At 36.6% G+C, this 969385-nt stretch overlaps 2 protein-coding genes and 3 long non-coding RNA genes across 23 annotated transcripts; 2 read left to right on the top strand and 3 right to left on the bottom strand.

Annotated features, from left to right (window-relative positions):
• Window positions 1-679: 679 nt before the first annotated feature.
• On the bottom strand, window positions 680-40970 carry LOC110255623 (uncharacterized). Of its 3 annotated transcripts, XR_014818240.1 has the most exons (5): window positions 40800-40970; window positions 40394-40720; window positions 10000-10320; window positions 8767-8867; window positions 680-2258 (listed from the first exon to the last, which is right to left on the bottom strand). It is a non-coding gene; the product is annotated as an uncharacterized LOC110255623 (long non-coding RNA). The 3 variants fall into 3 exon arrangements; XR_014818241.1 differs by lacking the exons at window positions 680-2258; window positions 8767-8867 and adding an exon at window positions 5545-8726 and having other exon boundaries at window positions 10222-10320; window positions 40399-40720; XR_002336176.2 differs by lacking the exons at window positions 680-2258; window positions 8767-8867; window positions 10000-10320 and adding an exon at window positions 32983-35169.
• A 7375-nt stretch (window positions 40971-48345) lies between these two features.
• On the bottom strand, window positions 48346-55854 carry LOC146398772 (uncharacterized). Of its 3 annotated transcripts, none has more exons than XM_084979046.1 (4): window positions 52503-52847; window positions 51968-52063; window positions 50877-51459; window positions 48346-50776 (listed from the first exon to the last, which is right to left on the bottom strand). In XM_084979046.1, exons 1-3 carry the CDS (start codon window positions 52711-52713, stop codon window positions 51422-51424), a joined length of 345 nt encoding a protein of 114 aa, XP_084835172.1. In that variant the 5' UTR covers window positions 52714-52847; the 3' UTR covers window positions 48346-50776; window positions 50877-51421. The 3 variants fall into 3 exon arrangements, with proteins under 3 accessions (XP_084835172.1, XP_084835171.1, XP_084835173.1); XM_084979047.1 differs by having other exon boundaries at window positions 50551-50776; window positions 50877-50946; XM_084979045.1 differs by having other exon boundaries at window positions 50877-52063; window positions 52503-55854.
• BRINP3 (BMP/retinoic acid inducible neural specific 3) lies at window positions 53248-460266 on the top strand. 7 transcript variants are annotated; one of them, XM_013980016.3, is made up of 8 exons: window positions 53248-53678; window positions 75237-75522; window positions 270023-270213; window positions 291607-291797; window positions 334124-334229; window positions 338118-338354; window positions 393484-393706; window positions 458794-460266. In XM_013980016.3, exons 2-8 carry the CDS (start codon window positions 75287-75289, stop codon window positions 459908-459910), a joined length of 2301 nt encoding a protein of 766 aa, XP_013835470.1. In that variant the 5' UTR covers window positions 53248-53678; window positions 75237-75286; the 3' UTR covers window positions 459911-460266. The 7 variants fall into 7 exon arrangements, with proteins under 7 accessions (XP_013835470.1, XP_084835165.1, XP_084835167.1 ...); XM_013980017.3 differs by lacking the exon at window positions 53248-53678 and adding an exon at window positions 54995-55323; XM_005667914.4 differs by lacking the exon at window positions 53248-53678 and adding an exon at window positions 56276-56707.
• On the bottom strand, window positions 412066-609901 carry LOC110255624 (uncharacterized). 5 transcript variants are annotated; one of them, XR_014817284.1, is made up of 6 exons: window positions 609364-609901; window positions 584036-584129; window positions 451262-451478; window positions 441255-441349; window positions 438416-438497; window positions 412066-413826 (listed from the first exon to the last, which is right to left on the bottom strand). It is a non-coding gene; the product is annotated as an uncharacterized LOC110255624 (long non-coding RNA). The 5 variants fall into 5 exon arrangements; XR_014817283.1 differs by lacking the exon at window positions 412066-413826 and adding an exon at window positions 427892-430772; XR_014817287.1 differs by lacking the exons at window positions 412066-413826; window positions 451262-451478 and adding exons at window positions 435988-436419; window positions 436545-436899 and having other exon boundaries at window positions 441188-441349.
• A 69-nt stretch (window positions 609902-609970) lies between these two features.
• Window positions 609971-930404, top strand: LOC102167499 (uncharacterized). 5 transcript variants are annotated; one of them, XR_014817274.1, is made up of 18 exons: window positions 733814-733939; window positions 783477-783542; window positions 790055-790151; window positions 793115-793185; window positions 797670-797951; window positions 801451-801559; window positions 812443-812499; window positions 819812-819947; window positions 829829-829950; window positions 894801-894935; window positions 898883-898960; window positions 918912-919087; window positions 919962-920335; window positions 925302-925409; window positions 926946-927078; window positions 927179-927277; window positions 928333-928423; window positions 929092-930404. It is a non-coding gene; the product is annotated as an uncharacterized LOC102167499 (long non-coding RNA). The 5 variants fall into 5 exon arrangements; XR_014817277.1 differs by lacking the exons at window positions 733814-733939; window positions 829829-829950; window positions 894801-894935; ... (6 more) ...; window positions 928333-928423; window positions 929092-930404 and adding exons at window positions 609971-610172; window positions 626051-626128; window positions 787360-787485 and having other exon boundaries at window positions 819812-822521; XR_014817275.1 differs by lacking the exons at window positions 733814-733939; window positions 829829-829950; window positions 894801-894935; ... (6 more) ...; window positions 928333-928423; window positions 929092-930404 and adding exons at window positions 609971-610172; window positions 626051-626128 and having other exon boundaries at window positions 797624-797951; window positions 819812-824188.
• The last annotated feature ends 38981 nt before the right edge of the window (window positions 930405-969385 follow it).

Below are 969385 nucleotides of genomic sequence, written 5' to 3' on the forward strand. Positions count from 1 at the left end.
CAGACAAGAAACGCTGACAGATGCCTTCCTCTCAGAAATTATATACCGATCCCAGATAATGGGAGGCTCAAAAGTGAAAGGCAGCGTTACTGGTATTATTAAAATAACCATAGGAGGCAGTCTTATGGCTTTGAGATGGACAAAGATTTCTCAAACACATTTCAAAACTACATACTGTAAGAAACAGGCTTATAAACAGAACTACTGTAACATCAGGAACGTCTCAAGGCAAAATTATAATAAAGAGAAAAAAAAAAGTCAGTCAAATTTGCACAAGGTAGCTGCAACACACATAAGATTGATCTTGAGGAATGTAAATGTTATTACTGAAAACAAGTAAGAAAAAGGCAAAAACATAATAGAAAATTTGGTAAAGAATCTGAGTGGGTGTTTCACAGAAGGAGAAGCAAAATGAAAGCATGCATGGAGTTCCCTGGTAGCCTTGTGGTTAAGGATTTGGTGTTGTCACTGCTATGATACAGGTTCAGTCCCAGGCCAGGGCACTTCTACATGCCATAGGTGCACCCCCCAAAAAAAATTAAAAGATGAAAGCACACTTAATTACAATAGAAATCAGGGAAATATCACTCATTCACCTACAGATGTGTATAAAACATGTACACACAGACACACACACAATGTACATAACATGTAAATATATATGTACCCCACATCTTGACAACACTGATTTAATTTTTTTTATTTAATATGACTAAAATAATCTTTCTCTGACAGTTCTCTGATGGGATTTTCATGAATGTGCTAAAGTAAAAAGTAGACATTGCTTATATTATAAACTAGGTTTACCAACAACCCTATATATAGAAAAAGGGTTGCCAGATAAAATACGAAAGGCCCCATTAAACTGACGACAATGCTGATTTTAGATGCACACCACAGAGCAACTTTTGCATATGTGCACAGAGTCATGTATGTGAAAGTTCATAGCAACTTGGTCTATGAGAGAAAAATGCTGAAACAATCCAGATATCCCCCAATAATAGAACTGACAAATAAATGTGGTGCAGTAGATCCTCATATGCGTGTGTTTTGCACCCACAGACTCAATCCACTGCAGATCAAAAATGTTTTAAAAAAAAATCCAGAAAATTCCAAAAAGTAAAACTTGAATTTGCTGTTTTCAGGTAACTATGTATCTATAATTTGTATTGTATTAGGCATTATATGTAATCTAGAGATGATTTAAAGTTTGTGGACAGGTGACCATAGGCTTCACCCAATACTACACCATTTTATATAAGGGACTTAAACATCCACGGAACCCTAGAACAAATGCACTTGCCTGTGTGTTTCCAGCTGAAACACTCTGGCCACTAGGCTTCCTTTTCCCATTTTGCATCTCTCACCTCCCGGAGGAGCCTTCGCTCTAATCCCTGTACCTTTAGGTTGCTGCTGTGACTCTGTTGACAACATCTCAGGACTCCCTGCCTGTTGGGTACTTTTTTTCACCGCACTGGCTAGCAAAGCCATCCTTCTTCCAGGGGCTGTCTCTGTACGCCTTGACTCCTTGCTTATTTCTTAATCTTCTATGTTGATCTTGCGCTGTGTCCAGGCGCCTTGCCTTTGGCAAGATGCTACATAATTTCATGAGATACTTTTTCACGTGGTTCAGGGGATGACTCTGACTTTGAACGATGCCTCTTGGGGTTGTGGAAAGCGGTGCCTTGCTTGGCAGTAGAAATTTATAATTCCTTGTCTTCTGTCTGTTTCTTTAGTGCTTTACTTTTCTCCTAATTATACGATCTATTATTAGGCATGGCCCATTGTTGTCCCTGTCAGTTTCATCCACTTAATTGCCTCTCTTACTACTCCTTTGGTATGGTAGTCACAAATCATTGGTGTGTTTTAATTGTTAAGATAATTTCCAAGGAAGTTATCTGTAAATAAAACATTTCTTAGAGTCTGGCTGAAAATGCTTTTGAATTCTCAACTATATAATCAAGGCTTTTGTATTGTCCCAGTAACTCCTTCAAAAAGCAAAGTGTGGGCCATGTCCTATTCGACAGTTGCAGTTACAAGACTCAATTTTGCATTTAATTTATGGTGAATCAATCTATTTTCACCTTGATGAGAGTACATAGGTTGTATTTTCCAAAATGGGCCATAAGTCCCGTGAGGCCAGAGGCAGCTCATCCACATTTTGTAGCAGTCCCTTAGAGCTACCTACACCTTAAAGCCTAACACCAAACGAGACTGTCTTACTCAACTAAAAAAAAAAAATTGTCTTCAGTGAGTGCCTGTAAGTAAGAACACATTGACATAAAATAGGTCCCTCATGTTTATCAAATAAGAGTTCTATTTTATTTTATTATGGCCATACCTGCATCATATGGGAGTTCCCAGCCTAGGGGTTGAACCGGAGCAGCAGCTGCCTGCCTGTGCCACAGACACAGCAATGCCAAATCTGAGCCACATCCGTGATTTACACTGCAGCGCCTGGCAACGCTGGATCCTTGACCCACTGCAAGGGGCTGGTTATCAAGCCCTCATCCTCACGGCTACTAACTAGTGGGTTTCGTTTCCACTGAGCCAGAATGGGAACGCCTCAGATAATGATCTCACTGGCTTTGATTCTTTTTCCTTGAATAACATTTTGAACTTTGGCACTGGGCTCATCAATTTCAGAGAGCAAGATTATGGTCTCCAAAATTCCATTCTCTTTTTTAGTGCGATTGGGATACTAACTTTATATGAAGGGAATACTATCAATTTACTAGAACTTTCTAAGAAGCCAAGACTTAGTAAGTTGTAGTTTATCTGCAGCGTGAAGCCAATAAATATATATCCATCACTGCCACCTGCTACCATGATCCTTGCCTCTTCTTCACCAAGGAAAGAGTCTGTTTTTCAAGATCTCCTCAGATAAATAGCATTTACTGTTGCTGCTCACCCTGGGTTGTCTCTACGTGCAAAAGGTAAAAGGAAGCGCACCTGACAGTTTTATGCCTTAATTACAATTAGATACAAACATAACAGCCATAATAATTTTGCTTCCAATTCCTAATAGGCTTTAAAGTAAAGGTCATCCAAATTTTAGTAATCAATCTAAAAAACTTACATAGTATAGCTTGGAATGTATTCAGACAGATCATAAGCCTTGTTAAGCCCAATTATGAAGGAAAGAGGCTTGCCTGATCAGCCCCCTCTGAAGGTCGTCATCTACATGTAACCAGCAATCCGTATTTCACAATACTTTGGGGTTCTCAGAACACAAAACCCAGAACCCAAAGCTATGTGAACGTGGCAATAGAATTTCCCGAAAACAATGAACCCTACATTGTGGAAAAACTGTTTCCCCGTTTGTATTGCCGACAACAGAATTCAGCATAACACAGAATGCTATTGTAAATAGCTGTCAAGGATGCAACCAACATTGCTGGTGCTCCTCCCAGGTTCCCTGGAACTCTGTTTATACCGGGCACCTCTTCCTCTGCTTTGCTGTGCTTTCCCTTTCAGTGGCTGCCACTGGAGCACCTTCGGAGACCTGCCCTTGGGCTCCAAAGTCCAAACTAGGAATTTCGGCTATGCTGGGGGCAGTCTCTAATACCTGACTTTCTTACGTTTCAGAATTCCCTTGCAGGATCAAGAGACTTGGCTTGAAATCAGACACTTGCCTGGCCGTGGCTTCTTCCTCTTTCCTGCCCACCTTTCCTAAGAGCACGTCTTTGAAAGCTGCGTGGACTGCCATCTGCTTCTTCCCATTGGCTTTTCAGGCCCCTGGCAATGATATATAATCGTGTGTAATGTGTAGTCCCTGTGTTCTGCCTAAACTCTAACTCACCCTCACCCAGCGGCTGTGGGTCACCCCCAGCCTGGGACTTCAAAAGCATAAACTTCACCTTTTCCTGTGAACTTGACTTTCCCTGTGTTCAGGAGCAGGGTGTCCGCTTCTCCCTTCAGGTGCCTTTCTGACTTAGTCCTAGAGAGGCTGCATCTTTGCTTATCTACCAGTTCCAAGTATCGTTTATTGAGTACGTTTCCTCTGTTGATTTTTTCACAAGGTTTTGTTTTTGTACTGTGTCACACGAAATATTTTCTGTCTGCTTGTGAGTGGCAGACATCATATTCCTTCAACGCTCTAACCAGAACATTCCAAGTCGTTACTTTTTTTTTTTTTTTGCCTAGACACTTTACTACTCTTAGTTTGCCTCGTGCTTATCAGTGTAGAGAAGCCATAAATCTCTTTTTTGTATTAAATTATGTCTGTATTTAGGCATAGCCGAGAAGGCTATGTTTTTGAAGCGTATCATTTTTCCTTAAACATCTTCCTGGCAGCCTCTTCTCATGAACATTCATTGCTGAAACCCATTATCTTCAATATGCGAGGTAGCATTGATTTCATATCCTCAGACCATCAAAGAGCTGTTGAAACACTTTCTTCTCATTCTTATCACCAAAGTTAATTTTATGAGTGTGCAACCTTAGATATTTTTTGGAACAAGATCTGTACAGTCTTATAAGAAAGTGTTTAGGGTCATGTGTTTGCCTTTCAGATCCATATGCTGTGCCACCATTTTCCACTTCATATCCTGAAAATAATTGTGTGAAATTCTCCCCTAAATTTGGTTATTTTCTTCTTGTCGATGTTCTGAATAAATTAATGCTTCCACAAGACATTGTTCAACTTGGCTTCTCATTTATTTCTTGCTCTCTCTCTGTTTTTCTTTTTGTTGTTCTTTTCTGGCGGCACCCATGGCACGTGGAAGTTGCCTGGGCGGGGGACCAAATCTGAGTCAGAGCAATGATCTCCGCCACAGCCACAGCAACCCGGAATCCTCAGCTCACTGCACTGGGTCAGGGATTGAACTAGCGCCTCACTGACTGAACTGACAAGCCAGATCATTAATCCACTGCGCCGCAGTGGGAACTCCCTACCTCTCTTCTTCATCTTCCTATTCGGTTGTCACTTATTCTTTCATTACTGTGACCTTCTCTTCAACTAGATCCGTAGCACATAGCAAAGATTACGAAAGAACATTAAAGAAATAAGGATTTAAACGGGTGTATATTACGAAATCTAAAATGATCGCAAGTCAAAATATGCCTCTATTTTCACTATGTATAGTTCAGTCAGAAACAGACTGAGATGGAGGTGTCTGAGGCTTTATCACAGGTGTAGGATTGCTTCAAATATATAATTTAAGACAAGAGGGACTCTGGAGATAAGATGCTGAAGGAAAAAATCTAGAATAAAAAATTTATAAGACAAAGTTCAAAAATTAGACATTTATATTTAAAGATGTCTTGGTTCTTTCTCCTGGAAGAGGAGAGGAATCTGGCTAAGTTTTCAGTGACTTACTTACATGTAAAGCCATGTTTATTACATCCAATAATTAAAAATGTACTTGAGGTGGCTTATAAAAACTATAAAAATGAGAATGATTAACATAATTAAGAAATAATCACTGTTCATATAATAATGGTGGATACTGTATCAGAAACATAAGATAATTTGGGTAGTGTTTCCAACATTACGGTGAGGTAATTTTTTTAATTTAGAAATCTATTTAGAATTCAGATATCTCTAATTAAAATATTTTAGAATTATAATTTTTTCTGCATGTCTAGATAGATTACATCTGAAGATTATTTTTAGATGGCAAATAATGGTATTTTTACATAGATTTCAACAAAATTGATGAAAGAAAGTTAAACATTAGATTGTAGGGTCAGATTTCAAAACCTGCCAGTGTCTGCTTCCTCTATCCATGGTACACACACACACACACAAGGTTGAAATACATTTCTTAATTTTCATGTGTAACTATTAAGGGCTTTCAAAATGGAGTACACTTTTAGAAAATTATAATTTAAAAGTCAAAGTATAGTCCACAAACTTCTAAAAAACAAATAGGAGGGAAAACCTGGCTTTCATCTTTAGCTAAGTTGCCAAACAGACAAGTGGGGAAAAAAAAAAAAAAATTCGAAGTAATTCTTGAACTTTACAGACTGCACAGCATATTGTCATTAAGGATTATGGAAATTCTATTTTTGGCATTTCTTTCCTACTTATTTCCATTCCTTATAAACACATACAACATATTTTTTTTAGATAAATGTCTTTCACAGGAAAATGAAAATTACATATCCTAGAGAGCCTTACACTGTTATGAGAAGATCATTAAGATACCATAAATGGAACTAAAAACTGAGACCCATGAAACAGATTTTGGTTCCACAGAGCTGGAGGTGATAAGGTTTGAAATTTATGGAGCTCCCACAATGGCTTAGGTGTTGAAAGGCAAAACCTTGAGGAGAGGCTTTTCTTATTTGTGTCTTTTACTCATTTACTTGAAACCTTCATCACAATATGTCTTGTACTAAAGCAGCAACTGACCCGTTATTTCGGGATTATTTACTCAGTTAAAGGCACCAAAGTAGGACAATATGATAAATAAACCGCCCTGTTCTGAAGGAGCCATAAGACAACTAAGCAGGTAGCAGATTCACATACCAATGTGATTTAGGAGTAAGACTTAACTTCTTAATCATGCAGAAGTCTTAATATTTTTTGTGTTTTTTTGCCTTTTCTAGGGCCACACCTGTGGTATATGGAGGTTCCCAGGCCAGGGGTCCAACTGGAGCTGTAGCCACCGGCCTACACCACAGCCACAGCAACGCAGGATCTGAGCTACATCTTCGACCTACACCATAGCTCACAGCAACGCTGGATCCTCAACCTACAGAGGGAGGCCAGGGATGGAACCTGCAACCCCATGGTTCCCAGTCGGATTCGCCAACCACCACGCCACGATGGGAACTCCTTAATGTTTTTTAAGGAAGAAAATTTTAAATGTCAGTTAAGGCAGAACTGCTAGGTTGAGGCTAAAGTCAATCAGAGTTACATAATTTCATTTATTTCTCTCATTCAACATCGCAGATTTGAAAGAGGAAATAGTGGTAAAATACAGACGAATGTTAGATTAGAGATGAGCACGAATATATATAATAGATTTGGAGAAAATGGAAAAAATGTAGAGAACAAATGATCATGCAAAAGTCCGTAGGAATGAGTGAATGAAAGCTGTGGAAATGAATAGATTTCGAGTCAAAGGTACAGTCACTCTAATCCATGGCTGACATAAAGTTGTCAAGGAAAATTCAATTAGCCATTAAGTTCAGAAGAAAAAATAGGGGATTTTATTTGAGCCAAATTGACGTTTATATCCCAGGAGCTAGATGCTCGGAAAGCTCTGAGAACTCTTCCACCTGTTGGCAATCAAAGGCACAAAGATCTTCGAGACAAAGAATCTTACATCAAAATGACATACTGATATGTTGCCTCAAGTTCACCAAGGATACGTAGTCCAGGTAAGCCCACACAAAACAGGCTCAGAAGCAGCACAAAGCAAGGAGCAAGTCACCACGACTCCCTACAGAGCTGGGAAAGAATGCTATTCTTTTAAGAAGCTACATTGCTAGGGTCAGAAGAAAGGGGAAAAAATTGATCTTTAGGGTAGAGCACGCACGCGCATCTTTGAGAACAGTCTCATCAATGTGTGATGCACACTGCACATGAGAGAGGGAGGGGGCCCAAATGGACACGGATAATTTCATGTTTAATTTTTCTTGTCCTGGCCTAAAACAGAAATTTTGTTTCATCAAAGTGAAGATTTAAGCAAACGTACTAAAGGAAGTGTAATAATGGTAACACTTGATTTCTCACAATAGATGTGGTACATATAAAGGCTATAGAGAGCGAATCAAATCATGGAGTTAGGTGAACTCATTGGGGAAGTTCATATAAAGTCACAGACTGCTAGCAACCCTTACAGCAGAGCTCACGGGTGAATAAAACCCTTCACGGAAGTGCATGCTGGAAATCTCTGGAAATACTTTGAAATAAATAGACCACGATTAGTAAATGCTCTGTTTATCTCCATTGTCCTACTGTCACATTTAATTCAGCATTATTAGGAAATTATTGCAGCAAAGACAATTTTAAGAACTACTGCTAGAAATAATGATAAATCAGTGAATTTTAACCCTGGAAAATATCTACCTATTATTTTTCTTTGAAATACAAAGATTGATTAGGCATTTTAATATATGCTTATTAAATTAGTTATATCCTAACTTTCAAAATGAACACAAATCTTTCACTGAAATTTCTCCAATGTCTTGAAGTAAATTTAATTTTTACTGTTAATGTAATCATCTGTAGTCATTTATCAGGTGGTTATAGCATTATTTTAGACTGATAATTCATAAAAATTTTAAGCTTGTTTTAAAAACAAATGGTAAGATATTATTCCGACCAGGTCAGTTTCTTCAAATAAGACTATATCTAAATTACCATCAAGTGTAATTTCAAAATGAAGACAACAAACTAAAAATATATTAAGAATAAACGTTAACCTTAACAATGTAGAAACTAAACAAAAAATTGAAGGTAAATAATCCAAAAGCTTATTCTTTTTGAAAAGAGCAATGGAATAGCCAAAACCCTTAAAATATTAAAAACAGAGACAAATCAAAAAAATGGGAGTGAGAAATAAGACATAAATCTCTATAGAAAAGAGATAAAAATAATTGTAAGAAAACACTGCTTGCAAACTTATGAGAAGAAATGTATTAAGAGAATGAATGGCTTTTTAGTAAAAATATTTATTGATAAGAATAAATGTAAAACTTTAAGATCAATGCAAGAAAGAGACGCTTAGGGTGGAAACTACTTTAAAAGACAATGAATATAGGTGGCTTTGCTGGTATCATCCATCCAGATTAAATACTAGAATCTATTACCTGGGGATGGGCAGTCCAGGCTTTCCTTTACCACCAGTTCACTGCTGGACCCATCAGTTCTGTGCCTGGAGTTTATGGTTCATCTGCTATTCAACCCTTCGCTGTAAGGCAGAGATCTACAGTCATAATTACCAGCTGAAGGGCTGTTTAAGACATCCAGAAAAGACGGAGGAATTAATTGCTTGCGGAAGAAACTTTTTTTCCCCACTTCAGTTTATACCAAGAGTTTCTCTTTGCATCTTTTTGGGAGAAGTCCTTAGCCTCCAGGAAAATCTTTGGGAGAGATCTACTCTATTTTTCCTGGATCTATTTAAATCCATCCCTATTGCCTCTCACCTTTCCTTGCTCCTTTTTTTTCTTTCCATTCTTATTACCTTATATTTGCACTTCCTAAATAAAGTATCCATTCTTTGATTTTTTTCCCCCCCTCAGGCTCTGTTATGCAGAGAACTCAGGTTATATCACCAGAGACATAGAAATAATGAAAAAAAAGAAAACTTGATAAAGATAATTGAATGCATTGAAACTCATAATCCTAAACTTTTCATTTGAAAATATACACAATTTAATACCCAAGAATAGTCAATGAATGTATAACAATAGACTTATAGCACCTGACATCAAAATATAATGTAAACTACTGAAAACAAATCATCACTATATTTTTTAGTACAGATATAAGAAATATTAGTAATAACGTAGGAACATATTTTATTTTGGCCATGCTCATGGCATGCGGAAGGTCTCAGGCCAGGGATCAAGCCTACACCACAGCAGTGAAAATCCTGGGTCCTTAACCCACTGAACCACCAGGGAACTCCATGTATCAGTATATTTAAATGTGTGACAAATGTGGAATTGCATGAAGTGAAATAAGAAGGTTGTTTCAGGTGATCAGTGTGATGCAATTGCTGAGTGTTAATCCAAAAGAAAATAAAGCCAGGTTCCTCAGTCACAGTACACTTGAGAATAAATCTCAAAGTGACTTAAGGAATTAATTTACAAGAAAAACGTACAATACAGGGGATAAAGTGTACACTACAGGGCTAAGGACGACCCTCCTATATCATAAGCAACAACAACAAAAAATAGGTATATTTTGCCATATCAAAATTAACTTTTTATGACAAAAAATAAGAAAAATCCAACTCAGGTTATGGACAAAGAGTTCCTATGTAGGAAACAAAAGCTTTCTTGATGGTTAAAGATAACAGATCAACAGTTATTACCTACCCGTGTTAAGATGAGAAGTAAATCACAGCAGGGCATGAATAGAGAAATGTTTTCGTTTCATTTTGAGATGAGGTAGTCAGAATTAGGGTCTCCAAGGAGGAAGGGAATGGGGTGGTGGCAGTGACCTCTGGAGTGTGGGGCTCTAGCCACGCATGACAACCCACTCAGAAGAGAAGAAATAAACCTTGAGGACTCTGCCATCTTTGATAAATGCGGCTTCACTGCAGAAAAGTTTCATTGGGTTTACACAGCTCTCCTTCAGGAAAGGATCAAGTAAGTCTTGCTTTTGCCAAGAAAGAGGTGGGATTCTTTTTCTTCTTCCTGGAGGACAAATGCATCATCCGTATAATTTGAGTTGTTTAAAAAAAAAAAAAAAAAAAAAAGTCCATTACCTGAGAGTAAGTCTTTCACACAAAGAACTGTAAATATAAAAATTGAAGTCCCCGAAAGGGCAGCAAGCTTGATGATTTCCAAGAAACCTCGTGTGATGGGAGCAGATCATGCAGCTGAGAGGAAGGGAGACCTGAGACTAGAGGAGACAGGGGCAGACCTGGTTTTCTTTTCTTTTCATTATTTCTATGTTTCCTGGGCCTTGGAGAAGGTGGAAATGACTTTACCTTTCAGCCCGAGGAGGACGTGGAATGAAGTGGCAGCAAGCTGTGCCTTAGCTTTATTATTAAGTAAAAAAAAAAAAAGACAAATCAGAGGGTAAAATATGTTACTATTTCTTTTTTCTTTTTTTTTTCAAGGGCGGCACCTGTGGCATATGGAACTTCCCAGGCTGGGGGTCAACTACAAGGTGCAATTTTGCTGGCCTGAGCCACAGCCACTGCAATGCAGGGTCCAAACCACACCTGTGACCTATACCCACAGCTTGCGGCAGGATCCTTAACCCACTGAGCAGGGCCAGCCATTGAACCCACATCCTCATGGATACTAGTTGGGTTCTTTACCTGCTGAGCCACAGCAGGACCTCCCAATTTCTTTATGCAAGAAAATAAATCCCTCCAAATATGTATGGGCATGAGGGAGAAATATGTGGCCGATATAAGCTTCCAGGTGTTGCTGCTGCAGGTGTTTGGGATAGAAAAAAAAGAAAACTTCATCTGTAGTTCACATAAGGTCATTTGTTACATTGAGATAGTATTATTTTTTGTAATTTTTAAATCACCCAAAAAGATGAGTTCGAAGGAAGTTGAAATACTATCAGCCATAGTTGTAGTTAAATAGGAAACACAGTAAAGCACAGAATATTGAAAGGATAATTAATTCTGAATCTTGGCCATAATTTAAAAGACTAATATGGTGAAATGGCTTGTACAACTAAAAGGTAAACAAATTTCTATGTTAAAGATTTATGGGAGTTCCCGTCGTGGCGCAGTGGCTAACAAATCCGACTAGGAACCATGAGGTTGCAGGTTCGGTCCCTGCCCTTGCTCAGTGGGTTAAGGATCCGGCGTTGCCGTGAGCTGTGGTGTAGGTTGCAGATGCAGCTCAGATGCCGGGTTGCTTTGGCTCTGGTGTAGGCTGGTGGCTACAGCTCCCATTCGACCCCTAGGCTGGGAACCTCCATATGCCGTGGGAGCAGCCCAAAGAAATAGAAAAAAGACAAAAAAAAAGAAAAATTTTATGTAGTGTTAACTACGGTATGCCACCTTTCAGGAATCAGACTTATCTTAATATCCCTAATGTCTAAAAATACTAGATCTCTAAAAATTACCTTAAATCATGTATAGAGCCTCAAATGGTAATTGGTTTAAAAATCTTTCTGAGATTAATGGTACAAAATCCACATTTTTGCGCTCATTGATTTGGCATGTGCACATAGTATTCTTTGTTCTGCCATCAGTAAAATGAGAACGATATTCATCTGCCTCATAGGATTGATATACAGATTAATTAGATAATGTTTATAAAATGATTTGAAGATTAAAAGGGCCAAGTATTACTGTGCTTACTTCACCAATGACTCATCTGTGTTCCTAAAAGACTTAATCTATTACTTGGCTAGCAATCAACATTTCAAATCATCCAGCCACTGAAAATAGCTTTACATCTTAGCAAGCTGAGCTGAAAATAGTTTCCTTGGAAATTGTCTTACTAAATAACAAGTCACTTTACTGTCGTTCACCCCACCTAATCTCCTTAGAATATTATTTACTCAGATTTCAAGTACTGTAAATTACTTCTCCAGTGATTAATTTATTTGTCTAATAAGTATTACTTGAGCATAAAGCCTATGGAAGCATAATCAGAACATTTCAAAGGATATTCAAGGAAACTTGTGAATCTTAAAGCTATCATTTAATAAAAGAATGTAGTCATTATCTTACCATAGAGATATTTCAAGGAAGTTGAAGAACTTTAATTTAGAAATACAGTCTTCATTCCCAAAGATAAGTGTGTCCTCAACAAGCCCCCCTCATTTATTCCTAACCTCATTCAAAATATATGTCTTAATTCTATACCGAGCATTAGTATTTTAAAGCCTATATTAATGGCAAGAAACTGCACAACATTTGCAAAGAATATTTGAAAACTGTAAAAAATGATATAGAATGATATAGACAATATTCAGTAGTCTCTGATGTTACACAAGAAAATGAGGTCGAACATATAATGCACTTATGTCAGCTGAAAGTAAAATTGCGTAAATGTCAAAAATAAATCAGACTGAAAACACTTTGGGATTTTTTTCCCCTAAAATGAAAAAGACTAAATATAAATCCGTAATAGTTAAAATCCACAATACTGACATCCCTTTAACATAGATAGCATCCATTTCTACAGTATCCATAGTCATTTTAAATGAAAATATATTTTATTCTATTATTTGTTTGCATTTCCAAAGTTTACAATTTAAAAATGTTGTCAAAGAAGAGGCTTAGATACTGATGACCTCTTCAATATTACTGTCTTTCCATTAGTGAAGACAGCTTTGCGTATGTTTAATTTAAAATTATACTGAAGTTGTGAGTACACGACATGTGTATTTGTTAAAGAAATATTTGCTCACCAGCGAATACCATTTCTTCTCTCATGTTCCGTTGCACTATCAGATTTGTTTAGTAAAGTTTATCATACTATTAATACATTTGGGATACGATATACTTTGACAGCACGCAGTAAATAATTATAAAGCCTATTTGTAAAGACAGTACCTGTTAATGGACTCTAAGTCTACAATGTCGTATAAAGTACAGGAATTCGCATCTGTTTTTATGTTAATGGAAAGTTTTATGGATATTGATTTTTAACTTTGTATAACAGATACCAGAATTAACTAGCATATAGGATTAGGAAATATTTGGATATCACTATTAGCATGTACATGACAAAGACTTGCCAACAAAATAGGACATTTAGGGGATTGTTGTAATAATATGCTTTTATAGATTTTAATAAGCTCTCCAATTATATTTTATGGTTTTTTTCCTTTAAATTAGGTTATAGCACTAGGAAATCTTGGGAATATTTGGAAGGAGGTAGAATATTCAGAGAATGGTAGTAGGCTATAAAAGTTTGATTCAAGATTCACTTAGACTATGCACTGAATAAAGGATAGCACTTGGAACATATCAGTCTTTAAAAGAGTAGGAGAAAAACTAATTAAGACGAATGAGAAATAAGGACCACCACGGTGGTACTGAATTGCTTGTCACAAAGATTCAAGAAAGGAAAGCCGGTAAAGTGGGCAGTGGTTGTCCAGAAAAAGCCAATCACATCCTCCATAAGCAGATTTTGCAGCCAACATTCCGTTTGGACATGAGGAAGGGAAGAGGAAAGAGGCTGCTTGCGGCGAAGGAATGGGAAGCAAAGCAAATGGGCAGGAGAGTGAACTATAGGCGAGGAAGAGGAGGCAATAACTGGAGAGCAGTTATTATCCTAAAAGACCAGAGAAACAGTCTCCTGGAAAGGCGGCCATCCTTAGTTTAAACAAGGAACTTAAGGAAACGTTTTGCATCGAAGTTGAAAAAGCCAACTTTTTCTTTATTTGGTTGGTTGCTGGACTGGTTGGCGATTCCCTGAGCTCCAGGCTGGTTCCCTGTGGAACAAGGAATCCAGTGTGTGCAACAGAAAGGCTGATGAGATTATCGTAAGGAAAGTCTGGCGGGTCTAAAACAATACTAGCCCTTGACGTGGTGTGCTACGCATGTAGGAGAAAAATCAAGGAGAGTTAACCTCTTTGTCCAGAGAGAATTAAAAGTGAGATCAAAGAGGCTCCAAGCTCAGAAACAGCTAATGGTGGAGGACTTCCACAAATAAAATATGCCTGCAATAGTGGGAGGGAGGAACCTACTGGAGTAAGAACTTAAAAACGTTTTTTTTTTTCAATTATGTTGATATATGCTCAGGTTTTAACTTATAAGGAACGAAGGTGATCGATTCTGTTTCAATGTCATTGTCCTTGTAGGCTAGCTAGTCCTCTCTTTGCAGTGTTGGCAGTGACGTTGTAATTCCTAGATCCTTGAAAATACTGACTTTTTGAACTTCCAAGACTCATAAATAAGAGTTTGGAAAGGAGGGAGACAGCGGTAAAAGCACATACAGGTTTGGCCATTTTTATGGAAACAGATTTGCGCTCCCCAGTTCTCAGGTGTAAGTCTGATAGCTGGCAACTTTGCTTATTCTTTGTGCCACGGTGACATCAGAGCAACAAGGCTGAGAACTTCTAGCTAGCTATTCCTACCTAGAACTACAACAACAACAACAAAACTCCAACATTTTGTAACTTAAGATCATAAGCATTTATTTTTGCTCCCAAGGCTACAGGTTGGCTGGGTGTTTCCTCCAGTCTTGCCTGGTCTCTCTTTTGTTACTGCAGGCAGCTGCCATGTGGGGAGATGGCTGCATGGAGATTGACTGGGTCTCAAGTTCTGAATTCTGTAGCCGTCTCCCTGGTCAAGAGTGCCCTCAGCTAGGCTGAAAGGGGCACGTGATGCCTTACCCTCCAGCCGGCTCACCCGGGGTTGTTCATCTGGTGGTTATTGGGATCTGAAAGAAATATCCTCAGTAAACACAGGAAACTTCCTAAATCATAGGCTATGAACCAACCCATCTTCACTTTGGCCTCATCCTATTTACCCCAGCAAGTCACAAAATCAGACCGGATTCAAGGGTTCTGGAAATAGCTGCCCACTTTCTAAGGGAAGGAATAGTTTTAATGACAAAAAGAGGAAAAGAATGATGGACATATTTAGAGTAAATCTTTCTAGAGGGGTTTTTAGGATGTTAAAAGATAAACCAAGGCATATTAAACATTTTAAAGAGTTTATTGGAGCAAAAATCAGCTGCAGTCAGGCAGCACCATCCTGGAAGTGGTTAAGAGGCTTTGACCCATAGGAACCAGGGAAAAGACTTAGCTAACGAAGATAAGAGACTTAAAGAAAGGCAAGGATGGATGGGCTGAAGCTTGAGGCCTAGCTGGCTGTTTGTGATTCTTTGTCTTTGGTGTTTTGATTTTGTCACCTCGAGGCATTTGCAGGCTTAGATTTTCATTTGCTTATGTAGATTCTCAGGTCATTAGAGCCAACACAATCTGAAGGCTTCCTTGTCTAATTAACATAACAAGGGGCAGGGTGCCTCTCCACCAGCAGCTCTGGGTCAGAGGAGAATATGAAAGAACAATCCACGCCACAGCATTCAACAGATAAAGCCACAGAGTTGGCCAGAGGAAGCACTTGGAGAATGTTTGAATTACCCTGCTAGGTTTGATGGAAACAAGACAGCGCTATAGAATATTGCAGTCCAGACAGGAAAATGCCCAAGAATCCGATGAAGATGATTACATTGCAAATGCTGTTAATACCGCATCAGGAAAACTCAATAATGAGCCTTCTCTATTCCCCGCACCGTGAATATGAGTGGTGCTTTCATAAGCCACCAGATGCTTAGCATGAAATTCAGAAGGGCAGGAAGTATAAAATGGAAATATTACTGAACACAATTGAGGGATCATTTGAAAGGACGGGGCAATAATTGAAAACAATACAATTTAACTGGAAATGGCCAAGTTTTTATGTCATCGTGCATCAGACAGAATCAGGTATGTAAGATAAAAAGCGAATTCAATTATGGAGAATAAAGTTACATTGTTAAGGCATCTGGGTTCTCCTTGTAAAAGCTTTTTATTCACAATTCCACCATTAGTTTTTCTTTTTAGAGCCAAATTCGCAGAATATGGAGGTTCCCAGGAGGCTGTGGATTGAATTGGAGCTGTAGCCACTGGCCTACGCCACAGCCACAGCAATGCCAGATCCGAGCCACGCCTGCGACCTACACTACAGCTCATGGCAACGCCGGATCCATAACTCACTGTGCGAGGCCAGGGCTCAAGCCCACCTTCTCTCAGACACTAGTCCAGTTCTTCACCCTCTGAGCCACAGCAGGAACTGCATCCACCAAAATTTTTGTCGGAAGGAAATATTCATGAGATTGGAGGAAGGGTCAAGTCAGACACAATATAGCAAAACAGCCTTATTTCAGAACTTAAGAAGGAAACTCACCCTGGAGTTTCAACCTTGGCCACAGACAGTCTCCACTCATACACAGTTTTATTTACCTTTTGTCAGAGCTCTTTCTGGTAACAGAAAGAATCAGATCCAAAAATGATCTGATGGAGACCAGAGGTTGTGATGTAGCAAGAGGAAACTAGCATAATGCCGAGCAATTCAAGTGACTCCAACAGCCCAAGGAATTGCGTTAAGGTCTTTACAATTTCGTTAGACAGTCCTATAAGGGATTTAACCATCCCTTTGTGATTCGCCTATGAATAACCAAGAAAGAGTCTTAGTTCCCATCCAAAGTTCTGGGCTCTTCCCTTCCCTCTGTGTGTGGGCCGCTTGAGCACAAAGGGAAAGGCTTTGTGTTTCACCGCAGCCAGTCATTTTCTAGGTTCCCTACTTCAGTGCACTTTTGTCCTGGGGTCTGTTCCAGGGTTCACAGCTACCATCTCCCATCTCCCTGTTGTTTATAATCTGGTGGTTGCCTTTTACTCTAAGGAAGACCTACGTAGGAGTTCCCTTCGTGGCTCAGCCGTTAATGAACTTGACCGGCATCCATGAGGACTTGGGTTCAATCCCTGGCTTCGCTCAGTGGGTTAAGGATCCAGCATTGCCATGAGCTGTGGTGTAGGTCACAGATACAGCTCAGATCTGGCGTTGCTGTGGCTGAGGTGTAGGCCGGTGGCTACAACTCCAATTGGACCCCTCGCCTGGGAACCTCCACATGCCGAGGGTATGGCCCTAAAAAGACAAAAAAGTCCCCCACCAAAAAAAAAGACCCCTTTATAGTAATTTTAACTCACTTGTACTTTAAATTTGCTATGATCTCCCTAGTTGTGTGCTATTATCCAATATGTATTACCACAGAATTTCAGCACCTAACAGGCATAGAAGTACTGCTCTGACATTTGCAATAATCCATTTATTTACTTTCCAATTTCTTAAGTATCAAAATCACCCTACTATTTATGAATAAAGGAAATCAAATTGGGCTATTTTCCTTTATTTTTCCTAGAAGAATGAAAAACTAACCACTTAGAAACAGCATGTGAGCTAGCTTATCACATAGCTCACAATTTGCGCATTTTTTTTTAAAACATTGCTTCAAACTCTCATTATTTCTACAGATTCTAAACTATAAGTTACCAAAATTGCCAGGTCAGATTTTTCCAATGGTCCTTAGCCAGACAGTCATGCAGATTATCAAAGAAGAATGCAAAGTTAGAAAAGTCACTACATTTTGACAGATTGGTCCATATGTTTAGCAATCATGGAGTTCCTACTGTGGCTCAGCAGGTGAAGGACGCAGTATTGCCTCTGTGAGGATGGGGGTTCAATCCCTGGCCTGGCTCGGTGGGTTAAGGATCCAGTGTTGCCATAAGCCACGGCACAGGTTGCAGGCATGGCTCAGATCCAGTGTTGCCCTGGCTGTGATGAGGCTGCAGCTGCAGCTCCAATGCAATCCCCAGACCCCTAGCTCAGGAACTTCCATGTGCGGCAGGTGCAGCTGTAAAAAGAAGAATTCATCTTTGAAATTCTAATCTGAATTAAATCCCTATACCTATGCTGCTGTTTAAACATGTATCGTATTTCAGTGAGCAGAAGAAAAAGGGGTTGCTTTCATTTGTGCTCCTGTCTTAAAAAAAACAAAAAATTAAAAATCCCCGCAGTTCTGTGTTTAAATGACTCGAAGAAAAGGACTGAGACGTGAGGACCTTTTTTTTTTATACACAGAGAGGGCGAGTTTCCAGAAAACCTCCACTCACACATTCACACAACCCACCGCATTCAGCACCCTGGGGTGTTTGTTCCTCTAACTAGTCGCCCGAACCTGTTACACCTCAGAGGCATAGCTACCAAAAGCTATAAGCCAACAACTCTGTGCTTTGACAGTGCCAGCAAAGGCCAGAGCAAGAAAGGGGTGCATAGCACGGAATCTGTGAACTTTTAACTCTCCCTCAGTCTCATGGCAAAAAGCAAGCAAGTATGTGATCAGAGACCCGTGTTTTCACAACCAGCCCGGTTAAGTCTGCTGCAACCGGACTGAAGCAGTGGCTGTGGTCCAAGTTTAATAGCCATTAACAGCTGATGGTTATATTACTGATCTGAAAAAAGCACTTAAAATATATTTATTGAAATTGAGCTCTAAATACTGCATTTTACAATTAAATGTGTACGTGTGTTTTGTTCATAAATATATGCAGGTGGATTCAGGTCCCCAAATTTTTATTTTCTTCCTCCCTCCCTCCCTTCCTTCCTTTCTTTTGTTCTCTTTCTTTCATGATTTTGTACAAGTGGTCCAAACATCAAATGCCAGGGTAAGAACTTAAATTGATCCCTGAAGTGACAGAAAGCTATTTATTCTCTAAGTATAACATAAACTAAAATATATGTCCCATCACAGTGCTATAAGGGAAACATCCCTGAAAATTATGTGAAAAAAGATGGAGGCAAAAGGATCTAGGAATCCACAAACTCTATCATCGGTTCTGTTCAAAAAACAAGCCCTCAGAATTTGAGAATGGGTTGAGTTTGGACTTGTCGTTGGATAACTTGGAATGAGAGGCAATGCACAAAATTCAAATCTGCATGATTTGCAAACTGTGGAGTGGTCCCTACACCCTCAGGGACAAGTTTTGTCTTTGAGAGTTTCCCTCTTTCAGTCTGCTGCCCTCTCAAACCGAGTGGGTACCCACCACATCCTCTTGGTGACCTACCATTTACACAATCATTTGTGCAGCCCTGATTTGACGGCCAAGGCGTCACACTGAACTCTTCTAAACACACCCCTTACCTCCTCTCCAGCCACATCTCTGTTGACTCCCAGACTTGCTGTAGATTTCCATCAGAAATGACCAAACTGCTCCATGCAATTATATTGTTTCCAAATTGTTCCAAGGACTTATTCTTGTAGGAGAGTTAATAGCGTACTAAGAAAATAGGCATTTAATTTTTTTAATGCCACTTTCCTCTAGATACTCTTGAAAACGACAGAAAAACACCAGGATCTGTAGTTCTGGCAAAACGTTTAGAGCCTCTCATAGCACCTGAGACAGGCAGGGATGCTATTAGCAGTTCCTGCAGTAGCCTATGAGTGATATATGCCGTACTTCAGAGTTTATATAAAACACAGAGGATGCAAACAAGATGAGGCTGGGTGCCGACTGGATGTAAGGCGGGGTGCTGTGAAGGAAAAGTGTAGATCAAAAATGTCACTGAGAGCATGTTTAAGAACTTTATAGAACACGCTATGGGTAAAGTAGGATGATTAAAACGATTCAAGCAGAGAGAGGTCGTGAGAGAATCATTACACAAGCGGCTCAGGAAAAAACCGGGGGAGGGGTCTGAACCTAGCTTGCCAAGGTGCAGGAAAGTGGAGAAGACAGAACCGGAATAATAACGTATGTCACAATATTAGTAGATATGGAAATAAGTATTTGGTAGAAATCATTTGAATTACATACATATATACACACACATCTATTTTCATACAAATTATCCGATTATCACACGTCTATAGGATGGACACTTACGATTATGACCTCAGAGTGTCCCTTTAAAAGGTTAATAGTGCTGCCTCTCAGCCATTATCCCGAATGTGCATAACGAATCGAATTGCGTTTTCCACGTATTTGTGTTATTCCACTTGCATCAAACTACGTTGCTACCAATTTGAAAACAATGAAATCCCGTATTTTCTTTACATTTGCATCATGCTTCCAGCCAGATCATTTTTTGCTAGGCATTATGTTCAGCTCTAGATATTATTATAGTAAACACGGAAAGTTGCCATCTATTTATAAAAGCATCTCCAATGCGGGCCCCTACTTACTCAATAAGCTAAAATTTCTAGTCATCACCCACAATGATACGACTTCTAAGTTGATACATCACATGATGCCATTTAAACTTCTGAATAGATTTTACACAAGTCATCTTAATTACTGTCTTCATCACCCTATTCAATTGCCACAGTAAATCCCAGACACGTGGGAGAAGTGGCTTAATCCTATTTGAAGCCATCCTTTCCAATCTCTCCTGTAAGAGGGGTTTGTCCTTTTCGGCTTCAATGTCTTGTTATACGCTGGGTCCTTCTCATCACCATGTGAAAACGCTTACTTCACCAACTGGGGTGGTTGATCTCAGTGACTGTATAATTGGACTGGCTCTGTGTGAATCCGTTTCCCAGCTATCATCCGTGTCACTGTGGCTAATTAAGAGGGACGATGCCTTGGCTTCCTCCTCTGTAAACAGGGAGAACAGTCTACCACCCCAGGACGGGGTACGAATTAAATGAATAAAATGCACTTAGAAAACACATAACAGATGGTAAATATTCAAAAAGTGTTGGGATATCATCATTACTCTTTTAAAATGATTATCTTTGTGTATTTAACGCCCGTTTCTTTCGAAAATGATTTTTTAAATTGTTAGTTCATATAGCTCTTCTCTATGTATGTACCTTACATTTGGTGTTCCTTAATTTTTATTTTTTAACAAATTCAACCCCAGAGAAGCGTGGCAAGAACATTATTAAGCACATTCAGGCATCCTTCACGCAGATTTGCCAGTTGGTAGTATCTTGGAACATGTATTTTAGCACTTAGTCTCACTCTTTTTCACACACACACACACACACACACACACACACCCACCCCTGAACATTTTGACTGACATTTGCATGATCATACACCTTTTATTTCTAATTAAGTGGAATAGGACAAAATTTCCTGTATTATCCCCAGTTTTGCACTCTGAAAGTGATTTCAAACAATGGTGCCTCAGGGGTAATGCGCATATCCCATCCTTACAAAATCTTAAAATCAGGAACCTTACATACCTTACCACCTTCCACATTTTATCCTGTTTCCCCATAAAAATAGATGGACCACACAATAGATTAACCACACAGGCAAGCTATATGCTGGACTATGTATAGATACAGATTGTCATAATATGTTAATAGATATTGAAATCATGAATGTGTGCTACTTCAAATTGTAATCTAATACCACAGAACCCTTTTATGCCTCTTTTCATGTTCTTTACTCTCTTGTATAGGAAGACCCCTGGCTACCACCACCATCAATATACTTATTTACTCAATCCTACAGTACAGCCCAAGCGGTTACAGAATTTCCATACTCCAAAACCTATGAAAAACAAACTATTACATAGAATTCAAGCTTGTTCACCGTTATATTTTTTCTTCCACGGATAACAGGGAATCAAAGAATAGGGTTCAAATTTCCATGGGTAGCCATTAATTTTTTCTAGTATTTTTTAATCTTAAAATATTATAGCTTCATAGGAAGTTGCAAAAATAGTGCACAGATTCTCACATGCACTTGACACAGCTTCTCCCAGAAGTATTATCTTTCATGACCAGAAAATTCACATTGGTGCAACACCATTAACCACACGAGTCTTACGCAGATTTCATCGGTTTTACTGGCTTTCATTTTCCGCATTTGCTTTTAACACAATAGCAATCCGACATCTGTCCTTATGTGCAATTAATGCCTTTGCCGGGTGGGGACAGATGAAATGGACAGACATTTTCCCGCCCCTGTTTAATTAAAGTTTATGTGATATTTGATACTTGTACAATCCTCCTTTCAGTTCGGCCTTTCTTTAGTTTCTGAGACACAGCTTCACATTTTCACTATCTCTTTCTCAATCCTTTTCTGAACCTCTTCCTTAAACCCTCAAATGTCAGAATTTCTTCAGTTTGCATCTTTATTCCTTTTTTTTTTCTCTTTATACTACTGGCACAGAAACCCCACACATGTATATTGAATAGGGGAATTGAAAAATTTGCTTTTCCAGAACACTGTTTTGGCATATTTACAGTTATAGTTCAAAAAATTTAATAGATCTTTCAAACACTAGCAACTAATAGTCCTAATATTAAAATTCAGTTCTTAAAATGAGAGATGAAGGATGAATGTACACTGGAAGAGATGTTTTTCACACAGTATTTCCTTTAATTTTGAGCTTTGTTCATAGAAACTTGCTTCTACAGCCATCTGAAATGATTTGGATTCTCTCGACATCACTGTATTATTAAGGTCTCTGTTATTCTGGTTAAATAAGCCATTGGTTTCTAAGCATCATCTGTCTGAATTCTGTCTTATTTCATTTACAGTACAATGGAAAAGAGACTGAATAACAGAAAACAGCAGAACGAAGAGCTAGGAATTGTAAAAAGAGAGGTAGCAGAAGCCATCTTTGCAATTAGTTCAGAGTTGGAATCATTTATCATTTGAAAACCAATAATTCTCTCGTGAAATATATGGTAAACTATGTGATTATGCAAGTGTTTGAGCAGGTACCACACACACTCTCAACTACTTCATCGAAATATTATTAAATATTATTAAATATTAGAATGCTATTTACATACTTTTTTAAACTATAAATGATCTGTTAACTGATTTGCCATAAACTGTTCATGCTGATTGGCCAGAATGAAGGAATTAGCTCCATTGGTGCTTACAGAATATTATATTTTTGAATGAAATAGTTGATTTAGTAGAGTTCACTATGCAAATATGAAAGGAAATCATTTCATATAGTTATTCAAGGAGAAATGAAATCTACATGTCAAAATTAATGCATATGTTTATTCCACATAATAGAAAACAATGGACTGTGAGTTAGAATACTCACCTATGCAGCTCTGCACAAGAAAAGCAAAGGCATGAATTAATTGTAAGTTCCTTATTAATTATAGGTTTTAAAAAGTGAGCAATAAAAGTAGCCATGTGAAACAATATAAGCAAATTTTCTTTTTGATTATTTTAAAAATGAAAATATGCTCAAAAGAGTCTTAAGGAACTTAATATAAGAGGGTTTATTTGCTCAAAATGCCCAAATACAAGGAGCTTTGTAAAAGTATCCAAAAAAAGAAGAGGAATTTTGATAAAGATTTACTATGGAAAAGGAATGGTTGCCAGGCTTTCTGTTTTGTAACATACTTGGTTTTTAATGTGAATTGGATAATATATGTTGAATAAATAAGAGAATGACATCAGGAAGCACATGCTCATTTACATGCATTCTGTTCCCAGCTAATATTTTTGAAGCAGTCCTTAAAAATACTGAAAACCCCAAAGAAGCTCATTCCTTTGGTGTCACAAGTAGATAGGTGACAGGCTTTGAGTGGCTAAACTCTCTGTTATATCTTGAGAATGTTCACGTGCAGAAGAGAAGCTTAAGGGCATATTGCCCTTTATTTTAAATAAATGATTAATAAAAATGGCCTTTCCTGGATTTTATTTATTAAATTGGATGAAACTGTTCCCTATATGGGAAAAAAAAAAAAAAAAAAAAAAAAAGCTTCCTGGAATTCTCATCTTACAAGAAGAACAAGTCTCATGTTTAAAGCCAAAAAGATTGTCATTCCAGGTACAAAATCCAGCAGATTTAATTATACTAATATTTGTATTGGGATTGTTACTGCTTTCAAGGCTGTGATCACACATTGTGGGGTTTTGAGTTATTGGCACCAACTACTATTTTCAAAGCCCTATTAATTTTAGTGAATGACTTTTGCACAAGAGGGTGTTCAGGATCCCATATGTAGCAGAAAATCCTGAACCATCTTCTGATCATCTTAAATCACTAATAGGACCAAGGTCCCGGGACCCAGCCCGGCTCCGGGCTCCTTAGGCCTAGCAAACAGTGGCCAGGTCTGAGGACCGAGACCCAGAGGGATTGCCACCACCACTAGATCACAGAGGTTGGGCCTGGGTCTGCCAGGTGAACAGCCACAGCAAGAGCCCTGCAATGAAACCTTTCCCTGCTCCAAACTCTGATGTTTTGGTATTATTTGGCCTCATTGTGTGCCGGGCATAAAGACTTGTGTTCAGGAACATTCTCATGGCTATACTCTGTCCTTTCTGCAAAGAGCCATGCTTCCAAAATAATTTTCACGTATTAAGTTCTTCAAATTTAATTAACAAAAATAAACACTACTGGAAAGGTCAATCAACTCACTGCCTTAGGGTTGCTGATTGAATCCATAAGGGAAGTTAGCAAACAAAAGAGAAGACATTTCATTATCACCTTATATTATTCTTTAATAATCCAAATATCTCAAGGAGTTTATCTGATAGATAAAAAAAATTATATCCATTGTAACAACCGAATCACTTAATAGGCTTCAATTATCTAGGCAACCCCCAAGAAATTAGATGGATAAACTGAACTCATGATGGTGTACCTAGCATACTCCAGCTGAAAAGCCAACTCACAAATAGGAGTGTATATTTGTTAAGGACATTTGTCAAGGAAGGTAATATATATATGTATATAACATCTAACAGTTGACTATTTTCAGGTCCAGCATGATTTGACTCTCGGAGTGCAATTTTAACACCCATTTAAGGATATAATAAAGCACTGCCTTGTTACATATGAGATCCATGTACTAATCCCATTAAGTCGGTTAACATCCAACCTGTATTTATTTTAAAGCCTTGCCAATTGTCGGAAAGCCTAGTCTTTTTCTCTTAGAATATGAAAATTATCTTGAAAAAGAAGCTACTGTTTACTCTAGGAACCAAGGTCCACGATTCTGAACATGGAATATTTATGAAGAAACACATTATGGTGAAATGACACATTCTCTGCCTACCTGAGGCTCCTTGTGCATCCATTACTATTAAGCCTTGTGTGGACTGCGAGGGCCGGAGACACAGCAGCCACTGAAGGGCCCCCACGGTGCTTCGATCAACTCTTGCCATTAATTATATACTCTAAGTGGCATATTAGAAATCCTAGGAAGTGTCTTTGCTACACAGACAGAAAAAAATGATTGGAACGATAAGATGCAAGATGAGGAGTCACGGCTACCCCCTGAAGCCAAGTGATGAGACCACTGTGATTGACTCTGTGCGAGACCACTGTTAAATTGAGCAGAACCAAGACTGACAGAAAACTCTGGGGTTGGCAATCAGTAAGTCACATTTTGTTACATGCACAAGCCTCAGAATATGTTTTATGAAACATATAGCAGAAAAGGTGAAAAAATTGAGACACGGTGGGGAGGAAAGAAAAACATTTTAAAGGACTTTGGAGTTAAGCTTCCTATAGTTTTAAAAAGATACAGGGCAAATATATTAATGTCAATGATAGGAAAAAATTTATCATTGTATCCGACATGTGTAAGGGTCAATATCTTCAGATAATATTCTATGAGGTATAGAAATAAACCTGAATCTTCAACTCAGTTTTTGAATAATGAAATTACCAACAGACTTTTAAAGCGGAATTGGTAATTATGATTTTAAAAGGAGCCAAAAATATAGAGTAAAAGCAATAATTAGTCACAAGTATAACTATAAAAATATTGTGCTTCTAAACAGATTTATAGAAAAATTTGCAGATGCAGAAACCTATAGTTTGTAGTAACAGAAAATTATTTTAGACTCCGAAATCTCTACAGAAATCTTTTTGTTCTGACATGCATTTCACAAATGTATGATTTAAGTAAATTTAACACATCATTTTAAATTTATGTAAAATGTAGAAATAATTTATGTTAGTTTTATTAAATGTCCTAAAGTCATATTAACATGAATTTCATATTTGTCTGCCAGAAAAATTTTGGTTTTCCATATAGTTAAAACTGTTCTTAGCAATATTTTTTGACTTATATAAACTTAAAGTATCTTTACACTTCCCAAGAAATAGTATCTCCAAGTCATTTATTTATTGATTTATAACTAATACCACCTTCTTGGTCTGCTGCTTATACAGCAGTGGGTAAATTCTATTCCATTTTCCAAAGGATCTCAAATTCTAGTGAATAAGAGGGACATATACAGTCAGAAGGACATGACTAGAAATAGATTAATGGTAAGAAAAAAAATACATGTCATTGTGTAAGCTACCCTGGGAAGGATTTAGAAGTCTTTTTTCGTTGTCGTTTGTTTTTTTGGGGGCCGCACCTGCAGTATATGGAGGTCCCCAGGCTAGGGGTCGAATCAGAGCTACAGCTGCTGGTCTACACCACAGCCACAGCAACGCAGGTTCCAAGCTGAGACTGAGACTGCCACCACAATTCACACAGCAACACCATATCCTTAACCCAGTGAGTGAGGCCAGGGGTCCAACCTACAACCTCATGGTTCCTAGTCAAATTCATTTCCACTGTGCCAGGACAGGCAATCCAGATTTAGAAATCTTGAAGAATGTAAAAATGAACCGAGGGAACATAGGAGAGACTTTCAACAGAAAGAATACAGGGAGATAAGGAAGAGAAGATAAGAAGAGTATATCATGTTCATGGGACCACAGGGAACTTCCTGTGAATGAAATGCAAAGCACTGACTAGAGTGGCCAAACCAGATGGCATTACCCTGATACTAAGAGAAATACAGACTAATAGCTTTTGTGAACATAGATAAAAAATTCAAAAGGATTTTAGCAATCGAAATCCAACAATTCATAAAACTGATCATGAACCATCTATCAGAGCTTATTTGTGGAATGCAAGGTTAGTTTAATATTTTTGCAAACCAGTCAATGCTAATCACCATATAAACAGAATAAAGAGGAGTTCCCGCTGTGGTGCAGCGGAAACCAAATCTGACCAGGAACAATGAAGTTGAGTGTTCAATCCCTGGCCTCTCTCAGTGGGTTAAGGACCCAACATTGCTGTGAACTGTGGTGTAGTTTGCAGACGCAGCTAGGATCCTGTGTTGCTGTGCCTCTGGCATAGGCCAGCAGCTATTGTCCCAATTCAACCCCTAGCCTGGGAACCTCCATATGCTGTGGATGCAGCCTTAAAAAGACAAAAAGACAAAAAAAAAAATAATAAAACCAAAAAAAAAAAAAACCACAAACAGAATAAAGAACATATGATGCAGCAAAACACTTGTACAATCCAATCATGGTATAATTTCCTAGTTCTTTAGGAATAGAACAAAATATCTTTAATTTGATGCATGTCATTATGAAAAACCTAGAGCTAACACTATACAGTACATTCCCCTCAGACTGACAATAAGTCAAGGGCATCTGCACTTATTATTTTTAAGTAACTCAGTACTATAGGTCCTAACTAGTTTAATACAACAAGAAAAATAAAAGGTCTACAAACAGTAAAGGAAGAAGTAAAATGCTCTGTTCAGAAATGACATGATGGTACAATTGGAGTCAACCTTGCTTTTCGGAAGTCAGTCCTAAGTGGTTTTGATATATATCTTTTTATAAGTTCAACGAACTGACTGGGATTTTCTTGAGGATTTTTGCATCTATCCACATAAGAGCTAGTTGTCCTGTAATGTCTGTCTTTTTGTTGTCAGGGCAGCACTGGCCTCATAGAAAAAGTTGGGGAGTTTGATGGTTAGTTTTATGTATGAACTTGACTGGTCATGAAGTGGCTACATTAAGCATGATACTGGGAGTGTCTGTGACCTTGTTTCTGGATGGCATTTGAATCTATAGAATCAGTAAAGGAGACTGACCTTCCCAACCCGCCGAAGGCCTTCAAAGAACAAACAAATGGAGAAAGGCCAAATCCGTCCCTTTTTCTGCATTTTACTATTTTATAGGGGACATTTCATCTCATGTTTTCTGGTTCTCAGACCATGACTTACGTCATTGACTCCCTCATTTTCAGGCCTTTGGACTCAGAATTGTACTATGTATTTTCCTGTGTCTCCAGCTTGCAGAGGCAGATTGTGGTGTGTATAAAGCCTCCAAAATTCGGTGAGTCAATACCTTATAATAAATTTCTCTGTCTCTGTATATAATATATATAAATACTAATAATAATATATACATACATATATATATATAATAGATTCTGTTCCTCTGGAGAAATCTGACTAGCACAGAAAATGTTCCTTTCTTTTCTATTTTTGAAAGAATTTTGAATAGGAATAAATCCTTCCTGAAATATTTAAACTTCTCCAGTGAAGGCTAGAATGGGGTTTTCTTTTGGAGAAGATTTTGAATTACTAATTCTATTCCTTTATGTATTATATATCTATTTAAATTTTTTCTCTCTTCTTATATCAGACTTGGCAATTTGTGCCTTCCAGGAATATTCCATTTTATCAAGGCTATTTAATACATGTTAGCATAATAATATGTTAGCATACAGTTGCTCATGGTATTCCCTTATAAATATTACTATATCTGTAAATTCAGTAGTGTAATCTCCTATTTCATTGAGATTTTAACAATTTGACTTTTTTCTTTGTTGATAGACCTAAAAGTTTTTCGATTTTGTCAGTATTTTCAAAGAACTGAATAGAATACTATTGATTTTTTTCTCTATTTGCGTCTATTCTATTTGATTTTCATTCAAATTATTATTATTTTTCCTTAATGCTGGATTAAATCAAGGTTGCTCATTGTCTTTTTCTAGTTTCTCGAGATGTAAAAATACTGATTCATCTCAGAGTATTTTCTAGTTTCCCTTTTTCTTTATCTTGTTATTTATGAATATATTAATTTTCATGTATTTGTGAATATCCTACATTTCCTCTTGTCATTTACAAAATTACACTGGATTGGAGAACATTCTTTGCATGATTTTGACTTTGATTCTTTTATCAAGGCTTGTTTTGTGGCCTAACACATATGATCAACCCTGCATAAAGTTCCCTGGGTTCTCCAAAGACTGCATCATTCTTTTTTTTTAGGTGTCTCTTTTACAGGCATCTAGTTATACTGTAGTGTTTTTCTATCTGCTTGTTGATCATATGCCTAGTTTTACTCTCTGGTTTTGAAAGTGGGGTATTGAAGCATCCAGTTATTACTATTAAATGCATTCTCCAGTGTTGACCACATGCATTAAATCACCAAACAAGCTTTGGTCCTTGCAGTCATGTAATTAAAAAAAAAAAAATGTAACTTGAGTAGACATTCGTTTTAGGTAGAGATATACTTGTCATGTTTTCCCAATAGGCTGACCATTTTCTCATAACACAATGAGCTTTTATTTTTTCTCCATTGACAAACTTTGTCTTAAAGACTATTTTGTCTGATATTACTATAGCCATCCAGATGTGCTGGTTTTTTCCCTCTGTGACAAATCATTGATATTTCAGGTTCTCTCTCCCTCCCATTCTACTCCAAATATTGTGTCCTAGTGTATAAGAGAGTTTAGTGTGGCCTTTTGTAGCAGCGGGAGAGGAAGCCTCAGACTAATGTAGTATCATTAGAATCCACGTGAGTCTCAATGACAGTAATATCCCTTGGCTGTCTGTTCAGTACATGTTTTGTGGGTTTCTGTTGTGCGGCTACAGAACTCAAGATATTTTCTGCTTCAATTTGCTTTTGAGACGGTCTCCTCTTTGCTGCTTGACTCCATCTCAAGTCTCATTGTTTCCTCCCCTTGAGGACTGCCCGTGACTCTTATTCAATTCTTCACCTGGTAATTCAGCCCTTCAGTATTTTTCTCTAAGTGTGCTTTTCCCCACTGCAGTGAACCGTCTGATGTGTTCACTCACTAACTTCTACAGGTATGTCACCTGTCACTTCAAATGGCATGCTGGAACCTTGGGACTCCTTGTGAACTGGAAGCCATGCCTGAACCCCAATTTTGTTCTGATGTCCTGGAGTGTTAGTAACGATGCATCTTGAAAGCCAGCCACTTCTCTGAGTCTAAAATGTGAAAAAAAAAAATATATATATATATAAGAGAAAGAGAAAGAAAAAGGAAATAAAGACAGAGAAAATGAGAAAGATAGAAGGAGAAAGGAAGGAAGGGAGGGAGGAGAGAGAGAGAGAGAGGAGGGAGGGCAGGGAAGGAGGGAGGGAGAAAGAAAAACTCATTTGTTCTCAGCTTGCTCAGGTTTCCAGGACTCAGATACTTTTGCTCAGGATTCAATGTCTTGAGTCCCCATATCTCTCACTGTTTTATCTGCTATGATCATTTTCTTATTCCAGAGTTTGGGCTTTTTCCTAAGTGTTCAAAACCTTCAGTATGTCCTTCTTCATCTCAGGCATTATCCACCAGCCCTTCCTGGGACTATACAGAAAGAGTTTTTCAGAGCTAGTGATGGAGGCTGATAATAAGATATGCGGAGTTTCAGACATTATTGCCACTCTTTTAGAAATTAGATCGCGCACTGTCCCTGTAGATTTTAACCATATGACTTATACCTGAACTTTTGAAGTTCTTTTTGTTTTCCCTAAAACTTGTCCAAAATATCGGCATCACACTGAAGTATTTGTCAAGATGACACAATATACATTTACATCCAAAAAAAAATCTTGAGTCCAGAAAATTTATAAATAAATGATACCTTTTTTGAAACAACTTGTGTATTTTTAATGTTTAGGCAAACTCACAGTTATTAAGATGACATTTATTCAGATTTTAATCATTCCACGTATGGTCTCTATCTTCTTTGTTTTCACATATTTTTCTATTGTTCAACCTATTGTGAAGCCCATTATTAATTTTATATGAATAATTATAAAAAGTAATTTTCAATTTGGTAAAAATGTTATGTACACATAGCGTTCTATATAGCTATATTGAATATATATAATATCTAAACTATGTATACTTATAGATAACATTTTTATATAATATAGTGTTTTCAGTTAATGTAGCATTTCCAACTTTGCTTTTTGCTTTTTTTTTTTTTTTTTTTTGTCTTTTTGCCATTTCTTGGGCCGCTCCCGCGGCATATGGAAGTTCCCAGGCTAGGGGTCCAATCGGAGCTGTAGCCACCGGCCTACGCCAGAGCCACAGCAACGTGGGATCTGAGCTGCGTCTGTGACCTACACCACAGCTCACGGCAACGCCGGATTGTTAACCCACTGAGCAAGGGCAGGGACCAAACCCACAACCTCATGGTTCCTAGTCGGATTCATTAACCACTGTGCCACGACGGGAACTCCTGCTTTTTTCTATTATGAATGATGTTATTCTTGATCATTAAATGATTTTGTTGAATAATAAATGGCAGATTTGACATTTTCATTTTTTTCTCACTTAAAACCTTTTAAAAAGCAATTTACTCAGAATCTGTACCAAAAAATGACTTTAACTTCCTTCTCAGTTTAAAATGACAGCTAATTTCTAATAAAAATTTGGATAATGATAATAATCATTATCATTTAAATTTAAAATTTAAAACAATGATGGAAAATTTAAAACAATGATGGAAATCTTTAATTAGTATTGTTCTCAAATTTAACCAGGTACAATTTTAAATTTTAACCGTATTTTTTACTTATAATTTCATGGAAATATAGTCTTATGCACCAAATTGTTGAGATTTATGCATTCAACATTATAATTCTAGTGGTACCAATACATAAGGATATATACTAGTACAAAAGGCAAAATACTAGGATATATATTAGTAGGAAAGGGAAAATACTTGGGTACTGGAGAAGGAAATTTAAGGAGCCTGAAATAAAAATACTACATTAGGTCTATTAAAATTATAAATAGTGTTGAAAATACTTAGGAATTATTGTTGGTAATTAGAGTTACTTCAAACTTTATTGTTTTAATTATTTCAGTGAAAGGCTAGTGTTCACTTGACCAAAACTGATCTCTAAGAAGCTGGCCTCTCAGAAAAGCTGTTGGCCCAGGCAGAGAGCCCGGAAGAAAGCAGTCGCAGACTAGTGCTCAGGTGGCTGCTTCTTGTCAAGAGCAAGCCTTGGATCAAGGCCTCTGATCCTGCCAACGAGAGGTTAGTGCTTTTCCATCCAAAAATGCTGGACTGGCAAGATAAGCCTGGAGCCAAGATTCTGCCCTGTTATATTGCTGCTGTGTCTTGACCGGATCCCACAGAGAAGAGGCCCTGTAGCAGTCAGGCCGCTTAAGGATTACTATGACCCAAGGCTTTGTATCCTGCTGCTGCTGTATGGCCTCGTACCCTGCTGGTTATCCGTGTATGTACCAAGTAAGCGGGGACCTATATCCTTGCTACTGCTCCTGCCCCAAGTTTTCCAGTGAGCACACTTTCACTCGCCTAGCACTGAACAATTTGCTTTTCTCTCGGGGAAAGTCAACTCTAGGGTTAAGAATAAGCTGTACCATATTCTTTGAGAAAAGAAGAGTTTCGTTTTATAATTTGCTTCTTTGTCACTTAGAATTGCCACGACATCAGTGGTAGAGTGTGCCTTGTTATTTCTCTCTTCTCAATATTGATATACATTCGAAGGGCATTTCATTCTTATTTTACAACAAGCTATTTTTATTAAAAAATAAGAACAGCTGCTAAGTTTACCTGATTGTATTACTCTTTACCATGAGAATACAGGTCTTTAGTATTCTAGTATTAACCTCCAAGGGCAGTTAAATCGATTATAGGTTTACACTGAATTGAAAACTTATTTTCTTTTATACTACTTAGTGATTATGCAACATGACCAAGTACCTCCAGATGACAGACCAAGAGTAAAGATTTTATTTAGTCAGAGGTGTCAAAGGCCCACCAGAGAATGGTACCTAATAATGTGTGATATGACAATAGAGTAAAAATCAAGCAAGTTTAGATGAAAAGGGATCTTATTCCACGCAGATGAATAGCCAGTGTAACGGGCATGACGCAGGTGGAAGCATGACAGACAGGAGAGAGCAAATAAAGCCATGTCTTGGTTCAAGCGGGTAAAGAAGAGTTTTGTACAACCAGGAGCTGGAGAATCTGGCTGGGGTCAGCTCATGTGACATACGCCAAACGGGGGAACTGTGAATTGACCCTAACAGTGAAAACCGTTCTAAGGGCCAATAATTATACCTGGGGGGTGACACAGTCCATGCATATGACATTTGAAAATGTGTTTCTGGGTCGGTTGCAGAGAATTCGGCTTAGAGGCAGGCAGGTGTTGCTTTCAAGGATTCACATGAGAGCTGAGAATGGTTTGGGCAAGGGTGGTGGGGATACAGTCAGAGCGAATGGATCAGAGTTGGGGTATTTATGGTGTGATATGTACTTGCTGCTGATGGACTATGGAGCATGAGTAAGCAGATAGTCCAGGAATGACGTACCCCGTTGGATGGATGCGGTACCATTCATCGAGACTGAGGGTCCTGGACAGGGAGTCGGGTCCGAGGAAAAAGATGTTAAGTTCAGGGTTGAATGTATTGATTTGGAGGGTTTGTGACATTTTTCCGATGAGAGATATTGCATGGTGAGTTGTACCCTCTAGCCCAGGAGCCCAGAGGAGGAGTCTGGACTGATAGGACATATGCTGCAGTTATTTGCAAATAGGTTTCCTATTAATAGGCAAGAGAAACCACCTTGGATCATTTAAGCAGAAGGGTGGTTGTATTGGAAGGATGCTTATTAACTCAAGGATTCTCTGATAGGTCCATTGAACCAGGCTCAGAAAACTCTTAAGAGCAAGACATGCAAAGTGGCCAACTCAAAGCAAAAATCACACCCCAGAGCCCAGTGAGTGAGAAGGTTCCTACCCCCCATCTCATTCTGCTCCCACCCACCTGTGCCACAGGATATTGGATATTGCTGAAGGCGTCACCAGCACCGCTACTGCTGGTGGACTACAGGGGAGGAGCTGCAGCCGAGCCTGCTGCTGTCATAAAAAGGAATCCCTGACTGCATGCCTGTGACGATTTGTCTTTCTCCTCAGAGATTTAAATTGCCAAACACATGCATCTTATTATCCAGTGCATTTTTATTATCCAACCTAGAATATATGCTTGAGCTGGAAAAGTACATCTTTGCAGCTTGCAGAGTCCAAATAAATCTCATTCAGTGGAAAATTCCTCACTTATAGGAATGGGTTCCAGACAATGAGCAACCAATACTATGGCAAGTGTCCAGTCCAATCCAGTCATTATACTCAACAGATAATAGCTTTTAAGAAATCTCTTGGGGAGAGAGTATAGATTGAGAAAAGGAAAATCCTTCTCTGTAGAGGTTAATCTATGTAATTATTCTCACATGGCAAAAAAAAAAATCTCAGAAAGATTCTGTTGTGATTCTTAATTTCATCCCTATACATTCTTGTGGTGTTTGATTAATTACTTAATATCCTGGGTCTTCTCTTTGATGATTGTTTTCTTGCTGGAGCAAAGTTAGAAATTACACAAAACCCATGATTTACATCACAAGCCCTCTTTTGGGAGGATAGTCTTCATAGTAGCCTTACCATTTCTAAGAAAGTGGTGAATCACTCTTGGTCCAGATGAATGGTTAAAAAGACCAAAGACTGGCTTTTAAAGGTAAATTGTTATAGAGGTGAATTATCATTTTTGGCATGGTCTCCCTGCTATGAATTGAACTGGGTCTCCTCAAATTCAGATATGAAGCTGTAACCCCCTTCCACACACCCACACCCCCCCGCCCAATCTGACCGCATGAGGTAAGGTCTTTAAAGGGGCGTTTACGGCTCAATGAAATCATAAAGGTGACCTTTGATCCAATAGAACTTGTGCCCTCTTTAACTTCACAGCCTCCAAAAATGTGAGAAGTAACTTTGTGTTAAGTGGCCCAGTCTGTAGTCTTTTCTGAGGGCAGTTTGAGCAGATTAATAAATATCTGCCTTTTACTCATTTTGTACTCGCCACAGTTTCAGGAAGCTATGAGAAGACCCAGATAGAGTACGACTCCATGTAACTCAAAGGGAACTTCCAAGGTCATGAGATACCTAGTTTAGGATTAATACTGTGATGAGGTTTGAAGAATTTTCTGTGAATGCAGAGAATAAAAATGACCTGTATTAAGCAAAAGACAATTTTACTTACAAAAGATCTATAAACACATTTTCTTCTGAACGCTAATGCAACAATGAATTTCATACTCTTAGAAATGAGTCAGTTACTTACATATCAGGCAGAATTTAGCACTGAGAATATTTCGTAAGAACTTGGTTCTATAAAAATATGTTGAGAGTAAAGTCATTAAAATGTACAGAAAGCTGCTAGTATCCACCTGTGGAACAGACAGCCTGATGGGTACATTAAGAGTTTACATTCCTTTATCTGTTGTAGATATTCATTTGCAAATACGTATTTACCCTTTGAAAACGTACACACTTTCTTATAGTTGTTCAAGAAAATGATGACTTCTAAGCATTTGCTATTAATTACTCATGCTTGATAACAAATACTGTGTTATTTTCTATGAGCAGATAAAAATTTTTATGGGCTCCTCAAAGCAGATTAAGTTCTTATCAGAGAAATGTAGCCATAATTGCTAAAAGAAATACTATTGTATTAGAAAGGGTTGGTTCTATTATCTATGATCACAATTGCTACTCTTCACTCCCAATGTCTTTTCTCAGTTTTTAATTAATTATATTGCTTTTCCCTCCATGGCCTATAAATCAAACGTAAGTACATTGGAAGAAATTGAGGGTATGCATTATTGTATTTAACTAAGTAATCTTTAGGGACCTAAATGTTATCTACATAAATAATATTTACTTTAAAAAACTTTGTGTCTTGCCTGAAGGAATATCAACTGATTCATGGGAGAATGGCAAATAAATTGAAGATTCTGTAGCACATGTGTATACATTTTTAATATAGTAGTATTTTAAATGTTATTAATGTACATTTATATTTACGATGTTTAGGAAAATTAATCCTCTTACTTTATAATTTTTATTTCCTTTCATACACTAGATTGAAAATGTTTTTCTAAGAATTAATCTTCTCAAATGTTTAATTATATGTATTCATATGTAATATGTATTCATATAAGGCAATAATATGGGTAAAAGCACGGATTGTTACATTAGTTCAATTACAACTTTCCCTAGAACTCAATTCACATTTATCAAAAAGGAATAATTGTACTGGACAATATTCATAGATTTTTATGTACTGAATATTTGGTTTGGAAGTTGAAGAAAAACTGCTGAAAAGATAAAATTTTCATTGGAAAAAATTAAGCTGATTACATTTCAAGCCTTTTTCAAATATATTTGCTTGATAATTTTAATCAGTAATATATGATTCTAATTATATGCTATCACTTTTACATGTGGAATCTAAAAAACAGGACACAATGAACTTTGCAGAACAGACACTGACTCACAGACTCTGAAAAACTTATGGTTTCCATATGAAACAGGTTGGGGAGTGGGGGAATGGGCTGGGGGTTTGGGATGAAAATGTCATAAAATTGGGTTTTGATGATCATTGTAAAACTATAAATGTAATAAAATTCGTTGAGTAATTAAAAAAAAAATAAAAAGGTCACCTGAGCAAAACTGTCCAAAAATAATGAGTCTAAAAGACATTTTCAATAATCTGTCAATTGAAATTTAATTTTAAATACTCAGTGTTTTGCCTAAATCTCCCCTTATTGACTATGAAGTCATTACCTTTTAACTGTGGAAGCTTTATACAAATTAGGAGCTATTTGCAATGCATTTTAACTTCCTTGGGTGTTCTCTACACCCTTTTAGGAGAATGTCAGCCTCCTGCTTACTTTACTTTTTTTTTTTTTTTTGGTAGTACACACACGTGACCTAGACCCCACAATTCAGACCCAATTTGAGATTTTATTTTTAAAATAATAAATGAAAGCAGTAGATGCTTGATAGAATCAATATTTTTACAAGAATAGGAGTGCTGGCACCTGGCTTTTGAGGGCAGCAACTGTTCAAAGTCAATATTCAGCATTTCCTATGACATATCTGATCGTCTAGGAGAAAGCGTCATTGAAAGACCACAAAGGGATATTTGCACTACCATAAAAGTGCGTTCTTCTGTGTAGATGGATTCAAACTCATCACTTCATATTTCTCTCTCTGTAAATATTTTAAACTAGTCCCTTTTGGTCTAAGGCAATGGGGTAGTATTTCAATATTTCAACTCAGGGATTTCCTCTTTCCTCTGCTAAGAGAAAAACAGGGTCAACATCCTCAGTCTATTTCTTTAGTCTCATCTGACTCTGTGGTATGAAAACAAGGCACTTTTTCTTTGCCAGAGCCAAACGTTAAAGAAAATGAATTTTAAAAACTTTCCTTTCAGGAGTTCCCGTCGTGGCTTAGTGGTTAACGAACCGACTAGTAGCCATGAGGTCGCGGGTTTGATCCCTGGCCTCGCATAGTGAGTTAAGGATCTGGCGTTGCCGTGAGCCATGGTGAAGTTCGCAGATGTGGTTCGGATCTGGCGTTGCTGTGGCTGTGGTGTAGGTTGGCAGCTTCAGCTCTGGTTCAATCCCTAGCCTGGGACCCTCCCTATGCTGTGGGTGTGGCCCTAAAAAGAAAAAACAAACCCAAAAAACCCCCAAAACAAAACCATTTCCTTTCAGCGCCAGATTTTAGTGGATTTGCAGCAGCATCGTTTTACTCTAACAGATTATTTTTACTCTAGAGAATTTTTACTTTAATGTTTAGAACATGAGAAACAAGGGCAGATTTCTTTTTTATAGGAGGTTCACAAAAGTCCTCTTGGCCAAGGAAAAAAGGAGAGGAAATGAAGAGCAGACCAACGTGTAGGAAGAGTGTGAAGAGAGATAACTGGAAAACTCTCAGGAGAGAAATTTCTGCCCCACTTTTCTCTTGGAATTTTGGAAGAGAACACCTTTCAAGGGTGCTGTCCACAATAAAGATGACACCAAGGCGTTTTGGAAGAAAGGGGACCTGAAGTAGTACCACCTTGTACTAAAAAGTCTACAAACAATAAGTGCCGGAGAGGGTGTGGAGAAAAAGGAACGCTAGTACACTGTTGGTGGGAATGTAAATTGGAGCAACCACTGTGGAAAACAATATGGAAATTCCTCGGAAAACTAAACATAGAACTACCATTTGATCCAGCAGTCCCACTCCTGGGCATCCATCCAGAGAAAACCATGACTCAAAAAGACACATGTACTCCAATGTTCATTGCAGCACTATTTACAATAGCCAAAACATCAAAACAACCTCAATGTCCATCGACAGAGGAGTGGATCAAGAAGATGTGGTACGTATACACAATGGAATATTACTCAGCCATTAAAAAGAATGAAACACCAGCATTTTTAGCAACATGGATGGACCTAGAAATTATCATGCTAAGCGAAGTCAGCCAAACAATGAGACACCAACATCAAATGCTTTCACTGACATGTGGAATCTGAAAAAAGGACAGACGGAACTTCTTTGCAGAACAGATGCTGACTCACAGACATTGAAAAACATATGGTCTCCAGAGGAGACAGTTTGGGGGGTGGGGGATGTGCTTGGTTTATGGGATAGAAATCCTGTGAAATTGGACTGTGATGATCGTTATACAACTACAGATGTGATAAACTCATTTGAGTAATAAAATAAATAAATACCAAAAAATGAGATAGGTAAGAAAGAAATGTTCCCTTTATTGGAAGAAACAATCATTAAACTACACTTTTATAATAAAAAAATAATAAATTGTTTAATGAACTGCTTTAATAAGTAGTAAACTATAACCCTGATTCCTTCAAAATGCTGGACTGGGGCTTAGTTATTCAACTTTAATTGACCTCTCAGTGGCTTTCTGCATTTCTTATGGTAGGGTGGAGCTAAGTTTTAAAAGCAACATTGCACAAAGATTTATATATCAGTATATTTAAATACCTGCATTCTGGGCATCTGTGATTGGCATTTGTATTTATAATCTTTTATAAATTCAGGTATTTTTTTTGCTATCCTGTTTAGGATTTTTTTAGCTATATGTTTTAATTATAAAGGATACTGCTAGCCTACTCATTTTTGTCTATTCATTGTTCCCTAAATAATATCGTCAGTTGCTAAAATGATAGACAATGATAGAAAACAGTAAAACAAAACAAAAAAAACAAAACCTCAATTTTCATAGGTAACTGGACACTTCACACATTGGAAACTGTACAGAAAACTGTTCAGAACTCTTAATTTTACAGTCTGGAAAATACTGAAAAGTTTTGATGTCAGCCTATGTTTTGATATTAGGAAGCTTTCCTGCTTTTTGAAAATATTAAGATCCAGCTACTGAGTCTAAAATGACTAGGACTACCTGTCACAATCTTGTGTCATTATCAGAACTACTAACCACCCTTGCTTGCTTTTAAACATCGATTTGAAAGGATTTCGAACAGGATTCAAAAATACTCTGAATACATAAATACAATGTATGCTAGCATCTCTCCCCTCACAACTGTCTTTGGAGATTTTTCCAGTAAAGTTTGGAAGCTCCATCTCTCATGTGTCTTTCATAACAAAAAGTCTGCAACTTTCTATGTGGCATCCATGATGAAACAGTACATTTAAAACAAGTCTAATTCCTGTTATCACCATATTCAAAATTAAATCTGAACAATTAAATAGGTATAGTCATAAAACTAAGTACCATTAGTATAAGTTCCATCTACAACACACACAGAATTTTGGATGAAACTATCAGCTAAACAGAAGAAATATATACTTTATAATAAATGTAAACTTTTCTTATTATTTTTTTCTGTTCAGAAATGACACAGTAAAGGAATTGAGGCACAGAGACAGAAATACATTTTAACTGCAGACCCAAAATAGTCACCTGAAAACTATTACTGCAGATTTATCAGAGACAATCCCCCCAGGCATTCTTACCAGCCATCAGGTGACTTCCATTGCATGAAGAACGCTAAAGCTTGGAATTGTTTTGGTTTTTCTTCCAGTAGTTACAAAAAGGGCTAAAAGCAATTCAGTATTTATGATAACATTGAAAAATGCACATGAGGAAAGATTAAGTCAACTCTAATACATTAATATAGTGTAATATATAACTAAAACAGTGTTCAAGCAGTAAACATACAAAGATTTTGCTAAAATGGTTAAACTACCACACGGTCATCAAGATTTATAACGGTGGCTACTACTTAAAAACATTGCTTACATGGCAATAGGCCGACTCAGTGTTTAGATGTGTGTGTGTGTGTGTGTTTTTACGGCTTAGTAACAAATTAGCACAAATATAATAGCTTAATACAGCAAAAAATTCTTACCTCACCATTTCTGTGGGTCAAAAGCCTGGTACCCCATGGCTGGTCTTCTCAGGGTTAACACACATCTGACTCAGTGGGGTCCTCTCAGGCTGAGTTCTTCTGGAGGTTCTGGGAGAAGTCAGCTTCCATTGTTTAATTTCAAAGCATTTATATTCCAAGAAAAATTCAGGTTTTTACAGTTTCAAGACTGTGGTCTCTGGTTTCCTTTCTGACTGTCGGCTGGGGCTGCTCCTCCGTCCAACATTCCACCAGCATCTCTTGCTGCAAAGCCTCCTTCTCCCCCAAGCCAGAAAGTGTGCATCAAGTTCTCATGACTCCGACTCAGACCTAGAGGTTGTGTGATTCGTTAACACCCACATGGATAATCTGCTCTTGTTAATCAATTGATTTCATAACTTAATTGTACCTGTGGAATTCCTGCTCCAGAGTGTGGCTTAAACTCGGCCTTTGCACACCCGCACGGAACTGAATCATGGAGACAGAGCTTTGGGTGAAGTAAAAATGAATAGCTTCATTTCTCTGCCAGACTCAGGGAACCAGAGCAGGTCAGTGCCCTCTACACTGTGCATCCTACCCTGGAGGCGGTAGTGAGGAGTCTTGCAGTGTTCAAGGAGTGGGTGTGGTCAGCTCCTGGGCCTTCTTCTGATTGGTTGGTGGTGAGCCAATTGGAAGTCAGCATCATCAACCTTCTGGTGTCAGCTGGTTTGGGGTCTATTTGTTTGTGGCCATTTAGTTAACATCTTTTACCTGATGAGAATTTCAGTCTGCAAAACAGCTTGAAAACACGTGGCCCAGAGCATTATCTCTATGGTCCTTGAGGAGGAACTAAAGGTCCTTGACTTGGTCGAACGACTAAAGTCTTATTTTGTCTTGCTTGTTTTCCTTTCTTTGGGCGTTTTCTCACGTCTACGATTAAATTTATTTTTTGACTGAGCTTTTTCTTTCGACAAAAGACAGGCGGAAGATGTAGGTGGAGGTCTATCCTGGGAAGGCCCCATAGAGTCCTGCTCGGTTATAGGAGTACCTAGATTACTATTTAATTGAATAATTGAGAGAAGATGTGTCTACACCAAGGGTCTGGGCAATACTGTATTTGAGAACATCTTAGAAGTCTGTCTATAGATAACAGCTCCATTTCTCACAGAATGAATTCTTTCTGGGGAAATAATTAAGTAAATCTACTTAAGAAATTGTTCTGATGTCAGCAAGGAGGATAAAGAAACCAGCCATCCCTATGTGGAAACTATATTTTTTTTTATATTTAAGAAATAACAAGAAATCTCTTGAAATGATGGAAACTGGAGTGAATAGAAGAGGAACGTAGTGGCTTGGACTCTGGATTTAGGTCCCGGTTAGTATTTGTGAGGTTTTCAAATTTAAGAAAGGAATTTATTTTTAATTGTCTTTCTCTCATCTGGTGGGTACATCAGTGGTGTCTCAACGTGTTTTCAATTTACATCTCCCTCATGACCAACTATGTAAAATGTCTTTTCATATCATTATTAGCTATTTACATATGCTCTTTTGAGAAGGATCTGACCATGTCTTTATTCCACTTTTTAAAATAATTGAAATATTTTTCCTTTATTGCTGAGTTATAACAGCTTTTTGTGAATATAATTTGCCCACCAGAGAATGGCACCTAATAATGTGTGATATGACAATAGAGTAAAAATCAAGCAAGTTTAGATGAAAAGGGATCTTATTCCACGCAGATGAATAGCCAGTGTAACGGGCATGACGCAGGTGGGAGCATGACAGACAGGAGAGAGCAAATAAAGCCATGTCTTGGTTCAAGCGGGTAAGGAAGAGCTTTGTACAACCAGGAGCTGGAGAATCTGGCTGGGGTCAGCTCATGTGACATACGCCAAACGGGGGAACTGTGAATTGACCCTAACAGTGAAAACCGTTCTAAGGGCCAATAATTATACCTGGGGGGTGACACAGTCCATGCATATGACATTTGAAAATGTGTTTCTGGGTCGGTTGTAGAGAATTCGGCTTAGAGGCAGGCAGGTGTTGCTTTCAAGGATTCACATGAGAGCTGAGAATGGTTTGGGCAAGGGTGGTAGGGATACAGTCAGAGCGAATGGATCAGAGTTGGGGTATTTATGGTGTGATATGTACTTGCTGCTGATGGACTATGGAGCATGAGTAAGCAGATAGTCCAGGAATGACGTACCCCGTTGGATGGATGCGGTACCATTCATCGAGACTGAGGGTCCTGGACAGGGAGTCGGGTCCGAGGAAAAAGACGTTAAGTTCAGGGTTGAATTTATTGATTTGGAGGGTTTGTGACATTTTTCCGATGAGAGATACTGCATGGTGAGTTGTACCCTCTAGCCCAGGAGCCCAGAGGAGGAGTCTGGACTGATAGGACATATGCTGCAGTTATTTGCAAATAGGTTTCCTATTAATAGGCAAGAGAAACCACCTTGGATCATGTAAGCAGAAGGGTGGTTGTATTGGAAGGATGCTTATTAACTCAAGGATTCTCTGATAGGTCCATTGAACCAGGCTCAGAAAACTCTTAAGAGCAAGACATGCAAGGTGGCCAACTCAAAGCCAAAATCACACCCCAGAGCCCAGTGAGTGAGAATGTTGTCCTGTCCACAATATATTAAAGACGACACTGAGGCATTTTGGAAAAAAAGGGGACCTGAAGTAGTACCACCTTTTTTCTCAAGACGTCTATGTGTCATGGAGAATATCCAACTTTTCCAGAGGGAGTTCATACTGAAAAGCTGCTTTGGGGCAGTGAGGCTTGGAATTAGGGTTATACAAGAATAAAATGGGAATTCTTCTCAATATGACGGCCTAAGGAAAGAGCATGGCTTGCAGTTTCTACAAAGAAGGCAATATGGCTGGAGAAGACTAGGAATACAGTAGTATCGGATGATCAGATAAAGAGAGATTAAATATCCTAAGGTCTTGGCATCCATGGTAATGACTGTGGCGTTTGTTCTAGATAAATGGGAACCCACTGCACATTTTTTGCAAAGGAGTCGCATGATCAATTTTTATTTAATAGGATTGCAATATGTGTTGTGTTAGGGATAGAAAGAAATGGTAGTGGTGGTGGCAGAGCAGAGTAAAGATGGTATTCTAGCAGTGAATTAGGTAAGAAATTCTTGTGGCTTGGGTTAGAATGTTAGCAATGGAAAGGCTGAGAAACTGTGAAACGGTGTATGTATTTTATAGGTAGGGTCAAGATGATTTGTTGATTCTTTGAGTATGAATGAGCTCTGTGAGAAAGAGAGAAATCAAGGGATCTCTTTTTCCCTATTGCAAAGATGGACTGTAATTACTTGAGATGGAGAAGAATATAGATAAAACCCATTTAAGGAAGAACTGGTGTCCAACAGTTGGAATTTGAACATGTTAAAGCTAGGGTGATTACTATACTTCCAAGAGAAATTGTTAAATAGGAATTTGTATAGACTTTGGAAAGTCTAAGGGACAAGATCAGCCTGAAAATACAAATTTGGAAGTAATCAGTGGACAGATGATACTGGATATGATGGAAATAAATGAGTTCTCCAAGAGATTGAGTGTAAATCTAAATATGAAAAAGTTCAAGGACTGGATCTTAAGGAATTTCAACTTTAAGAGTTCAAGATGATAAGCATAAACTAGGAAAAGAACTGAAAGCTACCAACGAAATAATAGAAAGATCAATTCTTGTTTTGTCCTGGAAGCATTGACCATTGGTTTGAGATAGATATCTTCTGAGGTTCATTTATTCAACCCACCCTCCCCACCACCTCAACAAAACGCAACCAATGATCAATTACTAATTGTTTTTTACTGTCTCTGTAGTTGTACTTTCTCTAAAACGTCAGACTCACAGACTTTGAAAAACCTATGGTCAGCAAATGGGACAGGTGATGGGGGGAGGGATGGACTGGGGATTTGGGATTGGCATATGCACACGGAGGTATGTGGAATAATTGGCCAATGGGGACCTGCTGTATAGCACAGAGAATTCTACCAAATAGTCTGTGAAAATCTATGTGGGAAAAGAATCTGAAAGAGAATGGATGGGTGTGTATGCAAAACTGAATCACTTTTGTTGTACAGCAGAAATTACCATCACTTTGTAAATCAATTACACTTCAATGAAACATTCAAAAATTTTCAGAACGTCACACATGGTTGAACTGTTCATAAAGAGCATCCAGCACAGTGCCTGGAACAAAGCGGGAACTTTATATATTTTGAATGAATGTATGCATGAATAAATGGGTAAAGGAAAAAAATCACATAGTCCAAATCATGCAGTGAATAGCATTTTCAGATTGGCTATTTTTCTCTAAGAAGAATGAATTTGATATTCCTCTATGTCTTTGGGGCCTTAGGAGTATACTTCTTTTAATTCTTGTATAACGTTGTACTGTGAAGATGTACCAATATTTTTTACCCATTTTCCTTTAGAGGGACAACCTGGTTGCTTCCAGTTTGGGGAAATGAAGAGTAAAACTGAAGATGTTTCTATAGACATACTTTTTCAACTTATTTGGATGAAGAGCCAGGAGTGCAGTTGATGAGTCGTATAATAATACCATGCTTAGCTTCGTAAGAACCTGACAAGCTTCCAAAATGCCTGTGACATTTTGTATCCCTCCCAGCAGTGAATGAAAATTTCTGTTGCTCCTTTCTTCTGACAGTCATTCTAGTAGGTCTGTAGAATCATTTCGTTTTGTTGTTTTGTTGTTGTTGTTTTTGTTTCAATTTGCCGGGTCCTAATGACACATGCTCGTGAGAATTTTTTCATCTGCTTATTTGCCATCTATAAATCTTTTGGTCTCTTTTCCCAATGTTTAGTTTTTTTCTTATCCTTGAGTTTTAGAGATCTTTATATATTTTGGATGCCATTCCTTCACCTGATATTTGTTTGGCCAGTATTTTCTCCCAATCTGTGTCGTGTCTTTTCATGTCTTTTCATTCTCTTAACAGTATTTTGCAGAGCAAATTTTTCTCATTTTAATGAGGTCCAACTTCTCAATTTTTTTCTTCCACGAATTGTATTTTGGTACTATATCTAAAACATCATTTCCAAAGTCAAGATCATCTAGACTTTCTCCTTTGTTATTTTCTAGGAGCTTTATAGTTTTGCATTTTACAATGAGGTCAACTAGTTTACAATTATTTATGTGAAAAGTATTGGATTTGTGTGGATGTACACTTGAATGCCAGGTTTGGACACAAGAATATTTATTTTTGGACATGGGGAATACCCAAGGCCATAGATTTTCATGCATTAACAAACACTTTTATTAAGTTCCAACCATGGGCAGAGCCCATTCTAGATGCTGACAAGGAGTGGGATTTCCCTTATTACCTAGCAACACACCACTCGTAAGACTCCTTCATCTAATTCCTTCCCACAAGCAAAGCTGAAGCCTCTGCCCTGCACTGAACATGCCGACTGATGCTTTAGTCACGGATCAGAACGCTGTGGTTTCAGAATCTCGGGGCAGCGGACTGCGAGCCATGTTCTCTTCTTCCTGGACACGGAGCTTGACTTCATTGTTTAGCTTCCTCTGCCTTTCGAGGTGGTCATAAGCTTTGTTCTGGTCCACGGCGCATGAATGGAAGGGATGTGGGCCGCTTCTAGATCCGGCCCAGAAAATCTCCCGAGGGATCCTCCACGGTTCTCTTTCCCACGTTTACCAAGTGAATAGACCATCTAAGCACTTAGAGGAACACTGGGCCATGAGATGAAAGGCATCTGTGTCCCTGAATCACTGTCTTTCAGGCCACCTCTCCCATCTGCTCGCTCACCTGAAGGATGCATGTGCAGAAATTTCAAATTTTAATGGGACAACTGGCTGTTGGGATTTTCAGTTGCCTCTTCAAAATTTCAGTGTAAAAACATTCATCGTCCTGAAATGGTTGAGTCTTAAATGCTGAGCAAACTCCTTCTCCCAACAAGGGAAGACAATAGGTAATAACTTCAAGAGTGTAAATGAGTGAGGCATGCTGGAGGTATTGATGATGTGAACTTATGCCCAGACTAAAGACATGAGCAATTATTAAGCTCTAGGTTTATTATGGTCTTTGGCTGTTGCTGTGGGGATAGTGTCACTGTTTGCAAGATACTTGGGGTCCATGACTTTGGTCATCTTTTTCAGCAGGTTATCCTAGAAGCGCTTGGCCTTTAGATGACAACCAATATTTTTTGGTCTTTTAATAAAAGGATGATGGATTATGTGAATAGAGTGTAGGATGGAGTCCAAAAGACCTTCCTATTTATCAGCGTACTCCCCTTATCCTCCTCCTAGAACATAAAAACTATAACCTGCTTATTTTTATATCCTTGTAACATTTAAAACCTTGCTGCTTATATATAATACCATCAATAAATGATTGTTGAATAAATGCTCAATAAATATTGGTTGAATTGACATTTAGGCTTGGTCCCCTTCCATAAATACAAAATGAATTCATTTTAGATAGTCTTTTAAAATTGCTTTTGTCTGTAAATTCATATTTTCTCCTCAGAGGCAAAACTCCATGATCAATGTGAAGGATGGTTTTTCATCCTCCTACAAGGTATGCATTTTTTTCAGCATAGGAAGCACAAGCATTAGGAAGATTTAAAGATACCAAGAGAATTGGCAATCAAGTAGCTTAGTTTCTTTTTTATTTTCATTAAAGGGGCAATAGGCCTTAGGAGTTCATGAGACACTAAAACTAATGATGCATTCTGATTAAGTAAATGTTCGCTCTCTTTTCCTGATTGCAATACTATCCAAAATAAAAGGAGAAAACGATCAAATTGCTTCATATCCATCTTTCATGAAAATAAAAACCCTCCCACTCCCTGTCAGTCATTCTTTTGTGGTCTCATTTTAGATCTCAAAATTCTTTTACTATTTGGCTCATTTCCACTGCCTTCAGCACCTCATCTTATGCTTAGTGCTTTTTCTTTATGCCATATATTTTCCATATAACCTTCAAATTTAAAGCTCTTTATCTTCTCTCTTACCCCTCTGTGTACATTAAAAAAAAAACAAAGTGGTACGTATTGAGTGCTAATGTGGGTGAAACTATACTAAGCAGTGCGTTCTAAATCAACGGAACCATGTAATATTGTAAGGTTTGAAACTTAGTTTATTTATGGAAACGAATGCTATGGCTAGTTCTTAAAGAACAGGTTGGAAGAATCAGCCTGGTTCTTGAGGAAATCTAGTTCAACAACTGGAGATACAAATTGAGTGAGTTAAAAATAAATATGAAACAACACAGTAGTGGTTCTTCACGAAGCAGGTAGCAGGTAACATGTGCTTTGCGGGACGTTAGGCTCTGACTCCCATTGTGTACACATGAAGGCATCCATCACATACATTAGGCCTCGTAAGCCATGCTAGCAAGGATGACCCTTCACTTTTACATGGGACGTTATGTTTTTATAAATACCTAGCTCTCCACCGCATGAATGTAATCCTCTCACCATGCTGTGAATTAAAGAATTCCTAAGCGTAGCGACCAAAACATATTCTTTGGCATAATGGTTCTGTGGATTAATGCAGTAGCAACTGCCAGGTAGGAACTTGCAGATACAACTCCCGTATAATCCTTCCTTATATCCCAATTTCCATAATTATTTAGTGTGTGGAGATGTGACGGCAGAAGATTGGATGATGAACCATACTAATTCAAAACCTACTTGCTGAGGAATAAAAATTTTGAATTGTTAAAGGGAAAGATAAGTGAATTCATGGAATTAAAAAAAAAAAAAAAAAAAAAGCCTTCTGTGGACCTGTTCCTTTAGAGATAGTTTAGTCTAAATCCTTCATTATGAGGGAAGTCAGTTCTTATGACTCCATAGTCTCAGAGTACTTAATTTTTTTTTATCATATTTCTTCTCTCCAACAAATTGGGAAATACCATGTTAATTTTCACTCATCTGGAATATTGCAAAAGACGAAACACATATAAAGCCAGTATTTATTTATTTACTTTATTGATGTAGTGTTGTGTACGTTTTTCATCTGTCAATTTTTATAAGTAAATTGTGTTTATAGAAGAGTGAAATATTTCCAATATTATGAGCTGAACGAAAAAGCTATCATTTTTTTTATAGCATTTTGTATTCAGAGTTCTTGGATTAGTGCAGAATTTTAATTTTATAATAAAGACCACATTATAGGTATTTTAAAATGTTTAAAGTTGACTCCATTTTTGTCTTGTTCGAGCCAGGAATGATAACCCTTCTTCCTTCTTTCATATATATCAATACTTGAGTGGCTCGTGCAAGCCATAATTTTAGGAAATGGCACATAGTAAACCAAAAAGACATACACCCTTCTGCCTTTGTCTTGTAAAGATGCTTGTGATTAGACAAACACAGCTCATCTGTATCTCAAGGTCCTTAACCTCATGAAATTGGCAAAGTTCCTTTGGCCATATAAGGTCACCAACCACACATTCTCTTCTGGGACTGTGGGCCTTTGGGGAGCTTGCAGATTTCCTCCTAATAGGAATGGCCCTTTTAATGGAATATGGATTTTTGCATAATGTTTTCATCCCAGTGCTCTACCTTAGCCTCTGCTTTTTATCTTTCTGTGTGTGTGTGTGTGTGTATGTGTGGTTTCTGATGTAAGCCGCAGTCTAGGTCTAATTCAACAACTTATTTCAAGATGATGACTCTCTTGTTTTTTATATTGGTAGGAAATTTAAAAAGTTGAGCATAGAAGAGACACACTGGAATATGACCTTGCAGCTGGTTGGAATTATCTGCATTTTAAGGTTTTATTGTGTGGTTGAAAATAGTCTAGGGAACAACTCAATGCACCAACGAAAAGAACACTGAGGACCTTTCTCAAGGAATACAGTGACTCATGTACTGTTCTCCCAGCCACTGAGGGCAGGCCTGGGGGGGGAGCAGGGAAGGATAAATCACGGCCGGGAGAGAAAAATGTTCTGCAGCAAAGAGTGTGAGTTATCAACAAAATAAACTCCAAGAAAACTGCAATTTATTCATCTTTGCACCACTTTCCCACTCCATTCATTACTTAGCCCAATCTCAAAAAACACGACTTGTTTTAGTCAGTAGTGATAGAATTTAATGGATTTAGAGTGGATACTCGCCAAGAAGTCAGGAAAGCTACATTTAAAGTTCTTTGGTTTAGGAGTTACCATCTGATTATGCTAATCACTTAATCTCTTTGGTCCTCAATTTCTTCATCATAATGAAAGATTTAGACTCATCTATCTTTCAAGTCCCTTCAAGTTCCAACAAACTTTTATTATTTTCTTTTTGAACTTTAGATATCTTGGTCAGTGCGTATTGATCTCCTGAAATAATATGTGAAGATGTTTGCACATTTAGGCATTTAAGAAGTTTTAGACACTTTCAAAGAGAAAACTCTAAAACCCAAATAAGCACGTAGTAGACAAAAATGATGAAATTTAAACATTCCAATGAAGGAAATTTATATGTATAAATGTATGTGCTACATATGAATAGTTTGATTTTACTTATCTTACTGTAACACGTTTTTGTTATAAATCTGATGTAAGGTTAAAATAGCCTGAAGCATATTGACAGTTCTCTTCACAAGCAAATTGCTTCACAATTTCTCTAATATATCTTCAATGTTGCTTTTAGATGAGATATTTTAGTGGATTCTTGAGTAAGTAATCTATTAGTTGGTACCCACATACTTGAAGGAGGAGCCAGAATAGCAGACAAAAACATTACCAGTAATACAAAATATTCTAAATTATCAACTGCAGATGTGTACGGAGATTATCCAGGAAAGACATGTTCGACATAAAATTAAAATGTATAACTTTTGAATGAGGTCTAAGTTCAAGCCTGCTTTACACTTAAGATGAAACCCAGGTAGGAGATATACAGCCTATGGCTCAACTTGGGGGTTGATCAAATATAATCAAATGATTTAATGTCATGTTAAAATACTTACATTGTTTGTTAAAGTTGAAGTGCTATAAACTACTTGAAAGTTAAGCAAGCATGGGTAGAAAAATTTATATATTTTTTATCCTGTATTTTTTCTCCAAATATTTAAAAGAACACTTCCATGTTTATTTCATATAGATGATAAAAAATGGTAATGTTACACTTTCTAATTTAAGTCAAGCTGGGTCCTCAACGCATCTATTCAAATTAGGTAAGTAGATTTCAGTAGCATATTATAAAGGTTTTATGTGAAGAGTGTGCTCTGTACCACAACCGTTAGGCTTGTGTTCGCGATGAATGCAATTCAGGATAGTCCTTCTCCTTATGCGGATTTTAGATGCCCCTGGCAGCACGTCTAAAACACAGACATACATGGAAATCATCTTTTTCTCAAAATGCGGTGGCGGAAGAAAAGCGTCTGCTCTCGGACATCATTAGGGATGGAATACAGCCTGAGGAGAGAAAGAAAAAAAAAGCTACACAAACATGAAAATTTTCCCCTTGCCAATCGTGATAGACTACAGACTTGCTCACACGCACACTGGGCCTCACCGTTATCGTCTCCCACTCGGCTGTGTTCCTTCTGGGATCTCGTGCTAGTGATTTGTAGAACGTTGATTATCGGAAATAAAGCCTCTTCTTACCATTCTATCTATGGAGTTTTAAGATCAAACATTTCAGATGAGGTCAAGGGCATCCTGTCTGTATGAGGAATACGTTTTGGGACCATTAGCTTACCTGTTATCATGATGACTGTGGGAGAAGAAGTTTATAGTGGAAACAAATGACAACAATGGAGGGAAAAATTAGTATGAATATTTCACGGGTAACATATACCTCCAAAGTGCAAATCTCCGTTCATTGTTCACGTCCAAAATGGTCAGCTTACACTTCGAAAAGCCAAATTCACACAATTTGTACGATTTGTGATTCTGCGCACCCAGTGACATACAATCCAGAGTTCTGTGGCTTCTTCCCACCCCTCCACTTACCATTCTTCACTTACAGAAGGAGCCTGTGCAGGCTGGGGGTGCTGTAGACTCAGGAAAGCCAGAAGGCTTTACGAATTTATGGGGATCACTGCAACAGGCAAATACCTATTTGGGGGGCTTTGAATACGTATCTGGTGCAAGAACTGGAATGAGATGAACAGGTTAGTAAGAGGTTTCCATAGTTTTAATTTTCCTGCTCTCCCCCTCCCCCAAGAAGTGAAAAATACACATTCTCGTTTCTGGAACTGAAAAAAGTTCTATTTTAGACCATTCCCAAGGTATATGTAAAGCATAGACATGGAACTACTACCCAAAACTCTTTCTTTATTTGTAGAAAGGAAAGGGAGTCAGTAAGAAATAGGGGAGTATTTAAATACCCACTTAGCAAGGAAGCAAGAATCAGTTTTATCTGTGTTCAGATTGTGAATGTAGGAAATTTAGGACCTTAAAGCCTTCCCGTTGCCTCCTTAAAGCCCCTAACTTCAAATTCACCCTTACAAGCTAGTACTCTCCTAGGATGGAGAAAAAGAAAATTTCCACTGACCCAGCTCGTGATTTACATACAGAGAGCAAACAAATGAATGGAGTGGGGGATGGGGCAGTGAGAAGCAATGTGTTTCCTTCTCAACCGCAGAAAATAAGATTACTTACCAAGAGCATTTTTATCCCAGGCAAAATGTTTATTTCCCTCTATCATTCGGCGCCTCAGTCTCTGCAAAAAATCAATTTCCACTCTACCTTTCCCTCCTATGCCAAAGGAAAAAAAAAAAAAAAAAGAGGCGGATATTGCTTAAGCTTCAGGGTCCAGAGGAAGCTAGAACCGGAGAGGAAGGCAAAGACTCCCACAGCGCTCTTTACCCAGATCCTAGCGAACCCCTGGGGAGGAAGGGAGCTTCTCTAAGAGGGGACGGGGGACGGGAGACGGGCGGGGTGGCGCCGGGGGGATTCATGTCACTGCCAAAATATAAATCATCTCCAAAGAGAATAACCAGCTCCTCGGTCACACAAGCGATTCCCTAGGGGAAGTAGGCTTCAAAGAGAAAGGGGAAGTTCCCGAATTCACTGCGAGGGGGGCGAGCAGAGAGAGAGAGAGAGAAGGAGAAGCTGGGATTTGGGTTTGGGATTTGGGGTCGGAGAAGGAATGGGACCGTAGAGGAAAGGAAAGAAGAAATAAAGCTAATCTTACCCGATCGATCAGGCGATCGTTTGTGCGGTACGGGGCTATGAAAATGGCAAGATAATGCATTCGGCAGCAAAGCCATTTCTGGCACACTCTCCCTCCGTAACTGTGCAGGAATCAGCGGGGACGCGGGAGCCTCACAGCCTGCCACCTGCTCCCCCAGGGACGGTTCTCGGTTCTCGGAAACTCCAAAGCTGCAGCTTTCAAAGCAAGGCATTTGGAGCTGAGGTTTCGGACGGATGTCAGTTGCCTTGAGTTGCGGGCAGCAGGATTCGCCGAGGAATCAGGCCCTGGGAGGGCTCCTGCCGCAGCCGCCGCCGCTTCCACCCACGGTTCCCTAGCCCCCCGGCCTAAGCATCTCTGCACAGCGCCCCCCAAGCACCCGGAGACCCAGCCTCCTCCGCATCTTCAGCCCCCACCCCTACCCCCATCAAATCGCGGATGGTCTGGTCATCCTAAAGTGACCACAGGGCTTTACTGGGGGGCTTGGTTGTGTTGGGCTTCCTTGCTACGCCTTCCTCGGTTGCCGCGAGTGAGAGGTTTCAAGGGAAATCCTAGAGAAATGCACTGATGGAACACTATTAATCCTAATAATAATGCTCCCAGCGCAGGTAACTCTTAAAGAACGGAGAGTTGGGAAGATTAGAGCAGGGTTTCCGAAGCGGTGCCCTCTTGAATTCTCATTGGACCCCTCCCAGCAGCCTAAATCACTCTTGCTGCTATATCTATCAGGATGACTACAGCCTGGCTCACTAGTTTTCTCTTTATCTCACTGTCTTCCACACATCCTGTTACTTCTCTTCGCAGATTTATCTATAGGCCACCTTCTGGTCTCTGGGGTCACACGGCTTCTATTTTTCCCTACTCTACCGGGCTGTACAGTCCGTTCATTTTCACCTTGTTTGCCTAAGGACCATCACAAATAAGCCCCCCTTCCACCCCCCCCCCCCAAAATAAAAGGCACCTCTTCCATGTTTTGCTTCCCTTCCTTGGGGCTTCGTGGCTCTCTCTCCGCGTAACTGGTTTTTACTTGGTTACATGCCACCAGGAAGTGCTGACTATTTCAAAGTCCCACCACCTTACAGCTCATCACTTTACCTTGACTGGGAAGATCATGGACTATCTGTTTGAATCCTGGATGTGTTCTTCTCACAGTCATCTGGCTTCCTGAAATTTCCTTGGGTAAGTTCTTCTTTTTATATGCTGTTAGAAACTTATTGCTCATGTTATTTTTAATAAGCCTGTTTGTTTTCAAAATGTATCATTTCTTATACTTTGAGTACTTTCAGAACTCAAAGATCTATGTCACCAGCTTTATTAATTAGTACATTAGTTGCAATTGCATTACTCAGATTGAACCCATGTAATGAATTTTCCCGACACCTTTTACAATATTTATTTCTGCCCTCGTTTATAGTTCAGGTTATAGGAAACATTACCCCCCCCATAATGCTTCTTGGCACACATTCTTGTGTTATTTCAAAGGTCACATTTTATATGTTTATCTAAGAGTGTGCTTAAAAGAGACCTTTTGACAATTGCAGGGTCTGGGAAAGTTCACTAGTCCCTGATCGTCCGAAGGCTGTGCAGGTCAGTCTTTGCTCCTTGGAAGCAATTACATGACTGAGGGAGGACTTTTGCAAAGTGTCTTTTTATGGGTTTAGCAGAATACTAGGCACTAAAAGCCACTGTTAAGAAGAAAAATGTGAGTTTTGAGTACACCATTAAAAAAAATAACATCCCAAATCACACAGGAACACATTATTTGGGGCGTTGTATTTAAATTCAGGCATCACGTTTCGGAGTACCTTTCTGATTTTGTGAATTTAGCTGGTGAACCATTAATTGGACACAGTGCTCATTTCAGAGGAAGGGAGCTATCAGAAGGAAGCACTGACTGTCTTGGTTCTAATCACTGAAATTCAGGGACAGATTTTATCTGAAAAATTTAATTACCTCACTCTTCACACTTGTTCGACCCCCAGACTCAATTTTAATAAGTACGTTAAGATGTCAGTGGTTTTTTTGGGGGGGCCATTTTTATGGGCTTAACTGACAGCTGTGCCTATCATTTCTCCTTTAAGTGTGTTGAGAAACATTTAAATCTTAGCTTTTACTTCTCATATTCACTAGATCATGATATGTATTACATGCGAAACTGTAATGTATCAGTGATCTCTGGCGCATACTGAGGTTTCAGGGTTTTTCTCTTTGAAGCCCCCCTCCCCTCTCCATAAGGACAAGTTGTTGGTTTCTGCATTTCTGGTTATTGGAATGGATGGAGGTGAACACCTATTGTTAAAGCTTTTCTTTTTTCCCCTCCTTTCTTCCTTTTGAAAAGATTCTCAGAAAGAACTCTGTGTCACTGATGGCTGACTCCACGACTGAAGTCATGCTTTCTTAAATTCAAAAGCCCTTGCAGCCTCCAGATAGAAAAGTACTCCAGCTGCAGCGATACCCCATTCCCCCCCCCCCCGCCCCCCGTCTCCGGATTCAAGGGCTTTTCCCTCTTGGCTCCCATCGAGAGAGCAGGGCTGCCGGGGGTCCTCCCCACGCGGCGCCCATCCCCAGTTTCTCCTAGGCTCCTTCCCAGGCTGGTCGTCCTGCCTGGCAAGGGCCATCAGCGTCCGAGAGACTTCAGCTGAAGAAAGGAGGGCTTAGCATAATTCACCAATTCCAACATCCTCTTTGGAGGACTGCTGCTGTTGCGCAGGAGTGGAGGGAGGGAAGGAAAAAAGGAGGAAAAAAAAAAAAAGCCCAACTTTCAGTGCAGTCAGATCTTCTTCACCTAGTCTACTCCACTGAGGCACAGCCGTACGCTATTTAGGTGAGTGCATGTTGCTGTCTTCTAAGCTGAGACTCAAGTTGCTGGAGGGGAGGTGGGCAACTGAGAGGCTCGCGCAGCCAAGGGCGCTTGAGCAGGAGCGCCAGCAACAGGCGACCCTGCCTGGAGATGTCTCCGCAGCTCGTGGCAACGCCTGAGCCACCTGGGCGCCGGGAGCGCTGAGGACGAGGTGCCGGCTTGACCCGGTCGCCCCGGGCTCGGCCGCGGGCGTGGGGATGACCCGCGCGGGTAGGGCCCGGGCCCCCGCCTCGCCCGCCCCGCGGCGCAGGCTCCGCTCTCGGCCCCTGCGGCGAAAGAGCGCCAGGTGTGGGCATTTGCAGCCCCGGAGCGTGGGGCGCGCCGGGGGGGGTGGTATCCTCGCTTCACGCTCCATCTCCAGCCTTCCTCTCGCCGAATTTGAGCACAATCTCTTATTTGTGCGAGGGGCCAGCTTTGGGAGCTCTCGATCCCCTATCAACGCCCATCTGCGTGTGTCTTTATTATGGTTTTTAATAAGCTATACCAGGGCTAAGAGCTGACGGCTCTCCAGGCTGCCTGCATTCGAAAAACCTAATCGCCGTCTCCATCCATCTGCTTAGCTGGGCTTAGCAGAGCTCGAGGACTTCCCGGGCTCAGGGTGAAAGTCTCGCCGAGCGTCACACGCTCTCTTCCTTGCCCACCTCGCAGGAATCCGGAGGGTGATGGGGTGGGGGAAAGGGAGAGTTGGATTTCAAGTTGGAGCCAGGGGTTGGGGGATAAGGTAAAAGTGAGAAGCAGAGGAAGTGGGGGGAGCCCTTCAGCTTCTATTATACCCACCGTCGAGTTAGGCTTTTCCGCTTGTGTCTCCTTTTCTGGAGAGGGGGCGGGGAGGCAAGAGGCTCGGCTCGAGGCTGGGAGCTCTCCCCTCCCGCGTCCACCCGGGAGGGGGTGGTGCTTTCTGGCCGCTGGTGATGCCAGTTCTGCAGCCAGGCAGTGGCTGAGAGTTTGAGTCTCTGCTAGCTGCTCTCCTGGTCCCCAAGAGTTGAACCAGAGAGCGTTTTTACTTTGCACCAGGTCAGAAACGTGATCAGCCCTTTAGAGCAGGGACCTCCTTCTGTTGGGAATCCGACTGGGAAACGCTGGGGAGGCTCTACCTCCGGAGAGGAGATGAGTGTTTCCAGCTGGGTGAGACGCCAACCCGAGGCTTGAAGAGAGGAAGAGGTGAACTGGGGTTGCAAAATAACCCTGCTATTGCTTACAAATAGTGTAGTCAGTCAAATAGATGTAAGCAAAGAAGAAAGCACCCGAGTATCAAAACTGTCACAGCAGCGTCGAAGACAGATGATTCAGATTTGGGGGACTTTTTCTATTGCGTGCTACTTAGATTTGTCATCATGCAGTTAAGCAGGTAAGGACTGAATGTCTGTATTTTACTGACCGTCTTCTAACCTGTGTTTGACCTCTCCTGTGATAATTTTTCCTTGTTTCAAGCGATGGAATATCTGTAGATTCAAATGGATCTGCTATGAGGCACAACAACATTCACGTTCACGAACCATTTAAATCCATTTAAATGTTTAACATGCAATCATTTAAATGTTCAAGGTACATGTATTTACATGTTTAACAATGTTGCCAGGTGAGGGGAAAAGAGGGGGAGGGCAGAAGGAAGTTAGAGGAAGGGTCCTACCCTAATAAAGTATGTAAGACAGTGTTGCAGAAATGTCTTAAAACGTTGCCTCTTGTTAAGGTCACAGACCTGAATATATAAAGGACAACTGGAGAATTATTAAGGGCATCTTCAACTAGCAGTTTAATTCCGACTGCTTAAGAGAAATGCTTGTAGATATTTTCATGTTATTTTCTCAATTTCAAAAAAAAAAAAAAATCCATGTGGTGGGAGTGGGTTTAGCTGTCAAACGGGATGAGAAAAGAGCTTGCCCTAAGGCAACGTTATATGTGACCCCAGTAGAGTGATGTTTGAGCTTAGGAAACAGCTGAAACTGAAAAATTAAAATCTAAACACATTTTTTTTAAATCACGAGAAATCTCCCATAAATAAAGCTTTTCAAAATTCCAAGTTTTGTAGCTGTATAATGTTACCGATCAATAGATTTCTTCTACTATCAGGTTTAACCACAGCCCCAAAAGATGCAATTAAAATGACAAAACAACTTAATAAGTTCTGTTATTATTATTGATATTGTTTTGTTATGTTTTGCTTGCATGTTGGAGTCTGGAGTCCCCACACAGTGAAACAAAAAATATTAATAAGATACAATCCTAAAACTATTCCCTTTATTTCTAACAGCTTTTGGTCTCTAAGAAATTGTATTCTTTAAGGTTTGTCTCTGGAAATATTTTTACTACTTAGATTTATTGATGTGGATCCCTGATCAATAATTTTTTGTCCTTGTAAGGCTCCCTGATAACATCATGAAGAAATAGGAAAGATAATTGCAACTTTGGGTCATAAAATCACTAAGTTATGGTGCTTTTCTTAGTTCAATGCAAGAAATAGTTTTTACTCCCCTGGAGAAAGTAATTTGTCAATGAATTCCAATTCCTCAATTCTTTTGCATTTTACCCTCTGGAGTTTTAGTGTAATGAACACACTACTGTCATGTATTATACTACATATGTATGTATGTATGTCCATTTGGAGGTGGCTGGAAAAGGTATTTATTTTAAATTATGTTGCTTTCATCGTGTTTTCAAGTGAAATACACATGATAATATGTCATACATGATAATATGTCATTCTAGTTTCTCATGAGCTATTGCCTCTTCATAAATTCAACATTGCAATGGAAATGTACATTTTTGTAAAATACAGTACAACTTGAATTTCTTCATGCATAATCACTGGCATATTATAGTTAAGGAAATCAAACCTAAGTAGGAAGAAACCATTAGGACTCTAAATGTGTGTGCAGGTGTGTGCATTATATACATACACGCACATATGAAATTAGCCTTACTCCTAGATTTGTGTGTTCTTTAAATGAAAATGGAATTTCTTTTCAGAATAGTGCCTTATGTGTTTCTCTCTACAAGTGCAAAGAACTCAACTGATAGGACTTCAAAACTTCGATGCTTTGTTATCAGCCTATGCTTCAGTTTCCTGTATCACCTGTTGTTTCGATTTTTTTATGTTATTCTCCAAAACAAGCAGTTACTAACCAGAGTAAGTGTCTAAAATTTTAAAAGTTTAGAAAATTGGCTCTTAGTATTAGAAGTTCAACATTCAGACACAAAGGGAAATGTAATGCCAATCTGTGGCAACCTTAGCACAAATTTATCTTTTATTAAAAAGTCTCCCCAAAGGGTGCTTTATATTATGATTATGACTTATGATTAATGAGGTCCTCTTCAAAGATTCTTAACATTTTTCTCTTTATTTCCCAGTAATGGGTTATTGTGAAAAGGGGAGACAGATATGGGATTCCTTCCTCAATTTTATTTCTAGTCCCGCCTCACTAGAGGGCTCCTACTAAGATTTCTTGACTCCTCTTTAATGTCCTCTCTTACATGGGTGAAAACATCATCTACTTTATAGCACTGTTGAATAAAATATGACATAAGAGATGGGGACCCTTTAAGAAGACAAACTCTATGAAAACAAAATACATTTTGAAGAAGATACCACTGATGTATGATTTTTGTTTGTTTTCTGGATGAATTCTCTTTCAATGCAAGAAGTAATATTGACTCAACTTTTTTTTTTTTTTTAGTATTAGGACCAAATATTCTTGGTCTATGTTTTTATGGTGTCTAAGGAGTTGAGGTCATATTTCTTTTGTTTTGATATTGTGCAGCAAAAAAAAAAAAAAAAAGGCTTGAGTATACTCATTAAGGTAGTTCTTATTTACATTATACTTACCTTGGCTATAATGAAGTTGTGGGTGAATTGTCATTTTTACAAAAATAGTTGCTCTTGATTGAATTTTCAGTGTCATATAGTGAAAGTCTTTTCTCTTAGAAAATGTATATTGTTGATCTCTGTCAGTTTGGTTGAAAAAACCGAGATCGAAATATTCTCATGTAACAACTTTCATAATGAAGAAACTTGAGAAAAGTCAGGCTTGTAATTTCTACTATTTATCAACTCATATTCTGCTTACCGGAATTAGTCTGGTGATGTCTATCTAGCATTGTTGGTATTTTAATTTAGCAACTACTTGGATAATTTCGTTTAGACATTTAGTAGTACAACTCTTGATCAGTTTTTCCATCCATGCACTGTTCTATGGTTTTATGATTTTCATATTCACAATTCATAAATTCTAAAGGAGAGCAAAAGAAAAAATGTGTTTAGTAATACTGATTGCTAATGGATGATCTTGATTCTTAAAAGAAGGGGATAGTGTAAAGATGTTTATTCTAGTCTATAAAGGAGTAAAAGATTCTCTGCAGATGAAACTTAATCCTGAACACTAATGGCCTTTCCACTGAAAATATATCTGGAAGTTCTGGCTCCCAGCTTCTTTTTTTTTTTTTAAAGCAGTATTGAATAGCCACTCTAACCATTTTATATGGGTCGTCAAATATCCTCATCAATAACATTTTAAGTCTTTTATCACTATCATTTCAAGGCATATTTAATGGATTATTAAGAATATTTATATCCAGTTACTTATTTGCAGATCTATCCAGTTACAAAGTCTCCATAGATAATTATTTCATAAGCTATGAATTAGTTTTTCTATACTTAATATTAGAAATAAAGGATTCATGCAAACAGTTCTGGGATATTTCTCAGTTTCATATTCAAAATAGCAAATCATGAATAACTAGTAGATGCTCTAATTGAAATAAACACAGTTGTAATTTTCTAACTGATTTCTTTTCCCCCATGATTAAAAAAATATAACCAATATACTTTTAATGAACTGATTGGATTACTAGGTAATTTATCATGACATAAATAGTTGTGTTAATTTTTTAAAATGTTTATTTTTAACCAAGAAAGCATAAATTCAGATGTGGAAAAATATCATACAATCTCATAAATTAGGAAATCTTACAGATTCTTATTCTTCTACAGTCATTGTTTCTTATATACAATTTATAATTTCTCAAAATTTTTATTTTTTTACTGTTGGAGTTAAAAATGGAATTTATCCTCAGTGTAACCTATTTTTACTTATTATTATTTTTAGGAGCATCTGTGTTAATGCATAAACCCTAATTTTCTCAGATGTGGATGCCTTTAAAAGCACCCAAGGCATAACAAATTTCTTCTAATAGCTAATAAAGGAGCTACTATGTTATAGTTTCAGCAAATTAAATCTATAAAATATACATTTATTGATTAAATTAATAAATATGTTAACATTACATTCAAACATATTGTAGCTCTGTGGTCTATAAGAATTATTGTCTCATAATGGTGTGTTTCATTTAAATTCCATTATAGACTTATTATGAAAGAATACTTATAGATAGACTCATTCTTCCTGATTTCTGTGAATATCAGCCAACCTCATCAGGATTGAGCTGTTTTTTATTAACTTTTCTGGGGTCTTGCATTTTGTTAATTTCAAAAGTTGTCTCTAGAATATTGCACTATTAAAAAACAATTTAGCCTTGCAAAGACCAGAATTGAGGATGCATGCATTTTAGCTTTTCAATGTCAAATAGTGGCCATGTTTAAACATATTGCTACTCTGTAGATTCATTAAACAATCTCACCACTGAAACATATACTCTTTAAAATATTTCAGATGATGTCCACCAATGTAAGCCAGTTTGGGAAAAGTGATTAAATTAAACCAAGGAATGTATTTAACATGGGTTCACTCAAGTGATGATACAAAATCACCTATGTTTATGTAGGTTGCTTATCATGTGTTCTTTGCAATTTGTAATATCTTTCATATGCATGCACTTTTAAGATACAAGCATGTGTAAGTGATTTTAGGTATGCAATTTAATAGTGTGTGCAGAAGCTCCTCCTGTTGTAGTTAAAGTAAGATGGAACAAAAGTTAATTCAATCAGGAAGTTCCTGGGGTAAACAATATACTTAAGTGGCTTTCCTGTCTTTAGTGTGGTGACATTTCTGATGGTTTGAAATAGCAGCCCTGTAAATGTATGTACAGAGATGGTGAATGCTCCTGAAAGTGTAGTGAACAAAATCTAAATATTTCAAAGAGAATAACTGATTGACGAATTCAAATTCATACAATAAATTTGTAAAAAATGCTCCCTTAAGATAATTAACCCATGGTTTTCTCAATGTGTTCTCATAAACACCAGATACACTAATATACAGACCAAGTCTGGTTTAGTCAGAACATTTAATTGAATGACATTGCTTGAATTTATAGCAATAGAATTTCTGATTATTCATTCAGATTTGTAACAAATATACAAAGACAAAGTTTCAGTGCCTTATATAAGTTTGATAAGTAATATTTTCAAGATTATGCTATGGAATAATGTGGAAGAAAACTAAAGTTTCAAGGTTGAATAATATGGAATAAACATGAATTGCCAATTATCAATTAACAACAGCCCCAAACTAGAACATATATTTTCTGTTCCTTGTTACCAGTTTCGCTCCAAATGAAGTTCAAACAACTTGTTAATTTTAATTCAAACCTGTCTTGAGTGAGCAATTAAGGTATAATATTAGTTTTATTGGATGTATAAGATCTATTCTTCCCTACATACTGAAACTTCCACAACCACTCAAAAAACAGCTCTTTCATTTTTTCGTTTCTTTGTGAAACGAAACTTAAAATTCACAGCTAAGAAAAAGGCAATCCTGACTAAGTTTTCTTAGAAGCTTGAAATTATCCTTAAAGCTTCTTTTTTGACTCAAGTACTTATTTGAAGCATCTTCTTACCTTTGAGTGCAAACGCAGCTTAAAAACTTACATTCTTCCATTTCTGCAACACACATACATTTTTGCAATACTTCTTATTTGAGAACCTTTGAGATCAAGGACAGATACTTGACATTTTAAATATATAGCTATCTTTCTGTTTCAGCTACACACTAATTATGTTGAACAGTGGCAAAAACTGGAGAAACATAACTTGAAGAATCTATGTTTCCTTTTAGGGGGAACTCTAGCAGGTTTTCATGGGTAACTTCCATTCATCCACGATATGTGGGCATTTTCACCCATCTCTTGTTTAACCAGTATGAAAGACAAGATGATAAATCACCGCCATACAAATGGCCAACGCCAGAATGACCATGAAAGCTCACTCATGTCGTTATAACTTTTTAAACCTGTCCTTGACAGCTTCTATTCAAGAAACTCAATTCTGACTTAGAGTAGGAACCAGCAATTCCAATATAAGCTCTTGTGATGAACTATTAAAGATATTTTTCTCATCAACTGTATTGAATCAGTAAGGTAAACAAAAGTTTCATCTAGCTTCACATGAGTCTTTTTATCACGAAAGTGATAACAAGTTGACATGCTTTACTCTTTTAGATAGAGATTTGCAAGAGTCTAAGCTGAAGGTAATGTATTTGCTTAGCATGTGACACTGGACAGTTATTAACTGTTTATTAAAATTTTATCAATTACCAAACTTTGGTCTCAGATGAGTCATGCCCTACTGATTTCTGTGATTATTATTTAGAAGGTATTCCCTCAACAACTAAGACAATATGATTTTTTAAACATCTCCAGTACTGTGCACATGAGATGCTGGATATTAGCGAATAGTCAACAGTTTCTGTGTGTCAGCTATGGTAACGCCCCATTTATTCATTCTTATAATATCCTTCAAAGTCTGACTTGGAGTTCCCACAGTGGCACACTGGGTTAAGGATCCTGTGTTGCTGCAGCTGTGGTGTAGGTCGCAGCTGCGGCTCGGATTCAATCTCTGGCCTAAGGAACTTCCATATGCCACGCTAGGGTGGCCAAAAATAAATAAATAAATAAATAAAATAATGTTGGCTGGCCCTTTTTATATAAAAACTTTCTTCAAGAATGTAGATTATTTTTAAAAACAGGTTTTACTTTTCTTTTGAAACTTAGTATCTTAAGTGTTTTATGTCCCCTGGAGTTTGGAGACAGCCTGAGTTATTTTAGAAGTTAAAAGTAATATGTTGGCAAGAGTGAACCTTGAAAATACCAAATCTTTTTAAAATTTTATGTTAGGGAATAATGAGCCAGGCACCTGTTTATTGTTAGAAAGCTTTATATGGCCAACACCAGGCGTTGTAAGGGTAGCTACCATATGAAAATATGGGCTGTCCCAGCATCACTGGCAACTAGGTAAGCTATGGAAAAGCCCATTGCTAAAGACTCATTCTTTAACTAGAAACACGGGGTTCTGACACATTTTATTAGATGGTAGTTCAGAAGGCATTGGAAAATAGCACATAAAATTTAACTTCTGTATATGCTACTAGACTGGTTTGCTTGTATATCAAGTATTTTTGTTATTTTTGGTTCTTTTTCAAAAATATTCACTGGATGTCTGATCAATGGTGTGCACTAGGGTAAACCTTGGGAATATAACAAATGAAGAGATAGAAGATTGCTCTTAAGAGGCTTATGGTGTTTTGTTTCATTTTGTTCGTTTTTTTTGTTATTTGAAGAATGCTTTGTTTTAATTAATCCACTCAGGCAAATTAAATGCTTGGGCACTCATTTTATTTTCACATGTCCAATTGTTGATACTGTAAATATAACACTCTTTAAGAGAAGATGAGCGTTGTCCAATTCCTCAGTATAGAAAAAGGTCATTTGATAATGTGCCTTCTATCTAGAATATTAGAGAGAAAGAGAGGAGCCAGGACATTGCTGCAGATAAAGTCGTAATAATTCTCAGATTGATGATTTCCTTGACATCGGATTGTGTGTTGTTTTTTTTGTTTGTTTTTTGTTTTTTTTCCATATTAGCTTTTTCGTTGGTTTGTTTTCTTTTTTGACCACCCGGTAGCACATAGAGTTCCCAGGCCAGGAATCCGATCGAAGTCACGGTTGCGGCAACACAGGATCCTTAATGCACTGCGCTGAGCTGGGAATTGAACTTGTGTCCCCGCACTCTGGAGATGCTGCCAATCCCATCCTGTTGGGTCACAGCAGAAACTCCAACATTAGCTTTTTTTTTTTTTTTTTTTTTCTTTTTATGGAAACAATTCCAATGGGTTATAGCTTTTGATTTTTTTTTTTTTTTTAGGAATTAAAATGAATGAAAAAAAATGGCATAAACATTGCAAAAATACACTTTACAGGTTTAATTTTCTTATCCCATCATGTGTTTATTGAAGGCCTTCCCTGGGCCAGGTTCTTTTGTTGCTGATATAGATGCCTCAGGGAATCAAACACAAATCCTTGCCTTGTGCTGCTTATACTAGAATTAATTGTTACGTTATTGCAGGAGTGCTTGCCCTGTTAGTTGAATGATCTGTGTAACTAGAATTGGGTAAGCTTAGGAGTCCACTCACGATGTTTATAACCACACACTCCTAGGTTGAAGAGTCAGTATTTTTATTTCTTAATGCGTGGATAAAAAGAAACTGATGATTATTATTTTGAAATTTTAAAAGCTTTTTCTGTAATCTAAATAATCAAGACCTTTAAAACAAACTTTTGAATAATTCTACTAAACTTTCTTGGAACCTTTCTCAAATGAACTATTTGCTTTGTCTCATGTAATAACTTCTAATTAGAAAACTCATTTCACCCTCTAGGCCTGATTAGCTTTGGAGCAAGTTTTTGTCATAATATAGATCAAGAGATTTATTGTCCATTTGGTTACCAAACTCCCAAGATTTCTGAACTTTATTCCAGTATTATGTCTTATTCTTAGAATATATTATATTTACAGTAGTGTAAATGCCTTGGCTGAGCAACAAGTTAGTATTATACTTTCAGATTTTTATACAGGATCATTATAAATATATTTTTAAAAAGCATTTTAAAGCTTTGAAAGCTATTACTGAGGACATTGTCCCTAAAGGCAGGGGGAAAATGTTTATTATCTTTGTCATTGCATGGATTTGCACATAGTATGTTTTTTCTTTTTTTTAATCATTTTTAAAAGTGTAGTTGATTTACAATGTTCCTTCAATTTCTGCTATACAACAGAGTGACATATATATACATTTTACGTATAGACATATACACACATTCATTTTCTTCAAACTATTTTCTATCATGTCCTCACCCAAGAGACTGGACGTAGTTTCCTGTGCTGTGCAGTAGGACCCCATTGCTCATCCATGCTAAATATGAGTTTTGTTTTTTCAAATGTTTCTTCGAATTCCCTTTAAATTGGCATTTATGTGACATAATTCCTTTGGTTATTGCCAAGAAATGTTTTATTCTCCTCACAAATGAGAGGGCCTTTTATTATGGGATGATGCCAGGAAAGGCCGGATCAGAGCTTGCCGGTTATAATAACCATATTAAATCTAGATATCTGTTACCATGACTTCCGTTCCATTCTTGCACATAGATGATCTTAACCTCTATTTTAGGCTGTCTTCTGTTTCTTTGTTTTGGTAGTCACAGATATTAGTTACAATAAGTTTGCTGAAACACTCCTCGAATTTTACTTTCCATTAGATTTTGTAATCTAAGGATACTCTTCTGAACATCCTGCATCTGAACTTTGTCCTTTAGTCTCAGAGCACTTTCTTTATGAATTAAGATGAAATAAAGTCTGAATCTAATCAGGCTTTTGAAAAATATGATCTCTTATGTTGAAACACCATGATATTTTATATTTAAAATGTAAAGATAACCCAGGTGGCTCTTGAACTTTGGGCTCTTAAGAATACTTTCTCCTCTGTTCTAGACAGAACTAAAGAAGGAAACTCATTTTCTCCTCATTTTTTTTTTTTTAAATCAGTTCTACCATTAGGCAGTAGCATTTAACTTCCTCTTTATTGGTAGGACAAGATTGTATTGACAGGATCAAATGGGAGATTAGTTCCCTCTGCAGTATATACTCCTCCAAGGAATACTAACCCTCATTCAGAGGGAAAACACTTAAAGCTGTAATTCAGAGGCACTGTATTGCCTGATCAGCTGAATAAAATAAATAACAAGAAGAACCCTCTGGAATGCAGGTTTAGCAGAGTTAAGGGACTAAAAAGATTCACTTCTAAGGCCATTCTTAACCTTTCCAATGTGGTTTAAGACAAGGAAGCTCAGTTTTGTTTTGCTTTTTTAAGAATAAGAAAAGCAAAAAAGGACACTAATAATGTATTGCTAACATACTGGTAGAATGACAATCTCTTGCTAGTGTAAGCAGACATGATGGAACAGCCCATAAGGTTAAAAATAAAATAAAATAACATAAAATACAATAAAATAAACACGAGGATTTCAATTCAGTGCATGTTCCAGAGCCTTGCGATATGCATGACAGTGTGTTAAGCATCAGACGCCATCAAGACTATTATTCCAGCAGATCCGTCATAATCCGGTCATATCTCCGAAGGTGTTTAAGGGGATCATGGGAGTTATATTGTAAAATTTTAGAAGGCGAATGAATGGAAAACCATCCTGTTGGCAGTTATTTGAATCATTTTCAAACCACCATATTGAAATGAATTTAAGGTGGTTAAGAACCCACCAAAATATTTGTCCTTAAAATTCAAAACGAATTGCTAACTCAGATAAGAATGTATTCTTTCCTTTCTGAAGTCTGAGTGGTTAACCTCAGGTTTCTGTGCTGCCTGGGGTTGAATGGTTTTTTGTTTTGGTTTGGTTTGGTTTTGCTTTCAGAGGCTAGCACTTTTTCAGCTTTTTATAAATTTGTTCTACTTTTCTAAGGGAAAAAAATGAAAGCATTATCAGTTCATACGGAAAAGAAAAACTGATTTTTTGGCTCAGTCCTTAGGTAGACCTAGTAATAAATTGCATCATTAAAAGTCAGAATAACTGTTTTTTCTCCCACTTTAACACGTTACTATTTATGTCAACAGATGCACAAAGACAAAGCAGTCACTTCTCTCTATTCCTGGGAAGTACAGAGAAGACAGTGGCAAAATCCTACCTATTTAATGAAATATGGTACACCTCATATGCAAGATTTTATAACAATAAATTTCTTGACATCTTTGTGTACCAAAATGCCAAATTCTATTCCATTAGTCTGTCTAAAAATTCAAAACCTTTAATAAACAATGTCTAGATTAAGAAAGAACAATTTTAGATAATTTGAAGTCTAAAATTATCATAACTAAAATTTAACTAAAGCTATAAATTAATGCATCATTACTAAAATATGTAAATCATTGGATAATGGAACTCTCATTCTTTTATTAAATTTGACTATATACTTCATGTATGTCATGAACATTCAAAGATGAAAATCCATATGTATATGCATCTAGGAAGATGATGCATTATAGTATCCATCACGTGTTGGGATATGTTCATCAAATTTATTACTTGAGTTTAACTGATGTTCTTAAAAACTGTACCTTTAAAATCATTTTTGTTATATCCAGAGATCTTCCCTGCCAAATATCACTACCATACTATCATATATAGCATATATATATATACTTTTAGCTGTAGTCCTGAGTTTTTACACTGTTGTTCCTTAAAATAATACTTGTTAGAATGATCTTCATATTCTTGTCATTATTTGGCATCTTTTAGAATGTACGATATTATCTTAAATAAAAATTTATGATTGCATTTCAGAAAAATATTAAAGTCATCTCATTCTGTTGAAATGTTATTATGTCCCCCTTTGTGAAAACAAACACTGTTTTGTCTCTGTTGGTCAGATATTTAACCCAGTAAATAACAACATGCAAACTGAAAAACATTTTCTGATTTTTTAAAATTTTATTGTACGTGTCTTAAAAGACACTAAACTGAATAACATTTTCTTGATTAAACTATAACCTTTATTGAAAACATTAAATTATATGGAGCAGATATGCTTTGAAAACCCATACTATGAAAACCTATATCATGAAAACTCATAATACGTAGTTACGCACGTCACTTGCTTATAAGAGCCTGAGATAAAATTAGCCCATTTTAATTTATTTTCTATCTTTATTATTTATATTGTCCATTTAAAATTTTTATTTTGTTCCAAAACATTTCATTAAGTGGCAACAAAAATCCTAATAAATACCTTCCAAAAGGCAATTAGTTCTAATTAGGTCGTCGTGTGATGTGACAGAGGGAGCTTGGTTTTCAGTTTGATTTCAGAAGCAGTGCCATTGAACTCTTGCTCTGCCGCATGCTTGTGCACCTTAAATCTCAGTCACCTAAATAAGCAAATGGTGATAATAATACACACCAGGCTGTGTTTCTCAGATGTAAAATAAGGAATGTAGGTAAAATGCTTGGCAGAGCAAAAGAGTCCAGTCCAATAAATGTGTATTTTATTGTGACTAAAATAAACATAGCGTGTCATTTTCATCACCCCTCTCTCCCTGCTAACAGTGGGTTTGAAGGGACTCCAGTTGAAGTTATCCGTCCCTGGTGTATGACCTTCCCAAGGGGGAGGGGTAAGCAATTCAACTGCCGTTTCCATATTATTATTCTTTAAATTCAACAGTTGCAATACGGTGTTTTTCTCTCTTAGTGAGGAGCAGATTTATGTTTGACTTTACCTGTGAACTTTCGTTCCTTTGGTCTATCTTCTGAAACCATGAACAGAAGAATATAAATGAAAAGATTCCTTTGTTTGCCCCCATTGTGTGGGTGATGATGATAATAACTTTTATTTTTACCTAAAAGCTAATAATTAAAAGCGATGCTTTCATATCATTGTTCTTAACGATTTTTGAATATTAAAAATGCCTTGCTTTCCTACTACTTGAACATTTATTTATGATTATGATCAGATATGCAAATCATGATTTCCGAGCTCCATTTCTCTCTTTTCTCAACCATCAAAGCCATTGTCGTCCTGAGGCATAGCTCAGATGCCAACTCCTCCTTAAATCTTTCTTTTTTATCTCCCCATCAAAGAAATAGTCTTAATCTTACCATCCATATCACATTAATTGCATTTCAAGCTAGTATTTAATGAATTACCATTTTTTTCATCCACACAAATAATTCTTATTGGGCACCTTTATTTCAGGCACTTTGCTGACTCCTCAGTTGTCATTAAGTAGAAACAATTATTGTCCTCCTGTGTGAAGTGTAACTGGAGGCAGGGGAGGTATGCAGTGTAATATGCAGTGTATATGCAAACTATACAGATAAATGCGCTGTAATAGATGAATTAATAGCATCATATGAAGTAAGACCCATCACCTGAAAAGGTCACAGGAGCTTTGGGGAGGAAGTCACAATCTAGGCTCAAGTTCAAAGACAGATGAGGGTTGGGCAGGTGAAGGGATTGGAGTAGAAATAGCGGTTCAGGTAGAATAAACTGTGCAAGCAAAATCCTGAGGATAGGGAGAAAGTGAGGGACATTTGTGGAATAAAACTAAGACTGCAGAGGAGTTGACGTTTGGCTGATAGAGGGGATGGCATACACTTGGGGAGGAAATGTGGATGAAGAGCTAAGCTAGGGGAAAAAAATGCATGCATTTTCTTAAAGAGTTTGCATGGTATCCAGAGGGCAAAAGCACAATTACGCCAGTGGGGGTAAAAGTGTGTTATGTTCAGATTTATCTTTTGGGGAGGACAGATCAGAGAGAACCACTTGTGTGTTAGGAAGACCAATGACAGAGCTCTTGTAATCCAGACAAGAGGCAGTGATGGGAGTGTTGGGGATACAGAATGACCTGGTCAAGTGACGTGGGTGTAGAAGGAACTGATCAATTTGGTTCATAGAAGGAAGAATGCCTAGAACTTGGGAATTAGAAGGTAGAGGAAAGCAGGATTCGGACTTAAGGATTTGAGTGAATGGTAGTATCATTTATAAGGTAAGGAACCAGAAAAAGACAAAAAATTGAGGAATGTAGATTTTTACTTTACAGAGACATTGGTCTCTGCCAGAGGCTACCACAGGCAGTGGGTCCTGCCTCACATGTGGCCTTCCTAAGTTCCTGAGGACAAAAGTGGTATTTTCAGTGATACCTGCAGTGTAGCTCCATTTCAAAACATATTAGGGTATTTTACACACTATAAATGATCAATAAGATTTACCCTTTGATGCTTGTTTTCTGTGTTAAATAGGAAAATAAGCAATGAATAATTGTGGAGAAACTATTGCTAATTTATACGTAAAAATATATTTACTTATACAGTGTTATAGTTATTTCCTTTGGAGCAAGCATTTATTCCAATATTGGAAATATAGAAAAATTCCAAAAATATTGGAAATAGAAAATAGTTACTATATATAAAATGTATGATACTATAATACTATTTTATATGTTTTGATAGATTTTGGCACTATCATATATCGATATGCTTGTTTCATAATGATAAAATGATTCTAATATTTATACTTGCCAGAGTAGTATAGGTTACATTAAACTATTTGGGAGAATGTGGCTTTTAAATGAACACAATCACTTTGGGAATTGGAGATTTTATTTTGACGATTCAACTTTTTAAGTTTATAATTCTCAGTATTAGTGATTATGAATACTTAAGGAAGTGTTTTTTAATACAGGAAGGCAGTAGTCGCTTGAGTCAAGAAATTTAGAGAAGGTGTGTGTGGCTTTGCATATCAGTCAGTTTTCCTTAAAGTTGAGAGAGAGCGAGACTGACCAGAATATATGGTGAAATATAAACAGGTGGTGAATCCAGCTGAAGGATATATGTGTTTACTAGTCTCTTAGCTTTTCTTTGGGTTTTAGATTTTTTCCTGAATAAAAGGAAAAGTTATTTGACACGGTTATTTATGAAACTTCTTTGCATTTGCAAAAATGCAAGTGGATTTTATTCCCTAAGAAAATATTGTAGATGTGTTAGCTGCAAAAAGCAGTCCAAATGCAAATGTGAAAGAAGAAATCATATAGCATGCAATGTTAATTGTTTCACAGGTAGGAATCATTAGCATTGAATCACCAGCTAGATATTGGGTCATGAGATAATCTGATTTCCTTGATGAACCTGTATGATGTGACCCCCAAATATAAGGGGTATTAAGCCTATGTCAGTGATTCCTTCTCTCCTTTTTAATCTTTGTAGTTTCCATTGTACTAGAAATGCATTAATGTGATGGGACATGTCATAGATTTCAAAATTTTATGAATTTCAAGTTCACATGATATGTCAATAATTTAGATAGAAGGAATGCACGGCCATCCTGGAATAGGGTTACAGAGAGCTAGTGAGGAGGAATAATTATTATATATTAGAATTTATTGTGTAATGTTCTGCATATGTATTATATATTATATGTATTAGTGTATATTACTACATATGCGACATCCTTTTGGTGTGTTTCCTTCTGCACATATTTTTAAGGCCATTGGGGATTGCAAGTAATAATATTGCATGAGTTTAATCATATTCCCATTGAATCTTATTCTGTGAGAAATAATTTGTTAGAAGAGTAGGCCATGGCCTATATATATTTTTTATTGTTTATTTATTTTTAAATTAAAATACAGTCGATTTACGATGTTTTGCCAATTCCTGCTGTACAGCATGGTGACTCAGTCCTACTGTCTATCTCATGCTATCTTCCATCATGTCTTATCCCAAGAGACTGGATATAGTTCCCTGTGCTGGGCAGCAGGACCTCATGGCTATATTTTTAAACAGTGTGATGTTTCAGTATTTTTGCTGCATTTATGAGAAGAAAAACGTGATCAATACCCCTATTTAATTAAAAACCACTATTTAATATGAACCAAAATTTTTGTTTTGTTTTCCATGTCCTGTTTTTGGATCTTCAGTCTCTTTTATACTTCATAAAATACACCCTTACATGTTCTGGAAAATATCGTGCATTGATATTTTTATTTCCTTAGCTCTTCTCTTAGGCACTTATTTAGGAATAGTGAATTCCAGATCATTTTGCACTATCCCTGCAGACCAGGTTAGTTTAATAATTTTTCCTTGTTTTCATTGTACCTTATGATTTCTTTTCTTTCTCAGTACCTCTGAGTATAACAGTTTATGTCTTTAGTGACCTCCAAATGTCCTCAGAGGAACTCTATTCATTACTTTTGTCATGGGTAGGTTACCCTAAATTTATCGTATTATGAAGATATTCAGTAATAGTCATAAAATTAGTAGTCCTGTAAAGGGTGATTCAAATGTGCATTTACCTGCTTTTGTAAGTGAAGAGGTTAATGAAGACTTTTGTTCATGAATATTGAGCCTAAAGGCCACTCGTCCTGAGGATCTTTGGACCTACAGACGTTAACATGTTGGTGTATTTTAGCACCACTTTTCTTTTTGTTTTGTAACTCTTCAAAGTTATTTCTCAGTGAAGGCTTCAGTAAAACTGTCGGGTATCATAGTTTGGTTACCGTACGTCTCTTTAAAAAGACCTTATCATATAATGACGTCAGTAGGTCCCTCAAATTAATTTAAATTTGAGCAGGATTGTTGTTCCCATGGGCTAATGAACGGTTCTTTCAGGAAAACTAATTTCTGAACAGATATAGGAGCATGTACCCATATCAGGAGCTGAAGAAACAGATAATTAAAACATGACACTAACATTCTTAGGTATTTCCCCTGCACGCAATTTAAGATAATTTTGCCATCTTCCTATATGTTAAGGTTAGGGAATATCAAGACCATAAACCATCTTCAACATGTACGGTAAATAAAATAATAAAATCAGTGGTTCTGGGTAATCCCACATTGAAATACTACGGAATTTTAGAATAAGACCTTAAAGGCCATACAGGTCAATCGGATGTTACTTTTTAGTTTAATTTTTAAATTTTTTAATATTTTTATTAAAGTGCAATGATTTACAGTGTTGTGCCCACTTCTGCTATACAGTATAGTTATCCAGTCATACATGTAGATACATTCTTTCATATTCTACTCTTATAACACACTGTGTCTTAGAAAATCATGTGCTTGACCATAAAGAGTTGGACTGACTTTTACGATATAACAACATGATTTCTTATGAGCATGCAGTATGCTTTGAAATACTCCTCGTGTCCTGACTACATGCTAAGTACCTTTCTAGGTGCTTTACATAAGAAAGTATAACTTTTTGGTAGCAAATTTTTGCTGGAGTGAAAATATTTTATCAGCAGAATAAAAATCTGTGTTTCACAAAGCCAAGAGAGACTTATTAGTAAGAGAGGGATCATGCCATACCATTACACAGAATAATAATTCTTAGTTTAGGAATGAAAATGAAATGTGTTTTTAAGCAAATGACTTAGCTCCCCCGTTAGAAAAACAGTATGTGTAAAATATCTGTTTTCTTCATCACAACTGGAGGTTATGATCTGAATCATTTGACAGTGCTACACCTATGCAAATAATTGATGGAAATCCAGGATTGCCTAATTCCTAATCCAGAATATTTCTATTATATGATATTGTCCTTTTTTAGGATAAATCATTTTAAAAATATCTTCACTTGTAAGACAACCTATGTTGCTTACAGACAAGGGCATTTTTTTAATCATCGTGTTTTTAAATCACCACATGAACAATTCATGATTGGGGCAAATCCCATATAGTGTGTGAGTATTAGTCCTTTTAATTGTGTGGTGGGTAAGACGGCAAGTCAGATGGCCTAGGTCAGTCATATTGTATAACTGTCTTGATTTACTTCTTAGTTGCAAAATTATTACTGCATGCCTCTCATATTGAAATCATTTAGGATTAAGTTAAGGTTATAAGTAAAAGCAAATTAAAATGATCAATTGCCTTTACCAAACTGCAGAGAAATAGAGCAACTATTATAGTGAAAACATTTTGTTTAATACTGTGCATTTCCATTGCTTCCTAAAGAGATTTTGCTGATTAAGAATGCTCACAACCAAAATTTTCTCACTAGTCAGAAATTACATACTGCAATAGTACTATGTGTTATAAATAATGATATTGAAAAAGATTGGTGAGATGGAAAGTAATATTGACCTCAAGTATCTGTAGAATATTTTACGTATTATATAGACATTACATTGGCTGCTTTGTGTGAAGTCGTTCCTACTATACTACTGTGAAGTGACATCTCTTGTTACTTTATTTTTGAATGCCTATAATATTAATGTATGTGTTTTCATAGTTTATGTATAATCTACATTGTCTTAGTTTGTGTGTATATGCATTTTGTAGGTATGTTTATTTTTCTTGTGAATAAGTTTTAATAAGTTTTAAATCTCTTAAAGGTCCTAAAATAATTTAATTATGATTCTGTTTAAATCATCAGGGGAGTTTGCCCCTAAGAGAATAATGCAAAAAAAAAAAAAAATCTGAGCAAACATGCATACCTCCATTCCTAGCCACTCCTACACCCATTCATCCGTCTGTCTAAATATAGAGATAGATAAATGTTGGATGGATAGACAGATAGATACACGCATATAAAACAATTATTTGTTTATGTCTTCTTAGACACAGTTTTATTTCATCTTAGTTTATCTGTATCATAGTCATAACTACCTCAATAATTTTAATCCATTTTAAAGCCTGCTTCTAAAAGAAGTAAAGGAAACAATAAAATACACATAGTGTTAACATTTACGAAAATAATTAAGCGAGATTAAAATTCATAAAAATAATTAAACAAATGCAGTACATCTTTTGGAAGTGTCCAGTGTTATAAACCATTTAAGCTGAACCAAAAAATAAGTAAGTGTCAAAACTTCTGATGGTTCACAATCCCCTCTACGACACTGTCCTGACAAGGCTTGTTATGGCTCGGTGACTTATTTTCCAAGAAACACAAAAGGAACCATTGCATGAAAGAGGTACAGCTCCCGAAAAAGCAAGTATGTCGGGTTACCTGTTCTCCACTTTTGCTGTGGTCTCATTGAAAACAGTGGCATTAGGTTTTGACAAAAGGCGTAGCCACCTCCGCACCTTAACTGCGAGAAAAGAACCTTCCAGGGGCTAACTAACTGCCTGTGTATTTTGTCTAGGTGTTGAGGGAAAGCTAAGAGAATGAAGGCTCTAAATCCCCAGTGGAAGCATGATATGGCGGAGCAGAGCTGGTGCTGAATTGTTCTCTCTGATGGCTCTATGGGAGTGGATAGCACTGAGTCTTCATTGCTGGGTTTTAGCGGTTGCTGCTGTGTCGGATCAGCATGCCACAAGCCCCTTCGACTGGCTCCTCTCTGATAAGGGACCCTTCCATCGCTCACAGGAATACACAGATTTTGTGGACAGAAGCCGGCAGGGATTTAGCACCAGATACAAGATATACAGGTATGAAGCCAAGGGAAAGCACTTCCAGAGAGCTCTTCCTTCCTCTAAGGGAAAGTTGCAGGTGGGAAAGGGAAAGGGTGACTGACCATCAGAAGGGGTTATCGTTTCCTATTCGCCATGGTGATGTTTTCGGGTTATTTAAAGTTATTTCTTGTCGACGTAACTTATTTGTGAGAAGGAAAAAAAAAAAACAAAACTGGAAAATGGTGACCACTTGTGCATCGCTCCCAACTTCTAGGCTTCCACACGGCCTTAAAGTAAACGTCAGTTAACCTTGAGAATGCATTGACCATTTTAAAGACTGAAAATTTTCAAAGGGATTTTTCTCCATGCTACCTTGTACCAAGTTTTGTTACCTTTTGCTATTTTCTTAAGCTTAAATGGGAATGGTATCTGCTACTAGTTACTGAGAAGTGGAGTCCCCTAATTCTTTTTTACCTACAAGGTAGCTGCACATTCTGAAGCTGGAGGAAATGGTACTGGCGAAAAGGAAAAGGCAGATAAAGAGGTCGTGGTAGCCACGGCCAAGAAAAAGGAGGAGATTGAAATATATGGCCTTGAACTGTTTCTGCTCTTCTATATTTGAATCTAGATACCTTGCACAGAAGGTATCATGCATTAAATCCAATAGCCTGCCTACCCCCACCCCAATCCATTAAATAGAGGGGTATACACGTGGTTGCCTGAATGGATTAGATTGCATTGATCTATGCCATAAAGAATGTTTTATGATGGGTATCAGTTTGGTTTGCTGCTTCACGATAGAAGTTTACAATTGCCAGGGCTTGGTTTCACGTTTATGAAGAAGCAAAACTTAGTTTTGCATTTGTGTCCGTATCTATGTAGATAGATCTTCTTCTATAAATCTTTTTTATTTTATGTTGTACGTGCACCAGAGGGCACTGTGCTTCTGGTCTGTATGTAGTCTTTTGTGCAGCACTGTGAGAAATGTATACATCTTATCAGCAGTGCATCTTTACAGACGAGACTGAGGATACTGAAAAAGTTCCATGAAGCATCAGGAAATTATTGCTCTGGGTGTGTGTGTATGTGTTTAACTAAGAAATCCTTTAGTCCAGGCAGCCAGAGCATTGTCACAAGTCTACGAAAAAGACTTATTCTACTTTTTAAAATGACGTGACAAATGTTAAAGATTTCCTTTCTAAAATGCAGCAAAAGCCATAATCAATAGGTGATGGTTCCAGTTGTATTCATTTTTACATGTGTTTGTGGGTTTAGCCGACTTTCCCTTACAAATGGAGTGAAGCTGCTTGAATTTAAGACCGTGAGAGTCTTCTATTTCAGCATTCTGCCAGAGCATTTTTAACAGTCTGTCAAACAGGCTCATGCCGGGGCATATTGCCAGGATCTTTGGGCATCTCTTTTGGGGGTGCTGAGGGGTTGTCACCTGTGTGACTGTTGTGGTTTGGCCTATTGGTTGATCGGCTGTGAGTTGCAAACATGGCTTGAAATGCTTTTAGAGATGCTGGGCTGAATGAAAGAGACACGTTCTGGGTCACCAATGGTGAAAGGTAATGAAAAACTGTACTTTTGGATCTGTTTGCAAGGCTCATGCATTTCCAGCAGTCTTCTTGGGACTCTTCCTAAAGAACTTCAGTAGCCCATACTCCTCATTCTTCTAGTGTCTTTACCTTTGTGGCTTGAATAGACATGGACGGAAATTGTGATTTATGAACAATGGAATAAGATATCCCGGCCCACCTGCCCAGACCAGACTACAATGTGTATAACCTTTGAAACCTTGGCTAATGATGCTGTGATCATTGATGGTTGGTAAAAATTGGACAGTATATCAGTATACTCATGAAGATTCTCTTTGCCTTGGCACCATGAGAGATTTTAACTGTCAAAGTAATATTTCCCCCAATTTCAGAGAAAACTATCCACTTAGCCATTTGATATAATGGATCTGAGTTTTTCCTGGTGAAGTTGACCTTACTTTTGAGGTATTAGAGAATCTCAAATCCAAGGATTAGAACTGTTTTCTGGTTTTTGGCCTTATTTCATTTGTGCTTTTGTTTTCAATATTTGTTTTAAAAATAATTGTTAGAGACTTTATGTTTCATAAATGTTTAATAAGAGAATTGGTGAATATCTAAGACATATAGTATCTTTCCACGGTGAACACTAGATTTATCATGATAAAAGAGAACATAATTTTGAAAAGTGACTAAGCAAATCCTACTCATTCCAATTATTACTCTCATAAGCTCCTTTATGTGAGGTTTTGTATTGGCAAAATTTCTGAAATGCTTTAGGTACAAATGTTAAACATATTAAGTCTGTTAAAACAGTTAGGTTAAATCTCTTCCAGTTGTCTGTCTTCATTTTATTTTCTTTTCACCTCAAATATAGAACAGCAAGAGCATAACAATTGAACAAAAAGTATCTTTTTTTTTTTTCATGATAGGGTGTACTTTTGTCAACTCTCCAGGCTTATATTTATATTTTAAAATTAAAGTATTTTATAAAGTATTTTTAGGTTTTATTCTGAAGCTACCTTATGACTTGAGGTGATTATTTTATGAACAAATCCTTGAATTGAAGCAGGTCAGTTGAACTGTCATTTGGTTAAATATTAAAACTTTGGTTTTCAGCCATTATTTAACTAAAGATTGAAAATGCCACTTAGCCATTATAAATAAGTGTTCTCACTTTTATTTTTTTGTGTGTTTTTAATTTTTATTTTATTTATCTATTTATTTTACCTTTTTTATGACCACACCTATAGCATATGCAGGTTCCCAGGCTAGGGGTTGAATCAGAGCTGTAGCTGCCAGCCTCCACCACAGTCACAGCAAGGCTGAATCCGAGCCGTGTCTGTGACCTACAACACAGCTCACAGCAACGCCGGATCCTTAACCCACTGAGAGAGGCGGGATCAAACCAGCATCCTCATGGTTCCCAGTCGGGTTCAGTGACTGCTGAGCCATGATGGGACCTCCTAATTTTTATTTTATATTGGAGGATAGTTGATTTACAATGTTGTGTTCATTTCAGGTGGACACCAAAATGATTTAGTTGTACATCTGCATATATTCATGCTTTTTCACATTCTTCTCCCATAAAGGATATTACAGAATGTTGAGTGGAGTTCCATGTGCTCTCCAGTAGGTCCTTATTGATTATAAATGTTCACACTTTTAGAAAATGAGCTATGCCTTGAGACTTTTGCCCCATCTGAAGCATGAAATAGGAGCACGCTGGGCTTCTTAGTAAGTTGGGGTCTTGTGATTATAGTTATTATATTTTACAAACAGTATGATAAGTGCATAATTTTTTTTCCAGACCATGGAAATCCTCATTCTTTTAGTAAATTATAGGAACTCTGGACCAGGGACACTCTTTAAGTAATTCAGACACCATTATCTTCAGCCACGGGTATAAAGTCTAAGTTTAGATGGCTGGTGATTTTTATTCCTAGAAAAAAAGACATTTCACATATGGAAACTTGCAGACACATTGCTAGAAAGCAAAAGTCTTTTTTTTTTCCCCCTAACTTCTACTATTCTTTGCTTAACCACCTGTTCAGGTGAGCTATGGAGGAATAATGATGTTTTTCTTATACTTTTAAGAATGATGCTAATGTGGCATACTACAACTTAGCTTGCTTCCTCAGAACAATTTTTCCAAACACAATTTTAGTAAGAATTTGTCTTCTTGGTAATGTTCTCTGAGAAATATTATATGTAAAGTCACCTCTGAAAGAATAAGATAGCCTAGAAAAAAAATAAGTGTGCAGATATTTCATGGCAGGGGTATAAAGAACCTGTGTGTGGGGAGGGGCAAATTTTGAATAAATGGTTCTGTAATTTGGGTAGCCACATGAGCAAAACACAAATGGGATCTCTTTCTAATATCATACACACAGATCTACTGTATATGGACTAATGATCTAAACAGGAAGGGCAAGAAATATTGTTTCTAGAGGAAAACACTCTTGTGGCATTTGGATATATAAGGATTCCTTAGAGTACAAAGCATGAAACAACAAACAATACTGAACAGTTCAGGTGTGTTAACGTTATCAGGACTATATAACCACCAGTGGCATCCTGGGTGCATCTTCCAAGCTGGATGGCGGGTGAAAGACGCACAACACAGGAAACATTTGCACATAGTGTGATTCTATTATATGAAGTTCATAAAATAAGCAAAACTATACTGTTCAGATATGCCTACCTAAAAATGGTTGGTGAAACCAAAAAAAAAAAAAAAAAAAAAAAAAGCAAGGAAGTGACTATGATAAAAGTCAAGATAGCGATTATCACTATGAGGAGAAGAGAAAGATGGGATTTTTAAGGGGAAAACATTTCTAAGGTCATGATTTCAAAGATAATGACAATACTCAGTTTCTTAAAGTGGGCGGTTACGCTGGTGTTATTTAGACTCTCTCTATTTTAGATATTTGTTCCTATACATTTATATTTCGCAGTATAAAAACATAAAAAGTAAATAAGTATTATGCCATCTTTGCATTGAAAAACTGGAGTCTTCAAATTAGGTAGATTAACTATGCCCTTTGCATTATTTCCCAGTTCAATATTTATTATTTAAGTTTATTAAGCCCTCTTATATTCCATTGAAATGTTCAATTAAGTGAGCAATATATGCCCCCATCCAAAATTATATTTTGGTGTCTATACATGCATTCTTACACAAAAATAAAAATGTTTGCTTGTTGCTTGTTGTTTGCAAAGACCTTCCATATCTTTCAATCTGTGATTTTACTATAGGATTTTATTGGTAGTATTATATCAATTTCAGAAAGCTAACATGAGATTTTAAATAATATGTCTATAAACAGTAGATAAATGTTAAAAGTCATTAAAATCTATATTTTTAAATTTAAATTCAATAATCATTTTACCACAATTTAAAAAAAGCCCTCATAGGTAATTGGCTACATCTTTGGAATTAAATATCCTTTTTTTTTTTTTTTTTGTCTTTTTAGGGCCATACCCATGGCATATAGAGGTTCCCAGGAATAGGGGTCTAATCAGAGCTGTAGCCACTGGCCTATGCCAGAGCCACAGCAACACCAGCTCCGAGCCACATCTGTGACTTACACCACAGCTCACAGGAATGCCGGATCCTTAACCCACTGAGCGAGGCCAGGGATCAAACCTGCAACCTTATGGTTCCCAGTCAGATATGTTTCTGCTGCGCCACAACGGGAACTGTGGAATTAAACATTCTGATATGTGAAAACAAATCCATTGCACAACTCATTTCTGTGTTCACATGTGTTAGTGTTTTGCTCAGGACACACATCCTTGATCTAATAGATACTCTTTATTGTTGCCAGAGATCTAGTAAAATCATGTGAAATTGTTACAGTGCAGGCTCCGGGTGAATCAGACCCTCCATTTCTGACTTTGCCATGTCCATGTGACATCAGCAAATATGATGCAAGCAGAAGCCTGTCAAGGTGCCTGTGCACCGGGCTTGCTGTGAATTTGTTCTGAAAATTCCCTGGGAAGAAGCTTAGTCTAGATGACTAGAGCGGGAGAGACCTCACGGAGCAGAAAAGAACTGGAACAGTTGGTGTTCTCCGGACCTGATGGCCCCTAGACAGAAACGATCACCAGACACGTGAGTGAGGCCACCTTAAGATACTCAGCTCCAGCTGAACGCGTAGACACCTGGCTGCATTAGTGGCCCCAGGCCTAGGAGAAGAACCAAACAGCCGAGCCCAGCCAACGTTTCTCATCCATTCGCACACAGAATCATTAATAAGTGAACAAAGAACCTTGTTCTAAGCTTCTAGTTTGGGGAAAGTTGTCTGTGGGCCACATGTAATTAATGTAAGTATGTTCATCAGAAACATAAATGTGGCATTTTTTAATGATAGAAATAATGTTAAATGTTAATTATAATATCATTTACAAAGAGCTTTATTTAGGAATGCATACGTTTTTAAATGAAATAAAAGGGGAACCCTGTTTTAAAATGTCTTCTACATAGCAATTCCCTACATAATCAGTTCAAATTTTCCACCAAATAGGATAAATCTGGGGGGGGCAGGGGGGAGACTGAAAACTGATAACACCATGGCAACTATGGTTGATACTCAACTTTCTTCCAGAATGTGAGCGGCATGTCAATGATTATAAGACCCAATGATCAGCAAACATATTTTAACGCTTAGGATAGAATAAGCCTGATAGTCTTTTTTTAATTTTATTTCATTTTCTTAAAGCACAGTTGAGGAGTTAACTGTCGTGGCTCAGTGTTAGCGAATCCAACTAGGATCCATGAGGATGTGGGTTCAATCCCAGGCCTCGCTCAGTGGGTTAAGGATCTGGTGTTGCTCTGAGCTGTGGTGTAGGTCACAGATGCAGCTCGGATCCCCTGCTGCTACGGCTGTGGTGTAGGCCAGCAGCAGTAGCTCTGATTTAACCCCTAGCCTGGGAACTTCCATATGCCGCAGGTGTGGCCCTGAAAAGCAAAAACAACAAAAAAAGTGTAGTTGATTTACAATGTTGTGCCAATTTCTGGTGTATAGCAGTGACCTAGTCATATGTACATATATGTTTGCTTTCTTATATTATCTTCCACTGTGGTCTAATTCCAAGAGACTGGATATAGTTCCCTGTGCTATATCCTCACAGAACCTCATTGCTTATCCATTCTAAATATAATCGTTTGCATCCACTAACCCCAAACTCTGAGTCCATCTCATCCCCTCTCCCTCCCCCTTAGCAACCACAAGTCTGTTCTCTATGTCTCTGAGTCTTTTTGTTTTGTAGATAGGTTCATTTGTGCCATATTTTATATTCCACGCATAAGCGTTATCACATGGCATTTGTCTTTCTCTTTCTGACTTACTTCACTCAGCCTGATGACAAAGGTGACACGTCCCTTAAATACAGTTGGGAGCTACGTCATTACTGTCAACGACCTTCTCAGAAACTCAGAATTGGCACCTAATAGAAACCATGCGACCCTTTCTCCTGTAAAACCCGACTTTGCAGTGTAGCCAGAGTATAAATAATCATCGCTTTCCCACTACCTTTGGAGAAGTTAGTTCCCAATAATACTGGCATAGGCAGAGATTTTTGCCAGATAAGTATGTTCCATGCAATATTTGGGACATACGTAAATAAAAAGATAATATGTTGTTTGTTTAAATTCTAACTTAACTGGTTGCTATATATTTTATTTGCAAAATCTGGCAACTTTAGGAGGAAATAAATGATTCCTGACACGGAGGATTGTGTATCAGTACAAGGACTCTTAGAAGTAAATTTGGAACAGGAAAAGGAAGAGCCCAGAATGCAGGAAGTAGGGTTTCTCATGGACTTTTTTATTTAGACTGTCAGAGAAATGAATGTCAGTGCAAATCCCACCTCAGATGAAGACAGCCACCCTTTGACCTTTAAGCCCAAACCTTTGAATTCCAGGAAGCAAAGAGTGGAGGGGTGCAGAGAACAGACTTACACACTCTTTGTCTCATAGCCAAATCTTGGTAGCAATAGATCTCTCTATCCTCATGACATAAATAAAGTAACAGAGTAATAGCCCCTTTGGGCTTGCAGTGTATGACTGTGTGCCTGTCACATGGCAGGGAGATGAGATTGTCCTTACCAAAGGATGAAAAGAACACATTTAAAAAAATGGCAGAACAACAACAACAAAAAATAAAGATTTATCACAAAGATACAGGAAGTTCCCATCGTGGCTCAGCAGGTCCCCAGCTGGTATCTATGAGGAAGTGGGTTCAATCCCTGGCCTCGCTCATTGGGTTAAGGCTCCAGCATTGCCATGAGCTGTGGTGAAGGTCGCAGATGCAGCTCGGATCCTGTGTTGCTGTGGCTGTGGTGTAGGGCTGCAGCTGCAGCTCCAATGTGAGCCCTAGCCTGGGAACCTCCATATGGCACAGGTATAGCCCTTAAAAAAAAAAAATTAGAGATTCACCTCTTTCTGCTCCCTCCCCACTAAAACACACACACTCAAAAACAGATGCACATTTGGTCTTATCAGTAGGTTGTAAGAAACTATGACATCTACAAAACAGCAGAGACGGTAAGGAAAGAATGCTTTGAAAAGAAAAAGGAATCGGGTAAGGTAATATTGCAAATAAATTAAATTTGGCAAGAGAAATAAAATCCACATTAAAAGCCATTACACACAGAGTTAAGTGTTAAAACCTCAAATGTGGTTATGAAATTGCATGGAAATGTTAAAATGCAATTGTTGGAGGAGACAGTACTTAGCGTGAAAGACAGTGATTAAGTTTCCTGGGTTATAAGCTCAGATGATAAAAATTAATACCTGGAAGAAGGCCCAAGTTACAGATTGAGTAAAATCTTTAAAAAAGATTAAGTGGAGATACAAAATTTATATATACTTAAATTCTCAAGATAGGAACTGGAAAAATATAAGTTTAAATGTTATTGAAAACCTTAAGGTTAACCACAGGTGGATATAAAAAGCAGCATTGTATCTGCTGCTTATAAAAACAAACATAAAATTTTAAAGATTAGATGAAAATGATGAACATGACTTCAAACCAGGTGACTGCAGAAAAATATAGTTAATGTAATGATCATAAATATTTCAAGCTCTGAAAATAATTTTTGTAATTGGATTAAAACATTTACTTAAATATAACTACCTATAGCAAAGTTACTTAAAACAAAATTACACCTAGCAGAAAAGGTCAAAAAATATAAAAAAGATCATTTCTCTTAAAATCCATATAATATTGTGTAATAAATAGTGTATTATGCTAGATATTCTAAAATAAATTTAAAAAATGTGACTGTAATATGAAATTTTAATTTTCCATTCTTCTTCTGCACAGAGTAAAACAGGTCACAAAAAAGCAATGTAGGGTAGATAAAGGCATATAATTTGCATATTGAACTTGGTACAGTCTTACTAACATATAGAATTTTGTACTAAACATCGTATACCTCTTAGAAACATATGTGGAATATTTATCTTAAAAATTCAAATACTGTATACCCCTACCTTTTAGGGTTGTTAAAATTTAATCGCATAGCTATGAAACAAATTATTTGGAAGATAAATTTAAGGCATTTAATTCAACTATTTTCTCATAAAATTAAAAATTCAAAGAGATTCAGTATCCTTAAATATGATTTTATTGCCAAAGTTATTAAATACTATGAAAACTTCTCTTCTCTTTCAATTACAAAGTTAAATAAAACATACAAAACTCCAAAACTTAAAAATGGAAAATAGGGCTCATGACTTTTCCATGATCTTTTTTTTTCAATGTATAAGCATGCAGCACAAAGAGTTTATAAGTAAACATTTCCACTGTACCTCTGGTTGGAAAGTTTTATAAATTGTTCCTTACATTTCCTCTAATGAGTATGTGGAATTCAGATGATCAGACAAAACACTAAATGTCATTAAAATATTAACATGAGGCATGTTACTTGAAAAACCACTTCTAAATAATTAACAGTAAAATTATGTGGTTTTCCCAGGATTATTTAAATGAAAGTTAAAGATGAGTTTTAAAAATGAAGTATATTCTCTTTTTGAACCTTACCACTTATTTTAAAAATGATCATACTAAAACAGCTTTATATCACAAAGAAGAACTGTAACATAAATCGTGTTTTGTGGAGCATATATGTGGTGTAGACTAAGAAAGGGGAAATGGTGGAACTAAATATTGTGTCTTCACTATGTGATAGTGATTTCAAGATATTATAAATGTTCCAAAAAATCCTGGTATAATAATTTCTGATTGACAGATAAACGAAATAAAAACATAAATTTGTTGCCCTTTGGCTACCCCTCCTTTCCCTGTTTGTCTGCCCTTGAACTTAGGAACTTGCTCCAAAATCACCTGTTCACCCCCCTGACCTATGAATGCCTGGGAGACAGGACTTTTCTGGTTTCTGTTTTGCTTTTACAGCTTTATATACTTTGTTATTTTATTTCTGTGTTTCTGTTTGGCTTTATATTCCTGGAGAAAGTCATTTGCTCATTCATCAAAAGTATTGGCTTTATATTTGGGCTGCATGGTTTCAAAGCCAACACATCCCACTGAAAATTCCTCTCTTGAACATAAGCAAGGAGACATGAATTGTTTCCATCTTTGTCACTAATCAGCTGTGTTCACTTCAGCCTTATAAATTGATTTCTCAGACCACAGTTTCCTCTTTTGTAAAATTAAGGCTGGGCTAGATCTCTGAAGATCCTTTGAGTTATAAACTTGAAAGCTTGTAATCCCAAAAGCAAAATGGGAAGAGATCAGAACAAATAGATAAGCATTAAACCAAAAATCAACAGAAGCTAATTCTTCCCTCTGTATTCTTGCCTTTTGCAAAAGCCATTTATAAATACTTTTAAAAATAATATCTAAGAATCTCTTGTATTACTCTGTGTTCATGCATACTCAAACATAAATTTTGTAATATTTTCCCATCTCCTCATCATTCCAATTCTTTTCTGTTTCTTATGTTATATCGAAGAGGCTATAATGGGAAGGGAGCTATTTTCCTAGTTGGTTGATTTTCCATAAATCATTCCATTAGTCTATTATCACACTTTACAGTGCAGTGGTAAATTAGAGAGTATTCTAGGTAGTGAGTTTGTACATAAATAACCTAAATTAATTGAAGACATCTATTCAACGACTCTATTTAGTTACATCTCTAATTTTGAGACTAAACCATATAATAAATTTAAATATTTTACTATTTAATTGAATTAACAATCAGATATGCACATGAATTCATACTTTAAATGTCCTTTAGTTAATATTGGGGAAACTTCAGTCAGGAATAAAATAAAAATGTTAATTCAAGGCTTTAGGAATCATAATTGAATTTCAGAAAAGCTAGTTCTTAATGAGGATTTTATATAATCTCATGATTAAAAATAAAATACACATTTTTAATAATTAATAGAATTTATAAATAAGAATAATTAGTTTAATAGTGCATTCATGTTTGTTTCTATCGAAATGAAAAAATGAGCAACTCCTAGTTCACACAATTATTTACAGAAGAAGAAATAACAATTATGATTTTTTTAGCATTCAAACAAGTAATTTATTCGATTATCTCTTTCACTAATCTCATCTTACCAAGCATTCTAATTCTTCGCTCCTGTTATCTCTGTGGTCTTCTTCCAAATATAATTGCCAATATTATCAATATTGTTTTCTTTTGTTATCACTCTTCCGGGGCTTTTGAATTGCTAACTTTTTTTTTTTAATTGGGAAATATTCCAAAAATGCAAAGTTTAAAACTATAGGAAAAAATATGAGTAATAATAGTTGTTCAGGGCTTTCCTTGGCATCTTGAGTGTGTGTGTATTTAAAAGGAGTGTTATTTAAAACGTCATTTGTGGAGTTCCCGTAGTGGCGCAGTGGTTAACGAATCCGACTAGGAACCATGAGGTTGCGGGTTCGGTCCCTGCCCTTGCTCAGTGGGTTAACGATCCGGCGTTGCCATGAGCTGTGATGTAGGTTGCAGACGCGGCTCAGATCCCGCGTTGCTGTGGCTCTGGCGTAGGCCGGTGGCTACAGCTCCGATTCAACCCCTAGCCTGGGAACCTCCATATGCCGTGGGAGCGGCCCAAGAAATAGCAACAATAACAACAACAACAACAACAAAAAAAAAGACAAAAAAACAAAAACAAAACAAAACAAAAAAACGTCATTTGTATTATATTTATCATTATAGGAGAAAGTCCTAAAATGGCATTCGTTATGTCATCTCTGCCTTGATGTAAAATAAATTGCTATTTAATTGCAATTTTTAAAACATTTCTAACTTTTAAAATAGTAGTCATAAAATTAACATTGTTTTATATCTTTCAACAAAAATGTATTATGACGAACAGTAAAAGATTATTCAACTTCAAACTGCTTTCCAAAGTTAAAGCTGAAATTTGTACTGAATATTTATGGTTTTTAATATACTTTATTAATTCAATATCTATAATTAAATCATTCTTTTATAGCAATAGCTAGTTCTAATTTTTTTGAGATTACTTTTCCTATAAATTGTTTATTTCCCCTTTTATTTTCAGCTGGAACCGTAATTCTGTAATCTGCCTTAGGATATAAAAATTATTCCAGTGAAATTCATTTGGCCTAGAGAAGAATCTTACATCAGTTAATTAGTAATATTTATCCATGGAAATTGCCTCTCAGACCAAAGTGATATATGAAATATATAAATGTGCAGCAAATGTTGGTTGAAAAGAATTACACAAAGAATGGTCATAGAGTCTTAATTTCCCTTTCATCTATTTCTCTAAATATTCCAATAAACAAAGACAATATAAAAAAGAGCTATTTATTATAGAAATAAACCTAGGAAAATATCAATAAACCATTTTCGTTTGAAGGGAAAAAGCTAATAACCTTGATCCTAGGCAAAGGAGACATGTCACCCTCTTCAGTTACTATTAAAGAATTATTAAGGCTTTTTCTGAATATTTTACCGATAGCCAAGAAACAGAGCTTCCACAATATTTGGAAGTAGTTTATTTAAGTCCAAGTTTATTGTGAAGGCCCTGGTACCTCAAACCCTCAATATATATGTCTGTGTTCTGCTGGCCTGTGGTTACTTTTTGAGTCTCCACTTTTTTTCAGTGGTCTCCTTCATTGTTCCTATACGTGCAGGCTACCTGACTTCTTCCTGTTTGACACCGTTGAAAAGAGACGGAGAGAACGGCCCGGCCATGCATTTGCATGTGCTTTTTCTCTAGCACCATTTCCTTGGCTGCTCAGTTAAATTGATCTTAGCAGCTCACTAATTAAACTACCTCCCTGTCAGCCTTGAAATTAGCAAAGGCTCTGTTTGGCTGTGGCCTTGTGTGCTGCCTGTCTTATCTTAAAGACACACGACTCTTATCCCAAAACATAATAGAAAATTAGATTGAAAGGAACACATCCATTGAAAGTTGTTAAGTATTTCCTCAAAAAATATTATCTCTCAAAGACTGAGTTGTATAAAAGGTGATTTTTAGCAGTCACCCCTAAACTCATCACACATAAGAAGACTTTTTCCTATCTACTGTAAAAAACAAAAGGATAATACTTTTTTGCATTTATCTTTTCAGAAGATAGACTTTTTAAAAACGTAAAATCTAGGAGTTCCTGCTGTGACACAGCGGGTTAAGGATCTGGTGTTTTCTCCGAGGCATGGTGGGTTGGATTCCCCAGCTTGGAGTAGCGGTGGGTTGGATTCCCCAGCTTGGAGCAGTGGTTTAAGGGTCCGGCATTGCTGTAGCTGTGGCATAGGTTGCAGCTGTGGCTTGGATTTGATCCCTGGCCTGGGAACTTCCACATGCTTTGAGTGTGGCCAAAAAAAAAAAAAAACACAAGACAATCAAAGACTAATGATTAAAAATGTCCTTAAAATTCATCTATTGAAATTAATGATATTTAACTCATGCTGTGTAATCCCCATCTGTAATATTACTGTCAAGTGGCCATCAACCCTTTCTTTAAATGTTTCAAATGATTGAGAACTCCCTCGATCCCAAGATAATTGAATCAGCAGATGAACACTTATGACTCTTGGGAATGCCTTCCTGGTGAAGAGCTTGCATCTTCTAACCACTGTACTGTATCCACTGCTCCATTGTTTATTCACATCATAGTACTCAGGTTTCCCATTAAGCTTCAGTTTTGCAGAAATCCTACTGCATGCCCTGTGTCTGGCACAATTTGACTCTCCTACTGCAGAGGGCACTGCATGTGTATCCATAGCTCATTTAATGTAACCTCAACACATTTTTGTCCCATTTGATAGAACTGTCAAAGAGTTTTCTGTTCCTGAATATTGCAATCCCACATCCTCTTTTATATCAAATCTGCACACTTGAAAAGCATACCTTCCATATATTCATTTGCATTACTAATAAAATTATAATTGAATGAGAGAGAAACATAGATCTCTCAACCACATCATGAGAAACCTCCAACTAGAGGTTTTTCAAATCTTCAAAGCCCTTCGTTACCCCCAAGCTCTGAAAATGAGATTTGGTTTTAAAACCTGCCCTGCCCTAGACAGACATGAAGCTATAGTTTTTAATTTTGTACTTAATGCACATATTCCTGAGTTGCATTTCAGGGACACTGATGTATTGGATTATGGGGTTGATGGCTTAGACTCCACTGAGGATATTACATAAGTTACACTTGATATAGATCATTTTCGGGAAAAGTCTGAACTCAGATGCATTTGACCTCAAGAGCTTCAGGTAAAGCCCTATGACTCTGTATTAACTTCCAGACTTTTCTCTATAGCTTCCCATTGGGATATTACTATCACTGTTATTATTTTTTGGCTGCACCCATGGCATGTGGAAGCCCCCCTACCAGGGACCGAACCTGCATCACAGCAACAACCTGAGCCGCTGCAGTGACAATGCTGGATTCTTAACCTGCTGCATCGCAAGCAGACTCCCTAGAGTGCTATTTTTGACTATGTTAAAAGCAAACAAGGCACAGTTGGCTCTCACAGTTGGCTATCCCTAGGGTCTCAGGTGTGTGGGGGAGTAAGTGCAGGTCTAGATGGCGGGACCAGCAAAGGATGATAGGGGATGTACTGAGTGCCTGGGGCCGCTCGGATGATGGAGGAGTGGGGTCTGAGGTGCTGCTGCTGAGACCATTCTTCCCGGGGGAGCCTTGATCTTGCAGGCTCTTGGGACTTGTATGGGGCGACAGAGGAGGCCTGGGATGAGAAACTCTTGGGTGCCCTGGACAGAGAGGCCTCTGGTCCCAGACCCGTCAGTAAGGAGGCTGATTCACACCACCTATCAAGCCAACCCCAATCTTCCTCCATGCCTTCCCTGATAACACTCAGATATTTTCTAGAATTGACTTATTTGTTAGTTTATTAGGTTAGTAATTCCATCTATGAATTTTCCCATCCTTCATTTTCTTTTCTAACTTTTAAAACACATATAAAATGTTAGATGCCCCTTTTCCATTTTCAATGCTGAAATTTAATTCATAAATCCTTATTTTTAGGTTGCGACCTTGTAATCCTTCTCCTTTATTGGAACATTTTAAAATCTTTTTTTTTTTTCTTCAGTTGACCTTTCACTTAAAGAGTTAAACTGCTTCTTTTAGCCATTATATTCATTTAATCCTGCTCACAGAATGGAAAGTAAAGGCAGCTCAGAAGAGGAGTGAGAGAAGATGAATTGGCATTTTAGAACCGAGGTTTCAGGCCGGAATCTCATTCACTTTTTGTGTTACCGTATAAAATGGTGCCACCTCTCCTTGTCTCTGAGTCCTTACGTAGCAAATGAGGATGGTAGGACAGTCTCGAGTTTCCTCCTCATGAGCAGATGCAATTGAGGCACAGCCTTTTCTGGTCACTTTTTGACCGAGGCCGTTTTGTAATAGTAATAATCCCAAAGGATATCATCACTGCATATGGAAATTAATTGTTTGTAAATATGCTGTAGAACTGGCTGCATATTTTTCCTTTAGGTTCAGTATTTAATTTGCCTTGAATAGAGTTTTGTGATGTAAAGACTTTTGCTTACTGAACTTCATGTCTGCATAGAAAGATCGAAGATTTTTCTAGAATTTCTAAAATTCACGTAATTTTTCAACATCGGTAATATGACCTCTTTCTAAGAGGAGAATGACATTGAAATAATCTACTATCCATGGATAAGAAAAATTTCAACCCCTTGGAAGATAAAGAAATTTCTGTTGTTGATGCTACCGTGATAATTTAACTATTGATCATTTGAGCAAATCCTGTGAATGGATTTCTTTTTGTTTTATAAAGAATTCAAATCGTTTCTGTAATCAAAACTCTGAACAGGCAATCAATGCATTTTACATTGTATTTTAGCTTTTAAGAATAATTTTTAGATATCTACCTGAGGAAATGTAGTCTAGAAAGCTTCTTTAACATTGTTTTCTTAGTATTTTTCAGATGAAAGCAGTTTGAGTCAAAGTATTTTTCTGAAAAATACTAAGGCATTGTGAGCATTATTTTCATTTCCCCAATGAAAATAAAATTTAAATGAGAATAAAAAAAGTTCCTGTGACAAAGAAACATGATATCTAGAGTCCTGTTTTGCCCCTATTTATTAACTTAGCTGCTTTATTAGAGGAAACAGGATTTACTGTTGATATGACATGAGGTTACTATTACCTTTCATAAGACCGAGATTCACACTTCTGTTTCTGGCAATTGAACCATAAGAATGGGGCTCCTTCTGGAGCCCTTTCTTGTCATTCTTCACATTGTGAGCTTTCCTGTTCAGGCCTTACATTCAGTAATCTTTCTGCTTCCGGCTTCAGTAATACTCCTGCCGCAGCTCATCACACCGTTCAGTGTCTTTCTACCATTAATTCATTCTTTTTTTAAAAATATATTTTTAAAATTTTTTGATCGAAGTGTAGTTGATTGACAATGTTGTGACAATTTCTGCTCTACAGCAAAGTGACCCTGTCATCCATGTATGTACATTCTTTTTAATTCATTCAACACACACACACACACACACACACACACACACACATCTTATTATAGAAAATAATAATGAACTGGTATTTATCCTGTCTTAGAACAAATTCTTTTCTTTTGCTATCTTTTTTTTTTTTGTCTTTTTTTAGGGCCACACCCACAGCACATGGAGGTTCCCAGGGTAGGGGTCGAATCGGAGCTGTAGCTGCCAGCCTACACCACAGCCACAGCAATGCCAGATCCAAGCCATGTCTGTGACCTACACCACAGGTCGTGGCAATGCTGGACCCTTCATCCACTGAGTGAGGCCCAGGGATCAAACCTGCATCCTCATGGATGCTAGGCAGATTCGCTTCCACTGAGCCACGACGGGAACTCCCAAATTCTTTTCTTAAATTGAGATTTTTTTGTGTATATAAATACATAATATACATAATTGATTATACTTAGTTTCAGGTGAAAAACATGATGATTTGATATTTGCACACATTTGCAAAATGACCACTATGGTAATTCTAGTCCACAAACATAGTCACAAAAATTTTTTTCTTGTGATGAAAACTCTCAAGATCCACCCTCTCAGGACCTTCTGAATCACATATACAGTATTATGAACTCTCGTCACCTCACTGTATAGTATTCTCTCACTGGTTCTTGACATATCCTTAATAATTGGTTTACTAGAAGGGGGTCTTATGCTATGGTTTTGCTATTTTAAGGTTCAAAATACATGAAAACTGGAAACTCAAACCACGTTAGGGTACTGGGATTATATAGAAACACGTTAGATTGATATGGCCAATTTCGGCAGAAATACTCTTCATTTCTTCTTTATCACACTGTTCATATGAGCATCATGCCCCCTTAGGAGCAACATACTTTTCTCTCTTAGGAAGTGTGGAAGGTGTTGTGCACTGTGGGTCACTGTCACCTGTATGTCTGTTGGTTGGAATTACTTTAGAGTCAATGGGGAAGAAATACATTCACTTCCAAGCCTCTCCCCTTCTCTGTGTTCACACACACACACACACCCCCACACACCTACACGATGCTGAAAAGGATACCATTAAACAGGGTAGATAAGGTACGATTTCAAATCAGAAAAGACTTGGCCAATTCCTATTCTGCCGTCGACAACCAGGGGGCAAAAACGAATGTGGGTAAATTGCAAAATTGCGGTGAAATTGTTCTTGGGAATCTGGAATTGGTGGGTCCTGTAAAGAGGAACCAGAAAGTCCCACAACAGGGCTAGTGTTAACTGTCCTTCACTCGCCCTCATCGGCTTATGCTGACAGCTGGGAGTGCGTCTTGGGCAGGCTACCTTGGGAGAAGATAAACTACTCCTGGCGGGTACCCGGCTCATCTGTGGCGGGGGTAAGAGCCTATTGGTACCTGCGCTGGACGCAGCACAGATCAGACAGAATTGCTGTTCACAAATGGGTGATGGAATTGGACTTAGTAGCATTTTCCGGTGTGGATGGAATCTTTGTGAAAATCATCGCAGTGGCTTTAAACATGAAGGTGCATAAGGACTTCCATGAAAAGGGCCCTAATCTCAGCGTGGACTGCAGGTTTAACCTAACAGCGGAGTTCTATGGGTAAAATGTAAGTTTCCCCGAAGTAAGGAAATATGTCTTTTTGACAAAGTAATTCTGAAAATATTGTGAATAAACACTTGCATGGTCTTGATTTTAGTACAGTGTACATACAGAGGGGTAATAAAACAGAGCCAGAGAAGAGAAGAGGAGAAAGACTGAGAGGGACCAAAGGAGAGAGAGAGAGAGAGAGGACAGCTGTTACAGGGTCCAAGCAAAGGAATATGTGGCTTAAAATTATATTTAGGTTTCTACTCTATATTGTTTTCTAATAAAATTATACTCTTTTGGTTATTATTTTAATTTTTGTGAAAGCATCTAAAGGTTGTAGTTACTATTATACAATGATCAAAAAGTGACTCTAAAATAACTCTTGGCCTTAAAAGAGATATTAGGAATTATTAATTTGGAATCTCATCTTACAGTTTTGATTTTACTGTAATGTCTTGAGGAGTGAAGCATATGCTTTTGCAAAATAACCTCTACATAAATGTGGCCCCCTGACGTTTGTTTTAGCATTACCTCTGTAGGTCAACTCTGTACCTTACAAGGAAAATAATATAAGAAAGCCCTGTGGAACATTATTTTTTAAAATATTTGTTACTCTTCAATGCATTTTATTGTCCACAATCTATTAATGTAAAATTAAATGGATTGGTTATATTTGACATAATTTTTAAACAGTTAAATTGTATACCAAGAAGTCATAAAACATTTTCAAATATAACCATAAGAATTACATAAGCAGATAATACAGTTTTTGAGTATTATCTTCCCAAAGTATTATCAAAATAACCTACTGACAAGACAAACCTGATTGTTCCCACCATCACAAATGAATGTTTCTACACTAGAGATTTAATAGCATCTCAGAGAAGAGAAGAGAAATTCAGAATATTGTATAGGTTGCCCAGTTTTGTTTACGTGCATCTATCAATGTGGGTTGTACGAAGCTTAATTAAGATTGGATAAGGACTCTGTATATCATCGTTTGGGACTAGTGGACAGAGCAAAGAGTATTGGCAACAAACTATAATTTGATGTTTTTTGATGAAGAGCCTCTTAGTCTATCATGAGGACCCTGGAATGGACAGTACAGTTATTTTAACTTACTTACCTTCCAGGGATAATAATGTTATATGGATGAAGGTATCAGTGTTTGCCTAGAGGCAGTTGTCTAAGGACTGTATGGTTTATTGGAAGTGGACAAAACGTAGTTCAGAAAGGTAAAATACATGACCTCGAGTCTTGTATCTCTGATTGGCAACAAGACTAGAGCCATATAATGCGCCATCTTGGCATTTTGTGGAAGAAATCCAGGATAGTCACCTACATTTTTAATAAAAATGTAATAATATGGCAAACCCTATAAAAACAAGCAGCCTCTTTTTAAAAATTTTTTATTAGGGTATAGTTGATTTACAATGTCGAGTTAATTTCTACTATACAGCATAATGACCGAGTCATACAATTATCTTGTAGTTCTCATACTATCTTCCATCGTGTGCCATCCCAAGAGATCGGATATAGTTTCCGTCAATAGTGAAGTCCTACTGTACAGCACAAACAGCCACTTTAAACAATACTGATTTAACAGTGCTCTGATCAGTTCTCAGGTGAAGATTTGTCTTCATTTTTACCATTTAAGGTAGAGTTTGTAAGACCTCCATCATAATCATTTAAATATCTTACAGAATTATCTGAGACTCTCAGCTCTCTGAAAGCAAGGATAATATCTTGTTTATCATAGTTCCAGCATTGTCTTGCACGTAATAGATGCTCAGTAAATACAATATTAATACAATAAAAGCTTCTACCAGATGGCACTGCGTGTTTATAGTTCACCCCATGTCATTAACTTGTTTGCATCCAGACAACTGAGCCTACTGTCTCATGATTCTGCTGCTTAATATGATTTGCTTGTTTTTCTTTTTACAGCCACACCTGCAGCATATGAAAGTTCCCAGGCCAGGGGCCTGATTCAAAGCTGCAGCTGAGACCTACACCACAGTCACAGCAATGCCAGATCCAAGCCACATTTGTGACCCATGCCACAGCTAATGGCAATGCCAGATCCTCAACCCACTAAAAAAAGCCAGGGGTCCAACCTGCATCCTCACAGATACTATGTTGGGTTCTTAACCCACTGAGCCACGATGGGAATTCTGCCTAATGTGATTTTCAGTCCAACATATTTTCCTGTATTTGACTTTATTATGCTGCACAGGAGTCATTATTCAGATAATTTTTTAGGATCAGACAATTTTATTTAAGAACAAAATTTTTAAAAATTAATTATGAAACACTATTATTTATCTCACATATTTGCCCTTTATAATTCAAAGATGTTAGGAAATGCAAATTTCAATCTCCTTTTTGCTCTTCTTTTAGAAATGATCATTTAGTCTGGGTATGTCTATCCCAAGAGGTATTGGTGCAGTTTATCTAAGAAGGTTACAGGATTTCTTGCCTTCTAGGAAAGATTATTGTCCATATAAATTTTAGGATTTTTAGCTCTGGAATTGTCCACCCCCCCAAATTTGTGCAAGCACACCAGCACAAAACCAAAACAGAAAGTTCATGCTTCTTCTGATCTAGTAGTACTTTAATTCCCATTTATCTATTATCTCAGGCAAATTATTATAATTATTATCCCCAATCTGTGCATGTTTTAAAGGATTGTTTTATAAAAAGGATATGACTTTCATAGACATATAAAATAAAAGTGAGCAAAAATTTTATTTAACTCAATTAATGGGGAATTCGTAAGAAGTTATAACTGGTTCAAAGAAGAATTCAATGAGGAATACAAACATGAATTTACAAATAGATGCATAACCAGTTTATTTCATGTTGGAGAGCATAATTAATTGTCTTTCTACCTTACAAAAGATATTTGCATGTCTATGAACAAGAGTCATTTGCATTGCTGACAGTTACCTAAAACCTTCAGGGTTAGGAAATGCTCAACGGCTATGGAAAGTGGAGTCTCTTCATGGAATAAAATAACTGAAAGATGTGCTTAGACAAGTCTCATTTTCCACTGGAGGCACCTGGTCATATCTTTGGGGTATTTCAAAATCCCTCGAGTTTTGTCCCTACACCCTTTCCTTACTCATTTTGCAGTCATAAAAATCTAAATGACGGATTTTTGATGTCAGAAAAGGCTTCATTGTTATGTGTGACCTGACAATTTACACAGGGACAGCGTGGATGTTAATTTTCGAAAGAGACCTTGAATTTGCTTGCAGGAAAAGAGCTATGCAATATTGAGGAATCCTTAAGGCCACAGGTTTAATTTCTGTCTAGGAGTTATTAGTAAATCTTGGATTTGACTTTTAAAAGCCTTTGCCTTTTGCTCTCCCAATACTAGGACACCCAGTGCAAGAACATGCAGATTTTACCTGCAGTTCACAGCCTGGTAAGAAGAGACCTTCCTTTCAAGCTTGAACCTTGGAAGCCATGGCTAATTTTCTTGGAAAGGCTTTATGAGAACTGATTCCATAAGAACAGCCACATTTGTTTCTTAAATAAGAAACCTTGTTGCTCTCCAAATATGACCCTTCAATAAGACTTTGGTTATACATTTGAGGTGCTAGATTAAATCCTGGTAAGAAAAAGGGCAGGCTTTTACTGACCTATGGAAATAAATACATTGCTGTGAAACACAAGAAGCCTGCAAGAGATTCTGAATTCTGAAGTGTTAGTGAGAATCAGATGTCACTTTAAGGAGTTTCATTTTAGTTTGCAGAAGCATAGGTTATGATATTACTGTGGGCTAGATAGTTTAGGAAGATAGGTGACTTCCTTCTATATCTGGAAGGTTGAACATCAAAATAAAATCAAAACAAGTGACTGGTACAATTTTTTTCATCTCTTCATTTATTACTATGTAGATATTTTTTGGTCCGCTGGGTTTTGGGTTAGCAATTTCAGGAAGATATATGCTTTTCAACTAAAGAAATGTTCTGAAAATCCTGACATACCACACTAATAAGAACTGAAAACTGAAAGTGATGGCTATTCAGAATCCTTATCCAATCTTTTTTTTTTTAAATGTCAAAATTTGAAGTATCTGGTTCTTACCTGTTCTACATATCTCTGAGATTGTTGCTTTTTGTTAAAGATACAAATTCTGGCTTGTAGTTAAACTCCTTTCTTTAGTCAAGCATTAGAGTAAAACAAAATCTATCTGTAGGTGATAGAGATTTTAAATGTTCCCTGTTTATTCATTACTAATAACTGTCAAATGGCAAGGGAATTTATTTTTGTGGAGTGCAAATAATAAAGCCATTCCAAAAGATAAAAAAAAATAAAATAAAAATTGCCCTTATGTGTCCTTCATCTGAAATAATCAAGGGTATAATCAAGTCATTATTCCATGAACTAAGGAAGGAAATGTTTAACGTATTCCATAGCTTTCTGGGCTCCAGTGTTATAAAACAAGGCAAAGAAAATTCACTTTCCAAGATTTTTCCCTCATGATGCTTGCTCATATTCTGAATCTGATACTTTCCTTGAAGACACATCTCAGGGCTTCAGGAGGTAAAAGCTAATGACATAATAAGGCTGAGGCATTATTTACATTAATGTCAAATGCCTTCCTCTTTCTGTATTTAAATGAAACAATAAACGCATATTTAAAAAATTTATCAGTTTTAATCTCTAGTATAGGAATTATGATCATTATAAACAACATGGACCAGATTGCTTTAGGATCATCAATAAGCCCCAAGAGTGGGAAGGAATGTCCTGCCAAAACAAATAAACAGCACATACATATGTACAACCAAAAACCACAATTTTAGTGAAAAAAATGATTTTTTTCTTGAAAAACCAAAACATATACACAATTATATTTCTCTGCTGCTATTTCTCCTAGCATGGTTCCTACCATTCATATGAATTAAAAATTTTAACTAGAGTAACTTCTATTTCACAGAAATCTGGATTATGGGTAATTGATAACTTTCTGTTCTACGCAAACATTTGAAAAGACACAGACACAGTTGAACAGAACAGAAACATTTGAAAGCACATGACTTCTACTTATAGCACATGCATCCCTTTTTCACTTTTACTAAAGCGGCAAGAATTAACTTTTCTATTAACGAAACCCAAAGATACAGCCTTTATATAGTTCATATAAGTAATGAACAAAAGTATAAAATGGGGCAATTACAGGAATGATGTCCAACTACTCCGTAGAAAATTTGAGCTCAGAAGACAATAGAATGAGGTAGACTGACAGATAAGGTAAAATAGTTTCAGATTGTGACCCTTGCTGTAAGGAAAGAAACAGAGAACTGAAAGAGCAACCTGGAGAGGGAGGTGTTAGCAATGATAATAGGCGGGAGAGATGTTTCTTAAAGGCTCTGAAGAGAGAGCATGTGCCGTGCACGAGTTGCAAGGAGGGAGACATCCCAGGCAGAGGACACGCAGAGAGGCTCAGCAGAGAATGGGCTTGGAAGAGCTTGGTAGGTCACCCATTTGGTGTTTGATTAGGCTGGAGAGAGACCCAGAAGTTAGATCTTGGGCGTTTTGAATGTCACAGTTGAGTTCAGGTGTTACACTAATTGCAAGGAGAGACTGCTGATGGTTTATCGCCAGAAGACAGTGGTTGGTCTGATTTACTTTTTTAAAGATTATTTGGCCCCAGGAAGATGATGAATTAGAGAGCAAATATCAGTAGAAACGAGGGTAGAGGCTGTGAGATTTATAGTAGTATAATGAGGAATAGATGAAAATGTGGATCCATGGTAGTGACAGAACCCATGTAAAATTCTCCCCTTCTTTAGTTCTAGTTTGAAACAGTATTCCTGACTTCTCAACCCTTTAGAGGTGATCCTGTAAATAAAACAGCATAGTCGAGACTATTTGTTAGTCTGTATCTCTTCTTTTAGTAAATGTGATGTGTTCATTCATGTTTATTCCATGGTCGATCTAAAAGACGTGCTTTTCAAAAAAATTAAAAGCAAATTATTATAAACTACTTTCATAAATTAACACAAACAAGTCAACATTTGTTACTCTCCCAAATACCAGATATGACTGTTCATCTCTCAGTTGGTTAGTTTCAACATCTAGAAGGTTAATGCTAAGCTTAGACAGGTCCATCCGTTTCCTAATTCTCATAGCAAATGTAGGACTTTCCACAGATGGATCAAAGTTGATTTTGGCTGAGCAGCATAGAAACAGGTTCATGCCTGTGTTTAGTCTTGTGGAGACAGAACTTTTAACAACCACTTCAGTCCCACCTCTTACAACAGGCAGTAGATTTGCAAACAAAAGCAAATCATGCTTAATTGCATTAAAAAAAATGCAAAAAAAAATGCTTGTCCTGAAGACTTACACTTCTTCACTGTAAAATTATAGGCGCTATCCACCTTAAAATTAATGGCAATTATTATTAGACAAAGGTGAGTTTTGGGGAATGGCAAAGGATTGCAAACTATGACTCACCATGAGGTAGTCCCAGGAGACAAAGGGAAGGTTAGCATTTATTAGGCTCCTGGAGGAAGTAGTTTTAAACAAAGGTTCTTTGGAGGAGGAGGAGAGTTCAGGGTTGTGGCAGTTTCACATTGGTTGCAGGTGATGGGGTTTGCTCTTTCTGACCAAGTGATTGGTTTGCTCTTTCTGAGGAGTGAGGAAATCCTTCTTCCTGATGGCTGTGTAAGTTGAGACCAGGGGTAAGTGTGGGAAAACTCCCCCTACAGGGCGTCCTAGCTCCCTTTGAAATCAGGATCCCATTATCTATCTTCATAATTCTAAAACACTCATGGAACCCTGGAAGATGCAAGTTTCTCATGGATAATGGGTCAAAGGCTGACCAATTAAAACCATGGTTTTCACACTTTTGGGGTTTGATAGAGATCCTGAATATCACCAATTTTGAACGGCCAGGAAGGTGAGGAGTATGTTTCAAATTCGTGAATTGTCAGCTGCATATTATGTTTCTTAAAAAAAGTCTTATTTTGGGACCAGCAGGAATTTATGTCTACATGGGAACTGCGTAGTCTGTTTCCACCGAGATAGAATCCAGTGGTTTTGTTGGCGTGTTTGAGACTTGTGCCATCTGGACTTTAGGTATGAAAGCTCTGCTTAGTGGAACATAATTTGACTTCTGTGTGAATGAGAGCAGTAATAAGGTGTGGCTAGAAGGGCTGTGTCTAATAGAAAACTGCGGGGATTTACATATTTGTGATTTGCAGTTTTGATTATTTCCAGGGCATCCCTCTTCCCTCTTGTGTATGTATTTGGTTATGGGTGAGCATGCTCTGCTACTGTATTCTCCTATTACCTTCAGTACCTTCTTTTTAATGGCATTATTTGGTTCTTATTTTATATTGAAAATGGATGCCTATTAGGTCTCCTGGGTTTATGTGCAAATTATTTTTTTCCAGTTCTTTCAGCAATGCAGATAAGTGTTTGAATGGCATTTCAGAAGAAAATGCATAATATTGGAGATTAATATTCATATAATTTGCATTATCTGACAGAAAATGAAATATAATTATGCAGTAGAAAATTCTTGAAAGAAACTTGTGATTTACTTGGGAGGTATATGAGTATGAGTTCATTTTTCCAAGAGATATTTTTTTACTGGAAATGAACTACTAATCTTGTTCAGTTGAATATTTTATTAATGATTATAAGCAAGAAGTGATAAAGTGTACAAAATAAACTTCATATAAGATATATGTCTTTTAAGCTTGCATATAAATATATTTGAGTATGACGTAGAACATAGAATATCAAATGGAGGTAAAATCAACTAATTAAGTAATAGTCATGCTTATTTTATTATTTAGATAGAATATCCATTAAATTCCAGATATAATGATCTGAGAACTCAGGAACGCATTATACTTTAGACATGGGTGGTCAAATTAACATTCTAGCCAGAGGAATAATACCTAATATGTCATAAATTATCTATTTTGAGATCTTTCAATAATGAATATATGATGCTCTAGTTCTATCAGACATATTACCCAGGAAGAAGTTTTTGGAGAAAAAATTCTTGTAAGGTTATCATTTGCACAAGAAAAACAGATTTAAGTAGTTTATAGCATCATTATCTGACTTCTTATAAATTATACAGTGGGGTTGAACAGTTTCATTTTATAGATTGGCTGCAACAGCAAGAACCACAACAACAATTGAATTCCTCACTTTATAAAGCTAAATTATGGCTTTTTGTCAATACTTCAACATTCACTCTAAGAGGAGAATGTGGTCTGTCATCACTGCTTTTGTATTCAGATGATCTTTAAATGTCATTGAGAATCAGCAATGATCCCTTATAATGGATGAAATGACAAAGTTTAGATAAGAGCAAGTCACATATAAAACTAAAATATATTTTAATTATACAATTTAGCTGTGAGGTTCTAACCTATTACTATGCCTGCTGTTCCTCTTTTCCCCCAAATAGAGACCCTTTGACGTTTATCATCTGGCATAGAAACCCCCAGCTCATTCGATACATCTTAGCTCAATGGGGAAAAATGGGAATGGCTGTAGACCGGTGCCACCCGGCAGCCGTTTTCCCCGAATGCTTTTCCAGTGCATCTTGAATGACATACATTCGGTTCTAGAACAGGGAGTCTGTCTTGCCTCTAAGAGTAAGTGATAACCTGTACAGTCACTGTGGCCTTTCCGCTCTGCGGTGGTTTTCTGTTTTAGTCACCGCATTTTTATTTCTCTCTCTTTCATTTTTAAATCCTACTGCTGGCAAAGTGGCAAAGGCAGACCCCAGCGGACTGGTTTCAGATGTTTGAAATTCTTTTCTTTCTTTTTTCACCCAACTTCTGATAAAAGCCGAATTCGAAGTAAACCTCTATATTTGGTGATCAATCTTTACAAGGAAAAGCTGGAGAGATCCGGTGAAAGTGAAGTCAGGTTTTGTGAGAAATATCTCTGTTCCACTTTTGAACCTCAGTACACTGGTTCTCAATGTTTTATTAGAGGCAACCCTGGTTTCAGTTTATATAAACCTCCCTTCTTTTTTGTAGTGGTTGCATAATTTCCACCACCTGTAAAAATACAACTTATTAGACAATTCCTCTATGTTGATATTCAAGTTCTTTGCAGTCCATGTTGAAATGACATATGTCTTCGCATGTGTCTTTCTCCACATGTGCCAATATCACTATGTCTGTAAAATAAATGTATATAACTAGTATTATTAGATGAAAAATTATATACATTTAAAATTCTGATATGGCTTCAGATGACCTTATATGTTAAAGTGATACTTTGGTGTTTAAATTTATCTTTATTATGAGTAAGCTTACAAATCAAACACTTTCTTTTGCTAAAAAAACACTTTTCATGATTGTTTTCCCCATCCTTGAGCAACTTCCATTTTCTTTTAAAAAGTGAAGGTTGATATTCTGAAACTGAAGATGTAATGTTTCCAAAAATAAACACGTAGATTAATATATAAGGTAAGAATGTGAAGATGTATTTTAATGAAAATGCCTAGAGAACCAAATAGATTTGGCTTTTTATCCTCTCACTCGACACAATCTACTGTCTTTAATGTACAAGTGAGCATCTAATTACAAAATCCAGTGACCTCTTCTCCATTTTGTGACAGTGTGGCATTAACTAAATAGCATAATGACTGAAAAGCATGGCCTAGGGTTGAGTTATGGTCTGGCCACTGCAATATTTCATAACCTTGAACAGGTCTGAAAGTCTTGAATTATCTGTATTATTAACTGTAAAATGAAGATGATGATAGTATTTACCTTACAGGTTTCATGTGAGAATTCAATTAAATAACATGTGTCAAGAAAACCCTCAGTCTAGCACTTCACATAAGGACAGTCACGTTGCTATCAATGTGACTCTGGCTGATACCTTGTCAATGTCTTGTACAGGCTCCTGACCACCCCTGAAAGTCTAAACTCAGTTTTTCCACTGAGTTTATAGTGATAAGTATTGGCTCTCTTCCTACTTCTCTGATAACTCCTGCAGCTTCTTTCCTGATGCTCTTTCATCAGTTTAATGACTGTTTCTATTTTTGGAGGCTAACATATCAGATATGAGATAAATGTTTCCTAGTCACATTTCTGATCACAGTATCCATCTGAATACAATCTTCAGTAGTTTTTCACTACCCATAAACCAATTTTTGAAATTTTTCTATGAGCTACCTCAAAGTTAAATCCAGGGATATATGGTACAAAAAAGAGCACCACATTTAAAACTGAGAGACCTGGGCTTGGACTATGGCAAGTGAAATATGTATGAACTTGTTACAGGCTGGTTTGCCTCTCCAGAAAGCAGTTTTCTAAGGAAGCTGGAGCAGATCAAGATACATCAACGAGAACACTACAGATATATTATAGGGGTCATTCAAACCTCTAGGAAGCTTTTACTTTTCTATGGCCATTTTGATGATAATTTGAAGAAATCCATATGCACATATTTATATGAACTACTTCTTATAACTGTGTGTTTATATTGATAACCGTTTTGATGACATATAATTTGACTGACCACAGCTCTGATGACTGATAGAATTAATTTGTGTTTGGTAGCATCTAAAGAAAATAAAACAAAAAGATGAAAAGAAATAAAATAAGAAATGCAATATTTAAAATACAATATTTGAAATACAGTATTTAAAATATTTATCACATATCCCTGATATGTGATAATCAGGAGTTCCCTGGTGGCTCAACTGGTTAAGGATCCACCATTGTCACTGCTGAGCCTCAGATGGCTGCTATGTTGGGGATTAAATCCCTGGCCCAGGAACCTCTGGTGGCCTATGAGTGTGGCCAAAAAATGTGATAATTGATGAGTTCAGGATGCCTGTTGTCAACACATCCAAGCAGTTCTATTATTCAAGACCTCTATCTGTGTGTTAATTAAACATCTGCTTTGTCTCAATGGCACCTTACTTGTTGCTGCTCCTACTCTTGTCCCTTTTCAGTGTATTCTTGACTTAGCATCCAGAAAGATTCTGTTAACATAGAAGGGAAATTACGTCATTCATTTGTTATAATGTCTCCCATATTTTCCCATCTCACTCAAAATAGGGATTAAAACCAGTTCGTTCATGTATGAGTATTAAGTGAGATGGTCACAGATCACTTTTCCTGTTCTCGCTTACTGAGTTCCATTTCCCTTTGCCGTCTTGCTTTTCCTAGGACCATACTAAGCACAGTACCTCAGGGCCTTTGCACATTCTGTCCCCCCCCCAGCATACTCTTTGACCAGATACCCACATAAGTCATTTTCTTACTTCCTCCTGTGAAGTCTTATCAATGAAATATTTTCTTCTTTTCAGCAAAGTCTTCTTGATCAGTTTACTTTTATTTGATATCATTTCAAACCTCTACACCACCCTTTCTTGACTCATTTTCTCAGTAGCTTTTTATTAGTAGGACACAAATGTGTCTGTCTTTCCCATTTAATACATGGTCCCCCATTTGAATGAAATCTCCATGAATAGCAGGAATCCCTTTCTAGTTTTCTATTGCTATCATCCATCAAAAATTTAGTATGCTATGTGTCATGTGGTAGGCTCTTACTGTATACCAATCAAATAAGCATACGTAGAGTAGCTCTGATGGAATAAAGAACATGTAAGGCAGGTGAAGAATTGTTCGACATGAGGCAAGCAGTCAATAGGTCTTCTCTTATTTTTAGGATAAAGTTAAAAGGTTGATTTTGAACAGTTTTGGTGATCTTGAAACTAAGGCCAAAGAGTTTTTATTTGAACAAGGACTCATTGGAAAACCCAATGGAATGCTTTAAGATCTGCTTCCAGAAGTTTTATTTGGAAAAGTTTGAGCTTTAGCAAGGAGTGTGTATATTTAAGGAGATCAAATGTTTATCACAATATATGGGAAAATATTAAGATGTGCAGCTTTAAGGTAGTGTTCAAAATAAAGGAAGTATATTGGGGATATCATTCAGAGGTAGAATTGATATATTTTGGAATAAGGAGGGGAGACAGTTGACTGTGAAAATGATTATAATGATAATGAGGTTATTGGAAGAATAAAATAAAGAATAACAATGAAAATTTCATTTCTACCTTGAATAATTTGGTATTTGGTATCATGCACTCAATATCAAAAATATTACTTTAAAAAAAATGGGAGTTCCCATTGTGGCTCAGTGGTAACAAACCCAACTAGTATCCATGAGGATGCAGACTTGATCCCTGACCTCATTCAGTGAGTTAAGGATCCGGCATTGCCATGAGCTGTGGTGCAGGTCGAAGATGCACTTTGGATCCTGTGTGGCTGTGGCTGTGGGGTAGGCTGACAGCTAAAGCTTCAGTTCAAGAACCCTACTCCTGGGAACTTCCATATGTGGCAGGTGTGGCCCCAAAGAGCAAAATGCAAAAAGGAAAAAAAAAAAAAGAAGGAAAAAAAAACTACACAGAAATATTAGGTAGACAGTTGCTAATATTTAAAAAGAGACACATAAAGGAGAGGTGAGGAGAAAACAGAGCTGTTCTAAAGTGTTGATGGGGAGGGAAAATGGTACAGCAGCTGTGAGAAACTCTACAGGCAAGCCTCAAAAAAATTAAAAAAGAACTACCAACCAATTCAGCAATCTCACTTCTGGGTACATATCCAAAAAAATCACGATTCCTAAGAAAGATCTACATGCCCATGTTAATTGCAGCACTAGTCACAATAGTCATGATACAGAAAGAACCCAAGTCCCCATGCACAGATGAATGGCTACAGAAATCCACACAATGGAGTACGATTCAGCCTTCAAAAAGAAGATCCTGCCACTTGTGACAGTGTGGAAGACATTATGGGGAGTAAAATAAGCCAGGTATAGGAGGTCATGATTTCACTCACATGAGGAATCCAAAATGGTCAAACTCATAGAAGCAGAGACTATATTAGTGGTGGTCCAGGGCTGGAGGGTGGGGGAGATGAGGAGTTATTCAGTGGGTAGAAAGTTTTGGGTGTGTACGATGAAGAGGTTCCAGAGACATGCTGTGGAGCATGGTGCCTGTCTTTAAAATACAATAATGGCATTTCAGAGATTAGTGAGAGGGCTGATTTCACATTTCATTCTTACCTTAAAAAAAAAAGAGAGGAAAAACAAACAAACAAACAAAAAACAAGAAAAGAATCAAAAATAAAAAAATCAAAAGACAAAATGAACTCTGGTAGGTACTGGATATGTCTGTTACCTTGATTAAGGCTGAGATTTCATAGATTTATGTGTATGTTCAAATTCATCAAATTATAAAGTATTAAATATGAGGCATTCTTTGTACAGCAAACATGCTTCAGTAAACTTTTTTTACATAATTTTTATTCAAGTATAGAATGTTACGTAATTATGTAAATGTTAATTTACAGTGTTATGTTAGTTTCAAGTGAACAACAAAGTGATTCAGTTTTATGTACATATATATTATTTTTCAGATTCTTTTCCATTATAGGTTGTTTCAAGATATTGGGTATAGTCAGTCCTCTGCGTTATATAGAAGGTCCTTGCTGTTAACCTGTTTTATGTGTAGTAGTGTGTGTATGTTACTCTTAAACTCCTACACCCCCTTCCCATTAGGTAACCATAAAGTTGTTTTCTATGACTGTGAGTCTATTTCTATTTAGTGAATAAGTTCATTTGTATCATTTTTTTTATATTCCACAAATAAGTGATATCATATGAAATTTGTCTTTGTTTTCACCTAGTTTGATAATCTCTCGGTCCATCTAGGTTTCCCCAAATGGCATTATTTCATTCCTTTTTATGGCTGAGTAATATTATATATGATATAATACATAATATACATCTTCTTTATCCAGTCATCTGTTGATGGACATTTGGGTTGCTTCCATGTCTTGGCTATTGTAAATAGTGCTGCAGTGAACATTGGGGTGCATGTATCTTTTCAAATTAGAGTTTTTGTCTTTTCCACATATGTGCCCTGGATTGGGAATGCTGGAGCGTGTGGCAACTCTTGTTTTTAGCTGGTTAAGGAACCTCCATCCTGTTCTTCATAGTGGCTATAGCAATTTACATTTACAACAACTTTGTAGGGGGCTTCCTTCTTCTCCACACCCTCTCCAACATTTATTATTTATAGACTTTTTAATTATGGCCGCTGGGATTGGTGTGCAATGATAACTCATTGTACTCTTGATCTGCATTTCTCTAATAATTAGAGGTTCTGAGCATCTGTCTATGTGCATTTTGGCCCTCAGTATGTCTTCTTTGGAGAAGTGTATATTTAGCTCTTCTGCCCATTTTTTGATTGACAAAAGATAGGTTTTAAAAAATGAATGAACAAAAGACATATTTCAGAAAACATTTGCCAGAAGCAGTGTGGAGAAAAGAAAAAAACAGAAAGGGAGACAAGGTTAATGGGAACTATTTTTAGCAGGAGAAAGCATGAGTGTGGTTTTTGGTTTTGACATATTAAGAGTGGAAGGGAAGTGACAGAACTAGAAGGCATCTTTTTTCCTGAATTAAAACCACAACAATTGCCATTCATAATATATTTTAGTATCAATGGACACATTGGCTTTCTGTTCTGCTTTAACAAATTACCAGGAACTCTGGCTTAAAACAACACCGTTTGTTATCTTACAGTTCTGGAATCAGATATCTAAAATTGGTTAGAAGGCTGCTTTTCTGCTTAAGGCTATAAGGGAAAACATGTTTCTTTACTGCTCCTTTTTCATAATGATATGCAAATATTTTGCACACTCAGTAATTTGAGAATAATCATTAGCTTTAACAGAGTAACTCACAAGTGGACATTTTAAAAAGCAAACTTCCTTGTACTTTCCAAAATAATGAAAATCATTTTATAAATGCCATTTGTATTATATCATAGAGAGTGATTCTCGCTAAAAGCAGGCCTCCAAATTAATTTTGCTTATACCATTTATTTCTTCACATACAAATGTATTCCTTCAATAGGTCTTATAGCTAGCATTCTGTCTTAGTGCAAAATGGATGCACAGAAACAGAGTATTGTAAATAGCTTGAAATTTAGGAGAACTTATTTTTTTATACAAGATATAATGTCTTCTTTTTTTTCCATATAAAGTTAGATGACAAAAACACACAGTCCAAGCAGTAGAGAGCACAATATTATTTGGCAAACACTATTTAAAAGCATATCTGGTTCTCCACACCCATAGTTAAAAGGTATGGAAGTGTTTTCTAAGCTTATCTGAAAATATATTCTAGGTAATAAGCAGAGTCTGATTTTAAGAGTCTAATGTTTTAAGGCTAGAAAAAAAGAGTAAACAAACACAGAGATCAAATATAAAGACAAGAGAATTCAATGGCAGGAAATTCAGCATTTACAGAACATTCTCTTAGGTTCCAGGCAGAATAGTGGATATTTTGTGTCCATTGTCTCTTTTCATTTTTACACTAATCCCTAAAATAACTTTTTATAGACCACCCTCCCCCAAACAGATATTAGAGAAAGTTAATCTGCTTACAACATAATGTTCTAAAAGTTAATCCAAAATTCAACATTATATTGCCCTTAGCACAATTTTCTATTTCTTAAATAAGTCAATTTCCATTGTGTGGCCAATTGTTAACTAATGAAAAACTCTATTAAAAAAACAAGACAGTGATTTGATTATCTGGAACAAGGCTTGGTAGAAGTATGTAAACTGGCTATATTGGAAAAAAATAAAAATCATTATACAAACTAAAATAAATAAATAAATAAATAAATAAATAAATAAATAATTCTATAAACTTACCTCCCAGAAACAACCAAGTTTAACTTTTGGTGTGTTTCCATCTAGTAGTTTTACTGGCCATATCTTGCACAGTCGAATTATGTGTTTTTAAATAATCTTACTTTTTTATAAATTTTGATAAGATAAACACTCCTGTTATTATTATATTCTTCAGAACCATTCAATGGATTCAATTTTGTTGGGTCTCATGTGCCCTTATAAGGTATAAGAAAGTAGAAATGATTGGAACTACACCATATGAAATAAAACTACATGTAAATTTTATTATATATTTATGTTGTCATAGCAATGATTCTATTTTATTATTTTAATTTAATGTATTTTAATTATTTTAATTTTATAATTTTACTAATTTAATTTTAGTGTTAATATGAGACTGAGAATATACTGCTTCCTTTGGAACTAATCCTGAAGATTATCCTCTATATTTAGATAAATATTTCTATTACATAATGTCAAACTCAAGGATACATATAAACTTTTACAATGCTCAGATTTTAGTGTCACATCGGAGGCCCGTGTGCTTCTTCATCTGCGTTAAGTTCACGTTATCCATGTCGATATATAACTGCAGAACTTTTTTGCACCACTGACATTGCATATGCCAATGCATTTAAATTTTTGCTGATTAAAAATATAATGCTGGGCTTTTCATTATTTATTGGCTTCTCATGCAAGTCAGATTTATTGGCTTCCTGTTGAAATGAATACTGTTAGAGAGGAAGATTTTACTGCAATAATTTTGTATGAGCCATTTACCTTTCAGAAAGGCACAAATCAACATTGTTTAGGTCTAATGGTTATTGATTTGGAAATAATTCTAACAAATATGGTTCTTTAAGGTCAAGCAAAGGTTTTGCCAACTTAGCTGTTACACAGCATTGCACATTGCCCGAGCCTCTTTTCATAGGATCCACTTTCTTTGGTTTACAGTTCATGTTTCCAGCACAAGGGGTGAAATGTTAGCCTTTTTTCATAATATGCACAATTGCCTTGTTAAGTATGTTGAAGTTGACTCCTGATAGAATAAATTGCCGTTATTTGCAAATTAAAGAGCCAAACTTCTTTGAGACAAGTAATTTGGGTGCTCACTTTATTAGCTGTAGCTCACTTTTAGATTTTTCCCTTCTTTAAATTAATTGGCCACTGGAGATTGAAGATGTCAAAGCATCATTCACGTATTTTTTGGAGGTATGTTATGCTCACTTTGAGCTAATTTTTATGTATTTGCTAGCATGTGTTCGATTTTTAAGTCATGGGTATTGCATTGATACTGTTAAATTATTGCAGTCCATAAGCAATCCTCTCTTTTCATCTCGTTAGGGCTTTTGGCCATCTAAGTTTTTAATTATTTCCCGTGTGTGGAAATTGTTCTACAGCACATCTAATTCATAGGTTTTTACATTCCTTTTCTGACCTTCAAACTGTCACCTTGCTTCTCCTTATTTTAAACTTTTTTTTTCTCCTCTTTTCCATTCTAAGGTACCTCTCCCAATGTTTTCCTCCACACCCTGCTACAGTTATTCCAACTGTCAGTTCTGTTTGCGTTTGCTTTCCATCTGATTTTTATTTTATTACTGCGATTCTCATTCCCTTGAAGTTCTCCCTTATCTCATCCATCTTCCCTTTAATCACATCTCTCTTCTCTCTCTGGTTTCTTCGCCTCCCAGATGTGCTCTTTAAAAGAGGCCACATCATCATACCTACTTTTTTGCATATTTCTGGCACAATCCTGAAATTTCCTTCTGGTGTGAGAAAGAAACATCCTTTCTAAAGATGACTTTCTAAAGCTCACATCCTTGAAGCTTCTGGATTTAGTTTGCTTCATTGGTAGTATTTTATAAAGTTCCTCTACTCTTTGCCCATGACCTGATCTTTAAGTTCTAAAAAGACTAGATGCTTATAGATGTGTCTGCTGTACATGCTCTTGCCATTCCTTCCTCCTGTGTCGAGCAAGAAGGCAGTGTGTTGAGCAGCATTTTCTAAACCAGACTTTCTATCACTATCATTTCTTAGTGGTACGGAGTTGGAATGTTACAATAAGCCATGGCATGGTTCCTTGACAGTCTGAATTGAAAATGTGTATGACGCTCTAAAGTCCCTATAGCCATATATTTTTATTGAGGTCTAATTAACATTGAACATTATATTAACTTCAGGTATACAACATCATGACTCAGCATCTGTATACACTGCACATCATGACTCAGCATCTGTATACACTGCACATCATGACTCAGCATCTGTATACACTGCACATCAGAGAACAATGATAATTTCAATTAACTCCCATCACCATACAGTTACACGACTTTTTTCGCTTTTTTTTTCTCATGTTGAGGACTTTGAAGATGGACTCTCTTAGCAGCTTTCCAATATGCAATGTAATATATTTAATTCTAGTCATCATGCTATGCATTACACCCTCCTGACTTATTTGTTTCATAAATTTATTTATTTATGTACCTTTTGACCTCCTTCTCTCATTTTGCCCCCACCATCCACCCTCTGCAAAATGCCAATCTGCTTTCTGTATCTATGAGCTTGGTTTTGTTTGTTTTGTTTTTTAGATTCCACATAAAAGTGAGATTATACAATGCTTGTCTTTCTCTGCCTTCAAAGTTCATCCATCTTGTTGCAAATGGCAGATTTTATTCTTTTCTATGTAAGAATAGCATTTCACTGAGTATATGAATATATGTGTATATATACACATATGTATGAGATATGCATATGTATGAAATATGCATGTATATCTCAGTCTCGCACCTTCTTTATCCCTTAATCCATCAGTGTATACTTTGAACAATGAGGAAAGGACAATATCTTCAATAAGTGATGTTGGGAAAATTGTATAGCCACTTACGAAAGAAAGATAAACTATGAATAACAATTAACCCAAATGGAGAAATGACTTGAATGTCATACCTAAAATAATGTATTTCTAGCAATATGCATCTCCTACTCTCCTGACTCTGTCGTTCTTCAAACAAAGAATCTACTGCCCACTGTAAAAGCCCTCTTGGCCAATATCAGCTTGTTTTCTCAGGCTTAATGTCTCCGAATGGATATAGAAAGCCTAGGGAGGGATAGCACTTATGATTTTAAGTGACTAGAAATAATTACCAGTAATGTATTTTATGCCAGCCTCAATACTTTGGCTCGGTAACATCATATGCCAGAATACATTGAAATAATACTCACAGCACAGTTAAAGATAAAGTTTTAAGACGAGAATTTCATACATGCATGTTATCTTTCCCAAAAAAGAGGCAGGATACATACATTTTTAAATCTAAGTAAGATTGAAACAAAATTAAAAAGTAGATCACTCGTATATGTACCTAAAAAAAGAAAATCCTGTGTATGGAACTGTCACTGAATTAAATATATTTTAATATTCTGGATGCAAAAATCTATAAAAGAAAAGGTTGTGAGCAGTACTGAAAGTAGGTTAACACAAACTTATTTCACATTGTTCAAAACTGGGTGACAGGTGATACAAAATTATAAAATCCCTTGGAGAGACAAAGGCAAGCTGCCATAATAATAATCAAATATAAAACTAACACAAAGGGCAGAAGGTGTGTTTGTTTCTGGGATGGCAGAGTTGCGGGTAACGTATGAAGTCAAGTTTGACAAATTCATCCATGAATAGGAAAATATCAAAAGATGGCATTTCGTTCTTTCATAATGATTTAGACTTTAAGGTGTTTTAAGCTATACTCCATCAGACGCATGAATATGAAGTATACATAAAACTTAAGTTAAAAGGATTGGCTATATTATCCTGTCAAATTGCCAAATATGTAACGGTACAATAATTTTTCCCGTGGGAATTGATATCTCTGCTGCCAGTTCATAATACTTAGAGAGGGAAAATTTTACGTTATTCTATGCATATATTGAAATCTTTATAGTCTGTGGTCAATACCCTTTCTCTGACTTTTGGCTCAATAAATAAACAGCTCCAGTCAACACAGTGTATTTAGCTGCCTTTCCACTCCTGAAATACAGAAACATGGAATAACTTGGTGCTATTGTTAGTGGGTTGAAACATATAGCTGTGAAAAGGAATAGTTCAGCTTTCAGAAAACTCTCATACCAGAGCATGAAGCAATACCTAACCCTTCAAGACTAGACTTGGAGCTCTAAGGACACTCCATCTTGGGTAATACACTCTCAGACCTTCCCTACAGGGAGCTGGAACTGACCAAAGCAAAAAGAACTTCTCATCCAAAACCTAGCATGAAGGGGTTCCTGCTGTGGCACAGTAGGTTCAGGATCCAGCACTGCTGCAGCTGTGGTGAAAGATGTAGCTGTGGCTCGGGTTTGATCCCTGGACCAGGCACTTCCATATGTGGTCCAAAAAGAAAAGAAAAAAGAACGTCTAAGAAGTGTAAAAGTCAAACCACACAAAACAGTATGAAGAAGGGTCAGGGGTCTAGAAAAATTCCTTACTTGAAATGAGAAAGTTCAATGGAAGCTTGCTGCTTGCCTAGTCCACGAATGAAAATTGGCCACCCTTCCAAAACCAGACTAAAAAAGCTCCTAATGTTTCAACATTCGTTTCCATACACGACACAGTAAGATGAAATAGCATAATACCCTAGCATTTTAAGTTCTTCCATAAAAGTTACTAGTTTTTACAAACGATATATGTCAAAATGATGGTTTAATATCAAAAGCTATTTTAATTCAGTCAAAAATCTCAAACCGAAAATACATGCTCAACTGAAAACACTCAGCATTCTCTTTAGTGTTTGAATGAGATTCAAGATTTTTAATTCACTCTTTCCTCCATCCCACACCCCTCAAAATGGATTTCAGCTCTTATTTCTGGAAACTAGGCTTAGACTATGTGGTATTTATAGGGGGAATAAATCATTTATAAACTCTAGAAATCATGGAGCTGCTCTGGTTTTCACTGTGTTTCTAGTTACCTGTCACGTGGGGGGATGTTTCTAATGAGTTTCAGAACATGGTCTGAATGTGTCACTTTTCCTATTGGCTCTTCTACAGCAGAAGTCATTTTTCAGTGACAGTTGCTTTTCTGGTTTCTGAAGGCTTCAATAATTTAATCATATAGGATCTAATTTTCTGATGTCTTTTCTGAGGTTCCTAGGGAATCTGATCAATATGATCTTCCCAGTTGTAGATTATTTAATGTATTCAAAATAGATCCACCTCTGTACTGAAAATCACTTGTGAACCAGATTTAAAGGAGAACAAAAGAATTTCCATTTATATCACATTGGTCACAGGTTAGCAGACATAGTTCTAAATGCATCACACCTTGTCTTTTTTAACTCTCAAAATATACCATGAACTAAGCCTGGCCATGATTTTTCACTGTATGGATGCAAAGGCTGGAATGTAAAAAGTTAAATAATTCACCCCAGGCGACAGGTCTATCCCAAATTCAGTCATCTGATGAGATGCCAAAGCATCCTTGGCAAACATGACCAGGAAAGGGGCAATTTCTAGAAATGGGTGCTGAGTGGGTAACTCACTGAGTAGCCAGAAAGCAATGAAGGGTGAAATGGTTTTAAAAATTGCGAAGAGTAAGAATGTAATGGAGAAGACACCCCTGGAAGGAACACACTGAGTAAGGTAGGAGCTGGGAGTCTGACATCGTGGATATTATATTAAGTGCAACATACTCATGACACTTTTGATTCTTTCTCAAACTATACTTGGTAATTTTTTCAAATGAGGAAACCAAAGCTCATGGAAGTTGCATAATTTGTCTGAGGACACAGAACACATGGGTAGGGTTGCCTAAATTAAACAAACAGACTGTGTTAGCCGTTCTATGGCTATAAAAAGTTCTGAGACAATTATAAAAGATTTTTAAAGAGAATAACAATTATTGCTGCCAAGAGTGAGGAACATATCTTGTTTTTAATTCTTACTTTTTAAAAATGGCTTTGGACTCAGAGCTTACAATTGTACTTTTTCCCCTGAAACGAACAATTCTGGGTGAGTTGGAAGATTCAATTTAATTACAGTTGTGTGGAATTTTGGATTATCTAGGATTTTATTCACAGAAATGACATCTAAATGTTAGCTAATCTTTTAGAAACAACTTTTAAAAATCATTATAGCTTTTGCCCTTTAAAGAACAAAGTTGTTTTCCCTCTGGCATTTGCCTTGTGGTGGAATTCTATATTTTATTGTATTTAAGCAAATCAGAAGATACATCTATACTGTGGTAATATCATATTCTTACTTCGATTTTTGAAAAACAATTTTTCTAGTACTGTACATTTCACAGTATTTAACACACTAAAGCATTGTTACTAAAAAAAATTGTTCAGTATATTTATAGTAGCACCTTAAGATATTTTACTTTTGTCAATACTTCCTTCACAGTTTACTTTCTCCATGGTTCAATCTTGAAAGTCAAGATAACATTGAATAAGTGAGAAAATTAAAGGTTTAGGTTGTTTATTTCTCCAACGATGAAAAGCGAAATTATCTGCGTTATTTTGAACATAAGAACCAAAACAAGGAGACAAATTAAGCTTATGTGATCACCAAATTCACAGACTCCACACATGCGCGAGTCTCACACACACACACACACACACACACATGTCTTCATATGTTACTAAGTCATCTAGGTGAGAATATAAAAACTTGGAGAATTTTAGGTAGATACTTTCATAGGCAATACATATTTTTCTTAACTGCAGTAATGTGTGTATCCCATGATTTAAATGAAGAACAAGATTTTTTTTGTGTGTGGTGGTATACTTGAAGAGATGATAAAAATATGTACATTTTGAAAAATAAGTATTATTTTGAAATTTTATGTGAATATTCTAATAAGTATTACTTTTGACAGGTAAGTGTATAAAAAGATTGATAACAAAATTACATATTATGAAAATTCTTTTTTAAGCATTTTATTGGCATATAGTTGATATACAATATTGTGTTAGTTTCAGGTGTACAGCAAAGTGAATCAGGTGTATAGACACACACACACATATATATCCATTCTTTTTCAGATTTTTTCCCCATAAGAAAATTCTTGTTGAAGCAATTTTTTAAAATAATACTCATGTTTAAAAAGTATTTTCATGACACCATGAATTCCCATTATTCTTAATATTTTCCAGAGATAACCTTTAAAGACATGTAATTTACAGTCTGAAAGTGTCAATATCCATAGAACCTCATTGCTATATTTGCTTCTTAAGTTCTTAAATAACAAACAACAGATAAAATTTACAACCAATTATATAAAAGTATATATGTATATTGGAAGCTACTTTCTTTACCTGTATTGGAAAATCTGCATTTACAGTGACAATACGGTCCCCCAGTTATGATCTCATGCCCCTATTTCTGCCCTTCGTAGAAATAAGTATAATCTGTTCTTTCATTGTTTGATGTCTGCTCCTTTCCTTAAGAAAACTTTCTCCACATGTGTAAGGCCCAGCTGTTTTTGTTCAGTTTTGTATCTGAACAAAGGATCTGATACCTAAGGAGGAGTTCAAAAATATTTTCCAAAACACTGACTGAATGAGTGACTTTAAGAAACTTTGAGAACCTTGAGTGAACAACATTAAAAACAAACCACATTTGTTGAGCAATATAGATATGATTAAATAGAAATACTGAGTTTTTAACGACCTTTGAAATGCTAATGATGTAATATTAGGAAAAAGAATGGCAATAACATTGTTAATGCTGTTGGATTAGAGTTATATTTTTGAAATCATTTTCAAGTCCCTGAATAGATAGATCCGTGCATCAAAATGTTAAAAGTGGTCCAGGCTAATCTGTCGGATAATGTGGGATTATTTTTCTGCTTATTAATTTTTTTTTTTTTTGTCTTTTCTAGGACTGCTCCTGCGGCGTATGGAGGTTCCCAGGCTAGGGGTCAAATCAGAGCTGTAGCCACTGGCCTACGCTGCAGCCACAGCAATGGGGGATCTGAGCCACGTCTGCGACCTACATCACAGCTCACAGCAACGCCAGATCCTTAACCCACTGAGCGAGGCCAGGGATCGAACCCACAACCTCATGGTTCCTAGTCAGATTCGTTAACCACTGAGCCACGACGGGAACTCCTGTTAATACTTTTGTAAATTCCAGTAGCAATAGCATATACTATTAATCATCAGGAGAAAAGAGGCAGACATCAATTTTATTTTTTCTATTGTAATTATTTAAAATGGAATATCTTTCTTCTCAGAGCTCAAGTTTAATTGAGTATAAATAAGCAGTTTTATGACCCATATGCATACATAGTCAATGAATTAAAAAATCCCCCTGGTTACAAACTTCGATGTTCTCGAATGTAATTATAAATTACTTAGATTGTATTTGGAACACAGTTATTAATAGTTGTTTTATGATATAGCATTTGCATTGTACTATCTTAAATCAATCATTAATTCATGCTTGTCATTGCTTGTCTACTATTAATTGAGATTTACTATACGCTGGAGGAAATTCTAGCTTCTAGGATTACCGCAGTGGGCTTCCCTTAAGAAATCAACTTTCTAAATGAAGGCATATAGTCCATCAGTGGGTAAATGGGTACATACCTGTTGTGTTGTATGGTGATAGGTATTATCAAGGAAAAAAATACAGCCGGGAAAGCGAATACAGTATGTTATGTGTGTGTGTAAGAGCAGGGTTTGACATTTAAGTAGATGTTCAGGAAAGAACTCCTTAAGAGAGTCATACGGAATCTGAGGAAGCTCTACGTCACACATCCATTCGGTTCTTCATAGACATCCCATGATGAATGACCTTCTTGAAAACCACTTTTGTTAATTCATCAGCACATAATGGCCTATATCCCAAGTAAAAAAAAAAAATGCTTATACATAATTGATACACTGATGTGTGTCAATTATTTCTCCATAAAAATGGGGATTCTGGGTGTATGTTGCTTATGATTTTCCAGAAATCCTTGATTTCATCCACACAATTTAAAGGTAGAAACATTGTGTGAGACTGGATGTCCTTGGAAAATGTGCGTTCTCCCTGATATGGCATCAAAATTCAGTGTGTCATCAACAAATGTAAAGTCTTATTTCCAAAGCCTGCATAGGTTTGCCCACATGACTTATCCAGGTGTGTTTCTGATGTAGCCCATCTTTTGGTTCCAGTTAAGCTTGATTCTCAAATGTCTTATGCTCCTTCTAAATGTCAAGGTTCTGCTCAAAAATTTCTTCATAACCTGTTATTTTCATGTGAACAGCAACATCCAGAAAACATTAAAATTCTAGTCATGTCTCATAAAAATTTCAATAATAAGATTTAGAAATTACTCGACTATATTTTAAAAATCCTGAAAACATTGCAGGCAGTTGTATGGAAACCTTGAATGGTGTTTATCAGGTTATAAGAATTATAAGGGGGTACAGAAAGTTTTCCATGAGGATAAGTTGAGAAAAGTAAAACTTTTGGAGATAAATATGTTTACAAAATTATAGAATGTGGGTATAGTAATTTCAGACTTCATGAAATTCTAATAATCAGGATATGCCCTTTATGTTTTGCGGAGTCTAAACAGAAAAAAAAAAGGTATTAAAGGTATTTATTTATTTTGATAATCATGTAGGTAATCAAAATAGAGACAAAATTTATATTATAGAGAATCAATTATTTTTCATAAAACATTCCCTGTTACCACACTTTGTTGTGGTCATAGAACCTCCTTGAGTCTGGCATGTATATTTCTAATAGAGATTAAATAAATTAATGTACAAACTCAGTTTCAGTACCACTTTAAAAAATACATCTTGAGCAGTTCATCGGTTTTAGATGGACCAAGGAGTCTGTTAAAAACCAGGGTTTCCCTAAAAGTCTAGTTGCATTTTATGACCCTTCAAATAGCAATTTTCAAAAAAATCTTGTTCACAGCACAGGGGAACTTTATCCAGTCACTTGTGATGAAACGTGATGGAGGATGATGTGAGAAGAAGAATATATATATATTCATATACATATATATATATTTATGTATAACTGGGTCACTTTGCTGTACAGCTGAAATTGACAACATTGTAAATCAAGTATAAAAAAAAAACTAAAAAAAATCTTGTTCAAGTACCCCATGCTATTTTACATAATTAGGCTACTCGTTACTGTAATATTTCAGTTGCATCCAGTCCACAGAAATTCACAGTTGTTGGAAATGCATATGCAAAATCTAGAGATTAGCAATTTATTGGATTACGGTTTGGATAATTTTATTTCTGATTACAATTAGCATGAGGTGGAAGGTTTGTGCAGTTTTCAGTAGAATAGCTACTGCCAAGATGTTATCTGCGGCGTTCTTTCCCTGCTACGTGAGAATCACGGAACCATTACATTTGCTAACGTCAGAAAGGCAGGACATTCACCCCTTGGCACTCAAGAGGTTTCACCAAACAAGCTGTTTTGACCTCTTTCTGGTAAGGAAAATAGAAACCTTTAGGTGGTGGAAGAACTAAACCCCCCCGGAAACATGTCTTTTGCTAACACCCTTGTTCCAGCTCGACAGTCTATACAATCTCAGCCATCTTTGTAGACCTTTGAATGAGCTATCTGCTGTCACCTGAAAAAGTGACAGGATTTATAATGTTTTGCTTTTAAAGAATAATGCAATTTTTGCCAAGGATGATGGGTGGATGACATTTTCTACAATTAGGGGGCGAACATTGCCATTTTTCTAAACAGAAATTTGTCACAACCTAACACTTTACTGAAAATACCAGGGCAATTTGTATGTTACTTAGAAATAGTCCAGCGCCGAGACTGTGACCCTAACTACAAAAAAATGAGAAAACATTTTTGAGATAATAAGTTGGTCAGCTTGCTTAATCTGGGGTTACAAATGGATAAAGCTATTTAAGTTGAGCCTACCTTCACGAGGAAGGTGAGACGGCTGATCTAATTCATTTACCACTTCTTTTTCCCTTTGGGCAGTCAGGTATTTCATCCTTCCAGGCTCTGACAATCTCCAGTCTTTTTCACACATGTCTTAGACACCTGTTCAGGATGTACATTCAGGAACGTTTGCACAAAGACTCTCGCATGAGTGTGAAGTGTTGAGACAATTGAAAACATAATGGTTGCCACATGATTGACAAAAGAAGACAACTCGATGAACTGGAGAATTCTTAGAGTTGCCGTGTGTGTCCATCATTTCTTCAAGGCACTAACACATGCTTCTTGAAAAGTTTTAGTTGTTAAGACATTACCACCTGCAAAGCCATCTGTGTGCTTATTGAAGCTTATTTAAGATTCATGTATAGATTCATTATAAAAATATACTTTGGCCACCAAATTTGGTTTGCTTGCAAACACATTATACCAACACAGCTGATATTTGTAGAACTTCTCCAGAGAAACAGTAATTTCAAAAGTCAGAATGCTTTGAGTTGACATTTGCATATTGACCTGGCAATATTTTTTCTGGGTAAGGAATTTTTTCTTATTATACATAGCCAGCATTGGCCTGTACACCAGCATTTTGTGTTAACTTTCTGTTTCTGTGACCACTGTTCTCTTTCCAGATTCTTAGGACTCAAAAATGTGTGTATGTATGTGCAGGGGGGTGGGGTAGGGAGTTTAGGATTTGCCGTCTTTGAGCACTTACCTAAAATTGATCACTTACCTAAATTTGGTTTAAGCCACTTCTGCATAGTTTTATTTCAAATATCCATTCATTATAACAAAATGTTTTTAAAGCTAAATTTAGGTGGATTGCTCAGAGGAGAGATACTTGTATTAATCATCTTCAAACTCAATTATAAATGTTACTACACAGGTTTTTTTTATAAGTACGAACAATAGTTTAAATCCATATAAATTTTGTATTTTGTCACATTGGAACAAAAGTAGTCAGAAGCAACATACTGCACTTAACTTTAACTCTATTAATTCAGTAAGAAATTGGTGAGAATGAAATGACTGAATTGTATTTTTGAAAATTGGTTTCAGAGTTCTGAGATTAATTTTAACTTTTATAAATGTAATCCTGTCAAAACAGCTTTTTCATTTTCCCTTTTGATCATAAAGGAACTCAAGTAATTAGAGTTTTCTAATATTTGCAGTTTAACTAAAGGATGACTATTTAAAGATTTGCTTTCTTTCTTAGACAAGCTAGACATCCTCCAGCTTACAAATGGGAACCAAGGCAGAAAATACAGAATAATTGTAATTTTCCATGAAAATTCTTTAATATCAGGGTCTCAGAGACTTTACCAAGAATGATTTACACTTTTAAAAATCATATGATTTAATTTTTCATAGAAAAAGTAAACTCATAGAGGTACATTTTAAATAAGGATCTATCATGCCTTGGTTCAGTTTTGACAGCAAAATGAGACCATTTTCTAAAAAAACTTTGATTGAAATAATGTTGATTTACAATGTTGTGATAATTTCTGCTGCCCAACAAACTGGTTCAGTTATACATACACACACATCCTTTCTTTTTCAGATTCTTTTCCCGTATAGAGTATCACAGAAGACTGGGTAGAGTTCCATGCGCTATACAGCAGGTTTGAGGGGATCATTTTTTCCAAAAAAAAAAGTCATAGCAGAATTGTGAAACGACAGCATGTGTCTGATCCTGTGTTAGGTTTGAGGCCCCACGTTAAGGCAGCACAAGTCTTGACTGGCAGGTGGAAAGCAAATGAGAGCCCCTCTGGGGCTCACACTGGGTCTTGACTACTCTTGACAGTGTCTGTTTAATTTGCCTTGAGCACTAATCATTCCATTCCTTCGAAAGTCCCTCCCAAACTGATTCCAGACACAGCTTTTAGGTTACAAGATTCTGCAACCAATAAATGAACTCAGGTGTTTTATTTTATTTTTTATTTATTTTTTTGCTACTTGTTTTTTACTTGCAGATTTTGGGTAAGAAAAAGCAGAGTATATTTAATTTTAGGATGAATTATACTTAAAAGGATTTATTTTTGTAAGTGACTAGTTTCATTCAAAGGGATCTGTGAAAACTTGGTCAACATCATTATCAGGAAAATTCAGTTCAAAACTACAATGAGATACCACCTGATACCTATTAAGGTGACTCATCAAAAACAAAACAGAAAAAGCTAACAGGTGTTGGAGAAGATGTGGAGAAACTGGAAGTCTTGTATACTCTTGGTGGAAATGTAAAATGGCAAAGAAGTTATAGGAGATATGGAGATTCCTCAGAACAATTAAAGGTATAACTTCCATTGGATCCAGCAATCCTACATTAGATATGCATTCAAAGGAAATGAAATCAGGATCTCAAGGAGATACCTGCACCCTCAAGTTCATTGCAACATTATTTACAGTAGCCAAGACATGGAAACAATTCAAGAGTCCATTGACAGATGAATGGAAAAAAGAAACTGTGGTATATACAAACAATGGAATATTATTCAACCTTAAAAATCAATAAAATCCTGCATCTGTGACAACATGGACAAAATTGTGGTATGTGAAATAAACCAGTCATAAGGGGACAAACACTGCATTTGTGGATTGTTTTTATCATGAAGATCAGAGAAGAATATTTAAGAAGTATTCAGATAAATGTACAGGGAGAAGGAAAATAAAAATCCACTAGCATGATGTGCAAAAATAGAATGTATACACATATGTGTAACTGGATCACCATGCTGTACAGTAGAAAAAAAATTGTATTGGTGAAGTAACTATTAAAAAGATAATAATAACAAAAAAAGGAAAAAACAAAAAACAAACAAAAATCCACTTAAGAAAGTAGAGCAAATTGCGCAAATATAAGACACAGACAATTCTCCAAAGATATGTAGATGGCCAAAAAAACACATGAAAAGATGTTCAACATCACTAATTATTAGAGAATTGCAAATAAATTTTTTTATTGACAAGAGTTGTTTATTGCAGTTCCTATTCAAGCCCTGCTTCCAGAAATTTTCCATATAATAGAGAATATTATAAATATTCATCCACAGAATCCATAAAGTCTCAGAGAAGGGGCTGAATACTTGGTGATAGTTGTTAATATGATGTTTTAGGACTGTGCACTAAATGTTGATACAGTGAGAGAGACGGGTTATAACCCAAGCACAGGCTGTTGAGAATTTCTGATAGGGTGACTACAGTGGAGATAATAGGGCTAGGGAATAAGGAACTTTCTAATTAGGAACAAGGGAGATGCCAGACTTGTAGATATGGTGGAGTCAACAGGGAAGTCAAGAATAATGAGAACTAATACATTGAGTCACTGCTCTGAAATTGTTTAGGAATTCTGCTTCATCTTTGTAGGAACTAGATACCCAGTGGAGGGACTGATTGTGATTCTGTCTTATTCCAAAGTTGATGCACTTGAAATTCAGAGCAGAAACTTTTGTTTTTACACTGTGTATTGTGTCCAGCTATGTTTCAAGTAGTCCGTTGAAGAATAGCTGTCATCTTGCTTTTAAAAGGAGACGATTCTTTTTGTGAGTTCTTATAAAGAATGGTCCATCCATAGTTCTCAGTATTTCTTCCCACCTTGCACATCTCTGTATTATCAAATATGTCATGTTTTTATGGTCCATTTTCCTTATCTTGAAATAACTTTTGCATTTTTGATTAAAACAGCTTATGTTTTGAATAGTCTATATTTTTGTATTGCTGGCTGTGGAAACCTTTCTGCTTTAACTTTTCTAAAGGGCCAACTACATAGCATTAAAAAAGAAAACTGAGGTGTTCCCACTGTGGCACAGTGAGTTAAGGATCCAACTTAAGAGGCTCAGGTCACTGGGGAGGTGCGGGTTTGATCCCTGGCCCAGTGCATTGGGTTAAAGAATCTGCTGTTGCCACTGCTACAGCGTACTTTGCAGCCGTGGCTCGAATCCAGTCTCTGGCCCAGGAACTTCCATATGCCGATATACTGTTGGTATGGCCATTAAAGCAAAAACCAAAGAAAGGAAAAACAAAGGAAGATCCAAATTTATAAAAGTATTTCTAAAATTTATAAAATTATTTTTTATAAAGAAATAATTAAGACATCTAAATTTTTGTCAGTACTTCCAGGGAGTGCTGCAACAACAAGAATCTTCATAATGAATAGCATGAATAGTTAAATATCTCTACGTTGTCAAATAGGGTTTTTAAATAAATGTTAGCAGACAATTAGGCATATTGCATTAATTGAGTATACTTAGGGTTCAAGAAGAGTTCCTCCAAAATCCTTAATGTATACTCAGAGTTAAAACTAATGCACAAGATATGAGATTTTATACTCAATTTTTAAAAGAAAATTGAAATCTGATGATCTGATTTTGCCTTACAGCCTCATTTCATAGCAAATTAGCTTTTTACAAAGCCAATAAATATATGTACATATGATATTTTAAAATATACCTTTCAAGTGAGTTTTATTTACCTTAATTTGTGCTTCCATTGCAATCGGGTTTTTACTGGGTTACACAAGATTGTTTCTGTTCATTTGAATCTAGCGGCCTTCTACACAAGCCTGAAGTCTCAGTTTCTTAGCAACGGAAAAAATGAGGATTATCAGGAAACTAATTTTGGTTCTGAAATAAGTATATCAAATAACCCTTCCATTTAATCTCTTACATATAATTTCCTCTGATTTATATACAACTATGAATCTAAAGAAAAAGATAATCCAAAATGCTTTTGCTCTGGAAGAAAACCCAGTGTTTTTAATGTTCACAAATATAGGTCGTTAATCGTGGCTAAAGACATCGGTTCTGGAGTAAGATTGTCCATAGCTGTAAAATTTAAGACAAAACAGATTTGTCCCCTCTAAGCTCAGGTTATCTTATTGGTAAATGATGGATTATAATGATAACCACCTTTGGACTGCATGGCTTAATGAGCGTAAGGGAGTCCGCGTTGGCTGGACGATACTTAATATTTCCATCATTATAATACACCTTATAGTCATACCAGAGACATCTGAGAGTCCATGGGCAGCCAGGAGCGTCCGTGGACCCTTGCTCCACTACAAAGGATTTTCAAATATTATCCTCACGTGGTCTACCTTCTACTGCACACAGTTTTGAATATGTATTATTATTAAACTGACAAGTCAAATATAAAACAGTCATTTTCCTTGTTGATGCATATAGGTAGTGTATGAGCTTACTGTTTAGTCTTCGGTAACATAGTACTAGCATCTTGATGGTTTAAAACCATAGAGACTTATTCTTTTGCAGTCCCGGATGCCAGACCTCCAAATTTTAGTATCATTTGACAGAAAACAAAGTGTTGGCAGAGTCGAGCTGCTCCTGAAGACTTGGGGGGGAGATGAGATTCTTCGCTTACTCTAGCAGGTGATGTTGCCAGCATCCCTTGATGTGCAGCCATCACTCCAGTTTCTTCCTTGGTGGGAACGTTGCCTTCTCCTCTTTCATCTGCTTCTCTCTTATAAAGACAGCCCACCTGGATGATCCAGGAAGATCTGTTTATGTCAAGAGGCTCTTAATTATAAGTACAAAAAGACATTTTTTTTCCTTGTAAGGTAGAATGTATAGGGTCCAAGGATTAGGGACTGGTATCTTTGAATGGCCTTTTATAAGTGGTATCCTCATTTTAAGTATTTGCCTCATATTACCATATATACATACATATATACACACACACACACCATAAACATATATATATATACACACACCATACACACACACACACACAAACACACACATGTGAGATGGCTGATAGTATCAGTCCCCTGGGATAGGAATTTAAGTCACTTTGATTTTTGAGTTAATGGAAGCAAAACCAAAATCAACACACACACAAACACACATGCATAAACACATCCATCTTTTTTTTTTTTTTGATAAATCAAAGGATCTGAACGTTGCCTTATCAAAGGATTTGAACATTGAAATGCCAAAGCACATTATCAAAAAAACCCTTCACAAAAGTTATTCCTACACCTTCAGCAGTGGGTAGAAGTAAACTCCACCTTTAATCTGCTGAAGCCAAATATCCCACTTGATGTTTTCTGGTGGGCAGTAAGGGTCAGTGTCACTGTCACTTTATTGAAGTGACTTATTTCACTCTTTGCTCACGTCAGGATGGAAGTTGTCCACCTTGCTTTGAGCTCATAGCAAGAGGGGGGATCCAACCCTCTCTTTTGGTTACATATGTCCTGAGCATCTTCTCCAGGCGTGCCGTTTAACCTTGTTAACTGCGGTTTTATTTGCAGTAGATGATTTTTTCATCCTCTTCACCACAAGATCTTACCCGTATCTCTATTTTCACAAGACCATTGGCATCTGTCCCGTATTTACTTACCAAGCAAAGTGACACATCTCATCCCACCCTTCAGTTCTTCCTCAGTCCTTATGAACTTGTTCCTGGTCCCCATTTGTTGCTTTTTCATCCAATTCTGCTGTTTCAGGTATCATAAAGTCAGGTACCTCCGCAGTGCTCTTTCCAAGAATTCGTTCTAGATTGTCTGGACAGAAGAGGGGCTTGAAGGGAGTATGTGGGCCCTGGAGTAGGGAGACGGTGCCCCGGGACTGTGGGGTGGCTAAGAAAGTGTCTGAGGTGTAAACAGATGTGTAATTTCCTCTCAGCTCTCATTCTTACGTATTTGGCGATTCTGTGAAAAAACTAATTTACTTTCTCTACATTTATCACGTCGTTTGCTTAGGTTTTTTGCTTCCTCCCACTTCTAAACTGCTTTCCAGTTTCCAAAGTGTTGCAGTATCTGATCTGCTCTTATTTTGCTCCCTTTGGTTTTCCACCTTGTAAATTTGTATCATTTCATGAGTCTTACGGCCAATTCGAGCAGTATTTCCATAGGGAGAAAAATAGACACTTGTTCCACAGACTGTATTTCCAAAAGTCTCCATTTTTGTAACCATTCCAATCAGACTTTTGCCCCAGACTCTTCCCTGAAATAACTCTTGTTAACGGCATCAGTAAATCATCAAATCATCGCTCACTGAGTCCAGTGTTCCATGCCCTGCTCTCTCCTGACGTTACCCTCGGCAGGAATAGACTCTGTTATCCACCCTCTTTCTTGAAACACTGCTTCACCTGTCTTCAGGCACAACATTTTCTGTTGTTCTGGTTTCAGCTTCTGAAACCAGCTGATCCCTCTCACTCTCCCTTGCAAATGCCATGTCATCTTCTTAACCTCTAATTGTCTAATGCTTTAGTCTGTCCTATTTAATTTTCTCTTTCCTACCTTTATGTTCTCTATGGGTGATTTCACTTGAGCTAATACTACCTGCATGGGCTTTTGTGTTGATGACACCAACTTTATAACCCAAACTTTAACCTTCCCATGAGTCCCCAGTATTTTCATATATCTACTTAGATGTACAGTAGGCATCCTAAATTTAACATGTTCAAAGCAGGCTTAATTTTTCCCCACCAACACAAGCAAGCAAATAAGTTTTGTTTGCTCAGACAAAGCATGAGCCAAAACCCTTGGAGGCACACGCTCCCTTGACTGTCGTAGCTGATCTCCCAGTAGACCTTAGGAGGTCAGGTGCTGAGTCTGTTCTCTTCTCAAGCTAATAAAATCTGAAAGGAAAAATGAAAGAACTAAAGAAGGACGAAAGGAAGGGAGGGAGGCAGGCAGGCTAAGCAAAGAAAGAAAAGGAAAGGAAAGTGTTCCCATCACGGCTCAGCAGAAATGAATCTGACTAGTATCCATGAGGATGCAGGTTCGATCCCTGGCCTTGCTCAGTGGGTTAAGGATCTGGCGTTGCCGTGAGCTGTGGTCTAGGTTGCAGACTCAGCTCAGATCTGGCGTTGCTGTGGCTATGGCATAGGCTGGCAGCTATAGCTCCAATTCAACCCCTAGCCTGGGAACTTCCATATGCCACAAGTACAACACACACACACATACATACACACACACACACACACAGAATAAAAGGAAAGAAACAAATTTGTGACATGTTCCTACATAAAATATTCTAGTGCTTTCCATTACATGGCCCTCCAGGCCTTATGTGATTTTTGCTCCTGTCCACCTCACTCGGTTCATTTTCTTTCATTCTCTCACTCGTTACTCTTTGTCCCTAAAAGACTAGTTTTGTTTTGTTTTATTTTGTTTTGTTTTGTTTTCCCCTGGATGGGTCCAGTTTATTCCTCACTGGGCTTTTATAGGAGCATTTCACTTTTTATTTCTCCAGTTCCTCATATGATCTGCTTTTTCACTTCATGCCGGCATGCAGCAGGTGCTCGGTAAATATGTGTTGCATGAATGACATTCAGTGTAATTCTCAGTTTCTATTTTCTAATGTGAGACACTCACATCAATTTTTTTAGGAAAATGCTTGATTAAAGAGAAATTACTTGAAACTTCTGCCAAAGAATGATCAGTTTGTAAAACAGAATGGCAGTTTCACTTTTTTAACAAAACATTTTTACTCTAAAGTTTTTTTGTTTATCTGTAAGATGCAAAATATCTTTAGCTATTACATTAAGAAAAAGGAAGCTAAGACATCAGACTGTAGACTTGAAGGGTGTGAAGACATTTAAAATATGATGTTTTGTTTAAAAACTAACAATGAAAATATGTTCTGATTTCCAGGTACCAAAGCTTATAAAAGTTAGAATTTACATGCTTTGCATAAATACACTGCATGGCACATACATCTCTTTTCTTGAATATCACCTCTTTGGGCCAGGAGTTACCAAAGAACTGGAAAATAACAGTGCCTTCAAATTTAAACTCTCTGGAGAGAACTTGACATGCCGCCGCTATTGTTTATCGACCAGAGGGATTCAGATACTTTGGGTTCCATGTACAATGTGAGGGGTTGATAAACTGTTACATAAGGAGGTAAATCAGAACTGTGTTGATCTCCCATTAGAAGGACCTCCGTCTCCTGTGGGCATGGACCTCACAGTTGCTGGGAAGATTCTAGCAATGTGTAATTTTTTCCTCAATGGATTGCTTTGCTGTGGCTACAAAGTGTGTTCTGTAATGACCAAAGGGATTCTGGTCAAGACACATGACCAGTATCCTAGACTGACATATTTTAAAATCAGTTGTAACCTGGCATCTAATTTGACCAAAGAGCTTCAGTCATGTTCGTGTGAAACCTTTGACTTTGTGCTGATTTCACCCTTCACTTTCAAAGCTTTAATTAGAGTGAATTAGCTATAAGAGGTAACTAGATTAATTACTTGATGGAACTGTTTTGTAGTTTTCATTTGAACTTTAGATAACATCTGCCAGAATCAATTGTTTTAGGTTTGGTTGAGTTTTAATGGAACCCTTTTTTTTTTTTTTTCTCCCCAACCAAAATTAGATAGGAGAACCTGAAGCTTTTTTTGAGGAAACTCCTGGTTCATGATAGTAAAACTGTTTTCAGCGTACAGGATGCCTGCCTATTTTAAATTAACTAGATATATATCACAGCAGGACAGATGTATTCTTTTCATCTCAAAGCTGTATCAAGTTCTTGAAAAAGAAGTGAGGGAAAAGCCAAACTAACGTGTATTCTATTTTACATCACTTGAGATTGAAATCTGATGTGTCAGGAAACCCATCCAATAGTTCTGACTCTTGCGGTGGTATGAAAATACAGGCTTAGCAGCAACAGTGATGTAATGTGATTTGTGTTAAGCTTATAAAACATGGGCCATCGCATATTAAAGGACGATGATGGATACGATGACCGTGAAACCTTTTATATTATTATTCTTGGTGACATCTCCAAGATGAAAGAAAGCAACCAGTGGAACAGGAGTGTCTAAGAACTGGTAGCAGGAAGAATTAGTGGTGCAGCTGAGCGCCAAAGCAATACCCCATAACCAGTTCGACATGTGTACTTTTGTAGCTGCCCCTAGTATTAAGAACGAACAGTTTCGCGGTACCTAGGAGTTGATGCTTTACAAAATCCTAGTGAAATCTACAGGGTGACCCTGAAGACATCATTGACTCTTTCTAAAGCAGGTGATGACTTGGAAGTCAAATCGAAAATGTACAAATGAAGAAAGGGGCAAAAGCAGGCTGCCTCCGCACCACACATCCTCAGGGATTATTCAGTATTACTCTGCATCCTGTACCATCTAAGTAACGTGATGAGAAAGACACATTGATCTTGCCGATGTCTCTTTATTCTTTTAACTTGAATATATTTGGATTAATTTTGTCCTCTAGTCACTGCAGCATATCCTCATGGTAAAGAATGATTGCAAATGAAATCCTTAAATCCACCTTTAGAATCCAGAAAGCTTAATGAAGGGTAAAACAATATTACTGCTTGTGTTTTTGCTGTATTTCAGAATGTTCTGTCTGGCCATTCCTTTCCTTCAGTTTGAATTCATTTCTCTGATTGTGGCTTGCTTACTAATGCGGTGCTGCACTCATTTATATGGTAAGCCTCCGAGCTACAGTCTCTGTGATACTGCAGCATCATTAGACCTCAAAGCTGCTCATCATTATTCATGCTAGAATGATGTGACATGTTGCTGATTTTTTAAAATATTTCTTATTACTACAAACTAAGAAAATGAGGTATTATTAATTCTAAAATTCAGGAACTGTTGATGCAAAGTATGGATGTCCTTTTTAACCACTTTGATAAATCGAAGAACAATTGCTTCCTCTTTGCCTCATTTATTTGTGTATTTGGTTTTCTGCATTAGATGTTTACTAACTAATTGCTGCGGAAGACTCTTGAAAAACTTCATTTATCGTTGTTCCGTCATGGCAACTACTTAGTTCTAATATTTAGATTAAAACCATTTTGAAAGTGGGAAAATTTTTGTAAAACATCAACCCAAATAGTAAAATCAGTGCTGTTCAAAGAGAAAGACACTAGTAGTTCCCGTCGTGGCTCAGTGGAAGCGAATCTGATTAGTATCCATGAGGATGCAGGTTGGGTTAAGGATCCAGCGTTGCCATGAGCTGTGGTGTAGGTCGCAGACACAACTCAGATCCTGCATTGCTTTGGCTGTGGCGTAGGCTGGCAGCTGCAGCTCTGATTTGACCTCTAGCCTGGGAACCTCCACATGCTGCAAGTGTGGCCCTAAAAAGACAGGAAAAAATAAAAAATAAAAATAAAGAGAAAGACACTAGAAAATCTAGAAAGAAACTTGACTGTAGTAATATATAATTGGCACCATAAAAACTGTATTATTGGAGTTCCCATCCTGACACAGTGGGTTAAGGATCCGACTGCAGCTGCTCTGGTCATGGCAGAGGTGTGGGTTCGATCCCCGCCCCAGCCCAGTTGGTTGAAAGATCTGGCATTGCCATAGCTATGGTGTAGGTCACAGCTGGGACTCAGATTCAGTCCCTGGCCCAGGACCTACCATTTGTCTCGGGTGAGCCCATAAAATAAAAAAAACCAACAAACAGAAAAAACTGTGTATTATTATATAAGATACTTAATCTTTCGGAGCCTTAATTTGCTCACCCATAAAATTAGGGTAATAATTTTTCTTCGCTTACAATCTCATAGGCCTTTTGAAGGGCTACATGTTATAATGTGTATGAAAGAGCCTTGAAAATTCTACAGTACTTTACAGATTTTAGGCAACAGTATTAACTGTCTTTTTACTAACAATTATGTTTTCCTCATTGAGTAACCGTCTCCTGTCTTTGTTGCTATGCAAATATCAAAACATTTTTAGGAATTGCCCTTCTTCTCCAGGGAAAGGAAGTAAATATATTAAAAAATAAAAACATGCTTTATGTAGTAATGAGCATGTATAACTTTATTAAGGAAAAAAACACATCTTTTTATTATATTATTTATTTTATTTTGTTTTTTGACTATGCCTATTGCATGTGGAAATTCCTGGGTCAAGGATCAAACCCGTGCCATAGCAGCAACCTGAGCTGCTGCAGTGACCACACTGGATCCTTAACTCACTAAGCCACAAGAGAACTCCCTAACCACATCTTTTTAACGATATCATTTGTCCATCAAATAAAATTGTTCAGAAAGTAAAATATATCTTTTTTATTGGAATTCAGCCCTGGGCCCAAGTACGTCTTCCATGGATTAATTTTCCTTCTTTCAGTATTAAAGTTCCAGATGCATTAGATGGTGCTGCAGCATCACACTGCTGTGAATTTGGTTGTGGACTGAAATTTTTCTATTAGAATTATGATTTGCAAATAATACATCTATAGAAAGACTGCAAAATAAATAGCAAGCTGATTTAAAGAGCAGGGATTATGGGGTTGAGGGGCAAGAGTTCAATAATAATTTGTATACTTTGTTTTTCTGATCCCATTTGATCATTTGTAAAATTACATGGAGTAATTATCACTTTCTCTTAAGGTTTTTTTTTTTGAAGGATTACATGAGATAAGACAGGTACAGTGGCACATCGTAGATTCTAAATGAATTCAGATCTATTTCTCCACTTAATTTTGACTTTGGTGTGGAGATATTTTTCAAATTACCTATGGAGATGGAAACATTGATTCAAAATCAGTATATGCAGTGACAGATGAGTTACATTAAGGAGAATTAGTATAAAATATCCGGATAATTTAAAGAGCTCCAAAATGGGGAAGAAGCACAATGCTTTTTAGTTCATGTATAGAATTTACAGAATCACTCTTTAGTTTCAAGTTTTCTTTAGAAAGTATATCTTATTCATATGCTAAATCATTAACATGTTAATTAATTCATCATTCAATCATTAAATGATTCATGTTCTAAGGTGATATTCTGTGAAAGTCTCCACAAGCTTTGTTCTGTCCTAGGCAGGGCTGATAAAATGAAATCATCTGTATTTGATCTAACATAACATGATGTTGGTATCTCCTGTCCGTGCACGGTTTCATCAGACATACTGATTGCATTCATTTTGTTTTCATCCCATTAGAAAAATTGGAACCAGACCTGGGATGTGCAGTTGCTAAGGCTTTGCCTTTTGAATTTAAGCAATTCACTTGGCTGAACGTAGTGGGTTAACTGACTACAAATTTAATGCATCTTTCTTATTTAGCCAGAGTATCATTACTATTTTAACTTTGACACATGTCAGGTTAGCTTATAGACTGTTCATTTCTTCATGCACATATTTCCCTAGGCTGATCCAATATTGAACCAGTTTCTAATAAGTTAAATGAATAATTTGTTGGTTCAGAAAATTATGTCTTCAGAACATTATAAAATATTTTAATAATAGAAAAACAGAAACTTATTTTATTTTACTTAATTTTATTACATTTGTAGGTGTACCACCATCATCACAACCAAATTTTACAGCATTTCCATCCCAAACCTTCAGTGCATCCCCCTACCCCCCAGCCCGACTCATTTGGAAACCATACAAAGTCTGTGAGTCAGTATCTGTTCTGCAAAGAAGTTCACTGTGTCCTTTTTTTCAGATTCCATATGTAAGTGATAGCATTTGATGTTGGTGTCTCATTATCTGACTGACCTCACTTAGCGTGGTAATTTCTAGGTCCACAGCCATTAAAAGGATAGAAATGACAGCATTTGCAGCAACATGGATGGACCTAGAAAAATATAAACTCTTAAAACTATTCATATATTAAAAAGAAGTCATGGCAGAAAAGTCCAACTGATATAATGCAAGTATTGTGCCTTTTAATTTATTCTTTGGTAGAGGTTATAATTTTTATTATTTGGCTTGTTTTTTGTATCAAATATGTTCTGATGAATGTAAAGCCTGATTCTAAGTTTTAGTAAATGCAGCATCAGTATGTAAACTTAGGAGACTTTCATCTGTTCTGTGAATAGACTAGACTATTTTAACAGCAAAGCATTTTCCTCTGGAGACACCTTCAAAGATATTTTAACATAGAGTTTGAAAGGATTTTTTTTAAAGTAAATTGGGTTTCTAAAATTGAGAGTTGCTGTTAAGCATAAAGATGATGTAACTAATTTTAATTTACAATAAGAAGGAGCTATTATAGACCATTAACATCTGAATGTTCGTGTGTCTGAAAGTCTTCCAGTTGATGAATATATGAATATATTAATTGCATATATTTCTATAATTTTAAATAGCATATAATTTCACAGATGAAACTATAATCAACTCTGTAATTTTTAAAATTTAGACATGTACTGTTTCAATTTCTTTAAGTTAAATTCCCTTTTGAGGAAAAAAAAACAATACCATGGAAGTGAAGCTTTACCATCATAGGTGCGAATATCCAAAGCTCCATGACGTAATGTGATGACATTGGTTTCCACTTACGAATATTTGATGTAAATATTGTGGGGCAGCAGAAATGAATCCAAGTAGTATCCATGAGGATGTAGGTTTGATCCCTGGCCTCGCTCAGTGCCTCAGGGATCCAGCGTTGCCATGAGCTGTGGTGTAAGTTGCAGATGAGACTTAGATCCCAAGTTGCTGTGGCTGTGGTGTAGGCGGGCAGCTGCAGCTCTGATTCGACCCCTCGCCTGGGCACGTCCATGTGCTGTGGGCGTGGCCCTAAAAAGCCAAAAAAAAAAAATATTCATGTGGGTTTCTCAAAACTGTTTTCTTCTAATGGTGATGATGGTTACTAGATTTAGATTGTGCATATTAGACTAGTAAGAAACAAACTTGCCCACTAAAAGTAAACAGGTTCTCTTTCTTGGATTCATTCCACAGCACTTGTGATACCAACTATGTAGAGATTCCCCCCCACACCCCCACCAACCAATTCTCTAACTTTCAGGACACAACCCGCAGTTTGTGCAGACCCTCTAGGCTAAGGGCTCCATTCCACCAAACCGTCCAGTTTTAGATGTAGTCACAAGGAGTGGGTCCCCAGGTTACGCACACTTAGTGTTGACTTGGCTAAAAACGGAGGTTCCTAGGCTGCCTCCTTAGGTTTGACACTGTGCTACAATGCCAATCAGAAATCAGGGAAACAGTTGCTGTTGTTTACCAGATGCTTCTAAAAGATATGACAAAGAATACAGATGAGCAGTCAGAACAAGGCAAGGCTGAGAAGGTTCCCAAACCCAGGAGCTTCTGTCCTTGTGGGGTCCCAGTGCATCCTTCTCCCCACAAATGGGTGTGTTCACCAACCCAGACTCTCTGAACCTCCTAGCCAGATTTTTATGCTGGCTTCATCATGTAGCCTTGATTAATTATTAACTCCCCTCTGCAGAGGACAGGGATGGAACTAAAACTTAGAAGCTTCAAATCATGGCTTGATCTTTCTGATGACCAGCCTCTACCCAGGAACACACCTAGTCACTTCATTGGAATGAAGGATGCTCCTATCACCCAGAAAATGCCAAGAGATGTAGGCGTCTGTGTCAGGAATTGGAGACTAAGACCAAATATTAGAACCAAAAGTGCTCTGAGCAGCCCTGTAACTCAGGAAATTGCAAGGGTTTCAGGAGCTCTGTGTTAGGTGACGGGGCAGATTCTTTATATACGTCAAATCTAACCTACTATAATAAATATGTGTATATCTCTTTTTCTTCAGTGAATGAATTTTTATGAATGAAAAATATGGCTGAGTAATGTAACTGCAAATTATGATTTTAAAGAGGTTTGCGTTAAGTTTAATGATAATTGGGAAGAGTAAAATTTCATTGAAAAATACAGCATGATTTTGGTATTCTAATTTATGGTATAACTGGCGTACTTGGTTTGACAGAAATGATTGGCCTTTTTTATGGCTTTTGTACATTTGACTATAATTAAGAGAAATCTTGACTCAAAAGTCAGTCACATTAATGCCTCTCAAACTTTGGTGCACTTGAGGATGTTGGGGAGACCTTCCTTGTTCAGCCCTCACACACCCACAGGCGACACTCCAAGAGTCGGATTTATTTGGTTTGCGATGGGGCTGAGAATTTATATTTGCATCCATCTCCCAGGTGGTGCTGATCTTGCTAATCCATGCACCACATTCAGAAAACTCTGGCTTAACCAAAAAGATAGTCTGAACATTAAAACGGTGTGAAAATTAAAAATTACACAGTCCGAACATTGGACACATTCCAAGACACCATTAAGCTGCCCCCGCTGGTTGGCTTGTTTTTTTTCTCCTTGTCTTTCTCTGCTCTGTGCTCCACATGCTGGATTTGTCCTCAGACAGGCTTCCCTCAGGGTCACAATATGACTGGAAGCAGAAAGCTTCCTTGTTCTTCTTTGTTCTCATTCAACAAATAGGAAAGAAAGCTTGCCCTGTAATCATGAAATACAAGGTCTTTTGTAAGACCTGCTTGGACCAGCATAGATCCTGCACCTAACTGCGAACAAATCCTCGTTGCTAGGGAATTGCATGATCTGCTTGGTTTAAGCTAGTGTTCCTGCTCCAATATTCCTGGCAAGGAGTTTAGGATTTCCTTGACTGGTTTATACAAATCAGCATTAATTTATAGAGCCATGGATAAGATGTGCCTTTCAGAGTTGTATGGGCTACACCAAATAGGGGGACAATGGAGCAAAATCAGTGTTTTGTTATGATGGTAGGAGGAAGTGCAAGCCCTCCTATCACTTTCAAATACTGACCAAGATGTAGCTACATACAAACTGATCCATTAAAAAATGAAAGAAAAGAGATGTGATCCATCACATCAACATAATGGGTAAAACACCTCTTTTGCTAGATGCAGTAGGTAGCTTTTTCAAATATCTAGGAGTTTCATGGAGTTAAACTTTCTCCCTTGTTCATAGTTGTTGAATGAAGAGTACTCAGTAATTTTTTTTTACTACATTAACTCCTCCAGAATTAATTTTGACTACCTCTCAACCATTTTTGAAAACCTAAAATTTTTTGAGGTTGTCCTGTGTTCTTTCAAAATTAAATTAGATGAGTTCTCCATATTCCTTATATTTAGGTTGAGGCATGAGCAACTACCTCTGGTTTCAGGTGTGTACTGTAATGGACCAATGACATGATCGCAGTAAATGTAGCTAACAGCCATCACCACTCTTACTCACACATTATTTTCTCTTGTATGAGAACTTTTAAGATCTGCTTTCTCAGCAACTTTCAAATATACAGTGGAGTATGATTAGCTATAGGCACCATGCTATATACATCACATCCCCAGTGCTATTTTTTTTTATAACTGGACGTTTGTATCTTTGTCTCCTCTCAACCAGTACCTCCCATCCTCTCCACCTCCCACTTCTGGCAACTGACAGTCTCTTCTCAGTATCTATTTTGTTTGTCTGTTTGTGTTTATTTGTTTTCAGACTCCACATAAGTGAAGTAACAGAGTGTTTGTCTTTCTCAGTCTGACACATTTCACTTAGCATAATGTCCTCAGGATTCATCTACCTTGTTGTAAATAGCAGTGTTATTTTTTTACCCATTCATCCATCATGGACACGTAGGCTGTTTCCAAGTCTTGGCTTTTGTAAATTGTTCTGCATGAACATGGAGGTGCATGCATGTTTTTAAGATAGTATCTTCATTTTCTTCAGGTCCTTCCTCCTAAGTGGAATTGCTGGATCATGTGGTAGTTCTATTTTTTGTCATTTGAGAAACTGTTTCCCACCAACAGTGCGCAAAGGTTTCCTTTCCTGTACATCCTTGCTCACATTTGATGCTTCTTATCTATTTGACTCGTCGTTGTAACTAGTGGGAGGTGAAAGATCCCATTGTGGTTTTGATTTCCACTTCCCTGATGACTAGTGATACTGAGCATTCTTCATACACCTGTTGGCCATCTGTGTGTCTTTGGAAAAAAAATATCTATTCGGTTCCTCTGCCCATTTTGTAATCAAATTGTTTTTTGTTTGTTTGCTTTTGGGGTGTATGAATTCTTTATATATTTGGGATACGAGCCTCTTATTACATACATGATTTGCAAATATTTTCCCATTCCATAAGTCGACTTTTCATTTTGTTAATAGTTTCCTTTGCTGTGCAGACTCTTTTAAAGTTTGATATAGTCCCGCTTGCTTGTTTTTACGTTTGTTGCTTTTGCTTTTTGTGTCAGATCCAAAACCTTCTTCTAGACCAACGTCAAAGAAGTTACTACCTATATTTTCATTCAGGAGTTTTATGATTTCAGGTCTTACATTCATTCTTTAATCTCTTTTGAGTTAATTTTTTTGCGTTGTGTCAGATAATCATCCAGTTTTATTCTTCTGCACATGGCCATCCAGTTTTCCCAACACTATTTGTTTAAGGGTCTCTCTTTTCCTATGGTATATTCTTGGCTCCTTTGCCTTAAGTCAACTGACTGTACATGCAAAGGTTTATTTCTGAGCATCTATTCTCGACCATTGATCTATGTGTCTAATGTCAATAGAGTACACTTTTGATTCATATAACTTTGAATTAGAGTTTGAAATCAGGGAGTGTGATTATCTCCAGCTTTATTTTTTTCCGTTTTAGGATTGCTTTGGCTATTTGGGATCTTTTGTGCCCCCTTCCCCAATTGTAAGATTATTTATTCTCTTTCTGTGAAGAATGTCACTGAAGCTTTGATAGGGATTGTGTTTAATCTGTAGATTGCTTTGGGTAGCATGGACATTTTAACACCATTCTTCTAACACATGCGTGTAGGAGATATTTCCACATATTTGTATCTTTTTGAATTTCTTTCATAAATATCTTAAGGTTTTCAGCATAGAGGTCTTTCACCTCCTCAGTTAACCTTATCCCTAGATATTTTATTCTTTGTTATGCAGTTATAAATGGGATAGCTTTCTTAATTTCTTATTCATGTATAGAAATGCAATAGATTTTATATACTGATTTTGGACTTGCAACTTTACTGAGTTCATTTGTTAGAGATTTATGAGATCTTGAAGATGTGTAATGGTATTTTGAGGTTGTTCTCTGCTCTATCAAAATTAAATCATATGATTTATTTACATGTCTAATGAACCTGCTTGAGTTATAATTATTCAATCTCTGTGATAATCTTTAAGATCCTTTCCAGATTTGAAATCCTGGAAATTGCCAATGCCTAATAAATTGGAGGCCTATTACAAATTCAGAATGACGAAATATTCTTTTCAAAAGGCCTTTTGGGATGTAGGTGTCAACACTGCTGGGAAGTCAATAAATGCTTGTCATCTGGGTTTGTGGCTACACAGCGGAAAGGGGTGAGGAAAGGAAGAGAGGCGTGGTAAAAGGAGCAAGCGACTGGCAGTGATCAGACTGCTCTCCACCTAATTTTTGATGCTCGGTGTATTAATCTATAAGACAGGGAGCAGCAGAATATAGAAAACCTCCGCCACGCTTTACAGGGCTAAACCTGAGTGACTTAATCATGGCTTTTATTCTGGATCCCAGAGAATCTGAGATAGTGGATTTCAGATTCGATCAGGAGGGGTTGTGGTTTTTTGCTGCTGCTTTGTTTGGTTGTGTTTGATTTGTTCGTTTTACAGTCAGAGAGGTGTTTTTTTGTTTTTTGTTTGTTTTGTTTGTTTTGTTTTGACGTGCTTTGCCCATTTATTTATTTATATAATGATTTTTATTGTTTTCCATGATAGCTGGTTTACAGTGTTCTGTCAATTTCCTACTGTCCAGTCAGAGAGTTTTTTAAATTATCTTATACCAAAGTGGAAGATCGTCTCTATGCTAATTTCTGTGCATGATGCTCAGCATAGGGGAATACCACGTGGTATGTGCTTCTTTTTCTGTTCCTCTTGCACCTGTATGAATCCAGAGACTAGTGATGAACAGCAGAGCACCACATACCTCTGTACGTTTTTTTCTATCTATAAAACCCCTGGGAAATTCTCAATGGACTTTATTGTGTTTTATAAAGATGTACTTCAATGTCATGCCCAAGTAATGTCATTTTCATTGTTAGCTTGAAGCCATTGTAACTTGATGAAGAGACACATAGAATCACGAATTAGCTCCTACGGGAAGATTTTCTGGTTTTAGTCAGGGAATTTAGTAACTTAAAAGACAAACAAGCAAACAAAAGACAACCAACCAAGCAACAACCAAAGAAAAAAATCAGCATTTTTGGAACAATTTTCTGTGTTTGCTTTCTAAGGGCTTTTTTTTTTTTTTGATAATTGTTTGTTTGTTTCAAGTGGATATTTGTTTTTCATGTAAGTATGTGCTTTTCATTAAAAAAATTAAGACAATCATCTTGATTCACATATACCTAGTATGTCTTCAGGTGTTTGAGAATTTAGCTTATGGATGAAGTGTTCCCTCTGTTAAGCTCTGAAGGCTTCAACAAGATAAATTAAGGCAAATTCTGACCCCAAAGAACTCATAGATGCTGGAGGGAACAGACTTAAAACCAGACATGAACAGTGTAACCTGCCCAGTAACAGCACACGACTCCTCTTTGTGTGACAAGAGACATGTCTGAGGAGATGTGCTGGGCAGAGGTGGCTCACAAAGCCTTCTTAGAAGAGTTCAGCTTTGAGGTAGGTAAGTTTTTAACTAAGTGAGAATGGGGAGGAGATGGCAGCAGAGGCACAGCGGGAAGGAGACAGCGTTCTAGTTATGTGAGCATCTTAATTTCCTCAGCTGGTACCATGGTCGTAATACCTACCTCGTAAGTGTTGTGAAATGAAACACAATCACACAACAGTGCTTAGCACGTAGTGGGTGCTCCATAAATGCGAACTCTTTTCCCATGTGTCCTTCCTCTATTTCTGGAAATTCATGGAAGAAATGTTCTTGTAAATAAAACTATGCTGCGTAGCCTCTGTGTTAACACAAACTGGATCATTCTCTCCCTCCCTCTCCCCCCCCCCGATATATATGCATATATTTGATTATGTATATGTTTATATTTATGATTATAAACCAGAAGAGTTAAGTCCTTAACTCAGGGAATTGATGAACCAACCACTAATTTACTTCACTTAAGTAAAAAGGTTTATATGAGAAAGAAATTCTCAAACCCCAGCTTGCCTAAGAGCTGCTTGTATTTATGATAATGCAGATATGCAGATTCCTGGCCCCTATGGAGTCTGACTTTAGAGGCCTTGTCCACAGCTTGGAAATACGGATTTTTATTAAGTACTTCAGGGAATCCTGGTGCAGATGTTCAGTGGGCGATACTTAGAATACACTGAATGGATTTTATCTCATTTTCAGCCCAATGTGCTGATCAATCTGAAAGTGAGATACTCTATATCTAGCATAGTGTCATGGATGACATTCGATACAGTCGTAGCTAGAAACTAGACTCTCTAGCGTTACTTGATCCAGACTTTATAGAATATGTGTTTATAATTTTTTTCAGCCTCATATTTTTTTTGGCCATACCTGCGGCATGTGGAAGTTCCCAGGCCAGGGGTTGAATCTGTGCCGCAGTAGTGACCCGAACTACAGCAGTGACAACGCAGGGCTCTTAACCTCCTGAGCCACCAGGGAACTCTCAACCTCATATTTCGTATCTAAGATAGAGTCATTTGTAAGATGTAACCCCTTGTAAGATTAGGTTATCCTTTCTGCTGTCCATAACTTTCTGCCACCACCGCTTTTAATCTAAGTGTTGACTATACTAAAACTATCTGCCACCGCTTAATCAGATGTGGTTATCAGTGAAGGTTTTAAAACTAATAGTTTATCCCCATATAAACATACATGTGAACCTTGACAGTCTTCATCTCTGAAGGAATTGGACAGCCTCTCTATGCTCAAGGCCATGAACTAATGTTAATGTTAATTTGAGTGGACCATTAATTATAGGAAATACGTCCTCAAAAATTATATTTTGGGTCACAAGGGAGAAACACGACTTTTGGGTTAATTTGTATTGATATGATTTTTAAAAACTGTAGCTTGATTGGGATATTGTAAAATTAACTCAACCCTTATATTTATAGCATAAAAATACTTTAACATATGTTCCAGGTATATTTCTTCATAAAAATAACATCCATATTAAACAGGATAATAATCCAGTAGTACAGTATCATTGCAGCAAAATATGACCTATTCATACATTCATTTTCTTTTCTTGGATAAAGATAATAGAAATCATCTCATACATAAAAATGATTCAGAAAACATAGTCAATTATTTATGTGTTATTATTCAGATATTCAAATATTATTTACCTCTTTTTCATGACATCATTTTCTTAGTATATTATAGGGAGACTTTTAATAATTAAATTCACTTAATTAAATTACAAGGATAATTAATTATAGCCTAATTCAATCTCTATATTCAAATTCCAAAAGGGTATTCAATTCTGTTCCCAACTTGCTGACTCAGGGAATACCAAATTTAGATTATAATTAGATCAGACAGTTTCACTGTATTCTCCGTGTTAAAAAGAATTGGGATGCGGTATGAAGGAAGCAAAAAGTCTAAAGCTTAATGTTTTTGGCTTTTAGGAGGTGGAGGATAATTAAGGGTAAGTTAAGTAAAATGAGTGAAATGTCTGAGTTCAGCTGTATGAGTGGTGGGGAGAGGAGGGCTAGAAATATGGAGATCACTATGGAAAGTTCCAGAACAGCAACCATAGCAATGTGCTTCAGTGGTCACTGGGGGAGGCTGCAAGCCTTCCAGAGAACACTTATGCATGAGCAATTTCACCATGAAACAGCTGGCCTGGTCATGGCATATGCTTGGGCAGATGAAACTGAGCCATGGTTCTAGGTTCCCCACGGCCCGCAAGAGTCATCCAAGGGGCCATAATTACTTATGTGTTTTAATGAGGGGTTTGTGGAAAGCAGAGGTGTGGCCTGGCAGAAGCTCAGAATCAAGTGAAAAGGCCGTAATGGATCTAAGTTCTGAGTGTAGAGGTAGAAGGTGAGACCACGGTCTCCAGTGAGAAGCCACAGGACCAGCTGGACTTCACTTTGCAGTGGCAACCACAACAGCCTCTGCATCGGAGCCCTGGTCCAGCCCTGTGGTTATGAAAGCCAAAGGGGATGTGAAAGCTTTATGTCTACAGAGTCAGGACATAAACCTAAAAGGCGGACATATTAAAAAGGGCTGTGTTTACCCGACTTTACATCGTTTTAGTTATTATTGTCCTTCCCATTCATGCCTCTTCCTCTTATCCCGCTTAGCAGATGGGGACATTGAAGAAGGCATGCTCAGTTAGAAATGAATGTGCACATTAATTAGTCTCTCTCCCCCCTCCCCATGCACGTGTGTATATACATGTATGGGTGTGTGTAGAGTTGACCCTTGAACCACAGAGGTTAGGGGCACTGAAACTCTCTGCACAGCTGGAAATCTGTGTACAAGGTACAGCTGGCCTTCCATACACTTGATCTCTCCATGTAAGTGGTCCCTGTGTCTGGGGTTCTGCACATGTGGCTTCAACCAGCTGGGGATGATATAGTTACTGTACTACGTACTATTAAAGAAAGCTCACTTGTAAGTGGGCCCACACAGTTCAAGGGCCAAGTGTGTGTGGGTGTATGTGTGTGTGTGTTTATCCATCTACCCTATGTCTGCCATTCTTCTTTAAGGGTTCTAAGAGTATATTCCTGTATTCTTAAAATTGTAACCTAAAAAATGAGACTGTAACTTATCTAGAGACATTCATTAGAATGAGTTGGAGAATTTCTATAATTGATGACTGGTAAGGCCAGTGTTTTCCAGTAACTAAGTAAATAAATACCTTGTCTTGTAAGGCTTGGTAAGAAGGAGGTATTCAAACCTAAGTTGCCTGGCCCAGGTTTGTTAAAGGGAATAGGATGAGGAACTATGCCAGAAACTACATCCTTGGCCATTATGGTTGAAGATTGATAATGTTTTGCTTTATGTGGCATAGGTCTGAATTATAAATTGCGTAACTGTTAAAATATTACTATTTAATTGAATTTTAAAATATTTAAAGCTGGAGTCCCCATCATGGCTCAGCGGAAATGAATCTGACAAATATCCATGAGGACACAGGTTTGATCCCTGGCCTCTCTCTGTGGGTTAAGGATCCGGCATTGCTGTGAGCTGTGGTGTAGGTCACAGACACATCTCAGATCCTGTGTTGCTGTGGCTGTGGTGTCGGCCAGCAGGTACAGCTCTGATTCGACTTTAGTCTGGGAACCTCCATATGCCATGGGTGTGGCCCTAAAAAAAAAAAAGACAACCCCACCAAATTTAAAGCTGGTAGTGATTAATTGATGGAGGCATGACTTTCTTTAGATGTAAAGTTGACTGTAAGTTTCAACCCTTGCATTGCCCATGTACTAGCTTTTTCGCATTGAACGGTTCATTTAAATGTAGTATCTTCTGGATTCTTCACCTCTAAAGCGGCAGTGGTAGACTTGCCATCGAAGTCAGTTAGGAGGATGACATAACGAATAGTGAGAACCTTGTGTCTTACCAGGTACATTAGCAACACGGTACATGCCCTCTTATCTTTACCATTCCTCTGATGTTGTAATGAAAGAGAAAATATAAAAACTTTACAAGGGATATAGTATGGCTTTGAAAAAGTGTTAGGAGGAGTTCCTGTTGTGGCGCAGCAGAAACAAATCCAACTACTATCCGTGAGGAGGAGGGTTCAATCCCTGGCCTTGCTCAGGGGGTTAGGGATGCAGTGTTGCCCTGAGCTGTGCTGTAGGTCGCAGACAAGCCTCAGACCCTGAGTTGCTGTGGCTCTGGTGCAGGACGGCAGCTGTAGCTCAGATTCGAGCCCTAGCCTGGGAAATTCCATATGCCAGGAGTCCAGCCCTAAAACACACACACACACACACACACAAATTGGAAGGAAAACAAATGATATTCCTTTCATTATTACCAACAATGTGCAGACAGTCAATCAACTCTTTAAGATTTCTAGAGAGGAATTCCCCACTACCCACTGCCGAATAAAGTTTATGGAAGAACCATTTACAACAAACCAGTCTGAAGAGTCCAGGCAGCACCTTTCTTTAGAAGCAAAGATTGAATTTGAATAAAAGTAGGCTTTGTAACCAAATCTAGTTATCAAGAGTGGTGGTGAGACTAAATTAAATATATGAAGTTATATTTTTAAGATAATTATATATTACATCCCATATAACTTAATTGCATGTTATAAAATACTTATTTTTTCAGTGTTAATTTGAGTGATATTTGCTACAAGCTTACTAGGTGCAAAGAATGAGCTTGGAGCATAAAAACAATGCTGTACATAACTGCAATATACAAGAAAGACTGGATAATCTGTTTAATGGTTTTAATAAAAAATTGAATTGTGAGGGTTCCCTGGTGGCCCAGTGGGCTAAGGATCTGTTGTCACTGTTGTAGCTCCGCTCACTGCTGTGGTTCATGTTCAGTCCTTGCCCCGGGAAGTGCTGTATGCCACAGCTGCAGGCAAAACAAAAATTGAACTGTGTGAAAAACATAGTTAAATAAAAGATACTTTTTCTATTAAAATTGTGCTTTCTGTTAGCTATGCCAATGGAAACGTTGCTATTGGGCAACTGGATTTAGAAAAATTACACACATTTAAGTCACACATCTCCTCTTACGCTATTCTCGGTTATTGACTAATAAAACCACCTATTATTTAGAGGAGGAATTCAAGATATAATTTTGATCCATTTTTTACTCATGGTAGCATATAACAATTTTAGCAAAATGATAAGAAAAATAAATAAATGCCTGAATGTAAGGTGAAAACATCATCATATGCCTTAATTTTACAAGGTCTTGTCCATTAAAAGAATTACGTCCAAAAATTCCTTAGTGGTTTTGCTAAATTAAATAATAACAAATTTTAAACATGCTACAAAGCCATCTCTTTGACAGGGTGCATGCAGTTCTGCATGCCTTTAGGAGTCTTTCCCTTTCTAGAAGGCAACAGTTTTTTTCAGGTCTGGGCTATGTTTTACCCTATCCTTTTTTTTTTTTTTTTTTTTTTTTTTTGGTCTTTTGTCCTTTTAGGGCCACACCCATGGCACATGGAGGTTCCCAAGCTAGGGCAGGCTAGGGGTCTAATTGGAGCTGTTGCTGCCAACCTAGGCCACAGCCACAGCAACACCAGATCTGAGCTGCAGCTGCGACCTACACCAGAGCTCATGGCAACATGGGATCCTTAACCCACTGAGGGAGGCCAGGGATCGAACCCTCAACCTCATGGTTCCTAGTCGGATTCATTTCCGCTGCTCCAAGGCGGGAACTCCTTACCCTGTCCTTTTAATCCTATAATTTAGGTGAATGTGCTAGAGTATATTTTCTAAGTATATAAACCTTCGTCTAAAAAATATTTAAATAAACATAGTTTTTATGGAAATGATAAACATTAATAATGAACACAGTATGTAATACATGAAGAAAAGAACTATAAATAGCAAAATACAGTTGACTCTTATCTTTACATACATGGTGTTTTCCAATCTTCTGTGCTATGTTTTTTTTTTTAACTCAATGAATTTTATTATATTTATAGTTATACAACCATCATCACAACCCAATTCTACATTTCCATCCCAAACCCCTAGCCCATCTCTTCCCCCCTTCCACCCAAGTGCCCCATTTGGTATGTTTTAGTTTTAGTATCTAAGACCTATAATACTTTAACTACCCAATTTAAGAAAAGAATAGACCCCTAGAGATTACTATTTGAATTATGCTGATTAAAGAAACCAGCATAGTTTGCAATGATATAAATTTCAAGATATTGCTTTTTTGGCATATGCACATGAATGTCCTCCATAGAAAGAAGAATTCACAGTTAAAAAAAAAAAAAAAAGAACTAGGAGTTCCCGTCCTGGCTCAGTGGTTAACGAATCCGACTAGGAACTGTGAGGTTGCGGGTTTGATCCCTGGCCTTGCTCAGTGGGTTAAGGATCTGGCGTTGCCGTGAGCTGTGGTGTAGGTTGTAGACGCAGCTCGGATCTGGCATTGCTGTGGCTCTGGTGTAGGCCAGTGGCTACAGCTCCGATTCGACCCCTAGCCTGGGAACATCCACATGCCGCGGGAACGGCCCAAGAAATGGCAAAAAAGACAAAAAAAAAAAAAAAGAGAGAGAACTAGAAACCCATTGACAGTTGAAATCAGTGTTATTGGAAATAATGACAATTTAATTGTACTACTCTGTTTGATAATTCCATTTTTATTAAAAAAGGAAATTATATTTTGTTCAGAGAACTCATTAAATACTCCATAATAATAAGACTAAATAATCATAAGTAAAGAGTGAGGGAAATATTTTAAAGTATTATAAAATGTTAGAGCAGTGAAAAGCTTGACAGTTTTTAAAATCATCTACTTGTTCTCAGGTTTAATTTGTTTCTTTGAATTGAGCTCAAAGCTAATTATGACGAGCAATTTACCTACCATACTTCACTTACCTAACTGATAAGAAATTCAAAATACAAAAGAAATCATGTTAAATATTTTGTATGGATTAAAATTGAGTTTAAAAGAATGAAAGTCTTGCTGTTTAGTAATTTCTCAAGCAAAATAGTAGTTTTAATGCAGAGAGAAATTTTAAAAATAAAATACTTAAAACTGTGTTTCCTCTTCTTATTCCCTTTTCCCTTGGCTTAGCTTTAGGGCATGTGGGTCCATTAAAACACTTCTTAAAAATGAAATTCTGCAATGAGTGCACAAAGTAGCCATAACATCCATTTTCGCATAATCAAATGCAAATCGTAGCAGCCATTTTCAGGGTAATACATGCACTCAAGGTTTTTCTACATGCTTTTAGATTTAATAGCTCTGAGATGTGAGCTATCCATAAGAAAATTAATCTTTGAATTCCTCCTTTAAGTATATGATTTTGCTAGATAATTGGAAGGAATACAGAAGGCTGTGATTTTATATGCCTAAAGTTTTCTAATGTCAATTGCTGCATTAAAAATATGTATGTGGATTGAGATCTTGCTACTTTTCTTGCATTGTCCTTATGTGTACTGCAGAAAAGGATTCCATATGTTCTTCGTATCCTAGGGAGCTTCTGTTCAGGTATGTGATAAAACGTACATTCTGCAAGGTTTTGTGCGAAAGTCCTAAAGAATACCAACATAATGCTTATCAGTATGTGCTACCATGCTTCCTCCCTCCCCATGAAGAGCTTTTTTTACTAACAGAAATAGTTTAAGCATAGCGTCCCTCTTAGAATTGTGCCCAGATCAGAAGGCCATCATTAATCAGTAAGTTAAGATGATGTAGCAAATACTTGATTGCCATCCAGATCGGAAGGGAATTTTGTCATCAGCCTGGTCAAACTTGTTGGTCCTTCCACACCCACACCCACTCACTCTCTCTCTATGTATATATATATATATATACACACACATATATAAATACTCACATAAATCAATGTACACATAAGCATACATATAAATGCTTAACATATGTAATGCATATATAATGTGTTCCATAGACCCTCGGTTAATGTTCAAGTAAATACTGCAAATAAAACAGAACTGGAATCATGTGCTAGATAAAAAAGTCTCTTAATATTATAATTAAAGAGGTTTCAGCTATTGAAAAGCCTTCTTAGGTCCTTGACGAAACAGTATTCATATATATAGCTTTGAATTCAGACATGATTCATCCCCAGGCTGATTGCAACCTGACCACAACTACAAAGAAAATAGCGTAAATAAGGATATAACAAAACACTTAAAATAATTACATTTAATACAAGAATTTCATTACCTAAAGGGCATTTCTAAGACTATGCAAACAATTAAGAACTAACTAAATTTAAGGGAAGGGATGTCTTTATTTTCTGATCCCCAAATTCCTTTCCTTTTCCTTTCCTTTATCTGCACTGAAGACCGAGATTTCTTTTCCTCCCGTATACCCAGGTATTTTTAGCATCGTGTTGGAACGAGGTATTCCTCTACTGGGAACAGAGGTTTTCAATTTTTCACTCTTACCCCTTGAAAAAAAGAAGGAAAATGCGAAAATGGAAAGGAAATGTGAACTATTATTACAAGTGGAGGTTATCCTACTTTTTCTTTCAAGAAACTCTTATATGGGGAAGGATCAAAAGTGACCTTTCCAGAACATCCTTTTAAACTTGTACAACCCCTGTCTCCGCTGTAGTATGATGTGTCATGGGTAAAAGAGGAAGATTGCTTGGAAGTTCCAAGTACATCACATTTCAGCTGGCTAACCTTAGTCCAGTTACATCACTGTTCTTTCTTTCTTTTCCTTTTTTCTTTTCTGTTTTTTTTTTGTTTTTTTTTTTAGTTCGCCTCTTTATTTTTGTTTTAAAGTTTATTAAAGTATGGTCGATTTTCAATGCTGTGATAATTACTGCTGTACAACAAAGCGATGCAGTTATACACACACACACATCCATTCTCTTTCAGATTCTTTTCCCACATAGATCAACACAGAGTACTAAGTAGAGTTCTCTGTGCTCTGGGGCAGGCCCCCCTTGGCCAGTCATCCCACATGCCTCAGTGTGCGTAGACTTCACTTTTTCTATCGTCATTTTTTTCACCATCAGTGAACTGGGGTTAATATTATCTACCTTGCAGATTTGTTGTGAGAATTAAATGACGTGAACTCTGTGCACACCACTTCATTTCCAGGCCCTCGTAAAGGAACGGAACATTTTCGATGATATTATTATATTTATATTATTGCCATTGTTAGGGCCGCAGTAGTAGAGTTTGGCAAGTTCTATCAAGAATTTCATTCCTTTCCTCTCGTATTTATGTTATGAAATAGAGGTCGCAGATGCAGTATTATTTTGAAGCCCATTTTAAGAGGAGTATTAATCATCTGGCACCGAAATATTTTTGAAGCTAATCCTCAGAAGAGCCTTTTTAATGACAAAGTTTAGGGTGTTTGACCAGTCTAATCCTTTGCTCCATTTTTAACTTCATCCTGTATGCTGTGCTAACCGAGTGAAATTGCAGTGCATCAGAGATGAGGGTTATACACACAGTACTGTTCCCAGTAAAATACTGAAAAGGAGGCTTCTGAAAACTAATTGGTAGTGTCTGTCCTCTTCCAGGTTTTGAGTGCAAAGTAATAAATTTAGCTGTCTTCAGTGCTTAAAGAAGTGCTGAGGACAGGCATATGCGGTCTCTCTCACTGACCCTAATAATTTAGCAAAATTGGTTCCATTTAACGTACAGTGTAGTTACAACTCAGTCATCTCCTACCTGGGGATCACCGTGAGAAGCCTTAATTCCTGAAGAAAGTGACCGAAACAGACATTTCTGTGCCACACATTCACTCAAAAAAAAACCTATAAGTGTTTAGAAAATGTCAATTTTACCTTTCCAAATTTCTACTTTAAAAGAATTACTTTAAAATCGGTTATTCTAGATGAAATATAATTCTAGTTTTCTCACAGTTCACTGAAGACTAGATACCTATCACAACAAGTTGCTATTGTGGTACCATTGACGTAATGACCATGCTGTTTATAATTCAAATAATTCAAATTCAAATGCTGATCATACTGAGTATAGACTAGCAATTACACATCAATAAATGGAACCCAGCATATTTCTTTTTAGGTATCCATTGTGAAACCCTACTGTAAGGAGCTAGGAAGTTTTAGAAATGAATAATCCATATCCTCTTCCTTCCAAAACTTAGTTTCATCTTTGCAGGAACATTTTCTTTTCTCTCTCTCTCTTTTTTTTTTTGTTTTTTTTTTTTGTTATAATGAGTTTTTTTTTTTCCAAGTTCAGTATTTCTCTGCTTTATTTTTTCATTTTTACTTTTATTTTTTTTAAATTACTCAATGAATTTTCTTACATTTATAGTTGTACAATACCCATCACAACCAAATTTCATAGCGTTTCCATCCCAAATCCTCAGTGTAGCTGCAGGAACATTTTCTTTCGCATGTACACATACTATCAATAACAAGAAGAACAAAAGACTCTCTGGACCTACAGCTGCTCATTTCTCTCCACTTGGGGACAGTAAAACGCATCAAAAGAAAGATATATGCATTTTATTTCCAATTCTCCTTTTTTTTTCTCATGTGAACCCCCATCAGGGTTTAGTTCTGCATACTAATAACATGGAGCCCATTCATATCAAGAATACGGAGAATTTTCATGTTCCTAAAATCAATGGCCAACTGGTTCATTTCCATTCTAATAATACCTATTTTCATTTACCGAGGACTTAATAATGCTTCAGAGAAAAGGATCGGATGAAGAGTGCCAAATGATATGACTTCAGCTTGTGATTTTTATTTTCCCAGAAGAGAGGAAACTCTCTCTTCCATTCTTAAGAATTCTTCACTTTAATATGATTGGGCCAAATTAAGTCCTAGGTAACTGCCCTTGATAATAGTCATTTGGACCCTTTGCCCACCAGGTAGTTAGCTGAAGCCTCGATTCCTAAACCAGTTATTTGCAAAGGAATATAATGGTGTCAGTTTATCAAAATCTATTCTAGGAAGTAGAAAAATTGGGGTTTTTTTTTTTGAAAGATTGATAAGCCATATGGTACATGGGTAGACGTGTGGTCAAAAACAGGATTCTATTAGGAAGAAGAAATGGAGAAATAGGAGGCATGGTTATCACACAGTTTTAGATTCATTTTCCCTTTTACGGTGAGGATTTTATCACATGTAAGTATGTCAAATCTTGGCCACTCATTCAGATTTATAGCTAATACAAAGAGGAGGAAATATTTATTATATACTTTCATTTTTATTATTAGTTCGGTTTTTTCATCTTTATTTTGTGCTAAACAACATTTTGCCGCCTGCACAGTGTTCTTTCTGTCCATAAAATTATTTCAGCCCCAGTTTGCCTTTTTTCTACTCCAGATGTTAAATCAGCCATTCATTTTTCATTCAAGCAATCATCAAGCACCTATTTCTGTACCTAGTACCCTGCCAGGCTAAATAAGTAAGCTACAGCCTGCCCAATGCCTCACTTCAGGAAGGTTTTCCTACAGTCTCCTGCTAAGTAATCTCATAGCATCCTATATATCTTCACAATACAGTTGCATGATGGTGGTTACTTATCTCTGATGGATTTTCCCACTGATCTCCAGGCATAGTGACGATGACTTGTCATCATTCTATCACTAGTACATACTTGTATTAGTTTTCTAGGGCTATTGTCACAAATGATCACAAACTGGGTACATAAAGCAATCCAAATGCATTGACTCCCAGTTCTAGAGGCTAGAAATCCACAATCAAGGTGTTGCTAAGGCCTCTGAAGGATCTAGGGAGGGACGCTCGCTTCTCTTTTTTGTTTTTGGGGAGTTGCTGGCAATCTTTGGTGCCCCTTCGTTTTTAGATAATTTCTCCAGCCTCTGCCTGTGTCATCACATGCTATTTTCCTTTTACATCTTTGTGTCCAAATTTCTGTCTTCTTATAGGAATACCCAATCCCTGGAATCATACTAATCCAGTATGATTTCATTACCAAAAACCCTTTTTCAAAATAAGGTCACATTCACAGCTACTGGGGGTTAAGACTTGGACACATATTTTTAGGGACCACAATTCAACCCAGTACCTATGGCATCTGGAACACAGTAGGCGTTCAGAAAATGGTACTGACTGACGGAGTGAGTGACGTTGTCCCCCTACGGATGCTGAAATATATTACACATAACTGGATGGATGCAATAAATTAATATAACTCGCTCTTCATTCTTAAAAGCAACTCACTCAAGGAAGAAACTTCTTCATGGTTTATGCTAAGATGTTTATTCTGCCTCTATTTGCACATTTACGATGGAGCTGTTGTTACTTTGGGAATGGTTTATTTTTAATCATTTGTTAGCTCACAATAATTATATGGATAACTACGCATGTGGACATATAATTCATGCACATTCGCACATGTGCGAACAGACTGTTTTAAAAGTACTATGACCATCATGTTGAGAATGGACTTGAATGAAGCAAGGGCCAAAGAAAGGAGTGCTGTTTGTTGCATTTGTCCAGGTTAGATGTTGACTGGAACCAAGGTAAGTATCTTGGGATTGATGAGAAGTAGACAGTGTGCACAAAGGGAAGATATCGACAAATTGGAGGTGAACTGAGAAAGAATTTTAGGGATGACACTCTTTATGCCACAGCAATGTTGAAGTCATTCAGTTAGAAGAGGAGGAGTTTAGCATAATTATTTTGGAGGATGATATACATAATTTAATTTTTGATTTATTGAGTTTACGATTTATTAAATTTCCATGCTGTGAAGGGTATAGTGACAAGGGAACTGTACTACACTGTTGGTGAGAATGTAAATTGGTGCAGCCACCATGGAGAACAGTATGGAGGTTCCTTTAAAAACTAAAAATCGTGGTGCTATATGAACCAGTGTCTTGGTTTGATCTGGGTATCAAGTTAACGGTGGTTTTGTAGGATAAGTTGGGAGTATTCCTTTCTCTTCAATTTTTTGGATTAGTTTGAGAAAGATAGGTAGTATCTTTTCTTTATATGTTCAGTAGAATTCCCCTGTGAAGCTGTCCTGTCTTGGACTCTTCTTTGATGGGGTATAATCCATAAAAGTATTGAATCAATATGTTCAGAAGACGTAAATAGTTCTCCAAAGAAGACATATGGATGGTCGATAGGCATATAAAAAAATCCTCAATCTCACTAATTATTAGAGAAATGCAAGTCAGAACTACAGTGAGGTACCACCTCACACCAGTCAGAATGGCCATCACGAACAAGTCAACAAATAACAAATGCTGGAGAAGGTGTGGAGAAAAAGGTACACTTTTTTGCTATTGGTAGGAATGTAAATTGGTATAGCCACTATGGACAACAGTATGGAGTTACCTCAGAAAATTAAATATAGAACTACCATCTGATGCAGCAATCCCACTCCTGGGCATATATCCAGACAAAACTTTCATTGAAAAAGGTACATGCAGCCCTATGTTCATCACAGCACATTTACAATAGCCAAGACATGGAAACTACCTAAATGTCCATCCACAGATGAATAGATTGTATAGATTAGATCTATACAATGGAATATTGCTAAGCTATAAAAAAGGACAAACTAATGCCATTTGCAGCAACATGGATGGGACTACAGAGTCTCATATTAAGTGAAGTATGGCAGAAATAAAAATAAAAATACTGTAGGACATAACTTATTTGTGCAATCTAAAATATGGAACAGATCTTAAAAAAACAAACAAACACAGAAACAGATCATGGCCAAAGAGATCAGACTTGGGGTTTCTAGGGGGGGATGGAGGAGGGAATGGGATGGGTGGGCATTTTGGGGGTTTTATGGATGGAAACTGTTACATTTGGAATGGATGGGCAATGGGGCCCTATTGTACAGCACAGGGAACTGTGTGTGATTGGATCACTTTGCTGTACAACAGAACTTGCAGAAACATTGTAAATAAATTATACTTTAAAAAATTAAAAAATAAAAAATACGTTGTATACTTGAAACATAACATTGTAAGTCAATTATACATTAATGAAAAAAAAGAAAAAAAATAGAATTTTCATATTTCTGCAATTAGAGACCTGTCCTCATCTCTAACAAATAATTATAGCCTCCCATTTTCACTGCCCTTCCTAAAATTTAGTATCGAGAATTAAACAGTGTTCCAAATTCATTTTGACAGTGCAAAGTATAGTGGACTTATCAATTCCCGTGATAAGCATACTATAACTCTATTAATGCTGCCTAGGATTAAATTAGCTTCTGCTAGCTTGTCATATTATTTGCTTTGATTAACTTAAAATCCCCGGATCTTTGGCACATGAACTGTTTTCAAGCCAAGGTTCCTCTATTCTTTAATTTTTATTGTTGATTTCTGCAAATTATACCCAGATATTTGCATTTATCCTTATTAAATGTCATCATTTGGTTTTAGCTGATTTTGCCTTTCAGATTACTTCTCATTTCTGATTCAGCAATCAAATCAAATAGTTATAGTTTTAACTAGATGTCATATCCAAATTTGGTAAGCATGCAGGCTCTGCTTTCTCTAATTCATTGACAGCAATGTTCAGAAGAGATGAGGTTTGTGGCTATTAGAAACCTCTGTACAGACTAATATTGATTATTCATGCCATTTTAAGAGGTAATTTTTTTTATGATGTTGTTGGGATGGCCAGATTTGCAAATGTTTACAAAGCATTTATAAAATCCAAATGATTAAGTCCTGATTTTATCCTTCCTTTAAAAAATTAGAATGCTTATTATGGTATGATTAGAGAATAAATAAAGACATAATAAAATAATTTTCTTCCTATAGCAGAGTGAAGAAATGGCTAGTCATTACTGACTGGTATGAATTGTATGGCTCCTTACATGGAGAATCATTTAATCCTTAGTGAGACACTAAACTAGATACTATTAGCATTTCTATTTTACAGAAAAGGAAGCTGGGGTTTAGAAAAATTAGTGTACTGTCTCTTCAGCTAGTTATAAACATTCGAAAGATGGGGATGCTAGATTAGCCCAGGCATCCATCTCCAGAGTTCCTGCACTGATTCAATGTTGCCTCCATACAAATCGGCCTTTCTAAGGAAATCAATGTAAAATTAAAACCACAAGTAATATCTTCACCAGATACAATTATTGTAAATATTTTCAATGGTATATTTTCACAACTTTTCAATATGTGTCCTTATTTATACATTAAAAAAGAAAATGATTTGTAGTTCCCATCATGATTCAGCTGTTAATGAACCTGACTAGTATCCACGAGGATGTGAGTTCCATCCCTGGCCTTATTCAGCAGGTTAAGGATCTGGCATTGCTTTAAGCTATGGTGTCGGTTGTAGATGCCTGGCTAGGATCCCAAGTTGCTGTGGCTGTGGTATAGGCTGGCAGCTCTAACTCTGATTCAACACCTAGCCTGGGAACCCCCATATGCTGTGGGTGTGGCCCTAAAACGACAAAAAGAAAAAGTGATTCTTGCTATAGAAATGACTTTAAAATCCAACTTTTTTTTTCTTCATGGAAAAACATACCTTAAACCCATTTCCAGGTCAAAGAATTTGGACTATAACATTCATTGTAGTAGCTGCATAATTTATTCTGAGAGGGTGTGACATTATTTCATCAACCTCTTATCACCTAAATTTGTTTCTAAATATTTTTTTCATTTGAAGCAAAGATGATAAAATGTCCATTATGAAGTTTTATCCATTATGACATAGTGGTTTAGAATCACATTGCTTAAATTGTAATACAGGGTACTCCATTAATTACTTAAGACTCTGTTAAACTTCAGGGTATTCATGATTAAAGCTTCTAATAGCAGTATCAGCTTCCTAGCGTTGAGGTATGGATAAAGTAAAAGATACCATAATAAGCTGAGAGAAGCACCTGGATAACTAAGAGCTATTGTTATTAGTATTACTATTGCTGATTTACAGTGTTACTTCAATTTCTAATGTACAGCAAGGTAACTCAGTCAAATATACATATATATATACACACACTTTCTTTTTATTCAGTCTTACATATATATACATTCTTTTATATAAATATAAAAAAAATATGAGAGTTCCCATTGTGGTGCAGCAGAAACGAATCTGACTAGGAACCATGAGGTTGAAGGTTTGATCCCTGGCGTCATTCAGTGGGTTAAGGATCTGGTATTGCCGTGAGCTATGGTGTAGGTTGCAAACACAGCTCAGATCTGACATTGCTGTGGCTCTTGCGTAGGCTAGCAGCTGTAGCTCTGATTAGCCCCCTAGACTGGGAACCTCCATATGTCACGGGTACAGCCCTAAAAAGCAAAATCAAAAATATATATATATAATATAAATTATGTAATATTTATATGAAGTATTAAATATATATACTTACACACACACATATACACATTCTTTTAAAATATTATTTTCCATCATGCTCTATCCCAGGAGATTGGATATAGTTCCCTGCGCTATAAAGTAGGGCCTTGTTGTTTATCTATTCTAAATGTAATTGTTTGCATCTACTAATCTCAAAATCCCAGTCCATCCCACTCTCTCTCCTTTCCTTCAGGAACCACAAGTCTGTTCTCTATGCCTGTGAATCTGCTTCTCTTTTGTAGATAGGTTCATTTGTGCCATATTTTAGATTCCACATATGTGATATCATGTGGTATTTGTCCTTCTCTTTCTGATTCATTTCACTTAGTATGATCATCTCTAGTTGCATCCGTGTTGCAGAAAATGGTGTTATATCATATTTTTACGGCTGAGTAGTATTCCATTGTGTATATGTACCACATCTTCTTAATCCATTCATCTGTTGATGGACATTTGGGTTGTTTCTATGTCTTGGCTATTGTGAATAGCACTTTTATAAAGGTGCATGTATCCTTTTGAATTATAGTTTTGTTCAGAGGTATGCTTAGGAATAGGATTGCTGGATCATATGGTAGTTCTGTATTTGGTTTTCTGAGAACCCTACATACTTTTTTCTGCAGCTATTGAACCAATTTATATTCCTACCAACAGTGTAGAAGGGTTCCCTCACTCCACATTCTCTTCAACATTTGTTATTTGCAGACTTATTGGTGATTTTCATTCTTAGAACATTCTCTAACACCATTCACAAAATACACTCAGAATGGATTAAAGAGGAAGTTCCTGTTATGGTTCAGCAGTATTGAGCCTGACTAGTAAACATGGGAATGCAGGTTCTGTCACTGGCTTTGCTCGGTGGGTTAAGGATCTGGCATTGCCATGAACTGTGGTATAGGTCACAGACATAGCTTGGATTCTGTGTTGCTGTGGCTGTAGAATAGGCCAGCAGCTGTAGCCAGACTACAAACAACAACCCATAGCCAGACTATAAAGCTCCTAGAGGAAAACATAGGCAGCATGCTCTTTGACATAAATCCCAGCAACATCTTGTTTGATCCACCTCCTAGAATAATGACAATAAAGATAAAAATAAACTAATGGGACCTAATTAAATTCATAAGCTTTTGCATAGCAAAGGAAACCATTTTTTTTAAAAAAAGAAAGAAAACCCACAGAATGGGAGAAAAATCTTTGCAAATCATGCATCTGACAAGGGCTTCATTTTTAACATATACAAACAACCCATAAATCTCAAAAGCAAAAAAGTGAACAACCCAATTGAAAAAATGAGAAGACGGCCTAAATAGACATTTCTCCAAAGAAGACATGCAGATGGCCAGAAGGCACATTGAAAAAATGCTCAACATCACTAATTATTAGAGAAATGCCAATCAAAACTACAATGAGGTACCACCTCAAACCAGTCTTCATCATTAAACCCAGAATATACATTCTTTTCAGGTACACATGGAACATTCTCTAGGATTGACCATATACTAGGGCACAAAAATAACCTCAAACAAATTTAAGAGTATGAAAGTTATTTCATGCATCTTATCTGATCAGCAAAGCATTAAACTAGAAATCAACTGCAGTTAAAGAAATGCAAAAGAAACTGAATACATGGAGATTAAACTACATTGTACTAAAAAAAGAAAGAAAAAAAAAAGCCCCAATAATAAAATCAAAGAGGAAATTTAAAAATACCTTGAGACAAATGACAGTGAAAACACAACCATTCACAAATCTATGGGATGCTGCAAGAGCAGTTCTTACAGGTAAGTTAATACTAATACAGTCCTTCCTCAAAAACAAGAAATTTCTCAAATAAACAACCTAACAAACCATCTAAAAGAATTATATAAAAAAGAAAAAACAAAACCTAAGTCCAGCAGAAGGAAGAAAGTAATATAATCAGAGAGAAAATAAATAAACTTAAAAAAATAGGAAAAAAATCTATAAAACCAAGAGATAGTTCTATGCAAGGGTAAACAAAATTGACAAACCTCAGACTCACCAGTAAGAAAAAGAAACAACTCAAATAAACAAAATTAGAAATAAAAAAGTAGAAATCTCAATGGATGCTGTAGAAATTTATAAACAGAAAATACTATCAACAATTATATGGCAACGAATTTGACAACCTAGAAGAAATGAACAGCTTTCTAGAAAAATATAGCCCACCGAAACTAAATCAAGAAGAAGTAGCTAATTGAAACAGACTTAAGAGAAGTGAAATTAAAATTGTAATAAAATGCACCTACCTCTGGAGACGGAGGTGGCTTCAGAGGCTATAACCCAAACTTGTAGCCTGTGCAAGAGGTGCCCTGGCATGAGAACCTGCCATTGTGCACAGAGAATGAATATCTTATGGTGGTCCGGCTCCGCCTCCTCTGTCACTCCCAGCCATGGCCCCTTCCTTCTCTGCAGGCCCAGGCATCCTCTTGCAGTCCCTCAGCTGTGGGAACCATTCTCCAGCCCTCTCATGCTATTTCTTGCAGCCAACCCTAGTCCTCTCCCCAGGAATGGCCTCCAACTCCCACGTCTCAATACCCAGCTCCTGTCTGAGTGTCTCAGGCTGCTGTGTGTGTCAAGGGGTGGTACCAATCTTTTGGGGGGCTCTTTCTTTGTTTTGTCCTCACACCGGATGCTGTGCTGTCTTCTGAGTAGCTGGGGCTCCTCCTCTATCCCTGCTGATCTCCCCATCAGTCAGACAGCCTCCCAGGGTGAGGATTCCTTTCCTTTTTCAGGGCTCCCCCTCAGGAGTGCAGGCCCCATCCTGGTTCCTTTTTATCTCCTTTCCCTCTTTGTTTTTTCTTTTGTTCTGCCTAGTTATGCGGAGGTTTTCTTGCCCGTTTTGGAAGTGTGAAGTCTTCTGACGACATTCAGTAGATGTTCTGTAAGAATTGTACTGCAGCAGACCCTCTTGTGGTGCATTAGAAAGGAATCCGACGAGTATCCATGAAGATGCGGGTTTGATTCCTGGCCTCACTCAGTGAGTTAAGGATCTGGTGTTGCCTTGAGCTGTAGTGTCGGTCATAGATGCAGCTCAGATCGGGCATTGCTGTGGCTGTGGGGTAGGCCAGCAGCTGCTGCTCCGATTTGACCCCTAGCCTGGGAACTTACATATGCCACAGGTGGTGCCCTAAAAAGACAAAAAAAAAAAAAAAAAAAAAAAAGGAAAGAAAGAAAAAAAGAAATGCAAAAGAAATATAAGGCTAAAGATTTTCCAGCAGTAAGCAGTGTGGGATGATATGTCTTTTCACGTACTGACAAGGTGACTATTCAAGTGCTAAAGTGGCTACATATGTGTAAAGTGAGCCCCTGGGCCCTATATCCCTATAATTTAAGGATACCAATACTCAAGGAACATCTAGGACTGATTATATGAGTACCAAGAGTCAATTAACCAAGAAGTTAGAAGCCCTGGAACTAATGCTGATCCACAGTGTATCAGTTTTAGGGGAAGAGCAGATACAATGTTGCCTGTAAACTAACACTCCAATGTTAGATACAATGTTGCCTGTAAACTAACACTCCAATGTTAACCTAAAGGAAAGATGTGCCCTTATAAACTTATGTTTAACTCAACCATCTTTGTTTGCCTACATGTGGACAGCAGTAGGTATTATGTACAAATGTGGCCACCATCTGAAGATTATATATTTAAAATATTAAAGGGAAATATTCATAGTAATATTCCCTGGTGATGTAGAGGTTGATATTGCATGCTTCCTTCTCTGTCATTTACCTCCCCCTGAGCATTATTTATCAGTACACAACTATTTTAAACTTTTGCTATGTGAAATGTATACTCTTTCCTCCAAACATTACAACCATACTAAGCTTCAACATAGAATTTCTTGATCCTTATAATAGCAATGATTCTATGTTGAAACTTCAGTTATAATTGCAATACCTCTTGGAGCCGTGGAGTCACTAAGTAACAGAGGACCTTAATCTTAGGTTTTGCTTTATTTTTACTGTAAAAATAGAGAAGAGAAGCAGTGCAAATGCATTTTTCATTTTAGACAATGCAATTTTATTTTGCAAATTAATATATAATGGAAAGGCATTAAAGGGTAATGATTAGGTTGAAACAAAGACTCTGGATGGAGATGAGATATGAAACAGTCCCATTATTTATGAGATGTGTGATGTTTCTTAACTGCCTTATGCCTTAATTTCCTCATTTGCAAAATTAGAATAATTATAATAACTACTTGAGTTTATTGTAATGATTAAGAAAATAGATGTAAAGTGCTTACAACAACAACTAGCACCTAATAATCACTTAATAATCCATAACACGTATTATTGCATGGGTATATAAAATTTGGGAGAATGTGAAAACCCTTGCCTATAAGAATCAATAATCATTAACATCTGTTTATTAATAATTTTAGAAATGCCGAAAAAGAAGTGCCCTTTTCACAAATATCAGATGCCACATAATCTTTGAAATCAGTGTTCTTATTTTCACTTATATGTCAAGAAAAAAGAAAGTTTAGAAATGGTAACTTTTCCAGGTGAAATAGATAGTAAAATGACAGAGCTAGGACTTATTCCCAGGGCTTACGATTGAAACTTACGTCACTATTCATGCTTTAGTTTGCTTTCTAACAAAAAGATGATTTACCCTCTAATACTGTAAAGCATATACTAAAAGTCCTAAGGGTTATGAATCTCACATAATTGAAACATAATCCATTATTGTCAGGAGATTTTTAAGGAGTCAGTGCAAACTATTAGAACTTAGGTATTCGTTCTTGCTAAGAGGACTAAAGTCGAGAGAGTACTGTGATTTTACAAGAAAAATATCGTGTTGGAGCTTAATCATGATGCTTTCTTTTTTTTTTCTGTATGTGCTCATAATTACAAATGGCATATTATTGCCATCCTAAAGTGGCAAACAATGCCTTCAATTAATCAGAAGCCAGGTTTTATTGTTCTTTTAATACCAGAAGAAGAAACTGAGCCTCTCCTGAATCTAATGGTCCTCTAAAAAAAAAAAAAATGGAAAAACAAGGGGATTACTTTGTGAATGACCTCATACAAAGCACCCAGTTAGATATTTTCCTGGTCAAAATGAGATGAATAGGGAGGAAAAAATACATCCAGGAATGGATGTGTGTGCCAGTATACTCATTTCAAGAGCCTCCTTTCATTTCCCTGTTCCACCTGCACCAGTGAGGAGACACAAATCAATACTGTATCTATTCCGAGTTGTCCATTTGCCAAACCCAAGGGGAGAAAGCACTTGAGGAAATTCAGAATGAGGCTGGGTCCACATGACTGCAGTGACTTGGAGATGGCTGTGGCGTTTGCTCTGCCTGAATTGGGTGGGAGTGACGCAGAGCCTGGACCTCAAGGTTCACGAGAGGCACATTCACTTGAATTTTACCACCTTGACAGACCTGTTGGAACTGTGCTTTGGCCAAGTCAGTGGCTGCTAAGTTTGTTAAAGGAAATACAGGGATAGGACATTTTTAACATCTGAAAGCCGGTGAAATTTATTACAAGGGCATTTGAATTGGCAATTCAAAGGATAACTTTGAAGGGCATGGTCTGAAAGGATACAGTTTTTGATAAACATGGACTTGGCTTCAGCATGTGCCAGAGGTAGGCTATCCATTTCTCAGCTAGATGAAAAAAAATCATGTCACACCCCTGCCCCTCTGCTTTAAGTAAATAAATCTTGGCTCAGCATCATATTTTATAGAAATTTATAGTTTGCTTTTTTAAAAAAAAATACATTACACTGCTAAGCTGAAATATGAGTTTCTTAGCACTCAATTAAGTGGATACACATTTCTAATTTTTTTTAGCACTTGAATATCCCTTGGGAACCCCCAAACAATGTTTTTATTGGTGGTGGCATTTTAGGAGGGTGTGTGTAAATCCCAGTTTTGTAGACAAGGAAAGATGTGACGGGATTTCTAAGTATGAAGCAATTAAGAACGTTTGGAAGGACTGAAAAAAACCACCACAACAAAACCACAACTCAAGATTCTTTAGAAGTGTGTACATGCATCGTGGAATTTTTCTTTTTTGATTTTATATTTACATCAAGGAAAAGGGCACATGGAACTGGAAGCAAAACGTTAATGCACATTTTTAGACTTCCTGAGGTAGAGACATATTATATTTTAAAGCAAGATGGTTAATAACTAAAAGCGAAAACGTCACACATTCTCAGCAAGGTGTAGATGGTCTTATGCTGTATGTGTATCTATGTTTTGTATGTGTACATATAATTTCTTTCCACTACTGATTATTTGTGCCTTTGTACTTTCAAATTTACACATCATAAGCTTTACCCAGGGGATTTAAGCTTCATATAAAACTTTCTAACGTGGAAATTGCCACATAAATTCTGAAGTTAATTTCCACAAATTATCTGTATGAAAAGGAAAAGAATATTGAAACAGTCTTGGAAATAAGTACTGACCCATATACCTAGGACCTGCAAGATATCAGTGTGTGTTGAATGAAATTGGGTTGGAAGATGAATGAGGATTAGCTGATGGATTTAATGAAAAATGTACTGTTCACTGCCATTCATTTACATTATTATTATTTGATATTTAATGAATCTCTGCTAGAAGTTATGAATATTTTCTTATGATGTAGACTAAAAGGAAAGGTAGCTAAAAGGAAAACTCAAGGTCATCGGGATACATGCATGTGGTCAATTAAAAATTTTGAAGATCCAGGAAGGTTAGAGCTATCAATGTATAAAAATAGAAATGACATAAATACATGCTTATGTTTTCACCTTTATTTCCCTTTAAAATAGTAAATGAGAATCATATCCTATGGTAAGAATAATATGAGTGCTCCTGCAGTGCAGGGCTGGCTTGGCAACAGAATTGTAAGTATCGATGCCAGTGGTTTGTGGTCCTTGAAAGCCTGCCCTGATGCAACGATGAGAACGTTGTGTGTGTCATCAATGCGTTTTGCGTGGAGGGAAAGGTCAAGGAAGCAAAGTATTGCCAAAAGCAGAAACTAGGACCAGCACACTATGTTTTTTAAGTAATAAATTTCAGAAAACGCAGTTGAAGACATGCAGAGCTTCTCTGAGAAGAAAGGGTGGTGAACCAGGCAGCCTGGTATGAGGTCAAGTCATGACTCCAGCCATGACTCTGTCACTTATCAGGGTGACTCTGAACAGACTATCAGATGTTTTTGAGGCTCTTCTTTTTCACTGGGGGAAAAAAAAAATGAGGATACCTGGATTTACCATTCTCGCCTTGTAGGTTTGTCGTATACGGAAGAACATTGCATAAACATATATATTGAGATTGAGTGGGATGATAGAAGTGAGCCTAGACTTTAAAGCCTCGCTCTTTTATTTACTAAATACTTGATAAAGTTGTTTTCTTTGTTGTCTGTAAAGTAGGTAAACCATAAGTAACAACGCCCTTTAGGGTTGTAAGTGTCATTGACCCGGTGACCTTCACACTTTAAAGCCCATCCTACCTCTAGATTTACTTATATGTTACTTAATAAGTTTCCTTCTTGATTCATGTTGAGTTGGAGAAGTTTTTTATTGATCATAATTGATCTAATGCTCCTCATTTCAATGTCTTGCCTCCAATATCTGAACGGGTGCATCTTTGCCTCTGAAACGTATATCTCCTTCTAAGAAACTGCATCCAATCCCACCACAGGGTTAAATAAGACTATTTGCTGATAGAGACATAAAATCTGTTTCTTTAGTTCAGATCTCCCTGCAGAAGGTCATCCTGACTCTAATATTCACCTGCTGGTTTTTGATGTCTTTTTCGGCTGTTAAAGGACTTTATCAAAATTAATATGTTGAAAATGGAGCTCTTGATATTCTTCCAAAAATTCTACCTCCTCTCATTCCTTTACCATCCCTCAGCTGCTTGCTCAGTTTTAAAACCTACAGGATATTCTCAATACTCTCTTTCCCCTCATTAACCATATTCAATCCATTAGCAAACACTTTTAGATCTGAACTCAGCCATGTCGTTCTATCTCCTAACTCAGCCTTGGTCTAAGACATCACAGTATTTGACCTGGACTATTGTTACAGGCGTCCAACAGGGCTAAAGAAACGTACCTGAGAGGAGCCTGAGTGACTTCTCAAGAATGTAAATTAGATCACATCCATTCTTAGAATGAAATATTCTTTTTTTTTCTGTTGCTCTTGGAACAAATTCCAGACCCCTTCACATAATCCACATCATTTCTCCTTTCCGTCTTACGAAGCTTTGCTAGCTTTTTCTTACCTCCTTATTGCCATCTAACTGCCCTGGTCTTAGGGCATCATTCTCCAGTCTTTTCCTTCATTTAGCTCCTCCAGAATATGTACCCCCTGGCTTTTCCCTTGACTGCTTCATTCTCACTTTCAACTCAGCACCAAAATGCCACTTTCTCAGAAATGTCTTTCTTGGCTGCTCTGTCCAAATTGGATCTCTCACTTACTTTTTATCTTTCAGTTATGTGGCCATTTTTTTTCCTTAATAGCGCTAATCTCAAGCTGCACTTCTTTTGTGATGTGTTTCTCTACTTCTACACAGTTTTTACTTTGCCTCGTTCATGAGAACGTTAAGTTCCACAAAGGAAAAGTGTCAGTTTGACTCTTGGGTAGCTAGATGCCCATTGCCAAGAACAGCGTCCAGCACATAGTAGTTCTGCAATGCATTTTTTGTTTTGTTTTGTCTTTTTAGGACTGCACCCGTGGCATATGGAGGTTCCCAGGCTGGGGGTAGAATGGGAGCTGCAGCTGCTGGCCTACACCACAGGTCCCAGCAACACTGGATCCTTAGCCCACTGAGCAAGGCCAGGGATGGAACTCACATCCTCATGGATCCTAGTTGGCTTCATTGACCGCTGAGCCACAAAGGGAACTCCATAACTATTTGTTTAATGGAGAAACAAATGGAAGTACAAAAAAAACAGGACACAGGAAAAAATCCTAAAACAAGACACACGGTGATGGGCAAGAGAAGTCTATATACATGTGATGCAAACAGGGTGAAAACACTGGCTAAGTGTAAAATAGCATAAGGAAATAGAAAGAACAGATAATTCTGACAGAGAGGGATTTGAGACAGCAAAGACATTAAGTTTAATGTAAGACTTAAAGGCTAGAGAGAGTTGCTCCAGGAAAGCAAGGTAAAATCAATTTATTAGCGTAATAGAAAATAGAGTTTTTGTATTTACAAAGGTGGGCAAACAGCTGGTGTGTTTGGGGCCTCTACAAACTCCTGCACGGCGAGCATCACAGGACTCAATGAGAAGTCAAGGGTGTTGCTTCTTGAGAATCAAAATTACTCTCCAACAAAATAACCTCTTTAGCTCTATCTTCAACCAATGTATTAGACCAGGATTTTTTTTTTTTTAATTGTACCGATTGCTCAAGGCTGGCACATGTGTGTAAGTTGCCATGCTAGTGGTTAGTAGCACTGAACCTAAACTCAAGAGATTGTATGAGTCAAGCCTGAGCTATAGCAGATTTTATAGGAGGTTTAGGAAGGCTAAGGAAACAGAGCATCTCTTCAAAGAGGTATTCCAGCCTTTTCTTAGTACTCACATCAGCAAATGATAACATTGTTTTCACCATGTATATGAGCGATGGTTATGTATTTTTTCCATAGAATGTGTTCCATAGAATCAGGTGACTGTTCGAATAGCAGTGTTGTGTGTGTGTATGCGTGTGTATGTTATAATCCAGTTTGGTACGGTGGCTCAATGAGAAATTCTCACCTTTTGCTCTACTCTGCCTGAAAGCTGGCTTTTGTACACCAGCGTAACTTTGGGACAAACCGTGCAGAGTCTGAGACTTCACCCTGCGTGCATAGTAAGTAGTTCACCTGCCGCAGTTTCATGGCTGCTGTCAGAGGGCAGAGGACTTCGTGACACGTGGCAGAGTGAGAAGCCTGCTCTTCACGCTGACATAGGTGTTCATGGCCCTGCAACCCCCCGAGGGCCCCTCTGGAGCTGCACACACACTCAGACCGTGTCCCAGCTCAAAACCCCCAAGGTGGGAAATCCCACATCACATAAGGGGACAGCAAGCAAACTGCCCAACTCTGCACTGGAAAGAGGCGTTATCATTACTATCCTAGTCGGAAAACAAGTGTGCCCACTTCCCCGAGGGAAGTGCCATTTCTAAATATCAAGACTGTCATGCAACCATCCTTAAAAAATAATCCAAAACAAAGGCTGTCCCAGTAGGAATGGAAACACCTCAGAGAAACACCTCTTAACTTGGTGAGGCCAGAGGACTCTTGCAGCTGCAAAATCATGTCTTCACACAGCTCTTCCAGACAGCAAGTACAGAGCAATGTAAAAACAGCCCCCCCCTTTTTTTGTCCCCTGCAAGGTTGTTTTTTTCAATGAGCAATGAGAGTCTTTCCTAAAGAGATGCCAGGAGACTTTCTATTAGGACTCCTTGGCCGGCAATGGGTCACATATTTACCTTTTGATCAAAGACAGTCAACCAGGAAGGGGATTCCCATGTCTGATTTTACGTCAACTGAGATACAACCTTAAAACTGAAGGTGGGGTGGGGATTTCCCTGGTGGCACAGCAGGCTAAGGATGCCTGCTCTGACTGCCTTGTGACTGCTGTGGTGCAGGTTCGATCCCTGGCCCGGAAACTTCTGCACACTGCAGGCCCAGCCAAACAAACAAGCAAATAAACAAAAAAAACAAAACAAGAAAAAAAAACTGAAAAAAAACCCTGAAGATAGGGCCTTACTCCATTGAGAAGAATGCTGAGTACGCCACCTGATTCTCTTGATGAGGAAGAGGGTGAGATGACTGGAGTAATAAAAAATGGAGCATACTCAACAGCATTTGCCCCAAGCAGCCATTATTCTAAGGACCTAACTATGTTAATTCATTAACTGATGCTACTCCCATAACATATTAGGCTACACCCATAATAACCTCATAAGGCAAGTTTTATTCTTCTTCTCTTTCCACGTTGGAGGAAATTGAGACATAGTAACTTTCAAAGTCATGGGTCTAGTATGTGATGAGGGTTGAATGTAAACCTTAGTAATCTGGCCCTAGCATTCACGGGTTTAACTACAAAACTCTGCAATTCCCTTCTCAAAAGCAATAGAATTGAATTTATAGAGAGAGCCAACATCTGTGTTGCAAAAATATGCCCTCGACAGACCAAAGACGGAAAAGCTGACATAAAGGTCCTGAGGTAGAAACAAGTTTAACGTACTCGAGTAACAGATGTAGGACCACTTACGATTTGATGTGGAAGAAGCTGACAGAAGCCAAAATACAAGGGGCTTGACAGCCTAGATATGGAACTTGGATTTTATTTTTAATGATGAGTGTCTCTTGGAGGATGTCTTGGAGATAGAATGAGGTGATTTGAGAGTTACTTTTAGATATATCTTGGAGTTTTATTGGTTTTTTTTTTCAGTTATAGTAAAATATACATGCATAACCAAATTTGTCGTTTCAACAATGTTTAATAAAATTCAGTGGCATTAATTAAATTCACTGGCTGGGCAGTCATCACTACTATTAACTCTTTTGAAAAAATTTTATCAACTCAACAGACACTTTGTACCCACTAAGTAATAAGTCCCAATCCACCTCCTTGCCAAGGCTGTGGTAACTTCTAATATGTTTCTGTTTCTATAAATTTGCCTACTTTAAATATTTCATATAAATATTTTTACACAAATCATACAGTATTTTTCTCTTCGTGTCTGTCATATTTCATATAGCATACAGTTTTTAGGGTTTATCCATGCTGTAGCATGTACCAGGGTTCATTCTTTTGAAATGCTGAATAATACCCGTTATATGTACACATAACATTTTATTTATCATCTCATCTGTTGATGGACACTTGGGTTCTTTCCACCTTTTGGCTACTGTGAATAACACTGCACTAAATATTGGTGTGTAATCATCTGAGTTCCTATTTCCAGGCACCTAGGAGTTGAATTGCTGGGAAATGTAGTATACAGTTTTGAGGAACTGCCAAGCTCTTTTCTACAGCAGCTACAAGTTTTTATATTCCCACCAGCAGTGTACAGGGTTCCAGTTTCTCTACATTTATTGGACAACAATTATTGGACAACATTTATTTCCTTCTTCCTTCCTTCACTCCATAAATTTTCTTCCAAGAGTTGTTTAGGTTGGCCTTACTATTTAGATCTTTCATCCATGCTGAGTTAATTTTTGTATCTGGTATAAGGTAAAGATCCAACCTCCCTCTTTTGCCTGTAGATACACAGTTTTCCCGGCATCATTTGTTGATGATACTGTTCTTTTCCATTGAATAGTTTTGGTACTGATGTCAAAAATTAATTGACTCTGGTTGTAGAGTTTATTCTAAGATCTAAATTTTATTCCATGAGTCATTCTGTCTATTCCATGTCAGTCCTATACTGTTTTAAGTATTGTAGCTTTGTGGTAAATTTCAAAATCGGAAAGTGTAAGACCTCCAACTGTGTTACACTTTTTTAAGATTGTTTTGGCCGTTTAGCTCTCTTGAGATTTCATATGACTTCTAAGACGGCTTTTGATGTTTCTGCAAAGATAGTGTTGTATTTTGTTAGGGATGTATTGATGCTGCATATCACTCTGGATAGTGTTGTCATCTTAACAATATCAAGTCTTTCACTCCATGAACATGGGGTGCCTTTCCATTTGTTTAGGTCTTCTTTAATTTCTTTACAAAGTTTTGTATCTTTTAGTGTACAAGTCTTGTACCTTCTTGGCTAAGTTTATTTCTAAGTATTTTATTCTTTATGATATTATTGTAAATGGAATTATTCTTTTAATACAGTTTTTGGATTATTCATTGCTAGTCTATAGATATACAACTGATTTCTCTGTATTGGGTTTGAGTCCTGTACTTTTCTAAATTTACTAGTTTCAACTGTGTATGTGTTCATTAGGCTTTACTCTATGTAAGATCATGTTATCTGCAAATAGAGATAGTTTTACTTTTTCCTTTCCGGTTTGAATGCCATTCATTTCTTTTTCAAGACACAGTGCTCTGGCTAGAAATTCCAGTACTATATTAAATGGAGGTGGGGCATGTGGGTACCCTTGTCTCATACCTGATCTTAGGGAAAAATCTTTCAGTTGTTCACCATTGAGTATTAAATCATGTTAATTTTATTTTTTTAAAAGACATTTTTATTGCTGTCTGGAGAATGGGCTTCAGAGAGTAGAAGCAGGGTTACTAATTAGGAAGAAATTGTTGCTTTTGTTGCTATAGAGGTTTGAAAGATGAAAAAATTGGGCACATTAGAAACATACTTGGATGTGGGCTGAAAGGACTTCTATTCCAAGTTTCCTGAGATATGATAGATAAATAACATTGTGTAATTTTAATGTTTACAACTTGATGATTTTATATGTATATTTGTACATATATAAATGATTACCACAGTAAAGTTAGTTAACGCATCCATCACTTCACATAGTTAGCGTGTGTGTGTGTGTGTGTGTGTGTGTGTGTGTGTGCGCGCGTGCGCGTGTGGTGAGAACATTTAAGATTTCTTCTCTTAGCAACTCTCAAGTGTACAATATAGTTAGCTAGAGTCACCATGCTGGACATTAATTCCCTGGAATTTTATTTATCTCATAAGTGAAAGTTCGTACAATTTGATGACCCTCACCCATTCTTCCCGTGTGGCTAGTGGCTACATATCAGCCAGTGAAGATACTAGAAAAATTTCGTAATTAGAGAAAATTCTATTGGACACCACTGCTCTAAATCCTGCCTCTGTATTGATCTCTGCCTTTTCCCTGCTTCTCATAGCTAAGAAAGAGAAAATGAGTTTAAAAAGAAAAATAAACATGAACATTAACCTTTAAAGAGATGAAATTAAATTACTAATGTAACATTCTTAAATCAATTGACATCGATGTAAGCTAGATGCATTAGTTTATGTCAAAAGTTCAACAAAATATATTTCTTATAAATGAATATTCATGACAGTATTTTTAAGGAGGTATTATCTGCTGTTTAAGAAATTATACTGTAATATCAGATTTCTTCTTTGTGTTCTACACCAAAGTGAATTCATCAACATTTGTAATCCTGTTTTTTGCAGATATTATGAAGATATGATTTTTATTAGTTGCATTGTGATGATAAACAATAAAGAAATATTTTAATATTATTACATAAATAAGCCTTATCGCACAACTTCTAGCACATTTAAAATGCTTACTGCCGACGCTTACTGAAACCCAAAATTAAAAGTATCCATGAGAAAAAAAAATCTATGAAAAGAAGTTATGAATAGATTGACAGATAGATGATAACGATTTCATTACACAGCTCAAATTTAGCTACGCCTGCTTCACATTCGGAGTTACGTCCATAGATGTAACATGAGATTTAATATTTGTGCATTCCTTTGTGGACATACCCTGAACATTCTAGATTTGAAGCTTACTTCTGTATATCATTTAATCAAAACAATGACCAAATAAAAAAAGTCTCAGAACACCAAAAAGATAGGCAGTTATTGCAGTTGGTTAGGTCTTGTTTCTTAGTGAGCTGCCACTATATTAAAAAATACTCATTAATTATTATGTGTATGATACACAATAGAGGTAGGATTTGTAAATCTTTGTTTTTTCATTGATACAATGGGGATATATTTTTGAGTGCACAGATTATTATGACAATGAAAAAAGAATGTGTTATTACACGTCTTTTTGGCCTGGAAAATTGTGTGTCCCTCAATATTTCAGCAATGTTCACGGTGTCCAGAAGTGTGCTTCTCTGGGCAAATTACTGAGATATTTTTTGCCCTCTGAAAAGTACGTGATGGACATTGTGCCTGATGGCACTCTTGGTTTTGTTACGATGAAGTATATATTTGATATAAAAATAAGAAGGTCGTGAAAGGGGAAACAGAAGTTCTCATTAGTTAAAAGGTAAAAACTAGATCCCTAGCATATTGTTGATTCTACATCCTTAAAATGCTAATGTTTTCAGATATCAAATACTTCAGAGTACCTTTTTGGAAATACTCTTTGATCATCATGAAATGAAAGTTGAAAGGCTTTTTAAAGTGCCTTTTCTATATATGGATGCACAAATATGATTAGGTTAGTCACAAACACTATTTCTTCAGAATCCAGCTCTGTGAGGTAATGAACTTATTACACAACATGTATAATTGTCTATTCATATATTTTACCCATTTTCTATTGGATTGATCTTCTTCCTGTTACTATATGGAGCTTTTTATAAGTTAGATATGTTAGCCTTTTTATCATTACTATGAATTCTACTTTTTTCTGTTTGTTATATCTTTTGCCTTTGATTATGGTGTGTGGGAGGTGGCTTGCCACATGTGTTTATTTAAGTAAAGTAGAAATAATATTTCTTTTGTGACTTCTAGATTTGAAGCATAGTTAGAATACTCTTTTCCACTCCGTGGTCATCAATAAATTAGCCATGTCTTCTACACTGTTGTAAATAAATATAAAAATTACACGTATGTGTATATATATGTATATGCCTTTTATCAATTTTTAGTCATTTAAGTGTGTAATGGGGTATCAGTTCAACTCCATTATTCTTCAAATAACTGCTGAATTTATCATAGTACCATTGATTTAAACTTCCAGTCCTACCTGGTTTATTTGAAATGCTAACTCTGTGATAGAGTAAATTTCTGTATATAGGTAGGTCCATTTCTGAAACTTCAGATTCTTTTGTCAGTCTGTTCATCCAGAAGTCAATAACTCAGTTTTTAATTTTACATTTGTTTTCTGATAGGCTTAATCATTCTCGTCACTCTTTTTCCCAAAAATTTTCAGGATGTTTATGCCTGTTTATTTTGCCATAGATTCTATGCGTGGCATTTCTATGAGTCTAAGTGTTTCTGTGGTATATATTTTCATGTGTTTCACTCTACTTTTATGATTTTTAAGAATGTTTAAAGTTTTTCCTCAAGTAGACTTTTTCTATTTTTATTGCTTTTTTTTTCTATGTTTTTTATTTTACTTTTGCTCCTAATATAAATAAGGTCTTCTTTTACCTTGTATGTTCAGTTGGTCATTAGGTTATACATGTAGGCTATTGATTTCTGTATTTTAATTTCACACCCCACTACCTGAATGAATTATTTTATTGTTTGTAGTAGTTTTCCAGTTGTGTCTAGTGGAACTTTAGGCTTAAATCATATCATTGGCAAATATTGATATTTTGGTACTCCCTTCTCAGTTTTTATACTTCTAATTTTTCTTTTTTGACCACTTGTATTAGTGAGAGCATCTAATACTGTGCTAGATAATAAAGCTGATTATAGCATTTCCATGTTTTTGACTTAGCAGTAGAACCTCCAGTTTTAGTGCATAAATCCCACGCTTACTTTTAACATACACACTCACATGCATATAATATACATATATATAATATATACAAATAAGTACATAATACATACATGGATGTACACACATACAACGAAACATATGTCTTATACATTAGGTATGAATATTATACATATGTATGTAACATATATCCACACACACACTTATTTCTCATTCTTGGTAGTTGTGTTCTATACAATCACCCCAAGCTCTGAATTTGCAAGTACAGACACACCTTGGCAATACTGTGAGCATAGTTCCAGATCACTGTAATAAATCCAATATCACAATAAAATGAGTGAGTATTTTTCCCAATTATATTTTGTAATATAACTGTACAAGTTATAGTATACCACCCTGTGATCTATTAACAGTGCAATAACATTTTGTCTAAAAAAGCAAAATGCGTACCTTAGGTAAAAAAATACATTATTGCTAAAAAATTCTAACCGTCATCTGAGCTTTCAATGTGTTGTAATCTTTTTGCAGTAGTGACCTCAAAAATCATGGATGACAAATTACCACAATAAATATAAGAAGGGCAATATTTGAAACGGCATGAGAATTACCAAAGTGTGAGACAAATATGGAATGTGAACAAATGCTGTTGTAACAATGGAGCTGCTATGCTTGCTCAAGTCAGGGTGGCCACACACCTTCTATTCGTAAAACCACACACTCTCTGTGAAGCAAAATAAAGCAAAGCACAACAAAATGAGGTGTGTATGCGTCTCAGGGCGATAGGGGTGTGTGTGTGGGTTTGTGTGTGTGTGTGCAGAGGTACTGATATATCTCACCTAGATTTTAATCTTAAACCCTGAAACAACTCATCCTGAAGTTTGATTTATTTTATGAAAGGGGAAGCAGAATTCAGCAGGGTGGAGTGACGTGCCCAGACTGTTCCACTGTTAGTGCTGGAGGTGGCGGTCAATCCCTGTACAACTGGCTGCAGGGCTGGGTTCTTGGACCACACTGTGCTGCCCCCTGCTGTCTGCATCCTGTGGCTGGCCCTGCAGTTGAGCTGCAACAGGAAGGCAGAGCAGTGCCTTTTAGGACCTCAGCAAAGTATGTACAAGTTTGGATAACTCACATTTTTCACTGTGCATGTGCATATCTTGAAATGACTAGAAAAGAGCCCCAAGTATTGATTTTAAGGTAACAAATAAATTTATCCAGTTAGGCAAATTGTAGATACAGAATCGGCAAATAATAATCTTTTGTAAATGCACTGGCAAGTTATGTTAAGGAATCACTCATCAATTTCTATTTTATGCAGGCTGTATTTTTTTATTTTTTTATTACTCAAATGAATTTATCACATCCATAGCTGTATAATGATCATAACAATCCAATTTCACAGGATTTCCATCCTATAACCCAAGCACATCTCCCCACCCCCCTGCAGTGTATATTTTCATGAATAATTACTGTTGAGTTTGATGAATTCCTTTTCAGTGTCCAAGGAGATAATTTGAATTTCCTTCTCATATATATTAGTATTGTGGCTTGTATTAATGGACTTCCTAATATTTCATGTGCCTCTTTGCTTCTTGACTGCCCCTCTTACTTATAATATTCTTTAAATGAAGTCCTGGAATTTATTTTCTAATATTACAGTTAATAATATTATGCAGTTGAGCTTGGTCTTTGAACTCTTTGTGCCATATTTGTTGGCTCTTACTACTGACTTACACTTGTTTCATCAAAGGAATATTTGGGTTGAAGTCTATGCTCTGGAGTAGTTTTAATGGCATGCAGAATACTCTGCTCTTCCCAGCTGTCTGTTTTAGTGTAATTCATGTTTTACAAACTGAAATTACCTCATAAGCAATTAGCGTATGAAGGGGTGGTGACCGTTTAAACAGTAGTCACGCTGGTTAAATGCACATCTTTTTCGCACATCCAGGGTGTACAACACTAAGTAACAGCAACTGAAGGGAAAGTTTGCTAACACAGATGCCTGCATACACCTCTTGCTGCAAGGGCACTTTCTTATTTGCCTTCCAGCTGGTCCAGGCCTTGACCCTGTGACAGTCAGAACCCTTCCAGGACCATGTGGGGCTATGGCTTCAGCATCACCCAGGTGCCCTCTCTGTCTCTAACCAGCCAGTGGATGCGTACTGTCCCAGACCTGGAACACCCTGGGGAAGAAACTCAGGGCTTTCTGATAAGGAGGGTCGTTGCAGGGTGCCGGCCAGTTTCCCTTGGAGGAAGCGGTCACTCTCTTGAACTTGGTCAGAGTGGCTGCAGAGGCAGCACAGGCAGAGTGCAAGACTGAGTGCAAGAGTTCCTTTGGCTTCTCAGGTTCAGTGATTTCCGAAGGTCTTTAAGGGCTGGACTCCTGGGGTTTCTTCTCTTAGCCTTCTCTCAGGAGCTCCCCTCTGCCGTGTTTCTGACACCAGGGTCTTCTGACACCTCTCTTTGCTCTTAAACATTTCGGGTCATGGACCTGTGAAGAACCAGCAGTGATTGAAACAGAAGCCATGCCTCCAATCTGAGGCATTTCAATTTTCCAGATGGGGTCTTGGGGAAGGTACAGAAGTCACTGCAGATCCCTGACGTGGGACAGTGGACATAAATAGCCCTTATTCCAAGGTGGTGATGCTTGTGGGCACATGGCCCTCCAGAAGCCTTCAGGAGCTGCATCCCAATGCATGATCCCATGGACTTGACTGTTGCTTTCAAAGTCAGTGTAGCCGTGAAGTCAGTGGTCAGTCCAGCGCAATGCAGGGGACAAAGGCATCACTAATGAGGTCTCTGCCCTGCATCTGCCAAGCCAGCCCCTCCCACTGTATCCTCTAACCAATCTTCCCTATAAGCTTAGTTATTTTTTTTATCATTTATTTACATATATATTTTTTTCTACTGTACAGCATGGTGGCCCAGTTACACATACAGGTGTACATTCTTTTTTCTCACTTTACGTGTTCCATCCTAAGTGACCAGACAGAGTTCCCAGTGCTACCCAGAGGGATCCCATTGCTAATCCAATGGGATCCTGCTGTGAAGCTTAGTTATTTTTAAACGCTATTTTGTTTGGGGAGGGTTTTATAAATATGCACATGAAAAGATGCTCAACATCATTAATTATTAAAGAAATGCAAGTCAAAGCTACGGTGAAGTACCACTGCACATCAGTCAGAATGGCCACCATCAAAAAGTCTACAAAGAGTAAATTCTGGAGAAGGTATGAAGAAAAGGGAGTCCTCCTACACTGTGGATAGGAATGTAATTGGTGCAACTACTATGAAGACAATATGCAGGTTCCTCAAAAAACTATATAGAGCTACCATATGATCCAGCCATCCCACTCCTGGGCATATACCCAGATAAAACCACAACTCAAAAAGATACATGCGCCCCAGTGTTGACTGAAGCACCATTTACAGTAGCCAAGACATGGAAGCAACCTGAATGTCAATTGACAGAGGAATCGATAAAGAAGATGTGGTATATGTATACAATGGAATATTACTTAGCCATAAAAAAGAGCAAAAATAATACTCTTTGCAGCAAGATGGATGGGCCTTATATTACGTCAAGATTATCGTATTAAATGAAGTCAGAGAAAGAAAGACAAATACCCTATCACTTCTATGTGGAATATAATAAAAAATGATACAAAATAACTTATTTACAATACAGAAGCAGACCAAAGGATTTTGAAAACAAACTTAGAGTTACCAAAAAGGAAACGTGGGGGGAGGGATTAAACTAGGATGTTGGGATAAACACATACCCACTACTGCATATAAAATAGATAAGTGGTGAGGAAATGTACTCAATAGTCTGTAATAATCTCTAACGGAAAAGAATCTAAAAAAGAATGGATATAGGTATATGCATAACTTCTTCACTTTCCTATACATCTGAATCTAACACATTGTAAGTCAATTATACACCAATAAAATTTTAAAAAATAAATTAATTTTAAAATGCAAATGTAAGAGTTCTTGCTGCGGAACAGTGGGTTAATGATCTGGCTTCTCTGTGGAGGCATTGGTTTGATCCCCCACCTGGCACAGGAGGTTAAAGATCCAGCATTGCCAGGGCTGTGATGTAGATTGCAGCTGTGGATCAGATTCGGTTCCTGGCCTAGAAACTTCCATATGCTGAAGGTGCAACTGAAAGAGAAAAAAAATGCAAATATAGAAAAATGTGTGTCTTATACCAATACCCTCTGAATCCACTATTGTGTGTTTTCTCAGAGTTGTTTTCTTTTCTCCAATCTTTTTTTTTTTTTTTTTTTTTTTTTTTTTGCTATCTCTACAACTTCTTTAAAATTCTGTCACCCTCTAGGGTCAGTTTTGATAATTTTCTAGAGAATTATCAATTTTATCTAGGTTTTCAAATGTATTGGCATAAAGTTGTATAAAGTAGTCTCCCGTAATTAACAAATACATATATATGTGCACATATATACATATGCGTATCTTCTTTGTCTATGGTTCTTTCTTTCATGCTTGTGCTTTCTCTCTTTTTTATTGGTTAGATTACCTGATGGTTTATCTACTTTATTTATTTTCAAAGTGTCACCTTGGAATAAGTGTGTGTGCGTGAATATATTAATTTGATTATTGTGAAAATGTTAAGGGCATGGGAATGGCTTAGACTCATTCTTTGAGTTTCTTCCTTTTTCCCACCCCCTTTTACACCTTTCTGTTCTGCTTATTAAGATAGTCACGGGGATGCTGTGCATGTTGACAGGGTGAAGGGAATGATACTGGAAAGGAATTAAGCCAAAAGACCCTTAGCAACGATCTCCAGAATGAGTTAAAATATTTATAATTCAGATTATTCACAAAGGTACAAATGATATCTACTCAGGTCCTTTTTTATGAGAAATGGCTCAATTATTAATTCAAACATGTGAGAAAAACATAACATATGTACTACTGTGAAGCATTACATTGAAGTGGAGACTAAAAATATACCAGTTGTCTCGTCAATAAGTTCATAGTTCAAGTAAAACTTGTCATGGACTCAAAATTTTGCAAGCAAGCTCGTTGTAGAAACTATATAAATGCCTTTTAAAATGACAAACACATAACTTGGATGGACCCAGAGGGTATCCTGCTAAGTGAAATAAGTCAGAGAATGACAGATACCCTATGATTTCACTTATGTGTGGAATCACAAACCAAACTAACAAACATGACCAAACCAAAAGAGCCACTGATACAGAGACCAAACAAGTGGTTCGCCAGGGAAAAGAGGCCTGGGCTGATGAGAGAAATAGGTGAGCGAGATGGAGAGGTGTAAATTTCCAGTGACAATATAAAGGAGTCACAGGTATGTGTACAGTGTGGGGTACATAGCAGACTCTTAGGTACTATCTGTGTGTGGTGACAGACCCTAACTAGACTTACCCTAGTGATCCTTCGAGACTTGGCACAAAGTATCAAGCAACAGAAAATTTCCAGTTATTTCATTTGGTCCTTTCCTACCTTGCAGCTTCTCTGGACAAACTGTTCTTTATGTGTAGGTGTTAAAAGATACACTGGCTATGTTCTTTCATGCTTCACTTATTGGAAAGCCTTTATCTCTCCTTTTCTAGTTATTTTCCTCCTATCCTCCACAAGTCACCCTAAATTTCTTCAAAGAAGCTTTTCCTTGGCTTCTTAAATTTTGACAAGATATATGTATATTCTCTCTCTTTCTCTCTGTCTCTGACAACTCTCTTTGCATCGTTTTTTATATTTTTACTAGAAATATGAATTTTATAATATATGTTTAATATGCATCTCCCCTGAAAAAAAAAATGTTAGCTTCCTGAGGCAGGGATTCTGTCTGGTTGGTGCACTATTGTATCCTTAGCCCCTAGCAAAGTAAAATCGTAGAAGACAGTCAGACTAAGGTATACGCGAGTAGACATGTGAATGAACAGATGGAAGAAGGAGCACAAAGCCTTTTGCACACACCAACACCTCAAACAGAATACTTGCCTCCAATTTCATGGAGGGGGAGGCAGCCTCAGCTTCTGTTGTGTGACGAACTTCATTCTCAGGAATCAGACAGAGGTCTGGTTTGCTTGAGACATTCCTAATACATTAACACTCCAGTTCAGATATATGTTTACTAGAAACATCTATGGGGAAAAAAAAAAAGAGAGAGCCATAATACATCCTTAGAAATTTAAAAGAGAAAAAAACAAAACAAAACAAAACTTAGATAATGAGATTCTTGATTGGCAGCGGAGTGGAAGGGGGGGTTCGTTTCCCAGAACCAGTCTGAATACCATTAAAAGTTTATCTTGAAATTGATTGAGTATTTTTATCGGAAATGCTAATTTCTTCTGAGAAGGAGGCTGTGAATCACAAAAACACACAACAGATTTGGGACATCCTTTTCCCTTCACATTCTGTTCTCTAGACCCCCAAACACTGTATTTCCAAAATTTAATTCATTGCTTCTTCCCATCTGCCAAGCCAAGTCTGTACCCCCTCTGGTGTTTCTCTAAAAGATTGTAGCCCACCATTCACTTGGATGTCCCTGATAGAAGTCTGGGAGTCATTCCAGACAATTTTCTTCCTTTATTCACCACATTAAAAAAAAATCTCTGTTCCTGTCCTTTTGTGGCGTAATCTCGTTTAAGGCATTCACTTTGCTCCATTCTCACTGGCACTGCTCTAGTCACGCTCTCCTTTCTATTTGCCAAGGGAATCACATTGCCTCCTCCACAGTCGCCTCCTACATGGTCGGCAGGAACCCCGTCGTATTTACCCTCTATGTTGCAGCCAGAGCAACTGTGCACAAGAGAAATCTGACTCGTTGTATCCCTGCTTATGTACCTTAGATGGACTTTACCACCTACGTAATGAAGTCCAAGCTCCTTAAAAGGCTTCAGAAGATTCAGGACAATCCTCTCTCTCCTCAACCTGGCCTCTGCTAGTTCCATATTTTATCAAATTCTTTTATGAATTTTTAACATATTTTGTGAAAGGTATTAGAATTTTGTGAAATTTATTAGAATTCTGCTTTTCACAGGTACCAACCCGTTTGGATTTTCTAATAATGTATTAGGTTTCTGTGGCTGCCTGCCTAGTGACCACTAAGTTACTCAGAACAACACCAACTTACTGTTTCTGTGGGTCAGGAACCTGGACCTGGGGGAGCTGGTTCCCTCCTGACCAGTGTATTTCAAGACAAATCGAGGCATTGGCTCAGCAATGCATTCTTCACTGGCGCTCAGGGTCGTGTTCCCCCTCAGCTGCTGACAGTACTCAGGCTTTTGCAGTGGTAGGAGTGAGGTGTCTGCTTTTTGCCGGCTGCTGGCCCAGGGATACTCTCATCAACGCCAGACCCCTCTCAGTTCCCCTCCATGTGTCCTTTTCCATATAGCATCTCATACTTCAGGATCTCATTCTTCACAGAAGCTCCATGCCCTGTGAAGGGCTTCCCTGGTTAGTCCGGGTATAGCCAGATAAGCTCCCTTTGGCTGAACTCAGAGTTGACAGATTAATAACCTAGTCATAGCAGTGAGAACCCATCATGCTGACAGTTCTTTCTGGAATCAAGAGAAGAAGGAGGAAACCTCAAGCCTTGCTTAGAATTCTGCTTTTCTCAGGTACCAACCCGTCTGGATTTTCTGAGAATATCCATGTGTCTGCTTATGCTATTTCTTCGGATGAGAAATCCCTTCATAACTTTTTTCTCCTGGTTGATTCTTACTCATCAGGTGAGACTTTGCTCTAGCAAAATACCCTGCAGAATATACACTTTCCCTGAACCCCCAGGAACAGCCAAGGCTCCCTCCAATATGCTGTTATGTTATGCTATATATGCATGTCTACTCACCTGAATCCTATTAATTTGAGGCTGTGTTTACTAGTTCAATCCCAAGGGTAGAGTCAGCTCATGCCACCATAACACAATACCATGGACTCAGTATTTTGAGTAAGAGACATTTATGTCCTCACAGTTCTGGAAGCTGGAAGTCTGAGATCTGGGTACCAGGATGGATAGTTTCTGATGAGGTCTCTCTTCCTGGCTGGCAGGATGCCCCATCTTGCTGTGCGCTCACCTGAGTTCTTTGTGCTGGAAAGGAGGGCAAGCTCTCTGCTGCCTTTTCTGATAAGGGCGCTAATCCCATCCTGAGAGCCCCCCCTTCATGACCTCCTCTAATCCTAATTCCTTCCATAAAGACCCTATCTTCAAGTCCCATCAGAGTTGAGGGCTTCCACATATTAACTGGGAGCTCATGAATGTTCCGTCCACAACAGGTAGAGATGGTGACTTCTTCCTGTCTGTAATATCAATATCTAATAGCCTTTAACACATTACAGCCTCTCTACCTAATTTGTGACTGAACAGGTCTTGCAGGGCCAAAGCTCACATTACTTGATGTCTTTCCCTTCTAGTTTCTATTATCCAAGCAATTACCACTTCATATTGGTTCTATCTTAATGTTGGTTTTTTGGGTTACATTCTTCAGATTTGTTACCCTTTCTCCAGTCTTTATGCAAAAATATTGCTTTATATCCTTCCAAGTAATTCTCTTTTAAATAGCTGTACCCACATCATAGGGAAGCTCCCTGGGCCAGGGAATGAATTGGAACTGCAGCTGCAACCCGCACCTGAGCTGTGGCAACACTGGGTCCTTTAACCTACCTGGCCAGGCCAGGGATCAAACCTGCACCTCCACAGTGACCTGAGCCTCTGAAGTCAGATTCTTAATCCACTGTGCCACAGAGGGGAACTCCCTTCCAAGAAATTTAATTCATCAACTTTAATCTTGATTTTACTACTTCCTTACTTAATTAATGTATAAAAATGAAGTCTATATTTCCTAACCTGACCTAGTTCCAGAGGTCCAGAGAGACAGAGACATACTGAGATAAGAAGCTTTCTTTGGAGTTCCCATCACAGCTCAGTGGAAACGACTCTGACTAGCATCCATGAGGATGCAGGTTCAATCCCTGGCCTTGCTCAGTGGGGGGAGGATCCAGCATTGCTGTGAGCTGTGGTGTGGGTCACAGACATGGCTTGGATCTGACATTATCATGGCTGTGGCGTAGGCCAGCAGCTACAGCTCCGATTTGATCCATAGCCTGGGAAGCTCTATATGCTGTGGGTACGGCCCTAAAAAGACAAACTAATAATAATAATAATAATAAAATAAAAAAGAAGATTTCTTTGATTGAAACATTAGAGAGTAGCAAACAAAGGGGAAGAAAGAAATGCTCTATTATTAGGGACTGGTTATACTAATTATTTATGTATCCACTGAAACGATACTGTAGAAAATAATGGCATTGGATAAAAGTCATGCTGTAGTAAGTTAAACATTAATCTAAATAAATGATATATTTTTCTTACATCATTTATTTTCCTGCTTAATCCCCCCCCACACACATCCGTATGATCCTTGAGGAGAGGGCCTGTGTTTTATTCATCTTTATGTCCTTGGAATCTAACAGATTGTTGACAGACTGTAAACCCTGAAAAATGCGTTGGCATCTTTCAATGGGAGAGATATAAAACATGAAGTTATTTTTAGTAACACAAAGATACACACACACACACACACACATTGCCATACATTACTATGTAACCTTAAATGCCAAATATCTCACTTAAATTGTTTTTGGACACACGCATGGCATGTGGAAGTTCCTGAGCCAGGGATTGAACCTACACCAGAGCAGCAACCCAGGCTGTTTGAGTGACAACGTCGGATCCTTAACCTGATGTGCCACAGGGGAATTTCCTTGAATTTAAAGCAAGATTAAAACTATCCGTGGAATTATGGAAAGAAATCCACTTTTGGAGATGGAAGGAATTCAACTATTTCCTTTACTCCTTCTAAGTACAAGTGCTTTTCTCATTTCACAATATTTCTCTACCTGTGTGGTTGTAATATTATTCCAATTTTGTCAAAAGGGCCAAAATTATTTCTTTTAAACTTCTTTGACCGTTTTCCTTACTCATGGTCTATATAGAACACATAATGTGTTCTGAATAGACTTCTTCACACATCTGCAAGGGAACAACCCTTTGAAAGCCTGCAGCTCTAACAGCCAGCAGTAGCTAGAGAAACAGTTCCCTTAATAAGAATAAACTATTACAGTCCTGGAATTACTTATTTTTAGTAGTCGATCACATCACCAGCATGTTTGTTTTCTTTTTCCCAGCTAAAGAGGCTACTTCTTTTCTTGCTGTGGGCCCCGTGGATTTATTTAAACTGGCATCTTTGAGTTAAAGTTCTCTTGCTTTCAATTATCTCAGCAGAACATGCAACAAGAACGGAAATAATGTTATCATATATGAATTTACTTATTTTTCCTAAGGTTAAATGTATAGTGTATGCACAATTATATATGTGTGTATATCTGTATTTTCTAGACAATATAAATTTTTATAAACTGAACAAATACAGGCATAGCATCTTGCTTTATTTTAAGACAAAAAGAGCAACTATCATGCATAAATAATCACTCATCCATTTAACAAATATTTGTTGAGTGCCATATATATCATACTGTACTAGGCAGTGAGTTTAAAATGTTAAGCAACAAAGGTATATATTCTGTTGTCCAAGGCTTATTTGTGTGCGCATGTGTGTTGTGCGTGAGTGTGTATGTATGTGTGTGTGTGTGTGGCTCAGAGAGATGGTGAGAATACTTAGCTTCTACCTTCTTGGTGAGCTTCTGCAGTATGACCGACTATGGTTCCCCTTTATGCAGTAGAACCTAAGATTTGGTCATCTTATAAAAGTCTGTACTCTCTCATCAGCCTCTCCCTACTTTCCCCATTCCCCAGACTCTGGCAATTGTTTGTCTCCTCCCTGTTTCTATGACTTTCAGTATTTCCCCCCTTTTTCTTTTATTGTTTTTTGATCACACTGGCAGCCTACGGTAGTTCCCCTGGCCAAGGATGACATCTGAGCTGCAGTTGCAACCTATGCCACAGCTGCAACAACACTGAATCCTTAACCCACTTCACCGGGCCAGGGATCGAACGGGCACCACCACAGAGACCAGCTGGATCACTAACCCACTGTGCTACAGCGCGAGCTCCCTTAAGCTTATTCTTAACTTGCCTGGGTGCTCCGTGGATACTTGTGTCTAACAGCTGCCTCGGGGAGGGATTTTTGGTTCCTCCTCAAGATCCACTCCTCTATGTATTTAGATCTTATTTCCTCAAGAGTTAGATCCATCAGATTTTTCCTTTCTTATGTTCTCAACATTTTCCTTTTTTATTGGCTCCCGTCTGTAACCCTGCGAAGAATGGGATATAAGCTCTAGGAAGGCCAGTTATGTGCCTTGCTTTTCCTCTTCACATGGAAGAGTGCTCAGCACCTGCTGGTCCTCGTTAAACATTTGGTGAATGTCGAGTAAATCAACTGAGCTTAACTGTCAACTACCTTTAAAAAGTAGCAACAGAGGTCTTTCTCAGATGCTGATGGTTCTTCTCTTTCATTTGTTGAAAGAGAAGTATTCTTTATTCTTCTTAGCCTCCCACCACTCCTCAACTCTCTACAGTCTTATTTGTACTTTTCCCTCTCTCCTGCTGCTGCTCTATTGATGGTTAAAACTGACCTCATTTCGAAATGTCATTAATTTCTAAGCGTCATTTTGGCTTTCAACCTACTTGCATGCTCCTGGGCGTTTTTAATAATGTTGATTGCTCCCTCTTCCCTGAAAATATCGATTGGCTGTGTCTTCTTGGACTCATCTCTCTTCTTTTCCAAAGTATTCCTTGCCTTCCTCACTCACCTGGCTGAAATTGCTGCCTGACACAGTCTGCTTCTGAAGCTCTCCTCTTTCCTAAGTTCCAGTCTTTTATTTCTGACTATCCGATATCATGGCTTGCAACCCAAGGCCTATCAGTCTGAGCATCTTCAAATCTCACTCGTCTAATGTACATCCCTCTTGATTATGTATTTAGGACTTATCTGCCAGCCCCACAAGCCAGAAGTTGGGGATCACTGTTGAGCCCCCCCTGTCACAACTTACGCATCTAGTGAAGCCCAAGTGGTACCTATGTGAGACGTAGAAAAATGTACCCATTACTCAGGACTCTTTGCTTTCATTTCTTGGAATATTATTACGATTTTGTTAATGTTTTCATTTTGCTACCATATATCATAAACATGCTCTAAGGAATTTAAAAATTCCGTAATGCCTACTTTGTGAATGCTGGCCTTTAGATATGGCATCCTTGTACATGACATGCACACTCAGAAGCCTGCAGATTCCTGTTGATTCTGTCTCTTGGACATTTTTTTTCTTTTTCTTAAAGGTGCATCCGTGGCATCTACATGGCAGTTCCCAGGCCAGGGATTGAATCTGAGCCACAGCTGCGACCTATGCCACAGCTGCAGCAAGGCCAGACCCTTTTAACCCAACGTGCTGGGCTGGGGATCGAACCTGCACCTCTGCAGTGACAGGGGACACCCACAGTCAGATTCCTAAGTCATTGTGCCACAGTAGGACCTCCAATTTTTTTAGTGTCTTGGGCCTTTTTAAAATCTGGTTTTACCTTTGCCTCCCTTATGAATCCATCCCATTTTGCCCATATGGCATGCGCTAGTGATGCCTTGACCCCCAGTGTATCAAGTCTTTTGCAATAATATCATAGTTATTTCATTAGCAGACTGCCCAGTTAATGTCATCCCCTGACTGCAGTGTCTTTCTTTGATGGCCTCTCTAAGCCTCAGCCTCCCATAAGCTGACCTCAGCCTCTTCCTGCATTTCCTCCCTGTCCCTCAGCCTGCACCAAGCATCTATGCTTTGGTTGAAAGTAGCTACTCATTAGTCTCTGAGCAAGGTTTTTCTTCCCCACACTTAAAAGATTTTCACATAGTTTCCCTTTCTTTGGGAGAGTCTTCCTCTCTTTCCACCTATAAAAACAGATGCATTTCAGTTAAATCTTTGGTGTCTCGTTCCCTGACTGCATGACCAGGGTTGCTTATGCCTTTCTTTACACTCCTTTAATATGGTGTAGAGACATAACATAACATTTGCCATATTAAATTGTAATGATTTGTTTATTTCCCTGTCTCTTTCTCTGGCTTGCAAATTCCCTGAGTAAACCACAGATTATTTTTCTTGGTAACTGCAGTTCTTAACACACTGCCTGGTTGTTTTTGAAACCAGGAAAAACACAGCTGGGAATATATGGAAACCCAACTCACATGTTGCCAACCAAGGCAGTGATTGGAAAAAAATTAGTGTCATTGCCTTTTGATTTTTCCCCATTTAAGATTGTCACATGGGTAATATATTTCTTTACTCATGAAAAACAGAGTTCTTTGAGAAATTCATATTTTCAAAAGCCATCAGCATTATCTAAAACCAATGAAAGTCGATGACAGAGTTCACATGTAACTCATCTTAAAAATATAAATTCCATGTTAGATATGCCTTATAAGACTTATGAGTCCCTCTGCCTTGTTTTTTTTTTTTGTTTCTTTGTTTCCATTTTGTCTAAATACAGTTTCTCGGGCAAATATGCTTCCAGAGCAAGACAGAAGTACAGTGATGACCATATATCACTGTTTGCTGGGATTGTCCTGCTTTAAGCTTGTTTTACTGATATAAATTCTTAATAGCATTCCTCTTCAATATCCAAAGCATTCTGATTTGGACAATAAATACATAATTGTCTTAATTAGTGGTTTAATTGGAGGGCAACACAGAACTTTGAAGGACAGCACTTTAGAAGGGTTGAATAAGTATCACTGATTATTTCATTTGTGTCACCAAAGCAAGCTTCCTTTGAAAAGAGTTTGAACAGTGAGATCACGCAAATGTAGTATAGAGTTGGCCTCTCCACTGTGGAAAGGATAGACAGCTTGAAAACCAGGCTACCACATTTTTAAATGCAACGTTTCATAACCTGAAGTTAGCCTTCCTTCCTCTGTGATGAAGGCGTTACTGATCTTAACCCAACTGGATTAGCCTACCATCCAAGCACTCAGGGCAGGAGGTGTGAAGAGTTGAGCCAGCGACACAGTCAGAGGGAGCAGAGTCCTCCAGAGACTGCTCTCATTTCTGACACCAGTTTCAATCCCAGGCAGCTCTGAAAATGACGGTCAAGGTCTACCAATTTGCTAGACGAATTCAGACAACTCAGGGATGCTCAATTAAAGGGCCCCAAATTAAAATTAAATCAGGCAAGGAAGAACTGCATAGAATGGAGTCTGGGACAGTGCCACACCTGGAGCTCCCCTTGTCTTCTCCCGCAGGAGGTGGCTCGTGCCACATTCCTGGCTTCAACACGTGATCGTACTCAGGTGGTATCGCCAAGCTCACAGGAGCATCGTGTTCAGCGTTTTTATTGGTGCCCCGTTTTGTAGCCGTGACTGATGATTGCTCACCCACATGGTTCTCAGGCTCCATGCCTACTGCAGGACCAGAGGCTTCTACCCCAAAGTGCAGTGTTCATCTTTTTCGTACTGTGGCCAGTCTTCACTCTAAGTCATGCTGTAAGTACCTGCCTAGCCCAAGACAGAGTAACCTTCCAGGAACTAAGGATAAAGGCTAGGCTAGACCTCTTTGGGGAGAGGGTTAAAGGCTTTACTAAGCACAGAGCTCTTGTATTTTAATGTTCTCTAGGAAGCTACACTGAATGCAGATTCAGGAGTATGCCATGGCCATAGATTCAGCCTGAAGATTCAATCACCAAGGCAGTGATTGGAAAAAAATTAGATTCTCGAGTATGCCACGGCCATAAATTCAGCCTCCCAACTGTGGACATTTTAAACCCAAAAGACCCCAAATTCTGTATTAAACAGAATGCAGAAGTGAAATGTTTGTGAAATAATGCTATAAATTCCTCTGGATGTTGTGTTTAAAATCTAATTTATCTAAAAAATACATTTTTTTTTAATGGCTGCACATGGACATTCCTGGGCCAGGGACTGAATCCAAACCACAGCTGTAGCAATGCCCGATCCTTTTAAACCACTGTATTGGGTCCAGGATCAAACCTGCACCTCCACAGTGACCCTAGCTGCTGTAGTCAGGTTCTTAACCCATCGCACACAGCAGAACTCCAAAACAAAACTTTTTTAAACCCAGACATCAGTTGAATAAAAATCTGGGTTAAATAGCTGACACAACGAGGTCAGATGGAAACTCTTGGCTCTGTGTTTGCCACTAATTCATTGTTCTGGAAAACTTATAGTTATCTTAATTATCAGTACTAACCATATGGATATAAAATAAAAATTTGGTCATTGAGGTAAATTATGATTCTGGACCAAAGGGGGAGGAGAGTGAAAAAGAATTGTGGCAGAGTCTCTATAAATACTCCTGGAGGTGGTGCTGATTATTCCCAAAGCCTCTTTCTTTTCCCCCGTGAGAGCATTTGTCACTGTGTCATTCTGTACAGTCGCTGTTAACCTCGCTGACTTCATGTCCTTCTCCTTCCCACACCTTAAGGGAACCTGGCTCGGTGCAGTTGCTAGAGTAAACTGCATCTTTATTGAGTGAGTATAGAAGGAATATCGGTGTGGCTTAGCTTTCCAAAAATGGGAATTCCTTCCTGGAATTTCTTGGAAGGTGTCAATGTTTCTCTAAATCCCGGTCCTGAGACCAATCAGTTGGGAAATCTGAAGAGCAGGAAAGACTCAGGAAAATGCCATCACACAGAGTAGAAAGTTACGTGGGAACCAGGACAGGAGGAGGAAGAGAAGTGGGCATAACAAACCGTCGGTCTTGGCTGAAATTATTGCCGCACTGGTCTGTGCGTCTGTGGCTGTGTTTATGGCTAAAGCTGAGTTGTTCCTGTGAGTAGAATACATATCAAGAAGTTAACATGTGTACTGTAGACCAATCCTTTAAGGGTTTCCAGAAACATCGAGGTGTGGAAGCAAAATACATCCCTAATTTGCCAATCTTGCAGGTGATTCTGTGTGTTGTTCACCTTGCTAGGGGATCTGAATGATGTTATTCAAATGCCTTTTAGGTCTGCTTGCTGGAGTTTTCCTGTGTTTGAATATTTACCATACAGTTCTTTGTAAATACTATTGAACTTCCTTTATTAAGGAAACATTTTGCATTTTCATAATCATCATTGGGGATATGAGGAATACTAGATAATTATGGATGATTTTGGAGGTGCCTGAGTAGTCTGAGAAACTCCACATTCTTGTTGACAAAATCTCAAGAATTTGGAAAGACGAATATCGAGGCGGCCGCATTGGATAAGTCAGAAATAAGGAGAAACAAGAATACATGGAATCTTAAATATCTAATTAGGGCTTTATTGCTAATCTTCAGTGAAACAGGAAAAAACTGCCCCGTGTTAATCAGAGGAGTATCTGATTACTGTTTTTAAGATGATCACCGGCTTCTATATACAAATGGACAGAAGGGGTATATAAGCAGAAAAACATACTTAGATTATTTAGAATGCGAAATGCCTATGACCTGAAGGAGGATGATGGCAGTAGAGACAGAGAGGAATGGGCATATCTGAGACATAGAACCAAAGGTATTTGGCAGAATATTAGAAATGTGAGAAGCCGGGCAGGGGATCCAAGCCAAGGGGATGTCGTGTCCTTGGGAACAGAGGAGGGAGCAAATTATAAAACTCATTTTTAAACCTTAGGTTAGTATTTCATTTTATAGTACAAAGACCATCTATCTATATGTGCTTTCATTTTCACTTCAGGCAACTAATGAATTTATGACACACTCTTTAAGAGTCAGGCCCTCTGCGAGGTGCTAAGAATTTTAACATAAACGTTGTCATGTTTGCCATGAAGTAGGCTTTCTCAAGCCCCTCACCGTGACATTTTGGGCTGGATCATTCTTTGTCAAGGGCTGAATGTGCCTGGGGGATGTTTAGCAGCATCCTTAGCCTTTATCCACAGAAGCCAGCAGAGTCCCCTTCCAACCATAATAATCAAATCTTAGATGTTGCTGAACATCATCTACAGACCCGGGTCTGGATCACTAGGTCAGAGCCCAGGCTTTATGTGACTGGCACGTGAAGAAATCTGGATTTTGTCAGGAAGGCAGTGAGGAGCCACTGCTGCAAGGAGCAACATGCTTAGATTGATGTCCTAGCCCACACAACTAAGGGCAAAAAGGTAAACACATGAGTACACTGAGGGCAGGATTATTTTGAGGATGTTCAAGTGGAGAGATTTGATCTCATGAAGTCAAGGGAGTATCAGTAGGATAGAGAAATAGGGACAAACTTGAGACAAACTTACATGGAGCGGAATACAGATAATACGGGAAAAACTGGACATAGTGGAAAGAACAGCTGAGAAAACATGGAGAATAACGGAATGGTCAAATGGTCAGTGGCTTATAACTTTTCTTAAAGACAGGGAAGTGTGATTCTGTGCAGCCACACGCATGTGTACAAATACTTAAGCATCAAATAAGGAGAATAAAGCATCTTTGAGAGCCAATTTCATTTGCATTATTTTTGTGACATTCATGGTGCAGTTATAACTGCTTCCAATCAACTGAATTTTGTGTGCATCACCAGGGTCGCTCTCTATGCCAGCGAGAGCTTCTAATCAAACCAAATCGCATCATTGGGTGTGGAGTGATGCTGCCCACACACGTCCAGCTTCTTTTCACTTTCAAAAGCCATAGTTTCACTTAGGCAACTAATCAAGCTGGCAGTAGTGAGGAGTTTTTGGCTTACAGTATTATTATGGCCACGTTTCATATCATGCTAAAGAAGACTTGAATATAGTAACCTTTTGCCTTTTCACTTTGTGAATTTTGTATTACTAATTACAGTCCATTTTTCGTCTTACATTGCTGTACTTCTCTCCTTGCCTGAGAAGCAATATACTTCATTATCCAAAGCCCAGCAATATGTAAAATGGGGAATAGATTTTAAACAAAGCATGTTCTCTGGTGAGAGCCTGCATATATCATTTTAGTTAAAATGTTTCATAAATGAAGTTTTTTTTAATTTTTTTTTTAGTGTGGTTGTTCACAGACAGCAAAAATAATGCCTCTTTCTTGAGTAACAACCACCCACATGTCTGTTCTAGGTCCTGGATGTCCCAGAAATTGTTCTATATGCAGAGTTCTAACTTTCCTGGTTTTAAATTGCAATAGAAAGAGAAAGAAAAAGAGAGAGAGAAAGAAAGAGATTAGAATACTTTTTTCCCATATAATTACCCTTGAGAAAAACTTATGATAATATTTCTATCTTAGCATGAATGTAATGAAAAAATGGGTTTTGTTGCTGTGTGGTTCAGGAAGATTTCAGGATAAGACAGGATAAAAGAATGGTGCAAAGAGCAAAAATTAGGTCAAGAAAGACATTGCATAAAAATATCTTTTGATGTTTTAAAACAATGTCTGGACTCTCTTCCCTTTTTACTAATAGAAGAGCAGATTCAGTAGGTTTTTTGTTTGTTTGTTTGAGTAAAAGCATCAACCTCTCTCTTTTTGTTTCCCTCTGTCTCTCTCTCTCTCTCTGACTCTCTGCTTTCTCTCTCTCTATCTCTAAATATATATATATATATTTCTAATTATTGAATTCAACCATCTCCATTATATATAACACCAGATCAATCACTGTTTTTTCAGGAGGCACATTGTGGATATTTTACACTTCTTTGGAGCTACTGTCGCTCTCATTGCAGAATATTTAGTATCCACAGATCTCTAGTATTCATTCTTCCGTATCTGACACTCAAAAAAATAACCTCCCCCCCAAAAAAAAAACCCTTATATAAATTCCTAAACTTCTTCCAGTGGAATAGCATCCCTCAAATAGGTAAAAATTTAGTGAATCCTGAGAATGGTATTTAACTACATTTTGAAAGTCTAAATCAAATCATTTTTACATTAATACTTCTTATCAATCTTTTCGTTAGTCTGGCAAATCATCCCTGAAATTTGGAGCAAGGGCCAAAGATTTTTATTACTACCCGTATGTTATTAGTTGATTGCAAAGAAGTAAAGATCTATATTTATCATGTAAAATGAAAGGAATTTTCCTGAGAAAAATGTAAAATGTTCAGATGCCTTTATATCTAGCTGATTCAAATTATCTTCAAATCATTCTTCCTAGAGAACTTACAAGCATATTAACACTTGAAAGATAATTATTTCATTTTTACTAAATAATTCATTTGTACTGATATAGTCATATAAGAAATGGTGAAAAATAAATCGGTGTAATAAGTGCACGTTTAACAGAGTATTTTTGTTAAATTCTTACCCATTGGAAACTCCTGGAGTTCCTTCATGGCTTAGTGGATTGTCAGTGCTGTAGCTTAGGTTCCATTTCTGGCCAGAGAATTTCTGCATGCTGCAGCCACCACCAAAACAACCAAAAAACCAAAAACAAACAAAACAAAACATCAACAACAAAAAACACCACAAAAAATAAAACAAAAAAGAGAAAAAGATATAAAAAAGAAACTCCCGATCCATCTTAAAATTCTTCAACCAATCTGTGTGAATCTATGCTAGCCCACAATTGTCTGTAAATGAGTACAGAACTTATTTCTGTGACTTTTTGGAAAACATGCTTAGCAGGTTGAAAAGTATGAAATGACTGTTCTATTTTCAACAAAGCAAAGGCATATTTTCCTTCAAGATTGCGTGTTTTTACAGAGTAATATATCTTACCAGCATTGAATATGTGTATACTTCGCAAATGCCACAAAGTACCTTTACATTATAAAGGGCCTTCTCTTCAGAGATTCATTCTCATGAATCTATGATTATTCATAAATTATTATTTTTTACATCTTTTTTGATATGCTAGTTTTTTCAAATGATTTTTATTTTTTCTATTATAACTGGTTTACAGTGTTCTGTCAATTTTCTACTGTACAGCAAGGTGACCCAGTCACACATACATATATACATTCTTTTTCTCACATTATCATGCTCCATCATAAGTGACTAAATATAGTTCCCAGTGCTATACAGCATGATCTCATTGCTAATCCATTCCAAATGCAATAGTTTGTGTCTGTTAACCCCAAATTCCCAGTCCATCCCACTCCCTCCCCCTCAGCAACCACAAGTCTCTTCTCCAAGTCCATGATTTTCTTTTCTGAGGAGATGTTCATTTGTACTGGATATTAGATTCCAGTTATAAGTGATATCATATGGTATTTGTCTTTGTCTTTCTGACTTACTTCACTTAGTATGAGTCTCTAGTTCCATCCATGTTGGTGCAAATGGCGTTATTGTGTTCTTGGTTGTGGCTGAGTAGTATTCCATTGTGAATATGTACCACATCTTCTTAATCCAATCATCTGTCGATGGACATTTAAGTTGTTTCCATGTCTTGGCTATTGTGAATAGTGCTGCAATGAACATACAGGTGCATGTGTCTTTTTTAAGAGGAGTTTTGTCTGGATATATGCCCAAGAGTGGGATTGCGGGGTCATATGGCAGTTCTATGTACAGTTTTCTAAGGCACCTCCATAGTGTTTCCCCAGACTGTGTCCCATTATGTCACTTTCAGATATGGCCCCAAACATTGCCATACCTTCTAAACTGTCAAGAGAGATCTTTAAGTCATTTCGATTAGACACAGCCACATGAAAAGAAAATCAAACTTGTCTGTCTCTGTCCCACTCACTTCACTTAGTGTGATAACCATTTTTTTGCTACAAATGGCATTATTTCATTACTACTACTGTATATATAATAGATAATCAACAAGGCCCTACTTTGTAACAAAGGGGAATCTTCTCAGTAGTCTGTAATAACCCATCTGAGGAAAAAAAGAATGCACATCTGTATATGTATAACTTATTCACGCTGCTGTACATCTGGAACTAATACAACATTGTAAGTCAATGAATTTTTTTTTTGTAAAGGAAAAAGAAAGAAAACTAACTTCACAGTGGTTTGAAAAATTGGATGTTTGTTTTTCTCTTTCTTAATAAAGACAGCAATCCCGGGGTGTGGGTGGTTATTACTAGCTTAGCTCCCTGTGTATTTTGTTTGCACCATTCTAGTACATGGTGTCCATCTTCCCACGTCATTTTTTTGTCATTTGCAATACTGGAGCCCTGGCATCAGAAAGAAGGATGTTAGGAGCACAGAAGGGGCATTGCCAACATGTCCTCCTATTTAGAAGCCTTTCTGGAAGTTCAATTCACCAGCATTCAGTCTACTACTGACCTGCACTAAGAAACATTCACTTTTGCTCGATAGTTGCCTACCAGAATACAGCAGTGGTGCTCTATCTAAGGACCCTTATAGGGTATTGAATAAAACTAATAATGCCCCTTTACCTCCCGCTGCTTTAGCCTTGTGATCCAGTGACCCTGCTAGCACTAACGCTTGAGGGTGCTTCTGATTAATGTTACGGTTTTATTATTTTTCCCATTATATTTGGGAGCCTCAGGTTTATAAGTCAAATTCTAATACTCCTCTGGCCTCCATATTTTCATGGTGGTCTCCTTCTTTTCCCCCTAGTAGACTATCTGACCTTACCTTACCCTGCTCTGAGTCATGATATAGCAAGAGCTCCACTACCAAAGCTTCTCTATGGGCCACACAGGAGAAGAACAACTTCAGCTTCCATGATGCTTATACTATTTAGAGAAAATTCAACTTCAGGGGAACTATATCTATGGAATGGGACATTTCTTCCCCTGTTACTCCTTTATGCAGACTGGCATGTTCTTATTTCTAAACAATGAAGTCCTTGCATTTCAAATTAAGAAAGGCCTTTCCAGAAGGTATTTGTCTTTCTCTGACTTGCTTCGCTTTGTATGATAATCTCTAGTTCCATCCGTGTTGCTGTAAATGGCATTATTTCATGCTTTTTTATGGCTGAGTAATTGAAACTATACAGAAGAATCTACAAAACAGAAACAGATTAAAATATTTCAAAACCAAACTTATGTTTACCAAAGGGGAAATGGGGGGTAGGGGTAGGGGTAAATTAGGGGATTGGCATTGATATATACACACTACTAAATATAAAATAAACAGGTAACAAGGACCTGTTGTATAGCACAGGGAAATTTACTCAGTACTTTGTAATAACCTATGTGGGAAAAGAATCTGAAAAGGAATGGATACATGTAAATGTATAACTGATTTACTTTGCTGTACCCCTGAAATTAACACAACTTTGTGAGTCAACTATATTCCAATAAAATATGTGCATATATATATATATATATATATATATATATATATATATCTTTCCAGACATACGGGGAAAAGGCCTCTTTGGATTATGTATGTGCAAAATGTAAAGCCCCAAATCCAGTGTTGCTGTCCCCAGAACCACGCTCTTATGCATTCTAGTGACAGTGAACTTAGAAAGAAATGGACATTAGTCACGATGGGCCTAGAGCCTCTGTATCTCCTAAATTTCACCGAGAGAAATTATATCCTCCACTGGGATGGAAGTAGATCAACAACCTTAAATCTAACCTTGCCTCTCTCTTCAACTCTCTTTCTATCGTGTGGGTTGCCCGTTCTTCTCCTAAAGGCGTTCCAGAAATTTATTTTTCTTAATCCTCCTGCTTTGCCCTCCTCACTTCCCTTCTCTCCCACACCCTACTCTTAGCCCATCTACAATCTTTACAAACTATTCTACAATTAAGTGATTAAAAATAGGTGAAATTAAAGAGCTCTTGAGACTAATAAGGGAAAATGTTACTTGGGATGCTTTTTTTTTTTTTTTAAGTGGTGAAAATTAAACCAACTCAAAGTCTAAACTAAGATTGCAATCATTTTCTGGAATCAGTTGTCCTTCGATTACCAAGCCTCTCTCTTAGTAGATCGCTTGAAGCCTTAAATCCATGATTATTTTAGTACTGGACTATCACCATTGCACTTCATGGAAAAATTATATCTATGCAAGCCCAGCTATTAAATGTTATGGACTGAACCTATAATTTCCTCATTATTTATTTAATGTGCCTTACCTTACAATAAGAATTAACTAAAAATAAGGCAATATATGTCTTAGAAAACAAGCCGTCATATATTTTATTTTTTTGGTATTTTTATTAAAGTATAGTTGATTTACAGTGTTGTGCCAAAATATTATTTTTTTTCATATTATCTTCCATCATGGTCTATCCCAAGAGACTGTATCCAGTTCCCTATCCTATACAGTAAAATCTCATTGCTTATTCATTCTAAATGTTATAGTTTAACTCTACTAACCCCAGACTCACAGTCCGTCCCACTCCCTCCCCCCTCTTTCTTGGTAATTGCAAGTCTGTCCTCTATGCCTGTTTTGTAGAGAGGCTTGTATGTACCATATTTTAGATTACACATATAAGTGATATCGTATGGTATTTGTCTTTCTCTTTCTAATTTACTTCATCTGTTTTGAGAATCTCTATTACATCTGTGTGGCTGAAAATGACATTATTTCATTCTTTTTTATGGCTGAGTGGTACTCCATTGTATCTATGTGCCACATCTTCTTAATCCATTCATCAGTCCATGGATATTTAGGTTGTTTCCATGTCTTGGCTATTGTGAATAGTGCTGCTATGAACACAGGGGTGCATGTATCTTTTTGAATCATAGACTGTGGCCAGGAGTGGGATTGCTGGATCATATGGCCATTAGTTCTATATTTATATTTCTGAGGAACTGCCATACTGTTTTCCATAGTGGCTGTACCAGTTCACATTCCCACCAACAGTGCAGGAGAGTTCCCTTTTCTCCACACCCTCTCAGCATTTGCTATTTATTAATGATGGCCATTCTGACTAGTGTGAGGTGGTACCTGGTTACTTCATTGTAGTTTTGATTCGCATTTCTTTAGTAATTAGTGATGTTGAGCATCTTTTCATTTGGCTATTGGCTGTGTGTATGTCTTTGGAGTCTTCTGCCCATTTTTTGCTTGGGCTGGGTTTTTGTTTTGTTTTTTGTTTTGTTTTGTTTTTGAGTTGTATGATTTTTTTTATATTTTGAAGATTAAGTCCTGTTGGTTACGTCATTTGCAAAGATTTTCTCCCATTCTCTGGGTTGTCTTTTTGTATTTTTATGGTTTCTTTTGCTGTGCAGAAGCTTTTAAGTTTAATTAGGTCCCGTTACCTTATTTTTATTGTAGTTATTCTAGGAGGTGGATCCAACAAGTTATTGCTACAATTTATGTCAAAGACCATTCTGCCTGTTTTCTTCTAGGAGTTTTATAGTATCTGGCCTTATATTTAGGTCTTTAATCCATTTTGAGTTCATTCTTGTGTATGGTGTTAGAGAGTGGTCTAAAGAAATGTATTCTTCTGAGGCAGGGGTGGATGAACACTGAGCCTGGATTGAGGCATGTTTCATCCTAAGTAGCTGTTAGATAAGGTGAGAATGAGCTCCTTAGAGGAGTGTTTCTGATTCTTGAATACACATTAATAGCCTAAACCTGGAGGATTTAAAAGTGGAAGCCAAACATGAACCAAGAATCTGATAGCATACCTGTGTGTACAGGTCAAAATGTTAGACTCTTGGGAGATACAGAACTGCCTTGTATATTGGCAGGGTCATTTAGGTCATAAAAAAATATGGAGCAAGAGGTAATATACTGTTCAGAGAGCAATAATCTGTGGACCAGTTAGGTAAGCAGCTCCCAGGATTCCTTACACAACCATTCAGAATGTGTCAGGAGAATTTTGGACGTAAGGTCATTGACAGAGATAGGCTGGAAGTAGGGACGGGTGAGGTTTTTATTTATTTCATGTAAAGGATTCTGACCACAGAGCTGAATTATTTGAGGATGACTGGCTTTCTCTTCATTTTTCTTAGGTCCTAGCAGAATGTTTTGAGCTTGAGTGAATAGCTTTTGCTGGGTGAAGTTACAAAGGGAGCACTCTACTCAATTTATGGAGCTAGAAGCATGTGACCCAAACATTTACGTCTTGAGGTCACAAAGGACTAAGGATATAATATCTCAATTCAAAGTAAAAAGCCTGAATTTTCTTCCATTTTCTAAATTCTAAGGTCCACAAGAGGCCACTTCCTTCCTCTCTGAGTTCGGTGTTTCTGAGTGGCTACTTGCAGTTTATTTATCTGTTGTAATTTGCAGTCCGCGTCTCTTCCCTATTGGAATTGTACTGAAAGTTGGGTAAATAGCAAAGTGGCAACGGTAATACTCGGGATATGCTCCCCGTGTTAAGTTCCCAATTTGGTCCTCTCAATTTTTTAATTAAAATATTACTGGTTCAACTCACTCTCCTCCTTATGATTGCATTTCTCTCTTCTCTAAAAAGCTTCCAATTCCTGACCTCATTCTTTGCTTTGTTTGTGATCTAGCTACTTGTCCACATAGTGTACAAAGGGGAGCAAACATTTGTCCTTATAGATGTAGTTGCCACATTGTAACTGAAAAGCTCTAAGCAAAAGAAAAGAAATGAAGCAAGTTCTACTTCGGTCGTCTGGTGGTCGCCTTAAGGGTCATCAAGCCTTTAATGATCCTGAAGTTACTAGGAACAGAAGAATAACCTTTCTGGCATTATCAAGTAGAATGAGAAATTCACCCTTCTTTGTGCCGGTTTCTGGAAATTGTGATTTTAGGGAGTAGTAAGTATGTGGGCAGTGACTTTTCAGCAAATATATATCACATGTGTATCGTGTGCTAAGATATGTGGACTGGACATGAGTGATGGACAAAGTATGGTTCTTCTCTTTGCTGAAATTCATGGAATAGTAGGAGAGAAAGACGAATATGTTTTACTCTCATCATTAATAGCAAGTGCTTATCTGGACGCATTTTCCACAGTCTGTCTTCTAAACGTTATTTTGTTGATATTGATTGGTTCTTTCATTATTTGGTAGGGATTGGATTTAAGGCTAGACACGCACACACACACACACACACACACACACGGCTTAAAATTGTATAAAGTGCAGGCTTTAATTGACTAAATAGAAATTGCCCCTTCTTTTTATTAATTACATGTTCCCTGAAATATTTGCTAATACAATAAAGAAGAGGCTGCTTAAATACAGTTCTAGATGCAGATTCCCATGCCTTTCAACATCCTGCTTTTAAACCTTGGCTTTCATCACACTCTTCTCAAGGAGCTAGAAAAACGTCGACACATAAATGAGTTAAAGAAATTCAAGTGGAGGGAGGATCAGACACATTGGAAAATTAATTTTTCTCTGCTTTGGGGCAGAGATTGTGCTGTATGTAATTCCTTATTTTTTGAAAATAGAATGTTCATTCCAGCCCCTTCAAACGTAGGATATAAATGCCTTCAGTGTTGACTTCCATTTCTGCTTCATGCTCTCTCCACCTTTGTTTGTGCATTTTCTCTTCCCCTGCTTTCCTGGCATGAAAAAACATACTTTTATCCATATCGTTTGCTCATAATGGGTACTCAGTCCTTATGTTTAGATTAATGAACAGATGGACGTGCTCAGTACGTAGGAAGCCAAAGAAGTACAGCATTTTGTCTAAAGTGGAATCAGACCGCTACATTCAAGATCCTGGAGAAACCGCTTCATCTCTTAAAGCCTCAGTCTGCTCAGATAGAAAATTCTGACTTTTTTGATGGGTGTGAGGATTAAAAACTGCACTGTCTATAAAGCTTTGACATATAGCAAGTCCTCAAAAGATACCTAATATGATGATAATTATTATTGCCTTTGTGTGTGTGTTGGGGGGGTGGCTTTCATGTTATAAGTGATTTCCTGCTGTCTGTGCACCATTTCTATTACTGATTTATTGTAAAAATCCTTCAATGAATCAGTTATTTATGGGTGCTTGTTACTGAGAATCCAACAATAAAAATAGAAGACACGGAGTTCCCATCGTGGCGCAGTGGTTAACGAACCAGACTAGGAACCAGGAGGTTGCAGGTTCGATCCCTGGCCTCACTCAGTGGGTTAAGGATCCATCATTGCCATGAGCTGTGGTGTAGGTTGCAGATGCGGCTCAGATCCTGCATTGCTGTGGCTGTGGTGTAGGCCAGTGGCTGCAGCTCCGATTCGACCCCTAGCCTGGGAATCTCCATTTGCCATGGAAGCGGCCCTAAAAAGACAAAAAAAAAAAAAAAAAAAATAGAAGACAGTTTCTTTCCCAGGCTATTTACATTCTTCTGGGGAAGATATCCATGTCAGTAATAATACTCAGTGATGAATGCTGTGAGAAGGGCTCAGGCAGTTTGCACAAAGTTGGAGGTTAACCAAGGAGAGAGAATAACCTTGTCTTTGGCATGTCAGAGATTGCTCCTAGGGAGAGGGGATTCTAAACTGCATTCTCAACAGTGGAGTTTGTCAGGCAGAACGGGGCGGGGGGGACATTTAAAAGGGGGTTTCCAGGGAGAGGAAGCAGCCTGTAAAAATGCCCAGAGACATCTTCACAGAGAGAGAGAGGTTGCCCATACAATAGGACCTCATTGCTCATCCATTCTAAATGTAATAGTTTGCATCTACTAACCTCCAACTCCCAGTCTATCTGTATAGCACAGGGAACTATATCCAGTCTATTGGTGTAGAATATGATGGAAGGCAATATAAATAAAGGGAATTGACTGAGTCACTTTGCTGCACAGTAGAAATTGTCACAACATTTTTTTTTAATAGTTGAAAAAGAGCGAGAGAGAGAGTATGGTTAGAATTTTCAGATTCAAACCAATCAATTATTTTAGATGGAAATTGACAAGGAATGAAGGATTATTCCTTGGTTGTGATTAAGCACAGGAATTGAACGCTTTCAAACAGTAAAATGTTATTTGGGGATCATAGACCCAAGTCCAAAGATATCAAAGACCAAAAGAAATACATTCTTATCTAAAGAGGAAAAAATGTTTCAAGATTTGTTGGAGGTAACCAACTACATCTTAGCGCTTCTGACATTAGTGACGCCCTTGCTTTGAGGTGTCCCCAGTATTTTCTTCTCGTTGTTGTATAATACCTATGGATAAATATGCACATCTTTCTCATTATGTATTTTGGCAATATTATCCTACCGGCATTGAAATACCACCTTTACAGTCTTTTCCGAGGATGTTACCCTGAGTGGCCTCTACAGAGATTGTTTTTATGTCTAATCACTTCACTGCAGTTGATGGTTATTCTTGCCAATCTGTGAATATCTCTTCTTGCCTTTGAAAGTGTATTAAGATAATGGAGCTGCTAGAGAGCTCCATTTTCTTAACTATTTTATGGTTCTAATGTCTGATGCTGTGAAATATTATCATTTTCCATTTTGTCTAATCTTTCTCCTATGTAGGTCATGGTTATTACAATGTATTTGAATACGGACATTCTTTAAAATAAGCTGGATGTTTCTGCTCTGATTGGTGTTGATTGCTTCTAGAGAAGATACATATGTCCATATTTAGATCCATTTTAGAACTGGGAGACACTCGGAAATGATTTCCAATAAATATTTTAAAGAAAAAACATTACTTCATTTAAATTAATAGTTCATCCTTTCATTTTTCACTAATTTGAGGGGTCAGATAATAAAGGGTTCCACATATTGTAAAGATTATTGCTTTTCTGAGGATAAATGGTTATTCTGTGCTTGGCTTAGTAACTTAATTCATTTCATGACAGAATTTCCAAGTTAGGTTACCTTGTTTTACCAATAATCTTCTCAACTTGCAAAATGTGCACAATGTTTTCATGTTTTCCAATTCTAAATTAACACTTTATGTTTTAATCCGTGTACAGTATGAATGGAACAAAAACTGTATATAAGTAACACAACTGATAACACTTTAAACAGAAATGGATTAAAAGACTGAGAAGGAAGGAAGAGAGGAGGGAGAAATAAATAGTTTCAGATTTCCTAAAGCCATCTTCCTGACTCCAGTTCTTGGTTTTACTTTCATTCTGGGCTGTAAACTATTGCTTCCTTTCATGGCGGAATTGGCCTTTTTTGAGTTTTTAAAATTTAAATAATCTGGACTTGGAATTCTTGAACCCCTTCTCCCCTGTCCCAGTGTTTACTGTTTTCAAAGTGAATATGACATTGGGCCTTCATATAAAGGAACAAAAATCCTGACTGAAATACTTGGTGGGTTAATGGACTTAACAGAATAATCTGAAACTCATACAGTGATTTAGAGAATCATTAATCATTTGTGACAATTTTTATGACCATGTATGTAATGTATCTTCAATACAATTATATTGAAGCCAATTATATAACTCACCCGGTGCTCACTGCTTCCACCTCAAATTAGTGTTCTTTATCACCCTGTCATAATAGTCTCTTTTGAATTTCTACTCCCGTAAGGTCGCTGATGACATATAGGTTAAAGCAATGCTAAATTGTCCAGATATTTGAACTTTATCCTACGATTAGTAATAATTTAATACTATGCCTATTATAGTCATTATTGAGCTAGGTTATTTATTATGCTAAACTTTTCAACTACTTCATAGCGAAGAGGTTCCTATATGATTGATCATCAGTGAGCATTTGATTTTGTTCTTTCCGTTGCGGTCTGATTCTCATTATATTTTTTCAAGATAGATGGGAGAGGAATAGAGTCCACCAGAGAAAGTGTTCTCTAAGAATGTCACAATGATGGAATTCATTTTAAACGATTTTATGTTTTTAGAGGCGCTTTAGGTTTACAAAATAAATTGAGAGGGAGGTACAGATTTTTCCACTATCCCCCTGTCCCCACACATGCATAGCCTCCCTTACTATCAATATCACTCACCTGAACAGTCCCTTTTTTTCTTTTTTTCCAAGGATGAAATAACACTGATGCGTCATAATCTCCCAAAGCCCGTAGTTTCCCTTAGGGTTCCCTTAGGGTTTGATGGGTTTAGATAAATGTATAATAATGTATACTCATCATTATAATAGCACACAGAGTATCTTTACTGTGCTAAAATTCCCTGTGCTCACCAGACTGGTCTCCTCCCACCCCTTCTCCTGGCAACTTCTGATCTTTTTCTTGTCTCCATAACTTTGCTTTTTTTTTTTTTCCCGAACGCCGTATAATTGAAATCATACAATATGTAGTCTTGAGGGATTGGCTTCTTTCACTTAGGAATATGCATTTGTGTTTCCTCCACGTTGTTTTATAGTTTGATAGCTCATTTCTTTTTAGTGCTGAATAGCATCCCATTGTCTGGGTCTACCACAGCTTATTTATCCATTGATCTACCTACCGATGGGTATCTTGGTTCCTTCCAAGTTTTGTCAACTATGAATAAAGCTGCTACAAACGTCTGTCTGCAGGTCTTTGTGTGGATATGTATTTTTAACACCTTTGGGTAAATAGCAAGGACTGTAATTGCTCAATTTCACCTTTTGCAAATGAGCAAAAAAATTAAATTACTGAGTAAAAGACATAAGCAGTTGTCTTCATCTGTTCAGGCTGCTATAATGAAATACTATAAATTGGATGACTTATAAACAGCAGACATTTATTTCTAACAGTTCTGAAAACTGGAAACCTGAGATCAGGGTGTTAGCATGGTTGCATGCAGACCCTCTTCCAAGTTTCAGGCTTCTCCTTGTCTGTCACATTGTAGAAGGGGCGTCTTTTCTAAGGATATTGCTCTCATTCAGGAGAGCTGAGCCGCCATGGCCTAATCACCACCCAGAGGCTCCACCACCCATTGTCGTCAGTGGGCATTAGGTTTCGACATATGAATTTTGAGGAGACAAAGCTATTCAGTCCATATCGGTGGTAGACCATCCCAACGTTGCTGCTTCTATCTGCACTCAATGGTTTTGAGATGATGCTGTTGGCAGTCACTTTAGCAAAATAGTGGATGAGGGTGTCAGCTTTGTAGTGTCACGCTGCTTGGGTCATGGTCAAGTTTAATGCCTTCCAACTATGTGACTCAGTATTTATGCATCACCTCTGTATTTCAGTTTATTCAGCTCAAAATTGAGAATATTAAGGTGACCCACTTATAGGAGAGATAAATCAATTGCACATAAAAGAATTGGAAAAATGCCTAACAGAAAATTCTCCAATAAAATAGTTACTCTCGAATTATCTTTTCAAAGAGTTCTCATTTTATTCAGTAATGACTGAAGGTTCTTCGCAATTGCGAATGAAGGGCACCATGCTTGACCTTGGTGAATGCAGTGCATTTAACCACATGTCTGGCACATAGTTCTCCATTGTTATTTATTATCTGTGTATTTATTTATGAGCCCAAGATCTATTCATAACATAGTATATAGCATACTACAGCATACTTTGTCTTTATGCTATGATTAAATTATTGCAGTAAAATGCTTAGAAAGACAGTCACGGGCAATATGGATTTATGAGCAAGTGTAGGGGGAAAATCTTTTGCCCATGGATATTTATAAGAAGAAATATGCTTTCTAATGAGTATTATTCTTCCTCCTTTATTTTTGATTGAAAATAATTTCATTATGTTATTCCTTGGCTGCATCAAGGGAATGAAAGGACGTATATGGGCAGTTTATGATTTAGAGTAGAAACTACCGTGACAATTGGATCCATTTCCTTAACTTTATCACTTCTGATAAACTGAGTAATGAATACAATAAGAATAATGAAAATGTTACTACTACTACTACTAATGACAGTGATTCTTCTACTCCTTTTTAACCTCCTCCTCTTCCTCTCCTACTTTTCTTCTCATTGTAATGATAACAAAAATCATTATTGAGAAGGTATTATAGAACAGATGTTTAACTCATAATTTTATGTATAGTATAAGGGATTCTTTATAGTACTTTTGCAAAGTGCATATTATTTTCCCATTTTTCAGGTGAGTAAACTGAGACTTGGACAGGTTAAGTGATTTTTCCAAGATGCCACAGCCAGTAGCAAATTCAGATTCAAATCAATTGCATTTGGTTTAGAAAAATATTTCGTTCTCACTTTACTGTGCAGTTTTTACTTTCATTCACATCTCTCCTCCTCTTCTCTCAAATTCTTGTCCTTAGTGTTGAACTTCTTTCTATCAATATGTGCCGCAGGCACCTCAGTATTTCCCTTCCCAAATCCAAGTTCTCTTATTTTTCTGTTGACATCTTTACTCACTATGACTCCTTTGCTCCTGAAAACTCACCCTGGTGGTTCTTTTTCGTTACTTATCCACCAGGTTCTTCTCTTAGTTCAGTCAGTCAATGATTAACACATCTACCTGCTTATCTCAACTTAAGCCAATCTTTGATTGATAGATTTTTTTCTTAAAGTGTAGTTAAAGAGCACAATTCTGATCAAGGATGTATAGGGGCTCTACAATATCCACTGGATAAAGTCTACAATCCTTAAACTTATAATCAAATTTTCATCATTTTGTCCTAACAGAATTTCTTTCAGCCCATGTTAGATTTCTATATTCTACACACCTGCTAAATGTAGCTAGTTTTCATTCTAGATATACTTTATAAGTTTTCAGATCTATGTTTGTTTGTTTGTTTATTTATTTATTTTTGTATTTTTGCCATTTCTTGGGCCGCTCCCACGGTATACGGAGTTTCCTAGGCTAGGAGTCAAATCGGAGCTGTAGCCACCGGCCTACACCAGAGCCACAGCAACGCAGGATCCGAGCCGTGTCTGCAACCTACAGCACAGCTCACGGCAACGCCAGATCCTTAACCCACTGAGCAAGGCCAGGGATCGAACCCGCAACCTCATGGTTCCTAGTCTGATTCGTTAACCACTGCGCCACGACGGGAACTCCTATGTTTACTTATTTTTGAATAGAAAGATATCCATTCATTGAAAGAAATTGTGGTTTCTGGAAATCAGAGTTACAGTTACTTTTGACACATTAATTCCCTTCCCCTCAAGCCCTGGGGTGATGCCATAAGGAAGATGTCAGTTGCACCCACAGCATGAGGTCTGTACTGCAGGACAGTGGCCTCAAAACCATGAGTGTAGAATGCTTCCCAGTTGCTACTTCCACCCCTCCTGAGAGAAAGCAAAATCTTACTTCCCTAATCTAAACAAATCTTTTTTGAAAGTAATAGCAAGACCAAAAACAATACAAACAAAATTACAATATCCCACGGATGTCTCAGGAGGAGAAAGGGGAAAATGACCACCTGCCTAAAATACTAACTTCTGACATCGGGAACCTACATTTTAGAACTCTTTGAGTGGCAGGAGATGGCTCCATGTTTAATACCTTTAAGGAACGAATGATACAGCAAATGTGGGAAACTCAGAGAAATGGCAGATTGGAAAGGATTCAGCCCAACCTTGCTGGCTTTGAAGGTACAGGGATGGGGCTGCAAGTCAGTAAATGCGGCTGCCTCTAGACTCTGCAAAAGGCACAGGAGTCATCCTCCAGGACGACTTCCAAGAAGAAAGCAGCCTTGATTTTCCCCGATTAGACCCATTCAAGACTTCTGATGGGAAATACGTCAAGAAAATCAATTTATGTTGTTTCTTTTAAGCCACTTCAATTTGTGGTCATTTGTTACAGAAGGAATAGCCTATTAAAACAGTGCAGAAAAATGAAAATGGTAATATTACTTCCTGACCATGGCCCTCATATTATATGTTTGTAGATGTATATTTATATGTGTATTTACATGTATTTTTCCAACTCTGTACCTTTGCTATGGTTTCCTCTTTCTTCCCATCTCCATCTCAAATAATATTATCTTGTAAGGCAAGGTTGAAGATATTTCTTTGAAATCCAGAGTGATAATTTTTCTCTGTGCACATATGTATGCTATTTATTTATAGGTTACTTTTTGCTGCTGTTGCCACCAGATGCTATATTGTATATGCTTATGAACTGGGCAGCATTGTTTATACATTAAAGGTATCATTGCATTTTAGAGTGTTTTATACCATGGAATATGCAGAAAAATAGATCTTAAAGATTTGGACAGGAGTTCCTGTTGTGGCGCAGTGGAAACAAATCCGACGAGGAACCATGAGGTTGCGGGTTCGATCCATGGCCTCGCTCAGTGGATTAAGGATGTGGCGTTGCTATGAACTGTGGTGTAGGTCACAGACGTGGCTCGGATCCTTTGTTCATATGTCAAAGTTCTGAGGTTATTTCCCATTGCGTTCTAAGGATGAGCAATATAACCATGGAGAGATAACACAGTCAACATAAAGGCAGACAAAAAAAGCAGTATTTTGAGCTAAAACAAAAAGCAGTGTCTTCAAAGACTTTATTTTGTAGCAGAATCCTCAAATATTTTTTTTTTATTTTTTATTTTCCCACTGTACAGCAAGGGGGTCAGGTTATCCTTACATGTATACATTACAATTACATTTTTCCCCCACCCTTTCTTCTGTTGCAACATGAGTATCTAGACAAAGTTCTCAGTGCTACTCAGCAGGATCTCCTTGTAAATCTATTCTAAGTTGTGTCTGATAAGCCCAAGCTCCCGATCCCTCCCACTCCCTCCCCCTCCCATCAGGCAGCCACAAGTCTCTTTTCCAAGTCCATGATTTTCTTTTCTGAGATGTTCATTTGTGCTGGATATTAGATTCCAGTTATAAGTGATATCATATGGTATTTGTCTTTGTCTTTCTGGCTCATTTCACTCAGTATGAGATTCTCTAGTTCCATCCATGTTGCTGCAAATGTCATTATGTCATTCTTTTTTATGGCTGAGTAGGATTCCATTGTGTATATATACCACATCTTCCGAATCCAATCATCTGTCGAATGTCCTCAAATATTTGATTATGGAATGGAGAAGCTTGGGCTTTGGGTGAATAGCACAAAGTCTCCTTGAAACCTCATGTGTTTGGGCAGATGTCTTATGGAGAATGTCCTCCACTTTCCCAACCCTTATAACTAAGCTTCTCAAGTCACTAAGTCCTCTCCCTTCCTGCTGTCAGAACATACCCAACTTAACTCAGAGGTCGGTCAGGTCTCCTGTGATAGATTGAATGGAAAGCTTTTCTAATCAAGAGATTATATTTATCTTTGATGTCCTCAGGGTACAGAATTGATATATAAAATAATATGAGTCATTTTTAATGTGATTATAGACATAGCCATTTCTACTTCTCTTTGTGTGGTACTCAAGAATGGCTAGAAAGTTTCGTCAGTCAAATTTCACTAGATTTTTGTCATTAGATACTCAGCTCATGAGTTGGGCCAATGGATATAGATGTCTAATTTAAAAGATACCTCCTTCCACAGAAAAATTAATCGATGACTTTTGCTATCTTAAATTATATTCATGCACAGACACAATATCCAGGCAGCGTTCTAAGTGTTGATCTGAAAATGTGTCTCGGTTGATTAAAAAACGCTCCCTTTTGAAGATGATAAACCCAGAACTCAAAATGCACCCATGGGCTGATGAGCAGAGGCTTGACTGAATTATATTGTTGAGGAAAGGATTTGGCTGATTTTCATATTATTTTCCAAAAGTGTGGGGAGGAGGTGGGTAGAAAGGCAATCAGACAGGTTGAACATGAACAGCTCACCCTGGAGGCACGACTCTGAGTGAAATCCTTACCGCAAGCAGCATTTCCATCCCTTCTGCTGTTGGGATGGAAAAAAGAGGAGCTACCCCTCTGAGATTTTCATGCACTGCTTTAATCTCATCCCTGTTTTTGCCGGACCTTCTTCTACAAAGAAGAGTAGATGCCTTCTGATGTTTCTCCTAGGTCAAAAGCACAATGCCTTGAGATGTGATCTTGGCGCATGGTGTCCAGATATTATTGAAAGTTATGTGAACGTCCTCCGTGTTATTAGGGTTTCAACCCGATGGGAAGGGAAGAACTCGATTTTTTTTTTTCAGTCTAGGATTACAATCCTTTTCCAGAGATAGTCTCCGTTTTAATGACACTGGAGGGCTATCTGCAGTGCAGCTGGTGCTTCACAAAGTGTTCTGTGAAGCTTTAAGAGCAATGGGGACAAAGCAGATGAAGCATTTTTGTGAGGCTTTGGAAGGGCCCCTGTCCTGAGGAGGGTGAAGCAAATTGGTTTGTTGCTGAGCATTCTTTCAAGATTATAGATATGCTGCCTAGGTGAAGCGCTGAAGGCTGAAGGCAAAGCTTCATTTTTCTTTTCATCCAGGATCAGCTACACTCTGCTGCCTACGATGAAAATAGATGGGGAAAAAAATTGGCATGTCTCCTCACGTGTGCCTGCTTGTGCAAATAATGTACTTGCTTTAATCAGCTATCACACCTTGAACTATACACAAGAACGGTTCCCTTTTGTGAGCAAGAATATATTACAAACTCTCCTTTAGCCTTTGTGAAATGGAAGTTGCTCTGCGAAACCCCTTTTCTTAGTTAAAGTGCCTTACTAACCGTTTCTAAGTCAATTTACCTTCTGCCGCATTAAAAATTGAGGAACTGTCATTCTTTCCACAGGGTTTTTAGATTATATCTATAAGATAGTGCAGGTCAGCAAGGCACAGCTCACCACGAGAAACTACTGCTACTGCAAATGTACTCACACACTGATAGATAGAAACAAGAATGATATTTAAATTTGCTCGGCTTCTTTCAATCAAACAGGCCCTATGTTTTGCTGTGCAGCTTTTGTTTTCTCCACATTCTCGGCATATTCTGGACCTTAAAGTATGTTAGTAAGATACCTGTGCCTGGTATCACAGCTAGGAGTAGTGCTGGTATAAGGAGATTATTCTATCTTCTGGACGTTGATAGCTGAAAGGACGAGTTAGCCTTCGTCTTTCATATGCTCTCCTATTTGCCTCCTCAATCATACAGACAGTACCCAGAAAACTTCCATTTCTCTCAATATCCAAGATATAAAGTCTTTACCTTCCTCTAGTAGTCCTCTTGATTTAAACATTTTATTGAGTTACAGTTGATTTACACTAGTGTGCGAGTTTCAAGTATACAGCAAAATGAGTCCGTTATTTTTTTAGATTATTCCATTATAGGGTATTACAAGTATTGACTATAACTCAGTGTGCGATGGAATACATCCTTGTTGTTTCTCTGTTTTATGTATAGCAGTTTCTATTTGTTAAACCTAATTTGTTCCTTCCTTTTCCTCTTTGCTAACCATAAATTTGTTTTCTGTGTCTATGAGTCCACTTCTGTTTCATATATAGATTTATCTGTGTTATTTTTCATGTATCTTTTATCATGCTATTTATGGGTTTTTTTGCTTTTAGTATTTTTAAAATATAGCTGATTTACAGTGTTGTGCCAATTTCTGCTGTACAGAGACCCAGTCATATATATATATATATATTCTTTTTCTCCTACTTTCTTCTATCACATTCTATCCCAAGAGATTCCCTGTGTTGTACAGTAGGACCTCATTGCTTATTCATTCTTAGTGTAATAGTTTACATCTGCTAACCTCAAACTCTCAGCCCACCCTACTCCTTCACCCCACGTAATTGTTAGACTCCGCATATATATAATCTCATATATTTGTCACTGTCTCACTAGCTTCACTGCATAGAATGTTCTCTAGTTCCATCCATGCTGCTGCATCCTCTCCAGTAATCTTTAACTCTTGAAACCTCAACAAAACAGCACATTAGCTCTAGAGTTAACCTTAGACACTCTCTTCCTTCTAGGTTTCAATTGGCCTCAGATACCAGAGCAAAAACAAGAGGTCTTGGTCCTACTGCATGCTGAGGATTTTTAGCTCCTTGGATGCTGCCTCTGTTGCTTAAATCACTCATAGCCCAAAGTTAAATTTACCATAGTTTTCCCTAGAAGTGTCAGACCAGGTTTCTCAGGGTTTGTTATCTCTGATTTTTTAATTTAATTTTATTGTAGTATAGTTGACTTCCAGTGTTGTCTTAATTGCAAGTGTGCGACAAAGTCAATCAGTCGTACACGGAGTTCCTGTTGTGGCTCAGTGGTTAACGGATCCGACTAGGGACCATGAGGTTGCGGGTTCGATCCCTGGTCTCGCTCATTGGGTTGGGGATCTGGCGTTGTCATGAGCTGTGATGTGGGTCGCAGATGTGGCTCGGATCCAGGGTTGCTGTGGCTCTGGCGCAGGCCAGTGGCTGCAGCTCCGATTGGACCCCTGGCCTGGGAACCTCCATATGCCGCAGGAGCAGCCCTAGAAAAGGCAAAAAAGACAAAAAAATAAATAAATAAGTCATGCAAATGAATATATCTGTTCTTTTTTCCCCTGCATAGGTTATTACAGACAATCAAGTGGGTTCCTGTGCTGGACAGTAGGTTTTCATTAATCAACTATTTCATATAGTAGTATGTGTATATGTTATTCCCACCTTCCCAGTTCTTCTCTTTCCCCAGTGGTTTCACCTACGGTAACCATAAGATTGGTTTTGAAATATATGAGTTTGTTTCTGTTTTCTCAATAAGCTTTTTGTATCATTTTAATTAGATTCCACATGTAAGTAATATCATATGACATTGGTCTTTGTCCAACTTACTTCACACAGTATGAGAATCTCTAGGTGTTGCTGCAACTGGCATTATCTCATTCGTTTTTATGGCTGAATAATATTCCATTGTATATATGTACCACAATCTTCTTTATCCATTTTGCTGTTAGTTGACATTTAGGTTGCTTCTATGTTTTGGCTATTGTAAATAGCGCTGCAGTGAACATTGGGGTGCATGTATCTTTTTGAATGATGGTTTTCTCTGTGTATATGTCCAGGAGTGGGATTGCTGGACCAAACAGCCATTCTATACAGTTTTTTAAGGAACCTCCATATTGTCTTTCATAGCGATTGCACCAATTACATTCTCACCAACAGTGGAGGAGGGTTCCCTTTTCTCCACATCTTCTCCAGAATTTATCCTTCGTAGACTTTTTGATGATGGCCATTCTGACTGGTATGAGGTAGTATCTCATTGTAGTTTTAACTTGCATTTCTTTAATAATTAGTGACATTTATCATCTTTCTATGTGCCTACTGGCTACCTGTCTGTCCTCTTTGGAGAATGTCTATTTAAATCTTCTCCCCCTTTTTTGTTTTTTTTTTTAAGTAAATTTCCATGATATATTTGCATATTTTGGAGACTAGGCCTTTGTTGGTCACCTTGTTTGCAAAGATTTTCTCCCATTCTATCAGGTTTTTTTTTTGTTTTGTTTTGCTTTTTTTTTTTTTTTTTTTTTGTCTTTTTAGGGCCAAACCCACAGCATATGGAGGCTCCTATGCTAGGGGTCAAATTGGATTGTAGCCACCATCCTACACCACAGCCACAGCAATGCCAGATCCAAGCTGCTTCTGCAACCTACATCTTAGCTCATGGCAATGCTGGATCCTTAACCGATTGAGCCAGGCCACGGATTGAACCTGTGTCTTCATGGATGTCAGATTCATTTCCCCTGAGCCATGACAGGAACTCCTGGATTGTATTTTTATTTTGTTTATGGTTTTCTTTTTTTTGCAACAGCTTTTAAGTTTCATTAGGTCCCACTGGTTAATTTTTGTTTTTATTTTCATTATTCTAGGAGGTGGATCAAATAAGATCTTGCTGCAGTTTATGCCAAAGAGTCATCTGCCTATGTTTTCCGCTAGTAATTTTATAGTATCTGGCCTTTCATTTAGGTCTTTAATGCATTTTGAGTTTTTGGGTGGTATGGTGTTAGAGAATATTCTAATTTCATTCTTTTACATGTAGCTGTCCAGTTTTCCTGGAACCACTTATTCAAGAGACTGTCTTTCCCCTAATCTATGTTCTTACCTCTTTTGTCATTGATTAGTTGACCTTGGGTGATTTGGTTTATTTCTGGACTTTCTGTACTATTCCACTGATCAATATGTCTGTTTTTGTGCCAGTACCATACTGTTTTAATGATTGTAGATTTGTAGAATAGCCTCAAGTCAGGAAGCCTGATTCCTCCAGTTCCATTTTTCTTTTTCAATATTGTTTTGGTTATTAGAGGTCTTTTGTGTTTCCAAACAAATTTTAAAATATTTTGTTATATGTCTGTGAGGAATCTCATTGGTAATTTGATGGGGATTACATTGAATCTGTAGACTGCCTTCAGTGTTATAGTCATTTTGACAATACTGATTCTTCCAATTGAAGAACATGTTATATCTTTCCATCTGTTTGTGTCATGTTTGATTTCTTTCATCAGCACCTTATAATACTTTTCAGAGTATAGGTCTTTTGTCGCTTTAGGTAGGTTTATTCCTAGGTATTTTATGCTTTTTTTGATGTGACTGTAAATGGGATTGTTTCCCTAATTTGTCTTTCTGATCTTTCATTGTTAGTATACAGAAGTGCAATCAGTTTCTTGTATTAGTTTTTTGGTTTTTTTTTTTTTTTTTTTTTTTTTTTTTTTTGTCTTTTTGCCATTTCTTGGGCTGCTCCCACAGCATGTGGAGGTTCCCAGGCTAGGGGTTCAATCAGAGCTGTAGCGGCTGGCCTATGCCAGAGCCACAGCAACATGGGATCCAAGCCATGTCTGCAACCTATACAACAGCTCATGGCAATGCCAGATCGTTAACCCACTGAGCAAGGGCAGGGATCGAACCTGCAACCTCATGGTTCCTAGTCAGATTCGTTAACCACTGCGCCATGACAGAAACTCCATTGTATTAGTTTTATATCGTACAACTTTTCCCAATTCACTGATGAGCTCTAACAGTTTTCTGGTAGTGTCTTTAGGATTTTCTATGAATAGTATCAAGTCATCTGCAAACTATAAGCAATTTTATGCCAATGAAATGGACAACCTAGAAGAAATTGACAGATTCTTACAAAGGTGCAAACTTCCAAGACTGAACTAGGAAGAAATAGAAAATATCGCTAGACCAATCACAAATACAGAAAATGAATCTGTCATTAAAAAAACTTCCAAAAAACAAAAGTCCAGAATCAGCTGGTTTCACAGGTGAATTCTACCAAACATTCAGAGAAGAGTTAACACCTTTTCTTCTGAAACTCTTCCAAAAAAATTTCAGAGGAATGAACACTCCCAAGCTCATTCTATGAGGTCATCATCACCCTGATAGAAAAACCAAACAAAGATACCACACACACAAAAAAAAAAAAAACTAGAAGCCAATATCACATGTGAACATAGATGCAAAAATTATCAACAAAATATTAAAAAAACAAGTCCAATAATATATTAAAAAGGTCATACACCATGATCAATAAGATTTATCCCAAGGATGCAAGATTCAATATCCACAAATTAGTGTGATATACCACATCAACAAACTGAAGAATAAAATCCATATGATCATCTCAAAAGATGCAAAAAAAGCTTTGACAAAATTCAACAACCATTCCTGAAAGTGGGCATAGAGGTAACTTACTTCAACCTGATAAAACTCATATATGGAAAACTCACAACTCGTAATCTCAGTAGGGAAAAACTGAAAACATTTCCGCTAAGATCAGGAACAAAACAAGGATGTCCACTTTCAACACTGTTATTCAACATAGTTTTGGAGGTCCTATCCACAACAATCAGAGAAGAAAATAAATAAAAGGAATCCAAATTAAAAAAGCAGGAGTTTTTTATCTTTGAGTTCTTTGCTGAAAGACTTATATGGACGAAATATAGAGATTCCACTTAGAATGGTCATTGCAGAACTGAAAAAATTAAATGAATCTAGGCAATTTTTTTTCCTGTGGGGCAGGATCTATTTAATGTAGAATTATGACCAGAAGTAGATACTACCATAATTAAAACACATAGTAAAAAAATTGTGCTTGGTCTTGGATAGTGTCTGAGTCTATGTCCAAATTCAAGGGGAAGAGAAGGCAACAAAAACTAGCAACTTGACAGGTGTAAGGAATTGGGAGGTACTACTCAGTTTAGTTGACTTCCTTGTGCTAGGATGGAAGTGGTGTGGGCAGCAGAGGGAATCTTGGTTACTTCTACTTATCTAGAAACCTACCACACAGATTCCTCAGTATGAAACAGACAGTCCCCAGAGACAGATTTCTCACTTAGATTTTTCTCTCCTTCTGAGATGCTTGCTGTTATTATTAGTTTAATTTAATACTGTATGTAACTCTTGCTCTTTGCTGACATTGATGAAATTCTAAAGTTATTTCATCAAATATTCATCATGCTCTTTGTGGATATTTTTCCAGGTAGAAACATTCACAAAAGAAATGAAAGACTAGAGTTCCCGTCGTGGCGCAGTGGTTAACGAATCCGACTAGGAACCATGAGGTTGCGGGTTCGGTCCCTGGCCTTGCTCAGTGGGTTGACGATCCGGCGTTGCCTTGAGCTGTGGTGTAGGTTGCAGACGCGGCTCGGATCCCGCGTTGCTGTGGCTCTGGCGTAGGCCGGTGGCTACAGCTCCGATTCAACCCCTAGCCTGGGAACCTCCATATGCCGTGGGAGCGGCCCAAGAAATAGCAACAAGAACAACAACAACAAAAAAAAAAAAAAAAAAAAAAAAAAAGAAAGAAAGACTGAGGTGGGGAGAGGGAAAGAAAGAAAAAGAAAGGGAGAAAAGAAGGAATGACATATGGAAGGAAGGGAGGAAATGAAAGGATAATATTTGTCAAATTAGTGGAATATTTTTATTCACTTTGTGAATGTGCTCTAGAAAAAGCACATTTCATTAGTGTTTCTTAGGTGTGATTTTTGTCTACACCAGCTTTAATTTACACTCATATTTTCAGGAACCTGACTTTCTACAAACTAAGTTCCCTTTGTAAATAACATACACAGTCATATTTCTCTTAAGCTAACATGTTCATTAAATATGCATAGGTCTTAATAAGATTTACAATTCCAGCATCCTTGCAAGTATTCAACCCAAAACACACTTTGTCATAAATGAGTAAACAAAAACGGCGTAACTATTCTAAGTGTGTTACTTGAAGAAGGTAGCTGTGTCCTCCTTGTTTGAAGTCCCTTCATAGCATCAAAAAGATCTCAGTAGGACACAGATGGACCTACCATGTAATCCATGGCTACAACTGCAGATGGAGTGTTCACTAGAACTCTTAGGCACTTGCGTACCACTGAAGTTGCAGAAGTTTCAATTCAAAGAACCAGGGAGCATAATCATGGAATCAATGAATATTGTAGCTTGATGGAAGCTTAATGGTCACCATATTTGATGTAATGATGAGAAGCAGAAATTAAGCCATTTGCCTTAACATATCTCACAGAGCTGGATTTGGATTCTGAAGTGCCGGACTTCCCACAGTCATGGGCTTACTTTGTTATTAGTCCTTGTACTCCTGGGCGTGGCCATGTATTTCTATAACTTGACAGATGCCACATCTGAGAGGAAAAGAATATTTCTACTCCCACTATTCTTAGAGTTTCCCACTGAAATATCAAGGGGAAAAACCTTTATTTGTCAAAGTACATTATACAAACAAGACAAGGGTAAGGACACTGACTCTATAAGGATTTTAAAATCTCATTTATAATGAAGAGTCCCCATCCAGTATTATATTTTTTATCTATTCAAATGGTTTTCCAGAGACTATCTTGAGTTTAGTTTGAAAATATTTGGTAACTTCAATTCAGATTTATAATGAAGTATAAATGAGTCACATATCCTTTGAAATATCCTAACATCTTTGGGGAGTAAGATTTTATACAAAGTTGAGAACACAAGAAGCACATTTATAACATCTCATGCTAAATTATCCGTCCAACCTAAGATGTCTTTTTTAACACTCTGTGATTTATTATTATTATTATTATTATTATTATTATTATTTGTCTTTTTGCCCTTTTTTAGGGCCACTCCCACAGCATATGGAGGTTCCCAGGCTAGGAGTCTATCAAAACCATAGCCGCCGGCCTACAGCACAGCCACAGCAACGCGGGATCCGAGCCACGTCTACAACCTACACCACAGCTCACGACAACGCCGGATCCTTAACCCACTGAGCAAGGCCAGGGATTGAACCCACAATCTCATGCTTCCTAGTCGGATTCGTTAACCACTGAGCCACGACAGGAACTCCAGCACACTGTGATTTAAACCACTCAATACAGAAACATTTATATATTATTTTAAAACTATCATGTTAGGTAATTTTTAATGAATGAATGGATTAAGTTTTAGTATATAATAAATGCCATATAAGGTAAAGATACTAGCCTATTATTTGTAGCTTTGGGACCTATAAGTCCTCTTTTTCAAGAATTACTCATCTTTCGAAGGAATTGTAAAAACACTGTAACTTTAGCCTCCGCCTTTTACGCTATTGATGAAAACAGGGTTTAATGGTACTAGTTGTGGCTGTTTGGTCCATTCTGCTAATGTCCCTCCTGGTTTCTCTTCTAGCTCTCTCATCATGACCTTCCAATCTCCACCCAGGTTTCTCTGCTCCAGTTTTCCCAAATCTTTCATCTAAGCCTTCTTTCTTTCCCTAATACTAAATGCTTAATGATTAATACAGTTAACTAAGTTTTCCTGGAGACTTATAGAAGTTAAAAGAAGTATTAGGGAGGAATTAGAATATAAAAGAGGGAACCTCTTCAAACTGGTTATAAAATCTCAAAATTCATCAAACGCACTGGCCACACTGAAGTTCGCGAGTCTCTTCCAAGGGGCCATTTCTGTCCTCTTTCTGATGCTCTCTTCTTTCTAAAGAGACCACTGCTGCTGCTTCTTCACATATTCCTACGTTAAGAAATTTCCCGTCTGAGCCTGCCCGTAAGACATCCTATATCACTTCATAGTTAAGGGCCCCTCGTATCTGCATTTTAACATTATAATTGGATGGTCATAGCAGGTTAGAGGACCTTTGTTTTGCAGCCCTACTTTAGACTTGCTTTGGGAAACTAATTGCATATCATTTAAAGACTGAGAAAAATCATCACTTAAATGAAATCCAGTTTACCTTACGGATCAATTTTGCTTAAGCATAAAATGCAGACAGTTCATGTTCAGTTTTCAGAGCATCTTCTTTTCTGTAATACATGCAGTGCAGAGAACTGACCTTATTCAAGGGTAAAAGAGTCCTGCATCTCCGCCAAATAAGAAGAGATATACTCTGTGTCTATTCTACCTCCTCCTCCCCAAAATATATATAAAATACAAAAAAGCCCACAAACTGTAATGTAATTAGAAACTTTCACAATGGTATCTTTTTGAGAAGATACAGGTTTTATCTCAGTTGTGATAGGGGAACCAAAAAAAAATATTTTATAGATTTTTGATTTTAGGTTTAAATGGAGAAGAGTCTAACTCTTTCATTATTATTATTATTATTATTATTATTATCATTATTAGTCTTCTTAGGGTCACACCTGTGGCACATGGAGGTTACCAGGCTGGGGTGGAATCGGAGCTATAGCTGCCAGCCTATGCCACAGCAATGCAGGATCCGAGTTGCATGTGCAGCCTACGCCGCAGCTCATGATAATGCTGGATCCTTAACCCACTGAACAAGGCCAGGGATCAAACTATCATCCTCATGATACTAGTCGGGTTTGTTAACTGCTGAGCCGTGATGGAAACTCCGAGAAGAGTCTAACTTAAAATCCACTTGGGCAGGGCAAGAAATTCAAAGGGAAAGTGAAACTCGAAAACAAAATCAAGGTACTAATTAGCCACTCTACCGTATTTGTAGAATGAACTTATGTGGACCTAATCTGGAGTTTCTAGAATTTAATTTTTTTTTTAATTTTCCATTTATAGGAGTTCCCATGGTGGCTCAGTGGGTTAAGAACACTAGAGAGAGTCTTTGAGGATGCAGGTTGGATCCCTGGCCTTGCTCAGTGGGTTAAGGATCACGTGGACCCACAGCTGCAGCGTAGTTCATGGATGTGCCTCAGATCTGGTGCTGCTGTGGCTGTGGTGGAGGCCGGCAGCTGAGCTCTGATTCAACTCCTAGCCTGGGAACGTCCATGTGCCACAGGTGCAGCCACATGAAAAGAAAAAGATTAAAATTTTTCCATTTTTGTTATATATTTAATTAAAGCTCTAGATGTTCTTATGGTGCTTGTGGGGGAAGTGGGGGGGAAGTAATGCTGTGCTTATTACAATGCAATACATCTAAACTAAGGCGTTATTCTGGAAATGAGAAACTTGTGGGGTTGTTATGGAGACCTATATTTATTTAAAAGCTGCCGAGCAGAATCTGTAAGTAAATTAATTACGTGTTCCTCAAAGGACAGACCTGGAATCAATGGGCTGAATTTAGAAATAAATGGAATAGATTTCAGAAAGATCACATAGTATAAATTGGGCTCTATTATGAAGAATTGATCACCTTGTCTGAGGCAGTGTTTTAAGTAGACGTTGGTACTCGATTGCTGTGGATGTTGTTAGGGTGATTCCTACATTAGGAAAGAATCTTGAAGATACCACTTTGTTTGACTTTTGGCTGCACCTGTGGAATGCAGAAGTTCCTGGGCCAGGGATCGAACCGGCACCACAGCCATGACCCAAGCCAGCAGTGACAATGCCAGATCCTTAACTACTAGGCTACCAGGGAACTCCTTGAAAATATAGCTTTAAAGTCATTTTAAACTCTGTAAGCATTTCATAGAGTAGTAAAAATTGCAAGAAGAAAAATTGCCTTAAAATGCGGTGCTATAATTTGCTCATTAGGAATGAATATTTGGTTCAACTCTATTAAAATGCGCATATGCTGCATCGATCCTATTAACTTTATTTTGATTCCATCACTTTTTGGTATGTGAAAAAATTAAGATTTGACCACCCACTGCACAACTCTCCTCAGATCCTTAACAAATTTGATCACCATACCTGCATGGACCATGCATTGATTTTAGGAGAAAGTCTTCCGAAAACTACACGTTCTTGAATCAAAGGCTCACTGCATAATAGCCTGTGTATTTAGGGATAGCTTTACACTTTTTTGTACTTTGCTCTTCTTATGAAAACATTATAGGGGTAAAAAACTACCTTAGCTCTTGTAAGGGTTAAATGAGATGTTTCGGTTTCTGTAAATCCGTCGGCATGGGGCGGGCTCATAATAAGCATCCAGAAATGTTGGTATTTACCTTTGGTAACAGCTCTTATTTGGTAATAATTGATATTACAATTATCAATAAATATACTTAAATATGTTAAGTGTAAGAAGATCTTTTTCATCTGTGCATCCAAAATTTTTACCTAGTTTTATGTGCAAACGAGTTCTGCCTTAAGATTTTGTTTGACAAAATGAATGCACAGTCATATGGATGGATGAAAAGGAAGAACAGAACAAATCCCTGGAGAACTTCTCACCACGAAACACGCCCAGTTTGATGAGAGTCTTAATTCAGTGTGATGATAAAGCAAGAAGCATTGAGTCTATTGTGAATTTCTTACATTTTCTTCATACAAAGTTTTTTTTTTTTCTCTTTTTATGGCTACACCCGTGGCACATGGAGGTTCCCAGACTAGGGGTCGAATCAGAGCTGCAGCTGCAGGCTTATACCACAGCCACGGCAACACCATATCCAAGCCAAGTCTGTGACCTATGCCACAGCCACAGCAACACCAGATCTGAGACATGTCTGCAACCTACACCGCAGCTTGTGGCCACACCGGATCTTTAACCCACTGAGTGAGGCCATGGATCAAACCCACATCCTCATGGAGGGTGTGTTAGGTTCTTAACCTGCTGAGCCACAAGGGAAACTCCTCAGAGAAAATATTTTAAATGGAATCATCTGGTTCATTGTTGTGAACTTCCCTTGGAGAAATCATTGGAAACACTAAATCACGGTGAAAGTGTTCCTCGTTTTTGATGCTTGTAGAAATGTGATGTTATTTCCAGTCAGCCAGAAAAGAAATGGAAGATGTAAACAGGGCAAAACAAATAGAAGGGCTCTGATGTTTCCAGAAATACTGTTCTCCTGATGGCATTCTACCAGAAGACATTGCTGAATTCCGACAGGTACAAGTTCAAGCTTGGCAATCCTGCCCACTGATGAGAACACACTGGCCAAGGAAAACAGGTAGCTTTAAAGTCACACTTTGAGCATAATGGGGGAGGTAGTCAGAAAAGGTAGATGCAGAGTCATGTATGAAATAAGAATAATTCGTAGTTGGTTCCCATACATTATGCAAGTTCAGCCAACTATCAGTTCTTTGGCAGTGACCTTCAAGTTTTCTTGATGATGGGCCCTAGAGTTAGGACAATTTGCCCTTTGTCACTCATCCACCACACTTAATCTCACCTCCCAAGAGTAAAATAACTAAGAGGTAGGGAACAGATGCAGGGGTTCTTGGTGGAGCCGTGGGTTAAGGATCCGGTGTTGTCACTGCAGTGCTTAGATTGCTGCTGTGGCACAGGTTCAGTCTCTGGCCTGGGAATTTCCACACAGCCTAAATAAATAAATAAATAAAATAACAGATGCATTGTGCAAATTCATAGAGACACACATATAACCCATTCATATATTTCTTCTTTGACATATATGCTCACTTTATCAATCTTTAATATGTAAACTGAAATGTGTATATATTTTAAAACCTGATTCTTGTAAAATTATCATTCAAAATAGGGTTGACGTAAATATGTGTTATTATGAATGATCGAGTAAACCAAACAAAATAATGACAATTAAAAACCATTATCAGAAAGCAAGAATAGACAGCTGATCATCACGACCAAATCAAAAAAATACTAATGATGCTCTGATAACAAAATAACATTCCTTGGAATCCTGGGAATTTAAGTTATCACTGTGTCTCCATAACTGGAACAGCTTGGTGATGCTGCTGCACTTTGTGTATTAGTTATGCTAAGCTCACCGCTGTAACAAATAGGCCCAGACATTCATGATTAAGAGATAAATAGGATTGATTTCTTGCTCATATAACTGAATTGGGTAACCTGCTATATTCAATATGTGGTTTCTGTGTTTGTCCTGGGAGTTAATCCCATCTTAATTAGTTGGAAGAGGAAAAAAGGATGCAAAGTTTAAGACTAGATTTTCACAGGCCAGGCCTGAAAGGGGCCACACATCATGTCTGCTTGTAATTGATGGCAGAAATCAGTCACATGGTCGTCTCTGGATGTCAGCAGGTGTGCCCAGGAGTAACACAAGAGTGTGTGTGTGTTTAACAGACTCCACCATATACTGCATAATAATCAGACTTCTTAAAAGCATGATGAACAGTCCTCCGTAAACTATTGTCCTAACAAACTAACTTTAGTTTAGAAAATCTAAATAAATTAAGTTTCATAGTGAAATTCAGTGCTTTCAAGTGGTTGCAATGTGTAGGTTTAAAAAAAAAAACTCCATGAACTTGTATATCATTCAATCATGAACTCATTTTTTAAATTCTAATTGAGATACAATTGATATATAACGTTGTGTAATTTTAAAGTTAATTATGCATTTGATACATTTACGTATCACAATGTAATTACTACAGTAGAGTTAGTTAACTTTATAAAGTCCTGTGTTTATTATTTATTTTTGCGTTGAGAACTGTTAAGATTTAATCTCTTAGCAACTTTGAAATTTATAATATAATATCGTTGACTATGCTCATTATAATATAATATTATTGACTATACTCACTATGTTGTGTATTAGGTGTCCAGAACTTACTTATCTACTAATTGTAGATTTGTCCTCTTAACCTTGCCCAAATCCCCTTCAACTCCCAGCTGCTGCTAACCACCAGTCTGCTCAGTTTTTACAGATTAAGTGTGTGCTTCACATATAAGTGATATTACACAGTATTTATCTTGCTGTATCTGACTCATCTCACTTAACATAATGCTTCCAAGAATCATTCCTGTTGTCACAAATGGCAGGATTTCCTTCTTTCTCACGGCGAAATGGTATTGCATTGCGTATGTATACCAGAACTTCCTCATCCATCCATTGACAGATAGCTAAGTGGTCTCCTTATCGGGGCTATTGTGAATAATGCTTCAGTGAACATGGGAGTTCTAATATCACTTTGAGAAACGGATTTCAATTCCTCTAGATGTACAGCCGGGAGCAGGACGGCTGGATCATACATATGATAGTCCAATTTGCAATTTTTGAGGGACGACCAAACTATTTTCCACAGCGGCTGCTCCAATTTACATTTACACCAACGGTGATGAAGGCGCCCCTTCTCTCTCCATCTTACCAACGTGGGTTATCACTTGTCTTTTTGATAAAAGCCATCCTAACTAGTGTGGTTTGATATCTCATGGTGGTTTTTATTTGAATTTCCCTGATGACTAGTGATGATAAGTTCATTATTTTTCATGTCTTTTGACTCACACAGGGTTGACCTTTATAAAATAGTTTTGTGTATATTTGTCTTTTCAATTTTGTAATAATAGAATCAATTTTAGTAGTATAAATGAGAAACAAAAATATTTTTTGGACATGGGCAGGACAAATAACAAATGCAATTTCAAAGAGATTTAGCAAAGGAACTACTAACCTTTTTAGGTCTGTGTTTCCACAGGCATGTTATATAATTGGCTTCTGGATAGATCTGTGCCTCATTATTTGATTGTTATGTAATGCAGGGTAGCTTTCTTCAGTGACCTAGTCTACATCAACACCCAAGGAATGCTCCTTTTTTACACCTAAACTCTTAGTTTACAATTCTGATTAAAAGTTTGCATGGGCTTGATGTCAAACCCTTCAGTATGAAGTTTGAAAATCTATTTCCTACCACTTCTCCAACCTTTGGAGGTCAGTGTAAGTTTCTTCTTAACAATTTGTGGTGTCTTATTGCTCAATTTTTTTGCTGATGGTAGTTTCATCATTCTGACAGTCACCTCATCAGTGGTGTGGGCAGTAATAGTCCAGATCTGAAATTTCAAGTAACTAGACCCTTGCTCATCATGATTTTTACTTTTGCAAACTTTATTCATTATAAAACCAACAAATACTTGATTTAATTAGAACTTTTAAAGGAAGTTGTAAGCAAATCAACAATTTTGCTCTCCAAGGCAAAGTGTTTCTCTTTATTACTCAAAATGACTTTAAAATTTATTTTATTTCCTTCAATATTTAACATCAGGTTCCCTCTGGGTATCAATCATTCACACAAAGATGCTAGATGTTTTTGACTTTCTTCTATTTGTCCTGTTGATGTTCTTTTGATTTAATTTTTAATCACTCTGAAATCCAAGCACCCTGAAACTATCATAAATTTATTAGTTATTACCTTTTGTATTCATCCTCTGAAACCAATTTGTTATCAGATTTTTCTTTATTTAGCTCCCCATGTTTCTGAATCTTATTCCTTCTGGATAACCTCATGATTGCAAGACAGTGCAATTTTTAAAACTCCATCAATACTACTATCTTGTTAATGCTTCCTTGTATCTCTTCTAGCTCCAATTAGTTAGAGGTAATTTATTTCACTAAACTTATGACAAAAATATCATCAAGATAATAATTGTTTTGTGTGTACAAACTATTTTGTGTGGTGAATTATGTAAACATGGTGTCTATTATTTAAAATATTACAAATGATATTTTAAGAAACACTTGATAATTAATAGCAGTAAACATTATTGATGAAACAATTTAAACAAGATATTATCCCCCAAAATAAATCAAGAAGAACACTTACCAAACTTTGACAAATGTTTCAAGAGCAGTATTTGCGATCACGTTCTCTGCAAACAGAATGATATACTACACTTTTCCATGTTGGTCGAGGCTAAGTTTCCCCCCAAATAACCTCTTGTTTATTACTGATAACATTTAGTAACATCTTGGTGGGGGGAGAATGTTTATGTTCACTGGTTTGTGGTTGAAGTTATTGGCTCTGAAATATAGCGTCATTATGTACTGGAGACAGGTGTGTGAGCACAACCTCCAAAAATTATAATAATTATTATAATTTTGGAAACCTCCATATTACTTTTCACCCATTCATGTTTAACCCTGATTTTGTCTTCTTTCTCCTTCTGGTTCCTTGCTTTGAGACATCACTCAAATTTTATAACTATAGATTACAGATTTTATAACTATAGATTTCCTCGCTACTTACCAAACCAAATGAGTAGCTTACATTATCATTAAAAAAAAACATGGTTTGACTAGATCTACCAATTTCATCCAGAGGTTTCTTCCACTTTCTGCACTGTGAACAAGCTGAAAACAATTTCAACTGCTCTTAGCCTGTGAATAGTCATGAAACGGTCATTCCTATTTATTGTTTGTTTGTTTAAAGTTCCTATCTTTAGGCCAGAAGCATAATCTTTCAATAGTATACTTGCCTTCCTTTAAGCATGCTTTATTCATTTATTTAATTAGAATTCTGGTTGTAAAACTGTCGATATTTTCTTCCAAAAAAGCTAAGAATTCATCACTCAGCACTTTCACGCACTCAAGCTGTGAAGCTGCAGAGGGATTTTTCTCTTACAATTTCTTGCATGTAACCGAAGGCTTTCATTTGCAGTAATTATGCAGCTGTCTCATGATTCTGTCATGCTTGTCATGTTTGTCTTGCTTTTTTGTGTAATCTCAGTGACATGAGTTAAAATATTCAACCAAAAAGAACAGTTAAATAACTAGTCATAATGCAGATGAGAAGAAAAATTCTTGTGTAAACTTGCCATATTCCTTTAAGCATTTCTCAGAAGTACATGCAGTTTTGTTATTGGTTAAATATTAAACCATTTATTATTATTTTATTCACTCAGATAAATCATAGATTAGAAAAAATTAAACTACTACATCACACTTCAATCTTCAAGAGAAGACTTGGCAATGGTTAAAAATGCTTTTTTTTCTCCTCCTTTAGTAAATGTTATGCTTCTTAATGAGCATCACCTTTGCCCCCACTTGATCACTTATTATGTCAATTAAATTTTAAAATCAAGGCATCATTTTGATACCCAACATTCTCTGAGAATGTGGAAAAAAAGTCCTAATATCCTTTCTATTTTCTAGCCAGTTTTTATGCTAACAAAAGATGATGGTAATAATAAGAATAATAAAAATCCAACTTTAGGAGTTACTGCTGTGGTCCAGTGGAACACTGAGGAGTGGGTTCAATCCTTGGCCCAATATGGTGGATTAAGGATCCAGCATTGCCGCAGCTGTGGTGTAGGTCACAACAGTGGTTCAGATATGATCCCTGGCCCAGGAGCTCCAGATGCTATGGGACAGCCAAAAAAGAAGGAAGGAAGGAAGGAAGGAAGGAAGGAAAGAAGGAAGGAAGGGAGGGAGGGAGGGAGGGAGATAAGGAAAGAAAGAAAGAGAGAAAGAAAGAAGAAAGAAAGAAAAGAGAAAGATGCCTCCTAGCTTCATTCTTCACCAAAAGAACATTTTATTTCATCCTTCCTCATGAGTAAACTTTCACTCATTCAATAAGATAAAGTAATTTAAACTGTTCACCTAATAAAATGAATGAAAGATAAAATTAAACAACTATGTCTGATGTAATCATTTGAGGGAAGAGGAACCAATCAGAACAGGCTCTAGTTTCATAATTCAAGGCTCAGTTTGGGTGAGGCTTAAGCCTCTTTTATAAGATGGCGTAGTATTTGCACATAATCTGTGCATACCCTCTTGTATACTTTAAATCATTTCTAGATAGCTTATAATAGTAAAATGTGCATACTTTGTAAATAGTTGTAAATACAATATCAGTGTTATGTAAATAGTTGCTGAGTGCACAGAAAATTCAAGGTTTGCTTTTTGGATCTTTCTGGATTTGTTTTTGAATATTTTTAACCTGTGGTTGCTTGAATCCACAAATACAGAATAATTCCTGGGTACAGAGCACTGGTTATGTCCTCTGCTATTTTCTCGGGTGTTAGTTGTACTACCTCTTTGCTGAAGCCACGTCCCTTTAATCTGACCCATACCTGGCATTTTTCCCAAGGCGTCTGGACCATCTGATTTCATAGTAAATAAACACCCCACATGGTAAGCTTCTTTACCTCCTAGTGATATAATTGATCCCTACCAGGCCACTGAAGCTATTTCCCCCGTGGCCAAATCAAGGAGGAGACTCTTACTCTCAGATACCCTTCCTTACCTTAAATTCACTCCCTATACCACTACCCTGTGATTACTCTTTAACTGTCCACATCTCCTCTGCCCTTGAACAAAATCATCTGCTGTTTCAAAGCTTAAGCTGTCAGACCATTTTACCCTCAGCCTCCTCCTCACCACCACAAAATATTGGCCTGTAGGTCATTTCATGGCTTTTACTGAAGACTGGCTCACCGGGCTCTATGCATTCCTCTTAAACCAAGTCTTGCTTATTATCTGGGGCTAATTTACACATGCATTAGGGCCACGCACATCATATATTAGTCTTTTGGTTCTTCTCCCCTTTCCTATTTAGTGACTTTCACCTCCGGTTTACTTGAACAACCATTTTCTTGGTCACGTTCTTGACTGCGTCATCACCTAGAGCTATTTCACCTTGGAAATATTAACGTTTGTCGTCTGCGTCTTTGTCAGCCTGTCGGTCTTGTATGAAGCTGCGTGCCCATGCTCTTTTCCACCAGAGATGATGTCTTCCTGCCATGCACACGTCTCCTCAGGAGTCTGGGCTCATCCTACAGCTCAAAGGTCACTTTTCCTCAAGGCCATCTTTCCAGTCTTTCTGGCATCTGCCTTAGGTTCAAGTCTCCCTCTAGCTGTGGCATGGTGGTGCGCTTTCAAATTTTGTTAGAATTGTGTGTGATTGTTTTAGCATTAGAATACCTGTTGGGCTGGAGCCAGGGACCCTGTTTGGCATTTCATCACAGTCATTAGCAGCTTTCTTCTTGGTTAACTTACTATGAATATTTGTCCCTAACCTTGACCACTCTCTCCTTCACCCTCAACCCCTAACTCGTTAACACTAGTGTTACTTCTCATAAATATAAACCTTTTTACTACTTCCTTGCTTAGGACATTTGAATTAATGTCGTGCTTATTTGTACCTTGAAAGCCTCAGTATAAGAATCTGTATAGTTTTCCGCTGCCGTTATCATATATCACCGCAAACTTGACAGTTTAACACATATTTATTATTTCTTAGTTCTGGGGGCCAGAAATCCACTATGGATCTTACACTGAAATGAAGATATCAGTAGTGCTGTACATATTTGAAAGCCTCTAGAAGAAAATGATTGTCCTTGCTTTTTTTTTTTTTTTTTTCTAGAGGTCACCAGCATCCCTTGTTCTATGTCATGTCAAGCCAGCATGGTCAGGCAGTCTTCCTTAGGATGCCATCTCTCTTGATTCTTGCCTCCACTTTTTAAAAACTACAGTTGATTTACAGTGTTGCGCCAGCCTGCTGTACAGCATCATGACCCAATAGTACGTGTATGCATTCTTTTTTTTTTTCATACTATCTTCCATCATGTTCCCTGTGCTGTACAGTAGGGCCTCACTGCTCGTCCATTCTGAATGCAGTAGTTTGCAGCTACTAACCCCAAATTCCCCGTCTGTCCCACTCTCCCCTCGTGGTGACTCCCCACCATGTTTAATGGTCCTTTGGATTGCATCTGCCCCCCGGTTTCAACCAGGATGCTCCTCCTATTTTAAAGTTAGCTGGTTAGCAGTCTTCTTTCCCCTTTGTCAAATAACCTGTTATTCCCATGTTCCTTGGAGTAGAATGTGGACATTTGAAAGTGGGGGCATTATTTTACCTAACCCCGGAATTTGTTTCTCTGGAAACCTTGCCTTACTCTGCAGACTAGATTGTTATGCCTCATTGGTGTTCCCCAAGTTCTACTTCTCAAAATTTAATTATCACTTATTATTCTATAGGTCACAACCTAAATATTTTGTTTCTCTCCTCTGGGCTATAAACTGCATGATAGCAGGGGTTATGTAATCACTATTACAATACTCATACACACAGTAGTTCCCCTAGAAATAAACTAAATGAAGGAATGAATATGTTATGCAGAAAGCTTTGATTTGAAGTTCGAGGACAGGGTTAAGTCTTCGCTCTACCACCTGCAAGTTAATGATATGGAAACAGGTTAATATCTCAAGTCTCCATTTCCTTATCGACAAATTATAAAAATATTTTATGATCTATCTCCCAAAGTTATCAAATTAATAATATGAACTAAAAACATAAGGCAAGTTGTTAATTGATAAGCATATTAACATAAATATGATTTCTTATTAAAACACAAATTGAATCATTTCATTTCCTCTCTCAAAGGCCTAGTCGTAAGAATTAGTCCAGAAATAAATGTCAAATTTGATGGCATTTTATTAAGGTCATCCATTATCTGGCCTAAATTTATTTTTCTAAAACTGTTTCAAATCATATCCCACAGTCATATCTCTTTTTTTTTCTGGTCAGATTGTATTTTACTCTATTCCAATGTCACATCATTTGATTATTCTCTATAAAACAACGTAGTATTAAATTTTGCTGTAAGATGTATTTTCCAAGAATACTCACGGCAACTGCCAGTTATATTCTCTAAATACAACAACATTGGTGACGGTGATAACATTTACATTATTTCAGACATTACGTGAGCTTTATATTCATTGCCTTTCTTTTAACTTCACTATAATGTTCTGAATTTTACTCCCATCGAGCGAGTGAGAAAACTGGGAAGTGAAAATTTCAACGTTTATACTGCTTTTTATCAGAAAAATATTTTCTCATTTTTCATTTATTGAAATATTAATCATTTAATACCTTCAAGTGTAACCTACATTTTTAAAGAGTTAATTTCCTTTGTTATCATTAATTAAAGCTTTCTCTACATTTCCACAGTATACTGTGCATGGGTATTCCTCGGACATTTTAGTCTCCATTAAAAACTATATTTTTTGATCCAGTTTGATCCCTGATGGAGATCAAGGTTTTAAAATATTGTTTTTAAATGTCAAAATGTCTAGCCCAGTGCTCTGTATGTACAAGTCACCCATTATATGTTGAAAATAAGTCAGATCATATAGGGAAAAAAAAAACACGCAAGGTTCATAAGTGGAATAGGTGGCTGTTAACATGTCTTCCAGCTATCTTTCTATGTTTTATTTTATAAAACTGCACTTTACAGAAGAAAGGTCAGCGTAAACATTCCAGTACTTAGCTGTAGTTTTCCTGAATTTAATAATACCACCTGAAAAGTGTTTTGTATATTTACTTCACAAAGTATCTGCAAAACAAAGGCATAAAACTCAAGCCATAAGTGGCCGTTAAGGTCAGATGAGTCTGGACTAGAACCCCACTTTTCTTAGTGTGTATTTGTGTAATTTACTGACTTCCTTAAACCTCAGTTTTCTAATCTGTCATATAGGGAGCACCCAGAAGCTACCTCAAAGGTTGTTATGAGGATTAAATAAGATACGACTTACCACTTGTCAAAGTTCCTGGCCCATATTTTTAATGATGAATTAAAAAAAACTTACACATGTGAAAAGGGATAGATATACTTTGCATTATATGTGATTACTGTTCAAATATATATCACATCATTTGAAGAATTTTCCTTTTTAGTTCTCTCCACTTAGACAGGCTTCTCTTAAGAAAATGCATTAAGTTCCCAGTATTGTTTTGGTGCATTTTCTTTTATCACTTTTGCCACTCCCACTTTGTCCTCCTCACCTACCCCCAGCCTGCCTTCTGCCTTTTTTTTTCATGTTCCTGAATCATATATGCTACCTATTTCTTCTACTTTCATCTTACCTGTTGGCTTTGTAAACGCATCAGAATAAGACACTACCAGATTTTGTTGGCCTGATTTACTAAGCATATTTCCAACTTCTCATGAGAAAGTCTCAAAAAACCCTGGAAGTACTCATCCCCTGCATTTAATGAACTAGACAACCAATTTTTTCCCAATCATATTTAACTACACTCAGATAGGTACAGCCAATTATATCTTTAATTCTTTTTTACTTTCATTTTGTTTTTTTTGTAAATCATTTGTAATCTCTGGTAATATATATGTTAAAATTTATTGGTAAATTAAAAATCATTGTGCAGTGTAAAGTTTGGAGTTGATAAAAATATTGGCTATTACAAGAATACATTGGGAAATTTAAAATGAATGTTTTAAACTCAAATTGAACAGAGTGAAAATTTTGCTCAAGCTATAAGCCACATATTCCCAGAATAGGTTATTATATCCACAAGTTGGCAAAGATTTCCAATTAAATGCTAGAGACTATGAAAGAAATAGCCCTTCACATATGATGTGACATTTCTCCAAAATATCACCCATATCCCTAGCTATCTCTTATTATCTGATGATACAAAATGAGATTTAATTTAAGATTTGCGGTCAGTATTTTAGAGCTTTAATTTAAGAAATTTTATCTTGCTCTTCCTTCAAAACCTTTGTACCTTTCACATTTGAAATCTCTGGGTAACTTTGGAAAGAATCTCTTCAGAAGAAAACCTGAGAATATTGAAAACACTTCTCAATCTCTATTTCATTTCCTATTTAGAGACACGGAGAAAACAGATATAGCTGGATCCGAGACTAAGATATTTTGAACTGAAGAAAACCTGCTTTATTTATTTCAAAACTCTAGGTTAAGGTAGAGAAATTTAGGAGATCACGGAAATGTCTTTGTTTTTTTTTTTCCAAATGCCTCTGGGGAATGTATAAATGCACTGCTAGTAATTCTCTATTTTGAGTTGTCTTCATGCTTTGATCCTATTACAAGATTGATTTAGCTCTTTGAAAGTGCATGGATATTCCCTTTTACCACATCTCTAAATTTTAACTCATTTTCAACTATGTGGAAATTCTTTGGACTGTTGTTATAATCAGCTTTGCCGTAATGCAATTTATAAACGACCCTCATTTTCTATTAAGTCTTGGCATCACTTCAGATGTGGCTAATTACTTAAACACAAAAATGCTTTCATTGTTAAGTGTTTTCCTCCACAAGGTGACCTTAGAAATAGTGAGCATGACTGGATTTTTCTGGACAATCTTGATTTTAAATATTCTTCCCAATCAAGAGACCATATGCTTTGAATTTATATTCAGAAAATGTGATGAACATGCCTCCAGGCGTGTAAGTGTTCATCCCACTGGCACCGTCCTTATAAGTTTTGATGTTTTCAGGCTTAGCTCTTTTTGACTTGTGGGAATCGACTTTACATTTGTTTTATCCTTTTATTCCTTTTAGATCCCACTTTCCTCTCTCTCATCTCTTCAGTGTCACCAGTTTTTTGCATTCTTATTTTACTTAAAAGATCAAATACACTTCTTTTTATGTGAGCAAAACTTTTTCATTCCTTTTTTTTTTAAAAATAAAACTGTGATGATTTAAGCTTTCTCACAGAATAAAGCAATTTTTATTCTCTATAGACTCAAAATAACAGTAAAATTAATAGTGACATTTGGTTAATGCTATTTTCCAGATTCTGTGATTAACTCATTAACATGCTCTGAGTCCTCCAAACAAGTATTATTATTATTATATCTATTTTACTCCTATTCTTTTTTGGACGCAAACCTCAAACTCTGCTGCCACCCACTGTGTTTGTGTGTGTTTTTTCCAGATTTTATTCTTTACCTCAGTCTACCTTTCAGTCCCTTGGGATTAATCTCTGTTCCATCAACAGTCAATGCACTTTTCATGATCTATGCATGTGGATGTAGTCTTTCCTTTAACCTTGAATTCTTTTCTCAGATTTCTCATATATGAACATTCTTGTCGGTTTTCAAGGCGAAGGTTTAATCCTGTATCTTCCATGAAGACTTCTCTGATGATCAAGATTAAAATGAATGACCTACTTTTTTTCAAACCACAAAAATTAATGATGCTAAATTAACATGTGAGACCTAGGGCTTACTGTTGGAGGTCTTTGGCACTGGAATTCCCAGTCCTAGAATCAAAAAGAAAGTATCAGGTAACAGAAAATGCTTGGATTTGGAAATGAACAATATAAAGGTGTTTAGATCCAGGTCTGGCATGAAGAACTGATTTACCCAATGAAGAACAAGATGTGAGGGAAACAAAGAGTCCTTGCTTTCTTCCTTAAACTATGGGATTCTGCCCGTGGTTAAAGAATTACTTGCATTGGCAGGTAGGTATTCATTCAATGTTCATTGATTTGAATTATTCCCTAATGACTTTCTCTCACTGTTATTCAAACTAAGTGGAATCATATTGTATTTGTCTTTTTTTTTTTTTTTTTTTTGTTCTATTTGCCACTTCTAGGGCTGCTCCCATGGCATATGGAGGTTCCCAGGCTAGGAATCAAATCGGAGCTGTAGCCACTGGCCTACGCCAGAGCCACAGCAATGTGGGATCTGAGCCATGTCTGCAATCTACACCACAGCTCATGGCAATGCCAGATCCTTAACCCACTGAGGAGGGCCAGGGATCGAACCCACAACCTCATGGTTCCTAGTCAGATTCATTAATCACTGAGCCACGACAGGAACTCTGTACTTGTCTTTTGTGATTGAATTGTTTCACAGAGCAGAATGTCAAAATTCACCCATGCTGTGGAATGTGTTAGAATTTCCTTCCATTTTCAGGTGGAATAATACGCCATTGCATGTTTATACTACATCATCTACTCATCTGTCTATGGGCACCTAGTTTACTTCCACCATTTAGCTATTGCTGCTAAGAACATGAGTGTATAAATTTTTCTTTGAGATCTAGCTTTTAATTTTGGAGGTTTAGTAGCCAAATGTAACAATTCTGCATCACATAGTAATTCTATTTTTAATCTCAAAGGAACCACCATATTGTTTTCCACAGTGGCTGCTATCTGCACATTCCCACAAGTGCACAAAAGTCAACATTTCTGGGTTTTCTTTCACATCCATACCAAAGCCAAAACTTATTTCCTTCCTTCCTTCCCATTCTTCCTTCCTGCCTTGTCTTCCTTCCTCCCTTCCTTCCTAGCCGTCCTAATAGGTATGAGGTGATTTCCCATTGTGGTTTTGATTGCATCCCCCTAGTAATTAGTGATGTCCAGCATCTTTTTTTATGCTCCTTGGCCATCATTATATCTTCTTAGGAGAAATGTCTATTCAAGTCCCTTGCCAATTTTATAATTGAGTATTTGTTCTTTCTGTTTTTGTTGACTTAAAGGAACTCTTTATGTATGCTGGATATGAATCCTTTGCAAGATACATGATTTCAGGATATTGTCTCTCATTCCATAAGTTGCCTTTTCACTTTATGGATTTCATTATTTGATGAGAAAAAGTTTTACTTTTCATGTAGTCACTTTATCTATTTTTACTTTATTGCCTATGCTAGGATACAACTTTTGTTTTCATTGAATCTTCATGGTACATTTTTCTGTTATTACTTTGTTCTGTATTTTTGTCTTTCTTCGTTCTTGTTCCAATTTGTTATCCTCTTTTTTCATTATGGTGTACATCTAACTCTTTTGAAATATTTGTGAGGCTTCTAATGTAAGCATTTGAGGTTATAAATTTCATGCTTAGAACTCTAGCTGTGTCCAATAGTTGTTGACATATACCATTGTTTAGTTTTAAATGTTGTACTGCTATTTTCTAACATTTCTATGTTTTAGCTTTTTCAGATTTTTGCTTCCAAAGAATTCTAATTTTCTTCTCAGTTCAGCAGTTTTAAAACATTCAGTTTGGTCTAGCATATTTAATTATTTTCAGAGTGGAGACAATCTACCATTTTGCTATAAATGGAAATTTTGTTCATTCTTTTAATTGTCTCTTTGTTACTATTCCAAAGCACAGATGTAAGACAAAAGAAAAAACTGTTTCTAAATACAGAAACTTTTATTTATTTGTTTATTTTTGGTAGAGATAAGCCTTGGCTTAGCATTATTCATGACTAAAATCTACCTTGAAAATATTTTAATTATGAAAAAAAATCAGATATTGAATTGTAGGAGTAAATATCATCATACAATGATAAAAACTTAACTACTTTAAATTAACATGTGATATTTCTTTTTATCCACTAACATCTTAGGTGCATCTATGATAAGGCTATTTGAGTTTACAAAGAGAGATGGGAGCATAACATACTCACTTTGGAACAGCCCAGATCTCTCTGATATTTGACCAAATACATTATTCCCATTTTTAGGGATAATTTAAAGATGCTTTGAAATAGAGTTCAGTGCATTCAATTTTAAAAAAGCCTAAAAATGTTTTAATACCAATTATGCTTTAATTTTTAATTCATGTTTCATAACTATTACTCCTAAATTTCAGAAATGCCATTTAACTGAGCCTAAATAGAACTTTTTTTATTTCAAATCTGTAAAGTGACAAGTGCACAGAGAATTTTGCACACTGCACTCCTCAGTACCAGACAGTTTTCATTGTTTTGGGAATTAGTACTGCCAAGTGTAATTTTTACTGTTAAGCAAGGATATAAAATTTGAGCAGTGATAAAGATCAGGTAATTATTATTATGAGTATATTTTATTTAAAGAGCCTAAAATATTTTATGAATTTTGTGCACAGGGATTACCTCATATACTTTTGAGATAGAGCATTTTATATAATTTTTTTTCCCTGACCTGTTGTCTTTACCTCATTCTCATGTCTAAATGTAACTGTCATTGTTGTCAATGAATCTTGATTATCTAAGTGAGCACGTCCACAGGAAACAAACAACTGGTCTACCCAGTTGAAATACAGAGATATCTGCTATGTTGCAAATTAATCAACTAGACCCAGGCCATGACTCTTTTCTCTAAAATATTGCCTATTTCTCCACCATCATCTTTGTCTTTAATCCAAAAATAATTCTATCCTCTCTAAAGGCAATTTACATTTTTCATTAGGTCATATTGCAAATAAATAAAAGTACATATCTTGCCATTTCTTCATTTCTTTTCATTCCTGTCATGATATTTGGTCACACCTTTCTCACAACCAGAATGTTTCAGTGGCCTCCAAGATGGCTTATTTAAATTCAGATATCCCTTGGACTCAAGAGGGTGTTATTCTAAGTGAAATAAGTCAGAGAAAGGCAAATACTGTCTGATATCACTTATATGTGGGATTGAAAAATATAGCCAACTAGTGAATAAAACAAAAAAGAACCAGACTCACAGATATAGAGAACAAACTAGTGGTTACCAGCTGGGGTCTCTAAGGGGTGGGAGGCACAAACCATTATGTTAAGATAGTCTCAAGGGTATATTTATAGCGTGGAGAGTGTAGCCAATATTTCGTAATGACTGTAAACAGATGACCTTTAAAATTTGTATGAAAAAAATTTAAATTATTTTTTATTGTTATTTTTTTTCCTTAGGGCTGCACCTGTGGTGTATGGATGTTCCCAGGCTAAGGACTGAGTTAAAGCTACAGCCACTGGCCACAGCGACACTGGATCTGAGCTACATCTGAGACCTATGTGGCAGCCCCAAGCAATGCCAGATCCTTAAGCCATGAGCAAGGCCAGAGATCTGCATCCTTATGAATATTAGTAGGGTTCTTAACCTGCTGAGCCCCAACCAGAATTCTAGAATTAAAAACAAAAATTAATAGAGAAATGAGGCATAATGATAATCTAAGGACACCACCCACAAACTCAGATACCTCTTTCTAGCCTAAGTGTCACAACAACCATCTCTTACTTACCTTATGCTCATGTCAACTTCCTGCTCAGATGCTATCAAGAATGTTTGTGGGTCATAAAATGTTTCTACTGGGCAGTATGACTTAAACACCATTTCAGATAGGGCAAATATTTAACGTGATTATGCCTTACTTTATCACCTATAAAACAGTGAAAATAGTTACACATGCTTCTCAGGGTCATTGCAAGTCTTTGGTGAGAAAATAATTATTGAGTCATGGTGTATTATAGTGATTATTTTCACAGAGTATGAGTTGAATATTGCTCAAAATAGTGAACAAGCAAACAAGCAACATTTTATTTTTAAATTATGTACATATGATATGATGGTAGAGGAGAATTTTTAGGATACTAGTCCTTGCAAAATTATATAAATTCAGACCAGCTATCTAGAGCTATGCTTTATCTTGATAAGTTTAAGTGTGTAAATCTACTTCTACAAAAGTATATAGATTTAAAGCAGGAAACCAGAAATGTGAAAAAGGCACTTGCATTTTAAAAGTGCATTGCATGTTTTTTATAGCATAGAAAATTAAGAATCTTGAGTAATAACATGATTTACTCAAGGTCATAAAACAATATATTGCAAAAACAGGTTTGCTTTGCCTAAACTTTATCATTTTATTCAATACTGGGTGTTAATTCTCTATTGGATAACTACTTGTTAACTTTTATGGGAATGATTACTTGTGCTACTAGCTACGGGAATTAAATTACCAGTGATTTTATTTTGACTTTTGATTTTTTTTTAAATTACAGAATCAGTTGCTTTAAAAAATATCTAAGCGGAAAGAGGAGACACCTATTGTGTCTAAATCTGTAATTAGGTGAACTGAGTCATCTTCCACTGACAGAGCAAATTACTGGCAATTTTCCAGTTTGCCAGATTTTCATATATATCACATGAATAATTGAATAATGAGAATAAGCCAAATCCAGGAGAGTTAATTTTAGTTGGGTGAATTCAGTGCCATCTGGACTTCTGGCTTTACTAACTTTTAATTGACCTAGTTCTTTCGGAAGAACCCTAATACTAATTTATAAAAGAGTTATTTAAGCGCAACCCAGGATGTAGAAGGCCATTTGTTCAAATGCATAGTTGCAGTTGTATTCTAAGTTTTTTAAGTGAAATAAGTGACCGAATTTTCACATGAAGAATGCATTTCTTTTCATTGTCAATTTAATAATTATACAATTTAGCCCAATTCCTTAACATTTAACTTCACTTTCTAACCATTTCCCTTTACAGCCTTTGCATATTATTATGTTTGTCTTACCTATTGATGTCTCTGATCAGAATATACCCACTTTACCAAAACCATGGCCATCTTCAACCCTGCAGTCACCTTCACTCCCTCCCAATTCTTTCTTTCCCATGAAACAGTGCCATTAAATTATTGTCGAGTCGTTTTCCAATTTAACTTGGGTTTCTATGGACATCAAAATATTAATGTTTCTTAAAAATTCAATTTTAATTATCCTCTAGGCATCTTTTTGGCATGATGTTCCTATTGAACTTAACAAAGACAATTTCCATCTGCTGTTCATGCTGAAACACAGTAAATTTAAATATGCTATCTAATTATGAGAATTATCATTATGTTCCTCACCAATACAAAGTGATGCCTTGGCATAGACCCACCCCATTTTGACACTAATAAGGCACTCATTTTAGATGTTAAAATTTTAAATCTATATTTTTCTAAAGCTGGTTCATCGAAGCAAACACTATGAAGAGTCTACACCTTCAAAAAATATTTTATGCTCCTCTTTAATTTTGCTTTCTACAAAACCCTTAAACTAATATACAGCAGGTAGGAGCTGAATATTATCTGCATTCTAAGAACATGTCTGCATTCTATTTGAGTCTGTATAGCATTTAACTATTAAAAAGTATTCTTACTTAGAGGACCTCTGTAGTCCTGAGATTCTTGCTCATTTTTCACGTTTATGGCCTGAGCAATCAACAAGAGGAATTCTGTATCTGGGAGGCATGGGAATATATCAAACGTGAGAAGTAAGCAAATAAGCCATGTATTATTAGTAAGTCACACACTGGGCAATATTTTTGCTGTTGTTGTTCTTAGTCTTGCTGTTGTAACTACTTTGGGATTGTTTTTGTAGTTAACTTTTTTTGGTAATTCACAGTGTAAGATTTTTTTCCTTATAAAGTGTTTGATAATCTTTATCACGTTCCATTATTTAAAAAAACCCCTGTGTCTACCAAATTTGTCACCAAAAACAATTTCAAAATAGAATTGAAGAAAAAATATAGGTAGCAACCCCTTCCTACACAATACATAGAGGTAAATATAGTTTTATATCAATATTACATATAATTAAATTATACTGTTTTTGGAAAATGCTTGGATTTGTGCTACCAATTTATATTTTTATTTTATGTTTTATTGATATAGTTGATCTACAACTTTATAGTAGTTTCTGGTATCCAGTAAAGTGATTAGTTGTGTGTGTGTGTGTGTGTGTGTGTGTGTGTGTGTGTTCCCATTTCCCATTCTTTTCCACTAGGGTGTACTACAGGATATTGAATATAGTTCACCGTGCTGCACAGTAGGAATTTGTTGCTTATCTACTTTATATGTAACAGTTTGTATCTACTAATCCCAAACTCCTAATTTATCCCCCACCCCCTTCCTCCTTTGATAACCATAAATTTGTTTTCTGCATCTGAGTCTGTTTTGTAAATAAATTCCTTTGTGTCATATTTTAGATTCCACATATAAGTGGTCTTAGTCTTTCTCTTTCTGACTTACTTTACTCAGTCTGATAATCTCTAGGTCCATTTATGTTGCTGCAAATAGCTTTCTTTCTTTCATTTTTGTCTTTTTAGAACTGCATCCACAGCATATGGAAGTTCCCAGGCCAGGGGTTGACTCAAAGCTGTAGCCACTGGCCTCGCCTCAGCCACAGCAACATGAGATCTGAGCCACCTCTGTGACCTACACCACATCTCATGGCAACGCCGGATCCTTAGCCCACTGAGAAAGGCCTGAGATGGAACCTGCATCCTCATGGATGCTAGTCAGATTCATTTCCTCTGAGCCACAATGGGAACTCTTCATTAGTTTTTATAGATGGGTAGTATCCCGTTCTACATCTTTGTTATCCATTCATTTGCTGATGAACATATAGGTTGCTTACATGTCTTGGCTACTGTATATAGTCCTGCCTTGAACATAGACGTGCTGCATCTTTTCAGATGAGAGTTTTCTCTGGATATATGCCCAAGGAATGAGATTGTTGGATCATATGACAACTCTAATTTTAGTGTTTTGAGGAACCCCCATACTGTTTTCCGTAACGGCTATACCCATTTACATTCCCACAGTGTAGGAGAGTTCCCTTTTTCCCTTTTCTCTACACCCTCCCTAGCATTTGTTATTTGTAGGCTTTTTAATGGTGACCATTCTGACCAGTGTGAGGTGATAATTCATTGTGGTTTTGTGGTACTTCTTTAATGACTAGTAATGTTGTGCATCTTTTCATGCTTCTGTGGGCCAGCTGTATTTCTTCTCTGGAGAAATGTTTACATCTCCTGCCCATTTTTTGCTTGGGTTTTGTTATTGAGTGTCTGAGCTTTTTGCATATTTTTAAAATCAAGCCATGGTCAATTGCATTGTTTGTAAATATTTTTTCCCAGTCCATAGGTCATTTTTTAGTTTTGTTTACAGTTTCCTTTGCTGCGAAAAAGCTTATAAATTTGATTAGGTCCCCCTTTCCCCATTTTAATCTTAACAAATAGCATTTTCTATATAGTCATGTGAACTTTCTACAGATTCTTACAAAATCTCTATATTTAAATGCACATATAACTCTCCCACAGATTAGTTTTATTATACTTTTACTAAATTAAAATGTGTATATAATTACAAAGGAATAGTTTTTCCATCTGATTGTGTTTTGTAATTTACCACTATATTTTTATATATTCCAAAAACTCTAAAAGATTTTAAAATACTGTATACACTTTTCTCCTTGTTTTCTTTCCACATAGCTTCAGAAAGGTGTGTAAGCTTGGTAGAAAGGATTTTTACTCACCATTTTTCACAGACACCTGTATTAAAAGTTTAGTAACTCCTCCTTACCATTTAACAGGATTATTAGCCTTTTAGCCATGTTTTGTATTTAAAAATGCAATGATATTTTTGATGTCTATTATAAAATAAATGAAAAGTAATTTTCAAATATTAGCACTGTTCTAGCAGTTCCTGCTTCAGGGAAAATGTAGCTGTAGTTCTCTTGACTTCTTCCAGGAAGCACAATTCAAACACCTGGATATTAGATATAAAGGAAAGTGAAGACTTTAAAAGAAGAAGAAGGTGGACTGAGCCAGGGACATTGAAATCCAAACAAGGATGCGTTCCAAGGTTTGCTTTTTCCCGTGTATATCCCAGACTCAGAATGAAAAAGCCAGTAAACCAGAAATGCTAATCGATCCAGACCAAAGAAAAAAAAAAAAACTTAATAAGCGCCTACTCTTAGGAGAACAACCTATAAAGGAGTTGACTAGCAAGAGAGGAAAAAAATTTAGATATTAATTTCTCTATCCCAGCCAAACACTTACGGAAAACCACTCGGTCCTCACTGTTCCCATGACAGCAAAGACCAAATGGGCCCTGGACTTCTCGCCTTTCCAGACTGTAATTAGGGATCCAGGTAGAGCAAGGTGGTGCCAGGAAAGTCCAGGTAAGTGGGAACCTACGTTTTTCATCCCTGGTGGGTGGGAACAAGACTCCTCCTTCACAGAGTCCATGGAATCTCAATGTGGAGCCCAAACATTAACCTCAGCCAAGCACTAACCAGATTTGCCTTCCTCTGTGCAGTGGTGTGGTCTTGAATAAACACCAGAGGAGGCCAAATAGGTAAGAGGACTTTTACCACAACCCAGCAGAAATGAAGCATACCCCTGCATCCCACCATGGTATCAGGAGAAGCCAGGTGGGCAGCAGTAGCACTACTAGTAGCATTGGTAGCATTATAGCTAGTACTGCTACATCTCGTAGCAAGGGTGGGATTAACAGAAGTCCAGTTCAGAGCTGGAACTCTCATTCCTAGCCAAGTAGCCCTTTCTTCCCGAGGCGGGGGTCCAGCAGGTGCTGACTGGGGAAACTGATGTGTGCTTGCAAGCAGCAGTACAATAGTGCGTCCTCTTCCTCTGTATAAGTGGCATCAGGGGAAGCCAGCTGTACATGTAGATTTAAATAAGCTATTTCAATAATACCACACAATATGTAAAGTATCTAGGTTTTAATTTAAAATCAATTGTCATACAAAGAACTAGGAAAATATCAGCTGGAATTAAAAAAAAAAAAAAAACCATGAATAGATGAAAGCCCTGAGATAGCAGGCACATTATAATTATTTGAGATAGATTTAAAAACACACATCATAAATTGTGTCATTGCACAATTATGAACCTGCTTAAACAGGGGGAAAAAGAGAAATTTTAGCAAAGTAGCATCGGTGTTTATTCAGGACACAAGGTGAGATTTGATCATCTTCATTTCTCCCCAGAGAGGGGATATCTTGCTGAGTGATGCAGTGGACATCTTTTAAACTTGGAGTTAAATTCACTTGGACTTAAATTTAAAGCCACTCCCTTCTCCTTCTCCATGCCAGGCTAGCACTCTGAGATGGACTGGTTTGGGTGTGTCTGGGGGCAGTGCGGAAAAATCGCAGGCTGAGGCCAGCCTGGATCTTGTAGGCCTGTGGGCTGGGGGCCTCCAAATTGTCCCTGTATGTCATTTGGCCTTTTGCCTCGTGATGTTGTTTCTTAACAAATGGCCCAGTTACTCTTCAAGAAGACTATATAAAAGAAGAAACTATTTAAAATGAACCAAGTGGAAATGTCAGAATGGAAAAATATAAAAATTGATTTAAGAAACTCAATGGAAGACTTTAACATCCGTCTATCAGAAATGGACAGATAAGGACACAAGAACAAACAGCGAGTCTGAATAGGCCTATATCCATTAAATAAGTCGAATCAATACTTAATTACCTTTGAAAACAGAAAGCATAAGTTCCAGATGGGATCACGGGTGAATTATACTAACCATTTGAGAAAGAAATTATATCAATTCTCCAGTCTCTTTTAGAGGATAGAAGCAGGATAGCAAGTTCGCATACTTGCTAACTCATTCTAAGAGGCCAGCATTACTCTAATAACAAACCAGACAAAGATATTTCAAGTAAAGATAACTATAGAACAATATCTCTAACGAACATAGATGCAAGAATCCTCAATAAAATATTAACACATGGAATCCACCAAAGTATAAGAAAGAATTACACACTGTGATCAAGTGGAAGTTAATCCAGGCACACACGCATATCTCAGCATTTGAAAATTAATCAATGTAATCCATCACATCAACAGTCTAAAAAAGAAAAATCATGTGATCATTTCAATAAATGCAGAAAGGCATTTGACAAAATCCAACACCCTTTCATGATAAAATTCTAAGTAAATTAAAAATAATGGGGGACTCCTCAACTTGATAAAACATATCTAAACAAAACCTACAGTTAGTATCAAATTTAATGATAAGAAACTAGAAGTTTTCTCCCAGAGGCAAGGATGCCCCTTATCAGCACTCCTTTTCAACAATGTGTAGGAAGTCCTAGCTAATGAAATAAGAAAAGAAAGAGGGGGGGGAAGGACGTGCCAATTAAGAAGAAAGAAAGAAAACTGTGCTTATTCTCAGATAATATGAAAATCTATGTAAAACATCTGAATAAATCAACCAAAAAAACTGAAACTCAAGTGATTACAGCAAGGTTTCAAGATACAAGGTTAATACACAAAACCCATTCCTTTCATATATACCAGCAATGAACAAGTGAAATTTGACTTTAAAGACAATACCCCCCCAAAAAAATACTTCCATAAAACCATATTAAGACATATACAGGATCTATATGAGCAAAACAACAAAACTCTGATGAATGAAAACAAAGAAGAACTAAATAAATTGAGAGATATTGTGTTTATGGAAAGATATTGTCAAGATATCAGTTCCTTCCAATTTGGTCTGTAGATTCAATGACATCTCAATTAAATTCCCAGCAAGTTGTTTGATGGATATTGACAATGGGATTCAAAGGTTTTTGTGGAGAGGCGGAAGACCCAGAAGAGCCAGCATGATGATGAAGAATAAAGCTGGAAAACGAACACTAACAATTTTAAGACTTACTATAAAGCAGCAGTTTTAACATGGTGTGATATTGGCAAAAGAATAGAAAAATAGATCAGTGGAACAGAATAGATAGCCTAGAAAAATACTTGCATGAATATGGTCAACTGATCTTACAAAGAAGCAAAGGCAGTATAATGAAGTAAATATAGCCTTTTTAACAAATGGTGCTAGAATAACTAGACATCCACATGCAAAAAAAAAAAAAAAATCTAGACAAATTTTACACTCTTTACAAAAGCTTATTTAAAATAAATCTCAAATCTAAATGTGTATAAAACTTCTAGAAGACAACATAAAAGTAAACCTAGATGTTTCTGGGTTTGGCAATGACTTTTAGCTACCACACCAAAAGCATGATTCATGAAAGCAATAACTGATAAAGTGAACTTCATGAAAAAATTTTTAAAAAGTGCATATATATGTATGACTGGGTCACTTAACTGTATAGCAGAAATTGAAGGAACATTGTAAATCACCTATACATTAATGAATTAAAAAAAAGAGTAAAAACATCTGCTCTGCAAAAAGAATGTCAAGGGAATGAAAAGATAAGACACAGCCTGGAAAAAAAATTACAAACGATACATCGGATAAAGCTCCTTTACATCAACACATCTGATTGGAAATATGCAAAGAATTCTTAAAACTCAACAATTAGAAAAGGAGCCAGTTAGTAAGTGGGCCGCGGTTCCTAATAGCCATGTTACTGGTGAAGATATACAAATAGCACATAAGCACATGAAAAGATGTTCCACATCACAGGTCATCAGGGAAATGCAAATGAAAAACCAATGAGATACTCCCAGGCGTCTGTTAGAATGGCCAAAATCCAGAACAATGGCAACGTCAAATGCTGGCAAAGATGTTCAAAAACAGGAACTCTGATATATTGCTGTGGGAATTCAACAGGGTTCAGACAATTTGGAAATTCTATCCCTGATCCAGAAACTTCTGTAGGCCATGGGTGTGCCCAAAAATATTGGTTATCATGGTAAATTTTATTTTTCCACCATTTAAAAAAAGAAAGAAAAATATTTTTCATTATCTCCTTCAGAGATATATTTATATCCTCACGGCTCATTTAAATTGTTTGGAAATCTCTAACGATATGCTTGGCCTCTTATCTGTGTATATTGTTATAACCCTCAATCTTTAATGAAACGTGTTGAATTGGTGGTTGATTTCTTGGGCATACTCATTCCTTTAAACAAACTTAATTTTAATCTTTGCTGAATATATTTCTAAACTATCTTCTTAATATAGATATATTATCTGACATAACTTATTGGATTTGCTTTTTCATATATCCAGCTCCCCTATTAAGTTGTCATTACCTTAAAGGCAGAAAAAATGTAAGACACAAACCAGTCAATGACAAATCATACACAAAACATATATTTGAGGTAACTTTAGACACATCAAAATGAAATTTTAAAAAAAAACTAAGTAACCTGCAAAATGATAGGAAAAAGAGAACAAAAATGAAAAACAGAGACTAAATAAAAAGCAGTAATCCTAAGCCCTAAAATATCAATAATTGCATTAAATATAAATAGTACAAGTGTTTTAATTAAGAAACAGAGATTGGGAGTTCCCGTCGTGGCGCAGTGGTTAACGAATCTGACTAGGAACCATGAGGTTGCAGGTTCGGTCCCTGCCCTTGCTCAGTGGGTTAATGATCCGGCGTTGCCGTGAGCTGTGGTGTAGGTTGCAGACGCGGCTCGGATCCCACGTTGCTGTGGCTCTGGCGTAGGCCAGTGGCTACAGCTCCGATTCAACCCCTAGCCTGGGAACCTCCATATGCCGCGGGAGCGGGCCAAGAAATAGCAACAACAACAACAACAACAAAAGGCAAAAGACAAAAAAAAAATAAAAAAAAAAAGAAACAGAGATTGGTGAATGAATCACAAAATATGACTCACATATAGATTGTTTACGGTAAACCTCACTTCAAATAATAACATTGGTTGGTTAAAAGTAAAAAGTAGAAAAAAAAATCATGCAAACATTAATTAAAATAAACTAGTAGTATCCATTAATATCAGATAAAATAAGATTCAAAGCAAAGAAAATTATAAGAAACTAAGAACTTCCTAACATAATCATAATGGACCAATCTAATATGAAGACATATTAATCTTAAATGTGTATGCACCAAAAGACCAGAATATAGGATATTAGAAATAAAAATTAATAAAACTGAAGGAAGTAACAGAAAAATCCACAGTCATAGTGGGAGATTTTAATGTCTCTCATCAGTAGATAGAGGAACTAGACGAAGTCAGCAAAGATACAGAAAAACAATACTCTTAGCCAATGGAATCTAAGCATTTATTTAATACTTTACAATAAAACAGTCCAGTGCACATATTATTCTAGTGCTCATGGAACCTATAGCAGAAGATATCCTTAGTTGTAAGACAAAACTCAAAAAATTTGGAAAAAGTATAATCATACAGAGTAAGTTCCCTGACCATAATAAAATCATACAAGAAATCAATGATAGAACAATATGATAATTTACAAATACTTGGAAACTAAATTTCACACTACTAAGTAAACCATGGATTAAAGAATACATCTCAATATAAGAAAAAAAATGTACTGAAGTTAATGAAAATGAAATACAAAGTGTCACAAATTATAGTACACAGTTTAAGAGGTACTGAGATAAAATTATAGCACAAACTGCTTATGATAGTAAAGAGAAAAAGTCTCATATCAATAATAAAAGACCCTCCAAAAGAAGAGCAAAATAAACCCAAACAAAACTTTAAAAAAAATAGAGGTCATAGCACAAATCAATGATTCACAACAGAGAAACTAGATTAAATTAGTGAAATAACAAGTTGGTTCTTTGGGAAAATCAATAAAATTGGTAAAAGTCTAGAAAAAAAGATCAGACACAAACTAACACTACAGGATTAAGCAGTGATTATTACCACAGACCCTATGACTATCAAAAGGATAATAAGTTAATACAATGAGCAACTCTACACACATACAATTCACAACCTAGATAAAATACACCATCCCTCAAAAACACAGACTTCCACAGAGCATCTGGTATAAAAGATGTAATTTTATTAGCTCTATGACTATTAAAGATATGGAATTTTTAATTTTGGAACTCCATATAAATAAATTTCCAGGCCCAAATAATTTCACTGCAGAATTCTACCAAATGTTTAAATAGAATTCACATTAATTTTGCAAACTCTTTCCCAGAAAATAGAAGGGAGAACATATACCAATTCATTTTTATCACCCAGTGATTACCTGATATCAAAACCAAATAAAAATTGCTCAAAATTAGAAAACTAAAGTCCAGTCTCCTTCATGAATATGGATTAAAAATTCATTAAAACATCTGAGTAAATAGAATTCAGCCCTATATAAAAATAATTATATATAAATGGCCAAGTGGGATATATTCCACTGTTGCAAGCTAGCTCACCATTTGAAAATTAATAAATAAAATCAACCATATTAACAGGATAAAAAAGGAAAAAAAAAAGATGATCTTATCACTTGAAGAAGGTAAAGCACTTAATAAAATTTAATAGGTTATGGGCATCTACTCTAAGTTCTTCTATATAATGCGGGAAGTTCTATCCAATAAAATAAGGCAAGAAAAAAATTAAAATTCTACAGACGAGAAAAAAAAGATAAAAAAAAAAACCTGTCATTATCTGCAGATGATGTAATTGTCTACATAGGAAATTACAAAAAACTCTACAAAACACTTCCAGAATAATGAGGGAGTTTAATAAGATTATAAGATCAAGATAAACCTTCCAGAATCTGTTGCATTTATAAGCTAGCAAAGAACATGTTCATACCAAAATTAAAAATACAATATCATTAGTCATTCAACAACAAAAAAAAATAGATGCAAATCTAAAAATTCAAATACAGGTCTTGTCAGAATGACAACTACAGGACACTGATAAAATAAAAAAGAAATTCAAATGCTCATGAATTTGAATATCTGATATCACAAAGATATCTATAGATCTCTCTGAAGATGATAATAGTTTTAAAACAATTCCTTTCAAAATTCCAGCAGAATTGAATTGCTTTCGAGTCCAGCAGACAAATTGTTTTTCTATAGAATAAATAATATTATTCCAAAATTTATATGGAAAGCAAAGAAACTAAACTACCTGCACAATGAAAAAAAATAAAAGGCGGTGGAGAGTAAAATCAGTTTACTCAATTTTCCAACATTATATACCTACAGTAATCAAGACTGCTGTTGATTCAAGAGAAACACATGCATCAACTGAATTCACAAAAACATGATTTTTGACAGATGAGAAAAAGCAATTCAATGGAAAAAGAATACCTTTTTAAAACAAATGATGCTGGAACAATTGGATATCCATAGATTATAGATTTAAAAAAATCTTTAACCTAAATCTCATATTTTGCACAAAATTAACTTGAAATAGATACAGACAAATATAAAATGTAATACTATAAAATATTTTAATAGGAAAAAAACTTTGGGGTCTAGGATTAGACCAAAAATTCTTAGATTAAATACCAAAACATGATCCATATAAAATAATTGATAAATTAGATTGTATCCATATTATTATTTTTTTTGCTCTGTGACAGATCATGTTAAGAGGAGGAATATACAAGCTACAGGCATACACTATGGGGAACATATTTTCAACTCTCTTGCAATAATCTTTAGTAGACTTTAATAGACTGTTTTTCTTTTTATCTACATCAACACTCATCATTACAAAAGTCTGAATAGAAAATGTGCAAAAAATATGACCAGATATCTTATTGAAGAGGATATACACATGGCAATTAAGAATATGAAAAGATGGTGAATATCATTAGCCATTAGAAAGATGCAAATTAAAATCACTCAATGACAATGTGATATTACTATCCACTTATCAACATGGTTAAAATAAAAGAAAACAGTGACAACAAATGCTAGCAAGAACATGAAGAAGCTGCATCCCTCAGACATCTGTTCTGGGAAAATAAAGTGGAACAATCATCATATGACTCAGCAACTGCACTTCTGAGCATATATCCCGGATAAGTGAAGGAATGATCATACAAAAAAAAAAAAAAACCTATACATAAATGTATATAATACTTTGATGTGTAGTAGTCAAACCTGTAAACAACCTAGACATCCCTCAACCAGTTAATGGTGAAATGAAGTGTGGTACATCCATAGCATGGAATACTATGCAACAATAAAAATGGACAAATTTTGATTCCAGCCACAACATGGATCAACCTCCAGAAAATTATTCTGAGTGGAAAAAAGCCAATGCCAATAGGTTACAAGCGGTGTGATCATATTTATATAACATTTTGAAATGACAAAATTATAGAAGTAGAGAACAACTTAGAGATTGTCAGGAGTTCGGGTGGGTAGGGGAAAAGTAGATACAGCTAAAAAAGGACAATATGAAAGCTCCTTGTAGAGATAGACATGTTCTGGATCTTGATGTGTCAATGCCAAAATCTTGCTTAGGATGTTTTACCATAGTTTTCTAAGATGTCGTCATTGGGACAAATGGATTAAAGGGTATATGAGTTCTAAGAGAATATGAATCTACCATTTTCTCATAATAAAACTTTTAATAAAAAATTAGAGCAGTAGAGTCAAACATAACAGCAATTGTGCTTGACTACTAATTAATCCATTCAGAGAATATTTATTCAACACTTGCTTTATCAAAGATGTTAACAATTACTAGGTAAAATTAAGGTACACAATCAATAGTTTTGGGGTTTCTTTTGACCATAAACTTACTTACACCTGTATCAAAGCATATTATGACAGTGGACTGATAAAAATCCTCATCTCCCTAAGTTTACTCCTTTTGTGTTCTTTGACAATATCCAACATCAGTCTTAAGATATTACACTCAATAAATATCTAAAAATGAGTTAACTCATCCCAAAATGAAAGGTGCTCCAATATGCCAGGTATCAGCTTTTTCAGAGAGTCATTAATCTAGAAGACAGGAAGCAGCAATTGAAAACTAAACACAATCTGTAGATTTAGGGCAAGAGCTCTCAGAACACAACCACTTCTGAAGCCAAAGCTTCTGCCTGTTTCAAAACTACCAACCGCTCAAAGTTGGATTTAGTAAATGAACTTCCTTCTGCAGGAGGCTGAGATTCTCTTTATCAAGGATTAATTTGGTGATAAACAAATCAATAGAAAATGAGTTTCATGTCTGTGTTAGTGTTTTCCTCTAAATCTTCTTACCCCAAATTTGCATGTGTCAATACATCATTTGTCTGTCTTTCTTGACACTTAACGCCCTATGATATGTTTCCTAAAGTTGTGTGTGAATATGAGAAAGAAAAATAAAATTTAGAACATGCAAGTGCTCAGTAAATGTCAGTTGTTTTTTTTCCTGTTACCTTCGATTGTAAACATCACTATTGGGTCTTTGAATATGAAATTGTTAAGGTAATACTAAACTACATATTGAAATGTTATTACATCACTTAATTTTACTTAGTCACAGCAATCTTACCTTTTTTTTTAAATTAAAGTATAACTGATTTACAATTCAAGTTCTCTTGTACAGCAAAGTGACCCATTCACACACATTTTCCTGTGTTCTACAGTAGGGCCCCCTTGCCCATCTTAACTTTATTCATGATTTTAATTAATGTATTCTGTTCATGTTTTCAGTGTACTTATACGAATCTTGGGGATTCAGAATATTGAGTTTTTTAAAAATTCATCTTGAAACGATCTTCCATATTCAAAAAGGAAACTAAAACTCTTGATGATGCCTGCGCAACTGAAAGTAGCCACTGTTTAATTTTTTTATTCAAGTATAGTTGATTTGCAATGCCAGTTTCTTTAGTTGTGCCAATTTCTGCTGTACAGCACCGTGACCCAGTCGTATGTACCTCATCTATACATTCCCTTTCTTCTATTATCTTCCATTGTGGTCTATCCCAAGAGACCAGATATAGTTCCCTGTGCTGTACAGTAGCATCTTATTGCTTATCCATTCTAAATGTAAGAGTTCACATCTACTGACCCCAAGCTCCCAGTCTGTCGCCTCCCCCTTGGCAACCACCAGTCTGTTCTCTGTGTCTTAGCCACTCTTGTGTATCCATATTCCTTTGTTTCTCTTAATCCTCTATTGTTGAGGTAGAATTTAAGAAACACTTTTTGTTTTCCTCTTTCAAAATGGTATAAATCCTTTCCTTTTTGTTTTTCCTTTTGTTTCCCCTCCCTCTCTTTTTCTCTGTAGAGCCCTCAATTTTATCCCATCCATACTGTTCTTTCATTCTCCTTCATTCTGTGAAATTTTTTTTTTTAATTTTCCCACTGTACAGCAAGGGGATCAGGTTATCCTTACATGTATACATTTTTTCCCCACCCTTTGTTCTGTTGCAACATGAGTATCTAGACATAGTTCTCAATGCTATTCAGCAGGATCTCCTTGTAAATCTATTCTAGGTTGTGTCTGATAAGCCCAAGCTTCCGATCCCTCCCACTCCCTCCCCCTCCCATCAGGCAACCACAAGTCTCTTCTCCAAGTCCATGATTTTCTTTTCTGAGGAGATGTTCATTTGTGCTGGATATTAGATTCCAGTTATAAGTGATATCATATGGTATTTGTCTTTGTCTTTCTGGCTCATTTCACTCAGTATGAGATTCTCTAGTTCCATCCATGTTGCTGCAAATGGCATTATGTCATTCTTTTTTATGGCTGAGGAGTATTCCATTGTGTATATAGACCACATCTTCCGAATCCAATCATCTGTTGATGGACATTTGGGTTGTTTCCATGTCCTGGCTATTGTGAATAGTGCTGCAATGAACATGCGGGTGCATGTGTCTCTTTTAAGTAGAGTTTTGTCCGGATATATGCCCAAGAGTGGGATTGTGGGGTCATATGGAAGTTCTATGTATAGATTTCTAAGGTATCTCCAAACTGTTCTCCACAGTAGCTGTATGAGTTTACATTCCCACCAACAGTGCAGGAGGGTTCCCTTTTCTCCACAACCCTTCCAGCACTTGTTATTTGTGGACTTATTAATGAGGGCCATTCTGACTGGTGTGAGGTGGTATCTCATGGTAGTTTTGATTTGCATTTCTCTTATAATTAGCAATGTTGAGCATTTTCTCATGTGTTTGCTGGCCATCTGTATATCTTCTTTGGAGAAATGTCTATTCAGGTCTTTTGCCCATTTTCCCTTTGATTGATTGGCTTTTTTGCTGTTGTGTTGTATAAATTGCTTATATATTCCAGAGATTAAGCCCTTGTCGGTTGCATCATTTGAAACTATTTTCTCCCATTCTGAAAGTTGTCTTTTTGTTTTCTGTTTGGTTTCCTTTGCTGTGCAAAAGCTTTTCAGTTTGATGAGGTCCCATTGCTTTATTTTTGCTCTTATTTCTGTTGCTTTGGGAGTCTGACCTGAGAAAATATTCATAAGGTTGATGTCAGAGAGTGTTTTGCCTATGTTTTCTTCTAGGAGTTTGATGGTGTCCTGTCGTATATTCAAGTCTTTCAGCCATTTTGAGTTTATTTTTGTGCATGGTGTGAGGGTGTGTTCTAGTTTCATTGCTTTGCATGCAGCTGTCCAGGTTTCCCAGCAATGCTTGCTGAATAGACTTCCTTTTTCCCATTTTATTTTCTTGCCTCCCTTGTCAAAGATTAATTGACCATAGGTGTCTGGGTTTATTTGTGGGTTCTCTATTCTTTTCCATTGGTCTGTCTGTCTGTTTTGTTACCAGTACCACACTGTTTTGATGACTGTGGCTTTGTAATATTTTTTGAGGTCTGGGAGAGTTATGCCTCTTGCTTGGTTTTTGTTTCTCAGGATTGCTTTGGCGATTCTGGATCTTTTGTTGTTCCATATAAATTTTTGGATTGTTTGTTCTAGTTCTGTGAAAAATGTCATGGGTAATTTGATAGGGATTGCATTGAATCTGTAGATTGCTTTGGGTAGTATGGCCATTTTCACAATATTGATTTTTCCAGTCCAGGAACATGGAATATCTTTCCATTTCTTTACATCTTCTTTGATTTCTTTGATTAAAGTTTTATAGTTCTCGGCATATAAGTACTTTACCTCTTTGGTCAGGTGTATTCCGAGGTATTTGATTTTGAGAGGTGCAATTTTAAAAGGTATTGTATTTTTGTATTCCTTTTCTAATATTTCATGCTGTTATACAGAAATGTGACTGACTTCTGAATGTTAATCTTATATCCTGCTACTTTGCTGAATTTATGAATCAGTTCAAGGAGTTTTGGGGTTGAGTCCTTAGGGTTTTCTATGTATAGTATCATGTCATCTGCCTACAGTGACAGTTTGATCTCTTCTCTTCCTATATGGATGCCTTTTATTTCTTTTGTTTGTCTAATTGCTCTGGCTAGGACTTCCAAAACTATGTTGAATAGCAGTAGTGAGAATGGGCATCCCTGTCTTGTTCCAGATTTGAGTGAGAAGGCTTTCAGTTTTTCCCCATTGAGTATTATATTTGCTGTGGGTTTGCCATAATGGCTTTGATCATGTTCAGGAATGTTCCCTCTATACCCACTTTGGCAAGAGTTTTGATCATGAATGGACTTTGTCAAATGCTTTTTCTGCATCTATTGAGATGATCATATGATTTTTGACTTTCGTTAATGTGGTGTATGACGTTGATTGATTTGCATATGTTGACATCCTTGTGAACCTGGGATGAACCCTACCTGGTCATGGTGTATGATTTTTTTGATATGTTGTTGGATTCAGTTGGCTAAGATTTTGTTGAAAATTTTTGGATCTATATTCATCAAAGATATTGGCCTATAGTTTTCTTTTTTGGTGGTATCTCTGTCTGGTTTTGGAATTAGGGTGATGGTGGCACCATAGAATGTCTTTGGGAGTATTCCTTCTTCTTCAACCTTTTGAAAGAGTTTAAGGAGGATGGGCACCAATTCCTCTTTATATGTTTGATAGAATTTGCCTGTGAAGCCATCTGGTCCTGGACTTTTATTTGTAGGGAGTGTTTTTATGACCTCTTCAATTTCATTTCTAGTGATCGGTCTGTTCAGTTGGTCTGTTTCTGCTTGATTCAGTTTTGGCAGGCTGTTATTCTCGAAAATTGTCCATTTCTTCCAGATTGTCAAATTTGTTGGCATATAGTTGTTCATAGTATTCTCTTATGTTTTTTTTTTTTGTATTTCTTCAGTATCTGTTGTGATATCTCCTTTTTCATTTATAATTTTGTTTATTTGGGTTCTTTCTCTCCTCTTTTTAGTGAGTCTGGTCAGGCGTTTGTCAATTTTGTTTACCTTTTCCAAGAATTTTCTCTATGGTTTTTTGAATCTCTATTTTTTCTTTATTTCCTCTTTGATCTTTATAATTTTCTTCCTTCTGCTGACTTTAGGTCTTTTTTGTTCTTCTTTATCTAATTCATTTAGGTGGAGGGTTAACTTGTCATTTTGGGATCTTTCTTCTTTTTTGAGAAAGGCCTGTATCGCTATAAATTTCCCTCTGATCACTGCTTTTGCAGCATCCCATAGATTTTGAGAGGTTGTGTCTTCATTATCGTTTGTTTCAAGGTATTTTTTAATTTCCTTCCATGTTTAGTCTCCATGTAGTAGGTTTTTTCTCATTTCTTTTCCCATGGTTGATTTCTAATTTCATGGCATTGTGGTCAGAGAAGATACTTGAGATAATTTCTATGCTCCTACATTTGTTGAGGTTAGCTTTGTGTCCCAATATGTGGTTGATTCTTGAGAATGTTTCATGTGCTCTTGAGAAGAATGTGTATTCTGATATTTTTGGATGTAGTGTCCTGAAGATATCAATTAAGTCTAACTTTTCTATTGTTTCCTTTAGGATCCCTGTTGCTTTATTGGTTTTCTGTATAGATGACCTGGCCATTGGTGTGAGGGGGGTATTAAAGTGCCCTACTATGATTGTATTCCCATCAATTTCTCCCTTTATGTCTGTTAATATTTGTTGTATGTATCTGGGTGCTCCTATATTTGGGGCATATATGTTGATGATAGTAACATCCTCTACTTGGATGGATCCCTTAATCATTAAATAGTGTCCTGCTTTGTCTTTCTTTATGTCTTTTCTTTTAAAGTCTATTTTGTCTGATATGAGTATTGCAACTCCTGCTTTCCTGTCATGTCTATTGGCATGAAATATTTTTCCCCACCCTTTCACTTTCAATCTATATGTATCCTTTGTCCTAAGGTGAGTTTCTTGGAGGCAGCATATTGAAGGTTTTTGCCTTTTTATCCACTCAGTCACTCTGTGTCTTTTGATTGGAGCATTCAGTCCATTGACATTTAAGGTGATAAGTGATAGATGATTATTTATGGCCATTTTGAACCTCGTGTTCCTGTTGATTGATTCTATGTTCTCCATTCTTCTTTTTTTTTTTTTTTTGGTTGGATGGTCTCCTGTTATTATCTGCTTGAGTGGGTTTTTTTTTTTTTTTTGCTTTTTTTTCATTTTTTGTGAATGCAATATTTGGTTTTGGCTTGTGGTTGCCCTGTTTTTTAAGTATGCTAACCCCTTCCTATAATTGTGTGTTTTAGCCTGATGGTCCTGTAGGTTCAAATACTTCATTACTATATTAAAATAAAGAAGAAAACAAACAAACAAACAAAAAGATCTACTTATTTCCTAACATCCCTTGCCCACATTTTATGATTTTGATGACTCTTTTTTTTTTTTTTTAATTTTATTTTGTTTGAAACATGTTCATGATTAAATCTGTATGCTGGCTTACTTGAGTGACTGCTCTCTGATTGTGGTTTCCTCAGGCCTAGTTCTTCCTCTTTTTTTTTTTTTTCTTTTTCCTCCCTTTCCTTCCTTCCTTTCTTTTTGGTTTAGAGAAGCCCTTTCAATATTTCCTTTAACCTGGGTTTTGTGTTGCTGTATTCTTTAAGTTTTTGTTTGTTGGGAAAAATTTTTATTTCCCCTTCTATTTTAAATGATATTCTTGCTGGATAGAGCATTCTAGGTTTCATATTTTTTCCTTTTAGCACTTTAAATATCTCTTGCCATTCCCTCCTGGACTGTAGTGTTTCTGTAGAGAAATCAGCTGATAATCTTATGGGGGTTCCCTTGTACGTAACATTCTGCTTTTCTCTTGCTGCCTTTAGGATCCTCTCTTTATCACTAACTTTTGCTGTTTTTATTATAATGTGTCTTGGTGTGGGTCTATTTGGGTTCAATTTGTTTGGGGCCCTCTGTGCTCCCTGTATCTTGAACTCAGTATCCTTTAGATTTGGGAAGTTTCCATCGATAATTTCTTCAAATATATTTTCCATTCCCTTATCTTTTTCTACTCCTTCTGGAATTCCTATTACGCATATGTTGGCCCGCTTTATATTATCCCATAGGTCTCTTATATTGCTTTCCTGTTTTTTGATTTGGTTTTCTGTCTGCTGACCTGATTGGGTGATTTCCATTATTCTATCTTCCATATCACTGATTCGTTCTTCTGCATTATTCATTCTGGTTTTTACTGCCCTTAGTTCAGTTTGTATCTCTGCAAATGAATTTTCTAGTTTTTCTTGGCTCCTCCTTATATTTTCTAGTTCCTTTCTGAGGGTGTCTGTATTACTGTTCATATCTTCTCTTAATTCCTTCAGTATTTTCACTATTTCCCTTTTAAACTCCAGGTCTGTCAGACTGCGAAGATCTGTTTCATTGTTGACTATTTTATGTGAGTTCTCCTGTTGCTTTGACTGGGGGTGATTTCTCAGCTTCTTCATCTTGCTTGTTGTTTTCTTTTTCCTGAGGGAGTTGTACTCTCTGTGGCCAGGCTGTGTTTGCCTTGTCACTGCTGTGGAATGTTTCCTGAGAGCTGGCATTGTTGGTCAGTCTTTTTTGAGGCAGTGTGGCTTTTCTGGAGTGTTGGTGGGGCTAACAGGGTCTCTTTGAAGCAAAGGAGGACTTCCTGAGGGCAGACAGGACTGGGAGGTCCACACCACGATGGTAGCAGATTTCACTCGGCCGGGCAGAGATTGTTCTGGTGTTTTTAGGCTGTGGGGTTCTTGCAGGGGGTTGGTGGTGCTGGGCAGCTGTTCCTCAGGAGTGCAGCAACCCCCAAGCTGGAGCAGCTATCTGGGCCACTGCGAACCTAAGAGGCTCTTCCCCAGGGCAGCCCAACTCGGAAGGACTGTCCGAGAATTAGGCAGATCTTTTCACAGTCTGGCCAAGCTTGTTGTAGCTTTTCTGGCCTGCAGGGTGTCCTGCAGGGACCTGGCGGTCCTGTGCAGTTGTTCTGTGGGAGTGCAACTCCCCCCGAAAGCTGTAGTAGCTAGCTGGGCCACTGTGAACCATTCTGGGAAATTTTCTTTGATACTCCATTATTTTTTTACCTATTATATTCTATTTTCTTTGGTCATGTAGCATGATTTTCCATGATATGTTTTTAGGTTCATGGGTAATTTAGACCTGTCAATTCACTTCCTTTTCAATGTAAATAATGAAGCATCAAAAGATGTTTTCAGTGGTTGTTATATTTTCCAAAGAACTGTTTCACTGTCATTACTGGTACATCCTTCACTATGCCTTTTCATATTTTTAAAAAAGTCTTTTCTCTAAACGCAGTTTTCCCTCCCTGAATTCTGCTCACTTGTTCTTCCTCTAGGTATATTAGCACTTTAATTGAGTATAGCTTCTTTGTCTACTCTGCATATTAATTAAGATGCACACTTGATTGGTTCTTTCTGCTGTGATGACACTTTTCAGAATATTTCCAGTATTTGGGTAGGTTTTCTGTAATGTTAAATAGTCAAGCAACAGCAACATGTGTGTGCGTGTGTGTGTGTAGGGTGTGTGTACCCACCGATTGTGGAAGTTCCAGGGTGGGAATCAAGCTGCAGCTTCAGCCTACCTCACAGTTGCAGCAGTGCTGTATCCTTAACCCCCTGTGCCCCAGGGGAACTTCCAGCAACCTGATTTTTTAAAGCAAACTTTGAGGGGGAGACATCATTATTTTTCAAGAATTAGTAGATCGTATCAATGAATATATTTTTTTCTACATGCCCATTTTTCATTGCAAAGAGTTCCAGTAAAGTGATGAGACATCCTATTCCCTTGCAGAATAATGCTCTTGTCCTTGTGGTGAGAGATCGCCCTTTGTGTTCAGTGATGTTAACCTTTGATCATGGAAACTCAGCTTCCCCGTGGATTTGCAGGACTTCATTCTTCTCTGGAATCTTTCTAATGCATTAATCGTATTGGCAACTTTCAGCTCAGTGACTGATTGATATAACAGATTTTCCTATCATCTTCCCAATTTCATCCTTGAATTCCTCATCCCTGCTGGGTGATCCCATCTAAGAATCTCTTCTTTTCTTACTATCTGTTTCTCCCTCTGAGGCTTTTATTCTCTGTGCTCTGAGGCTGGAGTTTGGACTATACTATGAATCATTTATAAAAGCAATTGATTATAAACTTCTTTAATCATTCAGTTCCTACAATTCTACCTCCCTCCTCTGAGAAATGTGAATTAGTCTCAAGGGTTCTCTAGCTTCTTCTACTCAGCAGAAATTTACATTCTCTATTTCTTCTATTTAATCAGGACAATAAGAGATTGATATATAGTTAGCATTCGGCTGCTATTATAACAATTTATTTTATTTTTATTTTTTGTTTTTCTTTTTAAATTTTAATTTCTTTTTTTTAATTACTCAATGAATTTGTTACATTTATAGTTGTATAATGATATAGCATTTCCATCCCAAACCCCCAAACTGTTTCCTTTGGAAACCATAAGTTTTTCAAAGTCTATAAGTCAGTATCTGTTCTGTAAAGAAGTTCATTGTGTCCTTTTTTCAGATTCCATATGTAAGTGATAGCGTTTGATGTTGGTGTCTCATTGTCTGACTGACTTCACTTAGCATGATAACTTCTAGGTCCATCCATGTTTCTAAAAATGCCATTATTTCGTTCCTTTTAATGGGTGAGTAATATTCCATTGTGTATGTGTACCACGTCTTCTTTATCTACTCCTCTGTCTGTGGACATTTAGGTTGTTTCCGTGTCTTGGCTATTGTATATAGTGCTACAATGAACATTGGAGTACATGTGTCTTTTCAAGTCATGGTTTTCTCTGGATAGATGCCCAGGAGTGGGATTGCTGGATCCAATACTATTCAACATAGTTTTGGAAGTCCTAGCCACAGTAATAATTTATTTTAATATTTCTCACATTCCTTCTCATTTGATTGATAAACTTCTCCCAACTTATTTCTTCCCTACCACTCCCACTCTTTGTGTGTGTGTATGTGTGTGTGTGTATTTATTTATTTATCTCTCTCTTCCATTTTTTTCACCATATGCACTCCAGGCATTTCCCCACACACACACACACACACACACACTCTCATCTTGAACATTACTATTAAAACCTACCTTTCAAAGTTTTTGTTCATCTATAAAGTTAAGAATATTAGTTTTGGAGTCAACTCCCTCCATTCAAGCTATTGTCAGGTATATATCCTTAGAGAAAAAAATTGCCCCCAAATCCTCTCATTTACCAAAAGGAGATAAGAATATATACCTCATAGATTCATCGCTTTAAACACAAGTCAAAGTAAACAATCATTTCAAACTCCAGATTGAGGTAAATGTTTTTTGACAGCCAAAATTTCAAATTTTGATATGAAAATTTTTCTTTTTTGCCAGTCAATCTTTAAACATATTGCCAGTTAATAGGTAAAAAGAAAATGCATTTTAATGTTTCTAAGTGAAAACCAGTCAATATGTATACTATGTATTTATTTCTCCCATAGCAGGAGGCGAATTGAGTCTGTACAAATCATTGTCTTTCCCTTGCCCTCAGGCTGACACAGATGAAAGGGTCTCTTATAAGATGCTCATAACTGATGGAGGACTTCTCTCCTGGAAGTGCATTAGCTAATGGAGGTTGTCAGCATCCCCATGACAGATTTCACTGCACTCACAGACAATGGTAGCCTTTTTCTCAACATTCAAGTATATGTTTTGGCTCTTAGCAGGAGTAGGTTTTTACCCAGTCCTTAGTGATTCTCAGTTTAAGGCCAATAGTTGACTCCTAACCTTCCCCAACCATCCTCAAAGAACCCAGATGAGAAATTCCTTTTTCCAGTGAGCTTGGTTTTCTGTGAATTTGGGCCAAGATGTATGCTCACAAATTGAGAACTTTTTCTTACTTAGGAGGTGATTTCAGTTTGGCTCACGTGATAACAGTCACTCCTTTGTTGGTTCAGTATGTCTTTACTGAGTGACTACTGTGGGTCAGGGAGCTGAATCTTAAGAACACATAGTCAGGGAGTTCCCACTGTGGTGCAGTAGAAATGAATCTGACTAGTATCTCTGAGGGTGCAGGTTCGATCCCAGGCCTCACCGAGTGGGTTAAGGATCCGGCGTTGCTCTGAGCTGTGGTGTAGATCACAGACGTGGCTCAGAACCTGCATTGCTGTGTTTGTGGTTGTGGCACAGGCCAGCAGCTGAAGCTCCTCTTCCACCTCTAGCCTGGGAACTTTCATATCCTGCAGGGTGTGGCCCTAAAAAGCAAATAAAATAAAATAAAACTCATACTCTATAAAAGAAGACATAGCATATGCCTCGGTGACACTTACTGTATAATGGAAGAGGCAGACATTAACCAGATAACCAAACAAATAATTATATTGCGTACAAGGAAGAAAAAGAATACTCTATGAACACATAGAAAAAGAAGACTAGAATTAGTTGGAGACAGGGTTGGTAGAGCAGATAAGACAGTTATTGCTGTCTTTGAAGGGTGTTTATCATTGGTGATAACCAACAAATTTATTTTATGTGAATCCTGAGCATAGAAGACAGAAGACGAAGTGCCTGTCAGATAATAAGTTTCAATTTGTAATCTACAGATTCTGATGATAATATCCAGAGAAAAGTAACATTACCAGTTTATGATTCACAAGCTTTTTGTGTGCAAAGTGGTATTCTGACAATTTAAGCCTGATTCACACTGAAAGGTAATAATTTGGGGAATGAGTAATTTATTCCTTGTGAAGTTAAGATTATATATTTTTCTGAAAATGTTTTATTATGAAACACCACATCCAGCCTCCCTACCACATGTGGATGTGAAAGATGTAAAGTTAATAGCAAGTTGAAATAAATTATTTGTATCTTAAAACCTTTGACATACTACAACACATTTTTATTTTCCTTAATGATGTGGGAAAAATCATAAATTTAAGAGGCATTTTTTAAGACATTTAAAACCTTACTTTAGGAAAAATATACATTGGGTTAAAGTAATTTTTATTATGGAAAATTATAAAATATCCATAATTGTATTGTAGAAAATTATGATAAAGTGGTTAACAATTGGTATTCACTCTCTATAAAACTTAATTACTCTAAAAAGAAATCCTGACTCTTACTTCATGTCACTTGAAATGGGGAAGTAGATGAAGTTTTAATTTGTCACAGGTTCAGGTATTTATTTGGTTAACCACCTTGTCATCATTCATGGTTTATGAATGTTTGAGTCACTGTCTAAGGTAGAGGTTGTATACCTCATAAAGAGATCTCAATGAAATTATTGCTTAAATGTTTAAAGAAATTAGCAAAATACAGATGAATTTTTCATTAGCAGGTAACTATTCTTTTGGTATTTATTTGTCTCAATGAGCATTTAACTCATTAATCTGTGCCTGAACCAAAAGCCAAAAACCAAAAACAATTTGCAGATTCTTTGATGTGATTTTATTTAAAAATTCTTTTGTTAATTTTACTCATTAGTTTCACCAAAATGTATTATCTTTATATATGTATATATGTGTATGTATGTATATGTATACATACATATATGTATGTATCTTGATATTTTGGGACAAAAATCTGTAACTTCACACGCTAAAACTTACCAAGAAATAAGCAATGCTTCTTGCACCATTTTAGTGAATTTGCTACAAATTTTACTTCTTTAAAACCTCTACAATCAGTATTATTGAAAGGGCTTTACGTCAGTGAGGTTAAGAACTTGCCAAAATGTATAGAGCTTTGAATTTCGTGAACTGACTTGGTGAGATTTAGATTTGAATTTTTAGCTATCTGACTCCTAAATCCATTATCCTTTGAAAAACTGACATCACCTCCCTAAAATATCTAAATTAGGTAAGAAATGTAAATTTTTTGACTTAACCAAAATAAATAATTTCATAACTATAAATTTAAAGACACGCATTTGTTTATTGCCTTTTCCAGAGAGAATCAGAGTAGACATTTTATTTTAACTCAGTTGTGTCTCTTAGCTTGTCTGCAGTGATCAATAATTACCAAATCTGTATAATTATATGAATGCGATTGAGGAATAATTATGATGAGTTGTAACAGATGTTAAACTCTACTTGCAAAATTTAAAAAGAAAAGCTTTTGCCTGTTACATAATTCCTTCCCTCTTCAGCTTAGAAAGTCATTCATTGACAGCATGCATATATATTTTTTACATCAGAAAGGTTACTAGTATCTCTTTCAAGGAGTGCTTAAATTTAAAAACGGAAAACAGATATTCCCATGTGGCTCAGTGGGTTAAGGATCTGACATTGTCACTGCAGTGACTTGGGGTACTGCTGTGGCATGGGTTCCATCCCTGGCCCGGAGACTTCCATATGCTGCAGGTGCAGCCAAAAACTTGGATAATAATTCTCTATCTTATACATATATCTATATGGGTATAACAAGCATGTGGTACTGTTAGAGTCCTTTGAAATGAATTACCTTTGGGAATAATGGTAGAGATTATGAAAATAGAATTCTATGATATTCCCCTTAAAATTTGAATAAACCCTGTTTGTTAAAGTATAGAAAATGATGTAAAGCTATGTAAGATAAACGTAATCCATTTTCAGTTATTTCACACCCCTGAAAATTTGCCATATTTCTTTTGAGTTAGACATGTACATTAGTAGCCATAAACTGAACCATTCTTTTAAAAGTTTTCAATAACACCACCCCATTTTATACATTCCATAATATAGTTAAGAGGCTACAGCTACAGTGAATTGTTGCTTTACTGAGAGGGGGAGTGTTTTGTTGCAATCATGTTAATTCGTCTCTCATCTCCTCTGTTTGGCAGCACATTCACAATACAATAGTCATTGACGGTGCGTCTCAAAAATCCTGCACATAAACATTTCAGAAAAGTCATAGTTGTCCTTGTGCCTGTCTTCCAGTATTTTTCTCTCTGCATAGACGCATTCTGCTAAATTCCTAGCTTCATCCAAAACTACCTCCCAAGCCTTAAACACCCTGCTACTGTTCAAATTGGAAAGAAACGTTTTAGTGTGTTTAGGAGCAGGAGGGCGAAAGAGAGGAGGTTCTCCACCCTGCCAACTTTTGAGCATTCAGCGGCTTTTAAAAAACTGGCTTCAGAGCTGTGGTTATTCGGGCCATTGAGAATTTTCCCTTGTACCGGCCAAATGGAAAACAGCATCATTTGTGAGATGTGGAGGTTCTACGGAAAGGACACTAAAAGAGCCAATTTTAGATAAAACAGTTACATAGGATAGAATTATGGGGAACGAGTATTGATTATTAGTGGCCTTAAGATCAGTATGATTTTACAGATGTCACTAGAAGGTTATTGCTGCTAAAGACTGGAGAGGCCTTTGATTATCCTCACGCTGGATTCGTTCGCAGATTCATGCTTGGCTGATATGTTTTGTTTTAATATTCTGTTGTGTCTTCAAATCTTAATGAATATTGATAGAATTGAAATTGTAAGCCAACGAATGTAGTATGGTGAAACGTAATGTAATAATAGCTTTTAGGGCTTTAGCGAAACAACTTTATTTAGTGTCAATTAGCAGTTAAAGATTAAGACTTTTCAGCAACTACAGCATCTGATTTTATCAATATTTTTATGCTGCCTTGCCTGTGGCGTGGAGTCCAAAATATCTAACCTCAACAGGGACAAATTCTGTGTTTTCAGGAACCAAATATACATGGATCATGTTAACAAAATCATAATAGTTAATGTATTTTTCAAACACGGAGTACGTGTATGTCTATGGCGATGTGCAATTGATGTAACCATTATTTAAATGGAATTTGTTGATGTCATTCTGGTTTTCCAATTTCTTGTGTGATGGGTGGGATAAAATTATAATAAATATCATAGGAAAGTAAACATTATGTGAACACCCAAAATAAATGATGCTTGCAAGTCAGAATTTTTAGCAGCATACAACTCTAATCAACTAATGGAGGCTCCTGAGAGCCAACAAAAACATTTTCAAAGTAATGTTCTGGCTGAACTGGTTACAAGCCATTTGTGTGCCCTACAGATAGTGGTGCTTCTAAAGGGGCTAAATTACATTAAAGGCTAATGATCGTGCCGATTTCATTTAAAGATTTCCAGAGGTTCCGATGAGAAGATACGTATGTTCTGTGAAGGCTTCAGGTAGAATGCGGCTTTTAGTTAGATTACGACAATGTTCTTATTTAATATAAACATAATGCATCGGGTTGGAATCCTTAGATGGCTTTAGGTAAAATGCTCTCCTTATGGTAATCATACCAGAGTGTGTTTCAATTCAGCACTCCGCTGCTTTGTTTTTCCAAAATTTAATGAATGCAGCGTCTGATGCCAATGGAAGTGAATCTGTTCTTCAAGAAGGGAACAAAAAAATTGCACCCTTAACTTTCTAATGTATATACAACCCTTAATTCCTTATTGCTTTCTTAAGTTACTCTAAAGTCAAAAGTTTCAACATCAGTTATGAGATACGAGATTAGGGGTTCCCATAGGGGCTCAGTGGAAACAAATCTGACTAGCATCCATGAGGATGCAGGTTCGATCCCTGGCTTCACTCAGTGGGTTAAGGAGCTGATGTTGCCGTGAGCTGTGGTGTAGACCAGTGGCTACAGCTCCGATTTGACCCCTAGCCTGGGAACCTCCATATGCTGTGGGTGAAGCCCTAAAAAGACAAATATACATATAAAAAATAAAATAAAAAATGAGATACTAGATTATATTGCTAGAAAGCAAGCAAACCAACTACTGCTCTATAGTCTTGGTAGCTCTCCATGACAACATCTCTTTGTAGCTGTACACTCTTGTTCATCCCAGGAAGCTGCAGGGTTAGGGTTGGGGCATGGGGATTCCAGCCATCTTTGTTGGTGAAAGTCGCAGGCTGATGGTCCAGGCTACCACACATGCCTGCACTTTACTAAGCAAGCCACATGGCCACACTGACTTTAAAGAGCACCACGGGATGCGATGGTACCTGTGCTCAGGTGGAAGAGACAGTACGTGTATCAGATTTATGTCTGCCGCTCAACGTGGCCCTTAACTGTCCAGAGATGATTTCCTTGACTTGAATTGCTCTTATCATCACTTTTTCAGAATTATTCCAGTATGTTCTAACGAGGCTTTCCCCCAAAACTTATACAGATTCCAACAGTGATCACGTAGCATTACAAATACAAACCAAGTGTGAGCGGAAAAGGAGGAATCTCAGATCTCAAACCAACATTTATATTTTCTACACAAATTACACTTTGAGGGTAGACACAGGAGAATTTTACTTCATTCTTTATATGAAAATGTGAGAAAAGAAACAAGAGACGATATTTTAGATTAAGCTCTGAAAATTAAAAAAATTTAAGAAAACAAGTTGCTGTATTTACTAACCATGCATTCATTCATTCACTCGTTTAGTTAATTGATTGGTTAACTGGTTTAGCTTTAATCTTGGTTTGGTGATCCTCCCAAAGTGTTTGTCCTTTCCTTTCGGTATTGCGTGACAGAGAGAATAAATTAATCAGCTGGGGGGACGGCAAAGTGTTTTGTCCACCTGAAATGTCAGAAGGTGAATTGAGACCATAAACTTAATCGAGGTTAACAGACTCAAGTAATAAAAAGCAGCTGACAGCTGATGCGAGCTCCCTGCCAGATTGTCCCCAGTGTCAGGCTCTGGCAGCCTTGTGAGGTGTGCTTATCTAAAGGAAGTAGGTTATATCCAGGAACTGGGCAGCGGGGTTGTGTTCAAGAAGCTCCTGGCCCACTTGTATTTCTGCACATGAAGGTATGGTAAAGCCTTCGAATTGCAATGTATGCATTCATGTTGGATTTCACTCAGTGTAATTGTGGAACCCTTGAGGTCAGAGGTTTTCTATATACCTCTTCATCTATCGTAGGGGCAAGACTTCTGGTAGTAACAACAATACACAGTAAGCCATTAATAAACTTTCTTCTTAAGGTAATATTCAGGAAATGACATACATTTCTCATAGCTCTCTCATATGGCATCTGCGCCGGGTCCAACTGAAAAGGAACAAACTAAAGGAAGTCGCAAATATTTCAAGTTAGAATAGATCATGAGTTGATTTTATATGCTAATTAATTGTTAAAAAAATAAAGGCGGCTGGAATTGTGGTCTTAAAATATGTCTTTACCCACAGCCTCCCAGCAAGAAATACGCAGCAATTCGAAAAGCGTTTATGTGGATTGTAAAAATATCGCCATTGAAATAATATTCTTGGTTATTTAAAGTCCAATTAATGTAGTTAACAATTCACATCTTAATTTATGAGTATATGCATATGAGTATACATATGGTAATTTAAAATATTGAAGATATACCACAACTTTAGATTCAAGCTGTTTTATTCTCCCTTGATCAAATTGTAAAGGTTTTACAGCAAATAAAAAAGTAAATGGAAATTAACACAACATTGTAAATTAACATTTCAATAAAATTTTTAAAACAGTATATATTTGAGGGTAAAATTTTGAAATTAATGAGCAACTATTATTTAGATCGTGGTTTAAGAAATATTTTCCTAAAATTATCATATTACTATATACCCTACATCACAAAATACTGTTTTGAATATATATTTATATATACTAATGTATTAATAATATATATACACATTCTACACATATATCAAACACTCACATGCATAAATAAATTCAGGTACATTTCTTTGCATCTCTTCTTGTTTAAGTTTGATATCTTGTATCTCTTTGCTCAGTGTTTCCTGTAAGTTATCCATCTTTGCCTCCAGTTTATTTCCAATGTCTTGCATCATCTTCAGTATCAACAGTCTAGTCTTTTTCCTGGAGGCTGAGAATCTCGTCATGGCTTAGCTGATTTTCTGGGGGGTTTTCTTTCTCCCTCATCTGAGTTATCGTTCTCTGTCTTTTCATTTTTGTAAGTTTTTGGTGTGGTGACCTTTTTACAGATAATAGAGTTGTAGCCTCTCTTACTTCTGGTGTCTGCCCCCCTGTGGCTGAAGTCAGTATGGCAGTTTGCTGTAGGCTTCCTGATGGGAGGGGCTGATGCCTGCCCACTGGTGGGTGGAGCTGATTCTACTCCCTCTGGTGGGTGGGGCTTGGTCTCTGGGTGGGATTAGAGGCAGCTGTGTGCCTGAGGGGTCTTTAGGCAGCCTGTTTACTGAGGGGCAGGGCTGTGATCCCACCTGGGTTGTTGTTTGCCCTGGGGCTTCTCAGCACTGACTGACAGGTGGGGCCAGATTTTCCCCAAATGGCCCCCTCCAGAGAAAGGCAGCTGCTGAATATTCCCAAGAGCTTTGCTTCCAATGTCCTTCCCTCACAACAAGCCACATTCACCCCTGTTTTCCCAGGATGTCCTCCAAGAACTGCAGTCAGGTTTGACCTAGGTTCCCATGGTGACCTTGCTTTGCCCTGGGACCCAGTGCACATGAAAGTCTGTGCCCCTTTTAAGAATGGGGTCTCCAGGAGTTCCTGTCATGGCGCAGTGGTTAACGAATCAGACTAGGAACCATGAGGTTGCAGGTTCGATTCCTGGCCTTGCTCAGTGTGTTAAGGATCCGGCGTTGCCGTGAGCTGTGGTGTAGGTTACAGACCCGGCTGGGATCCTGCGTTGCTGTGGCTCTGGTGTAGGCTGGCAGCTGTAGCTCCAATTAGACCCCTGGCCAGGGAACCTCCATATGCCACTAGCGTGGCCCTAAAAAGCCAAAAAAAAAAAGAAAAGAAAAGAAAAGAAAAGAAAAGAAAGGAAAGAATGGGGTCTCCGTTTCCCCCAGTCCTGTGGAGCTCCTGTGCACAAGCCCCACTGGCCTTCAATGCCAGATGCTCCAGGGCTCTTTCTCCCTGTGCCAGATCCCCACACGTGAGAGTTTGATGTGTGGCTCAGAACTCTCACTCCTGTAGGTGAGTCTATGTGAACCAGTTAGTTTCCAGTCTGTGGGGCTTCCCACCCGGGAGGTATGGGGTTGTTAATATTGCAAAATCACCCCTCCTACCTCTTGATGTGGCCTCCTCTTTTTCTTCTGGAGTAGGGCATCTTTTTTAAGGTTTCCGGTCCATTTGGGTGGAGATTTCTCAGTCTTTAGTTGTGAGTTTTGTTGTTTTTAGGAGAGAAGTTGAGCTCCAGTCCTTCTATTCCGCCATCTTCAACCCATCTCTCCAGAATGACCCCAAATTCAGGTACATTTCTTATGAGATAAAAAGACATAAAATAATTATTGGTTATCACTCAGGTTTGGAAACATAACAAAGACATTCTTACTCTTTCCTGAGGAAATGTGAAGTAATAAATGTAATAGTGTCTTTAAAAGCCCTACATTTACTTAAAAGAGAGCACTTTGAGTAAATTTTAAAAATATACCAAATTATCAGGAGTTCCCTTCATGGCTCAACTAGGAACCATGAAGATGCAGGTTCGATCCCTGGCCTCACTCAGTGGGTTAAGGATCCTGCGTTGCTGTGAGCTGTGGTGTAGGTTGCAGACATGGCTTGGATTCCAAGTTGCTGTGGCTCTGGTGTAGGCTGGTAGCTGCAGTTCTGATTCAACCCTAGCCTGGGAATCTCCACATGCTGTGGATGTAGCCCTAAAAAGGAATATATATATATATATATATACCAAATTATCTAGTCGGTAGTTTTCCTTCAGAGTATGAAACGCAGAATGGCAGTGTTTGCATTGCTTGTTAAAAGTGCAAACTCTTGACCTCATACCAGGCCCTAATAAATCAGAAACTCTGGGGTGGAGTTTCCAGGTGATTCTGACATTTGAGAACCATTGGTAGAATAATTTATTTAAAACTGTTTGGATCTGCTGATTTATGGGAGAGATACCAAGGATTTCTCAATGAAGAGAATGCCAAGTGGACATTTTTTTCAGGTCAAAATTTTACCTAGATTCCTGAGTGTATCTTATCTTCTAATTAGTTTCCAAAAGACTGGCTAGATTGTCTGGCTGTCAAAGCTGTGTCAGAGCAACAAGTAATCCACGGTTAGATTAGGGTAGTCCCCTATCAGGGTCTTGCCTCTTGGTCCTGGAAGTACTTACTGATTTTCATTGTTCTGTGTAAATCTTCATCTTGTTTGCCCAATCCAACCTCTTTTATTTTTCCTTCCCAAGAGCACCTAAGTATCAAATACCACCTCCCCAGAGCTGGTCCCTCTGGTCACTTAAATCAAAAGAGGGCCAAGCTGCCCGTAGCACCTCAGCCTGTCATGATGGGCTGTCTCTGGTAGCTCTCAACTTATCACAATCTGAAGTTTTTAAAAAATGTAACCCTTCTTTATTGTAGTTTTTAAAATTTTCTCTAGGATGGGAACTCCACTTGGAGTCTGGTTCACAGATGTATCTTTGTCATGCACGTTTTGTGGTGTGGTGCAGGTGTTTTGGAGAGACCAAAATAAATAAAGATGTAAATAAAGATGACATATTTATACAATATCCAATCAACATGGTATTTGCTAAGTAATAACAGAGTTAAAGAATGCACATAGGAGGAAATCCAGTAAAGGAAAGTCTACCCTGTGGAAGGTATTTGAGATTTTTATCAGACCACGCCTCAAAAAAATTTTTAAAAAATCTGTATAGTTGATTCTAGACAGTCCAGTTCAACAGTTATTTTCTAAAGTATTATTAGGTTGACTCCATGTAAATGTATTCATTTTTAATGCATAATCTTTTATAACCGTATTTGCCACTTCTCTAATTTAACCAAGTCCACCCCAAAAGTCATACTGAATCTGAGAACCTGCGAATTAAGTTGAATGTGGGTTTCCAAGTATGTTGTAAACAATAATTATTATTATTAAAAAAGTTTCCCATTTAACCATATTTAAACAAATCTATGGCTCCTCAATATCCTTGGGGTTTTACAGGCTCCCACACTAAAGTGAATAAAGAAAGGAAGCATTAATGATAAAAACAAATTTATTCTTATTTCAGTTTCAATTAGACAATGAAAAATGCTCATAGCCCTTTTTAAAAAATTCCACTTTAATATTTTACATACAACCCAATCATTTATATAAGTATATCTTTCCTTGGTTGGGGGGAACAGTGGTATCTGCTTAAGTGGTTTGTTTTTCCTCTACATGACTTGGTTTCAGAATATTCACTCTAGTTACATAAATTACAAATACTGCTTCTGCTACTCATAGCACATGACGTATTATTACAAGCAGGAATCTTTGTCATGGAGTGACCCAGAGAAACGACCCAGTGAACTTTTCAAATGAAAACATTCCGATAGATTATGTATTTATGAATAAAAATAAATTTGCTTTTCAGGGAGTTTGGCCGCTGGAAAGTAAATAACCTTGCAGTTGAGAGAAGAAATTTCCTTGGCTCCCCTCTGCCTCTTGCCCCTGAATTCTTCCGCAACATAAGACTTTTGGGACGTCGACCTACCCTTCAGCAAATCACAGAAAACCTTATCAAGAAATATGGGACACATTTCTTGCTCTCTGCTACTCTGGGAGGTACGACTCTTTGAAAATACTTGTGCCTGTGTGTGCTTGTGCGTAAAACTGTGTAAGTCACCGAAAAGTGTGGGGTAACCCAAACAGCTGCAGTTGGAATAATCCTAATTTCATTCGTTAACTTACCACATTTATTGAGTTATTACAGAATATCTTGTCTGGGGTTCACAATGGTGAGGTAGTTGACTAACACTTAGTTTCTGCCTGAAAGCAATTTCCAAACAAGTAGCATCATATATTAAATACAGTTATTGCATTCTGTAATGCAGGGTGCTGTGCCAAAGTTTGTTTACAATTAAGTTATAAGCAATGCAGTCATTGGTGGGACTTCTGGTTACAGAGAGCAGGAAAGGTCCTGAAGAAAAGGTTGAAATTTTAAAATTACATTTTTAGAGCTATTTTAACAATGCTGATCATGGTGGATATATGATATAAAAATAGTAATAAATATCAATTAGGATGCACAATAGGAGTTCCCGTCATGGCTCAGTGGTTAATGAATCCAACTAGGAACCATGAGATTGCGGGTTCGATCCCTGGCCTTGCTCAGTGGGTTAAGGATCCGGCGTTGCCATGAGCTGTGGTGCACGTCACAGACACAGCTCGGATCCCGTCTTGCTATGGCTCTGGTGTAGGCCAGGGGTTACAGCTCCAATTAGACTCCTAGCAGGGGAACCTCCATATGCCACAAGTGCGACCCTAAAAAGACAAAAAAAAAAAAAAAAAAGATGCATAATATGAAAGTAGAAATTGATCATGTCACATCTCCCTCAGTGTGATTTAATATCATTAAATGTGTGTTTTGTCAAGGTGGTATATAATTCAGTATTTTGAATACATTTAAATGGTTAAGGGAGAGACCATGTGTAATGGAAAAGAACTGAAATTTTCCTAAAACTAAAAAAACCCCAGGATTCCATATATTTAATTTTGTGTAGGGCTTTGAATAATGTCCAAACATGCCATTGGAAATGGAGCTTATTCTTTCCTGTAATAAACAGCATTGGACAAAATTGGATAGGTAAGCCAAGAAAACACCAATTCCCCACTCCTTTGTCAGTTTCCCAGTAAGTTTATTGAAGACAGGCAGGCTGGTTCACGCCAGTGGTGAGGTGGGCATGAAATCCACTTGCTTTTCATTTCTCAGCCTTATAAGATGTGTCTTTTTCCTTTTACCTGCCAGTCCAACCTGTCACTATGTCATATCTGTTCATTCCTCCAAATATATCCCATAGCAGATTCTTTCCCAGCTTCTACCCCAATGTCCTCAGACAAAGTCACTGCCATGTTTATCCTAGAATATTCCTAAGATCCAACCCCTATACTTACATTTTTAAAACTTGAGTTGGTTCAGATCATTCCCTCTTTTATTTTTATTTTTTATTAAAGTATAATTGGTTTATAATGTGTCAGTTTCTCCTGTACAGCAAAGTGACCCAGTCATACATACATACATATATGCATATATTATTCTCATATTATCTTCCATCATGTTCTATCTCAAGAGGGTAAATATAGTTCCCTGTGCCATACAGCAGAAACTCATTGCTAATCCATTCTAAATGTAATAGTTTGCTTCTGCTAACCCTAAACTCCCTATCTCACTCCCTCCCCTTTCCCCTTGGCAACCACAAGTCTGTTCTCTATGTCTGTGGGTCTGTTTCTGTTTTGTAGACAGGTTTGTTTGTGCCACATTTTAGATTCCACATCTAATGGATGGTATTTTCCTTTATCGTTCTGATTTAATTCATTTAGTATGATAATCTCTAGTTGTACCCATGGTTGCTACAAATGGCAGCATCTTGTTCTTTTTTATGGCTGAGTAGTATTCCACTGTATATATGTACCACATCCTCTTAATCCATTCATCATTTCCTGTTTTAATCAAAACCTATAATTAGCCACTTTATATGAAATCCACATGGATGATCTGGTACTGAATGTCATCTCAGAACTTATCTTTTCCCCCTCCTCATCATGCTCTACTTTTCAGCCACAAGGAAACTTCACATTTTTCTCTTCATATGTTACTTCCTCAGAGAGACCTTTGCTAATCATCTCACCAGCAACCATGCCCATAGAACATCAATATTCTCTACTATTTCATAACTCCTTTGCATTCTTCATAGAATTTATTCTGTGGGGAAAAAATGTTATTTATTTGTTTCCTGTGTTGTTATCTGTCATTCTGGCATACTTTTTTGAAAATGAGAACTTGCCTATATTGGTCACCACTTTACCCCTATAGTTATGTTAGCTCTAGGCACACAATAGGTTCTCATTAATTATTGTTAAATGAATAAGTAAGTGCAGCTACACTTGCTAGGAGGCTGAGGCTGCTCAGTCCATTGGATACATGTCAGAGGTATAATATATATGGAGGACAACTAATATTTAATTCAGGAAGAATACAACGTGATAGAAGCACATCCAGAGAGCCAACACTGACCATACAAATAGATTCCAAATAAGAAAGAATTAGGATGAAAGAGAGAGCAGGTGAACAAAGCCTAGAGAGGGTGGAAAACGAGTAGCTCTCTGGACACACCAAAGCAATAAGCCTTCCGTGTAATCCTAAGGAATTAAGGTGGAAGATGTAGGGGGTTCTAGCAGACAGAAAAGGGTAGCCATGTGTACATGCTCTCTCTCTATTACCTTCCTCTCTCAATGATTAATATTAAAATGATGAGATAAACAGACCAGACAAGCCTGGTGTTGAATCCTGATGCTCCTTTTTTTAAAAACCAATTGTGAGACTTTAATAACTGTTAAGTAACTTCACTGAGTTTTAGTTTCTTTTAGTAGAAAGAGGGAGAGTAATAACCCCTGTGACAGGGTCATGGGAGGATTCGTGTACGTGTAGGAAAATGTCCTTGGCATAAACATGCTGTCCTGTATGTTATTGCTGTTGTTGCCACACCAGTGTGGACAGCAAGACAATGACAAAATAGCTTCATGACTGTGAAAAATGATTCTGCGAACACTGTCTTTTGGGCTTCGTAATGATGATGATTATCAATTCAATAAAATCTGAAATAAAAATGAAAATTAAATTATTTCTATAATCTCTCTTTTTAAAAAAATCCAGTGGTCTTGAAACACATGCTTGGTTTCATGATCATTATATCAACAATGCGGAGTATCCAGAAGAATTTCAGAACATAAACTATATTCTTCAATAAGAAAGGAAGGAAGGGATGGGGGGGAGGTGCAGAAATCAAAGAGCACAAATGATTCTCAAGGACGGTTTTGTTTCTTAGCAGCAAAATTACGGTGACATTTTGATGTGTCTCATTGTTTTGGCATTATGGATGCCACATTCCTGTTTTAAGATTTTGTTTTTACAAGCCTGATTTATAAAAACCTTTGCGATAAATCGCTTCTTCAGGTTGATTTTTGAATGGTGACAATATGCTTTACTTCAATTATTTCAAGGTCTTATTCAGGCAGACTTGAACAAGACTTTTAAATAATGGTGGTGGGGGACTGGGAGAGTACAGTTGCTGTCCTCACTTGCCTTCTAATCTCTGATTATTCCTTAGATTCAATGTTCCTGGTATTTTCTGTTGGAATTCTATTTTCTCCTTTGAATGTTGCTTATATTTTCCTTCAGGAATCTCTCTGTTGGATAATGTTAATAATTTAGCTAAAGTGCATGAAATTAGTTAAGTAGCTTAAGGATACAAACTATCTGCAATTAAAATGCATACCAAGTTGATTTCAGGCAATTTAAAAATTATTGCTGTTGTAATTACACTAACCCTTTTTTGTTGCTGTAAGTGTGTTTTAGCTTCATATGTTTCACCTGGCTGAACATGAAATTGCATTACTTTATTTCTTTAAAAATTGATATCGGTGGTATTTAATTTGAGCAAACCCTCTCTCTTGCCTTAATTGACCAATACCAAGAAACAATTCTAATATTAACACACTGATATATAGAAACGAATGTTTTTTTTTTAACAAAAAGCCAGTTATTTTATAAGTAGATGCTTCCTAAGTAACTAGATCTTCAACGAAATTTAAGTCTTTTCTAAAACAAATTGAGTGTAAAATACTCTCTACCAGTATTAAGGTGATGAAAAGGACATAAATGAAAAATGTCTTTTTCCCCAAGAGTTATTTAGTACATCATACTGTTGACTTAGACATAAAACTTGGGATAGCATATCTGAAGCCTTTTAATGGGATATTTTATGATAGATAAAGCCAGTGATTGAATTACCTTCCTATAGAGAAAAATAAATTATAAAAAACCTTCTTCAATACATATCACTTTCCCCATTTGTTTCATCTTATAGCTTCCAGACTATTTATCAATACAGTAATTTAGCTTGCTTCTATTTGGGATAATGATATCTAAACTCCATCACTGTTTAAAAATCTAAAATAAGCTGCTCAATTCAAAGAATCAATCTTGAAAAAGATTGCACTCTTGGGATATATTGATTTCTAGCCGTGGAATATATTTCATGACTGTTTTTATAATGTATTTCATTATAATACAATATATGACAAACACTGAAATAAAAGTGTATCTGCGTGCTGAATATAGAAATACTAAAAAAAAAAAAAAAATGAGTGAATGAAAATAAAAAGACCTTAAAATTGTTGGTCTTACTGAGTAAAGGGTGGGCAGAGATAAAAAATACCAGGTCGGAGTTCTGGATCAATTGAAAAAGGACTAAGGAAGACGAAAACTAAAACATTCATTCAAAATGTATAAAAATATTACAATCACATATTTATCGTAATTTTAAATGTGGCCTGATCCTCATCTCCAGAATTACTCAGATTTGTCGAACCAGCTGTAGCAAAGCCCTGAGCCCCCTAGAGTCACATAAATGGTGAGCATCTCCTTGGTTAGGCTTGGCTCCCTAAAGATCAGAGTGGGTGCTTCTCTGCTCCTCCTGACCACACATCCTAAAGGGGAAGCGGAAGAGGCAGGCTGCTCTCTTCCCCACACCCAGCTTATCACTCGTTGCATCTCTGTGGGCAGAGTCAGGAATTTGGATACAGTAGGGACTGTTTAGGCAAAATACCTTCCCTCTAAAATACTCTTTTCAGGACAGAAAAGTTTTGTTTTATTGTGATTGGTGTTGCTGCTGTTGTTGGACCAAAATTCATTCCAGCAGCTAATAGGTAATGTATTAAGCACTGTTTATTTACAACTGTGAAGAGTATTTTTCATTCTGAGCAGCATAAAAACAGTTTCATTTCGACCACTGGATTTTGAATGCACAGAGTTTGAAAAGCCATAGTTAACTTTTTAGCAGACATAGTTACTTTTTTTTTTTTTTTTTCACTTACAGATTTAGTTTGGAATTTTTTCCTGAAAGTGCTTCTTATGAGAATGTATTTGTAGTTACCGCTTGGTCAACTTCAGCATATTGTCAGATATTTAATTTTGTTAAATACAGAAAACATTTTCTTTGTTGTTGAAGGGAAAATCTGTGTAATTGATGTCCATAATAACATTAACTCTCTAGGGTAATTATCTAAAATATCAAATACTACCTCAGTGACTACATACTCTGTAACTAACTAACTATACCACAAGGTAGTTTATTTAGCCAAAATTTTATGATATAGATTTTTGTGTGTATATCTCTCAAGGAAAAAAAAAAAAAAACAGAGATAACTAAACTAGAATATGATAGAATATTCTATTTTTTTTCTTATTTTCTTACACTGGAAGTATAGAAAATCCAAATATCCTCATTAAATTTCAGAAATACTCAATTCTCCCTTTTCTCTATGCAAATTCCATTGCATAGAGAATTTGCAATGTTTTTAATTCTATGTCCTGCACCATCTTCTTTCAAAATATATTAACAGCTACTTTTCTCATTTTCACATGGTCTCTTCTTAGGAAGTGCACATTCCTTTTATTTTAGTTTATCTGTAATATAATTTAAATAAGTTAATGTGGTTATGTATATATATATTTATATACACACACTTTGTTTCTTAAGCAAATATGAATAATTACTTTAAAATACATAGAACTATCTCCTCTACAAGAATACATATTCTGTTTAATAAAAAGAACTGAAAGAAGGAAAAGAACAGTTTTCTGAAGCTTTCTATCCCAGGGAATTATTAACATAATGGCACAGATGCAGAGAAAAGATTGCCATAGTGGTACTTAAAACCAAATATTTACTCATACTCCTACTACTTGAGATTAATTCTATTTGCTCATCTTTTTGTCTTTTCTCTCTCTCTGTCTCTGCTTTCTCTCTTTCATTCTATCATCTCCAGCCCTCTCATGTTTCTCTGGTAACTAAGACAAAGACTTGGAAATTCAAGTAATATTGTTAATTCACTTAATGGTTTATAAGACAGTCACATACTAAAATGATTCGAATCCATTTATTAAAATAATAAAGATAACAGGTGAAAATGAAATTAAAATTGCTATGTCCGTTGATCTTAATAATGGTATTCTTGGCAACTAAGTCAAAAGATAAATGCTAAGCTTTAGAATTTCACAAATTTGATTATATTTGTTCTTATTTTTCTTTATAGCACTTTGACGAGACCGATAAAATCACCTGTCCATTGATTTGACAAATATGTACTGAGTTACCTATAAAACTGCAAAGATTCAGGACTCTCCTTAAAAGAACACACAGGGCACTGATAATGACAGACATTTGCCTTGGTAGCAAAATTTACTGTGGTTTAGTGGCCATATTACTTGAGTGTGGTCCATGGCTCAAAGGCATCAGTATCACCTTAGAACTTGTTAGAAATGCAGAATCTCAGATTCCATCCCAGATTAATGAATCAGAATCTACACGTTAACAAAATCTTCAGGTGATTTATAGGCACATTAAGTGTGGACAGCACTATTTAGAGTATCTGTATAAATTTAGAGTGTACTTAACTGTTCCAGAAATCTCACTTCTGAGAATTAATCTTACCAAAATAATTGCAGGCACTATAACTACATCTAACAAAGTGTTCATTATCGCATTGTTTGTAAATTGCTCCAAAATAGAAGTAAGTTGATTGTATTTTACTCAGGGTATATTCTATCCTTGGAATTATATCTTTTCAGTTCCTCTTTTTTTTTTATGACATTGTTCTCTAAAGACTCTTGGATCTGGGCCCTTTTGTTTAAAATTTTTTCAGGCTTTTTGCAGAGGGGGGGTAGAGTTTTAATAACCATAAGATCCATTGCTTTCCTTTGGAGTGTTTTGCAAAACATCTTAAATTGCTTTGCCAAGGCTGCATAAGGCTAGCTATTTCCTTCCCATAATATCTTGCAGATTCCAATTGGTATTAAGCCAACATGTTTGTTTTTTACTGTCTTTATATATTTGGTTCTACTCCTTGTCAGAAGCCTATTTTTATACAATTTTTTTCCTTCTATATGTTTCTAAAACACTCTTTTTTATACACATCTGTATTAGTGGAAAGATACATATCACCAGGATTTATACCTTTTAACACATTAAACTAAGGAAGGGTGATCATTAGCAATGCGAGTAAACACTGTGACAAGTGAAACAAAACTTCAGAAAGACAGAGATACTTAAAATATGGTAAAATGTAGCACAAAGAAAAACGTGACCTGTTATTACCAAAAATAGGATAACATTTTTAGCTATAATGATACATCAAATGTAAAACGTACAATTACATTTCAGGTATGTTTGCACTGGTTATTCCCTTACAAAGAATTTCTACTCAAATGGTAGTTTGAGTAGAAAGCAAAACCGACAGTCAACATCAGATTTTCAGGTATAAGGAAGTTGAATGACCGGGAAGACATTTGCCATAAATGCACATTTTTTGCTGAGTGGAATGGTAATCTTGTCCATCGGCAGCAGCAATGATAAACTAAAATAAACGTAGCCAACATCAAAGCTCTTCATTGTAGTTTAAAAAGAAAGAACCTCAAATCTCAGGACATTGTGACTGTAATGCTTGTGTCTCCTTAATATTATTTGTTTCGACTGAGGACCCCCTGTGATTTTGCTCTGAGGGTCTCCTCATTCTGGGACTCAAGATGAAGAAGGCTCTTTGCTCCTGGCAAAGAGCAAAGGCAAAAAATCAAACAAAAAAACCCCAAAAAACAAAAAAAACAGAGTACCTTTCTGGTGCCTCTCGAAACTTGTCCTGAATCTCGGCATACCTGGCACAAATTATTCCACTGACCTAAACATTTTCATTTTCAATACCAAGTTAAAGGGAATCATGCATTGTTCTTCTTTACAAGGGACCGTTAATCCATGTGTGCATGTTTGTATCCATAACAGAAAAAAAAAAAAATTGCAAGGAATCATCTGTCGCATCATCCTGTTGATCTGGCCCTGGCATTCTTTTACTCATCCTTGTATCCACTGCTTTTGGTTCTAACACTTTGAAAGCCTTACCTCTTTCCCCAATAACTATATACATGAGAATGCCAATTGAGAGAATCCACATGAAAAGACAATAGTTGAAAGTTGTTTACTTTCTCTCTGTCATGGATGCAGTTTCGATGACTTGAAAACTAAGACAGAGAAATACATAGTATTGAGGTCCAAGTCACAATTACCTCTTCCTACCTTATGAACTAATCATAGGATAAAATTAAAGTCATGATTTTTTTTTTTGGTTGTTTTATTGTCCTCTGTTTCTCATGCTGTGTGAAAGCATCTTCCAATATGTGCTTTTAATGTACATAAACTACCACAGCAGTTGAGTTGTAAAAGGTACAGCTGCATGATTTCTATGTGAAATAATCACATCTTTTTATGCCTACCATCGTTAATCCTTTTCACTTTCTAACAGACTCAGAATGTTGAATCGTTTCAAAATCATATTTGGTTTTTACGAAGTGGGTGAATGTCCTTTGGCATTCATGTCATGCTTATGAGCCACAGCTGGTTTAAAAAAATGTGGATGAAAGTAATATTGGAACACAATTTTTTTAGCTGATTGAATAAAATCTCGGTTTTTAAATCTGAATATTTTTGCATAGAATTCTGATGAACTTGTATAACGGACAGAGATTTACAATTGAAGTTGAGACTGTATTATTCTTTCTTAAGACACACTGTAAAAGTTTCAAAGAAGGTAAATAACGTGAACATCACAAAAGCATTTTAGTCATGTAAAATTTAAAAAAAAAAAGCAGAAATTTAAATTGCTTTCCTAGAGGAAAGAAATGGGCTTATTTTCCATCTAAATTGAATGGCCTTGTCGAAATAACTTAGATCCTTAACAATACATGACTTGCAAAACTTGAAAGTAGCATAAGCTAGTCTGCTGACATCCCTAGTTATATGTTCTGTTTCGAAATAAGAGATTAAGACAAAGGGTGCATAACAGAACAGTTATGATCATTTAAACTGCAGATTTAAGCTGCCTCACGTGCTTTACTGCAGCAAAAGCTTTTGCCTACATGAAGTACCGTTCCACTCTTGAGAAGAACTAGAAGCGATTTATGAATGGCTTCTATTTATCTGGTTCTTGTAAAGGATAACCAACTACTATCTTCAATAATCCCATCTATCTTGATGACAATTTCCATTAGAAAACAGTTTGACTAATATCAGGTTTCCGGGGTGAAATTTAATGTCTATGAAATTCTAACAAGAAAAATTTAAAAACCCAGTTCATTTACTGTTGGGCCCTAAGAAAAAAAAAAGGAAAGGAGAGGAAACCAGAATTTATTGTATACATCATGTGCTCTGTCAAACTATCGAGAGGAACTGTATTTTTTAATCTTCTCAAGCAGTTGCAAGTAGGATATTTTTTAGTCTGTTTTATAAGTGAAAATGCTAAGGCTATGTGTGATTGTATAGCAGAGGGAACTATAGCCGATCTCTTGGGATAGAACATGATGGAAAATAGTGTAAGAAAAATGTTTGTCTATGTATGACTGGGTCCCTGTGCTGTACAGCAGAAATTGACACAACACAATCGACAATACTTTCTAAAAAAAAAAAAAAAAAGAAACCTCAAAAAGCAAAATCCTGTGGTTATCAGTTAGAGGGAAAAAAGGCTGTCAGGATACGCCCTAAATACACCTGACTCCAAAACTCATGCTTTCCTTTCCCTCAATATGTCATGTTTCCTTCAAATTAAAAAATAAAAAAATAAATAAACAGAAAAATTCGTAATAAAATTAAGATTTACAATGGCATCTTTTCATTTGCTTTCCCCTGTTGTTTGTAGCACATATTCTCAGCATAGAAGGAAGAAGAAGCATTGGTCTGTACCTTCCAAGCAAATGTGAAATCCTTGAAAAATAAAGGAATTATTTTTCACATGTCCAGGAGAAAAAGAGTAAAAACTCCAAATATTCATGGTAGTGTCCGTGGGCCATTAGTTTCCTACCTTTGTCTTTGATTACTTAAGCCCGTTAACTTTGGTCTTCCCTTTCACTTCGTTGTAATGAAAGCCACTCTGAAATAGTGATCCCTAGCTCTTGTTTTGTGTCATTTTGCAGTTGTAGCATGAGATGGTCTAATATTTATAAAATATTCTTAAATAAAATTAGTTCAAATTTGTTTTTTGTTTTATTTTTAAACTCCGTTACCCTTCCACCACCCCTCCCCATATCCTTTTCTCCACCGGCAACCACTAGTTTGTTCTCTATAACTGCGAATCTGCTTATTTTTTTGTTATGTTTGCTTTTTGTTGCATTTTTTATTTTTTTAATTTTTCTTTTTTTTTTTTTTGCCTTTTCTAGGGCCAGACCCACAGCATATGGAAGTTCCCAGGTTAGGGGGTCTATCGGAGCTGTAGCCGCCAGCCTACGCCACGGCCCCAGCAACATGGGATTCAAGCCGCATCTTCGACCTACCCCACAGCTCACAGCAACTCCAGATCCTTAACCCACTGAGTGAGGCCAGGGATCGAACCCACAGCCTCATTGTTCCTAGTTGGATTCGTTACCCACTGAGCCACGATGGGAACTCCTATTTTTAGGATTTTTTTTTTGAGACCTATTTTTCGAAGTGGCTGCACCCATTTAAATTCCCACTAACAGTGTATGAGGCTGCCCTTTTCTTCATGCTTCACCAACTTTTGTTATTTGTACACTTTTTTCTCTCTGACAGGTGTGAGGCAATATCTCATTGTGGTTTTTATTTGCATTTTACTGATAATTAGCAATGTCGAGCATCCTTTCATGTGCCTATTGGCCATCTCCATGTACTCTTTGGAATAATGTCTATTCAGATATTCTATCCATTTTTTAATCATATTGTTTGATTTTTTTTTAATGTTGAGTTGTATGTGCTGTTTCTATATTTTGAATATTAACCATTTATCAAAAATATAATTTGCCAATATTTTCTATCATTCAGTAGGTTGTATTTTTATTTTGTCAGTGCTTTTCTTAGTTATGCAAAACTTTTGAGTTTAATTAGGTCCCACTTGTTTATTTTTGCTCTTTTTACTTTTGCTTTAAGATACATATCCAGAAAAATATCACTACAATTTATGTCAAAGAGTGTTTTTCCTGTTTTCCTCTAGGAGCTTATGGTTTCCCTTATTAAATTTATACCCTTAAACTATTTTGAGTTAATTTTTGTATGTCTGGTGTAGGAAAGTTCTAATTTCATTCTTTTACAGGTAGCTCTCTAGTTTTCCTAGCAGCATGTATTAAAGACACTATCTCATCTCCATTGTGTATTCTTGCCTCTTTTGTCATAGATTAATGACCATAATTGCAAAGATTTAGCTCTGGACTCTGTAGTCTTCCATTGATCTATGTGTCTGTTTTTGTGACAGACCATATTGTTTTGACTACTATAGCTTTGTAGTATACATTGAAGTCTGGGAGTGTGATTTCTCCAGCTCTGTTCTTTCTCAAGATTGTTTTGACTACTTGGGAATCATTTCTGTTTCCATAATTTTTTTTTAATTATTTGTCCTAATTCTATGAAAACTGTCCTTGGTTTTTTGTAAGGATTATATTGAATCTATAAATTGCCTTGGATAACATGGTCATTTTAACAATATTAATTCTTCCAATCGATGGACATGGTATATATTTCTATCTGTATCATCTTTAGTTATCTTCATCAGTGTCCTAGTTTTCCACGCCCAGGTCTTTTACCTCCTAGGCAGGTTTATTATATTTTTTTAATATGGTGGTAAATCAGACTGTTTCCTTAATTTCTCTCTTTGCTAGTTCATTATTAATGTATAGAAATGCAACAGATTTCTGTATGTTATGTGTCTAGTTTTGTATTCCACAATTTTTCCCAATTAATTAATGAGCAAGAGTAGTTTTCTGCTAGTGTCCTTAGGATTTTATAGTATAGAACATGTCATCTGCAAAGAGTAGCAGTTTTATTTCTTCCTTTCACATTTAGATTCCTTTTGTACATTTTCTTATGTGATTGCTATGGCTAGGACTTCCAAAAATTTGTTGGCTAAAAGTGGCAGGAGTGGACATCTTTGTCTTGTTTTTGGTCTTAGAGCAAATACTTTCAGCTTTTGCCATATGTTTTTGAATATGATGTTAGTTTTTGGTTTGTCATGTAATGCCTTTATTATGTTGATGTATATTCCCTCTCTGCCCATATTTTGGAGAGTTTCTATCATAAATTGATGTCGAATTTTGTCAAAAACTTTTTCTGCATCTATTGAGATGATCTTTTTTTTAATTTTTTTTCAATTTGTTGATGTGGCATATCACATTGATTTGTAGATACTGAAAAATCCTTGCACCCATGGGATAAATCTCACTTGATCATGATTTATGATCCCTTTAATGTATTGTTGGATTCAGTTTGTGAGTATTTTGTTGAGGATTTTTGTATCAATGTTCATCAGTGATATTAGCCTGTAATTTTCTTTTTTGTATGTGTGGTGTCAGGGTGATGTTGGCCTTGTAGAATGAGTTCAGAAGTATTCTTTCCTCTGCAGTTTTTTGGAATAGTTTGAGAAGGATAAATGTTTACACTTCCCTAAATGTTTGGTAGACTTCATCTACAATGTCATCTGGTCCTGGACTTTTGTTTGTTGAGAATTTTTAATTACTGGTTCAATTTTAATACTGGTAAGTGGTCTGTTCATATTTTCTATTTCTTTTGGGTTTAGTATTGAGAGATTGTACCTTTCTAAGAATTTGACCATTTCTTCTAGATTACCAATTTATTGGCATATAGCTGTTTGCAGTAGTCTCTCATGATCTTTTATATTTCTGTATTGTTAGTTGTAACTTCTTTTCCTTTTCTGATTTTATTGATTTGGGCACCCTCCATTTTTTATTCCTGGTGAGTCTAGTCTGGCTATATGTTTATCAATTTTGTTTACCTTTTCAAAGAACCATCTTTTTGTTATGTTAATATTTTTTTTTTTGGTCTCTATTTCATTGATTTCAGCTCTAATCTTTATTATTTATTTCCATTTACTAACTTTGGGTTTTCTGCTTTTTTTGTCCTTTTCTAGTTCCTTTAGGAATAAGGTTAACTTAATTTTTTAAATTATCATGTGCTACTTCTCCTTTTTTGGGTGAGATAGGAATCAATAGAAATCCCATTAATAAGAAATAAATGATGTGGAATATTTCACCAGAAGAGTGAAGATTATGGGGATACAATATTTTAAGGACTTTTTGGGAAGATCTTTAATTTCTGTATATGGACCCAAATTATGACTAGTGTTAATGAATTTATAAAAGAAGGAGATTGTTAAAGAAGTAGAAATCCAGGCTTAGGTTCATCACAAATAAGACAAAATAGCTAAAATTACCAAAAATGTCCAGATATGTAATGAGTTGCTTTAGGTAGTTCTAGTAAATTGTGACGAATAAAAACTAATAGCATGCCAGCAACATTTGAATTATTATTATAATATTAAGTCTTTCATAGATATTAACTCTTTTATGCTTATAGCCACACTTTGAAGGAGCGATTACTATGCTCATGTTACATAGGAATCCTAAGTTATATATTTAAGACCATCATATTACTAAGTAGAAGCTGATGTTAGAACCTAAATCTCTTTTGCAGTAGTAGTTGATACACTTAAATATAAACCATAATAATTAATTCTACATTTTTTTTCCTACATAACCACATACTTCGGTAAAAGAATCCATTCTAGTGGCCTAATCATCTATTCTGCTCAAGGACATATATTTTAAAAATTAATGTTGGACACCTCCAGTAATGTGAAAATTCACTACCAGGCAAGAGAGACATAGTGTAGATGATTCTTTTCACATATTTAAATGGCTCTCTTACATCTCCAAAAGGCAAAACTAATGTCCAATAAATCAGTTGAACCAGTATTTTGAACTTAATGTATATTGCCTAATTGAAGATTATAGTAAGCTTCCTTCTAATACCAAAATCTGTAGAAAACAATATGAATGCAGAGAGGCTGAGCTTGGATTTAGAGGTAATTTGCAAATGAAATCATCTGAGAGCTATTAAATCATTTAGAATTTCATTTTAGCCATAATATTAGAGTCATGAATTTACTAGTTACTTAAGAAAAAATTGTTATAACCAGGTATGTTTTCAACATGGGCCAACCACAGATAGTTGCAAACATTCATGCCATGATATTTTTTTAAATGAAATTTTCAAATATACTCAAATTAGAGAGACTTGTATAATACATACTCATATACCCATATTAATCTCATATGCTATATAAAACTGTACTGCGACCGTTAATATTCCTACCTACAAATAGACTAAAGAATGAAGTTTGCTGATTCTTTGTACATTTATTTGTCTGTAGAGTATTCCAAAAATGGTCTTACATTTAAAATACTATGCTCAAGAAGTTCCCACTGTGGCTCAGCGGTTAATGAACCTGAGTAGCATCCACCGGGACGTGGGTTAAATCCGTGGCCTCACTCAGTGGGTTAAGGATCCAGCATTGCTGTGGCTGTGGGGTAGGCTAGCAGTTGTAGCTCCAATTCGACCCCTACCCTGGGAACTTCCATGTGCCACAGGTTCAGCCCTAATAAAAAAAAAAAAGATTAAGACAAAAATAAAATAAAATACTGTGTTCATAGGTCAATTAAAAGAGCTACTTTTACAAACAATAAACAATTACTTGGTTAAAAAAAATGGCTTTTTCTTTTTATTTATTTTTTTTTTTGTCTTTTCTACGGCCACACCCACAGCATATGGAGGTTCCCAGGCTAGGGGTCTGATTAGAGCTAAAGCCACTGACCTACACCACAGCCACAACAATGCCAGATCCGAGCTTCGTCTGTGATCTACACCACAGCTCATGGCAATGCTGGATCCTTAACCCACTGATTGAGGCCAGTAACCGAACCTGCAACCTCATGGTTCCTAATCAGATTCATTAACCACTGAGCCACAGTGGGAACTCCAACAATTGGCTTAATTTTAATTCTTAAGGGTTGATGATTTTTTTTCTATTGGATTTGATAGATTTTTATAATTAAATAAGATCATTATAAAAGATCTTATTTTAGTGTTAAAAAAAAACTTTAACAAAGTATATTCAGAGAAGTCTTTATTCCGAAAGTTCCTTTCATTCTGTTCTCTCCCCTTTCTTTTAGGTAAACGTAGATAAAAGAGTTTGATTAATCCTTCCAGTGTTTTTTTTTTCCCTAAATAAAACATAAATCCATCCATATATTTATATCACCCCTTTTCTTATAAAAAAAAAGTCCCTCTTGTGAAACACAATTTTATCCACTTTGCCTTGGTCATGTTTGTGTGCAGAAATAATTCTACTTTCTTATATAATCAATTCCTATCGATTAGGCATTTGTGTTGTTACACATATTATTAAAAAGCCACAGTGAGACACCTTTAGCATATTTTAGCCATTGTTTCTTTGGAATACATTCTCAAAGTTGGCTGCAGAGTCAATTCTTGCTAATAACTGCCAAATTTCTCCCCACAGTTTTATCATTTTTGCCCTTGAGCAACAATATATCAGAGGACCTATTTTCTTCAAGTGTACCCACAGCTTTGCCAGGGTTTTCAAACTTGTGAATTTTGGCAAAGTCCATAATAACAACAAGGTGATACATCAATATACCTTAAATTTGTGCTTCTCATACTATGATTTAGATTGAAAGCCTTTTCAATTTATATATATTTTTTTGTCTTTTCCTATATAAACCCTCTTATCTTTCTATGCCTGAATCTTGTTTCTTGCTTGATTTTTAGAAGCTCTTGGAACGTTACAGTTATTAGTCACTTGTCCGTAATATAAGTTGCAAACATCTCTCCACAATGCAAAATTTATTTGTGTTTTGTGCTAAAAAAAAAAAAAAAGAAAAGAAAACCAGCTCTTTTTATATTGCCTAATTCATCTTTTATTGTGTTACTTTTGGACTTTTAGCCATGGTTAGGAATGCTTTTTCCCATTCCTGCATTTTCATTCATTATTTTTTTAGTCAATTCTTTTCATTTTATTAAGTATTCATGTCTCCAATTTGTTAGGAATATCTCCTCAGATACAAAATATGCTTTAGGAGTTCCCATTGTGGCTCAGCAGCAGTGTTCTGACTAGTATCCCTAAGGACAGAGGTTCGACCCCTGGCCTCACTCAGTGGGTTAAGGATCCAGCATTTCCATGAGCTGTGGTGTAGGTCACAGACGAAGATCTGTGATCACTGCTGTCAGCTGTGGTGTAGGTCTCAGATGCAGCTCTGATATGGCGTTGCTGTGGCTGTGGCTTAGGCCAGCTGTTGGAGCTCTGATTTGACCTCTAGCCTGGGAACCTCCATATGCCATGGATATGGCCCTAAAAAGACAAAAAAAAATGTATATATATGCACATGTGTATACCTATACATGTATATGTGTGTGTATACACTTTATTTTTCAAATGGCTATTCTGATGACACAATGCCATTTATTGAAAATTCTACCCCTCCCCATTGAATTAATATTCTATCCTATATACTAAATTTTAATATATACTTGATTTTTTCCTGTTCCAATGGTCTCTGTATTCGTACATCTAAACTACACTGTTTTAATTATATACATTTTAAAATATGTATTCATATACAGAGAGGTGTTTTCATTCTTATCCATTCCTTTGGAAAGTTTTCTGTTTACTTTTCTTTGATTTTTTCCTTAAAATTTTTATAATTAACATCACTTTCTCTAGGAGACAAAAAAATGACACATCTGGTTCTTTAATAAAAATTGGATTAAACTTACACATTAACTTCAGGAAAAGTGATATATTTTTAACTTTGAATATTCCAGTTCAAAACAAAGCACCATGCCATTTATCGGTCTATTTTTGTCATTTTCAGGAGTGGCTTATAATTTTGTATGTGTGTTTTGCATTTTTCTTTGTGTTGCACCTTAATCCATTACTTCTAACTAATTATTATCTGAATATTTCAGTCTATCAAATTAGTAATGTTTTATTATTTTCTGCAATGTTACTAAGTTCTGTTACCATGTGTTTATCCACTGATTTTCTTGAGTTTTTCAAATGAACAATCAGGTTATCTGTGAATTTATTAACATGTCAAAAAGTAGTATCAATTGTGGGTTTATTTATCTGGTTCTCATTTTAATTGAAATGCTTTATGGATAGTAAGTACAGCATTGTCTTTTAGGTGGCAAATCATATATTTTATCTTTTAAAGGATTTTTAATTGAATCCTAACTTATCGAAAATTAATCAGCAATAGGTATTATCAGTCATGTATTTATCAATCATTTATCAATGCATTTATCAAATACATTTGTACATGTATCACATGTATCAATCAATAATGTATTTATCAAATGCATTGTAGGCATTAATGGAGATCAAAGATTTTCAAGATATACTTATAAGCACAGTTACATTGAACTATCTTTTCACTTCTACAATTCTATTTGGTCATGAGATATAAGCTTTAAAATTTACTATAGGATACAGTTTACTATTGCTTTATTTTTTTATTTGGCTTCAATAATAATACATTGTAATAATTGTTGTGTGTGTGCGTGTCATCTTTTCCAGATTTTTTGTTCAACATTATACTCAATTTATTACAGCTGTTTTCCTGCATTTCATATCATCTGTAAACATTTTAAATAATATCAGATTTTTTTGTTTTGTTTTGTATTTTTAGGGCCCCACCCATGGCATATGGAAGTTCCCAGGCTAGGAGTAGAATCAGAGCTACAGCTGTGAGCCTGCACCACAGCCACAGCCCCTCGGGATCTGGGTTGTCTCTGTGACCTACAACACAACTCATGGCAATGCGCAGACTCTTAACCCACTGAGCAAGGCCAGGGATCAAACCTGCATCCTCATGGATGCTAGTCACCATAAAGGCCAATTGATTGTGTTTTATTTATTTAGTTAGTTAGTTTTGGTGGAGGTATTCTGTGCTGAGACATTTAAAGTTATTTACAAAAGTTTTACAAAGTAATATTTATCTTAAAATGTATCTGTTTAAGAATTCCCACTGTGGCTCAAACATCACAGGGAGATGGAGAGGAGGAATTTGGTCAGATATGAAAGATGATCAGATGTGCAGGATAAGGGATTCTTGCTAAAGTAACCTGACAGAAGTCTTCCTTAAACGGGGCTCTTGAGAACATGCCCAAGGAAAGGGTCTAATCAAAACAAGCTCCTGGGAGTGTGTATAGAATTTGGTTAGGAGAAACTCTGTCAAATGATTTTTGCCCCCACATTTTTGGAAATTACTAATAATTTTTTAACAGAATATGACCAGTTTTTCTAAATGTTCCATATACTCTAGGAAATAAGTTTTCATTTTCCTCTCTATTAGTATAAGGTTTACCATTTTCCTCTAAGATCTACCTTATTAATGCGGTTGTATAGATTGCTATCCTTACTTTTTTTAAACCCTCCCGCCCCCCGCATCTATCTAGGTCTAGGAAATGTGTGTTGGAGTCTCCTAAAAAATAGCAGCGTATGCATATTTTAACCTATACCTTCCATGTCTTCTGCTTTATGACAAGTGCTGCAATTAAAGCAAATTTGCAACTCTTAGTCTTTAGCACTCTTCAGTATATTTCATTTCCCCCTTTCATTAATGCTGGTATGAGTTCTACAATATATGATGTAGACATTATTCAATTTGCTTCCTTTTTATTTTTGCATTCACATTGACAAAGACAAATGTCTTTGTCATTTTGTTTTTTACTTTCCTTCAGAAGATCTATCTCTTGCTGTCTTCCTCTGTTCAGGCTGCTATAGTGAAGCATCACCAACTATGTAGCTTATAAACAGCACACAGCAAAAATGTATTGCTTATAGTTCTTCAGGCTCTAAGTCTAAGATCAGAATGTCAGCTAGCATGGTTGGATGAGGGCTTTCTTCCAGGTCACAGATTTTTTTCCTGCTTTTTTTTTTTCTTTTAGGGCTGAACCTGCAACATATGGAGGTTCCCAGGCTAGGGGTCGAGTTGGAGCTGCAGCTGCTGGCCTATACCACAGCCACAGCAACCCCAGATCCAAGCCACATCTGCGACCTACACCACAGCTCATGGCAACACCGATGGATCCTTACCCCCCCTGAGCAAAGCTAGGGATCAAACCTGCATCCTCATGGTTGCTAGTCAGATTAGTTTCCACTGAGCCATATGGGAACCTTTTCCTGTATCTTTACAGGTAAGAAGGGACAAGGAATTTCTCTGGAGCCTCCTTTCCAGAGGCACTTCTTCCATTCCTGAGGGCTCCGTCCTCATGACCTTCCACAGGCCCCACCCCCGAATACCATCATTTTAGAAGGGTAGCATTTCAACCTATGACTGCTGAGGGGCACAGACATTCAGACTATAGCACTCGCATGTGCACAGAGCAGAGCCACATTAGGGGTTCATAGACCATCTGTATCTACATCCAAGATGCTTATTTGGGGACGGCTCACAACTTGGTGCTCAAATGATTATTCTCGGATTCAACTGTCTTTCTGAGATGCATTCCCTCAAATGTCCTACCAGCTGATCCTCTCCTTCAGGGGCGAATAATTGCTGTGGGTTTTCTATAGTATTTTACTTATATATTCCCCTTCTTGCTCTCAGATGTTCCCACCGAAAGCGGTATATCATACACAAGGTTTAAGGCTGTTAGTAATTTGGCCCACTCATTCATATTTTTTTCCTTCAGCTCTTCTACTCTGCCTGATTTCCAGATTGCATGCTGATATCCCAGTACCAACTCAGAATGCCACTTTCCAGGATAACATTGCTGACATCTTCTTTCTGATACCCATTTACCGCATCTCTTGCAGAGAAGCATAAACTGTCACATAGCACTGGATGGTCGCTTAGGCTGGGTCACTTGAAAGATGGTATTATTTTTAATTTGGAGAAGAAATGTGAACTATTGTTCTGTTAGAAAATCTCATTTGGTCTTTCATAAAACTGGCTTTTGCCAATTCATCAGTGGGCATAATGCCACCTGAACAGATGGGTTTCTGAAAGAACAAGAACAAGCTTCAAGTTTGACAATTATGTGCTACATAAACATCCAAGAATATGGAGGTCTGAGGATGGCAGCAGTGCTTCATGTTAAACTTAAATGATGTTGACATATTTTGTTAACATTTGTACATTGAAAACTGTGTAATATGCTTTAAATTTCACCTTAGTGAAACCATTGTCAAGTACCTAAAACTTCCATGGAGGTTAGTGATTTCCTTAGAGAATATCTGACTAATATAAAATATTTTGATATCATACCATGTTTGGGAAACCTCTGAATTTAGTACATATATATGTATGACTATATATTCATATACATGTTTTCTCTGCATTTTCAAGAAACAATTGAAAACAGCTAATGTTTTGTAATAGACTTGGTCATGTTTCCATTTTCCATGCTGATTTGTAGTAAATACTGAGACTATTTAACATAATTTTTCATCTGAATTTGCTTTGGGGCCTCAAGAGTGTTAGGTAAGATAAACTATTTGTTGAGAAAGTCAACAAAATCTAGAGAAACTGTTCCATAACAACTTGCTCTTCAATATTTACTAAATAAGTGGGGGGTTTTTTTGTTTTGTTTTCTTGTCTTTTTAGGGCTGCACCTGCAGCATATGGAGGTTCTCAGGTTAGGGGTCGAATCAGAGCTACAGCTGCTGGCCTACACCGCAGCCACAGCAACACAGGATCCGAGCCGCATCTGCGACCTACACCACAGCTCATGGCAACGCCGATCCACAACCCACTGAGTAGGCCAGGGATTGAACCTGCGTCCTCATGGATGCTCGTCAGATTCGTTTCAGCCACAGCAGGAGCTCCCTAAATACGTATTTATGACGATCAAAATCCCAAAATATAAGGATGCAGCAAATAGTTGTGAACAAAACAAAACTCCCTGACTGTTAGTTGTTTATCATTCTTTTGTTTCCTCGTGGCTGTAACCTAGGCTTCCTCACCTGCAGGTAATGGAACACCCTGATTTGAGGTGGAAAATGGAATAATGTAAAATATTATTAATGCAGGAGAGGAGTCACTCACCATTTTTGTGGACAAGCGGAAGCTGAGCAAACGATCTGAAGGAAGTGATTCCAGCACCAATAGCTCCTCGGTCACCCTGGAGACGCTCCATCAGCTGGCTGCCTCCTATTTCATTGACAGGGACAGCACCCTCCGGAGACTTCACCACATTCAAATCGCATCCACTGCCATAAAGGTAGGAGGGCGTTGACCCTAAGATTGTGTCCCAGCATCCCCTTTTCTGTTGCTAAAATCCATGTCTATGTATGCTTTTGTCTCACTGATTTCAACATGTGTATCCTGGAAAATCATTTTAGATTCCCTTACATTTTGAGTGTTGCAGTATAGTCAAGATGACACATTGTATCTATTTTCATGTAATTTGGTGATCTGAATGATTGGGTCAAGGTTTTTCATGTCAGAGCATTAATTGAAATATACTTGAGTTGTGCAAGTTTATCTTGGGGTACACGGACCCCATAAAGTGTACATGGATAAGGCTTTGTTTTAATGACACGGATTTCTTTTGTAAAATTTCACATTTTCTTGCGTGCCTTTAAAAACATCATCCTGAGAAGGGCTCAAAGGAGGTCAATGACATAAAAACATTAAGTCTAATTTAAGGAGTATTTTTCTCCCAACGTTTTTAGAACACAATTAAGAAGTATAAGTATTTATTCAAAAGTTTCTAGAAGTCAAGATACACCCATAATCTAGAATTAGTGGATAAACTCCACATGTGCACGAAAACCCTTGGCTTCTAACTCAACAAAGGTTGACTTTGCCAGAGAAAGGGAGAATAAGATACCTTTACTTTTCAAAAAAAAAAATGAAGGGAAAGAGAGAGAGAGAGGCAGGCAGTGGTTTCCAAAACAATAGATGTTTTGACATATTTCTCTGGCAGTTTGGATCTACATGTTATTGTGTTTGGCCAATGGCCATTGCAGTTCTAACAGCCCAGAGATTTGGCACTGTGTGTCAGTGTGATTCTGCACTAAGTTAACCAGAGCAAAATAAAACATGAAGAGTATTTCTTAGGGTTTCAAGTGGTACATTTCCTCATTAATGTAAAAAGTAGCCATTAAATATATCATTCTATTGTTTGATGAGATTCAAATTGTAGGTATTATTTTTTCATTGAATTGAAAATTTAACATGTTGATATGTTGAGAATGCTAATAAAAATTAGTCCAAGGTGTATCTTTTGTCCAAGATTATATTCAGGGGAATCAAAGGTGACCTGAAAATATTTTTATATTAAGGGTTAAGCAAGCAATAACTGCCCATCATTATAGTGCTAGCAGATGAGGTTAAGAAAAAGAATTCTATATATATAAATTATATAGTTATAGTTAGTCTACTTCTGACTGTAGGACTTGCATTATATTGAGCAATCCAGTATATAAATAGTATTTATGCTGTGTGGATAAAAACTTAGCCAGCACGAACACAGATGTAGTTCATTTAAAAATTATTGTAAGGTAGAGCAGTATTGTAGGTATTTAGCTTGAGGTGGCTGAGAAGAACTAGGCTTTTTCAGAAATCAATTTCAATGATATACACAGTAACTTAAAGTGTATTTTCTAATAGAAGACATCACTGTTGTAAGCGTGTTTATTATTTGGCTATTGATCGTTTTTGCTCAGTACCAGGTAGAATTATACAATAGAGTTTTTGTACTCACACTAAGTAAGAAATATTCTTCATTCATGGTTCATGTCAAAACTTAATGGATATTTGTAAATACTCTTTTCTTCCCCAAGAGAAGTGCAGATCACCCAGGGCCTCTGCTTTAAGGGTTCAGACAATTGCATGCAGGCCTTGTTCTTAGATCTGGATGAACCCACCGGCAATGATAAGTCTCAACAAAGGTCAGAGTCTAGCTCTCTGGTACGAATGAGCCAGCCCCAAAGGAGACGTGACTTTTACTAAGGAGTGATCTGTGAACGGTTCTGGGGAAGAGAAAGAAGGAGCTGGGAGAGTGGGAGGGCGAGCAGCCTTACCTTGAAAGGACTCCAGAAAGTGTGCGTTATCTGTTAAACTTGGAGGGGCGTGCTAGAGCCTCTGATGGAAATATTTTAAAGGGTGCGTAGAGTGGCAGGGAACAGGAACGAAAGTGGGGCTTTCATCAGGGAGAGGAAACAGAGCAGTAGGCGGATGATGCAGAGATGGGTTGTAAAGAGATGTGCACATGGCTTGTGAGTAACTAAGGGAACAAAGGAAATGAGGTCCATCCCCCTGGCAGCCACATGGCTAAGAACATAATCACAGGAGTACATAGGGAGCATGGCGGCGAGCTTGTAGGGCCTGGGAAAGAGGGGAGGGTGGTTGGACCTCTCAGGGTTAAATGTAGGCCTAAGGCAGTTACAGTTTCAAGTGACTGGTGGTTATCTGGTCCAGGGTCAGCTGCAATCTAGGTTATTGTGACAGCTCTGGGGAAAGATGCTTGAGCAGGTCTACAGAGTCCTCGAATTTCATGCACACTTTTATTCTCCTGTGCATTTTCCTGGGGAGTATACTTTTTTAATTTTCATTAGTTATCATATGTGTCTCTACACAGGTAAAAGTTGTCTCTCCTCAATTATAAGATTATAATTGGTTAGATGTAAGTTAAGAAGGTAAGAAGGACTGAGTGCTGAGGGTAGTGCTTGTGTAAGTAGAATCCAAGGACGTGCAACTACTGAAATCCTTTATACTTGGATAACTAACTCAATGCAAAGTGCTTTTGTAGGATATCTGAAACTCCTTTACTAAATCTTTAAAAGTTCAATGCATTGCTTTTTTATTTTAAAGATTTCCACTAAGGATAGCAAGAGCCACAATTTCCTTGATTAGCTAATATACCTTGTGTTTTAAGTGCCACATAGTGGGCATTTAATTTCTTGAACAATTGTTATAGGAAGATGTCCCTTGATTCACGTAACTTAGGAGACAGAGTATTGTTAAAAAATAAAGTCACATAAGATCATTATCAGTTGACAGCAAAAATAAAATTAAAGCTGCATAATCATGCCTGCTTTTATCATGCTAATTCTTGCAAAAACACAAAAGAGTTGGACAGATAGCATTAACTATGAGCCAGTTTCTGGAAAATGGAATAGAACAAATTGTTGTTTTTAATCTCGTAATTATGAATGTAAATGTAGATTGCTGTTCATTAACACATCTGTAAACAAACAAACAAAAACAGAACGGCTCAAATGCTCATGTAGCTTAATTAACTGCTATACTATTCTAATAATGGCATTTATATCAATATAACGATCAATGCAATAAATAACATGTCAAGTACAATGTCAAAAATTGTCCACCATTTTCAGAAGATTCAACTCAATTGACACAAGTTATCTAAAAGATCACACTAGCATATTCTTTAGGTTTATTTTGAAATGGTCAAATAAACCTTAATATGTTATCAGCAGTGGTGAGAAAATCAAAATAGACACTGACACTTGGGGGAAATTTTAGTCTATCCCCTGAAATAACATCTGTATGTTTAAAAAATTTCCTTAATACTCTAAGTTTTAAAAATCAGATTACATGCAGTGAGTGAAATTAAAATATTTTCAAACTGGATAAAAAATTTAAAAGACCTCAGTTATTATTATTTTTCTAAAAGAAGAATATAAGGTTCTCTATTTTTGGCATCTTTCTAATATAGAAAAAAATTGGAATGATTATTAAAATTATGGTGTTTAGCATTTTTCCCAAAAAAATTAGGAAAAAGCACAAACAATGTAATAAAGGTACTTACCGATCAATATTCCAGCTGAAAATATTCATCTCCACGTGATGTTTCAGTGCTGCATAGTTCCCTTAAGTGTGTTGAAGGTGATGTTGAGAAGCTCCACGACCTTAGAATTGCATTTCTACTTCTAAAATTATACAAATACACTAAATGAAAATATTAAAAGCAATTTATAAAATTAGGATATGCATTAGAAAATACAGTGGAGAAAAGACCATTCCTTCACCAAGCAGCCCTGGGAAAGCTGGACAGATGCACATAAATCACGGAAGTCAGGACATTCCTTCACCCCACACGCAACTGGACAGCCACTGGGAAAACTGGACAGCCTTGTGTGAATCAATGACAGTGGAACACACCTTCTCACCATGCACAAAAATAAACTCCAAATGGCTTAAAGACGTAAATATAAGCCGTGGCACAACAAAACTCCTTGAAGAGGACATAGACAAAACATTTTCTGGTCTAAATTATAGCAGTGTTTTCTTCGGTTGATCTCCTAAGGCAACAGAAATAAAAGCAAACCATAAATAAAGGAGACCTAATCAAACTTAGAAGCTTTTGCACAACAAAGGAAACCATAAACAAAATGAAAACACAACTAATGTCCTGGAGAAATATTTTCTAACAATATTACCACGAGGGCTTACTTTCCGAAAGATGCAAACAGTTCATACAACTCAGTAACAGAAACAAACAAACAACCAACCCAACAAAAAATGGGCAGAAGGCCTAAAGAGACATTTCTCCCAACAGGACAAACAGACGGCTGATAGGCGTATTTTGAAAAGAGGGACAACAGCACTAATTATCAGAGAAATGTAAAGCACACAACGATGAGGTACCACCTCCCACCAGTCAGAATGGCCATCACTAAAAAGTCTACAAATCTGGGAGTTCTCTGATGACCTAGTGGGTTGAGGCTCCTGCGTTCTCACCGCTTTCACTCTGGTTGCTGCTGTGCAGTGTAGGTTCCATCCCTGGCCCAGGAATTCCCACATATTGCCTGTGTTGCAGAAAAAAAAAAAAAAAAAAAAAGAGAGAAAAAAAATACAAAACACCCAAGAGAACCTGAAATAAATGTTGCATTAAAAAAAAAGTCTACAAGTCTTAAATAGTCTACAAAGCCTGGAGAAAAGTGGCCCTCCTGTTCTGTTGGTGGGAATGTAACCTGGTATAGTCGCTAAAGAGAACATCATGGAGGTTCCTTTAAAAACTAGAAGTATATGGCACAGCTTCATTCCCTGGCCCTGGAACTTCCACATGCTGCAGAGGAAGCCAAAGATCCAAAACAAAACTTGGAATGGAGTTGCCATGGATCCTTCCGTCCTACTCCTCAGCATATATCTGGAGAGAGCTCTAATTCCAAAACATACATGCACCCCAAAGTTGATAACTGTTTATAACATACGAGATATGGAAACAACCTAAATGCCTGTCAGCATGTGAATGGATAAAGATATGGTGTATATTGAATGGAATACTACTTAGCCATAAAAAAGAATGAAATAATGCCTTTCGCAGCAACTTGGAGGGACCTAGAGATTCTCATACTAAGTGAAGAAAGTCAGAAAGAGAAAAACAAATATATGATATCACTTATATATAGAATTTAAAATATGATACATATGAACTTATTCACAAAATAGAAAGAGACTCACAGACATAGACAGTAAATGTCTGGTTACAAAGGGGAAAGAGTGTGGGGGAGGGATAAATTAGGAGTTTAGAATCAGCAGGTAACAAACTGCTATGTATGAAACAAATAGACAAGATGCTACCACATAGCAAAGGGGACAAGAAAATAATTAAAGCTACTTATAAAATTAGGCTTGACCATAATTTTCCAAGAAGCTTTTTTCATATGTAAATTATTCGATTTGGGGAAATAAAATTAGTAAAACTTCACAATTATTTTTTTTTATTTAACCTCCACATGTTCAAAAAAATCTTACTTTAAGAAAACGCAACATAGACAGTTTCCATGTGAACATTCATAATAATTAGACGTTTGACTTCGTGTATTAGTTTTATCTTCAGGAAGACTCTCTTTTACACAGCAAACTCTCTTAGGGTTTTAAAAGAATAGTTTAACTTACAAACTTACAAAAGTATCTAATTAGTGCAATCGAAGTTGTACATTTAACTTAGTACATTTAACAAGTTGGACAATGTTGGTCAAGTTGACCACAAACTTACCTGAAATTTTCTTGTATACATACTTACTTGCCCCAATTTTTTAGGGTGAAGAAGAAAATACATAATTCCAGAATAATTCATATAATTAATATGTATAAAGCTAGTGTCACGGTTAAATTCATGAAAGCAAAATTTCCAGAATAAGTAAGAATCATTTCTTTTCATTTTCTGAATTTTTACATGTTTGATAATAATTTCCTGGTTTTCATTTAGATGGTTATTTCCTCTGTGTCATGTCTTTGCTTTTGGCAAACAATCCTGAAGGCAGAATCTGTTTTTGTTTATGTTTTGTTTTTATTTTTTATTTATTTTTTATTTTTTTTAATGAGAGTTGCAACGTTTATTTCAGGTTCTCTCTTGTTTTTTGGTGGGTTTTTTTTTTTTTGGATTTTTTTTTCTTTTTTGCCACGCAGGCAGGATGTGGGAATTCCTGGGCCAGGGATTGAACCTACGCCGCACAGCAGCAACCAGAGCCACAGCGGTGAGAACGCAGGAGCCTCAACCCGCTAGGCCATCAGAGAACTCCCTATGTTTTGTTTTTAATCAAAATAGCTTCTATATAGTGGCTACCAAACAATAAATCAGTAGCAGTTAAGCTTTGCTGTTTAAATATTAATTATATAAATCAAGGAAACTTTTAAAATTCAATTTGGGGTATTTATTGGCATCTGTTTCATTCTACTCTTCTTTTTCCGGCTCTTTTCCTAATTTAGTCTTGTTTCCTGTGACAGAGTCTATACTGTGTGAGTCCATTATATCTTATTTATTTTCTGCTCCTTCACATCTCAGCTGTCTTCCCACTATCACTCAAAATGCATCTTGTGTTTCTCTTTCTCGTGATAAATTACACATCATTATACTTTCTGTGTTGCAACTGAGCATTGACTAAATTATTATCATTTCCATGTACAAAGACTATTTGAAGTGAAAAAGCCAGAAAAAATAAAATCAAGCAAAGAAAATGATATTACATAAAATTTCAAATCTCTAAACAGGCAGAACTGCTTCTAACCAAATTTGATTAACAAGGTCTGGATTTACCCTCCTACCTGGCAATCAAAAAATGATAAAAGATATAAAAATATTGGTTTTGCAACCATTGAACAATAGACACTGAAGGACAGTGATTCATGAGAGATGGGAAACAACTGGGGTAGGCCTATAAGGGCCCCAGGTTACTGTCCTTTCCAGGGAGTGGTGTAGGGAGAGAAAATCCAGGCAGATACCAAATAATTCTTTTCTTTTTTCTTCTGCCTTTGAGGGGCACCCCCGTGGCATATGGAAGTTCTCAGGCTAGGGAACTTCCTGGGAAGGGGTCAAATCAGAGCTGTAACTGCCAGCCACAGCTGCAGCCACAACAATGCCAGATCTGAGCCGAGTCTGCAACCTACATGACAGCTCATGGCAACGCCAGATCCTTAACCCACTGAGCAGAGCCAGGGATCGAACCTGCAACCTCATGGATACTAGTTGGGTTTGTTACCATTGAGCCACAACAGGAACTCCCCAAATGATTCTTTAAATTGAGAACAGAGCTCCAAATTAAGAGAGAACTATGTATTTCTAATTCGTTGGATAGAATACCAAAGAGGAGGAAGCTATGTAGAGAGAAAACCCCAGGAACTATAGAGGTTTGCCCTCTAGTATTTAGCAGATTGCTGTTGAGTGTATACATATGAGGAAATTATCTGACATCAGGGGAGAAACCGTAACATAGCATTAGAGAAAACTATCTGCTCCTCACACAGGGCCTAGAATAGTATTTCATAAGCCAGAAAAAACATACCAATAATCCATGAGCAGTGACTAGAATGTGGCATGCTTTGGTGGTAGGTAATAATTAACCCTAGATTTGAGTTCTTCCCTGGACTCACCTCACAAATTATACAAACAAGACCAAAATGAATCAAAATCTTTCCAAGACCTGCACCCCAGAACAAAGGTCAAGAATGATGATAGGAATACAAAATAAATAAATACATCAAACATCCAACACAATAAGATTCACAATGATAAAACGAGTCAAATTTCCCAGGTAATGAAGAAGCAGGAAAACACAACCCATAATGAAGAGAACATTGAGCCAATTAAAACTGACTCACAATGAACATAAACATTTGACTCAGACAAGAACACTAAAATATGTATTCCATATTTTCTAAAATATTAGTAGAGACCTGAAGATATTAAAAAAAAAAAAAAAATGAGTTCCTGTTGTGGCTCGGCAGTCGTGAAGCTGCCTAGGATCCATGAGGACATGGGTTCGATCTCTGGCCTCACTCAGTGGATTGGGGATCCCACACATTGTGAGCTGTGGTATAGGTTGAAGACACACCCAGGATCCCAAGTTGCTATGGCTGTGATGTACACCAGTAGCTACAGCTCCAATTCAACCTCTAGCTTAGGAACTTCCACCTGCAGGTGTGGCCCTTAAAATAAGACCCCCCAAAAAATCCATTAAAAAGCTACAATTGAGTTTACGGAGATAAAGACTATAATGTTTGACATAAAAATTTACTGCATAAGATCAGACACCTTCCACATGGCATGGGCAAAGATGCGGGAAATTGCAACATGGACAGATAAACTCTTCAAAATGAAAACAGAGAGAATGAAACAGAAAAAACAAAACGATGAACAGTGAGCTGTGGAACAGCTCCACAAGGCTGTAAATATGTGTAATGAGAGTCCCCAGAGAAGTCTGCGGGTAGAGGGACGTATTAGATCCCTATGGCTATGTACCTTTATTATTGTTCCTTCAGCGACATTATCATGCCTTATGGTTTTTGTTTGTTGTTTTGCTCCTTCATTTGTTTGGTTGTTTTTCCAAGAGTCCAGGCATGACTTGGCTAATTTTCCAATCGATGTGCCCACCAAAACTAGATTCTCACCTGACGGTCAACGTGGGAAAGATCCTTTTCCAAGCGTACATAGTTGTTGGAAGCAATAATATCCTCGCCAGTGTGAAGGGCTCTTTTCTTGTTCGCTGTTGGTGGAAGGCAATCCTCAACCGTCTGCCGAGCGACCCTCTCCTTAGGGCACCTCACAACACGTTGATGTGTTTTTTCAGGTTCAACAAGGAAGAGTCACGATAAAACATTAGAATCTTTTTGGTAATGTGTTTATGGACATGCAGTCACAGTCACATCCATTCCATCATCTTTGTCTTTTTCTTTGGTTGCGTAGGGCCTGTCTGCACTCAGTGGGAGAGGATTACAGAAGAATGTGTGCGGTCAGAGGGGGAGTTCCTTAGAATCTGTTGCCACAGACTAAACAAAAAATATTTGAAGAGCTAGTGACTAATTTCCGAGTTAATGAGGACCTTTAAACTCACAGATCCAAGAAACTCAAAGAATGCCAAACATGGAAAAGGTCAAGAAAATTACACGAAAATTACACGAAAAAGGCATTTCATAACCAAATTGCTCAAAACCAATACTAAAGACAGTATCTTAACTTCACTAGTCATTAAAGGAATTTGAATTGAGTAAAAGACAGCTCTTCTAAAAAATAAGGCCAAGTAGACTGTAAAAATGCTTATATGGAAATTCACGAGGTACAGGGGTCGGGCTCAGTCAGTTAGAATCCTGACATAGCGTTCACAAGGATGTGGGTTTGATCTCTGGCCTCGCTCCGTGGGTTAAAGATCCAGCCTTGCCACAAGCTGCAGCAGAGGTTGCAGATGTGGCTTGGATCCAGTGTTGCTGTGTCTGTAGTATAGGCTGGCAGCTGCAGCTCCAGATTCCACCCCTAGCCTGGGAACTTCCATATCTGCAGGTGTGATCCTATGAAAGAAAAAAACATGAAACAGGACATCATTCAAGCAAGAAGGCAGTTGATGCCTGTCAGAAATACATATTTCCACAAATGAATATAGAAAAGTGAAAATGGTACCAACATGGCAATTCCATTTCTTATTATTTGTCTCTTTAAAAGAGAATCAATTATTTAATCAAAACCACAGTCAGTGAGTTACCAGGTTTATAGCATAGGTGGAAATAAGCAGTGTGGCAACAATAGCATACAGGTCAAAGGCATACAGGAGGAACCGCTGACCTTGAACTCCAAGGCTCTACTTATAAGCAGGTTTTTTGATAGTAACAACTATGGTACTACAGTATTGAAAGTTGGTTGAATTTGTGGGTGAAGAGCTAAAGCTGCAGAGGAACCATGGATACAGAGGGCCAACCCTGAGTTATACCTGTATTTTCTACTCTATAGAGGGTTGATGTCCCCCTGCTATTCAAGGGTCAACTGTATAAAATTTTACGATGCTTATATCAGCAGTATGATGCTATAATATCATTTAAAAGTAGACGGAAGAGGGTGTATACAATGAACACTAAAGCAACCACTAAAATAACGACATAAAGGGTTAGAGCTAACAGGACAAAAATGTTATACAATAGAATTATCTTAAAATTTCAAAGGAAGTTAAACTTATAACAAAGGGAAGAAAGAACTGATGGGGAAAGAGAAAGTAATACCAAGTAGATAGACTTAAATCTAATAACGCCGTTAGCCATACCTCAATACAGATAGTCTAAACTCGCCAATTCAAAGGCATATTGACACACTGAATATATTTAGGAAAGGAAGATCCAACTGTATGTTGCCTACAAGAAAAACACTTGAAATGTAAAAGTTGGCTAAAAGTAAACAGATGAGAGCAGATATACTGTGCCAGCAGTGGCGTGGCTATTTTAATATAAGAGAATATGTTTCAGAAAAGAATATTATCAGGGACAACAGTATTTCATAATGATAAACTGGTCAATTAATCCAGAGGAAATAAAAATCTTAAATATGTGGTCCTACTAGCAGACCTTCAAAATACATGAAAAATTTTAGGAGAGAAAAAAGCAATAGAGAAATCCCGAATCATCGTCAGAGATTTTAACAGCCTTCTTCAATCTTTGGCAGAACAAGTCAACAGAAAATCAGCGAGGGTGTAGTAGATTCAAATAACGCTGTCATTAAACCTATGCAAAGTATATGTTAAGAATACAAAGGTGTCTGAAAAATCCTCATGTATTTTAAAACTAAATAATAGATTTCTAAGTAGCCATGGCTCAGAGAAGAAAGTAAAGGGCATGAGAATTTTTTTTGAACTGAATGTAATAATGTAAATATAACATGTTAAAATCTGTCAAATATTAATAAAATAGAACCCAGGGGAAAATTTTGCAGCCAACAATGTTTCTAGTTGAAAAAAATAATAAAACAATAGTCAAAGGTCTACCCTTAAGAGACCAGAGATGAAGATGAGCAATTAAATCCAAAGTAATCTGAAGAAAAAAAATAAAATGGAGATCAATAGAAATAGAATATAAAACAGAAAACAGGAAAACCATAAAGAAGGAACCAGTTGTTTGGTTATTGTGTGGATTCTTTAAATGTATCAGTAAAACTGATAAATATTTAGCCAAAAATATCAAGAAACAAAACAGTGAATAGACAAATTACCAATATTGGGAATGAGAGATGAAACACCGCTATAAATTATACAGTTTTCTGAGTGTTAATAAGGACATATCTCAAACAACATCGTGTCTACTAATTTGAAAACTAGGAAGTGCGTTCCTTGAAAGACAAGAATTTCCAAGGTTTAGTCCAGAGTAGATAAACAGAGTAGTCCAAAATTTATTAAACAAATTGATCCTGGCCAAGATGTCTTCACTATTGAATTCGAACATTTTAAAGGAAGAGATAATAAAAATTGTATAAACTATTCCAAAACATTTCAGAGAGTTGAAAAATGATCAAATCATTCCTTAAGTCCAGCATTACTCTGATAGCAAAGCAAAAAACTATAAGGAAATAAAATGATCAATATACCTCATTAGTGTTGATGCAAATATTTCTACCAAAATTTAAGCAACTTGAAACTAACAATTATCAATAGAATTTGGCTTATCAAAAGAAGTTGGATTTATCCAAGGAGTTCAAGGTGAATATCATTAAATAATTAACCAATATAATTTAATAATGTATCGTATTAACAAGTCAAATGTAGATATGGATGGATAGATAGATAGACAGACAGACCGACCGACCAACCGACCGACCGACCAACAGAGTGAATCTTCTCAAGAAATGCAGAAGAACCTTTAGAAAAATGTGACATGTAATTCTGATTTAAAAAAAAAAAAAACAAATCTTAGAAACTAGATCAAGAAGGGAACATTTTCACCTTGATCAAGAGTGTATTTGGAAAACCTGTAGCACACACCATCCTCCATGGTGACAGAGTAAATGCTTTTTCTCTATACTTCGGGAACAAAACATGGATTTCTACTTTTACTGTAGTAGAATAATACTAAACACTCTTCTGATAATAGTACTAAACATTCTAGTGGTAAACCTTATACTGTAAGTGCTAACCACTGTCATTAAGCAATCCGAGGAAAGCAAGCATTCAGATTTGAAAATAAGTAAAACTGTCTTTATTCACAGAAGACATGCATCTATAGAAAATCCAAAGAAATGTTTTTGAAAGGACCAAGAAATAAAAAGGGAGCTGATCATTTGCAGGATACGAGATTAATTCATAAAACTATGTATAGTTCTATATGCTATCAACAATCAGAAGGTGAAGTAAAAAATTATACCATTCACATTGGACAAAAGGTTTAAAAGCTCTGTGTACGGAAAAGCACAAAAATACTTAGAACTAGTTATTATTTTAATATTTCCAAAATTCTACTTTTTAAATGCACATGTAAATGCATGTGTGTGTCCTCATCTGTATCTGCAGATATCTATCCATCCATCCGTTCTATCTTTCCTTCTTCCCATTTTGCTGTTGTCTTCTGATCTCCTTTTTCTCTGACGAGTAGTTAGTTAGCCATCACTATTGTAATCTTTTCTCTTGGACATAATGCTTCACTTCCCCTGTCTGACTTCAAGATCCTCTATTTTTCTCTTTATTTTGGACTTTCAGAAGACTGATTGGTGTGGTTTTTCTTCCCATTTATCCTTCCTGATAATTTATTCTCTTTCTCCCCTGGGATTTTGATGCTAGAGTGACATCGTCCTTAACATCTTGTGCAAGTTGCCCTTTTTTTTCTCTTTGCCTTTCGATTGTATTAATTTCTAATGACATATCTTTCATTCATTTATTTATTCCCTGTTTGTCCAGGGCGATGTAGAGCCAATTCAATAAATTCTTCATTGATGATACATTTTATGTTCTCCCGTGTATTTTCATTTTGTATGGTTTCAATTTTCTGAAAGTCCCCATTTGCTTATGTATGTTGTCCAACCATTCTAGGAGATTCTTGAACAAAGTCATTCTAATTATTCAAACGTTTCTATCCTGCAATTTCAACCTCTTATTCACTTCTGGGTCTGCTTTCTTTGACTATTGCCTATCTTTCTGAGTTCATATTCTCTTGCTTTTTCACATATTTATTGTTATTGCCAAATGCTGTGTGTTAAAAAAAAAAAAAAATGGGTGGGTGTCCACTGGCTTTGGTGCTTCCTGGTATTTTAATCCATCATATCAGCACCTATGCCGCCATTAAACCTTCTTTCTAGCACCGCTTGACTTTATCAACGGCAGCTGTATGCTCTTCCTTCTCTGCCAGAAATGAGAGCACCCTTGTATTCCTTTCCCCCCAGAAAGGTTGACTCCTTTTCCCCCCCTGGATTTTAGGTCATTGACACTATCCACTTGCTCTCATAGTTAAACAAAAACTTTGCATTTGAGTTTTTCCAACTTACTCTCATTGTTAGGGTGAGAATGCTGGTATCTTGTGATTTTTTTCAATATCCTAACTAGAAGTTCTTGCTTTTAGGCTCTATGACTTTATTCCTACTTCTCTGTATCCCCTGATAACTCTACAAATTTGTTCAAAACACTATATTGGATCTCAGGTGTTTTCGTTTTTTTTTTTTTTTTCCTTGTGTAAGGTCATAGAGACATTCTGGAGATTACAAAGACATTTCAGGCTTTTATTTTATACCCCATTAGAGCTAGCATTATGCCTCTTGAAGTACATGAGATCTCACATTATACACTTTTTTTCTCCCATGTAGAGACTTTAGAACCAATTAAGAAATCACCCAGGACTAAAGTTCAAGTATAAGCTCTATTTCAAGGCTCCATCTAACAGCTAACTCCCAATTAAACTTAAATAACTAGCGCTCTCCCTCAGGCAGAGCCTGCTCCTACAAGCTTAACCCATATGCAAAACTAAACATGATGATAACTCCTCTGATGGATTTATGCAAGTGCTATTTTATTTTACTTTACTTTGCTTGTTAGGGCCGCACCCGTGGCATATGAAAGTTTCCAGGCTAGGGCTCGAATCAGAGCTGCAGCTGCCAACCTACCCAGAGCCACAGCCACAGCAATGCAGGATCCCAGCCATGTCTGTGATCTACACCTCCGTTCGTGGCCACGTGGGATTGCCGGCCCCCTAAGCAAGCCCAGGGACTGAACTGCCACCTGACACTAGTCAGATTCCTCTCTGCTGCGCCGCAACTGGGAACTCCCGCAAGTGGTATTTTAGGAGGTGCAGAGTAGAGCGTGCATAATCCCATTCTTCGGTATCACTAATCAGATATTCTTTTATCTTTGGGGGAAGCTCTAGAATGTGGGCGGAAGTTGGTCTGAGAGAGAACATCAGGGGCTCCCTAGTAAAATTCTTGTCAATAAATCATGCGGCAAAGTGAAATACAGTTTCTCCTCTACTCATGGCCAGGGTATCTTTCTTGAATATAACCAGTGCCTCAAGCTTTTCAAGGTAACCACCTATACATTGTGACCACCGTTCTTGTCATTATATTGTTATCGAAATAAGTCTATTTTATTGCCAGGTGTATTATCTCCTCCGTAAAAAACAGTTAGATGACATTTTAAAAAACATAGTAAACGCTCATCACAGTCACCCCGCCTTCAACTGAAAACATAAGGCCGATTTTGTCTGGTTTGGTTTCAACATAGCTATAAATAGTACATCACTGCATTTACGCAAATCTTTGTTTGTCATTTAACCTTTTTTCGGGGTTGGAGGCAAAACTCAGTAACATTGTGTCAGGGATCACGTCTTTTTTCCAGAACCGCGAACTGGATTGTTGCAAACATTGATCTGGAACAAAGATTCTCAGGAGCAATACTTTAAAGCAATAAACTCTTGAACTCTATTTCGTCCCACACATAAATTAAACCTGTGGTTTTCAAAGGGATATAAGAGAGCAAATGTCAGGTGCTCTCCCCAGCAACGTGTTCTTCTATTTTATCAAACCCGTGATGACTGTCCAACAGCATTGCTTAAACCGGTCACTCGGACAGGTATCAGACAAAAAACTAAAGATGAGTCTAAAAGCTACCTAGAGGATGCGTATGTTTGAGCTCTCTCCATCCTCCTTCCCTAACTCCCCTCCGGTCTCCTTCCCTAACTCGATATTGTGTGTGTGTGTGCTCACACATGTATGCATGCACGCACGCAACTGGTAGTGCTTCTCAAGAGAGCTCCGAAATTTTTCTTGTATTTTGAATTTTTTTAATTAAAGTATAGTTGCTTTACAGCGTTGTGGCAATTTCGGTGGCACTATTAGAGCATAGTGACCCTGTCTCATATGTATATATATACAGATATGTATATATACACAGAGCATCACGACCCAGTCATATATGTGTGTGTGTGTGTGTGTGTACTCCTTTTCTCACACTACCCTCCATCATGTTCTATCCCAAGAGACTAGATAAAGTCCCCTGTGCTGCACAGTAAGACCTCACTGCTTATCCATTCTAAATGTAACAGTTTGCATCTACTAACCCCAACCTCCCGTCCGCCCCACTCCCTCCCCCTCCCCCTTGGCAACCACCAGTCTGTTCTCTATGTCTGAGAGTCCCTTTATGTTTTCTAGCTAGGTATATTTGCACCACACTCTCCTGGATTCCATTTTCCCCATATCCCATCAGGCTAACCTGATTTACAAAAACCAAACTACCCAAGAATACTGAAATAAAAATCAGTGTGCACATATGAATATTCCTGAAAAAAATGAAAATATTTGTAAATATATATATAGGAAAACATTGAAAAATGTTCAAAAGTCTAGGACAGATATTTTGTACATTTCCCAAAAAGAACCTTGATTTATTTCTCATATATTTCTGATTTTAAAGGAGGGCATGATTGATATTAGTAATATGGTCACGTTTGGGAAATACAGGCTGTAGTGGTTCCCTGAACTTCTTCCCATTCAGTATGTTAAATTGAAAGGATGAAACTACACTATAGTACTGTTAGGTTTGATCTGATGTAAGCTGACATTTAATGTTCATTTTAAAAAGAGATTTGTTGAGATATAACTCATATATCGTGCAAGTCCCACATTTGTCCAATTCAGATTTCTTTTTAGTATATCCACAGATATATAGAAACATTATCGCAGTAAAATTAAAACATCTGATCATCTTACAAAAATGTCCCAAAACCCTTTAACTGTAATTCTCCTATCCTATCCAGCCCTAAATAACCAGTAATCCAGTTTCTGTCTCTATAGATTTCCCTATTCTGGATTTTCATATGAATAGCATCACATAATATGTGATCTTTTGGAGTTTCCCTCATGGCTCAGTGGTAAACAAGCCCAACTATTATCCATGAGGACGCAGGTTTGACCCCTGGCTTTGCTCACTGGGTTAAGGATCTGGCATTGCTGTGAGCTGTAGTGTAGGTCGCAGACATGGCTCGGATCCTGCATTGCTGGGGCTGTGGCTTAGGGCGGCAGCTGCAGCTCTGATTCGACCTCTAGCCTGGGAACCTCCACATGCCATGGGTGCGGCCTTAAAGAATAAAAATTAAAAAAAACAAAAACAGTAGTCTTTTGTAACTGTTCTCTTTCATGTGGCATATTGTTTTCAAAATTCATTAGTGCTTTCATTTTTCTTTTTATGGATGAGTAATATCCCATCATATGAATACAACACGTGGTTTATTCATTCATCTCCTGAAGGACATTTGAGTTGTTTCCACGTTTTTTAATAACGCTGCTATAAACATTTGTGTATGAGTTTTCGCTTGGACATATATTTGCCTCTCTCTTGGATATACACCTAGGAGTCAAATTGCCGGGTCATGTGTTAACTCTGAGGAGCTTCCAGACTGCTTCCAAAGTTTCTGCACCTTTCTTACTTTTCACTGTAATGTATGAGAATTTTGATTGCTTTACTACCTTGCCAATACTTGTCATTATCTGACGCTTTGATTCTAGTCACACTAGTGGGTGTGAAGTGCTGTCTCTTTGTGGCTTTGATTTGCATTTCCCAGATGACATCACTGAGTATCTTTTCTTTATCTATTGGCCACTTGGATATCTTCCTTATAGAAATGTCTATTCAGGTTCTTTGCTTATTTCTTAATTGGTTTTTATCTTTTTTTATTATTGAGTTGGAAGATTCCTCTATATTTCCCAGGTATCATTCCCACCTTAGTTATACAACTTGCAAATATTTTTTTCTAATTCTGGGGGGGGGGTCTTTTTACTTTCTTGATGAACTTTGGAGCCCCAAATTTAACTTTAAGTCCAATTTATCTATTTTTCTTTTGTTCCTTTTATTTTTGGTATTATATGTAAAAACGCTTTGCCAAATTCAAGGTTTAAAAAATTTCCTTACTTGTTCTCCGAGGTAAGAGTCCAACTTCAATCTTTTTAGGAGGCTATCCAGTTGTCCCAACACCTTTGCTTGAAAAGACTATTATTTCCCCATTAAATAGTTCCAGCATTCTTGTCAAAGCTTAGTTGATCATAGATGATCAAATTAGTTGATCATAGTTGATCACAGAGTTAGACTCTCAAGTGTGTTTCATTGATTTGTGCATTGATCCCTGTGCCAAAACCACAGTGTCTCAATTACTGTCACTTTGTGGTCATTTTTGATGTAAAAAGCATGAGTGCCCCTGCTTGGTTGTCTTTTTTTAGGACTGATTGGACTATTCTGAGTCCCAATTTCTTTTGACGATATTTTGTAGTTTCCAGAGTACAATGTTTGAACTTATTTTGCTAAATTTATTCCTGGGATATTTTTTCTTTTTGATGCTATTTTGAATGATTTTTTTAAATTTGATTTTCATATTGTTTGTAGCAAGTATATTAGCCAGAGTTTTCCAGAGAAACAGAGCTACCAGAATATACACATATACTGCGGTGTGTGTGTGTATTAGTCTTTTTTCCCTGGTTCTCTGGCTTTTGTAATATCTATTGATCTGTCTTTAAATTCATTATTTCTTCCCTTTTCCCATTTAACTCTACTGTAATTTCCTCTGGTGATTTCTTTTTTAAAATTCACTTCTTGTACTTTTCAACTCCAGAATTTCCATTTGGTTGTTTTGCTAATTTATATCTCTTTATCAGTGTCTCTATTTGATGTGACAGTGATTTTTCTTTGCTACTTTAGGCTTGCTTTCCTTTGGTTCTATGAAGATATGTATAATCTCTATTTTGACGTCTTTTTATGTTAAATACAACATCTGGTTGCTTCCACAACTGGTATTTTCCTTCTTTTCCAATGTGTGGATAATACTTTCCTATTTCTTGGCATGCCTCAAACATTTTGTTTGGTAATGTCACAGGCCGTTTTCGATAATATACATAGCAACTCTGGGTACTGTTCTCTAGTAAACATATTCGAACATAACCAATTTAGTAATTAATAACCAATATAAAGTTATTGAATAACTCTTATGATGACTGATGAAAATTCTAATAGCTTAAGGATAAGACTTAAATATAATAAGACTTAAATGATATGTGATATATATGTGTTACACATATATATGTCTTTAGTTTATATCATATAAAGACAGAATCTTTCAAGATCTATTACCCTACTATGACCACACCTCAATATTTAATACCATTCAACATTCCAGTAGTATAAAAATGAGAAGATTTAAGACAGAGGAAAGAGAGATATTTTCAGAAAATTGCTAGTTAATGTAAAAAATAGTCTTCTGCAGGCTGCTACTTTCTAAATCCAGTAATGTTTACGCAATTTCCTATGAAACAGATTTGCTAAAATCCAGTTACAAAACCGGTATATCAGATATGTGTTCAGCCACAGAGGGAAAAACTGATAGTATCCACCACCTCCATCGGTATGGTTCTTGGATCCCACACAAAGACGTATTCTGCTCAGCGGGCGTCTATGGAGAGCCAAAAGAGTCATTGCTAATTGATCTAGGAAAACCATTGTCTTCAGAATGTAAAATATTTCCATTATCTTAAAGTAATTGCCGTCACAAAGACATTCCAGCAGGAGTTCCCGTTGTGGTTCACGGTGTTGAGGACCTGAGCTGCCTCTATGAGGATGCAGGTTTGATCCCTGGCCTCGCTCAGTGGGATAAATATCTGGTGTTGCCACAAGCTGTGGTGTAGGTTGCTGACCTGTCTCGGATCCGGTGTTGCCATGGCTGGATGGAGACCACAGCTGCAGCTCCGATGTGATCCCTAGCCCAGGAACTTCCATGGGCTGCAGGTGCACCCATGGGTGGGGGGGGGGGGAGGCATTCAAGTGAGCAAATGCTGGGAGAAAAAAAAATACATTACAAGGTCTAGATAGTAGGGTGAAATCTAGATGCTTTTCTAACAGCATCAATAAAGCAATCTTTAGGAAAGAAGGAAAGAGAAAACAAAAAAATAATAATTGTATTGCTACCTTTACAAATAAGCCCATTGTGAATATAGAGAATGCATTTTCTTAGGCAGTTAGGAATAAATGAGAATTTATACTATATGTTAATTGAAAATTTAATTCTACTTATAATATGGAGAAAAAAATAAGAAAACAGGATGTTTTTCAAAGAAGAACACAATGTTAATTGAGCAGAATTGTATACATTCTTTGTTACAGTTACGTAAAAGTAAGTGGCAAGGATCAAGGTTAAAATAATGATGCAGCAAAGGGCAGAATGAAATCAGCAAGAATTGTGGAAGAATGTAATGAATCATCAGAAACTTTCTTGATTTTGGCAGCCCCCGATTTCGGACTGAAATGCGTGTAGCTACTGAGCTCTTCAGAAGCATATCAGACTTGGGAACTGTGCGCAAAACTTGACCAGGAAAATGTTTGCTGGTTTGTCAATTTCTTGTTTTTCATTGCCCACCAAGATTTTTATTAATGGATGTGTAGGGTTCTAAAACTGATTTCGTTGCTCATCCTTTTCTTTCTTATTGGACTTCCTGCCCCTATGATCTTAAATGGATTCCTTTTCTCGGGTCTCAAAAGTCTCCCTGTTCTGTATCTTTCACTGAGTAACTTCGAAAATAAGTAAATTCACTTGTTAGGCCACTCACTCTTTTATTCAAAAGGTTAACAATATCATTCTAGAACCAGATATCTGAGTGTAAATCTGGCTCTACCGATCATTAATCATGACACTTAGACAAATTAATACACTCAACTTCTCCCTGACTGAGGTTTATTGTGTCTAGGATGAGGACTGTATAGATTTGTTGTGAGGGTCAAATGGGTTAATATTTGAAAGGCTCTTAGAACGGTGCCTGGCACGTAAAAGTGCTATAAAGTGTTAGCTGTAATTATTTAATGTATAGTTATGGGGCTCATATTATATTCCAAGAAGTAGCTTATTTGTCTTCTGATCTCTCTACCCAGAGCTCAGCACAAGATAGGAGCTCAATAAATGCTAATTGAAATTAAATGAACCTAACTCAGCATGAGCAGAATTGATGATGTTGTAGCAGTCAGAAACTGCAGCCAGCCCAGAGTTTCAGATTGCTAAAATTAGGTAAGTGCTTGTAACTATAGCATGGATGCTGAAACAGCTTGGAAAACTTTCACAGGACTCCCCAGTAGGCTTTTATCTTTCGACATCCTCATACTTCTTCATCCTCTGAATAGCAGAACAACAACTCTTCTAATAAGCAGAAAGAACACTCATCATTCTCTTTTGGAAATACCTTTTTAAGATAAGAATGCACAATTGCTCTTTTTCTTTATAATAATCCTGTATATTCCACGTTCTCTTCTCTGAAGCATCAAGACCATGGCACAGCTAAGCTAGGGATTCTTATAACATGTAAAGCTCTTTGGTAGTATCTTCTTTGAAATGCTTGCAGCACTAAGCATGCCACACATGCAGTACTGTATTTAGTGACTGATACTCAAGAAATATTTTCTGAATGTATTTTGTTGAATTAGTGAAAATCAGCTGCCAGTAATAAAAGCATTTTGAAGGGATAAATCAGCTGCCTAAACTAAGTACCAATTGCCTATCTGTCGAATCCTTTTTGCAGTATATCTGACTCCTCATGGGTAGAGAGACTTGTGTTCTCCTTCATCAAGTGAATAGGAATTTGATATTTTTCAAAATTATCTTTTATTCATCACGAGTGTATGAATACAAAAAAAAAAAACTGGATTGGTTTTCTTACATTTGCTAACAGCTCTGGGAAGTAAAGTAAGAAACTGTAAGTTGAGATGGGAATGCTCATGTATGATTTATGAGCTGGTTTTTTGTTGTTGTTGTTGTTGTTGTTGTTTAGTTTGGTTTGGTTTGGTTTTATTCCTGGCTGCACCTGCAGCATGTAGAAGTTCTGAGGACAGGGACTGAATCCAAGCCATAGCTGTGACCTACACAGCAGCTGTGGCAGCACCAGATGCTTTAACCCACTGCACCGGGCTGGGATCCAACCCACGCCTCCACCACAACCCAAGCTGCAACAGATGGATTCTTAATCCACTGCACCACAGCAGGAATTCCTGGGCTTTTATTTGTTTGTTTTGTTTTTCATTAAACTTTAGTTTTAGAGAAGTTTTAGGCTTGAAATAAAATGAAGGGGAACGCACATGCTCCCTGCCTCCGCACATGCGTAGCCTCCCCCATTATCCACGTCCCCCACCAGATGGTACATTTGTGACAACTGAGGAGCCTACACTGACACATCACAATGACGCAAAGTCCACAATTTACTTCATGGCTCATTCTCCTTGTTGTTCAATCTATGGATTTGGATAAAGGTATCATGATGTGGATTTATTTTTATGGTAAAAATTCTCTGTGCTCCACCAATTCATTCCTCCCCTCCTCCCCCACCTGCAGCCACTGATTTTTTTTTTTTTACTGTCTCCAATTTTGTTTTAAAGATAACTATTAAATATCATATTAAGCTAAATGACAGAACAAAAAATTTCTTTACCTCTCCCATATTGTTCAGAATGTGATTCATCCATCTGCCAACAGTGGATAAACAGCCATTGATACACATTGCAAGTTTTTCTCAATTGCTTCTATTACGTTCCTGGGTGTATAGTTAAATAATTAAGAAAGAAATCTGTTCTTTACCTTTTCTCTACATATTGGAACATACTCCCTGTTTCAGTCTAGTATGTCACATAATGTCAGAAGAATCCAAGGGCATAGAGAATTGAAGAACCCTAATTCTGGAGCCACAAGTCCCCAGGGTGGCTATTCCAATCTATGGATTATGTGGTCTTACTTAAGTAAACTACCTTCTTTATCAAGATAATCATATGTAAAATAGAGTTAATAATAGCACTTTTTAATCTGGCTGTCATGAAGATTAAAAGAGTTAGTATATTTAAGTTATGTAGAGCAGTATCTAGCACATATTAAGTGCTATGTAAATGTTGACTATATTAATTATGCCTACAATTATGAGAACAAAATGAACAGATAAACAGAGGACTCAGGAATAAACTCTAACACAGAAAAAAATTTTTTTGAAAAAGAGAAAAAAATAAGTCAGAATCCCCTTACCCTTTTCAAAAGAAGTCAGCTATTAAAGGGGGAACTGAATTAAGAGATAGAAAAGGGTAGATAACTCATTAGAACTAAGCTATAACACAATAGTCTATTTAATGGAATTTATGAAAACTCACTAAATCTGAGATGGATGGAAGCTAGGCTTTCTGATGAATATATGCATTTCCACTCAAAATTACACTAAAGCTGTTGGGAAAAGTGGTTTGTAGAACATTCCAAAATTTTCCTTTCCAAGTTTCAGGACTAAAGAGAATTTTAGTGATCCCACATCTAAACAGCCTTCTTTTCACGAGCGGTCAAGTTACATTTCTGCCTAGTTTGTTATCATTAGTTATGTATAATGAGTTTATATGTCTAGATGGTCTTGACTTGCCATTTTATTTTTTATAACAAAGCAATATTTTTCATGACTAAATGAGATAAGAGAAAATTTGATAGCACTTTTTACCGGGTTGAGAAAATAAGAAAATTTTAGGAAAGTTTATCTTCACATTAATATAGCATGTTAAGGATTTGGTACTGTCACTGCATCTGCTCATATTGCTGCAATGCTGGAGGTTTTATCCCTGGCCCAGGAACTTCCCCATGCTGTGGATGTAGCAAAAAACAAAAACAAAAAAAGAAAACAAAAACAAAAACCAACCAACCAATCAGAAACTTAAGTATCTGTAATTTTGTAGAAAAGTGAAAGGTATGAAGTATGGTCTAAGGGAATAAATGAACCATATACCAGTTTCTATCAACTGAACTCTGTATTGCTGATGAATAATTGTTCATTCGAGTAATATTTTTATTAATAGAGGTACTGATGTACAAGAGATTATGTCAAAGAAGACCACATGTTTTATGTATTTTGTATTTTACCAAGCATCAACACTGTGTTGACAGCTGCTCAATATGGACTACCGTTCCCGTCTTCAAACTCTAGGTCCCCTCCAACTTTTCCAGTCACCTGAAGCGCTTTCCTCTGTTTATCACCTTTTTATCAAGATGATCACAAATTAATTATTTGTTTGCTGTTCTCTCTGTTTATTCTCTGTACTTCAGCAGTCAAGGGGTTCTGCAGGTTTCTGTGGTTTCCCTGCCTTCTTCTCCATGCACGACCGGAGCCCAGTTGAGGCCCTTTCCATTGTGAAGCTTCCCTGTTCCCTCGTCTTACCACCTTTCACACGCAGCCAGCATACAATCTCAAGACAAATCTGCCGCAACACTTTCTTGAACCATACTGCAGAGTTACTTGACTTGTTACCTCCTGTTACATCTAGGGCTCCATAGAAGGTACTCTCTAGAATTGACGGCTGCCATGCCTCTGACCCTCTCCCATTCAGCCATCTCATCACTGACTTGAGTAATGATGTAAAGGATAGGCTGAGCAGATGGGGAAACTGGAAAGGAAACGAACAGAGACTGAAAAGCATCTCAGTGAGCTGGAGTGGAAACGATTGTAGAAACATGGCATGTCTTTGACATCAATGTAAATTTAAGAAAGATCCTGCATTTTTCTCCTTTAACATTCTAAACGTTTAATGGATTATTCTTCCACCTTAAGAGGTGTACACTTTGTGCCCAGGGAATCAAAGAAGACAAAGCTAGGTTTAAAAGGTAATTTGTGATGTCATATATAACACCGCATTTATTTTATGCCACTTGACTTGATAATGGCTATTTCCCCCATCGCACTGCTTATGAGGAGCTCAAAGTTTAAGTGATCAAAACTCACTAGAGAATGTGCTGGGCAAAGAATTTATATTTCAGATTGCTGCATTTCCCTCCAGCTGGATTGTAAAAGGTTGAGGTTAAATTACTTTTACATTTTAAAGTGTACTTTAAAGTGCATTAGCTTCCTAACGTTTCTGTCCTGAAATGCTACACTAATTTGATATTTGTCCTCTATCTTTTTTTTTTTTTTTTGATCTAAGCTAGACAGAAATTTGAGTTGACCTTAATTGTATTTTCTTTACTTTTAAACTACAATCCTCTATTAGCAATCTTTGGACACGTAAACGGAAAATGTTGTCATCTTAAAAATGACTAGATATTTTCTTTCCAATTTAGAGGTTTCTTTGAGAAATATAATAATCCTGTCAAGTTTAAAACATATAGCATTAGTCATTTGTGACTTATGTAAGTGGAAAAGGTTGGAGCCTATTTTAGTTAGGTGCATGAAAAATGTACTCTCACCTTCACATAACTCAAAAATGGCTAAAGCAATTTAGTTCAAACTCTCAAACAAGTTCACCTTTGGTCCAAGATAAAGTTTCAAAAATCTCCTCCAGAATGGAATCATGCTCAGAGAAAATTTTGACCTAGAAAGGAGATAATCTTTAAAAAGCATTTCTTTTATTTTTTAATTATGCATACAAATGTCACCTACTTTGAAACATTTTACTTTTCTTGATTCTTATTTTCATACAAGTCAGTTGCTAGTTTTCATATTTGAAGCATCTAATAGTTAAATTTTTACTTTAATGATCAGTTAAAATAATTTTAGTTGAATTAATTGGTTTGTAAATTAAAGCAAAATGTATACATTATATGTTATCCTGTAATTACTAGACATAATGTTCAATGCCCTATATTAGTGTAAGATTGTCTGGAAGTTTACAAATTACCCAATTAACTTGCTTATATGGTGAATATTCATTTAGTATCTGTGATGTGCTCAATGCTGGTAGGTGTTAGGACTAAATAAATGAAAATGACGTGATTTTTCGCCGTGATGTATTCAGTCTTGGAGGCAGCTACCTGGACAGAAAAAGGCAAAATGGCAAAAATAAATTTGCTGCAAGGACATCCATTGATTCTTGTCTGAGAGAGTTGATAAAAATGCTCAGAAATATCTAATCTGGGGCTTGAAGGATAAATAGTAAGGTGGTATTACTCAAAGGAAAATCCAGAGGGAAGATAAAGGCTTTAAATGTGAAAGTGTGTGGTGTTCCAGAGAATTACAGAAAATTTCAGTGTGTCTGAAGAAATCTGTGACTGATTTGGGAAGAGCCCTGTTTCCCAGTTATAATGGTATAAATTGAGTTATTTTTTTCCCAGTTCCCTACTCATGCCTTTAGCTTTTCTTGATTATTTACCAGCGCCTTCAGCACACCCTTGGTCAAGTGAGTTTGTTAATTTCTCTGATGATATCTGGGGAACATTTTTTCTGTCCTTGTAATGTTGGCCTTGGTGAGGTGATTTTGGCCAATGGAATTTTGACAATGTCTCACAGGCGTGGAGTGTATTGTTGTGTTTCTCTTTCTGTTCTTGTGCTTCTGTCATTGTCATGTGAGAAGCTTTCTCTAGAAAACCACTGTATCTTATCCTGGGTCCTGGATGGAACACCAGTAGAGCAGACCTGAGCCCACTGCACAGCCAGGAATCTGAGCTCAGTGTTAGCTTGAACAAGCAGTTGTAGCAAACATGCAAACCACCAAGAAGAAATCAAAATAATGCAGTTTTAAGCACCAACTAATTGAGTGGAACTGCTTCAAGGTAGTTACAAAAATATGTGGAGCAGTCAAGAAGCCAGTCAGGGGTCTGTAACAATATTTTGACATGACAATAATTTTGTTGTTATTGCTGCTGTTATATGAGAAATCTTTCAACATTATAACTCAAACGTAATAGTTTATTAGATTAGAAAAGTCTAATGGCATATAAATAATTTAGGATATTATTTCAGAAAATAATCAAAGAGTAGGTAAAAAGCTTACCTCATGCAGTAGCAATGGAGAAACATGGGTTATAGGTAAAATAAAATTTATATGGTTGCCTACTAATTGGTATAAGGCATATAGGGAGAGAATCTAGAGACGATAAAAGTGGGTTTAAGCTTGAGAGATTGGGTGCTGTGGTGCTTCCACTAACTTGTTGGGTCATGACAGAAGTTGGGTTTTATAGCAACAGAGACAATAAGTTCAGTTTGTGACACAAGTGTTATGAGGAATTAATGAAAATCAGGATCTACAAGAGAGTTGCAATTATGGACCCTGAATCAAGAGAGACTCTAAAAGGAGAAAAAGTGTGAGAATCACTGATGTATAAAAAACAAATGAAGAGATTGAGGAGTGAATTGGTCTAATCACTGAGTGCTCATTTGTCTGAAAGATATGAAGGGCATCTGGAAAGTTGGCAAGTTAAAGAGAGAATTGAATTTCTTCTATTTCCAACTTCCATTCTCATCCGTCCATCTCTCCTGAGCCAAATAGGTTTAGGTGCCCTAAGGAAAAGATGCCCTGGATAGTAGAAACATGAGAGCTATTTGAAGCAATTTCTTCCATCTGAGATTATTGCAAGCCTGAGCAGCAGCTTCTGGATGTCTTAATTTTGAGGATTAGAATGTAATTGTTAGCAGGGAGAGTTTAGCACTTAAAGATGTCTGGCACCGTACGAGTGTAGCTTTGTTTCCCTGACCCTTAGGAGCTGAAGAGTGCTTGAATAAATGAAGCAGTCTTCCTATCCAAGGCATGGGAAGCTCCTCAGGGTGAAGAAACTAAGTCTTAATAGCAGAGCAGAGAACCGATAGGGTATTGCTGCTTTATTTGAGGCCACAACTACATGGCACAGACTTCACCATGCAGAATTACAGCCCATGAAGTATTTTAATACTGCAGCATTGACCTGGTGTCCAGTGAGTAAACAAAGAAAAAGTATGAGCCTATCTAAGTGGGGCCAGATTAAAAAAAGAAAACAGAGCATGATTACTGTAAGTCTCTAAAGAAATATAGATGATGGAGATTCTTGCAAACTTGGGAAACACAAACCAAAATAATTTGTGGTTGAGATTAAGTATACCAATTAATAGGGGATTGTTACAAATACAAATTGACGTAAAAGTATCTCACACCTATAAAAATGAATACAAAACACAATGAAAAACTGAAATTAGGAAGATATACCTAGAGATATATCATTTGAAAGTATAGAAATTTTATAAAAAAGAAAAAAAAAACACAAAATAAAATGCTGGTAGATAAAAGTTTATAATCTATAGAAGTAAAACAACTTCAGAAGATATAGTATATATACTCGATGGAATACTACTCAGCCATTAAAAAAACAAACTAATGCCATTTGCAGCAACATGGATGGAACTAGAGACTCTCATACCAAGTGAAGTAAGTGAGAAAGAGAAAGACAAATACCATATGGTATCACTTATATCTGGAATCTAATATATGGCCCAAATGAACCTTTCCACAGAAAAGAAACTCATGGACTTGGAGAATAGACTTGTGGTTGCCAAGGGGGAGGGGGAGGGAGTGGGATGGACTTGAAATTTGGGGTTAATAGATGCAAAGTATTGCCTTTGGAATGGATAAGCTATGAGATCCTGCTGTATAGCATTGGGAACCATATATAGTTACTTTTGATGGAGTGTGATGGAGGATAATATATGAAAAAGAATGTTTATATGTATGTGTGACTGGGTCACTTTGCTGTACAGTAGAAAATTTTCAGAACGCTGTAAATCAGCTATAATGGAAAAAATGAAAATCATTAAGAAAACGTCAACTCAAGTAATATATAATAACTCAAATAATATAAAATAACTATGAAAATAAGATTAATTTGGAAAGGTAAAACAATTCATGAATTGCAAAAATTGAGCAAATATATCATTGGTGCACTCACTCTGATGGTTATATTTTTTAAAACAATTCCAACCATGTAATAAATGCTAAAATCACAGATCATAGGAGAGGAAGGCTGAGAATGTGAAGTAGTGGTAAGTGATGGATCTCAAATTAAATAAATGTGTGTATGCATTTGAGATACCCAGAGATACGAGGGAGGGATAGAAGCCCACTGGGCATCCTTGTCTCTGAAGGAAATAAATAGTCAAGAAGAAATAATATAACAAAGAAAGGATTTAGGGAAAAAAACAATAGAGAGGTAAAGAGGGCAGTGAAAGTGCACATTGAATTTTAATTATTTTTCTTCTAAATATGTTCCAGGAACTATACAAATCCTTTAAAAATGACTAAACTTTTTCCTTTCCACTTTTGTTATGCTTCCATTATTTTTTATGATAAGAATTTAATCCTCAGGCTATGTTTCAACTCAAGAAATATTTAGAGGGAGAGCAGCACTGAAGAATATGATTGCAATATTGCTGACATATTTGGCCAATTTATTGCTTTTTTTCTGGGTCTTAGAATTTTAATGATACATGTGTAATTTATGTGAACTGTAGGATTCCACTTTCTCTTCTACAATTTTTTAAAAATTCATTTGAAGTCATCTTGGTGCTGATTTTTGGTGGCAATCAGTTGCTAAAGTAGAATTTGGACTTAGCCTAACTTTTCTGTGTGTGAGCAATGCCAATTTATTTTTTGAAGAAAAAAAAAGAGAGAGAGAGAGAAATGACAGCAGAGCTGTTTCTGTAATGGCCAGTTGAAACAAGAAATGCACTTCTGTCTCTCTAATTACGCCCGAGTCTGTTGAGTTTTAGTGTGGTGTGCTTATCAGTTCTCCAGGCGCTTGTTTAATTGGGTGACAAATGGAAGAATATGACAGTCTCGGTATGAGAAGTTTAGCTAGTCTGTGCGCAGGCATTCGTTGTCCTATTACAAAAAGATAACTGAAGTCAGAAGCTTTTGATATGCTTAAGGAATTCAGAAATATTCAATACTGCTGAAACTTCAAAAGACTATAATAAAAAGTTGTGTATTTCTAATCAGAAGCCACAAGAAATGTTTTAATAAGTAGTTCAGAACAGTCATATTAAATGTGGAATTTCAGAGGGATAATGAAAAATTTTTCGTAAAAGTTTTTCCTTAATAAAACATTGGGAGCTGCTGTGAAATACACCCTATCGACTCTCAAATTAAAGGAGACAATTAAAAATAATAATGATGAAATGGTTTTATTAGATTGGCGACACAAAATAAGCCTATTCTAACCAGGTATCTTGCTTTAGTGTCTTAGTATGGCAGAGCATCCTGTGGTTGGCATTTTGACAGTGATAGATTTTCCCAGTGTGTGCTTTGTGCTCACTGCCAGCCATGATGGACTGACTGGCAGCACCCCTGCTTCAGCTGCCACTATCCTCTAATATGGTGATAGGTGCTTTTCCTCCAGCCCTTGACTTTTGCATCTGCCTATTTTTTAGCTACTCTATCAAACGGAAGCAAAATAAGTAATTCAGTTGCTGAGTGTTGCTATCACCTAGAGCATCAGCGCACAGTTAACTGCTTGACTGCGACTCCAAGTGACCACCGATTGAGCAGGTTGGATAGATTTAGAAACATATGGATAAAATAAATTATACAACAAGGCTTATTGAAGTGAGAGGCTGTGGTTCGTGCTACCCTCTGCTCACCCATCATGGCAACAGATTTTGTGTGTATGTACTCAGTTGTAGGTGAGTCTATAACATCTTTGGTGAATTCACTCTAACTGCTCATTTGCTTACTCCATCCAAGCAGAGAGAAAACACATCCAGGTAGAGGAATGGTTTAGAGTAGTTGGAGCAAGAGGTACAGAAATTCTTTGGGAAAGGAATGAGAAAAACTGTAGGAAACAGACCATGCAAGTTCTTTCGCAATTAAAGATCACTCTCTCCAAGGGAGAGGCAGGCAAGGCTGAAGACTCTCCTAATCCCACTTCTTCGATGATTTTGTTATAGTAAATGTAGCTTTCAAGTAAGTCCTACTTTTCTATTTTCATTTTTATAAAATAGCGGACATCATTGTTGAAACTGTTGACAAAACATCATTTGTTTCACATGATGATTTATTCAAGCTCCGAAAACATAGTATTTGTATTCTGAAATTGCCATTGCATTTTCAAGTTTATCATAATTTTAAGTTGATTTCATAACTCAAAAAGGCAATGAGACTGCAATTCATAGCATCAACAATAAAGAAAATAAAATCATTCTTAATGTTTTACCTCTTCTGTTTCCTTTCATTTCTAAACTAAATGTAACGAATGTTGTCTTACATTACATCTGTTTTATGTGAAGCAACAGAAAAGAACCTCTGGCTCCTGCGTTTCCTAAAATGTGATTTCTCAGGACTGGGGCAAGTGGCATTCAGAACCGCAGTGGCGGCCTAATAACTCTCGCCAGAAGGCAGACAGCATGCCACAGCCCTGAACCAAGTTGCAATCTCTGTTTGTTATTTGCAACTGCCCTGTGGCAGTGACACTTTATTTTTTTTTCATATTAATATTGGATACATCGGAAAACTCTTAGCCAACAGTAGGATAACAGCAGTACCCCTTAAGACGTCATATAATGAGGTACAAGCTTACCATTTATGTAAGTTTGTCAGGCATAGCTATCCCAAATGTAGCTTTTAGAAAATTGTCAGTTTTCTAAATGTATATACATGTAGTTAGAAATCTAATGAAAGCCTCTCTCTCTCTTTTTTTCTTTTTTTTTTTTTTTTTGGCTACGGAGTGTTCTTGAAATCGTTGTGATTTTTAAGCTTTGCACTGTTTAAAAAATAAATCAAAATAGCATCTGTAGGAGTGAGCTTATAGATTTTGCTTCTCCCAGACCAATCAAGCACCATGCATTGAAATTCCATGGTAACCATGGTTTAAGCATAAAAGAGTCCTGATGTTATTTGGCAAGTTTGTTCCAACTAAATTGTGTCCAGTTCACCTTCTTCTGTATTACACTGAATAGACACTTTAAGAACCTGAGAAAACTCTTTTCTGGCCTCCTGTGCAATCTTATATTTTAATATGTATTCAAAGAGCATACATAGTCTTTCTCAACAGGTTTACACGTGGGTGTTTATGGGTTGCAGATGTGTGTTATTTTGATGGACGGTAGGAAAAATAGGTCAATCATTGTAGCCACGCCTGGCCTCATGGCCACAAATACAAGTGGAAACTGCACTGAGGCAACTGCTCTCCAAGAAGACATAGTCTGTTTTGTCCCTAAATTAAACATATGCTCTGTCTTTTGTATCAGTCTCCTCAAAATGTAATAGGTTGTTTCACATACTTTATCTTAGCTACATTGTTTCTCATCCCTTATGTTTTTATAATTTATATTTATTTTATACATGTTTTATGGATATGTATGATAGCATTTATAATTATCATTTGTAATCCTCATTGTTTTAAGTAATTCTGCTCTTTTTATAGAAAAAAACTCTAGGGAGCTTTTAAGAATACGATTCTTCAACTATACTGTAATTTTTTTAAAAGTCAAAAAAATACAGTTCTATGAATCAATGATACTAATAGCTGAAAGTATGTCATCCATTGAAAACTATGGGAACTAGAACCAAGGGAAATAATTTTCAGCACAAAGTAATTTGCATGGATAAGTAATTCAACAATGGTCTATGCTCCCTTACATTGAACCTATCTTTGATTCATGTTTGTGATTATCGTGTGAAGATTTGAGTCATCTGAACATTGATTATATATCATGTACTATTTTAAACTTCCATTAAGTTGTTGGAGCACGTTCAAGAAACATCAACGATGTCAAATGCACTTTAAATCGTGATATTAATCGTGAATAATACACTAAGCATAATGTGCATTGTTCTGTGGAGATGCAAGGAAATTTATCATTGATATACTCTTGTATTTTTCACTTAAGGATGTGTAACTTTGTACATGTAAAGTAGTAAATAGTTGTACAATAAAATAGTTGTAAAACTTACTACAAATAGTAAGACAATTTTAAAAATTAAGGAAGTCTTTGCTACTGAAATATGTTTATTCTGATATGAATACTGTTTTTACATAGTTCTTAAAATGAATATGTTTGAAAATTCATTTCTCATTAAATATTAAGCCTAGATATGTTGCAGCAGGATAAAGAACTGGAACTATATTGAACTGCATTTTGATGTTAAATGTTTAGTAAAATTTTGAAATAAAGTGCTAATGACTTGCAGGGGAAAAATAAAAGTATTTTTTAACTCAATATTTACATTTGAAAAACCCATTATACATGTATTTAATTTCTTATGTACAACTTATAATTATCATATAACATTTGTGTGATTGATATCATATATAATTATCATGTAGGACGTAATGATCAAGTATAACACTTTAATATCTAAAATGTATGTTATTATAAAATTGTATGTTGATGTGTATTATACCATATGATATAATTATTTCATATAATTAATTACAATGTGTACTATGTATAAATATTTACATATATACAAACTACATACATATATTTAGTACCAACACTTTCTAAACCTTTCAGTCAGTTTGATAGCTTCAACCATGTGTGGTGGTAAAAGATTTTATTTCTAGGGCGTTCCCGTCGTGGCGCAATGGAAATGAATCCTGCTAGGAACCATGAGGCTGGGGGTTCAATCCTGACCTTTCTCAGTGGGTTAAGGATCTGGTGTTGCCCTGAGCTGTGGTGTAGGTGAGATCGCAGACATGGCTCAGATCTGGCATTCCTGTGGCTGTGGTGTAGGCTGGCAGCAACAGCTCCGATTAGACCCCTAGCCTGGGAACTTCCATATGCCACGGGTGTGACCCTAAAAATACAATAAATAAATAAATAAATAAATAAAGATTTTATCTCTTTAGTAAGAGCAACAACATAGTTGAAGCTAATCAACAGTTGTATATTACTTCTTAGAAATCTGGTGTAGAGTAATTTAAGAATATGTGGGAAGTTTTATTTCAAATCATTAATAAATTAATACATAGAATAAAAGCTAATTCATTTGGCCCTCAATCAAAGTTATATTAACCAGACATTCACAACAGTATTATTGTTCATGAGAATGACTCAAGATACCACCCCATTCTAATTGACCTGTACTTCAATCTAGACCATTAAATTGTGCGTTATTGTTTTAACTGTATTGCTAGAGAGAATGAAAGACAGAGAATAGATTAAATTAATGCAAGCAAAGTTTCCAAAACTTAAGTCTAGAGCTTGAAAAGCCAATATGCTGTTTGGAATGGGCATGCGATTTATAAGTCATGATATTCAAGACCCAATTCCAGCTTTCATTTCACTTCTGTGATATGGAACTAGCTCTATAATTTCCTTGGTTCCAGATACCTCATTTGTGTAATGAAATGGTAAGCTAGGAGATTTCTAAAACTCACCATTGCTCTAAAATTTACATATACTGTCACTGTTCCATTTTCTTCAAGAAGGTCTCGAAAACATTAAAATATTTTCAAGTAAAGACCTCTAACTGAAAGTAAAATATTTATTCACCAATTTTGTTCACAGTTATTGAATTTCTACTATGTGCCAGATACCATGTTTAATGATAAGTAGGAAATTTACAGTTAAATAAGTAAAAAAGGTAATGTAAACTGGTGATTGTAATTTTATAATTGCCATAATGTAAAGAAAAATTTGTGGTAAGAAAAAAAGTGTAAGATATTAAAATATTGGGAGTTTTTATCTCCTAATTTTACTCCCTCAAATAATGTCCTAATCTTGGAAAATAGTGCTTTTAATTTTGTTAAGGTATCATTGCTTTTAGAAATCTTCCCAACTGTATCTATGGGGTCTTTTCCTGATACCTTTTTCATTATTAGAGTTTCTGTTTTGAATATTAATTATGAAAATTTAGTAAACTCTGTTCTTTAATGTAAAATATAATGATTTATTTTCAAAAGATTTCAAAGCCCTTTAACCAATATAAACTAAAAATTAATTACCATTATGAAAAATTGAATATTTAAATAGCTTGCTTATGTAATTACAATTTTTATTGTTACCTGTAGTTGAGGTTACTAGGAAAAGGCTAATGTCTTTTTTCCACTTTCAGAGAGAAGTGGAATTATGAGTATGCACAAAATAAAAATAAGAAGGATTAATCTACAAGTTAGTCCTGGCGGATGATTGACTAATCATGTACATATCTGCAATTATAGAATATGCATAATCATGGTCTTGAAAGAAAATGAAATAAATGTGATACTTCAAGATGACTAAAGGGAATCAAATCCAATTAAATACATTATTATATTAATAACCTTAAGATAAATCATCTGCTTTTCATAATTTATTTAGTGTCAGATTTTAGCAATTTATTTTGGCAAAATCACATTATGATAACAATCAATTTGAAAGGATATAGGTGCAAAGATCCATGCTAGTATTGTAGTTTAGAGACATGACTACAGATAGATACCAGATAGATAGGTTGATAGACACCCACATAGATGTAGACATAGATGACATGTGGCTGCCTTGATATAATTCATGAGAACCAATATTAACCAACTATTATTGGTAAATGTTTTACTGATAAATACCATATATACAGCAAAGTACACAGTCATGGTGTTGAGACTGCAACACAGTTAAGCCTCCATCATCTACATAAAAATTCAAACATGACCAGAATCCAAGGAGGCCCCCTCACCTCCTCTTACCTTTGCTACTATGCACAAAGTGCGACCACCCTCATGGCTTATAACTCCATAAAGCATTTTTGTCTGACCTTGACCTTCGTATTAATGGAGGCATGCTCTATGTGGCTTACTTCACTCAACGTTATATTTGCGAGATTCATTCAAGTTATTCTATGTCATTGCGGTACAGTATGCAAATCCTCAGTTTACTTGTACATTGAATTCTCGACTAGCATTTTGATTTCTTCAGTTAAGGATTATTAAGAATGGAATTGCTATGAACCTATTTGCATGGACCCTTTGGTTATACTCATGTTCATATTTTAAAATTGGCTTTAGGTCTGGCTCATGAGATGTGCCTACATCTGCTTAGATAGTTTCTTTTTTTTTTTTGTCTTTTTTGCCTTTTCTAGGGCTGCTCCTGCAGCATTTGGAGGTTCCCAGGCTAGGGGTCTAATCAGAGCTGTAGCTATTGGCCTACACCAGAGCCACAGCAACACGGGATCTGAGCTGCATCTGCAATCTACACCACAGCTCACAGCAACGCCGGGTCCTCGACCCACTGAGCAAAGCCAGGGATAGAACCCTCAACCTCATGGTTCCTAGTCGGATTCGTTAACCACTGCGCCATGAAAGGAACTCCTTAGATAGTTTCTAAAGTGGAAGTGGTTATACAGATTTACAGTCACAACTCATATTATTATCAACACTTGGCATTTTCTGGCTTTATACTATTTTAAACCACTTGGTAATGGATAATTCTACCTCATTCTTCTTTAAAATTCCTTAGTAAAGTAATACACAATTTCATCTGTTTTGTCAAGTGTACTTAAAAGTGTTGCTGCTACCATTTTACCTTATGTTTGTAGATTTCCGCTTGTTGGACCTATCCATTTCTAATAGAAGGGTGTTGAAATTTCCAACTGCGTTCATCTATTTATTTCTATAATTCCCTTCGTTTTTGCTCCATATGACTTGAGGCTCTACCCTTAGGCACCTAACATATTAAGTATTATTATATCTTCATGAAGGGTTAACCATTTTTATCATTATCATGATGCTCTCTTTATCCTTGGCAGTTTTACTTGTCTTCTCTGTCTGAACATAATATAGTTATATAATTATACTCTGGCTTTCTTTTGATTAGTATTAGTATGGTATATTTTTCTCCATTTATTTATGATTAATCTACACTTTTAATCTTTACATTTAAAGTGCACTCCTTGGGGACAGCTTAAATTTGGGTCTTGTTTTATGCTCTATTCTGAAAATCTCTGTCTTTTAATTGGTGCATTGATTTTCAATGTGATTATTAATATAGTTGGATTTATATCTACTATACTCATTGTTGCTTCTTATTTGTTGCCTTTATTTATTGTTCCTGTTTTTGTCTTCCACTCTTCTACCTTTTGTGGTTTTACTTAAGCATTTTACATGATTCCATCTCCTCTCCTGTCTTAGCATAGTGGTTATAGTCTGTTTGGTTTTTTTTTTTTTACATTTTCTATTCATCTCCCTGACATATGCAATATACATTTATAGTTAATCCAAGTCCATTTTCAGATAACACTACACGACCTCATGGGTCGTGTGAACAACTTGTAATAACTCAATGATCTTAATTATTCTCTCTCATCCTTTGTATCATTCTATCATTCTTGTCATTCATTTCATTTATATAAGATACATAAAAAATACAGTCCTTATACATTTTCATATTATTATTTTGAACAAACTATTTGTTAGTTAAATTAAAAATAAGAAAAATAAAAAAATATGTTTTGTCTTCACTTATTCTTTTTTTGATGTTTTTCCTTACTTCATGTAGATCTGAGTTTCTAACCTACAATATTTTTTCCTCTATAAAGAAGTTGTTTTGATATTTTTTTTTCTTTTGTCTTTTTAGGGCCACACCCACAGCAGATGGAGGTTCCCAGGCTAGGGGTCAAATTGGAGCTACAGCTGTCAGCCTACACCACAGCCACAGCAACTCCAGATCCGAGCCAGTCTGCGACCTACACCATGGCTTATGGCAACGCCAGATTCTTAACCCACTGAGCAAAGCCAGGGATCTAACCCGCATCCTCCTTCATACCTTCAGTGGGACAGGATGGCTAGAGTGGGCTGCAATTAGGTATCCCCTTTCCCTTAGGCCAGTTAAGCTCTGATAAACCACCAGAAAAGTAGGCTCTCTTTCTGGGCATAATTCTTCATAGGTGAACCACGCGGTACTGATCAGTATTCTGTTGTTTCATATACATAATCAGTGGTTTATGAACTTATTCAGAAACTATTTCAATATACTCTAACATATCTCTTGAAACAAGTAAAACAGAATATTTTGTGAGGATAGAAGGGCTGTAAAAATATAAAGCACATGAAAATTTGGTTATGAATAAACGATGGTCCTGAACAGCAGTTACTCCTACTCGCAACCATGTTCAAGTTGGGTAAAAAGATTAGGGCACATACACAATGAGAGGGAAGTAGTTCTTCCTCTGGGCTTTTCAGTTTATGCCTTGGCTTGAATTCTCAATATTAACATTTATTAATTTTGTCATTATAACTGACAAATTGGAACAAACAACACTGCTGGTCCATATTTATTCTTACCGTATGATTAATAGTTTACAGATGATGTGTCATTGTTATGGAGGGTAGATACATTCCTTTTTTTTTATTTTTTTGAGTTTAGGTGGGAAAAGTATTTCCCCCTCTTGATTTCCAAGAAGTTTTTTGGAACATTACAAACTTTAATAAATGTGCATTTGTAGATTTGCATTAAGAATTATGCTATTCCTACGGTCATGTGTTTTACAGAGTTGTTGATCAACAATAATCAATTCAGTCAAAATGGTTGCACTAACACTTTGTTTATTTTGAAAAAAAGCCTAGAGCAATAATAGGTTCACAGAGCTACTTATAATATATACGCATGTATGATTTTTACAAGAGGCATATACATTTACTTTTTTCATTCAGTAAGTGTAAAGGTTTTCTCATACAACCATACATTTTTTGAGAGACTCCTTGATTATCTTCTACACAAGAGATAAGGATTGTTTCTGTTTTCCATGCAGTTGCTGTTGTTGTTCTTTTCTGTTCTATGCAAGTGAACTGCCTACTTTCTTCTATGTCAGTATTTCTAGTTTCATCTTGTTGTGGATTGTTCTTACCATATTGCACTTGATTGCATATTGATGTGACTTGTGCAAAATTTGTGTATAGACTCATTTAAGAGTGCGTGTGATTTAGGATGGATATAAAATTCAGGCACACTTTCTCTGTCTACAAAGAAAATGTTAACATACAGCACTGATGTCAGAAGAATTATTAGGATTTTATAACCTCACATGATAGTTCGGGTATGGAAGGCTCCAGTAAGTCTGCCATAGAGTTGTTACTGTGTCTTTGCCTTTTAATAGAAAACATTTCCACATAATTTACATTTACTGTGAAATTACTACGGTGGGCCAGGCCCATGAGAAGGAAGCATGTATCACAGATTATCTCATTTTTCTTCACCACCTCTTTCTGCTGTATGATTTTAGCCATTTTCCAGACAGAAGGGTGAAGCTTAGATCGTCGTCTCTGGGAAGTAGTAGAGGTATGACGTTGACCTTCGCATTCTCATTTAAGTCTATTTTCTTCAAATTAATCAACATTAGTTTGTATAATTCAAATTATTTAACATGATTTTTTTACTCTCTGCAAAATTCTCCAGCCGTGAAAAGAATAGGCATCAATGTAATAAAACAATACAGAAACAATATAGGAAAAGTTGAAAATAGAGATGTTTTGCCATTTACTATACTTTTATACCCTCTCTGATTTTTAACAGCATAGTTGAACAAAATTCATATAAATTGTCAGTGAGAGAAGAGCATGTTTGTTGTATTTTGGAAACAAATTTGTGCTAAATCAGTTTTGACGTTACATCCACAGCAGGTCAAGCCATGGCTTCCAGTCCCCTCCATTCCACACCCAGTCCCTTAAGCACATTCATTTTCCTCATGATATTCAGATAAAACCACAACTCAGTGGTTCTTCAATACTTCAGGAAGTTCCCTTGTTTCAACATCCTCTCACCAAGAGATAAATTTTAGAAAATACGTAAAATGCTTTCTCATTGTGTATGTCATTTCTCAAAATGCTAAATGCTATCAGTACTGGATTATTGTCTTGTCAGGCTTAATCATTTTTATGTGTAGCTATTGGATAACTCTTGCTTCGATATGTTACATATGGAGACCCCTAAATCAGATGTCCATCTATCAGCTCATGAACAAAAGTTCAAGCTACTGCTGGCACAACTATACAATTCATTTTTGGTCGAGTTAATATATCTATATAAATGTTTGTATAATAAGTTAGCTTTTATTAACTTTCTTTTCATTTTTATTCCTTTTATTACATTGACATAATACAGACATATTTATTACTGATGAAACATGTAGGATCCTTAAAATCTACAATTGGAAAAGTAGATTTTCATCAATGAATGTGCTAGAGTTTGTGAATTTTTATATTAAATCAGACAATGACCAGTGAAATCAGTTGTCAATGATTAAAAACAAAATAAAATTATCAATGTGATATGCTATATTTTATTATTGTATACTGCAAAGTTAGGGAATAAAATTATCTACAGATAAATAGTTAGATAAATAGTTAGGGATATTCAAACTTTCTCTAAATGTATAGGACTATTATTTAAATCTCCTGAATTTACTATTAAGAAAACAGTAACTGAACATAAGAGACCGTATGTAATGAGATAAAATAATACAGTTTAACCTATTTCAAAAGTTGAGCATTAAGAAGATTGCATACTAATTTCTCAGATCCCATGTCAATGAGTGTGTGCTTTAAGATACTTTTATTTAGAAAACTGTATTAAATGGCAAATTTTGGAGCTTGTTTCTATAAATGTGGTGGTAGACGGTTATGCGTGTTGGTGGGAAATAGTTAAGCTACTCTATAGAACAAGATGACAATTTAAATTATCTGAAACCCTAAATATTTGGTGTCTTCAAACCTTTCACTCATCTGTTAGTACGCATTTATATTTAAATATTAATTATACACACCCAGGCACACACACATGCACGTATGTGGCACATATCAACACCAGGACTTATTTTCCTGAATAAACTAAGAAATATTCCGTGTCACCATTGGAGGGCAGCAGTAAAGAAGTACACAGTTGGTGTGATGTTACAGAAATGGTAACATACATTCCCAGCTGTTGTTATCTGTTCCCCTAAAGGCCTACCTGTTTAAGGAAGTATGATGGTCATGATACAGTTATTCGTTCCCTCAGGGCATCTGTCCATGGCCCTGCTTTTGATTATTATCTGTAAGTTTTTGTCTCCCAAAGTAGTAATTCCATCTTTAGTATAACTTCTAAGAAATAGGTCTGCATTGTCACTTCTTCTAATGGATGTTTTCAACTAGGAGTGTGATTCAACTCAGAGTCAAAGCGCTCAAAACCATATGCCTCCTTGCATGCCCTTCATGGTGGACCTTGCTCAGCATCTTAATGTTATCACTTATGCTACAAACTATTGCCTTTGCTTCTCTCCATTATATATGTTTTCAGTGTTTCGTAATCTTGCCAGTTCTAATTGTTTTTCATAATCCATTTTCTTTGGATAAATCATGTCGCCACTGCTCCTTCTGGGCCTTCACCATCTCAGTGACAGCCTTAGCATCTTCCTTGGTTTGGTTTTTCCCTCACCCGTTATGTCCTCGTCTCATAATGCCCATGGGCTTCTCCAAGGGCATAATATGTGCTGTGACTACTTCAGTGAGCAAATAGGCAATATTTCCTGCCCTTGGTGGCACTTGCATTCTAATGAGTAGTGTCAACAATATTCATGATAAATGACTAAATTACACAGCATGTTAGAAGCAGAAAGCTACTGTGGAAAATGTAAAACAAGGTAAGGAGCAAAGGAAATAAAGGTTGGAAGAAGGACATGTCTAAAAGCATATTCATTTAAAATACATTAGTCCAGGGAGTTCCCTGATGGTGCAGTGGTTAGGACTCAGTGCTTTCACCCCTGCAGTCCACAGGGTTCAGTCTCTGGTATGCAAATGAACTGAGATCCCATATCCAGCTGCCAAAAAGAAAGAAAGAAAGAAGGCAAAAAGGAAATGATTTCAGAAAATGATTTTTTAAAATTTAAAAATAAAACAGCTTAGTCCAAGTAGTCTAGAGAGAATGTCATTTGAATAAAAACTGGAAGAGAGTGAAGGAGTGCTATTAGAAATGTCTTGAGGAAGATCATTCCACGTCCAGGAACAGCAAGTCAAACATCATGAGGCAGGAGAACAATGAGCAAAGAAGCCAGTGTGTTGGGATGCAGTAAATGAGAAGAGGAGGGATGAGGCTGGAGGGGTAACAGGCAGCTGGAAGATATGGCATCTTTTTACTCCTAGACGGGGCTCAGGCTTTTATCCTGAGTGAGGTGGGAAGATGTTGTGGGGCTATGAAAGGTGAAATGAAATGATCTATGCAGTGTTTTGCAAACCATTCTGGATATGGAGAATAAAAAGTTCCAATGCAAAAATGATTACAATACTCCTCTGTTTTGAAGTATGTTTGGTTTTAAAAATATATCCTCAGGATAGGTTTCCAGTCTGCTATCATTGATTAAATGCCTCCTCATCTCTTGATTACTATCCATCCTAAGACACCCTTAGGGGAAAAAGTCTACAATAGGTGATTCCATAATTAAGTGCTAAGTTGGACACTGCAGACCATAGCTTTATAGAGATGGTGTGGTAACACTAGTGCAAATTATTAAGGACTACTTTGTGTGGGTGTTTGAATATGAGGTTAATTTTGAGGATAAAGAAAAATCAATGTGTTTATAGGGAGAAAGGTGGAGGAGGGGCAAGGATGTTATTGTATAAGCAAAGGCATAGAATTAGCGGATCGAGCTGGACAGCAAGACTGCCTGCCTTCTGGGAAAAGTGGGATCGATGGAAGCCAAGCAAAAGAGTTTAGACTTTGACGCCACCATAAAAGAGCTGAAAACTGTAGATTTTTAAGTAGAAACAATAAATAATAAAATCAGTCTTTATACAGTAGTCTAGCAGGTGGTTTGGATTTATTGAAAAAAAATGAATGAACAAAAAGCAATTCTTAGATAAGTCAAAGCTTGCTCTCTACCTAAAGAAGCACGCTCTGCCATATCTTCAGTAAAACTGGTGACCTTTTAGGAGTGATGTTGTTGGCCAAAAAGAGGTACCATTATTTTCTCTGAAGACTGATGCCTGGTCAAAGGGAAGGAAATGGAATTGGTGATAATGGAGCCACTTGTCTCCTCTGTGCGTAGGTGTGTGTATCCGATCCCAGACCTTCTACTGGACTGGACAGGGATGTTGACTATCAGTTGTACAACCCTGGTGTGTGACAACTGCACTGACTTGAAAGAATACGATACACTCTGGTTTATATAATAAGGTGGATGTTTTGTTCTTCAGGTAACAGAAACACGGACAGGTCCTCTGGGCTGCAGCAACTATGACAACCTAGATTCTGTCAGTTCTGTTCTGGTTCAGAGTCCTGAGAACAAGATTCAGCTACAAGGTATGTAGGTATAATTGCACTAGTTCTCTATTAGCCTGAATGACAGTTATCCAGTTGTGATTCTTGCTTCTTCTCCTTCTCCTTCTTCTTCCTATTTTAAAACTAAGCAGTCTTGCAGTATTAGGTTGTTAAAATTCACGGAAAAGGCTAATATGGTCATTGTTAACTGATGAACCGCTCTATACCAGATGAAGAGAATGTCAAAATTCACTTTACTTCTTAAATGAAGTAATGCATCAGAACTGAAATTTTGTGATAATATTTTTCTTTTAAACAGTGATCATTATCTCGATAAGCACTAATTTTTACATATGTCTGCCTGAGCTTTGATGTTTTTCTTGACACACTCCAATAAAAATGTCAGCCGTATTTATGCATATTGTAATTTGAACTGATGACATTTTAAGAATAAACTAATATGATAGTTAAGGCTGCATTTGTCTTTTGACAAGTAGAAATATACTTAAGAATATATTAACACAATGTTTATATTTGCTTTATTTCCTTTATAAAGAGATTATGTGACAGTGGCAATAGTTTATCATCTTCTTTCTCTTATGATATTTTGTGAGATAATTCAACAGAAGATGTTTTAAAATAATAATTTTAACAAATATATACTATCCTCTAAATGGGTATGGATATTCATACAGGCAGGAGGAGTTATGAATCCACATATTTAAACAGATCCTAGTTCAACAAATTCAGTGAAGTCTTTGAGAGGACACATTGTCTAAATTAAGTTGACTGATCAAAGCACGAATTTTGAGTTGTTCTCTTGTCTACCTTCTTTAATTGCCTAAGTTAGACTTGTATTTCTGATATTCAGTTTTACAAGAAAATTCTTTAAAGTTTCAGAAATTATGCCATGTTTTCCCCTCAGCTTTACAATCTTGAAAAATGTAACGGCATCAGGTTATTTAAATTTATCTTAAATGATAAATGAATTTCATTCATTTTGAATTGCATAAAAATTACAAGTACTTAGAATTTCTAAACTTGAAATGCTATCCAATTTATCATTGTCAGTTTCAGATTTAAAGTTATAAAATGTTTTCTCGAATTTAAACAGAAATGTGCTCTATCAATATTACTTGCAATTCTCTACTGTTCATTCCTTTTTAAATGTATGCATTCACTTTCCATAAGAGTATTAATTTGCGCTGAAAAAGACAAAGAATTTTTACATGAGACGTCTCTTTATTTCAATTGATTTACTATTAAATTGTATTTTTTTAATTTTTATTTATTGATTTATTTTTTCCACTGTACAGCATGGAGACCAAGCTACACATACACGTATACATACTTTTTTTTATTATTTATTGATTTTTACTCTCTAAAAAAGTGTTCAGTTTTAGGAGCATTATATTATAAACACAAAACTTCAGCCTTCTATCTGCCTTGAAAAAACTTAACACAAGAAATAAATGAAGCAATACTTCTGCAAAGACACTCTCATTTTTACAGATTAAAAATTATAATACAATTACTTGCTTTATGACATTTTAACTGTTACATAAATTCTCTGAATTTCTTTCCATTTTTTCTTCTGTTTTCAGTCTTGTATTTTGTAAAATTAAGATTGAGATAATCATCAGGTTCCACGTACTTAAAATACCTGAGATGTTGTAATAAGTATATGCTGACTCCTGAGTCTCGTTAATAGAGTCTCTGGCTTAGCCTGTGTCTTACACCAAAAGCAGTGTTTTCAGTAGACTCTCTAGATATTTCTGAAGTATACAGTAATTTGATGACTCACAGCACTGGGCAGGTGAGACTAGACTATGTCTAGCTTCATCATTTTACTCCCCTAAGTCATTTGATGTATTTCACCTGCCTTACATCAAGAAAGTATGTCTAATAGATTCTCATTCCTCTTCTCCTGTCACCCAAATTGCCTTTCCATCACCATTTCCTTAGTTTAGATTTTAGTCTTCTGTCTAAACTAATCTTTATTTTTTATATCTTCTACTTCCCAGTGAAGCACGACTCAGCATATCCTGCATGGTTAAACATCACTGAAATACAGGGAATTAATTCCATACACTGCGCCCTGGTAGAGGAACCCAATAGCATTACTCTACATTTATTTTCATAAGCAACTCACTCATTGCATTCTTATAGTTTATGTGAAGAGAAACAATATTATCTTCTATTTTTAAAAATATCTTCCACAGTCCATTTGTGTGTGGTGTCGTTAACGAATTAGCCTATGCCACAAAAAACCTCTCCTAATGTTGAAAACCATCCTTCTGTCAAATCATGTTCCAGTCTACCTTTTTTGTGAACCTAATATGATTGCTTTGCCAATTAATTATCCCGAGTGAAATACGTGCAGTCCAACTCTAGTAATTATGAAGTGTCATTGTATAAGATTATTATACACTTAAGTTATGTTATATTATATTATATTAATTATTTTATTTTCCCTAAATGTATTGCATGTACTTTTAGGGCAGGCTATGTTCCAGTCATCTTTATATTGGTACCTTACCTAGAAATTCTCTTCCAAATGGAAGGCATTCAATAAATGTTATTTATTTGAAGTAAAATAAAAGTGAATAATAAACTAGACAGTAGGTGCTAAGAGTACTTTTCCTGACTGAACTAAAGGAGGATTAATCTACAAGAATGAGATAGGTACAATTGTCAAGATATTTATAAAGTAGATTTTTCCCTAAATGCTGATTCATTATTTTAATTAAATTAATCTTATAGGGAATGGTCATGTCAAAAATGATTTTTTTTTGGTTAGAAAAGAAACATGAAATTTGTAGAAATTAAATTTTGCAGTAAATAGCAAATAGCCCCTGACTAAATTTTCCCTTACTTTTGTGTTTTTATCTACTGATTAATTTGAATATTTAGCCCTTTGTTTAGATTTTTCTATTTATCAAGGAAAGCTAAAATGTAAACTAGTAGAGACCTCAAAATATTAATTTATAGCCTTATTTTCAGTTTTGATTTTTTATAGAGTTAGCAGCTTATTAAACTTGCATGTGGAAAACCAATAAACTGTATTACTAAGGCTGTCTTAATACAGGACAAGGAAATAAACTATGAAAAAATTAAATCAGTCTGACTGATAGTTTCCTGATAGTCAGTCGAAGTGACCATATAAAAAATACTTATATAAGGTTATGTGTTGTTAAGGTATAAGTATTATAGCCACATGCCATAGCTCTTTGGTCAGTGCCACAACCCATTGTGTTATGATATCTACGTAGATGTGAGCTGATAGTCTGAAAGTAAAATGGAAAACTATTTGACATCAAGGAAGATAGGTTCTCTCTACATCATATAATGTAAATATTCTGATCAATTAAGTCAAATAACCAATCAAATAATTTGAAAAATCAAAATTAGATAGTCTGATATATTAAACACCTCTATAATTTCTGGGACTCTTGAACAGTGCATGGAGTCAGTGTATATTGAAAACAATGATAACTACTTTCAATTTTGCAGATTTTGCTAGTTTTCTAATGATCATTTTTAAATGTCCGTAGGTGTTCCCATTGTGGCTCAGGGGTAACAAACCTATCTAGTATCCATGAGGACATGACTTCGATCCTTGGCCTTGCTCAGTGGGTTAAGGATTTAACAGCCTTGCCGCAAGCGGTGTTATAGGTGCAGAAGCAGCTGGGATCTGGCATTGCTGTGGTTGTGGCTGTGGTGTAGGTCAGCAGCTGCAGCTCCAGTTCGACCCCTATAGCTTGAGAACTTCCATATGGTGCAGGTGCAGCCATAAAAAAAAAAAAAAGACAAAAATGTATAGATGCGTAACTTAATATGCTAAATTTTTGATCTTCTTTGGGTATTGTACATATGTATTATACTTTTTCTTTATCAAAATAAATGTATTTGCTTTATTTGCTCTGTCAGGGCTTCAAGTACTCCTTCCAGACTATCTTCAGGAGCGTTTTGTACAAGCAGCTTTGAGCTACATTGCTTGCAATTCAGAAGGAGAATTTATCTGCAAGGACAATGACTGCTGGTGTCAGTGTGGCCCCAAATTTCCAGAATGCAACTGCCCCTCCATGGACATTCAAGCCATGGAAGAGAATCTTCTTCGAACAACTGAAACCTGGAAAGCCTACAACATGGACTTTGAAGAATCAGGTAAGACATATTTTGCTCTAACATTTTTTAAACTTGGCCAAAAAAAAAAAAAAAACCTGCTATATTCAAAAGACTATTTTACTCTTTTGGAAGAAATTATTACATACTTGGAGGAATTTTATTCAATTGATTAGTATCATTCTTTCAAACTGGCATATGTATTCCTTTTATTACTGGTTATTCAGTATTTTACTGAAAACGTATGTGGTACCTTGTGTATTGCCCCATACTGTTGGCACTAGAATCTAGCCTGCCCTTGAGTTGATTTGTTAGTTATTTAATAATGAAAGTCCTTGCCTTTCTCAATATAAGAAGTTAAACAGTGAACTGAAAAAATGCACGAACGGACAGTCGAGAGTGTTACGGAATTTTCTTTTTTTGTTAAAGTATGGTTGACCTACAACGTTGTGCCCATTTCTGCTGTACAGCAAAGTGACCCAGTCATATATCTATGTATCTGTATGTATATTCCCTTTCTTATGTTATCTTCCATCATGGTCTGTCCCAAGAGACTGGATAGAGTTCCCTATGCTATACAGCAGGACCTCATTGCGTATCCATTCTAAATGTAAGAGTTTGCATCAGCTAATCCCAAACTTCCAGGCCCACCCACTCCCCCCCCCTCCGCCACCCTCCTTGGCACCCACAGTCTGTTCTCAGTGTCTGTGAGTCTGAGTGTTAAGGGTTTATTCGTTGGATTTTCTGAGCACTTCAAGCCTGGGAGACAGGACGCTCGCCTCGTTCTGAGTGAGCGCGCCACAGAGCTAAAGGGGGAGCCAGATAGTCAGAACATCAAAAGACTGCTGTTAATTAAAGAAAACTAGACATTTCAAGTTAATGAATTTAACACTTTTTACGTATGGGAAGATGCAAAATTCAGGGCTCGTGAAACTCTTTCCTTGATGGGTATCTCAGCTACCTGAGGCCAGTATCCTGTGCTTTCTCATCCTGAGTCTCTTAGGGTGCACTCTTAGGGGTCACTCACTCCAGTGTCTCATATCTTTTTTTTTTTTTTTTTTTTTGTCTTTTTTGTTGTTGTTGTTATTGTTGCTATTTCTTGGGCCGCTCCCGCGGCATATGGAGGTTCCCAGGCTAGGGGTTGAATCGGAGCTGTAGCCACCGGCCTACGCCAGAGCCACAGCAACGCGGGATCCGAGCCGCGTCTGCAACCTACACCACAGCTCATGGCAACACCGGATCGTTAACCCACTGAGCAAGGGCAGGGACCGAACCCGCAACCTCATGGTTCCTAGTCGGATTCGTTAACCACTGCGCCACGACGGGAACTCCCAGTGTCTCATATCTTAATGGATGGCATCCTGTTTCCATCCTGAGTTCCTTCGGAGCTCACCCTCAGGGCTAGGAGGTGGCTGTAGTGCCTGAAGGCTGATGCCCACAACACCCTTATTTCCTGATATGGCAGGCAGCATTCTCTCTCTCTCTTTTTCTTTTTGTCTTTTGTCTTTTTAAGGGCTTACTTGTGGCATAAGGAAGTTCACAGGCTAGGGGTCGAATTGGAGCTGTAGCTGCCGGTCTCCCCCACAGCCACAGCGGCATCTGCCACCTACACCACAGCTCCTGGCAATGCCGGATCTTTAACCCACGGAGCAAGGCCAGGGAATGAACCTGCATGCTCATGGATGCTAGTCAGGTTCGTTAACCACTGAGCCTCAACGGGAACTCCTCAGGCAGCATTCTTAATCCACATACTTCTGATATGCCTCTGGACTATTCTCCTGGCCCCCGAGTTCCCTTGTGAGGCAAGCTACAGAGGGTGATTTTTTAATACTTTCTTCACAGTAAGATGAATCTAAGATGAATCTCATGAATGTCCATTATCACCGAACTATTTATTTTAACCAAATTCAGATCAATTTTGATTTAATATTGTGTGGGGATTTATTTTTGTTATTTCTGATTTTTTATGTGTGCATGTATATGTTTTGGATATTGTTTCTTATGGACTATGTAACATTGAACTTTAATAAAAAGTTAAGGAGTTTCTGTTGTGGCTCAGTAAGTTAAAAACCGGACATAATGTCCATGAGAATGTAGGTTCGATCCCTGGCCTTGCTCAGTGAGTTAAGGATCTAACCTCACCACAAGCAGTGGTGTAGTTTGTAGATGTGTCTCAAATCGGCGTTAAAGTGTTGATTTGGCTGTGGTGTAGGCCTCAGATGCCGCTCCAATTTGACCCTTGGCCTGGGAACTTCTATATGCAACAGGTGTGATTGTAAAAAAAAAAAAAAAGAAAAAAAGAAAGAGAAGGTTAATACCTCAGTATGAAATGAAAATAATCATTCATGATCATAGAATAATAAAAATAATAAAAAATTAAAAAATAATAAAAATTCCCATAATGTGGTGAGTATAATTATGTTGCAGGAAGGGGGACCCCTTCCAGGGCCCGAGTATGAGCCCTTGCCTAACACTCAGAAATTAATTATCTGAGAAGACACAGGTGTTGACGAAGCAAAAGACTTTATTGGGAAAAGGCGCCCAGGCACAGAGCAGAAGGATAAGGGAACCAGAAGAACTGCTCTTCCGTGTGGCTCAGTCTCAGGTGTATGCGAGCGGGGTTGGTTTCTGGGTTGTCTCTGGCCTGTCATCTTGTTTGGCCCACATCTGGCCTGACGCAGGGTCCTTCCTGGTGGCACACACACCCCTCAGCCGAGATGGAATTCCAGCACCAAGCATCCCGGGAGGCTGGTCATCCCTCCCTCCTATCCGCCCTCCCAGTGCCTCTGCTGGTTTTCAGGGCAGCACCACGTTCCTTATCAGGGCCTCCTGTTGTGAGTCAGCTCAGGGAAGCAGCTATTATCCTGCCTGGTCAAGGTGGGCAGTTTAAATCAATGGTTCACTAGCAGTTATGTAGCATTTAGTCAAAAGCGTTAGGCATGACTAGATTTCAAACTGGCAAAAGATGCTTTAATTGCTAAGAGGTCAGGTTGACATGCTTGGAAGTTATAATTTTGTGAGTGATTCGTGTAACTCAACACACTTAAAAAGCGACAATAAAATTTAACATGCATTTACAATAAAAACACTTAATTTAAGCATAGAAGGAATATCTCTCGATACAAAAAGGCCACACATGACAAGTCAACAGCTAACATCAGACAAGAAAAATCACAGTTGATGATTTCAACAAACCCTCGCTCTTTTGCTTAGTAGAACTATCATTATTATCAAATGAAAGGCTAGGTAAGTAGATTTAGATTTTCTTGAGAAATGTTTTGATCAAAATAGTGCATAATAAATAATCCTTCTCCATTCTAGTAATATAACTATTTATATAAATAGGAAAAACCATCTAAGAATCAAAAATTCTATGTCCTTGAAATTGTTGGAATGAATGTCTAATCTCAAATTCTTCTGTTTCGTTTTCCCAATAGAATACTCATAAGCAATGTATTAGAAGCTGAATATGTTATATTCACGTAGAACCATCTGATGTTTAATTATGAAATGTAACACTTTTAGATAAATTATGATATGTGGTAGTCATCCTAGAGTTACATTAAACAAAAACTCTTATCTACACATGACAGTGTTAGACCAGGGAATCTTAGGCGCCCCAAATTTGTGGGGCTTACACAGGATTTCTCCCCTCTTTATTTTGCCTTAAGAGGATATGTTTTAAAAGTCATCGATTGAGCACTGAGGGTTTTTGTTTCCAGAGGAAGAGTACTGGACTGATGTACGCCAATGCTTCTATTGATGGTCACTACAAAGTTGAATGATTTTTAAAATATATTTTTAAAGAAATAATAGATCATAAAAGTAACAACTAAATGGACTAAAATTCCTGGCATGAGATGTAAGCTAGGGATTCAGAGCTTGTTTTCTTTCTTCCTTTCGTTTTCCTTCTTTCTTTCTTTTCTTTCATTTCTTTTTCTTTTTTTTTTTTTTTTTTATCTTTTTGCCATTTCTTTGGGCCGCTCCCATGGCATATGGAGGTTCCCAGGCTAGGGGTCGAATCAGAGCTGTAGCCACCGGCCTACGCCAGAGCCACAGCAACGCGGGATCCGAGCCGCGTCTGCAACCTACACCACAGCTCACAGCAACGCTGGATCCTTAACCCACTGAGCAAGGCCAGGGACCGAACCCTCAACTTCATGGTTCTCAGTCGGACTCGTTAACCACTGCGCCACGACGGGAACTTCTCTTTCTTTCATTTCTGCCAATAGAAACTTAGGGCTATGCGTTTCCCCAGGCAGAGATTGGCTGATGGGAGAAGGAAAAACCAGCAAAGCTTCTAGAAGTTGTGGAGACTAGACTGACAAAAGTTAAGACTCCACGGGAAAGAAGTTCAGTTTCATTATGAGATATTTGCTGAATTTCTGATTGTGCTGGATGCTACAGAACTGTTCAGAAGTCTTTGTGAGCAGAGTGCAGTCTACCTCAGACTTGCAGGTGCTTAAGGGACAGAAGCTCTCTGGAGGGAGGGGCTTGAAAATAAAACAAGAAAGGATGGAAAGCCCGGGGAAGAATGAGGAGGTGACACTGCGTTTCTGCAGCTGTTTTCCCCTGAGGCACATTTATCAATTCCAGGAGTGTTAGAAGCTGAGCATCTAGGATTAGTGCCTGAAAAAAGGCTGTTCTTCTGGGACAGAGAAATCAGAAAAAAGTTTTGTAGCCACACTAGACAAAAATGAGTAAAACTGGAGGCTTGAGGACTTTTAAATATGTGACCAGTCTCCTCTTTAAGACATGTGCCTTAACCCTGGCAAATGACTGAAGAGATCAATACATACCTCTGAGTGATGTAATTGAATCTTCTGCACTTTTACAAGCCTGAAGCAGCAGATGCCTTACCAGGAACTTAACTGAAAGTTCTGAAGGGCCATACCCTGAGAAGAGAAGAGCATCAGAGCTAGACTGAGTTCTATGCAACTGTAACCCATCACTGATTCGGCTCCAGTCCTGATCCTAAAGAGTTGATCAACGCTCTGTGGGCTCTGCTAAATATGACGAGGGTGACCTCTTGAGGAGGAAAACATTTTCTAAAACCTCGACAGTTCTTCTCTATGATGGACATAAAAACTCAGATTTACAACACGAGTGAGCAGACAAGAACTTATGGCCAGTATCAAAGAGAAAAAAAAAACAGGTAACAGATGTAAGATGATCCAGATATTGAAATTAGTAATTTCAGGTCATTGTTATTAAAATGTTAATTGTATTAAATTAACATTTTAGTCACAATTTAATAAAATTAAATTAAATTTTATTAATTAAAAAAGGAAAGGAAAGGGATAAAGTAGATGGAGATATTGAAAAGTTCACCAGAGATGTGAAATCTATGAAACTGGATAAAAAGATATCCTAAAACATAAAAATGCAATATCCGAAAATAATAACTCAAGGTTTTGTTTTAATAGGAGTTTGGCAGAGTGGACAAGAGACTTAGTGAACATGAAGACAGGTTAATAGATCAACATGGAAGCAGTGAGGAAAGTAACAACAAAATATTGGCTAAATGCATGATGAGCATATGAGACATGCATGAAGGGTCTAACATTTTAAAATTTGAGACGCGAGGGGAATGGAGGGGAAAATGGAATAAACCACATCGAAAGATGGAAGTCATACACATTTTTAAAAACTGAAAGCATCCAATTCAACCTACAGATTCATATAGCACAACAAACACACAAAAAGGATAAATACAAAAAAAAAAAAAAACAGTGGCATATCATAACAAATCTGTTTTAAAAAAAAAAGAAACATTCTTCTAAATTCACAAGAGAACAAAGATATTGCTCCCACTGAACTAGCAATGAGCCTAACCTGTCAAAACAAAAACAGAGTTTGACAATACAAAGTTAAAAAAAAAGAAAGAAACAATTAATATAGAACTATGTATCACTCCAAAATATTTTCAAAAATGAAGGTGAGAATAAAAATATATCCAAACAAGAAATGCTCCATGAAAACAGGGACAAAAGAAAGAAAGAAATTTACATGTACTCTTGCAGTGGCAGTGCCAAAGGAAAAAATGGTATGTGAATTATATTTTATTAGATAGAAACAATTTAGTTGCCAGTTACTAAGAGACTCCTTCCACCTAGATCTGGGTCAAGGATTTGAATGTAATGAAAAAAATTGGAAGTCCTTAAAATTACCATTTATTTTAATTTGGATTGAGCATTTACCCAAATTGCCAGAAAAATAAAGAAAAACTAAATAAATGGCAATATGGTACCTTTCTCATATGATGTTCTGAATTATCCTCACCTCTTTTCTGGATAAATAAGACATTAATTATTTAAGCTGTCGTTATGTAATATGATGGTACATACAATGAATAAACTTAAGAATACAGGGCTTGGTTTACACAGAGCGCAAATCTTTTAGAACTTTTTTGACGTAACTTCTTTACTGTTTAGAAAAATCGTGTTATCACTTGGGATATAGGAACTCTAAGGTGTATTGCATGCTGTCAACATGAATCTTTATCAGGATCATGTCCTATGAAGTGTAAGGAAATTCATTTGACGAACCAAGAATGGCAGCTGGAGGCCACATGGTAATGCAATTGTCTAGGTGTTACTTTTCGAGAATCCTCTCCGTTTGACCCTTCGCCTGCAAATAGATAAACTTTCTAATGCTGTAATGGCAAAATGTCCTATAAAAGTTGTGTTAACTTGATTTATAAACTTGAAAAATATAATGTATTTCTTCCTATAACTTTTATGTTGACGCCCTTTTCTTTCTCAAAAACAGTTTCTCAGGCCCTCAGATGACATTTAAATATCAGTTTACAAGCTATTTTCCTGGGAAAATAAGTATATCTAAATAAGACATTTTGGAAATTCCTGTTGTGGCTCAGTGGAAGCGAGCCCAACTAGTATCTATGAGGATACAGGTTCAATTCCTGGCCTCGCTCAGTGGGTTAAGGATCCAGCGTTGCCATGAGCTGTGGTGTAAGTCACAGATGGCTCAGATCCCACATTCCTGGGGCTGTGGTGCAGGCTGGCTACTGTAGCTCTGACTTGACCCCTGGTCAAGTCCATATACCGCAGGTGTAGCCCTAAAAAGCAAATAAAATGAAATAAAATAGGCATTTTAATTTTACCAACATTCAGTGGAATGAATGTTATAACTTTAATAAAATCTACTGCTTTCTCTCAGCATTCTGTCTCTTTCCTTGACACGAAATAACCATGATTTTTCTTTGAGGAACCCCCACTTCCGTTCTTACTATTGCACCGTGTATGGGAGTGCCCTCATAGTCGGATCCAGAACTGCTCTTTGATTAATGCAGGCCCATCACAAGAACCCATTCTCTTGCTACAAAGATCAGTTCGAGACATGTGAAAATGTGGATCGGTGAGACCCAGAAATGTATTTCCTAGGAGTATCTGGGGGAGACGAAAGATTCTTCATTTTTCCACAGTAGCTGTAGGAAGTGCTATTCATTCTTCTTCTTAGATACGACGAAAGAGTAACTTGTCAGAAGAGCTTCACAGATCCATCTTGCCGCCATAGGAAGGACTTGAGCCACGCAAGGTGGAAAATAGGTTTTTGGGGGGTTATATCTAGGAGCTGTTGAAGCACTCCTGCTTCAAGCTCACCTTGCTTTTAGTGTTTCAGTTACATGAACTGATCAATTTCCTTCATTGCTAAGCCAGTTTGAGATGATTTATCATTCAGACAGGCTAGTGACGCTGCAGTAATAAAGAACCCCAAATATCTTCAAATGAGAGCACTAAAGATTATTTCTTCCCTACTCGACCATTGCAAATTGGCTCAGGATTTTGCCCCTCTCCTCATTCCACGACTCAGGCTGACAGACCCACCCCCGTGTGGAAAAGCAGTCACCATGGCAGAAGGAAAAAACATGGCAGGATATCTGTGCTCTAAGTCCTAAAGCTTGGCCAGAACATTACACCCAGGCTAAAATGTCATTATCTAAAACAAATTACTCTTGCCTACGTCAAAGAGGACTTCTTCCTTAATCAGATCCTGGGTATGTGTGATAAGTTGTAATGACTGCTCACGCCTCTGTTCTGATCACAGGTATTTGATTTCTTCCCCTTCTCAGATACAGAACACACTCACCTCATCTCCAAAAGACACAGAAGTCCCACTATTGCTAATTCCAGCTCAGGGGAGTGAGATTGACAGCCTCTTCATCCAATCCAGATGTGGTTTCTTGTGTTACAGAGATATGTGAACCAAAAAGTTACTTCCTTCAGATAGACAATACACCAAGGTAGACTGAATTAGGAGAACTATTAGAAAGCACCTCCAGCCAGAAAAGGGAACAACAGGAGACACAAAGCAAACTGAAGTTTGTAGCACTTAGGAAATTCCACTGGGAAGATGTTTCAAGGAGGCCAGACCTGGAGATGGAAAATATTCCTAGATGTGTCCTCAGTGTTTCACTCTGGAAGTAACTCTTGTCTGCAGTGTTCAAACTCCTCAGTGTCTATGTGATGATCCTGTCATTTCCCTCCTTACACATGTGAGGTGAGAATTGGAGAATACGCCTGAGGCACAGCTGTCTCAGCCTGCTTTCCACCCAAATATTGGGAATCAAAAGGTCATTTTAAATCTTAAACTTCACATGCTTTTTAGCCAGGAGTCATGGTACTTTCAGCATTAAAACTCACGCAGAGGAGTTCCTGCTGTGTTGCAGTGAGTTGAAAATCTGACTGTAGAGGCTCACGTCCCTGTGGAGATGTGGGTGCAATTCCTCTCCTGGTGAGTGGGTTCAAGAATCTAGCATTGCTCCAGCTGCAGCAGAGGTCATAGCTGCGACTCAGATTCAGTCCCTGGTCTGGGAACTTCTACATGCTGTGCATGTGGCTACAAAATTAAAGAACAAAAATGAACAAGCAAAACTCAAGTATAAATTTACTTGTCTTTTATCCATTTAAGTTCACTTAATTCCATGGACCAACTGTTACCAAGCCACGCTCACCGCATGACAGGCCAATAAATGGAGAGACAAGCTGTTGGGGCCAGAATTAGCAACCTTATTTGCAAAACCAGCAGACTAAGAAGATGGCGGACTAGTGTCCTAAAGAACCATCTTTCCCAAGAACTCAGGCTTCTTTGATACTAAAATGGAAAGGGGTGCAGTCGGTCATTGCAAACCTCTTGTCCTCAGAATCCTTTGTTCCTGCACCTGTGCACGTAGATCAGGTCACCATGTTCCTATAAACCTCAAGCAAGACAAATATTATCCTCTGTTCCACAACCTTTTATCTCTGTATAATGCGAAAACATTGTGCCTTTGAAAGTCCGAGCATTGAGGATGTCTTCTTTCAAGCTAAAGGCCACATTCTTAACTTGTAGCAGAAGCAACAGAACACAAAGATTAAAGGAAAAGAAATAGATCCGATATGAAGCCAGATGTGTTCTTCCCTGTGACACAATAGAACCCACCTACCACTTTCCTTGGATCTGCTTTCCAAATTGGCTATTTTTCTTTTCTTTTTCACCCTATCGCTCTTCCTCCCTCTCTCATTTGACTCATGGGATTGTATTAAACTCATTTATTTCTGCCTTCTCTGATGAGAGTACTTACTGGGCCTTACACCTTTTTTTGGACCTGTTCCCTAAGACAAATGCATACGTTCTGTGGTCTTGACAACAAAGCATCAAGGCCAGACACCTGATTTTATCTGTGCTACTAGAATGATATTGCCTTGACCATTAAAACTAAATTGATTATTTTAAAATCAAGAGTTGAGAAGCGGTTGCCTCTTCCAACTTTTATTCACTGTTTCTCTATTTCTTCCCTTATATTTCTGCTTTCCAACTCACTAATGCTCTTCTAATTTGAGGAGATGTATTAGGCACAAAATCTAGGTAATACTAAAAAAAATGTCCAATAAAAAATTCTCTTTGGGGCATTCCCATCAGTGGAACTCAGTGGAAACGAATCTAACTAGCATCCATGAGGACATAGGTTTCATCCCTGGCCTCGCTCAGTGGGATAAGCACCCAGTGATGCCATGAGCTGTGGTATAGGTCACAGACATGGCTTGGATCCCAAGTTGCTATGATTGTAGTGTAGGCCGGCAGCTACAACTCCAATTCAACCCCTAGCCTGGGAACCCCCATATGCAATGTGTGCGGCCCTAAAAAGACAAAAAAAAAAGTATCTTTGGTATATGACATGATAGTTTGGGGCTTTTTTGTTTGTTTTCTTGTTTTTTTGTTGTTGTTGTTGTTCAATTGTTTTTTCATACCACATATCCATGGTGAGATGGTGGTGGAGTCTTCTCTATGCGTGCTCCCTCCAGGACTTGGGCTGATAGAGCAGCCTCCATCTGGAGCCGTGTGTCACTGTGTCAGAGGTTAATACCTTGCTGGAAACACTCATTAGTATCAGAACTAACATTCTGTTTTCTGGTGTCTTCCCCAGCACTATGTTTATTGGGTACAGGATCTTGGTCCCCAGTATGTAACCACAGGTAAAAATTTCACCAGCTGTTTCCCCACTACTTCATATGATGGTGATTCCAACCTCGAATCAAGTGTCTTGACGCATCCAGGATCCACTAAGTCAGTGCCGTAACTCTAGGCGTCTCCTTTCTGCAGCACAGCCTGTCTCTTCTATTTTGGCTTCCATTTCTGTGTACGTCAGGATCAGCTTGGTAACACAGCACTCCTAATAAACACCCGTCAAATCTCAGATATAAACAGGGTTCATTTCTTGCTCATACGAACCACCCAGACAGGTTAGCTAGAGTCTTAGACTGCCTTGTCCTCACTCTTGGATTCAGAATGAAGTGTCACTATCTGGAGTGGTTTGGTCTTGTAGGCAATAGAGAGAGTGCCATAAACTGTCACTGGGTGGTATATGAATTCCTGGGAATTAACATGAACTATGAGGAAGCACCTGCCATTCCCTATCATCACAGCTTCTGGCCAAGCCTAATTTCAAAAGAAAAAGAAAATGTCCTTTTACCTTATGCCTAGAAAAGGATCCATGAAATTTGTGAATGGCCATAATGTCCGCCACAGTTGTCTTTTCAGATACAAGTGACTGAAAATATCATATTCTAACCATACAATCGTCGATGGAACCAAATGTTTTGGTCTTGCAATCTGAGGTTCTACAGTCTCATGTATTAACAGGGAAAGAAGTTGTATGTAATGTTCAGAGAGCTCTGGCACATCGAACCCACGGTACTCATAATTCTGTCTGAACGAAATAGTGGAACATCTGAAAAACAAGCTTCATCAGTAACAAGCTTTTTGATCACTTGATCTCCTAAAGCTTCAGCTACCTCATTTGTCATTCAGTTACCTTATTTAGATTAGAGGAACTAGATATAAAATCCTCATTCTAAATTAACAATCACGTATAATATTACCTTCTCATGCAGACAGCTTTTTGGCAGTCATATGCTTATATTTATAATGCAGTTGTATTCTAGCATTTGGAAATTGGAATATATGAGCAAGGGAAAGAAAATAAGCTTTTTATAATATCAAGTCAAATTATGAGTCTCCCAATATCTCTATAAGTTTGAATGTATTGTGATGACCTGTTCATTGGCTGTACTGTAATTTACAGATATCCTCAGCAACAGCAACAGAATCAGCTTCAAGACTGATATAGCAAAACCACTTTGGTTTTGCACTGCTATTTGTTCTGATTGGTCACTGTCTCTGCACTGATTCATCAGTGCCTGGCTTTGTCATATGTGATATATTGTGAATTTCACCTTTACCAAAACCAAATTTTATTCTATTCTTCAATTAATGTCTTAACATCATCTGAAATAAGATGGTTGTAGAATGCCAAGCAGGTGTTTTATGTAAGGACTTCTGATTTAGATCCCACAGGGCTTTCTGCCAAATGCCTTCTACCTGTTCCAGTTGGCCTGATGTATTTCCATAGCTAGATCCGTGCCATCCCCCCACGATCTACAAAAAAGTCTGATGTTTCTTGAGGTCAGAGAACATCATATTTCCTTTTATCATTGCACAGAAACTAGTAGAGTGCGCCATGTTTGGTAGACACATCATGTATCACAATGTAGATTGATTGAGGAACAAGATAAGAAGAGACGTGTTTGGCAAGGCAGTGCCCATGTTTTGGTTTAACCTATATGTCAGTCACTGCCTCTTGGAACGTCGCAATAACTGTAACACCAGTCGTCGTTTCCGTAGTCACATTCTAACAAAATTCTAAGAAACGAAAACGCCTTGCCTCTATGTTATATTTTTCTTTCCCAAAGTATTTGGAGGATTTATTTAGTGAGTTGGTTGGTTGGTGGGTTGGTTTGCTCTTCTTTTCTGCTGCTGAAATCTGTATAATGGACAATTATTGCCATGTGTTTCTTCTCACGACACTGTGATAGATTATACAGGTCCATCAGAGCACAAAAAATATGCTTTGTCCATCAGTTTAAATGTATTTACTATGAATAATTATCTCTCCATATATGTAGGTGTTTGTTCTAAAGCTATCAGATTCTGTGTTGGTTAGAACTCATAATTTGGTCCACTCTCCAGTTGAGTCTGAAAGGAATCATTCAAGGCTTTGGTTCAGTATCGTGAAAATAGGATGGTGACTTCATTAAGTGTTTTATTGCTTTTTTCTCATGTAGCTACAGACTGTGATGAAGAGAGATTAATAATTAATACTGAGTATTCAGAGAATTTTTACTTGCTATTGTGTGGCTGGTTTTATAAGAATAAATGTGATGAGTATGTAATGACTTTGAGGTCACTTTGATAAAAATAGTTATTAATTTTAACTGTAAACTCTAGGATCTATGCCAAAGGGCAATAGGACTCAGTACATTCATACCTTCTATAGTTAACCTCACAAAGATCCCATTAGTATACTCAGTACTTGATATGCTAACTATTCCATTGTTGTATAAATTTAATTTTAAGACAGTATCTCCTTATGACAAACTAACGAGTAGTTCTACTCATTTACCTTCAGATAATGTCTTATTTGTTATTAAATTTAATCATGGTGCTAAAAAAGTGAACAAACCCTTTATATGGGTGCAGAGTTAATGTCCTTTACATGACCTGCCTGGTGAGTTATTTCATTGGTACATGAGGACAACAATATATGAATTTTAACCTGGATTTTGGGATTCATGCAGATAATCTAATTCCAGAGCATTAGAAATTACCACAAAGTCAAGGCATGTTCTATGAAATTCGTATTGAGTCATAAAATCTTTGAAATTTGACATTTAAAGTACATAGCAAAATGTCCGGATTGCCTAATGACATTTTTATATAAAGCTGTCAGCCACCCTCGTTGGCAAACATAGCTGTTTCTCATCCTTGCAAGCCTTGAAGAAAACTGACCTAGCGGCCCTCTTAGATTTGGCCGTGTGACTTGTTTTGATAAAGGAAATATGAAAGAAAAGGCTGTTTGTCACTTTGTAGGGGAAGCCTTTGAGACCCAGGCACAGCTTCTTAGGTTTGCTGATTTATCTATTTTTAATTTATTTTGGGGGAAGGTTAAATTAATTTTTTCACCACAGCACATGGTGAAGATTCTGGGAGCCTGGGTCACAGGAACAGGACAGTGGGCAGTAGAGACCCAGCCACTCCAAGGTGGATGTGGATAGGAGCAAGAAGAAAATCTTTGTCATTGAAGCCTAGCAATGTTTTCGTATGTTTGTTATCCTGGGAAATAGCCTCTGTTGATTTGCATATAAGAGGATTACTCTTTTTTATTTCATTGAGGATGAAAGAAACATAAGTTTGGGGTTATAATTTATTTATTTCATTAAAATGTAGCACTGTGAGACATTTTGCTTGACCATTTCTCTAAGTCATGGCTAGTATTGGCTACATTTTCCAAGCTTATTATTTAATGGCTCTAATAGAAAGTATACAGACCCTTTAGACCTAGTTTCAACCTTATGCCCTTTATTATTAAGGCAATCTTACTGAGTACCAATATTATGACTGTATATTTTGTTTTTACTTTACAGATGAAAAGGCCAGGTCTAGGAGTTCTCATGTGGCTCAGTGAGTGGGCTATGGATCCGGCACTGTCATTGCAGTGGCTCATGTTGCTGTGGCATGGGTTTAATCCCTGGCCCCAGGAACATCCACATGCCATGAGTGCAGCAAAATAAATAAATAAAAAAAAATAAAAAGCCAGGTCTGACACATGTTAAGTCACTTGCCAACACATCTAACATGTAGTAAAGCAAAAATTCAAGCTCAGACAAAAGTATACGGTTCTGGCACTGTATACCAACTTCTTCCATAAACAACTGCATGAGAAAATTACATAAGGAAATACCTCACCTATTTGTCATAGCTTGTATTAACTAAAAGATGGCTTGCTGGAGGAGTTCCTGTCGTGCAGTGGGAACAATCCAACTGCTATCCACGGGGATGAGGGTTCGATCCCTGGTCTCGCTCAGCCGGTCGGGGGTCCAGCGTTGCCACGAGCTGTGGTGTAGGTCACAGTCTCGGCTCCAATCCCGCATTGCTGTGGTTCTGGTGTAGGCTGGCAGCTGTAGCTCCAATTCAACCCCTACCCTGGGAACTTCCAAATGCTGCGAGTGTGACCCTAAAAAAATAAATAATAAAAAGAGTGGCTTACTATGATCTAGAGGTTGTAATACAGACATTATGGTCAACATTGAATACACATGTATGCAGTGTATAAATTTACACCCGTGAAGTTATACTGTCATTGTGCTATGTTTATTTATCTGAAATATGATATTGATAGCTAATGCAGTATGTTTGAAATTCTTCTAAATGCTGACGGTGAATCATGTATGTTGCCATTTGATAGTTCATTGTGGAATGCAGCCTAAGAGAATCATATTTTTATTTAAAGTGAGTTGAACTTCATATAGGACATCTTCAGACACTGTTCATATTTGCTATCTACAGGTCAGCAAGATTCTAATTTTAAATGCGGTTATCTGGGCTGTCATGCCAACAATAGTATTTCTGTATCTCTGATTCTTTTCCTTAAAAAAATCCATTTGTCATTACTATTAGGATAACTCAGGATTTTATATACATTGATAACTATACATTTTGTGGAGCAGAGTCAGATGACTCGTCACGCTTATTCAATCTGTTTGCGAAAGATACACTTCCCGTGATTAAACCAATGTCCCTTCAACCTCCTCCATTCTTCTACAGTGACACCTATATTGTGGCAGCTTCTGCCATGTGGTTAAATGGCCTGTCACCGAGAGTCTCATTTAATTTTTGTTATCTTGCTAGTGTGATCTTAACAGCTAGCTGTGAAGAAGAAATAGCCCCTCCATTGGCAAAAGTCGGTGCTTCATTTAAGGAGTTGACAAAGTGTTAGTGGAAAGATCTTGAAGTTAATTGGCAGCAAAACAAATGTGTGGTGTTATGTCAGGTTGTCAGGTGGCTGTGTTGTGTGAACTCTGAACACGTGCCATCCTAGGAAGGTTGACCACGTGTGTCACACTGGCTCTGCAAGACGACACGCTCAGAAGAGCAAGATACAGTTCCCCAAACACCATGGAAGCATAGAGGTGCACCACAGTCTTTTAAAACTGACGGGTACTTTAGTGGCCAGTTTGTCAGACCTTCTTGAAGAAGAATCCTCTGCTTCATACTATGTAGTGCTGATTTTTTATTATTTTATTAGAGGATAGGTGATGTGCAGTGTTGCGTCAATTTCTGCTGCACAGCATCGTGACCCAGTCACAGTTTCTGCTGTACAGCATCATGACCCAGTGACCCAGTACATATATATACACTTGTTTTTCTCACACGATCTTCCGTCATGGTCTACCCCAAAATAGTGTTGATTATTTAACTGGAAGTTCCAGATATGAGGAGTTCAGTGTATCAGGAGGCTGAAGAGTATGAGTTTGAAGGGCTCTATTTCTAAGATTCCTCTTTATGTTAACATTTTATGTATTCCTCACTTTCTGTAAAAATAGCACGATGTTGCTCTGTGCTAAAATACACGTAACTTTAACGTATCCTAGAGCCGTAGTCCTCCTCCCTAGACTGGTGCAAATGCCCACTCCCCCTTCCACAGGGCAGCCGCCAGGTGTTTGCCCAGTGTCACGTCTGTCTTGTGTGTTTGTGCTAGGGAACTTAATATTCCCATTCTCTTAGATTACTCTTTATTTATAAATCATTAACCATTGTTACTATCCTCTGGGGATAGTTGTGGTTTGCCAGTGGAATTCAGAACTGAATAGAACACAGTTCTGTAAATGTGGTTTTATTAATGTAAAATAAAATAAAACAATTGCCCTCTTTATTCTAGACATAAGGCAGATTAAGAATCTATTACCTCTTTGGCAGCTATGTCATACTGTTTGTACACGTTGCGTTGTGAGCAAAATCTTCAAAGTATATTTTGTGTAACCTACTGGCAAGTCACATCCTCTCTCTCTCTCACACACACACCCACACACACCCACCCACCCACCCACACACACACACACACACTTTTTTGAAGTACATGCTAGATTTAATTTTGAACATTTCTGCCATTGTTGCATGCCTTGAGCTTTTTTTGGATTCTGGTTCCATCATGGTTTAAAACTGTCTTTTATGATTTCTTATTAATCACTAGAAGTTGTTTGTTTTGTTTGTTTGTTTGTTTGTTTGTTTGTTTTAGTAGAATAGGGAAAATTGCAGGACTCTGTCATAAACCCCACTAGGGTTTCCTTGGAATTCATGAAGCGTTCCATATGGATTTTAGTAATATGCATAGTCCTTTTATACTTTATACTCAGTATACCTAAAATAACCTTCTGTGATTTCTGTGTCTTTACCTGTAACTCACTGAATAAAGCAATGAGCCTTCATTTGGCCCCAATTCAAATACCACTTACAAGCAAGAATATTTTAGGCTATGGATATTTTTGCTTTAGGCGATGGATAAATTTATCCACCTAAGTACATTAGGATAACTTTTTACCCTACTTCGTTTCCCTACTCTCTCATTCCACACTAGGTGATTATCTAATTATAATTTGTCTTAAAGTTTCCCTTAGCATTTTATTCTTACTTGAAGTCCTTAAGGCTTACATAACTCCTAATAGAAGTCCATGGTGTCGCTACAGTATTAACCTTTGCTCTGGGTTTGGAAGCAAAGAATCATGGAGCTCAATGTATCGAAGTTGGAAGGAAAGGATGTATCCTTCCCTTGGCTGCAGGCCTGGTCCTAAACATCTTTGAAATTAGGATAAGCTTACACCTGGCTTTTTTATGACTTCCCTTAGGTTCATATGTAACCATACCCCAACTTTGGCCCCATGGTTTTTTCTGTCAACCCCCCCGCCCCGGGACATATCCTGCTTCTGAAAATGCATCCTGCCCAGAATAATCTTTTACCCAGCTTCCGTTGTTCAGATCGGCCAGAACAGGCAAGGTGACAAATGACCTCAGAAGCTTAGAGCTCTGCAAACGCTTCCATTTATTTTGCCTTTGCAAAAAGGCATGGGTTTTGCAAATCAGCTGCCCTTGGCCTCTTCGTCATCACCAACCCAGGCTGACAGCAGAGCCTCTCACTTGGACATGGAACACGTCCCACAGTCATTTCAGGCCGAGAAGAGACAGACGAACAGCATGTTGGCTTCCGTATCTCCTGCCCCGAGTGGCAGGCAGCATTTAGAGTCACGTTCCACTGGCTGAAGGAAGGTATAGGGCCAATCCTGAATGTAATAAGCTGGGAATGTACTATTCATCCACAGGGAAGGACATGACACAGACCTTACCAACTGCGGGTAAATATTCAGAAGGTCTGTCTCGGAAGTACGTGGATTCGCCCAGATCTGCTGTGTCTGTGTTTAAGAAGGAAAACAACAAGCTTGAACCACTGTGCTTAATGTCCAATAACTGATAGTTATTTTCATTTTAAGGGAGGTTACTTTTTATTCTAGATATTCTAAATAAATATTTAAGTATTGAGATTTTTAAGATTCTATAAATTAACACAAGGGAAAAACCCAAGATGTGAGATAAATGGTATTTGGGGTTATTTGGCAGACAGACTGAAACCTCCTTATAGCGTCACAATCTTTCTAAGATAAAACACATCAGAAATAAAACAGTATGTCCTTCCCATCCAGCATCTGAATGCCACTTATAAAATACCCTGGATGTTGATGGCTGAGCTTCCTGAGGTGATTAGATCACCTGTGCTCTTTGACAGCCGCCACTTAAATTTTTAGAGAGTATTACATTTTTTAATAATTTAAATTCTCCCTGTATACTTCCTGAATTTCTCTTTCTCACATCAGTTTGACTTCTGGAGCAACACGTAATGAATCCTGGTACCTCTTCCATTTACTTTTTAAAGTATTTGAAGCAAAATCATTTACCACCATTAATGCTTCCTTTTACAGATTAAATATTTCTTACTCTTCTAGCTTCCTTTCCTTTGTGTGGCTTCAAATATCTGCATTTCTGATGCTCAATATCTATTTTCAATGTTCCTTTTAAAGTTTGCTTTACAGACACTCTAGATATAACATACTCTGCACAGGATGACAAAAAGTCAGCTGGAATCTTACTTATCTAGAAACTTGGTACTGACTGTGTATGTTTTGATGGGGCCTCTTTCATCAAAGTGAGATTCCATTAACTTTTATTCAATATCCATTTATTCTAATTAATTCACATTTTATTTTGAATTATGCTTATATATGAAATGATATCTGTACACCAATAACTTAATTTTTTTTTCTAAAAAAGCATTACTTTCGTATAATACAATAGGAAATTCTATTTAAATACCCTCAAGACTGAGTATATATTATAAATGCCAATTCAATAAATTTTTCTGCTTCCGATCAAGGCTTCTAATTTCTGTGAAAAGTGTTCACTGGTGTTTCAGTGTGAAATATATTTCAAATTGTGCAGTAGGAGCAACCACAGATAAAATGCCAGTGTGTCTTGAGTTTCCATCCTTGATCATTTTTTTTCTTTGTTGATGTCTTTCTGTTAAAATGCATACTTATATTTTGAAGTTCTCAGATGAAATGCAAGGTATTTACCATCAAGAAAGTCTCTTAGGAGAGAGTACATCTGTTCAACAATCTTTAAAACAATGCTTGAACTTCTCAGCATTTTAAAATTCCAAGCTAGCTTTGATGATAACATTCTAGGATGTGAAAATCCTTCCCAGGAGGATAGAGAGCTGCCGAAGAATCCCGTTAGTTGAAACTGTAAAAAATATGTTTTTTAAAAGAGAAATACATTTGTAATGCGTGTCTTTTAAAAACGTTCTTTGTTCTCTTTTCATCCTAACTCCACCCATGTTCCTTTAGAGAATCAAAGACAGAATTAAAAAAAAAAATCATTCTTGAATAAATATACCTCTCCTTTAACGAATCGTACTGCATTTAAAGGCATTATATCCTGATGTAACATGGGAGCTATAACTTCTCACATCAACAATAACGTGTAGATGTGTCTAATAATACTCTTAGAGAAAATGATGCATAAATTTGAGGAATGGAATTTTACAGAGATCATCCTGGTACAGAATCAAAGAAGAGCGACTACAAGTCGATACAGTGACACATTTCTCAGGAACCATTAAGCCCATAGGAAGATGACCTGTGAAAATTACAGCTGCCACGTTTACCATTACAATACCTAAGTCTAGTGGATCTGTTAATGCATTTTGTAAGTGGTACTGTTTGCTGGGCAAACTGCCCTTCTAGTTAATCACCCTTTTCTTCCATTGCCAGATGACTAATTGATTCAATATTTGTAAGTATTTAGGCTTGGGAGCTATGTCAGTGTCTCCGTAGACATATTTAATTTGCTAAGACCCACGTATAAAAGGAAGTATTTCCTGAACATCTAAACACCTAGGAGGTGATTCAGAACTCGGCGTTCTCATTGTGGCACAGCGGAAACGAATCTGACTAGTATCCATGAGGACACAGGTTCGATTCCTAGACTCGCTCAGTGGGTCGGGGATCCGGCATTGCCGTGAGCTGTGGTGTAGGTTGCAGATGCGGCTCGGATCCCATGCTTCTGTGGCTGTGGTGTTGGCCGGCAGTTGTAGCTCTGATGTGTGCACTCTGCCTTTTCTGCATGGAGTCTAAAATGTGAACCCTATGATGCCCGAGTTCATGGTCTACATGTTATATTTCTCAATTCAAATTCTAAATTAATTACAAGTCGAAAACTATCTCAAGATGAAGACATAGTGTTTGGAAGTAGGCAGAAGGTCCAGAAAGATGCTGGCATATTTCCACATAGTGGCTGTTTACTGAGGAATAGATACTGAATAGGCAGAAGAGATATAAAATGACAAAGATGATGTCCTTACCCGGCTCAAAATCTGTCTGGGAAGAGAGATTTTAACAGCTAATGGCCATGTAAATAGGACGCAGGTAGGCCCTGGCTGTTATTGGTACAAAGAAGAAAAATGAAGCTTGGTGTTTTGGTGAGAAGCAGTGAGAAAGAGTTTCTGGGAAAGTGAACACTTAAGCTAAACCTAGAAGGATCGGCAGGACTTAGCCAGGGTACTTCCTATCAGGATCTGGGACTGCAGGGTTATAAAATAGAAGGGAAAACGGCGGAAACGAGACTGGCAATTCGGTTATTTGTCACATGGTGAAATTTTTTTAAATATTAAAAATGCTGCATTTATACTTAAGTGAATTTGATTTTTTTTTTTTAAAGGAAAGGAATTTAGCTAGATGTTCACTGTAGGAAGAATGTGCTTCGAGCAGAAACACAGATTGCAATTATCAGAAATCTGTCACTTTATTATCTCTTCTCTTCTTTGTTACCATTTTCAATTTAGTCAGTTATCCCCCAATTTGTGATAAAAATGGCTACCAGCATCGCCAGAATTTTATCTTACTAACTTACCCTAAGAGAGAATAAGAGAGAAAGAATAGGTTTTTTTCCCCCAATGTTACAGAAAAAGAAATAGATTGGAGCCTTGAAGTTGTGATTTGTACCATGTGCATAATGCAGCTAATGATGATAGTAGAAGGCGCTGGATTTGGGGTGAACCGTTCTGGTTGCTGAGCCTGGGGCACTTCACTTCCTCAAGCTCAGCATCTGTGGTGGATGAGATCACATTTGCGGATTATTAATTTATTAATTGTACACACAGGGGTAACGGAATAAAGAGAAGATAAATGGATATATAACAGGGACAAGGAGATACCTGTTTGAAAACATACCATTCATAGATAGCCCTGTTGATCCAGTAGGTACACTCTGTGCCAACCCCTGCTTGTGTTAGAGAGAGAAATGGCTCAGTTGAGTGTCCCCTTGACAGTGGTTAGACTGTATTCACAGGATGGCTTCTTTAAATCGTTAAGCATGGCCCCAGGAAGACTGATGGCTAAAATGTAATTACTAATTCTGAAATACAAAGTATATTTTCTCCTGAAACTTCTCCCAAGCATTAGACATCCTCAGAATCGACACAAACAAAAATGAACTACCATTTAATGTCACCAACCACTGCGTGAACAGGAAGCAGTAATAGCTGAGTAGCTGAGCACCTGATTATGTTTATCCAGAGCTTCCTTTTAATAGCTCAATATCCACACCTAGATATGTGCTTCTCTATTGCCTTTCTGGTCCAAGAAACTGTTATTATAAGTATTGACTATGGAATACCAATACTTGCTTAAATATTTGGGAGGAAAGATAAACACTTCTAGTTCCTTTCAAAGCTCATCCAGAAAGTTACTAAATCTCACAATAGCTGAATAGCTAACTGCTATTGGGCAATTTATGTGACTACTTGATTTGTGGCAAAGAATAAATCTAAATCTATACGTCTCAGCTGGCAACTACCTAATGATGGCAGGCTTCTTGCCGAGGACAGGGTACTATTTGTAGGTGAGGAGAATTGTCTTGGTCTTGAAGGAACGGAATCGACTCTTCAAGGAAGCTTGACTGCAACTTGGAAGCCAGGGTCAGAATAACATATTAGGGATTGATGGTGATGCCTGTTTTATTGGGTTAGGGACAGTAACACTTCTAAATCTTGGTTAGAGGATGGTCCGGGAGAATTGCTGGAGGAGATGAGAGCCTCCCTAGGGATCTAGAGCAGAAGACTCCTGCCTACATCTTCTTGGCCATGGTCAACAGTAGTTACTTGGCATGAAACACTTTGGACTGAGAACATATGCCAACTGCACAGGTATGAGTGATGTGTAACTGAGCATCAGCTGAAGAAGAACTGAGTGGAAATAAAGTAGAACGGCAATACATTTGTTGATTATAAAATGAGAGAAACTTGAGGGGAAGATTGAGAACAATACAGAGTCTGAAAGACATTTGATTAGAAAAGTCACAATACCGGTTTTCACACCAAAAGGAGTGAAACCATAAAGAGGAAAACATTAATTCACCAAAAGAAAAGGGATTATGAATCAGGTTAGAAGGGCTTGTGACCATGAAGCAGGAGAAAGGAATTCTTCATTCGCATAATACATAGGAAAATTTGAAGGAAAAGGGAAGAAATCTACCAATCTTTAAAATCTCCCTTCAAGAGGGGGAAGAAAAATTAGAGTAATTAGCAGAGGATATATAAAACTTTTACCGTAAAATTGAATTACCAAGTAGGATTGTAAAACTATAGGGCTAGTGTTTTACTTTCGACGCTGATGGAGTGGTTCAGAGTTTTATGTACAAAATAAAATAACATTTGATGAAGGACTAGAAAAAAAAATTGTGAGGGGCTGTGCAAAACTTAGTTGCATGTATTTATTGTTGGTGTTATAAACACTGATAGATTTCCCTGTTCACTATTTACATGTAAGGTAAGTGGACATTACATTAGCTTCAACAGAATTTACATTGGAGACCTAGATCTATTTAATTGTGCTTGCACACATAATGCATGTATATTGCTCTTGCATGAGGCATGTGGTATCATTGCCTATATTGATTTGAGAAGACTAACACCTAAATGATCAAAACTTGTGTTTTGTTTTTAAACTGCATTTGAAAGCAAGCTTGGAATGGAAATAGAAATAGTCTGTCTGCTTAAAGTTCCAAGTAACCTTTTAAACACAGTTCAATACATTGTTTTTACCCAAAGAAGTTACTGGAGAGCGATTTTGAATTATTTATGCTAACCATCTGTTCCTTGCATAGCATATCTTCCAGAACAGACAAATCTCATGGCCTTCAGACTTTAGCTACTATTACTTCTAGATGAGCAGCTGTTTTCTTATCAAAAATCCATACCGAAGCTGTTTATCCTAAATTGGTGAATTGCATTAGTATCTCCAGGGCTCTGGTGGAATTAATCTATTTAAACAGCATTCTCCTTAAAAACAGGTGCTTAAGTGGCTTATCCCAATTCTATCATTTTAACAATAGCACTTTGGAAAAAAAACACTTCACATTTTCTGCTAAAACAAAGTAATATGATTGCTTTCCTTTACTACTGCTTTTTCTTATGAAAACAGTACACAGTTGTCAACATATGGTACTCCAGTGGCATTGCTTTAATCAAAGGGCGGTCTCCATCTAAAATACACAGTGGAATTAACATTTTTATAATAATTTAATTACTATAATTTTAAAAAGATACATGTAAAAAAACACGTTCTGATAAATTCTATTAATGCCCTAGAGGTGCTCTAACAAAGTTCCATATTTGGTGGCTTAAAACTGCAGAAGTTAATTCTTCCACAGTTCTGGAGGCCAGAAGTTCAAAATCAAGGTGTCAGTAGGACCACACTCCTTCTGTATGGCCTGGGGCAGAATACCTCCTTAATTCTAGATTATGGCTGCTGGGAGGTAGCTTTTCTTTCTTTTTTTTTTCAAGCCCCTGGCTAGGGGTTGAATCCGAGCTGCAGCCACCAGCATACACCACAGCCACAGCATCACAGGATCCAAGCTGTATCTGTAACCTGCACCACAGCTCATGTAATGCCAGATCCTTAACCCTCTGAGCGAGGCCAGGGATTGAACCTGTATCCTCATGGATCCTGGTCAGGTTCGTAAACTGCTGAGCAAGGAGGGGAACTCCCTGGCAGCCTTTCTTAACTATGCCTCGTAACAACAGTCTCTGCATCTGTGAGCACATTCCTTGTTCTCACTTTGTGTATATCTCCTCTGCTTCTCTACCAAGAGAACTTTTTGTGATGTCATCTAGAACCACCCCAATAATCCAAGGTAATCAGCTCATGTTGTCAAAGAACAAGATCACAGCAGACAAGTTTAAAATGCAAGGAAGATTTTCCTCAAAACTCTTACAATAGGAGAGAAAGATGGACCTCGATTCCGGCTTAACAAAAGGTGGGAAGAATTTTAAACACTGGGATGAGCTGGTGGTAAAGGGCCAGAGGACCAGTCAGGGGAGATGTCAGTCAATGTCAGTCGACCATCTGTGTTTGCTAATTGGTTATGGGTAGGCTCCTGACCTCCTATAGAGAAGAGAGAGAGGGGCTCTATCTTTTTCAATGATTATATTTCAAAGAGATGGCTCCCAGGTCCTTGAGAAAGACATTCCTGAGTTGTAAAACTGTCCAGAGCCTGGGATAAGATTTATATCTCAAAGGGTCAGGGAAAGAATTTACAGTTGCAGTTTTTCTAAAGTAAATGTTCTAAGCAACGTGAGGTCAGGAATGCCTTAGTCCATTTGTGCTGCTATAACAAAAATGTCATCGACTGGGAGGCAAATGGACACAGTTTATTCGTCACAGTTCTGGAGCCCGAGATGTCCAAGATCAAAGCATCAGAAGATTCAGGTTTGGTGAGAGCCTGCTTGCTTATTTTTTCCACCTATAAAAATAATCACCAAATAGTAATACCTAAAATGGTAAATAAGATTGCTGACTCTCATTATAGCCAGGTCCTTAAAAACTCTTAGTAACTCAAATACATGAGAGAAAGTATAGAACAGGTAAACTTTGCAACACACTTTGAAGCAGCTGCTTTATCGCTTATAGGACTAAGTTGCAGAAATTTTTTGTTTGGGTCTCACATATGACCTCTTGTCTCTCTTACTTTTTTTCAATTTATTTTGTATGTTCCCAAGCTTATTTCATGCTGTAACCCCTTCTCTTTCTCATACATGGATAGTTTTCTTCCAAAGAAGCCCATTAATTCATCTCCTGTCAGTCATAGGTCCGCCCACCCAGGGTTTCCAGACCAACTAAAGAGATTCACAAATTCAAAACAAGTTAAACATATAGCACACTAATAAGAAGAATTTGGGGGCTTTCGTGGACTCATCCCATGTTACTTCTGGACAAATATTATAAAACTGACTTCAGAATAATGCAGGTAATTTTGAGGGCACAAAGTTTGTTTTATCATTCACAAAATGAAAAAAAAATTTAGGTAAAACAAACTCTGTAATTAGCATAGTACAACACTGAAAATCTTGACTTCCAGCTGTTATCATCATCTTGCTTTATTGTTTTCTTATACAAGCCAAAACCCAGCCTCCTAGTTAGACTGGCTTCTAGAACTGGATTTTTATTTTACTTTATTTTTTATTTTTCTTAAGCTACTTCATTTTTTGTTTGTTTGTTTGTTTGTCTGTCTTTTTAGGGCTGCACCGGCCACATATGGAGGTTTCCAGGCTAGGGGTCTAATCAGAGCTACAGCTGCTGGCCTACACCACAGCCACAGCAACGCCAGATCCAAGCTGCATCTGTGGCCTACACCACAGCTCACGGCAACACTGGATCCTTAACCCACTGATCGAGGCCAGGGATCGAACCTGCAATCTCATGGTTCCTAGTCAGGTTTGTTTCCAGTGCACCATGATGGGAACACCTACTTCATTTTTTAAACATTTCATCTTGTAGAAAATCCACTCCTTTTCCTTGTCTATAGGTCCATGTTTTTTAAGTTATTACAAAATCCCAGCAAAGTTAATAGTTCTCCTTATTGCAAGGCATTTCTTCCTTTGGGGAGTTTATGCTGATGCTAATTGGAATCATCTAGAGCAAGCTCTAACACCCCTTCCTGCCCAAAGAACCTACCTGCTGATTGATATCAAATGGAACCCTGAGAGATGATGATGCAAAGAATACATACCAAATGGAATAACTGTTTACGTTTTGAGCTATGACTTGTTTAAAAAATATCACTCTAATGTTTCTTGCTTAAGAAACAGCACTTTTAATGTTCCCTAGTGACTTAATAGACTAATCAACACTATATAGATTTTTTTTTAAGGTGCAAGACTGATTTGTACTATAACTGCTATTTGAAATTGAACATGAAATTCAGCAGAATAAGGGTTATTTCCATTTAAAATGTACTTTAAAATGTATTCTAATATGCCAAAACTTTTTTAAGCATAAGTAAAAATGGTTCTTTGTTATCTAAAATCATGCTTTATAGATATTTCTTGTGAAGTTTAGATTAGTGGTTCTGCTAATAAGAACATTCAGACTACACTGCTGAAACTCAGCTTCAGCACAGGTTTGTAACAATTGGTTGTAACTTAATTATTGAAAATACCACGTCACTTTGAGCAACAAAACCTTGTTTTTGAATCTTGAGATTTGATAAACATCAACCAGACTGTTACATATGCTCATATATTTAAATCTGTTTTTTTTTTCCCCACCCTGAAGTAACGTATTTAACATGAATGTAAAGAAACACTGGTTCCCAAAATGCCTTTTTTCTAAATCATGGGGATCACTGAAAATATGGAGGCCTTCATTTCATCTCTAGATATTACTGCTTTATTTGTCAATGGGATGCAAACTGGATTGGGGTATTAAAAGTCCCAGGTGATGCCAACGGGTACCAAAGCTTGGGAAGGCAGCCACTCCTGTAGGGAACTAAGTTTCCTTTTTGGAACTAAATGAGTAAGGTTGATAAATTCACCCTGTCATGTCAAGGCAGCTGAAGCCTAGAAATTAGCATGCCTATTTTATACATGCAGTTAAATATTTCTGCTCTCATTTCATTCCAGTAGAACTTAAAAGTGTCTCCACTACCTCTTTGCTAATATATCATTAGTTCATAATGCCTCACATTTTTCTTATCTGCATTTAAAAATTATTTTCTACTAAAGAAAAATACTGGAAAAACGTCTATCCTATTCCTTTATAGTTAAGAAAACATATTTGTGGATTTCAGTATTTTAATATGAAATATGCTTATTAAGTATTTTAATGTAATTCTAAAATATAAAATTCAGTGTTTTAGAGAGTGGCTCAGCACTAACAAACCAGACCAGTACCCATGAAAATGCAGATTTGATTCCCTGGCCTCGCCCAGTGGGTTAAGGATCCAGCGTTGTATGAGCTGTGATGTAGGTCACAGATGTGGCTCGGATCCCACCTTGTTGTGGCTGTTGTGTAGGCCAGTGGCTGCAGGTCTCATTCGACCCCTAGCCTGGGAACTTCCATAAGCCACGGGTGGAGCCCTAAAAAGACAAAACTAGCTAAATAAATAACATTTCATGTTTTAATATAATTCGATGATGACCAAGTTCATTTATAAATACAGAGAGCATATACCATACTGAACCCAAAGTAGACTGTGTAGCGTGATTTTTTAAATCCCAATATGCTCAATATAATAATTATTTTATTAGGGAAAAAAAAAAAACACTCTGTTTTTTCCCCACCTTTCATAATTCTCCTTGTAATTCGCTTTCCTCCATGGTTAAAATGATATTCTGAATTTTGAAAGATAAGTGTTTGTATGCCCTCCAATAGAAGAAGCATGCGATCACTTCGGATAAGGGAGGAGCAGATTTTTTTTTCTTCTTGTCAAAACTTCACCCAAGCATCTGAAAACCCTGTGGTTGAAGAACACTGCAATCTGAGTCTTCACACCATCTGTGCTTTTGAGCAACTGCGGGAGTTGTTGAGCAAATTTAACGCTGATGGATTATCTGTACAAAGAAATTTACCTAGTTAAGAGCCAAACCTGTAATCAGACCCTAGATGCATCTGAATAGTCCTTCAACAAACACAGAATCCTACTTCTCTAGACATGCTGAAAGTTAAGATGAGGGGAATTGGACATTTTTCAAAACAACGTTTTCTATTGCCGCACCACTTCACCAAGCACCGTGTCTGAATTTAGGGAAATGATAGTGCTAATAGGATGTGAAATTCTGCTAAGGCATTTTTTAAAGTAAAACAGTGGTACTTATGTATTTTTATTTATAGGAATGTGAGGCAGGAAAGACTAAAATACAAACTAAACATTAATTTGTGTTTTTGGAAGGCATTCAGGATAGTGCTTATAAAAATAACAGAGGGAATAACTACTGTGACAGAACCAAATAGAGCCATTTATGGCCACCAGACTTTTGTCCCACAGCCCCAAACATTTCATCATCCACTCCCGTGGAAAATGTGGCCTTTGTTGTAGTACTTTATACACATATTTTTTTTACCGGGGTCTGTGAAAAGAGTACATGGTACATAAATATGTTTGACATATTTTACTTTTAAATGTGTTTTAAATGGGTATTTTTTTCCCTTACAGACTAGAGATTTCTGTTACACTCATTGGGCAGCCCTAATTAACTCCATTAGTTACATCTTGTTGTTTTTTTTCCAGCTACATTTTTGGGTCCAAATCTTCAGATTTGAGTATTAAAATCTAGTAGGTGTCCTTGTATGAATTGCAGAGAGTAAGAAAAATGGAGGAGACAGTGATGTGTACCCTACGTCTATTCATTCTGTGTTTTTGTAAACTCTTTCATTAAAACCCACTAGAATCAGATGGATAGATTGCTGTACTGGTTTGGTCAACTTTCTGGCAATGTGACGTTTACAAATAAGGTAATATCTCTGGAATTCGTTTTTGTTTTTGTTTTTATGATCTCTGTAAGTGTAGGTTTGAAATAATGAAGAAAAATATAAAAGGGATTAGCAGTGCTTTTTTTCTCTTCCTCCTGCTAAAACTCAGAGTTCAGCCAAAACTCTGGACGTTATGTATGAAACAAACAAGAGACTGTAAAAGATGCATAAAGGATGGCAGACAGGCTAGAGATCAGAGGGAATGAAGTCAACACAGCCATACTCCCTCTGTTTTTGTTGCTTTTCTTATTTTCTCTTCCTTTTTCTTTTTTTTATGACATTATATATTAAATAATTGTACAATGGATTCTCCAGAAACATGAAGAATCAATACATGGGGACCAAGAAGCCCCAAGAAAAGGCTGCTCTCTTTAGGCAACAGGACCAGAAAAGGGGCCCTCTAGAAAGAGGGAAAACTTCTAGACAATAAATGCCTCAGTTCCAGCAAATGCCTCAGAAGGATCTGCATCTCTAACCTACTCCCGCCAACAAAGGACAGGTTGGGAGCCTAGATTTCTGTGATGAAGTTATCCACCCACCTCCATGAGCTGGTGTCATAAACTACCGAGTGAGAAGCCGGGACTTTCAGTCCTACTGGGTGGCATTGATCACCTCCTTTCCCATGGTGTCAGAAGATGCCTAGGGGAAGAGTCAGGAATTTAGCACCAAGGGAGCCACAAGACCAAGCCCTGCAGTGTCAGGCGAGGTTACTTATAGAGCAGTAATGAGGGCTCCAATAAGTTCCACTAGGATTTTGTCAGCAGAGGCATCATGAGAAACCTGAGATCTAGCCCTTTCCAGAAGTAATGGAAAGCCCTTCTTTCCAGGGGGTTCAATGTATGACAAGGGTAAAACTTGGACTTTCACCCTGACCTGGCATTAATAAAGTGATACCCTTTTACCCTGCTTGAGAAGGGTCAGAAATGACCTTCTGAAACACATTTAAATAAGACCCATTGGTTCCTAACATAATACTCCAAAGGCACACGTTTCTATTGAAACTGCTTCTCACATGAGGTACCAGAAAAATCTTAACTTGGGCGAGAAAAGGCCATTAATAGATCCAAACACAAGAGGATACAGATTGATCTGACAAGGATTTTAAAGCAGCCATCACAAAAATGCTTCAATGAGCAATTATGAACATGCTTGAAACAAAAAACCACAAAGTCTCATCATGATGTTCACCACCTGCTAAGGCAGAGACAACACATTTTTCACAAAACTGCCTTAATTTTTGACACCAATCGCATGTTTAAAAGTACTTCACTGGAAGGACTCACAAATGTCACTAAAAACTACTAAACTCGTGGTTATACTTTATTATAGAAAAATAATATATTTTAGTCAGCCAGAAAGTAAACACATAAGACAGCGTCAAAGGAATTCCCAGACTTGGAACTTCCTTTGTCCTCTGCCTGCAGAGTTAAGATATAGTACTTTCCTAGCACGGGTTTGTGAAAATATGCGTGGTGTATTGCCAGCCGGGGAAGCTCTTCTGAGCCTCTGTGTTCAGAGGTTTTACTGGGGTTCCATCACCTAAGCACAATTGATTAGTTTATTGTCTATGATGTTACAGCCTCCATGGTAACTGATACAGTGTGACCCAAAGACCCCACCCTTGATTACATTGTCAGTCTTTCTAGTGTGTCAGCCCCCTCCCTAAATAACATTACGGACTGTTGTCACAACCCAAGGTCCTCAAACAAAAAAGATGCTCCTAATGGGCATGACAGCAAGATTACTTCTCCGAGACTGAGCCCAAAGACTAGACCTGGTTTGGTTTGGTTTGGTTTGGTTTGGTTTGGTTTTGCAAGGATAATCTTTTTGTTGTTGTTATATACTCTGTAAAAGAAATAAAAGTTAAAAGAAGACTGCCTGGCCATTTTAGAATGAAAACTAAGAACTGAAACAAAACAATGCATTCCGTAACAGAGTAGAAGCCAGAGAAGTGCGTCAATGGACTGGAGGTAGGCTAGTATAAATTATCAAATCTAAAAGGAGACTAAAAAATAAAAGATAAGATACAGGGCTCCAGGGAACTGTGGTACTTTAACAAAGGATCTAACTTTCTTGTCATTGGCGTTCTGCAAAGGAATAGGAGAGAGGGTGAAATTATTCAAAGACATTATAGCTGAAAATTTCCCCAATGTGGCAAAGACGTGTACCTACAAGATCCAGAAGTTGATAAAAACCCCGCACAGAATGGACACAAAGAAATCCACATCCAGCACATGAGAGTCCAACGTCTGAAAACTAAAGAAAAATCAAATACCTTAAAAATACAGAGAGAGAAATAAACACTTAGCCAAGGTGGGATAGACTGAATAACGTCTGTTGAAAGCCATGGAGAACGGAGGAAGTGACACAACTGATGATAGAAAAAGAATGTTCACCAGGATTTGATACACAGGAGAATATCCCTCAGGCACGAAGGGATGTCAAGATCTTCTCAGAAAAAGGAAAATTAAGATAATTTGTTACCACCACAGGTACTCAACATGATGCCGGAAGAAATTTCTCCAAATAAAAGAAGTAGTCAGGGGAGTTCCTGTCGTGGCTCAGTGGTTAACGAATCCGACTAGGAACCATGAGGTTGCGGGTTCGGTCCCTGCCCATGCTCAGTGGGTTAACGATCCGGCGTTGCCGTGAGCTGTGGTGTAGGTTGCAGACGCGGCTCGGATCCCACGTTGCTGTGGCTCTGGCGTAGGCCGGTGGCTACAGCTCCGATTCAACCCCTAGCCTGGGAACCTCCATATGCCGCGGAAGCGGCCCAAGAAATAGCAACAACAACAACAACAAAAACGACAAAAAAAAAAAAAAAAAAAAAAAAAAGAAGTAGTCAGAACACCAAGGAGGAAAAGAGAACAACAGCAACATTAAAAATATAAGTAAATACAGGATTTCCCTTCGTGGATCAGTGGTTAACAAATCCAACTAGGATGCATGAAGATGTGGGTTTGATCCCTGGCCTCGCTTAGTGAGTTAAGGATCTGGTGTTGCCTTGAGTGGTGGTGTAGGTCACAGATGCAGCTCGGATCCTGCGTGGCTGTGGCTGTGATGTAGGCCAGCAGCTGTAGCTCCGATTCGACCCCTAGCCTGGGAACCTCCATATGCTGCGGGTGCGGCCCTAAAAAAAAAAAAAAAAAAGCAAACAGGGAACAAAAAATCAAATGGCAGAGTCAAGACTTTATACATGTCCTCAATGATTTCATGACATGTAAATGGTTCACTTTGTTGATATCAGACCAACACTGTACGTAATTGTTACTGTCCCCTGCTAGGCGATCGATTAAACAAACCACAGCACTCACACGATGGAATTCAACTTGCCCTTAACAGGGAATGGACGATTGTATTGGTACACACAGTAACTGGGCTAGATCTCAAAGGCATTATGCTGAATGTAAAAACAAAAAACAAAAACAAGAAAGACAAAAACCATATGATATCACTTCTATGTGGAATCTAAGATGTGGCACAAATGGGCCCATCTACAAAATAGAAACAGACTCGTTGACATGGAGAATAGACTTGTGGTTGCCAGAGGAAAGTGGCATGGACAGGGAGTTTGGGGTGGGCGGATGCAAACGGTTATAACTGGAATGGTTAAACAACTGAATCCTATGTACAGCACAGGAAACAGTCCAATCTCTTGGGTTAGTATGAGATGGAAGGTAGTATGAAAAAAAAAAAAGTACATCTATGACTGGGTCACTTTGCTGTACAGCAGAAATTGAAGGAACATTATAAACCAACTATAATAAAACATTTTAAAAAAGAAGAAAAAAACAGTTTTAGTTAAATCACATATCATCTAAATCCATTTGTATGACGTTTGCAAAATGACAGAATCAGAGAGGGAAAAATCATCTAATGTTTTCCAGAGGCTAGGGATGGTGAGAGGAAGAGAAATAGGTTCACAACAAAAGGGCAAAATCAGGGATATCTTTGTGGTAAGAGGATGGTTCTGTGTCTTGATTGTGATGGAGATTAACACATCTATTCATGATAAAGTGGCTTTGACCTCTGCACTCACATTCTACCAGTGTTCGGTGCCCTGGTTTGGATACTGTGCTATAGTCATGTAAAATGTAATCATTAGGAGACACCAAATAGAAGGTACCCAGGATTCCCTCTGTGCAGATTTGCAGCTTCCTATGGATTTTTATGATTTTAAAATAAAAAGTTAAAGAAAGGGGGTTTAGTACTAAATAACAGTGTGTTAAATAAACGTTTTCTCATATTTAAATTTTATAGCCCATACCTTCTTTAAAATTATAGTAGATTTACAATGTTTCTTCAGTTTCTTTTGTACCCAGTCACACCCAGTTCCCTGTGCTGCACTGTACAGCCCCATTACCCATCCACTCCAAATGTAACAGTTTGCATCCTAAACCCCAAACTCCCCACCCAAAGTAATAATAATAATAATAATAATATAGCTAACACCTTGACTTCTAAAATGATTGAAAAATCAGTTGGAGTTAGACTCTTTTCTGGTAGTTTTGAGCAGCAAATTATATGTGACTAATTAAGTAATTTCATGCACTAACTGATTTAAACCTCACAAATCCATTCAGGTGGCTACTCACTCTTACTTGAGAGAATATACAACTTGGCAGGATTTTTTTATCCATCATGCGACAACTCTTGGTTTCCTAAAAACATGTTCATATACCTTAAGGGTTAGTTTTGTTTCCCTGATGCAGAATCTCATTGCTCTGATTTGAAAAGTTAGTAAAAGTTCTTTTAGGATGCCCAGAGGGCCCAATAGTTACAGCCCGCCCACCCTAATTTCCTTGCTTAAACCCCAGAGTACTAGGAAGGCAGTAGCAAGTGTCTCCTTGGGTCTGTACTTTTTAAGGGCAGTGGAGTGAAGATCCAGAATTTGGAGAAATTTTGGGCGATGACACAATAATGTAAAATTTGAAACACAGGAGGCTCTCTGGTTCCTGTGGATATTTCATTCATACACCAAAGAGCTGAAGTTCAGATTCAAGCCCATTAGTTTCCAAGGAGACTCTTGTAGGTAGGGAAGGGGACAGCTGTCTTCTTTCTCTTTCTTAGTGAAGAAAGGCATTTTCCCTGGCCCCTGATCTACGATGGTATCAGACTATTTGTGGGGGGAAAAAATTGCTTTGCCTTTCATCACATCTTCCCAGAGGTAAAGACTAAGACGAAGGGGAGCAGATGCATTGTTATGCGTTGTGAAGGATTTCATAACAAATCTGTCTCTGACTGGGAACACCTAGTGTTCAGGGTAAAATGAAGAACAGTAATAATTACAAACCAAGATCTTTCCACTCTGTAGAAGAGATGCCATAGTTAAGGTGAATAACCTTCCACAAGGTCATATGGCTTCTGGAGGACAGGGCGGGAATGAAAGCCTAGGTAGCCTGGCTTTAGAATCTATTCACTGAGCCTCCATCCTGTAATGGAGAAGGCAGACATTTAATTTAACAAGATTACAAACCAAAATTAGATAAGGTATCCTGAGTCTTTCTCAAGGAGCCTTATTTTTCTAGAAAGATGATTCACTTTATATGCAAAGTCAATTTTATCTTGTTTTCACTGAGCCAGTCTTTGGGGAATATTTAGTTAGGTGGATGAAAATTCAGAAGTCTTTTTAATAATTTAAAAGGAAATTGAGCATTAATAATTACCACTTTTTGTCAGGGACAGGACCTGCTTGAGGAACACAGGCAAAAAGACATATACCAAAACCCAGGTTGCCATAGCTATTCAGAGACTGGGGAATATCACATTTAAGATTACAAACAGTCTCTGGGAGTTCTCCATATAATTATGTTTTCCTTATTATTTTGCAAGGGTGTTAATTTCCTACTAGTAATTAACTTCCCATGCGACTGTCAAGAAATGTAATCAATGGTAAGAGCAGAGGGACCAAGCTGTCATGGTTTCTGTGACCAATATCCTTTGCTCACCCCTGGCAAGGTGTTTCTGTTTTAATAGAACGAACAGGTGCAAATGTACATGGTTACTTCAGAAAGCCACCAGCTAAATCAGTGCATCTCATGGTTCTGAAATTAAAATACAGCCAATCAGAACCTTGAAATATAATTGCCTCCTTTTCAAACTTAAATACATTATGAGCCTCCTGCTAGTGCTGCACCTGGCAAATCTACTTATTAAAGTGGCGAAGGGAAGAGTTTGCTGAGACATTTTAAATAGTATGCTGACAAGGTAATAAAAGAAAGGAGAAAGGTAGGCATGATCTAATTCTATGGATGTCTGCTCGGTTTAGTAGGTACTGCCATTCCTGCAAAGCTGGTAACCAAATTTTATTCATGGAACCATTTCACATAATTTGGTACAAAGTAAAACCTACTGGATTTAAATATATTACCTCCTGTATAGTTCTCAAATGTCTCTTGACTTTTTTATTACTCAGATATCGCTTTATCATCTAACTCACCCAATTTGTTTAATATTCCTTTTTTTTTTTTAGCAAGTCTGTTCTCTTTCCTCTCTACAGCAGTTACCAACATGTGTATAGATACATATGTAAGTAATGGGCAGGGGCTGTGAGAAAGATCAAACTCAATCTCTATCAGAGTTCTGGCAAAACAATCCTAGATGTTCTGAGATGTGATTCATCTTCATCAGTAAAGCATGGAAGATAGAGAACCCGTGTTCAGATTTTTGGCATCGATAGTTTTACCTAATTCCTTAGGTAGTTTCTGTATTCTTTCCTGGATGCCATAAATTATAATAAAATATTGTGGGGGGGTTTGGCCACGCCCATGGCATGCAGAAGTTCCCTGGCCAGGGATCAAATCAGCGCCACAGCAGTGACCAGTGCAACAGCAGTGCCGAGGATCCTTAACCTGTTAGGGCCACTAGGAACCTCCTAAAGTTTTGGGGTTTTGCATGACAAAAATGAGAACTTGCCAAGTAGAGTGTTACCACTGGCTTCTGCAAAGGCAACACTGAATCAATCCCTTACCTTTATCATCCAGACGGTAATTAACACGAACGATGACAACAACCACATGCACATCAGAAAGAAAAATAAGCACATTTTGAATGTGGGGAAGGAAGGTCATGGATCTAAATATACTAAAAATAAGGAGACATAGTGTGTGTCTGGGTCCTGTGTACAGGCAGTTACCCAGGATATCCCATTACTCTGCATGATTTAGGAACTAGAGGTTCATGGTACCAGATGCAAAACCTTTGGTGTATATGTGTTACAGTAGGTACCGTATTTCACCTTTGAGCATGATAATATGATGCACATAACACGTAGCACTCCAGTTTGTCTGGGACTGTGTAAGAGCCACATGTTGCTTCAGGAAAGATGTTTCTCCAGGAGAACATAGACAAGATCAGTCTTGGTTGTCAAATTAGTTATAAACTTATGTGTGGCTTTTAGAGCTTCTTGGATTTTTTAGTATTGAACATACAAACTTGTGGAATTTATTATCAAAATACTTATTACTTTTCCCTATTTTGCAATTATTTGGCAAGGAGCTTTTAATTTCTTCACTAGCATTACAGGTTAGAGAGGTAAATATTTTCTTTCCAAGAACGAAGAAAATAGTTTCACAGAGTCCCCAAATAATGACAAAGACACAGAGATTATGTTGTCTCTGGATTTCTTGTCACCGTATAACCTCGTCTCCCCTGACTTCGCAGTAGTTGCCTCTTAGTCTTGAGATGCTTCCACAAGAAATAAACAAGAGCAAAGATGACACTGGCCTTCTGGTGAGATGAGATGTTGACTCGTGTTGTCCTTTGATAAGGCTGTCCTCTGCCATTAAGTGTAAGGAAAGCCACTTGCCTCCTGCAATGACAGTCCTAGTGAAAGAGATTAAAAAGCAGAGGCTTCCTGCTCATAGCCTTGTTTGGTCATGTGACAAAGAACCCCATGAGCTCTCTTGGGGGACATGAAAGGGACAAGCTCTCTTTAGGACAGGGAAGGGAGAAAGTCCAAACATTTCGGGCCTCCTGACTTAGAAGAGCTTCTTGACCCCCAATGCTCAAAAGTTAAGACAGCCCGAGGGACACATATTCATTAAAAGATCAGAATAAGGATGTGGCCTTCCTTTAGAATCCTTACCGCTTCCAGTGCCCTCTAAATCTAAGAGAGTCAGAAAGACACAAATGAAACAAAAAAAAAAAAAAAATGTTGCAGCTCTAAGAACCATCTCTGGAAAAGAGCTGTGGTTGCAGTTCTTGGTAAAGGGGAATTGGGAAAAGAAGAACCTCCCAGAAAGTAAAATCAGGCCTGATCAAGAAATGCTCTCCACCTCTAGGGCAAGGAGTCCTCCTGTGTGGTGGGTTCCAGGATGACTGCCAACAGTAACTTCTTTGTGTCTCCTATTCCTGCTCTTTACAAACTGCCGTGTTTGCTCTAGTTATTTCGCCCACCTACACGGCTGATGTAAGGTGTGGGAAGAAGGCAATGCATCTTTTGAATGCGTTCCCATGTAGCCGTGTCTGAACTTGATTGACAAGCCAGTCCATACCTCTCCCATACCCTGGTCTTTGCACTTGACACAGTGATGGGCTCTTTGGATCCCTTGCCCTGGGGGAGAGTAGAGTATGTTCTACAAGTGGGAAGAAGAAAGGAAAAGGGTGTTTAATGATTAGGAGGGCAGACTGCTGAGAGAGGAATACTCACCCAATAGTCGACTTGCTGCCTTATTTTTTCCAGTCCTCTTGCAGGTCCCCCGTGCAATGTGACAAATTCTAACACATAAAGAGTAAGTGCAAGTAAAATGTGCCATTTATGGGCTAAGGCGGTATTCAAAAATGAAAAATAAAACACACGTCACTTTGTCTTCCCTTACTTGAAGACCGCGAAGGCTTTATGCTCCAAGGTGTGCAGTTAGAAGACCATAAAGCCTCCGTGAACTTTGCACTCAGCAGAGTCCACTGCTGATCCACGGGGCATGTAAATTGCGCAGGACATACAGTGTGGTTGTTTTAAGCCTAGGGTCTGGGGGATGGGTTGTCACTGCACCAAAATGTTGCCCCTCCTGAACACAAGACGTATTAGATAAATAGATGGATGGATCGATAGTAGATGGATAAACAGATAGACAGAATCATTGATAGATATTGATGATAAGTATCGAGATATATTTCTATGTTCAGTGTCTTATAAAGGTAAACATTTATAGTAATCTTTTTTTAATGTTTCCTTAATATGCAATAGAGAACATAAAACTGTAATTTGTTTATAATATATAAAGAACCATCTCCAAAACTTTCTGGAACAATTACATTGAGTGCATTCATTTGTACAGAGAAGAAACAACATTTCTGCCTAAAGTCTAATGTTTCCATGGTTTCCAGTACAAAGACTCATTCCTTGAAACTGGTAGTTTAGTTTTTTGTTTTAGGTTTTCTTTTTTTTCTTTTCTTCTTTTTTTTTTTTTTTTTGATGAGTTAAGGAATGCCTTGTGAACAACTAAAACCCAATGCAACATAAAAATAAGTGTACTTTCATTTTAGTTCTTTGTGTTTTGCCCCAGTGTATGAAAGATTGCAAAATATTCCTAAGTCATACGTCTTTGGAAAATCACTACAACACTAGCACAATGGGTGCAGCATCACTTTATTGAACATTTATTTGAGAGCTTGAAATATTGGTTCTATTGTAGATCAATCCCTCTGATAACAATTTCACTAGCTTTGCAATTTGCTTTTTCAATTTAATATTGCCAGTGGTGTTAGACCTGCTATTATTTTTATTGCTTAGATTACTATTGAAATATCGTGGCGAGAAAGAAATAATATTGCCACGATTTTATTATTAGACCACTTTTCTTCTACACAATACCAGGCATCTACAAAAGTATCAGGCTCTCAGGCATATGGTATCATTTATATCTCTTATGACTGGCTCTCAGAGTTCCCCACTAAGAATAGTAGTGGTGATTTTCAGAACTCTGATCCTAGCAGCTCGCCACTGCAGCAGATCAAATAAATATGATGCTTCAATGTGAAATTTGGCATCACATTTCTGGAGGAAAAAAAAACTGCTTTTTATTTGTTTGTTTCTCTGCCCTGTGAAATTCCAAGATAATCTATGATGAAAAAGGGCAAGCTTATTGAAAACATATAACAGCTGTTAAATTTAAACTCATGTATGATTTTTACCTCTAATTATTATGTCTAGATGACCTGAAAAATGAAATATTGCATGTTAAATGCTTAGGGAATGAATATTACAAATCCCCTTTCCTTTAGACAAGTAGCGTAACATATTTTGTTGATAAGCACATAAAAGTTGATATTACCTCTTAACTATAAAGTTTATTCTCATTATTTTTATTATAGCATCCATGTTTGCTATTACCTATAAAACAATATAGCTATCTTTCACTACTTATTATATATATTTGCTAGCTACTATGTAAACTCTGAATATTATAGTTTATATGTATATTATTCTTTAGAAGAAAGGTTTGCAAAGTGTCCTCAGGGGAAAAACCTGGTGGTCCCTGAGATACTTTTAGAAAATCCATGGAGTCAAGCCCTTGGTTACACTATTTGAGAAGTCATTGCTTCCTTTATCATTTTCATTCTCTTATGAGTATACAGTAGAGGTGTCTAGAAGTGACATTGTGTATGATGTTGCAGGAAATTGAGGGCAGAGACAGATATAAGAATCAGGTGTTTCCTCTTAAGCTAGACATTAAAGAGGTTTGCAAAAATGTGAAACAATGCCAATCTCTCCTAACAGAGTATCTCCTGTTTCAGAAAATAGAGTTATTTTCGTTAAAACATGTTGTTATTGTGCATGAAATAATAAGTAAATGTTTAATTTAGGTATTTACTCATTATTATAAAGTACCTTGCAAAAAACAACAGCTCTTTGGGATCGTCCATAATTTCTAAAGCGCTCTCGAGATAAGGTGTCATGGCCGATGCTTGACAGATTTGCATTCCCGCATTTCTTTTCTGTCCTCAGTTACACTAATCTGTGTACTGCAGAAGTGGGGTGGTAGTGCCCATACTGCTTCCAGGACTTGAGGAGCTGAAGACTAAAAGCTTTTCTTTGCCCTGGGTTGTTCACATGTGGTTACAACCTGGCTGCTCCAGCTACAGGTGTTTACTTTACTCAGAAGGATGCAGGAAAGGTTGAGAAGGAAGAGGGCCGTACCTAAATCCGCAAAGGAAATCTTTACCCACACAGAAGAAACCCCCCCAACATATACACACACTCACATACCAACACACATTGTTGCTTTTGTCACTTTGGCCAGAACGTTGTCACATATCCACCAGAGGCTACGAGGCATTTTGTATTTGGACCCATTGCTGTCAACCATAAAATCAGTGTTCTGTCAGAGGACAATAGATGCGGTAGGAAACCAGCCACAGGTGCTTCACCTGCTTTCTTTCTCTGAGGTTAGGAAAATAAAGCCGCAAAATGCGTTATGGGAATAAAGGGGCTTGAAATGGGAAATGATATTTACCGAAGGAAGGAACTCAGAAAGTAAAGGGACGAAAGGGGTAGGCAGAGAGTCAGGTAGACAGAGAGTAGGTGGAACATCCATAATCCATTTAATCTCAAAGCCCTGGAAAGGAGGGAAAAGTCAGAGCTTGCAGAAGGTCCCAGTAGCTGCATGCTTCTGGCCACTGTGAAGGGGGAGCCCATGGAGCAGTATCTGGAAGTGGCTGCTTCTGGACAAGTTGCCATTTCTATGGCCATTGGCCTATCTGTAGAAGCCACCATGTCACTGAATTTTGGAAGGAGTTGTGTGTGACTCTCACACGTTCGTTGTCATAAACTAAGACTAATGGCTTCCACTTCAGGTCCATCTTTTACATCTCGCAAGTTCCTCTCATTGGCAAGCTCTAACCTGGAATTGTCTAAGGAAGGGGACCAGGGGAAAGGATTCCCAGGCTTGGCCTGGTGAGGATGATGCCAACTTCATAATAAACAACTGAGCACAATGGCCAGCGGGGTGTAAAGTGGAAATGCCACAGCCTGAGATATTTTCATTTGGAATAAATAGACTGAGCATGAGCAATGAGAAGCATCATGCCTTGTCTTTGTTCAGAAAAAATCAAGTTCCTAACAAATTTGAGTAATAGTCTGGAAAACGTATTAGAAAGACACAACACAGTGCATTTGCTTAATGGATTTCGGAGGAAAAAAATCCTTCAACACGTAAGAACTATAAGGAATCAACTTTTAATCATAGCATGATGATATAGTGAATATAATGTCTTTTAATTCTACATAAAAGCTAATATGTAAATATTTGAGGATGGAATTAAGGAACACAGAGGTTTATATAGGTTTAGGCATTCATTTCTTACCACAGGCACTGACTCTGTCTTATTGAACATAAGTTTTTTTCCCTTCTAGTAGCTATTTCAACTGTGTGTGAGGCTTCTGCGAAAAAGGAAGGGTAACAAAGCAGATTTCAAGTGAATATCGTGGAAGCATATAACCACCTGTTTTCTCATGCTGCCTAGCTGTGTGTGGAGACACTCCCTGTGACTGGTGGAAAGAGCTTCTTTCTCTTGATACGTTTTCCCTGTTCTTTCTGTGCAGGGTTGCTTTCTTTTCTCAGACAATTCCGTATGTGGAAGGTGTGTCTACCCTTTGTTAAAGTTTGGTTTTCCAAAGTTCTCAAGTAATTCGTTAAGATGCTATCAAGTGAGAAGGGACTGAGATAATTTTTCTATAGTGCATTGAGAGTCCTGATTACCCTTGGAACGATACCTGGAATAAAGCCTGTCAGAATAACTTAGGATAAAATCTCCATGCTTGCACTGAATTTAATTAGGAATTTGCCAATTTGAACATAAAAAAATGGTGATTTCATTTATATGCTTTTTAAAACAGTCCTGTTTGGAAACAGTTTCTAACAATTAAATAATATGTGAGTTAGTATTATTTTAATACTTGTATATTTTTGTGTGTATTTATGGCATCTAAGATGGTCACATGCATAGTATGGGCAAAAGTTCTTAGTTTAAGTACTAATTCAAATTTTCCGTACAATTTGTATATAGGGAAATCCCTAAACTTCTTTGGTCTCCATTTTTCATTGTTGAAGAGAAACAAAACCTGCTGCAGAAATTGACAATTGATGTACAAGGGGCAAGGGAAGGTACCAGCTATGCTTTTTCTGTTTCAAGAGAAAAGATGTACTCTTTGAGTGCTACTGCCTATTTAGAGCATATGAAGTAGATTCGCTTCTTACCAGCATTACTTTGGTCCTTGAGTCTCTGCCTGATCGTGGGTGCGAGGTTTCAGATGGATTTGACCTCATGTCTGATATTGCTTGTGTGTTCAATGGTTTTCTCTATGCATTACTTAGAAGGCTTCCCTCCTGATGAGATTTACTCAGCATCTCTAAGTCATGGGAACCATTTTAATACATTGGGCATAACAGAAATAAGCAAGAATTCTTGATACTTAAAAGGCACCAGATGTAAATTTTCCTTATACAATCTACATACTGAAAGTTTTGTGTATAACCAGTGATCACGTGTCATCGCAAGGCCTTTGATTATTTACCAATACTCTGAAATTCACACACAGTCTAACTTTACCACCTGAACGCCCATTTACCAGTTTCTCACCCATAAGCTGACATTTATTTATGCATTTATTCCATGATGTTGCCTTCACCCTGAAATCCCCTTTTTTTTTTTCTCACATTACATGTTCCGTCATAAGTGACTAGACAGAGTTCCCACTGCTACACAGCAGGATCCCATTGCTAATCGGACTCTCATCCTGAGTGAAGTTAAGTCAGAAAGAGAAAGACAAATACCATATGATGTCACTTGTATCTGGAAGAAGCATATTCTTAACTCATACTTTGTGTGATGTGCTGTCTTAGGCTTTTGTAAAGGGAAAAAACCAAATAATTAAAACCTTGCCCTGCCCCTCAGAGAACTATAAAATGACCTCTTCTTTTGTATTTCTTTGAGTCTGTTACTTTTCTCATTTTACTCTCATAGTTGACTCTGTGCTATGATCCTTTAATTCAAAATTGCTCACATTATATCTCAATAAAACCAGCCCATCCTACTGCAGAGCTATTGTGAGATTGAATGTGAAAGTATTTATGAAAAGTCTACATCTACAAAAGAAAAGCCATCTTTAAATAAAGGTAATCATAATTTTATTTTTGGTCAACTCTCAACAGAGTTTATGCTTATCGAGGCAGGAGTTCTCAGACTTCTTTTGTTCCAGGACCTAATTAAGAGCTATGTCATTTTGAACAAGTGGAAATCTTGCTAGAGCATGTATCACACTCAGTGAAATGCAGAGTGTAAAAGTACTCATTTCCTAGGGCGGCCGTAAGGATTAAATGAGATAATCCCCTTAAAGTGCTCAGCTCAACACACGTAGAAACACACAATGAATTATCAAAAGAAAAATAGCAGCTAGCATTTATTTCTCACTAGTTATGTGAAAGGCACTTTATTTCAGTTTCATAATAATTATCCAATTTAATCTACACAGCACACCTTTGAAGAGTACTGTTATAGCTACACAAATGTTGATTAATATGATTTTAGCACTTAACTAGCACAGTGATTGGCACACAGCAAACACTAAATAAATATTTGTTATACTCTTGTTGAACTCCAGACTCTAATTACATTTGAGGCCCACATTAGCTGTGTCAGTCAGCATTCTTGCAAGAACAGAATATGACTGCAGCCAAAAGGAATTTATGTACAGACATTGGGCTGGAGAGCTCACAGAATTAGCAGGAGGACTGGAGATTCTAGCTGTGAAGCTGTGCCAAGAATAATCCCTAAATCACATAGAAAGAGTGATTCCAAAATTTTATAGGGAACCGAATTTCCCATCATGGCTCAGTGGTAATGAACCCAACTAGGATCCACATAGATGCCAGTTTGATCCCTGGCCTCTCTCATTGGGTTAAAGGATCCAGTGTTGCAGTGAGCTGTGGTGAAGGTCGCAGATGTGGCTTGGATCCTGCATTGCGGTGGCTGTGGCATAGGCTGGCAGCTGTGGCTACGATTTGACCCCTAGCCTGGGAACTTCCATACGCCTCACCTACAGCCCTAAAAAGCAAAAAAAAAAAAAAAAAAATATATATATATATATATTTTTTTTTATAAAATATATTTATATTTTTAAATATAAATTTATATTTATATATATTATATATATATATGGAACCATAAAAGGCCCAGAATTGCCAGAGCAATCCTGAGGAATGAAAAACAAGTAGGAGGCATAACTCTCCCAGACTACAGGCAATATTACAGAACTTCGGTAATCAAGACACTGCAGTACTAGTACCAAAACAGACATACAGACCAAAGGAACAGAATGGAGAACCCAGAAATAAACCTAGACACCTATGGTCAATTAACCTTTAACAAAGGAGGCAAGCATATAAAATGGGAAAAAGACAGTCTTTTTAGGAAGTGGTGCTGGGAAACCTGGACAGCCACATTTGAATCAATGAGACTGGAATGCACCCTCACACCATGCACCAAAATAAACTCAAAATGGCTTAAAGACTTAAATATAAGACAGGACACCATCAAACTCCTGGAAGAGAACATAGGCAAAACATTCTGACATCAACCTTATGAATATTTTCTCAGGTCAGTCTCCCAAGGCAACAGAAAGAAAAGCAAAAATAAACCAATGGGACTTAATCAAACTGACAAGCTTTTGCACACCAAAAGAAAACATAAAAAAAAAAAAAGAACCTGCAAAATGGGAGAAAATAGTTTCAGATGATTCAACTGATAGGGGCTTAATCTCTAAAATATACAAATAACTTATACAACTCAACAGCAAAAAAAAAAAAAAAAAAAAAAAAAAAAAAGCAATGACCCAAATGAAAAATGGCCAAAAGACCTGAATAGACATTTCTCCAAAGAAGATATACATATGGTCAACAGGCACATGAAAAAATGCTCAACATCCCTGATTATTAGAGAAATGCACATCAAAAATACTATGAGGTACCACTTCATACCAGTCAGAATGGCCATCATTAATAAATCCACAAATAACAAATGTTGGAGAGGGTGTGGAGTAAAGAGAACCCTCCTGCGCTGTCAGTGGGAATGTAAATTGGTACAACCACTATGGAAAACAGTATGGAGGTGACTCAGAAAACTAAATATAGAACTACCATATGACCCAATAATCCCACTCTTGGACATATATCCAGACGAAACTCTCCTTGAAAAATACACATGTACCAGTATGTTCATTGCAGCACTAGTCACAATGGCCAAGACATGGAAACAACCTAAATGTCCATCAACAGACGAATGGATTAAGATGTGTTATATATACACACAGTGGAATACTACTCAGCCATAAAAAGAACAAAATAATGCCATTTGGAGCAACGTGGATGAAACTAGAGACTCTTATACTAAGTGAAGTAAGTCAGAAAGAGAAAGACAAATACCATATTATATTGCATATCTGGAATCCAATATACAGCATAAATGAATATTTCCACAGAAAAGAAACTCATGGACTTCGAGAACAGACTTGTGGTTGTTAAGGGGGTGGGATGGACTGGGAGTCTGTGGTTAATAGATGTAAACTATTGCATTTGGATTGGATAAGCAATGAAATCCTGCTGTATAGCATAGGGAACTATATCTAGTCACTCGTGATGGAACATGATGGAGGATAATGTGAGAAAAAGAATATGTGTGTGTGTGTGTGTATGTATATGTATGCGTGTGTGTATATATATGTATATACATGTGTGCGTGTATGTATGTGTGTATATATGTGTGTATATATACATATATATATGTATGTGACTGGGTCACTTTGCTGTACAGTATAAACTGACAGAACACTAAATCAGCTATAATATAAAAAATAGAAATCATTAAAAATAAAAGAGCAATCAGAAATAAGGAGTGAAAGAACTTGCAACTGATATCTCTGACAGCCCAATACAAATCATTGAAGTCATCATTATCAGTAATGTTATCAGATAATTCATTCGCTGCCACTTCTAAGACCTGCACCTCTTTATCATGAAGGGGAAGTGGAGGAGCAGTTATGTGTTTTTCACTTTGCGTAAGATATTCACTTATGCTCAGGACCACTGGACTCTCAGAAGTTTTACTCAGGCATCAGATGCTTGAGTTTTGATAAACTGTATTTGCAGCCCTTGCACATAGCTGAGATATGGGCCAGCAGCCCGGTTATCTGCTCCTCGTGTTTGTCATGTCTTTTCAGCATGACATCATGAACCAAATATGTCCCATAACAACGTGAGATGGTCTGTATCCCTGTGAGGTAAATTGTAGCGAAGAGGCTGAGGAATGATTTGATCCTTGAGTAAAATGGGAATGTTTTATACTCTTACGTGATATAGGAAAGAAAACTGCTTCCAGGATTCCCTGTTTACAATGATAGAAAAAGGAGTTTGTGCTGGAGAAGAAACTTTATCCCTAGGGCTAGAAGTCCTGCCACCAGTAAGCGACTACATCTGGAAAAACAGTTTTAATTAGAGTTACTCTGTGATTAAACTTTTGCCAACATTGAGTCAATTAGACATGGAATATGATTACCATTCTCAAAATTTTCAGTGTTGAACAGATTTCCAATTCCTGCAACTGTGAAGCACACACACACAAAAGCAATACCATTTTGAGTGTAGTCTTTTCATAGCAGAGGGAAGCTTCGTTTTATCCTTCTTGCTTTTATAGATCTTACTTCATAACAGGTTAGGGAGGCAGGGACAGGGAAAATAACCATGGCATGAGTTCGGGTCCCACCAGATCTGAATTGAAGAGGATTCAAAGGAAACTCAATGTACTATCTTATTTCTATAAAGCCACTCTCTGATTCCTAGATTAGGGTGTCATTCAGGAGCCCAAGGAATTAATTCACAATGCAAAGGAAAGGTTTGCTCTAAAGCTGTGGTGCGGTCCTGAGTCCTTGAAATCATTCAGGACCAGGGATAGCAGTCTTCTCACTCTTGAAGCCTCAAGTCAAGGCTCTGTTGCAGACTTAATTTTTTTTTCCAACTATACACACTAAATAGACCTTCATAGCACTGGTCCCAAATTTAAGTCCCAAGGGACCATGACCTGATTAGTAAACTCTAAAATTCTTACAGGCTAGACCTTTTTTGAGTAACATGCTAGTAGATCTGTCATCTATGGCAATACCATGGTCCACTGAGCCTCTGATGTTTAATATCTGCTTCTATCCCTGTCATAGGGGAGTAATTGTATCTTAGTTGAAATCAGAAATGTCATCTGATTTCACACCAATTTTCACACTAGCTGGGTCCCCATCCTACAGAATACAATGTTCATCAGAGACGCTGGTGGGCATTCTTTTCACCAATGTGTTTAGTGTTCTTTCTCTGATAAAAACCAGAAAAGTCATGATAGCCTTTGGAAAATTAGAATATTTTCAGTGAACTTCCGTGGGACATGGGTGATGAACGTGGGGTGGAATGAACATTGGCTTCCCAATGAAAGTCACTCCTTTGATTAAAATCACTGCAGTGATGGAAAGCAAGAGAGAGTTTGTCCATCCAGCAGGGCAGATGGTGCAGTTTCTTGGGGACAAGGAAAGCGAGCTTGTCCTTGATTTAATGCTTTGAATTATTCTCGGTTAATCCCAATCCCCCACCCAGTTCCCCATCCCTTCCCAGTGTTCTTTCTAACTTGAACATACCGATCTGTCTGAAGTTTAAATTCAATCTCGGGATCAAAGTTTATTTTGAAGCCCTACAGCTGCAAGAGATAAAAGATGCCTTTAGCACCATTCTTTCTGTGCTTTGAGAAAAAAAAAAAAAAAGTGTAGGATTTTGAGCTCTTGAAGCAAGCCATCTCTGTTTGTAATAGCCAACCCACCCTTAGTCTTTGAAATTTTTATGTTTCTCCTTCAGTTCTGTGGAGGCACATAGTCCCAAATGCCATTTCTGCAGCAAGCTCTTCATTCTCGATGAGCACAGGTGGTCCTTCCATTGTCAAACTTCCACCCTTAATACTGTGTGGATTTAAAAAGCCTTTTTCTCCAACTAGTCCAAGAAACCAAGTATATGGTCTCCCTCGTGTCCATGGAGACTATTCCAAATCACGTCTGACACCAGTACCTATGAGAGCCCAGATGGTTTCGGTGCAACTCAGAGAAATAGGCTCTAGCTGACCTAACTTGATAAGGACCTATTAAAGGATATTGCATAGCATATAGAATAACCAAGAAGGTTAAAGAAGCATACTCTTGTGCCACATTGTCAAAGCAAAGTGAAAATCTTGCATAAGGCTTCTTTAGAGAGGCCGTCATTACTAGCTCCAGCAAGCATGGGATTGCTCTGAACACTGCCCTTACTGCTGGGAGCACTATTGCTTTAGAGAATTGCTCTAGGCATCCTCTTTATTCTTGCATCAACTTCTTAAGACCCAAACTCTGGGTGGACACACCTGATTCCTATAACTTGGATGGTGCATCCACTATGTAGTTGCAGGGGCAATGGGAAAATGAGACCTGCATCTAGACTGTTCTATAGTTATAGGTAATTAGTTATAGTTATAGGGATTAGCTTCTAGAGAGAACTAGGGTTCGTTATGATTCTGGAGATAAAGCTCTATTTGGGTAAGTTCTCAAATATTTGAAGGGGGGCTCATAAACAGGGCAACCCAAGGAAGAACAGCATAATTGTCTTGCCACATTGAAATATTTTAATATAAATAGATGATGTACGTTTCAGAGAAAAAGAAAATAGGAAAAGCACAACTTATTTCTAGGCAGCTACTAAGGAATTAGGTTCTATTTCTGATTTATGCCCTCATGAAGCCTTCACTTTGTAGCCTCATAAAATTGGCCAGTTCACAAGCTATTGAACAGACTTGCCGTTTACTTTATGCAGCATTATAGTATATTGTCAGTTTCAGTGTAAACTCTATACCTGTGGCTTATCGAATGGTTTGAATAGACTTGCACTGATATGTTACCAGTCAAAGTCATATCAGTGATTGACTGCAGAAGTTGAGAAAATTCTAAGCTGGTACAAGTGATTCATAGTCTCTTAGAAATGTTTGGAGGAAAAAAAATACTTTGTAAAAGTTAAAAATCAACTAATGCTGGTCAGGATTTGGAGTGGGTCAAAATTTGCCTATTCGTTATATTCCCTCAAGGGTCAGGTTGTCAGCTCAGCCCTTGGTAACTTTCTGCGCTTCAGGACATTGATTGCCTAAATTTTCTCCCCACCAATCCTTTTTCCTACACACATTCCCATTTTTTTTTTCTCAATTTTGTGTCTTATGTAGTTAATGCCTGCACTTCTGTAGTGTCAAGTTTTGCAATTAATTTATTTGCTAGGCACATCTTTGCCATCAAAAATCAGGACAGGATAGAAGAATCCATACTATCTTCGAGGAAACTGCGTGATTCTCAAAAATAAACAGCTTTATAGGAGTTCTCGCTATGGCACAAGGGAATCTGTGACATCTCTGGAACCCTGAGACAGATGTTGGCTCAATTCCTGGCTGGCACAGTGGGTTAAGGATCCTGCTGTTGCCACAGCTGCTGGATAGGTGGCAACTGCAGGAACACCTATACATAGGCCTAAAAAGGAAAAAAAATAAAAAATAAAAACAAATTAAAAAAGAATGAGTTTTGTTAGATGGTATCCTGGTTGGGTTGAGCAATAACTTTGAGACTCAGTGGTAGGTGTAGTTTAATATTTATTTGTCACCTCTGGAGGCAGTACTTATTACAGGTAAAAACCTACTGCAGATTAAACCAATGAATTAATAAATAAATAAAAATCCAGCCATAGAAACAGACTATATTTGCCATGTGAGTGCATGTATAGAGAAGGCCATGGTACTGCTTTCAGGTATAAGGAAATAATATTTGTTTTATTAACTTATTGATTATGGAAAATATGTGTTACTAGAATATATTATTAACATGTGTTATGTCAAAAAATCCTATGTTTACAAACAGAGGCAGGAGAGATGAGTTTGAAGGCACTAGAGCGGTAGTGCTGCAAAATGAGACGTAATTATCCTTTCTGCTTAAAAACAAACTCTGGGGAGTTCCCGGTGCGGCACAAAGAGATCAGTCTCTGCAGCAGCAGGACTCAGGTTCCATCCCACCCGCACGTGGGTTAAAGGATCCAGCGTTGCCACAGTTGTCGTGAAGGTCAAAACTGTGGCTCAGGTCGCAACTGTGGCTCAAATTCGATGCCTGGCCCAAGAACTCCACATGCTGCAGGGCGGCCAAAAAAGAAAAGAAAACACAAAATGGAACAAAAACAAAACAAATGTTGCCTAGATTCTTCATATGTATCTGACATGATTTTTTTCCTCCTGGTACATCTTTATTTAAAGATGCTTTGTACCCATGTTCCTGACATATTTTGCTATATATTGTACACTATTTTGTGACAGTAGTAAGACTATTGCTATGCTTTCGTAGTACTTAAAGTTATTATCCACATGGCATTGATATTGCTACTGAAAAGCTACTTTGATTGTGCCCACGTTAATTGCAGAAAAAAAGAAACACGAGAATGTGAACCAGTAGGCTCTTTACTTTCATCTTAACAAATCATTAAATAATAGAATTTTATTTCAGTGTCTGAAACATAAGATATATACATAGTGTAGGGGCAATTTAATAGTATTTTTTGGCTGTGTTTTTTACTAATTCACAATATTTATTTAAATTTTAGTAAAATAGGAGTTCCCGTTGTGGCTTAGTGTTAAGGAACCAGACTAGTATCCTTAACTAGGATGTGGGTTCGATCCCTGGCCTTGCTCAGTGGGTTAAGGATCCGGTGTTGCCCTGATCTGTGGTGCAGTTTGCATATTCTGCTCAGATCCTACGTTGCTGTGGCTGTGGTGCAGGCCTGAAGCTGTAACTCAGATTCGACCCCTGGAAATTTTCATATGCTACAGATGCAGCCCTAAAAGTAAAAAGACAAAAAAAACACTATAGTAAAATAGTACATTCACCTAAAGTAGTAAAAACCATAAAAGCACACATTTCTGCCCGGAGTCCTCCCTCTCAGATGATGGAGGCTGTGTCTGTTTGGGATATTTTGATGGATTCGTAACTCAAGAAATTGTTTCTAAATAATACACAACTATCTGATTACTTTTCCACACTTTCAAGGAAGTAAATTATGTGCCCACAAAGCTCTGGAAAATTGAGAATGCTTTAGAACATCTTTGAAGATACATTCCCAAGCGGTTCTGAACAGAGATTCCGAATAAGTGAAAAAGCGTAATCTATACACTGCCCAGTGCTTTTCACGCTCATCCATAAAAGCAGACACGCGAGTCAGGATCGACATGTTGTCACTGGTTCTTTTACAGCCTGAAGAGTCCAGTTCTCTGCTCTCACCTATTTTATTCCACTGTGAAGCCTGAGAATGAGGAGCATAAATATATAAATACATAAGATCAATATGTAAAGGCAGTCGCATTAATAAAAGTTTTTTTTTTTTTGCTGACAGCGTTATTAAACTAAAAATCATCTGCATTCTACATATATAACTTCCAATAAAATTTACATGAAGGATTATTAGGGGGAATGAGTTAATATTTAAAGCCCCTAAAATTGAGTTCCTGCCAAAGTAAGAACTCATGTTAACAGAGAGAGAGAGAGAACCAGTTTCAAAATTAGCTAATTAGATATCAAATGTTAACTAGAGTTTCTGTTAGAGAAGGGGGGAGGATAAGAAAAAAAAAACCTCGTTCATCTATTTTAGAAAATACTTCGTTTTTAATGGAGGAATAGCAGTCATCTAGAGAGTTATGCGGCGCCTAGCTTGTCTTCTCTAATTTATTGGAAAGATGTCACCTACCCTACCTCTTTGCTCCCCCAGAATTCATTAACATCATCCATTTCCCTCTGTATTGTTCTTTGCTTCATTGTGAATTAGTTTTGTGAAGCAGACGGACTGGCTGTAAATTCCTGCCAGCACACTGGATGTTAAATACCATTCGTATTACTGTTGCTATTGTTTTGTTTCTCCATAGGCCTCACAACTGTGCTGGGCCACAGTCCTCAGCTGATGCTTATGTAACCAACAGGGATTTCCAGATTACTCTCTCTCTCTTTTGGAAGTTTTTGTAGGGTCACATGTTATCTGGTATCCCCTCGTTATAATATTTTCTCTTTGTAGTTATGTAAATCTCTAGACTTTATAATAATTCTAATGAACCATTCGTTTCATTTTCATATTCTATAAATATGAATTTTACCAGTTGCCAAAAAATGAAAGAAAAGATATCCACAGGAATATTTTGGAAGATTCTATTGACAACTAAGAAGAATGGATTTTAGAAAATATGTTATTTTAGTGCTCCAAAATATCTAATGTCACTTGTCATTTTTAAAAATAAAATGAAGATTTATTTATATTCGCACTCATAGGCTGAAACATCTGTATGTTTTGTGCACAACAGGTGTCCCCTAAATGTTTGGGGTGACTATCAGCGGTTACTCTTAATGACTTCATAATGAAGTAATTATTCAAGTGTCATGTTAAAACTGTTTCCTAAAAATTTCATAGTGACAATTTTCAGCTGACAGACACTATCACATATACTTTGGTAAAATTAAATAAATTAACATATTCTCTACTTGAACCAAATTCACTGATTTAGAAATGTTCGTAATACCAAAAAAAGGAAAATAATTTAAATATGCATACTTACAAAACAATAAAGACTTATCAAAAGTGTTCAAGTAAAAGATGACAATGAGATGAATGATTAGTTTTCAGAGGAGTGGCATCTGCTGTGTGAATAATGCAAGGAATGCTTTCCAATTTCCATGCACCGACTCCTTCATTCGAAGGAGAGAATTTCTCAAAAGAGACATATGGGACCAAACAAAATGTAGGGTCCTGTGAAATTCGGATTTTAAAATGCATCTATTTATACCCTGCTTACTTTTAAAATGATTTGAAGCATATCAAATGATATAGCCTTGAAAATATTCCCCCATTAATTTTTGGCAATGAAAGCTCCTGTTTTCTCCTTTGGTTTTACTTTGCCTTATTCTTCTCATAAATGTTTATACCTTCAATGTCCAAAAGATGTCAGAACCCTGTTCTTATTTACTCCAGAAAAAAGCATCAACCCCAATGTTCATGAATATAATTTTCTGTTAATTGTTTAAAAGTTGTATTTTCCATCATCGATGAAATAGTTGAATATGATTATTGAAATAGCCTTCATTTGAAAAACACATATAAATTAAAAGCTTTCAATATATATAGCATTAATGCAGTTTATCTTTTCCCATGTGAATGGCGTATTTTAAGAAAAGTTAGTGTTAACTTAGAGGTTTTGAAACATTGCAATAACGACAGTCTCTATAAGGAATTGGTATTGACATACCTCGTCCAAGTTCAGTTAAATAGTAACACCTATAACTGGCCATTTGAAAACCACTATTTTTGAATCGGATATTTCAAACTAAATGTTCATTTAAAACAACTGTTCGTAATATCATAGAATTTTAAATTTAAATGAGATTCTTATTATCCAAAACTTTCTGTCTCATTCACAAAGGAGGAAATTAAGGCACAGAGGGACTGAGGTTTAATGCGTGTGATACAACTTTTTCATGGGTAGAGTAATGACTAAAATGTGGTTTGTCTCACTTGTCAAATAATACATCTCCAGCCACTGAAAACACTTTCCAGATCGTATGTTTTGCCGGCGTATATGTGTAAAGGAAACCCTGCCATCTCCTCCATGGAAATGGGTACGACATGATATGCTAAACATAGTAAATCTTTTATGGAAATACTAAAATAAATTTAAAAGTTTATGGGGGTTTTGTTTTGTTTTTTGTTTTGGGGGGGTCTTTCTTTTTTTCTTTTTTTTTTTTAATTTCTTTTTAAGCTGCTCCTGTGGCACGTGGAAGTTCCTAGGCTAGGGGTTGCATTGGAGCTGCAGCTGCTGGCCTAAGTCACAGCCACAGCAACACCAGATCCAAGCCGAATCCTTGACCTACACCACAGATTGTGGCAACGTTGGATCCTTAACCCACTGAGCAAGGCCAGGGATCGAACCAGCATCTTCATGGATACTTGTCAAGGTTCTTAACTCACTGAGCTACAATAGGTGCTCCTGAAAGTTTATGTTTTGAGTACATGGTCATTATAATTGAGAAGAAAAGGAGAGATGGGGAGAAGGCTCTACTCTCTTATTTTTATTTTTTAATATTTTTATGTGGTAAAATAAAATAGCATAGAATTTGTCATTTTAAATGTGCAATTCAATGACATTAATTATACTTGCGGTGTTGTGCAGCCATAACCACTATCTTTATTCGAAAAAGTTTTTATTGCCCCAAACAGAAATTCTGTAGCAGTTATTCAAAAATTTCCCATTTCCTTCTTTCCCATCCCCAGGAAAATTCTAATCTATTTTCTGCCTTGATGAACTATTTTCTCTCTCGATGGTCATCTAGATATTTCCTATAAGTGCAAACATACAATATTTGTCCTTTTTTCATCTGGCTTATTTCACATAGCATATTTTCAAGGTTCATCCATGTTGTAGCATGCAAGTGATCATTCATTTTTATGGCTCACATTATATTCTGTTTAATGTATATATTTCACTTGGTAAATCCATTCATTTGTTGATGGACAGTTGGGTTGTTTCTATATTTTGGCTCTTGTAACAGCTGTCTTTGGTGTTAGGATAATTAATGGAACCTTTAGAAGATTATTTAATTATAGCATTAATTTTTGTTCCTACTGTTGTTTACTCTGACATTGGAAAAGAAGATTATTTTAGGCATGATTAATATTGACACACAAGAAAATCCAATATTGGAGCTTTCAATTACTTTTTTTTTCCTCTTTAGTATAGAGTTAGGTTTTAAATTATTATGTCTAAATAAATTGGAATATGGTTAGTTACTAAGGGGACAACCAATATTATACTTTCCACTGTAAAAACTTTCTATTTTTCTTTAAACAGCAGTCATTTAGTAATGATAATATATATTTTCTATACTGATTTAATGAGAATATCAGAAAATATTTATTTAATGAACAATACCTGGAATAGATTATCAATACCATTGCCGAAAAAATAAGCTAGATTAATGACCAGTACCTCTGGGAGAAACTTAAATGCCATCAAATTCAAATACCATCAAAATGAGAACAGAGAAAAATTAAGTTCAATATAAACTTTCTGCCCAAAATATTTGCTTTAGCACAATTATTTTAATTATCTTTTCCTGTGAATGTTCTATTTTAAAGGGAACAAAAGGAAAACTATCCTAAAGTATTACAGAAATTCCCATCTTACTATTAATTTGCTCCACACAAAATAATAGATCATATTTATTTTTAACATTAACATGTTAAATGTGTTTTGGAGAAAAGGGAAAATAAGTGTTTTATTCCTAAAGTGCTGAATTTTGACATTTTTTTCAGATGAATTCAAGTTCTTTATGAAAAGGCTACCCATGAATTATTTCCTCAACACATCTACCATAATGCATTTGTGGACAATGGATTCTAATTTTCAGCGCCGCTATGAACAACTGGAGAACAGCATGAAGCAACTTTTCCTAAAGGCACAGAAAATTGTACACAAGCTCTTTAGCCTTAGCAAGAGGTGTCATAAACAACCCCTCATCAGCCTGCCAAGACAAAGGTAAGACATAATTTTGACAGCTCTAGTTTCTGAATGTGGGGGGGGGGTAATACACATGGCACGGTATTATTTATACTATTGGAGATAACTTGAAAACAATATATTCTTTCAAGGTTTAAAATAATTAATTGCTATTTTCCAGTGTAATAGTACCATGGCAACACATCTACTAATCATTCCTTTTTTACTATCAGAAGCAAGAAATCATTCTATCTTGTTATGTCTGGTAATCAACTCATAATTATATCGCAGTGAACATAAAAACACAAAGCCGTACAGTTATATAGTAAGCATAGGAAGTAAGCAAGATCCATAAAAGTAAAGTTTTTGAATACGTAATTTTCAAATGACAGAATATAAATTTTATTTTATTTGCTCTGTGTTCAGAAAAACAAATGTGATTCTATAGGACACTGTGAAAATTGCTGGGGAAGTGTCTAACAATTTCTATGAATGATGACAGAATATTTAGATATTTTTATCTGAACTGATCTTGTGGAGGCCCAGGTTTTAGATTTGCAACTTTAAGACATATTGATCAGTGAGTGCTATAAAAAGTTGTGTTCATTTAATTAATGTCATGTTGAAACAACTCAAAATGAAAAGCTAAGGAAAAATTTAGCTCAATATCACAAAAAATACGCACTTGTGCAAGTATCTCTACTATAAAATATGAAAAGCTAAGGAAAAATTTAGCTCAATATCACAAAAAATACGCACTTGTGCAAGTATCTCTACTATAAAATACTGTAACTATAGACTTCTTTCACCAAGGAAAGCCCTGAAAGTCTATACATTTTAAAAATTTGGAGTTCCCCTCATGGTTCAGCAGAAAGGAATCTAACTTGTATCCATGAGGACGCAGGTTGGATCCCTGGCCTCACTCAGTGGGTTAAGGATCCAGCGTTGCCATAACTGTGGTGTAGGTCGCAGACCTGGCTCACATCTGAGGTTGCTGTGGCTGTGGTGTAAGCCAGCAACTACGGCTCCAATTAGACCCCTACCCTAGGAAACTACACATGCCACAGGTATGGCCCTAAAAAGACAAAAGAAATAGATAATTAAATAAAATTGATTTCAAAATAAATCATTGACATTTACAATTCCTTGGATTTTAGCATATTCAAAATGTATGCAACCATCATCACCACACTCTAAGCTGAAAACATCTTCATTCCCCCCCCAAAATCTCAGTCCTTCTCCATAGCCCCACATTCGTCCCTAGGCTATTTGTCCCTATAGATTTGTCTCATCTACTATTTGTCCTCATAGATTTGCCTACACAGGACATTTCATATGAATGGACTCATACAACATGTGGTCTTTTGTGACTGGCTTCTTTCACTGATCATCATGCTTTCAGGTTCACTGACATGGTAACACACATATCGGTAGCCTGGGTGAATCAGATTTTGCTTATCATTGAATCCTTTGATGGACGTGTGTACTGTTTCCACTTTTTGGCTAGTGTGAACAATGCTATGAATGTTCACCTGTGGTTTTATAATGTAAAGATATGTGTTCGGGTTTCCTGGGGATGTGTCTAAGGGTGGAAATGTCTAGTTAGAAGATAATCTGATATTTAGCATTTTGAGGACCCGTCACCCCGTTTTCCACAATAGCAGCACCATTTAATATTTCCACCAACCATGAGAGAGCTCCAGTTTCTCCCCATCTTCACCAACACTTGTTATGATTGCACCTTTGGATTATAGTCATCCTGGGGGGCGGGGGGGGAACGTGGTATCTTCTGGTGGTTTTAATTTAACACTTTCCCCAAAACTAATGATGCTAAACCTCTTTTCCTGTGCGTGGTGTTCATTGTGCATCTTCTTTGGAGAGAAATCTGTTCGAATTTTCTTCACTCATGTTTAAATTGGTTTTTATTTGCATTATTGAGTCGTAAGTTAGAAATTTGGACGCCAGAACTTAATTAGTTTTACAATATATAAATAACTCCTTCCAGACACGGGAGTATCTTTTCACTTTCTTGCCCATCACTTCTCCCCATATGTCTGTCTGTCTGGTCCTCTAGTTCTAAGTTTGTCAGTTTTGTTTCTTTTCAAAACACTGACTTTTAGCTTTCTTTATATACCTTTTTATTTTTGTCAGTTTAATTTGATTTTTCCACTAAATCATGATTATTTCCTGACTTCTATTTGCTTTGTTTTCACTGCAATTTTTTTCCCCTACTTTCACAGAGAGAAAATGTGGGTTATTGATTTGATCGCTTTCATCTTTTTTTCAATATAGACATTCCCTGATATAAATTTTTTCTAAGCACTGCTATTAAGTTTTGCTGTTTTATGCTTCTGGTAAGTTTTCTTATTCCTTCCACACATTAGATATTTTTAATATATATGTGTATGCATATTTCCAGAAAAAAATTCCCTAACAGAGACATATATTACTTAATTATAATGAACTTCATGCTCCAAGCATGTAGTTGTAAACAACTGAAAGAGATGTTTCTATCCGCAAACAACATAGGAAATGCCAGTGAATGAGATGGAAGCAAGTCAGAGAGTTTGCTTGTAAAGACGTTGACTTGAAGGGTTCTCTTAAACAAGCGAAGCTAGAGCTGGATGTCTTTGTCTGAAGCTCAGAGAAGATTTGGGAGGGTAAGGTGGCAGCCATGAGTGCCTTCGAAACCCTGGGATCTGAGGATGTCATGGAAACTACGTAGAGAAAGTCTCAGGATACATTTAAGGGATGAGTGGAGAAACAGAAACTGAAAATGAAACAAATAGTGGAGTAACATATATCAACACAGACACATTAATCTCTAGTACAAATAAATACAAATTAAACACTCAAATATGCCATTAGAGTGCAAGTTTTGGGATTTTGTTTTGTTTTTTTCAATGGCTGTACCCATAGCACATGGAAGTTCCTGGGCCAGGCACTGAATCCAGGCCACAGCTGTGACCTGCGCTGCAGCAGCTACAGCAATGCCAGATACTTTAACCCACTGCCCTGGGCTCAAAATCGAACCCATGCGTCTATAGTGACTCAAGACACTGCAGTCGTGTAGTCAGATTCTTAACCCCCTGTGCCATGGTGGCAACTCCAGAGTGCAAGATTTTTAAGAATATAAAATAATTCAAGTTGGATATGTACAGAATAAATGCATAGATAGCATAAAATAAAGATGGATCATTTGGAACAAAATTCAATAAACAATAGAAATAAATATTTTTCTCACAAACTTCTAAACTAAATAAATCAAAGATTACCAAAGGCACTTCTTGACTTTCTTTTTTTCAATTTAACTTAATTCCTATGTTGGCTCTTACTCATCATACACAATAAAAAAATACTTCTGGCTTGATGAAAGATTTTTATTGAATTTTTTTTCCCATCACTGTATTTCTTCTACCAGGAATTGTGAGATTTTATTTCTGTTTTGTTTTTATATTTCCTATTTTAATAGCATAATATAAAATTACATTAGGGAAAAAAATATATATATATGTACTAGAGTTTGTTAGTAGAATAGAGTGGGAAAGAGGTAGGATGTTTGTGGAATGTGTTTTCAGAAAGTTTTGAAAGAGGAAGTGGAGAGGCAATACCAGTGATTCACCTATATCAGAAATTCTATTTTTTTGTTCTGCACTAATAGAATTTTTTCTCTTGAATTCATCCCATCCTAAGAACTGGGTTTCAATATCTAATATTCTAAAATCTGGAGAAATAAGAAAAAGCAAATAAAATGAGACCTGCAAAATACATTTCCACAGCCATTATTTCTTGACACTTCCTGCATAAGGGCGAGTTAGTTGAGGCTTTTCTTTGTAACGTAGAGTGTAATTCTTTCCTTTTGAGCAAGTATGGCCCTCTGTCCTTGTGGCAATTCTGCACTGCTCTCACTACCCCTCTCGTGAATTCCATGACCTCAAAACACTTTTTCTTATTGAAGTAAATTCCAAAGCCTGTGATAATCTGATTTCTTAAAGGCGGTCCAATTTTGTGCTCGTCTCCTATCTTCCAGATAAATAAAAATAAATATTTGTTTCCTTTAAGGGCAGTAATTAGAGCAATTTTTGATAAGTATTCATGTATCAAAGTCGAAATCACCTCAACTACACTATTTTGTGCTGTAATATTGTCTTCACAGAATGGCCAAGTATCCATAGAAATATTATGTTTAAAGGTCGGTTGGTAAAGGCTTACCAACCAACTCTGTAGGGGGAAAAATACCTGATTTATACCATTTACTAATTCTTGTGGTAGCAGTACTTCCACTGCAGTCAATTTCAAGCTACCAGGATGCTGTCACGGCACGTAGAGTTGCATAGTCTTGCACAACTGGTCCTTCTGAGGCTGTGCATGCCAGCTGCAGCAGGCCACTAAACATTGATTAAAATACGTTTACAAAGTTATCTCTTCTTCATTAATGCTGGACAGTGAGAGGATGACATCGCTTCTCTAATGTCACAGAGAAGAATGAGATTAGGTCTATGTCAGTCTTTATCTGAGAGCTATGCCATGCACTTCCTATAAATGCTCTATAACAGGAGTTAGAAAATGGCATATGTGCCACATCCCACCCTCACCAGTTTTTGTATCAGCTTGTAAAGCAAGGCTCTTATTAACTTTTTAAATAGTTGAAAATGATCAAGAGGAGAAAATTTTTGATTGACAAAGATTGTATGGGATGCATATTCAAATGTGCATAAATAAAAATCCATACCCATTTTTCTACGTATTGCCTGTGGTCACTTTCACACTCTGGTGGCAGCTGCTTGTCACAGAGAAGCTCTGTAAGGTCCTGAGACCCTACAATATTTGCTGTCTGGCTCTTACAGAAAAGTTTTGCCAACCATGTTCTACTATAATATATACTCTGTCTTTAAAAATGTTATCAATTGTTTTAAAAATATTCACTTTGTATATCATTGAACTATTTCATTAGTATATGTTATATTAAAAAAGAATATTATTACTTTACACTCCATCATATGGACACCTTGTAAAAACCAGACTGAATCCTGAATCCTGAGTATTCAGGAAGTTAAACTGAATATTTTACGAGTAATAACTCAAATATGTAATTATATATTCATTAATAAATATGTATGTGTATATACATTATATATATTATGTAGATAATACACATACATTATGTGTTATATAAGTATATACATTTTATACAGATCTATACATTATATATAAACATTAATATATTGTATCTATACATATATGCATATGTATATATTTTAAATAATATAGCACCCATAGGAATAACATAAAACTCTATAATATCAAAGTGATTTTAATTGAAGTGTCATTGCAAGTTGATCTACCAATACAGATTTGGATTATTTTGTGGAGTCAGCCAGCTTTCCCGTCTTTCTCATCCATCTACCCAGATCCCCTTCAATTCTGGTCCAATTCAAAAAGATATTATGACTATGGACTAAGAAGAACAAACACAATGAAAATTTGAGGCAAATGAAGTTGCAAGACTGAGCAGTTATCTGTGGATGGAGGAGAATAAAATAAATCTGGGAATGCTGAAATAAACTATGTAACCCCTAACATGTTTGGGAAGGATTGTCCTGCACACTGGAACTCTGAAAAGATGAGATCCAGACAGGATTTTAAGAAATCCAAATGTTAAGTTATCTGCTGGAGTTCCTAGAGACAGATCTCAAATTCACAGACAGCAAGTGCTCAATAAATATTTCATGAGTGCTCTGTGATATTTTTCTTGATACTTTAGTTGAACCTCTGAACCCACACAACAATGAATTATTACTCTATATAAAATGTTTCCCTGTCTGCATAAATTGGATCACCTGTTACAAGGTGGATATATTATGTTCTGCTTTGCTTGGTTTCTCCATTAAGCAGGTGAATGTCCTCCCCTGTTCTTTCAAATGGACCTGAGACTGTGTCTTTGTCTGTTCTGGCTGCTATAAACAAAAAAATGCCACAGACTGGGCATCTCACAAACAACTCTCAAAGCCTGGAGACTGAGGTCCAAGATCTACATACCATCGTGATGGGGTTCTGGTGAAGGACACTAATCTCATTCACAAAGCCTCCGTCCTCTGACCAAAACACCTCCCAAAGTCCCCCGCCTTTTACTGGCCTTATTTTCAGGGGCTAGGATTCCAACACGTAAATTTTGAGGGGCCGCAGCATTCATATCCTAGCAGGCAGGGTTGGGCTCTGTCTTGAGAAGAGAGTGAGAAGACCCGGGAGTTGTGTCTTTTGTTCAGGAATCCTGTCCGTGGTGGTTGAGAATGAAGATCTCATGTAGACCCAATATGAGACACAGAAGTCAGGTCTCGTTCAAACTCCTGTTTTCCTTCGACTCCTAGATCCAGTGTACTTGTCTTCTGAGTTTTTGTTATTCACATTTTCCTTCTCCACCTCAAACGTGACCCTTTTTGTCCCATATGCATCAGGCAGTTACCACTCTATAAGCCATGCAAGACAAGTAGATATTTTAACATGTTCATGGGGAAAAAGCTTTGTGAATGACCTTTCCAGCATCTGAAATACAGGAATGATGTAGAACAATTCCTTTAAATTGCATTTCCCCCTTAGTTCTTTCTCAGCTCTTTTCAGCCTGCTTTCATTCTTCTCCTCCTCCTTTGCTGAATATCCAGACATTTTCCTTCTTTACTGATCCTCATTCTCCTCAGTATATATCCCCTCTTTACTGAAATCTTTCTACCCCTTTTTTTTTTTAAATTCAGGTGATTTTAGTGCTCTTGGAATCCCAACTTACAATTTCTCATTAATCCTCTCCTGCAAAAGAGTGCCTTCTCGCCTTAGCTAAATTTTCTTTTTTAATGCATTCGAAGGTTACAAATAACAGGTTATGTTTTCTCTTTTCAGAATCGTTTTCCTACTTTGGTGTAACATATGAGGTGCTACATCTGATTATTCTTCCAATAATTTCATCTTATAGCATGAATCCGAGTTGGTCTCCTTCTCTTGTAAAAAACATAATAGAAATAAATAGACATAAATGTAGAAGATAGAACATTTAATAAAATTCTGGATCCATTGTGAGTGTATACTGGAACTATTAAAAATGAAGTAGGGACTTGTGATTTGCCTGTGGTAATGAATTTCCTCAACATGGCATAAAACTTCAGACAGAGCAGGACCGTCAAAGTCCAATGCAGTAAATATGACGGCTTTTTTGTTTGTTTTGATAGTTAATTTTATCAAAGTCTGTGTATTAGAAGAGTGTATAGATCATAACCCAAGGCACCATTATTATACAATGTTGAGAGGGGCAATTTGGAAGAATATTGCCCTGGGAATGGGAGGAATGAAAAAGCATCGGTTGTTGCCAAGTCTTAATGGTTCATTATATACACTAATAAAGAAATATAAATACATAACATTAAAAGCAACACTATAAGGTCAATATAGCTATTAAATATTTGGAAAATCACCAAATAATATTATTTGGCACATAATAATATTATTATTTGCTTATTTGGCACATAAGCAAAATGGAAATCTGTGAAGCTAAATTATAATTTTATAATGTATAAACAAAAGAAATAAGAAATGGTAAGTATTTTAAATCATCATCAGGATTTTTTTTTCTCTTTTTATGGCCACACCCACAGCATATGGTGGTTCCCAGGCTAGGGGTACAATAGGATCTGTGGTCAAAGCAATGCCAGATCCAAGCCAGGTCTGCGACCTACAGCACAGTTTATAGCAATGCCAGATCCTTGACCCACTTAGCAGGGCCAGGGATCCAACCTGTGTCCTCATCTTCACTGAGCCACGATGGGGACTCCATCTCAGGATAGTTTTAAAGTAGTTTTTGACTACACAAAAAATTGATCAGGGTTAATATTTTTATCTTGTTTTAGTAAAATATATAATCTTGTCAAACAAAAAGTTCATTAATTTTTTAATAATGAAGAGATAAACTTTGGTTTTATTATATGTAATATTAGAGTATTTATTCTTAGAAAGTGTATATTAAACATGATTTCAAAATGCATTTATATATAAGGAGCATTTTTGAGGCTGCTTCTAACTTGGAGAATAATAATTATAGGGCTGTAGACCCTATTCCCTTAATAAAAAAAAGGAAAGATTGACATGGGAGTGTATTTATACACCCACTTTAATGACCTTTAATTTCGTAAGGGTCACTCTACACAGTGTGTTTTCTGTGTTATTTTAGTGGCAAATCCTTTAGCTGAAATTTTCCATGATGATTTTGATCAAAAATATCAAACTGTCTCAGGACCCTTTCAAATGCATAAAAATCATTGAGAAATCCAAAAAACTCTTCCCTGTGGAAGATTTGAATCTATGCATGTACGTGTGTGTGTGTGTGTGTTTACCACAGTAAAAATTAAAACTGACAATTTTTAATATATGTATTCATTACTACATTTTAAAGAACAATAAGCAAGTTCATTATATCCGGGCATATATGACATTTAAACTTTAATGATTTTTGCACATTTCCTTAATTACTATTTGGCTTTAGAGAAGGTACTGAATTCCCATAGCTGTTCATGCATGGAATCTGTTGCAAACTGTAGTTTTGGAGAGCCACACAGATGTATTGAAGAAATGAGGGTGGTTGTAGCATTTTCAAATAATTGTGGATATTATTCTTAGATCCTACACCAAAATTCAACAAGTAGTAGATTCTTAAAAGTCAGTTGTAATATAGAATCTGAAAGCATGCAGTGAACATACTGAAATCTATCACGTTAAATTATTTGATCTATTCTGTACCTTTGACGGATCTTCTACCCATGCACACAAAATCGTGTTAGTTATTTGAAAAATACTGGTTCACTCAGTCGTGAGCATCTCCTAACTGTTGGTGCATTTCCTTATATAATCACGAAAAATCCCCTTCCTGATTATCATCATTGGAATCGTAAGAAAAGTCAGTACATATTGGGAAGCTGTCAGTCTCTTGGTGGCAGATACACATCTTCCAAATTCCTAATTTTTACTTGAAAGCTAAAGTTTTCACATTGTCATTAAATACATCAGTTTACCATAAAGAGAGAGATTTATTTTTTTCGGTTTTGGTAACAGATATGCCAAATATTCAAGTCTGAGTAAGGCGGTCTGTCAGTCGCTCTCTCAAGTGAAAATGGTTGCCATGAAAAGCTTGCAACCAATACAACCGCACAAGGGCGGTCCAGCGAGCAGCACAAGTGCGTTATTCCTGTGCTCATCTGTTTTGACATAATGTGTCCTGAAAATTGAGATCCAGTAAATTTGTTTTTAATACCTCACTAAGAAAAATTTAAGGAGTTCCCGTTGTGGTTCAGTGGTTAACGAATCCGACTACGAACCATGAGGTTGCAGGTTCGATCCCTGGACTTGCTCAGTGGGTTAAGGATCTGGCGTTGCCGTGAGCTGTGGGGTAGTTCACAGACACGGCTCGGATCCCACGTTGCTGTGGCTCTGGCGTAGGCCTGGGAACCTCCATATACCACGGGAGTGGCCCTAGAAAAAGGCAAAAAAAGACAAAAAAAAAAAGAAAATTTTAAAATGAGTATACTTTCTGTTGTATAAGCGTGAATCAGAAAATAATATGTAACTACTAGTACATCCTTGATTTATGCCATGTTTCCAGCCATCATTTACCCACCATTGTTTTGGACACTCTCAGTGCAAAGTCCACAGAATACAAAGGAAAAATAATGTCTTTCTATGTCCATGAGAATCTTTTTTGTTTTCATTTGGCACACACTTTACAGGGTCTTGCTTCCCTTCCCCACTACCCGCTTCACCCACACCAAAGGGCTAGTGGACCACTGTTTAGAAAGTTGCTCTAGGTCAATTTCAACTCCTTATAAGGACCTGCTAGGCCGGAAGACAAATCGCGAGGCTGTCACACAGGGCACGTCCCTTCTTCCTCACCTTCTCTCTCTTGCCTCATGCAACCTCTGATTTCAGCGAAGCCCAGGCTGCACCACCCTCTTAGCCTCAAAAGGATGTAAGCGGAAGGAATGCATGACGCTTCTGAATTGAACCTAAAGAAAGAGGAACACCTGCCATCGACATTCTCCTCTTCTCCCTGGCTAGAATGCAAATGTGATGGCTACAACGGAAAAATTATGACAGGAAACGCCATATTAAACTTCGCAAAGCCCAATCCCTTTGAAATGAGCTCAAAAGTCCTTGATGGTTTGTTTGTACGTTTATTTGAGAGAAGATGAAATTGCAGTTTTTCTACGCCAATATTATTTGGCTTATGTTACTGCAGTCAAACTTGCATCCCAACTAATAAAAGGACCTTACTGTATGGCCTCCAAATCCTCTAATATTGCAGAATGTGTGACTTAATTAAAAATGGCATTTATATATTAATACAAGGGAATTTGCTGAGAGCGATTTTATATGAAACTGTATGGAAAAGTGAGGGTATTAATTTCCTTTCCATTTCTACATTACAAAAGAATTTGTATTATTTTTTATGTTTCACCCACTCTGTGATGACTCACAGGCACTTGCTAAGTAATAATGATCAGTAAATGTAACAGGTTTAATATTTAGACATCTTCAATGTGTTATTGAGAAATGTGAAAAATAGAGCAATCACAAAAGAACTCAGCATGTGGACGGTGCTTACATAACCCTTGTTTAACATGTACCAAACAAAAAAAACATTTTTATGTACAGATCAATTCTAATCTATTAGTGATAATCTTCAAATGCGTTTTCAAGTGCTTCAGAGTAAGAATAAAATGAATGCTGTAAGAAACACTTAGTTACTTGTATAGAATAACTCCTATTCGAATTTAACTGGATTCTGATTCCAGAAAGCCAGTGAGACGAATTTTCAAGAAGAAAAAAAAATTGCTAGGTGTGCCCCGTTATCCTTGGTACAGGGCCACTTCCAAACACATTTCAAAATAAGCAAATGTAGTTCTTCCTCCCATGCTACCACCTTTCACCTAACTCGAGTTGGCCTGTGTTTCAGCTCTCCTGGCTGGAAAATGTCCTTATCTTTTAACTATAATGTTCCTACTTCGACCTTCAGTGAAGGGCTCATTGCATGATTTTTCAGCTTATTCGATCTCAATAAACGTTAGCTGAAAATAATTCTTTAAAAGAATTCAAATTCATGCTTAGGTATGAAAAGCTCTTTGGATTTTAAAATCAATGGTGTGATAGCCGTAGAATGCTTCAATTTGAGGCATTTTAGGCAGAGTACAAAAAATAATAAAATAAAATTAAAATTTACAGGATTATTGAGCTGTACCTGTTCTTCTTAGCTTTTTTCTTCTTTTTTCTTTTTTCTTTTTTTCATGGATGAAAGGCCATGGGGAGCAATCAAAGAGCTTATCACCTTGAAATTTTGTCTGTTAAATGCTGTCAACAGCCCACAATCTATACAGGAAAGAGATCCACATTCAAACATAAACGCTCTCCTTTCAGATAACTGATTTAGATAATATTAACAGAATCAAAAGGCCCTGCTCCTTCTGGAAATTTTGTGGATGTATGCGTATGTGTTTATTTATTTATACATTTGTGAAATTGAGCAAAGTTATCAGTTCATTATAAGTTTAAAGTAAATATCTTGTAGTGTTATCTTATCCTTCCTTTCATTTTTTTTTTCTTTTAATTTTCTGCCCTGAGGAATAGGAAGCCAAGAACCAAGGGGAATAGTCTTGAGTATAACACATCTTCCAAGTAAGAGAGATGTGTTCCTTTTTTTTAATGTGTTTAACTATGCACATGTCCCTGCAGTACCCCCTACTCCATCTTCGTGGCATTAAAACAGTCTTGCAGGAAAGGGTTCATGTCGTTCCCAAATACTTTTGCTCCCGTACCTCAGTGGAGGTGCCGGCTTGAATCATCAGATTTGACAACAATATAGTAACAATATAGTAACAATATAGTAACAATATAGACAGCTCCAGAGAACTACCTTAACATTTAAGTTAACTGTCTTGAAAGAAAAGTCCTATTCATAGAATCTTGGAAATAATGTCTATAAAGTGGAAGGTTAAGCCCCTCCCTCCCACAACACTTTACAGCCCGATTTCAAGTGAATGTTACTTTGTAGCAACCATCAGAATCAGGTTCTCTTCTGTGTGTGTGTCTTTTTAGGGCTGCCCTTGCACCACAGCATATGGAAGTTCCCAGACCCGGGGTCCAATCCGAGATGGAGCTGCCGGGCTACACCACAGACACGGCCACACAACATGGGATCATTTAACCCACTGAGTGAGGCCAGGGATCAAACCTGCATCCTCATGATACGTATTGGTCGGGTTCGTTACTGCTGAGCCGCTAAGGGACCCCCCCAGAATCAGCTGCTTATTTGATGTTGTCCGCAGGTTTGTGCCACAGAAGTTACTTCAATGGTTCTGCTCTGAGTCTTCATTTTCTTCTAAGTTGATGATGGCCCTTCATTGTGTTCCACAAAATAACTTGCATCTTATCATAGATTAATATTTGTTTCTAAAATAAATACATCAGCCCACATTTCCTGAAAGAGCCATAGTCAAGCACATTTGGAGACTAGAGTTAATCTAAACTTTTGACAATGTACACATGCATACCAACTATTTGATAATGTCCTACCATTAGGAAAAAAGTAGATTTGTTAAAAATTAGGATTTTCCAGAGCACTTTTGCATCCTACAATGCCTGTTTACTTCTCCAAGTACACTCTTGGAAAAAACACTGTACCACCATTTTTCACCCCATCCTTAGAGCTTCTAGAATTGTCTACAGTTCTAATGTAATCGCCTCAGTCACCATAAAATATTTGATAATTACTTTGAGCTGAAAATGATTTTTAGAAGTTCTTTGCTTTCTCCTTAGATGGCTTCTGAGTGAGGTATCAATTCTTGGCAAATGATTATTTTAATTACTTTCTCAGAAAGACTTGGAGATTACTCATCTCATCTCTATACAAGAAAGAATAGCCTGAAATGGTCCTACAAATCAAATGCCAATTTCTTTCCTAAAACACATTTTTTGTCACATTTCTTTTTTTTTATAAACTTGAACATGGCAATTTTCATCCTAGCAGCCTGCATGAGATGGAGGGTTGTATTATATGCAGGCTTTCTTGTGACAGGTAATTGGCACACGAAGTTACATCTTGGAGGGAAATAAGTATTGTGGAGTGCAAGGAAATAAACTGATTATTTGCTGACATCATATTAGCCATCAGTTGTTAACCATGTGTGGAGCATAAAGTGGGAATCAATATAGATTTCAGGATACAGATGTTTCTCCAAATTTTATAATGTTATTGGCAATAGAACTCTTGGAATAGATGTACATACAAACTTTACGTATATTTAAATCAGGGTTGAGAATCAGTCTAATTTCTGTTTGAGTCACTTCTAAAAATTTTTACGTATTTTATGGAATAAATGGATGTATGTTTACTTTGCCAAAATAAATAGGAAGCAGAACATCATCCACTATCAGAATGCTGTGGTGGTTTTGTTATCTCAAATAAGAAACCCAACCTGTAAATCAGAAATATTATGTTATCCATGAAACTTTCCTCCTGAATGCTCCATTAAATGTTGTAGCCAGAAGTAAACATGATGTAGGCATGACATGATTTAGAGTAGAACAGAATTTTCAAATGTCTTACTCTATAAAAAATGTAATAGTGTATACATAAGAGAGGAATATCACTCAAAGTGTTTTCTTATGCGCAGTTCAGTTTTGTGTGAATAATACTGGAGGCTTCAATGTGTGGAGATGAAATAGGTTATATTAAAAGTGACACTCATAAATGTATTGATAAAATAGTATTTGTCCTAAACCCTTTACCCTTAATTTGGTAACACCTTGTAGAGGCAATGTACAATCTCGTTTTTTTTTTTTTTTAATTTTTGTTAGAGTATAGTTGATTTACAGTTTTGTGTCAATTTCTGCTGTACAGCATAGTGATCCGGTCATACTTACAAACACACACACACACACACATATATATATTCTTTTCTCATCTCATCTTCCATAATGTTCTATCCCAAAAGACTGGCTCTGGTTCCCTGTGCTGTACAAATGGACTTCATTGCTTATCCATTCTAAATGCGACACTTTGCATCTACCAGCCACAAACGCCCTAACCATCCCACTCCCTCCTTCTCCGCCATCAGCAGCCACAAGTCTGTTCTCTATATCCTTGAATCTGTTTCTATTTTGCAACCTTTAAACTCAGTTTATTTTATAATCTTCCTGCTGAGGACAGCAAAGCACCAAAGTAGCCTTCCTTGCCTCCTTTCATCAGTATTCTATTACATGTATTCCTCACATGTGTATGTATGTATGTATGTTTCCATGTTGACATATACACACATACAGGCACACATATAGAGCAAGTCATTAAATGGTATGTGACCAAAACCCAGAGTTCTTTTCCTTAAGCATTAAAGTAAAACATCACTTTCTAAAAGCAAATGGCTTTTTGAATCAAGGATTAAAAAAAAAAAACAACAACAACTAAATATTACGAAGATCTACACTAGTTTAAATCCCTTACACTGGAAAAGGAACAGGTAAACAAACTTTGAAGCCCTTCATCTGAGGCGGCCACGACAGGTTAAAAAGTGAGTGAATACATTTCAAAAATCAATGCCAGTTAAAATCAAAATCCCTATCTCACAATCCAGATGCACTTCAGACAGCAGCAAACAAAACAACACAAAAGAACACCGATGTGACAAAAGAACACAGGAGAAAATGAAGGTCAGTTTGTTGTGGTTGTTCTATTAAACCCAGCAGGAAGACTTCATGTAGCTTTCCAAAAGGAAACGAAAAAGATCAAGTCTCGGGTAGTATCTTGTATTGATCCGAAGTAAAATTAGTTCATACAAGCGAGAACGTCATTTGTAAACAATCTTGAAGCAAAATGGAATGTAAAGAAAAGCTACCAATTTTAAGGGATATATATATATATTTATATAATGGATGTGTGTGTGTGTGTGCGCGTGTGCGCGTAGCCTCATCCTAAATACACACACACAGAAACATCCTTGACCATATGTTAAAAACATAACAACAATACACGATTATGATTTAAATACATGATTTTCATTTCAAAAATCCCATTGAAATGAATGAAAAATCACTGCCTGAAGCTAGGGAAGCATTCAGTCAATATGCAAGAATGTGGAATTTGAAAGATATCCTGCAGGAAACAAACAGGAATGAGGGTAGAGCCGATCATTTCACAGTTTGCCACACTCGGGTGAAATAGCGACCTAGTCGCAAATAGAAGAGACATTGAGTGTCCTCCCTCCGTACCCCTTATTGCAGAGCCACAAAAATATGATAAAGGGGTATGATTTGGGGGTTGACATGCTAATGAGAAGCGTCGTGTATTAAGCACAAATTAGGAGTCAAACACATCTAAGAGCCTTACCTGTTTTTGTTCATGTAATGCAGTGTTACAAGGTAGTTAATGCTATTATTCAAAAAATCCAATTGCGGAAACTGAAGTCTAGTTAATCTAAACAATTGCCCAATATTATTCAATATTAGTATAACCAACAATATTATTAAACTAGTGATGGCAGAGCTAGTATCCAAACTCGGGTAGTTTGGCTAAACAGCTTGGATTCTTAATCCACAGCCCTGGTGCTTCCCAAATTTGTGGTGTTTGTTAAAACAGGGCTCCCAGCTCCTGCTCATCCATAGCTGCTAAGGCATTTGAGAGGCTACTGAATCCATGCAAAAGCATGGGGTCATGAAACGGAATCCTCAGAAAATAAGAAAGGTTTGGTGGGGATTCAAAATTCTGATTGTGAAATTTAAAACTAAAAGAAAGGCAGTGGACTGTTAGAGAAAACTGAATTGGTTTATTAGAAGAAACTCTTAAGAAACTGAGTCATAACAGTTAAAAAAAAAAGAATGGGAAGATGTAATTTATTGGGGGGGGGAGAAATGTACATGAAAATCATGGAAAGTGCATAATAGAATTTCCATAAAAAGACACCTGATAGCTATTTGAGGGAGAAGGGGAAGAAGGAGGGAGAGAGAGAGACAGAGAGAAGACACGGGCAGGGGTGGGGTGGGAAGGCACTTTTCTTATAAGACGTGAATTTGGATGAAATGAAGACCCAGCACCAAGCAGGATGTGTCAAGAAAGATGGTGCTGTGTAGAGGTTTCTGAATTCAGGTCAGTCGTTTTTAGCCAGTCCATGTCAGTTCTTCCTAGTGCTGCGGGGAGTTTTAAGATTTGTCTCCTTTAAGAGCCAACCTATTGTATGCACGGATGCAAAAGAAAAGGCAAAGCCGTGCACTCCGTCATCACGGTCCATCCCCCCTGCTGCCTCCCAGGATGACAACCACATCATTGGTTTATCGCAGATCAAGGCTTCTTCATCTCCAGATGTGGGTAACTGAAGGCAGACACAGCTAGAGGCTCTTTCTGGATCACAGTTTAGCTTATTTCCTTATTTTTTAAAATTTTTATTCATTTTTATATGTATATTTTTTTCTACTGTACAGCATGGTGACCCAGTTCCACTTACATGTATACATTCTTTTTTCTCACATTACGTGTTCCATCAGAATTGACTAGACAGAGTTCCCAGTGCTACTTTAGTGTCTATCATGCTTCCCCTGGAGAGAGCCAGAGGAACAGGGCACCTTGTCAGGATACCATAAACTGTACTTACGTAAAACCAAATGCAACAAGCCACTCTAACTACAAGAGGGAAGCCCACTTGCGGCTTTTCTTTTTTTCCAAGACTGCGACAGCAAAAGAGGTTTTTTTTATATATATTTCTTCACTGGCAATGTAACCTAGTGAGCATGGGGAAAAAAAATTAATGTGCAGTGCTAAAATACTAAAGCATGGAAGATCAATCAATGGCATTTTGAGAAGAAAAATAGTTACTCAAGAATTTGAGGCATAATCAGGTGGTTTCCTATATAACAGGAAATAAAAAAAATATGACTCCATGTAATGCCTCAGATATTGTAATCTCCAAATATTTTTTCATGAAAATATTACTTATTAAGTTGAGATTAATAGAATGATTAATTTAAGAAGGTATGTAAACATTTTCCTAAAATTAAAAAAAAAATTACCTTTCGATTTCAGACCAAGAAAAGAATGCCTGCTATTGCTTTTATTATTTACTCTTGTCTAGGAACTTCTGCTAGTAAAATAAAGCCTGAATATGGAATTAGCAAAAATAGAGATATTAATATTTAAAAGAATGTATGATTATTAGTTGTAGATGGTATGATTATTTTTCTAAAAATCTTCCAGAGAATCAACTAGAGTAGAACATAAAACCAAACGTACACAATGTTCAAACAAACGACTTAATCTGCTAGTTACAAGATAGTAAAATTAAAAATCATTAGCCTAATAATAAATGAGCAAAGTTAGTAAGAGAATATCATATTAGGATATGAAGGGAAGTTGTGAATAAATGAAGAGCTTAGCCATGTTTCTGAATGGAAAAAATCTTATAAAAATACTCTTTTCCCATAAAATAATGTTTAATGCATCATTACTGAAAATTTATCTGGAAGAAACAAGTTAAGCAAAAGTGGAAAATATTTTAACAAGGGACAATGATAGGAGACAAGCATCACTAAATATTAAAATATATTCTAAAGAAATAGGATACTGTTTTTAAAGTGTCCTGACTACGCTACTGAGTAGCCACAAGAAATCACTTTCTCTCCGATTGTCTCAGTTTTCTAACTATAATGTGTGGGTAATAAAAGAACCTACCTTATAAAAGTATTATGAGAATTAAACTGGCTTATATATGCAAAGTCTCAATATTTTATTAAACCCCTCAAAAACTATCCCTTTGATAATGGTACTGATGGTGAAGGTGAGGATGCTACAGGCATTCAGTAGAAAAGAAAATACCGTAAAGCATAGAAATAGTCTCAGGTATATGTAACAATTTGCTTTATGATTGTAGCAATGGGGGAGGGGAATGCATGCAAGCACACCCAGGGTAAAGTTACATTAATTTTCTGATCTTAACTTAAAAAGCAGAGACTTACTAGGCCATTTTTAAATTATGATTTAAAAATCATATCTAATAGGGTTAAATATTTTAAATAAAATTTCTGAAGAGAAGTTTTTTAAAGGAAACTGTTATCTGACAGGAAATTAAGAAATCCACCCCTCATAGTCCTTGGATCAAAGAAAATCCAAAGGGGAATTGCAAATTCTGGAATGCATTAAAAGAAAGAAAATTTCATAGCAATACCTATTAGAACATAACAAATTCTGGACTCAGAGTAAAAATTATTGGTTTAAATGCCTTACATATTAAAGAAAAAAATTAAAAACTAGCGTTACGTAGAACCTGTAACCGTTTATTTTGTTCATTCAACAAATAAATATTGAATGTCATTTGTAGGAGCCAGAGATGCATCAATCTGCAAAATAAAATGTATTTATTTATTTTTTTTCCTGGAAACTTGGACTTAATGTTTTAGTGGGGTCAGAAAGAAACTAAACGGATAAATTATATATCATTATAGAAGGTCATGAGGGTTGAGGAGAAAAATAAACCAGAAAGGGCGATAGTTTCAAAGACGGTGCTTGCTTGTGTGTGTGTGTGTGTGTGTGTTATTTTCCCTGGAGTTGTCAGCAAAGACTTGAAGGAGGTGAGAGAACGGTAAGTCAGGTAAATATCTGGGGGAGAGAAAACTACAGCTGGAGCGAATAGCAAGGACAGCACCCTGAGCTGCAGTGGAGTCCAGTGTGGAAGAAATTTTGGGGAACCCCAGGGGCTAGAAAGGATTGAGCCAGGAGATAATAAACAGGTAATGTGGTCAGAAGTAAGGGGTGGGGTCAGACAGCAGACATCAGGGAAAGGCGGTAAAATGGCCAGTTGGCAAAGCATCAAGATACACTATGTTCACAGGCAAGATTTCCCCAACCTTTAAAGACTAGAAAAGGTGTGTTATTTGTTTTTTCCAAACCACAGGCAACTCTGGAAGGCAACGTGTTTTATAAAGCCCACATAACTTTAATGTGAAAAAAAGTAATAGAACCTATAGATGAATGGAACCTATAGATGAATATGCTTCAATGTCTAATTTAATCATACAAAAGATAAAATATTTTTCTAGAAGTAAAATGACCACCTGGAGGAAAGGCTACTCAATATTGCATTGCAGTTCCCTTAGGATGCTAACGTCTCTGGTGTTATCACACGTGATGTCATTATGCTTTCATGGAACGCCGGACCCATCATCGCTTTCCATGCCCCAAACTTGGAATCACACTTAGAACCTTCTCCTCTCCAAGAGTCCTCACTTTGTTTTAGAATAGATGGACATTCACGATTGCAGTGTGGGTGCTGTGGATACCACTTTATTCTTTTATTTGTGCATTAAGTGTAGACACTACCTATGAGGCCCTTTAATACAGGGGGAAAAAACAAAACTTCCGTGTTTCAAAAGTTGTTGATTCATATGAAATTTCCTGGAATGTACCTGATGCATATTTATGGCTTCTATGACTATAAATTAATTGATATTTCTCTGCTATCTCTTGAAGAATCCTATGCAACAAGTGGTGATGCCATTTTGCCCCCTAAAAAGCTCCTATTTGTTTTTATGGACCATTGACACCCGAACAGACCAACTGGGCGTCATTCTTCTTGCTTAAATTTATAAGGCTTTAAGGCCCTTCGTTCATTCATAGTATCTTTAGCGAAGTTTTAAATGCTCACACCTATGTGATGTTCAGGCAATTAACTGTTTGTAATATACTCTTTAGGGACTGTTAATTCTAAAATTTTGTCGCCCAATTATCACTTCTTAAAGGGATATTCCTTGGCTATCACCTTGACTTTTGACTAAAAGGACTTAAAAGAGTCACAAGTACGCCTCAGTTGTGATGTTCAGCTGCAGTCAGGACACTCTGGCAGAGGGACCCATGTCCATTATTATCTGTTGGGGATTTATTCTGGTTCGCTGGTATCCATGCAGTGCTCTTCATTAAAGATGTCGAATTCAGCCCTAGAATATCTATAAAAGTGTGCATTTGTCGGGTGGAGGACTATCTCAGTGTTAGGGAGGTTCCTTGCTGAAGCACCACCCTCAGGATTTCTGCTGTTGTTCCTCTATCCACAAAGGCTGCTGGTCCAGCTTGTGTGCGCAGTCAGGAACGCTTCTTCAGGCTACCTTGGGAAAAAGATGTATTTGGTTTCTTACTTTCAGCTACAAGTCTTGACTAGCTCTCTTCCTTTCCTTTCTTCTTTCTTTCCTTCTTACCATTCTTCCTCCCTCCCTTTCTTCTTTTTTTTTAAGGTATAATTGACAAAACTGTAATATATATATATTTTTTTAAATAAAACTGTAATATATTTGAAGTATACAGTGTGAACATTTGGTAGACACTGGGAAAAACTCTCATCACCAAGTTAATTAACATATACACAACCTTATTATTAACATATACACAGCCTTATTATTGTATTTACTTTTTTTCTTTTTTGGTGAGAACACTTACATTCTAGTCTCTCAGCAAACTTCTATTATACAATACTGAAGTACCAACTATAGTCATCATGTTATATATTAAATCCTCAGACCTTATTCTTCTTGTAACTGAAAGTTTGTACCCTTTGTCTAACCTCTTTTCATTTCCCCCTTGCCCTAGTCCCTGGCAACAGCCATTCTATTCTTCAAATCTATGAGTTACATACATATGTGTACTCATAGATATATGTAAGACTTCACATAACAATGATACCATTTAGTAATTCTCTTTCTCTGTCTGGCTTATTTCACTTAGCATAATACCCTCCAGATTCATCCATGTTGCCAATGACTGAATCTATTTTCTCTTTTCAAGGCTAAATGGTATTCCATTGATTTCTGTGTATTAATTTTGTAGCCTTCAACTTTGATAAATTCATTGAGGCGTTTTAAAAGTTTTTTGGTACTGTCTTTAGGGTTTTCTAAGTGTAGTATCATGTCATCTGCAAACAGTGGTAGTTTTACTTCTTCTTTTCCAATTTGGATTCCTTTCATTTCTTTTCTTTGGATTCCTTTTATTTCTTTGCTGTGGCTAGGACTTCCAAAACTATGTTGAACAATAGTGGTGAAAATGGACATCTTTGTCTTGTTCCTGATCTTAGTGGAAATGTTTTCAATTTTCCACCATTGAGAATGATGTCAGCTGTTGAAATAAATGAAATAGAGACAAAGAAAACAATAGAGAAGATCAATGAAACCATTGGTTCTTTGAAAAGATGAACAAAATTGATACACCTTTACCCAGACTCATCCAGAAAAAAAAAGGAGAGGGCTCAAATCAATAAAATTAGAAATGAAGAAGGAGAAATTACACCTGACACCACAGAAGTACAAAGGATCATAAGAAACTACTATAAGCAACTATATGCTGATAAAATGCACAACCTAGAATAAATGGACAGATTCTTACAAAGGTACAGTGTACCAATACTGAACCAGGAAGAAAGTGAAAATATGAACAAACCAATCACAAGTGCTGAAACTGAACATGTGATTAAAAACCTTCCAAAAAACAAAAGTCCAGGACCTGATGGCTACACAGGTGAATTCTGTCAAACATTCAGAGAAGAAACTCTTTCAAAAAACAGCAGAGGAAGGAAGACTCCCAAGCTCATTTTATGAGGCTCCCATCATCCTGATATGAAAACCAGACAAAGATACCACAAAAAAAAAAGAAAATTACATTCTTTTCTAATAAAATTTATTCCTGAAGCAAAAAGTGAGCATTTTGATAGTTAAATTGTCTCAAGAATACTTCAATAACATATTATAAAAATTCCACTTGGAAGTTACATTTTTCCCCAGTACAAAAATATTTTTGAGAGGTTGTCCTCTCAGAAACTATTAAACTGTTAAATGTTATTAAAGTAAAAACAAAAACCCACTCAAATTTGTGTCTAAGGTCATTGCAGTTTTTCAGATGGTATCTTTCATGAAAAAAACCAAAAGGATGAATTCTGTAATTTCTTTCCCAAAGCCAACCATATAAAAATTAAAATATTTCTTAGCTCTGCCCTTAGTCCCAGCCAGATTTAAATTCTCAGTTTTCTCATTTCTTACTGGAATGCTACCAAATGTTTTATTTCCTCATAACAAATTAGGTTAAGTATCATTTCAGACGCTTATTGACTATTCATACAGCATATTTTGTGAAATGAATGCTCAAATGTTTTGTTCACTTTATCAAGTATTTCATTTTCTTATTATTGACTTCTAATAATTCTTTGTATGTTATAATACAAGTATTTTCTCCGACACAGGAATTTCAAATATATTCCCCCAGCATGTGTCCTGCTATTTCATTTTCTTAATGGTGTCCTTTGAAGAGGAGATTTTTAAAAATCTTGTTGAAATCGATTTATTGATGATTTTGTTCTATAGTTAGCACTTTCAAGTTGTAAGAAATCTTTGTCCAACAAAAAGGTTGAAAAGATTTTCTACAAAGTCTTCCTCTGGGAAAGAAGTCTTTTATATTTTATGCTTGATTTTCCCTTTTTATACTTGCTTTTTATATTTATTTCTTACATTTTTAAGCTTATATAGGCATATTTTTAATGACCGATATTATTTTCAATCCTCCCAAAAACTCTTTAAAATATACAAGTCATGTAAGGGAGGATTTATTATTCTGTTTTACAGATAGGGAAAATGAAGATTAAAATGTTAAAGAATATTCAAAAGATTACACAGTTAGAAAATGGTGATAAGTCTAGAATAGACTTAATGTCTCTGCAATTTTCTCTAACATTTGACAATCATCTCCAAATTCCAGTCTCAATCAAAATGGCGTGCATTTAAATGCAAGGCATAAAATCTTCTTTATTACTGGAAAATAACCAAGAGGTATATAGCAATTTAGTATAGATGAATAAATGGTTTTTTTTTAATGTAGGAAGCATCAAATCTATAAAAGATATTAATATCTTAATAGCAAAATTTGCACAGGAGACACAAACCAGTTGACATTGGATATTTTCATTAGTAAAATGAATTAGGTACAGTATGGAAGAATTGGTGCATTTAGATTAGGAGACCTGTGAAAAGCTGGCCTCATTTGAAGCAACATGGCATTAAAATGCTGAAGCGAAGAGACCCTTTCAAGAATATTTATAAGAGAGCCAGTGTATCATTCTGCACCTGTTGTTAAGAGGAGGTACAACTGCTCAAATTCCAGATTGAACTGGCTTCAAAGATTTTGAAAAATAGCCCCTCTGTAAGTTTCCCCTTCTTGTGAATAGAGATTTGTCCTTTATAAGGGAGTGGCAGACTATAGGGGCATTCTCTTCAGGAGACACCTGTGAAACTTGGCAAACTTAAATGTTTTAAGCTGCTGGTATGAATAGCTTTACAGTATGTGGGTAAAGAGGCAACCAGTACTGTCTGATGAATGAATCCACGGAATGCTAATTTTGTTATTCCCTGAATCGTGTGACTGACTCGACATGTAAGTGTTGTTTTGAAATACAGTTCACTTCTTCTCAGCCAGTTTGAAAACATACCCTTCAGCTTTGATTTCAGCATTTTAATTTAGAAAAGGCTTGTTGTGATGTTGAGAAAATATCAAAACTAAATTATGTCTGGCACTAAAATTTCTGATTTTAGTAAATAAAATTAACTTTTTTTTAATCTCAAATTAACTTTCAGGTATGTGGTAAAGTCAATAGTTAAGAATACGTTTATATGTGTGTATATACTCTTGTGTCTGGCACACTTTTATATGATGTGGGTATAAAAACACCCAGATAAATTACTTTTTCATGGCAGATGACCCCAAGAACAACAATAAACACATAATATCGATGATAGTATCAAACATAGGAGTAAATTTTACAATTTTAACCTACGTAAGTCTTCATTTTAGACTAATATAAGTACATTTTAAAATCCCAATCAATACGGTTTTTAAACATTAACGAAAATGTTTATATAGGGTTACAGCAATACAAACAACACTTGAAAAAAATAAAGTTTAAGTATAGAAATGCTTCTGCCATGTAGAACAAAATACAAAATACTTAAGTGAGCCCAACTTGGATATTCTTTTCCTAATGTTTTTACTCTGCTTCTTCTCCTTATTTGCTTGGTAAATTTCTACATAGCTATCGAGACTTTGTTGAAATATTGCCTCCTTTCCTGAAAATTTCTCTTAACCGCCTTTCTCTCCAGCATGTTAAGAATGGCCTTTCTGTGCTCTTCATTCCTCACTTAAGAGTTATGACATTTTTCTTATATTTATTTGCTTATGTGTCTGTCTTTCCAACAGATACTGAATCCCTCTGAGACAAGGATTGTGTCTTACCTATTGTGTAGCCCTTATAATGAACATTGAATACACAGTTACAATAGATGCAATATTGGATATAAAAAGAGATGGATAATGTTATACATTTATTGCCTGGAGAAAATCTTCACAGGGTGGGCTTATTTCACCTGCTGTAAGGTTGCAGATCTGGCTCAGATAGACTCTAGATATCACTTAACAATTAATTGGCATAGACCTCCCTCATTTTTTTACAGTAACTCAAAAATGTTTATTATTTTCCTTAAGTCCCCTACCCACCTTTCATTTTAGTGCTATTTCCTATGAGAAGATTTTGCATGGTTTGCTTCATATTAAAATATAAGTAAAATAAGGCATAGCATTACTTTGATAATCAGATCCTCAGATGTGAAAAAAAAAAGAGCACTTTTTTTCCTATGATGAAGTCTTTTGACGTTGATCCATCTCTTTTATTGAATGCAGAAGTTCCATGGTCAACTCTGGTCTGTATTTTCATCCCATTCAGTTTTAATATCATCTCTTTAGGATTTTTTTTTTTCCTTCTCCTTCACACTTGGGTAGATACCAAACTTAACATGGGTTTTCTAAGTCCCTCTCAGGTATAAATGGCCATTTGGTGGAACCCCAGCTTCATTTGTCTGTCCAAGGTGCTCCTTTGAGGGGTATGTGATTTAGACACCGGATCTGGTTGACTCATCTCCTGTTTTCACTGCATCTTCCTCATCTTTCCATTCAGGCCATGTAGATATTGTGTCCTTGCTCTGACCTTCTCAGTCCAAAGAAGGAATTGGGTGTTCTGCCAGACTTTGGGATTTCCATCTTTCTCTCTATGGCCTCTATTTTGCAAGACAGAGTTCTGCAGGTGGGCAAATGAACTGCTGGCTCCCTTTGCACTGATCCCTAAGCTTCACTAGGTTTCCATTACAAGCCCCCACCAATGTAGCTCTACACAGGGGACAGAGCATGGGAAGGGACCAACATCTGAGCTCTGGGTTTTCCTCCAATTTTCTCCTCTGGGATGGGGTTCCAAATCATTTTCTGTCTCACACATACATCTTGATAATGCTTGTTCAATGTCTGAACTGAAAAATCAATAATTTCATTCTTTGGTTCTTAATTTATGCAAGAACCTTTCGCCTCATTAGTCAGTAGTATGCTTAGCTGTCTTCATTGAGAGAAGGGTTCTCAAACACTAACTGGGGAAGAGTCAAATCTGCTCATCTAGATATCGTGAGGGTTTAGAATAATAGCTCAATTTTATCGAGTGTTTACTATATACCAATCATTTACAGGCACTTTATATAAATACACATTTTATTTGGAGTTGATCTAATTAAATTATTTTTTGAAAGTAAAGTGTTTAATAAATGTGTGATACAGAGCAAGTGTTCAGTAATTGGTGGCCATGATTATTCCGTGAACACTTCTTCCGTGGTTCTTCTGTTCTTAAATTTGCTTTCTACTAGTGTTTTGGACAGGTCTTTAAACATTTGTTTATCAGTAAAAATTGAGATAGGGATAATTATTCTCCTCAAATTATAGGACTCATGTAGATTATACGAAAAGGTACATGATATCTAAAAATGAATTTAGATGATGGAATAGAACAAAACTCGTAAATATATTGAAACTGTAAACTCATGCTAATTAAAATTTCAATGATGACAATAATGAATGAAGAATTATCTTATGAAGTTAAATATTTCAATAAATGAAATTATTCAAAAAGAGGAGATAGGAAGAAATGTTAAAAGTGTACTCTAGTAATGTGTTAGATAAAACCTACAACTAGTGCACTGCCAATGGGAATAGGAAAGAAAGAATCCATCTGACATTGACAGAATTGACAAGTTAGATGGCCAAATGTATGTCCAAAAGATGGTGATTTTTGCTAAACAATGCTTGTTGGACCTTTGACTACATTGCTGATTAAGTCATTGTTTTTGAAACTCCCTTTGAGTCTGGTAAATTGAGGTTATCAGACCTCAATAAAAACAAATTATATATTTTTTTAATTTAAATGAAAGCTAAAGGAAATGGAAAATGGTACAAACATCATATTTTGGATATTTCAGATTATAATATATATTATATATTATAATATTATTTTAATAAGATTGCATTATATTAGCATTATATTAGGATCTTCATCACAGAATATTCTCTTATCTTTAAAAAGACAGAAACATAAGGTATATGCCCCTTATTTAATTGAACGGATAGAAGATTTATATACACACAAACACACACACATACACACACACGCACACACACGTACATGTGTGCATATCTGTCTTGTCACTATTTCTGGGCTTAATTTTTAGTGCATTTGGTGGTAATTTTGTTCTGCAAGAAGCTAGCTATTATAGTAATGGGGATACTATTTTATTGTTTTATATGTTTATATACTGGTGTAGAGACACTAGAATTAGAGAAATATACAGACATTTTAACAAAATAGGCTGTAATGGCATATATTGAATCTTGTCTTACCATTTTCACTTATAAATATTCTAAAACATTCAAATCAAATGAAGAATACAGACTAAGGTAGAATCAATTAATCATTTATTTATAATTGATAATCTATTCTTTTCCATAATCACAATTTGTGGTGACTGCATTGACACTCTTGCTTATCTGGGAGCTATAATCTAAAATCAAAATGTGAGATGCAAATACCATTGGTCATTATATGAAATGCCAGCATTTTTGTAATCGGTATGGCAAGTGCTGTCTCCAGGGAATGCAAAGTATACAAATTTATAATTTCCAGTTACTCCTACAGTATGACCTTAATTTCCAAAAGTGGTTTCTGATGCCCCTTCATACGAATGCATACAACAATTAAGTACAACCACATTAAAAATAACAACACATTTCCAAAAAGTTTGGAAACAAAGTACCATCTTCATAGGACTAAAACTAAAGAACCCCAAGTTCTATGATGCGAAAAGCATCAAAGCATGATTGGAACATGGAGCATCACCAGAAGCTTTTCCATAAAAGTGCTTTATGAAGAACCTTAAACAAAATGCGTATCTTATTAAAGACATTTCATTTAAATATTCTATAATGGCAGCATTATCGATTCTCAATTTAAATTGAGAATTTTTCATGGCAGCTCTTATGGATTAAGTCACATAAGATGCATTTCTAATGACAAATACTATAATGCCTTATGGAGATTAATTCAAGAAAGACCATGTCAGTTCTTAGAAAGATTTAAATTTAAACAAGGCCAGAATTTTACCAAACTAAGCCTTGACAACCACATTTGATGCTAATTGAAATATCTTCATTTGCCACTCCAGATGTCGGCTCTTCCCTGAATTCCATGGGGATGAAAGCATGTGCTCCATGCCACTAAACTTGCAATAGGGAGTGCCTCCAACACTCCCCATGTCCAGCTTTTTTGTAGTTTCCTCCAGAGAACTGATGTCCTGCCCTAAAGTTCATGCTCCAGCTCTCCAGGACCAAGTTTTCCTAATTATTGGCACTTCATCATTGCTCGTTTATTTAATTTGTGAGCATTATGCAAATTAAATACCCTTCTCAAAAAGCATCAGCTAAAATATACATTATAATCTTATAAATCAGATCATGTAATTGCATTCCCACCCATTTGCTCCAGGATAAAGTTGAAATCTCTCCTCTGGCCCGCTTGGTTTGCATAACTCCCGCCTATGTCTGAAGCCTCCTCCTGATCACAACCAGCCCCAGCCAACCTTGGACACTCATGCTCAACGCTGAGTCTTTGCACATCCATTCCTTAGACCTGGCACCTTCACACCCATCTCCCTGCCCCGCCCTGCCCCCCTAGCACCATCTACCTGTACATTTTGCACCTGTCACAAATGTAATGTTATATTGATATTTATGTGATTATTCGAGTAACGTCTTTCTTGTTAGATAAGTGTCTAAATGGTGAGAACCATTCATTACTGGACTCAATATTTGTCCTCAACATTTAGCATGTTTTCTAGAACAGAGAAGATGAGCATTACAACAATTTCACCTAGGAAAATAGATCTTTTAGGAAAGGGAACATAATCTACTTAGGATTTATGCATTGTTTTTGAGAGGCACATGATGGAGGAGTTTCTCTGTACCGAGCACTGTGCCAAGTTCTCTTGCTGCCTTAGCTTGCCTACTCCTCAGGGAGGTACTATTATTATCCCCACTGACCGGTGAGGAAATGGAGTCAAATGGAGGTAATTGTCTTATCCGAGAGCCAAGAGCTAGTAAGAGACCGAGCTGACGAGAACCCAGGACTCGTCGTGTTCAAGCTTGTAATCCGAAATCCCACATATTGTAACCGTGGGAGGAGACTGGAGGGATGTCTAACTCCCGTAAATGTACTGAGAACTCTGTTCAGGTTCACAGAGGGACCTTTACGTTATATTCATTTTTGAATATATACAGTTTCACAGTTTACTTCTCAACTATGTTCATGCTTCAGTGTCTGATTTAAGGTAAGTGACCCAAAAGTCAAAGGATTCCTTGAACCCCACACTGACCTATGACACCTAGTCCTCATCTGGACTGCAATGTCCCCAGCCACTTAGCTGCTCAAATGAGAAACAGAGGAGTCACCCTTGTTTTCTCTCTTTCCTCCACACTACGCATGCCTTCCAGTAGCGAGTCTTGTGAGCTTTCTTCCAATCGTCCACGGCCCATTTATCAAGGTCCCTCTAGCCCTCCTTCTCCCACCACTGCCTAAGCGACCATCACATCTTCCAGAATTACTGCGATAGCAGCGGTATCGGAACTGCTCTGCCTTCATCTGTCTTTAAATTCACTCTCCACACAGCTGTCAGGATGCTTTTCTTTGTAAATATGTTTCCTTGCCTGCTTTCCATTTCACTCTAAGGCTGTAATGCAAATCTGCCTCCAAAGGCTAACACAATCCTATCTGGTCTGGCCCCTGTTTTGTCACTCCCCACGAACTCGTTACGTCGCAGCCACGCCCATCTTTGTCGCCCCTTTCGTGCCAAGCCAAAGCACCTGCACTCTGCCTGGAATACATCTCCTTTGCTCAGCTTTGCCAAGATAGTGAATGCTAAACATTCGGCTCTCCGTGCAAATATCACCTCCACAGAGAGGCTTCCGGCAAGGGTCCCTTCCCACAGTAGCCCTTGTGCCTTATATGCTAACACATCACACTGTTAATTTTTCATAGCATGTAGACTTATTTAATATTTCCTGTTTGTTTGCTGTTGCACTTATTTATTGAGAAGTAAACCCACAAGGAGACCGTGTTTCTTTTTCACTGTCGTATTCTTAATCCTCCAGTACACGAAAGAGTGTAGTTTTTGTTTATCTGTTCAGTTTGGTTTTTATGGGACTTAGGTACAGAGATTTGAGCTAATCATTCATACAGCTCATAGTTTAATTTTCTTTCTGTGCCAAGACCTGGTCTAAATTTATGTATACCTATATTACGTGGGGTTTTTTTATTCTTTATCCCCACTGCCATTCTCCTAGATACCCACTCTGTTGGGCTTGATATGTGTCATTCAAGGGGCTGTGTCATTATAAAATATGTAGTGATGATATTCGTGGATGCATATGTAATTTGCATTCACTGTATCATGCATTTTGTTTCTTACCTTTTTTCACAAAACGCATTTATAAATCCATGTGTTTTCCTGGACCTATATGTTGTGACTTCAAATTGTCGCAGAGTATTTTATAATGTGCATCCACTGTTTCCATACATTCCTGAGGGATTTGCACCCATACCGTCTCTAACTGCCACGACCACACTCTGTGCCACAGAGAACACACAACTTCATGTTGTGCCTTTCACTTATGGACAGTTGCTCTGATCAGGAAGAGAACTGCTGAGCCATCTATATTTTTTAATAAGACACAGTAGGTTTTTTCTTTTGGTAAACGCTTGTGGAATTAATTATTTTAGCACTGTGTGATACACTGTATTACATTATGTTTTTGTCATGTGAATAAAGATAAGCCCCCCACCTAAACTAACACAAGTTACTTGCAGAATACATTTATAGTTTTATTATAAACTATAAAATATTCATTATCCATGGCTGCATAACAAATAACTCTAAAGTTAGCAGCTTAAACAGTCAATATTTTCATAATTTCTACAAGTCATAATTTTGGAACTAGGAGTGTCATAGAATTATAGATATATTTCAAAATCACCACAAAACCCATACGTTATAATGGAGCCTTGTATCTTGAAATCTGTGAATAGGATATATGTTTATTATGTTTTTATTCTGTAAATAAAATTAAGTTCTCTACTTTGCGCTAAACATTTTGCTAAGGAAATGGGAAGGAATGAGTAATCAGGGTCTATGCTACAATTGTAAAAAAGAAAACATGATACAAAAAACTTAAAATACAATCTAACGCAGGTGTATTAAAACACATCCCATTACAGTATCAATGTCATGTAATTCAAATGTCTGAGGTCACACATCCCTGTATGATACAAAAGAATATATTGCGTAGTGGAAGCATATTATTAACAAAGGTAAAATTAACCTCATAAAATGTTCACAATGAAGTTATAATTTGAGTGAAGATGTAAAGAGCGATTGGTTAAGCACTTGCCAGATAAATCTCCTATCTTTAGGTGGTTCTAGTGAGAAAGAGCATCAGATGCAGTGTGCAGAAGCATGGACACTGCAAGGGTGTTCAGAAATCTGTGAGTATTAGCCACTGGAGAATTTAATACATAGGTCTGAGTACTTTATGAAGTTCACATTACAGAAGGCTACCAATTAGCATGGGCAGGTGACAGGCATTCTTTCTAGGTGGGAAATTTGCTTTAACACATTAGCTGCTGTTAATTTGATGTATATTTTGCATACTTTTTCAGTCATCCCCGCAATTACACCTATTACAAATGACTGGCACCTCCAAGGGCAGTTGTAAATAACCAGTACAGAATACACAACCCAATAATGTCCAGATATAGTGCAGGTTAGAGTTGCCGACTCATAAAATTAAAAGGAAGAAAGAGGGTAAGCAAAAATGAATTTGTAGATGGGGCAAGCTCATAGAGAGTTTTATAAGCCTACCATCTGGAGCAATTGATTCCTTGAGCCGGGGTATGGGACTACTAGATTGAATCGTTTGATAGCTCACTTTGGAAATAGTATGAAAGTTGGATAAAAGAGGCTGACATTAGAGTCGGGGGATATCCAGACAAAACATGACAAATATTGTCACGGAAAAGGGGGATAAATAGGAGACATTTTTAAGGAAGAGAATGGACCGACCTTGATGATGGAATGGTTCTTTGGGGAGGTGGGACAACAGAAGTAGTTAGAAAGATGCTGACTTCTAGCTGGGCATCGGGGTTGAAGATAGAGGGTTTACTGACCTAAAATAGTCATGGTAGTTGAAGTAGATGTTGTCTTCTGTTTCATTGTTACCATTTCAGGGAGTTTCAAAGAGAGGATACACGTCTAGCTAATCTCAAGATCCGACCTCATCAATCTCTAGTGCTGTTTAGAGTCAACGCATTTCCTATCCATTTCCCTGTGAGTGAAGACATTTTGCACCGCTTTTGGTGGCAAAATTCTGGATTTGGACAGCTTCTACATGTTTACTTTGTCATCTGAGGCAAGCATCCTAACAACTCTTGGTCTCAGGTTCATCTTTGATAAAGTGAGGATAGTAATATCTATCTATACTAGTTAGGACAAGGTGACTAAGAGAACAAAGAGGCACGAAATACGTAATCAGCAAATACAAGAGAGATTTGTCTTCCTTCACTGAAAGAACCCAAGGCAGTTCGACGTTGGTAGGGGATGGAAAAGAGGATTTTACTGGCATAGGAACATGTGAGTTAACGCCACCTAATTATTCAGGGATCCCGACTTAACGGAGTCTTTGCATTTTCCATGAGTAGCTCCCAGGGTTACTGGGAGTATCAATATCCAGCCCATAAAGGTGAGTGGGGTGTGTGAAGCATCCTTTTCTTCTTAAGATTCTAGATCAGTAGTTCTCTCTTCCATTCCTACTTCAGGAACCTGTTACAAGGTCACACCACACCTGGATGCAAACCTGCTTGGGAAGTAGCACCCTTCCCTGTACAGTTCCTTCCTGGTGGCCCCTCAAAAATGCCATGCTAACTAGAGTCGTTGAGAAAGTTAGGATAATACTTGTGGTTCTCCTAGAACAGTGTCTCGAATGTAGTAAGCGCTCAACAATACGAGGTCGAAGGGAAGTATTTTTGGCAGCAAAGGTCCTTTGCCTGCGATGCTCAGAACTCTCACAGCACATTTTTTTTCCCTCTCTTGAGGTGATTACAATAATGTTTAGGATAAATGAAAGCAGCTTCAAAGGGCTGAGGTCACTAAATCAAGTTAATTAACTCGTTCTTTCACAAGAAGGTGTCAAAAATATTCTGAAGACAGACATTAAGTGAAACAAACTAATACGCCAAAAAGGGGACATGGAGTTTGGCTGGTTTAGACTCCTGATTGCACAAAGGGTAGCTCAAAGACGGGGCAGCACAGCTGGGAAAAAGCACAGAGAGTTTTTTTTTTATTGTTTTTAAGGAAAAAAATCACACCTGCAGTCAAACAGCTAAAAGATCTGAGCCAACTCTTTTATTTGCTCAGACAAACCTGCACACTAGGAAGATTAAGTAACATGTCTAAACTCAGACAGAAACCTTGACAACAGAAGTGGAATCGGTGTCCGGACAGGCTTCCAGAACTCTTTGCTGAAGATCTGCTTTCTTACCGCACCATTTTCCCATGCTTGGCAACTCCCATGTGTGAGCACAGTCGCTCTGAGATCTGTACTCGGAAATCCAGAAGATAAATCGTGCCTCCCCAGTAGATAGGAAATGTGTAAGGGATTTTTCTCTAAAGAACAGAATTTTGTGCACCATGTTGTTTTAAAATTAGGACTGCCTGTCTGATTCACATGCTTACCCTCATTGTTTACCCGTCATTCGCTCTTGATTTTAGAAGTGTAATGGGCAAATAGAGTTCTCTGTGTTATTCATTCATGTCTGTGGAGTTAATGGAACCACGTCGCTATAAATCCTGTGTGACTTTGGGGAGAAAATGCTAGGGGGACTGAGAAGGAGTGCTAACGAGGCAGCGAAAAACCCTTTTGTTTGCTAACATTATCTACAGTTTAAAAGTCTTCATCATGTCAATTGCATTCTCATTCTTCACCTGAGGCTTGCTGCTCTAAACACAGATGAGCTTATTGTCCTGAGTGTTCAGAAGCTGCACCTGTTCTTTTTTAATGGTATTTAAAAGAACATAATGCTCTAATTATCTACTGCATGAATTACAAGTATCCCCAGAACTGGTAAATAATATAGCACTACAAACGAAAATTACTGTTCAATGCTTATTTGCATGGAGATGACCGAAACTGACTCTCCATGCACTCTTCATCCAGCAGACGATAAAATTACTATTGTTTCATTTCAGAAAGATACTTGTTTTTAATTATTGGCTGAGCTCGATACATCTTAGAATCGGGTTATATATTCTTATCAGTAAAAATAAAAACAAGGAACAAGTAGGGTTTGTGGTTCTTAGGCTCCTCACACTTCTGTCCCTTATCTGGATCCTTACCTAAAGGATAGTAATAGATTGGTTTGTGTAAATGAGTGTAGCAAATAAAATTGAATCTGATTTATTTTTGACAGAAATTGGAATATGTTAAATGAAAGCCTAGTAAAAATTATATTTGCTTGTCCTCTATAATCATGGTAGACCTATCCAATCAAATCAGAACTTTCAATTGTTTGTTCCTATGAAACAGTAATCAGACCCATTTAAAAGATTTTTTAAAATATTTCTATTATTGAACTTTTGATTGTGTAATTGGTATTGACATAAAAGCCTTCCTTGATCCAGTGGAAGTCTGGCCTTGATAAATAAAATGACTCAGCAAGGATTTGGCTGCATGTAAAAGTTTTATTCACTATCTCTCTGCCCAACATATATCAGAAAATTGGTTTGCATAGTTTGGTCTTTGTCCCAATTATCTGCTACCATAAGCACAGGTAAAGCCTTTCCAAAAATCATTTGTTAAACTGGTAAAGCCATGGCAAACATCAAATGAGAATTAACACTGGGAACCCGTTTTTTTTAACAAACAATGTGCATTGAGTGTGGCACTGTATCATGTTTTTGCAGATACAGGCAGAATTCTAAGACATTCAATTCTAGACCAAGTTGGTATTTAAGTTCTATGAAATCAGTACATGATGATAACCTTTATCCATCAGCCAACTCTTGTCCATTTGATATAGACAAATGGATTTATCTATTAGAAGCTTCCAAAAATAGTCTTTGGCAGACAGAATTGAATTATCAGTTATGCAACATGTACTAGTCCCTTGATATCTGTTTGCAGAATAAAGTTATTAAATTACAGAATAATAGGGTTAAAAGCCATTTTAAAGTCCAGGAAAGCAGGAAACAACTTTCTGGGGACTTGACCATATGATTATTCTTTACGTATTTCATCCCGTCTAGGTCACTTGATGGTTACTTCTATGTGTCAGCTTGGCTCTGCTATAGTGCCTCCTTATACCATCAAACAACTTTGAGAGAAACAAAAACAAAATTGTACAGTTTGGGGAGAGTGTGTGTGGCCAGTGTGTTAAAAAGGAAATAAGTCAGCATGTAAACCAAATGTGTATTGATAGAACGTGTGATTGTGTAACTTAGAAAAAGACTGGTATTAGATTTTATAAAAAAGTTTTAAATAACCCAATCTTTTGATACTTTGATACCTGAAATTGAATTATTGACCCCATGTATTTTCATTGGGTATTCTTTACTAAGGCACCTAAACATAACATGAAATAATGTTATCCTGTTTCAGTAACAAAATTCGAAATAGCTATTCAAATGTATCGCTGCCCTCTTTGTTGAGAAAAGGAAAATAAGTTCATGTAAAATGATTTTAAAAATATATCTGTTTAGATCAAAGTTTATTTGAAAACACTCGTCATGCTGCAAGTTACTGATTTATGCAGATTTGCAGTTTTATTCCATATTGTGTACAAGGCTGAGATTCAAAGAGTTATGACTCATACTTTTAAGAGATAAATGAGTTTCGTCTCTGATCATATTAAATACTTTGTTTTCTTAAAAGCTACATCACCCTCTCAGTGATTACCTTAGTAATTATTTGCTCAGTGTTTGTTTTATGCACTGTCTTCTAAATCCAGTGAAAGTAGATGTGTCTACACTTGAGTTTGCTGAATCCTAGCACCATCTCGCTTATGTGATATGCATTCTAAAAGCCTCAAAGGGGAAGACAGGTCATAAACAATCAACAAATAAATACATAAAATAATTTCGGATAAGATTAAAATTTATGGAGGAAATAAACAGGTGGATTTATATAATTGATTGTAGGGGAGAGTGTCATTTTTTTTATATCTGGGGATAGATAGGAGAGACCATTTTATTTTATTTACTTTTGCTTTTTTTTTAAGGCTGCACCCACAGCATATGGAAGTTCCCAGGCTAGGGGTCAAATCTGGGCTACAGCTGCCAGCCTACAGCACAGCCACAGCCACAGCAAGGCAGGATCTGAGCCACGTCTGGACCTGTAGTGCAGCTCATGGCAACGTTGGATCTTTAACCCACTGAGCAAGGCCAGGGATTGAACCAGCATCCTCATGGACACTAGTCCGGTTCATTACATCTGAACCACAACAGGAGCTCTGAGAGTGCCATTTTACATAGAAGAGGCTCTGAAGGGGTAAAATTTGAGCAAAGGTATGAAGGATGAGAGTTTGGCTGTAGAGATCTGGGGAAAATAATTAACAAATGCAAAGACCCTGAAAATCTTTTTCAAATTTGAGAACTAAATGATCTAATAATGATGTATCCTGTTTCTTTCAATGGAGAGTAAAGATAAATAAACGATGGTAAGGAGTTCCCTGGTGGCTCCTCAGCTTAAGGATCTGGTATTGTCACTGCTATGGCACGGGTTCTATTCCTGACCTGGGAACTTGCAGCCAAAAAAAAAATTGTTTTAAATAAAAAGAAATTAACAATGGTAATACCAGATTGTAACTCCTTCAGTAGAGACAGATGGACAGGATAAACCTCCAGTTTATCTAGAAGAGCACAGCAGAGGGCAGTCAGAGCACTCTAGGGTGGAAGGGTGAATGTGGAATTGATTCCCTTTATTATAGCAGCTAGTCCTCAAAATCCATGGCGAACTGATAGAATGTGCAGAAATACAACTTAATACACTCATTTTTTTAAAATCAGTGTTTCTGTGCAATGAATCGGTAAATGGATGATTGTATTTTCAAATTCTTCTTAGACCTATTGCAATCAGCATGAAGTCAGGCAACCATCCCCGTTTTAATCTATTTTTGTCTAATATTCAACAGTAAAATTGGCTGTTAATGTAAATTTTTAAATTTCCCAGTCAAAGCAATCGTATCCATGTTAGGTAGGCTATAAGGTAAGCTGCTGCGAAAAGGAAGCCTTGATTGATTGTTGACATGGGCTTAAAGTAGTTTTCCCTCTGACGTTGAGCAACTGCGTAGGATTTTCAGGGCTGGTGTGACGGCTTCACAATGTTAGAAACCCAGGTTCCTTCAGCTGTTGCTTTGCCATCTTCCACATACAGATCTAATCTTAGGGTACAGGAGGGCGACTTCAACCCTCACTGTAGTGACGCCACTGCAGCATCCCTGATGGAGAAGTGGAAAAGTGTCCACGCTTCTTTCCTTTGTAGGCATGACACCAAGTTGAATATATCATCCCAGTTACAACCCAGAGACCAAAGCTTCTTCTGAGATCACTTTAGCTGCAAGAAAGGTTGGGAAAGGTAGCCTTTGGCTGAGTGATTATGTGCTCAGCGGAAAAGCTGATTACTATGCAAAGCAAGACAGGATGAATATTAAGAAATAAGTTGTAGTGTCTGCCATCCCATCCCATTGTGATTTTAATTTCCAAGTGTTAGATTCATTTCTGGAAATGCAGCAAATTTCTTAAGATAGAATCAAGTGAGCTGCACAGAAAATCAATTACATATTCTGAATAGCTCTCTCATTCTCACGCTTTATTCCTTCATCATGAGCAACAAAGACCTCGTGTTAAAAATTGTTCACATGTAGTGTACAACATATTCTAAAGAGATGTTAAAACCTGTGTATATTTCTATATCGTGTTATGTACGTTTGGATATATATGTAGATGTTGCTTTTACTTTTTTAATGTACTTGACTGTGGAGCTCTTTATTCTATTTTATTTTTTAATGCTTTAGAACAGCGTGGCCTTTATTCATCCGAAAGGACCCTAGTTAGGAGTTGGAATACTTAGGTTTGAGGTCTTGTTCTGCTGCTAATTATCGGTGCGACCTTGGGAAATTATCCGTACCAATCCAGTTTCAGTTTCCTCATCTGCCAAGTGACGGTGCTGGACAAGGTGATCTCGAGCGCCTATCTGGCTCTAATTTCCGTGATTCTCTGACTCATGGTACACTGTGCATGCTGATCTAATTAATTTCCTTAGTCACCTTCACGACACTCAATAGAATATATTTTCTCATGATGTTCAATAGGTTGCTTCGTATTGCTGTAAAGATTTCAGTTAAATATAAACACAAATTTTGGCTTTCCTGAAAGGCACAGTGTTGAATTTATGATAAGGTACCCTAATTACCTGGGACTGCTACCTATTCTCTCTTTTATTTGTTCTTCTCACATCAGTTTTGCACATCTCTGCCTCCTCCGACATGCTATAGAACGGTGTCAAGTTAATTTTTATACCCACAGTGTTACAGGCAATGCGTCATGTTCCAAACCACTTCTTAAAGGCAGAGCAGAAACCAACGAGCCTTCTAAAATAGTTTTTAAACTGTTTAAATTGGAATGATTTCTTTAATCTCACCATGCATCCTTCTCATGTATCATGTTGATATTTTCGTTGTAAATAATTATTTCCAAAGAAGCTTCTCTAGGTTGTGCGTTTTGTCGGGCTCGAAGAACAAAAAAATATTGCAATCAGTCCTCAAAAGCTTAGCACCATTAGGGGCTCAGTAGGACAGAGACTGCATTTAAGTTTGGAGATCTTTTAAATAACTTCAGAAGGATCAAGGGGGTAGGGGAGCTGAAGAGAGCCTAGAGAATCTCTACCAGGTTTGTCTATAATATAAGAGTGGGGCTTTACACAGTTTGATGCAGCTAACTAAATAAGGTAATTTAAACAAAGATGTGGAAGTAAGCCTATTTAGCTAATAATTTGGAGGGAGTGTCTAGAGACGAAGAGTGAAATGCAAAACTCAGGCAGTGCATGTGAAGGGATGCAAGGGCAGGGAATGCTGCACTGGGAGCTTTGCACTGGGAACTCAGTTGTTTGTCTCTCCTGCTGAGTCTTATGGATGTTCATTTAGGAGTCGATTTTCTAAAGTTTTTTTAAACATAATTTAATTAATAGATGCAGTGGCATGATGGGTAGGGCTAAGAGATATTGACAAAGATGAAAGAATAAAATTTAGTCAGTAAGTGGATAGGGAGGCAAGTGTTGAGAAATGTGCAGGATTCTGAGATTTTACCCTACTTGCGAGCTCATTTGTGAGTCTGTTACCTTCCTTGGATGTTGACAAAAGACACCAGACTCCTGAGTCAGAGACAGAGGACCTTCTTATTCACTGCACAGCAAAGCAAGGGATACATTGGTGTATTTTGCATCAGTTCCCCTTGACTCCAGGGCCCACAGGGATAAAGTGATGGGTTCGGATAGATGTTTCACATATGGTGGGGTTGCCTCATAGCTAAGAAACCTGGTACCAAGGGCCTTTTAGGAAAAAGTATTAGAGTAATGAATAATCTAGTTCCCTCCCCTGGGAGCCGTACAGTCACCTCGGAGTCACCATCAGGCTGTGGTTGCCTGGACCTACTTGGCTGCCTATGTGATAAGCCACAGAAACTATTCAGTGTCAGGAGGCAGATAAAGCTTGCCATCTGACACACTCAGAAAAGATGTGCTGGGAATTTCTGGGTTCGTGGTGACTGTGTTCCAACAAAAGGAGAATTCAAAATTAATCTTCATATTTCCTGCACTAGACTCTTAGCTTCTGCAGGGCATGGGCTCAGGTCTACTCATCTTCCAAATCTCTGTGGCTGGCACACACAAAGCACTATCTATCTATATCTCTATCTCTATCTGTATTAGTTCCCTAAAGCTGCTGTAACAAATTACCACAAACTGGGTGGCAAAAAAAAAAAAAAAGGATTTATTCCTACAACCGTTTGGAGGCTAGAAATCCCAACTGAAGGTACCGACAAAGACAAGCTCCCTCTGAAAGCTCTCGGGGAAGAATCGCTCCTTGACCCTTGCTACCTTCTGACGGTTACCAACAATTCTGGATATTCCTTGGCCTGTAGCGGCAACACTCCAATCAGTGCCTCTATGATCACATGATCTTCTTCCCTCTGTGAGTCTGTGTCTGTGGCACCGCCGCTTCTATAAGGTCCCCAGAGTTTGGATACAGAGCCGACCCTAATCCAGCATGAACTCATCTGAGCTGAATTCATTATGTCTACAAAGACCTTATTTGCCAATAAGGTCACCTTCGGAGGTTTGCATGGACATGAATTTAGGGGGGAAATATGTAGCCCAAATATACATAGGAATGATATAACCTCTATATCAATATCTAGCTAGGGACTATATGACTGAATCCATACGTGAATTAACGAATAAGCGAATGAATGAATTCAAGACCATGTAATGTCTTCAGTGTATGAATGAACAATGGATCCAATGGCAGCAAAACAATATTTTTTAAAGATAGAAGAATTGCGGTTAGTAGATGCAAACTATGGCATTTAGAGTGAATAGGCAATGAGATCCTGCTGTGTAGCAAAGGGAAATAGATCCAGTCACTTGTTACAGAACATGATGGAAGATAATGTGAGAAAAAGAATGTATGTATGTATTGGGAATTACTGTCATGGCTCAGTGGTAATGAATGAAACTACTAGCCATGAGGACGTGGGTTTGATCCCTGGCCTCGCTCAGTGGGTTAAATGATCCCAATTTGCCATCAGCTGTGGTGTAGGCCACAGATGTGGCTTGGATCCCGTGTTGCTGTGGCTGTGGCCTAGGCCAGCAGCTGTAGCTACAATTCGATCCCTATCCTAGGAACTTCCATATGCCATGGACGTGGCCCTAAAAAGCAAAAAAAAAAAAAAAAAAAGTACGCATTTGTATAACTGGGTCACTTTGCTCTACAGCAGAAATTGACTGAACACTGTAAATCAACTATAATTTTAAAAAATTTAAAAAATTAAAAAATAAACAATGGAAAATTTCAATACTAGACATGAATTTAAGTTGATAGTGAGACGTAGGTGAAAAGAACCCATAGGGACTTGGAGAAAAGTTGGGCATTGACCTTCCATTGCTTACTGTGCTGTGTGTTATTCTTATAATAATATATTTTTCCCTCCACTTACCCATATTATATTCGTTCTGCAATCCTTGGCTCACATAAGATCTCTTTTGTGTTTGTCTTTTTTTCTGTCCACATAGTTTGTATTTTTATAACTTCTACCATACTTTTTAGCATAACCCATAATTTGCTTTTTTATTCACACTTATTAACATTCTACATTATGCATTATATATGTTTATGCATTTCTAGTGTAATAGGCACTTGGAATTCACAAAATATTCTATTTATTTTTTAATCCTCCCTTGCCCACTTTCCCTACATAATGTTATCTAAAATGATGCTAGACACATAATTAGAACTTAAGTACTTACTGGCTAAACTTTTACATTTATGCTTATGCAAGTTTTCCGTAAGTAAACCAATTCAGATTTGTCTGCATTTTAACATATTTTGAAGCAGGATAATAAGGTAATAAAATGTTAGCATTTATTTATAGAAATATTATTTCCTTTCATAAACACATGCATGCAAAGACACATTTCTATTGCATTATCTTTGCAAATTGGTTTGAAGTAGCATTGGATATTCATCCAACTTTGCTTGTTAATACTTCATGGTCTCTTTGCTTTTCAGTTCCCTTAATAAGTGCTTTATCCTTTTAATTGTACAAATTTCTTTGTGCTGTGCTTTTAGCTCTACCATGCTATAGTCTGTTTTATCTCAGTTTTTATCTCTACTATTAATATGCCATTCTCATTCTCTTCAGATCCTCAATAAACCAAAAATTTTATTGTATTCTAGAAGACTATACAGTCTGCCTTTAACAGAGGACATGGCAGCTCCATCCCCAAACAGTGTGTGTCAGATTCAGAAGGAGGTTGTCTCTCAAGACTTTTTCTTTTTCTTTTTTTTTTTTCTTAGGGCCACACCTATGGCATATGGGAGTTCCTAGGCTAGGGGTTGAATCAGAGCTATAGCTGCTGGCCTATACCACAGCCACAGCAACACGAAATCCAAGCTGCATCTGCGACCTACACCACCACTCACCATAATGTGGGGATCCCCAACCCACTGAGTGGGGCCAGGGATCGAACCCCCATTCTCTGGATACTAATCAGATTCGCTTCTGCTGCGCCACAATGGGAAACCCCAAAAACTTTTTTTTTTTCAGATTTGCAAATTTGCTTGCTCTCATAATTATGTAAATTTATTTCATGGCCTTTTCATCTTGGTTGACCACATCTTGTGTTAAATTAAATAGCCTATAGTTTGCATTTTCCCTAGTTTAATTTCAATTCTGTATAATAGGTCATAGTTTAGTGTTTTGTTTTGTTTTAGTTTTGGTCTGTAGACCTAGAAATGCACTATCTGTGGGCTCTGTAGGTACAAAATTCAAAAACGTTATTTTCAAAAGGTATTTTCATTTCTGTACAGTCATTTGTAGGCAAATTCTGCACTTAATAAAATCTAGGTTTGTAAAATTTTATTTATGTTTGCCATTATAAGGAAACATTAATTATAATGACAATACTTATATGTCCTAGTTGATAAACTTACCAAAAGTGTTTCCTTTTTTATATGCTTGTATTTTCTAATACACCTATCCCATGTAAAAAAATATTTTTGATTCTTTTTTATTCATTGGTAAAATTTTATTATCAAATACTTCATTGTGTATCACCACAATGCAATAAAGTTGAAGCAAAGGAAAAATAACACTGAAGGCGGATGAGGACGAACTGGGCTTTTCAGAATTCTGTATTGTTAGAATTCAGACTCACTAGCTTCTTATCACTAGGCCTTTGGGTTTTTTTTTTTAAATATACCTTTTGTAATGAGCAGGGAGAAAGCAGTTAACCTCCTTTCGCTAACGGATAAAACAAATTAAAAAAGAAAAATATCTCTAACAATTTGAAGGCAAGTGATAAGGACATGCAACCATGAAATGGTCACTTCCTGTATTCGAAGGCATATGAAATGGTCACTTCCTGTATTTGAAGGTGTACGAAATGGTCATTTCCTGTATTTGAAGGCGTATGAAATGGTCACTTCCTGTATTTGAAGGCATACGAAATGGTCACTTCCTGTATTCGAAGGCGTATGAAATGGTCACTTCCTGTATTCGAAGGCGTATGAAATGGTCACTTCCTGTATTCGAAGGCGTACGAAATGGTCACTTCCTGTATTCGAAGGCGTATGAAATGGTCACTTCCTGTATTTGAAGGCGTATGAAATGGTCACTTCCTGTATTTGAAGGTGTACGAAATGGTCACTTCCTGTATTCGAAGGCGTATGAAATGGTAACTTCCTGTATTTGAAGGCGTATGAAATGGTCACTTCCTGTATTCGAAGGTGTATGAAATGGTCACTTCCTGTATTCGAAGGCGTATGAAATGGTCACTTCCTGTATTCGAAGGCATACGAAATGGTCACTTCCTGTATTCGAAGGCGTATGAAATGGTCACTTCCTGTATTTGAAGGGGTAGGGAAGGAAGACACTTTCCTCTGCCTCTTCTGGTTCTTCTGGCTGGTCTGAGAATTAAACTGACATGAGACAGATGAGCAGGAGAAAATCAAATAAAAATGGAATAGCCTATATCCATGGGAGAGACCCGGGAAATGTGACTGACTTGCCAGAATGACCGAGACTGTCACCTTCAATATGTTCAGCTAAAGACCCAAGAGGATCACGGGGATGGTAGTTTGGCCCTTCAAAGGGGAGGAAGGCGATGGCCCCAAGGACAGGAAGCAGAAGGAGGGTAAATGAATGTTTGCTGGGCCACGAGGAGACAGTGGAAGCAGAGTAGACCCAGATCGCCAGGGCTGCTGGAGATCCCCCAGCAGACATAGGCCATATTCTTGGCACCTCCCTCTGGGTTACAGCTCTATTCTGGGAACGGGCCCATTATATGAATTCTTCTGGACAATACTGTGCAACAAAGTTTCTTTTGGCATCTTTTTCAGTCTTGTTTTCAGCTCAAAATAATCCCCATGCCCAAGAAAAATATTGGGATAGCAAATTTTGCTCCACGACAGTGGAGTCACAAATAGACTCATTGGTTTATTGAAAAATAATAAAGCAAAGGCAGCCACTCTCTGAGGATCAGTAGATACGGATGGCACTGGTCCTGACCACCCAGTACTGAGGAGTGGGCTACAGGGAGACACCAGGTGAGTGGTCCATCAGCAGTGCAACAGTTCTCCATCTTAAATGCTATGAACTCCAAACCCTTGAGCTTCCATTTAGAAATATTTATTACACAAAAAGAGGTTTGTAAGGCACTAAGCAACCAATAAGCCACAGTTAAATCTCATCTTTGATGCCCTCCAAGTCCTTCCCATAATTTTGCCGAATAACAGGTCTTAACAAAGCACGTGGCACTTACCTGAAATACAGACAACTGTATTCAGTGTCAGTGAACTTTTGGGATAATTAATGGTTAAAAAAAAATAGGGGAGATTAAAAAAAAAATATGTCATCCAGTGTAACATCTTAAAATTTAGAAAGTGTCAAGAAGTACTGACGTGTCTTAAAAGACGGAAACACTTATATTCACTCTTGTGATGGTGGCACAGACATGAACCTAACTGACATTTGACATTTTCTGTTTAGCTACCAGCCCGGAAATAGCGAGTATCCTCTGTTTCTCCTCTTATGTCAAACATGCTTTCACCAGATGCTAAGAGTGCAGATTTTCACTGCTGTTTTCCATGTAGAAACAGAGACAGGTGTAGAAACAAAGGCAAACAAAGGCCACGCAATGACCTGTTGTAAGCAGCTTTGGAATGATGACTGTGTCGGGGGTGGGGGGACCCTCAATGTAACAAGTGTTTCTTGAACGAACAAATGAGTGAATAATTTAGATTTTGTCTACTGAAAAAATGTCTTCAGTACTATCCTTACTCACCTCTTTTATATAGAGATAAGCCTTTTGAAATTGATGGATGTTTTAATTACTTGAAGAGAATGCCATTACCTTTTACTGTCTTTAGAAAGAAGATAGTTTTATGGAAATGTAGGATTAAGTAGTGCATAAGACTATCATACCGCCTGTTTAAATCCCAGTTTGGCCGTTTCCGTGTTCATGTTCAAAATTGCTCTGCTCCTTACTGTAATTCACGTTCCTCATCTGCAAAATAGAGAAGATATCAGTACCTCTCTCAGGCTCAGGTGGTGTCTTAAATGCGTTACTAATGGTGAAGTGTTTAGAAAAGCACCTGGAACATAGAAAGCGGTCAGTGTTAGCCACAGTGGCAAAATTAAGTCTTCGTAAAAGAGGCTTATTTATTACAAGATTAAAATATAAACACCCACTAACGATACTAATCAATAACCGTGTTTACACACAGAGTAATTATTTGAAGGCTAAACTTCAAGGAAAACTTAGAATTAGTTTGTAGTGAAGCTGGGACTATAACCCAGTATTTCCTATTCTAATAGGACCTTCTTGGGATGATATTTCCATGTTTAGCTCATTCGGATCACAGGCTGTTTTTTCCTGGATGCAAGGGACTATATTTATAACAAAAGGCTTATGAGCAGTGGAAGAGTCCATTTTGAACAGGGGTTCCTCCTGTAATTTTAGTCATCAATCTACTTCTAAGGTTGTGCTGTATGGAGTAGACACCCTGTGGCTCAATCCCCAATCTGCAGCTCACTCATTCCATGTGACCTTAGGAAACTCGCTCGGCCTCTCTGAGTCTCAGTTATCTGCTCTGTGAGAACCCTGTGCTAATAACACTGAGCTTGGAGCAGTGAGGCTTCTATGACTGTGTTAGGTAAAGTGCCTAAACAGCTGCTTGATAAATGTCACATCTCGGTCCCTTCCTGCTTAGAGGCCACATGAAGGCCGTCTGTGAAGGGCCGTGTCTATTGTAAACCCATTTCTTCACCTTGTCCCTGTTGTATTTTTTACTGTATAAAAATTTTATTTTTATTTGTACAAGAGGAAATAGCAGGCTGTGGTTAGACACAATGACTCGGTTTTTGGCTTAATTACACAGTACAGGCCATTTCTTTATGAATTTTTTTTTAGTAGACCACAGAGCTTGGGTTGAAATCTGAGCTTTCAATACCGTGTGTGTTTGTGTATGTCTGTGTGAATGTGTGAGTGTATGATGTGTGCTTAGGATTGGAGGGCAGAATATTAATTTAAATATAAAAATAGTGAATATTCAGCATTGTTTATGAAATTCATATCCTCTGCCCCAAAGCACAATGTACTTGATCTAATCATATTTTTTTGATGTCAACTTTTGTCCACAGGCAATTAATTAGGGGTAAAAGAAGTTAAATACCACCATGCAGAATTTATCACTCAAATCCATAATCCAGAGAGTAAAAAAAAAAACTTGGCCTTATTTCAAAAAACAACAACAACAACAAAAAACCTATGATATGGGAAGAAACAAAGAAACACTGAAAAAGACTGAAGGGACATAACTACCTAATGAAATAGCAGAACTTTTTTGGATCCTGATTTTTAAGGATTAAAAATAATTCTTTTCAGACTTTCAGGGAAATTGGAATGTGGTTTGAGTATGAGTCACCATCAGTGAATTATGATTAATTTTGTTATGAGACAATGGCAGTCGTGATTATGTAAGTTAACAGTCTTCTAACATTTTAATCTGGGGGATGCATATAGAATTGCACACAAAATATTTGCATGAAATAACATGTGGTCTGAGATTTGCTTTAAAACCTTCCAAACTACCCCCCAAAATTGGAAGGGAGTAGATAAAACATGTAAAACAAAATATTGGTAGCTGTCGATGCTGGCTAATGAATACCTGAAACCTCAGGGGAAATCTCTATTATCTGTGTGCATTTGAAAATATCATGCTGAAAAAGTTGTTAAAGATTAACAGACATTGAATGTAGGCTCCTTAATATTGGCTCTAATGTCCTTTCAGCCTTTCAGTGATTACTTGCAGAGGAGTAATTCAATACTCATTAAATTGCATGTATTGTGTGCACATTTTAGTGTATACTACCCAAGACTTTTGTCAAAATTTGTTAAGCAAAAATGTGTGAAGATTGATACTACATCTCTAAAACCTTTAACGAGGTGTTTCTTCCTAGAGTAATTTCTCCTGAATAACACTGAGTCAGTGGCCATGTGGAACAACTGCATTACAAAAGGATTTAGTCCTTTTAGTTTCCTGTTCTGCAAAAGCATTATGTTGAGAAGGTGAAGTATATTTTGCAAAGCGTAGTGGTTTAAAGACCAAAGAGTGGCAACTGCTACCTTCTCTTCGACTCTAACGTGATCTACAGAAGTAATCATCTTTTTAAGCTGGAGAAATGATTATGGTGTCCTTATACCCAAACCACTCTTTTTTACAGTCGTGTAGAAAAACCTGTACAGGAATCTGTAAAGAAAGGTCAAGAAACACAAGACATACAAATTCACTGAGCAAGGAGAGCATAACAGCATCAAAAGCATTTCATATGCAAGTAACCAAATATTTTATGGCTTCAACCCATCCCTTCAATGTCTCTTCAGGTAACCATTCCGTGAATAAATATACGTTTATCTCACTCAATTTTTGAATCAGAAAATCTATTAAGAAATGTAATGGAAATGTGTTCATGTACAGTTGGTTAGCCCCTTTAGGATGTTAAAACACCAACCACTGACATGGCAAGAAGCCTTGAGGACACCTACCCCACGGTGGGTATCCCATTCTCTGTAGTCATGCTTCTCTGAATTTAATTTGTCCTACAAATAGCAGAAAGGACAGCAGGTGTTTTTGTCTAACCCCATTGGTTATGATTAGAGATATTACAAAACTATGAAAATTAATGTTGACATACCACTTGGAAAGCTAATTTTCCTGTGTGTGCAACGCGCCACAGCATATCTGAAACTGTGTATTCTCACCTGCCAGAATAACACATCACTTGTTGGAGTTTCGGGTTCTGAAATCCGAAGTTGTCTACTTCAATCACTTTTCATCGATTAATGGTAGCTTGTAACTGTATTTGTGAAAGGCAGATACGTTCAATTAGTATGTGTTCGGAGCAACATGACATTTACTCTGAGGAGAAATTCCAGGCTGTCAGACTATTGTAACATAGCATCACATAGATACAAATTACCAGTAAAAGCAGTCCTGGATGCAGCTTTAGGAAACACCTTCATTTTCCCTCTGCTTTTGTACCACACAGGAGACAATGAGGGATGACTACCCTTTGTGGTAGGAATGAAAAGACTAAGAACAGAGTGAATGGATTAGCAAAGATGGACCACAAAACTCTCTAATGACTTTTCCTGTCAAGTTTGTGCTCTTTCTCAGAGGATTCCTTGGAAAAACATATCCATGGTTGAAATCTTATTTTCCTGCTGCTGTGTCTGAAAACCAAATGGAAAGCTACCTACGATACAGAAAATCAATTTCGTCCTTATATTTTATGTATAATCCGAGCTATTAAAATTGTTTTAGGAGTTCCCGTCGTGGCGTAGTGGTTAACGAATCTGACTAGGAACCATGAGGTTGTGGGTTCGATCCCTGGCCCTGCTCTATGGGTTGGGGATCCGGCATTGCTGTGAGCTGTGGTGTAGGTCACAGACGCGGCTCGGATCCCGTGTTGCTGTAGCTGTGGTGTAGGCCAGCAGCAACGGCTCCGATTAGACCCCTAGCCTGGGAACCTCCACATGCCGCGGGAGTGGCCCTAGAAAAAGGCAAAAAGACCAAAAAAAAAATAAATATATATATATATATTATTTTAAATTAAATGCTAAAGCTCGTATAAGAAATTATCCTTTCACTGGGACCATTCAGGGCTTCTCTCTTCGTCTCAGAGATTGTCCACATCTCTCTGTCCCCACATCACTGACCGTTAGGCGTGGGAAATCTTAACTCATCATTAATTGTTTAACCCTGATTTCTGTTGCTAATATCACGTAAGAGCATAGACATTTCTCTCCCACATTCTTCTTATCTTTAAGAAATTGTGGAAAATAATGAACTCCAATACGGACGATAGAGCAAGAGATTTTTCAGTATTGAATGTGAGTGATACTCATTTGCTTTTCATGGGAAGGGCGGCTGGATGCTGGCCAGACCATGTTAGGAGAAGCTGGGATCTAGAAATAGTTGCCAATTTGTGGGGGAGAAACATCTTCAAGGATGGCACAACTCTTTGCTCTTCACATTTGCTTTATTCTAAACTTTCCCCTAACTAAAATTTGTATTCCAAATACCCCAGTGCTTAACAGTAAATAAATAGATAAGGTGGAGCTTTGATCTTTGAAATACAAACCCTAGAGTGAGAAACGGTGGGAAATAATTTTCAAGAAAAAGTGTTTCTACTTTGCTGAGAGGTGGACTCTGGCTAAGAGAACTTTCTGTAAACTGAACACAGGCAAACTGAGCAGCTTGTACTCATTTGTGTCTACTAAATATCCCTCTCCCTTTATAAATTTCCTAAAAGAATTCCTTCATCCTTCAACGTAGTTTATTGCAGGCATACCACCAGCTAGAGAGTTTTTCTGGGAATATAACCATATACCAGGGAGATGAAAATTCTTAGCTTCACTGAAGTTAACATCCTGGTGAAGAGAAGCATTTAAATAAAAGAAATATGAGACAGATAAGAAAAAAAGAGGAGAGAAAGGTGATAGAGAAGGCTGGGAGGGGGGCAGTAATTTAAATAGATTGTCCATGAAAAGATCCAATGATGAAAATAATGCGTTAACAGATTAGAAGATCAGGAGGAAGCCGTGCACACATTTGATCAGGGGAGTTCCAGGAGAAGGAACCAGCACATGTAAATGCCAGAGAGAGAAGCAAAGGTGTGCAGTGTGAGACGAGAAGGGGAAAGGAGTCATGGAGGGAGAGGGAATAAATAATGGGGAGAGTGGTTGCCGACATCCTAGAGGTCCCTCTAAGGATCCCCATCCCCTGCTTAAGGAGAGGACTGGAAGGTCTTGATCTGAGAAACAATATGATCCTACATACACACACACAGTGTGGCAACCTTATTGCTAAAATATATGTAGAGGAGTTCTCACTGCGACACAGTGGGATCAGTGGTGTCTGAGCAGTTTCAGGAGACAGGCTCAATTCCCAGCCCCGCACAGTAGGGTAAAGGATCTGGCATTGCTGCGGCTGCAGCACAGGGCACAACTGAGTCTAGGATCAGATCCCTGGCCCAGGAACTCCATATGCTGTGAGGCAGCCAAAAACAAATTTTTGTGAAGAACGTAAGATGATCATTTCACTTTGGATGACACATACTACTCGGTGGTTACCAACAGACAGTTTATAGTTACTACAACCTAATGCATAAGTGCGAAATGTTTAGGGTATTATTTAAGTACTATTACTAAAAACAGAATTATTGAGTCTCTGGGTAGAAAGTAGAAAGTTCAAGCTGGAAGGAAACTTAAAAATAGTCTAGTAAACCTAGCTTGATTTTGTAAATGCCAAAAAGAAATTAAAAATGCACAGATTAGACAATGATATCCTCCAATCATGTTGCTTTTAGGTCCCCAAACCAGAGCCTGGACAAGTCCCATTCCACATTTCAAATCCAGCCATTGTTGTTCCATCATATTAGCAAAATAATAGGGAAATGCACCCAGTCATATATGCACCTTGTATATAAGGGAGAAAGCTGTTCTGCTTAATTCTGATTGGTTTTCACCCAACTCTATTTTTTCTGGAATTCCAGATGTCTGAAAATGAATTAATGTATAAAAACTTACTAAATGTGTATCCTTAAAAGTAAAATATCTAGTTGACTTAATTAGCAAAAAACTCTAAATTTGTTTCCTTTCCACATGTATTTTATTAATCTTTTCTACTCTTTTTCATTCTTTATTTTTTATTTATTTATTTTTTTTAGGGCCACAACCGTGGCATATTGAGTTCCCAGGCTAGAGGTCTGGGTTGAATCAGAACTGCAGCTGCAGTGCTGCACCACAGCCACAGCAACGCAGAATCTGAGCCACATCTGCAGCCTACACCACAGCTCACAGCAACAGCAACGTCAGATCCTTAACCCACTGAGTGAGGCCAGGGATGGAACCGGAGTCCTCATAGATGCTAGTCAGGCTCACTACCACTGAGCCATGATGGGAGCTCCTCCACATACATTTCAGATGGATTGACTTGTTGGCAATGAAACTGATCCACTGATTTAAAAATTTTTGTTCATAGGCACAGCCTGTGCAACCTCAACCTGTATCCTTCTTAGATAAAAATAAGGTAATCGAAGGCATTCTGATTAAGTATTTATAGGTGTTTCAGGAAGAAAAAGGGGGAGAAGAAAAGGATGAGTAGCAATGGGAGAAGTAGAAGGATTTGATACAGTTAATTCTTGTATGAAGAAAGCATACTCTGTTATTCTGATTTAACATGAAAAACCCTGCTTTGAATACTGAAATGGAAGTTGTAGGTGTCATTTCATCCTAGTTTCTTCCCTGGGAAATGTAATGCTTCAGCACAATTCTCACCAAAATAAGTTAAGGTGTTGATTTATGGTGACATGTCTCTTTCAATTCAGAGAAATAGGAAGAGGTTGCACTTCAGATCATTTACAGGAGTGATATATGTGGGAATAAACGGAAGTGAGAAATAAAACATTTCTTATAAGATTCCAAATACTTGTTAGGAAAACACAAAAAAAAGAGACCTTTGGTTTATTGGAAGAGGAAAAGCATGCCTGGGATTTAAAAACTCATTATGTATCTATTGGCTTACTGACTTTATTTCATAGGACTGTAAACAGATTTTCTAAAGTTTCAGTGCAAACCCCCAAAACATTGTGAAATATATAGATACAGTATTCTACTTGTATTATGTATACAGTATTCTCCAGTATTCTTCCTTGTATTATATTCAAGGAATTCATAATGTGCTAATACATAGAAACATTCAGTGATTTCAGTATCAGTTCAGCTAATGAGATATTATTTGAAATTCAAATAAACCCTCATCAGCTGAGACAACAGCATATGCTCTCAACATTAATTTGACTTTGTTTCAGAAACAAATGTATTGTAGGTATATGGCTGAGGCCTAAAACACACTTAACATTTTTAAAGGGTTTTATTTCAAATAAGCATGAAAATGCTTTCAGGTCTATCCAACAATGCTTGAAGATGCCACATCCTTTTCCAAGCTGCTCATACTTTTGTTAAGAGTTTTCACTCCTTGTTCAAGGACATAAAATCACCTGTCCAATGAGCCAATAGAGTCAATTTTCTGTGTCAGGTTGTCAGTTTTTATACATTTTTAATTCCACGAGAGTTCCAAGGATTTGACCTGTTTGGCTTTTTTTTTTTTTTTTTAAAGAGTTGCTGAAAAGAAGTTACTTGTTGAGGTATTTCCCTTTAAAACCCTGTCAGAGTTAGTATGCACATCATTCCTAGGTGCTCCGCCTAAGACAGCTGTGGCTTGATATCCAAGAACAGCAGGTTTCTTGATATCTCAGGAGCAGGATCAAGGGACTATTTATTTTCAAAGTTTGGACGTTTCTTAGAAACTTTTCATCTGGTTCCCACTAATCAATATTCTACTACAAGTAACAGAAAACTTGATTAAGTGAAGCCTAAACACATAAAGAGGTTTCTTTTTCAAGGAAAAGGAATTCCTTAGAAAGGAACTAAGGACAGTGGTTCTGCAGTGCGATGCTTTCACGACCATATCTTATCTGTTTTTTTGTTTGTTGGTTTTTGCCTTTCCCTCCACCTACTTTACATGCTTTGCTTGTTGGTTTTTTCTTGACATCACAAGCTTAAAATACCACAACCTTTTTCAGTGTAAGTAGCCATGGCTGTTGACTTCTTTCAGGAAGAAGAAGCCATCATAGACTCTCCCACATTAGACTTCTGCTTATATGAGAACCATGCCAGGTAGACATCTCTAACTTAAAATGAAACTGGGAAAAGTAGTTTTATTTTGGCACAACACAATGAACAAAATCAAGGTTCCATTAGTAGGAATAAAAGACCCGTTAATATCAAATAGGCAATTAATAGCAGATGAGACACCCACTCTCAATTGACAAAGCATACAGTTGTTTCTGCGTTACCTCCTCAGCTCCTGTTTGGTGCTCTCACAACCAAACCCTATAACACTCTGAAATGTGTTAAGACGACCTCATAAGTAAAAAGAGGATGAGAAGAAATCTTGAGTAAATGATTGCATTTAGATAAGTATGTGATTATCATAAAGTCCAAACAAATTCCCTTTTGTAGGTTAAACATTTCATGAAAACCATTTACTCTGATTCATGATTATTTTCTGGCAGGTCAGTCCGATGCTAGAAGAACTAGGAAACATGATTAAAAGGGCTTGTTGCCAAACTGAGATTCATGTGCCTGACCTACAGGGAGGCCAAGAGAAATGAAGCATCAGAGTCTAGAGTGGAGAAAGGCGTATTGCAGGGCCAAGCAAGGAAACAGGTGGCTTGTGCTCAAAACCCCCAAACTCCCTAATGGTTTTCAGGGAGAAATTTTACAGGCAACATTTGAGGTGAGGGCTGCTGAAGTGTGTGACTTTCCTCTAACTGGTTGGTGGTGACACAACAGGGTGTGTTCCAGGAGGCTCAAAAAGCCTTCTGGTTCCAACCAGTCTGGGGTCCACATGCTTGGTGCCACCTGGGTGGCGGCCTTAGTTTCTGTAGAAGACCTCAGAGACAGGGGTCAGCTTGCTATGCACACCCCCACCCCCCCACCTCCACCAGGACGAATCAGGACCCTGCTCATCACTGCACTCTTGTTCCTTTCTTTCCTTCTTTCTTTCTTTCTCTCTTTCTTCCTTCCTTTTTCTTTTTAGAACTGCACCTGCGGTATATGGAAGTTCCCAGGCTGTGGGTTGAATTGAAGCTATAGCTGTCAGCTTACACCACAGCCACAGCGATGCCAGATCCGAGCCACCTCTTTAACCTACACCACAGTTCATGGCGATGCCAGATCCTTACCCCACTGAGTGAGGCCAGGGATCAAACCTGTGTCCTTATGGATGCTAGCTGGGTTGTTACCACTGAGCCACAGCAGGAATTCCACTGCACTCTTGTTTCTTGACTACTTTTCCTCTGTTTCTGCTTTCCCTCCCCTCCCTAAGTAGGGAAGTAATTGTTTGAATCTAGCCTTTGTAACCCAGGGAAGGTGTGGGAGGCTGAAAGCCTTCTTCCTACAAACAAGAAATGAAGGACCCAGAAAGGATTTTGTGGAGGCCCCCGAAGGGTCTTGCTCAGCATCATGTTTACATAATAAAAGTTAAACTTTCAGAATCAAAGACAAGTTGACTTTAGTCCTGTAGCCACTTAGTGGTCGTTGCTGTTATTCCCTTTCACGGAAGATCCATGAGACCTAAAACTCTCTTATTGTAGCTGAAAACAGAATCTCAGGTGGCTTCAGTCCTTTGCTTACATGGACAGAATGGTTTTGGACCACTCCGATCCAAGGCACTTCAGAATTTTGTTTAGACTGCATGACTCTCATTATCTCCTGACTTTAACTGCCTGTGAAATATGGGTTTGGGTAGCTTGCCCTTGACTAAACATGGTAGAAAGACCATTGACGACCATGATGATAGCAAGAGGTCATCTCACTTCCTGTTGGTTGGTTAATCTAGAAACAAAGTGGTCCTTCCCAGTGCCTCCAGAGCTGATCTGGGCTGCCGAAGTATCTCAGGCAGCGCTCACCTCGGAAGGTAGACTGAAATTACAATTTCCTAGAAAAACGTCCTTTTCAACATTTACTCATGTAGTATGTTTTTCTTGGGCCAGTGGTATCCTAGCTAATCGAGTGGAGGGGAAAGAGCATGGGCTCTGGCTCATTTAGGGACAGTCTGTGCCATCACGTAAGGGGCTCCCTGGGCATCTGAGTTCCTCACCCGGGCATGTGGGTGAGGACAGTACTCAGCTCACTGTGTCGTTACAAGGACTAAGTGTCAATATATGGTTAAATGGTCCCTGGCACGTTGTAAGTGCCCTCGTGTAGTTGTAGTTATTACTTCACGGTGCTCCTGAAGGTGCCCGATTGCTCTGGTGGCCCTGAGGACTGCAGGGGATGTGGTTTTGACCTCTACCACCACATCCTGATGGGCCTGATGAATTAAGTCTGCAATGGCCTTTCTTAACTCTTGGCTTGCAAATGACTTATGACTTGATTACGTCAAAGCCACTTTGTTTGGGGGTCTGGTGGCGTTGTTTTCCTTTGAGATCCCCCAGGAATCGTTTTATTATTAAAAGATGATAAATAGCAAAGGTGATAAAATTCATTAAGTTATTAAAAAAATTACATTTAAAAAATTCTTTTAAACTATCTTTGTTTTTCTATTCATTTCTTCTGTTCATTTATTATAATTTAAAATAAATTTGGTTTTTTAATTTTATTTTTTTAATAACAATGAATTTTACTATTATATTCATAGTTGTAGTATAACCATCATCACAGCCTAATTTTAGGACATTTCATCCCAAATCCCCAGCCCAGACCACCCCTCCTCCCCCCATCTGTCCCCTTTGGAGACCATAAGGTTTTCAAAGACTGTGAGTCCATTTCTGTTGTGCACATAAGTTCATTTGTATCCTCTTTTTAGATTCCACATATATGTGATATCATATGATGTTTGTCTCTCACTGTCTAAAGTTAATTTGTAAGCAAAAAAATTAGTGATATCTCATTTTGAAATGATTTGGAAGTGGGTTTACTGTTCAAAATTAAATTAAGGCTTGACTGTTAACACTAAGGAATGGACTTATGGATTTTTCCCCTGACAAGAAAACAGATTAAGTTCTTGAAATGACACAAGTTTCTCCCTTTCTTCCAAAAGATAAGAGGCTCCCATTTGTATTGTTGTGGTTTTCCCTGAAAATAGAAGAGCAGAATACATTTTGAATACCCATTTGATTTGTGTCACTGCTGATATCATCCAGAGTGACTCATTTTTTTCCCCAATGAGATGATCCTGTGGCTAATGGAACATCTTGTGCACTGAAAAAAGAAATAAAAGGATGTTCTACATTATATGTCTGCCCAAGAATCCAAGAATTAAAGTGCTTGCTCTACTATCTATTTTCTGAATAGATGTGTAATCATCATTTAAGCTAATTCATCATTTATTATTTTCTCCTCTAGAAAATAATAAGGCCACAGAAGGCTAGACTTGCTAGATTGCTTTCATTTTCTAAACAGTCATTGCATACACTCTGCTTTTATTTTCCATAGACTTAAGTGTAATATTAAATTGGTAATGAATTAGAAGATGACACTTGTCTTAGAATGGGATGGTCTAACATAAATAGCACACTAAAGAGTGGCTCAAATCACATGCATTTATTTCCCATACTTCTGGAGGCTGGAAGACTGAGATCAAGGCACTGGAAGATTCGGCACACAGCGGAAAGAGAGATGGCTGACTAGGTCCTTTTTCAAAGGGCACTAATCTCATCCATGAGGGCTCCGCCCTAGGCACCTAAGTACGTCCCAAAGGCCTTATCTCCCAATACTCTCACTTTAGGATTAGGATTAGGATTTTATCATATGAATTTTGAGAGAATACAAACATCCCATCCCTTGAGATACCTCTTGTTCCTTTTCATCTCCATGAACAATGCTACATCACCTGAAATAGGTCAAAGGTTATTGCTTATATTCATATGCTAAGCAAGAAAACTTTTAGAGATGTAAATTGCTAGTCTTGAAATCTCTGTATAAATTTTCCAACATTTAACACATACACAAACCACAGTAATTGCTTATTTCCATAAAGGATCACATGCATTTTGGGTGATAGTGTGGTGTAACCATTAGTCACGATTTTAATTCAGAGCACATGTGGCCTTGTGCTGGCCATGCTGGCCTTGTCCCCAGTACAAACAAAAGCCACACCCTCAGTGCAACAGCTTTTAACATACGTATTTTTGTCTTTTTAGGGCCGCACCTGCAGCATATGGAGTTTGCCAGGCTAGGGGTGGAATCGGAGCTTTAGCTGCCAGCTTACCCCACAGCCACAGCAACACGGGATCCAAGCTGCATCTGTGACCTACGCTGTAGCTCAGGGCAGTGCTGGATCCTTGACCCCACTGAGGGAGGCCAGGGATCTAACACACATCCTCCTGAATACCAGTCTGGTTCTTTACCACTGAGCCACAATGGGAACTTCAACTCTTCATGTATTTTGATGAAGATTATCTAAGCAGAACCCCTGAAAGTTAGTATTTCCTTGGTGTTTTTTTCCAATGGTCCACTTTGTGAAACTCTAAAGCTCCAGGATCCCTACCCACATTCAGTCCTTAAAGATGACCAGTTTAGGAGTTTCTACTGTGGTGCAGTGGGTTAAGAATTCAACTGCAGTGGCTCAGGTCACTACAGAGGTGCAGGTTTGATCCCTGGCCTGGCACAGTGGGTTAAAAGGGTCCTGTGTTGATGCAGCTGTGGCATAGGCTGCAGCTGCTTCTTGGATTCAATCGCTGGCCTGGGAACTTCCATATGCCACGGGTGCAGCAATTAAAAAAAAAAAAAAAAAAGATCACCAGTTTAAGGATTATAGCCCAATGAATCAAATTCCTAAAGAATAATCTATAGTTTATATTATTATTTGATGACATAGATGTCACATGACTTATAAGACTTGTACAATTTGGCTAGTCAGAGTCCCTCTTACAGGAATCTTAAATGCAAAGCCCCTTTATTATCATAACATTTAGTTGTCATGGACTAAGAGCAAGAGAGTTTTAACTGACTCTCATTTCTTGGCGAAGAAGAAATTTTTCTCTACCTTTCTCTGTTCTTCTGGCTGATCTAGAAATTAAATTGACAGATTGTTCTCCTGTTAATCTGTCTCAATCAAACAAGAATTTAATAACATATACACACAAGAGAGACACAGGGAAACTAAGTAACTTGCCAAAATGGCCAAAAAACCTCACCTTAAATACCTTCCTCAGCTAAAGACAAAAGAGGATGTTGGAGGTGGCGGTTGGGGACTTCAAAAGGGAGGAAGACGGTTCTCACGGAGACGGAGACGGAGACGAAATATTGGAAAACAAACGTTTGCTGGGCCACGCGGAGACGGTGGGACACGGAGCGGCCTTGGATCTCTCTGGTGATAGCTCGGACCAGGGAACAGGCACTTTATCTAAGTTCCTTAGACAGCAAAGGGAGAAGCAAAAAGAAAAGCTTCTGGGGTCTTTCGCACCTTGATTATTTTCAGCACAAAATCATCTACATTCCAAAGAGATATTTTAGGGTGGCAAAATTTGCTCCCAACACACCCCTAATAACATTATATATGGATGTATTTATGGGCACAAATATTACCTGCCAGGAGGTCTGAGCCCACTCATCATTTTATACGGACAGCCTCATCCCTGGATAATGCTAGAAAAACACTGCCAATTAACACCTCACTGAGTCCCCATGTTTCTTTTTCTCATGTTTCCATTCCCTTTATTTATTTTTTAATTTTTTAAATTATAGTTGATTTACAACATTCTGTCAATTTCTGCTGTACAGCAAAGTGACACATATATATATACACATTCTTTTTCTCATATTATCTTCCATCATATTTTATCTCGAGACTGGATATAGTTCCTTGGGCTGTACAGCAGGACTTCATTGCTTATCCATTCTAAATGTAATAATTTTCATCTACAAATCCCTCCTTGCCTTTTATAATCAGCACTCTGAGTGTTCCTGTGCGCCACACAGTCATAGGTCACGATAAGTTCAACAAAACCTTCGCAATTTTGTGGTTAGTATACAACACTAACCGGTAATATGAGATAAAATAAATGTTATTTCTACATTACCCACAGTTGATCAATAATTTGAATGGCAAAATATTCTACATAATACTGATTCCTTGTAAGTTATACTTAGAGTGTTTTGCACGTTTTTAGATTTCCATGTGTGACACAGAAAAGCATGATGTTATCAGTCTTGTCATTTACTCTCAAGATTACTTTTTAAATATATATTTAATCCGTGCCAAGTGCTATACCAGGCACAAAACCTGTCTTAAAGCTCCTCTTCCTCCTGAAGGAAAGCATAAGGTAAGCAGATAGTTACAATAAATTATGTTCTATACAGAGCTCCTAGTAAGTACCCGGTACCATGTGTTGTGTGAAACACACACACACACACACACACGCTGCAAGAACTGTGTGTTGAGTTTTTTTCAGGATCTGATTGAGGACTACAGCCTGGGAAACAGTGTCTCAGACAGATCTGGGGCACTGCTATAGAGAGACAGTGGAGAAGCCAGCATCTTTAGGGATTTCGTATGAATTTAGGGGGAAATAAGCAGTCTGGCATACATCTCAAAAAAGGGTTACTGCTAGTTACAAGGATCACGGATCTCAGTTTATGTGTTTAGTGTTTATGTTTAGGAAGATGTACAGATCTGGGTTCATTATTATTATTTTTTGCTGTGATAGCTCTTAACTACTGAGAGGGGCCTGTTTTTCCAAAGCACAGAGCACCTTATCCTGTTTTTATCCTGCGTTCCTTTCAGGGGGTACTATTAGTCAACTGCAGTGGTTAATGACTGGATTCTCACAGAACCGGATGGTGGGCAACAGACCCCTTCTTTGGGTTATAAATCTGGCCAAGCTTTGGGAGATTTTTCATGACCAGTTTGTCTCACAGTGGTAGGAAGGCTCATTCCTAGGTCAGGAGAAGACTTCATTCATAGGCCACACAATATGCTATTACTGGACTAAGCCCTGCTAATAGCAGATGTTTAAGTCTCTAGGCCACCTGTCTTACTAGACTTACTAGACTCTGACAGTCTAGGAAATGATTCTCTTGTGACTTCTTCCCAAATGTAGTTACACTATTACAATCATTTTATATATTCATTATTTTATTTATATTTATTTTTTAATTATTTTGTCTTTTTAGGGCCATACCCATGGCATATAGATGTTCCCAGGCTAGGGGTCGAATCGGAGCTATAGCTGCTGGCCTACACCACAGCCACAGCAGTGGCAGATCTGAGCCTCCTCTGCAACCTACCCCACAGCTCATGGCAACACCAAATCCTTAACCCACTGAGTGAGGCCCAGGATCAAACCTGCGCCTTCATGGATACTAGGCAGATTTGTTTCTGCTAAGCCACAATAGGAACTCCTATTACAGTCATTTTAGTCTTGTATAAAACTATATGTTTGGTCAATCATTTCTGGCCACTTAGTCGTCATTAGGTTTTTGGATTTTTCAAGTTAATCTATTTTTACATCGTTTTATTAAAGTGTAGTCGATTTACAGCATTGTGTCAGTTTCTGCTCTACAGCACAGTGCCCCAGTCATATGCATACTTATGTTCTTTTTCTCATGTTATCTCTCATCATGTTCTAGCCCAAGAGACTGGACACAGTTTCCTGTGCTGTCCAGTAGGACCTCACTGCTTATCCATTCTAAATGGAATAGCTTGCATTATTGTGGTCAGAGGCTCAGTTACATAGTGGGTTATAAAGAAACCACGATTTTAGAGAACAGGCAGAACTTAAGTAATATAACTAGTAGCCTTAATAAGTCATAAATAAGAATTCAAGTCAGGAACTTCCATTAGGTGCAGCCCAGTGTATCTCTAGTCATCTGACCGAAACTATTTTATACTAATTGTTACTTTTAAGGGTAATGATATATTTACATTATTCATAAGGCACTCCAGGCCAATATCCTAGTATTATTATTCTGATTATTCTTAGTGTGATTTAATTGTTCATTATAAGGGGAACTTTAAACTAAAATGACTGAAGCCTGGAGTTACCCATTTAAATCTAGCCTGGAACTATTAAGAGTCCCTCTTAATAAAGGGGTGGTTATGGGTTTTGACTGAAATTTAGCCAACTGCTCTGATTGAGCTTGAGAACTTTTAAAGAAAATTTATACTTGTGGCCATAATCAAAGCAAGTAATAACCAGAATGGCTCAAACAGAAGAATAAATTCCTTCTTCTTGAATGAATTTCTTAAAGGCCATTCAATCAAAGCCTAGGAGAGGAGAAATTCACCGAGATAGGAGTTCCCACCATGGCACAGTGGATTAAGAATCCTACTGTAGCAGCTCAGGTTGCTACAGAGGTATGAGTTCCACGCCCTGCTTATTAGCACAGTGGGCTAAAGGATGTGACATTGCTATAGTTGTGGCAGAGGTCACAGATGTGGCTTGGATTCAGTCCTTGGCCCGGGAACTTCCATATGCCATAGGTGCAGCCATAAATTAAAAATAATACTAAATTCACCAAGTAACTAGAAGTGCTAGACATAGTTAACTGACCAAACCCAACCTACACCACAGCTGCATCAATGCTGGATCCTTAACCAACTGCCCTGGCAGGGGGTCGAACCCCCACCTCCGCAGTGACCTGAGCTGCTGCAGAGATGACACTGGGTCCTTAACCACAGTGGGGACTCCTGTCAATGGCTTTTTAAATGCTGTTTTCCCCTGTTTCTTTCTTCTGTTCTTCCATAATCCATAGTTCTTTCACTTCAGTTTCTTTTTCTCTCCCCCTTACTCCCTCCCGACCTCCTTTCTCCCTTTCTTTCCTACTTCCTCTGTTTAGTAAATATTTATTGATGTGCCACTAAGTAGATGTCAGGAACAAGGCCACATGTTTGATAAAAAGCAACAAAAGATCTGCCTGCCAGACATTCATTTTTCAACATTATATCCTCTTTCCTAGTCAGAGTTTATGTGAAGAGAAGATATACCTGAAAATTTAAAATGCGGCATTACTGTGTTTTACTATTTAGGTATACAGTTTAAAAAATACTTGCTACAGCAAAATGTGCATTTTAATGTTGACAACATTTCTCTTCCAAAAACATTGTTAAAAAAAAAATTTAAAGTGGTTACATTTTACTTTGTCAGAAAAAAACTATGTGATCTTTTAAGTGAAAAATCCATGTACACTCCTGAAATGTGTTCCATTTTCTACTTCTGACTGCTGCCTTCACCAATATTTTACAAGGAGTAAAGACTGATTCTTGCATTTTGTTCCTTTAAAAATCTAGTCTCTATTTGTGAAATGCGGTAAGACACTCAAAAGGTAGGTAATAGAGGAGCAAGGACAAGAAGCAGAAAGGAAGAAAATCCGCTAGCTCCTCTGTCCCAGAGAACGGGAGCTCGGCCAGCGTGCCCGGTTATCAATATCCATACGTGACGAGCTGAAACGCATGACGCTGGGAACGCGTTCCTTCAGTTACGCATCTGCGGGGATGTGAGAAGGCTTGGAAGAGCCTGAAAGCTGGAAAGGCCATTGCTTTTCTAAAGTGTCCAAATGAGTCTTTCCACAGTGCCCTCATTTTGGGAGCTCTGCCTTTAGCCTTAGGTCTATTTATTTCATTTTCTGTTTGTTCTTATGATTTGGAAACATGATGAGAGCGTAGAGTGAGAGATGAATTGACTCAGGGAATTTATGCTTTGGTTCTAGGGGAGAAAATACCGTTTTCAATCCAGATAGGATATTTATTTTATATTGTTATGTTAGATATAAACAGAACTACAGAAACGAAGAGAGGAAAAGAAGGGAGAAAGGGAAAGAGGATTATAAAAAAGCAAAAAAAAAAAAAAATGGGAAGGAAGGAAGGAAAGGGAAAGAGAAGGAAGGCAAGAGGGAGGGTGATTAGTTCATTGAGAACGAACTGATGAAATAAATATGTCAGTAACTACAGATAACAAATCATTAATAATTTCTATCTTCGGAGGCTGAATGCAGAAATAATGAATCAAGCTATTTTCTAAGCCAGAAAAGGGAGGAGGCTTTTTGCACATTTTTTCTGCAGCAAGGAAACAAAGAACCAGAGGAGAGGAGGAAAGATACTTATATAGAGATGATGGCTCAGGAAGTGCCAAACGGCTATTTCACAACCCTGGGCACCCTCATGGGAGAGCTTTCCTAAGCACTGATTTTTAAAGTATCTTGGGAAAGTTAGATATGAAGGTAGTAAGTGTTCCAGTCAGTGTTTTTCAGTGTGAGAAATAATTAAGAAGAAAAAGTTTCGTGTTTTGGTTGGCTTCGGCTTGGTTTTACATTTTCTTCTGGGTCTACAGAAAAGAGTTACATTTAGGGACCCGGGAAGAGAAATTTTTTTTTATATTTTATTTTAAATTTTATTCAGATTTTTATATAGATTTGTGCAAATGTCAAAATATATGTTATGTATCGCCACTTCCTGCAACATGTGATTTAGGTCTTCATAACTATATTAGGTATGTAGTCTAGGGCTCTAAATTTCAGTTAAAAATAGGCTTATGAGAAAATGTTCCTTTAATTCATCTATGCATTTGACCTAATATTCATTAAATATCAGAGGGCTGTGATTTCTCAGCATTCTGCAGGGCAGTAGGATATAAAGCTATAACCAAAGCATGCACGATTCTGCCAAGTTGGATATTATATTTAATGGGATAAATGGAGTATAAACAAGTAAGTACACAATATAACATTTTAAGTGGGAAAAGGCACTGTAAGGAGAAATAAGTAAGTGTTATGAGAGGAATAAAGGAGTCATTGAATTTATTTGGAAAAAAGGGAGGAGTTTTTTTTTTTTTTTTTTTTTTTGGTAAGTGTTACACTGCAAGGGGAGAATGAGCAAGGGCCAAAAATGAATATACAAAAATGAGTATATAGTGCAAATATTGCACTCAATACCATAATAAAATATTATTGTTTACAAGGATTAATACCTGTATTTACCAGTATTCAGCATATACAAATTCTTTAAAAGAGCAGCAGTGTAATAAACCTACAGGATTGAGTACAATACATATGATTTATAGAAAAGCTCGTATATGCTAAATAATGAACACTGGAAAGGATACCAAAAATAGATATGATTTTTGAGTGTCTACTGGGCACATGTTCTATACAAGACTGAAACCATGCATACCGTCTGAGCCTATTTCTCACAAGAACTCAATATGGAAGCTGTTACTGCCGTTCCCATTTCTCACATGAGAGAACTGCAAGCGAGAGAGGCCTTTCAACTTTTCCATGATCATGTCACTAGTATGAGAAAGCAGCATGATAAAAACAATTATCTGGGAGTTCCCGTCGTGGCTCAGTGGTTGGCGAATCCGACTAGGAACCATGAGGTTTCGGGTTCGATCCCTGGCCTTGCTCAGGGGGTTAAGGATCCAGCGTAGCCGTGAGCTGTGGTATAGGCCGGAAGCTACAGCTCCAATTGGACCCCTAGCCTGGGAACCTCCATATGCTGCGGGAATGGCCCAAGAAATGGCAAAAAGACAACAAACAAACAAACAAAACCAATTATCTGATCATGGGGCCACACGCTTTTCCTTCTTTATTTTCCTGAGATTTTTAAACAGGAAGGAATTTGAGTAATGTGGGAAAACAGGAAAAGTAGATCTTAAATTTGCATCACGATTAGCCTGATTTCCAGATATAAATAAGAAAAAATGTTAATGATTCAAATCAAACACATTCAACTAACGCACTTAACCCTTATTAAAACAACTTCTAGTTGGTTTTAATGAGATATTTTCAACAATTTTCTTGAGCAGCCTGGAAGGATAAAAATCAAGCATGTTTTAATAATATTTTCCTTCTCAGTGGGTACTTGTTCTTTCAGTGTTGATGAAACCCTAGAATTTAAATCCATTGACTGACAATTTAGAGTTGTTTATTTTTCTTTTATTTTTGTTTTACTTCCTATTTAGGCTTCCTGCAGCATTAGGGCTCCATGAAGCCAAGAGTGAATGAAGGAACAATCGTCATTTATACGCTCGAATTCTACTCTAGATATTTGATGATAAAAATCACTTTTAGTTGCTGTGGTGTGGCATCATTTCAAAACTATAACCAACCCATTTATATTCGCAAGCAGCTTCCAAGTACACTAGTAAGAGCCCATGTGGTCTCTTGAGAAAGTATTTCATGCAGTTTTTCAGTTCGAATCAAGTGTATCTATTCCCCCCCCACCCCCGGCTTTTTAGGGCCACACCCTTGGCATATGGAAGTTCCCAGGTTGAATCAAAGCTACAGCTGTTGACCTATGCCAAGGTCACAGCAATGCCAAATCCAAGCCACATCTGTGAGCTACACCACAGCTTACAGCAACACCTGATCCTCAACCCACTGAGCAAGGCCAGAGATTGAACCCGCAACCTCATGGTTCCTGGTCAGATTCATTTCCACCGGGCCCCATGGAAACTCCAAGTATATCTATCTTTATCTAAGCTTGTGCAGTGATGAATTAAAAAAATATATATAATATAAATACAGGCAATATATTTATACATGTTTTTTCAACTATGAACTATATGGATTTTTTATTTCAGTTAAATGAAGAACTGGAAAGAACGTAAAAAAGTGACAGTGAAGCTTTCAGACTTAAGGTTACTTGACTGCCGGGGACACACACACACACACACACACACACTGAATGTCTTTGTAGTTTACATAGATTCCTTTTGTTTTGCATTTCTAGAACCTCAACCTACTGGCTCACGCGCATCCAGTCTTTTCTCTACTGCAATGAGAACGGCCTCCTGGGCAGCTTTTCCGAGGAGACACACTCGTGCACGTGTCCCAACGACCAGGTGGTCTGCACCACCTTCCTGCCCTGCACCGTGGGCGACGCGGCCGCCTGCCTCACCTGCGCCCCCGACAACCGCACGCGCTGTGGCGCCTGCAACACGGGCTACATGCTGAGCCAGGGGCTCTGCAAGCCCGAGGTGGCCGAGTCTACCGATCACTACATCGGCTTCGAGACGGACCTGCAAGACCTCGAGATGAAGTACCTGCTACAGAAAACGGACAGACGAATAGAGGTCCACGCCATCTTCATCAGCAACGACATGCGCCTCAACAGCTGGTTCGACCCGTCCTGGCGGAAGCGGATGCTGCTCACTTTGAAGAGCAACAAGTACAAGTCCAGCCTGGTGCACATGATCTTGGGTCTCTCTCTGCAGATATGCTTAACGAAAAACAGCACCCTGGAGCCGGTGCTGGCCGTGTACGTCAACCCCTTCGGAGGCAGCCACTCTGAGAGCTGGTTTATGCCTGTGAATGAAAACAGCTTTCCCGACTGGGAGCGGACTAAGCTGGACCTGCCGCTGCAGTGTTACAACTGGTCACTGACTCTGGGGAACAAGTGGAAGACGTTTTTTGAGACGGTGCACATCTACCTGAGGAGTCGCATCAAGTCCAACGGCCCCAACGGCAATGAGAGCATTTACTACGAACCTCTGGAGTTTATCGACCCGTCCCGGAACCTGGGTTATATGAAAATCAATAACATCCAAGTGTTTGGCTACAGCATGCACTTTGACCCGGAAGCGATTCGGGACCTGATCCTGCAGCTGGACTACCCCTACACTCAGGGATCCCAGGACTCAGCACTTTTGCAGCTTCTGGAGATAAGAGACCGTGTAAATAAACTCTCCCCGCCCGGTCAGCGTCGTCTAGATCTTTTCTCTTGCTTGCTTCGTCACAGACTCAAGCTGTCTACGAGTGAGGTGGTGAGGATCCAAGCTGCCCTGCAGGCGTTTAATGCCAAATTGCCCAACACAGTGGATTATGACACGACCAAATTATGTAGTTAACCATAAATGTCAAGCACAACCCAAAACCTTGAAGGAGTTTTTACAGTGCTTTTGTGGAACACGTTATGTTTGGAAGAGTACATTTCAATTGTCTTTTCAATATCTGTCTTATATCAGTCAATAACATTGGATGGCAACTTACACACATGAACTTGCTGACAATGAATATATTATACTGCAGTTTTGGTTTATGAATGAAATAAATACTGACACCAGTCTAGAAGACATTCTACTTTTTACAATAAATTTCATTTGTAATTTTATATGTTCCGTGGCAATGCTTTTGTGCATTACATCCTCTAGAGGGAACATAAAAAGATACCAATAAAATTTTGTAGCTGAACAGTTATTAAAAAGAAGTGCTGTGGGATTCCTTTTTTCCACGAAATGAGTTCTATTTAGATATAGCTTGTTAGAACCTGGGGAAAAATTCACCAAGACTTTTTGATGGACACATTTGAAGATCCCTTTCAACAGCCTTTAAGGAAAACCCACCTAGGTAGAATGCTTAGGATTCAGTTGTATGTTTGTGCTGAACAGCAAAATGGCAGTGCTTTATTTACTACCTATACTCATAAACCATTCCTAGAGACATCATCATTATTATGAATAACAGATAAAAGTAATTCCCAGCTAAATATCAAAACATTCTGGCAAACATACAGAAGAGTCAATGTGACTATAAGAACATTATGGAGAAAGTAAACCCTTAATTAACTTCGCAACTTACTCTGTCATTCTTTTTCAACATTACAATAACCAGCCATCAGGGTACTCTGCACAATCATTTCCATTCTAAGTACTGAAACCCTAGTTCTTCCAACACTCGACCAATGTCAATAAAATAACATTTTTAGAATTCACAAATTGTAAGGTGTTGGTGTAAAAGAAATGATCAAAAAACGAATTCAAATATTTTTCATCTCAGAGAAACTACTCTTACCAAAATATATTTTAAAGAACAAACTTTCAATACAAACTAATTTTGGTTTGAAATTCCCATATTACTCCTGGTGTGATATTAGTTTAGTTATATAATTAGTACTTTTTAGCTATGAATTTCAATTGCATTTTTGTTTTAATATATGGATGATCTGTGAAGTATGGTTATGATATTTTCACTCAGCTCTTGTCTAAGTATTTCATAAACATATCTTATAAAGTAATCAAATGTACTGTCCAGCCCAGCTTCCCTGTTGAGGCTGTGAAGTCATTTCTCAGGGCGCAGAGAAGGGATCTCATAACTTGAATGAAAAGAATGAGACTGATCACAAAAACATCACACCCATATTCTGGATTCTCCAACTGTTTTTTAAGATTCCAAAGCATTTTAAGAACAGGTGGTTCAGACAACAGATATTTATTCAAAATAATGATAAGCATGGCATAATTTTTCCCTCAGTATCTGGGTAGCTGATTTTCTTCCTTCATGCACCTGATTTTTTGTTTTGTTTTGGCTATTGTAGGTAATTCAGTTGAAAATATACACAAGGCATTAAACACTACCCTTCTGGTATCATAGCAAATATTCTTTTCATTTAATTCTGACAACACTAGGTTATAGATTATTATTCTCATTTTCTTGGTGGGAAAAAAAAAACAAAAACAAAACAGAGGCTCAAGGTAGTTTTTCAAATTCCCTAAGATCACAAACCCAAAAGTTAAAAGACCAAGATTCTAACACAAATTTTCTGCAGTGAATCTATCTTCTTTTCACTGTGTCACTGAGCTTTAAATGAACCATTCTATTTCTATATTTAATTTAATTCTATGAAAAGGTTTATGGAGAAGAAAGAATCACTTATGAAAACGAGGTCTAAATAATAATAAAACGCATACCTTCACAGTACACCTGAGTAGTTAAATGAAACCAGAATTCATCATCTACTGCATGACCAAGCTGATCAAATACAGACAATACACTGAAAAAGACATTTGCTGTAAAAGTCAGAATTGCCACTGCCACTTTTCCAGAAGCATCCTGAAGGCTCAGCTATCCAGAGCTGCTGAGACCCAGAAACCACCTGAGCATCATGCATGGTCACCAGGGAATTCTGAACGGCCATCACTCCCTGTAATTTAAGGAAAATGCCAGCAATGCTACTTCTTTTATTACTCAGCTTGCTCTGCCCTAGCTGCTTTATGAGAGAGAAGCTCCTACAGCCACAGGTAAAGTACATGACTGGGGGCTGATCCTGGGACTTCTTGTGGCTGGCATGTGTTGGCACAAAAGTCCCAATGGATAGGATCGAATCATCTTCATTCCAACTGTCTTGGTAACAGTATCATTGAGTCCTTTGTGTCTCTGACTCTGTTTTTTTCCTGAAAGTGGAAAACTAAACTGAAGGTGTTTCTCTGAATGTTGTGTCTAAAAGAACACGAATACAAGTAAACCTACCAAGCAATTCTAAAGTGTGATACATAATTAAAGAATAAGATCAACATCTCTTTTTATATTTTGATTTGTCATATGTTACCAGCTATTAATCAGTGACAAACAAGCACAGATGATATAACCTAGTTTAATACATTTGTTGTTCAATGTATGAGGGAAAAATGCGGTCCATGAACATTTCATTATTCCTGAATTTGCCTATATGCAAACACTTTTGTTCATTACAGCTTTAGGAATTTGAGGATTTTAATAAAAATAATTGAACTTCCAAAATCTTATTCAGAGCAAAAGGCTTTTGAAAACTACATATGTAAAATCATATTTCAGAAAACAGGGTATTTGATTTCTTCTTTTATATTTCTAATGCAGGTCTCTAAATTAGGGGTTACTGAACTTAATTCAACGGCACTTGAAATTCTGAAAATTGAAAAATTTATTAAGAATATGTTTTTTCCAGGAACATCTTTTACTGCTCTAGTTTGTTATAGTTATTGTTTTAAACTGAAGTATACTTGATTTACAATGTTATGTTAGTTTGGGGTGTACACAAAAGGGATTCTTTTATACATACATACTTATCTATTTTTTTAGATACTTTCTTCTCCCTTTTGTTGAACAAAGTTCCCCATGCTCTATAGTAGATCCTTGTTGGTTATCTATTTTACACAGAGTAGTGTATGTTAATCCCAAACTCCTAATTTATCCCTCCTCCTCCCACCTTTGTTTCTATGTCTGTGGGTCTATTTCTATTTGTATGTAAATCCATTCGTATCATTCGTATCTTTTTTTTTTTTCAGATTCCATACATAAGCAATATCATATAATGTTTGTCTTCATCTGGCTTATTTTGCTTAGTATGATGATCTCTAGATCCATCCACGTTGCTGCAAATGGCAATATTTCATTCTTTTTTCTGGCTGAGTAATATTCCTTTGTGTTAGAATCTTGGTCTTTTAACTTTTGGGTTTGTGATCTTAGGGAATTTGAAAAATGGAAAATACAACTGCTACATAATAAACTTGGGTTAAGATTTTAAGAAGCTGCATATAGGTCTCCCAAATCAATGTATCACTTGAAAAGAACATATTAAATACATCAACCTTAGAAAAACGATCATTTGATAAAACTTCTTTTTGATTTTGGTTCCTAGATCATTTAATTGGAATAATAATCCTTTAGGAAAGATGCATCTTCCCTCTGGCCACAAATAAGGTATTTATGATTTGAAAAAACAGAGTCACCGATGTTAAGCATGTAGTATTCTTTGGCAATAATAGTGCCATTATCTGAATTTCTAAAACCCAAGAGTTTATTTTGTCATCATTCATTGGACTACTTTTCTACAGCTGTGGACATTCTACTTTCCTGTTCTCCATCTGTGTCATCAGAGTTATATTTCTATCTCCAGGCTTTCCTAGAAATAGAAATATAAATTATAATTCAATCACCCCAGCATATTTTAATATTTGGAAAATGTGTCTTAGCTGAAAAATTTTACAAACATCTCCATTTCTTTTACATGAAGGCAACATCAACTATTTCAATGAACTATGAACAGCTGATAAATTAGAATATGCATGTCAAATAATTTGATATTGAGGACATGCAGCCAAGTGTGGTAAATTAATACATATAAATGAAATTCAATCCAAAGCAAAAATTCCACACTTGAAATTATATCATATGCTGGCCATCAGACTAACCACTTAATGACTGAAATACTGTTTTATTCTACGATTATACAGTATAACTATCACATAACCATACCATATAATATTTGATTAATTAAATGTCTATGCAATACTTACAATAAGAAAAGCACTGTTCTGAGAGTATAGTGATTTTGAGGGGACATAGTGACCTAACTGCAGTGTCTACCTCTCCTCTCTCCCTCCAAACAGCATTAGTATGAGCATAAAGCAGGGCTGAAAGGGTCTGCAAAAGTGCAAGAGTAAATACGTAGGAAAAAATGATCCCCTGAAAATGATTTATAGCAAAAACGCAGTCTATAACACTCAAAATGTCAGCGATAATTAGCTATCTGCTACAGAAAACCAAAGTCCATTTAATCGTTTCATACAGAAACTTTCAAAGAGGTATTTCTGACATTGTTGATTTTGAAATATAGATTTTGCTCTTTTATAACATCTTGGATAGATTCTTTAAAAATACACTCATTCAAAATCATTAAAATGAGAAGTAAAATAAGTAAAAATTTCTACATAGAGTGATAATACTCTACACTTATTAGGTTATGTACTTAGTATTTAATAGAGCCAGGGTAATTAACATATAAACTACTATAAAAATAAGAATAATACATATTTAAAAGTGCTTCTACATAAATCACCAATGATGAGTTTGTAATGAAAACCAAAAAAACCCTCAATTTTTAAAGCAAAAACAAGCTATTAAACTCTTATTTCTAACATAGTTGCATATTTCTCTTACCCTAAGTTGAAAAAAAGGCTGTAATGAAGAAATTATAATGTTAAACTCAGGCACTTAACTACTGGATAAACATAAGAAATAAAATTATCGCAAAGAAAAATACAAAAGTGAACTGACAGTTTGGAAAATATACTATACTATACTATACTATACTATAATGCTTTTGATTAGATTAGATCAACAGCATACATGATGTAAACTCTACGTCAAAGTAATTTTTAAGTTTACTTCTAATTAAATAAGATCTTCATAGGATCTTTTTTAATATCAACATAATGAAATAATTTAAAATGTGTTTGGAGAAAAAATGATTGTGAACAAACCAATCAATTTGAAAACAAGATAAATTAATGAGAACTTCTGTTGACAGACATTAAAATATACAAATGGTGGAAAAACAAAATAGTGTAGTGGTTGTGGAAACGGCATTTATGATAAAATTGTCATTTTAAATGTAAGTGGAACGTAATTCATCCAGCTGTAGCATTTGATTTTCTACCTGGAAAGGAGGACACACTAATTAAATTTATATCTTAAAGCAAAAGTAAAGAAGAAATTACACCCTAGTGGCTTAGGGATTTAACACTATCAACAAAAAAATAATCCAGTTGCTAGTTGGGGAGATCCCTAGAGTCAAAAGATTGTTCCCCAGAACAGAGCAATCTAATAGAAAGATAATTTAAGCCACAAATTCAGGCATATATGTAATTTAAAATTTTCCTATAGTCCTAGTTTTTAAAAAGTAGAAGAAAAAGGGAGAAATAAATTTGGCGTATTTTAATTAAATCAGTCTATATAAAATATTATGATTTCAAATGTCATCAGCGACAAACATTATTGATAGTGGGACATCGTGTGTTACTTTTTAGTACCAATTCTTGGACATCTGGTTTGTATTTTACATTCACACCCATCTCAATTGGGGACCAGCCACATTACTAGGACTCAAAAGTCACATGTTGCCAGTGGATCCTGTTTTGATGGGGCGGCTCTGATTACCAGCCTCTTCCTCTTCTAGTTTGACCTGAGCGGCTTCAATCTAAAGTGGCATTTTCCGGAGAATTGTTCACCCGTCTCCATCAGGGCCCTGATGGTCTCTTACTTTCCAAATTATTTCGCTCTACTTCTTTTTTCTTGCATTTAAATCATCCCATTGTTATCGGCATTTATTAAATCACTTATCAACTTATCAAATAAACATTTGCTAATATGTGTCAGAGACTATGTTCAGTGTTAAGCATTTAAAGAATTTTTAATATGATAATTGCTCTAAGGGTTTCAGTATGTTTAAAAAAATTGAAAAGGGTGGGGTACAGGGAGATTTTACTCTTTTAATTTTATATTTGTATAATAAAAGGGTGAGTGGAAGTATACAAATAAAATTTGACTATAATTTATAAATTTTATTTCCTATTATTTGCCTCCAACCTGTTTATGTAATTAAACATTGGCTATAATAAACATCTGATTTCATGCAGAAAGCTGATGGAATCTTCCAACCTCTTAAAAATTAAATCATGCAATATCCTCCCAATCAAATTTGACATTTTATTTTATATGCCAAATTATAACAAAATGATATGCAATAAAGCATGTTAAATATATAATACAAAACCTCATACTTTGACTTTCAGTTTCGACATTAACATATAAAGAGCTTACAATTCCTCAGTTCTCTCCATAGAGTAAGAAAACACTGATCTAACTTACAATCAGTAGTTTTCATTGAATCTATTACAGAACTGAATTTGCAGAACAAAGCACAATCTCCAAATCTAGAGAAACAAAGAAATGCAAAGAATAAAAGTCAAGACAGGAGTTCCTGCTGTGGCTCAGCGGTAAGGAACCCAACTAATATCTGTGAGGACACAAGTTCAATCCCTGACCCCACTCAGTGGGTTAAAGAGCCAGCATTGCTGTGAACTGCAGTGTGAGGTAGCAGAGACTGCTCGGTTTTGGCTTTGCTGTGGCTGTGGCTTTTGGCCAGCAGCTGCAGTTCCGATTCGACCCCTAGCCTGGGAACTTCCATGGGTGTAAAAAGATTAAAAAAAAAAAAAAAGCCAAGTCATGCTTATCTGGACTAGAAACTGCTGGAGATATAAACCCATGCGAAGACCTAAATGGTAATTCTGATGAATTGCTAGGAGCCGAGTCTGGGTCCAGAACAATGCTGAGGATCTCCTGGGGGCATTCTGAGCCCTGGCTTTCCACTTTTGTGAACTTCACCTTTCGGAACCCCAGCAGGCTCTTAAGGTGAAGATCAAAAAGGATGACCTCTGGAGTCTGACAGAAGATGGGGAAGAGAAGTTATTACGCAATATGCCCAGAGCTTTCTCCATAAGGAAGGACTACTCTCCTGGTGAATGAAGTCCTTAGCAGAGCTTATCCCCTTGCTGGAAGGGCATTCTGCTTATTCTAGTCCTCACTAGCCTTCTTATCTTGTGTAGGGGCGACAAGAAAGCTGTACCACTAGAGAAAAACACTTGTTCACAACCAGAGCCAGAGATCCACTAAAAGACCCATGTTTCATCAAAAGAGTATAGAATACGTCCTCTTTTTCTCCCATACTTTTACCATTATGCCCACAGGGTTCTGATATAATTAACCATAGATCACAGCTGGAACAATTGCAAGTTGCAGACTCTTCTGAGTGCTAAAGGAACAAAGTGAAAAGTGGAGACAAAAACAAGGAAAACAGAGAAATTTGAAGCCTCTGGCATCTATAGCTACAGCAAACATTAAATTCAACTCAACTGGCAGACTGAAATTACCAGTTCTCACTACAGCATATTTATCTCAGTATCTATTACCTAATACAACAAGTCTACAATTTAACAAAAATTATAAGGCATGCCAAAGAGAGAAAAAAATATATATATATTATAATGTTATGACTGAGAATTTTAAATAACTCTGATTAATATGTTAAAGGCTCTGCTGGAAGAAGCAGATGACACCCAAAATCAATGACAGAACTCAAACCACAGATCCGGGAAGTTTAGAAAACAACAAATAGAATAAACACAAAAAATTCTACATTTGGACATATCATATTTGACCTGACAAAAACAGAAAATCTTGAAAGCAGATGGAAGAAAAATACCTTCACTGGAAAGAAGCAAGGATGAGAATTAATTAGATTTCCAGTCTAAAACCATGCAAGCAAAAAGAAAGAGGACTAAAATATTTAAAGCTTTGAAAGAAAAAAAAATCAGAATTTTACGCCCAGTTAATTTATTTAAATGTTTTAGAACGGAAAATGGCATTCTTAGGCAAAAACAAACAAAGCAAAACCAAACGAAACAGATAAAAAACACTTGATAGAATTTGCTCTTGCCATTCCTTTCCTTACATAAATCAAACTTCTTGTCCTCTTTGGAAAGAAGTCACTGCATTTACCCCACACACTTAAGGTGTGGTGGGTAGTTACGCTTTATCTCCCTGAGAGCATAGGAGATACAAAAACCAAATGAAATTCTTTCATGGGCTCTTATCTCTCTTCTCCAAGTCTTTATATCAGTATGGAATCATAGATGTTTGTTTTATATTTTGGGTTACAACCCAATGCAATGTCATTTACTTTGTGCTTAAGTTTTCCAGCTTTTGCTGTTGAAACTTTTTTTTTTTTTTTTTTTTTTGTCTTTTGTCTTTTTGTCTTTTGTTGTTGTTGTTGTTGTTGCTATCTCTTGGGCCGCTCCCTACGGCATATGGAGGTTCCCAGGCTAGGGGTTGAATCGGAGCTGTAGCCACCGGCCTACGCCAGAGCCACAGCAACGCGGGATCCGAGCCTCGTCTGCAACCTACACCACAGCTCACGGCAACGCCAGATGGTTAACCCACTAAGCAAGGGCAGGGACCGAACCCGCGACCTCATGGTTCCTAGTCGGATTCGTTAACCACTGCGCCACGACGGGAACTCCATGTTGAAACTTTTTAAGCTGACTTCTGCGACCCTCTGACATATTACTATCATAATGGTTTGGGAGGGGAGGAGTTATTTATTCTTTAGCACCTCCTTACTCTCTGTCTTTACAAGATGTTTCCAGCTCATGTATACTTTTGATCCGAGTCCTAGAATCAGCCGTTTCAAGGGGCTCTGATTCCTTTTATTGACAGTGACATTCGAAATCAGTATCGGGGCACTAGGTATGACCATTGCCACAGAGCTTTCACTGCTCTATCAACTAACAAGCAATATAACCAGGAAAATATTTAAGAGTCAATTATTTGTTATGAAGCAGCAATGGAAAAGGTCACTGGGTTGAAAAACTAAGGAAAACTGAATAGAGACTTCAGTTAATAATAATGTTCCAATACTAATATAAGACGTTAATGACAGGGAAAACAGTGGGACACTGCTCTAGCTTCCTAATTTTTCTGCAAATTGGAATCTGCTCCAAATAAAAGTTGTTTGAGAAATCATAATCCAATAGGATATTTAGTGTATTACTAGCCTATTTCATAAGCATAAATCATTTTCAGACAAAAACCTCCACTCTGAAGTAACATATCCTGGGACGTATTCTTACAACACTTGTTCATTCCCTCAAATGTATCCTCTCCGTCCCCCCTACGTGCAAAGCTTTCCAGCTAGGTTACATTTCTTGGCCTCGTTTGTAAGTAAGTGTGGCGATGTGTCTAAATTCTCACCAAGGATATGTGAACTGACGTATTGACAATTCCTTCCCACTTGCCTAAAAGACTTGACCCGGGCTCACACTTACTTTCCTTCCTGCCTGTGGGTGGCCATAAATGGAAAGGCCTGGAAAATCATGTTTCAAGGATGACAGAGGCACTAAGTATTCCTGAAATGAATATAATCTAAACAGATCCTAGGCAGTCACCCTATACATTACATAAAAGAAATAAAGGTATCTTTATTCTTAAGTCATCCTTAAGTCTTTTTAAACTTTTGTTCAGCTTTTACTCTAATACAGTAATGTACTCTATGCATTATTTTCCCTCCCATGCATCCTCTAATTGAATATCGAACTATTCTAATGTATTTTTACAATAATGGGCACAAAATTTATAATTTACAAAAAAATCTTCATTCTTAAATAACTTAGCATGAACTAAATCTTTTTTTATATGAAATGCAATTTATATATCTCTTTTACACCCTCACTGTTTTGTTGTAATTGTTTTGATGAAGCTTTTCTAAATTTCAAATGCAAGTATACTAAGTAATCAAAATAATAATCAAAACGACTGTTTGCCATTGTAATACACCTTTGCTATAGCATACACCTTATGCTACTGTAATAGCATATAAAACATACTAATTATTTTGACACAAGTTTGTTTTGCTCTATAGTTACTGACTCTATATTGCTATAACTTTTTTTTTTTTTTTTGCTTTTTAGGGCCGTACCCGAGGCATATGGAGGTTCCCAGGCTCTGGGGTCGAATCGAAGGTACATCTGCCAGTCTATGCCACAGCCACAGCAGCCCAAGATCTGAGCCACCTCTGCGACCTACACCACAGCTCAGGGCAACAACAGATCCTAACCCACTGAACGAGGCCAGGGATCGAACCCACAACCTCATGGTTCCTAGTTGGATTCCTTTCTGCTGTGCCACGACAGGAACGCCAATATTGCTATAATTTTTGTGCTTATGTCACTTTCACAAACAGCCTATTATTTGGGTACCTAGCAAAACCTCACAATTGTATTACTCTTAGTTAAAGTGGTGACAGAAAGGAAGTTAGGACACCAACATGCGTCTGAATTGAGACTTCTTTTTCTGGGAGTAATAGAACGTATCAAGTGATTAAAGAACATGAGGCTATAAACCTCTGCAACATATGGTTTGATCAGATATGATTTATACTTTTGAAAACAGAGGTCCACAGGACTTCTATTCATCTGCTTTTGCTTATAATGAGCCCAAGCTTTAGAGGTATTGTCTAATGTTTGGAAATGTTTATCTAATATCAGTATTACTAGATCGAGCTAGTTTCATTTGCTTAATGGCCTTGACGGCATGCGTTCACCCAAAATTGAAAAGTTTAAGTTTCATCAGTTGATTCAGTTATTGATCCACATATTCATTTATTCAGCAACAACAAAAACAGCAATCGCGTGCCTGTCCTATTGCTCGGTTCTAGAAGGGTGACAGGAAAATTCCGTGTGGCTGAATTCACTAGATATAGGTAATATTCATTCCATCTTTTTAAATTGAAATATGGTTGATTTAGAATATTCTGTTGGTTTCAGATGTACGGCAAGTGATTCACTTTTATATGTGTGTCTTATTTTCCATTATAGTTCATTATAAAATATTAAATATAATTTCCCGTGCTGTACAGTTAGTCCTTGCTTATTTTATATACAGTAGTGTACATCTGTTAACCCCATACTCCCAATTTATCCCGCTCCTTTCCCCTTTGGGAACCATAAGTTTATTTTTTATCTCTGTGAATCCGTTCCTATTTGGTAAATAGGTTTGTTTGTGATATTTTTTATTTTTTAATTTTTTTTCTTTTCTTTTTAGGGCTGCACCTGAAGCATATGGAAGTTCCTAGGCAGGTCCCGGCCTACACCACAGCCACAGCAATGCCAGATTGTTTCACATCTGTGACCTATGCCACAGCGTGCAGCAATGCCAGTTCCTTAACCCACTGAGCAAGGCCAGGGATCAAACCCTCAGCCTCATGGACACTATGCTAGGTTCTTAACCCACTGAGACATAATGGGAACTCCTGTACTATTTTTTAGATTTCACATATAAGTGATATCCTGTAGTATCTGTCTTGTCTGCTTACTTTACTTAGTATGATAACTTACCCAGAAAAGATGAAAGCTCTAATAGTAAAAGACACATGTACCCCAATGTTCCCTGCAGCACTATTTACCACAGCTAAGACATGAACATTGGGGTAGCCATCAAAAGATGAATGGATAAAGATATAGTATATACTATGTCTTAGTTACATACGTGCAATTTCAAAAGACAACCTTATAAATTTGACTCTATGTTGTTTTAATACTCACACTGTCAGTTTTTCATTATGATTATGCTTCATTTCTAGAGTTTTAAATTAAAACTGAAGAGGTGGAATGCTGGTGGAATGTTATTTATTTAATTGATCCTGAATTGCCTTTAATATGGTTAAACACAAGCTCATTGTACCCTGCTTTATAAAGACACATTTCTCTGATATTTGATTTCATGTAACAAATCATTAATTTCATTAATTAATGTTGATGTCAGTTATGTCAAACTGTTGATACATATAAAATTTACATACTGTTTCCACTTCAGTTGACTTCATTACTCTCATTATCATCAATATCAGAAATTATACTGAATTCATAGTTTATTCTAGGCAGCTGCAAATAAAGTGGGTAGGTGGGAGATGATATAGGTCTTGTCATGCCCTTTCAAGACAGTAAAATCAAAATTCCATGCCAGGAAACATACATTCCTTATCTACTCACATAGAGAGATGAATGGAGGAATGGATACAGAGATGATATACAGACAACAACACATGGAAAAAGTACAAGGAAATGAGCGAAATTTTAATGTATTACTTTGTTTTATTTATTTTAATGAGATCTCTTCTTCTAACTGAAACCTATTAAACAATACAAATTAAAAGGATCCCTGTACTCTAGGGGAAATCAGGTTGAAGTATCCTTGTTTATTCAACAGCACCACTGACTTCTTTGGTGGCATCTGACTGATTTCCATGGACCCCGAAGAACACAAACAAACCATATAAAAACTACTATTTTAATAATAAATTACAATCGGGAAATCTGGGTGTTTGTCGCAGTGGGGAAGCCACTTAACTCCTCTGGGACCCGGATTTTTCCCATAAAAGGTTATATCTACTTGTGCTTTAAGTTCTTTCTCAATGTTAAAATTTCTATGATTTCATTTGCAAAATGATTCAAATACTAAGCGTTCTATGTGGGTGAAAGTTGTGGGAAAATATTGATGGTGGCTGTGGCTGCTAGCTGACCCCTGAAATAAGGGTAGGATCTTAATAAATTAAGAGGGTATGAGAGGATATTCCAGGTGAAGCAAATGCCCTATAATTTAAGAGTACAAATGCATGTCATAGTAGCAAGAAACATATTATGTTTATCGTTGCTTGAAAGTTTGATTTTCACCTTTGATCCAAACACTTTACTTTGGAAGAGTAAATATTTTGTTTAAACACTGCTGAACACAATGATATACTCAGTTGTTCAGAGATTTAAAAATTAATGCCACTTTCCACTGGCAGGACTTCCTGTGCACAATTAGACATACTTGGCATTTGCCATAACAAACCCATAGTTGCCAATACAGCATTTGCTATAATCATAATGTCTATTATCCCAGGATGAGTGAAGGGTGAGATGGAATAAAAAGAAAATACAATGAATGATTCATCAAGAAAACTCACTTTATAAAATAAACTCCTGAGAATATATGTTTGTTATATTGAACATAGGGGTTATAGAAAACTACACCTAAAATTTAGAGATAGGCTACCTTTCAAAAAGATGAATTGTTAAAATCAACACATAACAGACTGACCTGCCTTTTCAGAAAGTTTAATTTAAAAAAAAAAACAAAGCTTCAAACTAGATCAATGTGAAAAAAGGTTGTAAACCTTTCAGGTATATTGGCACTTACAAAGGAAGAATGTCTCAACAAAAGAAAAGCTGCCTACACAGACTCTAAAGAAAAGGGAATCCAAGAGATGAAATTCATCAATAGTTCTCCAACACCATCCTGAGACATGCATGCCCTCATCAGGCTAGTTCCTCTCTTCAATGTTAGTTTTAAGTTTTTCTGAAAACATGTTACTCCTAATAGGTAACATTAATATGGTAGTAGTTATTTTTTAGTTGTCCAAAATTAGTAGTTTTTTTTTTTAATTGCTATTGACAGAATGTTGTGTTCCTCCAGATTCACCTGTTGAAAGCTAACCCATAAGTGATGATATTTAGAGGTGTGGCCTTTAAGAGGTGGCTAGGTCTTAATCACCCTCATGAGGGGATAAGTGTCTTTATAAAAAGGCCCCAAAGGGCTCCCTCGCCACCTGAGGGCACAGGAGGAAGACGTCTCCTGGGCATCAGTAGGCAGACTCATAAGACTGACCTTAAATGTCTCAGCCTCCAAATCTGTGAGAAATGAGTCTGTTCTTTAAGCCATGCCATCTGTGAGATTTATAAAACTGGTAAACCTTCTTAAAATCACTGGTGTCCTAAAAATCATAAATGTTGGGAGTTTCCATCATGGCTCAGCGGAAACAAATCCGACTAGGAACCATGAGGATGCAGGTTCCATCCATGGCCTCGCTCTGTGGGTTAAGGATCCGGCATTGCCGTGAGCTGTGGTGTAGGTTGCAGATTTGGGTCGAATCTGCTTTGCTGTGGTTGTGGTGTAGGCCAATGGCTACAGCTCCAATTCAACCCCTTGCCTGGGAACTTCCGTATGCCACAAGTGTAGCTCTACAAAACAAACAACAACAACAACAAAATCATAAATGTTGTTTATGCCCTGGGTGAGAGTGGAATTCGTTAGTCTCTCTTACTTACTTATGAAGAGTCATTTTAAAAGTACTAAATGCCTGGCATAGTTCTAAGTATTATACACACATTGACCCATTTAATTCACAGAAAAACCCAATGAAGTCTGTTTATCACTAGCTGAACAAGGCACAGAAAGGTGAAACAATTTTGTTCACACAGCTGGTAAATGATAGAACTAGGATTTAAACAGAAGCATTTTAGTTCCAGATGCTATGCTCTTAAGTAATATTAATCTCTTTTAAAAACTGCAACATGATACAGCATATGCATTTATATATGTGTGTATATATATAATGTATATGTGAATTTGCTGAAAATTATATATATATCCTTTTTCAGCAAATTCATTCATGATCTCTATTTCAAGAAAATCTTAGAAACCCTAAGTGACTCATGTTGTTAGGTTCACTGCAATAATTTTAGCAAATTTTGAAAGTATATTAATAATTATCCATTCACTTCAATTATTTCATTTGTTGCACTTAGTTTTTTTTAAATAATAATTGAGTGTTTACGCATGATAGTTTGAAAACCTTGAAAATTAATTTTCCTTCAGCCATATGCAAATTTATGCATACTTAATACTATAGGCAAATTACTTTCTCAGATCCTAACCAAATCCCTTGGGTCCTTAGTTCTTAATTTCTTTCTTTCCCAGCTCTTTTTTATTTAGTCAGAATCATTTATCCCATGGCTTTTACTTGTTTGTTGGCATTCAAAGCACAACTCATATGCATATGAAGTTAGTAACGGGATTATTCTCTTGTAGCTTCTGCAACAAATTACCACACATTGGGTAGCTTAAAACAATTTAAATTTATTCTCTCACATTTCTGGAGCCCAGAGCTAAGAACTCAGTATTAGTGGGTTAATATCAAGATGCCAGCAGGGGCCACTCTCCCTGCAGGGGCTCTTAGGGAGAATTCACTCCTTCTCTCTTGAGTTTTCAGCGGCTGCTGGCAATTTTAGTTCCTGGAAACAACAACCAACTCTCTGCCTCTGATTTCACATTGTCTTCTCCTCTGTATGTGTGGTTGGTGGAATCTTTGAATCTCCTTCTGACCCCCCCCCCACCCAAGGACACACTTGATTCCATTTTGGGTTCATCAGGCTCAACAAACATCATCCCATCATCTCAAACTTCTTAATGTAATCACACATGAGAAATCCCATTTTCAAAGCAAGGCATCATTTCTAGGAATTGGAAGTGACATTTTGTAAGCTATTATTTAGCCTAACAAGAGTCACCAGGGGGGAGCTGCTAGAAAATTCACCTATAGTTTTCTTACAAACTGAAATGGAGCTATGAACACAGGCTTGGTGCCGAAACATCTCTTAACACCTATCCAAAATTATTCAAATAAGGTCAGGATTATGTTGCTGGACTGACTTCTCAAAGTAGGACAGATAAAATACATGTGTAAATATGAGTATCTACTATTTTTAATCATTTACTTCTAAATTATCTAGCTATTCATTTATTCAATTTTTTTATTGTGGTAAAAAATATGTAATATTAACTTTACCTTCTTAACTATTTTTAAGTGGACAATTCACTAGTGTTAAGTATATACACATTGCTGTGTAACAGATCTCTGGAACTTTTTCGCCTTCCAAAACCAAAACCACTATACTTGTTAAACATCAGTTCCCCTCCCCACCTCCCGGCCAGCCTTTTCTGTTTCTATGATTTGGTTATATCGGATTCTTCATAGGAGTGGAATTACACAGTACCTGTCCTTTTGTAACTGACTTATTTCACTTCGTGTGATGCCCATGGCTTTCTGATCAAAAGTGGTATGTATCATCAACGGGACAGACAATATGGCAGTAGAAACAAATTTGGCAGAAATGATAAGGAGTTAATTTATTTTTTATTTTTATTTTTTTTTGCCTTTTTGCCATTTCTTGGGCCGCTCCCTTGGCATAGGGAGGTTCCCAGGCTAGGGGTCCAATAGGAGCTGTAGCCACGGGCCTACGCCAGAGCCACAGCAACGTGGGATCCAAGCTGCGTCTGCAACCTACACCACAGCTCACGGCAACGCCGGATCCTTTACCCCCTGAGCGAGGCCAGGGATCAAACCCACAACATCATGGTTCCTAGTCGGATTCGTTAACCACTGCGCCACGACGGGAACTCCAGGAGTTTTGTTTGATGCTATCTATACCTTGAGGAAACTTTCAAGTGACATTACCTAAGGTGTATCTTGATGTAGAGATCTTCAGCTCAACCTGCGTTGGAAATGGATATCATATATGAATAGTACAGAACCATGGGCATGGACAAAATATTACAGAAAATATGACTCACTGGAAATCTGTCATGGATGGAACACTGCACAAATGTATTTAAGAAGAGAAGCTGACAGAGGGAACAAAGAAGGGGTAACAATTTTTCAAAAAATAAAGAAACCAGGAGTTCCCATCGTGGCTCAGTGGTTAACAAACCCGACTAGTATCTTTGAGGATGCAGGTTCGATCCTTGGTCTCGCTCAGTGGATTAAGGATCCGGCGTTACTGTGAGCTGTGGCTGTGGTGTAGGTCGCAGACACAGGCTCGGATCCCGAGTTGCTTTGGCTTCAGCTGCAGCTCCGATCTGACCCCTGGCCTGGGAATCTCCATAAGGCTTGAGTGCAGCCCTAAAAAAAAAAAGAGAGAGAGAGAGAAACCAGGATTCTTCTTATAAACCAAGAGGTTAAAGGACAGGATGCTGGGAAGAGTCATGTTCCATGGACAGCAGCTGGCACAGACTGTCATTCTTAACAATCTTAGCTATACAGAGTCCACGGCATAATCTGATGAAATTCTTAGTTGTTTAAGGAGAGGATGGATGATGAGAAAGCAAGAGTCAGAAAGCACTGCATCTATTTAAAGAAGCGTGTCTAAGTTATCTGGGCTAGGGAATCTATCCTAATATCTTTACATGTACTGTCAGAGGTGTTCAATGAAGTCTGCAAATGCTTTGAAATACATTCCTGAGAAATGCAGAACCCAAGCAGGACCTAAAATAAAACATGAAGGTATCTGCACATCTTCCAATGTAAGTCGACTCTTAATACTGCTCCCTCCACTTGGCGCCAATGTGAATATTTTCCCTGGTCTCTGGCTTTCTTGGTAGAACCCCTTTGCCTCTCAGCCTTTTGGAAAACACTGAAAATAGAGCACAAAGGGGAAAGCTTCACTCTTAAAGACTCCTGAGGAAGGACTGCCATGGATCCCATGTGTAGAAGAGGGGTCGTGGTAACATTGCTTTTGTAAAGTTGGACTTTAGGATGGAAGACACACCGCCATGTGTGCATATATCCTGCTATAAGGAACCAGTGGGAAGGAGGGTCCGTGAAGGAGAGAAAGGAAATCAAGAGATTTGTGGTGGTGAGACTGTCAACACAAACACTGCTAGTTAATTACATACAATAACAAAAACTTTGACATGAAAAATAATAAAATTAGGACTCTCGAGGAAATCATTAAAATACGAGGGGACACATATCGTCCTCAGGTGGCTGGGGGGTGAGAGCGCTGAACCTTGACCACTAGACCTCAAGGGCCAGCAGGCTTAACGGAGGTCCCCAGTCCTTGTGCCTTTGGAGAAATAATTTGGCAAAGTGACTGCGAGTGCTGAGGCAAGTAAAGTGTTCATGAAGAGAGAAGAATCATGTGCTGAAAGCATGGGGAGGCTGGGTGTGGGGAGGCAAAGAGAGAGACAGAGACGGAGAGAGAGCGAGAGCGAGAGTGAGAAGAGAGCAGCACGAGGTTTGGAGGTGGTTTAAGTCACTTGTGCAGAGGCGGTCCTGTGGGCTTCCTCTGGTCAAGCATCTGGCTTGGTCCAGCCTGGAGTCCACCTTCAGCCTGACTCAGGGCCCTCCCCGGCATGCTCCCACCTTGTGGCTGAGAAGGATTCGACCACCAGGGTTTCTGAGAAGAGGACAGGATGTGCTGTGGTCTGGGTTCCCCTCCCTTCTCTGACTCCTGAGGAATCCTTCTGCAAATGTCTACTTCAGGAGGTCTCTTTGACCCCAAGAATGAGAAATATGTGGTCTCTATCTTTTATCCAAGAAGGGCACAGCTCCTCCTTGTGCCTGCCATGATACTTATCTTGCAGTATCTATCCACAGGGGCACAGATCCCAGTTGCTTAGCCTGGCACCCGTCTACCTCCTGCCTCAATATGATACATGGTGAGTGATCCTGAGGATGGGAAAGTCGATCCAGAATCAATGTTGTTAAAAGACAGGGCTGGATTTGGAAAACCATGTTATTATTAATAAAGTGTATTTTAGGTGAGTCTTGACTTGGTTATGAATATAGCAATATATATGAATATATATGAATATGAACATAGCCACCATTTCTCATTGACATGAACAGAACTGAGTGTAAGAGAGAAAAGCTACAAGGAAACAAAAAGAATTTAAAAAGGGCTAGAATCAGATTTCTCTCTAGTCAAATCTTTATATGATACACATCAATAATTTGGTGCAATATTAAATGTGCAAGAATTTCTAAATGAATAAAACTTTCATTATGGTATATTTTTCCAAGAATTCCGTTTGCACCAAAAAGGTTGAATTTGTTTTCCCAGAGGCATTATATATACAAAATCTAGTGAAAACTCAAAACTCTCCATGAGGATTGTATGTCTTATTTAAACGAGATGTGGAAATAAAAAATATTTTTATGTCACTTCATTAGGAAATTTTCAGTTACCTAAGTTCCCTTTTTCCCCCCAAATCCCTATTTAACAACTTGACCGTAACAGGGAACCAAAGTATTTTGTCCATTTTCCTTTGATACATATTGCTTATAATTTCCTAAGCCAAGCAAAATGTTATGCCATCAAGTGGGTGGACATCTATTGACTTTGAATTGATTTTTAAATAAACCCATAGGACCAAAACATTCATAACTCTAACTACTAACATATAAGACTACATACTATAATTAATATAAAAGAATTCCTCCTTTTATCTGTTTTACCTTCTAATAACTGCTTATAAAAGCTTGAGCTATCCTGTGAGGAAGCTACTTTTGATCATGTTGAGTTTAAATCTATTTAAAGGTTCAGCATAGAGAGTGATTTTATTTTATTTGCAGATTTTTAGCAGCTACTGAATGTTCAAAGTTGCCAGAGGGCAAGCTAAATAAATCACCTTTTTCAAGCTAATGAAACTTTGATGTTTCACAGCCTGTTGTATTGACATCTGAATCACTATCGGCTACACTGAGGCCAAAACCTGGGGCTGCATTTCAATGACCGAGAAAGAAATAAGAGGAAAACAGAGTTAGGGTAAATTAAATGGCGATTGATACTGGTTGAGATAATGAAACAATCAAGGGGAACTAAAATCTAAATTGTAGATAGATAATTGTGGTGACTTTAACATTCTTGGTTTGGTGTCTTTAAACGCACTTTAAGAAATGATGCTTTTTAAAATATTTTTAAAATAATTTGTAGAGGATGTAAAGGTGATACTTTTTAAATATTTTTGAAATAATTTGTAGAGGATTAAAGGTAATACTTTTTGCTCATGCATATTATAATTTAATGTGGCGGTACATTTATAATTGTAAAAATAAGTGACAAGAAGGATATAGATTTTACTTGAGTGAGAAGTGCCATTACTAGTAAAATATTTTTGCTACTTAACATACCCATAAAAGCATCTACCAGAACTGCAAACATAGAGTCTGGAAAATATGGATTCAAAATTTAGCATATTGTAGTAACAGATACTATTTCATATGTCTGCAGTAAGTTTATTTTTTTAAACCTAAGCCATTTTTTAAAAAAATATGTCTCGAAGAAATATTAAAACCTTGATAAGGAATAGAGTAGTTATGCCAATGCTATCATAATATCAGCAATAATTTCCATTCAAGAAAGTTTAATTTTTGCTCATGAAACAATGCCATTTGGATAATCCTGGTGTCGACTTAAAAAAAATACGCACATCCTAAAAGTTGAGAGTTAAGTTTTACTTGCGGCAAAATGAGGACTGCGGCCTGGGAAGGAGCATTTCAGAGGGTGCTGAAAAACTGCTCCCAAGAGGAGGGGGAAGATGAGTCTACACGTGATTTTGGGGAGGTAGGTGAAATCAAAAACATATTTTTGCAGAAGGTTGCCGCTCATCTCATGAAGGTTCCTACTAGTCACAAGAAGCAGACATTGCCATGAAGGATTTTAGTGCTTTCTAGATTCAAACACATGCAAGCGGGTCTCATAAAATCTTCTGAAAATATCTAACAATCTGAAGACCTGTTCTGCTAGTTTTCCCAGAGCACAGAGCACCTCACTCCTGGTCTCCACCCTGAGCTCCTGGCAGCAGGTGTCGAGGGTCGGCAGCTGCCGTGGCTCATGATTCAATCTTTGTAGAGGCAGATGGCAAGTGCCCATCTCCAGTTCACACTGGTCAGTGGGCAGCATTCTCACATGCTGTCCAGAGCCTGGTTTGTAGACTAGACGCCTTTCATATTAAAGATCTATCCACGGTTAGGGTCTTGGAATGATTTGGATCAAGCTTGTGAAGAGGCTCTAAGCTTAGAGGTACACACACAAACACACACACACACACCTTATACTCCTGCCAGAAACTGACTGTGAAGTTAGGGAATAGTCCACTAAATCACCCTCCCTTCTGACAACACCCGATGAGTTTGCTGGTCCTCAGAACCCTCAGATTCAGTAAGTTGCTAGAAGGAGTCATAGACCTCACTTTTACATTCACAGCTATGGTTTATTAGAGGGAAAAGATACAGATTAAATACAGTCAAGGGAAGACGCTAGAGGCAGGGTCTATGTGTGCAGCTTCTTTCTGTCCTCTTCCAGTGGCTTCATGGACAGGGCTAACTTTCCCACAAGAATGTGTGACAATTTGGCACCACGGTAGCTCACCCAAGCCTTAGAGCCTCGAGTTGTTACTGCGGCCCTGTCACAAGTGCTGATTACTGCTTACACGATGATCTCAATCCCAACCCACCTTCCCGTCTACCACGGTCAAGCTCACGCAACGTGCACCAAAGACCCCACGTTAAATCATACGGTTAGACTATGTGGCATGGCCCAGAGCCCCCAGGTAAACAAAGGCACGTCTACAAGGCAGAGTATTCCAAGCATCTTGAAATGATCTCCGAGGAGCCAAGGGTAAAGACGAGATTTCCCTTTGAGCAAAGTTAAATTCTTCACTACACAGTAACATCATTTCCACTAATATTTCCTTGGTGAGAAACAACAGCATCTAATCATAAGGGCACTTAGAAATTGGTGGCATGGCTTATTTCCCGCAATAACAATACACAATGGAAAAGGAAGCGCAAGTCTATGTGGACAGCTAATTCGGGAACAAGGTAACTTTTCATATGTCAGTATTTCTCAAATTCAAATATGCACAAATTTGTGGTAGGTTCACTGAAGTATACTTAAAAATACATAATTTCCTTATAAAATAGATTTTAATAATTATCTTCCTTTTTAATGCTAGTCTTAAAACCGAACATACTCTCAATCCCAGTGACAAAAACAGCTAACACTTACTGAGTGCATACTACATGGCGAGGAATGCGCTAAGCACTTCACTAATATTATCACTTCCTCCTCAGAATACCCATAAAAGAACAAAACCAAGATTAAAAAGTTAATCTGGGTTGTAACCAGGGCACTTGTTCCATAAACTCATGTTATTAAACATAACATGTTTTGGTCTGAAAAGTTATGTTTTGACAAAGACCTGAAAGATTATTTTAGTTCCCAGGTTTATTTACGTTCACCCTCATATATAATTTAATAAAACCAGAAGGAATAATATTTTGAAATATTAAAGTCAGTTTTGATTCCTGGCTATCATATCACAACAGATGCCCGGCTTCATCTGTTGGGACCATTTTAAGTACAAGTAACAGAAATCAACACAAACTATTTTAAATAGTAAGTCAATATTCTGGTTTGCTTAGAAATTAGAGTGCTAATATGAACTTAAGAAACATCTTTTTTCCAGGTTTATTGAGGTATAAACAAATAGAAACTGGATATATGTAAGGTGTATAACATGAAGTTCGACATACATATACACTGTGAAATGATTACCACAATCGTAACATACCCACCATCTCACACTGTACTCTGTGCGTGTGCGTGTGTGTGTGTGTGTGTGTGTGTGTGTGTGTGGTGAGAGGACTTCAGAACTGCTGTCTCAGCAAATCTGGAGTATATAATACTGTATATCAAATGATAATCCCTATGCAGAATACTGTTTCTCCAGAACTTATTCATTTTGCAAAGCTGACACTTTGTACCCTTTGACAACACCTCTCATTTTGCCCCACCTCAGCCTCCTGGAACCAACTCTCTACTCTGCCTTTATGAATTCAACTTTAAAAGATTTCATATGGTCACATCAAGCATTTGCCTTTCTGTTTTCAGATTTGTTTTACTTAGTATAAGGTCTTCCAAATTCTTCTGCATCGTTACAAATGGCAGCCTTCTTTTTTAAAGGCTGAATAAATAATCCATTGGATATATACATTACATTTTCTTAATCAATTTGTCCACTGATGGACACATAGGCTCATACTTTGATATTGGGAATAACGCTTTAATGAACACAGGAGAGCGGATATCTCTTCAAGATATGGACTTCATTCTTTTGCACATATGCCCAGAAGTAAGACTCTTAGATAATATGGTAGTTCTATTTTTAATTTTTTGAGAAATCACCATATTTCTTTCCATAATGGCTATACCAATATACATTCTCACCAACAGTATACAAGGCTCCCTTTTTCCCAACATTTGTTAATTTTTGCCTTTTTTTTTTTTTTTTTGCTTTTTATGCGGCACCTGCGGCATATGGAAGTTCCCAGGCTAGGGGTTGAAGTCTGAACTACAGCTGCTGGCCTACACCACAGCCACAGCAACGTAAGATCTGAGCTGTGTCTGCAACCTACACCACAGCTCAGGGCAACACGGGATCCTGAACCCAGTGAGCGAAGCTAGGGATTGAACCTGCATCCTCATGGATCCTAGCTGGGTTTGTCAACCACTGAGGCACAAAGGGAACTCCAATTTTTGTCTTTTTGGTAAGAGTGATTTCACCAGGTGTGCAGCAGTATCTTGGGGTTTTCATGTGTGTCTCTGTGATGATTACTGATGCTGAACACATTTTCATACAATTGCTGGCCATTTGTATGTCTTATTTTGAGAAATGTCTATATTCAGGTCTATATTCCATTTTTTAAAATGGGTTAATTGGGAGTTTTGCTTATCAGATTTATGGTTTGCAAATATTTTCCTCCATTCCAGAGGTTGCATCTTCATCAGCCTGATTATTTACTTAGTTGTGCAAAAGCTTTTTAGATTGATGTATTCACACTTATTTTTATTGTTTATGCTTTAGATGAAAAAAAAAAAATTTCCTGCCAACATCAATATCAAGGTGCTTTTTCTCTTTCTTTTCTTCTAATAGGTTTTTACTTGCAGGTCTGATGTTTGTCCTTCATTCATTTTGAATAGATTTTTGTATAGGGTGTGAGATAAAGTTCCCTTCTCATTTTTCTGCATGTGGATATCCCAGTTTTCCCAACACCATTTATTGGAGAGACTATCTTTCCCAACTGAATGTTCTTAGAACCTTATCAAAGGCCAGTTGAATGCAGATATGCAGAGTTATTCCTAAGCTTTCTATTCCAGTCTCTATTTCTATGGCATTGTCATACTGATTACTATATCTTTTTGATTTATTTGAAAACAAATGTCATGCTTCCATCTTTGTTCTTCTTTCTCAAGATTGTTTTGCCTACTAAGGATCATTTGTGGCTTCATAAGAAATTTGTAACTTTTTTATTTCTGTGAAAAATGCAATTGGAATTTTGATAGGTGAGCACTGAATCTGTAGATCATTTTGGGCACCAGAGACATTTTAACAATTCTAATTCTTCAGATCCATAAACAAGGGATATCTTTCCATTTATTTGTGGTTTCTCTAATTTCTTTCATCACAGTGTTAAATAGTTTTCAGTGTATAAATCTTTCACCGCTTTGATTTTTTTTCTAAGTATTTTACTATTTTTCATGCTATTGTAAATGGAATTGTTTTATATTTTATTTTTTGCAAAGTTCAGTGTTAGTGTACAGAAATGCAATTATTATTTTTTTTTTTTACTTTTTGTCTTTTTTTTGAGGGCTACACCCGTGGCTGGCTGCTGGCCTATGCCACAGTCACAGCCACGCCATTCCAAGCTGCATCTGTGACCTACACCACAGCTCACAGAAACACCGGATCCTTAACCCACTGAGCAAGGCCAGGGACTGAACCCCCAACCTCATGGTTCCTAGTCAGATTCATTTCTGCTGCACCACGACAGGAACTCTGCAATTACTTTTTATATGCTGATTTTGTATACTGAAACTTTGCTGACTTGGATTTTTTGACAGTTATTTTTTTTTAATGGAGTCCTTAGAGTTGTCTATATACAGTATTGTTTCATCTGCAGAGACAAGTGGAATCTGCATCATGAAAGGATGCTGAATTTGTCAAATGCTCTTTCAGCATTTATTGAGATAATGACACGACATTTATCCTTTATCCTATTAATGCGTTGTGTCACATTTATTAATTTGCATATTTTAAAACATCTTTGCATGCTAGGGATAAATCCCAACTGATCGCAGTGTATGATCATTTTAATGTGTAGTTGAATCTGGCTATTTTGTAAAGTAATTTTACATCTATGTTCATTAGGTCTATAATTCTATTTTCTTATAGTCTTGTCTTGTTTTATATCAGTATAATGATGGACTCATAAATTATGTTTGGAAGAGTTCTCGCCTTTTTAATTTTTTGGAAGAATTTAAGAATTAGCATCAATTCTTCAGTAAATATTTGGTTAAATTTCTTTGTGAAGCTAGCTGGCCTTTGACTTTTCTTCCTTGGGAGGTTTCGATTACTGCTTCAATCTCTTTACTTGTTATTGATCTGTCATGATTCAGTCTTGGTAAGTTTAATGTTTCTAGGAATTTGTCCGTTATTACTAGTTTATTCAATTTGTTGTATATTTGTATAATTTCTTGTAGTAGTTTCTTAACTTTTTTTTGTATTTCTGTGTATCAGTGATAAATCTTCTTTCATTTATAATTTTATTTGAGTCCTCTCTCTTTTTCTGTTTGGTCAAATATGTTTATTTTTCTAGTCTCTATTTCCTTCTGCTCTAATCTTTATTATTTCTTTTCTTATGCTAACTTAGAGCTTAATTAATTCTTTAATCTAGTTACCTGAAGTTCAGTCAAATGCTCCACCCCTGAGCTATTCCCCTAAATCTAGTTCCTTAAAACGCACAGTTGTTTATTGATATATATTTTTCCTTAGTGTAAATTTTCACTATTATAAATTTTTCTGCTAGAATTGTTTTGCTTCATCCTATAAGTTTATTTGTTTCAAGGTACTTTTTAATTAAAAAAATTTTTTTTTAGGGCCACATCTATGGCATATGGAAGTTCTTGGGCCAGGGATTGAATCAGAGCTGCAGCTGTCAGCCTATGTCACAGCCACAGGAACAAGGGATTTGAGTCACATCTGTGACCTATGCCACAGATTGTAGCAATACTGAATTCTTAACCCACTGAGCAAGACCAGGGATTGAACCCATGTCCTCCGGGATACTGTGAAGGGTTCCTAACCTGCTGAGCCACAGTGGAAACTCCTGTCTCAAGGTATTTTTTTAAATGTTACTTTTGATTTCCTTTTTGCTTCATTGGTTGCTTAGTAGTGTGTTATTAAATTTCCACATATTGGGGATTTTCTAATTTTCCTTCATTTATTTCTAATTTTTTACTGTTGTGATTAGAAAAAAATATATGACATGATTTCAATCTTCTTCAGCTTGTTACAGTCTGTGTTGTGGCCTAATATCTGGTCTATCCTGAGAATGTTTTGTGTGCACTTGAGAAGAATGTATATTCTGTTGCTGTTGGATGGACTCTTATGTATATGTCTCTTGGTTCCACTTGATTAAAGTGTTATTCAAGTCTGCTGTTTCCTATTGATTTTCTGTTGGGATGATTCAGTGTTGAGAATGGAATATTGAAGTTCCAACCACTATTATATGCTATCTATTTTACCCTTCAGTTTTGTTACTATTTGCTTTATATATTTAGGTGCTTCAATGTTGGTGCATATATTTTTATAACTGTTATATGTTCTTGATGAATTGACCCTTTTTTCATTATGTGTTGTCCCTTGCGAAAGTTATTCACTTAGGGTCTATTTTGTTTGATATAAATACAGCTATCCATGCTGTCTTTTGGTTAATATTTGTATGGAATTTCTCTTGATTGTTTTACTTTCAGCTTCATGCGTTCTTCAGCTAAAGAGAGTCCTCTCATAAGCAGCATATTTTAGATATTGTTTTTAATCCTTTTAACCACTCTGTATTTCTGGAGTGTAAATTGACTAATTTCTTAATTTTGAATTCTAATTTCCGTCTTTGTCTAAAGAGACAATAGGAAGAACAATAAAGCTTGGTTATCATCCATATTTTATATTTATTCTCCTGATATTTTGGTGCCTCTAAATATTTATCATCTTAGGTATTATGGATCATCTAGGAGTTTCCATCATGGCACAGTAAAACGAATCCGACGAGGAACCATGAGGTTGCAGGTTCAAAACCTGGCCTTGCTCGGTGGGTTAAGGATTTGGCATTGCCATGAACTGTGGTGTAGGTTGCAGAGGCAGCTTGGATCCTGCACTGCTATGGCTGTGATATAGACTGGCAGCTGGAGTTCCCATTCGACCCATAGCTTGGGAACCTCCCTATGCCACGGGTGCAGCCCTAAAAAATAAAACAAAAATAAAATGAAATGAAGATATTATGGATCATCTAAATCCCTTGTTTTAGGAAAGAGTGATAATATGATTATTTTCAACCAACCAGACCTAATGCTTGCCATTGAATTGGTACAGGGCCAAGGAGGCCCCAAATGTCAGAATTAAGGTTTTAGTTACTGAGGCATGGAGTACCCAGGTAACTCCAAAGAAGGGTTTGGACAGCTGGAGCATTTATTATTTTCACAAGCTTACAGAAGCTGCTATTCATTAAGGAAGGTCTGAGGCAGGTCACTGGCTGCACCCACTGGCATTTTCAAAATATCTGAATAGCTTTCACTAATTGAGAACATTGGAACTTATAGACTAAATTTGCCCTCCCACCCCAAACTCACATGTGTAAGCCTTTACCTCTGATAAAAACTTTAAAAAGGTGAAGAAGATAAAAAAAAAAATTTTTTAAGGATACAGCAGCAATTCAGTACAATGGTGTCTTATAAGAAGGGGACGAGGCGCCAGTAATGCGTGTTCACAAAGAAAAGGTCAAGTGAGGACACAGCAAGAAGTTAGCCAACTGCAAATGCGGACTTTGGTCCAGGACGTCCACCTTTTAGAACAAGGAAACATTAAAATTCTGCTTTTTAAGCTGCCCAGTCTGCGGTATCTTTTTATGACATTCTGAGCAAACTTTTACTTCGTATCTTGACCTACCTCTCTGAAGGTTCCGTGTTTCTCAGAGAAGCCCTAGGTCAACACCGTCCTAGCCAGATGAAGTTAGAAATAACTACGTAGTGTGGGAGGCAGAGATCCAATTTAACCCAACACCCTTCTCGTTCCCCATGGTCCATATCGGTTTGAAAATACATTAACTCTCAAATCGCCCCTTGAGAAAGAATCACAGTAACTGAAGAATACATTTCATGTGCCTGCCAGGGTTCTTTGAAGCATGAGGTGTGATGACAGTGCAGAGGGGGTGTCAAATGCTTCTCTGATGTTCAGCAGCACCAGCTAGAAGAGAGATGGGAAGAACACCAGCGAGGCAAGATGGTTAAACAGCCACTGTGAATGTCTTGTCCCAAGAGAATAGGCCACCAGTTATACCAGCCAACACACAAAGCCCAATGAAGATAATCTATATGCCCTAGGCTAGCAAAGTGTTTCAGGCACTGACACAGCAGAAGAATAAATATAAAACATAACAGAGAATAACCAAGGACTCCACAAAGTATTTCCCACATAGCCAGAATAATACAGGTTAGTCTTACTCCTGCACACACAGGCACAGACTTAAACTAGGATTTAAAATTAATGAATTTTAACAAACCAGAAATGCTCCTTGCTTCAGTGGACATAACCACCAATAAATCAATGCAGAACAAATATTTTAAAATGTTTATCTTGATGCCAAATATTAAATCATCTCTGGTTTTACTTTAAATTTGATGATATCTAAGAGTTTTGCATTATAGGACTTTGTAAAGATCACCAAATGATTTATAAAAGTTAATGAAATCACACTATCTAATAATGATAATTGGTTTCAAAACAGTTAAAGATACATATGCACATACAAACATGCTCACACATAGACCCCCCCAAAACCCTCAATTACTGTGTCATGTATTTCTATTACTATTTCTCTAGTAATTTGTGTCCTGAAGTTCTGCTTCACAGCTACAAGTGTTGCTGACCCCTGGCTTTGTACACCATACTGGTTTGTTCAAGAATGAATTCCATCATGTCGATTTATATCGAATGTGAAAAATTCTGCATCTGCACTTATTTGATCAAAGTCGAATTTTTTTCCTGAGGAAATTTATATCAATAAATTGTATACTTTTATTATCAAACTTGATTTTACAGGATTGATGGGGTTCCCCTAAGCTTAGATTTGGGGGATATTCTCTTTCTTTTTTGCTCTCTTCTCACTTGCACATCTTTAGTATTTTGAAATTTCACAGCACTTTTTCTTCCTTGATGTGCTTTGAACTTGAAAATCTTTTACAATGTCCAGATATTCAGATGCATGACATTCAGGTTTGGGAATTTACTTCTTTGGGGGATGACACTGTCTTCTCTGATTTCCCTCATTTTCTCTCCTTCATCAATTTTTATTTAGCAATTGCTTCACCTAGTAACTGGGTGAAATTAGTTTGAGTTAGGGGTAGGGGGAGGTCGACTACTGACTGTGTTTCCATTACATATCTTTAATGTAATGATGATAGATCTTTGTGGAACAGAATGGGTGTGGGAACAGGGTCATGTTTTGCAGAAGTTAAAATTTCTGTGATTTTGAAAATTTTCATATAATAAAAGTTGTATGTAACAGCTTCTGAGTGGATGACAGAAACTGTGTTGTGCCTAATTTGCAATGTTATGGAATTTCCTAGCATAGAAGTACGTAAAGGGGGTTGTTAGGTTAAGAGGTTGTTAGGTTAAGGGTTGTTAGGTTAAGTCCAAGTTAGTGTAGACGGCAGATAGAAAAGCTCGTGGCATGTGATCTGAGCATTATGTACTGGAAATAAATTGGGGGGGAGTGTGCAAGTTATTATTAGAAAATCAACTTTAAAAACGATTGCTAAAAAATAAATAAAATAAACAAAAACAACTTCTAAATGTTTCATAAGGTAACTGTTTTAATATCATCCCTCCCACATAGCATATTTCATTATTTACCCAATTTCTTCCACATTCCCTTCTTTTTTTTTTTTTTTTTTATCTTTTTGCCATTTCTTGGGCTGCTCCTGCAGCATATGGAGGTTCCCAGGCTAGGGGTCTAATCGGAGCTGTAGCCACTGATCTACGCCAGAGCCACAGCAACGCGGGATCTGAGCTGCATCTGCGACCTACACCACAGCTCATGGCAATGCCAGATCCCCAACCCACTGGGCAAGGCCAGGGATCAAACAAACCCACAACCTCATGGTTCCTAGTCAGATTCGTTAACCACTGAGCCACAACGGGAACTCCTACATTTCCTCACTTTTGGATACTTAGTATATTTATTATACTTCTTTCAAGCTAATGATTATATTTAATGTTTGAATTTAGAGATCTTTCACCCAAAATGGGAAAAAAAGTATATTATTTGTTTTAAATAAAATTTTCAAATACAAGTTTATTCTGTTTCCTGACTTAACATTCTGTAAAGTGACTGCATGATATACTACCCCTTAAATGCCATATATTAATCTCGCTTTTTATATGACAGTAAATATATCGTGGTAAAAACTTTTGCTGAGACACCTTTCCATGCATTTCTAATGATTTCCTTAGAATTAATTTCTAAATATAGAATAGCTAGATCAAAAACCATGAATATATTGACTTTTCAGATATATGGAAAAATTGGTCCAGATATACAGTATCAATTTATTTCTCACACTCAGTGAAATTTACACAAAAACTTTTACAATGTTGGCTATTGTTTTATAATTGAAAATTTGAAATTCAATAAAAGCATAAATGTTGAAGAAATTATAACTTTATAGAGCTAGAAGCTAATGAATAATTGAATGTGAGCAATTAATTTTGTTGATGTAGTGAGTGGGTTCAAAACCAGGTAATGGAAATGCCTAGTTACACGTTACAGAGGAAACAGAAGCATATCTAAAGTCTAGGTTTTCTGATAAACTCTAAGTTCTTGTATTTCCTTGATATAAATTTTTATAGCATTTCAAATGCCAAGTTATATCGTGCGGATATCTCGGAATTAGAAATGAAGTAAGTTATATCCTAGACCACTGCCAAGATGAAACTGTAATTTCACAGCTAAAATTGATTTCTTATTATATCTATCCTAGCTGACAACTTGAATGAACATCTTTATCAGTTTGAGAAAACAATTGAGCTATTTTCCCAAAGTGACTAATAGTTGGAATTGGGCTGCAATTTTATAGCTATATTTAACAGACCTTTTTTTTTTAACAAGATGTTTGAATATGTGCTATATGCATAAGCAATGTGACTTTTTTAAAGTGATAGTTTATTGCAGACATTATATTAAGATATGATAGTACAAGACCAGCTTTGTCTAGACCAAATCAGACATTTTTATCTCAATTTCTAATCCCTGCCATATACATATTCAATGTGGATGTATTACTTAAGAATAGTTTGACATTGGCCTTCCCTTGTGGCTCAGCAGGTTAAGGATCCAGCATTGTCACTGTAGTGGCTCTTGTTATTGCAGTGGTGTTGGTTCCATCCCTGGTCTGAGAACTTCTGCATGCTGCAGGTATGACCAAAAAACAAAGCAAAACAAAACAAAACACAGTTTGATGATGTTTTCCATTAAAAATTAATCCAGCTTCTATAGATGAAAATCGTGTCATCTGTAAATGAGATGGTTTTACTTCTTCCTTTCCAATCCTGACACCCTTTTTCTTGTTCTCCTTTGCCAATTTTCTTCCTTTCTATCTTTTATTGGTCTAAAGGAGCAATACCCTTCATGTGCATAAACACATACACACATGTATGTGCACACACATATGCAAATAAGGTTTTGTTCCCTTTCCTATTATATAAATATTGGACCATTCCACATTGAGTTAAATTTTTCTCAGTAAACAACATAACTTAAAATTTCTGGAGCTTATATTAACTGTTTCAAAAAAGGAAAAGGGAGTTCCCATTGCGGCTCAGCTAAAACAAACCCAACTAGTATCCATGAGGATAAGAGTTCAATCCCTGGCCCCACTCATTGGGTTAAAGATCTGGAGTTGCTGTGGCAGTGGTGTAGGGTGGCTCTGATTCAACCCCTAACCTGGGAACTTCCATATGCCACACCTGTGAACCTAAAGAGAAAAAAGGAAAATTAATCTGCTCTTTTTTTATGGGTTCAGTTCTTTGAAAAACATATGGATATGGAATGGGTAATAAGTTTTTTCCTACTTTTTTTAAGTTTTAAGAATTTAAAAATAGGATAAACTATTGTATCTAATTGGAAGCTAGAAACTTACATCTAAAATTTATTAAAAATTTAAGGGAAGATAAACATATGTTATATTGTGACAATACTTTATGGGATGTATAGCTAATGGAACATTGAAAACATCTAATTTTGTTATCTGCTACCTCCTGAGTTGTTTTTTTTTTTTTTTTAGATACTTGCAAACAAAATGATCAAACTCAAACTTTGTTTCAGGTTTTCCTATTACAATATATCCTTTTTTGAAACAAGTTCTCTTGCCAGATTACTGCATTTCCCTAGAATCTACTGGGATGTCAAAAGAGTCTGAGGTCAGAATTAGGGCAGAATCCCAGAGGCACTCCAAAGTCTGATGATCCAAGACTGAACAAGAACATCTAGGGTTCTCTTGCTCTGAAGAAAATGGATTCTCTGATCAACATTGGACAGATATGCCATTCATGTCAATTTACCGTAACAAGATCGTTAAAATACTTAATCTGGCCCATTTCTGACCTCATGTATCTCATGGATAATTTTAATCCCAATATTAAGACACAGAGGAATAACTACCACTGTTTAAAATAAAAAAGATTGAAAAAGACAAAGTCAGGTTAATTTTTATACCTAATCCACAGGTAAATGTCTTTGATTCAGTTAGGAAAAAAATAGGAAGAATAACTTCAGTGAATTCAGAGAAGATACTGGGAGAAATTGACAGGATAAGGAGGAGAATACACAATATTTACGTAGTTTCAGTAGATGAATGAGTACTGGAAAATGGGAATATTACAGAGGAAAAGTATCACTGCCTGTTTATTTCCCCGAATTTTAAATTTACCAAGAAATGGAAGTACCCCATACACACACACACACACACACACACACACATGAACACACACACATATATAATACCTTCATATTACTTATGGTAGAATTCAAGTCAAAAATCAATACTCAATGAATATTTCATATTGATTAATATTTTCTTGCAACTTGATAGTTTTTTTTACAACATTCCTTGTATTCTAGCAAGTAATATTTTAAGTCACAAAGAGCATGAAAGATTAATGGTTTTTGTGAAAGAGTTGCTTTCTCAATGACTAAAGTATATTTCTTATCAATTTACATGTTTTACTGTATTAAGTAAAGTTGAACAGAACAAAGACCAAGATACATCAATATATCTGAGGTTTCTTCATATATATTTCATTAATGTATTAACTGCCAAATCATGATTAGATTCTAACTCAGGATTGACCTGCTGAGGTATAGATAAAAATGAATACCAGTCCTCATAGTTCCTGACCTCTTCTCATTATACCCTAGTTCATAAAATATGTACCTTTCTATCACAGGCTCTTGCTTGTTGTTTCAATACTCCCAATGCCAAATTTACTCAACTAAGTATCATAAATCTTTAAGAAATGTCTAGAGTAAGGGATTCTGGAAAATTATGCTGTTGTGTGATTTCCTCCAGAGAGTTAGAACTCCTGCCTGAAGGATTTTATTTTACCTACCAAGGTGCTCCTATAAAACATGAGTTAGGCTATGTCATTAGTTTAGCATTTTACATGCTGATTTGTAGAAAGTAAGGGGCCAATAATTTTCTTTTCTGTTTTTAAATATAATTCCAGCATGCGTTCTCCAATGGAAAAGTTATATTACATCATACATTACTTTAGCTCATGAAGATGGATTTAATCCTTCAAAAAGATGAACTGAACCAAATCATATGTCAAAAGAGGACCATCTGTGTAAGGTAAGATGTAAGAAAAATTTTTTTCACACCTACAATGTCAAAGATTACAAACTGACTGTACTTACAATATCTAGAAATTGTGATGGCTGGGAAAACTATTATGTTCAAAGACATAAAATAAAATTGAAAATTATTTTAAAATATCTCAATGAAATACATATATATGTATACGTATAAAGATGTTGCAGAAAGGCTCCAACTTGTTCCCCCATGGAAACATTCCAAATATATGTGTGCTTGGCCCAAGTGATGAAACAAAACACTTAGACGGACTATTTAGTAGACTCTGCATTTCTGATTTTAATATCTGTTTTGCTATAAAAAGAAATTGAAAACTATTATATGGACAGTAAGGATGATAGGCTTTTTAGTCTCTCAGTGAGGTACCTGTGAGTCTATTGTTCTTTTTTCTTTAAATTAAAAATAAAATTTAAATAAATTAAATAGTATTAAAAAATAAATAAAAAAATAAAGTGACACTCTCTTAGCTTAATGAGTTTAATAAAGCTTAGTGGGAAATCTTCAGACCTAAGGCAGTACTTTCAAATGCAAAACACAGAAAAATAAAAATTGGACTACAGCTATAGACAACCCCCCCATCACACACACACACACAAAAGAGGAGGCAGGTTAGAGCTTAAATTTATCACAGTGGACATTTAGAAGAAAATAGAAGTTCATTTGATGAAATATGTAGTGTTCATTCACTAAGAGAAAAAAAACTATCCTGTAATATAATTTGAATTACATGTACACAGACGCGTAGATAAGTATTTATGTTGTATTTCACAAACCCTGCGTATATTTAAAAACTTCTGCCTCACAAAGCTTCGCTGAATAAATTACTGTTTTGTGATGCATTATGACCCAAAAGAGGGTTCAAGTTCAAGACGCTTGTGTGGGCCACAATGCCATGGAGTCCAGGAGACTGCAGAAGGTAAGGCGAAGCTAAAAGCAATTACTACTACAGCGTTTTGCATCCACTTGCATGGACTTTTCTGAAGTTCAAATTTTCACATAATTTCTGTTCATGAAAGCATCTCTGCTAGATTTCTTTCACAAAGAGATTTAATGCCACATTAAAAGAAAGAAATAGAGTGAACAGTGACAATGAAAAACTAAATTAAGGTACAATGCACACGAAAGTTATCTGACATAAAATGCTAATAAATCAGCATAAGGTCAGTTAAAAAATGATGATGTAGTCAGAATTTTACAGGTTTTTAAAAGGAATACTAAATTCTACACGCAACCAACCAGATCATCAAAGTGTCCTGTTAAATATACTGTTTGAATATAAGACAAAAGTTTTCATTAGTGACATGGTGCTGTATTTTTAACATTAATTTTTCAGATGGGTAGTTGAGTCCCAGGTTTGCAAGGTTCTGGTAAAGAACTTAACCTCTGGACTCTGAGTATCTTCACTGGAAAAAGGAGGACTATTGTGAGGTTTCTTATCTACTCTGTTGTTTGAAGCATCCTGTGAAGTGAGGGCCATACAATCTTTTAAAACTGCAAACTCATGCAAAATTTAGTTGCTATTCGTATTATTCTTTTTCTCCAGTTCTTTATAGTAACAAAATATATGTGATGCCTTTCAAGATACTGTGGTGCAATTATAAACATGTTTTATGTACTGGCTTTGTGAACATATTATCTCTATGAACAGAAGGAGACTGAAATATTACTGCCTTGCCTTTTAATATATTAGTCTGAGCATGACTGACCCTTAAATCAGGCTGTCAGCGAGTGCTATCAACCTTTGTCTGAATATTTCTATTTTTTGCCATGGATATTCAACAGACGAAAAGTCAAATCGTAGTCACTGACATTCAGAAAATAGTTTAGAAACATCAGGACTGATTGGAGTATTGTTCGACAAATAGCTTCTCAACTTCTTCTCCCCTTTGGAGAAGAGTATATTTTCCTGTCCAAAATATACTCGCCGTGGGGCATGCTTTGGATAATGGAATAAAAATCAAAGAATCAAAGGGATTTGGCTATCAGCTGGATTCTAGCCATCAGTTATAAGACAAACATCCTCATACCAATTGCTGCTGCTTCAGCACAGGATTCCGACTGACACACATGGAACAGAACTTAACAAAAACCTGGCAAAACCAAAGCCAGCAAGCTCAGCTGACTCAATAGCCTAGAGCAGAGCTTTGCTGCCAAGCCAGCCTAGATCAGTCAAAGTGCAGCAGCACAGGAACAAGAAGCACATGCTTCTTGCTTTTTTAAAACATTGACATTTTAAGACATTGAGTTTCAAATGATCATTCTTGCATACCACTGCAGCAGTAGCTGATTGTTACAAATAACTAGTCAAATGCCCTAAATAAATAAGTGGGTTAAACTTTAGCATATAAAAGACGAAGGCTGCAGGTTGGAATATAATTCTTTATGGTTCTAACATTTTTGTACAACCTGGGGGAAGAGCCTCATAGCTTTTGTTTTAAACTCCCAAGTATGTTTATATAGCAAACAGCCAGGGAAGAGAGCTAGACTAACTTGTTAGCTTTGCAAGGAAACAAAATGCCCTTCATAGTCTTGACAACATGACCAAGATCCAATCGTTAGAGAAGGAGGTCTGTTTTACACAGTAGATCTTATAAACCTACCCACTCCGAAAAAATGCGTAATTGTCACAGTTCTATTCAATTAATCAAGGTATCCATAATAACTAAAAGACAAATACAGTGCCACAAATTAAATCTGAAATGAGTATTATATTTTATACTATATGTTATAGTATATATTATATATACTATAACATACGTAATTATATATAATTATAATATATAGTAATATATATAATGTATATAATGTAAAAAAGTGCTTTCCACTTTTTCCCTGTATATGCTAAAGAGCTCCTTCCAGTAGCAATTTGGAACTAAACCTGAATCATTTTCTTTTCAAGTGCCTATTTTTTAAGGAGAGTCCAAAAGTAAACTGACTCAATCACCTAACACTTCATATTAGTAAATTATACAAGAATAAGAATTTACTGCAGTTTCAAAGTTAATTAAAGACAACGAATTTGCCACTTTGTGTATATCTGCTGCAATTTGGGAATGAGAGAGCGAATATTTAAATATAGAATACCAATTCGAATAGCGACTTACAAATTATTCAGTGTGGTGTTATACAGAAACAGCCTCCAAGACTTCAAACAAGGAACATGCACAAAGGAAACAAATGAAAATACGTCTGTGTATATTTACTAACCGAAGCATGTACGTTGTAGAGTTGGTGTAATGAGCTAAAGATTCCCTCTTGTACGTAATTTAATTCTACGTTTTAAGCTTATATTTTTGGCCTGTGCTTTCTGCTGGAACATGCCTTTTCTGTACATGGGCTGCCATACATGACAAGAGATCTGCTGAGGCAGGTGCTCCATATTTTGTGTTTGACACACCAGTGCCATTTCTCCACGTGACAAATGACTGTTGCCACAAACGCCATCGAGGAAAACACATGGATGGTGTGTGTATGCTCAGAGAGCTATATTTTGGAGATAAAAAATATAATGGTGTGTTTGATGCATTGCTTATAAAAATAACGAAATGCTTTCACTGATTAGGGCTATACCAAGACAGACGTATGGTTTGACTGATTCATCACTCCTCTGTCTAAGTCCCTCAGTCAGTCCCCAGTCCATCAGTTACTAACCAGAATTTTTTTTTTTTTTTTTTTTTTTACTTTTTTGGCCGCCCAACAGCACATGGACCTCCCAGGCCAGGGATCAGATCCAAACTACAGTTGCCACTACTCTGCAGCTGTGGCAACACCAGATCCGTTAACCTACTATACAGGGCCAGGGATCTATTCTGCATCCAGAGACACCACCACTCCCATTGTGCCACAGCAGGAACTCCAGGTGCTAACCAGAATGTAAGCATGTATTTTGTTAAGATACTGGAAACATGTATATTAAATATAATAGTATTTAAGATTAAGCAGTACCATGTACTGCCTTAATTTAAAAACATGCTTAAGAAAGAATATTACATAGAACTTTTCATTCCTTTCTTCCTTCATGTATTCATGCACTTATTTATGCATTTATAAATTCATTCATCGAAAAATTGCATATTTGTCGGTTCCTATACTTTTCTTTAAACTTCCAGATAGAAAGATATTGAAGAACAGTCTTGATTTAGTTCTGTGTAGTTAGTGTTTTCTGCGAGGAATGGTTCTGAGAGTCCCAAGTGCAAAATTTGCTGAGTTAGAAAGTGAGGAAAATGTTGGCAGTATCTTTCATATCTCACAGCCTGGAAATTTATAGACACTCAATATTTTTTAAGTAGCGAATTAATATATCAAAGGACAAATGGACGAAAGCACAGATTAAAAATAGCTAGCTTTAGAATATTGCTTTGTAGTGAACAGAGCCCTCTGATGTGTTTTCTACGCTTCGGTACAAAACAATACACGGAAGGGCTGATTCATTTATGAATATACTGAAGAATAAATGCTTATTCATAAATGCTTTTAACTATTCACCGTCTGTTCTTCATTTGCATGTTTATTCTGAGGTCGGCAAAGGCTAAACTAAAGAGACTCTAGAGAAAAGAGAAGCTACATGTATGCATGAACAGGTAGACTCCCAGTGACCTATTTATTCATATTCTCTAGATGGCTCTCAAGACGTATCTGCTCCATGTTAATAAAACAGATTACCTTCCTCTTATTCTCCGGTCTTGCCGGCCCCAACTATTCAATACGTTATTTTAACATTTCACAAAAGGAGTGAAAGCAAGATTCGGCCGATGTTTTCACTGGTAAATACAGTCATTAAGGAACCGAATCGTCTTTATTGGCACTCAGACTACGCTGGTGCCATTATCGTCACCATCAGCAGAACAACAGCGGGCTGTGGAGACCAGCAGTGACCAGCCCTCACTTACACGTGAGAACAGCTGGGCTCAGAGAATTCAGTAACTTTCCAAGGCCCCACAGTTAGCAAGTGGTAATCCTCATCTTATTATTGAGACCTAGTATTATTTCCACTTATTCCATTGTGTTATTTACTGCCTGCGTTAAAATACCTTTAGAATAAAAATAAATTTTTAAAGTACATTATCTTTTTAAAAACACTTTTTATTAAAGCATAGTTGCTTTACAATTTGTAGCCCAATTTTTGCTGTATAGCAAAGCGACCCAGTCATATATATACAAACACACATACATATTCTTTCTCCAATATTATCTTCGTTCATGTTCTATCACAAAATGATTGGATAGTTTCCTATGCTATACAGCAGGACCGCACTGCTTATTCATTTTAATGTAATTGTTGGTATCTATTTATTTCAAACTCCCAGTCCATTCCACTCCCTCTCCCTCCTCTTTGGCAACCGCAAGACTGTTCTCTATGTCTGTGAGTCTGTTTCTGTTCTGCAGATAGGTTCATCTGTGCCTCATCTTAGATTCTGCATATAAGTGATATTATATGGTATCTTTCTCTTTCCAACTTACTTCACTTAGTATGAGAATCTCTACTTGCATCCATGTTGCCAAAAATGGCATTATTTTGTTCTTTTTTATGGCTGAGTACTATTCCATGGTGTATATGTACCACAGCTTCTGAATCCATTCATCTGTCAGTAGACATTTAGGTTGGTTCTATGTCTTGGCTATTGTGAATAGGAATGCAATGAACATAGGGCTGCAAGTACCTCTTTGAATGAGGGCTTTGTCTTTTAAAGCGTGACATCAAGATGGAAACACAGGTCCATCCTGACTTCAGTGTCTCTCACAAGATGACCAATTAGCGGCCATCTATAAAGAAAACACTGATGTGAAAATTCTAGAATTCAGAGGTGAGTCTGAAGCACTCCTCTGCCCTCAGAGACCAAGGAGGATTGCATTGGCAGGATAAGGAAAGTGGCCATCCTTTGGTCACACTGCCTCCAGGCCACCACAGTCACACCAAGAGAGCCCATCTGGGCCTATTTTTTCCTCCAGTGGGAATAAAAGAGCTCTGGCTAGAGAGCCAGTTCTCCCAACATTGTGGGTCACTTCCCAGGGGTCCAGCTCAGGCCTTGCCACACAGAGCTCATGGCGGATGTCGGGGGGCGGATCTGCAAGCCTTAAATACTGGAGATCAAATAGTGATGGAGAAAGGGGGTGGGTATGCAGCAACCAGCACTGAGATCTTGGCAGACTGAGTTTCTACCCACAGCCTAACTCAGGCAGACACCCCATCCAGTGACGCTGCACATCTGCAGAGCCAAGACTGCGTCCCCAGCTGACCAGGAAACTCAGTGCATAATTCTGTCTGATTCCGGACTCCAAACAACAAGCCTTGCTAGCCTTGGAGCCTGCTCTGCTGCTTCACCCAGGACGGGAAGTTAATTAACATCCTCACCTACCCCTGAATTTAGCCCTCAGCCCTGTCCGACCAGGAAGTCAGGCCATATTACCCAGAGGCTATGTGGCCCTGAAACACCAGAGCAGAAGGCTCAGCCCACTGGTTCTGCCCTTGTGCAGAACTAAGCCAGTGGCCCTGGCTGGCCAGGGAAATTTGAGCATAGATCTGCCGATTTGGTCCCCAAGAAGGAACCTTTTCAGTCTGGGGATCTGTTTTGTACCCACATTCAGGTAAGGAAGCTAACCTGTATCCTGAACGCAGCCTTCAGCTCCGCCTGACCAGGAAACCTAAGCAGAGCATGTGTCCAAGGCTATGCAGCTCGTCCTGCAGCCCTACTTACAGAGGCACAAGTGGAAAGCCCAGCCCTTGACTCTACCTGTCTACATAGCAAAGTTGGTGGCACTGTCTGGGGAGGGAAATCAGTGCCTAGTTCTTCCAGATTTGAATTCCGAAACAGCCATGTCAGCCTTGGGGTCCATTCTGCTGCCCAGTAAGCAGTGAAGTTAACTCATAGCCCTGTCTACTGATGAGTATTGTACCTAGTTCCGTCCAATAGGAATCCTGACCAGAGAACCCAGGCAAATGCACAGCTTGTCCTACAGCTGTGACTGGGTAGGAAAACAAGCCAGCTATCCTATCCAACTACTTCCATCCAACAGAGCGCTCCCCCTTAACCTCAGAACTTGGGCAGTGGCCTTGTCAAAAAAAAAAAAAAAAAAAAAGGAAAAAAAGAAAAACAGACCCTGATAGAAAGACCTACATGCCCAAGGATTCTACCAGCCAACCCATCCAGAACCCCAAATAAGTTGAACCCCAAAAGGACTATATACCAAGACACATTACAATTAAATGTTAAAACCATAGCGAAATTTTTGAAAGTAGCAAAGTGGCATGTCACATACAAGGGAACTCTCATGAGACTAGAGGAGAATTTCTTAATAGAAGCCAGTCAGACCAGGAGAAAATGGGATGACATATTCAAAATTTTGAAAGAGAGAAAAAAATAAAAGGTTAATCAAGAACACCCTGGCACAGCTCTTCTTCAGAAAGAAAGTAAAATAAAGTAGAGATAAAGACTTTTCTAAAAAAATAAAAGCTGAAGGAATTCATCACCACCTGACCCGCCTTACGAGAAATGCAAAAGTGCCTTACTCAAGCCGAAATAAAAAGATGCTAACTGATGTTATAAAGGCATGAACGTAGGTGTAAAACCCATTGTAAAGAGTAAATATGTAGTCCAAGTCAGATCCTCTAATACTGCAATGGTGGTACATACTTTACTTACAAATCTAGTTTAAAAGTTAGAGAAGTAAATACATTAAAAATAACCATCGCTACAGTAGTTGCACTGTTGGATACACAATATAAAAAATATGTAAACTGTAACATCAATAACCTATAATGTGAATGGGGTGAAAGTAAGTGTAAAGTTTAGAAATGCTGTCACAGTTAAATGATCAGCTTAAAACGTTACACATATAAAATAGCTGATATATTCATCATGAAAACCACAGAAGAAAACCCTGTAGTAGTCACACAAAGTAGTATTATCTCTGGTTCTTTCCACCGAAAGAGACTGTAGAGAATTGGTATAATTTCTTCCTTAATGTTTGGTAGAATTCACCAGAAGATCCTCTGGGCCTAGTGCTTTCTGTTTTGGAAGGTTATTCTTTACTGATTCAAAATTGCTATTAGCTACAGGCCTACACATTGTCGACTTCTTCCTCTGTGAGTTTGGCAAATTGCATCTTTCCAGGAGTTGGTCCATTTTATCTAAGTTATAAAATTTGTAGACAAAGTTGTTCAAAGTGTTCTTTCATTATCCTTTTAATGTTCATGGCATCTTTAGCAATGTCCCCTCTTTCATTTCTGGTATCAATAATTAGTGGTTTTTTCTTTTCTCTTTTTCTCTTAGTCTGGCTAGATAGAGGCTTAGTGTTTTTATATATCTTTTCAAAGAAACAATCTTTGGTTTTACTGATTTTCTCTATTGATCTATTTTCAATTTTATTGATTTCTATTCCAAATCTTATTATTTCTTCTCTTCTATTTACTTTACATTTAATCTGTTCTTCTCTCTCTAGTTCCTTACGGTGAAAATTTAGATTTTGATTTTAGATATTTCTTGCTTTCTAATATGCTATATGCTAATATGCTATAAATTTTCCTCTAAAAACCGCTTTTGCTGAAACCCACAAATTTTCATAAGTTGTGTTTAACTTTTAGTTCAAAATATTATTTAATTTCGTTCAAGATTTCTTTGATACATGTCAGTTTTGTGTTATCTAGTTTTATGTTTTCTGATTTAATTCTTCCTATTAGTTTCCATTCTTTTTTTTTTTTTTTTAATCTTTTTAGGGCTGCACCTGCGGCCTATGGAGGTCCCCAGGTTAGGTGTCTAATTGGAGCTGTTGCTGCTGGCCGATGCCAGAGCCACAGCAACGCCAGATCTGAGCCACGTTTGCGACCTACACCACAGCTCACCACAACGCCAGATCCTTAACCCACTGAGCGAGGCCAGGATTGAACCCGCAACCTCATGGTTCCTAGCTGGATTCATTTCTGCTGCAAAACGACAGGAACTCCAGTTTCCATTCTTATATATCTCCTAATTTAACAACTATTCTTATCTATCTTTCACTATTATTGAGATTCAGTAAATATTGATCTACTGAATGCCTAAGAGTAAATGCAAAAAAGACATTCAACTAACGTAAGGTTAAATAGGTATAATTATAGCAGATTTTAACATGCTGATGTGTAGTAAATGTTCAACAGAGGACTTTATTATTAAATATTTCACAATATTATTTGAACAAGTTCTACTAATGACACTTTAACCCCCTGAGCTAAAGTAGTTTGGTGACTATTTGGATCACCAATAATTGCTAATGACAACTCCAGAAAATTTTCAGTGAAACCAGTAAAACATTAAAACCAGTGAATGTAATAATTACCTTTCATACATAACTTTAGAATAAACAACACAATAATTGTTATAGTGATCTTTCGCATCATTCCTTAATGTATAATTGCAGGGTTTTCTCTGTCTTCAGAACTTTATCTGTGCTTTCTGATTCAGAGCGATTTCTTTCTTTTCACCAGTATCCAATTTTAAAGGATATTTTATGTCTTGGATTTTAAATTTTGCTACTTTTAGTTCACTGCACTTCATAGTCATGGCATGATTTTGTATCATTTTTTTTCCCTTCAGGTGTGAACTGATTTCTTATTCCAATTTATGTGGAAACATATTTGCTACCATATCTGTAGCAAAACTTAGCTTTTTAGAGAGTAGCCTGGCATTGTTAAACATTTTATTAAGTTAGCTTAGGAGTATGAAAAGGGACATAAAACATGAGCTTTACAGCTATGAGTGCATTCTTCCTAACCAACATTTCACCCTCAAAGTTAGCCATCTTGGGCTGTTCCACTCTGAGTGACGGTTTAGTTTCAGAATAATTCTGATATTTGTGGCCTAGGCAGTGCTATCAACAAAATGTGAAAATGTCTGCTTTGTGCCAGTTTCAGCCTATCAATAACCAGGGTTCGTGATGGACTAACCCTTGTGGTTCTTATCGAGACCACAAAATGCCTTCAGTAATAACTATCAGGAAAGTTTGAAAGAGATGAGCTTTATAACTTATAAGTCCTGGAAATTACATGGCACACCTGAGGTCATACAGTGAGACTGTGGGGCAGGGAGCTGGGTGAGAGGGAGAGAGAGAAAAAGAGAGAGAGGGTCTAAGCCAGAGCCTGGGGTTCTGCTTTTATTGAGGTCAAATGTGGGAGCATAGAGTTTTTCCAGCTCACTCTAACTGGATAAATCTGAAACACAAGAGTGGAAAATCAAAGCAGGAGAAGAGAAAAGTAAGCAGCCCAAATGGTCCGTTATCTAAATCAACCATGATCTCTAAAAATAGGAGCCTTAGGAGTTCTCGTTGTGGCACAGAGGAAAAGAATCTGACTAGTGTCCATGAGGACACACGTTCAATCCATGGATTTGCTCAGTGGATTAGGGATACGGCCTTGCCGTGAGCTGTGGTGTTGGTCACAGAAGCGGCTTACATGCCCTGTTGCTGTGACTTTGGTGCAGGCCAGCAGCTATAGCTCTGATTCGATCCCTAGCTGGGAACCTCCATATGCCATGGGTGTAGCCCTAAAAAAAAAGCTAAATAAATAAATAAACAAATATAGGAGTCTCAGATGAGGCGTGGCCTGGCTCTTTATCCCTGTGGATGGTAATGCGATTACTCCAGATAGGCGTCTTTGAAGTGAATGCGTTGACCAACCAACACTTAAATCAGGCACTTGCACTACTAAAAGAAATAGACAACACACACACCCACACCCACACCCACCAGGACTTATACTACAGTGGTGTTATGTGTGTGTGTGTGTTGGACTATTGATCTTTCTTGGTAGAGAGTATTTCATTCACACAACATAGTATTTCTTCAGCTCAGGATTCTTTTTCTATGGTGTTTAAACTTCTTTACTTCCATTTTCTACGGTCTTTCTGTTTAATCAATAAATAACATAAATAATGGTTTGCTACACCTCCATTCCTGTCACAGGAATGTCTTTTAACCTATTTTTCCCCTAAATGCTGGGCACTGATTGCATCTTTTACATCACAATCATTTTTTCTGCAGGGTCGTTTCTGACCCAAACTTCTAATGATACCAGTATTTACTTCAAAAGCATTTTTGGTTTTTAAAATAATATAACCTTACCTTGTTTTGTTTTTATTGTTTTCCCTGCATCTCAGATTCCCTTTAAATTAAGCTGTTTTCTTATTACCTCTTTTCCTCTCTTGATTCATAGAATCCACTCTCTCAAATTTCACAATGCGAAAAGCAGATGCCTTCTAATATTTATTCGATGTTAAATATTAAGTCTATTTCAAAATACAGCAGCTGTGCATTCAGAGTATGAAAGGTACACTATCCTTTCTTTCTGTTGTAGGTTCGTACCGTAACACTCACTGATTTTTTTTTTTCTTTCATTTTTCCTGTTTATACATCTGTGAATGATGACGGAACTATTTGGGTCTGCTGTTTTCCATAAAGAGGCCTATGGATTACCTTACCCTCACTTCTTGAACATGTGTCTTCTTTAAAAATCCTCCTTACTGATGATATATTGTAGGCTGGCATATATGCACAGCAAACTCTCTGATACTGTGGCAGATGTGTATTGAATATCTGGACCACCTCCCCTAAAGATTGATTTCTTTTGTCTTTAGAAATGTTCAGGATTAGATTTCATTTCTGAATACTATGAAGTAGTCTGTAGTTTTGGTTGTGTCTCTTGATTTTAAAAAGTAAATAAAAACTTAATCTCCGAGAGTATATTTTTACTAAAATGGGTTCCGTCCCAGTCTCTTCTCACTGTAACAATCCAGATAGGAAGCACCTTGTCTTGCTATGCAAACCCTAGCTGTATTGCTAGGAATCTATTTCCTAGGAAGTTACTCCTGGAGAATAAAAGGAGCCAATGGTCCTGGATATCTCAGGGAAACAACTAAGTATAAATGATGCAGCAGGGAACACAAAGGCACACTTATCTTTTAGAATTAGTGTTTTCCTATTTTTATAAATAAATACCCAGAAGTGGGATAGCTATATCATATGGTAATATAAAAAAAAAAAAAAAACCACAAAAAAACTCTCATTATATACCAGTGGAAGATAAAGCAGAAGGAGCCATGGGGGCTAATGAAGTTAAATATCTGTAAGAAAAAGAGATATAAAGCAACTGGAAGAATAGAATAAATACCATATTCCATTCCATTCTTCTTGTTGTACTATTTTCCTCAGGGTGCCTCTAGTGCCCGGCAAATTGGTACAGTGGACTTTGGGACAGATAGCCTGGGTCTGCATCAAAGCCTTGTCACTTTTTAGTAGTAGGACCTAGAATAAGTTGTTTTACCTTCTTCTCTGACACAATAAGCTTGGTCTGTTAAATAAAGTTGAAAATTGTATCTACCTTATGAAAGGTGTAAAGTCTCCTATGAAGATTAAATGAGCTAATATTTTTCAAATTTTAGAGTGGCACTGTCACACAATAAGTTTTAAATTATTTGATGTTTGTTCAATATATATAAAAATGGATTATCTGTCATATTTATTTCACTCAACTTTGTCAGTCATAGGTCAAAAGGTTGAATCAGATTTTTCAGAGTGGTATTTAAAATCAAATATCTAACCAGCAATTATTGATAACATCTATTTAATAATGCATCGGTTTCTAACATATACTATTTATATTGGATCTATCTGCATCTTTCAGACATTTACCTGATTATTTTCCAAGAAGGGTTTGTGAAACATCAACCCTTTAAAATTGTTTGTATTCCTTTATGAGTTATAACCCATTTAAAACAGCCATGGTAGCACCTAAGGTGGTGACTTTTTTTTCTTTCTACTTTCTGCGGCACATTTTTCCAAGCAGAAAATTATTTCAAATAAAGCTAACACATGATGGGGCTACATGTAGAGAACTGTGAATAGAATATATGGGATCTAAAGATGTTGTACAGAGATATTCAGGTAAATATTTAAAATAAAGAGGTTCTCCAGGGAGTTCATAATATCAACCAAAAATCACTTGGGAGAGTGAAATATTATTTGGCTCTCTCTTTTCAAAAATTAAGCATGCCATCTATTCATCATTGGTACCAAATGCCTCATATATCCAGTTATCTTTTCTATGCCACGTAAATGTATGTATTCAAACATATGCATGTATTACAACCCTTTTGCTTAATTGGTCTAGAAAAATATCTCGAAGTATTATTTCCTGAACCTGACATGAGATAACTGTTCTGCCCAATGGAGTTTTTCACTTTCTCTCTCAAGGTCTTGGAAGCAAACTTTTCAAAATTGTTTTTTGTTTGTTTCTTAATGAAACTGCTAATGAGAGTTTTCTCTTAATTGTTGTGTAAATCCTGTTGAACGCATATAATGTCTACTCTGTTTATTCAGATGAGTCCTGTTCAATTTATTTTAAAAATCTAAAGACATTCAATTATTGATGGTGTCTATATACGCAAATCAGTTTAACAGTCTTGATAGAATTTACTAGACATTAACCTGTTACTAAATATGTGCTTGACTAAATTGCTCGCTGAATTTCTTTTATGGGAAGCAAAATCAGGAGAGTTTTCCCTCACTTGTGTACATGACCAATTTCTTTGGTAAGATCTAGTATCACTTTAATTTTCTATCTTCTTTCTTTTTAAAAATGGATTAAATCTTTTAATATATAAACTGATCAAATAAATTGATTTACTAAGCAAAGTCACTACTTAATCCAGAAGCTGGTAGTAGAAATAGCTTATAGGAGTTCCTGTCGTGGCTAAGTGGTTAGCAAATCTGACCAGCATCCATGAGGACAGGGGTTTGATTCCTGATCTCCCTCAGTGGGTTAAAGATTCCACGTTGTCATAAGCTGTGGTGCAGGCTGCAGATGCGGCTCGGATTCTATGTTGCTGTGGCTACGGCATAGGCCTGCAGCTACAGCTGTGATTTGACCCCTAGCCTGCGAACCTCCATATGCCACAGGTGCAGCCCTAAAAGACAAAAAGACAAAAAAAAAAAAAAAAGAAAAGAAAACCTAAAAAAAGCTTAAAAAAAAAAACCTTTTCAACACTTTTCAAACCACATAATTACTCCCCCTCCTTTTTTGCTTTTTAGGGCTGCACCCAAGGCATATGGAGGTTCCCAGGGTAGGGGTCAAATCATTGGAGCAGCAGCTGACAGCCTATGCCACAGCCATAGCCACAGCAACGTGGGAGCTAAGCCATGTCTGTGACCTACACCACAACTCACGGCAATGCCAGATCCCTAAACGACTGAGCGGGGCCAGGGATGGATCCTGCTTTGGTAAGTAGTTCCTAGTAGGTTTTGATATAGCATTCTGTATATATGCAGAATTGTTTTAAGTTGCTGGTCTCTTGATTTCAAAGGCTTTTTTCAATATCTTGCATGTGTACCTTCCTCTTCTAACAATTTCTGATTTTGATATCATATTTGTATATGGATGATTTCCTTCCTTCACTCTATGTTCACCTTTACTGGTGAGCTTTCCCATTGGTAATCTTCTTGTTTCCAATTGTGGTCTTTCTTTTCAACTTAGATAAGCTCCATTAGCATTTGTTGTAAATCTGGTTTGGTGGTGCTGAATTCTTTTAGCTTTTGCTTGTCTGTAAAGCTTTTGATCTCTCCATCAAATCTGAAGGAGCGATTTCCTGGCTAGAGTAGTCTTGATTCCAGGTTCCTCTTCTTCATCTCCCTTCTAGCTTGCAAGGTTTCTGCTGAAAAATCAGCTCTTATCCTCGTACGTTATTTACTGCTTTTCCCTTGTTGCTTTTATTATTTTTTTTCTTCATGTTTAGTTTTTGTCAGTTTGATTGGGCTGTGTCTCACTGTGTTTCTCCTCTGGTTTATCCTATATGGATAAACCTACATAAAACCTGTATGTGCTTCTTGGACTTGAGTGATCATTTCCTTTTCCACATTAGGGAAGTTTTCAGCTATAATCCTTTCAAATATTTACTCTGGCCCATTCTCTCTCTTTTCCTTCAGGGGCCTCTACGACGCAATGTCGGTATATTTAATATTGTCCCAGAGGTCTTAGACTGTCGTCAGTTCTTTTCATTCTTTTTTCTTTATTTGCTGTGGCAGTGATTTCCACCACTCTGTCTTCACCTCACTTATTCTTTCTTCTGCCTCAGTCATCCTATTACTGATTCCTTCTAGTGGATTTTTCATTCAGATATTATACTAATCATCTTAGCTTGCTTGTTCTTTAAATCTTTTAGCTCGTTGTTAAATATTTCTTGTAACTTCTCAACCTGTGCCTCTATTCTTTTTCTGAGGTTTTGGTTCATCTTTATGATCATCACTTTGAATTTTTTTTTTTTAGGTAGAATGCCTATATCATCTTCATACAGTTGTTTTTGTGTGCTTTGATCTTGTTTCTTTGGCTGAAACATGTATCTTTGTTGCCTCATATTGTCTAACTTTCTATGTTTGTGGTCCCCTTGACAGCAGGTGTGTAGAGGTGGCAGCTGTTGCTCAGTCCTAGAGGTCTTGAGGGTGGCAGTGGGCTCATATATACCCAGAGCACCTGATGGGAGCAGTGGTATCATCCTCATAGGTTGCTATGGCTGAGTTCCATGAGGGAGGTGCCAGTGGTTTACAGTTCATGGGAATGATCCTGGATCAGAGGGTTGGGGTGGCAATGGCTCCAGGAAGATGCTACTCCTGTATCCCCTCCCTTTGGCAGGCAGCTCCGATGAATCCTCTCTGTAGTTGTGATGGGGTGGCAGCTGCCCCCCACATTGCTAGACAGCAAATGCTCATGTATGGCTCCTGAAGTTGGAGCAAGTGGGGTCCTGCTGCCTCAGAGTGCACAGGGAACAAGGCTGTAGTGGTGGATTCCCAACAGCACTCTCAAACAATGGTCCCTGGCCTCTGAACCCAGCATGGTTTCCTCAACTGGCAAGTGCGACTGTCCTAGACTCTAGTCCCTCCAGGATGTTTCCGCATGGCTCACTCCAGTTTTTTTTCCCATGTAGACAGCCCCAGTTCTCTCCCTGAATCTGATCTCCAAAGTCCAAGTTTTAGTTCTCAACCCCGGCCTGCATCAATGGTCATCTCAGGAAAGTGTAGGGCAGTAGTGCTGATGGTTTGTTTGTGCAGGACTGTTTCGGTTGTAACTGCTAAAAACCAACTGTGGTGTTCTCCTCCAAATCTGAAGCTCCTCCTCTGTCCTGACTGATCTCACCAGTGGGAGCACTTCCCTGGGTGCAGGATTTTCTTCTTTCTCAGTTTCCTCCTAGGGGTACTAGGGCTCTTTCCTGTTTCTGTTCTCATTCTCTCTCTCTCCCTCTTCTTTCTTTTGTCCTACCCAGTTATGTGGAGATTTTCTTGCTGTCTCAGAATCCTGAGGTATTTTGCCAGAAATCAGTAAATTTTCTATGCAAATTGTTCCACATGTAGATGTATTTTTGATGTCTTTGTGGGAGTAGGTGAGCTTCACTTCCTATTATCCCCCCTTCAGTTTCATTTTACATAATTTTTTTATTTTTTTTTATTTTTTGGAGTTCCAGTATGGCTCAGTGGGTTAAGGATCCAGCATTGTCACTGCAGGGGCTCTGGTCACTGCTGTGGTGCAGTTTGAATCCTTGGCCTGGGAACTTCCACATGCCACAGAAGTGGGCAAAACAAACAAACTTTCTTTGGCTAAAAAATATATATATACCCTGCAATCCATATAATGCTTCGATTTTACATATCATTCTGCTATATTACTGATAATATAACTGCTCTTTTCAAATATATTGACTCTATGGGACAATTTCAAATGACATTTATTCTTTTCTCCTCCCTGAAAGAAGCAAGCAGGGCAGGGCTAAGCATGACATCCACTTTAGTGATCCCACAAGGCTTCACTGCAGCCAACACGCCTATGTTGTCCTTCCAGATCTGATCCTACCTACAGATCTACTCAGCACTGGACCCCTCTGTATGTTTACTTGACTTCATTTATTTATACACTCGTGCACACATGCATGAATCCGCCTTGGTGTCCCTGAAGTTATTTCACGCAAGTGGTTGTCCAACCTGACTATGCAAGTGATGAACTTGATTTCCTTATTCAGAGAATACTGACAGAACGGAAACTGCTGTCTGTGGACAAAACTCATCTTCGTGGTATAACTCTGCAAAGTCTACCAGCTGCTGGTAAAAAAAATACGCAATGCCTTTTTGTAAAAAAAAAAAAAAAAAAAAAAAAAAAAAAAAAAAAAAAAAATTTTTTTTTTTTTAGGGCTGCACCCAGGGCGTATGGAGTTTTCCAGGGTAAGGGTTAAATTGGAGCTGTAGCTGCTGGCCTATACAGGATCCAAGCCATGTCTGTAGCCTACACCACAGCTCAGGGCGACGCCAGATCCATAACCCTCCGAGTGAGGCCAGGGATTGAATCTGCATACTCATGGATGCTAGTCAGATCTGTTAACCACTGAGCCATGATGGGAACTCCCTCAATGCCTTTTTTATAGTCGATCCAGTAAATACGCAAACTTTATAGATAAAACTTTTTATAGCAGCATCATTTACAGTGGTGAAAAATTGGAAACGACTTCCTCTGAAACTTGTGATTTAATTTTCACATAGCTGCAACTTTATTGTTACCATGTAAATTACTAAGGCATAATGTGTAGTCCAACACATTTCAATTATGTTTTTCCCCCATAAGAAATAAACTCAGTAGCTTTACTTTCCATCTATTGCAATAAATATAATTAGTCTTAAATAATATCATTACAAAGCTTTCTTTTCAACCAGTCTTTTATAAACTTGTACCAAAAAGTGTTTGTATTCTGTGTACAATATCTAAACAAGTGTCATTATGACCTAAAAGCTTTGTGCCTTTTATGTACTTTAGTCTGAAACATTTACTGCTACTGTTACATTTTGCAATTACAGTGAAGTGAGGCAGAAAATAGCAGTTCAAAAAATGTATTCAAGTAATGAAGTTTGAACCATTAGTTTCAAGGCTGTTGTTATTTTAGTAAATATTTAATCTTCCTAGCAGCATGGGTTCCTAATTGATCTTTAAGTATTATTGTTCCTGGACATTTCTAATCGACTCCTAATTGCTACATTAAGGCAGTTAGCGAATAAAGTGTAATGGATGATGGAGACTTTACAGTACACTAAATCAACAGAGTATAGTAAAATTTACCATTTATTTTTGTCACTGAAATTTGAAACAGAATACACTAATGTCCCCATATATGCTCATCTCACTTATTTTGAAGGGTTTTACCGATTGAAAGAAAAATATAGATAATATATTTGATGTCAAGCTAGCTGTCACATATCCTGTAAATGTTAAGTTGATTTCAAATCTCTTTATAGAATAGTTCTTTTTGGTAGTTTAGAGGAGGTACATGTGTTTCATCTTACATTTTTATTTGGGTCATTTTAAATAACTATTTGATAGCAGGTGAAATGCTTTCATTAATTTATTAAAAATTTATTGAGCAACTACATAATACACATGATACTGTGAACTAGAAAAATGGAACATAAGTCTTTCATGTACTGAGAATAAGTTACACAGACACGTGGGGACAACTCATATCTTACAGAAGATCCATTTCTACCTTTCCTTATAACTTTTCATCTGTTACCCTTTAGTGTATGCAGTTGTTACAGTTCCTAACACTCTTCAAACCCCAGATGTTTCTAACTATCACTGTATTATATCATCCTTTATTTGGTTTATTCTGGATAAAGAACTTGAAGCAATACAATCTTTTAAAATCGTTACCTTTTCTTTTCTGAAAGTAAAGCATCTGTTTGGAGAAACTCTATTTCCCTACACTCAGCCAGGAAAAAAACCTCATGGGCACAGAGGTTTTTTTCCCAGAGACAAGCACCTTAATGAACTAATGACAGATATAGCCATGCCTCTGCCTTCTTACGCAGCTATGAGAAAGACTTTTTGTTTTGTTCTTCCCGGGGTTACAATTTGTAAAGCTAGAGTGGATGGAACCTATTTTTCCCCTACATATAAAAAATGTAAGTGAAAACAAATGGAATACAGAAGAGACCCAAGAACAAACCAGAAAAATCAGGTTCTACTGATTCTGGTCAGCTCTGGTATTCGGCTCTGCAAGAAGCTTATGACACACTCAACTTCTCAATTCCGTTAGTGAATCCATGAATTCACATTTTTGGACATTTTTGGTTAGATTTTTGTCATAGAAGATTATTTTATTTTAAAGAATGCTAATGGTGAAAATGCTGCTGACAGTGATCAATGCGATGGCATAAAGTACCTCAGGTTCAGAACAGGATGGTGCAGGAAGGCAGCAAGTCAGAAAAATCCCAATCAAACAATAACAAAATATCTGACTGCTGCAATCTTTGTAGTTTCTTGTTGCTTAGATCACAGACTTCTTGATGATAAAGGCTTTGATGATATCAGAGAATATATCAAAATGTCATGAGGGATTCAACATGAACCCATAAAAAAGACAAACAATTGTACCTGATACCTCTGAATCGAGAGCTATAGCCTGCTCTCCTAAAGAAGACATGTGTGAAGTTAGTGAACCACATGTGTGAGAGAGCATTTCATGTACTTTGTAGAGTTTAAAGTGAAATTCTTTTTCTAAAACTCCAGTCGACGTAAGAAAAGGCAGGGAAGCTCAGGAGTTCCTGCTGTGGTGCAGTGGGTTAGGGATCCAGCACTGTCTCTGAAGCTGTTTTGGTTGCTGCTGGGCATGGTTTAGAGATCATATTCAATCTTGGCCCAGAAACTTCCATATATCCTCTGTGTAGCCAAAGGGGGGGGGGGAAGGCAGGAAAAGCTGGAAAGAGTAGGCAATGCGACTGAGACAATTTGAGCTTAGTTTCCTCAGCCAACATGAAACTTCACTGTAATGAGTAAGCCGCCAACCTCTACTCTGTGTCTATGAGCTCATCTTTGTTTTTTTGACCCTGCCCATGGCATGGGCACGTGGAAGTTCCTGGGCCAGGAAGTGAGCCTGCATCACAGCAGCAACTCGAGCCGCTTCAGTGACAATGCCTGCCTGAGTTCATTTTTTAAAGACTGCACATATGAGTGAGATCAGAGAGTAGAGCAGATGGATTCCACATTCGCAGATTCAATCAGACATTGAAATATTTACAAAAAAATCCAGGAAGTTCCAACAAGCAAAACTTAAATTTACCATACATGGGCAACTATTTCCATAGTGTCTGCATTGTACTAGATATTCTAAGCAATCTAGAGACAATTTAAAGTATATGGCAGGGTATATACAGGTTATATGCAAATACTATACCATTTTATATAAGGAACTTGAGCACTTGCGGAGTTTGGTATCCATGGGGTCCTGAAACCAATCTTCTGTGGCTATGAAGGGATGCCTGTATTTATCTTTCTCTGATGAAATGCGTAAAGGTTATCCAAAGGTACCAGCTTCCATTTCTGAGATAAATGCGTTTTGGGGACGTGACGCACAGCATGCTGACTACGGTTAATGCTATACTGTGTGTGTGGATGTTGCTACAAGAGTATATCCTCGAAGTTCTCGTCACAAGAAAACACAGTGTGTGGCGGTGGATGTTAATTATAACTACTGTGGTCATTATTTCATGTTATATACATATCAAATCATTATTGCTGTATACATAAAACTATACCATATTATACGTTAATCATATATCATTAAAACTGAACAAAAAAAAAAAGGGTAAGCTATTAGCATGCAGCAAAGAGGAGGAAGGAAACTATTCCCATTCATTTAATACGATGACCAAAATGACAGTGGCCAAGATACTGGTCACTTGGCCTCAGGAAGAAAAGTGAGTGGCACACTAGTACCTGTTATATAAAGACAAAAATTTTAAAGACAGATCTTACTTAAAGATGAAGAATCTAAACCTTTGGCTATTAGAAAAACATGTATTAGGAAAAAATTAACCAGAGAACTATTGTAGTATTTTAGGGAGTCACAATCTGTCAAATACTGGCCGGCATGACGGGTGACTGTCTGAAAGCAACACAGACGAAAAAGAGAAGAGATGGAATGAAAGAAAAAGAGTGTGAGTCATCCTCAGAGACCTGGGAACCAGCTCTGCAACTGGAGTCCTATTTAGAGAAACAACAATTCAGCCCTGGCCTTCTCCTTCCCTACCACACTGAGTTCACTTCATAATACTTGAAACAAAATAACCTCATAAATGTTTTTTCAATCAACTATCTAAACTTCTCTTTATGTTTCTTTCTTTTCTCTTTCTTCCTTCTTTCCTTCCCTTGCTTTCTCCCTCATTCCTTTCTCTTTCTTTCCTTCCTTTCTCTCTCTCTTTCTTTCTTTCTTTCCTTTTTCTTTCTCTCTCTCTCTCTCTCCTCTTCTCCTTACTCTGTCTAAATTATCCCTTCCTTTCTTTCCTCCCTTCCTTTCTTCCTTCATTTGTTTGTTCATTCCTTCCTTCCCTCCCTCAAGTCCTCCATCCTTACATGCTTGAAAATTAGAAGATGATTAAGATCTAAACATGAATGAATTATAGAAATTTAAAGATAACCTATTTGATTGACATTGAGCCTAGAAGGAATGCACATAATTTAGAAATTGTTTTCACAAAAATAAATCAATGGGACCTAATCCAACTAACAGGCTTTTGCACATCAAAGGAAACCGTAAAGAAAAAAGAGACAACCTACAGAATGGGAGAACATAGATTCAAACGATGCAACTGACAAGAGCTTAAGCTAAAATACACAAACAACTTCTACAACTCAACAACAACAGCAAAAAAAAAAAAAAAAAAATCCAATTGAAAAATGGGCAAAAGACCTGAATAGACATTTCTACAAAGAAAATATACAGATGGCCAATGAGCACATAAAAAAAAATGCTCAACATCACTGATTATTAGAGAAATGCACATCAAAAATACTATGAGGTATCACCTCACACCAGTCAGAATGGCCATCATTAATAAGTCCACAAATAACAAATGCCGGAGAGGGTGTGGAGAATAGGGAACCCACCTGCACTGTTGGCGGGAGTGTAAATTGGTATAACCACTATGGAACACAGTATGGAGGTACCTCAGAAAACTAAATACAGAACTACCATATGACCCAATAATCCCATTCCTGGGCACATATGCACACAAAAATCTCACTGTAAAAGATATATGCACCTGTATGTTCATTGAAGCACTGTTCACAATAGCCAAGACATGGAAACAACCTAAATGCCCATCAACAGATGAATGGATTCAGAAGATGTGGTATATACACATAATGGAATACTACTCAGCCATAAAAAGAAAAAAATAATGCCATTTGCAGCAACATGGCTAGAACTAGAGACTCTCATACTAAGTGAAGTAAATCAGAAAGAGAAAGACAAATACCATATGATGGAACATATCTGGAATAAATATGCGGCACCAACCTTTCCACAGAAAAGAAAATCATGAACTTGGAGAACAGACTTGTGGTTGCCAAGGGGGCGGAGGTGGGTGTGGGATAGACTGGGAATCTGGGGTTAACTTATGCAAACTATTGTATTTGGAGAGGATAAGCAATGAGATCCTGCTGTATAGCACTGGGAACTATATCTAGTCACTTGTGATAGAGCATGATGAAGGATAATATAAGAAAAAGAATATATATGTATGTGTAATTGGGCCACTTTGCTGTACAGTAGAAAACTGACAGAACAGTGTAAACCAACTATAATGGAAAAAATAAAAATCACTAATAAAAAAATTAAAAATTTCTAAAAAATAAAACAATTCTAGTCAAATCATGAATAGAATTTGAAAAAAAAAAGAAATTGTTTTCATTGCAACCTGAAGTAAAGAGGTTAAAGTGTAAATACATATCTCTAATTGTAATAACTCTGCTTAAACTAAGATAATATTTTTGTAAATTAGAGATTCAGAAGATAATTTAGGTATGTTTAAGTATATAAGATCACTTCCTCCTCTATGGCTTTATTTGGTTATAATTATATTTCATAAATTCGAAATGTGTTAAAATATTATTTATTACATTGTTTTTATTTTATTATCACTTACCAAATAATTTTTTTCTGCCATAACTCGATACTAATAATACATGTAATATATATAAGGCACATGACACTTTTAGAAAAATATTTTAGTGTCTGATTTCTTGAAATTAACCTTCACAATTTTAATACGCATATATAAAATTCTTGTAAAAATACTGAATTATTCTGTTTAAGTTAAGCATCAATTTTGCTTTTACACTTGAATGACTATTTTTATTAATTTTACTTGCCTTAATAATTATGAGTATATGATTTGATTAAAGCTATGAATATTCATTTAAAAGAACAGACAGAAATTAGTTAATAGATTTTTTCTCATTTTATTTGAGGTTACTGAATCTCTAATTTTGATTATATCCCACTTTTTTCCTCTCTGAAATTATAAATAGTTGTTAAATATTAATGTCCTCTTCAATTTATATTTATATTTGTTTCATAAAAAATGATCAAATTCATTTGCAGAGAAACAAACTGAGCTTAAGGCAATAAAGAGCAGAATGAACAATGCAGAGGAATGAATTAGTGACGTGGAAGACACAATAATAGAAATCACCCAATCAGGACAGCAGACAGAAAACCAAATGAAAAAACATGAAAACAATATAAGAAACCTATGGGAGAATATAAAGTGGGCCAATCTACGCATAATAAGAATTCCAGAAGGAGTAGAAAAAGATAAGGTGATGGAAAATATATTTGAAGAAATTAGGGCTGAAAACTTTCCAAAACTAAAGAATACTGATATCAAGATACAGGAAGCACAGAGGGCCCCAAACAAGCTGAACTCAATCAGGCCCACACCAAGACATATTATAATAAAAATGGCAAAAGTTAAACAGAGGATTCTAAAGGAAGCAAGAGAAAAGAAAAGAATTAATTATAAGGGAACCCCCATAAGGCTATCAGCTGGTTTCTCTACAGAAACACTACAGGCTAGAAGGGAGAGGCAAGAAATATTTAAAGTGCTAAAAGGAAAAAATTTGCAACCCAGATACTCTATCCAGCAAGAATATCACTTAAATTAGAAGGGGAAATAAAGAATTTATCCAACAAACAAAAGCTAAAGGAGTACAGGAATACTAAACCCATTCTAAAAGAAATACTGAAAGGCCTTCTCTAAATTAAAAAAAAAAGAGAAGGAGAGAAAAAGAGAAAAAGAAGAATTAGGATGGAGGAAACCACAACTGGAAAGCAATCACTTAAATAAGCCAGCATACAGATCTAAACATGAAGATGTTAAAAAAAAAAAAAAAAAAAGACATCAAAATCATACAATGTGGGGAGGGAAAGTAAGAAAATATAGATTCCTTTTTTTTATTTTAATGATGTGTATGAGCCTATATGACTATCTGGCAAAAGCAAGCAGGTATAGGAAGGGCTTAACGTGCTTAAAAAACAGGGCAACCACAAATCAAAACCAAACATTACATTCACAAAAACTGAAAAGGAAAGTACTGAAGTATAAAATAAATGGAAACCATCCAACCCAAAAAAAGAAAAGAGAAATATAGAATCAACTGTAAAACAAGGTTTAAAATGGCAATAAATATGTATCTGTCAGTAATCACCTTAAATGTCAATGGACTGAATTCTCCAATCAAAAGACAGAGTGGCAGATTGGCTAAAAAAGCAAAAACCTTCAATCTGCTGCCTACAAGAAACTCACCTTAGGACAAAGGACACATACAGATTGAAAGTGAGGGGATGGGAAAAGATATATCATGGCAATGGACAAGTCAGGAAAGCAGGAGTTCCAATAGTCATATTAGACAAAATAAACTTTAAAACTAAGGCCATAAAGAAAGACAAAGAAGGACACTATTTAATGATTAAAGGATCCATTCAAGAAGAGGATATTACAATCGTCAATATATATGCCACTAATACAGGAGCACCCAGATACATACAACAAACACTAACAGACATAAAAGGAGAAATCGATGGGAATACAATCATAGTAGGAGACATTAACACCCTACTCACGACAATGGACAGATCCTCTAGACAGAAAATCAGTAAGGCAACAGAGATCCTAAAGGACACAATAGAATAGTTAGACTTAATTGACATTTTCAAGAAATTACATTCAAAAAAATCAGAATATACATTCTTCTCAAGTGCCCATGGAACATTCTCAAGAATTGATCACATACTGGGACACAAAGCTAACCTCAACAAATTTAAGAAAACAAATTATTTCAGGTATCTTCACTGACCACAATGGCATGAAACTAGAATTCAACCACAGGAAAAGAAATGAGAAAAAACTGACTACATGGAGAATAAACAACATGCTATGAAAAAACCAATGAGTCAGAGGAAATCAAGAAAGAAATTAAAAAACACCTCGAGACAAATGATAATGAAGACACATCCAATTGAAATCTACGGGATGCCGAAAAAGCAGTGCTCAGAGGGACTTTCACAGCAATACAGGCCTTTCTCAAAAAAGAATAAAAATCTCAAATCAACGACTTAACCCACCACCTAAATAAATTAGAAAAAGAGAAACAAGCAAAACCTTACGTCAGCAGAAGGAAGGAAATCATAAAGATCAAAGGGTAAATCAATAAAACAGAGATTCAAAAAACAGTTGAAGAAATCAATAAAACCAAGAGCTGGTTCTTTGAAAAGGTAAACAAAATTGACAAACCTCTGGCTAGACTCACCAGGAAGAGGAGAGAAAAAACCCAAATAAGCAAAATCTGAAATGAAAAAGAAGTCACAATGGATACTACAGAAATACAAAAAACCATAAGAGAACACTATCAACAATTATATGCCAACAAATTTGACAACCTAGAAGTGGACAACTTTCTAGAGACTGACAGCCTGCCAAAGTGAATCAAGAAGAAATAGATCAACTGAACAGACAAGTCATTAGAAATGAAATTGAATATGTCATAAAAACACTCCCTACAAGTAAAAGTCCAGGACCAGATGGCTTCACAGGTGAATTCTACCAAACATACAAAGACGAATAAATCTTCCTTCCCCTTAAACTTTTTCAAAAGGTTAAAGAAGAAGAAACACTCCCAAAGACATGCTATGAGGCCACCATCAACCTATTTCCAAAACCAGACAAAGATTCCACCAAAAAAAAAAAAAAAGCTAAAGGCCAATATCTTTGATGAATATAGACACAAAAATTCTCAACAAAATTTTAGCCATCTGAATCCAACAATATATCAAAAAGATCACAGACCACGACCAGGTGGGATTCATTCCAGGGGCACAAGGATAGTTCAGCATATGCAAAACAATTAATGCCATAGACCACATTCACAAAAGAAAAATAAAAAACCACATGATCATCTCAATAGATGCAGAAAAAGCATTTGACAAAGTCCAACATCCATTCATGATCAAGACCCTTGCCAAAGTGGGTACAGAGGAACATTCCTGAACATAATCAAAGCCATTTATGATAAACCCACAGCAAATATAATCCTCAATGGAGAAAAACTGAAAGCCTTTCCACCAAAATCTGGAACAAGGCATGGATGTCCTCTCTCACCACTGCTATTCAATATAGTACTGGCATCCAAATAGGAAGAAAAGAGGTAAAACTGTCACTGTATGCAGATGACATGGTACTATATATAGAAAACCCTAAGGACTCAACCCCAAAACTACTTGACCTGATCAACAAATTCTGCAACGTAGCAGGATATAAGATTAACATTCAGAAATCAGTCGCATTTCTGTATACTAACAGCGAACTATTAGAAAATAAATACAGAAATACAGTACCTTTTAAAATTGCACCCCCCCAAAATTCAAATACCTGGGAATACACCTGACCAAGGAGGTAAAGGACTTATATGCTGAGAAGTATAAAACATTAATCAAGGAAATTAAAGAAGATGGAAAGAAATGGAAAGATATTCCATGCTCCTGGGTGGGAAAAATTAATACTGTAAAAACTGCCATACTACCCAAAGCAATCTACAGAGTCAATACAATCCCTATCCAATTACCCAGGAAATTTTTCACAGAACTACAACAAAGAATCCAAAAATTTATATGGAACCACAAAAGACCCAGAAATGCCAAAGCAATTCTGAGGAACAAAAACCAAGTAGGAGGCATCACTCTCCCAGACTACAGGCAATATTACAAAGCCACAGTCATCAAGACAGTGTGGTACTGGTACCAAAACAAACAGACAGACCAATGGAACAGAATAGAGAACCCAGAAATAAACCCAGACACCTATGGTCAATTAATCTTTGACAAGGGAGGCAAGAACACAAAATGAGAAAAAGGAAGTCTTTTCAGCAAGTATTGCTTGGAAACCTGGACAGCTGCATGCAAATAAGTGAAACTGGAACACACCCTCACGCCATGCATGAAAATAAACTCAATATGGCTGAAGGACTTAAATATAAGACATCATCAAACTGATGGAAGAGAACATAGGCAAAACATTCTGACATCAACCTTATGAATATTTTCTCAGGTCAGACTCCCAAAGCAACAGAAATAAGAGCAAAAATAAAGCAATGGGACCTAGTCAAACTGACAAGCTTTTGCACAGCAAAGGAAACCAAACAGAAAACAAAAAGACATCTTACACAATGGGAGAAAATAGTTTCCAATGATGCAACTGGCAAGGGCTTAATCTCTAGAATATACAAGCAACTTATACACCTCAACAGCTAAAACGCCAACAACCCAAATGGAAAAATGGGCAAAAGACCTGAATAGACCATTCTCCAAGGAAGATGTACAGATGGCCAGCAAGCACATGAAAAAATGCTCAACATCCCTGAATATTAGAGAAATGCAAATCAAAACTACCACAAGATACCACCTCAAACCAGTCAGAATGGCCATCATTCTTAAGTCCACAAATAACAAGTGCTGCAGTGGGTGTGGGGAAAAGGGAACCTTCCTGCAATGTTGTTTGAGAATGTAAGCTGGTACAACCACTATGGAGAACAGTATGGAGGTACCTTAGAAAACTATACATACAACTACCATATGACCCAGCAATCCCACTCTTGGGCCTATATCTGGACAAACTCTCCTTAAAAAAGACACATGCACCCGCATGTTCATTGCAGCTCTATTTGCAATAGCCAAGACATGGAAACAACCCAAATGTCCATCAACAGATGATTGGATTAGGAAGATGTGGTATATATACACAATGGAATACCACTTAGCCGTAAAAAAGAACAAAATAATGCCATCTGCAGCAACATGGATGGAACTAGAGACTCTCATACTGAGTGAAGTAAGTCAGAAAGAGAAAGACAAATACTATATGATATCACTTATATCTGGAATCTAATAAAAGGCACAAATGAGCCTTTCCACAGAAAAGAAACTCATGGACTTGGAGAATATACTTGTGGTTGCCGAGGGGGAGGGGGCGGGAGTGTGGTGGTTGGGGAGCTTGGGGTTAATAGATACAAACTATTGCTTTTGGAATGGATTAGCACTAAGATCCTGCTGTGTAGTAGCACTGGGAACTATGTCTAGTCACTTATGATGGAACATGATAATGTGCAAAAAAAGAATGTGTACATGTATGTGTAACTGGGTCACCATCTGTACAGTAAAAAAAAAATGTATTGGGGAAATAACTATTAAAAATAATAATAATAAAAATATGATCCATGAGGGGGAAAATGAGAATTGAATACCAAAAAAAAAAAAAAGATCAAAAGTTTCTGGAAATGTGATAGTATATTATTTGAATAAAAATTCCTATTTGTAACATATATATATATAGTAAAATATATTATTCTATGTATTTTACTAAACTTCAATTCAGACTCATTACCAGATTAGAAATTCATTATTATATATGGTTAAAGTAGTTTATGTTCAATTTAGGAAAGCACTGAAAACCATAAATCTGAAAGGATGAGCTGGTCATACCCACTGACTACTGGAGTCAAGATAAACCTAGTTTTCTTTGAAATTGCTTATTAAATCTGGTCGATTTCTAAAAGGTAATTTATTTCCTCATTATAGTTGTGATGAGAGTAGTAGCTACAGAACTGTTTAATTATGAAAAAAATATATGCTGAATAACTGGCTAATTAAAGTCACTAAACTTCTTGATGTTTTTCCTAATTAAGCCTGTGGGAAATGGAGGGGGTATTTCCAATTACCATAAACCATGTAAATACACTGATTGCTGCAATCTGAAGTTTATCCTTACATTTAAAGGCTTGGAAGTCATAATGCACCCTGAGAGAAATGACACAATCTTATAATTTATTTTCATTAAAAAAGCTATTAAATTGCCAACAAAATATGAAATTTTGAACGAAAAAATTAAAGGAAGAAGGAAAGGATAGTTTCAGATCATGAGACCATTAATATAAAAAAATACTCTATCCTTATTTTGTTAACACTCTTTAAATTTGCAATATCTAAAATCAGTATGGTAAGCATTTTTTTCCTATTTCATAGAGGAAGAAACTTATATTCAATTCCTAAAAATAATCAAAATACGCTAAATTTTCCAATGCAGAAAGAAAATAAAATCATGTGCTTAATGAGAATATACATTGATTATGTTTTAGAATTAATTAAAAAGTGACAGGTGAGTTTGGAAATTTTAACAGTTTTTAAAAGTTACTAAAAGTGTGAACATTTTCCATAGTGAAAAGTTTCTTAATGGAAATATATGAGATGATACTTTAAATATTTAATCAATTACTTCATTAATTCATACCTATATAATACTCTGTATATAATAATATCAGAAAGGCTGTCAGCAGAGCAAAATTAGGAGTTCCCACTGTGACACAATGGGACTGGCAGCATCACGGGAGCTGGTCTGGCACAGTGTGTTAAGGATCCGGTGTTACAGCAGCCTCTGCTGAGGTCAGGACTGTGGCTCGGATCTGATCCCTGGCCTGGGAACTCCATAGGCTGCCAGCTGGTCAAAAAAAGAACAGCAAGAAAGAAGTAGAGAACAAAATTAAATTTACAGCAGTAAATGAGAAAAGTATCTTGTCACATTCTCAGCATTCTCTCAGAAAGGAAGTCAAAAGTGGGGTATGCATAGAACTTCACGGTCTGGGGTCAAGCAGTTTAAGACGGGCTTTGCAAGGTGGGGAACTGCTTGGCATTTGGTAAAATAAGTGATGCTATCTGTGACATTATTAGGATGGGCAGATAGAGGAAAGAGTCTTGAAATGAATCCTGATGAAAAAACAGAAGGTGTTTAAGAACTGAACTGTTTGCTATTGTCTTTGAAATTTACAGGTGAGAATTTCCTCAACTAAATAGTCAAGTTATTTACAGGTCGATGGTTTAATCTATCTTGGGCATAGATTTTTTGAAAGAAACAACTAAGTCATGTTGATATGGGTAATCTACAGTCCTATCTTAGTCCTGTCGACAAACCATGGTGATTATCCATACTTACCATATGCCTCGTCTTGTCCTAAATGCTTTATAATTACCTAATCACCATTGCAAACTGAGAGGTTATGTTCTGTTCTTATCCTCATTTTACAGATGAGTAAATTAAGAATCAGAAAGGTAAAACAGGAGTCCCTGTCGTGGTTCAGCAGAAAACGAAACTGCCTAGTAACCACGGGAAGCAGGTTCGATCCATGGTCTTGCTCAGTGGATTAAGGATCCGGCGTTGCCGTGAGCTGTGGTGTGGGTCACAGACTGGACTCGGACCTGGCATTGCTGTGGCTGTGGCGTAGGCTGGTAGCTATAGCTCCGACTGGACCTCTAGCCTGGGAACCTCCATATGCCCTGGGTGTGGCCCTAAAAAGACCAAAAAAAAGGAAGAAGAAGAAGAAAAAAAAAGGTAAAATAACTTGCTCAGGGTCAAACCACTACATTAACGTTTTTTTACATTTATTTGTTGATAGTGTTTATTTTTGAAGTGGAGGAAGGAGGAAGAAATGGGGAGGTGGAAGGAAGGTATTACATTTGTTTTCTGTTAGTTTTAAAGTATATAAAACACTAAAACGAATGAACTGAGACATGGTATTGAGATTTTTTTTCCAATTTTTACCTCAGATATTAGTAAAAATTATAATGATCAAAATTGTTTCTTTTTTATTCCAGATTCAGTAATATGGCTTAAAGAGGACTTTGCTAATATAGAAACCTGTACCCTTTATGGACATTTTATTTTGAAAGTAACTGGAAAAAATATATACGTAAATGATGTTTTTGTTTACTGAATAGCAAAGGGGTTTATTCCTATATATTGGTGTATATGTGAAACATGTTTGATAGGATGTGTTTAAGAACTGGTTTTTGCAACTATGTTGATTATTAGAACTAAGATATAAACCTTATATTCCAAGAACTTAAAAATGGAATAACAATATAATGAATATATCTACATATAATAGCAAAAGATTAATAGGAAATACAACACCATATTGTTGGAAAAGTGCTCAATTACATATAAATTTGAAAATAAAAGAAATATAGTAGAATTTTGCTTTCTAATTACGACGGATATGTTCTTAGAAAAGTCTCCAATGCTTAATTTCTCTGTGTCTAAATGAAATTTATGACAAACATATCTTAGAGCTACAACTCTTTGGTATAATTATATTGAAACAGAATTTTCTGACCATATTAAGAGAAAGAGTTCTTAATCTATACAGAGTAGTAAGGCAATTTCAAGAAAAGCAAAGAGATTGATCAGAAGCAATTAAAAATATCCTGGGGGTTTTCAAGGAGTTACAAGAAATCTAGGTGACTATAGAAAGACTGTGAGCAAGAGAAGAAACTGATCTGTCTAAAGCTAGGTCAAAATAAGCCTGGAAATATGGAGTTTAGACTTACACTGCTTAGAAAGAACTATGAATACGTTTGAGCAAGAGAGTATAATTGTATTAGCCTTTTAGATAGATCTAAATATTAGCAAAATCTGATAGTGTGGAGAATTGATTGTAGCATGGGAAGTTTCATGGAGCTCAATTAGAGAACAATTGAATCATTCTCACGAAGAAAAGTCAGTCTTGAACAAGATTTGAAATCAAACTGAACAGAATTCCAATTATACCTCTGCCACCCAGCAGCTATAAAGGACTTAAATACACCCACACCACCACTGATATAGGACTGCATGAAATAATGCTTGAAAACTCAGCATGCACACACACACATGCTGGATTGAAATGCGATGAGTCAAGTCGGTTCGCAGCTATGGTCACCAGTGATGGCTGTGAGGAAGGAAGGATGGGTGGCTTTGAACACTATAAAGAAAGTCAAATGGGTTAGTAGGTGGGATACCGCAATGTCTTTAGGTTAGGGAGACATAAAAAGGCATAGGTTTGAGAAAAGTGTATGTTGAATCAGATGAGTTAGCAGGAAAGCTCTGTACCCTCATGGTGGGCCAAGAACCCCACGACGGAACAGCAGTGAGGAAAAGGCCAAGGCAATGGCGCAGATACGGGACGAGTAGGAAGCAGCATGTTAATTACAGGAAAATGGTGTTCCAAGTTCTAGAAGAGAGAAGGCAGGTGCTCAAAGAGCTTTAACTAGTAGCTGCTTTTAAAAATGCATTTGTAATAATACTGAAGTAAAGTGGGTAAATGAATCAAGCAGAAAATTTGTCAATAATCAATTCGACACACCTAAATAGAAAAATACAAGACTATATTCATAGCATGTTATTTTCACTAATGGTAAGGCAACAATTGCTAAATTTTATTCTATTTGTGGTGTACTTATTACTCATTTATGATAAAATGTTTCTTGATAGGTAAATTAGTACATATTTAATGAAAATAAATCATAAGTAAAATAATTTTAGTGATATGAAATTTAATCCAATTAATCAATCCAGTGAGTAGGTATTATAATAGGACCTAAATTATGATTTAAAATAATCTAAGAGACAAACAATGAAAAACAAAAACAAAAACATGGCTCTATTGACAAAGAGCTCACAGTAAGACAATGGAAGTAAACTAACTGTTGAAACTAAGGCACTCATTGATTACTCAATTAGGTCTAATCATAGACATAGATACTTACTCAAATATAAAAGTGATCTGTTCTTTACTCAACATTTTAAAGACTGAAGCAAATTGGAATAAGGGGTAAGACACTGGCATTCATGATTTTTTTGCTTCTAAAATGTTTAAACAGGAAGAGACTTTGGTAATTTCTACATCACTGAAATACTAGGGATTGCAAAATATTTCCATAAACACTGTTTAAAAAGCAGAATCCACAAGTCCTAATGCAGTTTTGTGGTATAAAAGGTATTTCGAAGGCAATTAGTAATATGCAGAGTAAAAAGAAAATTGGAACTTAAATACTACTTCACATTTTGCACATCTAAAATATATGAATAGCCAATATTTCCACTCATTAACTTCATTTATAGAAATCACTAGCATTCTAGAGATTGCATTTGTGCTACAAAGAATGTGTTCCTTGTTTTGTTCAGTATATGTCAAGACAATATTTCAGCTCAGCTTATCGTTTTATCACTTTATTAACATGCTCTTATTACTGTTTGCTAAAGTTTCACTTTTTAAATATTATATTGCATCAGAACTCCAATTCATAAAAATAAACCTATGGTTCATAAATGGTGTATTAAGGTATCACAGCTGTGATGAACATGAAAACATAGCCACTATAGTGTAGAACTTAACGGTAAAGGTAAACTGTGAAGAGAACATTTCACAAGGAAAGGGTACACTGAGTCACCTTGTATTTGTCTTCTGACAGGTCCCCTCTATTTTCTTGCCCCTCTTGCAGGAGCCCACTCAGAACATACCCATTCTCATGCCTGCCTCATTTTTGGCTATGGAACGAGACATGTATGGCATATGTGGAGACCTGAGTCCTTACAAGTAGTTACTGATCCTAATATAACCCCCATAAACCACCCCAGTACCCTTTAAAACCTGAGCAATAGTAATTATTAATAAATTTTATTAAATTTGGTATATATTAATGTATTTAAACAAAATATATTTATAATGGTATTAATAATTATTAATAGTGATACTATTGTTATTACGTCTATGGATTATTTAAGGCGTCCTTGACAAGGCGGCTTCTTATTCCCCCAGCCAGGGTCTGGAGCCCACATTTTACTTAGAAGCAGGGAAACTAATGGAAGGCATTGCTAACTGGCCCAAGGTTTGCAGGCTGTGAATAAAACTGTAAAACCCAGATTCCTCTGAGTCCCAAAACTCAATACCATCCCAACTTCCCTAGCCTCCAGGGCCACTCATTTTGCCATACCGCTTCACCCTAACTTCCAATACCCATCCTCCTTTACATGGAAAATCAAGAGTATACTGGGAGAATCATGCCCCAGGGGGTTGCAGGAAGACCCAACTGATTTTGCTGGAATAGTAAATGCATATTGAAGGGATCTGGTTCTCTCTCACAACTCAACCATTACATAATATGTGGATGGCTTCCGTCTTTGTTCTACAGCATCCAACAAGGCCCTCAGTACTTATACAAGGTATCAAGAGATACCATCCTCAGTCACTGAGAATGACAGAGTTAATGGACTATTAAAAGTAAAGATTGCTAAACTGATAAGAGAATTTTCATGGCCTTCGATTTTACCCTTAGGCAGATTGCCTTCCAGTCCTCTTCTACTAGGTCACACCAGTCGTCCCCGTATAAAATAGTAAGTTGATGTATGAAAAGTCTCTACCCTGCCTGGACTCCTGAATTCTAACAATTAAGTAATACACTGTGAAATACTTCAAGGGGTTTATTAATTATCTTCACACTTGTCATCAGCGGGCTGAGGCTCCCTTACCCTAGTCCTTTTATTCACAACACGCTCCAATCTACCAATTATGAATCTCTGGAGGGGAATCACCAGAAAACTCCTTTAAATCATCCTCCGTACCACTGACATTTCTGCCAGACTCCAGGAGGGCCAACCCAAACTCATGTCTCTCAACCAACACTTTCAAAAGCTACTCTGAATTGTGGTGACCTCAGTGGAATACTTTAAACCATGGTATTCTCTTGAGATCCCTCAGAAGAATATGGCAACACAGGGTAGGCAGTTTTCTGAAGAACTCTGGGCCATCAGACGATGATGTGAGTTATTTAGCTCCCCCTAGGGAACATGTTGGAACAAGGTCCCCTAGGACACATTGTTTACTTCTTATCTTCACCATTTTTGTTGTCCTCCTTTGTTGTATCCTCCTCCTTCTCCTTTAACTTCACCTTGGCTTTCTACATAATTTTCCAATTCCACTGCAAATTCAACTTTGATAATGAGCCTTCCTCCTCTTATCTCCTTCTCCCCTTCACCCCAAATCTTCCCTCATTAAAATTCTCACCATCCTTGCAAGGAAACTATGGCGTTCCTTCACTCACCTCAACAGTACAACTAGTCTTGATTGCCAGTTATACATACTTTTTCCTTCAGATGCCTCCAGATTCCCCACAATTTTGTACCTATTTCAGGTCTAAGGACATTTACACTATCACTCAAGGGACCTTTAGGGTATCTCTCTAGATTTCAAAATTAAGTTTCTTCAATTTCAATGGGATTCCAAAAGGGTGACCTATGCTTTCATTCTAATAGTACTAGGGTCCTTTCATGGGCCTAAGTATTTGATATTATATAAATTCTGCTACCAATAATGATGACTATTAATGAAGATTTCTATTACGGAAGGCAAGAGTATACATTCCTTGCCTTATTATAAATGTTCTGAGAGACCTAGGTGATCCTAAGTATAATTTTAACTGGTATGCTTGGGCTTGATCTTCTTTTAAACAAAAACCCAAGAACTTTCCACCCCCCAATTTAATGGGACAACATTGTCATCGAAAGGGCCAATATAAAGCCCAACATACAAATCCATGGGACAGGTATTTCTGTCATACCAAGACGGCTCTTAGACACACTTTATTTAGGATAACCATGCCTACTGGTATGTGCACGCTAATTGTTAACAAGGTAACTATATTAGTTCTTATTAAATCTTCCACCAGACTATCTTTTCTCATCTTAATACCTGTTACCTTGATTTGACTTTTTGAGGTACTAGATGATCCAAAAGGTATACAAAAATATATCACACCTGTAGATGTAAGTGTAAAATCTTAGTCTCAGAAAGAGGTTGTGACTTTCCTTTTTCACCAAATTCTCCAATTGATTTTGAGTATTTTGTCAATTCTAATGTTGGGAACTTACTCATATTTCAATAGTCTTTCCTAATAAAATCTCTCAAACTAAGTTTGAATTAGTTCTTCTTTGATCATGTCTATAGCATAGTTTCTTTTTTTACTTTTTTTATTACTCAAATGAATTTATCACATCTGTAGATGTATAATGATCATAACAATCTGATTTCACAGGATTTCCATCCCACAGCCCAAGCACATCCCCCTACCCACCAAACTGGCACCCCCAGAGACCATATGTTTTTCAATGTCTGTGAGTCAGCATCTGTTCTGCAAAGAAGTTCAGTCTGTCCTGTTTTCAGATTCCACATGTCAGTGAAAGCATTTGATGTTGGTGTCTCATTGCATGGCTGACTTCACTTAGCATGATAGTTTCTAGGTCCATCCATGTTGCTAAAAATGCTGGTATTTCATTCTTTTTAATGGCTGAGTAATATTCCATTGTGTATATGTACCACACCTTCTGGATCCACTCCTCTCTCGATGGACATTTAGGTTGTTTCCATGTTTTGGCTATTGTAAATGGTGCTGTAATGAACACTGGAGTACACGTGTCTTTGCGAGTTGTGGTTTTCTCTGGATAGATGCCCAGGAGTGGGATTGCTGGATCAGCTGGTAATTCTATATTTAGTTTTCTGAGGAATCTCCATACTGCTTTCCACAGTGGTTGAACCCATTTACAATCCCACCAACAGTGTAATAGGGTTCCTTTTTCTCCACACCCTCTCCAGCACTTATTGTTTGTACACTTTTGGATGATGGCTTTTCTGGCTGATATAAGGTGGTAACTCACAGTGGTTTTGATTTGCACATCTCTAATAATGAGTGATGTTGAACATCTTTTCATGTGTTTCTGGGCCATCTGTATGTCTTCTTTGGAGAACTGTCTGTTTAGATCTTGTGCCCATTTTTAGATGGGGTTGTTTGTATTATTGGTATGGAGCTGCAGAAGGTGTTTATAAATTTTGGAGATTAATCCCTTGTCAGTTGATTCACTTGCAATGATTTTCTCCCATTCTGTGGGTTGTCTTTTCGTTTTGTTTAGAGTTGCCTTTGCTTTGCAGAAACTTTTAAGTTTGATTAGGTCCCATTTGTTTATTTTTGTTTTTATTGTCAATAGTCTAAGGGGTGGATCTGAGAAGATGTTGCTGTCATTTATGTCAGAGAGTGTTTGGCCTATGTTTTCCTCTGGGAGTTTGATAGTGTCTGGTCTCATATATAGGTCTTTAATCCATTTGGAGTTTATTTTTGTGAATGGTGTTAGGGAGTGTTCTCATCTCATTCTCTTCCATGTGGCTGTCCAGTTTTCCCAACACCACTTATTGAACAAGCTGTCCTTTCTCCAATGTATATTCTTGCCTCCTTTGTCATAGATTAGTAGGCTGTAGGTGCATGGGTTTACTTCTGGGCTTTCTATCCTGTTCCACTGATCTATAGTTCTGCCTTTGTGCCAGTACCATGCAGTTTTGATGACTGTTGCTTTGTAGTATAGTTTGAGTCCGGGAACCTGATTCCTCCAGCTCCATTTTTCCTTTTCATGATGTCTTTGGCTATTCTGGGTCTTTTGTGCTTCCAAACAAACTTTAAAATATTTTGTTCAAGTTCTGTGAAAAATGTCTTTGGTAATTTGATAGGGATTGCATTGAATCTGTAGATTGCCTTAGGTAGTATAGTCATTTCAATAATATTAACTATTCCAATCCAGGAGCGTGGTATATCTTTCCATCTATTTGTGTCATCTTTGATTTCTTTCATCAGTGTCTTATAGTTTTCAGAGTACAGGTCTTTTGTCACTTTAGGTAGGTTTACTCCTAGGTATTTTATTCTTTTGGATGGGACTGCTTCCCTAATTTCTTTTGCTGCTCTTTCATTGTTAGTGTACAGAAATGCCATTGATTTCTGTGTATTAATTTGGTATCCTATGACTTTGCCAAATTCGTGGATGAGCTCTAACAGTTTTCTGGTAGAGTCTTTAGGTTTCTCTAGTTATAGTGTCATGTCACCTGCAAATAGGGATAGTTTTACTTCTTCCTTTCCAATTTTGATTCTTATTTCTTTTACGTCCCTGATTGCTATGGCTAGGACTTCCAGAACCTTGTTGAAGAGCAGTGGCGAGAGTGGACATCCTTGTCTTGTTCCTGATCTCAGCGGGAATTCTTTCAGCTTTTCTCCATTTGAGAATGATGTTTGCTGTCAGTTTGTCATGTATGGCCTTTATCATGTTGAGGTAGGTTCCCGTTATACCCACTTTCTGAAGGGTTTTTATCAGAAATGGGTGTTGGATTTTGTCAAAGGCTTTTTCAGCATCTATTGAGAGGATTATATGGTTTTCATCCTTCAGTTTGCTAATGTGGTGTATCACACTGATGGATTTGCGGATATTGAAGAACCCTTGCATCCCTGGGATAAATCCCACTGGATCATGATGTACAATCCCTTTAATGTATTTTTGGATGCGGTTTGCTAGTATTTTGTGGAGGATTTTTGCATCAATGTTCATCAGTGAAATTGGCCTGTAGTTTTCTTTTTGTGTGGTATCTTTGTCTAGTTTTGGTATCAGGGTGATGGTGGCCTCATAGAATGAGTTTGGGAGTATCCCTCTGCAATTTTTTGGAATAGTTTCAGAAGGAGAGGTGTTAGCTCTTCTCTAAATGTTTGATAGAATTCACTTCTGAAGCCATCTGGTCCTGGACTTTTGTTTGTTGGAAGTTTTTTAATCACAGTTTCAATTTCAGTTCTTGTGATGGGTCCACTCATCTTTTCTATTTCATCTTGGTTTAGTCTTGGAAGATTGTACTTTTCTAAGAATTTGTCCATTTCTTCTAGCTTTTCCATTTTATGGGCATATAGTTGCATATAGTAGTCTCTTATGATCCTTTGTGTTTCTGTGATGTCCGTTGTTACTTTCTCCTTTTTCATTTCTAATTTTATGGATTTGAGTCCTCTCTCTTTTTTTCTTGATAAGTCTGGCTAGGGGTTTATCAATTTTGTTGATCTTTTTAAAGAACCAGCTTTTCGTTTCATTGATCTTTTCTATGGTTTTCTTTGTTTCTATTTCATTGATTTCTGCTCTGATCTTTTTGATTTCTTTCCTTCTTCTAATTTTAGGTCTTGTCTGTTCTTCTCTCTTGAGCTGCTTTAGATGTAAAGTTAGCTTGTTTATTTGGGCTTTTTCTTGTTTCCTGAGGTGGGCTTGTATTGCTCTAAACTTTCCTCTTAGAATGGCTTTTGTTGCATCCCATAGGTTTTGGAGTGTTGTATCTTAATTGTCATTTGCTGCTAGGTATTTTTTAATTTCCTCTTTGATTTCTTCAGTGATCCATTGGTTGTTTAGTAGCATGTTGTTTAGTCTCCATGTGTTTGTGTTTTTTGCAGTTTTTTTCTTGTTGTTGGTTTCCAGTCATATAGTGTTGTGGTCGGAAAAGATGCTCGATATGATTTCAACTTTCTTAAAGTTACCAAGGTTGGATTTATAGCCCAGGATATGATCAACCTTAGAGAATGTTCCATGTGCACTTGAGAAGAATGTGTATTCTGTTGCTTTGGGATGGAATGTCCTATAAGTATCTATTAAGTCCATCTGGATTAATGCATCATTCAGGGCCTGTGTTTCCTTACTGATTTTCAGTCTGGATGATCTATCCACTGCTGTAAGTGGGGTGTTAAAGTCCCCCACTATGATTGTGTTATTGTCAATTTTTCCTTTTAAGGTTGTTAGCAATTGCCTTATATATGGTGGTGAACCTGTGTTGGGTGCATAGATATTTAAAATTGTTATATCATCTTCTTGGACTGATCCTTTGATCAGTATGTAATGTCCTTTCTTGTCTCTTAAAATATTCTTCATTTTAAAGTCTATTTTGTCTGATATGAGATTGCTACTCCAGCTTTCTTTTGATCCCCGTTTGTGTGAAATATTTTCTTCCATCCTCTCACTTTCAATTTGTATGTGTCCCTAGAAGTGAAGTGGGTCTCTTGAATACAGCATATATGTGGGTCTTGTTTTTGTATCCATTCAGCAAGTCTATGTCTTTTGGTTAGGGCGTTTAGTCCATTAACATTTAAGGTAATTATTGATATGTATGTTCTTATTGCCATTTTATTAATTGCTTTGGATTTGTTTTTGCTGCTCTTTTTCCTTTCCTTCTTCTCTAATTCTTTTCTGCCTATAGAAGTTCCTTTAGTATTTGTTGTAAGGCTGGTTTAGTGTTACTGAATTCTCTCAGCTTTTGCTTATCTGTAAAGTTTTTGATTTCTCCTTCAAATCTAAATGACAGCCTTGCTAGGTAGAGTAATCTTGGTTGGGGTTTTTTTCCTTTCATCACATTAAGTATAGCATGCCACTCCCTTCTGGCCTGCAGAGTTTCTGCTGAAAAATCTGCTGATAACCTTTTGGGGTTCTCTTGTATGTTACTTGTTTCTTTTCCCTAGCTGCTTTCAAGATTTTTGCTTTGTCTTTAATCTTCGTTAGTTTGGTTAATATGTGTCTCGGTGTATTCCTCCTTGAGCTTATTTTATATGGTACTTGTTGTGCTTCCTGGATTTGAGTAAGTGATTCCTTCCCCATCTTAGGGAAGTTTTAGGCTATTATCTCTTGGAATATTTTTTCTGTCTCCTTCTCTCTCTCTTCTCCTTCTGGCACCCCTATAACATGGATTTTGGTGCATTTCACTTTGTCCCAGAGTTCTCTGAGACTCTCCATTTCTTTTCAATCTTTTTTCTCTTTTCTGTTCTGCATCCGTAATTTCCACTAATCTGTCCTCCACCTCGCTTATTCGTTCTTCTGCCTCCTGTATTCTGCTGTTAGCTGCTTCTAGTGAATTTTTTATTTCAATTATTGTATTTTGCATTTCTTCTAGTTTAAGTTTTATATCTTGTATCTCTTTGCTCAGTGTTTCCTGTAAGATATCCATCTTTGCCTCCAGTTTATTTCCAATGTCTTGCATCATCTTCAGCATCAACAGTCTAAAGTCTTTTTCCTGGAGGCTGAGAATCTCCTCCTTGTTTAGCTGGTTTTCTGGGGTTTTTCCTTTCTCCCTCATCTGAGTTATAGTTCTCTGTCTTTTCATTTTTATAGGTTTTTGGTGTGGTAACCTTTTTACAGAGAGTAGAATTTTAGCCTCTCTTACTTATGTTGTCTTTCCCCCTGTGGCTGAAATCAGTATGGGGGGGCTTGCTGTAGCCTTTCTGATGGGAGGGACTGATGCCTGCCCATTGGTAAGTGGGGCTGATTCTAATCTCTCAGGTGGGTGGGGCTTAGTCTCTGGATGGGATTAGAGGTAGCTGTGTGCCTGAGGGGTCTTTAGGTAGCCTGTTTACTGAGGTGTGGGGCTGTGATCCCACCTGGATTGTTGTTTGCCCTGGGGCTTCTTGGCAGCTGACTGATGTTTGGGACCTGATTTTCCCCAAATGGCCACTTCCAGAGAAAGGCACAGTTGCTGAATATTCCTGATAGCTTTGCTTTTGATGTCCTTCCCTCACAACAAGCCATGTTCACCCCTGTTTTCTCAAGATGTCCTCTAAGAACTGCAGTCAGGTTTGACTCAGATTCCTATGGAGACTTTGTTTTGCCCTGGGACCCAGTGCACGTGAAAGTCTGTGCGTTCCTTTTAAGAATGGGGTCTCCTTTTCCCCTAGTCCTGTGGAGCTCCTGCACACAAGCCCCACTGGCCTTCAATTCCAGATGCTCTGGCGCTCTTTCTCCCCGTGCCAGATCCCAACACATGAGAGTTTGATGTGGGGCTCAAAACTCTCACTCCTGTAGGTGAGTCTCTGTGGACCAGTTAGTTTCCAGTCTGTGGAACTTCCCACCTGGGAGGTATGGGGTTGTTTACATTGTGAAATCACCCCTCCTACCTCTTGATGTGTCTTCCTCTTTTTCTTCTGGAGTATGGTATCTTTTTTATGGTTTCCAGTCCATTTTTGTGGAGACTGCTCAGTCTTTAGTTGTGAATTTTGTTGTTCTTAGGAGAGAAATTGAGCTCCAGTCCTTCTATTCTGCCATCTTAATCCTGTCTCTATAGCATAGTTTTATAATAATTTAGTGACGAAGTTTGTAGCTGAGTGCCAGCATTTTCTGTTTTCCAGAGAGTTAATATTTGTGCAAAAGCTCTATCTTTGGAAAAATGATTTTTGACCTCGAGGCTGGTACTGTTCCCATGAAGAGTAACCTTTTGTCTCCCAGGGCCATACCCCTATTGTCACAACTTCTACTTTTGCTACCATTGCCCATATCATCAAAATTTTCAGTCCATGTCCTGCTTATACCAGCCCTTTGAGCCCCAAAGCTCTGACTGCCCAGGCAAGCATGTGTATGCCTGGAAGCCAGGCGTACTCAGGGCACCCATGTCCCACCTTTCCTCAATGCCCCTTCACCCCCGCCCCCCAGCATGCCCACACCATGAATCTGAGGAGTCTCTGTGTGCTTGATGTTCCCCAGGATATCTCCTTGCTCATGTGCATGATCCACTGTGCAATTAAACTTCACTTTTGAAATGTAAGTTCAAAGATACAATTATTAAGAATTTCAAAGAATGGCAGAAAAATTAATCAAGGTTGGGGACATTCCTGAAAGTAGGGTTCTATTTGATTACACCTGCTTCACACTCATGAAGCCAGTTCTTTCAGGGCAGTTTTTTAAAGGATTGGAATTAGGGTCTCAACAAGACAAAGCCCCCATCCCAGTGCTGGAGCCTCTACCACAATCTCAGCGCAGTAAGACTTAACAAAAGCTACAAACAAGTGGCTGTATGACTATTTTTTCCCAGATTATTACAGGGATGCTTATTTTAGTTATTCCATCTCCATTCAATGATTTAATACAAGGCAGCAAGAGAAAATATTTTTTAATTTAGATGTTTGAATCAAGAAATATCACATCTGGCCTTTGAACCGGAGGCTATTATTAAATAAAACTTTTGAGTTTTCTCTCCTGAGAAAGATGACAGTTATATTTTGTGGACAGAAAGAACTTTTTCTTAGTAGTCCCCTCCCCACCTCTTAACCACAGGTGATATGTTCCAAGACCTCCAGTGGATGTTAAAACCCTAGATAGTACTGAACCCGATATATTACACACACACACACACACACACACACACTGTTTTTTTTTTTCCTATACATACCTAGGAAGATGTTTAATTTATAAATTAGGCACAGTAAGAGATTAATAATAGTAACTAATAATAAAAGAGAACAATTGTAACAATAGCCTGCGATGAGGTATGTGAATGTGGTCAATGTGTTCTCTCTGTCTAAATAAATATTTTACTTGTATTGTATCCACACTTCTTGTGATGATGGAAGACAGTAAATGGTCACACGGTGAGATGAAGGAAGGTGAAAGACTAGGTACTGGGATGCAGCATTAGACTGGCCTTCTGACAATACATCACTAGGAAGTTCATCTTCTTCTGGTGACCTTGGACCACGGAGCCATGATGATGTCCAAGGCTGGATGTCAGAAGCGGAGGATGTTAACAGTTGAAGATCTCAGGCAGGATGGAACAGAACAGTTTGCAATTTAAAACTTACGAATTGGTTGTTTCTGGAATTTTCGGTTGGATATTTTCAAATCACATTTGACTGGGGACCACTGATATGGCAGCAAACAAAGCTGTGGATGGGGGGGAAGGGCGACTGTAATTTTAAGATGAATATTTTTGGCCTTAAATGTGATCACCATTAAGGCTATTCACAAACACCTTGTTCTCTCCTGCTGGAGACAATTTGCGATCACTTTTGCTGTTCACTGGAACTTGGACGTTGCTCTGAAGAAGTTATATGTGAAGTATTTGGGAACCAAGTCAAAACCGGTCACCATGTTCTCTTTTTTTTTCCGCCTCTGATATCATGAAAACATGTGCCATTGAAGCCTCTTTTAGCCAAGGTTTCTGGGAGACAATGATGATCAAGTCCCCATGCCAAGCCACATGCACGGAACACAAATGCAATTTTGATGCTACAAGCAATTGAAAACTTAGTTTTGTTTCTACAGGCAATCTGGAATGATGCCAGTAATACATTACATAGCATAATGGAAAGATAGCAACTATTTGAAAAAGTAAAGTAAGGGCCACATTGAATTTTAAATTGGGACTAGGTGTCAGGGAAGGACTCACATCAAAGATTTTTGGGTCATCTTTAAATAAAAATCAGTGCAGTCAATGAGGAGAAAACCCACCAATGTTAGTTAGTTCATCATACCATTAAGAAAATACAAAGCAAGAATTAAAGCTGGTGGGAAATACACTTAGGAAAAAGCAGAATGAGTTGTTGGCAATTTACTTTTTCTCATATCACATGTCTGATCTGTGTATAATATCACTGAGATACACCTGATTCAAGTACTTACAAACAACACATTATTTTTCTAACAAATAATTTGTTGAGAATGGCACAAAACCATTATTACACACATATATTAGGGAGAAGGGCTTAATGACTTTTTTTATATGTTTACTGAGGAAAATGCATCACATAGGAAGGATATTTCCCTTCTAGTTAAAGACAATTTTAAAGACATGATCTAGAATGGAAAGTGGTATTTTATTATAAATGCCAATGGACTATCAACTATGCAGCAACAAGGAAGAATTTCCTCCAAAATTAAAGATACTGCACCTGAATTCTAAGTCACTGTATAATGTATTCATGGAGAAAATATAGAAGCTAAAAAATGTTTCCATATACTTTTTCCATGTTGAAAAACATTCTAAAAATGTGATCACTATTTAATATACCCATTGGTGTATATCTCTTCAAGTGTCAGTTGTTTTAAAGTAGAATAAGTACAGAGTGTGATGACTTTAGAAGAAAAGATATTTTAGACTTTAAAAAATAAAAATGATTTAAATATTGTTTATAAAATAATTATATTCAGCAAAAGCAAGTCCTGTGATATAAAGTAACTACTCTTTGTTTATACCTCAGTGATATGATCAATACCTTGTGTAACTTAAACTGACCTATTCAGGACTTTTTAGCTTTCTGAAGTTTTCATTTAAGAAAAATTATTTATTCATAGTCATTTAAACTTCAATATGCACGTTCAGGATTTACATATCATCCACTTTAATTATGCATATCTGACCTTTACATTCACTTGATTCCTAATAAATTTTCATCAGAGACATAATACTTACCCAAGCTTTATTTATTTCAGCAATTTAGCTGTATGGAACAAAGCATAATCAAAGATGAATTCTGAGCATCTTAAAAATAGCAGAGTCGAAATAAGGCTGACTAGCACATACTGAACTTTGTGCCAAAGACAATGCTAAGAGCATCCCATAAATTACTTTGTACAAGCATCACAAATATTGCTATTTTTCCATCTTTAGAGGTCTGTGAACTTTGGTTGGGTTAGGTTAGATAATGTCTGTAGGACCATGGTGCTAATCAGTTCAATCTCAAGAGTCTTTCTCCAAAGTTTATATTCTTAACACTGTGCTCTAATTGTATCTTACTGATTCACCTTATATCTTACATTTGGGCCTTTTATTCAACATGCATTGAAAACACTTATTTTCAAAAGTTATTACAACCAAGTGGACTCTTGTAATATAATTAGTACCAATTTCCTTGCCTTCCCTCTTCCTCTACTGACATAAAATTGCACAGGATTATATCTTCCTTTACTCACGATCTTAAATTGTTTCTCACTGCTTATTAAGATTACTAAATATTCTGGCATTAGATCCTTCACAATATAGTAATAATTTTATTTTCAAATTTAATTCCATATTCTCCCTGCATAAAATCTTTCACATTTCATATCCACTACTACTACGGAGGGAGGGTAATTTCTTTCAAATACTGTCACATCTCACCGTCTACCAAGCTCATCTACTGGAATGTGCTTCATTCTTCAAACACTAGCTCAAAATAGGAATCTTTCTTTTCCAACTAGGAATAAGTTATTTTTTGTTTGACAAGTGTGAGTTAACTGTTATTTTGAAAGTATATCACTTTAAACTTATTATTTAGATGAAATTCAACAAAGATTTTCTACATATCTACTTAACTGGAGGACTAGGTTAGAAGGTAAAAATATAAAAGCTTATCAATGTCAGTGTCAAGTCTCAACAATACTTAAATGTCATTTCAATTTCAGAGAAAAAAAGATAGCAGTTACGAATTTGGGAAAAGGTATGAGACGTGCGTGTCGATTATTTTAATATTACAAAATAATATTTCACATTGTGTTAAATATTATTATTGAAAGTCTCAATGGCTCCAGGTATTTGAAATCACATCCCTTATTTATATTTCATGAGAAGTAAGATACACCAAAACTTGGCTGAAAAAGACAGCCAGACAAAGTGAGATTAAACACAATAGATGGTTATGTAGCTTCCTGATGGTCCCTTTCTCCACTCTTCCTAAAAGGGTCTCAGTGTTTACTGATGTGTCAACACACAGTTATTTTGTTCTAGAAGATAAATTTTATGCTTCATCACAATTATTTTATACTTATAGCATATGCCGCCATTCTGTAAGAACCTTTATTAAATGACTCATACGCTTAATCTTTCAAGGGAGATAGGAAAACAGCTTATGAATTAAAAGCTAATTTTTTCTATATGTATCTTTTTTAATTAGAGTAGAAACATGGATTAAGAAGATGTGATACATACATACAATAGAATACTACTGAGCCATAAAAAGAATGAAATCATGCCATTTTGCAGCAACATGAATGCAACCAGAAATTCTTAACTAAGTGAAGTAAGTCAGAAAGAGAAAGACCATATGATATCATTTATATGTGGAATCTAAAATATGGCACAAATGATCCTACCTACAAAACAGAACGAGCAGACTTGTGGTTGCCAGTGGGGAGGGAGTGGGGAAGAAGTGGGATGGAAAGGGGAGCTGGGGTTGGCAGATGCAAACTGTTATATTTAGAATGGATAAACAGCGAGGTACTGCTGTATAGCACAGGGAACTATGTTAGAATCTTTTTATAAATGAGGAAATCTTTCCAAGAATCCTCAACAACCTTACCCCAAAAAAGGTATCCAATCACTTCAGGGTTAACTATTATTCAGGGGTACACTATATCAAGATTTGCCCAATTAGGGTTTAGCTTGTGATGGTGTCATAGTCCTTGCTCAACCGAAGAAGCAGAAACGAATAGACACCTTATCACAAAAATACTAAAAAAAATACTAAAAAAACCCCACAAAGACATGAATAAATAAATAGCTCTGTACCTAAAAAGCAGGGAAATGGTACAGAATATATATTGCTCTTTTTCCATTTATATATTTGGGAAATACCCCTCACTAAGATGCATGGAGATCTACCTCTCTATGGAGGGTAAAAATGACTAATAATCACTTTCCCATCTCACTTTTCAGTTAGGTGATTAGCATGAAACCTTGTCTTCATCATTTGGACACACCTAAGTACAGATTTTGAATAGGAAATAAGTATTATGAATGAGAAGGGACATTAATTACGTATAATGAGATAGAAATCTTAAAATGTGAACCTTACAATATTACCTCTAGTCACATTAAGAAAATTATACCCACTATAGTGATAAAATATGTACAATAGATTATTATTATTATTCTTTTGGTAATCATATGACTGTAAAAATCAATCTCCAAGTTCAGCGCTATGTTCTAAAATCTTATCATGTCAGTTGGAGTCACATTTATCTCAAACCAGTGCTATAGCTTGGATTAGGCAAAAGTATTTATATAAAAATTATAATCTGGACATAGAAGAAATTTTATATATTTGATAATACCCAAAACCATAACCTGCATCGGTTTACCTTGTCATCAGAAATAATCGCCTCTCCTCCATAATGTAATGAAAATGCGTGTATCTTTAAAAATCTTATTAAAACATCAAACAGCATTTCCATTGGAAAGTAATTTCTAGCTTTGTAGTATTTTTTTTTTTTTTTTGTCTTTTTTTGCTATTTCTTTGGGCTGCTCCTGCGGCATATGGAGGTTCCCAGGCTAGGGGTCGAATTGAAGCTGTAGCCACTGGCCTACGCCAGAGCCACAGCAAGCGGGATCCGAGCCGCGTCTGCAACCTACACCACAGCTCACGGCAACGCCGGATGGTTAACCCACTGAGCAAGGGCAGGGACCGAACCTGCAACCTCATGGTTCCTAGTCGGATTCATTAACCACTGCGCCACGACGAGAACTCCTAGCTTTGTAGTATTTAATATTGCCTGCCTGTTTGAAAGTAATTGTTTATCTTAAAATATCTGGTTTTGAACAAGTAGTTTTTTGTTCACGTTAAGAACAATGGTAGATAATGTATTGTTTTTAGATTTATGTTATCTCTGTATATTCATGTGTATTTTGTGTTTATAAATATATATATTTATTATTTATGAATAGCTGAAAAATAAGTGTTATGGATATAAAGATAATTTGATCCTGGGTATGACATCTACATAGGAAATCAAGTTGTAATTCCGAATAAGAAGTCCTGGAATTACTGTATACAAATTATCCTCAGTAGTGAGAATAGACTGGTCGCTTGGGGCTGATGATTAAACGAACAAACAAATACTAAACACTTGTGCTTCTGCTTTTCCTAGATGGTGGCCAGATTGTTTTTTTTTTAAGTTCAGCTCTACACAGCTTTATATTTTTATGTAAGCCCACACTGCCGATGGTTAAAATATAGCACAACTTCTTGTGAAAGTGCAACACAGACTATCTGTAAACACTGATTTCTATTCTCTGACTTAGACTAGGTAGAAAATATGGTAATTTGCACTTATTCTAGGTGACCCATGGAAATAGTCTGAAATAACATCTCATAAATGTTCCATGAAACACCAGTTCCCAATTTTTTAATATGCCTTTTAAAAACAAATATTTAATGATTAGTTTTTAGAGAACTAAGTTGAGGAATTCCCAGGTTAAGCAAAGTCAAATACTTTTCCTTACTGTGTACATCCTCAGTTCCTTTAATATACTAAACCTATTTCATGGAGGGGAACACATGGGTGGCATTTTCCAAACTTCTTTTCCATTAGAAAGCATGTCTCATTAACAATTTGTTATATCCATGTTCTGTAGAACTCATTTTTAAAGATATTACTTTATTAATGGCCACGTAATAAAAATGATTTTCTCTTTTCCACAGAACTTATCTGCCAGTAGGTGCTGGATCAAGGTTAAACAACTGTTCAAAATCATTTCATAGAATTAAGCTAGTTGGTAGGAGCAGTATATTATTTTTGAATGTTAAGTATAAGTGACAATTACCAAGGGGGAATGACTCAGTGAATTCATGTGACAAGTAGGTAGCTGATAATTATGTCACATGACCATTGCCTAATTTATACTGCCAGTGTAGGAAAATGAGCATTTGAAGGGAATGAAGATTCTTTTACAGAAACCATGCATTTTATTTGAGACTGATGTTGGTTTCTCAACCACATTCAAATAGCTGATCTCCTGGTAAGACTATTTAGGACACTAATTAAAGTTTTGTGTGGTCAAAAACTGTGCCTAAACCAATTTTATTTGTGATATGTAAAAGATAAAGTTTTGAGCACTTTAAGGAGAATTATGATAAAAATGGAAGGGAAATAACTGAAAGAAAATGAGATTACCTATAAAAGTTAAAATGTCAGGTCTTAATGGCAGTACATTTCTGACTCAAGGCTAATGAAAGTATGCATTATAAGGTCAGGGAAATTTAGCAGAACAGGAAGTGTAAAAGAGGTCAGCAGTTGGAAGACTAGTTGCTCCATTAAACTAGTGACTGGATCACCTTGGTGACCTTCCCAAATGGAGAATGAGAGCAAGAGTCTTTAGAAAATTACAGAGCAAAACAGACTTCTGTTCTCTCTTGAAACTTTTTATTATCATAAAAAGATGGATAAAGAATATCCAATTGCAAGCAAAATTTTTTTAAAATAAATCTAAAGATAAGAGATAAACAGTAATTACATGGAGGCAGAAGAACTCCCTATTAAAGACTAAAATGGGATTAGATAAAATACTTTAAGAATAAGTGTTCTATGGACAAAAAACATAGATGAAGGAATTCTAATCTCAATAGACTTTAAAAAATGATATCTGACTACACACCAGCTTCAAGGCCAGCTGATTTTATATCAACACAGTGTATAAGAACCAAGTATAAAAGGCTTTTCACCATTGGAAGAGAACTTATTAAACTTTTGCTTAGCCGTAAGGGTATATCAAGGGAAATTCAGAAGACACTAACACCCCTCTGAGCCTATTTGATTCATCCTTTTCCATGCTATCTACCACCTGTCATCTCACCAGGAATCATCAACTGAAAAATGATATAAAATTCTCCAATAGCTTCATCGTCATTGTCTAGGAATCACATAACCCAATTCTCAGTAAATACTGTGAATGTGTAAAGTACAACAATTATAAGACAATTTGGGATGTCTAGAAGCAGTAGGGAATGTTAGAAAATTAAACAACACATGTTTGATTAAGGTCATTCTGATTCTCTGCCTTTTTCTTCTCAAGTTAATTTTGTGTTAACTGGAAAAAGTATCCTCTACTTACCAATCATCTTTTCTCGACTGTGTCACTTATTTTATAATGGAGAGGAACTTGTTATAATCAGTTAAGTGCAAGTTACTTCCAGCCATGTGTTCAGGGGACATAACTGAGGATAGGTGTGCTTCACATTTGAGATAAAGTTGAAATTAAAATACTACAAACAGGAATTCCCATCGTGGCCCAGGGGTTAACGAATCAGACTAGGAACCATGAAGTTGCAGGTTTGATCCCTGGCCTTGCTCAGTTGGTTAAGGATCCGGCGTTGCCATGAGCTGCGGTGTAGGTCGCAGATGCGGCTCGGATTCTGCATTGCTTCAGCTGTGGCGTATGCCGGCAGCTGTAGCTCCGATTAGACCCCTAGCCTGGGAACCTACATATGCTGCAGGAAGTGGCCCTAGAAAAGGCAAAAAGACAAACAAACAAACAAACAAAAAAACTACAAACAAAGAAAACATATTACTAAATGTATCAAGCTGGAATTAAAAACTTGTGTTCATCAAAAGACACAAGTGAGTGTAAAGCAAGGCTAATATAAAAGAAAATGGAACATACATTTAAAAGTACCTTCATTTCCATATTATATAAAGGACATATTAATCAGTAAGCAAAAGTCAAATTATGCAACAGAAAAATAGACAAAAAGACTTAGATATATCTGGACTTCATAAAGGAAGCAATTCAAATGCTAAAAGTATATGAAAACATACATTTCTTTTAAATAAAAGTCAAGAAAATATGTTAAAATCTCACTGAGATATAATTTTTCATCAAAATGCCTAAAAATTACAATGCCAATAATAATGGGAGTACAAATTGGTAACACCTCTTTGGACAATCTTTTTCTATAATGTTTAAGAGTATCTACATCTTTAGCTATGAGTCTGCAATGTCATAACCAGGTATAACCCAAGAAATTTGAGGGCCATAGCAAAACTATATAATATATGCATATACATATATGTATGCATATATAAAATCTGGAATATTTATTTCCCATTGTTATTGCTAAATATATAATGTATATATCCATTATGTGCACGTGTGCTTAAAATCTTTTTTCAAGAATATTCATGGCAGCGTTACTTTTAATAATGCAAAAAATGGGAGGAAATACCCATTGAGAATTATAGTGATTTGGTCACTCATATATTCACACATACTTGGCCATATCTATATTATGTTTTAAAATTTTTGCCATTCTTTTTTGGCTTGTATCAAATGGCAAATACTTATTATTTGTCTCATGTCTTATTATCTAGTATACATTCCTTGAGAGAAGAAAATACATTTTTGTCACCTTACCTTCCCTACAATTCTCACCTTAGTATTTTACAGAGTGAATGCAGATTGTTGAACTACTAAATGGCTTTAAAAGTCACTGAATTAATTCATTTTGAGTTATAAGTTCTTTATAGATATTATCCTTCTAAAATTAGAACTCATAAGGTCATAGTTTAATTTTTCATAAATGTTTTCGGAAATCCAGTAACATTATAGCAGTTGATATCCTTGTCATAAACAGACCCAAGAACAAACAGAAATTTAGATCTCATTATCAGACAAATTCAAATTTTTTCAAAGTGATGGTCTAGAACAATCTGTGCATTAGCAAGTATAGGTCCTAGTCATTTCATGTAAATTTAAATTGAACATTAACGTCACAATACTGGAAAGATTCAGTGCATCGCTTACTGAGTGAAAGTATGTTCTTGCTTTTAAGCATACAAACTAAGGCAGGAAAACCAAGAAACTAAACACATTTTAAATATGCCATAATTAAACACATTTTAAATACACCAACACAAAAACTGCCTCATATTGTGCTATTTTAATTGGAATTAATTCATCTCCTCCAAAATGAAACTTTCCCCAGCATTACTGTTTTTTAATCACACTTGCTATGGGTGCTTCACTGGCCCTTTGGTTATGGTTTCTTGAAATCAAGTTTTTCAGGGCAATGCACTTTCAAAATGTTTACTCATGAGAATTTTTAATGAAAAAATAAGCTTTGTATTTGTAGTACATGAATCACAGTAGTTCCCGAATATCTGAAACTACTCCTTTCTCATACAGAAAAGCAATGTGAGATTTTTAAATAATGCTGTCCCGTACTACTGATTGCTTACATAACTTCTTTCCAATTCGTATTCATTCAGAATAAACCAAATACATACACATGCACACACACTACTGTCTTCATTCCTTTATCTTAGTGGCAAAGCTTAACATATTAGTAATCGCTCAAAAAAATCTTGTAAATTTCTTAGCAGAAGTACAAAGCTCCATAATTCTAAAAATGAACGGTAAACTTGCTAAAAGTCTAAAAATGAATGGTAAACAAGCAGAAGTCCAAAATTCTAAAATTGTAATCCTACTTCTTACATTACAATCTATAAACTCTCCCAAATGATCCATGTCAGTCATTTATGCAATTGACAGTTTTCACGCCTTACTATATACCAATACTCTGCTTGTCTAAGCTTATCAAACCACTTCAGCATTACAAAACTTCACTGCTTCTCATTGCTGAATGGATAAAATTAGGATTCTTTAGTGTGACGTATCTGCCCTTTAATCTCTATCCCTAATTTAACAGGCTGGTTTCTTTTCCTACTACTTCATTGCAAGATGTCCTGTGTTCTATACGTATTGGCATGTCACCTCAGCCATAACAATAACGACTCCTCATATTTGATTACAAGAGCAAAAAGAGATTATGGGAGATTGTAAGCAAAAAAGCAGGCAAAAGCAAAAATAAAATTATATCAAAGCAAAAAATAGAATAATGCAACAGGATAATTCTAGGGAAAACAGATCATGCAGATGTGTATGCTATAAATTATAACTTACGTAGAGATTGGAACAACATGTACTCTAGCTTAGCTTTGATCACAGGAAATAAATATATATACCAGATAACTTAAGAAAACTAAAGCTGTTCTGGGCATTCGAATCTAAGTAAATTCTAAAGAATTCACAGAAAGTCTGAAGAAATATGCAGTCCTTATCAACACAGTTTGACATTTGTAGATTTCACACATATTAGGGACATTTTGCTAATGGAAACTTCTCCTTTTATGGCAATATTTATTTGAATTACATTTTGGAAGTTTTTCAAGTATTAAGTCTGGTCCATGAAACTGAATAACCTAAGTTTTGACTGTCTCTAGGTGAGGAACCTCTATTTCATTTCTCTGTCTTTCTATATGCATCTATTGGGAAAAATACTAATTTTCTAAAATGTTCCCAACTTCTCATATCATACCATATTCTCTACCATTGACCTAGTAATGTTTTACATTGCAACAAAAGTATTTTAAAATGCAGATACAAGGAAGGAAAATTAGATGTGTGTTCCAAATAAATTTATCCTAAGGATCAAATATATGTCTTGATCACCAGATAAAATACTTAACATGAAAAGAGAGTATGTTTCAGTTCATCTTCTACAAATACAAAGAGAGTTAATATTTATTGTTTAATAATTATGTTTTTGCTTCATTTCTTTATATTTGATACCTCGGTAGTGATTTAATATTCAGCCCAGGTTATGAAATGGTAAAAAATAATACTTGGATGGAATCAAGGATGAACATGAAGGGAAATACTGGGTAACTCTAAAGCTGGCAGACTGCACAGTAAGGACTCAATAAATGCCAGTTACCTATTTTTATCATCGCTATCATCATCATCATTAATAACTTTATTTGGCGCCAAACCTGAAAATTTTATTAACTAATTAATTAATTTATTTTTAGAGTCACTCCTGCGGCATGTGGAAGTTTCCAGGCTAGGGGTATAATCAAGCTATAGCTGCTGGCCTACACAACAGCCCCAGCAAGGCCAGATTTGAGCCACGTCTATGACCTAAACCACAGCTCACGGCAACACCGCATCCTTAACCCTCTGAGTGAGGCCATGGATGGAACCCACATCCTGATGGATACTAGTCGGGTTCATTTCTACTGAGCCACAGTGGGAGCTCCTGAAAAATTTTTTTAAGCACTCTTTATTATGGGACATTTAGAGCAGCAAATCTCAATCATCCTCTCCAGTATTAAGAATAACTTATTTCTAGCACCAAGCAAAGCAGTTTAAAATATTCAATACTTACAAAGCATTGTGGGCTAATTACTAACCTTTTACCAATTGTAAAGGGGGATGCTTATCTTAGAGTCTTGTTTTTCTAGGTATAATAACTGTGAACACCATCAAGTCTATCTATGGTATAGATTTACTACGTATCAGCTACTGTCCTAAGTATTTTATGCAAATAGACTAATTTGTTCCTCCTAACACGCTAGTGAAGTAGTTTCGTTTATTAATTTCATTTTACTTATGAAGATATCCAGGTCAAAAGAACACAAACTATTTTCTAAAGTCACACATGGAAAAATGAAAAAAAAAATTGGAGGAAATCCATCTATCAAATTTAGGTTAAAGAGAATGACTGTTTTTGAATAATTTTGACCTTTAATACCTATAAAATAAAGTATGCAAAACACAGGTGAAGTAAAGTCTAGTGCCAATAATTATTATATATAACTCTAGATATGATGGTGTGATTTTTTTAATAACAATGTTTCAAAATAAACACATCATGTTTTGAAAAGCACTGGAAAATACCCAAAGTTTGGCAAAATGAAAATAGGAAAGAAACATGCTACTGTAAATAACGGCAAGTTATTACCAGTTCCAGAAAGTTTTTTTCATGCAAGGTTTCTGCAGAGGTTATACTGGGACCTGCCGGTATTCAATGCTACTTACTTTTCATGGACATGCTGTATCAGGGTGGCCTGCCCTTGGAAATGAAACAGAAGTTGAATATAAATGCCCACTGGGTAGTCCTGGTGCAATAGCTTGTTTAGTTAATGCAACAATTCTTCCCATAAATATATTTATAACTTTGGTCTGTCAACATCAGTATAGTCTCAGTGATATGTCTGTTTTTACAGAAAATCAAAATATAACTAAAAACTTTGCAGGCCCTGACTATGAAATAGGTTAAAACTTTTACAACCAACCTCCCACTTTCTGTTTGCCTCACTTGAGTTCTTGTGGTAATCAAATCACAAAAAATAGTCTCCGTAACTTTTAAAAATTAAGTGGCAATATTAAAGATATATTCAAGGTATCTTACGTGTTCTCTTATCTTGACATTTTCCATAAGATGTCAGCTAAGTTACCCTGGAAGTTGTCATCTAAGAATGTTAAATGAACTTTTTTTTCTTGATGTCTTATTGGTAACTGAGAAAGAGCAATCAATTATATAAAAACTCTTGCTGAAATGAAAATGATTAAATATTATTTTGCCTTTTTATTCAATCTTGAAAACTATTATATCAATTGATTTTGTTTCTGAAATTTTTATTAAATATTTAGTTTATATTCATAAGTTCTCTGTATGAAGATTTTTTTTTAGTAAAAATAATCAGTTAACTCATTTATTCAATAAGATCTCCATAATTAATCTATATTGCATGTGCTGGTGATACAGCCTTCATAGAGCCTAGCTCCTAGTGGTGAGAGGCGGAACAACACCTCTAATACATTCAGAAAATACATTCTAGCCTCACCTTTAATTTTTAGCTTTCCACACTTCTTTTTTCCTATACCTTTTGAGCACTGGCCTAGGTTACTGACAGTTCTGTATTACTAAATACAAACTACTGATAGCCGTTTTGGTATCATGATAAATCTGAGCAGCTCTTCTGAAACTCTCACTTTTCTTCACGCCTAGCTATCTCTGCTTTTTAAAGACAAATGACTCGTTTATCTTCTATCTTGGTCACCCCTTCCTCTCTGGCTTCCCAAGAGCACTGCATGCTTCCTTGCTACTGTTCTCCATGTATGGGATCTTTTTTCTCCTCACTCTACGTTCATATGTGGGTGACTTCATCGGCTCTCACGCCTCATTTACAGTCCATGTGTTCCCTAAGGGATACATGCAAATGCCTCTCCCAAGGCCAGAGATGTATACCAACTGGTCTTCCGCACCGGATTTTGCACGGGCACCTCGCGTTTAGTTTATTTAAAGCCTTATCTCATTTCTCCCTCCAAAGCTCTTTCCCGTTCTAGCTCCCACATGCAAATTAGGCTCCTCCCCTTCCGCAGCCTCACCCCTTCCACAGATTCACTGAGCACCATCTTTCCTACTTTGTTTCCATCATTCACTGACTTCCTGCTATTCCAGTGTGACTGTCTCAGATTAGGCCACCAGCATCTCACAGCCGGCTTGTATCAGCTTAATACGCAGCTTCTTTGTGCTGGTCTCTCTGCCTCTAGGCTTTTTCCACTCCAGTCTTTTCTGTATTCCAGCAGGGTGAGCTTTCAATGTAAATCTCTCTCCCATCATCTCTCAGCCTAAATTCCTTGGCTATAGCCCAGATTCATTAAAACAGTTCATTAGCTGACCCCTGGTTATTTCTCTAGCTTCATCTCTTTTCATTTCTCTGATTTATACACTAATGTCCAGATGTACATTTCTATGTGTTATCTCTTATATCTGCGTCTTTTTACTAGCTCTTTTCTTTTCTCGGGAATACATTCTCCAACTCTTTCCATGACTCTAATTTCTACTTAATGAGGTGTATGGCTGAAGAGCACAGAATTTCATGCCAGCCTGATGTGAGTGCAAATATTAACTGTGTCACTTATACTGCCATGTGATTGGGAAAGTGTCTGAGATTCTCTAAGGCTTTAAAATGGGAATAATTGTAGTATTTATTTGATAGATTTGCTGAAACGGCTAAGTGTCATGATGGTCTAAGTACCTTGGGAAGGGGGACAGAATATGGCACCACAAATATGCCACTTTGACATGAGGACTATTTTGAGCTGAAGATATGTGCAAAGCAACAGACGCTGGAAGAGTCCTCTGCCATCTCCTTCTCCACCCAGAAGAAGTGCATAGTTTCCCTTTGTGAAGATGTGCCCCCTGTGTCAGGATGAAGAACACCACTCCTTTCACCGGATACTGAGAGGAGCTGGTACAAACAAGACTTTCCTGAAACAGAGCTAAAATAACCTTGATCTTCCGTGAGTTCCCATGGGTATTCCTTAGTCCCTTCCCCATGGTTTCTTACCCTCTGAAGCTCAATATCCCTCTCTTGTGTTAAACTGATATATAAGACCTCAGATCTACTTGTTTCTTTAAATTTCATGTCTCTGAACTTCTGTGCACAAAAATATTAATAACATTGAGTGATTTCTTTGTCCTTTTAATCTGTCTAGTTAGTTTAAATTGCAGGCTCCCGTTTTCAAACCTAAGAAGGTAAAGAAAAAAAAGGTTTCTTCCTCGACACTGGCTTAGAAGGCAGGAATCAGATCTAACTCATAATTCTTAATGCTTGCTGTGCAAAAGTTAATACAAAAGCATGTTTTATTATATATCAATTTTTAAAATTTTAACCATTATTTGATGAAGATTATCTGATGTTAATAATCCCCAGACTATTTTATTCCTGAAATTTTCAGCTTTCATTTTTAGTTTGCTTGCACACACTAGAAATGAACACATCATAAAAACAATTCCACTTAAAAATCTAAAGTCCTGATATGTAGTATGCTCTGAATTATTTGAGATATAGAAATTATTTAATAGATTTAAATTTTTGACAGTCAACTTCTTCTCCTGATTATTCCACCTTTGAGGGATAAGAGTTCTCCGAAAATTAAGTGGTCCTTGAAATTAATGTACCTGGGATGGTTTCTATGAATACTTAAAAACAGATAATGGTATCTTTATGTCCTTTCCTCCTGGCTCATTGTCGCTGAAAAAGGGCTTGTAGTAGTTACCTGACCACAATGTAAACAGAACAGATCAGCAAGTTAATATCATCATTCATGGGCAGGAATAAACAGCCATTAATGTAATTACGGTACCTATTATCATACAAAATGTGAGAAGATGATTCTGCCCCTTGACAGGATGTACCTTTAAATCGTATTTTCTCCCACCACACATAATCAAAAAGTGGGCACTGAAGAGATAGGGTCAAAATAATGGAATACATATCTCATCCTAATTCCTCCATAACAATCAAAAGCATACAACACGCTTCATGCAAACACCATGCAGAAATTTCACATTTAGCAGCATTTCCAGGTGGCAGTTCATTTGGTAGTGCTACAGTAGCTGCTACAAACAAGATGAGAACTATGGTCTGACACATTAATGAAATTCAATTAAATATAAAGGTTTCATATATACATTCCATCTTTTATTAATTTACAATTGCCTGGGTGATTTATTTGGTTTCACTAATAAAACATTCTACAAGTTTCGCCCCAAATGATCCCCATTCTTGAGGTAATTGTAATGTACAGAGGGATATCTTATTTCTAGCAAAATAAGTGATGCTATTCAAATGCATTTCAAAGACTTATAGATGGTTTTCAGAATTCATGAAAGGTTACTTTAAAAGTGGGTATATTTTTGATATGATATGCATATCTCTAGGTTTCTACAGTAGTAAGAATGTGTATATTCTCTATTGCTGCTGTAACAAATTACCAAAAACTTTGTGGCTTAAAACAATACAAATTTTTATTTTTACAATTGTGTAGGTCAGAGATCCAACACAAGTTTCATTGGGCTACAGTCTAAGTGTTGGCAGGAATTTTGTCCTTTTCTGGTGGCCGTACAGGAGAATCTGTTTCTTTTTTTCTTTTCTTTTTTTTTTCTTCCCACTGTACAGCATGGGGATCAAGTTGCTCTTACATGTATACATTTTTTTTTTCCCACCCTTTGTTCTGTTGCAATACGAGTATCTAGACATAGTTCTCAATGCTACTCAGCAGGATCTCCTTGTAAATCTATTCTAAGTTGTATCTGATAAGCCCAAGCTCCCGATCCCTCCCACTCCCTCCCTCTCCCATTGGGCAGCCACAAGTCTCTTCTCCAAGTCCATGATTTCCTTTTCTGTGGAGATGTTCATTTGTGCTGGATATTAGATTGCAGTTATAAGTGACATCATATGGTATTTGTCTTTGTCTTTCTAGCTCATTTCACTCAGTATGAGATTCTCTAGTTCCATCCGTATTGCTGCAAATGGCATTATGTCATTCTTTTTTATGGCTGAGTAGTATTCCATTTTGTATATATACCACCTCTTCCGAATCCAATCATCTGTCGATGGACATTTGGGTTGTTTCCATGTCTTGGCTATTGTGAATAATGCTGCTGCAATGAACATGCGGGTACATGTGTCTTTTTCAAGGAATGTTTTCTCCGGATGTATGCCCAAGAGTGGGATTACTGGGTCATACGGTACTTCTATGTATAGATTTTGAAGATAATCTGCACACTGTTCTCCAAAACGGTTGTACCAGTTTACATTCCCACCAACAGTGCAGGAGGGTTCCCTTTCCTCCACAACCCTTCCAGCATTTGTTATTTGTGGACTTATGAATGATGGCCATTCTGACTGGAGTGAGGTGGTATCTCATGGTAGGTTTGATTTGCATTGCTCTAATGATCAGGGATGTTGAGCATTTTTTCATGTGCTTGCTGGCCATCTGTACATCTTCCTTGGAGAATGGTCTATTCAGGTCTTTTGCCCATTTTTCCATTTGGGTTGTTGGCTTTTTAGCTGTTGAGGTGTATAAGTTGCTTGTATATTCTAGAGATTAAGCCCTTGCCAGTTGCATCATTGGAAACTATTTTCTCCCATTGTGTACGATGTCTTTTTGTTTTCTGTTTGGTTTCCTTTGCTGTGCAAAAGCTTGTCACTTTGACTAGGTCCCATTGCTTTATCTTTGCTCTTATTTCTGTTACTTTGGGAGACTGACCTGAGAAAATATTCACAAGGTTGATGTCAGAGAATGTTTTGCCTATGTTCTCTTCCAGCAGTGTGATGGTGTCTTGTCTTATATTTAAGTCTTTCAGCCATTTTGAGTTTATTTTGGTGCATGGTGTGAGGGTGTGTTCTAGATTCATTGCTGTGCATGCAGCTGTCCAGGTTTCCCAGCAATGCTTGCGGAATAGACTTTCTTTTTCCCATTTTATGTTCTTGCCTCCCTTGTCAAAGATTAATTGACCATAGGTGTCAGGGTTTATTTCTGGGTTCTCTATTCTGTTCCGTTGGTCTGTCTGTCTGTTTTGGTACCAGTACCACACTGTCTTGATGACTGTGGCTTTGTAATATTGCCTGTAGTCTGGGAGAGTGATGCCCCCTACTTGGTTTTTGTTTCTCAGGAATGCTTTGGCAATTCTGGGTCTTTTGTGGTTCCATATAAGTTTTTGGATTGTTTGTTGTAGTTCTGTGAGAAAAGTTATGGGTGATTGGATAGGGATTGTATTGACTCTGTAGATTGCTTTGGGTAGTATGGCAGTTTTTACAATGTTGATTTTTCCAACCCAGGAGCATGGAATATCTTTCCATTTCTTTCCATCTTCTTTAATTTCCTTGATTAATGTTTTATGGTTCTCGGCATATAAGTCCTTTAACTCCTTGGTCAGGTGTATTCCCAGGTATTTGAATTTTGGAGGGTGCAATTTTAAAAGGTATTGTATTTCTGTATTTATTTTCTAATAGTTCGCTGTTAGTATACAGAAATGTGACTGATTTCTGAATGTTAATCTTATATCCTGCTACGTTGCTGATTTTGTTGATCAGGTAAAGTAGTTTTGGGGTTGAGTCTTAGGGATTTCTATGTATAGTATCATGTCATCTGCATACAGTGACAGTTTTACCTCTTTTCTTCCTATTTGGATGCCTTTTATTTCTTTTGTTTGTCTGATTAGGTTAGGCTAGTACTTCCAGTACTATATTGAATAGCAGTGGTGAGAGTGGGCATCCTTGTCTTGTTCCAGATTTTGGTGGAAAGGCTTTCAGCTTTTCTCCATTGAGTATTGTATTTGCTGTGGGTTTGTCATATATGGCCTTGATAATGAAGCCAAGAACAGGTTCTTTGAAAAGGTAAACAAAATAGACAAATCTCTGTCTAGACTCACCAGGAAGAGGAGATAAAAAACCCAAATAAACAAAATCATTAATGAAAAAGAAGTCACAATGGATACTGAAGAAATACAAAAAAACCATAAGAGAATACTACCAACAGTTATATACCAACAAATTCGACAACCTAGAAGAAATGGACAACTTTCTAGAGACTTACAGCCTGACAAAACTGAATCAAGAAGAAATAGATCAACTGAACAGACCAATCACTAGAAGTGAAATTGAATATGTCGTAAAAACACACCCCCTACAAATAAAAGTCTAGGACCAGACGGCTTCACAGGTGAATTCTACCAAACATACAAAGAAATTTACATCCATCCTCCTTAAACTTTTTCAAAAGGTGGAAGAAGAAGGAACACTCCCAAAGACATGCCATGACACCACCATCACCCTAGTTCCAAAACCAGAAAAAGATACCACCAAAAAAGAAAACTAGAGGCCACTATCTTTGATGAATAAAAATTCTCAACAAAAAAATTCTCAACAAAATTTTAGCCATCTGAATCCAACAACATATCACAAAGATCATAGACCACGATCAAGTGGGTTTCATCAGGAACACAAGGATGGTTCGACATACGCAAATCAGTCAACGTCATACACCACATTAACAAAAGAAGAGTCAAAAACCACATGATCATCTCAATAGATGCAGAAAAAGCATTTGACAAAGTCCAACATCCCTTCATGATAAAAACTCTTACCAAAGTGGGTATAGAGTGGATATTTTAAAATATTTTAAAGAAAAGTTTTATTCTACATGAGAATTAAAGGCTGAAAAATATTAGAAGTCAGAGAAAAAGAAGTCCCTTTAAAGTAGAACAAGAAGTAGATTTTTAAAATGCCAGTAGAGTTTATGGCTTCCTTATTTCATTTGACAAACATTTAATTTAGCGTGGGACGTGTGCCAGTCGGGGGAGACTCTGAAGGAAATTAAGAACAAGCGTAAATCATACTTCTTTTTCATAGGCAGTGAGGAGGTGTTGCGAGTTTTTCAACAGAGCATTGACATATCAAATATGTTTTGAGGAAAAATGAGTGGCCTGTGAGATGACCACAAGGAAAGAAAGATTGGAGGTGGCAGGGTTCAGACAGTTTGGGATACTTGTGATTTATTGCTTCAAAGGGTGTTACCTCTGAATATAGAAAGATAAGACGAAAAATTGAGTAAGAGGAAGAAAAACAACATTTATTGATAGTCTAGGATACATGTATTTCATATGTGAATCTCCTTAATCCTCATAAAATATTTTATCGCATTTTAAACATGTAAATAAACTGAACAAGACAGAGACAGAGGTGAAATTCAAATCTAGATTTATATGACTAAAACATTCATGAGTAGGCATGGTGTATAAAGCTTATGGAAAGGTGCTTAATCAGGAAAATAAAAGTTAAATCCACTGTGAGGTACCATGACATATCCAGGAGAATGGCAGATGGGAAAGAAAGGAAGGAATGACGGCAAGATAGAGAAAAGGAGGAAAGAAAAGAAGAAAACAAAGGCAAAGAGAAAAGAAACTGTAAATATTAATTTTTAGAGACCTTTTTAAGCATCTGACATCGATGAAAAAATGAACATCCTCTTTGCAACGTAGTTTGGCATTTTCTTGTAAAGTAAGCATACTTTAATTATATGGTCTAGCTATCCAATATTCCTGAATATTTCCATGTATATAGTAGAATACTACTCATCAATGAAAATGAATAAAATGCTGACACATTAAAAAATACAAAAACTATATGTGGTAGACATCTCAAAAGTATCATGCTAATAAGTTAAGGAAACCAGTCATACAGGATTTTCAATGATTGCATTGATACGACAGTCTGCCAAAGGCAGAGTGTAGGGACAGAAAACACTTCAGTGGTGGGCAAAGGCTGGGAGTGGGAAAAGGGATTTGTTTAGAAAAATGTGAGGTTATTTGGTGGGGATGATGAGACTATTCTCTGTCTTGATTCTGAGGGAGTTTACATGACTTTGTACAGTTCCCAGGCTTCTTAGAAGTGTACACATAAAAAAGGAAATGTACTGTACCTACGTTATCGCTTGACGAGAAGCAACAGAAAGTCCAGGAGCATATGCCTTGCGAGTGGCAGGTAATGAAAAGAACAGCTCTAGGGAAAGACCTGCAGCTATTACTATCTATAGGCCTTTGGGATTGAAAAGGTTTAGGGGTGCCTTTTGACTACTTTTTACAGCTTCAAGTAGTTAAATCCTATGTGTTTTAGTTTCCTCATCTCTGAAATAAGAATTTAAGCATTCCTTTATTCATTTAATATTTATTGAGCTCTTTGTATTATGAGATACGTATTTTCAAACTGGAAACAAACCAGTGAGAAAATTATTCAATCCCAAATTGTTGGCCCTCTTGAAAGTTTCATTGTATTGAAGGCCAGTAGAAAATAAAATAAAAGTAAGAGCATCTAGTCCGAAGCATCTAATAATTGCTACGTATTTCACACCACACACACACACACGTATATATAGATACATATCACATTTTGAGTGCAATTATATATATTGTTATTCCATAAGTTGCTTTATTATTTGTTCAGTGACAAATGTTCTAACATCATGCCAAAGTAGAATACCTGGCTGTCATCATTCTGTGAGAAAAGTGATAGAAGAGGCTGGGAAGGAGGGGATGCTGAGTGAAGGCAATCTCACTTAACAGAAAGTGACTGTCTTCTCCTGTCTTCAGCTTTCTTAATGCCTTGTTTCTGAATACAAACTTTGGTGCAGTGACCCAAAGCCCTCCTCTAGTGTGAAGTGATACCGTGATGTGGACGTGGAGGTGAGGGTGGCATCTAAAGGTGCTACAGCTTCTAACACGGGTTTTGAATCTGCCTCCTATTTTCAGCCCACCCACCTTCCCACTTTCCCACCAGTTCTTGAACCATTCTGCATCCCTTAAATAAATCCCCCTTAATCATGGTGTAGGATCTTTTCAATGCATTGTTGAATTCGGTTTGCTAAAATTTGTTGAATTTTGCATCTGTTCATCAGTGATATTAACCTATAATTTTCTATTTTTTGGTCTCTTTGTCTGAATCAGAAGGATTTATATAATGTATATATAATCAACTGACAAAACAAAGATAAATATTTTGTAATTTTAAAAAGTAATGCATGTATATAGTTTTGTTCTCAAAGCTGTTTTCTTAATGGGAATGTAGTTATGTTAAAACAAATAAACAAAACCTATCTGCACTCTTCCTTCTGGTTTATGACATTACTGTACATGAAATCATATTTCCTAGATTTTCTTTTTTCCTAAGGTCATGGAGAAAGTTAAGTAAAATAAAACCTTCCCCTACAATAAGTATAAATACTAGGTAAAATGCCAAGCATCCATTTAACTCTCATTTAAGTTGAAGTATCCTTGGCAATGACGAAAGGTTTTACTCCATCTACATTTTTAATTTCATTTTCAAGCAGTTTTCTTTGAGATAACTAACCTCCAGGGAGAATATTATATTAATTTCTTGGCTCTGGAACTATATAACATCCTCATTATGATACTTTAGGTGTGCTCAAGAAATTGGTTGAGTTCCACTAAAAAGAGACAATTTCACAAATTACTCATAAAAATGCAGATTGTAGGTTTGTATCACTCTGGATGGAGTTGTGAGACACAGATAATAAAGTATCTGTATCGGTTTCTGAGACAGTTGACCTTAGGCTAGGTTTAACTCCAAGTTCAGTCTCTTTCCTTGTCTCCTCTGTAACCTTAAATCAGGTCTAGGTATCATGGACAGAAGGAACTTTTTTACTGCCAAATTCAGTGCCTGGATGGGCTTGGATGCCTTGGAACAAAGCTAAGCTTAATGGCAATGTTTTTGACAATATTTGATAGCTTAAAGGAAAGAAAACTTCCTTTTTGGCAAAAACTGCAGGACTCATGTTTTTTGTTGTTGAGCAAGTTGACAGTTTTGAGATTGCTTATCAGATGAGTCAGCACATTGAGGCATAAGGCATCTGGAGCCAATGGGCAGAAAGTTTCTACCTGATATCATCTCTTAAGGAGTCATTTTAAAGCTGAATTTTGGAAAAAAAAAATCTGTCATGGATAAAATTCAAGAAGAGAGGAAATTTTTATAAGGCGTTTTCACTCACTCCAGAGGTTATTGAACAGTGTGGTCTTCAGATTTTACAGCTGTCTTCTGGATGCTCTCACGATATGTTTCCTTAAACCTGTGCGTTTAGGGTACACGTGAACTGGAACAAATCGCTTTCTCCCTTTCGCTCCCAGCAAAAACGTGGTAAAGGTAATAATATCTGTTATTAGATATGAGCACCTTGTTGCACCTAAGGGTTAATATCACTAATGCTTTTCATAAATAAACGTTGAACTCTCGTAAAGACGGATAAAGAAGCACAACCCAGATAAACCAGTTGTTGTACAGAAAAGATCCGAAAACAGTTATGGAGACAAAAACAGGTAAAACAGATAAACAACTTCTGTAAGAAGTAGCCAGTACATTTCAAATAATATAGTATCTGCTATAATCATTACTTCACAAGATGGAACTGTGGTGTATGATGTTAATTCTAGTTAAGATTTTAGGATACTTTCTCTGTTGCTGAACTGAGAAGAAAAATGAAATAACCAGCTGTTACTCATTTGAACAAGTCATATGTTAAGGCCTATTCTTTTTTTTAAAAAAAGCGTAATCCTATTTTCTCTGGAATCATACCATCGTTTGATGACACAACATTGAAAAGATATTTCTTCCCATAAAAAATAAATATATAATAGAAGTAACAAAATTATTTTATTAGCTTATCTTAAACTGTCATTCATCCAATGTCTTTTCTTTGTCTTTAAATATTATAGCAACCATATTTGTGTTGTGAACAATATATTACTCAAAGGCAGCACAAGGAAATTTATCTTGCAATTCCACAGAATTTTCTGTCTTTAACTCTCAATATTTGTGTGAAACTCTTATATCTAGAAAAATAGACCTAGCTTTAAAAATAATAGTAGAAATATTAACACTGTTTTACTGAGAACTAACTTGCGTTGAACACATTATATGTGTGTGTGTGCTATTCTTAAAATTTCATTTGGTAATATTTCCCTCATATTATAGATTAGGAAAGCTTATTCACAGGGTTTACATGATTGCTTTAGTTTACAATTTGCAAATCCAAGACTCATGAGTGCGCTGCCCCACCTGCGTGTGTGCTTGTAACTGTCGTGGAACACTGTCTTCCAGAAAGTTGGTTTACACAAAAAGAATAAAAGCAAAAGATTTAACAATATAAGTATAAAGTGTTCTGAATGACCATTAAATATTTGCAACTTGAGTGTTTTAATTATTATTAAAACAACCTTTGTTTAAAATAATTTGTCACTAAACATTCAATATTTTTAATAATAAGTTTAAAATACTGTTTAAAGAAAAAAAAAAATATCCCTCTGGGCAACAGTAAACCTCAACATCAGTGGCACTCCAGGTGTGCGAAGTGTGATGTTCTTTTGCTTTGCCCCATGAATGTGCCCAACTTTTGCAGCTCTGTTGCCAAAATACGAGCTGGCATCTAACCATATCCAATACAGAATGCCACACTAATAGGAAACATATTGTTCTTAATCTTCTATAGTGGTAATTTAAGAGATGCTTTTACATTAGGCATATGGTTAGCTTATAATTTTTTTTTGTATTGTGCATAGTAACAGGTAAATTACTTCTTTTAATTTTTTAAGAGTACTGCTGCCAGGCACACGAACCCTGCAGGAAAAGTCTAAAAGGACCTTTTAACCCGTTCCCTCCTTCATGGCTTAAGAAAAGCAGCTTTGCTTTTCCTGGGATTCGAAGTCAAAGACCTGTCAGAGTTAATCAGAGAGGATGTGCATAAAGAAAGTGAACGTTGGTTCCCCAAGGGGTTATGTCACCTTAAGGGATGAGGTTGCCTCAATTACTGCTCCAGGGACAAGGCAAGAACGTAATCATTCCTTGGATTGACTGTTTCAGCCCGACGTTGAACTCAGGAGTACCTCTGGAGCCTGATTCCTGCACGCTGTGTGTTTTTAAGAAGTGCCAAGCACATTATTGTGAAGCAGTGAGTGGAGACCTGCAGTCCCAGTGCGGGGTGTCCCTGTGGCTTTGGTTGGGCAGGGTCAGTAAGGGCATTGCTACATCTGTGCAGAAGCATTCCTTGTTCTATGTAGTTTTGTCCTTAATATAAACTTGTGGCAGCAGCACATGTAAAACTGCAGATTTCTGAATTTGGAAGGATTTGGTGGGAAGTAAGGTCCAGATGATGTCAAGAAAAAAAAGATTACGTGATCTACTGTTGAGGCAGTTGGAAACCTGGAAATTAGAGAGTTAGTATTGATTTACATTTTATAGTAAATAAAGATGTCAAGCATTTTTTAAAAATTAAAACCAGTATCTAAGTATAATTTCCTATTGTTAAACTATATTTCCAAGTAAAATCAAAGTAATTTTGTTAATTTTTATATAATGAAAAACAGGAAAATGTCCATCTTATACACATCTTTTGTTAATTCTGAATAAAACTATAGGAGTTCCCGTTGTGGTACAGCGTAAATGAATCCGACTAGGAACCATGAGGTTGCGGGTTTGATTCCTGGCCTCACTCAGTGGCTTAAGGATCCGGCATTGCTGTGGCTGTGGCGTAGGTGGCAGCATAGCTCTGATTTGACCCCTAGCCTGGGAACCTCCATATGCCATGGGGTTTTTTTGCGGCCCTAAAAAGAAAAAAAAGAAAAAATGAGTGAAACTATAATGTAATCACAACACTGACCATTCTGACCATTTCTAGCATAGTAAAGCAAATAAAATAGAAGAATGCTAATTAAAACAGTGTCCTTTTATGACCAAACACTACATAACGATATGTACTTTAATTCACTTTCACACTTTTTGCTGTATTAAGGTTTCCATATTGAGGAATTCTAGTAGTACTCATCACCAAACTGCTGTATTTTCTCCTCCAGAGATAAAAGTTCTGCTTCCCAGTATTTACAATTTGGTAAACTGCGTAAGTGATTAATAAAAGCATTGTCAAATTTGAAACTGTTTACAATACAAATAATTTCATAAGTATCAAGAATTTGTACTACTCCTATCAGCACGTATGTCGGTTTGATAGAACTCTTTGATGAGTCCTCTGGTCTCAGGAGGAGGTAGGTGGTTGATATTTGGTAATAAGTTCGAAGCTCAGCACTTACAAGGTATTTCTTAAGTCTTTCTTACACTTTCTGTTGAGTCAATTGCCAAAAAAAAAAAAAAAAAAAAAAAATCTGTCCTTAGAATAATTGAAAACTGCTCTGGATTGTCATTGAGTGATATATGGCAATACACTTTGATTATAGTAACAGACATTTTTATTTTTTTACCATCCCATTGAACTGTGAAAATAAATGATTTGTCAACTGTTGACAAGCAGATAATTGGTTACTTTGTTCAACTAAAATTATATCTGTTTTTTTAGATCTTCTACAAGGTTAAAAATATTAAACGCCATAAGTCATATTTCAATGAAAACTTAATAGCCTTACAAGATCATCTAAATTCTAGTAAATTACTTGTATTGCTTCACTGCTATGCATTTTTTGTTAAAAGAAAAAAAAAATATACATCCAAACAGTATTGCCAGGATAACATCATTTATTCAACCAGTGGCTCAGGAATCATTTGATAGGTACACTCTATATTTAGTTATTTTAGCTTTAAAGATGTAGGTAGTAGTCTGACAAGTATAATTTAAATAAAGCCCAGTGCATTACCTAAATGCTTGTACCCTGGAAAGTGTCTACTGTTTCAGATGAACATGTTTGGGTTCTTCAAAACATTACTAAAAAGGACATTAGTGAAACCAGGCTCCAAAGCTAATATAATGTTGCTAATATAATACCACAAAATACAAATGTAGTAATATAAAAAGTTATTTTTGAGTCCTACAAGCTATTGCAAATTTCTAAACTTCTACACCTTATTTACCCAACTTTCCTAGTTGTCAGGAGAAATCTTAACAGTGGATAATGCTAGCTTCTGCAAATTCTGACAAGCAATTACAAATCAGATTTCAAAAAATTCATTTTATTCCTTGTGTTACATAGGCTACATATATATACATGTGTGTGTGTGTGTATATATATATATAAGGATAGATGTTTATAAAATATTTATTAAGCACACATAAACATCCATATATAATCATTTTTTATTGGACCAGAATAGATGAGAATGTTAATGCATCTATTTGGTATTTTTATGCATTTCAAAATCACAACTTGATCTGTCAAGGTGATATGAAGTGGAAAATATCAGCTTGCATACATCAAAAGAGTTTAAAGAAAATATATTTTATACTAACACACTTTTCTTCAGTCACAAGGATTGCAAGTAACCTCTTTTGAGAACCTGCTCAAAGCTGAGATAGTAATAAATGGCAAAACAGTATAATGAAAAAATCAATGATTATTATTGACAAGGGATTTCATTTTGATTTCATTTATATATGCCATATCAAGATTAGAAGCATATCTCAGAGATATTGTAAGTTCTGTCTCAAACCACCAGTGAAGTAAGTTTCCTGATAAGAAAGTCACACAATTTTTTTGTTTCCCAGTTCATATAAAACTTATGTTTACAGTATGCTGGTCTGTTACATGTATAGTGGCATTATGCAAAAATAAATGTACATACCTTAATTAAAAAGAAAAATTTTTTAAAAAATGGAGTTCTGTCATGGCTCAGCAGTTAATGAACCTAACTAGCATCCATGAGATTGAGGGTTCTCTCCCTGGCCTTGCTCAGTGGGTTAAGGATTTGGTGTTGCCATGAGCTGTGGTATAGGGTGGTAACTACAGCTCTGATACGCCCCCTAGCCTGGGAACTTCCATATGCCGTGGGTGTGCCCCCTCCCCAATAAAGACAAAAAATAATACTCTTGGGAAAATAGCATCAGTAGACTCCTTCCACGTAGGGTTGATGCAAACCTTCAACTTGTAAAAAATGGAATATATGCAAAGTGCAATAAATAGAAGTGCAATAAAATGAAGTATGCCTGTATTGGAAGTGTATATCTATTGTAAATTACCAGTTTTCACCTATTTCTGAAATGGGCATATAATATACATCAGTAGACATAGCATGGCTATGTTCATATAGATTTACATGAAGTCATAATTATAAGTAGTAACATAAAAGTACATATACAGTAATTTGAATGCATTTGCAAATTATTATATAATTGGTGATAATCAGCATAGAGAATTTAAGTGGTTTACTGCAAATAAGAGTCTCAATCTATGTTTAATATATTATTGAATTCAAACAAATAACTTGATACAGATTTTTCTTTAATTTTCACTTAATTGGATGTAAATTTTTATTAAATCCAAGCTATGGTTGTTCTCTGCAAGAAATCCCCTTACATCTTTGTTAGCTGCTGTATGTTCTATATGTTTTAGTAAAGTTTGTTCTGTTCTTACATTCTGATTATGTAAAGAAAAGGAAAAGGAAAAGGCTGCCATGGCCCATAAAAGAGGGGACTCTGCCCTAGGCTGCTTTCAGCCTTGAACTACAATCCCAGCCCTTCTCTGGGTCTCCATGTTGCAGGCTTTGCCACAGATTTTGGACTTGGCAGCTGCTAAAATATCATGAGCCAGTTCTTTAAAATAAATCTCTCTCTACATAAATGTGTCCATAGCCTATTTGTTCTGTTTCTCTGGAGAACTCTAAAACACTGACCACCTCATGTTAAAATAAGGCACAGACACCCTCAGAAAGGAACGAGAAAATATAAGGAGGAGCCAAGAAAAACTAGAACATTAATTTGCAGAGATGCAAACTGAACTAAGAGCAGTAAAAACCAGAATGAATAATGCAGAAGAACGAATCAGTGATATGGAAGATAGAATAATGGAAATCACCCAATCAGGACAGCAGACAGAAAACCAAGTGAAAAAACAGGAAAGCAATATAAGAGACCTATGGGATAATATAAAGCGGGCCAACATATGCATAATAGGAATTCCAGAAGGAGTAGAAAAAGATAAGGGAATGGAAAATATATTTGAAGAAATTATCGCTGGAAACTTTCCAAATCTAAAGGATACTGAGTTCAAGATACAGGAAGCACAGACGGCCCCAAACAAACTGAACCCAAATAGACCCACACCAAGAAACATCATAATAAAAATGGCAAAAGTTAATGATAAAGAGAGGATCTTAAAGGCAGCAAGAGAAAAGCAGAATGTTACCTACAAGGGAACCTCCATAAGGTTGTCAGCTGATTTCTCTACAGAAACACTACAGGCCAGGAGGGAATGGCAAGAGATATTTAAAGTGCTAAAAGGAAAAAATATGCAACCTAGAATACTCTATACAGCAAAAATATCATTTAAAATAGAAGGAGAAATAAAAATTTTTTCCAATAAACAAAAGCTAAAAGAATGCAGCAACGCAAAACCCAGGTTAAAAGAAATATTGAAAGGGCCTCTCTAAACCAAAAAGAAAGGAAGGAAGGAAAGGGAGGAAAAAGGAGAAAAAAAAAAAGCAGAGGAAGAATTAGGATTGAGGAAACCACAATCAGAGAGCAGTCACTCAAATAAGCCAGCATACAGATTTAATCATGAACATGTTTCAAACCAAAATAAAATTAAAAAGAAAAAAAAAGAGTCATCAAAACCATAAAATGTGGGCAAGGGATGTTAGGAAATAAATAGACCCTTGTTTTGATTGTTTGCTTCTCTTCTTAATTTTAATATAGTAATGAAGTGTTTGAACCTACACATCAGGCTAAAACACACAATTATAGGAAGGGGTTAGCATATTTAAAAAACAGGGCAACCACAAGCCAAAACCAAACATTGCATTTGCAAAAAATGAAAAAAAAAAACAAAACAAAAAAAAAACCACTCAAGCAGATAATAACTGGAGACCTTCCAACCAAAAAAAGAAAGGAAGAATGGAGAACCATAGAATCAACTGGAACACGAGGTTTAAAATGGCAATAAATAATCATCTATCAATTATCACCTTAACTTTCAAAGGACTGAATGCTCCGATCAAAAGACACAGAGTGGCTGAGTGGATAAAAAGGCAAAAACCTTCAATATGCTGCCTACAAGAAACTCACCTTAGGACAAGTGAAAGTGAAGAGGTGGAAAAAAATATTTCATGCCAACAGACATGACAGGAAAGTAGGAGTTTGCAATACTCATCAGACAAAATAGACTTTAAAACAAAAGACATAAAGAAAGGCAAAGCAGGACACTATTTAATGACTAAGGGATCCATCCAAGTAGAGGATGTTACTGTCGTCAACATATATGCTCCAAATTCAGGAGCACCCAGATACATACAACAAATATTAACAGACATAAAGGGAGAAATTGATGGGAATACAATCATAGTAGGAGACTTTAATACCCCCCTCACACCAATGGACAGATCGTCTTTACAGAAAACCAATAAAACAACAGAGATCCTAAAGGAAACAATAAAAAAGTTAGACTTCATTGATATCTTCAGGACACTACATCCAAAAACATCAGAATACACATTCTTCTCAAGTGCAATGGAACTTTCTCAAGAATCGACCACATATTGGGACACAAAGCTAACCTCAACAAATTTAGGAGCATAGAAATTATCTTAAGTATCTTCTCTGACCACAATGCCATGAAACTAGAAATCAACCATGGGAAAGAAATGAGAAAAAACCTACTACAGGAGACTAAACAGCATGCTACTAAAAACCCAATGGGTCAATGAGGAAATCAAGAAGGAAATTAAAAAATACCTTGAAACAAATGATAATGAAGACACAACCTCTCAAAATCTATGGGATGCTGCAAAAGCAGTGCTCAGAGGGAAATTTATAGCGATACAGGCCTTTCTCAAAAAAGAAGAAAGATCCCAAATCGAACACTTAACCCTCCACCTAAATGAATTAGAAAAAGAAGAACAAAAAAGACCTTAAGTCGGCAAAAGGAAGGAAATTATAAAGATCAAAGAGGAAATCAATAAAATAGAGATTCAAAAAGCAATAGAGAAAATTAATAAAACCAAGAGCTGGTTCTTTGAAAAGGTAAACAAAATTGACAAACCCCTGGCCAGACTCACTAAAAAGAGGAGAGAAAGAACTCAAATAAACAGAATTATAAATGAAAATGGAGAAATCACAACGAATACTGCAGAAATACAAAAAACCACAAGAGAACACTATCAACAATTATATGCCAACAAACTTGACAATCTGGAAGAAATGGACAATTTTCTAGAATCTTATAGCATGCCAAAACTGAATCAAGAGGAAAGAGACCAAAAAAACAGACTAATCACTAGAAATGAAATTGAATATGTCATAAAAACACTCCCTACAAGTAAAAGTCCAGGACCAAATGGCTTCACAGGTGAATTCTACCAAACATAAAAAGATGAATTTATCTTCCTTCCCCTTAAAATTTTTCAAAAGGTTAAAGAAGAAGGAACACTCCCAAAGACATGCTATGAGGCCACCATCAACCTAATTCCAAAAACAAACAAAGATTCCACCACCAAAAAAAAAAAAAAGCTATAGCCCAATATCTTTGATGAATATAGACACAAAAATTCTCAACAAAATTTTAGCCATCTGAATCCAACAATACATCAAAAAAATCATAGACCACGACCAGGTGGGATTCATTCCAGGGGCACAAGGATAGTTCAGCATATGCAAAACAATTAATGCCATAGACCACATTAACAAAAGAACAATAAAAAACTACATGATCATCTCAATAGATGCAGAAAAAGCATTTGACAAAGTCCATTCATGATCAAGACCCTCACCAAAGTGGGTATAGAGGGAACATTCCTGAACATAATCAAAGCCATTTATGACAAACCCACAGCAAATATAATATTCAACGGAGAAAAACTGAAAGCCTTTCCACCAAAATCTGGAACAAGGCACGGATGTCCTCTCTTACCACTGCTATTCAATATAGTATTGGAAGTACTAGCCTAGCCTAATCAGACAAACAAAAGAAATAAATGGCATCCAAATAGGAAGAAAAGAGGTAAAACTGTCACTGTATGCAGATGACATGATACTATACATAGAAATCCCTAAGGACTCAACCCCAAAACTACTTGACCTGATCAACAAATTCTGCAATGAAGCAGGATATAAAATTAACATTCAGAAATCAGTCACATTTCTGTATACTAACAGCGAACTATTAGAAAATAAATACAGAAATACAATACCTTTTAAAATTGCACCCTCCAAAATTCAAATACCTGGGAATACACCTGACCAAGGAGTTAAAGGACTTATATGCCGAGAACCATAAAACATTAATCAAGGAAATTAAAGAAGATGGAAAGAAATGGAAAGATATTCCATGCTCCTGGGTTGGAAAAATCAACATTGTAAAAACTGCCATACTACCCAAAGCAATCTACAGAGTCAATACAATCCCTATCCAATCACCCATAACTTTTCTCACAGAACTACAACAAACAATCCAAAAACTTATATGGAACCACAAAAGACCCAGAATTGCCAAAGCATTCCTGAGAAACAAAAACCAAGTAGGGGGCATCACTCTCCCAGACTACAGGCAATATTACAAAGCCACAGTCATCAAGACAGTGTGGTACTGGTACCAAAACAGACAGACAGACCAACGGAACAGAATAGAGAACCCAGAAATAAACCCTGACACCTATGGTCAATTAATCTTTGACAAGGGAGGCAAGAACATAAAATGGGAAAAAGAAAGTCTATTCCGCAAGCATTGCTGGGAAACCTGGACAGCTGCATGCACAGCAATGAATCTAGAACACACCCTCACACCATGCACCAAAATAAACTCAAAATGGCTGAAAGACTTAAATATAAGACAAGACACCATCACACTGCTGGAAGAGAACATAGGCAAAACATTCTCTGACATCAACCTTGTGAATATTTTCTCAGGTCAGTCTCCCAAAGTAACAGAAATAAGAGCAAAGATAAAGCAATGGGACCTAGTCAAAGTGACAAGCTTTTGCACAGCAAAGGAAACCAAACAGAAAACAAAAAGACATCGTACACAATGGGAGAAAATAGTTTCCAATGATGCAACTGGCAAGGGCTTAATCTCTAGAATATACAAGCAACTTATACACCTCAACAGCTAAAAAGCCAACAACCCAAATGGAAAAATGGGCAAAAGACCTGAATAGACCATTCTCCAAGGAAGATGTACAGATGGCCAGCAAGCACATGAAAAAATGCTCAACATCCCTGATCATTAGAGCAATGCAAATCAAACCTACCATGAGATACCACCTCACTCCAGTCAGAATGGCCATCATTCATAAGTCCACAAATAACAAATGCTGGAAGGGTTGTGGAGGAAAGGGAACCCTCCTGCACTGTTGGTGGGAATGTAAACTGGTACAACCGTTTTGGAGAACAGTGTGCAGATTATCTTCAAAATCTATACATAGAAGTACCGTATGACCCAGTAATCCCACTCTTGGGCATACATCCGGAGAAAACATTCCTTGAAAAGGACACATGTACCCGCATGTTCATTGCAGCATTATTCACAATAGCCAAGACATGGAAACAACCCAAATGTCCACTGGCAGATGATTAGATTAAGATGTGTTATATACACACAATGGAATACTACTCAGCCATAAAAAAGAACGAAATAATGCCATTTGCAGCAACATGAATGGAACTAGAGACTCTCATACTGAATGAGAGTCAGATAGAGAAAGTCAGATAGAGAAAGACAAATACCATATGATGTCACTTATAACTGCAATCTAATATCCAGCACAAATGAACATCTCCACAGAAAAGGAAATCATGGACTTGGAGAAGAGACTTGTGGTTACCAAGGGGGAAGGGGAGGGAGTGGGGGGGACTGGGAGCTTGGGGTAAATAGTTGCAGAATGATGTCTTCAGGATGGATTAGCATTGGAATACTGTTGTGTAGCATTGGGAATGTTGTCTAGTCCCTTATGATGGAACATGTAACATGAGAAAAAAGAATGTATACATGTATGTGTAACTGAGTCACTATGCTGTACAGGAGTAAAAAAATATACACATAAATAAATGATAAAAAATAAATTTTTTAAAATAACAAGAAGCTTTTAAAAATTAATGGATCACTACTAATATGCCACCAGTACATATGTTCATGTTCTATTTCCTCAGCTTGACTAACATTGAGAATAAGAACAATTTATTTCTCCATATATCATGTGCTACTGGGGAAAATAAGATGCAACCAATGAAACGGATTTGTTTCTTTGCGAAATAATAAGATTAAGCAAGGACTATGGACTGACCTACTGGTTATAACACATTATTGATGTCTAAGCAAAAGGAAAATAACAGGGGTATGGTCGTTAAATAGAAAACTTTTACTCCTCTTACTGGACCAAGAAGATATTCGAAGAAGAAAATGTTGGAAAAACTAAACATTTCAGTAAGGATTTACATGGTCTGGAAACTGATTTTCTTGGTATTTTTCTTCTTCATGCTGGTAGACTCCCTTTTCTTAAAAAAACAAAAACAAAAACACAACACCTGACTGATAGCCATATTCAGATTAAACTACGCAATACTTTTAAAATAGATTTCAAGTAGTTGTTTAATACATGGCATAGGTTAATCCCCTTCCTTCCTACTCCACGTACATTCTGGTTTCTTGCCCTTCATAGTGTTAATGTGTGAGAGATGCCTTTTTAATGAGCTAACCAGAGGAAGTAACTTGTAAAATTCCTTTATCCAACAGGCTGTACAAAGAGCAGTAGCTGATCTGGGATATATGCTGCCCAGGGATCACACTTAATTCATTTCTACTTGAGCGTGCTTTAAAAACGACTTCCCTGCTGTGCACCCCTGCCAAACCTAAGAGAGATCTGCCTGTTCCAGAAATCCCTCCGACCGGCGTCCTTGCTGTCTCCAGGTTCCTCTCACTGTTTTGTTAAAAGTGCATCGCCGGAGAGCTTACTTTGATTGAGTCTGTCACAACGTATAGGACCTTCAATGATTTTTAAATTATGAAAGGTATTTTATATAACTGTGAACATTATGCCTGACCCTGGGATTATAGAAAATTTCTGATGTGTAGTTCAACCATTATCCGTTTTCAAAAAAGTTCAATTATTTTTTAGCTCTCAAACTTGCAGAGCATGCTTTCAAGGACAAATGCTGAACAAACTCGCTTTGAATTGCTTTCGTTTTATGCATTCTATCATGTTTATGTAGCTGAAATATTCCACAGAATGCTATGGTCAGATAATTCAACCTACTTTGAAACCCATCCAGTTTACAAAGCAGGGCACGCTTATGAAACGAGAGGTGGAGACAATGTGCATCGGGACAGACACTGTCTGATCTGCGACCACACTCCCTGGCCTCATTCTGACGCTGAGGGTCCAAAAACGAGAGGCTGGTGCAAACCAGCCTCTGGTGTCCATGGGATGGTATGACAGCTCTTCAACTTTCAGGCTGTGCAATCCCAATCAAATAGGGCTGAAGTTGTGAATATATTAAATTAGATTATCTATGTAAAGTGCCTGCATATAACAAACACTGCCTTCAAGTTTATTAGTTATATTAATTGTAACACTCCACTAGCTACAGACAACACACCATAAGGGGAAGACAAATGGATTCAAATTGAAATGCAGTAATCCATAAATCGAACTCTGCTTTTCATTATTTTTTCAGAGATTCTTTGAGAAAGGAAAGGAAGTTTCCTATACTGTTTATGTACATGTTTAAAGTATAAGCTGCTGTCATTTAGGTTAAACTGCAATTTTCTCTTCACATCTCCCCCTCCTTCTAGCGACCTTTTACCCTTGGTGGGGGCTGTATCTCATTCTTCGGTTCTCATAGTTACAGCCCGAGACTTGAACTGCTTTTCTCAGAGGAAAGCAGTTTAATTATTGGGCATATATATATTTGTGTTTCTATTTCTACTGCTTTATTTCTCTTTATGATTGGAATAGCAGAAAGGCTTACTTTATCACAGAGACAGGAGACACCCATTAAACCTTATCTTTTTAAAGGATTTTGGTGTTATCTGGAAAAGGTATGTGGAAGCATGTGAACTCTTAGACTTGCCTATTTATGAAAACAAGTCTTGTGATTTCAGTTTTCATGAAAAAAGACCTCAGCATCCGGAAATGAAGAGGGCTCAGTGACAGCATTCACGTGCCCTACTCAAAACTCAGTCTCTATTGCTGTGTACGCACTGCAGAAAACTGCACAGTTCAGTAGCTGTTTTTTTTGTGTTTTCTATGCATTTCTGTCCTTCAAAACATTTACTTATATTCCCTTTATTTGAATAAGGTCCTAACCAAAATAATTATGTAGGTAGCTTTTTATCAGAAAAGATTAAAAAGGCAAAAAAATACCCTGAGTGCATAATGATTCCTGGTACCATTTTGTTCTATATCTGCAAACTACTATTTAAATATCAACTTTTTTTTAATCTTTTATTTTTAGGCCCACCCCCACGACATATGGAGGTTCCCAGGATAGGGGTCGAATTGAAGCTGTAGCTGCTGGCCTACTCCACAGCCACAGTAATGCCAGATCCAAGCCATGTCTGTGACCTACACCACGGCCCATGGCAACACCAGATCCTAACCCAGGGATCAAACCTGCATCCTCATGGATGCCAGTTAGTTCGTTTCCACTGAGCCACAATGGGAACCCCTAAATATTGACTTTTCTTAGACTTCTCTGCTAATGAGCATTCTTTTCTTTTTTTTTTTGGTCTTTTTGCCTTTTCATGTGCTTCCCATGGCACATGGAGGTTTCCAGGCTAGGGGTCAAATCAGAGCTGTAGCCACTGTTGTAGGCCAGAGCCACAGCAACACAGGATCCGAACCACGTCTGCGACCTACACCACAGCTGAGGGCAACGCCAGATCCTTAACCCACTGAGCAAGGCCAGGGATGGAACCCGCAACCTCATGGCTCCTAGTCGGATTCGCTGACCATTGCGCCATGATGGGAACTCCAGCATTAGCATTCTTAAATAATTAAACAAAACTTTAAACATATTAAGCCACTATATATGTATCACATATCTGTATCTATATTTATATATTATCACAAGTAATGTTGCAATATACTTATGAAGCTCCACATAGTAAATCTGCCTCGTGTGCCTGAGGGCATAGGCAGGAGTGAAGAAAACCTTGCAGAGCTCATTACAGTCCCAGCAATATTTTTCCGTCTCTAAAACATCAGCAGCAGGAACAAGGACCAGACTCCTGAACTTTATGTGTTCCTTGCTACACTGCCCCTCCTGAGGCCAGACTGAAGATCGGAACACAGAGAGCTACTACAGGTCCCTCGTGACTAGCAGAAAAATACCCTCAGCCACAACCACACGAAGAAACGATCAGAACAGCCCTCACTACTTTGATCTCTGTTCTATCAGTGAACATGAGAAATCCCAAACTCCCAGGCTGTCGCTCATTACCTCTCACTTCCATTGCGACATAGTTCTGTGCATTTCATAATCTAACCCCACACGTGCCCTTACCCAACTCCAAAACCTTCATTGCCAAGGTATCTAAAATATGCTTTATCTTGAACCTCTTCTATTTCCTCTAGTTTCTACTTCTGAATGAAACAGGCATCTCCCTTGAGAACACTGCATTTGCTTTTAAGATAACCTCAAGCGGCTGCTCTTTTGTTTGTTTCTTCCACAGCACTCTTAAATTGGGTTTGTGAGGCTACAGTCCTTAAATCATCATCACCAAGTCCAAAGCAATGTCTTATCCACACAGATCCCTCAGAACCAGCAGCGCTGAAGTACATACCATTAGACCATACCGGCTGCCTTCAATAAGTTAAATTATTTCAAAGGGTGTGATCCTTATGACACTATAAATGCAGCGAACTGTCCACCTACATTCTTTAAGCGGAATTTTCTTCTTCTGGTTGAAAACACGAATCTCAATTCAGCTTTCACTAGAATGAAGTCCATGGACAAGAAGTTTCCAAAGACAAATGCCAGTCCATGTTATCATTTGTCTATGGTATAATATATAATGTAACATAATGAACATAAAACGTACTTAGTGTCGGGGAATTAAGCTAGCACTGTGCCCCAATCTAACAAAAGTTGACTGCACAAGCTGATAGAAAGACGCCACACCCCTGGGTAATGAACTATAAAACAAATGGCCATGGATAGACCAGGACAGCCAAGAGAAAATGTTCTGTTGCTACTGAACTATTTACAAGGGCACTTGCACTGGAAATAAAACACAGTATACTCTACTATTTTAAATGTTTTAAAATTAAGATAAAATGACACATAGTAACAGCAAACCAGTAATTCTGCAATTAGGAGATTAGGAGAAAATACTCATTTGTGTAGACCTGTCTGTCCCCCCAAATATATATGCATTTATCTGTACATATAATAAAATACAATATATTTCACCATATATTATATGATTAAAATTATTTTGAACCATTTAAAACTTTTTTTTTTTTTCTTTTTAGGGCCATACCTGTGGAATATGGACGTTTCCAGGCTAGGAATCAAATCAAAGTTACAGCTACTGGCCTATGCCAGAGCCTTAGCAATGCAGGATCTGAGCCACGTCTGTGATCTCCATCACAGCTCTTGGCAATGCTGGATCCACTGAGGGAGGCCAGGGATCAAACCCGCAGCCTCAAACCATAAATCTCAGGTTCGTTACCACTGAGCCACAACCGGAACTTCCTTAAACCTTCTAAAAAAGTGATTTCTTTTTCCAAATTCAGACTTATATGAAAAGAGAATATTATACCTTTAAGCCAATGTAACATATACATAGTTTACTTATTTTAAAATCCTAACTTGTGTCATTCCAGAGAAGTATGATAATATTTGAGAAGTCCTTTCCGAAGATCCAACCAAATTAGGAAAATAAAAACATCACTTTTTCAGTTTAGGATTTCATGGATGCCAAATTATTATATGAGAAGTACTACTGTGGTTTGGAAAGTCCATTTTTTCTCTGGAGATGCAGAATTATCGATCTTATTGAGAATGTTTCTATGAGGTTATTGATAGTGTATAACTTCATTCATGTATTAACTCTGTTAATGAATACATGAGCGTTTATTACGTGCCCATTAATGTTCTAGAAACTAGTGTTAGAACAATAAACAAAATTCTTCTGCACAGAAAAATTAAAGCAAAGAAGAAGATAGAAACCATTGAGACAGTTCCAAAGGTTAATCATCAAGAAGTTAGGAGAGCTGACTTTTAGTAGAGGACTGAAAAGCAGAGTAGACAAGCATGTGGATATCTGGGGAAAGAGCATCTCAAGGGCAGAGAATAGCAAGTATAAATGCCCAGAAGTAGAAATGTCGTATACGAACAGCATGGAGGCCAGTGTGACCGTAACGGAGAGGACAAGGGAGAAATGGCAGCATATGCAGTCAAAGAAGGGGTGGCCGGTCACATGGGGCTTTGCAGGTCTTTTCTATGAGGAGATGAATGGCTGTTTCAGACTCAGAAGTGACACAATCCGAATTCTGACTTTTAAAGAACACTAAACCTGTTTTACTGTTTTCAGTGGCAGCTGTGAGACTGTCATCGATAGTCAAATCTGGATGACTTTCAATGGAAAGGATGGTGGGTACACGCAGATGGGACTGACTTCAACACTGAGCAGCGAGGTAATGACTTCATCGTCTGCTGCACAAGGACCAGGTTTTTGACGGAAGAGAGGTCAGGACCTCGGTTTTATACACTGAATCGAACAAATTTTGATTGTGAACATCATACACCGACCTTTTAAATGGGCTTCTGACACCAAGTTGCAGTTGACACTACTGAGTGACACACTGAAATCAGGCACGATGGGATGACGCCAGGCCAACAGTTCAACTTCACTAGCATTTCTAACCTGTGTCAATGGAGCAATGCTGGTTTGTATAATAATTTAAATAAATGTAATAGAAAAACGCAACAGAGTAAGAAATAGGTGCCATGAAAGTGGAAACTTCATTAATTTCATACCATTTAGACAACATGGAAATCCCTAAGCATGTCAAAAGCTGTAGCAAACCTTCCCCTTTTAACAGACAATATTTGAGTTTAAATAAAATAAAATAATGTTTATGAGCTTGTAGAAAATGTTGGAAATATATTTTTAATGATGGTGCCTGAAGCTGTTCTAGAGTTTTATGATATTCAAATTCCCTGAGAAAAGAATTTCCTTATACCCAATTAATGTAAACTCCATGTTGCTTTTGCGCTTGAAATTCAAGTACATATTTTGTTAGTATTTTTATGCAAAAAGTAAGGTATCACTTGCCTAGTCTTGATTTGGAAAGAAACTGCCATCATTAAGTCATTTAAAACCAATTTAGTGTAATAACCTATAATGGAAAAGAATCTGAAAAAAAATATATATCTGAATCACTTTGCTGAACACTTAAAATTAACTCTGAAAAAAACAATTTATCTTATACAATAAAATTAGATGCATTGTGTCTTGAGCTCCTATTATTTTCTGGTATAGCTTTGCTTTCAAAAGGAACACAATTGAAGGAACAAAGCCATTAAGAAGATATTACGTTTGATGGGAAAGTAATAGATTTTTGTAATATGTTTATCAGAGAGTCAGAGGTAAAGATTTCTCATGCCCTGATTCTCAAGTATAGTGATAATTATTTTATAACTTATCTTGGGGACTCTTGTTGGGAGGCTCTGATAATAGGCTTATTCATTCAATTTAAATATTAATTCATGGTGAAATTCCTGCTTTTCATCTACTTCTGTTGCCATTTAATCTATAAGCACATTAGGTTCATAGGCAGATTACAGTGAAGGAAGGTTCTAACTTCTAGATGTGCTATTGGAACATACAAGCAGAACTGCCGCTATCTTGGGGAAAGGTGACGTTAATGACCAGGTGCACTAGATTATTTTCCTAGTGGATTCAGACTCAAGAAATAAGGAATGAAAACTTCAGAGAAGATGCGAATTGTCAGAAAGCTAACTAGAGGAGGGAAAACATGAAAGATGCAGATATGTGTATATCTTAGCTTACAAAAAAGAGAAAAATAAACTCAATTAATAGGGGTATATAAAATTAATGGAAAAGAATAAAAGAAAATGAAAATTTAATTTATACTGACAGGAGACAAAGGTCAAAGTACATTTCAAAGTTAGGAAAACATTATATAAATCATCATTACATGAAATGAGCAATGGTTCTCCTTCCTCTGCCTGAGGTGAAATCTACTACTGAGCTAGGACCAACGGATAAGATTTCTCTATATTGTTTTCCCTGGGCTGTGATATGTGGTTGTGCATTAAGTTTGGGGATCAGATATTTTTAAAACTTGAACAGCACATTTTGCAACTTTATAATCATTTCAATATTTATACTCTGTCAACAACAGTAAGTATAGTACAATAAAATATTTTGTTTCTTTTATACCAAATTAAAACAAAATAGCTATTGACAACCTACAGAATGAGAGAAAATACTTGCCAACAGAGGGATCAATCACCAAAATATACGAACATTTCATGGAGCTTTATATCAAAACAAACAGACAAACAAACAACCCAATCAAAAAATGGACAGAAGATCTAAATAGACTTTTCTCCAAAGAAGACATACAGATGGCCAAGAGGCACAAAAAAGATGCTCACCATCATAAATTATTAGAGAATTGCAAATTGAAACTACAATGACGCATCACCTCACACCAGTCAGAATGGCCATGATCAAAAAGTCTACCAACAATAAAGGCTGCAGAGGATGTGGAGAAAAGGGAACCCTCCCACACTGTTGGTGGGAATGTAAATCAGTATGACCGCTATGGAGAACAGTATGGAGGGTCCTTGAAACACTAAATACAGAACTACCATCTGATCCAGCAACCCCACTCCTGGGCATTTATCTGGAGAAAACCATGATCTGAAAAGAATCATGCACCCCGATGCTCACTTCAGCACTCTGTACAACAGCCGAGACGTGCACACAACCTACATGTCCATTCTCAGGGAATGGACAGAGAAGCTATGTTGTATACATACAACGGAATATTTAGCCAGACTATAGAATGAAATAATGCCATTTGCAGCAACATGGATGGACCAAGAGATTGTCATATTAAGTAAAGTAAGTCAGACAGAGGAAGACAAATATCATATGCTATCACTTATAAGAGGAATCTAAAAAAAAAAAATGATATAAGCAAACTTATTTACAAAACAGAAACAGACTCACAGACTTAGAAAACAAATTTATGGTTATCAAAACGGAAAGGTGGGGGAGGAGGGATAAATTAGGGGTTTGGGATTTATATATTCATACTACTACATACGAAATAGATAATGAACAAGGACCTCCTGTATAGCACAGGGAACTCTACTCAGTTTTCTGTAATAACCTATATGGGGAAAGAATCTAAAGAAGAATGGGTACATGTACATGTATAACTGAATCATTTTATGTACACCTGAAACTCACACAGCATTGTAAGACAAGTTATACTTCAATAAAAAATAAAAAATAAAAATTTTTAAAAACAGCTGTTAACAATGGTTTCGACATGTCCATGGTAAAACTGCTACTGTGTTGTCCCTGCTTGGATTTCAGCCTTAGATAAGCCTAAGAGAACAAATGAACCCAAACTCTTGATCACTCAGGTGAGAAATGTCTCTCTAGGAATGCATATTGTTCACAAGTGTGCTTGCAAATAAAGGTGTTTAATTGTATCATAAATGGCAATTCTAAAACTGCAAGGATGACAGCAATCTTACCCAAATGTAAAACACTTTTTTATAGTTCTTACAAGAGGGAAGACGTAGATTATATTTCAAACCTGGTCCAGAGACAGGATTTTCGCTTGTTTAAGCCTTTTTTCAGACATCTCCTTTATCATAATGTTCCCTCTGAAAATGCACTTCACTTGTTTGCCTAATTAATTATGCTTCCAAAAATTTACTATGAGTTTTTTTTTCACCCAAAAGAAAACTTCACTGGATATAAAGGACTTTACATAAACGCTTCTCCATTAAGAAATGAGCACTAAAATGAATGCGTTTCACAGCTAAACAGAAGTTCGAAGACATGGCTTTAAGTTTGCTTATTCATATAGTTTTATTTTTACTCCTGGGAAAGTTGGAAATTTGAATAAACGTAGTAATCAAAGATGATTCGTCTAGGAGAGCAAAATGTTTTTAAGATTATTTTTTTAAACCCTGATCTTACAAATTGGCTCTAAATTCAAGTCTTCCATTTATTCAACCCCAAATCTTGGAATCACTCATCACCCATCTTTTTGTGCTTATCTTATCCAGTTCACGTTCAACTGTAGATGTCCCCACCTTTGTTTTATGCAGAATCTGAATACTTACCACTACCTCATCTCCAGGCAGCCTCATCTCTCAGGTAAACTATTTCTGTATCCTCTAAATGAGAACATTTACATGCTGCTTTTACGTTTGCCTCAAACAGATAATTTCCAAAATGGTCTTCCTGAAATATGGCAATTCCACCGCTCTTGACTCAAATCCCTCCAAAAGTTTCCCATTTCACTCAAAAAAACAAACAAAAACCTACTCTCCTTATCACACCCCTTCCCAGTCACCTCTGTGACACCCTCTTCTACTGACCTCCCTCCGTCTGACCGGCTCCGACTGTACCTCTGCCTTGTACGTCCTCAGTTCCACCACACACACTCCTCCAGTCATTCACAGTGTTAGTCTCCAGGCCTGGACTGTTTATCTTCAAAAACTACAAGCTCTGCCTTTCCTTGTTATTTGGGCATCTGCTCAAACACTCAAATATCAAATGAGGATCCTTTAAAAAAAAGCACCGCCTACTCTCCATTCACTCATTCTACTCTGTTTATCCCACACGCAACCAGATGCAGTCAACATTTTGTGTTGTATTTTTTCTGTCTTCTTCCAATCTAAGTCTCTTGAAGGCTTATGTTATCTCATAGCGAGGTATAGTGAAATAACTCAAATTAATAATAAAAAAATTATTTTCTCTTGTAATCATATTACCAAATATAGAAATGTAAATCGGGAAAAAAAATTGCCGACATCAAATACCATATACATCAATTGAGGTATGCATTCCAATATTCTCTCTGTTTTGATGTTGGGTTTATTTCACATTTTTCAAGATTTGACAAAACTTTTGTGATGCACATGAGCAAAGGGGGAAGGTTCAAGTTTGTGGAGTTTAGCAGACCTTATCTTGAGTTCTGAAGTTTATCAGTTAACAGCTGTATGACTGCCCACAGCACAACTGCAAAAATCTCACTTCCCCATCTTCCAAATGGAGCTGGTAATAAATTCTAAAATCTGTGCAGTCTAGGGTTCTGAGCAGTGAGGATCAGTTGGGACAATCCACACCGACTGTTTATTAGCATTTTCTCTGGCACAAAGGAGTACCAAAATACGTTAATTTCGTCGTTGCATTAAATAAATAAATATAGATTATGCGTGGAACATGTAAAAACTCGACTAAGAAAGAAAAAATATTAATCGTCTCTCGATAGGAAATTTGAAAAATATATCATAGTGTAATATATAAAACACTTGCAAAGTTAATCATAAAGTTTAGCTTGTGCTTGGTCTATCATCTTAATATTAGGTCTATTATCATTCTCAATGTTAATTTCATAACTTACCATGAATTACCTCACGAAAGTGTGGCTTTCCCACACAAATCTGTTGCTTGCTCATTACAACCCAGCCCCTGGCCCAGGGTGAGATAAAATACCCCTCATCACTTAATCACAAGTATGAGAGTGTTATCACAATATATTCATACACGGCGAGAAATATTTACAAAGAGAATTAGTACAAATGTTCAGAACAATCTACAAGTAATCCTCATTCAGGAAGACATGCTTTTCTAAATGCAACAAATGTAAACTTGATCTTCTATTCAGAATAGTTACAGCTCAGAATAACTTGACATCATCACAATTCCTTCTCTAGCATAATAAAAATGTGTGTGTGTTTGTACAAAAACTCAGCTCCAACAAAATACCATTTCTATGAAGAAAACTGGAAATTCTTAATAGTCACATTTATTGGACTTGGTAGAAGTTCTGAAGTTCAAATTTGCGTCTATCATGGATCAGGTAAAATTCTGGGCATGGCTGCCTTCCCCAGTCATTTCTGCTAGTTATGGACAGAGCCTGGGCTTTCTATTTCCCTGTCTTCTGTATCTACTCCAAGAACTAAGGAGACAAGTGCACAGTGTTTTGTCATTTTATTAGCAAATCTGCGGGGAGGTGTTTGAAATGTGCAGGCTTTCAGTTCTTCCTAGGCGACTGATGTTGACCACACTTGAGAGCAAATGGACCACGGAGAAAGTTACGAGTGAAAGTAGAAAGTGCCCTCGGCCTCACCTAAGGACCTTCAAGATTCATTTACAGCGGAAGATTTTAGGACAAAAGTTAGGGTAGACTGGTAAAGCGTGAAAAATAACTGTGAGGAACTAACGCAAAGAGCATTGCAAAAACCAGAGGTCAGTTAAATATCTGGAATGTTGCTAAAGAATCCAAGTAAAGGAAAAACTGAAAAAGATAAATTTGATTTAATGATCTAAGCCGGGTCATTTCAGAGACATGGTGGAGAAAAAAGCAAAAAAAAAAAAAAAAAAAAAAAAAAAATCATTTTAAAAGGGGAGTGGGGGCAATGAAGAGAAAATATTATTTATTCACACAATAGTTATTGAATAAAAGTAAAACTTATATGCAAAAACATTTCTTTGAAGACCTAACTTTCTAGACCAAAATACCTCTATTTTTTCAAATGTTCCTCCAACTTCAAAATATTTTCTATCACTTGCCTAAAGCTTCTCATACATATCAATAACATAATTTGTTAACATAAGAAAATTGTTATTATGTCCTAAGCATAACAGTTGTAGATGTAGGTGAGAGATGACAGCAAACGCCTATTGTAGCCTATTATAAATTACTTCAAAAAATTGGAATCTGTTTTACATAGCTAAAATGTTTCATGAAATATCCATCAATTTTTTTTCTCTACCAACCATTTCACTGAAAGCAAAGAGTAAAACATATTATGATATTCTAAAAGCCAGTCAAAGGACTATGAACTGGAGTGATGAAGAGTTTATGAACATCATACACGCAAACAGCAAAGCCTAGAAAAAGACAGTCAAAACATTTTTAATTTTTACCAAATATTATGTCAACCTTTTCTTTAAAATATAACTCTGCCACAACTTTGATATCAAGAAAGTTAAAACAAGGATATTCAAAGTAAAAATTTAGTTGCTAAATTCAGGTTAAAATCGAAATAAAGCATATCCACAGATACATATTTTTAAACATAACCACTTGAAATACATATTCATCAGAACTAATTCATCTAACTCCAATCACATCTTATTTTAAGTTCAGAAGCACTGGTAATTTTTGCCTTTATTATAAGGAAAGAACAATCACATTAGAAAGCCTTGTCATTCTCCCAGTAATGAGTTTAATACGACATTTGGGAAAGTGCTTTGCTGTGACTAGAATAGCAATGTTGATTTTACATTTTAAAATAAGCTTCAAAACACATACAGTGAGAACAGTTTCAGACAGGGATTTATTTTTCCTCTCATTTCAATTTGAATGTGAGTTAAGTTCTAAATTACCGTAATTGTGAACTGTTTTCATGTTACTATAAAGTTTCAAATTGTGGGCTAAGTCTAATTCTGGAAGCAGAATCTCATCAATAGAAAATGATTTTCAAAACTGCTATTATTGATTTTTAGTCCAAGGTATTTTCTTTATATGCAGGGCAAATTCTAATGATTACACATTAAATTGGAAGTGTTAAAGTGAACAAAACTTCCATACTCGAATCACAATGTGGTAAAGAAGAATTTTTGTTAGTCCAACCTTTTAAAGCTATTACATCTGGTTTTGGACTTGAAACTTGTACAGATCTGTGCCTAAGGACATTTTGAAGAAAACAAAAGGGATGACTATTGAAATACAGTTTATTTCTAATCAGTATTATTCATCCGTATTTTCCACCTCAAAATCTTTCTTGAAAGTGTCATTTCATAACACTAAGTATTGTTAAAATGAAACCTGGAGAGTTAAACAGGTGAGGAAGATTTTCTTGGAGGCTCTTGCAAAAGACAAGGGAAAACGTAATAACACAGTCTGAACCTAACACCTTAAAAATAAAAGGACAGAATTTTTTTTTTTTTTTTTTTTTTTTTTTGTCTTTTGTCTTTTTTGTTGTTGTTGTTGTTGTTATTGTTGCTATTTCTTGGGCTGCTCCCCGCGGCATATGGAGGTTTCCAGGCTAGGGGTTGAATCGGAGCTGTAGCCACCGGCCTGCGCCAGAGCCACAGCAATACGGGATCCGAGCCGCGTCTGCAACCTACACCACAGCTCACGGCAACGCCGGACCGTTAACCCACTGAGCAAGGGCAGGGATCGAACCCGCAACCTCATGGTTCCTAGTTGGATTCGTTAACCACTGCGCCATGACGGGAACTCCAGGACAGAATTTTTAAGAGTAGAGTTTGAGGAATCTCAGGTCATGGGTGTGTGCTAATCAGCCTACCTTCATGACAGGAGGTGGTTTCATACCTGAGAAAGATGCACACTGCAGTTAGGCTCCTTCACGTCCACAGGGGCTGGGATGCAGAGATGCCAGCATCTTTGATGATGACAGTTCCAGGTCCTAGAGAAAGGCAGTCCTGGGTTGTAAAATCGGTAAGATATTCTTTAAAAAGATTTACATGTTAAAGAGGCAAAGAAGTTTTCAAGTTTTCTAAAGCAAATGGTCCAAGAAAAGAGATGTGGGGGTGGTGGGGAGGGCTCTGTAGTTAAGCTAGATGGAATCTGTAAGGGGCAGAGTAGGAGGGAAGTCATGGGCCTAGAGGCAGAAAGAAGTCTGTCTGAAGGTTGGTCAGGTTTAGAGAAATATCCACACTATGTTGGTCAGCAGTTTTTATTTTATTTTTAAGACTATTCTTTTTCAAGTAATTTTAGGATCACAGCAAAACTGAGAGGACAGGGATTTCTCATAAACCCTCCGCCCCTCACACACGTGTGCCTCCCTCACTGTCAATATCCCCCACCAGAATGTGACAATTGAGCCTACACCCATACATCAAAATCACCTAAGGTTGATGGTTTACCTGAGTGTTCAGAGTGGATGTGGACAAACCTAGAGTGGCGTGACTTCATCACTATGATATCACACAGCATACTTTCACTGCCGTAAAAATTCTCTGTCCTCTGCCTATTCAGCCTTCCCCCTACCCTGACGCTTGGGAACCACTGGTCTTTTTACTGTCACCATGATTTTGTCTTCTCAGAATATCATAGAGTTGGAATCTTAAAGTATATAGCTTTTTCAGACTTGCTGCTTCATTTTAGCTGCACCTGCAGCTTGCAGAAGTTCCAGAGCCAGGGATCTAACTGGCACCGCAAAAGTGACAATGCCAGATCCCTAACATGATGAGCCACAAGGGAATGCCTCAGATTGGTTTCTTTCATCTAGTATCATGCATTTACGTTTCCCTCCTGTCTTTTCATGGCTTGATAACGTATTTCTTTTTAGTGCTGAGTAATATTCCACTGCATCTAGACGTATCACAGTTTATTAACCCATTCACCTGCTGAAGGGAGTCTAGTCTAGTTTCAGCAATGGTTAATAAAGCTGCTATTAATAACATCATCAATGTGCAGGTTTTTGTATGGACATGTTTTCTACGCCTTTAGGTAAAATCTAAGGAGCATGACTGCTGGATCGGAGAGTAAATGTTGAGTTTTGTTAAGAAACTGTCAAAGTGCCTGGCAAAGTGGCTGTATTGTTTTGTCAGCAATAAGTGAGAGCTCCTGCTGTTCCACATGGTTGCCAGAATTTGGTGTTGTCACTCCAGATTTAGGCCATTCTAAAAAACAGTAGTTTGTTCTTTAAATTTGCATTTCCCTGATGACATTTGATATAGAGCCTCCTTTCATATGATTATTTACCATCTGAATATCTTTTTGGTGAGATGTATATTAATGTCTTTGGACAATTTTTAAATTATGTTGCTTGTTTTCTTATTGTTGAATTCTGAGTTCCTCATATATTTTGGATAACAGTCGATTAATACACAGGTCTTCTGCAAATATTCTTTCTTAAGTCTACAGCTTGTCTTTTAATTCTCTTGAAGTTGTCTTTTAAAGCATTGAAGTTTTCAATTTTAATACAGTCCAGCTTATCCATTACTTCTTAAATAGACTGTATCTAAAAGAGTCATAAACCAGGAAAGAGTCCCCATCATGGCTCAGTGGAAATGAATTTGACTAGTATACATGAGGAGGCAGGTTTGATCCCTAGTCTTGCTCAGTATGTTAAGGATCCTGTGTTGCTGCGAGCTGCGGTATAGGCCAGTGGCTACAGCTTCAGTTCTACCCCTAGCCTGGCAACCTCCATATGCCGTGGGAGCAGCCCTAAAAAGCCAAAAAAAAAAAAAAGTCAAAAACTATAACCAAGGTCATCTAGGGTTTCTCCTATGTTCTCTTTAGGATTTTTATAGTGTTGTGTTTTATATTTTAGGTCTGGAATTCATTTTGAGTTAATTAATTTTTGTAAAGTCTACATTAGATTTTCTTTTTTTGCATTTCGATGTTCAATTATTCCAGCACCATTTGTTGAAAAGGTTATCTTTGCTCCATCTTATTACTTTTGCTCCTTTGTCAAAAATCAGTTGACTTTATTTATTTGGGTCTATTTCTCTATTTTCCTGCACATCAGATTGCATTAGAAACACCATCTATACTCACTATGTTGAATTCCTCTGATTCAATTCTCTCTTAGCCTTACTCTAACCAAGTTTTCAACTCCACCACTTTAACAAGTATGTACTTTAAGTCAGAAGTACTTTCCATGGTACTCAACTCAACCTCATGGTCAGTTGAACATCCTCATTTTACACCTGCTTAATCAGAAGAATGTGTTACAGGTTTTCAAAAACCTTCTTCGCTGGCCTTCAGGACATCATCATCACCTAATTCTCCTCCTGCCCAGCTTGCCAGCATTTCTTCTTATTCTCTTGAGGCAACTCCTCCTTTCCTTCTCTACTTATGACAAAAACTTATGACTATGTGTGGTGATGGATGTTAACTAGACTCAGTGATTGTGCTGATAATTTTGCAATATATACAAATACTGAATCATTATACTGTACACCTGAAACTAATATAAAGTTTATTACACCTGTCAATTACACCTCAATAAAAGAAAAAAGAATAGAATACAGCTCCGGTTATACAACAGTAAAACTATAATCCCAAATGGTGTCATGTGACAGTGGATACTTTATGCAAAGTTCTCTGTGAGACACAATGATACAGGGAGTCATTTTTCATGTGGTAATTCAATGATGCAAGTTGTTTACACCAGTTCAAAAAAAATTATTTTTCTGCCACTCTTTTGTTGCATCTGCATTTCAAGATCATTTAACCAAAACACTTCATGGTCAAAGGAAATGCAATAAATTGTCCTCTAAATTTCCGAAATAACATATGTATAACATATCTGCTACCATTAATATTTACTAACATTAAAAACAATAATCAAAATGCAAAGGTCATATGTTCAGTATATTAAAAAAAAAAGTTCCTTCGCTTAACTGAAGTCATTAACATTTGTAAAAAGCCCACTTTATTGTCTTCCACTATGAACTGCGTTACAAACTGGCACTGTTCCAAACAACTGTTCTTAGGGACACCGACTAGATGACTGGCACTGAGAAACTGACCAGTACTCTCATGCTAATACTAAAGTACCAGAGTGAGGATGAAAGGATAAATGAATGTTGGCTAGGTGAAAAAGGGTGGGGAAATATTTTGAAAAACCGTCTATATATGACTATTCTTGTTTGAAACATTCAAAAGGTGGAAATGTTCAGACATTCAATCATGTTATTTGGTATATATTAGCATTTGTGTGTGAATACTCAATATATCAGAGAAATCTAACAAATATGAATTGTATTATTTTCATTTTAATTCACTCATCAAGACTAGTTAACTATAATTGTACCAAGGAAATGCAGCCCAAAGACTGATGGCCTTTTTTCTTCATAATAGGGTGAAACAATGCTCACAGAAAAATGATTGGAGTTGAAGCATTTTTCTTCTCAAATAGGTAAGGTTAATGTTAATTTGTCTGTATTTACTGCTATAATTGCACATATTGATTCAAAAAATTTTAAATAACTAGTACTCAACACTAACAAACCCTAAGACTGAAAATGTGGTTCATAAAAACACTTAGCAATTTTAGGTAAAACATAAAAAATTCTTTCTTACTTAAATGCACTCTTTCATCATTCCTAGCTACTTCATTATATAAGAAAATCTATCTTCCATGTCAGGGGGCATTAAACATTCTATAGTATTCCACAGTGTGGAATTGGATATTTTCTTCTAATTTCTGAAAATGGGTGCTTGAGTGACACCAAAAAAGAAAAATTGCATATATTTGCATCCTATACCAATATACCAACCTTGCAAAAGTGCATATTTTTTATCTCTAAATTTCTGAGCATTACTGTTATTTTAATACTGAATATAGCAGGATAATATAAATGTATCAAGTAGTAAAGGAAATAGGGAGAATTTAATAAATGATACACTACATTATACAAAAGAGAGAAAATTTTAGTAAAGGCGTCAGCAAGTTAAAAAAGATAAACATAATTACATGATACTTGAGGAAACATACTTTTCTGCTCAGTTATTAACACAGTCAGTATCCCTGGAACATCCTGCACTTCACTCAGGCAAAGGCTAGATAGGTAGGTAGATAGATTGATAGAGACATGGATATAGATATATTTCAAAATGGGTACAGCAATATTACATATGGCATAAGAGAATAAAAATGTATTCAGAGTATTTAAAAAATGGGACTCTAGGACCCAAATTTAGAAGAATGCTTTCCTCCGAGAGAAAGATTTAGGAAACAGGTTGATATTGGCCTTCAATTTTCTATGCTTATTTCTTACCCAAAAAGATCTGAGATAACTGACATGATTTCATATAATTGAGGGATGGATACATGATTTTCTTTATATTTTCATTTTATTTTTTGGTGGATAGGCAATAGCAAAACTTTTACAGATAATATGGACCAGAAATTAAGAGGCTTATTTACAATAGTTTAACATTCAAATCTGAGACGACAAACCATGGAGCTGGCACACATTTTCCATCATAGTACTGTTCTGATTTGTGTCATCTTGGGAAAGTACAAAGGCCAAAATACATCACTCTTCCATTCCCAATAAACAAACATATTTGCCTAAATAAAGTAGGGCATTTCATTCAATATTAAATGAATCCTTAGAAAAACTGAATCTTAGAGCAACAGAAATGTACGGAAGATGGTCCTTTCACTCCCAAAGTTATAGGTTTCAAAATCAAAAATCCTATGGATATTGTTAAAGATTTAAAATATGAGTGTAATTTCCTGTTTATATCCCAAAGCAATCACTATATTCACTTTATTAAAAGGGTAATGAACGTGATCATTTTATATGTGTATTCTTCTGTAATATTAAAGAGATGGCAAAAACTCTCTGTAATAGATGAGAGAGAGCAAAATTTTTCATCTCAAGTAAGGGTAAGCTAAATGTAAGGAAAGTTAGAAGAGTTTTAACTTAGGTTTCATAATATAGCTTTTACTTTTTCCCTAAAATACATCAAACTTTCTCAAACACTATTCAAAGAAATTCCTTGTATGGCAAGACAAAAGACACAATTTGTTACCATGGCTAAATGTTTAAAAAGGGGCTAAAATGAAAGCCAAAACCCCCCTCAATCTACTAAACTTCAAAGTCTCCCCAACCAAAGATCCTTCAATAATATTTTTCAGACGATCTTTTTTTCCATAGGAGATTTACATTTTTTTTTTTTTTTCAGATTCCAGACACACATTCATTTGCTCCCAAATGTGAACCCTCTTCTTGGAAAGTGAATGTTTATGATAAAATCAATTCCTTCCTTTCTCAATGAATTTTATCAAAGACTGATTTAAGGTAGTACTACTGACTGACTGGTCTTATATACATCAATAAGAAAATCTACTTAAATCAAATGGGAAAAACTACTACTAATTAGGGTCAAATAATCCAAGAGTAGGATTGCTGAGTTACAATCCCAAAGCTTTGATTTGCAGATGGTCTGCCTAACACTGCTCTCCATCCACTTCTCTCTGCAGCCTTTTCTCAGTGTCCAACTCTTCCCTTCATCCAGAATTTCCTGTTCCCCTTTCCTGATCTCATAAAGCCATGCTGGATAGTGTCATAGATTCCAGTACATAATGTACATAGCCTATAAAAACAGAGATACATCTTACTCCTTTTTTTATGTATTATCTGATTTTTTTTCTCTTCTCTAATTATATTCACCAATACCTCTAAATCAATAACAGGTTGCAATGGACACTTTTGACTTAGTAATACTACCTGTAATTTCTTTCCTTTTAAATAGGACAATGTGTTTTGGACATATGTACCCACATTTTCATATTCCTAAATTAAATTTCAATTTCTAATTTAATCATGGATGGTTTTAAACAAAGTATGTGCTTAATTTTGACCTCATTTTAACATTAATGGTGTTACTCATGTGATTCTTTTTCTCCCCTAACCATATTAATATAGTGGTTATATTAACTGATGGTCTAATATTGAGCCATTTTGCATTTCTGGAGTAATTCACACTTGGATAATATGCATACTTTTGTATATGTTCTGCATTGTTTGCTAATACAAAGCTAGCACTCATATGATTATGCATGTGTGTGTTAGGTTTTAGTTTTTCTGTTCAAAGATTATACTCATTAAATGTCAATATTATACTTGTTACATAAAAAGAATTTGGAACATTTTAATTATCATTATATCTCTGGTCTTTGAAATTGTGTTGCACAGTGTTGTGATCTTTTTCGGGAATAAGAGTTTGGTGGGTAATTATTGTCTATATAAGAGAACTATAAAATTGGCCCATAATGAGGAGAGAAACTAATTAAGCTCATACATGGTGAAGCTGATGGCTCAGTCTGTGGCCAGGAATGGGTGCCAATTTCTAAGGTATCTGATGCACAAAGAGCAGAGAAGCTACGAGTTTGACTTCCTACTCTCACAGCATAACCTCTCTATGTAGCATTTCTGGTGTATTTACAACCATTTCAATAGCACTCGCATTGTACTAAGTATTATAAATAACGTAGAGGCAATTTAAAGTATACAGGAGGATGTGCATAGGTTATAGCTATTAATATGCTGTTTTATACGAGAGACTACAGCACTCCGACCTGTGCAGGTTCTGAAACGAATCCCCTTTAGCTACCAAGAGATGACTGTACCTTGATCTTTATCCCACCCAAAGGTTTATTTAGAAAGCTCAAAAAAGAGGCTGAGAAGCCCCAAGAAGTTTTGTACCAGGTACGTTACCGAGTAGGCCAACTTCCAAGAAGAAGGAAGAAAAGAAGGAGGAGTGGTGGCTAACGTGAGATCAACTGGCATGATTTTGTGGTGGTGGGAATGGTGGGCTTCCTGCCTCAAGAGAAGCGAGCGGACTGCCCGTCCCACACACCAGTGCCTGGGGCCAGAATCTATGTTCACAAGCGCTACTGACGAGGTAGACCAGTCTGATGAGAAGGATGAGAAACGGCAGAAGGAAGAGGAGACTCCTTCCCAGCTGGACAGGATTTCCAAGTGTAAGACACAGATGAGGATTCAGCAGATGAAGAAGAAAGGCAGAAAGTGCCCCCACCCACAGAGAGAGCCCTGCTTCCGCCTCTCCCCTGACTCGAGCCTGAGTCACTAACTATACGGAAAAACCATGATCCCAAAGCTCTGCTCTGTGTCAGGGTCTTGGATCGAGGAAATCCATCCTCTGGGCACCCCCAGAGGAAACGTGAGTCCAGGGATGTCTTTCAGGAGAGCGTCATAGCGACAAGTGGCATGTGGCTGATAGACTATAGCTGTTCGCATCATTAATCATTTTTTATCTTGTCAGGGGCTGTCTAATGAGCCTCGCAGACCCTTACTGTGAAACGACAACAACAAAATGAAAACAGCTCAATGCCTGGAACTGTAGCAGAGTAGCTATTTTTGCAACCAGAGCTGGGTGACTATCCCAGTAAATGAAATGGCCTTCTCAGCTAAGTTGGGTCCAAAAAAAAAAAGAGAGCCCCTATATCTAGAACCCAAGATACGGTAACGAGTACACAGTGCACAGCTGGTCCTAGGTCACCTTGGGCTCCCTATCCAAACACTGCTCTTGAAAAAGAGTGAGGCCTTTAGTCAAATAAGTGCACTTCACACAGAAGGTAGAGGGGAGTTCCCGTCGTGGCGCAGTGATTAACGAATCCGACTAGGAACCATGAGGTTGCGGGTTCGGTCCCTGCCCTTGCTCAGTGGGTTAACGATCCGGCGTTGCCGTGAGCTGTGGTGTAGGTTGCAGACGCGGCTCGGATCCTGAGTTGCTGTGGCTCTGGCGTAGGCCGGTGGCTACAGCTCCGATTAGACCCCTAGCCTGGGAACCTCCATATGCCGCGGGAGTGGCCCAAGAAATAGCAACAACAACAACAACAACAACAACAACAACAAAAAGACAAAAAGACAAAAAAAAAAAAAAAAAGAAGGTAGAGGGGAAAAAAGGTAATCCACACATGCAAACACACACGCACAGTCACATGCATGTGAAAAAACGCAGGCTCTCGTGCACATCCCAGCGGCCATTTGTGCCTCTTGGCAGCAGAAGGTGTCTGCTCCTTATCCCAGGAGTCCATTGTTCTCTGTTCCACCTCGAGCCTTTTCCCTGAAGAGTAGACTCAGAGTGCTGCCCTAAGATCTGCCAGCCCAGATCTGCCCAGTCCAACTGTCAACACCTGGCTCAGGGGTGCGGGCCCCTCCCCTGGGCCCTTCCAGCAAGAAATGGTCTGTTCAGAATACTGTGGTAGACTCTGGAGGCCAGACTTGGGCCTGGCCCAGGTGTGTGGAGTGTGGGGTTTGCCTGCAAGGCAGATACGATGCAGTGGGAGCCCACAGGTTATGCTCTGTGGCTTGCGATGCGTGGGGGTAGTGAGCGTGGGACCAGATGAAGGGTCAGGGAGAAGATGGGCTGAATGCACTGAGGGATGGGGTGGCTGCAGAGGACCAAGAGCTCACAAACACACCACATACAGAGTTACAAAGACAAAAAACTTTCTCATTCTCATTGAAATTTCTTACTGAATACAATCTAATTCAGGAGGCCGAGAAGCAACATCTTAAAGTACTGAAAGGCAAAGCAACAGAAGACCCTGCCAATTTAAGGGTTCTCTCTCCAGTAATAACTGCCTTTCAAAAATGAGGGAAAAATAATTACTTTTTTCACACATACAAACGCTGAAAGAAATAATAATCAATTGACCTGTACCAGGAAAAATATTAAATGAAAACTCTCAAGAAGAAGGGAAAAAGATACCAAGTGGAAGGGAAAACACAGAGTAACTCTGGGAAACATAAACTACTTCTAAATTACAAATCTCTATACAATATAATGGACTGAATAAAACAAATACAAAACAATACACTTGGAGATTTACAATATACCGATTTTTAAAAAAGCTTGCAACATAAGCACCAAGGCCAAGGAAAGTACAAATGGTATACTGCTGGGAGATCCTTACGATTTCTGTGATATAGCATAGCACTTGAAGAGACTGTAACACAGTGAAGTGCCATGAGTAACCCTTACACAACCACTAAAAGAACACAAAGATAATAGACAAGAGGTAAACAAAAGAGATAAAGTAAAATCACAAAAATTAGTTTATTCAAAAGAAGGTAGAAAAAAAGGAAAAATGAATAAAAAAGGTTAGATAAATAGAAAATTGTGATTGGGCTTATTAAACCCAAAGATGTCAAAATTATACAATATAAATTATCTAAATACTCTAATTAAAAGGCAAAGATGGCAATGGTAATTTTACAAGTATATTAACTGACCTAAATTTCAATTAGAAAAAAATAATTACATTTCAAAAGAACACTGTTGGTGGCCGGAATCCTGCCTTTGGACCCTCTGCTGCTGCAGGTTGGGCAATTTTCCAAAGACAGGAAGCAGAGTTTGCCAAGATAATTTCAGTGATCAGAGGGCACTAAAGGTGGAGCAAAAAGTAAGGGAACCTCTATGGGGACATTAATCGAATGAACAAATAAAAGACAAAGGACTAGGAAAGGTGACCGCCCCACGAAAGAAAGCGAAGTAACTGTCAAAGAAAATGAATTGCTTCTGAAGAAATCAGTTGACAAGAGCGAAAGAAAAAAATGCAGCTGTTGGGTACTTTTCTCTTAATTATCTTAGAGTTGGCAAAAGAGGTTCAATAACACCCACTGTGAGGAAATACCTTTTTCCTTCGATTTATAAATCTCTTCGAAATGCAGCTCTATTTAATGAGGTAGTGAGGTGCAGACCACACAGGAGAGCAGTAGTGGTTTTCCACTGGCATCTTCATCCTAACGTTTATGATAGCTGTTATACTCCAGTAATTTGTTGGGCTTCCAGAAGTTCTGGAAACCTTTACACAGGATGTTACATATGGAATTAAGATAAATCATAGGCTTTTCAGGCACACAGAAGATTTCTTTCAGTTGATTCAGAGTTGTGAGGCTAACTTCCCAGGAGCAATGCTTCCAATTTTTGCCAAGAAGTCCTTACAGAAGTAAATCTTTGTTGGCAGCCAAGACTTAAAAGCCATCAAAAAAATCCAGTGCCTTGGCGAGATTCTAGGAAATGGTTAGCTAACTGACAAGGATTTGTACAGCAGCTGCAGCTAGCCCAGTGCGGTTCTGGCATATGAGAAAAGAGAAAGGCATGAAAGAAATAACAATCTTTGGACCAGCTGAAAACTACTGAAATGCTGTTGTCCAAATACTTGAAACTGCTACTGGATCCCTCTTATTTCTTTGCCTTTGTTCTCCTTATTTGCTCTGCTGGCAGCTTCCCCAAAATCTTCAAGTGGCTTATTTTCTCAAATTGTGTCTCCAAATTATCATCTCAGAAAACACTTTTGTGAACTCTAATGAAATTTGCATGACTTAACTCTGTTTTACTTTTCATCATAGTTATTATTGCTACTGGAATTTTGTTAGATTATTATTTTTTTTTTTATCTTGGCTACTGCTCGTATCATCCAGTAGGCTGAAAGCTTCAAGAAGGCAAGAAAGTTATCTTTGAAGGTTATCTTACATTCTGCTGCAAAGCTTCACACTGAATAGTTAACCAGCCACAGACTTTCTCAACAGAGATGTTGAGGAAATGCTTAGGACTTAAAAGCTTTTATATTTGCATTAATTTTGGTCTAGTCATTAAAGGGCTCTAAAGTCAGAACTGAATGCTTGAAACTAAAGTAATACCACTTGGTTTGCCCTTAGTAGCTCTTAGTGAAAATTGTGGCGTTTCCATATGGGTATAACAAATAAAAAGTTTGCGTCTTGACAGATATTAATAAGATATAGGGATAGTAAGACGAATTCCTAAATTCTGATTTTTGTCTCACAGCATGACTGTTTCTTAGTTATTCTGATACGACATAAAGTTTCACAACATATTTCACACCACTTGAGTGACATTTTTCATCTTTACATGAGGAAGACTACACTGTTGACACTGGAAGCCACTGATGAAATGCATAACCCCTGGTAATCATCACTGGGTGTGACCTGAGATTTGCTTGAATTAATCCAATGTAGCAGAAATAACACCATGCCCTTCTAGTTCTCAGCCTTTATAACCATCATGGCTTCCGCTCTGGGCCCGTGGGCGTCCTGAGCATGCATGCAAAAGTCCACCTGGAGAAACCATGCAGAGAGATACGGTGGTAAAGCCACATGAAAGGGAGGGATGCTGAACCACAGCAAGAGAGACATGGGCAGGGGAACTAACTGTATCGATTTCCTCGAGCTGCAGCAACAGGTTACCACAAATTGCGTGGCTTAAAACACTTACTCTCCCTCAGTTCTGAGGTTAGACACTTGCCGCCGAGTGTCAGCAGAGTTGCTTCCTTCTCTGGGCCTGGACAGGGGATCTGCCCCATGCCTCTCTCCTAGTTCACGGCGGTTACCAGCAATGCCTCTCTCCCAGATCACGTCAGGCTCTGCCTCCATCTTCACAAGGTGCTCTTCCCTGCGTGAGTTTCCTCTGGGTCTCTGGATATGAACCTCTCTCCCTGCTCTTAAAAAGATACCAGTTTTCGGATTTAGGAACCACCCTAATCTGGCATGGTAATGACCCAATTTTCAAATAAGGTCCTATTCTCAGCAAGCCAGCTGATGCTGGTCTCTACTGTCCTGCAGCCACACCATAAACAGCAGCCTGGCTGGGCTCACTCCATGCTAAGGAATCACAGAAGAAAATTAAAATAACTCCATGAGGTACAACCTCACACCAGTCAGAAAGGCCATCATTAATAAGTCCACAAAAAACAAATGCTGGAAAGGGTGTGGAGAAAAGGGATCCCTCCTACACTGTTGGTGGGAATGTAAACTGGTACAACCCCTATGGAAGAGTATGGAGGTACCTCAGAAAACTAAATATAGAACTACCATATGACCCAGCAATCCCATTCTTGGGCATCTATCGGGACAAAACTTTCCTTGAAAAAGATACATGCACCTATGTGTTCACTGCAGCACTATTTACAATAGCCAAGGCATGGAAACAACCTAAAGGTCCATCAAGAAATGAATGGATTCAGAAGATGTAGTATATATACACAATGGAACACTACTCAGCCACAAAAAAGAATAAAAGAATGCCATTTGCAGCAACATGGATGAAACTAGAGATTCTCATACTAAGTGAAGTAAATCAGAAAGAGAAAGACAAATACCATACATCACTGATATCTGGAATCTAATATACGTCACAAACAAACCCTTCCACAGAAAAGAAAATCATGGACTTGGAGAACAGACTTATATTCCCAAGAGGGAGGGAGACAAAGTGAGACCGACTGAGAATCTGGGGTTAACAGATGCAAACTATTGCATTTGGAGTGGATAAGCAATGAGATCCTGCTGTATAGCACTGGGAACTATATCTAGTCACTTGTGATGGCGCATGATGGAGGATAATGGGAGAAAAAGAACGTATACATGTATGTGTGGCTGGGTCACTTTGCCGTACAGTAGAAAACTGACAGAACCCTGCGAACCAACTATAGTGGGAAAAATAAAAATCACTTAAAAAAAGAAAATTAAAGTAACTGTTGTGTCACGCCACTACATTTTGGAGTTATACAGCAACGTAAGAGACGAGCTAAAATTCTACCTCTCGAACAATTATGGACTTACGCTGGAAGTATACAAATATATGAATAAATAGATGAACGATTAAGTGAAAGTAAGACTGGACAGTGTCTTGGCATCTGTTTTTTATATACTGACAGTTAAGTAGAGATATCCTTAACTAAAGCATCCCCGAAAAGCACTCTTCGAAATTGGGGATGAGCTACACAATCAGAGTCATTTATTCATTAATAAATACAGCCAAGTTTTCAGAGTTACTGTTGTGGCTCAGCAGTTAACCATCCCAACTAGGATCCATTAGGATGAGGGTTCGATCCCTGGCCTCACTCAGCGTTACCATGAGCCGTGGCATAGGTCACAGATGTGGCTTGGATCTGGAGTTGCTATGGCTGTGGTGCAGGCTGGCAGCTGTAGCTCCAATTTGACCCCTAGCATGGGAACCTCCATATGCTGCGAGTGTGGCCCTAAAAAGCAATAATAATAATAAATAAATAAATACAGCCAAGTTGTAAAGTCACCTGTTTTACAATCAAGAATTACATCTCATTGAAAGTATCCTTAAAATTGACATGTAGTATATATAAGCCAACTTGAACTTCCACTTATAAATCAACTGTGCCAGCACTAGCTGGTATTTATTTAATGTTGCTTTATAAAGTATGTCAGGTATCTTCGTTACTTTCTTTTTTTTGCTTTTCAGGGCCACACTTGCAGCATGCAGAAGTTCCCAGGCAAGGGGCTGAATGAGAGCTACAGCTGCCAGCATACATCACAACCAAAGCAATGCCAGATCTGAGCCACGTCTGCAACCTACACCACAGCTCACGGCAACGAGGTATCCTTAACCCACTGAGTGAGGTCAGGGATAGAACCTGCAACCTCATGGTTCCTCAGACTCGTTTTTGTTGTGCCATGATGGGAACTCCCATATTACTTACTTTTAATCACAACAGTTTCAATATTCCCTTCTGATATGGATATCAATTAGAAATAATTCCTACCTTGTCGCCTCCTCTCTAATTTATGAACATGGTAACTTTACAAAAGTAATACTGGATCTATTTTTTTTTTTTTTTTGGTAGGGGAGAGTCATGTTTTTGAAATACATGTTCCCTGATTTTATTTCCTTTTTAATTGGCTTTATATTTTTAAGAACTTGAATATTCTAAAATTTCATGATTAAAAAAGAATAACCTATATTTATTATTGTACAACTTCAAGGATTAGTTCTGGGGATTGGGGTTTTTTTGGTTGTTTGTTTATTAAAGTATAGTTGATTTACAATGATGTGTCAATTTCCGCTGTACAGTAAAGTGACTCAGTCATATATCATACACACACACAATCTTTTTCTTTTTTTTTTTTTTTTTTGGCTTTTTGCCATTTCTTGGGCTGCTCCTGCGGCATATGGAGGTTTCCAGGCTAGGGGTCGAATCGGAGCTGTAGCCACTAGCCTACGCCAGAGCCACAGCAACATGGGTTCCAAGCAGCGTCTGCGACCTACACCACAGATCACGGCAATGCTGGATCATTAACCCACTGAGCAAGGGCAGGGACCGAACCCGCAACCTCAGGGTTCCTGGTCGGATTCGTTAACCACTGTGCCACGACGGGAACTCCTACAATCTTTTTTTTGATATTCTTTTCCATCATGACCTATCCCAGGAGACAGGATATAGTTCCCTAAGCCATAGCGTAGGACCTTATTGTCTATCCGCTCTAAATGTAACAGTTTGCATATACTAGCCCCAAACTCCCAGTCCATCCCTCTCCCTCTCCCTGCCCCTTGGCCACCATAAGTCTGTTCTCCATGTCTGAGAGTCTATTCTATTTTGTACATGGGTTCATTTGTGCCATATTTTATATTCCACATATAAGTGATATTTAATTTGTCTTCCTCTTTCTGCCTTACCTCACTCCATATGAGAATCTTTAGTTGAATCCATGGTGCTGCAAATGGCATTATTTTGTTCTTTTTATGGCTGAGTAGTATTCCATTATACGTATGTACCACACTTTCTTAACCCATTCATTTGTCAGTGGACATTTAGGTTGTTTCTACATCTCAGCTACTGTGAATAGTGCTACCATAAACATTAGGGTGCATGTAACTTTTTGACTTATAGTTTTGTCCAGATATACACCCAGGAATGGGACTGCTGTCATACAGCAGTTCTGTTTTCAGTCAAGGATTAGTTTTTACTCTATTTTCTCCTTCCTTCCTTTTTTCCCTCTTTTTTTTATCTTCCTTTTTTTTTTCTTTGAACAGATCTCATTTTTCTAAGCCAGAGTTGTTCTTTTTTCAATATAAAAATCCATGAACTTTTCCACATTTCATTTTTCCTGTAAAAAATATCTGGCATTAAAAGTTTTATTTTTTTTATTTTGTCTTTTTGCCTTTTCTAGGGTCACTCCTGTGGCATATGGAGGTTCCCAGGCCAGGGGTCTAATCGGAGCTGTAGCCGCCGGCCTACATCAGAGCCACAGCAATGTGGGATCTGAGCCGCGTCTGCGACCTACACCACAGCTCATGGCAACGCCAGATCCTTAACCCACTGAGCAAGGCCAGGGATCAAACCTACAACCTCATGGTTCCTAGTCAGATTCATTAACCACTGCGCCACAACGGGAACTTCAAATTTTTATTAATGTTACTAAAAGTTACCTTCTTATTTTCAAAAATTTTGTGGAGATATAAAGGTATGATACAGAATTTAAATTTCTCAAAAACATACATGCCTAATTCAGTGTACTGACTAATTCAAGTAGGTTTACCAAAGTGGATCCCAGTCCTTATCCTTCATGTCAAACAACACATTTTCCAAGACTACTGAAAGAGTAAGTTTTATCTGTACTCTTTCCAAGATGTGGTTAAAATTTCTTCATTTAAACATATTTAGGCCATAAATCTTTTTTGGATGGTAGATTTACATATGAGAAAGAATAGAAAGTGACCATATTTTTTTCTCTAGGGAATACACATGGACATGTTCTGCCCTCCCAGGAAAAGACCAATTATATGAAAACAACTGATTTAAATCTCCACCTTGATTCTTTAAATGCGGGAAGAAATAACCCTCCTTCTTGGTTACAAGGCTCAGTTCTTTCTCATCTTTAATCTGCAAAATCAAGTGGATTTTATTTTAAATAAATTTCAACGATTATGTGTAGATATAGATCTGAAATTTCACTAATGCGTTTTAACTTTCTTTACTCAGGCGGAAGTGGCATTTCTTTTATTATTCTTTGGAATCTCATAAAATCACCAAACACAACTATTAAATGTAATAGCTGCACACATTAGAAATTCAAGGTTGAAGGAACTAGAATGAAACAGCAGATTTTAAAGGAACAAGACTGTCACTTCGTGTCAATGTTACAATTCCATTTATCAGCTCCATTAACTTAATGGTCAAAGAAAAAAAAAATTCTCCATCCTGTCCTCTCCCTGGTGCATATTCGCTCGCGTACACATCTAAACTAATGCTAATAGAGAGTAAAGTGATGCTATCAGCATTCTTTTATGTAGCTTTTATTGTTTTCCATAAAATTCTGTCACTGGGATAAAACTAATGATTTTATACATCTGGCCCAGCCACACAAACTCCAATTTTTACTTTTCTAGTTTTCATTCAACCCTTTCTTTCCCCTCCTTTAACAAAGAGTGCTTTTGTCTTGTGAAAGTTGCCATATCAAAAAGTCAGAAACCTCATCAAGGAAAAGCGTGTGCTTTACCACTTTTGCGTCTCCATCTTTGTCTGAACCATTTGAGATGTCTGTTTACCTCTCTCCTCCCAGCCCTCATTTATATTGCAGGCAGCCACACAATAGACTTGCTGGTATTTAATGCTGAAAAGCCCAATTGGTGATGTGTGTAGTAAAATTTTACTGCTTCTCTCAGGAAAAAAAGGAGCAATTCCTATACCTACTTTGCAGTTGAAAAGTTCAACCTTTATCTGTTTAGCCAGCTTTAATTCGAGAATAGGTCTCTTTCCACAGAGAGAACTGCTGAGGCAATCAGCCCTTTATAGCAATCCCCTGTGCAAGCTGATTTGCTTGCTGATGCTTAAGCGTTTTTTTCCCCTACTCCCAGGAATTTTACATTGTTTCATTTATAAAGAACCCTTACTCATGATGAATGTGTCCATCAGTCACCATTTTCTGGCTTTATCCATTTTTTTTGTGTACATTAGTGTAAAAATATTAAGTATGCCATTTTATTCCTCAGTTATACATGTTTAAAGTTACATAAGGTCTCTTGAGAGTCCTGTGTTATATCTAGAACATTTAAATTAAATGTGTAAATTAATTTTGACATGTAGTTTGCTGCCACAAATCAATATGCTACAGATATGGTGCTTGATTATAAAGATAATTATCTCACCTAATTTCTCTAATGCTCAGCTTGTATATTGAAAATATACAAACATATTTTGGAAACATTTAACTAAAGCTATGCCCCCTGAATTTGTTTTTGCCTTATAGGATATTTATATAAAATGTGCTAAGAATATAAATGATAGTTTAAGAAGACACTCATATCTTCCTTGGCTTTATTCTTAAAACTAAATTTTTTTTTTTTTTTTAACAGAACTCAGTTCTTCTTTCTTGTCTCAAGTGTTTGCCAAGAAAAACATAAGACTAGCAGCCAGAAAACAACTTTTATGTCTGCCTTCCACTGCTTCCAAGTTCTTTAACTTTAGTTCAGTCATATAAAACTTTTTTTGGTTAAAATTATTTTGACTGTTCCAAGGGGATAATACTACCTGCTCACTTCATGGGCTTGTGTGAAAATAATGAGAGATGGAATATAATTGCTTTTCTGAAAATCATACAATATCATAACTAAAATGTAAAAATCCCAACACTAAAATTTATACTAAATTAATTGAAAGACATTTTCTCTTAAACACCAAAGGTTTATATTATTTAAAAGTAAAATGAATACACATCCTACATTTGGACAGCTGACAGTGAAATGGAGCTGTTAGACACAAGTAAGTACATTCTTATGTCTTTTTGAGGACTAGTCTTTTTCATGAGTGAAATACTTACTTATAAATATTTATAGATATTACTGGACTAGTAGGTAAGTTTTGCAAATGTTCTTTCATGAGGAACTGAGATGGTAGATTTTTGTGATGGAAAATGATGGAGGATAATGCGAGAAAATGAATGTATGTATACACGTATGAATGGGTCACTTTGCTGTACAGTAGAAATTGACAGAACACTGTACATCAACTATAATGGAAAAAATAAAAATCATAAATAAATAAATTAAATGGTATAGAAAAAGGAAGTTCTTTTTCCATATGATACAGTTTCTGAGTTTCTATAAGATGTAGGGTAAGCTTTAAAAATAATGCGTCAAACCTGTCCATTTTCCATACATGGAGACCCTGAATTTAATCTGAAGTACACTGCATCTCTGGAGGTTCTGCCTTTATATTTTTACTTATCCTCTGCATAGCAAGCAGATATGTGATATTTCTACTTTATTTCTACATTTTACTCAAATGTACTTTATCAAATTGAGATAGAAAGTGTAAACTGTGTCTAGTTTCCATTTTTAGCATTCTTCACCAGGTGCTTTTGAAACTTGCCAAGTGAAATTTTAATCACCTGGCAAAGTATCTGAAATTTAGCACTCACCTGAGAGTTATTTAAGATTTATGCTTGCATATTGATCATGCTTTCTTACATGCATAGTCTTTACTATTCAAATATATTCAACAATATTTGATAAAATTTTCTGATTTAATAATTCTGAGATCAGTTATAACATTTAGGATTTATCTTCTCCATCTTTGTGACTGAAAAAATTAATTTATGTACAAGTTTGCGGTTCAACACAGAATTTATAGTTGCACTATTTGGAAAAAATCCTGACTATCCCACAAACAAGTATATTTAACTAGATATTGTATAAACAAACACAGATAAGAATAGATAATAACATATAACATAAATAGTATTTAATTAAGAGAAATATAAGTAAAATAAAGAGTATATATTATATGTCCCAAAGTTAATTTTGTATATATGTCTACAGATGTAAGCATAAATTTAATTACTAGAAGGAGATATGTTTACACATTCATATGTTAATGGTATATATTTCACTAGGTGCTATGGTGAGAAGAATTAAAAAAATTTAATTTTGTATGTGAGTATCAATATTGCTGCCATACACATGTATAAGTTTTAAGATTTTAGTATAAAATATATTTTTGAATTATTGGTAAATCAAGTGATATGATCTACAACGTAGACTCACATGAACAAAGGTATTGGAATTTTGTCAAACACTTCCTTAATGTACTATGAAATGACCAGTGTCTACTGTAGATTTGGGAATATTTTTATTCCCAGGTCATTTAGTTAAAATATAAGCAATGTCTTTGGGGTAGTAGTCTAAGTATGTGTTGTGTGTGATGCAATTTCATGTAATTAAGAATGAGTACCATGTAGTCCTTTGAGGTTTTCTTTTTGCATCACACCAGGATTAATATTAATGTTGTGTGTGATCTGCGGTGACCAAATTCTCAAGTCTTCTCTGGAGTCCTGAAGTGGGTACTTCAGTTTGATAGGACGTTACCATACATACACTGCCTTGGTTCAAGCCCCAAGCTCACTATACTCTAAAGCCAGGGGACCTAAAAGTAAGTTAACTTCATAGGGTCTATGCCTTTACTTGCTAAATTGGAATAATGATATACAGGTACTTAATAACTGCATAAGCTAAAGTCCCTCTCATGTGTAAACCTGGCCTGTTATTAAGCCAAAGAAAGAAGTCCAAGGTCAATAAGGGTTGTGTGAGTAGCCTGGGCTCTGTCTCAAACCATCATCAGAAAATAAAAACAATTTAAACTGATTTGTAGGTATTTCTTTTACCCTGTCATCACCTGAAGAATCATGGCGTAAGTGAGCTCCTCTCTGTTTATGACGGATGATATTTTGTGCTCTGTGAGGCTCATTATACTCTTGACTGGATGTTTAAAAATAGTAATTGACTTTCTGTTTTGGTTTCTCATTATTTCCAGTTTTCAGAGTATATACACTATTTCTATATTACTTGGTTTCTGGTTTTTCTTTTTCTTTTTCCCCAAACAGGTATGGGAAAAAGCCCTTTCTCTGCATATGAATTCTGGCTTCAGGTCTGTCAATAAAGAAATTAAAAGGCTCTTTCTATGACTGTAGAGACTTATAATAGAATAAGGCCTATTCAGCTTCAGGACGTACAAGAGCCAGTAGGCAAAGCCTTCTTGAAGATGTTGAAAGATGTTGAAAGAGAGTGATAAAAAGTGAATTACCTTTTTAAGAGAATTCAATTTAAGAAATTTGCATCAAACATTATTCATGGTATAATTTACGTATTTATATTTAGCAAAACAATTTTTCTCCTTAATGCCTCAAGGTACTGTATGTTTAAATACATTTAAATCTCATAGCTCAATGTAAAATTTATAATGAATAAATCATTTTACTAAGTTCAAGTGTGATTTCCCTCAATGTGTGAAAAAAAAAGAATGTAAATTTTACAAAGTAAGGAATGCCCCTTAATTTACCAATAATAAATTGTTTTTACTATTTAAATACTGATGAATCCAAAAGAAAAATCTTTTCCCTTTTAAAAATAATTTACAGTTACCAACTGCTTATAAAATTGATTAGTGTAACTTAAAACCAAAATGCATGAATAGCAACTTAAGAAGCAATAAAACTATTTTAAGTAAAACATTTTAATTAAATAAAGGAAATACTAACTACAGTAAAATAAGATTAAAATCATGATTACTATTTTACAGACAAGAAATGGTACTATAGTATTTCAAAAAGCAGCAAAAATATGAACTGTTTAATTCATATGTTTTGTTTCCAAAAAGACAAATATAGAGAGATTTTAAAAAGAGTAGATACTCTGAAATTGTGTAAATTACGTACATATTATATGTCATTCAGTTACACTGGCACTGTATATGTAAAAATGTAAACTATGTGATGTTTACTAAGATTTTGACACTTGACCCAAAGCATTTTCACATCTTTAAATATTTTAGTCACGATGGGAAAGACAATTCAGATGGTAGTGTATGGCTTTTGATGTTAAAATTGTATCTCATTCCTGCAGAGGAATAATACAAGATTAGGACAGTTTAAACTGAGAAATTGTAAAACAGAAACATAATATTCTTTCAAAATATTATGTGTATTTTCAGGTTTATATAAGCTCTTTTTCAGAGGTGACAAGACATAATTCATTTTATTGATAACAATAGTTTGATAAAAATATACACGGTTGGTCTTACACAACTTAACTGGGAAAGATCTTCCTATCTTCAAAAAAGTCTACAACAGTTATTTATAATGATCAATCTGGTTCTTAATTTACAATAATGTTTTTATTAAATATCCCCAACACTTGTGGTAAAACAGCTATATCAGATAGACATGCACAGTGAATAAAGAAAAATAAAGAGACTAAAGTACACATGGAATATAGAAGATGCCAAAAGAAACAGATAACTTAGAGAACAGAGAAAACATTAAAATTATTACAATTAGAAATTACTATAAAACTTAAAACTTGATGTGACAATTATAATTAACTGACAGATAACTATCAGTTAAAGCAATCCATACCACAGACAATTCTTGGCATTTAAGACTAGTATTATGATCTTCTTGAAAATAAAGGGTGAAATATAAAATTCCTAATCTGATAACCAACTATATGATCAGGTAGGAAATAACTCGAGAACATGTCAAATTAACATTTACTAAGCAGAACTCACGGTTCCAGAAGGTGAGCCAAGGTTCAGCCACGGACAATGGGAGGAAATGAAAGAGAGAAGTACCTCCCTTACCTCCAGGGGATGCACTGGAAGGGCAAGGCAGCCTGCAGACCTGAGGCATAACTTGATTAGTGCTGTGGATGGAGTGCTTGGGAGTTCCTGGCCAGACTGGTCAATTCAAACCAAAGGAGCAGGGCTTTGGGAAGCTACACGGGGGTCTTATCTAAGGCGTACAGAAAGGGAAGGCCCTGGGAAGCCAGAGAGTCTGCTGATGGTGAGGACTGTCAGGGAGGGCATATCGTTTGCTTGTGACTCTGCAGACTAGGTAACGTGCCAGAATAAGATCAGAATAAGATCTCTGCAGGCCGCTTTGCCAAACAAAAGTGTCAGAATAAGATCTCTGCAGGCCACTTTGCCAAACAAAAGTGTCAGAATAAGATCTCTGCAGGCCACTTTGCCAAACAAAACGGATACCAAGGCAGCTACCAAGGAAGAGTTTAGCTAAACTCTCCAAGTGCAGTTTGAAATCAGGTGTGATGTCTCCAGCTTTGTTTTTCCTTCTCAAGATGGCTTGGCTTGAGTGCTTACATACAAACTTTAGGACCATTTTCCTATTTCTGTGAAAAATGCTGTTGGAATTTTAATAGGGATTGAATTGAATCTGTGGATTGCTTTGGGTAGTATGAGCATTTTCACACTATTGAGTCTTCTGATCCATGAACATGGGATATCTTTGCATTTTTGTGTGACTTCAATTTCTCGCAAAGTCTTGTTGCTTTCAGCATACAGATGTTTCACCTATTTGGTTAAATATATTCCTAAGTATTTTATTCTTTGTGATGTTATTACAAAGACCTTGTTTCATAATTTCTCTTTTGATAGCTTATTGTTGGTACAGAGAAATGCAGCTGATGTTTTGTATGTAGTATGCAATTTTACCAAATTCATTTAGGAGTTCTATCAGTTCGTATGTGTGCACGTGTGTGTGTGCACGTGTGTGTGTGTGTGTGGTTTTCAGAGTATTTAAGATGCATAATGTATACACAGAGACCATTTAGCTTCTTTCCAATTTGGAATACACAAGGAGAAAAGGATGGTCTTTTCAATAAATGTGTTGGAGATACTAAATATTCATAGAAAAAAATAACTTATCTTAAAACATACACAAAACTAAACTAAAAAAGACTAAAATGTAAAACCTGAAATCATAAAACTCTTAAAAGAGAACATGTAGAAAAAGCTCCTTGATTTTGTCTTGGCAATGATTTTTGGATATGACATTAAAAACACAGGCAGCAAAAGCAAAAATTAATAAGTGAGACTACGTCACTCTAAGAAGCTTCTGTACAACAAAGGAAACAATCCACAAAAATGAAAAAGCAACCTATGTATTGGGAGAAAGTATCTGCAAACCAGGTGTCTTATAAAAGGTTAACAGTCAAAATACATAAGGAACTCATACAGCTCAACAGCAAAAACACAAATAATCTGATTTTAAAAAGGGCCTACATTTTCCCAAAGCTGATATAATAGACATTTTCCAAAGAAGACATAAAAATGGCCAACAGGTATATATGTAAAGGTGCTCATCATCACTAATCATTAGGGAAATGCAAGTCAAAACACAATCAGATTACCTCCAACCTGTCACGATAGCTATTATCAAAAAGACAAGATACAACAAGCACCAGTGAGGGTATGGAGGAGATAAGAGAAGCCTGCACTTTGCTGATAGGAATATAAATTGGTGCAGCCACTACAGAGAACAGTATGGAGGTTTCTTAAAAAGTAAAAAGGAAACTACTATATGATCAGCAATCCCATTCCTGAGTTTATATCCGAAAGAAGAAATGATTTCTGGATCTCCCAGCTATATCATGACTCCCATATTCACAGCTGCATTAATCATAATAGCCAAGATATGGAAACAATCTAAGTGTCTAACAACAGATGACTGGATAAAAAATGTGATACACACACACACACACACAATGGAATATAATTAGGCCATAAAAGGAAAATACTCTGCCACTTACAACATGGATGAACCTGGAGGACATTATGCTAAGTGAAATAAGGAAAACAGAGACAGAGAAATATTACATGATCTCATTTATGTATAGAATCTAAAAAAGCTGAAATCATACAGGAGTAGTTGCCAGGGACTGGTGGTTGGAGGAAATGTGGACATGTGGGTCAAAGGCACAGACTCTGTTACGAGATGAGTTAAGCTCAGGGGATCTAATGCACAGCAAGGTGACTAGAGTTAACGACTCGCTACTGTACGTTTGAAATTTGCCACAAGGAGCAGATCTCGAGTATTCACACCACACACACAAACACAGAGGATGGTAACTATGACGTGAAAGATGTGGTAATCATTTCACAACGAATGCATAGTAAATCATGTTATTCACCTAAAATGCATAAGGGTTTTACTATCAATTTTATGTCAATAAAGCCAGAAAAAAAAAATCTACTAATAGAAATCCAGGCTATGACATACAGGCAATTTATTTAAATGATGTACACGCATGTATTTGTGTGTGTGTGTGTGTATGTATGTACATATGTGTTTGTTTCTGTGAATCTACATGTAAAGGCAACCTCTAAACATCTTTATTTCCTAACTCTCTATTGTTCTCTTCATTTTCCTCCTTATCATTTTTAATTACCTTTATTTTATCCCAACCCTTTCTCTCTGCATGTATTCATATTACTTATTATGTGTTTATATAATAAAATTAATACCTTAAGCATATATGTGTACGCTTGTGTGTGTGACAGATTAGAAAACAAAACTATAAAATGGTTTCACTAAAAATGAAACATCGATATTTCACAAAGTAAAATTTATAATGTATCATTCTAAGGTAAACCATCCGTATATCAGAAAAATTCAAAAGAAAGTATTCCTGTTAAAATTACCCTGAATCTTTGAATACGAACATGTATAACGTCAGATTTCAGAAAGTTCACTTTTTATGAATATGATAATTGTGATTCACTGTACAGGCAAAGAGACAACTATGTATTAATTGTATAAAAACAGGGCACTTCTAAATTTGCTTTAGTCATTAATTTAAATTTGCATTAAGCAATTTACACGTATGCCATTTTCACCCTTGCTATTTCCATGCTTTAATTAGCTTAATTTAACTGAAATCTCTAGATAGGTCACAGCTCTCAAGTTTAATAAGACAGAGTAAAATGGGTCTAATATAAATTCATAAATTATCAATGTTCTTTGGAGTAATACATACATAATTTATTTCTTGTCGATACCCAGCACATTTTGTAACATTCAAGTAAATACAGGAACTGGGAATGTTATATGTAGTATCCTTCTTAGCAGGATAATGGCACTACTCCATAAGAAATAAAAATCTGAGAATTTAGAGATATGCCGTGTCTTACTCGAACACTATGTAACAAGTACGGCCGTCTGGATCACACTAATTAGAGTCAATCCTCTTTATTATCAGTTCTCCCTCCTGCCCCCTCCTCCTCGTTTATAGGAGGACGCATCACCATTGGACAGAGTACATTCTAATTGTGTATATGTTTGTTTATCTACCCTTCTCCTCTCACACCTGCTGCTTTCACCCTTGTTCACCACTGTATCCTTGGGATTAAAAACTACACTGGAAACAAACAGCACTCAAAGGTATCTGCTGAAAAGTGAAACGTGTCCACTAGTTGGTTTCAGCTTGTTGCGTTTTTCCCCTGAAACAGACACAGCAGGTCGCAATGAGAAATGTGAATCTAGGGTCGTATCACTCACCGCAGCCGCGAGGCACAGCCAACTCACCTGCCTGCTTCGGGTTCCAAGCGACGCGCCTTCCTTCCTCAGTGGTGAGCGGGTTAAAGGGGAGAAGGACGTCTCTCGGGGGATGCTCACGGCACTTTCCCAGCGCAGCTCGCCCCCCAGATGAGCAGGACCCGGAGTGGTCCAGGGTCGGCGGCTCAGAGACCCCCCGGGCCCAGGGAACTCAGCCCTACGGCGGACCGCGAGCAAGGAACGGCGGAGCTGGCCCAGCAGAGCTGGGAGCTGAGCCGGCTCGGAGTCCACTTCGAGGTTCGGCTGTGATGCAGAGGCCGACCGGGGCGCCCCGGCGAGCGTGCCTCCCTCCAGGGAGCTGCCACCCCGGGGAGACCTCAGGTTGGAGGAACAGGCCCCCTGGGCCTGGCCCCGCCTGGCCCCTGCGCGGGCGCCACGAGCAGCTTCACCGCCAAAGCGTCAAACTCACGCACCTGAGCACACCCCGGGCGGAAGGCGGCTCAGGTCCACAAGCCTCCGTGAGAACGTATGGCCGCGCGTGAGCTTGGACGGGGACGTCAGAGGTCATGACCTATGACGCCAGCGAGCGTGGCCAGTGACGCCCGGGGTTGAACTTCTGACGTCAGGACGTGACCTTGGACGTTGCAGGTCACACGTGGACGCGAAGCCTCCCACCTTCCCGACGTCTGTGGGGAGGAAGCTGCCGGGAAGGCCGTGCAGTGCAGCGAGAAGTGGCCGGTCTGCCTTGGAGCTCAGGCCGCCGCTGTCGAAGGATGTCGGCACCCCGGGTCCTCATCGGTTCCAGGCCCGCAGGGATTCCATCTTGCGGCCCAGGCAAGGTCAGTGTGACAGCAGTGAAGGTGGTGGGATGCCATAGACAACAGGGCTTGGAGTCGAGGGGAGGGCAGAGGAGACCCACCGGGGCGCAGCCCCCTCGTGTCCTCACTATGGATTCGCCTAAAATGACATCATCAGCCGACTTCTTTGCAACCCTCAAGTCCCCGAAGGCAGTGCTCAGCCCTCCCCGCTCTTCTGTTTTCAGCTATTAAGAAACATTTTATGTTGAAAATTTCTTATTGTGACAACACATACGTAACAGGAACTTTAGTATTTTCCAATTAATATAAATTGAAGTCATAGCCGCTGTTACCCCATGTCTTAAAAACCTAAAGTTACTGAAGTAGGAAAAAACTTGTATTGTGAAAGCCTTTAAATTATCTTCAGCAAATGGAAACCGGTATAAAGGGGTTTATGTTTGTTCTATTCATTCTTAAAACCATTGCTTTTGCGTTCTAACTAAATCAAAGGCCTGCATCTGCTGTTGAATTAATATTTATTGACCCCCAAAACAATATTTAGCTTCCATGGGCTAAAAGTCACTTGCTGAGGTCCGGTGGGAAGAGAATATTTCACTCCTGAAACCACAGTGAGGAGAGTGAAAAGAATTTTCTCTTCCAGATTCCCACTAAACAGCTCCACACTTAGCCATGGCTGAATTGGGTTATATGACAGTCCTGGAGGCCAAGTGTTTGAGACCTTGGCATTGGGTCTGAGATAGGATGAATGTCACTGAAATAGCTTTGTTTCAAACAACAGAGGAAAGATACCTCAAGAGATGTTCCCAAGGTACAGTTAGCCTGGTAGATGTGGGATGAATGCCGGGCACCAAAATCTTGTGCCTGCTACAAAGGTTTGGTCTCTTTTGGGTACTTTGACTTGTAAGTCTTTATTTGTTGCCATTCATAGGTGAAATTGTAACCACTCATAATTTTGAGGGGATATAAAGAGAAAAGGTCACTGAGAATTTAGGCATTTTAGTTTTACTGGATTTCTCTTCTAGAATGTAATAAAAGGGGGCTAGAGAACTCCTGAGAAGTTTCCAGAAAGTGATGGGACAAAAATACTCAATGATTAGAAAATAAGACCTGTGAGAAAGAATTAGAAGAAATTTAATCTCTATAAGGTAGACATTATGGCTAATTTTGTCATTTTTAAGTAATGGAAACCTGAGCTCTGCTAGCCCTGTTTATCCTTATTCTTACACCGAAATTTCTGCTCACATTTTACTTGATACCTACAGGCTGAGTTCTAGTGTAATACACGTATCAAGTAATAATTACAATAATAAAAAGTTCAGTGTTTGAGCACTCATGCATCATTGATTTTGCTAGGAATCCTATGTCAATTAACTCGTTTTCTCGTTGGAACAACTTTAGTTTGTGTTACATAAAAATGAGTTTGAAGAGTGTTAATACTTGCACAGATTCTGAGAGCTGGTGCATCTGCAGGAGCATAATTTGATGCCAAATCTTCCAGGCTGCAATAAGTATGATGCCTCTCGTAATTCTTAGATGCTGCTATTTGCATAGAATACTTATCACATTTCTCAGATTCCCTGTTGCTTTATTCTCAACTATCGTAGTCCACTGGTCTTCAATTGACATTTTAATCAATATCATGGAGAGCTGTTCCAGTGTGTACATAGAGTTGCAGGATGTTGGGTATCTAAGATGGATAAAGTAAAGCCACCGCCCTTAGGAAACACACAATTTGTTGTGGAACACAAGAAGGTAAACAGACACATAAATATTATATGAGCACTGAAATTCTATTAATTGTAGATTAGGTAACTGTACTGTGTTCTTCTCACTGAGAACTAGAAAAGCTGAAAAATATAAAATTTGTTCTTAACAACATCAGTGTGCTAAATAGATAACAGAAGAAAAGTAAAATATCTCTGAGGGAAGATAATACTATTTTGATTTCAAGTTATTTCTGTTCATTTTCTCATACCAGATGTGGCACTCAACAATTAGGCACACAACAATTAGAGAGCAAAACTATTATTAATGAAACAATCCCATTTGCAGCAACATGGATGCACATAGAGATTAACATACTAAGTGAAGTCAGTCCGACAGTGAAAGACAAACATCGTATGATATCACTTATGTATGGAATCTAAAAAAAAAGGTTACCAATATACTTATTTGCAGAATAGAAATAGACTCACAGACATTGAAAGCAAACTTTTGGTTTCCAAAGGGGACAAGTGAGAGGGAGGGATGGACTGGGGTTTTGGGATTGGCATGTGCACACTGTGGTATGTGGAATGATTGGCAAGTGGGGACCTGCCATGTAACACAGGGAACTCTAACTAATATTCTGTGATCATCTATGTGGGAAAAGAATCTGAAAAAGAATAGATGTGTGCATATGTACAACTGAATCACTTCGTTGTACAGCAGAATTATCACAACATTGTAGATCAATTATATGAAAAAAGTAAAAATGAAATAATAAAAAAATAAAAACACAAACTCATAAGGTCCAGAAAATGAGAAAATGGACAACAGATGAGTTTCTTGAAATACCTGAGTAAAACCAGATGTTTTCGCTAGAATTCAGCCTGTAGGTATCAAATAGCATATCAGCAGTAATTTGAGATGGAAGAGTCAGGATGAACAAGGCCAGCAGAGGTAGTATTTCCTTTACCTAAAATGACTTAATTAGCCATAATATCTATCTTCTATAGATTAAATCTCTTCTAATTCATTTTCTCAGAATGAAATCAGGTTTCTGTGTGTAATAAAATGAAAGATTAATAATGAACACTTCAAAAAGAGAATATGTCAAAGAAATGAAAAGCAATATATCTAAAAATCCAGCTAAGCTTAAGTACTAAGTGTATGAATTTGGTAGTAGACTTGAAACAGCTGAAGAGGACGTTAGATACTTGTGACACAGGTCAGGAAAACATCACTGGGGAAAGCAGGGACTAAGGGTATAGTTTCAGTCAAGTCCAGCCTGACCCAGAGGGAGCTCTGGGAAATAGGCTTTCATATTTATGCATCAGTTAGTCATGAACTAAGACATGTCTGGGCAAAAACAGTGGTAGGTGATGGATGAAATGTGGAGAAACACAGCTCCAGAAGCCTGGCGGCTGTCCTCTGCTGAAAGTCCCAGTTTCAGGTAATTGAAAACAAAAGCCCCCCGGAGCTTGGTGAGAGGAGCCTGAACATAACGTAAGAAGAGCCAAAGGCAATTAGCAGAAATATCAACAATGCTTGCTAAAAATAGGTGTCATCTTAAGGGAAAAAAAGAAGAACATTGTAGAGATGGTCCAAATAGAGAGAAGGAAATACTATCCATTAAATCTGAATGACAAAGTATTTGACCAGATGAGTGCAAAGGTTTAAAGGAGAAGGTAAATAGCAGACAATGGGAACGCTCACAGTTTCAGAAATGACAGGTAAAAACTTTTGATAGTTTCCGTAATTCTTGAATACCCAGACATTTAGGTGCCAAAGAAATTCTCTTCATCAGTGAATTTCAAGAACATATTTTGCTTTCAACACACCCCTTTTTATTCTGTTACTTTATACTCTATGCCTATAACTGTTGAGACCTTGAACTATACATATATATATATCTCCATGAGGTAATAAGAAGGTATCAATTACAAGTAAAATGTAGATCAGTAAACGGAATCAACTAATCAAAATTGAACTGTATTAAGACACGTGTAGTTGCAGAAAATAGTTCTTGCCCTCAAGTGAGTCATAGCACTATAATTTACATTATAATAAAAAATAATATTTCAGATATCAAATGGTGCAATAAAAACATACATAATTAAGAGTGGGATAAACAGTAACTAAGGGAGAGTGGTGATTAGCAGCAGGGCTTGTAACTTTGCCCTAACAGGCTCTTCTCTTGTGTAGCCCTCTCCCCACCTTGGTTCCTGCTCATCTCTGTGCTTTGATCTTTAACCTTTTAGGTGAGTTTGTGAACTTTCCAATATGTTTCCAATAAATTCCATTCCTAGTTAAAGGTTTTCCAAGATACCTTAAATAATCTTGACGAAAGGGGAAACCAAACCGAAAAAAAAGAAAAGAAAACCAATGAAATAGTAAAAAAGCTGTGGTATAGGTCTCAGATGTGGCTCAGATCCCACTTTGCTGTGGCTGAGGTGTAGACTGGCAGCTGCAGCTCTGATTCAGCCCCTAGCCTGGGAACCTCCACATGCTGCAGGTGCAGCCTTAGAAAGACTAAATAAATAGATAAATAAGTAAAACTATAATATTCAATTCAAGCAGTTCCAAAAGAAAATGTAATCTGTGTGTTTGTTGGTTATGAATTAAATAAATTGTGCTTCCCAGGCATAATGAAACACAAGGAACAATTTTTAAAAACAATATAAATGGTATGTAGAAATCAGTAAATTAGAAAATAATAAAAAAAACTAGAAAAGTAATGGCTGAAAGAGATGGTTGGGAAAATTTATATAGCCTAATACAGTATGTAATAATAGAAGTGGTAATAACAAGATTAACTCCGTACCGAAAAAGTTCACGGAAATGTAAGAGAGGACTTTCCGATCATATGGCAGGCGAATCAGCAAAAAATGGTGGAGGAAGCCCTGAAGATTATCTTCTCCATTAAAAAAAAAAAAGAAAAAATATTGGAAACAACTTCTCCAGGATTCTGAAAAATAACCACCATGGGCAGCAGTCCTGAAAAGTGTTTATTCAAGAAAAAATGTGGACTGTCTGAGAACAGTGGGCTTTATGGCATTTTAATTTGCCCCATTTCCAGCAATCCCTCCTCAACTCTGTAGGATTCTTGAAAACCAGAAGCCTGAACCCCAGTGGAAACTAGCAGCCTAGGAGCCCCTACTCTAGGGCCACATTAGGGTTGGAGCTTTTTCAGGTCCCCATTCCTTGAGAATTTTCATTATGCAGGTCTGTGTTTCCCTGAAAAACTCTACTTGCAACCCTGCCTGCATTTAACAGACTCAGCTTCCCAGGTGCATCTTTTTTTTTTTTTTTTTGAGGAGGGGGGAATCATTTGTCAAAAACAATCAAGGGAATCTTGAACATTTCAGCTGTGTGAGGTAGTGGAAAACAGTTGAGACAAACTATAGGCTAACTGAAAAGCTTAAAAGGGAAAATCTGGAGAGTAAGATGTCCGGAGAGGGCTTTGAAAAGCTACAACATATTTGTGAGATTCTAGAAGGCTGTGTGTTTGGCTGTGCGTGCCCAAGTGGATATATTCAGAAGACTTGAAAAGGCCCTGTGCTTTCACCTTGGCTAACCCCAAGGCTCTGCACAGTCAGGAAGTGAAGGCTTTGTTGGAATATTAAACTGCTCCAGTGATTGTTAAAGGTGAGTTTTAATAATCAGACAAATACCCTTGGTAATAAATTGAAGAGTTATTGATTCTAGGCATCGAAGAAAGTCTTTGTCCACTCATTAACAAACAACTGAGCTAATTTGATAGACTCTAATGGCCACAAAAGCAGAGAATATAGACTTTACATGATTACTTCGGAAAAATTATTAAACAACACCAAGTAGAACCCAAAACAAATCCTGGGCAGGTGGGAGAAACTGATTAACGAAGTTGCCACACTGTTACTTAAAACATCCAATTTTTAACAAAATTTAACAAGACCACCAAAGACAAAAAATGAGGCATTTAGACAGAAAAAAATATATGTAAAAAATGAAAGAGTACATAAGAATTGTCTTAGAGGAAACTCAGATGTGGACTTAGGAAACAGATTTTATTTTATTTTATTTTATTTTTTTTTGTCTTTTTTTGTCTTTTTTGTCTGTTGTTGTTGTTGTTGTTGTTGCTGCTATTTCTTGGGCCGCTCCCGCGGCATATGGAGATTCCCAGGCTAGGGGTTGAATCGGAGCTGTAGCCACCGGCCTACGCCAGAGCCACAGCAACGCGGGATCTGAGCCGCGTCTGCAACCTACACCACAGCTCACGGCAATGCCGGATCGTTAACCCACTGAGCGAGGGCAGGGACCGAACCCGCAACCTCATGGTTCCTAGTTGGATTCGTTAACCACTGCGCCACGACGGGAACTCCCAGGAAACAGATTTTAAATCAGTGATATTAAATATGTTCAGAGAAAAACATAACTAAAAACTAAAGAAAAATATGAGAACCATGTCTCGCCAAACATAGACTTTCATGTAGAAATTATTATTTTAAAGAATAGTCTGGAATTGATAAATTCATTAAAGGGGCTCAACAGAAGACTTAAATGAATCAGCAAAGTTTAAGAAAGATCAATTGAAATTACTCAGGCTAAGGAACAGAAGGAAAAAAGAATGAAGTAAAGTGAACAAAACCTCAGAGATACCAAAACACTAAGAAGTATGCCAACATAGGCAGAATAGGAGTCCCAGAAAGAGAGGAAAGATAAAAAAAAAGATACACGAAAAGTAATGGCCAAAACCTTCTCAAATGTGATGAAAAACTATTCTATGAATTCAGGTACCTCAACATTCAAGTACCACAACAAACTCCAAATAGAATAAATTAAAAAAATCACAGCTAGACACATCTTTATTCATTTATCCAAAACTGAAAGGTAGAGAACCATGAAAGCAACAAGAGAGAAGTGACATGACATACAAGAGATTCTCAGGAAGATTAACAGCTGTTTTAAGAAACCACAGAAGCTGGAAAGCGGTGGATTGACATATTCAAAGTGCTAAAAGACTGTAAGTTAAGAATTTTAGATCCAACGAAACTGTCTTCCAAAAATAATGGGAAGTTTGAGACATTCTCAGATAATCAAAGAACTGAAAGAATTATGTCACCTGCAGACATGATGAACTAGAAATAAAAGGGGTCCTTTATGTCGAAATGAAATGACGCCAGATAGCAGCTTGAATCAATAGGCCAGAGTATTCAGTCACACTTAGGTCTTTTTGAGAAGACTACACCTATGATTCAGAAATCTCCTCAGCCATTGAAGATGAAGTTGGTAAATGCAATATGCTTATCCACAAAATATCTATGGAGGAGACAGTTTTTTAAAGAGCGAATCCCATGTTATGCACAGAAGACAGATCAGGATCTTGAAAAATTGATGCCAGCAGAAGAACTGACAGCTTGAGATGAAAGGTATAAGGCTGAACGTATGAAATGAAAAATGTCAATTGGATCCGCCAAATTCTGCAGGTCAGAAAAAAACTGGTAAACTCCTCAGCTTGAAATGTATATACTTTCTTTTAAGAAAAAGAAATGGTGGCTTAGAGAGAGGGGCAATGAGTCTAAAGGGCAGAGCTGCAAGCCGCAGAAGATTATCCTGTTATTCTTAAAATATATTGGAGTTTGGTTGGAAATTGTGACTGGTGATTCTTCTTTTTCTGTCATTTTCTTTCTTTGAGTAGAGATCTCTGTAATTGCTATACTATGCCTGCCCCACCACAGTAGTTTGGGAACAAATAACTTATTTTCTAGTTTTATAAGTGAACAGATAAAAAGGAATTCTGCTTCTGGATGGATTACACCGAGACCTTCACCTCTGGATAATTAGATCATTTAGATGGAGAGAATAGGAATTTTTGATCTAGCGAAATTTAGATGAAGTTTTCCGTTTGTGTTGATAGTGCAATGGGATAACATTTTTGTTGATTCTGGGGTGAGGAGCCATTTTGCGTGGGGAGTTGAATGTGAATCTTTGAGGCTTGGAGGGTAGACTATGGCAGGTTGAATAATAGTCCCCTCCACCCCCAATGGCATCTATTTCCTAATCTCCCAAATTTGTGAAATACTAACTTACATGGTAAAAGGTAATTTAGTCATGTGATTAGGTTTAGGATGTTGACATGGGAGATCATCATGGATATCTAGATGGGCCCAATGTAATCACAGCTAACTTTCCTTGAAATAGGGAAATGCAGAGGTCAGAATCAGAAAAAAATGATGTGACAATGGAAATAGAAAAAGATTGGAAGATGCTCTGTTGCTGGTTTTGACATGGAGAATAGATTTTAACCACTAATTTTATGATAATGTGTTACAGTAGAAGTGGGAAACTAATACAGCTGACAATGAAAAGTTCAAAAACAGAATTAAGAGAATAATTTCATTTATAATAGCATCAAAAAGAATAACCTATGGAGGTATATGTTTAACAGAAAAACTTTAAGACTTCTACATAGGAATCTACAGAATACATTTGAAAGAAATTAAAGGAGATATAAATAGGTGGAAAGTACAACCAGGGGTTTATAGATTGGAAAACTTAGTATTGTTAAGATGGCAGTACTCTTCAAGTTGATCTGTAGATTTAACACAATTGCTGTTAAAATCCCAGCTGCCCTTTTTTGAAAAATATATTAAAAATATTTCTAAAATTCATATAAAAATGCAAGGTACCAGGGATAACCCAACCAACCTGAAAAATAATAAAGTTGAAGGACTCACACTTGCAAATTTCAAAACTTAAATCTACGGTAGGGAAGAATGTGTGATGCTGGCGTAAAGAGACAGATCACTGAAATAAAATTGATGTCCCCCAATTAAATCCACAAATTCATGGCAGTATGATTTTTTATGAGCGCTAATATAATTAAAATTGAAGAAAGACTAGCCTTTCAACAGATTGTACTGAGGCAACTGGATACTTACCTACAAAAGAATGAAGTTGTTTTCTACCTCACAAAACATATATAAAACCAACTTAAAATGTAGCACTTAAATGTAAGACATAAAATTATAAAACTCTTAGAATAATTCATAGGTCAATTTCATCACCTAATAATTCTCAATGGTTTATTAGATATGATACCAAAAGCATACCAACCAAAAAAGAAGTAAATTTATTCTTTATTAAAATCAAAAACTCTTATACTGAAAATCACTATATCCATTAAGTGAAATGACACCTATAGAATGGGGGAAAATGGTAAATCAAATATCTGACAAAGTTCTAGTATGCAGAGTATATAAATAACTTTTACAGATCAAAACAACAGCAATAGAAACAAATACCCCAATTTAAAAAGTGGGCAAAATGTTTACATGGAAAACTTTTCAAGGAAGAAGTAATATATGAAAAACTGCTCAAAATCATGAAGGCAAAGCAAATCTATGATAGATTGCCATTTCACACCCACTAAGATGACTGTAATCATGAAGACAGGTAACTGTAGGTGCTGACAAGGTTGTGGGGAAATTGAAACCCTTATATATTTCTGGTTGTATGCAAAATGGTACAGCTATTTTACAGAAAGTTTGCTTGTTTCTCAAAGAGTTAAAGTCTAGTCTGGCATGTAAAGAGCTTAGAAATTATCACTTGCATACTGAGAAGAAAAAAGCTGAACTAATTGAAAACTAACAACTCTTCTTAGATCATCAGAGAATTGAGGTTATAGGACAAACCACTGCTTCCAGATTGGAGAGACAGATAGGGGGATACACAGTACATACAGGAGGAGAATTCCAGGCACAGACACCACTGATGGAGCCAGACCCAGAGTAGGAAAACTTAAACTGCACTTGAAAAATTGCTGTAGTCTCAGTGTGGGCAAATTTAATTAAAAACTCCAGGCAGTCCATTCTTAGGGGAATCCCCACACTTCTGTGTATTTCACCTCCAAGTGCTGTTCTAGGGTCTCACAGTTTAGATCAGGAAAAACAAATTAAGCAAACAAACAATCAAAACCCACCTATGCCTCCAGGAGGGAGAGGGAAGTTTTGATATTTTGAAATATGACAGAGCATTCTGTTCTTAACAAGGTCTGCCCTCAAGGAAAACTGAGTTACTGGAGCCTAACCAACTGAGGTTACCAACATCTGACTGGCATAAAGAACGGAAGTATCCAACTCCATGTCCTTGTAGCCTTCCTTTCTCTCTGGGGGAGAAATTATATCCAAAAAAACACACGTTTGTGAAGGCCACAGCCTAGCGACACAGGCTCATTAAAATATCCAATTTGAGGACTTCAGAATGTTCCCCTCCCTCCCCCTACACACACACACACACATCTTACCACCATATCAGTAGGACTCTATATAGTAACAGAGGGTTATAACTGAAAGATCTACATGTACCATGTTTTATTTAAGAATGAGTCTCCAGGGAAACCCAAGACAAAAGGGAAGGAAAAAACAAGGACACTAAGGCAAATTTTAACCTAGATGCCTACAGCTATTGCTAACAATAAATATGACCTAACTTCTAGCCAGATAACACCTCCCACTAAAGATCTCTTTACTTCAGTTCCTCATGTCCAGCTTTCAACAAAAAATTACAAGGAATAATAACAGACGAAAAGTATGATAGGAAGAGACAGAGCAGGCAGCAGAATTAGACTCGCATACAGCAGTTATTTTGCAAAAGTTACATATAAAGTTAAAATATGACTCAGCAATACCACTGCCAGGTATATACCAAGAAAATTAAAAACATATTCACAGAAATACTTACATACGAATTCTCATAGTAGCATAATTCATAGTCCAGAACTGGAAAGAATCCAAATGTCCATCAGTTGGTGGACCAATAAACAAAATTCTGAAAGTCCGTATTACGGAATATTATTATGCTATAAAGAAAAAATACTAAATGGTGCTACAGCATGGTATACTGTGAAGATATTATCCTTAGTAAAAAAGGCTAGCCATGAAAGGCCGCATATTATATGTTTATGCTTCAGTTAATAAGATATGTCCAGATGAGACAAATTCATAGAGGTAAAAAGTGAATTAGTGGTTGCTAGGGGTAGTGAGCACATGGAGTTTCTTTTTGGGGTTATCAAAATGTTTTGAAATTTGATGGTGAAAGTTGCATAGTTTTGTTAAGTCTAAAAACCTCTTAAGGAGTTCCCATCGTGGCTCAGTGGTTAATGAATCCAACTAGGAACCATGAGGTTGCGAGTTTGATCCCTGGCTTCACTCAGTGGGTTAAGGATCCTGTGTTGCCATGAGCTGTGGTGTAGGTTGCAGATGCGGCTTGGAACCTGCATTGCTATGGCTGTGGCGTAGGCCAGCGGCTACAGCTCAGATTCAACCCCTAGCCTGGGAACCTCCATATGCTGTGGGTACGGCCCTAGAAAAGGCAAAAAAACAAAAATTGAAATAAAATTTTAAAAAAACCACTTAAATTTATACTTTAAAATGATATATATTATGAATTATATCTGTTAAAATGTTACAAATAAAATGTGATTTCTATATATAAAAATTATAGAAAGCTGAAAAATATACATATTTATTGATTATAAAATATCCGAGGTGGTATATATACACAATGGAATATTACTCAGCCATTAAAAGGAATGAAATACCAGCATTTTTAGCAACATGGATGGACCTAGAAATTATCATGCTAAGTGAAGTCAGCCATACAATGAGACACCAACATCAAATGCTTTCACTGACGTGGAATCTGAAAAAAGGACAGACTGAGCTTCTTTGCAGAATAGATGCTGATTCACAGACATTGAAAAACTTTTGGTCTCTGGAGCAGACAGTTTGGGGGTTGGGGGGATGTGCTTGGGTTGTGGGATGGAAATCCTGTGAAAATGGATTGTGATGATCATTGTACAATTACAGGTGTGATAAATTCATTGAGTAATAAAAAAAGAAAAAATAAAATATCTGAATATATATAAGAAATAGCCTATTATAATATGAATCTCGAAGGCAAAAGTTTATATTCTTTTTGATTAAATGTTCCTTAATACCAACTAGATAATGACATCAATAATGTTCTTAGAGTGAATGATTTAATATATCTGAATATATTTCTTTCCAAAATAATCACTGAAATTTACAATGCTACTATGAAAATAAAAACTAGAACACTTTTTTAAAAAAATTGACTGACTATTGTCAAATGTATGTGTGATAGGACAGAATGATATATAGCTTGTCAATTTCTGTGTTTTGAAAGTTGACATAAAATACAGAGTAAAATGAAACCAAATGCTTTGATTCCAAACCTGTAAGTGTACAATAGTTGGAATAAAGACCTGAGTGTAAAAGAAAAAAGTATGATTCTAAAAGAAGACATATTGTAAGCTATTTTTGTTCATCAGAGGTTGGGAAATATTCTTAGACTTTTTAAAAATTTCAAACCAGATGAAGAAGGATAGTAAATTTCATTATACTAATCTTAAGAATTTCCAAACCGAAGGCATGGTTTTTAAAATTGGTCTTTGGTAGACTTTGAGTTGATACTTTTCAATGACATGACCACCTAAATATTTAGAATATTCATAATCATTTTGTGTATATTCATACATATGATATGTATCTTAGATGTTTGTATATGAGTTCCATACTTTAATAATCAGTCATCGTTTAATCATTCTAAAATTGATATTAAAATAATCATTATGTATGAGGAAAAAAAACTACAGATTAACTCCAGAAAGGCAAGAGATGCAGTGTGAAAGTGGACAAAATTGCAGAGAACAAGAGTATGTTGAGAAACTCAAATTCACTAGAAATCAGATGAATGTAAATTAAAATATTATGAAAAACTGCTTTTTGCTCCTCAGACTAGCCAAATTTAGGAATCTGAAACAGTCCAAGTCCCAATGAGCATAAGTAAACCAGAGCTCACGTGTGTGGTGAGTGGGAGCTATAATACTTAGATTTCACTTGGTGAAGCCATTCCTTCAATGTATAAGCCATTTCACTTAGTAACATTTGTTTGTACCTTGTGACCCAGCCAGTCATCACACACCGAGCCATTTATCACTGAATACATTTTATGCTTTCTGGAGACAAGCTACCTAAGCATCAGGAGGATAATTGGTGAGTAAAATGGGTGGATACCTATTTATTATGCAGCAGGTAGAGCAGTAATTTGGATGTATCTTATGCACTTTAATCTCCAGAAATTTTGCAAATATCTTATTAAATTGTATGAAGAACACTGGCATTTTTGAAGATTTCAATGAATTTTTAGAATCATTTTGGAACAATTGGGCATTTTAATGTGCTGATATTTACATAGGTTTTCATTTTCCCTAATCTTGTTGATGGTGTTTACCTAAGTTTTATAATTTCTACTGTTTATTAATTTTATTACTCTGCATTTGATGGAGTGCTTTACTATTGTGAATCAGATTTTTTTTCTGTTACATTTTCAATTGTTTTACATTTTGATTGTTTTTCAAGTGTCAGTTTGAAGGATGTGCATATTATCTGCTCCTGGAAATCTTGGAATAAACTGTCTGAAACTGCTCCTGAAATACTTTAAGGGCTGTATTTTCCCTGTCTCTCTACCATAGCCGTCTCTTTGGATTTTTACATTCCCTTAATTAATTTTGATACATTAATTTTCACTCTACAAATGATTCTAGAAAATCATAGGAAATTATCTCTTTCAATTAGAATTTATGTGCTTTTGTTTATGACATGTTCTCTCTTTTTAGGACTGATACACAGGAGAACAGATATTTTTCAACTTGGAATTAAACCACGTAAAATACAAATATTTTTCACTTAGGGTTCTTTACTGGTATTCACTAGAAACACCAGAATCCTTTCTGAATGACCTGAGAACTTCATCTTCTGGCACTTATCAAGGGTTGGTCCCTGTGTGACCTGGCAGCATCTGGCTGCTAAACCAGCTGGCACTTACTGGGACTTGACTAATGCCACTTCCAGTGCCTTGGCAATCAGTTTTTGCCTTTCCCTGCTGTCACTCATGACAATTTGAGTCCTTCTTGAGTTTACCAGATGAGGAAATGACTCCTGATAATACAGTGAGAGTAATCTCAATATAGTATCCCCTGTCAGTTGCCTAAAGTGCTCGAACTGAAGGTAGAGAGCCTTTTCGACTGCAAGTTTCTGGGCTCTCTAACCTGAGTGAAAAGGGCCAACTGCAGAAATCCAGAATGTGCTAGACTGTTACTCAGAATGAGAATGTGTACTCATCTGTCAGAGGAGACCTGGGCTGCTGAATGAAGATGTTTTTGGGGTCGTTTGTATTTAATATGGATACAGAGACTTGAGGCCACAGATAAGAATAAAGCCCTCTTGGACCCCATGAATTCCATTAGCGTCAGAATGACACAGCAGGAGTACTTGAGAAGTGTAAATAATCCTTCTCTATGGGAAATTTGGAAGCAGAGTTTTATCACCCTTGAACACCACAGAAGAGACATCTTCAGGTTAAACCTAAAATTGTCCGGTCAGATTTTTTTTTTTTTTTTTTTTTTTTTTTTTTTTTTTTGCATTTTAGGGCTGCATATGGAAGTTCCCAGGCTAGGGGTCAAATTGGAGCTGCAGCTGCCATCCTACACCAGAGCCACAGCAATACCACATCCAAGCCTGCCTGTGGACTATGCCACAGCTCCCGGCAACGTGGAATCCTTAACCCACAGAGGGAGGCCAGGGATCAAACCCACCTCCTCATGGATACTAGTCAGGTTTGTAACCTGCTGAGACACAATGGGAACTATGAAAAAAATTGTTTTAATTAATAATACCACCTACCATATTAAATTAATAGAATGGGGAGTTCCCTGGTGGCCTTGTGGTTGAGGATCCAGTGTTGTCATTGCTATGACTCGGGTCCCTGCTGTGGTGCGAGTTCAGTCCCTGGCCCAGGAACTTTTTGTATGTTGTGGGTGCAGCAAAAAAATAATAATAAATAAATAAATCGAGTGCGTGACAATCCTTTCAATATAGACCACTTTTTTCATGAATAGCTAAAATAGGAAATTTTTGTCTAGCTGGTTGGCTCATTAATTGTTTTTTCCAAGAACTTGTTTGTTCTAAGTCTCTATAGATATTTAGCAGGTTGTGATTTCTTACTATAACTCTCTATACTTCTGTACCCTTAGAGGTAACCATGGGTAATTTTATATTTGAAAACTGAACTGCATCTAATCAAAACAGTTAAAATTATAGAGAAATTCTCCAGGCCAGTAAAAAGCACCCCATTTGATTTTTTTTTTTTCCTTTGTAAGGAAGAGCAGTCTGTGACTAGTCTATTCCTAGTTCAAAAGAGTAAGCAGAAAAGTCTTGATTTTTTTTTTTTCCAGAGGTTCCAATTATTTTTCTCAAATGTGTTTACTCCTTTGTATACTTCCTCACAATTTTGAGTATTCAGTTAGCAACAATAATCATATATTTTTAGTTGTTTTTTTTAAACTATATATAATGTACATATTTTTCTGTGGTTGAGTTTTCACTCAATGTTTTATTCTAATTTAGCATAGCTAAGTAGAACTATTCATTTTTGCTTTTTAGAACTTGTGGATAGTATTCCATCTTATGAGCATAATGCAATTTATTTATCCACTTTAACAATTCCTGAAAGTATCTGTTTTTATCATATTTTCATCAAAGTGGATATTTAAAATTTTCCTCTCAAAGTAATAGGAAAAAGAGTTTCTTGTTACCATAGTTTTTATTCATGTGGTTATCAGTGAGTTCATCACTCATGTTTGTTGAAGTGTGTATTTCTGATTCTTTGCTTAAATTATCTCTATACTATATATTCTATTGAATATAGTTTAATACATAGAGATTAATAAATGATCAGTATGCACTTACCTTCATGATTCTAGTCACATTATTCTAGTCACAACTTTTCCATACTTTTATCTAGAACCGCAGTAAATTTCTTTATTATTATGCTGTTCCTCAGTTTCCCTTGCTTCATTAGTGTATTTTTTTTAGTACTCATCTTGTTTTCCTTCGCTCTGATCCCTTGTATGGGAAGATCTCTCTGGCTCATGTCTTAATAGGTAAGGTCAGGAAATTGACCTTGAATTCACTTCTTGTTAACTGGCACCATTTCCAGATTCTATTTTCAAATCTGTAACAGAAGGGAAGGTTGATGTGCGCAGTTCCCAGTCCAATTCCCCTCCCTGGCAGTTCTTCCTCGTCTGGGCCCGCTCTGCTTTGATTAAGTGTGTTTCTGAACATTGTTTCCAGGTTTTCTGGTGTGGAGCCAAACACTGAGCCAATGCTGTACCGCGAGGACTGCGCTCCTCAGCCAGCGCTGCGACCAGGGTATGTTTTCTTTGCTCTCCTTAAAGCAGTTTCCCCCGTGGGAGGCACCACTCGCCTCACAATGCCCTTTGCTGTCACCTCTTTTCTCTTGTGTTCTTCCAGTTATTAGCGGTGACTTAAAATTTCTGTTTCAGGGATCAGCTCCAAAGCAGTGTTTTCAAGAGAGTCTCTGCTTGTCAGAGATGCTGTGCCTCAGTTAGGTGATCAGCAACAGTAGAATAACGAAACACCTTAACACTTCTAAAATTGGCTTTTAGAAGACGAGAGATACAGCCATCGTGTGGAAGGCTGGCTCTCTATCTTTCCACTTTTCCTCCATCTAACTCTATCTCCTATCAGTGTCAATTCATCCAAGATACCAATATTAGGTTATCTGTCAGAATTACTGTAGAAGGCTGCTACAGTTTTAAAAATATTTCACTGTGTCTCCATCAGTATTTAATGAATACTTGCGGAAGATTCCCTTGGGGCCTGCAAACCAGCTGTCATTTCGAACCAGAAATCTCTGATCATAAAATTTCAGAAATAATATCTTTTACTGTAGCTGACAGTAAATAATGATAAAGCTAGCATTGAGCTATTCTGTGAGGCAGATATTCATTTTAAAGTGAATTTGGTATGTCAGAATTCTTCTTCAATTACGTAAGTCAAGGGATTGTATGTTAATTTCAAGGATTCCTGTTTTAAAAAAAGCAATGTGAGAGAATTCCTTAGATAAAAAGTATGTTTCTAAGAACATCTCTTTGAAGAAAATAAGTGAATATATTGGGACATGCATATAGTCTATACATGCTCTTTACATTTGTTCAAATAAAATAGTTTAAATAGAATGTCTCATTATTATCTGCAAATAGTAATATTTTATGTTACCAAAATTGTTTATCATTTGATGGCTCATTTTCACACTATGTTTCTCTACTTGCCAAAGTATGTCTGTCTGTGTTTAAGGAACTCAACATAAACAGAAGTCATGGGTTTTGTTGCCCTGTAGAATATATTTTAAAATTTCCCAAGCGTGTTGTACAAATCTGCCTTTCAAAAATAATTTTAACAGTAAGCAAAGTGCGTTGTTTTGAGAAGAAAAAGAACATACCTCTCTGCTTCAGACTGAACATGGGTTATGAAGGCTTCTTTCTCCATAAAAATAGTATCAGTCTTTTTCTCTTGAGCGGAAAATGTCTAGATATTGCAGTAGTGAAAAAAATCAAGAGTACAACTTTCCTGATGGAGAGTACTCATTCTGTTTCTCACTGCAGTGGCAATGGTAAATGACCAAGGGAATCTCTTAGAATCAAACTGTTCTTTCATATTTTTTGTACTCAGGGTTTGATATGTTTATAATTCATCCTTAATTGTGCATTAAGGAATCTGGTAGCAGTATATAAAATTAACATGTGGTAGAAAATAATAATCGCTCTCATATATTTTACCATGTTGTCTGTGCCAGAAACTGTAGGAAGAAATCTTAATAAATTATCTCATATATTTCTCTCAAACATCCTGCAGAGGGAGAGATTTATGGCCTGGGTTTTACTTTTTCTTTTCTTTTTTTGGATATGGTAGCTTTGAGTCAGATAATTCATAGGTGACTTGTAAGGACCACAGAATAAATATCAAAATACATTCCATAAGCTTAGTCCTGAAAAGACCGTGGCTGTTTGAATCCCTGTAATTAAGTGCCTTCAAAACGTATAAAAACACTGTAAAAAAGTGTATGAAATACTGTTAAAAATAAAAATCCAGTTCATTGTGAGGTACCCTATATCAAACATTTTTCACAGAAAGTTTTGCAGTTTTATCTTTCAACTTACACGAATTTTCAAAGTTCCCTTTTCCTTACACTTAGAATTAGATGCTTATGTATGCAATTTGATCGTTTATCTTCTAGCTATACATGTCTTCTAGAAGAAATAAGTATAGAAAATTTCTGGAGTCAGTAGTGAAATTGTGGCATTAGTCTGTATAAAATAATTATTTCTAATTTGGGTTAATAATTACGTGGGCCAGCTCTGGTGATACGTAAACCTGTTAAAATAAAGTGATGTCTAAGAAATAAACAGTTCAGGATATCTTTAGGGTTTGTAGTCCAATAGGGACATTCAGAATTATGACTCCAAATCAGACATCAACTTGTCAAAAGTAGATTATCTTTAAATAGTTATGTTTCAACACCTTTCCTATCATGTGGTCTTCAATAAAATGATACTTACAGACTTTTTCAAAACAGATTTACTCCAAATAATTATCTCCATTTATTCAGTTTTTGGTTTTAGGTCCTATTCAAATTTTTCTAGTTAAACACCTGTATACACAATTTTATTCCAGTGACGAGACGTAGGAAGTACTTGCTGCAACTGGAGCTCCTCCTGGGTACTAATCTGGAAATCTCAGTGTGTTAACATAAGAAATGCTGTTTATTCCTAGCATGTGTTGCGCCGTGATAATTTCTTTTCCTTCCCTTAATTAAATCCACATTTTTTTTAAACCGTGAGGTGTACTTTCTGACTCTCCATGGACTCCTTTTGCACATTCTTCCTTATTTCAGTTCCACTTTCAGTGTGCAGTTACACATTTTCTTCTAGCCCATTAGCAGGTAGTACCCCAAACCTGGATCAGTGCAATTTTCTGCCTTTACATGCACACGCGTGCGCGCACACACACACACACACACACACACACACACTCAGGTTAATGATTCTGAAGAAAAGACTGCTGTAACACAGCAGCACAGTTCGTAGTCATCATATATTCCTGGTACTGCATGAACCGGGTCCTTAATGCTTTCTGACACTGCTGTTGCTCACTAATTATTTCTTTACAATATTCCCCATGAGAGCTGTTTCAAATTCTCAATTCCCCTCAAATTTTCAAACTGGTTACCTACTCCCTAGTTTCGGAATTGGCACTGACTTAAAAAAAACTTAAATCTCAGGACATAGATGCAACTTAAATATCACTTTCAAAAAATGTTTTAAAGAAACGTGTCTTTGATCTTTTTTTCCTATTCGCCGTCTCAATGAAAAGAAAATCTTTTATCTGTAAAATTGTAATCTGGGTTCCATTCCCTACCCTTTTCAGAGACCTTATTTTATTGATCTAAAATAATTTTATCTCTCCTTTATCAATCTTTCTGCACATAAACATTCTGAAATTTCAGTGGAAATGAACAAAACAGCAGTCACCTTTAGCACACTTCACTTCTGCTGTAACTATTAGTATTACACTCTTATATTGAGAAAATAAATATTAAAAGATATATCAACATAAACTTTATCCCCTGCCATTCCCATTTTTGCCTCTACCTGTCATAAAAACTAACTTTGTAATATCCCAGAGATTCTAGCTATAGCCAGACTCCTGCAATATTATTTTCTTTACTATTCCTTTTGTTTCTCAAGTTATCAGTCTAGTGAATTTATTCTTTCTGGTTATGCCAGTTCCTGTGTCCTTTGCTGTCCAGACCAGGGGAGTAAGAAGCATAATGAGCACAGACTAGCCATTGTTTTCATTCAGGTAGATTAATTAATATAAATGTGGGTGAAGGAGGGTGATATGTATCTTTATATATATATATACCTATATATAAGATATACATAAGCATCTTAATTTAATTTTAAAATCTTAAAAACTTATTGCTTAAAATCCTTTAGTAAATGCAAAAGATGATGACAGCTATTTTATGGTAAAGCCTTTTATTACCTAACCTTATATAATTATAATGTTGATTATGTCAACTTTAATTGCTCAGTATAGCCAAACCTTGTAAAAACAAAGAACATGAAACTCTATGTCAATATTTATTGGGGAGGAATTCCTCACTAGGTATTGTTGTAGATACAGTAAGTTTATTAATGAATATAGTACTTACAAAAGTATTTTGAAATAAATGCTGTTATGACATGCCTTTGATCAGTTTGGAAATGCAGATAAGAATGTGTATGTTGATCAGGAAGTGGTGACAGAGATTCAAATCTCATCCTAGAAATCAAACTCTTAACTACTCTACAAAGAGATTTTTCTTATCTTTTGGCTCTCCTGTCTTTGTTTTCTGACTCTATAGTGTCTGATGCTCTTTTCTGAAATTAAACATTAATGCTTAAGAAAATATGCATTTTGGAGTTCCCGTTGTGGCGCAGTGGTTAACGAATCCGACTAGGAACCATGAAGTTGCGGGTTCGATCCCTGGCCTTGCTCAGTGAATTGGGGATCCAGAGTTGCTGTGAGCTGTGGTGTAGGTCGCAGACACGGCTCGGATCCCATGTTGCTGTGGCTGTAGCGTAGGCTATAGCTACAGCTCCAATTCGACCCCTAACCCGGGAACCCACCATATGCCGCGGGAATAGCCCTAAAAAAAAGCAAAAAGACAAAAAAAAAAAAAAAACAAAAAAAATAAAGAAAATATGCATTTCAGTTACTTTTAAGTGTGTTGAGGAATACATAGCTGAAATGGTTAAAAAGGGAGATAAATAAGCATGGCCTTATGTTGGAATGTGGCTAATATAAGGCATATCTTTAAATTTTAACAACGCCTTTAAAGACCATACTGGTTTGAGCTTTTCTAATAAAAAAAATATTTATTACCCTTCCATTGACATCAGGTTCTCTTTCCACAACCCGAGGTTTTTTTTTTCTATTTCATTATTTTATTATTTAATTATTTTCTGTTTTTAAAATTTTGTTTATTATTTGCTTTTTAGGGCTGCACCTGCCCCTCACCCCAGCCTATGAAAGTTCCCAGGCTAGGGGTCAAATTAGAGGAGCACCTGCCAGCCTACCCCACAGCCACAGCAACATGGAATCCGAGCCGTATCTGCAACCTACACCACAGGTCATGGGAACACGGATCCTTAACCTACTGAGGAAGGCCAGGGATTGAACCCATGTCCTCGTGGATACTAGTGGAGTTTGTTACTGATGAGCCATGACAAGAACTCCTGTTTTTTTTATTTTTGGCACATCATACAGTTAACATTTCTCAAGCTCATAATCACTTCTCAGCCTGAATATCTTAATTTGTGTTCTCCTGTGTCACAGAACGCCCTTTGTATATCTAAATCCAGCTTTACTGCTAGATTGAATATGACCTCCTTTATGAAATATTATGCATCTCTTCATCTTTTCTCTGTCTTGTCCTTCAAACATCAAGGTACTTTACGTCAGTCCCCTTCAGATTAATACTCCTCTCATCAGTTATTTTGGCATTTTCATATTTCAAATTAAAAAGTACTTAGCTCAATTCATATTCTTATATCTCAGTTACCTACCTCAACATGTATGCCTGTTCAGTACATTAATTTTACCTTTTTAACTTCTGTGCAGCATATATCATGTGAACATGTCAGAAGTAAGAGAATGGTTTCTATGCAAATTCAGTATACCATATGTAAATCAGCATCGTATTAGTGTTAAGTAAATACATTCATTGACTGTTACATTTAACTATATTGTATATATACAAATATGTGTATATATATGTATATGATATATACATTAGCTTACAGTATTTCTAAAGAAGTCTGTTTAATATATAATGAGACTTTCAGAATATTGATGTAATCATCGATCCTTCTGTGTAGTTTACAAATTATGAACATTTCTTTGTTTTTCATTTCTTTTCAGTCTTTACCTTTACATCCAGCTTGCACCATGCTGAGAAATTCAACTGACATTAATGTTGAGTTGTTTTTCAAGAGCGAGAGAAATAATAGCTTTCATTATCTATGGTAATCCTATAAATGCATTAAAGCCCAGGAAGAACACAAAAACAAATTTCTTTTAAATGTCTTTTCTTATTAAAAGCTTAGAATATTAAAAAAAAATAAGGCTCTGAATTAGTGGAAGTCAGTGAAACTCTACCCCGTGATTTTACCACTGTTAAGCTACTTTTAGTCACATATATAAGCCAGCTATAAAAATGACAAAAGATGAAAGGCTTTGTTTAGAAATCTGGTGACATGTTTCCATTATTGAGGTCATATAGAAGAAGTGTTCTGGCCACCTGCCAATGCCATGTGGGTACTTAATTCCATTTTTATTTGGGACTCCGTGACCTAATCTTCATAGCTACATCAGTGATAAACGAACATTTCATTTTCGTAACATACACTATATAGTAACTGGTATCTGCAGTTTGGCACGTTGCTAATTAAATATTGATTTGTTGAATGAACTCTAAGCCTTCAGTATTTTTCTAATTAGAATAATGACTTTTCCATACACTGGCAGTTATGTTTCTCTTTAGAAAGTAAGACGCATAGAACTAGTTCAAAAGTATAAATTATTAAGCATATTGTACTTCAAGGTATGGTTAATAAATTAGACATATTGTAATAGGCCCAGGCAAATTGCTTTTATTGCTTACAGTAAAAAAAGATTTCATGCTTCTAATTCAGTTTGGTAATGGCAAAATGCAGTACTTAATAGTAGTGGGATGGCCTTAGGATAATACACTTACTCTGGATGTTTTAGTCCATTCTGAGTGAGCAGCTGTCCGATTGGATTATTGTAGGCCATATTAAAATTTAAGACCCTTAAATGTCTAAAAACAAAATTATTTTTTTCATTTTAAATGTCACAAATAAATATCAATGGAATTATCCCTATTAAAACATAAACAAAATATAAACAGAATTCTTTATTTAATGGAATTTGTTTAATTCTCTTCAGTGTGGAAGGTAATTAAACATGAAGTCTATCATATATTAGAATACATTAAAAAGGCATCAAACATGGTAGCTTTGTAAGACTTTTTTTTTTTTTTTTTAGCAGTAAGGGAATTCCAGGACATAGAGTCCCATGGACAGTGTTAGGTCTTAACCATGAATTGCCCTTTGAAGAACAAGATGAAGCTTAGGAAGCAAATGCTGATGTTGGAAAAAGTGATGATTGTGCTTTAAAAGGATTTCCCAAAGTTAATCATTTTTAGTCCACAAAATTATATGAAGTAATCTGTTCTACTTTCTCTATTCTTCCTTCTTTTCGAACTCTCTCTGCATAACTATTTTCTTGTTAATATCTTAGTTTTGTTGCAGATGTTTCTTAAATGTAGATTCGCATATATTTATGGATGATGTGGGTGTAGAGAACAGAAATGCAAAGACACCACCTTAAATGTAACCATTGTCTTTGAAATAGCACCTGTGTCTCCCTTCCTGCCCTCATCACTTTCCCAGCCCCACAGTGGGAAACCTTATTCAGATTTTGTCTTGATAATCACATTGCTTTTCTTTATTTTTCCCCAAGTATGTTGGTTTCCATAGTCATGTATTTTTTTTAGTTGGTGTTTTTTAAACTGTGTAATGTAGATACTTTTTTGTGATTGACTTTTCACTTATGTTTTATTCCAATTTATCATAGCTAAACAGAACTATTCATTTTTGCTTTTTTTAAACTTCTAGATAGTATTCCATCATATGAACATAATGCAATTTATTTTTACATTTTATTTATTTATTTATTTTTTGTCTTTTTTGCCCTTTTCTAGGGCTGTATCTGCAGTGTATGGAGGTTCCCAGGCTAGGGGTCGAATTGGAGCTGTAGCTGCCAGCCTACACTACAGCCACAGCAATGCCAGATCTGAGCCGCATCTGTGACCTACACCACAGCTCACGACAATGCTGGATCCTTTACCCACTGAGCGAGGCCAGGGATCGAACCCGCAACCTCAGGGTTCCTAGTCGGATTCGTTAACCACTGAGCCACGACAGGAAGTCCTATATGTTTTATTCTTGAATAACACTTATCTTTCCTTTAGTTGGGGCCACAAGAAGCAAAAACCACAATAAGTGTTTATTTTACAATGATTTTTTTTTTTTTTTTGCATGCTACATGATTGAGTGGGTTAAAAAACTAGTATTTTTGGATCATAAATATTGAAGAAGAAAATCCCCTTTATTAAAAACACTGCAAAGTAAAAACAACTTGAGAATACTGTTGTGTCAGACAGCAAGTGTCCTGGAGATTTTATTGGTTAGACAAACTAAGGTCAGAATCAGGTTGATTCTATGGCTTGATCAGTCTTCAGATTCTTGCAGAGTATAGGAAACACGCTGTATTTGTCATGAGATAGAATGATGGGCCTTTAAGACTGAAAATAAGGTTCTACCAGGTGTTAGTTTCTCGGATTCGTAGGAGGGGTTAAGAGTAACAGTTGTGTAACAGTGATTAACTGTAACTGAGATCAATTTAAAAAATCAGTCCTTCAGCATTCCTCATATAACTTTGGCTTAGTGTTTCTGAAAAATCATAAATTACTTCTAGAAATTATTATTCCAATTAAATTCGAATAAAAATATATGTGCTCCTATTTCCACACTGTTATCAATACTTGACCCTTTCTAGTTTTGTTTGCATTTCCCTGACTGTTAGTCGACTTGTTCATTTCCTCAAATATTTGTGAGCCTCTTTTTCTGTTCTTTTTTGAAGAGACTATTTTAGTAATTTTCTTATTTTGCTTTTGCATGGTCAGTGTTTCTTATTGCTCTGAAGGACTGATGTATTCTTATTCGTTCTCTTTATCCTCTTGTCAGGATATCTGTGTCTATATTTATGTCTAGGGCTATTGTCTGTTTGTTGTCTATTTATCTAATCTGTCTCATCTGTCTATATAATGTTATCTTACATTTTAGTCTTTCAATCCTTAGTTTCCTTTATTGCATCTTTATATGAACAGGGGTTAATTATTTAGCTGTGATCAAATGCTGTCAGTTTTATCACCCATAATAAATATTTTTATATCGTATGTAAGAAATATTTCACTGTCTTGGTCCATAATTATATTAGTCTATATTACCTTTTTTAATTTTATTATACTTTTATTGTTTCACATTAATGATTTAGTTATTTTGCATTAAAATTTTATGAGTAGGGAGAGGATAGGGTAGAATTCCATGTGTTTTTTTTTTTTTTAATAGGTTTAAGCCCTTGACATTAAAGTATTCGTTAAGAGGCATTTCCTCTATTCAGGTTGCCAGTTTGTCATAAAACAATGTTCCATATAGGTTAAGTTGTTTCACTTCTGATATCATTCATTGGTCTGTTGACTATACAGCGTTTAATTTCTAATCTTTGACATCTAGTTTGGCAAGTAATTTCACCCTGCATGTGCTAAAATCCATGGTTATCAGCTAAGAATGATTCCCTCCCCCTAACCTCAGGACATTTGGCAACATACGGAGGTATTTGCTTGTCACCCCGGGGAGGGTGTGCTGCTGGCGTCTAATGCATACAGGCCAGGGTGCTGCTGAAAACACCCAGCATTGCACAGGATTACCACACTTACCCCCCAACAAAGAATTATCTAGTCCAAAATGTCAGTACACCCAAGGTCGTAAGCCTAAACTAAATATCTGACACAGTGGTATGTCTTTCGCAGAAGGGATTGTATGTTCCATGTGTGGCAGCAGGATTCAGTATAGACGCGTTTACTTCCTTCTTTATCTCATTTTTATTCTTCTAGTTGTCTTCTTGCTCTTCTTCAGTGGCCTTTATTAAATTTTAATTAGAGTCTGTTCTGTCTTGCAATTTAATCTTTATTAGTGACAGTTTTGTATTTCCTTTCCTGAGTGCCTTGAGAAGTAAAGCAGACTCTGGAATGCAATGATCACATTCTCTTTTCCTTTCACTTCTTTTCTTGAATTTAATCAATTTTATTTTCCTTTCATCCTGGTTTTGTTCACTTTTTTTTTCTCTAATTCAAGGTGATTTTCCCTACCCTGAATATTTATATTTAATTATGTGGTATTGTATATAAGTATACTGAGTAAGGCTAATTCAGTTTCAGTAGTCTTAGAGTTTTCTCTTGCTTTATGGTGATTTTATTCAGAGAGAATGGTTTGTTCCTTGAGGTATATTGCATTTTATCTTCTAATATTTAAAATCATTGTTCATGGAATTACCTCTTGTTCATTTTGGACAATTTTGGGTAGTATACAAAATTCCTAGTTTAGAGAAATTTCCTTCTTACACTGCAGCAAAGTACAGATTCTTTAGTGAATGTGATTTTTTTCCCCAATGGCAGGAAAATAAAGTGTATGTTCTCTGATTTATTGCTCCTTATTGTCATGAGAGACCTTGCATTTGCCCCTTTTAATTATTCATTCCTCAGCCATTCAATTGTTAAAAAGTACCATTTCATCCATTTTCCCCTTTATTCTGTCATAGAAACTATGCTTTTAAAGACCCACACTTCAAGTTCATGGACTTTAATTTCTTTCCATTTATAACAGTGGTTCTCAGTTGGGGAGTGAAGGGACAGTTTTGTCTCAAAAGAGGCATTGTGCAAGACCCGGAAACATTTTTAATTGTAAAAACTAGAAACATATTTTTCGTTGTAAAAATGCTTGGTTTCCAGAACGGGGGGAGCAGAATTTTGTTACTAGTGTCTACTACCTAGAGGCCAGGAATGCTACCAAACATCCTACATTGCACAGGACAGCCCCTCTCCATCCCAAGAAGAGTCATCTCCAAATGTCAAACATGTCAGACTTGACTAGCCCTGCCTTGTGGAGTATACTTGTGGTACTTTCACTCTGCCATGGAAAGAGTTAAAGTATGTTTTCTCACTCATTTATACATCATTGATATTAAGTCCTTATTTATTCCACTTTTTTCACCTTCTCTTTTTTTACTCTTACTTAAGAATCTCTTGCAAACATCATTTCTTTGTAACAACCAGATCTTTCTCATGTTTGAACTACGCTAAGAAAGCTAGTGTTTCTTTATTGTACAATTTACAGATAATTTACAAGCTTTAAATCTTGGAAACTGTCACCAGCATTTTCATCATCATAGTAACATCATTATGGATCTTTTGTAAGTAATGATTTTGAGTGATAAAGAATATGTTACAATGACTCAGGATTTTAAAAAATTAATCAACAATTTATTAAATATTGAAAAATAACAGTCACATAAATTATAGGACAACAATTAAGATATTATTCCTCTCATATTTGTCTATCTTGGTTTATTATTGAATATTATCTATTACAGAGGAGAATCCTTTTCACACTTCATTATATGTAAATGCATATACAATATATTGCCAATAGATTTATAGCATTGTTTTCATGAGATTGTGTTTACATTATTATGACTATATTATATTTTAATTACAACTAGGCCTGTAATATATGCATGCCCGCATTTTCGTTTTTACACTAGTTATTGAAAATTGCTTCATTTTTGTTGTTTTGTTCTCTGTGCTAATTGAATCCTAAACTACCACCCATAGGATACATGTTTCCAAACTGTGAAAATATAAATGTCCTGACTCCCTTAACACTCCCTCTGTAATGGGTTCCAGTGTATAGAATTTACATTGTCCTTCTTTATTTGGTCCCATATTTTAGTGATATGCTTCATCAGCAGCTTCCCCTATAGAGGCATATTGCTTGGGGTTATGTCAGTTGTCTAAATTTGCATTTCATAGGTGATATTTTTGCTTGTCAAATCTGGGGGGGAAGCAGTTGCCACTCCAAATTTTGAAAATATTTGTACTGGCTACTGAATTCTAGTGACATTGACAAGAAGTCTGATGTTGTTCTTATTGTCAATGCAAGTTTGTGTGCCTGACACACCAGGAAGCCAAAGAAATGGAAACATTGGAGTTTAGAGCAGAGAAAGGTTTAGTGCAGGGCTGTGCAAGGAGACCAGTGGCTCATGCCTAAAAAACCTGGAACTCCCCAACAGCTTTATAGTTAGTTGTTGGAGACTTCTTGGTGTTGGAATCCTTTGTTCTTGCAGCTATCCTCAAAGGTCGGGTTACTATGTTCCCGTAAACCTGCAACATGGCAAATGTTACTTTCTGTTCTGCAATTCTGTATGAATAGACTGAAAGGTCAGATCCCTGAGAAAAGGCTATCCTCTGTATTTCAGCCTATGCACAGCGTTCTTTTACAAAAGGTGCAGAGCCAGCATGACTAAGCACAGGCAACAAAGGGACAGTTCTAATGTGGAATCAGATTTGTTCTCTACTACATCGTAATTTCTGTTCTTTTTATGTAGACTTTTATCCCTCCTTTCTGAAAGCTTTTGCTATCTTTTCTTTGCCCCACAATGGATTGCAGCAGTGTACATATTTTTTTAATGAAATATTTGAAATAGTGGTATTTTTAATATGGAGACACTTAACCTTTGTTTCTAATAAATATTTATTGTAAAAATTTCTTTCCTCTATTTTTACTCTTCTTCCTTTCTGAAATCATGGTTTATGATGAACTTCATGAACTGATTAAAACTCTTATCTATCCTGTCTCATATGTCTGTTTGTGTGTTTTAATTTCTGATCTTGGTATTTTGAATTTGTTTCATCTTGTGTGTGCCATTCATTTCTTTTTATTTTATTTTATTTTATTTTATTTTATTTTATTTTCCCACTGTACAGCAAGGGGGTCAGGTTATCCTTACATGTATACATTACATTTTTTCCCCCACCCTTTGTTCTGTTGCGACATGAGTATCTAGACATAGTTCTCAATGCTATTCAGCAGGATCTCCTTGTAAATCTATTCTAAGTTGTGTCTGATAAGCCCAAGCTCCCGATCCCTCCCACTCCCTCCCCCTCCCATCAGGCAGCCACAAGTCTCTTCTCCAAGTCCATGATTTTCTTTTCTGAGGAGATGTTCATTTGTGCTGGATATTAGATTCCAGTTATAAGTGATATCATATGGTATTTGTCTTTGTCTTTCTGGCTCATTTCACTCAGGATGAGATTCTCTGGTTCCATCCATGTTGCTGCAAATGGCATTATGTCATTCTTTTTTATGGCTGAGTAGCATTCCATTGTGTATATATACCACATCTTCCAAATCCAATCATCTGTTGATGGACGTTTGGGTTGTACATGGAAACAACCCAAATGTCCATTTCTTTTTTTTTGATGGATCTAATAACATTTTTTCTCAATAGACATCCTTTCCTAAGGACGTTGCCTAAGCTTCCGCCAGGTCCTGTTAAATCCTCTCAATCTCTCCTCTTCTGGATGTTCCTCAAATTCTTGGTAATCTGTTGATCATGATTCAGGATTTCTTTGTGTCTGTTGATTTGGCTTCATGACTGATGGGCTTTCCCGCTTTACCACAGGTCAGTCCAATGAAGTATTTCTTTGGTTGACTAACCTTTTAAGTGTTTTTAACTTTGTTCTCAGACTGCTTGGAGTAACCATAGAAAAACATTTCATTTTCCTGTGCCTAGAATGAGACAAGCTATCACTGTCATCACATCCAGTGATGGGAAGGACCATGCAACTTTCAGTTGCTTTATTTTCCAGAAAGTACAAAAGCTTCTGTCGTGGTGAAGAAGGGACTATGAAGCATTGGGATCTAAGCATTATATCAAAAGACTTTCAGCTGCTTCTGTTTTAGCCCCACATCAACATTACTTTTGGAAATCGCTGATATTGTCCATTCTTTAGCCCTGTATATTTCCAGCTCTTCCAAAACAGTTTTGTTTTACATATTTTGAGTTTGTTAATTGCAGTTAGCATGCATTCTTCTGCCTTTCAGCTTTGAAAATGGTAATTCTCTCATGTTTTCTCCCCGTTTCTTGGTTCTTGTGAGATTGCACCAGAAAAAAAAAAATCTTTTTACATTTATTTGCCAGTATTTGAGGAAAGAACAGGGAAAATTACTCTGTTTGGTTGTGAATGTTAATCAGAAGTGCTGTGTTATTGCTTAAAAAAAGGTGTGTAGCATGATATGAACAACTTTCCAAACTGGAATATTTATTGTTTATTCTTTGGATGCATTTTTTCTTATTTACGTGTTATTCCCATTTATTTATTTCTGCAGTAAAATTCATACATATTTATATGATCTACATGTATTACTGTTAATATCTGAAAATCTTACATGTGTTTGTTTTAGCATAGAATAATTCTTTAGGATACTCTCCATAAATTACATGTATGAGCTAAAAGCTTATTTTTAAAGTAAACTTACCATATATCAGTACTTAGAATTTTCCATATTTCGGCTAATTTTTATTCTTTTTTTTTTTTTTTTTTTTTTTTTGCCATTTCTTAGGCTGCTCCCGGGGCATATGGAGGTTCCCAGGCTAGGGGTCGAATTGGAACTGTAGCCACCGGCCTACACCAGAGCCACAGCAACGCGGGATCCGAGCCGCGTCTGTGACCTACACCACAGCTCACGGCAATGCCAGATCCTTAACCCACTGAACAAAGCCAGGGATTGAACTTGCAACCTAATGGTTCCTAGTCAGATTCGTTAACCGCTGTGCCACAACGGGAACTCCTAATTTTTATTATATTCTTAAGGGAAGATATGTGTAAGTTTTTCTAGCAGCCTGGCCATTTGAGAAGCATTTATCACAAAAACTGTTTTGTCATTTTATCATTTGTTTACTAAATAATCATAGAGCAACATATGTAATTATACCATTGAATTTTAAAGTTTTTCATAAACAATGCCCCAAAGTATCACTAATTAAAGCTTTTCTACTGTAATTCAGTAAGGTTTGTGGATATGGCTTATTTTGGTGCCCAATATTTTACAGGAAGATTGCAACTATAAAGCTCTTTGTGTAGTAAAGCATTTCTATAGAAGAATTTCTCATACAAGGTGCTTACTCAGATACAAAATTGGTTCATTCACAGATGTAACAATTCAGTCCTGATTACAAGTGGGCTTTTTTCTTAACTATCGCGTCATGCCCCTACCTATTAAGTAAAGGTCCTTGAAATAAAGGGGGAAAAGAGACTACTTCTACCTGTTTTTGGATATATTTGTTATGTAATAATCTCGACTTGAGAATTCTTCGTCCTCATATTTTTCTACACTCCCAGATCCTCTCCATGGATTCTTTGTGTCAAAACACAACTGGAGTGCTAACTTCCAGCTCAAAAGCTCCCACTGACACCTAGTCTTCCCTGAATAATTCAGATGAATGCCATCCTTTCACTTTTGATAACACATAACAAGCTACTGTATTCCTTTCATGGCATTCATTACTAACGCATGTCCTTTAAAAGCACAGACAGAATGATACCATGTTGTAGGGTATTTTATGAATAGGTATAAGAAAGAGGAAAAAAATGACACACATGTATGACTACTTCTCCTCAATCTTATGTCTTATAGTAAATTACATAATTTCTGTGGTTGCAAGTTCCCCTTCCTTGGGCTCTTTGAATTATACCACCATTGATTTTTGTTGGATTAATCTGTTAGGTTATTATTATTTTTCTTCTACTCAAATACTGTTATAATGATAAATTACCTGAAGTATTAATAATTAGTATTTTGAACACTTGCCATGTGAACGACACTGCTTTACAAAAAGATCTTTTATTATGTCACTTTATAGAATCCTAGTAACACTGTATGGGGGTATTGATGCACATAATGAATAGATTTAATATCACAACATTACTGTACAGTGAAACCGAGTTAATTTCCCTAAATAATACAATTTGCAAACCTGGAATTTGAACCCAGATTTTACTGCTTCTGAGTCTTTCACTTTGATGATTGTTATCCTGCTTCTTTAGCTTAAATATATCAAATTATATCTTCCAAGTTGAGAGAGAGCAGACCTTGTTACATGTGTGGGTGTGTGTTTTTCCTCTAAGGTTCAGGAATCTAAAGTTCGTGAGATAATAAGCCATGGGATTCAGATGCACTCTGAGAGGGATTTTTGATATGATGCTACAGTTGGCACTGAAATTACTTTTATTTATAAGTGACCTACTTCCAAAAGAGACTCAGGATGTGAAATTTAAAAAAAAAAAAATGTTTTCAAGATGAAGGAAACGTCTTGAAGAGAGAAGTTTATCAAAAACTGAAAATTGTGGGATTTCTTCACTTGCGGCGGTTTCAGAAAGGCAGGTAGAATACAAGAGGGTCCTGAATGAGAGACGTAGGACGGTATTGCTCTGGACAAGAAGAGTGGCGTGCTCCCATCAGTTCCCCTTGTCCCCGAGGATCCGTGGACATGATGAGTAGGGGCCCAGCAGGAAGGATGCTTTCCCTGGAGTGGATCTTGTCTTAGGAAAGCGGTCTAGAGCTCAGGAAAGCCGCAGCTTATACAAAGGCTGCTGGAAAACCTGCACAGCCTTTGCTCTGGAGAAAGACATTCTTTTTATTATTCTGATCAGGAAAAAAAAAAAAAAAAAAAGGTATGTCCTTTGCCCAAGAGGAAGTCACTATATCTTTTCCAAGGTTCTTATCTCTACAGACATTTTTGAAAAGACATCCCAAGAAAAAGTTGTCGCACAACACGTGGTGACACCGTAGAGCATCGTCCCCTGAAAAAAATCAGCGTAGTGTACAACAGAACTTCCTTCTGAGCTCCGCATATGTATAAATCAGAAACCTCCCTGAAGTTTCTGTAGACCTAACGAAAGGAGGCCCAGCTGTTTGTAAAAAGAAACTTTGTCCTGAATTTGATTTGTGAAAGTACTTTGCTGTCTGAACGTTATGTATGTAATGGACAGTTAAGCAAAGGATTTAATCACGTATTTATTTCACATTAATAAAATGGGCCATATGTAGGTATTTTCCATGTCTTTCCTCCATAAATTCAAAGGTGTCATAACAAAGAATAGTTTCATGAACTATTTTTGGTAAGTGCAGAAGCTGATGAAGGATTTATTGGTGATTCATAAGTTATTTGACTGAGCCTTATAACTTTTTTACATCTTTTGAAAACATCTTTTTCCTTAGCTTTGAAGCAGTACATTTATTCTGTTGGTAATGGTCTTCCAAATTAGTTAAAATCAATTATTCCCCCCTATTGTTATGCCTTGAAGTTGAGTCCTCCTTTTTAACTTTTACTTGACTTTGTTTCATTTTTTCACTTCCCTGGTTTAATGTACTGTTCCGAATCAGTCCATCTTTGAAATCATAAACATAATGATTTGGATTGCACCCAAATCTTGTCCTGATAAGATAATATCTTTATGGTCTTTGTGAGAAATTTCATAAAGTTTTATTAGAAAAGCAACATTTGGGGAGAAAAAATAATAACAGCAAAAAAATTAAGTTCAGAAAAATTTCTCTAAGATATTTTGTTTTGCAAGTTAGACTTCTCATTTCTGTACATGAAGAATCCAGCTATGACAATGAATATAATATTCTGACAAAAGATGGAAGCAGCTGTTACATCAACATGCAAAATTTAAACTCTCTAACATGTTAAAATGCTTGAAATTAGAATTTCAGAGTTCCTAGATGCTGCAATGATATCCTGTTTTCTTTCTGTATAGGTGAACCATCTTCACAAGATCAGAATTTGGGATTAATCCAGTTGAGTAAAAAGGAAATTCATATTTAAGAGCCATTTAAGTTATCATCCATCATTGTCTTACAGCACATTTAACATGATTTTATTCTTTTCTAATTCCATTTAATTAAAAATGTTTGGAAGTACAACATTTCATGATCCATGAGTACAGGAGAAAACAGCTCTGTAGCCAAAACAGATTTATCAAAATTTGAGTTGACTTATAGGACACATTCAAGCAAAATCACAATTAATTTACAATTCCATAGCCAGTAAAAATTTTGTAAATAAACATGTTTACACACAAAGGTCTCATTTTAGCGGCCTAGCGCAGTATAAAAATAAAATTTTCATACACATTTTATCAGATAATATACGTGAAAATATGCCCATCATAAGCAAATAGCTCTAAAATAGTTTTTTCTAAGCAAAGAAACAAACAGTGGTCTGGAAAATAGGTATTGCGAAGACCTCAGGTCATCTGCTCTAAGGGAAGCCAGACCTACGCAGGTCATTAGGGTCTGATGATAAAACTATAACACAATCAAGTTCAATAGCCCAGTTTTTAATGTTTCTAAATAATTGACGTTAAAAGAAGTGGAGAGAAACTATAGAAGCTAACTCTCTGGCACACTGTATGTGATAAATGTTTTCATAGATACCTCCTTAGGCCGTCCTGGCAGTCATCCTTTGATGTACGTATTGTAATATCTCCGTTTCGAAGAAGAGGAATTGGAAACATTTCAGCGGAGTGATTACACATACGACTGCCAGGGCTGGAATACCAGGTTCAAGATCAGCCCTCACAAGTTTGTCACTACTTGATAAGGGCAAAATCTGTAGTTTCTGTTTTCTGTAGCTGGAGATGATAATACAATGAAACCCATGGAATTGGGGGGTGGAGTTTCAGTTTTCTTAAAAAATGTGTATGCTGCTTAAGAGATGGCCATTTGCACAGAAAGAATTCACTAATTTTTACTAATTGATTTTATTATGCTGCTGCTATAGTTGCTGTTTTTGCCTTCACTATTATTCATTAAGGATTAAGCACATTAACCACAATTAGAAGCAGAACATAAACTAAAGTTTATCTTTTTGAGGTTAATTTTTTTCTACAGACCTTGCCGCTCATATTTCACACATGATTTTTTCTACTGGTGTCTGTCTCTCTCTCCCCTCCCCTCCCTCACCCTCTTTCTCATTTTAGGGCAACGGTAGATTGAGCAATTCTTTGTACGATGGTACAAAGAATCTCCATTTACCTTCTGCCCCTACGCATACATGGCCTCCCTGGTTATCAGCAGTCCTACCAGAGGGGTGCATTGTCATGAGTGACGGACCTTCATTGACACAGCATTGTCACCCCGAATTCATAGTCTGCGTTAGGATCACTCTTGGTGTTGTACATTCGATGAATGTACGGACGTGTGGCCATCATTACAATACCACACAGAGTGTTTCCACTGCCCCAGAAATCCTGTGTTCTGCCTGTACGTCTCTTATTGCTGTCCGCCCCAATCCCTGGAAGCCGCTGATCTTTTTACTGTCGCCTTAGTTTTGCTTTTCTAGAAGGATACCTAGTTGGAATCATACAATAAGTAGCCCTTTCAAACAGCTTGTTTTTCAAGGTAATACAAATTTCAGTTTCCTCACTATCAATGTTACGTAATTATCTGTTACTGCTTTTAGGGAAAGTCCATGACAAAATGTTCATAAACTGAAAAAGATGTAAAATCATATAAATATACTACAATAAATTCAATATAGAATGTAAAATAAAAATGTTAGTTAATTAACTCTCTGCCCCCTGAAGAAGCCAAAACTAGAGGTACTGGCAGCAGAACTCTCTAGCACTAATTATTCTTTTAAGAGGGAGTTCCTGCTGTGGTGTACTGCGTTAAGAATCCGACTGCAGCAGCTTGGGTTGCTGAGGAGGCGTGACTTCAGTTCCTCATCCAGCACAGTGGCTTAAAGGGTCTTGCGTTGCCACAGTTGTGGCGTAGGTCACAGGTGTAGCTCAGATTCATCCCTGGCCCAAGAATTTCCATATGCTGCTGGTGTGGCCATAAATATATACATGGAAATTGATAAATTGCAGATATGAAAAAACTACAAATTCAAACCCAGTATAAAAATGTAATACCAATGATGGGAATGTGTGAGACAGATAAAATCAAACTCAGGAAAAAGTTTGAAGGAAAATATAAAATCATCTTAGCAATGAAGAAAAATAGCAAAAACCCCAAAGGAGAATGAATGCAACCACATGTATACTAGGAAGAGAAGAAAAATAAAATTAAATAGTTAAATAATGCAGAAGCTGTAAAGGTACAAATTAAAATAATCTGAAAGAACCACCAATGTTATGATGTTTTAAACCATTTTTCTCAGTTGAAGCAAGATAAGTGGACAAAAATAGGCAATTATAGAGGAATCAAACCAGAATAAGGAAGTTCTTCTCCAGAGTTCCCATCATGGCTCAGTGGCTAACGAACCTGACTGGAATCCATGAGGACACAGGTTTGATCCCTGGCCTTGCTCAGTGGGTTAAGGATCCGGCGTTGCTGTGAGCTGTGGTGTAGGTCACATATGCGGCTCAGATCCCAGCAGCTACAGCTCTGATTTGACCCCTAGCCTAGGAACCTTCATGTGCCACAGTGTGGCCCTAAAATGAAAGACAAAAAAAAAAAAAAAAAAAAAAAAAGTTCTTCTGTATATAAAGCCATTTGTAGATAAGCACCAATAATTCATTCTTTTTTTCATGAATTAATTTTTTTGGTAATTCTTTTTTAAATTACCTAATGAATTTAATTACATTTATAGGTGAACAACAATCATCACAACCAAATTTTACAGCATTTCCATCCCAAACCCTCAGTGCATCCCCCTACCCCCCAACCTGACTCCTTTGGAATTCATTCTTGAAAGTAGCAATGTTTTGTAAAATGATTTAAAAAAAAAAAGGCTTCTTTTTACAATAGGAAAAAAATATAGACAACACATCTAACTAAATCCCCCAACCAATTATCAAAAACATTACTAAAGACAGTAAAATATAAGCAAAAGATGATACTATTAAAAGTAAAAATATTACTTTATGATTACCAAACAACTAACATACTCTTTAGAAATAATTACATTCAGCATACAGGTTATGTACACTTTGTATGCCATACTAGAGATTTTACAATTGTGTTATGTCCTGCCAAATAACTCACAGCATTAAGTGAAAACTAGCAGTCATTTAAAGTTATAATTTAAAATTAACTTCCTCATGCCTTCTTTAAATTATTTTAAATGATCATTAAAAATAAGATCTATTTTTGAAAATAGTTATGTCTTCTCAGATTGCGTTCTCCAGAATACAGACTCTAAAATGAAAATTTGCCCACAAGTAGTTTATTGGGGAGAGCTTCCAGAGTTGAAGTCTATGGAAAACTCACAGAAGCAGGTTTGGGCAGAAGGAGCAATTGAATGGTGATGCAGTCCACAAGTTGTGTACACATTCTGTGGCGCTCCGAGGTTGGGGTGGCTTAGCATCCATTGGCAGTGTCCACAAGCTCCTTGTGGATGTCACTTCACCTACTTTAGGGGCCATGTCTCATTAGAGTTTATCATCGGACATTATATCTTCAACTTACAAAAATACACTGTTACTAGTTCATAAATATTTAATGCCCGGTAAATAACCAGCTCTGTTTAAATACAGCAGAATGAACTAAAGAAATGTAATGCCGTTATCCTTTCTCATCCAGTAGTGTGAGCGCAAATGATTAGCAATCTCCTGGTGACTGCCTACTTTACACACATTTTTTTTAAATGATGTTTCTAAAAAAAGCATTGGGGATTTATTTTCTTTACAATGATATTTTTTCTTAAATGAAGTTTTGAATACATTTTCCATATAGGAGAGACCATTATTCCAAATGTGTTATATTTTAAACTGCTTCATCTTATGCATTTTAATGAGGCATCTATTACAATATAAATTAATTGGAGTAGATCCAGCAATGTTTACGAGCACAATAGATACCCTGTATAGCAGTGGTGGCAGAAGTACCATAAAGGGGCCAGTTAAAAGTCAATATTTATAATTGTTTAGGAAAATTTTACTTATATAAAACTAAAAATTTCACTTATATGAATAAACATATTCTAGGGAAATGATAATTCTTTTAACTATATTTTCTATTAGATGTAAAGTTTTCCTTTCTGCATTCTGAGGCTTCTCCAATACTTCACTTCTGTGTTGAGCATTTCAGTGCTTGGCTGCAGAACATAGGTAGTTACGCCCAAGTGCATGGCCTTTCTTTTAATTGCATGCGGAAATTAATTTAGGTGTTTGAATGTCATTGTTAGTCTACCTTGAAAAGTTCCATTTTAATAAACACTATGAAAAATATCCACAGGAAGATTCAAAAATACAATTGTCGTTGTTATACTTTCTCTCTTTTGAGTTCTTCTCATTATTACTATAAATTCCAGCATAAAAGTAATTATGCATCTCACTGTGGTATCAGGACTAAACCTTGTAATGAGTATGGGATAACTAAGTCATATACTTATCTTTGCAAAGGTATAATTAAAGTAGTTTAAAAAAATTCTTTCCCCTTATTCTTTTACACATCACTGTTCGATTCAATAGTATTTATTATCATTGGAAAACAAATACAATTTTAATGATTGTTTGACCACATGAGAAACTGTTCAGTATTAAAATTATGAAATCAACATTTTTATTAAAACTGACACATACCTTTGCATGTTTTTTGTTTTAACCTAAACCTAAGTAAAAATGCTGTTTTAGATATTATGAAAGATTGATGCTATACATATATCTTTTTCCACAGAGCTACTCCTAAAATAACTTGCCAATTGGAAGACTTAAGACATTTTAACAGTGATATCTTTAGATGACCATATGTGATATATTTAAATGGGCCATCTATTTAAAAAAAAAAATTACTGCTAAGAGTCAGCCTAACATTTTTTACTTGAATAGTAGAAAAATATTGCAGTAATTAGCAAACTAACTCTTCCTTATGGCATTGGTGTGTTATTTTTCCCAGTAAGTTCTCAAGTCCTCCAGTTGTCTTTATTGTTTTCAGACAGAATTCCTGATAAGCAATCCACAAAGGAATGTCAGTTTGACCCAGCAAAGAAATATCTTTAAAAGTTTATAAAAACAGGAAATCCTTGTGGAGTATATCCACTATATGTTAAGGGCTGGGCTAGTTTTAGGATTTTCTGAAGCTAAGTGTTTCTGTTTCATGGATAAGTAAATTAAGACTTGGAGATTTGTATTTAATATGCCTTATAAGTAACACCTTTGACATACAGATTCATACATGATGGACTTCATAGATGCTTTGTAATCACTTTACTAAACTGACTCTTCAAAAGTGGCCACTACCTTGGAGAAAGCTAATTGTTTGATGTTAGCGTTTATGTTCCCTGTAATTCCATCCTGAGAAGCTTTGATGTGTCTTGGATTCTAGTTTGAAGGCTAGTGGTAGTCTCTTTGGTGGGTTTTTGTTTGTGATGTTTCCGCATCCTTTACTGCCTTCATTTATCTAGCCGTGGTGAATGTAATAAACATGCAGGATTCCTGAAATAGATGCTTCAGTCGTGAACACCACAGAAGCCATGCTGCCTGCCTTGCAGAACTGCCTTTGACATCAGTGCTGAAATTTGAGAGTGTCAATGATTGTCTTGCACACAGTGGTCATTTTTAGCACTCCCAGCAGTTTCTTTTGATTGTGTAAATCGGTGTTCATGGAGGCCTTTTCAGCTAGGATCTGCCGTCACGTGTTCCTGAAAGGACTAGCTTCCATCAGGGCAGACACTGAAGATGGCTTGTTCTCCAGAATAAGGAAAACAGAAATTGCTCTGCCAGTTCCGACACGCCACTCATCTCTGAAATGATGGAGACTCACACCTGCATGCTGCTTGGGCAGTGATAGAACAGCATCTAATCACTGGCTACCACCTACGGATTAGGCAGCATACCAAGTGCTCTTTACCTGCATAATCTTTATGTAATCTGTGCAGTCATCCTCTGGTGTAGGGAATATTATCCCGGGTTTATAGAAGAATAGCAGAGACTTAGAAAGATTACGTGGTTTTTTTTTCTTTCAAGAACCGCAGGGCTAGCAGATTGTATATTTGGAATCAGAGCCACTGGACATTTGTCTCTGACATCCACAAATAAGAGACTCATGTTATGAATATGTGACATTAGCAGGTATCCGAGAGAAAGGTTTTAGTTCATAATAAAACTTATGTGGCATAAAACTAACTATTTACATACTGGTGAAAAGCAATACTGGGTTAGGTCTAAGTGCCTCAGACTGCCGAGTTTCTTATACTATGAATAAATGAACCTCCAGATCCATCTTTTATCCTTTTGCTTAATACGTGCTCTCCTTTTACCTGTTCTAACCTCTCTCTTGGTGCGGTCTTTTTCTTCTGCTCCGTGACCTCCCTAAGTGGGCATATCTAGGCCAATATGTTATCTTACACATTTGAATCCCCAGCACAGAGTTAGCTTCTAAGGCCTCATTCGTGCATTAAATTTCAAAAAAAAACCCAAAACAAAAAACTGCTCATGTAGGTATCCTAGTCTTATCATCTGACAGTAGTTTGGATTTATCATTGGCACTGGTTCCATCCCTGGCCCAGCATAGTGGGTTAAAGGTTCGGCTTGCCAAAGCAACATGATGTAACTGACTAGGAGTTCCCTCTCTGGCTCAGTGGGTTAAGAATCCAACTACAGCAGCCTGGGATGTGGAAGTTCTCAGACCAGGGACTGAACCTGCACCAAGGAAGGGACCCGCACCGCAGCAGTGAGAACACCAAGCGCCTGCTGCGCTTCAAGAGAATGGCTGACATGATTGTTTTGTTTGATGGTTAAAAAAGAGCTGATAATGTGTACAGGATACTTGGTTTGGAGGATCAGGTGAATATAGGTTTCGTGTGAGAGGGTCAAAACTGACCATCCCTGGCCCAGCACAGTGGGCTAAAGGATTTGGCATTGCCAGAGCTGTGGCATAGGTCACGGCTGTGGCTGATATTCAGTCTCTAGCCCGGACACTTCCATATGCCGTGGGTGTGTCCATGAAAATAATAATAATTGACATAAATAAAACGTGAGTGACTATTTATGTCACTTTGTGTAATTACTTTGCTAGTAATTTCAATTCTAAAACTTAAAAGTAGATGAGACTTGGTTGGACTAAAAGAATGCTCCGTAAGGTCCAAATTGTCAGCAACTATCTACATTGTCAGCAACTAACAAAACAAGCAGAAGAAAGTGTTAAGAAAAGATCCACTCTTTGTACTGGAGAATCTCCCCCCCCATTATTCTTCAAGGTCTGCTCTGAATTTAGGATCTTTAATCCAAAATTGTTGCTTCCCCTGCATTTTTCTAGTGTATCAGGGAACCCTGTTTTACATATTTTGGGGTGTCAGATCATTTTTATGGTAGTATGTGGTCAATAAAACAATCTTGGCAAAAGATGACAAAAATTATATTCTCAGATTTTGAGACACGACTAGTTACAAAATCTTTCATTTAAGCTACCAAATCATGTTGCTTTATGAATATAGGTTTTTTTTCAATCTCTAATAGAACTATGCCAGTAACAAATCAAGATCCTCCTTCACATTTCTCTGAGAATACCTAGATTCAATAATTTTCCATTCACTTGTTCATTGATCCTTTTCACAAATATTTTTTGAGTCCACTTATGGGCTAGATGCTACTCTAAGACTCAATATAATGATAAAATAGCCAAAATGCTGTTCTCTCATGGATTGCATTTTTGTGTAAAAAAATAAATGAGCAAAATTTATAGTTTTTAAATCATGCTTAATGCTATGGAGAAAAAGAACCCAAAGGAGAGAACTGGGAAATATTAGCACGGCATTGGCTTTTTAAAAAGCATGGCCAGACTAGCTCATTTGAATCTTATAAACCATTGGGAGATCTTACAGAAATACTGTTGTGATCAAAATAAATATATTAAATGATCATTATATAGTGCTGCATCAGTAAGTAATAAAAATTAATATAAAATAACACATTTATGTAAAAAAAGTCCATAACTAACAAAATACGTGCATGCCCATTGGAATAACTTATTGAACTTTCTGAAGAACGTAAAAAAAATGCAAAATAGATGGCAATAATAATATATGTTGGATTTTGAAGACTCAACAACTTAAAAATATAGTTATTTTTTACTAATCTGCATTTTCAAACCAAATTCCAATGGTATTTTCATAGAACTAGAAAATATTATTAGTGTATAAATATATGCAATCTTAAAGTGCTGAATCGATTTTGAACGTAAGAAGAGGTAATTTCTCTGCCAGATGTTAAGTGATCATGTCTGTGAACACATAAACAAAATATGTATGGGAAACTGGTAAATGGCTACAGAAAACGCTGTACGTCAGTGACCAAGGCACAGACTCTCACAAAGTAGTGCTCAAATATTTCTTCATACCGCAAAAGCAAATGGGTCATTGCTTATGCTATACTTATGCTTATAAATGTCATGGATTTGGAAAATAGACTTGTGCTTGCCAAGGGAGAGGGGAAGGGAGTGGGATGGGTTGGGAGTTTGGGGTTAATAGATGCAGACTGTTGCCTTTGGAATGGATTAGCAATGAGATCCTGTTGTGTAGCACGGGGAACTATGTCTGGTCACTTATGATGGAGCCTGATAATGTGAGAAAAAAGAATGTATACATGTATGTGCAACTGGGTCACCATGCTGTACAGTAGAAAAAAAATAATATATTGGGGATAAAAAAAATAAATGGCCTAGAGATCGTTCTGTGAGAAGCAAAGCTTTAAAATATTTTTTAATGTTGGATAATAGTAGTCTTATATGAGACTGAGGAAGATGAGAAAAAAGACATGAAAACACAAACAAAGCAAAGATCAATAAATTTGACTTCTTGCATAGGGCAGAGGGCTAGTAAATGGAGATAAAAGGCAACCTCCAGACTAGGATAGGATTTTTTTTCAGAACATTTAGCAAACAGTTAGCAATTATCCAGAAAGTATTAGGACTTCCTGCAGATCAATAAGTTAAAAAAATAGAAAGTTGGCAAAGGATATGAACACCTATTCACAGAAGAGAAAATTTGAGCTATCAATAAACCTAAGTAAATATTTTTTAAAAAATTTTAATGGAAAAATGTTAATGAAAGACAAAGTGGAGTAATGGCTTTAAATTTGTGCAGAAGTGATACATACTTTTTATGAAAGCACATTTGGATAGTGGCAGTGCAGAAAGGTGGCCATGAAGGGTACAGACCTAGTGCAGAATGTTAGGTCTCTCCAGGGAAGGAGAGGCAGGATGGCATGGAATCATCCCATAGGCTGAGATGTTAATCTTCTAAGTGTATTTAAAGTGTCAGAAGTATAATTGGTAATTGTGTATCTGGTAGATACAGGCTTTTATTTTACACGTATTTGTACTTGAAATAACTTTCTGTTTTCTGGAAAATGACTAATTTAATATGTAAGAGGTAAATATTATATATTATATACATTCCAAACTTATGCATAGGTACCTGTTTAGAATGAATTTTTTAATAGCTCTGAAGAATAAAATGTGGAGAAAAAATATTCCCCATGGCCCCACCTGTGATCCAGAGTCAAGTGCATTTCCTCAGTTTACCCACTTTTAACATTTCTGTTCTTAGTTCTTCAGGCAACTCTTATCAAAACCATAAATATTTAACAATAAAATTGCTCAACTATTTTGTCCCTCATCTGACTTTATTTATTTATTTATTTATTTTTATTTATTTATTTTTTTGGTCTTTTTGCTATTTCTTGGGCCCCTCCCGCGGCATATGGAGGTTCCCAGGCTAGGGGTCAAATCGGAGCTGCAGCCACCAACCTACGCCAGAGCCACAGCAACGCGGGATCCGAGCCGCGTCTGCAACCTACACCACAGCTCACGGCAACGCCGGATCGTTAACCCACTGAGCAAGGGCAGGGACCGAACCCGCAACCTCATGGTTCCTAGTTGGATTCGTTAACCACTGCACAATGACGGGAACTCCCCCTCATCTGACTTTAGTCTTTCCTAATAGCCTACTAATTTACCTGTATCCATGTGTACAGATATTCTGGTTCTCAGCTTCTGGAAGGATTTATTCTTCTCAGGAAATCTTTACCAGTTCTCAATGGATTTGGGTGAGGAAAGAGATACAAATCGTCATTCCCAAACTATTATAGTCAATGGCTGCAGTAGTTTGCAAAGTTCTTGTAACCTTTTATCCTAAACTAGAACTTCAAACTTTGAAGTAGCCACTGGAAAATTCTATGAAGCTTCTGTCTTTTGCATTTTTTTTCTGAGTAAGGTTGACCAAAAAATGGGTAGTTAAACACCGCATTTTGAGTTCCACCTTGGAAAAGCACCTTCCTAATCACCAGGATTTCTGGTCCAGAGACTGACCACGCAGCTCCAGAGGTTGTCACGTGTGCGTCTTTCAGTCCTCAGGTGCGTGGTGAGGATGAAAGGAAGCTGCCCTTGGCTGTGACCGTCTTCAAGTGGGCTGCTCAAGGAGCCCGGCCAGAGCACTTTTCCAGACTTTGCACATCTGTAACGGGATTATGGTTATAGTCTGAAGGAATTGGAATGAAGAAATGGATGGCACACGTTATGAAGCTCCAAAACTTGGCAAATGATTCACTTCAGAGAAAGGCACAGGTTTAAGAAGATTGTATTTTCAGGTCCTCATGATAGAATGAGACGCCGCTGAAGAGCAAGATTTCTGTCTTAAGTGAAGATATTACAGGGGGAAATTTTGCTAAGCCCTATTGTGAGAAATAAATGCAAAAGGTAAAGGGATCATAGGATTTCCCAGCACAGACCTAAAAGAAAATTAGAAATTATAGTCTAGGGATAAGAGCTGTAAGAACTTTGCAACTACTGTAACCTTTGCATCTTTCCCATGTGTGTTATTTTTCTGTTCCTTGTCTTTATCTTAGTACTGATTTATAGAAAATACTTTTTTTAAAGGATTATGTTAGCTATGGGATTTAGCTATGGATCAAAGTTAGTGTTTGGGGCACTTTTTATTTCTGTTTACGTTCTTTAGTTAAAATATTTTACAGTAAAACTGTGTTTTTAAAGGTTTTCCCTTTTATGTGCTGTATGATGCCTTTCCTGAGGGCTTCTAAAGACTTTGACACTAGTAGTATGAAATCCGTGTAAAATGAGTTAAATTTCATGCAAATTGGAATTATGCAAGATTGAAATCACTTAATAACAAGTACTAATAAATACACTATATTTGAAAATAGACATAATTTGAAGATCTTAAGAATTATAAATTATTGCACATTTTCAAAGATGGGAAGCTCAATGAAATGTAAATCATGTTTATACAATTGTCACATGATGGTGAAAATAAAACTGGTAAGGAGAAACAGCTGATATTATTTTTCAGAGTAGTTTTAAACATCACTGAGTTTTTATATATATCAGAACCTCTTGAGTAATGTTGGTGACAAGTGTACTAGACTTTTAATATTCACTGTTTCTATGATCAGTTGATTTGCTCTTTACGCTCTGAGGCAGGAAGAGGTGGTGGTTCTCTTGTTGAAAAAGTGCTAAAACCTAATACATTGTTTACAGAATGTAGAAGTGAAAAAGCTCTGAAAATGGCTGAGTGGCTGAAACCCTAAATCAGAAAACTATTGCAGAAAAACCTTAAAAAAAAAAAAACCCATGGTAAATTGGCATACTGTTAAATAAAACATGTAATTTAATTTTTTTTAAGTTGTGATGACTAGGAAGAGAACATATAACAAGTTAATCTTGAATTACTTGGTAATATGATTCTGTGAATTCTTTATGGATGTATCCCTCACATTGATAGAAATATCCCGCACTAAGTAATATTTTATGTATTTTAAAATAACTGGGCTGATGCAAATATCTTATTTGACACATATTCCAAAGCGGACGTTGTATTCAAATGATCAAAATCAGTGTTTCAAGTAAGCATGCAGTTCTACTTGTTGTTTACCTATCCCTTTTTTCTTTTTTCTAATTCTTTTCTTTTACCTTTCAACACATATTTTTCCAGTTTTTATATTAGCATGAATTTTTTTTTTTTTTTTTTTCCTGGTCGCACTCACAGCGTGCAGAAGCTCTTGCGCCAGAGATTGAACCCAGGCCACACAGTGACAATACCAGATCCTTCACTGCTAGACCACCAAGGAACTCTGTAGCATGGGTCCTTAAACAAACCCTTCTGTATTTCTGCAAGGGATTAAATCCCCTTGAAATTATTGTTCCGTGTGCTTACTGACAAAAAACAAGGGCTCTTCTATGTTGAAATAGAGGTATTTCTGTGAAAAACTAGACAGCTTTCAGCAAACCATAGGATTGTATGTGGGAATCTCAGGTAACTTATTTCCAAAATATGATTCACCCCCTAACTTGTAAGATTTCTGAATTTAGAAAAAGCACTGTTGGACTTGTTTTGTTGCTCATCGTCACATAGTCTCAGTCCTATCTACTTTTCATGCTTTTACATCCTCGATTTCGGGAGTTCCTGTCATGGCTCAGCGAAACGAATCTGACCAGGATCAATGAGGATGCAGGTTCGATCCCTGGCCTTGCTCAGTGAGTTAAGGATCCAGCATTACCATGAGCTGTGGTGTGGGTCACAGATGCAGCTCAGATCTGGCATTGCTGTGTCCGTGGTGTAGGCCAGTGGCTATAGCTTTGATTCTACCCCCTGGCCTGGGAACCTCCATATGCTTCGGGTGTGGCCCTAAAAAGCAAGTAAATATAAATACATAAATCCTTGATTTCAGCCTAGTTTACTCTTCATAAAAAAGGACCTCATATTTATAGGTGACTACTTAAAACTGTTACATAACGTTTTATCTCATAGCACACTGTTTTAACTCTTAAATAGAAACGTAAGCATTTGCTGCTCATTTTTCTTGCCTGTGTTCTTAAACTAATAGTTTTACACATAATACACTATAAAATATAATATATCCCAGGATTTTTTTCTCCGTATTGCAATTTATCTAATTGTTTACATGAGAGAAACCTTACTCTCATTCTCAAAGAATGGATCATCCTTTTCTTCATATGTTGCTTTTTAACCTGTGAAAACTATTCCTGAAAACTGTCTTTTAGATTAGTCCCAGTATGTAGTTTTCATTAACACTTCTTATTTATGCTTCATGTTTTATTTATTTTTCTAATTAGAAACTCAGCCAGGTTCACATGCTGAAAGCAGCAAGCTGACTGAAGGGACGCACATTTTGTCTTCCAGAGTCTTAGGTGTGCAGAATCAGTGCCCCTTGTAGAAATGCACAGCGTGAGCTAATTTTTGTAAAACTGGAACAAGCCTCTCATATAATTTTATGCTACCATAAAACCTAATGTTATGTTAAATTATTTTTTTATATTCAACAAGGACATTAGGAGGAGACACAGCAGTGAAAGGTACAGTCTTTTCAGCCTTCTTTGCATTTCATTCTACAGTGGCTACCCTTTAATTTTCTAAATTTATTACCAGCTAATTACAATGATTTAAATTATTTCAACAAACAGTATCTTAAACATTTAAACACATGTGGTTTACAACTTTTCAAATTATTTCAAACGCAGGTGTGTATTTTAGAGTTGATGCATTTCCTGTGTTAGCGATGTGCCTTGGCAACCCAAAATGTTTCATTCCTTTACAAAAAAGAGTTCTTTTGTTAAGTCTCCTCTTCCAGCCCCTTAAACATTAACAAGCTCTTTATAACTTGGGAGTGAGTTCATAAATAAATTATAATTTTATCCGCTCTTTCTGTTTTACTTTAAGATAATTTTTTAAGGAGTATGAAACCATAGCAATTGTAGGAACAGCAACTTTGAACAAGTAAAAACTTAAAAGAGATTAAAACTCAACAAGTAAAAACTTAAAAGAGATTTCTTAACATTCTGAATTATTTTTTTTGCATGATAGAAAACAAAATAAGACCCAAAACTAAAATCATGCTTATAGAGGCTGTTATTCTAGCTTGAAGTTTTGAGAAATGATGTGGTTTACTCAAGGTCATGAAGACAGAAGGAAGCAAATGTATAAAAAGCTACACTAGATATCTTGAACCTGCTTGTATTTTTCTCCTATTAAAAGTCTATTAAATACCAAAAAGACTACACTCATTCTTACCATAATTTGGTTTAACTGGCATTTTAGAAAACTCTTACTATAGTTATTATCATATACTCCCTTATCTCTCTTCGTGATTATTTGGGATACTTACATAGAAATGCAGTGGTTATTATTGTCTTCATACACATTTACATCTTCTACATCGATTGCCTCAAAGGTTATTTCAGATTGTTCACAGATTTTGCATTATTTTCCATTCTTACTTTCACTGTCCTAGTCTAAGCAGTTCCTCAGCTAGTTATCAAATTGTTGAAGTTGTTTCGTTTCTGCTCACATCCTCTCTAGTCTCAGCTCCGCTGTTACTGGTGAACACTTTCTGCGGGAGGACCACTATCACCCTGTCAGTCCCTTGGCTGGGGCCCTATTAAATGTTTTTTGTTTCCTGAATAGCATCCCTTTCCACATCCCCAAATTTTATTTTAAACATTGAACTTGGATGAGGTTAGCGGTTTCCTCAAAGCCCTGGTACATCTTCCTTACACCTTCCTCTGTGTCTAATTGTTACCGTCGTTCACCCTGCAAAGCCTTTTCTATTACTCAGTATATCTAACTTTCAAACAGTAAGTAACGCAAAAGCAAAAAATGTTCAGCTTTCTCAAAGAAGTTTAATCTTGCTGTGGCTTTCTCCACTCCAGGAAAATTGGCTCCCATACTCTCATACTAATAACTCCTATTCCAAGCCCTTTTGCCTTCATCAAATAAAAAGTAATAATTTTGATCTCAGAAGACATTACATCACCCATGTTCCATATAACCCAAAATGCCTCTTTAAAAATGTATGTATATATTTTAATATATTTTTTCCTAAAACTAAAATAATAGTCTCCAGAAGAAGTCATTTCAAAACAGCTTTGAATCTTTTCCTGAAAAAATAATTTGAGTATCTGAAAGCACAGATATGTCAAGGTTGTTTGTTCACTCTGTTCCTGGCACCCATAGTAGAGTCAGGACAAGAGAGAGTGTGTGTGGAGGCTAAGGTTTAGGAGTGTTGGGATGACCTTTGTCTAGGAAGTGACAACAAAAGCTTGCTCAAGAATTAAATAGAGAAAGCATGTGGAGAGACTAGAAATTAGAAGGGAATTCAGGTGTGCTGAGGTAAGAAGAAAAAGACGCTGATGTTGCTGGAGCCCAGAGAGGAAGGATGGAAGTGGAATGAGAAAAGGCAAAGTTCGAATAATATAGGACTTTGTAAAGTATATTAAGGATTCTTGAAATGTATATTAAAAGGCAATGGGAAATCATGGAAGGAATTTAAGCTAAAAGTGATGGAACTTGACTTTTAAACTGCCATAGTGTTTGAAAAGTATAGTGTTTAGTTTTACTTTTTAAAAGCATTCAAAGGGTAAGGGATAAAAGTAGAAACAGAAAAGGCGGATAGTTGAAATTGATGCAAGGCAGGTAAGATTGGATACAGGGATCTCAGTTAAGAGGCTACAGTCACGCTTGAGGAGAAAAAAAAATGGAATTTAGATTATGACTCGTGTTCAAATTTTGAAACCTGAAATAATTTCACTTGGGCATCTGTTCATTGAACAGATATTGAGTACCTACTGTACAAATGCTGGGAAATACAAAAGCTAACAGAATAGATAGATAAAAATTCATCTGCTAATGAAACCTGACTTCTTCTGAGATAAGAGAGGAAATAATCATATATTAAGTTATTTTAGTGCAATGGAAAAAAGCAAGAGAAGCTGGCAATAAGGATGCTGAAGGAGAAAGTAAATATTCCATTTAATACAGCTTATACAGTGACAAATTGAAGTTTTCAACACTGTATAATGAAAATTAAAAAATCTTTTTCCTGTGGTTCCCATTGTGGCTCAGTGATAATGAACCCAACTAGTATCCATGAGGATGCAAGTTTGATACCTTGCCTTGCTCAGTGGGTTAAGGATCTGGTGTTGCCTTGAGCTCTGGTGTAGGTCGCAGATGTGGCTGGATCCAGTGTTGCTGTGGCTGTGGTGTAGGGTAGCAGCTGCAGGTCCGATTCCACCCCTAGCCTGGGAACTTCCATATGCAGCAGGTGCAGCCCTAAAAAAAAATAAATAAATAAAAGAAAGAAAAGAATATTTCTTCCTGCATTAAATACAGTTTGACAACACAATAAAACTAAGCAAAGTATAAGCACATATTCACAATATATGTATCATGTTATAAGAATTGCTTTATCTTCTGAATGTTATACAAGATTAAAGATGACACCATTGAGTGTGGTTTGGGATCTTTTCAAAGGAGTTTTAATTTAATAGCATAGGCATTGTTTACACTTCTTTTTTCCTTTCTAGTTATCAAAGAAATGGATTTCATTTATTTATTACAGTAGCAGCACATTTTAACATCAGTGAATTTCATACTTGCTTAGAGGAAACAAATCTATATTTACATACAGAGTTGTCATGAATAATTCCCTTTCTTTCTTCATGTTGTATATTAAATTCATTTGGTCAGGCGTGATATTTTAAATATTAAGTTAGTAAATCAACCCTGGGACTCACAGTATTCATCTTAACATGTTATTTTTTCTAAATAAGTTAAACATACACTCATGTTATTTCCAGTATTAGGCCATTTTGAGAGCATTAAAATCATTAATATTCAGACGTTGAAAAGGTACACAAAATTGTTTAAATAACTGTCTATGCATTTAGATAATATGTTTTGTAATGTAAATTTGTTTTCTCTAAGGCAAATCTAGTGATATGTTATTTTAGTCTCTGAATTGCATTTCACCAACTTTGAGGTTGATTTTGCTTTAATATATTTGTAAGATGGCTTTTTATGTGGCTACTTTGAATAGTCTTTTCATTCTCCTCCTTGAGTCGAAGTTCTTTTTATGGTTCTCACATAGAGCCATTTATTGTTTTGCTTTTGAAATGTTAAATGAGACACATCTTATCTCCGGTTTCTAGCTCTAACTCTCCTTGTCCACAAACTGACTTAAAGTGTAATGTCACAGGTAGAAGGAAAGAGTAGGGTAAAAAGAGTAGAGGAGCAAAGAAGTCATCAGCTTTTCCTGCCCGTTCATGTGAGTTAAATGATATCTAAATTATTAAGAAAGAAAGAAAACAATAGATGTTATGCTATCGTATAGCCATTACTGGGAAAAAGTAAGTTATGAAAAGTTTGGTTAACACATTTCGTAGACATAGATCTTTAATGAAATATCATAAAAGTCCATCTCTGCACATGCAGATCTAATTTTTGTGTCTGTCTACTCTTCATGTGCATTGGTCCTTAAGAGATTTAAGCACTATTTTTAAAGTATATTAACTCTGCTGATCCAAATCAGTGAGAAATTATATATAAATTGAAAATAGTTGGGAATTCAGAAACCTATGATTGAAGTAGTTAGACACGGCTGCAATCTTTACCAAGCTGTGAGAACTTCTGTAAATAATAATCTAGTGAGTTTCCCAGGATTGTTAAAATAAGTTCTTCAGAATGCAACCAAATGATTCTAGATGGAAACTATAAGCTTTAAAAATAAATGAAGAGGAAGAGATATGGTGAATATGTGATTAAGCATAAAACTATGTTTCATTTTTTTAATTTAGTTAATAAACATATGATCATTTAAAGGAGAATCTAATACATTTTGTTGTAGGGTTTCTAGCATTTGTAGATACAATACTGATGGCAACTAGCTTAAAAATAGAAATTATTGATAAAATTATATCGTTGCAAAACTCACATTTTATTTGTATTTTACTTACACAATAAATTATTAAAATATATTTATATTATAATTTATAAAATAAATAGTAAAATGTCAAAGACCAATAGATTAAAATGGATTCTAAATAAATATATATAGGTGGATGTTATGCGTTTGTGTGTATGTTTTATGTTCCTTAAAAAAGGTGGTGAGGGAAAAAAAAGTCACTGAGAGGAATGAAAGGGGAAAAAAAAAATGTAGCCAAAAAATGAATAGATGGAAGATAGTATGGAAAATAAAGGATGTATATATATTTATGACTGGGTCATTGCTGTACAGCAAAAATTTAAGGAACATTGTAAATCAACTATAATAAAAATTTAAAAAATAGTAACATTTTAGACTTAAATACAATTGCATAGTAATTACATCAACTATTAATGGACTTAAACATCAATTAAAGAGCAAAGGTTATTGAATAGATTAAAGAAGAACAGTGCAGCTCTTTGGAAAGATTTGAAATAAATACACCTTCAGTATGAGTTTAATGGGTAGAAAAAGATATACCATGCAAAAAGAATAAGAAGGCTAGATAAGATATAATAGTATCAGATAAATTAGACTTATGGACAAAGGTAGAGAGCAATTTATGATATAGACATAAATGTAAAATGCAAACCATGAAACTCCTAGAAGATAACATAGACAATCTGGATGACCTTGAATTTGCTGAAGATTTTCTGGGTATAAGAGGAAGGCAGCAGTCCATGAAAGAAGGAATTGATAAGCTGAACCTCATTTATTTTTAATTTTATTTTTTTCCTTTGCCCATGGCATGTGGAATTCCCAGGTTAGCAATCAAACCAGTGCCCTAGCAGCGACCTGAGCTGCAGTAGTGACCATGCTGGATGCTTAACCCACTGCACAACCAGGAAACTCCTTTAATAAAGCTGAACTTTATTAAAATTAAAAACTTCTGCTCTGCAAAAGTCATTATCAAAAGAATGTAAAAATAATTCAGAAATTAGAAAATATTTTCAAAAGACATTATCTTATAAAGGACTGTTACACAAAAGATACAAAGAATTCTTAAAGTCAACTACAAGAAAACAAACAAACAACCTGATTAAAAAATAGGCCGGAGACCTTAAAATAAACCTCACTAAAGAAGATATACGGAGTGGCTCAGTGGCTAGCAAATCTGCCTAGGAACCATGAGGTTGTGGGTTCGATCCCTGGCCTTGCTCAGTGGGTTAAGGATCTGGTGTTGCCATGATCTGTGGTGTAGGTTGCAGACTTGGCTCAGATCTGGCATTACTGTTGCTCTGGTGTAGTACTGCCCTAAAAAGACAAAAAAAAAAAAAAAAAAAAAAAAAAGATATGCAGATGGCAAATAGCATGTAAAACGATACTCCTAAGAAGAAGATTTGTAACTTGTAGTTTGTGTGTGTCTTCAGATGTAGGAATTACAAAATAATCTATAGTAGCAAAACACATACATGTCATTTGAAGTTATCCAAACCATTGTTGATTTCGTTTGATAAAGAAAACTGACATTTAGTATATTGATTATCTTAATCTAAAATATTGTTTTATGTCTTATGCAGATGTGATCATTAATGATTAGTATAAATTTTCTTGGAATTTCTGAAATTAAGTGGTAATTACACTGCCAGAATGATGTTTTTGAGAGTTATTATAATTATAGATAATTGTCTTTGAAGTTTGGATTTAATGTAGATTTATTAATCAGTGGAAATTCAATTCCTGTTATAGCATTAATAATTAAATTGTCATCCAAAAAAAAAAAATAAGGTCTCTCAACCATTGGCTCTCATTTGTGTTCAATATATTGATCTTACTCATACCCTTTGAAAAGCAGTTAGTGGCAAGATTCTCATTATCATGGTTCTAAGAAGTACGAGGAGGCTCATTCTAACATGATGTGAATTTTGTTTTGGCTTAATGCATAATTATGTAAGTTTAAACGTATATGTATTTAGTAAGTGTAGATTCTTAAAGGGAAATTAAAAGATACAAAATACATTTTATAGGAGGAACCATGCATAATTTCCAAAGTGAAAAATAGATGTATAACATGCATATATATATTATTATATCTATTATACAACTTGCATGTGTATGCTGTTTGAATGTACAGACATACGTTTTATCTGGTATCTTTAGTAGGTATCTACTGTTTTCCTGTATACACAGTGTCCTATTTATTCTTGGAACAGGACCCCACAGAGTAACCTGAGGAGAGAACCTTCCTCTTTTCAAAAACGGTCCTTTTAGCAGTCTCAGTGTCAGTTTCCTGCTTCGATGTTGACTATAGTTATACAAGGTATCACTGCGGAGGAAACGCAATGAAGGGTACATGACCTGGATCCTCCAGGTGTTCTTTTTTCTTTTGACCACATGCTGTGAATTTATAATTAGATGAAAACGGGAATTTTATACACATAATATTGAAGTTGAATATATAACCCTGACTTGGTCGTCGTAGTTGTTTTATCCAACAGTAACTACCTAACCAGAGACAAATTAGTTCTTTCTTTTTTCATAGATGCTGGAAAAAAGAGGTTTTTACTAATTAGAGAAAATGTTGGACGTGGGTTTTGGAGGCTGTTATAGACTGGCTAACTCTTTCTAAGTTAAATCACTATCACTCATATCCATTAAATAATATTTTTCTTAAATCAACGCAAGTTTGAAATACTGTCAATTTCAGTCCGTAATTATGACTAACATGCCTGTTAAGTTTAGTTTGCTAATTAACCTCAAACAAATAGTTGACCTAAAACTAGAACATCAACTTATATTAAGACAATTTGAAAGCTCTTCACTAATGTACCACATAATTAGGACTTATTTTGAAAGTTAATTGAGCTTAGCTGTGTACATTTTTATAGAAATATTGAATTTTTTAAATTAAGTAAATCTTTAGTATTACTATAATACACTCAGAAGAGTTTATAAATGTTAGCATATTTTGAAAGATATTTTGAAGTTTTTCGCTTTTATGGAAATATATACAAAAATTCCAAGTGCTAGATTTAAAGCATTTCTAAGGATATAGAGAGATAAGTAGATTATTAATTATAAATATATTTTTTATTTGCAAAACATATATTTGACAAAGGGCTCATGCATATTATTTACATAAATAACTTCCTCAAATCTGTAAGAAAAAGACATTTCAGCAGATGAATATGCAAAACATTTAAATGGGGACTTTACAAAATGAGCTGTACAATTGGATATATTGATCAACAAATTTTTGTAAACTGAAAATACTCCTGACACCACCATTCGTATCAATAGAAAAGATGTCAGCAGCATTTTGGAGGTCCCCTCTGTACTCCCTGCAGTTACTGCCACCTGACAGTAACCATCACAATTTCCGTTACCACCAGGAAGGAGCTTGTCCTTTTTCTAGAAATAGAATTAGACAGCATGCACTCTTCAGCGTCTCCTTTCTTGCATTTCGCATTATGTTTGTGAGATTCATTTGTGTTTTTGCTTATGTAACTTGTGTGTGATTTTTTTCTTTTCTGTGTGGAATTCCATTGTTTGGCTGCCTTCTAATTTACTCATCCATTTGACAGTTGCTGGCATTTGGGTCACTAGCAGGTATGGCTCTTGTGAGTGATGTTGCTTGTGTATACTCTTTGGCACAGGGATGTGTGCATGTCTCCCAGGTAAGCTCCAAGGAGGGAGATTGCAGCATCATTGCAGATACAGCAGATATGAAAAGGCTTAGTAGATACTGCCAAAAGTTTGCCTAAAGCTGCTGTACCAAGTTAGTTTTTTCACCTGAAATGTGTGAATGTTACAGATGTTCCATCATCACCAATATTTGATTTTGTTCAGCTTTTCCGTTCTCGTGTTCTATCAGATATGGTTTCATCTTACATTATTCTGATAACTGATCAAGTTGAACACTTTTCTTATGTTTATGGCCAATAGGATATCTTCTTTTGTTTAGTGGCTGTTGCAGTATTTTGTTCTTTTTACCAATGAATTATCTCTTTCTTATAGAGGTGGAGATGATTTTTCTCTAAGTGCTGTATGTGAATCGTGTCAAATATATGTTTTACAAATACCTTCTCTCAATCTGTTGCTTGCTTTTCTATGCTCTTAATAGACTTTTAAATCTACTACCTATAAATGTCATATGCATTTAAAATTTATTAAATAAAGATTCACATAAGTCATAACACTTAGAGATACTGCAAAGGTGCCATTTTAATTAACTTTAATATTTTATTTAAAATTTAAAACAATTGTAGTACAAATAAAATACTCTATACAATTGTGAAAAACATGATGGAAATTTTCACTTATCTACTAATTATTTTGCTAATAATTTATTTTTTTAACAACTTTGTTGCCTTGGTACTTTCTCAAGCAATAATTTTTTATTTAGAGAAAAGATAGTTCCCATAGTTTTTTGTTTTGTTTTGTTTTGTTTTTGCTTTTTAGAGCTGCACCCACGGCATATGGAAGTTCCCAAAGTTCCCAGGCTGGAGGTCAAGTCTGAGCTGCAGCTGCCGGCCTACAGCAGAGCCTGAAGCAACGCCAGATCCGAGCCATGTCTGCGACCTACCCCACAGCTCACAGCAACTCTGGATCCTTAACCCACTGAGCGAGGCACACATCCTCGTGGATCCTAATTGGGTTCCTTTACCGCTGAACCATGACGGGATAGTTCCTATAGTCTCACTACATTTTCCCCAGGGTGCTTTTTTGTTTTTTAACTGAACACATTAAGAAGGGTTATATGTGTTTAAAAGTCCATTTTTATGATGCACATGAGGAAAGAAAAGAGTCTCTTGGCAAAGGCAGGACATTACTACTTAACCCTGGGAGAGCCATTAAGTTAAGGATAGTATAAGTTAAACTGATTTCTGTTGCTTTCCTTTTTCTAGTAAATACCACAGTACATATAGGGACATATTTCAACCTTGAATTTAATTTTTTATATGGAAATCCTGAACATTGTACCTATCTCCATATACTAAGGAAATAAATCATATTTCTGAAGCATCTTAATTGTGAAGTTTTCAGAGCATTTGGCTACTAGTCATAAGTTACAGGTTTAGTCTCATATTAAATTAATTCCCTAGTATGACTGCTGAAGGTGTATCAGTTTACCCAATCTAATCAATCCTTCTATGGGTAACTGAAAAATTTTGGTAACACTTGCCAGTAGTCTAACTCAGTGATATGGTACCAAACAAAAAATAATAATCTATGACAAAATGAAAAAAAAAAAAAAACTAGAATCTTATGATCAGTAAATTTAGGGTGCTTTTTAATTTCATCACTTCAATTTTATATTATGTTGAAAAATGCCATTTGGCCTTGTATTATATATTGTTTGTACCATTTAGTCATACATAGGTAAGCAGACTAACAGACTGCACTGGCTCTTGTTTCACTATTCCAACTGCAACCCTGAAAAAAATATTTGACTGATTAAGTTAAACTATTTTATTGGATTAGATGTGCATTTCACTGTTGGTCAAATAGATGTGATTCTTTCCTAAATATCAGACATCTAGCAATGACATCTTTAAACAACCCAGAGTAAACTCAGGGTTAGAAACTTCACAGTATTGTTTCCAGATGATTAAACCACTTGCAACAAGTTTTTTTAAGGTGTTAGTAGAAAGCTGTCAATATATCGAAAAGTTCCTTTTCTCTTACAGTTCTTGAGTACAGCTTATTTTTAATGCAATTTTTATTTTCGTTATGATTAAGGAAATAGCACATGGACCCTTGTGTGATTAAATTATTAAAAGGTAATTATATTGTAAGGTTTTTTTTTTTTTACCTAATTTGGTGATATTCTAATTAACAAAAATGACATATTATTAGAGCATCTTTAAGACCACTCTCACATTTGCCTGACTTTTTTCTACCCTTTTTTTAAACTGCTTCCAACTTTAATGGGGCATAATAAAGACGCAATGTATTTAACATATTTAGAGTGTACAAACTGGTACATCTAAGCATGTATATGTACACCTGTGAAAACATTACCAATTGTGTACACGTACGAGATTGTGATATTCTCTTTCGTTATTATGAAATGACTTTCAGTATCCCTGGAGACATTCTTTTCTGTTTCTTCTTTGTCTTTTATCAGTAAAACCATTACAACATTCTTTTGATTAACTCTAGGTTGGTATATATTTATCCATGAGTTTTCCTTTAAGCTACTTATGTGTTAATATTTAATGTGGTTAGAGCTTATAGTTGAGGTTTTTTGTCTTATTCTGTTTCATTTGGTGCAGCTGTCAATGACAGCTGTTTTGGCTGTCCAGATGGGCAAAATCTTTATTTTGTTTCTCGTTTCCTGCCTTTTTTTGCAAGTGAGTGTTTTCATGATTTTGTTTGTAATTCATCAGATGCTACCCTTCTTTTTGCTTTTGGTTCCTTTGTACGTCATAGTATATAACTTATTATTACCTTATTGTACCATTTCACATACATACAGGGATCGTGCACTGGTGTACATTCATTTCCCTTCTTAGTGTTTAGAAATTACTCTCCTTCCTTTTGCTCTGACATGTCTTATAGTACCCCATAATGCATACCGATTGTTTTATAAACGTATATGTTAATAATTTTTTTTAATTAGGGAAATATTGTTACCTTTACTCATATATTTACATATGTTATGATTTTTGATTAAATCTAGTTTTATTTTTGGTGTCATTTTTCCTCTTCCTGAAGGTATTTCTTTAAGATTTCTTGCAATGGGGTCCTGCTGATGACTTTTTTCAACTTTGGTACATCGGTAAAAGTCTTTATTTTGCCATCATTTAATAGTAATTCTTATGTAATAATTTTTTACTTAAGACTTTCCATTAATGTCTAATCTTTCCATCAATGTCATTTCACTGCTTCAAGATCCAGTTCAGCTTCCCACATGTTACATGATTTTTTCTCTCTAGGCTCTTCCAATCTATATAACAGTACCTCATCTCTTTATTTTGACATTTTAAAGGGTATTCATCTATAATTTTGTAGAATATCTCTCAATTTGAGTTTGTCTGATATTTTTACATGACTAATAATTATGTATTTTGGGCGATAGCACCATCAAGTACCCATTATCTCTGTGTTTCTCTTTTCAGAGAAACAGATTTTAGTCTGCACAGTTTTTTGTTTTCAAGCTCATGTGTATTTGAAATAATCTATGTTATTTCCTTCTTTATGATTGCTTTAGATTTAATTTGTTCTTTTCTAGTTTCTTACTGATTTGATATTTTCTTTTCTTGTTTAATGCTAAAGTTTCTCTATATGTGCTGTATTATTTGTAAACGAGTTTTGATGGGTTGCAAATTCATTTTTGTTCAATTCAAAATGATTTATTTTTGTTTTTAAATTTCCCTTGAGATTTTCTCTTTAACCCACGGGTTACTTAGAAGTGTTTTAATTTGCAAATGTTTGGAGATGCTTTTCTGTTACTGATTAGTAGATTAATCTCATTATGATCTGAGAGTATTCTTTGTAGGATTTATGATCTTCTAAGTTTTAAACTCTGTTTTATGGCCCAGAAAATAGTCTCTCTTTGGGCATTCCATGTGGACTTGAAAGACATATCTGTTCTACTATTCTCGAAGTGTTGTAAATATGAATTAGGCTGTGTAGTTGGTAGTTTTGTTTAACTGATTTATATCTTTACTGAATTTACATTTGTTCTATCAGTTTTGACAGCAGTATTACACCTCTGAATTGCATCTGTAGATTTATGCATTTCTTCTTGCAGCTGTTCCAGTTTTTGCTTCAAGTATTTTGTATTCTTTGGATGGTTGTATGCCAGTTTAGGGTGGTTATGTCATCTTGGAAAAGATCTCTTTCTAACTGAAATTTTATCTCCATTGCTAGTCTTTGTTCTGACGTCTACCCTATGTGAGGTTAATATAGTTGTTCCTGCTTTCTTTTGCTTGTTTTTTTTTTTTTTTGCCTTGATAATTTTATTTACATAATTTTATTTTTTAGCATATCTCTTTATATTTAAAGCAGATATCTTTTAGTTAGTATATAGTTAGGTCTTGCTTCTTTGTCTAATCTGATGATCTCCATATTTTAATGTTTTTAGGTCGTTCACATTTACTGTTATTTCTGATTTGATTGGATTAAAATTTATTATTTTGGAAACTGTTAACTATTTTATCTGGTCTATTTTATTTTTCTGACCTTTCTTGTGTTAATTATGTTTTAAGTGATTCAAGTGTATTTTCTTTTTCTTTTTTCTTTTTTTTTTTGCCTTTTCATATGGAGGTTCCCAGGCTAGGGGTCCAGTCCAAGCCGCAGCCGCCAGCCTACTCCAGAGCCACAGCAACAGGGGATCCGAGCCACATCTGCGACCTACACCACAAGTCACGGCAATGCCGGATCCTTAACCCACTGAGCAAGGGCAGGGATGGAACCTGCAACCTCATGACTCCTAGTCGTATTCGTTAACCACTGTGCCATGACGGGAACTCCAATTGTATTTTCTTTATTAACTTTATTTGTATAATTTTAATTTATTACTGACTTTATAGGGTTTACAGTATCTCACTTTAATTAGTCAGTCTTTTCCACATGTTAGAGCATCAGATATTGTCCCACAAGTCATAGATGATGTGTTCTTTATTTTCCACTATGTTTAAAAAAAAGCAAACCTTTTTACTTGTCAGTTCAAATTGTTAATACTGACTTACCTTAAAATTCACTGACTTTCTTTAGCTGTTTTAAGTGTGGTCATGTGCTTGCAGAAGCTATCTTCATTTGCACTGTTGTGTTTTTCACGTCTAGTATATTTGTTTAATTCTTACTCTTGTTTTCTTTTGCTCTACTGAAATTATTCATCTGTTCTTGAATGTTGTCCATCTTTTCTTTTCTTTTTTTCTTTTTTTTTTTTTTGTCTTTTTGCCATTTCTTGGGCCGCTTCCGCGGCATATGGAGGTTCCCAGGCTAGGGGTCTAATCGGAGCTGTAGCTTCCAGCCTACGCCAGAGCCACAGCAACGCTGGATCCGAGCCGAGTCTGCAACCTACACCACAGCTCACGGCAACGCCGGATCGTTAACCCACTGAGCAAGGCCAGGGACTGAACCCACAACCTCATGGTTCCTCGTCGGATTTGTTAAACCACTGCGCCACAACGGGAACTCCTTGTCCATCTTTTCTGTTAGAGATTTCAACGTGCTAGTCAAAGTTATTTTAAATATCCTGTAAGGTAGTTGCAGTGTTTATGCCATCTCTCTTTTTTATTCTTTTGATCATTAATTTGCTAGAGGGTTTCTCTCAGTGTCTGCTCTACTTTCCGTGTCCTCCATTACGGTTGTGTCTCAGAGAGGCTCTCGCAGGGATTTGCAGCTCTCCTGTCAGTATTGCACTGTTCCTTGCTGGTTGATGCTTGTTAGTTTAAGAGAGGTGGAAGGTGCTGTTCCCTATTGTAGGCACCCTGTCCTTGGATCCCATGGGTGTGGTCTTTTCAATGCTCCTGTGTCTCTGACAATTTTAGGTCTGAGTTAAGCACGTCAGGGCATATTACTGCCCCTTTCCCAAAGTTAGAAGTTTCCTGTTTGTTTGTAATCATTTTCCCTTATTCCCTTTCTCAGCAGCAGTCAGTTTTTACATTAATCCAAAGGTCAACAAGGTTTATATCTCTTTGCCCACCTTATGCATTAGTCCTATAGGTGAGATAAGCCAGGGCTGACTCTCTTGTACCTTGCATGGTACTGGCTCCAGTGCCACAGACAAATCTTAAAGCAAGCCTTGAAAGGATCAGTCTGTTTCAGATTAGCTTAACTGCAACACCAAAAACAAAGCTTAATAATTCTTATAGGGTTGTCAAGGTATCTAGCATTAAACAAGGTAAATTTCACAAACTCCAGCATCCAATAAGATTACCAGACATGGAAAGAAACAGGGAAGCAATGAAGAAATCAATCAATTGAAACAGATCAAAAACTTAATACATAATAGAATTAGTAGACAGGGACATAAACAGTTTCTAAGTCTTTATTCCATATATTCAAGAAGATAGAAGAAAGATTAAATACAATAAGCAGAGAATTGAAAATAGAATAAAGACCCAAATCAAATTTCTAGAGATGAAAACTATAATGTCTGAAATGAAAATTAACTGGATAAGATTAAAGGTAGATTAGATATTTCAGAGAATATAATTAGCAAGCTTAAATAGGTATTAATACAAACTATTCAAAATAACAGAGACAGAAAAGATACTGGACATAAACTCTAGAGTATCTGTGTACAATAGAACAATATCCACTGGCCAAATATGTGTGTATTTAGTATCACAGAAGAAGAGGAGAGACCGAGTAGGGAGGAGGAAAAATATTTGACCATATGATTGCCAGATACTTTCCAAATTTGAGTAAAAGTGTAAGTTCACAGATTTAAGAGTATCATCAAAATTAAAAAGAAAATGAAAGTACAAGAAACATCAAATAGACGATACAAAGTGTATGACAATCAAATTTGGAATAAGTGATGAACAGAACACTGTAAAAGCATCTGGGAGCAAAAGGGACATAATATGCGGAGTTGTAAAAACATCTTCTGTTTTCAATATGATTTTGAGAGATTTTGAGTGAAGTCATGTATTTATGAAGCAAAATTTTAAATGTTTTCAAAATGGAAAGCTACATTTTTAGAAAAAAAAGGCTAACACATGATATATCCTACTTTGTGGGAAAGAGGTTAATTCTTGAGTTTCCTGAACAAAAGCAAATGAAAACAATTGGACCAACTTTTTTGGGTTTATGATTTCTTTTTTTTTATTTGATTATCATATCACATAAGAATAATGGAGAAATAACCAATGAACTTTTTTTTTCTTACAATCTACCTTTATCGATTGATAATACCTTTACGGTACAAGAGGCCTATCTAGTTAGTGGCACAAGTATCTGGATTATTTGACACTGCAAATGCTGGAACCACATGCAGTAGATTTTCTTGTGTATATTCTAGGTATGTAACTTGCAATAAAATGTATAATCATATAGGGAACAAGGGCATGATGAAAAGCCATCAGAAGAACAAATAGAGCTATACATTTTCTCTGCCCAACAAAAGAATACCAAGAGACTGAAATCTAGATACTCTGACTTTGAGTTTTCTTCAAGTAGTAAGAAAATATGAAGACACTCGTCTGTTCCTTTAGGGAAGGGTCCGGTCTCCCTCCATGCACAAACCACCTCTGTTTATCAGCTTTAATTCGTATGTGATTTAATTTAAACTCACCATAAAACTGCAGTAATGTTAACATAAAATCTGAAATAAGGGCACAGATATTTTAAAATGTTATTAAACACTATGTTAGACTACTGTGCTATTTTATGGGTCAGTGTACATTTACAGAAAGATACATACTAATGCAAATTCTTATTGTATTTTGTAATCCTCTAAGCAGGTATATACGTGTATCTGTAGGAGTCAATATGTTGATTAAAACAATTGTATGGAAATATTTATTATGTTGATTTGTAGAATCCATCAGTAATAATATTTATGTCTCTCAGTGAAATCTGTATGCAATTTGAAATTTTACAACTTGAAATGAAACATATATAACTGCTATTTAATAGCTATGTTTCTATTCCTCCTAATAGAATAATAAAAATAATTGGAGACTTTTCCTTCCCCATTTAAATACCATTTGCCGTACTTTCCATTTTGAAGGGCTTAAAAATATTGTAGGATTTAATAGAAAACTAACGAACTCTAAAAATTAGTGTTAATTTTACTTGCGATGTTTCCAATTAGGTTTACAGGAATCTTTTATTAGCAGTTCTAAATCCCTATGACCAAGGACATGTAATGGTTGGTAAATTTACTGAGTTAGATTTCTAATCTAAACAGTCTATTTGATTGTATCATCGTATTATCTTACAACCCTACGAAGCCTTCTTTCTCTCAAACCCAGAATGAATCGATGTGGCAAGCATTTTAAAGTAGTTCATATGCAGAGTCAGCTCTAAGTAAAATTATGCAGCAGTCTAAGTTTTGTTTCAGCTTATTCAGTCTTTGTTTTTATGGCCATCTCTCCTTCTGTGGGACACTCTCGCTTTTTCTGCCTGAAGTTGTTTTTTGTTTTTTTTTTTCTCCCATTTCCTCTCTGTCAGTAATGGATATCATAAACTCCAAGAAAATAGCATTAGCCCTGAATACATCTTTGGGCGCAGTAAATAAGAATAGATAAAAGAAAGAAATCCAGGAGTGAAGAAAGAAGGGAAGAAAAAACTTTTCCTTATTTAAAGTCATTTTGGTATTCAAGCAAAATGAAATGGCACTTTTGGTAAAAGACTAGGATATCGGAACATTAGCAGAGGAGTTGGTGTTTGTGATGTTGTGTAAGTTCCTGTCTAGTTGATTTAGCCAGGAATTCCTTTTCTTATATATTGCATTTTTAAAATAATTCAGTATATGTTCTTGAGCATATTCCATGAGCATATCAATTCTATGGCTTTGTTGGAATGCTTTACAAACTATATTCTTGCTAAAATCCCAAGTGAAATAGTAATTTAATTAACATCATATTTTTTAAATTGTTCCGCTTACTTTTTATTTTTATCTTTAATCATTACCTCTTATTGTTGCCCGAAAAAAACAAAAATGCTGCTGTTCCTTGGCTTTTCTACTGGAATAGAGATGATAATGTTGACATTAAAAACAAAACGCATCACTTATGCTACGCCACATTTTTACCCTTGTGTACAGTTTTCACAGATTCCTTGTTAAATACACGTTTGTCATAGTGAAGCCAACTTTATTTTTATATTTCCATTTTAAACAATTTTTAAGTAATATCAAATATGGTACTTACGATAAGAAAATATTATTCGTATGCAAATAAAATCCACCAACATGTAACACGTAAAAGAGTATTGTGTCAAGGCTAAGTGGTGTTAAATTCAGGAATACAAATCTAGTTCAATATTCAAGTATCCATTTAATTTAATTTGCCAAAGCATCAAACTAAAAATACAACTTTCACTGAGGCAGAAAAGGCGTTTGACAATATTCATCATCTTTTCATGATAAAAACTCTCCGCAAAGGAGACAGTGGTCTTCCTCAGTCTGTGCACAGAAAGACTAACCCTAGACGTAACTGGGCTTATCACTACGTGTAGTAGTTGCTTGTCAGTTGGTGAGGTGTCTCAGTTATCTCTGGCCCAGTTGTTACTTGGTGAGGTGTCTCAGTTATCTCTGGCCCAGTTGTTAGTCAGGTCCTGTGCTTACCTAGTTTTGAGTTTTAAGTGTTCTTTGTATATTTTGGATAACAGTCCTTTATCAGATGTGTCTCTAAAAAATTCCTCTCCTGGTACATAGCTTGTCTTTTCATCTCCTCCACAGAGTAGACATTTGTAATTTTTAATGAAGCGCAGCTTATTACTTCTGTCATGATACGCGTCTTTGATGGTGTGTCTAAAAGGGCATCACCATACATACCCAAGGTCATCTGTGTCTTCTCTTGTGTTATCTTCTAAGAGTTGTAGAGTTTTGCTTTTCATGTTTAAGATTGTGATTGAATTAATTTTGTGAAAAAGTGTAATGTTTCTAAGTACACTTTTTTGGTTGTGGATGTTCAGTTGCTCCAGTACTGAAAAAATTATCTTTGCTCCATTGTACTGGTTTTTGCTTTTTGTTTTTTGGGTTTTTTGTCTTTTCTAGGGCCACACCCAGAGTATATGGAGGTTCCAAGGCTAGGGGTCTAACTGGAGCTGTAGCCGCCAGCCTACCCAGGGACACAGCAATGCTGGATTCGAGTTGCATCTGCGACCTACACCACAGCTCACGGCAATGCCGGATCCTTAACTCACTGAGCGAGGCCAGGGATCGAACCTGCAACCTCATGGTTCCTAGTCGGATTTGTTAACCACTGAGCCATGATAGGAACTCTACCATTGTATCATTTTTGCTCCTTTGTCAAGTATCACTCGGGTGTATTTATGTTGGTTTGTCTCTGGGTCTCAATTCTGTTCCATTGATCTATTTTCTATCCTTTTGCCAAAATTAAACTGTCTTGATTACTGCAGCTTTATACCAAGTCTTAAAATCAGAAACAAAATTGAAGTTTGTTCTTCTTCAATATTGTGTTGGCTATGTGAGGGTCTTTCACTTCTTTTTATAAACTGTAGAATCAGTTTGGTTGATATTTACAAAATAACTTACCGGGATTTTGGTTGGGAAGGCATTGAATCTTCCTCAAGTGGGAAAGAACTGACATCTTGACATTTTGACTCGAACATAAACATGGAGTTCTCACCAGTTATTTAATTCTTTGTTTTGATTCATCAGAGTTTTGTAGTTTTCCTCCATGTAGACCTTATACATACTTTATTAGATTTATAGCTAAGTATTTCACTTCGGGGAGTGTTATTGTAAATGATATTTTGTTTTTAATTTTAAATGTCATGTGCTCACTATTGCTCTGTGGAAAAGCAGTTGACTTTTTAATCCCAACTCTTCTCCATCCCAAGTCTGTATGTCTTTTAATTCCTTTTGCCTTACTGCACTATAATTACTTCTGGTATGATGTTGAGAGGGAGTAAGGAGAGGGGACATCCTTACCTTGTACCTGATCTTATGGGAAAGATTTGTGTTTTTAACTATTAAGTGTGATAAACTGTAAGTATTTTGTAGATAGTCTTTATGCTGTTGGAAATGTTCCACACGATTCTTAGTATACTGAGCGTTTTTAGTTGGGAATGAGTGTTGGGATTTGTCAAATACTTTCTTCTGCATCTATCGATATGATCATGTGATTTTCTGTTGCTGTGATGGATTACATTACTTGATTTTTAAACGTTTAATCAGCTCTACATACCTGGGATAAATCCTGTTTGTCATGGTTTATAATTCTTTTGCACTTTTTTGGGAAGTTCCATTTTTTTGACAGTTACAGGCATCAATTATGACGACATGGACCATAATTAATTTCCATTATCATCTCTTCTTTTATCAGTTTTTGCCACAGGTATTTTGACTCTCCGTTGTTAGGTGCTTCCATGTTAAGGGTTAAATCTGGAAAGCAGAGCCATATAACATTAAGTAATGCTTTCCTTTATCCTTAATGATTTTCCTTGTTCTGAAGTTTGCTTCATTTGAAATAAATTTAGCTACTCCATGTTTCTTTAATTAATGTCATCATGCTATATCTTTCTCCATGCCTTTACTTCTACCCTATCCATGTCTTTGTATTTAAACCATCTTTTTTAGATAGCATAGATTTGGGTATTGCCTTAGTTAAAAAATAGACTCTAAGAATCTCTGTATTTTAATTTGTGTATTTAGAGCATTCATATTTAAAATGGTTATTGGTGTAGTGGGATTAATATCTATTGCAGTGGTTTTCTCTTTGTTGTACTTGTTCTTTGCTTGTTTTTTTTCCTTATCCCCCTCTTTTTCTTCTTTAGTTTTAGTTGAGCATTTTATAAAATTCAGTTTTCTCTTCCTTCTAAGCATATCAATTATACTTCTTTATTTATACATACATACATGTGTGTATGTATGTATGTATTTGCTGGTTTGTTTCAGGGACTATTCCAGTGTTTACAGTTTACATTTATAAAAATCTAAGTACTTCTTCACTTTTTCTTCCATCCACCAGAGCTACTAGGGAATCTTTCCTGGCTCCTTATTATGGAAAGCTGGTGGGTTTCCTGAAGGTAAAGCCCACAGATATGTGAAGACCCACCTGAAACTGGAGCCCCATTGTTTATAATTATTTCTCTAGTCCACAACAGATTCTGTACTTATCAAAATTACCATTGTAGTATTTTCACCAATATATGACTGCAGCAGCTTCTGCTCCATGTCTTCAGATTTAGCCTGTGAGTCTCTGGATTCACCTATCTTTCTAGATTTGGGAGTGACTGCTTACCATGCAAGATCAGTTCTTTGAATGGTCCAGATAAATCATTGATTTTTAGTTTGTTCATATTGCTCCTTGTTGTAAGGATGGAAGTGAGTACTTTCTGGAACTGAAACCAGAAGTCACCTTCATCTTTTAATGTTTAGCTGACAGTAGTGTGCCAGATATTACAATGACTAATATAATCACTAAAAACTTTCTTGGACCTTCATCATTTATAAATAAATATATATATTTTTTGTCTTTTTAGGTGTTGTGTAGGTCGCACCTGCGGCATTTGGAGGTTCCCAGGCTAGGTACGGGTGGAGTCAGAGTAATAGTCGCTGGCCTGTACCACAGCCACAGCAACGGGAGATCCGAGGCATGTCTGCGACCTACACTACAGCTCACAGCAACTCTGGATCCTTAACCCACTGAGCGATGCTGGGGATCGAACCTGCAACGTCATGGTTCCTAGTTGAATTCATTTCTGCTATGTCATTTATGTCTGGAACTCCCAAAACAAATATTTTAAAATTTTAATCATAATTAATAAATAAAGACCTTTTTCAGATAATAAGTTTCTTAGCATCAAGAAATAATATGATATGCTTAATAATACACTATTTATATCGAACTAATGATAAAATAATTTGTAACAGGAGGAAGCAAAATTAGGTCACAATTTTCCATATAATACAAAATTCTACATTAGTTCAAACTTACAAGTTCTGAAAGTATAAAATTATAAGAGAACATGCAGGAGAATAATAATTAAAAGAAAAATGCTTTCATTCATCCTACATATGTCTTGTGAGCAGTGATTCAGTTTCAGCATGCAAAACAAATCTGTTATGATAAATTATGTTGTAAATATTAATTTAATGCCTTTACATTGTCTTTAAGTTGGAAATGTTTTTGGGTCATAAAGTTATATATGATCATAAAATGCGAATGTCTATTAATGGTAAACATAAAGACAATTTATGTCAAAATTAGTAGTCCACAAAATTTTATGTACCTTTTAAAGGGGTGTAATACATAACTTAATTTTTGAGACACTTTAATCCAGATGATGTAAATTTTCAGTAGGCAGCCATTAATATTCTAGGCAGTAAGTAGACGAACACTTCAGTCTTTGGCCTATTCACCCCAATACTTTTTCCGTGTCAGTTGATAGGATTATATAATTTTTCTCCCCTAGCTTTTTAATATGGTAGATTACATTAATTGATTTGCTGGTTTTGAACCCATGTTGCAGCCTTCAAATTAAGTCCATGATGTACAGTTCTTTTTTTCATACAGAGTTACAGTCTGTGAATAATATGTTGAAGGTTTTTTAAATCTTCATATAAAAGATATGCATAGCTTCCTTTTTTTCTTTCTTTTTCTGCTTTTGTCTGGTTTTGGTATCAGACTAATACAAGGCTTCAGAAAATGAATTAGGGGATGTTTACTCCTGTTTCTGGAAGAGTTATATAAAACTAGTGTGAAACATTCTTAACTATTTATTAGAATTCTTAAGTAATTGATTAGAATTCCCAAGTGTCTGCGGATGTCGTTCTTGGGGATCTGCTTTACTTGAAACTCATGTTTTAATGACTGTACAACTACTAAGAACACATATTTATATACATGACTTATAAAAGTAATGAGGAGATAATATTATTTTATGTACCCATATTTTGACTCTTTCTGTTGTTTATCTTCCTTATACTTCAAAATTGTTATTTTTATCATATTATTTCTATTTGATGCTCTTCCTTCCACCTGTCCTTAGAGTAACAAGTTTTTTCAGTTATATTTTTTTCTAAGAATGTGTTTACTTCTTCCTAATTTCTGAAAGATAGTTTCACTATTGATATCACAGCTGGCATTTCATTTCTTTCAGAACTTAAAAATTATGCTGCCAGATTTGTGTTGTTGTTTTTGCTTTCATGATTTCAGATGAGGTATCACTAGCTGTTCAAATGTTTTTCTCTATAGACAGTGTTTTGTTTCTGTCTAGTTATTTTGATTTTTTGTACTATTTAATTTCTTATATTTGGCAATCATGTCATGTCTTGGTATGGATGTCTTTTAGGTTCATCCTTTTTTAGAATTTGCTCAGCAACATGAATCTTTAGATTTGTAGGTTTTTGTTTTTTGTTTTTTTCCTACCAAACTGGGGAGGTTTTCATCCATTATTTGTTTCCATACTTTTCTAGCTTTACTCTGTTTCCTCCTGGAAGTCAGATGATAAGAATTTTGTAAATTTTGTTTTTGTCCGTTGGTCCTGGAGGCTTTTCATATGTTGTCAGTCTGTTTTTTTCTCTATTGTTTGTATTGGATAAATTCTGTTGCTCTGCCCTCAGCTTAATTTGTTCTCTTTCATCTGCACCCTACTATTCCGTTTATCCATTAAAAATTAGTTATTATGTTTTTGAGGTCTCTAATTTTCATTTAATTCATTTGTATAGCTTCTGTAGCACTGATTAGATTTCATATTTTTTCTTTCAACAGAATTTGTAGTTTTTTGTAGAAACAATTTTATGATGACTCCTGTACAATTCTTGTCAGATTACTACAGTATCTGATTTTATATCAGAGTCAGAATCTCTTGGTTGCCTTTTCTCAAGTTGTGGGGTTTTTCTTGTTTGTTTCTTTGCATATGGATGATTTGAATTATGTTTTGGATAGTTCATGTTGGACAACTCTTTGTCTTAATATAATGTATTATTTCAGTTGGAAGTCATATTGTTTGGGTTAGCACTAAGAACTAGCCTAAATTTTCTGAGCTTTGATTCCTAAACCAGTTCAGTTTTGAGAACCTTTGTAGTATCATTTTGTTGTGTCTTATCTAATGCCATGTTAGGGGGCTCATGTTTCCTGGAGACAAAGAGGATTCCTGGGCAAGTGAGAGAAAAACCTGTTTCCTCTAATTTTCTCTCAGTTCTTCTGGCCACAAAATGTGTGGGCAATTTTCCAACACCAAGCAATTCTACAGTTCTCTGTGGATACCAAATAGACATCATAATTTAGTAATTCAGTTCTGACACTAACGACCTGCAGTTAGCATCAGATCACACAAGTTACAGTTTCACTCACTCACGATTGTTCCTCTCCCTCCACCATTTCGGAGAGAATCATTTGTGATAAGAAGTCACTTGGATATGTGACAGACTGGCTATGAATCAGAGGTTCCCACACCCTCTCTGGGGTTCTTAATTTGCTAGAATAACCCACAGAACTCAGAAACAGTTTACTTACTAGTTCACTGGTTTAGTACACAAGGGAGCAACTCAGGAACAGCCAGATGGGAGACTTGCACAGGGTCAGGTTTTGAGGATGGGACATGGACCATCCAACTGGCTTCAAGTGGTTTAAATTCCAGCAGCTCGATGTGTTTACAAACCTAGGGGCTCTTAACCTTGTACAGTAGGGATTTTCATGGAGGCTTCCTTGTGCAGGCATAATTAATTTTAACTCAGTCTGTATTCCCTCTCTCCTCACTGGAGGATGAGAGCCAGGGCTGAGTGTTTCAAGCTTCTGATGATGGAGTGGTCTTTCTGACAACCAGCCCCATCCTGAAGCTATATAAGAGTCCACCAAGAGTTGTCTCATTTGAACAAAAGATGTTTCTTTTACCCAGGAAGTCCCCAGAGATTTAGGAGGTTTGTCGGGAACCAGGGTCAGAGATCAACTATTAGAACAAAAGAGGCACTAAGACCTCTATAAATCAGGGGAGTTACAAAAAGTAGGGAATGAGGATCTCTGGGTAGAAATGAAGACTGCAACATGTATTGTTATATCACAGTAGCCTATCTAGTGACTTTTTTGAGTCCAACCACCCTCCTCGGCCCCCCTCGCCACTTTGGGAGACATAACAAGCATCCGTTGTGGCACACATACCTCTCCCTTCACTGCTTGGGACTCTCTGGGTGAAGGAGAAGTGTCTTCAGCTTTGTGGGCTAGGAGGTCACTTCCTCTGGCTATTTGTTGTTAGCAGAAAAGGTCTGCCTCTCTGGTGATTTGGGCTCAACTGGGACTTTTGGATGGACCCCTGTCAGATCCAGAATTACAGTGAGCCTACCTGAATCATGATTGCTCGGGCAGTGGCTGGCAAATGATGGGTCTTGGTTGCCTCCTTTTCTCAGATGGGAAAATGGATGCCTGGCTGCTGTGTTTTCTCTGTTCTTCCTCATGTCCCAAACCAATTCTCCTTTGGCTTACACTCCTTTAGAGTTTTCCTTGGTTGCCTCTTGCATTTTTTCCTGGACTTACAGTTGTACTTAATTTGGAGGAACAAGAAGAAACCTGCCCACAATATCTTGTTAGGAGCAAAAATGTTTATTTTGGAAACCAGTATCACCTTCAGATTTAGCTTTATTCCACTTGACACGCTAACTATATCTTGACGCTGAGGGTAGTGCCTCGAATAATGAACATTTTGTTTCAGTGGGAAAGGAGTGGTCATGCAAGTTCTTTGGTCTGTCAAATACACATAAGGCATTCCACACTGAATTTATCGTAAACAGGAGGACTTTACTCCCTTAATGTCACCAATAACAAAAATTAACAGTAAATTTTAGACAGGTTTGTTTCTGTAATTTTTTGAAAATATTGCTAGCACAACTTTTTTTTTTTGTCTTAATTACCAGCTATGCTATAGCTGTAGAAAAATTATAATTTAAAAAAGATTTTCCATTTATTTCTATAGGTATAAAACTAGTTCAACCTATGTGTACTTTTTTGGGTCATCTCCAACTTGATTACTTTCTGATGTCAAACTTTGAACGTGCTCTTTCTTCTACCTCAAAAACTCTCTCTGCCCCGTCAGTTTTCATTTGAAATGTCCCTCCTCCTTAAGTTCCTAGGTGAGCTGTCATTGTCATACAAAAATCTCACCTTACAACCTATAAAAGTAACTTTCTACAGCACTCTCAGGCATGTAACATCTTATATTCAGGTTTATTATCTAAAATCATCATATGTTTGCCTATGTTTCACTCTTTTTTCCTAGTATCATTTATGTGTCATGAGGATACAGAACTTGTCTTCTTTACCTACGCACCCATACCATCTTGAATAGTGCCCAGTGTAAACACTTCACTAAGAATATTTTAAGGGAGCAAATGAATGCATAAACAGTCAAATACAGTTTTTAAAAACTTTCTATTTTCCTTGGCAAGTTAGTTCCTCTAAGCTTTTGTCATAGCCTCTGGCACAAAATATATACACACACACATATATGGTAAATTAAGATCTCTTTAAAAAAAAAAGATACCTCAATGCTACTCATGCAATATCACAAATCTGGTGAATATTTTATATTTTTTTCAGGGCATCTTTTCAAGACACATGTACACATGCTTGTACATGTGTCTATATCAAAATGTCTAGTCAGCAGCTTTTGCAAATTTCATTATAGTGAGTCATTCATAGGCCAGTTGTTCATACACTGTGCCCACCTAATGACAATTAGTTAACAATAAGGCACTTATTTTTCTATTTCGAAAATGTCTGCATGGACAAACCAAAATAGACATGACAGCTCTCCATTGTCAACAAAAAGAGCCGCCCCTACCTTTTCTCCGCCACTCTTAATATATGCTTCATATTTTGCTTCAATATGGCTGCTTTAACTTCTACCAACATTTTCTTTATTTTATACTTTATAACATTATCACAACACAGCCATTTCAAAATTTAAAACATTATTTGAATCTAATCACCTACTTTTAAAGAAGACAGATGAGAAAACAAAGCTTAGTGAGCTTAAGGAACTGTGTTTAAGCCATGAAGGATATAACATACTTAGATGCTCAAGATATTTTAGATGCTAATGTTATTTTTTGTATGTAATCACTAACTTCAATGGCTTTGACTTTTTAAAAAATACTTGAACCAGATAGTTATTGTAAAATGCCTAAATTTGCATTCAGGGAAAAATAACTCAGCTCGTTAGATGTCTGCATTTTTCCCCAGACTACAGAGTAAGGAGATCGGAAAGATAATGAATCTTTTCCTAACTTGACATGAAAAATATTATCATTCACAGACTATCTTACATTCACACAATAAACACTTTACATATTAAAAGCCTGATTTACCTTTAAACTCTTGGATACCTTAACTGATAGAAAAACGGATTCTAAAATTTAGCAAAGCATGTTAGGATGAATTAACTAGGACACGTATTTATAAACTAGATGACTTAATGCCCTAAATAATACTAACTTAACATTTTACATTTCACAGTGTACTTTTACATATATTGTAACATTCATTTGCAACTAGTATAAATGTGTTGACTTAAATAGGGCAAACTGTTTCATCATCATCCTTCAACAGAGTTGGCATTTACACCCTTATTTTTTATTAGAAATGCTAGTATCTTTTCTATAAGTTGCCAGTGTTGAGGAATATTGAAGTCGTTTGAAAAAAAATGTCAAGTAAGGCAATCTCATAGGCAAACACAGGGCCCTAAATAATAAGCATAATGAAGAGATGAAAACAAACAAATGGTTATTTTCTCAACAGAGAGCAGAGCCTCAATCATAGGACCAGTCTTTTATGTAGGATTAAATTTTCCAGATGTAAGTAAGAGTCCTTAGGCTTCAGTTATATACTCAGTGTCAGAAAAGAGACTTGGAGTCAAATAAAACCAGGCATTAGAACTTTAGGATCAAAAGAAAAAGTAGTCATTAAATGTGAACTTTGACTGTTGGCAACATTTATTTGCACAAAGAAAATACCAGCCCTTAGGCATCTTTAAGTCCGACAAAGTCAAAGTACGGGGCTTGGCAACATCGCATCTACATGACAGGGAGACAACAAAGTCAAACACTGGTCCTCACAAAACTGCTGAGAGAACGAACTAGAGCCAGAAGTGGAAAATCCCTTTTCTGTCTTTGGCATCCATTATATTCACATATTAACTTATTTTATCAGTCTGCTTGTGTGTGACTAATTCTCATCTCTATACCTCCTCCCCTACCGTGCTCATTAGGTGTATCCGATCATTTCAGAGGACAGAGGTTGGAAACCTATTTATGTATTTTTCTATGTTTGGGGCATGTAGATATTTATATAAACATAAATATATCCATATACCCAATATCAATGCAATATACATTGTTCACTCTAGTAACTTTAGCTATCATTATTTGTAATTTTATTCTTTAATTATGAGGATACTGGCTCCTACCATCATAACATATTTATTTTATCCATAACTATTTCATTCTATGTATTTCATTATTTGGTTATATTATTAATAACACACTTTATTGAAAATTCTAATTGTTCATTGCTAGTGTGCAGAAACGTGATAGATTTTGTGTATTGACATTGTATTACCCTCAATGTTTGTATCTCTGTTTTAAAATGGACTTCATTTTGAGAGCTGTTTCAGGTTCACAGCAAAAGTGAACGTGAAGTACAGAGAGTTCTCATGTGCCCACTGCCAGCCTCCACGCAGGGTGGCTCATAGCAGCTTCCCACACCTGAGCGATATGTGTGTTCCAGTGGATGGGTGGGTGTTACTGACTGATCACCCTTGCTCATAATTGGAGACCGTGCTCTGCATTGGGCTCTACTCTCGGTGTTGTGCATTCTGTGTGTTTGGACGAGTTTATAATGTATGTGTACCCATTTTAGTATCAGACAGAACAGAGTCCTGTTCCCTCTCCATCCTTCTCTTTACCTCAACCTGTGAAATTTTCGTTGTCCCCATAGTCTGTCTTTTCCAGAATGTCCTATAGTTGGAATCATACAGTGTATGATCCTCCGCAGTGGTTTTCAATCATTAATACGCAGCTGTTTCTCCATTTCTTTCATGGCTTAACAGCTCATTTTTTAGCAATGAATAACATTCCATTGTCTTGATTATTAGTCCTTTACCAACTTAAGGGCATCTTGGCTGCTTCTAACATTTGGCAGTTATGAAGAAAGCTGATGTAAACATCAATGAGCAGGTCTTTATATGGAAATACTTTTCAATTTAAACTAAGTAGTATTCTTGCTAGACCATATGGTAATTATATGGTTAGTTTTATAAGAAACCACCAAACTGTCTTCTAAAGTTGCTGTACATTTTTATTCTCACCAGCAGTGCCTGAGAGTTCCTCTTACTCCACATTCTTACCAGTGTTTACTTGTCAGTGTTTTTGAGTATTCAGTATTCTAACAGATGTGTAGTGATATCTCATTTTTTTCACTTGTAATTCCTTGGTAACATATAATGTTGAACACCTGTTCATATGCTTGTCATCTGTATATCTTCTCTGGTGAAATATATGTTCATCTAATGATCATTTATTAATCAAGTTGTTCCTATTCTTATTGTTGACTTAGAAGAGTTATTTCTATATTTAGGATAAAAGATACCTCAAATATATCTTCTGCAAATATTTTCTCCCGGGTTCTAGCTTGTTTTCTTATTCTGTGTATTTTTAATAGTGAATCAAAAGAGACTAAAAGGCGTAAAGGTACAGCTATTTCATAATCATAGACATGATGAAATAAGAAATCATTGTTTTGTTTGAATTATGGTTGCTGTTTAAGAAATAAAAGGTATTTCCTGATATTTTTCAGTGACAGAGAATGAATGGGGATGACAGGGAATGATTTAAAGCTGTAGTAAGTGGGTAGAAGAGTGAAAATGACGTGAAGTAGGGAGAGGCAGTACATAGTTCTCCCTGAGAGTTATGGTGAGGCGGGGAGAACAAAACAAAGAAGAAAAAGATAATTTGAAAACATTAGTTGAGTGAGTTCAAAATTTGGAAAAGGTTTGAATTATAAGAGTTTAGAAGAGGTCAGTAAATACTCAGTAAATGATATAAAGGCAACTGGAAGTAATTGGAAAAGCAAGTGAATACCTGCCTCATAATTTATATTAAAAATTACATGTATCAGAGAATAAAACTTAAATTCCATTATATTACTACAAAATTTTATATCTTTGAAATATTCCAGTCAGTGAAATTTTCCAAAGTATTATTCGTGATTCAGAAACTGTAAATGGGGGTTTCCATTGTGGCTCACCAGGTTAAGAACCTGATATAGTCTCTGTGAGCATGTGGGTTCCATTCATGGCCTTGTTTGGTGGATAGCCACAAGCTGCATCATAGGTCTCAGATATGGCTCAGATTTGTTGTGGCTGTGGCGTAGGCCTGCAGCTGCAGCTCCAATTTGACCCCTAGCCTGGGAATTTCCATATGCTGCAGGTGTGGCCATTAAAAGAAAAAAAAAAGAAGCTATAAATGACTATTGATTTTAATCCATAAGATTTATTTTGAAGTTCTGCACAATAATAAAGGAATAACCAGTGCAAAAACACAGTAATACTTATGGAGGGATACTCAGTATTTTCAACATGGCAGTCTACTATGTATACACATTTCATACCATCCTAATACTGATTTTTCATTTTCTTTTCAAGAAGTCTGCTAGGCTCTAGAGTTTTTATTTTATATTTTAATTTTTTTGTATGGCTGTACCTGCAGCATATGAAAGTTCTGGGGCTGGGGATTGAATCGGAGCTTCAGCTGTGGAAATGCCAGATCCTTTAACCCATTGCGCTGGGCTGGAGATTGAACCTGTACCTCCTACAGTGACCCAAGCTGTTTTAGTTGGATTCTTAACCCTCTGGGCCACAGTGGTAATTCCTAGACTTTTTATTTTTAAAAAATAAGATAGTCATAAAGAGTAAGAACAGGGAGCTCTATTCAATATTTTGTAATATATGAAAAATTATATATATATAAAAGTATATATATTATTGTGTATAACTGAATCACTTTGCTATATACCAGAAACTTAAACAATGTTATAAAACAACTATACTTCAATAATTTTTAATTAAAATATTTATAAAAAATATGTAAAGTACGTGAAATGATATGACCTAGCACTACCAGATTTTAAAAGATAAGTAAATAAGCTTTAATTACTATGAGCTCTTTTGCAAGAGGCATAGATTATTTTAAATGGAATGAAATGAAAAATTCTTTAATCAGACCCAAATAATTAGAGGAGTTAGTAGCAAAATGTAGTGATGCAAACCAGTTAGAAATTTCAGTATTTAAACATGGTGTTAGGACAACAGGTTAGACATTAAGGGAAAAACTGATTTGGATCCATACCTCTTACCATAATCAAGAAAAGTTCCAGTTGATCAAACATCAAAAGATGAAGCAATAATAAACAATAAACACTCTAGAATATAAGATGGAAGTTTTCTGTTGTTTTTAACTCAGTGAGTCTTATTACATTTGCAGTTGTGCAGTGATCTTCACCACCCAGTTGTATCCACTCCCGTCCCAGCCCCCAGCCCGTCCTCCCACTTCCACTCCATCTCCTTTGGAAGGAAATCTGTGAGTCAGTATCTGTTCTGCAAAGTTCATTGCGTCCTTTTTTCAGATTCCACATGTAAGTGATAGCATTTGATGTTGGTGTCTCACTGTCTGACTGACTTCACTTAGCATGAAAATTTATAGGTCCATCCATGTTGCCGCAAATGCCTTAATATGTCTTTCTTTATAATGGCTGGGTAACATTCCATTGTGTCTGTGTCCCACATCTTCTTGATCTACTCCTCTGTCTGTGGACATTTAGGTTGTTTCCATGTCTTTGGAATTGTATATAGTGCTGCAATGAACATTGGAGCACTATTGTATATAGTGCTGCAATGAACATCGGAGTACATGTATCTTTGCGAGTCATGGTTTTCTCTGGATAGATGCCCAGGAGTGGGATTGCTGGATCAAATGGTAGTTCTATTTTTGGTTTTCTGAGGAATCTCCATACTGTTTCCCACAGTGGTTGCACCCATTTACATTCCCACCAACAGTGTACTAGGGTTCCCTTTTCTCCACACCCTCTCCAGTATTTATTGTCTGTAGTCTTTTTGATGAAGGCCATTCTGGCCAGTGAAATTTTCTATTATTAATTCAGATAAGGATGACAGTTCTAACTGTCACTTAAAATCCAGGCGTCATGAAGAAAATAATAGCTTCAACATAGAAGATAAGCACTTCCAACACTTCTGCACGTGGGTGTCAGAAAGAAGGAGAGAAAAATACAACTGAAAAGACAAAATGATAAATGAAAAAAATGGGCAAAAACTAATCTTGCAATCCAGGCTTCTATAAAAAGCCTTCATTCCTCAATATATAAAATTCCTGAAAGTCAATAAAGGAAAAACAAACAACCAAACAGAAAACAGTCAGTTGAACACACAGTTGATAGTAAATGTGAAGACTAAACATGTGAAAAGATACACGATTTTACTTGTAAAAAAGAATTTCAAGTTATATTTCACTAAGAATTCCAGTTATGTATCATCTGCGTAGTAGTTTATATTGGACTAACTCTCCCACAGAGTATGTCTTTAAAGTCTGAATTAAATTAAGACAAACAAACAAGAAACAAAGCTGGTACTTGCAGATAGAGATGAGCAGTCAAGGCATCCTGGACCCATGTGGCAGGATCTTGGAAAGAGGAAAGCCTCTTGGGACTGGGATGAGCAGCCCTCTCAGCCAGATTCCCCTCTCAGAGGTTTTTATAAATTGGCCACTCTGGGTTGCAAGACAAAAGCAGCAAGCTATAGTCTAATACATCTGAATTGATGGAAATTGGATTTTTTTATTACTTATTTTTACCTGGATTTTGGAAAACTCTATTTTTAAGAAGGTGCTCTCAGTATACCAAATGACATCTGCTTCTAAAACCAGTTTGGCTTTTCAGCTTGATATAGGCATGGGCTGTCTTTGTTAGGATGAGAACTCATTCTTGCAGCATGTCTGGAATAATTACCCTTCGTGCTCATGCTTCTAACTCTCAGACTGTCTTAGAGAAAGCTCTGGACTGTCAATATAGCAACCATGAGCAATAGCACTGAAGGTGACTTGTGCTTGTGAGATCTTCCCTTCCAAAAATAATCGGAGCATGTTGTGGTATAGCCGCTTTTAAATGTCCTGTCTCCTCAAGAATTCTGGGTTCCTTCAGTAATAAGGAGCTCACATTTGTCCATGCTACCCTCTCACTCTTCATGTCCGCATTGCTGAACTCCTACGGGACATACGCCTCAGGCCAGTTGTGGGCTATTGTGCTTAATGAAATAAGTCAGAGAAAGATAAATACTATATATCATCACTTACATGAGAATTCTAAAAAGTAAAACAAGCACACGTATATAACGAAACAGAGACAAACTCACAGATATAGAGAACAGACTAGTGAAGGGAGGGGAAAATAGAGGTATGGGATTAAGAGATAAAACTACAAACTGTTGATGTGTATGGAACAAATAAGATACAAGGATGTACACAGGGAATACAATCACTATTTTATAATTACTTTAAATGAAGTATACTCTATAAAAATGTTGAGTCAGTATGTTGTACACCTGAAACTAATATTGTAAATCAACTATATTTTCATTTTAAAAATATAATTTTTACTAAATAGAGATCAGAAGGTTCTCTTTTACTATGGAAAACCAAACCTTTGTTTGAATTATATATTTTCCCTTTCAGTTAATTATTCTCACACTGGCCTTAGTAATTGCTGTGACCAAGATGAGATAAATATTGAGCTGGTTTAGGAGTTCCCATTGCGGCTGGATTTCCCATTGTGGCACAATGGGTTAAGAACCAGATGTAGTCTTCTTGAAGATGCAGATTTGATCCCTGGCCTCACTCAGTGGTTTAAGGATGTGGCGTTGCCACAAGCTGCAGCATAGGTCACCAGTGTAGCTCAGATTTGGCTTTGCTATGGCTATGGTGTAGCTCTTCCATTGCAGCTCCTGTTTGACCCCTAGCCTGGGAACTTCCATGTGCTGCAGGTGCAGCCTTAAAAAGAAAAGAAAAAATATATATATGGACACATATATATGAGAGAGAGGTAGAAAGAGAGTGAGCACGCTGGTTTAAATACCAAGAGTGGTAATTTTAGCTAGTTAAGACTTGAAGAATGATGTTCGTGTCTTTTCCTTGCCTAGGCTATGACCAAACTAATTTGGCCTGCTGAAAGAAGTTAAAACTCTTAGTATGACATTATAATCTAAATAAATTGAGCTCTGTTCCTCTTGTTAAAGTCCTGAAAATATACCTGGGTTAATTTCTGATTTTTTTCATCGTGTATGTGCATGAACAGGAGGTTACCAACACGCTGGAGTACTTTTACTTCGTGCAGTCTTTAAGGATACCTGGTTTCTTGAATGCAGTTCTGTAAGTGCCAGCTTAGAGTTGAAATGATAGTGTATTCACTAGTTAATATCAGGGTTACAAAGAGTTGTGTCCAAGGCCCCACCTTAGTCTTTTTTTGGGGGCGGGGGCTGCCTAACAGCGCTTAGAATTCTCAGGCCAGTGATCAGATCCCAGCCCCAGTTTCAGCCTTCACCACAGTTGTGGCAATGCTGGAACTGTGCAGGGCCAAGGATTGAACCTGCATTCCAGTGCTCCAGTGATGCCTCCAGTAGTTCCTCTTACACCACAGTGGGAACTCGAAGGCACCATCCTTGGTATATAATCTCAGGGTCACCGCAGGGGTAATTGTGGGATGGATTGGGAGCTTGGGGTTAATAGATGCAGACTCTTGCCTTTGGAATGAATAGGCAATGAGATCCTGCTGTGTAGCACTGGGAACTATGTCTGGTCACTTATGGAGGAGCATGATAATGCAAGAAAAAAGAATGTAAAGAATGTGCACATGTATGTGAAACTGGGTCATCATGCTGTACAGTAGAAAAAAATAATGTATTGGGGAACTAAAAAAAAGAAACGCTGAACTCTCAAAAGTCTCTTTTAAGCCTCCAAGTCACAACTATGTTTGAAACAGTCGGAACTGGAACATCACAGTCTCACATATAGTGCGTGTAAATACCTGTTCTGACAAAACCGAGCTTCCTGTTTATATCCATCACTGCTCTATTAGGTATATGTCACATTTTGCAGTTTGGTAGAGGTCCTCCAGCAGGTCTGTCTGTGTGGGATCCAACCCACAGTGTCAGTTCTCTCTCAGGCTCAGAATCCCTCTCTCTTACATTCGCAAACATGCACGACCCTGCCAGACATGTTTTGAGTCGTGAGTGCTATCAATCATTTGTTACATTGGCCAGTTGGCTCCATGTTTACACCTGTTAGAATTTCATTGGCTCTTAGTTTAAAAGGATCTCACAGACCCAGCCAGTTGTCTTCTTCCTCTGTCTCATGTTAAAATGAGCTTCTGGAAACTAGATATGTATGTTTATTTGATGTTGTCTTTTCAGTTTTTATTACCTCAGTGTTTATGTTCATATCTACTGTATACTTATTCATGCTAATTAATTTTCTGGCTTTCATAGTGAAATTCCAAGGATTCTAACAGCCAGTGTTTGGACTGTAAACTGTCCCAGACTGGCGAAGAGGGCTTGCTTTATTTTGCTTCCTTATTTCAATCATGAAATGTGAATCAGCATCATGAAGTGTGAATCAGTCCACTACCAAGCTTGTCTGCTGTTAAACTATGTGTCTTTTTTTAAAATTACTCAATGAATTTTACTGCGTGTATAGTTATACAACAATCATCACAACCAAATTTTATAGCATTTTTAAACCCTCAGTGCATCCCCCCCACCCCCCCAGCGTGTCTCATTTGGAAACCACAAGTTTTTCAAAGTCTGTGATTCAGTATCTGTTCTGCAAAGAAGTTTATTGTGTGCTTTTTTTAGATTCCCCATGTAAGTTATAGCATTTGGTGTTGGTGTCTCATTGTCTGACTGACTTCACTTAGCATGATAATTTCTAGGTCCATCCATGTTGCTGCAAATGCCATTATTTCTTTCCTTTTAATAGCTGAGTAATATTCCATTGTGGATATGATAACATTTAATTCTGCTGGTAAAAATATGGTTGCTCTGCTTAGCAAAATTCCTGGCTTTTCTTTTTCTTAGCAAAAAAATTTTTCTTAGCAAAATTCCTGGTAAAACTCATGGCCTTTTAGTTTCTGATAGTCCTATCTGACATCACTCATCCATGCCTCATTGGCCTCAGTTTCCTTTGCTTCTAAAGTGTTATCAGCATCCTTCCTTCTAGCTTATGGATGTGTACTTTTACTGTCTTTGTGGCTCTCAAATATAACATCTATTTATTTTCCAGATATTCAGACATTGATTTCCCTAACTTTCTCTAAGTTTTCTAAGACATATACCTTCTTCTTTATAATGCTCTTCCAAATGTACTTTAGCTATTAGTGTTAACAAGAGAGTTCATGAAGTATCTCCATGTTGCTTCTATTATAGCAATGGAATCTCTTAACATTGCCATTTAATTTAACTGTGAAACATGAGGTATAGTGAACTTCATCCCTGGTGATAATTTCCAAAGGGGAAAATGAGAAAATCTTCAGCCTTGGGCATTGTGTAGCTTTGAAATTATTATTATTTTTGTCTTCTGGCCACACCCATGGCATGCAGAATTCCAGGGCCAGAGATCAAACCCGTGCCACAGCAGAGATCTAAGCCACAGCACTGACAACTCCAAATCCTTAACTCTCTGGGCCATCAGAGAATTCCTGAAGTTATTGTTACTCGAATACCCATTGGGCCCTTTCTGAAACCTTTTTGTGGCAAATAATACACTGCTTTCCAGCAGTAGCAGGAATATAAATAAAGGAGAAGTAGATGTTAGTATAGATTTTGAAAGTTATACAGCAGTGGGCACACTCATGATCACAATTTAGCTTAATGATTAGTTCCCATAGCAACAGAGAAGGAAACAAAGGAGAATGTAAGGCATGATGTTTTTCCCACTTTTCCTTTTTAATATGAAAGTATCTCTACTAAAGACAAAATTTCAGTGCCATCTTTTGTTCTCATCTTCATCTTCTACCAAAAAAAGAGGAATATATCTGATTGGTGTGTAATTCAACTGGGTAGACCTAATATATTAATAATTCATAAACATAAGCTGGCCTGAAAAGGATCAGTGCATCCCATCTCTCCTTTTGCAGTGCTTTAAAATAGCCAAATGGGATCTAGGGGCCTCACGTTGATTGGATAAAATGGAATCAGTTCTCTCTCTCTCTCTCTCTCTCTCTCTCTTTTATTTCTCAAATGAATTTGTCACATCTGTAGTGGAATCAGTTCTCAATCCCAGTTATTCCAACGCTAGTCTCATGCTCAGAGGTATTGGATAAAGCGAAGACTTGAGCAGACTTCTTTCTTTTCTTTTTGGCTGTTCCTGAATAGGTGTTTTGGCTCTTCTGACACCATTTTCCACATAGGATGTGTAACCCAAGATCTAGAGGGTGTGGAAATAAGGGGAGCAGTAAGGGGGCACAAAACATTAGCAAGCCCATTTGGCCCTCATGTTGAACCAGACATTTTCAAGTAGTATTCTCAAAACTATCAGTTTCCATTCAAATGCTGGGGATCTGATGAGTAAGTTATCAAAGTATTCCTTAAACTTTGTATCCATGCACAGAGTAGTACATTGCCACTTTACTTATTACTAGAGTCTACTAAAGTTCTTATTTAGACACAATCCAAAGAAAGTGTTGCCATGTATCGCTAACCTCTTGCACATCTCTTGCACTTGGTGTGTCTCAGCATGTATTTGAAATTTCTAAAACTTTCGTGAGTGACATTTTGTTTTAGTGCATAAAGAATGCTACTACTTTGAGTTGATTATGTGAATTTATTTTCTTTTTTTTGTCTTTTGTCTTTTGTCTTTTTGTTGTTGTTGCTGCTATCTCTTGGGCCGCTCCCGCGGCATATGGAGGTTCCCAGGCTAGGGGTTGAATCGGAGCTGTAGCCACCGGCCTACACCAGAGCCACAGCAACGCGGGATCCGAGCCGCGTCTGCAACCTACACCACAGCTCACGGCAACGCCGGATCATTAACCCACTGAGCAAGGGCAGGGACCGAACCCGCGACCTCATGGTTCCTAGTCGGATTTGTTAACCACTGCGCCACGGCGGAAACTCCTGAATTTATTTTCAATCTCACTTGTTTTATATTGTCTTAAGTATACACTTATGCTTTTAAGTGTATGGTTTATAGGACAGTAATTTGTCCTGTAAACTTTTTAGAATTATAGGATATTAAGTCATGTGTAGCCTTTCAAAGATAACTTATACTTCTATTTTAAAAAGTATGTATTTACATAAAATGCATGTATATTGATGTGTATGTGTGTGCGCATGCTGAAAAGTGAAATGACAATGCATGGAATAGATATAGCAACTAAATGGCCCACAATCAAATAATCTTAAAAAATACAGACCTCAATCAAATATCCAGGCAGAAGAGCTCACTCAGCTCTCTTTTCTTCTCTGGAAATTATAAATTATGTTGACACTCAGAGTTCACGAATTTCAGCTCACGCTTTATAAAGCATGAGTGAGCCTTTGTGTGTATGTATGAGCATGTGTGTGTGTTTTGACCCTTATTCCTATGTAGAATACATGAAGGCAGATACGGGGAATGTTTAGTAGAGTTTAGCCTGGAAATTTTCATTCAGTACTTAGATCATTGGGGAGGTAAAAAACTGTGTTATTGTTGCAATGCCTTGTTTTTCTGAAGACTCACTTAACTTTAAGGTCTAACTTTATAGGGGTTCAGTTGATAGTTTCTGTGATTCAGGCACACATTGCAGTTCTCTTCATGTTTTCCTAGCTGCCACACTGAGTGACAAAGTCAACGAAGTTTATAATGAAAATGACATCATTTTATTTTTTAATGTTAAAGGATACGAAACCCGAAGAGTGTGATTTTGCCTCATTCCTGATCCTCACATAGCATGGTGTTAGAAGGTTGTTGTCAGGAAGACGGCATGGCGGGGCGGGGTGTGTGACATTTTTCTTTCCCTTATCCCTATGAAGGAATTAAAACTGTTTACATGTTATTAAAGAGTGAAATACTTTGAGTATGAAAGCATACCATCAAAACTACAGCTCCATGTTTATTAAGGATATGTATTTATGTAATGTCTGCATTTTATTTTGTCAAAGAAACTCATTCATGGAAAAACAACTCTCAGCATTGAAAGGCTATGTTAATGAAGAAGACGACCACCGCGAAGCTGGTGTAACATTTGATTGTCCTTCATAGGTGTCGGTCTTAACCGCGCTTTATGAAATGAGCAGTGGTTGAAGGCATCCTTGATAACCTGACAGAATTTCATTCCCATAGCGGTGCTTCCCCAACCTGCAGAGTCTCCTTAGTGTGGTGTTCTGGTGAAGTTCTAATTTGTATAATTAAATTCTACCTGCATATCTGACTTCTTACAGTTTTCAGCCCTTTTTGCAATCTTCTGTTATTTTCTGTTTTGAATTGGTGACTGCTGTGCCCCGTGGAACCGAGCCTGAATAATGCACAGGAAATTATTCACCCAGCTGCTGTTACAGTTGTGGTAGCATAACAGTTTCTAGTTCCATTTTTCATTTCATTGAAACATTTTTGAAATAAAAATCACTTTTCCCTGTTTCTGGCCTGCTAGGAAAAGTAAATTCAAGGAAATCTATACCCATTCAATTTCTATTAAAATATGTACTTATCTAACTGGAAGTTAAAAGATAGCTTTTCTTTAAAAATATGTACATAGAATATATAACGTACTTTTAAAGAGCTAATGACTTAAACGTTACATTAGATCCTTTAATATATGTAATGATGTATATGTAGCAAGCCTGTGTCCCCAGCCTAAGAACAAAGCCCGCTGAATCAGACAGAACACACATCTAAAGTCCCATCTCACATTTAAACACTCAGAGCCTCAGTTTTCTTACACGTTAAAATTAGATAACAGTGTCTAACTCAAAATACTCTGGCAAGATAACATATCTAAACTATTTGATATAATAAATGGACATGGAAAAAAAATCAGTAAATCTGGAACAGAAGCCGTAGTGTGACATAATGAAAACTCCTTAAGTATATGGAATTAAAACCAAAAGAAAAAAAAGCTAGTTATCTTTAAGATACTGGCTGAATTTCTTCACTAAGTTCTTGCAGGACATTGAAAATTGTTTACAGAAATGGAGCACTGCTATAATCTCTTGAGATTTCTTTTGAGTATGCCAAATCATACAGTGAGGTCATCTGTCTAGAGCACTCAAAAATGTGTCTATTGTAAATATTTAAAATAATTACATTTATTATCAAGGTGGACCTGCTCTAAGATTCATGGTAAAATGTATGCAGTTCTTATGCTATAACATGGGTTCAGTGCTTCAGTTAAATCCTTTTATCATCGTAATATCGGCAACATTGGCAGTTTAAGAACTAGTCTAGTTATTTTTATGTAGGTCCCCCATTAAATCAGTTATACGTGACTGGTTGTATCAAGACAACCATTTTCAGAGAGGGCAAAAACGAGTAAGAAGTCCCTGCACTTGATTACAGCTTTTAAAAAAATTAAGTCCATCTGGATGTAGGGATTAAAGATAGACCATTGTGGAGATGACAGCTTGTAACTATGACAGAAGAACTTGCGTTTATGTCCACATACATGGAATAAATGAGAAGCCTTGAAAACGTAATTACTATACATTGCAAACATCGAAATGTAGGTATATCTATTGCTTGCCTTAATATTTTTCCTTTTTAAAACCTCCTCAGATATCTCCTAAGGTCTGTGCCTGTGTCTTTGCAGCTCTAAAATAATTGTCACTATCACTCTTTCCAAAGCATGTGTAAACAAATAAACCTGCCTTTATTTCTTTACTAGGATAATGTATTTGCATATCCTAATTCTCAGGAGAGTAGACTTGGTACCATAAATAAGTAATTTAGTTCTTAGTCTGAAATATCAATAGCTGATTTTTCCTGCAACACATATGTTCCCTTAGGTCACGTAAGCATTTCCATTTTTCGTTCTAAGCAGGCAAAAATCAGATACATATTTTGATACTAGAATACTATAAAAATCTTTTCTATTAACTTTATAATCACATGGCTTTAGGCAGTGCATAGATTAATGTATATAATATATAATTTTACCAGTGGCTGTTTTTTTAAAAGATATGTTTAATAATTTGCTCTGTTTTAAAATTGATTTTTTTTTCTGCTTTTGAGAAAATTGAAATGATGCACATCATTTGGATTTTAAAACATGTACATGTAGCACATCGAATACTATCCATCAGGATCAGCAAAACAAATCGTAGGGGCACTTGCTCAAAAATTACGGAGAATTTCAAGACAGTGACAACCAAACTTCAACGCAAGTGGGGGGCCCTTCTGACAACAGGGTCTCATGCACCTGCCCAGGTCACACATTGTAAAGCGGGCTCTGTTTTCACCATAAACTTGGGAAAATAGTTTTCTTTTTGATGACAAAGTCAGGAGTTTCCATCTTGAGATGAGCTGGTATAAGATGGATGTTTTACACAGATAACTGGTTCTTACCAATACAAATGTGATACCAGGACAAAAAAAAAAATCATTTTTCTTAAAAAGCTAAAGATCATACTGAGAAAAATCTTACTGTCCTCAGTTTCCTAAAGTGAATTCAGTAATTCAACAAGTGTTCCTTTACATGCTTAATTCTCTTTAAAATTTAATTTACATATTTAAAAAGTAATTTATCCATTTTTGTATCCAGCAAATATTCTTAATTGAAATATTTGTGTGATATATTAATATATTTAATGTATACTTTGAAAGTATCTATTTTTCATAATGTATTTCATAATGTATTAATGTATTAATGTATTTAATGTGTTAATGTATTTAATGTATACTTTGAAAGTATCTATTTTTCATAATGCACTATGCATTTTTAAATTAAATATGACAGAATTTAAAAATTTTAAGTGTGTGTGTATATATATATATATATATATATGTATATACCTTAGGTAGATATATAGATACAATGTTTTAAGAAATTCCAAAAACTCTTTTCTGGGGTTTTGAAAATCTAGATAAATAGTGTCAAAGCCTGGTATAGCACTGTGTATGCATATACAATGTATGAAACATACAAAAGTTTCAAACATTATCTTTAATTTTTTTCTTATTTGTGATATACAGGGACCCCAAGGAAATCCCTCAAAAATTTAAATCTATAATTTTTTCTCAACATTATTGAAAAAATAAAGCAGATGCATGAAAAAGATCCAGCCACTCAGTGGGTTAAGGATCCAGCTTTACCATGAGCTGTGGGGTAGGTCGCAGACATGGCTTGGATCTGGCATTGCTATGGCTGTGCTGTGTAGACTGACAGCTACAGATCAGATTAGATCCCTAGCCTGGGAACTTCCATCTGCCGCATGTCCAGCCCTAGAAACACACACACATACACACACACACAAAAAAAAAAAAAAAAAAAAAAGAAAAAAAGAGAGAGAGAAAGAGAAAAAAAACCCTTTAAGATAAAATGGTGAGATAACTTCAGATTATATAATGATTCTATAATATGTAATAAAAAGTAAATTATAGGTAGTAGAATAGAATCCTACTTCTTTAAAATAATGGGTAGACCTCCCATTTTGCAGAATATGGGATATGAGCAGGCAAGAGTGAAATCCCCAGAATCCCTTTGAACCACTCTTCGCTGCTTGTATGATAATCATCATGACGTAAGTCATGGCTCGTGTTTACTGAGTGTCTCTACGCACTGTGTGCTACGCTTTGGAATTACCACGCCATTCAGTCTGTGCCTCGCACTGAGATACTCATCTTCATTTCAGTATTCCAGATGAGGACATCCAGACCCAGAAAGTCCAATTAAATTTCCCCAACTTGTGGGAGTTACTGTCAGGATAGATACCTATGCTTATCCCATTTTGAATTCTTTGCATTGTCCGGTGTACCATAGGCAATGATCGAGTTCGCTGACTTATGATCTATTTCAGTTCTTTTTATCAATGTCATATTGGAAAGGAAACTTTATTGTTAAAACCTTAACCATTTCAAAAGCTGTCTTGGGAATGTAATAATAGTGCAACTGTAAAAAATGATTTGGATTTGCTAGTTGCAGTAGAGGAAACATTAGTATTAATTTTTAAATAAAATATTAATTTGAATCCGTATTGGTATTCTGGTTTAAGCAAGTAGATTTAGTTCTCCAAGTTCAAATATTCAGGGTTGAATAGGTTAATGATCTTGGCTACACAAGTACATGCTCTGTACTAGTTCATAAGATTATCGACTCAAAGTCATAAAAAAAACGAAAACAGCTTCTCTGGCCTTGATCCTCTTCTTTATTATCCACTATGACTATTGTTACTATCATTATTGTACAGTAATACATATTATTACTATTCTTAATTGAATTCAGGATTAATAGTTACTTTTATAAGCTGTATTTGTATTTCTAAAATATGTGAATTTTTCTTTTAAGGGACATTGGAGATCACTGTAGATTACCATACTAGAAAATGATTAGTGAAATTGTCAAATTGCACTTCCGGATAGAGTTTCATCTTTATGTTGAACTTAGTGGAAATACTTTGAAGAAGGGCCTTCCTTTACTCATTTGTACAAAATAGGATTTAGGTCAAGTCATTTCATTCAGATTGAACAGATTTTCAACATGAATTCCATTACTTCCTAGCTAAGTAATCAAAAGAAAATTAACTCCTTTGAACTTAAGATCACTATTCACAAAAAGGGCAGAGTAACCCTGTCTCATAGAATTTCAGTGAAGACTGCATGAAAAAAGCATATTAAAAGATTTGTGTTGTGTTTAACATATATTTAGAATTGTTAAAATAGGTGTTATAAATGATTCTCTATGGCCTCCTACCAGTTTGAACTTTCCCAGTTAATTTTCCAAATTGTGAAAAATAATATATTATCTGATAATTAAACTGTTTAACAATACTTTGTTACTCTGTGTGTAAGTCTGTACCTCTGGTGGTTTTTCCAGAAATCTTAGATTTATCAGTCTGTAGTGTTAGCCCATTCAACACAGCAGGTTATCTTAAATTACTATTGTAAAGTTTATTATCATATTGTTTATATTCATATATGTTCTTTATTTATGTTGTATTCTTATTTATGTCTATGCAGTAACCTTTTCTAATTCTTTTTGTTAGGAGTATCCCTAATTTGCTTTTGTGCAATGACCTCCTATTTGTTACTGTCTTGATGAAACTGTCCATCAAAATGACAGGCAAATCCCTACGCCTCACACTGTCCTCAGGTATGTGAATCAACTGAGACATTCAAAGGCTCTCTCCCTGGGCGGGGACCACCTTAAAAAAGGAAAAAAAATGTCAGATTGGTAATTTTCTTCCCAAGGGCGTACAAGGAGTAGGTTTCCACTGAATCCTTGATAACTTTGTCACTGGTTCTTTGTTTCTAATCTCAATCTCTCTCTCTCTCTCTCTCTCTCTCTCTATATATATATATATATATGTATGTATGTATGTATAATAGATGTAATTATGTATTCTTTTCCATGAGGTTATCAGTATTTTAAAAGAAATTTATTAAGGCATACGGCATGATAGTTTCACTCATCAGTATTGTGAAATGATTACCACAGTAGTTTCAGGTAACGTCGCTCTTTTCCTATATGTATAATAAAAACAAAAGACAGAAAAACTGGAAAAAGGAAAAAAGTCTCCTCGTGATGAGACCTCACAGGATTTACCCTCTTAGCCACTTTACTGTTTATGATGCAGCAGCATTACTTGTCATGATGATGATGTACATTACGCTGAGTGTGTATTTTTCTTGTAACACGAAGTTTGTGCCTTGGACCGCCTTCCTCCAGCTCACCCTCTCCCACCCTCTGCCTCTGATAACCACAAGTCTGATCTCTTTTTCTGTGGGTTTGGGATTTTTTGTTTTTGTTTTTGTTTTAGATTAAACGTATATAAATGAGGTCATACAGTGTTTGTCCTTCTCTCTCTGACTTGTGATTTCACGTAGCATGATGCCTTCAGGTTTCGCCCTTGTTTTCCCAAATGGTTGGATTTCCTTTTTTAAAAAATGACCATTAATGTACATACACACCAGAACATTTTTTCCCATCCAACTATTGATGGACCTTTAGGCTGTTTCCATGTCTTGGCTGTTATAAATAATTTTATCAACATGAGGGTGGAGATATTTTTTCACATTAGTGTTTTCAGTTCTTTGGATATATTCCCAGAAATGGTATTGCAGGATCATGTGGTAGCTTTATAATTTCTTGAGGATCTTCCATACTGTTTTCCATAGTGGCTATTCCAATATATAATCCAACTAATAAACGCATAAGGGTTCCCTTTTCTTCATCCATGCCAGAATTTATTGTTTCTTGGGTTTTTTTTTTTTTTTTTTTTTTGATGATGGCCATTCTAACATGCGACACCTTGTTGTGGTTTTAATTTGCATTTCCCTAATGATAAGTGACATCAAGCATATTTTCAGGTACCTTTTGGTTTTTCATTTATTTTCCTTAGAGAAATGTCACTTCAGGTCCTTTGCCCATTTTTGATTTGGGTTATTTGAGGTTTCTTTGCTAGTCAGTTTTATGGGTTCTTTCCATATTTTGCATATTAACTCCTTAAGATATATGGTTTGTGAATATTTTTCCCTTTCAGTAGGTTGTCTTTTCCCATTGTTAATGTTTTCTTTTGCTGAACTTTTAAAATTTAATGTAGTAAAAATGAAAAATATCAATAACCAGACCCATGGCAGGGAGCTTTATTCCTGTGTTTTCTTCTAGAAGTTCCATTATTTATTTTTCTTGTCTGATTGCTGTAAGTAAAACTTCTTGTATTGTGTTGAATAGTTGTGGTCAATGTGGGCATTCTTGTTTTGTTCTGCATCTTAGAAGAAAAACTTTCTGCTGCTCACCAGTAAGCATGAAGGCATGTCATATATGGTCTTTAATGAGTTGAGGTAGGTTACTTCTGTGCCTCTTTTGTTAAAAGTTTTTATCAGGTAAAGATGTTCAATTTTGTCAAATGTTTTTTATGCCTCTCTTGAGATGATCATGTGATCATTTTCTTTCATTCTATTGATGTGATACAGTACATTAATTGATTTGTGTATCTTGAACCTTTCTTGTATCCAAGAGATAAATACCACTTGATTTGTATGAGCCTTGTAATGTGCTGTTGAATTCAGTTTGCTAGAATTTTATTGAGATTTTTGTCATCTATATTTGTCAAGGATATTGACCTGTAGTTTTTTCCTAGTAGTTTTGTTCCCCCCCCCCCCCTAGTTTTGGTGTCATGATTATACTGGCCTCAGAAACTAAGTTTGGAAATGTTCTTCTTACTTGAATTTTTCAGAATATGAGAAGAGTTGGTGTTAACTCTTTAAATGTTTGGTAAAATTCAGAGTTCATGTCATGGCTCAGTGGTTAATGAATCTGACTAGGAACCATGAGGTTGTGGGTTCCATCCTTGGCCTTGCTCAGTAGGTTAAGGATACGGCGTTGCCATGAGCTGTGACGTAGGTTGCAGACATGGCTCGGATCCCAGGTTGCTGTGGCTCTGGCATAGGCCAGCAGCAACATCTCCAATTAGATCCCTAGCCTTGGGAACTTCATATGCCGTGGGAGCAGTCCTAGAAAAGGCAAAAATACAAAAAAAATAATAAAAAAATAAAAATAAATAAATGTTCGGTAAAATTCATTGGAGCTGTCTGGTCCTGGGCTTCTCTTTATTGGGATATGTCAGTCTTTTTACTAGCTATTGGTCTATTCAGATTTTCTGTTCTTCGTGATTCAGTTTTGTTAAATTATGTTTCTAAGAATTTTAGCATTTCATCTAGCTTTTTTCAGTTATATTGGCATATGGTTGTTAATAGTAGCCTCTTGCAATGCTTCAGATTTCTGTGGTAGCCATTGTAATGTCTCCTTTTTCTCTTTTTTCCTTTGTTAGTCTAGCTAAGGGTTTGTCAATTTTGTTTATCTTTTCAAAGAAACAGCTCTTCATTTGCTCATCTTTTCAGTTTTCTTTCTGCTTTCTGTTCTCTATTTCATTTGTTTCTTCTCTAGTATTCATTATTTCCTTTTTTTTTTTTTTACTTTGGGTTCAGTGTGTTCTTTTTCTAGTTCCTTAAGCCATAGAATGAATCATTTATTTGGGATCTTTCTGGTTCCTTAATCTAGGCTATTAATTGCTATGAACTTCCATCTTTCAACTGCTTTTGCCACATTCCACAAATTTTGTTATGTCATGTTTCCATTTTCACTTGTCTCAAGAGCTATTTTATTTCTCCTTCTGCTTTGATCTATTGGTTCTTCAGGAGTTGTTTAATTTGCAAGTGTTCATAAATTTTGCAGTTTCTCTCTGGTTACTGATTTCAAGTTTCATGTATTTGTGGTCAGAGAAGATACGTGGTATAATATAATTTCAGTATTCTTGAGTTTGCTAGGACTTGTTTTGTGGCCTAACATATATCTATCATAGAAAATTTTCCATGTGTGCTCAAGAAAAAAATGTGGATACTGCTATTACGTGGATAGAATATTCTGTGTATACCTGTTTGATCCACTTGGTATAGTTATTGTTAAAATATACTCATTTCTTATTGATCATTTTCTGTACCATAAATTCAATGTTAAGAGTGGAGAAATTAAAGCTCTGGCACTAGCTGTATTACAGTGTATTTCTCCTTTTAGATCTGTTAATTTTGATGTTCTCTATAGTAAGTGTCTAAATACACATTATATATATTTTTTTTGGGGGGGGTCTTTTTGTCTTTTTAGGGCCACACCCACAGCATGTGGAGGTTCCAAGGTTAGGGGTCTAATCGGAGATGCTGCTGCTGGCCTGCGCCAGAGCCACAGCAACACCAGATCTGAGCCATGTCTGCAGCCTTCACCACAGCTCATGGCAATGCCACATCCTTAACCTACTGAGCAAGACCAGGTATCAAACCTGCAACCTCATAGTTCCTAGTCAGGTTTGTTTCTGTTATGCCACAACGGGGACTCCAAGTGCCTAAATATTTATAATTGTTGTATTATCTTGATGTATTGATCCCTTTACTATCAAATGATGACCTTCCTTATCTCTTTTCATCATTCACTCTAAAGTCTATTTTGTATGATGTAAGTACAGCTGGCCCTGTGTTTTTTCTTTCTTCTTCTATTTTTATGTTTTATTTTTTGATTACCAATTCTTAGAAATATCTTTTTCCATCCCTTCATTCTCAGTCTATGTGTGTCTTTAACACTGAAGTTAGTAAACAGGTATTATTGGATTTTTGTTTTGGTATCTATCCAGCCATTCCTTGTCTCCTAACTGGAGAATTTAATCCATTTATGTTTAACATAATTTTTAATAGGCAAGAACTTATTTTTTATGCATGGTCAAGTCTGCATTTGAAACTCTTTATTGGATTATTAACCTTAGGTCAGTTATTGTAGTTTCATTGGTTTTTGTTTTTTGTTTGTTTGTTTTTTTAAGTGGTGTCATATTTACCTGATTTTTGTGACCTTTGATTTCTTATGTTGCTATATGCACACCGGAGTAATCAGACTCCTCTTTCAGACCTTACAAGTTTACTTCTGCAGATAGTTCTTCACTAGTCAGCTCAATTTGGGCTTCTGAGTGTGTCTGCTGGTAATAGGTGAGGCCTGCTATTATAGTCTGTTTTGGGATGAGGCAACTTTTCTAATTCTGAGCATAAGAGAGAGTGCCACTGGGTGGGAACAATTGGATAGGACTGCTGGTTTGGTCTCCCCAGATGAGGCTGTTGAAGAGGCTACACAGTCACTTATATTCTCTGGTCAGCCTTTCTAGATGGTTGGAACTAGGTGCTCTATTCAGAAGTAGATGGGTCTACGAATTAGCTTCCCTGCTCTGGCAAGGCAGCAGGATGGTACCCAGGATTTATAAAGTTCACTGTTTGGGGACCCAAATCAGTTCAGAGTTTGAACTGAACTCCTTGGACAAATGAGGCCACTGGTTTTATTCTGCAGATGGATGAACCCGCAGGCCACTGTGCTCCCTGTTCAAGTGCTTCTGTAATTAGGGTTGTTGAATAGCCTATGAAGCATCCTCTGTGCTCTGGGTGGGTTTCCTGATCAGATAGGCTAAAGGCTGTACTAATCAATGACTGCGGCTACAGAGTAGATCCCCAACCTGGGCAGGAAGAAGCAGCTTTAAGCAGGTAAATTTTTTTGCTTCTGTTATTCAAACCAACCCACACCCCAAGTTTCCTGACTAAACAGGGAAACTGGCTTTGTTGTGCAAACTGTCAGCTCTGTTTTCCCACCTATCAGCTCAATTACTGCTGGGTTGCATGGCTTCCAGGAATTGTCTCCAGCCCTTGTGACACTCTCCACAGTGAGTGAGACTGAGTCTCAGCTTCCTTGCCTAGGTAAGCAGAAGAGAGGCTGCTCTGTGCTATTCTACATTTCCCATACAGGCTTTCCATTGGGAGGGGCTGAGAAATATGATTATGGGAGCTTTGCCTATGAATCAGTCTCTCTGATGTGAGTAGCAGGGGAGTACTCCATGCCCTGTACTGGCTTAGGTCTGTCCATTCGCCTCTTTGCTCAAATGTCTCCAGGAATTATTGCCAGTTCTTCTGGTCAGATGGGCCAGAATACACTTTGAACCACAAGTGGGGCTGTGATTCAGCTCCTTGCCTGGGTGTGGGCAAACAAGGGCCATCACAATTCCTCCTCTGAGGATCCAAATGAGGCAGATCTGTATCCCTCAGCGTTCCCTAGTCCCAGAGAACCCCTGGTTTGATTTTGCAGGTGAGCAAAATCACTGATTGGGATTAGTACTTGGGCACCGCACGTATGAACACTGCTTGCCAAGATTCATGTATTTGTTGTTGCAGACCCATCTCCCTTCTTTGCCACATTCATATTCCCAGGGGTTAAGCCCTATAGAATTCCCTGAAATTGCCATAGGACGAGATCGGAGCAGGGGATCCTGTAAAGCAACCCACCGGGCTGGGGGTGTTAGTTGTCCTCTTTGTTCTCATTTCTCACTGGAGAAACCAGAGGTTCAGGGGAGACCTCTCTGCATGGTGCTGTCCTGGCCTGGGAGAGGGGGCAAAGAAGTTACATTGTGGCTGCTCCTCATACCTTTTTTATGCTGTCTGCCTTGGTGCTTCAGTCACCCCCATGATCTAGGATTCTCTCAGTTGTGTCTTATTCTTGAATCCTTATTAGTTGTTGTTCTTGTGATGGGGAGCAGTCAGGAATGACTTGCATTGTCATTCTGGTGATAGCTCTCCTTGCTTAGGTTTTTCAGAAAATTTTTTTAGTTCTTTTCTACAATCATATGCAATAATTATGCAAAATTTTTAAAAAATTTATGCATTTTTAATTTCTCTTTTTTTGTCTCAAGTTTAAGATTGTATCTGATTTTGTACTCATAAATAATTCTGTACCACAAATATTGTTTAGAAATTTTCTATACTTTCTATACACACACATATGGCTGTAATAGATTACATGTTGTTATATTTTATGTAGAAGTATAATCATCGTGTTATCTAGGATGCAGACAATAGATAATGAAGTGGGTAAAGCGTGGTTGGAATTGAAATGTTTTGTAAATAATCATGAAGTCCTGGAAGAATTTAGGCAGTGGTATAGGCAATTAAGAATCACTGTAACATCTTCAGAAAGAAAATATTTAGAAGAAAAGGAATTTAATATTTTTGTATGATAGGCTAGTGTTATGAAATAATGAATTGAAAGTCATCATTGCAGTTAAGTTTGTAGTTGTTGATAAATAAGGAAGAAGAAAGAAAATAATGTTTTAGCTACAAAGATGAAAACAAAAAGCATTTTCTCTGTACCTAATAGATCTGATGTGAAAAGTGGCAATATCTTGACTATTCATTGTATGTATGATCATAATCCTGTCACTTTGCAATGATCATTTTATTTATTTTTTCAAATAATAGTGCAATGGGATGCATAAGAGAAAAAAATCACGTAAGCTTTTGTAAGTATGTTTTCTAGAATGTCTTACTTTCTAACAAATATACCATAATTACCAGTGAATTATAATCTAGTATTAGTGTCTAAATGTGTGTGTATATGTAATATCTTTCATGATTAAGTATAAAAATCTGTCTATACAAGGTAAATTAAAATTGCTGTACTAATCAACAGGCATTTAGACATTCCTGCTTCTAAATATTATAATTATTGTGTTTTCCTTTTATTTAAATCCTATTTCCAGCAATAGTTCATGTTGCCCATATGCCCTAAGAAGACATTTTAATTTTCATTCAGACCACCTTTCACATTTGCTTTCTGTCAGAAAAACACATGCCCTGTCATCATAAATTCTCCCTGGCAACCCTGTTTCTTTACTGCACTCATCCCATTCAGAGCCATGCTGCTCATCACTTGACAGGATGCAAAATGTAATGGTCATAAAAGTAAAGTCTGCTAACTGTCACTCCTGACAGTTTGTCAAAAGGCACATTAAAAAATAATTGGAGAGAAACTGCACAGATTTTTTAAATGTATTGAGTCGTTTTTCTTCAGTGCTTGACTGGTCAGCTTGCAAGATACCATTCTCTCCATTATTAACAAGCCAAGACTCCTGCTTTAACAAAAGGAATGACACTATATTGCCGTCATCTTGCTCCTGGGGTTTGTTGCTGCAGACCTCTGATTTATCTAGAAAGTCAACAAGTAAAACAGTCTTTTAATACATGACTAGTTTGTTTCCAATTTACCCTCTGTTAAAATTGTCGGGGTTTTCCCCCCCAAGCCTACAAGGTATATCAGAAATAGCACCTGAAGTGGAAGCAGTAAACCTTTCTGTATTGTTTTATTAACAGTTTAATATCTTAATAAAATTTTAGAGAATTAAACTGTTTTATATGTGTTATATTCTTAGTCTGTCGTACACAAACCATGCCAACCGCAGTAGATATCAGTGACTTTTGTTACTTGGTCATGTGCTTCTCATGAGAGCCAAAGCAAAATAGAACAAAGGGCACGCATTGGTGAGTTGCAGGAAGAGGGAAATTTAATATCTTTGGACTTTCAAGAGAGGAAGACCAAAACTTCTACTTTAGGAAACTGAGTATCTAGAAATAAAAGGTAAGGATCCATAAAAACAGGAAATTCAATCTGAATTAATGTGTTGGCCAAAAAAAGAGGAATCTGAAACAGGTGTTATTTTTTTTAAAAAAGAGTATTATTGCAGAATAGAAATAATTTTTGTATTACAGTGATTAAACTCTCTAGATATAATATAATTTTGTCATGAAATATTGAAGAGTTAAAGAATAACTCCAGGAGTCCCCCACTGTGGCACAGCAGGTTAAAGATCCAGTGTAGCAGCAGCTATGGCTCGAATTCAGTCCCTGGCCCAGAAACTTCCATACATATAAAAACAAAAACAAAACAAAAACAAAAACTCTAGTAACATGTATCATTGATGAAAATGTACTGTTTCCTGTCAAGTATTAATATTCACGGTAAAAGTCCTTTTTACCTTTCATTTCATGAATCCTTCCTACTGTAATTCACTAAATAAATTAAATCCACACACTTCTAAAATGCTTTTTAGCAGGTCCAGTCTGTCTTTAAAGACCATTTCGGGAAAACAACACATTCTCAATTGAGATGATTATTAGGGATTAAAGTCCTATGTTAAGAGAATATTGTGCATGTATGAGGAAGATTCCATTATCTTGTCCACACTCAAATTAATTGAAAATTTAATTTATAAAGTATTAAGGAAAACAAAATAAAAACTCCCAGAATCAAGGATCCATCAAAAGGGCTTTTCTGCAAAATCACTTTATTTTCTTTTTAAGAAATATCAGGTAATGACCAGTTATTAAACACATTGCTTTCATAAGCCACCCACATACAAAATAAAGAAGCATCATCACATGATAAATGCAGCATATTACCTAATCCACTTCAGGCAGGATTTCCAAAGTCCTCAAATATTGCACTCCGTTTGTTTTTTGATGTATTAACTATTTATAAGTTGCCTTGGTTTTATTCAACTCACCACATTTGCCTTTAGGTTGTAGTAAACATACATGGGAAAAAACAGTTTAAAAATTGTTGGTGGTTTCTTACCAATCTGCACATACTCCTACCATATGATCCAGCATTTGCACTTTTTGGTACTCACCCGAAGGAACTAAAAGCTTTGTTCCACGTAAAACCTGTGCATGTGTGTTTATTGTAGCTTTATTCGTAAGAGCCCAAATGTAGAAGCAACCAAGATGTCCTTCAGCAGGTGAATGAATAAACAAAGTGTCGTAATCCAGACAATGAAATATTGTTCAGCACTAAAAGAAATGAACTCTCAAGCCACGAAAGCACATGAAGTAACCTTAAATGCACTAAGTAAAAGAAGCCAACCTAAAAAGGCTGTATACTGTGTCTTTCTAACTGTGTGGCATCCTGGAAAATGCAAAATAATGGATAGTTAAAAAAAAAAAATCAGTGTTTAACGGTGTAAGAATAGGTGGATCACAGAGAAATTTTAGGTCAGTGAAAAGGCTCTGCATGAAGTTATGATGGTACACACGTCATTTTACTCTTAACCAAATCCATAGAATGTGAACCCTGAATGAAACAGTGGACTTTGGGTGGTTATGATGTTTCAGTGCAGGTTCATCAGTTGTATCCAATGTTACAACCTGGGGGTTAATTCTGTTTAGTGAAGGAAGCTGTGGTTGTGTATGTGGAGGGGCGGGGCTCTATGGGACATTTCTATAACCTTATTAATTTTGCTCAACCTAAAACTACTCTAAGGAAATTAAGTCCTTTAAAAATCTTTAAAAATAAGTTGTTATAGTAAGAAGAAAATAGTATATCAGAATTTAAGTTCTCCTTAAAAAACATGTTTGATAGACATTTAAGCTGTTTTATAAAGTCTTACACTTTTATATTTCTCATGCCCTTAATTTTAGTTATTTGATTGGATCCAAGTTATAGTCTATATTTAATAATTGTAGATAGGTCAGGATGTGGAAAATATACAATAAATTATTAATGATGAGGATGAGTTCAAATAAATCAAAGATTACTGAACAATTTTTTTTTTCTATCCCAGGGGTGGGGAGGGAGTGGGGTAGACAACTGGGAATTTGGGGTTAGTAGATGCAAACTGCTAATTTTGGAGTGAATAAGCAATGAGATCCTGCTGTATAGGACAGGGGGCTGTGTCCAATCACTTATGATGGAACATGATGGAGGATAATGTGAAAAAAATAAGATATATATATATATATATATATATATAACTGGATCACTTTGCTGTACTGCAGAGATTGACAGAACATAGTAAATCACCTATAAAAAATGAAAAAATAGAGAAAAAAATTAAAAAATTGTTTTCATCTCATTTCCTTTTTAACAGAAATATGTTTTTTCTGTAATTTTTAAATGATAATTTCTAGGGCTTTTAGAAAAGTTTACTGAGAACTTTTGCCTTGATGTCTCATGAGTGACGTTCGTACTATGACATAACTAGATAGTAAAGTAGTGTCATATATTGTTAAAATAGCTGTAATATGACACTTTAGAAAAAAATGTCTTCCATGTTATTAAAGTAACAGAATGTGTTTCTAAAGATATTAGATATCTCTTCATGAAATTGTACACACATTTCAGAATAATACAAAATGCTCTTTCTTTGTAGTGGTAGTGTTATGAAAAATCACTCTGTAAACACTTTTGTCATTTTAGCTTGAGACATGTATCTGAAATAAATCTTAGAAATGGGGCTTGTGAGAATGGCAGAATGGAAAGGTTTGATTGAGAAAGTCAGTTTGGATATATAAATAGAAATAGCTTCCTTGAATCTGTGGTACATTGCAGAGTTTCATTTTTGCTGGTGTAGAATTCTCTTTCTGACGCTCATTGGTCTCTTGCACCTGTCACTGTGGGGTAGTAATTTCTCACAAGGTAGTTCTCGAAGATGGGAATAATAGGTATTCGCCATGTATGCCTGCATTATGTAACACACAGGCAATTCTACTTTAATCCAGTTTAATCTCAACTTAGAATTTAATGTAAGATTAATGCTTTTAGGATTTGGATATGATCGTTGAGTTTTTTCTTGCTTCCTACCTCTTAGTAAAGAGGAAGAGGTAGGTACCTCTTTCTAACTCGTTCATATTAAACCTAAGTAGTATTTGTCATGTGCCAAATTGAGTGAAAAGCAAACATAAAAATATAAACTATCACCTCATGTCGTACAGATTCTTAATCTTTGTTATTGTCCCTGAAAATTAGTATCTACATTTCGTGAAATAAAGGATCATAATTGTAGAAAAGTCTATACTTGATTTTTCGTTTTCTCTCTGTTAGTCTGTGATGTCTTGATGTGATGCATGTATATACACCTGTACGCATACATGTATATGGTGCTCATAAACAGTAAAGCAGGAAGGAGCCCTTGGTGGCATGGTCTCCGTCCCATCACGCATAAAATAAGGTCTTGACTAGAGACTGACCCCCTGCCTTAGGAAGTTTCACTCTTAGTCATTGCTGCAACCCAGCCAAGATTGATCTGCACATGCTGATAAGAAGAGACAGATATTTGGGGGTAATCCCCCAAGATAACCTTAAATGACATCTATAAAGTGAACGTTAGCACTAAAAATATTTCCCTCCAAAAACAGACATTTTGGGGATGTCCTGCCAAGCTGGCCTGCAGAGACATTAGAAACCATCCCTCTCCCAAACGGAACATCTGGTATTGGGCATGGATATTGGGCTCCTGGGACAATGTAGATCTGGGACTGTCTGTTTGAAACACATCTTGCTGTGACTCCATCTCCTTGTGACAGTTCAGTCACCAAGGCATCAACCGCGAGGCTCTACACACGTGGGCAACCTTCGCCTCATCCTTGGTGACTCGTAGTAATCTGGACTTGCCTGGGTGCCTGCTTGAGGAAGCTGGTCTCCCAGACCAACTAGATTTTCCAGCTGTAGACACAGGGATTCAGTTCATTACTAGCGTTTTGTGCTCAAGTGGTTTACTTCCATTCTGCATTTTTACATTTTCCTTTGCTTTCTAATTCTCTGCTCACTTCTCACTTCTGTGAAAGTTTCAATGAACCACTTCATTCCTGAACTATGCTTTGTTTGACCTGACCTGTCCTTTGACCAAGGTAATATAATATAACCTGTTCCTCTCTTCGAGAGGTCACTTGTCACCAGTATTAGGGAGCAGATCACCCTTGGCAGGTCCAGCACAACACTGTCAAAGCACCATATCAAAGAATATCTAGTTTAAAGTTCAAACACACTTGTTAATTAGGCTTTATTTTTCAAGGGAATTGTTTCTTTTCTTAACAGATATTTTGAAGAACTTCATTTTGTGTCTAGCCATCCTTTTACAACCTAGTACTTTCTGTCCACATCTGATTTCTAATAGCTAAGTGCATAATTTGGATCTGTTCTATAAGTACACGCTATATTAATTAATCTCCAAACCAGTTACAGTTGCTTGAATTATGATACACATTAAAAGATGGACTTGCTTACAACACCTCTCTCCTTTAGCATTAAAAAAAAACCCAGAAACACCATCCATTAAGGGAAAAAATAATTAATTTGCCAGTGACAAGAGTAGAAAAAGAGTTTACTCTGAGCACAACATCTGATATAATACAAAAGTTTCATGTTCACAGGTACTTCAAAATATTTTGGGTAAGGTTTTTCATATTTAAAATTTCCTATGGAAAGAAACTAGTGTTTATTCTTGTATCTCTGTGTGGCTTTGTATTCCAATGCTAAAGTATAGAAAATTTGGGAAAAGACAAAAACCTTTATAACTCAAGAAATTAGTTTCTGCTTGTATCTACCTCCTCTCTTAGATCCAGATGAATTTCTTGTATCACAGCTCTGGTTTAATTTTTATTTATTTATGGTGATTTATTAAGTTAAGCATATGCAAAGGATGATATCATTTCAGATTTCTTGTATTTCCAAATATTTTCACATTGTTCTGGCATTTAGACAGTTTTCCCTAAGTTTAGGATACTTGGCTCATAGCTCTTTCTTTTTAATAAATGATACATATTATTTCATTGTCTTCTATCTTTCAGTGTTGCAGTTAAGTACACACTCCTTTGATTTCCATTCTTTTTAACAACTTTATTTTTTCTTAAAACTTAGAGAACTTGAGAAACTTTATATAACTTTAGCTTATGGGACTACCATTTCTGTTAATTTGGCTAAGTTCTTGATGCTCTTACATATGTACATTTAAGCTAACCCTAACTCTGAGAAATTTTCCCGCTTATAACCTGTGTAAATCTCCAATTTCAAAAATGTCAATATTTTCAATGCTGTCAGCACACATTAACCTATGAAATATTCTCTCCCACTAGAGAATCAAATCTCAGCTTCCAAGATGATTTTTATATTCACCCATTTTGAGGGCCATTGGAATATTTTAGATGATAGCATTCCTTGGTTTGGTTGCTACCATATTTGATATTTTGTAGATGTGTGAATTTGACATACTGTTTTTCCAATAAATCTGAATGAAATCCACTCAAGATGGTGCAGTGACTCCAGAAATAGAAATGGCAGAAAGTATTGTTCACTTAGTGTGGTGTAGGACTCCCAGAACATGCATGTCCTTCTTATGGGCCAGTTGTGGTTCCCTGTTGCTTTGCCATGTGACTTGCTTTGTCCAGAAAGACATGAATGAACATAATGAATGCAAATTAGATCCATCCGTGTTCTTTTTTTTTTTGTTTGTTTTTGTTTTTGTCTTTTTGTCTTTTGAGGGCCACACCCGCAGCATATGGAGGTTCCCAGGCTAGGGGTCCAATCAGAGCTGTAGCCACCGGCCTACGCCAAAGCCACAGCAATGCCAGATCCGAGCCGTGTCTGCGACCTACACCACAGCTCATGGCAACGCCGGATCTTTAACCCACTGAATGAGGCCAGGGACCGAACCCAGAACCTCATGATTCCTAGTTGGATTCGTTAACCACTGAGTCACGACGGGAACTCCAAGATCCACCCATGTTCTTGATTTTAGAATGCGCCCCCAAGATGTTACTTGTCACACTCCTCTCTTCTTTGATTTCTTATAATGGATTTTAGGTTTGGAGATTGGACCAGATGTGGGTCCAGTTTTTCAGCAAGACCACTTCCTAGAAGATGGTGTATGTTTCTTGTTATTGTTTTGCTGTTTGTGCGAAAGTAACTTTTTTGTGTGTGACGTTAGCACTTGGTGATGAATCGTTGTCCAGATCTAGCATTTTATTCGGTGTTGCACATCTTACTCCATGATTCTTTTTTCTCAGCTGAAATACGTTCAGAATTAGGAATATCATGCCATCCAGTGTTTAACTTTTCAGAATACAGTTTACACATGAAAAGCATACTGAACAGTTATTTTTTTTTAATGTACTCGTCAGTGTTCCCTAGTATTCGCCAGTGGAGAGCAATAGGATTTGTATTACTTTAAAGTTTTAATTTTATTATTATGTTATTAAGAAAATACTTGATGCTTTTTTTTTTTCATGGAGTTCCCGTCGTGGCGCAGTGGTTAACGAATCCGACTAGGAACCATGAGGTTGCGGGTTCGGTCCCTGCCCTTGCTCAGTGGGTTAACGATCCGGCGTTGCCGTGAGCTGTGGTGTAGGTTGCAGACGCGGCTCGGATCCCGTGTTGCTGTGGCTCTGGCGTAGGCTGGTGGCTACAGCTCCGCTTTGACCCCTAGCCTGGGAACCTCCATATGCCGCGGGAGCGGCCCAAGAAATAGCAACAACAACAACAAAAGACAAAAAAAAAAAAAAAAAGAAAAGAAAATACTTGATGCTTTTCAGTCCACGTCGGTTATATTACTTACTGGTGCTCAAATTATCTAATTTTGGTCTGTGGAAACTTTTTCAAATTGGCTTACATTAGCCCTTACTTAACTTTAATGTGCATCTCTAGTTCTCTATATCCAAAGCCTTGGATGACTTTACTGTGACAGCGTGTTCCAGTCTCAGTTTGTACTTCTACCTCCGTTCTGAAATTAGTAATCACAAAAAATATGTCCCTAGTGGGAAATTATGGTTTGTGACCACAGTATGAGGTGCTTGTTCTACTATTCTATTTTATTATGTGTAGCTTCTACATATTTTAGTGGATGAAACCAGAAATCATGTGTGTGTATTACTACACTATATAGTGAATTTAAATGATATTTGAAATTCATATAAGAATTCAGGATTTTTGTTTGTATTTTACTTAAATTGTTTATTTCATATTTGCATCTATTTTACCATAAGGTAAAGCTCTTAGTTTCTAATGACACCATCACAGTGAATCCTTGGTTTCATATTACTGATATGTGCCTATATGTATGTTAATCATTTAAAAAAAAACACTATTGCTAATACTAATTACTTTACAATCAGGCTTAATAGTATCAATCTTTTTTTTTTTTTTTTTTTTTTTGTCAGGGTCCTTTGGTCCTTATGGAAATATCTCATGAGGAAAGTACTACCAAATTATTTAAAGTCAATTTATGTAATTCTTCATTGTGTAGAATGTCTGCAGAAAGAGGCTCAGAAAAGTTGGGTGTATTCCTTTTATTTAGCTTTTGATTTTTAGGAATTACCTTATAAATTTTAAAGTGATTATTATGTAAAGTACTTATCTGCTTATAAAATAAATCAACAAAACGTGATACATTCAGAGTTTAGTTTCTATTCATGTCCTCCCCACCCTGTTGCCTCCTGTCCCTCACAGAAAATTGTGCGTTTAATTTTCTCTCTTCCGTTTTGCAAAAGCACATATATTGTAAGTGGATTTTCTTTTATTTCTTAAATATATACTTTTTGATTGTCAGAATTTATAAGCACACAATTATAAGTTTACAGGGTAATAATAACAGCACTAATGCTACACTAGTTATATTTAAATAGGCAGTGTCTTTAAACGAATATGTTAATGTTCACAAACCCAGTGAATCTCAGACTTCAGGAGAGCTGGCATTTCATCATATTAACTTTATGCAGATGTGGCGTCTTTGGTTAATTCATTTTTGCCAATATTCTGTTGATTTCAGTTGTGAAATTTAGTTATTGCAATGATTGAGTTTTGCAATATTCAGTCTGTTCATTTGGCATTTCTTACAATTATAAATTTAATACTGCATATTGATACACAAGAATGTGTTAAAAACATAATATAAAACATGTTTTTAGTTGTATTTATCCAACATTAGACATTTTGGAAAGCATGTAGGATATGTAAAAACAGAATACCGTATTTTTGAATGATATCCTGACTAGTGTTAGTTAGCAGTTACATTGCTTGAAATTTCCACAAGTGAGCAATACTAACACTTTGTAGTTGTCATATATGCTTAAAGATAAGTAAATCTTTATTTATTATTCTATTATAACTGGTATCATAATATGACCATTTCTTTGTTAATTTTAAAAAAGCTTGAAAAATAATTAAATTATTTCCATTGTTCTGTCATTATAGATCTTTTCAGGAAAGTACAGATGCCAAAGCTATCCTGCAATTGTTAGTTAACGTTTTCTTTGTTCCTTTGGAGTTGTCAAAGCCTGTTGATAAAACAGAAACAGATCATAAGGGCATTTCTGTCTTTCCTTGTTGCTCTTCCTCCACCTCTGTCTTCATTCCTCGCACTTAACTATGTAAGCTCCACTAAAGGAAATTAACTTTTTTTTAATTAAAAAATTATTCTCTCTTTCAAAAAACCTGCTTAAAAAACCCCGTGGACTAAAGATCAAGCAAGGGTATCATTTTGTTGAGACTTCATGGAGACTGGTTGTCTCTGACTGGGGCTTTTCAGATCTCAGTGTTCTATTCTTGTGTGAAATTCAGGGAGGACATTTAATAGTTCAATCATCGTTTCTTTTATTATTGCACCATCCTGAACTTAAGTACTTCAACATTTTCACACTAAGGATGATTTTGTTAATGGAATAAGTAATCAAATATGTGAATCTTGTATTCACATACAGCAAGAAGATGCAGCTTAAGCAACAGAATGCATTATTAGAAGGGTAGCAGTGTACAGACATTCTCTTTTCTTACCTCCCTGTTTTTTTGTCTAAGTAAACAAGGTTTGTGTTGTATTTAGTTCATTACAAACTTTTTTAATGTATTTATAGGGTTATATCTAAGAAAGAATGGAACAGCCAATTCATGTTTGTAAACCTGTAGTCAGTGTTTTACAATAAAGGGGAAAACTTCCTGGTTGGAATACAGTCAGTAGCCAACATAGAGGTCAGGATTAAAGCGTGGGTCCCTATTCTGATAGATACTCAGGTGTATTTGGGCTAAATGGAAGATTAGCAAAATCAAAGGGAGGAAGATGGGACATCTTATGATGGAGCATTACCAGGCCTTCTTGATACCAGTGCTTTAGCTAGAGTGTTTCTTGAATTCATCACTTGTTTGCCTTCTCACTTATTACCCTCCTCCTATTTCCAGTGCAAGAGTAACAAAACCAACTCTAGACTTTTTGCACAGGAGAGATGAAGAATCCTAACAATGTCATTTTGTCAGAATGTACTCACTCACATTTAATGTGTATCATACTTAACCTGCTGAGTGGAGTTGTGTCTGTAACCTGGTGGGGCTGAGAAAGAAGTCGTACTATTGTTAATAGTGATAGTATTGATGTTTTAAACAAAGAACACATTACATTTACCTACTTGCTCACTAATTTATTACTCATTCTGAGACAATAAGATAAATTAAGTGCAGATTGCAAATCTTAACATCAAGATCAACAGTGAAATATTTGTCCTTAGTCATAAAGAACAGTGGTTCTTTTTTCCACTGTTTTTCACATCCTATAATTACATCGAGTTGAAATAAACATAGAAACATTCCACAAAAAATACAGCAAAGTAATAATTTTCTAATTTTATATCAAAACTAAGTATAATGTGGCTTAAAATAAAGGGAATATAGAACCACATTGTTTCAATTACAGTTGGATGAAATTTGAGATTATTTGGTTGACACAACCCAAGAGGGATAAAGTTATTCATTTAAAAACACTGAAATGGAGGAGTTCCCTTCATGGTGCAGCGAAAACAAATCTGACTAGGAGCTATGAGGTTGTGGGTTCGATCCCTGGCCTTACTCAGTGGGATTTGGCATTGCTATGGCTGTGGTGTAGGCCACCAGGTGTAGCTCCAATTCAGCCCCTAGCCTGGGAACCTCCATATGCCCCAAAAGCGGCCCTAAAAAGCCAAAAACAAAAAACAAAAAAAAAACAAAAAACAACCCACTGAAATGGAGAAAAACAGAGTATGTTAAGTTTGGGTCTACTTTGTGTCTGAAAGAAGAGAAGAAATCACTAGAGAATTGTTGGCACGGTGTTGATATTGTACGTTTGCTCGGGTATTTCACATCATTCAGTCAAACTTTATCTCCAAGTTACACATGCAGTGGCTCCCTTTCCAAGCAATTGTAAGCCCCAATGTAGTTTCTAAAATGTGCTGCCTTTCTGGGCAATGTAATCATGAAATGCCTTAATGGTTTTAAGTTGGTTTTCTTTATGTGGCCTTAAAGTAATATTAAAATATTATTTTGAAATAAAGTTTGCATAGCATTAATGTGCTAAAGATATAAACCCACTGCTCTCAATACGACATCTTATTGAAGAAGACAATTTTTGTTAGAACATAGAGTTGATAATCCAAGAGTATTTTTTTTCAGTTAACTAAAACAGTGGAGCTAAACTGAAGATACATATTAATACATTTATTACTACTATATATTCAAATACTAATATTAACGGCGAGTAATTGTGCACTTTATGCAAGGAATACAGTTTATTCTCTTTGAAAAAAATAAATTCCGTATGTACATGAATTATGTGATGTTTATGTGTGAATCGTGTGTGTGTGTGTGTGAATCTTATATTCTTTTTTTGTTTGTTTGTTTGTTTGTTTGTTTGTTTGTTTTTGTCTTTTTTGCTATTTCTTGGGCCGCCCCTGCGGCGTATGGAGGTTCCCAGGCTAGGGGTTGAATCAGAGCTGTAGCCCCCCGCCTACGCCAGAGCCACAGCAACACAGGATCCAAGCCGCGTCTGCAACCTACACCACAGCTCACGGCAACGCCGGATCGTTAACCCACTGAGCAAGGGCAGGGACGGAACCCACAACCTCATGGTTCCTAGTCGGATTCGTTAACCACTGCGCCACGACGGGAACTCCCCTGAATCTTATATTCTTTAAGGCCTAAGTTTTATTCACATAGCTTTTGATATCTTGCAAAAATGTACATGTTATGTCCTCTGTGTAGACCATTTTATCCATGATATTTGGATCAAAAATTCTACGTTAGCTTATTCAAATAATATTATTGGTAGTTCTTTGCATTTTATTGGTCATAGAATCAGTGGGAAATCCAGGCTATTATCAGGAAAATGTGTTCTCAGGGTAAAGATGAATGCAGATTAAATAAAATTCCTTTTAAAAACTTACGTGTATTTAAGGTGACATTTCAAAAATATTTTCTGGTCATGTCTGTAGCATTTAGAAGTTCCCAGGCAGGGGACTGAACCTTCACTGCAGCAGCAACCCATGCCGTTGAAGTGACAATCCCAGATCCTTGACCTGCTGTGCTACAAGGGAACTCCTCAAAATATTTTTATATAGACAAAAGATCTTCGGTAAATCTTGTCGTGCTTTTTAAATACACTTTGCTTAACAAGAGAGCTTCTACAAATCTTAAGGGCTGTGTTGTAGAGAAGCTTCAAAGCAGGTGAAGATGGAGAAGGGACTGTCTCAAAGATTTGTATGAGTGATTTTTGTCTATTGGAGTCTAACTAATACGTAAGAAACACAAACTATTTTTAATAAGAATTTTATCAACTTGGACTAAAGGAAGATATTTTGTAAAATTAAGTCTTCGTGCTTCTTTGCAGAAAGCAGGCTTATCCATTTCAATCCCTTTATTCTGAATTCCAGTTAGTGATGATATTATCAGAATAAGGAATGTAACCATTTGAAGTCTTGGGGAGGGAAAATGCATTTTTCATTTGGGAAGATTATAAAATCATTTCTGGCCAGAAAATGTACTTTGATAGTTTTAAAACTTGATAGACATTCTTTGACACTCCTAATGAAGAGGTAGGACTTATGGCCATTTCTGTTAAATCTAGTGAGATTGTGTCTCCTTTTACCGATATAGTGGAAATGAGTGTATGAGACTGCCATAACTAGGTCGTAAATGGTTGTGCATTTCCCTTGGCCACCGGGAACATGCCTCTTGGAGCTTTTAGTTACCGTGTCAGAAGTGTGAGTGCCTGACACCCTTCTACTGGTTCATCCTTCCACCGTCCTTACTTAGGCACCAGAGATGTGTGTGAGATACCTATCACAAAAAAGAATGGTGCAGACCTACTTGTTCTAGTCTACAGCTGTGGAGACTGCCTGTAGCTCTTTCAGTCACCCCAAGTGAAGGTCCAGATAGCATAAAGAATCTCAGAAGTATTTGTACTATGCACCTTTTAAATGTCTGAACTAAGAATTTCTGACCATAAAAAAAGGGTGGCTATTTTATACCACTGTGTGGTTGGATGATTTGTTTTGCAGAAATAGATGACTAGAACAGAAATGTGTGGAAGATTTTTAAATAATCAGAGAGTAGTATGACCTTTTCTTTTTAGAAAAGATCATTCTGTCTGCCTGACGGAGAGATGTTTGAAAAGAGGATAAGTGGAAATGATATCGCTAAATAGTTTCAGTAAAATTAGATCAAGTAGGGTGTGATGACATTTTCTCAGAGAAAGTTTTGGCATGATAATGGAGAGAAACAAGTGGATATAAAGTCCGTTTTGCAGGTGGAGCCATGATCATTAATTACTATTTGGTTGCCACATTTGTAGAACTGCAGGTCAGCCTAGGTCTGTCCTCCCTGATTTTGTTATGCCGACAGACCACTGTCTCCCCGACTAAAATGCACTTTGTGATTTAATACCGCGAGCTAAGGCCTGCAATACTGCATTGCTAACCAGTTCTCTAATGCTGCTGCTCTTGCTCCTCTGTGGTTTATGTGTTGAGTGGTATGTTTCCAAGCTACTGTTGCCTTGGATCAGATGTGGTCGTTCTTTTGAGGGTTACAGATATATGCATAAATATATATATATAGATATACAGAGAGAGAGAGGATAGTTGTATCTAGAAGTAAAATCAGGCTCAGATCCTATACGGTGTGTGCCAGTAGGCAAATCTGACATGCGTCTTTTAAGCAAATCAGAATTTGCTAAACTTCTGAATGCTTTTTATCTCTGTCTTCTTACATTTAAATTGAAAAGTGCCAAAGCCCAGGTTGATTAGGTTTGTCTCTCTGTACACCAGCGCATGCGCACACATACACAAGCACTTTAATACTGAACATTTAGAAAGTTGTCTGACACTTCATAAATTTTCAATAATTATTTTTATCTCAATAATATTTCAATTATGATCCTTTTTGTGTTTTTCTTCTTTTTCACTGATTAAAAAAAAAAATTGGACACATTCATAGCATGCAGGAGTTCCTGGGCCAGAGATCAAATTTGTTTTCTGACCCGAACAGTGATCCAAGCCACAGCAGTGACAATGCTGCCTCCTTAACCTGGCGTGCCACCAGGGAATTCCTGATTTCCGTTTCTTTTCTTCTTTGTTTCTTTTTCTTTTCTTTTTTTCTTTCTTTCTTTCTTTTTTTTTTTTTTTCTTTTTTTTTATTGCTGCACCTGAAGCCTATGGAAGATCCCAGGCTAGGAACTGAATTCAAGCCACAACTGCAACTTATACCTCAGCTGCTGCAACGCCAGATCCTTCAACCCACTGTGCCAGGCCAGGGATCAAATCACACCTCTACATCAGCTCTAACCATTGCGGTCATATCCTTGACCTACTGTACCATGGTGGGAACTCTGAGAATTCCTGATTTTTACATTTTTATGTTTCTATTTATTGACATAAAAATGAATGATCTATGGGTTCCCGCTGTGGCACAGTGGATTAAGGATGCTGTGTGGTCTCTGGGGCAGTGTGGGTTTGATCTCTAGCCTGGAACAGTGTGTTAAGGACCCAGTGTTGATACAGCTGTGGTGTAGGTTGCATCTGTGGCTCGGATTCTGTACTTATTTCGGAGAACTTCCATATGTTGTGGGTGTGGCCAAAAAAAAAAAGTGAATGGCCTAAATTAAAGTAAATATAGTGAAGAAATTATACAGCATTTTATTATTTATTGAAATTATTCTGCATCTTAAATTTATATTTTTGCCTTAATTTCCATAGAACGTAATACATGTATAAATTTGTGTAACACACACATAATCAGGATATAGAAGAATTCCATCACTAAAAAATTCTCTTGTACTTTCCTTTTAAGGGCACGTTTTCTCTCCAGACCTAACCACCGGCAACCATTGATATAATCTCCATCAGTATATTTTTGTCACTCTGAGAATGTAATATTAAAAGAATGCTTCAGTATGTTATATTTTTATTCAACGTAATAATAATTTAATGTTCATTGACTATAAAATATATATTGATACCATTCTTTTAAATATTTTAATAATAATGATTTTAGGACCACACAGAGTTTTTTTAATCTTTGGCCAGTTTTATTAAGTTATATTATCTAGATGTATTGATAGTATTTTTAGGACACTTTTAGAAGTATGAGACAAAATTCTGTCAACAGGAAACACAACTGAAGGATATAATAATGAGAATAAAAATATCTCAACTAAAATTAACTTAAAAGGGCTTCAGCAGACTCTAGTCCATACCTATCAGTTCAATAATTATCAAAGGAAGAGAGCTAGAATACATAAGAACCATATCAAAATGTACACATAAAATGGCGTTTATAGCGATATAGCCATTTGATTATATATTTCTTTGTGTATGTGTAAAATAGTTATTCTGAAAATATTTCATCCAATTTTTGTGTTTATCCACTCTAAGTCATGTAGTTCTGGGCCTCTCCCACGTTGTATCAGATAGATGGGGCTTCAAGAAAGGATACTCTGGTGACTAGAATAACTAGCATACTGTTGTGCATTAAGAGTCAAATTATTATTTGTATGATATAATTTGAAAGTTAGGTTTTGAAATGAATGCAAGAGGTAATTCTGTATCTAGACTATTTCTGCATATCTAATCATCTCAGATCACAGAGTGTTTCTGACTCACAGAAGAAGAAAATGAAGGTGCGTCCTAAGAGGAGTCCCAGTAGGTGTATGCAGTGGACTTCCCCCTGGCGGAGGACGTGGTATAGTAGTCAGGCCTAAAGTAGAAGAAAGAAGTGGGGCAGGGATGAAGATAGAGAGGTTTTTAATATAACTATTTTTCCAGAAATTGCCCATTTTCCCTCCATTTATTTACATCTAAATCTTGTTTTCAAAAAAAACCAGCTTAGCAAAACTGAGCATTACTTTCAGGTCTTTATTTTAAGGCTTTTTTTGTGTGTGTGTGTGTGTGTCTTTTTCCTTTTTTAGGGCCCCTCCTTCAGCATATGGAGGTTCCCAGGCTAGGGGTCTAATCTGAGCTGTAGCCACCGGCCTACACCAGAGACCCAGCAACACGGGGTCCAAGCCTCATCTGCGACCTACACCACAGCTCATGGCAATGCCAGATCCTTAACCCACTGAGCAAGGCCAGGGATCGAACCTGCATCCTCATGGTTCCTAGTCGGATTCGTTAACCACTGAGCCACGACGGGAGCTCCAAGGCATGTTATTTTGAATTTATCCGAGAAGCAAATCACACACCAGTGATACAGAGGAGAAACAAAAAAATCGTTAATGAACAATTATATCAACTGATGCAGGAAATAAGCAATTAGAACTTGCATAAAGAAAAATCAATACCCACATGTAACTTTTTCCAACAGCAAATTTAAAAGCCATACAAATTGGGCTTACTTTGCTAATGAAAGCTAGATAACCAAAGCTGAAATGCTAAATAGATCAAGATAAGGGCAATTCCTGGCTATTAAACAATAATTAGAAAATTTAGGTAGCTCTATGCAGACTTTAAGATATTCATTATTGAATTTATTTTATTTAATCTATATAAAATGTACAGTCAATTATAATTCTTTGACTATTTTTATCATTTTTCACATGATAATGTTCAAGTAAATTAAATATTATTCCTTAAAATTAGTACTTTTTGATCATTGCAATTAAATTTTCTTTATCAAAAATTATTTATGGAATGAGAGAAAATAGTTGAAAACAAAGCAATTGACAAGGGCTTAATCTCCAGAATATACCAACAGCTCATACAACTCAACAACAAAAAAACAAACACCCCAATCAAAAAATGGGTAGAAGACCTAAATAGACATTTCTCCAATGAAGACAAACTGATGGCCAGCAGGCTCATGAAAAAATATCCAGTGTCACTGATTATTAGAGAAATGCAAATCAGAACTACCATGAGGTACCACCTCATACTGGTCAGAATGCCTATCACTAATAAGTCCACAACTAGCAAATGCCGGAGAGAGGTGGAGAAAAGGGAACCCTCCTACCCTGTTGGTGGGGATGTAAAATGGTGCAACCACTATGGAAAACAGAATGGAGCTACCTCGGAAAACTAAATAGAGATCTACCCTAAAATCCAGAAATCCCACTCCTGAGCAGTATCTGGACAAAACTTTGATTCAAAAAGATACATTCAAAAAGATACATCAAAAGATACTTTCATTCAAAAAGTACCCTTGTGTTCATTGCAGCACTATTCCCAATAGCCAAGACATGGTAACAACCTAATTGTCCATGGACAGATGAGTGGATTAAGATGTGATACAAATACATAATGAAATTCTACTCATCCATAGAAAAGAACAGAATCATGCCATTTGCAGCAACATGGATGCAACTAGAGATTTTCATACTAAGTGAAGTAAACCAGAAAGAGAAAGATAAATAGCATGATATCATTTGTGTGTGGAATCTAACACATGGCACAAATGAACCTATCTGCAAATCAGAAACAGACTCACAGACATGGAGAACAGACTTGTGGTTGCCAGCAGAGAAGGGGGAAGACTGGGAGTTTGGGGTTAGTAGATGCAAACTATTATATTTAGAATGGATAAGCAATGAGGCCCTACTGTACAGCACAGGAAACTATATCCAATCTCTTGGGACAGAATATTGTGTGGAAGATGGTATGAGAAAAAGGATGTGTGTGTGTGTGTGTGTACACAGATATTTGACTGGGTCACTATACTGTAAATCAACTATACTTTAATAAAAATCAAATAAATTATTAAAAAGAATGGAAATAAATGGAAATAAAAGAAGAGAAGAAATAAGAAAGGTAAAGTACTATAGACCAAAGGTGAAATATATCAGGAAGAAACAGATCTATATAAAGAAATGAAGATCAATATAAATTATAACTAAATGGGTAAGTGTAAAATACTTTTATCAGGTTTTAAGTGTAGTAGACGATTGACTAAAAAAAAACAATAGCAATGTATTGTGGAATTTGATAAATATTTTGAAGTAAATTTTATGCCAGCAAGAGCACAAATTGTTATTAGAAGAGAGTGAGAGATGGAAACTATTAGGTGCAGGGTGAGCTACCGAGATATCTTGTGCATCGCAGGGAATATAGCTAATATTTTATGATACCTAAGAATGGAGTATAACTTTTACAAATTGTGAATCACTCTGCTGTACACCTGTAACTTATACACTGCACAGCACCTAGACTTTAATTTTAAAAAAAATTAAAAGATTTATTTAGCACTTTTTACATGCAAAGCAATGTGCACTCTACTTAAGCTACTTAATTTCATGCAATTCAAAAGAAAGTTAATTGATACACTTAATGCCATAGTAAAGTGATAATGAATCCAGATGTGTATTAATTTAGGAACAGTATAAAAATAAATGAAGGAAAAAAATGAAATGATAAATAAAGGTAGATAAAGACAAAACATTATACTAGATAGAGATTTTATTTTATTATCTTTTAATCTTTTATTTAGTTATTTTTCTACTGTACAGCATGGTGACCCAATTACACAACATGTGTACATTCTTTTTTCTCACATTTTCATGCTCCATCATAAGTGACTAGACATAGTTCCCAGTGCTACACAGCAGGATCTCATTGCTAATCCATTCCAAAGGCAATAGTCTACATCTATTAACCCCAAGCTCCCAATCCATCCCACTCCTTCCCCCTTTCCCTTGGCAACCACAAGTGTATTCTCCAAGTCCATGACTTTCTTTTCTGTGGGAGGATTCATTTGTGCCGTATGTTAGATCCCAGATACAGGTGATAGCATATGGTATTGGTCTTTCTTTTTTTGACTTACTTCATTCAGTAGGAGAGTTTCCAGCTCCATCCATGTTGCTGCAAATGGCATTATTTTGTTCTTTTTTATTCTGAGTAGTACTCCATCATGTATATATACCAAATCGTCCGAATCCAATCATCTGTCCATGGACATTTGGGTTGTTTCCATGTCTTGGCCATTGTGAATAGAGCTGCAATGAACATGCGGGTGCATATGTCTTTTTCAAGGAATGTTTTGTCCGGATATATGCCTAAGAGTGGGATTGCTGGGTCCTATGGTAGTTCCATGTATAGATTTCTAAGGCACCGCCATACTGTTCTCCATAGTGGTTGGACCAGCTTACATTCCCACCAACAGTGCAGGAGGGTTCTCTTTTTTCTACACCCCCTCCAGCATTTGTTATTTGTGGACTTATTAATGATGGCCATTCTCATTGGTGTGAGGTGGTATCTCATGGTAGTTTTGATTTGCATTTCTCTAATAATCAGGGATATTGAGCATTTTTTCATGTGCTTGCTGGCCATCTGTATATCTTCCTTAGAAAAATGTCTATTCAGGTCTTTTGCGCATTTTTCCATTTGGGTTGTTGGCTTTTTTTGCTATTGAGTTGTGTAAGTTGTTTGTATATTTTAGAGATTAAGCCCTTGTCAGTTGCATTATTTGAAACTATTTTCTCCCATTCTATAAGATGTCTTTTTGTTTTCTTTTTGGTTTCCTTTGCTGTGCAAAAGCTTGTGAGTTTGCTTAGGTCCCATTGGTTTATTTCTGCTTTTATTTCTGTTGATTTGGGAGACTGACCTGAGAAAATATTCATAAGGTTGATGTCAGAATGTTTTGCCTATATTCTCTTCCAGGACTTTGATGGTGTCCTGTCTTATATTTAAGTCTTTCAGCCATTTTCAGTTTATTTTGGTGCATGGTGTGAGGTTGTGTTCTAGTTTCCTTGATGTGCATGCAGCTGTCCAAGTTTCCCAGCAAGATAGAGATTTTAAAGTTTTCTCTCAAAAATTGATCGAAAATTAAACAAAAATCATATTAATTATTTAGAAAACCATACTAACAACCACTTTACTCCGATATATGTGCAATATAACCCTTCAGCAACTGAAAAATATATAGTATTTCAAGTGCATGAAGAATATTTACTATATACAGAATCATAAAAGCCTGAATAAACTTTAAATTACTGAAATAGTTTGAAATACTAAAAATTATTCAAATTAGAAATCAATAAAAATATCTGAAAAAACAAATATATGTAAATTAAATAGCTCATATCCATGGGTAATAAAAACTGTATCATTATTATTTTTGGACAATGATAATACAGTGTGTCACAAATTGTTGGATAGTGTTAAAAGTGTGTTAAAAGCAGAAAGTTCCCTTGTGGTGCAGGAGATTAAGGACCTGCGTTTCTCACTGCTGTGGCCCTGGTTACTCTTGTGACAAGGGTTTGATCCCTGGCCCAGAAACTTCCACGTGGCGCAAGGGTGACCAAAAGCAAACAACAAAAAAAGTGTGTTAGAGGCAAATGTATAAAATCAAAAATTTACGTTAGAATGAAGAAAATTAAGTTATTTGTCTTCTCCTTAAGAAGATAAAAAACAAAGAGCAAATTAAACCCAAATTATTTAGTAGATAATGCATAATAAGGTAAATATGAGGAAATCAAGTAACTAGAAAGGAAAAAAGCAACAGGACAGATCAATGAAAGAAAGGTTATTATTTGAAAAAAAACGTTATGCAAAAATAAACTCCTGGAATTCCCGTCGTGGCGCAGTGGTTAACGAATCCGACTAGGAACCATGAGGTTGCGGGTTCGGTCCCTGCCCTTGCTCAGTGGGTTAACGATCCGGCGTTGCCGTGAGCTGTGGTGTAGGTTGCAGACGCGACTCGGATCCAGCATTGCTGTGGCTCTGGCGTAGGCCAGTGGCTCCAGCTCCGATTCGACCCCTAGCCTGGGAACCTCCGTATGCCACGGGAGTGGCTCAAGAAATGGCAAAAAGACAAAAAATAAATAAATAAATAAACTTCTTCTCAAGGAGAGGAGAAATATAAATTACCAATATCGGGATAAAATAGAAGATATCCTGTATTATGCAATAAAATAAATATCAGAGACTCTCACAAACTGCTGCATACCAATAAATTGGGCATCATAATGAAAGGGAAAGAATTCCTTTAAAGATTATTATAAGTGACCAAATAGTCCTCAGAGATAATATTACATCTGAATAGCCCTAGAGCTGTGAAGAAAATAATAACTATCCTGCCCCAAGTGGAATCGCAAGTACTTCTCTCATAGAATCTTTTTTAGAAAATAAAGGAGAAAAGAACACTTTTGTATGAATTTTATTACACATTGAGCAAATCGTGGAAGTGAAAATATTAAGGGGTGTTACCAAAAAAAGAAGATTACTGTATATCTTGGGGAAATATAATTAAAATTCTGAACAAACCTGTTAGCAAATTCTTTCCAGCAATATATAAAAAGGAATGAAACGACAGATAACTGCAGATGTTGATGAGGACGTGAAGAAAGAAGGGCTCTTATGCATTGTTAGGGGTAGTGTAAGATGGCGCAGTCACTTTGCAAAACATTTTGGACGTTTCTTAAAATGTTAAGCATAATTTTTCAATATATGACCTAGAAATAAAACACTACCAGGGCTTGTCTGTCCAAGAGAAATGGGTGTATGTTTCCACATAGAGCCTTAGACATGGATGTGTCTTTGCAGCATTATTCACAACAATGATTGGAAACCATCTCAATGACATTCACCTTGTGACTTGTTAGACGAAATATGCTGTATCCATAGAGTGGAGCGACACTGAGCAATAAAGAGGCATTGATACATGCTATGGTGTGGCTCAACCTTAAAAGTATTGAGATCAGTTAAAAAAAAAAAAAAAAAAGAAGGATGTAAGTGACCGTATGTTGTACTTTATATATATATAAAATGTTTAGGAGGAGTTCCCTGGTGGCTCAGTGGGTTAAGGATCTAACGTTCTCACTGCTGTGGCTGTGGTTACTTCTGTGATGCAGGTCTGACCCCTGGCCTGGAACTTCTGCATGCTGGGGCGTGGCATTAAAAAAAAAAAATCTATAGAAAATAGAGAAGTAGATTAGTGATTATCTGGGATAGGGCAGAGATTTAACAAAAAATATGTGTGAAGAATCTTTTTAGAGTGATGAAATGTTTTAAAATTTATTTATGATAATGGTTGCACTTGATAGATTTGATGAATTTACTAAAACATCATTGATTTGTACACATGAAATGGGTAAATTATATATGTGATATATGCTACAATAAATTAATTGTTAAAAAGGAAAGAAAAGTAGGTCTCATTTAAAAAAAATCAATTAATGTAATTCACTACATTAACAGAATAAGGGAGGAAAATAACACCGTCTCAAAACTTGAAGATAAAATCTTTAACAAAATCGAACCTGCATTTAAACTAAAAAAAATAAAAATTAGAATAGAAATGAACACCTCAGTCAGATAATCAGCAATCATTTAGGCTCACATAAGTTAATTTTTAATTTTCAGGGACTCTATAATTTCAACTTAAAATTGAGAACAATTTGTTCCTATCTCTTAAGGCTAGAGACCTTAAATAAAGAAAAAATTTAAAAAATCTGATGAAAATTAGAGGGTAAAAGTAGACCTATTTCTATTTGCACTCATAGGATTATAGAAAATCCAGTTTTAAACAAAACAGTATATAAAAACTTAAGGAATGATTGTATTAAAGTTTTTGCATATGAAATCAACGTATAATCACTTATTTTATATAGGTACAAAATTTGTTTTAGAGTAATAATAAAATAGCATTTCCAAATAAAATGAGATCAGAAAATAAAATACTATGGTTTAAACTTATCAAAAGTTGAATAAACTCTATATTTAAAACCTTTTAAAACTACTAAACTAAAAAAAAAAAGATGTCAAATGAAAAGATGGATCAGTCTTCATAAATAGGAAGACTCAAATTGGTAAGATGTTGTTTTTCCCCAAAATATTCACATGCAAATTCCAGCAGTCTTTTTGCAGAAATTGGCAATGCGGATTAAAGTACATCTTATATTTGGGTGTTTGGACTCAAGGTCTAATCAGGACCTCTCTCTCCCTCCTGTCTCAGAGGATGGTGCCTGGGTCCTTAGGAAGAGCTCCTACTGGGGGAGTGACTGGGTGGTGCTTGTGCAGATTTGTCCTTTGATCCAGTAAAGACACTGGGATCACAACAGACTAGATGCCGTAGAAGCACTAAGACATTCTGTACCGTCAGTTTGGCAGCTTTCAGACTTACGCAGAAACTAACTGAGGCTGTGAAGCGTTTGGGGTTTCTAAAGAATAAGAGAAGCTGCAATGAAAAATTTTAACGTTGGGAAATTTAAGCTGGTAAGAGTGGATACAGGTAATCAGTCAAAGCAGGAATCGTCCACAGTCTGTAACTGAAAATGTTGGAGAAAAGTTTTTATACTTGGCTCTTATAGATTAGGAACACATACAAAAGGTGCCAATGTTGATGTATTGTGTATTGCTCCAAGAGATATTGATTGAGGTGACTTTTTCACCTCACTCTGTAAATTGAAATTACAGGTATCAAAAGATTTAAGAGCTCTTGAGGAGAATTTGTGCCAGTTATCAAATGTGTTTCGATGACTTAGGGATGGATACTTTGTTTGCAAGGTTAGCCCTACAGACTATTCCAGAGGATTTGGACCTAGGAGATAACAGGCTGCCTAAAAATTTAGATAGAATATGTGTAAGAAGTACAACGGTTGCAGAGCCACTGATGAAATTCTACATCTAGTACCAGACAACTTCAGGTTAACACTGAGCTATCAAACTGTGGGCCAAACTTCACAGCCTCTATTCCAGTATATTAGGTTTCCTCCATGGTTATTGCCTGGGCTTTGCAAGTAGCAGGAACTTGCCAACTTTATCCAGATACAATAGCATCAACTTTTGTACATAAGTTTTCCTTGGTGTTTTTTAAATGGTATGTGCTTAGATTATATTAAAATGAAATTGATTGAAGAATAAATAAAAATAAAATATGCCTTACATTTAAAATTCATTGCATAGGCAGGTGGTCATTAAGAAGAAGAAGAATCAATAAAAAGACATACACTAATTGATCTTAAGAATAATTCTGTCTTCACATCAACCAAAATAGTGTGATATGGACATGAGTATGGAAAAGTAGAGAAGCTGTTTGTATGGGCAGACTCTTAAACGGTCAATAATATTTTTTAAAAAATCATCTCAAAGGTAATCAGAGGAAAAAAGAATCTTTGAAACAAATAACTAGAACAACTTAAAAACACATGAAAATGCTAAAAGTTGTCACTTATTTTATACCACATATTAAAAATCTGAGATGAATCATTGAGATAAATCTAAACACAAGTATGATAAACTTTCTGGAATAAAACATAGAAGACTATCTTCTTAGATTTTCAATGGACAAATATTTCTTTAATTGGACCCAGGAAGTGTAAAGTTTTTAAAAACATAAATTGGATTCCATTAAAATTAAAATCTTCTGCCCATCAGAAGATACCTCTAACAATATGAATTGGTAGGCCAGTATGTATGTCTGGGTCTGCCAAATCATATATGTATATGTGTATATATATAATGGCCTGATTGTGTCTTTTCAAAATCCATATGTTGAAGCCCTAACCCCTAATATGGCTGTATTGGAGTTGGTGATTTTAAGGAACTAATTAAGATTAAAGGAGGGCGTTAGGGTGGGCCCCTAATCCAGTGCGACTGATATGTTTCTAAGAAGAGGGAGACACCAGGGCTGTGTGTACTCAGAGAAAAGGCAGGGTGAGAACCTAGCACTAAGGTAGCAGGCATGCTGGGCAAGGACAGTGGTCTAAGGCGAAACTGAAATGCTGACCACTTGATCTTGGACTTGTAGCCTCCAGAACTGACTGTGGGAAACAAATTCCTGTTGTAAATGCCACCCAGTTTGTGGTATTTTGTAATGAAAGCCTTAGCATTATAATAATAATAGTAATCACTATAATTTATGTGTATATTATTAATATACACATATGTACATGTCCACACAAGAACTTTTCCAAAATAAATGAAGATATTTAGTTATCCTATAAATCAAAAATAGAAGACAAAAACCCCAATAAACTGGTAAAAACAGTAACAGACATTTTTTATAAGACCGTAGAACAACTTGAACTCTCCATGTGTTGCTAACAGAGGTTTAGAAATGATACCGTCACTTCAGAAAAAATATCAGCAGAACCTTTTTATTTTTTTGTTATTTTTTAAAAAAATTAATACAGTTGATTTACAATGCTGTGCCAAATGAGGATGTGCTATTAGATTTGTTTTTATGAAATAGCAGAGCACCATGAAACCATTTCTGATAGGTATGCACTTAGTAGAAGTCTTAGGTGGAGGAGATGAAAAGGGAAGTTCCATGAAGGGCCTTCTAGGCCACTAGGAATTTTCTGATTTTGATAACAGTATAGTTTACACAGTTGAATGAATTTGTTAAAACCCATCACAGTGGACATCACTATATGTGCATGTTTACCCTGTGTTAAATAGTTTTCAACAGAAATTAAACATCCAAGGTCATGAGTAATTAGCACTGATGAAAAGACCATTACTTTAGAATTTAGTGGAACGAAAGGAAATAACCAGTTTAGAATTTACAGTGCAACACAGCAGTCATTAGCTCACCTAAATAGTAATCGGAGTTTACCCACTGTTTTCTATTGTAAAGAGCCAGCAGAACAAAGCCATGGATAAAACAACCTTCATCACTGATAAGGCCTTAGACTTTCACTCTTTAGACTTTGGCATCACTCCCATGGGCCTAACATTGTCTTATATTGAAGTCTCACACGTCCATTTCTGTGGTCCAGATAGAATTCTTGGGCCTTTCTTAGAGTTGATTATTTCTTGGAACTAACCATTTGGGTAGTTCACCAGCACCTCAAAACACAACCTGTCCCAAACAAAAGACTTTGCTTTAACGCTCTTCCTCCCATTTATGCTCCTCTATTATTCCGTCTGCCGGTAACTGTGTCCTAGCCATTCGTTCATTCAGGTCTCTAAGCTCCTGATGGCGCTTCTTTTCATAACGGTCTTCCCTGCTCGCTGACTTCCTCAGATGATGAGCAATGCCAGATCCTTAACCCACTGCCCCGGACCGCGAATCAAACCCTCGCCTCACCTCAGCAGGGACCTGAGCCACTGCAAAGACAGTACTGGATTCCTAAACCACTTCACCACGGTGGGAACTCCCATAAATCAGGAGTTTTAACACTGCGTCGTAACTGCTCAGCTAAGGTATACACACAGTAGCAAGAGAAGTTGCTCAAAGGATATGATTCCAGAGAGGGGAAAATGCGATGGACAAGTTAAGTCGTCATGAATGATTTGCAGCAATTCAAGAATGGCATAGCAGTGACTTCAAGTAGATCGTAACAGTTAGAATGGAAACAGTTGTTGGCTTGGACTGAAGAAGAAGGAATACCAAGCAAGAGTCTCAGAATTAGCAGGAACAACAGGAAGAGCGCTCCAGGGAAAAGCAGGAGCCATCAATAGAAGCTGATGTGCAGATAAAATGAAGACTCAAATGGTAGGCATTAATCCACAACAGTGTTATTATTTGAGATGTAAGGATATAAACATAGTTTTTACCCCTTTAAAAATATAGTCTTGACAAATTAGATTTTGGGTAAGAATATGAGAATGAAAATGTAACAAGGCAGTTGTAAGACAGATCTTGCTATTAAGAAAGGACAAGATGAGGAACCCAAGGGCACTGAAATTGTAGAATATTGACCAGGGGATGTGGAGTTAGCCCTTTATATAATGAGGGGTTTCCCGACCAGGTAACTTATATATAAATTAGCAGGCATTGAGAACATTAATTTCCTCTAACAGAACATGAAGGATTGTGCAAAGATTTTCCAAGTGGAAAATTAAAAACCTTCAACCTGAGCGAGTGAGTTCCGTAACCTCAGTCACTTTACTGAACACTACATAGAAACCTGAGGAGTGTTCGAAAGGCGTAGGGGATGAAGTCTGAGTCTTAGATGGGTGTCAAGACGTATTGACCAGGAATTACAACGGCGATGCTCCAGCCATACGTAAAAGAACAACTTTTATCATAGAACTCTTTTTTTTCCAACTTAAAATAGTCAGACTTTGCATTAAACATAAGGAGAATTTAAAATTTTATTTTAATTAAGTCACTTAACTCTTACCTTCACACTCAGTAGCCACACAACAGATTAAAAAGTAATATGAACCGACAAGGTGGAGCTGTCCTATTAATGATTATCGACCATTTCTACATTTCTGTTACCAGGACAAAACTTTTGCTAAATAAGAGTATACACATAGAATAATTCAGTATATTATAAATTTCTCTAATGCTTCCTTTAAGAAATTTTGAAAACAAATGCCTACATTCAGAAATTTAATTGCTAGATAGTAATGCGGCTTTAGGGATTTTTTTTTTTATTTTTACGTTAGTTAAAAAAACTTCCTAAATATTAAACCTTACTTGTAATTATGATGCAAAAACACAGCTGAGGAACTAAACATATAAATTGGGTTCTGTCATATGTACAAATATGTGCAGCTTTAAATATACAGAGCATACACAGAATGCTCATGTTGTGTAAACAAAAAAGTAATGAATCTGGCTGTAGCTACTGTAAATATTGTGATACTCAGTATTATTTATAATTCAGCTAGAATATAGAGAGGATAATTTCCATCCCTCAGGGTTGTTTATACTATGTAGTTAGAGAATTTTCTTGCATAGTTTGCTTTCTAGTTTTTTTCCTTTTTGTTCCTAAGTAAAAATTTAATTATAAGCATTCTTGGCTCTAGAAGGATAATCTACCTGACGAAGTAGCGTTATCGTTTTTTCAAGAATACTTGAACAATCTAACGTGAGCCCTTTGATCATGACCTTTTTTCTAAAGTAGATTATAATCTGACAAAATTGGAATGCTTTGTTATCTTTATCCTGTGGTTTTTAGAAACGATGCAAGCATGTTTTTAAGCCCTAAAATAAGTGCATATCATAAAAAACATGAACAAAATAAGTAGCAAATGAAATCATCAGCTTCCCTGATCGACATTACATTTGCACAGGATTAATCAGTCTGTTTTCTTCATCCACATGTTTTACACTTCAAAAGTACAAATAAAAACAACAACGTTTGATATATTATTTAAGCATTATATATGCAAATATAGGCTGTATAGAAATAAATGATTGATTTTGAAAGGAATATCTCAATAAGTATATAGGCTGAATAAGTTCCATTTATTTTGCGTTAGGATCATGAGAGGATTATTAGAAATATAAGAATGATAATGATAATTCATTAATAACAAAAAGCACACCATTATTTATATAAACAAATACGACTCTCACAATGTCATAGCAATGTAGGATCAAATTTGGATAAATGTAAAAAGATAAAAATAAATTGTATGTGATGTCTTAGAAAAATAGACTCTTCTTTATTCCTTAACATACTTTCTTGTAAGACAAAAATGTTATATGTCATGAATATAGCTTTTTTTGTTGTAGAAGTATAAAATAAAAACATTTTAAGAGTAACAATTTCTTCTAGTTTTCTTAGAACTTTGGTAGTATAAACTGATTTACTTTAGAAAGTGGTATTTCTATTTTTGACTAATAACTATATTTGGTCATTTCTCCATGAAGAACTCAATGGAAATCTTTATACATTTTTTTTCTCAGATGATTTCTGGCTATTTGTAGTTTTTTTTTTTTAAATATTTGTTTCAACATTGAGTATGATTTGCTCTTCAAGCAACCAAGAGTTTGATGGCTAGTGATCCAAATTGGAGATTATAGTTGACAAAGTCATCAAGTGATTTTAAACAGGAAAGTAAAGTGACATTCAGATAGATCACTGCAATTGCAGTGTGCTTTCAGAAGCTCTTTAGTAATACAATGCAAGAATTTAGATGAGACAAGAAGAATTTGATTATGGCACTGACCAGAAATGGAGCGGATAAAGGGATTCCTCAAGTATTAAGAAATTTGTATTTGTGAAATATAAACATGGCTTCAAGTTAAGAAGTTGTGAAAAGAAAAGAAACAGTTGCTGTAGAATGCCCGTTAGGCTACTGGCTACTTAGTCATGGTATTAAGTTAAATAACGCATAAGGCAAATTACTGGCTTTCAGTTGGTGGATTAGGCATAGATTCTAATATCGTCATCCTATGTGAAATACAGGGTTTTTTTTTAAAATAAAATAAATTAAAAAACACCTAGCAACACTCAAGCAATCCCTTAATTGAAAAGCGGAAGAATATTTTGAAAGGTAGACAATGAACAGAGAACATCAACCAGATATTTATGTGAGACTTTACTGTATAGAATTAAGAGAGCATAGAGGAAGCCCAAGGACAAGTGTAGACAAAGCAGGGGCAGCATGTGCCTGGGCAAACATCAGACCAGTTAGTTGCATAGGTATTCTAACATACCCAGTTAGGGAGCTCAGTGCGGATAAAATTCTCCTCTTTCTCCCGCAGCCTCTGCATCTGGTGTAGGATAGTGATACGTAGGTTTTCATGTGGGCCCCAGAGGTAGAAGCAACACCCTGAGGGCCAGAAGATCCAGGGAACACCAAAAAATGATGGTTTTCCACTGAAGTCACCTCCCCTGTGGGCTGTCTTCTTACTGCCCACTCTTCACGAAATGGAGAGCAAACAACAGCTTCTCCTTTAATGCCCCCTAGTGACCTGTACAAACGGAGGCAAGAGATGCATCAGTATGTGTGCAATAAAAAGATAGCACATATTTAAAGTAACAGTTTAGTTACAGGAAAGCAGCAGATTCAAGCCTAACTTGTTATTTTTTTTCATAGTTTACAAGATACTTTTACACAGAAAAATCTTAGTTGATTTTCACAAGTGCCTTATAATGTGGACAGAATAGCAAGTATTAACTCCCTGATTTTAGAGTCAGAGTAGTTGAGATTCAGGGGAGCTAAGTGTTTTTCTTGGCCATATAGACAGTAATAATCATATGTCTGCTATTAATCATACTATCTTGCCAGTGCTAGACATTTGGCCAAAATCAGGGTTTAGGATCAGGGTGCTCTGGGCGATAGAAGATGAAAAAGGCTGATAAGTGCAACCACAGGATTGGGCTGGTCAGGGTGAAGAGCAAGGCACTTCAAGCTGCAAGTCACAGTGGACCTGGGTCAGGAAGTGAATCTGAAAGTCCACGTGGTGATGAGGAAACAGTGAAACAAGCGACAGTACAAAACTTCTCAATGCAGGCAGATGATAAGTTTTTATATGGAGGGTGTGTGTGTGTGTGTGTGTGTGGATGGAAACCATGTAGTCTCTGGGCTAGAAAACAGTTTCTGTCTGACAGGCATTCCTGGTGCTGTTTGCTGGCGCCCTGGTGCCCGTGGAGGCACACAGTGTCAGCCCGATGTTCCCTTGTTCGTGCATCTCAGGAAGTGAATATTCAGTGATTCAAAACTTAGGGAGGGAAGTTAGTATATGGGCCCAGCCTCCCCTTTGTTGAAAGAAAGGCCTTTACTTTGAATTGCAGAAAAGAAAAGTGAGAATTTAAAAACTCCTTTCTGGGGAGAGTGTTAGGAAACTATCTGTATTTTCACTGACCTGGAATCTGAGCAAGCATCTCTAGGTCAGATGAGTCTAATTTTCATCCTGTCTTTGGAGCAGTGTAGAATACATAGCTTCTGAGGCAACCATCCTTTAATGAAGCGTGCCAGTGCTCTTAGGTCAGAAAGCCTGGGCCTTGAAGAAACAAATATTCCCAAAAACTGTTTTCCAAAATTAATGACCACTGCAGTCAGAGAGGAGAACAACAGCCATAGGACAAAGCTTCCAGGGACAGGGCTTTCCAGGTATATTCTGAATTGCTTGTCAAGTTTTCAGCCACAGAAATTGTCATGGTATTTCATTCCATCCTTTTAATATTGTTTTCTCTCTCATATTTTATCTTTCCCCCTTAAGTTCTTCTTTCTTCCATTGCATTTCCATAAAATATCCATTTCATCTGCTGTAAAGTGTGTTGTTGCTTCATCCCTAGACTGAAAACTGGCCCTTTACCTACCACTGCTTGAGAGAAACTACTGGCTGTATGTTTTCACATCCTCTGTGGGGGAGCAGCAGCGGTGGGACCATTCCACAGGCTGTGCTCTAATTTTCTGATGTGATAGAGAGAGAGACTGACAGGTGGCACCATGAAAGGGCTGGTCACCGTAAGTGGCTATATTTTTAATATTGTATTTTATCAAAAGAATATTTTTCTTTCCCTTTAAGATGTTTCGATCAATTACAATAGCACAGAATATCCTAAGCATCTCTGCACCTCCAAAATACAATAAGCTGTCAATGAATATGATGCATTAGTCATAAATCCAAGCCCACAACGTCATTGCTATTTAAAAATTGACAGAGTGCATCATGTTTTGAAATAAAAGGCTGGAATAAAGCCTTATTAATAAAAGGACTCTTTCACTTATCAAAGCTTCAAAGTTGAGTGGTAGTTTTAACAAGTTAGTTTCCACAAAAGCTTTAACAAGATGAGTGGACTTAAAACGCTGTCAGACACAACTAAGAAAAACTTGAAAATAACTGACAAAAAAAAAAGGCCCGAGAGACTTTTATCCACTCATCCTCCCCATCGCAGATACTGTCTGACAGCACGTCTGGTCTCTCTCTGATGTTCAGTACAGGAGATTACATATCTGACACTGGGTTTTTATAGGTAAATACAAGAGTTCCTTGTTACAAAATGGTCTCTTGGGAAACTTAGAGTATTTTGCCATCACTCTCAAGAAGAAAGAAGGCTTCAAAAATGCGAATAGCCACAACTGTATACATTTTTGCACTCTCCAGCCTCTTGGTATTGGTTTGTTAAAAACTAAATTTCAGGGTGTTTTTTATTCTATTATGGCTATTTGTGGCTTTATGTATTTGGTAACACTTAGAAAAAATATTGCAAGGCCTTATGATAGCAGTAGAATAAATTTCATTGACGATCCCCACAAAAAAATTGAGGTCGATTTTTAATATTTGAATACTCTAAAATAAAATTAATTTAATGTACTTTTGGTGAAATACACTGTAGAAATATCTTGAGTCCAGACATTTTTAGGAGTGAAAATACGTGAATTTGTATGACTTCACCATGGAAAAATCCAACAGCTATTGGTTTTATTAGTTTATTAACCTAAGTGCTCATTAATTTGTATACAAAATAAAGAGGTGTCATGGAAAAATTTAATGATTTTGCTCCTCGTTTGTGCAGCATTAAGCATGCATTAAGTTCTCCCCCAACCCTGGCACTGCACTGCTATGTAGCAACAGGTTCCAGGATAATAACAACAGGGTGGTACTGAGAGAGCTCCAAGACACAGACTCCATCTAGAAAGATTTTCTAGGGAAACTCAAAGGCAGCAGGGGAGAAAAAAGCCAGAACACTGAATGAAACTGAAGCCTCTGACACCTACAGCTGCAACATACATTAAACACATACTAACCCTTAGCCAGATAAACATAAAACTTCACACTGTGGTGAAAGACCTGCTTACCTCAGTTCTTATCCCCAATACAACACTTGACTTTTAACAGAAATTACAAGACATGCTAAAAGGGAAAGAAAGTCTGAAGAGACCAAGCAAGCATCCAGACTGGGCTCAGCCAGAGTAGAGATTTCAGTGTTAGCAGGATGGGAATTTAAAATAAGGTTTTATGATAAAGACTGTGATGGAAAAATGGACAAGGATGCAAGGAGATGGAAAATGTAAGCAGAAAAGTAGAAAATCTAAGAATCAAAAGAATATGCTAAAAATCAAAGGAAAATGAAGAAAAGAGAAAAGAAGAATGCTTTAGATGACTCACTGCAGAGGAAAAATGTCAGTGAACTCTGAACTCAAAGATGTGAAAATAGAAACCTTTGATATTGAAATACAAAGAGAAGAAACGAATGGAACAGAATATTTAAGATCTGTGAGATGACTATAAAAGGTATAATGCCATGTAAAAGGTGGAGTCCCCTGGTGGCTTAGCAGGTTAAGGATAAGGCGTTGTCGCTTCTGTGTCTGAGGTCACTGCTGTGGTGTGGGTTTGATCCCTGAACCTAGAACTTTTGCATGCCCGGTATTGGCCAAGGGCAAGAAAAAAGAGTGAGAGAGAGAAAGAAAAAAGAAATAAATAAAGGAAATAAGTATTTGAAAATAATACTGGCTGAGAAATTTCCAAAACCAAACCATAGACCCAGGAATTTCAGAGAACACCAAGCATGATAGGCATCAAAAAACAACAACAAAAAAATCCCAAAAAACGCTACATCTAGGCATATCATAGTCAATCCATGCTAAACCAGAGACAAAGAGAAGATCTTGAAAGAAGCCAGGGATTGGGATTAAGGGGTCAGTGAAAACTTACCTACAGAGGGAAAAGGGAAGAATTACATCAGACTCTTTTTAAAAACCATGTAAGCAAGGAGAGAGTGCAGTGAAACATTTTACATAACAAAGAAAAAAAGTGTGAACCTAGAATCTTGTAATAAGTTAAATGATCCTTCAAAATGAAGGAGAAATGAAAACATTTTCAAACAAAAACCGAGGGAAGTTACCTCTAGATCTATCACGTAACAAATGTTAAAAGAAATTCTTCAGAGAAAGAAAATGGTTTAGGTCAGAAATTCAGGTCTACATTAAAAAAAAAAAAAGGCGAGATGAATAATAGAGAAGGAATAAAAGAAGGAATATAAGTAGTGAAAATGTACACCCTGGTTTTGCTCCTGAATTTAAGGGAAACATTCACTATTTTACTGTTTCAGGGTTTTTTTTTGTGTGTGTGTTTTTGTTGTTGTTGTTCTTTTTAGGGCCCCACCATGGCACATGGAGGTTCCCTGGCTAGGAGTTGTATCGGACCTGCAGCTGCCGTCCTACACCACAGCCACAGCAGTGCTGGATCCAGCCACATCTTCGACCTACACACACCACAGCTCACGGCAACGCCGGATCCTTAACCCGCTGAGCGAGGCCGGGGATCAAACCTGTGTCCTCATGGATGCTAGTCAGATTCATTTCCGCTGAGCCACACAGGAACTCCAGTATTTTCCAGTTAAATATTACAGTAACTATAGTTGTTTGTAGATATCTTTGTCATACTAACATTTTCTTCTATTCAGTATTCTAAAAGCTTTCAGTAATAGATGAATGCTGAACTTTGTCCAGAAAATTTTCTGCATATGTTGAGATATCATTGTTTTTCTCCTTTATTTTCTTAATACGGTAAATTTTACTAATGGTCTTTTTAAGTGCCAAACTAATCTTATATTCTTGGAACAAATTCTACTTTGTAGTAAGTTATTTTTCTTTGAATATATTACTTTTTTTCACTTTTTAAATTTTTTTATTGAATTTTGCAACTGTTTCATGATGTATTATTTTCTTTGCTTTTTGCTGTTTTTGACTTATGTATTAGTTCCCTAAGATTGCTGTAACAAAATACCTTGAACTGAACTGAGTTGCTTAAAACCACAGAACTTTATTGTCTCACAAATCTGGAGTCTAAAAGTCCAAAACTGATGTATCATCAAGGACATGCTCTCTCTGAATCAGTAAGAATAATCCTTCCTTGTCTCTTCTTTGTTTCTGGTGGGTTGCTGGAAACCCTTGAAGTTCCTTGACCTGAAGGCTGTGCAGTTCTGTCTCCTCCCCTCCAGTCACGTGATCGTCTTTTCTCATAGGTCTGTATCTTCTCTTCTTAAACGGAGACCAGTCCCGTGAACTAGAGACTGCTGTAATCAGTAAGACCTCAGAATAACTTGATACCATCTGCGAAGACCCTATTTCTAAATAAGATCACATGCGAAGGTATTAGGGATTAGAACTTCAACATATCTTTTGAGGGGTGTGAAGCCATCCTTAATAATCTTGTTTCCAACATCAGTTGTTATTCGACTTTCATAAAATGAGTTGGGAAGTTTTCTTCTCTGTTTTTATGAACAATATGGTATATGGTTGCTATCAGTTCTTTCATAAATATTTGCACGAACTCAGCTGTGAAAGCATATGGGCTTCAAGTTTTCTTTGCAGTAATGTTTCTAACAAATTTAATTTCTTTAATTGGTAGAGGGCAATTCTGTGTCAATTGCAGTTACGTTGTGTTTTTTCAAGAGTGTCAGATTTCTTGGCAGAGAGCTGTTCATGAAAATCTGTTTATTACCTTTTATTGGATGTAGGATGATCAGCATTCATATCCTTTCTTTTATTTCTGACATAGGTAACTTTTGCTCTCTCGCTGCCTCTCTTTCATTTTGTTTTGCTGATGTGCATGTTCTAAGAATCAGCTTTCTCTTTGTCATTTCTGTTATGATTGTTCTATTTATTCTTGTTCTGCTCTCACCTCTTTTATTTCCTTCTTTCTAATTGCATCCAGTTTAAATTACTCAACTTCTTCTAACTTTTTATGATAGATGATTTATTTGTACCCTTTTATTTTAAAATATCAGCATTTATGTCTATGTTTCTCTCTAATCTCAATGTAGATACATTGAGTTTTTTTGTTTTTTTTGTTTTTTGTCTTTTTGTGTTTTTAGGGCCACACCCAGGGTTCCCAGGCTAGGAGTCTAATCGGGAGCTGTAGCCACTGGCCTACACCACAGCCCCAGCAACGCCAGATTTGAGCCATGTCTGTGACCTGCACCACAGCTCACGGCAACACCAGATCCTTAACCCACTGAGTGAGGCCAGGGATCGAACCGGAAACCTCATGGTTCCTGGTCAGATTCATTTCCAGTGCCACAATGGGAACTCCGATATACTGAGATTTTAATATAATTAATTTCAGACTATTTTATGATTACCCCGTGATTGCTTTTTTGACTCATGTATGAACTAGAGATTGGCACTTAGCATCTGCCTCTACAAGGACTGACTCATCAGCAGCCCCATACTTATCAGGAATTTATATCTTCCTGATATATATATCTTGCATCCCCTGAAAGAGCTTAGGGTGGAGACCAGGAGTGAGGTGCTCTGTGCGCTGGGAAACCGGGCAGAGCAGGTCTTCACATAGTTCAGTATTTTCAGGAGAAGATCTTATGAGCCCAGTTCTTGCATCTCCTTGTATCTAGAAAAGCACTAAAATCCTTCATGGTGATGTCTGCCCCTCGTGACTACTTTGAAATGTGTGCTTGGTTACATGGACCTCCCGCTTTCACCAAAATCACATGTATAGTGACATCCCCCCGCCTCTTTGGAGCCTTATTTCAGGGCTGTTTGAAATGCTGCCTCTTGAGCTGTAGTCTTCATTTTGCCCCATTTAAGTTGATTCATGAGTTATTTACAAATGACTTTAAAAATTTTCAAACATATGGGTCATTACTAAATGTTTTTTGTAATTAATTATTATTTTAATACCATCATTTTCAGAGAATATACTTGCTAACATTTCTCTGTGAAATTATTGAAACTGATGCATATGGCTGTTGTGATGAAAACTCTGTGTGCAGAATAAATATTCTGCATTTTTGGGGTATATTATTTTATAATAGTTAGAGTAATTGACCATGGTTACACCTTCCATAGCCTTACTGTTTTTTTGTCTAGTTATCAATTCCAGAGAGATATTTGTTAAAATCTACTGTTCTTTTTAATTTAGCTCTTCTGCTTTAAGTTCTGTGAGCTTTTGATTTATTTATTTTTTATGTTATTAGGTATTTACCTGATTTATACTTAGCAGGAATTTATATCTTCTTGATATTTGAAACTTTTATCATCTTTGGTAATAGCCTTTTCTTGATACCTAATACTCCCTCTATTTTTAGGACCTAGTATTTTCTTATATTTACTGTTGTTTGATACTTTTTTTTATCATTTTCATTTATTCTATCAGTTTTTTAGATTCAAAATATGACCCTATACAGAGCATATACTTGGGTTTTAATCCAATCTAATTTGATTTTAATCCAATCTAACTTGCTCTCTCTTGAAGTATTTATATTCTTAATTGTAAGCAAAATTAATATAAATTGTGGAATTGAGGTTTATTTTACTATTTCCTATTTGCCCAATCCCCCTTACAGATACTTCTGCCCTGCCGTTGGATTCTTTTTTTATTTTTCTAGTGGTTTTTGAAAAACTGTTTTAGTTTATTTCTTCTCTTGACGTTTTAGCTATACCTCTTTACATTTTTAGTGATATCTCAAGGGATTAAAAATGCATCCTTGGAATATAGCCAGTATCTTGCAATAACTTTAAATGGAGTATAATCTATAAAATACTGAATCACTCTAATATAGTATTGTAAATCAACAGTACTTTAATTAAAACACTTTTAAAAATACATCCTTTACCTGTCACAGTCACCCTTGATCTATTACATAAAATATAAAAGCCTTGTTACAGGCATGTTCAGTTACTCTCATCCTTGGTGTAGTGGTGTAGTGGTTTCCTGTGTATTACCTCTACACACATTACAGACAATACAACTCAGGGTTGTTTTTACAGGTTTGCATGACCCTCATTTCTTCCTCTATCTAATTTTCTGTTTGATGTCATTTTTTCTTATCTTAAATATCCTATTTGATGTTACGTTCAGTTCACATTTGATGGATGGAAATTTATATTTTATTTATTTACAGAATGTTTTATCTTGTCTTCATATGAAAGATAGTTTTACTAGATATGGAATTCTGGGTAGGAGTTTGAGTTTGTGGTGGCTGTTTTCGTTTCTACAAATTGGATTTCATCAAAATAAAAAATTCTGCCTCACAAAACACCCTGTTAAATAAATGATAAGACAAGCTACATCCTAGGAGAAATATGTGCAAACTGCAGTTCTACAGCAAATTGTTTATAGAATATTTTAAAAACTCAAAACTCAACAGTTGCATAATTAGGAAGTGGGCAGAATACAGATTATTTCACTGAGGTGAATTGTTTTTCTCAAGATTCTCCAGAGAAACAGAAACAGTAGAATGAATCTATGTATAAAGAGAGTGAGAAAGAGAGAGAGGGCTATTTTAAAGAATTGGCTTATGTGATTTGGGGGCATGGCAAATCCAAACACAGTCTGCAGGGCAGTCTGGTGGACTGCAGACCCAGGGAAGAGGTGATGTTGCAGCTGGAATCCAAAGTCAATCTGGAAGCAGAATTCTGTCCTCCTCAGGAGACCTTTTTTTTTTTTTTTTTTTTCCCCAAACTTCAACTAGATAGAAAAGGTCCATCTGCATTATGAAGGGTAATTTGCTTCTCTCAAAGTCTACTAATTTAAATTCTAATCTCACCTAAAAATACCTTCACAGGGAGTTCCCGTCGTGGCGCAGTGGTTAACGAATCCGACTAGGAACCATGAGGTTGCGGGTTCGGTCCCTGCCCTTGCTCAGTGGGTTAACGATCCGGCGTTGCCGTGAGCTGTGGTGTAGGTTGCAGACACGGCTCGGATCCCGCGTTGCTGTGGCTCTGGCGTAGGCCGGCGGCTACAGCTCCGATTGGACCCCTAGCCAGGGAACCTCCATATGCTGCGGGAGCGGCCCAAGAAATAGCAAAAAAAAAAAAAAAAAAAAAGACAAAAAAAAAAAATACCTTCACAGTGTTATCTGGACTGGTCTTTGATCCAGTATCTTGGTACCATGGCCTAGTCGAGTTGATACTAAAATTAACAACCACAGGTCCCTGCACATGGCAAACACACACTTGAAAGATATTCAGCATTAGCCATTAAATAAATACACATGAAAAGGATGATTTTCTGTCCAATTTTTTATCAGAATGACTAAAATTCTTTTAAAACGATACGAAATGTTGGATAGGATGCAGTGAAATTGAATCATTTTTACATTGCACATGGGAATGGAAAGTGGTATAGCCACTGGAAAATAGCTTGATAGTTTCTTAAAAATTGAACATGTAACTATCATGTGATCTGCCCATTGCACATTTATCCCAGATAAATAAAAACTTACATTCACACAAAAATATGTCATAAATATTTATAGCACATTCATTCATAATAGCCAAAATCTGGAATCATTTCAAATGACCTTCAGCAAATAAATGATTAAAAAAACTGCCAAAGGCATACACCTTCAACTATTTGATACATCTAGAACTCCTATTAAATCTCCATAAAATTATGCTGCATTTAAAAAAAAATTCTAAATAGTTACATACTGTGCTATTCCATTTATATATATAACATTTCTTGAAATAATGAAATAATAGAATGGAAAAAGTGATTATAGATAGTAGGGCCTACGGAGAGAGTAGGAGCAGGAGGGAAGTGAGGTCTGTGAGCCTATAACACAGTAGCCACAGCGACCCTTAGGTGATGGAAAGATTTTCTGCCTTTTCTGTAGCAATGTCAATATCCTGGTTAGAGTATGTGTTACAGTTTTGCAAGATGTTACCTTTGTCAATATCCTGGTTAGAGTATGTGTTACAGTTTTGCAAGATGTTACCTTTGGAGAAAACTGTGTAAATGGTAGGGCCATCTCTGTCTTATTTCTTACAACTGCATGTGAATATACAATTATTCCAAAATAAAATGTTTAATTAAAAAATCAGTTAAGACTAATGATAGTCTGTCGTAACAGGAAATAAAATTAATTACAAAAGCACTTTGTGAGACAAATCTATATGTATTGATATAGAAACCTTGCTGTAAAACCTATTACAAATCAATTGTACAGAATAAAAAGCAAAAACCCATGACTTTTTCTATATATGTTACACTTAAAGTAAAAATGTATGAGAATATTTTGAAAAGGTACTACAAGCTTACCCGTGAGACTGTAAAGGTGATATCCTTAGTGAGAAGAGTTTTTTTCTCAGTCCATCTATGTTTTGGGGTGTTGTTTTGAATAAACAAAGTCCCCAAGAGATGTGACACATCTACTCACCTGGTTCTTTCAATTTTATGTGTTCTGTGTTTGGTTGGTTGGTAGTTTGGATTTTTAGGTTTTGTGTTTTTGAAGGTTTTCGTATGTTGATCTGCTGAGTCAGTGTTTCTGAAACAGCAAATTTGGTGATCGGTGCCAGAGACCAATGATTCTGTTTATCTTCTTCCTTTCTTTCTTAGCTCTTATTTGCACAGTGCCACACTCATTCCTACCTTGTATACACCTGAGTAGTGATGGAAAGGAATATATATATAAATGAGTCCACATTGCCTGATGCAGATCAGATTTACCAGACTGCTAAGAAATCCCGAATACACAGACCGAACTAATAAGTAAGGGGCTCTTTGGTCTCATATTTACCATTTCTCTTTGAGTAGCAGAAGTTGTGCCCTTCACTTTTGAACAAAGGCATTAGGAAATATATCTGTTAATATATCAGGGTCAAATTAGGATTAGGATTCTGTCTCCATTTTGATGTTTTACTGCTGTCATCATTACCTCTTTCCTTTCTTTTTTCCAAATGTGGAATGAGATACAGTAAGGTACCACTCTACTCTTAGGGGAGTTTTTAGGTATAAAATAGAAGGCAGCAGGTAATCTTTAATCATTGAAAGTGTTGCCTTGTGTAAATTGTACATGGTTGTAATATTTGTGGCCCTGAAGTATCCCACAGTGAACATGGAAGTTCTAGCCAAATAAACAATAAATTCACGTATAATTAAGTTCTGGGCACTTAGAATTGACTCAGCAAAATGGTATCACATGGAACTCCTTCCTACCTAGTGAAAATAGCCAACACAATCCAAAATAAAGTAAAACAAAGCCTACAGGAATAAAGTGCTATCATAGACACTTACAAAGGGAAGGGGCCCTTGTGCCTATTGCCTTTCCCTTTAGCAACCCAGTTTGGTCACTGCTCCATCCTGATGAGAGATGAATGGTGCCCAACAATAGATTATAACATAAATCCATGACACTTGTTATTAAGGATCCTCTTCCAGTAGTATTAAAACTGTTGACTTTACCCAACCAATGTCTAGAAACTAGTTTGCTATTTTGTATCTCCCTGATACATTCTTTTCAGTGCCTATTTCAACATCTCTCTCCACTTTCAGTTTGCCTTCACTTTCAGAGAGACACAGTATATATTTTATGTAGCTACCCATTTCCAGTATTGTACACATGCTTTACTGGCAAGATGTTAACCACGTTCAGCATTCTCTCAGATCAGAAGGTTTCTGACCTTTCCACATCCTTGCCAACCCATCTTTAGGTTGTTTTTGGTTTGTTTGTTTGATAATACCCATCCTAACTGGTATGAACTTGTATCTTATTGTGGTTTTGATTTATACTTCTGTGATGGTTTATGATGTTGAGCCTTTCATAAGCCTGTTAGTCACTTTTTTTTGTCCTCTTTGAAAAAATGTCTGTTTAAGTACCTTGTTTATTTTTAATTAGATTGTTTGAGGTATTTTCTTTTGCTTTTGAGTTGCAAGAGTTCCTTATATATTTTAAATTTCAGCCCCTCATCAGATACATGATTTGCAAATATATTCTTCTTTTCCATAGATTGCCTTTCAGTCTGTCCATCATTTTCTTTTCTGTGTAGTCTTTTTTGTTCAATGTAGTCCTTGTCACATTTTGCTTCTTTTACTTAATAAAAAGAGCAGAATAGAAACATTAAAAATAAACCTATACATGCATGATCAGCAGATCTCTGACAAGGTTTCAAGAATATGCAATGGAGAAAGGATAGTCTTTCCAACAAATTGTTTTGAGCAAACTGGCTATTCAAAGGAAAAATACTTTAAAAAAAAAAAAAGAGTGAACCTAGACTACCAACTTAAAATGGATTAAATATTTAAACATAAGACCTGAAATTGTAAAACTAAAATGAAGCATAGAGGAGAAGCTCCATGATATTGGGCTTGGCATTGATTTTTTGGATGTGACACCAAAGGCCTAAACAACAAAAATTACTATCACATTTTTAAAAATTATTTTCATCATCTAGCCTTTCTAGGAATGTAAGTGTTATCCAAAAAAGGCATCATAATTGTCTAATTTATATGATATAACATTCTTTTATGAAGTTAAGAGTGATTGCATACCTTTTGTTATTATTACAGTTGCTAGAATATTCCATGATTTCCTGGTGATAAGATGGTATAGTAGGCAGAATAAACCTGGGAGTATGTTTACTTACATGGCAAAGGGGCTTTGCACGTCAATAACTTAGAGATGGAGAGATTGTTTTGAATTGTTCTGGTGAACCCAGTGCAATCACAAGTCTCTGTAGAAGGTTGGCATGAGGATTCGGATTAGTATAGAAATGGGGAGAGCATTTCAAATACAGAAAAACTGGGAAGTAAATTCCCCTACCTTCTACAAAAGGGACACAGTACTGGCAGCACAGTATGTTGTTCTAAATCATTTAATTTTAAGTCAGTATGTTTGTGCTCAGTTGTTACAGCAGCAGTAAGAGACTAATGCATATGGTAAGTCAAAATCATTTTGATAGACTAAGAAAATAGATTTTCCTGTTCTATCATCAGCAAAACAGAAAAAAATAATGAAAGTATTTGAGCTTATGCACTTGAGTTTTAAGTTTTCTTGCTTTTATGCGAGACTTCTCTACTAAATACTCTTTTTTTCACTTGGTTTCCACTGTTTTTGTCATTGATATTTCAGTTGTAACAAGGTTTTATTATGGCAAAGACCTCGATATCCTTTAGAGACATCTTAAAGGTCATTGGATGCTTACAGTATGCTCAAGTACTCTTCCTGCAAGTCCCTTTGTAACTCCTGTTTATTCAACAAGTGAATGTTTGATCTATTCTGTTGATTGATGTCTTGCTTTGCTAAAAATGTGAGAACGGGATATTCTCTTTCAGGAATGTAACTTAATATTACACAGAGATTACTTTTCCAAACCTAATTGCAGTGTGATTTTCTCTGTGTAACTCTAGATCGGTATCTATAATTTCTGTATTCATTGATCAAAAACGTAAGCTTTTGTTTAGGGAAGTTAGAAACAATAATGCAAGTGAACATTTTATTCTTTATGAAACAAATACACTTTGATTATTATCTCATTCAAACAAATATGCAGGGAGTATGGAGATTTAATGCAAATATAATGGCAACATTTTCTTTCTTTTATGAATAAATCCTGGTTTCAGGCAAAGTCAAATTGCTTATAGCAGCACTGTTTAGTAACAATTTAATGCCATCAACATATGTGATTTAAAAATTTCCAGTCATTTAAAAAAAGTAAAGAGGAGTGAGTAAAAATAATTTTAATGATACTTTAGCCTATTTCCAAAATATTGTCATTTAACAATTAATCTATGTGGTACTATCAATATATTTTACTTTTTAATACAAAGTCTTCAAGATTGAAGTGCATTTTATACTTAGAGAGCATCTCAATTTGAATGAGGCATATTTTAAGTTCTCAAGAGCTAATAAAATCTACATTGGATGACACGTGTGTGTAGGAATAGTAATTTTTAAGAAAAGAATATTACGCTATAATAATTTTAATATCTATAACTAAAAGTCTAGATGTTTGAGTCATATTAACATTGTTCCATTGAATATAAAGTCCTTCAAACATTTTCTTCACTTGTTTAATCCATTTTTAGCCAAGAAGATGCTTCCTCCAAGTACTTGACAGGAAAACACCATTCTCATGGCTACATCATGTTAAAAAAATGGAACACAGGAGTTCTCCTGTGACACAGTGGTTTAATGATCTGGCTTTCTCACTGCTGTGGCTGTGGTCATTGCTGTGGCTTGGGTTTGATCCCTGGCCCAGGAACCTCCACACCATGGGTGTGGCCAAAACAAACCAAAAAAACCCCACAAGAACACAAGCAACCCTAACACAGATTCAGTGTAATAAAACAATGAGATAGGCTTAAAAAAATAAAGATTGGGTAATTAGGAAGCGTAGCATTTCCATAGTAATTAGTTAATTGTGGCAAATACTTTACGCAGACTAATACTTTGGTATATTTTTATTCAAATACCTTAATGTTTTTATACTTAAGCAGTTGGTAATTTGAGAATGTTACTTTAGGTAAAAAGAAAAAAGAGAGATAATCTTATTATTAGAATACCACTCTTCTACCACAGAGAATGGGCCAAATGAACTCTACACATTAAAGAAATATTATTTGATTAAGATCATTTGAAAAAAGCAAAAAAGAAATCTAATCTGGGGAGTTCCCATTGTGGCTTAGTGGTAACGAATCCTAGTAGGATCCGTGAGGATGCGGGCTTCATCCCTGGCCTCACTCAGTGGGTCAAGGATCTGGTGTCGCCCTGAGCTGTGGTGTAGGTCGTACAGTGGCTCAGATCTCAGATCCTGCATTGCTGTGGCTGTGGTGTAGGCCAGCAGCTACAGCTCTGATTTGACCCCTAGCCTGGAAACTTCCACATGCCATGGGTGAGGCCCTAAAAGGACAAAAAATAAGGAAGAAGGGAGGGCAGGAAGGATGGAAGGAGGGAGAGAAGAAAGAAAGAAAAAGAAAGAGAAAGAAAGAGAGAGAGAAAGAAAGGGAGAAAGAAAGAAAGGGTGAAAGAAAGGGAAGAAAGGAAGGAAGAAAAAAAAGAAAGAAAGGAAGGAAGGAAGGAAGGAAGAGAGAAAGAAAGAAAGAAAGAAAGAAAGAAAGAAAGAAAAAGAAAGAGAGAGAGAAAGAAAGGGAGAAAGAAAGAAAGGGTGAAAGAAAGGGAAGGAAGGAAGAAAAAAAGAAAGGAAGGAAGGAAGGAAGGAAGAAAGAAAGAAAGAAAGAAAGAAAGAAAGAAAGAGAAAGAAAGAAAGAAAAAGAAAGAGAGAAAGAAAGGGAGAAAGAAAGAAAGGGTGAAAGAAAGGCAAGGAAGGGAGAAAGAAAAGAAAAAGAAAGAAGAAAAGAAAGAAAGAAAGAAAAAGAAATCTGATCTGCTGTAACATAGGAAAATATTGTAGCTGCAACATTCTTCATTTTTAATATTTTGAAGTGGTATAAAACTTTACTGCACTCTCTTGACAAAAGATATCAAATCCATTTTGTAGGTTTGAAAGTTGCCTTGAAATTTTATCACTGTTGATATACATTTATTGAAAAAGTCCTTCCTAGAAAAAACTCCATTTAGGCAGTTTATTAATTCCTGTTTCATTGACACATTTTTGGGCTTGTATATTTTTCTGTAAAAATAAAATTAAGTGTGGTCTATTTGAGTCTGTGTCATATTTTTCATGTGAATTCTTTCATTTGTTATTTTTATTGGACCCATTATTACTACAAAACCCAAATTTATAGGGCAAATATTGTCAAAAGAATTAACTCTTTCTTCATTTTTTTTTTCTAAAACATAATATTTGGATCCTAAAATCATATCATTTCAACTTATGTTTGTTTTTTTGGGTTTTTTTGTTTTTTGTTTGTTTGTTTCTTTTTTTGTCTTTTTGTCTTTTGTAGAGCCACACCCGTGGTATATGGAAGTTCCCAGGCTAGGGGTCTAATCGGAGCGATAGCCGCTGGCCTACACCACAGCCACAGCAGTGCCAGATCTGAGCCGAGTCTGCAACCTACACCACAGCTCACAGCAACACTGGATCCTTAACTCACTGAGCAAGGCCAGGGATCGAACCTGCAACCTCATGGTTCCTAGTTGAATTCGTTAACCCCTGAGCCACAACAGGAACTCCCATCATTTCATCTTAAGTTAATTGTTACTACGAAATGATGTTTCTGAGACAGTGTTTATTATTTAAATGTTATTATATTAACTGGCAGGTCAGCAGGATCTGATGGCTTATCAACCTTCAGCTTATTAGAGGAAAATAATAGAATAGAGTAATTACCTTAAAAAGAGAATGTGAATATATTTATAAATAATAAATTATCTGTCATAAATATATAATTAATTAAATTATACTTAATAAGTATTATGCAGTGTCATAAAATAACATTTTCTCTCTCTTTGAGCTCACAGAGGCTGCATGATTAGTAAAGGATTGAGCACAGAGACTACGTTATTAGGAAAGGATTTTGAGATTACCTCATACTTCTCTTTCAGGAAGAACTCTTCCAAATACTATATTATTTCAGAAATGTAGGAAAATGCTAAATTTTTCAAGAAACCACATAGCTGTTTTCTTTGTTGGAGGCCCTCAAACTGATAATTTGCAAGCTAAGGTAAATCCCTGGAAAAAGTGTTAGCATTTCTATTCCTTAAAGAAATAGATAGAATGTCTATAAGTCTGAAAGAAAAGTGACATTAAATTATTTCGTTAGTTCCACAGAGGTTTATTGTTATTCAATTTAGAAATAACCTTTGGGCAGTGAGGAATTGGTTTCCGTGTTTAGTATGTAAAAGTTGGAAGGCAATAAAAGAGATTTGCATTAAATTTTTTATACTTTGGAACGTTTGCTCTCTGGAGATTTTGATAGCAGAATTTATCAAATCTTTTACACTGAAGAAAATAGATTCTTTTCTTCTCTTTAAAAAAGTATAGGTTTTAAAAATCACATACACCAAAAATGCTTCTGGATTTGCACATAAAGTGAAGAGAAACTCTGTGCTTCTTTCAGAGTCTTAAAATCAGTGTAAGTTTCCTAAGTAATTTTGAAGCAGTGAGCTGCTCCTGAACAACAGAGAGAAATACTTGTAATAGGAAAAAAATCATTGATCTGGAGTAAGTAGCCTAAGAAAGCTAGGAGCCTTCTGGCAAATCCCGCTAGCCTCTGTGCCAGAGCAGACGCTGCTGTACTGCCAAGTCATCTTCAGTCAAGAAAAATATTGAAGAGTGAAGACGCTGAGGTTTTTATCTCAATCTATAAGTGTTTGTGTAATTTTTTAGTGGGTACAAAAATGAAAAACCTTGAGCAAGAAAAGAATTAACTCCTATTACACTGAGAAATAGAAATAAGTACTAATCCTTCTTTTCAACACCTTGTGACAGTTGGGTATATTCTATTTGAATATTTATCAAAAATATTTTTAAAACTTATTTCTACATAATTATATAATAATACTATTATATTTCTATATAGTTACTATTGTATATGAGTGTGTAAAATGTGTATATATACATATATAAATTATTAGTTTTGATTTCTTTAATTTTTAAAAATCACAACATAATGTTATATACAAACATAAAGTAAAAATTACAAATTTCAGGAAAGAAATGTTACAGCAATTTAGCATCCAAGAAAACAACATTCTTCAATTGTAAACCTCTATTATTCTTTTTGCCATAATGCAGATTATAAGGCTTTTCTTTACCGTATAATTATTAAGCTTAAGTCTACATCAGTGTTGCCACATATGAGAGTAAGCATCAGCTAATGAACTGATGTGATTCAAGTGAGTTCCCCATTTTCTACTGTGTACTAATAAGGGGACAAGTATGATTCCAGAATTCCAGTAATTTCTGTTATTTTGCTTGTAGAAATCCACATCAAACCTGGAGACTAAATACTTTAGTACAATCAGCTATAATTGCACTGCATTAATCATTTCATCTCATGTTTCTCAAAAGGGATCTTAATCTAATGCTGACTCTCTCTGGTTTCTACTTTTTCTGATGTTACTATTTCTACCCCCAAATTTGGGAATGTGTTTTGGTTTGTTGTTTCCTAGATAATCTTTGTGCACACTTTGTGACCAATTTTTAGTACAGTTTAAATGATTGATGTATTTTTTAATAACTGGTGAAAATCAAAGTTCTGCCAATATTTTCACTATTTTTGTTTACTGCTTTATTTTTTGTTCTTGAGATTTCTTTGTTTTTTTCTACTTTGTGATGTTTTTCTTTTAGCTCTTTATGTTTTCTAATGATTTATGAAGTAGAAATTATAAGCTAGTTTCTTGTGTTTTCTTTTATGTATTCTAATATTTAGACAATGTGGTAACTATTAATGTCTATTATGAAATTTGATTCATTTGTCCATTAATCTGTTCATTCATTCTAAAACATTTATTGACATCTGATATTTGCATATCTTCTTGCTAGGTAATAAAAATATCATATGTCAACATAAGGGCTTTATTATATCATGACATTAAAATAATAAAAAAAGATTGATTCCATTGATAAAACCAAAACATAACAAAAAACTAAGCTCGTTCTTTCATCATGCCAATGGAAAATACAAATACTTTATTAAATACAAAAATCAAACATAGCTGCAATGACATCCAAATATATAAAAGATATGTCTCTTTAGAAACATTAAGTGATAAAGAATTTTCCCACCCTAATGGGTTAATTTCTAATTAATAGCTCATATGTTCACTCTAATAATTAATTTTGTGCATTAGGATTCTAGTCTTCCAGTCTCTTTTTTTTTCTTTTTTTTTAAGTTTTATTGATGTAGAGTTGATTTACAATGTTTTTGTAATTTATGCTGTGCAACAAAGTGATTCAGAAATACACATACACCTATCCATTCTTTTCAGTTTCTTTCCCCATGTAGATTATCACAGAATATTGGGTAGAGTGCCCTGTGCCATGCTTCCAGTCTCTTTATAGAAGATGTTTGGCTCTGGTCCCACAGGTGCTTTTTTTAGTCTCCCGGAGTCAGAGAGATTGAACAGAGAGAAAGAAAGGAGGAATATCAGGATGGGATATTACCTTCTTTATATTTTCCATATCAACTATTGGAAAGAATTATCCTATTGCAAACTAACCATTTGTTAACTGATTTTTAGTAACTTGTAAAGAAATATTTGTTTCACCTATGCAAAACGGTGCTTCATTCCAACCTTAAATGGAACTCCATGTAGGGAAGAATTATTTATCCTCCAAGTCATGTTTAATAATTTTTAGTCACTTATGATAACATGTTGAAATATGCTAGATAAACACATGCCGGTGAATGAATACTAAAATACAAAGGAAGATTTGAAAAAAAAAAAATGTTTTAACCTTTAAAAAAAGAGTTTAACAAAAGTAGTGCTGTCTTTATTCTGTTTTACCTCCTATTTTCTATGTACTCACACTTTGGATGCTTTTAAAGTGTTCTCTAGCCACCAAGTAATCTTACCCAGGTTTGCTTATTTTTTTAATGTGTCATCCCGTGTGTGTTTGTATGCACGTGCATGCATACATGTGCATGGGTGTGTGTTTCTCTTATTTGCCCTCACATTCAGCCTGTGGATTTTCTTAATTTTATTTTTGTAAATATATTTAATTAGAAAATTATTTCTGTGTTTTATTTGGAGCTGGTGTCATTTTGGAAAGTGATTTTCTTTTCTGACAAATGACCTTAGTTTTATTCAAGTCCTCATTTCCTTGATTCAGAGGAGTTTTGAATTATGCATCTTTTAGGCATCCCGACAGGACTTTTGGGAAATTGATCTGCAGATCAATATCCCTGAAGTCATTAGAACTTTTCTTCTTATTGCTACATATGAATTCTTGTTTATTGTCTGATACTCATGCAAGTATTTGTAACTTTAAACCACAGAAAGCCAAAATCGTTCAATTTAGCACTGTGTCTACGAAAGAAAACAACTCTTTAAACTTCATTTTTATCCAGTAAAACATGTACCTGTTCCCACTAATCAGGAAATATGACTTTTTAGGTGAACTAAACTAATAATTATGTTTATATTGATTTGAATTTATTATAAGTATTTTCATATTAAGTTCAACTTTTAAAAGTGGGAAATTTTTGGAAATTTTATTGTTAACTACTCTTTGAAAATATATGTAAAATCAACAAAACTAATCAGAGATATAGCTGGTTTATATGGAAATAGAAATGTCTAGCGTGTTTCAATGGATATAATTCATTATATTATCTGCATTTATAAATACATCAGAAACCTTTCAATGAGGTAGTAATTTAAGCTATGAATTTTTAACTAAGATGTATTAGAAAAATTATACTGATATTCAAAAAATTGCCAAGATAAAAACATATTAAATTAGTGATTGGCTAAAGTGATTTTAGTATCAAAGACACTACACCAATTAGTAATGTAACCAAGAACTGGAATATCATTCATCAAAAGTAGTTAATATGTATATGGTTCGGAATTATTTAATTGTTGCAGTATTAAACTGTGACTTGATAATGGTAGATTCTGAGTTGAGTTACAAGGAGAATAAATGGTGTGTATGAAGTATATTTTTTAAAGTAAATTAATCAATTTTAAATATAAGAAACATTAAAAGCAGTAATATACATAAGTATACTTTTATAGATACATATTAGAATAAAAGACAATCACATGCTATCCTTATTACTGATACCAGGCTGTCTTCCCACCTTAGGGTCCAAGCTAGGCTAATATTCAAAAGTTTTATGGTCAGACAATATTTATTGAGTATAAGTTCTCAGATTTGCAGGATAAAGTCTCTTTCACCATCTCTTTGTAATTTATTAAATTTATGAGGGATTTTAATATTACTTTTTAAAAATCTACTTTAACTACCTGTTCTAATCTATAAATGCATCATTTTATACTTACTACAAGCTTCTGATAAAAGGATTTTTTTTTCATTCCAGGAAAGAATTTAAGTTGGACTATTAGTTCCCCACATATCTGCGATTCTTCCAGAATGTCTGATTTTATGCTTAAACATGTCTGTATGCTTTCTGCTTTTTTTAGGATATGTTTAATTTCTTTTCATATTTGATTTTTTTCAATCTCTATTTATTACTCTGTCTCGGTTAAAGTCCAATTTAAAAGGATGTTTTCTCCTATAAGTTCCACCCTTATGACAAAGTTTTTATTTTTTCCTATTCAGTACTCTTTAATTCAACTAACAGATACCTATCGCTTCATCAAAAAGTACTCTGGAGTATTTCTTCCTGAATCATTACACTATTTACACTAATATCAAAAACAGCTAGGCTTTAGTTCCCATGTTTGGTTTGCTTTGAATCACCAAACGTGATTAGCATAGCCCCTGTAGCAAGAAGAATAGCCATAGGGACCCTTTGGGTCACTAGAATTGAAAGTCCTGAAATTGATAATTATTCAGTATTCAGACAACTAAAATAATTTCCAGATAGCTTGAATGGAATTTGGAAAACCCATTAATAAATTATTGAACCAAATCAAATTTTAGTATGCCATTTTTCTTATTTGTAACAGAATTCTCATAATTTGACTCAACATGCTTGAATAAAATATTAAATATTATTTCCCCCCAAAAGTGAATGTTTTTTACTGCTGAAGGACTCCAGGCAACATGCAGAATGAAGTCTCACATTACCACCGATATAAATGCTCTGAAAATATCACCGATCATGCTATAGTTCCTAATAGAGCCAACCTAGAAGGAGATTGTTGACAGTTGACATTCCTGTCACTCCTAAGATAAACCTATCTGAAAAGAGAGAAGAAATAAAAAGAGATTATCAGGCCCAACAACCTATTGCCTGTCTCAGTATCTCACTCTGTCTTTTACAGCGTATTTTCACCTTAGGTTTGTTTAATGCAAAAAGTATTATGTTCAGAGTTCCCGTCGTGGCGCAGTGGTTAATGAATCCGACTAGGAACCATGAGGTTTCGGGTTGGATCCCTGGCCTTGCTCAGTGGGTTAAGGATCTGGCGTTGCCGTGAGCTGTGGTGTAGGTCGCAGACGTGGCTTGGATCCCATGTTGATGTGGCTCTGGAGTAGGCTGGCGGCTACAGCTCCGATTAGACCCCTAGCCTGGGAACCCCCATATGCCATGGGAGCGGCCCAAAAAATGGCAAAAAGACAAAAAAAAAAATATTATGTTCAAGGTAGCTCTAGGCAATTAAATGTACATTTTTAGATCAGACTAAGCATTCTCATTGTGGCACATTGGAAAATAATGGACCTGTTATTTAAAATAATTTCTTAATCCCTTAAAATGGGGCATGAGAGTTTAAATTTAGATGGGCCATTTTGAGAAACAGTACGTAAAATATAGACAGTTAAAGAGTCATGATTCTGTACCTCAAAACGTGGGAATTCATTTATTATTTTGAAATTGTATTGTTATGGTGTTAACTAAAGCAGGTGCTTCAGTCTGGATGACTCATGATGCTTGGCCTTTCTCTCACTATAACTCCCCGTTAATCCGTTCCTCTATGTGTAGGGAGAATAATGGCCTCCCCTTCTCATGTTCATGTCTTAATCCCTAGAATTTATGAATATGTTATGTTACATGGCAAGGGAGAACCAAGGCTTCAGATGAATTAAGTTTGCTAATAAGAAGGGGAGATTATCCTGTATTATCCTGGCGAGCCCAACATTATCACACGTGTTCTTATAAAGGCTCGGGAAAGACAGAAGTATCAGCATCAGAGTGATGAGATGTGAGAAAGACTGGAGCAGCTGTTGCTAGTTTGCTTCATGATTCCATCTCTTAGTCAATATATGACTATCTTTTGTTAATTTAATAAATAATATTAATAACAAAACCCTAGGAACCCACCATAAACCAAAGAATCAATTACATGTATTACTGTTAATGACATGGATTACATGTGTACTTTTAGTTAAAGTACCTATGCATGTTTCCCTATTTTTGTTGTTCCTTCACTGAAAGGACCACTGTTTAATTTGTTAAATTTGTGTATACATTGGAGTTCCTGCTGTGGTGCAGCCGGATCGTGGCATTGTGGGAGCTCTGGGATCCAGGCTCAATCCCTGGCCTAGCTCAGTGAGTCAAGGATCCAGCATTGCCGCAGCTGCAGCTTAGGTCGCAACCACAGCTAGGATCTGATCCCTGGCTATGAACTCCATATGCCATGGGGCAGCCAAAAAAGAAAAAAATTGTGTACATTTAGGTAATTCTTTATATTCCTATTTCCCACATTTGTATTTCCTTAAATGCATATAACAGGTATATCTGTATTTATCTAGTTATGTATGATCACCTATCATCTGGTTACTTAACTAAATATAGTAAATAACCCTTTTAATGTTGCTACTCATATGTATACTGGCATATACAATATATATTTTAGATTGTAATAAAAATTTTTTAAAGTGTGTCATGCTGTATATAACTTCAAGTATTTGTTTTGTCACTAAGAAGATGACTTACGTACTTTTTTAAAGATTTGTCCATGTTGTTTCAAATAGCTGTACTTAATTTGTTCACTTAATTTTATATTATTCTATTATTGTTGCTATACCAAAATTTATCTATCTCTTCACCCATTAATAGGCATTAGGTTTATGAGCTGCACGTAAATTGTATTTCAGAGCATTTTAAAAACATGTAATTATAAAATATTTCACATATACTCTATAAATTATATAAATATATGCCAATTATGTTAGTATATATGTAATATGTTTACTGGTTTTAAGTCTCCATTTATTTAAGTTTATATATATTTAAGTTTATATATCCAAGGTTTTAAGTTTCATGGGACTATTCATGTTTTCTAGTGCCTCTGTGTCTGTTTAGAGAAGTTGCATTTCATAAAAAATTGTCCAAGTCATGTAAATTTTCATTTTTTGGATAAATTTATTCACAGTATCACCTCCTTATGGTGTTTTTAATTTCTCTTGTATCTTTAGTTATGAAATGATTTTCTTGCTTCATATTATTTGCCTCTTCTGTTTTTATTTAATCCATTTTCCATCAAAAAATGTTTATGTTGATCTTATCAAATTTACTTTGTTTATTGCTTATTACATTAATGTCTTTCTTTCACTTTCTTAGGAATTATTCTGACATTTCTCTCGCTTTTTTTTTTTTTTTTTTTTTTTTTTTTGTCTTTTTGCCTTTTCTAGGGTCGCTTCCTTGGTGTATGGAGGTTCCCAGGCTAAGGGTCTAATCGGAGATCTAGCCACCGGCCTTCGCCAGAACCACAGCAACTCGGGATCCGAGCCACATCTGCAACCTACACCACAGCTCACAGCAACGCTGGATCCTTAACCCCCTGAGCAAGGCCAGGGACTGAACCCACAACCTCATGGTTCCTAGTCAGATTCGTCAATCGCTGAGCCATGACAGGAGCTCCTTCTCTAACTTTTTTAAGTTCCTTGGCTTTTACTCTTTCTTTTTTGCTGGTTAGTAATTAAAGATACACATTCCCTTATGTATAATCATACATTTCAGTCCTTGTTATTAACCTGTGTTTTCTAATGAACGGATGATATCTGTATTTTTAGATCCACATATTATTTTCAGTATTTTGGGGAGCAAAACTTGCCACCCTGAAATGTCTCTTTAGCATGCAGATTGTTTTGAGCTGCTGAAAATAATCAAGGTCCAGTAGAGGTAAGAAGAAATTCTGTCTTCACCCTCAGAGCCTAAATAATGTATATAGAGGACCTATTCTGGTAAAGGGGGAATTGGCATAGTGAACTGTGATACGACATGAGCTAGTGTCGACTGGGAGGGGCTTTGCTGTCTGTTGGGAAAAGTTCCTCTGAGTCCTTTGTCTCTTCCTGGCGCAGCAATCATTTGTTTGCCTAACATTGGCCTTTCTAAATTCAATTGCCTTCCTCCACTTTGAAGTCCCAAACTGCTTCCTCCAACATCTTTTTCTTTGGCTAAAGATGATATCTGAAGTGAGCATTTTGGCTGTTGTGGTGAGTTACTGATTTTCTGGGTCCTTCCCATGTAGACATGTTGTTAAATTTTTGTTTCATTTTCTTCTTTTTCTTTTTTTGTTTGTTTTTTATTGTTTTTCTTCCATTTTTTTTTATTTAATGATTTTTATTTTCTCCTGTTATTTCCTCATGTCAGGTTTTAGACCAGCTAGGAGAACCTAGAAAGGTAGAGGACAACGTCTTCCTCCCGGATGTTATCTTAGTCAGACAGTGTACATCTTAGGATACAAATAATTGGAAATTTGTTGAGACTTTGTGATACATTGAATGGCATTGGAGGGATGGAGCAGCTCTGATTAGTTTTGTGTTGTAAATATGTTCATTATACTTGTGTTTTTAAACTAGTTCGTTCTTGTTGATAAAATGTTTAAACATACTCATACGCAAAAGCATAAAACTTGTGTTTCTAATGCTACATTCTATTGATTTTTAATGCAATTATCTATCCACTGTCTAAAAATATATATTATTTTCTAATCATTTTTGTTCTGTTCTTTTTTCAGCTATATAATTTGAAGAAGTTATTATTTGCAAGGCAGTGTAATGATTTTATAATGTTCCTGGTTAATTGAAATTTTATTCACATCATAGCAACCTTTATTCTTATATTGATTTTTAAAAGTTTAATTCATATTTTCTGTTGATGTTTTAGATGTCTCTTTTTAGTTAGGATACATTTATATATATTTTTTATTTTTTTCACTCTTTGTCTGTAATGGGATAATTTACCAAGTACAGTATTTTTGGTGGTAACTGATATGGTGGTTTTTATGATATGGTTGTTTTTATTTCTCTCAAGATAGTATTTCCTACTATTTTCATAGTATTTATTTGCTAATTTTCTTTCTGTTTTATTGAGATTTTATTTTCCTATATTCTTTTTCACATATCATAAATTTAAATATTTTTAGAATTACCTGTAACATTTAATTTGAAATTAATCATTATCTTTATTGTCTTAATCTGTACAAAATACTTAACTCCCTGTAAGTAAAAAAACCTCCCTCTTATTTATATGTTGTTATTGTTCAGTTATTTAGTTCCATTATTTTAACCACATAGTTTAGAAATTCATCTTAATATTTCATTCAGGTAAATCTCTTATTAGTGTAGCTCCTATGTTCATCACATGTTTTTATATCCTCCCTTCTGCTTGTATTTTCCTGAAATAAGTACCTTTTCTTTTGAAATGTGTACTTTAAAGACAACTTTAATGGCATTTTGGAAATTCATTTCTTTGTAGCATTTATTTGCATTGTCTTTTTTGTAGCACTTACTGGATGTATTTTTTAACACATATTATTAAAAGAGTATTTTGCGGTTTTTAGACAGATTTTTTTTTTCATTCTTAATATATTGAAAATACCAATACACAGTTTTCTGCCTTTTTTTTTTGGTTGTTGTTGCTATTTTTGTTTAGATAACCTAAATGACGAGTTGTTTTTTTGGAAGTAAAGTGGGTCCTTCTTGTGTCTGCTTTTAAGGTATTTGCTTTCATTTTAGAAGAATATTTCACAGTGATATGCCAAACACAGATTTATTTTTACTCATTCTACTTCATACTTGTGACTCTGATATTGTGATGTAATAAGAAGTATAATTTAATCTTTATTCACTATTCCTGGAACAGCTATTAAGCTATGAAGATGAAAGGAGCATCCTCTGTAATTTATGAGCCCCTTTTATTATGTTAGGTAATTTTTGTAAATCCCCTAAATAATCCCAGAATGGGGCTGACTGCCAAGGGAAACAGAAGTATAATCAGAGGGTTGGAAATTTCAGCTCTACCCCCAACCTCCAGGAAGAGGAAGGGGGTGGAGTTTGAGTTAAGCACTACAGTCCAGTGACCAGTCATTCCTGTGCAATGACAACTCCATCCCCGGGGGCTTGGTGAGCACATGGAGGGGCCAGGAGGGTGGCACACCCAGAAAGGGTATGGAAATGCCGCACCTCTTCCCCATACCTTGCCCTGTACATGTCTTCCATCTGGGCTTTCCTGAGTTGAATCCTTTTATAATAAGCCGTAACCTAGTAGTTAAACTGTTTTTCCAAACTGTGAGCATTTCTGAAACTGGGAGAAAACGTCTCAGAACTTGGTAAGGTATAGGTTCTGTCTCAGAGCAGAGGGAATTTAGTGAGAGGCAGAGTGACAGGTAAGGAAAGAGCTTATCGGCATAGGATGCTTGGGAGAAATACAAGCAGGCAGGCAAGAGGATGTCGTGCCCTGAGAATTTAGTGGGTGCAGTTTTATAATCAGAGGGAGGATAGGGAAGGGAAGAAGACCACTTTCTCCTTCATTCTTGAGGAGATGTCAAACATCCATCATCAGCTCCTCTCCATGTCAGGCAGAGTTTTCTTGTCCTACATGGTCAAACGGGACTATCGGGGTACAGTGGAAATGATCAAAAGAACAATAGCATGCACTAAAATATGGTAAATCATCTCTAGTTTCAGTATAGTGTCACCTATTTCTATAGTTTTGTTACTAGTGTGTGTAGAGAAGCATGTCCCAGGAATCATTAACTTACTGGCCTCACTGGGCACGATGGGGGTCCCATTCCACCAGTTCTATTGTTTGGGGGTGTGTCTCATGCTTCTACTCCATGGTTTCGTTGCTAAGCAAGCCTGCTTGGTTTTGTTTTTAAGAAAGCCTGCTTTCTTGAGTGATCATTAACTTCCAGGGGTCTTCCATATTTTTTTTATATTAACAGCCCCCTAGTGAGATTAACTGTTTAGTCACCTACTTTGTCCCTATCAGTTCTAGTAAATTATCAAGTCCAGGGAAGGGGTCAGGGAAGCCTTGATTTCTGGCTGATTAGTCAGAAGCACATGTATGACTTGGAACCTTCAGAATGACATCTCAAGTGGGAATCTTCTTCTTTCACAGCTCTTAACCTGTGAAATCTGATGCTAACTCCAGGTACATAGAATCAGAATTAAATTAATTGTAGAACACATTTTAGTGTCAAAAGTGTGGGTAGTGGAGCAGAAGTTGATTTTTTTTTTTTTTTAGCTTATAAAGAGTTATTTACCTTTGGTTGGTATCAGAGTAGTGAGATTTACTAAAATATTACTATCTTATGGAAATTTATGGTTTGGGAAGAGAAAGAATGAGAGGCTGAGGGATATGAAATCTTTGATGTCTGGATGGCTACTATAAATGCAGAAACAAATAGTCTCACCCATTATCTTGTTATAACAGAGAGTTAGGTCTCAACTCACTGACATTGTGCCCTGGGGGAAATTCAGGATGAAGAAAAGCAGGATGAAGCATTTTGGTTTTGGTTTTGTATTTTTTAGCTTTTTTTTTTAAGGGCCACACTCTCGGCATATGGAAGTTCCCAGGCTAGGGGTCAAATGGGAGCTGCAGCTGCCAGCCTACACCACAGCCACAGCAACACAGGATGGGAGCCGTGTCTGTGACCTACATCACAGCTCACGGCAATGCCAGATCCTTAACCCATTGAGTGAGGCTGGGGATCAAACCTGTGTCCTCATGGATACTAGTCAGATTCATTTCCACTGTGCCACAATGGTAACTCCCTATTTTGTTTTCGTTTGTTTTTTATATTTAATGATTTTTTTTGCCATTATAGCTTGTTTCCAGTGTTCTCTCAATTTTCTACTGTACGGCAAGGTGACCCAATCACACATACACGTATACCTTCCTTTTTCTCACATTATCATGCCCCTTCATAAGTGACTAGATATAGTTCCCAGTGCTACACAGCAGGATCTCATTGCTTATCCCTTCCAAAGGCAATAGTCTGCATGTATTAACCCCAAATTCTCAGTCCCTCCTACTTCCTCCCCCTCCCTCATGGCAACCACAAGTCTGTTCTCCATCCACGATTTTCTTTTCTGTGGAAACTTCATTTGTGCCCTATATCAGATTCCAGATATCAGGGAGATCATATGGTGTTTGTCTCTCTCTTTCTGACTTACTTCACTCAGTATGAGAGTCTCTAGTTCCATCCATGTTGCTGCAAATGGCATTCTTTTGTTCTTTTTATGGCTGAGTAGTATTCCATTGTGTATATGTACCACATCTTACTAATCCATTCATCTGTCGATGGACATTTAGGGTATTTCCATGTCTTGGCTATTGTGACTAGTGCTGCAATGAACATGCGGGTGCATGTGTCTTTTTCAAGGAGAGTTTCGTCTGGATATATGCCCGAGAGTGGGATTACTGGATCATATGGTGGTTCTATATTTAGTTTCCCCAGGTACCTCCATACTGTTTTCCATAGTGGTTATACCAATTTATGTTCCCACCAACAATGCAGGAGGGAGGAACTCCCTGTTTTGTATTTTAGACATAAGGACCCTAGATAGTTAGATACATATTTAAGGAAGAATTTCAGTGATTCCGTATTCTTGCATATTCCTGTACGTAGAAAAGCACCAAAATTATTAACTTGACATTATTTGTTTGTTGTGATTAGCAGTCATCTTTTGCCAAGATGTATGCTTGAGTAAATGTATTTCCCATGAAAAAGTTCATATGTGTGCTAACTCCTCCCCTCCCTCTTCAGAGCCGTTCCTCAGAGCTGCTGAGAGGTGGTATTCTAGACTATATTACTTAGCAAGGTCCCCCAGTAAAACCGAAACTCACTACTCTTACATCATGGATTTTTTTCCAGTGGACGTGACCTATAGTTTTCTACTTGGAAGGTAGAAAACCATACCATGATCAGTTACTAAAGGTTCCATTACCAATGGAATTTAGAAAATAGCAGTAGGCTCTATTCCTGAGACGATGGCTCATAAGATACATACAGAAATACAAAATAATAAGAAGCATGCTAAACATACAGTCTTTTGGTTATTGTTACTCATAAGAGCTAAAATGAAAATAAAAGAAAGTGCTGGGTGGCCTTGATGCTGGAAGAAGCTCAGACTTCAGTCAGTCTGAGTTTCAGTGATTAGCCTCAAAGACATCCATAAAAGGAAAAATATGCCTGGATGTTATTACCTCTAAGCTCTCTGATCACCAAGAAGGAAGTCGTTGCAGGGGAAGGGAAAAACCAGGAAATTATTGAAACCAAGGAGGAGAGTGTGAGGGAGTTTTTTCATTTTATAGATGATTTATAGATGATCTGTTTCCTGCAGAAACTTTACAAATGGATTATGAGAGTAAATACCTTAGGGTCAGTGCCTTTTGCTTTGAATTCTACAAAATGAAAGAGCTTGTTCGGGTTGATGTAGGATGTCCCACTCACAAGTGAACAATTACAGATAGCTGTATGTGATTCAAACCCACAGAAGGTTATTCCAGAGGGAACATCAGTCTGTTAGAATGGATACAAACCACCATACAAAGCTGCTGATATGCCCTGTATGCAAACCTTGTGGGACTGGCTTTATGATGACCAGGATATTCACCCACTGAATATACCTGTTACCCAGATGATGGTAAATACTGTGGTTAAGGAGGTCCTTTTTATGTGGGCCTCCCACATAATCTTACCACTGCAAAACCAAGGGACAGCTCTGGGCCTGATGGAGTTTGCTGTCTTCTCCCTGTAATACCCAGGAAAGGAATCTCTCCTCTCCTGCTTATTGCAGATGGTAATAAAAACATCAAGTTAATTGACAAGATGATGCAGAATGGCCAAGGGGATAGTCAAGAGACTGGTCTTAGCAGGATGGAAACGTTTAAATGATTACTAAAAAATAAAGTGAATAAGTACTGATAGGAGTGAAACAAAGAGGAAACAGAAAAGGAGAGTTACAGGGCTTGTCTCAGAAGCGGGGAAATCTTTGGATGCTCGTTCAGGAGGGGTGAGTAAAACACACACTGGTAGGATTACTCTAAGGTTTTCCTCCAGCACTACCAAAGGGCCTCCTATTCATTCCCCCACATTAAAGAAACTGGTTTTTTTCACTTCCCCCGAGTTTGGAGAAATTTAAAAACCCAAGAGGCAGAGATTTGAATGACGGAATTAACCTACTATCTCTTGGAGATCTTATGCAGATTAATCAAGATAGAGATGGACAAATGGGTTAGGGGTCCTCAGCTTGATCCTCTCTCTGCTCAGGAGCCCCAACCTTTAACACAAGGTCACAAGATCACAAGATTTACTTTTATTTTTATTCATTTTAACTTTAATATTTTATTTCTAAAATTGTATTTTTTCCAAATAGCCATGCCTATATCTAATAGTTTTTTTTTAATGCCAGATATGTGTTTTTATTGCCTTCTTTATTTTTAAACTCTTTAATTATGAGCAGTATAAATATATCTGTAACTGATGGTTCCAATGTAGGGATTCTTCATGAGTCTGATTCTGTTGTTTGATTTTTCTTCAGACTCTCAGTCATGTTTCCTTCTTGATTTTTCATGATTCTGTTGGTGAAGTCATATTCATTGTTACTTTACATGTTGAAAACTATAAAACTTGGTTTAAGGGTGATGGATTGATAGAGAGCTTCTTCTGGTTCTGTGAAACACATGAAAGCACTAGCCACATGGTGCTACTTTAATTTCATATCAAAGTTCGTGATTACTTGCGCCATAAAATGTAGTGCAGCTTAAATCCTGTGTAAAGCCAGCTGGAGTTACGAATTCTCAGAGGTGGCACATCTCCCAAGGGAGGACTCTCATTTAGTTTTTACCCTTTCGTTGAAGGGACATATCTTTGGGAACTCAGTTTTATGCTTGATCACTCTACACTTAAGCAGTCCCCAAAACTGCATGCTCAGGTGTTGCTGTGTTGTTCCCTGTGGAAAATTAAAACATACAAACAAAAAGGAAACCTCAGAATCCCTTGAGATCTTCAAATCCACTCAGAGTAGCTGTTGGCTTTTGCTCACTTGCATATTCTAGATTGGTCTTTATCTTCCTCTTTTTGTCCAATGATTGTCCTTTCTTCCTTGCAAATCTAGTCACCTATTTAAAAGTATATGCATTTCTTCATTATATCAAGCATTTCATAGGAGATAGATTTGCAGTAAATAAACTATAAGCTTTGGGGGAATTTTGTCAGCTATGTTTCACAAAGTAAGAAAAAAAAAAAAGTTTAATTTAGTGACTTAAAAAAAATGGGCCATTTTTCTGTCTCAGATTTCCATGGTCAGTAGTTTGAGCCGAGCTCTCCTGGGAAGTTCTAAGCAGTTCTTCTGATGTGTCAGTGATCCCTCAAAAAGAGAATAACCTTGTTATTGATTTGTGTCATTTTGCTCTTCCTGTGACATTTACGCCACCCTTTTTAATTATTAAATAGTCAGTATTAGGTCCTGCCGTATATCACAGGGAACGATGCCCAATCACTTGTGATGGAACATGATGGCAGATAATATGAGAAAAAGAACTTATATGTGTATGTATGTGTATAACTGAGTCACTTTGCTGTACAGCAGAAATTGACGTAACATTGTAGATTTATAATAAATATAAAATGTTTTTAAATGTTTAAATAATATTTATAATGAAATGTTTTTAAAAAATAAAAAATAAAATAGTCATTATTAGTCACTTAATGACCTTGAAATAATAATATATATTTCTGAAACTAAATCTTTATAAGGGATAGATGAATAAAATTATCACTGTATTATTATTTTAATTAATGTTGATATATATGTATATATTTTATATAACTTTTAACTGAAAAATATGTATTTTAAATATTCATGAGAATCTGTTCTCAGAATTTATCAGATTACAAACCCTGAATAAACATATATGATAAGCACTAGTGAAAATAAAGGAAATGATAAATTCGCAATTCAGCATGAGTATTAATTTTTTTTTTTTTTTTTTTTTTGTCTATTTAGGGCCACACTGTGGCATATGGAGGTTCCCAGGCTAGGGGTGGAATTGGAGCATAGCTGCCGGCCTACACCACAGCCACAGCAACATGGATCCGAGGTGCATCTTTGACCTACCCCACAACTCATGGCAATGCTGGGTCCATAACCCACTGAGTGAGGCCAGGGGTCAAACCTATATCCTCATGGATACTAGTCAGATTCGTTTCTGCTGAGCCATGATGACGGGAACTCCATACAAGGATTACTTAAGAAAGAGTAAAGGAAAAAGAAGGTTGGAGTCAAGAATGGCTCCAAAGAAATCTCAAATTAGTGATAATTTTACTTCTCTTAAACTGAGAAGTTTTTATCTAAAAGCTTATTGTGTGTTTTATGATAAACTATAGCACTGCAGTACTGTGCAGCAATAGGATACTGATTTTGTTCTCAATAAATGTTACTGAATCAAGTGGGTAGCCATATTTAAAAGCTGAATTCTTGTCCTCTAAGTCAAGCCTCCATTCAAACAGAAACCAGTTCCAGTAGGATTATTGATACTGAAACCAAACAGAACCCCAGGAGCCTTCCTGGGGAAAAACACCCCTGCCCATGTCACCCACTTGTTTGCGGAAAAACTTTAGCCTCCTAGGTCGTCTCTGAATTCCAAGGAGCAAATTTAATCAGAGAGATGAGAAACTGTAGACGCAAAGGAAAACAATAAGCAAGACAAAATAATAATAATTTAGCCATAAAATAAAGTCAAGGACTTGAGTTCCTTTCAGAAAGGGCTGTCGATATATTGAGACACATCCACTAGCTGCTCAGCAGAAATGTATCTCACTAGCATCAGCGAGGACGCAGGTTTGATCCCTGGCCTGTTTTCCTTGCTTAGCCCTGCAATAGATGCTGTGCTTTCATTCACTATCACCCAGTGTCGGTAGGCTGGCTTTGTGTATCAGGTAAACTGACCCAAGTTTGGTTCAGTAACAATGTAATTGTTAAGAGGAAAGTAATAGTGTTGCTCAGGAAATGTAAAATAATGTTTTCATGACCTTCGGTAGGTACCTTTTAAAATAAATTTTAATTGACAGTTATTCCCCTTTTTTTTTCTAATGTTTAAACATTTATTATAAATAGATTTTTGATTTATTTTGCTTTAATGCTCATGAGTAGATTTCCTGATTGAAGTTTGCTAATATTAACGCATTTGGGGGCATTACTAAATGATAATGTATGAAGGGTCAGGTGGAATGATACGGCGGACTAGGAAATTGAAAGGGGACTTCAACAAGCCTAAGAATAGATTCTAGAGGAAAAAAAAAGTGTGTCATGTAATAGTTGTGTTGCATGCATCCAAAAACAGGGATAGTTTGGTGGTCGAGGTGGAACACACAATATATAGGATAGTTGGCCACACTAAACTCAGACTGTGATTCTATAATTTCCAGAACCAAAATACTTGATAACTTCAACAAAGTGTATGTTCTCTTTCCATGATTAGAAACTACATTAATCTTATCAAACTATTAGTGTCTTATTGCTGCTGTTAACAATTTACCAAAATTTGTGGCTCAACATAACAAAAACTTACATAGTTTTGTAAGCCAGAAGCTAGAAAATTATCCACCGGGCTAAAATCAAGGTGTTGGCAGATTGGTACCTTCTGCAGCTCTATAAGAAAACTATCTATTTTTTGTGTTTTCCACCTCTTAGAGGCCACATGCAGCCCCTTCCTTTGTCTTCAAAGTATGTCACTCTGATCTCCGCTTCCATCAGTACATCAGCATGTCTTCCGGCTGTGACTTCTCCTGAGTTCCTCTTATAAAAGATTGTTGTGATTATATCAGCCCATCCAATAATGCAGGATAATTCTAGGTAACCCATCCAGAGAACTATAATCATGCCTAAGTCCATCTTACCATAGAAGGTAACATTCAGGTTCATGAGACCAGGGATTAGGACGGAGACATTTGTGGGGACTGGTGTGTGGAGGAAGAGAGGAGTATTCAGCCTACCATACCAGCAGTCAGTCTCATATTGCAAATGGAAAACTAAGACGTATTGTTCCTGAAAGTGGGGTCTGGCTGCTCACTGATCAAAAGCCAATAGTTGAGAGGCAGGGTTGGTAGAAATGAAAGTATGCATTATTTTGGAGGCTGGAAAGTGAGGGAGAGGGCAGATTTATGTCCAAAGTCCAATTCCTCCACTAACAAGCAGCGAGCAAGAGCTTTTAGAGGGGAGTTTCAGGGGTGTATAGGGGGAAAGAGGGGCTACATACAGAAACAGCTCAGTCAGCTCTGACAGTCATCTTGAAAGTGGTCTGGCCGTGGTCTGATCAGCATCATCTTGGCTGTTTTGAAAACTGTAAATCTTTAGTTCCAGGGTGAGTTTGTTCCCGTTTCCTTGGGGACAGTTCTTGGATTTTGGCAGCTTCTGTCATGGCTTCAGTTTGGTCATCATGTACATAATTTCTGCTGCATCCTAGGGGTTTCAGAATCTGCAAGACAGCTCAGAGGATGTGGCTGAGAATGTTATCTATAGCCTTTGAGAAGGAACTAAATAAAGGTCCTTGATTTTGTTAAATGACTAAATTATTATTTTGCCCTATTTGACTATTTTCCTCTGTCTCTGCATTTTACCACTCCTCTGATTAAATTTATTCCTTGACTAAATTTTTCTATAGACAAAGGCAGGCTAAGGTCATGATGGAGAGTGAAGAGGGGGTCTGTCCTCGGATGGTCCTTTAAGGTCCTGCTTGATTTCAGTAGCGTGTGTGTGTGTGTTGGATTTTGGTCCAACTTTAGTCTTAGTCAACATGAGAAGTTTCAGCATCCTCATCTCTGCAAACTAAAAAAAATTGTGAAATTTCTGAAAGTGTCTTTAAAACTTGTGGAGTAGGAGTTCCCGTCGTGGCGCAGTGGTTAATGAATCCGACTAGGAACCATGAGGTTGCGGGTTCGGTCCCTGCCCTTGCTCAGTGGGTTAACGATCCGGCGTTGCCGTGAGCTGTGGTGTAGGTTGCAGATGCGGCTCGGATCCCGCGTTGCTGTGGCTCTGGTGTAGGCCGGTGGCTACAGCTCCGATTCGACCCCTAGCCTGGGAACCTCCATATGCCGCGGGAGCGGCCCAAGAAATAGCAACAACAGCAACAACAACAACAAAAGACAAAAAGACCAAAAAAAAAAAAAAAAAAAAAAAAACTTGTGGAGTAATTATCTTGGTATATGAACACAGGAATAATTCTGTAAGAACAAATAATATTTTAAATATAATTTCCCTTCACTGCTAACAGCTCATAGATTATCTGTTCCCTTCTTAAAACCATCTAAAAATAGCTTAAAAGTATTAAAATGGAAAACAAACAATAAGAAGTCAATGAAAATGGCAAGGAGAATGAAGGATTTGGTTATAAATAGGTGATAAAATAGGTGTTATTCACTTTCATTAAAATAGGGATTTCAAAGGCAGCATCCATAAAACCATTATTTAATTTAAACATTTAAAGTCATAATTGAATTTGGAAAGCATTTTGGGGACTTCGAAGAGTACTGCGTCAGAAAAGTTAAGAAAAGAAAGTTACAGTGAGCATTCAGGATTCAGTAATTTCACTAACAAAGCCATACTAAATTTAACCAAATCTCTAAAGCATTCTAATTACAGGTCCTAAGAGAACAATCTACCATATCAGAAAGTAAGTTTTGAAGGCAGTAAAAGAGAATAACCTAGGGATAAATTTAAAATAATTAAATTCTCAAGATCTGTGTTTGAACAATTATAAAACCATATTTCAGGATTTACAGATACTTAAATAAAGGAAAAACAGTATCACCTAGAATTGGACAACTCAGTCATATTGAGAAAAAGAATGTATATATGTGTGTGTGACTGGGTCAATTTGCTGTACAGCAGAAAATTAACAGAATATTGTAAACCAACTCTAATGGAAAAAATAAAAATCATTTAAAAGGAAAAAGAGAAGAAAACTCAGCCATAAAGATTTCATCTCCCTAAATGAACCTATAAATTCAGAAAGACTTTAATTAAAACTTTTAGGGGATCTTTGAAAGTTGAGGAAAATATAGCCACTATTCATCTAGACAATGAAAAAGTAAGAAGAGATTGAGCAAATACTTCAAAGTGACAGAGTGACATTTTCCTACCGGATATTTACACATGATGTTCAGCATGCTGTACATTTGCAGAAATAAAATGACAAATCATAGTACAAAGGCATTCAAAGCATACTCAGCAATACCTAGAAATGTAGTGCCTGTAAAGTGTAATTTCCAACCATTAGGCATATAGATTTTTCCAGTGTCCACAGTGCAATTGAGAGGAGAGCAATACCAGCATCAAGCCTTATAGTAAAATATATTCCATCTGGAATAAACATTGAAATGTTAGTAAACTACAAAATTGCAACAAAAAATGATGTTTGTATAAATGGAGGAAACCCATTTTTATGCAAGGAAAAAAGCCAAAACCAAGGACAAATAATGTGGTTGTTTGAACATGTATAGCTTATATCATATAAATATAGGAAAATGTATTTTAAATATGAAAAATCTAGTGGGATATACTTCCAATATTTATAACATGATTAGATAGCGTCACATTGTCTTAGATTTAGTAATCTTCTGTATTTTTTCATCAAAAGCATATAAAGCTAGATTGATGATTTATTTCTGGGTCGATTTGATTTGTCCGATGGAGAATGTCTGTATTCAGCTTTATTGCAAAGCTAATCATGACAGTAATTAATATATTGGAAATGCATCATTGAGCTAGCCTGTCAAAAAATTAATTACCTTAAAGTAGTTCGTGTATTAATGGGCAGGAGGGTCTGGGAAACATTTTGTGACTCATAGAAAGGCAAGAGCAGCAAACTGTCCAGAACTCCAGAGGAAATCAAATGTTTTGCAGTTAAACAACACTTGAGCACTCAATAGTATTTATTTAATCAAATTAAAATTGTGATGATTTCCTTGTTTAAAAGCTCAGAAAAATATTAACTGTGACAGGTTGAATTTTAGTACTTATAATAAGTGTATGTAAAGTAACAATTTTGGAAGATAAATAATTCCAAAACAATTCCATTGGTGATCCTTAAGAGAATTTTGAGAATGTTTTGTCCTCTACTTTGCAGCAATAATTATCTTGATAATAATGTCTGCTTAACATCCATCCTGAGGTTATCTCTGACGTATCCAAAAATAAAACTTTGGTTATTAATTATGAATATAAACAAAATGAGAATAATTATTTGATCAGATAATAAATTTTAATCTAATTAATTTAAAGTTATTTTAAATAAATGGACAGTTAGTTCAGATTATTTAATGAGCTTAAATTAATGTAAATAAATTTGAACAGAGACTGCCAGGGAAAGAAAGATACAGAACCTTGACTGTTTCAAGGACACAAGAGGCCACTGTTGTACATTATAGCCAACACCAACCATCCACAATTAACTGCTCTTGTGTTTTCTGTCAGCATAGATGATATTTATGTTTTCTTATACTTTTCACATATATTGAATCCTTCTTTTACATAGTTTCCTTTGGCCATTTCTCTATCTTTGAAATTCGTCTATGTGATTGCCTATGTTAGTATTTTCTGATTCCATTATTTTAATATACTACAGTTAAATTTATTCTATTTACTACTCATGAACATTTTGGTTAGGTCTAGCTTTTGGCAACTATGAGTAGTTTTCTTTGTCTCTTCCTTGGTTTCTGTTTTTAAAATTTTCTTTGCACATATACACTCCTTTGCCTTGTATATAAATTTATACAGAAATAGAATTACCAGGTTGTAGCATACAATATGTGCCATTTTATTAGTAATGAGAAACTGCTTTAATACAGCCAAGCATTCCGAGGTGATTTTGCAATTATTCATTCCCATGAAAAATGTTTAAAGTTCACTCACTTTCAGTGAAACTGGGAATTTTTACTTCTTTAATTTTCTCTGTTCCTCTAGGCTTCTAGTGGTAACTTACTGTGGTTTTAATCTGCATCATATCCATGATATCTGATGATACAGAGCAAATGTTCTTATTCATTTCATCTATTTGGTTACATTTTACAAAGCGTTTGTTCACTTTTGCCTTTTTTCCGATTTTTTTCTTTCTCATTCCTTTATTGATGTAATTATATATTCCAGGTGTGAATTGTATGTCAGAAGTTGATTCTATATCAAATATCGTGAACATTTTCTCCCATTCTGTGATTTCCCTTATTTATCCTCTGCTTTTGAACAATAGAAGTTCTTCGTTGTAATTAATTTCAGTGAATTAATCAAGTTAAGCTTGATGTTTTGTTGAATCTTGTTAAAATAGTCTTCACCTATTACAAAGCCATGTAACAGTCTGTGATTTATATTACCAACGACTTCTAATCTGTACAAAATTGTGTCGATTGTTTTTCCCCTGTGCCTCCCTGGAAATGCAGTAGAAAACCGAAAGAGAAGTCTGAACAGCTGGGTAAGAGAGGTGAACTGATTTGAGACACCAGGACCAGAGGAACAGCACCACAGTAGGGCATCTTATCGTTTCCCCTCCTCGAAATGGAAAGGCAGCCAGGTCTAGTGTTTTCTGACTCCTAACAGAAGGCACCTTAGTGGAGTCGTTCCATTTCTGTTCATTCCTTTCCACCCCGAGTCCCTCTGACATCATCGGGTGTGCCTGGCCTGCCTAACACCATGGCAGGAGGAGTGAATCGAGAACGCAGCTAACGATAAGCAGCCAGAAAAGCAGTCTCCATCCCTTCTTACTGAGACATGCAAAGGCAGACAGACCAAGAAGGCAGTGGAGCCCAGCTACAGTCAATGGCCTGAGCTTGAAAGCCTTTTTAATCTCGCTGTTCTGACTCTCCTCTTCTGCTCAAGATACACCACCCGGACACTTGGTGTGTGTGTTGGTGAGGGAACTCCGGAGAGAGATCCCACCATTACCTCCCCTCTTCGAGACACCTTGTCAGCCAACTCGAGGAACTTCTGTTGCTCCCCAAGGCACCATCAGTAGGGACCTGTGGGAATCACAATGGCACCAGATATGCTAAATAGGCCAGAGTAGTTCTGTAAAGATCCTGAAGATTAAATTGCCATTGGGACCACGGTCCTCAAACTAGGTCAGCACTAAACTGCTGAACTTGAACAGGGTGACCATCTGCTAATATAAAATGTTGCAGTGTAACTAAGAGAGTCCTAACACAGTAGACCAGGTGTGTGTGATACAGCTTAAAAAAAATCATCTGTCAGGAGTTCCCGTTGTGGCTCAGCATGTTAAGAACCCAGCTAGTATCCGTGAGGATGCAGGTTGGATCCCTGGCCTCCCTCAGTGGTTGAGGATCTGGAGTTGCCGCAAGTTGCAGTGTAGGTCGCAGATGGCAGCTTGGATCTGGAGTTGCTGTGGCTGTGGCATAAGCTGGTGGCTGCAGCTCTGATGCAGACCCTAGCCTAGGAACTTCCATATGCCATGGATGCAGCTCCCAACCCCCAAAATAATCACCTCAAAAGCAAAAACTTAATTTAAATAAAACAAAAGAGAATTATGTAAGTATTGATATCACTAATTAGTAAGTATTTACTAATTGATGAAGTAAATGCGTCTGTGATGCTCACATTGTGGAAATACCTTGTTTTGTTTGGTGATGCATAACCCATATCCTTGACTGTGTTTCAATGGGTAGATGCTATTTCTACTGGTAATTTTTGCATTTAATTTCATCTACTTATGCAAACATTGGGTATGCTAGCTCATTTTTCTTAACTGATACACTAATCCCAGTTAATCCTAAAATATAACACAAGTCTTTTTCTATGGGCTCATTGACATCCCAAGACGCAGCAGTTTCCGTATGTGGCCTTATAATTTTAACACCTACTATTTTCATACTTTGTTACTCTCATTTAACATACTCAGCTTTAAGTTCTTGTATGAACTCCAGCTATCTTTCTTTGCTTCCTTCTTTTTCCCTCCATAAATATGTCCCTTTGCCATACTGCTCTTTTTTTTCCTACATAGAGCCTTCATATGCGATCTTAATATAGCATATATAGGTTATATAAAATACATAGGTTATATATATATGTATGCAAAATTATTTGGCAAAATGTTTGGAAGTGTGGACTCTAAGTTGGTTAAACTCCCTGCGTTTAAATCCCAGTTTTATCTCTGTAACCTTTGGCAGGTTTATTAATGTCCCTGGTTTCTTCATCTATTAAAAAAAAGAGTAATATGTCTGCCTTGGACACAAGAGAGGTAAAGAATTTGGGTTAATGTCTAGCAAAGAGTAGATTATCAATATATACTTGACCTTTGAACAACATGGGTTTGAACTGTCTGGGTCCACTCATGCACAGCTTTTTTTTCAGCGTACGGTAGTACTACATGATCTGTGGTTGGTTGAATCTGTGGATGCAAAACCACAGATAGGGAGGATTGACTGTGGGACTTGAACATCTATTGGTTCGGTGCTCTATGTTGTTCAAGGGTCAACTGTATCAGTAAGTATTACTCTTCACAATCTACTGATGTTGCCATGGCTGTATTATATCAATCTGGGTGGATAATCAGCACTTTGCCTTTCTTCATGGCTGAGTCATTTTAAACTCAAAACATTCGCTATAAAATTATTCTGCCAACTCCTCCTACAGATATGAAATTTCTGTCATTGAGATCTGCATATGATTAGCGTTTTGGATTATAATTTCAATTATCGTACTCATTTGAACCATATACACATTCATTCAAAGGATTGACAGTCATCTTTTGTAATCTCATATCTATTATTCCATTAAAATAAACGCATAACCATTCCCTGACCAAATATGTCCATAATATATATATATAAGGTATTTCAACTTGACACGAAAGAATTCGCTATTCCCATCATTCGAAATTACCCAATCATAATATGTCCAGATAGAGCTATTTTAATTTGAAGTCATAAAAACAACCACTTTTTCATTTTGTTTGCTAGTGTTTGTAAACTTGTCATAAAACTCACTTTATTTTGGGAGTCCCCGTTTTGGTGCAGCAGAAACAAATCCGACTAGTATCCATGAAGATGCAGGTTGGATCCCTGGCCTTGCTCAGTCAGTCAGGCATCCAGCGTTGCTGTGAATTGTGCTGTAGGTTATGGATGCGGTTTGGATCCCACGTTGCTCTGGCGGTGGTGTAGGCTGGCAGCCATAGCGCCAATTTGACCCCAGCCTGGGGACTGTGATAGGCCATCTTCAGCCCTAAAAAGCAAAACCAACCAAACAAAGAAACAAAAACCAGACAAAAACAAAAAAACTCACTTTATTTTGTCACTTTTTAGATGTCAATAATTGTGGATCTGCTTTATAAAATATGGCTAAGTGTATATTTACATTAGCTATAATCAAATAAAAATAAATTAATTTTCTCAGTTTCATTAACTATATTTTACGTGTTTGGCAGACACATACAAATATATTGTACTATATATTGGAAAGCATGTATATAGAAAATTTTTATTTTCATAAAAAGTTCTATTAAATTGTATGGTGTTTGTGGGAGAAGGGCAGCTCTCTGCTGGGAGAGATTTTTTAGCCATCCCGGTGGGCTCTTAGCTCTAGGGGTGCATGGCTCAAAGAGATGTGGATATTTAATGGAATAGCACAAATTTATATTTTTGCAAATTTTAAAATTTTTAATGCTTTGGGTGAAAGCATTTTATGAATGCATAATTTTTTTGTAACAAAACAAAAAGGGTAAGAAATACTATGTTATTAGATTTATAGACTTGGATTTAAAATGTTTCAAAAATATAATACTGGATAGAATAAAATATTTAAAATTTAGTGGTGACTGTTAAGGGGCTTTAATATGTTTTAAAATAAGATTAGATGGCAACAGATATACTTAATAACAGAACAGTGGAAAATGATGTCAGGATCTGGTTGTATCAGTTGTTGGGAAGTTTAATGAGTCAATCATTTAAAGTAGATGCTAAAATGGCAGACGTAATCTTGTTTGCATTAATGTAGTATAAACAACATCACAGAAAATAATCACCTAACAGTAATCCATGTTGCATAAAACAACCCCAAGAGGGTTTTGCATATTAATAGGAAACACGCCGTTGATCTTTTAAGCGCTGAACTTCCCACACACCAGAATTCATAGTAAATACTCCACGGCAATGGCGAACTTCAGTCCTGAAGAGCCTTTAGAAGCTAATAGTGCGTGGAGTTCCTGCCTTGGCTCAGCAGTAATGAAATGAACCTGACTGGTATCCATGAGGATGCGGTTCCATCCCTGTCCTTGTTCAGTGGGTTAAGAATCCTCTGTTGCCGCGAGTGTGGTGGAGGCCGGCAGCTGCAGCTCTGATTCATCCCCTAAGACTGGGAACTTCCACATGCCGCGGGTGTGGCCCTGCAAAGACAGAAAGTAATAAGAGCAAACATAGGAGATGATAAATCCGTGTTACACAGACATTCAAAAATAACTACATGCTTAGAAAAGAAAGTTCACGACAAGGTGTGAAAACGTTTCAATTCTTAGCTGCCATCCTTCTCTGCCTCCCCACTTCCTCCCTCCTTCCTTCTGCAGATACCCATCAGTTATGTGGTAGTAACAGCCAGGGGGAGAGACACAACCTGTGAGAAGGAGAATAGATTTACCCTATGTTGTTTCAAATCTCAAAGCTAAGACTATTTCAGGTGTAGATGAGGAAGAACTAAATTATAATGAGTCAAGCTGCCTGTTGTCTCCTGAATTGCGCTGTCATTTGGGGAGATACTTAAAGGCCTCAGATATAACCTTATGTTAACATTGTGTTGTTGATAAAACTTTCATTACTAGTGACATATTAAAATGTAATTTTAATTCATAGTTTACCAAGCATTCATTTATCCCTCATAAGGCAAACATTTTGTTATTTGGTATGAATTTTCTCCCCTTATTTTAGATTTGTTTCTTTTATATAAATTAAAGTCATATTTTATTTATTAAATTAGATAGTAATTTTTCTTTAAGTATATGAGTTTAATCCACAGCCTCACCCATATGTAACTATGATAGATATGTGTAATACTAATTCTGTATCTTATTATTTTATTATATGTTATAATTTCTAGTTCTGTGTGTTGTTTAAATGTTGTACACTGTATTTCTTTCCTTGATTATTTATTTTATAAATTTAATATTAGCAATTCTTATTATAAATTAACTATATTTTATTAAAAAATGGTCTCTCTGAGTTTAGACATTATCTATTAATTCTTTATTAAATGTATATACTTCCTCTCTCTTGATTTATCCCCTGATTTTGTTCTCTTTAATTGTATGATTATTCTGAGTTTTACCTTCATATTCTTAGGCATAATTAAACTCTTTGATTCTTCATTTTTAAATGAACTATTTAATGAGCTGCAGCATGCACACTGCAAAATACCCAAAGCATAAATATCCACCAAGTGTACACATTTGTGTAAATACCATTCAGAATCACTACATCCCCAGCTCTGTTTTTAATATAATATTTTGAAATTATCGTTATTAAGAATAAGCTGAAATGATGTTAAAAGAAGCTATGTGGGTTATGCAATTGAAGCCAACATTGAAAACATTTTTTTGCATTAATTTATCTAGTAACCAACTAGGCAGGCTTCTTGGACTCTGCTCTGAGGCTTCCTTCTCCAAGTACTAGAAATTGGGCAGGGCTATGAGTGCTTGAGGGAGCATGAAATTAATGACCAATTATTTATTTTTAAAATAAAATACCCTAGGATATGCTTCTGTGCTCATTGGGACAGTCAAGTACAACAGATACAACTGATAACTTTGGAAAGGTGATCAGTTCCCTGTGTCCACAATATGATTCAGAAAAAATTATTCCCACTCAGAACCACTCTGTTTGATGTGGTCGTCAGTGGTTGTTTTAATATATTAATTCCATTCTGCATAGTAAAAATATGTTTTGAATTAAAATATATATATTCTAATAATTTAATAAATGTTAAATAATCTAGAACAACTTAAAATATACATACAATGAGTTGGCTGCCTCAGAGCTCTTTTTAAAAAACTGCTTGGCTTAAAAATGAAAGTGAAAAGCAATAAGGTAAAAGCTTTTCACAATACGCCCACATTAATACGTAACCAAAGAGAGAATAAAAATAATGTGTCTATCACCACTTCCATAAATAAGTTGGAGAGAGCACATATAATTGAATACAGTTTTTCTCTCTTTATATAATTAATTCACTCTTCTTGAGGTAATTTGATTTTTGGTTTCTTTTGTCTTACTCTCTAGTTAATATAATAAATTCACCCAGAATGAACTCATTAGTTGGGGATTAGTTTGGGTGTTTTCAAAATTTAAATTAGGCATATGAGACGCAAATTTTAAAATATTTATTGAAATGAATGCATCTTTTACTCAACTTCAGTCTGAAATACATTGGTGTAGGCACTTGTGGTTAGCATCTCAGAATGACGCTAACATTTATTTAAATAATTACCTAATTGTTTTCTTTCACTCACTTAGACTCTAATGCAAGCTATAGCTCGTTTCCTTACCAATGACTGTGCCTGGCACAGAAAAGTTTTCAGATATTTTGGCATGAATTAACGTGTAGACATTGGATTATCTAAATTAATCAACTTCTGATTTATCCAACCTAAATGATGCGTACTGACGGTTGAGGATTGTTTCCAAACCACCACTCTCGACTATTTCATCATCAATAATCTCTGCCCCATTAGTTGGCATGAGCTGATTTCCATCCACTAACTTTGTGCATCAGTTACAACCACAACTCTTACCACTTAAACTTTGCTTTTATGTCCTGACGGTGTTCTTACAGTAATTTGAAAAATCAAGAGTTGACTGACAACGTTAAGTGAACTTCACAATTTATTCAAGAATAACAAGTTAATGTGTTTAATCAATTAGGAAAAATCTTACCTCATTCTTTTGAATGAAGTACATTCTCTCACACCCTTCGCAGTATTCATCTATGTCTTCATGCTAAGTTACATCAAAGATGGCGTCTTTTGGAAATTTCCTTCCCTTTAACGGTAGAACTGTTTCTTCTTTTGAAAAATCAGTCATTCTGTTGTAAAAATTTCATCACTGTCTGTTCTTCTGTATTATAAACAAAGTAATAAAGAAAATCACTCTTCACTTACTGCCCTCTAATAACTGAAATATGATTTGTTCAGTTTAAGCAAGTCATTTGATGTGGTCTTTTTAATCAGTATTTTATTACATCAGATTCTTTAATAGTCACATATATTTTTATTACAAATGAATAAGATTTATTACTGTTTCTGCTTACAATAATTTTCCCATGGAGGGAAATAAATAATGCTTGTGATAATCTATAAATAAGACAAATACTTTGATCTCATAAAGCTTACAATAATTATCTGTAGAATTATTGTCAGAAACATTCTACAAAGGAACTATAAAATAGGGTGTAAGAAAAGTGTGATGGTTATTCATTTATGGAGCATAAAGAATGATGCTCTGATGTGAGCAGTGCATATAAACATGAATGTAAAAGGATAAGAGTCATATGGTATCACAAAAGAGTTAGAGATTGCCTTAAAGGGATAGAAGAAGACTAGAGTCCACAGTAATAACTCAGTATGCATCAGAACTTCCATCAGAACCACATCTCTGAGTGTGCAATCGAATGCCAGAAAAAAAGTGTCTAAGTAAGGAGGAAGAGATCAGTTCTAGAAAGTCCTTAAATTCCCAAGTCGTTTTTGACATTGATGAAGTTATCTCTTTGGGAATTTGAATCAGTCTTAGCCTTTAGTCTATTTTGTTTTGGTTTTAATCATTCATTTCGTTCATTCACTTAGTGATTTGCATTTCCCGTTTGTTGTGTGTTTCCCGTTTCTGTGTATGTTTTCTTTACTAAAGCTGGACAGTGAAGCCTGTTGCCTGAGAGCACATTCACATCACGGTTGCCGTGGACTCTTAACTCAGGTATGTTTAGCTCAAAATGAATTCCAGAATGTTAAAAAGTGTTAGAGGGATTTCGGACTTATTGATCCTTAGCTGACAGGATTTCACAGTCGCCAATTAGGAATTGTGTACAAATGTCTGGCTGTATTTCAGAATCCTTAAAAGTTTCTCATAAGGAGAAAGAAGTTGAAAATCGTTGAGGAGGCAGCACACATTGTCTGCTGCAAACTGGTCCTCATTTGTCACTGTGCAGTGTGAGCAGGTGAGAGAGATGCTCCTACATTGCTCTGGGTTCAAGATAGGTTGATTCATGTAAGACCTTGATAGTTGGGCTCTCAGGATGTGCTGCACACATACTTGCAGTCAGTGTCTGTAGAAATGTGTGTTTATTCCAGATCTCAACAAAACTTTGCCCAAATTTCACTATCTAAGATGATGTTATAAAATAATTTGTATAGTTTTGACTGTCTTTTCACTGAGGAGTGAACTCTCTTCTCGAATCCCCCCACCCCTTGTTTGTTCTTAAATTGACTTCTGGAAAAAGAGTCAGAATAGATGTGCCTTTAATGGTTTATGTTTATCTGAAGGCTTTTCTTCACTTTTAACCATGCTCTGAAAATACTAATATCAAAATATCTAAGTTTTTGATTTCAGCATAATTAGCTTTGGCTGAATTCATATATATGCTAATGATCTTTCTTCACTGTTGACATTGGCTGGTCATTTATCAACGCATTTAATTACACAACAGACAAATATGGAGAAACGAAGAGAGCACTTCAATTAGTGCCATTTTTCTTGAGCTTGTCAAATGTACACATCCCTGTACTGCCAAAAGAATGTCATGGCACCTGTTCCTCAGCCAGGCACTCCCTCCAGCTGTGATTATTCTCTCTCATAGTTATACAGTGATTCATCATCAGTATAAAAAAGCTATTGCAAAAGAGAAATTCTCACTTTGGGAATCTACTTTGATGTTAATCCAGAGAGAGCAAGCCCTTATGCTCAATTATAAAAGACTTGCTGGGGTTGGGCTTAGACTTCTCAGTGTAAGGTGGGCTAAAATGAAGTTACATGAATGTAAACACCTTATGTTTATTTTTTTACTATGAAATTGTCAAATGAAATATTAATGATTTAGCCTTTTGATGTAGTATATTTTTTCTCTTTCCTCACTAAAAATATCATTATCTTTTGCTTTAGGCAAATATAAAAAAAACTAATGAGAGAAAAGTAAAATTAACTTCTAGCACTCATGTCTGAAATGATTGATCCATTGAGGCTAAAGCATGCAAGTGCCCTAAAATTTTTCACTATGTTTTAAAGTATAAAAAAATAGTGTTTTTCACTTTCCTAGTTATGCATCATCTGTATAATCTTCTCACCTCCTTAATTTTAAGTTTTTTAGGCAGCAGACATTAATTACAAACATTGTATATGCTGTGGATGTACTGACAGTAAAAATACAAAGGTAGCCTATTACCTGGATTCACTGAGCTTGTATTATAGTGAGAGAGACAACAAGGTAAATAAAAAATTCTAATATAGTGCCATGAGGGAGGTCTTAATGGTTTATTCAGGATGATTAAGATAAAAATCATATATTCTTCATATGGTGTTATTACTGTATTCTTAAATAAGCAATTAGAAATTTCAGTAAGTGGTACAATGGCGTATTTTACACATCTTATTTAAAAAACTAATTTCTCCTATTCTCTTTCCTTCTCCTTTAAAGATCCTCAGATTAGTAAACAAAAGCCTTAATTGAGCCAGTTATTCAAAGAGTGTTCCTTAATTGTCATAGCTTACACTTATGCAGATAAGGCAAAGCATAAATATTATAATTACTACTTACTTAAAGTACAAGGACAAAAACTCAAAGGTTTGAAACTAATTTATGCTACAGGCAGCACATCTTGAATATAAAGCAAAAGAATGTTGCTGAACTTGCTGAACTGTTGTCAGTCACTTGTCTCAGCCTTGGTTTTAATACTTGACTCATATTCATGGACTTTTCCAATGAATCAAAAACTCTTTCTGGGCTCTATTTATGACAGAAAAAAATACCGTATTCCCCTGTGCCGAAAGTGAACTTTAGAATTTAATATCTAGTTTATCTGAAAGAATCAAACTATAATCATGTAAGTTCTCCAATTTAATTTACATATGTGAACATGTATTTAGAAATTTTAAACTATTGCTAAGAAATTTCTAAGGGAGTGATGTCAGCAGCATGGCAAAGGGAAACACTTCCTTTATCTTTCCCTTCAATCTTAACCAGTAAAACCTCCACAACTTAACAAGGATGCCTCTGCCAACACACCAGTATACCAGAGAATTTGACACATCTGTACATCAAGAGGTGGGTAGACTGGAACACAGGAGGCAAAACTGAGGAAACAACGAAGGCAGTGCCTACAATCCTGGCCTTCTTGTTGTGGCTGGTGCCAGAGAACAGGTGCCAGCAGGGGAGGTGGTGCAAGCAGTTCCAGCCCCTAGCCATAGCAGTGTCTGGGGCAGCAGGCGGCATTGGCAGTGGAGCCTGAGACCCTCACCCCAGCTGCCCGCCACGCTGGCTGTCTACCTGCCCCGCTCCGTGCAGTGGTGGAGCCTTGCAACACTGGGCACAGGAGACATGCTCACGTGCTCCTGTCTTTCCCCTACGTTTCCCCTCTCCTATGGCAGCACAGCCTTTGACGTAAGAAATCCCAGATGCAGTGGAAGAGCCCACCATCCCTGTGCCCCAGGCAACAATTCAGCAACGGGGGCAGCAGGAAGACACCAAAAACCCCTGGAGGCAAAAGAAGCTATAAAGAGGGCACGTGGGCAACACCTCTGACAGAAGCGGTGGAGGATGCAAAGTGTGGCCTCAAACTCAGGCGGTTCAGTAAGAGAAACCCGAATCATCTGCTATAGCGACCCCTATTGGAAGGCAGAAGAGAGGCCTCACTTGAAAAGGCACCTCTGATAAAGGACTACTATCCAAAATATACAGAGAATCCTTAAACTCAATATGAAAAAAAGAAAACAATGAATAAGAGCCAAAGACCTTAACAGATGCCTCACCAAAGAAGATGCACAGATGGCAAATAAGCATATGAAAAGATGCTCCGTATCACACATCCTCAGGGAAACACAAATTGGAACAGCAGTGAGTTGTAACTCTCTGGCCATTAGAATGGCCACATCCAGAACGACATCAAATGCTAGCAAGGGTGTGGAGCCATCGGAACTCTCCTTCATTGTCCACACCTATAAAATGTACAACACCAAGAAAAAATCCTAAGGCAAACCGTAGAGCTGGAGTGATTGTGATGTCCATTAATCAGTTAGAAAAAAATACACCACCCTGGTGGAGTCTGTTGACAGAGCGGAGGCTGTGCACGTGTGGGGCCGGGAGTTAATGGGACAACCTTGTACATTCCTCACAATTTTGCTATGAAACTGAAGACATAAAATCTTAATAAGGCTATAAAAGTTGTTAATTGATTTATCGTTAAGATACAACTTTGTGTTTTTATTGGACAGTTGCATGTAAGTAATCTATTCACACATTTTTACTGTTGTCCTAAGGTATTGTATATTTTAAGATTTTAAGAGACCGTTATATAAGGATATTAATATTTTCCATGTTTACGAAGAGTCTGTTTTCCCATGTGTTGTATTGATTTTTTCATTTTTAATATATACGTAATTTAATGTTTTATATATGGTCTTTATCTCCCTTTGATTTTGTGTTTGGAAACATACTCATTTTCTATGACTGCCTCACAGATTTTCCCCCACTTTAGTGTCTTATTAAAACAAACATTTTGTATCTGATACTTTCTATTGTCAGGAACCTGGATGTGGCTTAGATGGGTCTTCTGGCTCTGAGTCTCACAAAGCTGAGGTTAAGGTGCCAGCCAAGATGGCAGTCCTCTCCCGGTCAACTGGGAGAAGATCTTCTTGCAAGATCATCCAGGTGACTGTTGGCAGTTCCTCCTGTTGTTTGACTGAGCTCCTCAGTTTCTCACTGTCTGGAGCCCTCCCATAGGACAGCTCCCAGCAGGTCAGCTGCTGTCATTGGAGGAAGCAGGCGGAGGACAGGAGTGAGCGAGAGATGGATGGCAAGTGATACTGAGTCACAGTGTTTTGGGGACTTGATCTCTCATCACGTCTGTTCATTGTTCTGCTTAGGAGCAACGTGAAGTATAGTCCCCATCCTAGAGTCCACACACCCAGCCCAGGCAGCAGCAGTCACTGAGAGCTGTTCTAGAAGCTGTCACATAGAGCTCTCACAGTCTTATAGCACTGATTTTCTCTGTATTTGTATAGCATTATTTTTTGACTTTTCGGTTTTCCCTTAGATTTTAAAATTTAATTTGTCGCATATTTTTGCTAAGCTGTCTTAGTATGAGCATAAAATATACACTTTGTACATGTACTCAAATATATCCAGTAATGGAATAAGCTTTAATAATCACTGTTGGAAAATGAAGCTTTTCCTATTAACTGGACCCAGTATACTACATGCTTTTCCTTTTGCTTTTTTTGTGCAATGCTGTATATTCTTTTTTTTTAATTATTCAAATGAATTTATCACATCTGTAGTTGTATAATGATCATAACAATCTGATTCCACAGGACTTCCATCCCACAGCCCAAGCACATCCCCCCACCCACCAAACTGTCACCTCCAGAGACCATAAGTTTTTCAATGTCTGTGAGTCAGCATCTGTTCTGCAAAGAAGTTCAGTCTGTCCTTTTTTCAGATTCCACATGTCAGTGAAAGCATTTGATGTTGGTGTCTCATTGTATGGCTGACTTCACTTAGCATGAAAATTTATAGGTCCATCCATGTTGCTAAGAATGCTGGTATTTCGTTCTTTTTGATGGATGAGTAATATTCCATTGTGTATATGTACCACATCTTCTGGATCCACTCCTCTGTCGATGGACATTTAGGTTGTTTCCATGTCTTGGCTATTGCAAAGAGTGCTGCAGTGAACATTGGAGTACATGTGTCTTTGCGAGTCGTGGTTTTCTCTGGATGGATGCCCAGGAGTGGGATTGCTGGATCAAATGGTAGTTCTATGTTTAGTTTTCTGAGGCATCTCCATACTGCATTCCACAGTGGTTGCACCAATTTACAATCCCACCAACAGTGTACTTGGGTTCCTTTTTCTCCACACCCTCTCTAGCACTTATTGTTTGTAGACTTTTGGATGACGGCCTTTCTGGATGGTGTAAGGAATGCTGTGTATTCTAATTCAGGAAGTTTATTTTTATTTGTTGTTAAAATTGCTAGTGGAAATATCAACACCGAGTGGAGGCAAGTTTAATTATGGTTTTTGCTTTATTGAAATCTTTCAGATATACTTTACACATATCCCATTGAAGTTTTATAACTGTTAGTGTCAGAATTAGTCAAGCTGTAGAAGCCTGGAAGGGTGATTATTTTTTAACTACACATGACTGCGAAAGCCAAAATTTAAGGTGATTACATTGGACAAAAGAAATAGATTTAAAGCTATAATATCGTTATTACACATACAATATTTTTAAGTTAAGACTATATGACACCTCCTAGTTTTATTAAATATTTGAATGAAGAATATACATGTAAAAGCAATTTTAAATAACAGTGCTTCTCAACTCTCCTAACACAGATATAGATAGTTTGAGTATTCATTTCTAATTATCTACAGAAAGAAGGCATTGTTTTAAACTATCATAATTGGACCATTTTCCCCATTAAATTTGGTGAATACAGTGTTATAAGAACATGTGTCATTCATCTGTTTTTATGATTTTTTATTTCAGCCACTTGGTTTAAGTCCTGCATCCTGGAGAATATTTTCCCTTGTCAATAAAACACTTCACTGAATAATCTCAAAATCATATTCTTTATGATGTTTAAAAAACTATAAAATTGTTGTACATAACTATGATGCTTAATTTATACAGTTTTAAAAAATAAACTCTTGCCATGATATATTGTTTATCAATTTTACTAAAAGTACCCTCCTGTTTATCCCATGATAAAATACTCTTTTGACCTAAATATTTAGCAAAACCAGCTCAAGGCTTCAGGACCAAGAGACATCGTCTCATCAGCATATAAGAATTCATAAAGGAGATGCCAAGACATTAGGCTCTCTGTACCATTCCTCTCCTAGCTCACTTTGGTCAGATAGATAGAGTAGGTGTACTCAGGAATCATGGATCTTTGACTTTCAAAATGTCATTCTAAAGGGAATTAGTGAATGGATATGCAGTGTAGTTTATGAAGATGTTCAAACCTAGTCTTTGGAAAATTGTTTCTTGTTTATGTGTATTATCCTCAAATGAAAAAAAAAAAAAAAGAGTAAGAAGAAATAGAATTGTTGTCTTTAGCCAAGGGTATATCCTTCGACATTCTGTTATTTAGTAATAGTTTGTGGTTTAGTTATTTAGTAATAGTTTTGCAGACTTAACATTTTGGTGAACTTATAGGTTAACAGAATTTTTCTTTTTAAAGCTGATGTTAAACTCTGTATATTTTATTCTAGGGAAAGCTAAAAGAATTCACCCAAAAGAAAAGGTGACATTTCCATTTTGTACAGTCTGCTAAAAATGCCACACCAGCTAGAGTTTTAATCCATGTCGGTGAGTTATGCACAGATTGATTTTAAATGTAGCATTTTATTGCTATTGAAAGAAAAAAAATAGTTTTGCCTTCAAAATAAGATTAAATAGATATGTAATGGAATTTTAGTTATAGAGTTGAATTTTTACACATATTTGTTGGTTATGCTGTATGAAATTTCCTTTCTGTGTTCACTGTCTGCTTAAAATATCAGCTATAAACACCCTGAAGGGCAGGTGCTGAAATGGCAGATTGAGACTTAATTCCATCTGCATAAAAGGTTAGCACCACATTGCAATGCTGAACATAACCTTAAAAATCCATAATTTAAACTGTTTCTAGACTATTTCATCCTTAACGGTGATTGATTAAAATATATTCTATCAAGTTAAACATTTGCTATCGGCCATCATCTTATTTTCATAAAATAATTAATCACACACTGCATAGTTGTCATAATTTCATAAGTTCAGAGTAAATAAATATATTTTTGTATAAATCCTCACCGTAAATGAAAAAAGTAGTTTTCTTGTTATTAATTCTACTTGTACAAAATAAGTTGAGTAAATAAATATATTTTTGTGTAAATCCTCACAGTAAATGAAAAAAAGTAGTTTCTTTATTATTAATTCTACTTGTACAAAATGTATTTATCCTTATAAGTTGTTCTAAAAACCTACAAATATTGAAAATGATAGTGAAAAAGGCATAAAAATTTACCTCAAATGGGACGGCTTCACATATTTTAACTGTATATATATTCTCAGATTGGGTAACCCTTGTAGACACTTAGATTCTTCATTGCATAATATCTTCTGTTTTAGAGGTGTAGGTAATATAAGACAAGTTTATTAGAAATACTGTGAAATTTAGTCTCATACTTCCCCAAGATCATCTGCCATTCTGTGTAATACTAAGTTAATTTCTCAGTATTGGTATTCATAACTTTTGCTTAAGTATGTTCTACTAAGTTCACTTGTGATGAACATCCCTCGGATTTTGGAGCCAATCCTATTCCATCCATTCCTTCCCACACACAAAAAAATGCAACAAACAAAAAACCAAAAAAAAAATATACTTTTCATAACCAATTTTCTATACCGTTTTGTTTTCTCCTCTCTTGTCTTTTCGTATTACATTTTTTTGTCCATACAGACGAAAGCACACACTTCCAAACTCTTTGAGCAAATTTCCATAGTTTACTCATTAATGTATCCATCTTTGAAGCAAAAAAAAAAAAAAATTATTTCCAGTAGCTACATGAATTGTTGAAAAACGTATTCCCTTATGTCAAAAATTACCCTTTGAGGAGTCCCTGCCATGGTGCAGTGGGTTTAGGAATCTGACTGCAGCGGCTTGGTGTGAGTTCAATCCCCGGCCCAGCAGACTGAGTAAAAGGATCCAGAGTTGCTGCAGCTGTGGTGTAGGTTGCAGCTGTGGCTGGCATTCAGTCCATGGCCTGGCAACTTCCATATGCCATGGATGTGGCCATAAAATTTAAAAAAATATATATCCTTTACACCTCTAGTAATTACACCTTATACATTTAATTAAAATGTATGTAAAATGATTCAAAATATATGTATTACTGAATTCATAATAATTGGATTTAGATTGTTTACAATTTTTTGATGATTATTTTAAAGCAGAAGGATAGGATAATATCATGATATATAGTGTAAAGCAGAACTGTAATCCTACACAAAATTGCTAATTAATTAAATCAGTTATATACTCAATATAACTATTATCCCTTGAAATCAGTTTAAGTTTCAATTAGGAAAAGGAACAGTTTCCTTCAAGACAGTTGTTAAGGAAATTAAAACATTTAATATATTAACTAGTATCTTTAGAGATGCAAAAATATCTCGAAAATTGTTAATGGCAGTGTTTTACATAATTAAAGATGTTCAAACACCAACATCAGCAACAAGTCCGTTAACATGATATTCAAATTTCTAGTAGTATTTTATTATTTAGCATTCTGGCAGTGTTTCTTCCAGAATTAACTTCTTAGTAATTATAAAAAGCAGTCAGAGTAATGGATGCCCTCTTGCCCCGTTTCACTCCTGTGCTATCACTCACTCATCCTGTGCACTTCTGAGCACTGGCATCATAGCTTGCATTCATCTCTGAGAGGCCAAAGGCGAAGAGAGAGTGACTGTGAGCATTGTAGTATACTTCCAAGTTAAACTTATTTATTAAATTTCGTAATGGCAAAATGCCAATACATTGTCCTGAAGACTCTCGTCTGAAATAACGCAACCTGAACTTGTTTTGTGTTATTGATCAAACACGTACAGACTCCCAAATAATACACTGGCCTATCAAACACTCAGTGACTAATAAACATTACTGGATTGCATTGTTATGACGTGGCTCTGATCGTTGAGGAATCTGATAATAATTAAGGACAAAACAGAGCAAATCTATTGGCAAACAAATAGCAAGACCCAATAATGTGGCCGAGACCTAAGAAAAGAGTGCAGATTTGGAAGACCAAACACATGATGTCTATGACGTTAGCCTCTTGAAGTCGTGTCCCAGCCCAGTACTATCACAGGGATGGACATAAACAGGTTCCCCCGTATCGTGGTGGGGCTGTAAACGAACCCCAAATGAGTGAGTCACACTCCCAAACTAGCAGTTGACTTGTCTGGCTGGGTGCTTGTGGATTGGCGGAGGTGGAGAGGAGCCTCTGAGCTCAGTATAGCTCAGGTGGGCTTTGCTGGTCTCTGCTTCGCATCTTCACATTTCACAGCTGAAGATGAGGGTGTAGCTCCTTGTATGAGACAGGCTTAACCACAAGAAACTCAGCTAATTCATGTCATGATAAAATTTCTGTTTGGACAGTAAACATTTCATATGTTCATTGGCCAAAATAAGTCACATAGTTGGGTCTGAGATTGAGGGAAAATGTATGTTGTATATTGGGAGGCACAGTAAATCACTTAGCAAATGTATGTTTACACTTTTCTTGTAGGAGAAAGAGAAATTAATGAGATCAATAAAGCAATCTACTATATCCTCACTGCCCCTTCTCAAACATAAAAGGTAAGAGTGAACACTATTGAAAATATGAGGCAAAATCTCCTTGCCCTGAATATTGTCAAGTAAAATAAAAGAATTAATGATTTATTCAGTCTTCCTTGTATGAAATCAATTTCAGGGCAGTTGCCCTAGTTGATGAGAAAATTTTTTCTTTATAAATAGAGGTTTACCTAACAATTTTGAAAGAAATAATCCTTTAGTCGACTCTGTGATTCAGGGGAAAATTACCAGTGTATAAAACCAATATAGAAATACTTTAGGAGATCTTTCTAATAGAGGAGAAATAGAATGTCACAATATGAGATACAGGTCAATCTTAACTTCATTAAATGTCCAATAAGTAGACAATATGTGTCACTGATACGATGTAACATGGAGCAGCTAATACCATCTGAGCCTAATCAAGTTTCTAGAGCTAGTTTTCATTTACCAAAGAGAGAGTAAGAACTAATTAAATGACAGTACAAGTAAGCAAATAGAACACTGAAGAATATGACATTTTCCAAGATAACTTGCACAAATTTTATTAGTTAATAATATATACAGAAATTTGGATGCATTTGCTCCAAATTAAAGGAGACATGGTTTTGGACATAATTCAAATGTTTGTATATCTTTTTATCATTATAATACATAGTAATAGTTCATTATGTGTAGCTACCAATAGAGTGACACATTTTTCCCAAATTTATTGAGATGTAATTGACAGTAAAATTTTGTATGAAGTATACAGCATGATAATTTGATATGCGTATGTGATTTTAAGAATTTTCAAAATTCCCAAATACAATTTCAGTGAAATTGGCCATGTTAGACATAAAAACTAATTGTTTCATATAAAGGGAAAATTCCTAATCTAGACCTCATTAGTAGAAGATGCAAACTAGCTGAGTTAATGAGATACTGTATGCTTCAATTATTAAAATAAAGCAATAAGTCTATATATTTTAAATGCTTTAGTATTTGAGTGTTTGTGAGGATAGGAGAAGTTTTTTCTTAAGTATTTCTTATTTTTTCATCTCCTGTTTTCTTGGCAGTTCCCTTAACTGTAGGTATGGATAAAAAATTAATCTATGTATTTAGTTTTCTTTTTTGTTCAATTTTATTCTGCATGAATAGTCTAAAGTGTAGCAATTCCAAACCCCATTTGTCCAGATTAGCAAGGGATCTATTATTTACCTCTATTCCTTAATCTGTTGTGAATTTTTACATCCAATAGAGTAGCCTTAATGGTTCTTACTGGCCATCACTGGGCCTAAATTTGTCTCTGGATTCCATACCCTATGCCTGGAATCCTGGCAGCTGTAGAGGTTGTGCCATGTCTTTTTTTTTTTTTTTTTTTTTTTTTTTTTTGTCTTTTTGCTATTTCTTTGGGCCGCTCCCGTGGCATATGGAGGTTCCCAGGCTAGGGGTCCAATCGGAGCTGTAGCCACCGGCCTACGCCAGAGCCACAGCAACGCTGGATCCGAGCCGCGTCTGCAACCTACACCACAGCTCACGGCAACGCCGGATCATTAACCCACTGAGCAAGGGCAGGGACCGAACCCGCAACCTCATGGTTCCTAGTCGGATTCGTTAACCACTGCGCCACGACGGGAACTCCCTCTTATTTTTTTTTTGTTTTTTTTTTTTTGTGCCATGTCTTGATACCAAAGCTATTAACATCCTGACCAAGAAAAAGCAGATACTTTGGTATTTTTGCTCAGAAATTTAAGTTCCTTTTATTTGTTTTTATTTCCTCCTGTATTCTGTTACTACCCATCTGTAGCTTCATCTAATAATGGGCATTTAAAAATATGCATGTCTTCAAAACGTTTTTTTAATCATCATGGTGTGATATATGTTATCAAACACAATTTTTTTTTTTTTTTTTTTGTCTATTCCGGGGCCGCACCCACAGCATATGGAGGTTCCCAGGTTAGGGGACTAATCCGAGCTGTAGCTGCCGGCCTATGCCACAGCCACTGCAACGCCAGATCCGGAGCCACGTCCGCAACCTATACCACAGCTCACAGCAACGCCAGATCCTTAACCCACTGCGCGCGTGAGGCCAGGGATAGAACCTGCAACCTCATGGTTCCTAGTCAGATTTGTGAACCACTGAGCCGCGATGGGAACTCCATCAAACACAATTTCTAAAAACTTCATGTTATATTTCTGAAATTATCTTCTTTAGACAGTATCATGTAGGAATCTACTCAGCTTCAGGTAAGTATATCCAATTTATAGGAAAAAGGTAACAAAAGTTTACAAATATGCTTTTTCAGGAAAAAAAAAATACAAAATTAGGCAGCCCAAGTTGTCAGAAGTTCCGTAGATCCAACTCTTCTTAATCTCTCCTCCCACACCCTTTGCAGTAGCTCTGTTGTTAGAGTCAAGGAAGGGATTAAAGGGGCCTTGCCCAGGCAACTCCACTTAAAAGGCTTTCTTAGAAGTTTCACTGAAAGGCAGCTCAAATCTCATTACCAGCCCTTAAAACACTAGAAGAGAGAATAAAATACATTACGCACTTTCTGCCTGTTGTTTTGTTTTGTTTCATTTTAACTTGGGTTATTGTTGCCCTCAAAGACATAGACTGTGCCACCAAATAGAAGGAAAGAATGCAGGCTGTTAACAGTGTGTACCCTTGGCTTCAACATGAAGCCATCCACTCTTCTAATAATGGGGCCCAGAGAAATCGTTAAAAAAGAACTGTGTCTTCTTTATGTATTTGTCCTTCTAGTTTAGAGCGTGTGGTAACAAACTCATTCACTGACTGCCCCCCTGTGAAGGTAAACAGCCTTTTCCATTTTCTGTCTGCATTCAAGCCCTGTTGGAACAGTGGTAATTGCTACTTTTTTCATCAATTAATACCCACATTCATTTTAAGGGAAAAATGCATGAATTATGGGAATGTCCTGTTCTGTAGCAACAAAATTGGAGATGCCGGTGAGGGCGGGCAAGTCACAGATCTATTACTTTTTTGTTGTTGCTCCAAAAACCAAATAAAAGAGTCAATTTACTCCTTGTTAGAAATCTAGTAATAACAATAATTAATTTGATCAATTAAGATATTTGTAGGAGAAAGAATTTAGAAAACCTATTTTAAAAATGCCCTTCCCTTTAATTCCGAGTCTAACTTGAAGAAACGCTGTTCCCTCTGCACATGAAGTTTTGTAATAGATGCAGGGGTTGAAAGCAAACAAGTTTAAACTATGTCTTGATTGGGAACATAAATTAAGTTGTGGCTCTTGAAACAAGGATCATCAAACCTTCCTAAAATTTCATTGTAAAGGTTACATGAAGGCACTTTTTTATTTCAACGAAAAAGACACAACAGATTTACCAGCAGATAATTGAAATGTGCACGGTGAGATTGCTTATATAGGGAAGAAAGCTGTGTACAGCCGAAAAATAAATTCTAATTTTGTAATTCTACGATTTTGCAGGAATTATGTTTTAATGGAAAGAAATAGAAATGTGTTTTATAAGGACTGTCTCATCATCATGTGAGCTTCTGCCCTAAAAATATGATAGCTGGCATTGGCTCTGATGCCGTGGTGGTTATGATGGTGGTGGTGTCAGGGAAAATCTTAATGTGGTCATGGCGAGGAGGCAGACATAGCCCAGATTTTCTCACCGAGGAGAAATAATTGTAGATTTTTTCTGTGCCAATTTTATCAAGTTAAGAAGGTTTATTTTTAGTATTGGTTTCCAAGAGTTTTTATAAAACATATAGGTCAGACTTTTCCAACGGCTTATTGATTTTTCTTTCTCTCTTTTTTGAAGCTAACCGTATAAGGTTTCTCTTTAAGGTTAGGGATGTGGTCAGTCATATATGAAAAGTGGGTGTTTCAGTTGGTTTGTTTATTTTTCTTTTTGTTTTCTTTCCTTTTTGGCTAAATACCCTGGCGTGGCTGGAATGAACTCAAATTAGGTTCCCTTTTGGTTAGTTACAGAAACCAGGCAAAGTGAGTGCTTTAGTGTTCTATATCTTCCTGTGTTTAGAAAACCTGCTTATAGTCCGGGCATTTTTTTTCCCAGGAGAATAAATATCATGACATTCACGTGAGGCCATCAGTGCCTGGGGTTTGGGGATGTACCGTGGTTTAGACTTGCATTTACATTTCTTTCTATCCAATTTTTTTTAATTCCACTTTGTAGTAATTTTGAATTTTCTCATTTTTCTGGATGTATCTCTGTGTTGTCTAATACCTTGAGATTTATTGATCCACTTTTAAAATGATGTTATCATTTTCTTTAGACTGTTGGGTCTGCTTTTTTCTGTATTTTGTTCTGCATTTTAGTTTATTTGTACCTTCTGTTTTTCCATAATAAAATGTAATCTGTCGTATTACTTGGAGTCCCAATCATCAAATCTCCATTATTATCTTCATTTTACTTATTTTTGCACTTATATTTCAAAGTTACTCATTCTGTTTCTTGTTCCTTTCTACTTTAGGAGACTGTGTTTCTCATTGGTTCATTTTATTTTTTACGTGTACTAGTTGTGGTGGAAAGAAGAATGATCTTCCCAGAGATATCGTCATCCTTGTCTTTGGTATCTCTGAAATGTTCCCTTACTGGGCAGAGGAATTTGTAGACACAACTGAAGGTAAAAACCTTGCGATGGGGAGATTATCCTGGATTACACAGGCGACTACAACATAATCATATGAAGCCTTAAGAGTTAAAGAGAAAAGCAGAAGAGAGAGTCAGAGAGATGTGACCTGAGGTGTTGACCTGCTGTTGCCGATTTCGAAGATGGAAAATGGAGGGTTCAAGCCAAGGTGTGTAGTCAGCCCCTAGAAGCTAGAAAAGGGAAGGCGACAGATTCTCCCCTAAAGCTTCCCTGAAGACACATAGCCCTGCTGACACAGTTTTAGCACGGAGATGCTTGTGTCAGACTTCTCATCTACAGAGCTATAAAGTAATAAATTCATGCTGTTTTACGTCACTAAGCAGTGACTTCAGTGATTGGCTGTGGCTCAGTAGAAAACTGACACATTGATAAATATGCATAATTTCCCAAAGTTCTTCCAAATCCTTCTCCAGCCATCACCTAGTGCTTTCTAGTGTGCCATATTTTCAAAGACTTTTATTTTTTAAATTTATTTTACTGAATTATAGTTGATTAACAGTGTTGTGTTAATTTCTACTGTACAGCAAAGAGACCCCATTATACGTATGCATGTATTCTTTTTCATATTCATTTTCGTTGTGGTTTATCATAGGATATTGAACGTAGTTCCCTGTGCTGTACAGTAGGACCTGGCTGTTTATCCATTCTGTATACAATAGTTTGCATCTGCTGACCCCAAACTCCCAATCCTTCCCTCCTCCCCTCCCCTTTGGCAACCACAAGTCTGTTCTTTATGTCTGTGAATCGTTTCTGTTTTGTAGATAGGTTCATTTGTGTCATACTTTAGATTCCACATATGAGTAATATCATACATTATTTGTCATTCTCTTTCTGACTGACTTCACCTGTATGATAATCTCTGGGTCCATCCATGATGCTGCAAAATAGTATTATTTCATTCTTTTTTATAGGTGAGTAGTATTCCATTGTATATACACATATTTTTTATCCATCCATCTGTCTGTGGACACTTAGGTTGTTTCCATGTCTTGGTTATTATGGATAATGCTGCTGCGAACATAAAGGTGCATGTATACAATTGCTTCCTAGTTGCCTTTTATTTTCTCTTCATCCTGAAGGCTGTACAAAATGTTGTCTTTTAAGACATAATGAAGATTTTGAAATTATCATAATGTGTTACTTATTTTACTTTATTACATAATCTGTTACTTATTTTGAAATTATCATAATGTGATCAGAATTCATGGTCTGAGTTCTTTTAATCTTAACAGAATTTTAGTTTGTAACTAATTCATGGTCAGTTTTTAAAACTGTTACATGATGGAGTTCCCGTCGTGGTGCCGTGGTTAACGAATCTGACTAGGAATCATGAGGTTGCGGGTTCGATCCCTGGCCTTGCTCAGTGGGTTAAGGATCCGGCATTGCCATGAGCTGTGGTGTAGGTCGCAGATGTGGCTCGGATCCCGCGTTGCTGTGGCTGTAACCAGTGGCTACAGCTCCGATTAGACCCTTAGCCTGGGAACCTCCATATGCAGCAGGAGCGGCCCTAGAAAAGGCAAAAAGACAAAAAATAAATAAAAAATAAAACTGTTACATGATACATTAAAAACAATTACTTTTTGCTTATTTCATCTGCCTCATCTGGTTTTTCAGATTTTGTTCTGTGTTCCAGTTAGAATGATAAAATTTTTCTCGAATTGTATAGAGAGGAGTAGTTGGTGGTGCTGTGTCTCAGGCTGTGCCTTCTAGAAGAGCTGAAGGGGCACCTTCAAGGCAAGGGGGGAAGATGTACACATGGTATGGTATACATATATAAAAAGAAATGGTATTTTTTAAAAAAGCTTTATGCTTTCATTGTGATCATCGTGCTATGCAGCTCAATAGATTAGCATGCTCACTAGTTACCTACTGACTCTTCATTCTTATTCTGAAGAGTTCTGCCCCACCTACAAGAACAAACCACCTTCGTTTTTCCCATGGATGCCTCAAAGTGTTAAGGCAGCCAACTGTCGATATGAATCCATCCTCTTTGGAAGCGTGGAAGTTCACTGTATTGCTACAATTTATAATCTAAACTAAATATTTCATATCTTTATAGACAAAAAACAAATAAAGCAAAATAGTCATTGTAGCATAAAGTTTCTACAAATAATTTTTACTTAATCATCCTTGTACTCATTGAAAGAACTTTTCTTGAGGGGGAAAAAAAAGGATATTTTATTTTAGTAAGGACGCCTGGTAGAATACTTCATAGATTTAAAGAGATATTAAATTTTTATTTTGAAAAATTTTGAAAACATTACCACCATATTATTATACAGTTACAAAATAGAACATCTATTGTGCGTTTTCAAGTAGTATTAAAAAGGAATATTGGAATAAAGCTCTCTGGAGTGGTCTGTTGTGGTGGCCTTAGGTGGCCTTGGTTTACCTGCTGTAGAGTATGCTATTTAGTCTGGCATTTTGCTTCTTAATTGAAATAGATTTGGGAAAGTAGCCTCTCTGATGCTCAAGACATTATAAATACATTTGTCCTCAGACAATAGGTGACTTTATCCTGGATATTAGTCATCCACGTTCCAGAGTTAATGAGAAAAATGATGGTTTTCAAGAGATTGAGTTAAAAAAAAGTTTAAAAATACTATGTTGAAAACATTTGCAGTGTATAATCTTTGTAATTTCTAAGACTCACAGCCCTCTTCCTTCTGAGGGACTTTTTTTTTGTGTGCTTTCTGTCTAAATCTGTATGGTTATGGTAACTTTTATTGTGTGATTGACTAGAGATGGATCCTAGTTAAAGCCAATGGCATACTGACAAGTATGTAAAAGGATGCCACCTTATCACTTAGACAGCCACCATCCAATACAACAGAAGTTTCTATGACGATGAAAATATACTGTAATCTGTACTGTTCAGTGTGGTAGCCACTAGCCACGGGTGGCTACATAGCACTGGGAATGTTGCTATTTTGACTGAGGAATGAATTTTTAATATAACTTAATCCAGTTTAAATTTATAAAATTGCATGTGGCTGGCACCTGCCACATCAGACAGCCAAGTGAAATATTAGAATATTTTGGTTTGTTCACTCAGGTATGCCAATTGCCTAAAAAAATGTCTGGCACACTGTAAACCCTCACAAACAATTGTTGAGTAAGTGAAGGCAAGGGTCATATTCCAGTGTATTTCAATAAAGACAGTTGTCTCTTCCTTCTAACCTGAATTTTTTTTTTTTTTTTTTTTTTTTTTGTCTTTTTGTCTTTCACCTTTTTAGGGCCGCTCCCACAGCATATGGAAGTTCCCAGGCTATGGGTCGAATTGGAGCTGTAGCCACCGGCCTACGACACAGCCACAGCAACGGGGGGGGGGGATCTGATCCGCGTCTGTGACCTACACCACAGCTCATGGCAATGCCAGATCCTTAACCCATTGAGCGAGGCCAGGGATTGAACCCGCAACCTCATGATTCCTAGTCAGATTCGTTTCCTCTGCGCCATGATGGGAACGCCTAACCTGAAAATTTCTAATGCTTTTATTGTATTTATTATTTAGGTGTATGTTCTGAACTATTTTGAGAATTTCAAATATTTATTTGTTGCCTTCTCTCTTACCATGTGATGTACGACTGTACCGGTGTGTTTGTCTGTGCATGAAAGTATAATGTGAATTTATACTTGTGTTTCAGAACTGAAAAGCTCATCTCTACTATTACACACAATCCTCTGTGCAATTTGGGATTAAACACATTTATTAACAGGCTGTCATTCACAATGTTTGTCAAGAAAAGAAACAAAGTAAGTAGATCCCTATTATAAATTATCTCTGTGAAATTTAATGCACATATATTCAGAAACACACACACCTATCTATGACCTGTTAATGTATTTTATTCATTCCTCAGTAGTACTTTTTTTTTTTTTCTTTTACTGGTAAAAGTGTTAGTAGATTGGTATTTATTTACACTATTTTCATGGAAAATTTTGTATTGGGTATTATTAACATTCTTTTAAAAGATTTAAATCTCCCCTGTTGTCTGCCTCACATATAGTTGATTTTGTATTTTTTTTTTTAGTTATTTATTTTTTTTTATTTTCCCACTGTACAGCAAGGGGATCAAGTTATCCTTACATGTATACATTACAATTACATTTTTTCCCCCACCCTTTCTTCTGTTGCAACATGAGTATCTAGACAAGGTTCTCAATGCTATTCAGCAGGATCTCCTTGTAAATCTATTCTAAGTTGTGTCTGATAAACCCAAGCTCCCGATCCCTCCCACTCCCTCCCCCTCCCATCAGGCAGCCACAAGTCTCTTCTCCAAGTCCATGATTTTCTTTTCTGAGGAGATGTTCATTTGTGCTGGATATTAGATTCCAGTTATAAGTGATATCATATGGTATTTGTCTTTGTCTTTCTGGCTCATTTCACTCAGTATGAGATTCTCTAGTTCCATCCATGTTGCTGCAAATGGCATTATGTCATTTTTTTTTATGGCTGAGTAGTATTCCATTGTGTATATATACCACCTCTTCCGAATCCAATCATCTGTCGATGGACATTTGGGTTGTTTCCATGTCCTGGCTATTGTGAATAGTGCTGCAATGAACATGCGGGTGCATGTGTCTCTTTTAAGTAGAGTTTTGTCCGGATAGATGCCCAAGAGTGGGATTGCGGGGTCATATGGAAGTTCTATGTATAGATTTCTAAGGTATCTCCAAACTGTTCTCCATTGTGGCTGTACCAGTTTACATTCCCACCAACAGTGCAGGAGGGTTCCCTTTTCTCCACAGCCCCTACAGCACTTGTTATTTGTGGACTTCTTAATGATGGCCATTCTGACTGGTGTGAGGTGGTATCTCATGTTAGTTTTGATTTGCATTTCTCTTATACTCAGCGATGTTGAGCATTTTTTCATGTGTTTGCTGGCCATCTGTATATCTTCTTTGGAGAAATGTCTATTCAGGTCTTTTGCCCGTTTTCCCTTTGATTGATTGGCTTTTTTGCTGTTGGGTTGTATAAGTTGCTTATATATTCCAGAGATTAAGCCCTTGTCAGTTGCATCATTTGAAACTGTTTTCTCCCATTCTGAAGGTTGTCTTTTTGTTTTCTTTTTGGTTTCCTTTGCTGGGCAAAAGCTTTTCAGTTTGATGAGGTCCCATGGGTTTATTTTTGCTCTAATTTCTATTGCTTTGGGAGACTGACCTGAAAAAATATTCATGATGTTGATGTCAGAGAGTGTTTTGCCTGTGTTTTCTTCTAGGAGTTTGATGGTGTCCTGTTGTATATTTAAGGCTGTCAGCCCTTTTGATTTTATTTTTGTGCATGGTGTGAGGTTGTGTTCTAGTTTCATTGCTTTGCATGCAGCTGTCCAGGTTTCCCAGCAATGCTTGCGGAATAGACTTTCTTTTTCCCATTTGATGTTCTTGCCTCCCTTGTCAAAGATTAATTGACCATAGGTGTCAGGGTTTATTTCCAGGTTCTCTATTCTGTTCCATTGGTCTGTCTGTCTGTTTTGATACCAGTACCACACTGTTTTGATGACTGTGGCTTTGTAGTATTTCTTGAAGTCTGGGAGAGTTATGCCTCCTGCTTGGTTTTTGTTTCTCAGGATTGCTTTGGCGATTCTGGATCTTTTGTTGTTCCATATAAATGTTTGGATTGTTTGTTCTAGTTCTGTGAAAAATGTCATGGGTAATTTGATAGGGATTGCATTGAATCTGTAGATTGCTTTGGGAAGTATGGCCATTTTTACAATATTGATTTTCCCAATCCAGGAACATGGAATATCTTTCCATTTCTTTACATCTTCTTTGATTTCTTTGATTAAAGTTTTATAGTTCTCGGCATATAGGTCCTTTACCTCCTTGGTCAGGTGTATTCCGAGGTATTTGATTTTGTGAGGTGCAATTTTAAAAGGTATCGTATTTTTGTATTCCTTTTCTAATATTTCATTGCTGGTATACAGAAATGCGACTGACTTCTGAATGTTAATCTTATATCCTGCCACTTTGCTGAATTTATTAATCAGTTCAAGTAGTTTTGGGGTTGAGTCCTTAGGGTTTTCTATGTATAGTATCATGTCATCTGCATACACTGACAGTTTTATCTCTTCTCTTCCTATATGGATGCCTTTTATTTCTTTTGTTTGTCTAATTGCTGTGGCCAGGACTTCCAAAACTATGTTGAAGAGCAGTGGTGGGAGTGGGCATCCCTGTCTTGTTCCATATTTGAGTGAGAAGGCTTTCAGTTTTTCCCCATTGAGGATTATATTTGCTGTGGGTTTATCATAAATGGCTTTGATTATATTCAGGAATGTTCTCTCTATACCCACTTTGGCGAGGGTCTTGATCATGAATGGATGTTGGACTTTGTCAAATGCTTTTTCTGCGTCTATTGAGATGATCATTTGATTTTTGACTTTTTTTTTGTTAATGTGGTGTATGATGTTGATTGATTTGTGTATGTTGAACCATCCTTGTGAACCTGGGATGAACCCTACCTGGTCATGGTGTATAATTTTTTTGATATGTTGTTGGATTCGGTTGGCTAAGATTTTGTTGAGAATTTTTGCATCTATATTCATCAATGATATTGGCCGATAGTTTTCTTTTTTGGTGGTATCCTCAGTACTTCTAAGAGGTAATTGATACTCAACATTTTTCCCACAAAGGGCTGTTTTCCCACAGCCCTTTGTAAGCTCTCCCTTCCAACTCCCAACCCAACTCACCCCCAGAAACCACTGATCTGCACTCTATCATTATAAATTAGTTTGCATTTTAAAGAATTTTTTTGTGTGTGTGAAGGAAACCATATAGCATTATTATTTGAAGTCTGGCCTCTGTCATTCAATGAAAATATTTTGAGCTGCATCCCTGGATGTTGTTCATTCTTTTTTTTTATTCCTGGATGAAATTACATTGTATGGATATGCCCCCATTTGTTTATCCATGCACCTGTTAAGAGGTATATGTGTTGTTTTTAGCTTTCAGTTTTATTATAAATAAAGCTACTCGGAACAGAAGTGCAAATGTCTTTATATTAACAAATTTTCATTTCTCTGGGAAATGAACGATTAGATCAGATGTCAGCTGTTCTGTTTAACGTTTTAAGAAACTGTGAGATAGTTAAGCTGTTCCTTCATATCCTCAAAAATCCACAACATATATCATTGGGTATAATACTTAGTAGGTGTTTAATAAATGGAGATTAAAAGAAAGAGTAAATAAATAAATGTGTACCTGTTGTTTTTAAGGCAAGTTTAGGTTATTCTGACTGTGAGCTGATTTCCAAACAAGTTTCGTAAATAAAGAAATGGACTAAAAACCTGATAGCAGTTGTCCCTGGAGGTTGGTAGAAAGGAAAGAGAAAGTTGATGCTGGTTAGAATTTGGAATTAGAAAACCGCACTTAGATATCTTTTGGGAGTAGTGCTCTGACCGCATTCCTGATGTTTCCTTTGGTTGAGAAGAAATTTCATAATAAAGAACTACCTGCTCTGATAGGTACATTTGGGGGACACATGGAGGATATTTTCAGTTTACCTCTTTCCTTTTTCTCCTTGGAACCATGCTGTTTGCAGCAAACACATATTCCACTTGGTTCCTTCATGTGCGGGTGTGAGGGGCAGGCTGTGATTTTTGAGGTAATTTGGTATTTTAGGACACTTTGTCATTGAATGTGCATTCTGAGGCCTGAGGTTCGGCAACTCTTGGCCGTGATTTCCAGTTCAGATTTAAGAATATTACAGTTGATATTTCTATTGTCCGTATGACTTTTCGGGTTGGTTTGTTTTGTATTGCTTGTGACTGCTTCAGGATTGAGGTGCAAAACAATAAAGTTGTACATTGGCCCTCCGTAATATTCATTAAATCCTTCAAACTTTGCAGTGAAAGGGAGAAGATATTAAGACAATAAGTCAGTCTTCTTACAGGAAGCAAACATTCTGTAAGGTACCTCTTTGAATAATGATAAGGCTATATGGAATAAATCAGATTCCTTTAGTTAAAAATATTAACATAAATGTTGATTATCATCTATAAAAGCTTGGCCTTTACATCAAATCTTGGTTTAACTTGTATACATCTTTAAATATCATTACTTACTTTTTCTAGGTTTTTAATAATTCAAATATACTATAATCATTTTTCCAAATAAAGGTGTTTCTGTGATAAACTTGCGTTCTCTTGAAATTACAGTTCTGGTGGGGACGAAACAAAGACAGAAAAAAGTATGGCAGTGGTAAAAATGCAGGACAAATATTTCAGCATGTTAGTTTCACATCTGGCTGGTATTATGATGGCAACAGATTTGTTAAGGCAAATGCTTTCCTGACAAGCTATTTAATTAGAATTACAATCGTCTTCCCAGAAATGATCCTGAAAGTAAATTGTCTACTGTAAATGGATGAAAATAAATAGTTTGTATCTCCCCAAATCTCCTGAAATAAAAGAGCTGAAGACAAAGAGTCTTATAAATACTGTAATTTTCAAAATGGAAATGTGGAGGGCACAGTTAATATTAGATAACAGTAAGTGTTGCGGTGATTGGAAGTAGTGCGGGTACTTTTTTTTCTTTTACACTTTTTTTCCCCCAAGATTGATGAGGATGACAAAGTGATAGCTTCTGTCACAAACATTACTAAGCAGGTACTCTATTTTAAAAACCTCTATTTCAGTGAAAAATAAAAGTGATGACATTTTTTTCATTAAAGGTAATGTAGCACAATATAAGACTATTTAAGAAACCCTTAATAGTTTTAAATCCTGATACCTATAGTTGCTCTCAGGGTAACCTTGGAAAACTCTTCAGCCTCCTGCAAGGCCATTTCCTGGTCTCTAAATTATAGACTTTTTTTCCCCCTCATAAGGTATCTGTGAGGATCACAAAGTGTAACACCATTTAAAATAACATCTAGAAAAGTGTGGAATGTACATAAAGAAAATATATATTTAAACACAGTGTGTAATCCTGGATTTTGTTTTTATGGAAAGAAATTTAATTTGGCTTGCCAAGGGCCTTTAGGTTTGCAAGTTAAAAGAGATTCAGTGATACTCATCAAATGAGAATATTCGTGGAGTAAAGAATCATGGAACCTTAGAAATGCAAAGGACACTATGTGTCGTCTTTGCCTAAATGCCCTTGTCATTATAATCTTTTCGTTTTCTTTTTTTTTAGGGCTGCACCTGCGGCATATGGAAGTTCCCAGGCTAGGGGTCGAATTGGAGCTGCGGCCGCTGTCCTACACCACAGCCACAGCAACGCTGGATCCGAGCCATGTCTCTGACCTACACCACAGCTCATGGCAACATCGGATCCTTAACCCACTGAGCAAGGCCAGGGATGGAAACCGCATCCTCATGCATACTAGTTGGGTTCCTTACCGCTGAGCCACAATGGGAATGCCTGATTATACTCTTTTTTATAATATAACTGCTAGGAGAGAATTATCCCTTGTGGCTAAAGTTTTTATGTATTCATGTCAATATATTATTGAGAACCATAGAATTTTAGATGTTATTTATATATCATTTGCATATTCCTCTATTTTAAGATCATATTTAGGTATCAAGTACATCGTGAAACCATTAAAAACATACATTAAAAATTATGAGTGAAAAAAGTAGATACCATAGTATTTCTTCCCCACATATCACTGGATCGGTTTGTCAAGCACACTGGCTGGGGAGACTCCTAGATGGTGTAGATACTTTCAACGTATTTCTTTGGCCTTGATGAGAAAGAGCTAAATGGGGTATATAATGTAGCTCAGATTATATGTAAGGATGGTCAGAGATGCATTTTAGGTTTTGCCTTTTCTTTTGTTGTGTGTAATTTTAATATGCTAAATATGGAGATGCATTTAATTATCTTCATTTTTATTATTAGACCATTTGAAAAGCATAGGTCTATGTTAACTATCCGTGACTATTTAAACAACACGTATTTATGGTTTCAGATTTTAAGTGTCTGGTAGAGTTTTAAATGTTACGCTTGCCTGACAGATGATCATCACAATTCTCTCGGATAATGTTATAAAAAAAGTAAACGTTTTAAAATAAATGAACAGCAAAAATGCAAGGATTTATGTGTGAAATTTAAAATATGTTATTTTTCCTCAGATTTTGAAAAAAGCTTTATGTTATAGATTTATTTATACCATGCATACTTAAGAAAGAGACATTTTAGAATTGGCCAATAAAATATCTCTAAACCTTGAAGCTTCAAAAATTTTCTTTTTCTTATTCATTAATGTAAAAACCCAATGGTATGATTTCTAAGAATTAGTTCTAGATATTTTGTTCTGTTTCCCTTGCTTAGGTTTAGTAACATATAAATTAACAAATCTTTTCATTTTCAGTGTCCCTAAGTTTGTCTCATCTTTGCTTTATAAAGTTAGGCTTTAGGGCAGTTTTCCCCTCTGTAAATGATGCTACCTGCAAACAAGAAAAGATGTTTTCTGACTCACCAGAGGAGTCCCATTAGGTTTAGGGGACCATTCTTTGCATAAGAAATATAAACTAGAGTTTTGTTGTGCTGTATATAATTGGGAGTTGCAATGCTGTGCTATGGTGGAACAAATTTTAAATTTTAGATTCATATTTTAAATGAAATTTGTTAATTCTAAATCAATTTTTACCTAGTATACTTTCAGCAAAATGTGGGTATATACAAAAGATATTTGGATATAATAACAAAGGGGAAAACACAGCTTCTTATTTCTAAGTGAACAAAACTAGAGTTTGTATGTATCTGTGCTTTGGCTGTAATGACTGCGAGGGGCGTGGCGTAGAGTCCCGTTCTGCTGTGGAATTTCTTTTTCAGTATCTGGTGTACATGGTAACCATGTACCACCTTTGCTATAATGAAGGGTGAATGTGACCAGGGAAATTCAAAAGCTGGGGGTATAAAACATTGATGTCAGAACACAAAGCAGAGGACACATTTCTTTACGGTGGGAAACTGAAGGTACAGAGTTGAGAAGCAGCCCCTTGGCAAGGAAATCTTTTAAATGCTTCTGAATTTTGAGAATTAATGAGGGAAGATCAGGAGATGGAAACTTTGCAAAAGGTAGAATTGTTGTCAGTTACAAAAATTGACCAGTTTTCACCCTGGTTGCTGTTCCAGAAATCTGTAGTACTGCAAGGGAATTTCTTTTCATATCAAGAGTAGAGCTATCTCTATAATGAGCAAGGCAGATACAGTTTAAAACACACACAATAGTAGATTTCACTGTACATTGTCTAAATCAAATGAAATATGTAGACACAGAACATGCTGTACAAGGATAGGACAGCATATCAGAACTTTACAGAGACAATTATGTCGTAAGAGTCGTAATAAGCTTTGAAGAAATCACTGGAAATTGTATTTGGGCTTTTTGGTGAAGTTTTATATTCTAGGAAAAAACATCTTTTCCCCTCTGTCTCTTGACTGCAATAGGAATTTGTAGCAAGTTTATGCGTTAAAAGGAACTGCAGTAACTGATTGTTTTAGGGGAACCAGCAATAAATAATCAGAAATGTTGAATAGTTTACTCACAAAAGACGGAAGAGACCTTCAACCAAGTGAAAAATCATGTTACATGTATCATGGAGATGTTAGGATTAAGGAACAATGAAGACAATAAAAAATAAGAAATTGTCATTATACAGAGTAAATACTGGATATAGGTACTAAATAAATAGCTAAAAATTTATCCGTGCAAAAATCCATGCCTCTGTCTAAAAAATTTAGCAATAGAAGAAAGATATTAAGTACCTTTTTTGAAATTATAAATTATCTAAAGGACACAGAAGGAGTTATTTTATTTTAAGGAACTAAACTATCTGTGACTTCAGGGAACTGATTCTTAACTAGGAAGAAGTAAAACTCTTATGTTTAAAATATCAGTTGTATAAAGGGGCAACAAGTTAAAAATATTTTGTTTCATATTTTATTTTACAGTTGGCTCTCCATATTCATGGCTTTGCATCTAATAATTCAAGCAACTGGGGATTGAAAATATTTTTTAAAAATTCCAGAGAGTTCCAAAAAGTAAAACTTAAATGTGCTTTAAGCAGGCTCCTATTTACATAGCCTTTATTTTGTGTTTACAACTATTTAGATAGTATTTAAATCATTTACATTTTTGTAAGAAGTGTATGTAATGTAGAGATTTAAGCAAAGTATTTGGGAGAAGGTGGGTATAATATATGCAGATACGACACCATTTTATGGAAGGGACTGAGCATGTATGGACTTTACTATCTGGGGTGGGGGTGGGGTTTTGGGGACTGATCTTGCTGGGGGTACTAAGGACAGCTCTAGTCTATTCTGTTAGTGTTTGGTCCAGATTTTATAACCCTGTCTGTTACTAATTAGTGAAGTATAGCCCGACTTACTGCAGAAGCCTCTTTGATTTATAATAATATTTCTAATAATCATACCAAAGAATACCTCTCTGGTACAGTAAGTTGTCTGGGGTGGAGTTTCCATCTCACTGAGGTAGGAACGTGGATGGGCGCAGGTCATGTTTCAAATACAGTAGGTTACAGAGCATCATTTAGAATGAGAGTCTCTAATACCGGATTGGGGTGGATTATATGTTTACAGTGGGTGAATTCTATACCATGTCAGTTAAACCTAAAAATTGTTAAAAAGTTAATTTTGCAGGAGTTCCCGTCGTGGCGCAGTGGTTGGCGAATCCGACTAGGAACCGTGAGGTTGCGGGTTCAGTCCCTGCCTTGCTCAGTGGGTTAAGGATCCGGCGTTGCCGTGAGCTGTGGTGTAGGTTGCAGACGCGGCTCGGATCCCGCGTTGCTCTGGCTCTGGCATAGGCCGGTGGCAACAGCTCCGATTCGACCCGTAGCCTGGGAACCTCCATATGCCGCGGGAGCGGCCCAAGAAATAGCAACAACAACAGCAACAACAACAACAACAAAGTTAATTTTGCAGTGTTTCAGTACTCTATAGCTCTAGATTTTAGGAAGCAAATAATCCAAAATAGGAAAATCACCACGGACAATCTTCTGAGTATTATTTAGAAAGAAGTTTGGAGTTTTTTTTGTTTGTTTGTTTGTTTGGTTTTTTGTTTGTTTGTTGTTTTCATTTGCTCAAAGGGGACTTTACAGACTTAATACAAAATAGCTTGAATCTCCCATAGAAAATACTAACATTACAGGTATCTTCCACTCCATGGTGTCTCTTGTTTGCTCTGTCATCCTCATGTGTCAGATTTGATGAACTAAAAGTTTCAGAGAAAATAGCAAAACGTCAAATCCCAATCCTTAAAAGTTTACTTTCCCTTAACTTCATTCACTATTTTCAAAATTCCCCAAATTACATTCAACTATAATAAAAGGAAATGAATCTGTCGGCAAAAGAATTATGTTAAAGACTTTTCAGTATAGTTTGAAATTTAGTTGACATTCCTTATAAAGTGGATTCATTCATGTATAATAAAATATACTATCTGGTATTTATCTCATCTGGTATTTTGTGTGTGTGTGTGTGTGAGAGAGAGAGAGAGAGAGGGAGAGAAACCTTGTATCCATTTTGTTAGAATTTGAGGATAATATATTATCTTCTTATTAAATTAGGAAAATCTCACATATCCATGAAATTCTATGTATACCAGTTTCTGAGGCTACCTGGTACCAATAGGTAGACTCTTCTTCCTTTATTCCCAATATTTATGTGTAACATTACTAACCTGAGTATTCTTCTTTCTAAAGTAAATTGTTCAGTCAGAATTAACTAGTCTTTTTTCAAAAACTAAGTGTGACTTTTAGAAATGTAAACTTGGGCAGAATATCATTTCTAAGACTCTCCTGCCACATTTTTAAGATGATATTAATTCCTATTGTGACAATTAAACAAGATGCGGTTAAGATATCTAGCCCAATGCCTGGGAAAATAATTACCTAATAAATATTTAGCTTTCTTTCATTTGCGTTTTTGTCTGAATGTTCTAGTTGTATCTAGAAAAATAACCTGCTCCTATACACTATGTTCTTTTAATAATATCTGAGGTTTGGTAGGTACATTAATAAAGTAGGTACATTAAAAAATTTTTTTTTAATTTATGGCTGGATTTATGGCAAATGGAAGTACCCAGGCCAGGGATTGAATCTGGGCTACAGCTGCAGCAATGCTGGATCCTTAACCCACTGATCAGTCCTGGGATCTAACCTAGGCCTTTGCAGCTACCAGAGCTGTGGCAGTGGGATTCTTGACACCACAGGGGGACTCCAGAGAAGGTGCACTTTTAATTTGAGGTGGAGTTGAATCTGTTCAAAGTATCACTGTGCCCTTATGATGAAGTTAAAGTTTACCCAAGGACATTATGAACCAACCTACAGAATAAAGAATAGAATCGGTTTGAGAGAAGGGTATATCCAGATCCAGGTATTAGGACTCCTGTGTGAATGCATAGCTTCTGGAAATAGAGGAAATGATGATAAAATTGGATCAAAATCCACCAACAATATGGGGCAGATATTTTAGGAGTGTTGCCATACTGTGAGAAAATCTGGAGATCCATTTGGATAAAAATCTGTTGTGGGATGCATTGTGATACAAACAGGTGATACCACTGCATTACTCCTGGACTAAACAAACTCATTGTCCAGACTCATGCTAAGCTCATTAACTCTCCAAACTGCTGGTGCTTATTCATTTGCTTTGCCTTCTGTTTCTAGCACCCTGGCTCCACATTTCAGGACATCCTTTGACACAAAGAAGACTTCCCTCACCAGGTAAGCCCTCACCTACACTGACTTCTGTACCAATATTTCCTCCAACACTCCCATACTTGGAGATCTTATTATTTCTAAACTAATAATTGTAATATTCTCCTTATCATTCTATTTCTGTGATAGTGTAGTGTCTGGAAATCCCATTGAAATACCCCGATACCAAAAAAAAAAAAAAAAAAAAAAAAAATCACACTCCCTTTGGAGTTCCTGTCGTGGCTCAGTGGTTAACAAACCCGACTGGTATCCATGAGATGAGGGTTCGATCCCTGGCCTCGCTCAGTGGGTTAAGGATCCGGCATGATTGTGAGCTGTCGCGCAGGTGGTATAGGCCAGCAACTGCAGCTCCAATTCGACCCTTAGCCAGGGAACCTCCGTATGCCATGGGTGTGGCCTTAAAAAAACAAAAGACAAAAAAAAAGAATACCCCAATATTCACAGTGATGTGGGTGCATATTTTGTGTTTTCGGATTAACTATAAACCGTATATTCGGAAGCCCTAACTCTGGATCTTGATACTGTTCTCTAAATCTTGACTAAAGGGACTTTTAGTTACCGTAAGGCATGTTAAAAATGGTTTGTCATTGGACTGGATAGTCGTGTTCGTGTTTTCCAGCTGATTAAACATTTTTCTCACACCTCTGCACTTGGGCAAGTAGAAGATACAGTCTTCAGACTGAACTTTGGGTTAGATCCTCCTTCAGACTCTGGAGGATTTTATCACCTGATCTGAAACAGGCAGGCTGTGTGACTTTTTCGTGGCAGAATTAAATACTTAGCTTTTACTTAATGTGTCAGTAAGAAGATCTGAAATTGAACTTACCTATAATTATCTCAGACACCAAAAGGAAGGTGACAATTGCTGAAAAGCCAAAATGGTTTAAGTCAATGCCGACTTTCGTAAACGACAATTCTTAGCTGTTTTTGATCCTTGATCGAAGATATAAATGATGTTTTTATATAATTTTTTTCCGTCCATCATATTTAAGTTTCTCCACATTTTTAATTTTAAAAAATGTTTTGCTTACTGTCTTTGTCCATTCATAGGGAAACTCTTGGATAGATTTACTAATATGTTTATTACGATGTAATTTGGAATACAGAGCTTAATCTTGGGGGCATTGGATTCCATCCCCAAAATTCAGTATTTCAAGTCTGACTGATGAAATTTCCAAGTGAATTAACACCAAAACTCCGCAGAGCACTACTAACTGCCTCCGTTCTCCTCAAACATGTATGTGCTTCTTCATTCCCAGCAAATACATGCGAAAAACTAATGTATTAACCAGACTCAGGTAATTTGGTATCAATTTTCATCATTTCTATTAAAAATTATTTTTAATACCGCATGTTCTATCATTTATTTTATCTTATATTTCTCTTTCTAAACACAATTTAACTCTTGTTTTATAAACAAAACCCCTCTTGCCTCCAATTTCACTATTTTGTTTAATAAAAAAATTCACTATTTTGTTTAATAAAATGCTGGTGATAAAAATGATAATAATATCATGATGCCGATGACAGTAGTAATTACTCATACCTAGATTTTAAGTTGTATGAATAAAGTAACTGATTTGATCCTTCGGCGCTCTATGGTAAACACCCATTTTATAGATGAAGTAAATTAGGAAACGTGGTATTAAGTTACGTGGCAGAAGTCACACAGGAGAGCACATTTAGAATCAGCCATTGTACAGCGTCACCATCTGTACTGCTACCAAATAAAACCCTAAATTCAACTTTAGAGACATAATTTTGTATGACCTGGTTTTGAATTTATACCTCAGAACTTTTGTCACCCTGCATTCCCTTAATTAGACTTAGCTGCTGCTTCCTTTGAACACCCATAAAATTTTTATCTCTCTTGTCACACTTGATATATTACTTTTTAAATTTCTTTCATCCTTCACATTCTTGGCACCATCATAATATTTCCACCTCTTTAACATACGTACATGAAACATAATTAGTTCCCTTGGGTCAGTAACTCTAAAAAGTGCCCTTGGGAGTTTAGTCATAATTACAAATTTCGGACCAAGAAAGGAGCAGACATGGCAAATAGAAAATTAAAGCAGGCACAGATCTCCTCTTGCCTGAAGGTAAATCATGATTTCAAGAGTGCGTAGTGAGAGAAGAACGGTTTTACTCTGTGTGGGTAGCATGGGGAGGTTCTGGAAGAGTCACATACATGCGTGTCAGTGAGGCAGGTAGGATGTTACTTGATATAATACAATAGATGGTGCAGGGACAGCCAGATAGACAGGTTCAAGCTTAACTTGAGGGACGTTGATCCCTAGATGGGAGAACTTAAATCACATGGCATTAGTTCAGAGTTCAGAGTTTCCAAGAGATAGGAACACAGTTTGGTTAGAACAGGTTTGCTCAGTATCCCTGAGCAAATATGAAGACTAGTAACTTAGCAATCCCCCTGTGGCAGACTCCTTGTGGCGCAGTAGCTTAAGCATCTAGTGTTGCCACTGCCATGGCACAGTTCGACCCCTGCCCGGGAACTTCCACATGCCATGTGTGTGACCAAAGAAAGAAAGAAAGAATATGAACAAGACGATAACCTAAATGAAGTCTTCTCTTGCGCAACTAAATGGCGAAACAAAGCCTGAGACCAAACACCGGAATGAGGATACAGAGACATCCTAAGCATCTCCAAGCATGACTTAATATTTCACCGGAGGTAGCAACCTAGGGCTTCCTAATTCCTTCTGACTTAAGTCGGCCTTGAGTCGGGACAGCCTCTCAGAGCCTACAGGATGGACTGACCCTAGAGTGCCTAAGAAAGCTTCTACTGGCAGCAGAGGAGAGCTTTCAGAGGTAGAGCCTGTCAGATGCCTTTAAAAAAAAAAAAATCCCTTTATCTGTATAATGCTTTAAAATGGCACCTGGGATATGGAAAAGATTTTTTTTTTTTTAAGGATGAATTGCATTAACTTGAATTTAAGAAAAGGAGACATCATTGAAGATAAGCTTACAAGAATATCTTCCCTTTTATTGCAATTCCTTTCTAATGCATTTCTTCTTTCACATTTTATTAAATATGAGCCTGCAGTAAAATACTTTTTGATCTTCATTTCTTATATTTTTGAACACCTCAATTCTACTTCATCTTCCCCCTAAGGTTCCAGCCTCAATTTTTCTCACATATTAAGCAAAGTGAAATTGACATTAAAGCCAGGGAAACACATCATGTCTTATTCATACTTAGTGTTTCTGTGCTTAGTCAGAAAAAAAAAAAATGTGCACGAACAAGAGCATCTTCGTTTACTCTTTCTAACGCGTTCACTGAAGTTATTACAATCTTTTTTTTTTTTTTTAACATACTGAGCAAGCCTACAGGACCTTTAATTTAAAATCTTATTTTTTTTATCAACTGTTTGTTGAATCTGCAAATATGGAATCCCAGGATGTGGAAGGCTGACTACATTTAAGTTCTCCAGCTTTATACATTTTCTCCATCTTTAAGTTCCCCATCTACTTATCTACTTAGGAAGATTCTCTTTCTTTTGATATTTCCCTGAGAGAAATTAGCCAAAGAGGTAATAAATACATCTTGAGGATTTTCTTAGGAAAAACAAAAATCACATCATGGCAAAATAACCTCTTAGAATTATTAGTACAGAAAGAAAATCTGTTAATTTTTTTTGGTCTTTGTTTGTTTGTTTTTTGTCTTTTTAGGGCCACACCCTCGGCATGTGGAGGTTCCCAGGCTAGGGGCCACAGCCACAGCAATGCGGGATCTGAGCCACATCTGCAACCTACGCCGGATCCTTAACCCACAGAGCAAGGGCAAGGAATCGAACCGGCAACCTCATGGTTCCTTGTCGGATTCGTTAACCACTGCGCCACAATGGGAACTCCCAAAATCTGTTAATTTAAACCCTGATCTGAAACAAAGTTGAATCTTAAATTCAAATATTTTCCTAATGTGAAAAAAAGGAAAAAGACAGATGAAAATCTTGCTTAAGAATTTTGTTGGGGACTTTTTATATTTGACTGTAAGATAATTACCAGATAGTTAAATTTATTCTTATTACCTCAGAGAGGAAAGTATTTAAATAAAAAAAGAGGAGGCTACTAGGAGATGATTAGTATAACCCAGCCAAGCTCAATTTTTAAAAATAATCTTCACAGCTCAAGAAAAGCAATAAAGGGAGTTCCCGTCTTGGTGCAGTGGTTAACAAATCCGACTAGGAACCACAAGGTTGTGGGTTCGATCCTTGGCCTCACTCAGTGGGTTAGGGATCCGGCATTGCCGTGAGCTGTGGTGTAGGTCGCAGACGTGGCTCAGACCCTGCGTTGCTGTGGCTGTGGCATAAGCCAGCAGCTGCAGCTCCGATTACACCCCTAGCCTGGGAACCTCCATATGCGGTGGGTGTGGCCCCCCAAAAAAACAAAAGACAAAAAAAAAAAAAAAAAGGAAAGAAAAGCAATAAATATATGGAAATATGCTCCAAAGATTTACTGAAATTCAGTGGTATTTATCACAAACCTAAAAGTAGAATTGAAATTCCCTTATGAGGACACCCATGTAAAAACAGAAGACCTTTTTCGTGTTGTGTTAATATGGATACACTTAAGACTGATTCCTGTATCAGTTTCCTGTTGCTGCTAAAACAGTGATGACAATCTTAGTGGTTGGTAAAAGCACACATTTAGTATCATAGAGTTTGGGAGGTCAGGAGTCCAGAATAAGTCTCCATGGGCTACAGTCAGGGTGTCAGCAAGGCTGGTGCCTTTCAGGGACTCTTAGATAGGACTCATTCTCTTCCCTTTTGCAGCGTCTTGATCCTCGTGTATTTCTTGGCTCTAAATTACTTCCTCTATCTTTATAGTCCATTACTCCCACCTCGGCTTCCATTGTCTCCTCTCTGTAATTGTGTGAACTGCTTGTCTCCCTCTCACAAGAATCCTCGTGATTTTATTCAGACCACCTAGATAGTGCACAGTGGTCCCCCATGTCAAGATCCTTAATCACACTTGCAAAATCTCTTTTGCTACATAAGATAACACATTTGTGGGTTCTGGAGATTAGGACGTGGACGCCTTTGGGTGAGATTATTCTGTATACTAAAATTCGGTACATTTGTTTTCTGATCAGTCTGAAAAAGCGACACATAGCTTTTGTGTAAAGCAATAATTATATTATCTTAACCATGATCTGTGAGGCAACGAAAGACTAAGAATAGATAATAAATAATTCAGAATTACTCAAGACCGACCACTAAAAGAATCCTAAGAGAGTTTCTGATATTAACATATTTTTAGGCCATTAGCATGAAATTTTTCAAAAACAGCAATTCTTCTAAGTGTGTGGATCAACTGAGATCTTGAAAATAACCCCATGGACCGTGAAAACCCAGGATGCCCGCAAATGAAACTCAAAAGCAACCTTCAACAACTTCCTATCCACATTTTTTATGTAGATGAAATTTTAGGACATGTCCTGTGGGTAGCAGCTCAACAATGGTTTTCTTTTCTTTTCTTTTTTTTTTTTTATATCAAGGAGCTATTGGCATTCACAGCCTGTCCCTCAGTCCGGTAGCCAGGACATATCTTGGCCTCAGAACAACTGTTGTCTCAGCTAAATTAATCAAGGCATCCTCCGGTTTCAAACTAGGAGCATCCTTACATCTGACGGTAACAAATGAGGTTCAATCCCTGTTGCCGGTGGACAGTCCCTGATATCTTTCTAACAATTAGTTAATTAACCACTATTACATTTTCCCCATATTTCTATCCATCACTGAAACACTTTCATTCCAGGAATCGCTGTTACACTTACCTAATGAGGCAAAAAACTCACATGGTATTGTTAAGAATAGATCTTTTGGATACTGTTGTGGTTAAGTAAATCCTGACATAGTCTCATTTCTTGATGAGCTTATCTTAAAAATGATGGACAGTTTTAGACTTTTTTCAATAACTAATCCAATTTTCTTCAAAGCTAATCTAGTATAATTCCAAATTGACCCAAATGACCAAACATGTGGCCATCCCTAGGTCATGGCAAATTGCTAAAAAGGCAAGGCTAAAAATCAACATGATATTTATTATGCTTTTGATGAAGTGCGTGATTTTGGAATGCTTTAGAAACAAAATTGTTCGTTAACCTCCTCAGGTTAAAAAGGTGGAAAACAAAATGTCAAAATTATGTAATGTCTTGATGATGCTTACAAAAATATTGCATCCACAAAAATAATGATACTAGCTCACTATAAAAGAGGTAGCGTAGGAGTTGGAGAAAATGCTGCAGCAAATCATTAGGTTACATAAATTATTCTGCCTAAAGTCTTGGCAAAGATCAATACATGGAGATATTTACAATTTCACTGTAGATATGTGGTCTCTGGCTCCTGAATCCGCAAAAAGAAAAAGCGTTGGAAAAATAAAGTTGTCAAAGAGGAAAGAGTCTGGCAAAGTGAGGGGACTGTGCCTTGGGACCCAACGGCCTCAGGTGGATCCTTGCTCACATCTCCTGTGAGGCAGCCTTTTTTGTAATAGATGTGACACTGCCGGTTTCTAAAACGGCAATTCCTGACTCACCTGTAGCAGGTAGGATTCTGAAAAAGCTGGAAAAGAGGCACATGGATGGAAAATCCAGCCTGAGGGAAGATTTGAGCCTCTCTAAAAGAAGTTAATATCAGTGTCCCCCACCACGAGTTAGGAAAGCACATCAATGAATATGCACTTATTTCCTAAGAAGAAACAGTTGTCTTATTTAAAAAGTCATAGCACTGGCAGTGCCATAAAAACCTATAATGCCTGGACCATTCTGGATTATTTATTAAGTAAGGAAGAAATACATTTCACCAGGAAAGTTAGGTGTAAATGACACACAACCTGACTGTATGGATTATGCGCAAGAATATGGAAAAGAGAAAAGAACAAATGAAATATTAAAACGTAAATAAGTCGAACTACCAAACAGCCTTGAAATCTCATGTTTTAGAGGAGTCTCCTTAGCAGTCAGGGCGCTGTGTTCTTAGCACAGGTGGAGTCATAGTTTGCCTCTCTCAGAGCCGGTTCCTCGCAGGTTCGTGCAGCAGAAGTATCCCAGCTCATCATGGATTTCAGTCTTTTAAATTTTAATCTGAAGTATTTTGAAAAATGTAAGAAATATAATCATTCCTCTCATTCTTACACTCCTGAGTAGGCACAGGTCCAGCCGTGTAATCAGCGCTCTGTGACTGTGACGTGGCCTGATCAGAGATGGATTGTTCTTGATCGTCACTGGAAAATACCTCGTGGGCTCTCTTAATTCACAGTTAAAGGAAACATTTATTTGTGTTTGTACCCTTAGGAACTGAAAAGACATCAGCCACTCTCGAACAACAAGAATTAATAAGATATCATCATTAAGTATCTTAAATAGAAAACCTCCAGAAGCAGCTACATGGAAGTTCCAACAGCCATGGAAGAGCACATGGCTTAAGAAAGTAGGTAATTTTCACGTAAGGACCTCAGAAAAAGATTTTTCCTAGATACCTGGAAACACTGTCGTTTGCTCTTTTTCATCCTTCCGTTATTTATCTTTTTGATTGTATCTGCCTCTTTCCTGAGGTACCGAACAGATCATTTATTTATAACTCCAGGCGTCATTTTGTGTCCTTATATTCATCTTTCCAGCTATCATGTTATTGCTATTAAAAATTTCCCGTTAGTTTTTACCTCTTGTTTTTCTCTCAGGATCCCATCCAAGATACCACATTACATTCAGTTGTGACGTCTCCTTAAGCCTCTCTGACTGTGACAGTTTCTCAGACTTTCCTTATTTTTGATAACCTGGACAGGTTTTTGAATAGTCCTAATTGGTTATGGTTACTTGTTACAGTTGAGATTTGCCTAATGTTTTTCTTGTCTTTTTTTTTTTTTTTCATGATTAAATTGGGGTGAGTTTTGGGGTAATGCGCTCACGGAGGTAAAATGTTATTCTCATCATATCAAGGGTAATGTTACTAACCTGATTTATCATTGTTAGTGCTCATATTGCTTACCTGTCTGAGGTAATGTTCAAGTTTTTCCACTTTAAAATTGCTGTGTTTCCTTCTGTGCATACTGTTAACTTTGGAAGGAAGCTACTCTATGCAACCCACTCTTAAGAATGGGGAATTGGGCTCCCTTCCTTGAGGGCAGAATAGCTACACAGATTATTTGTAATTCTGCCGAATGTGAGATTTGTCTGTCCTCTGCCATTTACTTATTTTTAGAAAGTATACCATAGATGTTAATTTTAAAAATGATTTGTTGTTCAAATCATTCCAGCTCTGGCCACTGGGCCCTCTTGCAGTTGGATCCTGAAAGCCATTGCCAGGTTTGGTTGTTGTTGTTTGAAAGTACTTCATCACTTTCTGGTCCTGTCAGTTGCTGCAGGCTGATGGTGTGTGTTTTCAGCCCCAGTGCTAGAATCTGCTGTGTCTCCAAAGGGACTTGGTTCCTCTTATTGGCACAGTGGCATTGGAAACAGAGATCTGGGTGCTAAGTGTATTCAGTGGGATGTCAGTTCTTCTAGAAACTCCCAGCTGACAGGGCGAAGAAATGAATGTGTGTATACTAATCACAGATCTATAAATGTAGGCTTTTCTAGAACTATGTCGTAATGCATTCCTTGTAGCTCAGTAGTTTTCAAATATTAGGAGAAGTCTTGCTTCCCAGGGAACTTTTGGAAATGTCTGGAGATAGTTTTGGTGGTCACAACTCTTGTAGAATGTCCTCTTGGCATCTAATGGGGAAAAGGCAGGAAAGGAAGGCGCTAAATACCCTCTGATGAAAAGGACAGCTCCCAGAAGGAAGTTATTTAACCCAAAATATGAATAGTGCTGAAACTGAGAAACTTTATTCTTGCTAAACATCACAGACTGACCGACCAAAGATGGACACTCATCCTGGAAATATTTCTTTGGCTAAAAAATAAAATCAATCAATAAATAAATAAAAACCATTATAAATAAAAAGATCAATTTGTAGTATTACAAATTGACAAGATTTCTATGGGTTTTTTTTTTTATTGGTAAATTTAGGGCTTCAGCGTCATATTTACCAGGTGCTAATAAAAAAGATGCATAATAAGTGAATTGTCTTAACTGAAATTTGAAAACATGAATTAGTGTGATCTAGAAAAATCACTCAAAGTAGTATTGAAATATTATTGCCATATTGCACACTAACGAAAAGCACAGCTTAATGAAAATGTCTACAATAATTATTATAACTCAAACTATAGTTATAGGTAACTATTTTCTAAGACGTCCTGTTTTTAGTGATTATTTCATTTGTCAAAATTTCACTTTTTCTGTTTCTTCAGAACAAAACCGTAGAAATAGGAGATGAAAGAAATATCAAAACTCCTTTTTGCTTGCGTTGATATTCGTAAATGACAACAGTATTATAAGGAAGACACGGGGTTGCTTCATTCATAAGCTCTTGATGTTTTCACTACTAGTCAACAGTGGAAACAGTCTTGTTTATTAGGGTTATCTTCCTGAAGCAAAGCAGTGGACATAATTGAAGTGCGTCTTCTTGTGGATGTAGTGTGGTAAGTGGTTAATTCAGAGAATCAGATATTTTCAAGCTATCCATTGTTTGAAGAACAAGATAAAATTTCCGTCTTTCCTAATGTGCTGGAAACCCCGCAGGACTTAATGGCCTCAGTCACATGTGTTTTATCACTTTTTAGAGAATAATCTCAGCAGGAAGTTAGAACAAAGCCTCGAAAAAGTTCTTAACTACATTCTTTATTCAGTAAGAAGTTGGTTATGCATCTCACAGTTCCAGTGACAAACAGAAAATAAGGCAGGAAGATAGAGGTTTTGAAAGCTATACCAATAAAAGAAATTAAGTTTTTCTGTGTGATAAATCGCTCTTCAAATGGAGTTCTGGCTTGCTTATTTAACATTATTTGTTTGTTTTGTTTTTAGTAAACTAATGAATTAGGCAAACTCTTCTGAAGGGATACAAGCGTACAATAGGATGTTACTGTGTTATAAAACCACATGCATAAAAAAGAGACAATAACATATAAAATAACAATTGTTATTAAAATGAAATTTTGTGTTAGAAAGTTATGTATAAAGGATAGTCTTTCCAAACATGCTCCTCTTTTACTTTATTTTTTCAACAGCAAAAACTCCATCTCTGCTTGCTTTAAAAAAAAGAAGTCCATTCTCTTTACTTTTTTTCACCTATAGCTTCTTTTATTCATGAAGACGTGAAGATTAACAAAACTAACTCCCTTCAGTGACCTCGTAAACCAGGGTCATCCACCATGAGCCAGTGCCCTTTAAGTTCTCAAATAACTCTGTTCCAGAGCATCTGACCCACCTGCTTCACCCTCAGTGTAAAATTGTTAGTGTTATGAAAACTTCCTCTTTCCAGTTTTCTACGCGCCTACAAATACAAGGCAAGCTTCATTTGTGCCCAAGTGGTTAATTCCCTCAGCGGAAACACTGTCCCCCAAGTAAAGTGAAACCTTTTTAGATCTCTGTGACACATGACTCATCCAAACCTGTAAGGGAAACGATTACCCCCCCAGCAGTGTTTATTTCCCCCCACAAAACTCTTGTAAAAAATGCTCAGATCTAGTCTCATTGCTGTTCTTTCTCAAAAACATTTTCCTATAATCTCTTAATTTTTTTCCTATAGATGAAGACCCCCCCCCCTTTCTGTTCATTCTTCTCTGGCATTTTGTTCCTTGTCTGTTTCCTCACACTGGAATGGATGCTTCCTGAGAGAAGAGACTTTGTAGCTTTAGTCCCTTCACATAGGACAAAGCCTGCGGCAGAGCCTAGCCTCATTATTCAGTGAAGTGATGGATAAAATAGTAATAGCTAAGGTTTAAATATGTTTCCTGTATACCAGACACTTGGCTACTGCTTTACCTATGTCGACTCATTCACTGTTCACAAGAACTGTTCGAGTAAATTAGGCCATGAGGCACAGATGGATAAAGGAATTTACTCAATCTCATGTAACTTGTGGGAGGTGGATCTGGAGTTGGAACTAGGCAGACTGGCTCCATGCTCTTAGTCACTATGTTATCTGTATATATGAAATACGTAATATTAGGAAAGAAGTATTTTTCTCACATGGAAGCACCTTCTATTTGAGGTTTATCTACATAATACGTATTGTCTTATTTGCTAGGGCACCTGTTAGAAGCCTACTCCAGGAGCACTGCTGTCTCAGAATATGTAGATGTGTATATACAACTTTCTAAGAAAGGGCTCAGCTATTTTGCAAAGTGGTTGGGCTAATTTGAACTCTCTCCTGAAATACATGCAGTATTTTCAAGTGTTCCACATCTTTGTCAGTATTTTCTGTTGTCTTTTACAAAAATGAACTATTCTGTTTGTATAACGTGGCATATCATTGTGAATTTAATTTCTATTCCCATGATGACTAATCATGTTAAAGATCTCTTCAAATGTTTATTAGCCATACTATTAAATTTTCAAATGAATGGTTTATTTAAGCCTTTTACTGTTTTCTTTATTGGGTTGTTTATCACCTTTTTATTGAGGTGCAAGTATCATTTTATTATTGTGCATGCAGCGCTTTGTCTCACACACCAATATGTGAAGTAGATATTATATATAATATATATGGTATGTCACTGATATATCCATAATGTTTTAGCCATCTTGTGTGATTTTTTCCTATAAAGAGCTGATGTTTGTTTTTTTAATGATGTCCAAATTATTTCTTTATATTTACTAGTTCTTGTGTTCTATATACAATCTTTGCTTACCCTGAGATTGCAAAAATTTCCCTTACATTTCCTTCTAACATTTTGATAGTTTTAATTTTATTCTTACCTATATGATAACTTCTACAGTTTTGTATATAATATGAGGTGCACGATTAACCTTAGTGAATATCTCATACTACTCAAAGTTATCTACATATTAAGTGCAAATATCTATCTAAATTCCAATTACATTTTTTTCTCCAAAATATAAAAAAAAAATCCTAAAATTTGTATGGAATCACAAAGGATCTTGAGTAGCTAAGATACTCTCAGGCAAGAAGAATACATCTGGATGTATCACACTTCCCAGTGACAAAGTTTACCAAAGTTACAACTTTACCTAGTTACAAAGCTTTACCAAAGTTACAAAGCTTTACCAAAGCTAAAGTGTGGTACTAGCATAACAGACACATAGACCAATGGAACAAAACAGAGGGGCCAAAAATGAACCCACGCACCTACAGTCAACTATTTTTTTGATGAAGACCCCAAGAATACACAATAGGGAAAGAATACTCTCTTCAAGAGATGGTGTTGGGAAGACTGGATAGCCACAGCTAAAAGAATGACATTGGACCATGATCTTAATACCCTTATTTTATGCACATTTGTGCACCACAAAAGGAAGAAAATATTTGCAAATTATATACATGAGTTAATATCCAGTATCTTAAAGAGCTCTTATAAGTGATCATATCATACTTGAAAATAGTTAACTTCATATAAATCACAATGATAAGTCTTTCAAATGTACTCCAATTCTATATAATCCTAAATAGATGACTATGTATTATTGAGAAATACAAAGTGAAAAAAAATGATTTTAAGTACTAATATAAATGGACTTTAATATACTTAATTCTCCAGAAAATTATTTCAATAGGAAAATACATTATTTACTTTTGATTTATTTGGTATAATAAACAACAGAAAATCACCCTTTTTTTTAAATGGGTGCTATAGTGTCTGTAGCATTTCAAAGACAGAAATACTATGGTCTTGTTTGTGTTTTTCTACACCACTATAATTCTTCAAACTGTCTAGAAATATTTTTAAAATAAACCATTAGTTATTGGTATGAAGAAACACTTGTTTTCCTTTTTTTCTAATTCATAACCAGCTTCCATCACACAGTCAATTTTCATGGAAGAAGTTTACTGCTGAGTAAGCCAACTTTGACATAATGGAACAGTTTGAACACTGTTCTCCTTCTCAATCCAATTTTCAATACATATATTTCCCACTGCTTAAGAAATTCTTGTTTTTACATTCATTTTTTAAGCAGGAAAGGTTGTGATATTTAAAACATTCTAGATGTAAATCTAAATAATTACTCTAAGTTGAACAATAAGTTGAAGCAAAACCACGTTTTCTGCCACGTTGACTAATCATATGGTGTAATGTGAGCTGCAGATGATTTGCAAATCACTCTGTTAAAAGCTTGTTTCTTCACAGATTTCTCCCTGATACCAGAAAAATATGTAAAAAAATTGCAGCTCAGTCTTTTGTACTCAGCACAAAGAACTGAAAACAATGATTTGAAACAATTATATTCTTAGGTAATTATTCTTTTTAATTATCCTTGTTGTTAAAGCAATAGGATAGCACAATATATGAGGAAAAATATTTGAGATGTAAGCAAATTAAAAATATCAATATCCAAGAAAATGTATTCATAGTATATTTTACAGTATTTATAATTTAAATTGCTAATAGGCCATATTTAAGTGTTTTTTATGTACAATGAATAGGGAAACAGTCATGAACAGCACAGTAGATGTAAAGAAAACTAGGTTTTGTGAAGTTAAGATTTTTAGAAGTGTATGTTGTAAATATGGGCAAATGCAAATATATCGTAAATAGTTCTATTTATTTATTGTAAATAAAGCATAAACCTCAGTTTAAATAATTACTCTTCTATGAATTGTGTATGTGTGTGTATATATATATATATATATATGCACATTTCTGTTAAGGTCAGGAAGCAAAAATTATGAGTAGAAAGAAGAAAGGTAATGGAAGTTCTTCATTAAGCTGAGTTTGTTTTTTAAATATTAATACTTTTATCTAATTTTTGTATTTCTGTCTTCCCGTTTTAATTGCAAGCATAGTTCTCTTTATTTTGAATGTATAATTGTTACATGATTACCAGAAGATTTCACATGAAGGTAAATTAAGGAGAATAATTGTATGTGACATGGAAATGGCTTAAAATGAAAAAATAGAATAAATTTTAAAACTTCAACTACTTTAAATATATATTGCAAGTTTTGTCACTAAATTTGACAAAACTTTTGGTGTATTTTGCGTATGTCATGGTTTTATCAACATGTGACACGCAACTTCAAATTGACTCCGCAGTGAAGAGAAATAGGAAATTTGTTGTATTCAAATGTGTTGACCACAACCCTATTCTTGGTCACTTATGTTTCTTGGTTAAATTCGATACTGTCTATGAAAAAGTGGGTATTAGTAGCAGTATGTTAAAGAACTACAACTAGATGAGGATTTGGAGTTTTAATTTTAGGATTAGGCAGGACATTCCGCATGTGTAAGAAACAGGAAATAGAATAGGTAAGTTTGTAATGATACAGTCTAGTCATTTCACTTGTACTGTGATGAACGACCTGCATTTCTCATTCATGTCCTTGTGCTACTTTCACAAGATGTGACGTCCTGGAGAAAGAGTCTCCCTGGTCAAGTAGGTATGGGTCAGTACAGCTTGCCTGTGATGGGGATGCTGGCGGGAGGAGAAATTGACCCCATGAGCCAGAGCCATTCACTTGCTAATACAGTAAGAAAAATCCCCCAGTAGAGTAGAGAAAATGCCCCAAAGGGAGACTGGCAACTTACAATATAGAAACTAATTATGTCACAATTAGAAATTCAAGTAGTTGAATAAAATTCGGTCACATTTACAAGTATGTAGTTTTTTAGAGAACTGAGTATATGAATATATAACATTGAATGTTACTTTAAGTATATAAACCATATATACATGCAAATTATTGAAGGTCAATATGTATTATTCAATATACATGTCATTCAGTAAGAGGTGTAAGTGTATATTATTCAAAGCAGTGCATGTGTAAACAAATTTGCTTTCAGGTATTACTCAAGTAGAATAGTTTTCTTCAATAAAATGGAAGAAAGGAATGATAATATTTGGAAGAAAAATACAGTTACAATATTCTTGGTGGGTTAATAATTTTGGAGCTTTCTGGACAGCCAGTTTTGGAGCCAGATTAGCTATAGCAAAGCATTGCCTGACTTTGAATTTTCACTTCATATTGCAAGAGGATGAACTGCATGACTAGAATTACTAGGTCCCTACTGAGTGGTGCTGTCATGTACACAAATAACACAATGAAAAGATTATTCTGCCCTATCCAATTTTGATGTGCTTGAGTAGGTCTGGTCTTCCTTACACAGATAAGATTGAGACTTGATAGGCAAAGTAAAGTGGAGAGTTAAAACGTTATCTGGAAAATGTCTATTGAAATAGAATGCTAAATTAGATTAGGAACTAAAATCTAATTTAGAGCAGAAAAAAAAAGAATTGGAAATCTATTTTGTTCATGTTTATCAGGTAATTATAGAATGTTTCTTTTTCTTAAGGCTACACTCATTTTGTTCTCAACACTCTTAATGGCAACAGTATGTTGGCAAAAATGCAATTATTTTTTTGATGTAGTATCTTAGGGTTCACTGGTTTACAAGCGCTTACTGTTCATTGTGTGGAGAGCAATGCATTTGGTACTGAGAGAGGATGTTCCATCACGGGAAGATATAAAAAAAATGTAGTAAAAGTTTTTTCATAATTAACGATTAGATACTAGGATGTTTCCAATCAGAAGTATTAGTTTGCTTGCATTTACTTTGATAGAAGACTTATGACTAATACCACTAAAAGAAATTTTGGGATGAGCTCATCTCCGTGATAGATGACCGTGTATCTACTCTCTTTTATGGAACATTTACTACATTCAAACTCACTGTTTAATGGTCTGTGTTATAGGATGTGAGGGCAATCAAAGTATAAAATTTGGGGTTTTTCCTTTTAAAATCACAATGTATTATAGACAAACTGTGCCAACGTGAAAATCAGTTAAAAACACTTAAATATAATAGCTGTCACATGCTCATTTAAACATCACCATAGTACAAAGACAAAAATAATTTGAAAAAAAAATTTAATTATGAGCCAAATATACAATGGGTATTTTTTTAAAAAAATACTTTAGAGCGTATGAGCTTTTCAGATCCACTTAAACAATGAGGCAGAAAAAGAAAGATAAACCTTAATAGGAGTGTGTGTGCTTGCTAATTTATACACCAAATAGTTAACAAATACATTTGGTCATCTATAATTTTCTTCCAAACTATTGCTAGTCTGGTGGGTAAATCCAAAACAAATAAAAGATGGCTTCAAAGGCCCCACATAGAAGATATGTACAGAGAGGGCTAAAAAATATCGTAGAGATTGTGTTTACTTTTCATTGCATTCTAAGAACCTGTTAAAGAAAATTTGTAAAAAGCAAAAAAAAAAGATTACTGGGTGTCACTAATGAAAAACTTCCCTTTATTAGAGTAGAGTGTTCTGATGTCATTCTGTCTTTTTACAACATTTAAAAATTTAGTTCAGGGAGTTCCCTGATGGCCTAATGGTTAGAATTCAGTGCTTTCACCATTTCAGCCTGAGTTCAGTCCCTGGTCTGGAAATTGAGATCCAGCATCAAGCTACTGCTTGGCTGGGGCCAAAAAAAAAGAAAGGAAAAACATAGTTGGTAAATGAGAAGTACTCAAGTACTCTCCTAGTTTTGGGGGGTTTTGGTTTGTTTGTTTTTCTTAAAGAACTCTCCGGGAGTTCCCGTCGTGGGTCAGTGGTTAATGAATCCGACTAGGAACCATGAGGATGCAGGGTCAATCCCTGGTCTTGCTCAGTGGGTTAAGGATCTGGCATTGCCGTGAGCTGTGGTGTAGGTTTCAGATGAGGCTCAGATCCCGCATTGCTGCGGCTGTGGCATAGGCCAGTGGCTGCAGCTCCGATTAGGCTCCTATCCTGGGAACCTCCATATGCCACAGGTGCGGCTCTAGAAAAGACCAAAAAATAAAATAAAGAACTCTCCTATTATAAGTTGAGTCCTATTTGGAATCCTTTTAATGCAACTATTTCTGCATTTTTAGCTGTTGGCTTTGGATTTTTCTGGATTTCATACATGTTAAACTAGGATGATATTAAACAAGCTTCAGAGAGACCTTCTAGCTCTGTTAGACTGTAATAATGGTTTCACTTCACCCTATAATAGTTAAATGACCTGAAAATTGTAGTTTTGTATGACTGCCTTTTTTTTTCCAAATTACCATACGTTTTTAATTTAGATTTATCGCACAAGATTTTATTTGCTTTATATTTTACTTTTTCCCTCATGATCACGTGGTCACTTGACAAGTTTTCATATACTGTTTCTCAAGAATGCCAGAACACTTATCATGTCTATTAGTTCTCTCTTGCTATAAAACGTTCCCTCAAACACTAGTGGCTTAACAGAGGATGTATTTATTATCTCATAGTTTCCGTGCGTCAGGCTGAGTGTCTCTGGCTTGGGGCTCACAGGAGGCTGCAGTCATTGGAAGGCTCCATCAAGGAAGGATCTGCTTCCAATTTCATTGAAATGGCAGCTGACAGACCCCAGGTCAGTTCTTGCTTTTAGATGAGCTGTCGGCTCTGTGCCCTAATTGTCTTTCTTTAATTCTATAATGCTATCGTTTGTTCCCCAGGAGTGAGAGGAGGAAGAAGGGGAAAAGGAGAGGCAGAGAGAGGAAGGTCCAGAGGAGGGGAAGCAAAAGGGGAGGCATGATCTTCTAAAATCTAATTTCAAAAGTGACATTTCACTACTTTTGCCATGTTCTCTTGATTAGAAGTAAGAGACCATTCAAGCAGAGACAGTCGCACAAGTTCAGGAGCAAGAGGAGGCTGGGTCATTGTGAGCAATTTTTCAGCTTGTCCACCACACCATAAACATCAACAAATGTGCACTTTTCAAAGAATTACTTGAACTAACATTGTGCATATAGATGAATTTTAAGTAACAACACATTATACCTAAATCTACTGGCCAACAATAGGTGTAGCTTAAAACACAAAGAAAATAAGTAGCATAAACTTCGTGAACCATCAGGTGATCTGCTCTCCCCTGGGAAGAGTGTCTGTTATTAGTGAAGGTAAAGAAGTTGGTTTTTAGGTCTTTAGCCATTAGATGAATTTTTTTTTTCTTTTTTTGGCCAGAGTTTTACATCCATCTCAAGAAAGAGGTTGTTTCTAACCTAGAGTATCGATGTTTTCAGAGAAATGATGAGAACTGTTCGGAATCTAAAATTCACAGTTGGACACTTTTTTGGTCATTTCAACATCCCTGGCTTGATTTACCGAACTGGTAGCAGAATTCTGTTCCATAATCCCAATACATGAGCTTTCCTAGCCACTCTGATCACAGACCTCGCCAAATTCTGAGACAGACCTGGAGAATTCTGACAGTTAAATGTACATTTTCTTCCATTTTCTATTACTGAATTTAATGTGTCGATTTTTTCTCTGTGTATGTAACCTTTGGTTTATAGAATATATTTGAAAAAGTTACATATAGAGAAATGGCCAGTGCATGGTTAGTAGGAATGTAGGTGAATGTCTGTGTATGGACCTGAGCTGTTTTCCCGGATATATTTTTTTCATGGATGGTAATTAAGAATGCTGGGCTGCTCTTAAATAATTTTATAATTTTATGTATATGACTATTTATATGTATACATATTTATATATTTATAAATCTGTAGAATAATATAGAAGTAATTGCTTTGTAGACAAGGACATCAAGTTTCAAGGGGGCTTATTTTTCACTGAATATTCTTGCAATTTTTTGATTATTTTTACTTTCTTGTACTAAAAAAAACCTAAGTAAAACAATAATAAGATAAAGCTAAATAAATGTTTACCTGATTATTGCAGAAATAAAATATAACTATGATTTGGCAAAATTTACTTTTTTAGTTAGAAATTGACAGTGACGTAATAACACCTGTTAAAAGATATTGGTCAAATTAAAAAAAAATAAGAGAAAATTTTCCTTAAGCATTTTCTATAATAACACAATTCATAATTATACTGAAAACAGTTTCATTAAACAACTTGATGACTAATAAAAGTATATTTTTATATTTGTATATATTCATAAAGATATTTCTTGATATTGAGGATATTTCTTGTCTAATGTGAAAATCTAAGTAAAAAATACTTGTATTTTATTAACATTAATTTAAATATCAGGTATTGTTAATACATTTTGCTTTCAGACATTTCAATATGTGCTCTGACCTTTAACAGAAATATTTCTTTACAAAGAATTCCAGTTATATTCATGGTCATATAAGATAACTTCATTAGAAAATATAATTCATTCTATATATCCTATGCATGTAACTGAGAGATTTCTACCTTTTGTGTCTACTAATTAACAGATTTTTTTTTTCCCTTAAAAATATGAAAAGGCGAGTTCCTATTGTGGCTCAGTGGAAATGAATCTGATTAGCATACGTGAGGATGCAGGTTCGATCCCTGGCTTTGCCCAGTGGGTTGAGAATCAGGTGTTGCTGTGAGCTGTGGTGTAGGTTGCAGACATGGCTCGGATCTGGTGTTGCTGTGGCTGTGGTGTAGGCTAGCAGCTACAGCTCCAATTCGATCCTTAGCCTAGGAACTTCCATATGGCACGAGTGTGGCCCTAAAAAAAAAAAAAAGAAAAGGCATGACCATGGGATGTCTACAGATTTATCTTTAAATTATAATTTAACATCTTAAATTCAGTGAGGTTTGACTGTGTCTAGTATTTTGGATTATGACTTCGTTTTCTTATTATTTAAAATTGTAATCTAATACAGTTTTACTAAAGATAACCACTTTTTATTTAACGGAGCTAAGATAACCAATATTAGGAAGATTTGGATCAAATCCATTTTATTTTATTGTGCAGTGAATTTCTTTAACCTGGTTAATACTGAGTGGTAGGTGCCTTTCATGGCCTCATTTCTTAAATACTTTGCTATGCTTTTGAGTATGTCCCTGTTTTGACTTTGGACTGAGTGATGTGATTTGATTTGATTTGGCCTATAGAGTAAGATGGAAATGACAGCTTGTCAGTCCTGTACCAGGACCAAGAACAGGCATTGTTTCTGTTTTCCTTTTCATCCTTTGTTCATCTTCAAAAGAAGCACACGCCCAGACTAGCCAGGTGTTCTTAGAGGAAGTTTTGAGGCCTGTGGCACAGCATGGTCCCAGCTCAGCTTCCAAGTCCTAACGTAGGCTGAAGCACTCATGCCTGCGATCGGCAGAGCCACTGCACAAAATCCACAAATGCATGAAAAGAAATGCTTATTGTTGTACTCTACTGAGTTTTGAGGGCTTCTTTTCTAATGTAGACCTGAATTTCTATAGTTGTTTTGCAAAATGTGCAGAGAGGTGCCATATGTCCTCAGCTCCCACGTCTGCGCTGCCTCCCTGCCATCAATGTCCCAGAGCCCCAGAGTGGTGTATGTGTCATTATCAATGAGCCTACTTTGAGACTTCATTGCTACCTGAAGTCCATGGTTTACATTAGGGTTCACTCTTGGTTTTGTATATTCTGTGGGTTTTGATAAATGTAGAATGGCACAGGAGAAATTTTGAGTTAATTTTTATAAAGGTTTAAGGTCTATGTCTGGATTCGTTTTTCTATATGCATATATCCAATGCTCCCAGCACCCTTAATGAGGACACTATTGTTTGCATGTTGACACTAAAAAAATCTTCAGGGAGTTCCCGTCATGGCTCAGCGGTTAATGAACGTGACTAGTGTGCTCGAGGATGCAGGTTCAATCCCTGGCCTTGTTCAGTGGGTTAAAGATTCCGTGTTGCTGTGACTGTGGTATAGGCCAGCAGCTACACCTCCGATTGGACCCCTAGCCTGGGAACCTCCATATGCTGCAGGTGCAACCCTAAAAAAAAAAAATCTTCAGAATAAGTATTTGGAGAAACTGATTTTTTTTGAATTATCGGGATTTAAAAATGTAAATCCTATTTATTTTTAAACCTGGTAGACATGAAACATTGAATAGGATGAAATAAATATCCAAGAAAGTATGCGAGAAATTTATAATGATAAAAATGTTCACCTAAGAGGATATTTATAAAGAAACCATCCGTCTGTTGGGCAACTATGTCAAGATAGATCTGGAGTATTTGTAGAGTTTTTTGGTGTTCGTTTTAACTAACATGACAGGAGAGGATCTTAAGGAGTTAACATTAAAACTTACTTTAATGTAAGTTTTCAATACTTGTTTAAGATAAAAGAGCATGCTTGTTTTTCTCTTATGAAGTTTTGTGTGGACGAGGTCCCTAGACACTGAAGATAAGCTGCACAAGTCACTGAGATAATTTTCTGCCACCATCATTTCTAAGAGTTTAACCTTAATCCAGAAAATATTGCGAACTAATGCCGGTGTCTTGGGAGAACACTGGGAGACGCCAAGTGCCAAATTGTGGGTTCACTCATCAGTCCGTGGAAACACATAGGTGACGAGGAGCTAAGGTAAGACCTGCCAGTCACCATGTGCGTGAGCTTGAAAGTGGATCATTCAGTCCCAGAGAAGGTAAACATACAGCCGGCTCAGATTTATGAGCGAGACCTTGGGCCTGAGCCACTCAGCTAAGTTGCTCCTGGATTCCTGACCCACCAAAAACTATGATATAAAAATTCTCTTTTTAAACAGCCAAATATTTTGGTGATTTGTTATTTAGTAATGGTAATCAATAAGCTAATAATTAGAAATTCAGTTCAAATATTCCTTTTATTTTATTGCTAACATTTACCGATACACTTTCAGAATGTTCAGAATTATAATCTAAAAGTATGGACAACTGCTTTGATTCATAAGTTAATTGATCAGAAGCTACATATTTTCAATACTTGTTTAAGATAAAAGAGCATGCTTGTTTCTATCTTGTAAGCAATTTTCCATCTGGTGTATAAACTCAATGGAGAGTTTTGCAGACCCTTTCAAAAGCAAATAAGGAAAATACACCCTAAAGAAAGCAAGGCAAATAGTGACAATTATTGAATAAACAAATAAATAGATGTTAAAATATCAATCTCATTATTAGATTCCAAATACCAGAATGATATACTGAACAGAAATTTTTTTTATTTTGAAATGCTTCACATTGTATAATAGAGAATTTTTTGCTTTAGAAATACTGATTTTTCCATTGTGAACTGTAGTATTTTCAAAAGATAAGGGACAAGAAAAAAAATCTTTAAAGAAAGATTTAACTATAGATAGCACTATAAAAGAATCTTGTGCCATAAAATACACAGGAAAAAAAAAAGGGAGTGAAATTGCTGTTTGCAAGAATAAAATGGTGGTATTTTATGGACTGGGGAAATTTTATGATACTACCTAATGATTTTCTTTGTTTGGCCAGTGTGCAAATGCTTCAGCATCCATAGTTTTCCATGTCTAAATTGCTAGGCTGCTCATAGGCATGTCTTTCCTCCAGTTATTTTATGAACATCAAGCTTATTAGATGTCATTGCTGAAAATGCAGTTTCCTCAGTTGTAAGGTGGCCTGCATCAGCTCACTGGGGATCATTTCTTTTGTGCTGTGCTTGTTTAATGACCGAGTCTATACATCACCAAATAAAGTGGTGGCTTGGCAACTACATATTTTGTCTATTTTGTTTATGGTTCAAGAAGGGATCTTGAATGTCTAACTCCACCACAACTAAAGTTACTTAGAGATAAGGAGACGGAGAGCTGAGGAAGTAATAAGAGTTTCTCCGAGATCTCTGCTCCCTATTAAATGTAGCTTGCCTTGTTTCAAGATATGCTAGGTAAATTCATAGCTCCCAAATTATTAGTATTATATTTAAACAAACATGTGTAAAATGTAAAATTTTAACTTTAAAAATCACAAAATTGAGATGGGAATAAAATGTAGAACCAATTACTTCGAAAATGTTAATGCTTTCATCTAAAAATAGAGTCCCAGAGGTCTATTAATGTCTTGTGAAATAATAATAATAGTTAATAAAAATGGACAAGTCTAGTCACATGCTTTTTGTCCCCAGACATCTGAGTTTTCTGAAACAGTGAAAATTAGGAACATGAGGTGTAAAATCGAGGTAGTCCTCACTTTCAGTCATATTTGTATGATTCTGATGGAATCACTTTACCTCTTCAGGCTTATTTTACTTATTTAAAAAACAACAGTAATAATAGTAAAAGCTTCAGAAGCTTGGCTTGTTATGGAAATTAAATGGCATTATACGTAAAGTAACTGGCAAAAATTGTTCTTATTTGTCAGATGCTTATTTTTAAAATGTAATTAAATGAAATAAAATTGTTTAAAATTCCACCGAAAATAAAAACCTCTCTCTTAAAAATACACTCATTTGTTTCAAATTGTTTAGATATAACATGAGGCTATTCATTAGCTTGTTTATATGTGATGTTTATCTATCACTTGAAGAGGAAGTGAGGAGGTCAGATATGAGCTTGCAAAATTGCAAGTCAGAATTTGGAAACTAAGAGATAGCGTGAAAATACACTGTAGCAAAACAGACCAACCTGAGCCAAGATTAAATTGGTCATCAAGTACTGAACTGTCAGTCAGGCCAAGTAGTAAGTGTCAAAAAAGTATACAGAAATACTGCTCGGCAGAGATAGTGGAGAAGAACAGTTTATTTGCAAAGTATTCATCCGGAATCTACCACAAACCAAAGTTTTTACTCTGGTTAGAGGAGGCAAAGTCCTGGTTTCAGGGAATTCATGATGTAGTCTTAGAGAAGAGAAACCTAAACAATCACTGTAAAACAGTATAATAAAATAGAAATTGAAATGGCATTATTCTCAAATTACAAGGGTAACTTCTAGAGAAAGTGATCTCTGACTTAGACTTAAAAATGAACAGAAATGAATGAGAAAGAGAAGAATAAAGAAAACATATCCCACGCATCAGGAGACCAGGAGTAAAGTGTCGATTGCATGGGTGCATGTCCCTATAAGCAATGAAATATCTCTAATCCTGAAAAGTGGTGAAGAAAGCACCAGGAGATAGGAGAGTCTTCGATGTTCCAAGCAAATTAGCGATGGTATGTGTACTTTTTAAGAACTCCTAAACATCTGGCTATAAATCAAAGTTTTGTCACTTTGAGTAACTTCCCAGCCGTCGAAGGCACCCTGTAGGAAAAGAGGAAGGGTGTGGATGGAAGGCCTGTAAAACAGGAAGTACCTTGTGCTCTCCGGGTGGGGACAGGTGATGCCACCCGTGTCAGTGGCAGGTGTCAGCGGTGATTCACAGAATCGCAGGCTTTAACATTTGGAAATTTGCCTGGGCTATCCAGCGAATGTATATGAAAATAACATTCGGATTCAAAATCTGAAGATTACGGGGTGAAGCCTTACCTAACAATTTAGCTGAAGAAAAATTAGTGAATTAAGAGATTCTTGAGACACTGAAAATAGATAAGAATCCTTCAACCTACTTCTCTCCGGGCAGCGTGTAAAGGAAAAGGGAAAACTTTAAGAGATTGAAAGACAACTTTTGAGAATCTCATACATTTAAAACTGTGCTAAGCTTTTTGTCTTCTTTCCTTTCTCTCCTCTGCCTGACACATTCAATCTATTAAGTAGGGAGAATGAGTAAGCATCTCAGGGGAAGGAGAGGGAAGCAGGGTGAGTGAGTCAGGCTGGCCTGGAGAACCAGAGCCTGAGCAGTAACAGAGTGTGAGTATGGAAGGGTGACTGTCCAGGTGGTGAAGCTGTTGGGTAGGGAAGTTTAAATCCAAGCAGAAATAAGAAGGGCATTCTATGATGAGAGGTGGAGGGGAAGCAGGGTTCCCTGATTTGTTGCATCAGAGCCTAATCAGGACCTGTGGGATGGCGTGAAGCAGCCCAGCACCTATGTCAGAGTTTGGGTGACTTGGACAGGACAGCCCTGGAAGGAGGATTTTGGAGTAACAGACAGTGGTTCATGTGAGTGAGGCAGGATGTGCACACTAGAGGATGCCAGAACCCTAATGTGTGTATTGGGGCGGGGGTTGACCTCAGGAGGGAAGCCTGACCCTGCTTGTCATATCCTGACTGTAGTATAAAGGGCTTCCAGAAGCAGAGATTGCCTGGCATGTGTCAGAACCCATGGGCTGGAGAGGCAGCTCAATGAGGGATCAGCAGGCCTGGTGGACTGCAGCTGGAGTGAGACAGGGCATCCACCTGCAGGGAGAACCAGCTGTGCTGATAGAGGCAGAGGGAGGGTCTGAGATAAGCGACACCAATTCTGAAAGGAGTTTTGTTGTGGATAACTGCTGTCAAAGGACTCTCTGTGCCACAGAGAGATCTCATCCATGGAAAGACTGGACGGAGCTCATTGCTGTCGTAGTTTAAGAAATTGCCAGAGCTGCCCCAGCTTATAGCAACTGCCACTCTGAACAGTCAGCAGCCATCAGCATCATGGCTAGACTCTTCACCCACAAAACGGTTATAACTTGTTGAAGCTTCAGATGATGGTTATCATTTTTCTGCAACAATGTGTTTTTAAATAAGATAGGTACCTTTTTTTTTTTTAGACATAATGCAATTGCAGACTTTATCAACTAACAGGAGAGTGTTAACATCTGTATGCACCGAGAAACCAAACACTTCATGTGGCCTGTTTTGCTGAAGTATTCTCTTCATTGTGGTGATCTGACACACAGAGTCACAATCTCTCCAATATCTTTGCCCATGTAGGATCCCTATTTCTATATCTTAGCCATAAAAAATTTGCCAAATGCCCATTCTTGGTCAATGACATATTTTAGTAGGCATTCGTCATTTTACAATTTTGAAAGCAGTTGTTCAAGTACATATTCCAGATTTAAAAAGAGACTATCTGAAGGTCTTGGCATTGAATCACATCATTGTATATCAGCATACTCTACTGGAATTGTCATAATTTATCTGTATAGTAATTGATCTATTACAGTTTACCACCTAGTAAGATCATATTCCACTAAATATCAGCAGATCTTTGAAGATGAAATCAAAATACCTCCTTCCAAGTACTTAGCACAAAGATTGGAGTCAGAAGGACCTACCAGGACCATGCTGTGTGAGTGAATGTTTGCAATGGCGTTGCATAGTACTGATTGTACTTAATACGATGGTGGCTTGTTCTTGACCATAAAACTGGAGGACTGTCCCATGTCCCCCAAAAAATATTCCATAATTTTAAAAAATGGATGAATTGGAGGCCAGAAATAGGGCAAAAAAGAAATTATCTCTTATAATTTATCAGAATATGTTAATAGAGCTTTAGAATTATTGTTACAAAATAAATTAAGAAAAGCAAATTATTGTCTTTATTTGCTTTTTTTTAGACTTCCAAAAATGTAATAAACAGTCAGAGAGTCATATTCGGCCAAGTATTCTTAAACTACATAGCTCAAAGGCCGAATTACAGGATATTTTCAAATGAGTATTTTTAAAAAAAGAATAAAAATCAGCAAAGTAGAAGCAGCAGTGAGAAAGATCATATACAGTCTAAAAGCCTAAAATATTTACTAACTCTTTACGAAAAGATTTGCAGATCTCTAATATATGATGTATATTTTAATTATAATTATATTATTTTTTAAATTTATGAAATGCTTTGTATAAATAAGATTGTATAATTCATTTTCCTTTTTAAGTGTGGAGATAGGGAATCTTAACTTCTTGATTGTGTTTAAATGTCATTATTTTTGTTATTTAGTCACAATAGGAGACAATTGTCAGTTTGAGCTTGGATTAGAAAACATAGGTTAAAAGCACCTCACCAAGCTGAGGTGGTCTCAATGAGAGCTGTGAAGAGTGGAAGTCAGACTTGGGTGAAATAGGCAAAAAGGGATCCAAGGAATCGAAGAATCATAGTAGGTGCTCATCACCAAGGGTTCTTAAACAAGGATCATAATTTTATACATTGTCGTTTAGAAAACATTGAAGTTGATAGTTGATGCTTAGGTTCAATTAAAACAATTGGTGTATATAACTTTATAATAAGAAAAAATAGAAGGTAGCATTAATATTAACTCACATATTAATGTTTGTTACCACAATTATCATACATTTATTACTGATATCTAAATTATTGGGAAACAAATTCTTTGAAATGAATTCTTTAACCTGAATCATTTGCAAAGGAGAAACCAGTAACCTGAGAGTTTACTTGTAAACTCCCCTTGGGATAGTTTCACTTATGATGATCTGGCCCCATGAACACTAAGAATACCGACGGATGCAACAGTTACAACAACATACACAATAACGATATCTGCTGAGTGTTCGTTACATTCTGGGGCACTCATAAAAATTATGCATAGATTATCTAAGAGCTCTATATAGATGATCACTGGTCCAAAGGAAGATAGCTTTAACTCTTTCAAGGGACAGATCCTGTTTTCGGAAAATGTTAGAAGATTATTTTAACAATACAGGCAGTAAATCCCACAGACTGTTTGTTAATGTTCTTATCTTCGGCAGTGCTTATCATGATGAGTATTTAGCTTTGTAAGCTGCTTTATTTTCCCCAGGTGATGTCAAATGGCAATTGGCTTTTAGATCATTTTCTCTTAAAATTATTGTGACAAATGAGCTTTCAAAGAGTGAGTTACTGTTAGCTTTTTGGCATCAGTTTCCCAAACTATGTCACTTGAATTAGTTCTGAGGGCGTTATGCACATGGCAACTCTGAAAGAAGTTTTGCACATAAAAGTACGTAGTCATGTTTGCTATTTACAGTTTCTTCTCAAAAGAATTGTGAAACATTGTTAAAATATAAATATTTCAGATTTAGGCAAGATTAATTTCAATCATATTTTAGTATAAATAGGTACTTTTAAGGTGAACTCATTCCACATATACTTCTCTATTGACGTTTCCCCTGGAGTCAGACTATTTCATAATGTCATAAACCCATAGGAAGTTCTGTATGATTGCCTCTATTCTTATATCAAACAGAGGGAGGACTATATTAGAATTGAAGCAACACTCAGTACCTGCTTTTAAATTGTCATGAGTCGGTGGAACCATGATGTGTGTAGTTACCAATTGCAGAGAATTCATCAGGGAGTGTCCTCAAAGAAACTCAGGCCCTTTTGACATATTTCACAAACAAACGATGCATTTTTTTCCCTTGCTCATGTGTTGAAAAGTTAACCAAAATCTTAGGGCATATTTTTTGGAAAAGCTATTAATGGATTAGCTCTCTTGTTCCATTAGTGTTGCAGTATGTTGGGTTCAAAATCTACCTGTCTAAGCGTTGCCTTGTGGTATTGGGGTTCAGGCTCTGCGCCCCTGCGTTTCCCGTTTGTCGGTGAGGCGGGTGTGCAAGGGTCCATCTGGAGAGGTGTTCTGGAGGAGTTCCCACTGTAACTCCTCGGATTAAGAACCTGGCACTGTTTCTCTGAGGACGCAGGTGCATCCCCGGCCTGCTCAGCAGGTTAAGGATCCAGTGTTGTAGCAAGCTGCTGTGTAGGTCTTGGTTCACATCTGGTGTTGCTGTGGCTGTAGTGTAGCCTGGCAGCTGCCGCGCATATTAGACCCCTAGCCTGGGAATGTCCACATGCTGTAGGTGTGGCCATAAAAAGAGAGACAGAATCTTTCTGGGAATCTGGGAGAAAGAAAAAAGTCTTGTCCTTTCTTTGATGTCATCCTGGTCCTACCCACCTGGATTTAGCAAGTCTGTTGTCTTGGCATTTAGGCATCTAAAGGATTCTTTTGTGTTCCATAACCAGCATTAAGGTGCTCCCTTAGGGACAGAAGCACCAGCCCATGAGGCCTTCCTCTCAAGGGTCCCAGTAGTGCAGCCCCACCTCCCTGCTGGGTACCAGCACCTGCTGGCAGCCTCTTTACTTCAGATTTTGCAGTTTCAGCTCCACAGAAACTCTCCTCCAAGCTTCTAGGTCTTAGAAATCCAGTTCTCTTTGTGGGCCAAATAATTTTTAGAATCACTATCTATGTGTTAGCCAGATCCTGATTGTGCTTGGCAGTTGTTGGCTAAAAACCGTTAATGAGTTCTTTGTATTCATTTCTTTTTGTAAAAATTAATGATGCAGTTTCTGCTTTCCTTACTGAATCATGACTAAAACCATGTTTAATCAAAAACTTGATTTATTAAAGTCAAATACTTTTTAATGCTAAGTAAGAATTAAAGCAGAAGAAAAGATTTTATTTAGCCCCTATTACCTAAATACTATAATGGATTTTAAACGATCAATAAATACAAAAGAAAAAAAAAAATGGCCTGAGGAGGCACTTTTCATCTGACTGTTGCTCAGTCTTGAATATATGTTTGTTTTAAATTATTATAAATTAATATTCTGCCTTATAAGACAAATTATTTATGAAGATACTGATTAGCATTAGGGACATATTAAGTGCATCACTGCATAATATGTGCAGGAAGACAAAATAAAAGAAAATGAACACGTGCAAAAAATACAGTGAGAATACAATGAGAGTTAGGATGTTCCGTTAGGGGCGGTGTATTTATAATAAAGACATGTAAGAAACAGAAAATTGCAAAGGAAAAGAAATCCACAAGTCATAGTATATATAAAACAAATAAATGTTTGTCCATCTCACCACTTGGTTTAAGAAAAGAACAGAAAATTTTGAGATATTTTTCTCTAAAGTATTTGTCAAGGTACCCATTGCTGGGACTGTAAAGTCTATATAGCAAGCCACATGAGTGGGGGTTTTTGATCTCTCAAAAACAGTGGCTAAAGACTGGTCCTGCTCTTTCATGCTTTGTTGAACGAGTAATTTTCAGAGAAATAAATGTTCAGACAACTCTTGTTAGAATGCAAATAAATTCCAGCATATATTTTCTCCAATAATGTGGCTTCAGATAAATACCAGTAGAAACGGTTGGAGGGTGAAGAAGAATTTGCCATATTTCTTATTTTTGATGATTGCACTCATGCTTTGTGATTATGGACAAAAATTCTGTTTAATCAGTCTCATACAAATTAGCAAATTAAGTATCTGAGCAGTAATTTAGAGTCTAACTGAACTTTCTGTAACTCAGACCTAACCGTGATAAATTGTCACAGCAACTATGAATTTATTTCTCTTTTGAAGTCACACAAGATTTTTTAAAACCAGTGAGTTAATAGGTTGTGGCCAAAATTAGTTAATCAACCAATTATTAATCAAGGTACTTTGTTCTCTATATTTCCCATTGAATTTTCAGATGAAAAAGAGTTACCTTCCTACTTCAGATGAGAATGAGTTGTCTAAAACATGTGAGTCAACTAGCTAAATTTCATCTCAAAAAAGTTTACACTTAGATTAATTTAACTTTGCATAAAGTCTCTAAAATACTATTCACCGCTGACAGAATTCAATTTGCATTCTTCTCTTTGATCTTGATTTTTAGATGGAATCACAAAGTTTATGAGTGAGCAATTGCAATTTAGGGAAAATTCATCAAAAACATCCCTTATTTTACTTCAGATGAAAAAAAATTTCTAAAAACGTATGCTCCAGTAGCTTAACCAGTTAGTAACCAACATCTTTTTTAAAAAAGCTGAAAAAGGGAAGTTCCCGTCATGGTGCAGTGGAAACAAATCCGACTAGGAACCATGAGGTTGAGGGTTCAATCCCTGGCCTTGCTCAGTGGGTTAAGGATCCTGCATTGTTGTAAGCTATGGTGTAGGTCACAGACATGGCTCAGATCTGGCATTGCTGTGGCTGTGGTGTAGGCCAGCAGCTATAGCTCCGATTAGACCCCTAGCCTGGGAATCTCCGTATGCCACGGGTGTGGCCCTAAAAAGACAAAAGACCAAAAAAAAAGGGGGGGGTCAGGAAAAGGGTACATGGTCATATCACTCACTTTCTCTGATTGAGAAAAACCTGAAAAATTTCATAAAGGTCAAATATAAATAATTATTATTCACTTAGAAATAGTATTTTAAAATACAAACATTTGGAAATATAACAATTTTGGCAATTTTTCTATTTTATTTTATTTTATTTCATTGTATCTGCAGCATGCAGAGGTGCCCACGCTAGAGATTAAACCCACACCAAAGCAGTGACAACAGATCCTTATCTCACTAGGCTACCAGGAAACTCCAACAACTTACTTTATTTTAATTTCAAATTTTCTCATTGGTTTTCAGGAAAAAAAAATCTTAATGGTTTCTCCCTGAAGCTTGAAACATGTTCCTAGTTCACAAATTGCTCCCTCTTTGGTTTTCTGATACAAGTTTTCACAAAAAAATTCATAACCTACTTGGACATATGGTATATATTTTAATATGCTGCCCAGAAGTACTAACTTAGATCATTGTTTAATCTAAGTCCCCCCTTCTCCTTCAGAGAGAGAGAGAGAGAGAGAGAGAGCCCTAAGAGGTAAATGCCTTCCTTTGATTTTTGCCCCATTTGGCTTAAATGCACAGTTTAAGGATGCTATGAACTAGGGTCTTCTACTGGCTTCACTGACAACCCTACCAACAGTTTCTGCAGCACCCTGGACATGTAACACTGCCCTAAAACCCACAATCATACTTATCCATTAACCTAACTAGCTTTCTATTTTTCTCTCTATTGGAGTAAGGAATATGCCTTGGATAGTTTCTTTCTGTTTTGTTTTCTTCAAATTAAGGGCTTTAACTGGAACCAAGTGTCAAAGGGTCTCGCTATGCTCTTAACTCCAAGCTCCCTAAGTGAATACCGAGTAACCATTCCTGGCTTCTGGTTCTTCATCTTTTAATTCAAGGCATTTTTATTAAATTTTATCTATTTTCTTGGAATTCTAACATTCCTATATTTGAGACTGGTTCTTTGTAAAAAATTAACTTGTAGTTACTAGAGATAAACTTTGAATGGTCAGGGTTCCAGCTTTTTTTTTTTTTTTTTTTCCTCTTTAATCTTTACCTTTATGGTTCATGGGAGTAAACCATTTGAGCAGGACAGTATTTCAACAGGCAAACACATTGACAATATCAGAATATTTGTTTTCTGACACAAATATTGGTGATAGGTGCACTGTTAGAATAGTTTGAATTTAACGTCTAGAAAAGCAATATCAGAATTAAGGTGTGTTTCAGTTGAAAAAGGAGTATGTTGATTAAATGATTTGAAGATTGTGAAGACTAGATGATACATGCAGCCTGCTGACGATTGTGCCAATAATCCTCCAGTCGCTGATGAGACTCTGGACTGAGATGAGAAATGAAATTTATCCTGGGATAATGAAACTAGGATATTGGAGTGAAGTAGAGAGAAGTAGCAGTGCAAAATCTAATGGGATTTTCAAACCTAAGTGGCAAATGGCAGAATTGGTAAGGGGAACTGTTTTTTAAGAAAAGTAAGAATGTGACCATAGGTATATGTGGAGATAAAGATGAGAAAATCAGACGAGATAGCTGGGTTTAGAAATGGGATTTAAAATTGTGTATGTGTAGATTCAGGCACTTGTCATTCCTGATTTCTTGTTGGATTTCCTTGTATGCTCAGTGTTTAAAAAGATAATGATTGGAAATTAAAGAAATAAGATGTTTTGTTTGTGTAAATGCTAACATTATAACTGATACTTAGAGAAATGAATTTCTAAAGATTAGGAGAATATTGAAGAAAGTTTTTAGTCCAGTTCTATACCTTATTGCCATTCAATAGCTGGATCCCACTCACACATTTAAGAGTCACCTAAAAATAACTGCATGCTGCATGATTTCAAATGGCCTTTCTCATCACAGTATAGTTATTTTTAAAATTCATTTTGCATTAGCATAATTCTAAATGGCATTTAAACTGTTGGACTTTACAGTTCTCACCGAGTGTTAATTTTATCTGAAAATGATTAAGAGTATATCGTCATTAAGTCAGTGATCAGATATGGAAATAAATTCAGTTAAGTGTCAAGAAAAAAATACCACCCAGATATCAAGATAATTAAAATAAAGTATGATGGCCTCGAATTTGAGTTACATGTTATTTAAAATGCCTTGAATAGTCAATAAACTTAAAATCAAAAAATATATATGAATGAGATTTTTCTCACTTCAAGTCCAGTCAGTCAAATGTTCAGTATACATAGAAATATCAAATCAAAATTGAGAAACATTCTAATAAAATCAATTAAGCTAGTCAGTCAAAAAATTAATTTGATCTGTAATCTGGATACACCTGAGTGCTAAAAAAAACCTATAATACAGTGTATAGTATTTGGATTTAAATGTGAAAAACAGACCAATTTATATGTTAATTTTTAAAGATTTTGAAATAGGGATATATGCATTTAACAATGTAAGGCACTATCCATGCACTTTTTTTTTCAAACAATGTGTGAGTAATAAATGAACTTTTTTAGAGCACATGATAAAAATAGTTCATTTTACAAAACCCTTTGTGTTGTGCTCTAGCTGTCTATACCTCACCAGCTGGTTCTACTGTGCCTCTCAAGTAGTAATTAAAAAAAAGACAAAAAAAGAAAAAGAAATTGGAACCATCCTGAAAAGAAGGCTTGATGCTGATTTTTGAAGCCCTGAAGTTATCAGTTCTCAGTCCAAATATCGCTGGAACAGCAGAGGCCATGTAGGTAAACTGGGAGATTCTGCAGCGTGTGTCCAAGTCATGGAGTACTGAAGTAGAAAGGAAAAGAAGAACAGGTGGATTTTGTGACATAAGAGAGCTGGCTTCTATAGTAATATGACATAACATCTTATTATAATATCATAGAATACAATAAACATATATTATCTCAGCAAAAATGTTAAGTGGGCAATACAGTATTAGTAACTGTAGACACGGTGATACACAGTTCCTCTCCAGGACTTATTCACCTTGCCTAAATGAAACTTTGTATCCATGACTAACGCCTCCCCATTTCCCTGTCTGCCCAGCCCCTGGCAGCCACCGTTCAACTCTTAGCTTCTACTAGTTTCCTGTTGTAAAGCCCTTTTCTAAGTAGGACCATGTGGAAGATCACTTGGTGTGTCTGGCGTATTTCACTTCACGTAACGTAATCCAATATGTTCAACATTGTGATGTTGTCTTGTTAACATTCCTGGAATTCTTTTTGTCTTCCTTTAGAATGTGGAGAGTTTTGTTTAGGCAGAAATTCACATTATGTCCTCATCTATTTCATCTTTTTGAGGCCTATTCTTAAGCTTTGATAGTTTGGTCCTAGAGAAACTTTCACTGGGTGTATAATTCATCTCTAATGTCCTCACTAATTATGCCTGCTGATCTCTGAGGACTGTTGGTTTGTTTCACATGCATACCTTTAAAAATGTTTATGCAAATTCATAAGTTTTTCACTTGTGGATAACCTTTCAAAAACAAAAAACAACGGGAGGAGGCACATGCCCACAGCTGTGACCAGAGCCATAGCAGTGACAATGCCAGATCCTTAACCCACTAGGCCACCAGGGAACGCCTCAAAAATTTTTAAAAGGCTACTTTAAATCTTTAAGTAAATACAAATAAAATTTTATTCTAGTAATTTGACATATTTAAATATGTAATTTATATTATTCCTTTTGGGTACACAATAGATGAGATCAATGAAGCCAACTGTCAATCCACAATCTTTGTCTACCATCCTCTGTTTCCCAACAGGATTTGAACTAGAGACGCATTTTCTCTTTTCTGTCTGGATTGAATTATGTGACTACTTCTCATCAATGGATTATGAGTCAAAATACTGCATTATTCTTGCAAGTTACAGTATTGGGGGTTTTGCTTTTTCTCTCACTTCTCTATTTATTTGCTGGTAGAAAGCATTTCAAAGTCCTTATGTCTAAAGGAGTTGAGGATAGAGCCAGGAAGAAAGCTGCTCTTTGATGGGGAAAAATTGTATGGGCTATTACATAGGTCATTTATACTTTTATTGTATGTTTATGATAGCAGTTAGTGAGGTTAATAATGAGTTTAATTAAAAATGAGGTTATCATTATCTTTTCCAAACAATTAGTCACTTGTTTCAATATCATTCATTGAATGATTCATCCACTTAAGTAACTATATGGTTGTCATTTTTCCAAATAATTAGCCACTTATCACATTACAATTATTGAATGATTCATCTGTCCTCTACTTTGAAATACCGTATTTCTACATAAAAAATTTTCTTTCATAATGGATTTGATTTCATTAAATTTGTATGTATTCTCTATATCCATAAGTTTCTATGTCAGATGCACACTAACTATGTTTAGCACCATGCTTACTTAATAGCCTTTAATATTGTTAGGAAAAGTTTGCCTTGACATTTAATTTTTGCTGGGCTATATGTACTCCTTTAACCTTCTAAATGATTTTAAAAATTTTAGTAATTGAAAACTGTATGTCAACTGAAATTGGGTTTAATATATAAATTAATTGGCTAGAATTTTTTTTTTTTTCCCACACCTGTGACATATGGAAGTCCCCAAGCCAGGGATTAAAGCCAAGTCACAGCTGCTGCCTGTGCCCCAGCTCCCATTGCACTGGGCTGGGGATGGAACCCAAGCCGCCGCAGTGACCTGAGCCTCTGCAGGCAGATTCTTAATCCACTGCCCCACAGTGGTGCCTCCCAGTTGGGTAAAATGTTTATCTTTCAAATATTGTTCAGGAACACACTATGTTTATTTAGGTCTCCTTTAAATTCCCTCTGTGGCACACATTCATTTGTAAAAACTCTCTGCAAAACAATTGGAGATGAAAACTCTGAGGTTTAGAAAGAACCCAGAGAGTAATGTTAATGGCAGACCAAGAGCAAATTTGTTTTTCATTAGAGTCTTTGTTGGGATTAATACAACTGAACCAAGAACATGAAGGCCTTCTCTGTTGGGGAAATGGTATCATTTTAAGTATATACTCCTGTGAGCTGTGCAGAAAGATTGGAAGAAATTCCCGAACTGGGTGGGCAGTCTGCCTCTGTGCCTTCCATGTGGGCAGAGAACCAAGACACTGCATATTTCCATTTTGCTGGTAATATTATTCAATGACTTTTATTATAACGAAATGCTGCTGTCTGATGGGGAAAAATCGTATGGGCTATTATGTAGGTCATTTATATGTTAAATGAAAATTTTTAAAATTTAAAAATTTTTAAATCATCTTCTAAATGATTTTAAAAATTTCAGTAATTAAAAACAGTGTGTCAACTGAAATTGTGTTTTATATATAAATTAATTGGGTAGATTTCTAATACTGAATTAATTTCTAATACTGTAGGTATAAAGTATTAGAATCCTTGATTTTAATTATACCGACTCTCAGTACTCTCCAAAACATATCTTTCTTGATTTTTCCTTCCTTTCCCATATTCAAAGTTGCATTCCTTTCAACTCACTCCTTATATATTCTCCAACTCTATGTGTCAAATGTAAGAGTAAGGGACATATATTTACTGCTTGTTTCTAGGTTTGAACTCTCAGTGGTTCTGTGGGTGTTTATCAAAAATTCCTCAACTGTGTAACCACCTGCATGGCCTTCAAATGCGTCCCTTTTCATATTCCAAAGAGGACTCAACGTGATTCCTTATAAATAGGTATTTTTTTGGTCTCCTGGTTATTTGATAACAGAATCATTAGCATTTTATGTTATCAGACAGAACATTAAAAATTGCTTATATCTCTGATTCATTTTTTAGCGTCAGCTTTCAGCAATAATTCTTCTAAACAATTCCAGTCTTATTATCTTTTAAATCTGCCCTCCTTCCATCACTGTTGTTTTCTTAGTTCAGATGTTCGTTGTCTTTTACTGAATCCTCTCCAGTGATTCCAGGCTTTCCTTGAAAACATTTTTTCTCCTCTGAAACATCATTTTTATCCAGTAATGTGTAATTGTTTCCAAAGGCTGACATTCATTTTGGTTCTACCTCCTTTTCCTGTTACACCCCCCAAATTGTCCCAGTGTCAATGGAAACCTTACCCTAAATGCCCTGAATTTTTAATACTAGTGATAATGCTCTCGTTTCTCCCTTGGCTCAAAATATTTAAGAATGTGAAATGTTCCCACCTTTATTATTACTATTTTTATAATCTAGGCTTAATAATTTTAGTTATTGCTCTCCACTGATAAGTAAGAGTATGTTCTCCTTTTAGTTGTTAAATGTAGGACCGTATTCTTATCACTGGTAAAGAAAGATGGTTCTAGTAAAGAAAAGTTTAGTTTCTTCCTCCTGAGCACACAGGAATGTGTTTTCCCAGTTTCCCTTGCAGCTTAGAGCTCTGTTTCTGGGTCAAGACAATCCACTTATGGTCTGAGCTGATGCTCCTTATTTCTAGGTGTGGTATAAAGAATGTGAAAGCCCTCCATGCCGTCTGTTCCTTTGCCATGTTATCCGAAATGCCATTGGTTCAAGATGCCATTGCTACAAAATGGGAAAGGTAGACTGACCCTCATCGGATTTTTTTAAACAAAAGTAAGCCTTTATTTTATATATATAAGCAAATCTTTCTTTCTTTGCTAGGCTTAGATTTAGAGCTGCCGACCATCTCAGAGTGCTGTTTTACATACAGAGCCTCATATTTCAGAAAATTCCAAAATATCTACTTTACTAATTACTGTATTTTTGCTTCCCTTTTCTTTATTTTTTTATCATTTATTGATTCAATTTGAAGTTTATTTCCAGGTTTTTGTACAATTTTTCAAGGTTATGTTCCATTTACAGTTATTACAAAATACTGGCTATACTTCCTGTGTTGTGCAGTACCTCCTTAAGGCGGCCTAATGCCTAGTAGTTGGCACCTCTCACTACCCTCTTCCTGCATTGCTCCTTTCCCCTCCCCACTGTAACCACTAGGTTATTCTCTATACCTGTGGGTCTGCTTCTTTTTTGTTATATTCACGTTTGTTATTTTTTTTAGATTCCATGTACTATGTTTTTTTAATAATTTGACTCATTTTACAACATTTTATGGGCAAAAATGTCTGAAACTTCACAATTTGGAAACATTGACTTATGTAAGGTTTAAAAATATCTTTACTGTACAAACTCTGATATTTTAAAAATAGCATTGTCCGTCTCTAATAGAAACCAACACTGAACTATATTATCAGAGGATTTCGCTTGGGACAAGGGTAGCATAAAATGCGTTTCAGGAATACGTTTTTGTATCGGTATTTCCTCCCGTCAATTATGTGTTCCACTCCTCTAAGTTTAGCTCTGCACTGACCTAGAAATAACTTCCCTAGTGATGACTTTCAGGTAGTTTTTAATCAACTCTTCGCAAAGATGCTGTCTTGGCCACACTTAGCCAAAAATGTTATGGCCTCAAATTGGGTCAGCGTAACATTTATTTTGCTCATGAACTTACTTCTCGGATGTTTGAAATTTATTTTTGAGTATTAAATATCATGAAATATTTCATTTGCGCTTAATTTTCTTTAAAGTAATTTATGTAAAGAAGCTCAAGCCATCATTTCATTAAGAGTGTTGTTTCCAGAGGGTAGGTTCTTGCACAGAAAGAATTCAGAGATGAGACAGGGAGGTCACGAAAGTAAACCCAAGGTTTAGTTAAGTGCTATCATGCTCTCCAGTGGAGACGGGGCAGTCTCCGGTGAGTGGCTGCCCGGAGTTCATTTGACAAGTAGGTTATGTGAGATACAGAAATGAAAAGGCGAGGAGTGAAGGAGGTCATGTTCCATGATTTTCAGCCCAGTTCCATCTTCACGAGGGCCAGAGGGATTTTTGTCCTTATTTAGTATCGGGCAGGAGTGTCATGGGCGCCTCCTAGGAACTTACCTGCAAAGCTAATTTTGTTGTAATGAGGGAATAATGAGCAAAAGGTTGCAGACAGGGCGGAGGGTCCCATCTTTCCCCCCTTTCTTTGTCTGACTCTAGGACCCTTATCCCAAAACGTGTGGCTTGCTGTCGGTCTGGAGGTTCCTGTTCTTTGTCCGACCAAGGACCGTCACTGTTTACAGGACATGTAGTTTCCCTTCGCCTGACTTGCGCCCCCCTTTGTCTGCTTATATCTAGCTACCTGACTGCTTTCACAGGTTTATGAGATTATGGTGATCATGGGAAATGTTTAAAATACAAAATATTAAAATATGGGCAGTCTGTTTTTCCAGCCAAACCTGGTTTTGTTTAAATATGAGTATTTCTCTAGAGGGAATGAAGCTGCTTGTTAAAACACAAAACCAGGACTTCCTGTCATGGCTCAGCAGAAACAAATCCGACTAAGATACATGAGGATGCAGGTTCAATCCCTGGCCTCACGCAGTGGGTGAGGGGTCTGGCATTGCCATGAGTTGTGATGTAGGTTGCAGACCTATGTCAGACCTGGCATTGCTTTGGCCGTGGTGTAAGCCAGCAATTGTAGCTCTAATTTGACCCCCTGGCCTGGGAATGGGTGTGGCTCTAAAAAGACAAGAAAATAAAAATAAAAATAAAAAAACCCACAAAACTACATCAAGTATTTTATCTTTTATAGAACATGTTTTCATTTTTCCAAATTTAACTGTGAAATGCCAGCGGATGATTTATAGACATTTTCACGGATCTGTGAATTTTTAGTGTGGTATGAAGATGGAAAATTATCAGCCATTATAACTTTCTTTGCAGTGCAGTCATTCTCTTATTTTGTTCTGGGGTTACACGCATATTAGACCATTACAGTTACACAATAGGTCACTAATGCTCAGATCATTTTTTCTTTCTAACTTTTACTTATTTTTCTTTTTGTTCTTTAGAATCTATTGCTCTGCATTCTATTACTGGTCTTTTTCTCTTCCTGCAACATCCAACCTGATGTTAAACCTATCCATTAAATGATTTATTTGAGATACTATAATTTCTCTTTTAAAATTTTCTTTATTGTTGCTTCCATTTCTCTTGTAAGACCATCTATAAATTCACTCATTATGTATTTTCCTCCAAATCCTTAAACATATATATAGTAGACAATTTAACATTCTTGCTTAGGAATTTCCAGCATCTCTGTTATCTTTGGACCTGTTTCTACTGGTTATTTCTCCCTGTTTTCTTCTCATTTTGTTTTGCCGCCCTCATTCCTGTGTGTGTGTGTGTCTTTAAAATATTTATATATTTTATATAGCTAAGCACCATAACCTATATATACTTGTCATTAAGATAAACAATAACTAGTCCTCAGGTAATAGGACCTGACAACAGCATTTGTTTATCCTCAGTTTAGCCGGTAATTGGGGTGACCATCTATGTTAGCCAACTAGCTTTATCCAGGGAGAAGCAAATGACAAGAGGTCTTTTTGCAACTTGGAGAAAAGCATCCAGAAATTTAGGCTTCTCTCTTCCCAGAGGAACTGGGAGGTGGGATGCCAGCTCCCTAGATGTTTGCATTTCAAAGGAGATGGCTCTCAGGGTCCTTGAGAAAGGTGGTCCTTGGCCATAAAGCTAACCAATGTTCTGTATAGTTTTCAAAAGGATTTTGATACTGTTTGCTTCAAAGAGATTTTTTAACTTTTTTTTTAAATACAAATTCACTTTGCAAAAGAATTTACTTCAGAGATGGGATTAAGATGGCGGAATAGAAGGACTGGAGCTCAACTTCTCTCCTAAAAACAACAAAATTCACAACTAAAGGCTGAGCACTCTTCACCAAAATGGACCGGAAACCTTAAAAAAGATACCCTACTCCAGAAAAAAAAGAGGAGGCCACATCAAAAGGTAGGAGGGGCGATTTCGCGATATAAACAACCCCATACCTCCCGGGTGGGAAGCTCCACAGACTGGAAACTAACTGGTTCACAGAGACTCACCTACAGGAGTGAGAGTTCTGAGCCACACATCAAACACAGGGCACAGGGAGAAAGAGCCCCGGAGCATCTGGCATTGAAGGCCAGCGGGGCTTGTGCGCAGGAGCTCCACAGGACTGGGGGAAATGGAGACCCCATTCTTAAAAGGCGCACACGGACTTTCACGTGCACTGGGTCCCAGGGCAAAGCAAAGTCTCCAAGGGAATCTGGGTCATACCTGACTGCAGTTCTTGGAGGACATCCAGGGAAAACAGGGGTGAACGTGGCTTGTTGTGAGGGAAGGACATTGAAAATGAAACTCTCAGGAATATTCAGCAGCAGTGCCTTTCCCTGGAGGTGGCCATTTTGGGAAAATCTGGCCCTACCTGTCAGCCAGCTGCCAAGAATCCCCAGGGCAAACAACAATCCAGGTGGGATCACAGCCCCACCCCACAGTAAACAGGCTATCTAAAGACCCCTCAGGCACACAGCTGCCTCTCATCTCATCCAGAGACTAAGCCCCACCCACCAGAGGGATTAGAATAGGCTCCTCCTACCAGGTGGCAGGCATCAGCCCCTCCCATCAGGAAACCAACACCAAGCCCCCATACTGACTTCAGCCACAGGGGGCAGACATCAGAAGTAAGAGAGGCTACAACTCTATTAATGTGTAAGAAGGTCACCACACCAAAAACCTATAAAAATTAAAAGACAGAGGACTATAACTCAGATGAGGGAGAAAGGAAAAACCACAGAAAATCAGCTAAGCCATCAGGAGATTCTCGGCCTCCAGGAAAAAGACTTTAGACTGTTGATGCTAAAGATGATGCAAGACATTGGGAATAAACTGGAGGCAAAGATGGATAACTTACAGGAAACACTGAGCAAAGAGATACAAGATATAAAACTTAAACAAGAAGAGATGCAAAATACAATAATTGAAATAAAAAATTCACTAGAAGCAGCTAACAGCAGAAAACAGGAGGCAGAAGAACGAATAAGCGAGGTGGAGGACAGATTAGTGGAAATTATGGATGCAGAACAGAAAAGAGAAAAAAGATTGAAAACAAATGAGGAGAGTCTCAGAGAACTCTGGGACAACATTAAGTGCACCAACATCCGTATTATAGGGGTGCTAGAAGGAGAAGAGAGAGAGAAGGAGACAGAAAAAATATTCCAAGAGATAATAGCCTAAAACTTCCCTAAGATGGGAAGGAATCACTCACTCAAATCCAGGAAGCACAACAAGTACCATATAAAATAAACCCAAGGAGGAACACCCCGAGAAACATACTAATCAAACTGACCAAAATTAAAGACAAAGGAAAAGTCTTGAAAGCAGCTAAGGAAAAGAAACAAGTAACATACAAGGGAACCCCAATAAGGTTATCAGCAGATTTTTCAGCAGAAACTCTGCAGGCCAGAAGGGAGTGGCATGATATACTTAATGTGATGAAAGGAAAAAACCTCCAACCAAGATTACTCTACCCAGTAAGGCTCTCATTTAGATTTGAAGGAGAAATCAAAACCTTTACAGATAAGCAAAAGCTGAGAGAATTCAGCAACACTAAACCAGCCTTACAACAAATACTAAAGGAACTTCTATAGGCAGAAAAGAATTAGAGAAGAAGGAAAGGAAAAAGAGCAGCAAAAACAAATCCAAAGCAATTAATAAAATGGCAATAAGAACATACATATCAATAATTACCTTAAATGTGAAGGGACTAAATGCCTCAACCAAAAGACATAGACTTGCTGAATGGATACAAAAACAAGACCCACATATATGCTGTCTTCAGAGACCCACTTCACTTCTAGGGATACATACAAATTGAAAGTGAGAGGATGGAAGAAAATATTTCATGCAAACGGGGATCAAAAGAAAGCTGGAGTAGCAATACTCATATCAGACAAAATAGACTTTAAAATGAAGAATATTTTAAGGGACAAGGAAGGACATTACATACTGATCAAAGGATCAATCCAAGAAGATGATATAACAATTTTAAATATCTACGCACCCAACACAGGTCCACCACCATATATAAGGTAACTGCTAACAACCTTAAAAGGACAAATTGACAATAACACAATCATAGTGGGGACATTAACACCCCACTTACAGCAGTGGGTAGATCATCCATACTGAAAATCAGTAAGGAAACACAGGCCCTGAATGATGCATTAATCCAGATGGACTTAATAGATACTTATAGGACATTCCATCCCAAAGCAACAGACTACACATTCTTCTCAAGTGCACATGGAACATTCTCTAAGGTTGATCATATCCTGGGCTACAAATCCAACCTTGGTAACTTTAAGAAAATTGGAATCATATCAAGCATCTTTTCAGACCACAATGCTGTACAACTGGAAATCAACAACAAGAAAAAAAACTGCAAAAAACACAAACACGTGGAGACTCAACAACATGCTACTAAACAACCAATGATCACTGAAGAAATCAAAGAGGAAATTAAAAAATACCTAGCTGCAAATGACAATTAAGATACGACACTCCAAACCCTATGGGATGCAACAAAAGCCGTTCTAAGAGGAAAGTTTAGAGCAATACAAGCCCACCTCAGGAAACAAGAAAAAGCCCAAATAAACAAAATAACTTTACATCTAAAGAAGCTTGAGAGAGAAGAACAGACAAGACCTAAAGTTAGTAGAAGGAAAGAAATCATAAAGATCAGAGCAGAAATCAATGAAATAGAAACAAAGTAAACATAGAAAAGATCAATGAAACAAAAAGCTGGTTCTTTGAAAAGATCAAAAAAATTGATAAACCCCTAGCCAGACTTATCAAGCAAAAAAGAGAGAGGACTCAAATCAATAAAATTAGAAATGAAAAAGGAGAAGTAGCAACAGACATCACAGAAACACAAAGGATCATAAGAGACTACAATATGCAACTATATGCCCATAAAACGGAAAACCTAGAAGAAATAGACAAGTTGTTAGAAAAGTACAATTTTCCAAGTCTCAACAAAGGTGAAATAGAAAAGATGAATGGGCCCATCACAAGAACTGAAATTGAAACTGTGATTAAAAAACATCCAACAAACAAAAGTCCAGGACCAGATGGCTTCACAGGCGAATTCTATCAAACATTTAGAGAAGAGCTAACACCTCTCCTGAAACCATTTCAAAAAATTGCAGAGGAGGGGATACTCCCAAACTCACTCTTTGAGGCCACCATCACCCTGGTACCCAAACCAAAGACTCCACACAAAAAGAAAACTACAGGCCAATTTCACTGATGAACATTGATGCAAAAATCCTCCACAAAATACTAGCAGACCGCATCCAACAATACATTAAAAGGATTGTACATCATGATCCAGTGGGATTTATCCCAGGGATGCAAGGGTTCTTTAATATCCGCAAATCCATCAGTGTGATACACCACATTAACAAACTGAAGGATAAAAACCATATGATCCTCTCAATAGATGCAGAAAAAGCCTTTGAAAAAAATCCAACACCCATTTCTGATAAAAACCCTTCAGAAAGTGGGCATAACGGGAACCTACCTCAACATGATGAAGGCCATACATGACAAACCCACAGCAAACATCATTCTCAAATGGTGAAAAGCTGAAAGAATTCCCGCTGAGATCAGAAACAAGACAAGGATGTCCACTCTCGCCACTACTCTTTAATATAGTTCTGCAAGTCCTAGCCACAGCAATCAGGGAAGTAAAAGAAATAAGAAGAATCCAAATTGGAAAGGAAGAAGTAAAACTATCGCTATTTGCAAATGACATGATACTATTCCTAGAGAATCCTAAAGACTCTACCAGAAAACTGTTAGAGCTCATCCACGAATTTGGCAAAGTTGCAGGATACAAAATCAATACACAGAAATCAATAGCGTTTCTATATACTAACAATGAAAAAGCAGAAAAGTAAATTAGGGAAGCAATCCCGTTTGCCATCGCATCCAAAAGAATAAAATACCTAGGAGTAAACCTACCTAAAGAGACAAAAGACCTATACTCTGAAAACTACAAGCCACTGATGAAAAAAATCAAAGATGACACAAATAGATGGAAAGATATACCACACTCTTGGATTGGAAGAGTTAATATTATCGAAATGACTATAGTACCTAGGCCATCTATAGCTTTAATGCAATCCCTATCAAATTACCAAGGACATTTTTCACAGAACTCGAAAAAAATATTTTAAAGTTTGTTTGGAAGCACAAAAGAGCCAGAATAGCCAAAGACATCCTGAAAAAGAAAAATGGAACTGGAGGAATCAGGCTCCCAGACTTCAGAATATACTACAAAGCAACAGTCATCAAAACTGCATGGTACTGGCACAAAGACAGAACTATAGATCAGTGCAACAGGATAGAAAGCCCAGAATTAAATCCACATACCTACAGCCAACTAATCTATGACAAAAAAGGCAAGAATATCCAGTGGAGAAAGGACAGCTTGTTCAATAAGTGGTGTTGGGAAAACTGGACAGCCACATGGAAAAGAATGAAATTAGAACACTCCCTAACACCATACACAAAAATATACTCAATATGGATTAAAGACCTAGATATAAGACCAGACACTATCAAACTCTTAGAGGAAAACATAAGCCAAACACTCTCTGACATAAACGACAGCAACATCTTCTCAGATCCACCTATCAGAGTATTGACAACAAAAACAAAAATAAACAGTGGGACTTACTCAAACTTAAAAGTTTCTGCACAGCAAAGGAAAACCTTAAACAACACAAAAAGACAACCCACAGAATGGGAGAAAATCTTTGCAAGTGAATCGACTGACAAGGGATTAATCTCCAAAATTTATAAACACCTTCTGCAGCTCCATACCAAAAAAACAAACAACCCCTTCCAAAAAATGGGCACAAGATCTAAACAGACAGTTCTCCAAAGAAGACATATAGATGGCCAAAAAACATATGAAAAGATGTTCAACATCAGTCATTATTAGAGAAAGGCACATCATAACCACTATGAGGTACCACCTTATATCAGCCAGAATGGCCATCATCCAAAAGTCTACAAACAATAAGTGCTGGAGAGGGTGTGGAGAAAAAGGAACCCTATTATACTGTTGGTGGGATTGTAAATGGGTTCAACCACTGTGGAAAGCAGTATGGAGATTCCTCAGAAAACTAAATATAGAATTACCAACTGATCTAGCAATCCCACTTCTCGGCATCTATCCAGAGAAAACCACAACTCGCAAAGACACGTGTACTCCAGTGTTCATTGCAGCACTGTTTACAATAGCCAAGACATGGAAACAACCTAAATGTCCATCGAGAGAGGAGTGGATCCAGAAGATGTGGTACATATACACAATGGAATATTACTCATCCATCAAAAAGAACGAAATACCAGAATTTTTTGCAACATGGATGGACCTAGAAACTATCATGCTAAGTGAAGTCAGCCATGCAGTGAGACACCAACATCACATGCTTTCACTGACATGTGGAATCTGAAAACAGGACAGACTGAACTTCTTTGCACAACAGATGCTGACTCACAGACACTGAAAAACTTACGGTCTCTGGAGGAGACAGTTTGGTGGGTGGGGGGATGTGCTTGGGCTGTGGGATGGAAATCCTGTGAAATCAGATTGTTATGATCATTATACAACTACAGATGTGATAAAATTTTTTGAGTAATAAAAAAAATGGAAAAAAAAAAGAATTTACTTCAAAAAAGGTAAATGTTCTGAGACAAAAAGGGCAGAGATATTTCTTCCCTTATTTTCAAGAGGAAGAATTAAGCCTTATGATTTAAATTTGTGTTTCTCCTTGTATTTTTAAATAAAAAATTTTTCGTTGTTCTATATAAATGCATAGGTGAACATTTAAAAACTGACTGAATTGTCATATTAGATTAGTAGGAAAGGCTACATGATTCAACAGATAGAATCTAAAAGTTGGTCATCTGTGTGGAAATAAAATTGGGCATGAAAACTCTCTTCATGAAAACACTGCAAAATAGTCATTAAACATATGAAAATACATCCAATTTGGTGGTATTGATTTTACATTTATTTCTGTATCATTTCTCCCATTAAGATAAGAGTCTTTTTCCTCTCCCTTTGAGTCTGGGCTGGCCCTGGGATGGATTTATCAAAAACGTGCAGTGCAGCTGTCACTGTGTGACCTTTAGGCCAGGCCTCACTGCTTCCATTCCACATTTTTGGGAAGCAGCCATCTGACTACACAGATAAAGGGAGCAGTCACATGGAAAAAGAGAAGCCCTTGACGTCAGGAAACCAAAAAGGGAGAAAGGGAAGGCCAGCCCAGCCCACAGATCCCATCCAGCCTCTGAGACAGCAGCATGCTAGGGAGGTCCTTTTGGATACTCCACCTTAATCAGTCATTTTTTTACTTTCTTCATTTCTCGATTTTGTTTTTATTTACTTTTTACTGAAACGTAACTAAACATACAGTAAAATGCTTCCGTCTTAATGTGTCGTCAAGAGGTTTCCCTGTGGATCCCGCGTAGCTGCGATGTTCATGATGCAGAATATTGCGTGCCCTTCGAAAGGCTCCCTCGTGCCACGTCCCGGTTCATAAATCACGTTTGGTACAAAGTCAAACATCGCTTGTCCCGTGAAGGATGGCCTTTTACTTGAACTATCTGTCTCCCTTTTTCTAGATTAATTTTCCTTTGATAGAGCACATATTCCCATGGCCTCCCAAGAATCGAGGCTAAAAGGGTAAGTCAAGGCTAATGTGTGGCAGAATAAAGGCACTCGCTTTAATTTGCGCTGTGGGGAGAGAAAGCGGAAAATCTAAGAACATGGAGAAATCACCTTCAAATATGATTGTGGTCGGTATCCTTATACTCACCTTCCGTTTTCAGAGGTAGTTTGTGTCTTGAGGGCTGAGCTGTCTGGGGCTCTGCAGTGTAAATTCCTCTGGTTCAGCCTAACCCAGGAGAGAGTTGGTAGCTTTTTCAACACCTTGTCCACTTTCTTTATCTTTCAAATTTTGCGCTGGCTTTCTCTCTTCCATTTACATTGGTTTTATGTATGTGTTCATTAAATATTCCTTTGTAATTATAGGGGGTTTTTGTGAGAGATTGTGTAACCTGTGTTTTATCTTGTATGTTTACTAAAAGCATATCACCTCTTTTCAAATAATTATTAGGAAAGTAAAGCAGAAGAGACTGCCGTTGTTGGAAATACACTTAGGACACAGTGAACTACCTTTGAATGTGCATTTGTTTGTTTTTTATTCCCTGAAGATATATATTTCCTTGAAGGAAACACTGTATCTATGATATTAGATATTCCACAGTTAACTTGTAACATTCTCTAATTTGCATTTGCTCTGTGCATTTCAGTGGAAGTAAGGCCATTAATGTATGTTGGAAATGCAGACCTTTCAATGAACATGAAATATTTTAGCATACAACTCTTGGTAAGAAAAAAAGCAAATAATCTGCTGTGTATATTTTGTGGTATAACCCATTTAATATTTTGTTTTAATCAAGCTTTAATTCAATAAAAGTCCAAATAGATACTCATATTGCAACAGAACAAAGGGCGGGGGAAAAATGTATATATGTAAGAATAACTTGATCCCCATGCTGTACAGCAGGAAAAAATAAAATAAATAAAATAAAAAAAGTCCAAAAGATAAAATTATCAATCAGACGTGGGAATTTTAGTGAGTAACTGATGCCCTTTTCTGTACCTGAGACTTTGAACCACATAAGGATTCTGAGAATGATGATATTATGATGTCCAAAAAAGACAAATTTAAAACTGTGAGATAAATGTTAGGTAAAGACAGATGTTTTATTCAAAAAGCACCTCGGTTTTATTAATTATTACTTATTTAAAATGTAAATGTATCTATGCATATTGATTTCATTTTTATTGTCCTAAGAAAAATATCTTAGACATGTCCCTCATCTAATTACTTTTTCTGCTTATGTGCTATTTGTCAAGATCTTTGATAACTCTTTTAGAAATGAAATTGAATTAACTCTAACTGTGGCAGGGGATGTCTGATACAGTTAGGATAATCGAACAAGAGGTATGGATTTTTTACCAATTGGAAATAATAATAGTACCTATGGAGTGAGACTAAGAAGCAGTGTTGTTGTTATTACTGCAAAACAAAGAAAAATAATTTTGACACATCTGAATGATTAAATACAGGTCATCTGAATCAGGTCACTATGACATTGATTCTTAGTTGTGCGTTTATAATATGATACATCTTCCCCTCTCTTCCGGGATGGTCTGGAAGTGTATTTACAAATGTTATTGACCTAAATGAGATAGTTTAGTTAAGAACTAGAGAACATAAATTTAAAACACACTATTTTCCTTTTTTTTTTTTTTTTAAGGGCCACCCCTGTGGCATACGAATGTTCCCGTGCAGGGGGCTGAATCAGAGCTTCAGCTCCAGGCCCATGCCACAGCCACAGCAACACCAGATCTGAGCCGTACCTGAGACCTGCTCCATAGCTTGCAGCAATGCCAGATCTTTAACTCACTGAGCAAGGCCAGGGATGGAACCCACATCCTTAGGGAGGCTACGCTGGGTTCTTAACTCACTGAGCTACAATGGGTACACCTGTTTACCTGTAATTGAGTTAATCCTAAACTTTTAAACTGCAGTTTTCCAGTTAATTAATTTAATATTTTCAAAAGATTAGAAAAGATTCATTTTTCTCTCAACTCATAGCGTGTTTCAAGTTTACTTCAATGACAGTTATTTAAAGAACTTCACAACTCTTATTTGTGTGTAAACAGCTAGGACACACTGTTTTTATTTTATTGATGACTCAAAGAAAATTGAATATTTGCCTGAAAAGTCTTACGGATTGATTGTGGCACTCACGTGGTCATCTTCAGCTGCCACAAATAAGTGTACTTGTCTGAACAGGTGCTTACTCTCTCTTCTTCTCTGCTGTCCAAACTGAGCACCTGGAAATCATCTTCAGTTTCTTTCTCTCTTTCCCTGTTAACACCAGCGCCCCTTGTTTGTATATCTCAGTGTCTGTCTAAACTGTCTAACTTTTCCATGCGGATGGCTACTATCTTAATGATTTCTTATCATTTCTCTCCTTCTTTGGTCAGGAATATTACAGTGGATTCATAATGGATGCTCTTCCTGTCAGCCTTTCTCTGCTTTATAATTTTCAATTCCACATGCATTTTTTCCTAAAGGGTAAATTTGACTTCATCACTCCGTTCCTGAAGTCCTACTATAACTTCACTCTGCATTTTTGAGAAAGTCCAGTCTCATTAGCGTAATGTAAAAAGTTATTTTGTTTCTGTAATCTCAGGTCATAAAAGCTTCTCTCTGCCACCACTCATACTGTTTCCTAAGTTATATGGGATACTTGGCATGTTCAAAACGTAAGACATTCTAAGACACTTTAATTTCTAAACATTCTGTAGTGACATACATCACTTGTTCTAGCTCTCACTCTCTTTCTAATTCCTGACCTACTTTGGGATGCAGTAATTACACAGACACACACACACACACACCAAATGCTGAAGAAATACTCAATTTAGTATCCAAGGTACGTGTTATGTTTCCCCACCTTTTTCCAGCTCAACAGATTGGCACTTTGTCCATTTACTCACATGTCTGAAGTTCTTTAAGGAATCTGAGTCAAACCTCCCCTTCTATTTAGCAGTACTGAATGAAAGAGAAAAAGCACACTTCTCACCAACACTACTTCGGTAGTGTCTCATCAAGAAATAGCTCTTATCATTCACAGATTAACTTGAAGTACCTTTGACTGAATATATCCTTATTTTGGTTGTATCTTAATGATATCTGCCTTCCATTCCTATAATCTTTACTAATAGGATCGCTGGTATAATTTGGTGGACCTGGAAGCCTTAGGCTTTCAGTTACTTTTAAGTTTTTCCTTAAGACACCAAAGGAGCCAAGTTATCAAATACTCGACTGGCTTTTGCTTCTCTAGCAATTCATCCAGCTATTTTCTTGGCTCTGGATGGTCATCACATTTCCATGATATATGTTTTCTTCCATTAGTGTTCCCATTGCTTGAATGCCTGGAAATTACGATGGCCAGGATAATTGCCTGCCACCTGAGATTCTCCAGCTCCCGTTTACTCATCTATCTTTCTCTCAAAAACATCTTTAACCAGCATTTAGATTAGGGAGCCAAGGGTCGTTTCAGTTTTCCTAGTCAACTAACTGTAGCAATTGCATATTGAAAGAACCCATGAGTTTCCATGGGGCGTATTTACAAAGTTAAGAATATTGTAAAGGAGATGAAAGCAAGTACAAACTCAGGTCCAAGAATTCTAGGCGCACCTTACAGGCATCTTCCTTAGTAAAGCAATACGCACTTTATCTTTGGAGACACCATCAAGCCGTATAAGATACTTTAATCTGGGAGCCAGAGTGTAAGGTGACTTGGTAGCCTTTGACCGGCCGCATGATCAAAGCCAGGCTGTGTCACCGGCTGGGCCAGATACAAGCCATTGATCCCTACAGTTACAACACCAATGTAGAGAGTTTGTTCAGAGTACTTTGGGGGAATGATTTGGATGTAAACAGCCCATTACAAGTCACTGGCTGGTCCGTTTCGTCCTCCCAGCCAGGGGTTGACACCAGAGCTCCAGCCACCCCTGGAAGCAAGCATAGGGCTACCAAGGTCTAGTTCTGAGTTGGCCCTATCCCTTCACACATGTTTACACACTTTTGGCACAGTGTCATTTATGGAAATTGCCTAGATTAATGCGCTTTGTTTTGCTGGGTATCTGGTTTTGGTTTTAGTTTTTACCATTTATTTCGGTGTTTGAGCTCATGGTAGGCATTCGGCACAGGCTTAACTTGCCCTGAGCCTTCCTCCCTCCCACCTCCGACCGTAGCCCTTGAATGTCCTGTTTCTTTTTGAGCTTCTAATAGTTGCAGAGTCTATACCAGTTAGCGAGAGGGTTAATAGTATCCGCAAGCTATGATACTGTGTATTTCTGCCGAAATTACTTCCCTGAAAAGCAATTTTGGGGAAAGAAAACTACTGTCTGGGATAGGTGCAGTGTAAGAGGAGACTTGCTAAAACCTACTTTCTGTACTAATTAGAGAGGAATTTATATTACGAGGGTCTGATGACAATGGTATCTTGGAGGGCTGGAGCTATTAACTGATGCAAGTTCTTCAACTAAATATTTTGAGAAATGGTAATGCCAGGGTCTCAGTAAATCAAAATGTCAGTGGGGGAAGGTGAAGCCTGTAATTCTGAAGCGAAGACATCTCAGTCGTGGACATTTATTGTGCCTTTGTGTGGCAGGCGCTGTTCTAATCACTTTTTAATTTATCGAGTCATTACAACATCCCTATTCGGTAGGAGTTATGTATTAGCCTGGGTTTCAGAGACAGAAACTAAGGGACACAAAGGCTCTGGTCATTCACACGGAATTTTATAGTTATGACGCAGTAGGACTGGGAAAAATCTAGGCCACCTCTCTCTACTCCGCATTCTGAACCATAAGACCACAGACTCTTCCTGCCATGGAGGTCAGGGCAGAGAATCAAGGGAAATGTGAGTAAAAGTGGAGCGATATCTTGCCAGATGTTTGAAAAGACGATTCTTGATTATATATATATATATATATATTTTTTTTTTTTAAATAATTGAAGCGTACGGAGTTCCCGTGGTGGCGCAGTGGTTAACCAATCCGACTAGGAACCGTGAGGTTGCGGGTTAGATCCCTGCCCTTGCTCAGTGGGTTAACGATCTGGCGTTGCCATGAGCTGTGGTGTAGGTTGCTGACGCGGCTCGGATCCCCCATTGCTGTGGCTCTGGCGTAGGCCGGTGGCTACAGCTCCTATTCAACCCCTAGCCTGGGAACCTCCATATGCCGCGGGAGTGGCCCAGGAAATAGCAAAAAAAAAGACAAAAAAAAAAAAAAAAAATTGAAGCGTACAACATACCATTTGGAACCTCAACCTCAGTGATCAAAGACTTAATCATCGATACTACACGCAGCATGCACTTTAGAATCTATTTTTGAAATTTAAAAATGTATAAAAATACCCCTGTGGACGCATTTAAAAAGGTCCTCCGTGAACCTGACGAATGGCCTCGGATTGGACTGACTCATTTAAAGACATCGGTCCCAGCCTCCAGTATGGAGTGGAGGTGGGAAAAAGTTGCAGACAGGCATCAGACATCATTTTCTTGTCTTTTTTTTTTTTTTTTTTTTTTTTGTGAAAAGTAAGATTAAACTTGTTCTGAAGTAGTTTTCTACTTAATAAAGCACTGGGACCTTACTGTGTGGACTCAATAGACTTTTTTTTTTAATATTTTTATTTTTTCCATTATAGTGTTCTGTCAGTTTCCTACCGTACAGCAAAGTGACCCAGTCACACATACATTCATACCTTCTTGTTCTCACATTATCCTCCATCAGGCTCCATCCCAAGTGACTAGACACAGTTCCCAGTGCTATACAGCAGGATCCCATGGCTCATTCACTCCAAAGGCAATAGTTTTTATCTATTAACCCCAGACTCCCAGTCCATCCCACTCCCTCCCCCTCCCCCTTGGCAACTGCAAGTCCATTCTCCAAGTCCATGAGTTTCTTTTCTGTGAAAAGGTTCATTTGTGCTGTATATTAGTTTCCAGATCTAATATTCAATAGACTTTAATATGACTTTCAGACACCGTAACATTTCGTGTTTATCAAACGTATTTAATATGATTTTTTTTCAGGGACTTTAATGATGCTGTTTGTCAACTTAAAATTATGGAGATTTTTGGATTGTCAGAGTTTAAAAGATATACATTGTTCCTCAATCTTTGCATTCACGATATCCTTATATTTTCAATGCTTTTAATAGTCAATTATGTTACTTAAAATACTGGGGGGTTATCCTCATTATTTAGAGCATCTTCAAATTATTTTCAAATTACTGCAAAGAACCTCATTATTGAGACTGTGTGTACAGATAACAATCTAAATGTATAAGTAGTTGTAAAAATAGTATCATTGGAGGGAGTAGCTTGTCTTCAGAAAGATATGCCCAACTAATTAGTACCTCCGTAACACATGGCTTCCGACAGTCAAATGTGAATACATGTTAATCTCAGAATAGGCACATTGCTTCTTCAAGGATATATAATGAAACGATACCATGTTATTTAAGTTATATGAGTTTACAGAGCAATGCTCTGACTTTTATGCTTAATCTGTAGGGATCATCACAGAAGTGGCAAGAATCATGTTTTCGTACTTACTTGTGTGTTATTTTTAACGCTGGTGAAAAAATTGTATAACTTTTATAGAATTTTAATTAAATCACTATTAGCAAAAATAATGACTCTAGAAAATTCGATCTAAAAATAATATTTACTTTCATGGAGAAAACTTTTAAAATAGAAGCAAATAATAGTGCCTTAAATTTGAAAAAAAAAATCTTAGTAGCTACACTGATTAATAAATTAGGACAGGGAGTTCCCACGCAGCAGAAACGAACCCAACTAGTATCCATGAGGATGCTGCTAGGATTCCTGGCCTCCCTCAGTGAGTGGGGGATCCAGTGTTGCCATGAGCTGTGGCATAGGTCACAGACGCGGCTCGGATCCCGCGTTGTTGTGGCTGTGATGTAGGCCAGCAGCTATAGCTCCGATTCGACCCCTAGCCTGGGAACTCCCATATGCCACAGGTGCAGCTGTGAAAAAATAAAATAAATAAGTAAATAAATTAGGACATAGTCTGTTGAAAATGATAGAACTCAAATTATTTGAAATAAAACAGAATATACTGAGTCTACTAAGAAAATTCTAAAGATAGGTTAACTTAGATCCAAGAGTGAAATAGTATTATTAAAATTTTGCTGCTTCCCTCACATTCTTGTCTGGTTGCTGTGCTGAGCTCATTTTCCAGCGTCATGTGGTAAAAAGACAGTACTGCCACTTCAGGAATTTACCCGTTCAAACTTCACCAGCACTTGAGAGTTGGACTATTTTCCCAAATACTCCATTAAAAATCTTGTACCTTCAGATACATTATTTAGTTTAAGTATGTTATATGTTATTCTCCGAGAATACAAATAATTGTTGTATTAAACTTTTTTTTAAATTTTTTTATTTTCCCACTGTACAGCAAGGAGGTCAGGTTATCCTTACATGTATACATTACATTTTTCCCCCACCCTTTCTTCTGTTGCAACATGAGTATCTAGACAAAGTTCTCAATGCTACTCAGCGGGATCTCCTTGTAAATCTATTCTAAGCTGTGTCTGATAAGCCCAAGCTCCCGATCCCTCCCACTCCCTCCCCCTCCCATCAGGCAGCCACAAGTCTCTTCTCCAAGTCCATGATTTTCTTTTCTGAGGAGATGTTCATTTGTGCTGGATATTAGATTCCAGTTATAAGTGATATCATATGGTATTTGTCTTTGTCTTTCTGGCTCATTTCACTCAGGATGAGAGTCTCTAGTTCCATCCATGTTGCTGCAAATGGCATTATGTCATTCTTTTTTATGGCTGAGTAGTATTCCATTGTGTATGTATACCACATCTTCTGAATCCAATCCTCTGTCGATGGACATTTGGGTTATTTCCATGTCTTGGCTATTGTGAAGAGTGCTGCAATGAACATGCGGGTACATGTATCTCTTTTAAGTAGAGTTTTGTCCAGATAGATGCCCAAGAGTGGGATTGTGGGGTCATATGGTAGACTTTACTGAGATCCTCTGGGAATGGGTATTTCCTCAGAAGGTTAAGGACCTGACATTGTCTCTGTGAAGATGTGGGTTTGATCCCTGGCTTCATTCAATGGGTTAGGATCCATGGGAGTTCCTGTCGTGGCACAGTGGTTAACGAATCCAACTAGGAACCATGATGTTGCGGGTTTGATCCCTGGCCTTGCTCAGTGGGTTAAGGATCCAGCGTTGCTGTGAGCTGTGGTGTAGGTCGCAGACTCGGCTTGGATCTGGCATTGCTGTGGCTGTGGCATCATAGGCTGGCGGCTACAGCTCTGATTAGACCCCTAGCGTGGGACCCTCCATATGCTACGGGAAGTGGCCCTAGAAAAGGGAAGAAAACAAAAACAAAAAGGGATAAGGATCCAGTGTTGCCTTAAGCTGCAGCATAGGTTGCAGATATGGCTTGGATCCAGTGTTGCCCTGGATGTGGTGTAGGCTGCAGCTGTAGCTCTGATTCAAATCCTGGCCTGAGAACTTACATATGCCACAGGTGCAGAGGTAAAAAGGAAAAATAAACAAATAAATGAAACATAAGAAGAATATATTAGAGAATAACCATTAAGCAATGCATAGGAAATTGCTAAAGGGTTATATTCAGTTAATGATAAATGAATAATATATTTAATGATGATGATAGCAAAAGATAACAATTTGCATGCATTGTGCTGGTTGCAGTGAGGTTAATGACATTCTCATGATAAAATACAAGTACAGAATAATTTGATGGTGTTTCACATAATCAGAGTGCCAGAGTTAATCTAACCATATTTTTAATTCACTCAAAAATGTTTTCATTAGGGTGTATCATTGAACATAAATGAAAGTTGTAAAAAAAAGCTAATAGTTTGCATCTATTAACCCCAAGCTCCCAGTCCATCCCACTCCCTCCCCCTTGTCTAGTCACTTACGCTGGAGCATGATAATATGAGAAAAGAGAACGGATGCATATATGTGTAACTGGGTCACCATGCTGTACAGTAGAAAAAAATGTATTGGGGAAATAACAATTAAAAAAACCTAATAAACTAACTAAATAGAAAAAACACCTTAATTGCGCAGTTTGTTTTGGATTTATTTAAATAAATATACCCCACCAATTAAGCTATATCTTGAAATTTTCTTGGAAACAGCCAATATAATTAATTACTACTGAGAATTACTTTAGCAGGAGATGACCTTTCATGCAGAAATTTATATAACATGAAGGCAAATGTCAGAGTTTGCTGGGCGTTTTTCACACGTTCTGTGTGAAGTTTCACAACACTGAGAGTTCTCTTATGCCTCCGTTATGAGTCCCTCTCTCATGATTCCATTTTGTAGAAAAGGAAATTGAGAACCACACTCAAGGAATCAAAATGAGTTCTGACCCAAACATCTGTGCTCATTAGTGGGTGGGTCTCGGTACTAATTGCGCATGTGAATTTCATGTGGAATCCTAAAAAGCACGGAGTTGGGTCATTACCACACTTCATTGAAACCGACAAAGAAGGAGGAGTCCTGAGCATCTGTGTTTTCATCAGGTTCTGGAAATTTTGAATTTTACTTGTCCTCTCTGACACTTATCTGCACAAGCCCATTTAGGAGTTTCTTAATATATTTCTCTCCTCTTATTCAGTGTTGTTGCTGTTTATTCAGAGCTTTTTACTGCTTTTACAGAGTTCTGCCTGGAAACCAGATTGCCAGTTCCCCATTTCTGTCCCTGTGATTCTTTGCTCCCTTCAGGCTTACGCAGTGCTCTTCTTCATCTTTCCTCTTAATTGTGCGTGAAGGTTATGATGTCGTGTTTTGGCTACTATTTTTCTATTCGTGTTCTGACAACCAAAATGGATTGATTTACCAAGTGACTGAATTGGTTGAAAGTATTTTCTCTGGCTAGCTATAATCAATTTTAATTTAAACTGTGATTTGCTATGAATTATTCCTTGAACAACTGGCCATCATTATATCCATACTCCTAAGTTGTTATCCCATCCTTAAGAATAATAGATCTGTTGTTTCATGGCCTTCTCACTGAGTTAGAGAGATAATTAATTTTTATCTCGATTGGCACACAAAATTCTATGTCTTTACTAGGCTGTGGATTATAAGAATGTTTAAGTTGTAATAATTTCCGAAATTAAATGTGATTTTTTTTCTGTATTTGTAGTTTTATTTTAAATTCAAAACTTTTAATAAAACAAAAGTAAGAGACTAATTACTATTAGATAATAGTAGGTTAAAGGCAGAATCAGTGAAAACTTTGAAGAGATTATTTTAATAATCCATGTAAAAGAAATTGGCATGGAAGTAGGTACCAATGCCAGACTACTAAAATAGTCTTTCCAAAGATTTCTGTGATTGTGCCTTTGATCTACTATTACATAGTAATAATTAGGCTATTTATAAACCCAAGTACCTATCGTCAACTAATCTGTGACAAAGAAGGACAGAACATTCAGTAGAAAAAAGATAGCCTCTTTGATAAATGGTACTGGGAAAACTTGAAAGTTGCTACATATAAAAGAATGAAAGTAGAACACTATCTAACATCATATGCAAAAACAAAGTCAAAATGGATTAAAGACCTAAATATAAGGCCAGACGCTATAAAACTCCTAGAGGAAAACATAGGCAGAACACTCTTTGACGTAAATCAGAGCCACATCTTGTTTGATCCACCTCCTAGAATGACAATAAAGACACAAATAAACCAATGGGACTTAATCAAACTCAAAAGCTTTTGCACAGCAAAGGAAACCATTAAAAAATGAAAAGACAACCCACAGAATGGGAGAAAATCTTTGCCAACAATGCACCAGACAAGGGTCAATTCTCCAAAACATACAAACAACTCATGCAACTCAACACCAAAAAAACAAATAACCCAACTAAAAAATGGTCAGAAGACCTAAATAGACATTTCTCCAAAGAAGACATTCGGGTGGCCAACAGGCATATGAAAAAATGCTCAATATCACTACTTATTAGACAAATGCAAATCAAAACTACAATGAGGTACCACCTCACACCAGTCAGAATGGCCATCATTAACAAGTCAACAAATAACAAATCCTAAAGAGGGTGTGGAGAAATAGTACCCTCCTCCGCTGTTGGTGGGAATGTAAATTGGTACAAGTCCTATGGAAAACAGTATGGAGGTACCTCAGGAAACTAAATATAGAACAACCATATGATCCAGCAATTCCACTCCTGGGCATATATCTGGAAAAAACTTTCATTAAAAAAGATACATGCCCCCCTATGTTCATAGCACCACTATTCTCAATAACCAAGACATGGAAACAACCTAAATTTCCATCAACAGATGAATAGATTAAGAAAATGTATATATACACATACACACACAATGGAATATATATATATATATACACATACACACACATTGGAATATATATATATACACATTGGAATATATATATATACACACACGCATACAATGGAATATATATCTATAGGCACATACACACAATGGAATATTACTCAGCCATAAAAAAGACAAACTAACGCCATTTTCAGCAACATAGATGAATCTAGAGACTCTCATACTAAGTAAGCCAGAAAGAAAAAGATATCATATGATATCACTTACTTGTGAAATTTAAAATGTGGAACAGATGATATCTAAAAATAAACAAACAGATAACTGAAACAGGTCAGTGTCAGGAAGAGCAGACTTGGGGTTTCCAAGAGGAAAAGGGGAGGAGATGGGATGGATGGGCATGTGGGGGGTTTCTTTGATGCAAACTGTTATATTTGGAATCGATGAGCAGTGGAACCTGCTGTACAGCACAGGGAAATGTGTGTAATTGGGTCACTTTGTTGTACAGCACAACTCAACAAAACGTTATATATCAACTATACTTTAATAATAAATTTTTTAAATATGAGCAATTTCAACATATACTTCTCTTTGCCCAATTAAATTCTTTTGTAGCATTATTAATATTTTGTCTGTTTTATATATCAGTTATTGAAATAAGTATATTAAGATATCTCACAATGATTAAAGGATTGAAAATGTAAAAAAAAATTACCTTTCAGCCGATGTTATGTAACAACCCATATGGGAAAAAAGAACTGTAGGACTGATTCACTTTGCTGTAAACATGAAGTTAATACAGCATTGTACATCAAATATACCCCAACAAAATTTTAAAAAATAAAAATGAAATTACCTAGATTCTGGATGAAAGGTTTGACCCAGTGGGAAGGGCTAATTGATTGCATGTGCGCTGTTAAAAAGGTTGTCACTGGTGACTTCAGGATTTTTAGCTTGAGCAGTTAGAAGATCTCAATTAGTTATTTCTGTCAAGGAAAAAAAACCAGTGTTTTGTTATTGTTGTTTTGTTTGGGGCAGGAAGATCAGGCAGTTAATTGGAGTCATTTACCTTTTGAAATGCTTATTAAGCTGTGAGACTGAGACCAGGTGTAATGACTGATGGGGTGAGCATATAGATAAAAGAGATTAAAAAAAAAATTAAGCCCTAGAGCGTATGTAGAGGTCAGAAAGAGAAAAATAAGCAAAGAAGACATTATTAGAGTATGGTGAATGAAAAACCAGAACATAGTGGCATTACTAGAAGCAACTTCATGTTTTTTAAAAAAGAGAGATTGATTCCCAAATTCTGCTGATAAACTCAGTAAAATGAGAAGAAATTACCATTGTGTTTAGCATGACTACGATAGATCAGAACTATTTTGTTGGATTTTAGAGTAATAATAGCTTGTTTTTAAGATGATAAAATCCAAAAGAATGGACAAATAATGAGGTAGAGGAGGGGAAAATTGCCAGAAACATTCTGGTGAGGTAAAAGGAATATTATATCATGCAAAATTGAACAGGTGCCTTTTCTATATTCCCTGACAGTTTTCCATAGCAAAATAGATGACTGCAGATCCATTTAGCATGATAGATCCATGTGGTGGGTAGATTTCCTCAGTAAAGTAGGGGGAAATGCATGAAAGGTGCTAAGGATTTGAGAAGAAACAGTATTACATAGTTATCTCAAAATTAAGGGCAGTGAATGGATTAGAGAAGTATTTTAAGACTTGTGTCTACAGTAGGTATTTTTCAGAGGCTGATGATCATAATTATGTTTCATGGTTTTTTTGTTTTTTGTTTTTTTTTTTTTCCCATTATTTTCAACTGTAGGAAGCAGGTAGGTTTCAGTTAGAGCCGTGAATTTAGGTTGCCATTTAGCTAATGGAATAATAGGGTGGAAAGAAAGGCAGGGCAATGTGCTAAGGAAGTATGCAAGGGAATCATTATAGTGGCTGATCATGGAATTGAATCAGGAATTCAGTCAGGAGAGTTTGCTCAAGAAAATAGTGACAAATAGTGAAAAATTAGAATCAACCCATTTCTGCATACCATTTCTGTTTTATTTCAAATTTTGTCATTTACTGACTTAATTGCTAAATAAATAGTAGATTTTTAATAAAATTTTTCTCAATGAATAATATGGCCATCTATGCAATACTATAGTAACTTAAATAATATTTATTTAGGATGATTCATTATGTACCATTAAAAACATAAAATAAGAATCAACTCAGAATGTTTAGGAACTTCTAAAGAATCACATTCGGTAAGAATAAATTTAGGAATCACAGCATCTTTGCAGAAATCTATAAATATCAGAAGTATCAGACACACTGTCATGTCGACAGCTTTGATGCTTCTGACAAATTATTATGGTTGGAACTCTTCCCAGACACATTCTGCGTCGTGCATGCAAATACAGTCTAAATTAGTGGAGGTCTAATTTCGAGGAAGACCTTAGTTACATAATTGCAGTTGGGTATGAATTAATGCTCACTGTTTCAGGGAAAGACTTGAAATATGTAGATTAAAGGGTAGCTTGTTGCTAATGATCATTATTTATTCAGCACCTTTCATGTCATACAGGAAGAAAGGAATAATATTGTTGAAATACATAGCTGATACAAGGGCTGTTTCTAAGTAGATCATCAGAAGTTTTCAAGACCTCATTCTGAAAGTCATGGAATTAAAATAACTGTCAGATTTTGAGGGGAGTTGGAGGGAAATAAGGAACATTTTTGTCCCACGAGAAAGAGAATTGTTGATCCTTTAATACTTCAGCCCTCGCTTTGTCTTCTTTCAGCTCTTTTACGCATGTCCCAAACATTTAAAGGGTGAACAAGAGCATTTTAATTCTTAATTAGAAAAATATTATTTGGGAGTTCCTGTTATGGCTGAGCAGGTTACAAACCCAAGTAGTATCCATGAGGATGCAGGTTCCATCCCTGGCCTCACTCAGAAGGATCCTTAAGATCGTTCATTGCCATGAGCTATGGTGTAGGTCTCAGACAAGGCTTGGATCTGGCGTTGCATGACTGTGGTGTGGGCTGGCAGCTTTAGCTCAGATTTGACCCTTAGCCTTGGAACTTCCACCCGCCATGCATGCAGTCCTAAAATGATTAAAAAAAAGAAAAAAAGAAAAAAAAAAGAAATTTGTGTGGCTACTATATTATCAGTTAATTTCATCATTCCTATGGGAGTGTTCATGCTAGGAGTTATATTCTCTTTTTGAAATTCAGTATAATAATTTAAAGCTACATGTCATCAAATATAACTACTGGGTAATATATCAGATAAGTCATTTTTCAGACAAAAATGACTGCTTGATTGGATTCTGCCTTTTGAGACAGACTCATTATTGTATTAAGTAGCTTAAACACTTTATAGTGAATATTGGTAAGATGAAGGTATTTCAGAAATGATAATTTGCTGTGTTCAAAATTGTTTCAGCAATACACCCTTGTAGTATTTTCAGCACGATTGGTAGTAGAAATAGGGTGAATGGAGTCAAGCTCTATTCCCTGTTAAGATTGTGTTGTCGTGTTGGCTTAACATTTATTAGAATGTAAACCACAGGTCAGTTACCTTATACCATGATTTCTAAATGTTTCCTTTTCCAGCATCACATAGGTCAACATAAATGACTAGATAGTCCTTTTTCTTAATCTGCAAACACTTCCGTCTAACTACAGTGTTTCTTGCATTTGCTCTAATCGTTGTGTTTGACATTTCCTCCTTCGTTAGAAATATGAAGGTACTTTCTTTATCTCTTCCAGGTTCATGTTCTTCATACCTAACTCACTCACCTAACCTTGGCCAATATGCCAGTATATCAGTATATGGTTTGATTTTATTCATTCAAAAGGACTCATTGATAATATATTTGAGTGTCATCACATACATATTTTAATCATTGATATGACCACCTTAAATGTGTAAACACAAATGCATAATGAATCAGAGTCACATACATTTGAAATGTGGAAGTTTGATCAGTGATCCAAAGTCTAACCCAAAACACTTTAAAAGTAATGGCACAAATATAAAATCAGGGAAATTATTGGCATTTCATATTATGTAAAGTTGCACAATAGTGCATCATAATAAAATTTTGAGAAATACTAAACATGAAGAAAAATGAAATGTGTACTTTATCAATACCCCCACACAGAAACCCACACAAAGGTCAATATCACTGATGAAAATACCCAGTCAGCTGGTGCACAACTCTGCAGTATCAGAGTAGTACAGCCAATTGAAATACAAGGAAATAGATGTCCATACAAATAAATAAATCATAGTAAGCTTCATTGAGATGGTTGAGCATCCATTAGAAGTGTTCTTTAGGAGGCATATTAAAAAATGCATGTACGCTTTTGACTAAGACTTTCTAAAGACAAGACAGCTTCATCCCAAATCATACTTCCATCATCCCCCCAAAAATGAGAATCATGAAAAATCCAGTGAGTGCAATACTTTAGTCTCATAATGTGCCCCCGTGGAATCGTGGTAGATGATGCAGGATCTAGGATATATCCAGGATAACTGGATGGGTAAAGAAGTAGCTCAGACTCACAGTCAGGCATGTAATTTTTTCTGTACTTAGATACTCGGTGTAGTTTGTAGTTTGTTTTTGGCCATTAACAAACATAGTTGTGGCCTGGTGAGATGCAGCCCCTGTACATAATGCATATCCAGATGTACGAAAATGACTGAATTCAGCAGAAAATACAGGTTTTTTGTTTTTTTGTTTGTTTGGAAGATGAAACATTTTCTATAACCAAGCTAGGATTCATGCCAATGAAAAACATCCCATATAGACATTGTGCATGCATTCGAAATACAACACATACACACAGGTGCACACACACTAAACATGAAGAAAAATTAAATGTGTACTTTATCAATACCCCCACACAGAAACATGCAAATACACACACATGCAAATACACACACACAAGTAAGTCCAAGAGAAATGTGGTCATGTCTCCTTTCATTCACTATACAATTTACAAAGGACTTTTACATACATGGTCTCATTAATCTCTGAGGAGTATACATACTCTTTCTGCTTTACAAATATAATAACCCTGAGAAACACTGAGTGAAAATTAAATATTTTCACAAGTTCATAAAATTTATGAAATATTTGAATCACATCTTTAAATTAGATCATCTCATTCTTTTTCTACTAAAAATATTTAACTTGAGTAATCACCACAGCAAATGACAACTCAGTTGATTTTGCTATTTACAATTTAGATACATTTACCTTGTAGACTTGAGACAAATATGTGAAAATCAAAGATGACTCAATTTCTCTTTTCATTCGATTCCACCACTCAACTATTAGCCATTCTAATTCAGTCACTCCAGTTTTTTTATTCTTTCATGTAGCAAGTAAGTATATAATATATTCTAGGCACTGCACTGGCTAGTCAAGATATAGGAGTAACTCCTCATATTGTTTGCAATTTAATTGGAATATAAGTAACAAAGGATCTGACTTTGGGAGGTTGTGGCAGGCTGAATAAAGGCCTCCGGCAAGCCACGTGCCAATCCCAGAAACCTGTGATTATATAATTCTATGAGACAAAAGTGACTTTGTCAATATGGTTAAGAATCTTGAAATCGGAAGATTATCCTGGATTACTCTAGTGGATCCCATTCAATACGAGGGTTATAAGAGAGAAGGTGATGGGTCCATGGGAGCAAAGTGAGAAGAGGCCATGTGATGTGGCACCAGGACCAATGAATGAGGACAGCATCCATCCAGAAATGATTAAAAAAAACAAAAACAAAAAAGCAGATTATCTCCCAGAGTCCAGAAATACCTTTATAAGCCCAGTGACCCTAATTTCAGTCTTCTAAAACAGTAATACCACTGAGTCTGCGGTATATTTTTACAGCAGGTGTAGGAAACTGAAACATACGTCAAAAAGAGGTTTTAGGAAAGCCAGGCGTTAGTGGTAGGTAGACATCATAGAAGAAATTTTCAGAAAGACTGTCAATTCATGAAACCCCCATGTTGGAAGAAGATTACTTCTTTTCAGGAACTTTCACTTTTTTCAGCAAATGATTAATATATTTCCACAAGTGAGTAATATAAGATATGACTGGGAAGGAAGGTGAAACTAAATTACTTTTGTTTTTGTTTTTTTTTTTTGTTTTTTTTTTTTTACTTTTTTGGCCATGCTAAAGACCTTGGATATTTTGTTTAGACCAATAAGATGATGTTGCATTGTTTAAAGAAGGAATACATTTATGTTTTAAAATCACTCTATATGCTAGGAATAAAGTGAATTTGGAATGCAAGATGAACCATTATGAATAATGCCAAGTTATCTTAATGCTTTACAAAACACACACACAGGACACATAAGTGTGAAGTTGCATATTTCATAATAGCGAAGATTACCATTGTATTTTCACCAAGAAAACTGACAAAGGTAAGCTTTAAAGTGGAAATGAAAAAGATTAGATACATAACAATTAGATGAGCATTTTATGAGAGTGGTCATTGAAAGAGTTCCTGTTTAAGTACTGAAATATGAATCCTTGCAAATTTCTTCATTCTGATGGGAAAATACTTCACTGATCTCTCTTTTTAATAGAAAGCACTGCTTATGTCATCTTCAATGTGAGTTTGCCTTTAAAAGACAGGCATAGCTAACTTGGGTTATATTAATGTTTCTATGCTCTATTAGATGCAATAATAGAAAAAAAAGATTCTGTTAAAAGTTAGAAGTTTGGTGAGAAAGACAGTCTCTTTAGAGTGTCTAAAATATCCTATAGTTTTGAAAATTTAGGCACATCATTTTTATCTTTAGTGCTAATATGGTCATTGCCATTCATGTGATGTCTTGAAGCACCAGGGTAATGTGAGCCTTAAAATTTAACCTCTTTTTTTTTTTTTTTTTTTTTTTTTTTTGGCAGTTGTAACATTTGCCTCACCTGTAGGATCAAAGGAAATAAATTTAAAGGAGTCTAGAAAATATTCTGAGCCCTGATTTGATATGTTAGAATTTAAGAAATGTACTTGAAGTTTACATTGAGTTTATTGGCAAGACTGAAATGAGAACCTAAGTTTTCTAAAACCAAGTCCATGTTCTTAGTATTATTCTATAATTACTATTTTGAGAATTGAATGTTAGTGCATTTATTGCAAGTCGAACATTTTGAAATTTGATAATTATGTTTCTTGTTGCTAAGGATCCATGATAAAGTATCTGTAACAAAATAGGCAATAGTTTTCTTTTTAATGATTCTGTGTTAGAGTCATATAAAATATTTTACATAATAATGCAGGATCACTTCTACTTTTTCTTTTCCCTTTATCTTAGTGTCCACCTAGTGAAAAATTACCTGTCATTTATGTGTATTCAAAATTGTGTTGTATAACAGTTGCTGTGGTGGAAGTAGTTATAAATAGTGCACAAAGAAAGCAATGCAAAACATAAAATAGCCACAAACACATATTCTGTATTTCTATATAAATGTAGAGTATGACTCATTTATTCATGTATGATGATGCATGTATTTGTGCAATATTACCATGAAATAATTAAGCACACAAAGCCTTCCAAGACCAGCTCAGCAGGTGAGGGCTGAAGAACAGGTGCTGTGAAACTTAAGAAAAAGTTAACATAAAACAAGACACAGAGACATTTGTCTTAATTAAAGGTGGGAACCAGGAGTTCCCGTCGTGGCGCAGTGGTTAACGAATCCGACTAGGAACCGTGAGGCTGCGGGTTCGGTCCCTGCCCTTGCTCAGTGGGTTAACGATCCGGCGTTGCCGTGAGCTGTGGTGTAGGTCGCAGATGCGGCTCGGATCCCACGTTGCTGTGGTTCTGGCGTAGGCCGGTGGCTACAGCTCTGATTGGACCCCTAACCTGGGAACCTCCATATGCCGCGCGAGCGGCCCAAGAAATAGCAAAAAGACAAAAAAATAAGTAAATAAAAAAATAAATAAAGGTGGGAACCAGGGGACTCAAGGTCTCAGGGACCAAGAGCGGCCTCAAGAAACCACACTGCTTTTATTGTGCTCTTTAGGATTACGTCAAGTGAGGAGGAGCCTGTAGGTGCAGGATATGGTTTTTTAATTATTTTAAAAGTCATATAGCTGGTCGCTGGTTACGCTTTTACTCTGATCTTTAGGCATTTAACAGTCATTAGCATTGAGGAAGCTTGGCGTCAGCTGTCTATGCGTAGTATCTAGAGAATCACCATTGTGCTTCTGCAGACAGCATGCCTATCTGCAGCAACCCGGGGTGCCTAGGTTTGCACCTCGGTTCTCCTTGCTGATGCGTATTCTGCTAATGACCCCTCATAAACCCCTTGGGGCCATGAGGTTCCTCTTTCTCTTATTTTAACAGGACATATCATGCGGTGCAAATGGCGTGCCTTCTGCACAGGTCCCGCATGCCCAGACCGATGTTATGTCCTCATGTTCGGCTGACCCTATGAATAACTTATGCCTTTAGGTCTTTATTCTTAAGCTTAAGGCATTTACCAGCACTGCGGCTGTTTCAAGCAGGAATATGGGGTAAAGTAAAGCAGGACAAGGTGGAGTTTTCAGCATAGAAAATAGAAGCAAAGAGGCTGAGAAAATATTGTAGAAACATGTCTCCCGACAAAAGCCCAACTTCAGTTTGCCCACGTTGGACTGTCTACCTTACCACCTGTTGCATGTATTCATTTTTCATCGTTGATGTAACAAATTTCAGCAAACTTCATGGTTTAAGAATGCACATCGGCTGTCTTACAGTTCTGTCGTCCGACATGTCTCACTGAGCGTGTCAAGGTGTCTAGAGGGTGGGCATCTTCCTTTATGGAGGTTGTAGGGGAGAGTCTGGTTGCCTTTTCTGGTTTCTGGAGGCTGCCTCTGTTCCTTGGATTCTGTGTCCACCCTCCTCCTTCAAAGGCAGAAATGACCAATCAAGTCTTTCTCCCTCTGAGTCATTCTGACTCTGTCTTTTGCCTTTATCTTCCACTTTTAAGGACCTCTGTAATTACATTGAGCCCAGGTGAATAATCCAAAAATGTCCTTATCATAATATCATCTCATTAGCAAGTTTATTTCCATCTTCAGACTTACTTTCTTTTTGCCATAAAAGGCAAAATATTCAGGGATTAAAAGTTGGTACATTGGGGGAGGGTAGCATTATTCTGTCTGCAATAGATGAAGTCACCTACATCAGAAGTTTGACGGGAAGGTACAACGCGTGGCATCGGTAAGTGCTCTGTCATTGTTACCGCTCCACTTGACGTGGGCATCTCAGATCACAAAACGACCTTTGACTTTAAATAGAGCGTCCTGTTCAATCTTAAGAAGTAGAACTACATAACATTTCAGATTATGTAAAATAAGTAGTCTCAATTTTATAAAAGTCATGTTTTGCAATTTATATAGCCATCATTAAACAAAATGTATAATTATTCATATGATGTCCTGAATAATATAAATCATAATAACTTGGCTTCTTCTTGATTTGTCGATTTTCTCTTTCCACCGTCTGTGGAATCAGCAGCCCCAGACCACGTCTTGGAGTGACTGTTCATCATGTTTAGGTCCTGCACATATACAAACACACACACATATTTTTAAAGAGTGCTTCCTTCCCTAGTTTAATCTCAACATTATAAACTTGGGTTAGGGCACATCAATATTATAATTTTATATTTATTTTAAAGCAGTAAATTATATAAGCCTTTATTCCATTTTTATAAATGGGAACTGCATAATATTCCTCAAAGATTCTTATTTTCATAAATACAAATAGAATATGATTTTGAGACATGCTGTGAATGTATTAGAGAATACATCCCAGACAGTTCTCTATTTCCTTTTCCTAATTTATAATTCAGCAGTTATAAAAGTTTCCCACTTCTATACCCTTACCTTGGGGAGAAATCGGTGGAAATTTCATAACCTCCGTTCTTATGAAGCTCTTATGCCACAAGGAACCAACTTCTAAGGCTTCAGGAAAGAGAAATGTTTATCACAAAGTGAAACATCTCCTGAGTCAGCCTGTTCAGAGAGATTTGCTGCCACTTTTATTGAATTCCTGGGAGTTTTATTCCTCAAGCTATTACTCTCAAATGTATGAGCAAGAAAAGGCCAAAGCCCTCTAAGGCTTTAATATGTCTCCTCATGTAAATGTTTACTAACCCTAAGAACAATGCAGGAAGTCAGAGCAGCACATCCTGGTAGCTTTTTATCTGTTCTTTCAGCTGAATTATCTCTGGGTGCTTAAGAAAGATTTGAGTTCAAATGCTGTCTTTGACACTTTTTTTTTTAACTTCATGTAACTTGATCTTTCCAAAGACATTTCCTATCATAGAAAGGGGATAATAGGGCTGATATGATAGTGTTGGCATTGGGTTCAATGAGATTACTTACCTGAATCACTTATTAGGGTGCCTGATCCAACGTAAGCCTTCAGTCAGTAACAAGTTCATCAGCATTCCATCCAAAGGGTCCCTTTTTTGTCCCATTACTTTTCTGTTCAGTCTTTCTGTTTTGACTGTAGGTTTATCTTGACTTTTTCAGTAAGAGGACACTTTATGCGATGTTTATCATCTTTTGCCAGCCTAATTTTAAGATTAAATAATAGTGTTTGGGAAAGCTATAGGGCAGAGAAAATCATCTCATTCCCACAGAGATTTTCCTGCTTTGGGGGGTCTATGAGACAAAAACTCTGTCTTAGCCACACTGAAAATTCTTTGCATCAAAGTACTACATATAATTAATGTAACTTTGTCAACCTAGGTAAGAAAACCTAATTTGGGAAAATTTTATATTATCAATGGGAAACCAAATAACGTATCAAGAACTTACGTAGACTAAGTCAAATGTAGCTCATTTTCATACTAACATAAACCCTTCCTACAAACCTTGCTGTACCTAAAAAGGCCAGAAATCTTTAGATGAATAGAGAATTTGCACCAGTGGAGAAGGAGAAGGGATGGTTTAGGGAATGAATTTTCAATTCTCAAATTAACTTCAGGGCTGGACCAAAAGAGCAACACTCTCGCATTGACATGTTGTGACATGAGACCTCTGATAATGAAGTGGTGGAGACCTCATGTTAATGTCTCAGTGAAATAGCTCACAAAATAGCATGCCTCTCCCATAATTATGATAAGCAATAATTACAGGATCAGGTTATTAAAGCCTGCATGGTAAGAGGAAAACTTATGCTGAGCTAGAAAGTGATAGGTGATAAGGGTCTGAAAAAAGCTTCATTTTATGTCCAGCTTCATTATACAATTGACACTATTGCAAGGTTGACTTTTTTTTTTTTTTTTAGCTTGCAATGCATTCACGTAGGTTAACAAAAGGTGTTTTATTGGCGCAATTATGTATCTCACCATAAATCCTTATACGTGCAGAAACAGGTGAGTGAAAATGTGGCAGCATTCATTTTTATTATAATTGTCCTATGTCATGCTTCTAACATAGTGATGACGGCAAATGCCATTTCGTATTCTTCAGCTATCCAAAGTCATGCCACTGGCGAGCATGAAGAGGGGCCATGGGTAGAATTTTTTGATAACATATGAAAAAATAATCATGTCTTGAGTGTTCCCTGGTGGTCTAGTGGTTAGGACTCAGTGCTTTCACTGCGGTGGTCTGGATTCAGTACCTGGTCTGTGAACTGATCCCAGGTCAAATCGCTGCATGCCCTGGCCAAAAATAATAATAATAAAATAATTTCTTTCCTTTTATTAAAATGTGTTGTCATTCAGTTACAGTTAATTGATAAAATGAATAAAACTTGAGGATTTGGAAAAAGTACAAGAATCTGTTTTTATTTTTGTTTGTACAGTTGCACCTGCAACACATGGAAGTTCCCAGGCCAGGGGTTGAATTGGAACTGTATCTGTGGCCTACACCACAGCCACAGAAACAGCAGATCTGAGCTATATCTACAACTTATGCTGCAGCTTGTGGCAATATGTTTTTAATTCAATAGGAATTTATTGACAAGTTACTTTGTGCCAGTTGTATCAGGGAATTAAATTGACACGCATAAATAAATACCATATTGTCCACACTGATTTGCCATAAAATCAAATATTAACTGTGTAAGAGAGGGCAAATTATTTAACTAATCTAAGTTTTAATTTCTCTGCAAGTTAAACATTCAGTTTCTGTATACATTTTAAGTAGTGTGAGAAAGGAAACAGTGCTTTAGAACACGTTACTTTTTCTTTTGTCCTCCTAGTCTATGTCATTTTTTTTTCCTTTTCTTTTTTTCTTTCCCCATAACACTGGTTTGGCACATGAGATGTCCCCCAAATGGCCAAGAAGCAGTCCTATTGCCTAATTCATTGGTTCTCTGGTTCAAATATTCCAGTCCTATTTCCTAGGTGTTCCAAATCCACTGAGCCCAAACGCTTGAAGAAAATAATCAGAATTCTTCAACTAGGAGTTCCCATTATGGCTCAGCGGTTAGCAAACCCCACCAGCAGCCATGAGGACATGGGTTTGCTCCTTGGCCTTGCTCAGTGGATTAAGGATCTGGCGTTGCCGTGAGCTGTGGTGTAGGTCGCAGACACAGCTTGGATCCCGTGTTACTGTGGCTGTAGTGTAGGCCAGCAGCTGCAGCCCCAACTGGACCTCTAGTCTGGGAACCTCCAAGCATCCTGGGGTACCAGAGAGCATCAGATATTAGCGCTGTTGTTAGACATGCTGACGCTGCATCCAGCATCTTCTCAGAGTGCTGTCTCCAAGGAGGGAAGTAAAGGAGTCTTCGTCAGGCCACTCACCCTTTCTATCAGGCTAGCTGCTTCTGGGCAATGGGCTCCTTAGAGATTCCATTTGCATGAGTCCTTTGGCTCCATTGTTACATTTCTTCATAATAAAATATGTCTGTTATCACATCAATAGACAAGGCATTGCCTAAGTTCAAAATGATAATGCTAGCAAGTCTGTGGGCAGAGGAGATGCATTCATGACTGAAAATGTGACTCTCCCCATGAGCACAAAACACTGCTCCTTCCATGGCAGGAGGAAATCCAGTGCCATCTGCCAGCTGGCAACTTGCCAAGGACCCCTTGTGTGCATTGGTAAATGGGTTCTTTGAGACGGGAGAAATTCCAGATTTGTCGTCTTTGCTCATTCCCATGGTGTAAACATTCCCATGTGAGGAATATGATGTCATGAAAAATGAATTTGCGAAGACACGTGTGCCGATGACTTATGAGTTCTGGTAGGAGCCTCAGAACAACGCTGCTGTTCAGAATTTGTGTGTCCATGTTGTGACTGTAGCCATATCAACCAATGTGAGAGAAAAACTCTTTTGAGCCCATTTCTGAATTCCTTCAATACATAAGCCATCAATCTCAGAATCCATTTTGAAGGTCACTTTCCTCGTAGCAGCGTACAGTATCCAGAGTATAAATAATGATCTAAAGGGCAAACAGGATATATCAGGCATATATAGGGTTACCCTACTCAATTACTGGTGAGTGATATATTTAGGGTAAGAATCTGAACAATACGACTGTAAAGCTTATCATCTAAACTATATTTTATCAAGGCTCTATAAAATTAGTAAATTTATTACAGAGAGGTATATTTAAATACATATATGTGTATATATATATATATCTATGGGTACATATATATACACACATGGGTACAAAGAGATGATATGTATACATGGACACATATAATGGGTATATATATTTGTATATAAGAGTGATATACCTTATTTGGAAGGATATAAAAATGCACATTTTAATACATTCCAGTTCACAGTCGAAACTATGCTATATAAAGGATAGTGTTTCTGTATTCTCAAATATTTTATTTCCTGCCTTAGGTGCTTGAATGCAAGATGGATAGGAACAAATTTGTGGCACTACTGATTATTCTGATGTTACTTATCTGGAAACATGAAAAATGAATATGCTGTGGATTAGTAGAAAGGTTGAAATTGGATGAGATAAATTAGGAAGTTAAAATAGAATTAAGCTGTTGCATTTGGGGTGGACAAGCAATGAGGTCTTGCTATACAGCCCAGGAACTATATCTAATCACTTGTGATGGAACATGATGGAGGATAATGTGAGAAAAAGAATATATATATATATATATATATATATATATGTGTGTGTGTGTGTGTGTGTGACTGGGTCACAAAGATGTACAGCAGAGCATTGTAAATCAACTATACTTAAACAATTAAAAAATTTTTCTGGATGCCAAGAAAAATGATACACTCAGCAGTTTAAACTGGCAATTTGGTAATTCTAAGATTGCTTATGCTAGCTAATGCTGTTTGGGTGAAAATGACTTCTTATAAGGAGTATCTCCTGGTAATGATTGAGTCCTGCCTGATGAATTATCCTAAATAAATATAAATGTAACACCCTTGGTTTGTTTAAAGCTCTGCACAAACTCATGGAAGGCTCTTCTGTGACCCACACTGCTTATTATTTATCCCACCTCATAAGATGAAAAAGAAAAAATTATGACCAACAAAAAGATTAAAATCAATCTGTTAGGTTAACAGAGAAAAGACACCATCAAACTCCTGGAAGAGAACATAGGCAAAACACTCTCTGACATCAATGCTGCAAATGTTTTCTCGGGTCACCAAGAAAAAAGAATGTACACATGTATGTGTAACTGGGTCACCATGCTGTACAGTAGAAAATTGACAGAACACTGTAAACCAGCTATAATGAAAGGAGTAAAAAACATTATATAATATATAAAAAAAGAGACTTATCCCTTATTAAAGGTAAATTTCAAATAATAACTGAAAATTAACAACCTTGCTTTCTGCTCTTTCTCTGCATTGGGAAATTTCAGTTGTGTTTCAATTGTGAATTGCATGTTCCTTTTGGAGACAATTGACAGAGCAGGCTTGACAGAGCAGGGTGCCTACAGCCAATAGTTGAAACTCTGCAAGGAACTAAAAAGATGAAGGAGTGACCTGAGCTGTTAATTACTTTCCTGAGGGCAAAGGGCAGAGCTCCGCTTTGATAACAAAAGCTTTTCCCAGACTTTCTAGAACTTAATCCCATTAGATGTGACTTTGCCAAGGCATATATTTTTGGATCTAAGAAGGTACAGACATTCCTTACAGGATTATAGGAGCAGAAAGTAATAGGGCAAGACTGAAAATCATCCGAATAATGACATCTGATTTACATGTTTCACAGTTTCTCCGTAGTTATAGCATTATGAATTTGAAAGTAGCCCTGACCTTGTACACGTAATAGCGTAAGTGACACATTGTTGTTAATTCTGAATTGTGGGGGAAAAAACCTAGTGACATTTTGGGGTGCTGCTTCTGTGACTGGAGTGATACATAAAGGTTAGGCTTTCCCATAATGTAGGGTAAAATACAATTTCCATCCTAATCATTTAAAAATAGGAAAATGCAATTTCTTCAAGTTGAAAGAAAAATTTTTTAAAAATTGAAAAATATTATTGATTGCCTTTTACTGTGTGATTTCTTGATTAGTTTTTGTGACATTTTGTGTCATCGTACTCCATGTGGTCATGTCAAATGTGTGAGACTTTTTCAGCAGAAATAACAGTAACATGATTAACATTAATTAATTAACATTAATTTTGTTGGAGAGAAGGAGATATAGAAGCAAGAACTGCAATGATTGAAATGTAAACAGTGTAGTTTCAAAAAACATTAGAAGTTACATTTGAAAAGAAAGAAAACGCCCAGTTTTTACTAAAATTTTTAAAAAACAGTGAGAATGATATATATTTCATATATTCCATGTTTATAATTTGATGTTATTTTCAAGAAAGGAAAGTTTTGAGCCATGAACAAGATAGAAATGAATATATATACATATGTATATATGTGTGTGTTTATATGTTTACTTTTATTATTATTTCAGTATAAATGAAGAACGAAAATAGTTGCCTGAGGCAGAGTATGAATATTCTAATTTGATTTCCAAAGGTAAATAATTTGTTGTTTAAAAATATATGATACTGTTCCTAGAACTATAGGCTGTTTAGAAAATGAAAAGCAAATGAACAAACCATTATTACAATGGGTTTTCATGATAGCTGTGCTGATAAATTATTCTTTTATTCATAGTAGTGCCCCAGTTTCATTTTATTTCCATATCCTCACCATTCATTTACATTCTTTTGCATTAAGGATGAAATTGAACTACAATGGTCAACAAATATGTATTGCACTTGCTTCCAATCAACCACCTAAATGTATTTCCTCATTTTTTCATGTAATTCTTTTGCTCAAAAACTCTGCTTTAAGCCTTATGACTGTGCATTGCGATACATTATGATTTTTTCCTGATGTTTATGACCCAATATTATTTTTGTGTCATTCCTAGTCATTTGAAATTATTAGCCTAAACATTGAGCAACTTCAGTGAACATGGCACCTTGCTAGGAAACAGAATGAGTCAGTCCTCTGGTTCAGTTAGGTCAATATCTATCCTCAATGTTCCCAAATAATTACATTATATTCTTCATTTCTTTTTTTATTTTTGCCAACAAATATTATGGCAGTTTCCTTCCTCCTTTACATCTGTACAAATCTCAAATTCTTCTGTCACTATGAGGCTTTTCCCAATCTTGAGCCCAAATGCTGTTCCTCATCTTAGCATCACTAATTCATATTATACAGCTTAGCATTTGTTCATAAACTTGTATACAGTTCTTTGTTTCCTGTGCATTTATTGTTACTGGTTCAGTACATCAACCACCTCACACTTCTTATGGAAAATTTTTGATTCAGTAGCAATTTCCAGTTTCCTGTAGCTAAATAACCTATATGTTAGATATGGTTTCTGAGCTTAAGAAGCTTGTAATTTTTATGTATAATGTTTTTTATTTTTTTCACTATAGCTGGTTTACAGTGTTCTGTCAATTTTCTACCGTACAGCATGGTGACCCAGTTACACATACATGTATACGTTCTTTCTTCTTACATTATCATGCTCCATCCTAAGTGACCAGACATAGTTCACAGTGCTGCACAGCAGGATCTCATTGCTAATCCATCCAGAGGCAACAGTCTGCACCTATTAATCTATCTATTAATCCCAAGCTCCCCATCCATCCCACTCCCTCCCCCGCCCCTTGGCAACCACATGTCTTTTCTCCAAGTCCATTATTTTCTTTTCTGTGGAAAGTTTCATTTGTGCCGCATATTAGATTCCAGGTATAAGTTATATCATATGGTATTTGTCTTTCTCTTTCTGACTTACTTCACTTAGTATGAGAGTCTCTAGTTCCATCCATGTTGCTGCAAATGGCATTCTTTTGTTCTTTTTTATGCTGAGTAATATTCCACTGTGTATATATACCCAATCTTCCTAATCCAGTCATCTGTTGATGGACATTTGGGTTGTTTCCGTGTCTTGGCTATTGTGAATAGTGCAAAGAACATGTGGGTACATGTGTCTTTTTCAAGGAAAGTTTTGTCCAGATATATGCCCAAGAGTGGGATTGCTGGGTAATGTGGTAGTTGTATGTATAGTTTCCTAAGGCACCTCCATACTGTTCTCCATAGTAGTTGTACCAGCTTACATTCCCACCAACAGTGCAGGAGGGTTCTCTTTTCTCCACACCCCCTTCGGCACTTGTTATTTGTGGACTTATTAATGATGGCCATTCTGACTGGTGTGAGGTGGTATCTTGCGGTAGTTTTGATTTGCGTTTCTCTAATATTCAGGGATATTGAGCATTTTTTCATGTGCTTGTTGGCCATCTGTGTATCTTCCTTGGAGAAATGTCTATTCAGGTCTCTTGCCCATTTTTCAGTTGGGTGGTTGGCATTTTTGCTGTTGAGTTGTATAAGTTGTTTGTATATTTTAGAGATTAAGCCCTTGTCAGTTGCATCATTTGAAACTATTTTCTCCCATTCTGTAAGTTGTCTTTTTGTTTTCTTTTTGGTTTCTTTTGCTGTGTAAAAGCTTGTCAGTTTGATTAGGTCCCATTGGTTTATTTTTGCTTTTATTTCTGTTGCTTTGGGAGACTGACCTTTCTTAAATTATATGTTATTGATGTGTTGAACTGTAATTTTTGTTTTTTAGCATTGGGTAAAAAATCAGATTCATTATAATTTTAAAGACCTTACAACATAATTCTGTATTCACAAATCTTTTCTCTTATAGCTCTTACATGAAATCACTTAAGATGTGGAAACAACCAGTGATTGATTCAGTAGCTAAAATTCAACAATTTTGCTTTAGTAGTGTCTTATAATACAAATTAAGCCATAGAAAATAAACTCCTTCCTAAAGGCACGTTGTTATCTTGATGCTTGCTGTTAAATCTGGTATTGTATTTGTGTAACATGGGTTATTATTTTGACATTTGGAATGAGAAAACTGATGCAGAAAGCTGTTATATATTTTGGCTTAAGACCCAGTGATCCGACAACAATCTATTATTGATTTGTTTTATATGCTCAGACCTTTTTTGCAGTTTCAGTTATTAAAATAGTAAAACATTTCTAAAACATCACCATTTTTAGTGACAGCTAGCCAAGTTGGTACAATAGAAAAATAACATGTGCTCATAAAACCAAAATTAAATATAGTTTAATATTCGTATATGTACAAAACAGCATATAAATGTTTAGTTATCAAAATTATGCACTTCACAGAAAGTTTCCAGGCCAGGGGTCACATCAGAGCCACAGCTGCTGGCCCATACCACAGCAACAGAAATGCAGGATCCAAGCTGTGTCACAACAGCTCACAGCCGTGCTGGATACTTAACCCATTGAGCAAGGTGAGGGATCAAACCTGCATCCTCATGGACACCAGTCATGTTTTTACCACTGAGCCACAACACAGACTCCTCATTTTACAATCTTATGAGCAATGTATGAATGATCCAGTTTCTCTGCATCCTTGCCTGTGTTTGGTGTTAGTACTGTTTTTTACTTTTAGTCATTCTGATAGGTTTGCTCTCTTATTGTGGATATAATTTCCACTTTCCTGATGACCAATGATATTTAACATCTTTTTTTGTGAGCTTATTTGCCAGTCATATATCCTCTTTGTTGAAACTGAATTGTCTTTTCTAGGTGTTGAGGCTTAAGAGTTCTTTTAGAATTATAAGCACAGGTTCTTTCTCAGATACATGGTTTGCAAATATTTTCCTATTATGTTGTTTTTCTTTTAATATCATAGGATCCCTCACAAAACAAAAATTTTGAATTTTGTTGAGATCCAACTTATCAAATTTTTCTTTTCTTGATCATGCTTTTGGTGTGAGTCCAGGCAGTTTTTTGCCTAATTCTCAATGCCAAAGATGTTCGCCTATTTTTTCCCAAAAATGTTATAGTTTTGTGTTTCACAGTAATTTCATCATTCATTTTGAGTTGATTTTTGTATAAGGTGTGAAATTTAGGCCAAGAGTCTTCCTCCCCCCAGTGGATGTCCAGTCGTTCTAGCACCATTTATTAAAAAGGTTATTGTTACTCCAATGACTGTATATTTGTCACAAATCACTTGAGCATATTTGCATCAGCCTGTTTCTGGGTTCTATATTATTTTACACATATATACATACATATATATATATATATATCTGTTGCTCTGTCAATACTATGTTGTTTTGATTACTATATAAATATATAAGCCTTAATAACTGTGAAAGTGATTCATCTCATTTTATTCTTTTTCAAGATTGTTCTAGTTATGCTATAGCCTATGATAGTCTGTATAAATATTAGAATATGCATGTCCATATTCAAAAAACCTTGCTGGAATTTTGCAAAGAATTACGTTGAATATAAAGATAAATATATGGAGATAATATCTTTAATATGTTGTCTGTAAATCCATGAACACAGATTTATTTTGTAATTATTGGTATACAGATACTATACTCATTTTAAGTGTATACCTAAGAATTTTCTTTGGAACAATATTTTTTGAAACTTGGTTTTCTGTATGTTCACTGTTAGTATATAGATTAGATGTGCAATAAACTTTTTGCCTTGATCTCATAACTTGCAACATTACTGAATTCAGTATTTAGTTCTAAGAGCTTTTTTGTAGATATTTATGATTTTCTACATAAACCATCATGTCACTTACAAAGAAGGACCGTTTTCTTTCTTTCTCTCTGATCTATGGGTTTCATTTGTTTTTGTTGCCTTATTGCAGTGAATAGAACTTACAGTAATGTGTTGAGTAATAGTGGTGGAAGGAGAAAGCATAGTGTCTTTTACCATCACGGATAATGTTAGTTGTAGGTTTATTTCCCACTATTTCTATTCTGCTGAGGGTTTTAATCATGAATGGTGTTAGCTTGTTTGTCAAATACTTCACCTCAATTGACATGATCCAGTGATTTTTCTCTTTCAGCCTGTTGATGTGATGGCTATGATAGGTAAAATAATGCCCCCCTCCTCCATGTCCTAATCCATGGAGTCCGTGACATATTGTTACATGACCAAAGGTGACTAAGTTTGCAGGTGGAATTAAAGTGGATAGTTGGTTGATCTTAGTGAGATTATATTGGATTATGGATGTTGGATCAGTACAATCACAGGGTTCTTTAGATGTGAAAGAGGGACACAGGAGGAGAGTCAGACGATGCAGGAATGATTCAGACGTCCATTGATGGCTTCGAAGATGGAGGAAAGAAGCCATGAGTCAGGGAAGGTGGGGAAATTCTATAAGCGGGAAATGGCAAGGAAACAGATTCTTTCCTGGAACTTCTGGAAACAAGTGCTGCCCTGCTGAAACTGAATTTTAACCTCATAAGACCCGTGTCAAACTTCTGACCTGCGGCACCGTACAGTAATGAATTTGTTCATTTTGTTTAATTTTTTGTCTTGGCATTAAATTTTAGTATTTTGCCACAGCATAAAGAAAATAAATACATTGGATTAAATTGATTGGTTTTCTAATGTTGAGCCAGCCCTGCATATTTTAAATATATCCTTGTTGGTCATATAATTATTATCTCCAATGCTGGACTTTGGTTTGCTAAAATTATACCATGATTTTTGTGTGTGCATGCATAAGTTCATGATAGATATTATTCTGTAATTTTCTCTTTTCGTACTGTTTTTGTCTATCAGAGAAATACTGTTCTCGTAAAATAAGTTTGGATCTCTTTCCTGACTTTTAGAGATTTCATGTGGCCTTTCTCTTACTGATTTCTACTTACAATCATAATGTGGTCAGAGAACTGTGTGTTATTCCAGTTCTTTTTCATGTGTTGAGGTTTGTGCTGTGGCCCAGGATGTAGTCCATTTTAGTGGATAATCCATGAGCATTTAGAACAATCTTATTCTGCTCTTTGCGTGGATTGTTCTACAAATGTCAGGTTGATCCTGTTAGCTGATTATATTATTCTTGTCTATATTCTGCTGATTCTCCCTGAAATAGTTACACCCTTTGACATAAGTCTTAGCAGTATTTTCTTGGATCTGTCTCCCCAGGCAAGGGAAATAAAAAGTACAATCAAATGGTACCTAATTTAAAAAAAAAAAAAGATTTTTCACAGCAAAGGAGACCATTGACAAAATGAAATGACAACTTACTAAATAGGAGAAAATATTTGCAAGTGATTTGAGTGACAAGGGGTTTAATGTCCAAAATATATAAACAATTCAGACAACTTCCTATCCAAAAAATCCAAACGACCTGATTAAAATACGAACAGAGGACTTGAATAGACAGTTTTCCAAAGAAGACATACAGATGGCCAAAAGGCACATGAAAAGATGCTCAACATTGCTAATCAGAGAAATGTAAATCAAAAACCACAATGATATATCACCTGACACCTGTCAGAATAGCTGTCATCCAAAAGACCACAGATAACAAATGTTGGAGAGGATGTGCAGAAAAGGAAACCCTTGTACAATGTTGGTGAGAATATAAACTGCTGCAGCCACTATGGAAAACTGTATTAAGAAAGTAAAAATAGAACTACCATATGTCCCAGCCATTCCACTCTTGGGTATATATCTAAAGAAAATGAAAACACTAATTCAAAAGATATATGCATCTGAATGTTCATAGCAGCACTATTTATAATAGCCAAGATATGGCAGTAACTTAAGTGTCTATCAGATGAATGGATAAAGAAGATGTGAGATACAAACATAGGCACACACAGTGGAAATTACTCAGCCATAAAGGAATACATTTTGTCATTTGCAACAATATGAATGGACCTGGAGGATTTTATGCTTAGTGAAGTAAGTCAGAAAGAAAAAGAAAAATACTGTATGCTATCACTTATATGTGGAATTCAAAAAGTAAAATGAAGGAATGAATTCAACATAACAGAAGCAGACTCATAGTTACAGAGAACAAACTAGTGGACCAGAGGAGGAGGGGTGGAAGGAGGAGCCAGAAAGGGGAATGGGATTAAGATGTATGAACTACTAGGTATCAAATAAATAATATCTAAGGCTGTATTGTATATCACGGGGAATAGAACCAAGATTTTATAGTAGCTTTAATGGTGAGTAATCCAAACATATCTCAAATTAATATAACATTATAAGTCAGCTCTTCAGTGAAAAAAGTTTCAAAGCATAGAGAAAAATAAACATAAAACTGTCATAATTTTTATAGCAGTATTCTCCTTGTGTAGTTATGTATTCATATATTAATTTTTATTAAATATAGCATATTAAATAAAATATTTAGTATATGAATATTATGTTATTACAATTAATGAAAATCAGTGTCAATTTCTGTAAAAGATGGAGAGATTATAACACCTTTACTACAAAAGGAGTCTCTCCCTTTTTCCTTTCTCACTTCTCCCCAACTTTCTCACATCTTTTTTTTGGGGGGGAGGGGGAGGCAGATTGATGAGTTTAGATTGAGGGACACAGCAGAAGTAGTGCAATCCCATTCTTCTTCCTTTCTGAACAGAGAAAGCATATTTCTTCTTTGCTACCTTTATGCTATAGATTCACGTGGGCACAAACTTATCTGGAGGGAGATCCCGTGGTGTTTGCAGTGATAGGTTGGAATCAGATGGGTATTAGGATCTGGATTCATTGGCTAAAATCCTCGAGAAAGAAACTAGGAGCAGAATAACTCATATAAGAATGATACGGATAAGTGGTTCGGGAATAAAAACAATAAATTTAGTAACAGTCATGCTGAATGTAGGTTACCTGTAAAAGACTCAGGTGGACTCCGCAGGATGCTGTTTTAGGTCTAAATAAATGTTGAATTTGTCAAATCAGGTAAGATCGCTCAATTAGAGTAGGTGGGATATTGCAGAAAAAATGTCGAGGCATTATCCCAGGTGTTACTAGAGGACAAGCAGCTAGTTATAGGTAGTCAGGGAAACATATTTAAAAACAAGGTTGCACACAGAGGGCATTAGTCGTGAAATTTTCTAGTCATGAAATTTAGTAAAACACTGGCCACATGGGCTCCAGCAGTGAACCGTGGGCCCAGAGGCCTTTAAACTCTAGGTCGATGTATTTTGACCTTAAACTTCAGAAGACAACTTAACTTGATATGCAGAAATTTCTAAGGTGAGAAAAGATCTTCATATGCATTTGTATATGTGTAGATTATTTTCTAAGATAAATCTGCATTCAGATTCTTTAGAGTACAGCTGTGATGAGAAAGCTAATGTGTGATGTTCTCACTTTCAGCTGTTAGTAACAGTTGACAGGCACCAAATCAGCTGCCTCCAAATCTGTTCTTTTTGTACGTTATTTTGAGGTATATTCAAAGCCAAGTAGGAGAATTTCTTGATGCTTGTGTTTTTAATACAGGATTTCGGTGTCACTCCCCACAGCTCTTGTCTCAGAAGGCTCTGGCCAGGACCTTAGACTCCTGGCTGCAAATTGAGTTTCTGCAATGGGAACATGATGAAAACATCAAAATTCATAGGATTTCTTAATTTAAAGGTAATATGCAATAAAAAAAGTGTCTTGGCCAGAGAAACATGATAAAGTGACTTTTGAATTAATTTTAGAAGATGCTGCTTATACTAAAGTACATTGGAAGGAAACCAAGTTAATCAGTAGACAGACCTCAACTATCTTGAAAGTTTTTAAACACCACAGGAAAACTGTGTATCAGGGTATAGGCTGTTACTAAAAAAAAAAAAAAAAACCCACCAAACTAGAAAAAATCAGATATAACTGATAAACATGCTACTGCAGGCTTCCGCAAGCTGAGAAAAGAGGTAATAGAAGTCCTTGGCAAAAGAAAGAGTCCCTGCTAGATTTTAGAACCCTAACTTCAAAATCTGTTATTACTGTCAATTTAGAAATTGGCTAAAGTTGATTTTTCCAGATAAAACAAAGTTGGTAATTGCTTGCAGTCTCATTTCACAGGCTTACTAAATTTTACAGCCATATGCATATCATTAAATGCACTGTTCAATAATACATTGAGATGTCAGCCTTAAGAACCCAAAATGTCGATGTTTGTTGTATGTTTTAGACTATTCCAGAGGGAAAAAAACAGAAATAATGAGTTTTTGGAATTATTTGGAATTATTAATATGGAATTATTTGGGACTATCACTGTTTTAGATTTCTTTATTTTGAATTTCTTTGAATTTGGAATGCCTTTTTTTTTTTTTTTAAGGGCCACGCCCATGGCATATGGAAGTTCCCAGGCTAGGGGTCGAATTGGAGCTGTAGCCACCAGCCTACACCACAGCCACAGCAATGCCAGAATTGAGTCACATCCATGTTGGATGGCGCAGATGGTGGCAATGCAGGATTCTTAACCCATTGAGTGTGGCCAGGGATCGAACCTGTGTCCTCATGGGTACCAGTCAGGTTTGTTACCACTGAGCCATAACAGGAACTCCAGAGTTTGGAAGGTCTTAGGTACATTTTCTTGTAGCTATAAAATTCACAACAGTTTTCTTCAAAGCCAGCAAAGGAGAAAAACAAAGTATATGTAATCACGTATGTATGATCTCATCTGTCCCATCATCTTTACATAATTATATTGGTTAAAAGAAAGTCATAAGTGCCCTTCGCAATGAGAGAGGATGACACGGTCAGTGAACTCCAGGCCGTGGGGACATGTGTGCCACTTTAATGTCTCCCCATTGCATGTACTATACTTTTCTAGGGCATACTTGCCTCATCCGTATTATCCAACTTAGATGTCATTTGATCTGGTATCAAAAACACCTGCCAAATTTTGTGTACTTCCTCTTTATAGAAGCTTGTATCTTCACGAGTTATCTTATCCAAAGACAACGTTGATTTCATGCAAAAATATTGCTTAAATAGAAAAAAGTGTAGAATCTTAATGAGGTAACGTTTAATCCTATGTGAATATGTGGAAAAATGTGAAACATTTGATTCCATTTTAATTGTCACCTTATATCTATGTATATAAACGTACATATACTTACAGCATGTAGAGTTTGTTTCCTGAAGTATATCATTATTTGTTACTGTCTCGTGAAATTTGTTTACTCTTTTTAGACCTCTGATATTTAAAGCCCCGAGTAATACAGCTCTCTAGTATGAATAAAACTAAGTATGGATTAAAATTCTTACTGAAATATTTTTAAGGCTAAGATGATTTTAAGGATATTATTAAATTTAGGAAAAGCACATAGGATAGAGTTGTTATAATTGTGAGATAAGAGTTACTTAGTCTTTCTTTGATTACTAAGGGAAACCATACTTATGTATTTAAATGTATTTCAGCCTGATTTTTCTTTGATATTGGGCTATAGTTTGTAGCATTTATATGATTAGCACCATTAAAAGTTTAGGCAATTTTGTGAAAGAAATGTTGAATCAGATGTAGACATGAAAAATTATATTACAGCCAATGATACAAAGAAGAAATGAAAGAGTCCAAAATGTTTTCTTTATATGCCTGTCTAGTCAATTTTCAAATTAGTTAATGTTCAAACTAAATATAGCTGAAACATTTAATTGCTTCATGAATCAGCATATTACTTGTATTAAAATTTAAAAATTGCTTAGGAGTTTCGTCATGGCACAGCAGAAACAAATCCAACTAGGACTCCACGGTTCGATTCCTGGCCTCACACGGTGCATTAAGGATCTGGCATTGTCATGAGCTGTGGTGTAGGTCACAGACACGGCTCGATGTGGCATTGCTGTGGCTGTAGTGTAGGCCTGCTGCTGTAGCTCCGATTAGACCCCTAGTCTGGGAACCTCCATATGCTGTGGGTGTGGCCCTAAAAAGCACACACACAGAAATTGCTAAGTTAATGTGTTACTGAAAGCTCAATTAACATAACTTGAGAAAAAGTATAAATAGTATAGACAATAACCATACAATAAAGAAAAAAAATCTCTCAATGATGTATCTACTTAAGTAGCAGTTAACACTTATTTTCTTTCCTTAGCTTCTATATGGATATCAAAATACCATAGGAAATAAAGTAGATAGAATCCAAAGATATCACCTGCTACCAGGATAACTGTACTGTGAATGGTTGCTATGGAGACGATGGGACCTCATCGGTGCTAAGTACCTTTAGCTTTAACAAAATGAAGTGAAAAAATGAGGAACAACCCTGTAGTCACAATCATTATAAAACATATGTTTTCACCACCAGGGAAATTAGTATTGAAACATTCTATTAGGAATAAATAAATATAAATTAAAAAATCACTGTGCTTTAAGTGAATGAAAAGACAAGCCACAAATTGGTTGAAAATTCTTACAAAACAAATACTTGATAAAAGACTGTTTTCCCAAACACTAAGTCATAAAAAAAAATTTGTTGTGGAGTTCCCGTCGTGGCGCAGTGGTTAACGAATCCGACTAGGAACCATGAGGTTGCGGGTTGGGTCCCTGCCCTTGCTCAGTGGGTTAAGGATCCGGCGTTGCCGTGAGCTGTGGTGTAGGTTGCAGACGCGGCTCGGATCCCGCGTTGCTGTGGCTCTGGCGTAGGCTGGCAGCTACAGCTCCGATTGGACCCCTAGCCTGGGAACCTCCATATGCCATGGGAGTGGTCCAAAGAAATAGCAAAAAGACAAAAAAAAAAAAAAAAAAAAAAATTGGTGTTATCTGTAGGGATTATGGTCTTGAGTAAAAGCGTCTCTAAAACCACAGAATAAACTGATTTGAGTAGAGAGATATAGACCCCTCCAATGAAAACCAAAAATTAAGTATATTTGTAAAACAAACAAAACCCACCAAGATGAATTTGCAAAAGCAAACTTATGGCCAATGAAACAGTCTATTCTGATGAAAAATAATATTCTCAAGAAAAAAGTGTATTTTTACTCTTGATGAAATTGATAGGATACATTTAAAAAAAACCCCTGGAACTCCCACCGTGGTCAAAAAGGATTGGTGTCATCTCTGCAGCTCTGGGATGCAGGTTTCATTCCCCAGCCAGCACACCATGGGTTAAGGTTCCAGCATTGACACAACTGTGGCATAAGTCTGATATCTGGCCCTGGAACTCAGTATGCCCCACAGAGTGGGACAAAAAAGAAAATAAATCAATAAATAATCCTAAATATGGTGATGAAAATACTAAAAAATACAAAATGCAATAGGCCTTTGTTCATAAACTTCAATGATTGTGTTAAGATATATTGGCTTCAAATCTTTTAATTGCTAGATATCTTCAAGATGTAGTTCAATGTAATTCAAACTAAGTGGACAATTTAATAAAAAATTTGCATATTTTAGTCATTTTCAGTAGACTAAATCATTTTGGGTAAATCATATCAGAACTATGTATGTGTAAGTGTCTCAGCAATATAAAATCATTAACTCACCTTTCAACTGAAGGATTCTAATAGTCACATAACATCTCAAACAATGTTTTTAACAGTATGCTTCTGCTCCTAATTAAACCAAACCAGTTTTTTTTTTAATCAATTAGATGTTTTCAACCTGACCTAAGCAGTTCTTAAATCTGAAGCTGCAATTCATCATAGAACCTTGGACAACTATTTTAAAGGTAAGAAAAAAAATCCCTTGGAATTTAATAATTTGCATTTGAAAACTAGTAAAATGGTGTTTCTCCATGAAACCTTATTAAATCAAGAAATCTTATATGGAGAATGGAGCTCTAGCTGGGAAAATAGCCCTTTTAAACTCAGAGGAAATAAGTACCTATGGTGATAAAAATGTTTCTCTAATAATGATACAGTGTGTCAAACAAGACAACTAGTTCAGTAGTAGTCTTGTTTGAACAAATGATTACATTGCCTCTACATCTGTGATCAAGATCCAGTTGCGTGTCAGATAAAATATGTTACAGTGAAAATATTCAAGTAAACTTTCAGTGTTCTAAATCAAAGGAGGAATGAAAGCTTTATGTTATAATGACAAGGGGACATGAACTCCTTTGCCAAGTACCCATGGTTTGTCATCAATACCTGAATAGCTGAGGTCCAGAATCCTTTAAGATTTTCTCTAAGAAAAGTGTACTCAAGAGAAAATCAGTATTACATATACAATGGATAAACACTAAGGTCTTACTGTATTCCATGTTCTGAGATAAACCATAGTGGAAAATAATATAAAAAATAAATGTTTTATGTGTATAACTTAATCACGTTGTTGTATAGCAGAAGTTAACACAACATTGTAAATTAAACTTCCATTTAAAAAAAGAGAAAATTAATTTTATCTACGTCATATACCATGTTATCTTGATTTTTCTTTTTTTTGTCTTTTTTTTACTTTTAGGGCCATACTGGTGGCATATGGAGGTTCCCAGGAGAGGACTCGAATCGGAGTTACAGCTGCTGGTCTACACCACAGCCATAACAATGCAGGATCTAAGCCACATCTGTGACCTACACCACAGGTCAGGAGACAACGCCAGATCCTTAACCCACTGAGCAAGGCCACGGACCAAACCCGCATCCTCATGGATGTTAGTCGGGTTCGTTAACCACTGAGCCACAACGGGAACTCCAGATGTTATCTTCATTTTGTTTCATTTCTCCAGTTCTTTTAAAGTCCTATTAGTATTATTCATGCTTTTAAATCTTATGCTGACCATTTAAATGTTGTTTACATTGGAATGAAGGTTTTTCTAATATTACTTAAAGGTGACTAAAAGTTTACTGTATTTAAATTATAATTTTAAGTAATGTTAATGACTGCTCATTATTATTAAGTACTCATTATGAATAATGAGTATATGCATCACTGTTTTATTGTTTTGAATTTCCTCAAAATGATTTAATAATTTCTCAAAACATTTTAATAATCTTATAATCATTAAAACTAAATAATATGCATTGAAATATAAGGTATGCTCAAATTTCTTAAACAGTTGCTACTGAATTCAGTACACTTAGAGTTGCCTATGCTTGTTAGTGAAAATCATCAGTGATGTTTTAGTGGATGGTGAAGACTTTTATTAATGTATATTGTACTTCAATATTTCCTTACAAGTTACTACCAATTTATTACATGTCTGATCAAAGATAAAATGCAGCATTCATGCAAATTGATTTATCAAAAATTGAGACAAAAGATTTTATTTTATCACATCAGTGGACAGATCCTCTAGACAGAAAATCAATAAGGCAATAGAGCTCCTAAAGGACATAATAGAAAAGTTAAGACTTGATTGACATTTTCAGGTCATTTTCAAGAAATTACATCCAAAAAAATCAGAATATACATTCTTCTCAAGTGCACATGGAACATTCTCAAGAATTGATCACATACTGGGGCACAAAGCTAACCTCAACAAATTTAAGAGTATAGAAATTATTTGAAGTATCTTCTTTGGCCACAATGGCATGAAACTACAGATCAACCACAGGAAAAGAAGTAAGGAAAAAACCTACTACATGGAGACTAAACAACATGCTACTAAAAAACCAATGGGTCAATGAAGAAATCAAGAAGGAAATTAAAAAATACCTTGAGACAAATAATAATGAAGACACAACCACTCAAAATCTATGGGGTGTCACAAAGGCAGTGCTCAGAGGGAAGTTCATAGCAATACAGGCCTTCCTCAGAAAAGAAGAAAAATCTCAAATTGGCAACTTAACCCAACACCTAAATGAATTAGGAAAAGAAGAACAAATAAAACCTAAAGTCAGCAGAAGCAAGGAAATCATGAAGATCAAAGAGGAAATCAATAAAATAGAGATACAAAAAATAATTGAAGAAATCAATAAAACCAAGAGCTTGTTCTTTGAAAAGGTAAACAAAATTGACAAACCTTTGGCTAGACTCACCAAGAAGAAGAGAGAAAAAACCCAAATAAATAAAATCAGAAATGAAAAAGGAGAAGTCACAATGGACACTACAGAAATACAAAAAACCATAAAGGATACCATGAACAATTGTATGCCAACAAATTTGACAATCTGGAAGAAATGGACAACTTTCTAGAGACTTACAGCCTGCCAAAAGTGAATCAAGAAGAAATAGATCAACTGAACAGACCAATCACTAGAAATGAAATTGAATATGTCATAAAACACTCCCTACAAGTAAAAGTCCAGGACCAGATGGCTTCACAGTTGAATTCCACCAAACATAAAAAGAGGAACTTATACCCATCTGCCTTAAACTTTTTCAAAACGTTGAAGAAGAAGGAACACTCCCCAAGACATTCTATGACGCCACCATCACCAAAATTCCAAAACCAGACAAAGATACCACCAGAAAAGAAAACTATCGACCAATATCTTTGATGAATTTAGATGCAAAAATTCTCAACAAAAATGTAGCCAACTGAATCCAACAACATATCAAAAAGATTGGACACCACGACCAGGTGGGATTTATCCCAGGTGCACAATGGTTCAATATATGTAAATCTATCAACGTCATACACCACATTAATAAAAGAAGAGTCAAAAACCACATGATCATCTCAATAGATGCAGAAAAAGCATTTGACAAAGTTCAACATCCATTCATGATCAAAACTCTTACCAAAGTGGGAATAGAGGGAACATACCTTAACATAATCAAAGCCATTTGTGACAAACCCACAGCAAATGTAATACTCAATGGGGAAAAACTGAAAGCCTTTCCACTAAAATCTGAAACAAGAGAAGGATGTCCACTCTCACCACTGTTATTCAACACAGTACTGGAAGTCCTAGCCACAGCAGTCAGACAAACAAAAGAAATAAAAGGCATCCAAATAGGAAGAAAAGAGGTAAAACTGCCACTGTATGCAGATGACATGATACTATATATAGAAAACCCTAAGGACTCAACCCAAAAACTACTCAAACTGATCAACAGTTTCAGCAAAGTAGCAGGATATAAGATTAACATTCAGAAATCAGTCGCATTTTCTGTACACTAGCAATGAAATATTAGAAAAGGAATGCAAAAATACAGTACCCTTTAAAATTGCACCCCCAAAAATCAAATATCTGGGAATATACCTGACCAAGGAGGTAAAGGACTTATATGCTGAGAACTATAAAAAGTTAATCAAGGAAATTAAAGAAGATGTAAAGAAAAGGAAAGATATTCCATGCTCCTGGGTTGGAAAAATTAATATTGTAAAAATGGCCATGCTACCCAGAGCAATCTACAGATTCAATGCAATCCCTATCCAATTGCCCATGTCATTTTTCACAGAACTAGAACAAACAATCCAAAAATTTATATGGAACCACAAAAGACCCAGAATTGCCAAAGCAATTCTGAGGAACAAAAACCCAGCAGGAGGCATATCTCTCCCAGGCTTTGGGCAATATTACAAAGCCACAGTCATCAAGACAGTGTGGTACTGGTACCAAAACAGACAGACAGACCAATGGAATAGAATAGAGAACCCAGAAATAAACCCAGACGCCTATGGTCAATTAATCTTTGACAAAGGAGGCAAGAACATAAAATGGGAAAAGGACAGTTTTTTTCAGCAAGCATTGCTGGGAAACCTGGACAGCTGCATGCACATCAATGAAACTAGAACACACCCTCACACCATGCACAAAAATGAACTGAAAGACTTAAATGTAAGACAAGACACTATCAAACTGCTGAAAGAGAGCACAGGCAAAACATTCTCTGACATCAACCTTACAAAGGCTTTCTTGGTTCAGCCACTCAAAGTAACAGAAATAAAAGCAAAAATAAACCAATGGGACCTAATCAAACTCACAAGCTTTTGCACAGCAAAGGAAGCCAAACAGAAAACAAAAAGACAGCTTATGGAGTAGGAGAAAATAGTTACAAATGATGCAACTGACAAAGGCCTAATCTCTAAAATATATAAACAACTCACACAACTCAACAGCAAAAAAGCCAACAACACAATTGAAAAATAGGCAAAGGACCTGAACAGACATTTCTCCAAGGAAGATATACAGATGGCCAACAAGCACTTGAAACAATGCTCAACATCACTGATTATTAGAAAAATGCAGATCAAAACTACCATGAGTATCTCACACACTGAGTATCTCACCTCACACCAGTCAGAATCGCCATCATTAATAAGTCCACAAATGACAAATGCTGGAGACAGTGTGGAGAAAAGGGAACCTTCCTGCACTGTTGGTGGGAGTGGTAGCTGGTAAAACCACTCTGGAGAACAGTATGGAGGCATTTTAGAAAACTATACATAGAACTACTATGCAACCCAGCAACCCACTCTTGGGCATACATCTGGAGAAAACGTTCCTTGAAAAAGACACATGCACCTGCATGTTCATTGCAGCACTTTTCTCAATAACCAAGATATGGAATGATTGGATTAGGAAGAAGTGGTATATATACACAGTGGAATACTACTTGGCCATAAAAAAGAACAAAAGAATGCCATTTATAGCAACATGGATGGAACTAGAAACTCTCATACTAAGTGAAGTCAGAAAGAGAAAGACAAATACCATATGATATCATTTATATCTGGAATCTGATATACAGCACAAAGAAACCTTTCCACAGAGAAGAAAATCATGGACTTGGAGAATAGACTTGTGGTTGCCAAGGGGGCAGGGGAGGGAGTGGGAGGGACTGGGAGCATGGGGTAAGTAGATGTAGAATGTAGCCTTCAGGAATGGATTAGAAATGGGATCCTGCTGTGTAGCACTGGGAACTCTGTCCAGCCACTTATGATGGAACACTTAATGTGAGAAAAAAGAATGTATGTGTAACTGGGTCACCATGCTGTACAGTAAGAAAATACATATCTATATAAATAAATGATTAGAAAAATTAGGGAAATATTAATAATTGTCTTTAAATTTCTCCTTACTATTCTAAACTCTTCTGCTACATAGAATATTGCATAAGTGCATTGTACTTATACTAGATGCTGTGTGTCCTGTAGTTCTGCACAAGAATAATTGGAATATTTTAAAAAATTACATTCAAATTACAAATGTAGTTAGACTACTGAGTTATTCATCATTGAAAAACTTGCTTAGAAGCACTCAGGTCTAGACTCAATTGACTGCTGTGTGGATTTCTCCTCAGAGAAAAAAAGATTATTATTTACTATAGAAGGATATTGAAAAGTATATTTTTAGCCACTGTAATGAAACTGCAGGGACACAAATTATAAGACCTTTCTGGGCAAGAATCGAGTCGGGGGAAAAATAGGTGAAAGAGAAAATAGAATATTACAATGCAGGTATAATTATAAATTGGACTTGGAAAAACAACACAGTGATATGTGGAGTGAGTGAAACTGACCTTGGAGCCTGTGGCTATACATTGACTAAACCTAATAATGCAGACCTCTAGTTTGATTAATGGAAGAGATGTTAAAAATAAGTAGGGTGTATTTCACATAAGCTTCCTTTATTTTTTCATGTATGAGGAAAACACTTGTTCAACTCTTCTTCAAGGTCATATGCAGAATAAGAGACAGGTTCAGGTATCCATTAATTTGTAGTTGGCTGACAGTGTTTAAGCTAAGGAACTGTCTATCAGACTGATAGACATCAAAGAACCGGGCATGTTTCTTTTAAGAAAGTGTTGTTTTCACAATGTATTGGAATTCATGACCATAGATCTTTATTTTCCTAAGAGACATTATTATGCCTCAGTAACTATGAGGCTTCTACACAGTGATCGGCAGTACAAAGGGAGAAAAATAAGCTTCAATTTGCAACATAAGATTTCTCAGACTGCTCTTCACATTCAGCATGGGCATATGTATTTGCGTTTTTTTCCACATTAGAGATGACCAATATGTTTCACAACAAATACTGGTTTTATAACTTTGATATAAGTACGGATTTTTTTTTTTTTTTACTATTCTAGACACAGTAGCTTCTGAAATAAATCTTTTAAGGGGAAATGGTATGGCTTCTTTCTCATTTTGGATAGGATAATTATTACTTTTATGGCAATGTCCTTCTCAGTTCAAGCATTCCAGAATAGGCCATGTTAAAACAATAAACAGTATGAAATGTTGGTTACAGTAATTTAAGCTGACATGATAATCTGGTCCTCTTTGCCAAGTGCGTGTCGGAGGTTCCATTGTGATATACTTCTTGGGAGCTCAGTGATTGGTACTTAGGATTGTTGTTTGGATAAAATCGTGGTTTAGAGAATAATATGTATATCAACTGGTTGTAGAAGTTATTGAACATTTTTTACTTATATGAAAAGTGGCTAGTCTAAAAAACAGTTTAATGGCATGGATAAATGCCACTGTATTTTTGCCTTAAGTTTTACATTATATTTAACAAAAAGATAATGTTAGACAATATTTTGCGTGCCTAGAGTCTGTCAAACTGACTTGGCATGTGTATTTCATAAACTGACACCATCTAATGGAACTATTATTAACAAAGAAATTGTTGACAGATGTGTGCTTCCCGGTAGAGCAGCCACCAGCCCCTCCGCCACTGAGCACTTCCAAAGTGGTCAGTGCAACTGAGGATAGATGTTTATATTTTTAAATTAAGTTTTTAAATAAAAAGGGCCATGAAGGTCTAGTGGCTGCCATATTGAACCAGCGTAGCCTTAGACTGAAGAGGAGATGTTTGAAATGCATGCCAGGTAGCATACAGTAAAGAATGCCTAACTACCAATGTATTGGAAATGCATGTGAAACACTAGCAATGATCTAGATATCATGGGGAAAACTATCAGAATAACATGAATGAGAACAGGGCTATATTATGCATTTCATTATGCACCATATTTTCTGAAGCTAAAGAAAACATAATGTCATTAAGTTATATGTTATAATAGCAACATATAACCAGCAATAGTAATTGAATCCTTGATGCTTGCTACCAGTGTAATAAAATGCCATCTGCATCATTTTTAATAAGTATATTTACTGTTTTAAAAATGTGTCCTTTTCCCTCTTTTTATGCATTATACATTTCATGGTGTTGGAATGATAGTCATTCCAAATATAATAAAGGCATGCATGTACATTAACATGGAAAAGAAAATATTAATCTGTCCCCTGTACTTAAGCAGATACTCTGTTTTCTGCTAAGGTTTAAATTAATGCATTAAACTAGTCCTATGTCAATGTCCTCACAAACACCCACATGCTTATTTTAAAATACTTCATTCTGTCTTCACATTTGACAAATTATATTGTCATTCCAAGTACTGATCACACGACAGATTTATAGCATGAGTCCATTTAATTATGTTTGATAGTACCTAAACTATTTCTGGCATTTTCACTAAAAAATTTTATGACGGATCTTTTTTTTTTGTCTTTTTGTCTTTTGAGGACCGTGCCCACAGCATACGGATGTTTCCAGGCTAGGGTCCAATTGGAGCTATAGCTGCCAGCCTATGCCACAGCCACAGCAACGCCAGATCCAAGCAGAGTCTGTGACCTATACCACAGCTCATGGCAATGCCAGATCCTTAACTCACTGCACGTGGCCAGGGATCAAACCCACGTCCTCACGGATGCTAGTCTGGTTTGTTAACTGCTGAGCCACGACAGGAACTCCTATGACAGATCTTTGTAAATAGGATAACAATTGAGAAATAATGATTAATGAAAAACTGAAAAAGACAAAAAGAAAAACAAACAAACAAACAAACAAAAAACCCAAATGGCTAACTATGATTAAAATCTTGCATATCCTTAGAGGAAATACTTTTTCTCCTTGGTTAGGGTTGTGGTAGGACTGCTTGTGCCACTGGTTGCCCAGGATGTTTCCAGGCTAGTACTGGAATGCTCTGGTAGTACTTGAATGTTACCTAGAGATGGCATTTTTTAATCTAATTCTAATTTGCTATATTTAGTCACAGATTGGAGTTCTATCAAAAAATGGTATAAAGTTAACAGCATTAACGTATTTTCCAAATTTCATTTTTTTTTCATTTGTTGCATTTTCAGCCTCACTGAAAATATTTCGTAGGTCATAGTTGCTGTGTATTAAAGCATAACATGTTATATATACATGTAGTTATGATTTAAGTGTCCAGTGCAACTGAGACCTTGAGAATACTGATCAAGATGGTTCCTATCAGCTTGATTACATTTTAAATAGGTTTTTTCCCTGACTCTGGAATACTGACGTGCCTTTTCTTCGAGTGTTTAGAAAACTGGTCATTGTGAATTCCTTATCTGCTCTTTTGAAAAATGTGGATATCTTCTCCTAGCCTCTTTCCAAATTTACAACCAAGGAAATGTCTTTTTCAGGGACCTGGGAACCATCTCTTTGATCTGTGCACACCTTTAGGGGATACCACCACTTTTCCTTGGTTCCTGTGGGAAGGGAGGAGCCTAACTCGATGAATGCCAATTAGCAAACACAGGTGACCTAATAACGGGGAAAAATTATCAACAAGGAAATAATTCACTGTATTTACTTGACACATCTCATTGATCAACTTCTCCCCAAAACATCCTTCAGAACTTTTCCACTAATCCATCCGGTGCTCAAAACCCCCCCTTGCCCTTAGTTTAAGTGGGAAGTTCAGTCTGTATCTTCTATTGAAATAGTCTTGAATAGTCTTCCTCGCTGGATAAACTATGTGTACTGCAATTTTTGCCTTGATAATATGATACTGATAATCTGATATTGATAATCTGATAATTGATAATATGATAATATGATATTGATAATCTATATTTTTGTTTATTCATCTCTCTATTCATCATTTTTAAAATACGTAACGTATTTTTCATGAAGAGCTACTGCACATTCAGTGACTTATTTTCTTATGTAAACTATTTTACTGTTCAAGCCAGTATGTATAAGCATCTTTGTGTATTCATTTAGTGCTATACACATCTGTGTATTTGTACGCCAGTCCTACCTTAGCAAATTTAGCAGCTGGGTTCTCAGAGCAAGGCTGTGCTTGTCGCTGGAAACTCCAGGGAAGAATCTGCTCCCAAGCTCATCAGGCACTGGGCTGCATTCGGTCCCTGGGGCTGTAGAAGTGAGGTCCCATTTTCTTGCTGGCTGTCAGCCAGGGGTCATTCTCATTTTCTCAAGGCTGCCTCTGTTCCTCCACTTGTCATCCTTTTTCCACTTTAAAACCAGCAACAATGTGTCAAGTCCTTATATTTCAGATCTCACTAATCTCGGCATGTGCTTCATCTTTCCTTTGCTTTCTTCTTCATCTGCAGCTCTCAGACTCACTTGTCTGCTTTTAAGGGTGCCAGTACTTATATTGGGCCCACTTAGGTCATCCTCACTCATTATTTTATTTTATATTTTATTTTTATTTTTATTTTTTTTCCTTTTCAGCCACACCCGCAGCATATGGAAATTCCTAGGCCAGACATTGAATCCAAGCCTGAACTGCAACCTATACCACAGCTGCAGCAATCCTGGGTCCTTAAGCCACTGTGCCAGGCCAGGGATCAAACCAACACTTCCACAGAGAAAAGCTGGATCATTAACCTACTGTGCCACAGTGGGAACTCATAATCTTCTATTTTAAATTCACCTGATAAGTAACCTGAATTCTACCTGCAAAGTCCTTTCACATGAGCACCTAGATTGGGGTTAATTAAGTGTGTGGGGTATGGGATTTTTGGAGAGAACACTTTTAGTTACTTTGCCACAATTCCTAACATTCAATGCCCAGGAAGGAGGGAGGCAATTTTGTATGCTAGGTGGTGATCATTGACTAGAGCTTATTGCTTTGTACTTCAAACATAACATAGCTAATAATGGATATAATAGAAAGATAACACTTTATAGATTCAGGAAGGGCAGCTAAGTACTGCCTCATATTACAGGACCCTTGATAGGAGCAGAAAAAGGGCTGTTTTACTCCTGTTTTGAACCAGAGCAGAATTTAGTAAGTGCTTGATCATGCTTATTTCTAAAGCTGATTTTGTAATGTGATTTGTGATTTTGAGGCCCACTCGGTATACAGCAGTCTGCTAGCTACGACAGATCACTAATACCTATCCTGTTCCCTCTGGGCGTAGACCAGTGACTTTATGTATGATTTTAAATGGTCATGTTTTATTGAGTACAGGCACGCCGATTCGTTGTGGATTGCTTTAAACCTTCATTCCAGAGATCAGTGATTTTAAATGTGCCAGCTGCCTGCTTTCCACAAAGCATTTCTAATCGTCTGCATATGGCAGAACTGGCCTTCACTGTATGATCAAACTATGTAGTGTCCCAAGTTTAAATAAATGAATTCTTAACAACATTACTTAATTCCTCTGCATGCCTACAAAATTCGGAGATGTGATTTTTCTAAAAAATGGCACATTACAGCAGGTCTTTTAGACTCAACAGAGTGAAGAGCCAACTATGTCAAAAAATTTTTGATTGTTCACACATAAGGGGATTATCCACCTGCACACATATATATAAAAACTTGTACTGTCATGGCTTCTTGATAGTTTCCGTTTTGTATTAGGTGCTTGGTTCAAAACCAAAGAAAGGGTAAAAGTTACTTTTAACATGTCTTCCGAGATAAAGGGGATTCGGTGTATTGTAATATACTTTCAAGTGCATTGAGTTCCAGGTGATGTGTAGATTACTTGGTTTGATAACATAGTAGAGATGATATTACAGTGGTAAAGGTTGACTACGTTTTTAAGTTTTTATTTGTATTCTACTGAAAGAAATTGAGAAAATGAGTAGTTAATGCCAAGGGAATCATACATTTCAATTAAAATGTGTTTTTTTTTTTTTTACTTTATCCTCACCATATTGTTTTTAAAATATCTCTGAGTTTAAGCAAACTTCGCACTAGTTAATCCCTCTGTTTTAATGACATAAAATTATTTTTATATATGTATATGTTTTATAGACTAAAGTAAAATCTGTTTATGATGAGATTAGAATACTATTTTTAATATTTTTATCCTCTTAGTGCCAGTTACTAGATTCTGTAAGATCTTTGGAAAAAATAGCATTTACAGAGTAGAATAAAATACTGAACTTTGTTCCTCAATGTATCATTCTCATTTTTTAAATTTCTACTCAATATAAACTCTAATTTTTATAGTTGCTGATGACTGTGCACTCTGAATGCTAGCTTTTTCAAAGTCCTCTAGACGTGTTTTACAGATATTAAGAGAATAAATTCGCAAGTATTTCTTCAACAAACAAGCAAACAAACAAACGAACAAATAAATGGCACACCTTCTTATTTTTGATCACATAAAGAAGTCTTAATTTTTCCAGGGTGGATTTCTAGACATTCTAATTTTGATGATCTGATAGGAATGAAAGGAGAAGAAATAATGGAGTGTATTAAATATACCAACTTCGTGCCAAACTATAAATCCTAAACCCAATGGAGAGTATCCTCAAACTCCTAGGTAGTGCGCTCGGTAAGAAAGTCTTTTCTTGAGGTGAGAGTCAGGAACGTGAAGCTCAATATTGAAACAGTATTCAGATGTCACTGACCAGGGTTCTGTGTCGTGTGTGAGGTATCACGGTCTGGAGGGAGATGAATAGGGCTAAACGAAGAGTTTGGGATTAACATATACACACACGGTATATAAAATAGATGAACAACAAGGACCTACTCTATAGCCCTGGGAACCATATTCACTATCTTTAGCAACACTTCCATTAAAAACTATAACGAATAATAAAAGGGAACCCAAGGAAATTTTCAAAATTCAATTCAAAATTTATCTCTTTAATTATACCTCCCTTGGCTCATAGGTTTTGGAAATTAGAATTGTGTTCGATTACTTGAAACCTACTGATCACTAGGGAGTGTTTGTTATATTAAAATCCCCATCCATAAAGTAGTCATTGGCTGCTGATTGATAGTTATCTTCTTGTTATACCAAGGGTCCTGATATGGTTCCACAGCACATGCTAATTTATTATTTGATTCCTTTTCAATTATTTTAAATTGAGTATTTGATTTTTGAAATACGTAGAGTTAATAAAACAGAAAATATAGCAATTTAAGTTAGAGAAAGTCGCCTAAAAGACCTATGGACCAAAATCTGCAACCAAGTGTCCAAAGCTAGATGCACTTTCATTTGAACTGAAGAAATGAACCCTGCAGACCTCGCCTTCTTCAAGTTGCCATGTTGAGCTGTAATTGGATGAGCCGGTAGCAGTACTTATGGAGACACATTCCAGGATGGATTTTGTTGGGATGCACCTGTAGGCTTGCAAGGCCCTGTGCTTGCCCAGCTTCAAGACAGAAAAAAGAGCCCAGACTCAGCAACACAGAATGAATGGGTTAGTGGATGGGGGAGCTTAGGTCCTGGAGTGACAGCCCACCATGTGTGGTGGACAGCAGGCAAGACACGACGGAAGTCTTTTCTCCCGGGTGGAAGGGGAGATTGCCACTTACAGGGGGAATTACATTAGATTAACTCATCAGTGACCAGGGAAACCAGCAAGGAGCATGCTCCTTACTGCCCCTCTGATGAGCAATCACTAGCTGGGGCCTAGGGCAGGTATGGAGGAAGGCCAGTGGTGTACATAAGTTGTAGGTGCTGCAGGCACTGGTCAGGCAGCAGGTGTAAAGAACAAGAGAACAGTCGTCTAGAGTGGCCTGACCAGACAAATGTGATGGACTAGATTCAGGCGGAAGTATCGAGTCCTGGCAGGTGCACAGCAGTGAGCGGCAACCTTAAGTAGAGCTGCCTTTGGAAGTAAACATAAGGTGTCATTTTGAAGCATTCAAAATCGATGTTTTATTAACTCTACAGAGGAGAGAAGATCTTCAAGAGGCTATTAGTGGACTTGCTGCATCTCTGGTAGTTAGCCGCTGTGAGCCATTGTAATTTATCATAGAAATAAAAGTAATAAGATCAGTTGTGCAAGCCGTACATGATGCTTAACTAAGAAATGACTCTGGTACATTCAGCCTAGAACCTGAAAATGACTCTCCCCGTGTCTTACAGGTATATTTGCCTGTAGAGTTCAAGACCCTGTTTTGTCTTGAAAGTGTGTCCATGTCATGGAATGAGCACAATCCTGTGCTCTAATACCATCTGCAATTTCTGACAATGTATTTCATCTTTGATCCTTATGTTTCAGAGAGAAAATAGGCTTTGGAGCTGAATCTACCATAATGTGGAGGCTGTTGGCTTTACTTGTCCAACAGCCTTAGCTAAGTTCTTTAAAATCTCTGGGCGCCAAATAAATAGAATTCTAGCACCTAGCTTTCAAATATTGCAGATCACAGATGTACATGTTTATCTTTAACGCATGTGCATGTGTCCTACAGTCTAGAGTCCTAACTGTGCATGTGTCCTACAGTCTAGAGTCCTAACTGAGCTGACTTTTTTTCAGTCCTCTCAGCTGGGTTGGCAGGTGCTTGATTGAAGGATGTATCTTTAAAGTGGATCGTCTAGGAGTTCCTGTCGTGGCGCAGTGGTTAACGAATCCGACTAGGAACCATGAGGTTGCGGGTTCGATCCCTGCCCTTGATCAGTGGGTTAATGATCCGGCGTTGCCGTGAGCTGTGGTGTATGTAGGTTGCAGAGGCGGCTCGGATCCCGCATTGCTGTGGCCCTGGTGTAGGCCAGCGACTTCAGCTCCGATTAGACCCCTAGCCTGGGAACTTCCATATGCCGCGGGAGCGGCCCAAGAAATGGCAAAAAGACAAAAAAATAAAATAAAGTGGATCGTCTAATCATGGGGGTTCAACATCAGCCATTCAGTCCTTCTGAGGTGACTCGTGGACTTACTGCAGATGTTAAAATGGTTGTTTTATTGCCACTATGACGTTACCAATTCATTCAGTTATTGTGAAAATACTCAATTTAAGTAAAAGCATTTAACTCACTGCTAAAACACATTACAAATGTGTTACAAAAATAAAACATATAAGATTAAATTAATCCACATAATATAGCCGACCAATAAATATGTTTAAAAATTTCTGAATTATGTTCCTTAATGACTGATTGGTCAATTAGAGATTATTTAAAAATTAGTTTATTTAGAATATGCCCTGTTAGTCTGAGCTCAGTATTATATTAGGCATATAACGTTCTCTTGTGCCAGTTGCTTATTAGTAGTATTATTTTCTAGTGCCATTGTCAGAAACAAATACTACACAAACTATAGAATTAAATCATATGAAATAGGTTCTAACTATGCTGAATTTCTCTTTTTATCCCGGATGACATTTATGTGCTTACTTTGGGGGAGGGAACAGGGGAGAACCGTAGCTCTGGTGTTGAAAGTAGGACAATATATTGAAAAGAAAATCCAAGAGCTAATGCTTAGGAACAAATTACACTCCACAGCAAAAGTAAGAATGAAGGTAACCCAGCAAAAAAGCTGAGATGCCTATTATTCAAGTGTGCAGAATGACTTCTTCATGAGGGGCTTTGTAAGAGATGATTACTAAATTGGCCAGACTGCAACAGGCAAATCATATGTTAGATGAGAAGTAGACACTTTAGTTTCATGAGTCATTGGCTTGGAAAACTGTCTTAAAGATATTAAGGGAGGAAAAGAAAAGAGAAAAAAAAAAGCACAATAAAAAATAGAATATCTATCACAAACTATGTCAAGAAGAGGTGAAAAAATAGCATGATGCATAGAATCGTAGAAACAGAGAATCCCATTTGTCAGGAAAAACTTCTCGTACCTGGCACTTTTTTGACACAAAAAATTGCAACAGCAACGTTTTCTCTCTGAGTTAAGATCCCAGAACCTATGAAAGATAACACAGTGATGAAACATTAGACATGAAAGCATTTATATGATTAAACTAACATTTTTAAGTTGTTGTAACTTTTGCACAAGAAGTTAGTTACCAATGATGTGACTAATTTGTCAACTACAATATATCAAAGAAAAACACTTAAATATAAATAATTTTTTCAACAGTGGTCAAATGATACCTAAGTAAAATAACTATTCCGTTTAGAAAATGGTTCTTGAAATTTTGTACAGGGTTCTATGACTTATATATCAAAAAATATGTTAAAATCACTCTAATAATGTACTTTTGTTCCCACAATTTTACAAATATGTACCTCGTAAAAACCACTATATATACACATATGTATATATTCACATCAGTAAAGTTATAGTCCTTTTCACATTATTCTTTTTTTTCCCAGTTTTACTGAGTTAATGATGGACAAAGAGTAAAAATTGTGTATAAGGAATATGATAAGATGTTCTGATATAAGAATACCTTGTACAGCGACTACCACAATCAGGCTAATTAGCATATCCATAATCTCACATATGGTTAATATTTTTGTGCATGTGGTGAGAACCCTTAAAATCTTAGCAAATTTTATATAACTCAATTACAAAAACATTTGATTAAAAAATGAGAAGTGGACCCAAATAGACATTTCTCCCAAGAAAACATATGAGATGCTGAACATCACTCATCATCAGGAACATGCAAATTAGCATCTCTATGCAGTATCACCTCACACCTGTTAGGATGGCCAGCATTAACACAATTCATCTTGGTGGAGTTGTGGGGGAAAAAAGAACTGTTGTGCACTGCTGGTTGTAATGGAAATTGGTGCAGCCATTAGGGACAGCAATGTAGAGGTCTCTCGAATAACTAAAAATAGACCCGCATCTGATCTACAATCCCCCGTCTGGAAATATATCCAAAGGAAATGAATTCAGTATCTCAGAGAGATCTCTTGCTCTCCTATTTTAATTGAAGCATTATTCATAATAGCCAAGATGTGGAAATAACCTAAGTTGTCATTATAACTTAATGTCCTAAGTGAGTGGATTGAGAAATAAGAATATTATAATATATATATGCATATTCACATGCACATGCATATAATATGCCATTGCTATCTAATGCTCTGTCAAGTCAGCCATGAGAAATAAGGAAATCTTGCCTTTCATGAGAGTGTACATGAACTTGGGGGACATTTTGGTAAGTGAAATAAGCTAGACACAGAAAATACAGTGTATGATTTCACACCTGGAATCTGTAAATCTAAAAAAATTGAACTTTTAGAAAAACAGGGAGTATAATGGTGGTGACCAGGAGCTGGGATGGGGAGCATGGGGAGAGATTAGTTAAAGAGTACAGATTTTCACTTAAAGCTGAGTAAGTTCTAGCAATCTAATGTACAGCATGGTGACTATAATTAATAATAATGTATTATATACTTGAAATTTACTAGGTTAGATACTAAGTGTTCAAATTATTTTTAGAAACATGAACACAGAGGAAAGAACAAAACAAAACAAGATTGCTTAGTTTTTTTTGACAAGAGGAAAGCCTTGAGCTATAAATTCAGAGTAAGCAATAAACTAAAGAACATTGAGTCAGCCTTATATTTACTGATATCTTGCACTGTGTATCTTCAGAAAAGGATAGGGAATTTTTAAAGTCAGGTCAAAGAAATCTCAGTTTAATACAATAAGGCATCTGATACAAACCAAACACTACTCTGATGAGTTTTTTCCTTAATGACAAATTGAAATATAATTACACTGAGAGATTAAAGATAATATCTGTGCAGTAACCATGTGTGTGAAAAATACCACATATAGCCAAACAAATAAAAATCATATTTTCAACCAATTTAAGTGATTCAAAAGTACTTACATATTTAAAATCAAGCCTTGTTTATTTGCATAGGTATAAAGATACATTAAATACATTTGCAAAGACACTAAAACTGCCTTTTTTTTGTAATGTTATGATAAGCAAATATACCTCTTGTACTAAGGGTAAACCTCACTCCAGTGACCTAATGCAGTTCTTCTAGGTAGTTTGGGAAAGAAAATTTAAAAGATCAGCTTTGTAGACTCTATAATTTACTTTCTTTTTTTTTTTTTTTTTTTGGCATACTGTAAGATTATGGTCAGCCGTCCACATGTAGTTAGATTTGGCAATTGCCATGTTTCTAATTATTAGAAGATTGTCATCTTTCAAGAGTAAACTCAGCGAGAGACTCAATATAGATTGTTGGTACCAAAACGTTATGTAATAGGATAGGATGTAAACGTGCTGTTCAGCATCTTGTTTCAACACTAGTCCATGATCGTAGGACCGAGAGAAATTTTAATTTTCTACAAAACAAGGATGATTTAGATACCATGCCTACATGGGAGGGGATATAATGTAAGACATCATAATTAAATTTCAGTGTGAGGAGAGCCCATCCTGGCTCAGTGGTAATGAACCTGACTAGTGTCCATGAGGATACGGGTTCCATCCCTGACCTCACTCAGTGGGTTAAGTATCCAGTGTTGCCATGCCCCTTGGTGTAGGTCACAGACACTGCTCGGATCCCACAGTGGCTGTGGCGTAGGCTGGCAGCTATAGCTCATGTTCTACCCTAGCCTGGGAACTTCCATATGCCACAGGTGCAGCCCTAAAAAAGCAAGGAAAAAAATTCAGTGTGATAAACGTGCAAAACACAGGAAAATGCTCAAGAAGGCAGGCCACAGGCACTTAACTCCCATCCAAGTCAAAAAGAATGTCTTAGAAACATGGAGATGCTTGAACAAATTTTTTTAGTTGAGAAATAGCTAGATGAAGGAATTCTTGGGACAGGAAGAGCTACTGGCACAGCCAAAGGCCTGTAAATGTGGAAAAAAAATTAGACGTTTTGAAGAAACTGCAAATAATTTGTTATGTGGGAAGTTAAGGAATACATTTCAGATAGGTCGGAGGAAAAAATAAAATAAAAATACCTTTTTAAACTCATTATGGTTGACACCATTATTTGCTAAGATAAAGAGGTGAAAGGTTATGCTCGAAAGTGTTGGAAACTCTTAAATTATTTAAGGAGAAGAAAATTATATGATGACACTTAGTCTTACTAGTACCCAGACAGGATTTAGAGTAAGATTTGCTGTAGTATAGTGTGTTATGCAAGGAAATCCACTGAGTGGGGAGAGAAAACACATTATACACTATTGTTTACTTATATAAAAATAAATGTAAATAATATATGATAATTTTTAATATCGTGTCCATTTCAGTTCTCCCATGGGGCTTATGTAGGTTAATTTTTAATTTAAAAATATTTGCAGTAGTACCTTTAAGTTAAAAAGAGGTAGGAGCTTCCTGGCCTTTATCTAAATGAGTTAAAAACCTGTGTCTATATAAAAACCAGCACGCTGATATTTATAGCAACTTTAGTCATAATTGTCAAAACATGGACACAGCTAAGAGGTCCTTTGGTAGACAAATGGATAAATAAACTGTGGCACACTGAGACAGTGGAATATTATTCAGTGATGAAAAGGAATTAACTATCAAGCCATGAAAAGAGAGAGAAGGAACTTAAATGTATATTATTAAGAGAAAAAAGCTAGTCTGAAAATGCTACATACTGTGTGATTCCATATGACTTTCTGGAAAAGTCAAAACTTTGAAAAGCTCAGCGTTTGCCAGGTGTTGGGGAGCAAAATGAATAAGCAAAGCTTAGGCAATTTTTAGGACAGTGAAAATATCCTGTATGATAAAGAACGATAGATACATGTCACACACATTTGTCCAAATTTATAGAGTGTGCCACACCAAGACTGAACTATGAAATCTGGGTGATTATGTTGTGTCAAGGCCAGTGCATCAGTTTTAATAAATGGACCAATCGAATTGGGAGGCCATGCTTGTGTTGAGGTGGGGGTATACAGGCAGTCTCTGTGCCTTCCTCTCAGTTTTGCTGTGGACCTAAAACTGCCCTAAATTTTCTTCAATACAGAAAGCAGATTCATTTTTATTTAAGACTGAGAGTAGAAATGAGAATTCACAGAATTCTCATAGTGGCTCAGCAGGTTAAGGACCTCTAGAGCATCCATAGGGATGCAGATTCAATCCTCTGGCCTCGATCAGTGGATTAAGGATCCCGCGTTGCCTCGAGCTGTGGCATAGGTGGCAGACGTGGCTTGGATCTGGTGTTGCCTTGGCTGTGGCATAGGCCATCAGCTGGTAGCTCTGATTCAATCTCTAGCCCAGGAATTTCCATGTGCCCTGGGTGCAGCTCTGAAAAGAAAAGAATAGAAAAGAAAAGGAAAAGCCTAAAGTCTAAAAAACAAAAGAGATGGGAAAGTCATGAAAGTGGTTTGACTGCACTGAGGCTTATTAATGTTATTGGAGGTTTCAAAGAATTTTGAAGCTTGAAAAAGTCGTGCATGCCTTCTTTCACAAAAATATAAACTATCATAATTTTGTTGGCTCATGTTTTTATTGGCAAGTAGCTCAGTATTACAGTAACTCATAAGGATTTTTTGAAAAGAGAAACACCCTGAACTCTTAAAGATGTAATTAAAAAATGGGTGATAAAATATTTACCAAAAAAATCTGCTGTGGATAGAGCATTTTTGAAATTATTGTCTGGAAATGTTCCAGTTTTATGTGATTTTCATGCCAAAAAGGATTATTTGACATTTCACTAAACTTAAATAAGTTGCTAACAATTTTTTACCAGAATGAGAAATTCCCAAATGAGTAACAGCAGAGGTTATTTGACCAACTTACTAAAGGTATTATAACAATTTTTAAAAAATGAGAACAACTGATTGATAGCAAAGGAAATGACAAATTACCCCTTAAATTAAATACAGTGAGTCTAAGTGCAGCCAGTAATGTATTTTTCAACTCTTTAGCATCTTAGTTGATGTGCGTTTTACTGGTGGACCTTTGAAGACAGAGACGTATTTTGGTATTGGTTTCTGCAATGTTGCCCAACCACAGAGGATTGCTTTGCACTTCCTAAGTCTTCAATAGATGAATAAAGTGAAGGAGTGAATGTCAATTAACAGTTACACACAAGGAGTTGGAGGTAATATAAAACTTGATGAATCAGACAAGTAAATGGCATAAAAAGATTTGAGAACTGAAGATGGATGTCTGAGATACATCAGTATTTAAAGGGTGAACTGATTAAAAGTTTACCATGAATAAGAGTAATAGGGGGCTATAACATATGAAAGACTAAAACTGCCTGAAGGCATTGCCACAGCAGGAACAGCAGAGTGAAATTTTAAGGACAGTCTAGTCAATATAAAAGATAGAGGAAATAAGGTAAGGATTGGAAATTGTCCACTTGTTTTCTCAAATATGACTTACAGGTAGAGCGGTGTTTATTCTGTCTTGTTAATTAAAATTTTGAAAAATCAATTGGTTTAATAAATGAATTAGAGGGAAGAAATTGGAGGCCCAGAATGTAGATACATTTTTTTTCTTTTGTTTGCCAAGGCCTTTTGCTGGAAAATAGGGACAAGATAGAATTGAGAGTTTCTTTTTTGTTGTTGCTGTTGTTGTTGTTTTGTTGTCGTTGTTGTTGTTGCTATTTCTTGGGCCGCTCCCTCGGCATATGGAGGTTCCCAGGCTAGGGGTTGAATCGGAGCTGTAGCCACCGGCCTACGCCACAGCCACAGCAACGCGGAATCCGAGCCGCGTCTGCAGCCTACACCACAGCTCACGGCAATGCCGGATCGTTAACCCACTGAGCAAGGGCAGGGACCGAACCCACAACCTCATGGTTCCTAGTCGGATTCGTTAACCACTGTGCCACGACGGGAACTCCTCTTTTTTTTTTTTTTTTTTTTTTTAACTTAACGTTTAGGAAGAAATCTTTATTTGTGTATGTATTTATTTCCTTACATTAATTTTATTTATTTTTCTTTTTTGGCCACACCTGTGCCATATGGAAGTTCCCAGGCCGGGGGTTGAATCCACGCCAGAGATGCAACCTGTGCCACAGCTGCAGCAACGCCGGATCCTCAACCCCATTCCACTGCAGCAGGAACTCTAGGAAGAAATATCAAAACATGCTGATATTACAAAAGTTCAGCCCCGTGTAGAAGGAGTAGTTGAATAATTGTAGGTCAAGTTGATCATTCATTCAGCAAGGCGTCCGAGAAGATGGCAGAGGGAGAGCGTGAACCATGAGCTTCTTCCAGTGAAGCAGAAGGAAGGTATAAAAAGGACAGATACAGAATGTAGGCGGTCAGAAAGGCTGAGTACCGGTGAGTCTTGATCTTTTCTGAAGACTGGGAGCTACAGTGACCTTTCTGAGAGTGAAGAGGTAAGAAACGGGTTTAAACGCAAGTGAAGTTGTGGAATAAACAACTAATAGGATATGAGGAAAAAAAACTGAATTGTACCATGAGAAAGATTCCTGGCTTTTGCTTTCCCAGGGGGTGCTCAGCACTTGGGCTTGTAATAGGCGGCTCATGCTGTCGTACATGCTGAACTTGGTTGAGGAAATGTTGCAGAGCAGGTGGACCTGAAACCACACCGCCTTCCGAAAGGTGCTCCTCAATAAGATCGGGACCTTTGAGGGGCGTCACCCAGAGTCACCTGCACATGGCCTGTTCAGAAAAATAGTGATGGGTGTGTTAACATTTTTCTTTGAATTTAGGAAAATAGGAGCAATACGCCGAGTTTGACAATATCGGTTCTACATCATTCAGCACTATGCACAGTCTAGACGTTTTCTAAAGTATTACGGAAGTCTTATAAATAACACAATCCCATGCCTTCATTGAGTTAGATGTTTCAGAATCACATTATGATTAACTTAATCTGGATATCTTTTGAATGATGCAGATATTAATAAAACATGATAATTTTGGCTTCTTGCAAGGAAGAAAAAATGTGATTTCTTGAGTATTCTGGGATGTTTATCATTTGTAATACTTACTTATAAATTAATTTCTTAAACTGACTCACCAGTTGCTCCATTATGTGTAAAGAGTGATGCTATTTGTCAATTTTTCTTTTTTTTTTTTTTAGGGCCACACCTGTGGCATGAGAAATTTCCCAGATTAGGGGTCGAATTGGAGCCACAGCAATGCGAGATCCAAGCCACATCTTTGACCTACAATGCAGCTCATGGTAATGCTGGATGCTTAACCCACTGAGCGAGGCTAGGGATTGAACATGCATCCTCGTGGATGCTAGTCGGGTTCATGAGCCACAACAGGAACTCCTATTTCTCAATATTTGAATTAGTCTCCATGAACATATAAAATAGAATTTGCACACTTACGCATCTGAGGACAAATTTATTTTCTGTGTTACTTTGTTTCTGTTAAATTAATAGTGAAATATTGCATTATTATATGGATAACAATACAAGTTCTATTAATAGCAGTTACACCAGGTTTAAAAAAAAAATGAAGGGAAGCTAGGGTATAGCAGAAAATAAATCTTTCTTTATATTAGCTTAAGAATATTTATTTTTTACTAAAATCTTATTACTGCAGTGGCATAGTTTAATTTGAAGTCGTCTCACAGTTTAAAATGATACGTCATTGCCATAACAGAACATGCCTCCATATGAAAACTGGCAATACAGTTTTCTCTGTTCATTACGCGAGCTTTTGCTAGAGTGTGGAAAAACCCCCAGTGGCTGGGTGTGGTACAAGTTTGTTTCTTGTTCATACAAAATCTCCGTAGAGTCAGGTCCTGCTGACTCCCCAGGGCACCTGCCTTTCAGGTGGTCGCACTGCAGTCCCGGGGCTTTTTACCTGTGTGATGCCGTCATCTTCACATCGCAACCCCTTTATAATCAGTCTTAATTGAGCAGAGAAAGCCATCAGGGCTACCGACAGCTCCTAAGTGTGCTTGCGTCATAGGAGTAACACAGGTTTCCCCAACTAAGACAAGTGACATAATCACACCAAACTTCAGGGGAGTGAGAAGTGAAATCTGCCCTGTAGCTGTGAGGGGAAGAGAACCAGAAATATCAGGAGCTGCAGCAGTGCCTATTCCTGTCGTAAATTAATTTGTCTCCGAATATTTTTATATGTTTCAAGATGGTAACATTGGCATTTATCTTTAAAATTATTTCTTCTTACTACCCACCTTTTCTAAAAATGTCAAATAAACACAATTCAGCCCTAGAAATGTCCTGGTTTTTAAATTATTTCTCATCCCCAACTTTTTATCTGCATCTGTTCTATCTTAAATTCACTATTGTGTTTTTCTCCTTGTTCCCAGCAAGTCACTGCTTTTATTTTCTGCCATTTCTGAATCCTTTTGAATCTCTGTGTTCTTTGCTGTTTTGTTGTTGTTATTGTTTTTCTTCTTCTTCCTAGCTGGAGAATCTGTAGAACCTAATGTCTTAATAATAGTTTCATTGAGGTGTACAATATTAAAACGTACTTCTAAATTAACACAGATGAAGTAGTGCTTTGTTTTGTCTTTAGGGTCCTATATACTGACATGCCACCGTGAAATATTAATAGCTATTGTCCTCAGTTATAAGCGGGTATGTAGATAATAAGTACTTTCTAGCAAGTTATGCAAAGAATGAATGGTAGAGGTGAAAATAGGTGAAGGAGTGATAGCTTGACCCAAGAGAATGCATGTTAGTATATAAAGATAGTTTGTTTTCAAACACATTGTAAAAGGAGACCTTTCAAAACAGAAGTTTAAAAAAAATCAGTCTTTGTTATATAATGTTAAGAATATTGTCACCCTGTATGAAACAAAGTTTCTCCCTTCTAACACACAGTAAATGAATTCTGAGTCAGAGAGATATATCTAAAATTGGAATTTATCTTTAGAATATTATCGTGAAATTATATAAATATATTGTGTTCAAAGACATTTTACATTTGGATTTAGAATGTCAGAAATCAGAGACTGCATGTGGCTAAAATTTGGAGATTATTTAAATATGATGTACTACTTCTGTAAAAAAAAGGCAATAGTTTGTATAGATAAAATAGTAGATTATTAGATTATTTAAGATAGTTAAAATGTTAAAATACATTGTAAAATTGTACACTTGTATATGTATGTAAAACATATATCAAAGAATATGTGTGCATATCTTCTATACATTTCGTAGCAGTTACCACTGTTAGGTTAACCCTCATTTTCATTTTCTTTTTAGTGTAGTTCTGTGCTTTCCGTATCGTAGAGTGCTTCTGTATACATTTTAAAAGGATCAGATTAATTTTTAAATTGTTTTATGAGCATTCAACTTTGAGTTCAGGGCTTCAGTTTTAATTTTTCTGCACTATTTACTAGATTTTTTGTATTGTTTTTGTTTTTACTTCTAGTAAAGGATGTTAGAAAAAAAATTTTTTTTAATTTTTTTTTTTTTTTTTTTTTTTTTTTTGTCTTTTTGCCATTTCTTGGGCCGCTCTCGCGGCATATGGAGGTTCCCAGGCTAGGGGTCAAATCGGAGCTGTAGCCGCCAGCCTACGCCAGAGCCACAGCAACGTGGGATCCGAGCCGCGTCTGCGACCTACACCACAGCTCACGGCAACGCCGGATCGTTAACCCACTGAGCAAGGGCAGGGACCCAACCCACAACCTCATGGTTCCTAGTTGGATTCGTTAACCACTGCGCCACGACGGGAACTCCCAAAATTTTTCCTATTATTTTTAGACTCTGTCAAACTGTAAAGTTTAGAATACCACAACTAAACATTTTAAATGAAAAATTTTTATAAATGAAACAATGTAAAATTTATCCAAGGCCTAAAATATAAGGCTTATATATAGTTTTAAATCCTAACTAAAATATGAATTGCAATTCATAATAAGTAATTATATATATATAACTTAGATATATGACTGAGATAGGGAAATATGTTATATTTCTGCACAGACATGCTTTAATTTTTTTGTTACATATTAATGTTCTCACATTTAAGGAAATATTCATCAAATGGAGTTGAAATCAAGGATCATTTTATTCTTTGTCTCCCCAACCAATGAACTGCCACTCCTTCACTTGTTTCCCTTTTTATTTTTCTGTGCCTTACTTCTGCTTCAATTCTGATATCTCATGTATGTCCAGACAATCTCTGCTTCTTACCTCATCTCACTTGTGTTTATTCAGAATTCCGTTAAAACCATCTCTCAGTGCAAACCCACCTTGCAGAAAAACCCATATCCACTCAAACTTGCAGCAAATAAAGCTGGAAATCCTCATGGATTTTTCCCTGGGTGTTCTTAACGTGATTTATCTCTGATTGCATGCAGCCACTACTGTAGTCTTCTGTCTGGCTTTGTTTTACTGGAATGACATGTTTTCCCTAAGCCATAAATGACAGTTCTGCTAAAAATCTTCAACAGTATTGCTGCAGAACGAATCAGGTTATATAAATTACATCTAACTTACTTCTCTCCTTCCTGACTCACCTGTGATGTCCAATGAAATAAACATTCAAGACATGACAGAGCCAGAAATAAGAAAATGAGAAAATGGTAAACATGAGTGCTTCCTAACCTTTCCTCAGCAAACTACATATGAAAAATATTTATATTTATAGCGGAAAAAATGTCTAATGGCAATAAATCAACTGAACTCTCCTATCATCATGCCTGCTTATAGTACAGAGAAAATCAGTAAGGCAGGAACACTGTGGCCTGTGTACAGTCTTGTTACATTAGTTGAAAGTATCAGGTGAGGCAAACAAAAAGTGTGGGAAATGAACTGTTCCCCTCCCGTGACCACTGAAGAGCATACCAAGGAGATTTAGGCATTTCCTGCTTCCTCACTCTTTAAAAATCAACGAGATTACCAGTGGATGCCATGTTTGTTTTTCCTTAGTTTATGATTGCAAATGCATACAGTATGGCTTGTAAAATAAACAATATTAAGTGTACAGCTCAGTAAAATTTATAGTCTAATGAAAATACGCAAATTATAGTTATAGCATATGTCTAGAATTTTCCAGTGTCCCCTTAAGAAATTAATTTACAATTAACGTAATACCTGTTTTAACACTTTAAAACCTCAATTAGTTGAATTGATATAACTAAAACCCTTTAATTACTAGTCATTTCGTCTGCCTTCTTTTGCTTACTTAATACAGTGTCTCTTTGATTAATCCATGTCTTTGCATATATCAGTAGTCTGTTTTTTGTTTTTGTTGTTTGTATCCATTGTAGTAATATAACATGTCACAATGTATCTATTCTGTTGAAAGACACATAGTCCATATCCGATTTTGACTATTGAGAATAAAACTGTTTGAAATTATTTTTTACATCTTTTGGTGAACATATTCCCTCATTTCTCTTAGACACTTGGATCAGAATTGCTGGATATGAGCATGGCATGTTTAGCAACAGTAAATCCCACTAAGCAAAATTTCAAAGTGACTTAAATGACTTATAATCTCACCAGCAATGTAAGTGACTTTCACCTGCTTTATATTCTATCGTATTCTTGGTATTATCAACCTTTTAAATTGTATCTGTTCTCGTATGTGTGTTGGTGTCATGGTAGGTTTGATTTTTATGCCCATGATGGTTAATACATACATGTTGGCTATCTGAATATACGGCCAATTCTCCATACCCGCAGATTCTGCATCCCACAGATTTGACCAATGCAGATCAAGAATATTCAAGAGTAAAAATTACAGAAAGTTCCAAAAAGCACAACATGAATTTGCCAGGCACTGCCAATTATTTGCATAACATTGACATTGTGTTAGGTATTGTAAGTAATCTGGAGATGATTTAAGGTGTACTGGAGGATGTGACTAGGTTATATGCAAATGCAACACCATTTTATGTAAGGGGTTTGAGCATCTGTGCATTGTGGAATTTACTGGGGGTCCTGGAGCCAGTCTTCCAAGGGTTTTTGAGGCACCACTATATCTTTTTAGGCAGACCTGATCAAGGATGAAGGCTGTTTAAAAAGTCAGGTTCTTTATTCTCTATTATTGATAGGAATTTTAAAATATTTCTTTATATGAGTTTTTCAGATATATGTGATAGAACATCTTAATGTTTTAATGGTATATCTTGAGTAAGAGATATTACTAATTAAGTACAATTCATTTTTTGTTTCTTTTGTATATAGCGCCATTTTTACACAGTTTAAGTAATCTTTGCATACTCCAGGATCATGAAAATACTCTACTGTGTTTTCTTTTACAAACTGATTTTCAATTTATCTTTGATAATAAAACTAACAGCAACATTATATGTAAGAGAAATTACAGAAAAAATATGTCTCATAAGCATTGGTGCAGTGATCATAACCCAAATTTAGGCAAATTATTTTCAGCAGTAATTTAAAATGATAATAGAATCACAGGCAAAATTATTTATTCCAGAAAAAATATGGTGAATTTGGAAACCAGAAATGTAATATAAAGTGTTAATAGAATAATGGAGAAAAATAATATACTCATTTAACCAATATGGGAAAAATGATAAAATTAAACACTTATGCTTAGAACTTTAGCAAACCATCAACTGGTAGATCTGCATCATTATCAGTAGTGATAGTATTGTTAATAATATCAGTAGTAACAGCAGGAGCAGCAATAGTAATAATGAACAGTAATAGGCATAGCAGCACTTGTTTAAAATTATCTTTTATAGGTGTATGTATACATATATAAATATATATGTATTTGATTTCATATTTTTAAAATGTTATGGATCCAAGTACACAAGTATTCATGTGTGATTATATATGTCTTCAAATTCTAAAATTCCAAGGATAAGGAAAGAAACATGTAAGATCAGTACACCTAAACTATATGAGAAGTTCCTGCATACTTCTTGATTAAGTTCCTGCATGAGAAGTTCCTGCATACTTCTTGATTAAGTTTTCATTAAATTTTGACCTCAGGGGAAGTTAACTTTAAGAGATAGCCTTGTAAACAATTATAAAACCCAGTGGTATTACATGTTATTTCTTGTCCCAGAGACACGCAATTCTTGTTGGCTTTATGTAGAAGAGAATTCTCCCCCACTGGTCTTCTTTCAGCAACTATTATGTAACCAAGGAGACAATGACTAACGGCATCTAGAATAAATTCAGCAACTCTTTTCACAAAGGTACTGCTCTAGTTTACTTAACTAGAAGACAATGCCCATCTTTTACCCCTGAGATGTTGATTAAATGGGAACATCATAAATCTTTGTTCTTCCCTTGCAGAAGTTAAAGGAGGCACTCTCCCAAAATCTAACCTGGCTGAAATATCAAGGAAAGAAAATCAATACATTGAAAGCCACCTCTAGGGTTTTGCAGATAAAAGTGAGTTATTAATTCATGGGATGGTTGTGTTACAGTCCAAATTTCATTTCAGCTTCTTGGACCCTGATATGTAGTAGTAGTTCCCTGAGAATGTCAGTCCTCTGTCATTTATTAGCTGAAGGAAAATTCCTAAAACTTTCCAGTGAAATTCTTACTGAATTTCAGATATTTTGTGTTGTTTTGGTGTCTTCTTTTATTTTGTTTTGTTTTTGTTGGCCTTGTTATTCTTTGCATCAGTTGTATTTGGTTTATCAAGTGCTTATGTAATACTGGGCAGGAGAGAAAAAAAATAAAGGCTATCAGAAAAGTCACTATGGTCTTTTATGCTGGAAACACTCATCTTAAAAAAATGTGTATAATGCATGAATGTATTATTAAAGGCTATGTATCAAAATAGTTTTAATAATAAGGAAATTCAGAAAACAAAAATAATGTTTTTTATTGGTGTATTTTTCAGGGAAAACAGTTAAATCATTATGGTATTTGAAGTACATTTAATGACATCGAAATACTCAAATGATGTTCTTCTATGAGAATGTAGTGTAAAAATTATTATATTCATAAATAATTATTCACTAAACTTAAAATATGTCTTTAGTATATACATACATATGTCACTAAAAATCCTAGGGGAAAGAATGTTTCTGTATGTTTTGTGATTTGTTTGCAAGTTTTTATCCTTTTTAAACTACTTGGATTAGACTGAAGTAAATTTTTGTGAAGATTTAAAACAATGGAAGCAGTCACAAAATTACTGTGTTCCTTTTTCACCAAATGAACCATATCAAATTTATTTTTATTGTCTCCTCAGTTATTAAGTGAGGGCTATTATCTAAATAAAAAAAAATACAGATGTGGTTTAATTGAGGGAAACAAATTCTTATACCTGGATGGATTGTGTAAAACTTTAAAAAAGATTGTGCTGCTTCCAAGCCTCATGGAAATGGAAAAAAGTTCTGGAATTTGAACAAGACATGGTGGTCAATGCATAGTAGTCAGATACATGAGAAATATTGGGTAAAGTTAAGAATGAAAAAAGCAATATTTTCTTCCAGGAGGCTGGTGATTTTCCATCTTTGGTGAAGATATGGAAGAAGAAATGAAATGGATATGAAGTTTGATAAAACTGTCCAAGTTCAATCTATGGTAAATTGAAAAACTCTTGTCTATGCTAAGGGTAAAAGGTTAGTGTATATTTGTTGTATTATATTTGTTGTATAGCGTCCGTTTTCACTTTTCTCTGGAAACAGTGACTTGATTTTATGTAAAATAATACTGTTCTGTTCCTCAATCTCAAAGGACATGATCACCTTTGCTCACAGTGATGGGCTGAGGCATAAACCTGATCCAAGTTACCCATCTGAGCTATGACTTTTGCTAAAGCTAAATGTTTTTTCTGTAATTACAAGTTATGACATTTCTGAAGTGCCTTCCTGACAATGCAATGGAGAACAGAAGGGCAAAAGGTAAGAAAGAGAAAGATATAGAAAGACACAGAAGAAGGCTGAGTCTATGTCCTGACTTATTAGTGAGTCAGAAAGTACATCTGGGTCAGTATATGCCTTGATATAACAGATGGTGATAAAATAAATTCACGTCTTTTAAAGCCAGTTCGAGTTGAATTTATGTACCTAGCAACCAGAAGAGTCCTGATGTAGAAGGGCACATAATGTGTCCATTTAAATTCTGAAAATATTCGAAGAGAAAGCAACACATTTGAGTTAGAGGCAGTGAGGTCTAAAAATGTGCGCAGTCTCCATGAAAGGAGAAAGAAGGTCATAAAGATACATAATCTGTTTCCTTCCTCTATGCAGCTGAATTTAACTGACCAAAGTGGATTCAGTCTCCAGTGTGTAATCAACGGGCAGGCGTAGGTGACAGAAATAATAAAGTTGCTGCCAACGAGGTTAGCTCTGCTTCATGCTATTTACTACTTTTTCATGCCATGATTGTACTACTTGGGTATTTTGCTATCTTTGGAAGAAAATGCTCCTCTTTCAAGTGAGAAAGCCACATTTTTATTTAGCCAAATGTAAAGACAATCTAAGATGGTATAAACCGCCAAGAAAATACTGGAAATAGTCATGATCAGTAATCAACCTTTGTAATTATGGTAGAAGCTGCGCTAAGTCATTTATGTAAACTCCCGCACTAAATCTTCAAAACAGCTATGTTTGTTTTCCAAACGAGTAGACCTTGTCTTAGAGTGATTAGGCCATCTTCCCTGGGTGATGAAAGTGGGGGTGGCAGAACCCAGTTTATAGAGCAGATGCTCAAGCAATGCCGTGCTCTACAGTCTCTGGTGAACGGGGAATGTGGTCACGAATTCTCCCGTCTCAGAATACACACTCTTGTGATGTGACTGCACCACGTGTCTCTCATGTGTCGAGTCCATTCCCCGCGTATTCTTAAATCTGGCCTGGGTTTGGATCAATAGGATGTGACATGTAACAGTTGCTGGATTTGGGTCCACGGTCCTCAAAAGGACTTGAACGTCACTCTCACCCTTTGGGAAGATGGCCCTCACCTAGGAGGTATCCTCAGCATTCTGGATGATGAAAGACTACTGAGGGAAACTGCCCGCCAATTGCCAGAACCCTGCCAAGCCTGTGAGTGAAGCCATTTTTAAACCAAGCCATCTCAGTTGGCTGCCGGGTGACTGTTGACTCATGAGTGGTCACACATGATAGCAACACAGCATTGTACAGAGGAGCCCAGCTCAATTTGCTGATAGAACCAAGAGCAAAAAGAAGGATTCTTTTTTTTTAAGATGCTAAATTTTGGAATGGTTTATTATCCAGCAATAAATAACTAATACACGTTCCATATGCTGATGTAGTTAAAGATGGATATTGTTTTATATAGGTAGAGTGGATCCCCGCGGGATTCTAGGCAAAACTCCTAAAAAAAATGTTGCTTAATATCTGCATATAATTACCAAGCCACCAATGTTGTCCAGAAAGACCTAGACATTTTTCAAATAAAACATTTAATCACTATATTTTAGAGGAAATTAAATGAATACGATTAATCTTAAACAGTCGGTAAGCTATTTGAATGTAATATTAGAATTACCTATTAGATGTATCAGTGCATGTGTTAAAATATAAAAAGTTTTTTTCTTGCATATAAGCCGAATGCATTCTTTTTGTTTTTTTCTATGCTCAGAGCGTATGGAAGCTCCTGGGTCAGGGATCAGACCCACACCGCAGCAGTGGCTCAAGCTGCTGCAGCGACAGCATGGATCCTTAGCCTGCTGCATCACGAGAGAACTCCAAATAAATACATTCTTAAAATATATTTCATGAAGTTTATTTCACGTATTAAAAGTAGGAGGCAGTCATTGCACTGCAAGGTCTTGTGCTTAGAGACTATTTAAACTATCACATATAATATTTATTTGTCACAGACACTGTCCAATATACTAAAACAAATACATGAGTTCTTTTCATATCTGATTTTGGAAATCACCCATGAACTAAATAAGTATCCCTATGTGCTCAGTCCATGAAAAGATTATACCTTAAATTATATGGTATATTTAACATGACCGTTTCTTAGGACATACGTATTGAGAGTTCCTGTGCTGATGGTTACCACAAAACTAAAGGAGAAATTTACAGAAAATGTATACAAATTTATAAAGTAGCTTGATTATACTGATACAGAACTATCTTTATAAAAATATATTATTTTTAAAGTAAACAAAAGGTTATTCAAAAAGAGAAATAGTAAAAAAAAAAAAAATTGTAAGAATGATGGTATATAGTGGGATAAAAGATACTAAGACAATAGTAAAAGAGTAAAAGATGGACCAAACGTGGAAGCGATTTATTCACCTAGAGAATAGCTGAAAAATTTAATTAAGACAGGAAGTTGATACGTGATCAAAAGGAATTGTTAAAAATGCTAATTATAGTAGCAACAGCAGTATTTTGCGCACTTAATATTGTGCTTGAATCAATGATGAGAGACCTGTAGATTTCACCATCTTTTATTTCTACAACAACCCTGATAACAAGATATGATGCCATATGGAAAATAAAAAAGATATAACAGTTAATGCATTGAGTATTTCAGCAGAATATATTTTTTGTGCATGCATTTATTTTTCAGTTCCAAATATCAAAAAATATTATAAACATCTTTTCAAAGATCTAGCTACGCAAATTTGTTTACAAACATTTTTCATATTAAGTTTGTTTATAGTACCCTCTCTGCCCATATCATTTAATTTCAACCAATTTATTTTTTTATTTTTTTTTTTTTTTGTCTTTTGTCTATTGTCTTGTTGTTGTTGTTGTTGTTGTTGTTATTGTTGCTATTTCTTGGGCCGCTCCCGCGGCATATGGAGGTTCCCAGGCTAGGGGTTGAATCGGAGCTGTAGCCACCGGCCTACGCCAGGGCCACAGCAACGCGGGATCCGAGCCGTGTCTGCAACCTACACCACAGCTCACGGCAACGCCGGATCGTTAACCCACTGAGCAAGGGCAGGGATCGAACCCGCAACCTCATGGTTCCTAGTCGGATTCGTTAACCACTGCACCACGACGGGAACTCCTCAACCAATTTATTGATATGAGATATGCTTTAAATGCTGGGCAATGAGCTGATAATACAGATACAGATATTCAGGGGACTTAGAGTTTATTTTCAATCAAAAGGACTTACTTTTATGATGAAATTACATACAGTTCTTAGTTGTATATACACATAATTTATTTTATAAATATTTAATGAGTACCTATTCTATGCTAGTCACTCTTCTAGGAAATACTGCTTTTAAATACACACACACAAATAAACATAACACGTATTGCTCAACATCTCTTCTCACTAGGGAATTGAAAATTTAAGCCGATGAGTTAGTATTACACACTATTAGAAAGGCTACACTGCTAGACTGAAAAAACAAACCCACAGAAGAAACATCACACCAGTCGCAGCCGGGTGAGGATACCAAGCAACAGATGTGAAACGTGGTAACCAGAATGGTTTCTCAGTTTTGCAGTTTCTTAAGTAGGTAACCATGGTCTCATGCCAACAGCAGTGCCCCTCGGTGTTTACTCAAATGGTTGAAAACTTATGTGCACAGAGGACTAGTCACACAAATGTTCAAAGCAGTTTCATTCATAAAAGCCGAAACCTGGAAGCAACCGAGGTGCCCTTTCGTGGGTAAGTGGGTCACATCCTCACAATGGAATTCTCAGGGGTAAAAAGAAAGAACTATCGAGTTGTGGGAAGATGTTAATGAATCTTCAGATGCAATACTTGCTTGATACTTTTGTGGTCATTCGAGGACATGCTGTGCTCAAATCACCGGCTGAAGTCAAACGAAGAGCCTATTCAGCCCTCTTGCTTCAGCTCCCATACATGTGAAGTCTCTTTTTGTGGTTTATTTTGTGTCCCGTTTTTCACATCTTGTGCTTGAGTTAGTGATTTCACTGTCTAAAGTGGCCCTCGATAGTAGTGCTGGTATTGGATAGAGTTTCTCAAAACAAACAGGCTGTGCTGTCTTACAGAGAAAATGCATACCTCTAAAATCCAGGTATCTTTAAACAGAAGCACACACAATATAAGTTTATGTATCAGTCAGTAGATGAAAACGTTGCCCTGAACTTCTCTAGAAGCAAATGGTTCAGATTTGTAGCAATTCTGTACAATACAATTAACATGAATAATGAAAATTGACTGGATAAGTTTTAATGTAATATAATATCAAACATAGACACAGCCTAAAATTTTTCACAGAATAGTCTCACAAAAGCCGTTGACTTTTGCCTATATATACAATATACGATACGTATCATGACTTTTGAAGAGAAAATTTAAAAGATAGTACTTGAGATTGTAATATCCAAAAAAAACAAGTGTTCAAGTCTGTAAATCTTAAAATGTTCTAAAATATCTTTTAGCTAGATATAATATTTTTTGTTAAACTTAGGATGTCACAAATTTATTTTTAATTTATTTTATTGTTTTATTTTTTTTGTCTTTTTGCCATTTCTTGGGCCGCTCCCACGGCATATGGAGGTTCCCAGGCTAGGGGTCGAATTGGAGCTGTAGCCACTGGCCTACGCCAGAGCCACAGCAACACGGGATCCGAGCCGCATCTGCAACCTACCCCACAGCTCATGGCAATGCCGGATCCTTAACCCACTGAGCGAGGCCAGGGATCAAACCCGCCACCTCATGGTTCCCAGTCAGATTCGTTAACCACTGCGCCACAATGGGAACTCCACAAATTTATTTTTATTCAAAAATTTTTAAACTCTGTTTACAGTAAGACTCTAGATAAAGAGATTACACTTAAAATTATTCCTTGATATAAACATGAGCTACTCACTTCTTATTACCTAAAGTTTGACTTTGTTGTTTGTAATGTTTATGTACAGACTTTTATGTCAGTATCAATTTAGCATATTTTAAGCATGCAGTATCCAAGTACTACAAAGCATTCAAAGAATTAGCGCTTTTTAGAAAAGACCACAAAAAAGTAGAATTTATGTAGCTGAAATTTTCTATGTGTGATATTAAGATGAAAAGTCATTTAAGTCATTTAAAATTACAAAGATTAGTAAAAAGATAGCTTTGTATTAACTACATTAACCAATAGAAAGCTCTTTCAAAGTCATTGTTGAGGAGTTTTTTTTTTATTGTTGTTGTTTTTGTTAATTGGCAAACTTTCCTATGACAAATCACCAAATACTTGAAGAAGTCGTAATGAGGAGAAAAAATAAAACCAAACACGGAAGCGGGTGGTTCAAGGAAAGTTTGAGATCTTAAAACACTTTAAGACTGTGAAACTTTAAGAACTTTAGTAAGAAAGACGTGATCGCCCATTAGAAGAACATGTTTCCATATTATCTCTTTTTTCCTAAGCATATTTTGCTGGTACTGGTTTTGTTTTTGTGTTTCCTGGAATCACCATGATCCCCTAAGCCTTTCCTCAGAGACAGGGTAGAAAGGGCCTCAATTCTTTATCTTTTCATCATGGCAGGTCTTCAGGACTTGTCTGTCCTTGTACTCAAAGTCGAATAATTTTTATCTCTTTTTTTCCCTGATCACACTCCAAATTAATATTTCAGACCAAAACCTTTGGCTTTTTCCCCCTTTGCCTGCAAGTTTAATAAGTTATCCAAATTGAACAGGTTTTGTAGTAAGGAAACTCAAAATAGAGCCTTTTGGAATACTTGTTTAATAATCATAAAAGTCCACAAATTGTGTTAATTTGTGTGTATAATACGGAGCATGTGTGTGCATCATTTTTAAAAATTAAGGTATTTCGTCAATCGCTGAGTCATGGATATATTCATTTACAAACGGTCCTTGCCAGGGATTTTACTGGACACATGTTTCTAACCTACAGATAAGTAGAGTTTTAAATTGTTCAAATTCTATGATTTTACAAATCAATCAACAAATGTGTATTACTTTATTGTTATAATAGATAAGCTTGCATAGAATGTAGTTAAACACAAGAATGCTTAATTTCATTGTAACATGGCTAGTATTTCAACATTTAACATGTTCGCTCTAATCTGATATCACTTGGTTATAACCACTTTTGCATCCTGAACAAATTAGCATTGCTTCTTACATTTCTGAGAGTACATATTTAAAGAGACCTTTGGGAGGTCCATTTATTTATGTTTCGTGTAATGCACAGTGACTCTAAGGCAGCCGCCCAGGATCTCTGCCTCCCAGAGTTCACACCCTTAGAGGGGCAGGATCTGTGACTTGCTTCCAACCAAGAGAATATAGCAAAAGGGTTACGTCCCATCGGCTCAGACTCCATCTTGCCGGCTACCTTGCTCTTGAGGCTCTCCGTGCTGATGGATAAAGTAAGTTTTTGTGGCGAGGAAGTGCAGGCCACCTCCAGTTGCTGAGACAGGCCTCTGGAGTCCAGGCTGCAGGACGCTGGGCTCCCCCCCACCCAACTGCGTGGCGTGAATTTGGCCAGCTGCCTGTGTGATCAGACAAGGGGCTTCTTTCCTAGTAGGGCAACCACATGAGAACACAGCCTGACCATCACCTTGACTGCAACCTCATGAGCCGCCAAGCAGAGGAGAAAGGTAAGCACCTTAGACCTCTTACCCGAAACTGTAAGATGATAAGAAGGTGATATTTTAAACTGCTAAGTCTGTGGTAGTAGGTTAGTAAGAGAAAACTAATATGGTTAAAAAAATACACACGTGGGGAGTTCCCGTTGTGGCTCAGTGGCTAATAAACCCAACTGGGATCCATGAGGACACGGGTTCGATCCCAGGCCTTGCTCAGTGGGTTAAGGATCTGGCGTTGCTGTGAGCTGTGGTGTGAGCTGTGCTCTAAGCTGGCAAATGTGGCTCTGACTCAGCCCCTAGCCCGGGAACTACCATATACCGAAGGTGCGGCCCTTAAAAAAAAAAAAAAAAAAAAAAAAATACACACGTGAGCTTGAAATGAAATTGAGGAAAATTGTTGGCAAGGCTTTAGTAGCCAGGCGTCATGAAGATCCAAAATAAAATAATTAAATTGAATTCATTGAAATGGTATAATGAGTGCATTAGGTTGAAATTTTCTGCCTTTTTGGTCTTTATAATTACTTAAGGTAAAAGAAAGTACTCTGACATTTTTTAAAACCCTCAACAATGTTAAATTTAAAAGACAAGATCAAGAACATAAATCTACACAAACTCAATGACTATTTTCCTCTTAAAAACAAAAACAAACGGGAAAAAAGAAAAGAAGAGACCTGGATATGTCCTAAAAGTTTACAACAAAGAAACAAAGAGCTACAGGCTTGCATACAAACAAGGATCATTATTATACTTTCAGCATTTTCTTTTTTTTTTTGTCTTTGTCTTTTTGCCTTTTCTAGGGCTGCTCCCGCAGCATATGGAGGTTCCCAGGCTAGGGGTCGAATCTGAGCTGTAGCCGCCGGCCTACACCAGAGCCACAGCAACGTGGGATCCGAGCCGCCTGTGCAACTTACACCACAGCTCACGGCAACGCCGGATCCTTAACCCACTGAGCAAGACCAGGGATCGAACCCGCACCCTCATGGTTCCTAGTCGGATTCGTTAGCCACTGAGCCACGACGGGAACTCCTACTTTCAGCATATTTTTAAAGAAGCAGTTCCCAGTAGATAAAAATCAGAATTTTGCCATGAACTTTTAGTCATGTTATAAATAAATTATTTCAAAATATCTTTATGACTGGATATATACACGATACATGTTTTTTAATGAAAACATAACATTCAGGTATCTGCTTGACTGCATTTAATGAATCAATGTTGAAGTTGTCATTTTGAAGACAGTTTCAAGCAAGTTAGTAAATTCATTCTTTTGAAAATATAAAAAAAAAGTTTGCAGTTGTCTCATCAGCAACAGACAAGGCGATCAGCATGAATGACAAGGAAAAACAATGTCTCTGTAGAAACAAACTGCTGATTGAATTGAATAGTAATCAAATTCAGTAGGAGATAAAAACAGGAGCTTAACCATGGGACATTATTCCAACTCGGGTCTGCACTAGCGCTCTTCTACTAGGAAGTAGGATAACATGATCCGTGATGGTTACGAGCAAGGGCTCTAAGCATGAAGGCTGAGTTTGGATTTGGGTTTCCTAGTTCTTGGTTTTCTGAGCAGCATGATGGGTAACATCTAGAGGGTGCACCGCTGAAAGTATTAAATGAGACTTTTGTGCATAAAATACTTGGTACAATTCCTGGCACAGAGATCAATAAGTCAGTGTTGTTATTGTTGTAACTGTTACTATTACTTTATTATAATCTTTCATGATGGATGCTCTCTCTAAGACTCTGAGTTATTACAAATGACAATTCATATGACCAAGTAAATGGCTCATTATTTCGGCACTTTAAAACAAAAACAAAAATAGTTTTTCACTGCCATTCTCGTATGAAATTTATGTCTCATGTTTCAGAATATTAAAAAATGTATGGTTTCTTTCTTAGATTGAAGAAATACAGTGAGACTATCTAAGGGGCAACTAAGGAAGTTTTTATATTCTGATTTAGGTAGCCACCTTCCAAATAAATATATTTTATGACTACCAACCCCCCTGATTTTTTATATTGCATAACATATAGCTTTCTCATATAACTGATTGTATTGCAGTTCTATGTTCAGTTATTTATACGGCTTGGTGTAAAATTATTTTAGCAAAATATAGAAATTCAGGGAAATCATGTAGAGCTATAAATCACGGGCTCATAGATTAAAAAGGCAAAGAACTTAAGAGATTTAACTGATGAATGAAAATCAGAGGGTAAGCTGGCATTTCTTCAAAATAACCCCATCCTGCAGCATCTTCATCTTCCACAGCACACTCAGCCAGAGTTCCATATAAAGGCATTTCAATTTAATTTAAATTGGCTGAAACAATCAGATAGCTTTTTCTCTCCTAAATGACTTGCTTTTGCAATGGATGTAAAAGCTATTAGCTTTTTTTCTTTTAAAGCAGGTATGAGGTATGAAGATTTGTCTCTTGAGATACACACTGATTATTAATAAAGAGGTTGTGAAAATTGAACATGACGTTCAGCCAACACAGAAACATAGACTCTGCTAAGTGACAAGTGACATTAAGAGCCCTTGAGAGACAAATCTCTGTCAGAGGATGGAGATCCATGTTGGTGAAAAGGGAATAAAATATTGCCAGTAGAATTCCATATATTACTTGAAGATTATGGTAAACTAAAGCGAACTTGTTGTTCAAGAGATTGTTGTGACATCAGCTTTTGTTAAACTCTTGTCTGACTTGTCAGTCATCTAAGAAACTCTCTAACAGTTTTTCCATTTTCTTCAGAACCTTCAGAAGCTTCTTGTTTAGTTTTTAGCTCTAGCCTGTCTCATAATGATGGCACAAATATCTCCATGTGGATTAGCAGTCTATTTCCTTTCATTGGTGGTGCCTCAGAATTCTTAAAACTCCGCAGTGACTTGATTACATATTCAGGTTTCACACCTTGGATTATTCAGAATGGCTGCACCTCTTAAACAGGAGGTAATCCATTGGCTGAAACAATCAAGATAGCTTGTTCTCTCCTAAATGACTTGCTTTTGCAATGGATATTAAAGCTATTAGCTTTTTTTTATTTTAAGCAGGTATGAGGTATGAAGATTTGTCTCTTGAGATACACACTGATTATTAATAAGGAGGTTGTGAAAATTGAACATGATTCCCACCAGTAGTATACATGAGTTCCAATTTTACTCATTCCAACACTGTTCCTGACTTTCTAGATTCTAGCTATCCCCGTAGATTTGAGGTAGTATCTCACTGTGGTTCTGATTCGCATTTCTTTGGTGGCTAATAGTGTCGAGCATCTTTTCATGACACATTGCCCACTTGTAAATCTCCTTTGGACAAATGTCTATTAAGACCCTTTGCCTACTTTTTAATTGGGTCCCGTGTTATAAGTGCTATTTATGTATCCTAGATAATAGATTTTCATAAGTTACATGATTAGCTAATGTTTTCTCTGATTGTGTGGATGGTTTTTCCCTTTCTTGATGGTGATTTTTAAAGCACAAACCTTTTAAATTTTGGATGAAATCCAATGTAAATATGTTTTCCACAGACAGATAAATTTATCTTAATATAGAACCATATAAACATTAAGATTTAAAACAATATTTAAATAAAATACAAAAAAAGCCAACTGATTCCAGGAAATCAATATGGGATGAAATTAGCTAGGCATTTGAAATTCACATAAGGAACAGTTAAAATAACAGCGATTTGAAATGGAAAACCAATATCCTTCCTGCCTTTGATAGGTTAGGTGTGCTCCACCTGTGCTCCAGGTATCTCCTAGTGGGGGGGAACCCTACTATAAGAGGTGCAGCCTACAGCTCCAAACTGGACATTCCCTCACAGAAAGCTATCATTTGTAAAAGGTGACCACAAACGCTCAACAGCATTGTGAGCCAGACAGATGCTTAAATTTTGAGAAGGATAGGCTTTGCAAGTGCTGACAGTTCTTTTCAAATAAAACATGGAGGCAACCCAAGAGATTGATGAGAAATGTTCAGAGATATTGGCAATGCTGAAGGTTGTAATGTCTGAGGAAATTACACCAAAGCTTCTTCAAATACTCAGTTGACAACCCGAGATTTTTTCCAGCTAATTCTGTAGCATTTCCATCACAAACCCCCAGTGCATTCCCCTACCCCCATCCTGTCTCATTTGGAAAACATAAGTTTTTCAAAGTCTCTGAGTCAGTATCTATTCTGCAACATTTACTATGCCCTTTTTTATTTTTTATTTATTTATTTATTTATTTATTATTATTTTCCCACTGTACAGCAAGGGGGTCAGGTCATCCTTACATGTATACATTGCAGTTACAGTTTTTTCCCCCACCCTTTCTTCTGTTGCAACATGAGTATCTAGACATAGTTCTCAATGCTATTCAGCAGGATCTCCTTATAAATCTATTCTAGGTTGTGTCTGATAAGCCCAAGCTCCCGATCCCTCCCACTCCCTCCCCCTCCCATCAGGCAACCACAAGTCTCTTCTCCAAGTCCATGATTTTCTTTTCTGAGGAGATGTTCATTTGTGCTGGATATTAGATTCCAGTTATAAGTGATATCATATGGTATTTGTATTTGTCTTTCTGGCTCATTTCACTCAGTATGAGATTCTCTAGTTCCATCCATGTTGCTGCAAATGGGATTATGTCATCCTTTTTTATGGCTGAGTAGTATTCCATTGTGTATATATACCACTTCTTCCGAATCCAATCATCTGTCGATGGACATTTGGGTTGTTTCCATGTCCTGGCTATTGTGAATAGTGCTGCAATGAACATGCGGGTGCATGTGCCTCTTTTAAGGAGAGTTTTGTCCGGATAGATGCCCAAGAGTGGGATTGCAGGGTCATATGGAAGTTCTATGTATAGATTTCTAAGGTATCTCCAAACTGTTCTCCATTGTGGCTGTACCAGTTTACATTCCCACCAGCAGTGCAGGAGGGTTCCCTTTTCTCCACAGCCCCTCCAGCACTTGTTATTTGTGGATTTATTAATGATGGCCATTCTGACTGGTGTGAGGTGGTATCTCATGTTAGTTTTGATTTGCATTTCTCTTATAATCAGCGATGTTGAGCATTTTTTCATGTGTTTGCTGGCCATCTGTATATCTTCTTTGGAGAAATGTCTATTCAGGTCTTTTGCCCGTTTTCCCTTTGATTGATTGGCTTTTTTGCTGTTGGGTTGTATAAGTTGCTTATATAGTTTAGAGATTAAGCCCTTGTCAGTTGCATCATTTTAAACTGTTTTCTCCCATTCTGTAAGTTGTCTTTTTGTTTTCTTTTTGGTTTCCTTTGCTGTGCAAAAGCTTTTCAGTTTGATGAGGTCCCATGGGTTTATTTTTGCTCTAATTTCTATTGCTTTGGGAGACTGACCTGAGAAAATATTCATGATGTTGATGTCAGAGAGTGTTTTGCCTGTGTTTTCTTCTAGGAGTTTGATGGTGTCCTGTCGTATATTTAAGTCTTTCAGCCATTTTGAGTTTATTTTTGTGCATGGTGTGAGGGTGTGTTCTAGTTTCATTGCTTTGCATACAGCTGTCCAGGTTTCCCAGCAATGCTTGCTGAATAGACTTTCCTTTTCCCATTTGATGTTCCTGCCTCCCTTGTCAAAGATTAATTGACCATAGGTGTCAGGGTTTATTTCCGGATTCTCTATTCTGTTCCATTGGTCTGTCTGTCTGTTTTGATACCAGTACCACACTGTTTTGATGACTGTGGCTTTGTAGTATTTCTTGAAGTCTGGGAGAGTTATGCCTCCTGCTTGGTTTTTGTTTCTCAGGATTGCTTTGGCGATTCTGGGTCTTTTGTTGTTCCATATAAATGTTTGGATTGTTTGTTCTAGTTCTGTGAAAAATGTCATGGGTAATTTGATAGGGATTGCATTGAATCTGTAGATTGCTTTGGGTAGGATGGCCATTTTCACAATATTGATTTTTCCAATCCAGGAACATGGAATATCTTTCCATTTCTTTACATCTTCTTTGACTTCTTTGATTAAAGTTTTATAGTTCTCGGCATATAGGTCCTTTACCTCTTTGGTCAGGTGTATTCCGAGGTATTTGATTTTGTAAGGTACAATTTTAAAAGGTATCATTTTTTGGTATTCCTTTTCTAATGTTTCATTGCTGGTATACAGAAATGCAACTGACTTCTGAATGTTAATCTTATATCCTGCCACTTTGCTGAATTTATTAATCAGTTCAAGGAGTTTTGGGGTTGAGTCCTTAGGGTTTTCTATGTATAGTATCATATCATCTGCATACAGTGACAGTTTGATCTCTTCTCTTCCTATATGGATGCCTTTGATTTCTTTTGTTTGTCTAATTGCTGTGGCTAAGACTTCCAAAACTATGTTGAAGAGCAGTGGTGAGAGTGGGCATCCCTGTCTTGTTCCAGATTTGAGTGAGAAGGCTTTCAGTTTTTCCCCATTGAGGATTATATTTGCTGTGGGTTTATCATAAATGGCTTTGATTATATTCAGGAATGTTCCTCTATACCCACTTTGTATGCCCTTTTTTTAGATTCCACATGTGATGGCATATGATGTTGGTGTCTCATTGTCTGACTGACTTCACTTAGCATGATAACTTCTAGGCCCATCCATGTTCCTGCAAACGCCGTTATTTCATTCCTTTTAATGGCTGAGTAATATTCCATTGTGTATATTATGTGTATTCCACATCCTTTTGATTCATTTCTCTGTTGATGGACATTTAGGTTGTTTCCATGTCTTGGCTATTGTAAATAGTGCTGCAGTGAACAGTGGAGTACATGTATCTTTTTGAGTCATGGTTTTCTCTGGATAGATGCCCAGGAGTAGGATTGCTGGATCAAATGGTAATTCTATTTTTGGTTTCTGAGGAATCTCCATACTGTTGCACCAATTTACATTCACACCAACAGTGTAATAGGGTTCCCTTTTCTCTATACTCTCTCTAGCATTTATTGTTTGTAGACTTTTTGATGATGGCCATTCTGGCTGGTGTAAGGTGGTACCTCATTGTGCTTTTGATGTTGAACATCTTTTCATGTGTTTTTTTGACCATCTGAATGTCTTCTTTGGAGAACTGTCTGTTTAGATCTTCTTCCCATTTTTTGATGGGGTTGTTTGTTTTTTTGGTATTGAGCTGCAGAAGGTATTTATAAATTTTGGAGATTAATCCCTTGTCAGTCGCTTCATTTGCATATATTTTCTCCCATTCTGTGGGTTGTCTTTTCATTTCGTTTAGGCTTTCCTTTGCTGTGCTGAAACCACGGCTCTTATTTTTCTTGCAGAAACTGTTGCCATTTTTTAAATGTTAGGAAATCAAAACGAAGATGAAATGCAGTGACAAAGAAGGTCAAAGCTAGGAAGTACAAGTTGGGATCTGCAAGAATTCCTTTCACCTCGTCAGCCACTTTCTCTGAAAACCTGATTTGACTGTGGGGAGTACATGGCACCCTGAATGGGAATATCGAAGTGGAGGCTTCCCAGTGAGAACTCAACCTAGGATGCTATAAGAGGAAGCGTAATAGGAGGATGATTTATGATTATCAGTTTTTCACTCCATTGCTCAGCTGATGTATAAACTGAATGGAAACTATCATACTTTTTTTCCCCTAACTAGAGCATCTTACATATGCATATCCATGCATATGAGCAAGAAGAGAGGACCCATCAAAGATAAAGTCATCTGCCACCACATTCAAGGTCATTCACATCCTCCAGTGAAGGCCAAGGTCATTCAAGGTGTTTGTTTTAGTTCCCATTCACAGAGCAGCAGATTCCTCAAAGAGAAAATAGATTTCCTTGGGTTTCAGGGCCAAGTAGGAGGTAAGAGGATTTAAAGGGTATACGTATTTCCCATCATGCCAAGGCAAACAGGGGCTGAACTTGTTCCACAGAACCCACCCAAGCTACAGCAGCGACAATACCAGATCCTTAAACTGCTGAGCCACCAGGAAACTCCTTCTTTGGACTTTTTACCAGTTTTTTTTTTTTTTTCTTACTATTCTATCTTTTCTGTTTAGTAGTGGCCTTAATTATTGAGGATTATTTTTCAAATATGTATCTGTTTCTCTTAAGCAACTGTTAACTATATATATTTCATTGACTGAGTAAACACTTCCTTCTACATCAGCTAACATGCTTTCTGACACAGGCTAGATAGTCGATAAATATTTTTGAAATGTTTAAAATTTAAGTCTTACTTCTTCAAAGTTCTGAAGGATTTTGTGTAGCACTGGAATTATTTCTTCCTGAAGGTGTTTGGTAGAATTCACCAGTGAAATTATCTGGGCCTAGAGTTTCTTTGTGCAATGATGTCTCTGATAGATTTGGGCCTATTGTTTATTACTTATACTTATTCTCAAATAAGGTTTAATACCCAGTGTCTATCAATGAATTTTCTAATTTATCTGAGTTATTGACTTTATTGGAATGAAGTTGTTCGTAATAGTCCCTTAACATTTTAATATGTGTAAACCGTGTGTTGATGATACCTCAGTCTTTTGTTTATTGGTCATTTGTGTCTTCTCTCTTTTTTCTTTTTATGGCATCTTCTCTCTTCTTTTTTCTTTTTATGGCAGTACCTGCCGCATATGGAAGTTCCCAGGCTAGGGGTCAAATCAGAACTGCAGCAGCAGCCTACACCACGGCTCTGGCAGCACCAGGTCTGAGCCACATCTGTGACCTGTGAAACAGCTTGCAGCAACGCTGGATCCTTAACCTACTGATTGAGGCCAGGGATCTAACCCACATCCTCACAGAGACGTTGGGTCCTTAACCAGCTGAGTCACAACGGGAACTTAGTCCCTCTTCTTTTCTGGTTCAGTGTTCCTGGAACTGTAATGAGTTTATTGATTATTTCAAAGAACTAGCTTTTGGTTTTACTTATGAATCTATTATTTTAATTTTTTTCTACATAATTCATCCTGCTCTGATCTTTATTACTTCCTTCCTTCTGCTTCCACTTGCTGTTCTTTCCTAGTTTTGGAATTGGAAAGTAAGGTCAGTGATATGAGAGCTCTCTTATTTTTAATATAGTTATTTAGTTATTATAAATTGTTCTCTGAGGGTGCTTTAGTCTCACCAAATAAATTTAGATAAATGTTTCTTCCTTGTGTTGGAAAGGAATTATTAGAAACAAAAGTTGCATAAGTTTCTCATGATATGATATTTTCCTCTGACAATGTTTACGTATGCTGCCTTAAGTCCAAAGAAATTCTATCACACATACTTATCGAATGGCTCTCTTTAGTAAATAATCAAATTCTTTTTTTATGTATACATTTTACTGTTATATATATATATATATATTCTTGACATTTTATAAGATTTTTATCTATTTAAAAATGGAAACTGCATCTGTATGTTTTTATTAATGTGTCCATAAAACATCTAAATTCATGGCTGTGAGGGAAAAATAGATTGAGCTGAATTGATTTCAATTAATTTCACTTGAAACATGATCTGAATTTGCAGCAAAAGTCAGGCAGGAAAAAAATGAAAACCACTTTTTTTTTTCTATAAAAGATTGCCTTGGATTATATTAAAAAATATTGTGCTGTGTTCCACCAAGTGAACATCCCAGATGATGGTATCAGCTCAAAGCACAAGTCTTCATGGAAGTCAGACACAGTTTGCGTTTTGTTTGTTTCAATGACATAGGATGAAAAAATGAGCTTTAGGAGTTCCTGGCGTGGCTCAGCAGAAACGAATCTGAGTAGCATCCATGAGGATGCAGGTTCTATCCCCTGGTGTTGCCATGAGACTGTGGTGTAGTTCGCAGACATGGCTTGGATCTGATGTGGCTGTGGCTGTGACCTGTGATGTAGGCCAGCGGCTACAACTCCAATTCCACCCCTCGCCTGGGAGCCTCCATATGCTCCAGGTGTGGCCCTAAAAAGACCAAAAAAAAAAAAAAAAAAAAAAAAAGAGCTTTACATTAAGACTTGAACTATGTTAGTCTTGAAGCAAATGCTTAAGTATGCACTGTGCCAACACTGAACACATTTATAAGTGACAAGGGAGCCCATATATCCTTTAATAAATGTATTTTTACATGTGATATGTGAATATAAGGCAGTATTAGTACTTTCTAACTCAATTTCCTCACTATGAAATGGAGATAATATTCGTACCTATTGCCTAGGTATGTATTAAGAATAAAAGTCATGATGTTTTGACGTTTGAATCCAACTATCTAGTACTTGATAAGTTTTTTGGGTGTTTTTGTTTTGTTTATGTTTTTTAGAGCCGTACCTGGAGCATATGGCTAGAGGCTGAATCGAAGCTGCAGCCACTGGCCTACACCACAGGCACAGCCATGTGGGATCTCAGCTCTGTCTATGACCTACACCACAGCTCATGGCAATTCCGGATCCTTAGCCCCCGGAGCAAGGCCACGGGATCGAACCTGCATCCTCATGGATGCTAGTCAGGTTCCTAACCTTCCGAGCCACGACAACTCCCATCTAGTACTTGATAAGTTGATGGTAAGTAAGTTACTATGGTGTCATTACCTAATTGGGTGTTATTAATCACCTTCTCTGAGCTTCAAGAGTTTTCCAAAAATTATTTGTAATAAGAAACTAAATATTCTTGTAAAAATATCTTTTTAATGAAAAAGCTATTTAATGTGGGCATCAGTGCTTGGAAAACCGTAGCCTGTGTCTAAATTCAGTTGACTGTCTATTTTGTAAATAATGTTTTGTTGGAACATGTCATATGGATTGCTTGATGGGCCAGGGCTGCTTTTATACCACAACAGAGTATAGTAGTTCCAGCAGAAACGATGTAGCCCAGAAAATGTAATATATTTACTATACAAAACCTAATATTTTTACTTTATAGAATAAAGAAAACCCCTATTGAAGTTCATTATCAACTTGTCAGTATGCTTCCTTCATCCTAATACATATTTTAATTAGTATAAATATGAGTCAGTAATGAACTATACATTATATATATATATAAAGAGAGAGAAAGAGAACATTTATAATGTCCATTGAGCATATACAGTGTCCCTACATTGGTGAAAGTATGTCCAATTAAGTTAGATATGTTTCAAGGGCTTATTAATATTTCCTAGTATTATATATCTATAAATTGTGAGTGCAAGGATTCAATTCAGGTTTTGTCTAATTCTAAAAACAACATTTTAATATTCTCTTTACTACAGCACACTTACATTAGAGAAGAAATTGTTTTCAAAAATGTTAATAGAGAATTTAAATTTTCCAGTTAAATTAGATTGAAATAAATAACCATCACAGTGTGTCAAAGGATGTCAAATTAAATAGAATAATATTTATAAAAAGAGGATATATTTTCTTTTCCAATAACAGGACTGAACCAAGTAAAATAATTTGTTTTTCTCAAGGGAACACAGTGTTACAAATTTTAATCATCTTGAGATAAAAGGTAAGAAATTGCTTAGAAAATCTGTAAACTTATGAAAACATAGCGTTTACAGTTCTTAATTTAAATCATTTAATATATTTTATCAGTTAATTTTGCTTTGGTCCTACCTTGTAATCATTTTGTTGTTTTGAATTTCCCACTATTAAACAATTTTCCAGTATTTCAAAAAAGTAAAACAAATATGTAGATAGTTTTTACAGCTAGCATTAGCAGTATGCAGTTATTGCCTAGAATTCACAATTGTGATTCAAGATGTATCAGTTTTGTAATGGTTTATAAGTTTTTAAAACCCAGAGCATATATTTAGAAACTATGGAAAAAAATGAAAGTGCATTTCTTGGTTTTAGCTATTGCCGTCAATTATGGGGAAAAAATCCATTAAGTAGATGCATTCCTAGCACAACTACAAATCATTTGGAAAATGATGAAGTGAATTAAAATTTACAATGTTGAAAACATTTGAGAATTGCTAACCTAATACAGATTCAACAAAGATGTAAAATGAAAGTGCTTTTCTGTTTTGTTTTTTCCGAATTGGGAATATCATTTTTTACCTGTTCTGCTGTGAAATAAAATGCTATTGATATTTTAGAAGCAAGGCATTGCTAGTTTCCGAGTGCATTGCATTTCTTCTTAGCAATACATTATTAAAATGCAGATGTGGTATTACTACTTAGTACTCAAACCGAAAGGTATAAATAAATAATTGTATTTAGCTGATTTAAAAAGAAGTATCAAGGAATTTAATGATCATAACTAAAAAAGGTAGCATTACTTGTACGGTTACTTGTGCCATTGCATTTAATGTTAACCATTCTTACAACCACCCAGTATTCCAAATATTCTCCATTACTTTTCACCCCCTACAGTAAAAAGATATAGAAGATAAACGAGAAACAAGTTTAAACTCATGATCTTGATGGCATTTGGATCAATAACCAGCACTCTTAAGATCGAAAAATCAACTTTGTAAAATAGTCTTTCTAACAAGATTACGTGTTGCTCCTGAAAACATACAGTTTCTGATACATTAGGGATACAATTAATAATAGCTGAAGGTTTAGTGTTTTGGAAAATCCCTACAGAATGACCACAAAATTCTATAACTTATGTGTTTCAAAAGAGGCAGATGAATTTGAGGAAGGTTATCTATGGATTGTGATTTATTCTAGGAGCTTTGGGTAATATTGTAGCTATTTTATTTAAGGGAGACACTGTTGGCATTGTTTCTTAGCCACAAACCTAGATTAGGTTGAAGAAGATTATAGGACTCCAGTAATTGAACTTACAAACCTAGGACAAAACTACTATTGTTAATGTATAAATCTTTCTTGATGTTCAGGGGTGTTATTGCTCTCAGAAATAGTTGATGAAATAGCTAATTTGCTCCTGTTAAAAGATTGTTCATTTAGAATGAAATAATTGAGAGTATTTTGTGCACAGTTATCATGTTTAGCATAGTTAAAACCACAACAAGGAAGCTTTACAGAAGAGTCATTAGTTAATAAAGCTAAGATTTCCTTGGGAAACAGCTAATCCTTATCAACTGGTGGGTTGATAAAGAAAACATGGTATACCCACTCAGCAGAATACTATACAAAAATTAAAAAAATTAGTTCTAATATACTTACCAAAAGCTTCATGATTTGTGAAAAATCCTCACACATGTAACTGCCTAGTATATGATTCCATAGGATATATTGAGATTATGTGAAATTGTGGGTGGAAGAAGAGTAATGAGTGGTGATCTGAACACTCTCTCACATATTTTATTGCATATTATCTTTATCAGATGAGCGGACTTCCTGTCATGACAAGCATGAGCAGTGTAAGTATGTGTTCAGATGATCTTATCCATGGAAGATCATGAATCATGGAAGCCCATGAATCAGGAAGATCTATAAGGCATGCTGCAAATGAAACAAGGAATATAAAACCTATATAGAAAATTGGAAAAATTAAAAATCATTTCTCATGGTGAAGTATTTGATTCATTCAATTCATTACTCATGCTGGTTGATTTTTTTTTTCCAAAAATGATGTTGATTTCAGTACTCGCATGATTTATTCAGAGCAGCAAAAGTAAAACAAAGTTCACTACACAGTCACAAACTATTGCGTATTGCCCTAGGAATGTGTCTTCTTTATTTCTCCTTTATTGCAGGTGGAATTTACTATGGTTAAGAGTAAAATTATTAGCTAAATTTTCTCCAGACCACAATTCATAGGCTATAGTCTTTACAGGGGGTTCTAACTCAGAACTTGCCAAAAATACAAAGATAGCTGGGAGTATGAAGCAAACTCTATTTGAGGACTTTTTTCTTTCAAGTGACATCCAATGTGATGAATTTCTTTTTAACATCATTGACCTGGTTCATTATATAGTTGTAACAATTTATAGTTTAGCCATAAAACATGTAATATTTACATACTCTGACAAAAGCTAATTGCTCCATTCCATCAAATAATGTATTAAATATATAATCATGTGGAAAACTTCTACTAGCTATTTTATTGCAGGACTTTTCCATATGAACTGTTTTTCACTTTGTAGCATCTATATACAATGATAATAAGTAGCACAAACAAATAAGAATAAATTAAATAAGAAAAACAAAGTTTAAACAACTCTTCTTAGAAAGTAAGACATTGATTTTTACTTGTAGGTAATATGTAAAGGCATGTAAAAAGAGGTTTGGAGATTTTTCTGCTAGAAGAAATCTGTTTTTAAATTGGATGATTAGGGATAAATCATTTATTTGATTATTTTGGGAAAATTTCCTCAAATATTAAATTTCTAGAACTTATAATGGGAGAAGAGTATAATGCACCATGTTTTTTTAATTTTATTTTTTATTGCTCAATGAATTTATTACATTTATAGTTGTACAATGATCATCCCAACCCAATTTTGTAACATTTCCATCCCAAACCCTTTAAAAGCCCTTACTAAATACATGCAACCAAGAGATGGGTCTGAGAGTTGCAGAGGACATGAGCAAGATTGTAGGAGGTGATGGAACCTGAAGAGGTCTTGGAAGACAATGGCAGCAACGGGTGTGATCTGACTCTGCTTTCTTTGAACTTTCTCTCCATCACATCTGTTCTTTTGGAAGCTAAGGATCAAGGTAACCAGTATTTTCCCCTTGGCCCTGAGACTTTTGAGCACAACTTTATCACTTAAAGTAATTGTTCTCAAGCCAATTTGAAAGCTTTATAAAAATACTAGTTTATTATAGGGGTATAAAGCAGCTGTTAACAACTAAAAAATGTGTTGCCAAAGTCAAAACTATTTCACCTAAATGGACCACGGTTATTGCTATTAAGTAAGGCCACCAAATTAATTAAGTTCTGATGATTATTTGCAGCCAAAAGAAGAAATACATATATACTAGATGCAAAGATATAAAAAAGCAAAAGCATAAATAGTTTTGCATTTTATATGGTGCCCTTCAAGCTGAAGGCTAAAAACAATTTATTTAAGCAATTCTGTCAGTCTCATGTGATGGATGGCTATACTGTTTTCCTTTTATAGTTTCCCCAGCTAAATAAGGAGCATATTCACCCAGGATTTGTTGGGTAGTTTCATCAGTGAGAGCCTGAACACCTGAACGTCGTGGCTATCCTCGCCTGGGGTTGTTCGACTTCTCCAGGTACCAGCAAACCTGATGAGGGAGTACCAAGAAGTAGCCAGTAGTATCCCAAAAGCTAAACTTAACCTTCCCCATTTTCTGACCCCTCTTCTAAGCTGCTGGATCCTGAGTTCAAGGATCTTTGAGTGCCCCAGTGATGTTCAGAGCTAATGGTTCAGTCGGGCTCTGTCTGTTTCCTCCTGGTGGAAATGTTCTTTTCTAACAGAGTGAATGTGTAGGGAAACCTTACTGCATATCCCTTTGTCAATGCCCTGATGCTGAGCTAATAACAACCATTATAAAACCATTATGTATTTCAATTTAATGCACAAAAGATTTTTAAAACATTAAATATAGCCATGTGTAGATGATCTCAATTCAATGTCTTTCTAGTTTTATTGAGAGAAAAATGACATTCAGCACTGTGTCACTTGCAGGTGTAGAGCATGATCTGACACATACATTGTGAAATTTACTCCATTAGAGTATAAAGATATTCTGTCAGGTGAAAAGAACCAACAGGATCATAGACAATTCAATATATAAACTCGCTATCACACCAAGAGAGTTTTTTCCTATGACCTACCCCCCAGCATTTTTATAAATCTACAATGAGGATTCCCTTGGAATTCCCTGGGTCTATACCCAGGCAGAAAGAAGTGATGTCCCATTCCCTTATACATTTAGGACGATAATTGGTATCAGTACTTGTTCACTAGGCACATCTCAACTTCTGGAAAAGGGTGGAAGGCAGCCAAAATGTACCAGCTTGATAATAAATTATATCTCATTTCTTCATATCAAGAGGAGCCGATATGCTGCAACACTGCCTGTAATTAGGTTTCCATCAGCAATTGTGCAATAACATTTCACCTGAAATAAAGAAACTGTCAATGAGTGTCCTTAAAAAAAAGTCAATGACGCATCACAGATACCATCCCTTGCTAGCATCTTCGGACATAGTATCTTGTAGGATGTGAGTGCCACCACCTCTGTCTGCTGTGCTTTTATGAATTTGACTATTTTAGATTCCTCATATGCGGGATATCATGCAGGTTTTGCCGTTCTGTGTCTAATTTATTTCTTTTAGCACAATCTCCCTCCAGATCACCCCTATTGTCACAAACAGTACGATTTCCTCCGTTTTTATGGCTGAATACTATTCCATCTTGTGTATACAGATTCCCGTTCATGCAGTGATTGATAGGTAAGTTGCTTCCATGTCTTGGCTATTGTGAGTAATGTTGCAGTGAGATGGGAACACACAAAACTCTTGGAGGTAACCATTTTCAGTTCTTTTGAAGATATACCCAGGAATTGCTGGATCACGTGGTAGCTCTATTTTTGGAGGGTTTTGTTGTTTGTTGGTTTGTGTGTGTGTGTATCTGTGTGTGTGTTTTTCCCGAGGACCCTCAGTACTCTTTTCCAAGATGGTTGTGTCAATTTAGATTTCTACCATCTGTGTATAAGGGGTCACTCTCTCCATATCCTCATCCATGTTTATTACCATTTTTTAAACCAAAGTCATCCTAGCAGATGTGAAGTGATATCTCATTGCAGTTTTGATTTGCAGTTCCCTGAAAATTACTGCTCTTCTCTCTCTCTCTCTCTCTCTCTCTCTCTCTCTCTCTCTCTCTCTCTCTTTTTAGGGCCATGCCTGGGGCATATGGAAGCTTCTAGGCTAGGGGACGAATAGGAGCTACAACTGTCAGCCTACACCACAACCACAGCAGCGCGGGATCTGAGCTGTGTCTGTGATGTAATAAAAATTAGGTTATTTGTTGTTGTTTGCAATTGAGTTGTAACAGTTCTTTATATAGTTTGTGTATTATTTTACTGCATATATGTTTTGCAGATATTTTCTCACCCTCTGTAAGTTTCATTTTCATTGGGTTGATTGTTCCCTTTGCTATGCAGGTTTTTAATTGGGTATAATCACATTTGTCTATTTTTGCTTTTATTGCCTATGATTTTTGTGTCATGTCCAAGAAATCACTGCCAAGGCCAACATCCACAAGGATTTTCCCAATGTTGTCTTCTAGGAGTTTTAACACTTTCAGATCTAACATTTAAGCCTTTAATCCACTAACGACTATGATATTTTATCGTGTTCCCTTTCCCATTCCTGGCATTAATTGAATTGTGGCCAACTCTGTAAAGACCATTTTAGTTCTTGTATAACATGGTGTAACATTTTGTGCAATTCTTACCCATAGGCATTTTTAGATGAAGCGATATTCAAAAGGGAACATCTTGTGATAAATACGGTAGCTATTAGGGTAGATTGATTTGCGTTGCAAACATAATTGCTGCACGATTTTACTAACTAAAATTGATATGTAGTCCTCATTTTTAAAATCTTAAGAAAACTGAAATACTCCAACATCATCGGGTCATCCACCTATTCCCGTAACTTCAGAGCACCTCTGGTTTTATGAGTGTTTAATTTATGATAGTAATAAAACTGTTTGATAGCAAATCCTAACTTTAGTAGAAAGAAGTGTGAGATCAGTAATCTTAAGTGTAAAGAGTCTAACCTTGAACGACATACGGTATCAGCAGTCTAGACTTCTATTCAGATCAAGGTAACATCCTGTTGGCAACTTTTAGTGACTTGACAGAGAAGCAGCTAATGGGGAAATGAATGTTTAGGTTCATTTTATTAAATAGTGAAGAAAATGTTTGGATACCTGTGCAGAAGGAGTGACCAATATTTGCATAAAGTTTCAATATGATGCTGTCCATTTTGAGCTAGGTTTTTTAGGATGTTCTGTTAAGTAATTGTATATGTGATAAGGCTTACTTGAGAAATGACCATTTTATAGGTATATGTTGATATTTTGTAAACCATAATTAAATTAAATGCATTTCTATCTATTAATAAGCAGAATTCTTGGTAGTGACACAATGGATCAGAAATATAATTTATTCCAAATTTATTGTTATTTTCCTTCTATTGTACCTAGTAAAATATTCTTTCAGGGGTAAAAAGAAGATTCCAGGAATATAAGCCCTTATTTGTTCTATTGTGACTAACATCACAAAGCAAGACTTAAGGAAGACAAAAATAGCACAAAGTAATATTCAGAGAACAATGACTCACTTTTAGTTCTCTTCACAGAGTAAAATATGAAGCAGAGATGCATCCCTCACAATTTTGAAGACTTCATTTTCATGTCTTCCATTTACTCTGAGAGCTAGAAAGGAAAGACATTGGCTAGAAATAGGTGTGTCTGTTCAAATATGAAGAAATGTTAGGGTTCTATTATTATTTAGGGCCGTTTCATTGGGGACAAAAATATCATTAGTGAAAAATATGAGAAGTAAATCAAATTTATACAAGTGAAAATCTGTTCCCTAAGATGTCATTGCTAATTGTTATCATTGGACATATTTGTCCATAAATGTATATGGCATCAGTATGGAAACACAGAAAGCAGAATACAGGATTGATGCAGAGAGGGAGTTGGCTGGATACGTGACAGGAAGTGCAGGAGGTGCAGAAGGGATGACAAGTAGGAAGGACGGGATGGGACTGATTCATCACAGGAGAAGGGCGAAATCCAGAGAGAAGTAATAACCCAGAAAAATAAATGTCTTTTTTTTTTTTTTTGGTCTTTTTTAAGACCACACCCACCAGCATATGGAGGTTCCCAGGCTAGGGGTTGAATTGGAGAAGTAGCCACCAGCCTACACCACAGCCACAGCAGTGCCAGGTCCGAGCCGCATCTGACACCTACACCACAGGTCACGGCAACACTGGATCCTTAACCCACTAAGGCCAGGGATCGAACTTGCATCCTCATGGATATAGTTAGATTTGTTTTTGCTGAGCCATGACAGGAACGCCAGTAAAATAAATTCCAATTAATCATGTCTGCTTCTCCTAAGAGGAAGAAATTGATGGTCTTGGGGTAGTTATCAGACTCTGAATTTAGTGTGTATATAGTATATTTAGTGCATGGTATCTAAGGTGTATAGTATGTAACAGGCATATATGCACACACAGTACACATATATACATTGTATATACATACATAGATTATGTACAACATGAATAATATATTTCATTCAAGTTTATTCTTTTTCTACTAGAAATGTTTGCTTATTTGGTAATGGAAAATGTAGGAGATATGTATTTCTTCTAAAATATGAGAAGAATGCTTAGTGTTATATATTTATGAACTGACACATTTTTCAAGTGATTTTTATATATATAACTATCTGAAGTGCTAGGTGCATTGATTGGGCTTAGATCTTTAGATTAGTAACTCTGTGTGTGTGTGTGTTTGCCTTTTTCTAGAGCCACACCCACGGCATATGGAGGTTCCCAGGCTAGGAGTCCAATTGGAGCCATAGCCACTGGCCTACACCAGAGCCACAGCAACATGGGATCGGAGCTGTGTCTGCAACCTACACCACAGCTCACGGCAACGCTGGATGCTTAACCCACTGAGCAAGGCCAGGGATCGAACCCGCAACCTCATGGTTCCTAGCGGAGTCGTTAACCACTCAGCCACTGACTCCTAGTTGGAGTCGTTAACCCGCAACTTCATGGTTCCTAGTTGGAGTCGTTAACCACTGAGTTCCTAGTCGGAACTCCAAGATTAGTAACTTTTATCATTAGTTCTGAAAGCTTTTGAGATGGGTGCCGTCAACACAGTAATTCTGACACTTGTTTTCAGTAATTATTTTACTCTCAAATGTATTTTTGTAAGAGGTGGTAAGCTGGAAACGGGAGCATCTGTAAATGAAGTAGAGATGCACTCAATTGCCAGATATATTTTTCAAAAGCAATTTATCAGTTTTGTTGATACCATCTGCAGAGTGAAGCACCATCAAAGACTGTAAAAGGGTGATTTTCTCTGAGTGGAAGTTACTGAGTGAAGTGATTGAAGAAATCAGTAAAATAAAAAGAAAATAGGAGAAACGCAGTGGAAACAAGGAGGAAGAAATAAACCACCCAAAAATCAATTACAGAGACGAAAAACGACTGTCGTTTAGGCTTATTCACATGCTAAAGAATTGCATAGTCTATGTCCATTTTTTAAATAAAAGCTGTGAGCGGGTTCCTGTTTCACCAGTTCTTTAGTTCATCTCAGTTGTGTGTGAGAGGATGAATTAATTTTCTCCCTTTACTTTTATCTATGCACTTTCTAAAAGTAAAACGAACTCTTTTGGAGTATGCATTGTTCTTTTCGGGTAGAAGGGAGGCATTTGCCTCCCTGATTGACCTGCTATGTGATGAGCTTGAAATGGGTAATGTGTTCACAATATGAGCTGCATGTCAGTGGTGGGACTCTGCCTCACAGAGCTTTGCTACATGTTACCATTACACATACATGTGTAAGTACAGACACACCGTGGACATACATAATATGCATTGCATGCATACATACACACACATACATATACATGCACATGTGCATATATGCACATACATGAGTCCACGCATAATATGCATGTATATGCATGTGTACATGCATACATAAACAGCTCAAGGAAAACAACTTGCCATGCAAAATTATGACAATGCTGTAGTCGCATCTCATTTAGCCGGTGGAAAAATAATAGTTATTAAATGCCTGCTGCATCTGTGGGTATTTATGTGAGCAAATAAAACTTTTTTTGAATGGCCCTTATTTTTTTTTTTATAATTTTTTTTTATTTTCCCACTGTACCGCAAGGGGGTCAGGTTATCCTTACATGTATACATTACAATTACATTTTTCCCCCACCCTTTGTTCTGTTGCAACAGGAGTATCTAGACAAAGTTCTCAATGCTATTCAGCAGGATCTCCTTGTAAATCTATTCTAAGTTGTGTCTGATAAGCCCAAGCTCCCGAACCCTCCCACTCCCTCCCCCTCCCATCAGGCAGCCACAAGTCTATTCTCCAAGTCCATGATTTTCTTTTCTGAGGAAATGTTCATTTGTGCTGGATATTAGATTCCAGTTATAAGTGATATCATGTGGTATTTGTCTTTGTCTTTCTGGCTCATTTCACTCAGTATGAGATTCTCTGGTTCCATCCATGTTGCTGCAAATGGCATTATGTCATTCTTTTTTATGGCTGAGTAGTATTCCATTGTGTATATATACCACCTCTTCCGAATCCAATCATCTGTGGATGGACATTTGGGTTGTTTCCATGTCCTGGCTATTGTGAATAGTGCTGCAATGAACATGCGGGTGCACGTGTCTCTTTTAAGTAGAGTTTTGTCCGGATAGATGCCCAAACATTTATATGGAACAACAAAAGACCCAGAATCACCAAAGCAATCCTGAGAAACAAAAACCAAGCAGGAGGCATAACTCTCCCAGACTTCAAGAAATACTACAAAGCCACAGTCATCAAAACAGTGTGGTACTGGTATCAAAACAGACAGACAGACCAATGGAACAGAATAGAGAATCCGGAAATAAACCCTGACACCTATGGTCAATTAATCTTTGACAAGGGAGGCAAGAACATAAAATGGGAAAAAGAAAGTCTATTCTGCAAGCATTGCTGGGAAACCTGGACAGCTGCATGCAAAGCAATGAAACTAGAACACACCCTCACACCATGCACAAAAATAAACTCCAAATGGCTGAAAGACTTAAATATATGACAGGACACCATCAAACTCCTAGAAGAAAACACAGGCAAAACACTCTCTGACATCAACATCATGAATATTTTCTCAGGTCAGTCTCCCAAAGCAATAGAAATGAGAGCAAAAATAAACCCATGGGACCTCATCAAACTGAAAAGCTTTTGCACAGCAAAGGAAACCCAAAAGAAAACAAAAAGACAACTTACAGAATGGGAGAAAACAGTTTAAAATGATGCAACTGACAAGGGCTTAATCTCTAGAATATATATATATATATATTTTTAGTTAATCCTAAAAATATCAGAAGACAATATATATAATGGAGACTAATGCATGGAGAAATAAGGTAGATTTCAGTGAGAGGGATGTATTTACGAAATCAGAGCGGTCACGGTAGGCCACTTGGAGGAAGTGACTTGAGGCAAAGACTGGAAGAGGCTGAGAAGCAAATGTGTGGATCTCTGGGGGGAACTCTTTGTTGAGTGAGAACAGGAAAGGCTGAGGCTCTGAAGCAAGCACTCAGATACTGATGCACCCAGATATCTGCTCATCAGCAAATGGGACAGTCAGCATGGGTTGTCTGTAAGAAACAGTCCTTTACCATGCTTCTGTATTTCCTAAATCAGGGGGAAAAGATAGAAATGGTGACTCCACGACTTTAGTAATAACAGGAATGTAATCATTTGCATACGCCTTCTTCCTAACATGGAGTTCCTCTGGGGAAATCCAGATGGTAGATATTTTTTACCTACCTAATAAGAAGACTTTTTGGTTGATGTAAATGTTTTAATGAAGTAAAATAGTCTCCCAGATTAAACCAAATGGTAGTGATTTTTAAATGATAAAAACATTTTTCTTATTTTTAAGGTATTTTCAAGGTAATGATGCTCTCTGTGAGTGTATTTTTCTGTGTGTGTGTGTGTGTGTGTGTGTGTGTTTACAACCATTTAAAAACTGCCTTCTATTAAGAGGGCATATTATTTGAATAGATCCCTTAGTGGGTAAAGCATCATCAACAAAACCCACTGACATCCCAAAAAAACCTTTTAAAAGATGAGGCCCTTATAGAAAAGCTGTGTCCCAGAAAGCAGTATGAGGATCAGAACTGACACTGCCACCGTCTCTTCTGTGGAGACATGTTCAGTGGAAAATAGAATGTTTCAGGCAGGAACACTTTGGGTTCCCTTATGATAGTTTTTATTCCCTTCCTTGAATTTGGGTTATTTATGTCACCTTTCTACTTACAGGATATAACTTTTTTTATAGCAGAAACTGTTCTGCTTGCTTTTGTATTTTGTTTAGGGCTCAGCAAAATATTCTACCAGGAGCTTCAAGTAAATATATTTTCTCATTTAAATATCCAATAAATATTATCAATTGTGTAAAATAGAATTTGGTTTGAAGTGTATTAAATTCTTTGCATATCTAAAATATTTAACTTTAAAAAGATAATAAATCACTCTGTAGTGTGTGTGTGTGGGGGGGTGCCAATTTATCTTTTAGTTTTTCTGATAGAACTTTAAATTGAAAGGAAGTATCTTCTTTCTTTGTATCTAAGATTTAGGGAAGATATCCGTATTTCCACATTGCTGTTTCTTTGTAGACCATGTAAGGTGTAAGTCACCACAAAACTCAGAGAAAGCACAACACTGCTTTGCACCAAGTAAAGGGGTTTTGGAAATAGTCCGACACAGCAGATTTCAGGTCTGACGATGTTGCAGCTAGCAGGGAGAGTGGAGGAATTAATGACCAAACGCACTCATTCTAGTTTCTAATTAAGACTGTGTGCATGTTGAAAAATATTAAGTACCTGTTCAATGATGACCCCAAGAGCTTTAAGAGTAATTGTCTCCTCTAAGGCTACCTTGTCTTTAGTCTGTGGCCATGCATGTGCTTGGCTATAAAAGAAATGATACATGTTTTGGATCTAACAAAGAAATGAACAAATCCTTTTTCTCTTGCTATGCAGAAGAGGGTGGCCGTGTGTGTCTTGGACAACAAAAAAACTGTAAAAAATACAGAAGCATTTTAAGGTGCGTTATCCATGCTGTAAGTAATCGATGGGTGTCAAATGTGTGTGTGTGTATATATATGGTAATCTAATAATTAATATTCCATTTTGATAAAAACAGCTTATTATATCATATTGTGCTCCTACACTGTGATGAATAATATGTAGTGCAATTTCCAATATATATTATATATACTATATAATACCATTTCACGTGTATAATATAATTGCAGTGCAAAAATTATTTTGTGAGGTTTAGAAAGATTATGTTGCTCAACGTGATGCTTCTATTCTTTAACAAGGATTTATACCAAGAACGTTTTCCTTGTAAAGACATTTATCATCTATTTTGCATAATGCTATTCATAAATATTTATATCTAGTCCATTAGAGAAGAAATAAAAATGCACATTGTCCTTGATTCTCATAGTGGAACAATGAGTCTTAACTACGTTGGGACATGTGATAATCAACTAAGAGATTTTTTTTTTTTCCATAAACTATGAATGTGACCCCCTTCCCTCTTTCGCCCACCTGGTAGCTGAAAACCCTCCAGTAACCACAGGAGGGTCGTACAGCAGAAATGATCCCAGCCTCATAAAATCAACCACACTCAATAAAACCTGAGAAAATGAAAAAATGAAAAGACAAGGTGGACTGTTGGGCCGGAAACTGAAAATTTAGAAAAAGCAACACCAAAAAATTTCAAAAATTGAATTGAATAACTTAACAAGTATACTTAGAAAAACGTTAGATACAGCTCTAAAGCGCTGTACCATGCCTTAATTATTATTATGGAGGGTTCTAACTCTTTGGCTATGACAGAAACATGAAAAGAAATCGTTTATGTATAATGTCTTTTGTATGTCTACACCATATAGATTCTAGCAAAAAAAAAGAAATTATGATACTTTTGACTACTCGCTTTGCATAAATATTTTCAAAAATCAGTATTTTCATTGCCATCCATATTGGAAAAAAAACCTTTGGAAATAAACCTGTCTGCGACCTGGAAAGAACGGAAATTATGCTTTGAGAATGTAACAAATGGTAATGGTAATACAAGTAAAATTAAATATATCACAACTAAATTACTAAAGTGAACAGAAATCGTGCTAAGATAACAATGAATCCTCGTGTGAAGGCATCAGAGTAGAAGAAGAGTCACGTTCAAGGACTGCATGTGCATGGAGGAGCTGGATGAGCAGACCCTTGACAGGCAACACAACAACAGCAGGTACTTCATGGAGCGGATTCCCAACAACGTGGAAAGAGCTGTCTGGGACCCTCACCCCAGGGGCTACAAACCTCTGCCACCTTCACCGGCAAGAGCACCATCCATCCAGGAACTGTGCAAACCCTCAGAGAGCTTCACGGCCACTTTGGGGTTCAAAGCCTCCCTGCCCTGGTACAGGAGCGAGGGCATGGACCCGAGAGAGTTTACAGAGGCCGAGAGCAACGTGTACTGCCTGTGTCCGAGTTCCAGCAGCACCGCATGGCTGAGGAGGAGGCTGAGGTCATGGGGGTGGCCTGGAGCTGTCTGCTGCCTGGAAAGAATGGAAATTACGTGAAGTCTATTCATGCGTGACTGTTCTCTGATGGGCCTCTCTCCCCGCCTGGGCACTCGCCATTCCTGTCTTAACACCACATGCTGTACAGACACCACCATTAAAGCATCTTCATAGTGGAAGAAAGATCTTTGAATTCCACGTATTTGTGTACACCTATACATTGTTTTTAAGTGATATGAATGAACCAAGAAATAAAATCAGATATTCCAGTGGATGTACCTGAGCAATCTCGGACAAATAAAGTGGAGAGTTAGGGGAAAAAAAATAAAAAGAATGAAGTTCGTCTTTCAACATATTGTGTTTGGGGGGGGGACACTATTTGCAATATGGTTTTGGCAGTTGTATATAATGCCTAAAATTTAGAAGAAAAACAGCAGGAAGAAATTACACCCATTTTATATGGCAACTTTATATGAGTGTCTCAGGATCTAAATATTTTCTTCGGCCTCTTTATTTCAGGTACTCACGGAGATGGTGCTTCTGCCCCTCTTCTACAGCAAAGCGTGAATGTCGACTGCCTGAAATAGAAAGGTTGATTGCTTCCTGGAGCTGTTCCTCCCTAGGAGATGGGGCCTTTGAAATGTTCTGCATTAGAAAATAGACTTCATCACAAAGCATTCAAATTTGTTTTAAAATGAGGGAACATGAAAACAGTTTCATGAAGTAAAGGAAATTTGTTGAAATTATTATAATCACCAAGGTATTTTCACACTTTGATTAAAAACATAGCAATTTAATATGAAATTCTTTGAAAATATTATAGCGTTCTGAACATAGGGGCCATAGAGTTTAAATTTTTAGAAATGTCTCTTTTGGGAGGCAGCATTGATGTTGAACGTTTGAATGGTAACATCACAGTGAGCTGACTGCCTAAATATTCCTTCCTGGAAAAATGGCAGCTGATAGTGCATCATGTTTAGTCCTCTGCGCTCTTTATATTACTTCCTTTCTTTCCTTAGATGGGATAGACTGAAGTTAACACTCAAATATTTACTTCTAGTACAACAGTTACTTAATGTCAGACTGTAACTCCAGAACTTAAAGCTATGTAATTTTGACCAATCTAGTTAGCACCCTTTTATGTAAATTTGAAAGATTGAGGAGTTCCCTGGTGGCTGATTGGGTTAAGGATCCAGCATTGTCACTGATATGGCTGCGGTTCCATCCCTAGCCTGGGAATTTCCACATGCTGTGGGTGCGACAGGAAAAAGAAATTGATACTTTCCTCAGAGGATAATGAGAATTAAAGGACAGTTTTGCATAAAGAATTTATATATACTGTCTAAAATGCACTTGATGTTTTGTGAGTATGAATTCTTTTTCCTACCTTTATCATCACTTGCCTACACTTTTCTTCACTTTGCACAGACAAACTTAGTTATAGATTCCTCCACAGAGGTCAAAACTATCCTCCAGTTCTATCCGTTGTTAAGATACAGGCTCAAAACTCGGTTTTTATGTATAAATCTTAGCTCTAGGAAGTAAAACCTCAGGATTTCTACAAAACGTCATCAAAAGCTCCTAGTAAGGACTAGATGGAAATCCACACCACCAGCAAAAATAAAACTTCTGTACTATACTAACTGCAACAAGGTAAGATAATTAAAATAAAGAACCAGGGAAAGGCCTCCCCTCCACTGTTTGTTCCCTGGCTCATAAATGCAAGCCTTTCACAAATTAGAAAACTGAGAATTTGTACCTCTTTGCATAGATGCACATTGTTGGGATATTTATTCATTTTTTTCTCCATTTTTGTCCACAGATTCACTGCCATATTTGTAATTGTGTATGTGTGTGTGTGTGTACATACACACACACACACATACACACACACTTTTTTTTTTCTTTTTCTAGTAGGATACTATAGCTTTCAAAATTCAACTGGAAATGAAATGACAAAGGACAGAATGGGATGGATTCTTGAATTTTAGGATTTTAGAAAATTTGTTAAGTAAAGGCTTAAATAAACGTCAAAGATCAAATTCCCTCTGCTTGGAAAAGAATCAGATAATGAGCAGGATAAGAAAGATCAGTTCTCAGTCCATTAGAAACATTCTACTGGAAAGTTACTTCGTAGGAATGTCCACAGTTTTTGTTGTTGTTTTTGTTTCATTAAGGCAAGATGTATGTTAATAGGGAAATCAGGAACAGCATGAAGAAAAAAACAAAATTTGTTTAAGAGCACAATTTCAGTAACAATAAATAAAACATCAGCACACCAAACAAAAAAGTATATCATAATCTACTAATATGTTATAACACCCAGCAGGGACTGCAAACTTTGTCCACTGGACTCCTTTCATACGACTACACAAAACTTACTTAATTATTAGAGGTTACAAGATGTGTCCACATGAATTAATTCTACCCTTTCTCTCCAGGATGTTTAATGGAAAGTTTAGGATTTATGCGTGTAATTAATTGCAGGCAGAATATGAAATAATTTCCCTCTTCTACCCTGGAAATGCATTTACTGTCTCTCAAAGCCATGAATCTATTCAGTAGGGCATACAGAGTTGGTTTAGGAGCAAGAAAACAGTATAGTGTTTTAAAATCCTTAAATTTTATGAGTACATTTAAAACTGAATTATCTCTAATTCCAAGAAAAAATGTGGGCTTAATGCTTAAATGTACTAAGCATTTGCTTGCCCCTGTAAGTGAAGCACAAAAATGAGTGAAATGGCCCCTGCCCTGAGCAAATGCTACATCCCACAGGAGGGGAGAAAAACACATGCTTATCCCTAATTTGAAGAAGGAATGAAAGCTATCCGTGCTCCTGGAGGCTGTAGTACCCGGTAACACTATTTGCGTGGACAGACTGTCTTCTCGGAGACTTATTTGTTAGTAATCCTTAAATGCTTCCCATTCCGATTCAGACACAGTGTTCATGGAAATAGCTCAATGGTCATTTGTCCTAGTAAAAGATACCTTGCTCTGTCCACGAGCCCACTTATCCGGTGCACTGCATGTGCCAGTAACAGACTTTGCCCACAGCCGCCTCAGGAAGAAAGTGCTTTACTAAAACGTTATTCCTGATAAACTACTTGTTAGAGATGATCCGATGTATCCACACATCTGTTGATCACAGAGGGTACGGGACAGTTACATAATGTGTATTTAGCTTGTCACATAAATCAGAATATTTGAAACAGACCTTAAACATTGATTGATTGATTGATTGATTGATTGTCTTTTTAGGGCTGCACCCACGGCATATGGAGGTTCCCAGGCTAGGGCCAAATCAGAGCTGTAGCTGCCGGCCTACACCACAGCCACAGTGACACCAGATCTGAGCCACATCTGCAACCCACACCACAGCTCACAGCAAGGCCAGATCTTTAACCCACTGAGCTAGGCCAGGGATCAAACCTGCATCCTCATGCCTGGTCGTTGGGTTTGTTCACCACTGAGCCTCTATGGGAACTCCAGACCTTAAATATTTAAATAAAAGTATACATATCCTTGCATTTTCAAAGAAACCCCACTTTTTGATGCTAGTAGATGGCCTTCCCTTCCTCATACCTGAAGATGTTTTTAACATGAAAAGTAATGCATTTCTAGAGGATGGCCGAGTAACATATTCTTCAAAGGGCTAAGATACGCTTCATGCTTCATCATCTATTCTAGAACATCTTTGAAAGACAATTTGAAATGTTGCCTTTATTAATGTTTTGTGAGATTTTGAGAGCTTCTGTAGACACTTAAGCACTGGAGTTGGTGGCCCTCAGGCAGAACAGCTGTTTTGACATATGTCCAGACGAGTACTCTGAACCAGAACTTCAAATCTCCTTCTGGAAGACTTTCTGTGCTGACATATGGCAGACAATGAATCTTAAAAAACATTGGCTATGGCCTTGACAGAAAAATGGGATTAGTTAAGATTTATTTACAAAGATTAACCAAATTGAGCATAGAGATAGGTGGAATTGGCTATATTCCTCTGATTTTCAAATGATTGGCAAAAATTCCTTTAATCTTTCCAAAAATTCTTAAACTCTCTGAAATTCACATGCAATATACTATTTCTAAACACATTTCCTATCTGTCTCTGTTAAATCATGTGGAACACTTTCTCTGCCTACAACATCATTAGCACCTCCAAGAGGAATATAAATCTGTAGTCCCAAATTGTGGAAAGAAATGCTCAGATTTGAATAATTTTACTCTCTTTTCTCCATTATCATAAAAAATGATGGTTTCAGCATAACAATATCCACATTGAAATGGCATCAAGCAAAATCATATCCTTTCTCTATTGCTGATGATAATTACATATGAAAATGCCTCTCCATTTTTGTAGATTTACATTTATATGATTTAAAAGTTTAAAATAAGTGCATATTTGTCAGCTATTTTTTTAAAAAAACAAGCCCAAACTTATGTAGAATATTTATGCATTTAAATGAGGTATAAGGCATGGTTTTTATTTTCTCCTCTTGGAAATCTATCGTGTACATGACAAAAATAGTGATTTCTCATCATTCTTCCTTTTGTTTGATTACCATGTCCCTTGTTTGCGCTTTCTCTCTCTCTCTCTCTCTCTCTCTCTCTTTTTTTGGGAGGGGGGGTGTGTATGTTATGTTGTCACTGGACATTAAACATGCTTTGAAAGGCACTAGAAACCCAGAATATATTTTCACCACGCTCTATAGAAATGCTTCAGATTTAACTCATAACTGTTTCAACAGGGATGATATATAATTAGATTCCTCATGCACTTAGGAATTGAAATCAGAAATAAAATGTAGATAATCTGCACTGTTGGGCTCATGCACTTAGAAAGAGCATCCAATAACGGCCACTAATTTGGCAAGAACAGTATGTGCTTAAATTACCCAAATTTCGACGTGGTCCCAGAACTAATCCCCTGGGGTACAGTTAGTGCTTTAATTCCATTCTTCTCCGCAAGTTACTGAAAATGTTCATCCTGTTTTGAACTAAGTATTAGGGGAAAATGTATAAAATTATTTTAACTAGATCTGGGGTCTTCTAATAGATTACTGCAATGAAGAATAATGCAGTCATTACTATTCTCTATATTTAATCCATATACTTTTCCTCACAGACATATTTTCTCTAGCCCAGGAGTCTCAGCTTTTAAGGAGTGGACATTCAGTGTTCCCTGGTACAGAAAATAAGAATTACATCGAAAGTTGTTTTGATCTAACTATAACCATTCTGTTGACAACAGCTGCAAACAAAGGCGTTTTTGTTTTTTTTTTTGTTTTTTTTTTTTTAAATGCCTAATCTCCATAGGGTGGCAAAGCATATGTATTTTGAATAAACATGCTGAAGTGCTTTTTGGATCTCTGATATTTCCTTGAGAATCACATTTCTAGACACACGCCATCTATACTCAATGCTCTTTTCCTGCTTCTCAGCTAGTTAATATCTGCAATTGATTTTTGGCCAAGTACAACATAGAAATGCATTTACATTAGTTTACCTAATTATAAATTTATTTTTTCCGCTTTATAGGGTAATTTAAAGATTGATAAAATTTAAATATCCTCCATAAATATAATTTTTATTCTCTAAAAGTTGTGTGGGGGTAGCGAAAACACTATGTTTAAGAAACATGGAGTTCGGAGTTCCCTTCATGGTGCAGCGGAAACAAATCCGACCAGGAACCATGAGGTTGCAGGTTCGATCCCTGGCCTCAGTCAGTGGGTTAAGGAGCTGGCATTGCCATGAGCTGTGGTGTAGGTCGCAGACACAGCTCGGATCTGGTGTTGCTGTGGCTGTGGTGTAGGCTGGTGGCTACAGCTCTGATTAGACCCCTAGCCTGGGAACCTCCCTATGCTGAGGGTGTGGCCTTAAAAAGGACAAAATACAAAAAAAAAAAAAAAAGAAACATGGAGTTCCCATTTGTGGCTCAGTGGACGGGGACCCAACTGGTACCCATGGGGATGCAGGTTCGATCCCTGGTCTCACTCTGTGGGTTAAGGATCCATTGTTGCTGAGAGTTGTGGTGGGAGGTCACGGACCGGATCTGGGTTGCTGTGGCTGTGGGCACTTCCATAGAAGAAAGGAGAAAAATGAAGGAAAGGAACACATCTGGACTATAATAGAAAAGCTGCCGCTTAGTATCAATGTGATTTTAGGTGACAACTTTTCTGAGACTCAGTCTGCTAATCCCTAGAAATGACATCAACTCTTTAAGAGTTGTGGTATAGGGAAAATCTCTCAGCACTCAATATTGCTTAGTTTTCTGCCTCTGCTTCCAAGTCAGTTATCTCCTTTTAAAAAATGAAACATTAACCCTCTCCCATCCCAGTCTGAAAAAGTCAGTGACAAGCTGAATTAAGAATCTATTCACATTGTGTTTTATTTTCATTCTATATCTGAGGATTACACAGTTTGGGGATGAAGTTAATGAGTTTTTACACTCGATAAATGATGCACAAGGAAAGCTATTTTCTATCCAAATCAGACAAGTTGATGTTCCATAAAGATGCTTTGAGTATTTGAGTGAAAGATACTTGAAACCTTGAAAGAATTTAATGTTTCCATTACTTCAATACATATGCTGAAATACTAAATATAAAAATTAACTGCAGTCTATATAGCCTGATTATATTATTATAACTTCTATTATTTCTGGAATAACAAAGTTAAATTTCAAATTAGTTGAACTTTATGAAAAATGGGGAAGTTTGGAGTAGAGTTGTACAGAAGTATCATGGTTTACATCCTACCACAGAACCAGGATACAGTGTATTCAAACTATTCAAAACCAGTGATAAAAGGAAAATCTTGGAGGCAGCAAAGTATCACATACCAAGCCAAAAGTAAAAAGAAGATTTTCATCAGACAAATATAAGCTGAGAGAAATCATTGCCAGTAAATCTGATTTAAAAATTTTAAAGAATCCTTTTTATATCAAATCAATACAGCATGACGGAAATCTGGATTTGCCTAATAAATGAAAATCTCCGAAAAGTGAAAAAAGGACAAAAAAAGTGCATTTTTCCTATTTAGACTTTAAGAGAATTTTTACTAGTCTTAATAGAATTTTAATAGAAATTTGCTTTAAGAGAATTTTGACTGCAAGAAAATAGTAAAAATAAATCATGGCTAATAACACAATTACATTTCTCTCTATATATTACATTTTATGTGTATATATATATATATATATATATATAACATATATATGAGAACAGAGAAATGGGAAAAGTACTGACATTTATCCTGTTGTAAGTTTACCACTGTTTTTCAGAATTATAAATAATAAAGTGAAGCATAAATGGAATTAAAAGAAACACTCGACTAAAAATCTAGCATGCAAAAAAGAAAAAAGGGAACAAAGAGGAGATAAGAGTAATAAAAATAAAATGACATAACTAAATGCAAATTTATCAATAACTGCATTCCATATAAAGAATCTATAGACCCAATTAATGATAGAGGTCGTCAATTGTATTTTTAAAAAAAGACGCATGTATATTTTGTCTATTGAAACCCAACTCAGATATAAAGATATTGAAAGGTTAAATGTAATAACCTGGAAATTTTTAACATGTAAATATTAAGCAAAGAAAGCTGGGGTGGTTGTGTTAATATCAGAAAAAAATAGAATTCACAACAAGAAATATTACCAGAAATAAAGCAGTGGAAGGCAAAGACATAACAATTGCAACAAAATTTCAAAATACATGAAGCAGGAGTTCCTGCCATGGCTCAGCAGTAACAATTTTGACTAGTATCCATGAGGATGCAGGTTCGATCTCTGGCCTTGCTCAGTGGGTTAAGGATCCTGTGTTGCCGTGAGCTGTGGTATAGGTCACAGACGCGGCTTAGATCCTGTGTTGTGGCTGTGGTGTTGGCCAGCAGCTGTAGCTCTGATTGGACACCTAGCCTGGGAATTTCTTCTGCCAAGGGTGCAGCCCTACAAAAACCAAAAAAAAAAAAAGAAAAGAAAATCCTGATGGAAATGAAAAATAAATAGAAAAATGCACAATTATAGTTGAACATATTAATACTCCTCTCTGAAATCCACAGAACAAGTAACCTACAGTAAATATATATAAAATGTGCTAAATAGAAGTTGACATTTATAATTCCCTCCAACAGACAAAAGCAAATGAGAAAATTCCAGAAAGATTTTGGACTATTTAATGAAATAGAACATTTTCTAGGTCATTAAACAAAAATCAATAAATTTTAAAGAATTGAAGATAGTCAATGTATATTTTCTGACCACAATGCAAGAAGAAAGGAAATAATCAGGATACAAGCAGATAAGATTAAATGAAAACAGAAGAAAATACGGAAAATCAATTTTAAAAGAACTATGTCTTTTAAAAGGTCAATGAAATCCATAAATCTCTAGCCAGAATGATCAACTAACTCAAATTAACAAGAAGAAATGAAAAGCACTGAAAGAGTATCTCTGTTAGTAAATATAGATTATATTTATATAATATTTCTCCTCTTAATTTTCTTAAAAGACATAAAATTACATAAAGTAGTAATTATAATACTATGATTTTAGGCTTATGTATACAAACATAATTTTTATCCAATTTATTTAAACTTTTTTAAAAGTTTTCCCATTTATCCCACTCCAACCCTTCATTTGTGGCAAATATATATACATATATAAATATAAATTTTTAACATATATTTATTTATGTGTATTTTATTTATATATATATTTGTAAACTACATACAAGACCAAGTATTTGTCTTTCTCTTTCAGACTTATTTCACTTCATATAATACTTTGTAAATTATATAGAAAAATAGAACAAAAATGGAGAATGGATATGGAGCAGTGATAGAGCAAAGTTGCAATACTTTATTAGAAGTTAATCAGTATAAATATGAAATAGATCATAATACAA

This window comes from Sus scrofa, chromosome 10, assembly GCF_054392235.1.
Source record: "Sus scrofa isolate SSC_HxYL_T2T_F1_AM1 chromosome 10, Sscrofa_HxYL_maternal_Yorkshire_Landrace_v2.0, whole genome shotgun sequence".
Taxonomy (NCBI): Eukaryota; Metazoa; Chordata; class Mammalia; order Artiodactyla; family Suidae; genus Sus; species Sus scrofa.

Coding starts and splice junctions, on each gene's coding strand:
- LOC146398772 (XM_084979045.1), bottom strand. CDS start 55,714: ATGGAGCGTGAAGCGAGGATACCACCCCCCCCGGCGCGCCCCACGCTC.
- BRINP3 (XM_013980016.3), top strand. CDS start 75,287: ATGATATGGCGGAGCAGAGCTGGTGCTGAATTGTTCTCTCTGATGGCT. Junction 75,523..270,022: donor ACCAGATACAAGATATACAG/GTATGAAGCCAA, acceptor TTTGCTTTTCAG/GGAGTTTGGCCGCTGGAAAG. Junction 393,707..458,793: donor ATCAGCCTGCCAAGACAAAG/GTAAGACATAAT, acceptor TTGCATTTCTAG/AACCTCAACCTACTGGCTCA.